Source organism: Eulemur rufifrons, chromosome 28 (assembly GCF_041146395.1).
Source record: "Eulemur rufifrons isolate Redbay chromosome 28, OSU_ERuf_1, whole genome shotgun sequence".
Classification (NCBI taxonomy): Eukaryota; Metazoa; Chordata; class Mammalia; order Primates; family Lemuridae; genus Eulemur; species Eulemur rufifrons.
The window spans coordinates 50,282,970-51,436,402 of NC_091010.1; the positions used below are offsets into that span (position 1 = coordinate 50,282,970).

Genomic DNA, 1,153,433 nt, shown 5'->3' on the forward strand with positions numbered 1-1,153,433 from the left:
AGGATATTAGAGACTAAGGATGAGGCGGCGGGTGTTCGACCAGGGCCATGTCTGTCACAAGCATCCGATTCTGGAGGGACACAGTCTTCTTTAGTGATCGTTCTGCTTCCCGTACTGCGCCACAACACATGGCGTTGGGCTACGTTTTCTCTCAGACTTGACTAAAAGATTTGAAGCTAAGGAACCTGAATTTTGAGGTAGATACGACAGAAAACCTAGTGAGGGAACAGCCGCGTTTGCCTAGAGATGAAAAGGGCCCAGGCACTGGCAGAGATTTCTAACAAGTTTGATTCGCAGTAGGCTGGAACCCAGCGCTGCTCTTTTGTGGTCTCTGCCTTCGGGAAGAGACAACTGTAACTTCTAACTCGCAGGCAGCCGCGCGGCTTCTCGTCGCGCCACGCCTGAGGACCGCCTCGGCGCGGGGGAGCGCAGAGATGAGACGGGTCGCAGCCGGGACAATGGGAGCGGGAGACATCCTCCGCGCACTTCCCCGACACAAAAACCAGGAAGCAAGAAGGGAAGGGAGGGGAAGCCGAGGGCTGAAGCGCGCCCCCGTCGGGATGGCTTAGTTGTCCACAAGCTCCGCCCCCGACGCCGTGCGCAGGATCGCGGCCGTGCGCGCGCATCCCGCCGCTCTCGGGCTCCGGGCAGGGCAGAGCTGCGCGCGCGCCAGTCAATTCTGCCAATCACGAGTCTCAGCCGCCGCTGGCGTGACCAAGTCCCGCCCCCGTTCGCGCGCAGTCGGGTCGCTTTCGGGAGGCGGGCGAAGCACAACCCTGCGCGTCACTCAATCTGGCGAATCGCGCGTCTCTTCCGCCTCCCGTGCGTCCCCGCCCCTGGTACCAGGTCGGTTTACGGCGGCAGCTGCGCGCGCTTTCTGGCCACGCTGGGGATGGCGGAGGGAGGTGGCTTGCAGTGGGAGATAGCTTGTAGTGGGAGAGAGCAGGTCTGAGAACTGGACTTCTTCGGGGGTCTGCTGTGGAGTCGAGTCCACAGCTGTGGACCCTTTCCGCTGTCGGGGGAACTCGACACCTCCTCAGGCCTGGGGTCTCCGGCGGGCCAGTGCGCTTTGTGCGATGGGGAGGACTCCTCCCTGTGGTTTGACCCGGCTAAAATTGATGCCTTTGTTGGAGGAAACAACTGCAGTCGCCTCCTTTTCAGTGTCTATTCGCTACTTAAAACGGTGCAGACGGGCGTAAACGTATCTCGGCTTGTTTCCCAAGCTTCGGGAGTGGAGGGTAACAGTTTTTAGTCTCACACCTTTTAGAGTTCAGGTTGACTGACAGGTCTGATTATATTTTTTGAGTCAAGCTTTAAGCTGTATCTCCTCTAATTACGAAGCTGCCGTAACGAAATTAAAGAATTCCTATCTAAAGTTCTTATTCTCCCCTCCCCTCTTAATGCGGAATTTGAAGGTATTTTGATATATAAAAACAAAACGAGGAGAGTCTTGTTTCTTTGAGATACTAGCTGGTTAATTTGTCATGAAAAAACTTAGTCCCTATGTGGGAAGGTAAATGGAAAACTGCAAAAAGAACAAGAATAAATTACAACTAAGTGAAATTAGAAGAAATTGCTGGCCTACTTGCGGATGTTTTATACACCAATACAAATTCTTTGATAAAAATTGACGACTATATGGAGATGTGGTTAATTTGATTCCCATTTTATAATTACTTTTTCTTTTTTAGAGGTAAACCAAGATTTCATTTTCAAGATGGAAAGTCCATCAGACTCAGGTGTGATTTTACCTAGGACTCCAGAGCCCTGTGCGAATCCACCATCTCTTCATGCAAATAGTTCACGAAAACAAGTACAAAAATCTTAGTTTTTCCAGTGGATTCATTCTGTGTTTAAGTATTGTGGCAGTGGTGGTTTTAAATCTACTGAAGATTAACTAACATAATATGTAGCATAAATAGATACTTAAGTAGTAATTTTAGGTTTTTCTTCTAAGATAAGGTGTATGATACTCCTCACACCTGCCTGCTGCCAGATATTCATCTTGAATCAATTCGTTTATTTTGAGATCAGGTTATAATACTCCAAATTGAGGAAGTTTTAACTGTGCAATATTGTTATGAAGCTCTTTGTTGGCAAGATCTAGGTGTTTTCCTTAATCTGTAATTCTAAAGCACCTAGAGTAGTGTGAGGCACGTGCTGTTAGTTCAGTGATTACTGGGATAAGTGTCTCAACACTGTTTTAGAAGGATGTTGACTTTGCTGAGGTAAAAAAGAGAACAAAACTAATGTAGCTGGAAATTAAAGGTGTTTTGTGATGGCTGCTTTAGATATATGGAGACAGAAAGCCATCTAGTGGTGTCTATCGTAGAAATGTAAGGCCTTTATTTCTAGTAGATTTATTTATATCAGGAATGTTTTTCTTTATTAACATTTTTAATGTTTTGTGCCCTTTACTTTACAGCCCATGAGTGCAACACTTAGAGAAAGATTAAGGAAAACACGATCTTCATTTAATTCCTGTTACAATGTGGTAAAACGTCTTAAAGTAGAGGATGAAGAAAATGACCAGACTTGTTCAGAGAAACCAGCATCTTCCACAGAAGAAAACTGTTTGGAATTTCAAGAAAGTTTTAACCACATAGACAGTGAATTTGAAGAAAGTACATATTTGAAAAATACTTTCAAGAATGTCAATGTATGTGAATCTAAATCGTTTGATAATAGGTCCTGCAGTGCTCTCCAAAATGAGTTTGTGAGTGAGAATCTTCCAAAACAAGGATTAAAGGACGAAAAAGCAAAATTGGTGAAGCAGGTTCAGGAGAAAGAAGACTTCCTTCGGAGGCTAAAACTAGTCAAAATGTATAGATCGAAGGTGAGAATTTTAGGACCATTGCATGATAATTTTTTATTTTTACATAAATTGCAGGAAAGTAATTTCAAAAATAGAAAATAAGGGGCTTATTTTTAGCATAATAAATAATAAACCAAATATTCAGAAACCTGACTTCCAACAACTTTAATTCAACTCTAAGTTATAGATTTAGAGTAGAAGAGGCCTCTAAACACCAGATAAAACCTTTATTTGAGAGTCCCAACTCTCATTTAATATGCAGTTGAAGCTTTTCTCTCTCGTTTCTACCCCATAGCAATATTAGAGGTTTTAAATATTAGGTGCAAGTACAATGGGAACAGAAGTGACAGCTGACAGTGAATGAATGAAACTAAAAAGGGGCCACAGAGTACAATAAAAAGCATTTTTATCTTGTGTCTCCCCCAAATAATTGAACTGTTACAGGCATTTTGAGAAAACAACAAATGTATATATTAATATTAGATTTAACATTTCAACCCAGTTTGGTTGAATTAAGTAGAACTTGGGCACTTGGAAGGAGTTAACCTTTCTTACCTGAGTAATTTATGTATATGTAGTAGCTCACTCTTCCCCAGCAATGTGGAAAAAATGATGGAATAGTGTATCTCATTTGCTTTCTTGAATTTTTAGGATTTTTCTAAAATGACTTATTTATGAGATATTGAATGTTGAAAAAAAATTTTTAATTTGAATATTTGTTATTTTTTAAGAGCAGTTTTAGGTTCACAGCAAAATTGAGTGGAAGGTACACCATGGTGTCATTTTTAAAAAGTACAGTTGTAATAAAAAAAGTGTATTTTTTTTTTTTACTAGTTTTGCCCTATTTAATTTGATTTTTCCCCGAGGACAAGGATGGTCTAGAGTTTGGAACAAACAAAATGGCCATAGAAGTCAGTTGAGTGCCATTGTAACCATTCTACTTGTAACCATCCTGCTTTTTCCTAGGTAGAAGTCCTATTCATTCCCAGGTATGTTAGGCTTTAACCCTGTACCTCAACTGATTTGACAGCTTTCACTGAGTAAGTTAAAATAGTATGACCATCTAGTTATTGACATACATTCATGTTTGTTTTGTTTTCGGTTTCAGAATGACCTGTCTCAGTTGCAGCTGTTAATAAAGAAGTGGAGAAACTGTAGCCAGCTATTGCTTCATGAGTTGCAATCAGCTATGTCTGAAGAGAACGAGAAACTAAGCCTTACTCAACTGATAGACCACTATGGGTTAGATGATAAATTGCTGCACTATAACAGAAGTGAAGAAGAATTTATAGGTGTTTAATAATTTTTTTTCTCTAAAATGTCTTTGAGAATGACAATTCAAAGACACATGTTTTAAAGAGAAAGCATAAACCATTATAGCTTAGTCGGATGTGGTGGCGCGCACCATAGTCCTAGCTACTCGGGAGGCTGAGGCAGGAGGAATTTGAGGTTACATTGAGTTATGATTGTGCCACTGCACTCCAGCCCAGGTGACAGAGTAAGACCTTGCCTCTTAAAAATGAATTAAAAAAATAAGATTTTCTATACCATAAATATGAAAATATCTTTGAACTAATTAAGATTAAATGAATAAAAAAGATCTTGAATATTTTTTTCTGACTTAAAATCTTGTTCATTCATGAATAAAAACAACAAGTCATGGTATTTTACACATTTATTCATGCAGGACCAAAATTTATATGCTGACCAAGGGTAAAATTGAACAATTGGCTATTAAAAATATGCAACTAAGAGGAGACTCTACTTAAATTCCCAGTATGAAAGAAAAAGAAATGATTTTTAAAATGATTAATTTGGCCTTGTGTTTTCCTGCCAGTGTTTTTACATTTTAACAAGAGCAGGAAATGTTTTCATCCGTAATCTTTCTACTTCAGCCTGTAGTATTGAAATCTCTTCAGCTTGTTGTTTTGAAATATTTGTTAACTTCTGTTGTTGCATCATGTTTTCATATCGTTCTTTGACAATCTTTTCGCAAGTCAATTTAGACCCTATCCCAAAAATGGAGAAGAAGGGAATTAGCTGGATTATTATCAATACTTTCAAACACAGAAGCAGTACTCAGAACCAATTAAACATGTGGAAGAAATGCTGGAAGCTTTATAACTATTGTACAGATTTCAGGGATACTGATTATTTTAAGGAAACTTACAGTTGATTAAAGAAAAATCATGCTTACCCATTGCATTACAGATGTCTTTTCTCTCTGACACAGCTACCAACTCTTCTCGTAGGTTGCAGCTTAGACTATAATTTGCTACATCTTTTTGATTGCTGAACTTTCCCAGTTTTTTGAGTAGTTTTTTGCAGTTTTCCACATTCTTTTTGTGGGTCTGAAATGTTGTTGTCATGACAGCCCACAAAATTAATTTTGAAAAAATATAATTTATTTTATAAAGACATTATTCTTATATTTTAAATACATTATCATCATTAATCATCTTACCACCATATCCCTAATGCCTGGCATACTACCTACCCGTAGTAGGCACTCAATTGCTGAAAAATAGAATGGGATCTTAATACCACATTTTAGAAAAAAATTATTATATTCTTAAAAATGAGAGAATATTTTAAAAGCTTCAGATTACTTTGTTTCTATTTTATATATGTTATATAATAAAAACTGAGCATTTGTTATTCAGTTATGATAACATAAAGCCTTTACAAGGAAAGACTATCAACACATCTATTACATAAATCGTGAGCTAATGTGAAATAGAAAATCCACTTACACTCAGATATTTCCTTAGGGGTTAATTCTGATATTAAAAGAAGTGCTTTAGTCTATTCTACTGGTTATGGTTGCAAAGACAGTATTCAGGGATCTCTAATTACTTCATGAATTCTAGTAAATGCGCAAGATTTTGTTAGGCTCTGTTTGAATTCATGATTTGAAGCACTATTACTTTGCTCAATTGATTCACAGATTGGGGATTATAATGATCATTTTCTTTGAGACTTACCTTATCTATAACAGCAATGGTTTGCTCCATTATGCCAATCTGAATACTAATCAGAGACTCATAGTTGGGTTCATTTAGGTACTTTGAAACAAAAAAACCAGAATATATGTAAGGATATTTTTCTCTTTCAATAGATAACTTCATAATGATTGTTTTAGTTTTGAAAGTTACTTTTTTTCATAATAAATACCTATGTAAGTTTGATTTGACTTTTGTGCCAATGATATTTACCTTTATTTAGCCATCAGTACACTCATGTACAGTAATTATTTCACTCAAGACACTAATTATTACAAATGTCTAGGATTTACTTCCTCATTCATTCATCATTTATTCAAATCATCAAATATTTGTTAAGTGTTCCATTTGAGTCCCACATTAACAGTGTCTCATTTAAAGACATTGAAGAAGATACAAAGATAGCTAACATGACTTAGCCTTCAAGGAAAAGGGAACAGATAGATATGATTGATTGCCAGAAGGTATGTAAAGTGTCATGCAAATTTAAAGGTGGTTTGTGATGGGATGGAATTCCTCCAGATTTGGGAAATCGAGAAAGGTTTTATGAAGAAGGTGACTTTTAAACTAGACCTTGAAAACTAGATAGATTTGGGGTATTCAAAACAAAAATTAGGAGAGACAGTCCAGATAGAAGAACCAGTATGGATAAAAAGAGGTAGGATCCTAGAAAATATTAATAAGTTTCATTTGAGAATACTAATGTATAAGAGGAACAGTGAGACATGAGTTTGAAAAGTTAAGTTGAAAGACACTGCCCACCTAAGGATGTCATAATTCATTTGCTAGATAAGAAGTGGCAGTTTAAATTGTTTGAGCAGGATAGTAATGTTATTAGAACTGAATAGGAATACTAATCCGACAGCAGTATGCAGTACAGATTAGATAAGAGGAAGACCCGGGGTCAAGAGACCAGTTAGAGATTAATTATAAGATTGTTTAAACCATCGAAAATGGAGGACTGACCTGGGGCCAGGGCAGTGGGGATAGAAAATGAGGGAATAAATACATAGACCAGGCAAGACTTGGAAGGCATGGGAAAGAGGGGAACCAAAGATAACTAAAACTTCAAGCCTGAGCAAGTGGCTGAAAAGAACAGAAATAAGCAAATTAAGAAGAGGAGCTCCTGATAGGTGGGAAATACAGAAATGGAGCTTGGCTTGGAATCCACAGAGCTGGATTAGTCTTCTAAAAGTGATCAGGGAAGTAAGAAAAATAGAGGAGATCACCAAGGGAGAGGCATGGAAAGAAACACAAACATGGCTAAGGGCAGAATCTTAAAGAATGGCTATAGGGAAGGCTTAGAGGCAAAAGAGAATCCAGTAGAGGACGAGGAGAGGAGGAGGTCTGACATGTTGAAAGTAAAATTAATCAGGGGTGATAAAAGCAAAGGAATGGGTAATCAAGATAGTTAAATGCTACAGAGAATTCAAGAATGGTAATGACGGGAAAATCTGACCACAGGATTTGACAACTAGAAAATGCTTAGTGAACTGTAAGATAGAATTATTTTACTGAATAGATCATGAAGAAGTGGTGGTAGCAAATTTAAACAACTGGAAGAAAAAGACAAGAATTCATAGACATATTAGGAAACACTCCTGGCTGAGAATACACTTTACATCACAGAGCCTTCTGATTAAATACTGGTTAAATGAACGAATACATTAATGAATAAAATTAAAACTATGTTGGGGGGGCGGGGAGAACTTACCTTTTGACGATCTCTTGAGAAAAACAGCATCTGAATATCCCAAGCCTTTTGATTTAGATCTTCCATTTCCATCTCCATTTTCTTATGCTCCCATTCAATCTGAAATATTCCTTTGTGTACCTCTTTACTTTCCATCATGCTGGCAACTTTCTTTTGTCCTTGAGTCTTAAAAAAGTATATTTGATATTCAAATAATATGATTCTGCATACAGGATCTAGACTATTTGAAGCTGAATGCTATTCTCATAAAACATTTGGATCACAGAGATAATTCTATTTTCTTTTAAAAATGCAGCAGATATTAAAAAATAACTTCTTGGGCAAAATCTGATCACTATAAAGTACGATAGTCACAAAACAGAAGGGATTATAAGGTATATTTAAATGGCAGAGCCAATTTACTTTATATGTCAACAATTAGGCAGGAAATCCTCTTGCCATCACTTAGTCTACCAACCTGTATGCATTTGTATCCCTGCTCATTGCCCTCCCACCAGATGCTATGGATAAAGGATTGTGGTTTAATGCAGCTAGGCACAGCAGTATCTGGTTGGTAGCTGGTGGAAAAGCAAAAGAGCAAAAACAAAAAACAAAAATAGAAAACCACAAAAAAACCCATATGATCATCACAATAGATGCAGAAAAGCATTTGATAAAACCCAGCACCTCTTCATGATAAAAACTCTCAACAAACTAGGCATAGAAGGAACATATCTCAAAATAATAAAAGCCATATATGACAAACCCACAGCCAACATCATACTGGGGAAAAGTTGAAAGCATTCCCCCTAAGAACTAAAATAAGACAAGGATGCCCACTGTCACCACTTCTATTTAACATAGTACTGGAAGTCCTAGCCAGAACAATCAGGCAATAAAAATAAATAAATAAATAAATAAATAAAATAAAGGGCATCCAAGGAAAAGGAAAGGAAAGAGCATCCAGGAAAGAGGAGGTCAAACTACCCCTGTTTGCCGATGATAAGATCTTATACTTAGAAAACCCTAAAAACTCCACCAAAAGACTTCTGGAGGGAATAAACAAATGCAAGAACCTGCCAATCCAGTGAATCCAGCACAATATCTTTCAAAAATGGAGGTAATTGGCCGGGCGCGGTGGCTCACGCCTGTAATCCTAGCTCTCTGGGAGGCCGAGGTGGGCGGATCGTTTGAGCTCAGGAGTTCGAGACCAGCCTGAGCAAGAGCGAGACCCTGTCTCTACTAAAAATAGAAAGAAACCAGCTGAGCGTGGTGGCGCATGCCTGTAGTCCCAGCTACTCAGGAGGCTGAAGCAGGAGGATCCCTTGAGCCCAGGAGTTTGAGGTTGCTGTGAGCTAAGCTGACGCCACGGCACTCACTCTAGCCCGGGCAACAGAGTGAGACTCTGTCTCAAAAAAAAAAAAAAAAAAAAAAAATGGAGGTAATTAACACTTTTTCAGACAAAGAAAAATTGAGAGAATTTATTACTAGCAGACCCATACTTCAGTTAAGTTAAAGGAAATTCTTTAAGCAGAAGGTTTATGATACAAGATGGAAACTTGAATCTACACAAAGAAATAAAGATCTTTTGAAATAGTGAGTGAAAATAAGGTAAATGAAAAATAACTTTTTCACATTTTTTTAAATTATTCTAAAAGATAATTGACTGTCTAAAGCAAAAATAACAAAAATATATTTTGGGTTTATACAATTTGTAAAAGTAAAACAAATGGTAACATTAACATATAATTCCTAAATTTCACAAAATCCCCAAATATTTGGAAATTAAATAACACACATCTAAATAATCCATGAGTCAAATAGGAAGTCACAAGGGAAATAAAAAAATATTTTAAATGGAAAGAAAATGAAAATACAAAATATTAAAATTCATAGAATACAGATAAAATAAAACTTAGAGGGAAATCTATAATATTAAATGTTCACATTAAAAAAGAAACAAGGTCTGAAATAAATTAACCAATCTTATCTCCAGTTATCTTTAGATGAGTAGATTGGGTCTAACAAAACTATGGCATATTAGAATGAACATTTAGCTGTGGTCCTGAATTCCCTGTACCTTAGAATTATGGGGGAAGCTTTTAAAAAGCCATCACCACCACTCACAAAAATTAATTCACGATGGATAACAGACTTAAACCTAAGGCACTAAACTATAAGAATTCTAGAAGAGGTTGGACCCCCTTTTAGATCAGCCTAGGCAAAGAATTTATGAAGAAGGCCTCAAAGGCAATCACAGCAACAATAAAAATAAATAAATGGGACCTGATTAAATTAAAAGGTTTCTGTCGCCAAGGAATAGAGTAAATAGACAACCTACAGAATGGGAGGAAATATTTGCATGCTATACATCTGATAAAGGGCTAGTAAACAGAATCTATAAAGAACTCAAGTAAATCAGCAAGAAAACATCAAACGACCCCATTAAAAAGTTGGCAAAAGACATGAACAGAAGCTATTCAAAAGAAGATAGACTACTGACCAATAAACATATGAAAAAATGCTCAATGTCTCTAGTCATCAGGGAAATGCAAATCAAAACCACAATGAGATATCACCTAACTCCAGAGAGACTTTTATTAAAAAGTCTCAAAACATCAGATGCCGGTGTGGACGTAGAGAGAAAGGAACACTTAAACACTGTTGGTGGAACTGCAAACTAGTTCAACCCCTATGGAAAATAGTATGGAGATACCTCAAAGAACTAAAAGTAGACCTACCATTTGATCCAGCAATCCCACTCCTGGGTATTTACCCAAAGCAAAAAAAGACACTTGCATTCAAATGTTTATAGCAGCACAATTCACAACCACAAAGATGTGGAAACAACACAGTGTTCATCAATACATGAGTGGATTAACAAAATGTGGTATATGTATGCCATGGAGTATTACTCAGTCATAAAAAAATGGTGAGCTAGAACCTTTGTAACAACCTGGATGGAACTGGAGACCATTGTCCAAAGAGAATGGAAAAACAAACACTACATGTACTCAGTATTAAATTGGAACTAAATGATCAACACTCATGTGTACGTATGGTAGTAAAGTTCAGTGGAAATGAAGCAGGTGGGAGGGGGGAAGAGGGGATGGGTTAATTCATGGCTAAAGGGTCTAATGTACACTATCTGGGCGAAGGACACACTTACAACTTTGACTCAAACTGTACAAAAGTAATTCATGTAACCAAAATGTTTGTACCCCTGTAATATTCTGAGATTTAAAAAAAGCACATAAAAGAAGGTCACTTAAGAAAAAGGAAAACAGTGATGAAAATTCTGTGGCACCTTGAAGGCCAATCAATAAAACACTTCCATTAGCAAAAGCTGAAAATTAGATTATGCAGTGGTTGTAAAAATACAGTTTACAAACTTTATCTGATAAATTTTTATTAGCTAGCCTTGATAAAAATGGAAGCTATTATAAACATTTTATAAGATTCTTGACTAAGTAAGTTTTTAAAATAAAACATTCATACCTTTGCGTCCATAAAAAAAATACTCATGCCTAAAGGTGGGGTCTGGGCACATTTGTGCAGTTCTTAAGGTGATTCTAATGTGCAGCCACAGTTAGGAACCACTGAGTTAACTGAATTAAAATTACTTATCATGGAAATGAGAGACTATTGTAAAATATTTGATACAGCAGAAAATATGAAATATGTTATCTTTTTCTCTTTAAAAAAAAAAGTATAATTACCCGAATCACAGTATTCAGGTCTTCAATTATGGTCTTGTTGATGAGAATTGCATCAGGATAGTCCAGTACTAACTGGAAATTCTCCAGTTCTACTTGTCCTTGTTTAAGAAGAATTTGGATTGTCAAATTCAACTGGAATTTCACTTTATCTTCCTGTAATCTAAATGAAAAAGGATTTCAAAGCAAGTAGTTGTGACATGTTTCTATTTCAAATTTCACCTATTATCTGAGAATATAAAATTCAAATCAGCTTAAGGAAAACATGCTGGAGATTAGTGTGGAGAGTATTTTCCTAAAGATGAGCTTTCCTGGAGGTCGCTCTGAAACCTCTTCCTACTGATAAAGAATTATACTTGGGTTGCTCAAAGAATGGTATGGACAGCAATACATTTATAAAATTTTACTTTAGGATTAAGAAAAGACTGTATAATTTTGACTGTAATAAAAGTAAAGTAAAAATGAAGAAAATAGAGATGTTACTAAATATTAATAACAAATCTATTAGAGTTTTGACTGTATTTATTGATTTCTGATACTATATTAACACTATTTAATCTGTATGTTATTTATCAAATCTATTTCTGGGTAATGCATATGTCTCCTTATAGCCAGGATCTAAAAATGATGTATAGCAATGAATTTGGGAACAATAGAGAAGTATTTGTCAATGTGGCTGTAACTATGGCCAAAAGTGAAGCAAGGACTTAAGAAGAGTATCCCAATCACTCAGTAAAAAACAAGCTCCCCTAAAGAAAAAGATACTAGTTGGCTAGGTGTCTACATGGCAAGTTCTTGGACATCTGCTTAATTTTCCACAGAGTTAGCTTCAGCCCAAAAGTACTGATTGGCAGAAAGAGGTTCTTTATATTTTTATGTGGAAGGGGCAGATTAAAACATACTAAAATATTTCTAAAACTTGTTTATTTGTAAAAAGAGCAAGGGAACATGTGGGGAAGTTCCCTCCTGAATCAAGGCCTTATGTAATGCAATACACTTTTTTTTTTTTTTTTACTTTTCTTTTCCCTTCATGCCAGCCACATGCAACGCAATGCATTTTTTTAAAAAGAGATTTTTTTAAAGCACAATGCTGGGGTAAGTTTGCCCCAGCTGTAAACTAGTCAGTCAACGGGCATTCTCCCCTAGTGATGACACAACCTAATTTAGCCTTGGCTTACGAAAGCAAGGCCTTGGTAACAAACTAGCTAACAGGAAAAAAAAAAAAAAAAAAAAAAGGAGAAAACTCACAGCACATAATTTCGTTTTTGAAGAGAAAGACCATAACACACAACTGTTCCTTTGTTTGATTAACTATCTGTGGCTCAACTGCTTGTTTTTAAGATTAACCACCTGTGACTTAAATGGTTTTATTTGAGAGTTTGTTTTACAGCACTTTAAAAGAACTGAGCAGATAGAAGGAATGGGGAACCCCCAGTTCCTGCCAGACCACATTCCAAGGACCCTGATAAGCCAGCCTCAAGAAGAAGAGAAATAAAAGGGGGAAATGAACGCAGCCATCTCACAGCTGTCTTCTGTATCAGTCTGCAACAATAAACTTTTCCCCCTGCTTTGCCCCCAGTAAAAACCCCCAAACCCCTGACCCTCAGGGTTGGCACTTCTTTTTGTGTGCCAAGCCTTTCTCTCTCTCTCTTTCTAAGTAAAATAAACTTTTTTTTTTTTTTTTTTTTGAGACAGCGTCTCACTCTGTCACTTGGGCTAGAGTGCTGTAGTGTCAGCCTAGCTCACAGCAACCTCATACTCCTGGGCTCAAGTGATCCTCCTGCCTCAGCCTCCTGAGTAGCTGGGACCACAGGTGCACAGCACCACGCCCGGTTAATTTTTTCTGTTTTTATTAGAGAACAGGTCTCACTCTTGCTCAGGCTGGTCTTGAACTCCTGACCTCAAGCGATCCTCCTGCCTCGGCCTCTCAGAGTGCTTAGGATTACAGGTGTGAGCCACCGCTCCATAAAATAAACTTTTTACTTCTTTCTATCCTAATCTTTGTGTCAAGAATTCTTTCTAAGCCTGCAATACAGATTCCCACCCTAAAACCTTAGACTAGGTGAACATGAAAAAAAGGTTCGAATTACAGGATGAGTTCATGGAACACTTTCTCAATCTCCTGTTGTGCCTTTTCATCCTCCTCAACTCTCTTGCGGAGGAAAGCCACCATTTCCATTAAGCCAGCTGCTTTCTGCTTTACCTGAAGAAACAAACCACAAATATCTCAGAAGATACAGAGCTCCAACTTTAGAAAACATTTATATTTTAACTTTTTTTGTTTCAAAACCTTAACAAGCCCATCTTTCTAAGAAAGTAATAAAATTTTAAATCCCTGCCATTATGTAGTGAAAGATGTCTAAAACTTACACGGTAAATTCCATGAATAACTTGAAAAGTATCAAATTTGCCTCTAGGTGAAAATCAAGTATGCAAATAATTAGAATTTTTCTTATATCTTATTTTTCAATTTGTTCTCATCACTTTAGGTGAAATTATAACATCATAGATACTTTAACAACAATATGGCAGCCTGATGAATACGGCACTGAATTTAGGAAATTTGAGGGAGTGGTCAAGAAGCAGCAAGAGGAAGGATTCTCTTCCCAAATAAACATGCTCTCAAATTTTTACCCTTTGCTACATTGGCTTTTTATTCTAGCAAAACTATAAAGTTGGTTCTGCTCAGCTAGATATAATTCTAATCTATGCAAAATGAAATAATCTATAATGGTGCTGTCCAAGAGAAATAGAATGTGAGCCATAAATGCGAGTCATGTATGTAATATTAAGTTTGTAGTAGCCACGTTATAAAAAGTGAAGTGAAACAGATAAACTTAATTTTACTAATATATTTTATTTAACACAATATATCCAAAATGTTATCATTTCAACTTATAATCAATATAATGATATTAATGAGACATTTTTCATTCTTTTTTAAAATTCAAAGTCTTCTAAATTTTCTACTTACAGCACATCTCAGTTAGGACTGGACACATTTATTTCAAGTGTACAATCACCACATATAGCTAGTGGCCACTATTTTTGACAGTGCCAGTCCACAAGCACAGGCCTATACTTAGCCCTCAATGGCACCAAGGTTAACATTATTATTTTATTGTTATTATTGCTGACTACTACCTAGCAGGAATATCTAAATAATTAGCTTTTGTGGATGCACTGACCAATGTAAACTATATATTTGCTATTACACTAAGAAGTAAATTAGATTAAATTAAACTGTTACATACTTTCTGTTCATTTTCCACTTTTGTTCGTCTGGTTGCGCAGAAATGATCCCAGACCGAGGGGTCCAAGCCTTCTGGCATGTTATTAATATTGTCCAGCTCATCCATGGCCTTCATTAACTGGGCAAAGTTATCCCTATTCAACTTGCCAGATCCTGGTCGTTCTCCAAAAGGGACAATACTGGTTGTTTCTGTGTGTGTTTTCTGCTTGTGAATCCTTGTATTATCAAGAAAAGCCCATCAACGTTTCATATTTTCACAAAAAAAAAATCAGTATTAAACAATCAGACCTTTAGAGTAGGCAGGGCACATTGCATGGCTCTTTCCTTTGGCACTTGAGGGCCAGTGGGTGAACTATTCCACAGAGAAAGGCACCCACTCTGTTCTTCTTCCACACTCTCTGCATTCCCAGACAGGACTGTGACCGGACTGTAGATGTCCCTCACTGTTGTCAGCACCGACTGCTTTACCTGTGCTAGGACATGTCTTCCTTTCGTGTATTGTAAACAGGCAGATAAATGCCCAAGAGAAGTGTGGGTGTTCCCTAGCTCTGTCTTGCACGTCCTCTGCTGGCATCCTTTTTGCAGGTGAGTAGCCAGCAATACATTTAGAAGTATGTGAAACTGGAGGAGTGCCTCTGTTAATCTACACCGACAGATTAGTTTTGTTACCCTGGGCTGCAGCTGGGAAGGGAAAAGAGATAAAGATTTGTGCTGGGCACTCACTGAAAGGTGGCCTTACTGATAATCTACCTAACAGAGGGAAATAAACTACCAAAAAGAAGTAAGAGAAATAAACTCACAGCACATAATTGTCCCTTTGAAAAGGAAACCCACAATACAACTACCCGCTTTGTTTTGTTTAATTAAAACACCTGTGGTTTAACTCATTTTCTCAGCCTTGAAGAACCCTAAGCAGACAGTAGTGGTGCAAGCTCTCCACTTTAGTTCCCGCCAGTACCAGAATTCAAGGACTCAGATAAAGTCAGCCTTACAGAGAAAAATAAAAAAAAAAAAACCTCCCTAACATCTTGCAGCTGCTTCTGTTATCAGCCTGCTAAAGCAGAGAATAAAAAAGCCATTTTTACCCTTTACAACACAAGCTGCTTTCCCTCGATTGCCCAGCATTTTCACTCCTTTCTGTGTGCTGAGGCGCCTCTCCCTCCCTCCCTCTCTCTCTCTCTCTCTCTCTCTTTCTCCCCTTCTCGGAAAACAAATAAACCTTTTACTTCTGTATATCCTAATCACTGAAAATTCTTTCTCACACGTGTATAAACTTCACACCCCAACACTGACTATCAAGTGCTTTCCAAGACACGGTGAGGGTGGTACTATATTGTCATCCCCCTTCTCTAGATGAGGAAAGCCAGGCTCTGAGAGAAGCTCTTGGCCCAAGGCTGCAGGTCTGAAAGGTGGTGGAGTTAGGATTTAAAACTAATTCTGTTTGACAACAAAGCTTTGTGCTTTTCCTACTGCTGCTCCCAATACATAGGCAGTCTCACTTCTTTCTCCACAAGGAAAAGGTATGTACTTGGGCTTATTATAACTCATTCCTTATAAAAACAGGGAAACCAAGACATGAGGCATGTTCCCTGGTTCAATTCCCTGTGTTGCATATAACCTGTCCCAGGGGAGAGAATGAGTTTGTATCTCAGGGAGAAATTATCCTACACCTTCGTGACAAACTCCATGATTTTTAGATTATGTTTGACTGAAAACTATGAGAATCTGAAAGTATAACGTTGGAAGTCAATGAAATGAAATTCTAAAGCTATTTTCAGAAAAAAAAAAATCAGGTCTTTTAGAATTCTTTAGAAAATGTTTATCTTCTGCTATTATTCATTCTGGTGTTTTTCAACCTTTGTCTTGAGCACAATCACATAAGACACTCTGAGGAAATGCTATTTGTGGTCAACTAATTGTGGAAAACCCTGCTTACTCTTTTCCTTATACTTGGCGATCCAAAGGCCAATAGCAAGTTCTGAGAAATTCTGCATTAAGGAAAGCTGTTTATCTTATTTTTTCAAAACTCAGTGTTTCTCCCAAAATTATTGAGTCCTGGAAGACCGTTACATGCAATCCCAATTCATACTGCCAGGGACTCATATTTGCTGGAGCACGTCTTGGGAAAAACTGTTTATAAATCTATATGCCATCTATGTCTTAAAAGGAACAGCTTTCATGTATAAAGTAGAACCTATAATAGCACTATACTTACACAGATACTTAACTGTTTTTACATAATAAAAATAAATTCTTCTTCATCCCTTACCTTAAGATACAGGCACCATCTTAAAAAACACCGAATTATGATCAAGACACTTAAACATGTCCACCTAAAAGATTATTATACTGAATATGTCATCTAATTGGGAGAAAAAAGCTGAAATCAAATAACTCTCTTTTTCATTTACAGACTTTTTCTCAGAAACATAATAACAAAGGAGAAACAAACCTTGGTCGGCGTTTAAAAAGTTTGTAGAGTGTATCAACTTGATGACTGGGAATGTCAGAAAATTCCTTTTTAAAGCTCCGATCGAGAATCTAAGGGCAAAGACTTTATTGTGAGTATTGCAATTTTGTTCAGAAACTTTTTATTTGTTTTGGGAAACGGAAGTTTCCAAAATAGTATTTACCCATAAGGCATGCAAGTTACTATTCTATTCTATACTATTCAATTCTATTCATTCTATTCTAGTCTATTTGTTCCATTCCATTCCACTCCATTCCATTTCATTCCATTCTGTCTTCTTTAGGCTATTCTACCCTATTCTTTTCTATTATAAAACTGCTGGTCACAGCCTACCAAATTGATTTCATGAGCAACTAATGGAGTCTGCAACCTGAAGTTGAAAAAAGCCCTAAAAGCTAGATCATGTCCCTATTTTTTGCACAAGAGAAAGCCTAAACCAGAGAAGTTAACAAAAATTCATTTTACTCATGGATTTTCAGAAATATCTAATGGCATAGAAGGAAGTTCACCCATAACAGAGAATTATAGTAGGAGAAAAATCTGTGAGGAAATTAAATTAGATCCCTTTTATCCTTCCCCAAATCCAGGCAGCAACAACTCTACTGCATTGTTGAGTGACTAAGACAATGACTCTCACTTTGTCTTCTGCCAGTAAGTTGTCATACTGTTCCTTGTACATATCCAGGTCTTCTCTGGATTTCCGGATGGCTTCCGAAGTCTGGCTCTATAATAACATCAGGAATAGTTAAATGGAATTGGAGACTTTTCAGCATAAACAAAAATACTGGGGATTCTAAAAGGAACAAAGAGTTTCCTAGTACAGGATAAATGTGTTAATGAAGTATCCATTACAGATAATATTTATAGAAGAAAGTAAACCATTTAGGGACTTGGAAAGATTAAACATCCAATCACCTGTTTCTAAGTATAGCCAGCTCTGTATGTGAGTCAGTCTATGGAGCTCTCTGCATTCTTGGCAGGGCTGTGTGGATGATGAAAGTGCACAGCCTTGGGAGGCACGTGGACCTAGGTTCTGAGAGACTGAATATATGTATAGACAATGGCTAGACCATTCATAAAAGTAGAACGCTGAACCACAACCTCTGTAGCAACCAGCTAACCATGACCTTTGATTGGCCCCAAACTGTCAGGACTTGGTCAATCACTGCCAGCTTCTCTAATTTTTGTCCCCATTTCCTTCCAACTTAGGACCTTGCAGAGAAAGCCAAATATGTTCCCCAAACCAATCGCATAGGTTGTCCTCCTTCTAATTGGTTTGCCACCAGCTTCCTCATGCCAACAGCTTCTGAGCAGGGTGTACCTGAAGCCCTCCCTTCTTGTCATTATAAAGCTTTCCCACTCCTTTGCCTGCCTTTGAGTCTCTGCCAAATGCGAGTGATGGTGGCCGATTCCCTTGCTATGCCAAGCTCTGACTAAATAGCCTCTGCTTATTCTCATTTGGATGGGCTGCGTTTATTTCCACAGTTCCCATTTCTGCTCTATTACACACTGGTGGGTGACTTAGGCATGTTACCCAGCCTCTCTGAGATGGTCTTCTCATCTGTGAAAGAAATCTAGTACACTGCAAGCTTGTTATGAGTGGGGTTGTATTTAGAAGGTGCTTCGCATATGCTGTTTAACAGACTCTTAGAAAAAAGTAAGGTCATATGTCATTTATGATATAATGTTAAACATTCATAAATGTCCTTTATTAATACTACAATAAGAGCTGACATCTGTTGAAACTTATTATATGATAAGCATTTTGTATTCATTGTCTCTTTAATGAACCATATCTATTCATGCTCATATTTAGACAGTTTTTCAGATTATGGAAATTTTTTAGTCTAGAAGCTAACCCACTATTTACATGTGTAGTAAAATGTGTCCTACGGTCCAGAGAAAACAATATTCCCTAAAGAAGACCTTGTAAGCAGCTTAAAAGGTTATATGCCTTATCCAAGGTCCCACAGCCGCTCAGTGGTTAAAAGCTGGTGCTTTCCACCAGGAAGCTACATGGCCTCATTTTATAAACCACAATGTCATAGGAAAGCCACACAGTTCTTTTGACTAAATGATTGCAGATGCAGAATCACATAACTTTATTAACAGATTGGAATGGATACTTTCACCTGGCCCTCGAGCAAAGTCCAGACAGGAAGCCAAGGGATACACATGGCCGAGTAGGAATGGTGCATGGAAGGAAGGAAGGGTCTAGATGTGCGAGCTCTTGTTCAACCATGCCCGTGTCTGTCAGGAAATGCTTGTTCTCAGGCAGCAGGCACTGCACTTACTTTCTCCTGCTGCTGCTTTGCAAGGTAGTTGCTCAGGAATAGTTCTCTGGAGCTTAATTCTTCATCCAACAGTAAAGAAAAAACAAGGTTATTTATTTTCAATTCCTCCTGTAGAAATATTGGAAAAAAAAAAAGGTGGAGGGGAAATGATCAATACTTCTGAGAGAGGACTTTCTATTGATGGTCATAGACTTGGCACTAATAAACAAGTTTATGGCAGACAAGTAAGAGAAATCTTTTAAAGAAAAAGATTGTTACTATATAGTAACAATTATACTGTATAGTATATACTATATAACAATTATACTACAAAGGGAATATAGATAGTTATAGTAACTATTCAGTTACTTTACTTTTTTCATCTTTTTTTTTTTTTTTTTTTTGAGACAGAGTCTCACTCTGTTGCCCGGGCTAGAGTGCCGTGGCATCAGCCTAGCTCACAGCAACCTCAAACTCCTGGGCTCAAGCAATCCTCCTGCCTCAGCCTCCTGAGTAGCTGGGACTACAGGCATGCTCCACCATGCCCAGCTAATTTTTTCTATATATATTTTTAGTTGTTCATATAATTTCTTTCTATTTTTAGTAGAGACGGAGTCTCGCTCTTGCTCAGGCTGGTCTCCAACTCCTGAGCTCAAACGATCCACCCACCTTGGCCTCCCAGAGTGCTAGGATTACAGGCGTGAGCCACCACGCCCGGCCGTGCTTTGAATCCTAAATTGTCTCATTTAGGGGAGATATTTTAAGTTGGCTCCTAGTCCTTTTGATGTTACCTAGTAGTTTCCTCATTATCTTGTGTGACAAGATGTTCTAAGCATATATTTTTCTAAACAACAGTTTTAATGAGATATAATTCACATACCACACAATTCATCCTTTAAAGTGTATAATTTTAGTATAGTGTATAATTTTTAGTTTTTGGTATATTTAGAGAATTGTTTAAACATTGTCACAATCAATTTGAGAACATTTCATCACTCTGAAATCTTTCAGCAGTCATTTCCCATTAACCCCTCTACCTCCTAGAGGCCTCCTCCCTTCCCCCAAAGCAACCACTTATCTAATTTCGGACTCTATAGCTTTGCCTATTCTGGATGTTTCATATAAACAGAATTATACAATATGTGGCCTTTGGTGTCTGGCTTCTTAGACTTGGCATGTTTTCAAGGTTCATCCATGTTGTAGCACGTATCAGCACTTCATTTCTTTTCATCGCTGAATAATATTCCACTGCACGGATAAACCATATTTTATTTATCCATTCACAGCTGTTGCCTATCTGGTTATTTCTACCTTTTGGCTGTTGTGACTACTGCAGGGGCATTTGTTCCCAATCTTCCCTCTCACCTCCACTCTACACCCACCACTCTCTGCCAGGCTGGTGGCTGTGGTCTTCTGTCTATGACCACAGCTCCTGAGGAGCTGTCCTTTCCTATGGCCACAGGTCTTGCTGGGTTCTGGGAACAGCTCTCTTCCCATGCCTCTAAGCTTCTCTTAGCTCTAGAGATGGTGCTGGTGGCCAGTGGCTTCTAGTCCCAAGATGTTTACCATTCCTTGCCATTTCCCTTAACCCTGTTCGTACTTCTGTAAAAAGTCCCTTCATTAAACTCTGTTAAATGTAACCCATTCAGTATATCACGCCAGTTGGGACCCTGAGGATGCAGCCATCCTCCTGGAGAGTCCCTCCACCCGCCTCCAGTGCTGCATCATCTTTTCTTGTTCAGCCCTTGCTTTGGTGAGGCACATCTTCCAACAGCTCTCTGAGAATGGGAGCATGTGAATTTGGGAGACCGTGCATTCTCAAAATATCATTATTCTCCTCTTAAACTCAATTGATAGGTTGGGAATAGAATCCAACGGTAGAAGTAATTTTCCCTCAGAATCTAAAGGCATCACTTCTTGATTTTCTTGCTTCTAGTTATTGCACGCTTAATTTATATTTCTACTGCTGGATGAAATTAAGAGAGATTTTTCATCTAGTCTTTTGGGGCATGAGGATTATTCATTAAGTCAATATATACTATGAACCAAGCCCTTTGCTACTTGCTGGAGATACAGAGATGAACAAGAAAGACTCATGGATGCATTAAGAAATAACCTCACATAAATTAAAATTCAGGTGCAACACGTGGTAGAAGGGAAAAGAAGAGAGTGTATAGTAGGAAGATATAACCTAGTCTGGGGAACTGACTTTTAAGCTGGGACCTGAAAGACGAATATAGTCTAGGAGGCATGGAAGTTGGTAGAGAGTATGATTAGCAAAGTCAACAGAGTCGTGAGGAAGGACATGCTGGGTGTGTTCAAGGGACGGAAAGAGGGAGTGTGGCAAGACAAGGGGAGAGTGGCCAAGGTGAGGCTGGAGAGGGACCCAGGTCCGGGTATTGGTCTTTATTCTAAGAACAATGGAAGGCCTCTGGAGGCTCCTTAAAAGAAAAAGTCATGTAAGTAAAGCTTTTATTTACCTGGTTGACAACCATCTCTGCCTTTACTCTCCTTTCAAAGAGTCTTTTCAAATGTTCATCAAAGTTCTGTGTGCTTTCTTGAATAGAGTTTTGAAGTTTTTTCAATTCTGCTTCTAATGACTAAAAGAAAGACAATAGGAAAGTTAACCTTTGGGAATATTAAATGCTCCTGGGAAGTGGTGTTTACATTTTGCCATGAGGGAGGCCTTAAGTTCATCTCCACCTACTTCTCTCAACTCTCTGAAACACTATCCTTAAGCTATAAAAGGCACTGAGAAAATAAAGCCTGATTGAAAAGATATTGAAACAAAACTGTGGATGTGGTAGGTTACATTAATTCTTTGCTCTTCTGACCTTTCTGTACTTATCTCTTTCTTCATTTAACTCCTTGACTTTTTTCTCATAATCTTTGAATTGTTTCCTTTCCTCTTCGGTCCACATGGCATCAGGTTTTGCCATGAAAGGAGGCTGAGGAATCACCTGGAGACATAAGGAAAAGCATATGCTGTGGCTCAGACACAGGGTGGCAGTGCGGTGAAACCCCAGGGTCATCATTACAGTAGGAAAAAGAAGCCCTTTAAAAGGGCACAGTCCGGCCAGGTGAGGCGGGTCACCCCTGTAATCCCAGCACTTTGGGAGGCTGAGTTGGGAGGATCGCTTGGGGCCAGGAGTTCGAGACCAGTCTGGGCAACATAGCGAGACTTCCTCTCTACAAAAGAATAGAAAAATTAGCCAGGCATGCCTGTGGTCCCAGCTACTCGGGAGACTGAGGCAGGAGGATCACTTGAGCCTAGGAGTTGGAGGTTGCAGTGAGCTTTAATGATGCCACTGCATTCTACCCCGGGAGACAGAGTAAGACCTTGTCTCAAAAAAAAAAAAAAAAAAAAAAAAAAAAAAAAGAAAGAAAGAAAGAAAAAGAAAAAAAAGGATACAGAGGTACAGTGCTTCACATTGGCAAAGACGATGACCTGACACTTTGACCAAAAGATATGAAAAAAATGTTACACCTGCTTTTGTGTGACTTGGGTAAGAGTGGGCAGTGTAGGATATGCCCAGTCTCTTAGGTGATAGACTCAGAGGTGTGTGTTGGTGTCTTCACAGTTAAAACTACACCTGAGCTCCATGAACACCTGCATCAGGTATCAAAGAAAATGTTTCCTGGTATATCTGAAGAATTAGATAAAGCGGTATCTCTGCCTTCTGTAGGGACCCAAAGCACTGTGGTTACTTATTTTGGCTCATTTGTTTATAAGGGACTAGCAGGTTGTGTAATATTTGTTGCTGTAGAATTTCTAAAACTCAGGATCATCTAGGACACAAATGGTAAAATTTAAGTAGCTCTTTCCACCCCATCCCACCTTCCACCAGGATGGTCAGAAATCTCACCATTCTCAAAATGTCTTCCTTCTTCACTTCCAGAACACCTCCCATCATGTCATTCAGGGCTCGGTGTCTCGTGTCGGTGCTCTGGGAAAGAGCCGGAATCGGAGAGGGCAGCTGAGACAGGGATCTGACACCGCGTGGCAGCAGGGGCAGCCTCCCTGATGTTGGAGTGACTGACTGGGGCCTGGGGAGAGTGGGCAGTGGTGTGGAGGAGAGAGGGGAAGGAGGCCAGCTGAGACTAGAGCGACCTCTGACAATGACAGATGCCTTCGTGTGTTTCTACAGTGGAATACAAGTATAAGACGACTAAACCATTCTAGGAACCAGTATCCTTAGAGGACAGAGGGTCTTAAGTACTGTGTGAGCAAAACTGCATACCTTAGACTGAAGCCGACGCTCCATTTCGCGGGTTGTAATCAATTCTGCTTTGGCTTTTTGCCAGGGATTAACGTGCTTGTGAGCTGTGATCTGAAAGAGAAAAATGAAGCTTCCTGCTGTCATTCTTACAACACTCAAACCAGACTTCCCTTCCACGTTCTGGGAGGAGGCCAGAAGACACTAAGGGTATGAAAGGGACTATCCAGAGCTTGCAACCAATTTAGGTCAAGAGCTTGGGGCATTCCACGACCGCAAGAATGAAGCATGGCCAGAATGCAGCCAGATGGGACAGCAGCTGGACAAGGCGGGGGCAGTCAGGAAGGGGCTTGTGGGCTTTGTCCTAAGGAAAGTGACTGGCCACTGCAAGGGGTTAGGCAGGCGAGGGACATAATACGTTTGGCTTGTAACAAGGTCACTCTCCTAAATGTAGAATGGACTAGAGTACAAGGAGAAGCAAGCATGGAGAGATACACGCAGATACAAAGTGATTGCCCCAAGCAGGGCCCTCTAGAGACCAGCAGAGTGAGGTCCTGCTGTCACCTTGCTCCAGAGTCTTAGGTCACATGGCAAGAGTCTGGTTCAGGAAAAAACAACTTGCTTAAACAAGTACAGCAGAGGCTGGAGGATAAGAAGATGCGCTCTGAAGCACGACGGTTGGGGTTTGAACCCCAACTCTGGTACTTACTAGCTCTGTGACTATGTTCAAGCTACTTAACCTCTCTGTGCCTCGCTTTCCCCACCTGTAAAATGGAGGTAATATTGGTACCTACCTTATAAAGTCTTATAATGATAAATTTGTTTCAATCTATCTAGGGCACTTAGAATGGTGCCTAGCATCTAACGGACTGTAAAAGTATTTGCTATTATAATACTTCCAAGTAATAAAGTTGGCTTCATGTGAGCAAGGGTTTTTCTTTGAGTGTTCCCTAGCATTTTTTTTTTTACTTAAAAACAAAATGAAAATAGACATATTTTAATTGTTTTCTTGAAGCAAATGTTGATTTGCAACTGCCTCTGCGCCAATACCTTTGAAGAAAGCTGTCCGGAAAGCCCCTTTCTCTGGGACCCACACTGCCCAAATGACCTGGGTAATTACTGGAGCTCTGTTGGCCTCATTCCCACAGTGTGACCCAACCTCTCTGGCCGGTACAGTCACTGGACCGACGCTGGGCCAAAGAGCTCTTTCCCAGGCAAACCCAGAATTGGGACTAAGAGATTCTAATTCAGACCAGCTGCTCTCTGGCGTGGAGGAGATTAAAGTAGAAATTGCCAGAGGAAACCGAAATGCAGAGAGGAGTGAACTAAGAGATGAAGAAAGAGGGCTTCTGGACTCCCTCTGCCCCCGAGGCTCTAGTCTTTGGTCCCCGCTTCTTCCTAGGCTCTGTGTCCAAATCCCCCCTGGACTCTGGGAGAGTCACAAAAGAAATCCAGTTATTCCTGAGGTGCTGTCACCTGGCCTTGCTACCTGTGACAAGAGTGCTGCCTAATACAGCTGCTTCCAGCAGTGGAAACGGGATGAGTGAACAGAAACTGGGCAGAATCGCCCGAGGGAGAAGGGGAAGGTGATGTAGCTGGCCTGTACCTCCTCATTTTCCACAACGAGCGTTCTCTCCGGCATCTCACAGTCCTCAAATTCTGGTTGCCAGACTTTTTCTTCCAACTCCAGATCTAAAATGATTTCTTGAATTCGAACATTTCTTTCCTTCACACGTGCAATTTCAAACACTTTTTGTTTATATGCGGCATCAAACTCTCTATTGAAAGCAGTTTTTACCTTGTAAATGATATCCTGAAATATCAATATGTTACTGAAAACACATCACGTCTTGTACCTTTACTGGCGACACGATCCCACCGTTATACTTTCCCTCCAAAATCATGCCACAAATTATCTTTCAAGAAGGTAAAATAGTTTTTCTGGAATCTTGCTTACATGAAGCCATTTCTTGGTTCAGTAATCTACAGTGGCATCTAATCTTGGGTAGGATAAGGCAACAGTGCACCTGTTATATCGTAACTACTTCCTGAAATGTAAGTGGTAGCTTACTGTGCAGGCATGTTGATGAACGTTGAAGTGAGTGATGGGCGCTTGGAGGCTCAGTGGGCTATTCTCTCCACTTTTGTACAAAATCCATCATAAAACATTTAAAAGGCAATTTATGGGACTTAAGTTGATAAATGTCTTTGGACACATTGGAACTTTGTGGGAGATGTGGAGAGGAAGAGACAGCCACAGTGGGTGGTTGGAGAAGCCCCCAGAGCAGCATCCCCATACACAATATGTTCCTCTACAGAGACAGGTCACTCTCAGGTAGGAAAGAAACCTGAGCTGGCCACACAGCTGCATGGACCAGCTCCTAAGGGGACAGTGGGGCCAACGGGATTGCCCCTACTCCTGCTGATGGTCAACTCAACGTGGCCTTTATGTCACCGTCAGAATTCAGTCTATACATCTATCTTACTGAAGATGAAATCACTAAAGTAGGGTGGGAAAAAAAAGGATTTTAACAGATAGCAGGAGAATTTCTCTTGGGCTGAAATTACCTCCTTGTAGGAAAACACCCAAATAAAGTAGCAAGGTGAGAGACCGTGGGAGCAAGGGTCAGCAGAAGCTGAGCAACAAGACATAACTAAGTAGTTCTGAGTACAAATGAACAGAAATTTCAGGGGTTGGAGGAGAAAAAGAAGAGAAAAGGATAGGAAGAGAGAGCTGAGAACATGGCAGGAGGTTAGAATTCAAATTGCAGACATGGCTTTCGGGAACAGGAAGAGCCAACATTAAATTTCAAACTATCTGCCTTGGTGCAATCTCAGTGCATCTTCGGAAACCCACAGTTTGGGCCTGTACACGTACAGATGTGTTCTGAGACTGACTTGTTTGGTAGAAAGTAAGGAGTAGGTGCTTAGAGCCATAGGGACCCCACACCTTATCTCTAAACCCCCAAGTTTACAGAAATCTTAGAGACGAAATTTTTATTTCCCTGGATTGAGCAATCACATCTTGATCTTACAAGGAGATCCTAGTTGACATCTGGGTTGCCGAGAATATGGAGTTCAAGGATGTCTTTATCTCCGAGCTTACTGAAGATCTAAGCAGAAGAATGGTTTGTGGTGTCAGCCAGGGTGGATGTTCGTTAGAAAACTTGCTATCAGAAAACCTAGTCTGAAAGGTTGAAATCAACTCTTATACACAAGCTCTGTCTAAAGGACATGGACACTGGCCATCTGTATATTTCTCTGTGTTTTTTACTTAAAAACTTTTTTTTTTTTTGAGACAGGTTCTTCCTCTATTACTCAGGCTAGAGGACAGTGGGATCATCCTAGCTCACTGCAACCTCCAACTCCTGGGCTCAAACGATCTTCCTGCCTCAGCCTCCTGAGTAGTTGGGACTACAGGCCTGTACCACCACAGCCGGCTAATTTTTCTGTAGAGACAGGGTCTCGCTATGTCGCTCAGGCTCGGCTCAAATTCCTGGCCTGAAGTAGTCCTCCTGTCTCAGCCTCCCAAAGTGCTCAGATTACAGATATGAGCCACTGCACCCAGCCTTTCTATGTATTTTAAAGACATCATTTGATTGGCATTAGGTTTCAATGTGAGCCCCCTTAAAAACACCTGATGGGGAGTTTTAGAGATTTTTGAGGATAAAAAAATTCACCCACTTTTAGTAATATAATTTGGTTAATTTTCTCCTCTCTGGAATGAAGTTCCAATTGGCTTGTCAGCAATGAGGTATCTACCCCAAAATCAGTACTCAGACTCCCGAGAAGGTAATTGGGCAAGTTGGCATTTTTTGCTATCTTGTCTTCCTCTTCCTCTTCCTCATCATCCTCTTCATGATGCTTTTTAACCAAGCTAATTGCAGAATGAACCTCTACAATTTCCTTTCGTAGCTAAATATAGAAAAAGATGATATGGAAGTTATGCAATAACAAAAATTCTCTAAAGGGCAATTTTATGACAACTTAATTATTTCAACAAACAATCATTTTAAGATGCTAAATTGTCTTGCCAACAACTGAATTCAAAACGATGGCTAGATCCCAAAACTGCTGTAGAAGCGATTAAAGCTTCGGAAACTGATAAAATGTAGGTAAACCAAAGGAACAAAAATTGTCCTTGAGAGTATGTAATATTTATATTTTTCTGTTAGGATGACATGTGCTTGGAAGTATTTTGAGTCTTTCTTGGTACTTCAGTGTTAAAGAAATATATCTTCTCTTTGTCTTTTACAAAGAAACTTATTCACGTAGGACTGGTGGGTAGAGGTTAAGAAGAATTAAGCATGCCTTCATTGTGTGTCAGAAAAAGAGTGGGCTCCAAGTTCTGGCCAAGACAAAACTACACCAAAGGGGAAGTGTTTTTTAGGAGTTTGACAGAGATTACTGCTGAAAAGTCTGGGATGTGGGAAAACCTTAATTCCATCAGAGCAGATTCTACTTCATCCTTGGTCAATTATCATAAACACAATCCCTGGTGATAAGGGAGGATCAAAAGAGCACGAGTGGATGAAGACGACCTCTGAACAGGATAAGAACAAAATCCGAAATCGCATTTTTTAAAGTATGTCCTCATATTTGAGGGGTAACCAGTGTTGTATCAGATGTAGGTTCCTTGATTTATGGTATGGATACAGGCTCACTATGTTCATTAGAATATATTCTACAAATGAACAAGAAATAAAACTATAAATACATACAATTTCTAAACTTATATTAAATTGTACCCCAACTCAAATCTATATGAAGGAGACCCTGAAATAAAGCACATCACTTGCATAAACACAAATAGATTTAAAATTGTACTTTCAGACACTCTGCTTCGATCTTCTTTTGCTGTATAACTCTCTCCAATTCTTTCTGCTCCTCCTCGGTGCGCCCTTTCATCGGGAAGTTCTCAACCACATAGGGGATGTGAAAGCACTTGGGGGAAAAGCAAGATGAGACAAACTCATTTTTAGTACAGTTGTGTGTACCTGGGGGTGGAGTAGGGGCTGCTTTCTCTGATTAAAATTAACTTATAGGTTATCGTGCATGAGTGAAATTGACAAAGGAAATGTCCTTTAAAATAAAACAATGTATTCCATTAGCATTGATATAAACTGTATAAAATGCTGTGCTTTTGTGAAGGATTTATTTCTAGGGCAGTGGTTCTCAACTAGGAGCAATTTTGCCACGTCCCACCCTCTCTCCGCCCTTTCCCCTGATATGTGGCAATGGCTGGAGACATTTTTTGTTGTCATTACTGGTAGCAAAGGATACTACTGTCTCTAGCAGATGGAGGCCAGGGATGTTGCCAAACATCCTACCATACACAGGACTGCCCCACAACAAAAACCGATCCAGCCCCAAACGCGCAGCTCGTGAGAAACCCTATTCTGGAGCAATAATCATATAAATGTCGGATGCCTGCAGACTTCATTGTCAAAACTGGGAGCATATTTGAAAGTGAAAAGGGCGCTGTTAATAGTTACTCACAGGAATAAACTGAGATGTTTGTTCCGGTCACCCTAAACAAAGAGGGAAATTGTGTTTGGAGGAATCTCAGTGAAAAAGCATGAAAAACAGCTCCTTAGCAAATGTGAAGGCAGGCACAGGGAGAAATGTGAATGAGATTTTGTCCACCTTTCGGTCTGTGTGGAATGTGAGCGAGGTGGCCTTTTGGAGTAGATAGGTATTAGGACCTGGACACGGGGACTATCATCTTCGGAAACGCTGGCTTGGAAGCACACGGGGACTGAGCAAAGAGGGAAGGAGAAGTCAGGAGACAGTGACCCATCTAGGCGGAATTCAGAATGGGAAGGGGCAAGGCAGGAGGCAGGCTTTCGGTGCTTTGCTAGCCATGGATTTTCTTACATTTATTTATTTATTTATTTATTTATTTTTTGAGACAGAGTCTCACTCTGTTGCCCGGGCTAGAGTGAGTGCCGTGGCATCAGCCTAGCTCACAGCAACCTCAAACTCCTGGGCTTAAGCGATCCTCCTGCCTCAGCCTCCCGAGTAGCTGGGACTACAGGCATGCGCCACCATGCCTGGCTAATTTTTTGTATATATATATTTTAGTTGTCCATATAATTTCTTTCTAATTTTAGTAGAGACGGGGTCTCACTCTTGCTCAGGCTGGTCTCGAACTCCTGACCTCGAGCGATCCACCCGCCTCGGCCTCCCAGAGTGCTAGGATTACAGGCGTGAGCCACCACGCCCGGCCCAGATTTTCTTACATTTATTTATGTGTAAAAATTTCCTGCCATGAGACTTACAATGACAATTCTCATCAGGTTTTGTACCTGGGGTTTTATCCGTTACCTTAAGAGCTCGACCTTTCACCACCATGGATCTCCAGCATTCTTCTTTGATAAGTTCAGCCAAATAGCTCTTGGCTAGGTTGTACATCTCTGCATCCTTTCTCATCTTGAAGAACACAGATAAAGGGAAAAGATGAAAATGTGGCCTGAGAAACAATGACCTCTGCTGTAAATTCAACAAGTAGTCACAGCTGCACACTCAGTGACAGAGTTGGGTTAACTTTCCCTGACACTTGAGCTGCCCTGCAGTAAGATGCACTTTTGGGGAACACATCTCCGCCTCTGAGAACATCTCACGGGGCTTATGTCTGTAGGCCTGGACTCCCTTCCTTGAAGACCGAGGTGTCAAACATAGGTGCCTCTAAAATATCGAAGGCGATCAGGTCACGTACGTGAGCGAGGTGGGTGTGAGGACAGACAGGCACCCCCGAGGTGAGCTCCGTAGCCGATGTGCACAGATCAAGCGAGCTGGGCCAGCACAACCACTGAGCCAAGCCTTCCTGTTTTATTAGAGAAGTTTGGAATTTACATTTTTATGTGAAGCTGCCAGATAGCTAAACGTTGGCTTCATTCTTGCCAACACATATTTGAAACGCCAGTTTGTGACCTCTGTCTTTACTGCACTCAATTCTCTTATTTATGTTCGCAATAAAAAGAATGCTCCACCACTCTTGGGAACCATCTGATTTACATTTTTCCATTTACAAATTTATGTGGTACTTCAATTAGTTTTATCTAGTTAAGTAATCCTATTGCTTATTATTTAAGGAACTAAGTATTCTTGTTTTAATAGAGTTTGCCAAAGACCTGGTGTAAACGTGGGACCCACCAATCTTGAGTCCTTAAAATCCTCTTGGGAACCTTTTCTGTATTTCACTTTGTTGGCAAAATAATTATCAAACCAGCTAAGAATAAAATCTTCTGGATTTTAAAATGTCTTTTTTTACTTTTTCTTTTTTATTTCTATTTATTTTATTCATTGTCTGATCAAATGACTTTAATTTGCAATTTCTTTCTATTTGATTCTGATCCATTGAGTTCATGGCTAATGCAGTTTTAAATTATTTTTTCCTAAATAAACAGCTGGTTTGGCATATCTGTTGTCAGAACCTGCCCGATTCCCAACCCGTTCAGCCCTCCTCTCTCCACCGCGGAGGCTATTTGATCAGATCCTTCAGGCTCAGTCCCTGATATTGTGTCCAGATTGTCTTTACTGGGCTTTGGTCTTTTCTGTTTTGTTGAGATCCTGGCTGGGGCTGGCTAGTCTCTTCAGGATGGGGACCCCCGACTGGTAGGTGCCGCGCTAACTCTTCCCAAGGACTGGTATTCTGCTCCCGAGCATGCCGAGCCAGCTGGGTTTATGGTGCCATCTGCCAATGTTGTTCTCTCCTGGACCACTACTGCACCCGTTGGTGCTAATATCTCTTCGAAAGCCCAGAGCTCAAGAAAAATAAACGATGTGAGGAAAACTAGCAATGTGGAGAGCCTTTCTCTGCACCAAAGCCTGCCTCAGAGGATCAGGGAGAATTCTCGAGGGGTGTGCAGGAATTTGACAAGTGGCAAGGAGGGCCATTTGGGACAGAGGCACACAGTGAGGGTGGGGTGAGTAGGGTGAGTTCGTCTATGGCGAGAAGCCCAGTGGGCCAGGGGAGCAGGTTCATGGCGTCTAGTAGTCATACAGGGCGTGGAGAGAGAAGCAACGATAGGGAGAAGATGAGCAGGCACCCAACCCAAACTAGTTGCCGGGTGGTCCACATGAACCGGCTGGAGAACTTGGTGCAGATTAGCAGGGGACATCCGAGCCTGAGTCAAGCCAGAGTCTGCAGTTTGGTGGCGGCAGACAGGGAGATCTTCCTGGCTCTGATCTCAGCCAAGTGATTCTAGCTCTCTAAGCCTCAGTTTCCTCAAGTGGGGAAAACAATAATCTACCTTTCTGGATTGTGATGATCAAAATAAAAAACATTCAGATAGCTCCCAGATTGATACCTACCTGTTACAATAAGAAATGGGATACTTCCTCATAGCTTTTTGTTGCACATTTAATAACAAATGTCAAATTCTTTTTTTTTTTTTTTTTAAGACAGAGTCTTGCTCTGTTGCCCAGGCTAGAGTTCAGTGGTATCATCATAACTCACTGCAACCTTAAATTCCTTGGCTCTAGCAATCCTCCTGCCTCAGCCTCCTGAGTAGCTGGGGCTATAGGTACGCACCACCATGCCCAGGTAATTTTTCTATTTTTTGTAGAGATGGAGTCTTGCTGTGTTGCTCAGAGTGGTCTTGAACTCCTGGCCTCAGGTGACACTCCCACCTTGGTCTTCCAAAGTGGTGGGATTATAGGCATGAGCAACCACACCCGGCAAAAAGCCAGATTCTTTACCATGATATACAAGGTCTTCAGGAGCTGGCCTCTGCCGACCTCCCGCACACCTCGTTCCCCGAGGCTCTCTCCCAGCCACTGTGCTCCGGCCTTTCTGGACGTTCTGTTCCTGGAATACTACAAGCCACTCCTGCCTGGGGCCTTTGCTCTTGCTGCCCCCTTTGCACAGCCAACTCGCTCCCTTCCTTTAGTTCTCCACTGAAATGTCACCCCTTTAAAGTGGGCTTCTTTGACCACAGATGCAGACCCCCCCACATCTACCACAGCATCCAATGTGTTTCCCTCACACGCTATATAGAGATTTGTTTATGGTCTGTCTTCACTACATTAGCCCTGTGGGAGCGGAAATGTGTCTCTCTTATTTACTGTATCCCCAGCACCTAGAATAATGCCCGGCACATAACAGGTGCTCAATGACTGTTGCAGAATGAATGAACGAATGGTTATCCCAGTAAATTTTATCGTATGAAGTCAGTCCGCTGAGAACCTCTCAGCCTAATTATGTAATCTAATATATTTCCTCTTCTCAGTCTCATGTCATTCACCAATTTGACAAATCTGCTTCATTTCTGTATCTTCATACAGTCATTAATAAACAAGTTTAACAGGCGGGGTGTGGTGGCTCACGCCTGTAATCCGAGCACACTGGGAGGCTGGGGCGGGAGGATCGCTCGAGGTCAGAAGTTTGAGACCAGCCTGAGCAAGAGCGAGACCCCCGTCTCTACTAAAAATAAAAAGAAATTAGCTGGACAACTAAAAATATCTAGAAAAAATTATCTGGGCATGGTGGTGTGTGCCTGTAGTCCCAGCTACTCGGGAGGCTGAGGCAGAAGGATTGCTTGAGCCCAGGAGTGTGAGGTTGCTGTGAGCTAGGCTGATGCCATGGCACTCTAGCCCGGGTAACAGAGTGAGACTCTGTCTCAAAAACAAAACAAAACAAAACAACTTTAACAGGACTGAGTCCTGGAGCACATGTTGGAAACCTCCCTCCTAGAGACATCAGTTAAATAATTAGCATCCTTTTGGTGTAATTGTTTAACCAATTATAATCTACCTAACGGTCCTTGAATCCAGCTATACGAAAGATCTCAACTCTAATTAATAAAGAGTTTACTAAACCAGAAGGGTCGGAAGCTGGCATAAGGGGGCTGAGAAAACTTCCCAAAGTGTTCCAGCATGTGGTGGAAAATGGGTGGCGTGAATGTCGTGGAGGAGACACACACATCGGATGTCTGGCTGGCCTAGACACTCTGCTTGCCCTGACCCCCAGATTCAATGATTCTCTGACTCATTACACTCATGTGCACTGTTTGCTTTGTTCACATTATACTGTGAAAGCTTTTGTTATAGTCACATTATCCTGAAAAAGTTCCTTTCTCTATCTGTACCTCTTTCATTATAACTTTATGGGACTTAAATTAAATTTTTTTTATACCTTTGCCACTTCTTCCTCACTTTCATCATGAAGCCTTTCCAGTTCTTCAAGATCCAGGCCAAATTCACGTTGTCCTAATTTTGCAATATTATCTACTGTTTCATTTTCTTCCATCATCTTCAGAACCTGAATTTTAAAATAAAAAAGGATGGTGATAAGTAAAGAATTAAATTTTAGAGAGATGGGTTTCTTTGTCTCTTTAGGTAGCAATCAATAAAAAAACAGATGTTCTGTTTATCTAACTGTACTATTGAGTAAAGAATTAGGTTATCGGCTTATTGTGGTTACTGAAGTTTTAAGGTTTAATCCTTAAAAACTCATTCATCTAATAACAGAAACTACAAAAATGTTTAAGTTCATCACTTCATTGAATGATATTAAGGAATTATTGATATTGGATGTATACTTACTAGTATTGTGGTTGTATTCTTTAGGAGTCCTTATAACTTAGAAATACATACTGGAATAATTAAGGATGAAATGATATGATGTCTAAGATTTATTTTGAAATAATCAGGGGCGGGGTAATGGATGGGAGTATAGATGAAAGGATATTGGCCATTGGATTTATTATTGCATTATACATTTATTATATTATTCATACATTTTTGTATGAATTTGAACTTTTGTACAATAAAAATGATCTTTAAAGTTAATAATGTCAAAAAACTCAGGGGCAAAGGATACACATTGCAACCTATATGACAAAGTATTAATATCTTTAATATATAAAAAGCCCTTACAAATCAACAAAAGGCAGGCAATATGACAGAAAAAAATGGGTCCTCAGTTTCAAAACAATGAACTGAGAACGAGCTTACAATTGTCCTTTCTTGCAATGAAACATAAAATGAGAGAAAAGAAATATATGATAAATAGATAAATCCATTACTACAGTTAAGAGGAAAAGAGGAAACAAGATCCTTCAGGAGCACGGAAACTACAACACCTGAAAGAGGAAAATCAGATGGATCAGAAGGATGATCTTAGCCCCAAATGACCACAGGACAGTACTCAAAAAAAGGCAGACGCTACACCAGATATGGGAGGCAGGAGTTACCTAAAAGTAACCGGCAGATTGATTAGTTGGGGGTACTGCTTTAGAAACAGCAGTGGAGAGAACCTGTATGTAGCCCCATCCAGTAAAGCTCCTTGTGGCCCAGCAGTAGTGATCCGAGTATTTGCCTCCAGGTGGAAGCAACTGCAACAGGGATAAACAGAGGATCCTGTAAGTTTTCAGAGATACAAATCTGGTAACGAACAAAGACTTGGGAATCAGAAAGATACTGGATTCTCTAAAGCAAACGCTGAAAGGTAGAAGACAATGCAGCAAGCCTTCAAAATTCTGAGGGAAATCATCACAGACCTAGGCAAACTATCAAATGCATGTGAAAGTAGGATGAAGACATTTTACGAAAAACCACGTCTCAAAAAATGTACCTCCCACGTACCCTTTCTCAAGAAGACACCCAAAGCATCTTACATCTTTGGGGGCAGGCAGATCACTTTAAAAAAATGCACCGACAGATTGATCACTTCAGGTATTTGATGGTACTGAGAAGAGTTTTACAGCATTTTGAGAGAGTTTGAATAGGAAGTGGGTACATAGAAAGGCTTAATCCAAAGCAAAGGCAATTATTAATTCCAAGAAAAATGGAGTTGTAAAAATGGAAATGTAATTATAGTATACCATGTGCTCGGATTTGAAGAATATTGATGTAACTATAATAATGTGTATACTAAGCAAGGGTTTATACGTGTGCTGGAGTGGTGGGGGTATAAGAGAACCTAACTACTCATCTTCCATACCAGGAAGCCCACAGTTAGCATCGAATAGAGGTATCGAGAAATAGCAGCAGTATTATGAAGACTGTTTAGAAAGACAGAAGTAAATAGCCAAACGAAAAAGTGGAAAGAATTGAAAACAGTCTCCTCAGAAGTGCAGGAATCAGAGTCAAGAGAAGTAGGGCAGGCACTGCTTTTTATTTTTAATTGTGTAACTCAGTATTATATAACTTGCAAAAATATAAATGTGTAGCTTTAATAAAAATGAGTATTTAAAAGCCAAATAAGACAGGGTATTTGGGGAAGACAGAGAAGAAAACCACTGTTTACAGTGGTTTTACAGTAGCAAAAACTCTACCCTGTTGAAGTACCCCAGAAAACTGAGCTTACAGGTAGAGAGAAAAGGGGTATAGTTCCCCACTCTGTGTTGAACAAAATCAAGTTCAGAAAATAATTTTAGACCAAGGGCCGAATGTATTAGTATATGAAATCCCAACACTTACAGTTTTGGCAAGCGCTTTGATTCCTCTTTTTATCTCTTTCCTTTTCTCTGAAAACAGATTAACTTCCTTTTTGATGGCCTGAAATGGAACAAGTACATCATTTAACAAAGCAATAGAAGTGGGTGTGTGTGTGGGGGGGCGATACATAGGTAGCACTTCACTAGAAACAGAATTAAAGAATTTCTTTATTTCCTTCTTTCTTTCCTTCTTCCCTCCCTCTCCTCCTCCCTCCCTTTCTCTCTTCCTTCCTTTCCTCTCTCTTTCTCTCTTTCTTTCTTTCGACAGGGATTTACTCTATTGCCCAGGCCTATCTCAAACTCCTGGTCTCAAGCAATCCTCCCACCTAAGCCTCCTGAGTAGCTAGGACTACAGGTGCCTGCTACCATGCCCTGCTAGAAATAATTTCTAAAGACTAACAATATAAGCTACACATGAAATGCACCACTGCAATACCTTGCTTAAATCTAACTGTTACTATGTAAATGACTATTGAAACAATTGGAAACTGATGTGCATGGCCAATGGAAAGAAAATAATTAAGTAGTGAAAAATTAAATAGTGAATAGTTGACAAAGGGAAACCAATCTCCTCTTTTATTGGGAACTTGAGTGAGGCTAGGTCAGCAGGCTAAATCCAGACACGAGCTGCGATCAGTCCGCTACCTACATCACCTTCCTGGACAGCTGCAGCCACAGCATCCCTCCTCCTGTTCCTGGCCCACCCCTTTCCTTTAAGACAAGCATCCTCCAAAAGTCACTCCAAAATGAAGTACTGCAGTTCATTCTTTGCTTTGGTTTACCTGGACACTTTTGTTGCATTTCCTGTTAGCCTGTATATAGTTCGTAAGGCTTGTATAACTTGATCTAAAAGATTGGGCTATGTTTAGGGTATTTATTTGCGTTCTGGAAAGTTACACTTGTATGATGTAATGCTCTGCCAAGTAGTGTCTTGTTCTACCTTCTAACTTTCTAGTAGGTTTCCATAGGAAACTAATTTATTTGGCACACCTACAGAGTAGAATTTCAAACCTATCCCATGTTTTATAAATACCTCTTGGCTTTTTTGTTGTATCCAGGGAATTTCCTTTATAACATCAGTTGATACTAATTCTTCTTGTGATGAGTCAATGCTAGTCCTCATATCCTGCTGTATCTTAGAAAAAGACAGATATTTCTTACATTTAAAACTCATCAAGTTCTTCCTTTCCCACCCTGCTACAAATAACTGCTTTGAATCCCTTTGCATTTGTTGCATTCTTAAAAATAATAATAATATCAAGAATTTTGTCTGCCCAAGATGTCATGTTTTGTTAATTTAATTCCTACCAGTCTGTCCTTATATCAGCCACACCTTCCATGGAGAAAGCAGAGAGGCTCAGACAGGTCACACTATCACCATTCTGCCGCCTTCCAGTTGCTGTGGCCCAAACGCGCCTGCCCATCGAGGTCTGCATCACCAGCTGTGCTTAGGATCTTAATCTTTTCCTCCTTCTTGAGTTCTTTACACTTTTTTTTTAAATTGCATCTCCCTCTGCATCATACATTTCTCCCTTCTTTTAGATCTTTCCCAACAGTATCCAAATGTGCTTTAGTATCTCCTGCCTTAGGAAAACCACTCTCAATTATCTACCACATTCTCTTTTAGCTATATTACCCTATTTCTATGTTCCCCTTTGCAGCAAAATGTCCTGAAAGAGTTGGGGTGTCATCCTCTCCTGGCTGTCCCATAACTTCACTGGCTGCCTCTGCTTTCCTGAACTCTTCCCCTGGCTCTCTAGAAGTTGCTCTGTTGGGTCCTCGTCTGCCTCTCACCGTTCGGGCTTCCATGATGACCTTACCTGGCTCTATGGCTTTAAATTCCACCCACATGCCCTTGACCCTCACACCAACATCTCCAGTCCCAGCCTCTCCCCAGAACTCAAGGCTCATCTACCCGACGGCCTCCTGGCATCTCCCCTTGGGTGTCTAACAGGCTTCTGGCACTCAGCATGGGTAAAACTGATTTCAAATTCCTTTCTTTCTCCCCCAGAGTCTGCCTCAGCTCCACGAATGGTGCCACCCCTACCCAGTTGTTCAAGTAGAATAATCTAGGAGCTGATCTCGAGTCCTTTCTTTTTCTCTCCCTCTCTGTCCAATCCATCAGCGAGTTCTATCAACTCTACCTCTGAAACCCACCTCGGATCTGCCACTTCTCTCCTGCCCCACAAGACTCTTCCACCCCAGCACCTCCACCCGGACCTCTGCTGAAGCCCCCGAGTCATCTCCCTGCTTCCACTCTTGTCCCCTACAGGAAACATCTCCACACAGCAGCAAGTAACCTTTTCAAAACCGTAAATAAGATCTTGCTAATCCTCTGCTCAGAACACTTGCCAAGGTTCTCATTACAAGCAAAATAAAATCCAAGTCTTTACCTGGCTTGTGAAGCCTTTTGTGAGCTGGTCTCTTCCCACTTTGAGGACCTCACCTCCTAGCACTTTCTCCCCTGCTCGCTTGGACTGCACAGGCCTTTTCTAGGTCCTCACACATCACACGCCAAGCTCTTCCTCCCTCTGGCTCCAGGATTCTTGCTCCCTCCCCCTTTGCACTGTGTTATCCTCTTTTAATTCAGATCTCAGCTGAAATGTCTTTGCTTTGGAGAGACCATCCAGCCAAAGGCGATCACATCCACCTATTCTTATTCATTCACTGAATAGAACTTGTTACTATCTAATTGTTTCTTATTTATTTGCTTATATATCTGCCTCTCCCTGCCCAGCCCAAACCCAATTAGACTGTAAACCCCATGAAATCAGAAACTTTTTCTGTCTTGTTTATGACTGTATCCACCATAGCCTAGCACTTTATAGGCTCTCAATATATTTGTGAAATGAATGAATGTTGTACTCTAGCTAGACACTTCCTAAACAATGTATGTGACATGAATGTATATAGAGAGTGGTTTGACCAAGCACCAGTGTTGGTAGATTTTTTTTTTTTTCCATGCAAGCCCAGATCTTGTACTATGGTTTAAATGAGATCTGAGATGTAATATTTGTGATTGCTTTGAGAAAGGCTGAATATTTTCTCTCAGATGTAGCTGATACTTGTCTGAAAATCATGAGATACCTGGATAAAGAGAAATATTGAAATATCTGCTTAAAGAAAACCACAAAATTCTACCTGACTTAGAAAGAAAAAGCAAGAAAGCAAGCCGGCAATCTAGCTACCCAGCCACATTGGAACTCAACTGTGTGTTCAGGTTCGGAGCCCAAGTCTAAGGAAATTTCTGGTGTTGTACTTAAATAATCATTCTCCTCATCCATGGTACTGATCAGAGAAGTTAATAGTCTCTGGGAATAGTCAAAAATTTCAGTGGCTAAGTTTCCTCCAAGACGCCTGTATTAGTAAGAAGGAAAACATATAGGTTACAAAATCACAATGAATAAAAATCACCTTTAGCAGTATTATTTCCAAATACCTAACCGTATCTTCACAAAGAAACATGTGGACAATTCTCTGCAGACATTCTGATTCAGAAATTCTGGAAGGGGCCCAAGAATGTGCGTTGCTAACAAGCTCAATGATGCTGCAGATTCTACCTGAATAACATTGTTATGGATGATTTAAAGGTCAGAAGTCCAGGTGATTATCGATGGACCATAATGTCATAAGTAGGGCTCCAGCACTTGTTTGCTGTCACCTGAGATGCTATTTGTTCACTGACTATAAAGGATATGTTAGGACTTACATAGTGAGATACAAGTTAATATTTTATTCAGGATTCCACATATGAAATGGGCATAATGATGCAGTCTTCAAAAGAGTCTTTGAAATAAGTGGCTACCAAAATTGTTATGATAGAAAATCTCCACAATATTTAACATTTTTCACAATGTTGCTGAGAAACACCATGTTTTACTACTGCTTTGATCACAGGAGGCACCATGAAATATTATTTTTGCTGAAATGAATCTCATTGACTAGTGATATCCGTTGGCAGGTCAAGCAAGGCAACATTGAAATCCCAGGACACATTTTTCATGTCTCTACCCCTGGGTCATCATGTAGATGTTTGGTAGTATTTGTTTATTTAGAACTTTCATTTTAGTCTAAGCAAAGTCTGAATAACTTAGTATTATCTAAGAAACATCTAATTAGGAAAGTAAATGTGTATATATACATACATACATCATGTGTCAGATTTTTTAAGGGATAAATAGGAACTTTTAAAAGTTATCTTAATATATATTATACATATATATAAACTATGCTTATACATATATAAACTATGCACGTATATAGATAGATAGATGCCTTGATATCTGGGGTCTTGCTGACGGTGGGGGCGTACCCTCTGAAGGCTAGCCAATTTCTAGAGATAGTAAACAACTCTCCCTGGAGCATGCCTCTCAAATGCAAACCAACCAATCCAGAGGCCACACTCCAACCACCTCTTCTAGTGGGCTTTCACTATCAGGGCCACCACTTCCCTCCCCTAATCACCCCAGGGCCAAGCACCAGACATCTGGGGCAGCGCTATACCCCAGAACCCGCTAATATTATTCAAACTAGCCAATCCTAAACCTGCGGATCCTTCCCGTGGAAACCATACTAATGACCGTAGTCCCCGTTTTCCCCACTCCCCCAGCCTCCTGACCCACATGGTGCTTCCTTGCGTGCACTTAAGCAATAATAAAATCTATATTTTATTATTTAATTAAATAAAATCTATATTATTATTATTTTTTTAGACAAGAGTCTCATTCTGTCATGTGGTGTAGAGTGCAGTGGCATGACCATAGCTCACTGCAACCTCAAACTCCTGGGCTGAAGGGATCCTCCTGCCTCAGCCTCCTGAGTAGCTGGAACTACAAGCATGAGCCACCACACCCAGCTAATTTTTTCTATTTTTTGTAGAGACAGGGTCTCACTCTTGCTGAAGCTGGTCTTGAACTCCTGGCCTCAAGCAATCCTCCCACTTCGGTCTCCCAGAGGGCTAGGATTACAGATGTGAGCCACCGCGCCCAGCCTAAAATCTATTAATGTATTTTAAAACACTGTACCCCACGGGGTTGCTTACTGCACACTGCACGTACCTCCACTTCAGGTAGATAAGGGTGCCATCATCTGTCCCATTCACCAGAATGTTTTCTCCGTTCGCTGAAATTCTCACGGACTGAATCCCGTGCCCCTGGTGAGAATGACTCCGACACCGAGCAAATGTTTCCTCAATAGTTTTAGGAACAAGGTGGAGAAATTACAAATGCAATTTTACGACATGGCTTTTCTAACAGGGTTACATGCGCTTTTGCTTGTGGATAAGTCTTTCTATTTGCTAACGGCATTTCAGTTGGTATGGAAGTAGCCTCTTGGTAATAAATAGTATTTGAAATCCCTAGTGCAAACAACATTCCCCAATACTGACTTATTCTCCTACTGCCTTTCTGTAGTGTGGATGGAGAGGGATTATTATCACCAATTTATAACAGGAACCCAGACACAGAGAAGTGAGCGGATTGCAGGAGTCTACCCAGAGAGGGGAGGGCCTTGAGCAAGCAGACATGGCAAAGTCAGACACCTTTAAGAATTGGACAGGTTCTATTTATGAGTGTGATGAGAGAGGGTGGTGGCACTGAGAAGAATGGGCGATAACATGCCCTGGAGGATGCTGATTAAGCCAGTTTAATTAGAACACAAACACATCACCAATATGGTACATTGGGCCACAGTTTAAACTCCTTGACTAAAAAGTGGGATTTCTGTGTCACACTGGTTCTCAACCATGGTGCCTTTTTTTCATTTAATTTTTTGAATAGTTAATACATTCAAATGGTTCAAAATTCAAAAACTGTAAGAGTGCGCTGTGAAATCTCCTTCCTGTCCCCATGCCCCAACACCTCCCAATGGCTGTCCATGTAATTAGTACCTTCATTATCTTTTCAGAGTTTTTTGACACATATAAACAAATTTTTATATAAATATAAATTATTCTTACATAAATTGTAACATAATACTTATGTTACACCTTGCTTTCCCCTTTAACAATCAATATATCTTGAGATTCTTTCTATATTGTTACATAAAGATTTCCTCATTCTGTATTACAGCTGCATAATATTCCATACTGTTTATGTATTAACTATGTGCCATTATTTATTTACCCAGTACTCTGTTGATGGCTACTGGGTTGCTTTTACAAACAGTGCTGCCATGAATAACCTCATATATGAGATGCTTTTCATGTGAGCATAGGTAATAGAATCATCCAGAACAGCTCCGAGGCCTTGCCTGTCTTGCCACTATCAGGTATACCACACATTGTAACTCATTGGAGTGATGGTGTACCAGAGTTTGCAAATCATTCTCTTAAGAATAATCTCTAAGAGATTCAGGACTTTCCATATAAGATCACTTTTGCTCCAGCTGTATTCCAAATATGCTTTCCTACAGGTGAGCCAAAGGAGCCAGGATGTGCACAACCAGGGGCCTAGCTTACCTATGGACCCCAGGGGTGTGGCTTGTGGGTGACTGCAATGCTTCAGGTGTGTGGGAGTAGAAAACTGGGAAAGAATCACTGACCCAATTAAATTTGCCTGTTGACCAGTACATCTCGGTCTCAAAACCTAGAAAAGGATTCCACACCCTTTTGGGAGAAGTAACTATTTTCAGTTTCTCAGGGGTCTGAGGACCGGCAGCAGCAGCCAACCAGGAGGCCCTCCAGCCCAGGGAGAGAGCATGTTTGCACAGCAGTTCACTGTTTCCAAGGCAGTTTTGCATAGGCCCTCGCACCAGAATCCCAAGGCATGAGAGCTTCCCCGATTTCACAGGTGAGCACCTGAAGCCCAGGGAAGCTGAGTTTTGCGTCAGTTTCCAAGACACAAAACTAACTGACAATGGAGCAGGGCTGGCGCCCGTCCCTGCTGCCCTGCCCAGTGCTTTTCACTTGCATCCTACTGCTTGGAGTTTCCTCCCTTACAGATTCAAACCTCACCACATAGAAACACCAGTAAAAATGTTAACGTCATTAATACCATCAGTGGTAAAAAAGTTGAGTCAATTTACTTAAAAATTCCAATTCCTTCTCTAAGGGATTTTTGTTCCTTATACAAGATCTATATATACACCCCATAATTTTTTTTTTTAAAAAAGGAGTTTACCAATGTATAAACATCTCGGATACACAGAATTCCACATTTAGCTATTGTTGCAAGCCACAATCCATGTGAAGACAGATAGAGTATTCCAGGTCCATACTGTTTGCTTTGCACTTTTTGGAATGGTTTAAGAATGCAAACACCACTATGTTCCTGCCAATCAAAGAAAACAACCACATTATAGAAAAGATCAGGTGAGTGGCATCTTCTTCAGGTTTGCAGATGTGAATGCACGTACAGTCAGCTTCAAATCCACAAACATTATCATTGGAAACAAACTGATGTAGGATAAAGTGGGAACCTGTATTTGCGCCATTTTCCCCAACTTTGTTTGCAAGTAAAAGTTTGTTTCTGCCAACTAAGGAAACTCTTCATTATATGTTAGCCTGTCATTAAAGATCCCAGCCTACACTGACAGTCTCTATTATTCCTAATCATTTTCATATGTCCTCATACTCAAGTCAAAATAAGGCAATCAGGTCAGGCACGGTGGCTCATTCCTGTAATCCTAGCACTCTGGGAGGCCGAGATGGAAGGATCACTTGAGCTCAGGAGTTCGAGACCAGCCTGAGCAAGAATGAGATCCCGTCTCTACAAAAAATAGAAAAAATTAGCTGGGCGTGGTGGCACGTGCCTGTAGTTACAGCGATTCGGGAGGCTGAGGTAGGAGAATCACTTGAGCCCAAGAACTTGAGGTTGGAGTGAGCTATGATGACACCACTGCACTCTACTCGGTCTGACAGAGCGAGACTCTGTCTCAAAAATGAATAAATAAACAAACAAATAAATAAGTCAATATTCCCCCTGTGTGTCTCATGCATTCCCACCACCAGGCCTCTGCACATGTCCTTCCTTTTGTCTGGACTGCCCTTGTCCACTCTATCCCCACCGGTCCACCCTGCCTCCCTACATCAGCACTGCCCACCCCCAGCAAGATTGCACACAATATTTCCCCATGTCTAAATCTGAACTATTCTTCAAAGTTCAGTTCAAATATTGCTTTGTCCATGAACCTTTTCTTGAATCCCCCTTGCCATGAACCGTTTCTTTCTTCCCTGGATTTCTATGTCTAATACTGGCTACTCTGGGAGAGAAAGGCTTTGATTGAAGAATTTAGAGAGGAATGGAGGTAGATACTACTGGGGCAGGAGGATAGGCAACAGCAGGAAGCTCAGTGGCCAAAGGGCAGCAGGCTGGAAGGCACTGGGCTAACATGTGCAGCAGGAGGTGACACAGTGGAGGAGCTGGAAGAGAGAGTAAAGGAAGGATGCCAGGAACATAGCTTTATTATTTTGTGCAAGTTTTCTTAGGGCACAGCTGCAAGTTCCACTGAAAATCATTTACCCTGTAGCCCCTGGCATCTGTAGAAAAGATTTTCTGATGCTAGATTGTTTTTTACGGCAATGAACTAACATCATCTGCATGTTTATCTGACAAGTATGATGTATGTGGCACAAGTGTGAGTTTGATCAAATATATTTTATGGTGGATTAACAAATAACACTAATTATCCAACTCAAGGGAATTATGTTAATATAATAAAGCCATTTGTTTTAACTGGATGATTCTGTTAAAGTAGTCAAGAGGATCACATCTAATTAGGACAGTGTGTCAATCTTGATTGCTAACATAAATGAGAGCATGCTTAAGCTTTGACATACTTCTTCAGGAAGAGGATAGCTGCAGATGTACGGCACGTGACTGCAGAAGCCATATATTTGGTTACTTTGAAAGTCCAAGACGGCAGAGGACAGAGAGTGGTCCACCTCATACAGGTACTTATGAATGAATTCATCTCTCAGCCTCCCTCTTTCATCAGCAAAGGTTACAGAGACTATCAGATTTGAAAAAGAAGAGAGATCACTTGCATAATATATTGATTTTATTTTTTTAAATCATTATGAACAGTTATGAAAGGCAAAATAAAAATTTTAAATGCTCCATTAATATTGCAGAGGGTATTAGGTGATAAAAATAATTTAGAAACAACTTGTCTCCACTGCAAATACTTGAGTATTAAATGACTGACAGTGAGTAAAATAGCTTTTGTAAGGCCTTGGTTAATTTTGTCAGTTAACTTAGAGACATAGCATTAAAAGAAACTCGTGATGGCTTAGAGATTCTTAATTAAAACACAAAAGTACTTTGAGGTTTTCAGCTTTTTCTACTCTGTAATGATATATTTGCAAAATTGTTATCCAGACATATTCGTCATTAAAACAAAGATTGTCTATTTTCTCCTACCTTCTTATCCAGGAAGCTTTCTTTGTAATTTTATCAGTGGAGGTAACTACACTGTAGTCTACTTGAATTTGACTATGTATATTTAAAGCTACAAAACAAGAGACATCACAAAATGACAAACCAACTTGACACAAGTGTCAGTTCATCCTGTTTCTTTTCTCCGATAATCAAGCAGATTCGTGTAAATCACGTTATAAATTGTTTAGCAGCCATATAGTTTTACTTTGTAAAGATGGACAAAAGGCAGCCATTTAGCTCTTCTAAGATTAAAAACAAAAAAACAAAAAGCCCTCGCAATGACTTATCTGGGCCCAGGACAGAACTGGTTTCTCAATTTTCCGTTACCTTGTGGTAGTATCACAGGCAGAGTGAACGTTTCCAGCCTGCTTCTGCCTGTTTCTGGAAGCGGGGAAAGCACCAGCACTTCCACGATATCTGTTTCCAGAAGAGACACTGTGGATATTTGCAAAATGTCTTTGCCCACCTCTGCAAGCAAACAGAAATCAACACCACAGTGGTCATCGGCAAGTTTAAGGAAACTTTTACCTTCCCAATTAAGATATCGCATTATAGACTTGCCTTTACTAAATCTTTAGATCCAAATTTATTTATCAGACATTTAAAGTGACCTTTAAATGTAAGTGACAGGGACATTTTTGATGCCAGGATGAAGGATGCTCCTGGCAGATTCAAACCAGCCCAGCTTGGCTCAGGCTTCTTCCCTAACAGCTGGGGTGGCCCCCAGGGGGCGCCATGTCTACCCCCTTCGTCACCGTCTGAACGCTCTGACCCCTCGCGCGCCCACTCCAGCCAGGTTACCCCCTAATATCGCCAAACTCAGGCCTCGGCGTTCTCTGCATCTGTGGTCGGGGATTGCGAGCGTCCCCCCTTGCAAGGTGTGCCAGGCTGCAGCCCACCTTGGATCCACTCCAGAGTGGCTCCCCCACTGCTCACGGGACTGTGCCTCGGGTGGCACTTCTCAGGCCGCCACATCAGCCCTGCCCCTAGGTGTTCCGCACGAGACCTTTCCTCTTATTAACAACACCGAGGACATCTCACACAGGCTCAGCCTCAGCTGTCTATTTCCGTCCTGCCCCCTCCTTTCCTGACAACGATGTGGGAACGAAATGTAACCCCTTCCTGTCTGTGACTTGGGGACCATTCCTCTAATCACCTATTAGACCGTCCACTGTCAATTACCTCTTTTTATCTTGTGTCCCTTATGGTTCCTTTTCTCCAACCCTCAAGACTCCACTGTCTTCAAATAAAACCTTCCTTCAACTCTTGCTTCCTCACAACGGTTACCATCTGACCCTCTTTTCTCCACTGCAAACTTCCTAAAATATGTCACCACTCACTGACTTCATTTTCTGACCTCTGTTTCCTCGCTAACCTCTCTGTCTCTCCATTCGGAAGCAGCAGCTCTCCCAGGGGTCACCCGCTGACTGGCGAGCACGTGAGGGCCTCACCCCAGTCCTCACCCACTCACACTTGTCACAGGCGGCACCTCAGCCAGCCTTCCTTCCTCCAGCGCTTTCTGGGGAGGGTGACTCCCAGTTCTCTTGTTACTCTGGCCCATCCTCAGTTTTCTTCACTGCCTCATCTTCCTCGGGCCACGCTTCAGTGTAAACGTAGACCAGGTTTCCATTCACAGCTTCTTCCATCCCACCCCCTGGCCAGGCAGCTATGTTAAAAAATGGAACATTTAGGCAGGATATGCATCCACTCTGAGGTCAGCCACAGGCCCTGCCACTCTCAGTGCCATCTAATTTACATATCAAGGTCACCTGTTTGGCCCCATTGAGCATTTTAGGTTTGCTTCTACTCTGGTTTCTTGAGCCATTTCATTAGCTTCCATGATTTCAAGATCAGAATTCTATCATTAAGACTTGTACTGCAACTCTATTTCCAAACTTAGGCCAAATATCCCCAAACGAAGAGCTTATTGGCTTCAAACCTGCAGAGCTTGTCAGCTAGCCCTATCTTTCAACCTCTAAAACTTTCTTCTTCAGTTAGTGACATCAACTTCCATCAACCACGCTAGAAATTTTGGAGTCGTTGTTGATCCCTCCCCTTCACATATAATCGAATACCAAGTCCTACGGATTCCAACACTCATAGCTATCCCGTTTTCTCTTTCCATGACTACGACCTGGGTTTGTGCATCGTCGATAAGAGCGCACACCCTGAAGGTGGACTTGCCAAGTCTGAGTCATGGCTCTGTCGCTAACTAGCTGCATGACCTTGAACAAGCACTTAACCTCGCTGTGCCTCAATCACCTCATCTGTAAAATGGGGATAATAGTAGTATCTACCTCATAAAAGTCGTCTAAGAGTTAAATGAGTAGACACATGCCAAGGGCTTAGAACACTGGCTGTTACGTAGTAAGGCATCCCTCAATAAATGTTGGCTGTTGTTATGATTATGACTATTATCATCTCTTGTCTTGGCTAGTACTATAGCTTCCTAACTCATCTTTTTTATTTCATTGTCTTCCCTTTCTACTCCATCCTTCACACTGGTGCCAGAGTCGCCTTCTAAAAACCAAGTCAAATCATGCCAGTTCCGTCTTGGAAGCTCCGATGATGTCTCATTAACCATAGAACAAATTCCAGACTTGTGGGAATGATATTCAAGTTCCTTCATCATCTTTCAGACATCATTGCCACGGTAACCTTCTAGTAAACTCTTCCATTTACCTGTTACACCAGGCCTTTTACCACTCCAAGTACCTTTGTTCCTATTATTATTTTGAGCAGGATACTAATATGCACCATCCTAAACTTACGAAAATCCTTCAATCCTACTACTTTAAACCCTTGGAAAACTCTCCCCCAGTCCTCTGCGCCTCCTTACCTGTGCCCACCTTCCCCTCCACTCTTTTCCACACACCTGGCAGGATTAATTGCTCCTGTTTCTGAGCCTACACAGTACTCTGCTTTTTCCTCCTCTACCAAATTGTCTCCCTGATGCTTTCATCCCTCATGAGACCTGGGTTCAGCATTTTGCACCTAGAAGGCACTTGATAAATTTTATAAATAAATGGATGGATTTTAAAATTGGGGGTGGAGAAATATACATATATATATTTGGTACTTAAAGCCAGAGAGAAAATAATTAGTTCTTTATTAAATAGAGATCAAATATTACTTTAAAAATATTTCAGAGAGAAATCAACCCAACTTCTTCTTATAACAACATTAGGAATGTTTAGCAATTTCATTAATTCAGTAATTGATTCAAAAGAATTTATTTAGCATCAACTATGTACCAAGCAGATAACTCTAATATTTCAAATACATCTAAATATAACATGAGAATTCTCCTAAATAACTTTAACAGTTATTTAAGTGTTTCTCTTTTACAAAATCTACCATAAATAACTGTTTAGAGTTCCATTTTCACAACCTTAAATTCTTTGGAATAAAGTGATCAATATTTTAAATTAATAAACATTCTATGTTGTACCTGTGAATCCGATAATCTGAAATGAGCTTGTGGGCTTGGCATTGATAATAAAGATGTTTCCTTCTGACGTTCCAACCAACAGAAATAGTCCTCTCTGGTCATAACTAGAAAAGAAAAAATCTGATTATCAGATTATTCTTGTCTCGCCAATGAGATGGTTAACAAGTTTATTGAATGACCATGGGGATATGTTCAAAACCAGTCATTCTTATGGTTTGCGATTTTTAATATTCTCTGACCTCATCAAAGCTGGGTGACTACATATAGGTATAATCATTATACTCTAGACCAGTGCTATTTCCAGGTTACAACTTATAAGTACACTCAGAAGATTCAGTAAAGATGGGCAACTGTTTCATCATAAGTGCACGAAATATGTCAGTAGAGCCTTCTTGATGTTTCAAGTGAAAATAAGCAATTGTCAAATTAGCAACGGGTGTGACATTTCATCACCCTGTGTGTGGTACCTGGCAGGAGGAGGAAAAATGTAGTGAAACATTTCTATAATGTCATCAAATTAGGAAAAAGTAGGAAAATGCAAATTAGAATAAGAGGAAAGGATCTGAGAAAGGAGAGGCACAAAAAACTATGGTGCAGAGAGCAGGGGGTAAGTGGAGGGAGGTTATCTATCCTTCCCCACGGAGCCGGAGGTGGCAGAGCTGGGCAGGCAGGGCCCGGAACGCAGAGCCAGCTCCTCCGTGCTGAGCGGGGCAATTCTGGGAAAATGCTTCTTTTCACCTTTCCGAACCTCAATTCCCTAATTTGTGTAATACGGACAAGAATAGTTCCTTTCTGACTGGTGTTTCAAGAATCACATTCAATAAGTTACAATGACCTCAAGCTGTAAAGCAGGACACAATGTCAGTTCTTAATAATACTTAATATTATGATAAATTTTAAAAAGAAAGAGGCTTGGTGTAGTGGCTCAAGCCTGTAATCCTAGCACTTTGGGAGGCCAACCCAGGAGGATTACTTGAGGCCAGGAGTTTGAGACCAGTCTGAGCAAGAGAGAGATTCCTGTCTCTACTAAAAACAGAAAAGTTAGCCAGGCATGGTGACATGTGCCTGTAGTCCCAGCTACTTAGGAGGCTGAGGCAGGAGAATTGCTTGACTCCAGGAGTCTGAGGTTGCAGTGAGCTGTGATGATGCCACTGCATTCTAGCCCAGGTGACACAGTGAGACCCTATCTCAAAAAAAAAAAAAAAAAAGTAATAATAATAGCAACACACAAGTCCAAATCCAATGTCTCTGTAGTCATCTTAAAAGTATTGCTTCAAAAGATTTGAAATAGTCTAAATGTCCATCATTATACTGTTTAAAAAAAAAAATGATGGTTATTTACATAATGCAATACTATGGGGCTAGAAAGAAAAATGAGGATGGTCTTTATGTGGATATAAAACATTCTCTAAGATATACCATTAAGTGAATAAAAAGTGAGTTACAAAACATTGTATATAGTTTTCTCCCCTTAAAAGCAAAGGCAGTGAGTGACTGGAACCCAACAGCCTGGGCTCAAACTCTATCGTTTGCTGTTGACTATCTGTGTAATACTGAACAAGTTACTTAAACTTTTTGTGCCTCATCTTCCTCAGCTGTAAAATGGAGACAAGAAGAGCGTGTACTTCATGGAATTACTACAACAGATGTGCCCGGGCACACTTAGGTAAGTGCTTGATGATTATTCATATGAATAAAAGGAAGTACTTATTTTTTTCCTTGTTTATGGATGAAACATCTCTGGAAAGAGACACAAGAAATTGGTATCAGGCTGCCACCAGGAAGAGAACAGGGTGAGTGGGGACAAGGATAGGGACTCCTCTGTACACCCCTCTCTACTTTGTGAATGGTGAACTGAGTGAATGTGTTAATATTTGAACAAATGAAACATGTAAAACTTAATAGAAATGATGGCTTCACTGGAATTCTTGACGGACAGGCCTGGCTTGGAGCTGCTGCCGGAGCAGGAGTTACTTACACGAGGTGCTGCACGGACGATTTGGAGAGAAAGGCCTTGTGAAGGACCTGCGGGGATTCCGGATCCTGGACGTTGATGAAGTGGACAGAGCCTCCCACGGTGCCCACGGCTGCGCAGAGGGAGGAGGGAGAGCAAGCCAGAACCGTGGCCTGTTTGAAATAAACCCAGAGGTTTGTCTCCGCTGAGCTGGAGCACGAAGCCTGCTCTCCTACGTGTAAGAATCCTACCATTTATTTGAAAAGCCTCCCGAATGAGAAACGTGGTGGGTGACGTGTGGTGCATTATTCCACGTTAGAGACTCAACATGCCTGAGCTAATCAATTGCATAAGAAGTCTCAGGAATCTTTCAGCCTAAATTAGAATGACAAAAATATCGACGGATTGCTTAAACTTTAAATCACGGCTTCATTTTTATCCCTAAATGATGAAATGACTCCCAGGTAATGAAATGATGATACCAATATCTACGTAAATGACTATGAAACAATTAGACCAAAAATAATGCAAAATAAAGTAAGAAATTTAAAATAAATTTCTAGCATCTTTTGTACATTTTTGTGGAATGTTAGTGATTTTTAAAATCAGCATTCATCTACTGAATAACGGCAGATCCTGAGATGCCGGTCTGACTGAGGAAGACTTAAGAAAATAACTATATCACTGGATCATGTAGTCAGTCACCAGAAAAATGCGTAACAGATTCCTGTTTATCTCACGATTATTTATATACAATATAATGTCTAAGAGAATAAGCTTGTTTTCACAATACTTAAGGAATCAGAATTATTCTTCTATAATTACACCTTGTAGATTATTTCAAATAAAATCATGGAAAGTTAGAGCAGGAAAAGAATTTACGAGACCGTCATTTTGCAAAATAGCAAATGGAGGCCCAGGGCGTGCAGCAATCTGCCCACAGCTGGGGACAAAGTTCAGAGGAGCACTCAGGTGTCCGGCCTCATGAGAACACACACAGTCTCACAACTGAGTGGGCTTTCATTATTTTTAACTGAAAGCCTTTTCTCGGTGTGCGTATGTGGTGTGTGTTCCCAAAATAATCAGTTGACATTCTCCTCCGTTCCAGGACAATAGTGGCTTAGTCTGAAAATGTACAGTGGTAGCCAGAGGGGTCTCATGTACCCTCACAGGTGCCATCAAGGGAAACCACTAGTGGCCAGTGTCTTGCCATTGTGGTGCTGGGCTGGGTTCCCCAAGGACCACTGCCTCTAGAGTCCAAGACAGCACAGTTCCAGGCATAGGCAGGGAGATCTGGCCTCAGCATCACTGGGTCTATCCTCAGATCAATTCTCCTTAGGGCAGCCATAGCCTCCAGCAAAGAAAACCACTGCATCTTCCCAGTGCAGGCTGAACCACGTGAGTGCACCCTGCCTGGTCTGGAGCTCAACGAAGGTTCACCAAGGCCTTCTGATGGTGCCTATTACCCCTCCTTGGACAAGAGAAACAAGGTAAGTCCTGCTTACACAGGCCTCTGGATAGGTTGTTAAACGTTTGTGTGTCTCATCTGTAAAAGGAGTTGTGATCAGATGAACTTGTAAGATCTCTTCTAGTTCTAGTAATTCGAATAGAAGGGAATACATGTAAGTGTTTGTCAAATAGGTTATGGGTTTTTTTCATGTTTCATGGTATTTTAGGTAAGAACTTTTATCTTTACTTTTGAGAGAGAGTTTTATTTACCCCATTGAATTATGTATCTTTGGCATCTTGTAATCCTCTTACGTAAGGTATGATGCTTTGTCTTTTATTATTGAGATTTTAACTTTATAAAGGGGAAGGATTAAAACTTCCCTACCTATTAACATGCAAATGATGATAACTTTAAAAAAAAAACAGCATTACCATTGCTTTGTGGTCCTTTTATGTTTTGTAATATTTTTGTTTGTTTTTGAAATAGGGTCTTGCTCTGTTGTCCAGGCTAGAGTGCAGTGGTGCAATCATAGCTCACTGCAACCTTCAACTCCTGGACTTGAGCGATTCTCCTGTCCCAGTCTCCTGAGTAGCTGAGACTACAGGAGTGCACCACCATGTCCGGCTAATTTTTCTTATTTTTTTTGTAGAGACAGGGTCTCACTATGTTGCCCAGGCTGGTCTTGAACTCCTAGCCTCAAGTGATCCTCCCACCTCGGCCTCCTAAAGTGCTAGGATTACAGGTGTGAGCTACTGCACCAGGCCCTGTAATATTATTTTATGTAAAATGCACTATGAATAGTGGTATCACATTGTGTCAGGTGCTGTGAGCAGTTGTGGTTTGCCACTCGGCATCCATATGCCCTCCTGGAAATTTTCTTGAATATCCACTGAAAAACCATCCCTCCCCTATTTTCAGGACTGAGTGCAATGGCTCTGACTCCATTTCCAGGGCTCAGCTTATGCCAATTGGCATTTCTTGTCTCCCTGTCCATAGTGACTAGCTCAGGGACGTTATTAAGGCATTAGAATATATTTATCAAACCTTCTGGAAAGGAGAAACTTCCTTGTTCTTCCCTCCCCTACTGTAGGAGTTTCTCTCCCCCGATAGTGTGATGTGAGGTTGGACCCTGTGGCATCTGGGTGCCACTAAATGGGGCCTAGGATGAAACTAAAGGCCTAGTGTGGAGACAGAAAGACAAGGTCCTTGATATGTCATTTGAGCTGCTGGACTGGGGCACACATGAGGCAGATAAGTTCTGTACTTTATAGATGCTTAAGCCAATAACCCCCACTTTTTAAATTTTGGCTTAAGCTGGTTAGAGTGGCAATTTTCTTTCATTTCTAACTGATCCCCTTGCAGTTAGATGGGGCCATTTAATCAGTATGGCCAAAGGGCTATTTCATTTCTGAGCAAAAGCACTTAATTGTTGATTCAAGAGCTTCCTGCTCCCTGCCAAAGACCCTCTTGCCCTGGCACTGAGGAGCTATTGGTTGGTGGAACCTCCATCAGCCTACCTCCCTGAGGAACTGTGTAAGAGAGACCCCCGTCAGTCCACAATGAATTACAGCATGAGTAAGAGATAAACCACTAGGGTTTCAAAAATAACTGCCACCACAGAAAAACTTGTCCTTTCCTACAACCAATAGAGTATGTTGTGTTCCACTCTCTGGGCTGTGGCACGCACCTTACACACAGGAATGACTCCAAATCTATAAAGTAAAAATGCAATAAGGCCTCTGTAGCAAGTATTTCCACAGACTATTGACATATCAATGTGAAAAGGCAGATTGGACTAGGATTCAACACTTAAAAAAATCCATTTGTCGGGTACACTTACTGGGGTATTCAGATAAATCTTGCTTACACAAGTGCAATCTTCCATCCACCAAACACAAACTTCCCCGGAATGTGTGAGTGTCTGTAAAAGAAACAAAAGCAAAACTCTAAATGCAAAATAAGACTCTTCTATGGAAGAATGTTTTATCTTCCTTTCTAGTATATCAATCTGATGATTAGTATAAAATTTCATTTCACTTATGTGGATCACAAATAATTATTTTACAATTTCAACATCAATAGTTCTTTTCTGAACAAATATTAACTATTATCTTTAATACGACTTAAGTAACACACAATAACTAATCAGGATTAGAAAAGTAATTTAGTATAAAATTTCATGTAACATATTTAAGACAAAAGTTATTTGGAAATTCAATGGGATCATTGCTGTTCTTTTTAAAATTACTAGACTTTATTTTTTTAAGAGCAGTTTTAAGATCACAGAAAAATTGAGCAGAAAGTACAGGGAGTTCCTCTTCCTCTTCCCCTTCCCTTCCACACATACAACCACTCTACTATTAACACCTTGCTTAAGTGTGGTATATTTGTCACAATTGATGAGACAATATTGATATACTATCATTGACTTCTTAGACTGAATTCACGTATTGTGCATGGCAACGATTCCATCTGCACCCTCGGGTGCTGCTGCATCTCTGAAAGGAGGTAAATGCTAATAGTTTAGCCAGCATTGACAACTCATTAGCAATGAACATGTTTAATGGCCTGGCTTGCAGAGCTTGGGTGCTGAGTACTAAAAGGATGGCTCCTAAGATCTCAGTTGGTTGGCTGTTTTCAGAAGACAATGTTATGAAGTCACAATATGATGGAGTCAGTCTCCCTGGGGAGTAGATTGGATGATGGAAGTGGCTAGCATCTCTACCACAGTCTTCAAGGACAGACGCTGCCTCCTATTTGCATTGTTTTGCACATGAACTCCCAAAGTTACCCAGTTGCATATGGATAGAGATTTTAAATCTTGAAACAGCATATCTTTAAATCCTACTGTGACACCATAGAATATTCCTTACCATGAAGTGTTCGGTTCCAGGAGTGACAAAGTCAATTGCCAGGAATTTCCCATCACAAGCATCTAGGACTTTATCTAATGTTGGCTCCTCACCAAAAGTGTAGATGTAAACAGATCCCTGGTACACACACAAAAGCAAAGAAAGGTATGGTTAATTGTTGTGTACATAGTACAACAAATATTTATTTAATGCCTAGGTAAGCAACACACCATGTGGGAGAAGGTGATGGGAAATCATAGATAAACTCAGTAAGGACCTGGCCTTGAGGAGCTTAAAAATCTAGATGCTTGATTTGTTTGTTTATTGATTGATTGATTGATTCATTCATTTATTTATTCATCATTTAGAATAATCATAAATAGGACCTTCTTCTTCAATTCCAGGCATTTGGGTTTTTTTGTTTGTTTGTTTGTTTGTTTTATTTTGTTTTTGAGACAGTCTCACTCTGTTGCCTGGGCTAGAGTGCCGTGGCGTCAGCCTCACTCACAGCAACCTCAAACTCCTGGGCTCAAGAAATCCTCCTGCCTCAGCCTCCCGAGTAGCTAGGACTACAGGCATGCACCACCATGCCCGGCTAATTTTTTCTATATATTTTTATTTGTCCATATAATTTCTTTCTATTTTAGTAGAGACGGGGTCTCGCTCTTGCTCAGGCTGGTCTCGAACTCCTGAGCTCAAACGATCCACCCGCCTTGGCCTCCCAGAGAGCTAGTATTACAGGCGTGAGCCACCATGCCTGGCTCAGGCATTTGTTTTTTAAATTACAAAACATAAAGAAACACTTCTTCCTGATTTTGAAAATAATGTCTATTTATGTAGAAAATTTGGAAAATGTGGAAAACCAGAAAAGTTGTTAAGATGAACTAAGATATTTTAAGATTGTCATTTATTCATTAAAACATAGCACAGTGTTTTTAAACTTCTGGTAATTATCAGAAACTTACGTCTTTTCATATTCAAATTTAAGTCATCTTTTAGGCAGAAAAATCATTGAACTTTGCCTGTAATTCATCCAGAATTGTTGCCTAATGATATAAATGTCTGATAATCCTGACCTTTGAGGGGCAGTCCATTAATAAGGAGTCTTCCTACCAGTATAATTGAACATCTGTTTTTACCCTTCTTCCCCTCTCTTCTTCTATTCCAGAACCCATATTTTCTTTAGTGAACCACCTGTGTCCCTAGTCTCCATGTTTGAGTAGGTTGACTCTACCCAGCAACGTAGGCATGTGACTTAAGTTTAGCTAATCAGAGTTTAGAATTCCCCTGGCCACAGTGAGTGAGTCAGGGGTAGACAGATGATCCAAGTTAGTGCAATGAGCCTAGATTCCGAAACATTTTTTCCAGCTGCTATCTTTCCACCAGGGTCACCAAGAGGATAGAAATATAAGCTGGAGCTACTGGAGGCTCTCTTAACACCACAAAGTATAAAGTCTGCATGGAAATGGAGACAGCAGAGAGGAAACAGAGCCAAGAGATGCAGGAAAACAAAGCCCAGAGGCATCATGGGAGCTCCTGGATTTAGATCATCTCCTACCCCTTTCACTTAGTAAAAACAAACAACTCTTTGTTATTTCAGTCTTTTAAATTGGGTGTTTTTTATTTGTAACCTAAAGAGTCTTGACTGGTAGAGTATCATGCAGTGCACTCTGCTTTTCATTCCTGGCATGGAATGATGACAATAATATAATTTGAAAATTGCATATCAAGAAATTTCCATCAAGCATACCTTGTCTGTTTGAATCAGCAACCTTTTGTAACTGGGAGAAAACATCAAATGTTCAACAGGCTCTTCAATCTCAAGAAAATCCTCCACTTTGTAACTTGAATCTTTAATAATAAAAGAATACACAATGCCATCCTAGAGACCAAAAACAAAGAGATAAATGCAGAAAATCAGTCTCAGTCAATGCGTAGTATACTTTCCTCATCAAATAAGCTAAGACTTACCCACTGTTTATGTGGAATCATCATCGAAATGTAAACACCCTATGTTTCCGTTATCTGGAATGCACTGTCCTCTCGTCTTCGTTTAGGTAACTTTTCAACATGCTCCCTTGTCAAGCTTTAATTGTATCTCTCTGCTGACACATTTTTTCAATTACCTAAAATTTCACTGATCTCTCCTTTCTTTGAGCTTCTCTAGCAGCTCTCCTCTCACCGCAATCTTTACAAGAGGCGGGCAAGTGAGGCAGCAGTTGTGTGGCTTATGCATAGCAGCCTCCTTCCTTCCTGATGTATGTTCCTTAATCATTGCTTTACATGCATTTCTTACCTCCCTAAATGACCCAGGGGTGGGGACTGTGTCTTTTATTCCCTAGAACATGGCAGGTGTCCAGTAAAAATGGGTTGGTTGATTGGTTGGTGGTAAACAGGTTTAGGTTAGTTTAACTACTCTCAAGAGGAATTCGAGTTATTTTTACAACAGTGCGTTTGGGAGAAATCTATCCATCAGTTTCTAGTTTAAGCCCCATCATGACTGAGAGTAGGTATTTGTGAGATGGCTGGGTTAAGATGATTGGGACCAGGAGGGGAAAACATGCAAGGTGCTTTCTCCAAGCTCATCATAATTCCCCACCCCTCACCAGAGCAAATGCTACAATCATTTCTTTAAAGTAGGTTAAAACAAACACCAAGGGTGTTCTTCAAGAGACAAGAGTTGTGAAAGGCCACAAATGCAAACAATATGTAGGAGGGAGGAGGGGGTCGTCCACTGCAGGGCTGGCTGAGTGTAGGTGATGAGCTCCTGACGGCTTCCCATGGGTGCAACTACATCTCTTACTCTGACGTTGTTGCCTAGCTGCCCTCAGGGTGCTGGAGGTGTGATCTGTGGCAATGGAACAGACAAAGCTAACAGTGGACTTGGGACAGCTATGATTAGAACTAAAATTCTTGTATAGGTCAGTGCCAAACCTTATCATGGTTACACTGATTACAACATCATGGAAAAACATGGGCTGACCCCTTTTCATATGTACAGAGGGCGTGTGTTCTAACAAATGAGAGCAAAGACTTTGGAGTTTGACACACCTGGGTTCCAGCTCTAGCTCCTCCCACACACTTGCTGGTGAACTCTCTAAGACCTGGTTCCTTGTCTATAAGGAGGGTGTCGATAGTTTGTGTTTGATAAGGTTGTTGTGAGGACTGATAAGATAATACAAGTAAAGCACTTATCTTGGTGCCTGGCACAAAGTAAGCACCAAGTCAATGGAGGCTACTAATACAAAGTCGAATATCAACAGTATAATACATGTAAGCTAAATGAGCATGCACAAGAGTCTAAGCTATAGCTTAGACAAAAGTTTCTAAATTTATGTCCAACAACCTAATACATTAAGTGCAGAAATGAGCATGGAATTAGGATATTAAGTGTTTTTTTCACTAGGGAAGGGCAATGGATTTTTAAATTCTCTTTTTATTTATTTGCAATAGATAGGTATATGGTAGTTCATTGTATTGTTCCCTTCCTTTTGTATATATTTGAAATTATTCATAAGAAAAATTTTTATAATAGCATCCAAAGGGGAAATAATTTTAATTAATAACCTAATAGCCCTGGCTTCCCAAAATATGGCTTATAATACTAAATGGCAATAAATTGAAATTGTGTATTTTCTTTGAAAGCAATTAATTTTGAAAAAAAAAAATACATTACAATTCCAGAAGAAAACACGCCCTCCTTCTGATATACCAAGGTGACTGGACTGATAAGATTTTTTCTGTGTGCTGGAAAAGAAAAACAAAGTAAAGCAGGTGACATAATTAAAATTATAATATAACAATGAATATTTAATAAAAGTTGCTTAGTAATGATTACTAATGTAAATCACACAAGTTGTAAGGTCCGTATCATCAGGTCTGTGTAACTGGCATTAGAGGATTATATAATAAATTTATTTTTTAGGAAAATTTTGTCAGAGGTTTTAAGAGGCCAGGGGAAAAAACAACAAACCAAAACTATATTATCATGGAACTGACATTTTGCTAGATGCTGCGAAGCACACTTGCCTTTCCTTCGAAGACTGTTCACACCTCCCAGCAGTCCCTTTTCCAACTCCCACTGGAGTCCAGGTGCTTATGACTCCTGGCATGGGCACCCCAGGTGCTTGCTGCTTACTGCCACCCACTTCTAGGATCTTCTTTTCCTGAACTGTGGCTAATTAATCTGCCCAAGTGCCATTCCAGTTGGGGTACATCCCCCATTTAGGAGTTTTTGATATTTGCCCACCGTCAGCTGAATCAAGTATAAACACTTTAGCTGCATGTGAAAGGCCAGATACGGTATAAATGCCCTTTACCATCCTCTACTCTTTTATAACACTTGAGGCTTCAGAAAAACTGGACCACTTCTTATTTCTCAGCCTTCCCCATGTTTTATCCATACAGATACCATTGCCAAAAATTCCACCTACCCACGTCTCTGCCTATGCACCCATCCTTCAAGGGCCAATTCAAATGCAACCTTCAAAATGACTTAACTTGGACTCTTTCCCTCATCTGCCACCCCACAGCACATCGTGAAGCTCTTTCTTAATGAAATCATCTTAACCTACCCGGGGTGTAATTATTTGCCTACTTGTCTTATCCTCTTGAATAAAATCTAAGTCCCTTAAGGATGGAAATTATGAGACTATGTATTTGTCATCTATGTAACCTCTAAGGCACTCTGCTTAATGTCTTTCGCATTGTAGAGGCTTGATAAATATGTATTTGAAAGCATTATAATATATCATGAAAATCACAAGAAATAGTATGTAGGAAGGAAATGGTGAAAAATATAAAACTACATATAATTAAGTTCTAAATTGTGTAAAATATATTAGGTCTTATTTCCTGGGTTCAAGTGTCAGCTCCACAGCTGATGTGAATTTGGGCATGTTTCTTAATATAGCTCATCTGTCTCATGGAGATAAAGGTGTGTCTCCTTATGATGTTGTTTTGAGGAGTTCAGGAAATATACATGCAAAGTGGTAGCAGAATGCCAAGAGCACAGTGACATCAATAAATATCAGCAGCTGTCGGGATCACCCACAGGACTTGGTAACCAGCTAGAAGAGGAATCAAGGATGTTTCTCAGAAAGGGAAAAATGGGGAAAACCAATAAAACCAACACCCACAGCTACACTTCTGGGAATACGAAGCAGAGTGGTTTCTCACCCAATTGTGGTTCCTCCTCTATCTTATTAAGCACGGTCGCCTTCAAGGTGTCTCCATTAATCATTAAAAGATGACCCTCTTCACAGCCAACGTACAGATCACTTGTTGGAGTCCAGCAATGCATAGTTGGGTGAAGCAAAGGATACACGTCGTCTTTCGGCTTCAGAGAAAGAATAAAAACCTTGTGTTGAGACAACAATCATGGCTAAGAGCCAGAGAAACACCCAGTAGAACAATTGCCAAAAAGAAACCAATGAATATGGGCCTACGAAAATTCACCGGTCTTGCTACTTGCCAAGAGCTAAGTGAACTACTCCTTCTTCCCCACGATTCTCTCTCCACATTCTGATTCACTGAGAAAAAATAAGGTGTTCCTGTCAACATATTCAGTCCTATTGTCACAGTTTCTCACGGAAGTTATGAGTAATAACTTCTAAACTATTTCTTTGTGGACTTTTTTGGTGTTTTGAATCTAAGAAGGTCGTTGTCCAGCTAAAATCACCCTTGTGAAGGAGACTTTCATCAGCATTTCTGTCCCCTGGTTCTGCAGGGGGCGCAGATGTGACTTTCCTTGAGCTGCTGTGGAGAGGTTGGCCGGATCCTCTGCTTAGCAGCACGCACGGGGATGAGAAGAGGGCCCTCTCTGCATGGCTCTGGTGGCTTCTGGTTCATGAAACATTCCACTTGACTTTGATTCCAAGGAAAGAGAAATGCACAAAATGTATCTAGAAGAAAAGCTGACTTTGGGGCCTTAAAAATAATATTGACCAAGGGTCTAAGACAAATTTTTTTCTGTAAAGGGTCAGACAGTGAATGTTTTAGGTTTTATGGACCACATAGGTATGTGTCACAAATCTTTTCTTTTTTCTTTACAACTCATAAAAAATGTAAAAACCATTCTTAAGCTTGGGCCATAAAAGGCAGGCCATACCTTGTTGATCTCTGCCTTAGATGATACCTTCAGCGTTGTGCCCCTGCAACTGCGAACACCCAACACTCAAGTATCCAGCAGCGAGAGGCTGCTCCCGCTTTCTGTCGGGACAGGGCAGGCCTCCTCGTACGCCGAGGACCACCTGGTCGTCCTCTTGGAGGTCAACGTAGCTGCAAGCACATTTGGGCATGTGCTTCCCACTGCACTGATTAAGAGTCTGAATTTGGGATACCAAAATATACCACTCTCTCCTTTTTATTTGACTAATCAAACATACTAGCTAACTTTTTATTTATTTATTGAGAATATAATGTTTAATGCTATCTGAGCATTTTGTCATGCTATACTGTTTATTTAGAATTGCACTTGCTACAACAGAATGTCTTTGTTTTCTGTAGGTATCCTTAAACACATAGACACAGAAGACATTTTTTAAGAAGCTGTTAGCCAAATTAACAAAATTCTGAAATTCCTTAAGAGATCCATGTTGATTTCATTCTTTCACACAGGTATTGATTCATCTAACAAACATTTGCTGGGCACTGCCATACTCCAGGCACTGTTCTGGGCACAGGGATGTAGCAGTGAACCAAACACACCAAAAAAAAAAAAAAAAAAAAAAGAGTCCCTGCCCTCATGGAGTTTACATCTGGGTGAGGAGAAACAGAGAGTGAAAATAAATTAAGAAGTTAAATATACAGAGTGTGTATATTGTGTAACAATGTGTATTGTTATATATTGTGCGTATTGTGTTATATATTGTGTATGAAGTGTATATACCTGTTGAAAAGTACTCTGAAGAAAAACAAAGCAGGGTAAGTTGGAATAGATTTCATAGTTGGGGAAGATTGTGAACCTATATAAATAGCCATTTTCCTATTCAAAAATCCCTGAAGTATGTAAGCCATCTTTCTAATAAATATTCAATTGCTTGAATAATATATTATATATTACTCTTTTAATTTACACGAGATTTGTAGATTCAGAGTAGTGGCAAGTGTGGCACTGCCCAAGTAACTATTTCCACTAGATTCTCAACTGATACAAATTTGTGGCATGATTGATATTTTGATAAATACTTGCTGGGTGTTGCTTATACACCAGGCATTGTGCCAAGTCCAAAGGGATCCCTCTTCTCAACAGGTTAATCACTTCTTGAGGGAAAAAGACATATCAACAAATATCAGAATGAGAAAGCATGGCAGGTTATAGTAGAGAGGTGTTTAAATAGAACATCAGTTCCTGGAGTGAGGGGCACGGGGAGAGAGGAATTATCATTTGGGATGGAACTTGAAGTATGACTAAGGAGCTATCACACACAGGAGCATTCATCATGATGATTTTTTTAAAGGACAGATTGACTTTGATTGTATGATTGGTCTATTTCATGCCCTCACAGCCTTGGATAATCAGAAAATAAATACTTGAGTAATGATCTGGTCACCCAGTGGACAATGGAAAAGGCAAAATCAACCAAGTAGATTAAACTGCTGCTGATTAATGACATTTCTGTAGTGTCTGACTGAGATTTGACTCATGAAGAAAAGAGTTATTCACTGAGTCATCATTATTTAAAAGCTTCTTGAATTGTCTTGATGACATCTAACCTTGAACTATAAATCACAAAAATATAGACTCTTATCTTGTATAACAATAGGCTCAAAAGCTTAAAAACAAAAAACACACTAATATCTCATTCTCACAATGCCACTGAATCTGTGTGTACAAAACAGAATGCAAGGATTAAAACTTGGATTTTTCTGGCCTTGGTATGTCAGACTAGAATTGTTTGTGGTTTTTCTTTCTTTAAGATAAACCTGGGCTTATCTTCCTATTATTTTCTTTCATCAATAAATATATTTGGTGCCATTTAAAAATGAATGTGATACTATGCCGATTATGTGAGCAGAAACAGTAGTTTTTAATTCTGAAAATTCTAAGAGTTTTAAAAGAAGAGGTGTCACTAGTGTCTAAAAATATTTGTCAATAACACCATCTCCTTTTGCAGTCCCCTGGAACCAAAAATCAAACATATTGATGTGGAGATCAAACATGGAAAATTTGAGTCCAACTTCATACTGCTTTTGAAAATGTAAAAATCCAGCTATGTTTCAAAATACTTGAGTTTATAAAAGAGATTTTATATTTAGCAACTTCTGTTTAAAAAAATAAAAAAGGGAGATAGAAAAAGAAAACTAGACACTTGAGGTTAAATTCATTTGGATTTCACTTGGATCCAATTTCTGCCCTGATAACACCTGCCTTTGATTTCCTCCCTGCCACAACTTAAAACTGGATGCGTTGCCAGTGCCCTCAGTAAGTGTGCAACGTGCATCAGGCCTTATTTAAAGGCCTGTAATATGCCCTTCTAGTGTTAGCTACAAGGAAGATAATGGGACTATTTAATGTTTGTAATTTTTTTTTTTTTTTTTTTTTGAGACAGAGTCTCGCTCTGTTGCCCGGGCTAGAGTGAGTGCCGTGGCATCAGCCTAGCTCACAGCAACCTCAAACTCCTGGGCTCAAGCAATCCTCCTGCCTCAGCCTCCCGAGTAGCTGGGACTACAGGCATGTGCCACCATGCCCGGCTAATTTTTTTCTATATATTTTTAGTTGTTTGGCTAATTTCTTTCTATTTTTGGTAGAGATGGGAATCTCACTCTTGCTCAGGCTGGTCTCGAACTCCTGAGCTCGAGCGATCCTCCCGCCTGGGCCTCCCAGAGTGCTAGGATTACAGGCGTGAGCCACCGCGCCCAGCCATTCACATGAGTATTTAAAGAAGGTACTTGATAGCATTTTTCAAAAGACAAATACAATTGTCTGACTTTTAAAAATGTTTTATGTAGGGCTCATCATGTTGGTGCAAGATGGGGGCCCCTGAAGAAATTTACTGCCGACAAAAACCAATTTGAGATAGTTGAAATTTCAGGGCACCAAAACACTAAACAGACAAATGTTCTTTCAAGTTTATAAACCTTGATGGCTGATCTCTTTGTTTTCACTTTGCCGCCCCACTGTGGCTGAGTGTGGTTATATTTCCAAGGCAAAGACCTGTGCTATAACAGGAATTACGGTGGTTCCTCAGTGTCTACAGGGGATTGGTTACAGGACCCCCCAACAGGTACCAAAATCTGCAGATGCTCAAAGTTTCTGATATAAAATGGCACAGTATTTGCAAATAACCTATATATATCCTTCCATATACTTTAAATCATCTCTAGATTACTTATAATGCCTAATATAAATGCTATGTAAACAGTAATTATACTGTATTGTTTAGGGAATAATGACAAGAAACAAAAGTGTGTACATATTCAGTACAGACAAAACCACCAATTTTTTTTCCAAATAGTTTTGATCTGCAGTTGGTTGAATCCACGGATGCGGAAGCCATGGATACAGAGAGTCGACTGTAATCTTTTTCCATAATTAAAAAAAATCGAATCAAGGGCATGTAACTTTTTCTCTTGCTTCCTGCAGAGGTTTTTAAAAATAAACTAATTCTCACATTGAATTAAATTTAACATTCCTAGCTTAATTCCTTGCAGTGGTCAAAAACATTTGGGAACCTCCACTTCCTCTATCCTCTGGCTTAGTTTAACAGAAACATTAGCATAACACAGGTTCAGGAGGAGGGAATCTCCTCACTTTAGCCCAAGGCCAGGCTTGTGGACTCTCTGTTCCCTGCCTCCCTCCTGATCCGCACCTGCAGCTCTCTTCCCCTTCATTTATCCTATGGAGTCCACACTGAGTTCCTCACACAGACGAAGTTCTCTTCTCCCCCCAGGGCCTTTGCACATGCAGTTCCTTCCACCTAAGACACTACCCTGCTTGTGGCACGAGTAATGTCTCAGCTTCCCTGTCTTCTCCCCAGAGGCCTCCTTGACCAGCGCGTGCTAATCCCTTCTTTGCTGCCCCCACTGCTATTTATTCAGTTATAATAACGATCACATTTTGCAATGATTTAATGTGTCTCTTTACTTTTGTTGTTGTTGTTCTGTCTCCCTGACTGTAAACTCCATGAGGATTACACCTGGTTGGTCGCCATGCGACCCTCATTGCCTAAAACCGTGTCTGCTACACAGAAGGAGCTTGATAAATATCCGTTGGATGAATGAATGAATGTGTGACATTGGACAAACTCTCCCTTTTGAAACTTTCTTCCTCTGTTTTCTACAGCCTGTTCCTCTCTCCTGGCTTTGCTCCTCCTTCTGTGACTGTGCCTGCTCAGATCTTCTATGTCCTCCCGACTTTGGGCAGTCAGCGTGTCCTTGCTCTCCTCTCTCCTCTGGACCGTTTCTCCCCTGGTCACCACACGCCCCTCAGTGCTCTCACCTCACGTCTATGACAGGGCACTGACATCTGTGTCTCCAGCCCCACCACCTCCTCCCCAACACTAGGTCCACTTTGCCCACTTCCACCCAGCACCTCCACCTCGATGTCTTCCCTGCACCCCAAATTCAGGATGTCCAAAACTGCAATCACATCCGGGCTCCCTGTTTCTGTTGGCAGTGCCATCACTGTCCCAGCCATCCAAACCTAAAACTCTGCCTGCATCTCTCCCAGTCTCCACGGCTAATCCATATTAAGAACCAAGATGATCCCCTGTATCCTGCACGTCAGGATGTGACAATCAAATGAGATCTCACTTCCTGGACCTCAGCCCGTTAGGCCAACAGGGAGCGGCGCCAGGTAATTACCCTGAAGGTTTCTGCCTCTTCACCTACGAGCCCAGCGATGGCTGACAGCGGCAGCACAGGTCCATAGATGGGATCTTTGGGCACCGACTGGGGGAAAATTACGTCCATTTCATTGAGAAATGACCCATCTTCTAGAGGTAGTTTCACCGGCCTGTAGAAAAAAGAGACATCAGAACCATCGGACGAAGAGAAACTCATCATTGATGCATGTTGGTGGTTAGAGAGGTGGGGAGGTATTATAACTTATAAAAAACAAATAAGATAAAAGCCAAATGGTAGATTTAAAAATATATAATATATTATAAAAGGAAAAGTTATGCCCAGTTTTAAATTAAGGACACAGGGATTATCAAAATTTTTCAAAGTTACTTTCTAAAGCAGGAGTTGTAAATTTGAATGCTAATGGGGGTCTGGGCAGGTGATGTGGCTGTTGGGGACCGCGGCAAACAGGGAAGTGTTTGTCCCCTGTCAAGGTGGCAGGTGCCACTCAGTTCCAGCCAAGAGGGTTGTTGACATGCGAGAATTTGGGTTCCAAAATTTTAAGAGAATACCATAATCTACAGATGTTTATGAGAAATCTCTCAAATTTTAAATGTTAGCAACTAATTCAAATAAAAACCACTGTGTCAAAATAAATATATATGTCAGCTCTATTCAGCTACCTTTGCAACCTCTGATATCAAGAATTCATTTTCAAATTTATCATATACTTACTTTTAACCCATGATATGGCTATAAAGGTTAGTTTGAAGAATTCATGGCCTAATGCGTGAAATTTAAAACTTCCTTGGTTATGTTTTATGAATGATAAATAATTTCAGAAAACAATCACATAAAAGCAGTACCTACTGCCAACGTAAGGCTTAGGTGTTTTCGAATCCTGCTTGCTTTATGAATTGGGACAATCCACTCATTTTGTCTCCCACTTTATTTGCTTATAGAAAAGTCACAACCCAACACTCAAAACTAGAGTAGAATGTTCGAGGGAAGCAAAGGGAGAAAACGGTGTGATAAATTACTTGCTGGCCTTAACAAAGATCTGATAGAGGTATTACTCGCTTTATTAAAAGGTCAGTGTTGTCAACTCTGACTAGGGACAGATTTGACTAATCAATGGGTTCTCGTGAAAATTAAATTGAAACATGAAGAGTACTAATCGGAAAGAAATGCCTCTCTTAGGGCTCTCCATTTTGAAAACTTTATTTACTAACTTTACATTTCTCTTAAGGTGATTTTTCAAAAATTCCAATTTCAAAAGTATGCCTGTCCAGCATCTCTTGATCCCTGACTTTATGGAGGATGCTAAACACGGTCAGCTCAGTGGCACCTTGAGCATTTGAACTCTTTCTCAACAAAGACACCTATTACCACCAGGGCATTTGTCATAGACTTTCTCTTTGCCCCAGTTCTATTTACACAGGAAACGCTCATGATTCCAGTATTTGCAACTACCCTTTGTTCGTGGATGATGTGGGTGAGTGTATAATCTGTACACTTTCCGTATCAGTTTCTTATTTTTAAGAGTCCAGTAGGGCATCAAAATACTAGCAAAAAGTCATAACTGACCTTTTCATATAATAGGCATGTTTTAAAATAGTAACAACAAATCAAATTTTGGAAAATTAAACCACATTGGAAAAAGCTTTCAGAGAACTTTAAAAGAAAATTATTGGGAAACCAAGTCACAGGGAGTCTTTCTGAAATGCAAACAACCACTCCAAAGTAATTATATATACAGAAGATGTTATAACAAGATAAGCTGTATGTAGGTGTGTGTGTTTAAGTATGTAAAAAGCCACTTAATTCATCAAATTGGCCCAATCACATTACATGAATGCAAACAAAGACCACATTGTTGTTGTGCAGTAATAAAGCCCTTACTTTGGTTTGAAGTAATGCTCCTGGTTACTTCTTTCGATGGTCCACACGCTCACTGTACTTGGACTTGATAAGCACAGCTGGTGCCAGTTCATGGGGTTAAAAGATATCTGGCTCACATCCACCCCAGGTTGTGATTTCTTGCACAAAATGACATTGGATTCCCAGTTCCTTAGAAGAAAATAGCATGTGATGAAAAAAGTAATGAATTTGAATTTCATGCCTTGAGAACATTTATCTAATTATTTTAAAATAATTTACTTAAATCGGGACATAAATTTACCATAAAATTTATGTAATCTATGACATTAATGTTAAATTTATAAATAATTATGCTTATCACTATACTGTATCCCTAAGAACACAAAATGACTATATATTTTAAAAATATTACCCTGTCATATGCTACACCAACCAAGGCTATTTTATCCTCCTTATTAAGTTTGAATATAACTCAGCCAAACCTAGACATTGGAAGATACCATTACATTTGCTGGAAAACAAGTGTGGGTGTCCCAATCTCTAAGTATTACATCTGAGTACTCCATATGGTTCTGGGTGATTGTACTTATCCAAGCCATTTGATCATTTACTGAGTTTTTAAAATCAAAGTGGTAGTATTTTAAAATGGATTTATTGATTTACTCATTTGAGAGAATGTCCTGAACCTCTACTGTGAACAATGAAAGGAAAGGAAAAATAAATGCGGGCTATGCTCTCGTCTGTGGGGCCAGAACTCCATTCCGGATTGTGGATTGTGCGTAGGAAGCTGGGTCTAGCATTTACTGAGCACAGCTTGTCTTCCGGCTCCCTCCTGCTCTTACCTCCCTCCCTCCCCATGACAAATGCCTGTCCATCACATCAACCATTCCCTTGCTGGAATCCCCACTTCCCTCGATCTTGTGACTTTCCACCTCGGGTACCAACCATCAACGCTGGATGGACACAAGTGGAAGCCTGGGCTGCTGGGGACATCGGAACAAAGATTCCAGGTCTTCACATGTCAGTGACACCATAAATTCGTGGTTATCACCCCCTGCAGACCCTCAATACAATCTCCAGTTCTGCTGTGTTTCTCCGGTCAGTTCTCTCTCCTGTTCTCTAAAACAGCCTTTTTCAATATTCTCTCCTCTCCTGAAGCCTCTAACCCCTCCACGGCCTTCACGATCACAGCAAATGGCCTTGATTCTCATGAGTAAAACAGAAGCCATCAGCTAAGAACTGCCCCAAATCCCTGCTATCAAGTACAACTACCTGTTGGGGTCTACACAGTTCTCTCCTCCGCCTCTCCGGTTACCATGGAAGGAACATCCTTCTTCCTACCTAAGGCCAGTTTCACTGCCTGGGCTCTGGATCCTACCGTCTTGCCTTTTTAGGAACATTAGTTTATCCGCGGGTCCTTCTCTTCTGCATCTTGAGACCCTCCCTCTTTCCTGCGTCCTTCCTGCCAACACGTGAGTGCTCATCACCTTTTAAGGAAGGCTTCCCTCAGTCCCTGCCTTCTATGTCTCTCTCTCCTCCCCTTGTTCTAACTGACGGCCTCTGCTTCCTCACTCCCACGCCCGCCTCGTGCTAGGACATGTGCATCCTGTCGGCTCCCTTCCATCACTGCCCTCTCCAACATCCACAGGCATCTCCATCCTAAATCCAGCAGGCACTTCTCGGTCCTTGTCTCACTTTAACTCTGCAGAATTTGACCCTGCTCACCACAACCGCCTACTGGGATCACTCTTGGACTCTGTCATGTGTCCCACTTGTGCCCCGCCCCTGACCACCTCTCCTGCCTAGCTGACTCGGAGGGCATCCAACTCTGTGTGGGCTTGGACACAGCACACCTGTGCCTCTTCGCACACCAGCTTCCCTGTGGGCCCTAAGCCTGAGACGTGGGAAGTCACAATCAACTCGCAGATGTGAACGGGTTCACACCTTGTAGGATGGGATACAGGAGTTGGTGGATAAATTCTTGTCTCCTCCTCTCCCCTTCCCCACCCACTGCCTGGACTGTCCAGATTCATAGTAGCTCATCCAGCCTCCCAGAAGACCACCTTCGAGACAGAGTGATCAATTGCACTTGGTACCAAGTGGCGGCTGGCAGAGTAACTGCGCCTTCACGTTGGCCGCCTCCCTGCCTCCTTCCCTGGGATTGCACCCCCTACTAAAGAAGGGGCTCGTGAGCTTGTGCAAAGCCTCTGCTTCCTGTGGAACCCAGGCTGAGGCTATTCTGGAGCCCTCCCTGCCTAGCGCTCCTCCTCCCTCCAGGGCTGCCCCTGTGAGTCTCCTCTTCATCCAGTCCCTTTGATTGGTGTCTCTCTAGGTTCTGTCCCAGGCTTCTCTTGGGGTGTTCTTTTTTATTTTCATCACTTTGTTTAGCAATTGATTTGACTACTCCCAAATGTTTATCTCCAGACCTGTGTCCCGAGCTCCAGTTCTGGATATCCGCGGCAGAGGCATAGTGCGTCCCCCGACATCTAGTTTCCATTTCTCCTGCTGAGTAACAGAACCCCTGGTTTGTGGCCAGGCTCGTGGCCACTCACAGTGAGGACCATATGTCCCAGCATCCCCCGTAGCGAGATGTGGCTGTGGCTGAGCTGGTCCCTGAACATAAGTGGCAGTGCTGTGTGCAACCGCCAAGCTGTGCATGTCAACGGAAGGCTTGTGCCCTCCCCCTCCTCCTTTTTGCTTCCCAGTGACTCCCCAAAATACATGGGTGGTGCCCCATTTTAGACTAGAGATGAGAGCCATGCCCTAGGAATGGCAGAGTAAGATAGCGGGAGACGGGAGACTGGCCGCTCACACCCAGACTGCTCACGTGAGAGAAGCAAACGTCTGCTGCTGAGGTGGGTTTCTGTGCCAGGGACTGAACCTAAATCCTGACACATAAACTGCCAACTACACATGTCCATTTATTAATCTCAGGCACCCTCAATTCAGTTTGTCCCTTAACCCATCTTCCCCCATTGCCTCCTCCAAATTCCCTCCTCCTCTATATCTTTCTGATTAGCATCATAATGTCCCCCAGTTGCTCAAGTCACAACTCTGTATGGCCTTGCCCCTGTCCCTCCCCTTCAGCACCACACCCGACATTCGGTCATTGCCAAGTTCCATGATGCCACGTTCCATGATGCCACCTCCTAACGCCTCCCAAACACTCCACCTCCTCCATCCCTACTCCCACCCTGGCCCATGCCTCAGTAGTCTCTCACCTGGACCCTCACAGCCTCCTAACTTACGTTGCTGCCTGGTTTCCCTCCAACGTGCCTTCCACAGTGGGGCCAGAAGGAGTCTTTTTAAATGCACATTTGATTACGTCACATCCGTGCTCAAAACCCGTTAGCAGCTTCCCATTGCCCTTGAGGTAGAGGATGTGCCCATTAGCAAGGCTTCTGTGTGGGGTGAGTGCCCTTCCCAGCATGCCTAGCAGACACCTGTTTTCGGTCTGTTGCTCTGTATTTAATTATTAATAACATCCTCTTTTAGTCTCAAAAGTATCCTGATTTGGGCGATAAATTACATCGTCCCCTACTCATAAGGCTGCTCAAGCACTGGCCTCAGACTGCCCTCCAGGCTTCCCTCTCTCATGGCTAATCTCTGGTTCCCATCACTATGGCATTTTTTGGGTGGGGGGAGTTTCTTGGAGCCTTTGGCAAACCACTGTGCCTGTTGTTTTTGTTTTTGTTTTTCAAAATATTAAGAGGGTACAGATGTTTTTGATACATAGCTTGAGTCAGGGCCATAAATGTCATCACCCAAATAGTGTTCATTGTACCCATTAGGTGGGCTTTTGCCCCTCCCCCCTGCTTGATTTCCAATGACTTTTACTTCCCTCTGTGCACTTATGTGCCCATCGGTTAGTTCCAATTTATTAGAGAGTGCATGTGGTGTTTGTTTTTCCAATTCTTGAGATACTTCACTTAGGATAATGGTCTTCAATTCTTTCCAAATTGCTGCAAAGGGCATTAATTCATCCTTTTTATGGTTGAGTAGTACTCCATGGTATACATATACCACATTTTGTTGATCCACTTATGAATTGATGGGCACTTGGGTTGATTCCACATCTTTGCAATTGTGCATTGTGCTGCAATAAGCATTCGAGTGCAGTGTCTTTTTAATAAAATGACTTCTTTTTCTTTGGGTACATAATGGCCTTTTAATTAAAACCTGCCATGTTTTCTCTACTTCATGGCCTTTGTACATGCCATTCCTCTGCTTGGAATCCTCTTCCTTCTCTTCACAAGGCTGATTCCTACTCATCCTTTAGGTATTGCTACAGGTTGAATTGTGTCTCTCCCAAATTCATATGTTGTTATCCTAACCCCTCAGAATATGACCTTATTTGGAAATAGGCTCTTTACAGAGGCAATTAAGTTAAAATGAGGTCTTTAGGGTGCGACCTAATCCAATAAGACTGGTGTCTTTATAAAAAGCGGGCATTTGGTGACAGACACACACACAGGAGAATGCCATGTGAAGATAAACGCAGAGATCTGATCTGAGTGATGCTTCTGTAATACCAAAAACTGCCAGAAAGCCAGCGGAGAGGTGTGGGACAGATTCTCTCTCACAGCCCTCAGAGAGAACCAATCCTGCTGAGACCTTGATCTTGGAATTCTAGTCCCCAGAACTGGCAGATAATAAGTTTCTGCCATTTAAGCCAGTTTGTGGTACTTTGTTATGACAGGCCTAGCAAACAAATGCAGGTATCAACTTAAACATTACCTCCCCTTCCATTATTAAGGAGTTACATAAAACTACCCTGTGTGCTCACAATCTGTTTGTTTGAAAATTCTGCTTTAACATGTAATCTCTCTAAAGGTTCCGTTTCTTTCTTTGAAATGAGGATCATCATAGCTGTCTCATGGTGTTTTTGTGCGGATTAGAAATCTCAGTAAATGCATCTCTGATGAAACTGGCGTTGGTGGCGATTAGCGGGTGCGTAGCAATTAGCCTACCTTATTATCTTTGCTTATGGACCCCAGATGTCCCAGACCCCACCAGCCTGGGACTACAACCATGAGACCACTCCCCCCCTTATTTTAGATTTTTTTTCAAAATTGTTATTTTTAATTACACAAACACTATATGAATCCATTTTTCTCTTTTTAAACGTTAAAACAAGTTTCCTTGGACCTATTTACTTCCAGGAGTTGAATCATGGTACTTGAACTTCTCTTGGTCTGACCAGAAGTTCACCTGTTTTGAACTTTCACTAAATTATTTATGGGAGTCCCCAGGGTCCACAGACTAACTGCTGTCACCAAATTGCATCCTTCTGCCCATTCATTTTCTAGTTCCCTCTTGTCTAGGCCCACAGCCAGCTAATATAGTATTCCCATCAACAGGTGAATAAAGTGTGCTATATCCACACCATGGAATAGAAAGGAATGACTGTTGATACACACAGCACCACAAGAGAATTTCAGAATAATTATGCTGCATGAAAGATGCCAGACAAAAGAAAAGAACATACACTGTATGACTCCGTGTATATGAAATACTAGAAGACACAAACTAAGAGGGACAGAAACCACATCAGCAGTAAGAGCTGATAAAGGGTATCTGAAGGGAAAGAAGGAAACTTCTGGGGGTGATGGGTATGTTTATTATCTTGATTATGGGGATGGTTTCATGGGTATATCCCTAAGTCAAAACTTATCAAATTGTATACTTTATATATGAGCAGTTTCTTATATGAAAATTATACCTCAATAAAGTTGTTTTTCAAAGAAACTCTACATAAACTAAATGTGGCTCTCTGAACCTAGATTCTTATATTTTTGTATAAGAAATGCTGGTGTGTTATCCTTAATCATTCCTGGAATATTCTGTACTTCCCCTGAGTAAGACAAATTTCTCCCGAAGGGGTTTACATCATGGATGGAAGAGTGTGTGCAGCCTTGAAACTGGCCACATGAAATGACCCAGCAAAGATGAGAGATGCATCTTATCCACAGGTATTTCCTAAATGCTGGCAAATGCGGTATAATGTTGCACTCTCTGAATGTATAATTCTTCTAATGTCTCTAAAAACAATTACTGCAAACTGAGCTATAATATAGAGACCCATCTACATTTCAACATTAGTAAAAAAACATGCAAACAACTCCATGATGCCATTTATTTTCAGAAAAGATGAAACTTTATGTATTCATAAATGTATTCTTTATCTAAGAAAATAAAAGGACAATAATAATTTAGTTCTTACATAGTTTTTGCCCTGACTGCCAAATTTTATGCCTAAACATAGCAACTATATTAAACTTTACAACTAGGATTTTTTCCCTTTTATTTTTTCTTGTTTCAAAATTATCATGTGTATTTCCTTTGACAAAATCCAGAGGGATAAGAGTAAAATGTAACCCAGTGAAAGGAATTCTGCAGGATGCAGAAACTTACCAAAGGGCCAGTTCAAATTCTGGGAGAGAGGAGTAACTAGCCAGGTAGGTGCCACAGTAACTGAATGCAAGTAAAGTGTAGTCCAGAAGAACATTGCCTAAAATATAAAATCCATTGCAAGGATTTCATTACCATGTTCAGATTAACCATAGTCTTACAGCTTATTTCCCTATCCTAATGATTTTCACATAATTCAAAAGCATTTAACTATTGGAATAAGAGATGTCCTGGCTGATTTCTAAGACTATGAACGGAGAGCTAAGAGCACAACTAAGATTCATTTTTTAAAGATATTAGCATGAATTAAGACCATTAGGTTACTGTCTCTAGACTTCAATGCAGAATTGATCATACTGTACCGTGTATGTCCCAGCATGATTTGAAATGACCCAAGAACCATAAAATATGTAATAAATAAATGAGATGTAATTAGAATAAATAACTTTAAATATTAATACCTTGGAAAGTTGTAATAATTCATATTTTATTTTATTTTATCTCTTTACCTTAGGCCATATCTGGCCCTTAGCATAATATCTTCGGCTCTTGGAATAAAAGTTCTATTCTCAGTTTTACCTATAGTTGAAGAAATGCAACGGGACTTTCAAAGTCTTAGCAACAACATGTTCAAAATGTGCAAGATGGGGATGCTAAAACAGGGAAGTGTCTGTCTCTGCTTCCAAGTAAGTGGGGGTCTAATTTTCTCTCTCCTTTATGTTCTGTTTTTCAGTGTGGTTCCACAGCTGCAATCTTTGCCCTCACTAGGTCTCTCTTTTGACGTTTGTGTCTCTATTCCTTGTTCTGTATATTTTTAATGGTTATTTCCTGCTGTTTTTACCCTTCACATTTTAACTGTCCATAACATAACCCTAAAATGTGACTTTTCATTTATTGAATTTATTTAGCATAGTCTAATCAACAAAACCCCCACATATTTATTGAACATGTAATGCAAAAATGAAAATAATTTTTCTATGGGCTGATAGAAAAAAATCCTTGCTATATAGCAAGGATAGAATGATTTTCTATCTAAAATTTTCTGTCCTGGACTTTATCAAAGGAAATATCCATAGACATTTCTTCCCATAATTGAAGATTATTAATTTAATATATTCTTTAAATTTAAAAAAATGTGGTATTTGAAAAGAATACCCCCCAAAAAAGGCATAAGAAAAGAAATATATCTTTTGTAATCCTACCACCAAATTTGGTAAATTTCTTTCTAGTATTTTCTTCTGTTTATTTACTTGTAAAAATATATACAAATATATTTTCCTTAAACATAACTTTGCTTTTTATATCTATAATAACCATGAATTAAATATTACATATAACAATCCATTTAAAATGGAATTTGGATCATATATAGTGTTGCAGTCTATTGGTTTTTAATTTACATTATATTCTCTTAATATTTATTCAAAAAGTTAAAACTCATGTTTGTTTGCATAGTACCCGTTTATGGGATGTTTTATCTTATTTAACCATATTCATAATACTGGAGATGTAGGTTGTTTCCAATCTTTTGCTATTATGACAGTGATTGTTACTCCTTTGCACACAAACCTTTGACCATATTTCTGATTATTTCCTTAAAATTAAATTCTACTTCTCAAAGTGGGTATATGGGGTCAAAGAGAGTAAATATTTACTTCCCAGAAGGACTCTATCAATTTATATTCCCACCTTCAGCAAATAAGAGTGCTACTAATTTCACTGTACTCTGTATAGCAATTATAATCTTTTGTGACTTTGATAGGCAGAAAAATAGCATCTTGGTTTAAACTACACTTTTTAAAATGAATATTGAGATGGAACAATTTTTGATATCTCTGGTTATTTGTAGTTTTGTGATTTGTCTGGGCGAGTTCCTTTTCCATTGCTCTAAAGGGATGTTTGTCTTTTTTCTTATTGTTTCACAAATACTCTGAAAATATTTGATATTTGTTCCAAATATTTTCCTGTTTATTAGTTGCCTTTTAGTTTTTCATGTTCATAAGTTTTAAATTTGTACATAATCAAATACACTAATCTTTTAAAGTTTTTCCTTTGTTATATTGAATGCTTAGTTTCATCTGATATATGTTTTGATGTACAGTATAACATGAATATCTAACTTGATACTTTTGTTCAAATATTATTTTCTTAATACCATTGTTGCATAATCCATGTCCTTTTTTTTGAGGGGGTGGGCTTCTTTCATCATATACTCAGCTTTTCTATAGCCTAGATTCTGTCCCCAGTTGTCTTGAATTCTTCCACTGACCTGGTGATCCCTGCACCAAAACCACACTCCTAATTCCTACAGCACCATGATGTTAAAATGACATTCTGCCTTGCTATTATTCTCTTTCCAACTACTCTCATTCTCTACTTTTTTTTCCAGATGAATTCTGGAATCATTTCATTTAAGTACTCCTTGCTATCTAAAACATATGACAAACCTATGAATTACTTTCTGTGACAAATAGCAAAAATATATTTATATGTAACAACCAGGCTTTCCATCTAGGAATATGTCTCTACATATCTAAATTTTAAACCTGTGATTTTTTTTTTTTTTTTGACAGAGTCTCGCTCTGTTGCCCGGGCTAGAGTGCCATGGCATCAGCCTAGCTCACAGCAACCTCAAATTCCTGGGCTCAACCAATCTTCCTGCCTCAGCCTTCCGAGCAGCTAGGACTACAGGCATGTGCTACCACACCCAGCTAATTTTTTCTATATATATTTTTAGTCCATATAATTTCTTTCTATTTTTAGTAGAGATGGGGTCTCGCTCTTGCTCAGGCTGGTCTCGAACTCCTGAGCTCAAAGGATCCTCCCACCTCAGTCTCCCAGAGTGCTAGGATTACAGGCATGAGCCACCACGCCTGGCCATAAACCTGTGATTTTTATAGTTTTCTTCATCTAGATCACTTAGATTTTTTTCCTTGGTTTATTTCTAAGTACATAAATCTTCTAACTGCATGGGTATTTATTTTAAAACTAGCATCTTACTGAGCATTCTTTTGATGGTCCTAGTAGACTATTGCATTACCCGTAATCTCTTTTCCCATAGCTATAATTTTTTCGGTTTCATATTTTGCTGCATTGGCTAGAATTTCCAGGTTGATATTAAATAATGGTGGTAATAGCTGATATCCTTGACGACTTATTCCTAATTTTATTATGAATTTCTTTAGGGCTTCATTATTCAATATGAATGTTGGCTATTGGACTTTCAATTGCTTGGACAGGGCTACAGCCAAATAACTAAGCCAGGGAAATTTTAAACACAAAGAGTAGTTATAGTCCATCTAAACAGTTCCTAATGTGTGAGTGGGTTATCTTTGAAAAGTTTTCTTAATCTGTTGAGAGTACAAATTTCCCCACAAATAAAATATTATAAATTATAGTGAAGTTCGTTGACTTCACCCAAACAGTTATTTGACCCATGAGGCTACAGAACTAAGACTGGCCTCAAGCATGAGCTTTCTGACCATGGTGTGTTAAATGATGAATTAAAATCATTAGATGGAGTCTCCAGTAGATGTGCAACAGCTCAGTCTGGGTCAGCTGTATCTAGGAATGAGTCAGTAGTAATTCAAATGGTAGATAATGTTGATTGAGCACTTTGCACATATACATATATGAAATCTACATATAAAATTTCATCTATCATCATTGAATCCTTCACATTAGATACAACCTTTACCCCCATTTCATGGATGAAGAAATTGAGGCTCAGAGACCTACTTGTCTTTAGAAGTTATACAAACATCAGTTCATCTGGATTTTCAATAAATCATTAAGAAAGAAAAAAATCACTGTTCTAAAAAAGGCAATACAGTCTATTAGCCTAGTGCTTCTCAAAATTTAATGTACATATGAATCACCTAGGGAATTTTGTTAAAATGCAGATTCTGATTCAGTAGATCTGAGGCGGGGGAAGTCAAGTTTCTGCCTTTATAACAAGCTTCCCAGGTAGTGCCAATATTGCTGGTAAACAGACTACAGTTTGAGTAGCAAGGATCTAGCCCACTTAATTAAGTCCTCAGTGATCAGCTTGATTTCTTCTTTTAAAAATGTGTATTTTTTTGAAAACCTTCAAAAAAACAAACCACCCTCCTTTATAACAACTGTATTTGGTCACATCTTATAACATAATCCTTGAGTTACGGGCAGAAAAAGGGTCCTAACAGGATACCTTTTAATTTGGTCCTTCTGGTCAATCCAGGAAAGTTGTATATGTGGATGAGGGGTTTTAGCTTCCGGTCAGAAAATGCCACAACTTCATAGGGAATATTAGTTGCCACGACGCCCACAATTCCATTAATACACTGCAGTACAGTCTTTTTCTTGGTTTCAATATTAATAAATATCACATAATTCCCACTGGCGTAGCAAAAGGTGTTGTCGTTGACAAAATGAACATGTTGCTTAGGGAATCCTTGCACCCATCTTTGGGAAAAGAGATGTCACCATCAATAGAATACATTTCAAATACTTTTTCTTTATTTCCCTTTTTTTTTAACAAAGAAAAGAAAAGTTCATCAATATCTCCGAAACACATCTATTCCATTTTCACACCATTTCTGCCCCAAACAATCTCTAAGATAAAAGAACACATGCTGGCTGTGAAATCAGTTTGAGTCTACGAACTCTCGAAATTTAAACGTAGACCTAAAGTTTCATGGGCCTCAATAGCCTTCTTCAGAGAACTTTTCCAGTAAAGAAAACTCTCTGAGCAAGACTGAGAAACTCTCAGGAGTTCTGGGGCCTGTAGGCTTGGAAGAGAAAAAGTGAAAACAACAGAGAGGTAAAATAATTTGATACCAATAATAAAAAAATGTGCATCCTGAGCCATTCTTTTATAATTAGCTTGATTAAAAAAAATAAACTTAAAAAAACAACTTTGAGTAGGAAAGCATGCTTTGTGGTTGTGAGCCAATAGGAGAATAGCTTCTTTACACAGATGAAATCATTTCAATATTCTACCATATTTTAGACCTAAAAATACGTATCAATGCCGGAAATAAAAGGAATGAAGTTGACATGAATGAAAGGGTTAAAACACAAAAGGAACATACATTTAAGAAAGCAGTGTGTGGTAGTATGTTAGAAAGAAGGAGAGTCGGAGATGAAAGAGATTATATTTTTATTAAAATACTAAGGACATGCTTGAAGATGGTGGAGAAGGCAAGCGAAGAGCACTGATTTGGTGAGGCACTCCAGAGACTGGAGAGTACAGGACCGGTGGAGGACGCTGTACGGAATGGAGTGTGGGTAACACTCTACAGTGTGGAAGGAAAGAGACACCACTTAGGTCTGTGCAGCGCTTTATGCTTTTCAAAGGCCATTATAAATGCAAAGAAATCCAAAGTTAGTGGATGGGAGTGAGAAAGAAGGGACTGACGGCCCTAACTTTGGGGAAAATCACCAAAGACAACAAGGACGGCATAGGGCTGTCCCTGGGGTGGGGGTGAGGGAGCTGTCTATGAACGGCCAGGGGAGCCAGATCACTTACGGGAATACTGAGCCGGAAAGAGGAGGCCTGAGAAATGAAGTGCGGAGGAGAGGAAGACTGGGTAAGTGAGCGAGGGTCCGGCCGCAGAACAACCGGGGACAACTGGGGCCGGGGTCATTGAATAAGGGGAAGAGGAGCCAACAGGAGAGGTCACATAGGAGGGACTCTACGGGAAAGCGTTGGGGGTGGCGGAGAAGAGATCGAAGTTGCGGGGAGAGCAGGTCTCAAGAACGGGAGGAGGAAGAGGGTAGGGAGGGGATGTAGGTCAGAAGGGGTTTCCGCGAGACCGAAGCCAGTCGCGGGGCGGTAAACGCCGCACCTCACGGACAGGGTCGGGCTGCCGCCGGAGTAGCTGGTGTCCTCTCGCTCCCGGCCGTGCGCCATGGCCGCGTTGCTCTCGGCCGGGCGCGGGCAGCAAACGCCGGACCCCGGCTCTAGCCTGTAACGGTCTCTCCTGGCCGGGGCCCGCCGGGCGGCGGCGCAGCTGCTGTTGACGCCGTATCCCGGAGACCAGAACCCCCGCGCCCATTGGCTCTGCCCTCCTGCGGCTCTCGCGCCAGCCAAGCGGATTGGTGGACGTGCTGCCGCGTCTCGGCCAACGGGAGAGCGATGAGCCGAGCGACACTCCGCTTGGGTGCTGGAGTGGCCCGGGTCGGGGCAGGTCATTCCAATACGTGTGTCAAAACGGACTGAGTGCTGACCGTGCCAAACCGTGTCCCAAGAGCCATGAAGGCATTGTTTCGTTTAATCTTCACATCTCCAGCAGCCCCATTTTCCAGAGAAGGAAAGTGAGGAGAACAGAGGTACGCAACTTGCCCCAGTCTGCAAAGCCGAGTGGGACTTAAATCCAGGTCTAGTCTAAATACGGAGCTCCAAACCCTTAATGACGATGTAACACGTTCAAATGTACCCTCTGCTACCTCAAGGAAGCAGGGAGCTTCCGAAGTAACCTGATCGAATGATCAGCAGCTCATTGTCGCTTCTCGCCTTCCCTGCTCTCCAGTCCCCTCTCTGCGCTCCCGCCCTCACCCTCTCCTTTCTTCCCCTCTGTCCTCTTCTCTTCCCTGTGCCCTCCTCCCTTCTTTAAGTCTCTCCTTCCTGTCTGGCCACCTTCTATCCTTCATTTCTTCACAAGTATTTAGTGAGCATCTCCCATGCGTTTATGCATTGCACTGGGGGGAAAAATACGGAGAAAAACGGATAAAATTCCTTCCTTCTTGGAACTTAGAGACTGGTGGGGACCTTAGAGGGGAATAGACACCCACTTTATTACACAAATATAGAATTATAGATTGAAATAAGAAAAGAAACGTGATATTAGGAGTGCTTGTGTTGGGATGCTCACCTAATGACAGAGATTCTCTGCTTGGCCAAATTTTAGTCAGGCTCCTGAGCCTTCTCCTAGGCCCATCTGTGCACTTCCTTGTAAAATCCGGTTTTAGCAAAGAACTCTGCTAAGTCAGTTGGGAAAGAACTCCTCCCCCTTCAAATATTAATATCTGATCACCCTCCATTTCTGATAAGGTCCCTCATCCTCCCCCAGTTGATGTCCGATCTTTAGCAATAATCCTGTTTGGTCAATTTAGCCAGAATCCCTCTTCCCTCAGATGTTTTCTCTTAGTAATTTTTCATCCACTGTGCCCCATCCTGCTCCTTGGCTATAAATTTCCATTTGCCCGTGCTGTATTTGGAGTGGAGCCCAATCTCTCTCCCCTATCCTAAATCCCATTGTCATGGTCTCTATACCTATCATGATGGTCCTGCATAAAGTCTACTTTAAGATGCTTTGAAAAGTATGTTTGGGCGGGCTGCGGAGGCTCACGCCTGTAATCCTAGCACTCTGGGAGGCCGAGGCAGGTGGATCATTTGAGCATGTTTTTAAAATGAAAGAACATAGAATAGAAAATTTCACAGTGCATCCTACATGGTAAAGGTAAATACTGTTTTAGGGGTGTGTGTGTGTGTGTGTGTGTGTATTTTGTTCTTGGTCATTAAACAAAATGAACTTTTTTCTCTTAAAAGAAAGTAAGCACTTTAGGGGGACTGTGAAGGAGACACAATGTATTTCATCAAGTCCAAGACAAACTGATAAGGGAGAAATAATCTACCAATTAAATTACAACAGAATCCTAGAATTTTTATTTTATGCTTATTGAAAGAGCTCTTTTAAACTGCAACATATTTTTATCATAAAAGATCTCCTAAGCTTATGTAGAAATAGATTTTCATCCTAGCTTATTCTTGTGTAAGTGTAAAATGGAAAATATAAGTGACATAAATAAAGGTATTCCTTCAACTTTTTCACTTTTAGAATCCAACTCTTTTAAATAATTGTTCAAGTCAGAGTCCTAGGAATTATTTTCCTCACCCCTCCACCCATGGCATTGCCCTCTGTGCCAACAAGAACATTTAATTTAATAATGTAGTAAGAGTGCTCTTATTGTCTCTGGGATTTTCTTCCAAGCCGTTGACATGTACCCTGCAAGTTCAAGCACGGACAATAACATCTATGTCAGGACTACCACCCAGCCTACAGTGATTTTAGATATACCCCAATTTTCAGAGGTGTTACAATGTGAAGAAATGTGAATCTTAGAACCAATGAGATTTGGTAGCAGGTAAGAGATGAGACTCAGGTGTTAGACCAGAGTTGAAAAAACAGCTCCTCCTTCAAAAGTGTGTTGATCTTGAGAAAGTCACTTAACCTCTGACCCCCAGTTTCCTTACCCCCGAGATAGTAATATTAACAATACTTAATTCTTAGGGTTGTTGTGAGGATTAAAGATTTTTCAGGTAGAACATTTAGCAGATACCTGACAGGAAGTGTACATTAAACAGATGGGGTTATCCCCTACATGCTTTTGTTTTGGAGGGTGGGGGCTGTCAACATTTTAATTTAACAACATACCTTTTTTTTTTTTTTTTTGAGACAGATTCTCACTCTGTCACCTAGGCTAGAGTGCCATGGCATTACCCTAGCTCACAGCAACCTCAAACTGCTGGGCTCAAGTGATCCTCCTGCCTCAGCCTCCCAACTAGCTGGGACTATAGGCATGTCAACACGCCTGGCTAATTTTTTCTATTTTTAGTAAAGATGGGGTCTTGCTCTTGTTCAGGCTGGTCTTGAACTCCTGAGCTCAAGCGATCCTCCCGCCTCGCCCTCCCAGAGTGCTAGGCTTACAGGCATGATCCATCACGCTGGCCTTTAACAACATATACTGAACATGTTTCTCTATCAGTATATATAGATCTACTTTATCCCTTTGAACAGTTGTCTTTTAACAGTAGGGTATTTTTTTCTGTTTTAAAAATCAATTTGTTAAATTTTAATTTTTTTTTCCAGTATAGCATATAATAAAAAATCAAATTGTATAAAAGGTTTTTCAAATGACAACAGTCTTCACCTCATTTATTCCCACCTTATCCTTTCCTATCTCAATGCCATTCTCCAGAAGCACCTTCCAGCTGAAGAAATAAAACGTGACCAACATCCCTGAAGCACCACCCTATGCCATGCATCCCCCCTTTTCCATTCCCTTCCTTTCCCCTAGAGGTAACCACTGTCCTGAATTTTGTGGTTATTGTTCTTTGCTTTTCAATTCTACCACATAGCATGTGCCGTAACCAATATGCTCATTCATTCTGCATGTTTTTAAAGCTAATGTATGCAGCATGTATATTGCTGTGACCTGCTTTTATGGCTCAATGTTATGTTTCTGAGATGCATTTAAGTTGATAGCCATGGACTATTAGTTTTCATTGTTAGGTAGATGTCCACTGTATGAATAAACCACCATTTATCCATTGTACTCTCAAAGCACTTTTAATATACCCCCAATTTTTTTCTATTCAAGTGCCTTTCTTTATGGACCATTTATTCCTGCTTGGCTCCTTATTGTGAGGAATATAATTTTTTTTTTCATTGACCTCATTCTGGGCCCTGCTAATTCTTTCACTCAATCATTTAGCTAGTATATTTCCATGGAATCTATTTGATGAAGCCTGTTTCCCTCTGCTGTGGACTGTCACAGAATGTTAATCAAGAAAAAAAAACCACAACACTTATTTACAGAATAAAGGTGCTTAACTTTTTAAAAAGAGATTTTAAATATTTATTAAAATAACAGTGAAACCATTAATGTGACTTTCAATATTCTTAACTTATTCTATAAAAATACCTTATAAATATTATTTTATTATATATCAGAATAATCAGAATGTATAAAATTATTCAAATTTTATTCCTGAAAAGTCTCAGAATGTTGTAGCACGTGGGTGTATATGGGCAGTGAAGACAGATGGCGCTTAGAATGTAGGAAACTATTTCTTGTCACTAGGGCCTTTAACTCTTATCTTCAACCAGCAGAATCAGTTCAGATTACTCCCCTTGGGTTAATTATTGCCAATTATGGCTGCACAAGTGTGCACACTGTGTCCTTTTAACTTCAGTGTATATACAGATGCTTATCTAATATGCATAAAACCACAAAGGACTTTGACATGATCCACTATAATGCATAGCAGCAATACAGTGCAATAGTTTACTGGGATAGTATATTTTCTTTTCAGTTTATTTCTTTGAGGAATTAACTTTTTACTTATTTGTTGAAGAACTGGATCTCTCAAAGCATTACAAAATATTACATCATTCATATTAATTAGGTGACAGACCATTCCAAGTTTGAAAGTTTGAAAATAATACCTTGATATGAAATCTTTGTTTGGCCAATTGGAGAATTTTGCTTGGCCAAGTTTAAATTTACAAGGTTTTGCATGGAGTCATTAATGTGCTAAAAGTTCTTCTTTTTTTTCTTTTTCTTTTCTTTTCTTTTTTTTTTTTTTTTTTTGAGACTCACTCTGTTGCCCAGGCTAGAGTGCCATGGCATCAGCCTAGCTCACAGCAACCTCAAACACCTGGGTTCAAGCAATCCTCCTGTCTCAGCCTCCCGAGTAGGTGGGACTACAGGCATGCACTACCATGCCAGGCTAATTTTTTCTATATATTTTTAGTTGTCTGGTTAATTTCTTTCTATTTTTTTGGTAGAGACAGGGTCTCAGTCTTGCTCAGGCTGGTGTCAAACTCCTGACCTCGAGTGATCCTCCTGCCTTGGCCTCCCAGAGTGCTAGGATTACAGGTGAGAGCCACTGCGCCCGGCCTAAAAGTTCTTCTTAAAAGTTTATTTCCTTAAAAAGAGTTTTTCATTTAATATGCATTTCTTACCTATTTACTAAGTTAAATAGAAATATGCAATAATAACAAATATTTATTTAACACTTATTCTATGCCAAGCACTGTTCTAAGTGCTTTCTGTATATTAACTAATTTAATCCTTCCTCAAACTCTCTAAGGGAGGCATTTAAGTTTTCACCCTATTTTACAGATGAGGGAACTGAAACCCACAGAGGCTAGAGACTTGTCCATTTTCATACAGTTAATAAGGGGTTGTTATGGATTTGTGTCACCCCAAAATTCATACACTGATGTCGTAACCCCCAGTACCTCAGAATGTGACTCTATATGGAAACAGGGTTGTTGCAGGTATAATTAAATTAAGATGAGATCGTGCTGGAGAGTGACCCCGTGTCCTTATAAAAAGGAAAAATTTGGGTGAAGACATGGGCCCAGGAGAATGCCACGTGAAGATGAAGGCAGGGATTGGGTGGAGCTTCTACACTCCAAGGGACCTAAAAGGTTGCCTCAAACCACCAGAAACTAGGAGAAAGGCATGGAACAGATTCCCTCTCACATTCCTCAGAAGGAAGCAACTCTGCTGACACTTTCATCTTGGACTTCTAGACTCTAGAACTGTGAGGCAGTACATTTATGTTGTTTAAGCCACTCAAGCCCTTTGTTATCCTAGTCCTAGCAAACTAATACAGGGGTTGAGAGAGGACCAAAACAGCTGGGGAGCTCCAAGATCACCTCATTCTCTGCACCTCCCACAACAGAGCTAATTAAAATAAAAAGACATCTCCCCCACCCCACCGCAATAAATGGCCCAGGAGTGACCAGCTTTTATATCTAGCCAGACAAGCAAATCATTTGAATAGTCTTTTTCCTTATCTGCATCATGGTGCCCTGGAACCCCTATTTCCTGACCACTAAGTGAAAGGGGCTGTTTGAGAGGACTCACTGGCCAGACCTTTTTTCATAGATTCATGAGACTAATTTCACTCAGTCCACCTGCTTGACTCAGAGCCCCTTACTAGGACATCAAAACTCAAATGTTTAATAAATAGATTTTTGAATAAAGCACCCATCATTCTGAGGTTAATAATATCCAGATTTGTACTGTTTCCTTTGGGTTAAATGAAAAAGATGTATCCTACGGGTGACAGTAGGGACAGGGGCCCTCCCAGTAGTCATATTAAACTAGTACTAACAGAAAAAGGAAAAGGCTATCCAGATGGCTAGGCGACCTGGCTGTGGGCCATTGAACGAGCTGGACAACAGGAGCCTTTGGAACCCTGAGCCAGTCACAAGCTCTGGCCACAGGCTCTGAAGTCCGGAAGTCCAGAAAGCCTCGGGGGAAAAGGGGGTGGTGCTAAGAGGGTGCCAGTTCCAAGGCCAGTGCCACGTGAGGGTGGCCTGCTGGGAGGGTGGGAGGTCAGGGCCAGGGTCAGGCCATGCGCCTAGGGAGGACTGAAGATCCCCTTGGTTCAAGGCCAGGAGGATGACTCAGCATTTTGAACTTCTGTGCATCTCCCCGTGGGCGCATCTCTTGGCCAGCGCGACTGGCCAAACAGCCAAACTCTTTGGCAAAACAGCCACCTGCCGTGTTTTAAGGGATACCCCATACAACTGGGAAGGCAGACCCTGGGTAGGGCGTGTGCGGGTGGGCGTCTCGGCCGCGTTTTCCCTCTAGGCGATCAGGCTGCGACAGCCGCGACTTCCTTCTGGCAGAGGGTGGGAAACAGGGACTGTTCGCGTCGGCCGCCGTCACCCGCGGGGTTCGCTGCGCGCGCGCGTTCGCTTTAAGCGCCGGCTGGCACGGGGTCCTGGGAACTCAGCCAAGCGGAGCTGGAGGCGGCCCGGGGCAGGCACTTTTGACCCAGGGCGGGAGGAGCAGGGAGGGAGGCAGGGCAGAGCTACTTCCTGAATCGCCTGCACACCCCAGAGCCTGCGGCGGCTAGAGGTCGGCCTGCGCTGCGCCACGATGTCCGGGGTCTCAGCCAGGAGCCTGGGGAAGGGTGAGGCCTGCCTGCCGTGGGGAGGAGGGTGACCCCCAGCAGCGTGTCCGAATGAGGCTGCTCCAGGAGCCGGGCCGCCCGGGAGGCCCCCACAGCCGGAGACCGGGCCGGGGTGCAGTGGGGCGCAGGGGCGGCGGGAGGCTGGGGGTCCCGACCTCTCTCGAGGCCCTAATCCCCTTCGCTTCTCTCCCGCAGGAAGCGCGCCCCCGGGGCCGGTCCCGGAGGGCCTGATCCGCGTCTACAGCATGAGGTTCTGCCCGTTTGCTGAGAGGACCCTTCTAGTCCTGAAGGCCAAGGGAATCCCGTGAGGACCCAGGCGGGCCGGGAGCCTGCTGCTGCGGGTGGTGGGGGTGGGAGTTTCAGATAGGGCTCCCGGAGCTGCCTTTACTGCAAAGGAAACTATTCTCAGCCTTTTGCGGGGACATAGCAAGTTATGAACCCTCTCCCCAGGAAAAACAAAATGCCGCAGACTCCATCGGTCTAGAACTTATTTAACCAGCCATTTAATGGTTCAGAAAAGCCGAGGCGCCAATAAACTTAGTCATTTGCCAGAGTAATGAATAGCAGCAGCTCTTTTAGTTTATGTAGGTTCCAGATTCCTAGTATTGTGTCTTTGCTTTCGCCCTTCTGCGATTCTTACCCGATTCTTGTCCGGCTTATCCTCTACTGTTTGCTGTTATTCTGAGTAGATGGTCTCTCCCTGAATAGTTAATTTACCCAAGTACAGAGTTCAAACTTTGACCCTCCCAGCACAGTGCTGAGTTTACTGTACATATTCCTGCAGATACGGTTGTTGGTTGAGTCATACAGGGAAGTGTCTGTCCCTAAAAATTCATTCTTTTGCAAAGCCTGTTTCTAAACCAGCATAGTTTTTGACCTATGGGTTATCCACAGGACATGTGCAATAGTCACGTGGCTTTTCTCTGACACCAGGTCTCCATTGGAACCACTTCCCTTCTAGTGGCCTTTGGATGTCTGTTCAACAGCCATTAGATACCTGTGGTGTGGAAGGCTCTGTGGAAGTTTAAAACATAGTCCCTCCCCCACCTTTTTCTTAGAAACAGGGTCTTGCGGTGTCGCCCAGCCAGGAGGGAAGTGGTGTTCACTGCAACATGGAACCCCTGGACTCATGTTATCCTTCCACATCAGCCTCCCCAGTAGCTGGGAACACAGGTGTGCACCACCATGCCCAGCTAATTATAAAAATTTTGTATTTGTAGAGATGGGGTTTAACTATGTTGTACATGCTCATAGCCCGCATTCTGAAGGAAATTTCCATGTATGTGCTTAGGGTTTGCAAAGTAATTTTAGTCTTCTAGGGGGAGGATTGGTTGGGCAGGCAATTCTTTTCCCCAAAAGAAATGTAAGATGCATTCTAAAGAAAATACATCAATTATTTTTGGGTTAGTCATCCCTTCACTAAGATATGCATCTCATTTGGATGAAATTATGATTCTGAACACATAGCTATATATACATACACTATTTAGTAATGTTTATCAAAAACACTGTATTTTACTGAAAACACTGTAATATTTGCTGTAATAGAACTCTTTTATTGTATTAAGAGAAATCTAATTCAACCTAAATTGAAAAAAAGACATTTCATGTATTCATATTGTTGAAAAGTCCAGGAGCCAGATATAGCTGGATTCAAGGGCACAAAGTCCTGGGTTATGTGTCCTATTTTGGAACGCTAGTTTGAAAACAACTCTAACTTGCCTACTGGGATAATTTTCCGAAGGAAAATTGAAATTATTTTACCATAAGAGTGTGTGTGTGGTGGGGAAGAGGGTGGCAATAGCTTCCAGATAGTGCAAACAACAGAGATCTGCTACATTCATGGATCATTGTTAAACTTGAGCCCTAGGAGACTTTTTTGGCCAAACACTACATTTCTACCACATGATATAACTTAACAAGGCGTAGTTGTCTCTAAAAGGTACATCTTCCAACTTGTCCTGGCAGGTATGTTGACTTGTTGGCTCATAATGCCAGGTTACTAAAATGTATGTGTATTCTGAGAAATTTCTTTATCACAAAAGCCCAGGATCTACCTTTTGTTTTCATAATATAAATTTTCAGAAATGTTGAGAATTCTTTGGCACGGGGCCAAAGAACTTTTTCTTGCAACGGCTGGTAGCTGAGTGTCCTGTATTCTGTCAGTACACTGAACCTTTTAATATACACACACATCTATGCTAGTGTTCAAGTTGGCTGTTCCTTTGTTTCCATGGGAGATGACGCTTTTAAATCCTCAAACTAAATGCTCTGGATGGGCAAACAGGATAGGAAAGATATTGGTATATACTATGTTTGAGCAATCTCTTCTACTGAACACATATCCAGCTTTAACAATTATATGGACCTGGCTCCTTTCTTTTATTTCCTCTACAATCTTTCAGGCAAGATACAAAATAGACCTGGTAACAATGTGGATGTTGCTTGGATTTCACTTGTTTTCTTCCTTTTGGTTTACTTTGTATCATTTACCTATGCAACATTTTAAAAAACATTATCAGTACATGGCGATTGAAACCAAAAGTTTATTTCATGTGTAGATTTTTAGGATTCCTTAATATCTTTGTAAAAAGCAAGGAACTTTTTATTCAAATTAGCAAAATGAATTTTATAATGTTTCTCATATAGTGGGTACTGGATACAATTCAATTAGTTGCCTCATATAACTTACAGTTAAGATACTTTTTAGCCAAAAATGGAATATCTTATTGACAATTTTGAAGCATTTCCACTTATTCATTCATCCCACAAATGCTTACTGAGCCCTTATCTGAAACTATTTTAATTTTTTTCAGAGCATTTATATCTATTTAAAATTTTGCTGATTTATGTTTACTAATATTAACAAGACACATAAGGATCCTAGCTTTCATGAAGCTTACATTCTAGTAAGGTGACTTAAATGAATGTGTAAATATGTGAGCAAAGTAATTTCAGATACATATCACCATATCAATGAAGAAAATGAAACTAGCTGATCATGTAACAGAAAGAGGCTGTTCAGCAAGTTTGGAGCTGTGGTCAGGGAGGGCCTCTCTGAGGATGTGCGTTCGAACTGGGAAGACCTGGGAGAAGAAGAAAGAGGAAAAGCAAGTGCAAAGATGCTAAGCTGCAAACACATTTGGCAAATTCGAGGAATATAAAAAAGGTCAATGTGTATAAGAAAACATAGAGAAAGCTTTATGACATTGGTCTTTGCAATAATTTTGTGGCTATGACGCCAAAGCACAGGCAACAGAAACAAAAATAAACATACGGGACTACATCAAATGAAAAAGTTTATGCACAGCAAAGGAAATGATCGACAGAGTAAAAAGGCTACCTATGGAATAAGAGAAAGTATTTGCAAACCAAATATCTGGTAAGGGGTTAATCTCCAAAATATATAAGGAACTTCCACAACTCAATAACAAAAAAACTAATAACTTTATTTAAAAATGGGCTTAAGGACTTGAAAAGACATTTCTCCAAAGACATATAAATGGCCAGCAGGTATATGAAAAAATGGTTATTGTCACTAATCATCAGGAAAATGCAAATCGAAGCCACAATGAGGTGTCACCTCACACCTGTCAGGATGACTATAATTTAAAAAAAAGACAAGAAGTGTTAGCAAGGCTGTGTAGAAATTGGAATCCTTGCACACTGTTGGTGGAAATGTGAAATAGCACAGCCACTGTGGAAAACAGTATGCAGGGTCTTTAAGAAAAGAAAAATGGAACTACCATATGATTCAGCAATCCCACTTCTGGGTATATATCCAAAAGAATTGAAATCGGGTTCTCAAAGAGATATTAGCATGTCCATGTTTATTGCAGCACTTTTCACAATAGCATTATGTCACTGTCCATCAACAGATAATAAAATGTGGTACATGGGATATTATTACACCTTAAAAAAGGAAATGCTGCAATATGTGACAGCATGAATGGACCTTAAGGTCCATTATGCTAAACGAAATAAGCCAAACTCAGAAAGACAAATACTGCCTAATTCCACTTATAGGAGGTATCCCAAATAGTCAAGAGTCATAAAATCAAAGACCAGAATGGAAGGAATCAAGGCAGACTCCTAAACTTGGGGTCTGATCAGCTAAGTGGATGGCAGGGCCAGTGAGGATTTATTCAAAAATACAAAACAATGTTTCCTTCTCTTCATTGTCTTCTTTGTGTCTTTCAGGCATGAAGTCATCAATATCAATCTGAAAAATAAGCCTGAGTGGCTCTTTAAGAAGAATCCCGCTGGTCTGGTGCCAGTGCTGGAAAACAGTAAGGGTCAACTGATCTGCGAATCTGTCATCACTTGTGAGTACCTGGATGAAGCATACCCAGGGAAGAAGCTGGTGCCAGAGGACCCCTATGAGAAAGCTTGTCAAAAGATGCTCTTGGAGTTATTTTCCAAGGTGTGTATATGAGAAATTTCAGCTTTTTAAAGGTACATCAGTGCTGTCATTTATAGTTCAGTGACTTGGGAGAGGAAAACAAAATAGGAATGTGCTCGTGTCAGCTCTGTCTTGTCTTGCAAGTGCTTTCACAATCCAGCTCCTATTTACCTCCCCAAAGTTACCCCTTTTCACTCTTCTCCTGACACTTTTTATTCCAGCCATACTGAACTTTTTCAAAATTGCTGAATTCACCACTTTCAACTCTTGCTGGAAGATTCTTCCCTCTTCTTAATTTGCCTGGGTATCTCCACGTCATTTTTCATGTATCTGCTCAGACACTGCTGCTTCCAGAAGCTTGTTGGGGCTGGTTGGTGCTGGTTGGTGCTCTGGCTTCTGAGTTTCCCGTGTGTGCTAACTTTTGCCTGCCTTCTTGCCTGTGTATTAAACTGGGGTTGTGAGCTCCTTGAGGGTGAGGGCTGTGTTCTGTTCAGTGTTTACGTCTGTGACTGGTTCTGCCACTTTCTGATGTGTGACTCTGAGTAAGTTACTTATTACTTTGCCTCTCTGTTTCAGTTCATCATTTGTAAAATTGTTCCCACCTCTCAAGATAAAAATCAGTTACTATAAAATACCTACAGCAGAGCCTGACACATGGTAACTACTCACTGTCAGCTTCGTTTGTACAGCCAGTGTCTAGCAGTGAGCATCTGCTGTGTTGGCAGTAACTCTCAGCTGACTGAATACATGGCATTCCTGTAGAAGAACTTTATCTTACTTAGCATCAGTGTTGTGGATTAGTTCAAACAATTAGTATTAACAAACAAATGACCAACAGATGTGTGTTTAGACACCAAGAATAGCAATAGCAATGTCCAGTTATATCCCTATAATCCTATTACCTTGGTTTTGGGGTCAGCATGTAAAGGAATGTCTTGTCTTTAGAGAAACAAATGGTTCAAGAATTACCTAGAAGATGGTAGAGAGTTATAGGGAGACCATACTGTTTTTGAGACTTTGTAAAGGAAGCCACTGGGAAAGGAAGAGGGAGTCATCTGGCTTAGTAAGATGCGGGTAAAGAACAGTAGAGGTGGCTGGTGTCAAAGGAAAGGGAATATGACATTTATAAGAAAGATGTTGAAGAATTAAAAAAAAAACCCTAACAAGAGATTCATTGTACTGTCCAGAAAGGAAATGAACTTTAAAAGCCAGGTGCAGTGGCTCACACCTATAATCCTAGCACTTTGGGAGACCAAGGTGGGAGGATGAGGTCAAGAGTTTGAGTCTAGCCTGAGCAACACAGCAAGACCTCATCTCCACAAAAAAATAGAAAAATTGGCCAGGTGTGGTGGTACGTGCCTGTAATCCCAGCTATTTGGAAGGCTGAGGCAGGAAGATTACTTGAGCTCAGGAGTTTGAGGTTGCAGTAAGCTATGATAGCACCACTGCACTCATGCCCAGGCAAAAGAATGAGACTCTGTTTCCAAAAATAAAAAGAAAGGAAGAAAGAAAATGAGCCTTAAAAAATAAAGCTAGAGATGCCTACCATTAATTCCCTGCTCACCTCTAAGAAAGAGGTGGCCTTATATACCACATGACCCCACCCTCCTGGCCACAGACCAGAAATGTACCCCACCCCCACACCTTGGCCAGTCATCTTTTCTCCTGGGAACTTGAAAATGAGACACAGAGACTAAGACCATAAAGGTTAAGACTAAGACAGTAATGACAATTTAGTTTTGGAGATTATATATGTCATTATAGATTTGAAAAACCAAAGCCATGTAAAAAATAAACTTTTAGGAAAGTAGAAATCAAAAGCATTGCAAAGGGCACTGACATGTAGAAAGTAATATGGAGCAGACACGTAAGGAAAAACAGATGAAAGATCAGGCAGGCACAGATGGAAATGTGGACGGGAGGGCTGCCTGCAAATCTTCAATTTCCATGAAGGTGAGTTGTACAGACACGAATGGGGTTTCATGAGAGTATCCTGTATTTTTACAAGTGCAAGTGCCCGGTTTCCTGTTTGTTTGTTTTTAATACAGAGTCTTGGTTTGTCACCTTCAATAGAGTGCAGTGGTGTCATAGCTCACTGCAACCTCAAAGTCCTGGGCTCAAGTGATCCTCCTGCCTCAGCCTCCCAAGTAGCTGGGACTAGAGGCACATGCCACCATGCTTGGCTAATTTCTCTATTTTTTGTAGAGAGGGGCCTAGCTCTTCCTCAGGCTGCTCTTTAATTGCTGACCTCAAGTGATCCTCCTGCCTCAGCCTCCTAAAGTGCTAGGATTATAGGCGTGAGCCACCGTGCCTGGCTTACAAGTACCTGTCTACTTAAACTGGGATGAGTAGAGTTCTGTCTCTTGTAATCACATGGCACCAGAGACCAAAGTGTTAAAACACAAACACCACTACAAGTATCAAAGGTTCTGATCCTACAACTGGCAAGTCTTGAGGTAGTAAATCCCTTTTGAACGGTCTTCTGGTGTCCTCCCCATAAGGTAGAAATCAGAAAAATTCTCTTCCTACCTCTCTTTGCAGCTGGGGCCATGGCTTGTGACCTAGGCTCTTCCTGTTAAACACAGGGTAGGGTTCAGTTCAGAAATGAGCAAGGTGAGTAAACAGGCTTGGTGTGGGTCACTGGTTCTGCTGGTGAGAGTGGTGGCAGAGCTCCTGGCTTTGAGCAGTGATGGTTACACAAGAAGCTTCCAGAGCAGAGATGGCTTCAGTGTCAGTGGCACTGGTAGTTACTCAGAGTCCACTTTCTGGCAGCAGCACAGACTGTAGCATCTAGTGCTCAGCTAGCACTGGCAGCAGTGAGCACTTCCCATTAGCCAGTTCTCAGCATGATTCTGGAATGTTCTATCTTAGTTGCAAGCCTATTTATTCAGCCTCCTAACAATTTTATGAGCCATTCCTTTTAAGAAATTTCTAGCTTAAGCACACCAAAGTGGGTTCTGTTATTTGCAATTTACGAAATCTTGACCAACATAGCATCTTAGGCCACAAAACTTTCTAAAATCAGCCCTCTCTGTGAACACAGGGGCTTAGTGCACCCTTGACATGTCTAGAACACTGTGATACCAGGACTATGAGGTTTTATCATGTTTTTATGTGAGAGAACCAATGTAGTTTGCCTCAAACTGATAAAGAAATTATTCTCTGTCTAGGTGCCATCTTTGGCAATAACTTTTGTTAGAACGCAAAATAAGGAGGATTGCGCTGGCCTAAAAGAAGAATTGCGTAAAGAATTCAGCAAGCTAGAGGAGGTAATCACTTCTCCCAGCTATTATCAGAATGAATGATACACGCTACCTACCCTCCTTTTCTTTCTACTCTTTTCTTTATACTCCCATTTCCCAAGTCATTTTATGGCAGTTAGAAATAATACCAAATAAAAATTTTAGTTTACAATAGATTGCTGTAAGCTGTTCTGTTTAAGATATAACTCAAAATACCTAAAAATACTTTGTCATGGGCTTGCTGTTAAAATATTTTGTTGCATTGACAAGATAATAAGGAATGAGAAAATTGTATCCACATTTCCACAATTTTCTACCTGTTTCTATTTTTCCATGCTTGTTTGCAGTCCTTGTCCATGTATGTATTTTTTCCCAGATAACATCAAATGGTAAATCTCTTCATGATTTGTCCATATATTTTTAAGAAATAACATAACTATTATCAGAGCACAGATATCATCCCATATTCTATTTTTCTACTTAGTATTATATAATAAACATTTCCCAACACAAAAATTTTTGCCATGAATCATACAGACACTTGGAGAAGCCAGTGTGCTTTACCTCCTTTTGGGGAGAGCGGCCATTTGGAACTTTAGATAGTCTTCCTCTTGGCATTGAGACATTCTATTCATACTCAGCCTGAAGTTTTTATTGACAGAAGACATAGTTCCTGTCTTTTATGGGAATGCATCTTATCAGTAAGTATGAAGTTCGCTGTAGGTTTTTTCAGAAACCTTTTTTTCATTAAGACAATTCCATTCTATTACTACGCTTTGCTAATTTTTAAAAAGTCATTAATAAGTATTGAATTTTATTGAATGTTTTTTTCTGCATCTGTTGTATCTATTGAAATGTTCATAGATTTTTTTCTCCTTTAATCTGGTGAATATGGTATTATTGACAGACTTTCCTGGTGTTGAACCATCCTAGAATTACTGGGATAAAACCTACTTGTTCTCAATGGATTTTCACGTGTACTATAAAATTAGTTAATGGATTTTTGAATATGTATTCATAAATGAGATTAGCCCATACTTTTCTGTTCTTATAGTACTGTTATTTGGTTTTGGTATCAAGGATATTCTAATGTCATAAAATGGGTTACCTATTTTTCTAATCTCTGAAACCGTTTGATAAAGACTAGCTGTTTCTGTAAAACATTTGAGCCTAGTGTTTTTTACAGGAGTAAAGTTTTCATTACCAGTTCAATTTCTTTAATGGTAATTGTTTTTGGGGTTTTATATTTCTTCTTGAGCCAATTTTCGTAATTTGAAATTTTCTGCTGGATAGAGTGGGAGCTGGAAAGATGTTATCCATATTCTTCAGATGATTACAGTCTGGTAGACACAAGTCAGGTAGATATAAACAGTCAGTCTACAATGCATAATGTTATATGGGTCCTGAGAAAAACTAGGGAGTTTATAAAAGGGAAATTGGTTTATTGTTTTAATTAACGAGACAATATTTTCAACTCCCCCTTCTGGCAAAACCCTAATACGAATTCACCTTCTTAAATTTCGGAAACATACTATTTGTGCTTGGTTTTCAAATAATTGTCATTTAAGAGTTAATCCAGTCTATTTTAACTATAGATGCTCCTCGACTTAAAATGGGGCTATGTCCCAACAAACCCATCATAAATTGAAAATATCATAAGTCGAAAACGCATTTAATATACCCATCAAGCATCAGTTTAGCTTAGCTGACCTTAAATATGCTCACAACACTTACATTAGCCTATAATTGGGCAAAATCATTTAACACAAGACCTATTTTATCATAAAGTGTTGAATACCTCATGTAATTTATTGAATACCTGTATCCAAAAAATGCTGGCAACACAGTACACTGTAGAGTATTGGTTGTTTACCCCCATGATCTTGTGGCTGACTGGGAGCCCTGGCTCGCTGCCACTGCCCAGCATCATGAGAGAGTATTGTGCTGCATAGCACTAGCCTGGAAAAAGATCAAAATTCAAAGTGTGGTTTCTACTGAATTCATATCACTTTTGCACCACCATACAGTCAAAAAATCATACGTCAAACCACTGAGAGTCAGGGACCATCTGTATATTTTTTTAGCAAAAAATTACATGGATAGAAGTACCCAAACTTAATGAATTTTCACAAGTGAACACAGCCATGGAACCAGCACCCATATCAAGAAACAGAATAATAGTTTGGGCTGTTTTTTGTACTTTATACAAATACCATCATATAACATGCACTCTTTCAGGTCTGGCTTCTTTCAGTCAATATTAGGTTTGTGAAGTTCGTCTATGCTGTGTGTAGTTTCTTCCTAATATCTGTATAGTGTTCCAAAGCTTACAGTATACCACAATTTATCCAATCTACTCCTGACAGAAAGTAAATGTTCCTTGTTTGGGCTATTATAAATAGTGCTGCAGTAAACATACGTATCTTTTGGTAAATGTATGTTAAACTTCCAAGGAGAATTACTGGGTACTAGGGTATGCATACTGTTTAAACGTGGTTGTACCAATTTATACTCCTACCAGTAGGGGTTCCACACCCCTTGCTAACTAGTCTTCTTCAGTTTAGCTGTTCTGGTGGATAAGTGGTACTGTATTGTGGTTTTAATTTGCATTTCCCTGATGACTAATGTAGTTGAGCACCTTTTCAAATGATTATTAGCCATTTGGACATCCTCTTTTGTGAAGTTCAAGTCTTGCTCATTTTTTTAATGGGTTGTTTTCCTTTTTCTTATTGATTCCTAGGAGTTACTTCTGTATTGTGCATACCAGTCCTTTGTATTACAAAGAGCTTGTATTCTGTGGCTTGTTTTATTTTTCCCCATTTTCCAGTTTATTTTGCTTCATCCCACACCAACAGATTCTAAAGCTAAGCTTATTGATTAAACAGACAAAAACATAACTTGGATATGTCAGGGTAAAAGCTACTGCTTTTACCTTCTCTACTTACTTTGCCTTCATCATTTCTGATGAGTCTTACTAGATGTACAAATAAGTACTCTTATGTTGTTTAATGTTCAGGTTCTGACTAACAAGAAGACAACCTTCTTTGGTGGCAATTCTCTGACTATGATTGATTACCTCGTCTGGCCCTGGTTTGAACGGCTGGAAGCACTGGAGTTAAATGAGTAAGACATTTGAATATTTTGTGCATAATTTAAGATGATAGTTGGAATAGTATATATTGAGCTTTTTCTTTTCTGAACAACAGTTAAAATATTTAATACAACTGGTCTGATTGAGAACAAGCAGCCAGGAGGAGAGTCATGGACTATCCAGGGCATGTCATATACCTACACTCACTACTCTCCATCTCTAGGAGTGCAGGGGATTTCGGTGATATGAAATAAAATGCTTTAAAATTTACTCCTTCCTTCCAGTTAAGAATCCATAAGGATGAAAATTTTTATAAGGATGTTGTCGCAGGATTATATGACCAGTACAACATCCCATTTACCAGTAAGATTTCCACATTATTTTCCAAACTCCATGTTTTCAGTTTGTCAACCACCTTGCCTTGCTCCCAGTTCTTAGAGCTATTCAGGATTACTTTTAGTCAACAGTCTGACTGTGGAATAATTAACATATAACATTCTTGATTGTCTTTCATGTTCTCATTTTAAAAAGTTATCAGTCTCTCAGTTTCGACAAGTTCTCACACTAACTGAGCAAGTGGTCACTTCAATCTAGTCTTCAATTTCTCCTTTGTAAAAACAAGACCTCTACAACATCTTTCAAACCGATATTGTGTGATTATGTGCATTTTAAAGAAATATTTTTAAATAAATACTTTTAAGGAACTATTTTAAAAGGTTAGAGGAAAACCAAATTAAACTGCAGGGTGACTACAATGATATAGGGAAGACTGATGCCATCCCAGTTAACCTAGCTCACACCTTTCATTATTTCCTCCTCCCACAGGTGTGTAGACCACACTCCAAAACTGAAGCTCTGGATGGCGGCCATGAGGGAAGATCCTGCTGTGTCAGCCCTCCTCCTTGATGTGAAGACCCTTAAAGGTTTCATAGATCTCTACTTACAGAACAGCCCTGAGGCCTGTGACTATGGACTCTGAAGGGGGCAGGAGTCAGCAATAAAGTTATGACTGACATATTCCTTCACTAATATGAATAATAACATGCTTTTATTTTACCAACTGCTCTCACATCTCATTGGATCATCTTCTCTGACTGATCTGACATCATGACCTAACTGTAGGGTCTCTTCAAAGTCCCCCTACAGAAATATAAATGCATTTCCTAGCTCAGGATGCTCAGATGACTCTGAGGCTTCTACCATGGTCTATGCTGAAAATCCCCCAAATCATCATCTCTAGTGAGATCTGAACTTCAATCTAGCTTTCTAACCACACACAGGAAATTTCCACTTGGACACCCTGTTGTCATTTCAAGAGATGCCCTTTCAAAGTTTCTTGTCTTCTGGTTTCTGAGCCTAGAAACTTTCAGTTGCTTTCTTTCCTTTCCGTCATCAACTTAATTTCCCTCCCTCTCTTATTCCTATTTCTACCACCGAAGACCAGACCCACATTACCTCAATGCTAGGTGACTGGGTGGCTTCCTATTTGGTCTCCCAGTCTCCAGTCTCTAACCCTTCAAATCCTTCCTACCAAATCCCATGCTGGGCACATGGCTGGTGCCCCATGCATCTAACTGCATACTTTGTAGACCACATCAGTCAGTCAATTCAGTATATAAGGCTGGATGAGTAATGGGTACTAACCCCATTGACAAAGATTAACGCCATCTTCCATACATTTACACAGCCCACTGGGTTTCTTCTCACTATCATCACATCACCTCCATGAGAAGGCAGGATGGAGAGTATCATTTCATTCTACAGATGATGTACCTAAGGTCCCTATGCTAAGTGAGGCCTTCACATGCCGGCAGAAATATCTGGAGAACACACTCTGTGCACTACCCTTACTATCAGAATTAGGGGGCTCCTGCCCCGCCCCAATAGTCTGGTTTCCTGTACTTACTTTCGAGTTTGCCAGGGAGGAAAACATCTGAATGATTAGGTCTTAAACCTAAGAGTGCTCAATAATCACCGCTGGCCCGCCGCTGCGTTTCCGAGTCCCCAAGTCTGGGGTGGCCCCTTAGTCTATTTGAGCCCCGGGCCTTGTGGTGATGCAAGCGACGCGGGGGCGGTACCCTGAGCGACGGCCAAGAACGGGTTGACTTCACAAACGGCTGCTGCCGCCCACCTTCGGCGGCCACCAACGCCCCGGCTCCCGGCGGACCGCCTCTGCCGCCGTCCGCCTGCTTCGGCTGTTCGGACGTGGTGGCTCCCGGCGGATTTCCAGTCGGCTGTGGAGCCGGGTGCTGGGGTTCCACGGTCTACATTACCGGCGTCCTCTTCCGCCAGCCACAAGCACCGGCGGGACCCCCCCCACAACGACTCCATATCCAGGAGCCTGCAACGCGGCCGCCCATTGGCTCAGCTCCGCGCTGCCTGGCAGGCGCTTCCAAAAGCTTTGAGGATTGGCTGAAGCTCCAAGCGCCGCGGCCAGTTGGCGGGTAGGAGTGCGAACGAGGGGGCGGGCCCCGCCTGAGCCCCGCCTCTCTCCTGCGGCCGCTGCCCCTCGTCGGGTGTCCTGTGTCCTGCGCCCTGAGGTCCCTCGTGCACGTTTCTCTTTTCCTCTTCCCCGGGTGGGTCGGGCTGGCCTGCGAAGCGCTTGAAAGGAAGAGGGGTTTGAGGTCAATTCTGAAACTTGGGATTTTCACGAATTTCGGGGCCCACGATAGGATTGCCAACTTTAAAGTTTGCCCAACACTTTCAGACAAAGCCTAACTGACCTTTGCCAATATCCCATCAAGAAATTTCATATCGAAAAAAGCACAAGGGCTATAATCTAAGAATAAAGCGAATACATTTAACTTAAATTGTGCTTATTTTTCTGATTTGGCTGGAGACTGGCGAGGACCACCCCAGATCACCTGTTCTCAGCCCAGCCTGGGGCACCACTAATTTAGCTACATCATGTGATTAGAGCACTGACAGGTAGGGGAATTTGGTTTCTGGGAATGTCCTGTCTTTGTGAAGACTATGAAAGTCTTCCCTACTACATTCAAATAATAATAGCCAATGTTGAATGCTTACTAGGTAACAGACACATGGTAAGTATTCAATGTGTTTCATCCAGTGCCTGAATTAAACCTTCCCAAACCACATGATGTATTATTGGTACTATTAGCTCCAAATTGCAGATAGAACACCAGGACATAGAAAGTTGTTATTTGCCCAAGGTCACCCAGCTGAAGAGAAGATTCAAATTCAGCCTGAACTCTTACAGTCAGTAAGACCGTTCTTGAGATAAAAGTTGACATATTTTACTTCCCAGTCTCTTTTTATTCAACAACTCTAAGCATTTAGAGGTTGAGCCAGGAGGGGATAGTATCTACCTTTTTGACCACACCACTGTTATGCCTGGGATTTAACAGAAGGTGTTGGTGTTCCTTTTCCAAACAGCGTGTTTTGTTTGATTTTACAAATACTTTTGCTGATTTCAGGATCTTGAAAATTTGCCTTTGCTTTTTCAAATGTATCTAGATGTTAAAAATTATTTTTTATTGCTCAAGTTGTAAAGGGAAATAAAGCCGAATCAAGTACCAAAAAGAAAGTGTCCATTGAACTTGCTTAAGTCCCTCATCTGACAACTTTAGTAATCTTATTTAATATGTCTCAAAGACATCTGCATTAGAACACAGGATTCTTTATGATCTTCACTTCCTGGAAACAAGTCCTGAATATAGGCACATTTGAGAATAGAGCCTTTTCCCCCACTTAAACCACTCTTTGAACGTGGTGAACAATAACAGAACACCCAGTAATATAACCTTTCATGTAAATCAGGCTTCTGAAATATTAAAAGGAACATCCTCCCATTTCTGCCACTTGGCATGACAAAAACATTTTGAAAAATTGCCACATGCAAACCCTAGTTTCTCTTCTCAAAACAGACTCATATAAATAGAGTAAAGGTATTATTTCTTAGATGGCATTCTTTTCCTAGAAGGCTTAAGTCATTAATCACCCATGACCAAAGATGCCCACATTTTCAAAACAGATCTGATTATATTTCACTTGTCTGGAAACTGATTCGGAGTAGGTTTAATATGATCTTATTACAATCTGTTTTGTGCTTGAGTGAGTTAGTATAACAGAGGTATAAACATGAAATAAAAACATAGAAGGAAAGTTTGTAAAGAGGATTTCAAAGAGGTACCTACTGGGTCTTAAAAAGGAAGTAGGGATAAGCTTAAAGGTCATAATTAAATCTTTCTAGGGAAACTAGTGTTTGTGGGTAAGATTAAAAACCACATTATTGAAATATAGCCCCCAGCATTCAATTGGCATTAAACTGGTAACTGGTGACATAAGTATTGTGAGTTGAATGTTTATTCTAATGTGCTTGGCAAAGCTGAATTGTGGTGTGTTTCATCTTTATAGAAACAAAACTGGAATGCATTATGTTATTAAAAATGTGTTCTTATTCACTAGCATTTTTCATTAATTTTGAAACACACTGAGGTCTTACTATACTAATGATGCCCTGTACCATTTGATTCAATATAACAAGCCCATCAGGTAGGTACTATGAGTGTTCTCATTTTGCAAGTGATGAAGGTGAAAGGAAAAAACATTAGATAGCTTGCCTAAGTGCCAGAGCCAGGTCTCAAAATCAGCCCATCTGGCTCCAGGGTCTGTTCTGAGAATCTTGACACTCACTATATTGCTTCCCTTCAGAGGAAGAAGAACAGTTTCCATCCCTTTGTCTTTTCTCCCCTAAGGACACTAAGTTGACTTGCATTTCAGAACTTGACTTCTCACATAAAGTACGCTTTTATTAATAAACAACATTTTCCAACTCTCAGAGTTGGTTTCCTCTAAAGGGTAGCAATGCGGAAAAAAAGACTTGGAAATATGTCTTCTTTTGGCACAGTAGAAAGGTGGGTGCAAGATCCTTCAAATTTACAAATGGAAGTCCCAGTTTGGCCATTGCTAATTGAGTCATAGTAATATAGACCACGGATGGGCACAATATGGCCATCTGGCTAAATCCAGCCAACAGCTGGTTTTTGTACAGCCTGAGAGCTAAGCATGGTATTTACATTTTTAAATGGTTAAAAAATGTCAGAGTACAAATTATAATTTGTGACGTGTGAAAATTATGTAAAATTCACCAAGAGTGAGCCCTAGTGTAAACTATGGACTTAGGGTAATAATGTGTCAATGTAGTTTCATCGATTGTAACTAATGTATCACTCTGGTTGTGATGTTGATAGTAGGAAGTCTGTGCACGTGTGGGGCACAAGGTATATGGGAAATCTCTATATCTTCTGCTCAATTTTGCTGTGGACCCAAAATTGCTCTAAAAATAAAGGTTATTAAAAATATATATGAATCGGCCAGGCGCGGTGGCTCACGCCTGTAATCCTAGCACTCTGGGAGGCCGAGGTGGGCGGATTGTTTGAGCTCAGGAGTTCGAGACCAGCCTGAGCAAGAGCGAGACCCCATCTCTATTAAAAATAGAAAGAAATTATATGGACAGCTAAAAATATATATAGAAAAAATTAGCCGGGCATGGTGGCGCATGCCTGTAGTCCCAGCTACTCGGGAGGCTGAGACAGGAGGATCGCTTGAGTTCAGGAGTTTGAGGTTGCTGTGAGCTAGGCTGACGCCACGGCACTCACTCTAGCCTGGGCAACAGAGTGAGACTCTGTCTCAAAAAAAAAAAAAAAAAAAATATATATATATATATATATGAATCAAATTCATTGTCCATAATAGAGTTTTATTGGAACACAGCCACATCCACTAGTTTATATATATATGATCTATGTCTGTTTTTACACTACTAGGGTAGAGTTGAGTAGTTGAGACCAGATGGTCTGAAAAGCCTAAAATATTTACTATCCAGAAAGAAGTTTACCAACCATTCAGTCCATTGTGTTTAGTATAGACTAAGATACTGGTTGAGAGTTTTGTCCCTGGAGTCCAATTCCAGGGTTCCTAATCCTCCTCTTCTACTTAGTAGTTATGAGGCTTTTGACAAGTACTGAACCTTGCTCACCTCAGTTTACTCATCTTTTAAAATGGGATAGCCATAGAACACTTTATAGGTCTATTTTTAAGGATTAAATGGATTAATACACATAAGGTACCAAATACATGTTAGCAATAATTTATTTTGATTTTGAGATTTTGCATTCCTCTTGTGGTCTTCCTTTTTAGATTATGGATGTATTTCTCTCAACTCTTTAGAATCTGCTTTCTTTATGTGAAGGATACATTTGTCTGCCCAGAAATCATTTCCTTATCTACCAGGGCTCTAACGTGACATGGTTATGTTTCTTGCTTCTATTTTAGCACCCAAGTGTGTCCTTTTTGATCAAAATTAGCTCCTGAGTAGTAGTTATTCTGTCACTTTATCTTCCAAAATGAAAAGCTGTTGGCATAACAAGTCAAGAGCCAATTTGTCTTTTCCAACAACCAGATTTCTTGCTGACATATTGGCATTTTCTGTTCAGGGAACATTTATTTAAACATTCTTGCCATTCCTCAATTCCTATATAATGACAACACATACTATTATCTAAGCTTATCTCACATGAAATCACTGAATGACTTAGCAAAAAATATAGTTGAGGCCGGGCGCAGTGGCTCATGCTTGTAATCCTAGCACTCTGGGAGGCCGAGGCGGGTGGATCGCTTGAGGTCAGGAGTTCGAGACCAGCCTGAGCAAGAGCGAGACCCCGTCTCTATTAAAAATAGAAAGAAATTATCTGGCCAACTAAAATATATATATAGAAAAAATTAGCTGGGCATGGTGGTGCATGCCTGTAGTCCCAGCTACTCGGGAGGCTGAGGCAGGAGGATCGCTTCAGGCTAGGAGTTTGAGGTTGCTGTGAGCTAGGCTGATGCCATGGCACTCACTCTAGCCTGGGCAACAGAGCGAGACTCTGTCTCAAAAAAAAAAAAAAAAAAATATATATATATATATGTATATATATATAGTTGAGTCACTATTCTGAAGATTTTCAAAGATTCTTATTCAGTAGCAAAAAATGTTAGCACTGTTAACAAAGAAGTTCTGGGTAGATTGGAACTCCAAAGGGCAGAAGGTGCCCATTCATAAAGTATACAGTTTGGTTCTGGCATTTTAATTAAAGATGTTTAGATTCAAATAACATTTGTTGAGCAGCTATTATGTGCTGTATTTTTTCCTGCTGTTATGTCCTTTTCTCTCCACACTGTTATCAGCTCTAGAGGCCAAGACATAGAGTCAGGCTTTGGACGTTTAAAGTTCTTCAACCCTACTAGCTGGTCACTTTGGGCAAATAATTTTATTTTTCTGAAGCTGTTTTCTATTTTGTAATATAGGAATAATACTAGCTGCCTGACTAATTTGTTGTGTGTGGCAATCAAATTTAGTCCGTGTGAGTGAGACACATAAAATACTTTTCTTCCCTTCATTACCTATAAATTCCATCAAATGAATTTATAAGCAATTCCCACTTCAGCTCAATCCTGAAAATTGAAGGAATTATTTTTCCACCTGCTGAAATTCAGGATCTTAGCTTACCAGGTCAAAGCCAAGGCCAGCTACCTCCCTTACCTCATGTAGATGGAAGATCGATGCAAGTGGCCCCTGCATCTCTGGGCTATTGGTTGAAGCGGGGGCGATGTCTCCCTAGGTTTAGTTATCCTAGTTCCTGCCCCAGATCTCTTCCCCTCTGCCCCGCCCGAGCCCTTCCTTCAAATATTGAATTTGGGGCAGGAGGACCGCGCCTGAGCCCACCTGTCCCTGGAGCCTGCCTGCGGAGGAGCCTGGAGATGCCTGGGGATGGGACCAAGGCTTTGGGGAAAGGTGAGTCCTCGACGGGGGTCCGCGGGCTGGGAGCACGCGTAACTGGGGATGTTGGCTCGGAGAAGGGGCTTTCTGGCCTTGGCTCGCAGGCCAGCGGGGCGGGGAGGGACTTGGAGGGCTCCCTGCACAAAAGCCAAGTGCCAAGTGGCCTCTCTGGGACTTGGGAGAGGGTGGGAGCTTGCACAGTTCCCCTGGGATGGGGGAAGTGAGTGGCTAAGCAGCCTGTCATTCCCGCTCCCCCTTCTGCCGCCCTGCAGGAAGCTGCCCCCCAGGGCCGGTCCCGGAGGGACTGATCCGCATCTACAGCATGAGGTTCTGCCCATATTCGCACAGGACGCGTCTTGTCCTCAGGGCCAAAGGCATCAGGTGAGAAGCTGGAGCCACGCCCTCCCTGAGCAAGCCGCCCCCCCAGGTGTGGGGGGAATGTTTAAAATCTGGGGCGCTCTGCTCAGATTTTAGAAGGGGCTCACTCTCCCTTTCTTCCAAGGCAAAGCCAATAAATGGTTAGTAAGGGCTGGGCTTTTCTTTTCTTTTTTTTTGTTGGGCTCTCCTGAAATGCAAAGCTCCTTTCCAAGTCACATATGTGTATTGCACTTTTAGGCCAGTGCAGAGTAAACCGAATGATGGGCTGGTGAACTGGGTCCCTCCCATAATGCTGGTTTAGCAAGGACACAGCCAAGGCTACAGAGGACTCCCCTGGCTGCTCCATTGAATGTGGGCCCCCACCCGCACCCCAGGCACCTTAGGTCAACTCTGTTCTTTCTTTATTGCACTTGCTGCATCCCACATTGTCTTATTTGTTCATCCATCTTTCGCCACCTCTACTCCCTCTGTTCCCCCTCCAACACACACACACATTCTACCCTCCCTCCAAGTATGAGTTCTGCAGCGTAGGGACTTTGTCTCTTTTATTCATGGCCAAGAAGACAGCCTGGCACATAGTAAGTGCTCAAAAAATATTTGTTGAATGAATGAACAAATGGTTCCAAACAATGAAATAGAAAGAACTGCCACTAAGAGCTGTCTGGAAGGTTCCACCATACCTGAGAAGTGGGTACATATCCTTGGAGAAGGAATTTTGGAAGACTGGTTTCCACGGGTCTGGATTTGGAAGGTAGAGCAACTTTGCAGGGGTGTGGACTGCATAGGGCAGCTGCCTTCCAAGCTGGAGCTGAGAATGTTACTCCAGGCTTCTGAGTCTTGTCTTGAAGAGTCCATCACTGGGGGTGACTTCAGAGTTGCAGACTCATGTCAGAGAAATACAGAGACTGATATAGAGATGTTTTAAATAAACTCATGTCATTCTGCCTTGTTAAGTGTATGGGGCATATATTTCCAGATTCTTCCCTTTTGCTCAAATCAAGTTGGCCCTAAGGTTACCTGGTTTCTTTTTTTTTTTTTTTTTAATATTACTTTTATTTATTTTAAATAAATTTAAATTTATTTATTTTTTTATTGGAGACAGAGTCTCACTCTGTTGCCCTGGGCAGAGTGCAGTGACGTTATCATAGCTCACAACAACCTCCAATTCCTGGGCTCAAGCGATCCTCCTGCCTCAGCCTCCCAAGTAGCTGGACTACAGGCATGCGCCATCATGCCCGGCTAATTTTTTTGTTTATATTGTTAGTTGTCCAGCTAATTTCTTTCTATTTTTTTAGTAGAGACGGGGTCTCGCTCTTGCTCAGGCTGGTCTCAAACTCCTGACCACGAGTGATCCTCCTGCCTCGGCCTCCCAGAGTGCTAGGATTACAGGCGTGAGCCACCGCACCTGGCCAGGTTACCTGGTTTCTGAGAAAAATAACAATAACTGGATATTTTTACCATTTGGTGACAAATTGTCAGCTTAGGAACTGATGTAAACATTTCTTTAGGGCAAGATTTCTACCTTTGGCACTACTGACATTTTGGACAAGATAATTCTTTGTTCAGGAGGAGGGATAGGTGCCGTCCTGTGCATTATTTGATATTTAGCAGTATCTCTGGCTCTACCTGTTAGATAGCCAGAAAATTCCACCCCTATTCCTAGTTGTGACAACCAAAAAAGGTCTCTAGACATTGTCATATGTCCCTTGGGGGTGGGGATGGGGCAAAAATCACTTCTGGTTGAGGCTCACCCCTTTATGTTTTAAGACAGTCTCCTACACTGAGCAAAGAATGTTCCCAATTTGTTTCCTTTAATCTTTTAAAACATGTGTGCATGCCTCTGGTAACTTTATAGTTACTCAACTCTTCCTAACATTATTATCAGAACTTACAGTAATGATTAAGAAGAGGAATGAAGAAGTTATTACCTGCTTATGTACTAGGCACTGTCCTAAACACTTCATACACATTCACTTATTTGGTCATCACGGCCATGCTAAGATATGGTACAATTACTAGCCCCCATTTTACAGTTAAGGACACTGAGCACAGAGAGGTTAGCGACTTGGCTAAGGTCCCAAGCTAGACAGTCCAGTGTGACGCCAGAACATGTGCCCCTAACTGTTAACATTTACCATGTTCTATTGGGACCTCTTAGTACCAGATGTGTAGTTTCAAGCTTTAAAATGTACTTAATTCCCAAATGCAGTGGCTAAGGTGTGAGCTCTGAGTCAGCCCGCCTGGCTCTGACCTTGGCTCTGCTACCCTTGCGAGGGATTCAACCTCCTGCAGCCTGATTTCCTACGAGGTAAACAGGGAATTCTCCCTGGGAATCACGGGGAATAAATGAGACAGACCTAGAGGTCGTCCAACACACCTTACTGCGGGAATGAAGATGATGATGTTTCATATTTTATACAAAACTTAAACTTAAAAAAACTAGCTTTATAAATTGTCTCTGCTTTCAGGAAGAGCATCTGCCTACACACGCCTCTCATTTTTGTTCTGTCTCGTTTTCCTTTTGCCTTTAAGTCATGAAATTATCAACATTAACCTGAGAAACAAGCCTGAATGGTACTATACAAAGCACCCTTTTGGCCAAATTCCTGTCCTGGAGACCAGCCAATGTCAACTGATCTACGAATCTGTCATTGCTTGTGAGTACCTGGATGACGCTTATCCCGGAAGGAAGCTGTTTCCATGTGACCCTTATGAACGAGCTCGCCAGAAGATGTTATTGGAGCTATTCTGTAAGGTATATTCAATTTAAAAAGCCACTTACACTGTATTTTATTTTGTATGTCTTTCCCAAACATCAACCCACTTTAAAGTCAAATCATCTATTGCCCAGGCAGAAGGGTAGTAGGGCAATCACAGCTCACTGTAGCCTCCAACTCCCAGGCTCAAGCGATCCTGCTGGCTCAGCCTCCTGAGTAGCTAGGACTATAGGTGCATGCTACCACACCTGGCTAATTTTTAAATTTTTTTTTTCGTAGAGATGAGGTCTTGCTGTGTTGCCCAGGCTGGTCTCAAACTCCTGGCCTCAAGCGATCCTCCCTCTGTGGCCTCCCAAAATGCTGGGATTATAGGGATGAGCCACTGCGCCCAGCCTTGACCACTGATATTAAAGGTTAAAGGCGTAACTACTAGGATACTTTTCCGTTTCAACTAGCAGTCTCAGGAGGTATGGTTAGGACATGTCAAATGACGATGTGACTTGACACAGGAATATTGAAAGAACTGAAAACTGGTGATCCTTTAAAGGGAATATTTATCAGGCTTCAGATACAAAATACTGGAATGTAAAGAAGACTGTGCATGGAAGGGGATTGCCCTGTATAGGGGCAAGAGTGCTGTCCAGGAAATGTGAAGAATAGAGAAAAGAGGGCAGCTGTTGACAGTAAGAGAAAAAGGGATGGAGAAATTTTTAGATCCCTTTGAAAAGAAGTACAAATAACTCAATGATATTAATAGCTGACATATATCGAGCACTTGTGATATGCCAAGCACTGTCCTAACTACTCTGTAGAGGCTAACTCATTTAACCCTACAAATGCTCTTTGAGGTGGGTACTGCTCTTGTATCCATTTTTCAGATGAGAATACTGAGGCCTAGAGAGGTTAAGTGTCCACCTAAGAATGTACACCATGGAAGCAGCTGATAAGTAAACAGCACTGGAGCAGCCCTGTGAAAGCACCTCCTTTTAGTAGGGTTCTGTGAGAAATAGATTCCTGGAAGCACAGAGATAACACAGTACCCCTCGCAGGGAGCTGGGGAGTCCGTATGAGGGTGTCAGCCTGTTCCGTCTGAATCATTAATACAAAGCTACTCCGCATTTGTAGGCAGAGTGGGAGCATGAAGTTCCTGCAGACTTCTCCACTAAGAATCTGTGTCCTCTGATCAGGTCCCACAGTTGACCAAGGAGTGCCTGGTAGCGTTGAGATGCAGGAGGGAGTGCAGTGATCTGAAGATAGCCCTGCGTCAGGAGTTCTGCAACCTGGAAAAGGTACAAAAAGGGGCCCTTCTCCTGGCCAGAGGCAATGGAGGAAGCCACGTGGGGTTGCTAAACTGGCCATGCTGATACCTTCTGCTTTCACAGGCTTATTCTTTCTGCCAGACTTTGATAAGTTCAGCATCTAGTCATCTGATGTTAACTTGTGCATGCTTGCCCTCCACTAACCTGCTCTGGGATTATTCTGGAAAATCTGGCAAGGAGTGGGGGAGGATGTGTGGTGAATTTCTTCCTTCCCTGGAGTCACCACATTCCTAAGTATCTTTTCAGGGCTTCTGTAGCTTCTGCCAACGAGGCCAGGGTCTGGATTGGTTAGAAATTGTGTTTGGCTGCCTAACTGCTGTAAATTTATGTTATAATGGTTTATTCTCCCACATAAAAAAGCCAGAGGTAGGCAGTTCAGGGCTATTTAGGTGGCTTCTTTATGAAGTTACCAGGGACTGAGGTCCTTTCTCTCTATTGCCTCAGTGCAAGGCTTTCATCCTCAGAATGACAAGGTAGCTGCTGGAACTGCAGCCATCACATCCAAGTTCCAGGCTCTGGAAAGGAGAGCAGAAAGGAAAAAAAAAAAAAAAAAAGAAAAAAGACAAACAGCCATGCCCTTTTAAAGGGCTTCCCCAGAAATTCTACCCAGTGACTGTTTACATTTCATTGGCCAGAACTTAGTTGTAGAGTCATAACTATCCACAGGGGAGGCTAGGAAATTTAGTCTTCTAGCTGGGAAACCCTGAACAAAATCAGGGATCTGTAATTAAGAAAGAAGGGAAAGTGGGCAGGAGCAATCTCTGCCAGCAGGTTCTTCATTAACCTGGCAGGAATGGAGCTACGTGCCCTTTGCCTCTAGAAAAATCTGGAAGGTGATTCTTTGACTTCCTTTATCTTTGCTATAGAAACTGGAATTTGTACTTTATGCCACAGTTGACGGGGAATAATTTGAAGGCTACCAAGCAGGAAGGTGGCACGCTCAATGTTCAGCCCAGCAATAGGGTGGAGGGGGGAGGGGAGATTTGGTAAATATTCATTAATATTTCATTAATATTTCCATCCACTATCCATCACTTTATAGATATTGGACTGGTCAAGCATTACTCTACTTGCTTTTCCCTCTACTATCGTACAAATATATTTTGAACAAAAGAATTAAGCTCATTTAAAAAAATTCCAGCACTGAATTTTCAGAGTGGTCCTTTAATCCTCAGTTGTTGACAGGTTGTATTCTGTCTGCATCCTCATGGGAGAATCTAGGTCGCACTCCATCCGCAGCAGGAGGGGCATGTTCTGCAGCAAACCCTACTTCTAAGGCTTTTCCCAGAAGAGAAAATGGTCTTAAATATGCCCTAGGTTTGTTCTATAGCCTGGGTTTGTTTTGCGAGGAATTGGTTCATCACATCATTAAGTCACCTTCAGCTAAGTCAGTGTAGCAGGGACCTGAAATTTGAAATCTTGAGAATCTCCACTTATCTTTGATGAACTCGAAAAATTTCCACCCTGGAGTTGAGTCCTTTTCTGCTGCTTCTGGAAAAGAGCCCGTATTCCCGATGTACTGGGCAGGTGGCTCTGTGTCTTTTTGCGGGGACTGAAGGTAGGTGGGGGGCTTCTGCTTTTTAAGAATTATTTTTATCAAGAAAAAACGCTTTCTTCCTCCTCCAGCAAGTCCAGCAGCGCCCACTGGGAGCCACCGCACGGTTTTAGGATTGGAGGCCAGGCATTTCTCCGCAATGGCTTGAAAAAGGTGGTGAAGGGCAGGCAGCCGCTTCCAGGTTTGAAGGTCAATTATTGAGGCTGCATCTGAGAGTCAGTCCAAGATCTTAGACTAGAGCTGTTAGAATGCCTGGTTAGAGAAGTCTGGGATTCGCTTCTCTTTGTGATCTTGCATCTCTCGCAAAAATCTTCCAGATTCCTTTTTCCCCTTGTCGAGCTTTCCCGGGAACCACGGCCAGTGCGCCTCGCCACTGCCACCACCAGGGGGAGCCCTGCGCGCTTCCTCCTCTCTTACCTCAAGATGCTGACGTTCTCCTTTCGGCCCCCTGGTGGCGCCCGAGAGGCCGTCGCAGAAGCGGAGGGGGCCTTTCCACGTTCAGGGATGGAAATAGTGTCCCTTCCTCATAGCAAACGGTCCCTCCCTCTTCATCTGCACGGCTCACTCGTTACCCCTCACCAGGTCCGTACTCCCATCTTTCTGTAAATTGGAGAACAGAAAGATTTAAAATAGATTTTTCTAATATTCCAGAATATGAAACACCTTTTTTTGCAAAATATCTAGGATTCTAAGGGAAAAGTAATGTTACACCTCTGGAAGGTACCATGTTTGCATTAGAAAGGAGCTTTTCCATTGAGGGTCCTAAAGATGTCAACAAACCTCTTGAACCCTCAGACCTGAATTGAAGGTGTGTAAATGCTTTCAGAAGATCTGAGGGCTGGGAGGTAGAGCCTCAGCTCCCTCCCCTGGCCATCTGTAGAGGCCTTACAGGGGATGTCTGGGGCACCAGAAGAAAAGCACCTTGCAAACAGGCTGTTTTGCTTTGCCAGGTGATAGCAAGGACAGTAGTTCTGAGAATGAGGATTCCACTGGGAAGAAAGCTACTCAACATTAAGAATGGCCACTATCATCTATGTGACGTCGAATCAGGGGGGAGAATTCAACACAGAGTTCTTTAAAATGACATTGTACATTAACATAATCCCCGCTCAGTGGTGGAAATCTAACGTCAACTTCTCGTTCCATTTCTGATGATGAAACACTTAGGAAAGATAAGACATTGGAAGTTCAGACTGTCAGTTTATTTTACCTCTAGCTCTATACTAAAATTTTTTCAGAAGAGCTAACTGGCTGTAAATGCAGGGACTTAGTTTAAACCGAGAAGAGAAAAGCACTATGTTAGTAAAATTCCCTGAAGAACTGCTTACCCATGGACTAAGACAGGAAGGAGGGAATTCTGATACGCTCTTCCACCATGACTGCGGTGGCGTGTCTCACCTCTCCGCCAGGTAGGTGCTTTGGCAGGAGCTCCCAATTCAGAGAGTAAGAAAGAGGAAGATTGAGGAGGCAGTTCTTCCCACAGAGAGGCTCAGAGCTGAGCCAGTCCTTGGCTGTAGGGAAGTAAAAGCTTTTAGAGTTTGCTGGTTCCAAGCTGTTTACTGTCAACTGAAATTTAAAGGACAAGTAAAGAATTCACAAGAGACTTGGGGAAGCTTCTGTGATTAGTGTCCTCATAAATACATATGTCACGCTGAATGACATGGGGTTCTGGGGGTTAGGAGAATGTTGTTTGTGTCTTAGTTCTGGCACTAACCAGAGAGTCCCTTTACCCCCTTGGGACTGGGTTTCCTTCTCTGTAAAGAGGGGGGAACCCTGTGCTTCCACGTGGGAGACAACAAGAATCAGCCCACCAACATGTTTTCCTCTCTACTTCGGCTGCCAGGAAACTCAAGAGTCAAATTCAAAGCTTCATTGAAGGAACTCTGCAGGACCTGTGACTTGAGATCTTGATACCATTTTCCTTCCTGGTTTTGACCTTCTGTTCCAGCTTTTGGTTCCCCTGGAACTTAGCATTTTATTATTTTTCATATTAATATGTTGTTGTACAGATTTTTTTTTTTTTTTTACACTGGACCTCGAATCCCTTGTCTACTGAGCATTGTAAACTGAGGAAATCACACTAGATTAGTTTCAAGGGCCCTTCCAGTCCTGATGTTCTGGGATTCTAAGGAAAAGTAATTTGACGTATCTGGAAGGTACCAGGTTTGCATAGAAGGGAACTATCCCATTGAGAAGCCTAAGACTTCAGCAAACCTCCCAGGAGGCCTGGCCAGGATGTTCTCCTAAATCATTGGGAGGCATCTTTAACGGAGTCAGCACTTTGTCCCAGTTTATGGGAAGCGAGCTTTTCTACTGGGATTTTAAGACTTGCCTAGTGTGAAATGGGTGGAGAAATCCCTGTCTGGGGCAGGGTTAAGAATCTGCAGCTGTGTCAAGAACTCTGCGTAGTTTTGATGTGGGTGGTCTCCAGCCACACTTGGCTCTAAGAAAGTCTGAGGGAAAGTGTTTGTGTGTTTTGAGGGGAGGACAGGCGAAGGATTGTTGATCTGTTTCATCTTGACTTTTACCATGCGTGGTGATGGTGTTACTCCTCACCATAACCTCTGAGGTGCGTACTGACGTGCCCACCGTTTTGCAGATGAGAAAATAGAGGCCTGGGGAGGAGGTAAGTTGCCCTGGGCTCGGTGTTGAAGGAGAGGTGAAGCCCAACACAGGCCCAGGTCTGCAGGATCCCGAGCTCACCTTCTTACCTACAAACCTGGACCACCCCACAGCTGCGTCAACAAGCTGGTCTGGCCTGTGAGGAAGCCAACCCGGGTGTCTCCTGGCTGCCAGTGCCATCCCTACACTGGGACCCAAATTTTCAGCTTGATTCCGGTCCCCTTGCCCTCTGTCCCTCACCAGAGCCCCAACATCTGGGGATGGAAACCAGCATAGCTTACTTCTATAGTCACCGCGGCCCAGCAATCTAGACCTATGGCTATAGGGAAGTACTTAGTTGACTATGAGTTATCTAGGTCAAAGTGAGCAGCTTGCTTGATTTAACTAGGTAATTGGCACCAGGTTTTTCTCTTTGGGAAGGCCTGGACCAACAATAACTTTTGCTAAGCACTTTTTCTTTTTTAAATTTGCAGGTGCTTTTTGGGGAGGCTGTCTTTGGCTACCTGTCTGTTGAGAATTTATCTGTTTTCTTTATAGTCCGTCTTTCTGGGTTGATGTGCTTTGTCCCATTTGGGAATAAGAAATTTCATTTTAACGTGAAAAGTGGATGATGTTGAGTGGCCAACAAATGTGAGGTTTGAAGAGCTCAAATGAAAAGAGAAAGTATGATAGAACCACAGAGCTGGGATTTGAGGGAGCCCAGTAAATAGCACTGCTCTTTTCTGCTCTGGTTTTGAACCAATGGAGAAGTAAGGCAAAAGAATAAGACACATGGAGATGACAGTATCCCTTTTCTTATAGATAGAGTGGGTCCTGGAGAATGGGGGTGACAACTGCACTAAGCGGTCCCTAATGAAGGCTTTCAGCATCAGCCTCCCCCCTCCAGGGCTGAGCTCATCCATGGAGGGCTTAGTGACTGAGGAGCGGCTCCCGGCTAAGAGGGAAGGGCTGGGCCACCTCTGCCTAGTTGTTCTCCCAATTTCTCCAATCAGACGAGCCGCACCGGAGCTATCACTCCAGTGTTGGAGGGGGCTGAGTGTGGCCAGGAGTGTGACTCTAAAGGAAGTGGAGGAATCCTCAGGAAGATGCAATCCTCCTACAAACAGGGAGGAGGATCAAAGCCTTAGTTCCCCATCTTTGAGAATTCATTTGATATTTGTATTTCGTGTCTATAAAGATGTCAGCAGATGTGTAAATTAACTTGCTTTTGTTTACTCTGTCTCCGTTTGTAGATTCTTGACTATCAGAACACCACCTTCTTTGGTGGAGACTGTATATCCATGATCGATTACCTCCTCTGGCCCTGGTTTGAGCGTCTGGATGTGTATGGGATTGCAGAGTAAGACTTTTGACTTTTTGTCGTAAATTCCTGGCGTCACACTGAGTAACGCGGTTGCAAAGGCCTGTGTACCATTAAGCCCCCTGTGGGCTTGTCTCAGGGTGTCCGTGAAATGAATCAGGTTTCTAAACCACAGAATGTGCTTCCTTGTTCAAAATACATCTGTGCTCTGCTACCAGCAACTGCAGAAGCACGCTCTGCCCATATTTCTGCGGATGAGACCCTGTGTCCAGATGCCCAAAGGCCTCCTGTGGGGCTTCATTCGCATGCAGGCCGGTGCTGACGGCAGGTGGAGAGCCACGGGCAGGCGCGGCGCACTGATGACCTGTCTGCAGCCCCTCAGTGGCACTCCACCTGGCCATGCGGGGCCACCCAGCAGACACCATAGACCTTAGTCACATCTTACTTCCCTGAGGAATTTTCCCTCAGATAGGAAGACGTTTTTAAAAAAGATTTTGAAAATAACATGTGCTTGATGTGAAAATATACGAACAAACAAAATGGCAACCACACCCATGGAAGTGTAGAGAAGTTAAAGCAGAAAAACAGCTAGGCAGGGTCCTGGGAGGAACATGGGCTCTGCTACCTGCAGGCTCAGAAGGGCAGCTGGATGTGTGCTGATACCTGCTCTGATCCCGGCCAGCCACGCGGTGGGTGCTGGAATCCAGTTCTCACAAAGCATGGGCTGGAGCCCACCCAAGAGTCCTTTTGTGCACTTCCCACTTTAGCCTTCTCTGAAGGAAGATCAGATATGACCTATTTGGATATTGGAAACTCTCAAGCATAAAAACAACAAAAACCTGTCTCCTCTGAAGGCAGAGCATTGAGGCCCAGGTTAGGGAACCTCCCCTCTAGTCCTGGATCTCCCGTTGCCCCTTGTATTCTCTTGAGCAGGTCGCTAGACATCCTAGACTTAAACTTCCTGATCCGCCTTGGAAAGGGCCCCGTCAGCTCTGTTGTTCAAGGTTTCATGATTGTTTTATTCATTAACAAAACACATTTTGGAAACTCCTTGTCTTTATTTTTCTCAACCCCCCTAGAGTAAACTCTGAGGCTGACCTAGGAGCGTCAGTTTCAGGGGTTTGTCTTTTTGCTGATAAACAACGAAGCACAGAGGCATGATTCCCCCAGAGCACCAGGCCACAAGCATTTCACTGTATTGTTAGAAGCAACAACAACTTCTCCACGTTCAGCCATTCCAAAAATAAGATTTTCCTCCAGCAAATGCTCATGTTCACTTGGTAATGAGATAACTTTACTCCCCAAATAAACCCATTCGTCACATCTTGGAAACCTGAAAAAAGCAGTCCCTGTCCTGCTCCTGACGCCTTCGTGGTGTGCTGACACTTCTCTCCTGTCTTGCAGCTGTGTGAGCCACACCCCAGGCCTCCGGCTCTGGATCGCGGCCATGAAGGAGGATCCCACGGTGTGTGCTCTTCTCACGGATAAGGGCATCTTCCAGGGCTACTTGAGTCTCTATTTTCGGAACAACCCTAATGCCTTTGACTATGGGCTATGCTGAGCCCGCAGTTCCCCTAGTCATCATCCAGAATTTCCAAGCTTGTCATGATCCTGCATCAGGGATTGCCTTGGGAATCAATCCATCTCTGTCCCTTTCCTTGAGGTTCCCAATAAAAATGAAAACAGAAACTGTATTCTTTCTGATAATTATTTATCTGACTCCTCTGGCCTGAAGCTTCTAATGATTCTCTAGAGTCACTAGACAGTGCCCGGCACTCTCGTCCGAGCGCATTTTGGGAGGCTGTGTGCCTTCCGGCTCCTTGGCCTTCAGCCTGGTTGACCTCCGGATTATTGGCAATAAGATACTTATTAGCACTCTGGTGCTGATGCCAAGGCTCAGGGTCCTCCCATGACTGACGTTTGTCACTGCAGATGGGTACGCTCCAAAAACTTCCCTGGTGAGAGGGCTTGAGAAGAGGGAGAAAGGAGAAGAAAACACTCTAAACCCAAATACCTTCCATTTGGCAAATGAGCGCTGTTGTCCACATGGGCGTGCATAAGTATCTTTCTCTCCCAGGCTTTGGCCATGGGCCTGGGAGACACCGAGGGTCTTGTGACTGGAAAGAATTCCAAAGCAGGAAATGAAACACCCGTTTATCACCCTGGACTAACTACGTCCGAATGTCACTGGTGCTGTCAGGGCTCAGGATGTCTCACAAAATGTTCTATAGCCGGCATCCTGCCTTAAAAAATAATACACGCCCCGAACCCAGTCACAGGCAAAGGTCACCCTGTTGATTTGCGTCACACACTTTCCAATCATCCCAACAGATGCCTCTGGTTGCCTGTTGTGTACCAAGGCCAGGGCTGGGCAGGGGATACATTTGATAAGTACATGCGCCCTGGCCCCCATCTCTCCACTCATCTTGGTTGAGGTTTTAAACGTAGTGCTTTGGAGCTGCTCACCCTGCAGAGGGAATGCTCGCCTCGGCTTGGTGCCACCCCTCCTACCCCACTGAAGGCAGCGAAGAGCTGAGCGTGGCCGGGTGCTGCAGGTGCCTCAGCCTGGGCACTTCTCTCACCTGCCCTGTTGGAGAGGGACGGAGTCTGTCCAATGTCGTTCCATCTCAGTGTCTGGGGATTAGCCTGTGACCATTTCAACTTTGCTCATGCTGAATCTTTTCCTGCGCTCCCAGCCATGCTGAAATGCCAGGCAGCAGCGAGAGCGATGCTTTGCCTTGTCTGTGCCCACTGAGGAGCTGTTGGCTGCCCCTTCCTCTGACGCTACCTAAACCAGCCCTCTTCTCTAGCACGGCTCAGCCCAGCCCTGCCATCTGCTGGCTCTGGTCGTATTTTGACCCATGTAAATAGTTACCAGGTGTTACTCCGTGCCAGTTGGACAGCCTGTTTGGTGAGGTGGCCTGGCCTTCCAGAAGAGGCGCCGCGTGACGGGAGCAGTCTGCCATACCATCTGCTCCCGATGTGGCGCCCTGTTGCCATGGCACTGAGTTAATGCAGAGTGAAGTCTGTGAATCACCATTTCCCTGGGATCTTTGCTCAGAAAGAGGAGAATCGTCCCCTGTGGCCTCTCACGGGACTTAGGGGGCCCGATCAGCCTTGGCAGGTGTAAGTCCTGCATGCTAGCGAGTGCTTGGCGTAAGACCAAAATTGCTCTTGGTGCAAGTTTCTGGGTTGCCAAAACAAAAGTCTTCTCTTTGGGGGCTCCACATACTAATTTCCCATTCATCTTCACTTCTGAGTGCCTGGAAGGCTGGGCATTGGGTCTTTTCAAGCATTTTGCCCTTATCCCTGGCTCTTGAGCCTTCCCAAATGCTATTTCCTCCACATGCTATTCTTTCTCGGAGCAGCCTACTAGCTTCTTCCAACCAGGTTTTTCTCTTGCAAGGTTCAAATCAAAACTCTCCTTTTTGTAAAGAGAGGTGGTGTACCATAATGGTTAAGAACAGGGCTTGGAGGTCACATACACTGTGTTCAAATCCTGGCTCTGCCACTCATTAAGTTCCTTGGGCAAGTTGCTTGACCTCTATGAGCCTCAGTTTCTTATCTGTAAAATGGGACCACGCTGTTAGCCCCTGTGCTGTTTATTCTGAGTCCCTCAGTCTCATTGCCCTTGGCACTGGCTTTGTCATGGGGGAAGTCTGGGACCCGGTGGGCAGGACCTCACGTGCAGCCCCCACGTTGAGCGGACATATGGAGAGAAGGCAGGGGGCTGCTCTGCCTTGTTCCTTTCTGGATCATTAAATGTTCAGGGGTAGCAATCTTGCTGCTTGAGGTGATGTCTTGCCTTGTTCTGGATGCGTGGAGTTTGTTTAGCTTCCCTGCCTGGCCAGATTATAAAATGCCAAAAAGAGCGAACGAATCTGTGGAGAGGGCTTCTTAGGAACTGCACCGGGCAAGGCTGTGAGTATCCACAGGGCTGAACGCCACCGACCTCCTCCCTGACCTCGAATCTGTTTCTACTTACAGCATCTGCTGTAGTCTCACTTGATTCCTTGGTGGGGGTATGTGGGGTGCGTATGGGCTGACTCACTGTCCTGGGCTGGTAGATCTTGGGGCTGACCTGCAGCTTCCAGACCCCTGAGGCTGACTCAGCACTAGCCATGCCTTTTGGAAGAGACTCAAGGCCATCGTCAGTCCTGGGGGTCCAACTGCTGTCCCAGGAGACCTTTGGTCTATCATAGCCCAGTCCACTCTTCAGGAGTAGGTATCCAATAAGGCCGTGGGGGCTGTGCCAGTCATCTCTGGCCAGCTGGGAAGATACCCAAGGGTGGCCGATGAGAAGAAACAGGATGTGGGTCTTTGCTTTCCATTTCTATTCTAAATAAGCTTACTCCAAACATCACTGACCAGTGGGTTTGAAAGGAACAGGTATGACAGAACTCTTCCTGACTCCCTACCCCACTCTTGTTCTGCAAATCTCACTTCGCACTTTTAAGACCTACCTGTTCCCATCAAGAAAAGAAATGTCTTTGAACATCTCTGAGATTTCTGTGGTTCCGTCTTTCTGGGAGATAATTTGTTGTTGACAGTTTTATTTTCTGGTTTCTTTGTGGAGCTGTAGAGAAACATCAAAGGATGGAAAATGCCATTTTCACCTATAAAGCAGAGCCCTACGTTGTGCAGGAGCAAATAAACCGGGCTTGGGCTCAGAGGAATAGAGTACAAGCATTTGGGAGACAGAACAATTATGCAGATTTGATTTTCTTTGGGAAGGCTCTTCATGTTTTAGGGAGTTAAACTGTTACAGCTCAAACTCAAAGCTAATCTGGTTGTTCTCATATTCCCCTCCTGCAGGCCTCAGAGCCACACAATTTGACTTTGAATTACTTAGCATCCTTCTTTGATCTTGACTATTTTGCAGCCATTGGTCTTGTCTTCCTATAGACCTAGTTCCTTGGGGACAGAGCCCTTGTCTTCTACTTTTGTTCCCCACGTAGTGCCCGGCCCAGGTGGATCTAGCGCATGTTGTTGCTCAGTACTTGGTTAAATACCTTTTCCTCACTCTTTGGTCAGGATGATTGAATAAATCCCAGGCAGTAGTTCTTTTTATGCAAGGTGCTTGGTGGTGAATCCATATACAGCAAGTTGGTAAGGACAGAATGCAGTGACTACTAGGAGAGGAGGGACCACTTCAAACAGGCTTTGTGCACAGAGATGTTCACTGCTGTATTGTTTATAATAGCAAAAAAGTGGAGAAAACTTACTCAACAGGGGAGGTTGGGTAAATTAGGGTACATGCATACAGACAGTGAGATAATAAGCAGCTGTTTTGAAGAATAAGGTAGAATCTAATGTTGAAAAGGATGTCCAAGGAAAGTTAGACGGTACGATACCATTTATGTAAAAAAGAACAAAAGGGATCATCTTTTATTTTCTCCTGCACAATGTGGGGCTCCGCTTTATAGGTAAAAATGGCATTTTTCATCCTTTAATGTTTCTCTGCAGCTCCACAAAGTAATCAGAAAGTAAAACTGTCAACAACAAATTAGCTCCCAAAAGATGGAACCACATAAACCTCAGAGATGTTCAAAAACACGTACACATACATAAAAAAAATCTTCAAGGAGGCACAAGAAATTTAATATTGGTTATCTCTGGGGAGTAGACTGAGAAGCTGGGAGGGGGACCTTTAGTCTGTTATTTAATTTTTCTGTCCGTAGTTGAATTTTTTTATTATGACTGTATTATTTTTGTTTTTAAAAAAGCAAACTAGTTAAACAAGCAACCTATCTTTGGAGGGCAATGAGAAAAGTTAACTCTAGAAGAGGCCCCTCCCAGGTGGAGGGGACGGCCAAGGCGAGGCGAAGGCACCGCTGCCCTTTGCTGTGTGCTTCTTGGCTGCCTCTGCCTTCCGTCCCCTGGCCAAACCAAACAGCCTTCCAGCTCTGTCCCACGAGGCAGAGACTAGACGGACCATGAGAACGTTCTGAATCACAGCCTGAGAGAGACTCAAGTTAGGACTTCCTGGATAGTCACTGACCACTGCCAGCTGCCACCAACCCTGCTCTGGAAGCTGGCTATATACCCCGCAGCACTGGGCACGGTGCTGCTCACAGTTAAGAACTCCATAGTTGTGGGGTGAATCAAGTTGCTGTCTCACTCAAAAACCACCCATGGCTCACCCCTGCTTGTTGCATGAAGTCCACATTTGCCTTAGATTAGTATTCAAAGGTTTCTGTGGTTCAGCCCTACTCTACTTTTTCAACCTTATTTGCTATGATATCTCAGTATGTACCAACATATATGCCGGCACTGCGTGGGTTGGAATCCTGGCTTTGTTACTTACCACCGTGTGACCATAGACATGCCACTTAGCCTTTCTGTGCCTTAGTTTCCTCATCTGGAAAACAGGAAGGATAAGAACAGCACTCATCTCATAGGACTGGCACGGAATTACGTGAGTTGACATACGTAAGTGTGTGTAGAAGGGTGCCTGGTACACAGTAGGTGCTGCTTCAGTGCTGCCTGCCTCTTTGCTTTCCCACCTTCACCCCATGGTTCTGGCCGGAATGCTTTCCCTGGTCACCATCCTACCCGTCTTTCAGAGGCTGTTTCGGGCAGCACTCCGCCTCCGCCACGAGGCCTTCCCTAATCACCTCAGGCATCAGTGGTGCTTGGACTTCCTGCATCACCCGGGGAACCCGGTGAAATGCAGATTCCTGTGTCCAACTTCTACAGATTCCACCGAAGTCTGCGGCACGGCCATGAACCTGCACCCAGGTGATACCCATATGAGTAGTGCAGGGTCACACGCGGAGAAATAGGCCCTCATTGGTCTTCTTTGAACCCATTAGCACTGCATTTTGATCCTTCTTATGGTGCTGTTGATAGGCGAGTACTGGGAAGGCCACCTTATGCAGTCCCTCCCAGGGGCAGGGGTTTGGTCCTATTCATTTGTCTGTCTTCCACAATGCCTTGCGCATGTGAGGCTCCCCATAAATGCCTGTGGACTATTAATGACCAGCTAGGAAGACGTACTCACCATCTTTTGCTTCCCCTGTCCTCTCTCTGCTTCTCACATCTACTGTGAGTGGGTGTGCTCTAGAGAAGCCTGTGGTGAAGCTGATGCCACTCGGACCACAGATCCCAAGCAGGGTAATTGGATTCTCCCAGGTCTATCTTCCAATAGCTCCATAGGGAAAGCAGTCCACTTGGGTTTTCTGTAACTTTCCATTTGGAAAGGAAGTGAGAAGGCTTCCTCAACTAGAGGTGCCATCAGTCACTTGGGGGAAGTTTTAAAGATAGAGCCTTGCCCAACTACTCCAGACTGAATTCTGGGCACCACATAGGTTCAAGGTGGGGTCTGGGCAATTGACCAGGCTCACTAGGTGATTTGGATGACACCCTTGGTTATGAACCAGAGCGCTAGTCACGGGTTCTCAACCAGGGCTGTTTCCTTCAGCAAGGCACAAAGATGGGCTGGTGCTTTTGAGGACATAGGGCCCTCCCCCAACTTAACCAACCTCTTGGCCTTGGGCCAGCCCTGTTCATTTCACCCTTGTCAGGAGATGCAGCAAATACAGCCCTGGAGCATTTTGCAAAGCATGTGAGCAGATGCTGGGTAAAGCCCAGCATCCTTGGGAAGGAAAACAGACTCCTTGGAGAAAGAGGGTGGGGGCTGTGAGTGGAAAGGCCAAAGTGCCCTAGAGGACTAGAAATCTTCCATTTAAAAGACAATCTCTTTCTTCAAAAACCAAAAGCTTCCTGTTACTTCCGGCTGCTATATTTCTTAGCACACATCAGCTCTGTAAAATAAGGTCTCGGGCTCGAATGCGCCCTACGACCGGCTTTCAAAGGCCCTTACTGGAACTCTGTGGGCAGCATACAAGTTGCCTCAAAGACAGGCTAGGAATATTCTATTTTGTTATTTTTTAAAGTTTGCTGAAAGTGTAAAAATAAAAAGGGAGAGAAAGCTTCTCATCAATAGTCAATAGGAAATCCACCCCCTCCCCAACTCTGCCCTGGGAACCTCACAGATTTCCTGAAGTTAAAAACAAACACTGTGATTGTCTCTACTCCTTGCAAGATTTAATTCTTCCTTTAATATAAATAAGGCAGCATGAAACACCAAGAGCCCCACTGCTTTCTGCTTCAGAAGCAGCTTTGGTGCACAGAAGATTGCTGTTTCCCCACCGAGTTCTATAGTCTCTGTATAAACAAGAAGCCAGAAGGTATTTTTACAGCGAACTTTCTCCCGGAAGCAGAGGGGAAGCTGAGGGAGATCCAGGCTCGGTCTTGGCTTCTGGAGGATGGTTTTTGGTTGCTGGGGTTTCTTCAAAGCACAGCGGGATCAGGATGAAGAGGGGGAAGGCAAGGGTGATAATAAATAAGGAAATTTGCTCTGATTCTAGAAATGCATTTGATGGAATTGGGGGCCTGGTGCTCATGGCTGTTGTTAGAGACACACTTGAGCAGGTTTATCCCCTGGAGTGCCCGGCTGGTGGCTGGGAGGCTGGGGAGGGGCAGACCCAAGCCTGTGCTCTGTCTAACTCCCGCTCACACAAGAAGGCTTCCTACAGGCTCCGTTGCCCTGGCCACAGCCAAGCCTCCCCACTGTGAATTAACCCTAGCAGGCAAATGGTCCATCTTCCTGAGATTTCTAAGGCTAGGCGAGAGGGCTCCAGTGGGTAGGGGAAGGAGCGCCTTTCTTTAGTTCACAGTGAACCTGGGCACCCCTGTCGAGTTGGTTATGCTGTCTGGGAGGCATGGCTGGCTTAAACCCTGGGGCTGTAGCTGCGCCTGGAGGAGGAAGTGGTGTGGCTGGAGGGAGAACACCGTATAGTCTTAATTCTTGTGTTTCCTCCTTGGCCCTCTGCAAGGGTTACTGAGGTGACGCTGGGAGAGGAAATCTCAAAGGGCCAGTGAAACCACAGGTGGAGAAGAGGCTTCCTGACCCTCGTGAACCAGACCTGGAGATGCAACCCAGCTCTAGCTGCAGGCTCTGGCACCCACCCAGTGACCACAGCCCCCAGCAGTGCCAATGTGTCATCTCTGAGGCCTGAGGGCTGTGCCCACAGTGCTGTCCCTGTGGGTCCCAGTCAGCTGAGCCTCTGCTCTTTGTGATCTGTGTGATCAGCAAGGCCCATGCAGTAAGGTGCGTTCTGGGCAGTGAGGGAGCCCCGCTGAAGTGAGGAACTGGGGGGACTTGGGGCCTGCAGACTGGAGCTGGGTTTCCACAGCAGCTCTTGCTTCCAAGCACACCCTGTCCTAGGATTGGGACCCTGAGACAATCCAGGGCTACAGCATCCCTCGGCCCTGGGCTCTGCAACTTCCTTTGAACTGGGCCAGACTGCAAGCCAGATTCCAGCACCCTGGGTACCAGGCTCTGTCCTTTGCCCCAGTGGCCCTGTCTGTGCGTCTCTTTCTCTAGATCAGCTTCCAGCGTCAGTATCTGCCCTCCCCCTACCACACTGGTGGTCAGAGAGACCAGCTGTGAGGGGCCGCTGAGCTGGCACCCAGCATGGTAAATGACACCCATGGTGCTCGGGACATGGCACGCCGAGTGGAGGGGGGTGCACCCGAGTGAGAAGTGTAGCTGAAAAGCAGCTAACTTCAAGCTTCTCTCTGCCATCAAGTACCCATTCCCATGTGACAGAGACATTAGCCAGTTGGGACCTCAAATCTCTAACAGGTCTTTTCTCTAAATAGTATAAAAAAGTGGCAGCCACAGTGACAGCCTTATTGTTGTGTGGGATGTGGATCAAAGGTTCTGTCTCTGTTAGTGCTTTGGCTGCAGATGGCTGGGGCCAAGGGTTCCTGGGATTAGGGGTGATGAAACAGGTCCCTGTCAGCATTCTTGCAGATCCTCTTCTGTTATTCAAGTACAGACTGGACCTTGGATGGAAAACGAATTACACCGAAACCAATGACTGCATTGATGCTAATTCAGTGTCCACGGTGTTTTTTCATCATCTCGGTCATTTGTGGTGATCCAGAAGCAAGCTGTAAAGGATCAGTCCCCAAACCCAAACAAGAGCTTTACCAACAGGCCCCAATGGCATGAAAGCAAACCAGCTTCCAGTTGTATCGTTTTCTCTACACTGTAGGGCCTGGCTTCCTGGCAGGCTGAGCCGTGGCTCCCACCAAAGCCTGCCTTGTTCCCAGGACAGGGCTTGCAGATGCCCCGGGTGTGAACGTGGGCGTTGCCCTCTTCCTGGCATCCGGGGTCCCATGTGCTCTACAAGACAGCTTTTTGGGACAGGCTGGCATGGTCTGCAGGGATATGAAGGGAATACTCGCTGATGAGTGCTGGGGCATTCTTGAGCATCTCATAGAAGGAGTCCACTGTCTTACGGTAGAGATTTCGTTGCAGGACGAAGGGCCGGAAGAGGTTGAGAGGCTCAGCCCTGCGCACGGCCTCAGGGAGTCCCATGGCCTCGGGCACCTTGCGGTTGCCGATGAAGAAGTGATGGAGCTTCTTCTCGAGCAGGCTCTTCTCCAGGAAGCAGAGCAGCTCGTGCAGACGAGCATTGAGCTGCCCGGCCTTCCAGTCGGTGGCCTTCCGGAGGAGCAGGAGGTGCAGCAGGGCCGTCTTTACATGGTAGGTGCTGAGCCCGCTGGGGCCGGTCAGGCGGCTCTGCTTGGAGAGCAGGAAAGAGGCGATCTGCAAGCAGCTGAGGTGGCAGGCACCCTCGGGCAGCGCCTTTAAGATTGTTCGGAGGAAGTGCCGCTCATAGACTGCAAAGGACAGAAGCCAGTCGGTGCTGGAGGCCGAGGTCCCCCAGGAGGGCTCCCTGGGAAGGTGGGAGACAAAGTACAGGTCTGAGTCGTCACACTGGATCACAGGAATCAGGTTGAAGGGCATGAACTTCCCTGAACGGAACTTGATCTTGAGGGACCCTGGGCTGTCCAGCTGGCCAAAGGCCAGGTCGAACTCGTACTTGCGGGCAATGCGGTGCCAGGCTCTGGTGAGGGCCGTCTGGAACCACTTCATGACCTGCATCGTGTCCAGGTACGGGGAATCTCTAGCACACAGCAGGTCTTCCATCTCGCCACTGGGCTGCACCAGGCTGTTCTTGCCGTGGAGGAGGCAGAGCATGTCTTCCCCCAGCTTGGTCTTGCCGCAGATACAGCCCAGGGCATCCCTGTCGGCCCGGACCACCTTAATCTGGCCGTAGCCCTGGCGATCCAGAGGCACAGAGCGGCTGGAGCACCAGAGCTCGGGGTGGAAGCGGTAGGGCTCTGGGGGCGTGAAGGGCACAAAGAGGTGACACACCAACGGCCTGTCCGCCTGCCAGTTCTCATACATGCTATCCACGCCAATGAAGTCCTCCACCTCCATGTCTGTGTCCCGATTGCAGAGGCTCCTCAGGGCTTCCAGCAAGTCGTCCACGAAGCCTTCCACGAATTCCCGGGTGCGGGCAGCGTCTGCTGTGCCCCCTCGGATGCAGCGCTCATAGAAGTGGCTGAGGGAGGCCTTGTCGGGCAGGGTGAGGCCTCTCAGGGGGGTGCCCCCCAGCGCAGGCAGCTCATCCTCATCACTGCCCAGGCACTCGGGCGAGGGCCCGTCCTGGTGGTCCTGCCGCCACACCTCGATCATCAGGAAGAGGATCATGCAGAGCGTGCTCCAGAGGTCCCAGGCCGTGCGGGTCTCATTCTGCTGCTTGCCCTCCTCCGCCACCCGCTCCAGGGCCTCCTTCTCGGCCGCCAGCCGCGCTACCTCCTCCTCCAGGCGCAGCTGCTCCAGCTGCAGCTTCTCCTGGTGCGCCTGCATCTTGCGGATGATCTCCTCCTCGTTCTCGGGGACCGTGGCGTTCTCCCGCGGGAACAGCAGCGGGTGGTTGATGATGGCGGTCACCACCACCAGGCACACCCGGAAGAGCCCCATGGCCATGGCCGGAGCTTTCCTGGGAACAGAGAGACCGACAGTCACGCCAAGCTTCCCTCAAGGCCATTTCTTCCCTGGGCCCTCGCACCACCCTCTGCCCCCCAGGGCTGGCAAACATCTCGGTTCTCCCGCCCAGGCCACCGCTGCCCTCCCTGAGATCTCCTCCGGCGCTCCTTGGGAGGAAGAACCCCAAAGGCCTACACCTGCGGCGGCGATCTCTTTCTGCCCAGACCTTCCGCTTACTAGTAGCGGTGCCCCACTGTCCCTGGGAGACAACCCTTTCCTCCTGCCACTCCTTAAGGCTGGGGCGGGGACAAATCCACCCCCAGGCTCCAGGGGTGGGTGCGTAACTCTTGCCCAAGACTGACTTTTCTACCCCTCGCCTCAGTTACAGCAACAGTGATTGGTTCTGGGATGAGCATGTGACCCAATTCGGGCCAATGGGAGACAGATGTTAGGATGCATCCTGACCAGAGACCCATCCGGTTGCTAGGGTTGCCGAGGGAACAGGATCACACCTGCAGGAGGCTCTCAGGAAGGAGAGCCTGCCTAGGACATCAACATGGAGAAAAACAGACCCCTGCCCCCATTCAGCTGTGCTCGAAGCCATTACTGTCTGAGCTTTTTAGTCATTTAAGTCAATAAAGAAGTCTTTTTTCTTTAAGTCAGTTGGAGTTGTTTTTCCACCACCTGAAACCAAAATAGTCCTAAATAAAACATCCCCTTTTACTCCCAGTGAATGCCATCTTCCTGCAATACAGTAAAGCCTAGCGGTTAAGGGAGAGAGAGAGCGAGTTAGGTTCCAAAGCCAGCCCTGACACTGAACAGCTGTGTGACTTTGGGCATGTTAACTGCCCTCTCTGAGCCAGGTTTCTTTACTGTACGAGAGGAAAACAATAGTATCCCACAGGGTCATGTAATGATAGATGTGATGATCTGTGCAAACAGCCAGGCCCAGTAACCGCATAGCACATATTCATTGAACAGTAACTTCCTGAAGTAGTTTTGAGCCCTAATATTCTCCCACTGTAAACCTCCTCTGATCTGGAAGACCTCACCCCAAGTTCAGACTCAGATCCCCTGCCCTTCAGTGTTTCCCAGGACAATCTTGGCAACAACCAGGGAGCAACTGAATCACTGGTTTCTTCTCAGAGGCATCTGAACTTTAAATCTGACTTCTTAATTGTGAAAGGAGGCACTCCGTTCCCCCAGAATAAATGGATTTTTAAGCCTTCAGTGACTTTTGGAGAAGGGCTAATCCTTAGAATCTTTGCAATTTCAAATTGTGATCCACAGACCAGCAGCTGCAGTACCTCCTGGGAGCTCGCTGGAAATGCAGAATCTGTATTTTAATACCACCCACATTAAAGTCTGAGAAGTGTTGCCTCACAGTGTAAGCCTTACTTACACACTCTCCTCTCCTGACAGCAGGAAATGTGGGAAGTAACAATCTGTTATTTCCATGCTTGCCAGCTCCCTTCCTGCCTGGGACCTCTGTGAAGAGACCAAATGGCCAAATGCAAATCAACTGGGGTCCTAAGATTGTTGCTGGACAAGAAAAAGAACATCAAGTGCTTCTCCCACCCTACCCACACTACCCTGCTGTGCCTGCCAACACCCCTGATAGGAGCTTCTGGGTGGGACTGAGCTTCATCCCCTGGGAATCTGAGCCCCTAACACTGAATTTGCACAATGAAATTCTTGTCCTAATGGTGTTTAGGAGCAGGGATTTGTCACCAGGTGAGGGTACTTCAGGTTGTCTCTGGTAAGGGGCAGGATATAGATGGCCTGAGTTGTTTACCAGCCACACTTCGGCAAAGCTTGCCGCTCACATGTGACTCAGACAGCTCCACCCCATGCACAGCTGGACATGTCAGCAGGAGCCAAAAGCATTGGGGGGAGGGACGTCCTGCGTGGAGGAGGTAGGTTCAGACCTCAGAGGTGAGCTCTGAAGCACTTACAGGTTTCCCCTTGAGGAGGAAACGGGGGGACAAAAGAAAGCGGAGGAAGTCACACTGGAAGGTGGTTGGGGTGGAAAAAAGTATAAGGGGTAGCAAGCCAGCTTTCTTCCCCAAGCCCGGGAGCAGCTTGCTGGATGATTGCAGAAACAGGTCAGCCCTGGTTTCTGCATCAGAGGAACTTGATGGAAAGTGTTGCCAGGGTGGTCCAAGGCATAACTGTAAGGCTGGCTGATTGATGTGGGGGGAGAGATTTAAGATAAAGGCGTGGAGTCATCATAGTGGAATAATTTGGGGCTTTTGAGGTCCTTCAGGGCCCCCGTATCACAGGCAGCCACCTTTGGACACAGCAGGCCTTGACCAGTCACAGTAATAGCCCTGGCAGGAGGGAGTCAGTTTCCATGTCAACTGACGGTAGGATGCCACCAACTGGGGAGTGTGGCCATTGCCAAGTCCTCCTGGTCTTCACCCCACACCTTCCACAGTGCTACCTGCATACACTTCATGCCTCTCAGAGGAGGAAGTGTTGTAACAGCCTCCTGGCCCTGGGGCAGGAGGTTCAGAACTCCAAACCCACTGGAGAGACCTGTTGCAAGAGGTTAAGAGGACAGACTCTAGGGAAGATAGACTGGGTGCACCCAGCATGTGCACCTACTGAAGGTGACCTTGAACAAATCACTCAACTGTTCACCACCTCAGTTTCTTCATCTGTAAAATGAGAATAATAAAACTTGCTGTAGTAAAGCCTGAACAAGGTAATGCAGGCAAAGCACTGAGCACAGTGCTTGTTCCTGAGCAAGTTTTCTCATAAAGGGGTAGCTGTGATGGGCTGGGCATACACAGATGACCTTGCCTGCAGGGATCCAGGATGGCGTGGGCCACATGGGCGCCCCTACAGGGAGCCCCGGCAGGATGCAGGCAGCCCACAGTAACACTGACAACTGCAGGGTTACAAACAAGACCCAGTAGGAACACCAAGGAAAAACAGGGCAATAAAACGGAAGGAGCCCAGGCTGTGAACACAGCTGAGCTGCATTTGAACCCCGATTCCTTCCCTTGCTGAGTGACCCTGGGTGGTTCACTTAGCTTCTCTAGGGCACCCATGCTTTGCCTGTGAGGAGTTAATGACACTCCACCCTTTTTAGGGATGTAGGGGAGGTTGAGTGAGGTAACTAACACCTTGGGTGTTTAGCACGGTGCCTGGCGTGGGGTGAGCTCCTTACCCCTCAGCACCCACAGGCCTCTGCTTTCTCACCTGCCAAGCACACCAGCCCTGCCCATCCCAGCGGCGTGGAGGAATGCACGCTCAAAAGTGCTTTGGAAGCACAAAATGCTCCGCTGTTATTGCTGTTCCTTGGCACATCCCTCCATCCACCCTGGCCCCCAGCAAGTGGGGACAAGGCTTCAGAGCCTGGGATCCTCCTGCAGCTCAGGAGTTCCCTCTGACTCACTTTCTCACTGAAGCCATCTCCCCTGCTTTCCTGGGATCGGATCCCAGCTGTCATTTCGCTCCTTGTTCAACTCTGCACGGGCTGTGTCTGTAGCACCCTAAGGGATGGGGCAAGGAGGGCCCGGGGTGGGGTGGAGAATGGGGCTGTGGCTGCTCAGCATCCACTACATGGGGCTGAGTCTGAAGCCTCCGCCACTTCCCCTTCCCAAACCAAGTCATGGGGAACACTGGGAACACTGCTCTGGGGGTCAGAAGAACAAAGGGAAGGAATCAGGTGTTCTGACATTCGGAGACGGGACAGGTGGCTGGGAGCCTTCCAGGCACCATGGATACATGCACGTACATGCACTCACAAACACAGCTCCCCAAAGAGCCCCTTTTGTCTGATTACAGGATGTCCATGTCCACCTTGGCCCAACGCACTCATCTCTACGAGGCTCACTCACACCTGCAGTCTGAGACATCAGCTGGTGGGTTTGGCTTTTAGAATAAACCTGGGCCACTTGGCGGGTTTTTGTCTGTCTGCTAGCCAGGAAGCCGGCGGGAAGCCCGCTGAGTTCCTCCCCACCCCCGCACTTGCCCACAGAGAGGGGCGGCCCATGCAGTTCACAGCTAAACTTAGCCTGGCAAAGGGCCAGGGTCACGGGGACACAGGGGCTGAGGGAGGATGGTGGCCTCTGGGTGGGCCTGGGCAGAGGGCTGTAGGTGGCCGCCAGGACCAGTGGTTTACTCAGACCTGTTTACTCTGAGGCAGCCAGAAGCCCAAGACCCTGGGGGAAATCTAAGATGGCGCCCTTCCTTCACTGGGGTCCCTCACTCCTGGGTCCCCAGAGCCTAGCCCACTCCCCACCACAGCCTAATCCAACCAACACCACTAAGAGTTGTCTAATAGCCATAGCTTCCATTCCTCCAGCCCTCACTAGCAGGTGCTGGGCTCTGGACAGTGACCACTGTAACTTTCTAACAGATGAGTGTGATCCCTGTTTGGCAGATGGGTTACCCAAGGCCCACGACACTAAGTGATTTTCTAGCCACAAGACTAGAAAACCCATAGCTGGGCTGAGATTCGAGCCCATTCTCTCTGCCCAAGTTGTTCCACTGTGCTACATTTACAGAGCACCTGTTGAGCTCATGGAACATGCTGGCTGCTTCAGGGCCCACAGTGATGAGTATGGCGTGATCCATGGCAGTAAAAACATACAGTCCACGCGGGAAGGTAGACAGCCACTAACGCAGTCCCAAGACAGAATGAGATGTGGGGCATAAAAGATACATGAGCTATAGGCTACAAAAATGCAGACGAGGGGGAGAGTTTTATTCCTGTTCTCTGGTGGCCTCTTCTTGTCTGGAGACCTTCCCTGTCCCCACCTGTTGGGGAGATGTTGGTGTGTACACCCTCAGCTCCACATTCCTCCTCCCCTCCTTCCAGACAGAATTCCTACAACAAACCAGGAACAGCTGGAGCCTGATTCTGGTCCCATAACCTGTTCATCACACCCCTCTGCCCCACCGCCCACTGCTCCCACCCAGGGTTGGCTGACTGTGGCCTTAGCTGCAGGGGTGCCCGGGACCCATTTCTCAGCAGCCCGGTCTGCCCTCTGGGACAGTGGTTCTCAACGTGTTTACCAGCCACAGCACCACCTGGGAGCGTGCTGGAAATGCAAATTTTCAGGTGCAGCCTTAGACCTGCTGATCAGAAATTCCAGGCGTGGGGCCCAGCGACTATGTCTTAACAAGCCCTCCAGGAGGTTCTGATGCAGGCTTAGGCCTGAGAACCACCCCTTCCCAAGTCAGGCTAGGAGGGTGGGGCCGTGCAATGTCACAGCAGCCCAGACCCGGGAGCCTGTCAGATGCAATTAGCTCTGCTAATTACAGCAGAAAAAGCAGCCCTCGCCTGGGCGTCATCTTCAGAGCCAAAAGGAGCAGCTGATGGGTTTCCTTTATGAAATGGAAGAGAGGAGGTGGCTGACGGCAGCAGAGGCACTTTTAGCTCAGGCTGGGGTTACTTGGATCCCTTTCCCACTGTCTAGGTTCTGGGCCCTCCAAGAAAGAAGGAGCCAAGGGAGACTCAAAGTGTCATAAGTTTGGGCTGAATCCTATTAATGTATCCTGGCCTTGTGCTGGAGTTGCGCAGTCCCAGCTAACAAAGTACCCAGTTGTTTGGGGGGAAAGAAAGCCACAGATTTAAGAAAGCCAGGATTTAGAGTTGTAGTAATCTAAGCCTCATTTTACAGCTGAGAAGACTGAGGCCTAATGAGGGAACATGCTTGACCCGGAGGGTGGGGTGGGTGTGCTTGAGGCAGGCTGGATGTCATCCCAGGGAGCATCTGGCGGGGATTCCTGCACAGAACAGCAGAGGGATAGTGAAAAGGAAGATGTTTTCATTAACAGCCACTTAGGAAGCAATTACTCCCGGCCAGGCAGGATGCTAAGGACTCTGCATGTGTTGTCATTTAATTTACAGAACATCATGTAGTTGCACTATCCCTATCTTAGGGATGAAGAGACTGATGTTCAGGGAGGCCACTAAGATCCCCTGGTCTGCGTGCATAACTGTGTGTGAGCAGCAGCTCAGCTGAGTCTGCCCCCTGCCCGCGGGCACATCCCTGGCACCACTGTCAGTGGTAACCACCAAAAGCATCCAGGTTAGCTGTCCCTCAAGCTTCCCAGCCCTGGAAGTCTGGGACTGTGAGGAAGGATAGGTGGAATGCAGAGCTTACGTCTGACCCTGAGTTTGGAGCCCACGGGCGGGCAGTCTGAGCCCTGGGGAAGCTCCCCTCCCACGGCCCAGCCTACCCGTCTCATCCTCGGGTCCCTGCTTCTCTCCAGCAGGGCCCACGCCCCGCACTGGAGTCAGAGCAGCTTCCCTGCCAAGCCCAATGCCACCCACGGTACCAGGCTGGTTTGGGGCCCCTCCTCTGGAGCCTGCCCCTGGGAGCAGGCCTATCTCACCTTTCTCTGAACTCCTGCAGGTCAGGCCACCTTCCTGCTCTTTACTGTGTCACCCGCCAGCCCCCGCCTTCCTACCTACAGTTCCAGCATGGTCAAGAAGCTAAAAGTCCCCCCGCAGTCCCCAGGGCACCAGGCCCAGGCTCCCATCATGTCAGTGGGAGGAGATGGTGGTGGCAGATACAGCTGTGAGAGTGACAAATCTCCACCAACTCCTTCCTCTTTCCCTGACTCAGGGCAGAGTTAGGACATGGCACAAATGGCTCAGTGACAGCAGCTCTGAGTGCATCAGTGCTCAACCCACTTGGCTCCTACCCTTCCAGGACAGTCGGAGAAGAGAAAGGCCTCCAGGGCAAGGCCACAGGGCTGCCACCAGGGTACCTCTGGCTCGGGTCTCTCTTCACCTGCACCCCAAATGGGGACAGGGAGGGGATCTCTGGGGGTCTCAGCAGCACTGGGGTTGGGGGCTGGGCCCTGGTAGGAGGGGAAGAGGCAGGCAAGGAAAGGAAGTGAGGAAAGGGGAAGGAAGAGGACCAACACAAACCACTGAGAAAGTAGGTAGGGAGGGCGTGGTTCTGGGCTGCCAGCGCTTCCACTTCCTCTTCTCAGTGCCCTTGCAGCCCCCCTGCCTGCCCAGGCCCCTTCCCCCAGCCCCATGGGCAGGACCTTCTATTGGCCAGGCCCACCTTCCTTGGACCTGCCACCTTGCTGCCACCGGGCCCCCTCCCCTCATCTCTTCCAGCCACCCCTCCTGAGGAGAGGCTGGTAACCAAGTGCCTGGGGGACAGCCCCCAGGGAGAGGGCACCAGGCTGTAGGCAGGGCTGAATGGCGAGGACGCTGGTCACCGGATGGCACATGTGTCATCTGAAGGGGAGAGCCACCACGTCACATACTGTGCATCCGGAATGGCAAGATCTTTTCTTTTTCCCCCAAGAGAAGCCAGTAATTTGGATTTTATAAAAATCTTCCAATTTTGAAATGTTGGCTGCTATTTCAAAAATTCTTTAAAAACCATGTGAGCCATCCAGAGCCAGTGGGCCCATCCGCAGCCCCTCCCCAGCTGGCCATGAAGCATTCCTCAGGACTCCCCTTGCTCCTACCCGCTCAGCAACTACCCAGCAAAGCTACCATCTCCTCTGTGTCAGGACTCCCTGAAACATCCCCCAGCTCGACCTTCCTCCCCAAGCCCAGGCCTGATCCAGTCCAGTGCCTCCTGGTCGGCCCCAGCAGCCATGCTCGGAATATCCTGCCCAGCTCGTATTGGGCCGCCTCTGTGCCAGGCCTCGAGGGGGCTTTATGTAAATGCCAGAGCAGGTTTGCTTCCTGCCCCACGGGCTCTGCAAGGACTAGAAGAAAAGAGAAAGAGACTCTGTTGGGGTTGGCATCCTGGTGACTTATTGGAAGCCTCCCCCTCCTCGAAGAGTGGGTCCCGAGGAAACTGAATGCTTTGGGTGGGTGTGACCGGGCCCCTCCTGAGTCCAGCCAGCGTGTCCACATGCAGACAGCAGAGCCTCACCTTAGCAAAGAGGCCTAACGGTTACGCACGCAGGAGCACTTGGCATTTCAGAGCAAGGTCTGTGATCCCAAGGAGACCCCACTGCCGTCCCCTAACCAGGGGAGAGCCCAGACTGACTGAGCAGGACCCTGGGCTCAGGAGGACTCAGAGGTCAACACTAGACCCTGGTGAGGATGGGGGAGCTGGACAGGAGAGAGAGAGAGAGAGCAGAGAGGAGCCCCCCGCCCCACCCATGTGCTTGCTCGAGGTGGCCCTACCCATGAGGCAGTGAGAAAGTGTCCACTGGCCACAGCTGACCCTTTGGCTAAGGTGAGCCTCTGCTGTCTGCGTGGGGACACCCCAGCTGGACTCAGGAGGTGTCCGGTCACACCCACTCGAAGCACTAAGTTTCCTCAGGGCCCACTCTTGGAAGAGGGAGGAGTTTCCAGAAAGTCACCAGGAGGCCAACCCCATCCTCTGGACTGGGTCAGGAGGGCGGCCAGCCAAGGCACAGGAAGGACAGCGGCCTGGACTCTGCTGACTCCGGGTGGGCGAGCCACGTCCTTCCTGTTCCCACACCCCATCGGCTGATGCACGTCCGGGTGAGCAGGTGGAGAAGGCAAGGAAGCCATCAATCTCCCAGGAAGGACGGGTGTCCCTCCAGCCATCTGCCCTGCCTGACGCCCCCCAGCAAAGGCCTTACCTCACAGGATGTCACAGAAATCACAGGGTCTGGGACAGACAGACAGACAGACAGAGGCCCGGTGTATGCAGCTGGGGCATGGGAAGGGGAGTGAGAAGGGACGACAAGGAGTACAACAGTCACAGAGACAAAGGAGGGTCCCCTGTGACCCTGAAGCACTGGGCCACATCCCCTTTTCTCTCATCCATCCCCTCCAGAGCACCTCAAGTCCAACAGTCACTGTGTGGTGTGGGTTGAGTGGCAGCCCTCAGAAAGATGTGTCCTTGTGCCAATGCCCAGCCCCTACGAATGTGACCTTATTTGGGAAAAGGGTCTTTGCAGACGTGATTAAATTAAGGATCTTGAGACGAGATCATCCTGGATTACCCAGGTGGACCCTAAATCCAATGACATGTGTCCTTATGAAGAGACAGAAAGGGGTAAGACAGAGGAGAGGTGAGGGGAGCGTGGAGGCAGGGGTGAGAGGACGCTGCCGCAGCCGAGGGTCCTCTGGGGCCAGCAGAAGCTGCACAGGCCAGGAGGATGCTCCCCGCGGGCACCCGGAGGGAGTGGGGCTCTGCCACGCCTTGGTTTCTGGCCTCCAGCACTGTGAGAGCACAGATGGCTGTTTTAAGCCCCCTGGTTGCTGGCAGTTTGTTACAGCAGCCCCAGGGGACTGACGCAGTCGAAGTCTCAAAGGGTGAAGCACCCCCTCTTCCAGCCAGCTCCTCGCCATCGACTTTCCCTTTCTGTTTGGGGACCTTCCGTCTCGCTGCCATCTCTGACCCAGCCCTTGCTCCTCACCAAAGCCTGGGATCCCACGTGAGGCAGGGCTGTCACATCCCGGCTAGTGCAGAGCTTTTGAGCTCTCTCTAACACCTGCCCCTCCCAGGTAGCCCCCACCTTGGAGGTCCCTCTTCTCCTGTTTCCATGGGACACAGGTCAGAGCTTTAAGTCGGATGTTCAGGGCCTGGCCCCAGCCAGCCTCAGGGAACCATCCAGTTCCCTCCCTGCCTGGCCCAGCCACTTCAGATCATAGACTGTCCTCCGAACACCTCCTGTGCTCCCCCACCATTCCCCGAACCAGCCACGCCTCACCTCTCCCTGGCCCAAGCCCTACCCAACTGTCCACATAGCAGACCCGTCTCAGGGGCCACTTCCAAGGAGCGTTCCGGGTCTCTGCCCCCCAAGTGCTGAGACAAATCCTTCTTTCTTGAAAGGGACAGAAGAACAAAGGCAGGGAGATGGACATATTTATCAGGCTGCTCTGAGTGCAGGCCAGCGTCCTGTGTAAGCCAGGTGGCTCCACAGATATGCCCAGCACACAGCAGGCACCCAGCAAAGGCTTGTTCCGGTGCCTCTATCTGTAGCCCATCGGACTGAGTTAGCAGCCCTGGGGGAGGGGCCATCAGCCCATCTCCCAGGCAGGAGCCCAAGGTGCTGAGAAGGGGAGCGATCTGCTCAAGGTCACACAACAGACCAAGGCTGCAGACCCCACTGTCTCCCTGCTGTAGCCATCTGCCTTTTCACCAGCTGTAAGCTCCTCGGGGCAAGGGTGGGGTCTTGTTTGTCCTTACACTCCCCAAAGTGCCTGGCACAGACCTGCTCGCTGTGCCAAGGACACACACCATCCTAGGACCCGCAGCTCACACAACACACTGGAGGCACCTGCTTTCAAAGAAGCCCTCCACGAGTGCAACCTCGCAGGAAGGATGAGTTTCCTACAGTGAGCCTGCCCGGAAGGGCCTCCCTCGCTCCACCAGGACTCCCACCCCAGATTTCCACACCTGAAATCTCAGGGTGCTTGTTAATTACAGCACTGCAGCCCTATTTCCCACTACCCTATACTGGCCTGGCTTGGGCGGGTGTTCCTCAGAATGTCCCTTAGCCTGTAGGCCCCCTCTCACCCGCAGGTGCTGGTACCGAGGGAACATGAACACCCACCTCAGGGCAGGACATGCCAGGGCTCCCCAAACTTGTCCCCTTTCTCTCTCTCCACCCTGTGTTCTGCACAACCCCTGCCTCCTTCATGGGGCAGGGAGGGAGCCAGCACCGGTGGAAGCCGGCTACACACACAGCAGACACAAGGGCTCAAGGGAGGTGGAACCAACGGGAGAGTAAACACAAAGGAAAACAACGAGGAAACAAAGCCCTCCCTTGGCCACTCCTCACGCCCTCCACTTTCCCTTTTCACAGAAGAAAGGGGACGGATGGAATTACACAAACTGCCAGCACCCAGCAGCCACCTTCCTTTTGACCCCTACATGGGAACAAAGAGAGCCCAGCTCAGAAAGACACTCGGCCAGAGTTCCATCCTGCCTCTGGGGCACAGGGGGAGACGGCCCCTCAGGACTTTTCCACGGCCACAGAGGGGCCAGCTCCCCAACCCCAGCCTCCCCACCCCACCGTCTCTTACCCAGGTCCCGGCTTCCTGGGATTGTAGCCCCCACACAGCAAAATCCCAGACAGTTCTTCCACCCCCGTCCCCCGCGGCTTAGGCGTACCTGACACAATGCCTGGGCCCCAGCTGGGCTGGGGAGAGGGGGAGGGGTGGGGAGGAAGGGAAGCCTCTGGGCCTCCTGCACACACACACACACACACACACACACACACACACTCTGCCTGCAAAGATCTAAAAACCTCTTTCATCTTAATAAAGGGGAACAGCAAGAGACACAAAGACAAGAGGGAGGCCAACCCAGTTGTAAAAAACATTAAGAGCTTGTGGTCGGCTTCTTTGCTCTTCTTTGCTGGGGCTCTGCTGCTGGGACCTGGGCGGAACAACAGAGCCAGGCCTCTGCTCTCCTCCTTTCCAGAAGGCAGAGGGCCCCAGACCATAAGGCTAGAACAGTTAGCAAAATTGCTCCCAGAACTATCTATGACTACGAAGAGTCCCACTCCCTGTGAATTACACAAATCAAAACAATGACAACAATAACCTCCAACCACATCATTTTCCAGCCACAGGGACACAGGGATAAGGAGTGATGTACGTGTTCTGCCGAGGCTCCTCGCACTTAGTAGGTGTTCAAATAACGCCTGCTTCCTGCATGAACTCATGACCCAGCAAGCTGCCACTGATAGTGTCAAGCTCACAAGGACTTACTCTCACTTCCAAGGTCACCTGGTAAGAGACGGTCCAAAGCTCATCAGCTAAGAAGAGCTGTTTGTAGAGGATTAGAGTACAGTAGCTAAGGGGCCAAACTCCGGAAGCAACAGAGCCCGGGTTTGAACCCGGCTTTCCCACTTGCTGCAACAAGAGTACCCGCTTCATGGCATTCTGCACATCAGTGAGGCTGTGCACACAGTCTTACGGGAATACTTTGTAAATGACATTGCTGTTGGCATTGGCATTGGTGATCAGGTCAGGTCTCCCCTTTGTTAAATCATCCTGGTTGCATCTGGGAAGAGGGGGGTTATCAACACCCCTCAGCTCCTCCAAAAGCCTGGGCATTATGATTGAGTTGTCTCCTCCACCTCCTTGTCTTCTAAAGCCCCAAGGGGCTGACACAGAGGGAGAGGAGGAAGTTTGGCCCCCAGGAGGCTCAGCAGCTGCCTGCCTCCCAACCCTGGCGACAACGACACCCACAGCTCTGGCACCAGGTTCTGAGCACCCAGCACCAGGAGGGGGCAGACTCTGCATGGATGCTGCACAATGAATGAATGAATGGAGTCAGGACTGGGAAAAGAACCTCATAGCTTTTACTCCCAGGAGAGGAATCTGAAATTCCTGGGGTGGAGTGGGAAGGCCTGGATGAAATCACTTCTAAATTCTTTCTTCCTGGGAGGCACCCTGCAGCCAGGAGAGCAAAGCACTCACAGTGTAAGTGCCCAGAAAGGTGAGCGAAATCCCCCCCAGACACAGCCCTGGAGCAGCCCCTTTTGGTCCCGACCAGCCTTCACCTAACTGCAGGAGACTCACTGCCTAGGTTTACCAAGAAAATGACACAGGAATGAACCCTGACGTGTTTATCTGCCTCACCCCAGTCAACCCCCTTCTTGTAGAAATGGAAGATAAACAGAGGATTACAGGGTTCGATACAGATGAGCTAAGAGAAGGAGCAGCGAAGTAACTCTTGGCAGAGTGACCAGCAATTCTCCATTTCTGGAGAAAACCAGACAAACCTCACAGCCCTGGCTCACCATGGGAGTTTTAGCAAATTGCAACCACTGCATGCCATAGGTCGAGGCTTAAGCATGTGTACCACTCTCACATTAAACCTCCGAGGCAGGCATTTAGATCCACTTTGCAAACGAGGAAACTGAGGCATGGAGAGGTGAGGCCACTCACTCACCCAGCATCGCAGAGCCAGGATGTGAGTCTCAAGCCTGCGGTCTTCCCACGCTGCTGTGCTGCCTGGCGACCTGGTACCTATGGGCTTTCCTTCCCGGCACTGTTTAGGGAGGGACTGGAGACAATTTAGATGAACTGTGGGCATGAGACAGGGAGTTAGACCTATTGAAATCATGAGGCTCTTTCCACAGAGAGATTCTGAGTGTGACCTGGACCATTTGAGGTGGCTTTTCGGCCAAAAGGAAGGGGAAGCCTTCTCTGCAGTTGATTAGGAAAAGGGAGTGAGGGCTCTTTGAGCACTGGGCGGTGCCTACGTGTTAGGATGAGGCATCGAGGAGGAAGTAGCATGGATGCGCTCGGGCGTCTGGGGGCAGCACACAGGACAGGACTCGGGCACCCCCTGTTCCCCTCCCCTCCAGCCCAGGCATGTGCATCCCCTGCCTTCTCAGTGACGCTGGAACAAAGCCTCAGCAAACAAAGGACGCTTTCATGAACTTCAGGCGGGTCCCCTGACTGCTGCTAAGAGGCTATTGAAACAGGCTCCCATGAGAACAGTGTGTTATGAGCACATGGTTTTGCACCAGCAGGCAGGGCCAACATTATGACAACACCCTCCCTTTCGTTTGATACAGGCTGGGAGGAGACTCTCCTGTATCAGCTTCAGGGAAATGACCTAGAGGGGAGGGAGAAAGCAGTGACAGCCCATGATAGCGGCAAAGCTGAGCCACTCCTCCCAGGCGGTGAGTGTCCCACTGTGTTATGCACCTGGAAGTGAGTCATTGGATAATTGGGGGCTTTGTAATTTTCCTAGGGACTTCCATCTGAGGATCTCAAAGTGCTCTGAATATTATCCGGTACTAGTTATTACTGTCCCCATTAAATAGACAAGAAAACTGAGTCCCATCTGCTACTATCACACAGTGAGTCACAGCAGGAGGGGACCAGACAGCTCAGGCCTGGAGCTGGTGGTCTGCTTGCTATCTTCTCACCTTTGACACAAACTCTGTGGGATTCTTTATGCCACTTTTATGTTCACCGGACTATGGTGTCCAAGCAGAGGTGGCAGAAAGTCTAAGGCTCTGGGAGACAGCAGATCTAGGTTTGAATCTCATCTCTGTTGTTTTCAGTTTGGGGCAAGTGCCTTGACCCCTCTGAGGCTGTTCCTTCACCTATAAAACTGGGATAACACCCACCTTGAAGGGCTTCAGTGAGGAACAGAAACAAATAAATGTAAATTCCCAGGATGGCGGCTTTGTTCACAGTAGGTGCTCAGTTAATGAAGCCATTATCTTTTTTAAAGTCTATTTTACTTCTATGAAGAAAAGCTCATGACAATTGATTTGGGGATCAGATTTGTAAATAGAATAATAAACTTCAAATAGTCTTCTCTGCTAATGATACTCTAATTTTCATTTGCAATCCTGGAAAGGCTAGGTTCACATAAAAACGAAAGCAATTACTTTAGGCCCTGACATGCTGGACATCAGGGAAGCATTTGAAGTTATGCAACTGAATTTGCACAAAGCAAAAACTTTAATCAGATATCTTCAAGAGGAAAAACAAGGCAGTTCCTGTTACAAAACCTTTGTGGAGAGAGACCTACTGTGTCATCTAGTTTTTCACCTTTATTCAGAGAGAGGAGTTCTCCCTTTCCTGCATCTTTTACCCCTTGTGTTGGAATTTGGCAGCCCCTGCTTAGGAATTTCTGTCTTAGGCAGGGCAGGAAGCATCACATACTAAGATGTGGCTGAAGCCACAGGTCGCCAAATTAAAAGCATCAGAATTGCCAGGTGAGTTCAGCCTTGTAAACAGTGCCACTCCAGGTGGGACAGGGTCGACACCCGTGGCTTCCCTGTCCAACACCACTCCCCAAACACCACGTATATCTGAAACACCTCCAACTCCAGGGATTCCACAGGTTCAGTTTAACCCATCGAGAATTCTACAGGGAGGTGAACTGTCAGGTGGATTTCTATAGCCAGCCTGTCCTGCCTCTGGGGAAGTGGATTCCCTACATTCCTCCTCTCTGTGTGCTTTCAATCAACTCCACAAGGCCACTGAACCAACCCCCAGCACAGCTGCGCATGTCAGAGGAGCGCGATGATTGCTCAATCAATGAAGCAGCCCCATAGTAAAGACACGAGCATCCTTGTTTCTCACTTTCTTTTGGGGGTGAGGGTGAAGGAGGGAAAGCCACTTTTCGGATGGCCCCATCACTCTCCAGCCTGCCCTTCCTCTAACCCTCCTCACAGATCCAGGCTGCAGGAGCCCCGTCAGGAGTCCCGCTCAGAGAACTAAAGGTGACCGCAGCTGTCAGCACTGGGCTGTTTGCCCTTGGGCCAGACCCAAGGCCTAAAGTCCCACCAGCAACTGACTCACAGCCCGGACCACGGAATCCCGCCCTGCCCTCTACCCCACGTCCCCTGAAGCCCATCCTCTCCCCTGGCTCTGGGAAACACACCTGTGGATGTGATGCCTTCTCTGTCCCTTCCCTCCAACATGTGTCTTACAGTTGAGGTTGATCTTTCTCCTCCATGCCTGCCTCAAGGTGGAGGTGTTGCCTTGGGCAACAGTGATGTCACCGGCAGGGTGCTTCCATTCCACTGATGTCATGGGGTGGGCCACGTGGATGGAGGGGGAATGTGCTCTCTCTGGGCAAACACCACAGGCCCCAAGCCCTCGAGGAGGCACCTACAGGCCTCTGTGCTCTCCCAAATGACCCTCTTCCTCTCCCAGAAACCTCCTCGCCCTTCTTCCTTCTCTGGTTGCCCGTTATGGGTCCTGCCCCAGACCTGTCTTTCCCTCTCCCGGAGTCAGCCGAAAGGTCCGGACAAGCAGCTTTGTCCTCAGCTCCAAACAAACCACTGGGAAGGGCACCAAGGATCTCCCTCTCCCTGTCTGGGACAGTCTATTTCCCTGCGGCCATGCCCTTTGTCCAGGCCTCAGAGGAGGGAGCAGTGAGCTCACAGGGAAGCTGGGGGCCCAATTCGACAGAGGATGTAGGTCCTTGATTGGCCTCTACCGCCCTGAGGAGCTCGTACAGGCCAGACTGCAGGTCTGTGCCAGGCGCTGTGCTCAGCGCTTTCTAGGCTTCAGCTGGCTCAGCCCTCCAACAGCTCGATGCGGGGTTATGCTCATTTTACTGATGATGAAACTGAGCCTTGGAAGAGTCAAGGCGCTTGCCCAACTACTGAGAACACGTAACTAACGAGTGGTGGAGCCAGGACTCAACCCAAGTGTGCCCCTCTCCAAAGCCCACGTGGCCACACCTTGGCTCTGGGCCACTGGAGATGCAGCTCACCAAAGATGAGCCATGAGGGGCCTGGACAGAGACCAGGAAGAGCCCTTTAAATCCAAAGAGGCCACTGGGCAGGGCAGGTGGCCTGAGGCAGCCAAAGCAGGCACTGCCTTAGGACTGCTTCACCCCCAGGCTCACACAGGGCTGCTGTGACAGGTGGCCAGCCTTGGCCCTACCACTGCCCAGGGCCTCCGTGCTGATCAGGGATCATGCATGTGCTTTTGCTCTGTGCTTGGCTTCCTATTGATCCATTCAGGTCACCTGATCATCCTCTTGATTTGCACGTAGGATTTACCCTGTGGCCTGGCCCTACAACCCTGAGATTGTGCAGTAGTTATTTAACTTATGCAAATGCAAATCTATGTCATTGGGAGATCATGCTTGCAAAGCACTAAACAAATAAGTAAACACAATGAAAAATCACTACATTATGGAAGAGGGAAGGGAGAAATCCTACCCTGAGGGCACTGGCCAGGTTGATTTCAGTATCTGGCCTACCTAGCCAGTATTTCTCCATTGGTGAGAGGACCCCAGAGGTGGGCAGAGCCCTGTATGCTTGGCCATCACTGCCCCCACCCTCCTGCCTGGCTCTGACTCCAGCTATGCTAAGCACAAGCCACCTTCTGACCTTTGGTTTTCCATGCGGCTTGTCGAGGATGAAGGGAAGAGACAACATACAGTCTCTGTGATGTTCACAAAGTCTCCTTGCAAATTAATAAAGAGCATTCCGATTTGTGTGCCCACTTCTGGGAGCCTTCTCGGAGTGACTCAGTAGCTTGAGTCCAAACCACTCAGAAAATTTTGGAAACAGGGTTTCTGAGTGGGCACAGCTAAGAGCCATCCCTTGGGACAGGTGACATGATCCAGGTAAACACCACCTGTGGGCAATCTGCTGGGAGCCAGCTGGCCCTTCCCAGGAGACATCTTGAATTCCTCACTGCTGAGAAGCCGATATTGTTCCAAGTGTCTATGGACAATACGTAGTAAAATGCTCGGTTCCAGCTAATTAAGTGCTCAGCTGTGTGGTGTGGAAACCAAGGGAATATATACATGGAGCTGTGAAATGAAATTTTGGGACAAGCGTGGGAAGGGCATCTGCAGGTGAATAGGACTTGAACAAGGAAGGAAGAGGACACAGATGGGGATTAGGGGCTTGGAAAGTCAGGACAGCACGTTCGGACACTCCTCACCTCCTTCCACTCACTTTCTGCCTAGGTTGGGGCCTTTCCCCTCTGCACCACACCCAGGTGGCACTTACTCATCACTCTCCCACCACGCCCCAAACTGGATCTGCCACCTCACACACCGCCTAGTGATTAAAGAAAGTCATTCGATTCTTGGACCAGGCCTCCCTGTCAGCCATCAAGGCTGGGCTTGCCTCTTTCTTTCTTCCTCTTTTTCCTGCCAAATGAGTCTTCCACCCTCCTCCGCCTGGGCTGAGAGCAGGTATCGCTCCCTTGACAAAGAAAGAAAACGGCAACTGCTCTTCCCTCTTTTCCATGAGGGTCCCCAACTAAACTAACTTTTTAAGCTTAACTTGCTTCTTGCTCTGTGAATGTTCAGTGATTAGGACTCAGCTTCCAGGATCCTGAACACTTAACTTCCCTGGGCCTCGGTTTCCTCATCTGTAAAATGGGGATAATAATACTAAACTCATAGGGTTACTGTGAGGATTAAGTGAATTTATACAAGCTAAGTGCTTTTCAAAAAAAAAAAAAAAAGCTGCTGTGAATGGTTGTACAAGTGGTACACTGCTCTAGGGCACCTGGCTGGGGAGGTGAGCATGAATCTAGCTCACACGCTGCTCTCCCGGCTATGAGTCTTGACTGTGTCTACCCAGATGAGGCTTTATTCCTAAATCATACCGAGTGCCATACTTTTGCTGAGAGGAAACACCGTACTCTAATTCACACAAGGGACTGAGTAGGCCAGCAGCAGCCCTGGAGGTTCATATTATAAACATCAACTGTCAGCATCCTCATGGCCCTGCCTGCCTTCCCAGCAAGACTGGATTAGAGGGGGATCCAGGATGGACCAGCCTCAGCCAAATAAAGTCCTGCTTCTCAGCTCCCTAGCACACTTGGAGCACCTGCCCCTCCCTTAGTACACTTCCGGATTACAGCCCCACAGGCTGCGGTACCACCTCATCCCCGTCCCCACCGTACCACCTCATCCCCGTCCATCCCCACAGTACCACCTCATCCCCGTCCGTCCCCACAGTACCACCTCATCCCCACCGAGACGCTGTCAACTCCAAACATGGAACCACAGAGCCTCAGACTCTGAAGGCACCTTTTCCTTCGTACCTGTTGACAGCAACCTGTCTCTGCTGACAGTGACCAGTAGTAGCACAGTACTTGCCGGGGAGCTCTCGTTGTTGGAAAGTTCCTTCTTGCACTAAACTGAGACCTGCCTCTCTGTCTCTTCTAATTAGGGAGTTTTTGAGGCCAGACCAAGCAAGTATTCTCCTCTCAAGCAACAATGCCTGAGATCCCCAAAGACCACAGTCATGTCCCCCTAGGCTTCGCATCCCTGTGTACCCTTCTCCGTCACATGATGTACTTTCCAGACCCTCCACGCCAGTCCAGTTTGGCAGTGGGGGTCCCTCCCAAGAAGGAGCATTGAGAACTGGGCTAGGGACCTCCATCAGCCCAACCCTACCATTGTCGGGCTCCATGCATGGGGTACACGGTCACTGTTCCTACGGAGACTGTGCACCCTTTTGATCAGACAGAACCCACCCACCTTCTTTCTTTTTATTGTTCCCAGAGAGTCCAAAAAGGGAAAAACACAGAATCAGTTTCCTCCCAGACAATACCTGCTCAGATGGGGCAATTCTGCCAGAAGCCTCTTCCCAGAAGTTCCTGCCCCTTCTTGCCCTCTGATAAAAAGTTCACCCACACACTCTCTTCTTTGTTTCCCTAATGGGTGCCGCAGGAGCAGAGGGGTGACAACTTCTGGGATGATGACATGACGTTAAAAGTTGAGATCCTTGCCCCCTGAACCCCAGAGGTTGAAATGGTTGCATCTTTGAAAGTCACCGAGTTGGAGGATGGCACTTGAACAGAAAGCTTTTCCATCCACTCAGGAGGGCAGAGTCAGTATAACTACTTCATGGTTACCCACAAGTGGAAAATCTGAGGGCAGAATGGCCTGGAGCAGCAGCAACACACAGGGAATTAGCAAACAATGAAAGCCACTTAGACATGTGGGCGGGAGGGAGGACTCAAAAACATAGCCCTTCGGTTTTTATAAGGAGGGAATCACAGCAATTCTGCTTGTCTGTCACCCCATTTTCCCCGCTAACCCAAGCCTGTAACTCCACCAACCACAGATTAATTTAGCTGGCAGCCTCTCTGAGGTACACCCGGTTTGTAAAATGGAAAGGCCCTGGGTCAAATGCAAGAGAGGAACAAGGAAATAGAAGGCGACCCCGATTTAGATCCCAAAGACCAGAATCCAGGATGCTACCAGTTTTCCACACTCTTCTAATTTTGACCAGGCAGAATGGCAAAAGGCAAAATGAGTTCCCTGACGGGTTCAGTGAAATATTTTCCCTTCCTGGTCGGCAGCATTTTTATTTTTAAAGGGAAGGAGCTTGTCGGATGGGGACTCCAGCCCTGGGGCTTCTGAGTCCCTTCACCTGGCAGCCAGAATGGCGGAGGCACAGGGACGGGGTTGAGGATTGGGTTAGGGTTAGGGGTTAGGAGTCGGATGCAGAGAGTATCTGCAGCCCCAAGAGAAAGTCTGCGCAGCGTGGAGTCTCGTCCTTTAGTAGTCTTGAAAGAGGAAGCTGCGGGGGGCTTTATCCGGCTCGAAGCAACCCCATAACTCCGCTAGCAGAAACCGAAAACAAACTTCACTCCTACTCCTTCCTCGCAGGAGAGGAGGGAAGCGAAAGCGGGAAGGGAGGAGGCTAAGGAGCAGGGCGACCCGGCTTTTCCTTCTGCTGTAGCATTCTGCTCAGACGGTGAAAAGTAACGGATCGTCTGGACACCAGGGACAATAACGTGGTCCCGCTCCGGGCTCTGAGGCTCCCAGGCTCCGAGGCCCGGCGCGCCTGGAGAAGGGGCTGCCCACAGCGCCGGCTGCCGCCAAGCGCCCACCGCTCCGCGGCCCTGACGGGAGCGGAGAGACCCCAGCGCATCCCGCGCTGGAGGAGGGGGCGCAGCAGGACAATGCGCCCGCCTCCGCACGCGCCTTTGGGGGTCTCCAAAGTCAGCCGCCCGGGGGGCCGCGCAGGCTCCCGCTTTCCTCGCACCCCCTGCGCCCCCCCGGCCCCCAGCCGCCGTCTCGGGCGCAGCTCCGCCGAGTCCCCCGTCCTCATCGCGCCCTTCCTTCAGCGCACGAGGCGATCGGCTGCTGGCCCAGGACTTACGTTTGGCCTCGGTCCCCGCTCCCCGCAGCCCGGGGACCGCGCGAGCGCAGGCTTTGCACACGGTCGGGGGCCCCGGCCCCGCGCTTGCAGGCGGCGGCCGCGAATGAGCGACTGGGCAGCTGGGGGGACGCAGGCGGCGACACCCGGGCCGCCTCCCTCCTTCTGGCCTCCTTCTGCGGGGCTCTGTAGGGTTTAAGAGTTGCTCATTTCCTGGATGTCACAGAAACTTTTCCCTCCTTAGAACAAAATACCCGCCTCCATTCCGGGCCTCGGAAGGTTCTTAAGGAGGGCCGTGTCTGCCACAGAGTCTGCCACGATCTGCCCACTGACCACCCTCCCTAGAAACTCCAGGCGGCACAGCAGACTGGAGAGTGACGGGGAGAGACGGGATCTGGCCGCTGGATTAAACCGGGGATGGTGGACGGGGCTGCGAGGAGGACGACCTTAAAAGTCGGTCTGGGCTGCGGAACCGAAGGGGTTAAGTCACCGCAAGTCTACGAGCGTTTTCTGCGGCGTGTTTTACGAGCGGCAGAATTCCTGGGGCCACCTATTTTGTCCCTGGGAGGAAAGTATAAATCGAGATACAATGCCGGCCTTTTTTCTCTTTTGCGGCTCGAATGGATTAAAATAACTCACCAACTTTTACGACAAACCAACGTGTTGACTTTCTCTCTGAGTAAGCGGGTACAAGGGAGAATGATGACCAAATGCTGTAGGGGGCGCTTTAGTCCCCAAAACTGGTTATAGTTGTGAATTAGATGAAGTATTACTATCCGGATTTTAAAGATGAGGCCAGGAGGCCAGTAGTTTATGAAATCCATAACCTTCTATTATCTTCCCTTTGTGATCTGCCCAAATCCTATAGACAGTAGAAGGGGCCAGGAAGGGTTTGAATGAATTCTATTATATTATACATTAAGCTGCTTTGGGGGCACCAAATGCCAGCGAGGGCAGGCTGGAGAAATTGGAACACACTAGCCGAAGATCATCACCGTTGCCACTGCTATTTGATCTTAGATCACCTTCTTCCTTCCCTCCTTTGCTTGTTTCTAGCCAAATAACTTTAACACTCCCCTGGAAGACATTAGGTTGAGTCTGAAAGACAAACAGGCAATGAGAAAATTTTCTAAAAATAGACCTCTTGGCCCTTGGCCCGGAGTACTTTTATTTTCAAGCTTCTATTGCTTCTGAAATCCTTTCCTTATGTGAGGGATAGTTATGGGAGAGTTTTGGGGGCTGGGGTGTGTGTGTGTGTATATATATATATATATATATATGTGGGGGGGTGCTCACCCCTGCTCCCCAAAGCTGGTGGGGAAAACTCCTGGGAGGTGGGGGCACGAGACTCAGCCCTGTAAGCCTTGGGCTGAGAGTTTAGGGATATGCTGGCATGTGGAGGTTAGTGCTTGAATGCCCTCTGGGATAGTCATCCCATCTGCAAAGTTGTTTCAGCAATTTCTAACCAGCCTTGTATGTTTATTTATTTTAATATAGGAGACATTTATCATATTTGCTTTTCTTTTATATCTGACGATTTTACCTTCTGTGACCTGATGGCCTCTTTTACTGCTTCCTGTCTGCTCTCAGGGCCACCGTCCTAACCTGGCACCTAAGCTGTTCATAAACTGGCCTCTACTTATCTTACCAACCTCTTATCTCACTCCATGTTCTTCACCAAACTCCGTGCAGTTCTTGGAACTTATGCTTCTCAGAATGTGATATGCTCTTTGCTTGTTTTTTCCTCCCTTGGATATTTACACATGCTCTATTTAATATTTTCTGCTTGCAACTTTCACCCCACCTCTTCCTCCAACGCATCACCCCAATGTACATACACATCATTTTACCTGGCTAATTACATGCTCAGTCTTCAGGTCTCAGGATAGGTGATTACTCCTCCAGAAAGTCTTCCTTGAATTCTCATGCCTGGGTTGGACACCCCTCCTATGCAGTTTGTGTAGCACCTGGTGGTTACTCTATCTAGAAAGGGTTTTTAAAAGATAGGAAAATACAAAAGATTCGTCTTCTGGGAACACTAGGGGTCAAGAAGTTAGGGAACCCCTGCTTCAAACACAGAAATGCTGAATAAAATGTATCAACAACTGAGAGAAAGGGGGATCTCCAGGTGTGAGGTAGGAAGAGGGAACTCAAAGGCATGACAAACATCTAAGGACTGAGGAGTACCCACTCAGGGATTGCGGGTTAGTACCTGTTCAGGCCTTGAGTTCTAGAAAGATAGGAATCTGGACCTGAGACTCCAGCCTAAGACTAGGACCCTGGAAAGGCTGCCTTTTAGTAACAGGGGGGTGGTAATAAAACCCTCTCCCATTGGAAACCTTCATGTTAAAGTCAAGATAAGAATGTCCTCTTTCACCTCTATTAAAAAAATTTTATTCATTAAGAATGTGTTTGGCTGCAAGTAACAGAATACTTGACTATAATTTTAGAAGTGTCTAAGACTATAAAAGGCTTAAACAAATAAGGATTTATTTTTCTTAAATAAGAGGCCTATATATAAGAAGGCTGTTTTGGTTCAGTGCCTTGATATGTTATGGCTGGATAAAGGTTATGCGCATTTACTGTTTTGATATATATTGCAAAATTGCCCTCCAAAGAAGTTTCACCAATTTAAACTCTTGCCCACAGAGAATGAAGTCACCTATTTCCCCACATCATTGCTATTGTTGGGTATTTTCTAACTTTAGTTTTCTCCTTTTATATGTAAAATAAAAAGATATCTCAATGGCTTCATTTATATTTCTTTGATCATGAGTGAGGCTGAACAGAACATTATTATAACCCATCTTTATGTCTTTATTTGTGAGTAGTCAGTTATAACTTTGCCTATTTTTCCACTGGGGTGTGTGTGTGTGTGAGAGAGAGAGAGAGAGAGAAAAAAAATGGAATTTTTTTTTTTCATGAGCATTTTAAGTGCTAGATGAGGCTGCAAATTCCATAGTGAAAGGTGACTGATAAGCAGTGGATCAACTTGCAGGGCAGCTTCACACCACATTTCACAGTCAGTAACATTGGAAAAAATTTTTAAAAATTAAATACACGGGGACAGATTTCCTGTTCACTCCTATCTGTGGTTATCCCAGTATCCAGAATAAAATGCATGCAAATGGGAGAGATAGGAAGCCCATGCTAGTTATTAAGCATCTGAGGGAGAGGAAAAAAAGGCACTTTCCTTGATTTGGTCAGTCTCTCGCTACCCTGAATTCAACTTTGCATGGAATTTCAAGAGATAATAGCGAGTTAGTTTACAGGATGTTTCACTGGAGCAGGCTGCTTTGCTGAGGCCTCAGAGCTGTCAGTTGAGCAAGATGGATGGCTTGCATTTGGCTATTTGACTCTTCAAGGTTAGTTCTGGCAATACCCCATCTCTAGGAGTGTGGGAGCCTGCAGGCTTTTAGACCTTATTTCCTGACAAAAATGAAGCCCAGAGAAGTTAGGTCACATATGCAAGGTCACATTGCTGGTTAGTGACAGAATAACAGCTAAAACTTACACTATATGCTAGGTATTACTGTAAGCATTTTACGTACACCACCTCATTTAATTCTCATAACAACCATGAGAATTAGATTTCCATTTAGCCAGTGAAGGACCTGAGGCCCGGAGAGGCTAAATAACTTGCCCAAGGTCACAGAGCTTGGGAGAGCCAGGATTTGAACCAGGCACTGGCTCCAGAATCCTGCCCTTAATTACACACTGTATCTTTTTGTTCAAAGGTATACTATGTTCTATCTTTTTGTTCACTGTATCTTTTTCCTTCAAATGTACAACTGTATTGAATTTCCCCAAGAATGAAATGACAATAATTAGACAAAGTGTTTTTCAAAGTTTTTTTTTTAACCTCACAACCCAGTATACTCACCCATACAAGTGCATTATAATCAAAAGACAGATTTCTTTAAAACAATCCATATAATCTGTTATGTTCCCTCTTGTTTTTCTCTTCCCATCTCGTACCCTTTTTTGAAAAAAATGCAGACCACAACTTACTCATGAGTCAAGATCCACCGTTTGAAGAAATGCTTCTTTAAAACACTCTTCTAGCTCACATATCTGTTGTGAAAGCTGTTGTTGGTTTATATGTTAATTTTCCATCTGCACACATCACTAGGAGCGGGAAAGAACTGTCAGATAACGTCTGTCCAACTATTTCTGGTCAGTAGGTATTTATTGCTGTCCTTGTGGTTAATGTCTAAAGGTGGTACACCAGGCTTTAAAACAAATCACCATGCTATCATCTTAGGAAGACCTTCGTTCACTTATTCACTCATCCATTCATTCATTCAACAAATATTTCAGTGCCTGCCCCATGCCAGGCATTGTGCTAAATCAGGAGTTGGCAAACTATGGCTGGCCCAATCCAGACCACCACCTGCTTCTATAGAGACAGTTTTATTGGCTCACAGCCATGCCCATTCCCGTGTGTGTTGTCTGTGGCTGCTTTTGGACCATAGTAGCAGAGTCGAATAGCTGCAATAGAGACCATGTGGCCTGTGAAGCCCTTAATCTGGCCTTTCACAGAAAAAGTTTGCGTACCGTGGTGCGAGATTCTAAAATACAGCATTTTAGACTGCTCTCTAATGTCCTAGAGGTTTAAATTGTCCTGCTTAGCTTAAATTGGCTTCTGGCCAGGTGGGGTGGCTCATACCTGTAATCCCAGCACTTTGGGAGGCCGAAATGGGAGGATTGCTTGAGGCCAGGAGTTGGAGACCAGCCTGAGCAACATAGCGAGACCCTATCTCTACCAAAAATTAAAAAAAAAAGAAAATTAGCTAAACGTGGTGGCACGTGCCTGAAGTGCCAGCTACCCCGTAGGCTGAGGTAGGAGGATCCCTTGAGACCAGGAGTTTGAGGTTGCAGTGAGCTATGATGATACAACTGTACTCTGGCCTGGGCAACAGAGTGAGATCCTGTTTCAAAAGAAAAGAAAAGAAAAGAAAATTGGTTTCCAACCTCCCCAAATGGGCTTGAAGCTTTTTGCACCTCTCACATTGCCTCAGGGAGTTTATAGTGAATGTTCAGCAGGCATTTGTTGCTGCTGAAATTATTCAGTAGATCTCACAGCAGGTATTAGTAAGAAAGCAACCTACCTACCAGCTAAAAAAGACAGTTTATTCCTTCAACACAGCAAAGAGTTTCATGCTATAGATGCTTATCTTTGCTACCTATGAGAATTGAGTGGTCAACTTTTATTGAGGACCTACTGTGTGTATCTGGCCCTGTGGGTAAGAAAAAAGACATGGTTCTGTTTTGCTTACATTGAGGATGGGAAGAGAAATGAGATAAATGCATTTTATTGTAATCCTTAATACCTGTACTTCTGTTTGGGGCTTTGATGTATAGTTGGAAATAATTTCATTTAACTACCTAGAATCTTAAAGATTTGTGTACTAATAATTTTCAACTTCCTTTGGTTACTAATCACTCCCAGAGTAATTGCTATGTGCCTGAGTGTATAAGTTAATTGTATTTCCCATTCATTCTTCAAACTTCCTACTCTGAGTGTCTCCTATGAGCTAGCATCATAGATAGGTTAAAGAAAAGACTGGCCCTCCCAGTCTGGTGGGGTAGACCTAGAAGTAAACACACAATTATATTGCAGGGTGTTGACAGAGGGATGCTCAGCAGCATAGAGAAGTGTCAACTGGGAAGACTTCTTGGAGGAGGGGACACTGAGCTGATTCTTGAAAGAGCTACCTGGACAAAGAAGAAGCCATAGGTTTTCCAGACAAAGGACCAGCATATGTAAAGTCTAGAGGTGTTTGAAAATATAGCACTTTCAAGGGATAATAAAAATAAGAGTTTTGACTCACCACCAAAGATATTTTGTGTCTTGATTTTTGAAAGTTTTTCTTTATTCACTTAATGACTGATTCACTCACTCATTCATTCATTTATTTGTAGTGGGAATAGGTTGTATGGAGCCACTCAGTCCTTTTAACCAATCTGGTCAGCTGGTTGGTTTGTGCAAGTCCTTAGCAGTCCTGGGTAGGACATCAAAGTGCAACCTTGGCTTCTTGGGCAAGACGTACCAACTGAATGATCTCACCTAACCAGTCATACCCCCAAAATAATCTGACTGGGAAAAGAGCAGTTGCTGGTAAACCAATAAAATTCAAGGCAGGTAAGATAACTGGGTGGTTATGACACTATTATCTCCTTCTCCTGGTAAAAATGATCTCCCGCCATGCTTGTTCCTTCTCTGCTTCTATCTGGCACTGACCTTTCAGTCTTCGTAATAAATCTGCCTGGGCTTCGTTGCCTCCTCAGTTATCAAGAGGGGAGTTTGTCTGGAGACCCTTTGGGAACCAATGTCAAATGCTCAACAAATGTTCTATTAAGTTAGGTCTGCAGTAGGCTGGGAAAGGAGAAGATTAAAGGAATAAAATATGTCCCAAACAGTCTTGGAGAGCACTAGCCAGCTGGGGACTCTGCTCTGTCATCTAAGGTGACCATAGGGTCGGCTGATAAATGATAACAATTTTCTGTAACACGTGGGCTTTTAATCTTCCCAACAGCTTAGAGGAGAAATGCTAGATATGATGACAGGAGCAGTTTTTACCGTGTCATTAGGGGACCCAAATGTAGTTTTTAGGTTCTGTGAACACTAAATCCAGCGATGCCACAAGCGTGCCTATGCAAACAGGATCCGTGTTGGTCAGGGCTTTTTTTTTTTTGGTATGAGTAATGAAAGCTCACTTCATCTAGCTTAAACAAATAAGGTGATTTTGTTAGGAGGATATACAGTTTCTAGCAGAACCCAAGAGAGCAGGTGTTGCTGGGCCTCCCCAGCAACTCTTACCAGGATCCCAGGGTCCAAAAGGCATCAGCAGTCAAGGAAGAAGCCTCCTTCCCCATCTTCCCTTCCCTCCTTTGGGTCTGTGGTGTCCCCTCCTCATTCATAGCTTTATTATTCCCTTGACGCAGCCTGCTCTTCTCTGCCCCTCCTGGGCTTCACATGTTCAGATCCAGGCTCCAGCAATGATTGACTTGCAACTCTTGGTCCCTATTATAAATTCCCAGGAAAAATAATAAAATTGGCTGCATGTGGTCAGGTTTCCACTCTTGACCCATTTGCCTAGTCCCTGGGGGTTGGGGGTGGCCAGGTAGGGCCACCTAGGACATTGTGGCCTCAGGGAGGCACACAGTTCTGGGTGGGAATTACTAGTCTCAGAGAAGGAGATTGTGGATTGTGCAGACTCTCCCAAAATAGCCTTTGGGACCTCTCTGATCAGTAAGAGGAGTAGGTTTCTTTTAGGGCACAGTTGCTTTGCATCACAGCCTGGGGATTTACATAGAGGGCTGCAAATCAGTGTTTCTTTCTGCTGTTTTTGCCAGTTCACTTTCACATCCTCACTGGGTGTTGTCAAAGAGGTGAGCACTGTGTACATAATACTGTTCTTATTCCTGTGTTACAACACTCAGCTGAGAAGTCCTAGGAGGGTACTGATAAGACGCGATTATATCCAGGTTTAAGTAAGGAGCTTTGCAGAGGTATTACAGCTCTCAGTTATATATTTGAGTTATCTGGCAGAACAAATGGATGTGTCCTTGGCTCTCCCTGGTCCTTGAGTTTGCAGCCACTTGTCTGCTATTCTTCCAAGGCTCTCTACCATTCACACACGCCCTCTTCTCAGCATTAGTGTCCACTGGTCCCTGACAGGGACCTCACCCTCTCTACGGCAGGGTTTTTTCATTCTTGCCTTGGTATCTGCCCAGTGCCATTTCCTATACTTGAGATTCCTTTTATTTTCTTCCATGTCTCTGACTGATATGTATCATTTGAGGTCAAGTTCAAGAGCCATGTCTACACTGTACCTTTCCCTAATATGCCATCGTCCACTGGTCTTCCTTATTTTAGAACTCATTCAATAGTGATTCACTCAATCGTTATTTGTTGAGCAGAGTGCCGGCTGGTTACATTAGTTTGCTAGGGCTGCTATAACAAAGTACCACAGGCTGAATAGCTTATGAAACAAAAATTTATTTCGTCACAGTTCTAGAAGCTAGAAGTCTAAGATCAAGGTGTTGCCAGGTTTGGATTCTTCTGGGGCCTCTCTTTGGCTGGCAGATGGCCTCATGTGTGCACACTTTCCTGGTGTCTCTTTGTGTGTCCAATTTCCTTTTCTTATAAGGACACCAGCTGAATAAGGACCTACCCCAATGACCTTATTTTAAATTAGTCACCTCTTTAAATGGCCTATCTCCAAATACAGTCACATTCTAAAGTATGGGGGCTCTGGGCTTCAACATGTGAACTTGGGTGGGAGGACACAATTAGCCCATAACGCCAGTGGAGACAGGACTGAAGAAGACATATGCGATCCTTGTCCTCTTGTTTGACAGACTTGGAGGGAAGACAAATATTAAACAGCCATTTGTGTGAATAGGTCATTAATGACCGTTATGGGATGGTCCAAGAAGTGGAATGCAGTACTTGTCAAAGTAGTCTGGTGTTGGGGGACTGGTCAGGAAAGATCTCCCTGAGGACGTGAGATCTGAAGGAGGGAGGGATGGGGGTCAGCCAGGTGGAGAGGGGGATGGTGGTCTAGTATTGCAGACCAGCGAGATCAGCATTTGTGAATTCCAGGTAGTGGGAAAGAGCATGACACATTCAAGGAACTGAGAGAAGCCAGTGTAACAAGGAGTGAGTGATGGGAGAAGGCACCAGAAGGTCCAAAGGACCAGATTACACAGCACCTTGTGTCCTTACACCCTCCCTTCAGCACTTACCACATCGTGCCTGGGACTGTTTTAAAAAATCTTTGGTGGAGGATGGTCAGCATGCATGTTCTGCTTCTCCTTATGCCCCTTGCAGGAGGAGATCCTACCTTCAACTCCTTTTGTATTCTCTCCCCACGGTACACAGCACAGGGCTAAGCATACAGTAGGTTCTCAAGAAATAAAGTGGGTATAATGAGACATGAGATTAATAGAAGCACTCTTATTTGTCTGACTTTAGGGGCTGACATGATCTTAGTGGGTGTTTTTCCTAGAGGTGCCGAAAGGTGAGGACTTTTGGTAATATAGTGCCACCTGGTGCTTCTTTTTATTACAACAACACGGGGAGCAGGGTAGTGACTAGTCTTCTGTCATCCAGAAAATTGGACATCACACATTTTGTTTCATGGGCATAAATTGATTTTTCCAACCACCGATCCTTTCATCCATTCATCCATCTGCGTTGATGTCCACCTGCATCTCTTTCCTATGAGGTGAACATGTCATGTGCCTTTCCACCTCCTTGTGGTTTCCTGATTGCCTGAGCTCAGGTCTTTTTGCCCCCATGTAACTAATGCTCTCAGGTATCAATGTCTAGATTTCCTGAGCTCCCATACTGCTTTCTGTTGACATGCACGTACTAAATGACACCACCATATTGGGTTAGCATTAATTGTGGGTGTTCCTTTCTGTCTTTCCCCCAATGCAGATTGTAAATGCAAAGGGCAGTGTCTCTGCGGTGATAACCTTGGTGATTCCTGGGATCAGTCTTGTGCCTGCCATGTAGTAGGTCCTTTACAAGAAGGTTTTCTGGATTGAATTGCTGTCACCTTGGAAGGCCACTTGCTTATGATCCTTTAGGAGATTCCTAGAAAATGGGAAGACACAAAGCTCCACATTTGACACCAAAGCAAGATATAAGAGGCCAAGGCCCTCTAGGTCTTTCTATTTGCTGCGTACCTTCAGGAGTGTTATGGAATCTCTCTTGTTCATGGTGAGCCCACAAGCTAATAGTCCCAATGAGTAATCAGGTTTTCCTGTAAACACACAAAGCATCCTGAATTGTGCTGCCTGCCCCATCTCCAGCCCATTTCTATTAGCTTGGCTTGCAGTTGCAGATTCAGTCTACTTCTCCAGCTCGTTCATCAGTTCTGCAAACACCCCCACGCACATCACGTTATGACTCAGCCACATTTGCCTCCTTTTGCCCACCAAATATACAGTCTCAGGTCATGGATGAGGTGTCATTGTACATATGCCCATTTTCCCTGAATTAATTCATCAATCCAATGCTGTTCCAGTTAAAATTTATCATGAGAAACTTGGCAAACTTACTTGAAAAATTAGATGAGAGGTTAAAGGTCCACGAATAGCCAAAGCAAGTTTGACACATAAGAAGCAGGAATAGGGGACTTACCCCTCAACCATGATGACTAACTACAAAACCATAGTAATAAAACCCTGTGATACTAGCACAGGAACAAACCAGAGGGCTCAGAACATACCCATGTATATTTGGGAACTTTTCCAAACTAATTGGGAAAGCATAAACTGTTTATTAATAATATAGGGTTTTAGAAAATTTTCTCACTCCATGGAAAAAAATACAGTAAGATCCCTCTCTCACACTATATAACTATATACAAAGGTGAACTACAGATGGATTAGAGAACTGAAGGTAAAAAAGTAAAACTATGAAGCTCACAGAAGAAAATGATGGAGAATACTTTTATGGCCTTGGGGAGTTGAGAAGGACTAAATCATACCAAAAAAGCATATAAAAAGTTAAAGAAAAAGAAAAGAAAAAAAAAGATAAAGGGCTACAGTATCAAAATTAAGTATTATTGTTTCATTAAGGACATAATGGTAAAGTTTCCAGTCTTTGAAAGCAGATTAATGTTAGGACTTTACAAAAATATCTTGCAAATCAAAAAGAGAAAGAAAAGACCAATAGAAATATAGGTTATGAGTAGGCAATTCACAGTAGGGAACCCCAAGTGGCCTGTGAATGTGTGAAGAAATGCTCAATTTTACTAGTAGATACAGAAGTGAAAATGAAAGCAAAAATGTGTGGATTTTTCACTACTTTCATCATATTGACAGAAATTAGAAAATTGGATAATTAGAGGAGTCAGTATTTGTATTATAAAGCACTTAGAATAGTATCTGGCACTTAGTAAACACTATAAGAGTGTTTATGAATAAATAAACTACCACATGCTGGAAAGGATGGAAGTCTGGGACAAAAACCTTGTACAACACACTGGAGTGCAGTATCGGGCAGTAATTCTGGTACACAATCTTACAGTACAGTACTTCCACAGGGCTTCCGCTAGGCTATTAGGCATCTTTGTGCAGTTGGAAAACAGTGTTCACTTCTGGGCAGAAGAGTCTGAAAAAGGTATACCATCTAGACAGTCACAGCATTCTAGGTTCATAACTTGGCTAGGGAACAGAGCTTTTGTGGGAATAAAAAGGACACATTTTCCCCAGCAGGGCACATGACATGGGAAAGAGAGTTGAGGCTGTTTTTCAGCCCTTACTGGCCCCTTGGCTAGAATCTCTGTGCAGGACACAGCTGCATAACCAAAGGTGATGGCCCCATGCATCCCCTATGACTTTAACAATCTCACTCCTTGGCGTGTATTTCAGAGGACTTTGCACACAGGTCCATAAGGGGCCACAGACAAGGATGATCATGGCTGCACTGTTTGCAGTGCTGGAGAGTTGGAGGCAGCCTTGTTATGGGGAATGAGAGTAAAATGTGATGGATGCCCCCTATGAAATGCTGGGCAGAAATCAGAAGCAATGAACTAGGATTTCCAAACCAACTGCAACAAGGACAAATCCTTTAAAAGAATATTGAGTGAAAAAAGTAGAAAACAAGGTAATCTCTAAAGTCTAATACCATTATTAAATTTTTAAAAAATACCTGATAGAAATGCTATACATTTTTCAAAAATACATATGGAAGCACAGTAGTAAGAATGCCTGTGGGGCTGAGGATGAGGGTTGGGAGTAGGGATGGGACTGACTAAAGGGGGAAAAAATAAATAAAACCATAGAGGAATCTTGCACATTTCATGAACCAAGGAGTTTAATTACTTCAACTCTCTGTGCTGAAGTCCTAAGGAAGTGGAAGGAGAGGGGAGAGGGGAGACGGAGAGGGAGGAAATGGAATGATGAGGGGATGTGAACGGTGCAGAGGAGACAAGGGGGCAGCTGGAATAGGGGTGCTGAGAGAAGATGGGACAAGGGCTGGCTTCACGGGCATGAGAACTATTCAGTTGCACAGGAGAGGGAGAGGGAGAATTGCTCTTGGGAGGGCAGCCCCAGGTCAACGGGAGATTTTTGCGATGTGGCTCTGCATAAATTTTTCCAGGGTGCCTTAAGCTCTGCACCCTATTCCTCTCACCCTTATGACTAAACCTTTTGAAGGCGGGTCTGTGCTTTCTCTAACGTAGTTTCCCCTCTGTGTCTGGCACACAGAGGCTGCTTTACAGGGTTGAAATGACTGGAACTGAGATTATTCCTCGCCGTCACAGAAGGCGCAGTGTAGCTGCCGGTCCTGCTCTAGTCCGCAACCCTCTGGTCCACATTGCCTTCTGGGCGTTCGTCCCTGGCTCCCCATAACTGGCTCCCCGGTGTCCCCCACCGCCCTTTCTGAGTTGCCTCTCCCCAGTGTCTCTGACTTCAGCTCTCACCCTGGGACTCCGCCCAGCCTTCAGAGGTACCGCCCCCTCATGTCATTGGCCCCGCCCCATTGAGGCTATATTTGCATATTTCTCTGGAGAGCACCGCCCAGGTGACGGCCGCAGAAGCTCTTCCCCTTCGAATTTCTGCAAGCGCCCCTAGAGGGCGTGGCGGTTGCCAGGCGACAGGAGGACGCGCAGAGCGCCGGGTTTCGCCCCGGGCGGGCGGTAGAGATAGCGTGTCGCGGCTTTAGACGCTGGGAGTAGTGCACAGCCCCTTCCCCGGACTCCGGCCCGGTTTCTGCGATCTCCATAGCAGCCTCTAAGGCCGCCCCCAGACAGCGTCGGGATGGCGGAGGTCAGGAGTCAGCGCCCCTCTCTGTCGCCCCTCGCTTGACCCCTCCCCATTGTCCCCCTCCTACTGTCGACTGTCACATACACTGATTCCAGTATTTCCTCCGTCAACCCTATCCCCACCTGCACCCGCACTTCCCCACCTTTCTCTGTCTGGCTCGTTACCTCCTGGACCTCCTTCAACTGAATGGACACCCCTGCCCCCACTATTTCACTGGCGCTGTGCTAAGCTCGTTAGGACATTCGTCGTGAGTTCCCAAATCCACATGACATGCACCCACCCCTAGATTTTGAACAGTGAGGTGATACCATAAGAGAGGTTCACACAGAAATATTGGCGATGTCTCACCTGAGTAGGGAAACCTGGACAAAGGCTCCATAGATACCCACTGTCACCGCTATTCACTGGCTCTTGTCCCCTTATCACACCTTGATTCCCTAGCACGGTCACCTGTGTTACACTCCTCATTAAGGCTGGTCAGCCCATCACCACTGCCCTGTGTGGTCCTTGACCCCAGTGTGAACATGCTGTAGCCTCGCTACCCTCCCTCATAGTACACACCATCTTCAGCTGCCACAATAAGGGGTTATTTCTGCCACCCTCCAATGACCCCCTGCTGTCCATCAGCCCCCCCCCCCACTTATAACCTTAACAGCCTTGGGTCCCTGCCATCACTTGCCATTCACAGTCCCCATCCCCCGTGGCCCTACCCAAATCCTTCATGGCCCCATCAAAACCCTCCGCCCCTCCCCCATTCCAAGGTCAGTCCCAGCCAGGACCAGCTAGGTGATTTTTCGAGGCCCAGTGCAAAATGAAAACATAAAGAATCTTCAAAAATTATTAAGAATTTTAAGACAGGACAGCAGAGCATTCAACCAAGGGTGGGGTCCTTCTGAGAGAGGGGCCTTGCGCAACTGAATAGGTCTCACGTCCATGAGGCCAGCCCTGGTCCCATCTTCTCTCAGCACCAGCGTGCCCCCACCGCTATTCCAGCTGCTCCCTTGTCTCCTTTGCACCGTTCACATCCCCTCATCATTCCGTTTCCTCCACCTCTACTCTCCCTTTATAAAGTCCATCTTCCTGTGGTCAGCAGTTCCCTCCTTTCCTTGTCATAAAGTCCCTTTCAAATCCCTTGGCTCCATCACCCCATCTCTCTCTGCCATCTCTGCTGCTGTGGCTGCGTCACTTCTCCTGTTACCCATGCTCACTCATATATCTTTTCTTCCCATTTCCTCCTCTCGTGGCTTCTAGTTCTTTATTTTTTCTATTATTGCTTTGGAGTGTTTCCTCCTCTTTTCCCCAATTAATCATTTTGATTTCTTTCATTCTTCATTCTCCATATATAAGCCCCAGATACCAACACTATGAACTAATGATTTCCCAGTTTCCCTTTCCTTTCATTATCTCCTCTCATTTCTTCCTTTCTCCTACTTCTCTTCTCACTTGACCTCAGCCAACTTTTCCTGGCTTCTGCTTTCACAATTCTCTATTTCCACCCTGGCTTCATCTGATACTGCAGCTCTCTTTTCCTTTCTCATTTCCCTTCTCTCCACTAATTGGTGTTCCCAGCACCTAAAACAGTGCCTGGCACATAGCGAACACTCAATGGATAGGTGATAGAATATAAGAGTGCCATAGTTCCTCTCTGATCAGTTCCTGTTCACACTATGCTTGCAACATAGATCCCATTATATGCCATAACAGTGTAGATACTGTTTATTGGTCACAGCTAAGAGATTATTTTTGCTTTGCTTTTAATACTAGTATGCTATTTAATGACAATATGAGCAAATCTCTTTTGTTCATAAAAGTTTCTTCAAAACTTTTCTTTCTTTGGTGTTTTTCTCATTTCTGTACTAAGAGCCAGGTATATAGGGAAAACCTGGTCTGCAAACAAATCATTAGGCTGGTGATCACGTGTTGACATTAATACCATTTACAGGGATGGAACCAAGAACATTGTTGTGATAAATTTTTGTGTGTGCTTATTTTAGCATCAACAAGGGAGAAGCACAGAGCAGCAGCAGCACCATATTTCCTTAATATGATTTTTCCCTCTTTCGTGGGATTACTACACTGTGGTCTTTCCAATAATCTCCTTTTAGTAAGGAAGAAAAACCTCTGTTGAATTTAAAATTAGTACTATCGTTGCTATACAAAATGAAATAGATACGCTTGTGACTCTGCATCTATTTTAATCTCCAAAGATTGTGTTTTGCTTGCATGTCATCTTTAGAGATTTAATTAATAATATGAGTGTTTTTGAAAACCAAAAATATGTTGACTTTCTCCATATTGGGCAAGATAGGCTTGTCAAAACAGGAGGTAAACTGGACTACTTACTCAAATTCTTCATGGTGAATTGGAATTTTACTTTGTTATTGGGAATAGAGATTGTCTTAGTTGGTTTTTTAAATTAACAACAAAGTGTTCATGTCAAAGCCCTTTTTAGTGTAGAATATCAAAGCATAATGTTGCAAACGTAATTAAAGCTTTGCAGACCTTATCAGTCCTTTGCTCAAAAGTCTTGAGAGGTTCTCTGTGGCCTACAGAATAATGCAGTCCATACTCCCTAGAATACCATTCAGTCCCTCCACAGTCTGTCCCTAACTCCCTGGCTAGTCTTCTCCTTCCAGCTCTCTGTCAAACCTCTTCAGCCACCTTGGATGCTTGCATGGTCCTGAGCTTTTGCCCAAGGTTTTCTATCTGCTGGGAATGCCCTTTTTCTTCATATTCACCTGTGAAAATTCCACTCTTCCTTCTGGGCCTGCTCAAATGCCATTTCCTTTATGAAATTTGTTTTATTCTTGCTGCTGGGAGTAATTTCCTCTTCCTGTGTATTCTTATAGAACTTTGATTTTATTTTATGGCAGGGACCAAATTCTATATTTTCATTATCTGCATCCGTACTCCACCAGCAATTAAAGTATAAATTCCTTGTGGACGGGCTGTTATTCCTTATCTTGGTATCTCGTTCCAGCACAGAATTTACACATAGCAGGTGTTCAATAAATATTTGTTAAATGAATGAATAAATACATTAACCATACCATTTCTTTTTTATTATTGTGTTTTACCTAAGAAGAAGTAGGTGTATTTGTTTGCCAGAGCAGCAGTAACAAAATACTACAAACTATGTGTCTTAAAACAGCAGAAATTTCTTGTTTCACAGTTCTGGAGGCTAGAGGCCCCAAACCAAGGTGGTGGCAGGGTCATGCTTCCTCTGAGACTCTGAGCATAATTCTCTCTTGCCTCTTCCTTAGCTTCTGGGGGTGGCTGCCAAGCCTTAGCTTTCCTTGGATTGCAGCTGCGTCAGTCCAATCTCTGCCTCCATCTTCATGTTCTCCCTGTGTGTGTATCTATCTGTGTCCAGAATTTTCCTTTTTGTCAGGACACCAGTCATATTGGATTAGGGCCCACCCTACTCTAGGATGACCTCCTCTTAATTAATTATATGTGCAATGACTCTATTTCCAAATAAAGTGAGATTCACAGGGTTAGGACTTCAGCATAACTTTTTGGGCAACACAGTTCAACCCATACATGTAGGGAAATAAAAATCCCTATATGACTAACTCCTAGATTCTCATCTAAGTCATAGCCAGATTTGCTTGCATTACATCTATATGTTTGGGATTATATTTTTAATTTATTGCCCAGCTAATCTGGAAAGCAAATGTGGAAAAGGCCCATAAACATTGCATAGGGGCATTTCGGTAGACTGATGGGGATGACCTAGCCTGATTTTTTAAGGGATAAAAATGATGGAATCTCTTTTGGGGAAACATTTCATCCTTCAGATGGGTTTCACTGTGAGTATATGCAATTTCATGATATCTCTGCCAAGATCTCCCTATGTCTGACCTAAATATGCCATGGTTCCCTTCTGCAGTCCTGGGGGCAGTAAGAAGCAGGACGCAATGAAAAGAGATCAGGGTTTGGAATAATAATAAGAGCTGTCAAAATTCATTGAGTACCTACTGTTTGCTGGGCATTTGGCTAAGTGTTTAACCTTAATGATCCCATTTAATCTAATCCTTAGCAACATCATGTGGTAAGAAATACTATTACCTTAATGCATATATGTTCTGAATATAATATATCCCAATGCATATATATCTAATGCATATGTAATGTGTATGAATATATAATGGATATAATGTATGTATGTACATATATGATATGTATGTATATATATGAAAAATGCATCAGGGGTTGAAGAAGGACTCTTCCCACCATATAGCTTAATTTCTCTGCCTCTCAGTGGCTTTATTTTGCATGTATGAAGGCCTTTTGTTCAGGGATAAGAGCAGTAACTCCTTGATAGCAATGGTATGAATGTTGCAGTGCCCATTCTCATCCCTGCTCTTTTACACAGGAAAAAGGTGAAAAACTAGCAATGGAAGAAACTGCATTTGAAGAAATCGAAAAGGATTTTCAGGAGGTTCTCAGTGAACTTTCAGGAGACAAAAGTCTGGAAAAATTTAGGGTTGAATATGAGAAGCTTCACGCCATCATGAGAAAGTCTTACGACAATGAAAAACGTCTGATGGCCAAATGTAGAGAGCTAAATGCGGAGATTGTGGTTAATTCCGCGAAGGTCGCCACTGCCCTGAAGCTCTCTCAGGATGATCAGACAACCATCTCGTCCCTGAAGAAGGTCAGTGATCTTCTAGAAACGGAACAGACCTGAATTTAAAACAGCATTCTTTCATTATATTGGCAGCTCTAGGCTGATAGTAAATGAGTTATTAGGTAAAAATTTATGAGCTATATATTCATTAAGCCTAAGGAATACTGTCCATTTAGAAAAAAATAATTAGCCTAGGTGATTTACACCATGCAGAAAATAATTACACCATGCAGAAAATAAACCAAACCTTACTGGTTTGGTTTCTGGGAAATAATGGGTTGGCAAAAAGACTTAGAGGTAAGTAAATGCATTTTTAGGATTCTCAACATGTCTTGTTTGATTTGATGCAAGATGAGTAATTAACTATCTTGTGATGATGGCTTATGAAAGATATTTTCATACTTCTAATTTTTCCCCTGTTTTAGGAGAGATTGCTTTGAGGATTCCCAGATAGTAATTTTCATGACATTTCTTCCTGGCGCCTGTGTGCTTCCCACTGGATCCTCCCAATTTCTCAAATAGGAGACCAGGGATTAGGGCTGGAGGGACATTGAGGAAGCATGGCTTTGTTTTACACTGTATTGTTTCATTCTCAAGTGTGTTGCATTGCTTTGAAGGTAAAACATAAATATTCCTTGTTGATCTCAGGGCGATAAGATGTTGAAACATATTAATTAAAACTTTATAATTAATCTATAATTAAAGCCCTAGTCATGAGAAATAATTTATAAACTTTTTAGATAATTCCCTTGATACCATGCATTTAGATGTCACCCAATTCAAATTAATTTTCATGACCAGTCCAAAATATGGGTTATCTGTTTTCTTAGAAACTACTCTTCTTTTTTTTTTAGTGTCATTTTTTTTTCTCTATTGTCATTTTCTTCTAGTTGCTGAAGAACCAACATAAGAAGGCTTTAATTCATTTTATGATGGGAAAAAACACTGTGTTTTAAATTTAAAAACTGGAAATAGAAGTCATGAATTGATTAAAATATAATTGGTGAAGTTGATTTAGATAAAACTTTATGTAATCACATTTTAATTTGAATATCCTTCATTATTTTGTCAAAAATAGTACATATGGTTGATATATAAGAATATATCCCACGAATGTATATTCTGTTTTTATTTATTTATTTATTTATTTTTGTATATTCTGTTTTGAATCACTAAATTATGTGCTGTTGTTACCCAAGAGTAATCTTTGTCTCATGTAATAGTGAGCATTAATTTATTAAATTAAGTAAACTCTTTTACCAATTTTATTCCTTGTCAACATAAAAGTGGAACATTTTCACCTAATGCTTATAGGTTCTTCTCTGTATAAACCCACATTACACTTGGCAAAATTTTGCAAGAAAGCTAAGTGGTGGGCTGAAACTCAGGCTGTTGCAACTCTTAAACTATGTTACTTGAATGGCTATGATTCACTTTTAAGTATTTATGTTAATATTCTACATCACATTTCATAACAGTTACGAAGCCAAAGTGGCATGAGTCATTGTTTCCATTCCCTGCTATGGATTTTGTTTTTCCTGTGTAAGTATTTGATGAGAAGGCCTGGGTTTGAGTTTCTGAAAATGGGAATTACCAAGGTTATTGTGCACAATTGGGTAACAGGGAAGAACAGCATTGATATAGATTGTTCTAGAGCTCACATTGTTATCCAGGAGCTCACTTGAGACCTGAGGACAAATATCTTTTTTATTTGCTAATCTGTCAGGAGGTTCAATTCAATCTATTGATTTAGGGCTTGGGTCTATGATCATTCCTTATGTGATAACACTTATTTTTTTAAAAAATATCTGGACTTGAAAAGCAAATACGCTTTTATTTTTAATTTTGCAAGCCTTGTAACTTTGTGACCCTTGGGGCCACACTCACCTACACAAGAAAAAAATACCCTTTACCAGTCCCTCTCTTTAAAGGCATTGTTTACTATTGACTAGCGCATGTTGAACAATTCAATAAGTTAATACACATGTATGCATAATGTATAATGTATAGTATATCATATTCTATCCCCGTAAATTGCTACTACACTATAGTCATGGCGTTATTCTACTTGCTAGTTTACCTTGCTTCTGGAACCCAGTTTGGTTTTTCTCACTGGTATCCCATGGCCCATCCAGGAAATTGAAAAGGCCTGGAAGATGGTGGACTCAGCCTATGATAAGGAGCAGAAGGCGAAGGAGACGATTCTCGCCCTGAAAGAGGAAATAGTGAACCTGACCAAACTGGTGGAGCAGGGGTCTGGACTGTCAATGGACCAGGATAGCAAGTAGGTCATAGCCTTCCTGATGCATGTTGAACTTGCTTTTGCTGAGGCCTTCAGCAGACAGCTGGGGGCTTGCCAGTGTCTTCATGAATGTTCTCTGTGATACAAAATTCTCCTTTCTTCAGTTCCCAGAGATTGCTTTCTGTCTGTTGCTGTATTCTTTAATACTTCCTTTCTCCACACCCAAGAACTTCTAATCTGTGGTTATATTAAACTTCTGGCCTTATAAGCGTCAGTGATAGAGTTTCAAAATAAGTACATATTTCAGGTTTACTTCTATCAAACTTGTGTAGACTGGAACTGGCTGCCTCTCTGCTCAGAGTCCCAGCTCCCCCACAATTAGTCTCAAAACCACCTCCCCTGCCCCCCATTCTAGGCCAGAAAACAGAGCAGCTCTTCGACCCTGCCCACTCCTTCATCCTTAAAGCTCTGTCTATCGATTCAGTCTTCTAAGCATCACTTTTCCCTCCTTCCTGTCGCCAGTGCTACTGTCTTGGTTCATTCCCTGTATTTTCTGCTTGGTTTGGCAGTAGCCTCCTAACTGGTCTCCCTGCCTGCAGCAGACATCTCCCACTTTGTTCCATCACTGCTACCAGACTGATGCTTCTGAAACACATATGCACCTAGCATTAACGCTTAATGCACCCCAGCATTAACGTTTTCCATTGCTACCCACGCCCAAAGGATAAAGCCCAGACTTTGAGCATGTCAGTCAAAGACCTTCATGAATCTGCCCCAGTCAGCCTCTCTAGCCTCACGTCCAGCCCACCATGTTGCCCATACCTTCATGCGTTTGCACATGCTGCTTTCTATGCTCACAATGCCTTTTCTTTTATCCTCCTGGTGGTCAACTCCTATGCATCCTTTAAGACCTATCTCAAACACCATCTTACCTTCATCTCCATCAGCAGCACTGTTCTAACCTCTTCTCCAGCTCCAGACCCTGATGGCCAGGCAGAAATCACTGCATTCTGTGTTTCCATGAGACTTACCTCTAGTGTGGCACTGATCATATTGTGTAATATTAAAATTATTTGTTGATGTGCTTCTCTAACCATTAAGTTGTGAATGCCCTGAAGGAAGACACCTATATAGCACTTCCAGGAGTCTAGCACTGGGCAGGGCATGCAAAACATCACATCAATTAATGAATCAGGAATGAGCACACAGTTCCTTGGGCATTCTTAACCAAATCTAATGGTGCTCTCTTGATTTCTTATGCTTTTTTGATGCACCGATTCAACACTGACAGATAGTTCTAAGTACCACTGTTGTGGGGAGGGAATGGGAAAAACAAACAGAAAATGTGATCCCTATAGTGATGGATTCTATCTTCTTATGGAAGAAGTCCAGCATATTCAGAGCAGCTACTGAAGAGCAATGTGAGGAACTGATTCAGATGAGGGGCGTTTGTGATGAGCAGTGGAGGAGGGTGAAGAGGGGAACTGAAGAAGTTACTCAGCCCATAATTTTACCTTTAACAATGTGCCCAGGCGTAGCTGTCTCTCTTCATTGTAATCTTAGAATTTGAGGTTTGGTTTCTGGAGAAGAGTTTGAGTGCTGGTTGGAAGATTCCTTATTAAACCTTATATACACATTTATGATACATCAAAGGTTTTGGTAAATAAAATTTGTCAAATTACTGTTTTGAGCAGTTTGATAACTGCCAGCTGCAAGAGTCTGCAGTGCAAGTTCTCCTCTGCTCTCTCCGCTCTAAGAGCTGTCTTGCTCTAGATTCATTCTGCTGCAGAGGTCGTATCAGACACAGAGCTCCCACTTGCAAAGTGCTAATTCTGCAGAAAGTCATGCCAAATCATACAGAATGGTTTTTGAAATTCAGAGGTAACTGGTTTACAATTCAAATCATTGAATATTATCATACACTCTCCAAAAACAGGCATCACGAGTGATTTTCCAAATTTCGTTCTTGGGAACATTTTATGTGGGCTGCATCCCTTTGGGAGAAACTAATCTCTTTGGGTAAATTGATAGAAAATTGGCAATGCATATCATTTGCTTATGTTTATGCTTCATTCTGAGCTTTATAGCTGCGATCATAGCCCTCCAGTGGATATATTAAACAAATACTTTTTTAAATTGACATATCCTTAGGATTAATTATAAGAGTTGACAATAGCAAGATAGTCTTATTGTAAGAATTTCAGATAATACAGAAGTGTGGAAAGTATCATCCCCTCTCCCAACTTTCCACCCTAAATTTCTCAGAGACAATCAGTGACCTGACTGGTATCTACTTTTCTCGGATTCTATAAAAATGCTTATAAAACACACACAGACATACACACACACACACACATGAATAGACACTGTATTTTCTTAAAAATAAAAAATCTATTATACTATGCATATGATTATTGGCACTTCTTTTCAGTTAACAACTCACAAACAGCTGCCATGTCAGGGCATAAAGAGCTTCCTCTCTAAGGCCTTTAATCGTTGCCCTGAAGTCTTTCTTGTGAAAATGAGCTCAGAGGATGATATGAAGGACCCCTGAGCAGATGGCCATTTAGTCCGACTCCTGTGTTCTTCCTTCTTAGTATCCGAGATTTACTGAAGTTCAAAGAAGAAGTGACAAAGGAGCGAGACCAGCTCTTGTCAGAAGTGGTGAAATTACGAGAGGCCTTAGCTCAGGTCACAGAACAGCAGCAAGAAACGGAGCGATCCAAAGAAGAGGCCGAGCAGACCATAAGTCAGGTGAGCTCCACCGCAGAGGGCAAGTGAAAGAATATTTCCTTCCAGAGGATGTTCGTCCTGTCCCAGTCTCTCTTCACACCTTGTTTCTGTCTCATATTTACGTACTTGTGTCCAAATGAAGCATCCTTGGTTCTGCTTGTTTCTCTGGTTTGTTCTCTCCAGAGGCATTCTCTGTCTGAGAATGTCACTAAGGCAGGGACTCTCCACTTACAATTCTGGCTCAAGAACATGTCCCCTGTGAAGGCCAGGGGCCCAGGATCTGGGGATGGTACAAGTAGTTCCTTTGACCCTTCTCTTTTATAAGAAAGCCATCTAACTGACTCCTTCTGTGCAGTCTCCAAGAGAAAAACATGAGGCTTCTCTGACCATGAAATAAGAAAAAGGCTTTTCATAGAATTTAGACATCAAGGTAAACCTACAGTGTTCTGTTTAGCAATATCCAGGATCACGCAAAACACAATTTCCTACTTAGGGTAGCCAGCAACATTTTATTTAGTCCCCATTGATGGAGAATGGGATGAATCCTTTCTGTGTTTAATGTCCCTAGAACTCTGAGCGTCCACACTGCGTTGATTTTGTACTACCCCTTGTAGATTTGTTCCCCATCATCAGGGTGGACTTTTGATGTCAAGGCCCTGAAAAACAATACAGAATATTTCTGAAATTTTGAACACTGGGGCCCAAGGATGTCTGTCTTACAGGGGAAGTGTAAATGGCTTCCCTGACAACGACAGGCCTGGGAGAGGGGGAACTTGCCTGGCTGTGACCTGCTATAGCGAGGGGTCATATTTTTCTTCCCTGTCCTTTCCGCGCCCTGTAGTTCCAACAAGAAATCCAGCAACGTCAGAATGAAGCTTCGCGGGAGTCTCGGAAGAAGGAAAAGATAGAGAGAGAGCTGAAGCAGATTCAGGTAGACATGGACAGCAGGCAGACAGAGATCAAAGCCCTGCAGCAGTACATGCACAAGAGCAAGGAGGAGCTGCAGAGGCTGGAGCAGCAGCTGAAGGAGCAGAAGGTGAGTCAGGTGTGGGCTGTACTGGGGGCCGTCACACAACAAGATGAGAAAACCAAGAATGGCGCCTTCGTTCACGGCTCACTTGCACATTTTGCATTTTCTTGGAAAGCAGCAAACTCCCTTCACCACCTATGTGCTCCCATAACACCGAGCACTGCAATTTGGTCTTTGAGCAGCTCTTTCGAGGCAGTTATGCCCTCCTTTTTCCCCCAGCTCCAACAGGTTAATTAATTTCTTTTTAACCTTTTATTGATCTATAATATACACAGAGAGAAGTGTATATGGCACAAGTGTACAGCTTGATGAATTTTCACCACTCTCAACGCATCTTGGCCACCTGAACCCACCCTGAGACACAGAACATTGCCAGCCCCCCAGAAGCGCCTATCACCCTCCCATTCATCCTCCTTGCCAAAGGCCACCTGTACCCTGAATTCTAAGCAGAGATCAGTTTTGCCTGTTTTTGTACTTTAAAGAAATGAAATATTACAGGATGTACTCTTTGTGTCTAACTTCTGCTACATTCTGTTTGTGAGATTCATTTGTGTTGTTGCCGTGTAGTTATAGACACTTGATGTCCAATATGGCAGCCACTATCTACAGGTGACTATTTAAATCCATTGATAGAGTATTAGCAGAAATAGGGAACATTTACATCATTGGAGAAAGTTCTGTCGGACAGAGCTCAGTAGACCATTCACTCTCACTGCTGTACTGTATTCCATTGAATGAGGATAACATAATTTATTTATTTTTCTTTTTTCTTTTTATTTTTTGGAGATAGAGTCTCGCTCTTTTGCCCTAGCTAGAGTGCCATGGTGTCAGCCCAGCTCACAGCAACCCCAAACTCCTGGGCTCAAGCGATCCTCCTGCCTCAGCCTCCCGAGTAGCTGGGACTACAGGCATGTGCTACCATGCCTGGCTAATTTTTTTCTATATATATTTTTAGCTATCCAGATCATTTCTTTCTATTTTTAGTAAAGTCAGGGTCTTGCTCTTGCTCAGGCTGGTCTCAAACTCCTGACCTCAAGCAATCCTCCCGCCTCGGCCTCCCAGAGTGCTAGGATTACAGGTGTGAGCCACCACGCCTGGCCCATAATTTATTTTTAACAGGTTTATTTTTAAGTTTCAAGTTTAGGAAACCATACTCAGCCTTTGTGCATTTTTAATATGGCACTTTTAAAAAATTAACATCTCCCCTTATTATAACAGTTTAAGGTAACACAAATATTAGTAATTTTAGTATGTCTTCTCTCATTTCTTAAAGAAGCAATTCACATAATTTAAAACATTTTTCTTAAAAATATTTTTCCCCAGGGAGTTTGTTTCCAAAGAATTGTCAAGACATATAGCATTTTTCTACTTTAAAAAATAGGTATAAGAACACATTTTTTTGTCAGTTGCTTTATTAATTTTATATAAAGCCAGAAGTCAAATAGATAATTCACAATGTGCTGTCTCCAGGAGAAAAACACGAGACTTCTTTGAGCATGAAATTTAAGAGAGAGGCTTTTGGACATCAGGATAAAACTATAGTGCTTTGTTTAGCAATATCCAGGACTCGTGTAAAACACAATTTCATTTCTAGCATAGCTAGTTATATTTTATTTAGTCCCTATTGATGGGGAGTTGGATGGATTCTTTTCATGTTTAATTTTTGCATGCATGGAAGTTATATTTTGGAGAAAGTAACTAAACTGTCTCCTCTTTCTGTTTTTTTCCTTCAGTCCATTTGCTATCCCTGCACATCTCCAATATTCTCCCAATAGAAATGATTCCTCCAACAGATAATCCTTTGCATTTATAAAACCACGTCTGCCCAGGATAGTCTAGATAGGGAAGAGGAAAATCTGGCCAACACTGAAGTCAGGCAGATACAAATCACTCCACTGCTGTTCCATGATTTTGACTTCAGTTGGATTAAAAGGGAATTGTCTCTGTGTTGGTGTTAGTGAACGTTTCTATTGACGATAATGTTGTAGGCATGTTAATGCAGGATTTGCTCCTGAAGATGTAGCTTCTGAGCCCACAGATGATAAAATCCGTTTGAATCTCTGCTCATTTGCAATGATTATAGCAATTGTTGCATATGTGAAGCCAGCCACATGGCAAACAGGCATTAAAATATTTATCCACCACCTGTGAACAAGACTTCCCAAGGCTCTCAGAAAAAAATTCCGCTCACTGTGTTATTCATTAAAAGGCATCATTTTCTTCAGCCATTTAACATTCATCATATTTGAGTGTGTTAGGGCTTTCATCAGGGATAAAGAACAATTTCTACAAAGACAAAACAGTGGAGTTGTTGTTATCTCCCCAAGAGGTTTGTGGAGTTTCCTGTGCATATACACGTGTCTTGTAATCAGATTAAGAAGCATTAACCAGCTCATTCCACACTTTTCAGATATTGAATGAGAGAGCTGCAAAGGAACTGGAGCAGTTTCAGATGAGAAATTTTAAACTTCAGCAAGAAAACGAACAACACAGTTTGGTTTGTGAGCAGCTAAGCCAGGAAAACCAGCAGAAGGCGTTGGAGCTCAAAGTAAACACCAAGTGATACAACTGTTCCCTAACTCTTCCTTCCTCATTACCTATTAACACAGGTTTGCCTTTGTGGTTGGAGCCCTCGGTTGGATAGTCTGTGTTAGCTCCACTGAGTGCTTTGACACATCAGAGGCAGGTGCAAACCTGCAGCCATTGCTTTACGCCCAGAAGCAGAGAGTTTGGTAACTTCCATTCTTACTTATAAAATCACAAACCTGATGATTGATCGTGTGGTTATGCAAATGGTTTTCAGAGCGAGCTCAGATGTTCATCTCTGTAATTAGCTTTGCAAGTAACCAGTTGCCCAGAGCTAGAAACAATTCATATGCGTGAGTAGCAAAGAATTCAGATTATATTTTACTACTTGTATGGAGAAAGTGAGATGGGAGGGCTAGGGGCTGGACTGGGACTATTTAGCATTTACTTACAGGATTATGGAATCATGATTTTCACTTCTGTTCAATGTACATTTCAAGACAGTTTTCCCATCTTTTTCCTTGCCTTTACTGAACAGTGCTTGCAAATTAAGTTTGGGTAACAGTTTATACTCTGATACGCCTACATTCTTAACAGAGTGGCTTTATGTTTATTACTTTAATTCTGACAAAATCCATCTTCTCTACTCTGGTTCTGTTAGAATGCTGGACCCAAAAGGAGTGGCTTAGCAAGAATAATACATGGATTGGAGCAGTGAACCATAACATTTTGTTATCACAGTCTCTTTTGAGAATTTGATGAAAGCATGCACATGTACACGCACTTATCTGCACATCTTGCATTTGGAGTTGCATGTGTCCCAGAAATATAAGAGGTTTCCAGGATTTTTCTGAAGTCTGTCCACAGGGTCTGGATTAATAACCACTGAATTGGATAATTTTAGAATTAGAAGGGGCCTTAAGGTCAACTAATCTAACTCCTATAGGGTCTGAGGCTGAGGAACATTTAAAGCTGTCTAGAATGGGTTGACTTGAAACCATTCTTCATGAGAATGCCGTAAATTGAAGCATAGATGAGATGACTACTTAAGTCAAAATAATATATTAGCCCTAAGCTGAAATTAAAGTAAAAATACTTAGGCCATAAATTTTCTCCTTTGATAACATGAATGGGGCGTCTTGAAAGATGGACTGTTTCTGTTATCAGATCCTGAACCCAGTGGGATTCGGCCTCTAGCAACAATCCGAGGATAAAATGAACAGCTGATTTCAGTCTTCTCACTGTCACGAGCTGATATAATTGCTAACCTTTGTTTGCAGAAGAATCCCCAGCTGCTTTTCCAGGCATTTCTAATGATAAATTAAAAAAATTAATTTAAATTTTTAAAAAATCCATAAAACTTGAAGCCCATAAACAAAAAGCTGGTGCATTCCTTTGCTAGGATGACTTCTTTGGTACCTTTTGCCATCAGGTAGACTGCCTATTCATACTGCCCTGTCCACCTGTCTGAATGGACACCCACAGACTAACATGCTTGGAGGAAGGAGGACCCCTTCTCCAGTGTATGCAATTGGGTGACAGGGGCCTTGTGGGTCCAAAAGAGTGTTTGAATATTCTATGGCATGCCCACAACCTTCTGAGAGGGGTCACTTTATAAGTTCATGAAAATTGCTAATCAGATACAGTATTTGTATACACAATTCATGTATTTTTAATACATGCAACTCAGCATTCTTATCTTGTTTGATTCCACGATTAGATGGTACCTTAAAACATCAGATTTCTTCCGTCTTTGTATTATTTTTAGCTTGTGTAGCCATGTATTTTATTCAGAGAATAGCGTTTTTCAATTTCTTTCAAAACCAAACACTGTGCTTTGACTTAATCTCAGAGAACAACTTTACACTGACATGGGAAGAATTTCCTCTTATTGGTTCTGAGTTTATCATTGTCCAGTCACTGGCCCTTTATTTGAACAGTGTCCTGGTTAATTCTCTCTCACTAATTATAGGCCAAAGAGGAGGAAGTCCATCAGATGCGCCTTGACATTGGGAAGCTCAACAAAATCAGAGAACAAATCCATAAAAAATTGCACCAGATTGAAGATCAAAAGGCAGAAGTCGAACAGCACAAGGAAACCCTAAAAAATCAGATCATGGGACTAGAGCGAGGTAAACCATTTTGGGCTTTATTAATTTATAAACATTTCATTGGTGATTAATGTCATTAAGACTTCCTGTGTATGAACACAAACCATGCTAAATGAAACTAGTAAAACAACACTGGGATAATATTGCACCAAGAATCAGTGGAACAGAAATAAATGGCTTCTAACATCTTTTCTCTGCTAGTACTTTACCATGTGATGAACCCCTGTTTTACCCAGCTATAATAAGTGCCATGGGGAGGTACAGAGGATTCAGTAAGGATACACACTCTGGAGTCAGAGCTGCCCAGGTTTAGCTCCTCCTCCATTACATCTGTTTGTTGGGGGATGGAATGAGCGATTATACTTAGAGCACTTGCAGACAGCACCTGGCACACAGTAAGTGCTAATTAAGTGTCATCTATCATCATCCGGATATAGTGCTGTTTTCTGAATAAGAATATAATTAAAAATACAGTGTGCTTGTGAAACTTGGTGTGGCAGACACAGCTCTGGACTCGGAGATGGAGAATCTGGGGATGGAATCTGACTCCACGGGCGTATGTGAGGCAGGAACACCTGTGCCTCACCAGCCCCATGCAGGCTGCTGCGAGTTATAAATCATCACTAATTCACAAATGAATGAGAGAACATCCATAAAAGCACAAAAGCGTACATTGTCCCATTAAAAGTTAGGTAAAATCTAAATCTCTGGATAGAATTATTAGAAATATTTGTCACTTAAGTTTTTGAGAAGTGCAGATATTTTTGCTTTTAAGAGACATGAGGAAATAGTCTTTTACTGAGGTGCAGCTGCAGCTTATTTTGACAGTTTCTCCATTCATCCACTCAACAAATTGAGTACACGCTAGTGCAGGCGCTGTACTTGGCCTTGGGTGCATGGAGGACTCTGCCCTTGGATACCTACAAGCTAGAGCAAGTTTGCAGTCTAACGTCTTCAGTGACAGAGGGAGAAAAATGGAAGGACAAGAGCACGTTTTGTAACTGGCTAAGGGACTATCAAACACTCCCATATTTAAATTTCTATATTTTTGCTTGAAATAGTTCTAAGCTTTGAATTTTATTTTTGTTTTTATCCATTCAACATTAAACCTAATTCTTCATCCTTAAATCATGTATACAAAAGTCATCATTATCTCTCTTCTGATTACTTTATAGATATCATTAACATTGTTATTTCTTCTTAGGGACTTCTTCCTTTTGATGTACCTGATCAAAGAGTGGCATTGGGCATAACGGTTAGAAGCGTGGGTCCTCCACATGTTGTGATTTTCTACCACGAAGCCCATGAAATGAACTAAAAAACTAGCAGAACTAACAAGAGAGTTCAATAGGGTGGCAGGTTCTAAAATAAATATACAGATATCAATAGCTTTTATTTCATGCCCCCAAATCAGACTATATGATGGAAAAAACCCCTTTCAGAATAGCAACTAAAGTAAAAACACCTATAAATAAGGTTATCAAGATATCTGCAAGATCTATATATAAAACAAGCTACAGGATTCTACTGAGGGGTATAAAGGAAGACTTGAAAAATGGAGAGATATACTGAGTTCTTGGATGAGGGAATTCAATAGGAAAAAGACAAAAATCTGTCCAAGTTAATCTATACATTTAATTTTTCTAATAAAAATTTTAGTGAGTTATGTTGCATAGGATTCAGAAACTGATTCTAGAGTTCCTCCAGAAGAATAAACATATGACAATAGCTACAAGATTCTGGGAAAAAAGACTGATGACAGAACATTTGCCTTACCAGATGTTTAAATGTATTATAAAGCTTCAGTAATCAACTAGTGTAGTGATGATGTCTGGATAAACAGATCGATGGAAAAGATTGGAAAGACCAGCAGAGACCCAAGATTATCATCTAAGGTGTTTTTTCATACCAGTGTGCAGTATGGATCATTAAGAAAATGGTAGCATGACCATAAGCAACGTTTTGGGGAAAAAAGTTAACACTAAATGTTTAAACCATAAAGCCAAGATTCAGAGATTCAATGAAATAAAAGTTAAAATTTTCTATGTAGCAAAAGACTCTATAAATAAATGCAAATTGACCAAAAGATTGTCAAAGTTTGTATCTTTATTCTATACAAGGGCTTTTAAAAATCCATAAAAAAGATAAACAAAATTGGCAAAGGGAAAATGTGGGAAACTTAAAAAACAAATACAAATAAATGGTCATTAAACATGAAAAAGTAGTCAGCTTCACTGTTAATCAAAGAAATGCAAATTAAATACATATTGGTTTTTAAAAATCTATCAGATTGTTGAAGATCAAAGAGAATGGTAATATCCAGTGGTCGTTTGGGTGTGGATTTAAATTGCTATTAATTTTCTAGAGAGAAATTGGGTAGTGGGGGAGAAACGTCTTAAAAAAATCCCCATTGACCCAGGATTTCCTCTTTTAGATGAAAAAATGAATAAGAACGTTCACAGGATTATTGCTTACAACTACAAAAAAAAAAAAAAAATTGGAAACAACGTAAATGTTAAAGTGGGGATTGGCTAAATAAGTTATGCATTTTCACACAGTGAAAAACCATGAAGTTAATAAATATTCTGATGCTGCTGCACATTTATAATATATTAATAAAAAGGCATTTATTCTATGTTTGTTAATTATAAAACCAAGCTACAAAATAGTATGTGTAGTCTAATTCCTTTTGGGGTATGTGTGCACTTATAAGTAAATTTATATTTCTCTATTTATTTGTTTATACTTATATACACACACATATATTTGCATAGGAAGAAGCCTGGAAACAGACATATCAAAATACTAAGTAGATTCTGGTTGATTTAAATTTTTTTCCCTTTTGTTTATCTGTATCTCTAATTTCATTCTGTATTTCTACTTGTATAATAAAAAGGATTTTTTTAAAAAAGCAAGGCGTTTTAAAAAAATCAGGCAAACCCATTTTCTAATCAGCCCTGTCTGTCACCTCTTGGCTTCGACAAATGGTTTAATCTCTCTAAGCCTCGGTTTCCATCTGTTTAGTGGGACAGGAAGACCCACCTCACTGAATTACAATGGAGACCACATAACAATGAATAGTAGCTTTGTAGTGACAGACAAACATGTAAAGCAGTTTTTTATCACTTTGGCTTTGGCAGATTCTAAGGTTGACACTGCACTTATTATTTTCCTCCCTCTGTTATTATTTAGAGGTGGAGTCTTCCAAAAAACAAGCAGAACTTGATAAGAAAGCAATGGATGAGCTTCTGCGAGAAAGAGACATACTGAACAAGGTGAGTTTGTTACAGTAACGTTGGTGAATAAATGTCTTTCTTTAGTGCTATAATATTTGCCTATAACCAGTTGTACGGGGAAAGAAAACTCGGAGGCAAACAAAAGTAGATTGGAATAAATAACAGTGCTTAATTTTCCTCTAAGCAGCTGCCTACAGTCTACCACTCGCTGGCCATAAATTGAAACTGCATTATCACCTGTGAACACAAAACGACTTTGGAGAATTAGCATATAAACCAGCAGGGGATTTTGGAGCAGCATTTGTGGATTCCGTCTTCATTGCTGATGTGTTATTTGGCATCCTAAGCAGTTGAACAACATTTCTGAATTGAATATCTATAATCTACAACTTTTGCTAATCCAAAAATTACAAGCGAGCACTAATTAGATTTTAACTCTGAGGTGTTAGGTATAAGAATGGCAGATTGGTGACATGAAACTTCTAAGCTTTTCTCCATCTTTCCAGAATTGTTGTGGGTTTTGGTTTTTGTTCTAGGTCCTTATCTCATCTTATCTTTGAGCTCCATGTGGCTCAAAGCTGAGGGAGGGGTGGGGGAGCTTGAAGGCAGAGACCTGGAGATTCTCCGTTAAATGCAGGAGGATTTTTTTCCTACCCGCCTTTCAGAATTGACAGCCAGGTTTAGGAGATTAACTACTTTCAAGTATTTAGGGTAATTTTCCTACAGGAAGGAAGAAGCCACAGGCCAGGTGTGGAGGGAGGAGCCTGCTTCCACTGTGGACGGTATGATGGCTTTTGGCCAAGACAGCTTTGTCTCATCGAAGTAGAAATGGCTGATCTTTGTTCATTCTGACTTTCATTATTTTTTTAGCTTTCCAAGAATCGAACAAACATTAACAAAATAGACTATACTTTAGCCTAAAGTAAGTAGACTATTTAGAGAATCTCAGGAAATGGTAGGAGATTAGTTAGGTCTTTACATGCTAAAACCTCTTTTAAAAAAATCATTGAAGTTTTTTTTTTTTTTAAATAATCCTGGACACTATTCTTTTATTCTATAAACTTGTATATAAAAACAATAATATTGGGTTCAGATTTTTAAATTTATTTTTAACACACAACATTTGATCCATTTATATTTTATATCAGTAAACAACCAACAGGTTTTCTACCCCAATAAGACACATAGCACAAGGGTCATTTTATATTTATTTGTTTGATTTGATTAATGTCAATTTCTTCCTTTAGGGCAGGGTATACTTTTTTTTCCCCTTTCCTGGCCATTGTGTTCTTAGTGCCTAGCACAGCACCCAACTCTGCAGGTAGGCAAGCAACTTTTATTGATAGTACATTCTTTCCCCACTGACTTGAAAGGCCACCTTCATCCAAAGAATGAGTGACATAGTGTTGACCGGCAGCAACATGAATATATTTTGGTTCTTTCAGTGTCCTGTTGAAGCGGCTTTATCTTTTACAGAATGAATGTTTAACCCAACACCTACCTGAAAATAAAGTTGGCCTTTTCTACTTTCTACATCGTCACCCAACCAACGTTTAATGAGCATTTTACTGGTGTATAGTCCAGTGGCTTTCAGACCTAGCTGCAGGTTCTGTGTTGGTTAGAGATTCGAGAAGCAACTGTAAGGTACCTCATGGAACTCAAGGGTACAGCTGGGCCTCATCAACTGGTTGGAACCTGGCCTAGCACTCGTGGAATGAAAGCCTTTTCTCTCCATCGGTAGACTTCCTGATGAGTTTTTGATTCATTCTTCTTTCAGTGAAGACTGTCTCTGTTTTCCAGTCCATTCGGCAAACAATAGCTGTCACCAACAGCTCCCCAGTTTACATCTTCTATTGAACTGTGAAAATCTAAAGGCTGTATTTCAAAAGTCCCTGGGAAGGGTCATTTAGTCCATTCAGTTGTGGCTAAAGAGGTGGACACTCTTGCATGAGCACGGTTGCCAGATTGCCGTGCTATTAGGCCTGTATTTCAGAGGAACTTGGGCAGGCAACCCAAGACATTTCCGCTGCAGCATCAGAAATCACCTATACACCTTTTAAAAAATGTAGGTGTTTGGGTCATATCCCAGACCCACTGAATCAGAAACTCTGAAGTTGGAACATCGTCACCTGCATTTTAGAAAAAACTAGGCTAATTTTTTTATTGTGGTAAAATACACATAACACAAAATTAGTGAAATTTAGCATATTCACAATGTTGTGCAACCATCACCACTATCTAGTTCCAGAACATCCTTATCACCCCAACAGGAAACCCTGTACCTGTTCAGCAATTACTCCCCATTCCCCTGTGCTTCCACCCCTGGCAGCTGCTAGTCTTCTGTCTGTTTCTATGGATTTGACTATTCTGATATTTGTATAAACAGAATTATACATTATGTGATCTTTTATGTCTAGCATCTTTCACTCGCAACAGTGTTTTCAAGTTTCATTCATGTTGTAGCAAGTGTCTGTACTTCACTCCTTTTTATGGCTGAATAATATTCCACTAGATGGATATACTATATTATTTATTTATCAGTTGATGGACATTTGGGTTGTTTCCATCTTTTGTGAATAGTGCCACTATGAATATTCATGTACAAATTTTTGCTATCATTTCTTTTGAATACATACCTGGAAGTGAACTATTGTTGGGTCATATGTTAATTCTAGGAACCTGTATTTTAATAAGCTGATTTTGTATCTTACATTGTCGTCAAAGCCCAAGTTATGTGATTAGGTTCAGTTGTTCCAACCTCACGAGATAAAGGCTAGAGCTGGGATGGAGGTTAAAAGTATGGATGTTGGGGTCAGCTGCCCATGGATTCAGATTCTGGCTCTGCCACTTCTCTGTTGCGTGAACTTGTAGGCAAGTAGCTTAACCCTTCATTCTCAGTTTCCCGACTCCTAATGTGGGAGCAACATAGTGCCCATTTCTTAGGGATGCTGTGGTTGCTAAGTGCACTTATACGTGCGTTTAAAGTGCCTTGTGCAAAGTTAACATAACAAGCTCTTAAATAAGCTTAGAGAATATGATTATTTTTGTTCATCCAAAAGACAAGCCATCTAGTTATTTTAGGAAGGAGTCAGGGGGTAAACTTAGCCAGAAATCCTCAAACATTATGAGTAATGTGACTGCTTTGTTGCCCTTATTTTTAGAATATGCTTAAGGCGGTCAACGCGACCCAGAAGCAGATAGACCTGGTAAAGCTCCATGAGCAAGCCAAGAGGACCTTGGAGGAGGAAATCCAGAACTACAAGGACGAGGCTCAGAAGCAGAGAAAGATCATCTTCCAACTGGAAAAGGAGCGAGATCGGTACATCAACGAAGCCAGCGACCTGACTCAAAAGGTAAGGCGCTCAGTGATGTGGTGGATGGAGCACAGGCACACTCTTTCCTGCACATTTCTGATTGTCACACACTGCTGCAAAGAGCAGTTATTCCGATTTCTGCTTATGGTTTGCGTGAGGATTTAAGAGTAATGATGTGGATGGAATACAAGCTGTTTCGCCGCTGGTCCTGGGCCAAATTGTGAAACGGACGACGCGTGTGCTTTGCTTTCCAGGGCCTTCTTCCAACTTCTGGATTCTCCCTCTTCCCTGCTGCCCTGCTGCATAGCGTCCCTGGGTTGGACTCACTGGGGCTGCTGGTGGCATCATCATCTCTCAACCCTCTATTCTCCTCCTCCCCATCTGTCACTGAAACTCTTGTCTCCTCAGAGCAAGGATTCCAACTGGTTGTTAGGAGAAGACAACCTAATTAAAGGACCTCAAATTAAGATGTAAGTGGCTACTGGCATCAGCTAGATACATCACACATTCAGAGCATTTTTCATTTTAAAACTATTGGGAACAGAAAACCCTGCCACTCGTGGAAATCCATACACTGGGGAGCTGAGTTCTAGATCTCTAGTTCCTGTAAACTGCTTAAGGGGGAGAAGGCTCAAGGACATGACAACAAGAGTGACTTAGGGATGTGGATTGTACTTTAACCAGCTGTCTTAGTGCATCGCCTGCATTAAGCATGAGTGGTTAAAGTAGGACTCTCTTTAGTGCATTTGCAGATGACACAGAACAGTGGTCCAGGGATGCGGGTGGGGGGCTGGGGGATGCAGAAAAGTTTTAGCTATGAGGCTGAGAAGAGATTTTGGGAGAAAAGACTCTAATTACTCCCACCCTCCCACACCCCCCAGCAAAACATCTGCTATGCACTGTAAGACCTTCTTCCATCTCTTCAGTGAAATCCACAGTAAATTCTATGGTGTTGACCAATGCTCTTGCATACTTAAGTTTGGTTTTGTTTCTTGGAGTGAAATCCCAAAGAAGATGACAAGGTGACAGGCAATATATGTATATATTTTTTTGAGACAGAGTCTTACTCTGTTGCCCAGGCTAGAGTGCCGTGGCATCAGCCTAGCTCACAGTAACCTCAAACTCCGGGCTCAAGTGATCCTCCTGTCTCAGCCTCCCAAGTAGCTGGGACTACAGGCACATGCCACCATGCCCGGCTAATTTTTTCTGTTTTTAGTAGAGATGGGGTCTTGGTCTTGCTCAGGCTGGTCTGAAACTCCTGACCTCAAGCAATTCTCCCACCTTGGCCTCCCAGAGTGCTAGGAATACAGGAGTGAGCCACCGCACCCGGCCGACAGCCAGCATTTTAATTGTACACATAAAGAAAGTGGAAAACAAGCTTTACTAACAGGAAATCAGCTTCTTTCCACTTAGACTAAATCCATACTGAGCAGATGCTTGCAGAAGCTGCTGGAGGAGCACCAGTGCTGTGCTCCACCCGGCCCCAGCAGGACAATGGTCCCCCAGGGATTCTCACACCCCTGACTGGGAGCCACTGGAGTACAGCATATTCCCCTTCTGACTTAATCATCTTAGAAGCTCTGCTGATAGATTTGCTGACTCTGAGAGGACTAGTTGTCAGGTCAAGCACTCGAATTCTCGACTTTGTACTAGCACATAAGTTCTGTGTTCGTCATCTTACACTGTAACAAATAACCTGCAAACCTCAGTGGTTTGCAGCAAGAAAGATCTATTTTTTGCTCACATTAATGGCCTTTGAGGGTCAGATGCAGCCCTGCTTCATGTTCTTTTCATTCTAGGCTGACTCTGTCGGGATGCACTGGCCTTTCGACAAAGGGAAAAGAAGGGAAGAGAGGACCCTCTGAGCTCCTGCAGACAAGGGGAGGGCACAGGGCCTGTCCACTCATATTCCACTGGCCAAAGCAAATCACATGGCCACAGCTGACATCCTGGGTGGGAGTGTGGTCCTTCTAAGGGAAGGGCCTTGTAGGGTGAGGCAGCGAATATATTTGACCATATAATATCATCTATTGCAGCCTCCTATTGCATCTTCCTGATAAGCAGGCTCTCTCCATTCCTGGCTGCCGCCATGCCACCACCAGAGTGAACTCTTAAAAATTCCAATGTGGTTTTATTATTACTCTGGCTTTACGAACCTCTGTCACCTCTCAGCTCTCTCGGGCAGTGCTTTCTAACATTTTTCTCCTTGTAGCACAGGTAGAAAATCGCATATCAATGGCATATTTGAATAAGGGGATGAAGATGTTCAGGGCTAGAGGGGACTAACCCCGGGATGCCAGCTGCCCAGGTCCCACCTGCCCATCTGTGGGTAGAGTGCATCAGTATTTTGGTACATACATGGAACCCATGCAAGGCACAGAAGTTGGGACACTCTGACCTATAGGATAGATTTCAGGCTCTTTCTTCTCCCTGGAAAGTCCTTCCTCCTCTTCTCTGCGTGGCAAACTCCTGTTCATCCTTTAAGACCTGGCTCAAATGCTCAGACCAAGCCTCCTCTGATTCCCTTGGTGGAGCTAGGCACGTCCTACTTTATGAATTTGTTGGCGTCTCTGGAATGACACTTATCAACCTCTAGTGTAATTATTTGTTTGCGTATTGGTTTTCTCTACTTTGCAGTGAGCTCTTGGGAACAAGGACTTTGTCCCATCCATTTCTTTATTTCTAGCATCCTGGCACACAGCACTAAAAAACTGTTTCTCAAACAAATGGATAGATCATGAGTGTAAAAAGAACACAGCCATTCTGGGATTACAGATGTGAGCCACTGCACCCAGCCCAATATTTGGGTTTAAGTTCCTCAAATCTCCACTGATAGTCTGCTATATCAACCCTGCAGTTGGGATTGTACTTTGAGGAGCCGGCACGGGGTGTGAGGTAACACGTCCTAGAAAAGGACTGTATGTGCAAGAGACAAGATGCCACTGGGAGTCCAGAGTGCTATGGCAACAGGAAACCAGAGCCACAATGAGTAGGAGAAATACAATCCCTCCAAGAATTCTCAGAGATATCAGGAAGGATGTTGGGCTTCTTAGCAATAGAATGGGAATTCTGGACTTCTTGTTGTGAAGGATAGGGTGACCCCAGTAGGATATAGGACTGTCATCTTGGTTATGTTTAATAAGTCCAAGATGGCATCATCTCTAGGAAAAAGCAAAGATGAAATAAAAAGGAAGAGATGGATAGAATAAGGAACAATTGTGAAGAAACTGAAAAACAAATCAACAAAACCCAAACAAAGTGAAAGCAAACCATAGCAGATTGAAAACCCACACTGAAGCCAGTAAAGAACAGAACACCTGGAGTGCAAACTAGGAGAGTTCTCTTAGAATGAAGAGAAAAACATTTAAATATAATAATGGTCACAGAGAAGATAAGAGATAAGAAGGGCAGAGAGTAGAAGCCACTACAGAGCGTTGGTTTCTGGTGGTGGAACCAAGCCCAGATCAAAGATGTCATGGGAAAATATTTTCTGGAGTTGGAGAACTGTACATGCAGCCTGACCATGTGGCAGAATCAGGGACAGGAGACTCTCATACAGACCTGCCCTGGAGGAGAGTCCTTGTGTGTGTGTGTGTGTGTGTGCGTGTGTGTGTCTGTGTGTGTGTTACCCACCATGGTGGAGAAAAGTAGTCTCTGAGAATCTAGGCAAGAAGAAAAAGCAGACACGTCGTTGCCTTTTCTTAATAGGAAAAAGAATGGAAGGAAAGATATCAACATATTAATAGTGGTTATCTCTGGGTTGTAAGGATATGTATTATTTTAATTTTCCCCTTTTGTGCTTTTGTATTTTTCAAAATTTCTAAAATGAGTATGTATTACTTAGTATCCTGATAAAAAATAAATAAGCAATATTAATAACACCTTGCCCTTCCTTCAAGGACCATATAAAATTCCACTCTTCCCAAGGAGCTTTATCAAACATAATCTCAAGCTCCCCTGTCCTTGGTTCCCCTCTCTGGCAGCTGGGGAATCCCGTGTTAACCTACCATTATTTGGCATGTCTGTCTCACTCTACTCTCTGCTCCCTGGGGGCAGGTCTTCTTCAATTTGAAGTTCTTCACATTATTTATTTATTAAATAGCTACTCACATATTTTTTGAAAGAATGAATGAAAAACATAATTGGACATCTGAATTAATTAGTTGAAGACTCACTTTTAAGTATCTATATTAAATTCTTCTACAATAGTATGTTTACTTATCACTGTGGGTCTGCCCTCCCTTTAAAGTCTTGTGAAATGCGTTGCCACAACAGAAGATCTTACCTGAATTATTCTCAGCATTTTTAGCTGGAAGTGACTTCTAGGCATGGTTTCTTCTTCTTTCTGGGCTGCAAAAACATCAACATTTGCCTTCTGGTTCTTTCTGGCTTAGAGAAAGAAAGGTGAAATCTAAGATGCTGAAAGTCTACATTACATTTTATTAATTGAACTTAGCATTTGCAAATGAGAAAGCAGATCCCCCACCCTTCTTTTTGCCGGAACTAGATGGCTCAGAATCCCCAACCTTTTCTTACTTATGTCTTTTTCTTAGTTAACACTTGACATAATAATGTTGCATAATAAACAGCCACAAAATCTCAGTGACATGCAAAATCAAGCATTTATTTTTCACTCATACACCAGCAGCTGAGTGAGGGTCAGCTGACCTAGGCTAGGCTTGGTTGGGCTTGGCTTTTGGGCCTGGGTCCAGTTCAGAACCACAAGTTTCTCATGGAGAAAGGAAGGAGAGCAATACCTCACCCACACTAGTACATTTCATGTCTCTCTACTTGCCTAATGTTCCGATATCCTATTGGCTATGGTGAGTCACATGGCCAAGTCCAACATCAACAGCATGGGAAATATACTCCTTCCATGAGGTTGTGGGACGAGGGAAGAGAGTGAATATTTATTGAACCATAAGATAATCTACTCCATGGGTTCACTACTTTTTGTCTTCTTGATTTTTCCTTTGTTGCACTCTAAATATTTTTTTCTTTTTTTAGAGACAGGGTCTTGCTCTATGGCTCAGGCTGGAGTGCAGGCATTGATCACAGCTCACTACAAGCTCTAACTCCTGGGCTCAAGCAATCCTCCTGCCTCAGCCTCCTGGGTAGCTGGGACTACAGGCACATGCTACCATGCCCAGCTAATTTTCTTTTTGTAGAGATGGGGTCTTACTATGTTGCTCAGGCTGGTCTCAAACTCCTGGCCTCAAGCCATCCTCCCACCCTGGCCTCCTAAGGCACCAGGATTACAGGTATGAGCCACTGTGCCTGGGCACTCTAAATTTTACTATTCAGATAAATTGAGAGGCAGGAAGAATGACAATGTAAGTTGTGGTCCATCATATTTACTCCTTTCTGTACTTTTACAAATTCTAGGTCCTGGTTATTATTAAATCTGCTGAACATTTTGTATATTATGCACTTACCTCATTTTAGGACCCCTCTTTTTTCATTCCAAATATTAAACTTCTGGCAGTTGCCTCCTAGACATTTTATGTGCCAAAAAGCATTCTTTTGCAATGAATTCCTACCAACAATTTTTTTTTAGCTGTTTTCTCATTTGCCTATAGCAGTGTCAAGCAAAGCTCTCTGGACAGAGTTTCCAAGAAATGAATAGTAATGTGCTTTCAAGGGCTTAGAAGCAAGCAGAGAAAGCAAAAAGTTGATTAAAGAAACATTGTCCACTGGATAGATATCTTCATAATGAAATAAAGCTCCTGTTTCTTTGATGTTAATTTGAATTTTATTCAGAGCATCTTTAATTGGGTAGAAGCCTAGAGAGGGGAATTAAGGACACACACACACAAATTATAAACTTTTTTGTGTTATAATAAAAGAAGTGTACAGCATATCATTACTTTCCTGCGGAACAGTGTTTGATTCCTAGAAAAATCAAATTAATTTTTAAGTACTAGTTATATAACATGACATCATGTAGCATAGCATAATAATCTGTTCACATTTATTAAATAATTAAATTACTGTGTGCTAGGTACTTATACAGTGGCACAAATATTCTCTCACTAAAACCTCATAATAACCCTTTGAAGTAGATACTATTATTTCCCCCATTCACAATAGAACATACTAGGTTATAAAAAAAGAATAGAAGCATAGATAGATATGCCTCTCTAAATTTAAGATAGAGGATAAAATAAGAAAGCCAGAAAAATAGGGAAGACTCCACATTTCACATGCCTGGGCACGGTTTGTGTTTTTTATTTTCAGAGAGCGAGTTTTCCAGTTTTTTTATGAAGGTAAAGGCATTGTCATCATTCAACCCATTGACATCGAGTCAGAAAAACTTATCTGAGAAGTTTATCGTACTGATATTTCATGAAATGTACATTAAAGGTAGAATGACCTACTTTCTTATCCTGCCCCAGTCCATGTGATGTTTTGGCCGTGCTGCAGTTTTCTAGTGTGCGTTATTGATTTTTTATCTCACTCTTATTTCCATTGGCAGGTTGTTTTAACAGAAAAAGAAAAGGTAGGAGTAGGTTATAAACCGGGACTGTACCCCCATCATGTACTGCAAGCATTTTCTGGGCTCCTCCGAAGCAGGCCTACAAATGCTAGGCGTCCCAGTTCCCTGCCTGTAATAAAACTTTCTACATTCAGATCTGATTTATCTCATGAGTTGATTGGAGGTATCTGCGGATGTAGTAAATTAATTAAGCTCCAGCTCCACAGCTGGCATCCCGTGTCTCTGACATGCCACTTTTAACAGGGGACAGCAGCTTGCTGACAAGAGGTTTTGCTGCTACTTAACACTCTGTACATTTTATGAATTTTCAGGATTTCAACTTCGGCGTGACGTTGGTTTGAATGATTTCCATCAAAATAAATGGAGTCCCAACACTTAGCAATAAATTGCTTTGTAAATTATCTTTTCCCTCTGGTTTCAATACTTGTTATTTTTTCATTGTCATTTAACTGAAATTCCTTTGATCTTCTTGGTGTCATGATGGGTTCTTATTACTCCCAGCTTCAAGAATCTGGGGGCAAGTGTGTGATTTTGTGCACTGTTGTGTGCAGAAAGATGGACCATGCTAGTTAGATTCTAAAAAAAAAAAAAAAAAATGCCCCCAGCTTCATCCTTTCTCTGGAACATTATTCTGTCTGTGCAAAGGATTATTCTTGTTATAATATTTCTCAAAGTGATTGAACAAACAATTTTGTCTTTTCTCTGATGTGCTGCTTGATATTCTGAATGCTGATGATGCTGTTCAAAATATTTTTAATCTATTCATTTCACTGACCTCAGAGAAGGTGATGGCTTATTTATAGAAAGGCCAAGTGTTATGCTAGGGCAGTGCCTTTTCTTTAATAAAAAAGCAAACAAAGAACAGATCCAGTGATGGACATCTTATTTCAGTTTCAAATTTATTCCTAACTTAGACATTTGAACTACCAGTGTTGATATCTTAAAAGGCCTTAAAAACTACTCATTTTAAAGGATCATAAAGATGTGGATCAAATAAATGATGGAAGAAGGAACGGTATTTTTTTTCATTTCAGATCTACCCACATGCCTTTTCCCCACACCTTGTCTTTGATTTTCTAATCTTCCTCCTTCTAGGCCCTAACCACCCATCCACACCATTCACCAATGAGTCTGTATATATTCCTACCTGGGGCCATTTTCTTTCATTTGCTATCAAGTGTTTGATAGCAGTTGGTAACAATAACAGTAAAACAATAGTAAAAACATAAAAATGCTGTGTCTAATTCTAGTTGCATAAATTTTAAAAATTGGTTGAAACAGATAATTCTCTTGAAAATATATGCATCAAGGTTCGACTCAAGAAGAAGTAGAAATATTAGAAAGATCAATAACTATGGGAGCCGCTGAAAAAGTTGAGAGAGAATTAGCTCCAACACTGAGCACCCAATGAATTTAGAACTGAGTTCCTTCAAACCTTTAAGAATCAGATAATTCTCATGTTATGTCATTTTTTTGTGTATGAATTTAGAAAAAGTGTTGCTTATGCCCTTTGTATTATTTGGGGTAATATTGATAGGCATTGCTTTACTGATATAACTTGTGCCTTCTACAGTGGTCCCCAACCTTTTTGGGACCAGGAACTGGTTTCATGGAAGACAATTTTTCCACAGACCTTGGGGTGGGGGTGGGGGTAGTGGAGGTGGAGCTCAGGCAGTGATGTGAGTAGTGGGGAGCAGCTGTAAATACAGATGAAGTTTCCCTCGCTCGCTGCTCACCTCTTGCTGTGCAGCCCAGTTCCTAACAGGCCATGGACCGGTACTGGTCTGCGGCCCAGGGGTTGGGGACCACAGTAATCTACAGTGATAATGTACAAAGATTCCAGGCCTGGGAGAAGATCCTTAGGGTCCAACTTCACGTGAACCCTTGGTTGGCTATGGTTGATTAAGAAGGAAGAAGCAGTTCTCACAAATTATGCAAATCTCCAATATTAACTCCTTAGGTAACATGCATAGGTCTGTCCTCAGAAACTATCCATTAACCTTCTGGTCTTTGATTCTCCCATAACACCTTATGCGTATCTCAGTTTACTTGTACCCATTCCTTGATTATTCCTTCTATGGGGGGGGGTCACTCACTAGTGGTGAACTTGAAGGAAGGGAATGTGTACCCTCTTGTTTGTGTCACTCATGTGGTTGCCGTGGCAAGTTCCTCAGTACAAGTTCACTGAGTGAATGAATAAATGGGTGAGTGAATGAATGAGTGAACACAACGGTACTCTGTTCGCTTTAGGAAGGTAACAGAAAGCTTAATACTAAAATAGAACCAAAGGGAAAGCTATAGCCCTAGATCACTTAGGAAAATGCATGCAGAATCCTAAATGAAATTCTAGCAAACCAAATTCAATGTACATTAAAAGAATCATCCAGTATGACCAAAGCTGGTTTATCCTGAAACTGCAAGGATAGTTTTCTATTAAGAAGACTATTGCTGGCTGTGTGGAAATGTAAAGTGTTACAGCTATTTTGGAAAGCAATCTAGCAATATCTATTAAAGTTAAAAATATATATGTCTTTTGAGCCAGCTATTTCACTTCTTGGAATCCATCCCACAGAAATAAAAGTACAAGTGCAGGGGAACACATGTACAAAAATGTTTACTGCAGTATTATGGTTCGAAGTGGCAAAAAAAGTGGGAACAAAGTTAATGCCCATCAGAGGTGAAGAGTTAAGTATATAACGGTACACCCACACTGTAGGATATTATGCAACCTTTAAAGAGAATGAATTAAAGCAATTTCAGATGATTTGCACAAGGTGTTATTGAGTGATAAAAAGCAAAGTGCATATAATAAGATCCCATTGGGCTAAAAAAATAAAAGCAAAACCCCAAAAGCAAAACAAAGCAAAACAAAAAACAAAGGAAAACAAACATATCTGTATCTGTATATTACTATTTGAATAACTTTGAGAATATTACTTCTTTTGACTTCAATTTCCTTCTTTGTAAAATTGGGTGATGATAGCATACATTTTAAAGGATTTTTGTGAAGATTAAAGGAGTTAATACATGTAAAATGTCAGGTACATAGAAAGTACCTGATGAACATTAGCCATTATTATGTTTATTGACCTGAGTAGAATATGCAGAATTCAAAGAAAAATATGGATGGGCACATACTGGCTTGTTAACCTAGTTATGTTATGAGTAGATGAGGGGGTGATGTGGGTTGAAGGGAGAAGGAAATCCCAGTAATAAGGAAAAGAAAATAAATATGTATTTCACATTTATGAATTTATTTTAAATTATGGCACATGGAACTATGTATAAAGAAATTAAAAATGTTTTTAAAAGGAAAAATTTATTACTAAGTACATCAAATCAGTTGATCCAGTAAGAAAAAATAGTACAAAATTACATATGTTGAAAACATTTACTAAAATTTAATACCATTCCTCCTTAAATATCTGTAAGAAAACTTTGAAAGGTGATTTTTTTTAAAGATATAAAGGATAAATATTTTAAACAATAGCCATCAATAGAACAGGGCTTCTCAAAGTGTATTTTCTGAAATAGTAATTCCACAAGTGGGAAAATAGGATCCTTATACAATAATTTGGGAACATGCTGACAAGTGGCCCACATCTGAATCATGGTGACTGTTGTGATGGCAAAGGTCCAAGAGGTCCTTTTCCACCTTTAGGCTCTAGGTAAAATGTCATTTCCTCAGAGGAACGTTCCATGGCCGTGTTACGTCAAGTATGTCCCCTTCTCTCCACGCTCTGTCACACTGCTGTGCCTATGTCCTTCAGTTGCAATCATTAAAAAAGAAAACTCCATGAAAACACAGTGAAACCTTTTAAAGATTTTTTCCTTCCGTGTTCTAGCTGTTATTTACACCATAGTTTTATTGCTTTGATCAGTTTTCTTCTCTAAGATTTTTCTTCTTAAGAAATTTTTAAAGAAATTTATCCTTAAAAAAATCAATTTCTACGGATATTGCCACTGAGAGTCAGCGTTACGTAATTTCTGCTATTGGATTGCCTGTTGAGAGGTATTGACTCAAGCTGGAATTTCAGGCCTACCTTTTTCATAGTTGCAAAAAGGAGATGATCATTCTTACATCCCATCTTTCCTGGAAGTATTTCATGCACACTAGAACACTTTTTTTTTGAGACATGATCTCACTCTTGCCCTGGGTAGAGTACAGTGGTGTCATCATAGCTCACTGCAACCTCAAACTCCTAGGCTCAATTGATCCTCCTGCCTCAGCCTCCTGAGGAGCTGGGACTACAGATGCCAGCCTAATTTTTTAATTTTTTTTTTTTTTTTTTTTTTTATAGATACTGGGGTCTTGCTCTTGCTCAGGCTGGTCTTGAACTTCTGAGCTCAAGTGATCCTCTTGCCTCGGCCTCCCAAAGTGTTAGGATTACAGGAGTGAGCCACCGCACCCGGTTTAGAATGCATTTCTTATGAAGTCCTTTGAGTTCCCCTGATGGAGCGAGTTTGATGTTGGCAAGACAGCGTTATGATCACTATCAGAGTTCAAAGCCCACTTTCCTGTCTTATGGTTAACTTTATAAAGCATCCAATGTGGCCAAACAGCTAAGTTATCATTTATCTTTCTTAGTGCTTTGTGTTAAGCCTATGGCTTTTTCTTTTTCTTTTTTTCTTTTTCGGTGGATAGGGTGGTCAGGAGAGGATTTTCAGAGTTGAAAGAATTTCTTCTCCTTTTTTTTTTTTTTCTCTGTTGTGATCACAAAATAACTGTGTTCGGCTTTTATACAATTGAGCAGAACTCTGGAGTAGATAAAATGTATGTTTCCCCCTAATCAGCTGGGCTGAATTTCTGTGTTGTGCTGTAGTGATTATAGCCACAGATTTTCTGATCGCTGGCATCTCACCAGCCACCTTAGATTAAAAAAACTCCATTTGTCCTGAACCGATAAGCACAGAGGGGCTATATAACCAAAATTATATACTTCTTTCTCCTCCAGGTCCTCATGAACATGGAAGACATAAAAACCCGTGAAATGCAGATTTTTGACTACAGGAAAAAAGTAGCTGAATCGGAGACTAAATTAAAACAGCAACAGAACCTGTATGAAGCTGTGAGGTCAGACAGGAATCTTTATAGCAAAAATCTGGTTGAGGCTCAGGTAAAGAATGTACTTACGTCTTTACATTTTGATTTCTCTCTGCTCTGGGTTTAAAACAGTTTCTGTTATCCTAATGGTAGAATGTAGAATGGATCAAAAAAAGAAATCTCATGGAATTCACCTGAAAAAGATCAACTTATGCAGTACTATCAGGTTGTTTGAAATGGAAATGACACAACTTAATAGGATGTGGAGATCACGGTTCTACTTTTAATTATTATGTAGACTTGCCATTCTCCTCTTCCTAGTTTTTAAAACTGCTAATAGCTACCGTGACTCAGAGGGGAGCTATTAGCTCTCATCATTTAATTCCATAGCTTGGCTTTGAAATCTTTTTGCTATAATGTTTGTTGTACTTCCAATTCCTCGGAATTGGAAAATGAGGAATACTCGTGTGTGTGTGTGTGTGTGTGTGTGTGTGTGTGTGGCATATTCATTATGTATACTTTGTATATATCTCATGAGAATATTTTGAGGGGTAGTGCTATAAAGACAGGCATAAGAGACAAAGGCATAGCCCAGTTGTAATTGATCATGAGATTGTTGTTTTGAGAGAGCTTCCCTTCAAAGCTCTTAAATATGTATTGAATTTCCATAGGGATGATGATGTCTTTTTAATGCACTTCCAAACATTTCTTCTTTCATTCTGTTAGGATGAAATAACAGAAATGAAGAGAAAGTTAAAGATCATGACCCATAAGGTTGATCAACTGAAAGAAGAAATCTCTGCCAAAGAGGCAGCACTTGTGAAGCTGCATCTGGAACAGCAGCGAATAGAAAAGGAAAAGGAAACATTGAAGGTACAGACTTTGTCATAGAAGGGAAGGACTATTGGTCCCCACGCGAGGCAGCCTCCATTCTCACTGCAGGCAGCAAGGGACAGGGGAATTGTCTAGGCGGCCTGTGGTCACAGTTGCTAGTTCCGCAAACCCGGCCACACAAGGCACCAGGAGCATGAGCCCTACGATCTCTAGGTCAGAGTTCCTTACAGGCAGCGCCCCCGGGAAGAACGCGGTGGGGAGTAGCAGAGATGCACAAGTGCCTGGTTCATCTGTGCTGGCTGCCATTCACCAGTGGGAGAGAACCGAGCAGGTTGGCAGCGCCCAACAAGTGCTTGGGCTTGCAGGCTCGCTATGACCCCTTGGTATTCACAGCCCAAGTCCAGCCATTGTGCTCACACCCAACCCTCCCAGACTCCTCCCTGGGCCTTCTATAAGCTGATGCTTTGTCCCTCTGCTCCTAACATTATTTACATCATATGCATGCGACTTTTCTGTCTGCAGCCTCATCAACTGGGTGCCAGAGCTCTGTCGTCTCTCAGTTTGCCCCAACCAGGCTCATAATCCACTTTACCTCTGTGCGTCTAAGAACTTTGCAGCTGCTCCTCCAGGGATCATTTCTGTCTTTGTATATCTCACTAAGACATGTCCTTTTAAATCCACTAATTTAGAACATTCTATGTCTGCAAACATAGAACTTTTTCCAAGAAGGCATACCAAATAATTACACCATTTCAAATCCTGTAACCAAGTATGTTTCATAATAATACATCACTAAACCTAATGTATTTTCCTTTTCCTATTCAGTCCAATAGATTTCCCTTCTAATCTATTAAATAAAAGACTAAAAAGGGGAACTTCTAAGAGAATGATGCCACTTATTTTGAAGATGTACATGCAGAATACTCATGGTTGCTTGTGAGCCCTTTGCAGAAACTGTTTACAACAAGTTAGAGACCAGATACCTCGGATTCTGCACGTTAGCATTCAAAGATAGTCCCTATCTTGAAAATGTGTACTTAGTGTCGGGCAGGTTTAATGCCATATTTCCTTGATTCTAAGATGCCATAGATTGAAATACGTACTCTCAACTTAATAATAAGTTTTGTCAACTTAATGATAGGTTTTCGTGGAAATAGAACTACATTAAATTAACGTAAGGCACATTTTTTAAGAAAGATTAAGCTGTAACAGAAGTATCTTTACAAAAAAGATAGTATAACTGCTCTATTTATATGAGACTTTCATCTCCCCCACTCCAGCTTATGACAGAAAAAGAATAGAAAATTCTGCATTCAAATCTATTACATATAAAGAAACATACGTATGTTTTCTAAAGTTTGAAAATATCCTGCATCTTTGCCCTTGTTGCTCTCGTTTAAAAGCAGTTTTACAGAAAGCGGTTTCTTTCATCCTGGAGCCTGTAGTCAGAAGGGGTTTATTTATTGCTGAATGAATCAGAAAAATCTTATTATAAATATTGCTTCACCCATGAGCCCCATGGACCACATCAGCAAGGCTCAGTGTAATCCATTTGGTGCATCACCACTTTCTCTTTAGCGGATGGTGTAGAGTCTCATCTCTTACTTTCCCAAGTAATGCTCTATTCAAGAGATTAATTATTACCCCATACTGGAGCCCAAGGTGGAACTAACTGCCTTCTACAAAATCCTGCTTTAGAATAACTGTCCTATACAAAAGATCAATTATTCCTAGTTCCTCAGAGTTTGACTTTAGTGAATATTGGTTCCAATTATGCCCTCTACCATCAAGCATCTACACATACAGCTACAAAGATGCATCATAATAAAATACAAAACAGGGCAATAGGGTCTTGTGATTTGGTCCTGGGCCAGCAGAGTTGGCAGCTGGTGGATATGAAGGATGATTAAAAGGCTTCTGTCCTGGAAAATCTGTTCCCAATGGAAAATCCCAGGTCTGGATAGCTTTGGGTCATCGATTATAGGAAGATGATAGCTTTGGACTTACTGTGGAACTACCATGCCTTTTCTCCCAGCATTTCCTATTAAGGCAAGAATGAGGAACAGAGAAAGATGCTTGCTTGATTTATTATTTGAGGCTATCCAAGGGTGACTTGCAGTGGTGCTCCGACTGGATAATTTTGGCCTATCATTAGGCCCATTTGACATTCTTTAGAAAAATATTACAGCTCAAATGTTGACTTTTAGCCTCTTGACTTTTTTAGCCTAAGAATTTGAATCACACTTCACACAGGTCTCTGGATTTCATGCATCTAAAGTTTGCAAACCAAAACCCTGAGGGAAAGGGCAGATTTTCTAGTAACTGTGCTCCAAGAGGCATTTATCTTATTATTGTGAGTTCTGCAAAGCTACATGAGTACATAAGCCCTCCTGGAGGGGAAAGCCCTAGCCTGCTTGGTAGACCGTGGGATGTCCTTTGGCAGGACAACCCAATTTACGACTTCTGCGAGCCGACACACAAACAATTGTCCGTAGGAGGCCATCTTCATGCTCATTCATCCCCCTCAACGGAAAAATCCTGTCCATCCGTGTTGCTTTTACTTTTTCAGTTGCTACCAGGCTCAGCTTGTGCCTCAGTATTCTAGACACTGTCAGCACATTATGGTCATGACAGAATATCAATAGTTCTCTGTAGACGTTGCTGCGTCTGCGTTCATCTGCCCATTCTGTCCTGGTCTTGTTTCATCAGCACTGAAGGAGCCATCTCATTTGGAGTGTCTGCCTCCCAGTTCTAACGAGCTCCTGATTCTGTCTCGTCACTTCCCAATCATCCCACCTCTATCTGACAGCACTTTGATTCTCGGTGAATAATTCAGCAGCACATTCTCCATGTCCAGAGCTCAGCACCACATTAGGGACTGGCTTCAGGGCACCATATCCTTTTACTTAGTGGACCCTGTAGCCTGCCATGGATAGGGAGCTGTCATCCATGAGAGAGAGAGAAAGTCTAATTATTCTTGTGGCTAGAAGATTTCAGGAGGTCCTGTTTGTTTTGCTAGATTTAAATAGACAGCTTCTATGAAACCCAGTGAATGTTGGGATCATGTATGAATGGGTGAGATGCCTGCATATGTGGCTTTTGAGCATATGATTTATACCTATAGCAAATTAGATTATATTTAGTCCATAAGTACCTATCGCGAAATTGTATAATTGTGGAAGCAGCGACTAAAGGGTATGTCCTGCCATTTCATTACAACTTCATATCACCACTAACACTTCGATAGGTGCAGAAACCGCCGATCCTACCTAGGATGTTGTTTGATGAGCTTTTGGGTGCACAGCAGTTGTTGCCATCTTTCCTGGGTGAGACAGCTCAGATTTATAACTGCTAAGTGCATTAGACTCAAGGTATTTTGTTGATGTTAACATTTGCTGCTAACATCTAACACCACATCTTGTTTACAGCTCATAAATTTATGACATAAGGAGACCACTCAGAATTTTGATATATTATGAAAAAAGTACCTAGCAATGCTAAACGCACGGGTGGTTTTACATTTCAGACAGATACTTTTACACACTGTTGATTGCATTTTAATATAACAGGGGTTTCATTTTGTTATGCTGATGGATTCCGATCAGCTCTTGGCACTTAAGAACAGGGAAGTGAATGTTGTACATCTGGGAAAATAAAAGTTTTATTAAAGAAAGCACGAGCCAAACGGGTATTTTATTGCTGCCTTTGCTGTCACCTTAAATGATTATAGGAACAGCAAGGCTGGTTCTTTCTGATTGCCTAACAGGCAGTTCCCCCAAATGGTAAATACTACACCAGATCTTTTCTCAGTAAGTACTTCCTTTCGCTTATCCTTAGAACAAAACATATTTCATGAATGAACAAACAAAATGTCATAAAAGAAACTCTTGGTTTTACAGTAGCTAGCTGCATTTAGTTTGTGACATTACACATCTATTACTAAGCGCACAGTGTCTTCATACTGTTTGGATAAGTTCGAGGTGTGGAATTAATGACTCTTGGTCTTCACGGGTTAGAGGCAGAACTTGACTAGAGTTGGGTTGGCTCATAGGCATTTGCACGTATGAGGTTTTCCATCATTTTTGGTGACCTTTCTGGTTGGATGAGGGTGTGGGTCCCAATACTTACTTGAAGGAAAACATTATTACTCTTTTCCTGTCATTTGCCAACCTGAAAACCATTGATTGACAAGTTGAAACCATTGTATCATCTTGTCATCTCCCTTTTGATTCCAGGCATGGGTGAAAGCAGAGCTCTTCCTCCTCATTTGTTTTTTCTTGAGCTGACATGGTCTGTGATAACCCCTGTCCTTCCCAGCTGGGCAGAAAACCTCTCAAAGACATAGTCTCCTCTCCTTTCCATGGTTCCCCATTGCATACTCTATGCGGTGCATGGCACACAAGGCCCTTCCCAGTCTGGCCTAACTTTCCCTCCAGCTATTCCCTACCTGACTCTTTAATCCAGCCACAGTGGATACTTTGCTGTCTGGTACTTTATAGTTTGCATGCCATTGTTCACACAAGCCCGAATGTTGTACGTCCTCCCTGCTGACACATACCCTTCCGATTGGCAGTATCTGTCAACTGCCAAGGACCTGACTGGTTCTTCCCTCTAAACCCCAGGCAGAAATAGAAATCCCTTCAGGTGCATGCTCCTGTCCTTTGAACGCAGGTAGATACCATTTTCAGACTGTTGCTGGTCATATCCATCATCTTCAGTGGATGGCGAATCCCTCAAGTGTTGCTCTTCTGCATTTGGTTTGAAACCATTGGGTGGTGACCGAGGGAGCACAGGCTTTGGAATCAAAAGATCTGGGTGGGAGTCTCAACTCTGCTACTTACTAGCTTTGTGACCTTGGGCAAGTGATTTTCTTTTCTTTTTTTAATGTAATTGCATTTATAAAATGGAGACAGGAGTAGCAAAATGCCTAGTATCAGGCCTGGGATACTGTAGGTCATAAACATACCTGTGGAATAGAAGTGAATGTGCACTTTGAGGGGATAAATTTTCCTTTTTGAAAATTACCAGTCCATAACACCTTTCCCCCAGAATTTCTATGATTTCCATATGCAGTCACGGGCCACATTCGGGCAAGAGCTCTCTGAGAAAGCCTCCACGATGACCCCAGTCCAGTGATGACTTTCCTTTGACTTCCTGTCTGCGTGATAATAATGCTGATGCTGGAAAAACTTTGCCTGGACTTATTAATATTTGCCTATCTTATCCTCTCATCTGGACTGGAAGTGTCGTAGGAGTAGGATCTATTTATCTTTTTATACCATGACGTCCTTTCTGTTCTATCAGGATGTTTTACAAGATAGACACTTAGTTGTTATCTTTGACTAATTTAGTTTTTGCTTGCAATGGGCTTTATGTCTGCAGTTAATGTGTTGGTGGCGTTGGGACCATTCAGGAGCTGGCATGGAGTCCTCCCCGGTCCTCACCCCACGTCCTTCTCTGCACCAAGCTTTGTGAATTCTCCTGGTGTTCAGCTGGTAGGAGGTGAAGTGCTGCTGAATACAAATGAAGCCCCTGCTGCACATATTTAGAAAAATGATAAGAATCCCTCAAGGGCACAACTCATAGAATAAACATGCTCACTGTCCTGTGCATTGCTGTTTCTTTATGGGCTTCTGTGTGTGTGTGTGTGTGTGTGTGTGTGCCGTAAGCTTGTTTTGTTTGTGAGAATGATCAAACCACGTTAAATGAAACATCCGAGGAAAGTATAAGAAGCACAACTGCACTTCTAGTTCTGGGCCCTGTGCTCCTGGTTTGTGCCGTTACAGAATGAAATTTGTCGGTATCATCCATTCTTTTTCAGGCTGAGCTGCAGAAGCTGAGACAACAAGCCCTGGAGACCAAACACTTCATTGAAAAGCAAGAAGCTGAAGAGAGAAAACTGCTGCGGATCATTGCCGAGGCCGATGGGGAGAGGTTGAGACAGAAGAAGGAATTAGACCAGGTAGAGCACCCCCTCGCTAGACTTGCTGGACCTCGTCAGCAGACACACGTGTTTGATTCCACCCTTCTTGAACCCTCATTCCTTTCTCAGCTCTGCCATCCCATCCTGTCAGAGGAACAGCAGCAGAAGCTGCCTTGTGTTGACTAATTATGGCATGTGCACTCATTTATTAGACTTATATTTATGAACACCTCCCAGGTGCTGGTCACGCCTCTAGGCACTAGGGACACTTTGGCCAAGAAGACAGCAAGGTCCCCATCTCAGGGAGCTTACATTCTGGTATAGTTGCTTACCTATAGCTGCAGTGAATAATTACATAATTTGGGAGATAGAAATTCAAGTGCATGATTTGGGGGTTAGAAACGTAAATGCTTTCAGGGACCTGGCAGAGAGAAGTTGGCCAGTGCAAGACCGTAAGGAGTGGTGGAACTTGGCAAGAGCTAGCCCACCGTGAAGTCATTCAAATTTCAACATTTAAAAAAACAATGGGTTGGAAAACAAACGAACAAACAAAATGGTATATCCATGGGCCCAAGATTACTAGATTACTGGACCGTTATTATTATTATGGATTATTTGTTGTATGGTGCTTTTGCAAACGCTCATGAGAGGAGTCCAGTGCTGACTCTCCAGCCGGCGATTGCTAGTACCCAGGACATGTGGGCATTCGATAGATACTTGTTGACTGAGTGTGTGCTGCTACCATCATGAAAAACAAGACTTTTCGTTCCCTGGTGACCATGCCCTTCCCTACCTTTCTAGGTCATCAGCGAGAGAGATATTTTGGGGTCTCAGCTTGTTCGGCGCAATGACGAGTTAGCGTTGCTCTACGAGAAGATCAAGATCCAACAGTCGGTGCTGAATAAAGGCGAGAGCCAGTACAACCAGAGGGTGGAGGACATGAGGATCCTCAAACTTGAGATCAAGAAGCTTCGCCGGGAGAAGGGGATTCTTGCCAAGAGTGTGGCTAATGTTGAGGACCTCAGGTAATAGGAGACCCTCGGGGCTGAGGGCACAGCGGTCTGCGGGGAGCTCCTGAAGTGACCTTGTGTTCATGCTTGTTGGTCATGGAAGGCCTTTTTAAGTTGCACAGAATGAATTTTATGCAATGAAATTATTAGCCAAATTTCAAGTCAAATCACAAACACAAATAAGTTACAATTCAGTCATTTTTTTTCCCTCAATGAGCTTTTTTGAATTTCTTTAATAGGTGGTAATGCAAGAGATGGAGCATCAATATTTAAATTTAATCCTTGTAACATTTGTATGTCTTTTTCTTGGAATTATATACAAGATGCAAATAGGTGGAAAATTTAATTTTATCATTATTTGAAAACACCGTCTCCTTAGAAGGCAGCCAAATTTTATATCTTACTCTTGATTTATCTAATGCAGCTTCCACTTTAGCTTAGTGTACCTTCTTCTGTCTTTAAATCTTGCATCACACAAGATCTACTTTCCCTTTGGGGAAACACCCCCATGTTTTATGTAGGCAATTGCAGGAAACCAGATAAGAGATCTGGTATTTTTTCTCGGCAGCTATCCTTATTCCCCACAGATTTGTAGTTGAATAGTATTCTTGACCACCTTGGGATAAGGACACAGTTTGGTTCTGCTTCTCAAACTAATTGGGTTAGAAGACAGTTTTGATATTTGCATGCAGTGAATATATTCAGGAATGGCAAAGTTGCCACTATCAAGGATGGATCAATACTTTTTTTTGTTGTTTTTAAGAGTTGCTTGTCTTTCAGATGATAAAAGTGGTACAAAAATTCATTGTAGAAAATGTGGGAAATACAGAAAAAATATAAAGATGGGATTAGAAAATCACTCATAACTTTACTACCCGGAGATATCACCATTGACATCTTGGAGACAAATGGATTCATTCTAAGTAGCTATTGAATGGTCTCCAAGACTATCACTAAATTTGTCAGCCATGAGTTATTTTTATTACATACACAAAGACCAAATTTTACCCAATATTGCTAGTTTCTTGATAATAGCTTTTATTTTTCTTTTCAATGAGAACACAACTTATAAAGATTGGAGGCAAGCGGGCATGAATTCCAAGCTCACCTTCCCACCTACAAGCTGTGCAACCTTGAGCAAACCACTGAACTTCTCTGAGCTTTGTACTTGTAGTTACAATTAAACACAAAAACAAATGTAATGTGCCTAGCACAGAGTCTAGTACAAAGTCGGCCGTCAAATACAGTAGCTAATACTTTTGCCCTCCCCTTCTGATGACACTCTAGAAAATGGAAGTGTTAAAAATATGCTTTTAATTCTAAGCAGCTTGTTCTGAGCTCCCTGTTGAGTGAACATCATGCAGTTAATTCTAATGGTTTGTCTTGCTAATGAGGGGAAGTTGTATTATTGGTTTAAATGAAGCAATTAAGTAAAAGAGATGGCTTAGTATTAGTAATCTGCACACCCGCAACAGACGAGGACAGATAACATCCTTATTGCCCATGTCAATGCAAGTGCTTGCCTCTTCTCTGCCTCCCAACAAAGCTTCTCCTTCGATAGGGTTACTGCCAGCTCACAGGATACTGAGACTGGCTGTTGCATATTACATATTAACTAGAGATTCCCGCAGATTTTAGCAGTATGTTTGAGCCAGAGCTAGTTGTTCAGGATTTTTCCAGCCATCTGTGTAGTTGTGGAATGGAGGATAAAATATCACCATCACCCCTAACTTGATGTTTCTCAATCCTGGCTGCACACGAGAATGAAAAGCTATGAAGCCCAGGACCCAGCTACACCATTAAAACAGAATCCCTCTGGGGAGTGGGTCCAGGCAAAGACATGTTTTCAAAGCTCCCTAGGGGATGTCAGTGTGTGGTGGTACCGTAATTGGTGTCAGGTATCACCTGAGCCTCAGTGTCTTGCAGTCAGGTGCTTTGTGTGGGGAACACAGACTGTTTATTTTCTGCTATTATAGAGACATTTAGAAACATTAAAAAGTATATTGAAACGTTCACAATTCGCTTTCCCCCACTTCATTCTTTTCATAGGCTTCTAAATTTCTTGAGTATCCAGAATCATGATGCTGAAGCCCTGAATCTTTTTTTTTTTTTTTTTTTTTTTTTAAGCTAAGACAATTCTCCAGCTCTGCAAGAATCAATATCATCTGTGTCTTGCCCAGATTTAGGAGGCTGATCACAGTGTTCACAAAAGGCTCCCTAAGTCCAACTTTTTACGAAAGATATAGTGTGTATGTAACCATCTAAAGATATGATATTCAAATGGGTGGAGAATTTATTTGCAAAACAAAGTTTGTCTTATTTAGGCAGGAGCTTTTTCACATGCAAAGAGAATTCTTGAAGGAGCGGACACGATGCCGAGCCCTGGAGGAGGAACTGGAGAACCCCATGAATGTGCACAGATGGAGGAAGCTCGAGGTAACATCTGGCAGAGAATTCCTCCCAGCCCCAAATCTCTTCTCCCACCCCACGCAAAGCTTCTAACCTAAAGCACAATGAGAAGCACGGTTTTATTTAATGCTATGCAAATTGTCACCTAAAATGTAAGGCTGGATCAAATGTAAATTGAGTTGTTCCAGAACCAGATGGTTCACTCGGGTTTTGTTTTGAAAGTATTGGGCAATAGTCTTTCTGCCTAAAGAAGGCCCAGTGAAAGCTGTGAACTGGCCTTGCCAATTGACATTTAGGTAGTGTTTGGTCAACCAGTTATCCTGGCTGCATGTTAGTCTTGGGCTGTTAAAGGCCCTTAATTATACTGGCCACCAGCATCTTCACCATCTCTCAATCTGTCTTTCCATCCTTTCATTTCTTGCAGGAAATATGGCTATGCAGACTAGCCCTCTTTTTGGACGACTAGTGCTGTGTTAGCCAGACCCTTTCTCTTAGGATCTGAGAACACAGCCAAAGTCCCCATGGTAGGGGATGGATGATCAACTTCATATTTTATTTTATGACTTCCTGACAGACATTACCACCAGCACTGAGAATAATAGTTAAAGACAAACTCTGCTTATTCAAGAAAATCATGGCCGTCTCCTTTAGTAACATGGGTGCCAAAAGGGGCTTTGACTACATGAGCAATTAGGATATTGGGAGATTTAAGTCTGTGATATAAGAAAGAGCAGGGCAAGGCAGAAAGTCAGCCAAGTAGGTGTTTGTTTTTCATTTTTATTTTTTCCATTTAATGAAGAAAACATTAAGGATAATGCATTATAAATTGTTAGGTAAACATGGGGCCTGAATTTTAACAACATCCAGTCCTGCCAAGTAAATGTGTGCCAAATTTAGTCCCAGTATATGGATGTCAGTTGGCACTGCTTAGTATTTCTTAAGAAAATTCAGAGTCAACAGAATCTCTTTTTTTTGGACCCTCATTTATTCCTCTTTGAATGCCAAGGATGGTATAGTTTACTAACCTCACAATAATATGAGTATGTCTGAGGAAGTGGAGCTGAAGATTTTAAATTCATTTACTGTCACATTAGTTTATTCCGTTTGTTTTCATGCACATTTTTAAAGTGTCCAATTCTATGTCAATTTCTATTAAAAAATTAGAAAATAGAGACTCTGGGAGGCAGTTGAAAATATTTAGCTGTTAGATGAATTCAAAATGTCAGTGCCGTTGAAAGTGAAGCCTTGGCTCAAAGTCTAGAGGACAAATTATCAATTTATAACCATATATCTTGTTTGAATTGTACACAGATAGCTATTGAAGGAGCATCAAAGCTTTGAGGATTGATAATTCCATTTCAGAGCTAAATGCCACGGTCACATTCCGCTGCCAATAATTAGCAGAAGTCCACATCCTGGAAACCTTCCCCATCATAGACTGCAATTAATCTTCCTGTTGACAATTACCAAAGGAGAATCCTAAGGCCGAGTGAATCAGGGAACCCCACCTCATTCCTGCAGAAACAGAGGGGATGGTAGGGAGAGACTCGGAGCACAGTAATTAGGAAGCACAGCCTTCGGAGCCAGGCATATCTGGGCTTGACTCCAGCTCTGACCTTTACCTTAAATTAACTGATATCATTTCTCTCAGCCTCAGTTTTCTTATCTGTAAAAAGGGAAGACTAATACTGTCTCAAAGGGCTGTTTTGCAGTTAAAACGTAATATTGTATGAAAAGCACTTATAATAGTGTTGGATGGTGGCAAAGAATCAGATATCATGCATAGTAGCTACCATTATTATTATTCCCACTGGTGGAATAAACATATTTACTTTCTATATATAGACTAACTAGAGCTATAGATAAGACATTCAGAAAGCTGCAATCTGCTTTGGGGGGGGGCAGGTATTTATGACTATCCCATCTGTTATACTTTCTTTTTTTTGGTTCTAATACTCTCTGTATTAGGTCTGCAGATCTGCAATAGATTTTAATGTTGTAAAACAATAAGTATCTTACATAGGGACCAACGTGCTTTGAAACTGATGCCATCTCAAGCTACTTCTTGTTGTTCCCCTTGGACAGGCCAGCGACCCCAGTACATTTGAGCTGATTCAGAAAATTCACGCACTGCAGAAGCGTCTCATCAGCAAGACTGAAGAGGTGGTTGAAAAAGAGCTGCTCCTCCAGGTAGCATTTTCTTTTTCTGCACTCACTGAACAAACGTATTTGCTCAGCACCACCATCTCCAGGGCTCTGCTCTTAGGGTTAGTCAGTTATTTGGCAGCCCTGCATGTCCCGTATTTAACTGTAGATGGCAACAGTGACTCACACTTGGAGAACAAACACAGCCTGATTAATTGGTCTTTTATGCTGCGATCACTGATATTTTGAGAATTCTGGAAAATTAAGTTCAAGGCTAGACATACTGCAGTGGGTAATGTGAGCATTTCCCCCCACTTCTCTACAGTTTTATTTGTCAGGTTCTTTTAAGTACTTTTCTTCTTATCTTCATATAATGCAAAATGCTGTGATTTGGACTTTGAAAATAAGCTTTTGCACAGAGCACAAACGATCTGTCCACATGAAGATTTGTGTGAGTGAAATGGAAGGAAGGATGTCTTTTTGAGGATGGTTATGCAGTAAGCTGTTCTGGAGAAATTGGCCTATATCTTTGCAAGTACCAGTTGTCATCACCATCATCACCATCCTCTTCACCACCACTACCATCATCATCATCATTGCTTACTGCATGCCAGATACTGTGCTGGGGGCTTTCCCGACCTCATCTCATTGCCGCGTCGCAGTTGAGGGCATGGGTATTGTCATGCCCAGCTGATGAGTCAGGAAGTTGGGGCCCAGGAGCGTAGCGTGTATATGAATGTCAGCTCTGGTGTTAGATGGTCTGGGTCAGAATCCTGCCTCTGCCAACAGCTGTGTGAGTTTAACTTCTATGCACCTGAGGTTGTTAGTCTGCATTACGGGACAGTAATAGAACCTGTGAAACAGAACCTGTGAAAAGGGATGTTGTAAGGATTTAAAGAGCTTATCATTATGTCTGGTAACATAGTAGCTAATAAATATTAGCAATTATTTGTGTTATTTCTGATTCCAAAGCCCGTAATTTTAACCACTGGATTACTATTAGTAGGAATATGAGCAAGGGGTATTTTTGCCTTTTGATTTACATTCTACCTTAAAAAAGATATTTTCCCGGAAATTGGGTATCCAGTAAATAGCATTCCAGAGCATCACTGCACTGAATGGCCGACAGGGATTTTCCTCTGCTCTTGGATGGGTGTGCGGGTTCAGAGGGTACAATTTGGTGTCAGAAAGATCTGGTCTTGAATCAGTTCCAGCATTTGATAGTTCTATGACTTGGAGAGAATTACATAAACTTTGCAAACCTCAATGTTCCCATCTGTAAAATAGGGCTAATAATACCCATTTTCATTATGGCAGGAAGATACTCCAGTCAGAGTATACAAGTTGGAAGTCTTGTTTGTAAGGGTAACCAATTAGTGCATGGGCACTGGGCTTTGGCAGTCCAGAGTTTGAGCTGTGGCTCCACTGATGCCAGCCACAAGTCTTGTTCCAAAGCCATGCAGCTGGTAAGTGGCAGGGTTGGGACTCAGCCCAGGCAGGCAGCCTCAGAGCCCTCTTTCTACCACTTCACTACGCTGTCTCTTCTGTTGCTATTATTGTTTTGTTAGTTTTAGAAAGAATCAACTTTTGTGTTTGCCAAACCTCTCTATTGCAAATTTGTTTTATATTTCATCTACTGCGCTTTGTCACTTCCTTCTTCTTGTGTACTTTAGGTTTACTCTGTTTCTTCCACTTTCTTAAGATTGATGCTCAGCTCGTTAATATTCAGTCTTCTTTTCTAATCTAAGCATTTAAGGTTATAAAATGTGCTTTAGATAATTTCTTTAGTTCCTTCCCACAGGTTTTGATATGTGGTATTTTCATTTAATTCCACATACCTTCTATTTTCAGAATTATTTCTCCTTTGAGAATAAGTTTTTTTTGTTTTTTTTTTTTTTTTTTTGAGACAGAGTCTCGCTCTGTTGCCCGGGCTAGAGTGAGTGCCGTGGCGTCAGCCTAGCTCACAGCAACCTCAAACTCCTGGGCTCAAGCAATCCTTCTGCCGCAGCCTCCCGAGTAGCTGGGACTACGGGCATGTGCCACCATGCCCGGCTAATTTTTTCTATATATATATTTTAGTTGTCCATATAATTTCTTTCTATTTTTAGTAGAGACGGGGTCTCAATCTTGCTCAGGCTGGGAGAATAAGTCTTAAAAAAATATCCACTATTTCTCCTAATAATAGATAGGAGATATTTAATGATAATTAAGAGTACATTTTAAAATTTCCCAATATGTACATATTTTGACTAAAATGTCATATTTAAGGTCTTTTATTCCTAGTCTTTTTTTTTTTCCTTTTTAAAAATTTTTTAAATACATTTAGGTGTGCAAGTTGAATTCCGTTACATGTATAGATTGTATAGTGGTGGAGCCTGGCTTTCTGGTGCACCCATCACACGAATAGTGTACATTGGACCCACAGGTAATTTTTCATGCCTGACCTCCTCTCACCCTCCTCCCTTGTGAGTCTCCAATGTTCATTATATCACTCTGTGTGTCCTTGTGTAGCCATAGTTTAGGTCCCACTTATAAGTTAGAACATGCGGCATTTATTTTTCTGTTCCTGAGTTACTTCACTTAGGATGATGGCCTCTGGTTCCATCCAAGTTGCTGCGGAAGACATTATTTCATCCTTTCTTTTCACTGAGTAGTACTCCATGGTGTACATGTACCACATTTTCTTTATCTACTCATTGGTTGATGGGCACTTAGTTTGATTACATATCTTTGCAATTGTGAATTGTGCTGCACTAAACGTCCGAGGGAGGTATCTTTTTGATATAATAATTTCTTTTCCTTTGGGTGGATACCCAGTAGTGGGGTTGCAGGATCGAATGGTAGATTTACTTTTAGTTCTTTGAGAAATCTCCACACTGCTCTCCACAGAGGTTGTACTAATTTACATTTCCACCAGTGCAACATTACATTTCCACTAATGCAACAGTGCACTAGTGTTCCCTTTTAACCACATCTGTGCCAACATCTATTTTTTGATTTTTAATAATGACCATTCTAATTGGAGTAATATGGTATCTCAATGTGCTTTTAATTTGCATTTCCCTGATGATTAGTGATGTGTTGAGCATTTTTTATATGCTTGTTGGCCTTTTGTATATCTTCTTTTGAAAAATGCCAGTTAATGTCATTTGCCTACCTTTTAATGGGGTTTTAGTTTTTTTCTTGTTGAATTGTTTGAGTTATGTGTAGATTCTGGGTATCAGTCTTCTGTTGGATACATCGTTTTTAAATAATTTTTTCCCATTCTGTAGGTTGTCTATTTACTCTTTTGATTATTTCTTTTACTATGCAGAAACTTTTTAGTTTAATTAAATCCCATTTATCTATTTTTGTTTTTATTGCATTTGCTTTTGGTGTCTTAGTCATAAATTCTTTGCCTAGGCCAGTGTCCAGAAGTTTTTCTTCTAAGATTTTTATGGTTTCAGGTTTTATATTTAAGTCTTTAATCCATCTTGAGTAAATTTTTGCATACAGTGAGAGATAGGGATTTAGTTTCATTCATCTGCATATAGTTACCCAATTTTCCCAGCACCATTTATTGAATAATAGTGTGTTCTTTCCCTAGTGCACGTTTTTGTCTGCTTAATCAGTTGGTTGTATGTATATGATTTGTTTCTGGGTTCTCTATTCTGTTCTATTGATCTATGTGTCTACTTTTATGACAGTACCATGCTGTTTTTGTTACTATAGCCTTGTAGTATAACTTGAAGTCAGGTAATGTGATGCCTCCAGATTTATTATTTTTGCTTAGGATTTCTTTGGCTATTCAGGCTTTTATTTCTTTTATTTCTTATGAATTTTAGAATTGTTTTCTCTAATTCTGTGAAAAATGATATTGGTATTTTGATAGAAATTGCACTGAATCTGAATTTGTAGATTGCTTTGGGCAGTAATGTCATCTTATCAATATTGATTCTTCTGATCCATTAGCATGGGATGTCTTTCCATTTATTCCTGTCATCAACAATTTCTTTCATCAGTGATTTGTAGAGATCTTTCACATTCTTGGTTAAATGTATTCCTAGATATTTTATTTTTTTGCAGGTATTGTAAATGGGATTGTTCTTAATTTGGTTCTCAGCCTGGTTGTTGTTGGTGTATAGAAATGCTGTTGATTTGTGTATATTGATTTTATAACCTGAGACTTTGCTAAATTCATTTATCAAATCTGGGAGTCTTTTGTAGAAGTCCTTAGGGTTTTATGGATATAAGATCATATTATCAGCAAACAGAGATAATGTGACTTCCTCTTTTCCAATTTGGATGCCCTTTATTTCTTTTCCCTGTCTGACTATACTGACTAGAACTTTCAGTACTGTGCTGATTAGACATGGTGATAGTAGACATCCTTCTCTTCTTCCAGTTCTTAGGGGGAATGCTTTCAACTTTTCCCCGCTCAGTATCAGGTTGGCTATGGGTTTGCTATATATGGTGTTTATTATTTTGAGGTATGTTGCTTTTATGCCAAGTTTTCTTTTGCAGGTTTTTATGATGAAGAGACACCAGTCACCACTTCCCCATTACTACCTATGTTCCCTTTTTCTTTTTCCTCGACGGTTACCACCACTCAATATAATAATTTCACTTTCTCTCAATCTCTCTCTGTCTCTCCCCTCCTTCTCCCTCTCTCCCTTTCACCCCTCCTTGGATTCCCCTAAATATATTCTCTTAATTCTCTCTCTGTCTCTCTCATGGATTCCCTTAAAAATTTATCATGCATAGTTGACATCAAATCTAAACAAGTTTAAAGTGATCAATTTCTTTCTCCTTCTTACAAACAACACAGGGACTCAGAGTGTTTTAACTGCAGTTACCCTACTGTTCTCAACATTAGTCATCATCATTATCATTTTAGAGAGTTAAGTGATGAGATTAAGAAATCTGCTGTAAGTCTAATTATTTTTGCTCCTTTTTAAGTGACCTGCCTTTCTTCTGTTTGATTGTTAGGTCTTCTCTTTGCCTTTGGCATTTTAGGGTTTCAGCACAATGCATTTTGGTATGAATTTAGTTTTATTTACTATGCTCAGAACACACTCTATTTCCTGAATCTGAAGATTCCTATGTCTTCAGATAGTCTCTCATTTATTCTCTTTGTTTACTCCTCCTGGAACTCTTATTAGCTGTATGTTGGGTTTTCTTACTCCTCCTTCCTCATCTACTGACCTTGTTGATATTTTTCTTCTCTTTAACTCTTCATGTTATATTTTCTTAGCTTTATCTTCTTGTTTACCAATTATTTTTTAAAATGTACTCATCTGCCAATAGACAATCCATTGAGATTTTATTTTGAATGATTCTATTTTTACTTTCTAGAGATTCTTTTTCACATATACCTGGTCTTTGTTGATAGTTTCTGGATCTTTTCTCATGATTTCATTCTTTCTGTTATGTCTTCAGTTGATTCAAAAACGTATTTTATATTCTTTATCTCAATGTTCTATTATTTGAGGTTCTTGGGTTTTTTTTTTTTCCTTTGTTTCACAAAGGCAGTTCCTGTGTCTGTCTTATGGATTATCACATACATAGTTTCTTGCCCACAAATATTTGTCTAGTGACCGATTATATATTGGAAAAATGGTGGTCCTTAAGAAACTGGTACATCTCATAGTCGTTTAAGTTCTGTCTTTGAGCTCTGAGAAGTTATGGGAATTACTCATCCCATGGCCTTTGCATTTTTGTTATTGACTTATAACTTTGCAGGAATCTGGAATTTACTGTGTGTTTATGGATCTATAAACATGATGCAACCTGTCTGTGTCCTTTTTGTGTGCTGAGGCAGGCTGATTCATGTGGGTGTGTTCAAAGCTCTTCCCTTGCTCAGAATTAACATGAAAATGGTTCTTAGCCTAACTTTATAGCTTCAGTGGTAAAATGAAGAAGTCTATATTCTTGCCAGAATTGGAGTCTAAGGTATGGATCGGAAGAACTTCTTTTCTTTTGCCTACCAGGCTACTGTTCCCTTCAGGGAGGCAAGGGCAGTGGAAGCATACTGTGGTGTTCCTCCTGGTGTCTCTCCTCTCTGTTGTTCTTCCATTTGTTCCTTGTCTCCTCTGAGTCCTTTAGGATTAATGACTTCTTATTTTTAAAAAAGGCCTCTGCAAGATCAGACAGGCATATGTGCCTTCAGTAAATGCTATCCATTACCCAAGTATCATTACATCATCATCATCACCATCATCATCAAGATGACATTCTAAATAATGGACACAAGGCATGATAGCATTAGAGTAGGAAGCTCTAACGTCTTGCTAGAGGCACTTACAAACACAAGGAACGCTCAGACTGGCTTGAACTTGTTTTTCCAAAATCTTTAACATATTGGCTGCCACACTAGAAAAAAACATTTTCCCCTGTGTTTTATTATGAAAATAGAATAAAAACTTTGAAAACAAAATGATCCTTTCTAATTTAATGAAAAATTTATTTTTTATTGTTTTCTGTGTGTGAGTTATATGCAACTCGTGGCACTAGAATCAATTTTTACACTGCACACCACTTGACTTGTATGTGACTTATGACATGCTTATTGAATTTGCTTGGGAGAATTGAGTCTTCATATGCTTCATGAAGTCCTGGGTTCAAAACTAGCGTGAGTTAAATGCAACTCACATGGCAGTTAATGTGTTAAACTTGGTGGGACAAGCTCAGATACATTTACTGTCAGGGCCAGGCAAGGGACAAGGAAGAGTGAAGTGGACTTTGCATATCATGATCAGAAATGGCAACTGGTAGGGGCCTCAGAGTCAGAGGCAAAAGGGAGTGGTGGGGACTGCGGTACACAGGAGGGGGGCGCAGTGGGGCCCCATCTCTAGGAAGCAGCTGACCCCACCCCAGCTAAGTGCGGGCTCGTGTTGCCAAATCTTTAATTTTTCAAGAATAGCTGGAAATGTGGATTTTATGCTCAATATACTGAGTTTTAAATATTGGCAACCTTAAGAACTCTGTGTAGGCCTCCCTGAAGCAAGTCTGCCAACCACTCTTGGCCCACGGGTAGGTGGTTTGCAATCTTTAGCTTCAAAGCCTGCGGGAGAAGGAGACATAAAGAAACACCAGCTACACAATCAGCTTTACTTGTTTTGTAATCTAGTTCTTTGTTGTGATTCCTTGATGGAATCACAGAGCCACAGAATCGAAAGGGAGGAGGAGATTGGGCTTGTGGAGAAGGAGCAGACTGCCAGGGGATGTCTTTCCCTTGCTGCTAATGACTCTTACTTTTACTTTATAAACTTTGCCAAAACAGAAAAGGACTTCCCTGAATTGTTGAAAAGACCAACGGTTGTCTCTGGACCTTCTGATATTCTGATGCATGTATTATCCTTTTTTTTTTTTTTTTTAATTAATCTGACTTTAGAAAAGACAGTGGCTATTTTCCTAACCAAGCTCCCATTACATCTCCCCCATCCTACCCACCTATTGCCATTTCAGTTCATAGCCAGTCACTAGATGCCACGACGCTGCGTTGCCAGCATCCACTCAGTGGTCACTGAGCGCTGCTGCGTGCCAGGGCACCTGAGATCCCAGGGTGAATGTGACAGACGTGGTCCCGGCCTCGAAGGCCCTCTTAGCTTGGTGTGATTCTGTATAGGACTCTATGAGTCTCTGAACCAGGCTTTGCAGTGAGCAGGTGTCTCAATTCGGGTCCCCCTAAATCAGAGACTGAGACAAGGGTTTGGGGTCCAGTTATTTGGGAGGCCGTCCCAGGAGAGAGACAAGGAAGGAGGAAAAGCCACTGGGGATGGAGGGAGCTAGTCTCTGAGGAACCACACAGAAACAAGGGCAGAATTGTCCCATCAAAGGAAGGAGGCTGGGACGTTTGTTCAGTGAAGCCCACTCCCCATTGGTTGAGAGTTGCCTTGGAGGCGTTGAGCTGCCTCCAACCGCAGACCAGGGGGACTTTGCTTATTTCCACCCCCACCCCAGAGAAGCCCTGGCCTGAGGCAGAAAAGCTGACTCCGTGTGCACAGAAGCTGCCCGAGTGTTCCAGGATCCAGGATCCGAGGGCTACCCAGTGTGCCGGGCATGTCAGCTCAAAATCATGAAGTTTAAGGTGGGCCGAGAGGACGAGGCTCAGGTCACCAAAAGTGTCTGCTACCTGAGATCAGGTCTCCTGGCAGGTCCTGAAGGCCACCAGCCAGGGGACCGCCTTACTCACTTAGCTACTCACCTAAGATAAATTGCCAATCCGACTTTATTTTTTATTTCTTTTTAAAGATTTTTTTCATTGCCAGTCCGACTTTAGAAAAGGCAGTGGCCATGTTCCCAACCAAGTTCCCATTAGGTCTCTCCCCATCTCCCCCACCTGCTGCTATTTCAGTTCATAGCCGGTAACCAGAGAACATGATCATACTTGTAGTTCCTTTAAACGGCAGCTTAAATTGAGTGCTTACTGTGTGCCAGGCACCATGCCCTCCCTACACACAGACATCGGGGCATGACGAGTGCACAAGGACCATTAGCTTGCAGGATGGTGGGGATGAAACAGCGTGTGATCCACCTGGGAGGTGGCACAATTTTGGGAAAAGGAAACAAACTTCACCTCCTAGAATGTTAGAACTGGATGATCCTACCCAGAACATTTTATTATACAGATGAGAATACCGAGGCGTTTTCCCTTAACATGGAGGAGTAGTAATGTATTACTAGAAGGGTTAATTACATTAGGGGGTTTGACGGGTGGGAGCGCACTACCTAATGAACAGTGATGCACTGAAATGACCCAGGTGAGAAAACTACCTTGGCAGAGTTCCGATTCGTGTTGCTTTAGGAAATTGTCACATGCATTCTTTTACACGCACCCAGGGGCCTTGATAACGGGCATATCCCTCTGATAAATAAATCATGAACTGAGCTGGAAATCGCTGCTTCTCTGCCGGCATCCGGGTCCTGCCCTTTCAAGGTGAACTTTCTCTCTAATTTAATTTTATGACTGACTGGATGGAAGTCTGGTTTACTTAACTGTAAAATGGCTTGAATGATAGGAGGGTTTGAATGGATCTGTACAAGTTATTCGCTGCTTAGAGGGGAAAAAACCTCTTATAGCCCATTTTTGGATAATTCTTTTGCAAGCATCTTCACTTTTCTTGATCTTATGATTATCTTACATTTATTGAATGTTTACAATGTGTTAGACATTGCTCGGAATGCTTTATGTGGGTACTATCTCATTTAATCATCAGCACAACCCTAGAAGAGCTGTCACCAGACAAGGAAAGACACGGCACAGAAAGACTTTCTCCTGAGGCCACACAACTGGTTGCTGGTGGAGCCTTGAGTCTGCTCTCAAAGTCTCCTTAGGACTGTGTAGGAACAGCATGGTCATTGAATTCAGACTGCCTTGGTCATTCATGGGGAAAACTCACATTTCTCACCACATCTAGAGCCTTGCTACTCCAACTGTGACCCTAGGGCCAGAAACATCGGCATCATGGAGAGCTCTTTGGAAATGAAGCATCTTGGGATGCCCCCAGTCTTAGTGAACCAGAATCTGCATTTTAACAAGATCCCCAGGGATTCAGGATACTGGTTCAGTCTGAGAAGCACTGGTGCCTTGGAAGTTGGTCATCCTTTTCTTTGTGTGGACCCTCGTGCTCCACTGCCCAGGGCAAAACCCCATGTCTCCTGGCCACCAAGCGTGTGGCCTTGCCTTGTTGCTTGACTTTCCTCTGCCTTGCTTTCCTCTTCTGAAACCTGGAGCTCATCATCTTACCAGCATCGTTTGGTTGCTGTGAAGATTAAGGGAAAGAACAACATAAAGCACTTAGCAGAATGCTTGAGAGTTGACCAGTGCTCCCCAAATACCATTCTTTACAGTTTGGAGCATGATAACCTCCCACTCCAGCCTCCAGCTCTTGAACTCCAGGGACTGAGAGTATCTAGGAGGAAACTGACGAATGAGTGTGTCCAGGACGTGGGGCATGTTTAGGACCCCACAAACTCTCAAAGGTAACTGATATTAGTATGAAAAGTCTAGAGCATTTCTTTGTTGATAGAGACATAGTAATCATCAGTCCCGTTTGATGGTCTGGATGTGTTTGGCGGAAGCTGCAGAGAGTTTTGAAGAGCGGAGGAGCACAGCAGTCACAGCTCACATTTGTTGAATGCCAGTAAGCCTCCCTGCCCTGTGCTAAGCATTTTTTTTTTTTTTTTTTTGCCTGCATCCACTGGAGACACAGATGAGATTGATGCAGTTGTTGTTTCCATTTTACAGAGGAGGGAATTAAATTTGCGCAACAGTTCACAGAGGAGGGAAAAGTAAACTTGCCCAGGAGGTTATAGCTAAGAAAGACTAGAGCTGTGATTATAAACCAGAGTTTGGGTGGTTAAACTTCACTGGGTCTGCTCTTCTGGGCCATCTAAGATTCAAGTAAGAGAGAGTAGATCTTTTGGCCCAGACAATTCCCCAGCCCAGTGGACTAGAGAAGGCTTATGTGGGGTGATATCTAGTAGAAAAATATACTGATTAAGAGATCCAACTCTTGAACAAATCAGATTTGTGAATCTAAGCTCACTCACATTGCTGTGTGATCCAGAGCAACTTACTTAACTTCTCTAAGCCCCAGTTCTTTATTTTTTATTTATTTATTTATTTATTTATTTTTTTCATCTTGTTATGGGGGATACAGAATTGCAGGTTACATATGTTGCTCCTGTACCGCCTTCCCCCCAAGTCAGAGCTCCAGGCGTGTCTGTGCCCCAGGTCGTGCGCGTTGCACCCATCATGTAGGTATATATTCCTCCCTTCCCCACCCCCCGCTTCCCGAGTCAGCACCTTCAAGTGTTACCATTCCCCAAACGGTGTGCAATGCACTCATTGTGTAGGCATACCCCCCTCCCCTCCCCCACCCCCCACCTCAGTCTGATATCCAATTGGTGTCGTTCCCAGATTTGTATTTAGGTGATGATCAGGGAAACCAATTTTCTGGTGAGTACATGTGATGCTTGTTTTTCCATTCTTGGGATACTTCACTTAATATAATGGGTTCCAACTCTCTCCAGGAGAACCATAGAGATGTCGTATATTCATCATTCCTTATAGCTGAGTAATATTCCATGGTACACATATACCACAGCTTACTAATCCAATCATGTATTGATGGGCATTTGGGTTGTTTCCACATCTTTGCTATTGTGAATTGTGCTGCTATAAACATTTGGGTACTTGTGTCTTTGTTAAGGAATGACCTTTTTTCCTTTGGGTATATGCCCAGTAATGGGATTGCTGGGTCAAATGGCAGGTCTACTTGAATCTGTTTAAGATACCTCCATAATGCTTTCCACAGGGGTTGCACTAGTTTGCAGTCCCACCAGCAGTGTATTAGTGTTCCTGTCTCTCCACACCCACGCCAACATGTGTTGTTTTGGGTTTTTTTGATAAAGGCCATTCTCATTGGAGTTAAGTGATATCTCATTGTGGTTTTGATTTGCATTTCTCTGATGATTAGGGATGTTGAGCATTTTTTCATATGTTTGTTAGCCATTCTTATATCTTCTTTCGAGAAGTTTCTATTCATGTCCTTTGCCCACTTTTTGATAGGGTTGCTTGATTTTTTCTTGCTGATTTTCCTGAGTTCTAAATAGATTCTTGTTATCAGTCCTTTATCTGATGTGTAGTATGCAAAAATTTTTTCCCATTCTGTAGGTGGTCTGTTTATTCTCTGGACTATTTCTTTGGCTGTGCAGAAGCTTTTTAATTTAATCATGTCCCATTCATTTATTTTTGTTGCTGCTGTGATTGCCTTGGGGGTCTTCTTCATAAATTCTTTGCCTAGGCCAATGTCTGTAAGAGTCTTTCCTACATTTTCTTCTAGAATTCTGATTGTATCACGCCTAAGGTTTAAGTCTGTTATCCACCGTGATTTGATTTTTGTGAGAGGTGAAAGCTGGGGGTCCTGTTTCAGTCTTCTACAAGTGGCTAACCAATTCTCCCAGCACCATTTATTGAATAGGGATTCTTGTCCCCAGAGTATATTCTTTCCTGCTTTGTCAAAAATTAGGTGACTATATGAGGATGGTTCTATATTTGGATTTTCTGTTGTGTTCCACTGGTCTGTGTCCCTGAACTTGTGCCAATACCAGGCTGTTTTAAGAACCACGGCCTTGTAGTATAGTTTGAGGTCTGTAAGCCCCAGTTCTTGATTTGTAAAATATAGATAGCGGTGGTACCTTTCACATGAGTTTTCTTGTGTAGCTTAAGCAAGACCATCTTTATCAAGCACATAGCTCAATGTTTACACTTAGTAAATGTTAGCTGATATTACCATAGTATTGTACTTTAGATTTAAATTGTGAAAGGGCCTCCAAAATACATAAGTAGCTTATAAGTGGCTTAGTATAACTCAGCATTTCATATGTGAACTCACTTTCAGGAATAATTACATGGACCCATCCATTCTTAGAGCAGTCACTCACTGTCCTTCTATGGTGCCCAGCCATTAATTACTGTGCCCATAAGATAGGTTTCTGTGATGACCCCTGTATCCATTAGCATTTTCTGTATAACAGACCACTCCACAACTTAGTGGCTTAAAACAATAATCATTGATTAGGTTGTGATTCTGTCGGTTGGCTGGGTTCAGGTGGCCTGTTCTTCTATTTGGCTTTCCTGGGCTCACTAATGCTTTTGCAGCCAGCTGGGATGTGGGCCGGGAGCTGGTTGATCTAGATGGTATCACTCACATGTACAGTGGTTGTTGCTGGCAATCGGTTGGGGGGTGGCAGAAGTGACTGAACCATATGTCTCCATCAGGCTAGCTCATGGTGACAACCTCAGGTTTTCTAAGTTTATTCTCATGATGATAACCTCAGGTTTTCTAAGAGCAGCAGGAAAGGGCAAGCCCCAATGTGCAAGTACTTTTTGAGTCTCCATGTATGTCATGTTTGCTAACATCCCACTGGCCAAAGCAAGTCACATGGCCACGCCCAGAAAAAATGCAGGCGATGACCCTCCAGCGTCACAGATACAAGACGCTATTATAGCAACGGTATAGCACAGTCTCCTTTCTTTGGGGAGTCTGAGTGGAAACACTTTGCATTCAAGTGGTACGAGATTTCTTTTTTTTTAAATTTTATTTTTATTTTTAATTGACACATAGTAATTGTACCAAGATTTCTTTTTTCAATCCTTTGTTGGATATGGTACTTCAGTATGCCTGGCATCTGGTCGCTATCCTTGGATTTTATTGCTGACACGTTTTTCTTTCCTTTAATCTTTTATTCCCTTTATTTGGGAAATTATAGTTTGCTGCAGGACACAGTTCTTTTTATAGGGGAAACAGCTGTGATGTCATAACCAAGCACATTTCCTTAGGGATATGCATTTATCTCCATGCTCCACCATCCATTTGTTCATTTCTATTTTGGGGCCTCTGATTTCATATTGAATCGGAGCAGATATGTGAACCCAAAATGTATTAGTTGATAAATTAATCTATAAAAATGTTAAAATTTACTGTTTTCTTTTGAATTCTAGTTATTGAGCTATACTAGGGGAAGGAAAGTTAAAAAATAATTATTTCGTTTTCCTTCCATAAAGATCAGTCTGAATGAAGTTGCATGTAAGCAAGTGAGATGCAGAGCAATGTGAATTGCTGGTATCAGAAACTATTCAAGCTTTTCATAAGAGCAGTGTTTAAGCAGGACATCTTTTTTTTTTTCTTTTTGGTAAAAGAAAATAGCAATAATATGACTAGCAACTGAAAAAGGAAATAAATAGATTACTTAAGAGTCCAAACAAAACATTTTCAATAAAGATTTTCTCAGTGGAACATTTAGGTTCTTATTGAATCTGTATACAATTATATCTTACTCCCTAAACAAAACAGATTTTCAGTGATAAATGTTTTTGGACAGCAGCAAGATTCAATTCAGTTCATTTCAAGATAAGGATTTATTTGTGAAATTAGAAGAAAATAGTTGCCAACAAGGACCCGGGGGAGTCCTATCTATCTTTAGCTCCTCTGTTGGTGTTTTACCCAGAAGCGTCTCAGAGATGAAGGTGCTTCTTACACGGATGAGAAAAATTGCAGGTGAAGCAGAAATTAATTTGTATTTATAGTCCAAACACCTACATGAATTCTTAATCTGCTTTTTTTTTTTATGATTTTAGGGGAATTTATAGAATCATTTAGATTGGAAGAAATCTCCAGTGGGTCATCAAGGTTCCTCTCCTTATAATGGCAGTGCTGATTTTATTATCCTTAAAGCAGCTCTGATAGATGGGTGTCAAGCCTGGCTCATGTTTCATGCATTTAAAAATGTATATTCCCTACTCTGAGTGTATTTAATGTGTAGGAGACAGCCTGGGAGCTGCCTACAAGCCCGGGAGACCTTTTCTGAGTTCCTGACACACAGTCTCCTCTGGAACAGATGCCGAATGTGTAGCATATTAAGCATTATACTGACGCCATCAAACCCAGTTAGCTTTGGGTTTCTGACAATTGGGGACATTTTCCTCCAATGCACGGAGGGGCCCAGTGCACTGTCTGTTCTGCGATGATGATAGATCATTCCCTCTTCCATCCTTTTGTCCTGCATCCCTCCAGAGACCTGCCCTCCCCCCCAGTTAAAATGGCCTGCTTGGAGATTGACTGTGAACCAAAAAGCATTTTGGGGTGTCTATAATGTCTACAGAAGTTTGTGAGACACAAAGGAATATAAGACATGGTCCTTACCCACGAGAAATTTATGGTCTCTTTGAGAAGATTCCTGGGCTGTATTTGGGAAGCAATGAGATTGATCTCTATGAGCAGTGTGTGGAAATCCAGACTGTTGCTTTGTGGTTGCATTTAGTGAACAATACACAATTACACCCAATCACGTTATACTGGCACTGACAATGGCGAGTGCCTAATTGTGCAGAAGAACCACTGTCTCAGACGGTATATAATGAGGTATTTGTTGTTTAAAACAGCTGCAAGTACCAAAGGGATAAGGGCAGGGGAGATGAATAAGAACTGACTTCCTCAAGGACAAAGAAGATGTGTTTGGGCTGGGCCTGGAGGTGTTAAAATGACTCATCCAGTTATTGCCGAAAACTCATGCCTTGAGGCAGGTTGGCGCAGCTGCTGAGAGCTTAGTTTTGAGTCTTGGTTTTACCAATGACTGACTTTGTGACCTCACCCTCCCAGAGCTCCGGTACTGGAAAGCAGTGAGGGGAACAGTAGCTGGTTTAGAGGGTCGCGGTGGGCACCAGATGAGTTAAGGGATTTGAACTGTCTAGGACAGCTAGACACGCAGCACAGACACCCCCTGTGTGGTGGTGGTGGTGGTGTGGGTGTGGAAAAGGCACTGCGGAGGCACACGGGTGGGGTGAGGGGATGTTCTCTTGAAGGACGTATATTTGGAAACCACTGAAAGGGGCATTTTGGGCAGAGGGAAGATGAAGAGTGAGAGTTCTGAGGCAGGGGAGAGCGTCTGCGTGCGGCAGCACATGTATCGCTGGCTATTGGGTTTTGGGGAGCAACTTCGAATATATTTGGTGGAGATCAATTATAGGGTTTTAGAGAACAAACATAAGCTTTAAACTCGCTCCAGCAGACAACTACGGACTGATGGTGACAACGATGACAGCTCCCACAATAGCAGTTAATACGTCTTGCATGCCTATTATGTTATATTATGTGTATCATTCGCACAGTAATTCTTACTATTTAGGTATTAGGCCAATTTTACAAATGAGGGGACTGAGGCTGAGAGTGATTAAGTAACGTGGTTAAGGCTGCTCAACTATCCAGGGGCAGAGCCGGGGGCTTAAACCCAAGCCGTGTGCTGTGAGCCGCGACTCCAGTGTCCTAGCCGAGGTCTGTTGGCCATCCAGGCCTGTGCTCTGCAGGATATTAATCAGTCAGGGGTGTGATTCTGTGAATGTGATGACAAGGAAAGGCTGAGGCCAGGGCCTGGGGCTGAGGGAGAGGCTAAGGAACAGCTGTGACATGGGCCCACTGAGGATGTTGGCAGGGGCAGGCACTGGGGATGAGGAGAAAGGAGAAAATCCATGAGATCTTAACAAGACCAGCAGCGCAGGGGACTTGCCCATTGAATGCCTGTGAAGGAGACAGGTGAGGAGGCAAAGGTGGCTTTCAGTTTGCCCCCTGGTCGGTGATGACTCCAAGGGTGACCAAGCCCATCTGTAGCCTTGGGGCCTGTGAACCCACAGCACACCCCTCCCTCCACTGCTGCCCCCATCACCCCCACCGCCGTCCAGGCTGCAACCTGGACTTAGGACTCTTTAATCCTTGATGAACAGAGGCCAAAACCAAAATAAAACAAAACAGGGAAAGAAAACCCATGTCACATAAAGGCTGCAAATGTTTTTTAGTCCAGTAACGTTTTCATCCCATTTCACTCTTCCTGATTTGTGTCTCTGGTGGGGATTGGCAGTTATGGGGAAAGAAATCTTTCCCCCATGATGTGTTCCAGCTGGTTACTGTTGGTGTGTTGGAAAGCTGTTGATTTTTGCATGCTTATTTGTATCCAACCTATCATGATAAGTGACTTCTCAGGTAATTTTCTGGGGATTCTAGGTATATAATCATACCTTCTTTAAGAAATGATTGTTTTCCTCTTCTTTCCAATAATTATTCCATTTGTTTTTGTTTCCTAACTTGTTGCTTTGTTTATAATATCAGTTATTTTAAAAAATTAGTTGGAATAATTAAGTGCTGTTGGGTTTTTGAGCACTAGCAGGAAGGATGGGCTGGAAATCAGAGAGGCTAAAGGTAGAGGGAATGGCCAGCCAGCTATTGCAGCGGAATTGAATTGTGATGTCCAAAGAGATTGAAATGAAGGAAACTGAAGAGTCACAAAAGAAAATTGACCGGCTTTGTTACTGTGGGTAGGGTACAAAAGATGGCTTTCAGGCTTCCAGTCCAAAGTCCAGTCGCTAATTGACAGTCACCAGGAACTTGGCTAGGTTATTAATAGAATTTGAAGTTTATTGCAATCTATTCACCTGAAAAGAGATGAAAGGATAGAAATTAATTAGAATTCTCAGTTTATAAAAACAGTTCCAGGAATGTGGATTCAAAAGAAATTAGCAGATATTTTAATTTTCTTCAATATCACCATCGTCTGACTCTTAATCTAGCTAGAGGCAAAATATCACAGAATAATTACAATTTATAAGTGTTTTTTCTAGTTGACAAAGCAATTTTACATGTATTGTCTCATTTGGTCTTCAGCAATTCTGCGAGATGGATGGTGATAGGAGGATTTAACATTTGTCTAGCAAGTTATATTTTGCAAAACACTTCCACCTACACCACCTCATTTGGTGCTCACACTAATTTCTAAGGTACAGTCAATACATTTATCTGATTGTGGCTCTCTAAACACAGATTTTCTTTTCTGTCTTTGAAAATGAAATTCCCCACGCAGAATGCGCACCCTTGCCTTGTCCATGCTCCAAACCCCTCTTCATTTCTCAAAATCCTGTTCAGTTAGGACATTACCTTTGTCCCTTGCCCACAAGGACAGAGGTGGAGTGGAGAGGGGCTGAGCCACGTAGCTCAGGAATGGAGGATCCAGCCCGGTGGTCCTTGGGGACTGCATGTAGAGGAGAATTGAGAAGAAGTCCCCTTGCCAACGCTGGGGGTGACAGAAACTTTGGTGTGGCCTTATCCTCTTTGGCTGTTTCCAAAAGTGAAGACAGTGGAGAAGGGGGCTGTCGTGTGAGCATGGGCAGTGTTTAGAGGATGACATTTCATATGCAAACATACATAAGCACCCTGGGAGGCTCTATATATTCCGTGCTTAAATAAAGCCCCTTCCTTGGATTTTAGGAGAAGGAAGAGGAAAGCTCATTGGGTTGTCTGCAGGTCTTTCAGTGAAACATGTGTGACGTTGAATGGAACTCAGAGGACGGCCTCACAGAAGCCAAAGGAGGAGAGACTTTCAAGGAGAGGGAGGTCACCTCTGTTAGCATCTGCCAAGAGAAGCAGAACTGACGGAAGGATGTAGCCACAGGGAAGTCACCCACTGGTGCCCTGTGAGAGTCCAGTTCTGAGCGGTTGTTGGGGAGCAAGCCCGGCTGCCCAGGGCTCAGAAGGGCTGAGATGTGAAACAGCAGAGGCAGCAGACTTGGGTTACTTGAATGCGACATTTAGCTTTGAGAGATTGGAGGAAAAAACTGTAAAAACACACATATAAAACACAAATACATTCTTGTTATAAAAGATTCAAAGAATTTGGAAACATATAGAATAAACCATGCAAAACCTCTGTCCCTTTTTGTCTCAGCCCCACTCCCCCCCGCGTGGTGGAATGACATATGCTCTTCCAGTCCCTGGTAAACATTTTAGAGAGAGGGGTGAGATTCATGATGAGGTCAGGCATGAGAGCCAAGAGAGGGCACAGAAGGAAGAGAGGAGGGTCAAGGCAGGCATGCGTGTTCATGCTGTGCGTGGGGATAGGGTGTGTGGTTCTGTGTGCATGGGTGTATGTCTACCTATGTTGACTCATGCACACACGCACACGCACTCACCAGGAGAGAGGGGGAAGAAAATCAGCTCCCCATCTGATGTGGACAGGAAGGCAGAGAGAGTTTAGGTAGCACCTATGTCTTGCACTGGAGGTTGGGTTCCTGGAAGGCGCTGTCTGTCTGTTCGGATCAGGACATCTGAGCGAGCGTGACTGAGGGAAGCTGGGGTACTGCAGAGAGAGATCTGAAGAGGCTGCTGAGGCAGTGCTATCCAGGTGTTCACGAGACATGAAAGTGAGAATCGCTGAGCAGGGGGGAGGAACAGATCAAGGTGCAGGGCTGGAGTTTGTAATGGCCCCGCTGTGTACAGTTCTGCACTGTCCTCCAGCCACCCTGGGTGGCCTGGGAGCTGAGCGGAAGAGACAGTTGGAGACGGTGCTGGGAGTGTGCACGGCAGGAGTGGCAGGGGCCAGGGTGAGGGTTGAAAGGGCTGTGGGGACACTCAGAGGTATTAGACTCGGGGTGAGGTAGGAGAGGCAGAGCAGTGAGCTCAGGAGGGGGCGGGTGGCTGCGTACAGTGGGAGGGTTGAACGATTGTAGGTTCAAAATGGTGAGTTCGGAGCCTGTATTCAGAGAGGGGGAATGTGGAGTCAGAGTGTTACAAAGCCAGCTCTTGAATTAATGACATTCATAGTCAACTGGCTGTGGAATTTCGGATGTAATATGTCAACCAGATAAAAGCAAAAAAAGCCTGCCAGTGCCTACTGTGGCATATGAGTCCCTATCCCTCAAATTTGTTTATCAAAATGTCCTTGTTATCTAAGGATCCCTTAGTGTCATTTCTGAAATCAATATGTATTTGGAGAAGCCTCCATTCGTCTTTGATATTGAATATTACAGTTGCTCTCTGACTTGTGAAATCCTTTCATTCTGCTAGGCCTGACACGACTTGACTTTCTCCTAAGACAAAAACAGCTCAAGGTGCATCTTCGTACCATACCTCGCTTTTGTTTTCATAAAAACCGATCTTTTCCTCTGTTGAGCCACCCATGTGACCCCTGCGCTCTGCATGCAATCACTACACTTTTTCATTTAAGGCTCCAGGCTTTGTCCGTTTTGGACAGGACACAAAACATAAACCTAATTCCCCCCCAGCTTTTCCTCTTCTGTCTGCTCCACAGAGTCCTGCTGTGCTCTCTCCCGGTCAGCCCGTCCTCCCCACTCGGGCGGGGTCTGCCCTGCACTGCAGTCCCCCCAGCTTCTGCGGCACATAATCGCGGTGGCGGTAAGGGATGGACAGATGGACAGAACATGAAGGGAGTTTTTCTAGGACTTTCGAAGTCAAGGATGTGAGAGTATCTGAGAGTAGGATGAGGAAGGGGGGTTTTGTGTACTGATGCGGATAAAGCATCCCCTTCACGATGGTTGAGAGATACTAACAAAGTACTTAAGTTAGCCAGAAGGTGCTTGCTGGTCGTTTTCGTTGCCTGGAACGTCTCTCTGGGACTGGACCCCAGGGGTCTTGGTGTCAGTGGGGCTGTGCTGGAATCATCGCTTTCCAGTCAGAGTGGAATAAGAAGGGGGCATAAGAAGGGGGCAACCCCAGGACCGCTGAAATAACAAGAGCGGGTCCTGTCATAGTCCACGGGGCAACAGACCCGTCACGAGACTGGCAACAAAAGGTCGGCTCCTTATGGTTGTTGCTTTTCACGGTACCTTCTCACCTCTGGTCTTCTTTTGGAAATAAATCTACTTTGCATTACAGAACTTAATACATGGTTTTCCACTTCCCTAAAATTTTATTAAGTGCTTTATGGAACAATTTGCGTAAGGTCTAATTTTCCAAGTTGTCGGCTGTGCAGCATAATGACCTCATACTTTCTCATCTAGTTTCATGCCATTATTTATATAAAGAGGTGGTTGGTTTGCATTCAGATTAGGTGTATATGAAAACTGATCATGTTTTTTCTTCTGCAGTTTTAGATCTACAGCATCATTGTTGCTCTATTTCAGTGCTGCCCAATAAAAATACAACGTAAGCCGTGTGTGTAATTTTAAATTTTCTAGTAGCCACAATAAGAAAATGTGAAAAGAATCAGTGAAATTAATTTTAATAATATATGTTGTTTAGCCCAATTTATCCAAAACAATATCATCTCAGCATGAAATGGATTTCGTTATTAATGTGATATTTTACATTCTTTTTTTGGTATTAAGTCTAAAATATCTGCAGTGTATTAATACTTAGAGCAAATATCAATTCAGAATGTCTACACTTCAAGTGCTTGATAGCCACATGTGGCCAGTGGCTACCATACTGAACCAGTACAGGTCTATTTTTGCGGTCATGATTACTTGGGTACCAGTTTGGCTGCTAAGTTCTTTCTAATTTACTGGGAATGTTTGGTCTGAATGAGGGCACTCATGGGGGTGGCAGGGAATTGTTTAGTCATTTAATGAGACATTCATTCATTTATTTTTCTTTTCATTCACTCATTCTCTCAACAAACACTGGGTACCAGGTCTTACGCTTATTCTAGAAGTACAAAAAGACACAAGGAATAGTCCTTGTTTATGATGATGGCAGAGTCTAGCGGAAGAGGCAAGCATGCAAACGAATGACTAACTATAGCACAGTGTGATAATAATAATGTACTATACTAGAAATATAGACAAAGTATTATGGGATTTACATGTAGAAAAATTAAGTTAGAGACATAGTTCATACCACACACTAAATTTTAAAAAATATCGTGAAAGTTCTAGAATAAACTATAAATGAATTTCTATATATTCTTTGGGGTAGGGAAAACCAGTTTTCTTTCTTTCTTTTTTAAATGTTAACTCAGAAAAATAGATGATAATAGAACACACACACCCTCTATTCACCCAGAATAACAAATGTTAATGTTTTGTCACATTTGTTTCCTGTTTTTAAATAATGAAATATTAGATTTTCAGATTAGGTGAAGACTTCTTTGTCTTCAAAGTCTCATTTCTTTCCTGCCTTTCCCAGATGCAACAACGATCATTAATTTGATGTGTATTCCTTCAGTATATTTTTGTACTTTTACTGAAAATGGATACATCTATAAACAATGTACAGAATTACTTGGTACATTTTACATTTGCATCCATGGTATTATACTACATGCATTATTATTCATTTTCTTCTTTTTTTCCCCCACTCAGCATTATATTTTTGAGACCTGTCCATGTTGATACACATCAAAGATGTAGATAATTTCATTGAATAGCTATACTATATCCATTTTTAAAATTATGGACATTTAGGTGTATTTTCTTTTAAATTTTCACTATTGCAAAAATGTTTCAGAGGCATCCCTGTACAATTTTTCTCATACACATATATGAGCATCTCTCTAGGGTATATGCCTAAAAGTAGGGGGAGGACTAAGTATAAAACCAAAGGCAGAAATCATAAAGGAAAAGAGTGATAGCTTTGTCTACATAAAAAGTTTAAAACATCACCAATATAGCAGAAAACACTTTAAAAATGGAAAAAAAAATCTGAGAACTTATTTGCAATGAATATGGAAGAAAAAAGGTCAATATCTTTAATATATAAAGAGTTTTTGCAAATCAATTTGAAAAAGATGACTATCTCAGTGAATAAATTGGTAGAGATAATAAACGGTTCACATAAGAAATATGAATGGCTAGTGAACATGTAAAAATATGATAACCTTATTAGTAATCAAAAGAGCAAAAACTAAATCAGAATTGTGTATAAATATGTCTATACTGAGGATGTTTATTGTCGTGTTATTTATGCTGGCCATTAAAGATGGCCTTGCATGAACCAATGAAAAATATGACTAAATCAACCCAAGGTTGAAAAACCCAACCACACTGTGATAATGCCAAAAATGCAGTTAATTTGAGGAAATTGGAAAGGCCTCCCAAAATAAGTTACTTTGAGCAGGGTCTTAAAGGATGAGGACATGTTTGCCAAGGGGTGGAGGTGGCAGCAGGGCAAGTGCATTCTGGGAAAAGGAGTGGCCAGCACAAAGGGAAGAAGTCACAAAAGAACCTGATTGGATCAGGGAGTGACAGGGATTCAGTGTGAGGGGCATTTAGGGAACCCGAAGGGGAGCAGAGCAAGGATGGAGCCCTCTCTGCTCTGGCCCATCCCGTGATGTCATGGTTCAATTATTGCTGAAAGCTTTTTAGGATTTAATTACAAAGTCCGACTCACTTGGAGTTATTTCAGCTTGAGTATTTAATCCCATCAGAATATTTCTTATTTTCAGAATGTAATTGAGTTTACTAGTCCCATGAATTTTCCAGGCTAGTAAGATTTCACCAGGCTGCTTTTCATTGGCTCCACTGATGTTTTAACAAGTTTCTTGCCTAAGATTCTTTCCTTACGCAGCTGTCATTGTCAATGTACAGTTGGTTACCTGGCTGCTCTGTTCTCTCCGGAACCCTCGCTACCTTGCCCGCCCCTTTGCTTTGGCCCTGTGGTTTGAGGGTGGTGGAGGGAGGTGCTTTGCAACCTATTGGCAGAAGCCAAGCATGTGCTGATCCAGGCTTGGAGTCACACTGGCCTGTGTTCGAATTCTCACTCTGCAATTCTTGAGTGTCTGATCTTGGGCAAACTGCTTAGTCTCACTGAGCCTCTGTTTCCCCATCTGTGAAATGGCATTGATATGTGAGGATTACATGATTAAAGTCTATAAAGTAGTTTTCAGAGCTTGTGGTATGTGCTCAATAAATGTTAGCTATTATTATAATTACTATTTTATGAATAATTGGAATCATCCTGCTTGTTCCATTAGAAGATCATTTATGTTGCAGGCCTAATTAACCACTCATGGTTCTAGAATGTCCCTTGTATCTCTTACCTCAGTGGCACGGTGGTGAGAGGAAGCTGAGAATTCACTGTCTGGGCTGATTCTTGACGCCAGGCTCTAAGGAGCAAAGTGTAGGAGGCCTCAGGTCTCCTTCTAAGGAAGACAATTTATACAGGCCCTGAGGAATGAGCCTCTTTTAGGACCATGGAATCTGGGCCTGAGTGAAGCATGCCCCTAGGCTATCTCTCTCTGGAACCCCAACATTCACACAGCATGGTTCATTCCACCCCTGACAACTCACCAAGAAGCAAGTGTTTCAGAGGGAGAGATTGAGGGAAAGAAACTTATGGCCCCAGCCAGGTGACCTTTGGAGATGAACCCTTGAGCTCTTGAGAAGTGATAGACCATTACTGGTGATGGAATCCCAGGGGCCTTTCTTTTCAGGGATGTCCCTTCTCTGATTCTTGTGGCATCAATCGTTAACGTCAAGAATTACTCTTATCGCAGCATTCTGTTGAGCCACTCGTCTGTTTCTCTCACTAGACTCTAAATTCCTTGAGAACCACACAGTCTCCAGGAAGGAGTATGGTCTTTTGGAATTGGGACTAGTGACCTTGGTCAAGTTACTTATTTCCTTATCTGTAAAATAAAGACATTTTGTTGATTTATGGAATTGTTATAAGGATTGGACATAATTTATGAAAAGTGGCTGGCATATAGGTAGTTACTTAGTGAATGGTAGCTGGTGACTATAAGGATAACCATGACAACAGTGACGATAATGCCACAGTGTAGCATAGTGCCCGGTGTGTCCATCGGCACATATTGTATGATAGCCAGTTGGGTGAATGAATGGCTGAGTAAATGTGTGTTTAAATAGTTGAGTCAACAATTCCAGTGGACTGACTCACCCTTGTCCTCCTTGACCTCTACCACATTGGAAGCTGTCATGCACACTCTGCACTTGCTCCCTCCCTATTTTTCAGGGCTCAGAAGTTGGCTGATTCTCCTCCCTTGCTGCCTGCTCCTTCTCTCTTTTTTCTTGGCTTTTCTCCCTCCTTCTTCTGTTCCCTAAATGTTAATCATTCTCCAAGGCATATTCCGGAACATTGCTTTTGCTGCTTTCACCCTCAAGGATCTCATTCTTTATTAAGGCTTCAACTATCACCTTCATGCAGATAAAGTCGAGATGGCTTATCTAGACTCTTCTGCATTCTGGGCTTGTATTTCTTAATACTTGTTTGTCAAAAGGGTATCCTGGTGATTCTTTAAAATTGAGCTCTCCACCTTCTGCCTGAAGCCAGCTCCTTCCCTGGCACGAGTCTACACATTCATGGTGTGGCAGCTTTTCCAGACTCCCAGAGCCTTGAAATGCCAGAGTCATTTCTGACTCCTCCCACCCAAGTCCCAGTCAGTTGCCAATCATGTAAATGTCATCTCCACATGCTCTTGCATCTGTTTCCAACCTTTTTTATTTTTCCTCCCCAGGCACTATCATGATTCAGGTCCTCTAAAGTTAGACCAGTTCTCTAAAGTGGAGTACTGAGTGTTGGAAAAACATATTAGAACTTCTACACATATATGCATTTTTATCTCAATCTTTGAAATGTTCTGTTTTATATATGTCTTGTAGTGTAAATAATTTATTAGAGTGATATATGTACATAAGCTATAATAACGTATTATTAATGGAATAATAACGTACACCAAGAAATCCTCAATTGCTTTGCTTTCAGCTGCCTATCATGTTGAAAACAAACTCACCTGGCTGTCACTCAAGACATATATAGTCCCCCTTTCTAGTCTAGTAAGGCAGCCCCTTCCAACCTCCCTTGTCTACACTGCGGGCTCTAGCCAGACTGAACTGCTCAAGGGATGCTTTTAAGCGGTCACTTCTTCACCTTTATGCCTTTGTATCGTTCTCTTACTCTCCACCTGCTATAAGAAGCGTATGTGTAGTGGGTAAGAGCAGGCTACATATTTAAACACTTTTATCTCAATCTTTAAAATGTTCTATCTTATATAGGTTCAAATCTTGGTTCTGCCACTTTCTAATTGTTTTATTTGGGCAGTTGTTGACACTTCTGAGCCTCAATTTTCTCATCTGGAAAATAGGGATAATAAAAATCAGTTCACGGGTTTGCTGTGATGAGTTATATGTGAGAAGTAACACTTGTGTTGAACTTAGCACCATGCCTGGTGCATCCATAATACCTGTTTTGTAAGTGAGAGCTGCTGTTACTGCTTCTGGTGTTACTCTTTTCCAGTGTTCTTTGTCTAATTCTCCCAAACTGTGACATCGTGCAGGAAAGTAAAGGTTGTCATAACATAAAAATATTCACTTGTGCACTTGCCGTTTGTATGACTGGCCCCAACTCAGACATCCCTCCTCCCATCCCGTGACTAATTCCTGCCCGTCTCAATATCATTGGTCTTTCTTTTTCAGTAGGATTGTCCAGTGTTATTAATATCCAACAGTACAATGCAAATACGGTGCAAAGCAATTGTAGAATAAAACTGTAAACTTTGCAAAAAATGTCAGATACCATGAAGTCAATATACACTATATTAGAAAAATGTTGGACTCATATACAAAAGCGATGATAAATCAAGATCTGCTGGAGAAAGAGAAAACTGAAAAAGTATAAATACAGGCACTTCACAAAAGAATGTTTTTAATATCAATGGATTAAGAGGAGATTTGGGAGAAATTAATGAAGATTTGAATATTTCTGCTAAAAGAAATCAATTAAAAATACTTAGTTGTAGTACTTAAAAAAACCAAAAGCATTAGCCATAAAAGAAATTATGGATAAATCTTACTACATTAAAATTAAGAATGTCTACTCCTTAAGAGAAATCATAAAGGCATCAGCTTTATATATTTTTGTTATGTCTGGAGTATAGAAATAATTACAAATCAAGAAAAAGACAACTCAGTAGAAAAATAGGAAAATAATACATGTGAATAGGCATTTCTCAGAAGAGGAAACACAAATGGTGAATAAACCTTAAAAAAGAAACAAGTCTCCACTTTATTTATAAGCAGGGAAATGAAATACATGATCAGATTGAGATACCATTTTATTCTTTCTAGAGGACAAAACTTAAGATGTCTGTATTAGTTATCTACGGCTCCATTATGAATTATCACAAATTTAGCAGCTTAAAAGAGCACAAATTATCTGATAACTTCAGTGGTTCAGGATCTGGGTGTGGCTTAACTGCTGGGTGCTTTTCTTAGGAATGCCCGACAATACCAAGCAGTAGCAAGAATGCAGATCAGCGGGAATTTTCATGAGCACTTTGAGGGGAACATGCACAAGAATGTTCACAGCAACATTGTTCATCAAAACAAAACCCCAGAAACAACCCAAATACCCACTGACAGTAGAATGGGTAAACTGAGGAATTCTCAACCAGTGGAATATCACATCAACTACATGGACAGAAACACACAATAACCATAAGATTTATGGTTCAATAAATCTTAGAACCATGATGTTGAAAACAACAAGCAAGTCAAAGAACACTACATATGCTCGGCTATATTTTTATAAAGCTCAAAGCAAAGCAAAACTAAGTAACAGCTATATGATAAAACTCCATAAAAAATCAAGGCAATGATAATAACAGGATTCAGAATGGTGCTTACCTTGGATGAGGGTGGCAGGTGTGTAGGTGCAGGGATGGGGTGAAGAGGGTATACACATATTGATACCGTTCTGTCTCATAAGCTGGGTGATGGGTTCATCACGAGTATTTATTTTATTATTATACTTTATATATGTTATATATATTCTTTTGTAAGATTGTTACATAATAAAAAATTGAGAAAATGTTGTACTGCAGAAGTCAGATATATGAAGGAAGTCAAATTGTACTATAATATACTGTTATCAGTTATGTCCAAAACCCCAATCATTTTACTTGAGGTTAATTGATTGTTTATTCCAATAAGCAGTACATTATAATTAAAATGTAAATTTTGTTAATTATAAGACAGAAAGACTTCTTGTGAGTTTTAGATCAATTTTTCAAGGAAAAAAAATCTCATTGAAACTTTTTATTGGCTGTGTGCAGTGGCTCACACCTGTAATCCTAGCACTCTGGGAAGCTGAGGTGGGATTGCTTGAGGTCAGGAGTTCAAGACCAGCCTGAGCGAGAGCGAGACCCTGTCTCTACTAAAAATAGAAAAAATTAGCCGGACATGGTGGCTCCCGACTGTAGTCCCAGCCACTTGGGAGGCTGAGCCAGGAGGATGGCTCTGAGCCCAGGAGTTTGAGGTTGCTGTGAGCTAGGCTGATGCCATGGCACTCTAGCCCAGATGACAGAGTGAGTCTCTGTCTCAAAAAAAAGAAAAAAAAAAAGAAACTTTTTATTACTCATTATGAAGATTGGACACCCTTTTATTTTATTTTTTAAGGAAATGCTTATATTTTCAAAGAAAAATGTCAATAGCCAATTGTATACTTACTTATTCTTCAACTCCAATTTTATTTTCTTTAGACTTAGAAGTGACTCACTGATTTACTACTTTAAACAACTCCTCTTTTTCCCCTTTTAAATATTTACCATTTACTCATGTTGTCCCTTCCCAAGGAGGTTGCCCCAGCACATATCTATAGGCCCTTGCTTTGTTTCTTTTGCCACAAAATGCAAAACACAATTCCATTGTGCATCTGAAGGGCTCCATTCACCAAGAATAGGAAAAAAACACTTTTGGAATAGCCAGTTAAGTTGCATAAAAAAAAAAATCCACATGAACTCAGTTTGGTTGAGGCAGGAATCTACTCCTATGTTCCTGGTATGCATCCATAAATCTTTATAATTTATCCTCTCTCTCCTATCCATGTTATGATTTGAATCCAATGATCCTACCCAAGGATTGGGATCTAGTGAGCCCTCTCCAATCCAAACCTTTATAACCAAAAAAACCAAAAAAGAGGAGGCAAAATATTAGAAACTATAATCAACAAAGTTTCTGGGGAATGATGAGTTATGTCTGTCATCATTTTAACAGATACACATCAATAACTATCAAATTCCCCCAAACAAAATTCTCCGTGGTGTTCAGATAAATTTTAGAAACTCAATCATTATATAGATGATTAATATCATTTTAAATGGATTAACTTCAAGTGGCTTTATCTGTTAAATTTGTCCTTTGATAGTGAAGACTTTTTCAGATCCATGAATACAAGTATTATTACTTCTACTACTTCTCCCACCAAGATCCACCTGAAATATTTTCCTTTCTATGGCCCACCAAATGGATATCCTCTCTGCTTTTTTTTGAACCTACCCATACACTGCACACTTCTCCTAGCACCTTACTTTGTCTTGTTTTTATAATGACTTAGTTATTTGGTTTTCCTGAACTGGACAGTAAGCTCCTTGAAGTGTTTTTGGACCTTGCTTATCTTTCTATGAACCTGCACGATCATGTGCATAGACTTGTTGCTAGATTAATACTTAGTCGAGTTGAATTTCTCTGGACCTGTTTCATTAATGGCTTTAAGAGATGTTCACACTCTCATGACCGAATATGTGCAAATTCCTCACATACGTTAAGTTGCTAGTTAAGATGCAAAGGTAAAACAAGCAAACAGCCTTGGTAACAAAGCTCAGGCTAGCCTAGGGAATCATATACACTTTGTACCAAATTTCACATACATATATTTACATTTTGGAAATAAAATCTCTTTCAAAAAGATCTCTCAAGAAAGTTTGTGTTGCTTATATCAGAAAGAACCAGAAGCATTTTTCCTATTGTTACAGAAATGGTGAAGGTTAGTGCGTGCAAATTTCTCATATGCCTCATAAAACACTTACTCATCTGCATCCGAAGCCAAGAACCACTGTGTAACCAGCTAGTTCCCTGCTCATAAGGAACTCGGCTGTGTAATTCTGTTTCATTCCCAACTTCAGCATCTCCCATCCTCTCCAGGGGGCTTTACCACTTCATGACATCATAAACAAGATGGGTCCAGAGTTGAGTTTAGCTGACATCTTCGTTATAAACCCAATAAACAAGAAAGCCCCAAGGTATTAGCTATTATTTTTTCCTTTTCTAAAGCTAGATAGAAATGTAATGTTTACAGAGTTTCTAATTTATTTTCCTACTAATGAAAACAGGCATTTCCAGATAAATTAGGCAGTGTTCTGGAGTTGCGTTTATACAGAGAAGGAAGCAATTTTGCTTTGAATTTTAAATGTGGCTTTAGTCTTTTGTTAAGAATTATGGATGGAGGTGGGGGGATGGAAAAAGGACTGAAAGCTAAGCTAAGAGGCAAAAATGTATTGCTTTTGTTTTTATTCTGGAAAGGAGTTATGTGTGCAATTAGGATTTCTGTGTTTAAAGGAGGCTGTTTAAAAAGTCAACACATTATTTAGTTGAGGAATGTGGTTTAAGAGCTATGCTTGCATTTTCATATTCGTATGTACAGGTATGTACATGCACATGTAAGTAGTGTTTTCACAGCCAATTAATTTGGATACATTTCCAAGTCCTAGGCATTAAAAGAAATACTTGAAACTGCTTCAACTATCAGAAAACCTCTATAAACATTTAACTAAGAGATCAAGGTTGTATATCAAGTGATTTCCTGAGTTATACACAATATACACAATGAAAAAATATAGCTCAAAGTAATGAAATGCTGAGCACCAGCCCAGTAAGGTGAATTATGCAAGTTCCACTAACTGGAAGATGTTACTGAATGGTCTAATTCAAGCAAAAATTCTCAACACAAATACATCTGTACCTCTATTGATGAATATGACTAAAATACAATGGGTATAATTTGCTGATAATATAATTGCAATCAACAAAATTATGGAGCACCTAGAATGAATAGAGCAAAGCATAACAGTAGGTATGAGGTATATAGAGAGATCCATTGTGGTTCTGGCCTTAAAGGCTCGTAGTTTGATTGGAGAGAAAGTATTGATTCACAAAGATAAAATACTATAGATGGCAACACAGATGATGTCTTTTGACATTTTGAAAAAGAGATTTTTTTTTTTGTTGTTCTGTGAAGTAGGTTCTCTCAGAAATGTTGTTATGGGATTTAAAAAAAATCAACCTTATCTTGAACCCACTGGGTGAGGCTAGAGTGAAGGCAGAATGGTATCTCTTTCCTTGGAGCTCCTGGTACGTGAGCATTTGAGTGGTGGCTCTTGCCCTGGTGGGTGTAGATAAGTGTCTACAAAGATAAGTCTTCGGTCTGGAAGAAAGCTGCCAGTTTCACATGAGTCAGCTTGTTCACAGAGTGAGGAGATTATTCCCAACTCTCGCCCAAGCAAATTGATGACTCCAGGGTGAGCAGAATCAATGCACTGGCATTTGCCAAACACAGATTCAGATGAAAACAGAATAAATTAGTTCCTCTCAGTCAGTTATCGCTTCGAGGAGATGAGCTGAGGAAGAAGGGGTCCTAAGGTGCACATCGAATGGGAACTACCTTCTGTTTTCAGCTGGAGATGCAAAGCAAAAGACAGAGAATATAAACAGCCAGTGATTATGAAACTGTAGCTTGGTGGGGAAAGGAGTTCTGTGAGCAACTCAATTTCTTCCCCTGAATTGTACCCGGAATAGCACTGACTCTTATTTGCATAGATTGTTCAGAATGTAGTTGGAGTTTCCAATGTGGAGTTACAGACTGTCACTATATAATGACAACATTATTTGAAGCTAATACTGTAATTAATTTCTTACCACTATACTCAGGTGATATTGACAATCAGATGTGCTGATTGTGTTACCCATCATAACTTGGCAGAGACTCTTGCAGCAAAAGAATCCATAATCATTTCTGACAATCTGTCTAACCGAGAGAATAGGATGTCTAGGAAGAGAGTATCATTTCAAGGATGGACATAGTATAGTTAGTGCTCTCAAGACATGCTCGGCCAAAGACAAAGCTGGTCTCTTGGTATTAACAGTCTAGCTTTGTTCCAGTATAGCTGTTCATAAAATAATTTAAAGAGTGAGGCATGCTACAAAGTAATATTGATGTGCATCGTGAACAAACTCTAAATATATAAAGAAATGCCAACCAGAAGATGCAATCTTTTGTTGGTGTGGAAATAATAAACTTTTTATGATTTTCTTATGATGTTTCATTGACATATGGTGTTTCTAACCAAGTGACAAATTAATTGACTAGGTTTAAAGAGAAATGGATGTGGCTTAATGAAGAAGGACAGGACATGTATTATAAGGCAGCTGGTTCTGCCACTGCTGGCTTATGGAGACAATGTACATCAGACAGCTAATGAGTCTCTGTTGCATAAGATAGATTCTCTTTATAATAGAATTGCACGCTTTGTCTCTAAATGGGGCTATTATACACACCATTGCACAATGTTTGAAGAGCTTGGTTGGCCCTTGTAGAGGGTTAGGAGGGAAATAAATTGGAAGACAATCGTACTTAAGACCTTCAATCAATCAAACACTTCATATTTATCTAAATTACTAGCACGTTCTTCCAAAATACAAATCTGTATGATGCACACGGCTAGAATGTTAATGTTGACCAGACTTCACTTTGGCTGTATCAGCCAGGTTTTCCACTGTGAGCACAGACCGACATGAATGCGTGTTGAAGCCTGGCGATCCATTCCAACCGCTACTCCTCACCCCCTTTGGCCCTGCTCTCCATGCATTCCATTGTCTTAGCCCCCGAAGTTTCATTTGGCATTTCTTCCGCCCACCATGAACGCATGGGCATCACTTGTCCTGGGTTATCTCAGTCTCAGAACTTTTTGACTTTGAATACTCAGACAGTTTTAACGGTAATGCATTCAGTTTTTCCACTTTCCTCCATACTCGTGAGCCTCATTATTCGATTATTTATTTATTTGAATGCTCAGTTATTTATTTTTAGATTTATTTATTAACTGATCATTTATTTATTAGAATAAATCCAATTTAATGAATGTTACAGTCTTGAAACAAAAACTGGAAGTGATAGAAGAAGACAGGTTAAATGACATCCTTCACTCTGTGTCCGCAGACTGTACTTCCCGCTGGAGGACATGGGCAGGGCTCATTCAGGTGGTGTAGGTGAGCAGCTGGAGGAGAGGAGTCATGCTCTTATCTGTAATACCCTCTAACCTGGCTTTGAACCAGATTCCATCTTCTGGCGTGATTCTTCTATTGACATGATCACGTAGTCTTTGGGAATTTTGTAGCTCAACTTGATCCAGATTTTTTCAAGGTGATTAACATGTCTTTAAGCCCCAGAGGAAGTTTTGCACAGGAAAAGTGATTCTTGGGTATACCATAACAAGGTTTTTGACTTTTTGAGGGAGTTTGGAGACACCACTAATTCCTGTTGATCTTAGGATTCTCACCTATGTGGTGAGATAACAGTATTTGCTTCTTCCAAACTTTCTTCTCTGTGTCTCTAGCCTGCTGATCTACCAAGAGTAATTGAAAAGAATTACACCTGTGAAAACATTTCAAGATTCTTGAAGTAAGATGGTCTTTTCAGTTTAAGACATTATTATAGACCAGAGCAGATTTTTTTCCCTCTTCATCATTGCGGGGTTCTTTACTTTTCAAGTCTATCCGTACTCTGGTATAGAAAAAGATGAGCCGAAAGAAATGGACAAAACAGTTTCATGGGCTTCTCCACGTATTTATTACCCTCTCCAAATTGAATCTTGAAGCCTTGTCAGAAGTGTTATTTTTCCAACAGAGCAGGCGTTAAGTGGCTATAGAAAATAAACTCACCTCCTGATACCTTTCTCTTTGCTTGCTACATCCATTTACTGTGAAGATTATATTGTAAGGTGTGACAGGTGTTGTACAGCAAGGGAAAATCACCACTTTGTAATTCTATTTGTTCAACTTTTCTTCTTTAGCGCAGGCTTTGGAGTTTCCTTGTCATTTCTGGAATTATTTCTTACATGATGAGTATAATGTTTATATGGTTTTTGTTTTCCAGAAGCTTATTCCATCCAACTAATGTTTAAGTTGCATACCCTCTTCTGTAAGTAAAGCTATATTATTTGTAATAAAGTTGTTATTAATTTGGTCAGGGAAAAAGAAAAACTAAAACAAATGGTAACAATGACTAATAAATGAATTTTCTTTCACCTATTTTTTAAATGACATTTATGTTCTCTGGCAAAAGCAGATTATTTGATGACCATGCTAAGAACACTTAACTCTAGGTAAAAATTAGTTTCCATTTGACTGGATGTTTTCTTTAATGAGAAGGCTTGTACTTACCGTATTTTTCCTTTAACATAATTACTTTAAGGAAATACATATGTACAGAGACTAATGAGTACACACACTAGTCTTTATCAATGTTTGTTCAAATTATTGCAGTTTAGGGGTATGAGATTCTAGAATTGAGATGCTTTGGAAATAAATCTTTGCTCATGTGTAATATCTTTGGTTCAAGGATCTGAAAACATGTTACAAGCAATTAAACTCTGAGATACAAATGGGAATTCCAAATTGTTTAGTGTTTAAATTAAGTTACAGAATTATGCTTTGCTCTGGGTTCCTAGGAAATCCTTTCTTTTAGGTCTACAGATCCGCATCTCCTAGTTTTCCTGGATTTTTACCTATTCCCTCAAACCATTTCCAGATCTCTTTTCTTCCCATGCCAACATACTGCTTAAAAGGTTCATTTTCTTTATTTTCTTCTGATTTATTCTTCAACCTGTGTGGCTTTCGATTCCCAAATGTCACTGCAACCTTTCTGACTAAGGTCAGTGGTGACGTCCTAATGACTCACCCCAAAGGCTGTCTACAGTCCTTCTCCTCTTTCTTCCCTTTGCCTCATTTGATGTCACTCACCGCTTAGGTCACTCCTCCCTTTTTAAACGTCTGCCTTTTCTTGGCTTTGGGGACGTTGCATTGCTCTCCCTCATTCTTTTTCTCTGGTCTTTCTTCCTTAGCTGCCCCTGTGTTCTTGTTCCCTGTAGATCTAGTTGTTCTGACTTGCCCTTTGCTTCTCAACTCTGGGCCCAAATCGTCAACTCCCAGACACCCCACAGGGCCTCAAGCTCAGTGTGGCCTAACACAGGGATCTGCAGTCACATATCTGTCCCCGACACCTGCTCCTCTTCTAGCCTCCCCTGTCCCCAGTAGTCTCAGCCCCTCCTCCACCCCCGCCCCAGCCGCCCACCTTCCATGCTTTGGAGTCATCTCAGCTCCTCCCTCACTGGTCTGATTGTTCACCAAATCCCACTGGTTCCACCTGGAGCTGTCTTCACCTCTGCCCACCTTCCATCCCAGGTGCTCTCTTCATCTTCTGCTCGTACTGGTGCTGGGCAGTCCCCGTGTTCGGTACTCTGCTTTGCTCCTGGAGTTACTCCTCCAAAGACAAACCCAGGCGTGGCTCATCCCTGGCCCCCAACTGCCCGAAGAATGTGGCCCCAAACCAGATCCTGTGTGAGGTCACAGTTACTGCTGCACGAGCGGCTCCCTTCCCATCCCTGAACCTTGGCCTAACAAGCTCTTTTCTCCCTCTGCTGGGGGGAGGGAGAGACGCCTACTCATTCTTGCAGGAGCGATTCAAATGGTGTCTTCCTGACACCTCCCCCAACTCCTTGAACCGGAATTAGTCACTCTCTGCTATCACCGGTGACGACACTGTGTGACGATCTCCTGTCACTGCCCTTGTCTCACAGTCGTGGACCATATGTGCAGGTGGAGAGGGACTTTCTCTTACTCCCTGTCTTATTGTTTGTGCCCAAATGCTGGGCCCATCCTAGGCCCGTGGTGGTCTGTGGTCTGACGCATGCCGGGGCGGATCTGCGAGCCAGTGTGGTCGTTCCAGAGCTGGCAGTAGTGTGGGCCACTCCCAAATGACCCCGGCCATGTGCTGTCACAGGCACTTTCCTTGTTCTCACGGGCTGCTTCCGTCTGCTCACGGGTGTGCTCTCCACCAGGAAAAGGAGAAACTCTACGTGGAACTGAAGCACATCTTGGCCCGGCAGCCTGGGCCCGAGGCTGCGGAACAGCTGCAGATCTACCGCCACACGCTGCGGGAGAAGACCAAGCAGCTTAAGGTGAGTGGTCGCCTCGGCGCTTCCCTGCTCCAAGGGCAGCCGCGCTCTGGGGAACACGCCTGGACGAGTCCACAGCTGCGGCACGAGGAGCCAGTCTCCCAAATGCCACCCTCCCCCGAGCTCAGCTTTCTCGGGGCTGAGGAAGTCCCAGGGGAGCCGGCACCACCACGCTCCACCTCCGGGGAGGCAGGCGGGAGGCAGGCGAGCCAGAGAGGAGGGGCTTGGGGACAGGCTCATGGCAGTGAAACGGAAATGTGGGGACAGGGCTCCTATGGGTGACTTAGAGGACTTGGAGGTGACGGGGAGCAGAGGAAACAGTTTAACACCATCGCCCAACTGAAGCAGACCGCTGTGCCCAGCAGGTTGCTGCTGTTTGGCCCCATCAGAGATAAACGTGCACAGAGCTCCGGCCACTGCCCAGCCCCGAGGGCCTTGCTTCACGACCAACTGTCAAAGAAGCAGCCATGAAAGGGAAAGAAAATCAGGCCAGAGTTTTGTTAGCATAATTCCCTTTTAAGTCACATGGGAACCTCAGTCGGGGAGACAGAGTGTTTTACTTCTATATGTGCCTTTTTAAAGTTTTCTTAAAAAATTGTGTTCACACTATATTTTGAGCTTTACCTCCTAAGCAAGTACTTAGATATTCTTGGCCTGTCGGGGAAAGTTTTCCAACACATCCTCGGGCTGAAGCACGTGCCAGCTGCATTCTGGCACTTACCTGCCCAGTGAGCGTAATGATCGCTGCCTTTCTGCCCAGAGTAAGAGAGACGCCACCCTGCTAGGATGGCAGTAGCCCTTTCGAAAATAGGACATTGTAAGATTGCGTCCTTTTACTTAAAAAGGGCAGATGAGACACAAGTCTAATTAGAGCATTAACTTTCAACTTGTCACTCTGAATGTCCATTTCGCATGAGTATCCTGAGACATAGTTTGCATAAGGCATAATCCTTTATTTTTGTTCCTTTAAACAACTGAATATTTCAAACAAAATAAAAAATTATTTTCTTGATTTCTCAGGGGCAGTTATAGCTTGGAACAGCACATGTCTGTCTTACCCACGCTAAGCTCCAGATTGCCTGACGCAGCTCACAAGGAGCCTTTTGTTACTTTAACCCTTTATCTCAGGAAATCCAGATTTTTTTGCTTGGAATGAGAGGTGACACCTCGTGGAAGAGGTTCAGAGATAGGTGGTGCTGAGCATGTTCGTCCTCATTATCTGGACTCTTTCAGGAAATTCCACATTCATGTTTAGAAACAGGGTCTTTGTTTCTAAAAGTTTAACTGTTGAGACAGGTTTTCTTCTAACATGAAAATCACATGCATTAGCTCACGAGAGCAGGGGCAGATTCAGTTTCTCAGAATCATTTCATTAAGGGGAATGGGTTCAGAACAGATGAACACTAGAAACATGAAGATCTCCCTTGCATGCAAATCTTTAAAATAGAGAACAAGAGGAAAAAATAAATGGAATGTATCATATGCCCCTTGGAACAGTAGCCTTCCTTTCCTCCTTTTGGTCTTACTGGGGAGCACACCCTAGCTTTGGCATGCTCTGCGTCCTCTCAGATGGGTGACCTCCCACTCTATTGTCCAGCCTGAGACCAGTGGCTTCTACTAAACACAGCCATGGAAAGAGGCTGATAACTTCTTTTGACAGCCCCTTATATGCATTAGACTCTGCGCACATGTCTCAGCTCCCTGCTTCTTAGAGGTAAGTGTCCCAGTGCTGGGACAAAGGGAGAACCTGTGAATAGCCCCAAAGAACACAACAAAGAGGTGATCGGCATTTAGCAGAACCACCTTGGAAAACACATAAATTGAATGCTTAGTTAGCAGGGGTGGCAGGATGATTTCAGAGTAATTTTTACCACCATCCTCAGATGAATCACATTCCCTAGTGATGTTTTTCTTGAATATATATTTTTTAAAGGCTTTAAAGCAATTTTAGACTGTGCGTCTGAGAGTTTTTCTGTCTCTATTCACCATACTCCTTGAAGCACATTGCACCATTCATCTGTGAGCCTGTTTGAATATTGCCGGGTAGTTCTCCTTTTAAGCAGGGGAACGAGGTTTTATCTGTCACTTGATTATGTGTCTGCAGCCCTCAGCCAGGTTTTTACCCAGCTGTGAACCTTGACCTGGTGGAAACACAAAGATTAATTGTTAAACCTGGGCATTGTTTTGTACCTCTAGCTCACTAAGGTAAATGGTAGCAGATTAAAAGATTTTTTTTTTTTCAAAACAGGATATTATCTCTCTTTTGTTAATGCTACTTTATTTGCCACGTTAGGTTTTGTCTTCGGAACTGAATATGTATGAATCACAGAGCCAAGAATACAAGTATGAGATTGAGAAACTTACCAATGAACTGCTGAATTTAAAGAAGAAATACCTTGCTCAGAAACGTAAAGAACAAATTCAGAAGTAAGAATGGGTCAAATGTTCTAATTTTGCTGTGCCTACTATCTGCTCATAAGAAATATTTGGTGAACAGTCACAGACTTGCAAATTTCACTGGTGAAAAAATGATGTTCTGCAGGTCACTAACTGGGTTTGTATTAGAGCAAGACCAATGTCTGATTCACTACTGAGGCCCCTCCCTAGTACCCTCATAGGGACCCAGTAATACCTGCTCGTTGGTGGGCCTAACCTGAAGCAGAGGAAATATAATGTGATTTTCCCTCCACACCGTTCTCATGGTTTGGAGATAATCATGCCAAAACCGTGTTTGCAAATGAGGTTCAAAATCAGCCTTGTACAGTCACAAGCATGTTCACATTTAAATTTTGCTAAGCGAGTGGAGCTTAGAAAAGGTGTTCTTTCTAAAAATGCAGCTCTATTGCTGTAATTCACCTATGTTTTAGATAAACTTTCTCTGAACCATCTTTTATGTCTAGTAACTGACTTCAGCACCTACTGTGTCCATGTGAGCTACTACTCTGCTAGGAGATGATAACACAGATGTGAGGTTAACGTTTTGGGGTTCAGGATGCCTACATGTTGAAAAGTAAATGTTCTCTTCACATTGTTGGTGTCATTAGCCTGATCCCAGGGTGAGAGCGGGGCCAGATGAATTAGCAGGTTTGTAACTGGTTTGGCTGTGTGGCATTGCCAAAATCATCCAGTTAATTCTGTAGTGACTCATGTTCTCATGTTATGGGTTGAAAGTCACATTTGGTATTTATCCACATGGCCATTTCAGGGACAGGGTGAAATATGGTTTGAGTGCATTTGCCTATGATTTGTTAGTGCAAACAGCTATATAAAGTAACTGGATGCGAATTCATTTGCCAGTAACAATATGCCATTCTTGTAAATCAGAATACTCCCCCGTCCCAGGTTTAGGTGCCAGTCCCTTGGTAGAGTAAAATGCTGCTTTAATTTAGGTGAGTCTGTCTTAATGTGTAGGTCTAGTGAGATTTACTAAACATGCAGGTTCCCAGGCTCCATTTTCAGATATTTGGATTCAGTAAACTCTGGTTAGGCTCAGAAATCTGCAATTTAATAAGCCCCTCGGGTGACTTTCATGCACACTGAAGTTTGAGAACCACTAACATTAACAGTATGAATTAAATGAATGGTGGAGTGGAAAAACTATAGATTTTGTGTAGGATATAAGGCTGTGCTCATAAAATGTCCACATGGCTGGTTTCCACATGAAGCAGATGTCTGGCTCAGTGGTCTTCAAGCTTTTGGGTTGCACACCCTCATCAGTAAAACGTTTTTGAACTTGCAGCCTCCCCCCATAAGTATGCATATTTTTAAAATAAAATTTTTATTGTAGAGGAATTTTAGATTTACCCTCCAATATATTTTAATTTATAAATTACATGCAGATATCACTGTCAGTTTGTAACTAATAGTAAAGCATAATTTTTAATATTTCAAGATAGAATTATAAATAGAATCTCTAGTATCTTCTTTCTACCCACAATGGATCATCTCTTTCATCTTTTAGAGTTCATGTTCTCCACTTTGAGACCAGTGGTTGAGTTAGTTACAAACAGCTTGCTTGGCTAAGCAGTTAATTGTCTCTCCAGAGCTGATGAACTTTCCCGCCTTGGCCCTGGGCTTTGGCCAAGTCCTTGCCCTCACTGCCCACTGGTCCCCTGCCCCCATGGTTTGCTGGACACAGAGAGCACGATGGGCTGCCCCTTGGTGGCTCAGCTCAGCTCAGTGGCCCATCCACCAGCACTGTGCTGCCCCAGCCACGGGCCGCTTGTGGCTATTTAAATTTAAATGAATTTATAATGAAATGAAATTAAATATGCAGTTCCTCAGTTTCACTAGCTACCTTCATAGCCACACATGGCTCGTGGCTGGATCTAGGGCTCTTCAGCACCGTGGACAGTTCTGATGGACGCGGCTGCTCTAGAATCTTTGCCTTTGCCTGTCCTTGTTCTGTCTTCACGTGCTCATTACTTATAGCCACTCTGACTGGTTAGGGTTTCACTGGTGGGTCCGTCTCCTTGGGGATCCGTAAACCGGTAGACCTAGAGAGGAGTTCGTAGGAGAACAGCAAGACAGACTAAAGTGCTGAAGAAAAATGTGCAGAGGCAGGAACAAAAGTGCTGAGAAATTTTGACTGGAAGGAAGCAGGCTGAGGGAGTCATTATAAAGGTCTATAAATACACTAAAAAGATAATATAATGGAGACAGTATTCCCATTAGTCAGCTTAGACCAAGCCAGAAGCATTAAGCTTAAGCTCCTTCAGAGAGGAAAATTCAGGTTATTTAAGGCAAGAGAGGGCGGAGGGTGGGGGTGGGGGCACTGCTGCCTCTGACACCAGTCAAGTTGCCAAAGTGCAGGAAGGAGTCCTCTTTGCTGGATCCACTCAAGGCTAAGGCTTTTGTCCTACTTATGGAGGATGGTTTCTTGCAATAATGAAATCAATGCTGCTAAGAGACAGCTGGGTTGATTAACCAATCCTCTACAGGTTCTCTCCAAGTGCAATAATTTAGAATAATCTCTGTGAATGTTCTCCCCATACATGCCCTTTATCAAATAGCAACTCGTATCATTTTTACATGTTTACCATCTTTTGTTTCTCTCAAAAACCTTTCTCATCACACTCTGATCCTGACTTGCATTCCTACCTATCCCTGACTGCTCCTGAATCACCAGACTGGTCTAGAGCCTGCAGTACTGGTCAGATTCTTTTCCAAAAGGCAGAATTTCTTCCTCTAGGATAAATCATTCATAGTTGTCCAGTCTAATTGGTTTTGGTCTTAGCAGTTTGCTTAATTTTTATTAACAGGGATTCCATAGATGTTTTCTATAACAGCAGTCCCCAACCTTTTTGGCACCAGGGACAGGTTTCACGGAAGCCAATTTTTCCATGGACCAGGGGTTGGAATGGTTTCAGGATGATTCAAACGCATTACATTTATGGTGCAGTCAAACCTCTCTGCTGATGATAATCTGTATTTGCAGCCACTCCTCAGTGCTAGCATCACCACCTCAGCTCCACCTCAGATCATCAGGTATTAGATTCTCATAAGGAGCGTGCAACCTAGGTCCCTCTCATGTGCAGTTTACAGCAGTGTTCACGCTCCTATGAGAATCTAATGCTGCAACTGATCTGACAGGAGGTGGAGCCCGGGTGGTGATGCCAGCGATGGGGAGCTGCTGTCGATACAGATGAAGGTTCGCTCACTCCCCCGCTGCTCACCTCCTGCTTTGCAGTTCAGTTCCTAACAGGCCATGGACTAGTATCAGTTGACAGCTCGGGAGTTGGGGACCACAGTTCTATAAGACACCTAACTATACAATAGATAACTTGCGTATATTACTTCTGCAGGAATCCTGAATGTGTGAGTGAGAGAGAGAGAGTGTGTGTGTGTGTATGTGTGTGTATTTAAGGGAGATCTATATAGAAGATACACTGTAGATTTTAGGGCAGAACTCCCTTTTTTTTTTTTTTTTGCTAAAAATACTCTTATTTATCTTCCCCAGCTGGTCTTATGTCTTAAACTATTTCTAGTAATAATAGTTGCTTGTCTAGAGTCATAGGAAAATTTCGTTTTATAAATGTCTAAGTTTGATGATGATATCTTGTGTGTAGTAAATATTTATAAGTTTCCACCAGAACTTTGGAATATAAAAATTGATAAATGATGAATTAGTCATTATAATTGAGCCGAGAGAGAGTCTTCTGACTGATCTTTGGAGCTAAACAAATGTTTTATAAAACAGGAAGATGATTACAAGTCAGAAGTCACCAAGCCACAGTGTTTGACTAATAATGAGGTCTTCTGTCCATATTGAGATCAACATTAGGAGAGTACATTTCACATTTAATTGTCTTCTCTGAATTTTCTGTGTTATCAGCAAACACCTAATTAGATTTAAATAACCACCTTGTCTAAAACTAGAAGCTTTAATCAAAGTAGTTTTCAGTGGCTAACTCACCCCAGGAACAACAAACATCAAACTTAGAAGACTAAAAAGATATTAGGGAAGCTAACTTTCACCTCCTCTCTTAACAGAAACAAGGACAGAATACCCATGGATAACACCTTCTCAATGCCCAAACCAACTGGCTCTCGTTTTACTGGTGGTGGATTCCTTCTCAAGTCATCCAAGGTGAACACCTAACTTGAAGCTGGGGTCCAGTTGAACAGCTCCTGAAATTTGCTTTGGCACATTTTGGAGGAATCTCAAATCCCTTGGATCATAGAGTCAGGTGCTCAGATTCCAGGATGGAAAGACATGCAGATTCATAGTCATGCACATATAAGAGTGATAACATTTTACATGGTCTACATTGATATTAAGAGATTGTCAATCTACCTGTTCAATCAGCCTGACTCATTGCGTGAAGCAGATCGTTTGCTACTTACCACGTTGATTGATTTGAAATGTACCAGATCTAGATACTCCATGTGGATGAAGCTTTGGATCTTAATTTCTCTATTATAGACATTGATGCCCCTGAAGGTTTTATATTTAAAAAAAAAATTTGAAATGCAATGCATTCCCTCTCACTTTATTAGTAAGAATCTATTTTAATTATTCCTCATTAACATGTCATTGCAAGAGATGAGAAAGAAGGACAAACTCTCAAGAATGTAAAAAGTGTTTTGAGAATGATTTCTACGTGCAATTTCTTTTCAGGCCTGGCATAGGAAAATCTATTCCAAAGAGACATACTAATAAATACTTCATCATAAAAAATAAAAAAGAACCTTTGTAGAGATTTTGATCTTTGCTTTGGTAGAGTATGTAATTAAAGTTTAAAACTACTGTGAGAAATGTTTAACACAAGGATTTCATTCAGGGGAACCAAGGCTGTAAAATGAGGGTTTTGGGCTGGTACCCTCCACAGGACTATCCTTTGTAGACCTCACGCTTGAGGACAGAGTTATGTAGCACAGGGATCCATCTGGCTCCTAGGTTGCAGGCCAGCATCTTGAGCTTTTGAATACATCGTGTTTTCTTTTTGTTGAAGGCACAATTATTTGGGCATCAGTCCAAAGTTTCCTCATTAAGAGTGTTCATTCAGTAATACTGTGTGAGGATACTGTGGCCACCCCTCTCACAATAATTTGACCTCTGTAGTTTTTTAAATGATTGAGGAGTAAGGGATGAACATGCACAACGTAAGTGGATTTTAGGAACCTTCCATTTGTGCTCAGGGACCAAGATTCCCGTTGTGAAGAGCAGGAGCGTTAATGACCTGAGATGCTTGTTCAGACTAGACGTGGAGGTGGCACTTCACAGGGAGCTTCTGGATGTCCTGTGCCCTTTCAGTTCTCTACATGCCAGTCTCCTCTCTTAGATGAGGTTTTCCAGAAGCAGACTGAAGACACCGATGACTATGAAAATGATTGTTACAAAGTGATCCTGGGGAAACCAGTAAGAAGGTGGAAGAATGATACAGGGAAGGGAAGGGAGGGAGGCCAAGCATGGGTGCAAGGTCAAGTGGAGTTCCATGATGGGAGACTTGCCTCCACCTTGAAGGAGAGCTCTGGAGATGATGCAATCACACCTCAGAGTTATCTCCACTAGGGGTGAGGGAGCTGGGGTGTTTATATCCCCTGTGCTGTCAGTAATTGGCCAAGAACTGCTCTGGGGGGCCCTCTGGTTCTCCCTGCCTGCAGGCAAAGCAGGCTCTGGGAGCTAGATTGATGGCAGCCCCCAGACAAAGAGACCGCAGGTGCTGACGGTTGGAAGGGAATGTGGTTAAGGGCTCAGTGGGAAATGGGTCGGGCAGGGTCAACCTCTGCTTCTCCTAAGTGGGCCCAGTGAGAGAACTCTCAGGTGGAAAGCAACCTCCAGTGTAGCTGATAATGTTGTGATGAGGTGTGATTGTCAGCTCTTTGGGCACCGTACAAGGATATGGAGGATGGAAATGTACTCTAGAGAATTTACCAAGAGGGCTTTAAACTTAAAGAATCATAGTGGGGCCATTTCCATTTTTGAAAGTCTCTGACGATTTCTTGCTTTAGAGCCAACCGTATTCTGTTTAGACAAAAGATTTTTACTGGTAAGGTAGGGCAGTTATGACACATATACAGCCCTGGAGATTTTCCCATTCATCCAGAGACATTTTGAAGTTTAGCCATAGTCAACTTCATTCTGAGTCTTTGGCTGGCTTCATAAGAGGTTCACTCCTCTAGGGGAAACAGGGCCCATGATCCTTGATCTATCTCAGTATGACAAAGACTCTGGAGATGATGCTGGGTTCAAATCCTGGCTCATCATAACAGTGGGTTGTTTTGAGGATTAAATGAACTAATATGTAAGCTTAGAACACTTTCAGGCACATAGTAATATTTCAGTAAACATCTGCTGTCATTATTATTATTATTACATAAGAAATATCTAATGTTTTGGAATCAGAGAAGAAAAGTTGTTCCACAATACTTATCAACTATAAAGGTGATTCCAATTCTCATAGAGGATGGATGACATTAAAATGTCTGAATGAAGCTGGATTTAGTCATGTAATTTAAAATTGACTATCTTGCAGAAATGCCACATTGTGTGGCTTGTGAAAACTTCCGTATATTTTTCTTATAGCTGTGATCTGGGGACAAGTGGACCCTTCACCTTCAAAGTCCGAGCTTTCAGTCTTCCTCTGTTCACTGGAGGGAAAGACCCTGGTGGTCTCTGGCTTCCTGTTTTTGTGCGTGTAATGGAGCAGGGTGGTCAGCCGCTGCTGATGACAGAGGTCCCACGAGCCAGGTGGAAGAAAGCTCAGGAGCTGACACTCTATGAGACTCCGTATGCTTGTGTTCAGGTGGAGGAGGAGCGAATTAGGGTAGAAGAGGTGGAAGATACCACCACCGCCTCTCATTTATTGCACATCCCGACAGCCCAGGGTATTATAAGCAATAACTATTTAGGTGCAAGTGTTACCACTGTAGCCACAGCACAAAAATGAGCTGTTAAACACTCTGAGATTTGCAAATCATTAAAGATAACTGTGAACTCACAGTGGGCTGAGGTGCTTTTAAAAATCACAAATTTGAGCTGTGCTGTAAAGCAACATTAGGAGGTTGTACAGTAGCATAATTTTACCCTGGGGTTTTTGGAGTTTCAGAAAGGAGTCCTGTGGCTAAACCATTGGTTGACTCCTGACTGGGCTGATGGGGAGCTGGTGTGGTTTCTCTGTTAACAGAGAAAGACATGATAAAGGGCACTCCCTGGTCATTATTTGCTGCTCATGGCTTCTCAGAGCCTGCTCTTGCAGCCAGGTTATTATTGTGCTTACCTCTGAAGAATTGCTCAGAGCAAAGGTTTGTTGCTGTGATAAGCCGTAGAGACGGCGGTAGTCATGCTAGCAAGAGACAGCAACAACTCTCCTTGTCAAGGGCTGTAATTTTGCCATAAAAATTTATCCAGGGTTGATAATTATCATTTGATTCCCTGACTTGTTCAGACTGATTCTGAAGTTTGACCTAGACCAAGTTATCCATAGGAAAATACTGAATAATGAATTTTGAGCACTATGGCATTTTGGAGCCTAGATAATTTGAGGAAAGAACTATCTCTTTCTTACATGTAATCAATTATATAGAGATCTAGCTGGGATAGGAGCAAAGGGAAGGTGTTTTAAAATATTAAAATGGTAAAATAATTTAAAAATATATCTCACTATTTTCTTTGTAGTAGATGGAAAACATTTTTTATAGCATTATCCATTTTTAGCTTCTAATTCAATGCTGTTTTAGTATACCATTTCTCATATCTATTATTTAAAAGTTCCATTAGAGTTTTTAGATCCATTAGAATTTTATAACAGTATGAACTGTGATATCAACAGGGTACCATTTTTCTTTTTTATAATTAAAAATAGATTTTTCTTATTTCAAAGTACCTGATTGTTACAGAAAATTTAAAAATACAGATAAGCAAAAAGAAGAAAAAGGACACCAATAATCCCACTACCCACTGATAACTATTGTTTTCCTCGGCTATCACTCAACTCACTCATGTGGGTTGGCTGTGCCAACTATTCACACCCACCATTTGTTCTGATTGATCAGTGCTGGTGTTTTCCAGTTGCTAAAAATTTTTAATATCACCTTTGAAACATTACTGTTTTATAATTTTGAATGTATCTTCTGAACCTTTAAAATAAATATATACTATATTTATATTATATCTACTATATATACACACACATTACATATATACTATATATGTAGAGAGAGACATATTTTCTTTCTAAAATCAACTTTGAGATATAATTTAAATATAAAAACACATATCTTAAGTGTACTGTGGGTCACTTTTGACAAATGCATGTGCTTCAGCAACTGCTGCCACAATCACCAGCCCTCAAAAATGCCCTAATGCCCCCTGACAAGTCAGTATCTCCAGCCCTCATCCAGCCCAAGCAACCACGGGTCTGTTTTGCATTGTTGTAGATTAGTTTTACCTTTCTTAGAATTTCATATACATGGAATCATACTCTATACATACTCTTTCTGTGCCTGGCTTTTTAAAATAATGTAGTACAATGTATTTTGAGATTCATCCATGTTTTCACTATTCCATTATATGGGAAAACATAATTTATTTATTTTACCTGTTGATGGGAATTCAAGTTATTTCCAATTTTTAGCTCTTATGAATAAAGCTGCTATAAACATGCAGGTACAAGTCTTTATGTGAACGTACATTATCATTTCTCTTGGGTAAATACCGAGGAATGGAATTGCTGCGTGAAAGGGCAAGTGCACATCTAACCTGATACCGAACTGCCAAACTGTTTTCCGGATTGTACCATTTTACGTTTCTACCAACCATGTGTGTGGACTTCAGTTGCTCCATATTCTTTTCAATATTTGGTATTGTCAGTATTTTTTAAGCCATTGTAATGGATGTATAGTGATATTTCATTGTGATTTAATTTTTTTTTTTTTTTTTTTTGAGACAGAGTCTCACTCTGTTGCCCTGGGTAGAGTGCAGTGGCGTCATTATAGCCTATAGCAACTTCAAACTCCTGGGCTCAAGGCTTCCTCCTGCCTCAGCCTCTAGAGTAGCTGGGACTACAGGCGCATGCCATGACGCCTGACTAATTTTTAGTAGAGACCTGGTCTTGCTCTTGCTAAGGCTGGTCTCAAACTCCTGAGCCCAAGTGATCCTCCCGCCTCGGCCTCCAGCCCCACGCCTGGGCTGATTTAAATTTTTATTTCTTGATGACTTAATAAGGTTAAGAATCTTTTCATGTAATTTTGGCCATTCATAAGTCTTATTTTGTGAAGTGTCTTCAAATCTTTAGTCCATTTTTTATCATTTTATTAGGCTATAAAAGTTCTTTGTATAGTCTGGATACAAAACATTTGTCAGATATATGTATTGCAAACATTTTTGCTGTGGTGGCTTACTTTTTCATTTTCTTAACACTGCATTTTGAAGAACAGACATTTTACATTTTAATAAGGTCCAAGTTGTTTTTATTTTTATTACATGTTTTGTACTTTTCTTGTCCTAAGTAATTTTTGCCTACTCTAAGATAGTAATGATTTTTTTCCTGTATCTTTCTCTAGAGGTTTTGTATAGTTTTAGCTTTTTAATTTATATTTATGATCCATTTAGAGTTAATTTTGTGAATGGTGTGAGGTTAGAGGTTCATTTTTAAAAATTTATGAAATTAAAAAAATTGAAATATACATTTTTATTGACTATAGTCACCTTGCTGTGCAGTAGATCTCAAAACTTATTCCTCCTGTCTATCTAAAACTTTGTATCCTTTGACCGACAACTCCCTCTTCCCTCCCTGTCCCCAACCCCCAGCCTCTGGTAACCATTCTACTGTGAGTAGAGGTTCATTTTTGTTCCATATTGATAGTCTAGTTGTTCAGTACCATTTTCTGAGAAGACTGTCATTTTTCTGCACAATTATCTTGGCACGTTTGTAGCAAAACAATTGGCTATATTTGAGTAGTTCTTTTTCTGAAGTCTCTATTCTGTTCTGTAGTTCTGTATCTATTTGTCTTGATAACAATATCTTCACAGTAAGTCTTGAAATCGGATGTTGTCAATCTTCAGCTTTTTTCTTCTTACAATTATTTTTGTTATTCTTGATTCTTTGCATATTTACATAGAGCTTAGAATTGGCTTGTCAGTTTCTACAAAAAAGCCTTCTGGGAGTTTGGTTGAGATTGGATTTAATCTATAGATCACTTTGGGGAAAAATTGGCATCTTAACAATATTGAGGATTTCAATCCATGAGCACGCTGTATGTCCCCATTTATTTAGATTTTTTAAAATTTCTCTCAGGAACATTTTATAGTTTTCAGTGTGTAAGAATTGCATAGATTTTGTTAAATTTATGCCTGAATATTTTGTATTTTCTGATATTATTGTAAATAGTATTTTAACTTTAACTTTAACTTTAACTTTATTTTCTACTCGTTTGCTATTTGTACATGGAAATACAATTGATTTTTGTATGTTTACTTTGTATCCTGTGACATTGCTCAATTCATTTGTTAGGTTTATAGGTTTTTTTGATTACTTAGTATTTTGTACGAACATATTCATGTTTCACATAAATAAAGACAATTTTTCTTTGTTTCCAATTAGTATGACTTTTATTATTTGTTTGTTTCTTTGTTTGCTTACAATCACCTTACTTTCCCTAGCCATAATTTTCAGTGCAATGTTAAAATGAAATGGTGAGAACATTTTTGCCTTCTTCTTAATCTTAGAGGAAGAGTACTGAGTTTTTCATCATGAAGACGATGCTAGATGTAGGATTTTTATAAATGCTTTTATTAAATTGAGAAAATTCCCTTCTACTTCTTGTTTGCTGAAAATTTTTAATGATGCATGGATATTGAATTTCATCAATGCTTTTTCTGCATGTTTCAGGATAATTAAATGGTTTTTCCTTTATTTTTGGACATGTTGAATTGCTTTGATTTTCAAATGTTAAATCAAGTTTGCATTCTTTGGGTAAATCCCACTTAGTCATAGTATATTATGATTTTACATATTATTGGATTAGATTTACTAATATTTTGTTAAGGATTTTTACAACTATGTTCATAAGTGATTTTAGTCTATAGTTTTCTTTTCTTATAATATCTCTGTGTGATTTTGGTATCAAGGTTTAGCTGACCTCATAAACTGAATTGGGAAATGCTTCTTCTCCACTATTTCCTGAAATACTTTGTGTAGGATTGGTATTATTTCTTCCTTAAATGTTTAATATAATTTGCCAGTACAGCCATCTGAAATTGCATTTTTCTTGCAAAAGAATTTTAAATAGATATAGGGCTAATAGAGGGCTGTTCAGATTTTCTGTTTCATCTTGTGTCACTTTTGATAATTTATGTCTTTCAATGAATTTGTCTATTTCATATCAATTGTTGGATTTATTGACATAAAGTTATTAAAAATATCCTTTTACTATCCTTAGCATTGGTAGGATCTGAACAGATGGGTCTTATTTCATTCTGGATATTAGTAATTTGAATCTTCTTTTTTCTTGATGAAATTAGCTAGAAGTTTATTAATACAATTTTACTGATATTTCTAAAGAAACAGCTTTTTGTTTCACTGATTTTTCTGTATTTGTTAGTTTTTTATTACATTGATTTGTGTTCTCATACTTAGTGTTTTCTTTCACTTGAGTTTAATTTTCCCTTCTTCTTATATCTTCTTAAGGTAATTGATTTTAGCCTTTTATTTTTTAAAAATATAAGCCTTTACAGCTATACAGTTCCCTCTAAGCTCTGCTTTAAATTGTTCCTACACATTTTATAATCTTTCACTCAGTCTGTGGCTTACCTTTTCATTTTCTTACCAGTGTATTTTGAAGAGCAGTATTTTAAATTTTAATAAGGTCCAATTTACACTTATTTTTCTTCTGTGGTTTATACTTTTCTTCTCCTAAGTAAATTTTGCCTACTCCAAGATAGTAATTTTTTTGCCTGCATTGTTCTCTAGAAGTTTTATTATAGTTTACCTTTTATATTAATATTTCTGATCCATTTAGAGTTAATTTTATGTATGGTGTGAGGTTAGAGTTTTATTTTTTAATTTTAAAAATTAAAAAATTTGAAGTATACAATATATTTTGCTGTGCTATAGATCTCAAAAACTTCCTCTTGTCTAGCTGAAATTTTGTACCCTTTGATCAATAATTCCCTATTACCTTTCCCCACCCTCCCCTGCTTCTGATAGCCACCATTGTACTATTTTTATATGTTTGAATTTTTTAGATTCCATATATGTGAGATAATGTGGTATTTGTCTTATTTCACTGAGCATAATGTACCTGGCTTATTCCACTTAGCATAATGTCCTCCAGGTTCATCCATGTTGTTGCAAATGACAGGATTTCCCTCTTTTTAAAGGCTGGATGGTATTCCATTCTCATATATACCACATTTTCTTTGTCCATTCATCCTTTGATGGACACTTGGGTTGACTCCATACCTTGGCTATTGTGAATGATGCTGCAGTAAACATAGGGGTGCAGATATCTCTTTTTAACTGGAATCCACACCACCATCCCAATTATAGCTGTTTGATCTTGGGCAAGTTAAGCAACCTCTCCAGCCTTCAGATTTTCATTTGTAAAGTAAAGATAATAATAGCACCCATCTCACAGAACTGTTATGAGGATTACAGTCAACTACATGTGACATTTGCACAGTGCATGGAACATAGTAAGGGTTCAATAAATGTCAGATTTATCAGTATCTAAAAATCATCTCCCTGCTCCTAATAACAGCCTGGAAAGGTTAAAAATATTGTTCTAAGTGGTCAGATGAATGGCTAATAAGGACTACGGAAACTGCTTAAATGCTGTCTGAATGGATATGGCCAAAAATCTTCACTGGATTGTGAGACCTTATATTATGCTCTTTAAATAGACATTAGAAGATTAAATGGGTATTAAAGTAAATTGTGTCAATTCTGTCTCTTTCACATAAGTGATAAGTCTCTTTTAACCTTAATCTGAGACACAATGCCAGGAACTCTTTCTTCTAGTTCCAAAATAGCACTGTTCTCTTCGATGGCTTAAATATAGACGGTTCCTTTTCCTCCTTCCCACTGTGATGATGCAAGGGAATTTAATAAGCATAACAATAACAGCAATAGCCACCATCACAAAGGCTTTTAGAAACTCTAATGTCCAGCCACAACCCCGAATCTTTGGGAGAGGAGCCCACATTCTCGAATCTCTTTGCACATGGGACTCACCTGGGGAACTTTCAGTAACACAGATGTCTGGGTCTCTCTCCCTGAGATTTTGATTTCATTGGCTTGGTTGTAGTGTGGGCATCAGGATTTTTTTTAAAGCTTCCAGGTGGTTCTGGTGTTCAGCCAGGCTTGAGAATCACATACAGTAGCTCCTCCTTGAGAGAAGACCTCATCCACACATACACAGCCTCATCAGTGAGAGAGGAAGCAAACTCCTGGGTCAAGAAACTTGACTTCTGGAGGTAAGACTTGAACTGCTAAGCCTTTTGGTTAATCTTACTATGCCCTGCATCATGGCTTACTGAAATCTCAAATCTAATTGGGTTTACCCAGTCCCCCATCCCTTCTCTCCCTCCTTGTGCCCTCTGAATGCTTACCTGTGATCAGCTAACTTCCCTACATTCTCAGCCTTTTCTGTTTGTACTCTACAGGATCACTCCCATTAGCTTATAAATATTTGTATTAGCACAGCTCATTAAAAAACCAACAGTCTTCCTTGATTTCACATCCTTTCAGCTCACACCTCAATTTCTCTTTTTTCTCTTCCAAACAATCTTTTGAACCCATTGTCTCTCCTTGGTCCCATCACTCTTCAGCCCTCCGCAGTCCAGCTGTGGTCTCCAGCCACATGTCTGTAAGCATCCAGGTCTAGCAGAACCTTTCCTGTCCTGATCTCATACCCATCTCTCAACCACGTTTTCCCTAACTGACTGCTTCCTCCTTCTTAAAACATTACCTTGTAGAGTGTCCCTAGGTATAAAATTGAGATTTTTCTTATGATTAGATTGGGTTTATGTTTTTTTGGAAGGAATATCACAGAGGTGAAGTGCTCTTCTAGTCCCATCATATCAAGAGGTACATTAGAGCCACATGACTTCACCGGTGATGTTTACCTTCATCACTCGGCTAAGGTACTGTTTGCCAGGTTTCTCCACTGTAAAATCACTGCTTCTCCCTTTCCCTACTCTACTCTTTGGAAATGAGTCACTAATTCTGGAGCAACCTCAACTAGGAAAGGGGCAGTACCAATTAAGCTCCACCAAGGAAGATATTTTTTATCCTGTGGAGCAGAAAGCGTGGAGCAGAGACATCAGAAGAAGTGCTTCCAACTCAAGTATTATGCAACCCCATTTTCCTGGAGAATTAATAAACTTAATGGAATGGTAATTCTACTCATAAAGAAGTAATTATACCTAATAACTGATTATATGGGGACAGCCACATTAAAACTCCCAATTTAAAAGAATATGGGAGGCAAAGACCAGAGTGAACTGACTGAAGTACGCAAAGCTGCAGGCAATGGTGAGAAATGGGCAGAGACGTGGAGAGACGTGGGGAGAGCACGGCATGGGGTGAAGGCAGCCGGAATATCAGCAGCTGTGTTTCCTTCCAGATGGAGAGAGGGCGAGGGGAAGTGAGGGCATCATGCAGTTAAAGGGGCAGTGTGCTCACCGCTAGGCAAACCGCAGGCCTGGATTTTGTTTTCAGATAGAATGGACTCGACTTTTTTGTACTAAAAGGAAAGTGAAGTGTAATTCAAACAGTCTGCACCACTTCGTCTAATCACAGCCTACTGAAGAAGGTGTGTTAACCTTTTTTGTTCTTGGGTGTTACGTAGACTGGTGGTAGTGTGTTCTTGGTTTAGGTGGTTAAATACTCGCGTGCTGTTTGGTTTGTTACCTTAGAGATTGTTCTAGCTTTGCCCTGAGTTGCAGGGTCAGCTTTGGGCAGTCTTACTCTTGTTGACCATATTTATGTTGTTACAGAAAGTTAAGTGGTTTGGTATAAGGTTGTTTATGTTTACACATGTGAGAATTTGCCCGAGGAAGAGTTTTGCCTCTGCAACTCTTTTTTTTATCTATGAAGAGGATTTGGGAAATCATTCAGAAATTAATTTGGGACATTGTGTTACCAATTCAAGACAAGTAGAACACATCTATCTGTCAGATGGGCTTATTACCCTAACAGCGATATAGACGCTAAACTCCTTGGCGTCAGTGATGTTTGAGCCAAGAAAAGAATGCTTAGAGCAGCTAATTATATCTCCCTGTATTAATTACCATATTAAGTGACAGTTTTGTTCACACCTTGTTGTTTCTGTTAAGGAAAAAGGAAAAGAACAATTTGGTGCAGTTCTTTGAGGATTTGGAATGGGAATCTTGGCTCTTGCCCTTAACAGATTTTAGATCAAAATAAGGAAAGAAGAAAACTATTTCCACTTGTGCTTGATGGCTCAATAGAAAAAAAAAAATTAATGACTTTCATCTTATTCCGGCTCAAATGCCCACCTGAGATATGATTTGAAATGAGTTTCCTATTCTCGACTCCCCTGGTCGAAGACCTGGAGATTTATCAATATCTCACGACCACAAAGCACCTCGCTCGGTGCGGTTCGACTCAGGTGCTGCTTTCTTCTCCAAAGAACCATCACATGTCTTCTTAACGTCTATAGATTTAAGCAGGATTTGTATTTTATAAACTCAAGTGTGTATCCAAATCCTCTTGTTATTGTAAAGAACAACAACAAAAAGCTGTACTCTCGATAAGCCGGTCTTGTTTTCTATAAACCTCTAAAGAAAGATTTGTACTTTCCCCAGCCTGAGCCTTAGAAGAAATAAACCGAGTTTGCCCAGCACCCCTCCCAGACAGCAGTACCCGGGAACAGACCCTGGGGCCCTGTCACTCTCCAAGCACTAATATGAAGGACTCAACAAAGTAGCTGCAGTGAGTTTATCATTACCTTTCCTTCTTTAAAGTAGGCAGCAACTTACATTCGTGTGTGTCATTCCAGAGCATTGCTGTGTCTTGCTGTTCCCTAGTCAGAGACATGTTTGCTATTTCCTTGTGGGATTTATAACCACAGCGCTTATTTCCCTGCTGATGTTCAGCATTATGTTTAGAATTATGCCCACCCGACATTTGAGGAAATTTCCTCTGGTGAGGTTGTGTTGAAGCCAGAAATGGCCAAACTGGTTCGGAAGCCACTGCCCAGCTGCTACTTTCTAGGCAGTGGAAGTGGGATTCTTTGAGTGAAATTGATTCTACACTTTCAAAGTTAACTCGACCTTCTGTTTCCCTCTTTCATTTGAGTCTTTCTTGCTGGGCAGTCCCTCTGCATTGCCCCCATATTAAGAGGCAGAAGATGCAGAAAATGTGGCACCCGTGCATTGTGTGGGTTTATCACACGTGGGATGCCTACGGACGTTCGTTCTGTGTGCAGGTGTAGTTGGGGCATTGCTGAGAAGGGGACACAGGTGTCCTGAAAGGAAGGGATGGGACAGAGTCAAGACAGACCTGGGTCAAACGCTCTTCCAGTGACTAGTTTTGTTCATTAATTTCCTGTCTTCAAAAACTTACAGGGTTGTTATAAGGGACTACTTGAAATAATGCATACCGAATCATAAGAGATGAATGGTAACTATTTATTTCTGATTAATAGCTATTGTCCTTGGGGAAAATATAAGATTTAGAATTCCTGTGAATATTATAAATGTAGCTTGGTGTTTAATCCTTTAACAATTTCACATCTAAGAAGCCTCAACATCCTTTGATAATTTTATTTCTTATTTGGTCAGCATTCCTACCTCTTTTCCGGATGAGTCTGGGTAAAAAAGTTTAAAATACTTTTGACTGACATACATGTGTATGTCCATATCTGTGTGACAAAGGAGTCCATAAAAAGTACTATATTCTACCAAGGCACTTTGATCCTATTCGAAACATTAAGATCTAAGTTTAAGCTATTTCAAAGGTCTGATAATTTCTACTTTTATTCTCAACACAGAAATGACTCTTTATGGAACTTGTGACCCCAGCTGGAACATTTCTGTCGCCATTCCCAGGGAGGGCACATCCCTTTCATACTCAGTGTGGACAGCCACCGATCGCACCAAGAGACCACCCCCTCATGTAGATGATAGAAAACACGCTGGCTTTTACTTAGCGGCTAATGAGTAATTGCTTGGCGGCTGGCCGCAAATGTGGCCAGACACAGCAGGCTATTGTGAGAAGGCACACACTTTCATCCCTCATGGCCTTGTGATGCTGCCATCAACTTGGGCCAAGAAGAGGCCGGCCGTCGGGCTAGCACCTTGTGAGCAGGAGATACCTATATCCAAGACGAGAAAAGACTTGATAGACTAGCATGGTCGAGTAACAGTATTATTCAAAAACGTAGTCACCGAGCGCCGTGGATGGTCGTCCTATTTTCTCTTTAGCGGCAAAGTTGACTTGGGAAACCAATAAAAGCGTTGTTTGGTGCATCTATTAATGCAATCAGAGTAAGGACATTGATAGGTTTTGTCTATGGCCATACCACCCTGAATGTGCTTGATCTCATCTGATCTTGGAAGCTAAGCAGGGTCGGGCCTGGTTAGTACTTGGATGGGAGACATGGATAGGTTTTTAGCATTATGTTTTCCTTTTTAAAATGACACAAGCCATACACTTTCATTGCAGAAAGATTAGAAAACGTGATACTCAGTAAGGGGAAAAAAGAAGTCACACCTACCACTTTGAGATAACCATTGTTAGTATTTCAGTGTATCCTTCCATACTTTTCCATGCGTCCTTATTGTGACTGGCATACTCTGGATCTTGAGGATAATTCATTCTTTTAGAAACTTAGGCCCTGCAGGAGCAATTGTTTTTCAGCTTTTATTTTGAGCAGGGGCAAGAAGCAGAAAACCTTGTTCCTGTGAAACCGGGAGTGGGTGGGTATGTGACCCAGTTTCAGCAAGTCATGTTCTTGCAACCCCTTGGCTACAATGATTGGTCTGGGGTGGGCATGGCATCCGAACAGAGCTAACCAGAGATTTTTCCTGGAATTGGTATATGAGCACTAGGAGAAAAAGTCTCTCTTCATGCTGAGATAGCTCAGTGGGGAATACGGGCAACAAGGGCAGCCTGATGCCCTTGACTGTCATGTTGCTGAGCGCTTGTGTGACAGCAGGGGCCAGCAGTGCGGAGATAGACACGGGAGGGCGGGAGAGTCAGAGAGAGGGAGAGAATAGTTGACATGTTGGAGCCCTTGGATCCATCCATCCTAAAGACTCCCGGTTACATTCGCCGATGAAAGTTCGCTTATACTTAAGCTAGTTTAAGTTGGTTTGGGTCAAATAAGATAACCAAGACTCATGGCTCAGCCAACTTCTCCAGCTCTTTGGGAACAGGGCCTTGTGTGACCTAGTCTCTAAGCACACTGCCTGGCTCCTGGCCCGCGTGACTTGCTGAGTTCTCACCTCTTCCTCTTTGTGCTCAGGATGTAGCTTCTCTCCCCTTCATTCCGCCTTGACAATCTCGGCTCCAGCTCTGCGTTCATTGTGGAGACAGTGGGCCAGTCTCTTCCTGGGAAAAGAGGAGCCCAAAGCACCCTTTTGGCAACCAGCATGAGGGTGGAACCTGTGACAGCCCTCATAGCTGATGGGGTCCAGATGGGCAGGGCAGGCCTAGTTTTGATTAATGGGCCTATAAAATGGAATTCTGGGACTGACCTCTACTCAAGTCAAGCAACACAGAGATAATTGACCTTTGGAAACTGCCTTTGGCAGTCTTTTTATTATTTTTATAGGAAAGTCCTGCAAACCAATTACATCTCACAATGGGCCTTTTATGGTGCTATTAGTTTAATGCAGCTTTCAGAGAAATTAGCCCTCAGGGAGCCTGAAATTCTAGAAGAAAAAAAAAAAAGCCCTCCATGGACTTATTTGACTTTTGGATTAGCAGGAAAGATGGATTGGTAGCAAGTCCAATATTTTCTCCAGTAACTTTGGCAGTTTGAGCCATCTGACTGAGGTACCAAATTCCCATTTTGGGCCCCAGGTGTCTGCCCCAAGCCAAAAGAAAAAAATAAATTTAAAAAAGAATAAACTACCTTTTTAAAGAATTCAGTCTATAAATCAAAGAGGGTTTATTCCCTCCTTAGTCTGAGGTTAAAGACAAATGAGAGCCAGAAAATTGAAATAGCACTTCCGTTTGGAGGGGTGGGCTTTGCCAAATGTGAAATTACAGGTGTCTGTCTCCAATCCTCATGTTGGCTTCAGCGTCTCTCACACAGCCACAGTTATTTGCAGAGTGACAGCTCTGGGGCCATTGTCACAGGGTCAGGCTGTGAGTCTGAGCTGGAGAGAAATGAGGTATCATCTCAGCAAAGTCACGCTGCTCTCGCCCAGGGAAAGTGCATGGGGAGTCCGGCGGAGCAGAATGGGGTGGGGAGAGAAGCCAGAAGGTGACAGGAGGACCAAGGACTCACAGGGGCCCTGCCATTTCCTGGGGTCTGATTCCCAGACTGTTTGGCCAGCTCATCCCCTAGAACAGGGAAGAGACCCGGGAGCAGGTGCATGAGGGGCAGAGAGCCCAAGCAACTTGCTCAAAGGAGCTGCTTCCCCTCAGCCCAGCGCTGACCCTTGAACCTCCTGCCCTGCCTGTCCTTGGGTCATGTGGTCATCAGCCAGGTGCACTGGTGAGCTCACAGACCTTCTGTCCCCTTTGTAGCCCTGAGGGTTTTAACCACGTTCTTGCACTGTTTCCCTCCCAGTTACTCGTTGCTCTGGCTTTGACCTGGCCAGTTCCTGGGCACACCCAGCCAGGGCTGCTTCCGCAAGCACCAAGCCTGTCTGCCCGTGGGTGTCCTGGCTGTAGGAGGACCTAGCTTAGCCTGAGCAGGTGGGGCAGGCCGACAGGCGGAGAGTCATTGCTTATGGGAGCAGCCTCAACTATTAATAGGAAGGGGTTAGGAGTAAACCCCCAGCTCCCTGGCCCCTCAGGGTGGGGGGACTAACTCTGAGATACGTTCTACATGGTCTCCCGAGTTCCCCAGTGCAATGGAGCCCAATCATCCCCAAATAGCAAACTTCTTATCACTAGACCCTGCATTTGCCTCCTTCCTGTCCTTGTCTCAGTGCCCCCTTCCCTACTGCTGTGCCTTAGAATCACCTCCTGAAGAAACTACCCACATCCAAGCCTTGTTTCAGCCCGCTTCTGGGGGCACCCACTGGAGCCAGACCTCATGCCTGGTTTTCTGGTTCTGCCCTCACTGTCTCGGCTTGGCTCTAAGCCCGGTGTGGCTTGTCCTGTACCATCACGGCTCTTCCTGCTCCCATCCTTACCTTGAACTGCACGACTTCTCTGGGAACAGCTGGCTCAGGCTCCTCCGGGAAGTGGACTGGCTGGCCTCCCAAAACCCTTCCCTAGCCCATGTGGCTGGAATTCCTGCTGGTTTGGGTCCAGTCCTTGAGTGGAAGGAATGGAACCTCGGTTTTAGGGGATAAATGAATAGAAAGAAAGAGAGAAAGAAAGGAAGAGAGGAAGGAAGGAAGAGAGGAAGGAAGGAAGAGAGGAAGGAAGGAAGAGAGGAAGGAAAGAAAGAGAGAAAGAAACGCTCCCTCTTGAGGGAGGGGAGAAGAGAATACTGGAAGGCCCGAGGTTGAGGAAGGAGAAGCAGGGGTGTGTCCCTGGAGATGTACGGGGACAGCCGGAGAGCTGGGTTCTCCACTCCCTGGGGCTGCCATGTGTCCTTTTCTGGGTTTCTGGTCCTGGTGCTTGAAATGACCATTGGGTCAGCTTTGTTAGACAGCAAGGCTGGGCTCCCCCTCTTTCATCTCGTAGCTGCTCCGTTTGGAAGCAGCAGCGTCTTGCTTACACAGCAGAAAGCTCTGGCTGCAACCACTGCTCGCGCGATGTGAGACAGGTTGTTTAATCTCACCATAGATCAGTGTCCTCATCTGAAAAACGAGGTTCATCATGTATACCTCATAGCATAGTTACGAGGAGTAAATAAGAAAATGTGATGAAGTGCTTAACAGAATGCCTGGCACGTCGTAAGAGCTCCGTAAATGCTAGCTGTTATTACTAACCTGGCGTGCGCTACCTGGTTTTGTTCATTATCTTTCGATATTTTATCTCCCTGTAGGCAGGAGGCAGGCAGTAGCATCTTTCTTCCTCTTGGTGTCTGTAGTATGTTCAGATAGTATGTGTGCAAAAAGACACATTAGCAGAGAGCTGTCAGGCAGGTTAACATCCTAGCTGTCTGGCCTTTGCTCTTCCCTCTCAATGTTTCAGGCACCCCAAAGCTTCATCCACTGCGGAATAATTCTAGCTGCAGAGAAGCCATGCTAGGACTCGAGCCAATGCCAGGAGGCTCCCTGGGGGTGAGGAGGCACATGGAGTTCTAATTACAGCCGGGGATTCAGTCCCATCCCTGCATTCCTAAGGGATGCCCCTCACCACGCATCAACCATTTCATTGGCAGCCCCCTTTATCATGCTTAAACCCCAAGACAGTGCAGGGCCTGGTCCCCCAGGAAGGACCAGGGCAGTGGTGGGGGTATTTTATGCTCTGGAGGTACAAAAGTATTTAAGCTGAACAAGTCACTTAAATAACAGCATTATCTGCTGCTTCCCCTTCAGTGTTCCAGACAGATAAAGATAAAATAGCTGAGGTAATTGTGGAGATGGAGTGTCGCTGGCAAATGATCTGAGCAGAAAGACCATTTCCAGAGACAGATGGAGTGGAGGCTCCGGTAATTTTTCTTGAATCACGTTTAAAGTGGCACAGTCTGAAAACCAATTCAGCAGGAGCACTGTGTGGAGGGTCGAGGTCCACCTCCACTTTGAAAATATGAAAGCCCTGTGAAGCTTGCTGGTGACAAAGGAAGGAAGATATTCCCCAAATGACCAGCACAGGAGCTTGATGGTCACCCCCTGGGGAATTCCAGCCACGCAGCACTGGGTACCGATTGCCGATTGCCGATGTGTAATTGCTGGGGAATCTGGCAAAGCTGCCCTCTGGGCTTGGCTTAATTCCAGAGTCTGGGGTGGGATGGTCCAGATAAGGGCAGGATCAGGAAAGTGCCCCAGGGGACCTCTGTGTTCATGACTCGGATTGCTTGGGGGCATGAAGGCAATGCACTCTAGGAACCTGGCACTTTGGAGCTTGAATACGCTGCCAGTGTCCTTGGGCCCCGTGCCAGCCTTGTGGTGGGAGAGCAAGTGTTTGGGGACTTCTCTCAACTCACTCTCAACCTGCTAATGAAGGAAGTAATGGGCTCTGAAGGTTAAATGACATCTTGTAGGACACTCTGCAGCTACTGAAAACCATGTTGTCGAAAAACTATCTACAACATGGGGGGAAGATTCATGATATTTTGCTAGGGGCAAAAACAGACTACAAAACAGCCTGCAAGTATGCTCCCAGGATTTGTTTAAAAAATTGTATAGACACACGTATGCAAAGAAAAAAAATGACTGAAAAGACAGCTAACATATATTTTTAGATTTTCACCTTTGACACTTTCTACATTTTCCAGATTTTCTACAACAGACATGCATTTGTTTGGCAATGAAAGAGATATTAAAATTATATTTTGCATTCATACAGTATTTATAGTTTTAAGAGCTTTTAACATACATATTTTCGTTTGATTCTCCTGACAGTTTTGTGCATTAGGTAGAGCAGTTATTCTCATCTTGCAGATGAGGAAATTGAGGTTCAGAGCAAATCAGGGACCTGAAGAATGTGCCACTTGGCTTGTGAGACACTGAGCCAGAGCTGGAATGGAAATCTTGTGCATTCCAGTTTAGTGTTCTTTCCACTGCATGTTAGGGGTATGGAAATAAGCCAATCAATGAGGTCTGCCCCATAATTGAGGTCCTAGCTGGTGTCCCTTCCCCAGGAATGCTTTCCCTGGTCCCCTAGCTGAGACCAGTGTCCTTCGTTACGTGCTGTCTGACACACACTAGGTGTGCAATAAATGACTATTACTATCAGGAACAGGCCAATGGTGACTGTCAGGGTGGGGAGGGGAGTAGATTTAAAATCTCAGAATGACTGGTTTTGAGAAACAAGTTCATTCTTTTCTGCGTTGTCCAGTGGGGTAGCCACTGGCTATTTAAATTTGAATGTAAGCTGATAAACATTAAGTAAGATTAAACATTTGGTTCTTCATTCACCTTAGTCACATTCTAAGAGCTGCAGCCCCATGTGGCTGTACCGAGTGGACAGTGCAGACGTAGAACATTCCCATCCTCACAGAAGGGCCTGAGCAGGGCTGTTCTGCACTGTTTATCTCCCTTTGTGATGAGATGTTTATTCGTCCAGTTGTTACTGGATCCACGTCTGTTCCTGCACTGATTGTAAAGTCCACGAGGGCAGGAGCATGGCTGTCTGCTCTCCTCCCTATCCCCAGCGCAGAGCACAGTCTTGCTTGACACATGGCAGTTGCTTAGCGAATATCTGTGGGATGGTTTCCACTGCTCTGGAATAAAGTCCATATACCCTAGCTCGGCTTCCTAGGCCCTGTGTAAAGTGGCCTGGTTCCCCCAGCAAGCTCCCTCCAACATTCTTCCTCATCTCCAACCATCCTGTTGCCCCACATTTCTTTCAGTTCCTTGGATAACCCATTCTCTCTTGCCACTGAGCCTTTGCACATGCTGTTCCATCTGCCTGCAGCACCCTTCCTCCACCACAACCTGTGGCTGGCTCCTCACCTTTCGTGTCTGAGGGTTAAAGATCTCATCTCCCTGCCTCCAGGCAGCCTTTCTGGGCTCCCAAGTCTGGGTTAGCTGCTCCTGCTGGCGCTCCGACAGCACCTGTACCTGCCCCGTTAGCACACTGTTGTGTGACGTCTCCTAAGGTCTCTGCCTCTTCAGCTGGATCATGAGCTCCCTGGGGCAGAGGCTGCGTCTGTTTTACTCACCGTCAGACCTCCTTGTGCTGTATCAGTGCCTGGTGCAAAGCAGTCAGGGGCTCAAAAACTGTTTATTGGGAACCCGTTCTGTGCCAGGCCCATGCCAGGCACTGGGAATACATTAGTGGACAAAAGAAACATGGTCCCTGACTTTGAGGGTCTTCTTTAATCTTTAGAGCTTTGCAGGATGTTTGTTGAATGAATAAAGGACAGAAGCTGTGTCTGATGAGACTGGCCTGTCTCAGGAGGTGGTGATTTCTCTGATGCTGGAGCTGCCGGAGCAAAGTCAGGGAAGAGCTGGGAGGGGTCTCTGCATTGACTAGGCTCTAGCCACTAGGGCAGTGGCTTCCATGATGGTGTGTGGGGGAGCCCGAAGAGAGGCCTCTCCCAGGGAGTGTGTGTTTAAATGACTTCTGGGTCATTTTGAGGTTTTAAATCTACCCCTCTCCACAGCCCTGAGAATCACTGCTAGAATGTTCCTGATAACAATAGCCATTGCTTATTGCATGCTTGGTGTGTGTCAGGCCCTATTGTTGTGCCTTATACACATGAACTTGTTTTATCCTCTTAACCACCCTACATGGGTGGTACAATTAGCATCCCGATTTTACAGATGAGGACACAGAGAGGTAAAACAGCTTGCCCAAAGCCACCCAGCTAATGAGTGATGGAACCAGGCAGTCTGTCTTCTGATATGTGCTCCTGGTCACTGAGCTAAAGTCTGCTCAGAGGGTGCATGTCTCAGGTGGGTTGAGGCAGGAAAAAAAAAAAAAAAAGATTGAGAAGCACTCTAGTGGTGAGTTGGACGAACCTGGGGATTCCCTCTACCTCTGAGCCTTGTGCTCTAGAGCTTACATTAGCTGTTACCCATGAAATCATTCCAGAGTGTCCCAAAGCAGGATACAGTCCTGTGCTACATTTGGTGGCCCAGACTGTACATGACTCTGGGCTGGGAAAGACCAGGGGGTGGATGGAGGGACGGGAGGAAGTGTGAGTGCTCTGGGGCAGGAAGGACAGCATGAGGACCTGGCACAAGTGGGTCCAGCACTTGGGGAGCTGGGCATGAAGTGAGTTTCTGTGCATGCTCTAAAAAAGGCTTGGGCCTGTCATCATTGATTTTTCATGGAGGTATTGAGCACCTACTGTAGTCCAGGCACTGTGCTAGGTGCTAAGTGCATAGTGTGAGCGGAATACACCCGGTCTCCACACTCAGAGTTCACAGTCTGATGAGGGAAACAGACAGCAGTTAGATTATTATACAAGTGAGTAAATAACCAAGGGAGATAAGGGATCTGAAAGGAAAGGAACATGCTTCTTGGGAACATATAACAGAGGACTCTCACTTGAGCTTCCCATGGGTAGGGGAGAGCAGGTTAGGGACAGCCTCTCTTCAAAGTGCTGTTTAAGCTGGGATATGAGTGATGAGATGGAATTACCTGGTTAAAGGTGGCCAAAGGGATTCCAGGGAGAGGGACTGGCATGTGCAAAGGTCCTGTGGTAGGAAAGAGCACAAGGAGTTTTGGGGAGTAAAAGAAGGCCAGAGTGGCTAGAATTTGGAGCAAAGCCAGAGAGAGGCTCAGGCAGAGCTAAAGAGAGAGACGGGGGACCTGAACATGCAGAGCCCAAATGCGGGGTGACCATACATCTCAGCTCACCAAGAACAGTCTTGGTTTACTCTTATTTTCCTAGAAAATTAGAACTAGTGTCTCCTTTTACTCTCAATGGTGTCTTGATTTGGATGACAGAATTATGGCCATGGCAACCCTCTTGGGCCATATTAAGGATTTAGTTCTTATTCTGAAAAAGGGGAAGTCACTAAAGGTTTTCAGCAGATGAGATTCTCCCCCGACAGAATCAGATCTGTGTTTCCCAGAGAACCCTGCCTGCAGTGAGGAGGATGGATGGAGGGGTCGAATGTGCAGGCGACCACTAGAGATCAAGGAAAAATCTTTCATTAGCAGTGGAGGGAACTATTCCCTTCCACTTCACCCTCCCAAAGAAAGCTCCAGAACTCAGGCTTAGAGAAGAACTGCTCCCCACTCATGAATTGGCAGGATTTAGGTCTCCCTGGTGTGTCATTGCAGTTTCAGGTTGAGTGGAGCCCTAGAACAATTTCCCAAAAGATCAAGGGCTTCATACCTAAAACACACATAGTTCTCCCCAGTGGTGACCTGCAGGCCAGCCAGTACACGTCTGGGGCCTTCTTGCCAGGGGCTGCTTTATCATTGACAGGGGAGCTTATGGGAGTGCGCGCTCATTTTCCTGGAGCCTGTCTTGGATGGCAGGTAGAGTATCAGAATTTGAGAGGGATGCTCAAAACACCCCCTCCCCTGAGGCTGCACTGTCTCTCTCTCTCTCTCTCTCTCTCTCTCTCTCTCTGTCCCTGTCTGTCTCTCTGGAGCTTTTACTTTGTTATAAGTCTGTTAAAGCACTTTCATTACCCCATCCACTAGCCTATTAAAACTGCCTGGGCTTGGCTACTCTTTCAAAGCATCTCAGTTCTTTTCTCTTGCTCGGTGAAATGAAAACAAAGTTATTCTAGTGGAACATTTTACATTAGATGCAATCTAAGAAAACGGCTTATAGAACCGAGGGCTCATTTGGAAGCAGCCAGGGCTGGGAGGGGGAAGATACGGAGGGTGGGGGTGATATGCAGGTAAGTCACAACATGACTGATGACCCTTTTTACTGTCTTTATTCCCCTGGATTTAATTTTGTTAGGACAGAAATCTGCAGCTCTGTAACAGAGCACCTCCTTCTCTTCATCTCCTTTCTCTTCCCCCATCCCTCCTGCTCTAATGTTTTTTTTCTCTCCTTCAAGTTTTATACTGCTCTCCTGGCCAGGGCCATGGTTCCACTTTTTCTGCCATCGTGTCCCCCCACCCCCTTGCATCTCTGGGTTGTAAATGAACCATCACAGCAGGAAACGAAGGTTTCTGTCTAATCTTCCTCCTAGCTGGGGCTCCAGGGCCTGGGAGTTTCCAGCTTGGCCTGTCTCTGATAGGAAATGGAGGGCACGGCCGGCCACGCTGAACCATGGCTGTGGCCCCTGAAGTCATTGTGCAGTTCTATTTCCAACTGAACCAGACAGTTACTGACTCTGCCTTAGGACGAGTTAGCACCAAATTCACCCTGAGTGCCCCTCCGCCACCATCCCAGTTCACGGCAGAGACTGCCGTCGGGAGGGTGACACGGAGGCAGTGAACTCATACACTCCATGCACCAGACTCCCAGCCCAGTGCTCTTTCCCCAGTGATGAAGAAAAGGAGCCCAGAGGGCAAGCCTCGACCTCTTCTGTGGCATCATTCTAAGACATCATGGGACCCTGTGGGGACCCCACAGGGCTCATGCTGATCCTCTTCTCAAAAAATAAAGGGCTGATGGAGAGGAAGAGTTTGGCTGGAAAAGTAGCCAAGTGCCTGGCTTGCGCTGGATGTTGTGGGTGCCCAGGGGGCCCGGGGACAGTGCCAACAGGGACCAGGCAAGCAGGAGTGGTGGGGACGGTGGCGGACCGATAAGGGCCTCAGCTGAAAGAGGCAGCTGCTCCCGAACGCCAACCTACTGCTGACACGGAGGAAAGAGGGCCCGTGGTGACCTGCTGTCTGACTTCCAAGAAGGATCAGAAGTCTGGACTTTTGAGAATATGAAATGTGATTTTAAAATATTGGCTCTATTAACATACGAAACCCTGAGTCGGTCAGACCCAATTTCTTGTGTGACTCGCGCTCAGGCTGCTCATCTGTGGACTCATCTGGGGGAGGGGGCAGGGTCGGGGTTGGGGGGCGGAGGGGGCCGAGTGCTGACACGCACCTTCCCCGCCGCGCTCCTTCTGCAACTTTCCTGTAAAGGAAAAGAAATTGCGCCAGAAGAGTGCTGTGGGGTTTCTCTTTTCAGAGCGGACGACTAATGTTCAATGCTGGTGGAACTTTCTATCCTACTCAGCCAGCAAGGGGCGAGGGTGGATCTTGTTGTGGGGCCAGACACGACTCCTTGCGTCCAGCTTGATTTTTAAAAAGCAGCTATTGCTTACGACATGCTTACTGTAAGCCAGGCATTATACATTAGGTCATTTAAGCCTCACGATGACCACCTGGCATGGATTTTATTATCCTTTTTTTAATGGGTGAAGAAATTAAGGCCCCAAGAAGTAATTTGTTCAAAGACACACAGTAGGCAGCAGGTGTACCTGTATATACACATTGCACGTACTCTACCTATAGATACATAAAACTTTGAAAAGTTTAGTTCCTAAGCCTCCTAGAAGAAAGCTAGTTTCACGTCTTGCACAGTTTCTCATTAGTGATAACTGCTTGGGTGAGCTCGCCTTTCCCATGAACTGCAGTTTACTCGCTTGGCAAAGGTGTCAGCCAGTTGGACTGCGGCTTTATTCTCTGTCCGGCTCCCAGAGAGGAAGGGCTCAGGCTGGGTACAAACCCGCTCGTCTTTGTGGCTGGCAGCAAGGGAGGACTGAGCGGGGAGCACGGGTCGTCCTCTTTTCCTTTCTGCCCCTGTGGGCCTCCGCCAGGCTTTCTGCTCTCATCCCTGACCCTTCCCTCCCTGATGGGATGGGACAGGCCTGCCACCCCCACCACTCGGTCCCTTCCTGGGCCTCAGCCACAAGCCTCTGTGTATGACCTGGAGCTCAGGAGAAAATGTCTGCCATATTTTTGCAAAGAAGATACATTTCACTTTTTTAAGCAAAATCAATTTATTTTAGAGTTCATAGATTTGCTAGGAACAGAAGTTGCCGAGAGTTAGCTTAAGTAAGGAAAAGTGTTCTAAGGTTACGGACCTGCTGGAGTCCAAGTAAAATCTGGCCCTTTCAGCGGCAGGAGAGATGGGAGTCAGGCTACTCCCAGGTGACGGCAGCCGCGGGGTTCCTGACCTTAGCATTAGCGCTTTGCCATCAACGTGACTCAGCTGAACTCCACGTGTCAGAGTTTTATCTGAACTGCTCCCATCTGCCGCTGACTCTCAAAGTTTCCATTTCAGATTCCTGGAGAGGTGCACCGAAGGCCGTGACATTGGGCCAGGCAGCCATCACTGATTGATTGAATCATCTGTGAACAGGGTGCCCCCAAATGTTTGGTGTCCCTCGTCATTTTACTACAATGTTATTACTACAGCTAAGATTAGCTCAGCATGCCCAGGATAAATGAAATCACTCAGAAACATCAGGCATTTCTTTTTCCTGGTAAAACTTGAATATCCTTGGGGTTTCCCTTTCCAGTGCTTGGACCAAAATGCTTCTGCTTTACATTGAAAAAAAAAAAAACAAAAATTTTAAAGTTTTAATTTAATTTTTTTTTTATCACAATGTGCACTTGGTGCTAAAGACAAGTGATACCCTCTCCAGGGGACAAAATATGGATTTGGGAGGAAATCAAAGGGCAGAGAGTCATGTTTCTAGCCTGTCAAGGATGGCAGATATCAGGGTTTAGATCTCAACTCAGACCCTGGACTGTCCTAATTTCTTTTGGAAAAAATGATGACAAGGATGTAGAATGTGGGACATTTTTGTAGCAAACTTCTGAAACTGGAATAGGAATACCCTGTAATGAAGTAGGTGAGACCACCCAGGACAGGGACTGGCACTTAACAGAAACTCAGTAAATGACAATATTGATAGTGATCATCAACTCCAAAGGGCAGGGATCACCATATACCCAGAATTAGGTGCACAATAAATGATATCTAAAACGTTAATGATCTAATAATCTAATTCTATTAATTAAATCTAATCTATTTAAATCTAAATAAATCAAATACATTAAGCCTTTTTAATCAATTTGTATTGTTACAATTAAATAAAAGGAATAAGGTCTAGTATTCAGTAGCACAGGAAAGTTTTCAGTCATCTAGAGAAGGCAAATGGAATGCGCGCCATTCCTCAGCTCTGATCGGTAAGTGAGGTGCTGTCCTGTGACCCTGCATAAGGTTGCGCCCTGGAGCTGCGGTTGGCATTTGTTGATGGGCTTGTAGATGGTAAACTCCTGCAGTGGCTCCCCTACCCTGTGGGCCAGTGAGGCTCAGGGGTCCCGGGGCTACTGTGATGAGTTTGCAGATCCATGCACACGCTAGCAGATAGGGAGGCTGGCTAAATTTCATGTTTCTCTCACACATGCACTGATATTTTAAATATACACAACTGTCCTTGTGATTGCAAAATACAAATTTATTTCAAAGTACAAATTTTGTTATTATTGATATATAATAGTTGTACATATTTTGAGGACACATGTGATACTTTGATACATGTATGCAATGTGTAAGGACCAAATCAGGGTAACTGGATAGGCATCACCTCAAACAGTTATCTTTTCTTTGTATTGGGAACATTCCAATTCTTGTCTTCTAGCTATTTTGAAATATACAAAAAATTGTTGTTAACTATAATCTTCCTACTGTACTATTAAATACTAGAGCTCATTCCTTTTGTCTAACTGTAAAAGTGCAAATTTATTAGAAAGACTAAATGCATTTGATTTGTTTAGATTTAAAAATTTAGATTATTAGATTTAATTAATATAATTAGATTATTAGATCATTTAAGTTTTTAGATATTATTTAGATTTTGATTTTAGATTTAAAAATACAAATTTATTAAAAAGATTTATTAAATTCAGTGTAGCTATTTAGCCTTAAGTGGTTTTCTTAATCACTGAACAGAGAAGTAGGGGAGTTGTGAAAATTGACTTAGAGGTTAGGAGCTCTGTCTTGTATAAAATTCTCTTTAATGGTAAGAGTAATTCTCTGAGTATATCCACTGTGTGGGGGTGCTTGGTGAGTCATCTTACAAGTATTATGTCACGTAATTCTTATCACAATCCTATGATGGGGGAAATAAAAATTTCTGCCCTTTTACAGATGAGGGAAATGAGTCCCAGCAAGATTAAATGGCTCTCCCAAGGTCTCAGGCTGGTCAGGGAGGGGCTGATGGCTGCTGGGGTTTTGAACGGCACTAAAATACTGGCAAGGTGGACAGGTGGGCAACCACCTTTATGTATCCAGTATTTGCAAGCTTGCCACACTGTGCCAGGCGTCTTTATTTCCTTGAGCTCCTTTAATCTCCCCCACAGTGTCATCCTGTCCTTCCCCTCTAAAGGACCACAGCTGGCTTGGGTTCCGAGGTGGCAGCCGGAAAGTGAGGGTCTTTTCTGGGAGCCAGCTTCCCTGCAGAGCCTGCCCCTGCAGTCCTTCCAGGAGAGGCCTGGCCAGCTCAGTGGTTTCCCTTCCTGCAGCTCAGGTGGAGCTGGAGGGCAGAGTAGGGGTCCCCCAGAATCCCATCCAGGTGAGAGGGAGCACAGTTGGCTAATTAAGCTGAAAGCAGCATTAAAGGAGCCCAGGGAGGAAATCAAGACATCTGTTCCCCTCAGAGCCTCTCAACTGGCTCCTTTGCTGCTTTGTAAGAGCAGGTCCCCCTCCTCCCAGCTCCAGGCCGGTGCTTGGGGGTGGCGGTGAGCCTAGTGGGAGGGGAAGGCAGCTAGCGGGGCTGTGGTGAGCCACATTTTCTTCCTCCCTTCTAGGTGTGTGCTCCAGAGCTGCGCTCTTCACGTAATACCTACGTTGGGTGGCGTCAGCTCCGTTTCTGTTTGGGGCCAGCTTGCAGATTGTCTTTTCATTCAATTGACAGAATTTGTAACACCCCCCGCCTCCAATTTATTTTTCTGTTTATTTTTTAGTATGGAAGGTGACTTACTTCCACTGCCCCATCCCAGGGGAGAAATAAAGGCCGTGGTCTGGATTATTGAGTGGGTAAACCAAACAGAATTTTAACCAAACCCCTACATCTGGCCTCCTGTGCCTGAGGGATTCTGACCTGCATGATGCAGATGCCGGCACCGCTGTGCTCTTCTCCGGTACAAGTGATGTGAAAACCAAGGGAACCTCAAAATCTCTTTTTTCTTTGGTTTGAGGTGAAGTCAGAGACGGCACGCACATCTTCACTGCATTCAGTGTGTTCACAGTCGCCTCTGTCACCCAGGTGGGGATAAGAAGAGGAGGTGATAGATATTCATATATTGAACATTTATTGGATGCCATGCATTGAGTAGCCAGTTCTATATCTTCTTATTTTTTATTATTGTTCATAATAAAAGCTAATATTGATGGAGTGCCTCTATATGCCAGGCATCTAAGTACCTTTTTATTCCCACCTGCTTTTATATCCTCTGCAATTCAAAGGACAACCGACTTCAAGGTCACATCCTGAAACCCAGGTCTCTGATCCTGAGCCCACGTCATTATCACAGTGCTATGCTGTGTTTCCTGTGCTATCTATTTTAAACTAGTTAGTCGTCATAACCCTCGTAATAATGGCTAAATACTCCTGTCTTCATTTACGGGTTAGGAAACTATGGAAGGCTCAAGAAGGGGAAGTCAGGTGAAGGTAAAGTAAATTAAACAGCAGGTTAGGACCCAGCTACTACCACTGGGGTTGCTGCTGCTATGTGTGGAGCAACGTCAAGTTCGGCACCTGTTCCGCTACTCCTCGAGAGCACGGCCTTTTGACTGTTTTGTTCATGCTGGAGTCCCCCATACCTACAACACTTGCCTGCCACAATCACTATTTGTTGAATGGGTGAGTTCCAAAGCAGTGTACTTTCCACTCCTCTGCACGGCTATCACCTTTAGGCAGGGCTGTCCAGGGTGGAAGGCCCTGGGTTCTCCACGGAGGTGTCCATTGCCCGTGGTTGGCCCACGCCCTGCGAAACATCTTCTCCCTAGGCAGCCTCCAGACCTAACTTCCACAGCCTACAGTGTAGCTTTCGATTTGGAAGCTATGCAAGGAAATCAGTGAAATAAAGATATGCCAACGAAATAAAAACTCACCCAAGCTTTATGTATTTTAATCTTCAGAAATACTTGGAAATCATTATAATTTAATGTTTCCACCGAGGTCCAGAAAGTGTGTGAATATATTATTGAATCTAAATCAGTTTTTCACACCTAGTGGGCTTCTGTGATGTCCTGAGTCACAACACAGCAAAAGGAAGGTGTAATATAAGATAGGAAAAATTAAGGAACATTTTATTCTTGGTATAACCCAGTTTCCACTATGCCTGATCTCTAAGAAAGGGACAATTTTTTTATCTTTTTCAGGGTTTCCTTATGCTCAGTTGGTGGGGTCAGCTCACACACCTCCTGGTGCTGTGGCTCTAAGACATTGGGGTGACCTGATCCTCCCTGGGCCCGTCCAGTGTCTTTCCCTGGACAGTGGTCTCTCTGCACCCGCTAGGATACCCTCCCTGTTCTCAGGAAAACCTGGCAAATAATTGACGAGCCTGAATGTCCTCCTTCTAGACTGAATAGGGATTTTTAAATTTAGATTTCTAAAGTTTCTTAATTAACAAAAATCACATATATTTATAGTGTACAACATGATGTTTTGAAATATGTAGACATGGTGGAATGGCTAAATCGAGCTAATTAAAATATGTATTCCCTCACATACTTCTCATTGTTATTACCTGTAGGCACCACGTTGTACAATAGAGCTCTTGAACTTATTCCTTCCATTGAGCTAAAATTTTGTATGCTTTGGCCAACGTCTCCCCAGCACCCCCAGCCAGCCCCCGGTAACTCTCATTCTACTCTCCATTTCTATGAGTTCAACTTTTAAAATTCCACAACTGATATTATGCAGCATTTGTCTTTTTGTGTCTAGCTTCTTTCACTTAACATGATGTCCTCCAGGTTCATCTATGTTCTTGCAAATGACAGAGTCTCCTTCTTTTTTGAGGCTGAATGGCATTCCAGTGTGTATATACCACATTTTCCTTATCCATTCACCCACTGATGGACACTTACGTTGTTTCTGTATTCGCTACTGTGAGTGATGGTGCAGCACACATGTGCGTGCAGACATCTCTTCGACATGCTGATTTCATTTCCTTTAGATACACACTCAGTAGTGCAAGTGCTGGATCACACGAACAGGGATTTAAGTTCTCCCATCCACCCTCTCGAATGGGGTGTTGGAATCGGACACACTTTGTTTACACTTCCTGCTCAGTCATGTGCTTGGTGAGCAAGTCATTAAGCTGTCATTTTGGTTTTTGAGAGATACTGAAATCCAACCCTTAGAGTTGCTAGGTGAGAACGAAGAGTAGAAATATATTCTGCTTTTCCAATAGTTTACCCCTTACTCCAGACAACACTGGCCATGTGCCCCAGGAGGTTCTAGTCTGGGTGCATAGCCCTAACCCTAAACCTTTCTGCTCTGTTTAAACATTCCTGCAGAATTTGCATTTTACTCTGTACTATGCCCATGCTTGTTTTGACGAGATTGGGTGTGTTCAGGGTGGTATGGCCGCAGACTCATGCTTGGTTTGATATAAGTGATGCTCTCTGTCCCCTATGTCTTTGGAAAGAGAACTGACAGTGCACCCTGTGTGATGCCTTGGAGCCCTTGGCATGAGCTGCCTGTCACCACCCCCCACTCTCTGTGCTTTCTAGAAGTATGAGCATCTGAGAAAGTATCAGCACAGTGTCTAGTGCTTGGTAAGTCTCCTTTTAATGCTGCTTCAAAATAGTCTCTGGAATGAAGGCTGAAGAGGTCAGTGGGTAAGGGTTTCTTGGGAGGACACCTGTTTGCCCTTCCCCAGCCCCTGGACCTGCTGCTCTTCTGCCTTTGTGCGGTTCCAGCTCCCCCTGCGGGACCAGGCACTTGCGGCTTATTGAGTTTGTCAGCATTTCCCCCATGCATCTCAGACTGACTAATTAGCCTGCCCTGCCTGATTGCCGAAGCCACAGGGCACTGCCAGGCCAGCACTTTCCCACATGGCATCTGCTGAGACAAGCAAGCCTGGGTCTTTAACTCTCTCTGTGCCGACTCTGCGGTCTGCAGGTGGGTCTCCACTGCGTGAGTGTCGTCGGGTTCATATGTAAGGTGCACACCTGCATGAGCTTGAGGGATGCAGGGTGTGGGTTCTGCTCAGGGAGTCAGTAGCTGTTTCCCTGGGTGGCTAGGGCTGGTCAGAACACTTGGAAAGACCGAAGCCAAAGATTCTCATCAATATTGAGTATAATCTAGGGATGGGGCTGGGGAACTAGACACTATTACCCTGATTCTGACGCAAAAATTATTTTTAATATCTAACTTGGTCTTTTGGTTTGAAAGAAATCAGGGTCATTCAAACGCAAAAGTCAGGCTGGGCATAAGATTGTTCTCTCTCTCTCTCTCTCTCTCTCTCATGCATTTAAACATATTTCTTGAAGCTGTTGCAGCCTGAGGTTAAAAATGGGTCATGCCACTGATAATCTGCTATGGTCTCCTAGCTCTCCACCCCTCCTGCTAATGCAAAACCCCAAACCTTGGTGAAAGCCCCTCAAGTATTCTGTATTCTTGGGTATACTCAGGGAGTTCCCTGTGTGAGCTCACAAGGTAGCCCGGTCAGCTGCTGCAGGTTTCTGCTGGGCACTGCTGCCCGGGCTGCCACTGGGCTGGCTGTATATTTCTACCTCTGCTGGACATCACCACAGCCACAGGGCACTGGTCCTTCTCCTGGCCTCCACCACCACCTCCTACAGAGCACCACAGTCTCCTGGTCTCTCTCCACTAATGCCCAGGAACTTCCCAGGTGCTAGGCATGGTGGTCTGTGGCAATGTTGGAGGCAATGCTTGTTCTGGTTCGTGCTTGCCTGAAGCAGTCCTGGCTGCAGCTGCTGCCTTGAGGAGTGCTTAGGCATAGAGCCCTTTCAACTCCGCATCAGATCCTTTCTCCCTGGGGGATCAGGCTAGCGTGAGGTTAGATCTGGGTAATGAGTTCAAACTGCCTGGGGTTTGAAGCTTGATTCTCCTAATCAGATCAGTAGATGACTGTGCTAGGGAAAGTTCTTTATTTATTTGAGCTTCAAAGCCTTCATTTGTGAAATAGTACTAGAACAATAGCACTGAACTTGGGGATTGTTTTGAGGCAAAATGAGCTAATGTATGTGAAACTTGGTGTACCTAGTAAATGCCCTGTAATGTCAGCTGGTATTAATTAGCTAATAAGACTCAAATGATACAGCACACAGGCTGGGCAAGGACAGGGACAAGTGACAGCTTCTATGCCATCAGCAGAATCGCACCTTCCCTCTCACCCTGAAGACTTGATATTGGGTCAAGCTTTTCCTTATTTGGTTCTTTCACCATTTTATCCTGCATGGTTCCCTCGTTGTTCAGTTAGGCTTGGAGCTCTTCAAATGCTGGGGCAGGCAGATGTGGACTTAACGTTTCAGCTCTATCAATTCCTGGCTGTTTGGCCTGGCTGTTTAAATTCTTGGAACTTCAGTTTCCTGATCTGTAAAACTGAAGTAATAATACCTTCTTCAGGAGCCGTTTAAGGATACAGTAATAACGTAAGGCACTTAGCACAGTACCTAGCATATGTTCAATAAATGCTAGTTATTATTGTTATTAATATTTAGCATTGTGCATTCATTCATCAGAATTTATCCTCTGTGTCTGTACTTCCCTGCCCTCTGCCACAGAGTAGGAGCATTGCTAGCGTGTGTTAGCTGAATGATTCAAATCCAATGGCACAGACTCCTCCTTAGGTCATGGCACATGCCAGGAGTCAGCCAGCACTCACCCTCCTTGGATCCAGGCTTGGTAGGTGGGAGAGGGAGCTGGGGTTTGGGGAGCAGGCATCAGGTAGGGCTAACCAGCTGGGGACCAGGCTGGTGTGGGTCCTTGGCCTCATTCTGATCCTGCCTTGGCCATTCTTCAGATCACAGAGGACCCCTCCTGTCCACGCACCAAGTGCAGAGAGTCAAGGACACCTCTGTACATCTCTGTGCCTGCAGGGAGCGTGTCCCTACCACCCTGGGCTTGGGCATTGGAAGGCAGGAGCTGTGGCTCTTTAAATGCCTCGAGCATTTCCACCCCCTTGTCTTTTTCCAGGGTGGGGTCAGAGCGGGTAGGCTCCTCCTCGGTCCTCTCTGCATCTCCCAAACTCCCACCTGACCCACAGAGCTCCTTGCAGCTCAACACCTCTGCCTCCAGCCCTCCCTTTTCCTTCTTTTTCTGATAACGATTTTTGTAGTTAATGAGGTTCCTCAACCCCCCAGTTCTCTAATTACATGACTCTGAGGTCAGATTTAGTAACTATCCAGCGGGCTGCTCAGCCCTTCCTCCTGAAGCTCTTCCGTGACCCCTTTATTTCTCACCACCGCAGCAAACAAAGTACATCTCGGAGAAGATGGTTATTTCCCTCAAAACGACTCTCAGTATGTGAAGAGGCACTGCTATCGAATGTGAATAATTAAGCATTGTTGGGATGCTTGGCCCTAAGACCACGTGTTTGGCAGCTCAGTTAATGCTTATCTGGAATTACCTAATTTCTGCAGAGTTTTCTCAATATTAAAATGGAACCTAATAATAATGATGCCTGTAAGGAATAGTCTCTCCTTGTCAATCATATTGATCACAGAACTCTGTATCTCAATCAACTTATTGGGTCCTACTTGAACATTGGCTGAATGTAGTATTGTGTTATGAGCTCTAGCGAAGTAGCTGGGGGGAGATTTCAAAGAATAGACACCCAAGCCCCACCCCAGGACCTCTGGGCGTGAGAAGCTATCTGCCACCCTCTAATTTGCAGCCTGGGCACGGAACAAATCTGGGGGGAGAGTTCCTCACCCTCTGGAAGCTTAGGAGTGTCGGCAGAGAGACTCTGTGATGCACCTGCACAGGGCTGGGAACTCTTGTAGCCATTAGCTCCCCTCCCTAGTTCTATTACCTTGGCTGAGTTTCTTGAACTCTCTATATGCAGATGCAGACTCCCCCCAGAGTCAAAGGTCACACAGCCACGGAGTGGCAGAGCTAGATTCCACCTAAATCTCTCTGGCTACAAACCCCAGGCCTCTCCCACCCCATCAAGGTATTTATGTCAGGAAAAGGCACAAAGCCATGCTTAAATAAATGCTAAATCCTTGATTCTGATTCTGTAGGCATTTAGAGGGGTCGGGGGGATCAGTGGAGTTTGGAGAATTTAGCCAAGATTTTTGCTGAGCAGGTGAGATTAAAGTGGGACTTGACAGATCCCTTCGATGAGCTTGGAAAACACAAGCAGATAATGCTTCCTCCATGGCTGGGCACATGAGAGCATTTCTCAGGTCTGGCTGTGTCTTTGCTGTAAACAGGTGTGTTTGTAGGGGGCGATGGTAGCAGGGGACATGGTGGAGTTGGCAGTTCACATCCTAGGCTGGGCTTCCTGGAGTTTGTGCTCCTTTAGGGGGTCATTTGCACCCTCAGCTTTGTAGGTTTAGAACTTCAGTTTTTGCAACTGGCCAGGGATTGAGGTTCTGGGGAATGGATTTGTCATGGCCAAACGGGACTCCGCTCTCAGGAGAATGAGGTGTGCCCGCAATGTGGAAATTTACAACAGGAGGCCTCTCCAGCAGGATGTCAGAGGCCAGCCACATGCACCTGCAGAAAGGGACACTGCCTCCCGGGAGGATCAGGAGGGGTGCTTGAGAAGGCCCTCATCATAGATCAAAATATTGCCTGGGGAGCCCAGACAAGGAGGAAAGGAAGTTGATAGTCACAACAAATATCAAGATATTTTGCCTCATTCAGAAGTGGTTTTTGTTAGAATCAGACCGCCCTGTCAATTGGACAGGGGTACTCAAAACATTTCTCCATGGCTTTTGTCTTCCTGTACTCCATGCAATGTCTGATACATTATGACAACTTCATCAACACAACTTATAATCAATCACATACAACTTATCCGATGCATTACACTTTTATCTCCTTGATAGGACTTTATTTTTATTGTGATAAAATATACACAACTTAAAACTTACAATTTTAACCATTTTTAAATGAACAGTTCACTGACATTAAGTATATTCACATTGTTCTGCAACCATCACCAACATCCATCTCCAGAACTTTATGTTTCCAAACTGAAACTCTGTACCCATTAGACAACAATCTCCCATTTCCCCCTTCCCCTAGCCCTGTATATTCTTGATGACACCCTAGGAAAATACTCTTCAAGTGTGCAAAAGTCTTACCTGGGGATCATGTTTAAATAAAGGTTTCTAGATCTCCTCTTCATAGATTCTGATTCCACAGGTCTGGAGTGAGGTCTGGGAGCCTGTGTTTCTGTGATTCTGATCCAGGGATCTTAGAGGGAGATGGTCACTCTCTCCCAGTTGACCAACATTCCCCTGGCCCTACAAGCCCACCTCCACCTAAGAGTCCTCCTTGGCTGATGAGTAGTGACTTACTGCTCCCCAGCCGATGGATTCAGAAGATTCACGATTCCCTTCCCTTCTCCCTTGACACCCTGGCCTATTTCCAAACTGGTGAGGAACACCAATTTCTGAGCCTGTAAAATATTTATCCTCTCCTCTCTGCATCCTTTACAATCACTCTGCTGTGAGGCTGTTTTGCTTTGACAGCCCCTTGAGGGCTATAGTAGGGGCTGTTTAAAATGATTTATATATTTCCATTGACTAAAAACTGGGACAATTCCAGAAAATCTAGGCTTTCTGTGTGCATGCATATGTGTATATAGATGTTTATATTTATATTGCTACTGTGTTACATCAGTGGTTCTCAAAGTGTGGTCCCTGGGCCAACAGCAGTAGTATCATATGGGAACTTGTTAGAAATGCAAATTCTTGGACCTCTTGCTCGACCTACAGAAACTCTGGAGGTGGGACTCAGAAATCTGTGTTTTAAGAAGCCTTCCAGATGATTCTGCTGCATGCTAACATTTCAGAACCACTGCTTTAAATACACTATCTGATTTAACCCTCACCAAAGTACTGAGAGGATCCTCATTAAAGAGAAGATATAGAAACCTAGGAAGGCTAAAGATAAGAGCTTGGCTGGGTCTTCTCTGGAGTCCCACCATGGACTGATGCGGGGCCTCTGGGCGGGGCTGGCAGTGGCACTCGCCCACACTACTCTTGCTTCCAGCGGCCAGTCACCACCTATAGAGAAAGGCTCCTTCAGGCTTTTGCAAACACAGACAAGGAGAGAAGGAGAAAGAGGCCCAGAAGAGGATGCAAATGGGGGTAGCCCAGAGAGCGATAACACAAGGTTTGGTGTCAGGGAGGCATTTGTGCAAAAGGCAGCCAAGGGAGCATCTTTCCGCACTACTTTCCTTTGTCCCCAGTGCAGCCAGTTTGCCCACCCGGGAGAGGTCGCTGGCTTCCTTCAGCATCAGCAGCTGGCTCTGCCCAGCAGGTGGTGGCAGCCTAGGCTCCTTTTGGGAAGTGTCATCAGTCAGGGCGGGCAGGCTCTGTGCGTGGCGGGGTGAACCAGAGCACGGAAGGCCAGATGTTGGCTCTGGGACTGAGCAAGAATTGGTGCCAGTGCCATTTGGTCTCGGCTGCTGCATCCTGTGACCCTGGGGAACTGCAGCGTTTGCTGCTTGTAAGCCAGCTGTTTATGACGCCTCTAAACAAGCATAAAATCCCTCACTAGCTGGGTTTTTTTTTTTTTAATCCTTTAAAGTTTGCTTTGATTAGTGTAAAGTTTGTTAATGGAAAATCAACATGTCTTTCTGACTCTGGCTCTGGCCAAGAGGCTGCTGGGCATTTGATTATCGTCATAGATTTTTATCCTGATCCTGTCTTAGGTTTAGATGAACTGGTGGTGGATTTGATCAGCCTTAGGGAGCTCCTGCTCTGTGTTGGGCAAGGATGTAGGCACAGGGGATACAGCAATGAGCAAACAGCCCCTGCCTTCATGGAACTTACCCTCTAGAGGCAGGGGACAGATAGTTTTTGGTTATTTGCAATAGATAATATGAAGAAAATGAAACAGAATGATATGGTATCAGGTATCTATTGCTGCATAACAAACCACCCTGAAACTCAGTGGCTTAAAGCAATAACTATTCAATTTATTCACAATTCTACAAGTAGGGCTGGGCTCAGCAGGGTGGTTCCTTGTTAATCTTGCTGATGGTCACCTGTGTGGCTGCCTTTAGGTGGCAAATTGGCAGGTATCCAGGGTCAGCTGAGATTAACTGGACCCCCAAGTAGTTGCAGGGTCTCTCCTTCTCTATGTGGCATCTTTATGTGCACAGTCTCTTCAGGTGGGGAGCTCCCATGAGCTCCTATATTGGGGCTCTGGGCTTCTCCAAACACAAAAATGAAAGCTCTGAGGACTTCTTAATGCATAGTATCACCTCTGGTACATTCTATGGTTATGACAAGTCACAGGACCAGCCCAGATTCAAGGGGACAGGACTGTGTATGGCACTAATACTGGGAGGTATTGTGTATTGGTGCCATTAAAGCACTATTCCAGATATGGCAGTTAGGATAGTCAGGCCAACGGGTGGGCTGGTTGGGGAAGGCCTCCCTGAGGAAGTGACATGTGAGCCTGACTGACAGCGTGGAGCCAGCCAGGTGGAGATCTGGGAGTGTGTCTGAGCACTCGAGTCAGGACAGTGCAACTTCCTCTACCACGATGCCCTCCTTACCCTCTGCTTCCCAGGCGGGAGCTGGAGGAAGACTCCCTATTTGATAGGGTGAGAAAAACAGAAGGAGGAAACTGGAGGGGGGAAAACCAGGTCCCGTGACTGGGTCACAGAGCCAGTCATTAGCCAGCAGTGAGGGACCAGGAGAACCGGGATTGAAGGAACAGCCTGGGACATTTCCCCAGACTGCCTCACGAGTGCCTCTGGGAAACAGGGAGCCATGGGGCCACGGGCCCTTCGTGGGTCATGAGTAGAACTTGGGGCTTCAAACCTAAAGAAGCTGTTTGTATTCTCTGGGTGGTATCACTGTTGTGGCAGCAGATGTTGCTTTGCTTCTTGAGAGAGGCACCTATGCAGAAGGTTCTGGAATTGTTCTTAAATGTGAAGATTCTTGTCAAGGGTCTGAAAACAGCCCTTAAGTTTATTTATTTATTCGCTTGTTGGTAAAATAATAATACAGATGGAATCCAGAAGGTTTGAACCAGTTCTTTCTTAGAATATGGTTCACAGACCAAATGCTGCAGAATCAGCAGTGACCTAGTTAAAGTGCAGGTCCCCAACCCCGGTCTCTCTGATGGATTGATCAGGATCTGTGGAAGATGGGCCCCAGGAGCGAGGGTTGCAACTGCACTCTCCAAATGATCAGTGTGTTCATAAAAACTCAAGAAGCACTACCTTAAACATTTTGTGGCCTTAGATGGAGTTACAATGGACTGTTTGGAAATGAAGTATGGAATCATTCTTCAAGGCCCTGTTCAAATGTCACCTGCCCCAAGAAACCTTCCTGATTCCCTTGGGACAAACCTGTTCCCATGTGTACGGAGACATTTAGCAGACATTGTTACACGTCCTTTGCTCTTGGCAAACTGAGAACTCCTGGCTACGGGAACAAGTTGTGTTTGGGTTTTTGTCCCTAGTGCTTGGAACAAAAACTCAAGCATCTGGAAGGTGCCTGGCACCTGGAAGGCAGGATAAGTGCCTGTGGCTGACTAAACGCATAGAAGGAGCCCAAGGAACACCTTGTTCAATGCTCTTGTTTTACAAATGAAGGACCTAGAACCTGTGAGGTCAGGTGACCTGCTCAAGGCCACAGGGCTAACAATGCAGTGCTGGGACTAGTGTCCAGGCCTCTGGACTCGTTTCTCTAGTGCTCATTCCTCTCACCTGGCCAACATCCTCGTTCGGGTGACAGGCATGTCAGTTTCATTTAGAAATTAAGTCCTGACGATTTTCCCACCCTTCCCCCAACCTCATTGTACGGTGTAGAAAGAAAATCATCTCCCGTTCAGACCTCTGAAACCCTCCTTTGCTATCCTCACTTGGGCCCTGGGCTGGGGACTGGAGCAGGATTTTGCCAGGAGAGTTCAGAAGAGTGTGTCTGGCCTGGCCCCCAACTTCAGGCGGGGTGCAGGCTTACTCGGCCCCTCTCTGCTTTGCTTCAGCTCACAGCCTGCTAACCCCATGGGTGAGGGTCCACCCAGCCTCCTCTGAATGAACATAAACGGCTGCTGAGGGTGCCTCCCACTTCATTGTGAGCCACAAAGGGCTTAGGGTGGGATTTGCATATTGCTAATTACAGTTGATTCTGACTTTGGAGAAAATCATTGATCCGTTTATAACTTACAGTAATTTGCAAAGCAATTACCTTCTGGCATCTTCTTTCTTGCTAAAAATGTGTCGTTATTTTTCTCTCTGTTTCTTTTGAAAGAAAAATGATCTGGGCGTTATCCATGAAGGACCAACCTCTCTGTGTGCCTGATAGAGGTAAATATGGAAAACCCTGGGCGACTAGAACTGTGACCTAAGACTTTAGATTTTACTCGATGCCTGCACATAGTAGGTGTGCAATGAGTCTTTGGCTGAAAGAAGAAATTGGAAAGGTCCTTGCACGGAACACGTGATTAATACAGACACTGTGGGCACCTTCTTCCTTCCCTCGTGTAGGGGTGGCAAGGTACCCCCAAAGCTGATCGTCCAGGTTGGGGTCCTCCCCCTTCTTCTTGCTGGCTTCATGATTTTAAACAAAGATGCCTTTTTGTAACTTGCTTTTATCATTTGAGAAATGGAAAGGCTAGCAGCGCCTGCTTCCCCAGGTTTGGTGTACAGATCGAATGAGATAATGCAGGTAACGTGGTAAATGTTAAATTAATGTTAGTGATTTACCTTGCGTTGATTCTCAGAGTTGTTTGTTATGATGCAATAGGGAAATCGTCAGTTCCCGGCTGGATGCCTGTATGAGATGAACGAGGCCTCTCTGGTGTGTACTGAGAGTGTCGGCAGACAGACCACGCAGCAGTTCCCTGCACACACGTGGCTCTGATGGTGGGCTAGCCTCGTCAACCTGCTCAAAGGAGTCCCATGAGCAGCAGGAAAACAGATATACCAGGCGCAATCAGTCCAGAGGGTGTTCATTTGGGAAACTGTAGCTTAGTGGAAAGAGTCCTTGACTTTGAGAGTCAAAAATATTGGGTTTGAGTCTTGTCTCTGCACTTAACTGTGTAATCTTGGGCAAGTCTCTCCGCATCTCAGAGCCTCAGAGGAGAGAACATAGAGATCATTAGGCCAATCTTGCAGCCGGGGCTGGGCTTAGGGTGAGGAGAATGAGGCACTCACCTCGGGGGTTGGGGGGAGACACCAAAATCTCAGTAGTCAAGATAAAGAATATTTTAATGCAACACTTAAAAAAAATCAAAACTAATGCATCTCATTTCCTCGATGGGAAGTTCTCCTTCCTGCTCATTTAGACGCAGCCCTGAGCGGACAGACAGTAGCGAATGTGACCCTCCCTTGGGCTGCCCTATCTGGAAGTGCTCTTTAGAGAAGTGGGTCTCCAAGTGCGGCTCCCACCCACAGCATCAGCATCACCTGAGCGCTTGTTAAAATACACATTCTTGGGCCCTACGCCAGACCTACTGGATCAGGAGGAGAAGGTGAAGGCCAAGAACCCGCTAGTGAGAACCCCTTTTTGGGAAACAGGGCCTTTTTGCTCCAGGTCAGGACCATATCGTGTGGTGTTCCCATGTTTTTGGTCTGTAATGAAAGTGTCGACCTTTTAAGGGTTAGCAATGACCCTCCCCCTTTATCCTTCTGGCCCTCTGTCCCCCCCACCCCATGGTATGTAGATTTCAAATGAACTGGAAATAGAGCCTTTTCTTTCTAGCTGAGGGCTGTAGCGGGGAAAGGTAAAATGCAAAGGAAGCATCTCTGTTTCTCCAAGTTTAATGCCCTGCTCAACTGCCTTTAATTTTCTTGTCATAGCAGACAGGTGAAATTCTCATTTGCCCACCGTCAGCTTTGCCTTCCGAGTCCTGGCCTGCTAAGCTTGCGCTGTAAAGACATTTTAGCTGACGCTCTTTTGTTTCTTTTCTTTTAGAGGGCCAAGTGAAGAGTAAACATGTTGTTTCTTCTCTTTTCCATTTAAGTAAATATCTGTCTTGCATTTTTTAAAAAACTCCTTGCTCCAGTGGGTTTTCGTACTTACATGAATCCCATCAGCTTTCTACTTGTGCATCTTCGGAAGAGACACCAGAAATAATCTCTCTGCCTGTTCTCCTCTGCCTGAACCCCTCATCCAGTCCAGCTAAAAGCCATTTCTGCATACAAACCCAATCACCCTTCGGTCACACACACAGCAGGGAGGATGTTTGGTTGTTAAACTGTAATTGGTTAATTTGTATCGCAGGTCTCAGTTCTTTCTCTGTTGACAAAGACAGCTTCCTCCATGACAGCGCTGCTCAGCAGGACTTCTGTGCCAACGAAATATTCCTTGTCTGCTCTGTCCAACATGACAGCCATGAGCCACAAGTCAAGCCCTTGAAATATGGCTTGTCCAACTGAAGAACCAAATTCTAAACTTTAATTTTAATTCATTTAACTGTAAATTTAAAAAAGCTGCATGTGGCTGGGTAATGGCCACAGTTGTGGACGATGAGGTCTATGAACAAGATCACTCCTGGTTAGAAGGGAAGAACCCCCGACACCACTATGTAGAACCCCTGGACACCGGGGAAGGGCTTATGTATCTCCACCAGCGGAATGGGGAGGGGGTGGCCAGCTTCACTGAAGGCTGCCCCAAGCTGCTCCAAGCCCCCTCTTCCACATCCCTCCTACTCTCAGGTCATTGGCAGTTTCCCCCAGCTCTCAGTGGACCCTAAGCTCATCTGGCCATTGGGTGGCCAAACACACCTGGAGGGAGGGGTAGGTCCCACAGAGGTGGAGAGACTGAGTCACAGGTGGGGAACTCTAGGGCTGGCAGTTCAAATCCTCAGAATTAGGAGATGTTTGAGCTCCTTCCTTAGCCACCTGGGGTCTGAGGTTACAGAGCACAGGCCTGTTGATGAGCTGCATGAAGAGTAATGAATAGTGATGGACCAGTGGAGCTGGTATTAGAAGGCAGAGTCCCACCAGCAAAACATACATCATTTATTTAAAGCAATTTGATGGAAAGGCTTCAAGCCAAAAGGGATGGGGAGGCAACCCAGAGATTGGCAGCAGCAGGAAGGAGTTGTCACCCTTAGGCTGGAGGTTCAAAAGGAAGAGGTGGTGTTACCAGGGCACAGGAGTGGCGGTTGGGGGTGTCACCTGGTGGAAACTGGATCCATGGGACAGGTGTTTCTGTTGGGAGCTGCAGCCAGTTAGGAGAAGCATCTATGGCAATAGATGCTTCAAACAGGGAAGGAGGGGGAGAAATACCCTGGCTTCTCCTGCCTTCCAATCTCCTACTAATGCCTGGAATTGTTCCAATCCAGCCGGAAGTCAGCTGACATAGGAGCTTGGAAATGGCTGTCTCCAAGCTCTTCTTCCATGATAGAGCAGGGCAGGGTAGGGCAGGGTCAGGATGGGCTGTGTGTGCGCGTGTGTGCGCATGTGTGTGTGTGTGTGTGTGTGTTTAAAATGTGAGCCCCTACTATTCCCCCAGCACAGAGAAATAGAGAGCGAGAACCACATCCCATCCTCCCCTGCTGCCTGCCCTAGTCTCCCTCCTCCCCACTCCCCAAATGTGCCCAGTTCCCAGTTCCGAGCTCTGCCCTTCTAGCGGATGTCAGTGGTGTCGATAGAATAGATGTCTTAGAAAGGATGCTGTAGAGTGCAGTTAAACATTGGTAGTGGTGATGGTTTGAACGGAATTATTTTTTCCAATTGTGGAAAGATATACATAACATTTATCATTTTAACCATTTTTAAGTGTACAGTTCAGGGACATTAAGTACATTCACATTGTTGTGCGACCAATCTCCATACCTCTTTCCATCTTGCAGAACTGAAACTCTCTACGGAGTAAACACTAACTCCCCTCCCTACTGAGTAAATACCAGCCCCTGGCAACTACCTTTATACTTTCTGTCTCTATGAATTTGACTATTCTAGAAACCTCTGAACTGAATTATTTTTGAAGTGACTGCCAAAACTAAAGATTCTGTGATTCAATCTTCATAGTCTTTATAGTTGAATGTCCCTGCCATTTAAAACAAAACAAAATAGAGCATCTGGGTAGAGTTAGTGTGGTTGGATTTTTCCCTTTGGAAATAGAGGGAAAGTTGTTCAGAAAAGGACTGCTGCTGTTGGCGTGGGCTCCTGCTGGGTGGGGTTCCTCACCTGGCGGGTGCTCCAAGCCTTCATTCCTGGGGGATCTAAGTCTATTAGGTCACTGCCTTTTTCATGGACCAGCACAAAAGAATACCAAAGATCCTCCAGTGGTTCCGTGAAGTTCCAGCCATGGTCTCTTCTGCCTTGCTGGGGAGCAGCAACCCCATCTCCCTTTGAATACACCACCTTCCCCCAGATCAATCACCCCTATATACCACTCACCAACTGTCCCTGTTAGTAACATTTTACATCAGTACAGTAAATTTGTCCTAATTGATGAATCAATATTTGCATATTATTATCCACTAAAATCCATACTTTATTCAGAGTTCCTTAGTTTTTACCTAATGTCTTTTTTCTCTTCCATAATCCCATCCAGGATACCACATTACATCTGGTGGTCCTGTCTCTTTAGGTCCTGTCTTCTTGGCTGTGACAGTTTCTCAGACTTTAGTTGTTTTTGATGACCTTTTTGAGGAGTACTGGCCAGCTATTGTGTAGAATATTTTTCAACTGTTTTTTTTTTCATGATTTGACTGGGGTTATCTAATTTTGAGGGGAAGACCTCAGAAGTAAAGTACCATTTTCATCACATGGTATCATGTGATGATGATCCTATGACTATCACTGTTAGTGTTGACTGTGATCACCTGGCTTAGGTAGTGTTTGTCAGATTTCTCCATTATAAAGTTATACTTTCTTCCCCCCTTTCCATACTGTACTTTTTGGATGGAAGTCACTATGTACAGCCCACATTCAACGAGTGGGGAGTTATGTTCTCCTTGCTTGTGGGTGGAGTATCTTTGTAAGTTATTTTAATTTTATTTTTTATCTGAATAGATTTGGGGGTACAAGTGAATTTTTGTCACATGGATGAATTGTATAGTGGTGAAGTCAGGGCTTTTAACGTATCCATCACCCAAACGGTGTGCATCGTAGCGGATAAGTAATTTTTGATCCCTCACCCTTCTCCTAACCCCTCCCCTTCTAAGTGTCCAAAGTCCACTATACCACTCTGTATAATGGACACCCATGGTTTAGCTTCCACTTATAAGTGAGTATGTGTGGCATTTGTTTTTCCATTCCTTTCTGCAAAAGACATTATTTCTTTCTTTTTGACCCCAGAGTAGTAAGAGTAGTATTCCATGATATATGTATGTGTGTGTGTGTGTGTATATATATATGTATATACATATACACACACACACACACACTTTCTTTATCCACTCATCAGTTAATGGGCACTTAGATTGATTCCATGTCTTTGCAATTGTGAATTGTGCTGCAATAAACATAAGAGTATAAATGTCTTTTTAATATAATGACTTCTTTTCCTTTGGGTAGATACCCATTAGTGCAATTGCTGGATTGAATGGTAGATCTACTTTTAGTTCTTTGAAGAATCTCCGTACTGTTTTCCATAGAAGTTGTAATTTACATTCCCACCAATGGGTGTATAAGTGTTTCCTTTTCGCTATATCCGTGCCAACATCCATTGTTTTTTGACTTTTTAATAATGGCTATTTTGACAGGGGTAAAATCTTATCTCATTGTGGTTTTAATTTGCATTTCCTTGATGATTGGTGATGTTGAGCCTTTTTTCATATGTTTTTTTGGCCATTTGTTTATCATCTTTTGCAAAATGTCTGTTCATGTCTTTTGCCCGCTTTTTAATGGAGTAATTTGGTTTTTTTCCTTGCTGAGTTATTTTAGTTCCTTGTAGATTCTAAATATCAGTCCTTTATCAGATGTGTAGTTTGCAAATATTTCCTCCCATTCTGTAGGTTGTCTATTTACTCTGTTTATTTTATTTCTATTGCTATGAAGAAACTTTTTAGTTTAATTAAGTCTCATTTATTTATTTTGTTTTGTTGTGTTTGCTTTTGGAGTCTTAGTCATAAATGCTTTGCCTAGGGGCTACTGTCCAGAAGCGTTCCTCATAGGTGTTCTTCTATAATTTTTAAGGAATAAGATCTTACATTTAAGTCTTTAATCCATCTTGAGTTAATTTTTGTGTATGGTGAGGGATAGGAATCCAGTTTCATTCTTCTGCATGTGGCTTTCCAATTTCCCAGAACCATTTATTGAACAGAGTATCCTTTCTCCAGTATATGTTTTTCTCTGGCTTATTGAAGATCAGTTGGTTGTAGATATATAGTTTTATTTCTGGGTTCTCTATTCTATTCTATTGATCTATGTGTCTACTTTTATACAAGTACCATGCTGCTTTGGTTACTACATAGGCTTATAGTATAATTTGAAGTCAGTAATGTGATGCTTCCAGATTAGTTCTATTTACTTAGGATTGCTTTGGCTACTTGGGCTCTTTTTTGATTTCATATGCAATCACACCTGCTCCAGAAGCTCATGCTGGAGAGCAGAGGTGGCTATGTCCATGGCATTGGGTGGCTAAAGGAGAGGAGGTCCTCATCTCCACATCCCTTCCTGGGCTTCAGGACTGCTTCTGCTCTGGGGTGGGGACATTCTCCTACCCTGTGGACTCCTCTCTGCACTCGCATCTCCACTGGGAGGGGTTCAGATGACTTTGGATCATGAACCAAGGGCTCTCTGGTGCATGACAGTGTGCATTCTGCCTTCCCCAGTCCTAAAAGACATTCACGGCACTTCCCAGTCTCCTTGGGGCAGCCTGCCCTACAGGTCAGAACTCCAGAAATACTGTTGCTCTCCTGTGTCTCCCTGTCCCTTTGTGACTGTCACAGTCCAAGCAAGTGTTGAGGAATATTCATGTGGGATCCGAGTGAGAGAGAGACTGAGGGGCTGTGACTTCCCTGGCGAGATAGAGGCACCAAGCATGTGCACAGGCAATATGGTGCCTGGTGTCTCAGTGCAGGTCTGTGGTGGGGGAAGTGACCCTACACAGGCCTGCAGCCTGGTGCACAGCTCCCAAGAAGCTCTCAATTCACTGACAACAGCAGTGCCTGGAGCCATGAGGGTAGAAGAGCTCTCTGAGAGATTGGGCGCTGGCAGACTGCCACAAGTACAAGGAGGGGGAAAGTACACACTCCTACCTACCCTTTCTGCTGGACTGTGAATCCCTGGGGATCAGTTTCTGCCAACATCTTGCTCATTCTTCTTCTCTGCAACTTCTTCTCATGGGATCTCTGGTAAGGGGTAAGTTCTGGAGGCTTTCCCTCAGTGTTTCCCTCAGTATTTCACCTGGGCTATGCTCTTTTACCTGAAACTTTTTCTTCTTTTTGGGATGATTAGGCAACTGATGTCTTTAGTTGGCCATCTTGGCCTTCCCTGCAATCCGCCCTTCATAAATTATTTGGAATTCTTCAGCAGAGGGGAGTTGTCTCTTTTCCCCCATTTATTTATTGATCCAATTATTTATTTATATCATATGGACTCACGGATATTTATTTTACTTTATTTATTTTGTTGAAACTAGAGGTCTCCTCTATTAACTTTTCTTCTCCTGTGCATGGAGCTGTACAAAACAATGCTATTAGTTGGGTAGCTCTGGCAGGTCGTGCAGGTGCAAGAGGCTCGGGCTTGGATGCCTGCTGTGTCTCCTCCTTGAAACAAGATCTATGAAGCAGCCTCTGTGCCCGCTTATCTTACCAGTCGCATGGGTGGGGAGCTGGAGCAGAGCATCAGCTCAGCCTTGTGTCTAGCGGGATAGCCTTACTTCTATTAATAGCAGGATGGCCTTCACAGAGGCTGAAAATGAATGCTTCCAAGAGTGTGGCCCTGGCCCATCCTGAAGGCAGGCCTCTCTGTGGCTTGAAGCAGGAAGTAGCCAGGAGCATACTAGGAAGTGTGCTCTCATTCCAGGGAGCTGGAAAGAAGAAGGTTTATCCTGCCGCTAACAAAGCTTAGCCTTCACAGCTCCTCATTTACATGGGCTCCTTCCAGCTCTGAACCTAATTTTGTATTTGCAAGTTTGTATGTTTTCTGAATGAGGGCTTCCCAAATCACATAAGCTTTAGGCCTACAACCTGGATCCATCGTGCTTTGTTAAATGAAAGAGGAAGTGGTGGTGGCCTGTTGGCCCAGTGAATGTTCTAGATTCTGACCTGTAACTCCTTATTTGGGGAGAAACTGGTAAGAGATGCCTTTTCTGGTGGACTGAGGCTGAAATATGAGTTGAGGGGAAGAGACAGTTCTCTCTTCCCTCTAGAGTAGATGGAAAGTTGGAGTGGTCAGAGGAGGAAACTTGATCAATAAAGCTGAGAAATCAGGGAGGGCTGCCCAGAGGATGGAACTTGGCTGGGTAGATTTGAAGTTGTGGAAGGAAACTCTAGTGGGACCATTCTGGCATTTTCTCAAAGACAGAACCTGTTTTCTCATATGGGATTGGTAACACATCCTTGGGAATGTGATGGCATGGAGCTGTCTCTCACTGAACTTGTCAGAAATGTTTGTGTCTCTGGAAGGAAGTCACCAGTTGGGGATTGACACAGGCTGCACCAGGCCTGGCATGACCTGCTGGGGGTTCAGAGGGAGCTCAGGGGGACAGGCTGTTGAGAGCCTGCCAGGCAATGGCATTAATTAGGAGGCCGACAGCACCAGCAGGAATGTTTGAGACATGACACTGGTTGTTTTTGTATTATTTACTTACACATCATAAGCAAGTGAGAATACTAGTCAGCATGCCCCTGGAGCCTTTGGGTGCAGCCTGGCTGCAATAATTGAGCCAGTGGAGGAGGAGGAGAGAAGGTAAAGAGTCAGAGTGAACTTGAAAGGACTAAGGGGCCAGAGAAATCTCTTCAGGATAAGGTCATTTGTCCATCCACCCATGCACTTCTGCGTCCATCCATCACCCATCCATCATCTGTCTGCACAGAGCAATGGACAGGCTACATCCTCAGTGCACACTGAGCCAGCCCTTACCTGGCCAGTCTGGCAAGCCAAGTTTTCTGGCCCTCAGGCTTCTTCTGCCTCCATGATCGGTTAGGTAAACACTCTTGCCTGAGTTCCCCTGCCCCTGTGGCAGATCCCAGAGGGGATCAATAGTAAGAATAAAGACAGCCACGTCCTCAAGAAACTGTATCTGTAATTGGGGAGACGACACATCCACTCTGGAAAGAGTGTACACAGTCTATGAAGATATTTGATGACATACTTAAATGGCTGTAGACAGCAGTGTCAAGAAGCACCAGGACATAGTCAGCTCATATTTCAAGGAGAGGTGAGCTTTGAAAGGATTTCACAAAGTGGAATGAGTACGATGAGACTTAAGAAGGGGGAGAAAGAATGTTAACTGAGTATCTGCTTTGCAGGTTAGTATGCCCATTTTGCAGATGAAGATATGAAAGCATCCTGAGAGGCTAAATGATGTGTTTAATGCCACAGCACAGGAGCAGGGCTCACTTTGAGTCCACGTATTCTCAGACTCCAAAGTTCATGCTCTTTCCACTCCTCCGCTTCTCTGGCCAAGGGTGGCCGGGAGGGGGTTGCCACTATCCCTTGTGCAACTCCCTTCCTTCCGATGCTCACTGGAAAACTCAGCTGCCATGCACCAGGTGCTGAATAAACGTTTGTTCCACTCTAGGAAATGAGTTTCCATTTCCAAGTTGGTTTTGATCTGAACAGACTCTAACACCTGTTGCCTAAAACACATTCTTTTTCAGTGAAGGAGAAAATGGGGGGCAGGGTTGTTTATCATTTTTTATTGCTATCTGGGAAGAAGCAAGGTCTTTTAAAGTGTAAGATTATTCCTGATCACAGCTGAGTCCACTGTGTACTCCATGAAAGCTCTCCTAGGGTGTCTGCCAGGATACAGTGCCCTGTCTTACTGCCTACTGCCATGAACTCAGACCCTCTTTAGGTCTGGCCCATCCTGGCCAAATCTCAGGAGAACTGGGGGCTCTCTGGAGTTCCTCATGGTCCCTGGACCAAAGTGCTGTGAAACAACCTTGCTTAGCAATGCTTCCCAGGGGCCAGGGACCCTGGGGACCCATGGCAAGCCCAGTCTGACCTCAGAAGTGAGCGAGCACCTCTGTCGTGTGCGTGACTTAAAATAACGAGGCAGTTGTCTTAGCAAGAGGAGACAAATAAATCACTAGGAAAGGTTTTCCACAGGTCAGCAGGTTTGGGACTCAGATACATTAATATGGAAAATTACTTTTCTTTCCGAGTAGGGGCTTGAGGGTGGGTGGGGTGCCAGGATTCCTGGCCTGAGCCACGCGGCTCAGTTTCCTTCTGTGAGACAAGCGGGGAGTGGAGTGCTAGGTCCCCACAGTCACTCTTGACCCTGGAGTTCACCACAAGCCCACCTCGGAGACCTCCCACCCCTCTTCACTGACCTGGGAGGGGCTTCCTCTAATTCGTCACTCAGGGCTTACCCCCCATCTGTAGACCTCCTCCTCTTCCCTCTGCCCCTTCCAGACGTGTCCCTGTCTCTCTGCCTTCGCTTGGTTGGTCCCTCCTCTGCTCTGACAGGTCAATCCTGCCAGCACATTCCCCCCCCTGCCCCCGCAGGAAGGGCCCCCACCCCGCAACCCCCAGGGATGTCTTCTCTGTAAGCTTCTGCCCACCTCCTGCCTTCAGCCTCCCCAGTGGACCCCCCCAGAGTGCTGCTTGGCTGTTTGGTTGGCTGCCCTGTCCCTCCGGCTAGGTCAGACTTCCTTGAGGAGAGGGACTGACTCCGATGGCTAAGAGCATGGGCTTTGGGGCCAGAAAGACCTGCCTGGTGCTTTTGTGATGGTTCTTCTCATGGTCAACCTTGAGGAGGGGTCCTGTGGGGACAAAAGAAGGACTTTGGATTCGGATCTGGACAACTCTGAGTTTTAATCCTGACTCTGTCACTTTCTGCTTTGGAAACTTGGAGAGGGCACTTCACCCCTCTAAGGCTCCTTTTCTGTCTCTGTGATGGGAATAGCTCGTCTTTATCTCCTCCGGTGGTTGTGACGATCAAGCGCTACGATGCATGTTGAGCACCTCCTTATCGAAGGAAGCATTAATTTCTGGGCTTTCTGAAAGAATGGAGACACTCCTGACATGTCATAGCCGTAGGGCACATCTGCCAGGGCCACGCGTGCTTCTGAGTGACTGTGAGTGTCCTCACAGCAACTCCATGCTGTAAACGCTGTCATCGTTCCTGTTTGTCAGGTGAGGAAACTGAGGCACAGAGAGGTGAAGCACCTTGCCCAGGGTGCCCAGGGTTATACGACTCGAAAGTGGTAGAGACGGGATTAGAACCCCGGCAGGCTGACCCTCGGAATGGCATTCCACTGCTTTGCTTTCAGGATGGTCCCCTATGCCCTTGTTTTACAGAAAGGGAAATCAGTTCAGAGAGGCAAAGAAACCTACCTGCCCAAGGACGTATACAGAGCAGGGCTGGATCAGGACTGTGGGCGCCAGGTCCTAGCCTGGTCTGGCTCTGTTTCAGAATCGGAGTGTTCTGCCTGTGCCCATCGGCCCCCAGGGAGCTGGAGCAGGTCGATTTTGCCAGCTCGGGGCTGGTCTGCATGCAGGCCCTGCTGCGAGATGCATATCCTGGTGGCTGCTGCCGCTGCGGATTGAAGAGGACGAGATGTGGGGCCAGCACCGAGCCCGGGCGTCCTGCCAGAGCTGCCAACACCAAGTTACATTTTGTCGTCTGCTCCCTTTGCCTGATTTAATACAACCTTAAATAATAATGGGGCAGGGGGAGGGGGAGCAAGGGAGAAACAACCCAGCCAAGATTCTGTGTAACAATCTCATCAAACCCGGCATTTTCCCTTTGCTGTTTGAGAAGCAATTTCTCCTCTGATGTAAACATTTTTTTTTTTTTTTAAATGATGATTCTGGGCTGAGCGGCACCAGGAGCTGTTGCTCGGTGCTCTCCACCAGCTCCCTCTGGTCCTCAAATGGAGGCAGAAGGGGGCCTGTAACCATGGCAATTCTCTAATGTTCTCCCATAAACCATGAACACAGGGGGAATCGTCACCACAGCTTCTTCAGGGAGAAAACAAAGCCTTCCCTGGATGGGGCGGGGCAGGGCAGGGTGGGGCGAGAGGGAAGGACAGGAGAAGAGGGGGGACTTCTTACTTTTCTTTTTCTTTTTTTTTTGCCATGGAGATGAACTGCGTCAGAATAGGCTCAGTCCAAAGTGTGGCTCCAACATTTCAGCAAGATTCACAGCGCAGGGCCAGGCACAAAGAGGGCGCTTCCTAGATATTAGGAAGGGAGGGAAGCAGGGAGGGTGCGGTGTGGAGGGGAGAGGATTTGGAATCATGAGAAATAACGTTGGGTGGCCGGGTGCACGCACAGTTTACAAGGGTTTCAAGTTCTGCCAGCGTGTTTAACAGGGCTCCCGGAGAGCAAGATGACGTACAGATTGTCCTACCCGAAGATGGGGCTGCTCTCTCGTCCTCCCTATGCCCCCCGTGCTGGGCATGTGGTCTGCAAATTGTCAGCATCAGTAAGTGTTTGTGGATACATTGAATAAATGAATGAAGGAATGAGTGGGCCACATTTTAAAATTTGTTCATAATTCTGTTGAGGATATATAAATATAATGAAAACTATGAATTCTTACTCCAAAATTACACTCATGAAAACACATGTTACGTGTCATTTCAGGGTGTTTACAGACACAGATGACCATTCCTGGATTTCACATTGAGAATTTCTGTGCCACGTTAACCTCTGGATGCCCTTGGGTACCGGTTAGGTCTGATCACCAGTGAGAGAAGGGTCTACAATGCTGTCTCAGTTTCCCCATTGGGACTGAGAACAAATGACTCTGAAGAGGTGATTTTGCTCCCAATTTCCAAGTTCTGGGAAGATAATCAGGGTTCACTTGAATCTTTTGGAACCTGGGAGCCTCCAGAGAAATTCCACTCCAGGCACTTGCACAGAGAATTTGGATTCTCCTCCAGGGAAAGGGGAAGAGTGTGCACCTTGACCCTGAGACACTGCTCAGCTTTTCTGTTGTCCTTGAGGGCTGCCACACTGGTGTTCTCCTTGTTTTGTGTCTCTTTGCTGTTACTAACTGGTCCTGCTGACTTCCCATAATCACAAGCCAGGTACTACCACACGTGCAAATATTTTTCATTTATTTTGTTATAGGTAGTTCTAAAAATCCTTTACATTTTATTTATATCCTCTGTAGAATGTGTCTTTTTTGTTTGTTTGTTTGTTTGTTTGTTTAGAGACAGAGACTGTCACCCATGCTAGAATGCAGTGGCACAATCCTAGCTCACTGCAGCCTTGAACTCCTAGGCTCAAGTGATCCTCCTGCTTCAGTCTCTTTAGTAGCTGGGATGACAGGCGTGTGCTACCACCCCTGGTTAATTTTCTTTATTTTTTTGTAGAGAAGGGGTCTTGCTATGCTGTCCTGGCTGGTCTTGAACTCCTGGCTTCAAGAAATCCTCTTGACTTGGCCTCAAAAAGTGCTGGGATTACAGGTGTGAGCTGCCATGCCCAGCTTACTCTGAGTGTTTTAAGGACTGCCCAATCGGAAAGCAGAGAACTGTGTCTTGTTCATCTTTGTGTGTCTCCAGGGCTCTGCAGCAAAGTTCAGGGATGCTGATACAGTCTTGGATTAGGTAACATCTCGAATCCTCTTCAACCCTATCATGCAGGGAATCCAGCATCCTCTGGATCCTTATTACCCGGTATGATTAAATCAGTTTACAATGTCAAAGACACAATGTTAACCATCATCATCATTGATCTTGGATTTCTTGCTCTTGGCTGGTGAGCTAAGAATCCTTTTTTACCTACTAAAATCATTCTTGTACCTAGGATGTTCCCTCCCTGCAAAGTAGTCCTTTACTCTCATAGACAAAATGTGTTCCTTCCTCCCCAATTCCCAAGATCTTTCTTCACATTCAAATGTCACCTTTTAATGGACTCATTTGTTTCTTTTATTGGACTGTAAGTTCCTTGAGGGTGGAGACAGGATTTAATTCAATGTGGTGTCCCATAGTACCTTGTGTGTAGTGGAAACTCAGCACATACGGGGCTTGGTGGGCAACAGATAGTTCACTTGCTGCAGGAGATGGGTCCTCTTCTCTCCATCCTCACTCACCCTTTGCTGTCCTACCTTGCAGATCTTCTCACAAAGGTGGATTCTACCTCCCTGCCCTCTGACTTTGGGTTTGGCCATTGGCCTTGCTTTGGCCAATGGGATGCTCGCAGATGTGGCACAGGCAGAGGCTTAGAATATGTCTGTGAAGTTGACTCGCCTCTGGGCTTGACTGTCACCTGACTCACCTTGTCCTCAGGAGGAGGATGAGCAGCACACAGAGCAGAGCTGCCCAGCCAGCCTACAAGCCTGGGGTGAAAAATGAATGCTTATTGTTGGATGCCACTGAGATTTGGAGACTGTTTGTTATCAGCATTAATACAATTGCTAACCCAAAATGTAGGCTGAAAGACACAGATGGCTTTGTGGCATTTGCTGTCTTTAAGGGTCGATGTGGACATCTTAGAAAGAATGAAACATTGAGGAGAGACTTGAAGTGGTTGGTTGTTCCCCAAATGGATGTAAAGATTTCCCCAAAGAGCTTCCTCTATAAGCCAAGCTTGTTACTGTTAAAACCTGAAGGATGATGACTTTTGTGGGAGGAAAAAAGAAATTAGGCTTCTTTGAAAAGCAATGGTTTCTGCCCCATTGTTACAAAAGGTATTGTTTGCCGTTGCTGACTTCTGTGAGTAACTCTGCAGCCTAAAATAATGTCTGTGTGTGTGTGTGCACCAGAGTGTATGGATTTCAGACAAAGAGTCTGACTTAGATGGCTTTTAGAAAATTGGACTTTTCCATTATTCTGTCACGGGGTTCCCTGGCCAGCTCATGGCATTGCCGCTGGTATAAGGGATGGGGCACAAGAGGAGAGGGAGCCTGATGGGTTTCCACCCTCACCTGTGGCTGGAGAGTTTTTCACACACCCTTCAAAATCTGGGGGTGCAAGAGCATGAGGACCGTCAGATGAGAGGGCGGTGTTCCTTCTCTGGGCCAAACTTCTCGGCCACTCCTAAGCCACAGCAGTTCACCATGGAACTGGAGCCCAGTGCTGGGGCTAGAAATTGGGGTCTGAAAGTCATCCTGTGGGGCCTTGTGGCAGCCCACAGCTGGGAGGGTGGTTTTCACTTAGCATCCACTCTGTGCTAAGCACTGCCAGGCACCAGGGCAGCCCCTGGGCCGCTCTCATGGAGATTATGATGCAGGCGGAAGACAGACATTGATAAATAGTCCCCCAAACAAATGTAAATTTATGTCTGTGACAGGTGCAACATGGGGCTATGAGAGCAGATAATAAAGGTATTTGCCTTGGGGATGTCAGGACCAAAAGGTGGTTTCTAAAACCCCACCTTGCCACTCAAAGCCTTTGTCTTACCAAGGCCAGAGTTACTCCGTATGGAGCATTTGTGTACATTGGGGAATGGCGCTGGCTGCATCTGCTAGGCACCCTTGTGCAGTGAGCAACCTGCAGTGGTGTGCACTGCGGCCCTGTTCCCCAGCCCTGCACCGTTTCATTCCTCCTCAGTTCCCAGCCATCTTTTCACAGCCTCCAGACGTGGGTCTGGACCTGCCTCCCTGACTTGCATGTCCAGGGATGCTGAGCTGCGCGTGCGAGGCACTGAAGGGGGAGTCCTATTCCAAGTGCAGGGGATAGAAGATAACGTCAGAGCACTTCCTTTTCTGGTACAGAACATGTAACTTTTCCATTTTAGCTATAACAGATCTGGCGTTCCAGTGAGTGGAGACAAGTACCTTATGTTGCCTAATCTGGGGCTATTGCTCAGTTTCTCTTATTTCTGCCCCACTGTACTGTTGTTGGGAAGTGTAGGGGCCTCTCTTAAAGCGTGGAGGTGCAGAAGCTCTCAGTCCTGCATGGTTCCAAGTGCCGTCGCCTGCCCATCTGATCCTGCTCGCTTTGCTGGCACTCGAGGAGGAGGGCGAAGGCTGGGTGGCTCAGGCTCTGGCGTCCAGGAGAGATGGTGACTTGGCCTCGCCTGAGCTTTTCCTGGCAGAGCACACTGTGTTTCTGCCATGCCCTCTGTCTAGGCCTGGCCCAGCTGGCCTATTCACAGCCTTTGAAGTGGGCTCATTTCACCACTGCCACAGTGGGCCCTGTAGAAGGCCAACTGCCACTTGACTTGGTGTCTACAGCCCCTGTAGGCTGAGAGAGGCTTGGGGAGGCAGCACACATTGGGTTGCCCCAGCTTGGAGAGGATGAGCCTATGTTCTACAGGGTACCCTGCACAGTGGCCTCCTATCAGAGTCCCGAACACAGACCCCCTCTATCCTCAGCATTGGTTTTAAGGTACTTAATATGGTACATGTTAAGCTGGCAATGGCTTCTCAACTTGTCTTCCTGCCTCTTCCCTCCTAACCTATTCTTTGCACCATTGTTGCTTTAATTATCTTAAAACAAACCTCTGATTATGACATCCCCTGCTCAATGACTTTCAGGGGCTCCCCCTCACCTCCCTAATACAGCCAAAACTCTTCAACAAGGCAGCCAACAAGACCTTCATGCCCGACAATGGATGAGTGGATAAAATGTGGTATGTGCAGACGATGAAATATTAGCTTTGCAAAAGGTCTGACACGTGCTACAACATGGGTAAACCTTGAAGACACTATGCTAAGTGAAATAAGCCAGACACAAAGGACGAAAGCTGCATGATTCCACTCACATGAGGTACCCAGAGTATCCAGGTCCATAGAGACAGACAGTAGAATGGTGGTTGCCCAGGACCGGGGTCGGGGGGTAGGGGAAAACAGGGGGATACTTGTTTAATGGGTAGAGAATTTCAGTTTGGGCTGATGAAAAAGCTCTGGAGATGAATGGTAATGACGGCATTAAGTACACTCAACAATGTGAGTGTACTTAATGCCCCCAATGTACACTTAATGGGAAAATGGTAAACTTTATGTTATGTGTATTTTACCACAATAAAAAACTGAAGATGACAATAACAATAACAAAAAGAATTGACAAGTACACACAATGGTCTGTATGCAGATTGGCTACTGGCTCACGTCTTAGGCTGGGAGTGCTCAGGTGGGTTTAAAGGGAGGAGGGGAGGAGCGATTTGGATTCTGCCTGTGGAGGACGAGTCATTGCTGGGGCAGCACCTTCATTTCCTTACCAATAAAGCAGGAGGTCGGGAGGCGTTCGGCATGCCCTTTGTGCTGTGGGTGTGCATGGAGAATTGCCTCAGCTGTGAGGACCAGCTGCTTGTGAATTAGTGGCCGTGCTAGTTATTCTCCATCTGCTTTTCCAGATCCGTCCTCTTTCCTCTCTGCCCTGCTTGGAGCACCCAGAGGCCAAACACTAAGGACCACTCTGTCCTCCGGGCGGGTCTGGCCAATGGGAGGGGCCAGCGGGTGTTAGGAGGGCAAGAGGCGAGTGAGGTCAGGGACCCCCTCCTGCTGGTGTGGCAGAGCCTCTGGTCCTCTTGCTATCACATCTGAACATCTGGAAGCACAAGAGATGACAGGAAGGAAAAGGAGAACCTCCCTCCACCCTGTTTAATAGAAGACTTACTGGAAGTTTCCCACCATACTTCTTCTTACATTTCATGTGGTCAGAACCTAGCTGCAGAGGGAGGCCAGGAAATGCAGTCTTTATTTCTGGGGACAGTGTGTCAGAGGAGTCCAGGGTTCTGTTTCTAAGGAAAAAGGGGCAGTGGCTGCCAGGAGTGCAGTGGCTATCTCTGTGTTGGAACTGATTACAGCCTCTCCATGATTAGTGCAGACAGAGTCAACCGTGCCATCTTTTTATTCCCACTGTTTGGTGCCAGGCTTTGGTCCCTCGCAGGGACCTGTGCTGAGGGGGTAGCAGGGTACAAGGTATCGATCCCACAGGAACAGGTAAGGAGTCAGAGCAGACCCAAGTACACACATCGTAGGTTTGGAGCTCAAAGCCCTCTTCGCAAGCTGCTCCTCCCAGTTCTCCTTCTTGTTCTGATGGGATGTAGGTTGTTATGGTGACAGGAAGACGGGGGAGCGGATGGTGGGTGCTGAGGCTGCTTTGACCTCCACATAAAACTTTGTAAAAGTTTCCTCTGAGGAGCTGGACTTGAGATAGGGCAATCTGGAGGTTCCCCAAGTTTTCACCCACCAATAGATCTTGCAAGAAATCAGAGCTGTAAAATGGGAGAGTCCAGTAACATCTCAGGAAGAGAAATTATTCTATGCAAATCTTAAAATACTGGAATGAACCAGAAGAGCTACCCTGCCTCAAAACTGAGAGTGGGGGCAAGAAGAGAGGTCATTGATAATGCAGCCCAGGAAATGACCCTGGTCCCTCTGCATAAATGGACGTCAGCCATAGATTGCTGTTGTAGGAAGGCTCTGGCATGTCCTGAGCTTGAACCTTGCTCTATCACTTCTAGGTATATGACCTTGGGCAAATTTCCTCTCCTCTCTGAACCTCTGCTTCCTCATCTGTAAAATGTGGGTGATGGCAGATCCTAGTTTGAAGGATTGCTTTGTGGTGGGATTAAATGAGGAATGCACACAACCTGCTCAGCCCAGTGTTGGGAACATGCGTGGGTTCTACAAACACTGGTGTTTATCTTACCTGGCATTTCCAGGGGATAGCGTCTGTAGGTGCCTCAGTGCCAGAGTTCCAGTCATTTCTGGGGAGTTAAGAAGCACCCCAGGAGCGAAGGAGGGGGTGGGATGGAGGAGGAGTGCTGTGACAAGCAGGTGAGGAGGCCCAGCTCCATTGCTCCTGAATTATTCATGGAAACAGCCTTTGAATAATTGGAGGCAATTTTTCATTATCATTATTTCCCGGAGAAATGACTCTGTTGCTAAAATCTGAGGCGGGGAAGTACATTCTATTCATCTTAGATTGCTTTCTTAAAAACTGCTTAGGGATGGCCCCAAACCAGCTGCCTCCTTCTGGGAGGTGTGAACGCAAGGGCAGAATAATCCCACCTTGTTAATTACTTCCCAAAGTGAAACAGGAGAGAAGAGAGAGAGAGGGAGGACCAAGGAGAATCAGGGAGGGAAAAGAGAACAGAGGGAGGGATTGGGGCTGGTGGTGGGGGGAGGTATAAGAAAGGACTCTAGAAGGACTTGGGGCCCTCAGCTGTGGGACCAGCCCAGCTGGAGGAGCAGGTTCTGTGAGTACTGTGTCTGGAGGGTCTCTGAGGAGCATGTCTACCCCCACCATGCCCACCCTGATATTTTGTTACCATTGAGGCACTGGGTAGTGAAAACAGGCACTGCTTCACTACTGGGTTATCTTGGGCAAGACCTATTCTTGTCTTGGTGCCTCAGTTTCTCTTTTTGATACATGAGGCTGGGGAATGCATCTTTGCAGAATTGTTATGAAGGTTGAAGGAGATAATGCACGTGATTTGCCCAGTGCTGCACATGACTTAGAGACTTTTAAAAGCTGCTGGAAAACCCATGCCCTGTCCACGTCATTCTCCATTAGAGATCCAGTCTAATGGTTAAGCAGAACCCTTTTCAAAGTGCAGAGGCAAATTCTCCCGGTAAGGCGTCATGCCTTCAATCATAATAAATTGGCTATCTTTCTGTCTCCATGAGCTTGATTTCTTTAGATTCCACATGTAAGATCATGCAGCAAGGCTGGGGTGGAGAGGTTGGGGACATGTTGATCAAAGGACATAAAATTTTGGTTAGACAGGAGGAATATGTTCAAGAGATCCATTGTACATAATGGTGACTGCAGTTAAGAACAGTACATTGTGTATTTGAAAATTGCTAAGAGAGTAGGTTTTAAGTGTTCTCACTACAAAAAAAAGGATAAGTACTTGAAGTAATACATATGCTAGTTAACTTGATTTCGCCCTTCCACAATGTATACATATATCCAAGCAGCACGTTGTACACTATACATGCATATAATTTTTATTTGTCAATTTAAAAAACCCATAGGTGGGCTCTCACTGGGGCAGGAGGGGCGACAGGTTCCATGTGTGTTGTGGGCAGGAGGTAGAGAGGGGAGGGCAGAGAAGCAGGTGGTGTTGAGGAGAGGGGGACAAGGGCACTTAAGGGGACAAATCAGCCACTTCACACTTTGGCCAAAGGCCAGTCTGAAGATGCACCTCACACACACACACACACACACACACACACACTTTCCCAGCCTAGGTGTTTTATGAAAACTTCTTGGACCACCCATCCCCACCCCTGGCACTAGCCGGGCTGACCCAGCTCACAGTGGGTGCGTTCATACCTGGCAGAGGTGACGTAAGCAGAGGTGTCACGTATCCATTTCTGGGAACTTTTCTTAAGACAACTGGCACATGCCCCTGGCTGCAATTTAATTGTCCTCTGGGAGGTTTGTGGGGGTTACTGCTGTCTTTCCGATGTGGTAGGTGCTCTCTTAAGGCAAGAAACACCTCTTCCATGTCATGCCCCCTCCCGCCCCCCCAGGGTCAAGCACAGGGCTCTGGATGTCATCGCTCTGCAATAACCTACAGGCCATCGATGGATCGAGTGGTATAAGCAGACATCACCTAGTAACATGTTTTGAACCTGGCTGAGAATTTACTCTGGGCATCATCTGAGTGAAGACAGACCCAGTATTGAGGAAAACAAATGGATCAAATTCGACAAAGATAAGCAAGCAGCCCAGACTCACCCCACTCCCAGGAGGAGACCTGGCCCTGGGGATTAGCTTCCAGGCCAACTCTCCATCTTCCACTTCATGTGACGATTTCATTTTTAGGTTCTTCACTCTCCCCCACCCTCTGCATCAAGGAAGCAGGTGACAAAAAGTGCCCCAATACTTAGAAACACCGACGTTGATGGCTAATGTCTTTCCCTCCCAGAGGCCTGTGCAGGGCAATGCCTTAGCCCAGAAAGGAGGTGATGGGGGCTCCTCAGCACCTGGAGGTCCTTTCTAGAGCCCCTGCTCCAGAAAACCATGCAAGTAAAGCAAGGTCTTTGGGGACTTTGGGGGCTCTTTGCTCCAGACAAAGGTTGTCCTACTTTCCCTTTTCTCCGTCAGGCAACTAAGGTATCAGAGCTTCACCTCCAGACAGCCCTGGGTTTGAGTCGCAGCTCTGCCACCTCTGAGCTGTCACACAGCCTCCACCGGGATGCATTTTGCTCATCTGTGAAACCAGGATCCTAGGAAAGACTTTTCTCTGGATAATCGTTCTCGTCAAGGGGTCCTTTCCTCTGCCACTCTCCAGGACTAGTCCAGCCTCTTTGTGTTCACCCACGCTTGGCAAGTGCACACGTACTGCCTAATTAAACTTCTTGTTACCCTTGGCAGAGGCTACTGGTTGTTCTCCAATATGTATTTTTTCATGTCCTTTGTAGAATGTCTGATTTTTATCTGGGCACTTGGCCACCAGAATAGAGACAGTCATTCCCAGCCTTCTTTGTGGATGCATTAAACTTTAATATTATGGGTCCCAAACACAACACCTCCTGTGTATTTCAGCTCTTTCTACTTCTCAAAACAAGAATAAAAACAATAAAATCATCAGTGCTATCACTGGAATATACTGCTTTATAACTGTGTTTCAGAAAAAATGAAATTATTAATAGTGTTTGTAAGGGGAAAAGGTTTCATAGCTGAATTATTTTGTAAAATGCTGGATTCAACAAAATTAAACAGGTTTTTTTTTTTTTTTTTTAAAATTTCTCTCTTTCTTTTCAATTTTAATGGAATTATGGGGTACAAGTTGAATTCTGTTGCATGTGTATATTGTACAGTGGTAGAGTCTGGGCTTTTGGTGTACCCATCACCCAAATAGTGTACATTGGACCCCATAGGTGATTTTTCATTCCTCAACCCCTCCCCTCCCCTCTTTTGAGTCTCTAACGTCCCTTATATACTCTGTGGGTCCTTGAGTGGCCTTAGTTTAGCTCCCACTTATAAGTGAAAACGTAGCATTTATCTGTTCCTGAGTTACTTATACACCAATGGTACATAAGTGATCCCTTTCCACTGCATCTGTGCCAACATCTATTGGTGTTTTGTTTTTTTTTTTTTTTGTGAGACAGTGTCACTCTGTTGTCTGGGCTAGAGTGAGTGCCGTGGCGTCAGCCTAGCTCACAACAACCTCAAACTCCTGGGCTCAAGCAATCCTTCTGCCTCAGCCTCCCGAGTAGCTGGGACTACAGGCATGCGCCACCATGCCCGGCTAATTTTTTTCTATACATATTTTTAGTTGGCCAATTTCTTTCTATTTTTAGTAGAGACAGGGTCTCACTCTTGCTCAGGCTGGTCTTGAACTCCTGACCTCGAGAGATCCACCCGCCTCGGCCTCCCAGAGTGCTAGGATTACAGGTGTGAGCCACTGTGCCCGGCCTGTTTTTTGGCATTTATTTATCTGTTCTTGAGTTACTTCACTTAGGATAGTGGCTTCCAGTTCCATCCAAGTTGCTACAAAAGACATTATTTCTTATAGCTGAATAATACTCCATGCTGTATATGTGTGTATATCTATGTATACACACCACATTTTCTTTATCCACTAATCAGTGGATGGGCACTTAAGTTGTTTCCATATCTTTGCAATTGTGAATTGTGCTGTGATAAATATACGAGTGCAGGTATCTTTTTGATAGAAAGATTTCATTTCCTTTGGGTATAAGCAGAACTGAATGGCAGATCTACTTTTAGTTCTTTGAGAACCCTTCATACTGATCTCCATAGAGGTTGTACTAGTTTACATTTCCACCAACAGTGTATAAGTGTTCCCCTTCCACTGCCTCCATGCCAACATCTATTGTTTTTTGACTTTTTAATAATGGACATTCTAATTGGAGTAAGATGGTATCTCATTGTGGTTTTAATTTGCATTTTGTAATGTTGAGCTTTTTTTTTTTATGTTTTTTGATCATTTGTATATCTTCTTTTGAAAAATGCCTGTCCATGTCATTTGCCCACTTTTTAACAGGGTCGTTTGTTATTTTCTTGCTGAGTTCTTTGAGTTTCGTGTAGATTCTGGGTATCAGTCCTTTGTTGGATGTATAGTTTATGAATTTTTTTTTCCTTCCTGTAGGTTTTCTATTTACTCTTTTGATTATTTCTTTTGCTGCACAGAAGCTTTAGTTTAGATACATTCCATTTGTCTATTTTTGTTTTTGTTGCACTTACATTTGAGGTCTTAGTCATAAATTCTTTGCCTAAGCCAATGTCTAGAACAGTATTTCCTAGGTTTTCTTCTAGGATTTTTATGGTTTCAGGTCTTACATTTAAGTCTTTAATCCATCTTGAATCTATTTTTGTTTATGGTGGGAGAGAGGGATACAGTTTCATTCTCTGAATATGGCTATCCAATTTTCCCCAGCACCATTTATTGAACAGTGTGTCCTTTCCTTAGTGTTTGTTTTTGTCTGGTGTGTCAAAGATCACTTGGTTGTAGGTACATGGTTTTATTTCTCGGTTCTCTATTCTGTTACATTGATCTATGTGAGTACTTTTATGCCAATGCCATGATGTTTTCTTGTTTCTAGAGCCTTGTAGTATCATTTGAAGTCAGGTGATGTGATGCCTCCAGTTTTGTTCATTTTGCTTAGGACTGCTTTGGCTGTTAGGGTTCATTTTGGCTCCATATGAATTTTAGAATTGTTTTTTCTAATTCTGTGAAAAATGATGTTGGTATTTTGATAGGAATTGAATTGAATCTCTAGATTGCTTTGCGCAGTATGAACATTTTAACGATATTGATTCTTCTGACCCACGGGAAGAATTGTGGGATTCTAGAGTGTGGGATATTTTTCCATTTGTTTGTGTCATCTGTGATTTCTCTCATCAGTGATTTGTAGTTCTCTTTTTATAGATCTTTCGCCTCCTTGGTTGTTAAATATATTCGTAGGTATTTTAACTTTTGTGCAGCTGTTGTAAATGGGGTTGAGTTCTTGATTTGGTTCTCAGCTTGGTCCTGTGGGAACCTTGTTTCCTCCTGCCACAGGGCCATGGCACAGGCTGTCCTCTCTGCCTGGAATATTCTCTTCTGCCTCTTCTCCTGGTGAATTCTACTCATTCTGTTGGTCTCAGCCTAGGGTACCCCCAAGGGAAGCTGTGATGGTTACTTCATGTGTCAAATAGACTGGGCTAAGGGGTGCCCAGGTAGCTGATAAAACAGGATTTTTGGGTGTGTCTACAAGGATGTTTCTGAAAGTGACTGGCATTTGGGTAAGTGGACTGAGTAAAGAGGATCCACCCTCGCCAATGTGGGTGGGCACCACTCAATCCATTGAGGGCCTGGATAGAACAAAAATGCAAAGGAAGGGTGAGTTTCTTCTTTGTTCTGGAGCTGGGAAATGCATTCATCTTCTCCTGCCCTCAGACATCCACACTCCCCTGGTTCTCAGTCCTTTGGACATGGACTAAATAACACCACCAGCTTTCCTGGTTCTTCAATTTGCAGGGAGCAGATTGTGTGACTTCTTAGGCTCTTCCCATAATAAATTCTTACTTGACTCTCCCTCTAGCCTATTGGTTCTGTTTCTCCGGAGCATCCTGACAATGCTGTGAATGAAGCCCCCTGGAGCTGCACTTTGCTGCTTGTCTGCCCTCCCCAGCTAGGCCAGTCCCTCCTACTAAACACCACCCTTGTGGTCTATGTTACTGTTATAACTTTACAATTGAGTTAATATTCATGAAGGTCTCTTTCTTCTATGAGATTCAAGCTCCCTGGGGGCAATACTATGCCTCTCTTAGCTTGGCACTTAGCCCAGTGCTTGGCACAGAGTAAGTGCTAAGCAAAGGTTTGTTGACTGACTAAATAAGTGAGATAAATTAATGGATGAGAAGAACCTGTTGTAACACTCTGTGTAGCATATATGCATGATACACAGAAAAGCAGCCTCTGCCAGCCTCTAAGGAGGCTCATTCCTGCCCTCTCTCTATAACTAAAGTGTCTGATATTGCCAGCCTCTGTGTGTGTGTGTGTGTGTGTGTGTGTGTGTGTAAGTAGGAGCCAATAGGAAAAGAGATTAAAATATTAATTAATACAACCAGGGAGGACAGGACTATGTAGTTGGTTCTTTTGCTTGATTGTTTAACTGATGAGTATGTGCCATGTGCAGCAATGCGTTGGGCAATGAGAGGGATTCAAGTGTAAACAAGACATACTGTCCTGTCCTGTAGGAAGTCACAGCATCATAGGGGAAATAAAATAATTATAGTAACAACCACTCTAACAGTTATAATACAGCTAGCGATTTTTAAATGGTTAATTTATGTCAGAACTTGCCACACATGCTCTAAGATATAGGCCCATTTATTTTTCTCAACAACTCTTTGAGGATAGAATATGATTCTGATTTTATGAATTAAGAAATCAGAGCACAGAGAGGTTAAGTCATTTTTCCAGGGTCACACAGCAAAACTCTACACTCTTAGACTCTATGCTGTGTTCTCATAATACAAAATAGAATAGTATGAATGTCCATAAGTGTACAAATGGTGTCACAGGAATTCAGAGGAAGGATACTCATGTGAGCTTAGAAACCTGTGGGAGAGTGGCATTTGAGTGTGAGGGTTAGGTAGGATTTTGAGAGTTGGCTATTTGTCAGAGTGGGATGGCTGTGGGGGCATGGCTAGGTGGAAGAGTCAGAGGGAGCAAAGTCGTAGAGATGGGAAAGAGTAGGCGAGACTGGGGGGAATAGAGGGCAGTGCAGAGGGCTGGATCTGAGGGTATGTGAAGAGGGAGGCAGAGAAGCCTGGGAATGTGAGTGGGACCAGCCTGGTTAAGACCCCGGGTGCCATTTCAGGCCTCCTTGCTGGCTGTGAGTAAGGGACAGACAGAATGACAATGATGAAGATGACGAGGGCCCCTGTGCTTGTGGTTCATCTGATGAGGGGACAGGGAGGCAGCTCTGACTGGGCCAGGTGAATGCCCAGCCCTGGCATCTGGGAGCCCCAGGCTGGCAACAGGGCTGCTTATTGGGGGAGAGGGTGACACCAGCTCAAGGGGTGCTCCCAGGTTACCCCGAGGAAACCCTTGATAGGGTTCACCACCGCTCAGGGGCCCAACTCAGAGGCACAGCCAAGGCCACTCATCAAACCAAACCATCTTCTGGGCTTCCAGGGCCCCTCCCCTGCAAGGTGGGCAAACTCTGCTAATGGCCCTTAAGAACCCACACATTTCCTCTGCACAGGATTTACCCCACCAAGTGACCTTCTCACTTGCTTTGACCAGTAATTTCAGATATTTCAGTATCAGCCTCAGTTAGAGACAGAGATAGAAAGAGAGCTATGAGCACGTTTCTGCTGTGTGGAGCGACTGCAGGGGAGGTCTTGGGCAGGCATAGTGCGGGCTGCTGAGAGCTGCCGAGAGAACACATGAATTCTGTCATTGTAAGTGAAGATTAAACAGAGGAGAGAACAGGGCTTCGCTGGCAGCCACTGGATTAACAGCTTGTAGATTTCGATAATCAGTTTAAAGTTGAATTTATCACGCATGCCGAGAAACCTGGCTTCTTAAGATGAGCTATACCACTGTTGCTGGAAATGGTTGAAAGCCGGAGAGGTCGATTTGCAGTCTGAAGATGTCACCCTTCAGAGAGGAATTGCCCAAAAGCCTGTTGGGAGGGAGAGATCCTGTCGATTTCCTAAAACCGTGACTCTGAATAGGTATGCCTGAGAAATTTCTAGGCTAGAGACTGAGATGAACTGGTCCAAGAAGAGATGGCAACACTCGACAGCCAACAGGGCAGAGCTCTAAATCCTTGGCTTAGAAGCCTCCCTTGGGAGACCCCTGAGCCCATTTGTAGCCCCGTCTCCTCGGCACCGCCCCCAACAGGCCCCCACCTTCCCCGCCCCACCTTCCTGGGCATCCCTCTGCCTAAAGAGCTCATCCTGGATTTCACCTGTCCAAACTAGCCCTGCCCACCACCTCCAAATAGAATAACTGACTCCTCCACTGGAAGGTCTCTGATCTCCTACTCCCTCCCACAGTGGGAAGTCACCTGCCCCTGTAGAGCCCATCACGTTTGCCTTGTGACACAACATTCCCGTGGTTGTCACCTGACTCCTATTAGAGTGCATGCTCCAGAAGGCAGATGCTACTTTCTGGGCTTCCCCGCACGTCTTGTAGCTTGAAGTCCAGCTGGTGGAGTGCCTTGCCCACGGCCACCACACCAGGTGCTGTCTGCTCCTTCTTGGCTTTCCGATCACGTTCTTTTCCCTACGGTAGCCAGCTCAGTGCCCCAGTGTGCCCTGAACTGTCACACCTCTCGGCCTTCCATTCATTCCTTCGTGCCTTCAACATTAATCTATTGAGTGCCTCCTGTGTGTCAGACTTCTCTACCTCCAAGACCCAGGGGTGAGCATGTGACCCAGACCTGGCCAATCAGAGCATTCCATTCTCCTGGCCCCCAAAATGAGTGACAGATGGGCAGGTAACACAAGGCGTGCCACTGAAATTCAAATCTGAGACGGGGGTGGGAATTCTTTAGAAAGCAACATGCACTTTCCTCTGGAGTTGCTTAATAGTAGGTGTCGGCATGGAACCACTGGGGGCCACCATGGAAAGCAGATCTAAGCGACAGAGAGCTAGAGATTCCTGGTGACGTCATTGAGTACCTAGGTCCCTGAACTGCCCCTGGAATTTTCAGTTGAATAAGCCAATCAGTCCCCTTTTCTGCTTAAGGCAGTTTAAGCTGGCCTTCTACAACATACAACCAGTGTCCTCACTAATGTGAAGGTAACATATCTGGCTTCATGGATGTGAAACGCTATCCTTTGTCCTCTGGGCTGTTCTAAACATGGGTCTACAGAGCCCTCACTTTCTTGCTGCCAGAGATCTGGTGGGGTGGTGGTTAATTTGCTTGTCTGTTGTCATCTGTGTCTGCTCTTCAGGCCTCACTGGGCTGGAGCCTCTTGCTGCCTCCAGGAGCAGATGGGGTCCTTTCCCACGTCTCCAGGAGTTCATGGGATTAATAGCATCCACATAGTTAATGAACCTCTAGGCAGTTGAAGGAAGTTGATTCTGAGGCCATAGTTCATTCTTGGTTGGGTTGATCAATAATTAGGTGTCAGTATCCCCCAGGATTTGAGGATGAACATTTTTTTTTTTTTGCATTGGGTATGTATTTTTGTCATTATTGCTGTTGTTTTTTTATTGGGTCTTACTTTACCTGCCATTCTTTTTCTGCTCCTTGAGATCTTGAGGTCCCCTCATTGCCCCGGGGACTGAGAATGTTCCCGCATGTTAACGAGGTCTGCAACGGGTGTATTTTTAGTTGGCTTGTTTGCATCTGTTCTCTCCTGTTCCTTGCCTGATTGACACCTGCTGGTGAGAGGCACAGAAGCAGAACTTTGCTATGGGAGATATTCGGCTGCGGCGGCTGGCTTCACAGCACCCTCTGATTGTTTCCAGACTGCGAGGGGGCATGGAGGGTCCATCTCTTTCAGCTTGCGTTGGTTTTGTGGTTCAAATGGACTGCAAGGGGGTAAGCCGGGCTTGTTTACCACTTCTCCATGGCCAGTGGGTAAGAGAAACAAGATGCATCTCTGCCTGTTAAAGCGCTCCCTGGGTTTAGGGTGCAAGGCCTGCCAGAGAAAGGCATTTCCAGGGTGCACACGTCTCCAGCATGGAGGGGATTCTCACAGCAGGGGCAGCACTTGGAGACAGCCCTTGCTCTCTGCTGGAGTGCTCCAGGGCCCTTTGCTGGCAGGGAAGCTGCTCAGGGGCCAGGCAGGAAAAAGATGGCACATGCAAAAGGGAGGGAGTATTGAAGAGAGTTTAATAAGGGGAAAGTTCACAAGGGTGTAGGGATGATTAAGGGAGCCAGCAAGGCATGGTGAAGCACCCCAACATTAGTAACAGAAAGAAACTGCTAGTTCACCCGCTCCCCACCAAGACATGAAACACTAACCACACTCCAGGAAAGCTACAGCTCAGCAGAGGCTGCCAAACAGCAGCTGTGGTTTTCAGGTGGGGAACGCGGCTGCTGCCAACCCATGGCTGGGCTGGGTGGAGCTGGGGGGAGGAAGACCCTGACTTCTCTCTCCTCCCATCCTCTTATCTGTTGGATCCTCGTGTTGGCTGAACACACCCAGTGAGGGAGTCTTATTGATATGGTCCGTGGGTACCAGCCTCCCGAGGGTATTGCGCAGGGTGGGGGAGGACGGAGAGTGGATTGAGGAGGAAAAGCAGACAATATCCAGCTCCCCAGTGCTGTGTCCTTGTTTCAGACAGGGCTCTCGGGTGTGTGAGAAGCAGAGACCCACTCATGGTCACTTCAAGGAGAAGCAAGTCACAGGACTGGAACCTGAAAGGTGGGAATGTAGGGGGGCGTGGAGTTTATGAAGACCCCTTACAAAGCCCCCAAGGGAGATTGTGTGGGTGCCACTTGGGGTGGCAAGAAAAACAAATGGTCTATGAGGCCCCTCCCACCCTGAGCTTGGTCTTCAGCCTTGGAAGGAAGAGGCGAGGCTGTCTGGGTCACTGCAAATGTTGACAGAGCTTGACTTTGCACTGTTTGTAAGGCTTACTGACTTTCCCTCAAAGTGGAAAGTAATGCACATTCATTCAACAAGCCAAACAAGGAAAAGACATACAAAGGAAAAGCCAACTCCTTTCTCCGTCTCCAATCCCATTCCCCCAGTCTCAGAAAACAAACTGTAACAGTTGGTGTATATCCTTCCTTACTTTTCTCTCTGCTCACTCAAACATATTGCAATGTTTATAAAATATTCAGAAAGTATTTTTTCTTCAAAAAATGGAATCATATAATGTATATAACCCCACAATCAATTTTTTTCACTAAAAGTGAATGGGTATCTTTCTGAGTCAATCCACATTTATAGCTCCAACTCATTCTTTTTAATTGCTTCCTAATATTTCATAGTATCCATGTGTGAAGATTTTGCTAGAAAATCACTCGTCCCTTTCAATTAGCAAACACAGAACTCTTGGAGACCTAGCAGGTAGAAATTGTCATAAATAAGGCTCACTTTTTGTCTCCAAGGGCTTCCAGGCTAGCGAGGGCTGTAAGAGTTGGGCATGGGACAGGTGGGCTCATAGGTCAAGGTAGCCCATAAGTGACGCATAGGTGGCCCATGTACTGGATGCTTTCAGGAAGGTTGTGTGGGCTGAGAAGTCCTAGAAGTCCTTATGGAGGAGAGGTGATTTGAGCTGGGCTTTGAAAGAAAGGGAGAGTCACTATTGACATTTTAGGCATGTGCAGCAACACCAATTAGGGACTAATGAAGTGTTATGAGGGTCTGATGGACATGAGCCAGGCTTAGACAGCAATCATTTGTAAGTGACACTGTTCAGATGCAAAGAGAGAGGAACTAATGTCATTCAAAGTTCTTGCAACCAGTTGGTTTTCTCCTAGTAGGTTAATTATCCCTCTTGCCCCTAATCCTTTCACACTCTTGATTTGTGTAACAAACTCTGTTTTCACTGAAAGCTCATATGTCAGCTTGAGTCTTGTCTGTGTCCAAATGATCACAAGTTTGAAATCAGGCATGTCTCTGTTAATGAGCTTTGACAGGGTGCCCATTAGACAGTGAATATCACAGGGCCACACAGGTCTGCACCAAATCACAAGGGCATCTCAGCCCAGGCTGAAGTCAGTTCCCTGTGCAGGAGAAAGCGTCCTCACCTCTGGCTGGTGTGGGAGAGCAGGCTTCTCTCCTTCTGATCCTGCAGCAGGCTCATCGGCCATTCTCCTGGCTTCCCTTGTACTGCCCCTTCCCTCGGCTTCTGCTCTCTTTTGTCCCACGCCAGCATCTCTGAGTGCCTCTGCTTCCAGGTGGCATCCATTGTCTCTCTGCCTACCCAATGGCACCCCCTTCCCAGTCACTCTGGGAGATTCTTCTCCACACTTTCTGTCAAGTTTCTGACCACCTTATGGGGGCGTGGCCTCTTAGAGTCCCTGTCCAAAGTAGCAGCACTAGGATCCACCAGCCCTAATTTATTTACCAAGGGCTACAACTTGAGGACACACCTCTTCATATCCTGCTCCTGGCCCTGAACTACAGCCTTCCAAAATTCCTTACTTCCTTACCTCTCTGTTGCTGTAACTCTAGACACTTCCAAGGTTTGGGGGCATAAAAATTCACCACTCACCTCAATGAAAAGTTCTCTTTGTAACCTCTCTACAGGAATCCTTACGAACCGAACTGTGATAAAGAGTGAAAGGCACATAATTTGATGTAGTCTCCTTTAAATGGGAAAAACTCCCAGCTATGCACCATGTGGGGGAGGCAGATTCTCACCTTAAAGAGGTGGTGCCAGGAATTACTTTTCCTCTCACGACACTATGTGAGCTGTTGAAATATCTCCTCTCATTATCGGGAACCTATATAAAAGCCGGTAAACTTTTATTGCAGGCATATTATAGCTTTACTTTAACACCACCCCCCTCCCACCTGACTTGGCAGCTCTAAGGGATAGATTTCATATGCAGTTTGTAGCTGCCATTCAGATCTGCTTTGAGCAGGGAAGGCAGTGGTTGAATAACTGTGGGAGCCTCTCAGTCCTCAGACAGTCTCCTCTCCTCTAAGCTCACTCCCCTCAAAGATCCCACGTTTTCTGGCACTTGCCTTGTCCAGGGCACTGCATGAAGGTCATGGGGACCACTGCATGTAAGGAAGGGAGAGAGTCCTTAGGGTGGGAGAGTGGTTCCTAACAGTTTCCAATCTGGGTAGCTGCATGGAGAAGGCACTAGAGAGAGTTGGAGACTGGCCAACTGAGTGGCCCCAGTTGAAATGAAGATGTGTTGGAGGACAGATGTGCCCCAAGCTCTCTGGACTTGAGTCTCTCAGGGACAAGTTCTCAGCTTCTTTCCTAAAGTGACTTAGGCCTTTGCATCTGAGGGCAGAGAGTGGGTGTGGGAGGAGCATGAGCTCTGACGTTAAATCGTTTTCCATTCCACCTGGGTTTCTTTGCTCATTAGCTGCGTGTCCTTGTGTATGTGACTTTATCTCTCTGGTCCTTGGCTCCTTCGTGTTTGAATAGAAGTAATAGTCCTTTGAGGGGGAGTGATGAGGATTAAATTCAATAACATAGGCAAATCTCCCCGTGCTGGTCCTAGCATGAAGTGCCTAATTGACGTGGAGCCTCTTTTTCTTGTATCTGATTTAAGTTGTCTCTGCTGTGTCCAGGGTTTTTTTCCCCTTTCATGCAGTTCTCAGTGGTCCACTCTTACTAATTATTATGGAAATGCTTCTACCAGTTGAAGCACTGCATCTCTTCCAAGGTCAGCTCTAAAACTCCACATGTCCATGATTCTCCTTTCGATTAACATTTCATAACTGTTGAACAATTTTTTTGGCCTTTTCTTGATCTTTTCCACATTTACCCCTTGTTCGCTAGGATTACCTGAGATTTCCTAAACGGATATTTGCAATAAAGGCTGACGTTGAGGTTCAGGATAATAACAGGATGGTTCACACTTCTTAAGCTCCCCTTATTGCGCAGCCAGATTGGGTCATGTATTGGATACCTAACACCAGGGATTACCCGGTGCTGGCTAAAATGACCTGCAACTGCCCCTCTAGGTCAGGGGTCAGTAAACTACAGTCTGCAGATCAAATCTATCCCACCATCTGTTTTTGTGAATAAAACTTTATTGGAACACAGCCACACCCATTTATTTACAAATTGACTATGGATGCTTTTGTGTTGCAATGACAGAGTTGAGTAGTTGCAACAGAAACTGTATGGACTGCAAAGCCTAAAATATTTATTATCTGGCCTGTTGAAGAAAAATGTGCTGACCCCTACTCTAGATGATATTCTGCTGATGTGTTTCAGGGTCCTTCTTCAGCTCTAAGAGGACACTGAGGAATTAACTCCATGTAGTCCACTAAGTAAGCTACCCCGTTGAGCTACTCATTTACTGGAAAAACAACACACTGCCACGTGACATATATGTTGGGTATCCTTAATAGGCAATTTGGACCTACTCTGACAAATTATGGTCCTTTAAATTCTAAGAGTCATTTCAGGGCTAAGGTCAATCCTGAAAGACTGACAGCTCAAGGAATACCTGGGAAGCATTTAGCCCCAGTGGCAGCTGTCTGTGGTGCTGATCTCAAACCCGGATTATCTTGATTCTGATACCTTAATAAGTAACATCTTATGTTTGTCAGGCATTTTTAAATTTTCAAGGGACTCTAAAATGTGTTTTTACTTGATCCTACTGTCATTTCTTAGAAGTATACAAAACAGAATTTTGTGTGTGTTAAGGGTAGAAGCCAGAAGTAGTTCAGGCCCCTTGTTGTACACCACGCAAACCTGTCTGCCTTTTTTTCAACATTACCAGCCTTACTATTAACATCAACCTCTCATCAAACCTCCTTCTGCCCTTCCTGCAGACCTGTTCAGATAGCTTTCGCTGGAATGACAAGATTTTTGGCTTTACTCTGGTAGTTATCTTCCCCAGACCTACACTTGACTCTTTGGACTCCTTAAGTCCTGCCTGAGCCAGGCCCCTTAACTACCCTCTTTCCTCACCTGCCCCCATCAAGAATTTGCCTATCCATGCCTCCTGCTCAAGTTCCTGCCAATCGCTCAATGTAGGACAACTTGCCCCCTGGGTAATACACTCTCTGGACATAAACTAAAACTTATAAATGATAGAAAAGTATTTATCTTCTTTCATAAAAAGTAGTCATGAGGTTAAGTATATTTCCTTTTGAAGAGAAATAATGTGGCCTTAAAAATTCCACAGAACTCCAGCTCCTGACTTCCTATTTTGGGGAATATTTCAAGGTCTTTGGACTAAGGTAGATGCATCACTTTATGCTTCTCTCCCCTCCATAACCAAAGCCACAGCCTCATTCCCAGAATCCTTGGCTTACTCTCAGTGAAATAGTGGCATGTTATATTCTTCCCCATTTAGGTGTTTAGGTGTGGAGCAAGGCAACATGTGATGGTATTACTTCATTTAATAGAAGTAGGAGTACCCTAGTGATGGGGATATAGTTATCTCATAGAGTACCAGTAAATATTTATTCAGCATAACAGTTTGGGGTAGAAATGGGGAAAAGACAGTAAAAAAAAAAATCAGATCCAGTAACCAGAGTCTACCTTGAGTTCTAGAAGTCAGAGAACCATTAATGGTCACATACCCAAGCCTCTTAATTTTAGCAATGAGAGAGCTGAGACCCTGGGAGGGAAAGTGGCTTGTCCAAGGTCTCTCTGGGAGTTAGTGGCATAACAGGTATTAGAATCCAGATCTTCCATTTCCCATGTAACTGGCTTATCTTCTACCAACAGTTTCCGAGGGTGCACGGGCAGTGTCACAGGGACCCCTTCAGGAGGAAAGAGGATAATGGGACCATAAAAGTTTCAATTTTGTTTTTTGATTTATTTTGAAGAATATTTTTTGCTCCCTAAAAAATATTTGAAAGTCACTGTAGCAAAATATGCCAACTCTTGGTTTGAGGAAAATGAAAACCTTAAGGGAAAATCAAAAAGTCATTATATAATTGGTTTCCATTTACTGAGTGTCTGTTGTATTCCAGACACTTGACACTCAGTAGCTTATTTAATCTTAATGACCTTCCTACGAGTCACATGGTATGATTCTATTTTAAATGGGGAGACCGAGTACCAGGCAGTTTAAAAACCTTGTCCAAGGATACAAGCAAGTAAATAGAAAAACTGGAATTCACATCTAGGTCTTTCTGATGTTAAAACTCTTTCTTCACTACTCCTCACTTTTTCATGTCATTTGGCCTCCTTTCCTGATGGCCAACTACCACGTGAGATTCTGCCCTTCCTAAGTGATCAGTTATTCCATCTCATATCCATTGAGTGGTCTAAAGAGAATCCCTCATTTTTGTTTCTTAGGTAGCCTTTAAAGATTGGATTGGAGCAATTTCTTCTAGTTCATCCTCTCAGCCCTACCTTCTTGAGTATGAGACTCTCCTGTTCAGTAGGAAAAAAAATGAGCAGTACATGGAAGTGACACATTCATCAAGAATGTAGATGACACTAATAAGAGGTATGAGTGAGACAATATTTTTGAGATAAGAATCTATTGCTTTTCTTCCTATATTACTGATTTTTTTCTCCTGAACAGTCTTCTATTTTTGTAGAATGTGGAGTGGGATGAATGTTTAAGCATAGGGAGACCTAGAGCCTTCTGGTTGCTATTTGAGGATGTTTGTTGGCTGAGAGCCTAGAGATCCTCCTGGATGTGCATCTCTACTTCTCTGATGGTAGCTAGGACTATATCAATGAGGTTCATCCCTAAAAACTGCCAGCCCTGTTCTGGACAGGGGTTTCTATTAGCATTATTTATATTGAGGTAGATCCTCCTCGACTAGGAACATCTCCAGCATCCAAGAGGTTGGCCCATTGTCAGAAGAGCAGGCAAAGGCTACACTATAGCAAGAATCATATTGGTGACAGTATCAAGGCAGGCTGGGAATGTGCACATAACCAAGACTTCATTGCATCAGAGGCTCAGGATAAAGTCAAGATGGGAAGAACCCTCAAACTGTAGGCTCATCTATCTTTTGGGTATCTATTTTCAGCCACTGCCAGAAATTACTTGTGCGAAGTCACCCAGTAGAGGAGCTCTCACCAGGAGATAGTAAAAAAGAATTGAGTTCTAGTCTTGACCCAGTTACAGGCTCACTCTCTGACCTAGGGTGAGAGATGCCCTTGTACTGAGACTCAGAGTTGTCCTCTGCAAAAAGGAGGAGTGGGCCAGCTGCTCCTTTCCTGCTCATAGGTGCAAGTGCTGCAAAGGTGAAGTCTATACCATTCAGGGGCCAGAGCTTCTTCTGACACCCTCGGCTATATATTTGATACATCTGCTATGATGGTCTTGGTTGTGTGGTGTGCATGTGTGTGAAGTTATATGACATGATGAAGGCAAGGAAGTGACAGCAGAGCTCTAGGAAGCCAAGTGAGTAGGAAAGGATAGAAAATAAAGTTCTATCTTTTCTTTCTGGATTCCTGAAATGCCTTGAATGGGGTCTGGCATGCTGCTCAGAGGCAATTCTACACCCCAACCCTTCCTGTACCACTTTCTGTGGCTTCCCAGGCTCCCCCTACACACACTCCTGACACACATGGTCTGCCCTAGAGAAATCAGGACAAGCCATCTTGCTGTTAGCACCACGTCCTCCTGCACCTGGAGGGAGGATGGATGTCTCCTCGAATAGAGGTGAGAAAATAGTGGAGTTTTCTGCCAATTTATGTTTGAAGAGTGCTCAGGGGGGATCAGCTCATGGGCTCACTATCCCAGTGGGAACTTTGACCTTAGTGGCAGAGGTGGTTCCTGAAGTCTACAGTTGTAGGAGGACTCCTTGTTGGTGGGGATGACACAGATGCCCTTATATACTCTTACCTAGAAAAGAATGACTCCAAATTTAGAAACAGTAAACTAACCAAATCATCCATTTACCTTGAAATTCTTTCTAGAGCCTTCTCGTCCTCTGGTATTGAGTTAGAGAGAGGATTTTCCATACAGTTGGGCATTCAGGTTTCTCTCCTTATTCAATTTAAAAACACTTAACTGCCTGATCTGTAGCTGTTCCTGAAATTCCAGTGCAAATGCTTAATCTCCTTTTGTTGAGGCATTTCTATCTTTAGGTTCCTTTTTGCAGATTCTCTGTACCTTTAAAAGAATGTAGATATCTATAAGCCTATAATATCCTCACATAAATTAGATTATAAAATACTTTCTTTCCAGTTTGCTGAGAATATATCCTAAGGGAATGGTTGCTGTAAAGAGTCAAATGTTGGATGGAACTGATTTCTTTGTCATATGAGCTGCTGCCCCGTACCAGGCTTGGTGGTACCCACAGGAGAATCTGGAAAACCAGGAGGCAACATCAGTAGCATGGGCTTGGGGGAGAGATGTGCAGTGGGATGGGCCCTGAAGAGAGGGTGGGCAATTGCTGACCTTTACTGAATAGGTAATGTGTTCCAGGAAACCAGCCACACTCACATACGCACCCACTCCTTTAATTCCCAGAGCACCCCTGTGAGATAGGTGATATTACTATTACCTCCGTTTTATTGATGAGGATCCTGAGGCATAGAGAGAAGTTAAATAACTTGCTCAATGTGGCACAACTAAAAAGTGCCAAAGCCAGGATTCCAACAGTCTGTGTCACCCCAGAGCCTGCACTCTGTTTTCACAAATGCATGACTGTGTGAATAAATAAATATGGAAAATACCTATGACTCTAAGATTCTATTCGAGGTTTCTCATCATACAGTAGTGATGATGCTTTACCTTGCACATCTCTTTACTCTAAATTACTTTTACATATGCTGACTTTGTGGGCTGGGCTGGTGGCAGGTAGAGTCTGCAGAACCAGATGCAGAGGACCTTTGATTCCTGTCTTATCAGAAGGAATGTCTTCACTAAGGGAGTGCCAACCCTCCAGAGGGAGTTTTCCTCCTGCCCCATCACATTTTAGGCAGGGATTCCATACTCCTTCTACAAGCCTTATCCTTCTCTCTCTCTCTCTCTCTCTCTCTCTCTCTCTCTCTCTCTCTCTCGGGTTCAGCCATGAGTTCTGGGAACCACAGAGCCTGGGGAATTCTCTCCCAGAATGAAGAGAATTCTCTCCCAGCTAATTAGCAGCCAAACCACACCCGAGTGAGGTGTGGGATTTTTTTTTTTTTTTTAGATTAAGTTTTTATTTATTTATTTTTTTTATTTAGTCATAATCTGATCATTTTGGACACCAGCCTGAGTTCCAGTGGGTCATTTTGGGGTAGCAGTGATGGACAGGGGCAGCATAGAGCTAGGCTCTGTGTTCTTGAAGTCAATCAGTCTTCCTTGTTTTGAATGTATTCATTCGAAAATGTTTTGTGTGGCCTTTATGAGCCTTGTCCCATGTGGACATGTATAGGAGGCAGGGCAAGAAGACACCATCCCTGGCTCAAGGAGCTCCCCAGACTGTTGGGGAGAGAAGCCTCATGCTAGAAACAATGGATCCACGTCCAGAGCTACGGGAGGACAGAGGGTGAGAGAGAGTGGGCTCCCAGAGGTGAGAGGAGCTGCTGGAGAGTGGCAGGTGCCTCTCCACCCATTTAAATCCACTCATCCTTTAGGATCCAGCCCAAAGTCCTCCTGCTCTTTGGAACCTTCTGTACTTTTGCACACACATGGATCTCTCCGCTTCCCAGGCTCAGATGACATTTCCGTCCCTTACACTACTTAGCATTGTTCTTTGCCTGATATTTCCCCCCTGTATTCCTCATCTGGACTGTGGCAGAACCCACTGCTATTCCCATCTCTGTCTGCTTTCTAACAATACTTTTCAAAAATTCCTTGTAAAAACTAATCACCTGGGGGACTTGTTAAAATGCCAATGCGTATTCAGTAAGCATTGAGTGGAGCCAGAGTTTCTGCATTTCTAACAATCTTCCAGTGGATGCTGACCCTGTTGGTCTGCGGACCTCACTTGGAGTAAAAAGGTTCTGCGGTATTGGACACACATCAGATCTTTTAAGCTAACATTTTGGTTTATTGAACTGTTTAATGGGCACACCACTTCCTTTCTGTGGGTTTCTTTTTTCCTATAAGTAAGATGAGGGAATTTTTTGAGGTTTGGTAAATGCTGGGCTTCTGTATCATCATTTCTCTCCTGTGCTCACTTGGCCGACATTGGTAATTGAACATGGTATTTTTTTCCCACTGAGCTTGGACGTGTCCTGTTGAGAAAGATTTCCCAATATAGTGCCCGAGAGCTACTTTTAGTGCAACAGAGTTGACTTGAAGGATGAATCCTATTTGCTACTCGGGATAAGGTGTACCTTTCGGTCTCCTCTAATGGAATGGTTTGAGGTGTTGGAGAGCTGTTCAGGGTGCTACACAGACAGGCCCCTGAACCTGGCACCTATGCCGAGAGATGAAACGTGCCTCCAGAGCCTTTCATGCTGGAAGGGCCTCTGTCCTTCAGTCTTGGTCTGGGAAATGAGAGGCAGGGCAGGAAGATAGAGAACAGGTGCTGGCAGGGAATGATTAAGTCAGTGGTTCCCAACCATGCCTGCACTTCAGAATTACTGGAAAGTTTGTTAAAACTTTTCAGGTAATGCCTGAAGCCGACCCTGGATATTCCATTTAATTGGTTTGAAATGACCAGGCATTAACATTTAAAAATCTTGCAGGTGAATCTAATGTGCAATCAGGGCTGAGAACCAGTCATTTGAGACCATCCAGACGAACTTAGTAAGTGGAAAGGGATTGAGGAGTTTGGTTCATTTTCAGTTCAGGGCTCAGAGAGAGCAGAACTCTGACCTTCCCCCAAGTGGACACCCCAGGGCTGAGATAAGATAAGCTCTTGGAAGTAGCTTCTGTTGAAGGAGCTTTCTAGTTAGAACTGGTTACACCTCTAGAGGCCAAGTCAGAGGCAACAGGTTTGGGGAAAGACAGCAACTCCCAGCTATTTTTTGCTCAAAGTGGATCTATCCTCAAAAAAAATGAGGTAAGGTAATTCCTGCCCAGGCATGATGATTTTTTTGGAGGGATGTTGTTGTTCTTATTGGCTCTGTCAATCCAAATTGGCTTTTCACATTGTCCAGCTTTTGTGGGGGGACCTCTCCTCCTTCCCAGTTGAAGGATTGGAGCTGGGAGGCAGCCCCATGCACATTTGTCCCCCCTGGATCCTCAGTCTTCAGCAGGACCTTTCTCATTTTCTTCCCTGATATGCATGTCCCATCCATTCCACCTCCCAGTCCTACAGAGCTCAGCTAGTTCAAATGAAAGGATTGGGTCAAACTCATTTGTTCACTGATTAAGGTGTGGATGACTGACACCTTGCCCCTATCCTGGTCCCCTTGGATTTGAAAAGAGGCTGCTGGTTGTCCTAGTTTATCTTCAGTTTGTAGGATTCCAGGTAATAGAGGAAGAGAAATGAAGCATTCTCCCTACCACTGCTGGGGAGACTTATGGGACTTTATAGAGGGGAAAGGAGGGAAGGGATGGTGTTCCTTTGCTGCCTTGTGTGGGTGTCTTCTCAAATGGTGAGAACAAGGCATTGCCCAAGAACAAGCCAGGTACCTGCGGAAGAGCAGTCTATGCCTCTTCCCTCTTAAAAAAATAGACAAGGAGTGTATGGGGGTGGACTTTAGGCAGCTTCAGCATATTTCTAATTATAGTGCCCATTTGTAACCAAGACTTTGGCCTTCCAAGAAGGCTTGATTACGACATTCATAATTCATTGGCAGTCAGTCTATTACCGATTCAATGATTTCTCCAGCCAGGGAGAGATTCTTGATCCTTTAAAAACTGATTTTTCACATTAGAATAGCAAAAGCAATTAGCTTTATTTTTAGCTCAGTTAAGCAAGAGCTCTAATGAAGCTGAAAGGAGGTTTTCTCCCTTCTTTTTTTCTCCCATTCTTTTCTATGAGGTGCTTTAGGAGAGTTCAACCTGGATGTTTGCCCTAACTGCCACTGGGTCTTTGTGGGATGCCTTTGGCTGCTTCAGAAAACCTACAGGAGGAGTTTGTGAAGGCTGAGGGGAGTTTTCAGAACTTTGTACTTATCCTTGTATTTCCTGAGGCCTGGACTTCCACTTCAACTCTCATTATGGAGGTGGGTGTGGAAGTATGGGTAGGGGTGAACTTGGCAGCCTTAGTCCCTAAATCTCACAATATATCTGGAGTTTCTATTGTGAAAAGCTGAGAATAACATTACCTGGCATTCAGGGCACTCCTTCCCACAGTATGGGCTCAACTTACCATTCTCAGCCTTAAGCACCCCTCACCAAGGTTCCCCTGAACAGAGCCCCACTCTGGCCAGAATGGTTTTCTTGTGGGCCCCCAGTAGGACCACACGTTGCTCATCCACTTCCTTTACTGCTTCTTCTGCCCTTCCCAACATCCTGGAGTAATCTTTCCTCTGGATTCTTGGGGGCCACCTTGGGCCTATAACTGTAAATCCTGAGATGGTGTTGGGCACATGCTGCCTTGGACCACTAGTTAAACTGATCAGGTTTGTTAACCAGTCAGATGCCTACAGGGTCCAGGGAGGTGGCCTGAAAGAGGAAAGGTGGTTGAAGTGGGAACTATAGTGATTCAGAGAGCACAGGCCCCATCTAAAGGACGGAGCCAACCTTCAACTACAAAAGACTATTTCTATGTTGAGCTTCTGGTCTGGTGTGGTCAGATTTTCTGATGATTTGCAAGAGCAACTGATTTTGAAATGTGAAGTCTCCTAACTTTTAAATGTTGGAACAAATTCAATTTTCTTTTTTTCTAATTTTTTTTATTTCAAAGTAATACAGAGGTACAAATGTTTTTGGTTACAAAGATTGCTTTTATAATGCTTGAGTCAGGGTGATAAGTGTGCCCATCATCCAGATAGTGATCATTGTAACTGTTAGGTAGGTTTTTGTCTATCCCCTTCACCTCCCTCCCCATGATTGATTTCCATTAAGTTATACTTCCCTCTATGCATATGTGTGCTCATAGGTTGCTTCCAATTTACATGAGTACATGTGGTGTTTGCTTTTCTATTCTTTAGATACTTCACTTAGGATAATGATCTCCAATTTCATCCACATTGTTGCAAAAGGCATTAAGTCATCATTCTTCATGGGTGAGTAGAATTCCATGGTATACATTTACCACATTTTGTTAATCCACTCATGAATTGATTGGCATTTGAGTTGATTCAATAGCTTTGCAATAGTAAATTGTGCTGCAATGAAACTTCAAGTGCGGGTGTTTTCTTGATCAAATGACTTCTTTTCCTTTGGATAAATAGCCAGTAGTGGGATTGCTGGATTGAATGGTAGGTCTACTTTTAGTTCTTTGAGGAATCTCCATACTGTTTTCCATAGAGGTTGTACTAATTTGCAGTCCTACCAACAGTGTATAAGCATTTCTTTCTCTCTGCATACATGCCAATATCTACTGTTTTTGGACTTTTTAATAAAAGCCACTCTAACTGGGATAAGGTAATATATCCTGATGGTTTTAATTTGCATTTCCCTGATAGTTAGTGACATGGAGCATTTTTTCATATGTTTACTGGCCACTTGTCTATCTTTTGAAAAACTTCTGTTCATATCTTTTACCCACTTTTTAATGGGGTTGTTTTATTTTTTTCTTGCTGATTTGCTTGAGTTCTTTGTAGATTATGGCTATTAGCCTATTATCAGATGTATGGCTTGCAAATATTTTCTCCCATTCTATAGGTTGTCTATTTGCTCTGGTGATTATTTACTTGGCTGTGCAGAAGCTTTTTAACTTAATCAAGTCCCATTGATTTATTTTTGTTGTTGCTGTGATTGCCACTGAGGTCTTCTTCATAAATTTTTTGCCTAGGCCAATATCTAGGAGAGTTTTTCCAACATTTTCTTCTAGAATGCTTATGATTTCATGCCTCAAGTTTAAGTCTTTTACCCATTTTGGATTAATTTTTGTGAGTGGTAAGAGATATAGATCCTGTTTCATTCTTCTGCATATGGCTATCCAGTTTTCCCAGCACCATTTATTGAATAGGGCTTCTTTTCCCCAGTGTATATTGTTGTCTGCTTTGTCAAAGATCTGTTGGCTGTATGTGGACGGTTTTATGTCTGGGTTTCTGTTCTGTTCCATTGGTCTATGTCCCTATTTTTTGTGTCAATACGATGCTGTTTTGGTTACTATAGCCTTGTACTATAGTTTGAAATCTGGTAATGTGATGCCTCCAGATTTGTTCTTTTTGCTTAAGATCACTTTGGCTATTCAGGCTTTTTTCTGGTTCCAAAAAAAGCATAGAATTATTTTTTCTGTATCTGTGAAATATGACATTGGTATTTTGAGGGGGATTATGTTGGATCTGTAAACCACTTTGGAAAGTATGGACATTTTAACAATGTTGATTCTATTGATCCATGAGAATGATATGTTTTTCCATTTGTTTGTACCATCAGTGATTTCTTTCCTCAGTGTTTTGTAGTTCTCTTTATAGAAATCTTTCACCTTCTTGGTTTAGTATATTCCTAGGTTTTTTATTGTATAGGAGTGCTACTGATTTGCATATGTTGATTTTTGTAACCTGAGACTTTTCTGAATTTATCAATTCCAGGAGTCTCTTGGTGGAGTCTTTGGGGTTTTCTAGATATAAGATCATATCATCAGCAAAAAGTGATAGTTTGACCTCTTCTTTCCTGATTCAGATTCCCTTAATTTCTTTCTCTTGCCTGATTGCTCTTGCTAGGACTTCCAGGACTATGTTGAATAGAAATGGTGACAGTGGGCATCCTTGTTTTGTTCCAGTTCTTAATGGGGATGCTTTCAACTTTTCCCCATTCAGTATGATGCTGGCTGTAGATTTGTCATATATGACTTTTATAATTTTGAGATATGTTTCTTCTCTGTCTAGTTTGTTGAGGCTTTTTATCATGAAAGGGTGCTGAATTTTGTCAAATGCTTTTTATGCATCTGTTGAGATGATCATGTGGTCTTTGTTTTTGCTTCTGTTTATGTGGTGAATCGTATTTATTGATTTACATATATTAAACCATGAATTCAATTTTTAAAAAACCCTATGTGGGCCAGAAGTCCACATCTGATGGCCACCATTTTATTTCCTCAGTTAAAGGTTCTGAGAGCTGAACTGACAGACCCAGCTCAGAACCCTTGTTTTAAAGCATCATTTTCCACCTGTTGCCTCTTATGTCCTGATCCATCAAGTAGAGGAGCCAGCCTTATGTGGCACCAGGTTCTGAGAGGTCCAGGGGCTTCATGGTCACACAGTGACCTACGGTGAATCCAGCACTAACTCAAGGCCTCTGGCCCAGAATTCTTTCAGCCAGGACACATAAACAAATGGTGATACTGCCTGAAGGTGTGGTGTCAGTTTTTGTAGCATCCTTACTCTTGTCCAATCTCAGTGAAAAATGAGGAAAACATGTTTTCCCACAGAATGGATTAGATAAGGGAAAAGAATATAAGACTTCACTCCTGTAGGTTTTTGCATCATTTCTGGATAAAGATGCTGCATTAAAGAGGAAGCTCCTGGGTACCTACTATGTACCAGTCACCATGGAAGCCACAGGACAGAGTGGGTCACCCCAAGACCTACCCTTGGCAGGCTTATAGTGATAGGCTCAAGACTGTGAGTTCTGGAGAAGGTATTTAGTCATACTCATCACTTAGTGTCACCCACCCCCCAGTGCTCTGCTGGCACATAATGGGGACTTAACAAAGCAAACATAAACATGGAAACACAAGGGAGAAACAAAAAAAGAGACAATACAGATCTTCTAACTAAAATATTCAAACTGTTTCATCTTGATTTAAGGATTTTGTTTCTCATATGAATCTGATCTTGGCATGTCATGGCATCATTCTCTCTTGGTGAGCAACTGCCTGCTGTGATAGAGTAGTATCCTGAACGGATACTCAATAATATACCATTATTCACAATGATATTGCCTGGAAACCTGGCACAGGGCTGAGGGAGTGAGGACATGAGTGAGAATGGCAGAAAATAGGTAACAGGCTATAGTTAACACATTCCTTATGAATCCTCCACTCCTATTCCCTCTTCCCTCTTCCTAGTTTATCCTGACTCCAACCTCTAAGAAATTCCCAGGAAAAATGGAGCATTACTATGTGTCTCTCCATCTCTGGGATCTGAAAGATTGCCTGTCATTCTCAGGGAGAGGGTATAAAAATTGGAGCCTGATGGAGGCCAGCTCAGGGTGTTGGATGAGCCTCTGACAGAGGATATGAATCTTGGCTGCAGGTGCTGGTGAAGAATGGTGCAGCTGACAAGCCAACATCAAACATGTCTCTGTTCTGGGGGAGCCATTACTCACCCCTCTGAGCTCTGGTGGCACAAGTTAATGAGGGCCTAGCTCATGTACAGTCTCTACCTCAAGGCTGGGGCTCAGCCTCTTGGCAAACAGGGACAGAGCAGTCTTGGAAGAACTGTGAAGGTGACAGCTTTCTGCCCTTCCTACCCTATTTTCCAGTCCCCATTTAGGCTTTTCTCCTGTCTTCGTCTGTACCTCTGCTTCATATTCCTAGTCCTCTGTCTTTGCATGGGGCATGGCTTCCTTTCTCAAATAATGAAATGAATGCTATTAAGAATTGCATGTGTTCTTCATTCCTATTGGTGGTTTTCATATTTATAAGGAGATCTCAGGCATAAGACAAATGCTTCACCTAAGGACTAAATGGCTGATTGTCACATTTCAGCACCTGCTAGGAAATGGGTTGGAGGTGGTCTTGAGAGCCCTGTTGAAAATGGAAGTTCTTTTCTTAATCCATGAGTGACCCTGACTATCAGCTGAGGGGGAACTGAGTATAGATGATGACGAAGATAACAGCAATGATGATGACAATTACAGTCATGATGGTATCAACTAACATCTATCAATTGTTCTCCATGTACCATGCACTGTGTTAGGAGTATTGCATCTATAAGCTCATTTACTCCTCCCATAAACTCTGTTCTGGTTATTATCATTCATAAATGAAGAAATTGGGCCTCAGAGAGGTTAAAAAACTCACCTATGTAGCTAAGAAGTAAACATTGCTGGAGCTGCTCTAAGTACTGACTTTTCACAATAAAAAAGGATTAGGCTTAGACTGCCACTTCCTTTGTGCAGCTTTCTCAGATCCCACCCAATGATATAGGTTTTAAGAGCAAAACTTAAGAGATGGGTTTGAATCCTGTCTTTGCCACTTAGAAGCTATGTGATCTAAGGCAAATTCTCTGGGACTGCTTCCTACTTTATAACATGGGGAATGATGGCAGAGCCCTTTTCACAGTCCCTGGCACATGCCAAGCACATGGTGCTACCACTCACTTCTGTTACAGGGCAGCCCACAACTCCTCCGCCACACAATGTTTTGTGTATATGTTTATTTTCCCCATAAGACTGTATCTGGGGAAATTTCTTTATTCATCTTTTCGAATACTTCCCTTAGCACTTTGAATATAGTCAATTAAATTAGATGACTAGAAATGGAATAATCATGACAGCTAATATGTATTGAATGCATACAACATGCTATACACAGTTTGAAGTCCTTCCAACAACCTTGTTGGGTAGCTACTACTGTTATGCTTGTTTTTCAGTTGAGAGGATCGTGGCACAGGCAGGTTAAATAACTTTCTTGAGATTCTATTATAGGTAAGTGATGGATTTTGGAGTGGCCCCGAGTGGTCTAGATCCTGAGCCTGTGCTCTTAATCTCTATTCCATAAAACCATTCCTTAAATATCCTCTTTGCCAATTCTCACTGCCTTTTACATGTCTCAGAGCAGTAGGAACCTGAGACTCCCAGAGGGTGGGCCACTTGCTCTACATCACATGGCTGATTCAGTAGTGGAGCTGGGGCTGGGGCTGGAGCTGAGCTCCTGGGACTGCCAGCCCGGTGCTCCTCATATGAGGTGTGCCCTGTCATATGGCGCGGTGATTCACTCGGAGAGAAGCCGTAGGAGGCTGACATTTTCCCAGCCTCATCTGTGTTTCCTGCCCACACACCAGGCCCTGAATGTCAAAGCCCCCCACGCTGCTATGCTGGAGGGGAGGAGGGAAGCCCACTCACTATTATTAAGCAATTAAAAATATGGGCTGAGCAGATGTGGGGCAGCCTCACTTCCCTGATATGTTGGGCAACAAGGTAGCTGGCTGCAACTCACTCATGCTGAAACACATTTAAGGGACTAAATGAAAAAAAGTTCCCCTCAGCACTCAGGGAAGGTGGTCCTGAGTGCTACAGATCATAACCTTTCCAGCTCAGCAGCCCTAAACAGCCTGGGGACAGTGGAGAAGTGGGGACTGGGGTGTGGTCAGTGGCCTCTGAAGTCCCATGGTCACATTCACAACAGTGGGGTGAGATCTGATAGCTTTCTCTGGGCCTGTGGATCTGTCTCAAAGATGATGTGTGCCTCATTCTGTTTCCCTACAAAAATACAGAAACTTAAAAGTCAAATTCATGTCGGGTTGGATCCAAATCATCCCTATTTTTAATTTCTACCTATAAGGATGAGCATAAGACCTAATCTATTACAGGAAGAAACAGGGACTGAGGATGGTTGGTGAAAAGGCCTCCTTGGTGTAAGACCAAAAGCTCCTGCTGGAATCTGGCCACAGGCATCCACAAACAGGACCAGAGGATGAACTCCATGATTCTTTCCTTTTCTCCTTCCAGACACCTCCATATCCAATTAATAACTAAGTGTCCTTGTTCATCCCTTTGAATTCTGTGTCACATTGATCCTGACCTGTGCTCTCCATGTGTCTGTGGGTGTGCACTCATCACGTGGGTCAAGACTAAAACTAGATGTCTGGATGGGTCACAGGGTGGGTCTGGGCTCATCAGAGAGGGTTTGCCTCTTCTGTGTTGGAAAAGGCAGAATTGGAAAGCATTCACTTGCCGTCGCCCCACGGTACCCGACACAATACATATTTATTGAATGAATGAGATGGTAGATAGGAGTTTGTTGGAAGTCCCTTATTTTTGGCTACCCACAGCTGACTCAGTTTCAACTTCACAAAGACTACCAAAATACAAATTTGAGTATGGCTTGTTGGTATGAGAATTATGCAGTATAAGTAGAAAATTACTTGTTTTGGCACACATGCATAGTATAGAGATTATACCACTGCCATCTGGGATGATGGCAGAAAATGTCAATACTGTTAGGTTGGGGCAGTGTTAGGGTCAGGATAGGGAAGGGGAAATAAATCCTCTGAAACGCTAAGAACTGTGTGCCCGCTAGGGCCCTAGCCTATGGAGAGGACAAGGGGTTGGTCGCGCAGAGAGACAGGCAGGAGAGTGAGGGCTCCCCATGTGGGTGGAGAGTTTGACCAATGAGATCAACTATCAGGTACAACTAAATCTATGGGAACACAGATTTCAGCCAACTGTCCACACTGGAGTGTCTTGGAATTCCAGGAAGAGACCACTATCTGCTGGTCATTCGGCTCTTGAGTCTGGACGCCACTTGGATCTGTCCAGTTCTCCTTTGCTTTGGGATTGGGTGCTCCTACCTTTGTGATGCTAAAGGAGCTGGAAAGTTTGTCCTTTTCTCCTTCCCTTTCCAGTTAAATGGAGGAGCAACCAACATCACTTTTTTAACCTTTTATTTTGAACAAATTTTAGACTTATAGAAAAAGTTGCAAAATAGTAGAGTTTCCCTGTACCCTTCTCCCAGCTTCCCCTAATATTAACAACTCCTATAGCCATAGTATAGTTGTCAAGACTAAGAAGTGAACATTGTACAATACTATTAACTAAACTACAGACTTTGAATGTTTTCTCACTAATGTCCTTTCTCTGTGCCTGCACCCTATCCAGAATCCCGCACTGCATTTAGTGGCTATTTCTCCTTCACCTTCTGCAGTCTCTAACAATTTCTTAGTCTTTCCTTGTCTTTTATGACCTTGACACTTTTCAACAACATTGCACTGAGAACAGGACTTCACATCTGTGGTATTTTTGCCCCCAAAATGCACAACCTCAGTTTGATCATGAGAAAACATCAGACAAACCCAAATTGGGGGACATTCAAAAAAAACATCTGATCAATCAACACTTTTTGAAGAAAACTTGAACCTCTGTTTTTGTACTCCATTGGTCCCAAAATAGTTCTGGGGGAAACTGCCTGCTGGGGTAGAAAATTAGGGTTTTAAAATGCAACCTGAAGGAGAAAGGGTACTTTTCTCTGGACGTGGAGATAATCCTGAGCAAGCAGTTGGAGGTGTGGATTCTGGTCTCAGCTTCCTCATGTCACTCAGAAGCCTCCCTGATGTCTCTCTGCGAAATGGGATAACATTTTCTTGCCTCTCTGAAGGACAGCCCAAGGACTTGATGAGATTGTGTGGTGGGGGCTTAGTGATTCTCCAGGGGTGATGAACACAGAGGAACTTATTATCTCTAAACCCCAGTGGGGATCCAAGAAGGTGAGAAACTGGAGCTCCAAGCAAGCCAGAGCCTTGTCAGCCAGTCAACTCCCTACCCACCCCCCATTTAGCTGTCATCTTAGTGGGAAATCAGGAAGGACTGGAGAGAAGAGAAAATGTTCTAGATTTCTACCCCCAACCTTTTCTAGAGGCCCCAAAGAGGAGATCTTGTAGAATTTCATTCAAGTATTTCTGACCGCCTACCACGTGCCAGGCAGTATTCTAGGATCATGCATCTGTCAGTGAAGAGAATAGACTAACATCTCTGCCCCGTGGAGGTAACACGCTAGTGAGGGAGGCAGGCAATAAGTGAAATAAGTAAATATGTAAGTAAATATTTGAAGGAGACAAAATCCCATCTTTGAACTGATAAAAGCTGAAGTGCTTTCAGATGAAATCCATGCTGGGAGGCAGATGGTCTCTGCTGATGAATGGGGATGGTTACAAAATAACACATTGCATATATTAGGGGTGGGAGAATGGGTGTTGCCAAATGTCTCACCCACTTAAGCTTTCTCATTTTAGGTTTCAAATCAAACTCCTACTTTGTGTAATTAGATGATGCGATGCGTGCAGTGGTTGAACTGTCATTCCTTTGACCTGGGAAAATGCCTCCTAATCATTTCCTCTTGGCCCCCAGCATCTTGGGGGAGGAGATGAAGGAATGAAAGCACACAGGAGTAATTCATCTTTGGAATACTAATTCTGAGATAATAACTGAGAGGTGGATTGCACGCATCATTTGGGGGATATTTGAATAAGTGTGAAGAAAACCATGGGAAGATACACATCAGACTGTTAATCTGTTACTACTGGGAACTTGATGTTGTGAGGGTGCAGAGGTGTAGTGTTATGGGGTGGAGTGGGCAGGGGGCGGGAATTCTTTGTATACCTACCTGTCCGTTGTTGGTTTGTAGCAATGACTGAGTATTGCTTTTGAAGTTGGAAAAAGAAAATCTAAGGAAACATTTAAACAAATAAAAAGGATGAATGAAAGGTGAGGAAGATCTGATAGGACTTCTAAATCCCCCAAATGTATATGTAGTTTTTCTTTAGAACATTCATTCATCCAGGCAACACTATTCATTATCTGTCTTTACGTGTTGGCCTGTGCTAATGGTCATGGGGCTGAGGGTGCCTAAGGATGAAAGAAACATGATTTATGATTTCTGGTAACTTTGTATTTTAATAAACTTTAAAAAATCAGTTTATCAGGTTTATTCTCTTTTTCATTGAGGTGAAATTCACATAACATAAAATTAACCATTTTAAAGTGAACAATTCACAAATTCCCTCAGTGTTTGCTTGTCTGGAAACGTCTTTATTTCTGCTTCATATATGAACTGCATGATACATGGATCAGCACAACAGACACCCACCAGAGTAAAAGCACCCAAAAGCTAACGCTCAGGGCTCATATAAGACGATAGCACAAGTGGTAAAACAAAGCAATAAGGTGTACCCAGCAGGATAAACAGAACACCATCCCACATATTGATTCTGTCAATCAATGTGAACTGTCTGAATGTCCCAGTCAAGAGACATAGGCTGGCTGAATGGATGAAAAAACACAACCTAAGTGTCTGTTGTCTCCAGGAGACACATGTAACCCACAAGGACTCATACAGACGCAAGCTAAAGGAATGGAAAAAAATATTCCATGCAAATGGAAACCAAAAAAAAACAGGTGGAGCCATTCTCATAACAGATAAAATTGACTTTAAATCAATAATAGTAAAGAAAGACAAAGACAGTCATTATATAATGGTAAAGGGAGCAATTAAATAAGAAGACATAACAATCCTATATATTTATGTACCTGACATAGGAGCTCCCAGATTCATAAAGCAAACCTACTATATCTAAGCAAAGAGATAAACAGCAGCATAGTAATTGCGGGGGACTTCAATATCCTACTGAGAGAACTGGACAGATTATCCAAGTAGAATATAAATAAACACTGTACTTAAATGGGACTCGAGAACAAATGGCCTAACAGACATTTACAGAACATTTTACCTCAAAACTACTGAATATACATTCTTCTCATCAACACATGGAACATTCTCCAGGATTGATCAAACCTTAGGCCATAAAACATGTCTCAAAAAAATTTGAAAAAATAGAAATCATACCATGTATCTTCTCAGACCACAATGGGATACAACTAGAAATCAACTCCAAGAGAAATTCAATTCTACACAAAGTCATGGAAATTAAACAACCTGCTGCTGAACAATTACTGGGTCAATAATGAAATTAAGATGGAAATCAAAAGATTCCTCTAACTGAATGACAAAGGGGATGCAAGCTACCAAAATCTATGGGATTTAGCAAAAGCGGTCCTAAGGGGACATCAAAACACAAAAGTGGTGGTATGGATATTTTAACAATATTAATTCTTCCAATCCACAAACACAGGCTATCTTTCCATTTATTTGTGTCATCTTCTATTTCTTTCATCAGTTTTTACAGTTTTCAGCATGCAGGTCTTTCATCTCCTTGGTTAAATTTTTTCTTACATTTTTTTTTTTTTTGGAAAGTTCATTGTTATTGTATAGAAATGCTACTCATGGGTACATTTAATTTCTTTTTCTTATCTAATTCCTTTGAATAGAACTTGCAGTACAATGTTGACTAGCAGTAGTGAAAGTAAAAATACTTGTGTTGTTCCTGATCATAGGCATAAATATTTCAGTCTTTTATCACTGAGTATGATGTCAGTGTGGTTTTCTCATAAATGTCCCTTATCATTTTGAGGAAGTTTCCTCCTATTCTCGGTCTTCTGTGAGTGTTTATTTTTTTAACCATAAAATGTTAGATTTTTGTCAAATACTTTTTCTGCATCAATTGAGATAATCAAGTTGTTGGTATTATTGTTTTTGTTGTTCATTAATATGTACTATGTTGATTAATTTTTCTGAATGTTGAATCAGCTTTGCATTCCTGGGATTAATCCCATTTGGTCATGGGATTTTAATAATCATTTTAATAATTTTATAATCATTTCAATATTCTATTTGATTCAATTTGAGAGTATTTTATTGATAATTTTTGCAGCCATATTCATAAAGGTTATTAGTCTATAGTTTTCTTTTTTGTGGCATCTTTCTGCCTTTGGTATAAGGATAATGCTGGCCTAAAAGAATGAGTTAGGAGGTGTTCTCTCCTCTTGCATTTTGTGTAGGTGTTGAAGAAGGATTGCTATTAATTCTTCTTTAAATGTTTGGCAAAACTGACAAGTGAAGCCATCCAGTCCTGGATTTTTTTTTCCTCTGAAAGTTTTGATTTATTTTATCTTTAAAAAAAATTACTGATTCAATATTTTTGCTTATTATAAGTCTGATTAGTTTCTGTTTCTTCTTGAGTCAGTTTTGGTATTTGTGTGTTTCTACGAATTTGTCCATTTCATTAAGTTTATCTAATTTGTTAGCATAAAATTGCTCATAGTATTTCTTTTAATCCTTTTCATTTCCGTAAGGTTTGTGGTAATCTCTTCACTTTCTTTCCTGTTTTTAGTTATTTGCGTCTTCTTTCTTTTCTTTGTAGTCAGTATAGCTAAAAGTTTATCAATTTTGTTGATCTTTTTAAAAACCAATTTTTAGTTTTGTTGATTCTCTTATTTTCCCATTCTCTATTTCATTTATTTCAACTTTAATCTTTATTATTAGTTCCTTCTTCTAGTTTTGGATTTAGCTTGATTTTATCTTTCTAGTTACTTAAGATGTAAATTTAGATTATTGATTTAAAATATTTCTTCCTTTATAATATAAACATTTACAACTATAAATTTCCCTCTGAGCACTGCTTTAGCTGCATCTTATGAGTTTTGATAAGCTTTGTTTTCATTTAATTTCTCTGTGCTTTCTAATTTCCCTTGTTATTTCTTCTTTGACCCATTGATTATTTAAGAGTTTATTAACTTAATTTTCATTTATTTGTAAATTTTCCAGTTTTCTTTCTGTTATTGATTTCTAGTTTTATTCCATTGTGGTTGGAAAAAATATTTTGTATGATTTTAATCTTTATAGATTTATTGAGACTTATTTTGTGGCCTAACATGTAGTCTATATTTGAGAATTTTATATGCACTTGATAAGAATGTGTATTCTGCTATCGTTGGTGGAAGTGTTCTACATATATATATATCAGATATATATATCTGTTTGGTCTAGTTTTTTATCATTTTATTCAAGCCTTCTATTTTCCTATTGATTTTCTATCTAGATATTCTATCTATTATTGAAAATAAATTAGAATCTCCAACTATTATTCTAGAACTATCTATTTTTTCTTTAACTCTGTCAATGCTTGGTCATGTATTTTGGGACTCTGTTGTTTGATATGTATGTGCTTATTATTATGTATCCTTGATGAATTTATCCTTTTATCAGTATATAATGTCCTTCTTTTTCTCTTGTAACAGTTTTGTACTTGAAGTCTATTTTGTTTGATATTAATATAAATTCTCCAACTTTCTTTTGGTTACTGCATAAAATATTATTTTCTATGCTTTCACTTTCAACCTATTTGTGTCTTTGGATCCAAAGTAAGTCTCAGTGGGGGCAATACGCATGTTCAGTGGGAAAGAGGAGGAGGCAGCTGTGCCCACCCTACACCACCGTTATCCTGAGAGCGGGCCTAGTGGCTGCAGATCTCCATCCCACCTGGTACACAAATCAGGTTTAAGAAAGAACAGAATGACCACGTCTGTACTGAGTGCTGTCACATTAGGAATGTAGATCTTTATTTCAGCAGCACAGCCCATGGTTGGTTTCAGGTTTTGATAAACGCATAAGGCAGTTGTGCTTTTCCTTGGACAGTGACCACTGTCCAGGTGGGCATCACCTCTGCGGCCCTGGTGTGGCACTGCGTGAAAGACAGCAAGCTGCCCTCCGACCTCTGCTAGGATGAGCTTCTACCTACAGTTACAGCCAAATCTGCGCTACTGTCTCAGGAACCAGCACCTCTTTATAGCTGGTCATGAGTCCTTAATATATTACCCTTAAATCATTTAAAACTGGACTAGCCAGAGCAGCAGTGAATATGCCAATGCAGCTGGGAGCAATCTCGGGCAGACCCAGCGAAATGGCCGAGATGATCCAATAGATCTTGCTTCATCTCCAAAAGTCTATCACCCTGCCTCTCGCCTCCTTATTAAACCAAAGCTCCCCACTCACAGGAAATAAAACTGCTACCTGATATTTATATATCTTCAGAGAGTAGTGTGATTCAGAAACCAGGGAGAATGGTTTAAAACTATTTATTGAAAAGGAGACTGTTTCTTGCATGAAATAATCTTATTGGAAAAGTTACCTTATTTCTTCTACTGCCCTTGGAAAATCTAAATCGTTTGTAAAGCAAAGGGCAAAACAGAAATTGATTTTTGTCGGCGTGAGATCGGTTTTTTGCACTTTGATTAGTGGCTTAAAGCTGGTGAGTCATGTGACAGTTCTGGTATTTTGGGGCAGGGTATTCAGACTGAGATCATAATAGCTATTTCTGACCTTGACTTTGAGCAGAACATTGCGGGAAGTCTTATGTCACCCCAAGTCTCTGGTTATTTGCAACTTTATGTTATTTCTGATTGACTATTTGCATTAACAGTCCCCTGCCCTCCCTCACTGTGCCATTCCTAGACTCTAAAGTTCTGAATGGACTCACATCATCTACAGGGTAAAGTCTATCCTCATTGTTCTGGCATGAAGGCCCTCCAAAGTCTGACCCGATCCAACTTCACCTCCGGACCAATATCTCTTCTGCCTCCATGGTGTGAATGCTCTGCCGCTGGCAGTCACGCTAGCACACACCCAACACTCCAGAATTCCTGCCTCTCTTTGCACTGTGCACTCTGTTAGGAGCCTGCTCCTTTCCTAGGTGTCTGGCCATAGATGCCCTCAGAAGTCACACCTCCCATTGTGCCTATCAGTGGACTCTCTGTTCCCTCACTCTCTTCCCTCCTCTCAACTCGAGCCTGTTACTGTACCTGCCGTCTACTCAGCACGGATCTTGCACCTTGAAACAGCCCATGTTTGTGGTGTGTGCATTGACCTTATGGAAATTCAATGCTACCTGCTGGAGAGAGAGAGAGAAGAGGGAGATGGAAGGAGAAAGGGGGAGGGAGAGACTTTGTCTATCTCCCCCAAATTCATAAGTTGAAGCCCTAACCCCTGTACCTCAGAATGTGCCTGTATTTGGAGATAGGGCCTTTATAGAGATGATTAGGTTAAAATGAGGCCTGTAGGGTGGGCTCTAATCCAATATGACAGGTGTCCTCATAAGAAGAGGAAGTTTGGGCACACAAAGAGACACCAGGGAGGCATGTGCATGGAGAAAAGACCATGTGAGGACACAGCGAGAAGGTGGCCATCTGCAAGCCCAGGACAGGGCCCCCAGGAGAAACAAACCCTACCGACACCTTGATCTTAGACTTTCAGGCTCGGAAATGTAAGAGAATCAATTTCTATTATTTAAGCCACCTAGTCTTGGTATTTTACTCTGACAGCCCAAGCAGATGAATACACTCACGGAGGGTGTGCCCTGGAGTGAGTGTGAGATCAAAGGTGTGAATCTGAGTCTGCTATTCCCTGCTCAGCCTCAATTCCCACAGCTTCTCAGCAGTGTGAGCATCTTTCCATGCTGATGGGAATCGAGTGTTTGAAGACCAGCTAGCTGGTTGATCTAATCTATTTCTTATAACTTGTCCCTGACCACAGCTGACTCCCTCAGGAGCTCTGACAAAGACTCAGCTGTCTATTCCAGTGCTGGCTGGGCTGGGCTTGTTGGGAGATGTCATTCTACCGATTGGTAATGGTTATCAAAGGGATTTTTTTTTTCGAGTTTGGTTTTTTATTCCTTAGTGTTTAAAGGTTCTTGATTATGACAGTAAAAATAATAGCAGCCAACATTTCTTGAGAATTACCTTGTGCCAGTCACATTCTTTATATTTGTAATTTTGTTTAATGTTCTTGACAATCTTATAAGGCAAATACACTATTGTCCTTATTTGTAAAATGTAAGTGATTTTGCTCAAGGTCATGTGTGCAGTAAGTGGCAGAACCAAATCTTTTTGTTTGTTTGAGACAAAGTCTCGCTCTGTTGCCCAGGCTAGAGTGCAGAGGCGTCATCATAGCTCATTGCATCCTCCAACTCCCCGGGCTCTAGTGATTCTCCTGCCTCAGCCTCCTGAGTAGCTGGGACTACAGGCGCGCACTACCATGCCTGGCTAAGTTTTCTATTTTTGTGGAGATGGGGTCTCACCATGTTGCTCAGGTTAGTCTTAAACTTCTGGGTCCAAGTGATCCTCCTGCCTTAGCCGCCCGAGTCACTGGGATTACAGGCATGAGGCACCTTGTCTGGCAGAACCAAGATCTTTCAGAGCTCAGAGCCTGTGCTCTTAACCACTATGATGGTTCCACTGATAGATGAGGCAGAGGAAAAGAAAAAGGAAGGAGCTTGTGAAGAGGCCACAGGAAGAAGAGGAGATGGTGATATTGTTATTAATTTTATAATTAATATATAATCTTGTTATCTCTACCTGGAATACCTCATCCCTGGGACACCTTTTCCCCATGCCCACTTCTCTGCCTAGGAACTTCTATTTGTTCTTTAAGAACTTGACTCAGATGTCACCCCCTCTGAGAAGCCTTCCCACATCCCATCTCCCCAAATCTCCAAGCCTCTGGAATCCCACAAAAATTTGCTCAGATGTCTACTATAGCCCAAGCTATAGTATAAAGTGTTCATTTTCATACCTCCTCCTTGTACTAAATTCAGAACTCCTTGAGGGCAAGGACTATGTCTAATTATTCCTTGTAGTTCCAGTGCTCACTGTAGGTGCTCAGGGAAAGTGAGATTGAATGAATCAATAATTGCACCTCAAGGACCCTCTGTCTTACCAGGTACCATGCTAATAGATGTACAGTTAAAAGATCAGGCCTTTGGTCCCTTAAAGTTCATAAACAAATTGAGGATGTGTTCCTATCTTTCAATTCTACATTATAGAAACCCAACACAAACTAGCTTAAAAGGAAAAAAAGAATGTGGGCAGGGGACAGAATTTATTTGTTCTAGGCAAGTTACTTCTATTAATAGTTTCAAGAATAGCTGAATCTAAGATCCAAGGGTTTCCAACAATATGATCCTCCAGATTAGGTCTCTCTCTGTAACCTGTTCTTGGGTGGCTTCATCCTCAGGAATTTTTTTTCCATGTGAAAGCCCCTCACAGCTCCATGTTTACATCCAATTATAGCAAAAATAGAGCTTTTCCTGCCAATGGTCCTAGCAACAGTCCTAGGAGTAACTCTCAATGCTTTTAATTGAGTCACCTGCCCTTCACTGAACCCATTATAGTAACTGAACAGGCGTATGTCACATACCTACCTCTGGATTTGGAAGTGGGGTTGACCCCATCCCAATCATATGGATTAAAAGTGAGGGAAGGTTTTTCACCAGAGGAAAATCAGGTTACCGTTACTAAAATGAGGAGAAGATATTAGGCAAGCAAAAACCAGCACATGCCCTCCATAGAGGAGATGTCCTATACATCAGTAATTATATGGTAAGGCTAGGAGTGATGCCTGTCTTAAGTGCTTATAGCCAAAGATTAGGTAGGAGAAATGGATCACTTCAAGGACAGCTGTCCACAAACCCCTTCTAGGAGGAAGCCTATGAACTAGGCCCTTTGGACAGGTAGGATTACGGTAGATGAAGATGAAGAGGCCTTTCAGATATATGGAAAGGCATGAACAAAGGTAGGGAGGTGAGGATTCTTCGGAGGATTTCCAAGTTTGCTGGGAACTTTTGGGAATTAAGTCTGGAACTTTGGTTGGGAGCTAGATCTACACATAGTCTAATAAGCACTAATCCTTGATGCAGATTTATTCCATATATGATCTTGAAAAAGAGTAATTTTGGCAGGCACCAGGAGTAGGATTATTCTTCCCATGGTACCCATGGGGCAAGTGAGGCCTAGTGCAAGAGATGCCTGCTGAGAGTTCACCCTCTTGTGTCCAGAGACAGAACAGCACAAGAAGCCCAATTTCTGCCCTCCAGCCCAGGACTGTGCCGCTCCCCACATCTATAGTAAAAATAAAATCTGGGTTGGAAATCTCCAGGACAGCAGCTGTGGCTCAGCCCCAGGGCCAGCCTGAGGACACCTTTGAAGGAAGCTGTGGGGACAACCATATAGGCAGAAAGAAGGTATCTGACTTGCATGATGGCTAAGAGCAGAGACTCCGGAGTCAGGCCTGGTTTTGATTCTCAGTTTCATGAGTTAAGGTATTACCTTGGGTGGATTATATAACTTCTCTAAGCCTTAGTTTCCTCATCTTATAAACAAGGTAAAGAACAATACCTATCTTATAGGATGGTTCATGAGGTCTGAATGAGGTATTGAATATTAAGAACTTAGCACTCTCTTCCTCTTCCAGTCTGGTCTCCTCTTCCTGGTCCAGTCTTGTCCCCTCTTCCTCATCCTGTCTCATCTTCTCTTCCGGTCTGTTCTCCTCTTCCTTGTCTGTGGTCTGGTCTCCTCTTCCTCATCCTGTCTCCTCTTCTGGTCTGTTCTCCTCTTCCTTGTCTGTGATCTCCTCTCCTCTTCCTCATCTGGTCTCATCTCCTCTTCCTCATCTGGTCTCATCCCCTCTTCCTTGTCTGGTCTGGTCCCTTCTTCCTCGTCTGGTCTCGTCTGGTCTCGTCTGGTCTCGTCTCCTCTTCCTCGTCCTGTCTCGTTTCCTCGTCCAGTCTGGTCTCCTCTTCTGGTCTGGTCTCCTCTTCCTCTTCTGGTCTGGTCTCCTCTTCCTTGTCTGGTCTGGTCTCATCTTGTCCTGTCTCCTCTTCCTCATCTGGTCTGGTCCCCTCTTCCTCATCTGGTTTAAAATTGAGTGCTTATAATGGGTGAAAGAGTTCTGAACAAAAATTCTCATAAGAGAGGAGAGTATATCTTGGATTTCTTTCTCTCTTATGGGTTAGCTTTCTAATGGAGGGTTGTTTTCTATTTGGTATTTGGGGGCTTTACTACCAACGTTTACTGAGTGTCCGTGATGTGGCATGCACTTATTAAGGACAGAGGGGGAAGCAGGTGAGGATGGGGGTCAAGGGTGAGGCAAAAGGAAGTAAGGCTTTTTGGCAACAGGCTATTTTGCAACAGACCCCAGGGATGAGCTTTGCAAGAGTCAGAGTCAGTGGCTGTAACGTGCTTCCTGCTATGGATGGAAGTTCCTGGGAAGGCCTAGCCTTGTGTGGGACACCCCAGGGGGTCTGTCAAGCTCAGAGCACTTGCTTGGGTCTTGCTGATGTGATCAAGAGCAATGCTGGGCTGTCCTCTCTCTCTCCCTTTGAGTCAGTGTCTCCCTGTCCTGTCAGGGCTGCCCGCAGGAAGCCCTGCCACGTGGCTCTCTCCCCGCTGTTTCCACCAGACACAAGGGACCAGTTTGTCGGTGCCTCTGTCCATCAGTGACCAGCAGTTGGTACCCTGAGCCTGGGGTGGCACTTCTGATCTCAGCTTGGGGCTTGTTGATGAACCGATGGCTGCTGTTCTCTGAGAGCCATCAGGGTGACGGCTGGATCGCTGAACACAGCAAAGTGATGAATCATGCTCATGTTTATTCTGCAATTTCAAAGGCAGCCATCTAATGTTTAAGAGCACAGAGATATTAAATGAACAAACGGTTTGGTGGTAAGTAGAAGAGATGGACTTGGTCATGATTTGCTGCATGGTAGATGGACTTCATTTTATTTCACATGGTGCAGGTGTATAGCTTAAAAGACTCCTAAAGTGCAGATAAGATTTAGAAAGTCTCAATTGCGCTCCAGATTTGGGGAGCAGTATCTTATGCTAATGACATTTTTTATAAGAAGATGGTCTCCTTTTCACAACCAGATTGTCCCTTAAATTAGTTGAAGCCTTGAGGCTTTAAATTAAAAGCAAGAAATTACAATGTAGCAGATTGAATTTAGGTTCACGTGCTGCATTTGAAATATCTGAGTGGCTTTGGAAAGCATAATTTAAAATGAATGGTGTGTTCCTTATGCACAGGCAGCGTCCCCCTGAATGTCTGGCTATTGAAAGCCCGGTTTCCACCCAGTTAGTGCCACCCAGTTAGTGTCCCCATACCACAACCACCCCTTCCCCATCACCATGGCACTCTCTCCAGGCCATGCTGTGCTGGCGTGACCACAATGAAGTCTGCTGATGCCATCACTTCTGCTGGAACCTGCTCCCAAAGTGCTGTCTCTGCTCAACCTTGTGAAGGCAGATCCAACTCCTTGGGGCTCCATCCTCTCCTTGGCCATAAATTAGTGAGGTATCCCAGAAGTGAACACTGGAACTCTTCATCACCCTTGGGCTCCAGATCCTCCCTTTCTTCCTGATCTGAGCCTGAGGGTGCTTGGAAGGCGACATAAAATCTTGCTTCTGTTTCATTCATAATTGGTGAATCTGTGCTCTCTGGGCAAAGGCCAGCTCGCTCATGGCAGTGGTTTTTAACCCTCGATTCACGTTAGAACAAGCTGGGGAGCTTTCAAAAAATTCTAATGCCCAGGCCATGATCCCTGGAGATTTTAACTCAGTCTGTCTGGATGGGGCCCAGGTATTAGAGTGGGTGAGCGTGTGTGTGTGTGTGTGTGTGTGTGTCTGTGTACAAGCTTCCTGGCTTATTCTAATGTTCAGCCAGAGCTGAGAACTACTGATTTGGAGAAAAAAGTTATCCACTTTCACTGTTAGATTTAGGCGGATTTTCTTTAATCAGACTAAGACGATGTGACAGGCAGACAATGAAAAATTAGCTGTGCAGAGAAGGATGTAAGGACTCCAGGAATTTATGGCAAAATTAACCCTGTTCCTTTTTTTACTCTATTCACAGTAAGAGAGGTAGAAAAGCTAAGGGGACAGGAGCAGTGTCCCTGGGCTCACAGAGGCCCAGGAAGCAAGTAGCTTCAGAGCAAGAGGCTGTAGCCACTGCAAACATTTCCTCAAAATCAAGTTTATTCATTTATTTGTTAACTCATTCATGCACTGCCTACTTATTAGGTATCACTTACTCATGATACCTACTTTGGTATCGAACACTTCAGTAGGCTCCGGGGTGCAAGGATGACTGTCTTTAAGGCAGGGACTCCGAAAGCGCTGGCAACACGGGAAATGAGAGTGAGTTCTCTTAATCGCAGGTACTTGACTTTTCACCTGGGCACCCGTTTCTTTGCAAATGCCAGAACCCAGCATCTGCCCTTGAGTGTACCCGGGGAAGATGACAACACCCCACCTCTCTGCTTCACCACTTGCAGTCTTGTCGCTGACATTCTCTCCCGTGCCATTTCCGTCTGATGATGGTAGCATATGGGTACCTCTTCGTCAGACACAGTATTTCAAGCACCTCCTCACTCCCATTCTGCCTGACTCACTCGGCGATTACAGAAAGTCCGTCTGCACAGGCAAGGGTGGAGGGGCGGGAGAAGCAGCATAGAATTCATCAAGAGTGAGTACTAGAATATTCTTTTTTTAAAGCAACAAGAAAAGTACAGATGATGTCATAGCAGCTCCTTGGCACCCTCACCATGGGATGGTTGGGCAGGAAGTAGTCTGCTCCTTATGTAAGAACAAACAGGAATCCGACGCTTAGAGGAGTTGTCTGGTAAGCACTTTAATCTGGACTCCTCTCCCTCGGGCTGGTGGACGTGTGTTTCTAAGATTGCACCCAGAAGTATTTCTCTTTCCAGCTTCAGGCCCCCCTGCGCGGAGTCCAGAGCAGCCCCCTCCACCCGCAGAGCGGAAGGAAAGGGAAGCTTTGCTCCGCCGGCCACCCAGACCTGACCGCGAGGGGGCACCAAAGAGTTTCCGTTCCTCTGCGTGCCCGGCTCTGCCTGCTCTCTGCCTTGCAGGGAACGGGTCTCTCGCTAAAAGCAAACAGCGTGAACTAGAAGAGGGGATGATGTTGGAAGGCAAAGCTTAAGCCCCAGGTGGAAAACTGTGACTAGATAGCAGAGGGGACACCCCTAATTTTTCCATTGGTTGGGGAGGTGGGGAAGTGCAGTGGGGAAAGGGTAAGTTTCTGGTCGCTATCAGAACAACCATGAGGTGCCACGTGAATGTTTTCATTTTTCTTTAAGAATTAAAAGAAGATGGGGACTAAGGTGTGGCAGGACAAGTCCGGAAAGTAGGCTGCGGCTTAGCAGGACCTCTGTAGGGCAATGCAGATGGTGGAAGGGGGCCTGGGTTTTATTCCAAGTGCCCCGGGGGGAGGAAGTGGAGACTTCCAAGCCAGGGAGAGGTGTGACTTGTCTTACATGGATGCTCTGAGGAACTGCCCGTGGGGCACCGACGTGGACGTGGTAGAGAGGCCATTGCAGGGTCCAGAAAGCCCAGGGTGGCATTGGTGCGGGTGGAGAGAAGCCAACGGACTCGGGACGTCTGCTGGAGTTAGAACTGGCAGGAGTCACTGGCAGACTGCCACCAGCCCTGTGAGAAAGGGGGAATCAAGGATGACCCTCAGGTTGGGGTTTGGGCACCTGGCTGGGTGGCGGTGAGATTGAACAGGAGAAGGGGTGTGGCAGGGCCAGGTTGGGGGACAGGACTGGTGTCTCTTTTGGCCTTGGTGGGTGAGCAATGCTACCCATTCCCACCTGCGGAGGCACAGCGGGCAGCCAGATTCACAAGTTGGAGCTGAGGGGGGAGAGAGGTCAGGGCTAAAGATATAAATTTGACCATTCCGTATTTTTTTTTCTTCATTTAATGCTCACATCAGCCCTACATTTCAGATATTGTTGTTCCCATTTCACAGACAGGGAAACTGAGACTTAGGAAAGAGAAGGTAATGTGGCTTGAAAATAGTGGAGCTGGGATTTAAACCAGGTCTGTGTGATTCAAAGTCCCTGTTTCCAGGTTGTCTCCACATTCTTCCCTGGACTGACCTCGCTTAGGGAAAAGTCTAGGCCTCTCCTGCCTAATGCAGGCGTTCACTGAGTGCTGGCCAACCAAGGTGTCTGGGCCTGCAAAAAATCACTGTAACTAGGTAGATCTTATTTTTCCAACTAAATAGCAGATTCTCTGAGGACAGAAAAAATCATGCCTTTTGCTCCATCTGTGCGGATGCCACGCAGCATGTAGTGGAGGCCTCACACCAGGCAGGGCGGCCAGCAGGGTACCTATTGACCCTCCACAGTGGCTGCCAGGAGCACCAAGCAGGGAAATGATGCTGAGCTGGGAGAATGTGCTGGGAGCCATTAGTGATGTCTGTTCTGGGCCTGGGTGGGGTGAGAGGCAGATCCTTCAGTCTGAGGAGGAATTCAGGACTCCAGTGAGAACCTGGCCCATAAGAACCTCCCCACTAATGACTCAGCCAATGGAGACTCCACAGCACAGGGCCAAGCCCTTCCTTTCATCGTTACTCGGAAGCCACATGACACCAGGTGAGGACAGAGGCTCAGGAAATGGAAGTTATGGGTGACCCAGCCTCACCCTGCTCCTGCTGTGAGGACGGCCATCAGGGCAGGCCTGCCTTGAGCAGTAGCAGGTGCTGAGTACGAATTGTGCTCCAGGTGTCGCTGTGGCAGTTGCAGGAGCAGACAGCAGCTCCCCCAAAGGGGGAGGCCAGCAGGGAGTGGTGTGCAGTGAGTGAGTTAGCTCTCAGGCAGGCGCATGTCTCCCCCGCCCCCGCCCCCATAATCTGGAGCTGCTCAGGTGTGTGTACCTGCAGGGTCTCCTCTGGCTTTCTGAGAACACTGACAAAGGATGCCCCAGAGGCACTCGGTTGAGGGGGTAATGGGCACACTCATGACAAGGGTAGGAGCTAGAGGCCTAGGTGGCAGGTGGGGGTTTTCACGAGTTACGACAAAGCAGAGGTGCAGGGCTGGCCCCTGGGATTCCAGAGATGGCTGCTTGCCCCTTGTTCAGAGGGTTCTGGGGGGTGGGATGCAGGGATGGGGCTGGGGGTGTCAGTGAGGCAGGACAGACCTGGTCAGAGGGCACAGGGCCCAGAGACTCATTAGGCACTCAGTCTCGTTATGGGCTAATTAGGGGGAGGCGGGGTTCGTCGATAGGAGAGCCCTGGCTGGAGGGAGCAGAAGACTGCCAGACAGGTCTGTGGCAGGTAGGTGTCCACTCAGAGAGAGGTCCTCAGGGAAGGAAACTTTAGACAGGTGGAATCTAGGAGTAGCTTCCTGGGGTCCTTTCTATTTGCAATGTGCTTCTCTGGGCTGGATCCCTTCTGTGCTTCTAAGATGGGCCCTTCTGGGTCAAATTAATCAACCATGTGAGCGCTTAACGAGGAGTAAGGAAATCAAGGTTTGTGCCTGATCCATCCTAGATAGCCAGCACGGTAGTTCTGGAGCAGGAGGGACCCCCCCCCCCCTTGGTGGTGGTGAATCACCATGGTGGAGCTGGTCTTGACCCCAGGTGGATGGCGAAAGCATTGAACCTGCACATGCTTCAGAAGAGCAGGACCTGCGGGCATCTCAAGCCTGAGAGCAGGAAGCCAGAAATTGTTTCTGGGCTCCGAGATTTGCAGAGTGGCTTCAGAAAACCATGGCACAGTATTGTTCTATTTGGATGGAAAAATTCTGAAAAGATACGGTGGGGGAACATCTGGGGGTGGGCAGGTCAGGGAGTCGTTAAACCAGCCCTACCCAATGCACGGGTGGGGCATGTCCACGGGCTGTCCCGGCTTGTGTTGTGTGTCTGCTGCCCTGACCCTGGTGGACTCCCAGTCACCCTCGACTCCTGCTGGAGCCTGCTGGCTGAGTCCTCAAGCTCCTTCCTGCATCTGGGGTAAGAGAGAAAATCAAGGTCCCCGGTAGGAGCCTAGGTCTGAATGGCTCTCGGGGCACATAGCTAGTTTGAATGTCCAAGCTGGTGGCCTGGCTCCGGCGAGGGTAATTACAGTCTGCCCGTCTTGCCTCCTCTCCCGGAGTTGCTACAGGATTCTCACTTGTGTTTTCCCTTTGTCTTGTGTTCAATTTGCTGATGGGGCTGTTAGAAAAACCACAGCCAGAAACTGTACTTTGTTTGTCCCAAGAGCACTCAGTAGGACATAAGCAAGGAGTAGAGCCGTGGGAAGGGGGAAGGGGTCCGAGATGCAATCTCAGTGCAGGGAGAAGACCTGGAGTAGGGGTTCCCGAGGAGAAAGCAGAATGGTTCCTGAGGAGGTGAGAAAGTTGGTGTGTCCTCTGCAGACACCTGGAGAGTGTCTTCCTCCTCTTATGGTCACCTTGATACATGCCACCTGAGCGGGTCAGAGGGAGCAGAGGCATTCTGCACCTGAAAGATGCCCTGGGGACACTAAAGAGCCATCCTGCAGACACATCCAGATGTCTGCCACTCCCAAAGGGACCGAAATGCAGACATCACTGCAAGAGGCATTTTTCAGGAGAATGTCATCTCCACTACAGCTAGCTAGGGCCCATTGTGTACCCAGACAGGAAGCGAGGTAGGTACATATTTGGGGGGATGAGCCTGCAGGAGAAAGGTGTGGGCAGGGCGCGTGATGGATTGTGTTTTCCTGGGGGTTCTTCCGCAGCTCAGTAGCAAGACTGCTCCTGGGTCTGGGGTTCATGGCTCATTCATATCAGTCAAGTTCCTTCTAATCAATGTCACCCAGGGAGGAAGAGGCGAACACAGAGCAGGAGAGCAGATTCCTCTGTGGGGGGAAGAGGGGGTGGGTCTCCATCAGCTGTCGCAACCACAGGACATAGAGCAGAGGGGTTGAGTGAGACAGGCAGACATGTTGTGTGGTCTTCTTTATTTAAATGATACCATGGGAGGAGTCAAGAATGGGCGATTTCAACCCGTTTGTTATTTTTGTCAACTTATCTTTCAGAACCTTTGCAATGTTCCTGTCTTGGTTTTATTTGATCTTTTATTTTTAGTGAGGTGTAATTCACATGCCATGAAATTCACCCACTGTGCATGTGCAATTCAACGAGTTTCAGTAAATGTATAGAGTTGTACAACCATGACTGCCGTCCCAGTTTAGAACATTGGTTGTTTTTATTATCCTGTTTCTCTGAATAATTAGCTTGAATGCTTCTTGGAGGGGCTTTCTGGGTGCGGCTGGAGGGTGCACAGTCAATCTTGCAGGGAGAATAAACCTAAGAAATAAAGTTGGAGGAGTGGCCTGGATGGGAAGCTTCCTTTAGGAAGCTTAGGGTTAGGGTTAAGGTTAGGAAGGAAGGATGACCCGGAGCCAAGGGCCATGCCAACCCCATGATGTGGATTATCACATTTGATCCTAATAGTAACCCAGTACAATGGGCAATCTTACTATTCCACTTTACAGATGGAAAAACTAAAGCTTACCGAGGTTGAGTAGCTTATACAAGGTCTTGCTGCTGGGAAGTGGCTGTGCTGGGATTTGAACCCATACCTTTCTGACTGTGGAATTTGCATGCTCAGACCATTACCCCAGGGTGCATTTGGAAACTTTGGTCTGGAGTCTAGACACTACTGTAAGATGACTTAAAATGCAGCAGATCCTGATGACATGCTCAAAACCTCTAATCTGATGACTCTTAATCAATTTGACTTTATTCAAATGGAAAATGTACCCCTAGCTCTAATTGATACTAATTCTCACCTACCCCTGGTTTCATTGTCATCTTGGCTTTGGCTCCACCTGGAAAAATAAACACCATAGGGCTTTGTCTGCTCTGAGGTTCCTGCTCTGACCCTCACTCTGCACAAGGCACCAAATGTCTGGTGCCCTCTCCTGTGCAGAGGAATAAAGGGACCTGAAAATACACTGCCATTTCAAAAAGAGCCTGCCTGCCACAAAAGTAATGGTGTTTGATGATGCCACTGTATTTCTTCCTCCCTTTCAAAATCAATCTTTAGATTGTAGGCCTGAAAACCAGGTGCCACTGTCTTCTAATGGTATGCCAGGGGTTAGAAACGGAATGCCACACACCACTTAACATGTGAAATATGATTTATCTGTTGGGCATATGTGGAAAAAATGAAAAGAAAATTCCAACAACAACCCTTCTGTTGAGTTTTGAAATGTAAATGTTTGCTAATGCTTTGCCGAAGACAGCTTCACTTGGGCTGAGAGCTATGTGTAAAGAAACATTAAAATGCATCATTTGCTCAGGGCTAAAAGTCATCATCTTGTGATATTAATGCCCTTTAAAAAATAATTTGACGGCATGAAATCAGAGCATGCCTTGTGCAAAGGATTGGCTCTTGTCAATTTTCTCATGGATCTACTGAGCTATAATTGCATTTAGATCTTGCCAAACATGAAAGTGTTCTTTTCTTCCTTCCACCTCTTTCATTTGCTGGAAGAGGGGTGGGGGGTTATCCTTGATTTCATCTGGTGTGAGGGAGCCTGGCCCTGTGGGCTGGAACTTGCTGGCCAGCTGGGAGGTCCCGGGCTGTTGTTGCTGCTGCTTCTCCATCTCAGCCTGGAGGTTCCCAGCAGGGCTCATCTTGGCAAGTGCTCTGAAGGGGTGAGGGCTCCGGGCATCCGTAAGGGTCGACTAACTAGATTAAGGCCACTTGGGCTGCAAGTGACAAACACTTTTCTCAAAGTGGCTTGAGCAACAAATCTTTAAGGACAGAAGGGGTAACTCACAGAGTCCAGGAATGGGAATGAGGTCGAACCTTAGCCCACCTGGAAGCAGGGGTTCAATCTGCCAACAATCTCAGTGTGTCCCCTCAGTGTGTCCGGGGTGGGCTGTGGCTGCTGACAGCTCCTGGGACAGAGTCTGGCCGGGGGCGGGGTGGGGGGCAGACAAAAAGGAGGTTGCTTCCACCGAGCTCTGGCCTTCCCTTCCTGCCTCACCTGGAGCAACCCCACCTTCTCCGGAGGGGTGTGGCGTCAGATTCCATGGGAAATAATGATTCTCTTGTAAGGAAAGAAATTGGAAATAACTGAACTAGATAATTCCTTGGCCTCCTCTCAGACGTGATAGCTTTGAGGAATCTGCCTCCAGGAGATTCTTGGGAAAAGCATTACAACAACTTGACATTCACAAGAGACACGTGCGGTACTTGCAGAATAAGCCATCTCTCCACTGTGTGATTATTTGGCAACGCAGAGCACCTATTAGGCACCGGGGCAACACGGACAAATAAGGCACCGAGGCAGCATTATTTTGGGGTGTCTGGGGGTTCTTATGGATGGCGGAGTGTTCCCGGGACATGCTTCATCACTCAAGGCAACTGGATTTTCCTTTTTTCTTCCTTTTTTATTAAAAAAATTTTAAATGTTTAAATAGATTCTTTAAATATATATATATTCATACATATATACACACACACGCACATCCATGCATTTATTTTATTCATTTATTCAACACACACTTATTGAGCCCCTACTAGGGGTTCCAGGCCCCGGGGATAGAGCGGTGGATAAAACAGAATCCATATGCCGCCCTCATGCAACTTACTTGCTTGCGGGGCTGGGGCAGCAGCTACTCCCGCTTGCCGTCCACCCGGCTTGCGGCTGCTATTCCCCCTCTCCCACCGGCGGGAGCGCGCCAGGGACATTTATTTGTTGCTCAACATGCTCAGCCCTGGTCTTTAGCAAGCCAGTCAATCCTATAAATAAGTTTGGAAGGTTTAGAGTGGTGATTCTCACAGTGTCGTCTGGAAACTCTTCTGAGTTATTTTTTACAATAACACCAAAACACTTGTCTCTTTAAGTCTCTGTCATGAATGAACAGTGGAGTGATCCAAAGGCCACATGATGTGTGATATCAGAACAGATTGAATTGGAAAAGCAGATACATGGCTCCAACCGCCTTCTATTAAGCCAACCGTTAAAGAGATTTGCAAACATACTAAACAATACTACTTATTCTACTATTTTAGAAAAAATTTGGAAAATGTTATTTTTCATAAAAAACACCTAAATATATATTAACATGTTATAAGTTTATGTTAAGGTATAATTAGTTCATTGTTATTTTTAAATGAATTAATGCCTTTTAAAAAATGTCTCAGCTTCAATTTCTAATATGGTAAACGTCAGTAGATATAACCCATATAAAGAAAAGTTCTTTGGGGTCCTTAATTTTTAAGAGGGGAAAGGGGTCTCTAGACCAAAAACTTTGATATCTGCTGGTTTAGAGACAAGTATTTCACACACGGCTTATTAGTCAGCGTTCTCAGCAGCAGTGAAATTTATTAAAAGGATATTAGGGGAAGAATTATAAGAAGGTTCCAGAACGATTCTTGGAAAACTAGAAGGCCAGTTGCTGCCAGAGTCACAGAACCAGCCTGGTGAGGACATTGGTGCCGACCATAGGATGCCGGGGTGTTTGCCCCACTGCGGAGACACCCCGTCCCAGGAATTGGAGGTTGCTGGTGCCGCCCTGCTCTCTGCCGTCCCTGATTCTGTGTTCCCAGCTCATGTGTGGGATCTGGGATGGTGCACCTCACCGTGGAGCCTGGGTCATGGTCCAAGGCTCCTGCGGAGGGAGGAGAGCCTACCTCATCCCCAGAACCCCGTGTGGAAAGGGATGGGCAGCCAAAAACCTGGAAAAGCTCCCTTAAACCTGGTGTGTTTCAAAGAACTTCCCAGGGCTCCGATCGCCCTCTCTAAACACATCCCTTGAAAAGTCCGGGGAGCTGGAGATAGAGGCCTCAGGTCACTGCGTCTGGCTCAATCTCCTGTGTACTTTTGTTCCCAGGCCTGGGGATCTTTTGTGGCCAGTGATGGGCAAAGCACGTGGCATGTGGAAAAAGGTGAGGAGAGTCTGCTATACCCTGGGCTCTGCCTCCTTTCTAGGTGAGGGGGAGGAAGGATCTTAACAGTACATCAATTCAGAGCTCAGTTTCTGGAATCAGACAGACTGGGGTCCCCATCTTGGATCTGTACCGTTTCCCTGGAGACAGCTGTTTTTGGACAGGGGCCAGGTGGCCATGTCAGGCAGACACGAGGGAGACAGGAGGAAGACAGGGAGCGAGAGCAGAGCTGGTGGACCAGGGCTTTGTCCACTTAACGAAGCAGGCGCCTTCCATGCAGCTGTCTCTGTGATGCGCTCTCTCGACTGGTTTCTTCATGACTCAGAGTGACAGGGCAGGCTCCTCAAGGGGTAGGGAGGATTCGGACATGGCTTGAGATGAAATGAGGTGGAAGACTCTCCCTTTGCTGCCACCCCAGGACTCCCCAGGCCGAGTTCTGGATCCCTTGTGGTGACTAGGGAGCCTGGGGACAACCTGCTGGTTAGAGCTGGTGACCACTCTGGCTGTAGGTATGCAGGAATGTGCAGGACCAAGCGTCAGAGATCTGTCCCCTTCTCTCCTAGGAACAGGGGAGAGAAACTAGACAAGAAAATCATGGGCGACAGTGTGGGCAGTGGGATCCTGGGAACAGAACCGCTCTTGACCAGAGTGAGCAAGGCTGTGAGCTCGTGCAGGGCAGGGGCCATATGTGACTTGTTTCCCTGGCACCTGGCGGAGTGCCTTGCAGGATGGATGACTGTTGGTTGGATGGATGGACAAATGACCACAGCACACAGGCAGCCCAATTAGGTCTCTGGTCCCTGCTTCCCCACCCTTGCTTCCCATCCCAGCAGCCTCTCCCTCACCCGGTGTACTCATACCAACACCTGGCCCTCCAGTCTGCAGGAAATTGCCTCCTAAACCAATTCCCACAAAGATGTCAGACTGAATGTTCTTCCTTTCTCAAGGGTGCTTGAATTTTAAAAGAAACGATGAAGAGGGCAATGTATTATCTAGATTGGTAATTCTCTAATGCAATTTTCTCTACATGTTTCCTCAAGATTTTAATTAATATTCTGTACAACTTTTTATTAAATCCTTTGTCAAATGAATTTGGGAATCCTTGGACATAACAGCTCATTCCTGAAGATTTAAAATGCACAGGAGCATATTAAAGGCTCTGAAAAGTCCTGTGGGTTTTTTTTTTTTTTTTAAATCTGTTTGGTTTCTTAAAAATAATGGTTTTACTGAGGTATAGTTTATATACAATAACATTTACTCTAAAATGAGGGTGCAGTTTAATGAGTTTTGACAAATGTATACACTCATGTAACAAACACCATAATCAAGATATAGGACATTTTGATCAGCCCAGAAAGTTCCTTTATGACCCTCTGTAGTCAACCCTCTTCCTAGGCTCTCAACCCCTAGCAACCACTGATCTGTTTTCTATGACTAGAGTTTTACCTTTTTCTAGAATTTCACAAAAATGGAATCATACAGTAAGTGAACTTTTGTGTCTCTATGTTCCTGCCCTTAGTCTGATATTTTCTGAGGTTCGATCATGTGTTTATCAGTAGTTTGTTCCTTTTTATTGCCAAGTAGTAAGGATGTATCACTGTTAATCCACTTAACAGTTGATGGAAGTTTGGGTTGTTTCCAGTTTTAGGTGATTAAGAATAAAACTGCTATGAATATTTGTGTACAAGTGCTTGTATTGACGTATATGTTCCCTTCCCTTGGGTAAACAATGAGGAGTGGCATTGTTTAATTTTATCTGATGAAAGGACACTTAAATTGAACATCTGTTAATGAATATTCTGAAAAATACAATTCAGGAAACATGGCTCAAATGTTGGGCCTGTCAACACCATGGAGGCTGCCACCCTCCGAGTCTGCAGGCAAAGCTAAGATTGCCGTGCCTGGGCCCTCGTTGGGCAGATATTTGGAAGAGTGAGTGGGGTGACCCTGGGTTTGCCAAGCAGAGCTCGGCCGGAGAGGGACTCAGGATCCGGAGCCAGTGAGTCGGCCTCAGAACTGTGGTGTCTCCTCTTACCTGTTAGTACACCCCCAGGTCCTAACTCACTGTGTCACAATCTCTGGCCCCGCCGTAGCAGAGAAGCAGTGACGCTGTGCTGGAGGTCAGGCCCCCGTCCCCTTCTCACTGTTCCTGAGTAAAGAGGAGAAGGAGGCTCTGGAGCTGCTGCTCACGAACGCCATCCTCCTCAGCAGCAGATGGTGGAGGAGAGAGGCTAATTGGGAACTCCTGTAGCATATAAAACAAAACCAGCCAAAGGAACCCGCAAGGTAAATGATATCATTATCAGGCGAGTAAAGGAAACAGCATCTGTCCCTGATGTGGCGGGCGCCGGCGTGAGGATGCTGGCGAGGCGGCTGCTCCCCGGGCCTCGCAGGGACGCGGGTCTCAGCCCGGAGCACGGGGAGCTGACAGCTCAGCACACGGCCCCGTTTGCTCTCACCGAAGAGATGAACAGTTGGGAGGGCCGCGCTGGGTCCAGGTTTTAAACGTTTAATGAGCATCTTAATCTCCCTTTTATTTGTTGTTGGACCGTCTGGACAGGCTTTCTTGTGATTTTCCAAGTTTGTCGATCAGTTAAGGTTGGACAAGATACGTCTCTCCCCCCACCTCCATGCTCTCTGACAGGGTGCGGTACCTGGAACGGCTTGGGATGAGATGATCTGGTACGGGAGCCTCAGGCATGGACGTGCCTTTTGCAGCCAACACAGAGAACTTAAAGGCTCCTCTCCTTGCCCTTAGGCCACTCAGCTCTCAGGTCCCACTAACATCTGGAGAAGAACAGGGAAGAGACAGTTCTTTCTTGTGGTCATGTTCCACAGGGATTCTGTGGTTTTGTTGAAAGAGTGCTAGCTTCTAGAATCATACAGACCCTGGCTCCTGGCTCTGTCAGCCACTCGCTAAGGCCAGGCCCCTCTCCTATGCCTTGGTCTCCTTGCCTGTAAGATGCGGGTATATGTCCACTTTGGTGGTGTTAAGAGGAGTGTATAAGACACAGTATCTTACGTGGATAGAATTGTGCCTGGCACGTAGTAGCTGCGTAATAAACAGGAATTCGTAGTCCCACATTCCAGGACCCTCCCCTGTAAGTCCATGCAGGAACACTGTGTGCTTGGCCAAGAGGAGTGGAGGAGGAAGGTGGGGAGGAAGAACATTCGGCGGTGAGGCATTCCTGTACTGGGACCACCTCTCTCACAATCCCAGACTCCTAAAACCTCAGCCCCAGAAGTTTCCTTGGAGGACTTTTATTCAGCTTTTCTTTCTATGCTGGAGATGACTTTCCAAAGTCCTTGCTGAATGTCATCCAACTTTCGCTGGAACACCTGCAAAATAGTGTAGTGGGTGTGGGCGTGGTCTCTACCACACCCTAATCCACAACCCTGGGCTGGTTCCTTACCCGCTCCCTGCCTCAGTTCCCCCCACTGTAAAGCGGGAACAATTATATTGACCTAGTGAGATTGCTGTAAGGGTGAGTTAATACTCATAAAGTGCATAAAGAGGTCCTTGGAGAGAGTAACCTCTCAATAAATATCAACTTTAAAAACTATTATTGTTGCCATAACCTTTTAAAGGATGAGGAACTTGCTATGGCCAGTTATAACCCAAAACCTCCATGGCACTTTATACTTTAGAACAAAGTATAAAATCCTTATTCTGGCTTATAAAATCCTTTGCAGTCTGACCTCTGCCTACTTCTCCAAATATATCTTGCACCCCCTCCCATCTTTCCCCCGTCTTCTGCCTTTCTTCTGCCTCAGGGCAGCTTTTGGTTGAGTAAAGAAAGCTGTCTCTGTCTTCATGAGATTTCCACTTAGGGGGTCTATTTATCATCCTTCTGCTCAGATTTTAACTTTTCTTTGGAGAGCTTTCATCTGTTCCCTGGGTCTCTTCCTCTTTCACACTTAGCCCTTTATACCCAAGAGAATAATTTTAGGTAAAACCAAATGAAATTGTGGTTTTGTACATTACAAACTGCCACATGTCAGCAATTTCATATGATTCAGTCTGACATTGGGCTACAGAAGCAGCACCATCTTTGGGTCCCTGGAGTCACAGTCATCAAAGTCACTGTGAGTATCTGATTCCAGGGCCCTTTCCCAGGTCTGAGAGAGGTGCCTGAGAATCTGCATTTCTAACCACGTCTGCACTGACACGGCAGAAAGAGCACTGGTCTGGAACAGGAAACCCAGGTTCAAGGACCAATTCTGTATCTATCTGGTCATGACATCTTGGGCAATTCACTTCCTATCTCTAGGTCCTCAGCCAGCTTTTATCTCTACAATTGGAGTTTTAAGAAAGCGATCTCTTCCAACCCTGAATTTCTATGGTTTATGAAATACTTATGGGATGCCCACTAAGAGCTGAAGGTCACAAAAAACAGCTGAAACCCACAAGGAGATTACTCTTGTTGGGGAGATTCAAGCCAGGCAAAGAGGCAGAGCAGTGTAATGCGGAAGATAGTGCAATATGGTGGTGTAAGTGGTATCACTGTGGAGTAAAGGGTTAATTGCAAACATCAATCACTGCTACAGAAGCAGTGAAATGAAGCCTCTGTGGATAAGCTACACTTCCTAAGGGAAAGGGGGAATTTGAGGAGGGTCTTGGGTTGAAAAAAGGAAGAATCTTCTTGTCTTCTTTTCTCTTTGATATTCCCAGCACTGGCTCCTAAAATGTCAGCAGCCTTAAGGTATTTCCTATGATCATTTTCTCATTCATTCATCTATCCATTCATGCATACACATCGGGTGCTTACATATAGTGAACAAGACCATATTAGTCCCTGCCCTTGTGGCGTTTAACATTGTGTTGGAGGATCAGACAAACATTGAACACATATGAACATGAGTTGTTGTGTTATGAAGAGAATTAAAACAGGATGAAGTTGTGGTAACCGTGTGGTTTTATTGGTTTGGGGGCGGTGGTCAGAAAAGTTCTCTCCAAGGACATGACATTTGAGCTGAGACCTGAAAGTCAAGAAGAAGACAGCTAGGACAAGATCAGGAGAAAGAGTGCTCTAGGCAGAGGACGCTGCCAGTGCCGAGGATCTGAGGCGGGAATTCACAGGGATGAAAGAAAGGCAGAAGGGGGGAGGAAAGGCGGGAGCGCGGTGCAAGATATATTTGGCAAAGTAGGCAGGGGTCAGCTGGTAAAGGATTTCATAAACCAGAATGAGGATTTTATACTTTATTCTAAGTGCAATAGGGAACCATTGAATGGCTTTAGGAAGAGGAACAAAATGATTTGACTTATGTTTTTGAGGGATCTCTCCAGGCACAGAATGAAGAATGATTGTAAAGAGGCCGGAGTGGAAACAGGATGGCTGGCGAGGACGTTATTGCAGCAAGTGTCCAGTGAGGGATGGTGATGGCACCGACTAGAGCGGGTAGCACCCGGTAAACAGGGCCCAGGAGTTTAGCCCACCCCGGGCAGAGAGGGTGGGGGAGAGGGAGACAAGCACATCTCAATATTTGAATCAATGTTCCCCAAATATATTTTTCCTGCTCTAGTGGGAAAATTGCACACTCACAAGAACAGTATATCAATTCAGCAGTCATTCTCAGTTGGGGTTCCCCTGGAAGGTGCAACAGCATATTATTGTTGGAGGAATGTGGGGACATATCCCAGCACCCCACCAACTGCCACATGATTTTATACCATGACTGTGTGTCAGGGCCCAGGGTAGCTGCTCAAAGTGACAGGCAATGATGATAAACAGCCCAGTTTGACCTACCAAAAGCTTGTTCCTTGCTGTTTCGACTCCTCCAAACCATTTTGATTCCATATTTGTAAAGAAAGTCATTTTTATTAGAACAATAAAAACATTAGTTTTTTGTTAAAAATGATTTTATGGAGCAAATTCTGTGAAGTAAATTTAATTCCTTGATTATTTTTTGTCTGGTGCATCTAAAAATTTTCAATCATTTTGGTTTTCATTTCTACTTTTATTATGAGAAATTCTATTCCATGCATATTTTGCGATAAATATTTATCACTCAGGGTTTTCAAAATATGTATTTATTTATTTTAGTTGAAAAATGTATATATATATATTTATTATGTAAAACATGTTTTGAAATATGTATGCATTGTGGTATGGCTAAACCAAGATAATTAACATGTGTATTACCTCATATACTTTTTTGGTGATGAGAACACTTAAAATCTACTCTTTTAACAATTTTCAAGAATACAATATATTGTTATTAACTATTGTCACTATGAGGTACTATATAACTCTTCAACTTTTTCCTTCTAACTGAAATTTTGTATCCTTTGGCTGACATCTTCCTAACCCCTACTCCTAGCCCCTGTAACCACCATTGCACCCTCTGCATCTATGTGTGCAACTTTAGATTCCACATATAAGTGAGATTATGTAGTATTTGTCTTTCTGTGCCTGGCTTATTTTATTTAACATAGTGGCCTCCAAGTTCATCCATGTTGTCACAAATGACAGCATTTCCTTCTTTTTTAGGCTGAGTAATATTCCATTGTGTATATATGCCACATTTTCTTTATCCATTTATTTGTTGGTGGACACTTAGGTTGATTCCATATCTTGACTGTTGTGAATAACGCTGCAATAAGCATGAGAATGCAGATATCTTTTTGACATACTGATTCATTTCCTTTAGATATATACTCAGTAGTAGGATTGCTGGATCATATGGTAGTTCTATTTTTTGTTTGTCTGAAGAACCTACATACTGTTTTTCATAGTGGCTATACTAATTGACATTCATACCAAGAGTACACAAGAATTCTCTTTTCTCCACTTCCTCTCCAACACTTGTTATGTTTGTCTTTTCTATAATAGCCATTCCAACAAGTGTGAGGTGGTGTCTCATTGTGGTTTTAATTTGCATTTCTCTGATGATTAGTGATTTTTGAGCATTTTTTCATATACCTATTGGCCATTTGTATGTCTTCTTTTGAGAAATATCTGTTCAGATCTTTTGCCCATTTTTTAATCAGGTTATTTGTTTTTGTACTATTCAGTTGTTTGAGTTCTGTGTATATTTTGGATATTAACTTTTTATCAGATGTATAGTTTGCAAATATTTTCTCCCATTCTGTAGGTTGTCTCTTCACTCTGTTGATTGTTTTCTTGATAATCCAGAAGTATCATTAACACTAATCACTAACAATTATTATTATAACACTAATAATACAAGAGGGAACACTAATCCATACAAACACTGTTATATAGGGCTGGTTGAGCACATAGGTCTCTTTGCTGCTACACTAAATGGCCCCATTTAGTGCTATTTTGGGGTCTGTTCTTGGTACTTATGCTGTCTTAATCAACTTCAATCACTTATTGTTCAAACAAATCTTCCAAAATGTACTTACCCACACACTGGTTTTGTTCTCCTTTTTAAGAATTGTTAATAGATTTAAGGGATACAAGTTGAATTCTGTTACATGCATATATTGTATAGTGGTGGAGTCTGGATTTCTGGCATATCCATCACCTGGGTAGTGTACATTGTACCCCATAGGTAAGTTTTCATCCCTCACCCCTCTTTCCATCCTCCCTTTTGAGTCTCCAATGTCCATTGTCCATTATCTCAAACTCTGTGTGTCCTTGTACAGCCACAGTTTAGCTCCCACTTATAAATGAGAACATGTAGCATTTATTTTTATGTTCCTCAGTTACTTCACTTAGGATAATGGCTTACAGTTCCATCCAAGTTGCTGCAAAAGACATTACTTCATTTTTTCTTATAACTGAGTGGTATTCCATGCTGTGTATATATATATATACACTACATTTTCTTTATTCACTTGTTGGTAAATGGGCACTTGGATTGTTGTGAATTGTGCCGTGATAAACATACAAGTGCAGTTATTTTTTTGATACAATGATTTCTTTTCCTTTGGGTAGATACAAAGTATGGGATTATAGGATCAATGGTAGAGTTACTTTTAGTTCTTAAGGAAATCTTCACAGATGTTGTACAAATTTACATTCCCATCAACAATGTATTAGTATTCCCTTTTCACCACATCTGTGGCAACATCTATTATTTTTTGATTTTTTTAATAATGGACATTCTAATTGGAGTAAGATGGTATCTTATTGTGGCTTTAATGTACATTTCTCTGATTAGTGATGTTGAGCATTTTTTCATATGTTTTTTGGACATTTGTACATCTTCTTTTGAAAAATGCCCATCCATGTCATTTGCCTACTTTTTAATGCGGTTGTTGGTTTTTTTCTTGCTGAGTTGTTTGAATTCCTTGTAGACTCTGGATATTAGTCCTTTGTTGGACATATAGTTCGTAAATGTTTTCTCCCATTCTGTAGGTGTCTCCCTACACACTGTTGAAAGTACGTTAGTAATTTAATTTTATATAACAATTCTTCCAACCTGGGTGGAAATCTCACCAATGCAGTCTTGTCTGCTCCTTCTGAGAAGCCACCTCTTTCTCCTCTGCATTATTGGGGCCTTCTGTAACTCACTCTGGGTGATGGACTTTTCTAGGAGAAAGCCACCTGCCATCATGGAGAGGGCAGGGTCCAAATCCTGTGAACAAAATCCTTAGGCTCTTTGAACCTGAGGTATCCCTATATGTTGAAACCTGTCTTTCAGGGAGAGTGTGACAACTAAATGACTGTATAGAACTGTCCTTTAACCAACTCTACTTTCCTCTCTTTGTTTAGAAGCATGTTCTACCTTCTGCCTTACATTATGGTTGGTTACAAGCATGTTTATGCTCTTTAGTAGGATTCAGAGTCCTTAGGTTGGTGACTTTGTTTGCTAATTCTGTACCAAGCATAGGCTTGCTGCAAGCCCTCCATTAATGCCTATAGAGTAGATAATAGTGTAAGTCAATAAGTTCTGGCCTGAGGTAGCTGTGAAATGTCCACACACTCTCTTGTAGGCTCAGGGGGACATGCCCTTGGAGGACTTTTTCTTTCCTCTGTGTCCTGGGAGGCGTAGTTGCTGGGGCTCTGACTTCCACGTAGGTGATGCGTCTCTTGTAAGTTATGATCCCTCTTTGGAAAGTGGCCCCTTTGCAGAGGGTCTTTCTCCCAACAGGAAATAAAATTTGGGGGACCAGCTTTGAAGCAAACTCAAAATGAGTCAGCCTGCTCCACCCCAGTGGGCACAGTCAGTGGAGCAAGGAGTCCCCAAGGTGGTCCCTGCTTCCCTGGGAAGCTGTGATTTTGAGTGGCTGTCCATGTTTCTTAGTATTTGGGTAGTCTCTTGATTCCTTTGCAGCAGAGTTTATTGTCAAATCAAGGCCAACTGCCCTGTCTATACGTGATTGGTTGTGTGGATGCATAGGGGTTGGGGAGAGAGAAAGGAGAGGTAAGAGAAGCCTTGAGAATGGAGATGAGGGAGTGAGACAGGAGGTCCAGGGCGAAGGAGAAATGGATAGAAGCCTGGATGTGCTCCCTGCATCGAAGTTCCTCAAGATTCCACCCTTCCTAACAACACATCTCCTTTCTCCTTGAGTCATCTTGAGTGGCTTTGGTGCCTGTCCACCAATAGGTCCCAACTGTTTCTACTTTAAATCCACTGGGGTCACATGGTAAATGTCTCGAGGGTGGAGGCCTATTTCTGTTCTTATCTTCCCCTGAATGCACAGTATAGGGGAGGACAAGTAATGCTGGAGGCATAGTAGTTTTTGGTTTAATGAACTATGAGCCTGGGTAGCACCAGTCTGGGCACAGGGAGTGTGTCTGCTCCCCAAAATATCAGCAATTGCCAAATATTTCAGGCAGGAAGGTTGCTCCTCTAAATATGTCATAAGCCTCATTTGTGGTGTGTTCTGCAGGGTTTTGCAAACAGAGGAAAATCCATTTGAAACCAATATTCTCAGATTACCCTGTTCATTTTAGTAGTTAGAATATATTATCCTCATAGATTACTTGAATTCTTTTCAGCCCTCTCTGAACCTCCTCCAGACCACTGCTAGTGAGACACTTGGGTAAAGTTGTAAACACATTTGCTGTATCTTTTTACCTAAGTACTTACCAGCAGGTTTTATGGAGCTTGTAAATATGAACTGATTTTCTTTTACATATGTGAGTCAGCCTTATTTTTGTCTAAAGTGGACTTTATGAACCTGCACGAATGAGAATAAACACTGAACCCAGCAATCAGTTCTATATTTAGTTCTTAAATAGCTAGGCTTTTCGTGTGTGTGTGTGTGTGTGTGTGTGTGTGTGTGCGCGCGCGCGCGCGCGCGCGCAGAATATTAAGAAAAAAATTGAATGTCAGTGCTGCTATGATGTGTGAAGCTGGTTGATCATAAGATGTGGCCTGGTAGAATTCCTGGTCAGGTAGGACCAGAGCTAACAGCTGAGGGATCTCTTTCTCTCCTGAAAGTCACTGTTTCTTTATTTGTAAAATGGGGAAAAACAACATTTACATCCCAGGATGATTGTGCAGATCAAAGCAAGGAGGGAATGTAAAAGGACCTAGCACTGTACTAGTGTCTAGCTGCTCTTAGCAGATACTTAGTACTTACAGAAGCTCAGCCCTGAATGGACTTTAAAGTTCTAGAGGGCTAAGGCGTGTGTCTCATGCTACGTCCCAGACAGTTCCTAGGAAGCTCTGGGCCAAATAAATAATAATATGATAAGAATTTATTACATTGAATGAAAGCATCTGCCTGAATCTTCATTTTGTCTTCTCCTGCCAGAGAAGAATTCTCACCCAAATGACGTTGTGCTGGGTCATCACAAGTAGCAGAGCAGCAAGTGGAGGGATGGTGGAAGGGTGGCAGGGGATGGGGGTGTACACAAAACCGGGTGGGTTGGCAGCTCAGCTCAGGCATTTCAGAGCTGGGCGACCTTGCACATGTCATTTGGCCTTTCTGTGCTGCAGTCTCTTCACCTGTAAATGGGTTTAATAATAGCAACACTAATGCCCTAGGGACAATATGTATCCCATACATATAACATGCTTAGGACACTGTGCTTGTTATTATCCTTAGTTATTATCCGTAGTGGTTAAAAGAGTGGACTTTTGTGGCAGAATGACTTGAATTTCAGTCTTGGCTCTGCCACTTATCACTAACTTTGTGACCTTGGGCAATTTTTCAACTTTTCTAAGCCTCTGTTTCCTCATCTGTTATTTGGGGAGATGTCTTACCTCCTGGGGTTACTGTAATGGTCAAATGGGACAATATGGGTAAAGCACTTAGCATGGTGCATGTCATAGAGCAAGTACTTAACCAACGTTATCTATTTTATTACCTCGAGAACACTATTCATTCATCCAATGTTTGTGAAGTCTGTGCTGAGGATGGGCCTGGTACTGGCATGAAGTTTCTTCCTTCCCTAATGAGGAAACGTGTACATCTTTTCTGTTGGGGAGGAACATTTACTAGTTAAGGGCACTGTAATATTGTACAGAAAATCTGGAGAAAACCAAGAGGAGAAAAGCCCTAAAGGGGACTTGGCTCCAGGAGTCAGAGCTCTCATGAAGAGGCCTCCGCTACAAAGCAGTTGCATACCTGGCACTCAGGACTGGCGCCAATGGGTAGTGGCCATGAACACCTCTAGGGTGGCCACACATCCTGGTCTTTGCCTGCCATCCTGTGTTATTGTTAACTGTGCCCCTTTTCACCTTTAAGCTGTCCTGGGATAGATGTTAAATTATATGGTTCCTGGTATTTGACCTATTTAAGGAAAACACTCCCACGTAGCTCAAAGGAGCATGGCTGAAAGTGCCGCTTGGCCATGTCTGGATCTGGGAAGGGTTCCTGGCACCTCGTTGGATTGAGAAGCTGAGGGGGGCTTCTCTGGTGTTGTCAGGGAGGTCCCACGAGGGGCGACCATGGAGAAAGCATCTCCTTCCCTCTCCTGGAAAAGCTATAGGTGTTTATTTTTTCCTCTCTTTTTCCAGGTCAGCACACACATTATGGGAATTTTGCCATCTTAGATTCTGAAAGTAAGTGGCTATTTGCCGGAGGGAGAGCAGCACACAGAGGCCAAATTAAAATGACAACAAAAACCCATAGAAAACAAACAAGCAAGGAGCCCCAAAGGGAAAAAAAAAAACAACTCTGGCCTGAATTTCAATCCCGTTCCCTCCTGGTTGTGTGTTGTTGACGATGACGGAGAAGTGTGCAACCGTCCCTGTGTTCTAACCCTTACAACCTGGCAGGAAGGAATACGGTTCCACTGGGAGGCGGCATTGGCTGAATATTTTAAAACAGTGTTCCCTAAGACTCATTAAAAAATAATTAAGTACAAAGAGCAAGATAGAGATTTCCCAGGATTTCTATAATGCTGATGTGTTAATTTTATTAGCAAGTCAAAAATATATTTTTTGAAAAAATAATGACTAATCACAGCAAAACTTACACAGTGATTATTGCATGCCAGATTTTAAGCGCTTTACATGCATTAACTTCTTTAATCTTCATAATCATCTTTTGATTTGGAGATATTATCCTTATCCCTGGTTTCCTGATGTGGACACTGAGGCACAGAAATGTTAACTAACTTGCTCAAGGTCCTATGGCTGCCCAGTGGCAGACTTTCTGCCCAGGAGGTCAGGAGCTAGAATCCAAGCTCTTAATGAAACTCCCTATCACCTGCTAACCTAAAAATTCAGCTTAGGATAAAGAAACTGAGACCCAGAGAGGTTAAGTAACTTGCTGAAGTCACACAGCAGAGAAGCTGAGAAATGAGAGAGCAGGGACTCAGACTCAGCTCTGTCTCGCTCCAGTGACTGTACCCTTAGCAGTTATGAATGCTTTTTCTCTTTCCTCATTAAGTTCCTTAAAGGATGATCATGAAGATCCAGTGAGACAAGGTACGTGGATGTGTTTAGCAAACTATAAAGCACCATACAAGCTGTCGTTTGTAAGTTAGATCTAAGTACTAGCGGGGACACAGGGAGAAACTCGCATTCAGAGCTGCAGAACAGAGACCCACATGCTTGCAGTACAGAGGCGAAACAGCAGAGATGTGAGATTCCGAGATGCAAAGCAAAATCCGGTGAAATCTTAAAACCAGACACAGTGGAAGAGGGGAACATTTCTCTTTTAGTGCTAAATGTGCTAAATGATAAGGCCACAGACTCAGCCCTTTGTTCTCTGTGGCCACGGCCCAGAGCCCAATGCCAATGAAACAATATCATCAGCAGCAACAGAAGCAACTTTATTTTAGCCAAAGACATTTTGCCTATCTCCCTCTCACCAAACTTTCCTTTCTTTGAGCTGCTTCGGAGCATTTCTCCAGGTTATTGGCTCTTTTCAGACACCTCTGCAGAAGGGTCCTCATTTGCATCACCATATGGAAATCTTTAGCTTGAGCTACATGGCTCCTCTGGGCTGTAATGAGCCTGCAGAATCACACTTGCTGTTGATCTTAAAGTGGTACAAAGACTGACAGCTCTTTCCCTCCCAATTTTAGCCCCCCTTGCCCAATACCAGCATCTGCCAATGGCCCAGTTGTTTTCCACAGGGGCAAAAATGCCTGTCTCTCTCCTCAAGCTGACTTATTGTACATTCCTTTCATCTGCTCAGAATCTGATTTAAATATGAATTCATAGAACACAAATATCTAGCACTCAAAAGAATTGTAACTTTGCTATATTTTGTCCAACACAACAGTTGTCATATTATTATTCTCTGCTTGGTGACGTCCTGTCAAAAGAGACTAAATGACAATGTTTGGAAAGATAGCAATATTAATCATGTGAAAGTGATTTATTTTTAACCCACCATACTGTGGCTGTCCCCTGGTTATTTGTGAATATGTATCAAGCCCAAACTTTGAAAATTCGATAATTGGTTTCTTGCAGTTCTATGATTTCTGTCTTCTGAGTCTGGTGTGTGTGGAAAGTTTCCCAAATATGTATCCAGCAAATGAACCTTAGACTGAAAGATGGGCAGAGTTTAAAAAAATACCCTCAGTTATTAATTTATTTAACAAATACTCATTGAGCGTCTTACCTGTGTCAGGTACTGTCTGAGGTGCTGGGAATGTAGCAGCAAACAAGGATGTAGCTCTGTCTTCACTAACTGATAGGCTAGTGGGGCAAAAGCCAATGAAAGAGCAAAGAAACACACACACACCTTTCATACATTGTGATAAATGCTGGGAATGAAAAAAGTAGGGGTATTGCAAAATAAAATTTTGGAGGGAAAACTCAGGAAGAGGGTGCTACCTGGGTTAGTAACTCAAGGGCCTCATTGTGTGGATGAAAAAAGTCAGACATGAGTAATTCCCCAAAGCCTATATAAATACTTCCTGGCTGACCCACAGCTGAAGTGGACGCTGCTTCTCAGATGATATGCCATTAGATCTGGTAACATAATATATTATACCATGTTCTTGTGGTGAGTTTTCGGAGAGGATTTGTCTTAAGGCTACATGAATACAGATAGTTAATATGTTCCCGGGGAAATGCTAAAAAGCATTCTGTACTCTTCATTTTTGGATTGGTAAGCCTGGATGCTATGTAAGTGTGAAGTTCTTGTCTCTCCTTGCAGACACTAACTCAGAATCCCTGTAGTGAAACTCACTTCTGTGCATTGAGTAGAGAAGGCCCCTATACTCTGGATCCAAATGTCTCTTAGACTCAGTATCCAGGTGGCTGTTACCAAGAAGGAGTCCGAGAAGAAAGCAGAGCCTGAGAAAGAAGGGGAAGAGAGATCGAGAAAATAGAAATGAATGAGATACTAAAGATGCAGCAGAAAACCAGGATAGCAAACTACTGACAAAGTAGGGAGCCGTCCTCCACCACTGTGCACCTTGTGCACTAGCCCAAGGACTAGAATCTCAATTCACTAGTCAAGACCCACCCACCATTTGCTTGTGTTTCGTGTTCCCATTCATGGTCCTCTTTCCATGTGAGATTCCCTTAGGAGGGAGCCAATTTTTACTACCTTTGTGGTTTAGTCTTGTCTCACACGTAGCAGTTTCTAAGCAGCTTCTTACAAAGCTTTAAGGTGTCATCCCTGAACTTGTCTCAGGTGCGACATTCTTCCTACACTGTATTGTCTGAGTCCTTATCATAAAGAGCAATAGTGTCCTTCACTTACTCAAAAACCCTCAATGGCTCCCTACTTGTTATACTAAGATCAAACTAGATATAACAAGTGTTTCAATTTTCTACTCCTGTGTAAAAACTGTCCCCAAACTCAATAACTTAAAATAACAATTTATTATTATCTCTCATGATTCTGGGATTGATGGGCCCAGTGGGGCAGTTCTTGCCTGGCGTCCTTCATATGGGTGCAGCCAGAAGTGTCATCTGACAGTTTCTTCACTCACATGTCTGGTCCCTGGACTGGGATGGCCAGATCAGCTGGGCTAGTCAGACATCTCTCTCTCTTTATGTGGCCTCTCTGTGTGGCTAGCTTGGGCTTCCTCACAGCATGGGGGCTGTAGTGCAGGTAGGCTTCTCACGTGGCCACTAGTTTCACCAGAGTTAGTGTTCCAAGAGTCAAAAAGTAGAAGCTGCCAGTCTCATAAAACCTGGGCTTGGAAACTGCCGTAGGGTCACTTCTGTCATAGTCTGTTGATCAGAGGCCATCCACATTCACTGGGAGGAGACATAGACTCTCACCTCTCAATGGGATGAGTGTCAAAAAATGTGTGGCCGTCTTTAATCTGGCACAGATCTCCTTTCCTATGAGAGCCCTTAATATATGTGAAGAAAGCAAACATAGACCACTATGTTTTTCCTTTACAGGTAATACTTACTGTTTCTTTAACCTTCAGATCACCCACATCCTTCCCAACCCCCACATGCAGTCCACATTGTCAAAGGCCCACTTGAAGCATGATCTCCAGGACTTGGTTCCTTATTCCAGATGTGGTTGTCCTAGTGCAGAGCACAGTGGGCTGATCAACATCCCTTTTCTGGAAAATATAATCCTACGTGTGCAGCCAAGACTATATTTCTTTTGTTTTTATTAGCCATATTACACTTTTGATCCATCTTGAGCTAAAATGACATTTTAATTATAAAAAGTAATTGCAGAAAATGTGTTAAATATGGAAAACACAAAGAGGAAAATAAGATCACCTGTATTTGCACCACTAGGAATGAACCACTCCTACCATTCCAGTCTTTTTTCCTATTAATACCTGTGCATACATGTGTGCATTCTGTAAACTTGTTTTTATTTACTTAACAAAAATTATGGGCATTTTCCCCACATTAGTAAATCTCCTACATTATCTTCTGTAGTGGTGGCATCACGTCACATTCATTGATCAAGTGAAACACTTACATCTTTTTTGGTGGAAATGCAGTTAAGCCAGATTATCTCCATCCTGCACTTGTGTAGTTTTTTTTTTTTTAAAAACCTAAATATAGGACTTTACGTTTTTTATTAAAAATTACATTGTTGCTTTTAAGATAAATTCTTAACTCTATTATAATCTTTTAAATCCTTATTTTATCAACAAATCTCTCTAAGATTTATATAATTTAAAAATCAATAAGTACTATAATCCCTGATGTATAATTTAAAACAGGATAGAGCCTTGTAGCATTTTCCTGGAGACCACCCCCAAGTTTCATGACTCCATTGATCAAACACTCTTTGGCTCTATTCAATTAATCATCTGAGTTGTTCTATCATGTAACTTGTTTCTGCATTTGAAAACAAGAATTTTCAAAACCAGGAAAAAAGACTGCCAATCATTTTACCATCTGGATACATTCTGTGTGTCACATTTTCTTTTATGTCCATCTCATAATTTTATTAAAGAAAAGTAATTGGAATGGTTTGGTATAACTTGTTCTTTTGGAACCCATGCTGCTGTCTTTTTTATTGTGTTCAAAAACCAGCAGTTTAATTTTCTAATGATTAAATACAACTCATTAGACTGTAAATTACAAAGCCCACTTTAAAAAATCCAGATGCTTTTATTCCCCACAATCCTTCAAAGTGTGCTCCCAGTGGGCTTGGCATTCTCAACTTTAAGTCCTTTAAGTTCGCTTCATCGTGGCTCAGTTGAGACAAGAGGTTTGGACTGTTTCAAAGCAGCAATAAGCTTTCTTCTATCTCATTTATTTCAGATTTCTGAACCCTGAAAACACATTTGTTCTACCCCCTCTGCATGAAGATTACTTTCCCTCAAAAGGTGGAGGCAGAATAGCAGTGGAGTAGTGGTGCTTTTTATGTACCTCCTGCTCCCATTGCCCATCTGCCTCAAGTAATGGAGCCACTTCCTTCCTCCCTAACCCACCTGAGAACTTGCTCTTTTGAGATTCTGCACAGTGACTAACGTAACACTCTACTTGCTATAGGTACGTTAGAACTCTCTTGGTTGCAAGGGACAGAAATCCAACTCGAACTTGCTGAAACAAAAGACATTTTTTAAAGAAATACATAATGAAATGATTCAAAACCAGACAGCCTTCAAATACAGCTAGCTATTAGAGATTCAAATGATGCTGTCGAGACTTGGATTCTCTCTCTGTCCACCTCTCTGGAGTGCCTTTCTCTCCGATTTCACTCGGAGGCAGTCTCCCTCCATGCAGGAGCTCCAGAATTATGTCTTCACATCTCCCAGCCCTGAGAAAAATAAAATTCTTCTTTATTGTTCAAGCAAAAGTCCCACGGTTAGCTCTGTTTGACCTGTTGGTTTGGCTTAGGTCATGTGCTAATTTCTAAGCCAATCATCAGGCCATGAGCCTGTTATTCTCTGGTTGTCCTGATGCGGGTCACATGCCTACCCATGGTGCTTCGGCTATTAACATAGTCAGCTCTAGATAAAGGGCAGTGAGAGAGGGGCTTCCCAGCAGGAGCCGGGTCTACAGCAGAGACTGTGTTATGTGAGCTAAGACTGTGGAGGAAGGAGATGCCAGTTGAAGCAGAAAGAAGGGGAGAAATACCCTGACTTCTTCCTCTCTTCTGCTTTCCAGTCTTCCAACATTGCCACTGCTTGGCTAATCCCTAAGGTTGCTGGCCAAAAAGTCTGGCAAATGTGGTTTCAGGGCAGAGGGGAGGAATTTATCGGAGACCACAGGGGCACAGGAATGACACACTACTTGTAGCCAGATGTGAAGATTGAGATTGCTTTCAGGTGGAAAATGAACAGCTTTGTCTTAATGCTTTCCTTTGCTATAGTAGGAGAATCTGAAGTCTTTCTGCTCTTGAGGAAAGGGAAACTCATTTTTTTTCTGGTTCTGGCCATAGGTCCTGGAGGCTACCAGAGGGCCAGGTGTTACTGTTTTGGTTTTTGGGTCATGGAAAAGTCTAGAGGTTCCTGGGGAAAGGCCAGGGCAGCTGGGGTGATGGGAGGCTTCTTCTGGTGCTCAGGGAAGGGGATATTTACCTTCCAATACAGAAATGCAAGTATTTGGTCCCTGAGTTTGAATAGTGCGAGTTATACAGCGCATTCAGGTAACACGGGAGAACGGAATTGTCTGAAACTTTGTTTTTTGAGTGTTGGATAGCAAGAATTTGGACAGTAAGGGAATCTCGTATTCAATATTTTAACAGTTGACACAGCCAAACTGAAATGTCCTAATTAAATATCATCCTTGCCCATAATCCTCCCTCTTTCTAGGAATCCTTGGGACTTTATGGTGACCCACAGACCTTGTACCAGATCCAAGGCTGCTCTGTGAAAGCAGGTGTGGTGGGATTATTTATTGAAAGTTAAATTTGTGCTTTATGTTGTAGTTATAACCTGCAACATAGCATCCAAAAACCTATTCCAAGTACACAGAACATAGCCAACCCTTTGGGTTCCTTTGCCTCAGGAGGTTTAGTGTTGCCAAATTAAAGCTGACTCTTCTTTTGTTTTTGATAGCTCTCTGAAAGGGGAGCATAAGACGAGAGGTGCTCCATACAAGAGTTCCTGGTCTGAAGCCAGTGAAGAGATGTGTCTGGTGTGGTCTGAACAGTATTAGTCTGAGCTTAAGTCTGTTGCTAACATTTAAAAATGAAGACATTCTACATACAAACTCATATTTCAGGCTTTTCTCTAAAAATGGAATGATCAGTCAAAACTTGTTCCACATTTGCTGTGCCAGCAATGGTGCTGTCTCCTTTAGAAGGCATGCATTTCTGGTTAGCCACAGTCCTTACCACTCCCGCTTGTCTTCCTAACTCACATTTAGAGTCAGTTTCCATTTTATTATTTTCCAGGTGGCAGGTACCACTCATTTGCACCACCTGCTGGGTCTCTCAGATATTTAAGTTTCTCACTCTTGGGCTAGATCAGGGCTATTGGAGGGAAGAGGCAGAAGCAGCTAGGAAGGAAACAGAGTTCAGATTCTCCAACCTTGAGGGAGAATTGGCTTTTGTATGTCCTTTGAGGGAAAGAGTCCAATTCCCCACTTTGGGACTTCTGTGAGGTGGCTTGTGGATGCCTGGGAGAGCAGATACTGTGCTCTTGGTCTCTTTGTGATCAAAGATCTCTGGGCTCGAGCTGGATTCTTCCCCTTCAAGTGACCACACTAGCTTAGAACAGGATCACCCAGTTATAATTCATGTAGACAGAAGACAAAGAGAATTCCCTCTAAAAATGTAGGATGAACAAGAACAGTGATGCTTTTGAACAGCACTGGAAGGAAGCCCTACGTTGTTGCAGAACTGAATAATCCCTCCAGCAAGGTGGGAGAGAGTTTAGAGCAGAATTGATTAAGACACATATACAGTTATATATCAACTTTGGGGATGTTTGGCTGTGCCCTCAGGTATCAGTCTGGGTTCTCCAGAGAAACAGAACTAATAGGATATAGATAAATAGATGGACAGATAGAGATATGCCGAAGACCCGAGAGAGTGGATGATGTAATTCCAGTCTGAGTCCGAGTCAGAGCCTGTGTTTGAAAGCAGGAGGAGATGAATGTCCCATCTCAAAGATCATCAGACAGAGAGAGCGGAATTCTTTTGCTCAGCCTTTTGCTCCGTTCAGGCCTTCAATGGATGGACTGAGGCCCACCCACTTAGGGGAGGATAATCTGCTTTACTCAGTTCACTGACTTAAATGTTAATCTCATCTAGAAACACCCTCACAGACATACCCAGAATAATGCTTAACCAAACTTCTTGCCACCCTGTGGCCCATTCAAGTTGACAGTTCATGTATAATTAACCATCACACCTCATGTCTCCCTAGATTGAGAGCTGGGATGAATCCCATTCTCCTATCTGCAGGGCTGGATTTATGTGGTTTGCTTATGCGCCATCACCAAGGAACACTTTCCTTTTGTTTTGTCGTTATGTGAAGTTGCATGCCTGAAATGATCTGATGATGACTTTTCAAAAAGCCTCCAGCACAGAGCTCAGTTTTTTGCTTTGTTTTGTTTTGTTTTTTAAAGAGCAGATGTTCTAATAGCCTGTCTCCTATTGCTCAGAGAAGTACACAGGAGATTATGGAGCCACTGTGTATTTCCGAGAGTCAGCTGACATTCCTGTGGGACATTGCAGCAACTTCCTGAGTGGCCTCCCTTATTTGGCTTCCCCAGCCCACCCCATACGCTACCTTCAGAGCTCTTTTCCCAGCCCATGAGCCTTATCATACCACCCTCACTTTTTTACAGTCCACCTTTGGGTCCCTGTGCCTCCATCTAGAGCCCAGTCTCTTTAGCATGGCATTCTAGACTCCTCCTGCATTGGCAGCTTCCTCCCTCCACCACCATGTGCTCTGCCCAATTTCCTGAATATTCTGTTCCCTGTTTCTTTCCAGGTCTCTCTTCATGTTCCTCCTTTAGCATGAGGTGCTTTTTTCTTCAATTTTGCTTCTTGAACTCCTGTCAAACTCCTATTCTGACTTCAAAGCCCACCTTGAATGATGCCCCTCTCTAAAGTCATTTCTGGTATTTCCAGTGGGTACCACAGTACTTGAGATCTCGAGCCTAGTACCTTCCCCCAATTACTATGTGCTTGCCTCCTCCCATCCCCTAGACCCCAAACTCCTCAAGGGCAACAGAGCAATACTCCTCAAGAGAATCTGGACAAGAGGAAAATGAGGTGAATCTTCTGAGAGTTAAATTATAAAATCAACTTAATGGACCAGAAAAGTCATGTATAAAGACAACTTAAATAGTTAGACTGATTCCTGGTTCAGAGCGCAGTTTGATTGAAACTATTTTTAAAGCAGCATTCATCACACTGAATCTAGAAATAAGGGAGGTATGTTTGTATGGGAGAATTCATTATCCTATTATAACTTCTCCCTGGTGGTTTGCATCATAAATTAGCATATTCAAGGCTCTGAGAAGTCCTATAGTAATGAACCCTTTTTCACCTTGCTGAATCTAATATTTCTTGAATTTTTATGTCTTACTTTTCTTAGAACATTATGACACTTTTATTTTTTTCATAGAACACTATCAATATCTGCTGGATTAAGGAAATCCTGTACTAATCGGAAGCAGAATTGGTCTATATTGAAGCTGAAAAAAAACCAGAGGGGCCAATGTTGTCAGTGTCCATCCAAGGGCTATTTGAAGGAGAAAATGTCTTGGCCCAAGGTCTGGGGTGTTAGGTTGTGACAGTAGGTAGATCCCTTAGATCTCTTCCAGATCTTCCAGACGATGAATGCAACCTGCTCCCTTGACCTGATATCATCAAATCACTTGAGTCGGACAACTGCTTTTCCATAGTCTCCCTTTATGCTCGCTAGAAAACCCGATTATAGTTTAGTTTCCCAAGTAAATTTCTTACATGAAGGAAATAATCTGCAAGAATCCCTTGCAGTTCTATTATAGTAGTAAAATGGGCATTCTGGGCTCTACATCAGTCCTCTGTGATCTTGATTAGTGAAACTCCATCCCTGAGATAATGATTCACTCTTGGTGGAACAAAACAAAATCATATTTCACAACCTGCAAGGCTGTAGATGATATCCTAGTACTATGGTGAATAATAATGTCAACAACTGGCATTTATAGAGCATTGTTTGGTTATCTGTTGCTGGGTAGCAAATCACCACTTAGTGGCTTGAATCAAAAACAATCATTTTATTATTTCCCACTGTTCTGTGGATCAGAAATTTTGGAAGGGATTGGCTGAACACTTTTGGCTTGGGTTGTGGTAAGACAATGACAGGGGCTGACTGTCATCTTTCTCTTTCTCTCCCATGTAGACTCAGGGCCTCCATTTGTTCTCTCCATGTGAGCTAGTTAGGGCTTCCTGATAATATGGCAGCCCCAGGACTCCAAACGCAAGATTCATGTGAACCAGTTAGATGCTCTGCCACCTTTTCTGATTTAGCCTAAGAGGTTGTGTCCTTTCTGCTGCCTTCTGTTTGTTACAAGTGAGTCACAGGCCCACCCAGATTCAAAGGGAGGGGAAGTAGATTCCACTTCTACCCATCCCCGCCCCCCGGCAAAAAGTCAAGGTTTTAAAGAGCACGTGGGTTGGGAGATAATGTTGTAGCCTTCTTTGGAAAATATAACTTGCTGTAAGTACTTCTTATATACAGTGCCTTTGCTAAATCACACACACGCACACACACATGGTTGTAGGATTGGGTTTTAAAATCAATGCACACCTTAAACCAAGGCTCCTCTGCCTCCTGATGCTATCTTGGTAAGTTTCTGGAAGACTGTCAGCCAATCTTTCCAGTGATTCCCATGTGATCATGCATATTAAATGTGGTGGGAGACTTTTTCAAAGTATTAGCCAGCATGCCTTTCTCCTTAAACCATTACATTCCTTTGCTTGTGCCCTGAGGATCTTTCCCTCATGGAGACCTTCTCCCCACGTCTTCTGGTCCAAATAACCAGACCTGAGACACCAATTTATGAAACCAGAAAGCAAAGACCACAGATACTTGTTTATTAAGTTTCCAAGCTGCTTGTTGACTAGATAAAACTGTCTTAGTGAGACTGACAGTGTGGGTGCTTTGCCCACATCTCCCTGGATCCCTCGCCACTGTTTGATGAACACCCGTCAGTGTTCTTGAGCATCTGACAGTCAGCACCTGTGGCTCCTTCTCTGAGGCCTGCCCTTGGGCAACTGGAGCCGCCTCTGCCCAACAATGAGAGAAGATAAAGAGCCCAGAAACTTGGGTCTGCCCAGTTGTCCTTAACCAAAGCCTGAGGGTGTGGGAGTGTGAGGATGGTTCGGCTCTGGGACAGCTGGGACAACTCTGCAGGAAGGCACTCCAGAGCTTCCCTACTGGGCTGTGTGCAGCTACCCTCCCTGGGACTTTTCTTGGAATCGCACCTTTGATTGACTTCCTCCCCTGTCTTCTCTGGCGTCTCTGCCTCCCTTATGGGCTTCCCTAGGTGCTCCACCTTTAAAGACTGCTCAGAGCCTGTTTCTGCGGAGCCTGTGCCTGAACACCTCAGCGGGGGGGAAAGGAGGAGAGGGAGGAGCTGGGGAGGCTCTTTCAGTACAAGCCCCGCCCTCTGCCAGAGCAGAGGACTACAGGGAAGGAGGGCAGCCTGGTCATCCTCATCATCCCTCAGAGATAGACCCTCTCCCGACCCCAAATGACAGCCATTGTCTAGTCACCTGCCAGCCTTGAGTATACTGATCTGGACCGGAGTCTCTCCTCAACCCTCTGTTTACCTGCTCTGCGTGGACACACCTTCCTCCCACCCCATTCAATGGCACGAGAGCCCTGGAATGGAGATTGGACCCAGGAAACTTACAGAGGGGTGGTCTGAGGGAGCGTCCCCCTCCCCCCTCCTCCCACACCCTCCCCCTCGTGCCTGACCAAAGTGATACTTGGTGGAATTCACTCAAAAGCTCCTACAGGTCTGGGGCAGGGTTGGAACCCACAATGAACTGAGTTAGAATTCTTGAGCTCTAGTTTCAGCTCAGCCCCTGACTAGCTGTGTGACCTGTTTTCTCATCTGCAGTACAGGCTCTGAGATCCCTCCAGCTCTAACTGTCTGTGCTTTCACAGGACATGTTCGGTGCCTCCTGAGAGCTTATAATCTTGTTAGGGAGACACGACACAATTAGAAGGCTGTATACGACACACTAGAGCACAAAGCTGAGATCAGTCCAATTAAGAGGGAAAACACATGGTGCAGAAAACAAGTACTGTACAGTGGCTGATTAGGATGGGAGGATTTCTGTGGGACAGAGTCTTCAGGAAAGGATTCAAAGAAGAGCCTTGGAGGATGACTATTGCTTGGTTAGGGAATGGGAAAAATATCACCACAGTCCTATGCATATGATTGTTACCAGGGTGTAAAATGAGGGCAGAGACAAGGGAGTTGTTAGAGAATGGAATCCTGGTTATCATTTAATTGCTATTCTAGCTCTAAGTGAATACAAAACCACACACTGCTCCAGTTAGTATATGCTGCTTATTTACAGGGCTATGTTTCTATTCTCCCAGGCTTAACGCACATCACTGGAAATCTGACATTCAGAACTGGCTTTTCTGACCCCCTAAATTTTAATTAAAGTAATTATGTTACTAATAGAAGCTGTAATTTATCTTGTCCTTGTGTTCACAAAGAAGAAAAGGCAACTTTGGCTCTGGGTATTTTCCCTTCCTCCTATTCCTGGTTTGTTTCTTTTGGTGGTGGGGGTGGGGAGTCTTTGGTCTCGGTGGTCCGTGGGGACTGCGGCTGTAGAGTGCAAAGGGGCCTGTTCTGGCTGTTTGGGATAACTGTGCTGCCAAGACACTCAGACTGGGTTGAGTCTCTTCATTCCGGAGCAGCCTCTGAACTAAAGGGCAAGTTCTTTTAGCAAAGCCCTTTTGGCATAACACACTGTGTGGGTGTGTGTGGGTGTGTGTGTGTGCGCGCGCGCGTCTGGCATTGGTAGAAATAAGCAACTCAGTGATTTAGATGAAAACTTTCCATGCAATTAACTTCCTCCAGACTAAAGCAGGTGCTGAAGGGAACCACTGGGCCAGTCTGCTTAGTAAATATCCATCCCCAGATGTAGAGCAATTCAATGGAAATAATTATACCGGGTCAATTAAGCAGAACTCAGACCTCCTCCTGTTAGCTTGTTTGAATTTTTTATTTCCATGAGCCAGGTTTGCTCAGATTTAAACTGCTTTGCTTCTGGAAAGGAGGAATCTCTAGGGGAATGTCATTGACCTGTGTGGGTTGCTGGAGAAGGTGGTCCACCTCCTCAGGCAAGACCCCCAGGCTGGGCCTTAGGCCTGGCTTAGGATGCTCGCACCAGTACTTCATAGCCCTCTGACCTTAGGCAAGTTACTGAACTCTATAAATCTTAGTTTTCTCATTTGAAACATGAGAATAGTAAGAGGGCCTCTAACCCAGTTTCATGACGATTAATTGAGAAAATGCTGGTAAAGTGCTGAAAAAAGGGCCTGGTATATAATGAATGCTCCATAAGCAGAAGCTTTTGTTATTATGATAATAGTTATCAACAGGAAAAAGGGTATTATTATACCTGTGCCACCTACAATGATCCAATGGATAACTGCTATAAAGGGTAACACATAGACATAAGAGCTCATTATGTTCAACTCCAAACATGCAGAATTCAGGAAACCAATATGTGAGTTTATAAAAAGGAACAATTAGGGGGTGATATAAGTGCTGAACAAAAGAAGGTGCACCAGAATTCAATGAATTCTAAAGACTGTTGGCTGCACCAACCGTCGGTCCACTTGTAGATTACTGATGGCTTGTCACAAAGGCTGGGAGGGAGGCTGAGAAACCAAGCACTGGGGACCATTGTTAGGTTGAAAATGAATCAGAAATGAAGTGACATCATCTCTAAAGTGATAAGGAAAATCAGTAAGAAATGGAATCAGCTGACAAAAATTCAGCTTTTCTTACAATAGTAGTATTTATTGAGAACTTACGACTTGACAGATGCCATTTCTAAGTGCTTTATGTGGATTCCTTATTTAATCCTTACCACAACCTATAAAGTTGGTTCTATGATTATCTCAACTTTACAGACACACAACTCTTTGGGGATGCACCTGCTACAGAAAATGAAAGGTCACCTACCTCTTACAGAAGCCCCTTTATAACCTGGGATAGCATAGATCTACTAAGAAGCGTATGTGTTGGAGGGGCTTACTTGAATCCTGGGAGAATTTGGATTTAGTTGTGTGCATCCATTCATTAAACAACTATTTATATCGGGTCATCTACTCTGTGCCAGAAATTGGTTAGGTGTTGAAGATATAATGGTAAAAAAAAAAAAACCCAAAACAAAAATGAAACCCAGATATTATCAGCTTCTGGAAAAACAGAGTAGACATACTTTTCGTTATTCCTTCTGCTATGTAAAATTTTCAAAAATCCTGGATATTGTATATAAAACAAACATAAGAAAACTCTGAAAAGTGGGAAGAAGAAGGCAGATTGGCTACGGACCTTAAGACCCAAGGAATGACACAGTGGTGAGTTCCTGGGTTTTCTTTTTATGTCATACATCCAAGACATGGAGATGAAGAAACTGGCAACCAAGAAATGCCAGTGGGTGCAGATGATACAAATCCTGCTGTCTCCAGTCAAAGGACCAGGAAAGGGGCAGCCTAGCAAGACAAAGAACTTTTAGACACCAAGGGCTCTACTCTAGCCGAATACCACAGAAGAAACTGTGCCTCACCCCTACCCATACGTGTAAAGGCTGCACAGGGAGGCTAGACTTCCACCCCCTTGAGGCTGTAACAAGGTGCTGCACTCCCCTGCAGGAATGATGTCAGAGAAGGCCAAGTAGGAACCCAGGACTTTCATCTGTTCCACATGGTGATGAGGCTCCCCTATCCCTGACACATCCACTGTGGCATCAGCAGAAAGCACTTTTGCTCCCACTCAGCAGTAATAAAGCCACCCCTAACCCTTCCTGCTGGGGTGGTGTCAGAGGAGGCCTTGTGGAGAGTCAGGACTTTCACCACTGCTCAGCGGTAATGAAGCCACTCTCTACTTCTCTACTTCTACTCTTTTGTGTCAATGGAGGCCACCTGGGAAGCAGTAATGAGGCACATTCCCACCCCTCCCAGCCAGAAGTGTATCTATCAGTCGAGGTTTGGTGGGAACAGGAAACTCCTACTTCTGTCCAGTAGAGCTCCAACCTCTGCCCAGCCTGGCACCCCTAGGAGTCAATAGAGACCCAGTAGGGAATGTGGAATTATACCCACACCTGGTGGCAACAAGGTGGCACCCTCCCCTCCCCTGCCAGAGCTATATCAGAAGCCAGTTAAAACAGAAGGTTCAGATAAAATCCAGAGTCTCATAGTACCTGGAATATCCAGGTTTCAACCAAAATCCACTTGTCCTATCAAGAACCAGATCTCAAGGTGAATGTAAAAAAACAATCAATAGATACCAACATCAAGAAGACAGAAATGTTAGAATTATCTGATGAAGATTTGAAAGCAATCATTGTGAAAATACTTCAATGAGCAATTACAAATATGCTTGAAATAAATGAAAATATAGACAGTTCCAGGAAGAAAACAGAAGATATAAAGAAGAACCAAATGGAAATTTTAGAAGTGAGAAACATAATAACTGAAAATAAAAATCTGAAGGGATATATTTAACAGTGGAACAGAGGGAACAGAGGAATGAATTATTGAACTTGAAGACTGAAAAGTAGAAATTACTCAGTTTGAACAACAGAGAAAAGTAGACGGGGTTAAAAAAAAAAAAAAAGAACACTCTCAGAGGCTATGGCACTATAACAAAAAATCTAATGAGGGCTCCCCTGTCCCTCTGCCCATCCAAATGCTTCTTCGGTATGGCCGCCCTGTCTTTATTGGACTGTTCCCACTCCTCTGGGGAGCTCCTTCCTCCCCCTGGTTTCTCCACTCAGGGTCCTCTTTCTTGCTTCTGCTGTGTGTAAACTTATTCTTGGGAAACTCCCCACCCCTCCCTATTATCGGCCTTGGACTGTGGGTTTAAGTTCTCTGAGCTTCAGGGTCTGGAGAACGGAGATACCGATCTAGGTGCTGCCAACCACCTGGGACTCCAGGAAGGTTAAATGGAGTGTGTGTGTGTGTGTGTGTGTGTGTGTGGCGGGGTATGGGTTGTACACAATTGTTCAGAGTCATAACATTGAGGTCAGCCACCAGGGCTATTTCTGTGAGGTTATTTGCTCTTTAAGTCTGATCTCACTGTGGGAAATTAAAAGGTTTGATCTTTCAGGGAGGAAATCCAGGCATCATGGGGCAGATGGAGCATCCTTTTTATTTTTATTTTTTTGGTGGGGTGGGGGAGGGGAGTTAGGAGTGGGTGGTAAAAGGAGGTTTAATAGTGATTTATTAAGTTCTTATTATGTGCCAGGCACTATTTTGGCATCTGATTGGATCCTCAAAAAACTCTTTCAGAGAAGATTCATTTTACAGAGGGGGAAACTAACACTGGGATACATTAGATACTTTGACCAATGTCACCCAGGTGGTAAGGCAGAGCTAGGTTTTGAATTCTGCTCTTTCTGAGTCCAAAATCTTTGTGTTTGACCACTAGGCTCTGCAGTCTCCCTGGAGATTATGTCCCATCTCCATTCCTTGAAAGCATCATCTGTCTTTTCTTTTTCTCTCTTCCCTCCACCACTCCTACCACCACCACCCAGCCACCTCTACTCTTTCTCTGTCTCTCACCCTTCCCTCATTTACCCTTTGCTTTACCCACTTTCCCCCTCCCCAATACTATGTTCTTCTCTGTTATCCAGGCCTTAACCTGCCATTGGCACTCTTGGGGAACAGATCAGCTCTCCTTGGACCTCACTATCACTGCTGCCTGGAGTTTCCCATGGTTGTCTAATCCTTTTGTTAAACTTGGTAAAGCATCTGGTGGTGCCTTTTAAAATGTACATATTGTACTCCTGGGAAGGGGTGAATTAAGACGTCCACATTTAGTGATGAATTAGATGTTGCCCTGTGTATAAACTTTAATGGGGAAGCAGAGAACAAGGAGTAGTGGGAACAGAAAGGGGACGTTGGGTGGCACAAAGATTCTCTTTTATCATATATTGGCTTCTAGAAATCAGAATTGTTCATTGCTTGGGTCAGGAAAATGCCAAATCCAAGGAGATGAGATCTGTGACTATACTGCTGTCAACTAAAACAATGGGCCCATGCCTTTCCTCTATGTAGCTCTTTAAAGTTTGTTTAGTGTTTCCTCATAAATTGTCTCCTTTAATCCTCAAACCCAGTTATAACCCTGTTACAACAAGGAGACTTGTTAAAATCTCTCAACTGGCAAAGCCAGGACTAGACATTAAGTACTCTCTTATCCTCATATCCACCTCTCCTAGACAGTCTCCTGCTTTTCTGCCATAGGATATTCTAATTAAATCACCCAAATCTTCTTTCTGTCTTCTCCACAGGTTCATTCATTCCATTACTCTTTCGTTCATTTGACAAGCATTTACTTAGGATCTACCATTAGGTTAAGATTTTATATGTGTTCTTTTCATTTACTTCTCAAAACCACACTATGGGAAATATGTTAAAATATCTTCTTTAATATTGGGAATGGAATAACACATCTCTCTCTGCCTGACTGACCTATGTTCCCCTGCGGTGAGGCTCTGAAATCCATCACCACATTAGAGCCAAGGCCATGCTTTCCACAGCCAGGGATGGAGTGTACCAGGGATACCAGGGCAGGCCCATTCCTGGGAGACAGGGACTCCTCAGTTAATGACTTTAACTCAGAAGGGGACTTCTTGGATAGTGACTTTAACTTGAGGACTCTCCATCAGCCCTGCCAAATTTCTTTTGGCTACCCATGGTAATCTAAGACTCTTCCACCCAACTTTCTTTCCCTCCTTCCCCCTCTCCTTCACAAGAGTCAGATCTGTATCTCAGTATGACAGCTCTCCCAACTGCTCCTGGCTCCCTCTTGTTTTCCCTAAGAGAACATTAACCTTCACATATTTTTTGCAGATCTAATCATGAGTTGGAATCTGCTTCTTAGAGGAACTGGATTAACATACATGTCTTTCTTTCTCCCTTCCCTTCCCTCCCGTCCCCTCCCTCCCCTCCCTCCCCTCCCTCCCCTTCCTCCCCTTCTTCCCCTTCCCTTCCTTTCTTTCCTTCCTTCCTTCTTTCTTTCATACACTCTGGCCTTTGTGGGTGAGGTCGGAACTTGGGTATAGAGGCTGAGGTAGAGCAAATGTCTTCCTGGCTCTCTTGTCTGGGGATGGTGTTTGTAGCCCATTTCCTGAGCTTGAAATTTGTGAGCTGGCCCAGAAGCACTTATAAACACTGCCCACTCCTCCCACACTCAAATATGCATTTCCCTTGCGTCTGTGACACCCCACTCTTCTGGGTCCCTTCCTAGCTCTTAGGCTGCTCCTCCTCAGTCTCGTCTGTCTGTCCTCCTGGCCCATCCTTTTACCAACATCAAGGGTCTCAGTTGGATGCATTCATTTCCCATGCCATGAAAAGATAACTTTTTTCTAAGAGACACAGCTTTGCATTGTGAGTCGTTGGGGAGAAGAGTAAAATGAAAACCTATTTTCTTACAAAACTTCTTTTCCAGCTCTATCCACCTCATTAGATTGATGCCCCCCTTTTCTTTTGGAGACATGACTGGAGGGAAAATGTCCATAAAGTTGCTGATGACTTTCAGCAGCTTAATGAGTATGTTCTTTCCCAGAGGTTGTTAAATTCCTATTGTTGACTCGACTTCTTCAGCCTGAACTTGCTACTGGAACACTGGAATTCACTGACCTGGAATTCACTGACCACAATTTTCTTTTTCTTTAGGAGGGTCATGGCATTTAAAGATAAGAATGTCACCAACTTCTCAAATTGTAAGAAATGTTGTAGGAGCCATGTGCCCAATGAGGACCAGCCACCAGCATTAGTCCTTGCGATGTGTTCCTGGGCAGAAAGACAGAGCATGCAGCTGAAAGAATACTGACTTTAGAGCCCAGATGGACCTGAATGTAAATTTGCCTGGGGCAGGCTGTGGATGCAGGGCAGCAAGGCAGGAAGGGAAGTGCTTAGCTCTAATGTCAGACAGATCCAGATTCAAAACTTCAGTTTTATCACTCACAAGCTGTAAAACACAACCTCTCTGACTCAGAGGTTCCTCATCTGTACAATGGGGGAAAAGTGCTGGTCTCTTCAGGACCGTTCAGAAGAATAAGACTATTTATAGCCAAATTTGTCTAGCACTTAACCTGTGCCAGATCTTGTTCTAAGTGCTGCATGTACATTAGCTCATTTAATCTTCACTGTGACTCTACCCATTGAGCATTATCACTGTCTCCATTTACAGATGAGGAATGGAAGTGCAGAGAGATTAAATAATTTGCCTAAGGTCACATAGCTGGTGGTAGAGTTGGAATTTAAACATGGGTAATTTTGCTTCAAAATTCCTTCGCAATCACTCTGCTAGAGTGCTGGTAGGTCCTTACTACATGTTGGGTCCAGAGTTAATGCACTGCATATGTTAAACTTCATCATTATCTTTAACATTATCTCCCCCATCATCACTGCTTCACCTGTGTATATATTTGTTTCTCAATTTATTGACTGGAACCAAAAAATGACTTTGTCAGAGTTAGATGGAACAATGGCCATAGAAGACACATTGCCTGACTTAAAGGAGATCCTTATTAAATGTCAGTTGTCAGGTAGTGATTTTCTGTTCTACCCTTCTTTCCTCTGCCTTTTTCTCTTTCCCTTCCCCTTTCCCTTTAGCATTCAGTCTTTGGTGCCTTGTGGGCAGGATGATTAATGTTACTACCTATACCTATGACCACTGGGCAGATGGTCACTTCTCTTTTACCCTCCCCTTCTCCAGCAGAGAAGGGTTTCACTGGTTGAGCATATAATGTCACATAGGTGTTATTTGAACTGTTACCTAATTTTGGATTTTTTTTTCCAGTTTGGTTTTCTATAAGAAGTTCATGATGAAGGGGAATGGAGTCCCTTTCTTTCTCTAAGAAATATTTTCTGGTGATACGTATAGTGGACATTTATCTTGTTTCACCTTGTAGCTTCCCAGCATCTGAACTTTCTTCCCAGGTGTTGGGGAATTTCCCACCTTAGGAAGAAGATCCAGCTTCCGTTGCATGTCTAGGGCAGGGGCTAGGGACCCAGACTTGGCCAATGAATGCTAGTGATACAAGAAAGTGAGTAGAAGGTTAGCCAGTGGCAAGAGAGGTGGCAGCAACATCTGGAATTCAACTCTGGTGGTGTGGTCAAAGTTGTAGCATCTCTGCTTAGTGATGCTGGCAATAGGGTCTTTACAGGAGCTGCTCTGGGGTGTGATTTCAGGTGTCATTCTGTCTGCAGAACTTCTGAACCTAGTTTTCCAGCCCTCCCAGCAATTCTGGGGGTTACCCAATATCCTTTTTGTAAGATAATTTCCTGTTTAAACCAGAATTGTTTTCTGTTGCTTACAATAAGAATACTGACTGACACCATGTGATAAGGTATAGTATAGTATCAGTCAAGTCCTAGAACTTTTGCCTCTTTAGAAAGTACACACATGTTTAAAAGAACAGGTGGCTGGTAGCTGCAGCAGGGGTATTATTATTTACACTCATCTATTTTGTCTTTTATTGCACATTTATTGAGGGTCAGTGCTGTGCCAGGCATGGGGCCAGGTGCTGAGGGTATAGTATGGAGCAAAATGGACACTTTGTGGGCACACAGTGACAGGAAGTCCTAATTCCCGTGATCATTTGGCTGCTTTCATCTGCATTTCAGCTTTTGTTCTATAATCATTTGCCTCTGTAGAAATTCAGAGAGTTACAATGTGGACTGTTGTTTTGATGATAATCAGTTAATTAATTTCCTATTTAGTTCTAAAAGGGATGTGAAGTGGCTTATCAAAAATATACAGATATGGTAAGACCAAAGAGTATGAAACAATAAAAACAAGCAGCATTTAGTAAAAGGGGAGCAGAGGATAAAAATCTTGTGCTAAAGACTGTTAGAGCAGTGAACTCGGTACTCAGCTTGACTGTTAAGACAAGAAGAGAAAGTGAGAAGACAAAGCCAGTTTCAGAAAGCCTTTAAGAAAGGATGTTGGTTTCACAGGAGAAACCCACGTTTTCCTCACTGTAACTTTGATGAGGAATTTGCTTTTAGGTTCTCACATAAGGGGTGTGGAACATTTTATAAAATATGAGAAACAGGCATGATCTGAATGCTTCTCTATAAATGCCTGCTGTGGGTGCTGATGGCAAGATATCTATTAGATTATTAAGGGGTTGGAAGGATGTGTGTGTGCGTGTGTGTGTGTGTGTGTGTGTGTGTGTGCATTTTTGATGTCAGGGAGAAGAACAGTTTCCCAAAGTGTTATTTCACTGTGATGGTTTAAAAAAAACTGAAAGAAAACTTATTTGGGTGACATTTAGTGTAATCTCATGGATAACTTACAGCATATAATTTGCCTTCTCCAGCTGTTTGTAACAGGGACAGAAACCCTGATGGGAAAATGCATTCTCAGTGTGGCCTTCTTTGCTCTGCCCATGGGGACTGAGTGAGGGCTGATTCTAGCTCTCAATGTGCCTTTCTCAGTTGAAGCAGGCATCATGCCAGCAAGGGCAATGGGAGCCCCTTCTAAGTTTAGCACTTTCTTTTAAATTCCAAATTGATATCAAATAGCTCCTATTTTTCAGAAAGACAAAGAATTAGATGATGATGATGATATGATGGTGATAATGGATACAATATCAGGCACTATGAGGTTGTCGGGGCAGGCTTCATGGAAGAGCTGGCATTTAAACCAGATCATGATGGAAATTGTGGCAGAGGGCACATTCCAGGCTTAAGGAACTTGGTAAGAAAGTTCATGGAGCTTTGGATACCATGCTAAGAAATTTGGAACTTATGGACAATAGTTGGTTGTTGAAGAATTTTGAAGAGGGCAATCCGTGATATAATCTTCTTTATGTTTTAAGAGGCTATTTCTACCAACAGTGTGGTGCTATGATGTTAAAAACTAGTAGCCACTAGTCACATGGGGCTATTGAGCACTTGGCATGTAGGTAGTCTGAACTGAAAAGTGCTGTAAGTATAAAATACACACGGAATTTTGAAGACTTGGTACAAAACTATGTAAAAATAACTCAATATTTTTTATGATTACCATTTGAAATGAAATCTTTTCAATATATTCAATTCAATAAAATATATTATTCAAATTCTTTTCAATGGTTTCCTTTTACTTTTTAAATAAAGCTACAAGAACATTTAAAATGGCCTGTGAGACTCACATTATATTTTATTGGAAGGTGCTGGCATGGAGGCTGGCTTGGGGAAGGGAGGAACCAAAGACCAGGAGGAGAGAGGGAGCCATTGCAAAACCTTAGGCAAGGGATGTTGAGAGTGAGATCTAAGGCAGCGACTCTGTGAATGAACAGGAGAGAACTAGTGAAAGGCGTTTTAAATAGGAATTGACAAGAATTTTTCTGGATGTGGGAATCAGAACGAGGAAGGTGTCAAGGTTGCAAGTCAAGTGTCTAGGTGACTTAAGATGATGTCAAGGGCATGGTTTTTAGATCTTGATGCATATGGGTTTCAACGTGGACAGACATGTGTAGGAAGCAACGGGGAATTCAGGTGTAAAGTTCAAGAGAGAGGATGTGGTGGAGTTGTAGGTTCGGGAGTCAACAGCAAGAGGTGGTAGTTGAAGTACAGAAATGGGCGAGATCATTGGGCTCGTTGGGGGAGGCGTAGAATGAGAGCCAAGCACAGAGAAGTGGAGGAATGATGGAGGTTGGGGCTCAGAATTTAAGATGTGGATGAAAGAAGGGAAGCTGGTGAGCTTGACCTAGGCTGGCCAGGGAGGACCCAGGAGATCTTTCCAGACGAGACATGTTTACAAATGCAGGAAGCAGAGGTTATTGGTGAGGCTGTCAGGAAGCCACAGGTGGTGCGTTGGGGCAGGGCTTTGACTCAGTCACCTGAGGCTGATGTCAAATTGCAAAAGGTCCAGGAGAGAATGACTGGTGAGGAAGGGGAGAGAGTGCGGGCGTGGGGAGAACTCCTTGGAGAAGTCTGCGCACTAGAGAAGGTTGGGGGTGGACTGGAAAGCTGTGGGGGTGGGGATGGGACTCTGCGAGGGTGGCGGGGTTGGGAGCAGGTGCAGCACAGGGCTTAGGGCAAGGATTTTTACGCAAAAGGTGAAGGAGGAGGCTATAATTGATGGAGCAAGGCAAGAAAATGAACTGGTGTGGGAAACATGAAAATGTCACACCCCTGAGAGGCTTTTACACATTTTTTTCCCTCACACAAACGCTTTAGCCACATCTCCACAAGTCCATCTTGAGGATCCGACCCTTCCCAGGTTCCACTCAGCTAGGGCCTCCTTCAGACGGGAGAGGAGGAGGGGAGATCCCTCTCAGAGCTGCCTCTCTTTCAGTTCACTGCTCTCGCTGGCGGAGAGCCGTGGGCCCAGGGCTTGGGGGACTGCACTCTCCCCGGCTGTGTGGGCCTTGGTCCAGAGGCTGCCCAGACAGCCAAGACCACTTATTCTGTGGCCCCTCCGATCAGAGGAGAGGCACCTTCCCCCTCCCGAACCCGAGCTCCGGCTGGCCTGCAGTGCCGGCCTCCCCCGGCAGGGGCGCTGGGCACCCGCGGATGGCCGCTCCCGTCCCGCGTCCCATCCCACGCCCACTGGGGCCTTCGGCGCCGGAACTTTTTTGGGGGTCTACAGACGCCAGGACCCGCCTTATTCTGGGCTGGACGTCGTCACCGGACACTGTCACCATTCTTCGGCCCAGCCTACCCCGTTCCCAATTCCCATTTTGGCTCCGGGTGGGAAAGCACGTTCACGAGGGGGTCCCGGGAATCGCAGGCAGTTGCTCCCCCTCGGCTCCCCAGGGGCCCCTCTGCGCCCGCCATCCCTCTTGGCTCTCCTCTTCCTCTTCTTCTAACACCATTCTTTCGTCCCTTTACTCTCTTCTCCCTTTCCCCTATTTCTCCCTTTGTTCCTTTTTCTCATCTTTCTTCCCTCTTCTCTCCGCGCGTTCCCCTCCCTCTCGCTCCGCCTCAACCATCCACAAAGGAACTTGTCGGCTACTCCCGAAGGGGACGGGCAGGGCCTAGAGGCTGTCTCCCTCCTCAAGCCCCTCCATCTATCCTCCTCCTTTCTTAATAAGCTGCCCCGCCAGCTCCTCGCATCTCTGACTTTTGGACCCCTAGACATCCTGGGGGCTTCTCAGAGGCCGCGGGCTACACCACACGCCCAGGGGCCTGTAAACGGCAGCTCGAGGTCTTCTTCAGGGTCGGCTCCCTCTTTGCAGCCCACCCAAAGTGTCCATCTTCCCGCGGTCAATTAGGGTCCCAGTCGCACCAAGCGTCCAGGCTGCACTCCTGCAGCAGGGGACTGGGGACCTGAGGAGCTCACGCTGTGCTGGGCCGGGGACCCTCTAACTGGCGGCCGACACTCTGAAACAATTGAGCGCTCTCAGAAACGGATCTGGGGAGAGTGAGGGCGCAACCTCTCTTCGCAATGCCAGGCAGAGAGATGGGGTCTGAATACCCCCAAGGGAGCAGACGTTCTCCACTACTTTCTTCTCACCTCTGGCCGGGGTCCCGGGATGGAGAGCCCCCAGACCTGAGAAGAGCGGGCGAGCCCCTGACCCGGACGCCGGCGCCTCCCGGCTCTCTTTCCTCGCCCCCTACGGAGGCTTAGTCTGGTTACATCTGCGGGCGGTGGGGGCCGTGGGTGCGGGGGGGCGCCAGGAGAGGGGGCTGCCGTGAGCGGCCTGCCCTGTTCTCAACACTGCCTTTCTGATGCCTCGCAGGCTCCTGGAAATGCAAACACAGCCCGTGCGTGATCCGCGCGCGCGCCCACGGCCCGAGCGCACCCCCCGCCCCCGCCCCGTTCCCCATCGCTCACACTAACGCACACATTGTCGTGCAGAAGCGCACGCACGGAACTGCGCACCCCTTCACACCCAGCGCCGCTCACCCCCGGCTCAGCCAGGTACCCCAACCCCGCGGCGCCTGCCCGCCGCCCCGCGCACCCCTCACTCACACCCGCCTGCACGCACGCACGCGCGCGCACGCACGCATCCTCCGCGCCCCCGCGTGGGGGCGCAGGCCTCCGGGAGTCGGGGGCGGGGAGCGGGCCGGGCCGGGAGCCACTAGCGGGTCCATCCCGAGCTTGGCTTCTGTGTGCCGCCTCCCCACGCAGAGCCTCCCGGTTCCCCCCTGGCTCCCGAACGCGAACAGTTGGCGCTGAAAACACTTTACTCCTCCTTCTTCTCCCCTGAGACCCCTGTACCCTCCCCGCGTACCATCTCCCGCCCGTCAGAACAGGCCCGCAGAGTATAAACCCCTAATCGCGTCGAGGAGCGGCTCCCAACTATTCGTCAGGAGCAGGTTGGAGGCTGGATTTCGGAGAGAATCAGAGATTGGGGGTCTATTGCCAGCCCCTCCTCTTGGATCTGGCTTGATTTTTATATTTTATAAACGAGGAATTTCTTATCTTTGAACACTCCTTTTTATAACATTTCTGAAGGTGCTCAGTAGGGAAGATTTTGGGGGCTCGTTTCAAGAAAAAGCACCGAAGGGGCATTCACTGATTTTCCTCTGGTTTTGGAATCACCCTCTGGACGAGAGAGCGAGTGAAAGCGAGGAGGGAAGAGTGGAGAGGACCGACGAGGCGCGCCAGCCGGAGCCACCTCCTTCCTGGCCGCCCCCTCCCCACTCCCCCGACACACACTCGCTCACTCGCCGGCGCGCGCACACCCCCCGCGCCGGACCCGCACCTCGGCGGGCGCCACACACTCGGCAGCCCGAGCAGCAGTAGCCGCAGCGGGATGGAGGCGGCGCGCACTGAGCGCCTGGCAGGCTGGCCGGGGGCGCCGCTAGCCCGGACGGGGCTCTTACTCCTGTCGACGTGGGTCCTGGCCGGCGCGGAGATCACTTGGGACGCGACAGGCGGTCCCGGGCGCCTCACGGCCCCGGCTTCGCGGCCACCGGCGTTGCCGCCTCTCTCGCCGCGGGCAGTGGCGAGCCAGTGGCCGGAGGAGCTAGCGATCGCACGGAGAGCTGCCTCGCTGGGGCGCCGGCCGGGACGAGAGCTGCTGCCCCAGCAGGGCGGCGGCAGCGGCGGTGAGATGCAGGTCAAAGCCGGAGAGACGTCGCCGGCAAGAGCGCGCTGGGGCCAGGGCATCCCAGCTCCTGGCAAGCCTAGCGGAGCGAGGAGGAGTCGCCGGGCGCAGCCCCCCAGCGCCCTGGAGCGCGGGGACGCCCAGGCTACTGCTCCAGCCGATGGTTCTAAAGGAAGCCGCTCTCTGGCCAAGGGTTCCCGGGAAGAGATGAAGGCTCCGCGGGCTGGGGGCTCGGCGGCTGAAGAGCTCCGGCTGCCCAGCACCTCATTCGCGCTGACGGGGGACTCGGCCCACAACCAAGCCATGGTGCACTGGTCGGGACACAACAGCAGCGTGAGTACCCACCCGGTGCCGGATCCTGACAGCAAGGGGGAATTGGGGATGGGAGCGAGGGACAGATAGTTGCTCGGGGGTCGAGGCAGAGAGCGGGGGGCGCCTCGACTTTTAGAGAGAACAGGTTTGTCTAGCTCCCCCAACGCCCCCAACAGGTTAACGGAGTTTGTTGTAGGATGATGTGTGCGTTTGTTTACTGGAGACCCTAGGATTGGGGCCGCCCGGAGGGGAGAAGAGGAAGGGATTTCTTAAAGATGGGGGGTATCTGTGGTCGCTTTCTCCCCTACTCGGCTTGGAGGGTCAGTTTTCCAGTTTGGGGGGTGTTGAATTAATGGGTGAGGACCAGGGCTGATTTGGGGAGAGAGCCGCTGGACAGACGGGCGGATTCCTGCGACTGCTTGGGCTCCCCCCGCATCCCTGCTCCTGTCACGCGAAAGGGAACCCGGGAGATTGAGGCCACTGGGACTCCCAGACTCCTGATCGCCTTGGGATCGCTGCTTTCTGTTTCAGGCGCATGGTCTGGCAGCCCAGGCGGGAGGCTGGGCCAAGTGGGCCCAAGCCTTGGCCTTCAGGTAACCCGGGTTCCTCCTTCGAAGCCCAGGCAGCTGCCCTGGAAAGCTGCAGCAGAGGCAGTAAAAAAGTTTAAAGTGTGCAGCGAAATTCAACACCCATTCCACACCAATAGCCCTCTCTCATGCACAAGCACACATAAGTCGCGGAGCAGAAAACTCTCGTCTCTGCCACTGCGTCCTGCGCCACAAACAGCACGCTGAGTGGAGTTGGGTCCCTGGGCTTTCTGCGCACCTCTCCACCCCTTTTCCCCGTCGCCTGGTTCCCCTGGACGCTGATGCACCGAGAGGTGGCGCCGACGAGCCCCCTCCGGCGACTCCGGCATTCCGGGCTTGGTGCCTGGCTCTGAGCATTGCCCGGCCCTGGCCCGGCAGCTGCAGCGGCCCGCAGCGCGTGCCCGGAGGGTCTCCCGCCACCTCACCGGCACTCAGCAGCTGTGCAGCCCGGAGAAGGAAAGGCGAGGGACCAGCTCCCAGATCTTTCCCACTTCCCTCGCTCCTACTTCGGCCAGCTTTGCAAAATTCTTTCCTCTTCTCTGCCTCTCCGGTTCAGATTAGAACCTGGCCTTGGCTAGAGTACGAGCTCCAGGCAGAGAATGATGGATGTATCGGAAATTCATTTGATGGGAACGCATACGCACCACCTTTTGTATTTCTCTTAATGACTAGCGTTTGAAAAGATTTCCCTGGGAAATTTACGCCTTATTTTAAGAGCCTGGGGGTGTTGAGGATTGGGTTGTGAAATCAGGAAAGCTAGGGGTTCACAGAACGCATCACATAGGCAATCCCAAAGTGCAGATTTCCTGGTTCTTAATGATACACAACACAGCGTGGGCAGCCCAGCCTGGGTAACAGATGCTGGGTTCGAAGGACGAGTTAGAGTCCACCTCCAAAGCAGCACGGTGGTGGGCTTCATCTGCCTTCCATAAAGACGCCCCCAGCTTCAGGCTGAACAGCTCTGTTTGGGGGTGGGGTGGGCAACGTGCCTCTTTGCAGGGTGGGTGACAGAAGACTTACAAGTCCCCAGAGGACTTGGAGGTGTGTGTGTGTGTGTGTGTGTGTGTGGCGGGTGAGGTAATTCTCTGACAGCAGGGCTTGTGAATGCCAACTTCATTTTAATTTGGTAATTAGGGTGTGTGTGTGTGTTTAGGTTCTTACTTCGTTAGTTTGAGGGATAGGATGTGTGGAGGTAAATGTATCCTAGGACGAGGAGGTGATGTCCTCACATCTCTATGACTTTATTAATGCCACATTTGGGCAATATAAATTCACCCTACCTGAAGAGTTTTCTTATGTCTCTGTTTTTATTTTAAGGATTAATTTTGATGGTTCACAAAGCCCCTGAAGATGGGACTTTAGAGAAAATGCTTCCTGCAAATAGTAGTTGAATGTGCATGGCCTTCTCTGCCCATCCTCAATGCAGTCGTGCAGCAGAGAAAGTGAGGGGCAAGTCTGGCCCATGTTCCCTGGGGAAATAACTTGTCAGTCCAAAGAGGCCAAGAGAGTCTGGGCACTAGACCAGCTGGGCTTGGAGTCCTTCGTGACAGCGATGAGACTGAGGCAATCCATGACCAGCCCCCTGGGATGTATTGCTTGTGCTCTTGGCCAGCCTTACTGCCCAAGCAAGGGCAAGGCAGCAGAGGTGGGTGTTGTATACTGTCCCCTCTCTCCAGTGCAGAGAGGGACTGCCTCTTTAGCCCCTGGGCTAAACCTACCTTTTTTTTTTTTTTTTTTTAACCACATTTTGTAGGCAAAACCACAAAGAGAGGCATCCTTGATGACCAGGTCTGTGATGCTCTTTAAAGAAGATTGAGAAACATGTTAACATGGCCCTGTCTTTGAGAGACTTTAACGAAACAACTCTATTGAGAATAACTGGGAAACCACTTTCAGCAACATTACCCAGTTGGTTTTCTCTCCTCTCCTCCTTTCCTGATGGCAGGAAAAGAAGGTGCCATAAATAAAAGCCAAGGTGAGGAGTGATGGGGATGATGAAACTTAGATTTCATTATTGGTTTCAATGTGGAGGGAGATGCCCTCAAGGCAGACCCAGGCTCATTTGACATGGAAAGAGAATTCCATTTTTTTTTACTGGCTTCTGAAGTCTTAAACATGTCCTTCTTCAGGGTGCCATCAGTTTCAGTTTTAACATGATATGGCTTTTCCTGCTCTCATTCAAAGTGCCTTTGGTGAACCTGATTGATTACTTGACGTGAATTCCCTTTTGGGGACAGTCTTCAGTAGCCCTATACAACTGAAAATTGAATGCCACTCTGATAGGTTTACAATCAGGGATGTGCGCATGTAGGAGAGGGCTTTCAGCTCAACCACCCCATTGGTCCAGCATGTGTGCCAGGGGCTTAAGATCCAAGGCTTGGAGCAGGTATTTACTTTTGGTCCCAGACTGAGTAGAGATAGCTTGGGGGGCAAAGGAGGAGGTGCCCAGAAAGCCTGAGGCAGAAAGAGTCAGGAGGGAGGTGGGGTTTGGGTCCCACCTCTGACCATGTTGACCTGCCAGGTGTTCTGGGTGGGAGGTGAGGGGACTTGGCCTTGGAGCCTCTGCTCTGTAGGAGCAATTTGCGTTCTTTTCTCTCCTGTTTTCTCCAGCTGGGATCCTGGTGATTAATGGGTTAGAGAGTGTTTCACAAACACCCAGAGGGAGCCCGTCCCTGTGGCTTACAGGGAAACAGAAAAACACATTATTCTGTCCTTTTCCTTGAAATGAAGAAAGAAGCTTCCCTGCTTGCTCAGTGAGTTGGTAAATGGCTCTGGAGAGTGGAAAGTTGTGAAGGCACAGTCTGCTTCTGCACACCCCTTCCTCCTGGGGTTAACCCTTCAGGGGGACCTCCCATTTTTGTGCTGCATTCTTCCCAAGACTGGTTCCCCTTCCTTTCCAGCAGCTTACTCGTGGTGACAGCAATTTGTAGGCTGCTTCCCCTGCAGTGTGTCTGCTTGGAATACTTGCCAGGTAGTTTTCAATTAATGTGCCCGACACTGCATCTTGGTGAAGAGAAACGGGGAGATGCTGATAATTCCGGGTCCCTGCCAGATTACCCTTCCCTAAGCACACTAGAAGGTGCAACACACAGATGCTCCCAGGCAAGATTTCCTACCCTTAACTAATTCAGCTGGACTGTGTTCTAAAATATTTACTCCTAATGTGCAAAATAGTGACAGATTTGATCAGATTAATTGTATTTCACTCACTGGAGCATCTAATTGTGGCTCCCAAACAGATTTTTCAAATAGCTTTTGGCTGGATTGCCTGGCCTTTGTTGTCCCCGCTCACAGTTCTTGTGTCACAATATCTTAATGCATTTTGCCTTCTTGGAGGCTTAATAAAAGAAGCCTGCCACAGAAGCCATTCTTCAGGGGTTTGCAAAAAAAGGGGGGTTTTTAATTAATATTACAAGGGGAGCCATCTCAGTTGAGATGTAGCTGGGAAATGCATCGGGACAACAGCACTAATTGCTCCTGGTCACCGCAGGCCTAGGGGACAGTGAGCAGAGGAGGGGCTGGGCACAGGCTATTTGTCTGCTCTGTGATTTCTCTGATGACTGGGTTACAGGGTGTGATTTGCTTCTCAGACCCTGCAGTGATTTCCAAGGTGAGAAGAAGTTGCAAACTTCTTAAATGGGAAGCCTGATTTAATGATTGCAGAAATGCAGTGCTTGGAACTTGCTTTGTAGTTGGCAAAGAAGGAACACTGGGAAGTGGCCTCTCTCTATTTGCATTGCTTAAGGAAAGGAGAGTTATTGGCTCCAGTGGCAGGAGGACTCAGGGGGCAGAAGGGAGAACTGCTTTGCTTTTTCCTTGGGCTGTGGAAATCTATTGTCATTGGACGAATTCTGGACCTAGATGATCTGTGAGTCCTGAATCATCCCATAAGGAGCAGGGAGGTATGACAAAGCCAGACAGACACCCTGAGATAGGAAGGTTTGTCTGAAAGCCAGTGGTTTAGCCAAGGTTAGGTATACATTGGCCAAGTCACCTGAGGCCTGTGGCATGACCTACCTGTTAATTTCCTGCTTTCTGCTTTCTGTTGGCCTGTTGGCTGGCTTGAGACACTTCTCTTATAGGGAGAAAATGTCAAAGGATGATTAATTCTGTAGTAAGTTTGGGGAGAAAAGAGGCCTTGTGGAGGAGGAGGTGGAAAATATACAGTGTGAGTACCTGGTGTGCCACTTTTGGTGAGCAGAAGTGGCTCTGTCGGATGAATCAAATGGGCTAGCCATGTTTATTCCCCTGGCATCGTGGATGACTGTGAGGGGGCTCTGGCTGGGGTCCTGACTTTGTTGGTAGTCAGTGGGGATGAGGGGGCTCTGTCTCACGTAGGTACTTGACAATGTTTGGCTAAGTGAGTGAATGAATGGCAGTCTCAAGTCTCAATAAGAAGAGGCTACAAAGGAATCAGAAATTGCTGTTGTCTGGGATATCAATGATTTTGTAACTTGACAGCTACTATAATCAGGAGTATTTCATCCAGTATGTTTACATTCTAGCTTGAGTGCCTTTGGCTTCTTGAATTCAAACCCAAAGTCTATTATCCTGGCATACAAGGCTCTTCACTGCATATGTCCTGGGTCTACTTCTCCAACTTTGAATTTGACTATTCCCTGATCATCTCCTCCACTTTGGCCAAGCCAGCCTCTTCATTGTTCTAGTTGACTCCAAGCCTTTGCTCTTGTGATCTCCTCCACTTGGGAGACCTTTCTTCTTCTATTAAAATGCGCTCATAGCTCAGTTTAAGGTTCAGACCCAGTGGCTCTATGAAACCTTCCTTGGAAGCATTTATTTCCCTTTTTTCCTAGTTGCTTACAGAATTTATAGACTGTACCACACATTTGATCATACATAGTTTAGTACTTGGTTACTTTAATCTTGTATTATTTGATGAGTGTTTTGAGGGTGAGGAATGAGATAATTAAGATAGCACCCCAACCTCCCGTCACCACCAAGTCTGCGTTCTGCTCTTCTCATGTGTGCCTTGCAGCGTGTGGCACAGTGTCACACATAGCTCAGTGATGCTGACCTGACCTGGGGAGCTGCACCATGCCTCAGCTGCAGGGGGAGGGAAGAGGAGGGGAGTCTTTTATTTCATATATGAATGGTAACATAAGATTCAGAGGAATCTCTACTCCATTTAGTACGAGGGTAGAAATAAAAACTCCTCAACAAGCCTGGCTTCTTCTCATGTACTTCAGAGATCAGATGGACACTCACACAAAATCTTCACCTGTTTGCTGAGTGTTTCCTGTGTGTGTGGCATTATTCTGGGCACTGTGGGGTTGGTAAAGGTGTGACAGAGGGGAGACAAAGAATGATATGACAGCATTTGCCTCACGGTCCCACCAATATGCTTTGGATGTGACACTGCTCTTCTGTAAAGTTAAATAACACATGACAACAAGACAGATGCCACGGGGTGGTATGTGGTTAATTGTCAAGTGATCATTTCAGGCCATGAGCTCAGAGGAGAGACGATCACTGGAGGAGATGCTGTGGGCATCTTAGACTCACAGAATGTCAAGGAGGTGCACTTGGGAATCGTCTCCATCAGATCACCCGGCACAGAGATGAGGGGGGTGAGGTACAGTCCAAAGCACGGCACCCTACAGCCTGGACCCAACTCGTCCTTTTCTCTTGGAATAGCCATCCTCTGTTCACACCCATCTGTCTTCTTTCTTCTTGGGTTATCAGAGCATTTTCCTTCCAAATGGATTTGTGTACTTTCACTCAGGTGAGGTAGGGTGCTGCCCATTTTATAGGTAGGGTAGTCTGAGGCCTAGGGTGGGTATATATGATGCTACCAAGGGAGACTTAGGAATACATTCTTCCTTCCTGTGCTGGGCCTGTGCTCTACAGCCACCCTGCCCACCCACCACGGAGGCTGAAGACAATAAAGTAGCAAGCTTGTTAATGCTGGACGAGCTGTATCTCACTAACTGTTGTTAATGGGGGCCTCTTGTGAGCCACCTTGTGATTTCAGTTACTGAGTGAATCAAGCCTGGTTGCATCACCGGGAACATTTTGCACATTTATTTTGATCAGTGTAGTTGGGGTTTAATTATTTATGGAAATGCTGTTCTTTATAGTACACTAATAAATATGCTATAGTAAATTTGGAAAAAAATAATGGAGCCTAAGAACTTCAGGATTGCACATAGCCTTCTGCTATTGAGTGCATGCTGGGAAGCAGAGGAAAACATTCCTACTTGGTTGAGGTGAGAGGGATCCACAGTGCAGCCGGCCACCCATTCAGGGCTGTTGGTCAGTAACACTGTGCCCATGGCTGCGTAGGGGCCTGCTACTTGGCACCCGCCGGGAAAAAACCTAGTTTAGGGGAAAGGCTGGAAATAAAGCTATGTAGGGTAGTAAGGGATCCTATACGGTTGTGGATCATGGGATTATTTAGTGTGGGTATATGATACGACTCGTGTGAATTCATGCTTAGGGAGGGTTTTCACCCTGAATGTCATCCTCTTTAGGATTTATTGAGAACCGATGTACTAGGACATGAAACAAGGCTGCATACTAAATGGGATCACGGATCCTGGAGCCAGGTGCCTGGGATCAAATTCTGCTTCTGTCTCCTAATAGCTGTGTGACATTGGGCAAGTCATTACCTTCTTTTTGCTGCTTCTTTTTCTGAAAAGAAGGGATGATGATACAGTACCTCTCACCGTGGGCTGTTGCAAGGATTGAGATTGTAGCAGGCAGAGTGCCTAAAAGAAGTGTGTGACCTATACATAGCAAGATCTCAAGATATTTTTTAGTTGGTGTAGTTGTTATTTTTCTATCTGGAAGGGGCTTTTCCTTCATTTTCAGATGGAAATATTGACGCAGATGAAATTGGAGGTACCTGCCTGAAGTTTCCTAGTGAGCTGATGGCCAAGCCTTGGCTGGAATCCAGTCCTGAGCCAGAGGCTCATTTCAATCACCTTCCATATTCCATGTCCTCAGTCAGACGAGGTTTTGTGATATCTATCTTTTGTGTAGTGCTAAGGTACACAGTGAAAGCAATCTAGAAGTGAATGCCTGGGGATCTGGATTCTTGAAACTCATACTCAGAATTTGTAATAGAAATGGTTAGCATCAGATTGGTTAGATTCAGATTAAAGATCACACCAATTAGTGATGAATAAGTTGAACAGTTTTTCAAGGCTTTCATTGTGTGGCGGGTTAAGGGATCCAGAAAGATGCAGAGTAGCTTCTCTTGGGCATCTGTGATGACAACTCACAGCTAATCCTGGGTGACTTCTCCAAGGAAGTGCATGAAGCATGTAGCTTTAAGAAAACTGGAGCACACTGGGCTTCTGGGGATAGTTGGTAAGCAGAGCCCCTTGTGCCAAAGACTCATCTACATTGAAGCCATGGGATGGACCTTGATGTTTCATTTTTCTTCTCCTCCAGATCTCCTTCTGTGTCTTTGTGCCTGGAGTAAAATGGGAATATTCATGGCTAGAACTATATGCAGAATATCTGCAGCCTCTTACCCAGGATTATCATGCTGGCAAAGTCCATTAATTATTTTGTAGTGATCTATACCCATCGAGTTGCAGGCTTGAGTTCCCCTTTAGCCTTCACCCTATGTACCAAGAGTGGAACCTGAGAACCCTATGTAGACACTAGAGGGAGTGTTGCCCTGGGAAAGAAGTGAAAATAAATAGGATGAAATAATGAAAAAATGCTGCACCAGGAATTGTTCCACGGAGAGAAGATGAGAAGTAGCTTGTAAGTCCATGGTGTGAGGAGTTGTAATACGACCTATGGATGAATAGTTGGTCGGCAACAGGGCAGTTCAGTCCTGGGGGTGGGGGTTGATCACTTCACCTCTTCCTGAAAAGTCTAAAAAAAAGGAAATAGAGGTTTTGTACCGGTATGTTCATTCAGCAGTTGGATATTCAACCCATTAGTGGCGGAACTAGACTCTACAAATAGATGCAGGTAGAAGTGAGGCTCAGGCTTGGTTCTCCCATCTCTTCTGCATTTTCTTCCTTTATGCTTTCTCTTGTGTGTGGTGCTCAGCCAATAGAACCTCATGGAGTTGAACATAATAAATACTTTCTTAGATACATAAAACTGCCTCGGTACACAAGGAGTGCCTTAGGAATCGGGAAGGCTCTAGCCTGCTCTTGCTGCCTCCAGATCCGCACCCGGGGACATCACAGCCGTCTCTGACAGGTTCTCAGGTCCCACATGCCTGACTCAGTCCTCTTAAGAGCCTTTTTTTTTTTTTTTTGACATCTATGGAGAGGTAGGCAGTTTCTCATTCAAATAGACTAGGTTAAAGATTACACTGCTGCATAAGAAATGAACTTTTTCTTTTTAAAATTTGTTTTCAGTGGGAGATGAAGAGCAATTACTGAGTTGAACATTTTTTTTTCCAAGACTAGAAAAGTGACACAGGCTGCTTTATCTGAATGTGATTACACATAGTGGGGGAACTTGTCGACAATAAGAGTTTTGAGACTCTGAAACTGGGGATACAGGGAAACTTGTTTTCCCAGGGCGCTGGTGAAAGAGGAGGATGTTTTTAGAGGCCAAAGACTTGCTCATCTCACTGTGTTGCTTTCAGTATTATTCATGCTTGAAAGCAAACTTTTGATGCGAAGGTATCTTAAAACTCTAAAATGTCTTTTCTGTTATGAGAAGGTCCCAAAGCGACAGCAACTTTGAACAAGTCTCCAAGCCTGAGTTTCACTGGCTGTAAAATGAGAGTAAAATATCAGACTTACAGGGTGGTTGTGAATCTTAGAGATGGGTCTAACACAGTAGGCTGCTTTATTGGTTGAGAATGTTAGTTTTCATTGTCTGCCTAGATAGGAGATGGTGTAGGGTGAATGTCTTCTTTTATAGCAGATCTGTTGGTACCTTACCCATATTCCTGAGCGCTTTCCAGTTCCCTGCATGCTGGCCTGACTCCCAGCACCAGGGACTGTTTGCCCACCAGCGTTTTCTGACCACTGGAGCTGGCTTTGATTACACAAGGCAAAGGCTGGAAAGAGTCAGGAAACTGATGCCTGTCAGGAAGTAGGGAGCAGCCACCTTTCAATGGCTGAGCTCCCTTGATCTTTGGAGTGGGCTAACACTGAGGCTTGTTTCCTACCTTGTCTCCCAGAGTTCTCAGGGGGATGAAGCCCCAGTGGCTGCCATGGTAACTCACTTACTTTGTTGTCTGCCTTCCATCCCTGTCTCATTCGCCTATTCCCCTGTCAGTGTGTCCTGGGATCAGGATCACGCCACCAAATAAACTACTTAAATTCAAATCTTTCTTTCAAGATATGTTTCTGGAAGAACCCTGTTATTTCTAAGTGTGTTACTTTGGGTTCTCTAGAGAAACGGAACCAATAGTGTGTGTGGGCTTGGCTTATGCAGTTATGGTGGCTGAGAAGCCCACAATCTGTAGCTGACCAGCTGGGGACCCGGGAGGGCCAGTGGCATAGTTCTAGACCGAGTCTTAGGATCTGAGAACCAAGAGGGCTGATGGTGTAAATTCCAGATCAAGTCCAGGTCTGCTGGCAGGAGAAGACTGATGTCCCAGCTCAAAGACAGGCAGAGAGAAAGAATTCCTTCTTACTTGGCATTCCATTCTACTTCCCCTTCATTGATTGGAGGACGCCCACCCACACTGGGGAAGGCAACTTGCTTAACTCAGTCTACTAATTCAAATGTCAATCTCATCCAGAAACATCCTCACAGACACAGCCGGAATAATGTTTAATCAAATATCTGGGTACCTCATGGCTCAGTTAAGTTGACACATGCCAAATCAGTAATTTTTTCCATACTCTTAAAATCCTGCTTTGAGCCCTGCTATAGTAAGTGCTATGTATGGCGAGGGAGATGGAATCACTGACCCTGGCTCTGAGGGGGTCTTCCTTTTGGGTTGGCACCTTCCAGAGGAAAGCAGCCAGTCCAGGGTTATATTGAATGGCAGTGTTGGGGCTTCCAGGAGGGCACACATACCTCCAGATTAGTTTCCATTGTTATTTCTCAGGGCTGAGGAGCCCACCTTACCCCAGGGCATGTGGTTGGTCTTCACAATAGCCAGAGTTTCTGTAAAATTTGAACCTCTCTCTGCTGGCAGGTGAGCTCGTGCCTAAAAATAGGGTATATGATGCCTTTTTGCTTAGACTTCCTCAGGATTTTGGCATGAAGCAGCAGAGCTCACACTTGATATCTTCCTTTCTGAGATAACATCAGTGAAGGACATCATGATATATCAGAAAGAATGTTTGCCTTAGAGTTGGGAATCTCTGGATTTGGGTTCCCAATTTACATTAATTGTCTTCAACAAATCACCTGCTTCTCAGGTATAAGGAAGTGAAGACCCTTCTAGGTGTAGTAGCATAGTCTATGAATAAGAATTATATGTGTGCTTTAAATGGGTGAATTATTAGTAAAGAGAGGGTCTGCAGCTATGATTAAAAAACCTGGAAACTGCTTCTCTCAAGCATGCCTAGATTTGGTCTTACCTCAAGCAGAAATATTTTCATTCATCCTTTCAGTCATTCAGTCAATAATTTGTTTGCTTAGTGTAATGATATTTAAGTTATTTGATTTTTCTGGAATTTAGTGTCCTTATCTATACAAAGAAAAAGTTGCAAAAATTGGTGCAGGCGTATCTTGCCACAAACCAGATGTGATATTAGGTCAATCATTTCTTTGTGTGTGAAATGGGGACAATCCTATTTGCCCCCTTTATGTCACAGTTAAATAATGAGATGCTGCACGCGCAAGCATTTTTGAAAGGAATAGGGGGTGATATGAACTCAAGGTGTTAGTTTACCTGTCCTTTATTTCCTCAGGAGCTGGAGGTCCTTCACCAGCAGATTTGAGACCTCCTGCCTTCTTCTGCCTCCTCTCGGTACAAATGAAGCACTTCCATTAGCACACATACTACGGTATTAAAAGCCCCAAGATTCTCATTCCAGGCATGATGTACAATTTATTTCAAGTCACATCTGATATAATAAAATTCTCAGATGACAGTGTAATTTGGATGTTTTAAAAAAACATTTGTTCCAGGTCTCAACCTGTATTGCTCTGCCTTCTTCATTTCAGATAATGCAAAGTTTTGGGGGAACACCTACTATATGCCTGGTGATGAAACATGTGTAAAAAACCATATGATGGAGACTGGATTGCCCCCAAACTTATGTGTAGGAAACATATGTTGGACAGATATTGCAAAGGTAGCATAAAATATGTGCTAATTTAAATGTGCTAATTTAAATATGCTTGGGAAATAAATTGAACATAATCAAGACCACAGTGAAGGAAAACTAACACAAATGTTTAAAATGTTCTGGTGGTTTTTATTCTCTACAACAAAATATAGTAGCATGATTATAAATAGGTGTCATGTTCTGTCACTAAACCTGTGTCACTTGACAAGGAGTGTCCTGAGCTTTGAGGTCAAATAGATTATCCTATGTTCCGACAGTTGTTCAGAATTATGTCATATCAGTTTGGGATATAACTTTCGTGTAGAGCTTTTGATTTTACCTTGTGTTTCTACTTGTTTTGTTTTCTTTGTAGAAAGAGGAAACATCTGCTATTTCTCCATAGTACTAAGATATTTCAGCTTTTTAGTTGTACTATTATTGGATATTCTAATTTGTACTGATTTCTTTCTTTCTAGGCCCGTTTCCCTTCTGTCATATTGAGATTTCCATTTATTTTACTCTATTTACTTTACTGGATTAGTGCCTCTGGTTTTTGGATTCCATTCCTCTTTTTTGGGGTGCTTTTTATTTTTCTCTGGTATATCCTCAAGTAATCTTTTTCAGAGTACATGGGAATGTCCTGGTTTATACCTGTTGTCCTGACATAATATTAATAGATTTCATTTAACTCTCAAAAGATCCTGGCTGGGATGATGAATTATATGGCTACCCAGTGCCTGAGAGGTAGCATTTTTTTTTTTTTTTTTTTTTTTTTAAATCTTGGCTTGTCTAAAATTTTGCTTTGCTCTCACACTGGCTTAACAGCTCATCTGGACATAGAAATCTGGGGCCAAAAAAAAAAAAAATTTCCCTTGGATCTGTGAAATACTTAGATTACCTGCTGGTTTTGCATCCTCTGCTATTTGTGTAGTATATGTGTCTCCTGTTCCACTCAGGGACTGACAATGGTGGGAAAAGGAGAGCCCTAACATGAGATACCTGTGGTTTTGTTTGAATTAGTGATGTATAACCCTTTAAGGCAACCTGAGGCATCAAAACCAGATTTATACAAAATTGGTAGTATGGTATTGGGGGTTAAACGCTGTACAGAGCAATTTGTCAGGGACACTTATTATCTGAATACTTTTAATATAAGAATCAACCAAAAGAAAGTAGTTTTAGCTGCCTTTTATTTTAAAAATTTAAAATCACTTTTTAAAACTTTATGAATATTCAATATTCAACAAATATTTGTGGAGTTCCCTATATAGCCAGGCACTGCTGGGCTATGAGTCTATAGTGGTGAGCGGTGCTGGGAATGAGGGGTACATGCTATTATCAGATTACATGTGGTACATTTAACTTAGGGAGGGCAGAGAGGAAGAAGCAGATGAGCTGAGATCTCAAAGGTGTGCGGGGTTAGGAGTGTTCTGGGCACGTGACTTCTGTGGCAGGAGGGAACAAGGTATCTGAAAGGGACAGGAAGAAGGACAGTGTGGCTGGAGCAGAGGGGCTGGGGGCCAGTAAAAGATGGAGCTAGATAGATAGGCATGGGCAGGACCCAGCAGGGCCTGATGGGTCTGGGGGAAGACATTTGTTCTTAAGCCTAAGAGGAAAGGGGTAAGCCATGGAAAGTTTAAAGTAGGAGAGTAATATAATTAAATTTACATTAAAAAAAATCTGTGACCACCCTATGGGTTGGAGGGAGCAAAGGACAAATGCTGAGAGACCAGACTGTTACTGTGGCTGCAGAGCATGATGGCTTAGGTGGTGGCACTGGGGATGGGTAAGGAGGAACCCACTTAAGAAATATTTAGGTGTAGTTGATTCTGTTTTGTCCCCAGTTCTTCACACCTCTCTATAACTCCCTTTGTATTGGGCATTTGCGGTGTCCTCTTTCTGTGGGTGGTATATTTTTTGCCACCTCCTTACTTTGGGTTTGACCTCGTGACTTGCTTTGGCCAACCGAAGAGGTGGAAATGATAGTACACCTGTTCTAAGTTTGGTTATCAAGAGGAATTGTGTGTTTCTACCTGTTGCCTTGTGTCTCTGCAGTGGCCATGACAAAAACATGCCCAGCCTAACCTGCTGGTCTCAGGAGGAGGATAAGAAATAAGTAGTGCACAGCCATTCCCAGCCAAGCCCAGCCTAGATCGGCCCAGCCCAGTCAGGACCAGCAGAACCGCCCAACTGAGCCCAGCCAACCCCCAGCTGCCCTGTATAATTGTGAGAATAAGTGATTGAGATTTAGGTGGTTTATTCTGCAGCATTTTTACAGCAAAATCTAACTGATGCAGCAAGGTAAAATCAGCAGAACTTGAGAGATTGGATGTAGCAAATATGTGGGAACATAATTACAGTGTAAAGTGAAGCACACCTATATTTCAAGATCATTAGCCTCATACCTGCTCAGGGCTATACTTAAGTGTGTCTTTTTGGTGGTTTCCTGAAACTCCCCTCTTTACAGGTTATGGCTTCTTTTTCTGGAGCTAAATGAGGTGGGTCAGAATCATGGTCCAAAAGAATTAATCTTCCACTCTTTTTCCTTCTCAGTCTCTTTCCTGTGGCCTAATCAGATTCCAGTAGAGCATTCAAGCTGAGTGGTCCTCAGGTGCTTCACTAGGGGCTTCAAGCCCTAACACTCAGTGTATTCTTGTTAGAGTTGAAGTCAGTTTTTGCTCTGTGAAGATGGAATTTTACTTAAAGAGGGGAGAAATGTGGGGCCAGGGATTTTCTTGGTTTTGACTGATTATTTAAAATATATTAGTTCTGATAAAATATTTAGCTTTTAAACAACAAGTTTAATATAGGGAATTGTGTTTTATTTATTAATGGCAGTTGCAGGGAGATTGGTAGGAGTTGTACTAAAGTGCACTGTTGTGATTTTGCGAAGTATAGTAATTACTGTAATATTTTGTTGAATTATTAATATCTACTATGCCTGCAGGAACATAAGCTTCTGCAGTCGAATTCATTTCAAGATTGCTTTTTCCCCCTTCTGGTTTTGTTTTGTGTTTTCTTTTCTTTCTTGTGCACTTAAAATTTTTTAAGAAATGGAGTTGGGGGGTGGCAGAGTTGATTATATTGTATGAAACACTTTGTTACATGGTAACTGAATGTAGGCAGGCTCCAGGTCCTGGATGGTTTTCCTGCTTCAGCCAAGCCCATTTGCAGTGGCAGATTGAGAGGTGCTGAAAGAATCATGTCTTGGGGCAGAGGGCTTATCAGTGTGTCTTTTTCAGGAGCTGAGATGAGGAGAGAAAACAGCAGGGAGGTCATCATGTGTGTGCACACATGAATGCTATGTGTGCATGCCTCTTAGCAGAGCTGATCCTACCTATAGATGAGGTTGGTAGGTGTTCGGGCATGTGTGTTGAAACAGCACTAGTCTCTTTTGTTAATTGCTTTGACAAATATTATTTAGTGTCTTTTGTATACTCAAATGAGGTCATTGTGGATGATGGTGATGATGATGATGGTGATAGCTTAGAGTTGCTACCTGAATGGGCTCATGCTGCAATAGACTCTGGATTTGGGTGCAAGTTTACACATAGAAACGTTCCTCTTGGTCGTGGCTACACTGAAATGGAAGACCAGCCTTCACGTGACCACCTCCCGTCTGTATGAAATGGTGCAAGTCAGTCAACGTCTGAGACTCCAGTTTCCTCATCTGTGTAATGGTTGTAAGGATCAAAATGAAATCAAATATTTGAAAGGGATTATAAACTATAAATGTACAGATATGTTTAAGGGAATGTCACTGTCATTAAATCATAGAAGTTGCTAATACTTGCGGTGTAATTGTGTGGGCAAGCAAGGAGGACTCTGCTTGATTTTTTTCCCCCTTCTGGCCAGAATATTCACAATGAAAGAGTCATTCCTTATTCTCTCCAAGGTCTTCTTAAAATATAAATCATCCAGAGACAACATTTTAGAGCAGGAAAGAACACATAATGATCTAACTGTATGTTTTTCCTGGTATGGAAAATGTGGCCGAGAGAGATTGTGCATCCAGAGAGTGGAAGTACCCACACCAGTGTGCAACTCCCTAGCTCTCAGTTCAGTGCTCTTCCTGCAACACCCGAACTCTTGTTAGTATTCCATTAAGTTTTTAGTATAACCTAGAGTTTTTTTTTTCTCCCAGAAGGTAGCCTTGGGAAGAATAAAGAAGTTAGATGACTTGTGGAGAGACATAGGGGACGGGATCCCTTTAGGCAGGAGTAGTGCTTGGGTCAGAAGGACCTGGCCATGTGTGTTGGCTCCACCACTGACTAGCGAGCTCCGTGACTTGGGCAGATTACTTGTCTGAGGCCCACTTCTCTCCTTTGTAAAATAGGGATTATAATCTTTATTGTGCACAGTTGTGAGGATTTAGTGAGTTTAAAGCGCTTGGCAAGGTAGAAGATACTGTAAGATAGGTAAGAAATAGTTATTATTAGATAACGAGAGGTCCTAAGATTAGCTCGGTCTCCCTCACAGTGGGTGTCCCTCCTGCCAGCCACTCTTTTCACCCTGCAGTGAGGATGTGTGTTTTAAGGAGAGGGGAAAGCTTCCAACACTGTCGCTTCCCTAATGCTCCTCCAGAGACACCTGCACAGTGGGGGACGCTCCTGTGCTGGCAAGAGGATGAGCCCAGACTTATCAATAGTCCGTCCTTTCCCTTTTATCTCAGACAGCAGCAGCTCCGACCCCATTTTAATTTCCTTTAAAGGGGCTGGGGATGGCAGAAGGATGGGATGAGCATCTTCAGAGAACAGCAGGTCACTCTAAAAATGAGACAAATCAAAGCACCTGTGTCTATAGCTGCACATCTCTGTGTTTTAGGGGGACCCTTTTCTTATTTTAAGTTACTAAGGTGGATTCCTGAAAATGGGCTTCAGTTTTTTTAACTGAGAGTTTATCCTGCTTCTAATAGTTCCTTCTGAACCCCTTGGAAGCTTGGGAGGACCCATTGTTTCTTGTGAATTTACAGCAAGGAAAGCATGGCCACCCATGGGTTGATGCTTGAGTAGAGCATAGAACTTCCAGGGACAGAAGGAAATCTGAAACTCCCAGAGCCTGGGTCAGTTCTCAGGCATAGGGACTGGGCCAGTGTCAGCCTAAAGCAAGATAAGAAGCGCAAGGGATGCAGGTGAGTGCTTCTGTCTCCCTTCCTCACCTACCCTCTGCCTAGCACCTTCCACTTTCCTAGCTCTTCCTGCTCTTGGAAAAATGGTCTAAAGTCCCTCCTTTACCTGTTCAATTCTTTTTTCCCAAGTCTTCATATTTAATTTTTTTTTTTTTTTTGAGACAGGGTCTTGCTCTGTCACCCAGGCTGGAGTACAGTGGCCTCATCACAACTCACTACAGCCTCGAACTCTTGGGCTCAAGTGATCCTCCTACCTCAGCCTCCTGAGTAGCTGAGATCACAGGTGCATGCCACCACAGGCTAATTTTTCTATTTTTGTAGAGACATGGGTCTCACTCTTGCTCAGGCTGGTCTTGGGCTCTTGGCCTCAGCATCCTAGAGTGTTAGGATTATAGGTGTGTGCCACTGAGGATTAAAGGCCTCATAATTAAAAAAAAAAAATTGGCCTCCTAGGGGTGAATGAAAACCTTCTGCCTCTGTTGGGGACAGTTTGGGATAGTGTGTTAGAGATGAGGCCTCCAGAAATCAGAGCCTGTGCTATTTGCCTAATTTTTCCACCTGCAGGACTGGCATCAGGGAGAGGTAGGCTGGCGCCACTCCTGGCCAGGGATGCCCGTTTCCTGTCTGACCTATGCCTGAGCCTGGAAAAGCTCCCATGAGGTGAGAGCTGAGGGCTCTGGCTGAAGGCTGGCGTCTATCTCTGTGCTGGTCAAATGCTTCTCATGATGGAGTTTTCTTTGTTTAAGGGGAGGGGCAACTGGGGAAAGCTTTGCTCTGTTCCTTCCTTTTCCTCCTTAAATTTCATTCATTCCTTTAAAATATATATAACATAAAATTTGCCATGTGAACCATTTTTAAGTGTACAATTCGGTAGCCTTGCAGACGGGATGTAACCTTTGCTGAGGCTGCCCTGTGCCAGATGCCAGTTTGGATGCTTTATTTGTGTCATCTCGTTTTCCGCTCATAGCAACTCTGTGAGCTGGGGGTTATGATTATCTCTGTTTTACAGACGAGGAGACCGTGAGGAAGAGAAGTGAGATTGCCAGGATCACACAGCTCATGGGCTTCAGAGTAGGGAATGTGACAGAGAAAAATGCCTTTTGAAGACGAAAGGTCATTGAGTCTGCTGTATTGTTGGTGTAGAAATTGGGGTGTCATAGAGTTTGGGAGTGGGAATAGGCTGAGAGAACCGGAGCAAAAGAGCGAGTAGGGGGTGAAGGGGATCAGCTTTTATTTCAAACCAGAATGTCATTTTATGAAAATAATGGGCAACACTCAGGGAGCTCTCCTCATGTGCCAGACGCCCAGCTGTCACCTTTGCATTCAGCATCTCACTTGATCCTCATAGCGACACCGTGAAGTTGCTACTATTATGAGCCTTATTGCAAAGATGAGTAAACAAAGGCATTTTGGGGTTCAAGACCCGGCCCAGGTCACACAGCTGGTGAGTGGCTGAGCCGCAAGCCTCATGCAGACCCCCTGACTTGAGAGCTCCTCCCCTGCTGGGCCACGCAGCCCCCTTCTCCAGCTCATCCCAGTGGGGAGAGCGAGGCCCCAGCAACGTGAGGTTAAATGGCTGATCCCACCAGGGCTAAGACGGTTTTCACCTCCAAGGCCTCTTTTCAATTAGACCATCCTGTTCTTTTCTAGAAGTCTTCACTGAGTACTGTTACTTGCATTTTGGTGTTTCTAGGCAAAAAGCAGGAGGAATAAAAGCTTGGAGGTTAACAGGAGTGTTTGGAAAGTGGGAGAGGCAGGATGAGATGAGCCCAGATTCCTGCTGGCAAACTTGCACTTTAGTTTTGTAGGCATGGGGCAACCCTTAAGTAATTTCGAGCAGGCAAACATGTAATTAGCCATTGACATTGATCATTCTCAAAACACCACAAAACCCATTCTCTGTACTTCGTGGGAGTATGGAGGCTCAGAGAGGTACAGCAGCTTGCCTGGAGGTGCCCAGCAAATTGTCCGTGGAAGCAGAAGCAGAAGCCCACACTGTTGTCTGTCCTACCGGCTCTGGCAGCTGCTGGCTGCCTTCCTTTCACTCTGCCTGTTCCCTTCCCACCTCTTGCCCGCTCCCTCCTGGCACAGTGGAGTCCTCTCCATCATTAGAGCAGCCAGTGGGGTTCTGCTGTAATTAAAGGAAGCCAACGGGGAGAAGCAGAGCAGAGAAGGGAAAAAAAGCAACCACCAACAAAACATCTTGTTTCCCACACAAACTCCCTAACAACTGCTGTCTCCCGCCTTTCATGGGATCCTGCTTGCTTTAAATACAGCAGAGGGAAACCCCACAGGATGGTGTGGGAAAGCAGGTTATTAAGTTGCCTTCCGGCTGCCAGAGTGGGGATTTACTCTTTTTCTTGTCCTTCCTACCCTGCAGTGCAAAACTGATCAAATATTAAGAGTTGAAAAAGACCTCGAAGGTCACTTAGTTCAACTTCTCCCCCAAGGCCGGGTTCCCTCCATTCACCTCCCCACCCCCACCCCAGTATATCATCTCTGGCACCTTGTTACGTGGCTCCCACCCTCCCCAGCTCCCGGGATTTGCTGGACCAAAGCTCAGGTAGGGATGGGAAGACACTTCTACTAGCAAAAAATTGGCCACCCCAGCCTGTTGTCATTTACGGCAGTGACTCCGGAAATGTCTAATTAATTCATTTATCCAATTAGCCCCTTGCTCTCTGAAATGCATTTTCTTGGTTGCTGAGCAACTAGGACAGAGTTTCAACACATGCCTGCTGCTGGCAAATGAACCAGGAGTTTTTTCCTTCACCCTGGCAGACCCCCACTCTTCTTTCTCGTTTTATTTTTCTGATGCTCAGTAAAGAACATCTTCACCATTCTTCTGCCTTCTCGCCTGCCCCAGACCTCTCTGAATGTGCTTGCTGCCTGCCTTAACACATTTCCAAAGGTAACTTTTATGTCAGGCATTTGTCATGGACAAGGAGAGTGACAGGATATGCTGGTGCATGTCGATCGATGCCTTTGCAAAATAATGGAATTAGCTTGGCTCAGGCAGGACTCGGGAAGAGCTTTGCTGCTTGGGGGTTAGGGGGGCCTGGCTAAGGGTAGGCTCACAGGTGTTTGGGAAGAGGGGGCAGTCTGTTTGGGGTGATGTTGCATTAACAGCTGCAGCTTGACTGGGCAGCAATTCCACCTGTCTTTCCAGTGTGTCCTGCACGAGGAATTGTCAGCTCACCCCAGCTTTGTGGGCACCGTGAGCCATAAACAAGAGGGAGGGTTTTAAAGTGAGACTAAAAGGGACAGTATCAACCCAGGGGGGCAGCAAAGTACCTTGAGGAATCATCCTTAAAGGATAACACGCTCCTATTTAAGGATGTGAAAATGCCACAGGCTCCTTCAGGGGGTTAGAATGAGAAAACGGAAGCTCAGGGAGGATAAATGGTTTACTCAGAGTGTCACAGCCAGAGTTGGAGTCTCCAGAGTCCCAGCCCTTGTCACTGCACCTCGCATTCATCCTCATAGATGTCTTTAAGGGATCTTTGTCTGTAAAACTGGTAACTGAGTCACTGAAATTTACTTTTAAAAATTAGCTTTATTTTGGAATTATTGAAGTTGACAGTGAGTGAAGATTTGCAGAGCTCAAGGGCGTGGCTTCTCTCCCCCGTTCACCTTGGTATGTGCGTGTTGCAGATGCTAGGGGCATGTGCCCGGGCCCAGTATTCGCATTAGAATAAGGAACGGTCCCTTGCCTCCAGAGAGCCCCCACTGTAGTGGAGGAGAAGGACAGGTAAGGAGGGAGGGACCCCCTCTTGGCAGCATTATGGAGGCATTCAGACAGGAGGATCTGGGCCATTTGCCCTGGGCCCAGATCTTACAGTGAAGGGGCTGTGGGGGTGGGGGGAGGGGGACGGGGATATTCCTGGCCAAGGGGACAGCATGGGCCAGGGCAAGGAGCCATGAGAGATTGTGGCATGTTCAGGGACTGGAGAGTGGCCTGGGAATGGAACCTTCAGACCATCTGGTTTTCTCTAATCCGTGGTAGATGGTTTGGTGCTGCCCACACCAACTACTGGAAGACGCTGCCTCCTGCTCTCTGGAATAATAAGAAAGCACAGTTATCTCTATGCAGGTGTCAGTATGAAAAAGCATATGTCATGTTTCCTGGATGGAAATGACTTCCCTTTGAAGTCAGTTCATAAATAACGATGAAGGCCAGGAAAGTACACATGCACCGCACATGTATTTAGCTACTGCTCTGGACCGTCCTCTCGGGGAACAGAGCCTTCAGAAAGCCAGCTGCCTAGAGAAAGAAAGAGGGACTATGCATTGTCTAAAGCTCTGGCTTCCAGAGCCTCCTGTGGGATCAAGGAAGACCTTTTACGGAAAAGCACCTGCTTCCTGGCACACACAATTGTGGCAATCACTCAATCACTGCAATTCCGAGGGCTAGTGAGAGAAAGAACCAGTCTGTGACAGTGCCTGCCCTGCCCAGTCTTTCCAAGGTAACAGATGCTTCTTTACTTCCAAGCATTGCCCACCAGGGTCAAGTTCTTCCTCCAGCTGTCCAGCCACATTTCCCTGGTGTCAGGCATTTTCTCCCCAAGGCCGGGCTGGCTTTTAGAGAGCCCAGAGATGGCAAACAGCATTATAGGGTGCTCCCTGTTCAGAGTCTCTTCTAAGAATTTTCTTAGCAAGGTGGTTTGAGTTTCTCTAGGAATTAATCTTGGGGTGGCTGCTATTTCTCTGGTTAAGACTTGTTACTCTAAAATGCATGCACGGCTGAAAATCACAGTGGTCTGTCTTTGGAGTAATCAGATGCACGTGGCAATGTAAGGCTCTGGTAAGGAAGAGTCCATGGCTTTTTATTTGATAAATATTAATATTTGGTAACATTGGGCTTTGGTGGATGAAGCCACTGTCTGCTTGGATTTTCCTAGACCAGAAGGTGGAGTATCTGATAGTCACTGCCTCTCTTTTGTTTCCTTGATTTCCTTTGGCGAAAACCAAGTCTTGTCTTGGTGAAGTCTCTTAAATCTGTTCTTTTCCAAATGGGGCTGCTTGTGCGTGGTGGAAGGAACTGGAACTTTCTCTCCCTTTGGTCATTCCTTGCCATCCCCTGGCTGATTAGGTTTCCCATTTCCTGGGATACGCCCACAGGGGTTGTCTCCCTCCCCCTCTTATATAAGGAGGCAGGGCGCATCTGGTGCCAGATTTTATTCAACCCTGTAACAATCTCTCCTTTATGACATCACTGCTTATCACCATGGAAACATTTCCCCGAGTCACAGAGACTGGATTGTGGCATCATAGCATCAGGCTGGAGGAGGAGGAGGAGAGGAGAGCAGAGAGGAGGATTGAAACTGCCTAGAGGGATGAAATGCCGATAAAATAGCATGTGATGGCAGAAATGTAGGATTTTTCTGTCTGGATCCTTGAATGGAGAGTCTAACCATGGGATGCTGGAATAAACCTCGTCTAGCACAAGAAGGAAGTGCTTTTATGGACTGTAGACCCCGAACCCTTTGTTCTTGCTCAGTATTTGTTAGGGGAAATTGAATAATTTTACTGAGAGGTATCCTGTATTTTTCAGGCATTTTTCATTTGATCCTCACTGAGATCTCTATGAACTATTGGATAAGAGAGGTTAAATAACTTGCCTAAGGTTACACAGCAAGAAAATGGGAGAGCTGAGAATTAGGGGCATAAGTTGTGAACTGTGTGCTCTCATGCAGCTTACAGTTTAGAGTGTCTGTGTGTGTGTTGGAGACAGTTATCAAGTAAATAAAAAGTATATAGTTAAAATTGTGGTGGGTGTCATGAAGAGAATAAACATGGTGTTTCAGAGGAGACATTAGAGAATGCATGGGAACTACTTATGTTTGTATGTTATTAAATTTGGGACAGGGCCCTGCATCTAGTAGGTGTGCATTTACACTGCAAGGGACCATGCCTGTGTGTGCACTGATGTTGCCAGAGCTTGCCTGCCAGGCCCCCAATAGAATCCTCTTCCCCGGCTGCTGTCCTCTACCAATGCCCCATTTTCCTGCACCCCTGCTTCTCCGTTTGTCGGCTCCCTTCTTCTGAGAGCTCCCTGCTGGCCCTCCTCCCTCAATCCTGTTTCTTCCTACCTGTCTCCCATCTTCTTTTTCTCTAGGCTATAAACTCCTCAGGAGTGAGAAGACATTCTTCTCTGTTGTATATCTTGGTTTACCCAAGGGTCAGGCTAGAAGCTCTGCTGCAAAAATAACGGAGCAGTGCTCCTTTTTATGGAAAAAAAAATTAATGACTAGATTGTTCACAGTTAAAATGTATTGTCTAATAGATTTTTCTTATCAAACTCTGGCTGATAAATGAATGAAAAAGTAACAACTGAGCATTAAAAATGAAAAAAAAAAAATAACCCAGAGTAAATGGCCAACGTGTAGTTCACCCTTGTTTGCTGTTGTTTGCATGGGTTCACTGACTGATTTCAAGTTGCATTCATGTGATCCAGCCACATTTTCTTAGTAGGCACGGTCCTAGTCTGTACGATGGTGTCGGCTGGCTTAGTGCTTCACGAGGTTCTAAGAGCCGTGAGTGCTTTGCCATGGTCCACCTCTGGAGGCTGCTGCCCTGGTGCCCCACCTGGCAATAGATGCGGCTAAGGAAGCCTACCACTCTCCATTTGTGTCGCCTGGCTGAGCTTCCCCTGAGTCTTCTGCATTTTGTTTGCTGCTTGAGTTCAAGGCCCTTTCATTGTGCTTTTAGGACTTGGAGTGGACAGGTTGGTCTCTGGTCTCAGAAGTCCGACTTGGAGTGGACAGGTTGGTCTCTGGTCTCAAAAGTCTGGGCTTTCTGACTCAGCAGAGCACCTTCCTGGTTGGAGCTCTGCTATTATACTTTATTGTGACAGGCTTGTGTGTGTGTGTGTGTGTGTGTGTGTGTGTACACGTAGCACACGTGTATAGATTTTAATTAGTAAATCCTATTAAATGCATTTAGAATCCAAGCTCGTTCTTCCTAGCACCTAGAGTAACTCAGTGTGACTGCTGAGGGGGCCCTTCTGGGTCTGCTTTATTGATTCTATCAGAACCATTTATGACTGGGACATCTAGAACTACCAAGCAGCTTTTTTTTTTTTCTTTTTCTTTTTTAAGTGCTGCGTGGGGAATAATATAGTGAATTAGTTAAGATTAAGGCTTTGGAACAGAAAGACAAGGATTTGATCCTGGTTGAGCCTCTTAATAGCTGTATGATCTTGGGCAAGTTGCCTGTATTCTCTACATTTAAATGTCTTCATTTACAAAATGGGCATGAATCTTAGTGCCTCCTTCACGGTGGTGATGTTCAGACTCAATGAGATACACCTGTAAAGTCTGAACATGCTGTCTATCTTGTCAAAGCTAACTGTAATTAAGTGGGCCAAATATACCATTTGTATTTCTTTCTCCAAAACTTAAGTAAACACTTTTTAAACTTGGTGCAAAAGTTTATAACACAGATCATATCTAGACTTTCTCAAATTTGAATTACAAGGACAAGAATAATTGCCATTTTAATTGTTTATCATTTATAGGCACCAAAGGTGAAAGGGGCCTAGGATGAGTAACGGCTAGTGTGGAACTGATTTCTGATAGGTTTGTCAGGTATTAGAGACGTTCTCCAGGTGCAACCCTGACATTAGGACTGTTAAGGCAACTTAAACGGGTGTAGTCCTCTGCCTCTGAGAGCAAATGGTTGTCTTCAGATGGTACTGCCGGAGCGGAGATTCAGCTAATGTGTGTGAGAGTTGACATGCACACACTGACGGGGTGAAGGAGGCAGCTCTGTGCAGCAGAGACAAGCACTGCCACTCAAAACTGGTCTATGTCCTTTGGGAAGTCAGTGCATCTTTCTGAGCCCTCAAATACTCAGATATATTAATAGAAGGGGACTAGAAGCTTTTTTCTCCCCTCAACGTTCTTATAGATATATAATATACACACACTAGAGTGCACAGGTTTTAAAAAAGTATTATTTTTTATTGTGGCAAAATACGCATAATGTAAAAATTTACCATCTTAACCATTTTTATGTGTACAGTTCAGTAGTATTAAGTACATTCATAATGTTGTGCAACCCTCACCACCATCCATCTCCAGAACTCTTTTGCTCTTGTAAAGCTGAAACACTGTGGCCATTAAATAATAACTCCCCATTCCCCGTCCTTCTAGCCCTCAGCAGCCACCATTCTGCTTTCTGTCTCTGTGATTTTGACTGCTGTAACTACCTCAGTAAGTGGAATCAAACAGTATTTGTATTTTTGTGACTGGATTATTTTACTTAACATAATGTACGCAAGGTTTATCCATGTAGTATGTATCAGGATGTCCTTACTTTTTAAAGTTGGATAATATTCCCTTGTATGTACATAACCACATTTTGCTTATCCATTCATCTGTGGCTGGACACTTACTTGGGTTGCTTCCCCGTTTCGGCTATTGTGAATAATGCTGCTGTGAACACGGATATTTGGTATACAAATATCTCTTTGAGACTCTACTTTCAATTCTTTTGGATATATACCCAGAAGTGGAATTGCTACATTATATGGTAATTCTATGTTTAATTTTTGAGGGAACCACCATACTGTTTTTAATAATAGCTGTACCAATAGTGCACAAGGATTCCAATTTCTCCACATCCTCATCAATACTTGTTATTTTCTGTGTTTTTTTGATAGTAGCCGTCTGAATGGGCATGAAGGGGTATATGTCATTGTCATTTTGATTTACATTTCTCCAGTGATTAGTGATGTTGAGCATCTTTTCATGTGTTCATTGGCCATTTGGATGTCTTCTCTTTGGAGAAATGTCTATTTAAGTACTTTGCCCATTTTTGAAATCGGGTTGCTTGTTTTAGTTGTTGTCAAGTTTAGGAAGTCTCTGTATATTCTAGATACCAATCCCTTATTGGATAGATGATTTGCAAATATTTTCTCCCATTCTGTAGGTTGCCTTTTTAATGTTGATAGCATCTTTTTTTTTTTTTTAATTTATTTATTTTGAGACAGAGTTTCGCTCTGTTCCCCAGGGCTAGAGTGCCGTGGTGTCAGCCTAGCTCACAGCAACCTCAAACTCCTGGGCTCAAGCGATCCTCCTGCCTCAGCTTCCTGAGTAGCTGAGACTACAGACATGCTCCACCATGCCCAGCTAATTTTTTCTATATATTTTTATTTGTCCATATAATTTCTTTCTATTTTCGTAGAGACGGGGTCTTGCTCTTGCTCAGGCTGGTCTTGAACTCCTGAGCTCAAACGATCCACCTGCCTTGGCCTCCCAGAGTGCTAGGATTATAGGCGTGAGCCACCACGCCTGGCCAATAGCATCTTTTGATGCAAAAAATTTTAAAATTTTCATGAAGCCAAATTTGTCTTTTTCTTTTGTTCACTGTGCCTTTGGTATAATATCTAAGAAATCACACCAAATCCAATGTAATTAATATTTTCTTCTAACAGTTTTATCCTTTTAGGTCTTATGTTTAGGTCTTTGATTCATTTTGTGTTAATTTTCATATGTGGTGTTAGGTACTTAATTATTTTGCATGTGGATATCTACTTTTCTCAGCACCATTTGTTGAAAAGAATGTCTTTTCCTCATTGAGTGGTCTGGGAACCTTCGTCAAAAGTCATTTGACCATGTATGTGAGGGTTTATTTCCGGGTTCTTTATTCTACTCCATTGATTTATATATCTATCTATATGCCATTACTACACTGTTTTGATTGCTGTAGCTTTGTAGTATGTTTTGAAATCAGAAAGTATAAGTCTTTCAGCTTTGTTCTTCTTTTTCAAGATTTTTTGGCTATTCACGATCCCTTGAATTTCAAATTCCATGTGAATTTTAGGATGAGCATTTTTATTTCTGTAAAAAATGTCATTGGGATTTTGATAGGGATTTCATTGAACCTGCAAATTGCTTTGGATGGTATTAAGTAATAGCTTAACAATATTAAGTCTTCAAATTCATGAACATAGGATGTTTCCATTTATTTATGTCTTCTTTAATTTCTTTCAGCAATGTTTCATAGTTTTCATTGTACAAGTCTTTCCTGTCTTCAGTTAATGCCTAAGTATTTTATTATTTGTAATGCTGTTGTAAATGGAATTGTTTTCATAATTTCCTTTTCAGATTGTTTACTGTTAGTGTAAAGAAATGCAATTGATTTTTGTGTGTTGACTTTGTATCCTGCTGCTTTGCTGAATTAATTTATTAGTTCTAACATTTTGTGTGTAATTTTTAGTGTTTTCTACATACTAGATCATTTGTGAACAGAGATAATTTTACTGTTTTCTTTCCAATTTGGATGGCTTTTATTTCTTTTTCTTGCCTAATTGCTCTGGCTAGAACTTCCAGTAATGTGTTGAACAGAAGTGGTGAAAGCAGGCTTCCTCGCCTTGTTCCTGACCTAAGAGGAAAAGTTTTCGGTATTTAATCATTGAATATGATGTTCACTGTGGGCTTTTCATATATGGCTTTTATTATATTGAGGTAGCTTCCTTCTTTTCCTAGTTTGTTGGCTGTTTTTATCATAAAAGGGTGATGGATTTTGTCAAATGCTTTTTCTGCATCAGTTGCAATCTTCATGTATTTTTTCCTTCACTTTATTAATGTAGTGTATTGATCAATAGTCATATGCTGAGCCACCCTTGTATTCCAGGAATAAATCCCACTTTTCATGGTGTATAATCCTGCTAAATTTGGTTTGCTAGTATTTTGTTGAGGATTATTGCATCTGTGTTCATAGAGATATTGGGTTATAGTTTTCTTTTCTTGTAGCATCTTTGTCTAGCTTTGGTATCAAGATTACACCAGCTTCATAAAATAAGTCTTTCCTTCTCTTCAATTTTTTAGAAGAAGATTGGGGTCAGTTCTTCAAATGTTTGGTAGAATTTACCAGTGAAATCATCAGGTCCAGGGCTTTTCTTTTTTGGGGGAAGATATTTGATCACTTAATTTCCTTCCTAGTTATAGGTCTCTTCTGATTTTCTTTTCTTTTTTTTTTTTTTTTTGGTCATTTGGTGTTGGTAGGTTTTGTGTTTCTAGGAATGTGTTCATTTGATTTAGGTTATCCAATTTGTTGGCATATAATTGTAAATAGTATTCTCTTATAATCCTTTTTATTTCTCTAGAATCAGTAGTGATGTCTCCAATTTCATTTCTTATGTTAGTATGTTGAGTCTTCTCTCTTTTTTTCCCCTCAATCCAGCTACCTAAGGGATTGCCAATATTGTTGATGTTTTCAAAGAATCAACTTTTGGTTTCACTGATTTTCTCTGTAGTTTTTCTATTCTTATTTCATTGTGCTCTGCTCTAATATTTATTTTTTCCTTTCATCTGCTAGCTTTGGGCTTAGTTCATTCTTTTTTTTTTCTAGTTCCTTAAATTATGAAGTTAGGTTATTGATTTGAGATCTTTCTTGTTTTTTAATGAAAGCATTGATAACTATAAATTTCCTCATTAGGACTGCTTTTGCTGCATCCCATAAAGTTTTGATATGTTGTGTTTTCATTTTCATTTGTTGCTAAGTATTTTCTAATTTCCCTTTTTATTTCTTCTTTGATCCATTGGTTGTTTAAGAGTATGTTATTTAATTCCCACAGATTTTTGTAGTTTTCAGTTCTACTTTTATAGTGTGTAACTTCATCCTGTTGTGGTCTGAGAGGGTACTTTGTATTATATCTATTTTCTTAAATTTATTGTACTTAATTTATGGCCTAACGTATGACCTATCTTGAAAAATACCCTATGTGTACTTAAGAAGAATGTGAATACTGTTGTTTGGTAGAGTGTTCTGTTTATGTACGTTATATCTTTGGTTTATTGTGTTGTTAATTCCTTCATTTCCTTACTTACTTTCTGTCTAGTTCTATGCATTTTTGAGAGTAGGGTATTAAAGTCTCTAACCATTAATGTAGAACTATTTCTCCCTTCAATTCAGTCAGTTTTTGCTTCATATAGTTTGATGATCTGTTATTAAGTGTTTACAATTTTTATCTTCTTATTCTTTTGAGCCTTTTATTAATATATAATGTCCTTCTTTGTCTCTTGTGACCTTTTTTGATTTAAAGTCTATTTTGACTGATTAGTATAGCCACTTGTGTTCTCTTTTGGTTAATATTTGCTTGGAATTTTTTCCTCATGCTTTCACTTTCAATATATTTGTGTTTTTGGATCTAAATTGAGTCTCTCGTAAATAGCATATAGTTATTATAGATCATGTTTTTTTTTCATCCATCTCTTGTCTTTTGATTGGCAGATTTAATCCACTTATATTTACAGTTAATTACTGACAAGAAGGGACTTCTGTAATTTTGCTATTTGTTTTGTATATATGCCATATAGCTTTTTTTTGTCCCTCATTTTTTAGATTACTGTTGTTTTTGTGCCTAGTTGATTTTTTGTAGTTAAACATTTAAATTCTTCTCTCATTTCCTTTTGTATATATTCTGTAGCTATTTTCTTTGTGGCCACCATGGGATTATATTTAACATCCTAAAGTTACAACACTAACTTAAATCTGTACCAGCTTAACTTCAAGAACATACAAAAACTCTGCTCCATTAATGGCTCTGTCCCCACCCCTTTTAGTTGTTGATGTCACAGAATTGTATCTTTATACATCGTGCACCCAAAAAAGTAAATTAATAATTCTTTGAAATGCATTAGCTATAATGCACAAATTTTAAGTGTTAATGTCAATGAAATTTTTACACATGATTATACTGGTGTTACTCTACCACCCAAACAAGATCAAGATAGAGAACATTTATGAGCCCCAGAAAGATCCTTTATGCCCCCTATACATCAGCAGTCTCTCCTTCTGGAGGCAATCAATATTCTGACTTCTATCACGTTTTGCCTGTTCTTGAAAATCATATAAATGGAATAATACAGTGTGGTAGGTGGCCCTATATATGACTCTAACATTGCTCCAACAATCTTTGCCTCTTGACATTCATGTCCTTGTATAATCTCCTCCTCTTGGGTGTGGTTTGGATCCAATAACCTGCTTCTAGTGAACAGGATATGGCAAAAGCAATGGGATATCACTTGCAAGATTAGGTTACAAGAGATTTTGGCTTTCATTTTGCTTGCACTCTCTCTGGCTCTTCTTGCTTGCTGTGTTGAAGCCAGATGCCATGTTCTGAGCTGCACTGTTGTTGACATCCAGTGAAAATTTGCAGCTCTTGGCCCGACAGCCATGTGAGTGATCTTGGGATCAAATCTTCCCCTGGTTGAGCCTTGGATTTCTTTAGTCAGGCTGACATCTTTTCTTTTTCTTTGACAATTAAACTTTTTATTGTAGTAGTGATATATATATATCTCCATACTTTAAAATTTATCTTTGACGTATTTTCTACCTTGCTTATACGAGTTAAAACAGTATCAAATGAGTCATCACAAGTCTGTAGCTGACATCTTGATTGAAGACATGTGAGAAACCCTGAGCAAGAGTACCCAGGTAAGGCATACCTGGACTCTTGACGCACAGAAATTGTGAGACAATAAACATTTGTTGTTTTAAGCCACTCAGGTTTTGGATTAATGTGTTACACATCCATAGGTTGCTAATATGTATAGTATGTTTTCTTTTATGTCTATTTTCTTTTCGCTTAACATTATACCTATAGGAATTATCTCTGTTGACATATATAGCTTTAGTTTTTTCTTTTTATTTCTGTATAGCATTACAGTGTATGAATACACATAAATTATTTATCTATTCTGTAATTTATGGACATCTGGGTTATTTCCATTTTTTGGCTATATGAACATCCTTGTACATTTTCTTGACATACATATTCATTTTTCTTGATAATATACCCAAGGGTAGAATGGCTGGGTCATAGAGTAGATGTTAGTAGATACTACCAAATAATTTTCCAGAGTGGTTTGTATCAATTACACATCGTCCAGCAATGTATGAGATTTCCAATTGTATTACTTCCTTGCCAATGCCTGATATTTTTTGTATTTTTAAAATTTTAGTTATTCTTTCAGATGGGGTGATGTATTCCATTGTTGTTTTTAATGTGACTACTCGTGGATTTTGAGCATTTTTCATATGTTTAATGAACATTTGAATATCATCTTTAGTAAAATGCCTGTTCAAATTTTTTGTCCATTTTTACATTGTCTATTTTTAAGTTAGATTTGAAAGAGTTCTTTGTATTCTAGATTTAAGGTCTTTGTCAGATATATTTAATGTGGATATCTTCTTACAGTCTTTGCTTTGCTTTTTTATTTTATTAATGGTGTATTTTTATAAAGGGATGTTGTTAATTTTTTTTTGAGACAGAATCTCACTTTGTTGCCTGGGCTAGAGTGCCATGGCATCAGCCTAGCTCACAGTAGCCTCAAACTCCTGGGCTCAAGCAATCCTTCTGCCTCAGCCTCCTAAGTAGCTGGGACTACAGGCATGTGCCACCATGCCCGGCTAATTTTTTCTATATATTTTTAGCTAATTTCTTTCTATTTTCAGTAGAGACAGGGTCTCGCTCTTGCTCAGGCTGAGATGTTGTTAATTTTAATGAAATATAATTTATCATTTTTTTCTTTTAAGGTTATAAAATATTTGCCTATTCCAAGGTCAGAAAGATAGTCTCCTGTGTTTTATTCTAGAAGCTTTATTGTTTTAACTTTCACATCTAGGCCCATGATTCATCTGGAATTTCTTTTTTCATGTGTTGAGTGGCTGATGTGACACTCAAATTTATTTTCTTTTCTCATGTAGAACTCCAGATGACCCAGAACCATTTACTGAAGGGATATCTTTGTTGCAAATCAGATATCTTTACTTATGTGTGTCTGTCAATTTTCTCTTTGGTTCCTGTGTTCAATTTTCCTATCCTAACACCAATGCCACACTGTCTTAATACACTGTAGTTTCATCATCATATTATTGTTTGGTTATTTAAGTTTGCCAGCATTGTCCTTTTATTTTGTCACATTTGTCTTGGCTGTTCTTAACCATTTGCATTTATACATACATTTTAGAACTGACTTGCTTATTTTCACCAAAAAAGTCTGCCAGGATTTGGGGGTAGGAGTATATTATGTCAATCAGTCAGTTTGAGGAAAATTGACATTCTTTTAGTTTTCCTTAATTTCTTTCAGCAGTGTTTCATACTGTTTTAGTGGAAAGGTCTTATAAATCTTTCAATAGGTTTATTCTCAGGAATTTGATGCTTTTTGATGCCATCTTAAGTGGGAATTAAACATTTTTTTCATTTTCTACTTTTTGTTGCTAGTATTATCTTTAGATTCTTTTGGATTTTCTTTGCATGTCATCATGTAGTCTGTGAATAATGAAAGGTATTTTGTGAATTTCTTTTCTTTGTACATTTTATTTCATTTTCTTGCCTTCTTGCACAGGTTATGACCTACCCACAGTGTTGAATAGAAACGGTGATACTGGACATCTTTATCTTGTAGGAAGGCATTCAGTATTTGACTGTGAATTATCACATCTGCTGTAGGTGATTATGAATACCTTTCATCAGGTTGGGGATGAAAGACTCTTTTTTCAGGTCTAACAATCAGATTGTCTCTGACTGTATGGAAAAAAGCTAATATATAGGAGGAATAATGATGATAACATGAGTAAGAACAAGAGGAGCAAGAGAGAGAAGGAGGTGAGGTGAAAGAGAGTGAAAAAGAATTTCTTGGGTGGTTGTTATATTCCAGGCACTCTGAGAGCTGAGGTCACTTCTGATAGGCCATGTAGCTAGTGAGGGCTGGAGGCTGGAGGAAAACCCGTGTCTGCTGGGAATCAGGCCTTATTCTTTCTGCTGCACTGAGAGGGAGAGTAAATGAAAGAAAAAATTGCTAAAGAAGAAAACAGTTCCTCCAAAATCTTCCTATAAACCTAGGGCATTGAATTTCTTCCCCGTCTCTCACCCTCTCTGTTTCTTTCTCAGTCTGTATCCATTTGTAGGTCTTGATCTTGATGTCGGATTCCAGCTCAATCTCATTCTGTCTCTAGTGGCAGAGTGGTGGTAGGTGTCTTGCTTTGTCTTCCATCTAGATCCTGTGAGGCTCCTCTGCTTTGGGCTGCCTCTGATTTTAATTCCGTTTTGGAGACGCCATTACATTATGCCAGTTGACACTGGTTACTGAGAGCACAATGGCTGGGGTATGAGATTAATGGTCACGCCTCGATCCTCCTTGGTGTCTTGGTGGTGTCAGTGCCCTGCGAGTCATGGCTGTCCAACACTCACTGGGACACAGGAGTAGGAGGGGTGAGCAAGCTTCAGGCTGGAGTGGAGGCTGTAAGCACCCCTCCTCACCCCAGAGAAGCACAGCCTTTTGTGGCGACCAGTCAGATTTATCTCCTGTGGCTGAGCTGGACTCTGTTTTGAACCCAACCCAGGAGTGTTTGAAAGAGCTGCTGCTGCCATGCAGCCTGGGCTTTCTGCAGTGGGGCCAGTCCTCCTGTCGGTTTTGCTTTCTCTTTTGCAAAGTCTGTCCTGAGGCTGTTGTTGGGCTTTCTAGTCCTGACTGAATTAGGATGGCTCCACTTGAGGTAAAAACAATATAAGGCAACCGTAAAAAAGGACTGAAGAAGAAACAGAATAAAGGAGGTTTTTCTACTCTTCGAAAGATGTATGCCAATGTGTTTTGCAGTGTTTTAATGTGTTTGGGACACTCCTTCAACATTAGCCAGTGTATCACAGCTGCCCAGGAACCTAGTGCATTTGTTGTGTGGCAGAAACGTTTGTTGAAGAAGAGGCTGAGAAGCTGCCTGCCTGAAGGCTCCTGAGCCATCATCTTCATAGCTGAAATATTAAACACTCTTTGATTTCTAGGGCTGGCTGTCAGAGGGGTTGGCTCAGAGGGTGAAGTGTGGGAGGAATGAGGCCATTGTCTGCCATTATCCTGTTGTTCCATAAGGCTGTAACCTTTATCCCACCCCAGGTCTACAGCCAGTGCCCTAATGGTGGCCAGGTATCTCTGAGTATGACCTTCTGAAGAAAGCATGGATGATTCAAGGCCATCCAGTCCCATTCCTGGAAATCAAGCATTGAGAGAGAGAGAGAGAGAGAGAGAGAGAGAGTGCTCACGCACACTTAGCAAAGAGGACCACTGAAATTATTATACATCTAAGGTTTTCAATATTTTTTCTCTTTTATCCAACAAAGTGTGAGGGATGGTGCGGTGCATGAGCAGACGCTTGTTTAAAGCAGTAGGCACTCCTGCTTCCTAGGAGCTTGCATTCTAGTAGGGATAGAATCAGTGTTACTGTTGGACACATGTGTGCCTGGTCTGGTCCTCAAGCAATTAAATAATTGTGACGTTGACAAAATTAAGTTTCTTAACTGGGCGTGGACCCATTGAATCAACAATAAAGAGAGTGTACTTTAAGAATAAACAAGGAAAAGATCTCAACATTTCATGTCTTCCTGCATTCTGCCCTCAGGGAATGGTAGTGTGTGACAATGGCATGAAGTTTCAGTAATAGAACACCCCATTCAAATGAGGGGGTTCCCATTATTTGGGGTTGAGTGGTTGGGTGAACTAGACCTCGTCCACATGAGTGACTTCCAGAAAGTTCAGAGCTGGGAAGACAGCTTTTAAGTGAGGTCATATATGTAAAGTGCTTGCATGTCTCTGACACGTAGTACATGTACTATCAATATGAATGTATATGACTATTATTGATGAAAAAGAAGGGGAGATTAGAAACTATCTGTCCCTGAAAACCAAGTCCCTAGGGTGAGGGTTTGGGGGCCAGAGAATCATTTAGGATGAAGGAAAGTGTCCAGTGCTGGAAAGTGAGTTAAACTGGGAGTGCCGCATGTTTTTGAGTATTTTACTTGCCTCTTTGATGATTTTTCTGGGTCTAACCTAATGAGGGTCATGCTTAAGACTTGCTGTCCCTACTGTCTCCCACTGTTAGCCTCCTAAAGGCAAGGACCATGTCTTTCCCAGCAGTCCCTGGCCCATAGGATATAATATGCTCAAAATATATTATTGCAATAATTGAATGATATGTTAAAAATGAGTCAATGGCAAGCTGGGGTAGCCCCCAAAATTAATACTATCAAAGTTTAAAGAAATAACAGCAACGTGTCTGTTGCAAGACCCTGCTCTGTTTTCTCTCCTCTGTAGTGTTGTGTTCAGGTCTGGGAGCCCATGCCAAATGAGAGAATCCTTTGATGAGGGAAACCAGGACAGAGCAGGACACTGGAACCCCACTGTGAGATAAACTGTAAAAATATAGGTTTATTTAGGCTGGAGGAGAGAAGACCCTGGGTTGAGAGCTCTCAACATTTGCAGGGCTTTTATGTAGAAGAGGGATAAGAATTGTGGCCTTAGAGGACGAAAATTAGACTGACGATTAGAAATTGCAGGGAGGCTGAGTTTGTCCCACCATAGGGAGGAATTTTGCTGTTGGATGAAGTGGTTGGCGAGTCCTAGGATCTGTTTGGGTGAATGTCCAGGGGTTAACCTGTGTGCAGGACTTTGGAATCTACCTTCAGAGTTCTATCTAAAGTAGAAATTAGAGGACATGAGAACTGGGGTGTCTTTTTTGTGGGGGGAGAAATAAAAGTGGCTGGGATGGCCCATGTAGGCCAATCAGCACTGCTGAGAACCTTGTCTGTCTTGAAAGAGTGTTGATGCTTTCTTTACATGGACTTTTTATCTTGTAACAACGTAAGGTGAGCAGCAGAGAAGGAAACGTACTCAGGCAGGTAGAGTAACGTGACCAAAACTCACCTTTCCCTTTCTTAATCATCTCCTGGGTGTCTGTGTTGTCACTGGGGTCCTTTTCATACCAGATCCTCTTTTTCTTCATCTGAATAAATGACCAGTGGGTAGAACAGTCCTGCTTCGAACCCTCTGGGACTCTCCTCAGGAGCTCGGATGGCCCTCTCAGCAGCGGATTCTGCCTTGTCAGCCGGACCTTCTTCCCTCTCCTGCAGAGTCCTTGCTGAGGGCTCTCGCCTGTAGTGTCCCATTTCTTCCCCTTTCCCTTCGTGGAGGGTTCCAGAAAGCCTTCTGTTGACCTTCTTTTAATTGCTAATAATTATTCAATTTTATATAGCCCAGAGTGATAAATATTCATGACAAGCACAGTGCATCAAGATCCAACACTTTAAGCTATTGTGTTTTTTAATTAAACTGAAACATGGAATTAAATGCAATAAAAGGAAGAAAGAGAGCATATATTGCATCTATTTCAGTCCCGCTGTGGGACTGCGTGGGAGGGTGGGTGGCAGATAGGAAACGTTGACCTGGGCGTTGAGATGTTCAGTCTTCAAGTGTATAAAGAAGACACCTAAAACATCTGGACCTGGCTGATTCATTCATTTGGACATTTATTCATTCATTCACTCAGCACACGTTTCCTGAGTGCTACCATGAGTGCTGGGAGTGCCTCTCAGAGGGACACAGATAGACTAGAACAGGGACCTCCAGGAGCTCACGGTCTGGTCAAAGATGAGACTGTTGAATGGATCAGCCATGCCAGAGTTGCATGGTCAGTCCAGGTACAGGTAGAGAAGGCAGTGTTCGCAGGGGGCAGAGTAACTGCCCGGGGTGGTAGATGTGGCGTCACAGAGGTGGTGATTCCCATCAGGACTTGCTAGTTTGCTGGTCCTGCCTGCAACGCATCTTTTCTCAGCCTAGTGAATGTCATCTCTAGGGGTGCCCCATAAGTGGGCGAACCACTGACCTTCTGCTGAAGACGCTATCTAGATTGTGGACTCTGGGTCCCAGTCTCGGCTCTGCCACTTGCCAGCTGCATGACCTTAGGTGAGTCATTTAACCTCCCTGTGCCTCAGTTTCCTTATCTGTGAAATGGGGATAATCGTAGAAAGTAGCGCACAGGATTGTTGTAAGAGTTAAACAATGCCTGGCACCGAGAAAGTGCTGAAATGTAGACATGCCAGTTGTTATTTAAGCTGAGGCCTTGGTCCAAGACTTTCTGGGCTTCTTTACTCCTGGGGACCTCCAGGTTCTCTGGAGGGCTCTCGTGGGGTTTTGCTCCATTGGAGGCAGGCAAACTGCAGGTGAGCCCTTGCTGAGAGCTCTGAACGGCTCCAGAGAGTCTCTCTCAAGAACCAGGAAGAGGCAGGCAAAAGCAGAGAGCCTTAACAGATACCTTCCAGAAGGCCAGCCTCGGGACAGAGGAGGCCAGACTGTCCGTGGTGAACCGAGATAGGAGAGGCAGGGGCAGGGGAAGAGAGCAAACTCACCCAGTCCCCATCCCCGGAAAGCCACGCCTTGGGTCCCTTCTCTCAGGGAAGGAGACGTGCTTGCACGTGTGCGTGGGCACAGCACATGCTGCGCTCTGTGGGTCGTTTCCCACCTTCAAATGGGAAATATGAGTTATTTATTTGCAGCGCATGCGTGGGGAGATGCTCGTGAACCAGCACAGGGATTTTCTGCAAGTAAACAAATCCACTTTCTAGAGAGGCGGTTGCTTTTTACAGCCGAGAGATGAGGAGAGCTCACTACCACCACGGGGTTCCTGGCGCCCTCGAGTCCTTTCCCTGGAGCCAGGAGGCGACTCTGTCATCCTCCCCCGCTCCTGACTGCAGTGTGGGGGCTGCTGAGAGCGCCGAGATCCCAGTCCTCCCACTGAACACCGCCGAGCTTGTCTTTCTGCGTCAGTTCGTACTGTAGCTCTTTCAAGTCAGAGATGGACGGGGTTGTCAGGGACTGTGAACCTCAGGAAAAGGCTCCGTGGTGGCCCCGCTTGGTGGGAGGAAGAGTTAAGGTTGATTTTGCTTCAAGGCCTTGGTTTAAAGTCCAGCTGTGTGTGGCTTTTAAGGAGTCACCAGCTCCTCTCATGTCCCGAGGGGATTGATCAGCATCAAAGGTCTCTACCTTCCTGTGACCAGCTAAGCCCCATGATGGGCCCAAGGTACTGCCCTTCCCTTGTCTCCTGTTTGTTCCCTGGGCTGGCTTAGCCCATCTGCACTGGCCTCTCTGTTCCCCAGCACACCAGCAACACTCCTGCCTCAGGGCCTTTGCACAGACTACTCCCTATCTCTGGACTGCTCTGTCCCCAGATAGTTGCATGGTTCATTCTCTCACCTCCTTCTGTTTTTACTTAAATTGACCTTCTCAGTCAGGCCTGCCCTGGCTACTCATTCTAAAATGCTATAATTCAGATCTTCCCTGGTTGGCTTTCAGCTAGTGTTCTGGGGACTCTGCCTACCCAGGACACATACGCATGTGCTTTGGCCCAGGTCCTCCCAGAGCTCAGAGGAAGGCCCTAAATGTCCTAGGAGGAGGGACACATACCCTTATTCTGCCACACCCCGCTGCACCTTCACTGTGGACCTTTCAGGTAAAAGTCACATTGAATCTGGATCATGAAGAGTCCAGGAAGCCAAAGAAGACTTGGAAAGAGAAAGTCTTTTTAATTTGAGGAACAGTACCCACCTAGGAAGTGCGGGTATGAGCCTGTGTTTGCCCCTTGGTCTTAGGCACAGGATATACCTCTCAGGCCAGAATGCCCGAGACTGTGGGTGCTTTGCATTCAGAGAGAGGCAGACGCTTGGAAATGAATCCCGCCTGCCCGCTTACTGCTGGTCCTCACAGTTGTTCTTTCTGAGGAAGATGGAAAGGAAAGGGCCAGCCAAGACCCATCGGGTGAGTCAGTGCAGCTTCCAGGATGATTTTTGCCCCCAGCGTGAAGCCTCGTGTAAGGGAGGCGTGAACAGGAGAGAGGTATTTTTACCCTCTTGCCTGGATGCTGTCGTGATGGCTCGTTGTATAGATGCTGCGGGTGATTTTTAGTGCCAGCTGGTATTTGTCACCTGCTTTTTGTCCCAGCCAAACAGCAGCTTGGAGAGGGGAAGATAGATGGTAATTCTTGGGTAGGTTGGCCTTAGGATTCGGAAGTGACAGGCTCAGTGACACCAGTGGCTGGCAAGGCCTGGAATGGATCCCTCCACAGCCATGAAAAGTCTTGTCCAGCCAATCAAACGATTTTCTGACTGCGTCAGCACATGTCTGGAGCCCCTTCCGCGTGCTGGGCTCAGGGCTCCGTAAGAGTGAGGGGCTCTTGTTGGGTTATAACAGTCTGAAGGAGAGCCTTAGAAAGCCTTCGACATTCTCTGAGGGCGTTTTTAGAAGGTTCTATCAACTCTACCAGGGGAATTCACAGGACACAGGGTCTCGAAGTTTCCAGGAGTTGAGACGATGATTCTGCGGAGGTTCAGGGCCAGTGCTGGCACCGGGCACTCCTGGTCCCGACACTCTCTGGGGATGTGGCCCTGGACAGGTGAAGGGCTGTGAGCCTCAGCTTCCTCAGTTTTAACCCAGGAATCATGGTGCCCCTGCCCAGGGTGGCTGTGAGGATTAAAGGAGGTGACCTTCATAAAGTGTGCATGGTGAGTGTCAGTGAGTGGAGCCATTACCGTCCTCTAAGCACAAGATCCCTGGCTTCAGTTCTTGTTCCCGTCTTTAGTTGGCGACATGGTTGCCTTCTCTGCAATAGTGGCACATGGAATAAGCGAAGCCCATTCATTCATTCAATTCATTCCTCCATTTGTTCAACATTTATTGAGCGCCCACTGAGTGCCAGGCACAGGAGCCGCCACTGGGATGCGGAAGTGGGTGGGGTCGAGTCCCGCCCTTGCACGCGGGTGTGGCTGCAGGGTGGTGCGGCCGTGCCCCACTGGACTTGGGGTCTGGTCAGCTCTGCTCCGCCACTGACTGCTTGTGGGACCTCTGGACACTTTTTTACCTGCTTCTGTTCCTCAAGTGTCTCATCTGAAAATTGAGGATGATGATAATACCCATCTTCTGAGGTAGTTGGGGGGATTAAATGAGCTATTGCCTGTAAGGAACACAGTGCCAGGCATTTGTTTAGAAAGTTCTCAGTGAACCTTAATGTTGATGAATAGTTGGAGTGATGGATACATAACTACACAGCGGGCATGCAATGCAAGGAGCCCTAAAAGAGGACCGACCCATGCATGGTGGGAGCACAGGGGAGGCACAGATGGTGTCTGCAGGGCAGAGGGAGGATGCTGCCCTCAGTGTCCAAGGATGAGCTCACTGGTCACTCTGGGGTGCTTCTCACAGCCGGGCTGCTACTCCCTGGCCCCACGGGAATCCTGTGTGTTCGGAGGCTTCTAGGGCCATCTACCCCTGCTCTTCTGGAGTGAGATCATGGGGCCATGAACCTGGGATTGGCTCTCCCTGCCCAGCCAGGAGGGAGAGGCGGCAGCTGCAAGGGTCACCTGCACAGAGCACCCTGGCATAGCCTGACCCACGTCACATTTCTCCCCTCTCTGAGCCACAGCTCCTAACCCCATCAGCCCTGCAGTGCCTCCTCTAGCTTGCTGAATTTCCTTAGTATGCTGGCTCAAGCCGTGGCCCACCTTCCCCACTTCTAAGCCCTTTAAAAAAACTTATAAGTGCCTGGAAACAAGGCCACAACTCTATATGGTATTTTCCAACAGAGGGCACGATTGGCTTTTTGGGAAGGGAGGACTTTCTTTGTGGTACAGGACTGTCATGTGCATTGCAGGACTTAGCATCCCTGGTTCCACCCTTTAAATGTCACTGGTTCCCTCTCCCCTGCCTCCCAAATGTTCTCTAGGGAGCGGAACAGCCCCCAGGGAGCCCACTAGAGCTGAGGTGAGTAGATTTTTATTTCTCCTCTCCTGGGTTTCTTTGCTGACTTCCCTTCTTCTTTGGGACTGGCTATCCCCCTCTAGCCTGACCCTCTGTCTGCTCCTTGCTGGCAGTGAGGTCCTGCAGCCCTGTGGGGAGGGAGGGCACGAGGGGAGGAACAGCACAGTGGGGAAGGGAATGACATGGAAAGTAGGTGAGAGCAGGCCAGTGGTGGTGCAGGCGTCTCTTGCGGGACATCTGCTCTGATTTCTCTTGCAGACCCCACTGTTGGTATCTCTGTAGTGGGGGAAGGTTAAGCTGGAGGTCAGGGCCGGGTCTCTAGAAGTGAGGCTCTGAGCAGGGCTATGGCTTTCCCAGAGGCAAACAGGGGCTCTATAGAAGTGCTGTTGGGTGTCTCAGTTTGGGGAGGGTGGGATTTGAAGGGGGAGCAGGATGACAGGAGCAGTGGTGACCAGCTCAGAGCTGGGGGCAGGAGCACAGGGAATGGGGCCAGAGAACCGCCAACTGCTGCAGACTCAGACTGCAGCGTCTTCAGCCTCCTGACTCACCCCTGCACCAGCCTCCTAGATAAATAAAGTGACAAATAACTGATCGTCGTGAGCTCTGGAACGCCCACAGTTGGTAAATCACACAGATGAAAAGCCAGTGTTCCCCACGCTGCCATCTTTATCCTGGTGTAACAGGCTGGAAGGTTCAGGGACCCTGGGGGAGAGCCAGGTGAATTCAGAAGGCCACACTGCTCTTCCTTGTCCCCCTGCTCCCTCTCCTTATCTTTTCCTACCTATCCAGTTCCTGCTCCTCCCTCCATCCTCCTTGTCTTTACAACCTTTCACTGCACATGGTGGAAAAGACTCAGGCTCCTGGGTGGAGCCCCACGTAGTCAGTGGTCCCTCCCCTTCTCAGGCTGTCTGTCTGTCCATACATCCATGCACCTACCTGTGCATCCGTCCATGCATCCCAGCCCTGCCTCACTTTCTCCCTTCACCACGGTGGTCTCTTCTTCCCAGCTGGACAGTAAGCACCTTATAGCAGAGCCCATGACTCAGACTTTCCAAAAATTGTCCAGCCGATCTGGCCTGGGGAATGGGGTACTGCCCAATGTACTTGGGAGCTCTCTGGGCCCGTTACTTCTTCCTGCTGCCTCCAGGCAGGGGCCGCTGGGTGAATGGAAAAGCCCTTTCCTGGTTCCAAATACTCACCAGTGGCTGAGCTTCCTTTAATGATAAGCATGTGCATTTTCTATATGAGACAAGCCCACATTCAAATGCCTGGGGGAGGTCACTGCAAAGGTAAATGCACGCTAAGGTGTAAGTGATGTATGTGAAGTTCTCCCCCCGTGTGGCTGTGCCCTGGGGGTGGGGGCAGGAGAGAGTCTGGAGTGTGGGTTTGCAGGTGCCATGCAGGATAGGGCAGCAGGGAGAAGCCCTTCAGGTTTCACACCAAAAGGCAATAGTTTGAGCATGAGGTCTCTGTCGCACTGGTATCTCTGGATCCACTCCCTGTCTTGAGAGGGTGGTGGGGAGCCCAGGGCTGGAGGGCACAGGCTCTGGAGTCTGACTCCAGTGGTTCCAACCCCAGTTCCTACTTCCTAGCTGTGTACCCTGAGACAAGTTTGAAGCCTCAGCTTCCTCATCCGTAAAATGCGGATGATACTAATACTGATGTCATAGGGTTGTTGTGAGGATTTGCTAAAATAAGGCATGTGCTTGGCTTTTGCACAATGCCTGGCACATAACAGCTCAGAAATGTTAGTTATCATTGTCATCCTCATCTGTGGCTTTGGGAGAGGGATTTGGAGCAAAAGGAAGAGGGATTTTCATAGCTGGACCATAAATCATAGAATTGCCATATTTGGCAAATAAAAATACCGATATATTTTATGTGTCATTTATCTGACATTCACATTTAACTGGGTGCCCTGTATTTTGTCAGTCTCTCAGAAGCTGGGTCTGGATCACCTCCTCCATGCTGGTCCCTACTGGGACAATTGGGGAAGTCGGTCAGGGAGGTGTCCAAGGGAGCAAGGAGGGGGCAGACCTGTAGCCTGGCTGACCAACCGCCCAGCGCCTGGGGCTGGAAACTCTGGAAGGAGGGAGGGTTGGGCTGAGGGGAGCCGCTGCATCAGGGGCTGTGTGTGTGTGTGTGTGTGTGTGTGTGTGTCTGTAACCCAGCCGTGGCACTGAAGCTTCGAGCCTGGAGGATGCAGAGGGCGTTGTGAATCAGAGCACGTTGACTACAGCGCCTGCCAGCCGGCCATGGGCAGACAGAGTAGCAGCGTGTGTGGATATACGCCATGCCACAGTTCTTAGTGGCAGGAGCACAGCGGTGGGGACCACTTGTGTTTTCTTCTTGAAAGAAACAGCCTGCGGAGCTTTCCCAGCCCAATGGGTGTGCGGTTTGGCCTCAATTCCAGTTTTCTCCTGTTCCTGCTCTTTTTTGTCTCCTCTCTTTCCTCTTTGCTGACTCCTCTCCCATTTCCTTCTTTTCTCTCTTTTCTCTCCCTCCCTGTCAAACTCCCTGCACGCCAGCCTTCACGGGAGCGCTGGCGTGGGTGGGTTACTGACGCATCTTTGGTTACCTGCTGTTCCAGGCCCACAGGCTTCTGCCCCCTCCATGTGCTGACGCCTGGGAGCCTCCCCAACGTGGCCAGTCCCTGGCAGCAGGGTCCGAGTCCCCAGCGACAAGGAAGTACCCAGGGCAGGTTCTCTGTGACCTATGGGAGATGAGCCTCGTCCCCTCCAGATGGGCACACGTGCCAGGGAAGTGAGCATGTGTCACTCAGAGGCGTGTCTCACCCAGTGAACCCTCTGCTGCTCCACCTGCTTAGGGGGCTCAAACTTTGGCCCTGTCTTCTTGCCTTGGCACACAAGGCCCTGCAGGGCTTGCCCTCTTTGTCCGTTCTTGCCTCACCTTCCATCACTCCTCTCCTCCCACCTGGAGCTCCAGGTAAATGGAACTGCTTGTAGGGCTAGGGAAGCTCTGTGCCCCTCACACCTCCAGGCCTTTGCATATTCTGTGTTTCTTCTGATTCATCCTTCAAGATTCAGCTCAGATACCTCTTCTTCCAGGAAGCCCTCCTGATAACCCTTGGCCGACTTGGCCATCAAGCCTCATCTTTATGGTGGCTTACTTTGTCACATTGTCATCCTTGCCCCCTTCCACATTGTATGGACTTGTGGTTGGTTGCATATCTGTCTCTCCATGCAGACTGGAATTTCCTTGAATTATATCTTTTAATCATTCCTGCCTCAGGGCCTTTGCACATGCTGCTGGCTCTTCATGGAACACCCTCGTGCTTCCACTGTTCACAAGATCTCGTCTTAAATGACGCCTCCTCACAGAAGCCTGCTCTGAAACCCCCCACCCTTGGATAATGATGTTTTTTATTACAGCATGCTGTTTTATCTCTCAATGGTTTATCGCAATTTGAAATTTATTTCTCTGCCAGATCGAGATTCTCTGGATGTGGTTAAAGGGGAAAGAGGAATGTGTGGTCTGCTTTCTCTGTGAATGGTATCATCCCATCTCGCCTGTGGCTACATTGGTTAATTTTGGAGGAGATACCTCTACTGTGTGGCATCATCAATCTCTCTTTTTGCAAGTTTTAGTTTTAATGTATGTTTGTGTTTTGGATTCTTCGATTTGGTTGCTGTCCAGACAACAGAAGGGTTCATTTTCTGAAACTATGTGGGGCATTTGAGGGAGAGCCAGTGCAGTGCCTGGGTCAGCTCTGGGTCTGGCTCACCGACGAATGAGAGTTTCCTTTGTCCCTTGACCACAGCTGGGAGATTCCCTGACACTTATATCTGGCCTGAGTGGAAGTACCCGCAAGGCGTATTCTTGGGGATGAAGCACTTTTCTGGACCATGGCAGTCCTCAGGGCAGGACAGTGGGGTGGACTTGCGGGTTCAGTCCTCCCTGGCCTGCTTTCTGCCGCTTTGCCACCTTCAGGACACTGACTCAGAAGTCCCCATCCCTGCAGTCCCCACTAAGAGGTGGAAAGTGTCAGTTTGGGAAGAACCTGGAGAGGTTATCTGCTCAGAGCCCACGCTTTTTAGATGAGGAAACTGAGGCTCACAGAGAAAAAAGGCTTTTCCCAAAGTCACAGGGTTGAGGCAGGACTGCAGCCCACGTTTCCTGCCCCCTTACCTAGGGTGCTTCGCCCTCAGCCTCAGCCCCACCCTCAAGAGATCCACAAAGTTAATCCAGAGGTGGCTTTTGTGTCGCGGGAACCTTTATATTGATCTTCACCGTGCAAAGAGAAGCTGTTTCTTCTTTCATATTCCTCCTCCTCCCTCCTGGTCACCATCGTGAGAACATTGAGTTACTGAGGACAAAGTCCTGGGTACCGGGGAGTGGACAACAGGTGTTTCCCCACTGACCCATGATCCGAAGAGGAAGTGCTGACCCCTGGCTGCACTCTAGGGACCAGGCTCCCCTCTGTTAGCAACAACCCAAGGACTCCTTCATGGGAGAGCGCACCCACGTGTGTTCAGAGCACTTTGTTTTCCAGATACCAATTTTAAAAGGCTGTTTCTATGTATTTATCCTTTTGAGGGGTTCACTGGCAAACTCTTCTGCAGACAGACCTGGTTCAGGTGTGTGACTGCAGCTGGCTCAGACCGTCGCATCCTTTAGGACCGTGTCCAGGGGCGTGGACATGGCCAGCACCCAGTGGGCAGCTCGGCTTGCAGTGCTGTTGCCCTCCTGACATGCAGCAAGGGATGGGGAAGGAAGGATTCCATGGTAACAAGGCTGAAGAGCCCTAGTGCCATGGTGTCATGGCAACCAAATGGAGGAATTCTATCCTCACAGTGATAGGGGACCCCTGGCCCCAGCAGACTCAGGCCCGCCCACTGCATTAGCAACCAGGCTGGGCCCCCTGTGATGGGGGTGAGGGTGGGAGGAGAATAAAAAGGCTAGAGTGGGAGGGTTAAAAAAAGTTGTTTGTGTGGGTTTGGAAACTAAAAAACAAAATTATTAAAAGAAACAGAAGTAGAGAATTCTTTACTGAATAAGTAAGTACCAGCTAGAGAAAAAAATCAGGCCTGACTTTAAGTCACCTCCTCTGGAAAGTGTTGCCTGAGTCATTACCCCATCGTGGGCCATTTAGTTTTCATATTCCTTGTCTGATCTGCAGCATTTGACCCTGGCTTTGGGATCAACACTCACCCTGGTTTCCCTCCTTTGTTTTTCTCTGTTCTTTTTGCTAACTCAAGACCTGGGGCGGATGCTAACATAACCCTCGCTGGCTGCCCTGTTCCTCCACTGTTCATGTCCCCATTGTATGGCTTACGATTATTTCCACGTGTGTCCATTTTGGTTAATCCAGTGAACTGCAGTGTGTGTTTGATTTCCTTTTATACTTTACCCTCCAGATACCCAGCAGTGTGGACACATGCAAATATTCCTGAGTGGACTAGGACTTGATTTGGGGTTAGGTAACTGGTTATAGGCACTTGTGGCTGGTGTCTTGCAGCAACCTGGCAACCTTTCTGAGATGGAACCACCTCAGCATGGATATGGGGAAGGAATTGAGCCTTCATTCTTTTTCTTCCTCAGTTGGGGAAAGGCAGGGGAATGGAGGGCATAGGAGCCCTTGGGGAGAAACAGAGGGAAGCATGAACGGAGGAGATCTCTTTTTGCAGCAGCAGAGAAAAGAAAGCTGGACGCTGGCCTTTCAGCCATGTGTCTGGACCATGGTGCCTCAGTGGTCAAGGGAAGCTTTAGATGCAGAACGTCTCTGCGGCCTTTGAGCACAAGATGGATCGAGTTCTCTGCATATATATGAAGAGCTCCTACAAGGGTGGGCCATGACTTATACTACCCTGTTCCTCATGGCACCTGCACAAGGATGGGAATACAATACAATCATGAGTTCAAAGTCCAGCCTGGGCAAAATAGTAAGACTATCTCTAAAAAAAAAAAAAGCTGGTAACTGATGGACACCAGTCCCTAGCTTGGAAGTTTTGTGCAAGGAGGAGATGCTTTTATTTACCTCCCTTTTCTCCTCTTATTCTCTTCCCCATGTGCCAGATGTGCATTCCTCTCTCATCCCATTCTATAGAAGCTATGGAAGTATAGCTTCTATTTTTGGTAGTTTATTATAGGATGTGGATAGTAGAAATGGAATAGAATAAATAGAGTTTTTAAGGCACCCATTAGAAACCAAACCTCTCTTTGGTAAGACACACAGGATGAGTGCAGGTTTCTGTGCAGGACACTTGATAGCTGAAGTGATTACAAAACAGTGTAGCCTTGATTGTCCATGTGGTTTTTAGCATAGAACCTCTTCTGTGTTTGTGACTGATGTCTTCTGCTTGAAAGATTCCTTTTTACATGAGATTCAGTAGTTCTTTTCTCCACTTCCTCTTGGTGGGCACATGGATATTCTTACCAGCATAAAAGTCCAAGTTTCAGGGGTGAGATGCAGAGCCAGCCCCAAGTGGACAGTTGGTTTGGGGAGGCCACATGGCATTAGGGAAGGAGCTTTGGAAGCACATGGTTCAAATCCTGCCTCTACAGCTTACCTTGGGCTAGTTACTTAGTTTCTCTCAGTTGCTGTGTCCTGATTCCTAGAACATGGATGTTATGACAGAACTGTGACTGTTGTGGATGGTGTGTTATGTCACCAAGATTCCCCCTTCAGGACGAGCCTTCATTCCCCCCGCTGTTGGAGTGTTGATCCCTGAGTGGCTCCCCAGGAACTGCCCCCAGATTAAGAGAGATGCTTAGCCTGAGGTCATGCCCGCTCCCTGGGTGCAGCCTGTGGCCATGCCCGGGATGTAAAGGCCTGGCCATCTTGGTAGGATAACGCCAGAGCTCCCCTTGGATGGGTGGAGGCCTCTGTTAACCGCTGCATCACAGTTCCACTACTGCCCAGTCCTGCAGCCCTCAGTCCCCACAGGAGTTTGTCCTTAGGCTGCCCCACACCAATCAACTTCCTCCATACACGTCTCTGTCTCAGAGTTCTGGGTACCCAACCTAAGATATTTCATTTACAGGGCCTTGTGATGATTATAGGAGAGCATTGATATAAGTGCCTAGCTTCGTGCTTCGAAAACAGTAGTTCCTCTGTAAATGTAGTTTTATTTTATTAGCTTTAAGATTTCATAGAAACTCTTAGACCAAGCAGCTTTTCTTTATTTTTGGGAAAATATCCAACATGCAGTCATGATAAGGGCCCAATAAGTTTCAGTGAAAAGAGGAACTCGTTGGAGCTAGGAAGGAAGGTCCCCTATTGATTCATGTCAAACCTCATTATCAGAAGTGGTTTGGGACATTCAGATCAGCTTTGGGTAATGGAATTTTATACAGTGATTTTTTTTATTTTACAAGAAATCATATGCTCTCTAGAGGAGAACCTTCCCAAAGATATTTTCACTTATAGGAAGAGATTAAACAAACTCATTCTTTTAGTGAGGTGAGGAATTAATGAGAAAAAGAAGTGGTGTACATCCAGTAGTGGGAAGAGGTGTGTGTGTGTCTCTGTGTGTGTGTGTGTGTGTGTGCACACCACTAGGGTATATTTGTGGTTTCTTATTTGCTGGCATTTTAGGGAGCTTAGTTGATGGTTACCAGTGGGAGTGGTTAGAATATTGGAGGCTTCATTGAGGGAAGCAAGTATAGTGTACCATTTTAAAATCACATCTTTTGTAGGTGGTTATAAAAGAAGTAGGAAAGAAATTCACACATTACTTAAATGTATAACATAAAAAGTGGAAGGCCATTCTCTATCCTTGCCTCCCAACATAAATTCCATTCCTCAGAGGTAACTACCATTGCAAATTTAGTGCATATCTCCTTCAGCTTTCCTCCATACCTGTATGATCATATGCATATAGATTTATAATTATATATGTGTATATATTTATATATATCTTTTTTTTAAAATAAATGGGCTCCTATTACACAGTCTACTGTGTAACTTGCTTTTTTTATTCATACTCTAACTGGACATCTCTCCAGATCTGTATATATAAACCTACTTCATTCTTTTTAATGTTTGTGCTTAATACTCCATTGAATGGCTGCACTAAAGTTTATTTAAAATGACCACTATTGCATTATTCACAGTAGCCAAGATATGAAAACAACGTAAGTATCGACTGGCAGATGAAAAGATAAAGAAATTGTGGTACATACATACAATGGAATCTTATTCAACATTAAGATAGAAGGACATTCTGCCATGTGTGACAAAGTAGGTGAACCTGGAGGACATTATGCTAAGGGAAATAAGCCAGACAAGAAAGACAAATATTGCATGATCTCACTTATATGTAGAATCTAAAAAAGTCTAACTCATAGAAGCAGAAAGTAGCAGAGTTGTTGCCAGGGGCTGGGGATGGGGTAGGGGAAGTGGGGAGATGCTCGTCAAAGGGTACAAAATTTCATTTGTAAGATGAACCAGTTCTGAGGATCTAATGTATAGCATGGGTAGTGATAGATGTATTAGTTTGATTTTGGTAATCGTTACACAATGTGTATCAGATCATCACATTGTATACCTTACATATATATTCAGTCTTTATCTAAAAATTAAGTACTTTCAAACAATGATGTGAATAAATAAATAAAATGAAATGACTGTCATTGATAGGTATCCGGCTTGTTTCCAGCTTTTCATTACAGTGAGCACTGCTGCAGTGGATATCCTTGCTCACACACGCCCATTACACTATACCCATTTAAACGTATGACCCCTCACTTGCACAGTCTTAGATGCACGGTATGTTCTGAATGGTTGAATTGGGTTGAAGGCCATGTCAGCGTGATGAGAGACCGAAGACTCACCTTAGTACACAACCAGGCGCTTAGTTTTCAGGAGAGACTGACTGTCCTATATAGGTTTGGACAAGGCAAGTGTCTGGTGCACTGAAGATCTCCTGGGTGAGGGGTTGCTTAGACCTCATTAACTAATTGCTGGTCCTCCTGGCCATCCTTTGTCAGAGAGAGCCCTTTCTATATAGTGGGATTTGTCTGCGCGCTAATGCTACGATAGCTGGTGTTTTCTTCCTTTGCGGTTTTAGGGCACAGGCTTTGATCTGAGTACATTTGTAGATGATCACAGGGCTGTCACCCAGGCCAGTTAAAATGTTCACAGGTGCTTCAGGCTTTACATGACAAGGGGGCCTATTCAAAGACAACAGGTGGCTGAAGCTGAGCCTCCAACATGTAAATAAGCATCGACGATGATCATTTATGAATAATTAATTTTAAAGTGCTATTCAGAACACGCTCTATGACATAGTAGTTGATCTACAGACCCATTAATGCATCTAAGTGAAGGGTTTAATGATGCCATTCAGCATATTCATGGTCCTGCCTATGATTTAATTCCTTCACCCAGGAATCCAAGCAAGCCCAGCACACTGGATGCTGCCTGCTCCTGTTGTGCTTTATTGAAAGGTGACTTTTAAGGTTTTTTGTACTGTATTACTGCATGTTCAGAGGAGGAGGTTTTCACAAGGGCCATGAAGTAATTGGAGTATCTCTTTCCAGGAAGTTGTGGACCATGTGAGTCCATAATGCAGCACTCTTATTTTTTCAAAGCACCCTCTCCTTTCTTTTGTATAACACGCTTGTGAAGCAGAGCAGAAATTCACTGCCCCATTTTACAGATGTGGAACCTGAGGGTCAGATTTTAGTGGCTTATGCAAAGTCACATTGGACCAGCACCAGGACTGGAACCCAAGTCCATATTTCCTCTTTTGTAGTCATTGCACTCTTTTTTTGCAAATAACAACCCATTGGATGTATCAAAGTGGTATGCACACAGCCTTAGTATACATACACACATCACTTGGAGCACAAAGTGATAAAAAGCCATAAAGATAATCAGGAAATTCCTGCCTGTCAGAAAATAATAGGAGCTAATAGATTTTTAAAAATACAAATGATTTTAAAAGATGGATGATTTGCTGTTACCCATTAGGGTAATTGCATCTGGATGCAACGTGAGCTTTATTCTAGCAGTAATATATTCTGAGTTACAAATTATTTTCTCACCCAGTCCTAAATAAAAATGTAATAAATACCCATCCAAGGGGCTGTTGACAAATTGCAAACATAACCTGCCACAGACCAGAATTAAGTCAAAGCATTGCCTAAGGTTGTGCTTCAGATTCATGAGCAGTTGTGCAGATGCTGAGCTGTGATTTTAGGAGTGGGGTGGTTTGCCCTGAGCCATCCTCAGTCTGCCCCTTGATCCTTGATCCCTTTGTGAAGGAAAATGAGACGGCTTGACATGTGTATTCACTGTACTGCTCAGGAAGGTCTGGGTGACAAGTGAAAGAAACGAAACTCAAATTGGCTTAAGCCAAACCTTAGCCTAACTAAAAATATAACCAGAAAGTGCAGCATGGAAGCAGCTTCAGTCGTGGCTGGCTGGAGAGTGGTTACGAGTCTGTGTTTTTCTCTCTCCATTTGCAGTTCTGCTTTCCTCATTGTTAGCTTCACTTTCCAGCAGCCTCCATGGAGTGGGAAAGGTGACTCCTGGCGATTGGAACTTGCATTGACCAAAGGAGAGGCAGTGTCTTTTCTTGTCCTCTTCCTCATCCTCTTTCTTTCTTCACTTTTGCCCCTGAAAAACTTTGCCTCTGCTTGGTTCCCGTGTCCACCCGACCTCTGGACCGATTACTGGTCAGCTTGAGGAGGCAGAACTCTCTAATTGAGAGCCTCATCAGAATAAGGGGAGTGCGGAGGAGTGGCTTTGAAAAGGAAGGGATGTGGGACAGACCAAAGGGGTGGGGAGGCAGGCAGAGATCAAAGTGACACTAGCTGATGCTGGCTGTCACGGGTGGGGCTCTGTGGTCCTTTGGCTTTTGGTGCTCTCTGCTCCACACAGCCAGCCCCGTGCCTAGAATAAAAGGCAGGGGCTCAGCTTTAGCCTTAGCCTGGAGTACAACAAAGGATGTGAATATCAGAGACAAGGATCTATTGGATCTCGCAGCCAACCACAACCCAAGCTCTTTAACGTTGGAGAAAGTGACTTACCTGTTTGAATTTCCATCCCAAATTCCAGTTAAAGTTATTCATACTGATAGATGACTACAATTGCTTAGCTTCAGAAGAAGAAGAGGTTGAAGTTCTTCCCTTAGAAGTTACCAGAATTTCATCCATGGAGAGTTTTCCATCCTGCATTGGCTGTACTTGGAATAAGGCTCTTGTAGGGGATGAGGCAAGAAAGAGGTCATTTGCTCTTGAAGCCCTGGCTTTGGTTCTACTGTGCCATGTTCCTGTTTACTGTGAGTCCCACCTCTCTGGAAAACAACCTGGCCTTGGAGAAAATGTACATAAACGGTGTTTAGCATTTATCTGTGAGGATTTCTTAAGAAGCTCCCAGAAAATCCTATTTATACATCTTTTACAAATCACTGGTTTGGAGAAAGAGTAGGAGATGGATATGATTTTCTCTGTTTGATAGATGTAGCAAGGAAGACATATGGAGGGTTAAGAGATTTACAAAGGAATATCAGTGGTAAAACTTAAAGACAGAAAATGGCACTCTTAATTTCAAATCAGTTTTCCTAACAATGGGTGTTAGTCTCTTCTGATTCCAATATGCTGTTTCCTTTCAAAAGAGTAGCACCTTAAACATTCACTTTCACTGGAGAGTCCATTCAAATCTATTGGTGAGCCCAAAGGATAATAGCCAAGAAATCATTTAATGAGATCTAGGCCATTTTGCAAGGCATGCCGAGTTTCCATTCATTGTAGAACTGCATTCAGTGTGCACTCTGATTTTTCTTTTAAAATAGAGTTAATAAAAGTTTGTTTTCTGTAGCTTTCTCACTGATTGCTAATCCTAAATGCAGTGGTAATGAAGGGAGAGCTGTCTGGTTCAAGAGTTCAGGCAAGAGTAGATATTATTGACAAGAGGCCTCTAAGCAGGTATCAAGTGCTAAAGTAGTTGGCTTTGTGATTTTTTTTTTTTTTTTGGCGTTGGGTAGAAAAAAATTATCCTTCCCAGCTCTTTGTGTATCAGTAGTATTTTGTTTCATTTCAGTTGTTGTTGATGCTTATGTTGTTACTGTGTGACCCTATGCCAGGAGTTGGCAGATTTTTTCTGTAAAGGGCTATATAGTAAATATTTTGGTTTTGTGGATGATAGGGTGAACTACTGGACTCCGCTATTGTGTGAAAGCAGCCATATACAACACACACATGAATGGCTGAGCCTATGTTCCAGTAACACTTTATTTACTAAAACAGGTGGAGGACCGGATTTGGCTCATGGGCAATAGTGGGAACACTGTTGGTGTACAGGTGTGCATTGTCTACTGGATTCTGTCCACATGGCCTGCTCTGAGCACAGCAGAAACACATTGTGTTTTCACAGGGTGTCTGTAGCTTCCTTCCTGTTCCCTTCCTTTTCCATGTATAACTTTGTTATGGGATTCAGTTTTTAAGTGGTGTTTCCAGGAGCCCCATTTCCAGTGTCTGCATTGGACTAGACTCAGGGGCTTGATTTTACTTCTGCAGTCGCAAAGGCTGTAAGAATCTTCCTGTTCCAGTGCTGGAGTTCAGGTACATGATCTAGTGAAATGGCACTGGACAGGGGATGATGGAGTCCTAGCCCGTGTGACCCTGAGCAAACTGCTCAGTCTTTCTGGGTCTACCCTCAACTGTAAGAATATCTGTGAGGATCATTCATTCATTCAGTTTCTCTTTGTTGAACACTCACTTTTGGCCATAGCTTTTGTTGGGCATTGGGGAAATAATGGTGAACAAAACAGGGAAAGACCTGTCCTCACTGAGCTTACTTCCAGGTGATCAAATTTGTTAATGTCAGGGAGAAAACACTTCAAATCGATGGATTATACAAGAGATGAGATTTTCCCAACCCTTTTAAACAAAGATCATCCCCAAATCCAAGGGGAATTTTGGTCTTTTTCTTAAGGAGTCGAACTCTCAAGAAAGCCAGTCGGATGGTAGTTTAGATAAAATGACAAGGGTTGGGGGGTCTGGGCAGGGAGAGAATGAAAACAAAGTTTAAGAGTGGTCCGATGGAGCTGCTTTCTACTAAAGTTCACTTCTGGAAGAAATCAAAGAGATTTTCAACTCCATCAGGGCTCCAAACCTAGGGAGATTACCATTAAAGTCAGCTAGTCAAGGGTAAAAATAAGAGCGTAGGAGGATTCATTTTGAAACGTTGTCAGCAGCCAGCTGGAAAAAAATAGCAGCTACTGTGATTACTAGGAAATTTCTTAGAGGGTGTAGAGGTGTATCAGGTAATCTAATCTATCACCTACTTCAGTGGCATTTGGGTGGTTGGGCAAGCATTTCAGTTTAGAAGGAAGTATCACTGAAGAGGAGGGAGAATAACAGGGTTATTTTAAACTCTGAGGCCTTTTGGCCAGTTGTGGATTTGTTGTCAATCAAACCCCATAGGCCACCCCAGGTCCCTTCTGCAGTGTTTACTGAGAGATAACTTTGGGCCCTGCAAGGGGAGGGAAATTAGGGGCGGGATAGGGATGGGGGCGGGAGACACCAAAGCGGAGGCCGACCTGGTCACAGCCTTCTGAGGATAGACTTTCTGGAGAATGAACATGAAAAGGCTTTGTGACGCATGATGGAACAACTTCTCCTTAGTGCGCTAGGGAATGTATGCTCCATCAGGGCAGATCCTCCTGTGGTGCCCGGCAAACTGCAGATGTGCAAATTATTCTGGGAAGAATCACCTTTGCCACAGTATGTTCAGTATCCCAGCCATAACAACTCGCCTGCAGATCCATAAATGTGCCATGTACCTTCACAGATGCTGTTTTGGTGCTTGACATATGCTTAGCCCCTACTTTCCTTCCTAGCTCTTGTTTTACCTTAAAACTGTACACAGATGCCCCTTCCTTCCTGGAGGGTTTCCCTCTCCTCTCCCCCCACAAGTCAGGTTCAAATGCTTTACCTTAATCCCCTCTTCTTCCACCCCCCACCCCAAATGTGTCTCTTATAGCCCAGGACTCACTCAGTTGTAGTTGTTTATACCTTACGATGGAAACCAGTTGTTGGTAATCAAAAAATTTGTCCGAAATTTGGGAGAAATCATAAAAAAATACGTACTACTCTGAACATTTTTTAACTTAAAACTTACAGATGTATATTTTATTTGCCCACCTTTTAATACAGGTAAGCCCTAGGTCTTTTCTTTGTGTATTTGCTGATTAGAGTTCCAGATGATCTTTCTTGTTTAAATTACACCCATAATGCATCATCTATAATTCCAGTGCCCAATTCTTTTTTCATGGAATAGAAAATTGGCAAAGCAATTTAAAGATTCTAGATTCCTCACCACCCCCGATATTTTATACTTTTCCCACTCACACTGTTACCGAGATAATCGTTTTTTCCCCAGAAGGTGGGATTCTTTCCTGTTCAGTGTCTCTCTTATGAAACTGAAAGTGAGTGTTAAGCAGGTCACAGGCTTTATTCGAGTCACTTGGCCAAGGAATGGAGGGGGGGGGAGCAGCGCTCGCAAATCTCCTTGTGTGAGAGGTTAGGAGTTTAAAATGTAGGATTTCTTTTAATGAAAGGTTTGGGTATTAAAAGCAGAGGATGGAATATTCATATCTTTTCTGGGAATGGGTGGAGAATTTCTCAGAACTGGAACACCACCTCCTCCTTGTCCTCTCGTGGTCTTTTCCGGTTGTTGCCATGGTGATTGTCAACTGTCATGGCACCGGTGGGGAGTATCTTTTAGCATAGAAATTAGATTATAATGAAGTTAGAGGTTAAGTGGGCCATCACCTTGGATCTCACCGGTCTTAGTAGTCAGTTCTGACCGGTCTGGTCACAAGGGTCCCAAACATCCTCCTCCTTAATGACAAGCACAGTTAAGCAGGCAGAGTTTGAGGGGAAAGTAAATATTCAGCTATTTTAGGCAGAGCTAGAGGGGAAGCTGTTTCACTGGCATTGCACTAGGTAACACTGTTTCGCAGCCATTACACTGGGTAACAACTTCTAATTCACCTGCATGGTTTAAGTGACTGATCTTTATCAAGTCCTTGCAGAACATTTAACTAAGCTTTATAGAAACTTGAACTTTTTCACTCATCTTCTGTGGATTTACATATGACTTAATTATATGCAAATTAATTAATTATATTAATTAATTTGTATAATTTATTATGTATGATGTAATTATAATAACAAATATGACAACCATAATAGTTTTGAGAACAGACACAATTGGCTCTGGTAAACACATACCACACCTGTAGGAGGAGCAGTGCTTGGGTACATGAGAGTGAAACAGCGGTTGACCCAGTGGTAGGACTAGCATGAGGTGGCATCAGAAGCAGTGGAGAGCACCAGTTAATACAGCTCAGTGGGGTAAAAGTTAAGGGAGCATGTGCTAGGTTGCACTAGTCCAGGGGGTATTTGAGTAGACGTTTAATACTCTGTTAAATGGATGCATGAACGATCCAGGAATTGAAGGAGAGAACTTTTGGGATATGAATTTCAGGACCCCTGGTAACTGGCCATCTCCTCTACCTGTAAGAGCTCTAGGCTCAAATCCAAAGGCTAGACCTTTCCCACCATCTGCCAAATGAGACTGCGAAGAGAAATCTCTCTCCAGCGAATAGGACACAGATTTCTGGCCCTGCCTGCCAGCTGTTGCTGAGGAGCAAAGTTCAGAATGCCTTCATCTTTGCTCCCTGGATACCCTCTCTGCCATTAGTTCTAGTTTAAGACCCTTTTACTTTGGCTCTGAAACCTGTGAAATGTTCAGAGACTAGAGTTTCTGTAGAGACATACCATGGAAGGAAGCCATTTGTATTAAAATTCAGTATTTATAAACCCCTTTAATGAATCTGGTTCCACCGTAGCATATGGAATGTCAGCTGGCGAGGGGTGTTATGTATATATCAGGGCCCCATTTCTGGTATCGTCCCACTACCTGGGGATAAGTTTACCTTACCTGTAGGGAGGCACTGACAAGAAACCTGTATATATACACACACATGTTTGTGTATGTTATTTATACCTACATAAATGCATACCTACATATACACATACCTATGTGTATATGTGTTTATCTATAAACTATATATCTATAATGACTTTTTCCCCTAAACCTGAAACAGATCTGTGTGGGCACATGGAAGATTGTGCGGTTGCAGGGTCAGCTCTTGTAGACTAGGCACTATGGAGAGAGACAGAGACTGAAGCCTTTAATGTGTATGTGTGGGGTGATTAAATTGATGAGTTAATGGAGAGACGCAAGATCTGTCTGAGCCATAGCATAGAGACAGGGCACTAGGGCTTATCCACAAGATAAGAGCAGTTGAGTCCAAGAGGCAGAATGTAGTGATTTAGTGGCTAAGAGCACATATCCTAGTTTCAGACAGTTCTGGGTTCAAATTCTGGCTCTGCTACCTACTAGCTGTATATCTGGACAACTGACTGCTTCATGTTTTAGTCTATAACAAAGAGAGTAATAGGACCTCCTTGGCATGACGATTAGATTGTATATGTAAAATAATTCACATGGTGCCTGCCACACAGTGGAACACTTAAAAATGTGATATTCTTGTAAATATTAATTATATCTGGGAATAGCACAGGGAACCTGCTATAGGGGCACTGTTTGGAGCTAGTGGGATCAGAAGACCTTCACTGAACCAGACTCTTTGATGAACACTATGTAGTAAGTACAAAGTGAAGTGTGAGGTACTTTGGGGCTAGGGAGATCAAAGAAGTGGATTTCATGATCACTACAATATAGGTTTGCAATATAATAGGACAGAGGGGCCTAATATAGTATCTGTAGAGGAGGAGGCAATTTACATTCAAAGAAAATATATAAATGAATATCACTGATGGGATCCTATCCCATGCAGGGGTTGAGATACCTTGGGCAGTTTGTTTCATCTGCTTTTAATCACTGAGATTCTTAATACTGCAGGGCTGAGAGCTAGCTAAAATGTGTCTGCTTCATGCCTGTTTCAGAAACCAGAATAGAATGCCTGTTGCTTCCCCTGCGCCATCCGCAGCCCGATGCAAGCCTGTTCTTCTTTATCCCTTATATTAGGAAGGATTTGCCCATGACAGTCTTGAAGCCTAATGTCAGATACACTCGGGATGCAGATCTTTTATCCCAGAGAAGGTTGAACTTGACACATGAAAGGGGTTGAGATGAATGAGTTTCCATTGTATTTATAGAAACTCGGTGCAATGTCTCCCAAGGTATAAATAGAACAATGCAGTGTTGACAAAAGGGCTGGTTTTCTGTAACTGTGGAAACCCTGCAATTATTCCTGGAACTACATTCATTGTTTATCTGCATCTGAATTTTAATAAACAGGGCTCTTGCTGTTTATTCATGAATTTTCAAATGGAAATATCTCTCCCATTATTATCCCCTTCTTGTGAGTCAGGCCCCATCTTGCAAATTTGCAGCTGAGTAAATATACGGAACATTAGCAGCAATTAGATAATTGGTGCCCCAGATCAGCCCACCCGCAGCTGTGAATGAATATGGACTTTGCGAGTGTCACCTGGTGCAGCCTTCCTGATGGCACTGCATGCCACCACAGCCTTGCAATTAGGCACAGAAGTTTACCAGCCCATGTCCTGGCCCTCCTTCCTCCTAAGAGACCCAGAGTAGCAAGGTAAGTGAGATTCCCTGTTGTCCCCACTGAGTCATTGTACAGTGAGAGATGTTAGGCCAGAAAATTTGGTAAAGAAGAGAGAGTAAGTCCATTTATCTTTGCTTAGCTGATTGCTAAATTGCTTATGATAACTTGTTTGGTGCATATAGCCAGCAAAAATTCATGTTTGGATTCTGGGCTGGGGGGAAAGGGAGTTGGGTCATAAATCCTGTTTTTCTGTAAATTTCCCAAAACTTGCTGGCTCTGGGCTGGTGATTTTTTTTTTAACCCCTATCATCAATATTTTTGGTCTCTGGCATTAACTTTGGACTCCTTTTAACAGCCATATTTTAATCTCTTTTTCCATGGGATTGCATTTCTCGCAAGCCCCTGGCTGAGTAGGGTGCCTTTATCAGCTAATTCTTTGCTCCTGTCCATCAGGCAATACCTTTTGAGGTATGTAAGTTTTTTAAAAAAATTTTTAATTGCTAGAGACTTCAGGAAAATAGTTGGAGTAATATTACAAAAGGGAGAGTGGCAAGGGGGCCCCGCTTCTTCCTCCTCTGGATTGAGCTCACCTTTCTTCCTCTTTGGTTTGTTTCCTCCCTTGCTTCTGCTTTTGGTTGAGAGCAATTCTGTCCAGCCATCCAGTCTCTGATGCCTTCTGTGTGATTGGGAGCAGGTGGATGGAGAGGGAGTTGGAAATAGTGAGACAGAGGTTTGGGCTGTGGGTTTGGGTCTGTGTGAATGTATCATGTGGAGTTCATTCATCTCTTGGGGATCATTCCAGGTCACCTCCCTGTGTCCTTGAATAGAACAGACATGTGATATTGGGTCTTGCATAGAGAGCTCCGAAGAAAACTCCAGGAGAAATAGAAATCTGGGTGGGATTTTGTGCCAGTTCCTCTCTGTTTTTCGATATGTACCATCCCTTTATAGACATGGGATACATTAGCTTTTATGTTTATTATTAGCATTATTTTTTTACACTGCTAATATTTAACATCATTAATATAAGATAATAATAAAATTATTTTCCTGTATTGAGCATCTACTCTGCACAATTATATTATGCACAATTCTACATCCTTCCCATAACCCACGAGATTAACTTTATGATCCCTGTTTTACAGATGAGGAACTCAGGTTGAACAGTTAGGAAGTATTCCAAGGTCACGCAGCTAGTAAGTGGCAGAGATGGAGTCCAAACCTAGGCTTATCTAATTGCAAAGCCCATACACTCAAACACTGTGCTAAATCACAGGACTCAAGTCATTTGGGGATACAATTAATGTCTGAATTGTTCTTTGCTTGAGAGTGAGATGTTATCTGTATAGCCTGCATTTTAGTCCCGTAAATCATGTGTCTATTTTGGAGAAGACTCAGGCAGAAATCGTTTTTTAAAAAATTTTCTAATTTTTTTTTTTACCTTTGCTGAATTTTCCCTTCCAGCTAGAAACTAGTTTTCCCAAAACTCTCCTCTGCTGCCAACACATCAGATGTATCAACCACCTGAAGTTGGGCTGCAGGGGTAGAATTTATTTACAGACATTTTAATTTCCCTGGTGATAATCAAATTAATTTTGTTGCAACTCTTTAACATTCTAATTGAATGATGGAATGTCACTGAGTGTGTTTTACAGATAAAAGGCAGCCAGCATCTTACCATGCATGGATAAGAACAGAGCTGGAGTCTGGGTCTACAGTGTCCCTTTGCCCTACAGCCCAGACCTGGTCAGTCCATTCACTTGGGCTTGAGAAAAGTCATTTGGCCAAGGGCTGTCAAATCTGCAGTCCAGCCAAAATGCTGGCAGTCACCTCTGCCAGAGAAAGACCTTTGTGTCATTCGTTCATTTATCAACTATTTCTTAGGTGTCTACTATATATGTGCCAGGCACTGTTCTGGCGTAGTAGTGAACAAAACGGGCGAGTCTGTATGCCGTTCTTTTGGGGGATGCAGAGGATAAACTAATGAAGAAATGCAACGTAAAATCCCATGAAGAAGAGCGAAGCACGATAATGCATACAGAATGTTGGCGTTGCTGTTCAAGAGGGATTCTCTGGGGAAGATTTGAGCAAAGCCTGAATGAAATGGGGAAGAGCATGGCGGCCAGAGGGAACGGCAGCTCTGTGGGGTGTGTGCTCATCTGCAGACCAAATCCCCCACCCCCGTCACATTCTGAGCGGTGAATTCACCTGACCTGAATGTTCTGTCCATTCTCATGAGTTTCCTCCAGACCAACTCCTTTGGAGAAGGTTTATTCCATCTGTGTCTCCCTTTCTTTAAGAAGTTTATTGGAGAAGTAACCATTACCTTATAAAAGGCAATGTGTGCAGCATGCGGAGGAGGGGGCAGTAACATGCTTTGCGATTTCTGCGTCTATTAGTCACGAAACAGAATTTGTGAATAGATGGAACATAACAATGTTGAGAGATTAGATGGAAGTTTCCAGGATCATTTACATTACATGCGTTTTTCAATTTTCTAGTAAGTGCTAGAGGCTGTGAGATGGGCTGAGACCACTTTGGTACTCAAATCCTTTCAGTAATAATTTATTATCATTAATTTATTTTTATTGAAGAAATATTAGCTATCATCATTAGTGAGTACTTACAATATGTCAGGTACTGTTCTAAACATTTTATGTGGATTATCTAATTTAAATCTCACAACAAGGCTGAGAAATCAGTTCTTTTATTGTCCACATTTTGTGATTGAAAAAACAGAAGCACAGAGAGGTTGATAATTGCCCAGGATCGCACATTGACAACCGATCCAGGTTTGAGACGTGGGCAGTCTGGGGTGGACATCTGCAGCTTACTGTGGGTTGAGTGCTGGGGTAAGAGCTGGCAGGTAAGTGCTCTTATCTTTCTGCGAGAAAACGGAGGCTGGGAAAGGTTAAGTGTCTTACTGGAGGCCACATAGTTGGATGGTTGTAGAGTCCAGAATTGAACAATGGAATCTAATCTTTCTGGCGAGGAGGCTGTGTTTTCTTAAGGCCCTGCTAAGCTGCTCTTCCTAGCAGCCCGGCTCAGGCCACACTCCTTTCTGGGGGTGATGAGAGGACTAGGGCTAGCACCAGCCTTGGGCAATTCCCCAGCACCCAGCTCTGCCCCCTCCTTCCTGCTGCGTCTCTTCAGGCCCGGGGTCTAAGGTGAAGACTGGCCTTGGGGACAATGCACTGGAAGGATTTTTGGAAGCATCACAGGCTACTGAGCCCAGGGCATTGTGGCTGTGGGATACCTCAAGGACAGTTCAGAGATGGGGATATTTGAGCTAAGGGTGGTGTTCTGTGGGTTCTGTACCAGAGCAGACATGAATGGACGCAGGATGGAGCTCTCTTAGGCAAGTCAGTCACTGCTGCCTGTCCTGTTTCTCAAGATGTTTCTTGCGGTGCCATTTGGATAGTCAAGTTACCATTAATTGTTGCATTTTTGTTCTTCCTGTACTGCATCTCCAACACATAAATTCCTCCCCTTTCCTACTCTTGTGATTCTTCTGAGTAGTAATGATAATAAAATAATAAATAACAAATAGATTTGGGTAGTTCTTCCCACATTACAAAGCACTTTTTTTATGCATTGTCTCCTTGAATCTAGTTAAAAACCTCATGAAATGTCATCATTTTGATGTTATATTAAAGATGAGAAACTGGAGGTTCAGAGAGGTTCCTTGTCCTGCCTGTTGCCACACAGCTACTAAGTAACTGTGCCAGAACCCAATCCTAGTTGCTTGACTTTTCCCCTCTCTGCTGTGCAGCCTCTACAAATCATTTCCTAATTAGTCTAACGACGCTCTGTCAAGCTGGCTTCAGCTGCCCTTGTAAAGACAAGCTTGAGTGAAATCAAATGATTTTGCTGCGGAATGAAAACATTTGCACGATGCTGTTTTCTAAGCCATCCTCACATATGGGTCTCTTGGCTCAGGAAGCCATTTCAGATTTGGGGAGGGCTGCGGAGGCTGAGGAGGGAAAGAATTCCTTCCTTGTCACAGGTGAGCTAGTTGGAAATCCCAGAGCCTGGTAGCATGTCCCTTGCAGGGCCAGTGGGTCTAGGAAGGGAGGAGAGAGAGGAAGCCTGTGTCTTGTAGTAGTAAGTGTCCTTCTCTTTGAGAAAATGCCACAGCTGAAGGAGAGCTGTTGGCCTACTACTGTTCCCAGCACTAGGACCCTCTTTCCCATTGGTCTGGGCCCCTAAGTAACCTAGGTGAAGATGAACTGGATTATTCAGTCGGGGACAATGAACAAGCACCTATTGTGTGGTGGGAGAAAAATAAAACAGAATGGTATGGGATGTGCTATGGGTGGGATTGTAGTTTAAATAGTGTTTAACCTGGCAGATTTCACTTATTTTTCAAGATGTGCATTCAGTTTATAGAAAACAAAAAGCAAGAACAACCAAAACTTGCATGGGGCAGGCATTGTAATATACCAAGCCTTTTGCAAGGTGTGTATGTGTGTCTGTGTGCACACTTGCAAAATCAAAACTTCAAAGCCACAAGAAAGCTTTTACACCAGGCAAGTATTATATCACCTTTGCTCATCTCTGCCCCATCCCAACACTACAAGGTCCACATCTCCATTGCAGGTGGGTGGTGGTAACAAGGAAGGAGTCCCAGCCCTTCTCAGCCTCTGCAGCCTTCTCCAAACTGAGGAAAAAACCAGTTTTCACCTTTTGTCTTTTTCCATGGGATGTTTCTTTATCTTCTCCTTAGTTCATGGCATCATGTTAGCTGTAGGATTTTTTTTTTTTTTTTTTTTTTTTGGCAGATATTCTTTACCTAATTGAGGAAGTTCCCCTCTATTTCTAGTTTGAGAGAGTTTTTATCATGAATAGATGTTGGATTTTGTCAAATGCTTTTTCTGCATTGGTTGATATGATCAGAGGATTTTTCTTCTTTAGTCTTTGGATGTAGACTTACACTGATTGATTTTCAAATGCTGAACCAGCCTTGCATACTTGGGATACAACCAATTTTGTTACATATAATTCTTTGTATATATTGCTGGATTGGATTTGCTGATGTTGGTTGAGGATTTTTGCGTCTATGTTCATGAGAGATATTGATCTGTATTTTTCCTTGCTTGTAATGTCTTTACCTGGTTTTGGATATTAGGGTAATTCTGATCTCATAGAATGCTTCTATTTTCTAGAAGAGATTGTAGAGAATTTGTACTATTTCTGCCTTAAATGATTGGAAGAATTCACAGGTGAAATCATAAGACCTGGTGATTTCTCTTTTGGAAGGTTAATGATTATTGATTCAATTTCTTTACAAGAAATAGGGCTCTTCAAGTTATTTATTTCTCCTTATGTGAGTGTTGCTGGTTTGTGTCTTTCAAGGAATTGATCCACTTTATATGAAGCATCAAATTTGTGGGCATAGAGTTATTTGTAGTATTTATTTATTATCCTTTAAATTTCAATAGGATCAGAAGTGATGACTATTTAATTTCTAATCTTGGTAATTTGTATCTTTTCTCTTTTTTTCTCCCCTTGGTTATCCTCACTAGATGTTTGTCATTTTAATTGATCTTTTCAAAGAACCGGCATTAATTTTAATTAATTTTCTCCATTGTTTTCCTGTTTTCAAGTTCACTGATTTCTGCTCTAATTCTTTTTTTATTTATTTTTTTGTCTGCCTGCTTTTAAGCTTAAATTGCTGTTCTTTCTCTAGTTACCTAGGGTGGAAGCTTAGGTTATTGATTTTGGATCTTTCTTGTTTTCTAACATAAGTGTTCAACACTATACATTTCCCTTTAGGCACTACTTTCCTGCATCATTTTTGACCTGGTGTTATTTAGAAATGTATTGTTTAATTTTCACATGTTTGGGAATTTTTACAACTATCTTTTTGTTGTTGGTTCTAGGCCAATTCTATTGTGTTCTGAGAACATACTTCAAGTGGTTTCTGTTGTTTCAGACTTGTTCAGATGTATTTCATTGCCCCAAATGTCTATGTTGGTGAACATTCCATACCAGCTTGAGAAGGAATGAATATTTTGCTGTTGTAGATTTAGGCTGAGACCTCAGGGCTCCCCACCTTTCTTTCCCATAAGATGGTGCCTTCCCAGTAGGGAAGCTCCCAGGATGGCTGAGAGTTACACTACAGTAACTTTCAGTCAGGCAAGCAACCAGGTCATAGGCAGTATTAGGAAAACCAGAGGACAGGGAGGAGTGGGTGGTGGGTCATACGCTAAGTTACGTAGAGATTGGGGGTGAGAGGAACAGATATAATTAGGCTTGTCTTGTGTTCTCATACCTGTGCTTGGTACTTTACACACATTGTTTTGCATAATCTACATCAGTACTCTCCACAGTAGCTGTGACGATTAATTTTATGTTTGTCCACTTGACTGGGCTAACGGATGCCCAGATAGCTGGTGAAACATTATTTCTGGGTCTGTCTGTAATGGTGCTTCTAGAAGAGATTAGCATTTGTATCAGTAGACTGAGTAAAGAAGATCTGTCCTCACCAACGTAGGTAGACATCATCCCATCTGTTGAGAGCCCAAATAGAACAAAAAGGCAGAGAAAGGGCAAGTTCACTCTATCTCTTCTTTAGCTGGGACATACATCTTCTCCTGTCCCTGGATGTTAGAGCTCATGGTTCCTGAGCCTTTGGACTCTGGGAGTAGCACCATCAGCTCCTCTGGGTCTCAGACGTTCAGACTTGGACTAATTACCCGCTGGCTTTCCTGGTTCTCCATCTGGCAGATCGCAGATGGTGGGACTTCTCAGCCTCCATAATGGTGTGAGCCAATTCTCACAGTAAATCTCTTCTTACATGTCTGTGTATATCCTATTGGTTCTGTTTCTCTGGAGAACCCTAATATAGTAGGGCACATCCTGAGGGTGGACAAGGCATTCCATTGGGTGATCAGAGCAAAATGTTAGACCTTCTATTTTTGTTTTTGAATCCCATTACTGTTTCTACCTTGGAGTACATTTTAAAATGTATTGGACATATTAGTACAGAACTATAAAGTAGATAAAGACTAGTTCTCACTACCTCCACTGCTGAAACCCTGGCTGAGCCACCATGATTTCTCATTAGGATTATTGCAATAGCCTCAGATCCATCTCCCTGCTTTCACCCTCCTTGCAGTGTGACTGAACCGGGCAATCCTCTTACACATAGGTCAGGCCATGTCACCTGCTTCTCTGGCTTCCTGTTTTATGCCTAGAAAACCCCATTCTCACTGCTCACCTTCTCTCCTGCTGCTCTTGACTCCCTCCCTAACCTGTACTTACACTAGTCTCCTTGCTGCTCCCACCTCAGGGCTTTTGCGGGGGTCTCCCTCTGCCTGAAATGCTCTTTTCCAAAATCTACTCAACTTGCTTCCTCAATTTCTTCAAGGCTTTTCAATTTGCACCCCACTGCATTTCCTATTCTCCCTTCCTGCTTTAATTTTTCCTCATAACATTTATCACTGTCAGACATATAATTTACTTATTTATTTTGTTTACTGATTATCTTCCCCCAACTAAAATAAGATGCACTAGGACAAGGTTTTTGTTTTGGTAATGCTGTATCTCTGGCATCTGACACATCCTTAGAAGGTCCTCAGTGAACACATGAATACATGAAAGAATAAATATTGCAGGGGGTGTTAAACTTCGTTGACTGATGGGGTGCAAAATGAAAACATTGTATAGTCTCAGAGACGTGAGGCTGAGTTCATGCCACTAGAAAGGCAGAGTGGAGTTTCAAACCAGGGCTTTCTGGCACCAAAGCCCACATTACCCTAAGTTGTTGCTTTTCAGGATGGGAGAGAGGGGGAGGGATAGAGAGACAGAGAGAGAGAAAGAGGGAGGAAGGAAGGGAAGGAAGAAAGGAGGAAGGAGAAAGCAAAGGAGAGAGGGAGATTAGCATTTGAATAAGCATTTGAATCAGAGAGAGGATGAGAATATAAATGAGAATGAGAATTGAACTTAAACACAAGAAATCATCAGGACCAAGGACAGCAAATGTTAGCCACATCCAGTGGCCAGGAAGTCCTTTGGGGACAAGAAATCATATTTCTTACCCCTGGAGCCTTTGATACATGTTCTGTGGAATGTTTCGGGATGCGGGAGGGTTGCCTCATCTCAACCACGTTCTCTGAAGTTGAGTCTCAGGTCAGTGCAGCCAGATGCCCTGGCCGTCCCTCCACAGTGGACCATTGCCATCCTTATTTGGAGGGTTGCACTTAGTGAGTTAGTGGTCAGCTGGCACTGAAGTTCTGACTGGCTACATGAAGAGAGAAAGCCTTTGAAGAGCTCCCCTGGCACTGGGGGAAGAGTCATCTTCCTAATCCCCTCTCCAACCAAAAAAAAAAGTGTGGTCTAGCCTTGGAAATGGCAGCATGCAGTAAGACAAGAGGAAAGAGAAGTTCTGTTTTGACCTCCTCAGGTTTCCTCCTGTCCTCCAGCTCCCCTCCCTGCCCAGAGCATCCTTTCTCCCTTCCCAGCCCTGAACCCAGGAGCCTGTGATCTGGTCCCCTGCACTGGGCTCTTTGTGGGCGAGCTCCAGTGTCCCTCTCTTCCTCCCTTTCCATTGCTGCCTTTGCTCATGAGTGTGTTCTACCTGATGACCACACACAGAACCAGGGGCAGCAGCAAGTCGGAGGCCTTTGAGGGCGTCACCTGTGTATCATGCTGTGGGAGGGTCACACCGTCAACCAAAAACTATTTCAGCAGGGAAACAGAAGATCAGAGCTGGGCAGTTTGATGAAATTTAAGATTCAAAAAGCTTTGGGGTATATCGAATTGTGTTACCACATATCTTAGTCCATTTGGGCTGTAATAATAGAGTAACACAGACTGGCTAATTTGTGAGCAACAGAAGTTTATTTGGCTCACAGCTCTGGAGACTGGGAAGCCCAGGATCAAAGGGCCTGATATCTAGTGAGGGGCTTTGTGCTATGTCATCTCATGGCGGGAGGTGAAAGGGCAAGAGAGCATGAGAGAGCAAGAGAGGCCACACTTGCTTTTGTAACAAACCTACTCTTGCCATAATGAACCCCCTCCCACCATAACAATGTTGATCCATTCATGAGGGCAGAGCCCTTGTGACCTAATCACCTCTTAAAGGCCCCACCTCTCAACACTTGCGTTGGGGATTAAGTTTTCAACACATGAACTTTGGGGGACACATTCAAACCATAGCACCATGGAAAAAAAGTTTGGAAGGTGCATCTGAAGTGTAAGTAGAGTCTGACAAATCTCGTTCCGCCCTGATCCTTCCCCATTGACTTCTACACTAGGTAAGAAATGCTGAGCCCATCAAGGGAGGAACAGACTTCAGTAATGGACTCTTGCCTTGGGGAGTTGGGTGTGTTGAGTATTAAAATGGCAGTGAAGACCATGACAGAAGGAAACACAGATTATTTCTGAGAAGGGCGACATGATGAAGAAAGTAGGCTAGAAGGGCCAGGGGAAGTCCCAGGAAGGGGAAAAAATACCAGGAATATGCCATTATGGAGATATCTATTTGCCTACAAAGAATGTTGGAGAAGCAGGAAATTCTGGCTTTATTGCATAAAGATAAAGAAGGTGACTGTCTAGAACAGCACTGTCTAATTGGAATAAAACATGAACCAAATATGCAATTTAAAATTTTCTAATAGTTAAGTTAAAAAAGGGAAAAGAAACGAGTGACATTAATTTTAATGATGTATTAATTTATCCAATATATTCAAATTTTTATCATTTGAACATGTAATTTATATGAAAATATTAATGATGTTTCAACATTATTTTTTCCCACTAAGTCTTTGAAATCCTGTGTGTATTTAGCACCTGTAGCCATCTCAATTCTGACTAGCCATCTTTCATGTGCTCAGTAGTTACATGTAGCTACTGCCTACTGAGTTGGACAGCACAGGTGTAGAAGATCCTTTTCCCTTCTCTGAAATTCTTATTTTTTATTCCTTCATTGTTACAAGCATTCCTTGGTTTTGCTTGTCTTTCCTGCTTGAGCATCTAGTGTATGTGTGCTCACGCATGGATTTGGCAAGTGCTTTTAGGTTTGTGGTTTTGTCAATGTAATTGAGTATAAGTGATTTGTGAATGGAGCCACCTCTTTTTACTTCTGTATCCCTGACTCAGGCTCTGCGAGAACAGGGAGGTTTTGGAGAATGGATGGTGGGTGCAACACGGACAGAGATGTTATTATGTATCACTGTCTGATCTTAGGCTGAATCGCTTCACCTCTTCCTTCCTCTCTTTCCTTCTCCCTCAAATGGGGACAGTGGGATCATTTATACCTGCCTGCAGGAGTGTTGTGAGGATAAAGGCACGCCGGATGTAAAGGACATTTTGGAAGGTAAAAAAAAAAATGCCACACAGGTAAGTCAGGGTGTATTTGTTATTTTAAGATCATTGAAATCAGCTGTTTCCTCTCCCGCTCTTTGTATGTTGGTAACCTTGTTGCCAGCAGGGAAACCTTGGCATTATACTCCTGAAAATTGTACTCATGTCGAGATTGGGGTGTGTGTTTCTGTATGTGTTGGGGTGAGGGGAAGCAAATGAAATTGTATCTTGAAGTTGTCTGACAAAAGATCCCCCAACCCCTTTGTGTATCAGGCTGTGTCCACAAGCTAATCAGCCCCTGAGCTTTCTGCTCATAGAGGTCTTTGAAGTACACAAGTCTGGCAGTTAGAGCTGTCAGAGGCAAATTTCCCTTGCCCAAGTGTTTGGTGGCTCTGGATTCCAGGAACTCACTACACTGTCTTACCAACCTGTACTCAGGAGAGCACTCTCCATCAGGTAGACTCAGAGAAACACTTGGTCTTGTCCTTCCCTGAGTGCTCACACCTGGCCTTCCTTCTGGACTGAGAGGGCATTCGCTTGCAAAGGGCACTTCACTTTGTTAGATGATCAGTTTCTGCTTGGAATGAAACTCGTGTTTATTTATTTGGGTGCTTGCTGTAGGCAGACATGGTGGGTGGTGCGGGGTGGGCGGAGCTGAGCCTGTATGTGCCATGAGAGTGTCTGGCCTAAACCCTAGCAGTGACTCCAGCTTCTGTCTTGTGGACGTTACTTGTGATTGGCTTGGATGCCCTGCTGCACCCCCGAGGGCTCTTCCTCGGGCACTGCTCTGGGATCCCACCTTTATTCCTTTTCTCTCCCTCTAGTTTGCCAGGTAGATACTGCTAGAGTGATGTTCCATAGTTGCTCCTCCTCTGAAATTGTCAATAGCTCTCTGCTGTCACCGGATTAGAGCCATTCCCTGTAGCTGGACTTCTGAGCCATAGGCAGTCTGGTTCCTGTTTACATTTGCTCTGGGTGGACTGCCTGCCCTCCCCTGAACGAGCTTCTCCTGACCCCATCTCCATGCCTCTGCCCTTTCTCTTCTAGAGCTTCTCCCACAGAGGGTGACCTACAAAGTCTCAGTTTATCTGGACTGGGGCTTCCTGGGGTGCAGGACCTTCAGCGCTCAAGCGGGTGTGTTCACCCCTCCTGTGCCTATCTCTGCCTATTGACATTTTGCCCCTTTTTAGGGTCTTGATGAATTCCCTGTTGAGCCTCTGAGCTTTAGTTCTCATTGTCTGGACATTCACATGGCACAGGTTGTTTATGTTGTCTTTTGTCGTAGGTGTTTGTGTTCAGTTATCTTCTCATCTAAAGTGCAAGGGATTTGAGGACAAGGATTATGTCTAATTCTTGGGATCCTTTGGAGCACCTGGCACAGGGCCTTTTACACTGGAGATGTTCAGACATTATGTGATGCATGAATGGATGGTGAATAAATTATATCTTTATAATGGCAGGGTGTATCATAACTATATTGATGGATTTTTAAAATTTTTATTGCTTGCTAAATAATTAATGTTCTTTGTGTTTTTGCCAAAAATTTGGGAAAAATAGAAAAGTACAGCTGCATCTCTTGTGAACCCCCTATCCAGAAATACGTAACTACTATTAATATCTTTGTGTCTGTCCCTCCAATGTTTCCTCTCTCCTTTCCATCTATCTATACAACCTTCGTCTATCTCTATGTATTTAAAAAAATACTTGGATCTTATAGCACATACAGTTTTACAAAATTCTTAAAATTGAGTATGTATATATCTTATATATACATAAAGGTACACATACATATATACTTATATATATATTTTTATATATATAACAGTTCTATTTATCTCATTCCATTTGTGTCCATACCACTATTTTTTTCTTCTTTAACCAATCCCCCATTCTTGGACATTTAAGTTTGCTCAGAAATGTTGCTCTTGTGGCTCTATCTTGGTTTCATCCTTGATCATTTCCTTAAGAAAAATTCTTAGAAGTAGAATTTCTGGGTTAAAGGCTTCTGAATGATTTCAAGAGTCAGGGTGCTGCTTGTAGCTTGCAGATTCCTTTTGACAGAGCCGAGAGCTCTAGAGGCTTAACCTTGCTTAGGGCTCAACTTGGACATGACTTTGCAGTTCTGCTGCTGTTCTAAGACTTGGGCCATGGAAGTTTGAGGAGACTGAGTGCTACTGCAGGGCTGAGCAAACCGAGGCAAGGCTGAGATTAACCCGGTTAATGGGTGATCAGGATTCCGGGTGTCTGTGTGTATCTGAGATGATAATAAGAGGATGACTGAAGCCAGCAGAGTGGTTGGGAACCAGTTTAGGGCAGTGTGAGAGGGTCAGAATAGGTAATGGCAGGACAAAGACTCTTGAATTTGGGGATATACCACAGTAAACGTGAGGACCTTGAAACCGATAGATAAATTCTGCGTCAGGCAAAGGCTTTTATACTTGTCCTACTGGAAACGAAGGACTGATTTCTGTGATGGGGCTCTCCCAGGGCCTGCAGACCAGAGAGCATCCCAGAAAAAATCCTAGTGTCTAGTTGATGTTTCCTAGCTCTCGATTTTCTGAGCTCAGCAAATGATGGTTGACGTCCAGGCTCACTGGAAAACTAGTCCTATTAGTCACAGACCTGCAATAGATTAGAAATAATGAGTGTGGAGGACCAGCTCCGGTGACCCATTTGTAAGAGGACTCCATCTGCCTTGGACCAGCTTAAGTCTCACTTGTCACAGTTTGATGTAATATAATATTGCTAGTAATATTTGAGGAAATCGTTGCAGAGTAGGAATGTTCTGGAAGACTGGAGGTAGGCAATTGTTCCTGTTTTCAAAATAGTTTTATGAATTACAGATTCATGAGCTGCTTTAAAATCTTGGTCAAAATTCTAATGTAGATTATTTATTTAAAAGGTGGTTCGTGTGAGTTAAGAAAAGCAAGTAGTAGGCACTAGGCATCATCAGGGCTAAACAAGGAGCACATCTTGCTCCACTAGTCTCATCTCCGTTTATGTGTATCTTAATTTCAGCATTTAAAAGTCTCTCAAGGTGACCTCGGGCTCCAGGCAGAGGGCTGCGGGCAGGCTGGATCAGTTATTCATGGAATGATATGCACAAAGTACTTTTCAGTGAAGCATTCTTAAACCAGAGACAGGTTTCTAGAGCTGCAAAATTCTATTCTTGATCCTGCGTTGCTAACATTCCCCTTAATCAATGACAAAGAAAGAAATATGTAGGTGACACGAAGATGGGAGAGATAATGGATATGTGGATTAAAGAATTCAGATCCAAACTGATTAGTTCAAGTTTGAAAAAAAACGAACTTAATTTGTCAAAATGATGGTTAATAGGGTCATGTGCTAGCTTTTATCCTTGCATTAAAAAAGTAAAACAGCTGTACAAGTGTGTGATGGAGAGGTTTAGCTTACTCATATTTCAGAAAGCATAAAGTGTCAAGTGTAGTATATGTCAAGCTACATGAATGGAACCAAAGAATCTGTCATGATAGACTCCTTCTCCCCTGGTGCTGATTGGACCACATCTGGAAGGACGTGACTGTTTCTGGGCACAGTACTTTGGAATAAAAAGGCAGACAGTGTGCCGTAGGGGAAAGAACATGGCAAATTCCAAATCTGCCAATAACAGGCAGTGTGGACCTTGGGGAATGTAATCTCTTTGAACCTCGGTTTCTTCATCAGTAAAATGTGTCAATAATGGTTACCTTATAAGATTTCATGAGGATTATGTTAGTTATGAACATGCTCAGAACATGGCCTTGCTCAGACTTGGTGCTCAGCAAAGCTTAGATTTCTTTTTGCTGTCTCTGCTAACGTGTATCAACAAGATTCTAAGAGGAGTTGAAATTCATGTCATTCCTGGTGGCTTCATGCTGGTGGCTTATTGATCCCACCTTCCAGCTATGGGCTAGGAAGCCAGAGGCCTGGATTCATATCTCAGTCCTTCCACTAACTTGAGCACGTTCGCTATGGTCTCTAAACCTCAGTTTCTTTAACGCTGGGAAATATCTCATAGGGTTGGGAAGATTAAATGAAATTATGGACATCATACTCTTACTAATCACAGCAAGCACTCAAGAAATACTAGCTAGCTCTAGTGTGTATATCAGGAGGGCAGGACACTGCCTTATATTAGCTACTGGTTTGCAGCCTGCGGAGGAGTAGATGCTGGAGCATGTGAGATGTATGCATACTCTCTGCCCAACACTGTTCTGAATGATTTACATGGATTCTTCCCTTTAGCCTTCTGAATAGTCCTGAGAAGGAGGTACTTTTTTTTTTTTTTTTTGGCATTTTACAGGTTAGGAAACTGAGACTCAGGAAAGACCATAGCCCCACAGCTAACCAGGAATACAGCTTAGACTGGAACCTGATCTTCTGTCTCCCTGTCTAGACGGCCATGCTGCACCCCTTGCATTCTAGAAGAATAATAAAAATTGGCAGGTGTTAGGGGAAGATCTTTTGTGGTCAATGGAGAGATCCATCTGGATCGGGCTTCAGGAAATGTCAGTGTGAGTCCAGTACTGGCCACTGACCTCCTGGGGCATCTCTCCACATCCCCCCTCTGTTGACAGCTTTTCTCCCCATGGTTTCCTCAGCTGGGCCCTAAGGGAATTTTGCTAGACAATTGCTAATATCCTTCTCAGATTGAGAAAAATTATGAGCCCAGGCTTTCTGTTCCACCCTGTGGATGGCCCGGGGCCAAGGGGCCAAGGCTGAGTTGGTCTGGAGTATATTTATCAAGGCTGGAGGGGCAGGAACTGAGTGGGGTTTAATCGGGTGAGCGGACACATTCCCAAGGAGAGCCAGAAGCTGCCTGGCTATCTCATGTCCCCCTGCCCTGGTTCTTGCTGACGTGGCTGCCTGGTGAGGACCCTGGAGGGGGCCGCCGAGAAACACCATCACCCTCCATCCATTCACATCTGCGTCACACGGCTGCTTCCCTGGAATGGAGCAAGATAAATGATAAATCATGGCAACCTTTTGAAAGGGTTTTCTTGGGTCCCAGCCAGAGGCAGAGATGCAAATCGATGTGTCTTCTTAGTCTGCATCTTTATTTACTGAGTCATGTTCCTTCTGGGAGAAAGAGCAGGGCTTGATTTTAGCTCTAAATCATCTCTGTCCCAGAAGTCACTGCTGGGGACTCTTCCAGAAAAGGCTGCCTAATCCTGGCCCCTTCTCCACTCTGATACTCCCGTTCAACTCCCTGGGGAGCCTCAGTCCCCTGTCACCTTCAGTCCACATTCCACACTCTAGGATTTGGTGCATGTTGCTTCGCCCTCTGTCCTCTGACATCTGGAACTTCCTCTGTAGTCAGCCCTGTTCCATGGACCTGCCCAGGTTGGTGAGCCCTTGCAGATTAGTTGAACTAGGAGTAATTTTGGGGCAGGGACACTGATCCCTGTATCTAGAATGTGCTTGGCGCTCAGTAGACCCTATTTAATGAATGAGTGAGGACAACTGAAGCGGGAAACACCAGCTGGCACCAGTTTGCCCTTCATTCATCCCTGGTGGCTTCATGCTGGTGGCTTATTGATCCCACCTTCCAGCTATGGGCTAGGAAGCCAAAGGCCTGGATTCAAATCTCAGTCCTTCCACTAACTTGAGCACGTTCGCTCTAGTCTCTAAACCTCAGTTTCTTTAACACTGGGGAGTATCTCATAGGGTTGGGAGGATTAAATGAAATTATGGACATCATACTCTTACTAATCACAGCGAGCACTTGAGAAATACTAGCTAGCTCTAGTGTGTATATCAGGAGGTCAGGACACTGCCTTATATTAGCTGCTGGTCCTCAATAAGTCCATCTTGAGTGCTTGTTGGATAAGAACCCCAACATATACAAAGAAGGCAAGAAAGGGTTCATCAGAGGGGACTGATACATTTATAATAAAATAGGATGCTGCTAGCTTGGAGGCTTAATAGCAGACACTTTGGGTACAAAGAGAGAAACAGAAACATGAGGTCAGGACAGTTGTTACATCAGTGTTCTCTGTTGTCTCTGGACACGATGTTCCTAAACTGTGGTGCTTGTGTTTGAAAGGCAGGTCACTCTAGGACAATACTGCTTTTAAAGATTATAATAGATGCTGGCAAGAGAGGAACACTCAGAACTAGGCTTTGCTGCAGGGAGTTAAAAATGCCAAATACCGTGCCTTTGCTGTGTCCCAGAGGGGTGGGGACAGATTCCGATTACTAGAAAGATGAACTCTCATCTCCGTCTCTCTAACGGGGCTCAACCTCTGCTTTTGCATCCACGCACATTGCTGCTGCTGTTCAAAAGCCTTTATCTTGTGCCAAAATGTACATATTGTGGAACAGACATCTCCCTCCACTTCCTTGAAAAAAATAGCCATGCTAACAAGCAGGATTGGGAATGGGTGGGCCACAGCAGTGCTTTGACATCTAGATGGGCTATTTAGCTGGGGGGCTTTGTGTAGGTGTGCTGGGTAGAGCCTGATGTTCTTAGAAGGGAGGTGCAGTTAGGGGTGGGTCTAACGTGCCCCAGACAGGCCCAGTCTTCAGGGGAGAAGGAGGGTCTGGTATTTGAAAGTGAAAGGGCTGAGCAAATAGTGGAGGAGGGAGCCCAGAGCCAGAGTGGGGGCAAGTCAGGCTACAATCAGCTTGCAGTACATAGGCTGATTAATCAGGGATGAATTCAATTTCCCTGCAAGAACTGATGCGTATTGTCATGGGCATCAGCAAAGAATAATAACAACCCTTGAACTTGCAGAATGCTTTATGCTTCTGAAAATGTTCTGGGATTCGGTGAGCTCCTCTGATGCTCCCAGGAGCCCTGAGAGGTGGGGAGGGCAGGCATTGCTCTCCCCTCAGCAGTGGTGCCCAGGGCCAAGGGACCTGCATAAGGCCATGAAGTGGGTCCCAAAATAGCCGGAACTCATGCCCACCCTAATTTCTATAATTTGTCCATTCAGGTATTCATTCATTCGTCAAATCTTTGAGCACCTTTTTTATTTTAGTGCCAAGCATTGTGTTAGGTTTAAGAAATAGAGAGATCAGAGACTTGCCTTCAGAATAATCCCAATACTTTATCTGTTTAAATAAAGTAGCTTTGGAGGTTCTCTCTGGAAAGCTCCAGGTTTGGTGCTTTTCTGTGATGCCCAGAGGTTTCATTTTCTATTTCCTCAATCCCTTTTATGTGGTGGGGGAGAACAGGAGCCTCCTTGTTGAGCAAGCCTGCAAACCTAACCCCATTTACATGGGGCTACTCTTTTTTCAGCATCCTCTTGGAACCAAAAGACTGTGGGGGCTGTGATGTTCCCCCAGTGATGCCTTAGATGCGTGTTTGTGCCTGGACAGATCAGAAGCTTTATAGGGGTCCTGGTGCCCTGCTTATCTTGGCAATCTGCCCTCATACAATAGTAGGCAAATAATTGGATTGAGGTGGTTGAGATATTACTATTTTTAAGCTATTTGTGTCTCTATGCGGGTGTGTGTGTGTGTGTGTGTGTGTGTGTGTGTTGGGCTGGTTTGCTGGCTTAATCTAAAATGTGAACAAAATTTGTCTACTTTTGAAGTTTATTTCCAGGGTTGCTAGAAATATCTCTTCCCTAGAAATAAATCCCATTTCTTAGTCCAGTGTGCTCTAATTTTTACCATTATAAATGTACTCCTTTATTGGAAGGATGAACGTCTGTAGTCCTGTTCACTTTAGTATGAATTAGACAGTGGTCTTTTCTTTTAAGTGTAAGAGAAATTACAGTAGTGAGAGAGAGAGTGAGCCTGGAGCCCTAAAAAGGGACAAAGGGCAGAGAAAGCAGAGGCAAAAGCTAAGGCACCACAGACAAACTGCTGCTTTTGTAATTCTGCTGAGAGAGGACCTTGGTCCTATATTCTTCCCAAGTAGACTGAAAGAACTTCAGAGACCAAGCATGCATTTCTCCCTGAAAAGCAATTACCAAACCACCAAGGGCACAGAGGACACTGTGCCTATGCACAGGACCTCAGGAAGGACTTTGCATGCTGTCCTTGCTCAGTCTGTGGTCCTGGCCTCATGCAGGCATGAATGGCCTTAGCAGTCTTCATAGGGAGGAGGAGGCATGAGGGGTCCACATGTGGGCGGAAGGGCTCTTCTCTGAAATCTCTCTCCATAGCTCCCACTGACGCTGCTCTCCTTTGACAGGCCATGGTTTGCTATGAAAATACATCTGTAGGTTCTGGATAGAGCCAGCCAGACCTGGGTTTGATCCCAGCTCAGGAGCTTCATAGCTTTGTGACCTTGACTGAACGATTTGACCGCTCACCTGAGATAAGATCAACATTGACCTCATATGGGAGTAATTAAATGAGATGACATATATGCAGGGCCTGCTATTAACTTATTATTAACACACCTGACAGGTTAGCTTTCTCTTCCTTAAAAATAAATTTATTTTTTGCAGTTTAAAAAAAAAATCTACCCTTTAAAGTATTTGGCTTAGAATTTCCCCAGAAGGGGTGGAGTACGAATTCAAGAGTCTGAAGCACGTCAAGAAAGAGAAGGGCTCCCAGAGGCGGCTGTGCCCCGCGGCTGGCCTTTCACGCGGCTCCCCTGCCTGGTGGCTGTCGGTGGGCAGGGGGCCGTGCTCCTCCTGAGGAAGCTGTGCCCCTGCATTGTTCTTGGCACTTACGCCAGCCATTCAGGGCGCTTAAAAAATTGGCTTAGAAAATAGTTTGAAAGTTGTTACTTGGGATTCAGGAAACTCCAGGTGGCTTTTGAGAGCTGCCCCCAAATGCAGCCGGAGATGCGTCCTCAGCTGTTCACTTGCAGGACTTTCATTATTTTTCATGTTTATTTCTAGCTAGAGCCAGAGCTGGGGTATTCATGAGCTCTCACCGTCTGGCTTTTTTTTTTTTTTTCTTTTTTTCCTTTTTTTTTTTTTTTTTTAAAATCAATCCCTTTGTTTCTTTGGGAGAAAAAGAAGCTTGCTCCCCAATCCCCTCTGCCCCACCATAGGGTTCAAGGAAACTGGCCCTTGTAATTGTAAATTACCTATGAAAAAGACAGAGCCCTTGGCTCCCTTCCTGGCTAAAGCTTCAAGATCAGCAGCCATAGCGGAAATTAACGAAAGCTGCTGCTGAGCTTCTGGCCTGTTGGTAGCTGCTGAGATGAAAAGGCAGCAACTGAATCGGCTTTGAGGATGAGCATTCCGATAAGGATTTTTGTTTGGGATACAGTTATTACACATGCCACGGGCTCCACCCAGGCCTCAGGTTTCTTGGAACCAGTTCCGATTTGCTCGCGAATAACCAGTCTGCTTTTCTTTCAAAAGGTAACCTTTTCCCTCTCATCTGACCACTTTCTCCCCCAAGAAAAAAATCCAGCCCTCCAAACACAATACACTAGAAGCCCAAGGTGAAGCCCCATGTCTGAATCTCTCTCTTTTCCTCTTCTTCTTCTTGATTGCAGAGTGAGGCTCAGTTGAACTCACTTTCTTTTTCATCTCTGCCCATCCCCTTGGGCCCGTGTTAAACAGCTGTCATACAGGGGCTGCCCGGGAATCCAGCTATGAAACAAACCAGCCAGCCTTCTTAATTGTCCTCCTGCGACTAAACTCAATTTGTCATCCTAATTCTTGAGCACTTGAGTTCCGGGGCTTGTGAGTGTCATTCCCGAACTTGGCCAGTTGTCTGCCCTCAGTCAGACCCTCCTGTGAACTGACTGGAGGGCACACAGAAGGCCACGGGGTGAGGGTGAGCTTGTTAAGAGAAAAGTGATTTCTTGTTCTGGTGGAAGGGGAAGTTTCCTCCTTCGCCTCAGGAAGACCCGTAAACTCTGTCCAGAAAGAGGTCCTGTGTCTTCCTGTGAGAAATAAGCACTTACGTGACAAGGACACAGTCCACACGGTGCATGTACACATGTGTTTTGCTGCATATGCAGAGTGTGTTTTAGAGAGTGTAGTGACACTTAGTTATTCTGTCAAGACTTAGAAATATATTTTAAGTTGACAGGGATGAACTTAACATATATGGTTTTGGATATTATCATCAGCATCCCCAAATCTATGGCATTATAGTAATTTTTTATTACCCTGATACTTTTCCAGTTTACTCTATTAAATAGTTGTTATGTTCTCTGTTTGGGGAGTGAGTCCTTCTGAAGTCTGTTTCCATTATTGTCTTGGCAAGTGAATTTCTTTTCCTTTCAAAAGGCTTCAGTCTCTGAGTCTTCCTTTGACTTTTTCAATTGGAAACTTGGTTTGGTTATTTGTCGTCTTTCTGGCTTGATAGTTCAGATTTTAAATGTGATGACTTTTTCTTTGTTTGCAACTCGCCCACACATCCGTGACATTTTAGACTGATCCAGCCCAGGCACTCTCCAGAAACAGGTTCTTGATTCATCTCAAAGCAGCAATTTGTAGATGCAGCCTCTTAGAAACACCTGGTAATATCTGAAGAACTTGGGAATATATGGGCCAGTGGTTTTCTCCCCTTTGCTCTTTCTTGCCGGACAAGAGTTTGCATGTGTTCTTGAGGTGGCTATGGCTGAATTGCAATATCTGTAGTTTCCTTGTGACAGATCTTCATGGGTTCCCTGTTCCCACTCTCTCCTGGGATCCCAGGACAGAAGAATGCGCACAAGGGCTCTGAGTCAGACACATTTGTGAGTGTATATAGATGGAAACCATCAGGCATTGAAAAATGAAGTCACAGACCAGAAAATCTTTACTTTCTGCAAAACTGGGTTCACATGGAGAACAACCTGTGGTTGGGAACTGACAGCAACTTCACATTTCCCCCGAGACTCAAGGTCTGAAGATACAGGAGAAGTTTCTTGATACTATGCAATTTCTCTGCAAACACCCACAGGCCATTCATTCAGCTGACTGACTTCCACCTCCCAGTAGCAGCAGCCAGACAGAAAACTGAGGAACCCAGGATACAAGCTTCAGAGATGAATGTCTTGAGGTTCTCTGGTGGTCTCTTCTGGGCATTCACACATCTGATGCTCTGCAAGTCATTAGAAAGTATGGGAAAGCTGTTGGCCATGACGGATCTGGACTCATACACTCATAGAACTACAGGCTCTGGCAGCGCATGCTCAGCACAGGAATATTTGCTTTAATCTTGGATGCCAGCTGCCACAGGGTGATGTTGATCTCAATCCTCTGCATCTGAGTGAGGTCAGGACACTGGGGACAAATGAAAAGAGCATCTTGGTTCTCTCTCTCCAAATGCCTGAGATAGGAGAAGCAGAAGTTGTGTTTGCAAAAGAGTAAACAGGGGCCTTCAACAGAGTTCAGGCAGGTGGGTCCATTTCTTTCTGAGTTTTTCTGCCATGGTCACCTAGAAGTTCACTACCCCAGGGCTAGTTCTCAGGCCTCCATTCATGCTGCCTCCAGCTCTCCGATAAGGCTGGCGGTATTGCCCAGGGCCAGGCTGTCCTGACTGTGCTTCTTCCAGGGATGCTGAAAGCACTCTGGACAGGGGAAAAGCCTGTTATCTGTCTCCGTCGCCAGGCACCTTAGACAGAGGCCATGTCCACACTCATGGGACAGGGCTCCTCAAAGTAGTGCCCATGATAGGGGCAGGTCAGGGCTTTTGGGAGTTTAGCCTCAGATGTTCTTGAATTGAGGCCTTCTTGGGCTTCCAGCTCTGAAGATGCCCAGTGCCCTGGAGGATCTGCAGTTACTGCTGCCCTTTTTTGGGACAGGAGAGATCACACTTTGCCCCCATATCCTCCTACTCCCATTTCACTGACTTTGTCCTTTGATTGGATTTCCATTAAGAAGTCAAGCAAAATAAGACAGGGAATTCAATCACCAGTGTAGGATGCCAAGATTTCTGGGTGGTAAATTGCAGGTTCTGTGTTTATTCAACCATCAAACAAAATTTTACGTGGTACCTCCTTTGTGTAGGAAATATGTAGGGAGATACGATATGTTTAAGGGTAAACAGGGAAGACAGGGACCATGAAATGTTAGTCAGCCCTACCTTAAAAAATGGGAAGTATTTCCTTTGTGTGTATAGAATTTCTTTCTTGGCATGAGCTAAAAATACAAAAAGGTGTGTATTTAAAGTTTTGCAATGCATACGAACAAAGACAAATGAGGCAATATTTTCATTACATCAAACTGAAACAGTCACCATTAATTATTTATAACCAATTCCCTCAAAAAAAAATCTGCCTATACTATGTAGTCCTAGAAATTTGTGGATCCTTTTTTCCTCGCTCATGTTTTACTGAGCTAAATAATTAATTTGCAGTTTTGTATCCCTTGATAAAATGAAGGCTTCTCAAGTGTAGAAAATTATCTGGATCTGATGGTGATCAAAACATACAGAATACGTATGACTCTCTGCTGTTGTCTCACCTATTCCTCCTGTTTACTGTTTCAATGCCACCGACTCTGGGAAGTCTTACGTGATCGCCCAGGTTAAGACTCCCCTGTTTACATTCTCATAGTCTGACCTGGTCCTTCACAGCACATATGAAATTGTATTAAAAACTCATCTTGTTATTTCTAACTTTCTGTAACTTCCGTAATGCATGGACTCCTTGTTTCCATCTCCGGAACGGATCCCAGCATCATGGTGGTGCCTGGTGGATCACTCGGTGGAAGGTTAATGGATTAATATGTGTCGTACAGAGGTTTTATAAGGGAAGGACACTTATTATTTTTAAATTTCCTTGCTTCTGTGTGTCTCAAGGCAAGAAAAGTCATTCATATGGAGAAATGGTGGCATAGAGGTGTTGCGGTTCTGGGATTTGAGAGCTTACTTTTATTCCAAGATCTTGTCAACCGGTTGGCCTTTTTTAAGTTAGAATAATGTTTATCTTTCCATCCATGAAATAATAGTAGCTTCTCATCTTGGAGAGTTCAGTTTCAAAAGTATATTAAAACCTTCCCATTTTTAATCATTAGAAGGCAGTGCCGGTATTCACCACCCAACCATCACAACAGCACTTGGCTCTGAGGTCCTGGCATAGTCACCCAGAGCAGAGGCCTCTGAGGCCTGGTGTGGATTTCTCTGGGTTTATTCTGTGTGGGGTTTGGCAAACTTCTTGAAACTTTACATTTGTGTCTTTTGCCAAATTTGGGAAAATTTCAATCATTTCTCCTTAGCTCCACCTTCTTTTTTCTCTCCTTCTGGAAATCCCAGGAAATGAATGTAGATCTTTGTATAATTCCACCAGTCCCCAATGCTCTGCTCATTTTTTTCCCCAGTCTATTTTCTCTCTGTTGTTCAGAAAAATGATTTCTATTTTTCTATCTTCAAGTTTGTTATTTCTTTTCTCTTTCCTCTCCATTCTGTTTTTTGGCCTAGCCTTTGAGTTTTTAATTTTGGTTATTTTATTTTTCAGTTCTAAAATTGCCATCTGGTTCTTTTTTTATATCTCCCATTTCTTTGCGGAGACTTTCTATTTTTTCATTTGTTTCAAGTATACCCATAATTTGCTCATGGGAACATTTTTATGCTGGCTACTTTGAACTCCTCGTCAGAGAATTCCAGCATTTGTGTCATCTCAGTGTTGGCATGTGTTGTCTTTTCTCATTCAAGTTGGGATTTTCCTTGTTCTTGGTATGAGTTTTTTTTTTTTTAAATTGTATCCTGAACATTTTGGGTACGATGCTATATGACTCTGGATTTTATTTTGAGCTTCTGTTTAGCAGGCCTTCTCTGATATTATACTGGTGGGGGGGACAGGGGGAGGGGGAGGTGCCACCTTGTTTCTGCCAGGTGGGGGTAGAAGGAGGTCCAGATGGACACCCTGTGAGGGGAGGGCCTCCTCCTTACTGCGGAACTGTAGTACACGCAGAAAGGCTGAAGCCACTGTCTCTTGAACCTTCCCAGGAAATTGTTTTCTCTCATCTCCTTAGCAGAAATGATGTGCAAACTTCTGCATTTGAAATTTACATGGTGATGGGTGACAAGTCATAACCTCAGTGGCCAGAGGGGCAGCACAAAAGGTGGGCCTCTGAGAAGTGTGATCAGCCCCCGAGAATCAGTGTGTAAGGAGCTGTGTAAAATTCAGGTCCAGTGTGGCCTGGCGTTGACCTCCAAGGAGCTTGGGTAGAGGATGGTGCCAGCAGGTAGTGGCCATACGCATTGTCCTTAGGTTGTGGTAACATAATTCTAGGAATTTGACTCAGTTTAATGCGGGCCCAAATCAGGGCTTGGGTCTGTAACACTGGGCTCCAATCCTGAGACAGCTGGGCCTGGGGCCTCAGGTGTTAGCACTGCAGCCAGAACGGGGCCTCATGCTGCAGGCGTCTGGACTCTACACGTGAGGGCAAAAGTCTTGACAATGGAACCAGTCAGACGTAGGCAGTGTAGCTCGGTGTATACAGGGAGACCTACTGCAGGCTCCGGCAGTCCGTGGTACTGTCTACTGGATGGAATGGGGCTCCCACCCCATGGTCAGGGTTGGCTTAGGGCCGAGGCTCCATAAGACTGGCCACAAAGGGACCAGGAGGACTCATCTTCATTATTCTAGCTCACATTCTAGGAATGCTGTGTATGTGAGAAGCTTAGATATAAATAAGTATTAATAATTCTTTAAATGTACTCACATATGTACAAAATGGACAGCATTTTTACATGAATTACCTTTTTAAAAGTTCACAGTAACCATGTAAGGTGGATAGAACGTGTATTGTTATTCCATTTACTGAGGATAAAGCTGGGATTCAGAGAGATTAAATGATATATGCAGTGGAGTTAGGATTAGAACTTGAGTCTTCAGACTCAGGGCTTTAGGGGGATGTGCTGAGTGTCAGCGTCTCTGCAGCTTCCAGTAAGTGCTGCGTGTTTTAGTATCGCTTGTCTGTGTCTGTCAACCAGAGCAGCTGTGGCCCAGCCAACCCTCTCTGCCATAAGGGGGTGAAGCTGCACCTAGTTTTCCGTGTCTCAGAAAACACACTGATGCTCCTACAAGCTACTATCAGTCATTCAGGAAACATTTATTAAGCATTCAGTATGTGCTAATTACTAATGCTGGGAATGCAAAAGTCTTCTTTGTTTAAATGGTCTCTCCACTCAAGGGTCTTATTGTCTAGTGCAGGGCGGCCAAGTTTAATGTGTGCGTAGTGTCGTAGAAGGCAGGTAGGGAGACGTGCCGTGGGAGGCATCCACCTGCTGGGGTTGCTGGAGCCCATCGATAATCACGATAATCACGGGGATGAGAGAGATGAGCTCCGGGGTGCTCTTTAACCACGCCCAAGGAGTTCCCTGCTATAAGTGGGTACTGCCCTACTCAGGACAGCCTGTGGACTGAGTGCTTTTTCCCACATGCTCCTCTAAGCCTCTTTGTGAACTTGAGCGTGCTGCTGTGAGATACTAGGCTGAGGCCGAGAACACAGGGGTCTGCCTTATCTGGACAGATGTGGGTATGGGGGCTTGGAGGCAAGGTTAGAAACAGGAAAATAAAAGCAGTTTTTTATTCAGGCATCAGTTTAAAGGCTAGGGGCTCCAATGAAAAAGATTTCAGAGTGAGCTTCCCTAAACCTTTATTCATTAATAATGATGACAATTATTCTGAAAATAATAATAATAAACTCATAATGATGTTCTCGAGTTGACTCAGTTCATCCCCTCATTTGATCCCCACAGCACTGAGAGATGGGTATTATCATCTCTATACTGCAGATGAAGAAATCATCTCTTAAGGGCTTTATGGTCCTGTCCGCGTGGCTGGCAGGAGAATGGCAGGGCAGCCTTCTCATTCCAGAGCTCTTCTGCCTTCCCAGTCATCACTCTGCCCTCTAACCCCAATCCTCTAAAGCATCCTCTTAAGAAACAACAACAAAACCCAAAACCCTGCAATGGAATACACTGTCAGCAGATACCTTTGTGTGCCTTCCCTCTCCTACCCCACTCTCGGGCCCTTTGACACACTGAGCCGGCTTGGGTCATATTTACACCAGTGTATCCTATCGAATGAGATTTCTACCTTGTGATAGTAGATAGTAATTTTTCTGTTGTAATAATGGTGTTTATTATTAATTATAATAAGCTATTTTTAATTAAAGTGTAAGCCATATGTTAGGAATATCAAAGTATTTGCTTTTTCTTATATAATCCTCCCAACAATCCCACGGGGACCATGTTTTTATCTCCACTGTTACAGATGAAGGATTTGAAGGTTAGAGACATTTGCACCTTGCCTAAAACAATACAGTTCATAAAAGGCGGAGCTAGGACTTGAAACCAGGTCTGTCTGATTTGAAAGCCCATGGTTTCAACCCCCCAAAACCTTATTTTCTCCCACTCTATTGTTGGGTTTGCAGAATCTGGACTCTGTCTGTACACCCAGAATGCATCATGAACACTGAGAGGTGAAGGGCAAGCCGAATCTTCTCCATGCAGTGTCCTTCTAGCCATTGCCTCTCTGCACGTTGCTCGTTTGGTGTAGCATGCCTGGGACCCATTTTAAATCGGGGCTGCCCAAGACGTGAGTGGTGTATTAAAACCTAAGACTTGTTGTTCACTTCACGGGCGTTAATCAATGGCAAATTAGAATGGAATTGATATATGCATAAGACATGCACATTAATTCCAAATGTGTTTATCGTAATTAGTGCTATTACAACGAATACCCAAGGAATCAGGGAATGATTAGCTACACTTAGTATTTGTTATGGTTTGTTTAAAAAAGTTAAACATAAAATTATTTGGGGTTTGAGGAGCGATGTTCCATTTGCATGGTGAATGGCTGTAAGCCCTGGATCTTTGCAAGTTGGGAGGTTTCGCGGGAGTTTCTCACACAGATTTTACAGAAAACTGAGTTAACGGGACTATCATCCTCAATTAATGATGTGATTTTTCTTTCTTAATCGTTTGTGTCTCACAGCTCTTCTCTGCAGTCACACCTGCATTAAAAAGCCACCAACTCAGAAAGAAGAGCATGGAGGAGACAGAAAAGTAGATTAAAACATCTAAATGGATCAATCAGTATATACTTATAAATACACTTTTAAAGAAACTATGGAGGCGTAATTGACATACAAAAAGCTGCACATATTTAATGTATGCTAAATATTTAATGACAAGTTAGGAGATAATATACACTGGTGAAACCATCACCACAATTTATGTCAAAAGCCTACCCATCATCTCCAGAAGTTTCCCCCGCCCTTATTATTAATTATCATCATTATTATTGTTATTTTGTAATAAGAACACTTAACATAAGATCTACCTTCCTGGCAAATTGTAAGTATATAATACAGTACTATTGATTGTAGGCACCGTGCTGTACAGTAGACCTCTAGAACTTATTCATCTTGTATAGCTCAAACTTTGTATCCTTTGACTGTTAACTCCCCTATTTCCCCCTCACTCCAGGCCCTGGCCACCAGCATTTCACTCTCTGCTTATATGGGTGGTTATTTTAGATTCATCTTATATAAGTGAGATCACGTAGTATTTGTCCTTCTGTGTCTGGCTTATTTCACTCAGTATAATGTCCTCCAGGTGCATCCATGTTGTCGCAAATAGTCGGATTTCCTTCTATTTTGAAGGCTGAATAATATTCCATTGTCTGTATATACCACATTTTCTTTATCCTTTCATCCATCGATGGATGTTTAGGTTGTATCTATGTCAAAAGGATCAGTACATACCTTTTTTTTTTTGGTAAAAGAAATGATGAGCCTATTTATTTTTCACATGTTATTGCAATATTGTAATTTTTAAAATTTTATTTTTAATGGAAAAATAATAATTGTATATATTTAGGGGGTAAAGTGTGATGTTTTGATAAATGCTTACAATGTGGGGTGATTAAATCAGGCTAATTAACAAATCCATTATCTCACATACTTAATTTTTTTGCAGTGAAAACATTTAAAATGTTTTCTTTTAGCAGTTTTGAAATCTATAATGCATTGTTATTTATTTTCATCACCATGCTGTGCAGTAAATCACTAAAGCTTATTTGTCGTGTCTAACCGAGACTCTGTACCTTTGGTCAGCATCTCCCCTTTCCTCACCTAAGCCCTCCCCAGGCTCTGGTAGCCATCATTCTACTCTCTGCTTCTGTGAGTTCAACGTTTTTAGATTCCACATGTTCGTGAGATCATGTGGTATTTGTCTTTCTGTGCCTGGCTTATTACTTCTCATAATGTCCTTCAGGTTCAAGGACCGATATACACTTTTAAAACATGTGCTGCATCACCCATAGGGTGGGATATTCGTATTTATTGACATGTACTATGTTCTGGCACCTTTATTTATGTGATCTTCCTTTAATCCTTAGAATGACTATGTGAGGCAAGTATTAAATGAGAATATTGAGGCTCAGAGAAGTTCATTTGCTCAAAGTTGTACGAACTATTGGGTGGAGAGCAGGCATTTAACTAAGTCTGTGTGAATTCAAATCCTTGCTTGCTCCATTAAGGGTGGCATGCTTCTTCCAAGTGGGTGAAGGTCTAAGCTAATGAAGCCAATGCTGTGAGTGTGATTTCCAGGGAACTTTGTTGCATTATCTTGTGGCTCAGTCTGCACCCCTAATCTGGCTGGCCACCTCCCGGCTGGGTAGAGTTGGTCACAGAGAGGCAGGAGGAAAGAGAATGGTTGGTTTAGGACAAACCCAACTGTGGCAGTGAACCAGCTGCTCAAAGTGTTTGTTCTACTGTGAATTTTATTTTCAAAGGATGGACTTCTGGAGGGGTCCTTTCAAGAAGCATTTGTTGAGCATCTATCTACCTATGTTGGGAATGCTTCGCAGCTCTACTGACATAGATGAACAGCACAGTCACACGAGCAAATAGCTTATATTTAGCGGGAAGTAAAGAGGCATACAGATACTTCCCATACTTCATGAGAAAGGTACGACAGATGCGTGGGGTTCCTGGAGAGTCAGTGAGAGGTGCTAACCTAACCTGTAGATTGCAGGGAGGCAAGGAATGCTTCCCATATGTGGTGTGTAGGTTGAATCTTGAAGATGATTGAATGCCTGCTTGGCACAAGATACTGTGCTACACTCTGTGCATATATCCTGTAACCCTGGGGATTCATGTTCTGTAGGAGAGGACTGCTGGGACTGTTCTCAGCACCCCACACAGTTCTGGCATGTAGGAGGCTTCAGTAAGCCTCCTACGGTAAATGCCTGTTGAATGAATGAACAAGTGCACGTGGAAAATGCAAAACAGCTCCTGAAACACAGCCTCCTCTCTCTGCCTTTGCACTTCCACACTGAGAATGCCAGCATCTAGCGGAACACCGTTGGCTTACAGGAGGCCAGCTGTGCATGGTGAAGAGCCGTGGGTTTGAAGCCTGCTAGCCAGGAAGCCTTGGGGAAGCACTTCACCTCTCAGTCCCTGAATTTCCTCATCTTTAAATGGGAATGGTGGTAGCACAACATTACATGGTGGTTGTGAGGATTAAATGAATTAATGCATGTAAAAGCCCTTAGGACACGAGCTAGCTAAGGAGCACTTAGCCAATGTTGGCTTACCCAAGTTTGCCATGAAGACTTGATTAATCTTCTCATAAAAATCTCTCTTTTGGCAAATTCTGGCTTTTCTCTGATTTCATGTGGTCTGATTCTAAAGTCTATTCTCTCTTATAGATCTTCATGATACATTTTGATGGCATGATTTTGTAATCTCTTTCTCAAAAAACTTTACTAAGTGCTATTAAGTTTGTCCTAACACGTAATAAACTATTAGATCTTGTTTTGGTTATTTGTACCAGCCAAAGCTTGTGTAGCCAGGGGCAGGGCCAGGCTGATGAAATCAGTATTCTTTCTTTTTATTTTTCTCAGTGTGTGAGTTCAATTTTTCTTTTCTTTTTAAATTAAAAAGCAATAGGAGCCAGCTGGAGTTCACTTAAGCAGGAAAAGGAAATTTATTGGAAAGATACTGCAGACATTTCAGGGCATAACTGGGCTTCAGAATGGTAGGAGCCAAGGAAAATCCAGGCCTCAGGGGTATGAGTTTGCAGACCTGCCCTGCAGATTTCCACCAAGCGTGTAACTAGATTCCGAACAGGTTCTGAAAAGAGTGAGTCCAGTCTTCTCAGCTGTGGTCAGATGTCCACCACTAAACCCATCTGCAGTGGCCAAAGGGCAGGAGGCCTCTGAGGAGGCCACCACTTTACCTGGGGTGGGCAACTGCCAGGGAAGGGGCGCCTGGGTATGACCTGCTAAATATCCACTGTGCTTCATTTTTGTGCAGCCTGGAGAGTTGTGGATTTCCTTTTTGTTTTCTAGCTCTCAGGGGATCACTGCTCAGTCAAGCATGCTTATTGAGCACTTACCATGTACCTCATTCTGTGCGAGGCATAGGAAGAGTGTGTGTGTGTGTGTGTGTGTGTGTGTGTAGTGGTCACAAAGAAGCCTACTTCAGGGACCTTGTCCTTAGAAGTACAAAGTCAAAACCAGATCAAGGGATGGATTTATCAATTTGAACATAATTGTGACTTCTGCATCAGCTGTTTTTCTAGTTTCTTTTCTTCTAAAATATTTATATCTTCCTTATATTTCATGCTCCTTAAAAAGTGGGGCATCTTTGGCTCAAATGTTCAATATAAAGGGTGGATTTTAAATGGAAGCATATAGAATACTGTCAGGTTTAGTGAGTGCTTATTGTATGTCAATAACTGTAAAAATTCATTATTTCCTCATTGAATCCTTTCAGTCCCCTTGGCAGTAGGATACGGATACATAGTTCACAAATGAGGGAGCTGGGCCTTGGAAAGGGAAAGTATCACAAGATTAAACAACTAGTATGAGCTGAACAAAAACATTTTTTTTTCTATTGCACAGCATGATTATTATTTATTAGCCATAGTTAATAATAATGTATATTTCAAAATCACTAAAATAATAGATTTTAAATGTTTTTGCTACAAAAAAGTGGTAAGTAGGTGAGGTGATAAATATTTTAATTAGCTTGATATTATCATTCCACATTGTATACATATATAAAAATATCACATTGTATCCCATAAGTATATACAATTATTTACCAACTAAAAATAAAAATTTAAATAAAAATAAAATTAACGTAAAAAGCAAAAATTTTAAAAATTAAAAAAAGGAAGCACAGAGTTTCAGCCAGAGGCAGACAAGGTGACAGAAACAAGATCTTACAATTTTTTTTTTATTTGTTTTTCAGCTCATTATGGGGGTACAAAAGATCAGGCTATATACATTGCCCATGCCTCCCCATCCCCCTGAGTCTGAGCTTCAGTTGTGTCCATTCCCTAGACAGTGCACATCACACTCATCATGTAGGTGTGCACCCCTCCTCTCCCCCCATCCCATCCCCCCCAGTCAGAACAAAAGCATTTGAACTCAGCTTTGCTAACGCCAAAGCCAGTGTTTCACACTGCTACACTATCCTAGCTTTCCCTTTTTATAGGATTTAGTAAATGATTTTGCTTATTTTTCATGCATTTAATATTTTCCATTTTCTTTCTTTGATTTCCTCATGGAAAGATTTTCATTTTTTCAAGACATAATATCATTGATATTTCCTGCACTAATTATAGATTCTTTGCAAAATAATGAAAATTAGTATTGTTCTCTGAAAATCAACAAATCATAAAAATTAAATTATTAAGTGAATACATTTATTTTTTCAATTTGCATCAGACACATTTTTAATGCAATATATTTGAAAATATGTGCAAAGACAAGGTGTGTGTAATCTGTTAGTGGATGGCACTGACTTAAAAAAACAGAGTTTGGAAGACAAAATTTTAGATTAATCTGTAGGTTTAAAAATAATCCCAAGGACAAAAATGGGATTTTTAAAATAAATATTTGGAACAAGGAAATCAAAGTCCTTTAGAATGATGAATAACAGGAAGGCATAGCATTTTAGTTCCCACTCTCATTTTGTCTTCTGTGTCAAGGAAAGTGCTCTTCACACTTAGCACTGTCGAATGAACATGTGTAAATGACTGTGGACAAATGAGAAAAAACACATAATGTGTGTGAAGAGATTTTGACGGACTATCGTATTGCTCTAAACAAAGCCAAGTCTTCTATCATGGAAGGGTTGCATGCGAGGGTGCTGAAGACTCTTAGGAGATCACTTAAAGACTCTGGGGAACCTCAAGAATGAGATAGACAGATATGAGATGATGATTGTCACTTCCCTGGGCTTGAAAATGACTCTGGGAAGGATTTTAGAAGGGGGTATGAAAATAAGGAAGAGGAGGTGATGATCACTGGGTTGCAGTGAGGGTTTGATGCAAGCAATGCACTCAGGCGTCAATCTTACTGCTTTTGTAAGGGTCACAAAACTATTAGGTGGGAAAAAATAACACAAGCAGAAAGGACCTCAGCAGTATCATCTCAACTTGCTTGTGGTATCTTTGTGGTCAGTTTGAAATACGCTTGTATGTAAGGGGAACTGGATGGATTAATAACTGGTCAAACGATCATACTCAAAGGATAATGACCAGGGTTGAAAGTTAACCTTCAGGTGGTTTCCAGTAGCCTACTTAAAGGCTCTGTCCTTGGTCCTGCCCTGAAGTCTACCGTAGAGATGCACGCATCACTTCCCTCAGGTTGGGGAAGATATCGATGGCAAATTCACCCAATGTACATGAAATACAAAGACAGGAGGGGACAGAAACAGGATATAAAATGATATTTATAGACTAGAGATCTGAGCCAAGTCTAACAGAACAAAATGTAGCAGGGATAAATGTAAAGTTCTACAAATCCCCAAATTAAACTGCACAAAATAGGATGAGGTAGATGTTTCAGAGAATTAACAGCGTGAGTAAAATGTTATTAAATGGCTTGGGAAACAGTAAGCTCAAGGTTCAATATGAGTCAACTCTGTGGTATAATAAGCCAAAAAGCTCATGAAACTTTAATCTAATAGATGTATATTCTAGAATTAGAATGGGGATAATTTCTTGGTACTCTGCATTTTTTAGTTTGGAATATTGTGTCTGTAATATTTTAATTTAGCATAATGTTTCTGCGTTGGTGGATACATAGTGGCATGTGAACAAATTGGAAGACATACAAGAGAGGGAGAACCTGATGGCAAGAAAGAGGAAGTAGGGAATAAACATAGTTGCAGCCTTTAGATATAGGAAGAGGTGTCCTGTACAAGAGGTATTAGGATTGCTTGATATGTTATCAAATTCCAGAATTGGTGCTGATCTGTAGCAGCCACAGAGAAGAAATTTAGGGTCAAAATGAAGAATAAATTCCTGTTAGGAGTGCCTGGTTATGAGATGAACTCTCTACTATGGGAGGTTAAAAATCCTAGGCTGGAAGATCACATAAGATCACTTTCAGGGGACATTCCTATAGATTATGGTGTATCTTGCAACAGCAAGACTCTAATCCTTTTGAGCAGATGAGGGACAGGGATTCTCACTGTCTTGCAAGAGGGGTGCTAGCCCGGAATCAGGGAGACTAGTCAGAAGGCAATTGCTCTTGTCCAGATGAAACAAAATCTGAAAAGTGATTGGATGTAAGGGTTAAGTAGATGTAGAAGAGTCTGGGATAGGTCCTTTGCTTCAAAGTCCTTGCAAAGCACAGTGAGTGAATGAGAGATGCCTATAGCTTGCGAGGGATCTGGGACAGTCATTAAACGGCTGTGATCTTCATTCCCTCAGCTGTGAAATGAAAGGCTAGAATCAGGATCCCTTTCATTCATGACATTCTGTGATGAAAACAAGCTACAATAATTCCATCTCAGAGAAAGTGCATTTATAGCTGTGTGTCTGCTCACTGAAGTAGTCTGATACGAGGAGGGAAATGGAGGTGGCTCCTACCTAGAGATACTCTACCACAATGACTTTGTACAGTGGCTGGAATTTTGTCATTTAGGTTTTATTCAGTTGAATCAGGCCCTCATCTCGCTTAAAAAATGTAAACGCTAATGGAAAGGACATGTATTAAATCACGGTTTAACTCTAGCAGCAGGAATTAGGTTTCCTGATTAGTTTCCTCTAAAAACTTCACTTAAGCACAGGGTCTTAAGACATTTTTTTTGTAGTAAGGAAAAAGAGAGATCATTTTGGAGCATGGGATGGTGCTTAGACTGCAAAGCTGAGTAAGGTGCTATAGTTGGCAGACTTGGCAGGGGTCAGGAATCACCACGGAGAGTAAGCCTTCCTTTAAAAATAATGGGAGGACTTCAAGAGCAAATTTAAATCACTTCACAGTTTTTCTGTGGGTTGGGCTAGCTCTTGAGCTAGACCACATTCATTTAGCCTCCTTTTTCCATTTCCTTGAGGACAAGATCTTAGGGATGTTAGGTGTGTAATTGTTTTTGTAATATCTGTGCAGTGATTGAAATATAATTTCCTTTTATCAGTGCTTGATTCCTTTAGATGGGATTTATTACTCTCATCTGAACATTTTATATTAAAAATAAAAGATCATAGAGCAGTTTGGGGCAGTATGTAATAATGAAGTTACTGTTGGGGTTCTGGTAGTTACTATGGACTTAAAAAGTTTAAATATTTTCTGTACATCCTAGATGCCTGTAGACCACTGTTTATCTTTGTTCATTCAACAACCTTGGAAAGAGTTTGCTGGTGGAATTCAGTGAGCATTTTGCAAAAACGAAACCAAACCAACCAACCAACCTTCATAGCAACTGGGACTTTGGCTTCAAAAAGCAGTTTTTAAACTCTTTCTAGCAATTAACCACTCAAGAAGGAGTATGTCCACTCTATTGACTGACCTTCTTTTGATTAGATGTTGTACCTGGCTAGATACCTTTTAAGCATCTGGCATTGACTTTGGACAACCATGGGGAATCTATCCAAATAAGATTTGCTTGGGTCTTTCCCACAGAAAAAGGTTTAGGGCACCTTCTAATTTTTTGAATTAAGAGTGAGGAATCCATTTGATGGATGGAACCAGGGCCGCCTTCACTGTTTGAGAAAGGTTAAATGATATTTACAGCAAATTTTCTTGCCAAGGAAAGTAAAAGGAAAAGTGATCTACATTCATATAGAGTGATGGGGACAGACATGGCAAGAGAAGAGTGAATTCACTGAAGCCCCGAATGCAAGTTCTTCTAAAGGCTGGCTTCTGAACGATGCATTGAATACAAAATGTATGAAAAAAGGATAAACAGAAAGAATGTAAGTGTTTGCTGCTAGCAACACTTAAGTTTTAATCAAGAGCCCATTTCCTAATACTACACGAATGATTAACCTTGATAATAGAGGTATAAGAAGGATCTTAATGTGTGACTTTGTTGGTGGTTTTCCCCTCCTCTCTAAATGTGGTCTTAAAAGGTACTCACTTTCATTACGGTAGACTTTTCAAAGGACGTCTTCATCCACTATCTTATTTTCTAGTGTGACATCGTCCTTGGGGCTTATGCTGTGGCACCTTGTTATGAATGAGGCAACAATATCATGACATTCTTCAGCGATCAATGATCAAAAAGTCCAAGGCTGACCGATAGCTATAGAATTCTGTGCTGTCATTATATGGTGAGCATATTTTCATAAACTTCTAATACACTTTTTTTCCTAGTTGAGAACTTGTGTATATAAAATGATTAAATAATACTTATCCTGATAAAGAGTCTTAATTTAGTGGATCTAACATGAGTTAGTGGAATTTGCACCTGTCCGTGCAGTCTGGGAGGTAAGAGTTTGGGGGCCCTATTTGTGGGCAGTTTTCTATTTACTACAATTCTACCCTGTGCCAGGCACTGTGCTGCTAGTTTTGTGAGTGTTATGTGCTTAAACACCAACTATTAAATACTGAGTTACACTATCTGTTCTTACCCAGAGGTTTACTAACTTGCCCCAGTCTACAGTGAATAGTAGAGGTAGAATTTCAGCCCAGGCCTGCCTGTCTCAAAAGCACATACTGTTTTCATCATACTGTTTCTCTGCTGTCTGTCTGTTTGTCCTTGTCTGTTGGGTCTGCTACACTGGAATCATCTGGGGTCCCTGTTAAACACCACATTATCAGACCCAAGGCCTACCAAATCAGACTCCCTGTAGAGGGCAGGACTTTTGCTGTGCACCTATTGGTATATATTAGAGGCAAAGTCTAAAATAGTGGGAGAAAAAAAAACATTATCCCCCAGCATTCTTGGATTTAGGTGCTACCAAGGGAGAAACAGGAGAGGCATTGAAAGATAGATAAGCTTCCCTGGGCTTTGTAGTTAAGACCAATGTCCGGACCGAGGGTCTTGCTTCCTATTCCAGGACATGGACATTTACTCAGGAAATGATTCCCATCCAGCCTGTTTGTAGCCAGGCTATTCATAGAGAAATGAAAGCTGATTACAGATATTAGTCCCTGCTGGGGCCCTGCTAGGCTAGGCCCTGACCTCTGTGCCCACATATCGGCAACTTGTTTATTAGCATCCATAAAGACTTATTCCACTCATTAGAGGATGACAACTTTACCCACAGAATTATACCCCATTCCTGCCAGCTCATTTACTTGTTTTCTCCTTCTCCGCAAGCACTAAAATAATCCAGATGGAGTCAGGGCGATTTGGAGTGGGATGCCAAAGAAGGAATTAAATTAGAAAAGGTGCTGTTGAAATAGCCTGGCTAATGTTAGGAGGGAGCTGTAGTTCAGGCATTCCAGGTGAACTCATTCTGGTTGACTGAGTATAGTATTGTGTGTGTGTTAATATGAGGGGACAGGCAGAGGATAGATTTATTTGGAATTATTGATTGACACTTGAAACCTGACCAATGACATGGCACATTCGTTCCTTCTCTCATTCATACATGCATTCTGCAAGGAGGCATAGTGAGCACCTACTATGTATCTGAGACTTGTCAGTATGTGAATTTTCTAGAGACGAGAACTTGGGACTCACCATTGAGGAATTTAAAATTTAGATCAGTGATAAGACTGTGTGAGAGTTAAGTAAGGACGTAAGAATTGAACAAGAAATATCATGAGTTCAAATAAGTGTTGCAGAAAGGAAGTGGCAGGCTAAAGACAGCCTACGTGAAAAGAGTAACCCTAAAGAATTTAGGATTCCATTTGAAACTTGAGTTTCAAAGATGGGTTATATTTACGTAGGGGTGAGGACCTTCCAGGTGGGGAGAATGGTGTGAGCAAAAACCTAGAAGCAGAGGTATATTGTGGGCAGACATAGGGAAAATGTTTGTGAGTTGAGAGAGAGATATGGAGTTTCAGTTAGTGATCTAGAATGATATTCTTCCGCCTTTTTCTCTCTCATCATCACACTCGCCACAGAGAATCATAATGATCCATGTTCCTGTCTTCTCCATTAGACTGAAACTCCTTAAGGACAAGGACAGTGTCTTTTTTGACTTTTAAGTGCCATTGCTTACACGAAGCTAGTAAATGATGTGCACCCAATTAGTGGTGTGACTGAGTAGGAACTGAACAGTGACATGTCTGGATTAAGGGGTGAGGGGCCAGCCCATGCTTCCCCCTCCTGCTGCCTGTTACATGCTGGACATTGGCCAAAGTGGTTTGCTCTTCTGTAACATTATTAGCTCTTTACCAATGTGGTTAGAGGAAGCAGAGGTCACTCTGAGCCCCATAATACTATTACTAGAGTTAGGCCATCAATGAACCACAGAAGAAAGGGACCGATGCTGGTGCAATAATGGACAGATAGTTACTAATGATCCACTTCTGTCTATCTTATGTTGAAGGCTGTGGATTATATAATATTAATATAAAAGACTAATATATAGGATCCTATAGGAGTGTGGTCTTTCAGAAGCATGAAGCATACTGGACAGATGAGTTTCCTGTCCATGCAATAAAAATAAAAGAATGTTTGGATAGTCTGTGGAACCTGCCTGGATCTTGGTTTATTTTTATCTGTAAAGTTGGACTGGATGATCTCTAAGGACCCTTTGAGTTTGAAATTGATTGAGAGCTCAAAGAGTTCAGCAGGGATGAATAACTGGGAAGGGCAGGTGGTGCTTATTCAGCACTGTCTTCATAAACAGGGTTTCTTGGTAGGGGAAGGGTGGGGGAAAGGCGGAACTTGGAATGTACCAGGCGGGGTTTGAACGGGACAGGAGAAAGCACCCCAAGGGTGGAGAGAGGCAGAGGAAAGGGGCAGAGGCTGGACTGAGCATGCAGAATGGAGGCTACCTGTGGAATCGGGGTGGGCCTCATGTGGCACTGACCCTCGGACAGTGCAGAGGGTGATACTTTCAAGACAGATCCCTTATGAGCTTAAGTGCTCCTTTCATAAGTTGCTGGCAGTGGATTGGCTTGGATCCTGCATGTCCATGCTGTGTCTTGGTGCATGGGGAGCATCCTGACTTTCAGATTAGTGATTTCTGGGACTGAATGCTAAGGACTTGACCTTCTGTGACTTCCACCTGCTTTCAGGACCCCCTGAGGTAGTCCCTTGGCTTCTCGTGAAGCTGGAAGGTCTGTATCCATGTACAAGACCAACAACTATTATCCTTAGATCCCTAACCCACTCCAGCAGCAAACCACTGCTGTTGTCTAAGTTAAGGTTTGTTTTTCTTTTTAGCCAATTACAGCTCGCAAAAGTTTGTGTCTGCTCTGTCCAGGTGGGTCTGCCAGAGGCCCCCTGACCAAATGGTGTATCCCCACATCATGTGGCAGCACAGCCCAATTAGAAGTGACCAGGGCAGCAGCCCACTTAATTATATGCAGTTAACACCTAACCTTTGGTTTTCTTGGCAAAGCAAAGGCATTGGCCTTTTGGCTTCTGCTGGTCCGGTCAGCAATTATCCAGTTATTAAAACTAAATAATTGCCATTAGCTCTTGTCCTCAGTACATCCTAAGTCTCACTGCAGGCAGATTTTCATCTCATTTGCAAAGCTTTCTGATCAGTGCTGGGAATACTTGTCCTTCAGACCCCAGGCGGGTGCAACAGCAGAGCCGGCTCTCTGTGGGCCACGTCCTCAGGCTCCTTTTGGTATCAGAAGTGGTGCCCTGAGTTTTATGCCTCAGCCGTGGAGCCACTGCTTGCGTGTCTGTGTTCCTGTTTGTTTGGAGAGCTGCGGTTTTATTGTCGAGGGAATAGGTTTTTCTCTTGCTTTTTCTTAGCGGGATATTGCTTTGTGGTGGTGGTTTGAAATTCAGTTTGGGGGGCGTGAACTTTCTCTCTCCATTTCTGTCTCTCTTCCTTTCTTTCTTTTGAGTTCTCATTTCTGAAGAGATTTCTCTTAAACCCTAGCATTAAAAGGAGGCGTTTTCATTTTCTCTGGGCAACGTCTCACTGCACAGGTGTGTTCTGGATTCTTCACTTGCAGTTTTTTTTCCGCCTGCGGCCTTGATGCTGATAGTGGCTGTCTGCAGTACAAAGGGAAAGTTAAGATTACAGGTTGTCCTTCTCTTTGATTGTATTCTTGGCTGTAGCTCCTCAGCCCTTTGCAGGAGGAACTTGCGTCAGGCTGGGACGTGAACACAGGAGAATTCTCAGCCTCAGAAATAATTGCTTCTCGGAGTAGATTGCTTGGGAGCCTCAATGCTGAGGAATGCATTTTGGCTGAGCCCTAGCAATGGATAGGACTTGGTTGGGGAGAAAAGGTCTGAGATCTGTGTTTTGAGGCAAGGAAAATTCTGACAGGATCCGTTTGCACATATATTCAGAGGTGTAATTAGGCCCTCCGTGTGTTTGTGCTGTTCTGTTGCAGTGGCTATATTATTTTATTTTAACTACTTCCAGAAGGCAAAGATATTTATCCCATGATTCTTTCCTGGCATTTGTGTGTGGTGTGTGGGGTGTGGGGTGGGGTGTAACTGCATCTTGTCCTTGTGGCTGTGGACTCATTCATTTATTCTTTCCTTCCTTCGGCTGTACGATACATGTTTATCAGGTGGTTTCCCGTTAGAAAGCACGGCACAGGCTAGAACTATAGATTATGGCGGCAGGGAGGGTCTGTAGGGGCCGCTGTCTCTCCTTTTGCAGATGAGGAAACTCTGTTTCCCTTCTCTGTATGGTGTCTTGCCAAGGTCCAGGGCCTTTGAACATCCTGGCTTTGGGGTATCTTATTTCCTGGATTCCCTGTATCTCATCACTTTAAAGTGACAGCCAGGACCTTGTAGGCTATTGAGCTGATAGGGTGACCAGTGGGTGCTCCGGGTTTTTTTGTCCCTCCCTCAGTAGCAATGGCCTCGCATCCCTCTTCTAGACCTTCGCCCAGGCTGCTTCTCCAGCTGCAGTGGCCTGGCAGGGCCAGGCTGCCTCCACAGTGTTCGCACGCTGACCCCAGACGTGCCTTCGCCCTGCAGGAGCAGATCGGCCAGGGAAACTGGATTCAAGTCTGAGGCCCTGTTATAGCTTGAATTCTGTCTCCCAAGAGTTCACATGTTGAAGTCCTGACCCTGCAGCACCTCAGAATGTGACCTTATTTGGAAATAGGGTCATTGCAGATGCAATTAGTTAAGATGAGGTCATACCGGAGTAGGGTGGGCCCTAACCCATTATGACTCGTGTCCTTATGAAAAGGGGAAGTTTGGACATGGGCAGACACATAGAGGGAGGACGCCACCTGACCATGAAAGCAGTGCTCAGGGTGATGCGTCTGGAATGTCAAAGATTGCCATCAAACCACCAGAAGCTGACAAGAGTCATGGAGCAGATTCTTTGTTATAGCCATCATTAGGAAGAAACCCTGTCCACACTTTGATCTTGGACTTCAAGCCTCCAGAACTGTGTTTAAGTCACCCACAGAAAAAGTGGTACTTTTTTTTTTTTTTTTAAGAGACAGGGTCTCACTCTGTTGCACAGGCTGGAGTACAATGGCCTGATCATAGCTCAGTGGGAGCCTAAAACTCCTGGGCTTAAGTCATTCTCTCACTCAACATCCCAAGTAGCTGGGACTACAGGCATGTGCCATTACGCCCAGCTAATTTTTAAAAATTTTTCATAGGGATGGGATCTTGCTGTGTTGCCCAGGCTGATCTCAAATTCCTGGCCTCAGGTGATCCTCATGTCTTAGCCTCCCAAAGTGCTAGGATTACAGGTGTGAGCCACTGCACACTGCCTATAGTATTAATACTTTGTTATAGCAGTCTTAGCAAACTAATATAAGCTCCAAACATAAAGTATTTGAGAGTGTTCTGTAGTATTTGCAGAGGGCAAAATAATCCTCTGGGGAGAGGAGATGACAGAAGTGAGGCTTCTCTCTCTCTCTCTGTCTTTGTCTCTCTTTCTCTCTGCCATTCCAACAGTGCAGGTGATTCTTGGGTAATATAAACCATTAGACTGAAATTTTGTGAAGGGGTGATTTTAATATATAGTTTTGGTGTATTTATTACATATGGTGCTTATCTGGAATACCCTCTCACTTTTTTTGCCCATGTGCTAAAGTCATTGTTTGAGATACAGTTCAGGCCTCACCTCCTTGAGATATCTTTTTCTACTCCAGGCTTCAGTAGGCGTTTTCTGTTCTCCTTTGCTATAATTTACCTAGTTATATTCCACTTATGCTCTTATGTCAATTCCACAGGTGCTCTGCTGAGGGTCTGCCTCCACCTGGCGCTGACCTGGAGATGCTGGGGCAGCAGCTGACAGAGGAGGTCCCTGCACTTGGGGATCTTGTACAGAAGTGGGGCAAGTGGACGAGAGACATGCTAGTGGAAAGCATAATTTCAGATCATGGAAAGTTCTAAACAAAATGAGCCAAAGTAACATACTGGAGGGGAAGTGAGGAGCAGTTGGAGGGGGCTGGGGAGGTCTTGAAGAGGGATGAGAGCTGAGCTGAGGTCTGAAGGAAGAGGAGTCGGCTGTGCAGAGAGCTGCAGGGAGAGAATCCCAGGGAGGGGACAGTCTTGGTGTGTTCAGGCTGCAGTGCTTAGAGAGCGGCCACTGAGCAGGAGGGTGGCGGGTGAGGTGGAGGAGAGTAGCAGGAGGGGGGTTTTGTAGGCCTTGTCTCCCTGCCACAGTGAGATTATCATGGAAAGGATTTTGTAAACCTCGTCCCTACAGCACCTACCAGATAGTCATTGTATAATATATGTATGAGTAACCAAAACACCTGTATATACACATATTAGTTAAACTTTATTAAACAGTAATGCCTCATTTATCTAAGAATTGCTTCTTGGGTAACCTCTGCTATCAAGAAGCAATAAATAAACGTGATTCAGAGACACTAAAACAAGGCATCTAGAGTTTTATGTGCTAAAATTATACATTTTTCTTAGAGAATCCTGCCTTTGGCCCGGGTTCAGAGCCTATTAACTCTTTCTCTATGTGCTATTATAATAGTCTTGGGTGTTAATTTTCTCAGTTCCAAGCATATTTAGAACAAGAAATTGTCACTGGGAAGGGAATGGGGTAGAGATTTGGCGCTAAAGATGAACACATGATGCGGCTATGGTGTGATGGCAGACAGACTGACAAAAAGGACGTAGACAGGCGAGGAAGGAAAATAGAGCTACGACTTCAGAGAGCTCATCACTGTGAGGCTTTTGATACTGAGACAAGCAGTCTTCAACCTCCCAGGAAACCGGGGACATCACGTATGACAGCGTGGGGTAGAAACAGGCTCTTTCCAATGGGATTCTGGAGTACTAAGGTTCCACTTTGCTCCATTTGTTTTGTCTAAGAAAATAGGAAAGTGGGAACCATTCTAGAATAATTTCCATTTGAAATGGTTAAAATTCAAAAACAAATCTGGTGCTTAAGGATAAGCTTCATTTATCTGGAAAATGTACTTCTATGGAATTCTACCTCCTTGAATGATGCCAAATAAATGAAAATATGATTGTTTAGCCCTTTGATCTCTAAAAGCCTTAGTACAAGTGGTAGATGATTTCCTGTGACCTCCCAATCAGAGCAAGGAATTATTATTTCTGTTGTTTTTTTTCCTCCCTGAGAGCCAGGTAGAAAATGACGAGCAAACAATGACATTGTTACAGTGGCATTTTAATGGGTGTTCAGGGAACTAAAAAGTCAGCAGAGGCACTGCATGAAATATTCATGGGTATTTTTCTTTTTCTTGCCTCTGCTCTCTCCAGAAAACAGTAGTGAAAAGCACCCAGGCCCAAAGTTCTTAGCACAGGAAGTGTGTAGAAATGGCTCCTGTGGGCCTGTTGTTAACCTTTTTGGGGAGGGATAGACAAAGGTCTTCTGTCCCCCGCCTTGCATCCTCCAACCTCAACTTTCTTTTTTCTTTTTATAACATCTTATTTTCCCAGTCAGCTGAGATCCATCTGCTTCTTATGGAGTATCCAGGATCCTGCATGAGTGTTGACAGCCCCATCTCCCTCTGGGAATTAGAAGAGGATTTTGAAGATGCAAATTCCCCCCCTAACGGCTTCTGGGAGAAGGTGGATGGGATCAAGTAGATTAGGGTCATGGAAGTGAGAAAACAGGGGCTGCATGGGCTGATCCAGGTGCCTCTTTGGTACTGTCTGCAAGCTGTTGACTCTGCACAAAGTCACACAATCCCTCGTAAGCACTGATAGGGTTGGGGTGGTACCTTCTCTGCAAGCTGCAGTGGCACCATTGCCTGCTTTTGTCTCTTAATGATTGGGCAATATATGGACCTACCCTGCATGTGTGTATACTTTTCTCTGGAGACCCATGATATGAAATTCTAAACTTCTGAAACCACGTTTTCATAGGAACATTCCTCTCCCACAAGAATCCTTGTTTTGTTTTGAGCAAGTGCCGCCCCTCACTGTGCCCAGAGGCATCTCATGCAGTCCCACCTCCCGTCACAGACTCATTTTCTCCCAGACAGATGCCTTTTTTCTGTTCGTATCCTGTTTATCCTTTTGGTCCATCTCTGGCCCTACTTTCTGCATGAAGTTCTTCTTGTCCACTCCAGTTTGGTGGGATTTTATCACCTTACATTCCCTGGAACGTGTTGCATGACCATTTGTTTGATACGTGTCACATCTGTCTTTTAGTCACACAGTGATGTGCTGGTAAATGTTTAATAACAGGTTCTCTAGATGGAGGGAAGAGAGCCCCCCCCCCCCCCCGATCTATAGCATTTGCCAATTTCTGTGGTGTAAATACTTCCACCATGGCTTTCAGGCTAGCAGTGATGTGATTGAAGGCAGAGTTGGGAAGCCATACGCACAATTGGCCTTCTCTAGCTGGTACCAGCTGGCTGCAGGACACCACTGCATGTATCGCCCTGGAACTCTCCTTGCATGTCCTGTCCTTCCTACCTTCCCAACTAAAATCTAAGCCTCAGTGATAGTCCGCTCTGGCTTCACAGTAGAAACTCCTGGCAAACCTGTGAAAACTGTTGGCATTCAGGCTCCACCCCCAGAGATTCTGATTCAGTGGGTTGTGGTAGAGACCCAGGCATCAGTGGTTTTAAACAGCTTTCCTGGTGAGTGTAATGTGTAGCCAGAAGTGAGAATCACTGCCATAGATGCAGGGAGGATATTTTGTCAGTGCTTCTCAAAGTGTGGTCCCTGGACCAGCAGTATCAACATCACCCTGGGACTTGGTAGAAATGCCAATTTTGGCCTGCATCCCAAACCTACTGGATGACAAACTCTGGGAAGGGGGGCTAGAACAGCAATCTGTAATTTAATAAGCCCACCAGGTGATTCTCATACACTCTAAATTTGAGAACCACTGTCTTATAATCTTCTGAATACTTATTAGAACTAAAGACAGTTACAGGCACACAGCTGTGCCCAATCAACACTTGTTGATTTAAATATATCAGGGAGTAAATTTTCATGAAGCAAGCTATTTTTTCCTCTTTGTGAGAGGATTTAGTGCAGAGTACCTTAAAATAGAGATTTCTTCTCACACATTGAAATCATGTGGCTTACACATATTCAAGGGCCTAAGATTTAATGCTCATTCAGCTATGCAGAAACACACCTATTATATGAAAGTACAATGAAAGTCATTCATTCATTTATCCAACAAATATATATTGGTGCCTGGGAATAATTTATTAGTCCTTCTTCACTTCTGATGACAATCAGTGTCAGGGCAGAACAGGCGTGGACTTTGTGCTTGATCTGTTTGTTACAAGCTGGAGGATCTCGTGGCAGCTTAACTTCCTTGGACCTCATTTTTCATAGTTATTAATATTTACAAAGGGTTTTCTGCTTTAATCTGACACAAGCTATCTATCAAAAACTTATAATAAACATCATAAATACTGATGAAAATAGAGACACATTCTCAATACATTCAGAGCAAAAACCCAATACCCTTCACTGCTTCTATTTTTCAACAGGTAGCGCCGTGTTTCTCAAACTTGAATGTGCATATGAATCATCTGGGCATCCTGCTGAAATGCAGATTCTGATTAAAAGGTCTAAGGTGGAGCCTAAGATTCTGTATTTCCAGGTAATGCCAAGGCTGCAGGTTCATAGATCACGTGCTGAGTGGCAAGGCCCTAAGGTTCTAGCTGATGCAATAAAATGGGAAGAAGAAGGGTGTGAGAATTGCAAAGGAAATTATTTGCAGAAATGATTGCCTATGGAAAAAATTTACAAACTCCTAAAACAAGAATTTTATGCATTACACATTACAAAGTGCCTAGCTGCCTAGTGAGTAGTTGTGAGGGTCAAGTGATGGTAATTTGTAAATCATAAAGTATTCTAGGTGTTTAAGCTGAGAAAGTAACGAAGTATTAGCTTTTCAAAGCATGGCTAATTGCGCTGCATCGCCTAGACCATAGTAATGGGGTGATTTTTTGCAGAATGCTTAACTAAGATTCACCCAGCAGGCTCTACGAATATATTTTTTACCTGTTTCCTGTGTCATAGGAACCATTTCTCTAAGTAGATTACCCAGTTTTTGAAGACAGGGAGTTTCTTAAACTCCTTTTGGCAGCATGGGGAAGAGAAAGAGTGGCAAATAGGTTTTGTCTCGTGGTGGACTCTGATGGATTGGCCAGGCCTCTAGAGTCTGAATGCTGAGACCATCCAGGCCTGGAGGCATGAGTGCTGAGATGGCTCAGTGATGTCTGCCTCAGCAGAGGACTGGGAAGTGGTGAGCTGGTCCCTAGACCGGGAATGACAGGTTTGAATCTCCACCGACAGTCAGAGACCCTGCCAGAGACTCCTCTTTTTAACATCTGAGACCTCTTTTCAGGCCTGTGGCAGCTCCTTGCTTTACCTTTATGTCCTTCTGACCCTACAGAACCCAGTCTTTTCTCTCTGCCTCAGACACAGGTCCTCTGTCCCCTGCACCTCCTCTCTCCATAGATGTGACTAGAGAGGGAGATGGTCTCTTTGCTCCACTCTTCCTCATAAACCCCATTCCCTATGGGCCCAACTACATGAAACCAGATGAATACTCACGTGGAGAAGTGAAAGGGTTACGGCCCCTGACAAAGCTGTGTAGTCATAGAGCCAGTCCCTGGTTCCTAAATAGGTTAGCGGAGTTTCTGAACCCTCATCTCCTTATCTGTAAAATATGGGATAATGATTTTGACCTCTGGGGTTGCTGCGAGATTAAGTGATACATACTATATGGGAAAATGCCCACTCAGAGGCTGGTTGCACAGGAAGTATTCAGTCAACGCTGGTTCCTTCTCCCAGCCCTCTGTGCACTTTTTCAACAGTGCTGACGTAGGGTGGCGGCTGTGACTAGACAGCTTTCTTGGCATAGAATCTAGGTGACCTTCATACATACATCCTCATATTGGATGGGGAGAAAGAAAGACAATTATTTTATTTAACAAAAACGACCAAGGCTCTTGTTCTGTGCCAGGTATAGTTTGAAGTACTTTATAAATATTAACTCACTTAATTTTCATAATAACTTTGTGAATTAGGTGCTATATCACAGATGAGGAAACTGAGCCACTGAGAAATTAAGTACACTGCCCAAGGTCACTCAGCTAGTAAGTGGCAGACCTCAGGGTCCCACCCAGGGAGTCCGGCTCCAGAGTCTGTGCTTTTAGCCCCCACACGATGTTGCCTCACCTAGGCCTGGGTGAAGGACTTGCCCTTTGGGGATAGAAATGTTAAGGATTTGCTTTGTTTCCTGGAGAATTCTTTATCTTCTGGATTTTCTGGAAGCAACATTTCTTCTTGACTCTGACATTATCAGCAGGGTTCCCCAAATGACCCAGGGGAAAGTCAGGATGAGAGAGTGGGGCATGAGACTGAGTCTGGGACCCATCCCTGGAAGCTGTTAAATCAGACCAGAGAGAACCACGCGTGTGAGGCCGTGGTCTGGCTGCTGTGGTATTCATGGGAGGAGCTGAGAAAATGGGAGAGTGCTGGTGGAATAGTGGATGCATGCACTAGGTACAGGGAAGAGTAAAACTCTCCACTGTAATTTGAATTGTTTGCCAGAAATGACTCCCTCATTTCTGTGCCCTCCCCAAAGGTGCATATTGGCCTTCTGAGACATGACACGTTCTTCTATTATTTTCTCTACCATATCTACCTATGGGGTTGATTTAATATAAATGTTACCTGTACTCCAGCAATATGGGTAAGATCCATTAATCCCTAAGTAATGACCTGTCAGGTTTTTAGTTTTTGAGGGTTTAGAAGAAGGATGCATAAAGTGGCTGTTCTTTAATTCACATTCCTTCAACATTTCTGGTGAATAGCTTCATATCTCCAAGCCCTCCTTGCCATCTAATTAAATGTGGTTATGACTCTTAACATCTTAGTTTCCAAGCTTAAGTATAAACCCTCTGACAGCTGATTCTGTGACTTATTTTGACACAGCTCAGGATTTACAAAGAGCAAATGATCAGTAAATACTTGTTGAATTAATGGGCAATGTTTGTATACTTATCTATGTTGGAGCAGGTGAGAAAATGACCTCCCCAAGAGAGTGGTAGGGTGTGCTTTCTGAATCCCTGAGCAAGTGAAACGCTCCAAGGAGCCTTGGGATCTCTAGTTTACATGCTTAGTAAAGTTTCACTTTAAAATACAAGCAAAGCCTTATCTCCCAGGCCTGCAGAAATAACGCCTTTTGTAATGCTAACTCCAAGGGAGTTGGCTGTGCCACACTTTAAGGTTCTACTCTGAAAATGGGGCATCAACACTTCCCTTTAGAATTGTGCCCCTCCTTTCTCTCTCTCTCTCTCTCTCTTTTTAAATTTGCAAGGCTTTTAGAGCTTACTTGTAGTATAAAAGATGGCCAGTAGGTGCCGCTCTCTGTATCCTTTTACTACAGGCACAGCCCATCCTATTCCAGGGCAGGGCAGACTCAGGGACCTAGAACCCGGAGATTTAACTGGTTAAGCAGAATTAGTACTTGAGTCAAATGTTTTCTGAAAAGAAACCTCTAAATATATTCTCCTTGACCTGGGCCATAACTGTTAGAGCAGAGCATCTCAGGGCATGGTTCACAGGAGAACTGCCTTGCTTGTTAAAATTATCATCTCCTGAGCTCCAAAGTAGGTGTGCAGATTCAGAGTCCTTAGGGAAGGCACCATGAATCTGAACTGTTTTAGGAGCTCCCAGGAGATTCTTACATGCAATAAGGTTTGAGAATCATTTAGAGCAGTCACCCTTCCTTCTTCAGAGCTCCTAGGCACATTGGATTGGAGTTCCTCATAAGGAAGAAGAGAACAATTTTTGAGAAATCAGTTTATTATATTAAAAGAGTGTCCTACTTTCCCCCCTGTAAATTGTATTTTATTATGATGCAAGGTATATTTAAGGAGAAGTTGAGGTTGCGGTGGGGCCAGGGAAAATGGGAGGAGGAAAGAGAACAAAAAAATTAGAAGAAAAAAATGTATCTTTTTCTTTTCTATCAGTTTCCACGACAGTGTGGTATCCATGGCCACCAAACAGAGCACCTGCAATAAGTCACTGGGGCTCTTGAAGGAGATGGTGAAGTTTCATTCTCTTGTGGTGCTTATTAGTCATTCAGTGTTTGTTCAGCTTCTGCTGATGGAGAATTTGCTATTCAAGGGCTTCACAAGTCAAGGGTCCCCCTCGTTCCCTCGAAGCCAATTTTCTATGCAAGAAGCATCTGCTTTCCCTGCCTAATTGGAGGCACTCCTCCTCCTGAGTGACACCGGAGTGACCTGTCGTGGAGACTCAGAGTACACAGAATGTGGACAAGTGCGTAAAGACCTGGGCACAGAGCGGGGGCAGAGGGCAGGGGCAGCGTGTGGCGCTGGCTACACAAGCAGAATCCAAATGGCCTTAGCGAGTGGCTCCACCTTCCAGCACCCTCTCTGCAGACTAAGGACGCCAGGCTTCACTTCTTTTCTTCCTTGCCTCTGTGTCTCCTCTCTCCGCCCCTCTCTCTTCCAAACCTTCCACCTCTCCTGTTTTCATGAGTGACAGAAGAGAGACTAAAAGAACTGCCAATTTACTTGCACTTAAGAAAGTGGAGTTTTTATGTGGTGTGAGAAATGTTGTGTCCTCACCAGGGATGAGGGAGTCACCTGATCGTGGGCTCTTTACATCTCCACAGGGAAGGGCAGAGTGAGCGGGACAAATGCCCCCTCCCAGGGGCTTGGACTGCTGCATGCTGGGTCCCTGTCAGCCCACAGTCACAGGGAAAGCCAGGGGGAGGCCACTGCACGGGGCTGGCTCTGGAGGCCGTCCCAGGTACTGTGCCCACAGGAGTGCTGACAGCCACTTCTATTTCTGGGAACAGCTTCAGAACACAAGTATCTGAGGAAATATTTGGAGGGCCACAGTGGACATTCCTGCCCCTTGGGTCAAGGCCGGCCATGGTCCTTGCTCTGGGGAACGTGCCCAGGTGTGGGGAGATGCCTGCTAAGTACGGAGCCCAACGCGACATTCAGTGTTGGATGGAAAAGGTTGACAGGCATTACTGGGGTCCCATTCTGGTATCTCGAGGGAGTTGGGGGGGGTGTTTAAGACTTGTTGGAGCTGGGGGAGACCCACCAAGAATTGGCACCCAGCCCTGGGAGGTCTGCGCAGAGCCAGGGCCGGGTGTCTGCCTGTGGTGTTGGCAGTGGGGCTGCCAGGGACACCACTGGCTCGGGGTCTTAGGTCCCCTGTGTCTGCCTGTGATCTTAAATAGGTCTTTCCCTCTGTGTCTCAGCTCCTTACCTGTGAAATGAAGGGTTTGGGCTTGCTGAGCCCTGCGTCTTGACGTGCTCTTATAAATTATAAGCTTTGGTCAGATGGCTTTCCTTTTAGGGGCCATTTGGGATAATGCTAATGATAACTGTTACAGCAGTGTTAGCCGCCCAGAGGTGAAATAGGCTTCCTGTGAGGCGGTGAACTCCTTGTCACCAGGGGTATTCAGGCAGTCTCCAAAGAACACTTGTGAGTGACGGCTTCATCCGGATCATCTAATTCCTAAAAGATTAGATTCCTGGGCCCAGAGACTCCAGTTTGGCAGGCTTGGGTGGGACCTGGGAATGTGCCTGGAGAGCGAGTCCGGATGGATGTTCTGCTGTGGAGGGTCCGGGAAGCTGGGGACCCCGTACACTGCACCCCACTGGACGTTCACACAGCACACGGGCCAGGTAAAGGTTCTGAGAAATCTGACGGAGAAGGAATCCAGTTGATTCTGATTAACTCAGCGTTTCCCAAGCTGAGTGTGGGACTTCATGGTGTGTGAGGAGGAGAGGGTGACTCCGGTGTTGAGGCTACAGCATCAGTTCCAGAAAGCGCCGTGGTGACGCCGCTTTTGTGGGTTCACTGCATGTCATGGGAGGATCTGGGGCAGCACTGTTCAGTAGAAACACAATGAGTCACATATACGTTTAAAGTTTTCTAGTAACTACATTACAAAGTAAAAAGAAAACAGGTAAAATTATTTTTATTAATAACAGTTTATTTTACTTAACCTAGAATAACCAAAGTATTTAAACATATAACCAATATATTAAGGTGATTTTCGCACTGTTTTTTTCCTACTATGCCTTTTGAATCGGGCATGTATTTTACGCTTACAGTCCATCTCAACTAGGACTGGCCACGATCCAAGTGCTCGATAGCCACTCAGGGCCGGTAACGGGGTTACTGGTGGGGACTGTATTGGACAGTGCAGATCTGTGAGATGTTTCTCAATGTGTGACCAAAACTCAGCAACAGCAGCAGCACCTGGGAGCTTGTTAGAAAGGCAGAAGCTCAGGCCCCACCGCTTCTACTGGTTTATAATTTGCATTTACCACCGTCCTGGAAGACTCTGTGCATGAAATTGAGAAGCGCTGTGTTAGATGACCTCTCCTCCAAATCCTGTTCCTTAAATTGGACGTGATTAACCAAGTAGTGCTGATATGAGAAACAGGGCCCCACGTGCAGGAACAGAAGTGGTTTGGCACATGGAATTGGAATCGCCGCTTGGCCCCTCACCCTGTAAAGGGCCCTGGGATTCCTGGGCGAAGGACGGACACATCACACTGTAATGAACTGTAATTTGAATCTCGGCCAGGGGTGATCCCTGGGCCCTAAGTGTGCTGGCTCTTACAGGGCTCTGCAGCTGCTGAGACAGAGCCTAGCCAGGCAGTGGGAGGCCCCTGAGCATGAGGTGCTGTCTTTCTGCACACAAATGGCCTCCCCTTTCTCCCTGTCACTGTGCCCTGAAAGTAAAATCCCATGAATTCCTCCTAGATAGAGGGAGCAGAGTGTGGGTGCAAGAGCCAACACACTGAAAGGGTAAGGGATAGTCCGGGACCACAAGGGATCTTAGACAGCATGTCATGCATGCCACAGGGGCTGGCTGACCCCATCCTGAGCAACCTGCATTGTGCTCCCTGCCATGAGAAGGGCCCTTGGAGAGGGGAAGTGAGTTGTCAGAGGCTCTGTCCTCTGCTCCCCAGAGCCCCAGCTGTGGCCATTCCCACCTTCCTCTGGGCTCAGTGTTCCCACTGTTGTCTTTCTGTGCTGGTCTCCTCAGAGGGTTTTCCTGGTACACTCATTCCCTGGGCTAGGAATGTGTACCTGGGTGGGGGGCAGGGGCTAGCACCTAGGCTAAGACTTGTGTTTCTCCAGGTGAGGTTTGGCTGTGAGGATGCCCCCAGGGTGGACATCCTTGGCCTTGCCGTCTGGACAGGAACACTCCCTGCTTGTCACCTCCACCTCTTTCCGGAATCCTCTGCCACTCTGTCCTGCAGGGAGCCTCTTAGAAACTCTGCCCGTCTCTGTCATGCAGCAGGGGCAGCTGGGCAAGGACCTGTGCTCGCACGCTCTCCCGCCCTCACCTCTCCCACACTGGGCCCTTTGGCCCTGGTTTTAGCACGGGTCCTGGGATCCAGCTTCCTTCTCTATTCCCTGGTGTCTCTGTCATTGAGTCCAGGGAAGGAGCCTGAGCTATTCCACCAGGTTGTCTGGAGCTGAAGCTCAGCCATCTTCTTGTCATTCTTAACAGCGTCTGCTAGGTACTTTGGGGACTGGGGGCGGGGGGGTGGGGGTTGTGGGCCCAATCAAGCTTTTCCTTTTTCTCTCTCAGATTCACTTATTGCCCCACCAGCTCTATGCCCCCATTCCCTCGGACTCACCCTGTGTTCCTCTGATCCAGCCTCCCCCTGTCCTCAAAAGATGCCATGCTCACTGCCATCCTGGTGCCTTTGTTATCAGCCAGGAAAGACTCTCCCCTGCACTTCTCCAAATCCTGCTTGCCCTTGAGGGCTCAGCTCTATTCTCATTTCTTCCTGAAAGCCTTTCTGATCACTCCAGGCCTTACCAGTCTCTTTCTATACCAGACTTCTGTTGTACTGACGTGGTCCTTGGATGAGTCAAAAACCACATTTTGACACATAGTATGAGTCAAGGGAAATGCTGAGGACACAGAGATGAACTAGATGGCCGTGACCTCTGCCTTACCATCTAGGGAGGAAGATGCACACAGTAAACCGTTACTGATAATTAGTAAATTAATTGCGAATATGAATGCACTGGAAGAAGGCGTGCTGGGTGTGGTGGGAGTGTCTCTCAGGAAGACTTAACCTCAGGCAAGGCTTCCTGAAGTAGCAGCAGCATTTAACATGAGATTGAAGTAGTGGATATCTAAGCGAAGCAGCAGCACACCGGTGAGCCCCAAGGCAGGAGGACGTCAGTGAGGCTGGACAGGTGAAGAGGTGGAATCGCAAGACCATGGCAAAGGCATGGCCTTGCCCTGCAGCATGCCATTCTCTTGCATTGTGCTGTGTGTATTAGCCTTTCCTTGTCCTCCTACTTAGGCTCTGAGTTCCTTGCAGGCAGGGCCTGTACCTAGAACCCTCCGGTTCCTTCCCGGCAGCAGTGGTGTGCTGTTGCCTAGTGACTTTGGGAGCTGATTGATAAATTTTCAGAAGTTTTGTGAGCTGGTTAATGCACATCGGTTGTTGGACATTGGCCATGATGAGACTATTTACACTATGGAAATTGGTGAATGCTATAAATCTGGGCTCTTTTATTTTTCCTTTGAGTGGGCCGGTGTGGAAACATTTAGCAGCACAGCACTGCCCACGGCACAGCGCCGGGCGTCCAGAGCCGGAGGCGGCGGGATGGAGAGGAAGGAACTCGGAATAGGGGGGCAGACACTCGCTGGCCAAGTTATTTAGCTTCTCTGAGCTTCGGCTTCCTCCTTTATTAAATGGGATATTGAAACACTTGAAAGAAGGGATATGAAAAATGAGAGACAGGAGCTGTTCAGACTATAGGTTGGACAAACAGTCCATGCTGGTTTCCTCTATCTCTCAGTTACCCAAGTGTCCTCAAGAACTGGAAATATCTATTCTCTGTCCCTTTTGAATTGTTTTTAAGTATAGTTTTAAATTTTACCTGGAACATACAATATTCTCTGTCGTGTTTAATTTCACAAGCCATCTCCCATTCTTTCTGGAAGAAAGTGGGGTGTGTGCCTTCCTATCAAGCATAAACTCCGTGAATAATTGTTCTGTTGGCTCACAATCCCCTCCACACCCTCCTCTGCCCACCCTGAAGCTCAGAGCTCTTGGCTTTTGACTGAGCAGACCATCCCAGCCCTTCCCCGGGACAGCAGCAGGAGGTTCTGCTGGCTCTCGGAGGCTCTCTGAGATGGGTGACTCGATTCTGCGAGGCCTTACTGTTAGACCCCCGTGCCCCAGAGGGCATGTGGCTGAGGGCAGCCCCGTCTTTCTCTGCATCCTGTGTTGATGTCGCCATTTCTCCAGGAAGAGAGAGGCCAGTGTTGTCCCTCGCAGGGTGCCCGCCGTGTGTTGGTTATTTAAGGATAATATTTCTGGCAGTGGAGCAAACGAGGCGGGAAATGGCTTTTGCGGGTGATTAAATGCTGAGATGATGTGGCAGCTTCCGTCTGTGGCCCTGAGTCCCAATTACCTGACAAGAAAGATAGATGTGACCAACACTTCCTACTCAAGCCTTGGTTCTGAGGGCTGTAGGTCGTGAGAAATGACACCCAGGACATACAGAACTGGGATCCGAGAACAAAAAGGGGACGAGGAGGGATCAGCATGGGATCTGGTCCTGTGATGGCCATAACTTGATGCCCGACCTTGAGCAAGTCATTTTCCATTTGCACCTTAGTTTACCTCTCCGTAAAAGGATGGGCTTGAACTAGATGGTTTCCAAAGTCCCTCTCAGCACTGAGAGTCTGTGATTTTTATGAACTTCACCAACGAGCAGAGACATTCCTATTTAGACTTGTTTTATGTTCTAATTCCCAGGGACATATTTCTAGTGGACTGTACTCCAGAGACTCTAATTATTTCTTGTTAGTCAAGAATAATTTTAACAAGCAGCAGTAAGCTATGAGGCGCCTGGTATGTGTGTGTGTGCGCTCAATTTTAGAGTGTTCTGGGAATTGAGTTTAACTCAACAAGCCATTTATCGAGTGTTCACTCTTGGGATGAAGTATGGTGTTCCTGATGCGGCTGTGGGATTTGGAGTTGAAAACCTGATTTTCAGTCTGAGATTTTCTGTTTGTTAGCTGTGGCCTTGGGCACATAGTGACTTAAGGTCTCTGCATCTCAGTTTCTTCACCAATAAAATGGGGACAGAAAAAAATCCCTTTTTCATTGAGGAATAAATGAGTGTCTGTATAGAACATGCAGTACAATGTTTGAGGCACGGAAATGCTCAATAACTGTTATCCCTTTCTGTATAGTAGGTGCCAGGCCCTGGTCGGGTGTTAGGAGGACAAAGATGTATGTAAGTCAGGGACTTCCTGCCCGAAGGACACTTGCTGACGTTAGGCTCACAGGCACCCAGTGTGTGGCGGGGCCTCTGATCTTGGCTGCAAGAGAAGAGATGTTCAGCTCATAGAGTCTTGAAATAGCAAGCCAGTGTGCTCCTGGTGACAATCGGGAAATGGAAATACAGTGCAGCTGGGGCCAGTTCTGTAAAGACAGAATGACAGACTTCACCACTGCTTTGGGTTTGGGGATGGCTTTTAGACCGTCCCTCTTGGCAGCGCCATACTTGGAATCTTCCAGACAGAACATCATTGGCATCTGTGTTTCCAGAGCTGGCCTTTTGCCATGGGGGTGGAATTCTACAGCTTATAAAGAACAGCCCCTGAAAGCCAGGGGTTTCTTGTTTTTCTGGGAGACAGACTGTGCTCACTTGAACAGCAAGAAGGTAGAAGCAGAGATGTGTCATTGCTTCTGACCCCTGGCAAGTGCTTGATACTGTGGCACTTTCCCTCCACCCTCCTCTCCTTCCTTTTTTCTCTCATTAAAGAAGCAGTTGTTGAACACTTGTTGGTGTCACGCACTAAGGGTCTCGAAGTGAGGGAACCTGGTACTTACCTCTGGAAGATTCCAGTCTGACTGGGGAGACAGACATGTAAACCAAGACGCAAAGTATGTCAGGTGCTAAGGAGGCTGGGAGGGGTAGAGGAGGTGCAAGGTAAGTATGATGCCACCTGGAGGTGAGGGACCTGTGACTTCATGAAGGCATTTGCAGAAAGGGTTTCTGTGGTCTGGGGAGATTTTCTGGAGGAGGTGAGGCCTGTGGTATTTACTAACGTCTTCCTTCAGACCATGGAGCTATTCCCTAACACTCCCCAAGGTTGGGGAATTCTTAAGTCTATTTTGAGTTCTTTCCGCCGGGCCAGCTCAAATGTTGCCAGACATTGCAAGGGTTGTTGGGGTTGGCAGGAAGCCCTCATCTGAAAGTCAATTACATTTGCCTTTTGAAAATGGGACAAGACATTTATGCTTAATATTTGGGTATTTTTGTTGTTGGCTTTTTTAAAACATTTTTTTTTCAGGTCACACTCTGCTAGTGAAATATGATTAATTCCAAATGGAATTAAGTGTCTGTTGTGTGTGGAATACCCTTGCCAAATAATTACATCAAATGTAGTTTGAAAGGAAGGTTACCTTTTTATCTTTTCTCAAAGGGCAGTCCAGAATCCAAACCTACTCTGTGCCCACCTCTGAGAGCCACCTACAACCTTTCCTCAGGTCTGTACCTGAGATTGCTGTATCAGCTCATCCCTCTCCAAGAACCAGGGTCAGGAAAATTGTAATTCTCAGAGAACTTTTCTGTATCATCTTCACTGAGGGTATCAGCTTTAATAAAAATAAAAGTACCTGAGCTTTTTCAGCAGCAGGGAAAAAAGAAATAAAACTTAACAAAGCCCTGCAAAGTTCCTCTTTGCTATATGACAACAGGGAGAGAGAGAGGAGGGGAAAGGGGGACACCAGGGAGAGATTGAGCTGCTTCTAGAGTGAAGGAGAGAGATGGGGTGGTGGTGGGGAGACACTTTTGGGGACATCCCACATGCCCAGGTCATAGTGCCACCTCTGGCACTTGCAGATGTCTGTGGCTGTTTTCTTCTTCCTCGAGCCCAGGGACAAGCTTCCTTTTGGCCTCACCTTCTCATGGTTGAGAGAGTTGGCTGGGAATGGTCTCACCTTTGAGGAACTCAGAACTTGAGGGGACCCTAGAGATATTCCTGTTTAACTTAATGATTTTGCAAATGAGGAAACTGAGACCCAGATGAGGGAGGTTCAACAGCTACTCACTATCTGCTGACAAGTGCGTGCATGATCTGCCCCAGCTACACACCGAGCTGGAGGTGCACTTCCTTCCCAGACTGTGGGCTCCCCACTGCCCCGTTCCCAGTCCATGAGCTCAGTGAGGGGTGTGAACAGAGCCAAGGCTGGGACTTCGGCAGGCAGTGACTTGCCTTCATAGTCTGTCCTTTTCTATCCGCCATCTCAGTGGTTTTCAACCAGGGGTAAGTTTGCCTTCCAGGGGACATTCAGGAATGTCTGAAGACATTTGTCACAACTAGGGGGAGAGTGCTACTGGCATCTAGTGGTTAGAGGCCAGGGATGCTGCTCCACATCCCGAATGCGCAGGGCAGCCCCACAGCACAGAGTTACGGCCCCAAATGTCAGGACCGCCGCTGCTGCTGCACTCTGCCCGTCTGATTTTGTGTGCGTGGGTGTGGGGGGTGTATTTGAAAGAGATGAGGGTTCAGTGTGACTGCGCTGAGGGTGCTGATAACATTTTGGGGTGGATTAGGCTCCTGTTTTATAAACTTGCCCAAGCATTTGAATTTAAAGTATTTCATTTTGAGTGGAGTGAGCCGATGTCTCATCGGTAGAGAGTAGAATGGTGGTTACCAGAGGCTGGGAAGGGGCGGCGGGAGGGAGGGATGAAGAGAACTCGGTTAATGGGTACAAAAATACAGTTAGAAGGAATAAGTTCTGGTATCTGATAATACAGTAGGGAGACTATTGTTAGCAGTAATTTATTGTATATATCAAAATAGCTGTTAGAGAAGAATGGGAATGTTTCTCTCAAATAGAAAAGATAAATATTTGAGGCGATGGATATCCCAGTTACCATGATTTGATCTTTACCCATCATATATGTGTATCAAAATATCACAGGTGCCCCTACAATATGTATATCTGTTATGTATCAATTAAAAATTCTGGACCCTACTCCATATATATTGAATCAGAATCTCCAGGAATCTGCATTGTTCCAAAGAGGATTCTGACACTGAGCTTGTTTGCGAAATAATGGATTTAGTAGCAGTGTTGGTTGAACATTTGTTATTTGTCTATTCAGATGAATTTGGATTTTAATCTCAGCACTGTTATTTGTCAACCTTGTGACCTTGGGCAAGTCACTTATTCTTTGAGCCTGTATTGTCTCATCCTCAAAGAGGGATGATCCCATCCACTTCATGGTCTGCATTGAGCACCCTGCTTGGCTCCTGGTCAGGGGTAGCTGCCTAACAGTTATCAAACACTTATATTCTGGGCACTGTACTAAGTGCTTTGATAATATCTTCCGTCCTTAGCTTCACAGCAACGCTGTTTTATAGCCTGGGCAATGTTATAGGTGCTCTGACTGTGGTAGGGTGAATAATGCACCCCTCCCCAAGACATCCACATCCGAATGCCTGGAACCTGTGAATGTTACTCTGCGTAGCACAGGGACTTTTCTCTTGTGATTAAGTTAAGGGTCTTGAGATGGGGAGATTATCTTGGATTATTGGTACACACTGATAAAGTTACAGGGGTCCTTATTAGAAGCAGGCAGGAGATCAGAAGAAGTGAAGATGTAACAGTGGGAGCCAGTGATTGGAGCGGTGCGAGGAAGAGTTCGTGAGCCAAGGAATGCTGCCAACCTCGAGAAGCGAGAATAGGCAAGCAGACAGGTGCTCCCCTAGAGCCTCCAGCCCTGTAAGACTCATTTTGGACTGCTGATTTTGGAACTGTAAGAAAATGTTTGTGCTGTCTTTAAGTTCCAAGGTATGGTCACTTGTAGCAGCCACAGGAAACTAATACACTCACTAGGGTCTCATATCGAGAGATTCTGAGCTCTGTGCTAGGCATTGCCAACTGATGCAAGGGAGGAGACATACACATAACTGAAAAAGGCCAGGAAAAAGACCAGGCATGGTGGCTCGCACCTGTAATCCTAGCACTCTGGGAGGCTGAGGCAAGAGGATTGCTTGAGGTCAGGAGTTTGAGACCAGCCTGAGCAAGAGTGAGAATCCCATCTCTACAAAAAATAGAAAAATTAGCTGGGCACGGTGGTACGTGCCTGTAGTCCCAGCTACTCAGGAAGCTGAGGTGTGATGACCGCTTGGGCCCAGGAGTTTGAGGTTGTGAGCTATGATGATGCCACTGCATTCTAGCCTGGATGACAGAGCAAGACTGGTCTCAAAAAAACAAAACCAAAATCAAAAACAGAAAAGAAAAAAAAGAAAAGGCTGGGAGAACTTGCATTGGGGAGAAAATGAAAATACCCAAGAGAAAGAGGATCTTCCCCAACTGGTCCTGTGCATGCAGGGCAGCTCCATGGAGGGAGTGGGAAGGCTGCCCACTCCTGGACTATCCAGCTTGTACAGGCAGCGTGGTGTTCTGGAAAGATGACTTCTCTCTTGCCCCGTGATCACTGGCCCCTTAGATGTTGATCCTTCAGTCTGGGCTCCTGCCCTCTCCTTTCCCCGCAAGGCACAGTGGCTCCTGCTGCTGGTTGATGTTTTCCAGTAGCAGCTTTTGCCCCCTGTGACTCTGATTAGAGGGGATGGCAAGTGAGTCCCATCTGTCTTCATGCTCCATGTCTGTCAGCCACACAAGTCTCCACCCTCCCCAGCCTCACCCCGCACTATCCCACGTCAATTGATGAGAACAGCGTAAGTGCTGAGTAACGTGGTTATTAGAAGTATGAATTATTTAAGGAGACATGTACATCATTATCCTGTCGTTCATCCGAGGGAGGCTTGACGCGCGTGTTAGCCTACGCACGCCGCTGTTTTGCTTACAGGGAGGAGAGGGAGGTGGAGGGTGGAGCAGAGAGTGGAAGCCGGTGAGGCATGATGCAAAGAATCAAATTGGCGACATGGTAGAGGGCTGCAAAGAGTTGCCCTGAGATAGGAGGCAGATTAAAAAAAAACCAAAACAACAGAGAGTAATTTGATAGAGTATTTTTGGCTCCAAGACTCTGTGAATTGGAAACGCAGGAGAACTAGCATGTCACACGTTCAGAGGCGTCTGTGAGCATACATATCAATATGATCGCTAGAATTATAATAATAATAAATGTTCTCTCGTGGTGTGACTTGTGGAGGTCACCTTGGGGAAGTGAAGAGGAAGGCAGGTGGAAAGAGAGGCAGTTAATGAACTGTAGACATTGTCCTCAGTGTCCTCACCCCTCACCCTCACGGAACCATTCCCGATCGGCCCCCTTGCCCACACCTCAGTGACACTGAGCCCACTGGGCCTGGCATCAGGAGCTGCTCTTATCTCCAAATGGACTGTTTTGTTAGATGAGTGGCCCAGTTATGGTTCTTGCCCCTGTTTGAATCTGGAGGCGCCTCTGATCCAAAAACACATCTCCCTTTTGTGAGCTACTGAGGTGGAAAGCCAGGTCTCTGGGTGGGGTGGGAAATAAGGACGATTTCTGTTAGAATAGGCTGGACTAAGGCTCTGAAACCAGTCACCTTTAGAGGGAGGCCAGGCCTAGAGTTTTTCATTGGTTGGGAATTACCTGTGTCATTTGACAATTGTCCAACATTTGTTTAGCGGCTGCTGGGTGATCCTCACCATTTGGGGGACCCAGAAGTGTCAGATAAGATCTCTCCTGGGGCTCTGACTGTCTTCTCAGGGGAAGACTAATAACACACAGGTACTAGCTATGGAATGTTATTATCATTACTGTTACCAGCACTGCCAGGAATAATATTCTTTAATATCAGAGAGTAATATTGTTATGAGATACAGTATATTGCATTATATCGACCACACCATTGTATTACCTTATATGGTACTAATAGATGGGAAATACTGCTGTACCAATATTGATGTGTTTCACACAGAGACTGAGTATCACTGGACATCACAGATAATAGAAAACTGTGTAGGCAGGTGTACTAGTAATATTGATATTTAACACCTGCAGAATGCTTCATAGCTCAGATCTCACCTTTGCATCTCATTTGATCCTTACAACTGTCAACTGTGAGTCATCTGAAGCCCAGAGAAGTTAAGTAACTTGCTTCTGTCACACAGCTGGTAAGTGAAGGGGCTGGGGCTTGAACCAATTGTGATGCCACGGCCAGGACTTGTCCCCGCTCACCACAGCTGCCTTCCCCACGGATTGTTATGTATTCATATAGGTGCACGTGTCACAGTGCTTTATAGCTTCAAAGTCCTTTCACATCAGTCATCCCCTTTGATTCTTACAGAGATGGAGTGGATGAGGCAGGGCTGGGTTTATTCTGGGCATTCAGGGGCAACAGCTCTGTGGAGGACATGGCCTTGAGCAATCCGCTGGCTGATGTGTTAGGAGGGTGCATTGATTCCTGGAGAAAACACACACACACACACCAAGAAACAAAAAAAGCACACAGAACAAACAAAAAACAGTAATAGAAAGCTGCAATTGAAAAGAACATTTCCTGTGTCATTTGCTCCTCGCTAATTGCCAAATACCAGATACCCTTTCCTGCATTCCAGAATGCGACAGCATATGGTGGGCAGGCTTCATTCAGGGCCCCTATTTCCTGCTGCTCATTAGGCCCGGTTTGGGCATTGACGGTGTCCTGGTCTTTGGCATCAGGGCAGATCTTCCTGCTCTTTGGCTCTGGTCGCCTCTGGGTCTGCCCCGTTCTTCTGCCGTCATTTGCCCACGGGGGTTTCCTTCGGATAAGGGAATTGAGATGAAATTAAGATGCAGTTAAGGACTTTTACAGACACACTGATGGTTGTGTGTTGCACGTGGAGTGGGGTGCATGTGTGCACATGCACGTGTGTGTGCCCACAAACACACAAACGTGTTTCAGCTGCTTTCCCTCCACACCCGATAATCTGGAGCAGGATCTGTGCCATCCTTGCGTGGATCATTGTCTCACCAGTTCCAAGGCAGCATTATTATTTTAAACCTCTCTTATGATATTTCCAGTGACTGACGGGCACTGTCGTATTTCCACCTGATACACACTGAGCCCGGAGTTGTTGATTTGGCTTAGGGAGGTGCCACCTGGGGGTCTAGCCCTGCTCACCCGAGGCAAGCTGCTGTTCATCTCAGCTGGCCTGCTTCCAGCAGGAGAAGGCAGGGGGCTTGGGAAGCGGGCGGGACGGGCAGTGGTCCTCCTCTGTCTGGGCTGCGTCACTCCCTAGGGCAGGCTGCTTCAACCATCCTGTCACTGAAAACTGGACGGACACAGCAGTGCTATGAGACTCTCAGTGAGAAGAGACTGTAAGATGTCTAGTTCATTTTTCTCACCAGTGCAGTAACCGCACCTGACACATGGTCATCAGCCTGTTCTTGGATCCCTGCAGAATGAGGAGATCACTCCATTCCAAGACAACTCGTTCTGTTGCAGGACTAGACACTCTTTCTGCTCATGTTTGGTCAACGTGTGGTGAGACGGGAAGGGCACTGGGCCAAGAGCTGGACGTGAGCTGGGTTCTCCTGCCTCTTACTGATAAATTATGGTGCTGCAGGAAAATCACAAATTTCTCTGGGTCTCAGTTTCTTCTGACTATAAAATGGGTAAACTGGGTTTCAAATGGTGCTCTGAGAAGCTTGGAGTTTCTGGAAGGTTCCCCAGGTGTAACAAAGAAGTTTGAGGTGAGGGTTAAGTGCTGGATAGGAATCCAGCCATACTAAGTGAGAATAGTTATGATTTTGTGTTTTACATATAGAGTTTGAGTCACTGATTTTTTATAGTTAAACAAGTGTAAAAAACAAGATTTTTTAAAAGTTGTCTTAAAAGGTTCTTTCTAGTTCTACTTTTGTATGATCTTTGAGATCTGTGGAAATTATAACAGTCTCTTTGGTAGAATAATACTGTTTTTCATCCATTAAACAGAATAATTTTAATTTCTTATATAAGATAGCCTTTCTAGTAGCCTCAACCTTCCTAAAATCATGCAGGTTTTGGATGTGAATATTACGTCACAGGCAGCCTCGGCCAGAATGGCAAGTTCAGGCAGGTCTGTTTTGGTGTCCTCTCTCCTTCCTTTCTCCCCTGTTACTCTCTCTTCGACTCCAAGTGTTTCTGCTATTTTCCATTCTCAATAGACCCTTGGACCTGCCAGCTCTCATGGTGGGGAAATTATCTGATAACTTTACCCCTGGAGGAAGTGTTAGCTGTTGGTGATTTGGAGTTTTAATATTCCCCAAAATATTTGGGACTTCTGAAGCCTGAAAACCTAAAATCCTTCTCAAAAAAATGAATCTCTAATGATGAAGTCTGAGGCTCTAGGATAAATTGTGCTGCAGGAAGTTGTGTGTGTGTATGGGCCGTCTCTTCCTCGGGGTGTGTTTACCTTAGAGGTATGTTTGCAATTTTGCCTTACAGAAGTGTTTCCAGAAGTAAATCCTTCGGAATACTAATCCTAAATGCTCTGAGATAAAAGGATTCTGCAGCCACATGCCTTTGGAAAAATGCTGGGTGTTATGTTTCCTTCTTAGAGATTCACAGTGCACTCTGATCTATTTCAGGATCTGAGAAATCCATCAGGGAAGAATCCTGTTTATCTTTGTTTAATCCTGAGTTTTCCCAAACTATTTGACCACAGCATCCTATTTTCCTCTAAGTAGCAACTGTCAACATCCCCAAGTACCTGTGTTCCCCAGATCACAGTTGGGAGATTCCAGAGCCGTGGTTCTTACCTAAGGATGATTTTGCCCCTCCCTTTCCAGGAGACTTTTGGCAACATCTGGAGACATTTTTGGTGGTCACAGCTTGGTGGGATGGAAGGAAGGTGCTCCTGGCATCTAGTGAGTGAGTAAAGACCAGGGAGGCTCCTGTCCATCCTATGATACACAGGACAGTCACTCATGATGATGGATTAATTATCAAGCCCCAAATGTCAATAGTGCCAAGGTTGAGATAGGCAGGGACAAGGTCTGTTTAAATACAGGGCAAGGCCGTGCAAAATCAGTTGCTCAGGCCAGGCCTTTTAGGATGAGGGATGTTTTCTGGACGATGCTGAAGGAGATGCTTCCAGGTGGTATTTCCCTGAACACTCACAGCAAATCCAGAGCTGAGCTCCCTCCCCTTCCCGCTCAGAGCCAGAGTTCGCATTCCCTGACTCCTGCTGGGGATGTGGGCCAGGTTGCAGGGCCCCTTCTCAGCGCAGAGCATCTGGGATCAAGGCTGACAGGGCTCCTCACCTCGTTCCTGTCCTCCCTTCCCGGAATTGAGAGGCTCAGTACCATTATAGGAGGAGCCTGTTTTCCCAGCTTGCAGATTGTGCTTTATTTATTTCTTTAATCTTGCCCCAAGCCTCTTTCCTTTTTCTTGGGGTGTCAGGGCTTTGGTGCTCATTCTAGAGATGATGTTGACTTGGTGGAAAAAAGTGTGCTTGCTGTCAAGTACAGGAGTATTTCTGGGATAGAGATTCTTTAAGTCTCCGTGATTTATCTGTTTCCGTAAAGCAGAGCAATGATGCTTGTTAGTCAGCAGAATCCCACCTGCAGCCTCCCCACTTAGTCCCGCCCATTCCAAGAAGGGCAGTGGGGATGGTTATGGCTCTCAGGTGTTCTGATTCTCTTAGTGAACATGAAGTTCTTTGGGGCCATGGGTCCCTTTGAGGATCTGGCGAAAGCAGTGGAACTTGTTGCAGAAAAATGCATACGGATGGATGCATGCACACAGTTTTCTACGTGATTCTAGGTAGTTCATGGACCTGTGGTGTTAGTCAACTCAGAATTTGACATGAGTAGTTTACAGAACTCTCTGTGGAGGCTGTGATTGCTCTTATGGCTGTGGATTGTGTGCCGGCATTGGGGTATACAATGAGCCACCTTAGTCCCTGATCTCTAAGCACTGCTATTCTTGGGAAATCATAACTAACACAATGAATCACCACCTCCTTGTGTTTTAGCTCATTTATTCATTCATTCAGCATATGCTTGTTTAGTTCCTATACGGCAAGTTCTGTTTTAACCTCTGGGGAGTTGATGATTAAAAGACAATCTTCTTTTATCTCAGTGAAAAAGGATATAGGAATTGAAAGACACCTATAAAAAAAAAAAGGCAAGCAAATTGAATTTTGAAGGCAGAGGCTGAGAGGAGTGGCTTTAGGTGCAGAACATGAGCCGGTTGAGAATAAGCCCTTTGGAACCATGGCCTTGTATCTGGGGGCACTGGCTTCCCTGTTCTGTGACCCACCGGCTAGAACTGGAGAGTTGTGTAGGATCAAGCAGGGTCTGCCATGGTGCCTGGCACTTGGTCCTGGACTCGAGTTCAGCTTAAGAAGCATTTTAGGAACTTTTTTAGGAAACCGTCCAGAACCTTCCACCATCCCAAGGCATTGCTACCCATCCCCCTTTCAAGTGCTCTCTGCAGAGCACTGCAGAAATCCCACTGGCCCATCCCACCCCACCGAGAGCATCAGATGGCTGGGCTGGACTTGTAGCTAAGTTCAAAGTACTCACCTGCTCAAACCACCAGACCAGCACAGTCACTGGCAGTCACCAGTAGTGGGGGACCCTTTGGTGACTTCCTGTAGTTGTTTTAGACCAGGAGCAGGGGGACACAGTCCCCACCTTGGGATTGTAGGACTTGACTCATTAGTTGTGGTCTGTGTTTTGCTGTGGTAGCTGGGGGTGGGGGTAGGGGTGGGAAGGGTAATCATGTCCTTGGATCAGTGCTGAGCCTGGTAGGGGATAAGGCTGACTTTTCTGATCTCAGTATCCTTATTGATGGGCCTCACTGATGCTGAAGTCTCTGTCGAGGGCAGTAATAGTAATTTTGCAGAATGATGAACACCTTTGCAATGGATCATGTTAGTGCCATGGTTATCTCTGTTTGGTCTGCCTTGTTTGGACTCCATAATGAATCATAATGAATCCAATAAAACAACTAGAGAGATCCTTTCTGAATAGGACACATACTTTAGGCTGCCTGGAAAGAGCACAAGCTAGTCTGTTAATTTGCACTGGTGAGAACTTTGAACTTAGCTACGAGTCCAGCCTCACCATCCAATGCTCTTGGTGAAGCAGGGTGGGCAGTCGGGATTTCTTTTTCCAGAAACAATTTTTTGTCTGCACAAGGTTGTGACATTCTTCCCTGAAGAGGGACAATGCAGTCCATGCAGTTGTGTTCAAAAGAAGAAATCACTTTTCCATAATTGGTACCTTTTTCATTCTCTTTTTAAAAATACCCATCCCACTACCCCAGCTCTAAATCCCCAGCGAACTGCAATGTTGGGGAAAAGATCACACAGAAATTACAATTGTAAGTGGGTAATGAGAACCAGCTACAAGCAGGCAGCTCTCTGCCTGTGAAAATGGGGGTTACAGTTATAGATTTATGTGGTTCCATTTTCTGCTTTCAGTATAGCCTGTCGACATCTCAAACCGAGAAGCCCATTGCTGCAGCCTGGCCAGCTGCCTCCCAGCGCCTGTGTCAGGAGATTTACTGTTCTTATAGGCTCTCCTTGTTGTAACTCCCTCCAGATTGGCCGAGGGAGGGAGGCTTTTATTTTATTTCATTTTGCTGAGAACCACAGCTCTGCAGAGATATTTGTTCTGTCTCCCAGGATAGGTTCCTGAATGTAGGTGAGGAAGGTGGAGAATTGAATCAGGCAGTGGCTGAGTTCAAATAAAACTAAAATGGAGTCAAAAAGCCATTTATTATCACATTATAGGAATGGAAGAGTGGAACAATCACTGTAATGTCTGGCCATTGGGAACTGGTTAAATCAGTTACGGTTCATTCATGAATGGAATACTATGCAGCTGTGAAAAGGAACAAGGAAGATTTATTTCCACTGATAAGGACTGGTCTCCAGGGTATAATATAAAATGAGGGAAAAATGCAGTGTAATATATAGTATGATCCCATTTGTATAAGAATGATGTATAATTATGTACCTTGCATCTGTAAGGATGGTCTCCAGGAGAGTTCACAGGAAACTTGAAATACTATTTGCCACTAGGGAAGCTCTTCATCAAGGGACAGAAGAGGCAGGAAATGTTTTTGTAGAAAACCCTTTTGTGCTTCTGGGTGTGTGTGTGTGTGTGTGTGTGTGTGTTTTAATGTGCTTGCATTACTTTCTCAAAAATCATTTAAGGTTTTGAATCAAATAATGGCTCGCAAGGCTTGCTTTCAGAAGGATGAGCAAATTGTGGTTTGAATGTAAGTAACTGAAGCTACCCAGAAATGAAAAGTTGTCTCCAGGAACTCCCATTATTATGTGGGATTTATCACTGTTAATGATCAGTAAGAACCAGAACCTGTCGGTTGAGGTACAGTTTTACCTCCATTTATGGGATGAATTGAGTACATTATGGTCCACATAAATTGCATTTATACCACACCGATTCGTTATGTGCCATCTGTTAGAAGCTGGAACTTCCCTCCTAATGACATCTTTGTCATCCCCCACCCAGACTCCCAGCCTCCTCTGCAGTGTCTTGTTCTTCAGCAGGGTGGGGTGGAAGTCTGTTTCTTGGGGCACTCAGAGTTTCTTTCCTGTAAATCAGAAGTCAATGAGGTAATCTAAGAGGTGTGTGGAGCGGCCATGTGGGAGGCAGTAAGATGTGGTGAAGCCTTTGACAATTAGCATGGAATGTCCCTCTTTCAAACTATCAGATTCAGCTTAAAAAATATCTGCAGTTCATACTTTGCTCAAGGTCCAGGCTTCTACAGTGCCTTTTCCAGAACCCTCCTCTGATGTCTTGTCTTCCTCCCCCTGTAATGCCCCTCCCTGCACTGCACCTCTGATAGGTGCCTGGTGAGTGAGTTACAAAGCACCCGCCCCCCCCGCCCCCCCCGCCCCCCCCCCCCCCCCCCCCCCCCCCCCCCCCCCGGCCTTGGTGCTGGGAGTCTATGGGGAAAGTCGGGCAGATGGCTGAAGGCCCAGCTCTTGCATTTCAGTGCATTCTGCCTCAAGGTATTTTAAAGCATCTTATCTCCTCCTTTGGACATCAGATTCCTGGAGGGCCGGGATTTGTTCATCTCCCCACTCAGTGTAGAGGTTAACACATCTTGCCCTGGGCTTTTCTTGGAAAAAAAGGCAAGGTGTTACTGGGTTAGAGCATTGCAGTTGAGAGACTTTCTTCCCAGGGCATATTTCTCTGGCAGGAAATGTAAAAACTAGAATTGCTGAGAAGATTAAATAAAACAAATGGAATCATTCTAAGCACAATGTCTGTTCACAGTAAGAACTTGATATGCGTTAAGAGAAACGTGGTTGCCCTTTGGAAGTGCAGCTGTATGTGGAGGTGAGCACTGTTGGTCCCCTCTGAGCCCTGCGTCCCCACCGCCAGGTGAGGCTGTGTGACCCTAGGGGCCCTGCTTCCCCCACCTGGCTTTCTCTGGCTAGCAGGGAGGTTGGCTGTCCCAGTGTTCAACTTTGTTAGATAATTCAGGACTGTCTCCCTCATCCTGTCTCTTCCTAATGGTGTGGAATGACTCAGGGGATTCTGTGCCACTGCCTGCAAGACTTTCCTTGCTAACTCAGCCGTACCGGGGTCTCCTCCCCAGACTGGGAGCGCAACAGCCCTTGCACGTTCCATGACTGTGTCTCTCCCCCTGCAGAAGCACCAGTGTGCAGACTATATTCACATGCTACCACAGTACTAAATTACATGATGCAGCAGACACTGGTTCCTATAAATTACAGAAAACAATGCTGAAAAGACAATGGAGAGTGCATAAATTCAAGTATTTAGCCAGAAGCCCATTAACTTAGGGCAGACAAAAAGAAAGGAAGAACATTTACAAACCACTTCCCGGTAGGAGTTTTTGGTAGATGGAAAAGGAGAAGGGGTGGGGGAAGACACAAAATAAGTGATATTGGAAAGACAGAGAAAAGAAAGAAAAAGGGCAGAGATCCTATTCCAGGTGGTGGAAGAGGAAAATCTGGTCCTGAATTGGAACTCCCACATGAACTGATTGCCACTGGAAGGTCCTGTCTCTGCAGCTTAGTACTTTACTTACTTAGTGGCTCAAATGCCACCTTCTCCCTGAAGCCTTCAGATAAAAACACATCTCTCTCCAAGATTTATTCTGTTACATTGTATCTCTCTTTTAGTACTGACTTTCTATCCTAATGATGATTATTTATGTTCATATATTTTTTTCTCCCTTGCAAATGTATAAGCTCCCTGAAGGCAGAGATTATGAGTTGGTGATTGGCAATTCAGCAGCTCTTCTACTCTTTAGCATATGCCAAGCTCAGTGCTACTATATGGTACTGAGATGAACAAAGCATGGTGTAAACACCAACAGCATTTACCTTTAGCAGAATTGAGTATGGTTCTCTGCATAGTGTATGAGCAATCTCTACTGAATGAACTTGGCTCAACTCTCTCTTCCCTGTTTCAAGGATGAGGAAATTGAGTTCCATGACTACTTGACCTTCATAAGACGACACTCTTAGTTTGGATAAGGACTAAAACTCATGCAACACTTTTCTTGCTCTGTTTTGTAATTTGCATTCCCTTGGCCAGTTGTCTCACAGAAGAACAAGTGGAGACAGCCTGGATCCCACAGTTGGGAATACAACTTCCAGGGTACACTGAGAGTTAAAGAACATGCAAGAGCTATCAAAGCAAGGCCAGTGGTGAGGGATATATGTCTGACAAAGGCTGGAAAAGGATTTCATGAGCTGAGGAGGTGGCCTGTGGTGGGCTGAGAGGCTGGGCCTTGGGGCAGGCTCACCCTGGGCTCAGATGACTGGACAAGTCAATGTCATGGGCACCTTACTCTTTAGACTCCTGGAGTCATTATGGACTCAGAGCTCTATAAACAAACATATATCTGCCCAAACTTTGCTTAAATAAGTCCCTTGTCAAACTTGAAAAAGAGCCTTTCCTTTTCCTGGTTATGAGGTTGGTTAGAGCTGGGAGACAACTTAGGAAGCCATGTGATCCAGTGCCTGCCTTTATGCAAATAAGAGGTTGCCTCCATTTAACAAGTGACTTAAAAGAGGCTCAGCGGGGTTTCATGGCCTAAAACGACCCAGGAGATTTCTCTAGTTGATGGTAGCCCGGTGGTGATTAGTGGAGTATAGACTGGCCATTTTGTGAACATTGTTTCTGATTAAGATTTCAGCAGAATCAGGTTATTAATTCACGTGAAACCAGGATCCTCAGAAACTGACTGTAAGGATGCCCCTTCAGGCCTCAGCTTGGAGCATGGGAGTGCTGTCATCTGTCCCCTTTCCATGCTGGCTGCAGGGACTGGGTGAGAGAGGGTGCTCGTGCTTCTCTGCGGTGGTCTGCAGCAGCAGCAGGAGCAGACACAGGCATGCACAGCAGCCTCAGGCCAGAGTCTCCTCGGCTCTTCTTTCTTCATTCACGAGCAGATCAGTCCTGTTGACATCTAGGGATCATCTAGTGTTCTCTACAACTCTGGGAAAATTGGCGCTCATTCTAAATTGAGAGTTTTTAGATAGTTGTGGGCAGAGCAGATATTTATATTTTACACACCTCTTTCCCTAGCAAAGTCAGTGATTCAGATCTTTTGCTGAGAGTTGTTATATTTTTATTTTGGAAACAAATCAGAGAGAAGGAGGGAGATAGATTGGAGGCTGAGTATGGAGGGGCCCTGGACCAGTGTGTCCATTCTTTGCAAAGAGAAGCTCACGTTTGAGGGGTGGATCTGGTCTGAATTCAAGACTCAGGGCCCAGGAAAGACAGAGTTATTTGACAAATCCCTAGGACATTATGCACCTGTTGCTATAGAAGTATCTGGACAACAGGGCTTGGTGGGGAGAGGATGGGGAACCTGCAATAGGGCGTCCATGCTCAGCCTGCTCGCATTGCCTGTTTATCTAGTGCAGCTCTAATACCATTTAGAGTCTCATTCTTCTATGGCATGTGGTTGGTCCCTCTTTTAGGCTGCATCTCGTCCTGCTTTGCTTCACTAGGTAAGCATGTTAATGACTTTATAAGACCATTTGGTCCTTCAAGGCAATGAGTGTTTTATTCCCTTTGGATTGCTCTTAGCACTTGAACTATTCCTGGCAGTTAGAAGAAATGCAATGAACCTTTATCCTTATGGCCTTTGGAACATTTCCTGCTTTGGGAAGTGAAATTTTAAATGTTCTTGGTATTGAGGTGGCTAAATTCCTTTTTTTTTTTTTTTGCCATCATTATTTTCTTCTAAAGATTACTCAAAAGCAGCCTCCTTAAGACACTTTTCTCTGATTTACATGGGCTTATCTTCTCAGTTTTATAGACTCTGTATCAGTGTTTGTTTTGTTTTTAAATCACATTCTTCTTCCCCAGGTATATTGTGGGCTCTTTGGGTCTCCCACAGTGATTGTGTCCTTACTTTGGGACTAAGTGATTTTGAGGTCATTGATTTCCTGAGTTTCTTCCTTGATAAGGAGTTTCACTACATCAGTATTACGGTTGGGCAAAGAAGGAGAGGAGCCTTGGAACTTGAATCCATCAGTGTACTGTATATGTATATTTTTTCATTTTAATCATCACAACAATACTGGGATATAATCATTGTTATTATCTCCATTTTTGAGAAAAAGAGATTCTTGTCACTTTAGAAGTGAGTTATTTTGAATGTCAGATAGCATAACCCCATCTCCTATGGGAGAATTTGTTTTTACCTGGAGTGGCAGAAAAGGAAGTTGAACCCTATGTACAGTAAACACAGACTCTACAAATGTGGTAATTAAAATAATGAGTCTGTAATCTTGCTCTTGCACAAGGCCACATGGCCGGTAATCTATGAACCTATAATTCAGTCCCAGCTCTGCCCGATTCATACACCTCTAGTTTTTCCTGATTGAAAGGAAATAATAATGAAATTCGGATTCTGCTTCATGGATGGTCATTGAAAGCTTGTTGGGGAGATTTGACAGTATGTGTTTTAAGGGTAATACTGCTGGGAGGGTGGGTGATGAGTGGGAGTCTATGAGAAGGATGAGGAATCATTTGAAGTCCAGGGTATTACAGTATTCCAGGAAGAAGATTATGGAAGCCTGGACTGAAGTTCTGGGAATACAGAGGACAGACTAACAAATTATCATTGCAAAGATAGAACTGTTAGGTTCGGACTTCACAGAAATTGAGTGTGACTGGGGAACAGTGAGGTCAGTCATGTGGCTTTTGGAATTTGCTGTGGATGCTCGGAAGGACAGGGACATCATGAACTAAGACAAGGATACAGACAGAGGAGCAGGGATCTTATTTAGCAGGTGAAAAGGAAGGAGAATGGATATGATTTTGATATGATTGAAGTGCTCCTGTAGTTCAAAAGATTGCATCTTCTAGGAGGCTGTTGGTTTTATAGGCCTGAAGGTGAGGAAGGAGATCTGGATGGGAGAGGGAAGTTTTGGATTCATTGGCAGTTAGGTGGTAATGAAGCTGTCAGAGTGGATTAAATTTAAGGGACAGAGGGATCCAGGTCAGTGATGGCAAAGTCTGAGAAGATGCCAGCAGATCACTAGGAGAATAAAGACTGGGCCCGTACCTCACCTCAGTTTTCATTGCAGAGAAGAGTAACATGAAGCTGCCGTTGTCCTTGGCAGCCACCTCTGAAGAGTTCTAAGATCTCGCTAACAGGATCATTCATCCTTGAATTTCTGGAACAGTCATGATTCCAGATATTTTGTACTGTTGTCAGACTCTATGCCCATATTTTTGTCAGACTTTGTGTCCGGGATTTTGGTTTGGAAAATCTGCTATGCATGTCACTCATCAGCTCTCTGGAGTAAAGCATGAGGCATTCCCCAGTGAGCCTGTTTTCCCTCACAGGTTGATGGCTGGGATGTTTTCTATCATGAAGTCAAAGTACTAGAGAGCCAGGCGGCTGCTGTAGATGGGAAAGGCAGACAGTGTTGAAAGGAGCACTGGGGCTCAGAGCGGATGCCCGTGGCATGGGATGGAGAGTCTTCCAGGATCCCAGAGGAGGAAGGTCTACAGGAATCCAGGGGAAATGGACCAAAAGAACCTCTTTCAGAAGTATTTAAATGGAGGCTCAAGGAGGGATAAGCAAGGTAGATAGGGGGTGTGTGTGTGTGTGTGTGTGTGTGAGAGAGAGAGAAAGAGAGATTATTATCCAGCATGAAGAAGAAGGGATTTGGAAAATAACTTCAATTAAAAACAAATACCTACATGCCTGCATGACTTCTCATAGGTTTTGCTGCCAGAGCAAGGAGGAGACTTCTATGGTAACAAGAAGATGCAGGAGGAAGCATGTCAGAGATGAACTTCCTGAATGAACACACTGCCTGTCAGGATACCACAGCCTGACACCCACATAGGGCTTGGAGAGGATGAGCAGCCTGCTCGTTTCTACCCTGAGAAGAACCTAGATGGGCTCTGGGGAGGCTGTGGAGTTGAACAAGACCCACACAATGGGCCAGTCTCTGCAGAACAGTATTCTCAGGAGTCTCAGGCCTGGTTTGCCCTTGTTATAACAAATATTTTGAAACACTCACTTTACAATACTGGAATGACAGTCAGAGATAATGTAACCTGCCTGTATACATAATTAAAATCAACATAATGCCCTAACTATAATATGAAGCAGAGATAAAAGGAGAGTAATTTGTAACAAAATAGTATGTATTTCAATAAATGCTTGGGTATGACTATACTTGAGGATATAATGAAGTTGTCAGATGCTTCCTTCTATATATAGCATCACCGTGAATAAGAGCTATAAAGGCAGTCTGATCAGATGTGTGGTGTTGGCAATTCAAATGCTATGAATGGCTTTGACATTTATTATGTGATTTTTTTAAAATGGTGACTAACTTTTTGTAAAGTTCTATATAAAACAAAAGATGGTTTTTCTTCAATCTACATATAGTTATAATCCTAGAAAATCCGGAATCTGTTAACACTATATAAAAATATTTTTGGCTTATATGTAAAATAAATTTAGGTTCTAGGCTTGGTCCATGACAAACAGGTTCTTCTCTACAAGAATGTCTGGTGGGATATTTTCAAGCTATAAGATGTCAGGCAATTTTTTATGGTTCAACATAGCATAGAAGGATCAGTGTTACTGCCTCTATCCACTAAATCCAGTATTGCCCCATCCCATGAAATTTTAAAAATGCCCCCTGAGGGGCAGTAGCTCTCTTGTTGATAACCAGTATTTTAGAGTTGGTGGTGGCCAGAAAAGACTAGAAATGTTGGGAACAGAAAGGCTCCGGTTAACATCTACAGTCAATTCTTGGTACTTGTGGGGAGCTGTCCCTGGTGCTGCTTAGATTTCGGTGCAAGCTGATTTGATTCCTATTGACTTGACCAGTTCCAAGCCTTGTTAATCCCTGCAACCATGATCCTTCTTTGATGTTGGTTCTCTGATATAAGACACCAGCTACCAACTTTAGCCTTCTCCATACAATGAGTTACGTGCCTAACAGCGAGGCCACTATCCAGGTCATCTTGTCCTGCTTTGGACTGAGAACCTTCCTGAGCAGTCACATATCTTTGACTGCACCTTGTTGGTGGCATCAAGAGGAGAAAAAGATCACAACTTTAAGTTGTTCCATATAAAAGTCCTCAAAGAGGGGTTCTATGAGTTGCGCATACCTTTTAGCTGAGTAGAGCACAGTTGTTTTCTCACATTTGGGTTTAGTAGGTATGGCCTGGGAATTCCATAGTTTATTCTGTATTTGTGAAGGTCTACCAGTGCTATACCTTCTGTAGCCAAAGCTCTTAACAGTATTTTTCAAAGTGTAAGACTTGTTCATCTAGTATGTGAATATGCCAATAAATAACATTGGCTTCTTTGGTGAGTGCATGCATCCTTTTTCAGTTTGCTTTTAATCCCTTTAGGATATAGAAGGGAAAAATCTCAGTTTGGGGCTAATGTGTCTTTAACACCTTTATAACTTTATGTTCTCCTATTTTCAGAAAGAAAGAGCAGGTTTCAAGCTTAGAGCCCATAGCAAGGAACAGTATTGACTAGGCTTTAATAGCCTTGTTTTCTCTGCTCTGCAATTGTTTTTATGATTACTCTACATTTATGGCAGGTGCTACTGATTTTCCATTTTGGTAGTAATACCCATGTTTCTCTCAAAGTCAATTAAAATTTTAGTAAAAAAAGAGCTACTTTAAGGAAGTACATTAAATTTTGTATATATGTTATACAAATGTAGCTTATGAAGAAGGTGGTACACGAAGGATTGAAGTTCAGGGAAACGTTGCCATTTTGTATCATTCAAGGGGCAGGTGCCTGGGTGTAGAACAAGCTCTGGGGCAGAGGCAGGCCACCCTTTCAGGGTATTGGCTGGTTGTCAGTTCATTAAATTATTGGTTTCTTGCACAGACCCACTCCAGACTATTTACTATTCTTGTTGCCGTCTTTGTCCCTGGATAGAAAAGCAGCATGTTAATGCCTCATATAATCGGTGATGGATGGCCCTAGCCTGTCAGTCTCTGACACTTTGAGTGTTCAGTAATTTCATTATCTACCCATTTCTCTACTCTTTGCAGCCTCTTACTTATGACAAGGTGGCAACCATCCCTACTGACATGGAATGGGCCAGAATTTCCAAGAATCATTCTGCCTTTAGGAGGGGTGAAATTCCTTGAAAGAAGGCATTTTTCATTTTTTTCCCCTCCTCAATTTAGAACAATGCAAGATACTGAGTTGAGAATACTTGCTGTTACAAAAATAGAGAAGAATAAATAGCCTAGGTAAGAGGTCTATAAAATGAAACCTTTAGTGACTAATAATAGTACTTGAGTTAAATATTTTTTTAAATCAAAATGAAATTAAATCCTCTCCATATGGTTTTTACAACAACCATTGATGCAAATTGGATGCCCACCAAATAAAGAAGATCAAAGGACCCACACTTGCCAGTGGTGTGATGGAGTCGAGCTGTTTGCTAAGCCAACCTTGGCCAATTTTGCTGCTCTGAAAAAGTAGCAAAACTTTGAGTCTGAATCAAAGCTTATTTTTTTAAAAAATTGAAAGACAGTCCATAAATGTGCTTGGTACTGACAATGTTGTTTGTAATTACTTGATTAACTTCCATGTGCCACACATTTATTTCGTCGAATGTTTATAGCGACCTATAAGGTAGCTTTAGAGAGGTTAAGTCAATGCTTAAAGTCACACAGCAGGTAAGATGGGGCTAGAATTTCAGTTTCACTCTCAGGCTGATGTCTCTATATTCAAAGTCCATGCTTTTTGGACTTAGCTGCTATTTTCTTAAAGAATCTGGTCTCAGTTGAAATATTACCCTCCCCCCTTTTAATTGTAAGATACTCCCAAAGATAAGAATCTTGGGATTTGGGGGAAAAAAACCATCTTGGGTGCTTCAAAAACAAAATGAAACAAAACATACATTCGCACACAAGTTTCTCGGCCCCAAGTCAGAGCTACTGAGTCAGCATTTCTGAGAGTGAGGCCTCATGATGAAGTCGACAAGCCCAGCAAGTGGGTATGGTCATTGGGGAAGTTTGAGAAATGGTACATAATCCCATAAAGTAATTTCAGGGGTATTATTGAAATTATTTAATAACCAGTAAGGGCCCAGGCATTCATCCATCAGAAGCAGGGTCCTAAGACCCTCTCAGTGCCAAGCCTTAACTCCTAAGGTGGGATACATGTGAGGCTTGGAGCAATGGTTTGTTACTGATGGGCCTTGGGGTATGTCAGTATTTTTAACTTTTGTGGCTGTACTAGGGAGTATCAGTTCTGGTAACCCTCACTTAAGAAACTACAAGTTGGTATTAAGGTGTTTTTTATTTCCCCCTATGAAACCCATATTTCTCAAAGTCTTGAGTCATCTGCTTAACATTAACAGGGAAGCTTTTTTAAAAAATGCAACTTCCATAGCACTACATACCTATTAGAATTGCAAAAATGACAACACCTATTGCTGATGAGGATATGGAGCAACAGGAACTCTCATTGCTGATGGGAATGCAAGATGGTACAGCCACTTTGGGAAACAATTTGGCAGTTTCTTACAAAACTAAATATATTCTCACCATATAATCAAACAAACATACCTAAATATGTTGAAAACATATGTCCACACAAAAACCTGCACTTGGATGTTCATAGCAACTTTCTTCATAATTGCCCAAACTTGGAAGCAACCAAGATTCCCATCAGTAGGTGAATGGATAAACTGGGGTATATTCAGACAAATATTATTCAATATTAAGAAATGAGCTATGAAGTCTTGAAAATGTATGAAGAAACCTTAAATACATATTACTAAGTGAAAAAAGCCAATCTGAAAAGGCTGTATACCATATGATTCCATATATATAACATTTTGGAAAAGGCAAAACTGCAGAGACAGTAAAAAGATCCATGGTTGCCAGTAGTGAGCAGGGAGAGAAGGATGAATGGGCAGAGCACAGGGGATTTGTAGGGCAGTGAAACTATTCTTTTTGATGCTACAGCAGTGGATACATGTCATTATACTTTTATCAAAGGCCAAAGAATGTACACTCTAAGACTGAACCCTGATGTTAACTGTGGACTTTGAGTATGATGATGTGTCAATGTAGGTTCATTGATTGTAGCAAATGTGCCACTCTGGTGCTGCAGGGGTGTTGATAGTGCAAGAGGCTGGGCATGTGTGGGTGTAGCAGGTATATGGGATTTCTCTGTACCTTCCTCTCAATCTTTCTGTGCATCTAAAATTGCTCTAAAAAATAAAATCTATTAAAAAATAATAACAAATACAAATTCAGTTTTCGGGATTTAGCTCTAGTTCTAGTAAATCTGAATGGGGGTGAGGTGGGAAAAGGGCAGCAGGAACCTGCATTTTAAGCAAGCTGTCCAACGGATTCTTAAACATACTGATGGTTGAGAACTGTTGAGTTTGAGTCAGTCACCGACAGAAAGTTGAGCAAGTACATTTGCTTCCCACCCCCACCTTCTCCATTCCTGGTTCCTCTCTGATGGTTGGGCTAATCCTCCCTTTATGTCACTAGTTCTAAAAACTGCTACTTCTATGAAGTGTTCCATGATTCAGCTAGCCAGGACTGAGGCTTTCTTCTTCCAAATCTGTAGAAATTAGTCACTCTTTTATTGCTCTTTTTCCATGCGTGTATTCTCACTTCTTCTAGCATAGAGAGGCAGCTTTAACGAAAATGGTGATGTCATGGTGGGGGACACAGCCAGATGCCCTGGGTTCAAATCCCATTTCTGCCCCTTGGCGTGACCTAGGGAATGCTGTTTAATCTCTCTGTGCCCAGACCTCCTCATCTGTAAAAATGTGGGAACCAAGAGGGACTATTTCATACAGAGGTTAAGGCACAATAGCTTTTGTTCATTTTCTACATTTTCTCCTCCCTTAGAGGGAGCCGATGTGGGGGAGTGGATGGGCTTTGCAGCCTAATGGATCTTTGATTACGACCTTGGAAAAATTATTTAACCTTTTCAAACTATAATTTCCTCATTTATAAAATGAGAGTAAGAATGCCTGCTCTCAGTGTAATTTTGAGGGTGAAAAAATGCCATCCCTATAAAAGGACCAGCTGTGTGCTAGGCATGGAGGAATGCTCAGTGGTGCGAATATCCCTTTTGTGCCTGCCACTCAGGCTGCTGGAACACAGTAAGGACCCAATGAGTATGTGAGTGAAAGAATTAATGATGTACTGTGGTTCTGTGCAAATGGGGTCTTTGAGGACAAGATATGAATCTGTTGCAATGTAGTTTTTACATCTTAGGACTTTCATCTGGTCATGTATGTTTTGAAGCGGGGCCTGAAAGGAGGAACTAAAGCATTGAGGAAAGCATTTAATTCTAACACCAAAATCTTACTTGAGTTTACAGATATGTAAAAGCTTACAGTATCATTGTAGTATATAGCAAGGGCAAGCTTCAGATCCATTAAAACTTGGAAAGTTCTACCACTTTTAGAGGTCTTAAGTTTAAACGCTGATAAGAATAGAACTTACAATGATTTTGAAAGCTCCTGGCTTCTTTGATGTGAAAATGGAAATTGTATTCTTTGAGATCTACTTCCCATTTCTGGCTCACTAAGCAATTGCTCACATTTTCTCTTTTCACTTTATTATATATTTTAAGGCATTTAAAATATTTTGGTGAGTCGTTTTTCTTGTTAATTGGATGTAGTGATTAGACTAGCTTTTATATTCTAAGGCACTAAGTTTCCTTTATACACCTCAACATCATCATTTTCAGTAATGACCTCCTAGGATTTAACAATGGTTTCACAAAGTTTCTGGATCTCTGAAGCCAAAAGAGGGTGTACTGTTGGGTGATGGGGATGGAGGGTCTACAGTCTTCTTATTCTGGCTTTATTAGACAATCAGAATATCCAAGATGGTAAAATAGCAGAGAAGAAAAACAGAAAAGTGGCCACAACAAAGATGGGACTTTATGGCATTTGTAAAAATTTTTCAACATTTTGTGATACTTCTTAGAATTGAGATAGCACTTTTTAGCCTGAGCTGACAGATCTCTTTGGGATTTAACAAAAGAGATACTAGGCCATGGTTTCCCCCAGAAAGTAATTGATTCATCCTGGGAATATCTGGGAAGCAGCAGTGTTGGAAAAGTAGAGAGTGTGCGGGAATATGAAATCCTGTTTTCTGGTTGGATGATGTAAAAGCAGAGTAGAGAAACTCCATACTATCAAAGTGTGGTCCAAGGGTCCAGTCAAGACATATTAAACATCTGCAAAATCCTTTTCCCTGAAAAACAAAGCATAAACAGAGTCTATTCCCATTCAAAACTCTGAACAACTTTCAAAGGTTGAAGAGGTCACCATTCTGATTTTGGGCCAGGAGTCATATGCTCAGGGAAAATCTTGGAGAGAGGGTAGGAGGCATCAAATTGAGTTTTTTTTCACTCCTTCTCTTTCCCTCCTACACCCCTGATTAGTTAGGGCACAGGCTAGTCTTTGATCCTCATGAGACCCAGGGTGCTGAAACTCAAACAAGACGGAGATTTCTCTCTCTCCATGTCCAGGTGTAGGTGGGTGGTCCAAGGTGGGAAGGTGGCTCTGTTCCACAAGGTCATCCAGACACCCAGTCTCCTTCCATCTTGTTGCTCGGCTACCCTCTACCTTTCCCCATTTCACATGGTGGAAACTAGCCACTGTTGTGTCATGGTAGTGAGAGAGAAAGAGAGAAATCAATTTCTTTTTAAGGAAGCTGCTCAGAAATTTGCACACATCACTTCCACTCACATTCCACTGGATAAAAACCACTTAGTATCACGGTTACTTCTAGCAGCAAGGGAAGCGGGATAGAAGTCTGTAGCAGGATGGAGACTTGGAAATTTGGTAGGAGCGGTTCTATTTTCAAACAGAAGAGAGGGGGTGGGTTGTGGTTTTCTGATTCTGTGCCTCAGATTCCTCTCTGAAGCTGCCTATAGGGGAGGGGAGAGGTGGTGGGGCTGAGAAGTGGGCCTCCAACCCTCTCCTCACCTGGCTCACCTTGATTTTTACCTGTTTTATGCATTGAGTTTCCACAGAACTTTCCTTTAAAGAAAGATTTCCTGGGCTAAAACATTTTTGAAAACCCCTGCTGTAAGCACTTTCTATAATCCTCTGTATTGCCTATCACTGGCTCTTTTCCCTTCTACCTTATCACTCTCTCCCTTCCCGGGTGCCTCTGGCTTGCTGTGTACAGGGAAAGCACTTAATGCTTCTGCGAGAGTCCCCCGGCTCATTTACTCACTCAAGCTCTCACTGCAGGTGACTGACCCCATTTTTGCTTTTGCATTCTTATGAAAGGCAGTATTTTTTTTTCTGATCATTTTCTCCTCCAGCTCTTCCTTGGAGGGTCCTCTGCCTCCTCTAGGGCTCAGGGTCTCCCTTCTTGACTAAATTTACTGCTGTCACAGAGATCTTCTCCTGCTCCCCCACTGATGGCTATTTCAAGCTCCAGGGAAAGAGCAGCCACATCCTTGCCTATCATGCGACGCTGGGTCCCACACCCCCCTGGGGGAACTGTCTTGGCATGTCAGTCCCCAAATTGGTGGGTATACATCACCCTTCACCTCCAATTATACAATTCCCTTGTTGGCATGAAGGGTCCTGTTGTTTTAATAATAATATCTTGAGCTACTTAGGGCTTTAGAGTTTCCACAGCTTTTTCACAAGAGCATCTCATTTGTTTATGCCTGGAAGGTGAATACCTTTAAAATGGGAATTTTAAAGATGAGGAGACAGGTGCTTATCAAAGATTAAGAAACCTGGCCCAGGGCCACACAACCACTGAGTGGCAGAATCAGGATTTGAATTTAGTTCTTCTACCCTCCCCTTTCGTGTACATAAACTCCTGATTGCATGGATTGTAGAGAGCATGAAAAGGTTGTGGAAAGTTTTTCGTGGTCCTTGCTTCCTAGGAAGGGCTCAAAGAAAATGTTAGGGTCCTTCCTTCCTTGTCATGCCCTATACTTCGGTAAGGGGCCCTCAGATACATGATTTCATGTGTTCTTCATGGTAGTCCTGGGAGTGCACGGGGTGGGCATGGTTATCTGCATAATACGGATAAGGATTCAGAGGCCAAGATAGATGATATGACTTTAGCATTGTCATACCATTAGCAGTAAACCCATCAACTGAAGTTATAGTGCAGTCCCTTTCCATGAGCTGAGCTGCATCATGGAAATGGGATCTCAATGCATTTATTGCAAAAGTTGATATTCAGTCTTCAGAAATCAGCAAAGCTCCTGCAGAAAATTGTCACTACTCAGGAAACCAGAGTAGATGCCAAATTATCTGAGTTAGGCAAACTTACTTGATTTCTACTGGAAAGAATAGCAATGGATGGTCAGTGTGAGCCTCCTGTGTGCCTTAGGAAAGGGTTGACTGTGGACACCCTGAGGTTTCATTCATTCATTCATTCATTTGTGCATTGATTTATTCAGTCATTCAGATAAGTGGGGTTTAGACACTTATGAGTGTCACCCTTAGTTGATTCTCAGAACTTGCATAGAACCAATTCAGCTTTCTGATACACCTGACATCTAATGACACCACTCTATGTGAAGCATTGAAGGGGCTAGAAACAATGGTTTCTGCACTTCAGTTGCTTACCCTTGAGTAGAAGGAAAGAGACATGTACACAAAGCCACAATTAGAATGTGATTGGGGTTATAGGAGAGATGTAAACAAATTGTCCTGAGAGCACAGAGGACAAAAGTGATTCTTCTTGGATAGTCTGGGAAGTTTTCATGGATTACAAGCCATATCAATTAACCTGACTGATTTTGGGAGGGAAACTGAAAGGTATCTGAGGCCCAAGAAGGAACATGAGCAAAGACTGAGAAATGGAAAATGCAAGGAATAGTCAGGAAATTTCAAACTTCCTGTGTTATTTGAAAGTGGTTTGAGCTGGAGGGGTGCAGAAGACATTGAAGAAAAGATGGGTTGGAGTCCATTCCGTGAAGCTAGACGTGGGGCTAAAGAGTCACTAAGGAGTTAGGACTGCCCTTGGGAGGCAGTGGGGAGAAATGGGGGGTTTCTGGGTGGTGTGTGACAGGATCTGACAGGGCTTTAGGATTGATACCAGTTCTGGATGGTGGGATTTGAGGGTAGACAGGGCAGGGGAGGGGCCTGGTGCAGTTAATGGCCACAGCACCATCCTCACACCCCTCCCCCTTCCCTTGGCACTCAGTTCCCGTCATGTCCCAGCCTCCCCATGTTCTCCCTTCTTCAGTTTGCGGTCCTAGGACCCCTCTCTTCCTCCCTCATGCTCTCTACCCTCACACGAAACTTTCTCTTCCTCTTGTGCCTACTTTCCCCTCTCCATTTATCTTTTTCTTATTCTCTCTTTCTCTCTCTTGCATGTGTAAATCTCAGTCTTTTTTTAACTCTATCTCACATATCCTGCTTCTCTTCATACAGATCGCCCCAGTCTGCATTATGAGGCCCACGGAATGGGAGCAAGTGTTGGGAAAGAAGTTAACAATATTTTGGGGTTAATAGTTTTTGCCACTTTTTTATTTTCTGTAAAGTAATTCAAGTTATCCTCAGCTTATGGATGAGGAAACTGAGGCACGGAGAGGCCAAATGTCCTTCCTAAGACCATATAGCTAGTGATTAGTAAAGCCAAGAATCTAAACAGGATATTTGTGATTAAATATGTGGGTGTCAAAAACTAGCAAAAGCCAGCAGTAAGAACCCTCCTTAGTTGGAGTGAAACTGGAATAATCATGCTAGTGGCATTGCAAGTCAGATGACTGCTTTGGAAAGCAATATGGCAAGATGTAAAAAGTCACAAATTTTTCATGACCTTTGACTAAGTCATATTACACCTTGGAATTAATCCTGAGGATTTGTTCAAAAATGAAAAGATGCTAACTACACACAAAAAAAATCACATTAAAAAAGGAAACATACTAAGATTTTTTTCGTGATAGCAATAATGATCCTTATGAAGACTTTGTGGAAAATGTGAATATATTTATAATAGGTATAAACAAAAAGGTAGTTCAAAATGGTATGTAAATTTGTACAGAGGTCCACATTGTCCAACCAGAAAGGAATCATAGTGACAGGAATAGTTGTAAGAGGCCAGTGTGATCATCAGTGACCCTGCCACCCCAAATTGCCCTGGTGTTGTGTGTTTTTTGTAGTGAAACATATGGAAGGAGAACTAAGGGTTGTTTGCTGGATTAGGGTTTGGTCTGAGCTATTGAGAGCTCCCGTTCCACTCTGGAAGACTCTGTGGACCCTGGGGGTTTTGTGGGAAAACCCAGGTTCTGTAGAGCCTGTATTCTAACACAGCCCAAATCTGTTATTTTTGCATTGTGAATGCCTCTGGGAAAATCTCCTAGAATGTGCATTCCTGGCAGCAGTTCAGACCCTTTTGGACTGTAGCTTTTCAGAAATTATCTTCTCCTTGTGCTTTCCCTGCACTCTGTGTGTGTGTGTGTGTGTGTGTGTGTGTTTATGTGTAGGTATGTATGTGTCTATGTATGTATGTATGTGTGTATGTTGCTCTGTTTTGTTTTTGGAAACTTCAGCCTACCACTGTTTGTTCTTTTGGTCTTAGTCAAGAGATGATATAGGACAAATTCATTTTTGGGGTTCCGTGGTCCATGGAAAGACTTTGGGGAATCCACGAACACTTGGATATGAAGTAGAAAATTGTATATGAGTATATTGTGTATTTTTGTGGGGAGAGTATCCATCATTTAATCATTTTCTTTTTGAGCTTTTCAAGCCTCTAAATTTAAGACAACTGAACTAAAGCCATCTGCATAAGGGGAAAAAAAAGGAAGTCACTGAACTGGAGGACACTGGGAGAAGAAAAGAGATGAATGGCCTTCTAGAAGTTTAAGAATCCTGTTTGCAGTCCCACCAGCAGTGTAAGAGTGTTCCAATCTCTCCACATCCACCCCAGCATTTTTTGTTTTGGGACTTTCTGATAAAGGCCATCCTCACTGTAGTTAGGTGATATCTTGTTGTGGTTTTGATTTGCATTTCCCTGATGATTAGAGATGTTCAGCACTTTTTTACATGTTTGCTGGCCATTATTCTGTCATCTTTTGAAAAGTTTCTGTTCATGTCCTTTGCCCATTTATTGATGGATTGTTTGATTTTTTCTTGTTGATTTTCTTAATTTCTATATAGATTCTTGTTATCAGCCCTTTATCGGATGTGTAGAAAGCAAATATTTTCTGCCATTCTGTAGGTTGTCTATTCACTATAATGATAGTTTCCTTGGCTGTGCAGAAGCTTTTTAATTTGATCAGGTCCCATTTATTTATTTTTGGTGCTGCTGTGATTGCTTTGGGGATCTTCTTCATAAATTCGGAGATACCTCAAAGAGCTAAAAATAGAAATACCATTTGATCCAGCAATCCCACTGCTAGGTATCTACCCAAAGGACAAAAAGACATTCTATAGTAAAAATATCTGCACTTGAATGTTTATGGTAGCACAATTCACAATTGCAAAGATATGGAAACAACCCAAGTGCCCATTAATACGTGAGTGGATTAATAAAATATGGTATATGTATACCATGGAATACTACTCAACTACAAAAAACAATGGTGATCTAGCACCTCTAATATTATCCTGGATGGAGCTTGAGCCCATCCTTCAAAGTGAGGTATTACAAGAGTGGAAAAACAAGCACCACATATACTCACCATCAAATTGGTATAATTGATCAACACTACGGTGCTCACATGGTAGTAATATTCATTGGGTGCTGATCAGGTAGGGTGGGTGGGTGGGGAAATTCACAACTAATGGAGGGAAGGGCATTACATGTAACAAAATGTTTTGCACCCCATAATATTCTGAAATAAAAAGAAATTAAAAAAAGAATCCTGTTTGGAGCATCAGTAGTTGGTAGGGAAACAGGATCTATTCTCCAATTGCTTTCTCTATCTCTCTTCTCTTTATTTATAAATTTTTTGAAACATGAAGCTGATTTTTATAGCTGAACTTTCTGAATATGAGGGTGACAGCTCAGAAGTTAAAATCATTCCGTGGCTTCCAACACTTGCTGTTCTCCCAGCTTGTAACAGATGGATTTATAGCTATTATTCCATAGAATATGATGCATGTTTGGGTCGTCCTCACACCAGAAGAAAAGGCTTCATAATTTACCTTCAAATCTGGGTTTGAGTGAGTGCTGGGAGGCCTGACTCTGCCATGGTGTGAAACGGATTTCCAAGAAGGGGTATGGCTCAGTTGTCTGACCTTTACAGCATATATAAATATATATTATGGTGTTCACGGTAGTAAACAGTATAGCTAAGGTTATGCACAGAGGAGAGCTGAGGGAAACATTTGCAGTAAAGCTGTGGGCTGCCCTGGCGGGGAGATAGGCACTTGGCTTTGAACTGGAATTTGGAATCTGGGTGGGGGAGTGAGAGCAAATATTTTCCAAATGGGTGCCAGTTGATTTGGCACTGAAAGAACTAGACTTCTGAAGCAGAAGAAGTTGGTTCTATTGATTCAGGATATGTTCTGCTTTTGTGCGTTGGTAGAGGATATAATAGTGGATCTTCATTTATTTATTTATCCATTCACCAAACATTTATTTAGCACATACTCTGTACTGGGCACTGTTTTAGGGGCTGGGGATGTAAACATGTGGCCTCTTACCTAGTTAACAGTAAAGTAGAAATGGATAGAAATAAATAAGTTATGGCAGTGTGCAATACAGTGAAAGTAAGCACAGAGCACAGAGGTAGCATGAAAGAGGGGATGGTTTATTCTATGTGGGGACAACAGGGAGCAGTGACAGCATGGAGGTCAAAATAGGACCTGGGTTTTGTTGGGTAGATATCCTGTAATGGATAGCTGGGAAGGACACTAATTTAGATGGGGGGGGAAAGCATGTGTAAAGGACTGGATGCATTGGGTGAAGGCAGTTTGCTGTTGTTTCCATGTAAGTGAAATGAACTGTCAGTAGATGAGTGAGGCCCGTCATAACCAGGTTGTGTGGCATCTTATTAAGGGGAGTTAACTAACATGTATTGAGTACTTACTCTGCACCAGATCTTCTGCTGAGCGCTTTAGATGCATTATCTCATTTAACTCATGTATATGACCCTATGAAGCAGGTTATACCCCTTTTAGTGTCAAGGAAACTGAGGCTCAGAGAACAGAGAAATAAAGTAACTTGTCAAAGGTCACACGGCAGAAATGGACTGATGGTAACTTGAAGAAGTGTGGGCGACAGAGAGAGAGAAAGATAAATGGATTTGAGAAATATTCAGGTGGCAAAATCAACAGAAATGAATGATGCATTGGATATAGAAGAATGAGGTGGAGGGCAAGGATGAATTTGAGGATTATTTCTGAATTTTTGTCATATCCAGTGGGAAGGATAGTCATGTCATTCACAGAACAGTAAAGGTTTTGGGAGAGAGACCATAGGCTCAGTTTTAAATGTGCTGAATTTTGGGTACTTTTAAGATACACACATAGAGGTTTAAAAGCTGAAATAAAAGCCCATTTTGCCATTTATCTCATAAGACTTAGTCTCTTAATTAATTGGCTTAGGATTCTGTGAGTTGGCAGTTTGGGCTGGGCTCAGGTGGTCAGTTGTTCTGGTCTTGGTTGGGCTCATACATCTGTAGTCATGCCCTTGCCAGCCAGCTGGCCCTGCTCCTGGAGGCTGGCTGGCTGTCAGCTGGGCTGCTGGGGAAGCAGGGCCGTGGGTCTCAATCTCCAGCAGGTGGGCCCAAGCTGTCTCCCTGTGGCGAGGCAGGGTTCTGAAAGAACAGGTGGAAACATGCAATGTCTCTGGAGGCCTGGGCTCAGAACAGGAGCACTGTTGTTTCTCTCATGTTCTATTGGGCAGAACAAGTCAAAAGCCAACCTAGATGCAAAAGGTGGGGTAATTGACTCTGAATCTTGGTGGGAGAAGCTGAAAGTCACAACTGGAAATGAGTGTGGCTGCAGGGAGGCTTGACATTGGGGCTGTTGCTGCTGTTGGCCACACCAGTTTTCCAAGCAAGTGGGACTGCTTCATGGTTTAGAGCACATCTTGCACCACCTTCCAGCTCTTACTCATGGCTTACCCATCCTCCTTTAATGATCGTTATTTGGTTGTCTGTTGTGTGGGTTAGCCACTCTGCTGGTTGCTGGGGACACAGACATGAATAAAACGTAGTCCCAGCATTTGAGGTTAAGGAAAGTCATGTAGCCTGTTAGTGGGGAAGGTGAAATTACTCTTTGAGCTCTGAACTCTATTCATTGTCCTTTATTTGATGTTCTCCTGATGTAACCACATTGAGCCTCAGCCCCCTGGGACAAGGGCTGCTTCCTGGAGGTTTGTATGAAATGTGTCACCCACCAGTGGGATGGATTATTTCTGAACATGCTTCCGACAGAAAGCACGTTCTCATTTAAGCAGAGCCATATGCCACATCTTGAATGTTAAAATTTAGCCACCACTGAATCATCTAGAGATGAAATAAAGGTTATAAGATTTTAAAAGCACAAATAAAGGACTTTCAATTCTATTTTTATAACATTTTTTCTGATTATAAAAGAAATAGTATCTATTGTAAAAAAAATTAGAAAAGCTAAAAACATAATGAAGGAACTAGAAATGACCTATAACCTCCTCATGATTATGTTAACATATATATACATTTATTTTGTAAAATAACATTAATACTTGATGCTAAATATAAAAATTTTTATATAGTCATTAATACTATATACATATATATTTTCAAAAACTTGTCAATATTATATATACTGTTTTATAGATTATATTTTATACTTAATATTATACAAATATATATTATATTCAATATTATCAAATAAGAATGTGAAAATATAATTTTAATCTCATCACACTAAAGTGCCACAGTTTTATTCGCAATTCCTCTATTTTTAGGCATTTATGTTGTTTCTGATAGTTTGCTATTATACATAATGCTCTTATAACCTTCCTGGAATCTAAATCATTGTGGGAGTTTCCCCTAGATATAGTATTGGAAGTGTAAATACTGGGCCAGAAGGGATAAGCATGTTTAAAAGATTTATGATATATATTGAGAAACTGCTTTGCAGGAAGGTGGTATAGTACTTATAATCTCCTCTGTGTTTTCTTTGACTTGAGAGTTATCTGAGCGGCTACTGTGGAAACTTTCTTAGCAAATATTTGCTTATTCATTTTTTCCTTCATTCAGTTCATTCATATATTCAGTAAACATTTATAGAGAGATAAAGTACCTAGGGAGAAATAAAAAATGTCTCAGACAGATGGTTACACAATATGATGCATTTGTCAAAGCTCATAGACCTGTATACCAAAAAGAGTGAATTGTACTGTATGTCAATTTAAAAAATAAAATTCTAAAAATGATTAACAAAAGCCTATAGCTCCAAGGAACTTAAAATCCAGGAAAAGAGATAAGACATGCACACAATAATTATAACACAAAACAAATTAAAATACCATATAGGAAGGGAAAACTATTTATTGGCATGTTCTGTATGTGTGACAGGAACTGGACCAGGTGTTTTACACGTTCATTCATTTGTTCATTTCCTGGTAATATGAAAATGAACAACAAGAGGGTCTGCTCTCCAGGAGGCCCCAGTGTTATGGCAGTTAGGCCTGCAGACAGTCGCCACCAGCATGGTAATACGTGTGATGCACATACAAGACAACGGGGCCTGCCTGTGGGCATTGAGGCTGGCTTCTGAGAAGAGAGGCGTTTGGCAGAGACTTGAAGGAAAACAGTGCTTTGCCTCATTTACTCCTCACAATTGCCTGGTAGGGCAGGGGGCCTTGCACCAATTGTACATAGGAGGAAAGGGTTGCTCATAGAGGTTAAGTGACTTGCCCAAGGTCACACAGCTCACAAGTGGCAGAGCCAAAAATCCTGCCTAGGTATGTGTTCTCTGTCCTAGTCACTGCATCCCTAGAGAGGGACTGGGATTTAGGATCAGCATTGCAGGGTGGGGAGGAAGTAGAGCTGGGGTGACCCAGGGGCAGTATCGCAAGGGAAGAGGCCTGTAAGTGGGGAGTGAGGTCGGAGACCCAGAGGTTGATTTAGGGAAGCAGTACAGGAAAGACGATGGTGGAAGCCAGATACCAGAAAACTTTGCATTCTAAACTAGGGGCTGTGGACTTTAGTCAGTAGGCAGGGAAGCAATTGATGTTTTGAGAACAAAGGAGTGGCCTGCTCAGAGGCCTGCATCAGCAGGGATTATTCTGGTGGTAGCACCCCGAAAGGCTTCGACGAGGGCTAGACGGAGATGTCCATCTCGCTTGGAGCGCTGTCCTGGCTCCCACAGCAGCACATCTAGAACGTCCGAGTAAGGAAGTGGTGCTTCTTGGCCCAGTGACCACTCCCCCACTAGTTAGGCCCATCCTTAGTTATTTCCAGGTTTCGTTTGTCGTAGAAATTCTTTTATGAGTTCAATCAAAATAGCAGACAAACTCTAACATAGATTTTATTGTATTATTTCAGTTAAAATGAAGCAAATAAACAAAACTTCAAGTCAAATATTATTTCCTTTCCATTTTCTACCTCTACCCCTAGTTTACAATTCCAAAAATAAAAAGGTTTGTTTTCTTAAATAGTAACAACATACAGTGTTGAAATATTCCAGTGAGTCAGGCGGTGGTCCTGGCGCATAGGAATGGGGAGGACTTTGACCTGAAAGCCCCAGCCTCCAACAGGGGCCTTTCCTGCGGGAACCGGATTTTGTTCTTGGGATGGTCCAGGAGGACCTCAGGCCCCATGAGTGGACTGTGAGCTGGGGCTGGGTGAGAGAAATCAGGACAGTTTTGCAGAGCTTCCGGGAGTCTGCCATGGAAAGGTGAGCCTGCAGAGCCGGTGGAGCGCGAGAGCAGTTCCCACAGGATAGCCAGAGTAGTACTTGGACAGAGTGTCGGCCGGTTTCACCCCCATGCCCTTGCTGCTGGGGAGTGCTCTGGGTGGATTGTGGGTGTTTCGATTTTAAGTACTATTTTTAGCACGAGAAGGTAGAGCCTGCCCTTCTTTTCTGTAGAACCATGGTCTGCCCCAAGTTCTGACTTGACAAAATATGGGGTCCTTGGTCTTTAGCTGCAAAATCATCTTAGGATAGTTGTCTTTTCCCATGGCCTACAAGGCCCTGGCTGTGTCCCGGTCTTCCCGATTTGATCTCACATTCGTCCAGCACTCTCTGGCATTCCTGGCTTTCCTTTGGCTTCTTACATGGGCCCAAGTCTTTTCAGCAGTGGCATCACCACTGCTGTTCCTTGTGCATGCGGTGACTTTCCTTCTGTTCTTCAATGACCGGATCCTACTTGTGATGGAGTCACCATTTAGTGAGGGCGTTTCTGACTTCCCTGTGGGAAAGATATACCCACTTTATGATTCTCTAATCCAGGGAACTTCATTGCATTTGGGAATTATGTTTTTATTTCATTTGTTTGCAAGTCCCACCACTGTGACTAGATTTTATGTTCCACAAGTTCAGGGACAGCGTATGTTATGTACTGATACATGCTAAACCACATACCTGGCGCAGTGACCAGAGCATAGAAGGCACTTCAGGAACACTTGTGGAATGTTGGTCCTGAGTCAGTTCATTTCTGCGGCCTTATCACTGCTTTCCAGTGTGCTGGGTGTGTGCATGTCTCACTTCTGCGGGGCAGGGAGGTGCTTCTCTCTTCAGGGTTGGGTCCCTTGGCTCTTGTGGTCTTCTTGGCCTCTTTTCCCAGGTTTGGTGAAGCTGAGGCCCCAAATGAGAAGATTCCACTGAAGACGCTCTGGGGGCTGTCAAGAATCACTTTAGAAGGAAATAATTGATCTCTGCCATAAAACAAAAATCGTAACCAGGACGACAATGTTTTCATGGATTTGTCGTGAAAAAAATGATATTTTTCTTCCATCATTGTCATGATCATTTTGGAAATTCTAAAAGCTGTTTCTTAGAACAGGGGAAAAATATCTTTCACTGATAAAGTATATTTGGGGAAGGCTTATTTTTTTCCTTCCTTTTTTTTCTTTCTTTCTTTCTTTTTTTTTTTTTTAATGAGTGGTTTAGGAAGACTCATGATTTTTTTCACCCTATTCCAGAATCACTTTGCAACTTACCACATAGAAATTGGTGTGTGTTCGCTCCTCTCTTCATCATGCACAGACTCCCCCAGAATCTCTCCCATCTGAATAGCTTCCAAGGAGCTAGTCACTCACCTCCGTGGGAGAGGTAGCCTTTTGAGTCTGAAGGCTCGTGGGGTGAGTGAAATCAGCTTTCCTTTTATATTGGAGGAGGTGTTCAGAGCCCTGCCTTCCGCCTCCCCCCATCTGCAGTGAGTTGAGTTGCTGGCCTTTTCTGGATTCGTCCCCTCCCATCTTCCTGCCCTCCTTCCCCATGCCAAGGGCACACACTACCCAAAATAATGAAAGTCCTCGAAAGCCCAGCTTTTGCATTGGCCCGGCCTCAGTGACCTGGAACTCAGACCGTGCCTCTCAGCTCTCCTTGCCATTCCTGCTCAGCGTACCTCTGTGCCTTTGTAGATATTGTCCCCTTCGCCTGGAGTTTTGCTTCCTATCCCTCCACCAGCCCCCTCTCTGTGTGGCAGATCCTTACTCGTCCTCTAGGACTCAGCTCAAGCGTCACTTCCTCCTTCTGGAGCCTGCCCTGATTGCTGACCTCTGTTCAGTGACAGCACCTAACGTTTTCTCCTGTCAGAGATGCTCTCTTTGTATTTCTGTCATGTATTTGTGCCTCTAACTCACTAAATGTGAAATACTCTGGGGGATGGGGCAGGGCTGGGGCTAATTTACCTTCACATCATTAGGACAGAGTACACGCTATTTATTAATTAATGGATATGGAGAACATTTTATTTGTTTCAAGACCTATGCCAAAATAACATGCAGCAAGCTAATTATCTGTACTTCAGCTCCTGTTTTTAAGTCTCCTGGCATTATCATATCTTGCACATATAATTAGGATTCTTCCTTTTCTCTTTATCTTCACCATCGAATCCTAATTGTGCCCCAGTCTGTGAATGAGAACGTCAGAGATGCTGTCTGTGGGTAGTGTTGGAAGAAAAGGGAAGATACGATCCCTGTCCTCAAGAAGCTTGCAGTCTGAAAGAGGAGGAGGCAGACAGGTGCTAAGCACAGAAGAGGGTTACCTGTGCCTGATCACCCCTGCTCTGGCAGCAAAGCCCCAGTGATCAACAGTCGCTAACCACTGCTATGAAGAACTATTTGAAAGTCAGCCACCGGGTATCTTGGAACGTAAAATTCTTGGATATATTTAAATATAAAGATTTGACATTGAGATACAAAATAGATTCATCACACTCCTAATTATTTGTTTAAAAATATCACTCTATCTTAATTGTTACTCATGTATTTACAGTTCCACAATTACACACTAAATAGACACTTTTTTTTTAAGGTGGCCTCAGGCTAAGCCAATACATAAAATATGTAAAACAATTTTTCATTGTGCATTTAACTTTATAGAGTATAATCTCATTAATACCAAATGCCAGTTTAGCAGGGGACATATGTGTGTATATTTACATATAGCTATAGTAAGAAAGAGCATACTTTTTGTTGTAATTTATAACTTATGTATATTTATACATTTTCCCCCTGTATTAATATAGATCATATAGCTTCAGTTTTCAATTTCTAGTAACATGTGGAATCCATCATAGAATATGCTATTAATTGCTTGAATATGTCCCTGCTATTGAGTATTTAGGATATTTAATTGCTTTTTTCCCCTGTGAGGAGTAGCATTGTTATAAACATTTCCATACAAATAGCTTTTTTCTTTTTTACTTTTGAATGATTTCCATGGAATATGAGAGTATATTACCCAAAGTGGAATTAGCAGGTTAATGGGCATAAATAGTTCTGTCATTCTGCCAGAATGCTCCCCAGCAGGCCTGCACTAGCATATAGTTTCCCCAGGAGGATTGAGGATACCTGCTTTTTTATAATACTCTTAACATTTCATAACCTTAAAATTAATTTTCACCAATTCAAATGGTATTCTGGCATTTCAGAGATGAGTTACTTTGCTTTTCTTTAATCTGCTGAGAGCAGGATGCCAGGCATTTTTCTAGCATTGGTTCACTCTCTGTTTTTCTTCATGTATAAATGACCTGTGCTTGCCTTTCTTTTTGGGGGGTGGTGGTGGTGATTCTCTCTCTTTTCGCTTCTTTATTTCAGAATATTACAGGTTACAAATGTTTTGGTTACCTAAATTGCCTTTGTACCATTAGTGTCAAAGTTATAAGTGTGCCCATCACCAAAATAGTGTGTATTGTACCCATTAGGTGTGAATTTACCCATCCCCTCCTACTACCTCCCACTTGATTGATTTCTGATGAATGTTATTTCCATATGTGCACATAAGTGTTGATTGATTAGTTCTGATTTAATGGTGAGTACATGTGGTGTTTGTTTTTCTATTCTTATGATACTTTACTTAGAAGAATGGTCTCCACTTCTATCCAGGTTAATACAAGAGGTGCTAGTTCACCATTTTTTATTTATGGCTAAGTAGTACTCCATGGTATACATATATCACATTTTATTAATCCACTCATGTATTGATGGGTACTTGGGTTGTTTCCACATCTTTACAATTGAGAATTGTGTTGCCATAAACATTCAAGTGCAGGTGTCTTTTTTATAGAATGTCTTTGTTTACTTTAGGTAGGTACCCAGTAGTGGGACTGCTGGATCAAATGGTAGTTCTACTTTTAGTTCTTTGAGGTATCTCCATACTACTTTGCATAGAAGTTGTACTAGTTTGCATTCCCACCAGCAGTGTATGAGTGTTCCTATCTCTCCACATCCACACTAGCATTTGTTGTTTTGGGACTTTTTGATAAGAGCCATTCTCACTGGAGTTAAGTGATATTTCACTGTGGTTCTGATTTGCATTTCCCTGATGATTAGAGATGTTGAACATTTTTCTGTGTGTTTGTTGGCCATTAGTCTATCTTCTTTTGAAAAGTTTCTGTTCATGTCTTTTGCCCACTTTTTGATGGGGTGGTTTGATTTTTTTCTTGCTGATATGCTTTCATTCTTTATAGATTCTAGTTTTAGCCCTTTATCGGATGTGCAGCATGCAAATATTTTCTCCCATTCTGTAGACTATTTCCTCTATTGATTGTGTCCTTGGCTGTACAGAAGCTTTTTAATTTGATCAGGTCCCATTTATTTATTTTTGTTGTTGCTGTGATTGCCTTTGGGGTCTTCTTCATAAATTCTTTGCCTAGGCTGATATCTATAAGAGTTTTCCCAACATTTTCTTCTAGAATTCTTATGGTTTCATGCCTTAGGTTTAAGTCTGTTATCCATAGTGAATTGATTTTTGTGAGAGGTGGGAGGTACAGATCCTGTTTCAGTCTTCTCCATGTGGCTAACCAATTTTCCCAGCACCATTTATTGAATAAGGATTCTTTTCCCCAGTGTATGTTTTTGTCTGCTTTGTCAAAGATTAGATGGAAATATATGGATGGTTTCATATCTTGGTTCTCTGTTCTGATCTATTGGTCTATGTCTCTGTTCTTGTGCCAGTACCATGCTGTTTTGGTAGCTATAGCTTTGTAGTATAGCTTGAAGTCTAGTAAAGTGATGCCTCCCAATTTGTTGGTATATGTAAGACTGCATTGGCTATTTGGGCTCTTCTCTGTTCCATACAAATATTTTTTCTAGATCTGCGAAAAATAGTGTTGCTGTTTTAATAGGGATTGTATTGAATCTGTAGATCACTTTGGGTAGCATAGACATTTTAACAATGTTGACTCTGCTGATCCATAAGTGTGATATATTTTTCTATCTGTTTGTATCCTCTACAACTTCTTTCCTTAGTGTTTCAACCTGTCTTTTTCTTCTAGGTATCACCATGTCGCTCTGGTGTCTGTAAGCTAGGCATAGGGTCTTGGACTAAAAATGGTTCTTCTCTCTGATATAAGAAGAACCAGAACCAAGCTTCATCACTTGGCTAATTGTTGTTTTTGTATTTTTCCTTTACCCCACAGCATATTTTCATATTGCACAAATGACGCCTATCACAGGTACACCTGAGCACAAGAGGTTTGAGGTTTTAGTGGATTATTAGCTATTCCCATGGGGCCAGTCAGGGACTGGCTTCTGTTTGGTTCACCTTCCAGACCCCTCAGAGACTTAAAAAACACTGTGTGGTGAGGAAGGAGTGAGAGTTTTGAAGGGCAAGGTCTACTGCTGTGTGACCTGGGGAGGTTCTCAGCCTCTCTGAGCCTGAACTTCATCTGCTGGATCATGAGGAGAACAGTCATTTGGAACACAAATCAGTGCTGCTTAGTGTGGTCTCTCCCTACTTTCCATCTCCTTCCACTTGCCCCATTCTTCTCTCTTCTCCCTCTAAGAGAAATTGAACCTTCTGGAGCTAATTCTAATGCCAGGTAAAATTTCCCAACTTCTGTATGCCATTCACTATTCTTGATTTATCATTTTCTTCTTTACTCCCAGCTGCCGTCCTGCATGGTGGGTATAGGTGTTTATAGAGGCAGAAGGGAGGCACAGGAGAGTCAAGTAATTTGCGCCAAGGCACACAGTAAGTGGTTCTGGGATTTGAACTGAGGGCTAGTTGATGTCATGACTTGGGTTTTAACTATTGTGTATTTAGTTTCTAGGGTATTTCTTCTCCTTTAATCATGCAGTGTACCGAGAGCTCATTAATCACTTGTTGCTTTGCTCTTGGATTCATTCAGCTAACAAACGTTGATTGAGCACCTCTTTGGTGCTAGTCCCTGATGTGGGTGTAGGGGATGCAGCAGTGTAGTACAGACAGGTTTAGCTCCTGCTTCACATAGACTGGGAGAGCCTAGGAGCTCGGGACCCTGCTCAGTGTCCTAAGAACCCCATCCTCCTCAGCGTCTGGTGGAGTGGGGTTGCTCTCTGCAGGCATGGCTGTCTGCTGGAGGTGAGCTGTAGGAGAAAGGAGGTGAAGCCACCTGCACCACAAGAATGAAGAATGTATCATCGGTGGTGTGTTGTAGGCTTCCCCATGATTGTGTCATGCCACATTGGGTATCTGGTGGGACACATCCCATCCTCCATCCTCCCCTTCCTCCCCCTCCTCATCTTCCCCCCCTTTTTATAGTGGAGGGTGGATGGGTAAGGGGTTGGGCAGATGATGAAACAGAGTCAGCAGACTCAGGGAGGACAAGCGTCTTGCCCATAGTCACATAGTTAGAAGCATGGAGCTAAGGTGTGAACCCAGGTCTGTCTGAACCCAAGGTCCACGTTCTTCCTGCCAAGTGTGCTGCCTCTGAGGTTGTCTCTCACCACCTCCTAGAAGCTTTCCCTGAACTTCCCACCACACATGATCTTCCTTTGCTTCCTTCTCTCTTTCCTCCATCTTTTTCTGATATTTCCTGGCCATGTCATTGATTCACCACTCTCATGGAATGCCTTGAATTATTAAGATGGGCGTGCAGGTTGCCCTGTCTATGTAGGCATGTTCGCTCACACACCCATGCACCCCTAGTTAGTCAGGACACCACTGTGTCATCTACCCACAGGCATCCTTTCTCCTGGCTTATGCCCCCCACCTCTTTTCTGTAATTACTGTGATGAACTGTGGCAGTTGTTTGCATATATGTTCTGCCTGCTGGTCAAAGGTTTATGTCTTCGGAAGTGGGTGTCTGACCTAAGTGAAGCCAATTTGGAATCCCTTCCCAGGAATTAGAGGTGGGGAAGAGAGGAGAGAGAGCATTTTTTTTTTTTGTTTGATGTGGAGCTGGTCCTCTAGCACATGAATCTGGAGGGATGGGGAGATCCCCAGGGGTGCCCATGGGGAGATCCCATGGGCTGGAGGTAGATGGAGCTTCCCTCAACAGCAGCAAGAGCAGCTCCCCAGCCCTGCTCCTGTCCCTTCCTGGGTCGCAGCTGCAGCCCCGTCCTGGGCTCCATCAGGACCCCCTGCTTCCCTGTACTCTGGGCTCATTTCAGTTCCAGAAGGCCCTTGCTTGTTTCCAGAAAGATTCTAACCCCTGATTTCCTTAGTATCTGCCAGTTCAACATGGGTTGCTCTGGTTATTCTCAACCCATCCAAATAGTAATTGTGTACTCTAATTTGGAATTTTGCTGAAGTGTGAACTTGAACTGTACCTGCTTCTAAGCAGGAGGGTGGGGATGAGAATGCTTATCCACGTGCCTAGCTATATGGGGCATCCATACCCACATGGGGCTTTTTGGTTTTCTACTGCTTGTTGTTTGCGTGGTAGGTTTTTGTGATATGATTTAAACAAAATGAAATGAAACAAGACCAAACTCAAACTTAGCATCCGTGTAGAAATACCCATCCCAGTTGGAGATAAGATGAGTAAAAATTGAAAAGGTTAATAACTATGTGCTGATTCTTGATGGAAATGTGATTGGGAAGAAAGCCAGAGGGCAACAGACTTTTTTTATATTTGAGATTTTCTGGATTTGCAAGAATATCAAACAGTATCACTTGACAATTCCAAGGGGATGCACTTCAGTGTGTGTAAGAATCACCTGGGTGACCTGTCAAGTGCAGAGTTCCAGGCCCTGCTCCAGCGTGTGGTCAGTACATGAAGGATGGGGACCAGCATCTGTATTTCCTGTGTAAGTTCCTTAGATGAGTCTGGTTCCAGTGGTCGATGAGCCACACTTTGAGAGATTCTTACCTGGTGCCTATTATATCTGTCTCTGTCTGTCTATCTGTCTACCTATAGATACCTACGTATCTGCATCTCTCTTTCTTTGTCTCTCCCCCCACTCACACATATCTTCACACACACTTACCTGTCTCGGTGAGCTCCCCACATCTCCTCCTCTCATATACCTGCAACACCTGATAAGCGCTTGGCACATTTTAAGTGCCTGGTAAATGTTTGCTGGTTAAATAATCCCTCTGATGTAATTCTGCGCTTAACTTTTCCGTGGAGCAGAGCCAGATCCCATACCATCCACCTGGACCCTCCGGTGTGCTGGGCAGTGGGTGGCAGGTGTGTCCCTTCCCTCCCTCCAGATCCATCCCCTACCCACATGGAACTTACTCTTTAGAGGAAAGCTAGAGCCTGCCATCTACGCCTTGCCAGGTGCATGGCCTGGTGGAGGGGAAACAGAGGGGTGACGTTTGACTCAACACCTGGGGGGTGGGACTTGGCCTTTAGGGGAGAGGAGAAGGCAGGAAGGAAATATAGAAAGAAGAGCTGTGGCTTTCACTCCTAAAGAGCTGAGGTCACTCATGTGGCTATAAAACCACACCTGCAGTTTCTCATGTCTTCCTTCACCACTGGAATTAGAATAAAAGTTAGCTTGAGGTTAAGTTTGCCATCCTATCTTGAGGATTTTGTTGGATTTACTTTGAACTTAGCCTTGAGGAGATTCCATTGGTAGTTCTCATATGCACCAGGCTGTCATGGTAACTTCAGGGGTGCCAACATTGCTGAGTTAATTGACACCCTGCAATCATAAGGAGGTGGAATTTGAAACATTGGGAGGGAACAGTCAGATTTTTTAGTGTAAGAATATATTAGGTGCTGCCATTTACATGTTGCGGGATTTTGCCTAGTTACTTAATCTCTCTAAGACTCCATTTCTTCCTTGAAAGAAATGGGAATAATATCACATTTCATAGACTTGCTCTGAGGGTTAAATGAGATAAGGGCTTTAAGTGTTGACTTCTAGTCTTACTGCCATTGTTGTCATTAACTGGAATCTATCAATTGGCTACCATTCATCCTGTAAATATTAAATATTTACTTTTTAACAGATGTTTATAAGCATCTATTATGTATCAGGTAAGGTTATGTTTGTTTATTGAGTAATTGGTAACAAAAATTAAGAGGCTCAAAACTTGCTCTCAAGTATCTCACAGTGTAGTGAGAAGATAAAATATCAATATTACAATGCAATAAGAAGTTGCTGCAATATTAAGATGCACCGATCGTCATACAAAAGAAGGAGCAGCAGAAGCTGTCTGGAGGAGTCAGAGTAGGCCTGTGCAGGACAGGGTTTTGATCTGAGGCTTAAAGGATGGAAGGATGTTCTCTTTCAAGTAGAACAGTTAGGAACACAAATGGGCTGAAACAAAAGGAAGATTTATTGACTGATTTAGCAAAAAAGACTACAGGTTTATGGCTTCAGGTCAGGTGTGATGCAGCAGCTCAAATGATATAATCAAGGACTTAGATTTTCTTAGTATTTCTACTCTGGCTTGCATGGTGTTGGCTGCATCGTTAGGTTCCACATTGTACCTTCAGCAACTCCAGGTTCTCTCTATACTCTATTGATCGAGGCAGCCACAAAGATTTGTTCATTTTTGAAGGGAGGAAGATAGACTCCACCACTCACCAGAGGGTGGGTTGAGATCCAGTTATAAGATAAACATGTAGGATGAGGTTATGGGAGAGTATAATGGGCCACAGGTGGAGACGAGTGTGGCCTGGGGTAATGAGGGAAGACTGCCTGCTGGGGTTGGGGCTTGAGCTGGTGCTTGAAGAGTGGGTGGTTGGATGCTGGCAGGCAGAGAGTGGCAGGACGAAGAGAAGAGAACACCTGCATATTCTTGAGGACACAGGGAAGGGTTTATGTTCCTTTATGGGTCTTTTAGATCAGCCTTCTTACTGCCCCGGCCAACTAAATAGGCCAAACATTGAGTCTGTTGCTGCCATCTATCTGTGGAACACCAAGGCATTCAGCAGTTTCAAAGCATGTGGCTTCAGTCTAGGTGTCTTCCTACATGTTCAGTCTCAGGTTTAAAGTCCCCTCTGACCACCCAAGTTGATCAGGCTTGTTCAAATGCAAAGCCATTTCCCCTGACTCTTTCCTTTCTTTTCTGTTCTATTCCGGGGTAGGAGGAGCCTCTGTACTGTGCATTTGGAAGAGTCACTGATGTCTTTGAGTTAGCACAGTAAGTGGCCTTATTAGTGCAGAAATCACATTAAATCAAATAAGTGCTTACTTACTTGTCTGCCACCCATTAGACTGAAAGACTCTGGAGAGAAGAAACCATGTCTAACATATTCCAGCTTCTGAAGCAGAGCCAGGTACAAAGTAGATGTTCAATACGAGGCTATTGGAATGGAATAACTTGAATGAACCTTAAAGGTTGGATGAAAGCAGTGTTGTACACCTGGTTGTTCTCATGCCATCCCAGTCTAGCACAAGGCCCGAATTTGTTTCTGCCTTTTATTTTTATTCCTTCTTTTTGTCCCAGAGTCTGACCAGTTCCTCTGTGCTGCTTATTCCTCTAGAACAGGAATCTGATCTGTCTCCAGTTTCCGTTTCTGTATCTGACAGTCAGATCTCAGAACTGAGGCTCAGGTTCCCAAGCACATCTTATCTGTTACATATCGTGGAGTGAGACAGTTTAGACCAGAGTCAACACAGAAGAAGGACTACTGTGTCCCTTTCTCTTTTTTCTTGGCAGGTTTCCCTGGCCTGGACTCTTTTTCTGTATCTAAGATATGTGAGGAACTTACTTTTACAGAGATATTTTGCCAAAGATAAATTTCTCAGGACTGTGGCCATGGATTCCTAGCAAAAGGAAGGACAAGGAGATATGATCAAATGTGTACTGGTGAATCAATACAAATAAATTATGTGCTCTTTGTTATTATGTCCTAGGCTACACTAGAGAGGGCTCTTAAATCATCCACCATCAGCTGCTGGAGGTTCTGCTGCTTTCCAAAGAGTTATATGGAGACAAAGCCCAGGCTTCTGTTATTGTAGGCAATCCAGATAACTTTCTGGTGGGAATATTGGTGAGGCTGCTGGAGGAATGCTGGCCTCTGCAAAACACCGGAGGAGAGCAATTCTTCTCAGAGCCTGGCGTGGCCCTGATTACACTCTAAATTTTTCTACCTCTACTGTCAAGGATTTACGAGCACTTTCCTGCTTGAATGGATGGTTCTGCTCCTGTGATATATGGTGCACATCTCGGGGGGTTTTGACCAAGTGCTTGTCTAAGAGCTCAGGCTGATTAAAATCTACACCTCCTGCCCACTTCCCACCATGTGAGTGGTGTGGCCCTTCATCTCTCATGTCTTGGGATATGGCTGCCACGGCCCAGTTCTCTGCTGTTCTGGGTTAAGACCTAGAGCAAAGCCAACTCAAGAAGAGTCTGGGCAAGGTGAGATCCAGGCAGGCAGTTTATGAAAGGAGCTAAAGAGGTGACCAGACATGAGGGTGAGGCCAGGGAATGGTCATCCAGGGAAGGAGATTGTCAGAAGTCCAGGCGGTTGGACAGGCAGTAACAAACATGCCTGTGTGTCCATTAGGCAGATGGGAAGAACAAAGTGTGTTGGGGGAACCTGGCCAGAGTCGGGTTTTCAAGACAGGGAGGATGCACAGGTTCTGGGAAATAAGCTGGAAAGCCACACAGCTGGCCTGGTACATGAAATGAGGGTTAGGCTGCAGGAACACTTGGATGGGCCTCCTCTAAGTGTTGGAGCTGGATTTCAGGCCCAGGCTTGTGATTATAGTGACTACGCTAACTTCTTGAAAATCTCAGAGGCATCTCATCTCTTTTCTATTATGCCCCATTTGCAGTTTTTAGCAACGACTATTTCATAAGTTCTTCTTTTTTTTTTTTTTTTAATTTCCCCCTTTCTTCTTTATTTTCCCATTGCCATTGCCTCAGTTCAGACTTCTTACCTCTTATGTTTGGACCATTGCAATATCCTCTCTAGGCTCTCTAGTTTTCATCTTCACTGGTCTACCCTTCACACCCCTGACTGTTTTGTTTCCAGATCGCAGGTCCCAACAGATCATCCACTTGCTCAGGCACATTAGCCATCTCCGTGCTACTTACTGAGTCTAGTTGAAATTCTTTATCTGGGTGTGGTGGGCAGAATAGTGGCTTCCCAAGGATACCACATCCTGATCCCTGGGACCTGTGAGTAGTTAGGTCGCATAGCAAAGGGAAGTTAAGATAATAGATGGAAATAAGGTAGTGATCTTCTGATTTTAAGATAAAGTGATCTGGATTATCTGGCTGGACTCAATGTGATCACAAGGGTCCTTAAATGGGGAAGGGGGAGGCAGAAGAGTCGACATTGGAGTGATACGACGTGCGAAAGACTTGACCAGCCGTTGCTGGCTCTGAAGACGGCAGGGGACCCTGAGCGGAGGCTCGGGGCAGCCTCTGGAAGCTGGGAAATGAAGGACAACAGAGTGACCCTTGGGGCCTCTAGAAGGAGTGTGGGAACACAGCCCTACGGACACCTTGATTTTAATCAGTAAAACCCATTTGGACCTCTGACTTCCGGAACTGTGAAATGATGTCTGTGTGTGTGTGTTTGTGTTTGTGGTAATCTGTTGCAGCAACAATAGAAAATTTACACACCTGGTATTTATTAATAAAACCATCATGATCTGGCCATAGTCTGTGCCTCCTTCCCCTTCTCTATGCTTCGAAGCTCTGGCCCCAGCGGACGCCCCCGTCCTGGAGCAGGACAGGTGTGTCCAGCTTCTTCTTGCTGCTCATGCTGCTTCCTTAGCCTGAGTAGTCCTTTTCCTTCTTCACCGCCCACAGTGAGCCAGCTCAAACGTTACCTCTTGTAAAATTCTTCATGCGGGGCAGTCTTCTCCTTAGTGCTAATTAGGAAATCACTCATTTCTGTCAGGTGTCAATTTTGCAGGCTACTGCCAGACTCACGGGAGACAGTGGGTGGCATTTCTCCAACCTAGTGTAAGTCAGACCAGTTCTGACTTCCGCTGTAGGCAGTTGTGTGAACACGCCTCTCCCCTCTTGCACTGAAAGTGCCTTATAGGGGTCAGGAACTTTTGAGTCTTATCCTAACGTTCCCCACAGTACTTAGCTTGGTGCATTGCCTGTAAGAGACACTCTGGTGATTCGTAGGCTTGGATAGGAGATAGGTGGTGGAAAATGCCAGATCACGGGTTGGGTGACAGGCCATTAACTCCATTGCTGTGTTCAGGGGATCCATGAGGTGCCGGGCGGTATCCTAGGTACTGGAGATAAAACAGCAAATGAAACAGATGTGGTGTTGCCTGGAGGCATCTCACAGTCTGGCCAAGTCCCTGCCCTTGATCTCATCTGAAGCACCTCAGGCTAGTGGCTACTTCCAATCTGGGGACTTGCTGATCCCCAGGAAACCCACAGGGGCCAGCAGCTAAAATTATTTGGCTGAGAGTTCTTTCTGCTCCTGAGACCCAAAGGGGAAGCACAACCCCTGACAGGAGCGCAGAGGACAGGCAAGCATGTGGGCCCGCAGGCAGGCAGGACCTGGAGAGGCAGCCCCCACGAGGAAAGAGACGAGTGGGTGGGATCACACGCCAGGCATAATGGACTTGAATGGACCTGTGATCTCCCCATTGCGAGGCTGTCAATAGTGTCCACACAAAGCAAGCACCTGCATGTGGGGAATTCCAGGCTTTTATTTCTACATCAGTGAGAGGCCTGGCGAAGTTGCTCTTTATTTTGTGAGCTTCAAGTTGCCATCACTGAAGAAGTGCCTTGCCCTTTCTTAGGGGCATGGCATTTTCTCATTCAGATGGCAAACGACCTGGTTTGCTCAGTGACAGGGAAAGGAAGGGACCTAATGTATGCTGAGGACTTGTTATATGTCTGGCAGTAAAATGTCTTTTGTCTAATTCTCAAAACAACCCAACAAAGGGTGTGGTACTGGCTCATTTGAAGATGGGGATGCAGGTGCAGTAGGGGAAGCCCATTGCCTAAGGACACACAAAGTGAGGGCAGGGCCTGGATTCCACACAGAGACTGTCTGGTTTAAAGCTTTCACTCTTTTCCCACAGAAACATGTTGCTTATACTTTCCTTTGTATTGATGATGATCTGGAAGCTTCATGTCGGTGGAGCCATAGTTCTGTCTCTTATTGGCTCAAATCTACTTCTGTCCTTGGCCTCGTCCTCAGGGTGTTGGTGGTGCTGGAGGTGTTGGCTGGCTGGACTGATGGACAGGCAGGCAGGCAGGTATGAGCTCGGACTCCTAGTTAACGTTACATCTTTGGAGCTAATTAACCCTTGTGCTGGTGAGCTGTCATTGCAGAAGACGGAAATTGGCAGGGAGTTCTGGGGTCATTTGGCCCCACCCCTGTTGCTGGGCTGCATACTGCCTAAATCATTTCCCAGAGACGGCCGTCTCTCTCATTTTCAAAGTCCCTTAGGGAATGAGAGTGAATGGATTTTGAATTCATTTTTAATGGTTCGTTACACAACAGCAGAACAACCCCCTACTATTCAATAGCCATTTTTTACAAGCTCCTTATTTCAACAACACTACGTTTTCATTTGCTTGATTTGTCACTTGCCTTTTCAGTTACCAAATTCTGCAAAGGACTTTCTTAACTATGGCCCACCTTTAAATAAGGATGACTAATGCTGATTAACTAGTGCTGTATATCTTATCCCTTCCTTGGATCATATAGGAATAGACAAACCTCTGTGTAGCTACTGACTCCTACCTTTTCCTACCTGCATGACCTGGACAGTTTTCTCACCTGGGCAGTGTGGGTAATGGTGTCTACCATGGTTACACCCATTATCTGTTAGCGCGCCCACCTATGACCTTTCTATATTTGTTCTGCTTGTGTTTCAACTACTGTAGTCTAATTAAGTTTGCTTTTGTCTAGAGATCCAGCGTTTTCCTTAATCAACATCCCGTCAGGTACAGGTGTGTACAGGCATATCTCAGAGATATTGTGAGTTTGGTTCCAGACCACTGCAATAAAGTGATTATCACAATAAAGTGAGTCATGCAAATTTTTTGGTTTCCCAGTACATATAAAAGTTTTGTTTATACTATACTGTAGCCTATTAAGTGTGTGATAGCATCATGTCTAAGAAAACAATGTATATGCTTCAATTAAAAATACTTTATTGCTAAAAAATCCTAATGATTGAGCCTTCAGTGAGTCACAGACTTTTTGCTGGTGTAGAGTCTTGCTTTGATGTTGAAGGCTGGTGAGTGATAAGGGTGGTGGTTGCTGATGGCTGGGGTGGCTGTGGCATTTTTTAAAAATAATACAACAATGATGTTTGCCATATTGATTGACTCTTCCTTTCAGGGAAGATTTCTGTGTTGCATGCAATGCTGTTTGATAGCATTTTACCCACAGTAGAACTTCTGTCAAAATTGGAATCATTCCTCTCAAATCCTGTCACTGCTTTATCAAGTAAGTTTAAGAAATATTTTAAATACTTTGTTGTCATTTCAACAATGTTCACGGCTTCTCCACTAGGAGTAGATTCCATCTCAAGAAAGCACTTTCTTTGCTCGCCTTTATGAAGTAACTCCTCATCTGTTCAAGTTTGAACATGAGATAGCAATTTAGTCACATCTCCTGGCTCCACTTCTAATTCTACTCGTATTATTTTCACTATATCTGCAGTTACTTCCTCCACTGAAGTCTTGAACCCCTCAAAGTCATCCATGAGAGTTGAAATCAACTTCTTCCAGAGTCCTATTAATGTTGGTATTTTGACTTCCTCCCATGAATTGTGAATGTTCTTAATGCCATCTAGAATGGTGGATCCTTTCCAGAGGTTTTCAATTTACTTTACCCAGATCCATCAGAGGAATTACTATCTATGGCAACTGTAGCCTTATGAAATATATTTCTTAAATAATAAGACTTGAAAGTTGAAATTACTCCTTGATCTTTGGACTGCAGAATGGATGTTGTGTTAGCAGGCATGAAAACAACATTAATCTCCTTGTACATCTCTATTAGAGCTCTTGGTTGACTAGGTGCATTGTCAGCAGTAATATTTTGAAAGGGATCTTTTTTTTCCTGAGCAGTATGTCTTAACAGTGGCCTTAAAATATTCAGTAAACTATGCTGTAAAGAGATGTGCTGTCATAAAGACTTCGTTGTTCCATTTATAGAGCACAGGAAGAGTAAATTTAGCATAATTCTTAAGGGCCCTTGGACTTTTAGAATGGTCAATGAGCATTGGCTTTAACTTAGAGTCACCAGCTGGATTAGCCCCAAAGAAGAGATTTAGCTTGTCCTTTGAAGCTTTGAAGCCAGACATTGAGTTCTTCTCTCTATGAAAGTCCTAGATGGCATCTTTTTCCAATAGAAAGCTATTTTGCCTACATTGAAAATATGTTATTTAGTGTAGCCACCTTCATCAAGGACCTTCAATAGGTCTTCTGAATAACTTGCTGTAGCTTCTACATCAGCACTCACTGCTTCACCTTGCACTTTTATGTTATAGAGATGGGTTCTTTCCTTAAACCTCATGAACCAGCCTCTGCTAGCTTCAAACTTTTCTTCTGTAGCTTCGTTACTTCTCTCAGCCTTCTTAGAATTGAGGAGAGTTAGGGCCTTCCTCTGGATTAGGCTTTGGCATAATAGAATGTTGTGACTGATTTGATCTTCTATCCAGACCACTAAAACTTTATCCATGTCGGCAATAAGGTTGTTTCATTTTCTTTTCATTTATGTGTTCACTGGAGTAGCATTTTTAATTTCCTTCAAGAATTTTTCCTTTGCAGTCACAACTTGGCTAACTGTTCGGCACAAGAGACTTAGCTTTTGGCTTACCCAGCTTTCGACACAAAGCTCACAAAGCTTAATCATTTCCAGCTTTTGATTTCAATTGAGAGATGTGTGACTCTTCCTTTCACTTGAGCACTTAGACATCATTGTAGTGTTATTACTTGGCCTAATTTCAATAGTGTCGTGTCTCAGGGATTAGGGAAACCTGAGGAGAGGGAGAGAGATCGGGGAATAGAACTGCTGGTCAGTGGGTGGTACAGTCAGAACATACACATTTATCACTGTTTCATACGGGCACAGTTTGTGGTACACCCCACTCCCTAAATTACAATAGGAACATCAAAGATTACTCATCCCAGATCACTATAACAGACATAATTATAATGAAGATGTTTGAAATATTGTGAGAATTTCCAAAATGGGTCACAGAGACATGAAGCGAGCCCATGCTGTTGAAAAGATGGTGCCCATAGACTTGCTCAATGCAAGGTGACCACAAACCTTCAATAGGTAAAAAGCACAGTATCTGCCAAGTACAGTGAAATAAAGCACAGTAAAATGTGGTATGCCTGTACCTCTGTCCTGTCTAGAATTCCTCAGAGAATAACAACTCTTTAAAACTTAATGCGATCATATTTCAGAGGTTTGCTTTCCGAATCCTCCCTCCCTGCCCCTGTATCCCTTTTCTCTGACCTTCTTATGAATATTCTTGGAGTTCTTCACAAGCTACCTTGAACTCTCCCTTCTAGAGAGGCTTGGCAGGCTAGCTTATCTAAGGAAAAGACATCCTTGAAAAAAATGCTCTCAGAAAAAGGAGGGCTGAGAATTTCAATTTTTTCCCCCATCTCTTATGATCTCAATTAAGCCTCTCATTCTCTGTGAGGATGTCTTGACCACCCCTGCTCAGACTCATCTTCTTCTCCTTTGAACACCTCTGGAAACACTTTCAGTTCAACAAATGTGCTGTATCTCTGTTGATTAGTAGGTGCCATGTCAAGGATACATTTGATAATACTCTTGTAGTACAATGAGAAAAACAGGGTCCCTGTCCTGAAGGAACCTATAGCCTAGCAGTGGAGATGCATATCCAAATAGAAAATTACAATATGGTGAGTAGTAAAATTGGAACGTTGTCCAAGAAAGGTAGGGGAATGTAGATTAAGGGGAAATCAATTCTGTCTTGGAGGACAGGTGAGATGTCAGAGTGTTGATGATGTTTCAGCTGGATCTGGAATGGTGAGAAGAAGAGCATCAAGTAGGGAACTGGGAAAGGGCTTTCAGAAGAGAGAGAATGGTGTGTGCATAAGAGTGTGAGAATGGAACAGGAGAAATAAGGTGTATTCCAGTGTGGCCAGAGTTTATTTGTCATTTTGGTAATGTGGCTCTAGAAGAGGTGTAAAATATCATTTGGGGCCAGGTTGAGAAAGACCTCCTTTGGCTGCGAGAATCCAAAAATTTCCTACTCTTCCGTTCAAATCTAACATTGTGATTTCGCCTAAGATAATGCAACAGCTTCTCATACAATGAGGATGCTTTCACTCTCTTTTAAGAAAGAGATATACAAAGTCCCATTAACTGCTGTGATATTAATTGCTTTTGTAGTCCTAATACAAACCCACGTGGATATTCTGTAACCTTGACTAATTGCAAAGTTAACCAACACCAACATTCTTTACATAAAATAAGCAGCACATGGGGAGTAGGAGAGATAATAACTTGTCTATTTTTATCATCTCTACTTGTACATACACAGACACTTAAAACAGGCAAGGAAAATGTGCACAGTTGCTATTATTTTCATTTCTGTGACTAGGCATGAACCATAGTTGACAGGTCAAGTTGACTCTCTTCTTCAGCCACCCATTTCCTGTTTCCTTTGGCCTTAGCAAATGCCTCACCTGTTCAAGATTTTCACCTGGTAGCATCATAGAGTGATTCCAAGGATTAGAGTCCTTAATAATTCTGCCTTTATTACTGGAGGCTTTCATTAAAATTTTACTTCAGGACTTGAAAATAATAAGAGGACTTGAAATTAATAAGAGGCATAATAACAGTAAGAGGTTTCAAACATCATTCTCCATGTCCTCATTGGATAACAGCATCTCTATTTCCCCTTGATAATAGGGACAAATCACCCCAGCTGGTAAATAGCCCCTTCATTACCTGTTGGTTCAATGATAGCATGAGAAGCCCAAAGCAGTTACTAGTTTCAGCTTCCAGAGCAATGGAACATGTGTTTTGTCTCCTGGTGACAGTTACATCTTTGCGATGTAACTGAGTCCAAAGTTGTGGAGACATGAAGAAAATATTCTCTGATGGCTTACTGAATATAATAATGAGAGAACCACTCCCACTTGTGATCTTTGATTGCCAGACCTTGGTGTTTTGGCCATTTATTGGTCGAATCCACATTCTAGAGAATAGCACCACAGCCTCGTAAGGGTGTTGGCTTCCAGGTGGTGCTCTCATTGAGTCTTCAGAAGTCTGTTCAACCATCGGATCAGTCCAGCTGCTTCTAGGTGATCATGTTTGTGGTAAGACTAGTGACTTCCATGGACATGCCCTTTACTGCACTTCATTTGCTGTGAAATGAGTTCCTTTGTTAGAAGTAATGTTGTATGGGATACCGTGACAGTGAATCAGGCATTCTGAAATTGAAAGATTTTGATTCTAGCATAATCACTGCAGGCAGGGAAAGCAATTCCAATGAGAAGAAATTGCTCTCCCTATGAGATGGGAAGGGTGCAATGTAATCAACTTGCCACCAGGTGAGATGGTGAGACTTGGCGTTGGTTTCTGATATTGGCAGGTTGGGAACCAAATGGTGGTGATATCCACAGACGTGGTTCTTGGGGGTCAGGGAAGGGGTCTGGGTTGAGCCTGGGGAAAGCTTCCATCTCCACAATGGCCACTTTACTCTGAAGATCATAGAGCAACTGCGGGGGTGGCTGGGAAAGAGTCTTAGTGATCTCAACAGAAGATGCCATCTTGTCCCTCTGGTTGTTGAGCATGTTCTCTATAGTGGACACTGTGTGCTGAGCATTCATATAGGGCACACATATCCACTGTGCCAATTTTGAGAGGTCCAAACAGACTGGTTTTCCTGCCTCATTTTCCTGATCTCTAAATGCTAACGTACCTGAGCTTTTAATCCTTGTATTTCTCCTCTACCCACATTCCCTGTCTCTTGGCAATTGAATCTAGTCTCATGTCTTACAATTCCACCTAATCACTGACAATTCCCAAATTGATATTTCTAGGCTAGACTCTCTTCCCTGAACTCCAGACTCTTTTATCCAGCTCACTATATGACTTTTCCATTTGAATGTCTCATAGGCATTTCAACCTTAATATTCAAATCTGAACTTTTAATTTTTCCTCCAAACCTTCTTCTCCTACAATCTTCATCTCATAAAACAACAACTCTATGCTTCCAGTCACTTAGGCCCAAATGCTGAGGGTCATCCTTGACTGTTCTCTTTTGTTCACAACACATATCCAATTTGTGAGCAAATCTTCTTGGGTTTATTTTGAAAATACATTTAAATCCTGCCACTTTTCATTTCCCCTTACTCTTCATTCAACTGCTGTTGCTCTGGTCCAATCCCCACCATGTTTCACCTGGTTGATTACAGTCTAATCCATACCATGTTCTTCTGGAAGATTACAGTGAAAACATATTATGTTCCCTGCATGTTTACAGACCAATACACACTATGTTCCCCTGGATGATAACAGTTTAACCTATACCATGGTCCCCTAGATGATTATAGTCCAGTCCATTCCATGTTCCCCTGGATGATTACAGTCCAATCCACACTGTGTTCCTCTGGATGATTGTAGTCCAATCCAAGCCATGTTTCCCTGGTTGATTACAGTCCAGTCCATGCCATCTTACAGAGTTGATCACAGTCTAATCCACATCATGTTTCTCTTATTTATTACAGTCCAGTCCACATGATGTTGCCCTGGATGATTACAGTCTAATCCATACCATGTTTCCCTGGTTGATTACATTCCAGTCCACACCATGTTCCCATGGATGATTACAGTTCAATCTATACCATGGTTCCCTGGATGATTACAGTCCAATCCACACCATGTTCCTCTGGTTGATTACAGTCTAGTCGACACCATGTTGTCTTGGATGATTACAGTCCAATACACACTATGTTCCGCTGGTTGATTACATTCCAGTCCACCTCATGTTTACCTGGTTGATTACAGTAAGGCCCTTCATTTACTCTTGTCCCCTCACTACCTTTCTAAACACAGTAACCTGAGTCATCCTGTTAGAACTTAAGTACTGTATTTAAATCCTCTAGTGGTTTCCCATCTCATTGGAGTAGGCACCAAAGTCCATATAGTGGTTCACAAGGCCCAGTAAGATCTTAGCCTCCCAGTATCTCCCTGACCTTATCTTCAGCTTCATTAACTTCTTGCTATTCCTTGAACATGCCAGGAGCACCCCTGCCTCAGATCTTTGCATTTCCTGCTTCCTGTGCCTGTAATGTTTCTTACCCAGGAAGCCATGTGATATCATCCCTCACCTCATTCAGGGTTTTACTCAAGTGCCAGTTTCTCATAGAGGCCTTTCCCAGGCTCCTTATTTTCATCCTCCCCAGGTCCACCCCTGCATGTTAGCATTTTCCCTGAATTATTTCTCTTATTTCTTATTATTTTTCTTATTTTCTGCTTAGTTTTTCCTCATAGCACTTACTGCCATCTGATTACTATACCATTTACTTATTTGTTTCTCTCCTCTGCTAAAATATAAACTTAATGAGGGCAAAGAAGCTCTTTTAGTTTTCTTCACTGCTGAATCCACAGCACTTGGCAGAAAGGAAACATTCCATATATATTAGTTTGATGAGTGAATGAAAAAATTATGAGGACCTGAAATAGACTGCAGCACATTTCAGGAAACTCGGTGTTTGCTTGCAGTGTGAGATGAGGAAGGAATCATACTGAGGTCTGTCTTGAACCACAGAGTTGATGATATTCCCTTAAACAAACTGGGGGAAGGGGTTCACAGTTTTGCAAAATTTCATGCACGATATACTGACAAAGTTGGTATATTGTGTACTAATTCCTAGTCTTCCCAACTAGATTCTAAACTCATGTTGGGCAGGGAGCACCATCTGTGTTATTCTGGACACTCAGTAGGTGCTGGGACATTCTTGTGCTGTGAGTCATCTGGGCTCTGGACTATGGATATTCGGTTTCTACTCCTTGGGGAGGAGGCTCCTCTGGGTGCAAGGAGGATGCCAGGACTCACAAGGCTATGCTGAGACCTAAAATACACTCTTGTAGGCAGTCCCTGAGGTGTATATTTTAGCATCCTGTCTATGTTACAATTGTGGACTAATCCTGGCAAAGAAGGCCAGTGTGTCCCTATTCCAATTAGCTGGAAGCAGAGAACTATCAGGTCGAGGCAGGACAGAGGTGGTAAGTCATAAGGGGGAGCTGCAGGGGGTGTGCAGAGAGCCCCATGGATTTAAAGGTACCATGATTTCAGGAAGGCTTAATGAACTAAAGTAATTTTCCTTCAGAGTAAAATTTTACAGGCATTAAAGGTCCTCACTTCACTGAATGCGCTCACGGGCCAGAGCATCCTAGTGATTTATGAATTTGCAGATTACGCATTATCCTTTCAGAGGACAGGAATCCCCCCGGGGCATCCGCCTGCCTTCCACAGCTGAGTGGAACAGGCAGGTGAACACACTGACTCTGATTTGCAGCCTCCTACATTGCAATTAGGGTCTAGAATGGATGGACATTTTTTAGAAGGAGCTTAGCAACTCCTAGAATCTGAACCCCTTCTACTAAATAAGGGTAACTGGAGGCCCTTGTCTCCTGAAGATTACTTGTCATTGCTAAGAACTGATGTTTGCCTAGTAAAGTTTATAAAGCAGGTTGGGTTCCCTTATTTGATGTCAATCGGCAACGCTGTGAGCTTGGCGGGGGAAGTGTATCATTACCCCATTTAAGGGAAATGGAGCAGATTCTGAAGATGTGCATGAGTTGCTCAGGCTCATGCAGTAGCGTGCGGTGAGGCTGGGTCCTGTAGGTACTTATTTGATAAAGCAACTTGTCTAGTTCTTTCTCTGCCTCTATACTGCTCACAACTGGGACAGTGCCCCTCCCTGCTCTTTTCTATCTACCCCATCCAATTTAAAGAGAAAGAGAGACAGAAATAAAGCAGTCAAGCAAGCAAGCTCCCTGTCAGTGTATCCAAATTCTTACCACGCTTTGAGGCCCAGCTCACATAGCCCTCCTTCATGAAGACTTTGCTGATCGCATTTTCTGGACTTAATTCTTTCCTCTTCCCAACTCTTATAGCACATTATCCATACCTCTCTCATACATTTGTCATCTCATCCCTTCTTTTATTGTCATGCATTTATAATTCATCCATAGGACCTCGTATGGCACCTGCCATGTGTGAGGCATTGTGTTGGGCATTGGGAATGCAGAGTTGAATGAGACCTGATTTCTGACCTCGCAGAGGTCACAGTCTCACAGAGAAGACAGACATCTAGAGAAGTCATAGTAACCCAGTGTGATAAAAGCTGTAAGAGATGTATGAACAATGTTGTTCCAGAGAGGATGTCAGATGCCAATTTAAAATAAAGTTATATGTTCCTATATATATAATTTCATAAATATGGTTTTTCAGACATCTTTATATATAACACACACAACACATAGACTTCTCTCTGATTCTATGTGTGTGCATATGTGCATATATAGCTTATAAGGAGAGAAGTGCTAGTGACTCATGAATTATTCCAATTTATTTTCATTTTTCCTGCTGTCTAAAATCCCCTCAGGATTATAGCCAGTTAGGTCAAAAAGGTATTTATTTGACAAAGCTTATTTGGCAAAGTGGTATCTCCCAACAATTTGTCTAGTTCTTTTCTCATTACACATCTCTGTTTCCTATTTCTTCCCCTAAGAACAGAGAAAACAAAAGTTACCTTCACCTCTGGGCCTTGAGCTCTGGATGTCTCCCTGACTCTCGGAGTTTAATAGGTGTCTTTCTAATTCATACAAGAGGTGCTCAGTAAATATTTGTGCAATTCATCAATGAATGATAAATTCGGTGAGGGCAAGGACATGTTTTCTGCTCTCTGTATTCTCATCCATTGCCCTGTACACAAGCCCACTTAAACACTTGCTGAGTGGAGGAGCTTTGCCTCAGAGCAGAATGAGCCCAGAGGGGCAGGCTGGCCTGGGTGGGAAGGCTGCCTCTTTCTCCTGCTGGTTGTGTGCTTTGGGGGCAACTTGCTTAACCCTTGGGCCTCTGTTCCCTTATCTGTAAAATGGGGATGTTACCCAGTACCTACTCTATTCCAAAGGTTGGTTGTGAGGATTGAGGGTTACCAAGTATGGTATTTAGCACATAGTAGGGGTTCAATTAACATCTGCCCCCTGTTTTTCCTTTTTTCAATTTGACTGCCCGTTCTCATTGTGGGACATCAGCTGGAGGGGTGTCAAGTCAGACTTTGTAGGTCTGCATGCCGCACCCACCCACTGGGCCCCTGAGCACACTCGTCTCCTCTCTCTGATCTGAGCGCTCACCCAGCAGCCTGGGGGCGGGTTAGGCAGGCTAGGTGGGCGCACTGCATCTGCTTTCAGTTTTTTTCCCTGGTCATTTGCTGCTCCCTGGTGGCCTTTCAAAGCCTCTGGGTGGTGGGAGAGGCGGGGCTGGGCAGGCTTTCTCATGCTCTTGGTTTTGTTTGCTTGGCATAGAATGTCTTCAGCCTAAAGGTTGCATTACCATCTCTTCACATTTCTATTAATGTCCTGTACTGGGCTCCACGGGAAAGGAAGCTTCCAGCCCCTATTTCTCAGTGTTTTGACCTTTCCTCTGGGGAACACTAGTGTGGCCTTGCCGTGGTGTCCTCCTTGTATGTGTGCTGCTGTCTGCTTTATTTGTGAGGTTACAGTCAAGGTGAAGAAGGAAGGGGTGTGTTGCTAGATCAGGGTCTCGCCATGATGGAGTGGGTGGTGCTGCTGCATCACAGGTGGGAGAAGAATCATGGTGTGGCAGAGTCTTTCTCAAAGTTGGTCTTCTGGTTGCCTCAAGATTTCTGAATTCTACTCAAGATCCACCAAGTCAAACTTGCTGGGGGTGGAGCCAGAGAATCTGCATTTAACAGGCTCCTCGGTGACTGTTAGGCTCCAGCTTCACTCCTGGAGTGGGAAGAGCACTACCTTGGGGCACTTGGTCAAGGTCCTGCATTGCTGGGACTTGGCCTTGAGTCATGCCCCCTTTCTGGGCCTCCATTTCCTCTTCCATAAAAAGAGAGCAGTGGACTAGCTTCACACCATCTCCTGCTTCAGTCTTGTTTACCACCAAAACATCAATATCTTTCATTGACTCAAAAATAATTATTTTGTAAGAACCTTCAATATGCTGAGCCTATCTGTGAAGGAGACAGAGGTACAAAACATGATCCCCACCTCAAGTTGTTCAGAATCTAGTTGAGAAGGCAACTCATGTAATTTCCAGAAACTATCAAGATAGTGTTTAACTAAGTGGTCAATTATGTGGCTCAGTTTTAAGCAAAATAGGCTTTCAGAAGAGAGAGAATTTTGATGGCTGGCATAAAGACTGTCCTGGGAGGCTACCTAAAGGAGGTGGGCTTTGGGCTGTTTCTGGAATAACAGGCAGGCAAGTACAGATGGTAATGGAAGGGCTGGGCCCAGGCAGTGCTCAAGCAAAGGTGTGAAGATGGGTTGGCTCACTTGCAGTACTGTGAGAAACTTAGAATGCTTAAAGCAGAGGACAGGTTTTTGAAAACTGGAAAAAGGGTTGGAAGAGTATGAATGGGCCAGACTGTGGAGTACCTTAAATGTCAGTCTGAGGAGTCTGGATTTCATCTTTTGGCAGAGGGAACCAGTAAAGGCTTCTGATCAAGAAAATGCATGAAGTAAGAGGTAAAATTGAAACCATATGTCGTGAAGGCAGAAATACTATTCATGGAGGTATGGGAGGATGTGTTAGCCTGGATTCTCCAAGAAGCAGACACGAAGGTGAGGCTAGATGTCCAAGAAACTTATCAGGAAAAATGCCTGTGAGAGAAAATCAAAAGGGGGCAAGAAGAGATTGGGGACAACAACTGGGCTGAGACACAGGCCTGGTGCCCCCGCTCCCCAGCAAAGGAGACAGGCATGGAAGGAAGATGGTTGGCTGGGAAGCATCTCAGACTGTGGTGAAGTTCTCTGGAAAGTTCAGCAACAAACAGCTTTTGTTAGGAAATCTCAAACTTGGTGTCACCCATCAGAGGAGTCCAATTGCCCGGAAACAGGTCTGTCTTACTATCCCTTGTTGCACTTAGTGATTGGGTGGGAGCAGCTCTTAGGAGGTGTGGACTTGGCGAGAAGGTAGTGATAGATTTTAGAGCATGAGAGCTAGGGTCTTAAGTTGTTTTTGCTCCCTGCAGTTGGAGATCTCAAAGCACATTCTCATGGCAGCTACTTAGGGGAAGGAGAAATTAATACAAGTCTAACCATGTTCTTCTGGATGGTTTATCTCCAGAGCGTCTGAGTCTTTGCTTATGGTGCCTCATCTATGTAGAGACACTCCTCATCCTCATTTAACTAGTTTCTACTCTTCTTGGGTATTAGTTTGGGTTTCACCTTTAGGAGGCCTTTCTTGACCTCTTTTGCCCTCTCTGTGGATTTGGGACCTCAAATTCCCCACATTTCCCTCTGCACCTCTCACTCTCTGTAGGGAATTGCCTGCTTATTTGTGTGTAGGGTTTTCCCCCACAGTAAACTGTGAGCTTCTGGAGTGCAGAATCTGGCTCTTTTATTTCTGTATCCCAATGTGTAGCCCAGTGGCTGGAATATCATTGTTATTCAGTAGAGGCTGGAAGGAAGGAAGGAAGGAGGGAAAAATGGAGGGAGGGAGGGAAAGAAGGAACATGGCCCAAGCTTTGGCAAGGAGAAGGATTTTCCAGATCCCGTTGTTAGGAGCTCTGCTAATTAAGTGGAAGTCTTAGCACCAACATCTTTTTTTTTTACGTGGCTTTTGTACTTTTTGAAGACATGTCCCTGTAGGGTTGATGTTGGGAAAAAATGAAGTGATCTGCCTAGCTTCTGCAGAGCCCTAGGTGGTTGTTCCAACTCAGTTTTAGTAAAGCTTAGTTTTGAGCTTGTTTTTCCAGAATTTGGGATGGCCTGCACATAGCCTTCCATGCTTTTATATGGTGACTTTGAAAATGACTTTGTAGATGAAAGAAGGTCAAATGAAGCGGGGGAGAAGACTCGTGTGTGTGTGTGTGTGTGTGTGTGTACCCTATATAATAATTCAATAAACAGAAATGATCTGGTACATTGCTGAGCATTGATTGGGAAGGGTATGGACAAGTCCCTTGTCTTTATTAGTTCCTGGCTTCAATAAATGAGGAAATTAGCCATGAATGGAAGAGACAAGGACCACTGAGTGACCGTGGAAAACAATTCGTGTAGGTTACTCACTATTTTCTGCTGTGCTATGGAAATAAGACAGGTAGCTTGGTAGATTCTACTGTTTTACAAATACCCATGCCACTGATGTTTTCTCCTGTTCTACAAATAGCCACACCACTGATGTGTGCTAGTGATACACACTCTTTGCTGTTGTACTGTGGTGATAGGACAGGTAGCTTGGTAGATTCTACTGTTCTACAAACAGCCATGCTGTTGATGAGGTTCCTTGCCAACCTGCCATTCCTCATCACTGGACACAATCTGGGCAGAAACCTCTGAGTAAGGGCCTCACAGAATAAGGGCCATAGACTCTTTTGACCTATAATGGGGTCACTTCCCTTGCCTTTAATTTTTTTGTTAGTTTACATTAGAAGAAATGGAAATGGGGCTGATTGACCCCGTGGAGAGCCAGATGAGAATAAATCTCAAAGTGAGCATTTTGTTGTTAGTTAAGTGCCATAAAAATGTTCACTATAATGGCTGATTATTTTTCTTTAATCTTAAATGGATACCTAGAATGGGAAAGTCCCATCTTGGTAGCAGAAATTCATTATCTTGGAGAGTTTAATGGCTGCTGTGAAAATGAACTGGAGGAAGTTAAATTGTGGAATGGGATGGAGCTGAGAAAAGTGAAATGAGTTGTGCATTAAATTTAGATAAACACAATTATGTGTAACTGGATTATCACGCGTGCAGGCAGGCGATGTATATTATGCACCTGCATTTTGATTAAAATTGATTCAGGTGCATGCACTTAGCATCCTTGTAGATATAGAATTGTGCCTAAGCCACTGTCCAGATGTGTGAGGGGCAGGCGGGCAATGTCTGATACCCAAGTCTCCATCTGGAGAGGTGTAAAGGGTGTGGGAAGACTGACCATACCCAGAACAGTTCAGGAAACCACTAACTGTATTATAGGCCACTCCAGCTCTTTCACAAGTACAACTTCCTTCTTGGTTACTTAACTTCCACTGGAGTCAAAAGAGTGACCCTGGAGTCCAGTGGAGTGCAGTGATCTGCTTACTCCATGGTGGGGGCAGATCAGAGGATGCTGGGGACTGGGCCTGCCTACAGTTCAGGTATTTATGCCTATTAGGGCCCTTTTAGTGGAAACAAGACATCTTTTTGAACCTCTTTTGTAGACAGAAAGAATCAGGCCCAGTTCCTTATTACCCTTTTTGGTCCAATTCTGTAAATCAGAGTCATGTCTGGATCAAAAAAAAGCAAGCCCATCATCTGATCTCTGGGTGGCCTTGGTGGTGAATAAAGCCAGCTGGCCTGCGCTTGACCTTGAAGGAGGGCAGATGTGGGGAAACAACTGTCAATACCAAATTAATTCCTGTTGGCATGTTTTATTTCAAATGCAAAGCACTGTCAGGATTAAAATAAATGCTACCAGTTACAGGGATGCATTAAATTAATAACTTTCTCCCCCTTGCTTGATCCTATAATACCTCTCAACTCAACGGATAAATACTAAGCCCTCCTCTGGGTGATATGAGATGCATTGTATATTGTTACACAAACTAAAGTCAGCTTTCTTTTTTTCCCCTTTGTTCCCCTCCTTTGCCCTCATCCCCAATCCCTTGCAGGTCATACTTATTCTGACGAAGCTGTATGACTTCAACCTGGGAAGCGTGACTGAGAGTTCACTTTGGAGGTAAGTGGATTAGAGATTCTTAAGGAACTACTCTGGCTCGGTGCATGTGAGAAGTGCAAGCTAGGTGGTTGGGAAACGTGGTTTGGAAGGAGCAGAAAATCGTCCTGTTCCTGGAAGCCTGCTCTGATGCCCCAGGTGGAACGGACAGCCGCCACCTGTGAATTCCCTTATGCTCTGCTTGCCTCCTTTGGGGGCTGTCACACATCCACCTTGGCTCTCTTGTTGCTTCTGAGTTCCTGCAGTGTCTCATTCTTCTTGAGGTCTGGCTAGAGAGATCAGGTGAGTATGCCTTCAACCAGTAGGGACCCTGGAAAGGAAGCCTGCTATGGGAGGGATTCTTGCCTTGGGCGTGAGTCTTGGCCGGCCCAAGGACTGTCTCCAGGCCTTTGCATCTAGCAGGCCATTGCATGTATTAGATGGTGTGGTTTTGAGAAGCCAGTGCCTGTGGGAACAGATACATGTGGGGGTGGATATATAGACTCAAGTGTGCATGAGGATTTCGTGGTCCCTAAGCACTGCTGCCCTCCTGGACCCCTTTCCCCACAAATGATATTAAAAGGTATATTTTACCATTGCATTGGTAGAAAGACAAATACATTAATATCATACATTAAAACACTTTTAAGCCTAAAAGTTTGTTTTTTCTTTTGATTCTAAAAAAAATTAAAACACTTTTGGGGCCCCTACGAGTATTGTGAGCTAAGCACTGTACCTCCTGTGCCTGGTGGATGAATCATTCTTGATGGCAATGCTGGGACACAGGGGACAAGGGAGAAGAGGGATGTGAGCAAATTGAGTCAGAGAGGACTTTAACGAAGCCATGAAGCTGGGAGTTCCTCTGGACAGGGAACACCCATGTGCACACCTTTACGTGCAACTCCTCTCATATGCTCATACATCCACTCTGACATGCGGTCACACGGGGCAATAGTGAGTTCATCAGCCTCTGTGCTAATGTCCGTGAGACTTGCGGGGTTGTGCATTTTATCCCAGTTACCTTGTCACACGTGAGTACTGGGGAGGAGGCTTTCACAAAAGGCTATTCATCTGGCTGCATCATAAACCCAGAGCTCTGTCCTGAGGATTTCCAGGGGTTTCGGAGCAGAGGGGTCTGAGTCATGCGATACTTCTTCACCTGACCTGTTTGTTTGCAATGAACTAGCCAGATCTCTCTAGGGAGGAGGGAGCAATCGTAGCATCCATTAAATATTTAGGGGTTAATTGCTCATATCGACTGAGGCTTGCCTCCATTTGCACAGGATGTCTAAAACCTAATTTTGCTGCTCAGTGAAAATTGGCAGAGGTATAAGTAACCAGGGTGCCTCTAACAGATCAAAGCATGACTATTTCCACTCATGCTGTACTTCCTGGGGAATTAGAGCCTTAGAAACCTTCCTTCAAGCCCAAGCGCAGTTGATGCTGTGTGATACTTTAAGCCTCACTCCTTTGCTGTCTGCTTGGTCAAATCATGAAACAAGCCAGAAAATCCTGTTCTTATATTGGAAAACAGCTATTCCTGGCATCCCATGTCTCAGAAAAGATTTGGCTATTTCTAGGAGCAGGCCAAGCAAGCCCAGAAACCTAGGCCAGTTACTTAGTGCCAGAGGCCGGCCCTTAAATAAAGGGTGTACCCCACGATCACAAGAGCCAGTGTATTCACAGGAATGGTGTCTCTAAGGGTACCCTGATGTTCAGTTGCCAGGATGCAAGTCCCAGTTTTCCCACCAATGAGCTCTGCAATTTGGGGCACTTTTACTTAACCTCACTGTATTAGTTTTCTAGGGCCGATGGCTTAAAACAGCAGAAATGTATTCTATCCCAATTCTGTAGTCCAGAAGTCTGAAATCATGGTGTCATCAGGGTCACATTCTGTTTGGAAGCTCTAGAGTCCATCTTGATAAGCCAGGATGACCTCATCTTGAGATCCTTAACTTAATGGCATCTTCAAAGACCCTTTTTTCCACATAAGTTTTCATTATATATTTTGGGGTTAGGATGTAGACATATCTCTTTAGGGGTTCCACCATTCAGCCCACTTCACTGTCATTTTCCCCGGATACACACTGGGGATAGCACAGAATGTACCTTCGCTCTAGCCACATTTTCCTTGCTGTTCTTCAAACACGCCAACCACACTTTTCCCTGGAGCTTTTCCACTGAGCTCCCATCCCTCTGCCTGCAGCTCCCAGGGGTCACAGTGGATACCAGGCTTCCTTCCCCTCTTTGCTAACAGGTCACGTAATCAGTGAGGCCTTTCTCCAGGACTCCACGTTCCGTCACTGGGCTACATTTCGCTTCTCAGTACTTTGCACTGCCTGGCATGCTAAATATTTACTTATTGATTTATTCATTGTCTACCTACACCCACTAACATCTAAGCTTGTAGAGAGAGGGAAGGTTTTTCATTTTAATTCAACGCTGTATCCGCAGCACCTGGAAGAGTATCCAGCACACAAGAGGTGCTTAATAAATGTTTGCTCCATGAATAAATTAATGGATGGGTTGTAAGGATTACATAAGATAAATTGTAAAAATACTTAGGCCAGTAACTCCCATGTAGGAAGTGCTTACTTAATTGTAATTATTAATGGTTGTTATAACCCTGTGTGTTTGTACAGAGTTTTCATTCCATTATTGACTTTGTTTTTAAGGATCCATTGCTGCGGAGGTCTGTGTGAGTGAAGTTGTAGGACACCAAGTATGTGTGTTCTGTGTTCTCTAGGAATTAGCAGAGCTCTTTTGAGGATGAAGGCTGGCAACTAAGGAGGGGAGAGGAGAGTGATTTAGAAGGTTGTCCTTGTGCCCACTGGGGGAATTGGAATATCAATTGTTACCTAGTCGAAGACACTCTTTATTTTTTTTTTTATTTATTTATTTTTTTTGAGACAGAGTCTCACTCTGTTGCCCAGGCTAGAGTGAGTGCCGTGGCGTCAGCCTAGCTCACAGCAACCTCAAACTCCTGAGCTCAAGCGATCCTCCTGTCTCAGCCTCCCGAGTAGCTGGGACTACAGGCATGCGCCACCATGCCCGGCTAATTTTTTCTATATATATTTTTAGCTGTCCATATAATTTCTTTCTATTTTTAGTAGAGGTGGGGTCTCGCTCTTGCTCAGGCTGGTCTCGAACTCCTGAGCTCAAACGATCCGCCCACCTCGGCCTCCCAGAGTGCTAGGATTACAGGCGTGAGCCACCGCGCCCGGCCTGAAAACACTCTTTAATAGAAAACATTCTCTGAGCTGGGTGTTGGAATGATGGAAGGAATGCAGTTTGGCTTGTGGCAAGTGGAAAAATGTCCTTCCCACAGGGCAAAGTCCAGGAAAGGCTGGTCTGCAGGAGAGGAGGGGGCCAAGCAGGGGCAGAGGGAGCAGCTGAGTGCTGAGCCGGGTCGGGAGAGTGTGGGGACCTGCACGGTTCACTCCAGGGGCCCAACCAGAGGGAGTTACTCAGAGTGTAGTTTACAGATAACAGATCCCATATGGTGTGAGCTTTTGGGGATTAGGAAAGCTGGTGGGTATTATGGGCTTCCCCTCTGAATCAATCTCATATATGAATGTATTTTTGTGTTGGGTTTCAGGGCTTTCATGGACCTGATAAAGCCCGGCTTAGTAACCCTTGGATAGGGTGTGATGGACAGAAGGGACTTCCCCTGAGCTCTGTGGGGCTTTCCCAGCTTGCAGGGGCCTCACAGGGAGTCTTCTGACTTTTTACTGTCTTCCCCACTCATCCCCTGAAGATCTGCATCTCCTACCTTCTTTCCTGTCCTGATAATGATGTCTTTTACAGTTAGAGCCTAGAGCAGTGTGATTTTCCTTCCTAATATAGTGTGCAGAGAAAAGAAGCTGAATAAAACATGTGCGCTTTAGGATTCATGATTTAGCCCAACATGCTTAAGCAAGGTGAAATTGAATTTGCTGATTCTTCTTCAATGTTTTGTACAACCAAGAAGCCCGGGGCAGCAGCTGTTATGACAAGATGACACCCCCTGCCGGGTTATAGTGTGATATAATTATTTGCCTCAATTGGATTAATAATTCAGAGGCCATCAACTTCTAAATAGACAAAAGACTGTTTAAAAGCATTAAATTGTGCACTTACACCCTTGTGGCATTCTTTTTGGAGCTCCTTGGTGCTATTAAACAGGTGGTGTCCAAAGTTCTTTCTTCACCAACACCAAGATGGCTGCATAAACTTGTCATTTAGCACAACCATCTGTTGGATCCCTTGGTCAAAGGACACTTCACTTACAGGATTTCAAGTTTAGAGAACGAATGAGGTTGGGGATTGACTTTTCACTAAAAGATGCAGGGCCTTCCCTGAGTTACCTGGGTCATAGGCTTGAGATTAGGAGCACTGCCTCGCCCCCTGGAGCTGAGACTCTGTCATACGTCCATCCTCCAAAATGAAAACTGCAGCTAGATAGACCCCTCCTTTCATTTCTCCTCCATTCCCAACAAAAATAGGCCATGTCCATGCACTGTGCAGGTGCTGTGGACTCAAAGGGAGGTCCACGTCTTGCTCATTTCCATGAGAACTGCATGTAGCACATGCTTTGGTGCCATCTTGATGCCCCTCTGCGTGGATGGGTGTGTGTATCTCTGCCTCATTTGGTGGTATTCATGGTCCTAGATTAGGAAGAAAGGATGTCACTTTTCTCTGGACGTGGAAATCCTGAGAAGGTCCATGGATCCACTGCTTTATGTTGTTAAGTTTTTAGTTTTGAACATATGTCATGGCTGGGATTTATGTTTCTGACTGGCAAGACTCTTCGTGGACTCAGTTCTGTGTGTCTTAGACATTAGCACTTGGACTAATAAACAAACACATTACTGTTCTCTACCTCTCTCTTAAAAAAGTTTAAAGTATTCTTTTCTGGAGGGATATGAACTAAACAGCAATTCTCCAGCTTCCGTCAGTCCATCCCAAACATTAATCTCCAGCAAAGGCTCCTGACTAGTCAGCTGCAGATCAAAACATGCATGGAAGAGGAACTGCAGGTGTGAGTTCTGCACAGGTGTGAGGTCTCCATGGGAGCCTTCTCCTGGTGACTGGGTTAGGGTCCTCACAGAGCTAAATGAACTTGCAGTTGTCTAGGCACAAGAAGAAACAGGAATCCTTTACAAGGAATGGTCCCTTCCCTTGGTGGACCTTGGTTCTTCACCACTCTCCTCTCTTGCTTTATTCCATCCACCTCAGCCCCGCAGCACAGGAGACATTCTGCTTTAGAAAAGCAACCAGACTACACAGGCATTCTTCCTGCATGCCTGGCTTCTGGACCCACAGAGCAAAGGGGTCTCAGATCGAGGGTTTCCTGATTAAGGTGTTTATGGAGTGTACTGATTGATCCCCAGGCACATCCTGCTGGAAGCTTCCCCTGATCCTCCTCCCTGGGTGGGAGGCCTCTCTGCTGCTCACAGTTCACTTCACATCCACCCTGTATTGGTGATTTGTTCCCAGCCTGTGAGCCTCTCAAGGGCAAGGTCCACGTGCCTCAGTTATCTCTGATCTGCAATGCCTAGCACTTCAGCTACACCAAAGACGGGTTTAGAGACCTGGCAGAGGTTTCTGGCAGCCCCAACCCAGTGCCAGCACCAGCTCCGCCTTGCCCCATCCCTGTCCTTCTATTGAGTTGTTTCATAGTCCTGCCACCCAGGAATCCTGTGACTTTTTCATCTGGTTCACAAGCTGCTGTCTGGACCATTTATTTCCTCCCTAATTGTTCTGTCAGTGACCTTTATTGGGGATGCTGCTTTTTTAAAATAGAAAATGGAGACCTTTTGAATTTATTAATTTTTTGTTTGCCAAGAAAACCCTGATAATAATTGCTAAGACTTCCCAGACGTTATTAGTTTACAAACTTTAATGACACTCATGATTTATTTATGTGCTTTCCTCCCTCTACAGCTGCTCACCCCAATTCCTTAGTGGAATTCCTGCTGAATCTGAGTGAATTAGTGAAAACAAAACTGCAGATTGGAATGACATTTTTTTTTTTTTTTTTTTTTACTAGGCTGTTAATTAAAAGCTTTCCATCCCATCCACTAGGCTCTTCATATGTGAGGTCCCGAAGCCTGGTCTAATATAGGCTGTGAAATCCCCCCTCTAGAATGGGGACCTTTTCCTATTTGCTTTCAGGAGTAATAAATCTGGTGGAAACTCCTGAATGGGTCATGGAGCATTCAGTCGAATAGATATTAATTGAGCATCCATTATGTAAGCAGCCCTGTGCTCATTGCTGGGAGATGCAGAGTAAGTATGTCACGATTGCTATCCTCAAAGAATGTTTAGTTTGGTTGGACAATAAGATTAATGTACAAAGGAAACATAATAGCAGGCATATGCAAGAATATATATATGTGTATGATATACAGTGCATTCTGCAATGAATGGCTCTGCTCTAGAAATACTTATATTTTTATTATTATCACCCCACCTCATTCTATGAAAAATGTAAAACAATTCTTGGAATGAATCAGAGAAGAGATCAATATGGCACATTTATTTTGTTTTGCTTTTTAATACAACATATCCCATTTCTCCATTAGGATGTGAACCTCTTAAGAGGAAAGACTATTTCATATACTAATGGTTCCATAGTTCTCAGAGGCACCTGGTGACAGATGGGATTGTGTGAGTGTATTGCACAAAGGGGCTGGTCCTGGAGTCAGACTGCCTGCGTGTGAATCCAGCTCTACTGCTTACTGACTGCACCTCCTTGAGCAGTGCGTGGACCTCTCCTAAGCCTCAATTTACTTATCCATACAATAAAATGATAAAGGCCTATCTCACAGAGGCCTGTGAGGATTTAGTGAGATAATGCATGGAAAGTAATTGGCACTCTAGTCGGTATTAATATATTTATTCATAGACCCCTTCCTCTTAGGGTAGCAGCTTCAGCCAGGCTTCAGATTGCAACCATGCTGATATCTTTAGGAGAGTGGGATGCAGAGCACATCCAGACTTCTAGGCACATAATGCCTGGAAATGATGCATTTCTACTGGAGAACATTCCCATGTCTTCTCCTTTACATACTCATCTGTGTTTGGCGAAAAGTGGAGGTTAGTGTATGGGTTTTCATACACCATGTGATGGTGATGACATTGCTGCAGCTGATGCTGACTTTGGGTACAGGATGCAAAGTACAGTCTGATTTTCAATTTCCTCAATATAGTGTTCAGTTAGCTCATCCTTTACTGGTTTCTTTTTCATACAACTTTTCGGGGATCTAAGCCCATTGAAGAGCTTTGTTGCCTCCCAAGTAATTAACATGGAAGGCAGGGTGGGGCCATGCATGTTTCTCAAACTTGGTGTATCCTCAGAATTACTTGTGCAATGTGTTAAAAATCTAGATTTCTGGGCCCTCCCCCAAAGACTCCAATTTAGTAAGGCTGGGTTGCTACCCAGGAATTTGTAATGTTATAAGCTCCCTGGTTGATGCTGATCTGTAGGTAGGATTGGGAACCACTGAGCTCAGAGGAAACTTGGGTTCCAGGCCCATTTATGTTATTAATTAGTTGGCTTGCTCATGCCAACCTTCTGTTTCCTTATAAATAAAAGTATTAGATAGAATGATTTCTCAAATCTCTTTCACCTCAGAGTCCACAATCTCTGCATCCTGGGATGTCAAACCAGAAGCCCACTTGGGATTTATGATGCCCAGTAGATACCTTTTCTGGGCTAAGAGCACTGGTCCTGAGCACAGCCACCCTCCTTAAAATCATCTGGTGGAAAAGTTGCCATCCAAGTCCCAATAAAATAACATCCTCTGCTAACTTGCTGTTCACTGACGGATATTATCCAGTTGGCAGGCATTAGCCAGAACACCTGTCCAAACTACTTAGTTTAAATTCATTAAACATCATGCAATCTATGAAAGTCTTTGTTATGAAAAAAAAAAAAAAAAAGAAAAGAATGAGAAATGAGGTTGCTCTAAATAGTGGGCCATCAGACATCTTACTCTGCCGGAGAACAGAGAAACGAGGGTGCTGGAGAAGCAGATCTGGATTGCAGATTTAATGTTCTCCTATTTATTACGAGAAAGAGGAATTCTTTTTATGGCCTAATATTTTTTCTTGCACTAGGCAGGACCACAACCTGCATAAATCTTGATTTTTGTCCAGTGGCTGAGAGAATGTAACACTTCGGTATGGATTGTGTCTGCTGATTGTTATTTTATGTTGTTTTTCCTTTCCTCCAAATGCAGTGCCGTTTTATCACAATCATAAATAACCCCACCATTTGGAAAAAGGGTGTGAAATTCTGCCCATCTCTTTCCACGGCCTGAGCTCCCGCTCATTTTCTCAGCAGGAGATTCATTAGCCTTCTAATGACGCTAATAAGTGAACAGGATCAGACACTCTCTTCTAAAATAACATTTATAAATGGATACATTTCCCTACTGTCTAAGGTAGACCTTAATTTATTGCCCTGCCAGATGTCCATGTGTGTAAAACTATGATAGGTGGGACCTTCGAATGTGGTTTGAAGCCAAAAAAAAAAAAAAAAAGAAACATTTCAATTCACACAGAGCCTATCTATTTGCAAGTTTATGGGAGTGTGGATTTTACATACCCCATTCCTACTTATATATATAACGACTATAAAGATGAGGTAGTCAAACTTTCACTGTTACTTCTCTCATTTGGTGGCCAATTACTTTCCTGAACATAGACTATAAATGTTGTTGGGAGGTCTCTGGCAGCTTCCCTAGACCACAGACCACTGCCCTAGACATTATTTGGGGAGAAATAAACTGGTGAAAAGGCCTTTCCTCTCAGTTACATGTCTGTGAGGTTTCTTTATAGGAATTGTGGAACTTACAGAGAAAGCATTTCATATCTTACTGTTGCTTCCAAATGTTTCGTGTCCAAATTGAAGCTGAAGTCAAGTCTTACAAGACATAAGGTTTATCTTTTAAGAGATTCCCACATTTCAGTGCTACAAATCTCTCATACTTGTATATTATTTTTAGCCATTGCCCGCATGAATGCACGCCACTTCTCATGTTTCTGGGAGGAATGTAAGGCCGGTGTCATTGAACACTCCACTTCACAGATGGATGACCTAAGGTCCCCTGTGGGTTGGTGGTCAGTGATTTCATATCTGGGACCCAAATTTAGGGCTTCTAATTCTCAGCATCCCCTCGTTCTTGCTGGCGTATTAGTAATCATGGTTTCCTGGCATTTCTAGCTTGGTAACTGTCTGTATTCTGTGAGCGATCTATGACCAAGGGATTACTTTGGAGACTAGGAATGGGTTTCCTTGGATATTTGTCTAAGTGATTTTCAATTCAGGTGGATCATAAAAATTGCCTGGGAAATTTAACAAAAGTCAGTTTCCTGAGCTTTATTCCAAACCTACTGAATCAATGTCTGGGGTTGAGACCTAGGAGCTTATAGTTTTAAAGAGCTCCCCTGGTTGATTCTGATTCTGATGTGCCACCGATCTAAGAGATGTTACGACAATCTTGGCTTCTAAAAGGTCCGTGAACACTTGTTTTGGGTAATCTTGCCCCCAGCAGACCACTTTCCCTCTGCCCGTTTTCCTGACAGCTGGCTCTGAGTGTCAAGCGTGATCATTCATGTGAAAATCCATAGCTGCACCCTCATCTCTATAAATGACAACCATAAAGGTTAATAATTGGAATGTGCTCAGGCACCTCGTAATTAGCTCACATTCTATCAGCATCAGGCCTGTTTAATTGGGCAATTAACATTGATCTTAGAGAGTGGTGCCACTGGAGAGTGGTCATAAGGCGCTGAGATAAACCTTACGAGGGTACACTGGCAGCCAGAAATCTAGGCTCCGAGGGGGATCAGAGAGCCCCAAAGCTGGGAGAGGTTTCCAGGTGACTTTGGAAGCCTTTCTATTCATAAAGGGTTTTTAGATACAAGTAACATCACTACCTTAAGCAAGATATAGGATTTGTTGGAAGGGTACTAGGATGGTTCAACATTTGGAGGAAGAGATGAACGAGAAAACCCCAGGAATGACAAAATGCTAGGCATCTACCCGAACCACGACAGCTGGATGTCATGGCTCTGCTTTATGTTGAGCTGCCATTAAATGGCCACTGCCTTCCTGGTGGTTTAAATTGCTGGGAGAGAAAATTGCAGGGACCACTTGGGCCAAGTAGTCAAAACTTTAACTGTGTTCAGGAGGTGAGAATTTCCTGGCCCGGGCTGGCTGCCGTGTTCATGGCTATGCACAGGGAGACAAGGACCACCAGAAGAAAGACAGGAAGGGGTTCTGGGAATCTCAGACCAGCAGCCTTCGCTGACATTGCATTTCCTGATGGATTCTAATGTAGACGCAACTTAAAATATGCCAATTTTTGAAGAACACACCTTCAATTAAACTGTTGATTTATAAGGCTTTCAGTTATTATGTGTCAGGGAATGTGCTAGGAGTTTTATACATAAAAAATAATCATTTATATAATAAACACCTTGCAAGGGTTTTATCCCATGTTGGTGGGTGATGAACCTGAGATTCTTAAAGCCACCGGGTAATGGAGGTGAAGTTTGTCCCTTAGGTCTGTAAAACTCCAAAACCCATGCTTGTCTTATTTGCTTGTTGCTGCCTCCCCAAATAGATTTTTAACTCACAGTCTCGTTAGTGACCACTGTCAGTACTGGACCCATCTGTTCTCCTGAACCTTAGACAATATATCAGAGTCCTAATAGGGTCTTCATAATTGAAGAGGATATGATTGGTTAGACATAATCTCTAAATTTTTTATTTCTTGTAACACTCCCCCGCCTGAATCTTACCCTCCTACCAAAAGATGCAAGTAGAATCATTCACAAATTCTCCTCTTATCTGGGGGGAGTGTACTATGGGTGATCATGCACATTTTGAATTGAAGTTTTTATTGAGATAATTGAAGATTCACAGGCAGTTCTAAGAAGTAATACAGTGAGATACTGTGTATTCTTTACCAGTCTCCCCCAAGGTTTTTCCAAAACCATAATACATATCACAACTAGGATATTGACATTGATTCACACCCTCAGTCTTGTACGGATTCCCTTGTATAACACACCCTCCTCCTTCACCCCACACTCCTAGTCGCTCAACCCTGGCCACCACTAACATGTTCTCCATTTGTAAAATTTTGTTATTTCAAAAATGTTATAGAAATGGAATCATACAGTATGTAACCTTTTGAGATTGCCTTTTTTTCACTTGACATAATTCCCTGGAAATTTGTACACCTTGTTGCATATTAATAGTTTGTTCCTTTTTATTGCTCAGTAGTATTCCATGGTATGGATGTATCCCATTTTGTGTAGCCATTTACCTGTTAAAAGACATTTGGGTTGTTTCTATTTTTTTTTTTGCTATGGAAAATAATGCTTTTATGAACATTTGAGTGCAGTTGTTTGCACAAACATAAATTTTCATTTTTATTATGCATAAGCATGCAATTCAAAAGTCATCTGGTAGCTGTGTGTTTACTTTTACAGGAAACTGACAAACTGTTTTCCAGAATGCCTATGCCATTTTATATTCCTATGAGAGATCCAGTTTTTTTTTTTTGTGCTCTTGTGAACATTTTTTGGTGTCAACTATTTTTATCTTCTTCACATGGGCTTTTGCAGAGCAACCTTTTAATTTTGATGAGGTCCAATTTATAAAATTTAATTTTATGGATAATACTTTTGTTATCAAGTCTAAGAACTCTTTAGCCCTATATCATGAAGATTTTTCTCCTACTTTTTTTTTTCTAAAAGTTTTATAGCTTTATGTTTTACATCCAAGTCTCTGATCCATTTTGGGTCAATTTTTATTTAAAGTGTGTGTTTTATGTTGCAGTTCATTTCTTTGCCTATGGATGTACTATTGCTTCAGCACACTTGTTAAAACGGTTCTCTTACCCTCATTGAATTGCTTTTGCCCCTTTGTCAAAAATCAATTAAACATATTTATGTGACTATTTTGGGGTTCACTATTATGTTTCATTGGGATGGGTCCATTCCTCTGCCAAGAGTACACTTTTCATACTGTAGCAATATAGTAAGTAGAATGATTACTCAAACTTTATTCTTCATCAATATTGTTTTAGCTATTTTAGGGCCTGTATATTTCCAAGTATATATTTTAGAATAAGCCTGTCTCTGTTTGTCAAAACAAAAACCTTAGTGGGATTTTGATACAAATTACATTAAATGTATAGATGAATTTGTGGAGAATTGACATCTTTAGTATGTGATGTATTTGAATCTGTGAAGATGGTAAATCTCTTAGATTTCTTTCATCAGCATTTTGTAATTTTCACAATGCAAAACCTATACATGATTTATTAAGTGTGTAGTTAAGTATTTCATTTTCTTTGGTGTGATCATAAAAGATATTATGTGCTTAATTTCAATTTTCACACATTTATTGTAATTGCTAGAAAAAGAAATGGAATTTTTTGAGGGGTGTGTGTATTAATTTTTTATCCTGACACCATGCTAAACTCATGTGGTATTTGGTTTTATTTATTTATTTATTTACTTTTTAAATATTTTTTTAATTTCAACATATTATGAGGGTACAAATGTTTAGGTTACTTATATTGCCTTTGCCCCACCTAAGTCAGAGCTTCAAGCATGTCCACCCCCTGATGGTGTGCACTGCACCCATTAGGTATGAATATACCCGTCTTCTCCTTCCTTCTCCTACCTGCCTGACACCCGATGAATGTGACTGTTATAGGTGCACATAAGTGTTGATCAGTTAATACCAATTTGATTGTGAGTACATGTGGTGTTTATTTTTCCATTCCTGTAATACTTAGTAGAATGGGCTCCAACTCTATGCAGGATGATACAAAAGGTGATAGATCACCGTTGTTTTTTGTGGCTAAGTAGAACTCCATGGTATATGTATAATTTACCAGACTTCCAGCTATATTACAAGGCTGTAGTAATTAAAACAGCATGGTACTGGCACAAGAACAGAGACATAGACCAGTGGAACATAACTGAGAACACGGATATAAAACCATCTTCATTTAACCATCTAATCTTTGACAAAGCAGACAAAAACATACACTGGGGGAAAGAATCCTTACTCAATAAATGGTGCTGGAAAAATTGGATAGCCACATGTAGAAGACTGAAACAGGATCTGCTCACACCTTTCACCTCTCACAAAAATCAACTGACGGTGGATAACAGGCGTGAAACTGTAAGAATTCTAGAAGAAAATGTTGGAAAAACTCTTACAGACATTGGGCTAGGTGAAGAATTTGTGAACAAGACCCCAAAGGCAATCATAGCAACAACAAAAATAAATAAATGGGACCTGATCAAATTAAAAAGCTTCTGCACAGCCAAGGAAACTATCATGAGAGCAAACAGACAACCTACAGAATGGGAGAAAATACTTGCATGCTACATATCCGAAAAAGGGCTGATAACTAGAATCTACATAGAACTCAGGAAAATCAGCAAGACAAAATCAAACATCCCCATCGAAAAGTGGGCAAAGGACAAGAACAGAAACTTTTCAAAAGAAGATAGACTAATGGCCAAGAAACATATGAAAAAACGCTCAACATCTCTAATCATCAGGGAAGAGCAAATCAAAACCACAATGAGATATAACTTAACTCCAGTGAGAATGGCCTTTATCAAAAAGTCCCCAAATAATGAATGTTGGCATGGATGCAGAGAGATGGGAGCACTCATACACTGCTGGTGGGACTACAAACTAGTACAACCTCTGTAGAAAGTAATATGGAGATACTTCAAAGAGCTACAAGTAGAACTACCATTTGATCCAGCAATTCCATTACTGGGCATCTACCCAAAAGAACAAAAGACATTCTATGAAAAAGACATCTGCACTAGAATGTTTATAGTGCACAATTCACAATTGCAAAGATGTGGAAACAACCCAAGTGCCCATCAATACATGAGTGGATTCATTACTAAATGTAAGGCACAAAACCATAAAGATTCTAGAAGAAAACCTAGGAAAAACTCTTCTAGACATTGGCATAGCCAAAGAATTTATGAGTAAGACCCTAAAGGCAAACATGGCACTAACAAAAATAAATAAATGGGACTTAATTAAATTACAAAGCTTCTGCACAGCAAAGGAAATAATCAACAGAGCAAATAGGAAACCTATGGAATGGGAGAAAATATTCGCAAACTATACATGCTATAAAGGGCTAATATCCAGAATCTACAAAGAACTTAAGCAAATCAGCAAGACAAAAAAACAAACAATGCCATCAAAAAGTGAGAGAAAGACATGAATAGAAATTTTTCAAAACAAGATAGACAAATGGCCAAAAACCATGAAAAATTCTTAACACCACTAATCATCAGGGAAAGGCAAATTAAAACCACAATGAGATACCACCTTACCCCTCTCATAATGGCCATTATTAGAAAGTTGAAAACCAAGAGATGCTGGCATGGATGCAGAGAGAAAGGAACACTTATACCCTGTTGGTGGGACTGCAAATTAGTGCAGCCTCTATGGAAAACAGTATAGAGATTCCTCAAAAAAATAAATGTAGACTTACCATTTGACATAGCAATCCCACTACTGGGTATCTACCCAAAGAAAAAGAGATCATTGTATTAGAAAGACACCTGCACTGAAATGTTTATTGCAGCACAATTCACAGTGGAATCCACCTAAGTGCCCATCAATTCATGAGTGGATAAAGAAAATGTGGTATATATATATATATATATATACCATAGAATACTACTCAGCCATAAAAAGGAAGGAAATGATGTCTTTTGCAGCAACTTGGGTAGAACTGAAGACCATCATCCTAAGTAAAGTATCTTGGCGGTGGAAAAGGAAACACCATATGTATGCATTGATAATTGGGAGCTAAATTATAGGCACTCATGGACACAAAGAAATGTAACGGACTTTGGAAACCAAACAGGGGGAAGGTCAGAAGGGATAAGGGGTAAAACTCACCCTACTGAGTATAATGACCACTATTCTGATGATGGGCACACTAAAAGCCATGACTTAAGCATTATACAAGGCATCCATGTAACAAAAACATTTGTATCCCTCTTAATATTTTGAAATTAAAAAAAAGAAACTTTGATAGTTTGTATTGGCTTCCTCTCTAACACATCTGTCTGAATTCCCTAAGACTTGAAAATTGAGGTGATTTACAAGAATTCATCCGGTCAGCAAGGAAAAAACAATGAGTTTCCTAAGCTCTGAGTTTTTCTTTTTTCTGCATATTTAAATTTTTATGTAATAATTTCACTAATAAAAATAATTTTCAAAGCTTAAAAAATTAAGAATACTGTTAAAAATACCAACCATCTAAATCCCATTTAAAATCATTAAGTTCTGTCATATGTATACCTGTACATTTTTTAACCTATACATTTTTATATAATTGAGATACTCTTATATAAAGAATTTTGTTTTCTATTTTCATATAATGTTTGACTAAACATTTTTTATGTTATTCAAAATGTTTCACAACCATAATTTTAATGTTTGCATGATAGTGTATTACACTTTTGTTCCATAATTGACTTAGCTGTTCCTCTGTTTTTGTAGATTTAGATTGTTGTACAGTTTTTCACTATTTTAAAAATGTTTTGATGCATATCTGGATACATAAATCTTTGTTTTTATCTGCATTTTAGATTTTTTCCTTAAGATAGACTTCTAGAGGAGGAATTTTCATATTTTTAGCATATATTGTCAAGTTGGTTATGAGAAATGTGTATTTCTCTAACTGTTATGCTGGAAAAGCTAAACTCTGGATTTATAAAAGAAAAGTTAACACAGTCTGCAGGGTGTATGTGTGTGTGTGTGACATGTGTACATTGCACACATGCATACATTTACATGCTTTATGGTAATCAGTTTGCCTAAAAGTATTATAACATTATTGTAATGTGACTTAGGTAATGAAATGCCTGGAAATGATACCTCTCCAGACTGGAAGGAGAATGTGCGTGACTCCTGCTGACAGAATATCCAGACCCATCATACTTGATGAAATGAAATCAATAACAACAACATCAATAATAATACTTGCTTACACTTATTGAGCACTAACTATGTGCCAGGCACTGACTGAAGTATTTTACGTATGCTCAACTCATTCTTATAATCAACCAGATAGGTAAATACTTCTATCATCCCCGTTTTACAGCTGAGCAACCTGAGGGCCAGAGAGCTTAAATAACTTCCCGAGTTCATGTGCTCAGGAGGTGGTAGAGCTGTGATTTGGATCTGCGCCCTCTGCTTCTAGCCTCTGCACTTGACGGTACCCTAGATAGTCCCTGGGTAAGACCTGGCCTGAGTTGGAAGTTGTCATTTGAGTTCCCAACAGTCAATGACTTACAGTCCCCTCAGTGCAAGACCCTGGTGCAATACCTCGTGTGAGGGATGAAGACCATGATACCGTTCCCCCTGGATTAGACCCGTGGCTCCTCCAGAGGCACTATCTGTTAGGGTGTCAGCACAGAGAGGTGCACAGGAGGGTCCAATCTCTCTCTCTCTTTTTTTTTTCCCTGTAAAGGTTTTTTTCTGTAAAGGTTTGGAATAGGTCTCGACTTCCCCTCAATTCTCTTAATAACCCTTGAGGGTTGACTAGGTGCTTACCTGCTCTGTACCTGTATCACCTGTTACCTATACCTGCTTACTGTACACACTTGGGAGTCACCCGCCGTGCAGAGAGGTTAAAAGCATGCACTCTGGCCCCTACTGCCTGGGTTTGACTCCCAGCTCTGCCACTTTCTAGCTGTGAGCTTTGGGCAGTAACTCTCTGGGCCTCGTTTTCTTGTCTCTGAATTGCGACTGCTGACAGTACCCGGGCAGCTGAGAGGACACCCTGAGTTAATAATGATGAAGTGCCGGGGGCACGTGCCTGTCTGCAAGGGTTTGCCTCCATTTCTGCCACGATTGCTCTGCCTTTTGTCCTAATCTCTTCAGACTCCAGTAAGAGCTCACGCGTGCCAGGGCTCACTCCCACGTTTCCCAGACACAATCAACGTGTGCCTCCCCCTTCAGTGCTGCCTCTGGTGTGGAGGCAGACCTGGATCAGGTACTTCCTGAAGTGGTCAAAGGGAAAGCGTGGAGAGAGTTAAGCGGCAGGACCCAAGCCAGTGGGAGGATCAGGGCTGGGCTGTTGTAACATAGGTCCACAAACCATGTGGCTTCAAGAATAGAAGGGTTTTGTCTCACAGTTCTGGAGGCCAGAAGTCCAAGATCAAGGTGTTAGCAGGTTGCTTCCTTCTGAGCATGCCTCTCCCCAGCGTCTGGTGTTTGTTGGCAGTCTCTGCTGTACCTTGGCTTGTAGAATCATCTCCTTATCTCTGCCTCCGTCTTCTCATGGTGTTCTCCCTGTGGGCATGTCGGTGTCCACATTTCCCCTTTATAAGGGTACTGACCATGTTGAATTAGGGGCTCATCCTACTGCAGTAGGCCCTCATCTTAACTAATACATCTGCAACAACTTTGTTCCCAAATAAGGTCATGTTCTGAGATACTGAGGTGAGAACTTCAGCAGGTGAATTTTGGGGGGAACACAATTCAAATCATGACACTGGGAATGTGCCCAAAGCTGGGACTGAAGGATGAAGAAGAGTTAACCAGTAGCTGAAGGGTTGGGGAAAAGAGGAAGAAAGATTCCCAGCAGGTCTGTGCAAAGATCCTGTGGTATGTGGGCACTTGGCTTTTCAAGGAGCCAGAGTAAGTCAATGAGCAAGGAGAGAGTGGTCCACGGAAGTGTGAGGAGGAGGCAGAGGACAAGCCATAGAATCTTGTCAACTATTTTAAGCAGTCTGGGTTTTACTTTTGGCACAATGGGAAAAGATTTTAAGCAGAGAAATGACATCATTTAATGAATGTTTTGAAAATGTACTACTATAGACATTTTATCTATTGGGGACTTGTTTTCCTTATCATTTTGTACGCATTGTTAATATATGAACTGAAAACATTGTTGAATCAGATGCCAGTATTTCCCCCATTCTGTTTTATTTCTGTTATCACAGTTTTTTTTTTTCGTAAAATAAGAGTTTTACATTTTGTAAATAATCAAGTCTACTAATCTTCATTTTTAAAAAATCACATTTCTTCCTAGTTTTATTTTGTGAGATTGAAGAGTTCTCACCTTTTAAATCTATTCTTACGCAGCAGCAAATCCATCGCTTAGATGGGAAATGTGTGCTAAAAAAATGTTGAAGAAGCTGTGACATTCATTTGGGGAAACATCTGCTTATTTTGTGCTCAATTATCTCATCAAATCCTCTCCAAGTAGGTACAATTATGCACTTCCTTTTTACAGAGGGGGAAAGCTGAGGTTTTAATACAATGGCTGAAGGTCACACAGGTGGATTTAGACTATTAACCCCACTGGGCAGACCCACGACTCACTCTTAACCAAGGAACTTCTCAGCTGAAAGCTTTGAGTAGTTTCTTGAGTGGCCTCCACCCTGTCACTTCTGAGCTTTGTACCTATGCCTTCGATGGAAACTGGGCCATCCCTAGCAGAGCACATGCTTGCATTTCCATCATGCTGTTCTAGCCAGGCTACTGTCTCACTTTTCTTTCCTTATTTATAGAGACACAGTCTCACTGTGTCACCTAGGCTGGAGTGCAGTGGGGCCATCATAGCTCACTGCAGCCTCGAAGTCCTGGGCTCGAGTGATCCTACTTGAGCCTCCTGAGTAGCTGGGACAATAGGTAAGCACTACCACACCTGGCTAATTTTTGAATTTTTTTGTAGAGATAGGATCTTGCTGTGTTGTCCAGGCTGTTCTCGAGCTGCCTTACTTTTCAACATCCATGCTTTTACTGATGCCACGGCATGTCCTGGAATTCCTTCTTCTCTTTTCTTACCCGTGTTTAGGAGCCAGTGGGTGTTCTGCTGTCTTCCAGGGCCTTTCTTGAGCACATTTGACCCAGCACCCTCTCTCTTCTTTCCTTTGAGTCCCTTAGAATCTGGTTTCCTACCCACTCTTCTGCTTCTCATTCTTACTGTGGGTGGCTTCTTGAGGTCACTTAGAGCATCTGCCTGTGGCCTTGGGTGTTCTGTGTGCTCAGTGAGTGTCTGATGGGTGGACAGAGGAGCAGGACCCTAAAGTTTCCTTGGTCTTGCTGTCAGGAATCTGTGGACAGCCTGGCTGGGTCTAGCAGCCCTGGTCCTGCAGGTGCTCTGAGTGTCAACAGCTTCCTGTGGACAAGTGGTTCTGCTCCTGTCACCAGCTTTGCAGTGGCAGTGCTTCCTGCTCTGTAGCATGTCCTCTGTCACAGCTAGGTGGTGTCGGATAGGATAGAAGGGAATTTTGGAATGATGGTGTGTGCTGGAGTCCAGCCAGCTGATGACTGAGAATGGCACACACAGAGTGCACAGTTGTCAAAATTCACTGGCTGTTTTGAGACAATTTCCAGATTGCTTATCAGGGTTGACAAAAGGGACATTTCCAAGAGATCGGAGGATAAGTAGGGGCAATATGTGCTTAGAGGCTGTTATCATAACCGGCATATATTGAATAGCCACTGTGTGCCAGGAATAGGTACTTTCCAATGTTATCCTAATCTAAACATCCGGATGGCGAGATGTTTAGAAAAGTGCTGGGTTCATGATATGAGCTGAGCATGATGCTGTGAGCATAGGGGGATGGCTTCGCTATCTTGTCCAGGGAGGTCAGGAATTGTTACGTGTTTATAAAAGCCTTAAGATAAAAACACTTTAAAAAGAGTTTTCTCTGCTAGGAACCCAGGGGAGTGGAGGATAGCTTAGTGTTCCTGCAGACACAGTCCCAGATCTCTAAAGCAGTGACCTGCCTGGGGTCACTGAATGAATGTGGTCACAGGGAGACCTGTCCAGCTTTGGGCATTTTAGGAAACATCATTGGCCTTTCCATACACACTGGCACAAAGCCACACTCAGTCCCTTTAGGGTTCATCTTACTGCTATTGCCAGTGCATACCTGGAGTGGTACTTGGTGTTGAGTCAGGACATTTGTCCATAGGGTCTCCCTGGGTGATACCGTCTTATTTTTGTGGACTTTTCGTGTGCTGTGATGGGCAGCATCGGCCAGTGAGCGCCGGACCAGGGTGCTTCAGCATCTTTACATCAGAGGCATCCTTAGACCCATCATTTGCTCCTCATTGTCCACTATTAAAGTGTCAGTGATAAGGTGAACACACTAAGTTTATATAGACCCAGAAGAGCATATAGTGGGGAGATAATGAGAGATACTTGGAGAGAATTCAAATCACCAAAGGCAAACTGGTATTCTTGCAGCCTCTTTAAAACAAACCAAGCATTTCCTGCCTGAGGGCTTCATACCTGTCTGGGATGTTGTCATTCTCCTCCCTACCTCCTACTCTCCCCTGGTCCCTAATCACATTTTTCACAAGCCTAGTTCCTTTTTTAATATCTTTTATCTTTTCAATTTAAGTGTCTCTTCTCCAGAGAGATGCTACCTGGCCATTCTATCTAAGAAAGGTTTCCAGGCTGGTCAGTCTCTCAGTCCCTTGTTGTGCACTTATTATTGTACAACCTGCAATCATTTTATTTTATGTCTTATGTAGGGGTTATTTATTAATTTCACTACTGTTTCACCTTCCCCAGTAAATATAGATTCGCTGAGAGTAGGGATGATGTTTGCTTCGCACAGCGTAATTCCTCCCTGCCCAGTGCTGTGCTTGGCAGGTGGTAGGACTGTCTGAAGGAAAGAAAGCAGGAAGGAAAACAGGAAGGCTGGAAAACAGGCAGGAATCCACAGACAGAAGCCAGGGTGGAGAGCCAGGCATGAGACTTTCAGTTCCCTGGGTGGCAAATCTTGACCTGATCCCTTGTGACTCTTTCCCTTTTTAAACTCTCTCAACTAGATTGCCGATATTTCGGGCTAGGAGAAACGTAGATCGTCAAGCCTTCCCTGCCAATTTTAAGAGTGAAGAATGCGAAACTCAGAGAAAGGAAATGACTTGCTTAATGTTAGGGAAAGAGGTTGGACCAAAACTAAAACCCGCACATTTTCAGACAGGAAGGCAGAACCCATGAAAGGTCTGGAGAGTCCAATCTTTAGGGATTTGTGACTAAACCCTTTTTTGCTTTTTAGAAGAAAAGTAGAGATGTGGAAAACTTAAGACAGGAAGATAATCAAATGCTGTGTTTTCACCTGGGAGAAATCTGTGAGTCTGAAAGGCTGTTTTCCAGGAGGGACCTTGAAGGAACATGGCTTTTCTTCCTTTTTCCTAAAGTGAAGCTACGAGCAGAGCACGATGCATCCGACAGTGAAAACCAGGCTGTGCCTCACAGCAGACTTGGGGGCGGAAGGCTGGGGCTTTCTTTGCCCTCTCTGCAGGGCGGTGCTTTGCTCACAGAGGCTGGCTGTTCCCAATGCTCTGTCCTTGCTCACGAGTCTACGTGAGAGGGACATGTGTCGGGGTCAGGGGATAGTCCTCTGTTTCCTTCCCACATTGATCCGCTTGTGATTGACACCTTCTGTGTAGTACCCTGGAATCTGGAAAGGCAGGAAGAGAAGAAATGCACTTAGAACAGAGCTAAAAAAGTGAACCAAAGAGTTAGGACAAAGGTCTTAGGGGGAGAAGGGGCATGACTGGGGTGGCTCCTTTTGAGGAAGTGAACTGAAGTTTGACTTCGTTTCATATTCAGACACTTGAGGGGTGGAGGTCAGAACAAGAAGAAATGGGCAAAGATTAAGGCAAAGGAGACAGGGGCTTATGTAACCGAGGCTAATGGCGGTTATGGTGGAAAGGGAGCAGGATGCATGTGTACAAGATATGTAAGATTTGTAAAAAGGTATGTATTTCTGAAAAACAAATTATGTCAACTTCTCCTAAAGAATAGAATTTTCGGATTTGTTGATCCAGGAATTTTTTTTAAAAAGCCAGAGTTGGGAATAATTAATCAGGAACATCGGGAATTGTTATGTTTATATTTTGAGTCTTTCAAGTTGAAAAAATTGTTGTGGTTGTTAAGCCATAGGAAAGAATAATTTTGCTGCTCACAGAAACCTGAGTTTGAAAACTAGATGCCTCAGTTATCAGCTGTAAATTCATACACGAATTGGACAACCTCTTTAATCCTCACATTAGTCTTGTCATCTGAAAAGTGGGGACAAAGTTTACTTCAGAGGGTTGATGTGGGCATTAAGTGAAATTAGCTTGAAGTGTCTGTTCTATGTGAGTGTTCACTTATTCTATATTTCCATTTTTTCTCTCAACAGTTTGGAAAAGGCAGCCTTAATACTTGTGGAGCTTGTGTTTTATGATTCACTCTTTACCAGCTCAGGGACTTTTTTTTTGCCCCAAATCTCTTGTGGGATATCTAAATTTTGAACACTCACCCATCACACTTGTTCTGTATACTTTACTATGAGTAGAAAGAATTGGGGTTTCGAAGGGTTTTCTTGGGTTGTCTAGAGTCACTGTCTAGAGTCCCATTCTCATAGGCGGCTCCCACGTCCTTGTTTATTCCCATCCAACAGGTACATTCCTAGAAGCCTCCTGTGGCCCAGACACCATGTGAGGTACTAGGGACTCCAGGGTGGGGGACAACAGACAGTAGCTAAGTACACAATAAGCCAGGTAGTAACCGAATGTGGCTAGTGCCACTGAGTGGTGTCATGGGAACCAGGTGGGCCTAGGAGGTGGGGGGGTTACTTTCATTAAAGCAGTCAGGGGAGACCTCATTGGAAATGGGGTGGGACCAGAGGAGGCAAGTGAGACGCCCAGTGGATGTTTAAGGAGGCACCCTAGATGCCCCGCTTGCCTGTCTCGTCTGAGTCCCAGCCCTGCCTAGGGGTAACATTTCAGCAGGGACCTCAAAGGTAATGAGGATCCAGGCCTTCCAAGGGCTGCCTGGTCATCAGCTAAACAAGTGATTGAGGATTGTGTTTGCTGTGGCTCATTTCAATGTGGTGCAGAGATATCTGCGTAAATCCTGTAATTGCCAAAATTGACCCATCAATGTTAAAGACCCTTTTAAAGTGGATCATTTTCTTCCTTTTACACAGCCATCAAATGCAGCACTAATGAGGGGTGGTATTCATCTTGTTTTACAGCCCTGCGCTTCTCTGTATTCATTAGCATGCAGGAACCTGACTCCCCGTGGTTCTTAGAAACAGGAGTCCCCGGCCTTGCTTTATATTTTCATACACAGTTGTCTTTAATTGCTGAGGAGCCTTGTGGCTCAGCCCAAGTGGTTCCATTTCCCCCTTTACTCCGACTTCAGAATGCTCTAGGGGTCTGCTTTGTGACTGAGGGAGAATGTCTTGGCTGCCCTCCTGGGGAAATGTCTCTTTATAAATAACACGTGTGACTATAGACTATTAATTAAAAACACATCAACAATATTAACACATCATTGAGAAACACCACATGGCAAAGTTCCAAAACTGTGAGCAAAGTTCTAACGACTGAACAGTGTGTGATGTATTGCTCTCCCTAATGTGGTCTGCAAGACGGCCTTCCTAACAGAATCAAACACTGCTGAAAACCTGTGTCTCAGGGGGCTGCCCACCTCCCCCACTTCATGTATTGACAGCTTTCTGGAGATGCTCACTTACATCTTTCATTTCAGACAGAGGCTCCCTCAATCTAGCTAGCCCACAGTCATGACTTCCAGGCCAGCCTTGGTCCACCTAGTCCAGTGACATTTCTCCGTGGCTCTGTTTTCCTGATGGCATCTCAGCCAGTGGCAGCGTGAGATTCTGTGTTTGATTTTCAGCAGGCTCAGCCCCGTGGCTACAAGAGGTAAGGGCCTCCTTCAGGGCACACATAGATGCCTGCAGGTCATGTATATCGAGCTTGACGTGGGAATTCCAGTCCCTGACCGCATCCTTTTCTTTATTTTGTCCAGCAATATTAGGAACAGCTGGCCGACCTCATTATATTTGTTAGTTTTCCAAAAATGTTTGAAGTATCAGATACTCCGTCATCCAGTGCTTTACTTCTCATACGTGGTTGACTAGGAGTGTCCGGTGCAGATATTTTGCGTATTTCTATTACCAGTTCATGCCATGGACTATCAATGCTCTCTTTACTTCTAGAAATCAAGTCATTGACATCTTTAAATCTAATCAGATTAGAGAACCAGTTCCAGAAACCCCAGACCCAACTTGGAAAACTCTTCCTTAAACTTCTGTTCCTCTAGAACCACTACGTTTCTAGTACCAAAATCTGTATTAGGGTTCTCCAGAGAAACTGAGCCAATAGGATGGAAGTGTGTATATATGTAATATGCTGTATATTATTAATATAAATTATACATTATGTAAACATATATATATTTATATATGTGTGTGTATATATATATATATATATATTTTTTTTTTTTAAAAAACATAAGGAATTGGCTTACATGATTATGGAAGCTGAAAATTCCCGCACTGTGTAAATTCCAGTCTGGGTCCTGAGCCTGAGAACTAAGAGTGTCAGTGGTGTAAGTCTTAGTCCAAGGACAGGAGAAGACTAATATCTAAGCTCAAGTAGTCAGGTAGAGAGACAGAATTCAACCTTCCTCTGCCTTTTGTCCTATCTGAGCCTTCAGTGGGTTGAACGATGCCCACCCATATTGAGGAGGGGAGTATGCGTTACCCAGCCCACCAGCTCAAATGCTAATCTCTTCTGGAAATGCCCTTTCAGACACACCCAGAAATAATGTTTATGTGTCATAATGTGTCAAGTGGACACATAAAATTAACCATCGCAGCAACAGCTCTCAGATGGACCCCTCTAGGCACTGCCACCAACAGTTTTTACCCAAAGCAGAACACACCATGAGCCACGTTTAAATGTGCTAGATTAGCGCTTAAAATGAGGACTCGGCTGGAATATCAGGAAGCGTGACTGCTACACATACTGTGTAGTGTCTACTACCTGGTTTCTCTTGCTGGCTTCATTACTCATTGCTGCAGCAAGTAATTTCCTATCACTGTACCTTGGTTTCTTCATCTTCAAAATGGGCATAATGATGGTATCTATCCCATAGAGTTGTTATGAGGAGTGAGAAGATATACATAGAAAGTTGTTGGAATAATGCCTGGCATATCGTAAAGAGCTCTAGAAATGCTCTCTATTGCTGTCATCATCATGCATATTGTAAGTGCCAATAACTCTCATAGGATGGAGTACATTTTATCATATTTTTATCATGCAGATAAAATATAAACAAACAAAAGCACACAGTTAAATTAATATATATATTTTTTCATTATTGGTCCTATACTCTGGCACTGCATCTCTTCTTGGCCAATCTAAATCCTTAGGAAAGAGAAACATCGAGCCACCTTTAGTAAGTGGCAGTGAGTGGGGAGTCACTCATGCACTTGTGCCTGCATTTATTCAGCAGGCACTTACTGAGGCCCACCTTGTGCCAGGCTCTGTGATGTCCCCTTGATGAAACTTACAGTCATTATATTAATATGTTTAATCAGTTTTTGTTCTTGTTAAAGACTGTCATGTTAATATTACTTCAAAGAAAGCTAACACCTAAAACCGCCATCAGCCCCTGACCTCAGTGTAAGGGAAGATTTTGAGAGAGACTTTTGAAGGATAATCGGGGAAGTCTGAGGGTTCAGGTTTCCTTAGGCCTGAGGACAGCAAAGGGCAAAGGCAGGTGGCTGAGAGCATAACCCTCAGTGTGACTAGGGCAGTAGAGGGAATGAGAAATGAGTTTATCGTGGAGAGGGAGAAGCCAGCTGTGGTCAGGGCAGTTTCCCATGTTGAGAGTGACCCCGCAGGGTCTGTGCCTGGCCAGATTTGGGTGAGTGGGGCCCATCCCACATTTTCCTTTCTTTCTCCCCAACCTCATCGTGGTGTCCTTCTTGGAAGGAATCTTGCAATGAGCTACCTCTGAGATATCCTTCTGATTCTACTGTTAACTAATTTCTTAAACATCTTTTTTAGTGGGAGGCCAAAAGCTTTACGGCTGCTAGCTGTGAGGAGCCTCGAGACTAGGGCAACACAAAGCACAGGAGTGAGAAGAAAGCACAGTGGACAAAACAGTCCTCTGTGCTCATGGGGACAGAGGTGACCCTTTGTGCTGGAGGACAGCTGGAGAAGAAGCAAACCAGTGCTGGCCAGGGGAGCCAGAGCATAAAATAATGTGAGAGATGACTGTGTGCCATTCACTGTTTGAAAATTACACGTGGATTAACTTTTTAGGGTTTCATAACAATCCAAGGAGGCTAACACATGAATTATCCCCATTTTGCAGATGAAGACATCAAAGCATGGAGAAGGCTTCACAGAGGGCTTTACTGTGAATTAGGCCTTGAATGATGGCTGGGATTTAGTTATGCAAAGAGAAAGGAGGGAGCTTTCCAGGAAGGGAGGATCAGAGGCATATCATCCCTCCCAAACTAAACTAGGGGTGCCAATCAATTTTAAGAGTCAGGATCCATCAGTGGTGCGGCATCCTTGATAGAATTCTGCTACTTTAGAAATTCTGATCCCCTGGCTCTCAGCCCCACTGTGTGCACCACCTCTAGGGCTTTGGCAATCCAGGTGGACCCTCACATGCAAATTTCTGGAAAGATAAATGAGAATTGGCAGCTGTATTTAATTATGCAGCCTTCTGTAATGTGTCTACAACAGACATTTTTCTTATGGAGAGTAATTATTCTTAGCATGCCCATCTGAGTGAGATTATGCTTTGGTAATTGGTTTTGAATCCTCAATCCATTTTTATTTGAGCTGCCTTGCCGGAATCCTTTCTTATCAATGTTTGTGAATTGAGTCCGAGGTGTGCCAGCCATAGAGAGACAACTTAGAGGTGATCTTTTTTCTATGCTTCTTGGAAAACTGTTGAGCAAAGGGTAGGGAGTTCCTGGGGCAGTGGCAGAGCCTGGATTGTGAGATGTGCTTGCTTAGCACTCTCAAACCCTGCTGAGAGGTCTCAGTTTTACCCCTTTGCATCATATTTGTGATTATTGCCTTAGCTGATTGAAACACTGTTGTACTTTAGACAAGGGGGTGACTTTTGCTCTGTCTCATGCTCTCAGACTATTCTGCTCACTGTGACCAGCTGATTTACAAATGTAGCCCAGTATTCATCTGTGTGGCTGAATCAAGCTTGCGAGGTGTGCGCCCTGTCAGCCAAAGCTTGCTCCATAACTGCCACTTGAAGCTCATAATATACTATGAGGAATGTATGTAATAATGTTTGGGAATGTGCTTTTAAATCATAAGTTCAATCACAAGTGGCAGGCATTGTCTCCAGCCCGAACTGAACTCCAGCAGTGACTCCTGTGTGACCTTTGGCAAGTTGGTTTTTCTTCCTGGACATTAGCTTTATTGTCAGGAAGGTGATACTTATGATTAAGTATTTTTGAGAATCTATTTGCATGCGGGATCTTTGGCCTGAGGAAACAAATAGAGAACTCAGTCTCAATTTGACTGTGTATCAGGATTACCTGGCTACATACAACAGGCCACAGTCCTGCTAAAATGCCAGCTTCTGGGTCCCATCCTCCAGGGACTCTGGTCCAGAAAGTTGGAGATTGCACCTAGGGATACCCATTTTTTTTTTTTATTATTATTTTTTTTACAAACATCCCAAGGGATTCTGATGTAGTTAGTCCACAAGCCATAATTTAGGAATCCCTGAAACTGAGGATGAATAATAAAGGAGAGTGAAAGGGAGAGTTATTTCAATTATACCTTCTTTGGGGGTGTCTGAGTTTCTGAATGAGCTTCCTTTCTTCAGCACCATTTCCTCGTGCGTGTCTGGTGTGCTTGTCCAAATGTGCACGTGCATGCCCACTCCCACGCACCATTACAAACAATATGGGTTGAGAAGTTTGTTTTCTGAAAAGCACAATATGCTGGAGTCTTGGCAGAAGGAAAATTGTTTTATGTGCTGAAAGAATTATCATTTGCCATGCGTGAGAGCTTATGGCTAGAAGGACTGATATACCATTTGCAGAGTTTGATTTATAATCACGTGGGTACACGCACACACAGGCACACACACATAATTGAGTAGGATCCCACACAACAAATGTGTTAAGAGCAAAGAAAGATATGAAGAATCCCTGCCCTTTCTGCGGCAGAGAGCAGGGCACGCCGATGTGTCAGTCATTTTCACAAGAAGGGCTTTTGCTTCCTGTTTTCAAAACTAGCAGAAAATAGAAACACAGCCAGGGCTGCTTCTGATGCAGAGATGCAGTAAGGGATGCAGGATGCTGGATTTCCTCATCCAGGACCCACTTTCCCTCTATGCGATAAGACCCTTGGTTTTTCACTCTTCCTTAGTGGCCGACCGGATCCAGATCATCTTTGCTGGGAACCCATTCATTCCTAAATGGGCTTGATGGCCTCCATTTCCACCCAAGGGCTCCTCTTTGGAATGTGTAGTTCTTGAGCAGCAGGGCCCAGTTCTGAGTGCTGAGCAAAGGCAGTCACCGCCCCATTTAGCTGTTAGTTGACTACCTTCAGAAGAACTATTCTACCTGTTCAGAAGGAAAGTGTGCGTGAAAGGTAATTTCCCCCTCCTTTTTTATAGCAGAAACAATTGCCTTTTAGGGGTAGAGCACCAGTATTCTCTTTTGGATGCAGCAGTAATACAATCACCATTTGGAGAGGTGCAGTCTCTCATTTTTATTATAATTGTGGCATATCTTTAATTTGCTTGGCATAATGCACTTAATCCATAATCATAAAATATGTAACTAGCCCTTGGCCTCATTCTGCTCTCCCACCACAGAGGCAGCTCGGTGTTTTTATTAATTTAACTTTGTACAAGCTAACAGATTGCCATGAAGGAAAACAGAATTTCTCAACCAGTTCGGCTAATAGCTGAGCTTCGGTAAAGGGCCCTGTGGTATGTGTTGAACAATAACTACCTCTCTCCAGCACTACTTGCAGTTTTTAATTGAATTTCTATCCCATGGATATCATGTTGGGACTATTCATCTGCTCCACTAAGTTGTCTGATATTAAACAAGTTCTTTCAGGTTATTATTGTAATACAAATACGGTTAGACAGTTGATTTCCATTAAAAATTCACTGCCGTGGTAAGGCTATCACAGTGGCAGGAGCTTATCCTGAACAGAGCCGGGCAAAGAAATCACATTAATAGGGTGAAAATGCAGCACTCATTATCTTGTTTGCTTCCTTCGCGCACACACCCCTGCTTCTTTGTTTGAGTGAGAGGATTTGGTCATGCTGAAAAATTTTGATAAATGGCAAAATACTGGGCATTTTCAGATAGTCCTTGGTTTGGTTTTAGGTATCTGCCATTCGGATCTGCCAACAAGAGCCACATCCACTCAGCCGGGTTTCTCTTCTACCTCCATTTTTCCTTTGCTGTCTTGTTTCTAGCACATGTTGCCATTCTGGTTGACATTAGGAATATCTGCTGCCAAGAGCTATTCGTACCGTTGTAAGAGGCATTTAGTGGCCTTATTGCCCCCTGAATTGTGTATGCCGGTGCCTTTCCAATGTTTGTCACCTATACTTCCTGATTTTTGTAGACTGACTAGTTCTCCAAAATTTCAGGACATCAAAAACATGGGGGCTCTCTGCAACCTATACCTCAAGTATGTCTCAGCATGTTCCTTACTATGTCCCCGGCTTATATCTCTCCTCTGTGTCATGTCCTGTGACATCTTCTTGATGACTTCTCTATCAATATTAGAAGACGCATTAAATACTCTGACTGCATAGTCTTCAGCTCTCTTCTGCAACCACCTACTGGCATTGTTACATCTTGGTCTTCATCATCATTTGGACCTGCCTTATCTATATATAATAATTTGAACCTTGAAATTCCCATATGTAACCACATTGTCTTATTTATCTAATTTTCTTGCACTATTGCATTTGCTAAATTTGCGTTTTTGTTTTGAGTACATTATGTCTTCCATTTTCTCAACTCCTCCCAACTGTCACACCCTCAAGTCATGTGTTGTATCTTCTGTAAAAGACTCTGTATTCTTTAAAGGCAGGAATCAAGCCTTACACATACTCAGTGCTTTGCTTGGAATAGACACTCAGTGTTTGCCAGTTGGTAGATGTTCCCAAGTCAAGAGTTTTGACCAAGAAGACTTTTGTTGTGGGATATTCATTGGATAAAGGATGTCATCTTGGGACATATGTACTTATTTGCACTTTGATTTTATACTCATGCATTACGCAGATAGTTAATCTTGAGTTTAAATCTTGGCTGCATCACTAAATAGCTCTGTGACCTTGGGCAAGTTCCTTGTCTGAGCTTCAATGTTTTCATATGCAAAATGGGGCACAATGATAGGGTCTACCTTATTAATTAACGGTGACAATTCATTTAGTTAATATTTGTAAAGTGATTAGCATAGTCCCTGGAACTAAGCAAACTCTTAAAAATAGTTGTTGTTATCATTACTTGGAGTCACTGACCTGTTGAAGTTTCAGACCAGTGTTTGCTTAAGAGAAACCTTTGAAATTCCAGGTTCAGCTCTGAAGCATTGAAGACATTTGAGTCTATAAATTGTGGGTGAGACCCAGCTGCTCTAATGAAATTCCTAGTTAGTTATTGCCGCTGGCCTGCCCATGTCTGTGAAAAAATAGATGGTCTCTCAGGCTCAATGGTACATATTAGCAATGTTTCTAAATTGTAAAACCTGCATGCCTGTCTGAGTGAATAAGTGCTGGGCTGATGGTCAATGCAAAGCTTCACAATGAATATAATTATTCGTGTTTTTGAACCTCTAGACACAATAACACTGATGGTGAAGCCTTAGAATGGCCAAACAGACTCACACGGCAAAAGGAAAGTGGCTGTTTTTCCCATAACACAGCCAAACATAAGCCTATAGTGTATCTGAGAGTTTCTGAACCATGTGTTTTCTCCCTAGTTACTATTACTCCATACGTCAAGGTCAAACGCCAATAAGTAGCAAATCGTCTTTCTCACCTTGATGTGATTGTTAAACCTGACATTTCTTGAGAAAAACAGCAAAGCCTGCTGATAAAAGGGGACTGTGACTTCAACTGTTGTACGTCACTAAGGGCAGTAAACATTCCTGAAAGAGATTGTGTTCTAAGGGATTGTAATCATCTCCTGTCATAGCTAGTTTGTGTTGGATAAACATGTCAAAAGATAGTAATTACTTGTCTTGATTTTTCTGTCTCTTGGAAGGTGGTGCTTATTTTAATACCATCATCCTGATCTTTGGGTTTCTGCCTTTTCATTTAGCTACTAACAAAGCAAGTTAGGTTCCAACATATTTTGTAGGTATACACCCTTCAGAGGAATCTGTAGAGGCATAGAGGTGGTATAGCACTTACAGATCTGTTTCCATGTCCACAATATCAGAAACCCAGAAAGACCTACTGATCCTTTCAGAAAATATCAATACCTCAGTGTGTTATAAAAGAGAGAGCCTGGGTTGAAAGCTGGGAGGCTGAGTAGGGTTTTTCATGGCTCTGACCCTTGTTGACTATAGAACAGTGGGGATCTCTCCTTCACATGCCCCCACCATCCCACGCAGAAGTGGAATGTCGGCACACTGCACACACCAAGTCTCACTATTTCTCAGTAGCTCTAACCCCTGTTTCAGCTAGTCCAACCCCACCATCCAGCATGCCCTGAAGTTACCCACATTAACGTTTACTCTTAAATGTCACTCTTCCTTTCCTTTTTTTTACCTTTTCACTTTCTCCTTTTTCAGTGCACAGCTCCGGTAACTTCCAAATGACAGAGATTGATGTCACCTTGCACAATTTTATTCACCCCTAAGACTCTGTTTCCTCATCTGTAAAACAGATACACTTATATTGATAATAACTCCATGAAGATCAAATAAGACAGTGCAAAGGTATTTGACCCTTAGAAATTTTCAATAAATATAATTTCTGCACTATTAATGTAGCTCTTTGTCATCTGTTCCCTCAAAGCCTTTGCGATGGGGCCTGAACTGGGCACTAGGGTAGAAAAGTTAAACACTGGCCACACTCCCAGTAAGCTCAGAATCAAACAAGGGAATTTGTACACAGATCATTTCAATGCAAGGCTATATAAAGGAATACTATATAAAGGACAGAAAATGAGCTAAGAGAGGAAGGATAATTGTACAAGGTAATAAGGAAATGTTTCCTGAGAAGGAATCAGATACCACGTATGGTGTTCTGGCTCTAGTGTTATCTGCAATTTTCTCAAATTTCAAACTATAGGAAACTGTGCCCTTAGCATCATGGCTTTTTAAAAAAATTTTTATTTATTTTTATTTTTTAGAGACAGGGTCTCGCTATGTTACCCAGGCTGGAATGCAGCGGTGAGATCATAGCTCACTGCAGCCTTGAGTTTCTAGGCTTCAGGTGATCCTTCTGCCTCAGCTCCCTGAGTAGCTGGGATTACATGCGTGTGCCACCACGCTGGGCTAATTTTGAAAATTTTTTTTGTAGAGATGGGGTCTGGTTACACTGCCAAAGCTAGTCTTGAACTCCTGGCCTCAAGCGATCCTCCCACCTTGGCTTCCCAAAGTGCTGGGATTTACAGGCCTGAGCCACCACCCCCAGCAGCATTATGGCTGTGAAAATCTTCCCTACTCTCAGCATTATAAAATTAGTTTTCTTATGAAGTCTTTTCAGGAATAACATTTATATTTTGAAAATCTTTTTACTTATTTATACATACGTATCTTAACATTTTTGAGAAAGGATTTCAGATGGCCTTGTACTGCATATTTTGACTATCATCCCAGTGCATATGTTAAATGTAGGTTTTAGGGAATATACACAGATTCTTCAGCTGCATTTGCTCATGAATTCTTTTTTCTTTTTTTCTTTTTTTTTGAGCATTAGCTTAGGAACAAGGGTAGAGCTAGCTGTGGAGATTTTCCCAGAGAACTGGATTCATTCAGTCAATTTGCAAATATTTGTTGAGCCCATATATTATTCTAGGAACATGCTACACCCTTTCAGATACAGTGGTGACAACACATCCATGGTCCCTTGCCCTTGATAAGCTGACATGCTAGTGGGGAAACAGATGACAAATAATCAGACGAATTAATAACACAATTATAGCTGGCTATAAATGCTGTGAAAGAACTAAAAAGGTGCTGTGATAGGAGAGGAAAGTAGTGGGTGGGAATGGGGTGTAGACAATTCCATTATATGAGCATTTTGTGCAAAGGGCTTGCTTTGTTGGGAAAGGTACTTGATGTTCAAGAATGTTCACTCAAAACATGCAAAGAATTTGACCTATTGCCTTCTGTGTTTCTTGTTTTTAATTATAAGAGTGTGTATGTATGTGTACAGGTATATATATTATTTATGAAAACATGTTCATAGGAGAAAGAAATGTCTCAATTAGGAGAAGGGTTAAATAATTTATATGATGAAATACTATGTGGCTATTTAAGTGATTTTTACAAAGGCTTATTAAATAACGTGATCTAATACTTGTGTGAAAAAATGAATAAAATTATGTAGTTTTGAAGATAAAACATAAAATTATACCTTTATTCGTCATGTTTCAGTCTTCATGGAATGGACTCTGTACATTCGAAGTATGGAGGGTTTAGATACAGAGATTAGAAGGATCTGCACAACCTGCTGGGTGTGCTAGGGGACATGGGTCATGGATGCCACCACTGACCCCAGCCTGCAGTGTCCTGATGGGTGCTTTTCAAGGGCTCACCCTGGAGCTGTGACAAATATCTAGGAACCTCTGGGAAGCCCTAACCTCCTCCATCAGTCTGCTTTAGCAAAGTTGGTTGTTCTCAAGGTCAGATTTGTGTTAGAAAAGACTAGAACACATTTTTCCTGAGACTGGATGCAAGTTAGGATTCAATTTGGGAGTACTTTCAGGATGGACAGGCTATATATAATGGATCATACATATTTTAGTTTTTTACTAAAGCCCTAACAAATTATCATAAATATAGTGGCTTAAAACAGCGCAAGTTTATTATTTTGTAGTTTTGTAGGTTAGAAGCCTAATGCCTGTCTCACTGGGCTAAAATCAAGGTGACAGCAGGCTGCATTTCTTTCTGAAGGCTCTAGGAGGGAATCTGTTTCCTTGCTTTTTCCAGCCTCTAGAAGCTGCTTGTATCCCTGGGCTTGTGGACCCTTCCTCCATCTTCAAAGGCAACAATGGCTGATGGAGTCCTCTTTACCTTACATCTCTCTGACCTACTGTGGAAGGGCAGAATTTTCTTCTTGTGTGAACTTGCATTCTTAGGTTGGGCCCACCTGGATAACCCAGGATAATCTCCCTATCTCAATGTCTGTTCTTTCAACCACCTGCTAAGTCCCTTTTGCAGGTAACACATTTGCAGGCCCTGAGGAAGATGAGGGTGTAGACATCTTTGGGGGCTATTATTCTGAGTGCGACATTGCTAATGAACAAGATGGAGGAGCGAGGCACCATTAGCCCATGGACTGCCTCTGTGCAAGCTAGACACAGGCACCTCCTCTGGTTGGGCATGGCCACTCGATGAGCAGATGGAGTCTGCGCTGAATTTGGCAAAGGCATCTCTTCCTCTGGGTGGTTGCTACCCTGAGCCATGGCCATGGCTTGCCTAACAGAGCACAGGCTGGGTTTCAGACCCACTCTCCCCCTTGATGGGATGCCTGAAGCTGCATGACACTATACAGGGGCCCTGGGTGGAGCCAAGGGGTGGAAATATCTAAAAGAAGGGTGTTGAAGTCCAGTGAATTTCACCAGTCAACTCGTTCTCAGGGTGCAGGTGGTGTTGGTGGTGAATCTGAACAACACCTTGGTTCTGACGAGGATTCCACAGCTCTCATCCTTTTCCCAAGCCACCTGGAATCACTTCCTCATACTAGGATCTGTACTTTGAAATCAGTACATACCACCTCCCCAGCCAGGTTTTAAGTTCCTGGAGGGCAGTAAGCCTACATTATCTTCCCCTTGTATTCCTTATGGCTCAATCTCATTATTAGATACTTAATGACATGTGTGGCATAAATGAACCAATGACTGAAATAAAATGTGACAGGAGTTGTAAAAGACCTTTGAGATTTAGCAACACAGGCCATCATTATCTTTTTCCTATAGCAATACAGAGAAAAAGTATCAGCCAGCAAAGTTTATCGTCCCTCCTCTCTCTTCCCATTCCCTGAACAATCCTTTCCTCTGTGGGTCCTCTCTCCTTTCCATCTGGCTGCTCTGTGATTTCTGCCTTTCCTTTCCTCTGTCAAAGTCTGCTAGCCAGTATTGATGCTCAAGTGGGATTGAGATTGCCACTGTGTTCTGCCTTTCAGCATGTCTTTGATGCCTAATTACAAAATTTAGTCTTTGCTTTTTGTTAAAAGAATTGTCAAAACAGGTGGGAGAAGCATTTTTGAGTTAGGGGCTTCCCTGGGTACCTCTAACATTCTGTCCCATAGGTTGCTACCTCCAGTAAGTCCACCCTCCATCACCACCCCCCGCCCCATGGGGAGAAGACATTCCTACAGAATGTTTCAAGCACATTCTCCAGCCCCATTAGAAATCCTGCTTTCCCCTAGCCCAGCCCCCTCCTTTGCTCTGTAATATTACAATGCAGATAAGCACAGAGGCAGCACGTATCGATGGGGTCATTACTGAGCCGATCTGCTTCACGAGCTATCCATTTTGCAGCGAGAATGTCACAATGTGAGTCACAATTGGATTGCAAAACCACATGTTTGTCTCACTACATCTAGGGGAGAAAGGCATTAATATTTCAAAATTCCTGAGATGGTTCTGCATATCTGACTTGTTAGGATATATAATCTCTGAAGTCTGAGAGATAATGCCTTCAAGTTGAAACCATGATTATTTATTTGCTCCAATTTCAGCATCATTTATGCAGCAAAGTATGAAAAAGGAGTTGTGCTCCTTGATAACATCACTAAATCCATATTTAGTGCAGGTTTAAAAGGACAGCTGCTAGTTTACTGGTCCCTCTGATCATTACAAACACACAGAGGTTTAGGAGCTGTGTGTTAGCTGTGTGCACAATACAACAAGAGGTACAACTATGAGTGAGTGCATATAGATTGTAGTTTAATCTTCCAAAATATTTCTGCTGATCAGTTACTGAGCATTATGGTATGCAGTTGTCCTCTTTAAACCAAAATGTCCTGCCTGTTTGTGAACTGCAGCTCAGTGCTTTGCTGGGGGGAAAGAGGTGGGAAAGAAACGTGTTAGTAATGCATAGAGCGATACTTTGTAATCAGAATATTAACATTTTGATTGAATTGATGGAGCATTAAAATGGAAATATTCAATTGCAAAGACCAATCTTGTGAGGGGACCTACAACATGCACACAGAGCATGAGCCTTTTCCCTTGATTAAAGAGAATTCTTTTAATAGAGAAAAAAGTAACAGATAAAAGAACCTCATATTAAGAATGGAAGGGCGAGTATTGTTCACTTTTCAATTGCTTATATTTAAATATAGATAAGTGCACACATTGGCAGCTGTAAAGGCAGAAGCTTTGATCTACTGATGATTGAAGAAGTGTATGGTAATTTACCTCAAAATCCAAGGTAGCAGAGCATAAAGACCATGGAATGAGGTGTGACATCAGACTCATCAGACTTGGATGCTAGTGCCAGCCATGTCCCTAACTGACCATGGGACCTTGGCCAAGCCACTTTACTGTCTGAGCTCAGGTTTTCACACTGGTCAAATGGAGGCAACGTACTTAAATTAAGGAATCCACATGATTTTCATGTGGATTGAGTGGGATAAAAGATCTTTGCATCTTCAGCATATGGCAGGCATCTCTACTCCCACTGGAAAAAAGTAAATCTCCAAATGGGATGTGAAGTCAGAGGTGATGAGTGCTCAGTAGATGCACAGTGAAATTTATAAGGGAGATTCTTCTTTGAAGTGTTTTTGACCCTTTGACTGATCTGCCACTCATTAGTACCCCAGTTTTGTAGATTAGGGGAAATATTTGAATTTTCTTTTGGCAACAAATTGTGGGTAGAGATCCACCAGGTTCCCTTGATACCTCTGTGTTTTTTTCTTAATCCGTCTTGGAGTGAAACATCTGACTGCTCTGAAATGCCCAGATTTGTTATGGAGGTGATTCCCAAATTGCCTTTTTTGTTTGATTGTTTGGGTTTGATGTGTGATCCCTTTCCTTGGTCAAAAGAAATCTCCTGGCCTCAGACACTCTTAGAGCAGAACTTTGTACTTGGAATGAGAAAGGAAAAAGGACTCTCAGAGCATCAGCTTATGAAGCCAGTATCCTCAGAATGCTTCAGGTTTCAAAGGACGATCTTGATAAATGTGATCTCATTGTTTGTGGGAAGGAGCATGGATGGCATCCTAGAACTGTAGAATTCTATGGAGTCATTTTGCAGATGAAGAAACTGAGGCCCAAAGAGAGAGAGAAAGTGCATTGGGAAATGTGTTCATGGATTTGACCCAACACTCCTGTTTAGGGAAGATGCATCCAGATGGCCACTCCAATGCCTGTAGCATACACTATGGTTTTTTATTTCCTTGGACATCCTTCCAGTTTGGTGCTGCTCAGGCCCCTTGTCTACACAGGTCTTCCCATCCTGTTCCCCTCCCAGCCACAGCTTGGGATGAGAGAATCTTTGCAGATATCAGAAAAGCCAGTGAACATTTGAATTGATTCAACATTTCATTATTATACAATGTTTCCTCTCTTTACTCTTTTCTTCCACTTCAAAGAGAATGCTGCTGATTTACAGCCAAGTGCGGAAGACAAAATCCTGGTCCTCAGGAGACCAACAGTGCAGAATCACAGGAAGGACGGACACACGTGTTAAGGTTACAGGTGGCTGTACCATCTGCTGGCTCAGTTCTCAATAGACAGGGTAGGAGCTTCAATTTCTTTTAGTCCAGAGCAGAGCAGTGGATGTGGAGGAGGTTCCTGAATCTCATTCAAGCTGGTTGCCACAGGGTCTGGAGAGCCCTGGAGTCTGCACGTTGGGGTGAGCAGATTTGACAGCAGAGACAGAAGGAGTCTCCGGGAAAGAGCTGTCTAATTAATCACAAGCCATCAGAGCCCTTCGGCAGTTAAGAGTCTCGAGGTCTTAATGACACCCCTCAGTAAAGTTAAAAACCAGCTTGGTATGACTTCATTTTCTTAGAGACACTTGATTGATCTGGCTATTGGTGAATGGAGACACTGCGGCTTCTTTCTGTAGATGGTGTCATTAGATGAGAAGATTAAGTGCCTTTGAGCAAAGGCTATGAGAAGACTGTGAGTGATTCACCGGGAATGGAGGAAAGATAAAGAAAACTCTGAAATATGTATCTTTAAAGGCAAAACCTTAGACTTTACCTCATTTATTAGCATCATAAAAAGCTTGGAGGAGAGTCTGAGCTAAGACAAATGCCTCCTTTGGGTCAAGTCTTTAGGGATATTGCCTAAAGCTGCCAACTGGGGCTGGTATTGAGGAGGAATCTCTTATTTCTTCCTGTTGGTCCTACTCTGTTCCCCTACTAAGCTTTTCAGTGCTCTGGAAGGAGATGGGGGTCTTTTTATTTGGAGCCTCTTAAGTATTAGGAAGACAGATTGGGCCAACTCGACTTCTCTTCGTCCAAGGAGGCTGGGAGATGGATGTGGGAGAGTGGTCCTTGAGTGTGAGACTCCCCTTTCCTTAGTCTTTTCTTGACTTCTTACAGAAGGCGTGGTGCCTTTCCTTCAAGCAGCCAATATCTACACCTTCAGTTCCTTCTGTGTGCAAAGCACAGTGTACAGAGGGAGTTTCTCTATTTTGTGCATTTCCTGCTGTCTAGGTGGGGGTAACATCTAACACCACTGAGCTTGAAAATGCACCACACCAGGTCCTTGCTGTTGGGCATGAGAGTGTGTGAAATGGGGTGGTGTTTGCAAAGTGCTTTCTGGCACAAAGTTGAGATTTAATAAAAGTTAGTTATCATTGTGATTAAAATGTATATACCCTTGAATTCAGGGATTGCAGAATCAAATATATAGAGGAGAGTAAATGAGTGAAAGAGGGCAGGCAGTAGAGAGGGGAGGGCCTATAGCCAACAGAAGCATTTGTATACCCCTCTGGAGTCACTCAAGTTCAAATTTTAACACACTTCTTGGCAGGCCAAATTAAACATTTTTAGAAGGACTTAGCCCATGAGTTTCTGGTTTGTAGCCCTGGTCTTCAGAGGAGAGAGGAGATATTTAGCACAAGTATGCTTTGTCACTCCGTACATTCATCATTTATTCATTCATTCCTCAAACATGGAGGGGCTACCACTTGCTGCGTTACCCTGGAGCAGACAGACAGATAAATAAGATCCAGCCAGTGACATAAAGCAATCCAATATCTAGGGTATGTGATATAAAAATCAATATGTTTTATAAGAGACCTTTAAACATTACACAGTACTGTAAAGTTCAGAGGGACACAGGACAGTGGGCTTTAGCTGCTGGGGAAAAGAAACTGTCAACAGACCATGGGGAGCTATTGACAGTTTTAAGTTGAGTGTAGGAGGATTTAAAATGAAATTCAAGAAGAATAATCAGGTTACATTGTATGAGATGTAGGGGCAAGTTTGGTCTTTGAGTCAGAGGGACCAGGTTCCACTGGGTATAGACAGGAGATGACCTTTTTGAGAAGTAATATGAGTACAAAATCCATCACACTTAATAGAACATTTGGATGTAAGGAAAATAATGACATTCCCCAAATAGTTTTGAATTCCCATAGGTAGCTATTTGGGTGAAAAAGCAGGTACCCATCAGCAGAGTTCTTCATACCATGGTCCTATGTATCTTTCTAGCTTTTCTTTCTTCCACGTCTCTCCAGAGGTGCTTGCTACCAATCCTAGAAGACCTAGCCTAGTTAGTCAGCCCAGAGCATCCCTCACATTTCTTGCTTCTAGACTGCTTCCTTGCACCATTTCTTCTGCTTCCTTGAAGCTGGCAGGAGGTCAGGAAAGAGTGGGTGGACTTGTAGTAAATCCTAATTCAGTATTTTAACAGAATTCCTGAGAATCCACCAAGTGCCGGGCACCGGCTGAGAGTACAGCAGATAGGTTGATGAAAGGGTTGCCGCTCACCCATGCAGCAAGCTCTGTCTTGGGGTCCTCTGTGGACGCTCCTGGGCACAGCCAAGTGGAACACTTTCTCTTGTGTCAACAATGCCTCTTTGCTGGACATTCTAGAATCGCAAATCTTGCTATTATCAGAGTCTTACCAATAAAGAGCTCAAGGACAGCAGATTTTAGTTTGTACTGCCAGGGAGAGTTGGTAGATTTCAGGGAGCACACACACTTGTGTTTCCATGGGCAAGAAGCACTTTAAAGATGTTCAAAATATTCCTTTTCATCCCAGAGACCCTGCTGTGTAGGTGGTCATTATGGCAATACGGTCGTAAGTACTCAGCAGGACTTCTGAAGTAAATCTTTATGTACTTTAATTTTATTAGGATTAGAACAATGTTAATGGTTATCATCTTTTAAAATGCTTGCAGGGTATTGAGGCTTATTAGAAAATGGTTCTCCCTCAAATATAGGATGCATAACCAAGAAATGATATATTTTTTTTTGTTTCTATTTCTCACCCATTCTCAGGCATTCTACTTATATGAGGTGTAGGATGTAATGCAGATGACTGTATCAAACTAGCTAGAGCATCATACATCTGATGGATATCCTGTTATCCTTGGAAAGGTTTCGGTATACCTTAGTACTATCTGAACTTCTTAGGATTTCTGCTTTTTTCTTCAATAGTTCCAGTAATTTCTCATAGCTCACATGATCTGCAGCTAAACAGTAAAGGCAGCAATGTGAAACAGAATAGTTAGAGAAAAGAGAAAGAAAAAGAGAACTTAGTTATATCTGTTCTCTATGACTGATAACTTGATAATACTCAAAGTAGAACAAGAATGTCAGAGCTGGAGAAGACACCTTAGCCATGCCTCCCATTTAACAGATGAAAAGACTGAGGGACCATAAACACAGATGATAGTCTCACAGATGCCCAGCTAGATAGTAGCTGCGTGAGGATTCAAATTTCTATCCCTTGGCTCCATGTTCTATAATCTTTAAACATATATTTAATAATTTTTTCTAGTTAGACTAACTTGGTCCATGGTTTTATACAATGGGGTGGGGGTGGAGGCTTTTATTTTGGGGATTATGATGAATAATGATCAGTTATTCCTGTATGTAGATAGCAAAATCTATGTGGATCTGTTTACTCTCAGCATAAGTTCTAAAATTCTCTTATTTAAGTGATGTTTCTCTCTTTACAATATTCTTGGAAATTGCATTTGAATATCCTTTATACAAGGATAATGATGAATTATTCCATTTACTTTATGGACTTAGTTTTATATATGCTTATATTTGTTCTGAATAGGCAGATACACAGAATATGTCCCGACACCACATATGTAATAAATTATATACATTTCTGTATATTAAAAATACATGTTATATACAAGAATTCATATAGTAGCATATATAATATACAATTGTGTGTGTATATATATTTCACTCCTAAACATAGTTGTGGAATTATTAATAGAATCTTTCCTTAGGTGGGAGCCCCAAACAGTTATCAGACATTGATGGGAAATAGCTTACAAGGCAGAACCCCTTTGCCATGTTATTATTTGTTTAAATTAATATGTAAAATTTTCAAAAAAGTGGGAAAAATATTTGTTCCTAAACTTCCTGAATAAAATGCTTTTTCTTTTATCTATAGTGACAGTTTTTAGGCTTGCTTAGATGGTTCCCCCCTCCTCCCACAGTTTATCTCTTGCCTTCTTGATGCAACTTTCTGAGTGATCTGATTAAAACATATGCAAGTTATTCCCTTTCTGTCTGTGAGCTCAGTTTCCGTATTGGTTGCAGGAAAGTGTGGAAGTATTTAGTTAATCCAAGTGACTCAAATTTCTTCATTCAGCAAGTAATTTGGTGAGTACTTTGCTAAGCATAGGAGGGAAAATAATTCATTGTAGAGTGTCTCTTTTACATGAATTTATGATTTAGTTGGGGAGACAAAAGATTCATACATAATTATATGAAAATTTAAAACCTTATGTGAACAAATGGTATAGACACTTTACAGTTTGTAAATGCTAAAAGACTTCAGAATAAAAAATGATAATGTAGACTAGAGTGGTTGGGGAGGCTTCTTGGGTGGGGGTAGCTTGAGCTAAGGTTGAAAGAATGGATAGGAAAGTGCTGGGCAGAGAGGAAACATGGAGGATATTCTAGAAGGAGGAATGGCATGAGCAAAGGCTTAGAGCCAGCAACAGATACGGCTTTGTGAGACACTTGGAGCCATTCAGTCCTGCTGGCACAGAGGGAAAGGCATAGGAATAACCAGAAATATAGTTACCAATGTGGAGGAAGGAAGGTGGAGATGTTAGAGGGCTTTAAAGGTTCCAGAGAGGAGTTTAGACTTGTTCCTGGGGGCTCGTTACATAGAATGTAGCTTGTAGACAAGAGTCCAGTCATTTAGGAAGAGATGGAACTGCCACTCTAGGTCAGGCTATTGGGTGCTTACCCTGGGATCCCATCTGCCTCAAGATCCCCAAGTAGTTAAGTTGGTGGTCACAGTTCTCATCCAAAATATTATCTAGATTTCATGTGAACTGGACTGTTTTCAACTGGTACCACTTTTGAGAGTTGTGCTCACTTATTCCCTTATTTCTCATCTCTCTTACTTTATTGTTTTACTCATGGTTCTGTGGATGTTTTAAGCTCTACTGCATCTGTCATGATTTACAGTGGCCAGATGTGCTAGAGGTCCAAGTACAGATGCTTGCACGTTTAGTACAAGGGAGGCTACCTCTCTTATCTTCTATACCTTCCCAGTAACATGGGGAGGAGAAAGCCCATGAAGATGGTGTGAGACCATTGAGAGTACTTCTAAGAGTTTGAGTTTATCTTCTGTTATTTTTTTTTTCCTTGAAGGCAGTCGGGGAGCTGTGTTCTCTCCTAGGGCCTCTTTTCCTCTTGCTTGCAGCACTGAGACATCATAGATTTCTTTTAGTGAGCATTGTAAAAACAGTTCTCCTTACTTTTACTTTTTAGAGTCTCATACAATTGTAACAGTTAACCTCTTTTAAACAATTTTACTCTGACTTTTATTCCCTTGCTACTGAGAATAAAACTGAAAATTAAACGTTGAAACCAAATCTATAAATCTCTCACTACCACCATAGCAAAGTAACTGGCCAAGTTGGACCAGGAGACTCATATGCTACCTGATCCCAAGAATTGAGCTTAATTCTATTTTCCCATTAAGCACCAGACCTTGTGGTTTTCAATGGAAAATGCAAAGTAGCCAGTAGAAGAGGTCCTTGTTTTCCATGTTTCTACAAATGTGTTCTACTCATGCTATTAACGCAAAATAAAAATGTCCATTCTTGTTTCACTACTTTTATCTACTCCTCCAACACTCAACTTTTTCTCTATGTTGAGTCAACTTGAATAAATGCTATGATTAAACCTTGAAAATGTGAGGAAATTTGGAGATTACCTTCATCTAAGCCCAGAGTTTCTATTTAAAATACTTAACAATAGGTATGGTAGGGCACCGATCAATAAGAGTAGCGAGAGATTGAAGGGTTGGAACAGGGTCAGGAGGCTCCATGTTGTACAGGTGTTAGCCTTTTAGTTTCCAAGTTGTGGGAAGATCCTGGGAGAGTGACTGAGAGGGCTGGGAGACATTTTGGGGTCTTGGGGGAACAGCCATTTACCAAATCCAATTATTTAAAAGTTATTATAAATAATAATATTGAATATTAGCCCTACTTATGCCTTATTTCTGCTTCATATATTTTGGAGTTCTATTAGTAGATGCGTAAACATTAGGATTGTTATGTCTTCTGGGCAGATTTGCCACTTTATTATTATGAAGTGTTCCTGTTTATCTACAGTAATATTTCTTGCTCTGAAATCTACTTTACCTGGTATTAGTATAGCTACGTCAGCTTTTTTTTATTGGTACATTTTTTCCATTCTTTTGCTTTTAACCTATTTGTATCTTTATACTTAAGGCGCATTTCTTGTAGACATCATATAGCTGGGTCTTGCTTTTTTATCCAATCTGACAATCTTTGCATTTTAATTGGAGTATTTAGACCATTTACATTTAATGGGATTATTATATGTTTGAGTTTAAGTCCATTGCCTTACTCTTTATTTTCTATTTGTCCTGTTTTTCTTTGTTCCATTTTCCCTCTTTTTTGCCTTCTTTTGGATGGAATATATTTTGCTCTTTCATTTTATCTTCTTTTTGACTTATTTGATAAAACTCTTTATTGTGTTAGGTTAGGAATTGCTTTCAGGTTTATAGTGTACATTTTTAATTTATCACAGGTCATGTTCAAGTGACATTTTACCATCTTACATATGGTGCTAGAACCTTGCAACAATATGCTTCTATTTCTCTCCTCCCAGCTCTTGGACCATTATAGTCATGTATTTTATTTCTATACATATTATAAACCTCACAATACTTTGTTATTATTTGTGATTTAAATGGTTTATTTATTTTAAAAGATATTTAAATAATAAGAAAGATTTATGTTAGGTCCTTAGATATGAAATGTTCGATTTTGAGTCAACAGTTTAATTTATTATATCTCAAATGAGAAGCAGTACAATTAATCAAAGTATGTGCCTAAACTGTCGACACAGTTTTGCCATCTTAAAGGTAGCTTGTTTATGCCAGCAGTGTAGAAGCCTGGAGAGCCACTAGCAATGAAATTGTGAAAGACATTTTCCACAGCTTGTTGAAAATTGAATACTTTTCCTTGCAAGAAGTGGTCCAAAGCCAGGAAGAAGTGGTAGTTGGTGCAAGGTCTGGTTAATATGGTAGATGACAGAGAGTTTCCAAGTTGAGCTTCTGTAGTTTGAGCAGCATTGTTTGTGCGACACGTAGTCAAGCATTATCTTGCAAGAGGATTGGCCTGTCTCTATTGACCAATCTTGGCTGCTTTGTTGCAAGCATCCTCATTGTTTCTTGAAGTGGGTTGCAGTAGACATCTGCTGTAATTGATTGATCCAGTTTCATGAAGCTGTAGTGGATAACACCAGCACTGGACAACCAAACAGACATCATTAGCATTTTTTTGGTGAATATGAGGTTTTGTACTGTGTTTCAGCACTTTCTTTTTATCCAACCATTGTGCTAAATGCTTGCGATTGTCAGAAAGAATCCATTTTTCATCACATGTAACAATACGGTATAGAAATGGTTCACCTTTATGTCATGACAGCAAAGAAAGGCAAGCTTTGAGAAGATTTCTTTTCTGAAGCTTTTTTAATTCATGCAGCACCCATCTATCCAACTTCTTTACCTTGCCCATTTGTTTCAAATGGTCCAATATTGTTTGAATAGTAATGTCAAACCTTGCTGCTAATTCACGTATAGGTTGAGATGGATTCGCTTCCACTACAGCTTTTGGCTCATCATTATCCAACTTGGTCTCAGGTCGCCCACGTGGCTTATTTTTAAGATTAAAATCACCAGAATGGAACTTTTCAAATCATTGATGTACTATGCATTCATTAGCCACATCCTTCCCAAACACTTTGTTGATATTTCGAGCTGTCTGTGCTACATTGGTTCCATGATGGAACTCAGCTTCAAAAATAACAGGAATGTTTGACTTATACCTGGTTTCACAAAAATTGCTCTAAAAAAGTTTGAAAGATAATCACAAACCAAAATGTGCATTTGAAAGAGAGGATATATCTTCACAATAAAAATAAAACAAGAAGGGTTTAAGTGAAATGTTAGAAATATCAACTGTCAAACTTAGTACTTAAAGAAATCGGATATTTCGTATGTAATAACCTAATATTTATCTATGTAGTTACTACTTCAGGTACTCTTTATTTCTTTGTGTAGGTACAGATTTCCATCTGGTATCATTCTACATACTTCTGCCTGAAGGACTTTATTTTAATTTGCTTGTTGTGCATGTATACAAGTGGTAAATTCTCTCATCTATTTTTGACAAAGCCTTTATTTTGCTTTTGTTTATCGAAGAGATTCTTGCTGGGTCTAGAATTTGATTGATAGTATTTTTTTCCTTTCAGTACTTTAAAAATGTTTTACTTTCTTGCCATTGCATTGTTTCTAAAAAAAAAATCTATTGTCATCCATATTTTTGTTCTACTCTATGTAACATATCTTTTTTTGGTATCTTTATGTCTTTATCACTGGTGTTAAGTAATTGATTATGATGTGCTTTGATGTTGTTTTATTTATAGTCCTTGTGCTTGGAATTTTTTCTGCTTCTTGGATATCAGTTTACAGTTTCCACCAAATTTTGAAAATATTCAGCCATTATTTCTTCAAATATTTTTTCTGCCTCCCTGCCTCCTCCCACTTTTAGAGATTTTGATTACATTTGATGTTCTGCGGCACACTGATGTTATGCTTATTTTGTTCCAGTTATTTTTCTGTGTTGCATTTTGGATAGTTTCTATTGCTATGTTTCTGATTTCATTTACCTTTTCTTCTGCAATGTCTAATTTGTCATTAGTCACATTTAGTACACTTTTCATCTCATGCATTTTAATTTTCATCTCTGGAAGTTTGATATCTTACTCATGTCTCAATTTAACATGTACATTTTTTTGTGGCTTTTTGAACATATGGAATAGAGTTATAATAACTGTTTTAATGTCCTTGTTTATTAATTCTGTCGCCTGTGTCATTTATGAGTAGGTTTAGAGTAAGGTTTCTCAATAATGGTAATATTGACATTTTTGGATTGGCTAATTTTTTGTTATAGGAGATTTCCTGTGCATTGTAGGATATTTAGCACAATTTCTGTCCTCCACTCATTAGATGCCAATAGGATCTTCAGTCATGACAATTAAAATTTTTTCCAGACATCAACTAATGTTCCCAGGTTGGACATAATCAGAAATCACCATCATTTGAGAACTACTGGTTTAGATGGATTGATTTTTCTCCTTTTTATGGATCGTGTTTTTCTGCTTCTGGGCACGCCAAATAATTTTTTATCTGATGCTACATATCATGACTTTGATCCTATTGGGTGCTGGCTATTTTTAAATTTCTATAAATATTATTGAGCTTTGTTCTGGGACATGATTAAGTTACTTGTAAACAGTCAAATTCTTACAGGTGTTGATTTTGAGCTTTTTAAGGTGGGATCAGAACAGCATTTTTGTTTAGGGATCATTTTGCCCCACTACAGAAGTGGGAATTTTTCTGAAGTGTTCTGTCTGATACCCATTATTTATGAGGGTTGCCCTTCTGGTTGATGGTGACAGTAACTGTTTTTGGCTCTGTGTGATCTTCTGGAATTGTTTCCTCTAATTCTTTCAAGTGGTTCTTTCCCTGACTTGGGGTATTTTTCACATACGTGCACTGATGGATGCTCAGCTGAGGACTTGGTGGGGGGATCCTCTGCATATATGCCAGGTTCTTTCTGCTTGTACAGATCTCCCTTTTCCAGTACTGCTTCTTGCAAACTAGCTTCCTTTGCCAACCCAGGCTTCCCTGTTGCATCTGCTGAACTCGGGGAGAACACTGGGTTTCACCTATATTTCTTTTCCCTGCCTATAACCTGGAAATTCTCCATGCAGCGGCCTGGGGCAATTGCAAGGCTTACCTCATTTCTTTCCTGTCCCTTAGGGATCTGTCTCCTTCATTGCCTGATGTCCAATGACATAAAAATCATCGTTTTTTATAGTTGATTTATTTTTTAGTTGCTTCATGTGAGAGGATAAATTCAGTCCCTGTTACTCTATCTTGCCCAGAATCAGAAGTACCTCTGCTTTATTTACTACCTGACAAAACTGAGGTCAAGAGAGGTGAACGCTTGCCTTAGATTTACTGGACCAAGTTGGTGGCAGAGCTGGCGCTGGACCCCAGATTTCTTTCCTCCATGTTGGTGCTCCTGCAGTCATACCGCACACCGACGCCAAAGGTTGTGATTGGCTCCTGGATCTTCACAAACAAGATTTAAATCACAAACAGATCGAACCTCATGGGATCACTGCGTCTTCTTCCATCCTTAATTGTTAAACACATTGTTCTGTAGTTAGGGTTGTTACCCCTGGGAAGAGGATGTAGACTGTTTGTCAGCATGAATATTTTGTGAAGATTCTTTTTCTAAGTTTCACAACTTTATTTTTATTTTTTAGAGATGGGGGTCTCACTCTGTTGCCCAGACTAAAGGGCAGTGGCATGATCATAGTTCACTGTAACCTTGAACTCCTGGGCTTGAGTGATCCTCCTGCCTCAGCTTCCCAAGTGGCTAGGACTACAGGCACATGCTATCATGCCTAGCTAATTTTTAATTTATTTTTTATGTTTTGTAGAGGTAGTGTCTCTCTATGCTGCCCAGGTTGTTCTCAAATTTATGGCCTCAAGTGATCCTACCAAATGCTGGGATTACAGCGATGAGCCACCACGCCCCCCAAGTTTCACAACTTTGTATTGTTTGAAGTTGTTGAAATGTGCTGGGTTGTTGATGTGGCCCCTAAAAAATTCCAATTTGATGGTTAAATTGTCCATTCAGGGTCCTGTCTATTTCTATTGTTAGGAAACCTAGATTTTAAATGTACTGAAAACTTAGTAGTAATGGACTAGCTCAGTGCTGTGTTCAGGGAGACGTATCTAGCTAGTTGGGATTAGGTGTTTTTTCAGCCAAAGGTGCAAAGTGAGATTTAACCTTACCCACTGGTTCTAACCATAGCAAGACCAACAAAAATATCTCCAGCATGGCCAACTCTTCTGTTTCGTGTCTATTGGTTCTGTCTGTAAGTTTCTAAAGACAAAGGCAGAGGCCATGATTAAAAAGTATCTCTCCCAGTGCTTGAGACATAGAAGGCACTTATTATATGTTCTTTCCTCCCACTTTGTGTCCTCCCAGTGTGAAATAGGAGGCTGGACCACATAGTGTGTTCTCATCGCATACCTCTCTCCCCCTGGCCCACTGTATTTCAGCCTTATTGCCTTTCTGTGATTCCCTAAACTGGTCGCTTTCTTTCCTGCCTGAGGACCCTTACACATGCCATTCCCACTGCAAAGCTCTTTATTTCACTCTTTGCATGACTCCAGCCTAACTGGTATTTCCTCTTAGAAGAGATTGTCCTTCCCTAGTTTTTTTCATAGTCCTGTTCATTTCCTTCATTGCGCCTCATGATCTAATTTGTGCACTAGTTCATTGTGTGTCTTCCATTATAGATTGTGAGCTTCACGAGAGCCAGGACTTTGTTTGTTTTATCACTGATGGACTGGTTGATCTGGGTTCCTGGGACAATGGGAAAGTATTTGGTTTACACTTGTTGGGATTTGTGTTTAGAAGAGTATTGTAGCGCAAGGCTGATGCAGATACTCAGCGGGCACTTGTGGAGTCGAATCTCCAAGGGAAGTGAGTCAGTCTCCTGATCATCACCATGTGCGGAGCATAACTTCATTCCGAGTGTAGAACAACCAGTGACCATGGCCTCTTCCGCCACTCCCCACACTGTCAGCCTTGTCAGCTTTGGCAGTCAGAGCAAGGTAGGGCACAGTTCATTCTGGTTTGATATTACTTGTAGTGTGATTTCCTAGCTTCAGAACACTGTCAGTGGCATGTGCTGGGTATTTTTGGTGGCTCTGACAGATGACAACCTTTCATCCCATTGTTCTCCTATGTGCCTTGAAAGACTCTGACCTCTCATTCCCCTGGCATGAGACCTTTATTTGGTGCTTTTTAAGATCCTGTTTGTGTGATTTAGGGCCCATTTCCTTCCGGGTGCCCAAGACACCTTGCCATATCTGCCCTGCATGTCAAAAGGAAGCCAGCAGTGTCAATATCGGGGTGAGTGGCTCCCTGCTTTCCAATTATTTCCTTCTCAGGCAGGTCCTGCCACACTTAGTAGTCTGCTCAGCCTTCTGCTCTTCTGAGACTCTCCTTCACCCATTCTGATAAGAACCTCAGGTTTTCTCCTGTGGCAAATTTATGGTTCTCTCTCTGGCACCTGTTCCCTCCTCCCTCTCTGCAACACTCCTAACCGACAAATTCATTTCATTGTTTGGCTGTGTGTACTCCCTGTCGATAAATTACTTCTGCCTTGCCTGCCCAGGCCCTTGAGTTTTATTCACAGACCTTTTTGGGGGACTTGTTCTTAATTATTCTGACTGCTCACCAACCGGGCTTCCTCTCTGTTATTTGTCATGAACTGTAGTGTAATCTCCTTTCTTCTCTCCACCCTTTGCTTTCTTATCATTGTTTTACACACTTGTAACTGTCAAATCAGTTTAGTTTTATAAGCCCACAGGTCCTCTCAACTGCAGCATTTCTTTCAAATAGCCTTCGAGGAAAACAAAACAAAACAAAACAAAAGCATTGTTCTTTTCAGTATTTTTCATCTACAACCATTTAATGGTCTGCAGTTTCTGAGATTCAACTGTGTGCGGCACCCTGGATTGGAATGAGCAGTGGTGATGGTGAGTGGAGACAGAGTGTGGAATATCAGAGTTATGATTTACAGGAAATATGGAACGTTGAAGGCTTTCGAGTTGGAAAATGATTTTGTGCTCATAGCTGTGCTTTAGAAAGGCAGATTTGAGACCACTCTGAACCCCGGACTGAGGAGGGGAGGATATTTGAAGGCGGGACAACAAGCCAGGGCAGTCGTAGAACATCCCAGGCAGCTGATCATACTGAACTTGGGCTGTTCAGAAAGAGAGAGAAGCACCAATGCACGAGGTATTGCTGAGGCACAGCCAATGGGACTTGGCAGCAATTAGAGGTGAGAGAGAGGAGAATAGTCGTGATGATTCTAATGTTCTGGACCTGAGAAAGTTGTAGGGTTTGGTCCTATTACTAAGGTGGGGAATGGAAGAGGAGAGGGTGGGAGGAAGTGGGGGAGGAGAGGTAGGTGCGGGAGAATTATGGTGGGAGAAGTGATGAGCTCAGTTTTAGTGTCCTGGAATTGAAATGGCAATGGTTCATTGCACAGCGTTTGGAAATGTGGGACCGGAGCTCACGGGAGAGGCTGGAGCTGGGTAAATTTTGGGAGTCATCCAAATAGAACTGGGAGGTGAACCAGAGGAGCAGCCACATGCATATTAAAAGGCAGCTAACACCACATCAGGTGCAGGACCCCAGTGTGGCATGGACGGGCCCTGGGGCTGTGGCTGCTGGGGGATGGTGGAGCACCAAGGACAAGGACTGTCAGGGAGAACTTCCTCAAAGAGGTGGGGCCGGACCTGGGGCTCTCCTTGGGCCCTGCCCAGCATGTCACATTTATTTTTCATTTTTCACCCTTTTTGATCCCTTTCCACATCTGGGTACAATTTTCATTTGCACTTACAGTCTTCAACCCCAAGTGTTTTCCTTCCTCTCTATTTGTCATTAACCTGAAAGTGGAGGGTAGAGAGGAGAGGAAACAAACCATCAGGTGTAAACTTGTGTCCTGACCCTTAATGGCAGTGAATGATGACCTCTCCTTGCAAAGCACACTAAGCAGCAGAGACAGAATCAGAAATTCCTTCTTATTTCCCACTAACACCAGGGAGAAAAAAAGAAATTAAACAAAAGTGTTGTAGAGACTTGTGTGCACTTTGCCTTCCTAGGAATGCTTGTACGCTGTGTGTCTTCTTTGCTTATCCAGAAAACTGCTCCAGCATTCCTTGGGTCCTCACTGTCCTTTCCCTTCTGTTTCACCGTTTCCATGTCTCTGAAGTGAGCAAGAATGTAAAAATGAGCCCAGCTTCCTCCACTGGTCTCATCAGTTGTTCTTATTCCACTGCACTTGAGTTGTGGCTTCACCGGCAAGGGAAGGATCCCTGTGTTCTCTGCATGCATGCCTCCACGCCTGTACACGCTTACACACGTGTGGGGGGAAGAGTTTGGGATGCTCTCCCTGCCTGCTAGCTTTGCCAGAGCCATTGAATTAAGCAGGCAATTTCCTCTCACTTTGTCTCTCTGTAAATTTCCCAACCATATGGTGTGAGGAGAGTTCTTGGATTATAAATAAACAACACTGCTCATAAATCTCAGGGCTTTTGTTTTTCCCTCCAATAGGAATAAATAGAAACCATAGATTTGTACCTTTGGAAAAATGTGTTGGGGAAGAAGATAATGTCTCTCTTTATATATGTATATAAATATTTTTTCTTCTATTTCCCCTTATGCAGAGTCCCTTTTTCCTGGGAATCATCTATCTGGCTAGGTGCCGTTTATTTTTTATTGCTGCCACTTTCCAACCTGGAGGTAAACTGTTGCTTTCAGGCAGTGTGATTACAGCCATGTGGGCCTGGCCAGATTGCACTGACCAGATGGGTTTGGTGCATCTTTCCCCCTGCTGGAGATGTCAATGTCCCTCTTTGCAGGACACATGCTTCCTCACTGGTCTTATGGCAAAGAGAGTAAAGAGAATGATCCACAAGGCCAAGGTCTTCCCCATCCCCTTTTGGAAGAAGCCCAGCTTGGGTATCATGCACGTAGGAGTTGGAGTGCCCAGCCCTTTGGGTAAGCTGCAGCTTGGCTACCCATAAACTGCAGATCTTTTAAGGCATGAAGAATCACAACATTTGGCAGCCCTCTCGTTTGATTTACTGCCAGTAAAGCTACAGTGTGTCGGGTGGGCATGCCAGCTACCAAGAAGAAATGTCAGGATTGGGCAAAGGGACTGGGATGGTTGCGGCCAGAGGCAGCTCAAGGAGAGCATGATTCACAGTGGGAGTGCAGGTCTGGTCTCGGCGGGGAGCTGAGTGTGGGAGCTGCTAGATCAGGAAGAGCAGTTGTGTGAGATGAGAGGTAAGGGGAGCCCAGAGTAGGGCTGTGGCAAGTGGACAGGGGCACAGACTAAGGCCCCCAGGCCAAGCCCAGCCTACTTCCTGTGTATGTGCCGCCTAGGAGATAAGAACAGTTTTCACATTCTTAAATGGTTGGAAAAAAAAAAAAGAAACCCAAAAGAATACTACCTTTTAATACCTTAAAAAATAAGCACTCAAGGTTTAGTGTCCATGAAGGATGTTTTATTGGAACTCAGCCATAGTCATTTGTTTTCATGTTGTCTGTCCCTGCTTTAGGGCTACAATGGCAGAGTTGAGTAGCTGTGGCAGAGACTTGGTGCCCCACAAAGCTTAAAATATTTGCTGTCTGGCCTGTACAGAAAAAGTACACTGTCTCCTGGTCTAGGGTACCAGGAATTATGCCAGGGATTATGGAGAGCAAGCTGAGGGCAGGTAATGGATTGAAAAGCGGGCTCTGAACCCTAGTGTGCTGGGCTTGCTCTGTTGGGTGCTGAGATTGATTAGGAGCAAGCAGGTCAGTTCATTTCATATGCAAAACTGAGCCAAACACCCGTCCCTGAGGATGTCAAAGCAATGACATACCTTCAGCTTTGTTGGGTTTTGGGACTCAAGGATTTACTCTTTCAGGCAGTTTGTCCAAGGGGTAAAGGTCTGTGGGTCTGTCATATTTCACCCCATCCTAGGTCTCTGTCCTCGTACATAACAGTTAGCTCATCAAATAATTCACAGGAAGACACTGAAGAGTTAATACTTTTTCCAGGATCTGGCTTTTTCCAACAATGAACTCAAGGAATGCATGCTGCTGAACCCAAAGGAGTGAGTCTGAGCTTGGAATCTCGAGCACTGGACAGACTACTGGGGAACATGTATGAGATGGGAGGTTTATTACATCATGGCATGTCCAGCCATTAAGAACAGTTATATTTAAATATATAAGATGCTTCAGAAGGTAATTTATAGACAGTTGTAGTTACCAATGTACTTTTCTTTAAGGGCAAGATAGTTTTCACATTGAAAAGCTGTATTTTCATCTAAGATTTTGATTTCTTTGGTCCTGTTATCTCCTACATCCAATTTAAGGACTTTCCCATTCATTTTATGGTTTGGTAAACTTTGGAATGATAAGGAATTTTATAGGTTGTGACAGAAGATAGAGAGAAAATTTGATCTCATCTTTGCTTTGTGAGTCCAGCACGTGGTCCTCCTTGCAGGTGATCCAACTCTTGGGTGGTCCTGGGAATAGAATGAGCGGGTGCTTCCTGGTTCTTGTGAGTTGAATGGGTTCCCTGGTATAGTCCCACTTAACTTGTGCCAGCCTGCCTTTGAGATCACATGCTCGGATATCTGCAGCCCATACTGCCTTCTCATGCTCACTTAGTCTGGCTTATTTATTCTAGCAGAGGTGTTAAATAGAGCTAAATCTCTATGGTTGCATTTCTGTTTCTTATTGACAGGCTGACTTAGGGTTGGGTTGTGGTGGCTTCTCACTAAGGCATACAGTTTCTCTGGCTCTGTGAAGTGTTTTCTGAGAGCCCATGTGGTATCCGGAGAAGAACATGAGTTCTGAAGTCAAGGAGACCTGGTTTTGAACGCCCACTTTGCCACTTACCAGATAAGTGAATTTTAGCAAATCCCTTGGCTTCTCTGAGCCTAGTTTCTTTATTTGAAATATTGGGATAAAAGTAAAATTATCTGTCTTAACATACAGTGCCCAACACATGGTTGGTTTGTGTCCTTTCAATGTGGTGTTCTGAGCACCTAGAATAGTGTCAGGCAAGTAATAGATACTACTATACAATCACATTTGGCAAGTGAACGCATAGAAGGGACTCAACAAATCATAGATCCTTTTCTTTTGGTAGGTAGGGTGTGTTTCTGGGTGTGTCAAGTTAGCTCACATCTCTCTGGGGGCAAGAGAAGTCATTAACTGCTTTGTCTTTATGTGTAAGAAAAATCCTAATTTCAAAATCCTGGAACCTCAACATTATATTCCTGTGGTAGAGGCTAATTAGATATTCACTAAACCTGTTTCCTCTTCATCCAGGGCAAACAGCTAGACTACATTTGTCAGCTATTGTTCATTTAGCTGTAGTCATGTGACTAAAATCTGGCCCCTGCATGGAGGCTGGAAGTGAGTGATAGATGCCACTTTCATGCCTGGCCAAACACTCCCCATGTTCTTTATGCTCACTCATTTTCCCATCCACCCATTCAATGGACAGCTCCTAAGATCTGGAGGAGAGCAGAGCCCTGCTGTGAAAGGAGCCTGGGTCTCTGAAGCACTGCGTGGAGCAGAGCCCCTCTCTGCCCCCTCCCTCCCTATCTCCCTGCTGGTCCACACTGGACTGTGATGTGGGTGAGAAATACACTACCAGTGTTAAGTCACTGAAATGCTGGTGGTGTTTGCTGTTACCGTTATCTGCCTCCATGCAAACAGTTTCCAAAATGCACATCCAACCCTCCTCCTTCTACATTCACTGTGTTCTCTAGCTTGGATGTCTATTTACTATTCTCAAGATATGCTGTGTTTTTCTAGCATCTAGCATAGCACCCTTTACACCATAGGCACTCAATAAACATCTGTTGATTGATTCCTGGGTCAAGCAATGAAACAGCAGCTTCCTATAAAAGGGAAGCATGTTTTATATTAGACAGTCCTGATATTTCAGAGGAAATATGCATTTAAGTGTGCTTCTCTGCTATGGGGTTTAGTATATAGATCTTCAACAGAGAGTTCAGCTTACCTGGCACATTAAAACTAACAGATTTACACATGCCCTCTCAGGGAGATTCCTGCCTTTAAAAAAAGGGGTAAATCTAGCTGTATAGAGTCTGGGATGTGTTTAGAGCAGGATTGCCGATAGGCTTCATCCAGGAAAGAGGGTTCCAGGCCAGGGTTATATGAGCCAGTAGTCAATGTCAGGAGCCCAGAGAAGTGGAACATCCATGCCAAGTTTTCCCATCCATGTTCAAGTGCTTAATATAGAAACAGTCTAACTTTTCCCAGTTTCAGAAAGCCTCACCTTTCTTTTATGTTCTTGCAGCTCCGATGAATTCCATGGCCAATGTTGATAACTGAGAAAATGACAACTACTTAGCTTTCTGCTGCTTCTACAAAGTAGGTCAGGAAGTGAGGGGAAGTGAATTACTCTCCCAGACAGAAGTTACATAGGCCGAGAACTGTAGTGGCCCAAAGTTGTTTTCTTTCATCCATCAAATATCTTGGACATCTTGCCATCATCCTAATGCTAACATTCTCAGTAATGATAGAAGGTATCCGTTGAGTGGTGTGTGCCAAGCCTTAGGTTGACTTTCTCTTTACCCATCTGTCACCACATTCCTACATCTAGGATGGCCAATGACTGGCTGACGTGGGGCACAAACACCCGGCCCCCCTGCCTTACAGTGGGACAAGCGTGTGGTAGGTGTGTGCACCAGAGCCTCCCTGTGGGTCAGGCTTTGCAGGAAACCACATCCTTGTTTGCCTCCTGCTCCTTCACTGTCTTGCCGCCCTCCCTCCCTTTAGGTTTGTCCCGAGACAACTCCCTCAATAACTCTTGAGCTTCCAAATCCCAGACTCAGGCTCTCTGATTTTAGGGAACTCACCCTAGGATGTTTTTCTTTTTCCTCAAAGTCAATTTATAATCTGCTACAGAGATGTTGGCTCGGCTCTTGTTTCTGTCCGTGATAACACTCCTCTCTTAGGCACCTGGGCTTGGAAGATCTAAGTTATCTTTCTCTTCTCCTTCTGCTTCATCTCTGCCCACATCCAGAAAATAGACTAAGCTGCTTCTTTCTGTCCCTATTTTATTTCTCACAACCTACTGTCATCCAGGATGGTGAGATGGATTCCTGACAAGTCTTTCTACCTCTAGGAGGGCATGCTTCACCAAACTGTCATATCCATCACCAGCAGAATAGTGTTTCCCAACAGGCTTTATTCAAGAACATTTGAGGCCCCCATTTCTTATAGGTTCAAGCTTTTTAGTAAATATTCAATAGCCCTATTCTTCTGTTCTAGACTACCCCTCTTATGCCTGTGTAAGAGCATTTTATTCTGCTCTGGCCAATCTCTTTAATTATCTTCTGAAAACACTTGTATTTTTCAGGTTCCAAGACTTTGGACACACTCTTTGACCTCCCAATACTCAACCTTTTCTTCAAAGCCCACCTCTCCTATGGAGTCTTCCTTCCTTTTCTCTGAGCTCCATGATCATTAATAGATATTGTCATTGTCTTCTTCATTGTCATTGTCACCATCACCATCGTCATCATCATCATATTAAAAATGACCACCATTTTGTAAGGGCCTGCAGTATGCCTGGCATTGTGAGAAATGCTTTATGTGCAGTTCCTTATTGAGTTCTAAAACGATGCTGTGAGCTACTTAGTTTGAATAGTTTTGCCCATTTTATAGATGAGAAAACTGAAGTCCAAAGAGGTTAAGTGACCTGCTCCAGATCACACTGCTAGTAAGGGTTGGGGCCAGTTCCTGAAACCACATCCCTGACTTCAAAGCTTGTGTGCTTAACCCCTCTGCTAGTCTATTGCATTTGGTTTAACTGCTTCCCACTCATTTATCCTTTATTCATTTATTTATTCATTAAAAATAATGATTGAGTTCTTACAGTGTGTCAGGAAACGTGCACTGGGGGCTTAGCAGGGTCCTTGTCCTCACAGAGTTTTATCTAATAGCGTTCTTGAGCCTCTTTCCGAATCTTCCTCTCCCACCCACCCCCACAAGCCTCTCCCTCAGCTCCGATCCTTCCAGGAGAGGACTGTGTCAAAATCACACCAGCGTACTTCATCATCATGCCCACCATCTCCTGGTGCTCTAGGTGTTAGGTTTAAAATAGCATGTTTCAGCCCTTGGCCTTTAGGACTCACTCATGTCCTGCTTTCTAGTAATTTAATAAGAGAGAGACTTGCCTCCCTAAGACCGTATGCTTCTTTCTGAAAGTGTGCCCACTGGTGCCTAGATTAGGTGAGCCATAGGCTGGCAGACCTCTGGGCAACTGAATGCTTATTCTGAGGACAGTGCTTTAACTTACGCAGTTTTTGCAGGACCTCCACGGTCCCTCGGCAGTAGCAGATCTGCATCCTTGGAGCATAGGTCTGCATTTAGGAAGCAGCCAGAAGCCATTTGGAGCTTAATTAGATGCATAGAATGTTGGGGATGGCAGGGATGTTTGAGATCATTGATACCAACCCTCTCATTTTACAGAGGAAAAGAATAATCAAACTGTGAAGAATGTTTTTTATTTTTTTTTTTTTGTTGTTGTTGTTGGAAACACGGAGTGTCTATAACAAGATTCTGGAAACCCAGTAGACCAGAACTCATGGGGCTTGCTTGAATGCTTAAGTTTGAGTCACTGGAAACAGTTGATCAGACCATTGCTGCTGCCAGTCCTGGAGTTCGTTAACTTTGCTCACTCACTGGGAGACACTGTTCCTGCCTGCGGCTCTGGCTCCTCTCAGCGCCGTGACTTGCTCAGTTGGGCACCACTTTCCCCCTGGGGAACAGCCCATCCCAGGAAAGGTGCTGGGTGTCAGTGACTCTGAGAGGTCATGGGCTTGAGGAGTGTCTGTATGTTGAGGGGGAGTGGGCTGTGAGGGGCTGGCTGTCAGCAGCCAAGGCCCCTTCAGGCTCTCACTTGGATTGGCACTGGATGTCTTTTGGTAAAAGTGACTATCTTTGCTTTCCAGTTATGCTTTTGGCCTGGGCTTCAGCAGCCTTTATGTTCCAAAGACTTCAGGTCCAGGTGTCTGAGATAAAATAGTTTTTCTGTTGGGTAGTCAGATTTCTCAGTCCGTAGGGAGGGTCTGCCTTCATTTTGTGTAGTCCAGAGGGAGGGTCTGCCTTCATTTTGTGTAGTCATTCTTATTTTCCAGAGGGGAATAGGGAACGGTGGTAAGACGGCCTTAGGAAGGAATGAAAACATACCAAGGAACTAAGTTGATTCTTGCACTGTGCTTTATGTAGCTTTTTTTCATTGAGTCCTCCTAACATCCCTGCCTGGTGGTAATTATTACACCTATGTTAGACATGGGGAAACTGAGGCCCAGAAAGGTTAGGCAGTGTTCTCGTGTCATGTTGCAAATAGATGGGAGAGCAGGAATTCTAACCTAATTTTGACTCCAAGCACTCTGCTCTTTAATACCTGTGTCGCCTCCCTGTAGGAAATGCCCGTGGAGCTGCCCTGAACAGATGGGTCAGTGAAACTGCTATCGTGTGATGCTTTGTAAGGCAGATGCTCAGTTACTGTTGCTTCAGTAAATGGCCAAACACTGAAGTAGAGCGCATAGGATTTGGAATCAGATGAACTGGGTTCAAGTTCCAGGATTATCATTTGCTCGGTCACTTAACCTCTCTGGGTCTCTGATTCCTCATTTTTATGGCAGGGATAAAATACCTATGTCAGAGGGTCATTGTGAGAATTAAGTGAACTATTTCGAGAGAAAGTGTCTTGTATAAAGCACAAGGCAAATGTTAGTTACTTAAATACCACTGTAATTTAGGGTGACAGTCTTCCGAGAAAGCAATTATTGAGTCCCAAGTATGTGCCAAAGACTTGATCCCTGACCTCAAGAAGCTTATAGTTTTGGTGGAGACAACAGACTGTGAAAATCAGAGGACACAGGCAAAATTGGGCTGCAGATATATAAAGTCAATGGAACCTCAGAGAAAGGACGGACCATGGAGGGAAAGGTGGGTGAAAGGGCTTCACACAGGAGGCTGGAGTTGAACTGTGGAGGTTTGAAGTGAGGGGAGATTTCTGAGTAGTCTATAGATTTTAATTAAAAATTTAAAAAAAAAACTTTCTAAGTTACATTCCTCTTAGGTTCCAGTAGTTTTTTAGCCTAGAGAAGCAGTTCTCAAAGTGTGATCAAGGGACCCCCGAAGATTTCCACAGCCTTTAGAGGGGATTAATGAAGTCAAAACTATTTTATAATAATAATAAATATTATTTGCTTTTTTGACTCTTATTTTCTCATGAGTATGCAGGGGAGTTTACTAGAAGCTATATGACATATGATATCATAACAAATTGAATATGGACACAGACATGAGAATCCAGCTATCTTCTATTAAGCCAGATATTAAAGAGCTTTGGGGAAAAAAAAGTAAAACAATGTCGATCTTCTTACAAAATTGTTTTGCTTTGGAAATTATAGGTGTTTTTCATAAAATTATGTTATTTATGTTAATATGCAATGGCATTACTATTATTTTAAAATGAATAAATATTATAAAGTTTTCTCAGATATAATTTCTAATAGGACACACACTGCTAGATACAACATATATGAATTAAATCTCTCAGGTCCTCAGTAACTTTTAAAAGTATGAAGAAGTCCTGGGCCATACATGTTTGAGAGCCAGCCACTGTTAAACACATAGCATTCTGGTGTGAACACAGTAAAGGTCTCACAGATTTTGACAATGCTTTGGCATCAAAGTGTATGTCTTTTTGGTATTTTAGAACATCTGTGTCCAGGAACTTAAAAATAATCATGCACAATGTTTCAAGTATGCAGAGACACTGGTACTTCTATACATTGTTAGCGGAAGTCCAGATTGACCAGACTATTTCTGTAGGGCAGTTTATAACAACAGCCTTGATGATAATTTTTACCCTTTGAGCTAGTAATTGTCCTTACATGAATCTTTTCCCAGGAAACAAAGACACATGCAAATATTTATGTCCAATGATACACATTAAAGTTATTTAATATAAGAATTTGGCTAGAAATTGATCAACTGGCCAGAGAAGATAGTTAAAGTAAATTATGATACATTCATACACTGGAATGTTGTAAGGCTTTTAAAAAAATAACGCTATATTTTTGAAAAATATTTAACAACATGGAAAAATGCTTACACTATTATGGTAAGTGAAAAACCAGGACCCAAATTATTTACAAAGAATTACCCCAAATTTTTAAAACATTTGCATATTAAAGAAAAACACACCAAAATGTTAACTGAGTTTTTCTGTGTATGGTGTGGTTATAGTTGATGTCTATGTTGTACCTTATTCTTTTCTATGTTTTAAGATATTGATACCATAAATTTTCAGTAGTTTTTACCTTTCAAAAAGACCATAGGGTGTGACATTCCTTTCATCCAAGGCTATGGAAACCAGTTTACTGAGGCAGCCCATGTCTCCTGGGTTCAGGTGGGTGCCGCCTCAGATCTTGGAGGGGGCATTTCTCTAGGGGCCGCAGTGATGGTTTAAAGGAATACTCTATAACTTGAGAATAAATTTAACTTCTAGCTAATTGCTTTTTCTTGCTTAGCCTTTCAAAGGAAAGCTTTAAAATATGGGGATTGTTGTTCATGCCCTTCAGCTCTGGTCTATTGTCAAGAGCATTTGGAGTGCAGAATGTAGGGCCCAACAGGCAATTATTTAAATGCTGTGCAACTGGCACAGTGCAGGGAGCAAGGCAATCACTCCATAATTCTTTTAAAGAAAGAGATACATGAATTTAGGTTTCTGGGCCCATAAGGAGATGGGGTAACATGGTATTAGAACCTCAAAAAGGACACCTGCCATTTACTCCTTGGTAACTGGGAAGTTCCTCTTCTCCTCTCCTGGGTTGGGAGGCAGGACGTGTTGGGAGGCTGCAGTCTTCTTTCTACCTGGATGACTAGTAAGATAAGATAGAACTGGCCTGGCATGAAGGAGTATCTGCTTTGTTGTTGGTCTCTCACAGCAGAACATTTCGCAGTCAGAAGGAAATCTGTCTGAATATGGCTATTTCAGTCCCTGGAAGGTATTTTCTCAGTTTGAGTATCTACCCTGCGTGGCGTTATTCAGCATGTTCTAGGAGTTAAAAGAGACATCCGTGATAGTCCCTTGACCTCAGAGAACTTATTCTGTCTGGAGAAAGAAGCCTCATGCACAAAAAGTTAAATAATGGCATAAAACAACAGCAGAAAAGAAAAGATGTATGTCCCCAGAGAGCAGACACAGTGCCCTCTGAGAGTGACCAGAGGCAGGAGGGAGATGAGAGGCTTCATGGAGGAGCACAGCAGCTAGAGGAGGTACTTACCCTCTTCTCTCCAGGGCGAGGTGCTCCTGGGAGGGGGAGACTTGCGTGAATTGATAAGATAATGAATGAAGGTATTGAGTGCCTTCCATGTGCAAGGCATCTTGCTTACAGCAGAGAAGCAAAAGATTTACAAATGAATGGGACACAGAATTTAGGTTCTCCAGGGTAGGGAGTGGGTCCGAAGGCCTGTGCATCCATGCACATTCCCCCATTGTTTGGCTGCACATTTTGTCCTGGAGGTTTCTGGACGTGCACAATCAGACAAAATTGCACACACATCACAGGGCCCCATCCAGCTGTATGTAATTTAAGGGGAAATGGTAAACATCTACTTTCCAGAGATGCCTTGCTGAAACTGTCCGCATCCTTCCAGTGCAGGCCTCATTATTTTTTTCCCCAGGAAAACTTGATGAAAAAAGTTGAGTCTGTTTTCCCTAGACTTTAATTTGTAAGTGTTGGCCACCTGCTGGAGGCTGTCTTTGATTGTGTGTAGCAATCCCTCCATCTTCCCGTGCCTTTTGGTAGCTTGCTGTTGATAGGGTGGGAATGAAATGGCGTTAGCCTGTCCGCTGGGGGTTCTGTAACTCCAATGCAGATGCTGCTTGCACAGAAATGCACAAGACAGTTTCTCCTCCATTGATGACATTATTGGTCTATCACGCCATGTCCCAACAACCAACAGTGACGTGAACTCCCCGATATGATATTAAGACTATTTAAGCTCCACAAAAATCCTGTGAAGGCAACATTATATTCCCATTGAGCAGATATGAAACACGAGACTTATGTAATTAGCCTGAGGTTCCACAGGCTGGATTTGAAATCAAATCTGCTTGACTCTGAAATGAATCCTCTTATGATTATCTTGGTCTTTTTGAATGCAAATTGCTTATCTATAATAGAGTTTCCTTACAGATGAGTTAATTTACAGATCTGCATTGTGACTGCTCAGGAACAATCCCTTTATTGCTGTGATTTTTAACTACATGAGTGATACATGGACACATTTTTGTTTGAAAACATCTCAATATTACAAATAAACTCAAGTCCCTATAGCCACCCCAGCCTACCCCAGTTCTCTACCCAAGGGGTTACTTCTATTGCCAGTTATTTGTGTTTTCCCCTAGATTTTTATCTGTATTTGTGTACACACTTATAAACTTAATGGAAATATGTTGTTTTATTGTGTCTGGATATATGGTGGATGTGTCATATATTCTTATTCGGTAGGCTTTTTCATTTAGTATTATGTCCTAGAGACTTCTTCTGGCCTTATTCTTTAATGCTGCTGTATAGTTGTGTGTGTGTGTGTGTGTGTGTGTGTGTGTGCGTGCGCAGTGTAATACACTATATTTTATTTAACCTTTTCCCTGATGATTGTCATTACGTTCATGTGAACAAAACTGCAGTGAATTTTAGGATGTCAGGCCTTCTTAGCGGCCTGCTTTTGCCCTTTCCTTTCTCTGGTGGGTTCTTTCTTTCCCTCACCTGTATGATACAGACGGTCCTTTTGACTGATAGGTTGGGATCTTTTGGCATTTTGAATCCTAAATATAACAGCCCTCCAACCCTATTGTCTGAATTGAGGTTCTTTAATGAGAATGGATGTGCTCACAGAGAGAAAGACAGACCAAGGATACAAACATTTGTCCAAGCCCACACGCCTCAGCCTTCTGTCCTAGATGAGACACGTGCTGGGATGGCGCTGCTGTCGGGTCTGCAGTGTATCGGATCTGAACCGTGGATGGATTCTGCACGATTCGAGTCTCCGGAGTCGGCTCACCTCCAGTTTTCTGCATTTAGAACCCTGTGATGGCTCTCATTCAAATAGCTGGGGCAGGAGGAAACAGAGATGAATTAATTATCCTGTATCATGGTGCCTCTCTTTGTGAGACTGGATAATGCGGCTGAAGAGTCAGATAACGAGAAGAGGTCACAGAGAGCTTTGTGAGCTCCTGCCTTGGCATCAGCCCGCCTGTGGATTTTCTAAAGCCGAGGGTGGGGCCGGTACCCACTTGGAGAATGAAGCTATTTAAATCACTTGCTTTTGGCTCGAGATCTGAAATTAGTTATCTGGCTGGTTATTTGTGGTCAGGCTGGGTTTCTGCCATTGCAAAGACACAGATTAATTTGGCTTTGGGCACTGGCCCTAGGGGGAGGAGTAGAACAGGCCAGAAGGGCACACCAGTGGTTTTCCATCACCATGCCTTGGTCTGCAGCGGTGCTGTGGAAGCTCCTGACCCTGACCTTGGAATGGGCTGTGGTTCACCACACATGGGAGTCCCTAATAGCCTGCGGGCTTTGATTGTTGACTGTCCTCAGTGTGTCCTGGTGGAGAGCACTCCAAGGAATGGCTGCCGCCTGCTCCCCAAGGCCTTGCACTTTGAAGCATGGTTCTATCTTTTTATTTTCTAGACAACTGGCCCCTGCTGTACTTTTGTGGTGACAATTAGAAACAGTGGCCAAAGATCTTTTGATGATTTATGGGATATCCATATGCCTCACCCCCTGTTAAGTGTAAGGACTGTAAATCAAGGAAAAAAAAAAAAAGAAGGTGATTTCCCTTGAGAACAGTAAAATCAGGGTATTTGTAAAAATGACAGCCATAAGCATTTGTGGAACAAGGGCTTTTAGCAGATTCCGGGCTGCGTATCTTACTACTCTTTATGGAATCCACACAATACGGCCCTGCTGTCTGAGCTGAGGTTCGGATTTGTGAAGAGCTCGGAGTCCAGTTGTCTTTGCACTACTTCAGTCTTCTGGTTGTTTCTAGTTAGAGCCATGCTGTGCACTTTCAGAAATTTAAAAAAGAATATATTTGCTAATTTCTTTAGCAATTGCTGAAAGAAGCAAAAGGACACATGTATATTCAGAGAGTAAATAGGGAACTCCTAGGTGTGGTTGATGGAAATGCAGAGGAGGGTGCGGGCTGGAGTTGGAGGAAAAGTCTTCACAGCACAATTAGCTCTGGAGCTGGGAGTCAGAAAGGAGACGATCTGGACCGCTGCCAGCCATGAGCGAGTGGGGAATGGGAGCTTAGGCAGGCAGACTGCAGAGGCCTTGATTGCCAGGCATAGGCAGGTGTTTGGCCTGGTGTAGCAGCCAGGCAGGGGAGGAGGAGTTAGGGCATCAGAGAGCCTGGCAGGATTCTGGAGAGTGTCTTAGAGACAAAAGCAGGGTGGGGAACAGGGCTGGGGGCAGGGATTGGGATAGGTGTGGTTTTTGCTGCCGGCTAAAGCAGTGGCCACCAAATCACACCCCTCCTGCATTTGCAAAAAAACAGTTTCATTATTACAGAGACATACCCATTCATTTGCATATTGTCTCTGGCCTATTTGGAGCTACAAAAGGGCTGAGTTGAGTAGTTGGGGCAGAGGTCTGCAAAACCTCAAATATTTACTCTGTGGCCCTTTTACAGAAAAAAAAAGTTTGCCAGCCTGAGCCAGAACTACTCCTAAGTGGCCAGAAAGGGGAAGCAAAGCACTGGGCCGGGCACATGGTGGATGTCCTGGTTGATTGATACATGTTGAGAAATGAGCAAAACAAAACAAAAAATTGCTAGCAGGAAAAGGAACTATCACAGCTGTGGGCGTTTGCTAATTTTAGATTATATCACACAGAAGGGAGTCCCCTGAGGAGAAGACTTCGCATCCTGAGTGACTCCAGTGGGAGAGATTCCTATGTTTTGCAGAGCTCAGGGGCAGGAGGGGGAGAGGGAAGGAGGAGGGCTGAGCAGCAGCTCCCGGTTTGCCCTGCGGGAGCTGGAGGAGGGCCTTCCAGAGCCCTCTCCCCTCTGGCCTGAACGTGGTATCAGGAACAGAGACCTCACACTATAGCTCAACTCTACCAGGAGGCTGACGTGCCTGCACTGGCTCAAAGTTTGTCTTTTCTGTTTTTTACTTTTAAAATAGCGGCCTATATGCTTGTTGCCTCCGGCCTTCCCCCTGGTTCACTAGAGGAGTGGGAGCTTGCTGGTAGATAAGAAGCCTGTGTAATCCATATCCCAACTCCTGAAATTGTCAGTGGGGGAGCGGCCCTGGGGGAACAGCCAGGGGTGTGTGTGGCAGGGCGGGCTGGGGTGGCAGTCCCAGAATGCGCCCATCCACACTGAATCCTTCTGAATGCCTATGAGGATGAGACAAGGACTCAGACAAGGAGTCGGCATCCCGGCATAGGCCTGGGAAGTTGAAGAGAGAGGACACGCAGTGTGCCAGTTGGCATCAGGTACCTGGAGGGTGGTGTGCATGGTCAGTGGCTGGCAGACTCAGCCACACGGCAGCGAGCAGACCAGCAGGTCCTTGGGAGGGTGGTGGAGCCAAGGAGCAGCGTCGCTCTGGAGGTACATCCTCCTTGGAGAAAGTGCCATTCATAAGCAGGAAAGTCGGAATGACGCAGAGAGTTTGACCCAGTTACTCCACATGGACATGTCTCTCCCGAAAACCTTTTCTTCACAAAAGCACAAGAAGCCACATCTAAGAATGTTCATTGTAACATTCTTTTTTTTAAATTTGTTTAATTTTTTTAAGATTTTTTTTTATTTCAGCATATTATGGGGGTACAAAAGTTTAGGTTATGTATATTGCCCATTTATAATAGCAAATTTTAAGAGAAAGAAAAAAGGAACAAAAATACTTATGAGCGGTTGAAAGGATCAATAGACAGTGGTTTATTCATACGTTGAAAAGGCGTAGTTATAATGACAGCAGTTAAATGAATTAATTACAGCTGGGTGTATCAACATGGCTGCATCTCACAAACTGATATTGGGTGAAATAAGCCGCAGAACATATAATCTCTCTGATAACATTTATGCATATGTTAAAAACACTCAGAAAGGTTATATGTTATTTATGAACACAAATACTTGTTAAATCTAGTAGTGGCCATATGACTGGCTGCTCATTGTGGTTTTTTGTGTCCTGGAAAGAATTTATAAAGAAAGAATGTGGGGGAGGCACATGCACACATGTGCACACACATGCAGACACGGCAGTGGGTTGGAGCTGGGGTAACCTGAGCCACAGAACATGAGCCCCGTGGTGGCTGCGCTCATCTCTCGTGCGCCTTCCAGGTGAGCTGGGTGCACCAGCCAAGCGGGATGTGCCAGGCCCTTGGCGGGCTTATTGCATGTGTGTGTCATGGTTCCAGCGTCCTGAACGTTTCAGGTTTATCAACCTAGTGTCAAGATTTGAGAGGCTAACTTTAAAATTGGTGAGATGGGCCTGTTTTCTCTGAGTGACCCCCACTGGCAGATGTTGAGTCACAGGGTAGAGGATGGTTTGCTTTCTTGTAAGAGCGGGGTCTGCGGGCAAAGCTGTCTCAGAATGCCGTGGTCACCGCAGTGTGCAGCGTCCATGCTGGAAAGGACAGCGTGGAGGGCACCCGTGGTTCCACAGGCTCACGGCTCCTTGAGGTGTCTTCATTGAGCGAGACTTGTTTCTGTCACAGTGAATGAGCGGAAACTGCCAGAGGCATGGAGGAGGCTGAGCCTGTAGAGAGTGTCCTTTGTTGGGAAGTCCCTGCTCTCACTGGCTGCTTTTGGAAGGTAGCAAAGTCTGTGTGAACCTGTCATGCGGCTTGCAAAAGAGAGATGACATGTGATAATGAGCACATTACCTTCCATGGGGGTCATTTGGATTCTGAAAGGAAGTTTGTTGTGATATTAGTCATACAGGGAGCCATGGAAATTTAGCTCTTGTAAGATTTTTGCTATAGATAGTTTGAGGAAAAGTTGCTGGTTGTAAAACACTTAGCACTGTGTTGGTGGGATAATAAGATTTAAGGTCCAGAAGGGGCCTTGTGGTTATCTGAGTTAAACCTCATATGTTAACGAGGGAAAGGGGCTTAGTAATGATCCTCTCCTTGACCAAATTCTAGCAGGGATCCTCTGGGCTCTTTTTTAACTAGGCTCCATCCTTGGGCATGTTCTCAAGAGCCCAATTTTAGTAAGATTCCTGCTAAATCACTTTAGCCAGAATCTGTCGGCCTTTACATCTGATCAAAGTCCTCATCCTCCACTGTCTTCCAGGTGGTAGCATCACCCTGGCCTGCATCCAGCAGGAATCCTGTTAGGTCAGTGAGCAAAACTTACCTGACCCTCTTACTGATTTTCCATCTGCTGACCCCCACTCTGCTTTTTGGCAAAACCTCCCACTTTTCCTTATTGTGTTTGGAGTTGAGGCCTCTCTCTCAAAACCCCTGTGGTAAAACCCCTAGTAGCGGTCCCTATATCTGTTGCAGAGTCCTGAATACAGTCTGCATTATCATCTTAAAAAGTGCAGAATAATTTTTTCTTTAGCAGCCCTAGAGAAGTGGCTTGTCCAGGGTAACACTTTGAGTACATTTTCAAAATCAGCTCTGGAGTCTAGATTTGTAGACTCCAGGTTCAGCGTTCTTTCCTCATACCATGCTGCCTTTATGCCTTCAAGAGTATAGAATTAAGAAGTAATTAACTGTATAAAATGTTTTACTTGGTTTAATAAAAATGCAAATGACAGCCTCTGGAGATCATGGGCTGTCTCCTCTCCTGCTCTGAGTAGGATAGTTGCTCAGGGTGATCGGTCATTTAACCTTAATTCCAGTACGAGTGAATTACGGATCCTTCCCCGTCACTAGATGCTGCAGGGCTGACCAGTCTGCACCAGCTGTGCCAGCATCCAAAGCGTCAAGTGTGTTTTCTAGGCATGGCTACGTGCTGAGTTACACCACATTAGTAGTTGGTTAAAAACTTGTGGGGAGGTTTGGATAAGTTCATTCATTAATTCACTCATTGTCATGAATAAAAACAAAGTGAAACAATACAAAAACCAATACATTTCAGCACTTGGCACTTGCTTTGCACCAGGCATAATGCAAGGTATTGGAGCTCTTATAAGAAATGGTTTTTGCTTTCAGGGAGTTACAGTCAAGGAAGAGGGCTCAGAATAACGACAGCGGAACCAAAACAACAGGATAAAGAATAAATTAGAAATAGGTACAAGGTTGTGTAAGAACAAGAAAGAAATTGTGATTACTATTCCCCAGGGAAAGTTGGAAGAAGGGTGATATTGGAGCTAGATGTTGAAGGTTGGAGAGAAATTTACCAGGTAGAAGAGACAGGGGACAGGTCGCTCAGGCAAAGGGAATGCTGTGTGCACAAGTGGAGGGCAGCGAAAGTGCAAGACGTGTTTAGGAAAGTTCAGTGAGGCTGGTGAGAAAGGAGCAGTGGAGGAAGTGGCTGGAACTGGGTCCAGAACGGGAGGTTGAAGCCAGATTTTACATTACTAGCGCTGCAGCTTGACAGTGGGCAGGCAATGTGTAACTAGTACCAGGGAGTGAGGGGGATAGATCAGGGTGGTTGAAATATAACCTGGTAACAGCATCGAGGATTGGTGCGTGGGGGGAAAGCATTGGAAGAAGAGCATCCGTGTGGGGGGCCCATTGCAAACACGATGATGTATGAACCACAGCGTTGGCATGAGGATGGGAAGATACCAGGCATCTGAGTTAATTCGGAGACAGAATCATTAAGACTTGGAGACTGAGCTCGGTTCCAGAGATAAAGGCAAAGAGAAAGATTAGGAGAGTCCTAGAGCTTCTATGCCTGGGGTAGACAAGAGACAGAGGATCAGAAGTCAGATTTTTGGGGGACTGATTATTAAAGTCAGCATAACTGATGACCACGAGGAGCCAGTAGCCCAGGGAGGGGTTTGAAATACTGATGTTTGCTTATCCAGTAAACCTGCTGAGTGTGCATAATGTGTAAGGCCTTGTTCTGTATGTTTTGGGGAGAAAAGAATGAATGCTTTTTTATTTTTATTTATTTATTTTTTTAACACTGTAGTGTACCTGCAGCCTCATAGGAGGTTTCCCATGTGTTATATTTTTGTGTCCTCATAAAAGCCTTGTGAGATTAAATTATCCCCATTTTTCAGGTAAGAGACCTGAAGCTCCAGCTGGGAAAGTAACTTGCACGTGGTCACACAGCCAGAGAGCCGCAGGTGCAGGAACGAAACAGATTTTGCTGTGCCCTGAGTTCATGTTGTTTCCTCTTACCATAGTGTTCTGCAAAGTTCCTTGTCCTTGAGGAGCTTAGATTGTGGTTAGGAAAACAGAACACAAAGAAATTAGTGATGGCACTATCAAAGAGTTAGAAAAGGGGCATGCACAGTGTGCCTTGGGTGTCCAAGGGTGGGGAAAGTTGTTCTGGTGAAGAGGAGAGATGAGTGGTGGTGACGATGATGGTGAAGGCTAGGGAGGCTTTGCCAGAGGAGGCGAGGGAGGGTATTCGTGCCAGGCCTGGGGACCAGGAATCTGCCAGCCTGGTTGGGGGTGGGGATGACTCTTCACATAGTTTTGCTACTAGGCTTCTGATGCTAAGCTGTGGGCCAGGGCAATACCAGATTAGCGTTAGAAGATGGATAAAGGCTCAAAGAAAAGGCAGGGGCTTGCGAGTATTATAGTACCAGGAAACCAAAGTCAAGGGGAGGCCCAGAGCCAGAGTCAGCACTGAGATTGAGGCAGAATGCAGGCACCATCAAGATCAGGGACCACAGAGAAAATAATTGACCTCTGAGCCCTTCTGAAGCTCGAGTAGGAGAAGCTTTGTGAGTCTAGCCCAGGAGGGTGATGATGGAAAGGGGAGGTGAGAACCCAATGGTACTGTCTGGAAAAGGCAGGGAGGAGGTATGTGTGGGGCAGGAGGCTGGGGTAGGTGGAAAGTGTGGCAGGGCAGTTGGCTACTTGAAGTCCCTGTGTGGCACCCTCTCTCCTTCCTCCACACGGAAGGGCACGATGGAAAGGGAGGTGCCAATGGCGTGGCCTGCCTTTGTTCTCTGAGCCTTTACTTCTGGTTTTGGCACAAGGTTAAACTGCCGGATATTAGGCCCAAAGCAAGGGCAGGGGGCCAGCGGGGTCATTGGAATGGTGAACAACTGGAAGCATTTCAGTGTCCCCGGCTTCTCCCCCTGGACACACTTACATAGTTGCCCCATGTATAGCATCAAACCCCTCTGCCTGGCGTGTTCTCATTAACCATTGGACCCCACAAGTTCTTTGGGCATTTCCTGCCCCTCTGAGGGTCCCCTTGCTTCAGGCTTAGTGCAGCAGGTGTAAAGTTGGTGGCACCCCAGTGACTCTGCCACAGCCCCGCACAGAGCCGGAGGGCTGGACAACCTGGGAGGCAGGTGGTCTCCCCAGCACCTCCTTTCATCTCGCTGCTTCACAAAGGGCAGAAAAGTAGGTCTCTAAGAAAGGCCGGGAGCAGAGGGGAGCACGGATAGTGAGCACATGCATTAGTCTAATTGCTCTTCTAAAGTTAATGGGGCTTTTTATCTCTAGAGAACACTTTTTAGCACTCATGTGATTTGGGAACAAAGGTGCAGGTCGGTCAGGGAGATAGGCTGGCTCCCCCTTAAACATAATCTCCGGTTGGTAAAACAATCTCTCCCTTTCTTTTCTTCCCTCTTATCTGCAGGTCAACGGATTATGGCACCACCTATGAAAAGCTGAATGACAAAGTGGGCTTGAAGACTGTCCTCAGTTACCTCTATGTCAATCCCACCAACAAAAGGAAGGTAAGAGACAGGTCAGGAGGTCTCGAGCACTCGTGCTGGGTGGCAAGGCTGCTTAGGGCTGGGCGTTAAGAAAAAATCCCGCCAGCCATGGAATCATTTCTGTAGGCCTGGTTTCTATGCCAGGAACTTCCCTGACCCTGTTTGTCATTTTAATAAATGCCCTGAAGGTAATAATACTAGCAACAGCGGCAGCAGCACCAGCAGTAAAGCTATCTAACTGTGTAAGTGGTTCCTCTGTCTTACCTCATTTAGTCTCACTGTCAATCTATGGGGCAGAAGTTATTATGGTACCCATTTTACAGATGAAGAAACTGAAGGTCAGAGAGATTAAGTGACTTTCTAGCCTGAATCAGACAGTGATAATAACATCTAGAATTTGAGCATGGGTTTGCATGACTTCAGAGTTGAGTCTTTCCACAGCCGCCCTCTCGCCGGTCTGTTTTCCAAGAGCCCCTTATTCCCAGGGAGTCCATTTCTGCCAAGGGAAGGAAAGGCAGCTCCTAAATTCCAATGCTTTAACTTGTCTTGAGCTGCTTCTGAGGCAGAGGAGGGCAGACCTGGGTCCCCTGCCCCCATCCCATTTCTCTGTTTTCCTCTTGACTTAGCAGCCAGGTTGGATTCGTACAAGGTCAGACACTGGTCATGGAAACCTACTGGGAGGAGGAGGCCTGGATTCCATGGAACAATGCATGGTTTTAGAAAATAAATATTGCAATGTATTGTCTTTGGGGAGATCTTTCCCCAGCTAGGAAAGCACTGCTGTTTAGAAACTCAGGCAGGCCTGGTTCAAACACACACTAAAATGAACACAGAATTGGTCATTTTAATATTTCTAAAAGGCTAAAACAATGGCACCACCCAGCTCTCCTATTGCAATCTAATTTGCATTCCCAATGGTTTTGCAAACACTTCTTTCATTGAGGTAAGCTCGGGAATGAGCTCCAAACTATTGTGTGGACGTCCCCAGTCTCTGATTCCAATATAGTAGAGTCCAAGCTGTGGCTGAGAATGATGACTGTTTGTGTTGCTCAAAGTGGAGCAGCTTTGGCCCAAACCCTTAGCATAACGTACATTCCCACCATTTCTCCTCGCTTTCACCTGCAGTACCCCTAAGTTCCCCCAGCAAGGGAGGAAGCAGCATCGTTGGCTCCTGGCTCTGAGTGGGTGATTGACAGCCACAAGACCTAGCCAGCTGCAGAGGTTCCCAGACCCCTAGACTGTGCCCGTCAGCCAAGCCTCAAAGCCCTGATGATCAGGATGGCTATTTAGGTGCCTGTTACTGGTTTTAGCCAGGTAGTTGCTCTTTTCTTTGTACCAAAGGGTAGTCATTTTTGCATTTTTCAGTATTGTTATTTGAATTATTGAATGTTAGAGCTGGATGGGACCACAAATTTCATCTATACAAGTGGTTATTAACACATTTTTTTCAAATTTAGTTTTAAACTCACATATAAAATTGTATACATTTATCATGTACAACATGTTTTGAAGTACATATACATTGTGGAATGCCTAAATCTAGCTAATTAACAAATGCATTACCTCACATAGTTACCATTTTTATGGTGAGAATGTTTACCCACTCTCTTAACGTTTTTCAAGAATACATTCTATCATCATTAACTATAGTCACCATGCTATACAAAAGATGTCTTGAGCTTATTCCTCCTGTATAACCGTAATTATGTATTTTTGACCAATATCTTTTCAACCTCCCCTCCTTGCAAACCCCAGCCCCTGCTAACCACGACTCTACTCTCTAATTCTATGAGATCAACTTTTTTAGATTCCACATATGAGTGAGTTCATGTGGTATTTGTCTTTCTATGCCTGGCTTATTTCATGTAACATAATGTCTTCCATGTTCATCCATATTGTCACAAATGACAGGATTTACTTATTATTTATGGCTGAATAGTATTCCATTGTGTATATATACCACATTGTCTTTATTTTTTCATCCACTGATAGACTCAGGTTGATTCCATACCCTGGCTGTTGTGAATAATGCTACAGTAAATATGGGAATGCAGATATCTGTTTGATATACTGATTTCAATTCATTTGGAAATATATGCCCAGTAGTGGAATTACTGGCTCATATGGTAATTCTATTTTTAATTTCTTGAGGAGCCTCCATACTGTTTTCCATAATGGCTGTACTAATTTACATTCCCACCAACAGTGTGCTTTACAGTTTTTGAACTGCAACTCTTTTGCACGTGTGATTAAAGTTCTACACCTCCTCTCTAGAAACATGTCTATGCTACAAAAATTTTCATACATTTTGAAGGGTTTGTGAACACCCCGGATCCCACCCATGTATCCAAGATGTCCATGGACTCTCAGTTAGGAATCATTTATCTATACCAACAGCCTCATTTTACAGATGAGAAAACTGAAGCCAAAAAAGCGCACATAGCCAGGCAGAAAAAGGAGTCAGGATTAGAACCCAGGACTCTTGATTCTCGGTCCATATTTCTTTGCATCAGCTTATGCTGTGCACCATTTCCTCATATACAGTCATAGCCTAGGTGTTCAAAATTGCTTCCTGATTTTGAATTAAGGCTTAGTGCTGTGCCTGTGATGAACAAAAGATAAAAGTTGACTGAATTAAGTTAGTGACAATGTATACTAATTCTTCCTCTGCCTGTCTCCCTTCTTGAGAAGGAAGCTGAGGCCACAGAGGACAGCTGCCCCACCCAGGTTACTCACCTGGTTAGTGTCAGCATTGGCAGTTGGTCTCGTAACTCGCAGGTTAATGCTTCTCTCATCCCACATGATGGCCTTGGGGTCAGTGGAATCACAGTGGGTGTGTGTGCTGTGGGAGAACTGAGTGTTGGGCGCATGGAAGATGCCCTGCTTCACTGATCTCTGGCCTATACCTGGACCACAACAGAATTAATCATATTTTCATATAGATGATATATCAATATCCACTGTCTTTGTAAGGATTTTCCCTAAGGGATGGATTTTTGTATGAAGGGTTGTACATTTTGGTATTCGTCTATAATGTTGGAAACTGTTATAATAATTCCTCTCTTGGTCTTTTGCTGTTTTTCTCTACTCCTGACTGTTTGAACTCTATGTAACACAACTTGGAAGTTCTTAGCAGCGAGGTAGACAAAGAGTGGGTTAAGGCAGGTGCTGTGGGTTGGAAGGAACGTGGAGCTGGGACTTTGGAGATCACTGGTACAGAAGTGCCACCTCCCTTTATCCCTCCCAGAGGTGGTGGCCAGGCCGTGGGCTCTTCAGGGCAACATCTCACAGGAATTACTGCCCAGTGAACAGAAGTTAGGCCTGTTTTGTTTGTCTTCTCTGAGAAACATCACCAAAGTACGGTTAACTCCTACCTAAGAGGTGCTGCCACCCAGAAAGTTAAAAGCACAATTTTCTTCACTCAGATTAGGGAAGGACAAATATCAGGCTAATGGCATAGATTTATTTTTTTGAAAATAGCAATAGAAATTAATGTTCTCAAGAAGCCCAAGTGATCCTGAAGTGCTTTCAGAATTATCTCAGGAAAGATGAAATTGGATTCTGTTTCATTTTATTAAGTGGTATGGATTGTATCCTGAGACTCTAGATGTTGGCAATGCACACATATTCTACACAATGACTTTCTCTTAACGAGAATATTCAGTTTTGTTGAAGTCCCCCTTCTCCAGCCACTTAGGCAAAATGACACTTTGATATAAATGAAAATACTCATTTCTTTATTAGTCTAGAGTTCTGGGTCATTATGACCTTGTAATGCAACTTGTTTTTAGTTTTCTTTTTAAATATGTCTTGAGGTTTAAACCTGTGGTCGTCTGGATTCTCATCTCAGCTTGCGTCATGCAAGATTCTTTTAATTCTCTCAGTACTTCAATTATCTGTAGCTCCCCGTGTTCATTGGCCAGCTATTGGTTGCAGTCTCCAGCAGATTTTTGAGTTCATCTTGGTAGAAGCACTTGCTTTCCGCCTAATGAGTTATTTATTTAACAGATGGCTGCTGCTTTCCTCGGAGGCTATGAATACATCAGATGAGATCTGTTGCCTCTGGCAAAACAGTAAATTGAGCTTGTATTTATTAATATATAGTTTCTCCCAAAGCTAATTGTTGATTTTTTGAACACTTTTTTGACAACGTAAAATCTCCAAATATAGCTAGTTAATAAGCCATGAAGTTGAAAGCAGAGGTGTTAACCTGTGTATAGTTTCCTTCTCCCAGTAATAATATGAGTTAGCATTAACTGAGCACCTACTATATGCTAAGCTCCCTTTTAGTAGCTTTGTCTATGTGATTTCTAATCCTCACAGCCACTTTAGAAAGCAGGTGAGATGAGAAAATAGACTGTAACCCTAAGCCCAAGGCTGTATTACTGTAAATGGTGGATCTTTAATAAGCCTTCTCAATGGATTTGTTTTGGGGACAAATTAGTCAGGATACATTCAGAAATTCTGGGCTTCCTTAAGGAAGCTGGGATTTGGACCAGCAGTATTTTCTTTCACATAGGCTGTGAGGAGGGTGTCAGCATTTTATCTACAGGGTGTTATAATTCCAGATCTAAATGAGAGTCTTGACATGAAATGCTTGAAACTGCTCCAGCTGAGGTTGTCCTAGACCATCGTCCTGTGGTGTGGTGGTATTAGTATTATCTTAACGACCAAGACTTGCCCTGACTGTACATAATGTGAATTCTGCATCAGTGGCTATTTGGGCTACGTGCCTTTCTCAGACCATTGGCCAATTAGCTCATCACCTGGGTTTGAATCCACCTTCCTTAAGGGAGCCCAGCATTGCTGAATTAACCAAGCCTGGAACTTGGAAGATGAAGAATGTGTTAGTTCTGGCGGCAGGAGTGTGTAGGGTTTGCCTCCCAGTGGAGGAGGGGCTCTGCAGCGGTGGGGCCTAATGAACCCCAGCTCACAGCTTCCCCTTCCCTTTATGGGAGATAAACATCCCTGGGTCCCCAGAACTCATTACTGGCAGTTGATTCTTGTCCTGAGGCCCATGCAGAATGGCAAGGGCCAAGGTCAAGTCTGCATTTACCAGAGCTGTGCTTTGCACAAACAGGCTGAATGTTCTGCGCCTCAGCAGAGCGGGGCTTAACTCCCATGAGCCTGTTTGAGAATGACTCTTTGAGTGGACAGGGAAATGCAGGCATGTAGTGGTCTAATTGCTCTGGCTCAAAAGTGACTGCATGGGCAGCTTTGGAGGCAGCATATTGGAAATGGCAGAGAGCGTCCACGGGTCTGACTGCCGGGGAATGTGACCAAATTACTGCAGAAATGAGGACCGTGTGTGTGTTTGGGGGCGGGGGTGGGGAGGTGGGACTGTAAGGTCTGACATCAGTATGGGATCATGACTTCTTTTTACTGAGCTCCTAATACGGTCTAGGCGCTGGGGTAAGTTTATTACTACACCTTATTCTAAGTTTTATTATTCATCTCCTCAGCCTGGTAGTTTTATCCCCGTTTGACAAGTGAGGAAACTGAGGCTGAAGCAGGTGGGCTACTTGATTTTAGTAAACTAGCTAATAAAAGAGGATCCACGGTCCCCATTCACCTCTTGCTGACCACAGGGTTGGCTGCCACTGCCACAGGTAGAGAGACCAGGTGAGCTGCAGTCATTACGCTAGTAGTAGTAACCCTGTTGCCTGGGGTTTTCTGCTCATTAGTGTTAGAGGATTAGTAGTTTCTTGGAGGAGGAGGGGAGTGTTAGATCCTCCATTCCTAATTGATTTACCAGTGAGCAGGATAATTACTTCCAGGCTACCCTGCAGAAATACAGTGGGAATTACCAGTCAGATTTCTCCGATGAGCAAGCAGCCTCTGTCAAGCTGTGAAAGAGGCCTGTGTGTGGTCGGGTGTTGGTTGTGCCTGTGTCATTCTTTTGGTACAGCAGCGTAACCCTGAGTCATCTCTAACACCCTGGAAAACCTTTAAACAAAACACAGCACCGAATTTTAAATTATTGGATTGCTGCTTGTCCTGACCTGTGTCTCCCAAAATTGTTGGAGGGTCAGGGAAAGTGAGCAGGAGAGTAGTACGCTTTCAATTCACAAATGTGAAAGTCTCTTACACTGCAGTAAAGCAAAATACGGTGCAAAGATAATTTTACACTGCTGAGCAATCTGTTAAATGTCTAGCTCTGAGCAAAGTATTTTTTTGGAGGGAGAAGTTTCCTGCTTTCAGAAATGTGCAGTCTACCCGGGCAGACAAGATGCACAAAAGAAAATAACTGCGTACTCAGACCTGAGTTTTAAATTCAAATGCACGCAGGGACCAGAACGTAATGCCAGTGAGGATGTGGGCCAGGTGGGGACTTTGAGAGCCCCTCTGTAAAGGGGTTTCCACCACTAGGTTCCAGATGACTGTTGGCATGTGAAAATGAGGGCCCCGTGTAGCCAGGTACTGTTAACATCCTTGTTATTTATTTATTTTTTTATTTTCTTAAGAGATTTTTCTATATAGATTTTTTATATGAAGATTCTGTGCCTTTAAATGTTTTAGATAGGCTAGGATGTGGAATTTAGGGTTTAGGGGCTAGCAGGCTGTACCAAATCTTTTTTGATTCCTAAGTACAGTGCTTCTCAGAGGGTTTTGTGGTGCTATGTGATGATCCATAGGCTTTGTGGCTCAATGGATAGCCTGTTGGGTAGTCCTTAGAAAGTGTAATTCTTACAGTTTTTGGTTCCGTGGCCACAGGTTTGCTGGCCAAGCCCCCCTCCTCAGGCCAGCTCTTTTGAAGTTGCCATCTCTTGGTCAGAAGGTGGGTCACTGCAACACACTGGCTCTGCTGGTAGAACTCAGAGCAGCAGCATCCTTGATGACACAGTTGAGGGGTTCCATCAGCATGAACAGTGTGACTTCACACTGCACAGCTCTGCTCTTGTAGACCAGGGAGCTAGAGATGCTGCCTGGATCATTCTGGAAACCCAGGATAGAAGATACCACTTATCTCAAGAAAAGACAGGAGCCCAGCTCTTCTGTACCACAAACTCTCTTTCATGGCCATTGACTTAGTGTAGCCTCAACCTGACATCTCACCTTTGTGGGCCTCTTCTCACCCCCATCAGAAAATGTACATAATAAGCTCTCTGCTATAGAGCAAGGAAGAGAAGCTCCTCTTAGTGTCAGTATCTGTTTCTGTCCACAAAAGTAACAAGTGTGTATGGTAATAATAACAATGATAATAATAAGCAGCAGCAGCTAATATTTTTGAGAATTTACTTTGTGCCAAAAATTATTCTAAATGCTTTATATGAATTAATTCATTTAATACTTCACCAACAACCCCATAATGATCGGCACTGTCATTATGCAATTTACAGATGATGAAAGTTTGGCATCAGGATGCTAGCAATTTGCTGAAAATTGTTGCTGATGGTCACTTACCTTGGTCTAATGTGCTCATTTAACTCACTTCCAATCATATTTAATTCTTAGATGCACTGCATGTTGGAGCTTAAAGGGCTCTCAGAGACTGTCTATTCAGGCCCTCATTTAAGAGAGGAGGCTTCTCAGGGACTTGTCTGAGATCGTGAAGACATTTGCAGCAGACCTTGGGCTAGAACTGTCCACTGACTCCTAATCTAGTGTTCTCTTCCAAGCTCACAAGGCTGTTGACAACTGGAGAATTCACATCTGATAGAGAATCCCAGCCGGGTACAGGAACGAGCACAGGTATGGAATGGTAGGAAAATGGTATTCCTCACCTGTCCTGCTGAATGTTGGCAGTGGCCCTGGTGTTCAAAGGGACATCCACAGCTTCTCAGTTCCCAGTCTCAAAGCCCAAAGGATGTTTCAGCTGGAATACCATTTCCAGTGAACCTCTGTCGGAAACCAAGGACTGGAATCTAAACTGCCTCTTGCATGTTGGAGGCACAGAATGGTTGAGCAGTGTGACCAAAGCCAGATGGCTTGGGAAAGAAACAAGAGGCTGGGCTCCGGGGGGTGGAGGTGGGGAGAGAGCTATCTGCAAAAAGAATCACCACCCCCCCTTCCTGAGTCAGCACCTTCAAGCGTTACCATTCCCCAAACGGTGCGCAATGAAGGCGGTACATGGGCAACGTATATAACCTGCAATTCTGTATCCCCCATAACAATAAGATGAAATAAAAAAAAAAAAAAGATGTTTTTAAAAAAATGATAAAAAAAAAAAAAGAATCAGAATTTCTGGTTTAGGGCTTTCTCTTAACTAGCCCTAGGGGATTGGGGAAGTCATTTGGATTCTCTGATCCTCAGCTTTTTAATATGTAAAATGGGGATGAAAGATCATTCACCTGTCCCCTCCTTTTAGAAACATAACTAGGATAAAATGAGAGATGTAATTTTGCTTGAAAGAAATAAGCTACAGAAGAAGGGAGATGATTGTTACTGCTGGGCTGGAGCTGCCATCGCCATCACAGCCTGGAACCTGGGCTCCAGCCACCCAGCTCTGCCTCTAGTGCTCACCTAGTAGCCGCTGCTCCCCTGATGAGCTGCCAGCTTGCAGGCTTCCTTGGAGAGGATGCCCTCAGAACCCGCGTCTGTCTAGAGCCTGTGTCCTGCCTCATCCAGGAGGCTTCCTGCCACCCTCTCTTTCCCATCTTTTTCCCTGTCTCTTAAAACCAAACCTGCTGGCAGCCTGAGCGAGATGGATTGCTCTGCTGGTGGAGAAAGACATGGTCCCCCTCACATTAATTCACAACCGCCTCGTTTTTCTTGCCTCATAAATTAACATAGTAACCAAGAGGCTAGAGCAGTGTTTCCAGAGCTGTGTTTAGGGGGATAATGTGTGAAACGAAGGAGTGAAAAAAGGAAAAGAACAGAGCATGGACCAAACCTGCCTCATTCGATGATTCTAAGTTCAAACCTTTTTTTCTTCTTGGTGTGTCTAGAAGGAGAACCAGAAAACACCTCCCCCATCCCCAGAAAGAGAACAGCAGGGGCTAAGAAGTCATAAGAAGGGGAGGAGGGGTGTCACTGAGGGGAAAGACGCTGGTTTAGGTTCCATCTGCCTCTGCAAGGGTGACCCAGCCATGGCGCGGCCGTGAAGTATGCTTCAGTTCAAACGAATCACTTAAAGGAAAAGGAATCTAGAGGAATTCTTGGAAATTCACTCTTTAGTCACAAAGTCCCTTTCTCAGCAAATATATGTATGTGGTTCTCTGTATAAATTACTGCAGTGTGCTCTAGCCAGGGATTTATTTAAAGGCTCATTAAAATGATTACTAGATTTTTCTTTTGCATTTTATTTGAAAATGGGAAGAATATAAACCTATAGCCTGGCTTTTCTCCAAAGTGCCCTTTAGGGTTTGCATGGAGTATATCACTTTTTTTTTAAATAAGGAGACAATTTGTAGTTAGATTATCCAGGCATTTTAAAGGAATAATAAAGCCACTTACACTGCACTTCTTAGAGGCCTAAATTTTCCCAATTTTTTTTTAAATTTGAGTTTTATTGTTGAGGTTTTGTGTGTCTCTCTGTGTGTACGTGAGCATATATGTGTGCATAGATTTTCCATAAAGAGCACTATGAGATTTTCAGAGTTAAAAATACAGAAAAAAAAAATCTGTTCCTCTCCTGTGTGAATCCTGATTTGGGCTGAACCAGGGGTTTAAGGAGGCTTGTGTGCCTGGATGGTTGTGGGAGATGCTGGTTTTGTTTTGCTGCCTGGCTCATTTGACTGTCATAGCTGCTCAGCGAAGCCTCTGAGAAGGATTCCATTTGGGTTGGATGTCAGCCAAGGCACAGATTAATGGTTGAGGCAGATCCAGTAACAGGAGCAGGAAAACCAAGGACCCAACCCAAAGAAGAGGCCATTGAACCGCAGCTTGAGAGAGTCAGGCTGGGGAAGAGAACATAACATGACGGCTTCAGTGGGGACTTCTGAACCGGGCCTGGATGGCCAGTGGAGATGGTGGAGATTTCATACTTTGAAGGCCTTTGAAAACAAAAAAGTGTATCCTAGTCAGAAAGAATGAATGTGGCACCAAGCTTGAAGAAAGATGTCCTTTTGTGGCACAAAGCTGGTGAAAGGTAGAGGCAAAAATCAGGCAGACTTTGGAAGAAAGCTTGGGCTTTGGAGAAGGAGGGAGGAAAAAAATGGCAATCTGATAGGGGAATGAGGGTATGTGGCATTTAGTGGGCATGTTGGGTTTCGAGGCTGCAAGCTGCGAGAGAGAAAGGGTAGGAATACCTATTGCAGACCCCTGAAAGCCCAGGGGTGGAGTTAGGACTCCTTGCAGAGGACACAGGAGCCAGAACAGGCTCCTGAGCAGTGGCCTGGTGGCCTGAGACCTGTGTCTAAGGAAGGCTGATGAGCAGCCTCTCAGAGGTGCCTGAGTTCAGCTCCCCACTCCGTCCTCTCCTCTGCCCTTCCCTCGCCAGACCTTCTGGGTGTGTTTTCTGAGCATCACAGGCAAAAGCAATTTTAGCAAAGAGCTTTGGAAGGCAGGGTGATGTGTTCTTCCTAATGTTCCGACACACAGTCATAGAGCAAATGGATCTCACTGCCCCTGAGGTAGAGATATCTGTAACAAAAACAACCACCACCACCAGCGAAAGAAATGACTCTATATTTTTCCTTCCTCGGTGAGCTCAACCAAGCAGAGAGATTGCTCCTGGCATGGCTGCCTCGCCCCCAGTTCCTCCCCCCATTACCAGCCCAAGGTCAGAATGACAGACGTCAGTGCTCAGCACACGCTGCTGGCGAGCCTGTCTGGGTAATGAGGGGCGAGTGTCCCAGGATCCTCCGATCTGCCAAATGCCTCAGGGGCGGGGCTGGAGCCAGCACATCTATGTCCCCACACGTTGGGTTCTGAGCTGGTGACACAGACTGAGACACTGGCCTCAGTGACAAATGGAAGCCTGGGTCAATGCCGGCAGCCCTGTGTTGAAGGCCTCCTGAGAGCAGATGCAGACAGTCAGCCCTGTCATCCCACAGCATGAGTCTGACTCTGAGAAAAGGCTCGGGCTGTCTTGTGATGACCAACAGAGGAAAGAAATGAACCAGAGCGGATGAGGTGTGAGAAACGCTCGTGATTATCTCCTTGGTGGGGCTGCCAGGAATGGGAAAGCGGTGGTTGCTTTAGAACTTATGAGCCATTTCTGGTTCCCCGCTGGGGGCTAGCAAGGTGGTATGATGTGGAGGAAAGGGCTCCACAGTGCAGCCCACACCTCACTTGCTGTGCGACCTTAGATGCATTATTTAATTTCTCTAAGCCTTAGTTTTTTAATCTGTACATGGGACTCATTGTAGTAATTTCTTTAAACCAAACAGCTTTAATAATTAATTAGTATAGACAGTGTCTGGCACAGAATAGGTATGACTTTCTTTCCCCCAGTTAAATGAACCTCTCTTTGACTCAGTGATACCTCCCACTTCCTAGGCACCCCATATCGATGTAGCTGACTGTTCTGGGAGAAAGAATCCATCCACCCTCAAACCAGCATTAGGCAAAGTCTTTTCAATTTCCAAAATAAAAGAATTTGCCCCCTTCGAGCATCCTTTGTATTTCACTCTCTATCTACCCATCTGCCTACATGCTACCTCACTGATGGTTTATATTCCACTTAATGAAGTATAGATTTAATATAATGCTTGCCCCAGCCCTAGACAGTATGTGCAAATCAAGTTTTCATCCATCATCTCCCAAGCCCCACGAGGCAGGTAAAGCTGGTGGAACAAAGATTCATATACAGGTATGCCTGCTCCGTATCCCTACACATCCCCTCCAGCCTCGTACTCCCAGGACATACCACCTCCGTCTGCGCGGGGCCACATCCTTATTCATTGTTCCCTCTTGGTGAGTACAGATTGACAGCACACATTCCTGGATCTCCTTGCTGGGTGGGGGGCACTGTGTCAGGCCCAAGAATCATGAAGACATTTAAGGCCTGGACCTCATACTGGCAGATGTATTTAAGTGGAATATTTATTTGGGAGTGAAAGCTGGGACAGAGTTGGTGGCCCAAGACCTTAGAGACTGCAGTTACAGCAGCAGCTACCAACCAGACATCAGGACCGGGGTCTGGTTCCAGTGCGGGCATTAGAAAGAGCAATAATTGCAGAGAGAAGAGTGGACAGGGCAAGATGGCAGAGTGAGACTCTCCAGTGATTGTCTTTCTGCAGAAGCATCAATTTACACAGCTATCCACTTAATAAAATACCTTCACAAGTACCAAGGAATCCAGGTGAGAGATCACAGAAATAAGAAGCAATGCATTAAAGAAGGTAAAAGAGAGTTTTACATTATCTGCACCATCCCTCCCCCAAACCCAGGCAGCACAGGGTAGAGAGAGATACCATCCACTTAGGGAAAGAGAGGGAAGTGAGCACAGGACTTTACCTTGGACCCCAAATCAGACCTCCCAAAATAAAACCCAACACTGGACAGGACCCCACAGTCCCAGACTCTAGGCTGGTACCCACAGACTGAGCCTCTAGACCCAGCAGTCACAGGCTTCTGGCCTGTGAACTGGACCTGGTCTCTGTTTTGCACCACTGCTAGGCCAACTGCAGTAGCCCCAGGATCTAGACTGCCCTCAGTGGCTCTAGGCTTCAGGCCCATGCCAGCACTGAGCTGGCCCCCAAGGCCCTAAGCCCTAGACAGCCCGCAGTGGCAGGCCAGCCCCAGTGGGCCTGAGCTTCAGGCTGGCCCCCCAGGGACACAGGCTTCAGGCCCACGGCAGCAGACTCATTCAGCAGGTCTACCCAAGTGGATCTAGTCTGCAGGCTCACCAACCCAAGGGCTCTAGCAGCAAGTCCACTCATGGACCACACCAGACAGCCTGCCCAGAATCTCTGGATGGTCTGACTGTTGAAGGGATTTCCCAGACAAAGCTAGTCTGTGAAGACTGGAATAAGTACCTACTTTTTCAAATGCACAGACGCTAACACATGGCCATAAGGATCAAGAACAAACAGGAAAACATGACATCACCAAAGGGAGAAAATCAAATGTCAGTGACTGACCCTAAAGAAATGAAGATGTATGAACCACCTGACAAAGAATTAAAATTAGCTGTTTTATGGAAGCTCAGCAAACTTCCAGAAAATAAAGAGAAATAATTCAACAAAATAAAATAATAAATGATCAGAACAGAAATTTAATAGATTAAAACAATAAAAATCAAACAGAACAATAATTGCTGACATGTATTGTGCACTTTTCTCACATAAAAAAGCATATAAGATAAAGCACACTGTTATTATCTCCATTTTGGTAGAGAGAGAAAGAGAGAGAGAAACATACACTGAGGCAAAGAGGCTAAGCTCTCCCCGTTGGGGAGGTTTTGAACCTAGATGGCCAACTTACATGCTTTTAAAGCATATGCTTCAAAGTAATGATAAACATTAAATGAAAATTAACACTTTGTTATTGGCCTCTCCTGGATTAGATGGTCACCATGACTTTCTATAACCTTTCTTCACAGATCCATAAAAGGAGCATAGATACAGAAAGGGATGTGTTTCTTTCTAGTCCAATAATGCCATGGTCCCATACTGAGAAGTTATGAAAAATGTTTCCTACTGAGGGAAGAAGTCAGAGGAGTTGCTGAGTTTTCTTAAACACAGGACAAACAGTAGACTAGGGTAGATGGAGCAGTAAATAGCTTGTGGACAATGCCCTAGCATTCAGTAATTCACAAGAATAAGCAGCAGTGCCAAGCTCTGGCATTCTTATTTGGAAGTCCCCAGAGGGCTGGCTGGGATCCTAAGGGTCTCTTTTCACTTGGACAGGAAACCACTTTGTTGAGATCCTGGCTTTACCTCTTAGCAGCTGGTGGTTTAGGCACATTATTAATTATTTCTAAGCTTTTGTGTAATTGGAATGATATTTGTACCCACTTCATAGGCTAATAGGAAGATTAAATGAGAAATATTAATATTTGCAAATGTTTAGCCAAGAATCGACCCGTGGCACCCAGTTAGTAAATACTATTTATTTTTACTCTTGTCATCATTTTAATCTCAGGACACAGGGCCCAGTAAACAGGGGAGAGTTGCATGTTGGATCTGTCCATTTATGATGGACACTCAACCTGGGCACTCATGGCCCTCATTCAGGCATCCAGTGATCTGTTTGGAGACATACGGAGCTGGCAAGTGACTCAAAGGCTGTCTTGTTCAAACCTCTCACTAAATTGATGAAGAAACTGAGTCCCAGTGGGGGGGGAGTCACTTATTCAAGGTTACACAGCCACTTAATGGCAGAACTGTGGTTTTGGAAATCAGATGTCTGGCTTCAAGCCCAGTACTCTTCCTGTTAAATGATACAGAAATACACTGCACCATATAGGCAGACCTGGGCAGACAGGTAGCTAAAGAAGACACTGACAGCTAGGAGCTTTGAGGTGCTCTTGCTTTTGTCCAGTAAACCCAGAGTTTCCAGGGCACTGGAAGTAGAAGAGGCCTGGCCAAGCCTTTAACCTGGGGTGACTCTGGTGGGCATCCTGCCCAAGGGCATATGGTCATGGATAAATAAGATCTTTAAGGCCAAGTTGGACTCAGAGCAGCCAAAGGTAGCAAAATCAGAGGAAGATCTAAGTCAAGGTTGAACAGGGATAGAAAAGCTCCAAATTGGAGATCTGCTAACATGCAGAAGCTGTGAAAAAGCTTCAAACAGAAAGACCAGCCTCCAGAAAGGCTCCAGAAATACTGGAACCAAGTCAGACCCTAGAGTACAAGGCATGTCCAGGACTGATACTGTGTCGTTATTGCCAGCCTACTCTTATAGGGTACCTTTTGCCTTTGCAGGGACAATAGCAGGAGAGGCACTTGACTGATTAAAGCTGTTAGGCCAGGCCAGACAAGAAGGACAGTCACAAGAGAAGAGCAGCGCAAAGATAGGATGCAATTATCCAAAGTGGTCTTTGGCCTGAACCTCAAGTCTTCAATCATCCCAGGGGAGGCAGTGGCAGCATATTTATGCATGAAAGATTTTCTGACTCCGTTCTGGACCTTTGGAGAGGAGTGAGCTGATGTCAGAGCAGAAACTTAGCACACGGGTTAGCTCTGGAAACTTGGCTTGAAATAATGAACTGCTGGCTTCTTGGTCTCAGCTGCCCCACCTTGATCCCAAATCACAGAGCATTAGCATTCCATAGCTCAAAGGAAACCAGTCTTGCAGACACACGGTTGTAAAAAGTTATTTCTCCGAGATTTTTCTCGGCATTAATAGCATCTGGAGAACCTGTCTTGCTTCAGCTGGACCCTAAGCCAATTGTAAATGGTTTGGAGCACTCCATGCCACTCTCTTAAGTAGTTATAAAGATTGTTTCTCTTTAGTCTCACAGCTGCTTGCATATGAATGTATGCATGTTGAGTTTCCCCTGAAGTCTTAGGACAGGTACTTCCTACCGGAATTATCAAGCCCTGGAAGTGAGGAAGAAGGAAGTGGTGAGGAAGCAGCCACCATCCCAACTATCCCCTCAAAAAATGATACAGACATAACTTTTTATTTATGTTCAGTAATCACCACTCTGATTGTGTCAGTCATTACTCAGGAACCTTCAACAGCTCCCAGTGTCCACTGGAGAACATCTACCATAATTTGTCGGGTGTGCATGTGGTTCTGGTGTCCACATGGTTCTGTCCCCATCATGTGGTGCTGAGCTCACCACTCTAGCCTTTTCTTTGCCCTACTCAATGGTATCAGTTCTGTGACCTTGGACAAGTTTTAATTGCTCCAAACCTCAGGCCATTTTCCATAACATGGGAATCATAATACTTCCCTATATCAGTAGGAGTGCTTTGGCTTTATAAGATATATAAAACCCTACCTTAATGGGCTGAAGCATGGGAAATGTATAAGTTCGTGTGATCAAGTCTCCAGGTAGGTAGCTTCAGGTTGTTAATTCTTTGGTTCAGTGACATTGTAGAGGACAAAGTTCCTTCCATCTTTCCGCTCTGCCATCTAGAGCATTGATCTTTGTCCTCAAGCTATTTTTTTTATTTGAGATGGGTGACAAGATGGTTGCAGAGGTTTTAGCAACACACCCAGAGGTGAAGATGTCCAGAAGAGTAGGCGATAACATGTTTTCAAAGGGAGGGGATAGTTTTCAGAAGCCCACATCTCCCAGCATTGTATCCTGTGTGCATCATGTCAGGACCGGGTAAACCAGGGGAGCCAGAGAAGGCCCAGCCTCTTCCAAGCATGTGCTCACACAGGGAGGGATAGCTCAGCAAAATATGGGTTCTGTTGGGAAGGAAAGAGGAGGAGTGTGGGTGGAAATTGTATAGGCAACCAACAAAGCCTAACATACTGCCTCATAGGAGTCTTCTGAGAATCAAATCAGCCATGCAAGTCATTTGATTGTTAGCACCTTTCCTATGTACCATCATTCCCATCTTCATGCCTGTGCTCTCACTGATATGTACCCACTCCTAGAAAAGTCTTACTCCTCTTTCAGTGCTTAATCAGCTTAAATCTTCCTTCCTCCATGAAAATTTCCCAGATACCCCAGGATCTCACCCACATTTTTCATCCCAATTATGACTTCTGCTCCCAATTTCTAAAACTCTGTAGTAGTCTATGGATTGGTTGCATCAGACAACATAAGCAAATTTGAAAAATATTGAACAAGGGGCCTTTCTTTACTAGCAAGATTCTAATACTATAAGTTTGGAGAATATTGGATATATGTATTAGACAAGAGGTTTCCTAGGCATTCCTGGTGTATAATCAGCTTTGGAATAATTTCTGAACTTAATGTCTGGCCTTCATCACCTGCTACAAAGATAGTGGATAACTTTTCAAGTCTCATGTCTATAGAACAGGGACCACATCTCACGTGTTTTTGTGTCCCCAAGTGTTGCCTGACACACAACCTGGGCATGTGTGTACTATCAGTAGTTTTAAAAATGGTTGTGTTTTTATTTAGTCTTTTGAGTAAGAGGGTTTTTTTTTTTTTTTAATTTGCCGGACTTTTCCTGGATGTGCAGATAGGTGCACTCCTGCATCATCTGTACCTTAGTGTCCTAAAACTTACAACCCAAAATGTTTGCTGATTTATTTTTCTGCAACTTCCTGCCAAAGAGGTGATGGATCTGCCTTCTTATGCCCAGTTCCAGTCTTGCTGCCCAGTGTGTCCATCCTCTTTTCGGAATTAGAACCCATTGAGAAGGTCTGACTGTGGTGTCCTTTAAGATTGCAGAGGTGGAAGAAGTCAAAATCTACTTAATATTATCTCTGAAAACAGCCAAGTCTGGGAAAGGCACTTTTTGCAGCTCTTCCTTTTAGCAGTAATGATCTTAGCAGTAAATTACAGTTGCAGGGAGCCGGGGAAGATTCTGAGTGGCAGAACATTAGGCTGGTCTGTGAGCATTTTCTGAATGTCTGTAGGGAATATTGGGTCATTTGGGTACCGAGGGAGACTATGAAGGAATACCAAATGATAGCCCTTAGCATGCTTATTGTGAGCCAGGAACAGGTCTAATCATTCTATGATTAATCTTCAAAACAGTCCTTTGACCCTTCTGAGTTAGGTACTGTAATCATCCCCCTTTTGTAGCTGTGGAAACTGTGGATGAGAGAGGTTAAAAACTTACTTCTCTAGGAATTTGATGACCTACCTAGGTTATGAACTCAGGGTCGATTGACTCAGGATTCCATACTCTTACCCACTGCACTCTACTGAGTTCCAGAAAATACATATCATGGCTTTCAAAGGGTATGCAGTCCATTTTGTTCTTTCCTAACTCTGGCTGCCCTTCAGGATCATCTGGAGGAGCCTTAAAACATACCCCTGCTCAGGCCTCACCTAAGTAACTGTTTAAATATGTCTAGGGTAGGGCCCTGGACTAATAATTTATAAAGCTTATGCAGTGATTCTTTTGTGCTTCCAGCATCAACCACCATGGGTCTAGTTGGAGTGAAGAAAAATCCATTCATTCATTTAATATATTTTAGTGTCTTTTGTGTCCTGGGCCTTTGTTTTCAGGGAGGCATGCCTGGGAGGGTGATGAGTGCTGTGGGTCACAAGAGGAAAGAGGCATGGATTCTGCCTGGCAGGTCCAGGAAGCTCAGAGTGCAGCTAATGTTGAAGCGGAGTCAACATATCAGTAGGGGTTTGCTGAAGACTAATGGTGAGGGTGGGCTGGGAGGGTTTTCCAGGCAGAAGAAATAGCATGTGCCATGGCACAGAGTTGTGAGAGAGAAAGGTGTGTCAAGGAAGCCCCAAGAGGTTTGGGGAGGGTGGAGTGAAAGCACCTATGACGTGGTGGCAGAGGAGGAAGGATTAGTGGTGAGGGGCCACATGAGCAAGGGTCTCCCGGGCTAGGTAATGCTGTAGTGAGATGGGATTTTTTGTCTTGATAGAATAGGAGTCATTGTATCAGGTCTCTGTCCTAGAAAGCTCTGTTGGGGAAGAAGGTGGAGGCTGGATTTAAGGGATGGGTAAGATTGATAGCAGAGAGTCCAGAATTCCATTGCTTTGCAAAAGCAAAAAGTATTAGAAGCTACCTGAAGGCCCAACTATGAGAGATTTATCAGTTAATTAAACTATGTTCATATGATGGAATACTGTGTAGTGATTAAAGATTATATGTGTTGATATGGAAAGCTATTTATTATATATGTTTTAAACAACAGGTTATAGAACTGTATGCCTGAAATAAAGCAAGCAAAAAAAATATGGCTAACATGATGATGTAGGCAAGGGATGACATGGATCAACCCAACCTAGTGCTTGCTTGGATGTTGGGATGAGAAAAGAAAGTCTTAGGATAGTTCCCAGGATTTCAACTTCAGTGGGTGGAAAAATGAGTGGAGTTTGGGGAACTGGGCACATTAACAAAGCATAGAAGGACTATAGAGAATGAAGTGATTTTGGACAAAAGATAATCAGTTTGGTTGGGGCATGTTGAGTTTGATGCTACGGGACATCCGGGTGTGAATTGCTATTCGGCAGTTGGATTTATGGATCTGAATCTGAGGAGACAGGCTTGAGCTTAAGAGCACACATAAGTCTCCTTGGCAAACAAAGACATATTTAACAATAAAGCCTGTTTGGGATCCTTGTTGTTGAACATAGGATCAAGTGCAAATAAACCCAGCTTGCCATCAACTCAGCAAACATGTACTGAAAACTTACTCCGTGGTCAGCACGGTGCCAGGCACTGGGATCACGAGGATGAACAAGACTTGGTCTCTGTCCAAGGAGACATACTAAAATATATCAAGTGCTTTGGTAACACACAGCAGGGAGTGATTATTAGTTCTACCATGAATGATTAGAGGAAGATACAGAGCAGAGGTCACATTTGACTAGGCTTCAAAAGGTAAGTTAGAGTTTGCCAAGTGGATCAATGTTTTTTATGCATTGCCGTTGTAGTTGGACTTCACTTTAGAAATGAAGCATATTCTAGGAAATGTGGGTGTCAGTGTGAATGCCAGGAAGCTGAACATTAAATGTATTAGAAGAGTTCACTATAAAATCCAAATTTTATTTTGAGAAATAACTAACACAGTGTTTTGAAAGTCAGTTTAAGTTGTCGCTTAGCTTGGCTGAAAGCTCACAACACCTTCACTTACCACGAGGCAAAACAACATTGAATATCTGAGTCGAGGAGAACGGGGCACACGGTACGTTTTCCTCTAGTCTGCAGTGGACAAATTAAGGTTGTGTCTTGGAAGGACAATCCTCCCCACTCCAGGCAGGTGCCCCGTTTTTCATGGCTGCCGAGACAACAGAAGCAGGTGAGTCAGTTCTTGCTCACTTAAAGGGGGCTTGCTGAAGGTCGCTCAGCAAAGTAGTGGCGGAATCCCATTGCTTTATGGACCTTGCCACACTAATGGGCACTTCCAAATGATGCTTCCCCACATGTTTGGCCTCTCTCCTGTGGCAGTGCACACATGTACGTTCACCTTTAATTACAAGGCACAGCAGTGTGTAGTGGTTTGGATTCAGGTGCCAGTGGGATGGAAGCCAGCCAAGTGGTAGATGCTTGACCTGGCGGTGAAGGATGACGGATTGACAGAGTTTAGACTCTGGTATTACCCTTTGATTTTGCGGCAGTTTAATGTGTTTTCTGCGCTTTCAGGACTCCCTATGCATCACGAGCCCATTCAACCTCAGCTTGCCTCTTTCTCTACTGTTGTGAGTGCCTTAAATTTTTGACTGGGAAATAAATATAGTAGAGAGACTCAAACCTTCTCAAGCTGCTATGGCTCTCAGTAGTTAGCAGGTAAATTGATAACCAGGGACGAAGCTGTGCTTTGACCTCTTCCAATCCAGTGGCCTTCATTGGTCAGGGAGGGGTGTTTTTCAAGGAGAAGTGTTAAGTGAGAGAATATGCTTTTATTCAGCCCCTACCCTGCTCAAATCTGCCAGTGACTCTCTATTGCCTGTAGGATTCAGGCCAAACTCCACAGCATGGGATTAATCCCTCCCGCTCACAACCTGCACCAGAGATTTTCTCCTTCCTTATGTCACTCATACTCTCCTACCCCTTTGTGAATTCAGGCGCTCCATGTTTCCTTTAGACTCCCCAGGCAGCTCCAGTGCTTATGCCCATAGTATCTTCCTGGCCTGTTCCTCCCTAACCTTCCACCTCTTACTTGAATTCTAACCATCTTCAGGGCCCCATGCAGAAGTCAACCTCTTCCGAGGAGCCCTTCCTGATTGCCTTGTTCTGGTGTTTCCTCCCACATTTACTGGCATTGCCACTAATGTATTATCTTTTAATGTTTATGCCTATGCAAATATGACTAGTGTTTTCTGGAAGGCACTGAGTTTTCCCCACTCCTGTACCCATCGCAGTGCCTGGCACAACATCTTGCATGCTCTGAAACATTTTTCCTGCTGCCTTGTGGGGAAGCCATGATGCAGGTGCTGAAGGCAGTTCCAAGGGAGCTGGATCCCAACCGCCCATTGATGGTTCTCAGTCTTACCCTGGACAGGGTCCGTGGAGGGCTAACTAACGAAGAGGGCTTTTGCTTCAAGTTTTATGCCAGCTTCCCAGATCCGCTTTCCTGGTCCAGATGGCACCTGAGCTTGGCTGCTCTGTCCTGGACCCCCCTTTTGTGTTCAGCCTGCTGCTGGCATCTTCTGTCACTGCAGTAGGACTAATGGCTTCCAGCTGTGGGAGCTTATAGTCTTCCTCTACCATCCTCTGCCAGAATCCAGAGCCTCCTGGTAGGGGTGAAGACAGGACAGGGGATATTTATGGTGGAATGGATTGCTCCCTTTTTGTTGCTTTCACAGCACTCTGTTTGTGTCCTGCCCTAGCATGTATCTCCCTGTAGCTCAGTCATTTATATCCCTGTCTTCCCTGCTAAACAGTGAATGCCCCAGGGCCAGAGCCATGCAATATCTGTCCCCACTTCCTGGTACCCAACACAGTGTTCAGCACTTGGTTGACATTCATTTCAACTAAGCTGAAATCAATGAACAATTGCTAAGGGAGAACAGCCCACAAAGTGCCCAACCAAAGCAGATGTATCATCTGAATTCCATATTATGTTCCTGTGGCTACTCTTCCTAAAATCCTTTTAAAAGTGTCCCCCTGGGCCTGAAGCTCCTGTACACTGGAGCTTTGGGGGATTTTCTGTACTTTGGGTGGAAGTACCACTGGGGAACAGGGAGGTCAAGGCAGACCATACCGTCTCCGAGACTCTGTGAAGTGATAGTTCTCACCAAAAACCTACTCAGAAAATGAATTTCCTAGTGGATTTCCACAGTGACCCTGTTCCAAAGAGCCCAAGTGAAGGACTAGAAGTGATTTGGGCCTGGATTTCTCTTGCACCGCAATGTTCAGTGGGTAAAAGGTAAGCCACGTTAAAATTTTTTATCTTAGTGAAAAATGAAAAAAAGAAATAAGAACTTCAGCCCTTAATCTCTAGACTCATTGATCTATTTCATATCAGTTATTCTTTTTGGCACTCTTCCCCATGCCCTTGGGTCATGTAAAAATGCTGTATTTTACACAATCCAGGGAAAAACGGCAATGTCTTTGACTTCATTTGGGATGGCCTTCACTACAATTGCCCCTTGCCAAGTGTCTTTCTGGTCCATTCAGAGGTGGCTTACTCTGAAGGTATTTTTATGCTCTCTGTGTTGAGTCAGACTGTGCGTGACTACTTCTTTAGGGTTCTCAAGGCCACTGACTTTGTTTACAGTCTGTACAGACACAGGCACCCCCATCTGGGTTTCTGCCTCCGGGATGTTGCCTGTGAGGCTCTGAGAACTACAACCCTTGTTACTTCTATCAAATGAAACTTTAAGAATTTGCACTTTTCTCTTTCCAAGCAGAGCACCAAAACTCAGACAGCCTAGTCTAATTCCCTGGATGGGTCTAGACCATAGGGAAGCAAAAACGAATGTAGCATTGGCTTCCAGAAACAAGGCTCTTTCTCTTCTTGCTCTAACCCTGAAGCAAAGTAACAAAAAAGCTAAGTCCCCACTGGGGGAGAGAGTCCAGGCCTTGGCAACAAAGGCCTGGCTGCATGTCTGGAAGGTTTGATATGGGGAATTGAGACGTAGCTTTTGTTTCAGCCTGATGAGTCTAGAGTACTGTGAAAAAAGACACAATTTAATGTCTTAATAGATTATCCTGTCTGTTAAATTCTCAATAAATCATCCTGCTATAAGGACAAGGATTGTTTTTTCTTTTGTCTCTTTTCTTAAATGATAAAAATATCTTGTATTCGTTGGAGAGGTAATTCGTAGACAGGATGAGGATCAAAGAAATCCAACTTGAAAGGAACAGGGTTATAGAAGGAGAATCATAGGTGGAATCTGACCAGTGAAGTGTTTTGCAGTATTTTCCTAGGAATCAAATGTCATAGTTTCCTAGAGCAACTGCTGACATATTTTGGAATCCTGAAAATTTGAAAATTTCAGTATTTACTAGAGGAAAGGAATCTAGGATTAAATGTCTTCCCACTAAGAAGTCACCATGCCCAGATGGCCTCATCATGAATTCTTCCAAGTGTTAAGGAAAAAGTAACATGGGATCTTACAGAAATTCTTTCAGAGAATAGAAAAAGAGGGAAGACTTTCTAACTCATTACAAAGGTAGCATAACCTCGATGCAAAACTTGAGAATGACATTAAAAGAAATAAAAATTACTGATTAATCCCTTTCATGAACATAGATGCAAAAATCCTTATCTAACAAAGTATAAATAAAGATAATATATTACAACCAAGTTTGGTTTATTTCAGGAATGCAAGGTTACCTTAATATTCAAAAATCAAATGTAATTTACTATAATTATATAATAAAAGAGAAAACTCATGAGATAATCTCAATTGATACAGAATAAGTATTTGATAAGACTCAATACCCATTCAGGATAATAACTCTTAGCCAACTGGAAAAGAAGAGAACTTTGCTAATGAGATAAAGTATATTTAATAAAAACTGAAAATGCACAGCAAACATCAAACTCAATGGTGAAATTTTGAAAGTTTTCCCTCTAAGATTATGGATTGGGTAAGGATATCCACTATCACTTCTATTATTCAGCATTATAATGGGGGCTTTAACCAGTGCAAAAGGCAAGAAAGAAAGAAAATGTAGAATGATTTGGGGGAAGAAATGATAATATAATTGTTTGCATGGAAAATTCAAAAGAGTCTGTAAACACACAGTAGCATTAATTGGTGAATATGGCAAGGTCACTGGATACATGTCAATATATAAAATAAAATTTCTATAAATGCAACAAATAAATAGAAATTAAAAAATATAAAATGGTTCTATGTACAACATCAGATAATATGTGATAAATATATCAATAATATGATTTAATGAATAGTGAATGATGAACAAGGCCTCAGTGTAGAAGACTACAAAATATTGTTGAGAGAAATTAAAGGAGGTCTAAATTAAAGTGGAGAGAAAGCCATACTTATGGATAGAAAGACTTAATTTTGTAAACATGTTAATTTTTCCCCAGTATCAACTGTTGATTCAAAACAATTCCAATAGAAATTCTAATGGAATTTTATTGTAGAATTTGATAAGCTGATTCTGAAATTTATAGAGCAATGTGAAAGGGCAAGAATAGATAAGACAATATTAGAAAAAAAGTTGGAGGAATTTTACTACTAGATATCAATATTTATTCAAAGTTGCAGTAGTTAAGACAGCATGGTATTAGCACAAAGATGGAAAAATAGACCAGTGGGACAGAATAGAATCTGGAAATGTATGTGTGTGTGTGTGTGTGTGTGTGTGTGTGTATAGTTGCTTGGTTTATAACAAAGGTTAATACTGAAACCCAGTAATGAAAGTATGATCTTTAAAAACATATGTAACTAGGTTTACTGAATATCCTAATGGTGGAGAAAAAAAAGAATCTTGACTCATTTCACTTTCATGAAAACCAATTCCTGATGGGTAGCAGATATAAATATGAAAGTTAAAACCATAAATCTTCTCAACATAAGCATAAAATAATATCTTCATGACTTCGGGATAGGCAAAGATTTCTTATACAGGCTACGAAATGTTTTGACTATAAAGGAAAAGATTGCTATGTTGAACTTCAATGAAATGAAAAATTGTTCAACACAAACATTATAGAAGAATGAAAAGATACATAATTTAATAGGAGAAGATAGTTGTAATGCATTTATCTGGCAAATGACTCATACCTAGAGTATATTATAAAGAACTTGAAAAAATGTGTAGAAGATTTGAACAGACAGACATGTCACTGAAGAAGGTATCTAAAAGGCCAACAAACACATGAAAACTATCCCAATTTCATTTGTCATGAGGAAATCAAAATAAAAACACTCTGAGATGTCTGTTTATAATGAACATATGAGCAAAAGTGAAAAAGACAGAGATTAACAAGTGTTGGCAAGGATGGGAGGCAACTGGAACTTTCATCCACTGCTGTGAAGGACGTAAATGGTTACAACCACTTTGGGAATCCGGCAGTGTTTACTAAAGCTGAATATACACATACCCTGTAACCCAGCAGTTCTACTCTTAGGTATGCAGCATGCAGAAATGCGTGCATATGTGCACCAAAAGACACATGCAAGACAGTTCATAGCCATAAAAGTCACAATCGGGAACCAACTTGCATGTCCTTCAACAGTAAAATAAATGGACAAATAAATTGTGAAATATTCATAAAGTGGAATACTGTACAGAAATGATAATGAACAAATTACTGCTCCAAGTAAGCAACAAGATGGCTTAATCTCATAGAGAGTTGCCACCAGAAAGCTGTAAGGTGTTGAAACAAAATAGAATACATACTGTATGACTCTGCTTATGTAACATTCAAAAATAATAAAAACCAATCAATGTTAATGTAAGAGAGTACAGTGGTTACTTTTGGGAGAGGAGATACAAGGAAGGTTTCTGAGGTGTTGCTACTGTTCTTTTTCTTTATGGAAGAAGTGAATAAATACCCAGGCACACACTGTCTGTGAAAAGTCATCAAGCTGTACCATTATGATTTATGAACTTTATGGATGTTGACTTTAACACAATGTTTAAAGTGTTTTGTAATGTGAAGGAGGCATCTCAATTCAAAAAGTGGAACATGGCTGCTCTATTTGTCAGCACGCACTTTTTTTCACAAAATTAAGTGTACACACACACAATTTTTTGAAAAGTGTGTTTACTCCATTGTGTGTTTTGTCTTTAGTCACATTGGGGAGGTTGGGGTGGCTTAGTTGACACTTCAGGGAATGGGCTTTGACTCAAGCAGTTGCTATTTTGCAGACATTTGATGTGTTTTAAGAGCTCCCACCCTGGCTTCAGGAAGACCTGAGTTCTAGCCTTGCCTCGACTACTTATTAACAGTGTTATTTTGGGTGAGTCTCTTGAGTTCTGGAAACTTATCTGGAAGGACAGGTAAGTTCTGTCCGTATCCGTAAATGGGAATAACATTAATTCTTGCCCTGGTAGGGTGTCGTTAAGTATTGAATGAGATAATCCATGAATGTGCTTAGCGCGGTGTCTGGCACATCAAATGTGCACAATAAATACAGATTTAGTGGTGGGTTTGTCAACTGTCACTGCTAGCTAAGGAGGGGTATCGGGCTGTTTAAGACACCTGTAGGGCGTTGAGAATAAAGAGTGGCAAACACAGGACTGCCTTTCCTGTTTCTTCTTTTGGTGTGTAGTCTCTGGTCAGTTCCTTTGGGGGTCCTCTGCTGCCTCCCCCTCTCCTGTTCCCAGTTGCTCAGTGAGTTTCAGCAGATGTTCCCCCCTGCCCGGCTCATGTTGTCTCCCTTTCGTTCTCTCCGCACGCCATGTGCCTATGCTGGAGCTAGCCTGTTTCCCCATTATTAGCAGAAGCCAAAAGTGTTTTGGCTTTGTCATAGACCATCACAGATGCTTTGATGTGGAGACAGGGCACTGAAAACCCTTCGTAAATGATAGAACCCGTCCCTGCTTTGACATGGAGTTGCCTGCGGGTTGGTTGTCTTGCTGACCCCATGGTTTCAAATGAAGCCAGCAGCTCTGTTTCTACCTGTTGTCTTGTTCCCGTGTCCGGGAGTCACTCATCTCTGCGCCTTTCTCCACCCCCAACTCTCCCCACCTCCCTGTGGGTATGACATTAACTGAGACATTCACTTCCTCCTCTCCTTCGGTATAAGAACCTGCCACTTGTGGCCCAAGGGAGCAAAGGCATTGGAGCATGCTGCTTTTTATTTGGAATTAATAGGTTTATGTTTCATTAGTGGGATTTCTAAGTCCTAGAGAAACAGGAACCCTTACTTCCTCCAGGCTCCCAGCTTGTTCCTTTGGAGTGATGATATCGGAGGGAAAATATAGCATGAATGGGGACAGCAGGGAGATGACTCCGTGCTGAGGCTGAACTTACCTCTGGGAGTGGCATCCTGAGGTACTTGGGAATCCCTGGCAGGGGAAGTTGAGAGTGTAGATGGCAGCTCACCTTCTAGAAAAAACAAAAATTAGCATCGATGCCTGGTGTGATATGCGACCCCCACCCTCGCTGCCTCATCACTTTTTCTTTTACTCACGTGTAATATAAAAAGCTCTTCCATTTCTCCTTCCAGAGGGGGAAATGTGGTTAGCGAAGGGAGGGCTCTGTTGTAGAGAGGTTCACTCTGAAAATAAGAATGTTCTGTACTAGTGAAAGGCGGGAGGGTCCATACATGCAGTAGTTTGTGCAGTTTGGGGAGAAATTTCTTCTTCCCTCTGGGCATCAGAAAGAAGGGCTGATAACATTAGGAAACCTATCCTCTGACTGGGCAGAGGCTCAGGGAATGTTGGAATTTAGAGAGAAGAGCCTCCTTCTCTTTCCTCTCCAGGGAGAAACAGCAAGTTTAAAAACACAAAGGCTCTCTGAACACAGAGGTGCTGTCCCTTCATGGACCTGAAGGCTGACCTGTGCTGCGGGAGCACATCGTCTGCATAGGGGCAGAGAAGGGCAGTGTTCACAAGGGGCCACTCCATGACCCAACACTGGATGTTGTGGTTTTAAAAGACCTTGGGCATAGGTATTCAAAAAACAAAAATGCTTTTGTCGGAACACCAGAGCTGTCTTTATCGTTGTACAAATGCGTGAGAATGTTTAAAGCGCTCCTTGCAGAAGATGGTTTGGGATTGAGGAGCAGATAACACACACAACCCTCTTGCTTTTACCAACTGCACATCGTCTGCTTGACTCAGGCTTCCCGTACACTGATCCCTGCCTGACCCTGTCTTTAAGCACCACTGGGCCCAAGGGAGTGTTAGCTATGTTCTGCCTCACCTGTTTAAGTCTGTCCACAGGGTTACAATGTGTCTGACAGAGGTTGCAAAGGGTAGCGTGCAAAGTGTGGAAATGAGGGCTTTGCCAAATTTGTCATTACCGGTAAATTCAGATGTGGATGCATCATGCAATGTGGAGAAGTCCACAACAAAGCACTTGGAAGCCAACCTCAGATATCACATGGGCATGAAAAGGGTAAAGACTGGGTGGGTCTGGAGGGGATTTGAGAAAAACAGGCAAGGCCCATCAGTGTGGAAGCACATGGGATGGAATGAGGAATTTATCAAGAGAGAAGTGGTTCATTTGGGAATTGAAATGGTACAAGTGGACTCATACAGCTTAAACAAAAATTGCATACAAATTGAACTGTGGCACAGCCACTTATGAACAAAGTGGGTTCATCTGATTCACAGCATCTTCAGGGTGCCAGGCCCTGGGAACACAGTAGCTAAAGGCCAAATATAGCCCTCTCCTCCTGGAGTTGACCGTCCGGTTAGATGTGTGCTAGTGTCATCTTCTTCTTTGACCCTGACATGCTTTATGGGTCAAAAAAAAAGAGTGTTCAAGGGAAGGAAGCTCCTTAAGAGGAACACTGCTGAGCAAGTGAAGGGGTGAAGACTAGACTTGCCCTTTTTGAGGGGTTATCAAACAGGTCCGATTAGTCCATTAACTCAGTACTGCTTATTCATAATGGGGTCTCTATGGGAAGTATTTTATTAGAGGCCACTGGTCTTCCAGTCCCTTTGGCCACCAACCTCATTCCTCCCAGCTTACTCACTAAATGTTACTTTGTCAAGGAACACAAATTCATGCTAATAGTAACCTGAGCTAATTCAAGCTAATTCATTGCAGAAAAGACCCCTATCCAGAAAATAAACGAAAAAACTACTTTGATTAGTCACCCTTTGGCATTACTCACACCTCCAGGTCTTCTCCATTGTATGAGTAACCAAGCTTTGACAGTAACAGCAAAGTTTATTTTTTCTTCCATGTTTAAAAAAATCAATAGGTCCCATCAGCACACATAATCCCACCCCACTCCAGGGGCAGAAAATTGCAAGTTAGCTTTATTTAAAATTGTTATGCTTGCTTTGCTTTAAATTGCTATGTTTTCCACAGATACTGTGTTTGTGTTTGGGCATCAGGGCAGAGACATGGGTGGTGGAAGGAACTTTTGCTTATATGCCACGGGGAAAGAGAAATCATTTTGAAAGTAGCTTGAGCCTGGGAAGTGAAGCTTTGGTTTAAATTGGTTGTTCATGAGAATGATAGATGAACAGAATTATTTTTCCCAGTAAGAGAGTGAAATACTTTAAAAGAGAAGACATTCTCTTAGGGGTTCAAAGCATGTAGTTTCAAGAAAAGAAGTTAAATGTGACTTCCATCTTGTATTTCTTGGGAAATTTGATGCTGTCTCTGGCAACCCCTTATAGTATTTCATAAGTATATTCTATTTCCCTTAAGACAAGATATTTAATAAAGAGAATCTTAGAGTAGCAATCTGGCTTAGACTAGGTTTTGCATCTTTGTTCGTTGTAGCTTTTTGAGTAGAACTAAGTGCATACTTAAGTTAGTGGGTTCTCTTAAAGACAACACTAACTTAAGTATGTACTTGGGTCTACTAAAAAAGCCACGATGAACAAAGATGCAAAACCTAAACATTTTGATTGTAAAATATGTATAATTTGAGTTTCTATATGTATAGAGGAGGTAGGGGTGGGAGAAATAGTAAATTTATTTTCCTGGTATATTCAATATTCAGTTGCAGATTATTAGCCACTTGACAGATAACAGAGGAGAGAAAGTTTAAATTGCACATTGAATATCAATTTAAAGTGAAATGGTAAAGAGTTAATGGAGGAATAAAATTCCATTTACAGAAGTTCAATGTGTGTGCAGTTTTTGTTTAAGCTGCAGGAGCCCCGCTGTACAGGTGTCAGGTGAATCCCAGGCAGCATCAATCTAAGATGCAGAGGTAGAAGTCAGGACAATAAGAGATGAGTTGAAGTTGTGCAGAAATAATGTGTAGCAGCAAGCGGAGAAGTGGCAGGACTCTTCTGAGCTCTCCTGTCTTTACACCTCTGTTCTAATCTTTATAACACCCTTCTATTTAATTTCCTATTAACCTTCTACCCCATTCAAGGTCCTTTACAAAGTGTCATCCTTGGAAGTAAAGCCATGTGTGATCACTCCCCACAGCCAATGAGATACTGCCTATTGCCTGTTTTGACAAAAAATGGCTAGTCTTAGGACAGTATACAGTAGTAAGTTTTGGGGTTGGAAAGGTTAGATTCTAGTTCCTGCAGCATTACTTACTAGCATGTAATGTTACTGTTTGATCTTGGGTATGTTACTTAACCTCACCAGAACACTGTGGTTAGTAAAGAGTCCTAATTCATAGGGTCCTTGGGAGAGTTAAATGAAGCAGTGCATGTAAATAAAAATTCTTAGTGTGCAGCTTGGCATATAGCAAGTGCAAGGAATATTAGCTATTATGATTGTGATCATGATTTTTAAGGCTGTTTTTATAGATCTGCTTTAGTTATAAAAATGTTTTATAAATTGGTTTTGGAGAAAACCCACTGGAAATTTCCATTTGAATAGAAGGGCTAGTGCAAATGGCTTGGGGGAAAAGCCACATTTTCCTCTGACTCGGATTGGTGAAATTCTGTCTTAAAAGGTAGGGGAAAAGGGTAGGTTTTTGGTCTAACCTCAGAACTTCAGAATCAACATCTCTGGAGCATGTGGCTGGGATTTTGAATGGTCTACTAAGCGTTTCAGGTGATTCTTATGCATGTGAAAGTTGAAACCCAGAAGTTTATATAAATAGCTGTTTCCTCGTGCTCTCTTACTAAAAGGCTGGGTCCTAAATGTAAATTATTCCAGCAAAGTGGTTTTATAAGCAGGAACATATTAAGTTGAATGTTGTTCTGAAGTTAGACTGCTTTTTTGACCTGCATTTCTACAGAGGGTAATTTTTCCTATACAGATCCCCTTAGACATCTAGAATGGACACTGGAAATATATTTAATTTTCTGGTTATTTTTACTATTTACAGATAGTTTCCTTCTTAGTCTTCACTAGTCCTACTTATCATATATTTATTCTACCTTATATGTTCCCTATCAAGTTTATAGCACATAGTAGGCTATTATGTGGCTATTATGTAGGCCCTAAATGCATGTTATTTTTGGACTGACTCTTCCCTATTAGATTATAAGTTTCTTGAGGACAGAAACCTCTTGCTCAATTCCCAGTCTCAGTCACATCTTCAATACTGCCTTGCTTGATATAAAACACAATTAAATACATACTGACAAATGAGGTTTATACAGCAGTCTATGTGTCAGAGGTGGAAGGTCAGAGATGGGCAAGACAAAGCAGATCGAATACACAGATTCATGGTTATCTTGACCGCTGGAAGAAACTGGCTTTTGATGTGAAGACTTGTATTATAGTGAAGTCACATCCCAGGACATTCTTATAATTCAGCCATTCTTCATCTGGCTAATCTTAACAATGGGATGCAAGTTCAATAGCATCCACTTTTGAGGACCTAACAAATTGTACTAAAAACTTTACATACATTATGTCATTTAACTCTTACCAAAACCAATGAACCAACCAATGGATATTATTAACCCCGTTTGGGTTCAAAGATTTTAGAGAACTTCCCAAAGTCAGTAAGCAAGTTAGCACCAGAGTGAGAATTTGAATACAGCTCCCCTTGAGTCCAAGTCTAGGGTCCTTCAGCTACACCAGTGGTTCTCAAGTGTGGTGCCTGGACTAGTCGCATTATCACTTATTAGAAATGCAGATTCTCAGGCCCACTCCAGAGTTCCTGAATCAGACACTCTGGGGTAGGACCCAGCAAGCCCGCCAGGTAATTCTGATACACACTGACGTTTGAGAACCACGGCACCCCATCAGCTGTTTCTAACAGTCCTCACCTACTCTGAGTCCTTGCTGCTCAGAGCGTGGTCCACAGCCCAGCAGCTTCAGCTCAACTTGGGAGCTTGCTGGAAATGCAGACTCTCACAGCCCCCTCTATACCTACTGAATCAGAATCTATATTTTAATAAGATCTTTGGTGATTCATAAGCATATTAAAGTTTGAAAAGCAGCGCTCTGACCTATATATTTTCTCCCCTTCATCATCTTAAATTGGCCTTTCTTAGTCTAGACGTCCAGGATTGTTGGGGTTTTCAGTCATCCACGGGATAGGAACAAATGACGAAAATCCTTCCATTTTCTGCCTTGTGTCCGCCTTGAGAGCTGCGCTTACTTTCTTCTGATCAGATTCTGGGTTCCCTCTCCACCTGCCTGCTCCTCCAGCATGTGGTGTCATGCACACACTGACACCAAATACTTCTGTGTGTGTCCCCTTGATGCCACCGTAAGCTTGGCACAACAGCAAGGGAGTAGCTCGAGTTGTGTTAACATGTTGTAAATGAGCAGGGATGGTAACTGTTGCCTATTAATTAGGAACGAGAATGGCTAATTCCTGCTCGTTTCTATTCTAGAAACTAAATGTAGAATCTGAAAGCAGCATCGCATTGCTCCACAGTTGATGCTAATTACTTCCTAACCATGTTATGAGAAACTAGGTGATGCTTTAAGCCTCAGATGTAGGCTCTTCAGGGGGAAAGATATGTACCTTCTGGGGGCTTACTGTGTACAGAAGTTACAAAAGGATACTTGGGGATGCCACATCTGACAGAAGAGTGGGGATCAAAGATTATTCAGAGAAGAATAGTTACCCAAATGGTGTCCTTGTTCCCAAGGAATTGATTGTACCCCAAGGCCACATTGTTTTCCTTTGCAGTCCTTGACTTCTCACTGGGTCTAGGGAAATGGACCCATCATGAAGCCGGCTGCATCTGCTGAATTTCACACTCCATTTTACTCAGTGTGAGTCTCCCAAACTCTCTCTGGCTATCAGGCACTGGCAGTTTACTTCCATTCTTCAAGGAACTGGAAGTAAGAATCATTTCCTTGCTGCAGATACTCTAAAATGGTGGTGCTCACACTTGGGGTATGTATGCATTAGAATAATCAGCATGCTTATTAAAAGGCAGATCCAGAGTTTTGCTCACTGAGTCAGAAATTCCAATTTAAGATGTCTGAAATAGGATCTAGGAAAATGCAGTGTTTAACAAGCACTGTAGACAATGTAGATGCTATTTTCCAAGGTGCCACGATTGGCTAGCAATAATACCATTAATAACTATGGGGTTTTAGGAAGGTGACTGAATCTCTTATGTGTCCTCCGCTGTATTTGGGATAGTTGGGATAGATGATCTTGGAGTTCCCTTTCTACTCTGTAATAGTTTTCTCAGAGTTAGTTGACTATTTCACTCAGACATGTCCATTAACATCTCCAATGTACCAGACATTGTGCTGGATGCCAGAAATAAGAAAGATAAATCAGACACAGTCACTGTTTTCAGAGATATCACAGTCTGCTGATGACACAAACATACAGAGCGATAAATGGCATGAAAGCATTTTAGCTGGTAAAATAGCAGGAGGAAACAGAACCCGATGGAGACTAACAGTTGGAAATAATGACATATTCTCACTGTGTTCTGATAGCTCCCTATATTGGGTTCCACAGGGATATCTAGAGCAAGGGGAGACCAAGAAATTTGGAGAACTCTAAGTCTGATGGGAAGGTACAGGTTGTCCTAAAAAGTTTCAATCTGATGGAGAAGGCAGATCTGAATATTTGACCAACTGACTTTCCTTTGATTGGTACAGGGTTTGGTCACTAAGAAGCAAAATTTATAAGAAAACACAGGCTTCTGAGAAAGAATCTCAAAGGGGGCTCTGAGAATCTGTGTCATTTGCAGGAAAAATGGTGGTCCTGTTATTAAAAGCTTAGAAGAGATGTGATTCACTCCATTGCCTGGGGTTGCGAAGGCTTTCCATCCCATTTTTCATTATCCAATAATAAATATCATAGTGAAAGTCACCTTTAGCACTTAAATATTGCTGGGATTTTATGGGATTGAATTGAGGGGTATTAAAAAGCTGTATGGGTGAGGTACTTTTATAACACATGCTTCATAAAGCGGTATAAAGCAAGTGCCTGCAAACCACTTTCTAGAATGAGAGCATTCAGGTACAGCACTTAGGCGTGAGGGGGCCTCTGCTTATTAATTAAACCTATAGGTAGTGCTAATTTTTAAGAAATAGGAAGAGGAGGCTGGAGGCAATTAGAATAGGGTTTGTTCCTGGGAAGAGTAGTCCACTTGGAACTGTCACTTAACACCAGCAGCACACGTCAGCCTGAGCTAGAGTTGGGCATCGTGGGGAGGAAGCAGACTTGTAACAAGACTCACCAGCCAGTTGGCTGCGTGGACAGCACAGCCGTTCAGGCTGTCCCTGGGGTGGGGTGTGTGCTACCTGTTTAGATCGACTGTTTATTAATATTAATTATTAATATTTTAAAATATTAATTATTAATATTTTCAATTACGCAGAAAGTTTTATGAGGAGGCTAGTACCTAGCTAGGTGGGAATTAGTTTTGTACCTACTAGTATCTTTAACTGAACATTGTCATCCTAGTTTTCCTGGGTAGGTGAGAGAGGCTGAAGTCAATGGGTGCTAGCCACAGCTCTTTTATTTATTTATTTTTCTAGGTGAAATTCACATAGCATAATTTAACCATTTTTCACATGGACAGTTCAATGACATTTATTACATGTACCATGTTGTGCAGCCACCTCTATCTAGTTCCAAAACATTTTTACCATCCCAAGAAGAAGCCCTTGTAACCACTAAGTGGTCACTTCCTATTCCCACATACTCCCAGTCTCTGGCAACCACCAATTTGCATTCTGTCCCTATGAATTTACCTGTTCTGGCTATTTCATAGAAATGGAGTCATATAACATGTGGCTTTTTGTTTTTGGCTTCTCTTTACTTAGCATGATATTTTTGAAGTTCATTCATACTGTAGCAAGTATCACCACTTCATTTCTTTTTATGGCTGAATAATATTCCACCGTGTGTATACAAAAATTTCTTTATCCATTCATCCCTTGATGAACATTTAGGCTGTTTCCATGTGTTTCGGCCATGTTTTATGAATAGTGCTGCTATGAACATGCACACACATGTATTTGTCCATCTGTTGTTTGTTCCTTTGGGTATATACCTAGGAGTTCAATTTGTGTGTATTTTTGTACAAAATATTTATTGCTGCTGGGTTTCTTTCAGGAGTATTGTACACCTCACCCTCAATGGGAGCAGGCTTGGCTACCTGACTTTGGCCAGTGAGTGCAGTGAGAGCGGAGATGAGTGAGATCAGTTGTGTCCCTTCTGAATGGAGTAAGCTGCATCTCCAGATTCTGCCATCACTCCGGTCCCTCATCCAAGAGTGGTCCTGCAGGGATAACAGGGGCTGCTTTGTAGGGCTCAGGAATGCAGGCACCCTGGGGCAGAGCAGCAGGTCTTTTGAGCCCTCCTCTGAAAGACACTAAATTTGGCTCTGAGAAGGATAAAAAGATGGGAAAAAAATCTCCTTGGCTCAAAAGAGTTTACAGTTTTGCTGTAACTTAAGCAGGTAAGCTCTACAGAATGCTAGAGTGGTGAGGGAGAACCCATAGAGCTTTCTTAGAGGGGGCAGCATTTGAGTATGACCTCGAGGGAGAGGTAGGGTTTAAGGGTATGGAGTGTAAGGAAGAGCATTCCAGGACAAACAATGACCTCAGCAAGGTCAAGGTGGGAAAGTAGGATATTTGGGCAGTTGTGAATTGGACGATTCTTTTCAGGAATATAGGCACTTTGGGGACATGGGAATGGAAAGTTCTGTTGGAACCAGGGAGTGAAGGACTGTGACCTCCAGGCTAAAGAGTTGGTTATCTATAATCTGACTTTATGAATGATAAGCCAGGCTCGGTATGGATCATACCCCACTCCTCCTCACTTGTTCTCTGAGGATCGTGCACATCCTTCTACAGCAGTGGTTTGCAATCTTTCCATTTTTGCTTTCACTTCACCCATCTGAGCTGTGCAACCTCAGCACCTCCTCTCCTCACATGAGCTGATTCTCTCCTTCTACCTCCATTTCCATTGAGAATAGCTGTTCTGAAACACCACGGAGTGCAGAAGAGAAAGAAAAAACGCTGCTATCTGTTGAATGCAGTATGTGCCAGGAGGTTTCCAAATGTCATTCCTCTTTCTCATCTCGTCCCCTCAGCCCGCCATGGTGATGGTGATGGTGGTAGACGCTATTCTTTTTTGACTTTACTGTTGAGGGGAAAAACTGAAGCTTTGAGTCAAGGAGCTGGTAGGTGGTGGAGGTGGGGTTTAAATGTTGCTGTACTGGTCCTCGTGTTCCCTGTGCCTGTTGTACAATCTGGCGCAGAGCCGGAGCCTCAGTAAATGGATGCGAGTGAATGTCCACAGGACTGAATGGCCACATGAAAAAGCAAGGACAGCTTGATTCCAGATCCAAAGGACTTATTCTGTGTCATTCTTTTACCACCACAAGCACCAAGATAAATGCCCCTGGGCTGTGGTGAGTGTGCCCAGGGCCAGATGACCCAGCTCTGGTTGAAGGCAGGGAGTGCTGACTCCAAGGGGTTCCTGGAAAGATTTGGCTCAGCTCAGGGAAGATTCCCATTTGTCTCTTGTCCAGCTTCCCTGGACAGACTGCTAGGTGCAGGGAAGTCCGCTGGGTGATTCTTCTCAGGCACATTGTCAAGGACGTTTTCTGGCTCTTTGACTTGAGATTGGAGCTTTTCTAAAACCGTAGCTAGAAAAGGGGGTGGGGGACGTGAAGAAAGCAAGGTGAAATGTAATTTCCTCTTTAATATAGACTGTCATTTAATCTAATATTATAGAAAATGATTAGATCTTAAAAACCTATAAATTACCCTTGACAACTCTCTGGTGTGCCTCTGTTTTCCCTTTCAGCAATTAGACACGGCAACGGTGGGTTGTGGCAGAAAGAAGCACTCTGAATGCAGTTTGTTTATTGGCTCTTAATGAGAAGCGATTAATCTAAATCACCATAGGGGTGGATCCTTTGCAGAGCTTTGGAATCAGAAGTGGCAGTTGGACCTTTTGACAAATGTGCTGTTCTGTGCTTAACAACAACAGAAAGTTTGCGAGGGTATGTGTGGTGGCATTTTCTTTCTTTGTGTGATAAGGAAAGAAAACACACATGCACACCCCCACACACACTCAGAGCAGTCACTGGGGCCAATATAAAACCACGACCTTTGGGCACCTCCGTCTCTTACCCCTTCATTCTGTCCTCTCCTGCCTCTTCCCACCCTCCCTGGCTGAGACAGCTAGGGCCCCTCATTATGTTGTTACCTGGAAGGCTCTTTTCTCAATTTATTACTGTTATTGTGGTTTTCACTCCCCTGCCTGTCTGGGGACCACCTGGCACGGGATGATGGATCATTACAGAGAGTACCTGCCTGGCCAAATTGCTACCTCGCTATCCTGTCCCCTTCTGCTTCATGTTGAGAAAGAGAGGAAGCAAAACAAACAACCCAAACACCTTACAAACCCAACGTGAAAAAAATACATACACACGGTGTCACAGGCTGTTCTGTTTTGAAATAATGGGGCCACATTGCAGCTGAAAGGATGATCCCACAGAGGTGGGATGATGATGGGTAGGGTGGGATGAGAGGACACCCACGGAGAAAGACCTGTTGGGTAAAAGCCATCCCTGTTTCTCCTCCTGCTTTCTGTTTGATTCTTTCCTGCCTTTGTTTGCAGTCCCTCCTTGTCACTGCCTTGCCATGTCCTCTCTCTCCTTCGCTGTCACCAATAATGAGCACAGCAAGAAGGATAAAGCCTTCAACTTGGGAGGTAAAGTTCTGAGCTTGAGCCCCCGTTTTTACACTTAGTAACCAAGTGTGACTGAGCCCTGGCACTTCTTTGCTCATAGAATAGGGGTGTGGCAGGCAGAATAACAGCCTCTCTGAGATGCCTCAGTCCCCAGAATCTCTAAATATGTTAGGTTACCTGGCAAGAGGGAATTAAGATGGAATTAAGATTGTTAGCTGACTTTAAATCAGGAAAATACCCTGGATTATCAATCAGGTGGGCCATTGTAATCACAATGGCCTTAGAAATGGGAAAGAGGATAGAAGAGTCAGAGTGATGGGATAGGACAGAGACTGGACTGGCCATTACTGACTTAGAAGATGGAAGGGGACAGACACCTTGATTTTAGCCAGTGAGACCCATTTTGGGCTTCTGATCTGTAGAGATGTATGATAAAAAAGTTATGTTGTTTTAGCCACTGAATTTATGGCAGTTTGTTATAGCAGCAACAGGAAACTAATACAGGAGATAGTACAGACTGAATGCTATATTTGCCCCCAAAATTCATATGCTGAAATGGTGACCCCAATGTGAGGGTGTTTGGATGTGGAGCCTTTGGGCGGTGAGTAGGTCATGGGCATAGATTTCATGAGTGGGATTAGTATCCTTATGGGAGGGACCGCAGAGAGTTGTCCTGTCCTCCTCCACCACGTGAGGACACAGTGAGAAGGTGCTGCTGTGAACCATGAAGCAGGCTCTCACCGGACACTGCGTTTGCCGGCGCCTCTATCTTGGACTTCCCAGACTCCAGAACTGTGAGAAATAAATGTTGTTTTTTGTTTGTTTGTTTGTAAGCCACTCAGCAGCCTATGGCATTCTGTTATAGAAGCCCAAATGGACTAGGACAGTATGGACTAGGAATAATAATGCCTGCCCTGCCTTCCTCACAGAGTAGCATGAGGATCAAGGGGAGAAGAACCGCTAAAGGCCTCGCCACGCTATAAAATGCAGTGCGACCTGAAGGCTTTGGTATTACTGAACTCTTCCTGTGGGTGAAGGTATGCAGAACAGGCGTCTTGAGCAGAGTGTAGAAAGCACATACCAATCATGCGCTTCAATCATCTGCCCAGTCCCTGCTATAGCCTGGCTCCTCTGTACCCACTCTTTCTGGGGGCTAAATTCCCCCCCTTGGAAGAATGGGAGCAGTCCCCTTTGTCCTTTCCTGAGGACGGTTCCTGCACGGGTGAAAGGGCTCTGAGACACCATTGGCTTTACAGCCTGGTCTCTTATGTGGCCCCCTGGCCCAAAGGGTTGTTGCAGCAGCAAGTTGCTTTTGCTCCGTGTTGATCCCAGCAGGCATTTAGGTGTACGGGGGCTGTCCCTGCCCCTCACACGCATAGGCAGTCCCTGGGGGTGAGCAGTTGAGTTCTAATGAGTGTTCATGTGAGTATCGTTCTTACTGGGCAAGGCAGTGCTCCCAGATATAGTGACATTGTCACCACCCCTGATGAAGCTCTCAGCTGCACAGGCTCTTTCAACCAGACCAGGATACAGGATATTCCCAAGCATATTTACTCCTCTGATTGTTTTCTTCATGGTAACCTGAAGCTTATCTTGCTTCTCCTATATGTAGTAATCCTCCTCACATATCTTAGGTCCCTGTTTCAGTCTGTTTCCTGTTATTTATAACAGAATGTATGAAACTGGTAATTTATGAGAAACGTAATTCATCTCTTAGAGTTCTAAAGGCTTGGGAAGTCCAAGGTTAAGGGGGCACATCTGGTGAGAGCCTCCTTGCTGGTGGGGACCCTCTGTAGAGTCCTGAGGTGGTGCAGGTGTCACGTGGCAGGGGGCTGAGTGTGCCAGCGTGTTTTGTTCAGGGCTCTCTTCTTCTTATGGAGTTGCCAGTTCTACTCTCACGATAACCCATTAAGCCATTAACACTTTAATCCATCAACCTATGAATGGATTAATCCATTCATGAGGGCAGAGTTTTTGAGATCCAGTCACCTCCAAAAGGCCCCACCTCTCAATACTGCCACGTTGGGGATTAAGTGTCACCATGAGTTTTGGAGAGGACATGTATTTAAACCATAGCATACCTGAAAATAGCCTAAGGTGAAGGCTTTCCATATGAAGAATGGGGTTAGAAGGTGAACTTATAAAAACCTTTGTCCTTTTTATTTTTTATTTTTTGGTGTTCACTAGATGAAATACTAAAGATAGTACACTGAAGAAATACTGTATCAGTGACAATCTGCAATTCTTAAATTAGTCATAATGGGTACCGTGCAGTTAATTTCCGTTTACCATCTCTTGTGCACTGGAATCTTTTCAGGCTCTTCCTCCCACATAGCTTCAACAAGATGCTTATAAATTAGGTTTGTTTTGTGGTAGATAATAGGCATGCTGATGAGTGTTTTTTTTTTCCTTTATCTTTTCATATAGTCACTGCCTTTCTGATTTTAAGCTTTGGAACAGTGATCTTAACTCTGAGGTCACACTGTGATCCCAGATGTGCACAGTAGCAACTTGAATGCTTGAAACAGCAAATACCTTGGATGACCTTGATTTAACTGATAGGTAGTTCTTAAAACCAAATACACCTGGTCTTGTATCTCTGCCTATGACAATGTTCTGACAGATCAGATGCCTTCAGACTGTCTTACCTTGTGTCTCAGAACCTTTCATCTGATCTTGGGAATACCTGTCTGGGTTTGCATCTTGCTTTAGTGCTCCTAATATGGAGAAAAACAAAACAAACAAACAAAGGCCCCAAATCAAACTACACTAAAACATCAAAAATAAAGTTATTTTCAACTCAATCCTGTATCTTACATTTTTTTTAAATTATGAGACTATTTTTCTCTTCTCTCCCAGGATCAGACATGCTTTTTAAAATTATTGGAAATAAATATCTTGCTGAAAAGTAATATGGCCGCCAATTTGTTAAATTTTTCTGTATTAGCCTTCTACAGAAGAGGAGTGGGGGTGGCAGAGGAATGCTAACCTGAATGACGCTGCCTGCATGTGAGGCTGGCAATGCTTGGCCGGCGGAGGGTGCCTCAGGTAAAGATTTTGCTGACTGCTGTTACTGAGATGAAGCTGGCTTCTCTGTTTGGGGCACTGATAAGCCACAAATATCATGCACTGAAAATCTGGTCAAACAAACTAAGAAACCGTTGAGTGACCTTCACTCAGTCACGCATCATGTTTATTGAGTGTGTGCTCCATTCAGCTCAGCAGAGAAGACCAGGGAATGTGATACAACCAAAGCTGCCTGCCTTTAAGGAACTTAACATCAAGGTGGCAATGTGAGATGAATACAAGTGAAACATAAAATATCCACATTTTAAAATATAGAAATATATTTATAAATTTTCAGTATAGTTAAAAATAAAATTATAGTTTACTGTGATTATAAATTTGTTGATGGGGTTCAAGGAAGGTGTAGATCATTCAGCTGGAGCATTCAGGAGCCTTTGGGGAAGAGAGGGAATTCAAATGGGACTTGAAGAAGGGCAGGAAAAGATGCTGGGCTTTCTGGGTAGGGGAGTAGTAGTGTCGGCAAAGATAGGAATGTTGTAATAAGTGTAGTGATTGGAAAAACCTCTCTGGCACTTCTTGGCTTGAGCGAGCAGTTGTGTTGAACAGGTCAAACTTGAGAACAACATGGGAGCTCACTAAATGTCTGAAGTTCCAGGCATGGTTTTTATGACACGTAGAAAGTATTGGCATTTCTTATGGAGGGGAAATACCACAGTCAGAGCTGGACTGGGGAGGATCCATCCAGTGTGTGGTGGATGGGATAGTTTGGAGCACTAAAGATGGGGGCAGGAGATTCCTACATTGGAGGGGAGGTCAGTCATACCATTCCCGGAGTTGGGAGGTGCTCTTGTTCCTATACACATTGGGGCTCCTTCACTACCCCACCCTCAGGCCACATCTGTTCTGCAGTCCAAGTTGTGCCCACAGTGTGGACAGATATTTACCAGCTTCTCACAATTTTCCAAGAGCAGACAATGAGTTACACAATGTTATTGAGAAAGTGTGTGTGGGTGTGTGGGTGTGTGTACGGGTAACTTTTTATGATTATAAAGGTAATGTGTGCTCATTGCAGAAAACTTGGGAAAAAATTAAAAAGTATAGAGAAGAAAATAAAAAATACTCATGATCTTGCCACTCAGGAATAACCACTGTTAACTTGAGAAATTTTCTTTTGAGTTATTCGAGTTATTTTGTAAATACAGACATGGATGCTTAAGGTACGTTTAGCCTGCTTTTTATGTACTATTTAAATATGATTGTTTTTCATGTATCATAAAACTATTTAAATTCATATTTAATGGATGCATAATATTCCATTGAATGGATTTAGCTTTTTTATTTAGTCATTCTCCTATCAGGTATTTGGATTATTTCCAATTTTGCTTTATTATAAATAACACTGAGTTGAATATACAGGTGTATAAATCTTTTATGGGGCCCCTGATGGTTTCTTTGGACAGATTCCTAGAAGAGAATTTACAGGGTCAAAGGCATGACTATTTCTGAGTCTTGTTCCTTATTGCCACATTGCTTTTCAGTGTGGGCATCTCAGTTTACACTTGCATCAACTCTGACCATCTACAACTGCCTACTTCACTCCACTGCCTTTGCCACAGTCACCACTGGCATCCATGTTGCTAAATGCAGTGGCCAGTTCTCGGTACTCATCGTACTTGACCATCGGCTGCATTTGATGCAGTTGAATGCTCTCTTCCCTAGCACACTTTCTTTCCTTGGTTTCAAGGACACTTCACTTTCTGAGTTTTCCTTCTCCCTCTCTGTCTCCTTCCCTGGTCCTTCCTTATCTTTTTGACCCTTGAATACACTAGAGGTCAGTTCTCTGGACTCTTTTTTTTTTTTTTTTAATCTGTATTTGCTCTCATGGTGATCTCCAGATTCACATCTTTAAGTGTTATTCAGACACGGATGTCTCCTGAATTCTTATCTGCAGGCCAGCCCACTCTCCTGAAAATAAGCCACGTACATCTTTCCTCTCCTTATCATCCCGACTTGGATGTGCATCAGGCATTTCAAAACCAAAGTCTTTATGTTTATAGCCCACAACCTGCTCCTCTCCAAGGTTTCTGCTCCTCTCACAGATTTTCCTTTCTCATAAATGCTAATTCCATGTCCCCAGTTGTTCAGGCCAAAAACCTATCAGATAATTTGAGTTGTTTCCAATTTTTATATATAAATATAAGCAACACTGAGATGAATGTACAGTTATAAAAGCAATCTTTTAATGGGTCACCTTACGTTCTCTGATACCCCACATCTTATCTATAAGCAGACCCCTTTGGCTTTTCTTTCATAAATATCCCCAGAAACTGAGCACCTGTCAGCACCTCAGAGCTCCATCTTGGTGCAGGCCTGCAGCCCGGCCCTTCCAGTCGCTATGGAGCCTGCACCTGTCTCTCCGATTCTCTCCCTGCCTTGCCCCCCTGCCCACGATGCTCTACTCAACATGGCAGCCGGAGTGCGGGATTAGAATACACGTCCTGGCCCGTCAGTGCCCTGCTCGTTGTGTGTGTATCAAGTGCTTTCCATGTCCCTTGGGATAAAGCCAGAGTCCATGTATCACTGAGTAAGCCCCCGTTTCCTCTCTGACCTTACTTCCAACGCTCTACTTCTTTCACGCTGTTCCAGCCCACTGGGCTCGTACATCCTTTTCCAAATGTCACCTTCCCAGCGAGGCCTTTCCTGACCACACTATTTAGAACTGCAGGGCTTCTCTTTCAGCACTTGCTTTCCCTTCTCTGCTTTCTTTCACTCTAAAGGCCTTATCGCGTCTGATATTCTATTACTTATTTGTTCATTTATTGTTTGGTCTTTCCTCACGAGGATGTAAACTCTATGAAGAAAGAGATTTCCATTCTCTTTTGACTATTGCTCTTGTCCAAGTCCTTAGAACAGAGCCTGGAACATAGCTTAGAGTTAGTCAATTGGCTGGATGAATAAATGGTGCTGATGTGTTCATGTGATTAGTTTGAAAATTTAGTGAGCATGTTCTATCTCTAATCTTGTGTCTAATTTTATATATTTATTTTGTGATTTTTTTTAAAAATTGTGTTGATATATATATATAACATAAAATTTACCATCTTCACCAATTTTAAGTGTACGGTTTAGTAGGGTTAAGTGATTTCACATTGTTGTGCACCCAATCTCCATACCCCCTTTTTTTATTTCAAAATTTTAAGGGGGTACAAATATTTTTATTATGTAGGTACCTTGTATAATGCTTAAGTCGGGGCTTTTGGTGTATCCATCACCAGAATAGTATTCATTGTACCCAATAGGTAAATTTTTATCCCATACTTCCCCTCCCACCCTCCTCCCTTTTGGATTTCCAACGTTTTGTATATCTCTTTGTGCCCATGTGTACCCATTGTTTAGCTCCCACTTATCAGTGAGAACATATAGTGTTTAGTTTTCCATTCCTGAGATATTTCACTTAGGCTAATGGTCTCCAGTTCCATCCAAATTGCTGCAAATGACATTATTTTATTCCTTTTTATGGCTGGGTAGTATTCCATGGTGTGTGTGTGTGTGTGTGTGTGTGCGTGTGTGTCTTATCTGTATGTGATACACACACATATATAAATGTGGTATATATATAATATATGTGATATATAAATATACATAAATTTGTGATATATATGAGAGTTGTGTGTGTGTGTGTGTGTATCACATTTTCTTTATCCACTCATGAATTGATGAGCACATAGATTGGTTCCATGTCTTTGCAATTGTGAATTGTGCTGTGATAAACATTCAAGTGCAGGTGTTTTTTTGAATGAAATGACTTCTTTTCCTTTGGGTAGATACCCAGCAGTGGGATTGCTGGTTTGAATGGTAGGTCTACATTTATTTACTTCAGGAATCTCCATACTGTTTTAATAAAGGTTGTATTAATTTGCAGTTCCACCAACAATGTATAAGTTTTCCTATCTCTCTGCATCCATACCAACATCTATTTTTTTTTAGTATTCATGTGTGATATTTTGTATTTCTGCAGTATCAGTTGTAATGAGCTTATTTGAGTCCTTTCTCATCTATTTATGGTTAATCTGGCTAGTGGTCTATTGATTTTGTTTATCTTTTCAAAGAACCAACTTCTTGTTTCACTGATCATTTGTATGTTTTATTTTACTTTATTTTATATTTTTTGGTTTCCATTTCATTTATTCTACTCTGAGCTTTGATATTTCTTTTCCTCTGCTGGGTTTGGGATTCGTTCTGGGTTTGTTCTTCCTTTTCTAGTTCCTTGAGATGTGAGATTGGGTTGTTATTATAATTTGTACTCTTTCTGCCACTTTGATGAAGGCACTTAAGACTATGAACTTTCCCCTTAGCACTACTTTTACTGTACCTCATAGATTTTGAAAGCTTGTGTCTGCTTTGTCATTAAGTTCAAGGAATCTTTGGATGTCCATCTTAATTTCATTATTGACTCAAGGATCGTTCAGCAAAAGGTTGTTTAATTTCATGGCTTTCTGTAGATTTGAATGTTTCTCTTAGAATTGATTTCTAGTTTTTATCCCACCATAGTCTGAGAAGATACATGGTAGGATTTTGATTTTTTTTATTTGCTAAGACTTGCTTTGTGGCCTTGATATGATATGATCAGTCTTGAAAAATATCCCATGTGCTGAAGAACGTATATTGAGTAGTTTCTGGGTAAAAATGTTCTCTAAATGTCTCTTAGTTCCTTTTATTCTAGAGTCTCATTTAAGTCAATTACATTGTTTCTTTATTCATTTTCTGCTTTGATGATCTGTCCCCTTCTGTCATTGGGGTGTTGAAGACCCTCAATATTAAGATGCTACTGTTTATTTCTTTGCTTAGATCTTATAGAATTTGCTGTATGAAACCTCCTGTGTTAGGTACATATATATTTAGGATTATTATGTATTTTTGTTGAATTTCTCTCTTAACCATTATAAAATGATCATCTTTGTCTTTTTTTTTTTTAACCATCGTTGATTTAAAGTGTATTTTACCTGATAGGAGTATGGCTACACCTGCTCACTTTTGGTTTCCATTTGCGTGGAATATTTTTTTTTTTCCATCCCTTTACCTTGAATCTCAGTGTGTCCTTGTGGGTTAGATGTGTTTCCTGGAAACACAGATACTTTGGTTAGTTTTTCATCTATTCAGCTAGCCTATGTTGTCTTTTAAGTGGGGCATTCAGACCATTCACACTGAGTGTTAGTATTGATATGTGACATGCTGTTCTGTTCATCGTGTTGGATTATACCTTATTGTTTTGTTTCCCCTCTTGTGCTATTGTTTTATAAAAGCTATGATTTTTAACTTTTGGTTTTTTTTTTTACACTGGTTGGTATCTATTGTGCTGTTCCATGTATAATGCACCTTTGATCATTTCCTGTAGGGCAGGTCTAGTAGTGACAAATTCCCTTAGTGATTGGCTTGTCTAGAAAAGTCTTTATTTCTCCATCATTTATGAAAGTTAGTTTTGCAAGATACAAAATTTTTGGCTGGCTGTTGTTCTGTGGAATACAAATGGGGCCTCAATCCCTTCTGGCTTGTAAGGTCTCCACTGAGAAGTCTGCTGTTAGCCTGATCAGTTTTCCTTTGTAGTTTAGTTGTTGCTTTCATATTGCAGCACGTAGAATTTTCTTCTTCATTTTGACTCTGGCCAGGTTGATGACTATGTGTCTTGGATACTTCCTGTTTGCTCTGAATCTTCCTGGTATTTGATGACCATTTTGTATCTGGATATCTGAATCTCTGGCAATGACAGAGAAGTTTGCCTCAATAATTCCCTTGATTAGGTTTTCCGTGCTTTTTACTTTTTCTTCTCTCTCAGGGATACCTATAATTCTTAGATTGGCTTGTTTCACATAGTCTCATATTTCTCTGAGTGATTGTTCATTCTTCTTTATTCTTTTCCCCACATCTTTGACTGACTGGGTTAGTTCAAAAGCCTTGTCTTCAGACTCTGAAATTCTTTCTTCTGCTTGGTCTAGTCTGTTGTTGAAGCTTTCTGCTATATTTTATAATTCCCTAAATGACTCTTTCATTTCCTTATGTTCTGTTATAGCCTTTCTCATGTTGTCTATCTCTTTAGTGAGTTTTTCGTATTTTTGATTCATGTCCTGAAATAATTTTTTTTTGTTTCTTTGTTTTGGTTTTCGACTTTCTCTTTAATTCCATTCATCTTGCTTGCCACCCATATTCTGAATTCTGTTTTTGACATTTCAGCAGTTTCCTTTTAATTGGGATGCATTATTATGGATATATTGTGATCCTTTGGGGGTGTTGGACTAACTTGTTTTTTTGTTTCCAGAATTCTTTTGCTGATTTCTTCTCTTTTGAAGCTTATTCTCTCAGCTCAGGTCTGATAGGTTTGCTGCACACCTGTTCTTCTTTGCTGGGAACTCTCCTACATATTGAGAAGGAGGAGAAATACCTGGATAGTGCTTTTGTGTCCTATTCTGGAGGATTGACTCAGCAGGAGAGGGGTGGATTCACTAAGGGCCTGTAACACAGCTTTTTTCCTGCATCATCCTGTTCCCCTGTAGTTGTCATAGTCCAAGTTGGTGCTGGGGGATATTCACTAGGATTTGTAGGTTGACCCTGGGCAACTGTTGGAAGCTTGGGCCTGGGGCTGGGCAAATCCCTCTCCATGGAGGAGGGTGGTGTGATCTTGGCCAGCACCTGGGTGGGTCGCGGGAACTTGGTGGGCTCTTGGACACATTGCAGTACTGCAACCTGTAGTGGGGCATGTTGCAGGACCTTGGTGGGTGCCTTTGAAGGGCACAGTACCTTGGTGGCTCCTGGACAGATTGGGGGTCTTGGCTGATGCCTGACTGGATTGTGGGACTGCAGCCAGTGGTGGGGTGGCTTCTCGGGCTGCAGCAGCTAGGCTGCCCACAGCTGGCAGGACTGGGGTGACACATGGTATCCCGTCAGGGAGTTGCAATGGCTGGAGCTCGCCCTTCACCCAGGTCCAACTGTGGCAGCTGCTATGGTGCTATTCAGGTGGCAGTGGCGCACTATCAAGATGACAAGATGATGGTGGCAGATGCTGAGGGAAAGCTGGTGGGTGCCTGCTCTCCTGGAATCCCCGGGAGGCGGCTGGTTGAGGGAGATTGAGGGAATGTACAGTGCACAGTGCATGGCATTCGGTCACAGTGCGTAGGAGAGCACCCGCACTCCTGCTCTTTCTCTGACCTGGAAGGGGTAATGGGGAGGTGGCTGCAGCGGAACAGACCCCTATGCAGACTGGGGCTGAGGGTACAGATTGGCATCTGTTGCAGTGACCTGAGGCCAGAAGTTGGGGGACCTCACTGTGCCGCTCTCCAGTGAAATGCTGCTGCAGTCTCCAAGCAGCTCCCTGATCCGTTTAGAGGCTTACTGTGGTGGGGGAGCTCCCCTCACAGCTCAGATTTCCACATTCGCTGGGGGAGTGTGGAGCCCTGGGGATCTCTCTCCTAACATTTTCCCTCCTGTAGACACTTCCACTGCCCCGCAGGTCCCTTCTGATCTTACTGAGCAGATCACTGCACCTCTTTCTCCCTCAGTTTGGAAGTCTCAGGTTGCTTCTCTGATGATTCACAATCCTCTCTCCGAGACTGTCCAGCCATGGGTGAACCTCTACCCTCAACCTTGGATCCTCTCCTTGAGAGCAGCCAGTGCAGGCTGCTCCTAGTCCACCATCTTGGCCCCTCATCCATATCTCTTTTCATCTTGCAAAACTAAAACTCTATACCTACTAAATAATAACTCCTCATTTCTCCCTCCCCCCAGCCCTGGCATCCACCTTTCTACTTTTTGTCTCCATGGTTTTAACTACTCTAGGTACTGTGTATAAGTGGAATCATGTAGTATTTGTCTTTTTGTGCTGGCATATTTCATTTTACATAACCTCCTCAAGGTTCATTCATGTTGTAGCACGTGTTAGAATTTCCTTCATGTTTAAGGTAGAATAATGTTTCATTGTATGCCTATACCACATTTTGTTTATCTGTCTTCTATCATTGGACCCTTGAGTTGCTTCCACTTTTTGGTTATTGGAAATAATCTGCTATGAACACTGAATGTACATATCTCTTTGAGACACTGCTTTCAATTTAAAGAGTCTTGTTCCATATGCTACATGGCTCTTCAGTGCCATTATTCCAATTTATACTTACATCAGCACTGGCTATCTGCCTGTTTCACTCCACTGCCTTTGTCTCGGTCACCAGTAGCCTCCAGGTTGCTAAATTCAATGGCTAATTCTCAGCACTCATTTTACTTGACTATCATGTGCATTTGACGCAGTTGGACACTCACTTTTGGGTATATATCCAGAAGTAGAATAGCTAGATCATATGATAATTCTATTTTTCATTTTTAATTACCTACCATACTGCTTTTCATAGTGTCTGCACCAGCAATGCACAAGGATTTCAATTTCTTCACATCCTTGCCAGCACTTGTTATTTTCTGTTTTTATTTTTTTTTAAATAATGGTCATGACTGTGAGTTAGTATCTCATTGTGGTTTTGATTTGCATTTGTCTAATGATTAGTGATGTTTAGCATCTTTTCATGTGTTTGTTGGTAGTTTATCTTCTTTGGAGAAATGTCTGTTCAAGTCCTTTACCCATTTTTAAAAGAGTTTGTTGGTTTGTTTGTTTTGTTGTTACTTTTGTGCTTTTTATTTTTTTCTAGCCTCATGATTTTTTCTATATTGGTGATGCTTATGTTAAATCCTGAGGGACAAGTATAAATAAGCTTAACATAATGGATTGAGAAAAGTGGGAAATCCAATCTTGGCAAAGAGGATGGCATATATAAATGGTCATAGGTACAAGAGAGCTTGTGTATAAGCATACTATTGATGTTCTATCTATAAAATGTGTATGTAGTTTACACGTTTTTCCATAATAGGAGACTTAAGTGTATATATATGTCTCAACAAGAGCACTATTGACATTTTGTGTTGGGTAATTCTTTGTTGTGGGTCACTGTCCTGTGCATTGTCTCATGTTTTGCAGCACCCCTGGCCTCTACCCAGTAGACACCAGTAACTCCCTCCCTTGCCCCCAGTTGTGACAATAAAATGTCTCCATACATTGCAAAATATCCCCTTGGGGCAACCACTTCTCATCCCCAAGTTGAGAACCACTGTTAGAAGAGGAAATGATGATAGATGGATAAATAGATGGATGGATGGACGGATGAAGGAAATGAATGCTGATATATTATGATTGAAAGCCTTATCTATAGCAGATTCTGTGGGGAAGTCAATATTCAACAACATATCAATTATGTCAGTGGGTTTAGGGGACAGCTATGCCATCATCTCTTTTATACTCTATGAGCTTATATTGACCTTATTGTATTTCTTACTGAACACTAACGTTGCTAAAGGTCTATCATTAGGACTCAATTATACAGTAAGTTACAGAATTTCTCCTTTTCTATTTAGAGAGAAGTCTATTTACTTCTGTTCTGAGAATGTTCTCAAAGCATTGAACTAGAGTTTGTTTTCTTGCCTTTCTGGATCTGCGGCAGAATGAGAGACTGAGAAACCTTTAGCTTTCACATGATTTTGATAGACTGTACAAAGGAGAAACAGAATAGGCAATTGAATAAATAATGTATTTACCAATGATATTTTAAGACTCACCCAGCAGCAGGAAAGAAGAGTGCATTCTGGGAAGATTTTGGGGGTGATTTTGACATTTCCAATACTAATTTTGAATGGTTTAGATACAGATAAGCTGACCGGCTTTTGAAACCATAAATTGACTAAGCACAGCCTCTCCCTGATTCCTGACTTCTACATGTGTCCTTTGTGATTTGCAACACACCATTAAGATTAGGACCACTATTATTCAACTTTCCCAGGAATTTCCTGCAACAAGCATTTCGTGTGGAAAAAAAAAAATGATATTGCACCATTTGCATGTTGGTAAGCTTGAAATCTTGTTCATCTCTAATCTGAGACACAGATAGTTCATTTACACGGGATGGCTAAATCAGGAGAGATTGGTTGTATGAGGTTCTCACCCCTAAGACAGTGGCATGTTTAGTTTCGTTATGGACTGGAACCTCCCAATGAAAAGATAAGAGTAGTCTTTCAAAGCAGCGATTGTAGTTAGCAAATTAACAATTATCTACTGATTGGTGTTCACTCTGGCAGAATTAATATTTACTAATAGAGAGTGTTTTTCTTAAAATATTACATTGAATATAAAATACATGTAAAATGAATGTGAAATATAAAATACAGTGATTTTCTCCCTAACCCTTTTGTGTTTTAAATTATGATAAAACACACGCACACACACACACACACACCCATGAGATTTATGATTTACCCTGTTGACAAAATTCCAAGTGTGCAGTAGAGTACTTTTACTATACACGCACTGTTGAATAGCAGATTGATAGAACTTTTTTATTTTGCATGACTGAAACTTTATAACCATTGAACAACAACTCCCCGACTCCCCCAATCCCTACCCCTTTCAATTTTATCAGCAAAGCTCAGGAATCATGGCAGTCAAGAGGGAGGCAGATAATCTCCAAATCATCTCTCTTAGTCTCCAACATGCTTGGCATCATTTCTGACTGTAGTTGTACTCTAATCCTGGGTGATTTAAATGTAAAAGTTAACATTTATTTAGCAGTTATGTGCTTGGCATTGTGCTAGGCCTTTTAAATCATTATCCCATTAAATCCTTTCAACAGTAGTATGAGGTAGGTACAATTACTATCTCCTTTTTCTATAGATGAGATAACAGATTTGGAAAAATTGAATAACTTCCTCGTGTTTATATATGAGTAAGTCAATTGAGGATTTGAACTCAAGACATCTGCACTTAGAGCTTATACCATTAATTATCTGCTAAACCATATTTGAAATACTTTTCCTCTTCTTACAGCACACACCCACACCCACTGCAGATCTTATGTCAGGACAAGCTGATAAATATCAAAGCAGCTTGAAGGAAAAGTAAAATAAAACAAAACAGAAATCCCCAGTGTGATCTCTGCCCCATTCATATTGTCAAAATCATGTCAGTGCAGAACTCAAGGACAACTAAATGTCCATCACGTCATACAACTGTGTACCTACAATTAAAAATGGAAAGGTAATGGTGGTAAATTTCTTTGTTTTTATAGAGACAAGCTATCATAACTTTACCAAGAGTCATATGCCTCATCCCTAAATTCAGATAATTTTTAATTTGGGCACAATGTTTTTTTTTTTTTTTTTTTTTTTGAGACAGAGTCTCACTTTGTTGCCCAGGCTAGAGTGAGTGCCGTGGCGTCAGCTTAGCTCACAGCAACCTCAGACTCCTCGGCTTAAGCGATCCTACTGCCTCAGCCTCCCGAGTAGCTGGGACTACAGGCATGCGCCACTATGCCCGGCTAATTTTTTCTATATAGATTTTTAGTTGTCCATATAATGTCTTTCTATTTTTAGTAGAGACGGGGTCTCGCTCAGGCTGGTCTCGAACTCCTGACCTTGAGCAATCCACCCGCCTCGGCCTCCCAGAGTGCTAGGATTACAGGCGTGAGCCACCGCGCCCGGCCCACAATGTTTTTTTAAAATCCAATTTTTTAAGTATTTTGATGCATGATATGACTTTCCAATTTGACACACTCCTCATCACCCCTGATCCTGCTTTCTCTGCTCCTCTCTTTCACTTCACCTGCTTTGCCCCTGTGGGCATTTGAATTTGAAATCTCTGCTTAACAATAAAATTTTGGTTGGCGTGGGATGATTTTCTTTATATATTTGGCATACGAATATAAATTCACATATTTTACCTTGAGGCTTAACTTCTGACAAAGTTATCTGCTCTCTGATTATATTTATGCTAATATTATGGCCCCCTCCTTTTTAAAAATTTTTGAGTATCAACAGCTAAAATATTTCCCTCTTGGATTCCTATTCACTTCATTCTTGATGTCCCTCTGGTCAGAGATAGAGATAAGCCAGGAAGTAGAGGGCTTTCTTGAAGCTGCTACTTTTGGTGGATTTCTTAGGGATGCTTTAGAAAAGGATGACGACCTGCTTCTCTGATGCTGTGTGTGTGTGTGTGTGTGTGTGTGTGTGTGTGTGTATGTGTACCGTGGGTGGTGGGGATGAGTTTTGAGTTGATCTGTGGAGTAACAGGCAAGTTGCTTTCCTCCTGAGCCTCAGTTTCCTTATCTGTAAAAAAAATGCAAGTAATGATACTTACTTCACACGATTTGTGTGAGGTTTTGTAAAAAATAAGGTAAAATGCCCCTCACAGGTTAGAAATCCAAAATATGTAGGTTTCTATTTCACTTCCTTTCATTCTTCTCAGAAAATTGGATTGAATAGAGACACTGCCAGTGCTATCAAAGTGTATAAAAGGATTTCTGATGAGAATATCAGAGAAAGGTTGCAATAAAAATGTACTCTCACCAACAAAAGCTCCATAAAACCTCCGCACAATGTCAATATGGTTTACTGTGTATAAATTCGTTTCTCTATGTTCACGTGCGCGTGTGCATAGCATTTTTGTATGTGTGAACGTACGTGTGCACACATATGTTGTTTGTGGATTAATGTGTGTATGCAAGTGTGCTTGTGTCTGTGCGTGTGTTTGTGCACAGAAAGAAGCAGAGCTAGAGGAAAAGAACGCATTGTGCAAGGTATTTAATGGTAACCCTTATTCAGTATATTGTAACTCATGGTATATAAAATAAAGTCCATTTATGATGTTGATCTTATCTTCTAATTAAAATCAAAGGCATGAAGCTTTTTTATACCTGCATAAAATAAGCTGTTTAATTTTTCTACACCAGGGGAAAAATGATTTCATTGCCTCTTACGTAGACCATCGGTACGTGATGTGAAGCCAGTGAGGCCGGTTATGAGAGCCTCATTCTTCCCCAGGACATTTGTCCTCTGAAAGCACCCTCTGCCTCCTCTGAGGCTTTCTCAAGGGCATCTGGGGTGCTTTTGTCAGCTCCCCTACCCCTTCGCAGTGCCGTGGCAGGAGGAGGTCAGTCACTCTATGATTAACCTATCTAATAGTGTTTCCCTGGATTATTCACACACGAATGAAGAAAAATTATTATACTGCATCCATTTCTTTAAAATATGCTGATAACTAGTGATGACTTATTTCAATGAAGCCAAAGCAAATATTTGAGAAAAGAAAGTAAGCTTGTCTTGGAAGCTGTAAATGAATAAAAGTGGGAAGAGACTATGAATCTTAGCAGTTAAAAGGCCCAACTTTGTTTTAAAGCTTACTTTATAACACTAATGTATGCTCTGGGTAAGAGTTTTAAAATCCTACTGGTTAACTGTTTTATTTTATAAGGTATGAAAATTTCTTGGTCTTATTTTGTACTTTGAGCCCCATGGTTAAGACCATGTGATAGAAGAAGCCCTAAAAATTGGTGGTAGCATACATAAAGACAGGAAAACTATAAAAGAAAATAAGCTCACCTGTTCACAGTCACTCAGCAAACATTAGGAACTCGAAGAAGTGGAGTTGAGCTGGATAGTAAAGTTAAAACGGGCTGTACTGCCGTTGAAGCGAGAGACATAACCAGGGGCAGATTTTTCCAGGCTGTTTTAAGGATTTTGGAATATAGGAAGATCAACGATAAGCCATTGAATGGTTTTAAGTGGGGGTAATGTCAGAATCAGATTTGTATTGTAGGATGATTGTTCTGGCCACAGTGTGCAAAGTGGATTAGAGGGGACAAGACTAAACGGTGAGACTGGCTGGGGGTGTCTAGTCATCCAGTAGAGAGATTATCATTGTTATTATATCATTGTTCTGGAAGGAGGCAATGACAATAGGTAAGGAGAGAATAGATTTAATGTTAGAGATAATTGGAAGGTAAAATACACACGGCTCAGATACTTACTCATTTCAGGAGGTGATTGAGAAAGCAGAGTTGTGGGTGAATCTTGGGCTTTTCACTCCACATGGATGGTTGGTGGAAACATACACTGAGCCAGGAGACAGCAGGGGAGGAATAGGGCAGGGATGAGGCACCACCGTGGGGCATCTTGAATTCCGGGTACTGCAGGACGTCTACAGGGAAGAATCTTCTGGGCAGCTGAGTTTTCAAGTCTGAAGCTGAGACTCTGTTAGAGCTTTAATCCGTGAGTTGTCCCCAGGAAGATGGTAATTTAAAAAAAAGAAACAAGAAATCAGGAATGGAAGAGGTCCCCGAGTAATAGCATATGGAGTGAAAAGAGAAGGTGGTCAAAACAGAGGGTTGAGAAGTGGTCACATTTAAAGAATAATCAGAGAAAATTGAGTACCCAAAAGAGATGAGAAGGAAAACCAGGTAAATGTGGCGTAATGGAAGCCCTTGGGAGAGAAGGATTCAAAAAGGATGGAGTGGTAGGTGTTATCAAAGGCTGCTGAGAGTTTAACTAAGGGAACGGTCTGAGTGTCTACATGTCTATTGGGTTTGAATACTAGAAAATCAACTGTACCTTTAGTGAAACCAATGTCATGGAAGTACTGTGGGTAGAAGCCAGATTGCACTGGCTGGAGGGGGCAATTTAAACAGTAATCATAGCTATCACTTGTCAAAAATGTGTATTATACTGTGTGCTCAATGCCAGCTTGGCTATCATCACACTCAAGTTGTTGTCAAGGAAAGTGAGGCCTCTAGAGGTTAAGTGACTTTCCTAAGGTGACACAGTATTAACAGAACGGTCGAGATTTGAGCCTGCTCTCTCTGATGCCAAAGCCTTTTCACGACATCGTTTCTGTCCACTTGACTTGGAGATGATAAACCTTCTGTGGCAGCAACACTTGCCCAGGGACCTTTGGGGATATATGCTTTGGAAAATACCTCTAACAAAGGAGTCATAAAACCACTTAAATCAGTAAAACAAATCAGAAATAAGAAAATGAAAAATGGGACTGTGGGTGGTGGGGCAGGGCTTCCCATGACTAAAGAACAGTACTGTGATGAAGGGTGACATGGAGAACTGGGTTGGGGGTGACTCTCACAAGGTCAGGAGTCAGGGGACCATGAGAATATATCCCCAGTACCTAAAAGATGGGCATCAAAAATGAAGCCTCCTTCTGTACGCAGACCTAGCCTTGCACCCTGTTTTAGCTCAATTTGGCAAGGAAGGACTAAATCAGGAAAAAATAGAGCTTCAGTAATTCATACAGAGGCCCAGACGCCCTTTTATGTGCTATGACATACAAATACAGATGACTTTATAGTTATGATTTAATTTCTTATATTATTCTCTCCTACTAACTCTGTGTTTTCTCCTTTATCTATTTTTTTTTTTTTTTTTTTTTTTAGATCATGCTTCTCAGTGATCCTGAAATGGAGAGCAGCATATTGATCAGCTCGGACGAAGGGGCGACCTATCAAAAATATCGGCTCACCTTCTACATTCAGAGCCTGCTGTTTCATCCCAAGCAAGAGGACTGGGTGCTGGCCTACAGTTTGGATCAAAAGGTGAACACATACTATTTCCAGTCATGTCTTGTCGCCCAGGTATCACCCTGTGAAAAGCACTTGTTTGCTCAATCCGAATTTCAGGGGAGACACAATGACATTTCATCATTGCAGTCAAAACCATTCCATCACTGCTTTGGTCTGTAGCAACTAACTCTCCTTTCTACTTTTAAGTATCAAAGCACGTCGGGAGGTAGATTTCATTTATTGGTAATGCTGTTTATTATTTCACATAATGGCCCTCTCTGTGATTTTACTCATTTGACCTTATTTAAAACAACCCTGTGAAGGGTGATATATGTAATTATAATAATTTTACCGTGACTGTAGTAAACAAAGGTGCAGAAAGGCTAAGGTGCTTGTTCAAACCCTCCAGGCTAGTAGCTCAAGGAGCCAGATTTTAAGTGCATGCTGTCAGATTCCAAGTCTAGGGTGTATTCCATGACACCATGCTTCCTTGGTTTGATGAATGTAGACATATCATTGCTCTCAGTTTAATAATGGAAGGAAAGCCTCAAAAAAGGCCATTTTTGTTATTTTTAAAAACTGTATTAATGATGCAGTGGCCCAATGAGACCTCTTCTTTGAACTCCAAATCTATACATTCAGCTGCGTACTTGATATTGTCTCTTGTATACCTCAGAAGCCTCTTGACCCAACATATTCCCAAAATGAACCTCTGCTCTCCCCCTAATGTAGCTGGCTCACTTCCAGCCCGCTGGAATTCCATCCATTTAGTTGCAAACTCAGAAACCAGAATCTCACCCTCACTGTGCCCATTGCTTCCTTTCCTGTGTGTGGACTCCTGTTCCCTAACATGAGCCTCATCATCATCAGATGTCAGATCCAGCATCACTCCCTCAGGACACCTTCCCTAAACTCCCTGACAAAATCAAATCCCCTCTATGTTCTTTTGCATAGCGCTGTGCACGCCTCCTTCAGAGCACTTGTCACAGTTGAGATTTTATATTGATTTGTGTGAGTTTTGGATCATCTGTGTTCATCACTAGCTTACAATCTCTGGGAAGGCAGGACCATGTCTGGTTTTACTCACTGTCATAGCACCAGTCCCTAGCATAGTACCTGGTACCAAATCAGTGCTCAGGATATATCTGTTAAGTGAATGAATTAGTGGATGAATGCTTAAATGCTGTAGTAATGAAGCTCTGTATTTGATCAACTTACTAAAAGGGGCTTTAGATTATTCTTCTTTGTATTTCCTGCCATTTCCAGAACTCTAGCACAGTGCTTGATGCCAAACTATTGAGTAATAATATTGTGGAATCAATCAGTGAAGGGAAACAGGTAATTATGAGCACTGTCTTGCGTAGAGATATCCACAGAGTAACCCTGGTTGAGATAGCTTCTTCTTCCTGGTCTCTTAAATCCTGAAACAGTTGGTCTTCGATATATATATGAGTACGTGATTGTGATTGTGAATTGTGTGTACATGTGTGTGTGAATGATGTCAGCACCTTTAAACAATAATTTCAACATAACCTTTATATGTCTTGTTAACAGAGCCTCATGGTGGGTGCCAGGTGCTTAATGCAATCCCCTAAGGACACCCACATGACATTTGCAGAGCAAAAGCCATTGCAAACACATTTCTTTCATGGCATCAAGTGGATATTGTATGAAAGACTTAGCCAAATGTCAGCTAGTCTGTGAGTTTAGATGCTTAGTATAGCCAGAAATTTTGAAGCTATATTTTAAAAAGTAAATTATTTGAATGTTGTGAAATGGTTGGATGGTAATTTATTTAGATGAAGCTCCGAACTCAAGCCATATTTTTATTTATTAAGAGACAAGCTAGGTTTGCAGCAACAGAATTCTCATACCAAGAAGTTGATAAACCAAATGGAATATGTCTCCTATGTATCTAGGAGTATCCTTTGCTTCTATCACCACAGCACTGAGAGCATCTGGGGTGTTGCTCATGAAGTACCCTTGTGGATATGAGGCATTCAAAATACTTTCAGACTTGGTGGCTGCTTTTTCACTTAGTAAAAATATTTGGAAATGTGGCAGTGGGTGTTGATGGATTTTCCTAATCACACTGTGCATTTCTAGGTGTATTATTCCTAAGGTAGTCTATCTTGTTGACATCTTTTGCATAAAGTGGCTGAATGTTCTTCAGGCCCATAAAGTTTCTAACTAGTGCCTGGTCATTCTTCTTTTAAATAAATGATGTGAGAAGGCAGATGATGCCCCTGGCAACACTTGCGGAGATGGCATAAAACACCTAGCCCTAGTCAGCCAGGTTGCAGAAGAGTTTTTCTTTATTTTGGGGGTAATTTAGCAGTTTAGAGTCAAGGAAAGTGATGCTATGCAGCAGCAAATGAAAATGCAAGTGTAGTTGAGATTGATATACAAATGTGTTATTCCAGACTAGAGCTTTCTCTGATGTGCATGCATGGAGACAGTTGTTTCCTTCTAGAGAAAATGAAAAGTGCTAGTATTAAGGTAACTGCAGCATCAAAGGGAGATGTTTGTGGTGAGGATTGAATCGATGTTTCCATTATTGTGCGTTTGATGAAATGCACTAGCAATTTCTTTAGAGTCTAGAAGACTATCTCGTTATGTTGTATGTATTACAAAAGACCTAATTGAATTACACTTTAAAGGGACAATATCCAATTGATTTACTTTCCAAAGTGCTACCCCAAAGCTGCTGGAAACTCCCCAGAAGATCCCACTCAGTTAAGGCACTGCTGGAAAAGGAAGGAAATACCTTCAGGATAAAACAGAATTGCATCTAGAAATTAAGAGATCCACATGACGTCCTGTTAGTTGAGATGCTGGATGGTAGGTTGTGAGTTAACTGGGAAGCCCATCTCTTGATACGGGTCATGGATTGGTTGTGGTAGAAGATCATCCAAGTCTTCTAAAGCTGCAAAGGGGTAGAGAGGCAAATGCACCTTGCATTTGACCCTGCTGCAGGGCCATGCCTCTACAATCCCAACGCATCCTCATCTACTAATGTCTTTTCTGTTTCCTGATCAGCTTGACTCGGGCTTTTGACCAATGCCTTCCATTCTGACCATCCCACAAGCTTCCCAATTCCTGTTAACTCCTGTGCCAGCTCCACCTCTGCCCTACGCATTCTCCTGCCATCTTGTGTTTTAATATAAAAGGAAATACAAGAGATTTATTCTTAGGTATAGGAATCTTTGGAGATGTTTTATAAGAATCTTGGAGGTTTAAAAAAACTGACGGAAGTAATAGCTTCTAGTTGCCCAAAATGGAAATGATAAGAGAAAAGCTACTCCCCTCCCCTCATCTTAGAACCAAAGCTCTGTAACTTCTATTTAGGCCTGTGTGTTTATTAGTTATTTAAGTGGCATGATTCTCTTTTGTTCCCATGTGGCTATTTTCTCATTGATAACTAAAACAGCTTATATATTGTGACATTTTTGGATTAGTTGGAGGGTTCAATGATGTTATTAAAACTGAGAGCATTTGAAAGGTTTTGAGATAGATTTTGAAGACAGTGCAATCCTAGAAATAGATAGCTGCCATTCTCATTGTACAAAGCTAGGTGTTTAAATATACCTCATTTTGACAGAAGACTCAATGTAGTTTTCTTTTTTCTTTTTTTTTTTTTTTAATGGGCACATGCTCATGTATTCACAGATGCATACATCCTGGCACAGGGGACCTTCCATAGGAGATAGAGAGCTGAAAATAGCTATTTTTCTGCATGAGAGGTGGGATTGCAAAGCTCTCTATTACCATTTATCTTCTTGGCAAAATGAAACTTTAACAAATACAGCTGGCTTTCAAGTTCAGAGATGAGGAACTCAGTGGGATTTCAGACTCCATTGTTTTCAGACACTGCTGAGCTAGGCTGGTCTAGAATTGCCAGTGATTTTGATGTACAAAGCACTTTCTGAAACATTAGCACACATAATGGAGGGCTGCTGTTACAGTAGTTAAGGGGTGGGCACGCAGCTAAGGGTTTTTGTTGATTACCTCCTACCAGCCAAGTTCAATAATAGCTGACAAATTGACAGACTGGTTAAGGAGCTGGTTCAGTTTTAGGCATGGTGACTGGCCGTCCAGAGCCCACTACAGAGGAGGTGGTCGTGCCACGCAGGCTTTGCCGATTGGACCCTACCTGGGGCTACTACCTCATGAGCAGGGCATGTGTAGAGTGCAGAGGGCCTGCAAACTCAAAAGGAAGTTTAAACTTGCACTTCTGGAATTCTAGATACAAGTGAAGCTGTGCCTTTCATTTATATTCTCCTTTTAAGCCCTCAGATTAAAAATGTAATTGTATTCAGATCCTCCAGGATTAGTAGGTGATGATAACTTTCTCAGTAGCCACTGGCAGAAAGAGGTTTCCTGTCTCCCCACCTGGTGGGGAAGAAACTGTAGGGGATTAACTAGGGATGACTATGATTTTGAAGCTTTTCCTCTGTGGAATAGGAGTAGGACTAAAGAACACTTTTTATTTAAAGAAAAAACATTTCATTTTCATTAGGTACACTCCCATTCCTATAAAACCATTTTTGTATCACTTAAGAGAAAGGAACATCCATAGCCCTACCCACTTATGACAAGTGGCCACTGCTCTTGCAAGTGTCCCCATCAGTATGATGGGGATGTGATGCCTCCATTACCATGGAAACACCAGGCGATGGAACAACCACCTAGTGGGTGGGGGACATAATCCAAGAAACCCTGTGAGAGTCACATGTTACCATTGATCTATTTGAGCTGAGTTCCGAATGTAAACTATTAACTTGCATTCATCAAGGGCCGTGCAAGAAGGATCTCCATTCACGTCAATGCTACTCACAAGAACATTAGCTCAAAGGAAAAACTTTCAGTGAAATTAGAGATCTGGTAGCCCCAAGCTTTCTTTTTCTATGTGATGTCCCAGACATTCTGTCCTTCTTTACTACCTTCTGGGTGTCCATTTTAGTAACCTGACACATTTCTTTGAGGGGAAAGGACATTTGCTAAAATAATTAATGGAAGATCCAGCCTATATGTGCTTTAAGAAGTGTACACAAGTAGGCAACGGCACCTTTCCCAAAGAGTTATGCTCTCGTGGGAGAGATCCGGCCATGGCGGTGTTTGAGTGAAGGCAGGTGGCAATAGCAGCACAGGGGCCGGGAGGTGGAGCAGTGCAGCTTCACAGCCTGCTTACCTCTGTGTTCCTCCACCTGTTTTCTCTGTGGGCTGACCTTATCTTTATGTCTGTGCTGATTCTTTGTATTCACACCATTGCCCGAATGCTGACCCCTTTGCCAGAATCTGGAGCCTAGATTTCTGGTTTTCCAGTTGGGCTCAGGAATTCTTCTGCTTGTGCCTTCCTTTGAAAGCCTCTCTGGCCTTAAGCTCTCATCCACCTGAGCAGGTCAGGCCGTGTATGCTCCCTCCATTCTCATGCCTACATCTTGACCACTCACCCTGGTAGGACAGCACCTGGCCTTATAAGGTCAGGGTCATTCTTTAAACCTTTTAAATCAAATTATCATGTACATATAGTAAAGTGTAATCTCATGAGTCTGAATTTTCATAAATTGAATATATCCATGAAACCAGCACCCTGATCAAGAAACACCACTGGCACCCCAAAACTCCTGTGCTTTTTCAGCTAAGTACCTTCTACCTGCAGCAGGGCTACAATCGATCAGTGTCATTTTTAACTTCATGCAGGTGATTTCCGGCTGGCTGAGCTGGTGAAAAATAGAAGATACATTCCCCAGAAGAAAGCTTAGAAAGTAGCAAGTGAGCTAAATGATGGAGAGGAAAAAATGCTTTAAATGTTAACATTAGGGAATTATACTAAACCAAAGGCAAGAATTTATCGACATTGAGTAAGCCCAGCTAATCCAGAAAAGTCTTAAGGAAACTTTTTAAAAAATATTCATTGAAAATCAACAGTGTTCATTTTTTAAAATGTATATTTTTGGTTCCATAATGATAATACGCAATGTTGGCAGCATTAAAGTAAAACATATTCTGAAATATTAATAGTATTGATGGGAATGGGAATGAGTTTTCCTTCCTGGAATGTATCTTGGCAATATATGTCAGAAAACGCACACATATTCATAACTTTGATCCAGTAATTCAAGTGCTGCACCTCTGAGACTATTCCAATGGAATAATACCATGAAGCTCTAGGCATAATGATGGTTATCAAAGTCATTCATAATGGGAAAAACTGGATGGAAACTTACTGAATGGCCGACATTAAGGGACCTTAAATAATGGTGTAAACATTTGCTGGAATATTATGCAAGCATTAAAATGGCCGTCATAAAGACCACAGAGCAACATGGATATGTATTAACACCTATTAAATATATACAGGCACATCTCAGAGACATTGTGGGTTCAGTTCTAGACCATTAAAATAAAAGCAAATATCACAATAAAGTCAGTCACATCAATTTTCTGGTTTCCCAATACACATAAAAGTTAAGTTTATACTCTACTGTAGTCTATTAGGTGTGTAATGGCATTATGTATAAAAACAGTATATATACTTCAATTGAAAATCCTTTATTGCTAAAAAATGCTAATGATCATCTGAGCCTTCAGTGAGTCATAGTCTTGCTTGCCTTGGTGTTGACGGCTGCTGCCTAATCAGGGTGGTGGTTGCTGAAGGTCGGGGTGGCTGTGGGACAATTTCTTATAACAAGGCAACAATGAAGTTTGCTGCATTCATTGACTCTTCCATTCAGGAAAGGTTTTTATGTAGCATGTCATGATGTTTGATAACATTTTACCTCCTATGGAACTTTTTTCAAAATTGAGATCAGTCCTTTCCAATCCTGCCACTGCTTTATCAATTAAGTTTATGTAATATTCTTTTTTTTTTTTTTTTTTTTTTTTGACAGAGTCTCACTCTGTTGCCCAGGCTAGAGTGCCGTGGCGTCAGCCTAGCTCATAGCAACCTCAAACTCCTGGGCTCAAGCAATCCTCTTGCCTCAGCCTCCCGAGTAGCTGGGACTACAGGCATGTGCCACCGTGCCCGGTTAATTTTTTCTCTATATATTTTTAGTTGTCTATATAATTTCTTTCTATTTTTAGTAGAGATGGGGTCTCGTTCTTGCTCAGGCTGGTCTCGAACTCCGGAGCTCAAACGATCCACCCGCCTCGGCCTCCCAGAGTGCTAGGATTACAGGCGTGAGCCACCACGCCCGGCCTGTAATATTCTAATTCCTTTGTTGTGATTTCCACAATGTTCACAGCATCTTTGGTAGGAGTATTAATAGATTTCATCTCAAGAAACCACTTTCTCTGCTTATCCATAGGAAGCAAGTCCTCATTTGTTTAAGTTTGATCATGAGGTTGCAGCAATTCAGGCACATCTTCAGGCTCCACTTCTAATTTTGGTTCTGTTGCTGTTTCTTCCACATCTGCAGTTACTTCCTCCACTGAGGTCTTGAACCACTCCAAGTCATCCATGAAGGTTGGAATCAGCTTTTTCCAAACTCTTGTTCATCTTGAAAATTTGATCTCCTCTCATGAGTCACAGATGTTCTTTTTTAATGGAATCTAGAATGGTGAATCCTTTCCAGAAGATTTTCAATTTACTCTGTGATTCCATCAGAGGAATCACTGTCCATGGCACCTATAGACTTATGAAATGTATTTTTTAAAATAATAAGACTTGAAATTTGAAATTTGTCTTTGACCCACGGGCCACAGAATGGATATTAGGTTAACAGGCATTAAAACAACATTCATCTCCTTGTACATCTCCATCAGAGCTCTTGGGTGACCAGGTGCATTGTCAATGAGCAATAATATTTTGAAAGGAATCTTTTTGTTTTTCTGAGCGCGAGGTCATAACAGTGGGCTTAACATATGCAACAAATGATGCTGTAAACAGACGTGCTGTCATCCAGGCTTTGTTGTTCCATTTATAGAGCAGAGGCAGAGTAGATTTTGCAGAATTCTTAAAGGCCCTAGGATTTTTTTGAATGGCAAATGAGCATTGGTTTCTACTTCAGGTTACCAGATACATTGGCATCTAACAAGAGAATCAGCCTGTCCTCTGAAGTTTTGAAACCAGGCATTGACTTCACCTCTCTAGCTATGAAAGTCCTGGATGGCCTACTTTTCCAATAGAGGACTGTTTGTCTACATTGAAAATCTGTTGTTTATTGTAGCCACCTTCATCAGTGATCTAAGCTAGATCTTCTGGATAACTTGCTGTAGCTTCTACATTTGGCACTTGCCATTTCACCTTGTAGTTTTATGTTGTGAAGATGGGTTATTTCCTTAAACCTCATGAACCCCCCTGTGCTACTTCAGGCTTTTCTTCTGAAGCTTCTTTGCCTTTCCCAGACTTTAGAATTTAAGAAAGTGAGGGCCTTTCTGTGGATTAGACTTTGGCTTAAGGGAATATTGTGGCTTGTTTGATCTTCTACAGAGACCACTAAAACTTTCTCTATATCAGCAATAAGGCTGTTTCACGTTCTTATCATTTGTGTTTTCACTGGAGTACTTTTAACTTCCCTCAAGAACTTTTCCTTTGCATTCACACCTTGTCTTACTATTTGGTGCAACAGGCCTAGCTCGTGGCCTCTGGGCTTTTGATGTGCCTTCCTCACTTAGCTTAATCATTTCTAGCTTTTGATTTAAAGTGAGAAACATGCAACTCTTATTTTCACTTGAACACTTAGAAGCCTTTGCAGGGTTATTAATTGGCTTAATTTAAATATTGTTGTTTCTCAGGGAATGGGGATGCTTGAAGAGAGAGAGAAAGATATGGGGGATGGCTGGTCAGGGAGCACTCAGATACATAATATTTATCAATTCAGTTTGCCGCCTTATGTGGGTGTAATCCGTGACACCCCAAAACAATTATAACATCAAAGGTTACTGATCAGGTATCACCATAATAGATATAATAATAATAATGAAAGAGTCTGAAATATGGTGAGAATTCCCAAAATGTGACACAGAAACATGAAGTGTGCACATGCTACTGAAAAAATGGTGCCAATAGATTTAATTGAAGAAGGGCTGCTACAAGCCTTCAATTTGTAAAAAATGCAATATCTGAAAAGCGCAATAAAATGAAGTGTGCTTGTACCTAATTCATATTGCATATATAATATATACAAATGCATAGATAATACATGTTAAAGAAGTACTTTTGAATGCTGATATGCAAAAACTGAAATGAAAGAAGGGAGGAAGAAATAAAGGAAGGAAGCAATGAAGATCAGAAGGAAGAAAAGGAATAAAGGAGAAGAAATTTTTAAATAATGGAAGGAAATATTCCCAACTATTATCTGGGTCTGTTAGGATGATAGAATTATGTTTGTGGGTTTTCTTCATACCATTTGTTTTCCAAATTTTTTATTATTTCATTACATTGCCTTTATAATTAAAATTTCTAAAAAGTAATCTACCATGAATAGTTTGTTTTCCCTAATTATAAGGCAGTGCTCTTAAAAAAGATTTTAGGTGTGAATAGGGTTGATTTAGATAAAATCATTTCAAATCATTATTTAATCCCTTTTTAAGAGGCAGTGTGTTATAGAGGCAAATTTCCCTGAACTAGGAATACATCGAGCCTGAGTTTTTTCTTTCTTCAGCTTTGTTTTTCACTCTGGTCCCTTCAGAATTGTGAAACTGTAGGAATAATTTTTTTTTTTTCCTAACAAAAAGTATACTCTTGTTGGATATAACCTCAATCTATGTTATTTATAACTCAGCAATAGATATAGATTTTATTATTTAGAAGGCACCCACTATAGATAGATGTTAAGGAAGTGATTTATTCTGGTAGTTTTTCAGATGAATTTTTCTGGCTGTATCCCAAAATTGAATTAGTATTTGCTTATTTGATTTGACAGCTGTAATGGAAACAAATACTCCTATAGTCACGGGGTGTAGACATTTCTAGTGGATTGAGCCTTGAGCCTAGTGACTCCTACACACCTCGTGTTACATTACTCAGAGTCTGACATACAGCTGCTCCTTGGAAGTGGTGATACATGTCCTGAAGTTCTTCTTGTGTGTGGGCACTGACAAGTGCTCGTATATATATTATTAGGGTGAATTCTCACAGGCAGATGCAAGGTGGATGTTATTATTTCCCAGTTACAGATGTGCATGTGAGTCTCGAAGGCCACGCCAACTTGCTCAAGGTCACGCAGCCAGCGAGGGGCCTGGCCAGCTCCCTATTGTAGGCCTGGCTGAGGAACAGCCACCACGACTAGCTCTCCCTGGGAGACAGGCAGCTTTCTGTTGCCTTGGGACAGAACTGCATGCGGGCCACTTTCATACTGAACCCAGCCCCAGAGAGCGGTACAGTAGTGTCACAACAACACCAGCCATGTGTCTGCGGGATGCGCACACTTGTAGCTCTGGCTTGCGTGTTGCAAAGGCAATATATGTAACCAATATGTTTGTACCCCCATAATATTCTGAAATTTAAAAAAAAAGAAAAGAAAAGAAATATTCATTAAAAGCCAAAAAAATAGCCGCGTGAAGTCCAAACTTTTTAAAGAATCCAGTGGTTCTTCTGGCACAGACCTCAGCCGATGGCACTTTCTGGAGTGCAACTTCGAGGAGAGAAGCCCTCAGACTGATCACTGCGGATAAGACATAGGCATAATCAATTCTGCCTCAGGCAAAAAAATAAACAACAACAAGACAGTTGTGTTTTTGGAGGGGGTTTGTCCGGTTTCGCTCACTTTTCCCGTTAATTTGTTCAAATCCTTGGGTTAATATGTAGATTAAACCAAGGTGTTTGTCATTCAAATAGATAAGACTCTGATCTGAAGTTTTTAAAGGGAGCTTATGGAGACAACATCTTTAATATGGTAATGAAGATAGAAGTTGAAATCATTTAACTTCATTTACAAATCATGAATATGTATTATGCTTTAAATGAAAAGAAGGACTAAAACAGATATAGTGTTTGTTCAATTTGCTAAAGAGAAGACAATTTGTCAAGATTTTTTCCCCCCAAAACTCAAGCAATATGCAAATGTAGGAAAATCAGACCCCCGTGTTAATTCCATGGCATGATGAATATTTTTATAATCCTAATTAGTACCAGTCATTTAGTCTAGCAATTTCCCCCAATCTAGCCAATTTGAAATTAAAATAGATGCCTTGATTACAAAACTCATTAGCAAAGAAGCACCCTTCTCACTAACCAGTTCATTTAAAATGCACAAACTGAATGAAGTGTGGAACACTTGTGTTGTCAATTGGCATAAGTGAAGTGAGTCTTAATTGGAAGCATTGTGAAGTATTTGTATTGCTGCATGTTTCATTGCAGTATAATATATCATTCATTAAATGTAACAAAAGCAACTTTTAAATGGTTTAATTAAGCAGAGTTTGTGCACTTGGTAATTTTTATAAAGTCGAATGTCACAATTGTTTGCATTTGAAGTACTGATGGGTATTAATGTCAGGAAGACGAAGTCTGAGTCTGCATTTATCATTCTGATTATGCCAGGAATGGCAGGTTTAATGTGAGAGGAGAAAATTAATTATAGAACATTGACTTCTTACTTAAATGTAGCCACATGCATATTGTCCTCGTGATTTTGGACGTGGGCACTCCAGAACTACCTGATTTATGGCTGGAAACGGAAGGGAAGGGCCTGGCTGAGGAGTAGGAGTGGAAGGAAAAAATAACACTTGGGAATTTTTCTTTGTGTAATTTCTTTTTTAATCAAGGGAGGAAGTGGTAGGTGGAGAGAAACGCTATCCAGTGTATTTTCATCTACTCAAAAGAGCAATGAGAGGTGGAGCCGTGCAGATTGATGTTCCATCTAAGCACAATGTGATGGGAGCGGGAGAGGAGGAAGAAACTGGCTCCAGACCAGGGAAGTACCGCAGATGGGGGATGCACAGAAGTCCCGGGCTGGGGCCAGACATCAAGGAGTTCGAGGCTGGGTTTTCCGTGGAAGCGGATGCAGAATGGGCTGCGATTGTGGCAGTTCTGTATGCGTAAGGAATAAGACACGTGGAGAAGCCAGTGTTCCCTGGATGTTTCTTCTCTGTGTAATCCAGATGTCAGCTGTTGCCTCATACTTATGGATTATTTCAACCTCACATCAGCAAGGATGCAAGGCTCAGCCATGTAACCGGTTTCCGTGAGAAATTCAATTTTAGCAGACACTGTTGATGTGCTGCTCATACCCATTTGATATTCCCACTCCTGTGTGCTCCCACTGACTTCTGCCTGCGAATACATTGTGTTTCTTTGTCCAAGGGCTTCCTCTAAAGCCTCAAGAGGGGCAACTCTGCCCCTCTGTGCAGCAAGCTATAGAAGTGCTGGGGAACTAACAGCCGAGAGCAGTTCTTAGCCAATGACCAACAGAATTTAGTGTATAGATACCCCGGCTCCCTTGTCTCATGTGTGATAACTCTGAGGCATGTGTTTTATACTTTTTATCTAGAATTTCCCAGTGGGATTAAGCTCTGATGCCCACATAGTTAGCTGGCTTTATAACGCAGTCCATTGACTGCCTTCTATTGCCTGGGTAATTTCTCTACTTTAATACCAGGGGTTTTTGCTTTTCATCTCCCAAATAAGCTCTCTAATCCTTGACTTAGGGACTGCTCCTGGGAGGACTCTAATCCATTCTGCCAAATATTTTGTGATTTTGGTGGTAATAGCTAAAGCTTTGTGAGGTCAAGGATAGGAATCACAAAACCTAGATTTCCACCCAGAAATTACCCTTTGACATTTCCGTGTTCCTAGTTTCTCCTGGGCCATGCTACCCTCTGGTTCTTCCTCACTGTTGTGAGCTACACCCCCACCCACCCTTGCCACCTCCCCAAGATGTCCAAGATGTCCACCACCTAATCCTCAGAACCTGCGACTGTGTTGTCCTAGGGAAAACGGGACTTTACAGACGTGTTAAGGATGTTGAGATGGGGAATATCCTGGATTATCTTGGGGGGGTCCCAGTGTAATCACAGGGGTTCTTGTAAGAAGGAGGCAAGAGGGTAAGGTCAAAAAAGGGACATGTGACACAGAAGCAGAGGTTGCTCAAAGTTCCCTGAAGATGAGGCCATGAGCGTCCCCTGCAAGGCATGTAGGTGTCCTCTAGAAGCTGCAGAAAGGCAAGGAAGTGCCTGGAGCCTCCAGAAGGAATGTATTCCTGCTGACACTGTCATTCTAACACTGTAAGACTCATTTTGGACTTCTGACTTGCAGAGCTGTGATATAATACATGTGTGTTGTCTTAAGCCAGTAAGTTTGTGGTGACTCATTACAGCAGCAACAGGAAATTCATACACTTACTGACCCTTCCCTGGCTTCCCTAGATCTTCTGTCCCAGAGCAAGCAAAACCATCTGCCTGCCTGCACCTGCTTCTGCAGGCCCCGGTGTCCACAGACCAGAGACACAGGCCTTCCAAGCCCTGCCTGTGACTCCTGTTCGTGTTGATCCACGTGGTCGTGAAATAGGAAGAGTTCCTCCTGAGGGGAATTCTGGTGAAAAAGCACACGTTCTTCATCTTGTCACATATTGTATTCATTTGTCAGGGATGCTGCAGCAAAGCACTGCAGACTGAGTGGCTCCAGCCACAGAAATGTATGGTCTCGTAGTTCTGGAGGCTAGAAGTCTGAGGTCAAGGTGTCGGAAGGGTTGATTTCTTCCGAGGCTTCTGTCATTGGCTTGTGGATGGTCATCTTCTCCCTGTGTCTTCACGTGGACTCTGTGTGTCTGTGTCCTGATTTCCGTCTCTTTATATGAACATCAGTTGAATTAAGTCCTGTCCTAAAACTCATTTTAACTTTTTTACCTCTTTCAAGACCCAGTCTCCAAATATTGTTATATTCTGAGGTTCTGGGGATTAGAATTTCAGCATGTGGATTTGAGGGGATGCATTCTGGCCCATAACACATGTGTGTCAAGGTTGCTGAGTAGTGAAAGTCTTGCTGTCCTTTGTGTATCTGCTGCCCCCTGTGAGTGGAGAACAGAAGTGTTCTCCTATCGCGCAGCATGAGATGCTCTTGAGGCACGTGGAACAGAACCAGCCACCAGGAAGACTGGCAGTGGGGGTGGGGGAGCTGGGGAGGGCAAGGGACTAGGGCATGGGACTATTCCTGAGACGGAAACAAGGGAAGCAAGTTCCATGTGAGAGGCCCTGAACCTGGTCAGGAAGGTTCCAAACTGGTCTTTGACCTTGACCCTAGACAAGATTAGGAAATCATGGAGGGCACAAGAACAAAAATGGTACCCAGGCTATGGAGACCACTTGGAAGAACTTTGAGGCAACAGAGTCTGAAAGAAATCTCAGATGGAAATTTATTTTCGAGAATCATGGCTGTTTGCTTGTGTAAGCTAGATTTGTTTTTTGTCGTAGTTGTGGTTTGTTTGGGGCATTTTATTTTTGTTCTCCCTTTGCATTTGAAAATATCTGTAGATCTCACATGTGCCAGAAGTTACAGAAAAAAAGTTTGGTTGACCTGAATGTGTTACAAACCTTCTTAAAATTCATCATTGGCTTCCCCTTAGCTTGGAAGAGAAAGTGCAAGGCTTTAGCTCAGCATGTAGACCATGTTAGCATAATCCTGACTTTCTACCTCCTCTTTTTAAGCACTTCCTTCACTCTTGCAACAGGGACTGCATCCTCTCGTTTCACACCAACATGCCACAGCACATGTGCGTCCATCTGGGAGTCCTTTTCCCTCCTCTTCATCTAGCTAGTCCTGTTTATTTTCAAAAACTCAAAGCAAATAAGACTTTCTGGAGACAGCTTTCCCTAGACAAACCCTATGAAACCCTAAGTAATCTAGATTTTTTCAGAAAAATCTAGAAAGAAGCTAATTTCCTTTTAGCATACTTGAAAGCTTTTAATTTTACAGTTTTATATTTTTCAGGTACATTAGGGGAAATAAAATTTTTCTCTGTGTGTAGGACATCTAAAGTTTATAAATTGTCCCTGGGCAAGAGATAAAGAGGACCTGAATAAGAGTAGTAACTGGAGTATTGAAAAGAAAGGGGACACATTATAGAGTGATTTGAAAATAGAATCAGACTTTAGGGCTGCCTAGAAGTCACAGGGGAGAAGGGTACCTGATAAACCTGTCCATGACAATAGCCAAGGGACATCACAGATCTGATAGTCTGATGGCCTACAAAAATACCTGAAGCCAAGGGCTGTGCCCATGGCACATTTCTTTCCTGACAAAGTGGTGCTTGTTTCCCAAGTTCCCTCACTAGAAGAGGGGAGGCCCTGGTAGACACTGTTGCCAAGGTGTGCGGTAGAGGGGATAATGACGTTCCTTTGTGGCTGCTGTGCCCCTTAGTTGCTTTGTTGACATCTTGCCCTATGCCTTCCCGGGCTGCTCTGAGCACTGGAGGCAGCAGGCAGCAGTTGTTGCTGTCTGAGCAAGTTATTGAAACAAGGCTTTTTAAAATGGAGACTTTTTAATTTGAAGTGCTTGGTAGAGATACCAGGGCTGTAATTCAGAAGCTTTGTACTAGGTGGCGAGGGAATGAGAGAGGAAAAAAGGTATATTAACTTTTCTGTCTTCACATACTGTTCTGCTAACATTGGGCATGAATGTTTTCATAATTGAGATGCTGAAGGGTAGCTGAGAAATCCACTCTCCCTTGTGTCTGTCTCAGGCATAGATGGTCTCTTGAACCTTCCAGCCCAAGGGCTCCAGTTCCTGAAGGGAGCTTTTCAGATTTCACTAGTAGATCATTCCTCTTGATACAGTCTGCCTACCCTTAGGTTTATACAATTCCTTTCCCTATTTTGATACTAAAAATGGCAGTTTAATAATCAGGTTAAAAGATGATATTATACATTTAATCTCCATTACAGGTATCATGACTTCATCATTAAAAATACTGAAAATTATGCCACCACCTTTGTCTCCCCCCACCCAAGTAGGTTATTACTCAATAGCAGAGTCTAACAAATCCTAACAAGTGTTTGTTTTAAAATTTCAAAAGAGATTTTTTCTCAGAGTGAATATTGGTACAATAAATGGTAAAATGAAGAAAAGAAGCATTAGCAGCAAAAACCGTCTCTTATGTTTTAGTACATGTCATTGAAAGTCTCAACAACCTGCTCTTTATTACACAGATACCAAGTGAAGTACATTATACTCAACAAATACTTACGGGGCACTTACCGCGCACTGAGACCTAGAGATGCAGTAATGGATACTGATACCATCTCTGCTGTCATAAAAAGAGAAATACTGATCAAATAAGTAATTGATGGCAGTGGCGGTAAGTGCACAAAATAGAAGCGTTGATGGTTACAAGCGTACCTATTGGGGAGGAGGTCTGACCTCCCTTGAAAAATGTTTGATATAATTACTGTATTGAAGAGTTAAGGTATTCTCTGAGAGTGAAACATTTTTAGGTGCTCATAAACATTATTTAAAATAAAACTAGGGTCACTGTGAGGTGCCTTCAGATTTTTATAAGCAGCTTTATTGAAGTGTAATTGACATTTAATAATTATACAGATTACACTATGTAAAATTTGATGAAATTTTGACATGAATACACCCATCTAGTCATGGCTACAGTCGAGAATATGAGCAAATCCATTGTCTCCAAAAGTTTCCTTGTGGGCCTTTCTAATTCGTCCTGTCCACCCTTTTTCATTCCCCTGCCATAGTCACACTGGAGATGTTTTTCTGTCACTAGAGATTAGTTTGCATTCTCTAGAATTTTATATAAATGGAACCATGCAGTATGTATACTTTTTTTTTTTCATGGCTTCTTTCTCTTATAATTATTCTGCAATTCATCTATGTTGTGTATATCAATAGTTTCTTCATTTATTGTTTTCTTGGTAGTGTTCTATGGTATCTACCACAATTGGTTTATCCATTCACTCTCTAATGGATATTTGGCTTGAATCTAGATTTTGGCTATTAAAAAATAAAGTTTCTATGAAAATTCATGTAAGAATTTTTATATGGATGTATGCTTTCATTTCTTTTGGGCAAAAAGTGCTGGAATGGCTGGATCACATAGTAGATGTAGTTTCAAATTTTTAAGAAAATGTCAAACTGTTTTCCAAAATGGTTGTGCTATTTTTCATTCCCACTAGCAATCTATGAGAGTTCCAGTTGCTTTATATCCTTAGCAACACTTGAAATGGCCAGTCTTTTTAACCTTAGCCTGTCTATTAATAATGGATGGGTAATGATATCTCATTGTGGTTTTTATTTTCATTCTTCTAGTGACTAAGGATGTTGAGTGTCTTTTTTGTGATTATTTGCTGTCTATATATTTTCTATAGGTTTTGCCCATTTTAAAATTATTTGCATTTTTCTTATTGAGTATTGGGAGTCTTTCAATAATCTAGATAAAAGTCTTTTATCAAATAATGTGGTTTGCAGTATTTTCTCCGATATCATAGCTTATCTTTTAATTCTCTTGACAGTGTCTTTCAGTAAAGAGAAGTTCATAATTTTGATGAAATCCAATTTATCAATTTTTATCTTTCTGGATCATATTTTTGAAGTCATATCTAAGAAATCTTTGCCTAAATCAATGTTGCAATGATTTTTTCTTTTGCTTTTTATGAGATGATAATTATACTTTTAAGTTTTATATTTAGGCCTATGATCAATTTGGAGTTAACTTTGTATATGGCTTGAGGTATGGATCAAAGTTTATTGCATATGGATACCAAATTGTTCCAACACCGTTTATTGAAAAGGCTATTCTTTCTCCATTGAATTGCCTCCATACTTTTGTCAGAAGTCAGTTGACCATGTATGTGCTGTTGGAGCCTTAGGGACCACTGACTTTCTGGGGTCCTCAGTAGGGAGGAGTCTTTGTAGACTGTAGGATGGGGCAGGGAGGGGGCTGCATGTTAGAGGCTGAGAGGGATTTCACCAGGAAAAGGAATCTACCAGGTATTTATTAGATCCTCAATATATACCTGGTGACAGGTCAGTTATTGAAAAAGAGGCTAAGTTAAGAAAAAGGTGTAATTTAGAGGACATCTCATTGTTAATACTCAGCTGAAAGTGGACTTCCTTGATAGAGGCCCTGCTAGGTTCTGGAAAGAGAATTGGAAGGACTTGGATTCAAAAGTCCTGGATTTAATTCCCTGATTTAATCCTCTTTTTCCCAGATGTGTTGTGTGGGGTGGATGGCTTGACCACTTTGAACCTGCTTCTTTTTCTGTGCAGTGAAAATAATGATGGAAAGCTGACACGTGTGTTGTGAGGATCACACGGGAGAAGGTATATGTAGATATGCTAAGTGCCTTTGTGTGGGGAGACCCTGCTTGTCCTACACCAGCTCTGCAGAATTCTCCTCTAGGCCTCCCAGCGAAAGAGATGACACTGATTTTCATATGATTTGGCCTCTGAGTTGGCTGAGCTAACTCGATTTCCTTCTCCTTCGGGGCAGTTATTTTTTGGCATCTCCTCTTCTTTTGCTACTTTGAATTTTAATCTTTCTGAGACTTGAAGGGATGCTTTCTCTTGAATCAAGTCATCTACTAAGATTCTTTGAAACTTCAGCCTCCTTAATGACTAGTTGTTCAGACTCAGGACTAGAAAGGCCACAGGTCTCAGGCAAAGGAGGCCTACTGGGTAATAGTTGGCTAATAGGACTGTACACTGTTGAGGACAGTTTTCCAGTAGAGAGTCATCAGCCCTTGATTAATATGGAGTGTGGACGTCTGTGGCTGGCCTATCTTTACTCATTAAGTCACAAGCTGGGGCTCTGACTGCATTTGCAATTCATCAGGGCCCGTGTTCTCTAATTATAGAGTTGAAGATAGCAGTACTCGGATCACCCAGCTCTTTCTCTTTGTCGTGGAAATATACACTGAGGGGGAAGTTATGACAACGTGTGAACTATGACATTTTTAACACTTCAATAGTGCCAGTGTCACTAGGTGGTATTCCCTTGGATCGCGCGCGTGTGTGTGTGTGTGTGTGTGTGTGCCTGTGCTCTGCTGTAAAACTGGAAAATGGGAGAGAAAAAAATTTTTATTTAACAAACTCTTTTTTTGTTTTTATTGATACTTCTACTTAGGAAACTCCTTATATATATTCTTGTTGACAAATATTTTTGTAGTTGTTCTTTTTTTGTTGCTGCTTTTAACCTGCTCTCTACTTTTTATTTTCTTAATTAGTTCTTAGAAAGTCTTTGAGCTGGACAAGTCTGTAGTCCAGCCCCCAAATCCTTTCTTTATTACGTCTGACCAGCTGCCACATAGCTTTGATTCACACACTTCTGGTTTCAGGGAGCTTAGTTCCTCAGAAAGCAGACAATTTCAGTTTCAAGAACTCGAGTTATTAGCTAAGGCCTTATCACATTAAAATAAAATCTCTCCTTTAGCCTTCTGCATTTTGGAAATAGTTTCTCTTTATTTAGTGTCTCATTTGAGTATTGTTCTGCTTTCTGAAACCCACAAATGGGTCACCCCGCTCTCCCTATGAAAGCCCTTCAAATAGGCGCCGTAGCTTGAATACCTGCTCTTTTACTCTTGTCCTCTCCAAGCTGAGCACCTCCTGCCCGCAGGATCACTTCTGAAAACCCTGAACTACAGCACTATTATATAAGGGCAAGGCAGAAGGGTTTATGCCTCCGTGGTCCAATGTCAGCCTTCCAGGTCCACACGGAGAGTTTGGAAAAATTCTTTATGCTTCTTCACTCTGGGTCCAGATCATGCCCCAGCCCAGTAGAGTCTACATGTGGGTCTGCAGGTTCCCAAGTGTGTTCTCTGCTCTATCCCATTAGCTCTTTCATATATATATATATATATATATATATATATATGTGCGTGTGTGTATATATATATATATATTTTTTTGGTATCCTAGTGGTTTCCCCATGGCTACCCTCTTGTGGTGGGCAGATGAATTTCCTTTCTTTGAGATTATCTGCCTCTTGCTTGGTACCTGGTCCTCCATCTTTGCATCTTTGACTCTTATTCTTTTAAACCATTTTTTTCTGTTTTTATTTTGCAATGATGAACAATTCAATATGGTGGTAGCATAAAGTCTGGTCTTCCTAAAGCTCAGCTCTGGTCATGCACTCCCCGGCTGAATGAATGAATGCATGAATAAAGTACAACAAAATAAAAAGTAAATGTTCAAAACCAACAAAAAGACAAAGATCAAATCTTGGAACCAATATTTAAGGTATAGAAGAAAACAGGATGGGAATAGAAACTATTGACTGTCTTTACCTACTAAGCACGGTGCTAAGTGGTTTTCTTTGCATCTACTTGTAATATTCTAACCTCTATTGGTTCATTAATTCCAAACCTTTTGGTGGTTTATTTTTGTGTGAGTGTATGTGAGTGTATGTGTGTGTGTGTGTGGAATTTAGGGAAGGAGAATGGTTCAAAATTTGGACAAGAATCAAATGCTGTAGAGGGGCAAGGGCTGAGAAAATTACTGGATTTGGCGATTTCTGAAGAGAACAGATTGTGTCTAAGTGGCTTTCTGAAGTGTGCCTGGAGGGCAGGGATTGTGTTGTCCTGTGCACTTCCTCAGCACCACTTGCAAATATGCAGTTAAGTGTTTTTTGATGGTGATGGTGATTATCAAAACATTTTCCTTGAAATAACACTTCGTATTTGCAAAATGTATGCAAAAATATGGGATCAGGTCCAGCTTTGTGTTCACCCTTTGAATACACTTATTCTCTGGGAGGGTGCCTGTAGCACTCCCTTACTGGCAGACATTGAAAGTGAGAATCAATGACAGGTTAGTTAGAGGAAATGGTTGCCTTAACTTTAGCCTTGGAGGGAGATCTAGAACATTCTTTCATGAACACATACGACTTATTTGCTAAGTTCTTCAGACTCAGTGTTTCTTTCAGTCCTTTGGAAGAGGGCACCATTGTTCCCATGTCAGAGATGAGGAAACTTGGATTTTAGAGCATGTAAGTGGCCCAAGTTGCCAGAGCTAGAAATGACAGAATTGAGATCACAGGTGTGTCTGACTTCATAGTGAAACACCTTGATTTTTCAAATTTCAGCATGGGATGTTTTAAGTGGTTCTTGAGATTTCCATGGACACATGGGGAACGTGACTGCCAGAATCATAATGAGAGATCAGTGTGTTATAAATGCTCCTCCCGACACTAAGGTGTGTGCCCAGGTGGGGCCCAGGCAATGGGGGATTAAGGACCTTTACAACCTCTGATTTTGGCTCACTGGTCTTTCCTTAAGAGCAGAAAAAATAGTGCTGCAGGCTGGAGAAGGAGTGTCTGCATCACGACAAAGGAGGGGAGACCAGGAGATCCACCCTGCTTCACATGAAGCCATTTTTCAGCCTAGCTGAGGGTGACAGGTTCATGCTTTATTTATTCGTTCTTCCTACAAACATTTATGGGTTCATTTTAGCAGATTGAGGACACAGATTCATTGAGGACAGACTTGTGAAGCCAATAACATCAGAAAGATGGGAACGAGGGTTTATATACTCAAGAGTGATAAAAAAAAATTGCCCAACCTGCATCAGGCACTGAGCTGGGGTGCAAGGATCACAGAATGAACAAGGTAGAAGAGAAGTGTGCTGCCCAGTAGCGTGACCACTAGCCATGTGTGGCTCTAAATTAAATTAATTGCAAATAAATAAAATAATTCCATTCCTCAACAGCCACATTTCAGGTGTTCAGTAATCACGTGTGGCTGGTACCTGTCCTCTGGGGTAGCACAGATACAGAACATTTCCATCATTGCACAAAGTTCTGCTGGGCAGTGGCTGTTAGAGCAAGTGTTCCCGCTGGAACAGAAGGTCTGGATTGAAACCTGGCTTAGTCTCTCATCAGCTGTGGGCTTGTGTGTACTTGAGCAGATTCTTTCGTATCTCTGCATTTCTTCCCTTGCCTGCAAAATAGGGAGCACAGTTAGAAGAACAAAATAGGGAACATCTTATAGGGCACGCACTATGTTCTAGACACCATTGTAATGGCTTTATTTGCATTAGCTAATGTACTATTTACAATCACTCTACAAGGTAAATGCTATAATATTATTATCTACATTTCACAGATGTAGAAACAGGAATAGAAAAGTCCATACGGCTCTTTGTTGGTGGGACTGGGCTGTAAACCCAGGCGACTGGCATTGAGAATCAGTGCTCTCGGTCTTAGTTGTAATTCCTAATATTGGCATTGATTTCATAGCGCTGTGGGGAGAATTAAATCATTGACTCCATTAAGATCTTAGTATCTGCCTGGAGTGGACTAAGAGCTCAAGAAATGTTAGCTGTTATTGTTCTGGCCTTCATGGAACTTAGAGAATCTCTGATTTTTATTTCTTATAAATAGCAATCTAGGAGAGGTGAACACCCTGTTCCTCTTATTAGTGGAAAACAGCAAAATATGGCAGAAAGAGAACTGGAGTGGGAGACAGGGTCCTCAGCTCTTGCTCTTCCCTGCCTTGGACATGTCACTTCCTCTGTCTGCCTCAGTTTCCTATCTATAATGTGGGGATTAACTAGAATACCCCCGGACTCTATTTCCTTTGCCAGATTCTCCGATGCCATGATGAATGGGGCCTAATTTGCATTGCACAGTTATAAATCATGTATAAATATTAGCTTATGCAACTGGTTAATCACTTAGTGTCAGATAAATGTGCAGAGCAAGGCATTTAATATGTTTACAGAAACTGCACAAACCACTTTCCATTAATTGTGCTTACCCAGTGTCCTAGCATGGGTGTGCTGGGGCAGTGAACTTGACGTGGGCACCTGTCCCCCTAACTTTTCATTCAGACCCGGCTTTGATTTACACCACGGGCTCCCTCTCGCACACTTGGGCCCTGGGGTTTTGAAGATATTTGTGCAAACAGTGCAGTCCTCAGAACTGGAGGCACGTGAGGCATTATCTCTCTCCTCAAACAGGCTGAGCTCCGTGTGGGCACTTCATTTTTCATGCAGTCAGGGAAAAGATGGGAGTTACCACTAGTTTACACCTGGGTGTCAAGCCTCCTCTTTCCGTCTTGTTTTTCTTTTTTCTCTTCTTTAAGTTTTACCACTGGAGATCCAGGACAATTTCAGGACAGTTATGGGAAATTTCTCAGGTGTGATAAAGATTTCCTGGGTTTCTGTTTCATTGGTTTTTATGGGACTGTGGATGGCTGTAAAACCAGAGCAGGCACAGTGCAGCTGTCTGCCTGACAGTGTAGACTGTGCGGGAAGCCAGGAGGGGCGGGGCTGGAGCAGGATGACGCAGAGAAAGGGTGAGCTTTGAGCTGCAGGCACTAGTCAGGCTCTCCCTACCCCCATGGAGAAGATGGGCCCTGGCTGGAATTCCGATGAGAATTGAGTGAAGGGACTCTTTGCAGAGGGAGGTGCAGCGTTGAGGGAAGCAACACAGCGTGGCAAGGCACCCAGGGAGCAGTACTAGGCTGTTTGAACCTGGGGCTTGAAGGGGTAACACACAGGAAACCATGTCACTGAATTTCTGGAGGGAGCTGGCATGGCAAGGAGGAGGGGCACCCAACAGCTGCTGTCATACGTGTTGGAGCCCCTGCTAGAAATGCGGGGTACATGCAGGATAGGGAGCCGGGAAGACAAACCCTAACCCCGTCTCATCAGCCAGATTACTGCTGGAACCTTCCTTTGGCTGAATGCAGCTGGGAGCAAAAGGTGAGGAATGCAGGTGGGCTAATGCAGCCCCTGCGGGGGGTGGAGTAGGGCAGAGGAGCAGAATATGGCTGTGTCACGAGGGCAAATGGAGACTGCTCGGCACAGACAGCTGTGTGGATGTGAGGTAATGGAGTAAGGGGGGGATGTGGGAGAGGCAGGGAAGTGTGTTGAGAATCAGGTTCCATCTCATCAAGGCCCCCCTTCCCTTTCATCATGCACGATCAGCTCCTTTCTAAATAGATCGGCATCAAATATTTGCAGAACTATGACTATGTAGGGGCAGCAGTGAATGTGGAAAGGGCATCTACTTTGAATCAGACCTGGGTTTTCTTCTCAACCCTTGCTCATTAGCTAGCTAGCCTTTGACCAGTTAATCAAACTTTCTCATCCTCAGTTTTCATAGCTGTAAAGTGGGACTAATTATACAGACATCACAGTATTTCTATTAAGTCAAAATTCGATAATGAATATGATATACCTAGCCCAAGACCTGATGTTCATTCCTGCATTCATTGAACAAGTGCACCCTGGGATGGATGGAATGGGACAGGGCCCTGTCTCGTTCATAGCACCCACAGTCTAGTCAAAAGTTGATGTTTATTGTATATACATACAAAAAAACACGGAATTATACAAATTGCCATGTAAAATTATATTCATAGAGACATATGTGCATAGATTCATGCCCAAAGTATTAAGAAGGCAAAGCCCAAGGTGATCTGGTAGGCGGGGTGGAGTTGATATTGGGGATCAGGGAAGTCCCCTTTAAAGAAGACATGCAAAGGCTGAGACTTGGAGGGTGTGGAGACGCTGGCCAGTGGAAGGTGCTCAGTGGAGTAGCAGCAGCAGCAGTGGCAGCGGGAGAAGGAGTAACAGTGGGGGTGGAGCTGGGTGGAAGACAGAACACCATTCTCCTTGGGATCGTCTCCCTCACTGCTGCTCCTTCCAGGAGACTTGCAAGGTTCCGCATCACCTTTCTGACCTCTCCAGGTATTGAAGCACTGTTGGGCATGGTTCTTCTATGCCCTCATTGACTCCCTTCATGATTTCATCCAGCCTGGTGGTTTTAAACACCATTTATTTCTCTTAATTATTAGCCCAGCTTTCTCCCTTGTATGCCAGACTTGTTCATCGAACTGCCTACTTGAAATCTCAACATGGATATCTCATAAGTATGCCAGATATTCCACTCTAAAATTAAACACCTGGTTTCTATTCATTCCCCTTCATAAATTTACTCCTCTCACAGTTTAATTCTTCTAATTTTCCAGGGCAAATACTTTAGAGTCTTGGCTCTTCTCTTCATGTCACACTCTAGGATCCCTAAGCAAATTATCTTGGCTCTACTTGTAAAATGCACCCAGAGTCTCAACACTCTTGACTCCCTCCTCCACAGCACATGGCTGATCCATGCCGCCATTGTCCACGTCACACATGGATTATTGTAACAACCTCTTGCTCCTTGTCCACCTACCATCGACTCTCCATAAAGTGGCCAGAGTGGTCCAATAAGATGTAAGTCATATCACATAATCCTTGCTCAAAAATCTCCAGTAGCTTCCATCTCACTCAGAGTAAGACTTCTGTGGCTCACAAGGTCACATGTAATTTTCCCCTGCCCTCTGCCCCCGCTTCTTCTCTGACCTCATCCCCCACATCTCTCCCACTCATGCCCTGTGCCCCACCATTCTGGCTTCCTTGCTGTTCCTCCAGTTGCCAACACAGCCCTGTCCAGTCCTCTTCTCTCGCACTCTGGGATGCAGATTGTGCACTTGGCTTGAGTTTTCACTGCCTTCTTGTCTCTGCTGAAATCCCATCTTTTTAGAAATGCCTTCTCCAACCACTCTGTGTAAAATTCAATTTCTTCCCACCTATTACTGGTATTCCTTATCCTACTTTATTTTTTTTCATAACAATTTGCTGTCATCCAGCATGTTAATTCTTATCTGTGGCATGTCTGTCACTCCCACAAGAATTAAAGCTCTAGGAAGGCAGGGACTTGGTCTCCTCTGTCCCAGGCTGCACAGGACAGGTGAGCTAGACTTACCTGTTGACCAACTGGATTAATGAGTGTGACAAAGTCCCAGCACAAGATACTCACTATAGTAACGACTCATCCTTGAAAGCTACTTCCCCAAGGAAGAAAGGAAGTTACTCCAGTCTAGCATTAGTGGCTTCCTTTCATCCTGAAGTTCTAACTAGTGCTTGGGCATTTTAACCAGTTGGTCATTAATATTTATTGGGAATCTACTTCCTATGCAGCCCTGTGTTGGGTATTATGAGAAACACAGAGAAATATGTAATTTCTGTTCTTAAGGATATTTATAGTCTAGTTGAGGTGAAAACACAGATGCACAACAACACTGGTAATTAACAGTGGTAATTGACAATACCAGTTAGCAGCAGTAATATTAATAGCTGTGTTCTAGGCACTGCACCAAACTTACATTCAGAGTCTCATCTAATTCTTATAACACTATGAGAAAGGTGTCATTGTGATCCCCCAAAGAAACACACAGAGGAGAAAGTGGAAGCACAAGTAACTTTTCCAAGGTGAGTGTTAGTGTGAGTTTGTAAGAATGGGGAAAGTGAGTGAAGTAGCAGAAGCTAGGTTCAAATCCACCTGCCTATTAGAGCCGTGATTACAGACCATGTTTTCTAAGCCAAAAAAAAAAAAAAAAAAAAAAAAAAAGGGCAGGCCACTATATCAGTTCATGACATGAATGATTGTCATTGGCTGTCTATTGACAGCAGTGCTTACTAAGTACAAGGCATGGTGCTTTGTGCTGGGCATAAAATGATGGGAACCTGCTGTCATGGCCCTGCCTTCCAGCAGCTCAGAAGGTAGGACAGAAATTTGAAATCAGGACATCATCTGGGAATCCACAAGTATGGGGAGTTCCTTCCCAGGAAGAAATCCCTCTGGGCTGGAATAGTTGGACTTACCACAAAAATGGAGGGACTTTAGGTTGGCTTAAAAGATGGGGAAAAATGTGTAGCTGAAGGGTAATGGAAGAAAGAACAGAGCAATCAATGGCAAAGCATGATTCCAGTTGTGTGGTTCGATTTCTTTTCTTTTTTCTTTTTTGAGAGAGAGTTTTAATCTTTCACCCTGGGGTAGAGTATAGTGGTGTCGTCATAGCTCGCTGCAACATCAAACTGCTGGGCTTAAGTGATTCACCTGCCTCAGCCTCCCAAGTAGCTGGCACCACAGAAGAGCACCATTATGCCTGGCTAATTTTTCTATTTTTTGTAGAGATGGGGTCTCGTTCTTGCTTAGAGTGGTCTTGAACTCCTGTTCTCAAGAGATCCTTTCGCCTCGGCCTCTCAGGGTGCTAGGATTACAGGCCTGAACCACTGCGTCCGCCATGGTTTGATTTCTGTTTAGCACATTCTCACTCAGCTTGAGCATCTCTGGGAAGCCTTTTTGATCTCTACCAGGCAGTCTTAGGTCCCTGCCAGTTGTTGCACCAATACATTTCCATCTACCGCTTCATATTATAACCACTCTATTTTGCACAAAACTGTGAGCAGCCATGGACAAAACACCTTGTCTTATCTTCTGTGTGTCGCTAGTACCTGGTATGTAGTAAATACCCAGTAATCAATTCATGGATGACGGTGTGCATTTCACTTGTGTCTAGTAGAAACTCCCTGTGAAGGGATCACCCTTTTTACTTTAACAGTTTCTGACCAAGGAACTGTATTCGAATCTGGCTGAACTTGAAGGCTGTAACACCATTCTGGATGCATCTGTCATTCTGGTGTGGCTTTAAGCTGTCATTTGGTGCCTGGGCTATGGTTTTTGTTGTATTGATTCCTGAGAAGAGGTCCTTGGTAAGGTACTTCATAGACACAATGTTTTTAAAGGATACTGTTCATTCTGCTGAATGTTTCTGAAAAAACAATGAGGGGAAAGAAGGGTAGTTTTGAGAAGGCCGGATTGAGTTGAGTTTTTACTGTATGTTTTCTTTTTCCCTTTTCCCCTTTAACCCTAATGGAAACTATGAATACAGACACATACTGTTTTAGATTCTCAGATCTAATGCATATTTACTGAGTAGTTACTGTATGTCAAGCATTGTGCTAAGTGCTTCCATGTATATCACAATAACCTGGTGAGTTTACTTCTTATTTTCTTATTTCCAAGTTGAAGAATTAAAAACATGGCATGGAGAAGTCGGTGATTTAAGCCTATTATGAGGAGCTGGTAAATGCCAGAGCCAAATGAGAAACTATTTTTTTTTTTAAAGGGGAATCAAGAAAAGAGACCAGAGCTTAAATTATGGAAGGAAGAATTCAGGAAGCAGAGACACATACTTTCAATGTTATTAGCAACATACTTTCAATGCTACTGTATCCTAGCAGTAAGGGGTGAATGCTGAGCCTCTTCCTAGGGGTGTTATTTAGGGTTCCTGCCTGCAAGAAGCTTATAATCCAGTTGGAGGGAAAAGATATCCAGGATGTACAATTCTAGCCAAAGAAAAGAACAAAAGGTGGATCTTCTTCTTTGTGAAAAACTGTAGTGAGATGGTACGAATGTGTGTCAGCATGGCCCGGTGGAGATTACGGGGAAATGTAAACAGTTAATGTTAGTAGAGTTATTGATTAATGCTTGACTGTGTTTTGCAATACTATTTTTATGATGACATTATTTTCAGTAGTTTTGAGGGAAAAACAGGTGTGATAACTGAAGGAAAAGCTAGGTTTTCTTTGCAGTATAATAGGACGCTGGCTAGGAAGAATATTAACCACCCTTCCAGATGACCATGGGACAAAATTTCCTTTCCCTCTGGTTTTTCATTTCTCAGTTTGTAGAAGCATATAGAGACTCTTAGAATTTGGTAATTGAAGGGTTACCAAATATCCCCTTTTTACAGATCAGGAGAGTAAAACCCAGAGAGGTTCCAAGATCTGTCCCAAAGTCAGTCATAACCTGTGGCACAGAAACCTGACTCCCAGCTCTGGGGTTGGGGAGAGAGCACAGGACTAGACTCAGAGTGTGGCTCAAGTGCAGCTCCAGTGCACCTCTGCTCTTTTCCACGCACCTTGGTTACCTCACTTACCCTGTGAGTCTCAGCTCCCACATCAGTAATTATACTTACTTCACAAGACCCTAAGAGTAACCCATGAAAAAACATCAAATTTCTTTGTAAACTGTAAGGTAACATATGAATGGTAGAGACTGTTAATAATTCTACTTTCCTGTACCACCTTTTGAAGGCATTAGAAACTTCCTAGTGCATGGCTTTCCTCTGTATGGTTTCATGTTTCTGCCAGAGGTGAAAGATGGAATCTGAGTTAGATAACAAGACAGAACCAAACAAGGTATTTGGGAAGTGAGAATTGGTTTCTCAGAGCAGACCTTCTCAAATTGACAGAAAACAGCTCCTCATACTTGGCCATTAACCAAAATCACCCTGAAGATTATCTACCCTTAGAAGCTCAGAAGTTCAAGGAACTATAGCTTTAAGCTGCATTCTAGCTAATACGTGAGTTTCCACTGCATTGCCCCAGCTACTCTTGCATTCAATAAACATGAGGGATTGCACTGTAATAGCAACCAATGCACCCGGACACACACTTTAATTAAAGGAATACATCACACAATAAAGTGCATTTAAATGAAAAATCTTTCCATTGGAAGTATAGTTTCTTTCTCTTTTTTCTTTCTGTGGTACTTTTCTGATGTTTAAACACTTCTAAGAGAAAGGAAGAGCAGGCTAGGGTCAAGATGAGATTGTCCAGACAGATGCTGGGGGTTTCGGGGTTCTGGCTGCCTTGGCCCTGAGGAAGTGTTGGCAAAACCTCCTATATGACAAGTGATACAAACAGCATCTAGAGTGACCACACAGTGAGGTGGATGACTAGAGCTGGGGCATGGATGAGATACTGTTGGAGGATTTCTTAGTCTCAGGAGGAGGAAGGCGAATGCAGAGAAAGTCATCAGACTTCTGGGTTGACGTTGCATTTTATGAATGGACGTCCAGCCTGTTGACTTTGTGTGAAAAGCCCGGCTTCTGTTGTCTTTGGGCAGAAAACCAGGCTGAAGAGCCCATCTGCCCCTCCCTGTGCCCATTATGGTATTTTATTCCTTATATTTTACTGAAGAATAATTTATGTATGATAAAACACATTCATTTAAAGTGCACAGTTCGATCAGTTTTGACAGTTTGTAAGTGCCTGTGAAACCACCACCAAGATATACAACATTTCCGACTGCTTTGCCAGAGGTTCCTCATGCCCCTCTGTAGTCCATCTCTCCTTCCACCTCTTGCCCCAGAAAAACACTAAACTGCTTTTTGTCACTATAGATTAGTTTGCATTTTGTGTAAATGGAATCATATAATGTATACTTCTTTTGTGTGTCTGAATTCTTTTTCACTAATCACAGAGGAGGAATCTGCTTCTCAGATTCCTCCATGCTGTTGTGCATGTTCCTTTTTATTTCTGAGTGGGTTGTGGTATTTGAAGGTGAACACAATTCTTATCTTGATTACTTGGCTCCTATTGCTGGTTCCAGTACCTGAGAAACTCGCTAAGCGTATTTGAGCTGAGGCAATTTGTCACCACATTTTAGTGGTACAGGGACTGCTCTAGTGACCAACAGTGGTGATCAGAATTTCCCAGTCCAGGTTGCACAGTAAGAGATTGAGGCTGGCCTCCCTCCCTCCATTCCTCCTTTCCAATTTCCATTCCTCTTTCCATCAATGTTTACTGAACACTCACCATGTCCCAAGCACTACTCTAGGCAGCTTGGGTAGATCAAGAAACAAAAACAGAAATCTCGCTCACTGTGAAGCTTGTCATGTCTGTCAAATTAAAAAAAAAAAAAAAGTGTTATAACATTTATTGTTATAGTTGGTATTACAATAACAAATATTGTTAGTTGGTCATTAATGCTGTAAGGAAAATAAAGCAAAAAGGGGAATAGGGAAAACCAGGGTAAGAGAGCGGTCTTAGGGTGTTTAGGGAGGTTCTCATCAAGACAGTGACGTTTAGGAGAACCACAGTTCCCGAGCAGAGTCTACAGCCAGTTCTCTGGGTTTCCAGCATAGCACTAATATCTAGAGCATGTATCTTGAATGTGGGAAGACCTTTCACTGCACAGGAGACATGAAGCCTCATGGCACCCCTTCTTGAACTTCCCAATCCTTGTGTCTGCTTAGCACTAGGTGTTCTCCCTGGTTCATTTGCGATCTCTATGATGTTTGGTTCTGGTGACTGAACTTCGAAAAGGTTGTGAAGAAACTGGAACAGGCCAAGAAAAAAATGCATGTTCAAAGTGAAGGGCAGTCATGCTTAGGAGGAAATATGAGTGAATCTTTTTGACATTGGATGATGTGGTGAGGTCTTGCTAATTTTTTTTTTCCCCTTTCTGGTGAATGTTCTCTTACCCTAAAGTTCAGTATTGAATGATTGACAGTGATGAGAGTTCTGACCAGGAAGTGTGAAATTGTGTAGAGGTGGGATTGTGCAAACAGATGTGACAGGAAATTGTTGTAAATCTGGATGGAGAGGGGGTCAGGGGCCTTCTTCCCATTAAGACAGTAACCTGATAATCTAGTCATTTCCCCTAATATACCTAAAAGACATTTTAGTCTTCATTCATCCCCCACACCCTGGTCTTTAAGCATTTTAATGCCAGCAGTTCCATCCTTCCTTTCCTCCCTGCACACACACATAGACACACACACACCCCTACAAAGTTGACTTCTAAGGTCTACCAGTCAAGTATAATCACATTAACCTGTTGGGATTTTATCATCCTAAGAACTAAGAATTAGACTAGATGCCTAGTGAACACTGTGAAAATGTTGTATATTGAAGCATTCTTATGAGTTGTGAACTTCGAAACATCCAGAGAAACATGGCAGATGATTAAAATCTTGGGTTTTGGAGGCATACCGGCCTGAGTTCAAGTCCTGCCTTTTTTCATGGTCATACCATTACTAAATGAAAAGCTGCACAGAGATGGTAAAGCACCTACTTCATAATGTGAAGACTGAAGGAGATAAACAGAATCCAGCAGTGTATACAAAAGGGAGTATGTTATGACTGAGGTTGATTTATTTCTAGGATGTAAGATATTAATGTTAGAAAAATATAAAAATGAAAGTCACTGTATTAAAGGTTTAAGGGGAAAAACTACATTAATATCTCAATTGAAACATGAAAATTTTTGAATAAAATTTACTACTGTTAATGATTTACAAAACAAAAATAAGAAAGCAAAACAAAAGAGTAAGCAAAAAAAGTTTGCAAACCAGGAGATGAGTGTTTCTTCAACTTAATAAAGATTATCCACCAAAATTATAACAAACATTATTTTAATAGCAAACTATTAGGAGCATTTCTTTTAAAAATCAGGAGTAAGACTGTAGCTTCAAATCAACATTCTACTGTGAGTCTTACTCATCACAATAAGATAAGAAAACAAAAAAGTCATTATCTGTAGATAATATGATTCTCTGCCAGTAAGACTCAAACTACAGTCAAATTATTAAGCTTAATAATTTTAAGTTATTTTAAGCAAAATCAAATGGCTTTTTATTCCCCAGAAATAATGAGTTAGAAAACACAATTAAAATATAATGTACAAGGTGTATTTTTTCCAATATCCAACAAGAACAGATAAAGAAAAAGTTGTATAAGACCTTTATGGAGAAAATTTTACAACTTTTATTAAAAGACATAAAGAAAAATAATTTAAATGAAGAAATAGACCATCCTCAACAGAATGAAAACCTCAATTCTTTGCAGGTTTCTATGTTACAATACAATTCAATCAGAATTGCAATAGGCACTTATAGGAACTTAAGCTGATTTTTTATTCCATGAAATATAGCAAAAGTCCAAGAATAAGCCACATTCACCTCAAGATGAATAAAGGGTGCATTGTTGAGGTTGAGTGGACAACTTATCCCGTATCAAAAGGTGTATAGTTTTATTCTATACTCGAGTTCACTTTGTGCATATGAGTACACACACACACACACACACACTCACACGGAGGCATATTGACAAATGGCACAGAATAGAGATCCCAGAACAGGTCTGTGCAAAACGTACATGAAAACTTGATATAACAAAGTTGGCATAGGTAAAAAGTGGGTATAGTATAGAGACTAATTAGTATGTTGGGACAATTGGTTATGCATATGAAAGAAATAAATTTGGATCTGACTTAACGTATGCAAAAATAAAATTTCAGATAGATTTGAGACTTAAATGTGTAAGAGAAATATTAACCTTTAAGAAGAAAATTTTGGAAACTATCTTTTATGCCTTACACAGGAGTTTCTGAAGTAAGATGCAAAATAAATATAAATTCTATTAATTAACCTCCATAACAATAAGAAATATTTGTTTATTAAAAGACACCAAAAAAGGTATGTGAAAAGATAAGCCACAAACTTGGAGAAAATACTTATAACACATATCCCTATCAAAGGGTAAGGATCTATTTTATATAAAAATATATAAATTTATAAGCAAATATAGCCAAGCTAAAAAATAATTATCAAAATGAATGAAAAGGCATACAATTTAAGAGGAAGCATTAATGGAAAATACTGTGGTCTGAATTTCTGCGTCCCCTCAAAATTTATGTGTTGAAACTTAGCCCCCAATGTGATGATATCAGGAGGTGAGACCTTTGGAAAGTGATTAGGTCATGAATGGGATTAATGCACTTAGAGGGGCTGAGGAGACCAAACTTCCCCCCTTCCATCATGTGACAGTGCAGCTAGAAGGTGCCATCTATGAACCAGAAAGTGGGCCTTCACTAGACACCAAGCCTATTGGTGTCTTGATCTCAGATTTCTCAGACACCACAACTGTGAGAAATAAATTTTTGTTGATTATAAGGTACCCAGTTTATGGTATTTCTCTCTAGCATCCCAAACAGACTAAGACAGAAAATGAACACGAGAGAATGCTCAGCTTCATTAGTAATCAATGCAATGCAAATTAAGACTATAACGTGGTACCATTTAATACCTACCAGACTGGCAAAATTAAGAACATTATAATTTTAGTATGGATGAGTTCGAGGTTCACTGAGAACCCTAGCATGTCCTGGGTAGCAGTGTAAATTTGAACAACTACTTTGGAAAATAAGCTGGCAGTACATTTGATATCAAATGACTGTAAATCCTACAGTTGAACAATCTACTCTTGGTTATAAACCCTGGAGAAACGCTTGCCAGGAGACATATACATGAATGTTTACACATAATTTCTTGTTATAGCAAAAAAGCTGGAAGTAACTCAAATTTCCATTGATAGGAAAATGAATAAATTATATTATATTGACATGGCGGAGTATTATTCATCTATGAAAATTAATGAACCAAAACTACATTGAACAACATGGATGGATCTTAGAAAAACAATCCCGCGTGAGGAAAAAAGAACACATCCAAGTAGGCTTTATACAATACGATGCCATTTTTATAAATTTCAGAAACAAATGGATAAACTGTGTTATATTGACATAGTGGAATATTATTCAGCCATGAAAATTAATGAACTAAAACTTCTTTTTGAACAACATGGATAGATCTTAGAAAAACAATCCTAGATGGGAAAATAAATCACATCAAAGTAGGCTTTATTCAGTGTGATGCCATTTTTGTAAGTTTCAGAAAGAAGAAATGCCTGACAATATTGTGTATAGAAATACATACCTATGGAGTAGAAATATTTTTTAAAAGCAAGGAGACAGTGGGGACAATAAAACCCAGATTCTAGTGAATATTTACCTTTTAGGTTCAGGAGGAATCACAGAGGTGGCTTTAATGGAAAAGATAAGGTTCTACTTCTTACCTTTTGGTGGTAGGATCACAGATGTTCATTTTATGCATCATAACTTAAATTTATGTTATATGTATATTAGAAATATATAAAAGATATTTATAAGCATAAAATATTGCAGGACTTTTTATAAAGCAGAAGCATAGCCCTGATGAAATTGTAGAGCTAAAAGAGCTCAGCACCATGTCTATAGTGTAGCAGTGGTGGCAATAAAAAAAATAGCTGTCACTTTTATAACTGTAACCATTTCTTTTAAATAGTGATCACTTTTTTGTGCTCCCTTTTATATAAGTTATTATCATAGAAGATGCTGAGGGCTCTCTCACATTGGCTGAAAGGTAGACCCTGGCTGCGGACAGTGCTATTGCTGTCTGCCGTGCCAATGTCTCGTCATCCCTGGCAAAGTTCTTTATCTCTCCCCTCATGTGTCTATGGGGAATGAATGACTGGCTCAAAACTCATAAAATAAGTGCTATTCTGACCTGCAGTTTAAAAAAAAAAATTGTTTTCTAAAACAACGTATGCAATATTGTTAATCTTGAAAACTGCCTTGGGGAAAAGATGTGTTTAAACTGATTTGACTCTTGGAATTAAGAGGAGCAGTGTTTTCATTTAGAGGGCAGCGTTTTTAACAATGATTTTGATGCACTGTGAGAAACTCCATGACATCTCACTTAAAGATTACGTTTTGCTTGTTCTCCCGTGCTAGCAATATAATTTTTTTTCTGCCACTTTGGGTATTTATCAAGGTTACTGGTTGTTGTAATGAAGGGGATTTTGTTGAAGGAGTCATCTGCTTCTTCTGCGGGTCTCTGCATGAAATGGGTGTACTGCTAGGGCGCGGGTAGCTGGGAGTAGGTAGGCGTCTGCCACACAGGCGGCGGTGGTGGCGGCGGTGGTAGAAAGGTCCTCCCGGAGAGGGGCAGTTCTGTTTAACTGATTCACAGAACTCCAAGAGGCAGTCAAAGAATAGGAAGGTGGTTTCCCACTTCCAACTGGTGTGAGACAAATACACGTCTTCTCTGCAGATTCAGAGATAAGAAAGAGGATCCATTAACCACAGCGTCTGGTTGGAGAGCCAGCCTGCAAGGGTTTGCTGGCAGCATGGCTTACGGTTAAAGCATGGACTTTTAGGTGGCACAGTCCAGTCTAAAAAAAATCGAGGAGGCAGTCACAGGCTTTATAGATTTTATTATTATTATTACTACTGGGAACAGAATACGGAGATAGTAAATGTGAGAAGTTCAAGCACATAGAATGTTACTCAGTAAAGGCTGCACAGTCCTCCTTAAGTTTTGCTCATTTCAAAAGGATTGATCCTTCTCTATTAGAATCCACTTTTCGACTTTTAAACTTTGTTTGCTCTTTTGTAAGGTCTAGGCATTAGACTGCTTCCTGCTTGAAACCCCGGTTAGCAGGAGCTGCACTCAGGGTCATTTTTTACGTCCCCTACAGTGCCCAGTAATAATTTTATTAGCCAAAGCACAGTGGACCAGCCTCTAAGACCTGGCCTCCTTCATGAAGTGTTCACTGGCTGATGTAGCCTATGGAATGCATTTCTCTCTCTGGACTTAGTTTTTGGATGATGCAGTCTAACATGTGGTTATATGCTGCGTAGAGTAAGAAATATTTTTGTGGAAAGTGACAGAAAACCCAACTCAAATTGGCATAAGCCAAAGGTAAATTTATGGGCTAAGATAGTTGTGATGTTCAAGGGATAAGACCTGGCTTCGAGAATAGCTGGGTCTAAGAGCACAAATCATGCCTGTGGTCCTCTCTTGTTCTGTGTCTTTCGGAGCTTTACTGCTTTCTCCTGGTGTCATTTTTCTTCTCCGGCAACTTTTCCCTCAGGGGGAAAGATGGTCACCACCAACTCCAGGCCTCTGACCTGCTCTCTCAGTAACCCTGGCGGGAAGAGAGCTCCTTCTCCTAGCAGAAAGTCTTCACATTGGCCTCTTTTTGTGCCACATGCTCAGTCTACACGAGTCACCAAAGCCACAGCAGTTGGCTAAGGCCTGGGTCACATGCTGACCCAAATCTCAGGGGGTGAAGAGTTTTGTGCAGATCTCATGCACTAATTGGAGGAGGAAAGGTCCCAGGCTGGTTAGAGGTCACTGAAAGACGTAGTAGACATAGAACAGGAAAACAATGACTGTCTTGACAAAAATGTCTTATATGGCTCTATGTAGAAACATGGATTCAACATTTTTCTCAAGTAAACTTTAAGGTTATTACATGTGAGGTTATAGTCTTCTTTTCATTTCTTTTCTTTCTTAACTTTTGAAACAATATATAGTCATGGTTCAATACAGACTCAACATGATTGAATTCCTTCCCTCAGGAGAGTCTAGAAGAGGCCATAGCTGCTCCTTCCAATCTTCAAATTCTCCCTTGACAAATTATAGTTACATACTCTAAAGTCTCTCTCTCTCTATCTCTCTGTCTCTTTCTCTTTCTCTCTCTGTCTCTTTCTCTCTCAAACTTATATTCATGGGGGCACTGAGGAAATGTTTAAAAAATCCTCCACATCATCTGCCAAACTCTAACCTGATTTTTTCCTCATCCTCCCTGGTTACAGCAATGGCCCCTCCATTCCTCCTGGCACTCGAGCTCAAGACTGCTCCCTCTCCCTCATCCCTCTCATTGAAATCATCATATCTTGCCGTCCTGCCACTGTCTCCACCTCCTTTCTGTTTTCACTGTTACATCTTTGGTTTTTGTCTTTATTTGTCAACACCTCTGGTGGCTTCCTAATTCTTCAAATGTCCGTCCTTGCCTCTTCCTTTTAAGCTTCTTAAGCTTCTTATGTACTGATCTCAGATGAAAATTTGTACAGAATAACATATCTGATCATTTTTTCAGAAGTCATTGCTACTCTTTTCTCATTTTAATGATGATGAAACTGAAAAGAGATTAAGATCATTGCTTAATGTCGTTAACTCAGTGTGTGACCATCTTGATGATGCAGCGTGATGCTCCCGTGCAGAAGGACCAGCGGTTCCCGTTGCCCACACTTTAAGTTAGCACTTGAATCTTCCAGTCTAGATCCCACCGCCAGTCCTACGCCTCATGTGCTTGTGCTCCAGCCGTGCTTGAGTTGTGTTCCTTTCTGCAAATGTTTGTTGTTCTTCCTCATCCCATCCCTTGTCTTACCTTCCTAACCCGCATGCTAATGTTCATCCATGATCAGATGCCCCATGTCCACGAAGCTTCCTTCAGTCACCAACAAAACCGATCACACACCCCTGAAGCTCGACCTTTCTTCCTTTCATCTAATAAATACTGAGAGTGGCTATTTATCAAGTGTCTGCCGCATGCCACACGTCTTGTGGTAAGCAGTCGTTCCACTTTGTTCTACGCTGCATACTCTGTTTTTGCATCTCAGAGCCATGCTGGAAAGAATCTATCCGATCATCTTTGTGACCTTCCATCACGATACCTGCACATAGAAGGCCATCAATAGGCATTTATTAAATGAGTGAGAAGTGAATAAATGAAGAAATGAAATTATTGCTGAATTAAGGATCAACTTAATGCAGGGGCTTATTTTTCCCGACTGAAGTTGCGGGTGATTTTTCTGTTCTGTATTAGGAGGATACTGATTACCATAGAAATGCATTCCCTTTTCTTTCCCTCCTTTCTCTGAATTTTTCAGAAGCATCAGCTATTTAACATTTTAATTTCAAGGCCTTAGAGCTCCAATGCCTTATGGCTTCACCTAACACAACTGACTAAATCAGAGCCCAGCTTTGCCCTCTCTAGGAAACCCAGTGTCCTGTTGCCAAGCCCTAGTGGCTGTGGTCTTGTTGACACATCAGGAGGCTTCTTGTCTCTGTTATTGGCATCCATGGGGCTGCCTGTACCTACCTGTAACAACTCCCCATTCTGCAAGAAAATACCACAGACAAATAGTAAAAGCTGGATTTGGCCCATGAATAACAATGTTGAGAACCTTGCACCAAAACAAAACAAAACAAGAAAAAGTCCCCCGACTTTCACCATCACCTCCATCTGCCTTATGCTGCGCAGTACGGTGCCATTGTCCTTGGAGGACCTGCTGCCCTCCACGGAGGGCTACCACATCACACGTCACCCAGTCAGAAAGGGCTTCCCTTCCTTGTCTAAGCTCCATGGCGCTCATATCTATACCTCCCCTGGCCCCTGCACGTAGTGTCTTACTTTGTAGTGATTATTGCAAGTATTACCCTCCCCCCAGAGATCACATGTGTCTTAGACATACACGTGCCCAAAGGCATCGCACAAAGCCTGGCCACTGCAAGCTTCTCAGGTCACACCTGTTGGCTGGTGCGTGGTCCATCAGCATGTATGGACACTGTCTTGGTGTGTTTTGTGCTGCCATAACAGAATACTTGAGACTGCGTAAATTATTATAAGCAGAAATTTATTGGCTCACAGTTCCAGAGGCTGGAAAGTCCAAGATCGAGGGGCTGGTATCTGGCAAGTGCCTAAGACACATGACATCAGCTCATGGCAGAAGGGCCAAGAGAGGGCCAGAGAGAGCAAGAGATCAAACTCTTAGACTCAAGCCTGTTTATAATGGGCACTAATCCATTCATGAAGGGGGCGCCCTCATGACCCAAACACCTCCCATTAAGCCCCACCTCCCGACACTGTTGCATTCGGGATGAAATTTCCAGTACATGCTTTTTGGGGGGACACATTCAAATCATAGCATAAACTACTGTGGAATTACCAGTCAATTGAATATATATCTCTTCTGTGCTATTTTAGAATTTAAGCACTCTTTTATTTTGCCAGCTGAACTCTGACATATTCTAATTTTAATAATGAATAATTCTAATAACCAGTAATTATAATAATGTTTCCTGAGATGGGATAATTTTGGTTGACTCACTTGACCCGTTTATAAACACACACTGGATAATATAAAATCCATCTGTGGTTTTACCCCTAGAAGTATTAGAAAGCTCCAAGCTTTGGGTGTTCTGCTTCAAAGACTATAGTTAAGAGAGGAAAACGTTGGGAGAGACATTTTACAACTTCACAGGCTACTACTTCCATCCCTGTGCTTATGAGCTTCTAGTTCTAGTAACCAAGCAAACAAAAAAAAAAGATGAATTCTTCCATGAAAAGACCTAGAAGGAACTTAAAATACCTCCTGCTATGTGAAAGAAGCCAGTCTAAAACTGCTACATAATGTATGAGTCCAACTATATGACATTTTGAAAAAGGCAAAACTGTGGAGACAGTAAAAAGATCAATAGTCGCCGGGGATTGGGGGAAGGAAGGATAAATAGGGAGAACACAAGATTTTTAGGGCAGTGAAACTATTCTGTGTTGTAGAACAACAGTGGATACGTGTCATTACAGATTTATCAAAAGCTGCAGAATGTATAAGACAAAGAGTGAACCCTAAGGCAAACTATGGACTTTAGTTAATAACAGTGTATCCCATGTTGGCTCATCAATTGGGACAAATGTTGGGGGAGGTGGGTGGGTATATAGAAACTCTCTTCTTGCTTTCCAGTAGTTTTCCTATACAGCTAAAACTTCTCCAAAGAATAGGATCTGTTAATTTCTAAAAAGGCAATTCTTAATTTAAATCATTAAGACAATATACATATATTCCAATTTTCAAGAGAGGATTTCTTAGAGATTTTACCCAGAACGTTATCTGGGGACGTGCTGGGAGGTTGGAGAAAGGACCCTATAAGTGTGACAGTGGAGAGGATGACAGGAAGTTGACTGGGTCAGCCCCAAGTCACAGTTACTTCCTCTGCGCACCTTTCCCAAACATGGAGCTTTTCGAACAACGGTATTTAAGGTGCAATGACCATAATTAGGCTGTGATAAAAAGAAAAAAGACTTTAGAAGAAGCAGGATGTAAAAAATCAGCCTGGGAGGTCTGCAGGCACATAGACCAAGGGTGGCCTGGTTTTTATTGTGCTCTGTTTTCTACCAGCCAATGGCACATGTTAATGTGCCTTCCCCACCTCCGCCATCCCCGGCTCACTGCTGATGGGGGGCCTTGGCTGTACCTCTGGGGTGAGCTATTCCCACAAACACGCCTCTTTGGTGAAATGCTCTTTTGGAGTTTTCACCAGTGTCAAATCAACAGCATAAAAGTAAAACCAAAGCTGGTAGATAAATGGGTCTATTTGTTTTCATTTCAGTTACTGGTTTCATTTTTTTTTTTATTACTGTGCATAAACAAGGCCTGGAAATAGAAGCACATATGCAGATTTATTATTTAATCCCCCAATTCCTGTCTGCTGGCTGCTGTTCCTGAAATTGCTTGGCCGATAACAGTGACTGCCTCTGAGCTCCCAGCCAGAAGAAAGAGCAGAGAGCTCCCAATGTTGGTTGACGGGAGGAGAGCTGTGGTGGGAGCCCACCTCCCTGAGTTAGGAAAACAGCTCCTGGTCTTCCCATCTCTGGCACTGATGGATTGAGTCATTGTTCTTGGCAGTACAGTGGTTTTTTTTTTTTTTTTTTGGCCTAAGGCTGTCGGCAGAAAGCTGTTTGAGTTGGAGGCTGTGTACCGTGCCATCTTGGCAATTCTGTATTTTCAGCATTTTAGTCAATGCAAGAAGTAAGAGGAATTGTAATTGAGGCTGCCTTTCTATAAATCATGCCACAGACAGTGAGCACGTCCAGAATGATGGGTCCAATAGGAAATCGTGTTCCTCGCCTGGCGACAGTCGTGGGGGGTGCTGGAAAATCAGTCCGAGGCATCTCTGTGGTTGCTGAGCAATGCAGCGAGGAAGAAATGGAAAATAAATTCTAAGTTCCCTGGCAAAATTATGAACTCTGGATGGGGACCATGGTGGGGAGACAAATAGCACAAGATTGTCAAACCATCAAATCCAGCTGTATGCAGGAGGGCAAGCTCACATTCAGAGTAATTCCAAGTCACTTTCCCATGCAGGAAAGGAGATGGGAAGGCGCCCGTTCAAAGAGAAGCCAGCCTCTTCTTTCCCAGACTCATCATTTTTATCTTCGTAATTTGACTTTGTCGTGGAAACACCATCAGTGTTCGGTGTTCTGTGTGCAGTAATGTTAAAGTCAGAAAAGAAAACAGAATGGTGGGAGGAGGCATCCCTATCTCTGTGATACACGTTCCGTACGTGGTGGGCAGTAGCACAAAATTAACTTTGGGTGAGAGCAGATTCCATGGACCCTTCGGAGACTCTGTGGATGCTCTTACTGGTTTTCTTCAAAGGATTGTGTATACTTTTCTGTTCTTGCATCCACTAAGTAACATTTGACTTTTGTCTTTCACTCCTTGAGTGTGAAATGTCAGCACTGGAGGGTGTGGGGCCACTGTACAGTCAGGCAAAGATGGAAGCACATTTGTCAGGCTTATCAGCTTCAGACGGGGCTCTGGCGTTCATTTCATGGGAACCCCCAGCCCTGAAATAGAAATGGAACAGGGGCAGGGGAAATGAGCACAGGAGGTGAGGTCTGTGCCTGACCCGCGTCTTTGCTCTTCCAAGTGTTTGAAGGAAGATGAGTTTTGCCCCTTTTGCCAAGGGGGGCCTTCAACAACCCTGATCCCCACTCCCTTTCCCCCCAAACAGCCACTGGATTGGAGTTTCCACTTCAGGCATCGAAGAAAGGCAGCGGCAGAGCAGTGTGGAGAAACGTATGTGCGAGTACCAACTGCCTGCGTAAGAATTAAACAGGAGCGGTTTCTGGGTGCGGAGCTTTTAGACAGAATGTGCAACCAAACGGGGCTGTGTGCCTGGTGAGGAACATTCTCAGTTGTCGTAGGGTCAGGGACCTCTGCTTTGTGAGTGCAACGATTTTACGGTTTTTAGACTTCCTTTATTTCCCTCTTGAATTTCTATAGTGAGTTCTTTTTGAAAACGCTGGCCTCTAACTGCTGTACTGAGGGACTAAGGGAACGGATTGTGTCTCGTTTTTCAGTTCATCTCTATCAGTGCTGGGGCCAGAGTGAAAGGTAGAAACGACTCGGAGGGAAAAGTACCCTGACTTCGATAGAGACGTTCCTCCAGAGAGCTATTTTTCTCCTTGCTCAAACCTTGGAGGGATTTGTGTTTTGTTTGTGCAGGTGATTCCCTGGCATAAGGGCTCTTAGCTTTGTTGGCATCTCTCCCTGAGAGTGGCTCTTGGTTACGCCTTAAAAGCAACAAGCACATCTGGCAGCAAGATCAGCAGGTGGAGTGAATGAATATGAAGATAGTAGCCGGGTCCTGAGAGCTGTGGGCCGTCCTTAGAGCAAGGGGACAGGTATGTGGCACTTACTGTTATGGTGGCTAGTGGCCTGCACAGTTAGGTTTCTCACAAGCCTTTTTTTCCCAAGGAGATCCTAGGAGCAATTTAATCATCAGCTGAACTACCCGAGCTGAGAACGTTTGACTGTTTCTGAGACCAGCAAAATTATACATTCTCATGTCTTTCGATGAAGACATGGAAGTTTCTGTGGACTGGCATGTTTGAATTTTGCTCCAGTGTTCTTTTTGTGCAGGCTCGGGCATTGCCTAGCATTTTCTAGCTTCAGAGCTCATATTGAGATTTTTTTTTTTCTTTTAATAGTCACCTGTTTACTTGTCTGTTTTTCCCAGTAGACCTCAAGTTCCTCTGGGGAAGCTGTGTTTTATTTCTGCTTATCCCTAGCTTTTAGCAGGGCACACACGATAGGTAATTGAAAAATATTGGATGAGTACCTGATATCTGCACTTCTTTGTAGTTGTCTGTGTTCTCAGCCACATACACACACACGTACGTGCAGGTCTGAAGAAGAGCAAGTTAATGCATGCAACTCTTGACATCCCCACAAACTCATGACTCCCTCAAATTTAAATAGCAGTAAATGACACCCCTTTCTGCAGGCTCAAAATCTTGGAGTCATTCTTGTCTTTATTTCTCTCGATCCCAACCTCAATACAGCAGCACATCTCATCACTTCTACCTTGGAAATATATCCTGCATGTGAGAGTTCTCTCGTCACCCTCCGTGACTCAGTGAGCAGGGCCCAAAATCTCGGAGCTTCCCTCAGACCTCAGAGCTGTTCCATTACCAAATCTTATTGATGTTTCCTCCAGAATATTTTGCAAATCCTTCCACTTCCCTAACTCCACCAGTACCAGGCTATTCTAAGCCCCCACTCCTCTTCCTGGGACCACTGCAGGGATCTCTTCTCTCACCTCACTATGTCCCTCCTGACTCCCCTCTTTGTGCTCTCCAGAGTTGTGACGTGTAAGTTAACCTTTACAACTTAAATCAGATGACACCCGCCTTCCCCTTCAATGCCCCAGTAGATTTTCTTGGTGCATAGAAAGAAGCCAAGATCCCGTGTAGGGAAATGTGCCTTTGATGTGATCTCTCTGACTCTCCCTAACCTCGGTTCCTGATGCTTCCCTCCTGCTCACTCTGCTGGAGCGGCAGTGGCCACTTCCAGACCCTCCCCCTTGCCGCTCTTCCATCCCCGGTGGCTGTTCTTTCAGATGTTCACGTCACCCGCTCTTTCATTTCCTTCAGGCCTCTGCTAGAATGGTGGTTGCTCAGGGAGGTCTTCTCTGGCTACCTCAATAAAAACAGTACCTCTTGGCACGCTCTTTCCCCTGTCTCTGCTTTAATTTTTATCATAGCAGTTATCTCTGCGTGACATTACACAATAATGGGTTGGTCCTCATTATTCTTGGATTCCCTGTTTCCAACTTTGCCTCCTCCCAAAGCGATACTCGCAGTGTGTTTATGGTCACTGGCAGACGTGCAGAGAGCGGCCAAAAATGTGTCACCCGAGGTGCACGTTCCCAGCTGAGGTTCACCAAGCAACATTCTGCCTCCCTGTTTCAACTCTCATACTGTAAACATGGGTCCTTTCTATGCTCCATTTTGTGCTACGTGTTTTGCTTTTCATTGATGGTTTTGCAGTTTATAATAAAATATAAAAAATTTACTTATTTATGCATATATAGATGTGCTTGCTTCTTGTCTGTTTCCTTCACTGCCTCCTGAACTGCATAGAGTGAGGGATTAGTAACCTTGTTTTCCCAGAATCTTATTCTCTGCTGTAATTCCCAGTACCTAGAGCTATACTGAGCTTGTGGCAGGTGGTCACTGAATTACTGAGTGATTAATCAGGTGAGCAAATGAATGAAATAGAGTCAGGAATGTCTCAAGAAAAAGAAATCTGACAAAATAACAATTTCAGTTTCCAGAGATATTTTATTAGAAATCATGCTCATCACTAATATTGCCATGGTCCTGTAAAATAGGTATTATTAACAGCCCCTTCAGATCGCCCCATGAAGTGGCCCCACCCACGCTCACAGCACAGTCGGGCTCCGAAGCTCCACATCTCCACGTTGTGAATCTTGGTTAGTGTGGCGTTTGAGTTCAACAGCCTCAGTTGAATCTGACCTCCACACTTACTTGGTGTATTTGGACAAGTGACTTGATCTTCTCCAAAGCTTTATCTTTTTGTTTCATAAAATGAAGATAATCAGAGGTCCTCTACAGGATGGTTGTAGGATTAAATGGGATGATGCAACCACTTAACCTAGTGCCTGACACATGGTAAGTATTTCTTGGACAGTAGTTCTTGCCCTTATTAAGTGCTTTGGGTTCCTGGTGTTGGAGAAGCAGGTCTAAGGGTTGCAAAACCAAGCCAGGAGGTACTCAAGATAAAGTTCCTCTGTTAGGAGCTCTGAAGCAGGACTTAAGATGAGTACCTAAGAGTAGGGATCAGCAAACTTTTTCTGTAGAGAACAGATAGCAAATGTTGTAGGCTTTGCTGGCCATATGGTCTCTGCCACAAAAACTTAACTGTAAATGAGTGAGTGTGGCTAGGTTCCAGTCAAACTTTCTGTACAAAAACAGGTGGGTGGTAGTTTGCCAACTCTGCTTTAGACCAAGGGCACTCAGCCCTGCCTTCACATTGGAATAACCTGGGGAACTTTAGAAATACCTATGCCCAGGTGTTCTATTCCTAGAGATTCTGATGTAATTTTTCTAGGATGGGGCCCAGGCATCAATGTCATCTAAAACTCCCAGTAACCCTGATGCAGGGTTGAGAACCACTGATTTGGATTATTGAAGCCAAGAACAGAAGCATCTCAAAGGAGATGCTGTCTTCCTACCCCCACCCACATTTCTTCCTCAGCCCATTTTAGAATCCAGGGATTAGCACTGCTTGAGGGTTTTGGGCAGGGACTGGCCAGGTTGCAATAAGTCTATCTTTGCTTAATGCACAGACCATAACGCTTTTGTTTCTAGAGGGAAACCTAATTATCTGTGTAATAAATGAATTGTACTTTTCAGGGAATACAGTCCAGCTGTTACTCTGCGTTTTAGCTGAGGCTATGCTTTTTGCTGTCTAATCGTGTCCCAGCATTGGCAGTTAGAATGGTTTTGAGTGGAAACAGTCTGCCCATCTCTTTTGTCAAGGCCATGGCTTCTCTGATGAAGCTGGGAGTGAGTTCCCAGTCATCAAAAGGTCTCTGTCTTAAGGCCAACTCACTCTTCTCTAATGGGTTCCAGAAGAAGTTTATGGCGCCAACATCTCTAAGGAGCTGCAAATATTCAGCTGGTCATTGACCCCGTGTGATGGAGATAGAGGCTGGCTGAAGACAGGGACATGAATTTTGTCATAAATGTCCAGGCTTCCTCAATAATTACTTAGAACAGAACTTCTCATCTTGTGGTTCTTCTATATTTACCTATATTAGAATAATCTGGAAGCTTATTAAGACGCAGACAGCTGGGCTCCAGTCCTGACCCACTGAATAAGAATTTCTGGAAGGGAGACTGGAATATACATTTTTAACAAGGTATCTGGATAACTGTGAGTTTGAGAGCTGCCATTCTGGAGCAAGCCCTTCATCTTACTTATATAAGAAGACTGAGATTGAGGAATTTAAATTATTCTTCTAAACAGCCCAGTTAGGTCATTGATAGAGCTGGGAATTGAATCTAGGTCTATAGATGTCACCTAGCTAATGCTGTGTAACTAAATCCTCTAAAACTTAAAGGTTTTAAAATAGTAAATATTTATTATTGCTTACAAATCCATAGGTGATTTTTCTGGTCTCAGCTCGCTTCACTCCTGTGCCTCTTGTTAGCTGTGGTTGAGCAGGCAGCTCTGCTGACCTTGGCTGGGATCTCTTTTATGTTCGGTGGTAGGCTGGCTGCATATTGGTCTGAAATGCTCTCAGCTGGGTTATCTGGGTTCTCTTCCATGGTCTTTAACCGCCAGTAGACTAGCACAGGTGTGCTCACCTGGTAACGACAACATTCCAAAAGACTGGCAGTATCCAAGACTCCTTAGGAACTATGCACAGAACTGGAACACTCTCATTTATACTGCCTTCTCATGTCAAAACAAGGAACAAGGGCGACCTAGATTCAGAGGATGAAGAAATGAATTCTGACTCTCCAAGGGAATTGCTGGGAATCCCTTTACAAACGTCTCAGATACGGGGAGGCTGGATGAATCTACCAAAGACTGTCACACAGAATCCTGAGCCTTTTCCACAAAATTTGACTGCCTTTAAAAAAAAAAAAGTTTTTACAAATGTTTAGGGAGCATCACTAGTGAATATCGTCTTGGGTTCTATTCATAATATTATTGCTTTTGGGTGGAGAATCAAAAATCGTGGATCTGAAAGGACCTAAGAACTCATTGGTTTAAACCCCATCTGACATTTTAATTTCCTGATACCATCACCTTTAATCAAAATGTTCATCCATCTGCTGCTCAAATACATCCCTAAATCCCTGGAGAACTCGCTGCTCTGTGAGGCAGCTCCTTCCAGCCTCAGAGAGTTCTTATCATTAGGATATTATTTCTTACACCAAGCCAGCATTTGCTTCTGTCCAGATTTTACCTTTTGTTCCTGCTTCTGCCCTCTGCTGCAGCACAGAAGAAAGTCTCCTTGTCTTCCCACAGAACAACCTTTCCCCACATTGGAAAACAGTCACAAACTACTTTACTCTGCGGTCAGTCTTCTGTGCCAACCATCCCAAGTTTCTTCAATTTTTCTCCTAGGATATAGTTTTGAGCTCTCTCACAATTCAGGTTGTTTCTTTGAAAACACATTTCTCAGTGGCAGCCTGGGGCTTTAGAATGAGCACTGGTTTTAGAATCAGATGCTCTGAAATTTGTTTTGGGATCTGGAGCAAGTTTATAACACCCATGGGGCCTAGGTGTGCTCCTTCAGGAAGTGTGTACGGAAATCACCATCAATGTGCATTTTGTGCCAGTTAAACTACACAACATATACAGAAATGCCTGTTGGGCAAACCCTCCATAAATGGTAGTTTCTTTCTTTTCTTATTCTTCTGAAAGAATGGCCTTTGAAGAACACACTATTTTTTCTTCAATATCTTGGGTTTGAATAAGTGCTTAGATTTTCTGGTCTGCTGTTAATCCTAAAATCATGAACATATTTAATTGTCCACCTGCAAATATGTTTCAAATGGTGTTTTATATGGTAGGAATAATAAAGTCTTCATTTCTTCCAAATTGAAAGTAGGCTATTATTGTTTTGACACTTAGAGATTGTAATTTAAAGTAAATAAATGACCTAAAACTAAGAGACTTAAGTTCTTCTCACCTCTTTCAGATTCAGGCCTTTGAGAAAGAAAACAAAATCTGAACTTGGAAAACAATCAGGGACAAATTGAACACAGGGAAAAAAGGCCAGGAAAGTAGGCTATAAAGTGGATATTAACAATAGGATGTGATGTGAAACCAAAACCATTAAAGAGGAGAAAACACAGGTAAACCGTGGGGAGGGGAATCTGGGTCAGAACAAATAAAGGCAGCTCACGGAGGAATACTAGTGTTTTGTTCAAAGAGTACTGCTTAATATGAGACATTTCTCAATCGTAATGGGTGAAAATGAATAGGATTTGATTGCAAAGGAAAATGGTCAAGAGAATAGGACCACAGACAAAAGAATGGGTTTTAGTAAACACTGTGTAAATTGTAAGATCGTCTTATGCGACTATTAGCTCAGAAAATGCTCCTCAGTATAAAAGAGGATAAAATGAATTGTGAAAATCATTTATAAATAAAGCTGCTAGATAAATTCAAGGTACGGTATCAATCATGCACAGAGTACCCAAATGAGCCATTATTCCTGTGAGGTTATAGTAATTTGTTTTTCTTATAAAATCAAATAGCTCACACACACACACAAAAAAGACAGCATAGTACAGCAAAAAGAGCATTGAGTGGGACCCTGGGTTGAATTCCAGCCCCACAACAAACTAGCTGTGGGACCCTAGGTGAGTCACTTAGGTTCTCTGAGCCTTAGATTCCCCATGGGTGGAAAGATCTGTCCAGGTGGTCTCTAAGGCTGTGCTCTAGCTGTACAAATTTATGATTCTCTGATCCTACGTTGTTGAGCAGCCAGTGGCAGTTTCAGGTGGAATTCCTCTCATCCAACAACTTCTAATCTACTTGAAGAGATAACTGGAAGTTTGGGTGCATAAGTGAATGAATGAGTAGGTCAATCTTTGGATGAATAAAAAATAAAAAAATCATTAAAGAGATATAGGAGGAACCTGCTAGTAGAAGCTGGTTGGACACTGGGTGTTAAATATGAGAAAAGAGAGATACTGTTTATAGGACAGTCTTTCTCACTAACTTCTTATAGTCATGAGTTTTATGAATTTCCTTTTAAAAATAGTTCTTCATTTTTAGTGTTGTCATCTTGCCTTTTTTGGCCCAATGTGACCAAACATGGCCACGCAGAAAGGAGAGAATTCGAACTAATATTGAAAGAAGGATAGAATTTAGACAAATTTGGGAAAGGAAGGGGGGCCTTTCAGCTGGAAGAAATAAACCTTTAAAAGACCTGAAAAGGGGAATCTGTGTGTCCATTCAGCAAATATTCATGGAGCATTACTCTTCTGTGTCTGGCACTGTGTTAAATTAAGCACTCAGGACTTATTAAAGAAAAAATCCCCACTATCTAGAAAGAAAAGTAGATAGTGATCATATAATTATACAAATACGTATTTCCTAACTTTGATGAATGCTATGAAATAAAAGAACAGAGAGCCATGACAGTGGATGACAGTGGGCCTGGTGCCATGTGGGGTGGGAGGTGACCAAAGAGGGCTTCCCTTAGGAGGTGTTGTTCCTGCTGATGCCTGATGTAAGTAGGAGTTAAGTACATGAATGGAAAGAAGGAGAAGGCAGGGTGGCAGGACAGTGTTCCAGGGAGAGGGGGCATCGTGTGCAAAATCTGAGGCTGGAGGGTGCATGGCATATTCGAGGAGCTAAAAGGAGGCCAGCATGGCCACAACTTGGAAAATCAAGGGGAAGGGAGAATCCTGGAGAAAAAGGCAGGTAGGAAATGGACGTGGTGTCACCCATGTGACAGAGTATAAACATCAGTGTCAGTCTGAGCCAGGTTCAGCCTGCTCTATTGAGGGAATTCACTCTGTGCTATAGGGAAGGCACTGGGGCTGTGAGATAAGCCACCTGAGTTCTCAAATGGGCCCTTTGTGGCCCAAGCACCTATTCCAGGGAGTAGGACACTGACTCGGGAAATGGAAGGCTTTGGTCGTCCAAAGGTATATGTGATCTGTGCAACTGGAGGCTTAGTCAGAAGGATAAATCTGAGTGTTACACAAAGTCAGGACAAAAGTAAGGCTGGCTGCATTATCTGACAGGGTCTGCTAGAATCACTTTCTTGCAAGTAGGGCACTACCCAAAACCACAAGTTTCCCTTGCCTTTGTTCATTAAGTGTTTTAATTAAGGAGACTTAAATGCAAACACTGCCCATTAGAGATGTTTTGATGGAAAACTTTGAGAAGCCATGAGTCTTAAAGTGTTGATGTTTTTTAGGATACCCTTCCCTATTTATCAGCTTCTTGTAATAATGAGATTTATGAATTTTCTTGAAAAGCACTTTTCATTTTTGGTGTTATAATCTTGACTGCAGGTTTCAAGAGGAGATGTGTTGACATTTGATGAACAAGTGTGTATCTACCTACACTGTTCTGCTTCTATAGCCTTCACTCTTACAGCTCATCTTTAAGTCTTCATTTTATACTTACACTCATGTTCTTGTGGAATTGTCTCCTTCCCTTCTTCTTGAATCCTTTAGATGACCTTATTTGGATCTGACATCTCTGCTCTTTCTATTTTTAGATGTGGCAATTAGACCAATGCACACTGATCTGGGGCCAAGTAAATTATACTTTTGTAGGATGAGATAATGTTTCTGCTTTATTTCCAACATCTTTCCTGAGGACCAGAATTTTTCACCTTTGTTAGCCACATTTTTGGGGGATGGGGTGCGGTTTATCCTTCAGGCTGGCTCTATTCATCTACTATGATGCAGCTCATGGGCGCGTGCCCAACCCAGCAGAGCTGACCACTCCTTCCTTTGCATTCTCTCAGTACTGCTCCTTCTCTGTCTCCACTGGCACAGGCCTCACTCTTTTGACTTTCCTCTCGAACGTGTCTGTCTCCCCCTCTAGGTTTTGAGTTTCTGGAGATCAGAAAACCTTGTGTTATTCATCCTTGTATCATGATACTCCTTGGCATGAGCCTAGCACATGCTAGTTGGTCAATTAATATGAAATAAGTGGACAAGTGAAATGATTTGAGTTAATTGACGGCAAAGAATATAATAATTTCAAGAAATTTTAATTACTTAGTGGCATCCAATGTCAAAGAAAAAAGAAGCATAACATATAAGGAGATATATTTTATAACCCAGAGTCTTAGAAATGGAATAGGAGAGACTTCAAGGTAGAGTTGCCAAACAAAGTGTAGGAAACCCAGGTAAATTTGAATTTCAGATAAATTTTTTTAAAAATAGTGTAAGTATATCACTAAGATTGCATGTGACATACAGTTGGGGTTTTTTTTTTTTTTTTTCTGAAATTTGAATTAGCTGAGCATTGTGTATTTTTATTTGCTAGATCTGATAATCCTATATCAAGGTCTAATGTCCCACCTGGTCCTTCAGGCAGGCATACAGCTATACTAAGATTCCGGTCACAAATTGGTGATCCTCAGGCAGCATCCGGCCGTCTGGATCAAGACATGTATTTTTTTGCCCTGCACTATGTTTTAAAATTTTGAATTTGTTACCAAAATAGAAAAATTTGGTGATTTCACATAAAAATCTGAAATTTCAAGTTCCCTTGAAAAATTATAAAACCTGGCCACACTGGACCTGCTCCCTTCTTTAGCTAAGGAGCAGCTAAACCCATTTTGAGAGGGAGCATGGGCCCCTTGGATCCCCTGCGTTGTGGTGAAATGTCCTCTGCCAAGCATCTTCACACTTCATGGTGTTTTCCTTAGAGCTGAGAGGAACTGAAACAATTTTTGAACTTATGTCTCTATCAAAAGCAGAAAAATAGCAGACAGCCCTAGGGGGCCAAGTCTTTCAATAAAAATGGGGAAAGTCTTCTTGGATAAGCAAAGAAACTTCCAACATGTGTTAAGTTCCAGAAAAATGAACCTGTTTCTAAAGACTTAAAATAATTATATGTATTTTTTTTTTACATCTCCCTCACATATTCACACTACAGACTTGAGTGCATTTGTGGTTTTGATCACCACTAGATTGTAAGATGCCTGAGGGCAGGGACTTTTTCTCTGTCTTATTCACTGATGTATCCTAAACCCATAGAACTGTACCTGGTTCTTAATAGACATTTGATAAATATTTGTCAAATAAAGGAATGAATGAGGCAAGACATTTGGGAGAGATGCAAATCCTCTATGGCTAGAAATCCTCAAGAGGGAAGAAAAATATTGTCTTCTGCAAAAGAATGGCGTGGCTAAGTGAATAGCATATGTCTTTTTAAAATAAATATCTTTATGGTATAAATGCCTTATATCTCCTGAGGGCAGAGGAAGATGGCAGCTGAGTCTGGAAGCTCTCGTCTTTATACCCAGAGCTTAGAGGAATATTGGGTGGGTTTGTTATCAAGAGATGGGTTCTTTGGAAAATGTCTGAGGAAAGAACTGAAGGCGCATGTCAGAATGGACTTCCTGCTGCTCTGTGAGCCAGGATTCTCTCCTGTCTGTTACAAACACTGCCACAACCCCGGTGATTCTCCCTGTAGCCCTAGGTAGCCCAGCCACACCCTCCGACCTCCACCTCTGTGCCTCCAAGGAAAGAGATGCAGAGCCCTTATTTTGAGCAAAAAACAGCCTCATTTTATTTAAAAGACAAAGACCATCCTGAGCACAATTCAGCAGAATGCTACCTGAACTCCACAGGTTTTGAGAAAAACATCAGGACGGTTATACATTAAGCTTGAACTTTCCTACAGGGGAGAGCATTTGTATAAATTTGTTTCAACTCATTGTTCCCCCTCTCCGTGAGAGATATGCTGGCTCCAGGGAATCTGGCTTGAACACCAAAAGATCCCATAAAATGCATATTTTGTTGGCTCTTCTGACTATATCTGGTTACCCTCAAATAATCATTATGAGTTCACATTTCTTAGAAAGTGTTCTTGGAGGCACAGTGAGAATGCACAGGACAGAGAAATGTAGGCAAATAAGGGTTGGACTTTCAACCACAGATTTAACAATCTGCCCTTAAACCAGACCTCTGGCCTTAGAACTAAATGCCTGGGTGGCTACAGGGAAGCCACAGAGAGATGTAGCGTTTCTGTCATAGTTAACTCCCTCCAGGCTGCCTGCTCCCAGTGAGGGGTGTGAGATCCCGTGTTAGTTTCCTAGAGCTGCTGTCACAAAGTACCACAAACCTAACAACAGAAATTTGTTGTCCCACAGTTCTGGAGGCTAGAATTCCAAAATCGAGATGTCAGCATGGTTATGCTCCCTCTGAAACATGTAGGGTGAGCCTTCCTTGCCTCTTCCTAGATTTTGGTGACTTGCTGGCAATCTTTGGCATCTCTTGGCTGGGGGATGTATCACCCCAGTGCTTGTCTTTTTTTTTCTTTTCTTTTTTTTCTTTTTAGACAGAGTCTCACTCTGCTGCCTGGGCTGGAGTGCTGTGGCGTCAGCCTAGCTCACAGCAACCTCAAACTCCTGCCTCAGCCTCCTGAGTAGCTGGGATTACAGGCATGCGCCACCATGCCTGGCTAATTTTTTCTATATATTTTTAGTTGTCCAGCTTAATTTCTTTCTATTTTTTAGTAGAGACGAGGGTCTCGCTCTTGCTCAGGCTGGTCTCGAACTCCTGAGCTCAAACGATCCATCCACCTCAGCCTCTCAGAGTGCTGGGATTACAGGCGTGAGCCACCGCACCCAGCCCCCGGCCCTCGTCTTTACATGGCATTCTCCCTGTGAGTCTTCATGCTATTTTCCCCACCACTGCCTGCCCAGGAGTCCAAATTTTCCTGGGCAGGAGGACACCAGCCATATTGAATTAGGGCCCACCCTGAGGACCTCATTTAAACTTGATTACATCTGGAAAGACCCTATTTCCAAATGAGGTCACATTGTGAGATACTAAGGGTTAGGACTTCAACACGTTTATTTTTGTTGGGGGAGCACATGTTCAACCTATAGCAATGCCCGATTATTCTTTGAACTTAAGCTTTCCAGCTACAAATTGTTGACCTTCCTGTGGAATATTCCATTGATTAAATTGCCTCTTTAGTTCTTCAGCTATCAGATGCTTTTCTCTGGCAGGCTGATGTAATTAGGGACCTAATAACTGAATCAATAAGGAAAAGAGCATGCTCTTTCATACTTTCCAGCTGTTCTGATGATTCATTTAGAACTCCTCCTGTGTTTGTTGCTACCGAATATATGATAAGAGTTACGTAGCCACAGCATGTAGTGCAAGAAGGGGAAGGAGAGGGTCAGGATTGGTCCCTGGTAATGTCCAGGAGTGACATCTTTGCTGGGAGGGGACATCTTTGCTGGGAGGGGAAATCTTGAGGAGGATTCAGAGGAGAACGTGGCCTTGTTTAGGTAACTTAGGACAGACAAGGAACATTGTTTAAAGATGTGTATTGTTTGGAAAACACACTTTATTTTAATGTTGTGTGAAACAGGTTGGGTGGAAGCCATGTAGGACCATGTAAACACCGTGTGAGCTAATATATTGCCTGCTCAAGGAAGGAATCAGCACCATCTATGAAAATGTCTGTGAAATAATATTTTTTGGAAAATCCAATATTGCTTTGTCTAATTCCAGTTACCTCATGAAAAACATGGGACTTTAATTCTTGGCCTGTTAAAGGATCATTTGAGAGAGAAATATAATATGTATATATATTATAATCAGAAACTTACTATTATAAAATTATAAATAGAATAAAATGTAGGCTTATATTACTATTGAAATATAATACATATCCATTGTAAAAAAATCTGAAAATGATGGAAAGCTTTACAAAATATATAAATTACCCATAGTCTCACAATTCAAAGATAACCACTAGTATGTCAGCATATTTCCTTCTAATATGTTTCAAGATTTTATAATACTTTAAATAAAGTTCATGTCTGTATATACATGTTTTTAAATATATTTTAAATGATAATGTCACAAGAATGTCAATATCATTGAATAATCTTTCAAAATTTACTATTAAATGTACACCTATGTGTTTCATTTCCATTTGAATGTTAGAACTTTAATTTTTAATTACAAAAATAATATTTGTTCACAATAATTTTCAAAAATCTAGATGATCAAAAGAAGAAAAAACTGACTACCTACAGTCTTACCATTGCAGAGATAACTAGTATTAATATCATGACATACGTTGCATGGTCTTATAATTTTATACATTTCTGTCTTCCACTGATCACAGCATTTTTAACCTTTTGTAGCCCAGATCTTAGTTCAGTTCCTACAGCAGAGTAGTTGTTTGATATACTTTTAGTGATGGATGAATGAATAATTAAATGAAGAAATAGATGAGCAAACAGTTGAATGGAGAGGCTGTAAAGATTCAACTCATGGTAGAATAAAATACATTTCAGACTCAGCAACTTACTGCAGATTGAGAGACAAGGTAGCTAACCCAAGGCCCTTAATGAATAGGAGCCTGCTCTTTCTGTTCATGTGAATCAGCCTCTAGGCAGATAATTCAATTTAATTTTTTCCCCATCATTCAAACTGAAGAGCTGAAAAAGCAAAACCAGAGACGGGAGGCAGGCGGTAGAACTGGCTTGAATGAGAAGATCAGCAGCTGCTCTCCATGCTCCCTGTGTTAGGAAGAGCCTGAGATGGCAGGAGCCATGCTTCTCCCAAGTGCGAGCCCCAGCAAGACCTCTGCCACCACCAGTGTCCTCATGATGGAAGGACTGGTGATTTCTCGGAGGACTGAGACTCCAGCAGTGTCAGAGTAGCCCTCATGTCTTTGACCTGGTTTGTCTGGAGAGTTTGCAGCAGAGGAAGACACAATCATGCTGGATTTTACTGAAGGAATTTGGGACTCTGTTATGATTGGAATCAGAGCTGACAGAGAGTCTGATCTTTGGGTCATAGAAGGTTCCAGCCGAGGTCTCTTTTATATTTAATTGGAAAACATGTGTCTTAAGTCTGACCATCCATTCCTCAGACACCTGCCAGGAGAAGGAGAGTGATCCATTTTTTTTTAAACCCTTAATGGGAAACTCAGTCTTTGCAATAAAATGTAGGGACATATTCTTACCAATGGATTGGTCTGTTCCTCACACGCCCACTCCTTCCTTCCACCTCCCAGTATAAACATACACACAGATAGATATAGAAACATCCTCGAATAGATTGAAGGACAGATAGATAGAAAGAGAGACAGAAGAACAGACAGATGATTTCCACCTCCTTTGGCCAATAACAGTCATCACATCCCTCCTTTCTCTTAAAAGCTCTTGCACAGCCAAGCTCAAACACTAGGTGTATCGGCACCTTGCTCTTATTGTCTCCCCCACCCAGAAAACCTCCATCCTCCTTCTTTCCTGTCCATACTGCCTGTCTTTAAAGGACTGGGTCAAGACATATTTTTCCAGCAAACCTCATTGTTTCATTTCTATGTTCCCATCTTTCACCCTCTAGAGCTTTAGCTTTTGCCCCATTTCCCCTTTGACACTGTGGACTGGGATGCATATGGGAAGGTCAGGGAGAGATTACCCTTTTTGCTTCCCAGAGAATTGGATGTGGTCCTGTGTGCTATGTAATTTAATCTTTATGGAGCTAGCAGTGTTTTATTCACTAAGTTGGTGAATCTAGAAAGTGACTAGAGGGCAGTAGGAGTTTTCCCGTGTGCATAACTGAACACACTTTGTAGTTTGTACTTACTCATGGAGTGAAAGCCCAGTTTAAATAAATGCTAGGAGAGCTGGTGTAGTCAGTGTGGTATAGGAGAAATTTGTGATGAGTCAGATCATCTATGTATTTTCCATGTACTTGCTATAGTCACTTTGTAGCACCAAACATAAGTATTTTCATCTATAAAATGGAAATGCTAATATATACATATATCCTTGACTATCTTACAGCATATTCTGAGGATAAAAAATATATATGCACATATAGATACATATATACATAACTATATACATATAATTATACACAATATATAAATTTATATCCATATAGGTATATTCCTACATATATACATATATAACTATATATATGCGTGTGTGTATGTATATGAAACTATAATTTACTGGACAAAAATATTTTTATGGTGTCATTGTTTAGTATATATTTGCCAAATTAGATTTAAATGAACCAAAAATTTCATGAGCTCCTCAAAGCTTCTTTGTGAGATTGCCAGAAGTTCATACAGAAAATTGTTTCTGTATGAGTTGCAAGATTATGGACTTAGAACTTTACAGATGGCAAAGTTTTCTGGGTGTGGTATGCTGGAGAGAGCAGCTATTGGGGATGTGACCATGGGAATATATTTCACCTGGTCTGATTTCTATAAACTTGAGGGCTGCCTACTTCTGGCTTTTTCAGTTTTCCCACGTGTAAAAGTTGGTATGAAAAACAAAGATGGTGGAATTCTCATGGTAAACTTACCACATGATTCCATGGAAGGAGCCTTGATTCAGAAAACCTAAATCCTAGTTTCTTTGACCAAAACTTAACTTCTCCAAAATTTTCATGAACTCTAAAATAGGAGATTTGTGTGCTCACCTGTTATGTGCCCAGCCTTATATAACCACTGATGCACCAAGGTGAGTAAGGAATGATCCCTGGCCCTCTTAGGTTCACAGTCTGGCAGAGGGAGAGATGTGCCAGCCAGTGATGGCTTACTGTGAACAGCTTTGAGAGGTAGGCAGTAAATACAGTGGTGGCACTGTGGAGGGAGTGATTCTGCCTGGGTGGATCAGAGAATGCTTGGGAGCAGGGATTTAAGTTAATAATCACTGCTCTACCTTTCTTTCAGGATTGAAATAAGGCTCAAATGTATGTGAAACAGCAACATTATTATTCCATTGGCAGTCAGGTTCAGATATTGTACTTCTAGGCACAATTGCAAATAGACCCATTTCTCCTAGTTAGTCACTTACAGGGATGCTTGCCTAACCCTAATGTGTTCTAAAGCAATCAGAGTCTACATCCATAAAATAAATGACATGGAATCTGATTCCATTAGCCATGCAGGGGATTATTTTTTTATTTTATCTTTCCAAAGTCCTGGGGATATTCTGGAATTTTTTTTCATTCCATGAGTTGCTATCCATCATTACCTGCTTGGGTTTTTTTTTTTTTAATTTTAATTTTTTATTTCAAAAAAATTTAGAGAGAACAAGTGTTTTTGTTACATGGATCAGTTTCATCATGCTGAAATCAGAGTTTTCAGTGTACCCACCATGAGAATAGTGTACACTGCACCCAGTAGGTAGATTTGTATTCCACATTCCCTCTCTAAGCCTCCCCACTTCTTAGGTTTCAATGTCCATTACCCCAATTTATGGTGCGCGCTCACTCTCTCTCTCTCTATGTATATGTATGTATATGTATCCCTCACTTAGCTTTCTCTTGTAAGTGAGAATATGTGGTATTTGTTTTTCTCTTCTTGAGATACTTCACTTAGGATTATGGCTTCCAGTTCTACCCAAGTTGCTGCAAAAGACATTATTTCATTCCTTTTCATGGCTATTATTCCATAGTGTGTGTGTGTGTGTGTATGTGTGTGTATAAATACACACCCACATTTTCTTTATCCATTTATCAATTGATGAGCACTTAGGTTGGTTCCACATCTTTGATTACTGATTTACGCAACAGATAGTTAATGGACACTTTATATGTATTCAACGAATATAAACACAACTAAATAACACAGGCAAATCTGAAATACATAACCACTTACTACCCCATCATAAGTGCTCAGTGGAAACAAGCGATGAGAAGGAAGAAAGATGAATGGGCTGCAGTGGTCAGAAAAGGCTTTGTGGAGGAAGCTGCGTTTGTGCTGGCCCTTCATGGATGGGTAAACTTGATGTAGGCATAAGAGTGGCATATTCTTGCCATCTTACAAAGACACGGGAGTATAAATGAGTCTGGTATCTTTGGTGGCATCGGAGAGCTCCATTTCATTTGGATGATATTAATATACAGGAGCAATATGAGATCAAAGGAAAGAGCACAATATTTTGCATGTAATATTGGCTCGTGTATTAGCTGATGAGTGTTTTTATGTGTATGTCCATTTTCCCCGGGAGCACAGAATCCGCCTCCCCCTTGTGTTCATGGCCCTCAGAGTGCCTTACATGTAAGAGTTGTTCAATAAACTCTTTTAAAATAAGAATTGTTGAATTGTTTTAATTGTAACTAGAGACTACCTGGAATTTGAAGAAAAAAGAAAACAATTTTACTAAAAGATTTAACCCTAAAGGAGAAGACAAGGGTGGCCGTTGGAAGTGGATTTATACTGAGTTCAAAAATACTAGTTGATTGGATATGTATTAAGTAGATAGGTGACAAGTACCTTATCTACTTGGTGGCACAGTCATATTACTATATTTTTATCTGGATAAAATGGATGCCCACATGGGTGTGAAAGGCACTCTGGTGTTGGCATGTGGAGGTCTGGGGGAGGATACCAATATTCATGTTCAGAGGTGGTTCTTGAGACTTATGTTCTCCTCACTTCCTTCTTTTGCAGCTCTACAGCTCCATGGACTTTGGAAGACGGTGGCAACTGATGCATGAACGAATCACACCCAACAGGTTTTATTGGTAAGTCCCATCTGTGCACTCATAACCCTCTTGGATAAAGAATTATCAGATAGCATAGCACTCTGGACAATGCTGGACACCTTCAGCACTTGAAGACAAATGTGCTCTATCCCCTTGCTGGTCCGTGGAACAGCAGCATCAGCATCACCTGGGAACTTGTTAGAAATGCAGAATCTCTGGACCCATCAAGACCTGTGGAATAGGAATTTGCATTGAACATGATCCCTTGGTGATTCATGTGCACATGGAAGTTAGAGAGGTGCTGGGCTAGAGAGCTCTGTGAGAAGGTTCATGACCAGTGCTCTTAGCTACATACTGACCTCCCCTCTTTTTAGAAAAAGATATATTTTATATATGTATTTTAAAAAACAGTATTTCCCAAAATGTACCCTGAAGAACAATAGTTCCACAAAATGCTGCTTCTTTCATAAGAGTTGCTGTGCTCAAATAAATTCAGGTAATGATTGTCCAGCTCCACAGCTGGAGACTTAGGATTCACCTTAGGACATCAGAGACTCTGGAGAAGCTCTGAGGGAAGAAGTCTGCCAAACTTTAAGTCTCTGATTCCCAGACTTATCTCAGCACAGGATTCTTTTCTCATATCACACCTGATAAATCCTTCAGAACTACCTCTGTGGTGCATATTTTGAAAAACCAGTGTCCAAATAAATTTTGAAAAAAAAGAGTGATACATATTTCAGATGGAAAATTAGCCCTTTCTCCTAATTAGAAAGTGTTTTATTGATTATTGTTCCTTTATACATGCATACTATTTTTACCTTGGTTATAAAAATTTCAATATAAATTTCCCTTTTACATTTCTCTGCTATAACATGAAAATACTTGTTTTTTATTTTCATTTCAGCAGAGGTGATGGCCAAAGAAATAAAGATTAAGAAGCATACACCAAAGTATATATATTAATAGTATTCTTAATTCGAAAAATAGAAACAAAATATTTGAAAGTAGTACCTACTCCATGTCTCTTTTTAAAACCTTATTTCAATTGCCTTAAAAATTCATGTGATAGCCATTTGTGCCTTACATAACGTGTGTGTGTGTGTGTGTGTGTGTGTGTGTTGGGGTGATGGTGACAAGTACCTTATATGCATGGATGCAATGGCTTCAAGTGGTCCCCTCTGCACCCGCAAAACTATGTCCACAATCAAAACTGATGATTGCTTGAGCATACTGTGAAAGTCAACTGTGTTTTGTTGTACAGAGTTCAGAGTAGCCAGGAGAGAAAAGAGAGCATGGTGTATTGCTCTCCATTCAACACTGGACTATTCCCAATATTCTTGTCCCTTACACACCAACTACTATTTCATCTGTAACTATTATTATAACTATTACTTGGTCTGTGTTGGAACTATCGAGATTTTTCAATAGACTAAGGCAGAAAAAGGACACATTTGTTTCTCTGACATTCCAGCTATGTAACTACAGCCTTTGCTCAGCTGACATGGGCCAATTTCTTAGTGTGCCATCACTCAGAAGTCCCTCAAAAAAGAAAAGGAAAAAAAACCCTCTGCTGTTTCTGGAACACACTCTTGAGATGGTAAGGCAGTCAGCCAACTAGGAAGTCAAGTTGATAAAGAAGGAGAGCGCGGCAGGCGGGATGAGCCTTGTCATCATTTCTGAAAGAAATTAAATTAAGTGGATGGGGGACAGCAGTTTCCTATCTTTTGCAAAGAGCAAGACGAGAAGGTTCCAGCTGCTATCCCTCCCCCTCCCTTTGTATAGCAGAAAGTATAAATCCCCAGGTCCTGATAATTGTGTTTCGTCTCTGCTCCACTCTGTGCTTCTTTCATGTATGCCCCATGGGGAAATATAAAAGTTAGTGCCCGTGCTGGCTAGCCAAGTGGTAGCTGAATATTCTGGTTTTGTAATTATCACTTCTCCATTTCTGATGTATAATTGCTGTGATTATTCTTTTAGATGCCATAGGAGTCACAGAGGAAGAGCTCATTTTACATAGACCTTTTTTTCTCCCCAAAGACAGAATTCAAGGTTATCTAAAGCTCTAAACCACTTTATTGAAGAGATATGACTCGTATAGGTTAGGGGTGGAAATATTAACTTGTTACCTCCTTGAGAAAAGACAAAATGTGCATTGCTCTGGGTATAGAGCAAACTCTGGCTGAAATGGGGCCTCTTCAACCTGTGGTCTCCTCATCCATGTAATGAATGGGAACAATATTTTCTTGTCAATTGCATAAAGTTGTTGAAAGGACCAGATGCGATCAAGTGGACATTTGGCAGTTTCACTTCTCCATTGCAGATTTACAACTTGTAAATTATAAGTCTTCAAGTACTTTGTTTTTAACAGTCCTCAAGAATAGCACACATAAGTGATTTGTCATTTTGCTGGTGCACAAATGTGAATCCCATAGAGAGTGAGGCTGCATGCCCACAGGCCTGGGATAACAGCTAAATGCATCTAATTTACTTCCAAGAATCCACATCTTAGCCTAATGTTATTGTTCTCAACCCTTTGTTGAGTTATAATTTTTAAGAAATGATAAAAAACAAAATGAAATAAAACCAAAAAATGCTCCAAAACCACTTGTTTGGGAGAGAGGGGGTAGAAGGAAGTGGTATTGAAGATGGTGGGGGAACATCGTGGGGAAAGCAGGCATGCCAAAAATAAGACATTGAAATGAGAGATGACGTTAAAAAGAACTTAACTGGTGGTATGTGGGCAAATAGAGTGAACATGTGATTCAGTAGAAATATAGTTCAACTGTTTCTTTTTATTTTTTATTAATTTTAGCATATTACAGGGGTATAAATGTTTAGGTTACATATTTTGCCTTTGCGCCGCCCGAGTCAGAGCTTCAAGGGTGTCCATCCCCCAGATGGTGCACACAGCGCCCATTAGGTGTAAATATACCCATCCCCTCCTCCCCCCTCCCACCTGCCCGACACCTGATGAATGTTATTACTATATGTGCACATAAGTGTTGATCAGTCAATACCAATTTGATGGTGAGTACATGTCGTGGTGCTTGGTTTTCCATTCTTGTGATACTTGACTTAGTGGAATGGGTTCCAGCTCTATCCAGGATAATACAAGAGGTGCTAGATCACCATTGTTTTTTGTGGCTGAGTAGAACTCCATGGTATACATATAGCACATTTTATTAATCTACTCATGTATTGATGGGCACTGGGATTGTTTCCTTGTCTTTGCAATTGTAAATTGTGCTGCTATAAACATTCAAGTGCAGATATCTTTTTCATAGAATGTCTTTTTTTCCTTGGGTAGATGCCCAGTAATTGGGATTGCTAGATTGAATGGTAGTTCTACTTGTAGCTCTTTGAGGTATCTCCATATTGCTTTCCACAGAGGTTATACTAGTTTGCAGTCCCACCAGCAGTGTATGAGTATTCCTATCTCTCCGCATCCATGCCAACATTTGTTGTTTTGGGACTTTTTGATAAAAGCTATTCTCACAGGAGTTAAGTGATATCTCATTGTGGTTTCAATTTGCGTTTCCCTGATGATTAGACATGTTGAGCATTTTTTCATGTTTCTTGGCCATTAGACTATCTTCTTTTGAAAAGTTTCTGTTTATGCACTTTGCCCACTTTTTTTTGGGGTTGTTTGATTTTTTTCTTGCTGATTTCTATATAGATTCTAGTTATCATCCCTTTATTGGATGTGTAGCATGCAAATATTTTCTCCCATTCCATAGGTTATCTGTTTGCTCTCATGATAGTTTTCTTGGCTGTACAGAAGCTTTTAATTTGATCAGGTCCCATTTATTTATTTTTATTGTTGCTGTGATTGCCTTTGGGGTCTTCTTCATAAATTAATTTCTTAGGCCAATGTCTATAAGAATTTTTCCAACATTTTCTTCTAGAATTCTTATAGTTTCATGCCTTAGGTTTAAGTCTGTTATCCACCATGAGTTGATTTTTATGAGAGGTGAGAGGTGCAGATTCTGTTTCAGTCTTCTACATGTGGCTATTTAATTTTCCCAGCACCATTTATTGAATAAGGATTCTTTTCCCAGTGTATGTTTTTGTCTGCTTTGTGAAAGGTTAGATGGCTGTATGAGGATGGTTTTATATCTGGGTTCTCATTTCTGTTCCATTAGTGTATGTCTCTGTTCTTGTGCCTGTACCGTGCTGTTTTAGTTACTATAGCCTTGTAGTATAGCTTGAAGTCTGGTAAATTGATGCCTCCCAGCTGGTTCTGTTTGCTTAAGATTGCTTTTGCTATACTACAGTGCCTCTCCAGAGGAATAAGAGCTGGTTACAGGACCCAAAAACAACATTTCAGCTGGCTCTTCCCAGCAAGTGCCTACTGACAGGGAGGTCAATTTGCATGCCCTTTTACACATTTACTGACTCATCATACAGGGTGTGGTCAAATCTCACCCACAATCACCACCTACTGGCTCAGAGACTAAACTGGGCGTGTCATTATGTAAACAAAAATCTAAAAGTAAGAAGCAACAGCTGCTCCAGATGGGAAGGAATCAGTGAAAGAACTCTGGAAGCATGAAAAATCAAACTGAAAGGACACCCCCAAATGGGAACACTAGCTCTCTAGCAATGAATGTCAGCCAAATTCAGAACCCTGAAATGAGAGAAGAAGAATTTCAAACATGGATTATAAGAAAACTCAATGATATCCAAGAAAAAAATGGATACCCAACACAAAGAAATCACAAAAAATATCCAGGATTTGGAAGAAAAATTCACTAAAGCAATTGAAATATTAAAGAAAAATCAAACAGAACTTCTGGAAATGAAGAATTTATTCAAGGAATTACAAAACACAATGGAAAGCCTCAAGGATAGGGTGGATCAAACCAAAGAAAGAATCTCAGAGTTTGAATATAACACCTTTCAATTAAACAAGTCAGTCACAGAGATAGAGCAGAGAAATAAGAGAAAAGAGCAAAGCCTACAAGAAATGTGGGATTATGTGAAGAGGCCTAACATGAGGATTATAGGCATCCCTGAGGGTAACGAAGAAAATATACAAGGGTTGGATAAACTATTTGAGGATATAATGGAGGAAAATTTCCCTGGCCTTGCTAGAAATCTAGATATCCAGGTATGAGAAGCTCAAAGGACTGCTGGGAGATTCATTGCAAATAGAAAGTTACCATGACACAGTCATCAGACTGACCATAATAAACATGACAGAGGCCCTCCTATAAGTTGTAGGGCAAAAGAAGCAGGTAACCTACAAAGGAAAACCCATCAGGCTAACTGCAGACTTCTCAACTGAGACCTTACAAGCCAGAAGAGACTGAGGCCACATTCTCACTCTTCTCAAACAGATAATGCCCAACTGTTGTTATTTATAATTTGGAAATTTGCAAATAGATTCACACTTCACAAGTGTCAGGTTTCTTCTCCCATGCTACTTTAATAGCAGCATATTGGGGGGATTCACACGGAGGAATACTGTGTGCAGGAGTGATTTCTGCCAAGGGTGCAGGAAGAAGGACAGATCCCATGTGTATCTCCTATCTGCTGCTCTCTCATCTAGGGTGACAATTGTTGTAATGGTTGTGGGTGTGCACAGAGAACTGTTAGGGGCTATCATTATTATTGGTTTCTTCATTAGTGCTCCACTGTGTTTGTGGGTTTGGCAGGGCCAGGAGCATACTATTCATTAGCATTAGTAATAACAGTTTCATCAAGAGATAAATTTTTTTATGGATTCCAAAATTATTGGGGTTTATTCTAACCCCATCAAAAGAGGTCACCTAGGAATCTTATACTGTAGAGTGATATAACCATCAATCTCATGCCTCAAGAAAAAACATAACTGACATGAATGTTCCTTCTTTACAACCCTTTCACTTGCTTGATACCTGGTCACCAGGGGGTCACCAGGCCTGTCTAATTCTCCCTGTTCATTACCCCAACTGCTTCAGAAATTATAATTTGCAGGGAGAGCACACAAATGCAATAATTTTCCTTAACATATTCTCTTCATTCTTTTCTTCTTAGGCTCTGCTTGGGCAGAGTTGTTGTCATGGGGAAAAAGTTTTTTCTGTGTTTTTTTTTTTTTTTATGTCCTACTGAGCTGCAAATGAATGGTATTTTCACTCTTCCCTCTGGAGATATTTACCGGGCAGGCTCATTCTGCTGCGGGAAGATTGTTTCCTTTGCACATCCAATGTGAATACTTGTTGTGGTTCACAGCTTTGCCCCTGTGGTCCCACACTCTCCCTAAATATTCGCCCTCTTTGGGCATCTTTTTCAATGAGGTCACAGGCATACTAGGCTGTCCTGAACTTCCTGTGTAACTCAACTGACCTCTAAGTGCCTCTGGTCTCTGATGACATTCACTTGTATGATATCATGAAAAGGGAAAGAATGTCTCCAGTGCCTCCTCTTTACTAATTTTTCCCCTTTCCTCCTTAATTATTCTCTCTCCTGAAAGAGTAGGTTCTGTTTTTTGTTTGGTTGTTTTTTTTTTTTTTTTCATTCCTCTCAACTGTTACCTCTTTTCAGAAGTATTTGCATTATAGCATGACTGGGGAGAGTTAGAACTACCCTTTGAGAAGTCAACAGGTGTATTGAAGTTCTAGATCAGACTGGTAGGGGATGTAGGGACAAGTTATCTTGAAGATGGTGCTTCCTGCTGTGATGCTGCTTCAGGCTGAAAAGAGGTGGATGTGTAGGGCCAGGCAGGGAGAGGGCTGCAGGTTTCTACTGACCTTATTAAAGTCAGCCCACACACTGTAGATTCCTGGTGATAGCCATGCCAGCAGCTTCTCATCTGCTCTTTCAGAAAGGCCACGAGGGAGGGTAGGAAGAATGGAAAAGCAAAGCATGTCCCTCCTGGTGTGTGTAGACAGGGTGTACTAGGAAAGTGTCTTTTAAAAGAGAAGGGGATGATACAGAAAAAGAGGACAGACTAAAAGTCATTTCATTACACTCTTTCCAATCATTCATGTTTTTATTTTTCTCAGTCTCATTTTGTGTGCATATGTTCTTTTATAGCTAGCCTAAGCACATACATGTGAATTTGTATAATCTGCTTTTCTCCTGTTAATGTCCTATTCTAACAATTTTTATGCCATTATAAATCTTTATAACCATCATTTTTAATTATGCAACATTTCATTGTGCAAAGATACATACTTTATTACTGTTTTGTTTTTATTGGACACTGAAATTTTTCACATTTTTCATTGTCATAAATAATGGTTTTATTGGTATTTTTATGCATAGTTCTTTAATATCTAGGATTGTTTTCTTGGACGAGTGTTCTAGGTAGCTCCCCCCACCAAAAAATAAAATGGATTGCATTTTTCCTAGTCTTACTAGAGTGTCACATATCAATGGTATGACTCAAATTCAATTCAACACTAAAAGCATTTCAGAGCAATGTAGGCTTTTACTGAAGCGGTTGTCTTGAAGGGGGTGCAAAGAAGCATTACATCACAAAACATACACCAAGCCTTCCTGAAACTCCTCTGTCCACATCTGTCTCTCCAAAGTCCTGGTTGTCATGGGAATTACTTTCTCAACTCCTCCTTCCCTTTTCATGTGCTCTAAAACTGTTTTGTCACAGAGGTTTATTATCCACTGTCCATCCCCTTCCAGAGCTCTGCTACACTGACATCCTTCCTCCAGAGTACCATAGCTTTTCTTATATAGAATCATCTACCCTCTCTCCTCTACCCTCCATCTGTCATCCTCACCCTACTCCCAGAAAATCAATGTGTGTTCCTTAAATGGACATTCCTTAGAACACAGAGCAGGGGGAATTGGTGATAATATTTAATATTTTTGGTTTCATCACTACTAGAAGAGGAATCATTACATCAAAATATATACATTTTGAACATCTTAAAGCTTGTCATTCCAAACATTACCAAAATTGTGTGCTATTGTATATTCTCACCTGTAACATATGGCCATATCTGCCAGTTAGTATTTACTTTCTCCCGTGTAGGCAGCCTCTCAGATGGCCCCCAGTAATCTCTGCCTCTGGGAAATTATGCCCTTGTGCAGACCTCTGCCTGGAAGGCAGGCTGGATTTAATGAATTGCTGATAGTGAATAGGATGTGGCAGAGGTGATGAGATTTTACGTTGGAAATTAGGTTACAGGAAGTTTTCATCTTGGGTGTATTCTCTTGCTTGCTAGCTCAAAGCAAGTTGCCAGGCTGTGAGCTGCCCTATTGAGAGGCCCCGAGGGGGATCTCCAGCCAAATGCCAGTAAGGAACTAAAGACCTTTGTCCAATGGCTTAGTTCCAATGAGGAACTGAATCCTGCCCACAGTGGTGGGAGTGGGCTCGAAAGCAGATCCTTCTCCAGTCAAGCCTTTGTATGAGACTGCAGCCCTGGCAAACACCTTACAAGAGACCCAGGGCAGAGGCACCCAGTTGAGTCATTCCCAGATTCCCCCCAACAGAAACAGTGAGATAATACATATTTGTTGTTTTTAGCTCCTAAGATTTATTACACGGTAATAGGTAACCAGTACACTTCTCTCTGAACCTTACATTTTACCTGTTTATTTTAGAACATAAGGTTCTACTTCTGTCTACATGCAACTACTTCTGTCTTGGACCACTTCATAAGCTTCCTCTTCATTGGTAGTAGCCTCAGATGTTGCATTTTCCCCATAGTTTGGGTCTTCCTTTACAGTAGAGAAATATCACCATGTTTGATCTTGGGGCCACCTGATGGTCAGACACTGTGGGGATTGATGGTTGACTAACAAGCCTCAGAGTCCTATGCTCAGCCCGAGTGAGGCTTACTTAGTACAGTGAGGTTTCCTAGATTCATTTTATTTTATTTTATTTTACATTTTGATGGCAGGATTGTACTTTCTGAGAATATTACTGATGGTGAATGTGTATGTACACACATGAGCCACATGTGCACATGCCTGTTCAGAGAAGTACCAGTTTCAGGTAAGGCATAAGACTCTTGTGTTTTCTGGGTCCCAGACATCCGTCTCAGCCTGGCAGCAGCTGTGTGTGTGGAGTATGTAGGGCAGAGAAGCAAGTGGTGAAAATGAGGAATGGTTACCTTGAAATAATGTGACTGGGGTGAATATTCTTGCGCCACTTACCTGAATTCGAGCTCTTTAGATCTTACCTTTTCTGGAATGTACCCTTTGTTTTGCTTCAAAAATGGACTCTTCTATTTAGCTAGGAACTCATTTGGACCTTAGACTATGGTTCCTGAAGAAGCAACTGCCGAGTCATTTTTAGGCTATTGATACATTATCCACAACAGAGGCAGAGTTAAGGAACAGGCAGAATGGCTTGAGATTGTTTCCTGGAAAATCAAGATCTCTTCAAACAAAGTTAACATTAAGGGCTGAATTTTTGAAGCTGCCTCTAAATGTGCATCTACAATTTTGCAAACATAGTCATTTGCGATCTCAAGTAATGGGATTTAGGCATCGACCTGATATAAGGGATCAGATGTAAAGGCCCTTTGCAAACCAGCACGTGCCACAAATAATATTTAATTCAACTCTCCTTTACATTTTTAAAATGGTGTAGCAATTTAAAAATACATTACATTCAAAATAATACATGCAAGGTCAGGAGGGGACATGTGAAAGCTCAGCCTGCAAGCAGAAACCGGTGTCTAGTTTGTTGATGGGGGCTGCCCGTGCTATAGGTCTGGTCGCATCTTGGCTGTGCAAGAGCTGTTCAAATGCTAAGAACAAAATGCAGTGTTCGTCATTTCTGGAAAAAAATGCAGTGTTCAAAAGGTACACATGTTAGTCAGCCATTGCACTGAGGAAGACAGAATGCTCAACTCTTTGGAGGGAATATCCTGAAATTGTGCTGATCATGCCTACTTAGTACATGTGAATTCTGAGGTAGGGGAAATAGAAGACATATGTAGACATATTATGCCTAATAACTTATTTTCTATGAAGATGTGGGGTCATATTTGACCAGGTCTTGGGAAATCTGAAAAGATTTGGGTATGTTAAACATGGAATTCAAAGAGATCCACATCCACTCACCAAATCCAGTGTAGGAAAAATTCCATAATGCAAATGGAAACATCCCTCCCTTCTCTTTCCCTAGCTTTGGGGCCACTGACTCTGGAGTTAGAGACACATGGCTTCCAGATACTTATTACACCTATGTGATTATACAAAGAGCATGCAAAATATTCATTCTGCTCAAAGACAGTGAGATCTCACTTTAGTCTCACTCACTGATGATAAACTTGCCGAGGGGAGCCAATATGGTTGTTCTCACATGGCCCAGATGTGAGCCTCTTGTTGTCCTATGGGGGCGGGGGCCAGGAAGGACCCACATAGAGAGCTGACCCACAAGATGATTTGAGAAATCATCTTCCCAGAACGCAAATTGCCTATTGAAACTTGTATGTTACGTGAAGAAGCAGGGAGAGGGGAATCCTTCGATGGTGACGAGCTGTTCAGTAGTACCATGAGTAGGGAATATGAGCTTTAGAGGACCAGGGAGAGGCCTAGAGGGAGATGTTGAGCTTAGCAGCCCAAGGAGAGAGTACCAAACTGAAGGACTGGAGGCTGTTTAAAATGCAGGTTGGATACCAGTTGCAGGCAGGAGGAACTACCCTTTTTCCCACTGAGAAAATCTGAGATTGTTCTGCTCCAGCTTGGTCTCAGACTGTGCATTCTGCTTCAGCTGCCATAACAAAATGCTGCAGACTGGGTGGCTTAAGCAACAACAGTCAATTTTCTCACACTTCTGGAGGCTGGAAGTCTGAGATCAGGGTTTCTGGGGAGGGCCAGGTTGCAGAGGGCTGGCTGCCTTGTGGATGTATCCTCACATGGTGGAGAGAGAGAGAGAGCAAGATCTCTGGTGTCTCTTCTTCAAAGGACACTAATTCCATCATGAGGGCCCCACCCTTACCTAAACCTAATCACCTCCCAAAGGCCCTGTCTCCAAATACCATCAATTTGGGGGTTAGCGCTTCAACATATTTATTTTGGGGAGACACAAATCAGTCCACAGCAGGATGTAAAACAGGCAAGAACTTGGGAAAGAATGCAAACTTTCTAGAGAACCTTCCACCAGGAAGAGTCCTGGAACAGAAATGGCTAACACTTGTGGGCGAATAGAAAGGCAATGCCAGAACTATAAATATATTTTTTAAAAAACACAAATGCACATTAGCCATTTTTTTTTTCTGGTTGTAGACACAATACAGCTTTGCTGTAGACATTCAAGGAAAGGCAGGAAAATAAAAAGAAATCAAATACCTATAATTTCACTGCCCAGAAAATACCTCTTTAAAAAATCAAGGCCGGGCACAGTGGCTCACGCCTGTAATCCTAGCACTCTGGGAGGCCGAGGCGGGAGGATCACTCGAGGTCAGGAGTTCGAGACCAACCTGAGCAAGAATGAGACCCCGTCTCTACTAAAAAATAGAAAGAAATGATTTGGACAGCTAAAAATATATATAAAAAAAATTAGCCGGGCATGGTGGCGCATGCCTGTAGTCCCAGCTACTCGGGAGGCTGAGGCAGGAGGATGGCTTGAGCCCAGGAGTGTGAGGTTGCTGTGAGCGAGGCTGACACCACGGCACTCTAGCCTGGGCAATAGAGCGAGACTCTGTCTCAAAAAAAAAAAAAAAAACATCAAGTTCTTCTTCATAGACTTTTTTCCTTATTATAATATAGTATAATTTTAAACATATATTCATGTTTTTAATCACAATTAAGATCATGTTGTTTATGAAATTTTATTATCTTTTCAAAATGAAATTGAACATTTTCTTGTACCATCCTCTGTTCTTTCTAAACATAGTTTAAAACTTATATTACTTGCATTGTATTCTAATTGGCACATATATAATAATTTAATCATTCTTTTGTTGTTTGATATTGATCTTGCTTCTAAAATTTTACTATTAAAGAAAGCATTGTAATTTTGTTTTGAAAACCTTTAAGTAATTATTTGTTCAAGTTCTGATTACTATAATTTTTAAGGATAGGCTATCAAAACAATATATACATAAATATTGTCATGCCAAATCCAGAAAGTTTATGCCAGTTTCTACTCCAACTAAAACACCATTTCACTATACCTCATAAAACTTTAATTTAAAAAAGTAATCTACTTTAATATGCAAAAATGAGTTTTCCTTGTTTTAATTTGCATTTCTTATCAGACCAGTGAGTTTAAACATGTTTTCATATATTTATTAACCATTGTGTTTCTTTTATGTGGCCATCTGTTTTTGTTTCTTCTTTTTTATAAGGTCTTCATATGGTCTCTCATTTTGTTTCAATATTGTACTAAGTTTATTCTTTGGCTTCTAATTGCATTGTGATTTTTACCATGCTTTTTACTTAAAAAATTAATGTTATCAAATCTTTTTATTTTTCCCATTATAATGTCTTCTTTTACTTTATGTTTAGCTAACACCCTTAAATTGTGGTCACATAAATTAATTGATTTTTTATTTGTAATGCTGCTTTATTAAATAGTACATATAATATATATTAGATATTAGATAATATCTGTAAGACATAAAAATACTTCACATCCTCCTACATTATGCTTCAGAAATTTCAACCTGTGACCATGTAACAATTTAATCACTTTAGTAATTTAATATTAATTTTCTATACTGATGGATATTTTTAAGATTTGTAGGATTTTTGTTTCTTAAAGTGTAGTGAACATCTTTCTTTTTCACTTTTTAAGACTAAATTTATTTTTATTTTTTTTTCTTATTTCAGCATATTACAGGGGTACAAATGTTTAGGTTACATATATACCTTTGCCCCACCTAAGTCAGAGCTTCAAGCGTGCCCATCCCCCAGACGGTACGCACAGCACCCATTAGGTGTGAATGTACCCATCTCCTTCTCCGCTTCCCACCTGCCCGACACCCTGTGAATGTTATTACTATACGTGCAGTTAATTCTGCGCCCATATTTTGGACTGTTTCCTCTGATGACTTCCTACAGGGGAAACTCTGGTTAGAGTTTAGGGAGCCTTGGGGTTGGTGGCATTTGTCAGCTTTCATTTTACTGTATTGGTCAGTCTTTTGTGCCCTGTGGCCAGACCACACTGTATTTAATTATTGTTTGTAACACAACATAGTGTCTCACTGGGCAAGTCTCCTCTCCTGTAAAACATAACAAAACAAAACAAAACAAAAATAGAACCCTTCTTTTTTTTTCAAAATATTCTTCGCTCATCTCACTTACTGATTCATCCAAATGAATTTCGAATCACCTCGTCATGTTTCAAAATATCCCACTTCCCCTTTATAAAGCAACTAATTAGACTATTGATTAGAACTGCAGCAAAGCTATAAAGTCATTTGAAGAGAACTGAATCTTTTTCCAATTTCCAGTTTTCATTTCTGGCCACCTGGTTTGTTTCTCTTTTTATTCCATCTCTGTGTGTTCCTCAGTAAAGTTGTGATGTTTTCTTTATATTGGCCCTACATATTTTTAATTAATGTTATTCCTAGGAATTTTCACTTTTGATGCTATCATGAGTAAAGATATTTTGCACACAGCATCTCTGTTCAGATTGGCATGCCAGAACTGGGTAATCTTGAGTTGTATCTGAGTGCACTAACATGGTTTATACTATAAAGAAAATATGTTTTTAAACTTTAAGTGATTAGGAGAGTGTGATGTGACTAGGGATAAATAAATAAATATCTGTGGGTATATTTGGGATCTAAATAGGAAGGAGAATTTTGCTCTTAATAGCTGTGTGACTGGGAAGTTCACTTAAGGTCTGTGACCAGTGCTCCACCAGTCAGAAGGGACACCAGCTGGTACCTCCTGCCTTTGCCTTCTGGATGAATGTCAGTCTTTTGAGCCTGGCACACAGTAACTGCTTAATAAATACTAGCTATAAAATTAATAATAAAACAACTTCACTATGAGAGGATAATTGGAAGAAATGACTATCCTCATTAATTTGGTAGCATATGGCACCTAGAATCACATTGAAATAAGCAAGTTAGGGTACATCTGCATATTTTTTTTCAGCGTTCAAATCCCATTGTGTAATAGTCAGAGTTTGTATTTCTGACTTGTTTTTCCAGCAGTCAGCATATGGCTTATTAATATACTTGTTAAAACTATTATTTTTTGAGAAAATCACTTCTGGCTCGTTGTTAATAAAATTAAATAAAATTCAAAAGACCCTAAACTAAAGATTGTGTTGTATCAGATCCTGTGTGCTTTAGCAGATGTGATGCAGATGTTGAGATGAATTCTTGTAGATTGCCCAAGGACCATGGCAAGACAGGGGAAGCACCAAAGGCATCACGGAGAAAGCATTATGATTGCTCAGAGGATGAAGGGCTCACACCAGCCTGGAGTTCCCAGTGAAGGGATCTTGTAGGAAATGGGATTGATGAATCTTGAAGATTGGTTTGAAGTGGCAAGTAAGAAAGGGAGCCAAGTAAGAAAGGGAGCCAAGTCCTTCTGGGAAGGGAGAATAATTGGGACAAAGCGGGGGTCATGGCATGTCTGGAGAGTAGTCAGTAGGTCCACTAGAATAGGAGTTTTCAACCTGCACACTTTTGATATTTTGGACTGGATCATTGTCCTGGGCATGGTACAATGTTTACCAGATCTCTGGTCTCTACCTAATAAGTGCCTGCTGTACCCCTCCAGTTATGACACCTCCAGAGCATCTCCAGATATCACCAAATGTTCTCTGAGATGCAAAATATCTGCCCCCTCCCCACTGCTCCTGAGCCACTGTATTAGAAAAATAGAGTTTGCGTAGAGGGGCAGTGAGAAATAAAGCTAGGGATGTAGACCAGATTCAGATTGTGAAATGCCTCAAATGACAGGTAAGTGGTTTGGTCTTGTCTCTCTGGGTAATGGAGAACATTCATCTTCTGTGCAAGGGAATGGCATGATAGTTGTGTTTTATGAAGATTTATTAACATTTGGCACTTTCTTGAGATGCTCAAGTGCATTTCTGTGCAACCGCCTGTCAATAGATGAGCTACTGACTTTTCTCATGACAGATGCAAATCTTCTAAAGCATCCTGATCTCAAGTTTCATGCTCCAAAGAAAAATTATACAATTGTAGACTTTAAAAGTACGTACCTGGCTGGGAATGGTGGCTCACGCCTCTAATCCCAGCACTTTGGGAAGCGGAGGTGGGAGGATCACTCGAGGTCAGGAGTTTGAGACCAGCCTGGGAAACATAGCAAAACCATGTCTCTACAAAATATTAAAAGATTAGCCAGGTGTGGTGGTGCACACCTGTAGTCCTATATACTGACAAAGCTGAGGTGAAAAGATTGCTTGAGCCCAGGAGTTTGAGACTGCAGTGAGCTAGGATTATACCATTGCACTCCAGCCTGGGTGACACAGTGAGACCCTGTCTCTAAAAAAAAAAAAAAAAAAAAAAAAAAAGAACCCAAAAACCACATACGTATCTAATATATGTTTTCTGAAACAATACATTTTGGTTTACTTTAACTGATATAATAGCATTAAATATTTTTTATTAAACTGAAGATAATCATTTTAACATAATACTCATTTTTTTAGAGACAGGGTCTTGCTGTCTCACCCAGGCTGGAGTGCAGTGGTCCAGCCTCAAACTCTTGGGCTCAAGCAGTCCTCCTGCTTCAGCTTCCTGAGTTCTGAGGACTACTAGGACTACAGATGTACACTACCAGGCTCAGATAATTAAAAAAAAATTTTGTAGAGGTGGAGGTCTCACTATGCCCAGGCTGGTCTTGAACTCCTGGCCTTACGGGATCTTCCCACCTCAGCCTCTCAAAGTGCTGGGATGACAGGTGTGAGCCACTGTGCCCAGGCAACACAATGCTTTTTATTCTTTTATGCCCTCCTCTAAATTTTGTATACATAAACATAGTTTACTACAAAATTATAGTTACATTATGTGCATATTTTGTTTTTTTAAAACTAACACCTAACCTAGAACATTTTCTGTACGTGTTCATACACATATTCATAAAGATCATTTTGATGGTGTCAGAATATTCCACTGAATTGATATACTCTTCACTTATGCTAAATAATTGTAGAAAAGTTAGAGTGAAAAGAATCCTGAGAGATCATAAGGTATAGCGATTTCTCCAGGAGTGCTCTTGGAAGCTTTATGGGTCATCTCATAAATTGCCCCAAGGACTATATGAGGCACAGAGAAGCCTGTGGGATGTGTAGTGATTAGGTTCTTACCCACCCCCCATTTTTGCTCCAGCCAGAACTGCTTTGATTCTTAATTAGTTTTATAGATTAGGCTTCTGCATCAGATTTTTTTTTAAAAAAAGACAGGGACCATTTACTAAAGAAACAAATGAAAATATTTAGAATATCATTGACCTAGACTGGTCTTTCTTTTCATTTTATACAAGCCACTTATAGGGTATGACAGTCTCCAGGTTGTCTTTGTGCTTAAACAACACTGAAATGTCTAATTCCATAGTGTAGACACTGCTTGAATGGTTATAGTCTTTGCCAAACTACCTTCACCATCGTGTTAGTGAGGATGCCACCCAGTGACCCACGGCAGTATCACTGGGTTCACTGTGTTTTGCTGAGAAGATAATGACCACACTCACACAGACGTGGTTTTGGCAAATTTGGTGCTAATTCATAGAGCCAGGTGTGAGAGAGGATGAAAGGCTATGGTGGTTGGATTAGAAGAAATAGACCGTTTCATTTACTTGTTGGCAAATGTCACTGAGGATCATTCAGTCACACCCTAGCTGCTTTTGTCCCCAGTGGGAAAACAGGCCGTTAGGCTTTTTCAGCTATCAGTAATTGCTTTTCAAAGACAGTGGTTTTCCTCCTCTATACATGTTTATGTATTTCTTGAATCTAGCAGCTGGCATATTCACCACCATGATCCCCCTAACTTACCAATACAATCAGGGACAAACTTCTTATTCAGGAATCCATGGCTCTTTTCCTCAACTCTCCCCAAATCAGGACACATCCTCCCCTTTTAGGCATCTCACCCGCACCTGCTCTTTGAAGAGACAGCCTGGATGATGGATTAGGGGCTTGTCCCATTCCTCTCATCTCCCTGCTGGCCAGCGTGCCATATTCAGACATCCTCCAACCTTTTCCCCTAACGATGTTGAAGAGAGCTGTCAAGTAATTTGGGCAGAACTGTGCACAATGGAGGCAGAGAGAGAGGGAGCCCCTGAGGGATCCCTGCTCTGCAGACTTAGCATTTTGGATGGATGCAAGGAGACTGAAGCATTGAAAAGGTCAGACCCTGGAACCAGTCTGATCTATAAAAGGCACCAAAGTGTGCAATAATTGCCAAGGAGTGGGCCGAAAGCACTGGAGAGTTTAAAATGGGATGGCCATGTACTTCTCCAAGTAACAGATCCGATCCTGCTTCACAATTCTTAGCATTATTATCTTCATTTAACAAGTGTCATGAAAACACATGACAGTGAAACAGAACAAATGGAGATGGGTTATATGACTGTTTTCTACTGTTACGGAAGAGGAAATTTGGAGCATGCATTACATAACTGGGGGTGACATACCTTCCTCCTTTTGCTTTTTCTCTCTCCCTCTCTCTCTTTTTTCTAAATGTGAGATTTATTAGGATTTTTCCAGAGCTCAGAGAAACTCAGCAGGTTACAAAGAGAAAATCCATGGTCTCTGCAGTGTGGTGGAAAGAGCATTAGAGCAGGAGCCAGGACTTCTGGGTGCTAACTCTGTTTCTGCCCCTGGGCCACAGGGCCTTGGGGCATTCGTAGGGTTTCTTTGGCTTTGTGTGTCTTCATTTGTAAAATTCAGAAGGCTCACTGGAGGGTGCCAGAGGTTTGTCCCACCCTTAATCCCAGGAGTCTGATTTTCTGCAGGGTGTTGGCCTCCAGTGTTAGATGGTGGTGGGAGGGGAAATCCTGGCCATGTCCCAGACAGCTGGCAGGGAAGGAAGCTTACTTCTCACCTGGTAGCTAAGGGACAGCCTTCAGTGGGTTGACCTGAGGGGATTGTTAGAAATGCAGCTTTGGGGGCCCCACCCAGAAACTCTTGATCTGGATTTCTGGACCTGGGCCTTAAGGAATCTCCATTTTAACAAGCTCTCCTGGCAATTCCTCTGCACATTATATTTTCAGAACCAGAAGAGGTGGTTAAGAGGTAATTTTGAAAACCAGGGAGCCAAGTTAGAGGGGCACCAGGTGTTGCCCTTTGAGTAATACAGACTAGTTCACTCTTATCAAAAACTCTCTCCTTTCTCCACCGTGCTCGACAATCCACAGTGAAAGGGTTGTTCCAACCAGTGAAGACATTGCCACCTCTAGGCATCTTCTTAAAATGTGTATACTCCCTGCTAAATTAGATACTATATTTCAGTATTCTTTGAAAGCTGTAAAGGATTGCTAAAATGCTTTGCAACTATAAAATACTGTAGAGTTGTTAGTCATTATTAAAATAATGCCTGTAGTTTTTATTGACAGTACGGCATGAATGAGGTTATGGAGTTTATCTATGTCTGTCTGGATGTGCTTCCATTCAGGAAGCAGTTTTGAGTCCCTACTCTGTGGACAGTATATACATACATGGGGATAGGAAGGACAGTAGGTGTAGTTTGTTGTTCCAATTCCCAACTCTCTCTAAAGTGATAAATTACACATCCAAGCCCATTGCCATGTGACTTTGCAGTGTCTTTCCACTGTATGTAGCGTGCACTTCCCCAGCCTCTTGACATGGGCTCATCCACTTGACTTGCTTTGGTCAAGTTTAGCAGATGTGAGAGTAGCAGAAACTTGTAAGGTGTCTGCATGGTCGGTTGTGCCTCTTTCGCCTTTGCCATTGCATCGAAGCTGCGGCCCCTCACCCCAGGGCTCATAATGAACCCACATGATGCTGGATTCACAGCATGAAGCAGAGCCTCCCCTTGAGCCCAATCTAGAAAAGCCAATCTCAGCTGGCCCTGAGTTGTGTGGGCAAAATAAATAACTGTTGTTTTAAAGCTGCTGAATTTTGGGGTAGTTTATTATATAGCAAAAGCTAAACTGATACAGTGGGACAAAGAAAAGTTGAGACAAATGGATGAATGTCTGATGCTCTGATACCAAGGATAATTGTTCAGTGCCAGGGACAGGTACAACGTGTGATAGAGGTGTCAGGGGAGTTGGCACCAGTGAGGGTTCGTGAAGGACTTGGCATTTGGGAGGGAGTTTGAAAGATGGTTCCGATTTCAACAGGCGGAGCTTGTGTGTGTGCTTGTGGCAGGTAATGGCAGACATTGCAGGCACAGGAAGGAGAGGAGGAGAGTTCCAAAAATAGGAAAGCATGAGTTGTGTTTAGGAAATTGTTAGTTAGTAGGTCAGTCTGTCAGGAAGTTCAGATTCTACGCTTATGGGGAGAGAGGCCGATAAGTCTGGAAAAGGAGATTAAAGTGATAACTTAGAGGCTTTAAATGCCAGGCTAAAGATTCTGCAGTTAATATGGTGCACCTTTTAAGGATTCTGCTCGGAGGCAGAACATGCTCAGGACTGGTCTTTGGGAAGATCATTCTTGCAGCAGACTGAAGGGCAAACCACACAAGGAAGAGCTGGAGACCAGGTGGCCAATTAAAAGGCTGTTCCTGGGGGCAGTGAGTCCTGGAAAAAGAAGACGGAAAGCCAGGGAATTGTAGAAGATGTGCTTTACAATTAACAAAAGTAAAAGGGCATCATAAAGAATAGAAAATAAATTTAAATCCTTATGCAGTCCTAGAATGTTATTTGCTAGGATATGTAATATAGAGAAACTCAAGTTCTATTTGGAAATACATCCACAAATTATGGTGACCACAGATTTATAGACTTTACAAATAAATGTTTCACAGGGGCTCAACTTCAGCATCCTATTCTACCTCTTGGAAAGCTGTGCTCCGGACTCAGGTATAATTTTCCCCAGCATAAGAAGGCACTAAATAAAGTTCCTTGAGTGGTTTTTTGCTTATTTGTTTGCTTGTTTGGGTGGAGTGAGCGTTGTAAGTGGTGTTCCCTTGGTAAATAGGCTTTGGAATAGAGAGCTGTGTGCAGGAGGTTTCCTGGGGGGCCCTCAGGAGCACCACCAGCTTTGAGGGGTGAGGGGCGCAGTGTGGGCAAAGGAAGAGGCTGGGCTGCGATGCAGTTGCAGCAGCTGATCCTGCAGGAGCTGTGTAGCTGGGATGGCCCTTCAGAGATGGCCAGACTCGAACCAAGGGACTGGGTCCTTATTCCGCCACAACGACCAGCCATGGATGTGGGCACCACCCCCCAGGGAAGGGTGTGACCTTAGTGGGGCGGCTGTCATAAGCTGTAGACAATTCCCCGGAGACACTCATCTGTGGGTCATGAGCCACCCATACCTCAACGCCGAGGAGCAAATGCCTAGACCAGGGGCATCCAGGTGGCACCCCCTCTGGAGAGAGGTTTATAGAGAGGGGTTTGTATTTTCCACTGGAAAACAGTGGAGCTGGTTTGTGAACTGGAAAATAGCTGGGCTCGTCTTTCTGAGTTTGAAGGCCGTGTGGTCAAATTTAATTTTGGGAGGGTAAGCCAGGGCAGGGTGCCACCATAGAGGCCCTGCTCAGCGAGGGGGTGTTAGGTATTTCAGAGGCTCGAGAGGTCAAGGCTAAGAGTGCAGGGAAGCACAGAAGGGTGAGAGGCGGAAGAGTGTTGAAGACTGTCAAGCTCGCAGTGTTTGTATGCCTGCCCTAGCGAGGGCCAACCCCAGCATGAAAAAGAACAAAACCCAGCAAGTCAAGCTGCATCCTTTTTGTGCTGAACACCACTGTCGGTGGTTCGGCCATGTCTTCCTCCTTTCCGACTTTCCTCCACACCAGGGATTGTGCTTCTTAGGGACTTTCATTCAGCCCCACCTCAGTGTCAGGCTCCGTCACACACCTTTTGTTGGAGGTGATGGTCTTTTAGGCTCCGAAATCTTCCCTGGTTATATAAAGAGGCTTGTCCCCTTGCCTGCTGAACCGGGAAGTGAGAGTAACCAGAAAGAACCAGCAGTTGGGGGAAGTGACCATGGAGAAATGTACTGTTGTATGTCATTAATCACTAATTGCCGAATGATTTTATTATATGGCAGCCATAAAATATCACTTGAGGTTTTACAGCCAGTGCTAGCTTTAAGAAAACAATTCCTTATGTCAAAATGACTATTAAATTAAGTGATTCCATATTAAACATCCTGTGGACTCTAGATGATTTATGAGGCTGTGTAATACATAAGAACCTTTCCTTCCGGCTGCTCACAGAAAATCAGCAGTCGTTTCTGGAACAGCCATTGACCTTGAGAACCCAAGAGACATTCTGGTTTCTAAGAGACACGTGGATGATTAGAATTAGAAGGGAGTCTTGAGAAAACAGATCCAGAGCCCAGAGACAAGAAAACTGAGGCACAGAGAGGCAAAGGGACTTACCCAGAGTCGAGGTGTAGACAAAGTGACTGCACCGTATCTGTTTTGCTGCTGTTGCGAGTAATTAATTATTTGTCCTGCTATTCCCAGCCCTACTGTCCCTGTTTAATAAAAGACAAATTGAATCATGGAAAACTCTTTTGTACATATTCAAATATAACCACTTCTGAGATAAGGTGTGATGTGTCTCAGTCACACTTGTTTGCATTTGTTGCCCTGAATTTGCGTTATGTGTTCTGGATGGAGTTGTAGACCCAGTAAATAGATAATAAGTTGTTTTGGCCTTGCAATGTATTTCCACTAGAGCGTTCACACCTTTCCCTTGGAGCACTGTGGGGACACTGAGTACGTACCAGCCACAGCCCCTTCCTTCGAACAGCTTATAATCCAGCAGGGAGACCTGACCATCGGCTGTCAAATGCCCAGCATTCACCTGTGACATATGGATGATTTGTGCCGTAGGAAACCAAAGCTTCGCATGGGTGGGTGTCTCACTGGTGGTGACCCCTGAACGTGGTCTGGCAAGCTGAGCTCTTGCTAAGCCTAAAGGAGGGAGGGGACGTTCCAGTCACAGCAGCAGCAGGGGCTAGAGGTTCAGAGGCAGAAATAAGCATCTCATTTTGGATGTGCTGAGGAGCGCAGGCTTTCTGTCGCAAGCCAGGTAAGCCTTGGCCAGGCAGGATACAATCTGATTATGAGGGGTTTAAAATCCAGGCAGAGGTGTTGAAACTTCTGGAGCTCATGTTGTCTTTATTTTTGCTGACTGCTCTCATTAACTGCTCATGCGTGCTGATCGTTCTCTGTAACTGGTTTATGAATTTTTCCTAGGCAGAAATTGTGCCAGAGTAACTCCATTGCATTGCTTTACACAGTGTTAGACAGAGGAATAATTACAGGAAGGGAAGAAGGAAGAAAGGAGAAGGAAGGGAGAGGGAAGAAGGGAGGTCAGGAGGAAGGTAGCAGACAGGAACTCTCCCGCCTGCTGTATTGATAAAGGGCTGTTGAAATCGGCGGGGAGAAGTTGCCAGGCTGGAGTTGCTGAGCTGCCCCGGAGAAGGCTGAACACATGAGGCGTGCCTGCAGTCCTTCTCACCCTCACCGTGGCTGCAGCTCTGGGCATGCGGCCAGCTCCCCACAGCCCTGCAGATGGCCCCAGAGTGCTGCCGGAGCATCACCTCTCCACTCATTAATTGATTCTTTCAACGAGTGTTGAACATCCACTAGGAGCCAGGCATTGTACTCAGCATCAGAGAACTGCAGTGGGAAAAACAGACGTAGTCTCTGCCCTCCTAGCACTTCTAGTCTAGCAGGGAAAACAGACAGTAATCAAATAATCAGATAATTAAAGATGTAATTACTAACTCTGCAAAGAGCAACTTAAGATGATTACAGGTTGCCATGTTGAGTGTAAGACTGAGGGCTCCAGCATAGCCTGGGGCTCTGCAAGGCCTGGCTTCATAGTGTATGTATTAGTCAGGGTTCTGCAGAGAAACAACCCATTAGAGATGCATAGATGGATGGATGGATGGATGGATGAGAGGGGCTTTATTAGGGGAATTGGCTCGCACAATTATGGAGGACTAGCAATCCCACCATAGGCCTTCTGCAAGCTGGAGACCCAGGGAAGCTGATAGTGTGACTCAATCCAAGTGGGAAAGCCTCAGGATCAGGGAAGCCAATGGTGTAACTCTCAGTCTGAGGCCAAAGGCTTAAGAACCCAGGGGGCCACTGTGTTAAGTTCCAGAGTCCCAGTGCTAGAGAGCCTGGAGCTCTATGTTCAAGGGCAGGAGAAGAGTGTGTCTCAGTTCCAGGAGAAAGAGAGACAAGAGAGAAGAAGAGAGAAAGAGAGAGAGAGAAGTATGGGGGGGTGGGAGAGAATTTGCCTTTCCTCTGCCTTTTTGTTCTATCCAGGCCCCCAGCCCATGGAGAGATGCCCACCCACGTTGAGGGTGGATCTTCCCCACTCAGTCCACTGGCTCTTGTGCCAACCTTCTCTGGACACACCCGCACAGACACACTCCAAAATAATGCCTTACCAGCTCTCTAGGCATTCCTTAATCCAGCCAAGCTGACATCTAAAATTAACCATCATGGTGTACATATGACAGAAAACCTAACCTAGTCAGACATATAAATATACTTAACAGAATTAAATCACATAGGGTACAGGAGATGAGTCTTTGTGTGGGAGTCCGTCTGTGTTAGACCGTGTGCATGAATATGAGGAGATTCCATGGTTGTGGCTGGCATCAGGAGTCCTGGAACTATGTGCTTTAGTTAATTGCCTCCTCCTGTGCACCTCGGGTTCCTTACCTGAAGAATGAGGACTTTGTACCAGAATTATTCCTACTCAAAGCGTGGTCGGGAAACTGGTGCTGCTCCATAGACTGCTGCTGCTCTGTGATGAGATGAGTGCATAGATGAGCATATCCATTGAGAGTGTAGAAACCTGTGCAGCAATTTGACATTCTGTGACATCTTATTGGCATTTAGAAAAAAAAAAATCAGTCTGCAATGGTTTGAGAAAATTAATTCATCCCAGGTGGTTTGAAAACCAGTTGTACCAGATATTCTCTGATAATCCTTCCGGTGCTAAAAACCTTAAATTCTAATCCGATGGGGTAGAAACTTCAAGGTCAGCATTGTAAAATACCCATTGTGAGTTCTAGAGCCTGGAGTTGAGTGATTATGAATGAGAAGATGTTATTCTAAAAAGAGTTCTAGGTGCTATTCTAGGGAAAATACTCTTTTAGCCTGAGTCTAGAACACATAATACCAACAGAGTCAGAAATTAGTCATTCTAAGAAGACAACCACAGCATATCCTTTTCTGGATGAATACCTAATCTCCAGGCCAAAGCTGAAAAGATCAGACCTAACTTGGAGCACATTTGTAAAAGAGGAAGAAGAAACAAGAACGAATAATCTAATAAACTCAAATAACCAAATATATATATTTGATGTTTGTTTTTTCTTAAGCCATTTCACTCCCATCAAATTACTCAAAAGCTACTTTGATTCATAAATGGAATTTAGGAAGTGAGTACTCCAAAATATAAACAATTTAAACTTTGAGAAGTAGCTCCTGTAAAGCAGAGCAAAGGTACTTAAAGGATTTCTATTTCCCAAGACCCTAGAAATACAATGAACTGGAGTGTCTCTGTTCAACTGTTGTTATGGATGGTCTCCTGGGTAAACGCTGTGTTTTATAAGAAGCTAATACTCAGAAAGAAAGGGTTTTTAAAAATTAATATTCATTCATTAGCTCATCTGGCAGAACAGTCCATAGCTGACATTTGTGACCGTGCTGCAAAATGACCTGCATTAACACTGAGAATGTTAGTGTCCCCTGTCCCATCCCCACTGAAACCTTTCTCTGTGAGCATCATTTCCTTGGCTCTCCCTTCTTCAATGTTCCAGGCAGGAGGATCCATTCTAGGCATGTGTTCTTGCTGAAAAACAGTGGACTTGAGGAGGCAGAGGTGGATGGGAGGAGAAGGATCTAGGTTTAGAGGTTGAGGGAGCTGGTTTTGGAAGAGCCAGACATGAATCAGGGACAGGCTGGGGCTGCCACCTCACTGGTCACAAGAGGCTGCTTTTTCCTTACCAGGAGCAGAGCTGGTGTAGGGTTTTGGATTTGCTGCATCACCTTTGGATCATTACATCTGGCGACCTCACTGAATTTGTCATCACTCCCCACCATTTACCTGCTAGGCGCTGGCTGTGTGTCATGCCCTTCTGGAAGAAGGAATCCTGATAGCCCAGCACCAGCCAACACTGCTCCCTGCCACTCCTCTGACTTGATCAGCCAAGCAGCCTTTGCTCTTACTATTTAGCATTTTTCTCTAATTGAATTCCCCTCTTATTCCCTACATGGGCTCCCCCAAATCCTTACCACACCTTTGCCCCTCACCTTAGCCCCAGCCCTTCCCCGCCCCTGACTTTCAGCAATCATGGAGCCTTTGTCTCACCAAAAATCAGAGACTGCAACATGTGCGTGCACCCAGCTTTCCTTCGCCCCTTGCACTGCCGCACCCCAAAGTTCTGTCTCTTTCTTCGTATTCCTCTGCTGTGTTGGAAGAATAGCTATGGCTTCTTTGTGAAGGTAAATTTCCAGGCGCACTTTTAATCCTGTCTCTTCTCACCTCCTGGGGTTTCGCTTCATCGGTTAACTCTCTATTGGTTCCATTTCTTCAAATTCTTTATTCCCTTCCACCTAGAAACATCGTTACTTCTCTTCCATCTTGAAAGAGAAAGGGAAAAAGACATTCTGTAATGCCTATATATTTTAAAACATCATATTGTACATGATAAATATTGCAATTTTACCTGTCTATTTTATAAAAAGAACAAAACTGTCCTTCTTTTCACTCAAGTGACTTCCCCATTTTTCTCCTTTTCTTCGTTGCTAAATTTTATGAAATTATGTATAATACATGTGCTTCCTCAGCTTCAAACCCCCTTTAAACCCACTCGCATCTGGTCTCTGCGCTGTCCGCAGTCCCGGGACTGTTTTATCACCAGGCACCTCCTAATGGCAAATCCTGGCTCTCCTTTCGTTTCTCTCCTACCTGACCTTGGCAGATGTTACCACTGTTGTCCACTCTGCCCTTCCTTGACTGCTGTGATATTCTGGTTTCCATTTTGTGGTCCGCCCTGAACATTCCTTTGCTGCACCTTCACTGCTTCCTCTTGATTGGGAGGCCCCTATAAATGTCAGTGTGTCCAGGATGCTCTCCTTCTTATCTCATTTGCTTGCAAAAAGACACATTTTCCCAGTCTCATCAGTACTTCTAGTTGCTGTCAAGATCACTAGACCCTATCTCCCACCCGACTCTCTCCAGAATTCCAGACACACGCTTCTCATGCCCCACTTGCCATCTCCACCCTGATATTGCTTGAACACTGCTGGGTGGCTCTGCTGTCATATTTCTCATACACCACAAAGTCCACACTGTCCATAACAGAGCATATTGCCATTCCCCAGATGTGTACAACCTGCATCTCCTTCTTTCCCCGACTTGTACGTGGTGATTTCTCCTGATTTCTCAGATTATCTTAGTTAAAAAGATCACCATCCATCTACTTGCCTGCCCTAGAAATCTCAAATCACCCTGAAGCGCCTTCACACACTCCGTCAGTCCCTAGGAACTGCAGGGCCTGCCACCCACACCCACCTGATCCCCTTCTGACTGTATTACACCTGTGAACCTCTTCCCCAGTGCCTCCATCCCTGTTGGCACTTCCTTAAACCAGGTTCTCATCATCTTTTGCCTGGACTGGCTTCCTCTCTGTTTCTCTGTCTTCAGTTTTGCTACTGCTCGAGTTACTCCTTCAGAGTGCCTTGTTATTAGTTTTCTAAAACACAGGCTATGTGAGGTTATCCTTTGGTTAAAAACTTCTGCTGCTGAAATCAAGAGAGAACTATGAAAAATTTTAAATAAAAGTATAATGACACACTGATGTGTCATGATTCCTTATGAAGTGTGTCACAAAAATTTAGTGGCCAATAATAAAGAACTGATGATGATGAGTTATCTCCCTCCTTTTTTTTTTTTTTGAAAATTTGAGGCAATTCAAGGTTATCAGTAAAATTGTGTCATTCTTACATACTTGCATTCCTAAATGACGAGAAATCAATTGAATGACAGCTAATGTGTCTCTAGTCTCTTCTGTCTTTCTCACTGACCATAGTAAGGTGCTTTTATAGATGGGCCATAAAGAGATGTGAATGTAAATCAGTGTTTTATCCTTGTAGGATTTCATTAAAGATTAATTGAGATTTGCTCAAAATCTGGGAATGCTCACCTGATGGTGTCTTACATGTGAACAGCATCTACCATGGACTTTTCCAGAGCATCAAGACTGAGAAAAACTAGTCTCAAGATTTGACCTTTAACACAGGTTGCCTTCTCATCCCAGACCCCTAGCATGTCTTTCCAAACTCACACTCATCTGCTATCCTCATCTCTCCACCACACCTTATCCTGGTCACTGTTGCGTTTACATTCTATGAGATTGTGGACCTCCAGGGCCTCAATGAAGCCTTCCCTTTGCCAGGCCACAAAGCCAGGACATGCAGTCTAGGCAAATCTAGGAAATCCACTTATCTTTTAAAGTTCTGCTCAAAAATTACCTTACCTTTGAAACTCCCTGAACTCTCACATTTTTCAGAGCGGCTAATAGCATGTTTCAGGAGACAGACCTCTTGGCTCTTCTATTAAAAGCACTAACACTTTGGGCAGATTTCTAAGCTTCAGTGTCTTCATCAGCCTAGTGGTGATGATAATGCTCTCTACCTCATAGAGTGACTGTGAAGATTCCGTCAGATAATTAACCATGCCTGGGGCATCTTTGGGAGCCCTTCCGTGAGTTTAAAACAGTTAATATCTGCAACTCCTTCAGACTGTATGTTGCCATGCCATGCTCAGCTGGGGTCAACTTCACTTTGCATCTCCTCGGAAGCATCTAAGCTGTGGAGTAAATTAATTTTCAGAGTTAGATGTTGTCCCAAGGTAATTCTCTGTGATACTTTCCAGCAGGGAGGCTTTGAAATGCTGTCTCCCTTATAATTAATAACTTGTACTTCGCTGCACCCATCAGCAGATGGATTTATCATCACACATTCAGACTTGACAGAGGCCAGCCAACGTCTGTCTCCGGGTGTCCTTGTGTGCCCCTGGCAAGTTGACTTCTTCCCTTGCCTTCTTCAACAGCCCTTCCCACCCCATCCCACTCCACCTCCCATCAAGCCAGATCCTCAGCTCAATGACTGAAAGTAATTATGATATCAGGCTGAAGTTCTGAGGCTTGGAAGGGCTCCACTCTGTCCAGCTTCATTTTGGACTGGACTGGAGCCATCACATTATCAAACATATCACATTTACTCCACTGAAGTAGTAGAGGACAAAGGAATTGGGCTCTTCCCATGGCCACTTCTCTCTGCTCCTGAGGCTCATTCCTGGGCTCGGCTCCATTTAAAATCCCCTGAAATGCAATTAGGAAAAAAGAGTGTGACATTTATCAATATCATCAGCATCTTTGTCTTGCATGCCCATACTAGGCCTACATCGTAGTTGAGGAAACGAAGGTTGAGAGTGGTTAAGTAACCAGTCCAAGTTCATGCACTGAGTAGGTGACAGAGCCAAGATCCAACCCAGGCTCGCTCCACAGCTGAGATTCTAATAATGACTTCACACCATCTCTGTCTCAGGTGGATGTCCCCTTCCATGCTGTTTGCAGATTCAGCACCAAGGAGATTTCTGGATCTAGTAGACCTGAATCAGAAATGTGTGATCTCTTTGGAGAAAGGAAGAAATTCCAGGCCCTTCATCTGAGAGCTGCTTTCCAGCCCGGGATCAAGGAGCTTCACATCATCTCTTTCAATAGAACCAGTGTCTCCAGCCCTTCTGAGAGCCCTGCATGGGCGAGAGGCAGCTCGTGTTTCCTCCACAAATCACAGGACCCTCCCTTGATAGTTAAATAGGATGATCTCAGCAAAGCTGACAAGATGTTTCCGTGTTTGATAAACAAGAACCATTTGTTTAGCGCAGGAGCATCTGTTGAATAAACAAGATATCTGATGTGCCATTTGCTCATTGGAAATTAACAAACCCTTTAAAAATGGCAATTTGTCAGGAGTTATATGAGGCAGAATTCATTCTCAGCAAGTGAACAAATTGAAACTTCCTTCCCAGGCTTCCTAGAATCCCCCAGAGCCAGTTATGCAAAAAAAAGTTTAGTTTAATTCTGCCATCATTAAGGAAAATGCGCAGACAGTGATGGGGAAGAGAAGCAAGCGTCCTGTTAGGGAAATTGAAGAGTCCTGGGAGATGCAGCGATTGTACGAGCTGTTCCCTTTCTGGGCTGTGTTTCCATTTGGAGAATGTGGGTCTCCTGGTTGGGGGGCAACTTTTTCTTCTTCCATGCTATTCTGAGGAATCATTTGGTAAAACTCTCATCAGCCTGCATTGTTCCTATCTGTGGTTTCCCACAGGGAGGGAAAGGAGTGGGGGTTCACTTACTCTAGCAAAGCTATAAAGGAGACAAGGAAAAGAATAAAAGGAATAAAAGGCTGTCACTGCTGTCAGGGGATGGAGCAGCGACTAGGACCCCAGCTAAAATGCAGTCTTGGTATAGCCCTATTTTTCTCATGAAATGCAAGAGCTTCCTGGGGTGGGTCCATCTTAATCCTTGAAGGAGTGCAGTGTGCTGGCCCCGGCTGGCCCAGGCGTAATTGGCAGTGAGTGCTAGCTAGTGTTTATTCAGTGCAAGTACCACGCTAAGCACGTTAGGGACTTTAATCAAATGCTCACAGAGCTCTCTTGTCATCCCCCATCTACAGATGAGAAAACCAAGGCTTAGGTTTGTATAACTTGCCCAAAGTCACACAGCTAGAAAGAGGGAGAAATGGGATTTAAATCCGTGCAGTTTGACAGCCCATTGACTGGATCATGACACTGCATCACTTCAGATAGCCCTTGCAGATGCAAAGTTCCCGGGTCCCTTGGTGTGAAGACTGAGAAGAGCAGGCTCTGACCCCATGAGCCCTACCCTGGGCGGAAGTGTCAGTGTATCAGACAAGATGTCATTGATGTTCCTGGGAAGTGCTGGCTGGCCTGGCCGGAGGCTTATATGCTACTCTTGCTGGGTTGCAATTCAAATTCTTCATGTAGAGGGGGTGTGGGATGGGAGGGGTGGTTGAGCGAGGTGAGGAGCTCTCAGGCTTTATACAAGTGAGTCCCTGTGGGCTCCACTTAGAAGCTGAGGAATTAGCTGACTCTGGGCCCTTAGCAACTTGCTGCCTCATCTCCTCACATTAGCCCTTTTAGCAATTGATCTTGTAAACTTTCTGAATCCGAGAAATTAAAGATGAAAAAGGGCCTATTAAATGATTTTGCCCCAGCCCCAGACTAGGCAGAATGGCTCCCAAGAGAGGATTCCAGAGTGTCTGGTTCAGTTTAATTTTAATTGTCCCAGAGGGTCGGACTTCTTGCTCTTCCCCAGGGCAGCCCTTCGCAGGCTGACAGATACAGGTGTGAGGATGTCTCACAGGAGGCTGCTGCTATGTTCCAGGTCTGTGCATCTCATTTCTCACTTTGTTTTCCAGGGCTTGGGCTTTTTCACATGTTACCTCTGGAATGTGTTGGGGCTTAGGGGCTTCACCTTTTTTTTTTTTCATGGGGTAGATTAAACAACTCTATCTGTAGATAGGACCAGGTATTTTGCCAGGAGATGTGTCTACAGCGGTCTCTATGCAGGCAAAATGGGGTGGAAGGTGTAAGGTAGTAGTTGGGGTCGAGGACTGGGATTTCTTGGGAAGACCAGAAACATGAATGGCTGGCATGCATGGAGCACTGCTAAGCCTGAGCTGGGAGTGTCGTACTGTTATCTGGCTTAATTTTCACAACAACCCCGTGCTGTTAGTATTGCTATTATTCTCTTTCCAGAGATGAGGATTCTGAGGCCCAGAGAGGCTGGAAGCATGTCAAGGTCATGTAGCTGTTGGGTATTGGGGCAGGATTGGAACCCAGATCTCTCTGAGTGTAGAGTGCATGCTTCACCCCACTGAACTCTGTTACCACCTCATAATAAAATGCCCTGAACCAGGTCAAAGTGAGACAGAGGCAGGAAGGGACCAGTGCTGACCTTAAAAGAAGCTGACTGGTCTTTAGATCAGCCAGGATTAGTTTTCTAAACTGGGAGGACTGGGCTTGTGGCATGAGCTCTCTGTGCAGGTTCTAGGTTTGGAGATCTGGGCAGAGTTTGCAAATCTGTGTGCACTTAGACGGTGATCCCCTCCAGGCCTAGGCAAAGGGGGTATTTCACCGGTGTATACCCTGCTTAGAGGATGATGCCAGGCAAAAGTGGTCAGGCATGGTAGGCATACCTGGTTAATGGTGGTTTGCTCTGCAGCCCCACCTGGGATGTCCTTGGATGTTACTAAAGGAGATCTTTTTATTCATTCCATTACTTTCCTTTGGCTGCTGATGGCTGTGGGCCTGGGCATTTCCATAAGCTGCTGGTAGTTGATTTTAGAGCCCAGAATATTAGCCAGCAAGGTCAGGCTTAAGTGGGGTACTGTCTTGGGTCCTGGGACAGGAGGTGGAGGAATGAGGGTGAGAAGCATGGGGCTACTGGGTGCAGAGATCAGAGAGAGAAGTACTGCCAAGGAGGCTAGGGTTGGGGACTGCGGTGGGGGACATCAGAGAAAAATTACTTGTGTCATGATTTGTCCCTAAAGGATTTTTTGAAGGGACAGGGAACCACACACTTTTATTTTCTTCCCCCCAATGCCTTGTGTTTTCAGGATGTAGCTTGATCTGTGTGTGTGTAACTCTCTGAGAGCCATGAAGCATAGGGAAGCTTTATCTGGGTTAACTTGTGGAATCATTGGAATCCTCTTTCTTTTCTTTTGCTACCTGAGGAATTGTGAACAAGTCACTTACATTGTCCTTCAGTAAGGACTTCTTTTTTCACATTTTCAATTTGAGGGCAATACATGCTTCATATGTTCCTTCTTAGGATTAGGTGACATAAAGAAATAAGGTGCCTGGCACAGAGTAGCTGATGAATATCTGTGGGTCATTTTCTTCGCTCTCTCTCTCTTCCTCCAGTTCAGAAAGGCAGCCTGTAGGGGCATCACTGGGCGGGCTTTGGAGTCAAGTCACTCCCACCTGGGTTTGAATCAGGAACTGCCGTTTTTTAGTTGCAATGACTTAGACAAGTCACTTGGCTCATCTGAACCTCTAGTCCCTCTTTGGTAAAATGTAGACAAAAGTAGTACATTCCAGGAGTTTTGATCATTTGTTCATCAATGTAATTGAGAGTCAGTTTTGTGTTAGGAAGTAAAATTACCATGGAAGGCACAGCAGACAAGACCCCTCCCTTCAAGAAACTTACAATCTAGAGGAGGGTGTTGTTCAAATAATCACATGAATTATTATGAGTATTAAACAAGATAACACACACAAAACATTATGTTATTGTAGGAACTGCCTCACCCTAAGACAGTGCATAAATGCTAGCTATCATGACATTATCCTTGGGGACACTGTGGCTACTGTCTTCTTCCTGGGGCTTCCCATGTGGTTACAACCTGTTGCCTCATATACTTGGCTATTGTCTTCCAGGCCCATTTATAGATATGAGTTTATAAAGCAGATGCCCTTTTCTAACTATCCCACACCCAGATTCCAACCCCAATCTGGCTGTGGGATAGCCGTGAGTAAGGCTTTGCTGAGAAATGGGCCGTGAGTGTAGACTCTGGCAGGCATGTCTACACTGATACAATGTACCAGAATGCATGCCCCTGGCAGGCCTGAGGCAACGACCAGGAAATTCTGATTTTATTCTCTTCAGAGCTGAGATACAATTAAAAATGTTACCACAGTAATTGGCAACATCCATTAAGTTGATGAGAATTGCCCAAGGCAGCACATTTTTCCCCCTTCTGCACATTATTAGTCTATAAATACACCTGGTTCCTTTCTCTTTCTTCTCTAGAACTTCCACAAAACATCCTCCCATCCTCCCAAGCTGTCTCCTTAATGCCCTTTGCCTTTTTTAATTAACTCTCTGAATTCCTCCAGCACTTGCAGCGGGTACCACGCAGTCGCACATCTAGTTACATGTGGCCTGTGGCTTGTCTGAGAGGCAGAGTGGAGAGCCCACAGTACCGAGGGCAGCGCACAGGCTCAGAGTCAGCAGAGCCCAGGTGCGTTTCAGCTCTGCCCTCACCTGGCTTGGGATCCTAAGTAACTCAGCTTTCCGAGTCTGCTCCTCTGTGGAGTGAGAGCAATGATGTCTACCTCCCAGGATGAAGGCCGTGAACCTTAGGTGCTGACATGAACGTGTTCTGTGAGCTGCCAAGTGCTGGGACCTCCTGCACGTTGGTCCCTAGCACGCAGCTCTTTCACTGCCCTGCTCCGTCTTCTGGTCCCCACTGAGGGGCAGGTGCGGTGGGTTCTGGCAGCACTGGGATGTTCAGGGAAGCCCTGTCCTGATGGGCGTGGGCCCTGCTGGTGAGGAGCCACCCCTGGGGCTGCGCAAGCAGGAAGCTGCTCTTCCTTCTGATGCACTCACTCGATTAGGAAAGCCCCCCCCACAGTTCCCTCCCCTGCCTTCCTTCTGGTACCAGACACGCAGTAGGTGCTCAGTACCTGTGTGTGGATAAGTGGAATGGATGATTTAGCTTGTTTGGTGACCCTCCCAGAAGAGACCCTGTACTGTGATGATGGGGATGATAGAAAGATGCTCCTTCTCAATCCATGTTTTTCTAGAAGTTCTTGCCAATCAAAATACCTCCCTCTGCTCTGCTTACCTGGCAGAGTTTAGATGGTTTGGGACATGTCAGTGTGCAAATGTTCTGTTCTGAGTCTTCATGGTCATTCTCTGGCTTCGTTCCACCCGACTGGCCGTGGGTGACTCAGTCCCCAGCATCAGGAGGCAGTTGGTGAATGATAAAGTGAGAGGATCACAGAGCATCACTGTTTAGAAGCGGCACATACTCCAAATTGTCATATTTTAAGCACATCCCATAAACTGAACTATATATATATGTGTGTGTGCATATATATATACCAAAATTTTCAAAAGCATAGACTTTTCTAAATGAGCTAGTTTACATAAAGTTTACCTTATTATAGATTCATTTTAAAAGAAATAGAATGAGTACACCTTCAGAAACATAAGAATTTGTCTAACAGTGCAACTGAAATAGAGGGATGTTGTAGAATTTAGTTTACAGGAACCAATTTATCATTCCTAGCATGGTGGCTTTTCACTGTCTCCAAGTTGTTCCGTATTCTGTCTCCAGAGTGATCTCTCACGACTCCTGCCCACGTACCCCACCTTGGCAGCACGCCTGTTCACACCACCGTGCTTTGGATCCTGTCTCTTCTCCCTGACTTTTAATCGCAAACATTCCTCAAGCCTAGCCCCGGTCCTCCCATCTCTGTGGGGCCCTTCTGGATGCACTACACCATCCCAACAGGGCTGCAAGCTCTTTGAAGGCCCCTTTATGTGTCACTCCTAAGTACCTGTTAAAGGAATAGTGTATGCTCAGGAGGTAGGTAATGGGATCTAAGAGAGGACATTCCTAAATCAAATGACTAGGAACAAGGACTCGGCTCATTTTCTACAACCACTCTGCTAACGTGGCAATGCACTTGGTCGGTGGAATAGGATTAATAGGTCTTCTGTGAGCAACAGTTGTCCTTTTTAGGCTGTGTCATGTAACATGATCTTGCTTAGAATTTTGCTAACCGTTCACTGGAGCTATGCCAGGCTGTAGCCCACACAAATGCAGTACACAAATGGAGCGTATGGTAGGCTGTTTGGCAACTCCGTGAGTGTTCGCACGTAGTAGGTATTCAGTATTTGCCAAGGGATTCTGGTCTTATTCCTAACAGAGCAGTTGCCTTTAGGTAAATTCATGGATTTTAATTGCATTAACACAATCATAAAATTCCCAGTAACCAAAGCTCAGCTTAAAATTACTACTGCCAGCATGTACCATGGTATTGGCTGTGGTTCACTGAGATTCTTCAGTTGTGTTGAACTTCCTTATCTGCTGGGAGCGACTCTTGACATGTCTGTGCTTTGTTTTGAGAATATTTCATGTGACTGCTGGATATGGTTCTAGCCACCCTGAATTTATAAAGGTATTAGATTAAATTTGACCCCTTCCTTCCTTCCCTTCCCTCTCCTTCCTTCCTTCCTTCCTTCCTTCTTTCCTTCCTTCCTATTATGTTATACTTGTGACTAGTATAAACTTATGTCTTTTTTAATAAATTAAGTAAAAGTTATGTGAAAAATACTTAGTCTACCATATGAGATGCACTCCAATATTTTCTATTCTAGTCTCTTATATTTTATAAAAACATATTTGGGCTGTGATCACAAAATATGTTTCATGGCATACTAATGGGTCACAGCCCCATAGTTTGAAAAACACTGATTTACTCAGTAGGCCTTTTAATGTACTGAGAGGACCAGAAGGATGAGGGGATAATAACTATCCAAGTGTCATTTAGGTCCTGCATATGCTGAACAATTTCATAGGGGGTATATTGGTAATGACTTTCTGGTTGCAAGAAGGTAACTTAAATTAAAGAGAGAGAGAGAGAGGGGAGAAAGAAGGGGGGTAGGGAGAGAGGATTATAAGGATCCAAGAGAAGAAATATATCGTTAGACTTCAGGAAGAAGCATATCCCAGAATCTCTTAGAGCGCTCTCTTATCTCTGCTTCTCTCTTCCGTCTGGCAGACCAGCTTAAGATGGCCAAGAGGAGTGGCTCCAAATCTCATGTGACAGTCTCTCAAACAAATTGCAAAGTCTGGGTGGTGGATCTCTTTGACCCAGCTTGGGTTGGGGGTCTATCCTGAGTCACTGAGCTGCAGGCAAGGGGCAGGGCACATGTCACAGATGTGGGTGTGGGGTCTGCATCTAAAACTGTGCATCTGGGGCTGGGGAGCAGTTGACAGAGGCGGGGGCAGTACCTGCCGTGCGGGAGGAAAGCTCCCTCAGTGCCCACCGGAGGAGCAGTGTTGCTCTGAGCTGGATGCCAGCCCCGAGTTTCTGCTGCCCCAGCGTTTTCGTGGGATGATCACATTTGTCAAGCAAATCACAGATGACTGTGTTTGACAGATCCAATATTGCTTTGAGGATAAATGGTGAAAATAGCAGCATAATAATATAAAATGAAGACTTTATTCACTTAATTGCCTGGAGATTAATTAAATGAATGAAATCTGTTTCGCCATATTATGGAACTATTTTCAACATTTATCCTAAACATACTGCTGGGGTTATTATTATTCTCCTCATTCATGTGTTTATTCATCTACTCAACAGATAGTTAATAAATGCAGAGCGAGGCACAGTGCTAGGCACTAGTGGGAAACGTAATTTAATCAGATCTAGAGATCTGTCTTTAAGGACAGTGCAATCAAAGAGGAGAAAAATATCATGTGCACAAATAACTGGAGGCCAAGAAAGACAGACTGTGTTTGAATCCAGTCCCCATCTCTTACTCTATATCAGTGGCTAGACAGTTGGACATCTCAAAATCTCCATTCCTCATCTGAAAAAAAAAAAGAAAAGAAAAAAGATTATACTGCTGATATCAAAGTTTGAGGATTAAATGAGGTATGTATAATGATAGTAAAATTTTTGGTACATTAAGAGGTAAGTGTTCAATAAATATTAGCTATACTTAAGGTAATGTGATCACTGTCTTAGTAAGCATGGCGTGGTGTAAAGTGATAATGCATGTCTCTCTCTCTCTTTGAAATGGTTTACATGCATTTAATTCATTTAGTTCTCATCAAAACAGTGATAAAGCCCCTATGATTGTCTTCCCATTGTGCAGATGAAAACGTTTGAGGCATAGAGAGGCTAAGCAAATTGCCTATGATCCTGCAATTTGTAAGTGATGGAGCCAAGATTCTAACCCAGGGTTTGACTCCAGAATTTATGTTTTTACCTACATCACTGACCCGTGGAAAACAGAGGTTGTTACAATCTGAAGTTTTGTTTTCAGCTTTAATAAATGATTCTCAACTCTGACTGTATATTCTTATCACCTGGGAGAATCTATTACAAAAGCCTTTGATTCCTGGACTTTACTACAGGCTAGTCGTTCTCAAAGTATGACTCCTGACCACTGTCATTATGTCATCTGTGCATTTCCCAAGAAAGCAAATTCTTGGGCCCCACTCAGATCCCGTGAATCAGAAAGCCTGAGGTGGAACCCGGCATCTCTGTTTTAACAAGGCCCCCAGGAGATTCAGATGCTACTGAAATCAGAATCAGAAGGAGAGAACCATTGTTTCCAACCAGTGAAGCCAGAATTTCTGGGAATAGGGCCCATGCATTGGTATTTAGTATTTTTAGAAAGTTCCCAAAGTGATTCCAATATTCACTGTGAGTCAGGAGCTTCTGTGGAAAGTAGATATTGACCTAGGCCATAAGTGGGGGGGTTTGGAGAGTGGATTAGAACGAGTGTTCTGATGAAGAGGCAGCTGAGCAAAGACATTAAGGGGGAGAAGGTTTGGGGTGTGAATTGGAGAGATACGTTGAGCTGCAGCAGAATGATAGTCAATAATAATGTATATTTCAAAATAACAAAGAGTAAATTTCAAATGTCTCGCCACAAAAAATGTTAGGTGATCAATATGTTCATCAGCTTGATTTAATCATTCCACATGATAAAGATACAGGATACCGAAACATCACATTTTATCCCATAAATGTATACAATTATGATTCATCAGTATAAAATATTATTTTATAATTTAATTTATTATTAATATTTTATTAATATTAATAAAATATTATTTTATAATTTAAATATCTAGCTAATCAGTTTTTGGGGCATTTGTACTCTGATCTTATTAATATTTGACGTTCACTATCTTCCTCATGCATACCTCAACATTCAGTTTTCTTATTTCTGGGGAAATTTTTGCCCTGGGATTCATACCCACAAATAGAGAAAAACATACAAGACCTTGGCCCTGCCAGTCCTTCACAACAGCCAAGGAGTGACTGAGTCTGAAGTTCCAAATTGGATTCTAGGGCCGCTGACACAAACTAGATGTGTCTTTGGACACTTGCGAAGGCTCAGTTTTCTGATCTTTGAAATGCTGGGGTTGAGTGAGACTGTGACGTTTTGAAGGCTGGTGCCCATAGCTCTGTCAGTGCCTTTTGTGTCCGGATGAGCTGTCACGGTTCCCAGGAAGTTCCTGTCTGACCTATTTCAGGGGCTGGGACTTGGAGACTGTCTGCACAGAGGGTTCGTTGCTAAAAATAAGTTTGACATCCCTTGAACTTTTTCAGGTGCTTCTCTCAGTGCCGTCTTGGAGTATATGGTTCTAGGAACCGATTTCAGTTTCTTTCTAGAGGTTTGTCTAGGGTTCCCTATTTCCTTTTGTGCCCTGTGTCCTTGGTCTTTGCTCAGAACTCAGAAGGGCTCCCAATTTTGGAGAATTATCATCTACCTCAGTTTCAGATGATCCTGTGCTATTATTGGGCTCACTAATTGTTATCAAATTAATGACAAATACCCCAGAAGGGAACGGCCTCACTCATTATTCAGGTCTGCGTTAGCTTTTTTTCCTTTTTCAGCACCAGGTGAGCAATGTACAAGAGAGACATTATCTGGGGCACAGGCAGGAAAGTGAGATCTCTTTTGGACATAAGAAGGGTTTGTCTTTGAGACCCAGGCTTCCTTATGAAGTTTGTCTGACTGAAGGAAAGTGTTGTGATCATTCATTCAACAAATATTTACTGATACTCTACCATGTGCCAAGCATTGTGATCAAACTCAAATTGATACCCTATCTAGTAAAAGCCTATGAGGTCAAAGGTTGTGTCTAATAGGGAAATAAAGGTAAGTGCAATCCAGTGCAAGGATGTCTCCGTGAGAGAGGAGACCAGAGTGTGATAGGAGCTATTATCAAAAGTTGGTTTGCAGAATTTGTGATGTACAATCAGTCTAGAGAGGGAGACGATGCCTAACCTGAACTCCTAACTGAACACCAGCAGAAGCTTTTCATATCTAGTGCCTAGAACAACGTTATCATTCTTAGACACTCAAAAAATGTAGAACTGAGGTATAAGGGACAGAAGAAGGCAGGCAGGAAGGCAGATTAGTTTATCCTGTCCTTCAAATAAAAACGAATACTCTAATAGTTAAAATTTAAAGAATGCTTTCTATGTGTCAGGCTCTATTCTAAGCGATCATTACTTAGCTCATTTAATCCTTCTAACACCCTCGAGGAGGTATTATGATATTCCTATTTCACAGATGGGGAAAATAAAAATCATGGTCAGCCTATATGTGCAAATGTGATGGAGAGTTTGCACAAAAGGGCCTGATCCTAGTTCCCTTCTTGAAGAAGACTGGAAAGATCTACCAAAAAACATTAGTTTTTTTTCTCCAATCATGAGTGTTAGATTTCAGAAAATCCCTGTGGTAGAAGAATTCATGATTGAGGAATTTTAAAACATGCATAAGGGTTTTCATAGATTTATACCTGACATTGATACCTTAATTTTATTTTGCCCTATAAAATTTTGTTTTATGGTCACTTATTTAATACCAGGAATTCAGCATAACTAAATAAAGGCACTGTTGATGACCTGTTTACATTTTGCATTAGTATTAATAAAAATAATAATACATACTGATACAATTTCTCTTTACCCTCTGATGCTTTCTAGAAACTTTCCAGGAGATTTTTTTTCATGCAGTTTTAATAGGATTCTTGCAAATCCATCTTTGCTTTGTTGCAAACACTGAGCATGGGGAGATTTGCGTGTTCCGTGGCTAGATCTGCACTGGCTAGCTCTGTTCCTGGCTGTCTGGTTCACCCTGGACTAACTTTGTTCCTGGAAATGTGAAGGAACTCGGATGCTTGAGAAGGAATTGGTGCTGGAGCAGTTTTTAACTTGCTTGGCATATCTGAGCAGGCATGCCTCTCGTCCCCTCCCTAACACCCGTGGCAACGTCATGGTCCCTCTTACACACATCTCAGCTTATTCCATTTTCACAGACCTCAAAAAAGTCAAGCCCAAGCCTCAAATTTTCTTTTCTTCAACTGTGTTTAATTTTTCTTAAGATCTCTTTGCAAAAAATCTCCATTCACTATTCCTCTACCATTGGCCCAAGTTCCTTTTTCTCTTCCCAACATTTCCTTCTTACCTATTATCATCAATACACTTCCAGTTCATGTAGTCTAGTCTAGAAACAAATTTTCTGCAATATTGAAAATGTATGCAGAATGCATTTATATTTCTTACCATGCTGCTTTGAAGGGACTTACACATGGAGGGAGGGAGGCAGTGGTTATGATCCTTGAATCTGGGAGAGATGGCTGTGCACAAATCCTATCTTTCTCTCGCCAGGAGAGGCAGCTTACAGGAGAAGTTAAACTTGTTGCTGAAAGCCACCTGCCTGGCTCAAGTCCTAGTTTTGCTACTTCCTAACTACATGACTTTAGGCAAATTGCTTAAGCTCTCAATGCCTGATTGTGCCCTTTTAAAATAGGGAAAAAGAATGATTCCCAACTCATAGAGTTGATGTGAGGGTTAAATGAGGTCAGCCTTTACATTTAAAATAGCCCCTGACACGAGGTGTACTCTCAATATCTATGAATTGTTATTATCATGTGACTTTAGGCACACTGCTTAATCTCCCTTAGTAGGCACATCTTACCAGAGGAAAATTAGATAAATGGTACCTTCTTTAAAAACTCATTTTGAGGATTAATTAAGAAAATGCTTATAAACACTAAACACAATGCCTGATGCAGGCATGGTCTCAATACCCATTAGCATTTATCATCATTATTATGTGCACTTTTCCAAACATTTCTTCAAGTTTATCCCTTACAACTTCTACCCCGCCTCCAAAAAATCAGTAGATATTTGCATCTTGTCTGTCTTTGCTTGCTGTATTTGTGTGTACTTTCCTTACATTGAGTTTCGAGAAGTAGGGACTTGGGGCTTTGAGATTAGGAACCTGATTGTGTCCACTGATGAGTGTCAGGCAGTTTCCTGGTGAGCTGGTGGCCTAGAATGGCAGTAGTTTGTGGGCTTCTCAGCAGTGTTAGTTGGTGTTTGCACTAGGCGAGGAAGTGTGGATCCCGAATGCCTGTTTTTGCTGCTTTGTTATCAGGGGAGGCTCAGAGTGCACGCATCAGTGAAATGTGCATCGCTGAGTTAGTGCTTCTCAACTGGGAACGATTTTGCCCCTCGCCCGCCCTCCCACCCAGGGGGAATTTAGCAATGTCTGGAGACATTTTTCATTGTCACAACTGCAGGGGTGTTGCTGCATCTGGTAGAGGTGAGGGATGCTGCTAAATATTCTGCAATGCACAGGCAAGCTCCCACAAAAAGGAATTAACTGGCTGAAAATGTCAGCAGTGCGAACCCCAGGCTAATGCCACCAGCACTGCAGAGGTGGGCAGCAGCGTGTCTGTGTGTGCTGAAGGGGGTCCTGAGGGCTGCAGCTCAGACTGTGGTGAGGAATGTTCTCCTTACTCCCAGCACCCAAGGTATTTTGCTGCACCTCTGTCCTGCTGAGCTGCTTAATCTCCTCCCCCATAGAGCCCGGGACAGAGCATCCCCGAACTACAAATCTCTTACTCCGATCATTTTATCTGAAGCTGTGCCTAATCCTGAGCTGTGTGTTGTGGCAAATATTGGAGAAAGGTAATTAGGGTCCTTGCCTTGGAAATTTACTCTCATATGGGTGGCCTATTAATAAAAATCATTCTATTTGTAACTGATGGCTTAAGCAAATAAATATATAAACACTTTCACAAAAAAAGGTACGCCATGGGCATGTGTGTCTGAGCAGGCTGCAAAATTTGGGATGGGACTGAGAAATGAATGGATATTCAGACTTAAAGACCTTCAGTTGTGTCTAGTGGTCTATCTGTCTGTTTTTCAGTGTGTTTCCCTGTTTGTGTGAACCTTTGACTCTGGGTTCTCTAAATGTATGTGTGTGTGTGTGTGTGTGTGTGTGTACGTACACACATGCACACACTGTCTCTGTGTCTCTTTCTGTATCTCTGTGTGTTTCTGTTTTAATCTCTGTCTCTGTTTTCCTCTCTCTGTCTCTCTCAACCACTGTCTTCATATTTCCCTCTCTCTCCCTGTCTCTCTGTCACACTGTCCATTTTCTTCCTTTCTATATATCCATGCCATTCTTTTAGACTTGATATTCCTTGCAGGGCAGAGACATTTCTCCTGGGGACCAGAGAGGAAAGAAAATTCCTTCCTACCAGGTTCAGCTAGAGAAATCCTAAGGAAGTCTTTTAAATTGTCCTGGTGTGTCCTGATCACCACAGCCAAGATGTCTCGTGGCCATGCTGGATTATATGACATCCTGGGGCTCAGAGGGCTGGGCTGCTGAGATTGACCAGCCTGGCCAAAAGCACATGGCTTGAGCCAGGCAGACAGCTCCACAAAGGATCAATGGAGAAAGGGTACTAAGTGGGCCCAAACCACGGGTGTCCACTCTAGTGAGCCAAGATCAACTCAAGAGAAACAATAATAACACAAGTGCTGAAGGGCATACGGTCCAGATTCTGAGTTTTCTAGAAGCGTAAAGGAGAGAGATTAATGTGAGCTGCAGTGACCAGGGAAGGGTTCCAGGAGGACTTGATTCTTGCTTTCAGCCTTGAAAGATGGTGTAAGATTTTAGATAGATGGAAGGGAGGGAGTATTTTTGGGTGTGGGAACAGCTCTGTGCTTGTTTTATTGGTTTGGTTGCCTTGTTTTAAGCTCCTGAGAGGCAAAGACTTTTCTTCCTTTGTGACTAGAGCAAGCCTTTGTTGACCACAATCTGGCTTAGTCATCATGGTTCCAATTCTGTCCATGCTAGGCTGCCAGTGACTATGGAGAGAGGATGGAAAAGTAACACCTGAGAAGCCTGTAATCCTGGGAGCACCAACTTGCTATAGAGCAGAGGAGGCGTCCATAAAGTCCCTTCTTGTGTCCTCAGTCCTCTGTGTCTCTGTCCTCAAATGAATTTCACATTGAAATTTTGGCATTACCACAGGTAGATTGGGTTGTTTTATATATTCAATAAACACATAGGTATCACCTAATAGGTACTAGGCACATAGGTGCCAAGGATTCAAAAATGTAAAAGACAGAGTCTTCTTTAAAGTTTGTATCCACGTCAGAAAGACACAGAATTGAACTAGCAATTGCATAAAGGATGTAACTGAGCCATACAAAGCAGTGACTCTCAAAGTCGGATGCATGTGGAAATCACCTGGGAGCTTTGCAAAAATTACTGATGCCTTGGTCCCATTCTCAGAAGTTTTGGTTTCAATCATCCAGGGAGAGGGACTTGGGGATCTGTATATTTCAAAGCTCCTCAGGGCTCTCAGGAGCCAAGTTTGAGAACCATTGAGATAAGGGTGCTCTGGGAGCAGAGAAAGGGCTCTGCAGTGAGACGAAGGGAGGGAGGAGTGCTGGGGGCTGAGGCCCCGTGAGCGTGGAAGGAGGGGTGAGGGTCAGCTGGAGGAGGAAGGGGCAGGGAGGTGGGTGGATACAAACGACATTGGAGCTACTGCTGGTAGGGAAGTGGGGAAGTCCGGAAGTCGCTCCACTTCAGGCCTAGTCGCTGTGTGATGTTAGGCACACGTCACTTTATCCATGCCTCAGTTTCTCCTTCAGTCAAATATGACTAATGATGCCCGTTCATTAGGAGTTTGTTAGAATCAATTGAGGTTAAAAAAAACCAAGAAGATATATCATTGACCAATGGGAAAAATAACCCATTAGAGTGAAGACTCATTTATTCAGCCTCTTTGGAGAAAGAATTACTTTATATAAATGGCCTTTTTAGATAAGCAAAGTTCAGCCTTTCAAGAAGTAATCATTTTATTTTAACTAACACAAATCATTTCATTTTTCCTAACATATGTCACTTGGATCCCTAGTTCCTTGAGCAGAGCACCCTGGATGCTCATTGCCCTGTTCTTCCCTCCTGTGCCTTCCGCCCCTCCGCCCAGATGTCAGACGCTGCCATGCACTGCAGTGCAGGGCCACTGGGAGGCGTAGGTGTTCATGGTGTGGAAGGTTGGGTTTGAGTTCTCAGGTCTATTTTTCATAGGTTTTCTATTTCTCTTGCCATCTAGGTGTCAGCTGTTGGTTCTTACCATTCTTAATTCTGCTTTTTCCTAACTTGTTGCTTCTTACCTATTGAAGACTGGAAAACCAGAAAACCAACTTTAGAATGGCATTTAAAATATGAGTAAGCAGACTATGAGTAAGAGCTTGCCAGAGAGAGTGGATTATATGATCTTTGGTGTATACATGTTTTAATGTGCGTTGGCTCTTTTAGTTGACTTTCTGGATCTTACTCTGGCCTGGATATGGAATTCAGGAGGTGGAAGATTGGGTTTTATGTGTGGAGGGTCGGAGACCCACAAGGATTATTTGTAGAATTCTCAGTCTTCCTCCTTCTGGCTATTGGCCAAAGACCTTTAAGGTCTCCCGTTAGGTCACCAGGAGAATTTTGTCTTGTCAGACCAGGTTTTGAGTGTTTGTCAAGCATTTGTTACTTTCAAGGCAGGAGGAAAGAAGGGTAGACAGGATCAAACTCAAGAGGGAAAGAATACCTTGGAGCAATCAGATGCAACTGAGGCAAAACCATCTTTCCCAGAGGGTAGGACAGGGCAGGGAAAATGAGCAGGCAGATGGGGAGGGTGTGGTAGACTAGTCAAGAGGGACAGGACCCAAGAGACAGCCAGGCATATGATGTACCCCTGTAGTCCTGACTACTCTAAAGGCTGGAGGCAGGAGGACCACTTGAGGCAAGGAGTTTGAGACCAACTTGGGCAACATAGCAAGATCCCATCTCCAAACAGTCCCAGCTACTAGGGAGCCTAAGGCAGAAGGATCTCAAGCCCAGGAGTTTGAGGCTGCAGTGAGCTATGATGAGGCCACTGCACTGCAGCCTGGATGACAGCCTTAGATCCCATCTCTTAAAGAGAAAAGAAAAGAAAAGAAACAAGACCAAAGTCCAAGGAGATGGATGGAAGAGCATGGGGAAGAGAGAACCTCTGGGAAGGTGCAAGGGCTTTTTTTTTTTTTTTTTTTTTTTTTTTTTATCACTGACTCACACCACTCCAGTACTCCTGCCATGTGACAATTACAGGTGACAAGCTACTCCAGGCAGCCACACTGCCGGGGCTGCCACTGGCTGTATTCTGCCAGTCCCCATGCTGCAGAACAGTCCTGTTTGAGAAAGCAGGTTTCTAAGCAACAGTCGACCCTGAGTGCCTCCCACTTTGCTGTCTGCTGTCCATGTCACTGAGCCTCTGTCTCTCCCTTCCTTCCCCAGGTCGGTGGCCGGACTGGATAAGGAGGCGGACCTGGTGCACATGGAGGTGCGGACAGCGGACGGATGTGAGTGCTGCACCCAGCAGGCTGGGCCCTGGGAGATCTGCCTGCAGGTCTCTCTCCTCCCCTAATTTGCATTTTAATGACTTGGGAAGATGAAAAGCCCAGAGCTCCATTACAGCCATATCCATCCTTATTTCCCAGAGTTGGGGAGAGACTTCTTGTCCCAGGGGAGATGTTTCACTGAAATAAGCCCTCAGGAATGAATTTTCTGGAGATGTGAGTTAATGTGATGAATTTTGAGGCTCCTGTTAGTAGTTTCTTTGGCATCTTCAGTGTAATTTGAATAGAGATGTTCATAGCTCATGATGGTATTTTACGTTCACATGGTAAATCGTAGAGGCTGCCTGCTTCCCAAAATGAGCCCTTTATAATGGTCAAGTTTACTAAAAAGTGTAACTGGGAAATTATTTGTAAAATTGCTTATTCATCTATTCAACAAACATTAGGGATGGCCTGCTATGTGCTAGACATTGTTCTAGGCCCTAGAGATACAGTGGTGAGCAAGGTCTATATTGTCCCCGCAAGCAAGGGGCTCTGTTCTAGCAGTGGAAGCCCAAGATTCCAAATATATGACCCCCTGTTTACCTTGTGCAGCTGCGTACATCTTACACAAAATCTGACTGCAAATGCATCATTTTGTACCAATTTAAACATTTTACTCTTCCCAGAGTTGATCATACTCACAGGGCTCTTCCCTACACAAGAAAAATAAAAGAGACTGAAATAAAAATATACAAAAATATAATTAGCCTATCTTGGGTTGAAAATAGAACCAAATAATTTAATAGTGGTGAACTAGAAGTGCAGTAGAATAAGCACCTGTCCTTGAGCTGGGGTCCTGGGCTCTGCCACCCTTTGGCCTTGAGACAAGGAGAAATCCTCCAACTTCTCTGGGCTGTAACTTCTTCTGTGATCTGAGAATACTCCCCTGGATCTACCCACTTTACAAGGTTATAGGTTGACCAAACAGAAGAGGAAGGTTATAAAAACTAAAAAAATTTGAAAGGAGATTCTGTTTTGACCTGGCAGTTGGTGTTGGAGTATCATTCAGAATACATTAAGTAAAATTGCATATGCTTTCTGCATCAGAAATCTACTTTTTGAAGCCAATCACAGATGCATGCCAGAAACATGCATTGGGGGAAATATGTTTTATTTGATTTGTTTTTATTTTCAAAAGATTTAGAATGTAATCAGCATTTGTTACTATATGTCTGGCCCTCTGCTGACTTCCTTCCTTCCTTCCTTTTTGATCTAATTTGATCTTTGAATAGGTATAAGTCTGTGAGGCAGGTGGGGATGACCCACACTCTTTTTAATTTATTTTTTAACAAGGAGCTATTTAAGGTTTAAGAAGGTACTGTCACATATAAAGTCATTGATCATCAGCATGGTAAAGCCTGGGTTTAAAATTATATTATCTGACTCTTACTGCCAAGAAAGAAACTGGGAGGAGAGTGAGATGCAGGAATGCTAGGGAGTCTAGCAGGGCAAAAGGAGGTAAGCGGATAGCTGGTCTCAGAAACTAACGTGCAGTGTTGGGGACAACCCCTGCCTTGGCTTTGCCTCCTACATTGACCTTTCAAAGGTGTGATCTCTGATGGTTGTGGTATTTCAGAGTGAGAAGAAACTTTATAGGACAGTCTGAATCCCTACCCAGTGCAGGAGTCTCTTCTCCAGAACCTCTGACAGTACCTTCTCAGGCTCCATGAGCTCAGGCTTAAGACACATCATTTGCTGTTGCTGGGCAGCTACTTTTTAAAAAAAAATAACAAAAGTGATTTCTTACATTAAGCTTAAACTTATTTTATGAAAGTTCAAGAATTCTGGTTCAAATTGGGATAAGGCCTTTGGTGCAGGACTGCTGTGAAATTTTATGAGACTAAAAATGCAAAACACAAAGAACAGTTCCTGGCCTATTGTCAGAATTCAAGAATTGAAAAAAAAAAAATAGGCAGAAATATAACAGGGATAAATGTCATGTGCTGTACTTAGGTTAAAGTATATTATATATTAGTTCTGTTCCATCTTCTAGGTTTTTTAAAATTTTAAAATTAGTTTTTCAATGGTTAAAAGAATCTTCTCTCAACCTAGTGAATTGGCTCTAACCCAGTTTATTTAGAAAGTGCACATAGAGAAACTGTTTTAATCTGGGCATGTTTTACTTTACATGTGCTCCCTCACACTCATGCATGCACATACACACACACATACATCTCCATCCTTTGAGCATCACAAAAAGGTACAAATATATTTTCTTTCTTTTTTTTTCTGACATGGTAGTTTAACTAAAATTTGCCCAAATTCACATAGGTAGTTAGTGATGGGGGGAAAAAAACCAAAAACAAAAACTGGAGCAAAAACCTCTCATTGGACTAAGACTAGAGGGAAACTTCTGTTAAAGGACATCTACAAAAGACCTACAATGAACATCATCTTGATGAGATATTGAATAATTTCTCCCTGAAAAGCAGGGAAAAAGCAGAAATATTCAGTATTACCACTCATTCAACATCATGCCAAAAGCTCTAGTCCATGCAATAAAGCAAGAAAAATGAAATATCATTCATACAGATTGCAAAGGAAGAAAATAAAACTTGCTATTCTCATTGACATGGGTGTCTATGTAGAAAATCCCAAGGAATCTGTAAGAAAAAGCTCCTAGAACTAACAAGTGAGTTGAACAAGCCTGTAGAAGATGAATTCAATGGAGAAAAGATATTATTTTCAATAAATAGTGTTGGAACAATTGAGAAGCTATCTAGGGAAAAATTAACTTCATAAAATTTAACTCAAAATGAATCATAGATCTAAATGTAAAATATAAAATTTTTGAACTTTTAGAAGAAAACATAGGAGAAAATTTTCATCACTTTGGGTTGGACAAAGAGTTTTTAGATATGACACTCAGAGCAAAATCAGTAAAATAAATAATTGGCAAGTTGGGCTTCATCAAAATTTAAAATATTTGCTCTTCAAATATGCCATTCAAAACACTGGGAGAAAATATTTACAAATCTTATATCCAACAAAGGACTTGTAGCCAGAACATATAAAGAACTCTCAAAACATAGCAATAAAAACCAACCCATTAAAAAAAAAAAAGGGGGGGGGGGTAAAAAGTTTGAACTGATTAGCAGAGAGAATATGAGGATTACAAATAACCACATGAAGCAATGCTCAACATCATGAGACATTAGGGAAACACAAATTAAAACCATAATGAAGTATCACTGTATACTTATTAGAATCACTAAAATAAACGTAAGTTACAATAATAAATGCTGGCAAGGAAGTGAAGCAACTAGACCCTCAAGCATTGCTGGTGGGAATGCAAAATGATACAGCCACTTTGGAAAATCATTTTGGCAGTTTCTTATAAAGTCACACACACTTTATAATCCAGCAGTACCATTCCTCCTACATATTTAGTCTAGAGAAATGAAAAAAATTATATTCACACAAAAATCTCTGCACAACTATCTGTAGCAGATTTATTTATTTAATAATTGCCAAAAACTGGAAACAACTTAAATATCCTTCAATGGATGAATAAATTAGTAAACTGTGGTACATCCATAAAATGGAATACTACTCACTGCTATCAATACTTGAGACCACACAGATGAATTTAAAGACGTTATACTGAGTGACATAAGCTAGTCTCAAAAAATTACATGCTGTATTATAAAGTTTATATGATCCATGGGAAAGACAAACTATAGGGATAGAGAATATATCAGTGGTTTTCATAGTAGGGAAAATATTTGACAAGAAAGGGCCACATGAGAGAATTTTTTAGGATGATGTCACTGTTCTATCACCTGATTATGGTGGTGGTTACATAAGTCTATATATCTGTTCAAATTTACAGAATTGTGCCAAAAAATTCACTGTATGTAAATTTAAAAAATAAGTCCATATTAAAAATACTAAAATTAAGATCTATGGTGAGAAAAACCAGAAGGCATGGCTCTTGAGTTTTTGGCTTCTAGTTCTGAATCCAAGCATTATAATCACCTGGGGAAAACACACACACACACACACACACACACACGCCTGAGCTCCACCACAAATTGATGAATGAAGAATCTCTAGGCATTGGCCCCTTATGAAATTGTCCTGGTGCTTTTAAAGTGCATGTAAGTAGGACTGAGAACCACTGCACTAGACCTGAGCTTCTCAAACTTGAATACGCACATGCACCATCTGGGGAGCTTGTTCAAACAAGTATCCCATATTCCCGACCAGTTCTCAGGTGCTGCTGCTAGCCTGGGGCCTCCACTTTGAACCACACTGCACTGCACTGAGCTGTGAAGTACATGCAGGTGAACAGGACACGGTCAACACTGAGTAGCCCATGGGCTGCTGGAAGAGGTGGATATGTACAACAGACCATTGTTGCAACATATTATGCTAAAGGTCACAGAGATGCTGGTTTAGGCATCATCACATCAACGACAAAGTGTTGTGGGAACCAAAAGAAAGGGTTGCCCAACTGCTGAGTGACTGAAGCCTGCACAGAAGAGGCCATGGCTATGCTGAGTGACATTTTCCCAAGGGGATGGTAGAAAGGGGGGAGAGGAAAGGTATGCTAGAGCTGTATTGTCCAACATAGTACTCACTTAATATCCTGTGATTATTGAGTCTTTAAAATGTGCTGTCCAAATCAAGATGTGCTTTAAGTATAAAACACACATCAGGTTTCAAAGACTTACTATGAATAATAAAACAATGAAAAATTGCTGCTTAATTTTTATATTGATGACATGATGAAATGATAATATTTTGGGATATATTGGGCTAAATAAAACATATTAAATTAATTTCACTTTCCTTTTTACTTTTTAATATGGCTACTAAAAAATTTAAAAGGTCATCTGTGGCTCACGTTGTATGTCTGCTGAATAGCAACTGCTCAGCACAGAGCTTGGCCTTTTCAGCTGTGTGGCATGGCAGTGACAGTCCTGTCTCTAAACCTGGCTCAGGCACTTGGAGCATACGCAGCGTAAACCAGTCCCTTTTCTTGTTTATGTATCAGAATCCCCACTCTGGCTGAGTCCTGGCCCACCTTTATGGGAGTCAGGCTTTCTGATTAAGCTAAAAACATTGAATTACCTCTTGCCCTAGCGAGGTTTCAACAGGGCAGTCCCATCAATTTGGTTCACAACAGTGTGAATCCTGTTTCACTGGATTCAAATGGCTTTTTCTCCCAGTCTCTTCTGGAAGACATCTTTCTCTGAATGTCTCCTGTGCATTCTTTTTCTCTTTCTCTCTCTCTGTTTCTCTCTGACACACAATCAGTTACTCAGTCACAGACAGGACACATACACACACACACACACACACTCATCCTCCATGTAGGAGGCAATTGAGTATCAACAGAAAGAGCATTAACTTGGTGACATAAGAATTGAGTTGGAGAATTAACTTGTCATTTAGAAGCCGTTTGACCTTGGACACGTTGCTTAGTCTTTCTGTGATCCCTCATCTACTGCTTTAAAAATACTAATAAGTATAAGAAACATTTTTATAATTGATTGTTTTTTTCCATTGGTTTGCTAATGGAGGTCTTATTGTAGAGTAAAATTGACAACAAGGTAGATTTCAGTTCAGTGAACAAAAGAGTAACAGTTAAGAGTGCCCCCAAATGCCATGGCTGCTTTGTGAAGCAGTGAGCTCCCTTCATTGGAAATTCTCAAGCACAAGCCATAATGGATGCCTATTAGGGACACAGTGATAAGTGAACCTGAACATGGGAAAAAAGTTGGAAACATCCAGACATTCCAGAAATTTCTAGAATCAAAACCCATAGTACAAATTCCACCATTCCTTGTCCCCATATTATTATCAAGCCTCATTAATCAATTACTGCACTTTCTCCTAGGTCAAGATAAAGCCTAATACTTCTTAACAGAACATTCCAGGCAGACGTAAGTAATCAAATGGGCTTGCACAAGGCAAAACTATTAGCTTTGCAGACTAAACTCTAGGCTTTAGACACATATATTATTGCCTCTTAAAGGAACTTGGATCATTGATTAGTTCAATGATTTTCGAATTGTGTGAACTCAGAGCTCTAGCAGCTCTCTAAGAACTCAGAGGTTAAGATGAGGCCACAGCAGGAATTAGGCAATGGGACTGCAGACAGCTTGCCTTCTGTTCAACTAGAGCAGGCACACTGAAACCCACTCTACGTATTGGGATATAGATCACCTTTGGTAAAAGGACTCCAGAATTTTTTTTTAAAGTGAGAACATATAAGAGATTTTCAGATGTATCACATTCCAAAGGCACCAAAATATATAACACTTTGCCCAAAATCACATAGACAGCCAGTAACAGGCACTGGACCAGAATGTAGATTCTGGTCTAATTCTCAGCCTGATTTTCCTTCCATGTTTCTTACATGTAATGGATGAAATCATAGGTACCAGCGTCAAATTGCCTGGGTTCAAATCCCAGCTCTGTCACTTCCTAGAGCTGTGGAACTTAGGCAAATCACTAATCATCTGTGCCTCAGTTTCCTCATCTATAACATGGGGTGATAATAATTATAACTTCTTGGGTTGTTAGAAGAATTAAATCAATTAATGCAGATAGTTCCTATAATACCAGCCAACACAGAGTGAGCATACTTTTGTCATCATCATCCTCATGATCATGATGATGATCATCATCATCTTCATCATCTAGTCATCATATTCAGGGTCAATATAGTTGGCAAGTGAAGTGGAAAGATCCCTGGATGGAGTGTCAGAATTGCTAAGATACTCAGTGTCACTAGTGATTTCTCACTGTCTATAACTGTCAGATTCCCTCCGGTGCCATTCAGGGGGCAGAAAATGCTGGAATTTTCCTACAGGAAAGTAAAAGTTTCACAAAAAGTCTAAATTCTTAAGTTCAGTAGAAAGAATGAAAGCTACCTTTTTAAATTTTTTTTTTAATTTCAGCATATGATGGGGGTACAAATGTTTAGGTTCCATATATTGCCTTTGCCCTACCTGAGTTAGAGCTTCAAGCCTGTCCATCCTCCAGACAGTGCACACTGCACCCATTGGATGTTTATATACCTTTCCCCTCCTCCCCCCTCCCATCTGCCAGACACCCAATGAATGTTATTACTATGTGTGCACTTAAGTGTTGATCAGTTAATGCCAATTTGATGGTGAGTACATGTGGTGCTTGTTTTTCCATTCTTGGGATACTTCACTTAGTAGAATGGGCTCCAGCTCTATCCAGGATAATACAAGAGGTCCTATATCACCAGTGTTTTTTGTGGCTGAGTAGAACTCCATGGCATACATATAGCACATTTTATTAATCTAATCATGTATTGATGGGCACTTGGGTTGTTTCCACATCTTTGCAATTGTGAATTGTGCTGCCATAAACATTCTAGTGCAGATGTCTTTTTTATAGAATGTCTTTTGTTCCTTTGGGTAGCTTCTGCACAGCCAAGGAAACTATCACGAGACCATACAGACAACCTACAGAAAGGGGAGAAAATATTCGCATGTTACACATCCGATAAATGGCTGCTAACTAGAATCTATATAGAACTCAGAAAAATCAGAAAGAAAATATCAAACAACTCCGTCAAAAAGTGGGCAAAGGACATGAACAGAAACTTTTCAAAAGAAGACAGACTAATGGCCGAGAAACATATGAAAAAATGCTCAACATCTCTAATCATCAGGGAAATGCGAATCAAAACCACAATGAGATATCAGTTATCTCCAGTGAGAATGGTCTTTATAAAAAAGTCCCAAAACAATAAATGTTGGTGTGGACACAGAGAGATAGGAGCACTCATACACTGCTGGTGAGACTGCAAACTAGTGCAACCTCTGTGGAAAGCAATATGGAGATACTTCAAAGAGCTACAAGTAGAACTGTCATTTGATACAGCTACTTTTTTTTTTGTTTGTTGATTTTGTTTGTTTTTAGTACCTATTATGTTTCAATTGCTATATCAGGCATTTGTAGCAATATCACTTTCTTTGTTTTGCACTGTCTTCAAATACGTTAGCTGCACTCCCTGGTCAAGAAAAAGGATGCATATAGAAGCTAAATAACTTTTCAGAGTTACCTTTAATTGGCTTGTTTTTACTTATTTTCATTTGAGAGCTAATTTTATTTAAAATAAACAGCTCCTGGGTATTCCTGTAAGAGAAGGCCTGAAGTGCTGAATTTGCTTTTTGTTCACAATTTTAATTCACTTTTTCAATTTCTCACAATAGGTATATTACCCGAAGGGATGGGAGTTGAGTGAATCAAAGAAAGTTTTTTTTGTCTGAGGTGTCAAGAGGCAAAGGCAAAACATAATCACAAGTCACCATATAATTAAACACAACAAAAAATGTAGAGGCTTTTAATGTAATTCAGTTCAGTTTAACTAGTATTTACTGAGGCTTTATAAAGTCAGCCTGAGGAGAGGAAACGATGGGCAAGATTTTATTCCTGCTGGGAAAGAGGTGACCCTTTTGGAAAGGTTTGGCAGAACCCAACTGGACTTTATGTGAAATACGTTAATGTAGATGAGACGCTTGCCCTGCTGAGTGGAGAAGTCAGAGGCTGCCACCATGAACCCTACAAACTCCTGGCAGAAATGCAGCCCCTTAGGAAGAAAAGAAGGCTAAGGGTGTCAGGTTGTTTCAGTCTCTCTGTCCACATCCCCCAGTTCTCTAAGCATCCTCTACCCTGCGTGGATCCGAAGGCACATTCATTTGTAAATGTCCCGTCTCTTTCATTGGACTTGGGTCCTCTGAGGTTAAGAACCTGTCTTACGTTCTCTGCTTCCTAGAACCCCAGGGAGTGTCTTACCCCTGTAGCTTCTCTATATACCTTGATCCAATAAAAAATGAATGAATCAGTCTGTGTGAGGCAGCCCTACTCACCATAGGAGATCCTTGGTCCAACCTCTGTAGGGTTAGAAAGCATGGGGGCTGGATCCATCTGGGAGATGTTCCCATCATTCCCAAAGGTCCTGCCAGCAATAAATAGAGCTAGTTTTAAATAGGGCCAGGTATTTCCAAAGTTACCAAGCAGAATCCTTTATTCATGATGCAGGGAACAAAGCCTTTGACTTTTAGTTTTCGTAAGTGGAGCAATGAGAAATACATCAGGAAGACATTTAACATTTAGAAATATGTTAATTATGAGGATTAGCCAGTTAGGAAATAACTGTCTGGTTTTTCCACAGGAATATCCAAATGAGATTTCCATATTGTCTAGTCTTTCTAGTTTTTCTTTTGAGGATGTTTTGAAGGGGAGGATAGAAAATAGAAGTTCAAGAATAAGGATCAATCAAAGATAATCCATTAACATGCAATTATGTAGTGTGTTCCATAAGCTTTGCCTACATATAATAAAAGTCTTTATGCAGTTTTCACTCCCTTTTTCAAGAATTTCTTTCTCATGTAGCATACTTCCCCATCCAGGCTAAACTCAAGTGCTGCCTCCTCCTTGAAGTCCTCTTTGTTTTTTCCAACTCAGACACATTTTTTTCTTGTCTGAACGCCTACAGTACTTAAGGAAAATAAACAGTGATATAAATTCAGAATATGACTTTGCCATGAGACCAGTGATACCATGGTCTTTTGATTCTCCACAATAAAACAGAACATTACCTATTATAATTTAAATGTATGAGAGATGCTGAGAGTTAAGTCCCTTTCCCTCTCTCTTCATAATTAAAAATAGCTAGAATTTATTGATCTGTTAAAATGTATCCACAATGTGCTAAGCATTTTTCATGCATAATCTTATTTAATCCTGATGACATTCCTCAGAGGCACATACCATATTGCCTGTATCTCACAGATGAAAAGCTGTGCTGCTCCTTAGACAAGGCCAATCCACACATAGTAAGTCCAGGGTTCGAGCCCAGCACTTTGCAGCTTTGGAGGCCTTGCTCTCAAACACCACAGCATGCTCAGGAGGTCTGGACCACTTCCATTTCACCTGGCATCTGGTGTTATTAAAAAAACAAATAAAAATATCACAATTATTATAAGCCTATTTGGGGATTTTAAGTTATATGATAAATATCTTTGTGAGTTTCATCATAGAATCTCTACAACTATATCCAGCCTCATTTGGAAGTAATGTCCAAAGTTCAAATCTGAGACCTTCTGCAAATGTGAGGTTTGACCCAAATGGTGTTCCCTGCCCTCCTGACACCCACAGTTCCCCCACGGCCCTCAGGCACTTCCGCTTGGCTGCCAGGCCTGCCTGATAATTTAGTGTCCCTCTATTCCCGACTTGGGGTTCTTACCAGGCAGCGGGGATCATATCACTTACCATATCTCTATATTTAGAAAAATGAAAGTGTTGAGACTTCCAGTACATGAGTCCAGCTGAAGACTGTAAGACCCCCAAATTTTAAGTGATTTTCGAAAACTCATTTTAGTGCTTCTTGTTAAATTGGACCTTTCGTTCCATGCTGGGCAGTGACAAGCAGGGAGGGAGCCAACAAGTAGAATGAGTTTGGCACATCTTGCCTGCCACTGGCCAAAGTTTAGGTAGATTTTGATTTTGTTTGGGTGCCCCTGAATATACTTGATTCTTTTTTTCAAAGTGCCCAAATGAGAGAGAGAATAGTAAATGGCCGGGGGAACAGGAGCCAGTGTGTGGGGATAAGCAGGAGTCCCCCCATGTGCACCTTTGGTTACCAGGGCAGGGAGCTTTCTGCGACACAGGCTGGTAGGAAGGAAGCAGGTTGTCATGTCAACACCTGTGGCTTCTTTGCATGTATTTAGTGCAGCTTTTCGCTGTGTTTTGGTGCTTTATTCTAGGAGCAAATTACTAACACTATGTGGGTCCAAGAGTATTCCTGGCGGGCAGGCAACGTGCTCTAAAGCACAGCCTGGGCTTCCTGCCTTCCTTCCACTTTCCTCTCAGCCAGCAGAGGAAAACCAGGCCACTCTTGGCTTTATCTGTGAACAAAGACAGAGAGGAAGGGACACGCAGGCTGTACTTAAAGAATGCTGGACAAGCTGGGCTCGCTCCATGGTCAGGGAATGGGGGTAAGAAGGTCTGTTCCTTTCCTGGGAAGGCAGGTTGTGGCCAAATTACAGAGCAGAGGTAAGAAATGAGTGGCTCCCGGGTCTCATTTGGAATGTAGGCTTGTCTTGTTTGGCCTCACAGTGTTTGGCCTACATCATATGTTAAATTTAAATTAGCTGTCAATTTTGAAAAATCAGAAAGTTTTACATTAAAAAAAATAGGGGCATTTGGCTCTACTTGGAAACTCAGAATGTCTTAATCCTGCATGCGAATGCAGAACTGAGCTGAGAAGCAGGTCCCCCTTCAAAGAGGTGAGCATTTGTCACCTGACTGAGGCCCCCACTGCCCCTCTGCCATCCTCTACCTGGAGACCTTGGGCCAGCCACCCTTTCTCATCTCACCCCAGCTCATTTTACTCTCATCCATGACCTGTCTGGCTCCTTAGGCACTTGAGTGTATTGGCCGTCTGTTCTGTCATAGGAAGGTATCTGGGCTCTGTCCCAGGGCACTCAGCCCTGCTGGTGGTTTTGATGCGGGGAGGTGTTAGCTCAGGTTTAGGCTTTAGAGATGACCCTGGCTGCTTGCCTCAGGTCCGTACAGTTTCCAATCCCTCATCCACGTGAACCCTAGCTGTGAAATGCATGCAACGGGGACACAGATGACAAGGAAGTGTCCCAGGCAAGTGGCATGGGCAATGGAGTCTCCAGAGGAGACTCTGGAGACACTTCAGAGGCAGAATTGGTTCCTAAATTAAGGTTTAGGAACTGACCAGATTGTATGGGTTGCAGAAGAAAGAAAAGTTTAAGGGCTTTAGCTGCTGGGCAGATGATTAGGCTGATGATAGGATAAACTCAGTATTAAACATATTTGGATTATGGTTATCAAAGGAAATGGGCATCACTCAAATATAGGCATTCAAGAAGTAGGTGTGTATAGCACATAACAAATTCATTCCTCATCAGAACACTTCCTTGCTAAATTAGCATCAGGTTTATAAATGAACGTGTGTAATAGCTACATATGAGCAAGCCCCTTCCTAGACATCAGATTCTTTTAGAATTAACAATCTCGGCCAGGCGTGGTGGCTCACGCATGTAATCCTAGCACTCTGGGAGGCCGAGGTGGGCAGATCGTTTGAGCTCAGGAGTTCGAGACCAGCCTGAGCAAGAGCGAGACCCCATCTCTACTAAAAATAGAAAGAAATTATATGGACAGCTAAAAATATATATAGAAAAAATTAGCTGGGCATGGTGGTGCATGCCTGCAGTCCCAGCTACTCAGGAGGCTGAGGCAGGAGGATCCCTTGAGCTCAGGAGTTTGAGGTTGCTGTGAGCTAGGCTGACGCCACAGCACTCACTCTAGCCTGGGCAACAGAGTGAGACTCTGTCTCAAAAAAAAAAAAAAAAAGCAATCTCTGTCTCATTATTTTCTGTATTGCTAATGCCCAAATGATACCCAGTATATAGTATGTGCATAAGAAATACTTGTCGAATCCATCCATCAATTAATTAAAAAGAAACAGGGATAATTTAAAATACCTTTATCTTAAACTCAATTGTTATAAACTTTTGTTTCTTTAAACCTTTTTTTCTTTATTTATCTCTGCTGTGTATTACCCCTACTGTAGCCTGACACCTCTGCACACATATGTATACATACAAGGTAATAATTGCATAGGTAGATATATATAATAATACATGTGGTTTTAGGTGATATTTATTCACTTTTAATTTTGAAGTGATTCCTACTTTCCATTTTGACCGTTTATTTTTAAATTCCATTGAATGAATAATGACCATATTTTAAAGCAAATTTATACAGTGGTTTCTTCATGGAGACTCACCTGTACTTTTTTTAAGGGGCAAAAAAACCAAGAGGACTATTTTTTGGGGCCTGTAGACATAATCAAAATTCCTTTTAGAGCCAAAATTGTCCCACTGAGCTACGGCTGCTGCCATAAATATTTTGGGTTGCTTGAGGAGAGGAGGGAAGAAGGTTCAGCTGTTGATATCTTTAGGAGATTTTTACAAGTAATTATCAAGTTGTATAAATTTCATATAAGTGAATACATTCTTGTTGCAAAATCATAAAGATGTACATAATGTAAAAAGCAAAGGCCTCACTCCAATTCTATGTCCTAAGTCCATTTCTTTCCTCAAAAATGATCATAGCTAAATTATATGTCTTATAAAACATTTTCTATGCAGCTATGGAAAAAACCTATATATTTATAAAGATAAGTTTTTTTCAAAACATAAATTGGATCATACTTTACCTGATGCTAAATAATTTTTAAAAGATTGTGGAACAGTGCATCTTGGAGAAATTACCATGTTGCATATGTATCTACCTAGTTCTCTTAATTACAGCATAGTACTCTGATATGGATGTATCTTAGTTTATTTAAATGTTCTTTAATTCATGGACATTTAGCCTGTCTCTAATTTTTCACTGCTATGAACAATGCCAACAATGCCCCTTATTGCTTTGTGAAAATATATCAGTCTTTCTCTAGAAAACAGCCCTTGAATGACAATTACTGGTACAAGATATGCACATTGAAATTTCTGGTAGACATTTCAAATTTGTTCTTCCATAAAACTATGCCAATTTACTCTTTCCCCCGGTATGATATGAAATTAACTCTCTCCCCATTCCCTTGCCTAAAATAGACATTATCATTTTTATAATTATTACAACTTTTGTGGACAAAAACATGAAATCTCACTGTTGTTTTAAATTACTTCATTGATTCCCCATGAAGTAGAGCCTTGTGTGCTGCTGGGAGCTCCCTCACCATTTCCCCTTGAGTCTAAGCATCACTCTGCCCTCCTGTTTCAGATGCCCACTACCTCACCTGCAGGATCCAGGAATGTGCTGAGACAACTCGGAGTGGGCCCTTTGCCCGCTCCATTGACATCAGTTCCCTGGTTGTCCAAGATGAATATATCTTCATTCAGGTGAGTACAGAAAGTAGAAGGAGGACGCATAAGTGAAGTTGGCTGCCTGTTTGGAAAATAAGGACAGTTTTCCCAAGGTTGTGAAGATGTGCAGTGGCAACACTGTTCCTCCTTTGTTTTGGGGACCTAGTCCCCTGGGGAGAGCCCAGACATCTTCTGAAAGATGAAAATGTTATATGGATCAGTATCCTTTACAGGGGATTTTAGTGACCCACTGAATCCTTCAGTTGGATTGCCATTTGTGACACCAGAACTGTCCCGAAATGACCAGGTCTTGGGCTGGGGTCTGAGATTAGTTAAAGTCAAATCTCAGAGCTGACTTTAAGTAATTATCAAAGCCACATTCTATTTCTGTCCAAAGTGATTTCTCTAGCTTGGGAAGAAGAATCCCTAATAAGTTAAGCATCTCTGGGATTTCCTTTCTGGAAAAATCTAGAGCTCACTAAATTTTCCCCTTCCTTTCCAATGCTGAAAATCTCCTCAAATGTCCAAGTCCCAAATCCTTTACTTCCAGAACTGACTCTTAAGAAAAACTAGGTGGGACTCACATTTTTAGGTGGGCAAGGGAAGACTTCTTTTGTGACCTTTGCTACCAAAATAAAGCAAAAGTGAGGGGAAAGAAAATGTGATGTTCCACCAAATGACTGACAGAGTGTGGGTGTGACAACTCACACTTGGCATTGGACGGCGACTTTGATTTCCCACACTCTGCCTTTCCACTCTTCTATTCTCAGTTGTTTTGCAAACTACTTCCCACAGGAAAATTGAACTTTGAAACCTCCTTGAGTTTGCTCAGACCTATACACCTGAACGACCTTCACTTCCTGACCCCTGGTCTTTCAGTCCAGATCAATCCCATCTCCTCTAGGAGACTTTCCACGAACTTCCAAGCTCGGTGTCACTCGCCCTCCTCTGAACCCTTGCAGCTCCATAGTCTATACGATTCCTCTATCACACAAGCTATTAGGAGCCATTACTTATTAAATCTCAATTGATTTGTCTCCTTTCCAAATTGCATTTTACACTTTCTGAGAGTAGGGACAATATTTTATACACACATTTTACCCCTCACTCTCAGCCCTAACAAGATATATTTGCAAATCAGGGGTATTCGATGATTACTTGTTGTATTGATAGATTGTGGCTGTAGCAGCACTTCTTTCTACAGCTTAGTTGCATAGATTTTTGAGGTCTAGTAAAATACAGGAAAAGTAGCTAGCCACGCAAAAACTGTCTTGAAGGAGGAAGTCTCTGTGGGTTCAAAAATCCTGTTTCTCAGCTTAATTAGAAGCCAGAATCTCAGGATTGTGTTTCTAAGTCTTGGCAAGTCAATGACACTCTCATTCTCCTATTCACAGGATTTACTGAACATGTACACTGCACAGTATATAATGCTAGTCACTAGTGTTGGCATCTCCAGCTTTCTGCCCTTGGCTTGCTTCTCTTTGCAGCCAGGGCTCTCTCCCCAAGCAGTGCCATGGTTTTGAGTACCATCTTCCTGTCTTGATGGCTCTCGAGTCGGTGAGCTAAGCCCTTTCCCATGTACTGCAGACCTGTATGTCTAATAACCACCTCGGCATCCCAACGTGGATGTTCCACAGGTAAAACAATCAACATGTCACTGTCGACCCTCACAAAATTGGTGGCAAAACCCTCTACAGGTCACTCAAGATAGAAACCTGAAGGTCAGTCTGTGTCACCAAATTAAATGAATCCACAGCCTCTGCAAATATCACTTATAGTGGTTTCTCCAGTGTTTCCTTTCATTCCATTGCCATTGTTGTCGTCCCCACATAAGGCTATTATCTCTCTCTCTCTATTTTTTTTTAAGTGTAAGTGCAGGGGTGATTTATGAATTTACCAATCCAATTGCCCTTACCTTAATGCTGATGCTGTAGGTAACGATGAACATGGCAGAATTGTTTCTGGGAAATATGACTTAGAAATAAAAATGTTCAGATTTTTTTTTTCATTTTTCCCTGTGTTGCATAAAGTTTTCTGGAACTCTGCAAGCAGATATCCAGAGTTTAAAAAAAATTATTCTAAAGCATTTCTTTTTTTATTATACTGGAAGCAAACAGAAGTGTTTTTTTTTTAATCAGCATCAATTTTTATTTTGTTTGAAAGGGATATGAGGTTCTATTATTTCAATAAAGTTAAATTTATTGCCTAGGACACATAAGGTTCCCTGTTCTAGGTGCTGGGGTGAAGACAGTGAACACAACAAAGTTTCTCTGTTAGTGGTGTTTAATTCTAGTGGGAGACAGGAAAATATATGTGTATGATATATACATCACTATATACATAGATATGAAAAGCTATGAAGTGTAATGGTTAAGAGCATGTAGTTTAGAGCCCAACAGCCAGCAGTTTTCAGACTGTGGCTTTCCACGCTTAGCTGTGTGACCTTGAGCTGTGCCTCATTTGACTCATCTATAAGAAGAAGATAATTGTAGTACCCACTTCATGGGTTGCTGGGAGGATTATGTTTATTAATGCTATCTGTAAAGCACTAAAACAATGCCTGGAAACAGTGTTATGTGAATATTTGCTTTTTGTCATTCAATCTGGCCTTTACTATCGTCTGTTTATCTATCTGCAAAATATATCAGATAATGACCAATGCTGTGGATAAAAGTAAGTCAGGGTCTGTGAATGTTGGGGATATAAAGGTATTACTACTTTAGTTAGGATGACCTGAGAAGGCCCCCTGAGTACTGAACCAGGGACAGGTTGGCAGAAGACAGCACAGCCAGAGGGGAACATGCAGCCAGGTGTGTCCGGCTCTGGCTCCCTCGAGCCCTGTGTGGGGGTTTGGGGTGGGCAGTTAGAAAGCTGAAAAAAGAGTGTACATTATGACCTCCCACTCTATCCCCACTTTCCAACCCCAGCTGTCATTAACTAGATCATGTTGGAGCACGTGCACTCCGCACCAGCATCCCTGCATTTATCTTGATCTTAGCTTTACAGGTGGATGCATCTGACTGTCCCAGCAGTCCTTTTCCTCTGTTTTCCCATTTATCTCTTAGTTGCCTGAAGTTTGTCCTTTAGTAATGTCTTTAAGAAAGGGTAATTCTTGAATGCTGAAAATATATTTATCTCTATTTATGCTTTAATGTCATTTCTCAGGGTATAAAATGTGTGCATCATTCTCTTTCCATGAGAACTTTACTCTGTTAACTTCCTGAATGGTACTGTGTCAGGCCAGTCTCAGATTTTTCTCTTTTAGGTGTCTTGTTTTTTTTTTTTTCTTTTTTTTTTTTTTTTAACTTGGATACCTAAAGTCCTTTTTTCTTTATATTTGAATACAATTACTTTTTAGTGTATGCTTTATGGTTGGCCATACTATATAGTTCTTTTCCCTGGGTCATGAATTTCTTTTCATTAAACATTAAAATTTAATTTTTCCTTTTTTTTTAATTTCTCAAAAGTTTCTGTGACTTATATTTTGAAATATATATATGTACATAATTTCAATTTCGTTGTTTTGGCCCTCTTCCTTCAGGTTATCTAGGATGTATACAGTAGACAGGAAAGATGAAAGAGAGCCATCATTTCCTCCCACCTGCAATCCATTTTAACTCCCTGAGCAAAATGAGATAGCAACAGTCTTACTTACATCATCCTTGAATGAATATTTATCAGTATCCAGGCTTCCTTTTGCCTTTCTGTGCTGCTTTTCTTTAACTTCTTTTCTGAGCTTTGCCAGCTTATATTTTGTCTCAACATATCTTCCCTGAGCTCTTGTATTTCTACTTTAAAATCTTCTCTTATAAAGGAGATCTCTTCATCATACAGGCTATTTTAGTCATAGCGATGTAATCACAACCTTTATTTGCTCCATGGAAGCATATTTTATGTCTGCTGTTTGTATTTTATCATTCTTGTACTGTTTCTTTTGTCTTTATATTTTTAACTATTGCTAATTTTTAATGCCATGAGCTCTTTCTGAATGAACTATTTGAGGAGGTTCATTTTGGTGTTAGATCAGGCCTCTGTTTCAGCTTAACAAGAATCCTTGTTGGTTCTCCATGAAGTTCCATATTACTCAAGATTGTTTTTCTGTGAGTGGGTTCTTTTCATAAGGCAGAACCGCCTGGTACACAATATATATGGCTTCCTTCCCATGTATGTATTGTGTTTCAGGGTTAGATTGTCACTGAATACAGAGTTTGCATTTCTCTTTCTTGTTTTGTTTGCTGCTCCAGAGTGGTTTATGAGAAGAAAAGGGGGAAGCACCATCATTATCTGACTACTAAAAACCATTTGTAACCTCATCATATATTCTCTGAAATACTGCAATAGCTTGCTGATTTCCTTCTCCCAGATCAGTACCCCCCATTCCATTCACAACACTGTTTCCAAAGTCATTTATTTAAAATAAAAATCAACATTCCAACCTTTCAGTGACTGCTCGTCGCCTATAGGGTGAAATCCAATTTCCTTTATATTCCCTACAAAGACCTCTGTGCTCTGAATCCTACCTACCCCACCAGCCTCATGTGAATTCCTTCCCCACCACAGCTTCCCATATACCTTCCTTGTTTTATTTTACCCTTCAACAAACATAAACCTTTTTAGTCTCCGCGCACACATTGTGCCATTTCTTGCCTCATATGCCTTTATTGTATTTTTTCTCCTGCTTGGAATGTCCCTTTGCCAGACAGACTCATACTTTAAAATTCAAGATAGGCAGCACTTCCTATGAGAAGTCTTCCCTGACATCCTCAGCCTGGATGGGGCCAAGCTCCTGTGCTGACTGTTCATTTGTATTTTCTCTTCGCAGCTGGGTCTGTAAACTCTAAGAGAACAGGATCGTGTCTTTTTCATCATTGTTTCTACTGCAGTTAGCGTAATGACTGGTATTCAATAAATGTTTGTTGGAATGAACTGAACTGAGAAGATAAGGCACCGTCCTTATTCTCAAGGAGTGTGTAGTTACTTATCTTTTTCAAGCAAGGGAACGTTGTTTCTGCAGCTAACAATACAGGGCAACTTAGGGTAATTGGCAATTGCTCATTGCGTAGGAAATGACCATATGTAAAATGTCTCTGTGTTTTTATAAAACTGCTGTCCAGGAATTACCCAATATGTTATTCAGTGCCCTTTTTATACTCATTCATTTAAATATATTAAAATACATTCAGCCCAGTGGAAAACGCAGACAACTAAACAATTATAACGTAGCATGATGAGAGCTCTATTAGTGGAAAGCACATGTTGCTCTTGGAGAGAGGAGAACGAGCTCTTCACCCTGCCCTGGGAGGAGGGTCAGTATGAGCTTTCTTGAAAGGAGGCTGTGAGTACAAGTCAAGCAAGTGAAAAAGAAAGGGCATTCTGCTGAGGGGAGGGTGTGGGCAAAGTTAAAGAAGTGAGAGAACAAAATGCACCTGGACCTCTGTATGGAAGGAGACATATAGTTGTGGAAGGGAGAGAAGTGGTAGGAAATGAAGTTTGAAAATTTTCCCGGAAAAGTGAAACTTTTTTATTTCCTTTAATTAAACCTAGGTAATTTTGTGTTCCTCTGTTGATAGCTGCTAGAAAGCTCAGAACTAATTTTTGTGTCAATTTTAGCAGCTTCCCTGCATTAAGCTTTATGGTATTGTTATTATTCTATCTCCTTTCTCTACCACCACTGGTCATTTTTGATTACTTGGCTGCCTTATTTTATTCATTTATTTATTTATTTAGCCTATTTTAATGTGTGTGGTTTCTTAAAAAAAATATATTGGAAACCATCTGGAGTAGTTTTCTGAAACCAGTGTCAGTTTTTAATCTTTTTTTTTGGCGGGGGGGAAGGGTATGAGTTTTGAAAATTGCAATGGGGGTCAGAGTAGGCTTTATGGAGAAGATAAGATTTGTACTTTGGTGATCAATATGTGCCCTTAAGGCAAGGAAAGGGCAAATTTTTTTCATTCTTTTCATTGAAACAGAGCTGCCTCCAAAGGCTCTGTCAAAGCAGAAAACCCACAGACCAACAGAGTAGCTTCTCTCCAGGGTTTAAGCCCACAGGTTATATCTGAGCTCAATATCAGGGTGTCAGAGGAGGTGGTCTTCTCCCTTGTCCCACCTACCAGTCTACCAAGGAATGGGCTCAGGAGAAGGAGCTGTAGGACAGTGAGGCTTGAGCCCAGCTCCAGGGTGGGTCTCTAGGGAGTGCTGTTCAGACAGAGCGGGATACTGAGGATTGCGAGTTCCCCTGGAGGAGGCTGGCTGGCCCTCAGTGGTTTGACTTTTAAAAGGAAGCCTTGTAGAAAAGATTTTTTTTCATGCCTACAGTTGAGCAGTTAAATAATAGCAGGATAGGTTCAAGGGACTTTGGTGGGTTTGGGTTTTCACAACTTTAAGGGATTTAGCCATTTAAAATTTCTAACTCATAAGTATTGATATCTCACACTTGGTTTTAGTGCTAATAAAGACACACAACTCTGAGAGAAAAAAAAAAAAAAACCTTACAAAAAAGGAGACCTGTCCATCCTTTCATGCTTTCCCACCCTTTTATGTCAAATGGTGTTTTTTGGCAGTTTTATTTGGGTCTTGGGAAATTTGTTTCAGGAGCTACCAAAACATGGTGGAGGCTGTCTGGGAAGGTGGGGCTCCAGGCATCTTGGCACCTCCTTAAACAAAGCAACTCTGCTTTCCTCTGCTGTGTAGATTGGGTGTCTTAATACTCCTTCATTTGACAAAAGGATCCTGTTGCTAAGAAATATTTGAAAAGCACTGACTTTTTGTAGCACTGCTGGTTCCATGGGTCAAAGATGAGGCTTTTTCATGTGTGCACAACTGAACCACTTCTCAGTGATATTCATTAATTACATTAATTAATTAAACCTCTTCCCATCATATTACTCTTGCATAAAAAATTCACCCAGTCCCATCTGCCCCTCTAAAAGAAAGCTCCCTATGTCCGATCATTATTTCCTTTTTCTGGACATAGTATTTTCAATCCCATGCCTTGTGTGTGGTAGAAAGGTCCATAAACTACTCACACGGCCTCCACAATTTTGAGAGACCAGCAAGATTCTACCTTACCTTTTACTTTCCTATTGACTAAGAGGTAAAGGTGACCATCATGATGGTTTTGCGTGGGGGGAACCTAGTGTTTGATCTCCCGCTCTTGGGCAGGCTGAGCTGGAGATGCACAGAAAGCTGTGAAATTTGTTAATCTGTCAGTGCTTTTTCTGTGCGGGAGACCTGGGGTTTTGTAGTGAAATCAAAAGAAGCTAATCCTTCCCAGAAGAGCCCTTGTTTAAATGGGGAAGTGTCTGACTGAAATGCCTCCATTCCACATGGATAAAAGAGAAATCGGCTTTCCTCTGTAGGGGCCGGGGAGAGTGATATGTTGGTTTCTGTGTTCTGAGCCAAGATGGTGGAAAATCGTATCTTTTCTCCTTTGGAGTAGCTTTTCTGGGGATTATCCTGGAAAAGAGGTAGTTCAGCAGTAGTCACAGTAAAATTCCTTCAGTAATGCGATTCATACCTTGGTTACTAGGGAGTGTGAGTAAGAAACAAGAATAGCACCTTCGTCAGCCACGGCCAGAGATTTGTGTGTCTGCAGTGGGTTGTAGAAGCCCTGCCCTGTCCTCTCTTCAGGGCACAGGGGGTGGCCTCCAGCGTGATAAGCCTTCGTTCACCCGTGTAATAAACTTTCATTGTGCATGCATTTGTATTCATAAGAAAGGACACGATACTGATATATTTCCAGGATCTACGATACAAGAGAAAAATACTTATCCATAAGTAAGATATAAATAAAGTACTCCAGAGGGAGAAAGAGAGCAGAGCATTTGAAGCAGAAAGGTCATCCTGCCCCTGCCAAATCTTTCTCCACAAGCTCCCTGACGTCTTTGTTGCCTCAGCACAGAACAAAAGTTTTCCCTCACTGTTTTAAGTGAGCGTTATGTTGCCCTGGGAGATGATGTGAGGCAACTTGAACACTCAGGAGAAAGGGATGATTTTTATGAGCTAAGCACAGGGAAAGAGCAGAAATCTTAAAAGCATGCTATAGTCCTCCTGAGCCTGGGAGGGTTTGTACAGATTCAAGCCATGGGGAGAGTGTTGCTCCCTGAGGCTGTAGCATCCGCAACCACTTATACAAACCCAGAACAGCTAGTCACTCCCTGAACCTTTGTAAAGATGCAAACTAGGCAGGTAATGTTGTGTAGCCCCTCTACTACCTAGCGCTACTTTGAACACCTAGTGATGTTCTGTAGATTAAGAGGGAAGCCCCCTCTCTAATAAGGAATTCTGAGGGTGGAGCAATAGCTGGTATCAGAGTGGTTCCAGGATAATTCCAGCACCATGGTGAAGCCACTTGGGCGCCTTCATACAAATTGCTGTTATTTTTTTAAGAGTTCTGTGTATAAACATAGAAAAATAGTACTGTTATAAAGTGTTGGGAGGTGTTCCAAAAGGACTAGTAATTAACAACTATTAGTAGCCAATTAACAGTATTTGTTGAGCCCCCACGAAGTACGGCAGGTGCACAGAAGCATGGCAGATGTAGAAGATGTTGCCCCTGCTCTCGGGAAGTTTATGGTTCAAGCAGCTAGTGGTCTGATGTGGGGAAAAGACCTGAATTTAATGACGTGAGCTGTAATCAGGAATCTGTCACTTGCCAGCCAGGAAACACTGGGCAAGTCACTTATACTCTCAGAGCACTAATTTCCTCATCTCTGTAGAATGGAATCATGCTACTTGCCCTTTCTAAATTGGAAGGTTGTTGTGAGGATCAAGGGAGATAATAATGGCTTTGAAATGCTTTCAAAACTACAAAGCCCTACAAAATGCAAGAATCCAGAGACTAATCCACATGCGAAAGTCCGCCTCGCTATTTTGTGTATGCACATCCTTTTTAAAGGATTTTCATAAGCCTATCGCATAAAAGATTGCTAAATCTTTTCTCTAAATTCATTTTTTAATTATTCATGGATTTAACTCATGTATAGACATACATGCATGATAAAACCTTCCCACGTAGCTTCCATAGTGCTGGTTATCAAAGAAAACAACTTCTATTGATGTATATGGGGCTTTAGATATTCTGGGGTTTAATTACCTTTTCAAGACTCTTGTGGCATCTTGGGCCTTAGTTCACCTGGATTTTGATACTTCATGTAAGATCCTGCCTTATGCAGCTTCATGGGAGGTGAAGAAAGCCTCTATGATGTTGCTACTATATCCCTAATAAATTATTATCTTTCTGAAAGAAAAAAGCCCTGAGGCAGAAATTAATAGAGTGTAATTATTCAAAGAAAAGCTATTTGGTGATTTTAAATGATGTTAATTTGTTCTTAATGGGAGAGATTGTGAATGTTAAATAAATAGCAATTTCATCATTAGGGACACATTTACGACACAGGAGTTTAAAGGAAAATTAAAGAGTTACAGAGACAATCTTCAAAAGAAATTCAATAAAGACATCTTCAGGTGAATATTCTTGAAGCACTTTCAGAATCTTAAGTAAAAGCGTTTTCAACAGCCAGCACAAATGGAGGTTCTTTAAATAGCTGGGATGTGTCTCGTATACATGTAATCATTTCCCAGTGGCTTGATGCAAACGTTGCTGTTAGTATTTGAAATACTTCCACGAATAAACACAAATTAGGGATCTGATTGGGAGGTAATGATATTTAGTTGACCTTTGAGTCGAACATCTCACATGCTTCTGCCTCACGCTTGCCGTAGCAACTAGCTGTGCATGGAGGCCGCCTGCTGCCACCTTGCCTCCGCCACACTGTGGATCTCTTGCTTTTTGTTCCAGGGCTGATTTCTCCCCAAGTGAGGTGCTTGTAACACACCCCTCAGTTATTCCAGCGCAGATACAAGCCTTGAAGGCATCAAGACCCTCTGGGACAACTTGATCAATAGGAGTCAGGAGCTAGTGGATAAAGGACTCTTCTGTTCCTGTGTCGGGTGGACAATTCTGAGCCTCGTTCCATATACGTTTTCGTAGACTCTCCCATTGGATTGAGCCCCGCTTGCTCACAATGACAGTCAGTTTGGAAATGCAGCCTGGGATGGCTTTCTCTCTCCCCCTGTTTCCTATATCCCAGTTCCATCACTCCTGTTCACAGATCATCTCTCCAAAAACAAAACAAAATACTACCTACAAAGATGCCCTTGTTTCAGGCTCTACTTTTGAGGGGAACTCAACTCAAGGCAATCTCGCAAGACTCTCAAATATTTGTTGAGTCCCTACTGTGTATCCAGCATTACAGGTAGAGAGAACAATGTAAATAAAGTAGAAGGCATCATTCTCGTCCTCAAATAAATGGGATTCTTCAACCCAAACACCCAATCCCATCTCTTCTATCTTCCCAGAAACCTGGCACTATGGATCATCCCCCTTTTCGCCATGCCTTTAGCTCATCCATCCCTATTTCAGACTTTCCATCAATATTTAAATGTTTTTTTAAATATCCACCATCCTTAAATAACACAAAATTTTTTGAACCCCTCTCTCCCCTCTATCAATGTCCCATCTTTCATTCACAGCCACTTTGCCTGAGCACTGTTTGTACTCACGATCCCCTTTTCTCATTTCCTTCCCTCTGTAACCCACTTGAAACTGACGTCTGTCTCTGCCTCTCCACTGAAATTGCCTTTGCCAAGTTCATCAAAGATATCTTTGAATTATATCTAGACTACGCCTCTCAATAATTAACTTAGCTGACCTGTCTGTGGCATTTGACTCTCTTGACTGCTCCTTCTTTCTTGAAGCACTCTCCTCCCGCTGCTTCCTTGGTAATGCACCATCCGGTATTGTCTTACTTTCTACACGGGAGCTTCTTCCTCTGCCCACCCTTTAACTATGGGTTTTTCTTAGTGAGATTTCTAGATCCCGTTTCTCTGTTCACCTCCTACCATCTCTCTGAATGACCCCATCCCATCCACTTAGAGCGTCAGTTACCATCCAGATGCTAAAGGTCTCCTGATGTCCCCCATTCCTCTCAGCTTAATGCACAGACAGGAAGGCTTAAGGAAGGGTCTTTACTTATAGGCTGCCCGTCCATCCTTTAGGCGTGGCAATCTCCCCGCCCCATTCAGAGCTTTACTGTGCATGTCCCTAATCAATTACTAGGATGTGTTTCTTCACAGGAGATCTAACGAGGCTCCATGGAAGTTACCATACCTGTTGCTTACTAGGCCAATGTAGCAAGGAATGTTTTCTTTTAGTCTCAGAGAATGGTTCAGTAATTTTCCACATATTATAAAATAATCATTTGCCTTTCTGGTAGTACAGGAATGGGATATGTCTAGCTTAGGGGTATTAAATGGTTTTCATTTTGTGTATCACCTCTGCATAATTGGTAATAGCTGCATGAAAGGCTGTGTTACTGTGGGTCGGTAGCAAAGCTGCTATTGTTGGCAGTGTCCCAGGGGCGTGAGGAGGAAGGATGGTTGCATGCATGCTGTGCGATGCATTTTACAGGAAGGGCGGTACTCTCGGTGTTTGATCATCCAGCAGCCTGTGAGTTCTGGTCCGGAAGGCAGATGTGGTCCAAGGGACTACAAGAGTTTCTATCATCAGCTCAAAGGACTGAGATTAGCTATCTACTCTTAATCTCTTCCACTATTTGGAAATCTGCAGCCTGTGGTGATTCTTCAGAATGTTCTTCCCACCTAGCTTTACCACCAATGTTACTCCCCAATCAGCAAGCTGAAAAAAGACCTCACATTTATTTAGTGACAAATTTCAGTCTGGCATGTGTATATTTTATTTGTTAAAACTTTATGCTTGGACACAGTGGCTCACACCTGTAATCCTAGCACGCTGGGAGACCGAGATAGGGAGCATCACTTGAGGTCAGGAGCTCGAGAGCAGCCTGAGCAAGAGTGAGACTCCATCTCCATTAAAAATAGAAAAAAAATTAGCCAAGCCATTTTCTATTCTAAAAATAGAATAAATTAGCCAGGAGTGGTACTACATACCTGTATTCCCAGCTACTCGGGAGGCTGAGGCAGGAGGATCACTTGAGTCCAGGAGTTTGAGGTTGCTGTGAGCTAGGGTGACGCCACAGCACTCTAGCCTAGGCAACAGAGTAAGACTCTATCTCAAAAAATAAATAAAATAAAATAAAAATTAACAAATAAAAAAAACTTTAATCTTCATGGGATCTCAATGTGACAGACATCATCATCTTTATTTTTCCCATGGGAAGAAACCAAGTTTCAGTGGAGTTTAGAGAATCTCCCTATGTGTTGTAGCTCAGGAAATGGCGGGGTATAGGGTATGACCTCAGGGCTATCTGGGCTTGTAAAAGATGGCAAAAGAGGACAATGATCTAGTTCTCATTTCATTTTTCTTCCCATTAGCACCAAATAGCTGGTGTTCCAAAAACTTTTCTGGATGACTGTAAAAGTGAAATAGGCAGATGTTGCCCCAGTCTTGGTGGAAACTGGGGGTAGGAAAGCCTCGCTCCACTCCCTGTTCCAGTGGACTTTGTTAGGATCTGTTTCAATTTTGTTTCATATCAGAAACTTTCTGCGTCATTACTCAAAGAAAGGCTTAATGGGATTTGGTACAACGTAATCATGCCCACAGCTCTGAGAGCCGTCCCTCAGCTACACTTAGAGGATTTACTCAAACACTCATCCGGGATGCCACGTGGGGACTGGGTGGCAGCGTGGTGAATCATCATTACCATCCACAGCTCTGCTCTTCTCTGGCCCTTCCCTCCTTGCCTTGCACCTCTTGCCATGCGTGTTCCAATTTCCACAGTGTGTTTCGGAACAGGGGAGAGACTTCTTTTGCGTCCTATTCCAGGGCTCGGAGGAGCTGTTGAGTCATGACCTACCTGAGTCTCCTTATCCTCCTCCTTCCCCAAGTGCTAGCAAGTCCTCCACAGGCCCTCTGCTAAGCTAATCCCTTTTCTGGAGCCTTCTCCTATTAAAGATAATTATACTGCTGCACAAACAATAATGCTGATAATGAAGGCAGTTGGGCCACCGGCAAAGATGTAGACTATTAAGTCCAGTTCTCTTCCCATTACCATTCTAACTAGAGTATATATCTATTAATTTCAGAGTTTCAGCTTTTAAAATTTTAATTGCTCTGCCTTTAACTGTATCACTAGCTACTGGCATAAATAAGCGTTCTGGATTTCTGAGAGCAGCTTTTAAGAATCTGGTTCTGAACCCTCTCATGGTCAGCCAGGGGAAGGGCTTCTTAGAGTTTCAGAGTGGCAGAGCCAGAGGTTAATCAATCAATTTGATTTGATTGAGAGCCAATTATATACCCAGAGCTGTGGTAGGTTCTCTCTGAGACAGAAGTATTGATTGATTCATTCATTGATCCGCTCATTCATTCACTCATCTGTTCACTCATCCATTCATTTAACAATCATTTACTGAGCACTTAACATGCTCCCGATACTGTTCTAAATGAACGGCCTGTGATGGCTGTAAAGACTGACAAAGGGGTTGTCCTCATTTTGCCTTCAGTCTTGGTGAGGAGATGGAACTGTTCAGTCTGACCTTTCCCCTGAGCAACACTCAAAAGCCTTTGCGAAAGCGCTGGGCTCTAAAGGACAGAGCGCTCCCTGGAGTGAGACAGATCCATGAGGCGTGACATGATCAGGGATAATTTCCTAGAGAAGGCAGGGCTCAAGCTAGTTCTCAAAGCAGAGAATTTACTGGCAGAGTCCAACTTGCAGACCAGTCAATGCTCCAAGGAGAAGAGGCCCTTCGTGGGCAGGAGATGGGGTGCGTTGGGACGGGAGGGGCAGGTGGGGGGCTGCATTGCTGGGATTGAGTCTGGCTCTCCATTAACTCACTCTGTGATCTGGGGCCATCACCTCTCCTCCCTGGAGCTCAGTTTCCTTATGGCAAAATGAAAGCATTGCATTAAAGAAGGGCTTTCAAATTTGTTGTTGTGGTTCTTGGAGAACTACTTTTCAGACAAAATTATTGAAGGAATTCCAATATATAAAACAGATACAGTTGGAATAGATCTAGTTTACACAGGGGAAGGGGCTGTATGAGCTTCACCACTCATCCAACCTCTTCTCCATCCCTTCGGGGACACCTCCAAGGCATCTCTGCAGAACCTAGAACTCCATAAAACCCAGTTGGGAAAGCAGTGGACTAGATCAGGGGTCCCCAACCTATGGTGAGTTGTATAATTATTTCATTATATATTACAATGTAAGAATAATAGAAATAAAGTGCACAATAAATGTAATTGTACTTGAATCATCCCAAAACCATCCCCTGCCCCCCGCCTCTCCCTCATCTGTGGAAAAATTGTCTTCCATGAAAACGGTCCTTGGTGCCAAAAAGGTTGGGGACCACTGGACTAGATGACTCCAGGAGTGCCCTTCTAACCCTAAAATTCCACAATTCTGCTCAATCTCTAGGCCACTCCATTTACTCAGACATAGGAAAAGGACTATGATTCAGAAGTATTTCCTCAACTCTTTTCTCCAATGTCAGAATCAAAGAAAGCTATTTGGGATGTAGCTAAGAGAGTTGCTGAATCTTTCCTTCCCTCCTTCATTCCATTTCCATCTGCTTAGAACGTAATATCGGGATAATGCAGTAATATGCAATACAAATTAAAAAAGTAAATAAGAAAGTTATGATCCCTGGAGATCATGCTGGATATAAGAAATAAATATGTAAATAAGAAAAAACACACATCCTGCCATAGGAGTGTTTATAGTCTAGTGGAGGAGAGAGATAATTCACAAGCAAAGCAATAAATAAAAATAATAAATAGATACTGTGATAAATCTATGAAGAAATAAACATACATATTAGAGACAGTAGTAAGAGGGAGGGCACTTCATTTATGCACAATTCAGTCAGTCCCTTAACAAATATTTCTGGAGTTACTACTATCCACAAAGCGTGGGGGCCCCACTTTGGAAATTTTGTAGTGAACAAGATAAACACCCGTCCTCTTCTCCTGGGAGCTTACAGTTTAGATGGATTCTCATCTTTGATAGTCATTATGCAGCAAAAATAGAATAATGTAAAAACATAAATTGACAGAAAGAAAGTTATGCATGTGTGTGGGTGAAATATCCCCAGACTTTGCTTTTCAGACTGGGGCCTACGAAGCGATCGCACGACTGGTGGATCCGGCGCACTCTTCCCTTCCCCATCCTAAACTGGGAGTCAGAAGGTCTGAACAAAAATCAATCCGCACAATTTATTTTTAACTTCTTTCTCCTTAGCCAGGATTGATTTTTGTCGTTGCAATCAATGGCACAGAGAATAGCTCCACGGCCCGAGCAGCTGTCTGGTCGGCCCCTCGTCTATCGAACAGATCATTAGAAGCTGATTATGAAAGTAATAGAATGAAGATGTTTAAAGGATGGGCCCGATTACCCCTGCTTTCCTGGTGAGGACTGCTTGTAGACTGGGGGCCAGTGTGAGCAGGAACCGAGGGGAACTGTCGGGAGGGCAAGGTGGCAGGGCACAGCGCCCGTCCCCAGCAGCAGAACCTGGTGTGGGGAAGTAGGGATAAAGGGAGCCGTTGGGGTCAGGTTCCTGTTTGCTGACCTGACTCCCTTCCTTCGTTTTTAGCTTTCTTTTTCTTCCTTCGACTATTCCATCTTTACTACACCAAACGCTATTAGATTTGGAACTGTAAGCAAAACATCTGTTACCAAAAAATAAAACTTGCAAGGATGATCTCCCTCTCTGCACTTTTTGGGCTTTAAAGTTGTCTGATTCTTTAATCTCCGTTGCCTCCTCCTCCTCCCTTGTTTTCTTCTAATCCATCTTGTGTCTGATGGGAACATGAAATTAGCCACTTCCCAACTCTCCCTCAAGCCTTGGAACCTCTCAAGGCCAGGCGAGATTGCTTCCATTTTCTTCTGTGAAAAATGTTTTTGGAAGAGACACGCGCTTTATAATAATGTACAGTGGTAATTCCACGGAAGGCAATTAGAAAGGAAAGTCTGCCGTACCCAAGGCCTTCTGTCCGATTCTCCAGGATAGACGCTTGCAGTTTTACTGCCTGCCCTAGGTAGTGATTGCTTCCAGCTTGCAGCGTGGAGAAGTAATCAAAGTGCTCTTAATATGACTGTGTTTATTATTTTATTGTGCTATGTAATTGCTGCTTAGGTGTTCTGTGTGTGGAGGGGAGGAAAGGGAGGGAAGGAATGGCTTTCTCACTTCCTCTGAAATATCTGAGACAAGTCCTTGTGAAACTGATTGAACATAACTGTTCTATATAAGAAACACTGTAGTTCTCACTATAGTTGTTTTAAAGTTTGTTATTAGCCTTCTGCCATGGGTTTTACTTCCTGGCTAATTTTCTTTATTATTGAATAATCTGTACTTGGAGAATTGATTACATATAATAGTAACAGCTCATACTAATTGAGTGGCTACCTGAGCCAGGCTTATGTATTGATGAATCTAGTTGTTCTGACACCCTATGGGGTAAGTGCTGCTCTAACTTCTATTTCAAATAAGAAGCTCAGAGAGGTTGAGGCATTTTCCCAAGGTCACGTAACCAGTGAACGGTGGAGTGGAGATTTTGGTGTAGACAGTTGGACACCAGAGCCTTCTTTCTCTACCACTACATGGTTCTGTTCCTTAGTAAGAAAGATTCCCCACAACCTATATTTTCTTATTTGCCTGAGGCAAATTGGGGCAGGGATTGAGTACAGGATAGTAATTTAGCATACATAGCTTTCACACAAATTAGGTGGTTAAAACATGTTTGTTGAATAATTGAATGACACAAAAGAAACTGACAGTGATATTGCAGTTGAAGATACTGCAGTTGAAGAAGATCTTCATGCTTAGGAAACTGAGACCCAGGAAGTGAAGGGGTGTGGAACACAGAGGATGTGGCACTTTTGCGTTCCTGCTTTGTATCAGCCACGTATTGAGCTTCATTTTGTGAGTGTGGCTGTTTTAAGATGAAATTGAGGTCCAGAAACACTTAAATGCTTTTCCTAAAGATAAATCATAGCTGATGGGGGGTGGTGGTTGGAATCTATGGCTAGGCTTGGTTCCAAGGGACCTTGTTCATTTCCAAAACAGAGAACTAAGTAAGTAACTTAATAAATACACAAAGATAAAATTCCTGATAACCTAGCTATAACTCTTGGGCATTTTCTTTATTTTTTTTTTTAATTAAAGAAAAATTTTGGGGATGGGGTCTCGCAGTGTTGCCCAGGCTGGAGTACAGTGGCTGTTAACAGGAATAATCATAGCTCACTGCAGCCTCCAACTCCTGGGCTCAAGGGATCCTCCTGCCTCAGCCTCCAGAGTAGCTGGGACTATAGCGGTCTCTCATTTTCTTGAAGCAAAACTTCATTTCTGATATGAACCACCTCTGCCAAGATAAACCAAAAGATAAAATTATAATAAGATTATTGAAGGATGTAGTATAGACTTTTTGTTAAAGCTGTCAAATAGAGATGAAGCAGAGTGTTTATGTCATGCAACATATTGCAAAAAATATTTAATGTGCTCTACATACACCCACTGTTTCTTTCCATTCCCCCAGAGTACCACCTGATAGCAACAACTAGTGACTTCCCTTCTTGGCTCTTCTGTCCTGCAACCCTTCCAGTGTTGCTGCTGATCTTTTTCCTCCTTCAAGATCCATTCTCATCTGATCCCTACTTTTTCCCTCTGTCTCCCCCTTTGTTATGCAAAACAGTTCTGCCAGGTCCTGGGTTCTCTGACGTACCATCCTCAAATCCATCATCCCGTTTAGTAAACAAAGTGGCCTTTAGTGTTGAGAACCCACTTTCCCCTAAGGCAGTGGGAGTATAATCACACCTGTTTACATATTGTATGTTATGTATTACACTGTGTGTGTACATGCATGCCTTTGCATGTGTGTATGCCTGTCACACTGGGAGGATGATCTAAGAAAGTGGCTGTGACTACAGTCTCTGGAGTCAGACAAACATGAGTTTAAATCTTGGCTCAGCCCTCTGCTGGCTATGTGACTTTGCCATCTGATGTCTCAGTTGTCTTGTCTGTAAAATGGAAATGAGTGTGGACTTCGCGGGGCCCAGCACAGATTTTATTGTAATTGTAGAAGGAACATGAGAATAAAGTGAGTAAACCATTGTGGTTCTGAGGAGGGGACTTTATAGGACCTGGCCTTCACTATGCCCGGAGTACCATGGCATCATCACTGGTCTGACGTGGTCATTGCACATCTTATGTGTTAGGCTTGCTTTCCTAAAGGATGGGGAACTCCATGAGGTCACAGCCCCATGGTCCTGACACAGCCTGGGCACAGAAATGCTGAATAAGTACTTGCTGATTGATAAATACAACACATGGTGAAACTGGGGCCAGAAAGCAAAACGAGATATTTAAACATGATTAATGTTCAAGGAATGATCGTAATTTGGCCAGATTTTTAATTAATATTTGCATTCAGCAATGAGTAGGGAAGAACATCTTGTAATTTGCTTCCCTGTTTCCCAAAGGGAAGTGAGCTCTCTGATAGCCCCTGATTTTCCATGTTGTGGTGTTGTCAACCACTCAAAGGAATATTTGATGTAAAATTACTATCCACCTGTAAAAATTCATGCCATTATCTCCCTTTTGTGTTTTACTGATTCAGACTCAAATTTTAAAAGCCTATCAAAGTGGAAAGGGCCTGAAGTTACAAGTCAGATGTTCTGAGGTTGACTTTGAGCCTCGCCTTTTTAACAAGGTGGCCTAAAGTGGCCTGCCTGAGCCTTGGGCCCCTCAATTCTAAAACGGGGATGTAATTAGACCTCACTTGCAGGGGTGTGCGCATATCAAATAAAATTGGTACAATAATGAAAGCTGATAGCATAGAGTACTTTACAGATATTAGTTGTTACGACCTGGGTGCTGGGTACTAAGATAGGATTAGAGATGAACAGGACATTATCTACCCTTGAAGATGTTACAGTTCAGCAAGAGACCCAAGGTGGACCCATTTCTCTACAATTCAGGATAGGAGCTGGTAAGTGCAACAGGAAAGCCACACACAAAAAGCCTGGGACTCAGAAGAAGAAAAGATGAATTCCAACTGGGAAGTTGGGGTTGGGAGAGGCTTAATTAACAGGGAGCTTGTGACACAAGCCACTGTGAAATTCATTGACGTTGGAGCCTTCTAGTGATGTGGGTCATGATGAGTCCCTCCAGATAACTTGTCCTAAATTAGCCATTCTGTAGAAAGGCGCTGGAGTGACACTTCAGGTTCACTCACGGCTGTGCAGTGTAGTGGACATTGTCAGGGTTTAGAGACACAAGTTCAAATTTGGGCTTTGCTACTTTGGAGCTGAGAGCCTTATGCATGTTAGCCGACTTCTCAGTAAAGTGGGGCTGCATAGGCCCTCCCCCCTGGGGTCATTGTGCCGAGAGCAGACAATGCACGTGCTGTGGTGAGCACGGAGCCTGGCCCCTCCGTGATGGTGCTGGTGCTGGCGGGGACAGGGGAGGCATGGCATGGGAGGCTGGGTGGGGCAGCTCCAGGAAGTAGCAGTTGGTGTTTCACAAATATCCATGGCTCTCTTGGGGAGGCGGGAGTGTTTTCTGAGAAACAGCTTGACAGATGGTTTAAATCCATGTTCTGCTGTCCCAAAACTCACTCATGAGCATGCAAAGCCCATGTTGGTGCAACCTTGCTGTCGTACCTAGCAGCCCACATGTATCTCCAAGCCTTCCGGAAATCCCATGTCCCAAAGAAGCATCCCTACTTCTCTAGAAAATTAATGATTTTGTTTGCTTTGCCCTTTCAGGATAGTTTAAGTATCTTGAACATATCAATAAAATTAATGATTCTCCAAGCAGCTGTATGCACCTGCTATTCATGCCATGTGGCTGAAGACACTTCTGTTCTATGGCTGTGCCCCTTCGTGTTCTGTGGCTCTTTCTCGCATTCCTTCTTGCCTCTGGCCCTTCACTCTGTGCATAGACACAGCCTCCCTGGCAAACTTCCGTGCACACATAACCAGTAGAATAGGCACATCTGGATCATCAGCTTGATCTATTGTCTCAGGCTTTCCTAACTCACTGCCCTTTCTCTGCCTTAGTAACATTTCCAATAGACAGTGAATGCCCCAAGAAGTTATTCGCCAGGGCTGATGAAGGTGGCAGTTGCTTTTTCGGTATTTTTGGTCAGTGAGTCCACAAGCAACTTCAATATGCACCTTCCCTTCAACACCCTCCCTACACACACATGTGTACACATGTAAATAGACAAAAAGCAATATTGGCTTCAGTGCCGACCATCTTATCCCAAATCTATTCTTGGTGAAGCTATATGGGGGGGCTATTATATTTGGGTACCAATAAAAGATTTTATGTGCAAATCTGTTTCAAAGGAGGCCCAGCCCTAGTGCAGTGTACCCATGTTAGGTAACAGATCCACTCTTTCTAGATACAGGCAGATAAAACTGCATATTACATCAATATCACAGAGCCTCCAGGACATAAAATGAGCAAACACCAGTTAGACAAACACTAAATTCAAACAGTCTAACAGAGGAGGTGACTTGCTGATAGGGTGCCATGTTGTTCCAAATGCTGTTCCACACTTTTTTTTTTTTTTTTTTTTTTTTGAGACAGAGTCTCGCTGTGTTCCCCGGGCTAGAGTGCCGTGGCGTCAGCCTAGCTCACAGCAACCTCAAACTCCCGGGCTCAAGCAATCCTTCTGCCTCAGCCTCCCGAGTAGCTGGGACTACAGGCATGTGCCACCATGCCCGGCTAATTTTTTTTTTCTATATATATAATTTTAGCTGTCCAGATCATTTCTTTCTATTTTTTGTAGAGATGGGGTCTCGCTCTTGCTCAGGCTGGTCTCGAACTCCTGAGCTCAAACGATCCGCCCACCTCGGCCTCCCAGAGTGCTAGGATTACAGGCGTGAGCCACCACGCCCGGCCTGTTCCACACTTTTGATTCAGACACACAGTGTGATACCTTAGGAAAGCAGTTTCGGAAAATGAGCGCAAGATGGCAGAGGCAACTTAATCTTCATGCAGAAGCTTCCAGGGCCATCCCGACACTTACAGCAACTTCCTGATGAAGCCTGTACACATTTAGTCTCTCATGGCCCAACAGTCAGAAGCCCATTTTTAAAAATATATTATATAGTCAATATTTATTGTAAGCTTGTTACATGCTAGGTAAGACTTTTTTTAATTTTTTTTTTTATTTCAGCATATTACAGGGGTACGAATGTTTAGGTTACATATATTACCTTTTCCCCACTCTTTGAGTCAGAGCTTTGAGTCATAGCTTCAAGCGTGTCCATCCCCCAGACGGTGTGCACCGCACCCATTAGGTGTGCATATACCCATCCCCTCCTCCGCCCTCCCATTTGCTCAACACCTGATGAATGTTATTACTATATGTGCACTTAGGTATTGATCAGTTAAAACCAATTTGATGCTGAGAACATGTGGTACTTGTTTTCCCATTCTTGTGATACCGTGGAGTTCTACTCACCCACAGAAAGCAATGGTGATCTAGCACCTCTTGTATTATCCTGGGTAGAACTGGAGCCCATTCTACTAAGTGAAGTATATCACAAGAATGGAAAAACAAGCACTGCATGTACTCACCGTTATTTTTATTTTGTCATTGTTCTTAAGAGAAATGTGATCTTTGAAGGAACTACATAGGTAGAGAGAGGGAAAGGCCTAAAAACGTCAAGATTTATTTTAAAAAAATCTAAATTGAATTAATGAGCAAAAAAATGGGAAAAGTTAATTGTTCATCATAACACCTTGGCTGTTCTTTTTATTTCTTTTTTTATTGTCAATTTTTTTTTATCTTTTTGTTATTGTAAGAACACTTAACATGAGATCTACTCTTTTAATAATTTTTTAGGTGTACAATATAGCATTGTTAACTGTGGGCTTCAGCGTTCTGTAACGTCATCTTTACAGAGTCAGTGTGACAGGTGAGCGTACACGTGCACTGTAACTGGCACAAGGTATGGGCACTCTGTGACGTTTTAATCTCTGCCGTGCGTCATGTGCAAAGCCCTGCGCTCTGCAGCTGGTGCTCTGGCTTGTTTCAGACATTGTCCCTGATGACAGTCAAGTTATAAGTACATTTTTTTTCACATTCTATGGGTTTACTTTTTTTGTTGTTGTTCTTTTTATTTCTTTAAAAAGGAAAAAACAATGCAGGGACTACGTGAAAAGTAACTAAGGTGTGCCTTTAAAGGTGGTCATTTCTCTTGGTATAGAGATTATTAACGTGATATTGGACCTGGCATGATCTGCTAACTGGAAGAGCTTCTGCATGCTGTTTTCTATGAAGGCAACAGCTCTGGTGTAAGCTGAATTATGATCCCTCTTATTCACAAATTCCAACAGCAAAACCACTCACTCCTATGCAACAATAGAACATTGATTTCTCGGAACTGAGAAATTGATAGGAACCCTCACATCGAAAGATCTGCCTTGTTGGTGGGGCTCTTACATGGGAATTTGAAGTTGAATGACATGGGACTCATTTATTTCCACACAGAGGTTTGGGAACTGCACATAACCTAAGAGATTGGCATGAGCTTTAAAAGTCAGATGAACTTGGGCTCAAATTCCATCCCCACCATTTACTTGCTTTGTTTCTTTGAGTGTGTTGTACAACTTCCCCGTGCCTCAATGTCCACACCTGGACATAAAATAAAAGGCTAGTGTGTACAGAGGCACACTTGGCATATAATAACTGCTCAGAAATGTTAACCAGTGATTAGTATTTTTACCATGTATAGTATTGGTAATGATATTAACACTAACAATAGTAATAGTTGTTATTGTGGATATTAAATAATAAGAAAGCAAAGCACCCTACATAGAGCAGGTATTTAAAAATATTAGTTTCTGACTCTTTTCTCAGATTACCTATATCTACTGATAAACTCTAGAGAAATTATAAGTTTTTGCCTATCTATGGTAGAAATAAGCTCAACTTGTAAATCCCCAGAGGTTGCTAGGAAATGACTCAGGGCCCTTTGGTTCCATTTTGGGGGGGCACATTTCACTCTTTCCTCTGGGGCAAGCCATCATCCAGAAACAGGGATAAATGAAAAAATAAAGGATATGTCAGGTTAGGCTTGGTCACGGCAAGAGTGGGAATAAGTCAGAAAAGACAGATGTGTTTAATGGCCAATGCATTTGTCCAAAGGAATCATTTTCACTGGCCAGGAGCCCAATTAAACCTGTAAAATGGAAACCCAGAAAATCAGATTAACGAGCCAGTCATTAGTAAGGAAAAGACCCAGCTAATTCTGTGTTTAGCATGACGAATGGACCCAGAGCAAATAATTGGATGACATTCATCAAATGTAAAATAAAAGGTGTCACCGAAAGGGAAAGTGGTAATAATCTCTGGGATTTACAATGCCAGAAAATTTGCTTATGAGGAAGAGAAAAGTTCATCAAAATAGATTAATAGTCGCTAAACTTTATTCCTTTCTTGTGTGCCAGAGAGCTGCACAATCATGGCAAGACAGTAAATGCATCAGCCTGGTATCACCCTAACATTGTAAGGACTCTGCTTCTGAGGGGGTGTGCTAGAGATTCTATAGGGAAGAAGTTTCTTTGACCATCCAGGAACTGGGCAGGAATGGAGATTTCTTCACCCCACACCCATGGTTTAGTCCCTAGCCAACAGAGGAAACCAAACTCAATGTCTCCCTGGTTGAGCAGATTAATCCCAACAATATATCATTCAGTAAGTCAGTATGGACCCCTGCTCTGCCCTGACTCTGTGCTCATTCTTGGCTAAGAATTCAGGCATAGGCTGGAGTTGGAGAGCCCAGGTTCATACTCTTGGTGTGAAGGTGAAAAGTTGTGTGATATTGGGCAAATTAGTTGATATTTCTCAGCTTCAGTTTTCTGACTTGTAGTGAAATATCCATTGCATGGTAGTTATTATTAATACTCTTATTGTTATGACCTCATCTCTTCTCTTCTAAGAAGATATCATTTTAAAAATTCAACATGAATGTTGTAACAGATTTTCTGTGGATGCAAAGAAACATAACCATATACATACATGCCAATTACAAAAATCTTTAATTTTTTAAAAACATGTAGGAATCAAGGAAATACACTGTGTTGTTACAGTGAGATGAGAAATATGCACAGAGGACTCTTCTTAGTCACAGGAGGAGGAACACAGGTTTAGAGGCAAACTTTCTGAGGTTCAAATTTGTCCTATCTTGGTCAAGTCACTCAGAATCTTACAGCCTCTGTGGGCGTGTCATGAAGATTAAACTAGATAATTTTATAAGGGCTATGTGTAGTTCTGGAGCATGGTAAATGAGCTCATTTAAGGACAGTTTTATCATTATTTTTTTATGTGTCCACTAATCATCTACCAGAAGAACAGCTATCTCAGTCCCTTTCTGCTGCTATAACAAAATACCTTAGACTAGATAAATTATTTTGCATAATTCTAGAGACTGGGAAGTCCAAGATCAAGTCCAGCAGGTTCAGTGTCTGGTAAGGACCTGGTCTCTGTTTCTAAAATAGTTCCTTGAACACTGGGTCCTCACATGGCAGAAGGGATAAAAGTGGAAAAAGGGAGCCTAACTGGTTTCCTCCAGCCCTTTTATAAAGCACTGATCCATTCATGGGGGCATAACCCTCATGGCCTCATCACCTCCTCAAGGGACCCACCTCTTAATATTGGTGCATTGAACATTAGATTTCAACACGAATTTTGAGGGGACACAAACATTCAAACCATAGAATAAACATTGTCTAGGAATTAAGGAGGTGACAACCTTGTAATAAGACATGGAAGAATAATTATAGGAATGTGTGTGCCACAAGAGTAAATGTTGAGGGTGCTATAGAAATGAAAAGTATGAAGTTCCAGAGTTGAGAGATGGGAGAAATTGTTACCTCCCAAACAGAGGTGTTCATTCACTTGGTGGGCATCAGGCCAATAGCCACAGCCAAGGGATTATAGCGAGGGGGTTTGATTACTCAGCACAAGTAGGAAGCACACTGGGGATAGTTCTCAAAGCAGTGTGTCCCTGAACAAGGGGGTTGGGCTGGTTTTATAGTCAGAGGGTAAAGAGGTGTGATCTGATAGAATCTTACAATGGAGAGACGCCAGGGCTCAATCTGATTAGGTCATGGATCCTGCCAGGCAGTGTCCACTTCTTAATTCAGTCCCCACTCCTCAGTCCAAGCACTTAGGTTCCGCCCATGACAGCATGTTTGGTTCATCTGGGCATGCACAGGTTTCATGACCTTCAACCTGGGGGTCCGTGGCAAGTGAAAAACAAGTCACAACTTTTATGTTACCGAAAAGTTGAGCTGGATGTGATTGCAAAATTGCAATGAATTGTTAGCAACCAAAAGCCCTATCATGATATCACAGGAATTACACAGAGGTTTAAAGCACCAACTGGATTTTGACAAGTACAGAGAAGGACACAGTCAGTACAGAGGAAGATTGGCAGGAGCAAGCTTGATATCTCTGGGGGATATGGTGTTATCAGAGGAGGTACTTGGAGAACCCCTGGGCTCCTTGGTCTTCATGTGGCCCCTTCATATTTCAGACCGTTCCACAGTGCATTTCAAGTATAATTTCTATCTTCATTATTTGCTCAAGTACGAACTCTTTCAGGTTGTGTGTGTGAGCATGTGAGAGAGAGAGAGAGAGAGAGAGAGAGAGAGTATCTTTGGTTGCACAGGTATCTACTAGACATGGGGACATGGGTGGGTGACTTCCCAAGGCTGTGAGGCCAATCACCCCATCAGAGGGACCACTCTATTTTCCTTTGGTCATTGATGATTTGGAAATCCCAGTGGGCCCAGCCTTTCCATATGGTGCTGATAGGAGGCCTGGTGATGCCACCATCTTGTTCCTTGTAGAAGCGGCTCAGTCTTCCAGGAGGAAGCTTCTCTTAATCCATGGGCTCTGGCTGGCACTCAGAGATGGGACTTGTCAGACACTAGTCTAGTATCCCAAGGGCATATTTGGTGAGGTTCAGGGTGACCTGTAAAGAGATGGTTTTTAAGCATATGATAGGTTACTGGAGGGTGTATTTTGGGGTTCAAAAACTTTATCATTAGGGTATGGGGCCTCCTTTGGGGGTGATGAAAATGTTTTAGAACTAAGTGGAGGGAATGGCTGGACCACACTGTGAATATACTAAATGCCACTGAATCATTACTTAAAATGGTTTAGGTTGGGTTATGTGAATTTCACCTCAATTAAAAAAAACAACTTTATCATTGTAAACACAGAATTTAGGAAAGTAGCTATGTGTGGGAAGGAGGTCAGGACAGGTGAGGAGCACAGAGCTGTATGTGGATGGTTGTTAAAGGTCTAGTTCTATGATGTTCAATGTGTCGTCCCCAGACTATCAACATCAGCATCACCTGGAAACTTATTAGAAAAGAAAATTCTTGATCCCCCACCAGGATCTATTGAATCAGAGACTCTGTAGATGGGCCCCAGCAGTCTGAGTTTTAAACTTTCCAGGTGATTCTGAGGCATGCTAATGTGTAAAAACTATTGATCTAGTTCTTGGGTTGTCAGGTACATTTACATGTGTTGATTTTACAATTAAATATAAAACCAAATTGAATAAATAAATAGAACCATGCAAAGACTGATGGCGACTGCTGTGTCCAGATCCAAGGATGATATTTTAATCTGGTCCTACGCACTTGAGACTTATTATAAAAAGGGGGAAAAAAAAAAAAAACAACCAACTTCTCAGCAACCCATTGATCTTAATATATAACACCCACCCTAAGCCAACACAGAACAATATAGATTCAGAACATATGTCTTTACAAAATAAAAACTTTAAAATGTCATGAGATACAAGAGAAGAATGATTGTAATGAGAAATAGATGTTTCTCCCTGAACATCAGGGAGAAAAACCAATCTCTGCTCTTGGTTCACAGTTTAAGCCTTTGCACGAAGTTTTTTCCAAGGTTTTGCCTTCGTGCTGACTCTGACATCTGCTCCACCTGGCAGCTTGTGGTGCCTGCTTTGTGGGCTTCCAATCTGTGCAGAGCATGCGGGAGCCATGGGAGATGTGGTCTCTCAGAGTGAGGAGAGATGAGCAGCTTCAATAGAGATGTTACACCCTTCTGCTCCCAGCAGGCACTGTGGATGGGTGCCAGGTTTGGACCAGAGTGGGAGGACTGGCCTGTCTCCAGCATGTGCTTGGACCTTAGTGAGAACGGAGCATGTGCCTCGAGTAATTGCCTCCTCAGAACAGCAGCCTGGTTGCTATTGTTTTCCTGCTATTTTCTCTGAACAGGCCATGTTATCTTCTCCTGTGAATATTAATTTCCCCTGAGTTGGGATAATTGGTCTAAGAGCGGCCATCTGCAGAGCTCTGCCATGTTGGCAGGACTTTTCAGCAAGCCCAGGCCAGAGGACTGTTTCTTGGAGTGGTTTCTACTTTCCTCTAACTAAGAATCCATCCTTTCCGAAGTGAGGTTACGGCGCTTGTCCCCAAACCTAGCCATGACATAAGAGAGCTGGGACTCAAACCTAAGATTTCTAAATTTCATATCTGGAGTCTTCCTTATGAACTTTGATGTCTTTAGGTAACTTGCATATTGAAAGAATCAATAAATATCTGCTCAATGCATGGATTTGTAAATATGAAGGAAAGAAATTCATGTTTAGATCAGAAGTGATACTAAATTTCAAAGTACTGAGGGCTTTGAGAAATGGTAATTACTCAAATCTAGAAAAATTACCTTTGACAACTGTGTTATGGTTGGAATGGATTATATAAACTGTTAAAGAAAAAAGCTAGGATAAATAAATCATGGGTATAGCTCATGTTGATAACTTTTCTATTTTTAGTCGAAAATATTTATTAGTTGTATACCCTATGCAGAGCATGGTGACCAGATACAGAGTCATTGCCTGCCCTTGTGGAGAATGTCAGCCCATGGGGAGGATTGGTGTAATTGGCCACTTATTGTCTAAGTACCATGACATGGAGTAACTCAGGGTGCCAGGGGATTAGAGACTCAAAACCAGCAAAGGATATTTTCTGAAAGGTAATTAGAAACTGGTTGTGGTTGATGATGGAAAGGCTAATACTTTCCAACTTGTACCATAATCTGTGGCCCCATCTGACCTCTTTGTATTTCCCCCACCATCTAGGTAACAACAGGTGGAAGAGCCAGCTACTACGTGTCTTATCGAAGAGAGGCCTTTGCTCAGATAAAGCTGCCCAAGTACTCGTTGCCGAAGGTACCGCATGCACCACCAGCTGTCCTGGGTCCTCCCAGACAAAGGGAGGGTTGGAGAGGCTGCCTCGTGGGCTGCTGGGAGGTTTGATCCCTGGCTGGGAGGACTGCTGGCATTTGGCCTGACTTACCACTGAGCAGTTTGGCTTCTGCTGTCGCTGAACCTGGTTCTGCATTACCCTCTCAGCGGGGTACTAGGCAAGATCTTTTGTTTCCTGTGACTCAGACATCTGGTGTAACCTTAGGTCATTTCCCATGGGCAGTAGTGAAAGCAGCATTAGTTTTGGAGTCTCTTCTGAGGGCTCCTCCCTTTTGCAAAGGCCTTATTGCCAAATATAAGGCCAAGCTCAGGCAGAAGCACAGATGCTATGTGAGTGTGTGCATAAAAGTACAAAGATAAGTCTGGTGGCTTTCTTGAGTCTCTGTTCATTTTAAGGCCAAATTTAAATGTACTGCCCATGTTTCCACTCCTTCCTGCCACCATGAGTAATTAAAAATGGGTAATTTAATGGAATGTTAATATCAAATAATGGCATTTTAACTCTCCTATTGGAAAATCATAAAACTTATTATGTAGACCCTATTGCCTGTGAACAATGGCTTCTAAGGGGAGATGGACCTTAGAACCTCAGTGTGAACATGGACAGGATATAATTGCATCACTTAATGAGGCTACAGAGAAGCCAAGTCTCAGATTGGACACATATCAAGTGTAATGTTGCAAACACTTGGGTCTCTAAGCCAGTGCTAAGAAACATATTTTGAAAGGCTAAATGAGTACAGAGGTGGGAGGAATTATGACATGATAAAACAGATAATTTTCTACCCTGAAATTGTTTTTACTCTTTCAGTTGTTTATGTGTGCGTGTGTTCATTAATTCATTCATTTCTTCTTTTATGCATCCATTGCACTGTTCTTTCTTCCATTTAAATGTTTACTCTGTGCCATGGACTGAGCTAAACTCTATGTATAGAGGAGTGAATAACACACAAGTGGTCCCTGCATTCATGGACCTCATATTCTGCTAGAAATGCTAAACAAGGAACTAGGTGTGGGAGTGTTACAGAAGTTCAAGGGTCATATTGTCATAAAAAGTGGAGTTAGTCAAATGTGGGTAGATGGGCAGTAAGGGTAGTTTCCTAGAGAAAATGATGTTCAGGCTGATACAAGAAGAATAAAAACTTAACCCTGCAAACGAGGGTGGGGGGAAGCTGATAGAAAATGCAGACACAGACCCCGTTTTAAGAGCGAGCACGGTTCATTCAACAGACTGAAAAGCCGTCTTGACATCTTGAGAGACCGGGCTGCAGAGAGAGAGGTAGAAAGGCTGATGAGGAGGGCAGAGACCATATTAAGTAGCTTCAGAAGCCCTGGGAACCAATTTCTCATTTTCTCTACGCTCTCAGTGATTGGCATTTGTGGGGCTGTTGTGTGGTACTGTGGTTGCAGGATGTACTCATCAGATATTCTAAACCCAAGGAGGAAAGAACACTCTCAGCTTGGAGAAGATTAGAAAGGGAAATTCATAATTACGATTTTTCTAAAGAAGAATGCCCCCTTACAGGAAACTGAAGATCTCCACGTCTTCTAAGTCCAGGAAATGAGTTTAGGGAACTTTCTCTCCAGTGGAAGGGTTATTTTGTCTCTGTATGTGCATATTTTATGTATTTTTAACCTTCTCAGGAAAACAGTTTGCTCCCCTGGATAGGGCGGCTGCAGGTGGGGACAGCTGAGGCCCTGAATTGGTCACAACCCTAGAACACTCCGTGAATGATTAGCAACCCCATGGCAGTTTATTGTGGTGGAGTACCATCCGTGCAGCCCCTTTTTATAGAACTCCATCCAGAGCAGCTTCTCATTAATATGAGGGCTGCTGTGAAAATAGCTGGATGGTTATCGATCCCCTTTATTAGCTGCTGTTGACCCAGGTTTTCCTAGTCAAGGCTGAGGAGGTGGGGACAGAGGGAGTGGAGGGAGATTGATTCTCTCCATTGTTTAAAAATGGAAATGGCTTTTAAGCAAGTTGTTGCTGTTCCATGAGGTGCTGTGGCTGCTTTTAGGCTGCCTGCTTAAAAACAAAAGCCTGGAAAAGCTGCCTGTCATCATTGCCCTCGCACCTCTGTTCCCAGCATATCTGTTCAGAATATGCTCTCCTGGGGCACTCCATGTCTTTGGAGTGTTTTGCAGAGAATGAAATGAGTGCCATTAATAATGAGCAGAATTATTAGGAGTAGCAGCCTGTGCTGAGCCCTCCATAACTCAGTCCCTGGGCATCGGGGTGGCATTCTTAGTCCAATAGGCATGAAAAGCTCAAACAGCAGAGGGCATGGAGCCAGACGAGAGAGAGCAGGTTGCCTACAGAAAAGATAAGTGATCCGAGCAGAAACCCTGAGCTTTCATTCCAGCTTTGCCACCTACTTATCCATGAGCCCAGGTCTTCCCATCTGTGAAATGGGGATAATAATAATACTATTCGGCAAAGTCATAAGGATTCAACGAATGGCTCACTGCTGGTCAAGTGTAAAGTGCTCAACAAATCTAAAAATTTTGATCCAGGGGAGAATGATACTGAGGCTCTTAACCTGCCAGGCATGAAGATCAGTGTTCACGATGGTATCCCATCCCCACCTCACCTTTGGACTCAATATTGCCTAAGACCCTCACTTTACCACTGAGTCCGATATACCTCTTTTGTCTCTTAGATTCTGGATTTATTCTTAACTTACTACTGTAATAAATCAGTCCTACAAGAGAAATATTTTTGTTTGTTTCTGTGTGAGATTCAGATTGGTAGTGACAATGTTGATCTTTGTCTGAGCCCTGTGTACCTGGAAAACAGGCAGGGTTAAGAAATTTCCTGCCCTTCTGTGTTTGGGAAATGGCTCACTGCAAACCTCTCTCCCAACGTGACTTGATAAGTCTCAGACGTCCACCTTGTTTACCTGTAACAAGACCAGATTTCCATTCTTTTTCTCATAAATGATTAGCTGAACTGTTGTTCTACTGACCGATCTGGACAAAATACCTGTTAATTTGAATTGACCAAACTTAAAGCCACCTTTTCTCCTTTCCCAAGCCTCTGAACTTTGACCCACTCTTAAGCTTATGTGAGCTTTGAGAGCTTAAGCAAACACTGCAATGGGGAACCCCTCTGAGAATCAGCTGACCCCAAAGAAAATAATTTCCTGCTCAATATCTCGATCATGCCACCTGCTCAACCTACTCCCCACACCTGATTCTTTCTAGCCTTGTTTTACTTTTCCCTATAGACGTAATTTTTTTTCTGCCTTCGCTCTGAAATGCTTGCAGATATTATGGTCAGAGTGTTCTCCTTGCAATAGTGTTTTCAAATGACATCTCTCCTCTGCCTACATCTGAGTTCATTTTTTTTATTTGACAGTAGAATATGGTTAATCCCATTTTGAATAAAAAAAGAGAGAAGAGGGGAAATATGTCCTAGAAAATTCATTATAATGATAATGACAATGATATTAACCTTTTGTTTCCATAGTTTTTACATTTCCCCAGTTACAGATTTATTCTTCTCTGCTGTGTCACAGTCACACTTCTTAAAGAGTTTTCTGAAATTCTAATGTCTTTTCTCACTTCCTATTCACTCGTCAACCCACTGCTAGTTGTCTTCTTGCCTTGAATCCATCTGTCCACTCTAGCTATTGTTACAGTGACCACCTACATGCCAAATTCAATAGACGTCTCTACATTTTTTTTTTTACCACTTTGATGCAGGCGAAAAAAAAAATCCATGCTTGAAACTCTTCTGTTTGACAGTATTTTATTCTGATTTCCTCTTCTCGATCCTCTTCCTCTTGCTACTCTTCAAACAGTGTTACTAAGTTCTTCTTGCATTCTGCATGGTCACCATTTTTAGTTCCTTGAGTGTAGCATTTAGTCAAGTTCAAGAAAGGCTGCAAGCATATGTGAAGTCTCTACCACGGGGGCATCTTCTTGAGGGTAGTTTCTGCACTTTCTTTCTCTATATATTGTGGTATTTGGCACATCACAAATGCTTAATAATATAGGTGCTTATATAATGAATAAGGTTACATTAGGCCCAAATTATAAGAAAATGCATCAATAACTGTGAAATATTTTCACCATTGTTCACTGAGAAAGTCAAAGGTTTGGATTTTCAAAAAGCAATTGTGATTCTCCGAAATTATTATCTTGGCAGGGCAAAGGGGTAATCTTATTTATAATTTTTTTTTCCAAATAAAAACATGTATGTGGTTTTGGTCTGACACTCTTCAAATTCCAATTATAGTAAAATCACAATCTGAATTTACACATGTTGTATTTTCCTTCTTTTGATTTCTCTCTTCATCAACAAATTTCTCCCTGCATGTTTAGAGGACCAGCAAGTAAGGAAGTGACACATGCTTTGGAGTCAGAGTGAAGTAGCCAGATTCAAGAAATAAGCTTCATTATCAGCCAGGTCCCTATTCAACCAATTTTAACTAATACTGCTTTTCTTTGTTCTTGAAGACTTAATTTTCTGGTTATTATTGGTTGACCCCTCTTCCACCATAAGACCTATTTGGAGAGAGGTCACATAGTTCAGCATGTTTCAAAGAGTGACCCCCCAGATGTAGATGGACCAGAGTCATGTGGAGGGCTTGTCCAGACAGTAAAATCTAAGACTCTGCACCAAACATGCTGAGTCATTATCTCAGGCAGTCAGGACCACGGAGTCTGTATGCTAGTCAGACCTCCAGGTCATTTTGGTGCACACCAAAGTTATAGCCCCACTGACATAGTGTTTTAAATGTTGGCTTCTTGATTAAGATTTGCTTTAAAGTAAGATTAAGTCTCAGATTTAAATCTTAGCAATGCCATTTATTAGCAGAGTGACTTTGGCCAATTAAGGACTTCTCAAGCAGACATCCATATCCTAGATACTAGAGAGCATCTCTTGCTCCAGAGCCTGGAGTACCTGTTCACCAGGTGACACAGCCCCAGGACAGCATTAACCTCACCTGTACTCACAGCAAACCTGGCTGTCTCTAATCCTGACCATGCCCCAGTGTTTTAAGTTGTTTTTCCCCTCACCTCTTTTACATTAGTTTAGTCTAAAACAACTTAGCTCATTCATTTTTATGACCAAAACATCTGGGGAAAACCCGGCATTTCTATTGCATTTTTAACAGGGTAAGTGAATTTAATTCGTATTTCCTACAGCTGCTATTTCCCCTCCTACTGGGTTCTTGGGCATTCATTCCACACCAACACAATGTGATTTCTTCACATGGTTTTTAAGAGTGAGCTTTCTTTCAGTTTTGAAGCAGCTCAGCAGGAACCTGTAATTCTACAAGGTGTGTAAGCACAAACGAGCAAGTGAGGTCTTAGTCAAGGTGACCTAGAGAGTTCAAGGCCAGAGGCTGATATTTGACAAAGAATCCTCAATAAAAAGACTCAGAACTTGCTTTCCTACTTCTCCCACCTCCAGGTTGTCCAAATCAAATGTGCTTGCTCCTTTTTAAGTCATCTTGGAGGAGCTCTCCGTGGTCCTGACATTATAGACATTGCTGTCTCTTTTTACTTGAAATGGTTTCTGGGAAAGGTTGATCAAATAAAGGCTGGACCCCTCTTGATTATTAACTTACTGTCAGCTCCAATTGCTCATGGTCCTATAGCAAGTGCTGTACACCATGGTGACAAGGGTGTCTTTCCTTTGCTATCTATTACTGTTTGGCATATATGGCAGTACCTTCATGCGTTTTTAAACTGTCCCATTTTTGGCAAATGTTTATCCATGTCCGCATGTTCTCCTGACAGTGTAAGTTCCCAGCGTAAGGGCTTAAATGTATGGTAATCTTTGTACAGTGTCTGGCCACATAGTTTTGTAAATTATTTTTAATTGTGAACTACTAGATTTCATTTTAGAAATGATGCAACCCAGGATTAAAACTAAAATGACTTCAGGAACCAGGAATTTAACCTCAGAATGTAAGTGGTAGATCATAAGAACACATGGATATGAAGGGCGGAGACCCTAATAGGGTGCTGACTCCACCTAAAAGACCAGAGATTCAAATTTTCCATATGGGATATGGTCAAACTAAATATTTATGGTCTGTATTTACTTCATGAGTCATTAGTTTGAAATCCCTAGTTTAGAGGCTATATATCCAAATGGGTAGAAGCTAACCATTCAGTTAGCATTAGACCACAGAGGTTCAAAACTTGGTTCTGCCATTTACTATATGATCTGAAACAAATCAGTAAACTTTTGTGCACCTTAGTTTACTCTTCAGCAAAGTGGAAATAATAATATCACCTCCATCACAGAATCATATTGATTTTTCATTGAGACAATACATTTAGGTGACTTAGAATAATGTCTAAATATTAGGTACTTTTCTTGGTAGTACAACCTTTTCACAATAGTGAAAATTTAGGTGAGAAAATTGAAGTTCAGGGAGATTGACACATTCACCATGATGCAGCTGACTTATAGCAGTGCTTACATTGTGATTCATAACAGTAAATTCCAGGTTGAGTATTCTTTCCTCCATATCATTGATTTTCAAATATAATTTTATTTTATGAGCAGCAGAATCTCCCTTACCAAGTATTCCTAAAATATTACACAGAACTCTGGTTACAACAAGTTCAAGTTACGTTACTGTGATTAAAACAGGATTGGAAGTACAGAGCCCCAACCATTGGCTATGCCTCCATGGCACCCTTCTTGCAATCCTCATGACTCTGAAGGCTCTAAAAATGTATAAACCATTACATCATAAAACTTAAAAACATAAATGAAGATCTGAAGACAGGATAGGCCCTGTCTTCTTTGCATGTGTGAGCTTCCTCTTGCAAGGCTGTCTGCCTCTGTTGGTATAACACTAACTTTCAGATATAAAAATAAAAAATGAAAGTGGATGAGTCCTTGGAAGTCATGGAAAACAATATCAACCAAAGCCACTTATACGTATCTTGCTTTCACTTAGTAAGGAATAGAGATCATGAAGCCCATAATTTATAGCCTTGGTCTGACACAGAATTGTTTAACATTGCCTATAACTCAAGCTTTTCATAAGTCATGGTAATTACTCGGAGTCCCAGTGGGCAGAGAGATGTAGAGATCTGCCGTCTTACAGGCCTTCCATCTTCTTCTAGGACATGCACATCATCAGTACTGATGAGAACCAAGTGTTTGCAGCAGTCCAAGAATGGAACCAGAACGACACGTACAACCTCTACATCTCAGACACAAGTGGGATCTACTTCACTCTGGCCATGGAGAACATTAAGAGCAGCCGAGGCCTAATGGGAAACATCATTATCGAATTGTATGAGGTATGTAGCCAAAATTGTCCTTCCCCTGGATCTAGCTCTTTTTCATGAGTTTTAATGGTATAAACACAAGCATTCCAGTTCTGAGTTCAGATCCCAGCTGTACTACTTAGCAGCTGTGTGACTTTTGGCAAGGAACTTAACTTATCTGTACCTCAAGACCAATAAAATAGAGATAAATATTTACCCAATGAGATTATTGCGAGATGAGGGAATGTATGTACAGTATCTTGTGGGATGGCTGACTCAATAAAGTTGACATTCTTGTATGCATGAGCATGATTATAAGCTAGAAATGAAGGTACTTGGACTAGGTGGGTTTTCAGGTAGCTTTGTAAACTCTATGCTTCTTCTTATGGGCCCCAGATAGAGGGAGTAGGGCTATTTATGTACCTTAAATTATTTGGAAAATCATGTCTTATGAACAAATTTTATAGAAAAAGAAAAACAAATACCAGTAACAGGAGTGGGGGGTTTTCTAAGATGGCGCCTGATGCCAACATCTGTATGGGGTGAAAAACTGGCCTTGGCATAAGTATTTCACTTATATTGCTTTCTTTAATGTGATTACCAGTTAAAGAATAATTTATCTGGAAAATCAAGTGACTCCACGTAGTCACTGGAAAAAAAAAAAATAGCTAGTTTCAGTGACCCTGAAGATGTAGTGCTTTTTCATGCCTCTAGTGACAGTCTGTGACCTTTGATAGCCCTGGCCACAGTGAAGGGACCACCTGGATATGAAGGTTTGATTTGAACAGAGAAGATGTATCTCATTATCCAACATTCACCAGTGACTGATGGTCAAATCCACACAGGCTGTGATGGTTGAGATCATTCATGGAAGGAGATAAATTGTCTGTTCTGGGTGTTAACCTCAGATGGCCTGGGTGAGCTGCTCCCTCGTGGTTTTCCTCTTTGAGGAGTGAGGGTGGTTTTCAGGACAGAGGAGTAAGTGCATGGGCTTCTGCTCTCCAGTGGTCTCCTCTGAGTAATGCCTATCAAAGTTCTAGCATCCCTGTGCTGGTATGTAAGTTGGCTACTCAGTTACTGAGAGTGGTGGAAATATTTAAGGTGAAGGCTGTTCTGTTAGGTGTAGGGATAGCACAAAGGCATGGGAGGAATGGAAGTACATTTTTTAAAAATGGGAGTGAATGTCATTGGGTAGAAAACAACATCAGCAGAAATATCCTGATTTCCTAGAAGGTAACTGACAAGTGCTGAAATAATTCCCTTTGACAACAAGGTCCCAGTTTGGGTAATGTTCCAGATTTTTTCACAGAGTTGTAAAGACTGGTAGAGATGACTAGGGGGTGTAACCTTTGGGAAGCTTATGCTTCCACGCATCTAATCATACCAGGAGGCAGAAATATGCCTTTGTTATTGGGCAATACATTATATCTTGTGGGAGGGTTTGGATTAATGATCCTAGGACTCAGGCCATTCCAAGTTCGTGTTTGTATAAGAAAGGCTATAGAGATAAGATGTGCCTCTGTGATCAGACCGAAATAGGAGAGGGGACAGACAATGCTGCAGATGACCTTGTAGTGAAGAAGTTCCTGTGTCTTTGACCCTCTTAATACAGTGGAGGAGTTTGTCACTGTGCTGTTGTGCTGTTCCTTCTCGAGAAAAGGGAGCCTGAAAATCCTTGGTCATTTAGAACAGGGAAACACTGTGATGTGAAGGGCAGCATGAATCAAAATGAACAATGTGCCCAGATACATGTAATTTTTTTTCTTCCTGTTGGAGTTGGTCTTGTGTTTTCAGTCTTGTTGAAGAAAAAAAATTCATGGTGTCATTGCATCTATAGAGAAGCAAGACATACCAAGCAGGACACATTTTCTGAAAAAAAACTATTGCTGTTGAGTTTGTTCTCCATTCAGTTTTACCAGGGTTAAGTGTGCCCCTACTTTGTGTTCAAGCCCACAAGGAAAGCAGGACAGGTATATGGTTCTTACCTTCCACAAGGTTGCAGTCTAGTTTGTTCCTCTTCTACCTGTCCAATGCTGGAACCAACTGAGACAGAGAAAAGGGAGGAGACAAATGGAGATCAAACACAGCTTTATTGCTTTTAAAATAATGTAGAAGGAAGAGGGATGCTAATACTATACCCCAGAATTGGATTCATCTATCCAATGACAGGCAGAAATGGTAAATTAAAGGCTCTGCTATAGAAGCCTGTTCCTAAAATACCATAGCATTGAGGTGAAGAGGATGTGATCTTTGCAGGTAGATTCCTAAAAGAGGGGACATGGGGATGAGCTGTACATGCCCATTTTTTTTCCTCAAAGTTACCACTCTGATTATCAGTCTTCTGCCCTGGCAAGGAAAAAGGAAAGAAGTGGAGGCATTCCAAACATTAAGAATGGAATGAGCCAACGATTGAATGGATGGTGCAGATTTGTGAGGCAGTGAGATAGCCAGGCTAATTGTGTAGAATAGAGGCTCACTGGGGACAAGAATGAGGGCTGGATAAGGAGCTGGGTTTGAGACTCCAGAAGTCACTTAATACCAACTGGGTAGATTGGAACCTGACATTATTTAGACCATGACCATATTGAAGATTTTTAGAGGGCAATGCCATTTTGCACCTGGGCCTTAACGTTCTGTGGTTTGGACATAAAGCTCTGTTTAATTGGTCTCTAGGGCTCATTAGAATTTAACCTTCTTTACTGGAGATTCTCATAGATACTGTGATTGTGTACCATATGGCCAGTTAGCAAAGACACTACAATTTTTCTAGACTACAAGTGCCCTTGAATAATGCAGCTGGGGAAAACAAGTAAGTTTTCACATTCAATTCAGCTAAATTAACACTTTTATGGAGTATATTTCGTTTGGTGATATAAGGACTGACATATGAGACAATCTCCTGGAAGGCTATAAGTGACTCTGTAGGGTAGTGACCATAGTCTGACTTGTGTTAGAGGTGTGATTATACCAGGTTGTGGAGTTACAAAAGAGGAAGATTAATTCCAACTTGAGGAATTTGGGGAGATAAGTTGGCTTAAATGATGAATTGCTGGAGATGAGAAGCAGAGAACTAGAGTTAGATGAATAGAGGTCCTTTTGCATGGAATGTTGAGTGGCCTTATGGAGTAATGGAGATGATTGTAAAGATACTGGTAAAGATTGAATGGCAGATCTGCCATTCGATCCAGCAATCCCATTATTGGGCATATACCCAAAGGAAAAAAGATCATTCTGTAACAAAGACATATGTACCCGAATATTTATAGCAGCACAATTCACAATCGCAAAGATGTGGAAACAACCCAAATGCCCATCAATACATGATTGGATTAGTAAGCTGTGGTATATGTATACCATGGAGTATTACTCAGCTATAAGAAATAATGAAGATACGACATCTCTATGCTTTTCCTTGAGAGAGTTGGAACCCATTATATTAAGTGAAGTATCCCAAGAATGGAAAAACAAGCATCACATGTACTCACCAGAAAATTGGTTTCCCTGAACATCACCTAAATACACATCTGGGAACGACACCAATCGGATATCAGACTGAGGTGGGGGTGGGGGAGGGGATGGGCGTATGCCTACACAATGAGTGCATTGCGCACCGTTTGGGGAATGGTAATGCTTGAGGGTGCTGACTCGGGAAGGGGGGGTGGGGAAGGGAAGGATATATACCTACATGATGGGTGCAATGTGCACTATCTGGGGATCAGACACACCTGGAGCTCTGACTTGGGGGGAAATGCGCTACATGGACAACGTATGTAACCTGCAATTCTGTATCCCCCATAACAATAAGATGAAATAAAAAAAAAAAAAGATACTGGTAAAGAGCTTGACTGAAGAGTTGGGCATTTATTCTGTGGGATAATATTTCTCTATCTTTTCTCTGCACATATACATACCCAGAAAATATTTGCATACATGATGTAGTCCCTGGTGCCAGGTTAATTTGTGACTTTATATTATAAAAGGACATTGCACCTATTTCCTCTTTACTGAAAGGTCACAAATGCCTTTAGGTAATTTTCAGATATCAGGTGACTTGGGCTGACCTTGGCCTCATAAAGCTACTGGTGTATCACTCCATCTTATGCATGGACCTCTCAAGCCTCTTCTTGACAATGAAGAATAAACAAAAGCAAGAACTTATTTGGGAATTCACCTTGTAAACCTTGGCACTAAGAGGACACGGATGGAGATCAATCCTGCTGCATTCCCCCAAATCCAGCAAGGCTGGGACAATTCCCATTTCAAATCTGTTGGAGTAGATTTCCGCTATAGAGAGAGATTCTCTTCCTTGTTCTTTCTCTAATCCCTGCCTCAAAGTACAATATTGCCATGGCTATAATTACATAATTAGGGAAGAAAATAACACTTGGAGACCAAATAATAATCATTCTCTTCTTTAAGGTGAAGCCCACTCCTTCAAAACAAGGCTGGTGTTGCTCGTGAATATCGTCTGTTGTGTGTGCTTAGTATTAATAATTATTCTTATAACACTCTTTTCACGTAGAGTTTTATTGTGGTTTCTTCACATCCCCGACTATAAACTTTTTTTTAACTTTTTTTATTTCAGCATATTATGGAGGTACAAATGTTTAGGTTACATATATTGCCTTTGCCCCACCTGAGTCAGAGCTTCAAGCATGTCCATCCCCCAGACAGTGCGCACTGCACCCATTCATTTCTTTTTAATTACTTTCCACTGATAAATCAAGAAACAAATATTCTTTCCAAAATCCACAGTTATATTATGGAAACATTTTCTGAACTGCTGGCTTGATGCATTTTCTTCAATGGTTTCCTGGATATTAAGCATCACACTTATAACTGCTTATAATAATAGCAAAAGCATGCCCAGCAATGCCTTAGACTAGCGCTGTCAAATAAATAGATAACGTAAACTGCATATACACTTTTAAATTTTTACCACACACATTAAAAAGTAAAAAATAAACAGATGAAATTAATTTTAATAATATATTTTATTTAAACAAAGTATCTAAACAGAATTTCAGTGTATGCTCAATATGAAACATTGTTGAGATATTTTATATTTTTTCTATACTAAGTCTGCAAAATCCTGGATATATTTTAACTTCCCATGCATCTCAATTCATATGCTAAATTTTCACCAGAAATACTTGATCAGTATTTACATTTTATCAAATTTAAAGTAGAAAAAGGAGATTGATATACCCGTCATCCCAAACATACTGAAAAGTTTGCCAATAATTGAATTGGGTATCCGTTTTTAAATTTAAATTTATATTGGTTAAAATTAAGTAAAATTAAAAATCAATTTCTTAGTCCCACTAGCCAAATTTTAAGTAGCCATATGGCTACCAGCTACCATATTGGATTTCAAAATTGTAAACAATTTATATATTTTTTCTTATTTATCTCTCACAATATGTCTTTGTAGTAGGTCTCATTTCCCATTGTGCTTATGAGACTGCAGAGCATTTATTAACTTCACTCAGATCCTACAGCTGGTGGTGCTACATTTGAAGGAATCCATGTCTGGGACAAAAACTCAGGCTCTTCCCCTATACATTTTTTTCACATCTGTTTTTATTTTTTTTATTGAGGTATAATTTTTGCACAGTAAAATTTACCCTTTTTGGTATACAGTTCTGTGAACTTTTATTTGTGCATACAATTGTGTAACTACCACCACAATCAAGATATAGAACAGTTCCATTACCCAAAATATTCCCTCTTATGGCCCTCCACCCATAGTTACTGAAAAACAGCAATCTCACTTCTCTTTTCTCCAGTTTTGCTTTTTCTAGAGAGTCAATGAATGGAATTACATAGTAAGTAACCTTTGCAGTCTGACTTTTCTTCTGCCTACAACAATGTATGTGAGATTCACCCATGTTGTTGAGTACATCAATAGATGTTCTCTTGATCTCTGAGTAGTATTCCATCGTGTGGCTGTGCCATTGTTTGTTATCCATTCACTAGTTGAAGAACATCTGGGTTGTTTGCAGGTTTGTGTAATTATGAATAAAACTTCTATAGACATTCCCATGAACATAAGCTTTTATTTCTCATGGGCACATGCTTAGGAGTAGGGTTGTTAAGTATATGTTTACAAGAAGCCACCAAACTGTTTCTAAAGCGGCAGGGCCACTTCGCATCCCCACCAGCAATATGAGAGTCACAGCTACTTCATGTCTTCACCAGTACTTATTTTGTTTGGGGGGTGTGTGTGTACGTGTGTGTGTGTTTAGCCATTCTGATAGGGACCTAGTAGTATCTCATTATGAGTTTTATTTGCATTTGTCCAATGATTAATTAAGTTGACCCCACTAGACTGGGATGGACAAAATGAAACCTCCTGAGCCAGCCTCAGTGTCCTGGTCTCTTTGCCCATCTTACTGGTGTTTCCTTGCCTTTCCTCTCCCTAGAGCCTGCCCTCCACCCTCTGTTTCATCATGACCTTCAGTAGCCCTTCTTGGGCCAGATGGACAGCTGCTTATCGACTCCGCAGGGACTTTTTCCCTGAACTGACCTTCATCGGCCCCTCACCACAGGTCCCACTCTAGGGACAGCCCAAGGCAGATCACAGTAATTGCTTTTGTCAGCAGAGCCCTGGCTTCTTTGTCCTGAGGTCCCAGGGAGGTGACCAACAGATGACCATGCCACCTGGACTCAGAGCTCTGCCAAGGGGCCTGCTGTCGGTTTCCCTCTGCACCTCAAATTGATTCCCAGAGGGAAAGTGGGCCACACAGGCTTGACACCTGGTACTGCCCTCTTGTCTTGGCACCATCACATAGTCCCCTTCTCCCTGGGCTTCTGGGACCAGCAGCAGCAGTTGTACTTCTGATTTCGCACAACAGTGGGAGGAAGCATGCTTCAAGTTTATTGGATGCTAACTACCTCCTTGGGTGAAGGAGAGTTACAATGCATGTCTCATTCTCCAATTCCTTTACATTGCACGTAGTGAGTGTAAGTAGTGTTTCATGATACTTTTGTGTCAGAAATACCTATGTGTGTACATACCTGTGGACACGTACATGCATATATGGCTATGAGTCTTCTAGGTTACAACATAAACGTATTTCTCACTTGGGTTGCAGTCAAAAGTTTGAAAACTGTTGGCCTAGGGTACACAAAAGCAAAGCATCCTCCAAAGTTATAGTTCATTTATACAAGACATGGAGCCAAGAAAAAGCAATTCAGTAATAATGTAAGGGCTTTGAACTATTCAAATACAAATGGGAAGTGTCCTGGTTCTTTCAGACAGGAGGGAGATTGCTGTGGCATTATATAAAACTGCAGGAGAGATGCCTTCAGAGCTACACATAGGTTCCCTGGAAACTTCTCCTTTCTGCATCTTTTTAGTCCTCATTCTCCTGATTTTGTTCTCGGAACATATGGGACACGCAGAAGATGCCCATCTGAGTGGTGCAGCTCTCAGTGGGAAAATATGTAATGACTGTTCCATTTGCTAAACATGCTGGCCTGGAAGAGCACAGAGGTGGCCTGGCACAGTGGCTGGTGTTTCACGCTGTGGGGCATAAAGCTGGGGGTAGAGAGAAGCGAGAGCAGCTCCCCAGGCACAGTGGGATTGTGGGCCCAGGAGTCTGAGTCTGACCTGTATATTTTCTCCCAGGAAGTGGCACAAGGCCATGGGCACACATTGGGGCTGAGGGGTGGCAGGGAGGACTAGTTTAGGAAAGTGAGTCATTACCTAGAATCATTAGCTGGGGATCCATCAGAAAAGGCACCAGCTTTGTGGCCAAAGAGAATGCTGAAAGGCCTCCCTTAGGCAGAAGGTTCTAGAGAAACCCAGATTCCATTCTCTGTGAGGATTGGCAGTTAGGTTTAGGAGAAACACCTTTGCAGTTGATTTTAAAGACCAAGGCAATGTGGGGGCCTCATAGCCCCTAGACGAGCATTTGAGATGCCACCCTGCCAGAAATGGTCCTGTCAGCTGTGAGGGCAGGGAGGGCGCCTCTGAGGAAGGGCTTGCCTGTGACACCAGTCCCCCCCACCCAACGCATACCTTGGCTTCTCTCCTTACCTACCCTCTGTCCAAGGCAGGAATCTAATCAATTCTATTGTTGGCCCTTTGTCAAATTCCCCCAGTGGTGTCCTTCCAGATAATTCTACTCTCCTCCTGACATTCTCTGTCCATTTCTTTGTTTATTTTTATTTGGGTTGGCATTCTCTTTCAAGGCCAATCAGGTTACTTAAAAAAACAAAAAGACTTTTTATTTCATCAACTAAATTATGCCATTAAAAAAATAAAATAAAAAACCCACAAAGCTCTCGTCTGTGGAACGCTCCCTTTCCTCCTCAGAACTGCAGTGCACCTCAGTTGGCCGTGGTCCCTGAAGCAGGGGAACAAATACAATTAAAACGTTGAGATATCTGATACCCACAAAACGTGCCATTTGACATATAGTTTGTACGTATTTAAATGATTTGAATTGCCTTTTGGCTTTGGAGCATGCTGGAACTTCTACAGAAAGTTAAGGGAATGTTTCTTTGACACAGGACACTGTTGTTTTGTTTTTAAATGTCTGCTCTTCTTGCCCAGCCTGTAGAACAGAAGGAACTAAAAGTTTGAGTGGAATTTGTGCCCACCCTAGTACCCTTCTGGGTGATAAATCTCCTTTAATCCTCTAGCTGCTTGCTCTGTGGTGATGCTCTTTTCTCTTCAAAATATCAAAGGCCTGCAAATCCTGATGCATCAGGAACACTGGCAAGAGCATTTCACATTATCCCATGGATCTTGCCAGCCAACTGGGGAACAGAGGAGGAATAGAGCTTATTCCACCAATTTCAAAGTGATCCTTGGCTGAGACCCAGAGATGACATAGGAATTATCCAAAGTCACCCAGTGAGCTCGTGGCATGGAAAGAGGTAGATGCCCAGTCTCCGAGCTGGGTCTTCTGCTCAAAAATATCTACCTTACTACTAATCATGATGCCTTGACTCCCACCATTAAGGATTATCCCTTGCTGCCTTGAATACCCATCTGGAAGCCCCTCCTGAGGAAAAGCACCTGTTCTCTAGAAGGGGTAGCTCCTTCTGTTATTATCAACAGTCCCACTTCACAGGGAATGTTAATAGTCCGTTGAAGATCAGGTCCTACAGAACTAAGGACAGAGACACATAAATTGGGACAAAGCAGGTAGGTAAGACAGGGACGGGGCATCTGGGGGTGGTGGCATAGGGTACAGAGATGAACTTCTTAAACCCTTTCAGAGACCACGTGGCATACAAAATTTCTCACCATGTTCTTTCCCTTCCTGTTTGTCCCTGCAACATGCTGCGGAAAATCCTGGGGCTTCTCTCAGGGCTTCTCCAAGCCCACAGGCATTTTGGCCCAACACGGTTCTCCATCTCTCACCTTTTTTCCTAGGTAGCAGGTATCAAAGGGATATTCCTGGCAAACAAGAAGGTGGATGACCAGGTGAAGACGTACATCACTTACAACAAAGGCAGGGACTGGCGCCTACTGCAAGCTCCAGACGTGGACCTGAGAGGAAGCCCGGTGCACTGCCTGCTGGTCAGTTACCCTGTCTTATGTGAAGTTCAGGGCCAGGCTGGTTAATGGGGGATGCTGTTTTGGGGGCTTTCTTTCATCAGGGGGACTCGGGAACTGGGCTGGTGTTCAGCAGTCATTTCCTACAACTCCCAGGGCATTGGCCCGTGGACTCAGACCCAGCCAGAGCTTGGTGGCAGTAACACTCTCTAAACCGAAGCTGATGTGCTGCATCGTGTCTTGATAAGTGCCTGATAGATGTTGGAGTGAGCAAAGGTCATCTTGGGAGCACAGGAAAGGTCAAGCTGCAGTGTCCGCATGGGACAAGTAATCGGTCTCAGCATTTTCGGGTTCTTGCTGTAAGGAATAGTGGGATCTTGGGGCAGGCACTGTGGAAGACATGACGTGTGAGATGGTATCTCTGCCCCCATGTGCTGAAACTCCAGGTGGGAAGAAAAGACAGCCAATTAACAATAAAATTCACAACCCTCACTGCCCTCTGAATGAAGCCCTATTCAAGAAATTATCATAAGGTCCCAGAAATGGTTTTGATTCTCCTGAGCAAAAAGTTACCTTTTGTCACCTATTCAAAAAGATTTATTAATTCATTAACCCCTTCTCATATACTAGATGCTATGTTAAAAACTGGGGGTATAGTGATAAATAGGACAGACAGAGCCCTTCTCCTTCTGTAGTTTTCAGTCTAATTCCATGTTATTTTGCTATGAGTACTAGGAAGGCCAAAGCGAATGGCTGCCCACCTCTCGGAACTGGTCACGGCATGATCTTTTTTTCCCTCAAACATTACCCATGGCTTCATCTTATTTTCTTAACCAAACTTTCTCTTTTCTTCTATTTCATCATCTTCTCATTTTTATTTATTGTATAGGAGATATATATATATATATATATGTAAATCCCTAAACCCTTTTACAATAAGAACACCCCAGTGGGGATAAATAAATAAATACAGAACACAGACTTATATGAGTTTTAGATGATGATGTCAAATATTGTAAATAGAATTATAAACAGGAACAAACTGCATAAAACAGGTAGAACAGAGACAATCTAGTTGAAGATGAGGATAGAGGCCTGGGCTGTTTCGTGTAGCTTTCCCTTCACTCCTCCCAGTGGTCCCTCAGAGCTGCAAGGAGAGAGCTGATGGTCAAGGTCAGATATGGGAGAAAGTCCGTGTCATCCTGGAGGAGGGGTGGTCAGGGAGGCTTCATAAAGCCAGCTGGGAACGGGGCCTTGATAGATGGGTTGGGTGAGGAGAAGAGGGGAAGGTTCTGGGTGGTGGGTGGGGCCAGGGGCAGGAAACGGCTGTGAAAGGTGCCCAGGGTGACTCCAGATGTGTGCATACCCGACCATCTCAGGTGGAGGTGACCCCTGCCCAAAACTAAGCGTGTAGCTCATCGCCTAACACCTTTCTATTTCTGGAAGCTGAACATCTGGAAGCCCCATCTCCAGTGGGGCAGGGGTGTGTGTCTATAGTTGCAGGAATGAAACTATTTTCTTCTCCATTTTAGCCCTTCTGTTCCTTACACCTGCACTTGCAGCTCTCTGAAAACCCGTATTCCTCAGGAAGAATCTCCAGCAAGGAGACAGCCCCAGGACTCGTGGTGGCTACAGGTAAGGAAAGAATTCCCTGGGCTTCTTCCTCTCTGAGGGCTTCTAGAATAAGTTCGTCACCCATTTTTGGACTAGGGACTCATTCGGGAACTCTCTCCAGAAAATATACAGGGTTCATAGATCCCCACTGCCCATCCGAGAACCTAGGATGCAAAGAGCTCCGGACATTTGTAACTTCTGGGTTAATGCATCATCCCCCATCACAGAGCAGTCCCCTGTGCTTAGCAGGAGGCCAGGGCTCCTCTCAGAGTAAGCTGACTGATCTGAAAGATTGTTTGTAATAGAGAACTCACGCTTTAAGAAAACATGATATATAAACTTCCTGGCTCACCAAATATAAGTTAGGGCCGTTTTCTCTTTGCACAGAGGATTCTTTACGAAGGGTTTCACCCCTGAACTGTTTTTAATCAGGAGGTCTCTGGTGCATGTTAAGGTTTGTTTACACATGATTGACTACTTGGCTGAGAGCCTGGGGCAAAGGGCAGAAAAACTTAAGGTTGCATTGTTGGAACCATTGTCTACTCCGCATCCGTCAGAAATGAAGATACAGTGACTCTGAGATGAAAGTGAGAGTCTCCCGGGGGAGTGTGCTCTGATTAGCATGCGCTGGATTTACATGCACCTTTTCAGGAATACATTGATGGCATGAATCAAGGCAGGCTTCTCATCTGGAAAGTTACAGCTCTGGTGTTAAGCAGCTTTTTGTTCTAATGAAAGCAGATATATTCACAGTGACTTTCTGAGCTGGTACATTCTGTTTTCTCTCATCAACTCAAAGCTCTGGCCTCTGAAGTTCCTGCTCTCCTAGATATGGCTTCATTTCCAAGCCCCCAACTCTATGAGTTTTTAGACACTGCCAGTGACCAGCCACCCTAATCAGACTGACAGCTAGTGTAGCCTTCTGGCATGTCAGTCAGCTCCTCTCAACCCCTCGTGGATGGGATCCACCGTGCTTAATACCACCGGGCTCAGGGAAGCCAGGTGGTGAGAGATGAGGGCTCCCTTGCTGCTCCCTGGCTTGGGGACTGAGCCCCACACTGTGTCATTTAAGCGGATTGGTCCTTTCGACGTAGGGCTTGCTATACCCTGTACCTCTCCTCAAGGCCCACAGGAGGCCCAGGGCTAGACTAGAAGCAATGCTGGAAAACAGTGATCAATAATAAAAGTTATGAATAATATTATTTGAAGGGCTTACTGTAAAGCCAGGCATTGTTCTATGTGGCTTAACCACTCCGATCTTCAGTGTTTTCATTGGCAAAGTGGGAATAATAGTACTAACATAATAGAATGGCAGGATTAAATGAAGCAATGAATTTAAAATGCTTAGAACAGTGCCTAGGGTGTATTGAATACTCAATATATGTTACCTGTCATCATCATTACTATTATGGAAGTTCAAACTGTTCTTCTTAGCGTGGAAGAATATAATTTGTTCACCTCCTATCTCCTATGCAAGTACCATGCATACAATGAGGCTCAGAAACCCTGTCCTCCCACTTTCCAGGCTGAGCTCTGAGCTTACTAGCCTTGTGGATTTGGCTTAGTTTTTAACCTCTAGGCTTCATTTTCCTCATTGGTAAAACTAGGGTGGTTTCTACCCTGCAGGGGTATTGTAAAAATTAGAGATGGAAGGGTGTGTCTACGCGACCTAGCAGAATGCTTAGTGCTTAGCAAGGTGGGATTAGTGGTGGTCATTACCTGTGACCAGCATGTGCTTCTACATTAGTCTTTTAGTAAATTAACAAACATGCAGACATTAAAGATTTGTTTTTGAATTATTTTTTGTTTGTATATCAGAATTGACGGATTCCTTTTTCCTTCCCCTGTGGTTACTCTTGAGGCTTTTGCCGTGCCCTGGCACACTTGGGAGGGGTCTAACACAGCTGACGAGACCCCAGTGAAAGCCAGAGCTATATCAATGGCATGTGTCTCCTTATATCCAGCTTCTCATTGTCCTGCTTGTCTGGTCCCATCAAGGGGACCTGAGGTCAGCCATGAGGCATGCTTTCAGTGGCCTGGGTGGAGCCTGTGTGTGCAGGGCCCTTTCCCACACCCATTCCTTGCACTGCCTTCAGGTGTCAGGGACCCTGGGCTCTCTGCCTCCCCTCCTGCTACCTGCCCCCTCTTCCCACCTCGCATTGAGATGCAGTCCCAAGGAAGCTGCATGAATAAAAGTATACCCTGAGGTTCATTTCTAACTCTTGTTGAGGACATCTCAGAAGGCAGATGGCAATTGCTTTTAGCAAGCAGAAGCACCAGGATTCTCAATGTCCTTAACCCTGGGTTTCAAGCCAATAGTAAAGACTTTGCCTCCTCACAGTGCCTTAGAGTGTGCAAAGCACTTTCCCTGTACAATGGCCCTGTGATGTAGAAACGGTGATCCCTGTCCTCCTCAATTTACAGATGCAGACTGAGGGCGAATGGGAACAGGTGTCACGTCCCCCACCCCTGCCGTTGACTGTGCACTGTCTACTTCCTTTTCCGCTGAGCCTTTAGCCACCCTGGGTGGGCGACTCCTTACACTGCCATCAGAGGTGGTGAGAGAAGCATCTTTAACCCCAGAGGACTTCAAAATTCTCTCACTTTCTCTTTTATTTTTTTCAAAAGTGTTTAACTGAGGAGCAGAGAAGAATAGCACTGGGAGGAAATAAGGGAAAAAGCAAGTTGTTTAAAGCTTCCAAAAAGGGCAGTGGAACCTCCATGATATACCAGCTCAGCTGTTGGTGAGAGAAGCTCCTTGTCCTTCTCCATCTCACTTCTCCTTGCTATCACCCGTCACAGCACTCACGTGGGTGACAGCCACATCTCTTTCTCCGAGCCCGGACAGCGGCCACTTTGACTGAGCCTCCCAGGTTCCACTGCAGCCAGCAAGGCCCCTTCTTCCAATCCTCCTTCCCTGGCACCGTAGCCCAAGCCCTTCCTGTCAGAGGTTCCCCATGGGGCCACTTAGGGACCGGGCGCGTTCAAAGATCAATTTGTCCTAGATATGTGTTTTCTGTCCCTTCATCTGGGAACCAACTTTCTGGTCTCTGTGATCAGCAGTATTTCTTTCAGGGCTCCATTCAATTGATAGAAGATATTTTAAAAAGTAGACTTCACTGTAGCCGTGGGTTCTTACCACCATCAAGCCCCTCGAGCCATCCTAGTCAAGCTTTGAAAGAGAAGCTGAAGATGTTTGCAGAACTTCTGAGGAGGGTAAGAGGTGATAAGCTATATCTTTAGAAGCCATACCAGGGATGGCAGATACACTGCTCTGGGGTGACTGTGCTCCTGCATCCCTCCTGCATCCCTCTCTCTCTACCACCCTTGGTAGACATTAATGGTTCACCACATGCTATTCTGTTGAAATCACATATGGCTTCTGAATCCTTAGCATAATGCTTCAAGTTAGCACAACCACCAAATGACTTCAGTTGGCATTCTTTTCCCCATCCCTCTTTAATGTCTTCACCTATGTCTCCTACAGCCTATGTCTGGGGAGTTGAATTCCAAGTTCCAGATGGATCTCTATAGATTTCTACACCCAGACTCTCCCCACTCCTCACACCTACTGCCTGAGCCCAGGGGTTATTTTGGGAAGCCTAAGTATCAAAACAAGTTGGCTAGCTGTATTCTCACCAATGTTGATGGGAGCTTGACAAGCTGTAGCCTGGCGTTAATTTCTCATTTTGAAGCATTAAATGTCAGGAGCTCAATTAACATTTCATTATTGCATTTTTATTGTGCTCTTATTTAGGCTACAGATGTGTGGGCCAACATTCTCTTCCTGCAATTTTTAAAGAAAAATATCAGCCAATATGACAAACTCTTACATGTTTAGGGTACCTTCCTGGTTTTCGGTACCTCCCCAAGTGCACATCCACATTGGAACGTGATTCAGTCATTTGTTTGCTCATTTATTCATTCCATAATTATTTATTATTGAGCACTGTTAGGTCTGGGACATTGTTCTAGGCTCTGAGAAGGAGGCTTTCCACTGGGGCAATTAAGGCAATATAGATGGGCTAAAAATCTTGACTACTTTCTTTGTAATAAGCATAAGCACAAGGTAATGAAGTGCAAGTGGAAGAAAAAGAAGGGCAAAGAGAAGAGGAGAGAGTGAAAGGATGGAAGCAGTAAGTGTTGGTTGGGCTAGGCATAAACCAGGTCACTTCTTTTCCTGTCATGCTTGATGGCCATGGTGTGCGGAGTGTGGTCATCTTATTCTGGACAATTTATATTAAAATATAGGTTACATAGTCTGTACCACTGGGTCACTCAACTGTCTGACATTCAAGGGACATGTTGCAAGTTCACGTTGGAAACATGCACACAGACACATATCCATGAACTCACCTTCTCTTTCTCTTCTTCCCTCCCTCTCTGTTTCTCTCTTACACACACGCACGCACACACACACACACACACTCTCACACACACATTTTTCTTAGGCTAAAATTATACCTGAGGAGTAAGGGGCCCCTATGCCCAGCTTTTCCGTGAGTGTCTACTCTCCTACTCTTTACTCCCTTCAGGAGACACCTGTCAGGAGGAATTTATGAGATTATTGGTACACTGAGTGAATAATTCAAGAGACCCAAGCTAATCGATATTGTCTTTGAGTCTTACCATTTAAAGATGCATTCTTGTCATACTGTTTGATTCTTTTTCCATATTGGGTTTTTCTTCCTGCTGGGTTTTTGATATGACACCAAGAAAGGGACGGCACAAATCAACTGTAAACATCACTTGGAAAACCTGTACTCTCTGCTACCCCGCCCCCAACCCTTAGCACACCTAACCTGTAAACTGCCTGACAATGTCAAATGCTCTGCTTATGTTTCAGGCAACATTGGCCCGGAGCTCTCATATACAGATATTGGTGTCTTCATCTCCTCCGATGGGGGCAACACGTGGAGACAGGTAACTGTGGTGCTTTAGGAACAGGGAGGAGACATTTAGAGTGAGTTCTGCCAACGTCTCCCCTTCCTAGGGATTCTCAGGATCATTATGAATTTGTGGTTTTAAAACATTAAGAAGCAGCTGTTCAGTTTGGTCCATTTGGCTGGCAGATTAAAAGGGCCATGGGGTAAGATGAGAAGAGCACTGGGCAGGGAATAGGAAGAACTAGAATCTTCCTAGTTCATTTATTCTTTTCTTCCGTAATATGCATGTACCAGCCCCAGATGCTAAGTACTGTGCTGGTTGTTGGGGAGACAACTGATAAAACTGTCTTTATCATTAACGTGCCAAGGGTTCTTGGCAAGCAGATCCCTTTACCTTTCTGGATGTGTTTTTTTAGCCACAAAATAAGAGGATTAGAACATTAAAACTGACAGAACCATGGAAATCAGTGGTTGTTTATGTTTTGTGTAGACTCAGTCTTAAGTATTGAATAGCTTAATAGATATTTGACTACATGAAAAATTAATTTAATTTTATATTTATAGCAACGCTATCCAATAGAACTTTCAGTGACAATGGAAATGTTCTTTATGTTGCCCCATGCAGCTATGGAGCACTTGAATTATGACAGAGGAACTGACTTTTAAATTTTATTTAGTTTAATTAATTTAAATTTAAATAGTCTCATGTGGCTACTATATTGGACAACCTAGATTTATACAGTGTCAACTAGGTGCTGGGCAAAAACCTCAAGAGGCAATTGAATATGTTGGAGTCCCTTTCCTCAAGGAGCTCAAAATTAAATAGAGGAAATGGGTTCATAAATAACTAACTATAGTTCAGGGTGATAGCATTATTTTTGTGGCATTATTAGCATGCAGAGAGAAGGGAGGAATTGATTCTACTAAGGAAACTGGGAAAGACTTCAGAAGAAGAGGTGACATTTCACTAAATCTTAAGGGTGAGACAGTTTCTACCTGGGGAATACAAAGGAAAAGTACCGAGTATCTTGATGGTAAAGGTGATGTCACCATCTGACAGATGTCACCATCTGACAGATGTCACCATCTGAAATCTAGCTGGACAGGTTCCTGTTTGGATCCTTTAGTGAAGACTGTCATCACCATCACCAATATCACCCCCATTGCCACCACTGTCATCACTATCACTATTTTAAAAAATTGCCAAGCACCTACCAGACACAAGCAACTATGTCAAGTACTACAAGGCATACAGTGAAGAATAAGTCAAGATTCCTACCCACAAGGCCACAATCAGGTGGATGGGGAACAGATAAAAGAAAGATCATACCTTCAAAATATAAGGTAACCTATTGCAAGTGCCAAAGGAAGCTGGACGCTGGGGTGCAAACTCATCTGGTATAAAAACTCCCAGCAGACAAACCATTGTCCCTAGACCTCAAGAAATGGCTCACCTGGCCAGGTGGGTACTGTAACATTCCTTCTCAGTGTTGTCACTACTTTGGTTTCTTTCTCCCTTTCCCAAACAACTAAGGATTCCACTTTCCACTCCAGCACTGGCCAGAACGGTAATGTCTAGAAGAGAGTATGAGGATAACATCTCCCTTCTCTCACTGCCGAGACTCTTCTCTTGTTCCTCATCCTTAGACTTTAATCCAGCATCTCCATCATGTGGCTTATCACAGAGCCACCCTTTAAGCTCTGCAGAGAAAAGCCTAGCATTGTAGGTCACAGCCTATGTTTATATCCAAAGTGTAAATTAATCACCCTTAGGTCCTTTGTGCATTAAGACTCGCCATTAAGTGGGACATTTTTCTTTTTTTTTAAAGGTAATGGGAAAAAATACTCAAGGTGTTTAGGGCTGAGAAACTATTTACTTTTTCTCTATAGCAGGGGTCCCCAATCTATGGTGAGTTGTATAATTATTTCATTGTATATTACAAGTAATAATAATAGAAATAAAGTGCACAATAAATGTAATGTGCTTGTATCATCCCAAAACCATCTCCCCCACCCCTCCACCTTGGTCTATGGAAAAATTGTCTTCCATGTAAACAGTTCCTGGTGCCAAAAGTTTGGGGACCACTGCTCTATAGTGTTCCCTGGGGCATATATACAGGATGCCCCATTCCTCCTGCTCATTCCCCTCTTAAATCTGCCTGTATCTCCTTATCTCCCTCTTGCCTTTTTCACTTAATCCGCCATCCCAACCTCCTCATCTAGGCTGGAAGAGTCACTATCAGCAGTTAAGTGCTGGAGGAATTCTCCAGGCCTATTTTGCTCTAGAAGTCTAAAGAAACCCTCCACTGGTTAGTTCTCTGCTGGAGAAATGTTTTTCCTGTTAGAAGTTGGAGATATGAAAGTCATATCTGGGATAAGCATTGATATATGTGAGATTAGGTCTGGAGTTCTTTTGACTCAGAGCCTTGTATCATCGTTGGTGCTTAGAAAATGCCTCTGGGTAGATGGATGGATAAAAGGATCACTGAATAAGTGAATGAGTGAGTAGATGGATGAGTAGGTAATGGATGAATAAATGAATCAAAGAATTAATAAATTTAACTCCCTGGAAATACTGTGTTCCAATGAGCATGTAGAGTAGGAGTCCACAGGCACCAAACTTAGGTCTTCATCCAACTTGCAGGGATGTGGTGGCTCAGTCTATGTATTCAGTTATCAGGTATACCATCGTGCCTAGGGAAATTGTCTTTCAGGTTCCTAGATAATTTTTAAACAACACTGTAAGACACAGACCATTTATAAATTAGCAAACCTCTGAATAGATGAGGAGGAAGAGAGGGCTGAGCAGTAACTTACTAAGACAAAAAGATGGGGAAGCTTCTTTGAAGTCATACTTTCCTTTGAGTTTTCTAGTTGAGCATGCACCTTGTGACTTCACCTTCACATAGCATGCTGGTTCACAGTACTAGCAGAAAGAGTCCTGAAACTGCAATTTGAGTGGCCTAGGGAGAATTATTTGTTCTTTGTGAGCCCATTTCCTCATCTATCAAATGGAGATAATACTTGCCAAACTATCTGATAGGGTTGTTGGAAGGTTTTAGAATCCAGATGAAACAATATATGTGAAAGATTGTAAACTGTTAAGCACTATGCAAATGTAAGGTGTTGCCATGATTGTTGTTGTTGTTGTTCCAGATCTTTGATGAAGAGTACAATGTCTGGTTCCTAGACTGGGGTGGCGCCCTCGTGGCCATGAAACACACACCTCTGCCAGTCAGGCATTTGTGGTAAGGACAGTTCCCTACCCTATTAATGAGCAGCTTTTTAGTGAAGAGGGTTGTGTCGAGTTATTCTGCATGGTTTCTTACCCATTCATCCATTTCCTGATCCATTTATTTATCCATCCATCCATCCATCCGATATCCTTTACATCATGTAACTCATAGGTAGCACGGCCAGACCATTCAGATGGGGGAATGTGATGAATGGGGTGGGTGGTAGGAATGTGTGGTCAGATAAAACAGAAAGGACCGGGAAGGACCTGTAAGTCCAAGTAGCCAAGATTAGGAATCCGAAATAGAAGAGTTGGAAATTGTTGCAAGAGAAGGGTTAGGTGCATGTAATAGATACTGAGTTCAGGTTTAGATAAGTTGAGTTTGTGATTCTTATAAATATTCCAGCAGAGATGACCATTAGTTTTCAGATATATTCATCTGAAGATCAGGGTAGAGGTCTAGGCTGACACCTTAGAGTTGAAGTCATTAACCACTAGGTGGTAGTTAAAGCCATGATAGTGGGCTCACTGCCCCGTGAGAGTGAGTACAACAAGGAGAAACTAAGGGCTGCTATGGAACCCTGCTGAAAACCAATATGCAGACTGGAAGAAGAAATGATGAGACAGACTGCAGAGAAATGGGAAAAAAGATAGAAACTCTAGGGAAATGTTTTCATGGATGCTGAAGAAAGGGGGCATCCGCAGTATTACTTCCACGATCAAATCAAGTCAGTTACGGAGTGAAAAACTATCGAGGATTAAGCAATATATGAGGTCATTGGTGCTTTGTCAGAGTAGATTTAAAACAGAGGTGGGTTGAAAATGAGACTGTAATAGATCTAGAAATGAATGAGTGACCAAATGAATGATAAGCAATGAAATGAAGTAGAGACACTACAGATTTTTCTTCTCGAGAAAGTAGATTATGGGATAGAGCTAAGAGTGTGTGCAAGTCCTTCAGTGAGGACAAAGAGCTGAGTGAGACTATGTGATGGTGATGATGATTTCTTGCTGTTGTTTTATGTTTCTGGCAAGGGATGGATGAGTCTTATGTGTGTTTATTCGTATCCTTAAGGGAAATAATTCCAGGCTTAAGATTCAGCAGAGGGAATACTCGGAAGTGAAGGGTATGCTATCTAGAGTAAAATTGGTGGGATTTGCCATGGGCAGGGAAAAGGACCCTGGCTTAACTACCAGGTCCTTGATTTGGGGAGATCAACACTTCGAGAGTAAGAATTTTACTGGGAAGCATCAGATTCTAATCAGGAAAAGGCATAGTATTCCCTAGTGCCAAATCCAAGCTTCAGCCACCTTGGCAAGGACTTAAGAAGGTTTCTCTCGGTTTGGCCATTTTAGGTGAAACCCATATGAAATTGCCATTTTCAGGTCGAAAATGGTCCAATATTGTCAGTTTCTTAAAGCTCAACCTAGCATAAAGTAAAATAGTTATACCTACTACTATATCATCTTACAGAAGATTGTGAAAATAAATTTTGCATGGAGCTGTTTGTAAGAAAAGGGCTCTACCAGCCCAATCATGAGCTTGGAAAAGTTCTCAATGTAATTGTTTACTATTCTTTTATTGCAGATTATATACTTTTTTGGGTAATATCAGAAGACTTGCTTGATATTAACATTAGTCACCATTTATTGAGGGATTATTATATTCGAGGCACTGTTATAAACCATTTACATGAATTACCTAATTTCATTCTTGAACCACCCCTATGTACAGGGGTACTTTTCTTTTAATCACACATTTATAGTGGCATCAAAATGCAGACATATTAAATACATTGCTCAAGACCACACAGACTGTTCTTGGCAGCAGCAGGTTGGGTTTCTGTTGTGGTTACTCTTCTGTCTTAACTGCTAATTTTCTAGATACTATAAGGAGCACACAGAGGTATATTACATGGTCCCAGGGAGATCATAATGGAGATAAGTTTAAGCAGGCCATGCATCACTAGAAATCAAAGAAATGTCTTCTAAGGGTTGTGGAAAGTAAGGGAGTCTTCCTGCAGCAGGTGTGAGTTTTTCCTTCTTCCATGTAATATCACTTTTCTTTGTAAAATATTTGTAGAGCTCAGAAAAAATAGCTGCATTCCCATGGAATTCCCTCTTATCTACTCCAACATAGAAAGTATTAAAGATGATTTTTTCATGGTAAGTTTTTGAGATAGTATTACCTCCATTTAAAAGATGTAGATACTATCATTTGTCATGAATGCTACAAATATTCCTCTGAACTTGGGCGGGTTCCATGATTTCTGCTTATTTGCTTGTCTAGGAATGCCATTGTCTGAAACAATCCCTGCAAATGGTTAAATGCCAGCTATTGAGTGTGTGTGTTAGAAAACAACAACAACAAGCTCATTTAGGAATTCTTTTTTGCACTTCTTTTTCAAAGGCTAAGTGAATATTTTGTAAGGGCCTGACTATATCATTATCATCAATGTTTCCTTATGAAATTGTTGACTGATTCTTGTCTCCTGCTTATGAGATCTAAGCTTTTGAAACTCAAAGGCAGCTTTTTCTTCACCAGTAGCTTCTAATTAAGCCACAACCTTCAAGGTAAACAAATAATCCCATTTTAAGAGGAAGAAAGGTTAGGTGATCAGTTTGTTGTTATTTTCTTTGTAGATCTCTGATTGACATTTTTTATACAGATGTGTGTGTGTGTGTGTATGTGTATGTGCAAAGGAAAAGACACCAACTTACCCATTCTCGCACAAGGTTATAATGGCTTTCAGATTTAAATAATAGCTACATTGCCTTTCAGAGAAAATAGGAGTCATAATTGAAAAGCTGGGGAGACTTTAGCTAGGCTAACAAGGCATGCTGTTTCCTACAAATTGAAATGATAGGTAGCTAGATAGGTGTGAAGACAAAACAGCATACAAATGAACCCCTCTGTTTGTGACCATGTACATTTGGATGCACAGAGATTAGAACCTAAGTGCTATTGCAGGTGACCTCTCCACCCAGTATTACCTTTATACCTTAGAAGCATTAGAGCAAAATGAACAATGGAGCCTCACTGCATACAGAGCTCTAATGAAAACTCACAATAGACAGAGTATCTAATGGGCAAGTAGACAGGGGTGTGACCATGCTCAGCCCTAAAGAGCTGTTAGTGTCTCTCTATGGGATGTTCTTGGAAACAGAAAAGAAAACATCACCTGGCCTTCTGTATTCCTTTGTTCTTCTGTAAATGGTTGTGTGGGCACTAGCATTTTGTTCAGAGAAACATTCATATGAAAACAATAGTTCCAACCAATACATTCCTCCGAGAAGCAAAAGTACATGTACTATTCTGAAGAACCCCCAGGTGGCTAATATGGCACCACCTCATGCATTTGGGATAAAATAAAATGGAGCAATACACCTCACAAAAGGGAGGAACATTGATTCTCAATGACCATTACAACTCTCTCTCTGTGCTAGAGACTTCTGGGGAGAACTCAGGTTGTTCTTGGAAGATTCTATTCCTTTTGGTTTATCTCATCCTAATATAGTCATAGACACATGGAGAAGGAGAGATTCCTGGAAGTCGTATAATCTGGTGTCACCCCTGGTATAGCAGATACTTTGGTGACACCCTGAAGGGTCACCCACCTCACTTCACCAGAGTATCACAGTGCCCAACTTACAATGCCCAAGACAGGGAGTTCCCATTTGTACAATGGCTTCAGTTGTTGGAAAAATTGTTTTTCATGCTGAGCAATAGGGACTCTACTTGTAATTTCTGCCCATTGACTCCTATTCTGCTGCCAAATCAATGCAGAATAAATCTGTTCCAGAATTAGGCATGACTTTTAGAATGGTATTGCTGGAAAGAACTTCAGGATATTTCTTGTCCTAGGCTTTCTAAGTTCTGGAAAGTAATCATATATGCAACTCAAAACAGATTTCATTCATTTGTTCACTTATTCTGTACATATGCATTGAGAATATATTATTTATCTAGCATTAGAATAGGGGTTGGAATATACTATTGAAAGACAATGTACTTGGTTTCTTAAATTCTTATGCACAAATATTTGAATATTCCTTTTAGAAGAATCACAAGATTGGACATCTTTTCTCCCTTATTCTATCTATATTTTTTAAAATTAATAGTTCTATGTGTCCAACTATACAAGATCTGTCCAGAAAGTATCTGGCCATTGTTAATGTAATGAAAACATATTACATGGCTCTATACTTTCTGGACAGACCTCAGATTCCCTTTAATTTTATTCATTGACATTACTGTTTTTGGTAGTTAACTAATAGGGCTTTAAAAAAATTTGGAAACTTTCTCATTACAAAAATGAAAAAAACAATGGTAATTAATTCAGTTCTCTTTCTCTAAGCTGTCTATACAATTCATATAATATGTTTCTAGAATAATTTGTTTTACCTTTAATAACATTGTCAGTTTTTCTATAAAAATTTTATCAATGTTTATAAGTGAACATAGTATTTAGAATCTGGTAGAAGGATAATATCTTCTCTTATGCTTACCATATATCTGTGAGCACCCACACTAGACTCATAGTGGCTTGGTTACCTCTCATGATAGTGCCATTGCTGGAAAGTATTTAACTTGTGATTGACAATGACTCAACTTCTTTTGAAGCTTGAACTTATTTTATCAGATAATCTTTCTCCAATTGTGGGCTTGGTTTTTTTGTTTGTTTTTTGTATTAAGAATTCTGCTTTATATTGGCTCTACCTTATAAGTGACTTCTAAATTTACATCCGCAATTATGATCAGAAATCCAGATTCGTTTATCAAAAAAATCTTCTTAATAATGTCATAATATGGAAGTCCCCAAATTATCTAAATCTTGACATGAGACAGAGACAAATGGATAAACAAAAAGCTTTGCTTCTCCCGCTCTTCCCATTTCCCTCTCTCAATTGTTTAATCCTCCCAAAGTCAATATTTTCCATTTCTTTCTTTCTTTTGCTCATGCAACGTATATACATTCTGTCAGCAAATCTCATTGACTTCACTGCTAGAAATATCCTAAATCTTTCCATGTCTTTCTTTCTCCACTACTATAGCCTTTACCCAAGCCACATCTTTCACTTGATCTCTTAAATTGTCACCTCCCTCCCTGACTCCTCAACTCATTTCTTTGCATCCACTTTGGGTCTTGACAATCCATTAAGAGAATTAAAAGTGTCTTTAAAAGTTTAAATCAAATTATCTCTCTCCCATTTCAACTGGAAACAAGGTCCTTCACGATCTGGTTTCTGCCTTATTTTCTGATTTCATTTCCTTCTGCTAATTCCCTTTCACACTAAGCTACATACACCGACCATCTTTCTGTCCTTCCCATAGAGCATCTTCATTTCACATTAGATCTTTCCTCTGCAGTAACTGGATCTTTACCTAGCTAGTTTCTTATTATCATTCAGATTTCAGTTTAAATGTCACCTCCCCAGAGAGGGCTATCTTAAATTTTCAGTACAAAGTAGCTATTTGGTCACTATCAAATCACTTTACTTTAATTGTCTTCATATTTATTTCTAACTCATTTTTTTTTATTTCAGCATATTACAGAGGTACAAATGTTTAGGTTACATATATTGCCTTTGCCCCCCCAAGTCAGAGTTTCAAGCATGTCCATCCCCCAGACAGTGTGTACTGAACCCATTAGGTGTGTATATACCCATCCTCTCCTCCCCCTTCCATCTGCCCAACATATTTTTGTATCAATTTATTTGCATATTATTCATCTCCTCAAATTAGAATAGAAGCTTTTTTGTTTACTCCTGTATCCCTAGAACTGAGGTCACTGCCAGATCAGGCACATAATAGACGTCAGTAACTATTTGATGAATAAATTTTATTTTGACTCTATTGTCCTATATTGCCACTATTGGGAGATCAGATGGAATTTTACCCCTGGCTTCCTGAGTATTGGCAGTGCTGCTGATTTCAGTTTCACCTGTTGAGCTAATAAGCAATTCACAATTCCTTTATCTTGGCCATTAATAAGCTACTGACCTGAAGAGGAGAATGTGGATCCCTTGGGGGTACCATTCAATGTAGAATTCAATATAGAATATATAGCCTCAAAACATTTTAAAACTCCCAGTCATCAAAAAGAATAGCTCTCAGAAATGGCAGGACATCCAAATCCAAATATTTGAGAACAAAGAGATTAAGTTTTCTAATGTTGTATTTTTTTAAGTTTGTTTGGGGAGTTTTGTTTTGTTCTTAATAACTGCCGCAGCCTGAGATAATCAAGTGTTAGAAAGTACTGATCTCAGATCACCCTAGCTCTGGAGACCTGTCCACTTGCTTGTGCTTGTTTATGTCGTCCTTGGATTCAGTTATTGTCTATGCTACTTTTCCTACCTGGACTTTGGCATTTCTCATCTTTCCTTTAGGCATCTGCTCATCCCATTCTTTCCTCTAGCCCTGATTCTGTTCCTTGCATATGAACTCATTTCATACAGTAGCCCCTTGATCTTGTATAATTTTAGCTTTGCCTTGAAGCTTCCATCTCAATACTAGAAGGCTGTGATGGTCTCTGATTGTCTGCTCTGTGAGTTCTTCTCTTTATTGCATACACTAAAGATGGCTGTCCCACACCCTGCTAATCATGACAGTGGTGTGAAGGCTCTTCCTTCCCTGGGGTACTAGTAGCACTCACTGCAATTTGCTCTGGGAATGCTAACTGCCCTTTATCAGTAAGGAAATTCTGAGAATGAGAGAAACAGAGGCCTTAAACTCACTTTAGCTTCCATCTATCAAGACAATAACCAATTTGTGCAAAGTCACCAAAACCAACAAATTAAAAAAATAAAAACCGAACTAATATTTCCTTACTTTCTGGACTTACCAGACAGAATTAACTCATTAGTGGCCATGACACACCGAAACAACTATGATTATTTTAGGAACCAGTGGGGTACATGTCAAGAAAAGTGAAGTCCATTCCCAATCATACTTTTCACTTTTGAAATCAGAAACTCACTTCTATGAAAAGCAGTTCAGATCTGCCCAACTTTCTCGGGGTCAGCTTAAATGATTATTTGGCCTTCAGCCAATTTTTTTTTTTTAAGTCTGAAATGATCAATTCCTTAAAATTCAAGAGAGAGGCTGACAAGTTAAGAACTCATAAAAACTTTTATGGCAGACTATCTGCTTTTCATTTGTGGACATGGATCTAGGTATAACATAAATGCAAAGATTTTTGTCTGAGAGACTGGCTACTCTAACTGAAATTAACTTTATCATTATTTTAATCCATATATTGGGAAAGAAAGGATAAGACTGAGAGGACAACAGAGAAAGAGACAGAGAGAAAGAGAGACTAAGAAGTGAGTAGCAAATGGACTGAGTAGCTGGCCAGGAATGCGGTAGTGATCCACACACAGCATGGGGATGCCAGTATGAATCATGCTTGAAAAAAATGATTGGATGGATTAAAACAGGGCCTTTGTCATTCCTTATTTTTATTCATTTAGCATTTATGTAACATCACCTCTGTGCCAGGTTTTCTGCTAAGTATTAGGAACACGAAAATTAATGGTAGAGTCTTTGGCCTCAAAAAGTTCACAGTTTAGTGTGAGTCAAACATATTTTCTTACATGCGTGTGTGTGTGTGTGTGTGTGTGTGTGCTTGTGTGTGTGTAAAATGTAAGGAGCATTGTAATAAAGATACGTATGTGATATTAAGGGGTCATTCAATGAATAAGACATGCAGGATCCCTGAAATCCCTGAGTTTACAATCTTGAATTGAGATATTCAAGATCAGTTAAGAAGTCATCACTCAGTACTAGGCTTGGGTGTTATAGCAACGGATAGAGGGATCCCTAATCCTAAATTATGGAGTTATAAAAGAATTAAGAATAAGCCAAAATAAAAAGGATCACAGAGGATGAAGAAACTAAAGTTGTGTTGGGGAAGAAGGGGTGCTCAGAAAAGCATCTCAGAGGACGTGGCCTTTGGACTATGCCCCCTGGTTAAATCAAGGGTCAGACAGGTACTTTGTGATATCAGGAAAGGGAAGCAGCAAGCACTCAGAATAGCTCAAGGCTCCTCCACTAAGAGCATCTCTTTAAAGAGTTGCAGGTTCTGTATCCTCGGAGGGCCAGATCTTCCTTTTACCATTGGACAAATGATGGAACAGTGTCATGCAGAACATCTCAGACACTCAATGGTCATCCCTAAAAGCCCCTTAAAGTGGCGTTCGAGAGGGAAAACTATCCTAACATCCATTCTGAACAAATAGGAAATTGCTTTTTGTAAGGTTTGATCTGAAAGACACACATACCCCTTCCCGTAGGGTACACCCGCACTACTCAATTTATCTGTGTCACAAACTCCAAGGGCTGAATTGATTGTGCTGTAAATTGAACCTCAGGTTCCATTCTGAGTACCTGAAACGTGACACTCCGTTCACTAAGCCCTGGTGCTTGGGTTGTTTTTCGATTCTAATGTGTTGGAATATGTCTGCCTTTCTGGTGCTGTCTCTGCCTGGGCCAGGAAATGCAGTTTTGATCAAATCTCATAATAATACGGGGAGATGTTGAAGATTAATAGCTATTGATAATCCAAACTGCCAGAAAGTGAGATATAGAGGAAAATTTAATAACCTGAAAAATTGTTACAAAAAAAGTATGGCTTTATTTTCAACTGTCTTTTCCATTACTTGTTTCTGACCCAGGGTGAGTTTTGACGAGGGCCACTCCTGGGACAAGTATGGTTTTACTTCGCTTCCTCTCTTTGTCGACGGGGCTCTGGTGGAGGCCGGAGTGGAGACCCACATCATGACGTGAGTACTCCTTTTGCTCTGGTAGAAAGGAGACCAAAGATCTTGATTCTACTTCCGCTAAGGACTTGGGTTTTTCCCAGGGAAACCTACACCACAGTGTTTCAATCTGTGGGCCAAAGTTTCCTCATCTATAAAATGGAAATATTTAGGTTTATACTGACCAACTCAAAAAGCTACTGATGGGATTAGAAAGACTAGGATCAGTCAATTGAAACAGTCTAGGTTCCTAATGGAATTTAAAGAATTTTAACAAATGCCCATTTATCCAAAACTTAAGCAAAGAGAAAGTTTAAGTTTTTAGATGTGTTTTCTCTCTTTACAAAACAGCGTAGTAAGAGACAGTGGGGCAGGGGTGAAGGGAGCAGAACAGCCAATTTACTGACATCAGGAAATATTTTAAGAAAACTCCTAAAGTCTCTCTCTCTCACTCACACACATTTTTCTACATTCCTTTACAATGAGAATCATTGATTGCGATATAGCTCTTAAAGCTGTAAAAAATCCTGAAGTGCTTTCTCAATAGTAAAGAAATAATAATTTGATACTGTTTTCTAAAAATTTTAATCCCTTAGCTGTCAATCGCCTGTATTTGTGTGTGCACATGTTTGTTTGTGTATGGGGGTAGTGGCAATCCTGCACCAGCCCAAGCCGTCCCCAGTTGACTGGAACACCTTACCCCTCATCTCTTTGCTGGACAGAGTGGAGTCTTGGTGGGCAAGACTGAGGGGTGTCTGCTATATTGCATGGTTGGCACAGAAGGGCTCACGACATGCATCTGTGCTAGTTTGGGGGAAGGGCATGGTATTCCTACTCTAGGGGACACTGCTCCTCTTTTAACTTTTGTGCTCATAGATTTCTTTATATTTTGAATCAGTCTTTTCCCAACACTGATGGACTTTCAGGAGAGGCCACCATGGGGCAAATGACTTCTCCTATGCTTTACATTTTCCACAGAGGGAACAGTGGTAAGAAATCCTTTCTAATTACAGTTAAGCAGTTTTGATCAAATCTTATCATCTGGCCCCAGACTCAGCCTCTTTGCCATGCCCACCCCTCCACTCCCATCCTCATAACCAGAGCACTGACCAGCCACTCCTCTGTACTTCCAGAGTGACAGAAAAATCTCAGCTATGATGAGAAATGGTGATGGTGCAGGAATTAAGGAAGAAGCAAACAGAACAAATGGGCTAATCCCAAACCTCAGGGTTAGGGCACCTGGACCTAAGTTAGGATTCTGTACAACCCTTAGCTATGGAATACCTGTCCAGTAGCTATGCTTGTTGAACCTGCATTTCTTCACTTATGAAACTGAATCTCTTCTTTCTATGTCTTTCTGAAATGTGGAAATGCCAAAAAATCTTTCCCTTTTTATGAAATTCAGCAGAAGCATTGCAAAGGAGGACTCCTTAGGGTCCCATGTCTACAGGATTTGTATAGAGCCTTAAGAAAGAGTCTACAGGATTCCCAGTGTCTACTATTGAAAAATGTTCATAATAGAAAATTTGGGAGACTCTATAGAATATCTTTAGGGTCACTTGGGACAAGTACCATAAAAGTGATTTTAAATTCTCTTATTTAATTCCCTCTGAATTTTCCAAATTACAAGTGAAATCTTCCCTCTAACTCAGAGGGTGGTGGACTGTGTCTTTTAAAGACTTGACACTCATTTTTGAGCATCTACTATGTGTTAGGCCCTGGGCTGGATCCCAGCACTCTGTGGTCGGAAAGTGAAAGACAAGATGTCAAACCTTACGAGGAAATGCTACAATCCACCCAAAGGGTATATCACATTGGTAACTGATGTCTTTAGATGCAGATTTGTGTTATAGTAGGACTTTTGTGGGCAGTTTTATTATAAAATGTGAGCAAGGATTTCTTTTTGAGTTTGTTGCTAAAGAAGTTTTGTCCAATAATTTCTTTCACTCTCCTGAAGTAAGCCCCCAAACAGAATTATCTCACCATCTAAATTTCTAATGAAAATTCTCATGATAACAAAATAGGCCCTATTATTAAGCTGTCAAATCATTTTATTAATTAAGGGTTAACAACAGTGTAGGCAAGTTTAGTTGTACAAACCATGGACAGTATGAAATGAGATATTTAAGATATAAGATATTATTAATGCTTAGAGTCTAAAGCTTATCCTTTGGTGGATACCCAGCAACAATATATAACATCAGCACAAGTCCTAGATGTTCAAAAGCAGTATTGTAACATAAATTTTATTTCTAAAATACTTGGTAAATATATAGATATACATCTGTCTATTCCTAAAAGCCCCTTAAAGTGGCATTGGGGAGGGAAAGCAATCCTAACATCCATTCTGACAGACAGACAGACAGCAGAGAAACACTGAGAGAGAAACCCCCAGGATCTAGGGTCCTGACAAGACCTTGGTAAGGTTATAAAAACAACAAAATTAATGAATGGTACTTGCTATGTGTCAGATACTGTTCCAAATGGATAAATCAGAAAGAAACCTCTTCTCTCACAGTTTGCATGCAACTATGTTAAATAAATATGTATAAATGACTCTGCCATGTAATCCTGAACATGCTGCCAAGAGATTCCAAATTTTCTTATCAATTCCACGAAGCGAATGGACTATGAGGAATACCACCACCTCTTTCATGAATATCTCTGGCCATGAGCTGACTTTCCACATTATTTCCCATCCTTCACTTAGTCATTAGATATAAAAGGAAAAGTTTCTACTTCCCTAGGACTTCCACTGATGTGGCCATCAAACAGCTTAAGTATTGAGTTCTAAATTCTGTAAGGCCAAGGCACTCATATTGAGAAAGGTTGTGGCATCTACTTCTCTCATAAATTCAAGCCAGATGTGGCTGCTCAACCCATCCAAATCTGACACAGCCCTGGAACCTTGGGCAATGGTCCCAAAGTCAGCCATTTCCTGCTTTTGTACAAAGACAATTATCAGTCCTCCTTTGATTTTGTTTTCCCTTCACTTCCTTACCTGACGTATCCTGCATCCTCTTGTATGAGGAGGCCGGTTTGCACTCATTGCACCTTCTGTTGGGCATGACTTTCAACAGTACCATGTGTATACGCCAATCTCTACGTGACCTGGTATTCCCTAGCAAGTTTAAGGCCACAGTTTAAATTCTGTGTTCATGTAATCTTAAATGGTAATAATTTTTTTCTCAGCTTCAGATGGAGTTTAGCTGGTCACATAGAAATGAGGGAGACTGACCTCAGGGCCAAACCATTTACTGAAAAGAAGAGATAGCACTTCTGTTTTCCTTTCCTCCCCACTAGGACTCCACAAGAGCTTGGCAGAGCTTCTCTACCTTTTTCTGTCTTGTTTATCAAGATACTTTAAAGAATAGAGCATAATTATTTTCTTATAGGGGATCTGGGGGGAGAAGAGGCATTTATCTTTTCATAAATTAACACGGGTCTTGGAAGCATTTGTCAAAACAGATATAAACAATTCAGTTGACCTGTTTTAACTTTTTGTGAAATTCAGTTTCTCTTGTATGAAAATAATACAGGTTTTGTCAGGACTCTTCAGATAGCTGGAAAGGCAAGCCCTGGAATGGTTGCCAAGGGGTGATTTCTGTCTCCATTCCAGATATGAAAAGGGCTTTAAAACCAAGTGGCCTCCTAGGAATGGCCGGTGTTTTTCCATTGTGGAATGGCAGTGGGTTGAGGACTAAGGCAGGAAATCAAAGAAATTTTATATATTTCTTAGGAACCGTAAGGAAAGGGAGTCCATTTGGGGGACAAGAAAGTTTAGCCTTGCCGTTGAACTAAAGTAGACTGTTTGAATTGTGTACCCTCCCCTGCACTGTTAACCTTGACTCTCTCTTTAGCTCAGCTGTGGTCAGAAAGAAAGAGGACCACACTAATGTTCTATCACCTTATCTTATCACCTTGATTTGGGGGATTTATATGTTTGATGGTTCATGTATTTAAAAGCATTTGCAGTGCTTCTGATATGTGTCAGACCCTGTTAGATCTCAGGGGGTATTAAAAAGGTAAATACAATTCTTTCCTTTTAAGGAGCTCTCAGGCCAAAATGGTGGGGTTAAGTGAGGATGTGCTGACCATCAAGGTGTCATCCTAGCCAGGAAGTAAGCAGGGAAAGTGAAGACTGCACACCTCATAGCCAGGAGGTGAGCAGGCCGAAGTGAAGACTTCACTCGCACAATGCCTGGAGATTGAGTTGGTGTGTAAGTTTTAATAGCAGTTCACCAGTGGAAAACCAAATAATAGGCAATAAAATATAAGTCCCCAAAAAGCAGAGATTTTTATCAGCTTAATTCACTAATAGAAACTCAGTGCCTAAAAGGGAGTTTGGCACGTAGGAGGAAATCTGTAATTATTTGTTGAATGAATTAATACTTTCCAGGCAAGGGAAAGAACGTACACAAAGGCAAGAACCACTAAAGTGCATGGCTGAGTGTTAAGGGACTGAGAATGAGGGTTTTAGGTCATGTTTAGGAATTTGACATATCTCTAGAGTGAGGTTTTTTGGAAATTGAAGTGTGATCAAGTCACTCCTCTTCTCATTGCCTTTAGGAGAGTGTCTGGATTCATTGAATGGCCTACAAGCATCTTTGCTGACCACCTGTCTGGGATCTTGTCTCTGGTCCCCATGGTCTGACCCACCTCTTCTGTCACACTGGTGCCTTCGTGCCCCAGGGTCTTTGTTTTCTACCTGCCTGGAATGTGCTTTTTCCTCCCCACTTGAGCAACCAAACTTCTAAGTGGGTCTCAGGTCTCAGCTTAAGCTTCAGTTCTTAGAGCTGACCTTCTTGCAGCCCACCAGATGAGGTCAGATTCTCCCACGCTGTATATTGTCTTGGCCCTGTATATTTTTTCCTTCACAGCACTTTAGCTAATTAATATTAATGAAGATGACATTAGTTGTTTAATATGTTCCCCCTCCACCTTCATCCACTTTGAAGACAGATGGATACACACACACGTGCATGTGTGTACACACATTCGTGCAAGTTCAAGTTCTCATGAAGGAGGATCTTTGTGTATCTTGTTCTTTGAGCGCCATCTATTTACCAGGCTTGTTCCAACTTGGAGGATTTAATTTTGTATATGTATTGGATGAATGAATTACTAATGAATAAGTGAACCCCAAGAATCTTACCTTTGTTGTGGTTGTTGTTGCCTCTCTGGCCCATGGCTCTAGCATTTTAGAAAGTTGATTTTGGATCCCCAGAGATTCTGAAGTGCTATGATCACAATCCAGTAGTTGCAGATGATGGGGGTTGGGGTTGGGTGGGAATCCGAGCTGGCTGTGTCTCTGTGTAGAAGTGTATATACGGGGGTTGCAAAGCATGGGTGGGCTGGCATGTGGGCACAAAGGGCAGCTAGAAAATGAGGACCTTACTGGGAACGATTTCTAACTCCCTCCACTTCCACAAGAATATGCGCAGCTTCCACTTTTCCAAGAGGGCAGAGCTCCAGGAGCCTGGAAGCTTCTAGTACTGCAGTTCTCTGCACTGGGATTTGCAAGGGCAAGATAGTCCCCAGCTTTGAGGCCTGGGATTTGCTTACTTTTATTGCTTTTTTCTACTGTCTTTTCAAATGTTATTTTTTTAACATCTCCCTGGTAAACTTGACAGGAACCGTCTAGTCTAGCCTAATTCACAGTGATACATGACGGTTCTTATTACCGAAGGCTGCGGGCAGGGCTGGATGAATGACAAGCCAGAGGGCCTATTACAGTCTCAGGTGGTGGCTCTCTAGCTGATGAGACGCCTGTGGTTGTTTTGGGACTCTGACCTCTTTGCTGTTTCTTGAAAAGTTTTTTGCCCCCAAATTAGCACTTTAAGGAGAGCTTTTCTCAGATGTGGAATCAGATGGGAAAACACTGCTTTCCTGTATCCTTAAAGCTACGTTTGAAATTCTTTCCTGATATGAAATGTTTGAACCAATTGGCTGTGATTTAGCTGATGTTTTACAGGGGGCAGGGAGAACCTGGCAGCTTCCTAGAAAAACATTCCCGGACAGGAGAGGCACAGCTTCCCTGGAAGTAAGTGGATACTTCCTACCGAGAGTGAATGGCAAAAAATAAACAAAAAACCAAACAAACAAAAACAAAGACAAAAACAAAAACCCTAAAGAGGTCTTTAGACAACTTGTGTCTATCCAGTACCCCTTTTTTTTTTTTTTTTTTTTTTTTGGTGCCAGGTATCACTTTGAGCACTTTTTCAAACCTGATTTCATTGAAATCTCCCAACAGCCCTGGAAGGTAGGTAGTATTATCATCATGGAGCGGATGAGGACACTGAGGCTCAGAGAAATTAAGTGTTCAGCTCACATGTTGAGAAAGAGGCAAAATAAGACCGAGGAATGTGAATTTCAGACTCCATGCTCAGAGCTAAGATTTGAGGCATGGTACTAGGATTCTGTAAGGTTTGCTCAGTGAAGGACCACCAAGGTGTGTGGGGAAAAGTAGTAGGATGTGAGTTGTTCACTAAGTATTGATGAGTGCCTTCTGTGCTTCCAGACACCAAGTTACAGCTGACCTTGTCCTGAATTTTAATTCATAATCTGTTTTAAAAAATATGATAAACATATGAAAGAATTAGAGAACAATTAAATGGTAAGGTATGGGGCAAATTTTGGTTGCCATTAGATATTAAGCAATTGAAGGCAGAGTGGCCGTGAAGAGCTTCGTGGCTACACAGAGAAGAGGGAGAGAGGGCATTCCAAGTGGGCAGGACAGTGTGAGCAACCCTGGAGCGGTGGGAATGTGCCTGGCTGGCAGGAGAGTGAGAGGTGGGAAAAGCCGGAGATGCCGTCAGCAAATTGGCTCAGGCCAACCGCCTTGCTGACTCCCTTTAGAAATTCAATTCTAATTGGCATAAATCTCTGATTCATTGTTCCATCAGCAGAACTAATAGCCAAAGTGAAGGAGAGAGATAACATTTTGCCTAGAAAATTATGCAAACCCCAAAGCTGCAGAGGTTTAAGAAAAAAATGTGAAGATCTTCTTTCCACTTAAGAGACTGTGACCACATGCTTAGCAGGGAACATACTTTTAAATACAGCCTTAGCAAAACGTGGAGGCCCAGCCTGGAGCTTAAATGCATTGTTTAGCCTCTAGTAACTGCATCCGATAAAGTCTTTGGAAATGAACCAGAGCTGCTTCCATTGATCTGTTTTTCAATTCTCTGTTGTTTGCTGGAAGAGCCTGATTTTACTTTGAGCAAAGTAAGTCATTCGAGTAATCAGCAAATCCAGTGGAACTCCCAAGTCATTGCCTTGCAGGCTGGCTGCTTGATTCACAACCTTCAGATTGCCACCAGGCTTGCCATCTACCCGGAGGTATGCTCGTGTTTATGCCAAGGGACACAGAAGCAGAACGCATGCTTGCAGAGGGGCTTTTAGAGGATACTGGAGTGCACTGGGGGCCAGCAACAGCCTGGAAGGAAAAGACTTAATTTGGTTAAGTCTTTAACAGATTGCTGTGTGGGCTTGGGAGGAAGGACGATGTGGTGCTGATAGCATGGGCTTTGGAGGCTCACTCTCCAGGGACAGTGCTCAGATTGCCATGTCACACCTCCCTCAAGTTCCAATTTCATCACCTAAGTGTAAGGATTAAGAAAAATAACCTTCCTCGAGAGACATTAGAAATGTTTGTGGTCTCCATGGTCTCATGATCTAGAAACAGGCTCCCTGCAGGGAAGGACTTTGGCCAGCTAGAGCAGAGTCTGGCAGACTTTTTCCATAAAGGGCCACAAAAAAAGATTTTAGGCTTTGCTGGCCACGGGCTTCTGTTGCCGCTACTCGCCTCTCCCAGTCTAGTGTGAAAGCAGCCATAGATAATATGTAGATGAATGGGCATCGTCGTGTCCCAGTAAAACTTTATGGATACTGAAATTTGAATTTCATACCATTTTCACACGTCACAAAATACAGTCCTTTACTTACTCCCCCCTCCCAACCATTTAAAACGTAAAAACAATTCTTAGCTTGTGGGCCGTCCAAAACAGGTAGCAGGCTGGATTTAGCCTAGGGGTTGTAATTTGACTCGGAGCAGGACTGTACCTGGGGCTTACTACTTTGTGGCTGTGTTACAAATACCGTTTGAAGTTTTGAGTTTCTACACTCTTCCCCTACTTATAAATTACTTCTCCAATTGCACCCCTTTACGAAGTATTGAAAAGATACTTTTCATGAAATGGCTCGGCAGTTTTCTTATTTCTTTTTATAAAGCTTTGTGGAGACATAACTGACATACATAAAATGACACACATTTATTGTATATATCTTGATGTGTTTAGACATATGCATACACCCATTATTTTCACCACGATCAAGGTGTCCTTCACCTCCCAAAATTTCTTTTGTTTTTTTTGTGACGATTTTTGAAAGAACATTTAACACGAGCTCTATCCTCTTAACATATTTTAATGTGCACACAACACTATTGCTAACTCTAGGCTCCATGTTGTAAAATCTAGTAACATGCACATCTTGTGTAACTGAAACTTTGTGCCGACTGAACAACTCCCCATTTTCCCCTCCTCCAGGCCCTGGCAACCACCATTCCACTCTGTTTCTATGATTTGGACTATTTTATATACCTTATATACAGAGAATTATAAAATATTTGTCCTTCTGTGACTGGGTTTTTTCAGTTAGCATAATGTCATCTAGGTTCACAAGTGTCACAAATGATACATTCATCCTTAAAAAAGAAGTCTCCTTATTTCTTATCCAAACCCCACATACAGATCTCACCTCTTTCAGGAAGCCCTCCACAACTACTCCGGGTCTTACTCATTTCCTTTTACTGAATTCCTTTCATGAGGCTCACGGTGACTCAGAGGTGTATTTAGTTTGCTTTGCTGGTTTTCCAAAGGAGCCAAAATTTGCAAAATCGGAAACATCTGGCAGGATTAAGCCCAAATACTTATAGTCCAACAATCCATGAGAGGGGCGTGGCAGCTGCCCACTTTGGGTGGGGCATGCTCTTTCCCACCCCACCTCTCACCTGAGGCACGCAGGTCCGCTCCGCCTACTTCAGTTCACTCCATGTTTATTTAAGTTGCCCTCCTGGCTCTGGTAAAATTTTGAATTTGTGAATCCCAATTTAGATTCTACATTGACTATTTCATTACTATATCATTTTCTTACAGTTTTTTGGAAATTTGAAAAATACAGAAAAATACAAAGAATAATATCACAAACACCTGTGTACCCACCACCTAAAATGAATAAATACTAACACGTTATCACTTGGGATTCAGATTTTTAGATAACACGTACATTTCATCTGAGGTAAAGGTGATCTTCTCATCACTGTCCATCTCGGATCCTTTCTCCTTACTCCTTCCCCAGATCATTCTAGAACAAGCATTGATACCTCTAGTACTTGATTGTGCATAGAAATATATTGGTATTGCTTTATGTGTTTTTAGAATACATAATTTATATAAATGATATCATTCTCCTTCATGCTTCTTTCACTAAATGTTATCTATCTTGGGTCATGTCCATCTGGTCCAGATACTTTTAATGCTACATGGCATTGTCATGATAAATATGCACAACTTACCCATTGTTCTTTTAATGGACATTGAAGTTGTTTCTGGTTTTGCACAATTACAAACATTATCGTCACATCTTTGCACATGCCTCCAGGTAACTACATGGAAGAAATTCTCTGAACTGCATACCTAGAAGTGAAATTGCTAGGTCATGATAAACTGGCCTTGTCACTAATAATACATTCTTAATATGCACCAATAATGCAATAATCATTCTTGCATTGTTTTCTAGTTGCTTTCCATGTTGGTCATCTTTTCAGATGGAGTGTGAGGTTGTTTTTGGTCTGTAAGGTTCAGGAGGTATGCAACTGTGTTTTATTCATCATCTCCCATAGCACTGAACATAATTGTGCTTGTTCATAATTGGTGCTCAGCAGATACAGGGTGAGCGAATAATACTATTGGACTAGACTGCAAATTGTTTAAGAGCAGGCGCTGAATTTTATACTTTCTCTGATTCTTTTTATTTATTGGTTCAGGATTTGACACAAAGTGGGGCACTGAGAAATATAATGACATTGTAATGACATGGGAACACAAGGTGTTCCTCCTTTCTTCTCTCTTAGAGTTCTTTGCATCTCCATTTATTTCCTCCTCTTTAAATCCCATCTCGAACATCAGTCTCTCTCATTTCCTTCTCTTAGGTTCTCCTTCATCACTCAACTCCTGACTTATCTTCTATAGGTGCACGGGCCACATTTTCTGACTCACTGTTCTGGACCTTAAACTTTCAAACCTATTAAAGGGATTTGGTTGTGAGGAAAGAATCAAAATTGTTTGGACATAGGATGATTTCTTTAAATTCATTTAAAAAATAAGTTTTCTTTCTTTTCCCTCTTCAGTTCCAGTGCCTTTTAGTCTCCTTCTCAATGTTCTTTCACCTTCCTCCTCCCCCCATATTTATTTTCAAGCCTTTTAATCCCCGCTGCCTTCCTCCACCTCCCCAATTGTTGCATCGTGTAAGGAACATAGGCTCCGCTTGAGGGATTCTTGCTGTTGATTCCCTGCCTGTTTCTATTAAGGTCTAGCTCATGTCTCACTTTTGCTCAATGCAATTCCCGCATAGCCACTGATCTCCTTTACCACTAATTCCATCTACACCCTAATGGGAAAACAATCAGGTGGCGTGGACACACACCAGTAACCAAGGATGTGGCCTGAATTTCTGGAGACCAACAGCTGCTGTCTGCCAATGCCTGGCCTTCTCAGAACACTGCTCTTTCTGCTTTGCTGTGGAATTAGTGCTCGACAGCTTCCTCTGTGGAAGCAGGGGAGGGGGGCTTCTGGAGGCAGAGGCAAAGGGGGCAGAGGGAGCCAGGCCTTTCAGAGAGAACTGGACATTTAAAAGGGGGCTCCAGAGTCCACATGTGTCAAGTGTTGCTATCACAAGAACATTTATTATTCCTTTATTCAACAATAAGTATTGATAGCCCACTGTAAAGTAGGCACTGTTCTAAGAGTTCTAGAAGCTGGGCTAGAGCATAAACAAAATAGTCAAGGTCTCTGTTAAGAAGAAGTTTATATTCTAAAAGCCTCTCCCATCTCCTGCAGAGGGAACATCAGATGTGTATGAGGTTTATTTCAGCTCTGGTGTTCCTGGAATCTGTTCCATAGTCTGATTCTGAGATTTTTTCATGGTGGTGGTGGTGATGGTGATGTGTATATGTGTGTGGGGTAGCAGGGTAGTGGTGAAGAAGAGAGTGTGTGAAAAAGGGAGAGAATAGAGATGATGTGAGGAGATAGATACTCCCTCCCACATCAGGGTCCCTCTAACTTCTTAGAGTCTCATGGAGGCTTTGGTCTGATTATCTCTTATCTTCTAGTCTGAAAACAAATAACACTGTCAATGAATGGATGGGAACATCATAGAATAGTTAAAGCAATACCTCCAGTGGGGCTTTTATTTTCTTATATACGGATTTTTATAGTTTCTTAAATTTTTTATAATAAGAATGTATTCTTTTTATAATGAGAAAAAAATGAGATCATTTATCAAAATGTACACGTTAAAAAAATCATCTCTCAGATAATGGAAGGGAAGAGTGCACTGAAGTTTATGCTGGTGTCTTGTGGGTGACACTTACTCCACCTTTGACCTTGTGACCTAGAGGAAAGGAGAGACTTAACCTCCCACCATTGCTTCCCAGTGCTACCCAATACCCTGAATAAACTGATACTAAATCATTCCAAATAAACATACTACTGGAACCCAATAAAGTATAAGAATGGAAAATGGATAAATTCTACTTATAAAATAAAAATTCAGGAAATTGCTAGACAGTGGCTTCTGATGAAGCACAGCTCTAAATAATTTCTTCAAGGTCATCTGGTTAATTTATGCTGCATTTGTAAGTTATTGTGTATTTTAAAAATTAATGAAAGATTTAATTATAGCAGGGTCGCCTGTGACCTTTTGTGAAATGACTTCATCATAAATCTGCAGGCATTTCAGAACTGTTTTCCAGGTTTGTAATAATTTGCTCTCAAATTAATGACACCAAGCCTGTGAAAAGAGCTGAATCTGGGTGAAAGGATTGAGATGGGATTTGTGGTTACCTAGCAATGGCTAATTCCAAGTCCTGGGTGGAGGTGGCAGAGGAGATGGTGTGTGATTCACCAGAATCCACAGCAGATTTAACTATTTACTTAGAGAAATGAGAAATAAATCTAGTGTGTCAATAGGGAGAAATTGCATGTAGCCAGACTGGGTCATCGCCAAGCAGTTGATTAGGGGTGCATTTATCTACATGTGAATGGGGGGTAACACCTGGACCAATGGGAGGATTTCCCTTCCTCCCTGGCCCCCAAGCAGGGGTTCTTCTTTATTTGTAAACTGAGGATGTGCACCTGCCCTCCAGCTCACTGACTGCCCCTAAAGCCCAACTGAGACTCTATCACCCCTGTTCTCTGCCCTTTACCCACCTCAGAGGCTCAGTGGGAGCAGCTAAGCTGTCTCTGGAGGACAGTGGGCTCGTTTCCCCGGAGTCCAGGCTACATCAATGGCTATGGCATGCTGATGATCCATTTGATCCAAGAGAGGGGAGCGGCTGTGCAGTGGAACGCCACATCTTAGCACATCGAACAAGATCTTCTCTCTTAGTAGAAACTGGTAGCACACATCTGTTGTTCTAGAGTGGCAGGCTAGAGTTTGGGAAACTCAGCGCACCCTTTAGACACAGGAACCTGGGAGATAAACCAGCAAAATCTGGAAAGTAAGTCTTGGCTGAAGCCTTCCCTAGTTAGCTGCAGCCCTGGATGGGATCACTCCTCTTCTCTGCATTCTTCAAGCAAGTATTTATGGTGCTGTGGTCACCTGTGTCATACCATGAATCCACTTGCAAGCTGAAAAAGTTTCCCATGAAAAGCAGTCAGTGTGGGAGAAAGAGTTGGGTGTCAGGAGACTTGGGTTCCATTTCTCGAGGAGGCCACTACTCCATCTGGGCCTCAGTTTCCTCAGCTAGCGTGTGAAGGGCCTTGATCAAAAGTTCATCCCTAAAGACCCCTCTAGCACTAAGACTTTATAATTCTGTTTGTTCTTTTGCATGCCTCAGGGATTCCCACCTGGAGGCCAAGCCAAAAAAGACTGGACTGTCGTAGTTCAGGTTCAAGTATGAATTCTCCACATAGTCAATGCCTTAGAACTTGAGACAAATAGGGCCATAATTGGAACTTTCTAGATACATCTCTGCAGATTTCTCCTTTCTTCCTTCCTCCAACTGTGCTTTCAGTTTTATATATTTCATAGTGTTTCTGCCTTTCATGCAAACAGGCCATTAAGACGTAGAGGTCAGAGACCCCATGCCCATACCTCAGTGCCACACTGTGCAGCCCAATGATTGATAGTGAGTCATGAAACATAAAAATGGAGTGTGGACATTGCTGGAAGCACAGTGTTGAGAACTGTCTTAGAACAATTGTCACAAATGCCTGAGTTCCACTCCTGACTCCATCATTTACTTGTGATGTAACCATGTTGGATGAGTTATTTAATTTCTTTAAGTCTCAGTTTCCTTACCTGTGAAATGGGAATAATTAATGAAATGAGATAATTTATGCGAAGTGGTTAGTATACCCTAACTGTTCAATACATTCTCACTAATATTGGCATTATTGATTTTTATTATTATTTCATTGACTTCTATTGATTACCTACTGTTTGCAAAGTCTTTAGAAAGGATCATGGGGATATGAAAGCATAAGGCATGCTATCTGCCCACGAAATTCTTAGGCATCCAACAAAAGACATAAAATAAGTACTCACAATTAAGTATTTTTATATAACTATACCTATAATAACTTAAATTATTAATGTCTTAACTTATATCAAACACTACAAAAATGAAACACATTTTAACCTAAGAACTATGCTATATACTGTTATCATCTTCATTTTGCACACAAAGAAACTAAGTCTAATATGTATGGGGAAAGTCTTCATAGGTCCAGGATTGGGGCTCTCACTGGGTCAGTCTGGTTTGAACACCTTGTGCTTAACCACTCATTCCACTGCCTCTCAGACACTAACTATATGACAAGCACTTATGACGTATAAGGCACAGCTTTTGTGAGTCACAAACTTCTAAGAGATTAAAATCAAGCAAAGGGGATAAGATACTTATATACATATTCTATTAATCCTGGTACATATTAGAAATGCTAAGGCTAATACCCAAAATACAGATAAAATGCTACAGAAATTCAGAGGAGGGGAATTTTACTTTCTTCCTAGGCAGGAAAGGAAGTGAGGAGGAGGAAGGATCATGGAGGACATAATAGAAAAGGTAACATTTCAATTAAAACTAAAAAGAATAAGTCATGAAGAGGACAGAATGATCTCAAAACCTGTATAGTTTTTTGATTATAGTATAATACAAAAATTTAGAAAGACACAAGGAGAAGTGAAGGATTTGCAAGCATAGAGATACATTTTAATAAATCTCTCTTAGAAACCAATAGACCAAGCGGTCAAAAACTAAGTACAACTTTGGATATAAATAACATTATTCGAAAGCTTGATTTAAAAGATCTGTATAGAACACTCCACTCATCAAATGGGAAATACACATTCTTTTTAAGCAAATATTTAATATACTTTTCAAAAATTGACCATACACTGGGCCACATACAAAGTCTAGACTACTTCCAAAGAGCTAATATCATTGAACCACATTCTCTCTAAATATTACAATTAAACAAGAGATTTAAGGTAAAATGATGGTAAGGAAAAGAGATTAAAAAAAAAAAACACCTCAGAGTTTTTCATATTTCATGTGACTCCCATGCTCATATGCATGTTAGTAAATTTGTATGCCTTTAAACAGAAAAAAAAAAGAAAAAAACCTCATATGTTTGGATACAAAACTGTGAATTATTTAGGAGTTGTTTTGTTTCTTAAAGAGGAAATAAAAATGGTCAGTATGAAATATTAAGATTTGAAATCTTTACTCCTTCCCCTCTTCCCTCCACCCAAAAACTGGTGCCTATTATTTGACCTGAGGCTTGCAGAATGAGCAGGAGTTGGACAAGACCAGGTGTGGGGAAAGCCATCCCGAGCAGGGGAAAGCAGGTTGAGGACTGGGTCTCTGCTGCTGCGGGGGTTTCTAGCCTGATGACTGACTATCCGGTGGAGGCAATAACAGAAAGAGGAAACTCAGGAAGGGGCTGAGAAAGTCAGCTTTGGCATCGCTGTTTATGAAGATGCTATTCAGACAAATGAAAATGGGAGGGTTGGTGACTGGAACAGCTCAAGAAGCAGGCAGTTGAGTCACTGAGGGAGGGAGAGAGGGATATTCTGGTTGCAGATCGATGACAACATGGCGTTACCCTATTGGGTTCAATCAAAGATTCCCTAGAAGTCCACCTGATCTAACTCCCAAAGCACTGTTTGTTCTTCCCTTTGATGTTTCTAGTGGCTTCCTCCTAGCAAGTCCTCACTCTTTCCCTTCTTGAAGTATTGCGGTCAAGCACTCTCTCTGTGACACTTCTCTCAGCTTTCACAAACTATGCATGAAAGTTGGTGTAAGTGGGGGCCGAGAAAAGAATCCAACGACTACACAGGGGAGAATCAAGTGACCCAGGACTGCTCTCCTGTAAAGATGAAAACATCTTTGCGGAGCCTACTCCTCTAATTACATTTAGTGTGGCAGTCTTTCCACCTAAATTATAGTAATTATATACTGAGATCCCCTTTGAAATCATTTAATTAATGAGTAGCTAACCCTCTCTGGGTATGGAATTCTAATGAAGTCTTTTAGCTTTTTGAACCAACTCCCTCCCTCCCTCAAATTAATCACTCCCCTTCCTGAAAGGCTTTCTTAGGTCTGAATGGCAGATTAAATAAGGTATGTTATTTAGGGACCCAGCAAATCATATTTGTTTGTGGAAATCCTAGCACAGTCCAGGATTATAAGGGACAGAGCAGTTACTGCTGTTTTTCCCATGAGATTGTTTTTGTCCTTCTAAATCCCAGAGGATACACAACTCAGCCACGTTATTTGACTCAGAAGTAAGAGCAGATGAAGCTGTTACCCCAATTTTGAAAGAAGTGAATGATTTTATAAGATTAATTCTATCATTAATCAACCCAGAACTATTTATTGAGCATCTGTTATATGAAACGAGCACCACTGGAGACAAAGATGAATGATCATACTAGATAAATCCTTTGTGTATAAGATAAATAGGTAAGAGATAAATATTAATAGATAAATTCTTCCTGGTCCATGCCCACGTCCACAGTGAACTTTGATCTCCCCAGAACTAAGATGGATGGGAAGATGGGAAGTATATTAATGCCTGAAAGTTGCTAAGCAGTTTTAACTTTCTTAGTTGGGGCCCATTGAGAAAAAGCAAAACTCATAATCCAAACAGTGTTTAAGTGATTAAAACTTTGCATCTGGTGTGTGAAAGAGGAGATAGATAGCTTGTATACCTGGAGGTAGACATGGAGATAGAAAGAAAATAAACTCTTGGAAATTGTTTTGAAAGGGCCACGTTCCATCTAGACTATCTCTGCCTCCCATCCTTTGAGCATGCATCACTGATTAAAAACAAGCCTTTATAAGGAAGTTGAAGCCTTGAGAGATGAAGTCATTTGCTTGTCAAGTTCAAGCTAACTTTGTGGCAGAGTAGGTCTAGGAAAAGCCAAGTATTCTAGTTCCCTGCCTGGTACTCTTATATTACCATGTGTCCAGACCATTTGTGTGTTACAACAATGCAAGAGCACAGGAAGACTGTCTGGTGACCAGAGTCACATTGGTAGTGTACACATTTAGCACCAGAGGAGTTTAAGAAAAGATAGATGCGTCCTCTTAGGTTTATAGAATCCATGAAGAAGTAAATCTTGAGTAGTGTCAAAAACTCTCATGAAAAAATCCAGGGTGCAAGGTAAAAGGAATAAGAAATACAGAAGTAATAAATTTTAATTGATTTTTTTTCCCTGAAAATCCATATAGTGAGAAATGGCTTAGAGAATTTGTTTATGTTGTTCCTGTGGTTGAGAGCAACTTCCTGAGGAAACCAAAGGGTAGGCTACCTGTTTCCAGGCAGTCATCTATTAAATATATTTATGTATGAGGTGTTCACTTTCTCCAAGGCTCAATAAGAGGATGTCAAAAAAGAAAAAGACAAAGAAAGCCTCTGCATTTGAAGTTAGTATGTACCTTAAAAAACAGATTTTGAACCTGTAGTCCCAGATACTCAGGTGGCTGACATGGGAAGATTCTTTGAGCCCAGGAGTTTGAGGTTACAGTGAGCTATGATGACACCACTAAATTCCAGCCTGGGTGACAGAGCAAGACCCTGTCTTTAAAAAAAAAGGGCATGGGAGGCAGATTTTGAGCCAAGACTATTAGAAGTCCTTGATGAAAAATTCCTTGGGTGAGTCTGCAGAGGTTCTAGCAATAAGAATGATGATGATGGTAATGAATATTTGTTGTTTTTCAAGATTTGCACCCACATTATCTCATTGCTGGGGTTTTGATTATGTTGGTGAGAATATATTTTGAATTAACAAAGGGCACTAAGAATGCATTTTTGCAGAAGGAGGACAAAATAGTTTATCTTGGAAACTGCAAAGATGTGGGATTGTTAATAACAGTGGATTTAGCCATGATAGTAATTAGTCTTTCTTTGCCAAAGACTTGAGAATTGGACTTTACCCTCTAAGAATAGCCTTGTTTCTTCCACTGGCACTCAGTAATCAATTAGCCATTCTTTGTCAAGCAACTACTGTTGATAGGTTCTGTAGGATACAAAGAAGTATAAGAAGTACCCCCAGCCTTAAGGAGATTTCTAACTGGATGACAAAAATTTGACCAAAGATAGAAAGAAATTAAGAAATTCTGTATAGGTATTTTAGAGCAGTGGTTCTCAACGTATGGTCCTAGGGCCAGAAACATGAGCATCATCTGGAACTTATTAGACATATAAATACTTAGGCACCCAAGATATACTAATAAGAAGCCCTGGGAGTAGGCTGATCCATGTTTAACAAGTCTTCTAGGTGATTCTGATATGGATATTGGAGAACCTCTGGTCTGGACATAATAGGACCATTTGAGCTTCTGAAGAAAGAGAACTCAATGTTTCCACAAGAATCACAGAGGACTCTCTGAAAGAAGTAGCATCTGATTTGGGAATCATATTGTCCTTTCAAAGATGCTCCATGCCTTTGGGTCCTCCACCCTACCCATGTCTTGAGTTATCTTCAATTGATATATGAACCACTTTTTCCCCCCCAAAAATTGTACTGCAAGTATGAGGAGTGTGCTGCACCTACTTTGATGGTAATAGGCTCCTTAACTTTAGAGAAGTATTTCCAGCTAATGAGAAACTTTTATCCGGGAACTTGATCTTATTATTATTGTTATTATTAATTAGAAGCAGTCTGGGCTTTCTCTTTTCCCAATTCATAATCAAGTAGACCTTCTTAGTGTTTATCAACCCAAGGTAATAAACATGGTTTGTTATGATGGTCACTCTGATTTCTCCATTGGAGTCTCACTTCTCCAGATCTTATTGTGAATTCTAACATCTGTTCCATGAGTATTTATGAAAAAGGAATGGAAATACTTTAATATGAACTAGTCCTTATTTTACCTCCTGCTTGTTTTGCTATATTTCTGCCATTTCTTCAGCTTCCATAAGCTCTAATAAGAAGAGCAGTGAAGGAATGTGATAGTGAACTGAATTAGGGAAGCCGGAGCTATGTAAAAGAGTGACCATGTGTCTGAGTCACTTATGCCCCACAGGGGGAGAGGGCCCATGCCCTCCATGACTTTATTCTTCCCAGAACTGAGAATGGAGGGAAAGATGGGGAGTATGTTATGTCTGAAAGTTGCTAAGAGGTTTTATCCTACTGGTCTTAGTTGGGGCCCAATAAGAAAATGAGCAAAGCTCATAATAGGAATAGGGTTTAAGTGATAAAACTTTTGCATCTGGCATGTGAAAGTGACCCCATGGGAGAGCAGATTAGCATAAAAAAAATATTGGTGTATGGATTTATAGTTTGAGGAAAGACCTGAAAAACACAATGTAAGGAAGTCTGGGAATGAAGCCAAAGAAATGTAGATCAAAGGAATGTACTTGCCAAGATGACAAAAGGGAATCTGAAATAATCCATAAGTCCTGATGGAGCGTCTATTCTTGTGTTCAGTCCCCAAATGAGCCCTCCGAGATCATAAGTTGATACCTCAGAGAGTTGGGAAGACCAAAAACATGGACATCCCTAGAGGCTGTGCGTGTGAATGGTGGTTGCATCCTGCTCAGTGGAACATGATCAAGCCCGAGCTTGATGTTCTATGCTTACTAACTCTTGAGCATCTCTTGTTAGAAAGTTCTGTACCATTTTGTAAACTTTCACACTTCTATATTTGGTTATATTTTATACTCAAGACATCCCCCTAGAATGTCCACTCGTTATTCTTCTCTCCCTGCCCTTTCCTAAGTCATGTCCAGGTTAACTAGCCATAGTTCTTACACCACCTTTTGGATAAATGGGTGAAAATTGGTCTTAAATCATATTGTCATCTGTGTTAGTTTCCTTTGGCCATTGTCACAAGTTACCACACATTGGATGGCTTAACAGAATAGACATTTCTTCTTTCATAGTTCTGGAGTCCAGGATCCAAAATCAAAATGTCAGCAGGGCTGTGCTCCTTCTGAGGCTTGCGAGGAGAATTTCCTCTTTGCTTCTTCCATCTACCAATTGTTCCAGGTGCACTTTGGTTTGTGGCCGAGTAACTCCAGTTTTTGCCTCTGTCTTCACATGGCCTTTCCCTCACCATGCGCCTCATCTTTGTATATCTCTTATAAGTATACTTGTCCTTGGATTTAGGGTCCCTCTGACAATCCAGGAAGATCTCATCTCAAGATCCTTGCCTGACTTACATCTGCAAAGACCCTTTTTTCAAATAAGGTCACTTTCACAGTTTCAGGGAATAGTCTTTTGGGAACTGGAAACCATTTTGAATAATCTGATAAAATATATGTGATATATCCATAAATACATAGGTGCCAGTAAGCACACATTTTTGTTTAAAATTTAAGGGGATTTAAACTCCACAACCACCACCAAAGCTCAGATATGTACTGTAGATTGAGATACTTAGTTTATATCCTTCTTGAATGGTAATGTCCAAAACTAACCACAATTGTCCTTGGTGATCTGGTTAATGTAAAAAAGACCAGATATTGCCTTTTTTGTTCTAAATAATTCTGTTATTGCATTTCAAGATCACCTTAAATATTTTAGATCTCTCTAAAGTGTTCCCTTATATTGATCACACTGTATATGGAAACTCTTATGCTGCTGCTACTACCATGACTATTATTATTTAACCTGAGCAGTACCAAGCCTCATTTCTGTAATCCAATACTTATGTAATTACTAAGAGGAGGATCTGAAATTTCTCTCTGTTATATCAGATATTATTAAATTTGGCCTATCTCTTCAATCTGTCAAGACCTTGTTGGGTCCTGATTCTTCTATTGAGCATATTGACTGTTTCCTCCAGTTTTTTGTCATCAGAAAATTAAGTTTCCATTGATGACCATTATTTTCATGTCTTCAAGTCATTAATAAAAATGATGAATAAGAAAGAGCAGAAACAGAACCTTGCAGCTGAGCACTCACACCTCCCTCCTGGTTGATTTTAATGCCTTAATTAGGTACTGCTCAGCCACATAATTTTACTAGCACCTGGCTCATATTTTTTCATCTTCTGTTCAAGTCTTCTATGGCCAGACCCATCAAATGCCTTGTTATATCCAGGTAAATCATGTGTCTCATATTTCCCTCTTCTGCCTGCCCAGTAATCTTTTCATAGGAAGAAATGGGGTTAATCTGACCTGATGCATTTTGTGATCCATGAAATATCTGTAAACTATTTGGAGTAGGCAGAATTGTTTGGTTTAGCATCATGAACATCCTGCTACTTGTAATCCTATCAGGAAAGACTTACTGGAGGAAGTGACATTGGAATCTGGGAAGATTTTGATAGGCTGAATAGAGATAGAAGAAGATATTTGTCAAGGTCTTCTCTCACTGGTTTTTGTTTGTTTGTTTTTTGTCTTGATGAGCTTATCAACTTAACTGTCCTCTCTTCAAACAAGTGAAAATTTTTGATAAGCGATAGCTGTTTTTTTTAGAGATTTAAAATAGACTGATGTGACCTCTATATGAAATGAAATCATAGCTAAAACTTTTAAATTGCATGATCTATAAAAACAAGCCTATTTCTTCCACATTTCACAATTTTTGTCAGTCTCTCCTCCTCCCATAAGCATGCTTTTCTTTCAGATAGCAGAAGGAAATGTCCCATGAGGAGAGTTAGTCTCTTAGATGTCTCTATAAGAGTATCTGAACTTGGGCAGAGGGAAATCCAGGGCTGGTAGTGTGATTAAGTCTTGCTGAAATGGAAGCCATCTAATTTCTTGAAAGACTTCTGTTGTTTTAAGTTCACACCATGGTTGGTCTCCCTTTACATCACTGTGATAGATGTCTTGCATTGTAATTGCAAGACATACGGCTCGAGTGGAGTATGGATGATCAGTCTTTTTTTTTTTATTTTTCTAGAAGCGATTGATCATTCATATTTATAGGGCTATCAACTACTGGACTTTGAAAAGGTCAGTATTGATTATCTAAGTCATGCAGATGGTGTGCTTCTTACTACACATAAATATGAGTTCCTTTTATGAGACTGCTGTGAATTTTTAGGGAAGGAGAAGGAGGTTAGGTATTCATTTGAATTAAACAGTAGGAATTTCAACTAAAACACTTAAATTCAGTAAGGATTTTGCAACTGGCAGGATCATACTTTAGATTAGCTAATCTGCTCCCCCAACACATGTACATACAATCCACTTTACAGATGAGGAAACTGAGTCCCTGCCAGTGGACATAAATGCCAGTGCTTGCATCAAAGAGAAATGGAAAAGCTGTATGTCCAAATATGAACAATGGTTTTATCTGAGTGGTAGATTTGGGGCTGATGGGTGTTAAATGTTTCCTGTAATGCACATATATTCCTTTTGCAATAAAAATAATTGGTTGATTTTAAACCCGCTGTGAATGACATGCCAATTAACTGAGTGGTGTGGACAGTGGACTCACTTCGGAAGAACAGTTAGGGTCCAGGCTGCAGTGACTCTCTATCTCGTCCCCTGTCTTTGTGGGTGAGTAACTGACTGTGGGGCCTTCTCCACTTGTCCTTTCTATCCCTTCCCTAAACACTTAGAGTTTTTGGCCACTTCAGCCTCCGCTCTGAATGGCAGTTGGTGAAAGTGGACTACAAGTCTATCTTCAGCCGGCGCTGCACCAAGGAGGACTATCAGACCTGGCACCTGCTCAATCAGGTACTCCCAGCATTGGGGAGTGCTGGCTTCTATGAAGAGGGGCTCATGCAAACCCTGTTTGGTCTTGCCTAAGCCTTCCTGTTTGGGGGAGGAAGGTGGTGGGCCATCTGGAGATAAGGGCATGGATTTAAGGAATAGGGTGGGACACATCCAGGTCCAGCAGGGATGGGTGATATTTTGGGGCCATTTTGCACCCTGAGATCCTATCTACTCATTGAGGTCACTGAGCTGCCTGCGCAAGAGCTGCTGATGATAACCTGGGATTTTGGCTCTGTTCTTGGAGAAATGAGCACCAGGCCCTCCAATGATTTGCTCATCTTATCTGCCAATGTAGGGGGTGAGAGCATTTCTTAGGCCAGCCTGAAGTAAGGGCCCCAGAGCCGTGGGGACAGGGCTACTAATAGAGGGTGGGGTGGATGCGTCTAGCAATGGCAGATATTTGTTGCTGTGTAGCATAGGCTAGCTTCTGCACTCTCCAGCACCATTAGGTCCTTGTCATTTATACCACCTTCTTCTACTCTTTTTATCCTTGACTAGAAATTAGGACTTAGGCATGGTTGTTTATCATAGAGAGGGAAAATTTTGGGTCCACTTCAATTTTCCTCTGAAGATGATGTGAAAAACATGCCAGAAGCAGGCTCCTTTCCACTAGAATTGCTACTGAAGCCATTTGGGCGATTGCCTGGTGGTCTGAGAGGATGCCTGGAGGCTTTGCATTCTCCATGGATGTGAAGAAGAAACAGAACCATGTAGACATCACTGGCTATGGTGGGTGGAGGGGAGGGAGTGAGCCACCTTCCTTAATCTTCCTTTTGGGTGACAGTAAAATATTAGCACTTTTATTCTTGAAACTCCTGGGTCTGGAGCATTGCTGGGAATGAGACTGCTATGCAGAGTGCCTGAAGGAGAATGAAAAGGATAATGCTTCTTGTGGAAAAGCTGGTTTATTTAACCTCCTTTGTGATTTCCTGTCTCTCACTGTGGACTTTCTCTCTAAGGGAGAGCCTTGCGTCATGGGAGAAAGGAAAATATTCAAGAAACGTAAGCCAGGAGCTCAGTGTGCCCTGGGCCGAGACTACTCGGGGTCAGTGGTCTCAGAACCCTGCGTCTGTGCCGACTGGGACTTCGAGTGGTGAGTCCTTGGGCATTTTATCACCAATTCCAGTTGGGTGTTTGTCTGTCTGTGGGGTGGAGGTGAAGATGGTGTTTGGAGAGGAAGGCATGACCCAGAGGTGGGAGGTACGTCTGCTGGCCTGTGGAACCAACCGTCCCACTTCCTGGGCCAGATGGGAGGACAGGCAGGGGCATTTTCTCAGGAAGATCACTGCTCTATGGGAGCAGCATTTCTACGGGGGCTTCTCCTCATCTTCCGTGAGCAGCTATATGGGAAAGTACTGGAAAGGAAAGAGCTTAGAGAGCTCTTGCCTTGGACAGTTACCTCGACAGATCACTCAAATTGTGCTCTTCCATATGAACACTCTCTTGTCATCGTTTCCTTCCTTTTCCTTCTAATGACAATGATAAAGAACAACTTTAAATCTCACCTATAACCAATGACTCCCAAATCTCCAAATATTTTCATCCAGCCCTAGTCTCCCTCTCCTCTTGATTGGAGACATGTGTGTCCACCAATCTTCTCAGCACTCATCTCCTCTTGCTTTGCTAACAGGGATATCAAACTTAATGTGGCCAAACCAGAGCTCTCCTTCAATCCCCCCACTGGAATCAGTCCCTGGCCCAGTTTTTCCAACTGCAGTAAGACACACAGCCACGTACTAAGTTGCTAAAATCTAAATCCCAGGAGGGCATGGTTTCTCCTTTTCTCTCACCCTCAGATCCAGGCCATCAATGAGTCTTTGCAGTTCCTACCTCCAAAACACGTTCTAACTCAAGGCACTTCTTCTCATCTCCACAGCTGTGTGAGTCACTCCAAGGGCCTCTCTACCTCCACCCTTGTCAACCTAAAATCTATTCCCCTCATAACAACCAAAATTTTATTTTAAAAACTCAAACAAGATCTTATCATTACTATGCTTAAAATACTCCAATGTCTTCCCCTCTCCTTAAAATATAGTCCAGTTCTCTCTCCTTGGCTTGTACCATTGTAAATGACTTCACCCCACACTGCCTTTCTGTCTGAATTCCTTATTATTCTTTCCTCATTCATTGTATTGCAGTCACACGACCATCTCCTGGACCTTAATGAATCCAGGCTCATTCATAGCAGAGGGAACAGCAAGTGCAAGAATTTCTTCCAAATCTCAACATGGCTGGCACCTTTGAATCACTCATGTCTCAGCAAAAATATCAGCTTCTCAGAAATGCCTCCTGAGAGCACCTAATCTCACCCACACCCTGGCACTCTCTAACACGTTACTGTTTTATTGTCTGCTTATTAATCACCATGCAAAATGATCATGTTTTCAGTTGTTTTCTTACCACCCATCTCTCGCCAGTAGAATGTGAGTGCTGTGAATGCAAGAGTGAACATCTGATGAGTAGTCCTGGCAAGTTGCTGAATGTGGTTTCTTTTAGGTGGGTCAAACACCTCCCCGATTCTGGGGATGGCTGCATAGCCCTCTGATCCTAGCTGGTTGAATTCTTCCTCTGCAACCCAGTCAAAAACTAAAGTTCAGTTGATTATTTTATAGCCCATCCCAGGTTAAAAGACAAAGCTAAGGGCTCAGGCATCAGCCTGTCGAGTTGGGAGGGGAAGGGCAATGACAGAGCTGCATCTGGGCTTTTTTGGTGTTGAAGAGCAGAAGCAAGTCCATATGGGCACAGAGCGACTGTCGCTAAACAGCAGCCTCCCTCCTTCCTTTCTCACTTCGTCCAGCTGGTTTTTTGAGCTTTATTTGCACCAGAAGCCATTGTTTGTTTCCCACTTTCTACCAGGAGCATGACCGCAAGCCAGCAGGGGGACTAGGACGGCTCCCCACCTACTCTTTATCCTTGAACTCATGCCTGGGAAAGCTTGGCTTCAGTGAGATTCATTAAAATGGGATGTACTAAGTGCAATTTCAATTTGAATAGCAGGATCCTTTCTGTGGCAATTTTGAGCCTTTGTGAACAAAGAATATTTTCACACTTGGGAAAAATAATTTTCAATTATTAACTTCAATCCAGCAAAATAGTCATAGCTATAAGCATAGTAAGCTCTCCAGAATTATGGCTTGTGACATATTGATGTCAGCCTCAATATTCAGAATGTGAATTTCAGACTTCCTTGTGTCCTTCCATGAACTGACCCCATTGAGGCACAGTGTCTTTGACTATGTCACGCTGCACATTCCTCTGTCTCTCTGAGCCATAACGGACCCTTACCCATTGTTGGAAGGCATCACAAGTGAGAAGAAACAAGAACTGGAATGTAAATATTTTTTCTTCAGTAGTTCCATTAACATTTACTGGTCTGGACAAAAATTCCAGCACCTATGTTCACAGCTTTTGACTTTGGGAAATTTTCTTAATCTCTGTGGGTTCACCTCCTCAGCTACAAAGTAAAAAAAAAAAAAAAAAAAAAAATATATATATATATATATACACACACACACACATAACATGTATCTCATTGGGTCCTAGGGAAGAATAATGTGTCAATAAATGAATTAATATTCATAGTTAATATAGGTAAGGCATTTATCCTAGTGATGTACAGTGCAGGTGTACAACATGTGGTAGCCGTTGCTGCTGCTGCTGCTGTTGTCAATCTTGTACCCCAGGGTTAAGTGGTCCCCATTGTATTTGTAGCAAATTAAACTAGAGCTTATACATCCACATAAGCATTGTCTTTAAAGCAGTACCTTTTGGTGTTATCCATTTATTCAGTTCTGGTGGCATTATTTAAAGTATTTCTGAATTCTTTGGGAACTGCTGTCAGAATCCATCTGTAGGAAGAGCATGATGGGAAAAAGGAACCCTCACAAGGCCTTCTGTGGTTCTCACACTTGCATTGGTAGAGGTGCCATGTGGATCCATGACCCCGTAATGTCAGCTTTTCTGTTGCCATTTTAATGAGAAGGAAATGAACATCTTGGATGTAAGTTATTTGACCGAGGTTATGTAATGCAGAGAGAGTGAACTGGGGTTCAGGTGCAGGTCTAGCTAAACCTCATGATTTGTCCTCTATACCACGCCATTTCTCAGGAAATCAAATGCGTCTTTGTTATTTTCGATTTACTTTATGTTTCCAGAAAAAAATAAGGTTTCCAAGTTTAGTTCCTTCAAAATTAAAAACCCTCTCCAAATGACCTAGGTTTACTGCTATTGATGAAATTTAACATAGAATGTATCATTATCTTTAAAACAACTTCAAGTGACATAGTTTTGACCATTGCTACTAGAATTGTAATAGGTATTTGGTCTCCAAGAAGACTTTATAGAATTTTTTTTTATATATAAGGTATTTCTATAGCCAACTCAATCTCATATTAAAAAGAAGATAGAAGAGCCACTTGAGTCTAAGGTAGGGTAGACAAGCAGACAGGGCTTGACTGTTAGTCATCATGATCTGAGAACAACAACAAAGTCATATGGCCTAAAAAGCTGGTTTTTTTTTTTTCCACTACCGAGTAAAGGAGAAGCCGTTTTTGATTTATAAAATTCCTGGGTCATTTACAGTGATTTGTGGAGACAATTGGAATGGATATTTGAAATTGTCTTCTTTATTTTTAAGTCAACTTTTATAAGCATAGCTGTTGGTTAAATGATATAGATAGTTTTGTCCACCAAATATAGCCTGTTGGTTTGCGTGTCTTTAATGCTAATGCCAGAAATCGGTGTATGGCAGCAGTCCCATAGCCTTGTCTCCTTCTCAGTGGTCCTCCCTGCCAGGAAGTGTTATTAGATAAGGAATCTGAAATGCCACCTCAGTTAGTATAATAGGTGTTTCCCTAAGCCATACCAGGGCATGGCAAGGTTCAAGTCTCAGAGACAGCAGGGAGAGGGTATAACGTAGTGTTTAATCAGATGGGGGTGGGGTGTGAAGGCTGGGAAGGACGGATTCAATGTCTTCACATTGGCAGAAGAATTGAGGGAGTGCAACCTGTGCTCACAAAGGGAAGGTATTTTCCGCCAATGTTTCTCCTTTGCTGGTAAAGAGGAAATTTTATAGATTCTCAGAAGCATTTATTTATAGAGCAGCATTGGCTTCCACAGCTTTCACCAGAGCAGGTATCAGTAATAAGTATGAATTTTGCATAAATATTGATATTTCGACTTAAGAGCCTGGTAAATCTTTCCAGCCTCATGCTTACTCTAGAAAGCCGCTTTGCAGCAACCTCCATCATGGTGCTCGTGAGGGGCCAGGAACAAATCCTTACTGAGAATGAAGGTTGTCAGACGTTGGCAGGTAATCAGAAAAGGGAGGATAAGGGGTCAACTCTGAAGTCACATGAGGCCTCTTGGGAAGGAGTTAGCCCTCTGGGAGACCCAGATATGTTTGTTTGTTCAGGGAGAAAGCAGGTTGCACCAGAGGTTAAGCCCAGTGGTTCTCTTCCCTCACGCATTCACCCAGCGACCCCCTCAACAGTAAATTTTACTGAGCACCTGCTATGTGTTTTACCAATTCTTGTAGACGAACTATCTTAGTCTTTTCAACCAACTCCTGGAAGGAGAGTCTATTATTATAGATGCTTTGTAGGTAAAGAAATGGAGACACAGAGAGGTTCAGTAATTCACTCGAAGTAATAATTTTCTTGAGTCTTAGTATGTGTTAGTGGCTACCTCCCACATCAAATGTGATGTCAGATTCACAGAGCAAGTTTATCAAGTGGTGATGTAGAAGACACAGGGGAAGAGATTTGGGGCTTCCATGGCACATACATTCAGGGGTGTCTGAAATCCATTCAACCTATACGGAGTACAAACAAACATGTTTTTTGCTATCATGGGCAAGTCAAAGTATAAACAAGACCATAAACACATATAAAAAAGAGTTATTGCACTAAAAAAAGGAATAACAGAAAATAATAAACAGTATAATTAAATGCTGAATTTTATGGCCTAGAACTATGCTGTCCATTATGGTAGCCTAGCTACGTGTGGTTATTTGCATTAAAATGAAATGACATTAAAAATTGAGTTCCTTCGTTGCACTGACTAGTGAAAACCATAGTAAGCAGCATAGATATAAAATATTTCCATTCTTGTAGAAAGTTCTATTGGACAGTACCAGTTCTGACTGTATGTGCTAGAGATGGTCAGAACAAAAGATCACGGAAGACTGAAGTAATCATGGAAGGCTTCTAGCAGGAAGTGGTCGTGGGACTGTGGAGACTTCCTACTACGTAAAGCCCCTTGGTCCCCTAAAGGTTCACTGAAAAATCACTGACATGAGACAGATTGATTGACAGGAGAAAAGGCACACAAATTTGTTTAATGTGTGTACATGGGAGCCTTCAGAATAAAGACCCATAGACACAGGGGAAAGTATCCATTTTTATGCTTAGGTTCAGCAAAGTATGGACAGCCATGTAGAAATATGGTTGGACAAAACGGGTATGATGTAATGGTAATAGACTGAGTGGGGAAACCCAGCAAGGCCCATGTGTTTAGATTATTCTTGGCCTCTCTGAGCACCATTACTTCTTTCTGGGCTTGGGACAGGGCCCCCTCTAGAATGGGGATCTTATGACCTACAGTCAAGCAAGGTAGGTCAAATAATTTCTTTATGGCCAGTTTTTACACAGAATAATTTTAGGTTTTATGGCTGGCTTTTGGGAAAAGGGGTTCTGGCTTTTATGACCTGCCTTGGGGAAGAGGGATTCTAGTTTCTATGGCTAGCCTTGGGGGAGAATGAGTCTGAGAGGCAGGAGGACAGGAGAAGATCAGAGAAAAATTTTTGCTTCTGAGGCCTTCATTTTGGGGTACTGTTTTCTGAGCCCCAACGTAGTTGTCTTTCTGTCTTTATGACTGTATTTAGGCTTATCCCTTAGCTAAATGATGATGGTGTTAAATATTAATCTGTTGTTTTAGTTGTTGTTGTGGCTGCTTCTGTAGTTGACTTCTCACTCTGTGCCTACCAACAGCTTCTATCTAGCTGGTCCCAAACCCACCCTGCTCTACTGCCTCCTAAAATGGGACAGAGGCACCTGTCAATCACTAGTCCTAGAACCTCAGCTGCCACATGGGAGAAGCTGTGATAGGGCTGTGCATGATCTGAGAGTGGGGCAGCCCCTGCAGCTGGTGTAGAAGAGCCCATGACTTCTTAGTTGACTCCAAGAGTCTCAGAATATCATTCCTGAGGAGCAGGGGTCCCTTCCTGATGATTAAATGGGTGCCCCATGGGATGTTACGAATGTCCAGTAGGGATCAGGAGTCTCCATCATCTCATCATCTGCCATTATCAGCTGCGTACAATCTTTGGAAAGTCATTTCTCCTTGTTTTGCTTTTCCTTCCAGTCTACTAACTGAGGGGGTTGGACTCAAGGAATAGAAGTATACATTCCTATTCTGGCATGCAGAGGCTTTTTGATTTCTGAACTATTTTGGCTATTCCTCCTGGATGGGATTTGGAGGACATACAGGTTTCTGAAAATAAGTTTTCCCCTAAACTTTTATAAGTTCTAAAGCTTTTATAGTCAAGAAGGATGCAGAGGTGACTTATTTCTGGAAGGAAACTGCTTTTGTATTTGCAGAATCTGTGGCAGCGTACTTCCCCGAGGCGAATCAAACTTTCTGGTGCATTCTGTCCAAACCTCACAATTCAACAGCAAAACACCTTTCCCCAGGAAGCGGGAGCAGCAGCTGGAGCTGCTTGTTTGTCTAAATCATGCGGACTCCAGAGCTGGGAGGGAGGTTGGGATAGATTTTAATATACATTTAGCAGAAATTAATGAAGAAGTCCGCAGCTTGGGGGCAGCCAGTTTCTGTTAATGTTGTTAAATATTAACGAGGTGCTTTTACTCTTTGGGGCAACATGCCTGATGCACCTTTTGAAATTACTGCATCACTAACAGGGAGCAGAGCTGAACAGAACTGCTGAATACGGTTACATTTAGCAAAGCGCATTAAGACATTTCTCTCCTTCCTAAAGCTGCCTAGCAGAGCACCATTCCTGCCTAGATTACCAATATTTCCTAGGGTTAGCAGGCCACTCAACAGGATTCGCCTCATAAAGCAATAAAGCAATGAGGGGATTTTCCAGAATTAGTGCAGACATTACACAGCCCAATGTTTTTGAAGATAAATAATGCTTAGAAGTAAGATATTCAATGGTGTGCTGGTAAATATTTAACTACCAGCTCTCTGGGATAAATAATAAAATAAATAAGCCTCGATTAGTAATATTTGCTGATTGCTGTACATAGTCCCACCATGGCAGATTTCAAGCTACAAACATGACATCAGTGAATGTAGAACTGGGAAGAAATAATGATAGATAGTAGCACAACATTATATAGTAGTCCCACCATACAGATACACGGATACACATAACCTTAAAAGCATAGATAATATAATAATGTAATAATGTTTACATATAATATAAATATTATGTATAGTATATGTTATATATAACATATTACATATAATAATTATGATCCTTAATAAATTAATAAAATTATTAAGGATTTATGTGTTTTTAGAACTTATTACATTTTAATATAATTTACGTAATTGAAATTTTATATAATTTAATTTTAATAGTGACTTTGTTTAACAACCTTTAATTAGTTTGCAAAATTTCTGAAATTTTAGCAGTCAGCTCTCATGGCTGTTACAAGCTGGCACAACACTTACTTAGTCCTTAGGAACTGTCAGGCTGGGAGATGTCTAGTAGTTGATCAGAAGGCTTATCAAAAGATTTTCTTGGCAGAAATGTCTCCTTCTGCTTCCTTTTTCCAGTTTTGTTTAAACATGGCCATATGAAAGCAGATCTTGGGTTCCACCTTTCTAGGTGGCGAGACACGACTCTAGTCACACTCCTCCGGTGTCTGTTGAGCACTTGGGGACACTCCCTGTGGATCACACTGGGACATCAATTGTGGGATCCCAGTCTTCCTGCAGAGACAGACATAGTGCAATGGGATTTGTTAATGTAATTGTAATATTAAGTCAATACATATTTATTCAATATCTTCAATGTCCTAGGTCCTGTTCTGGGCTCTTATATTGGAAAACAACAACAACAAAGACCTTTGCTCTTCTTTAGCTTCTATTTACAGTTTCCAACATGCTTTGGCCCCAAAGATTTTGTCTGGGGAATCAGGGATGGCGTCATATGACCTAGATAATAATAAGTAGGAAACCGTCAGTCATCGACAGAGGTGGAGTGCTTCAAGCCCAGGGCATAACATATAAGAAGATAAAGAGGGTGAGAGGGTTAGGTCTGTGCAACTAAGGGTTTAGTGGAGTAAGATGGAGGAGATGTTGAGGAGGGGCCAAACTGGGAGGATAATGTCTGTATTCTCACTAATCAGATGTTCTTCTTAACTGCACTGTTTAGTGCTCTGTATCATTCTGTTATTTCATTGGGTTTGGGGTATGTTGTCTCTCTCTCTTCTCCAAAGACTGAAAACCCCTTAAGGGCAGGGATTGCCATACTTCTTTCACAGAGCAAGGCACATATTGAGTGATAAATAAACATGGATTTAAATTTGTATTCCTGTCCCCACTCCATGCCTATCCCAGATACACACACTCATAATTTGCGTCTGTTTTCATTGGACTTTCACAAAATCTTGACTCAAAAAATATGGGAGTGAAAAAGAAAGGATGGGTGGGTACTGAGGAAGAGACTTCCCTTGCTGCTTTATGTTTCACTAACACTCAGTGGATTCATATTCAAATGTCCAGATTATTCTGCCCACTCTGTGGGTTTCAGGAAACTTTTGGATGCTTAACTTAGAAGTGTGAATTCTTCTGCCAAGTGAAGTCACCCTCAATGACCTCTGGGGGTGAAAGAGTGAAAATCCCTGTTAGCTAATTCATTGCTCTTCTGCTCCGACATTTACACACCTGAGAACCTCATGAAACTCCGAGGAGTAGGGACATACCTTGGACTTCAGACAGGAGCCCTCCTCTCCTACACTGTTCTGTTACTTCCTCATTTTGGAATAGGATAGAAAGTGGAAAGAAATCATACCTGACTTTCTTTCTTCATTTCACTATGGCTGGGATTTTACCAAAAAAAAAAAAAAAAAAAAAAAAAAACAAGGAAGAAAGAGAAAAAAAAAGAAAAGAGTTACAGTGTCACTTTATTTTATTTTTAGGAAAATAGCAGCCTGGGTTTTAGTCAGGAAAAGCTTGAATGGCTGTATGTGTACGCGTGAGTGAGAGTGTGTGTTTGTGTGTGCGTGTGTGTGTGTGTGTGTGCGTGTGTATCTTTGAGAGAGCGTGAGTTTGCAAGAAAAATAAAAATAGAATCTATGAAGTCAGTTTTTGAGCAACAGATATTGAATCATTGTACAGAAATGTATCTTGACCTTTAAAATCATCCTCTTAGTTGTCACCTCCTTATTCTACTGTGACCCAAAATGTGCTTTTGAAGTTATTGCCTCCTCCACACTTACTTTCAAGCCAGTGTACCCACTACATTATTTATATCCATACCTTTTTAAACCTAGAGTGTCCATTTTCTAATCCACTATTTTTTTTTCTTTCAACTGGACTCCAAATGACTTGGGATCATTTCTAAATCTAAAATTCCATTCTCAACGTGTGACTATTTGCCCTCGTTAGGGATATTTAAAACAATGGGTTGTAAGTTTTTAGATGGCCACAGGGTTACGTGTATGTGTTTGCATGTGTCTGTGGATACCTTAGCATTTGTACATACACACCATTATGCAATATTCACTTTCCTGGCAGTGACTATGGCTATGAGAGACATGGGGAGAGCCAGTGTGTCCCAGCTTTCTGGTACAATCCAGCATCCCCATCAAAAGACTGCAGCCTTGGTCAAAGCTACCTTAACAGCACTGGGTAAGTAAAACACCTGAAGGAACTCGACTCACTGTTTTCCTGTTTCCCTAAGTTAGGATTGAAGGGAATGCATTGCTATGGAAGAAGGTAGAGTGTAGATAGAGTTTGTTTATCATAAATGGCTTTTGGGGGAAACTGAGGAGTTCTTCAGCTGGGTATCTTTTTGGGGATCATCAGAAGAGATTGCTCATCATTCAGATTTCGATACCTTTCCCATTTACCTATGGCAGACCACAGTTATTGTTTTGTTTGGGCCTTCTATTCTGGGATGAGATGCAGCCTTATTTCTTGGGCCTCGAGTGAAGTAAATTAATACAAGTGATATGCAGATATTACAGTGCTCTCTAGTGATGGACAAACTGGAGCTCTTATACACTGGTGCTGAAAACTTAAAATGAAAATTTAAAAGTTCCATCCAAGGAACTCGTCGAATAAAAAAAAGGTCAAGGCACACTTTCAGTAATTCTTTTTTTTTTTTTTTTTTTTTTTTTTTTTTTTGAGACAGAGTCTCACTTTGTTGCCCAGGCTAGAGTGAGTGCCGTGGCGTCAGCTTAGCTCACAGCAACCTCAGACTCCTCGGCTTAAGCGATCCTACTGCCTCAGCCTCCCGAGTAGCTGGGACTACAGGCATGCGCCACCATGCCCGGCTAATTTTTTCTATATAGATTTTTAGTTGTCCATATAATGTCTTTCTATTTTTAGTAGAGACGGGGTCTCACTCAGGCTGGTCTCGAACTCCTGACCTTGAGCGATCCACCCGCCTCGGCCTCCCAGAGTGCTAGGATTACAGGCGTGAGCCACCGCGCCCGGCCAGTAATTCTTAAATTATGTGTGTGTTTCTCTCTTTGTTCATGGATTAGTTCCTCTCTCAGATACTCAAATAGAGTTTCCTTGGAGATTCGTTGTCTTTCCCTTTCTTTTGCTGCCTCTACGACCCAGAACAGATTTGGCAGGTGGATGAGTGGTCTGAGGCAGCACTTCTTAAATTTGAATGTGCCAATGTATCATCTGGGGATCTTGTTAAGATGCAGCTTCTGATTTGGGAAATCTGGGGTGAGGTCGAGATTCTTCATTTCTAACGAGCTCCCAAATGGTGTCAATATTGCTGGTCCCTGGACCACTCTTTGGGTAGTGAGGGGCTAAGTTTTTCTGGATGCCTGTCTTAACTCTTCCAATGGATTTTCTGTCTTCTTAAGTAAGTTTTTCACCTTCTCAGCACTTTTATCTTACCTGGTTGTAACATAGTGGTATATACCATCTATCCAACGGATATGGGCGGGGGTGGGGAGCCATGATGGAAAAGAAGTATTGAGTGGTCTGAGCTACTCTGAAAAACATGAGGCTTTTTTAGTCAAATATTTGGTGTTTGGAGGGCTATTTCTGGAGCCTGAGCTGGGGCTTAAGAAGTTTTGATGTTATGTTATTGTAGGAGTCTGGTTCAGGGATTTCAATCATTCAAATGGCAGATCCAGAAGCATGAACCTAAAGAGATGTGGTGTTGGAGAACAAAGAGTGCTAGGAAGCTTGAGGAAGGGGAACACAATGAGCACAAGTGATCAGCTGGGCCACCAAATTCCCAGCCAGGGCACACCTGGGATATAATTGGAAAGGAATTGCATTAAGATGTTTCATGTGATCATGTGGCATGTGCAGGTGGATCCAATTTTAAGCAACTTAGGTATCCCAAAACCTCGAATAACCAACAGAATAAGTCAGGAAGATGAAAGGGAAAGGCTATTCATTTGCTCTTTCCAAAGGCTGCACTATAGATGTCTACTAATACCTGTGGCTTGCTTAAATGTTGGCTTGTATTACAAATCATCAACCAGACTGAGTTGATGAGTAGTAATATAGGTCAGTTGAGGTTGAAGAGGAAGGGCAGATGATGTCCAGTTTGCACTAGGACATGATACAAACCGAAATACCTATCATCAGTAAAAACTCTCTCATGACTAAACGTCAGTGAGAAAGGATAAGTTGATTACAAATACTTGATTATCTAGACCAGTGATGACCAAATGAACTATAAAATAGCTACATATGTAATTTTAAATTTTTTAGTAATTAAAAGTGTAAAAAAATAAAGTAACATTAATTTTGATAATAAATTTTATTTAACCCAATATATCCAAAATTATTACCATTTTAACATGCCACATTTATTACATTTCAAGTTCTCAGTAGACAAAAATGGAGCTACCATATTGGCTACCATATGGACAAGTGGCTACCATATTGGAAAGCACCGCTGTAGATCCATTATGAGCTCAGCTGGCAATTTAAAATATTGTATAGCTGCAAGAGCATAGGTCATAATTTCATCTAAGGCAACAACTACGTACAACATTTGCTTAACATCCACCTGGGATCTTGGGATGGAGGTGTAGGATAGGTTGTTCAGCAGTCGGAGGGACCCAGGGAAAGTGTCAGTTATAAAATAGAGGACTAATTTCACTCAAGAAGCATTCGAATCTCTCTGCTTTTGAGACCACCAGAAGAAGGCAACATAAATGGACTTGTTAATTATTCTTGACATAGAAGGTGAATGAAGATAAGATATAATGTTGATGGTGATGGTAATAGTGGTGGCACATTCATTTTATGTGGATTTACTAGAACATTGATTTTAGTACAACCTTACAGATGGTGATGTCCATTATGCATTCTGCAGGTCAGGGTTGTAGGCAGGCTCTTGACTTGGCTTTACCTGCTTGGGTTGGTGAGCAAGGGAGATAACATGGCATCATTTTACACAATGATGTCCTGTCACAGAAGGTCACAGTGCTTTGTCAGGCAGTTTTCCTATGCTGACCTACTCTATTAAGTAATTTTACTTAGTGGAATTGAATAGGAGTTTCAACCTTGTGCTTCTAATCTGGCATTTGCATTGAGTGGGAAGTGAAATATTAGCAAGGAGAAAAAAAAATGTGCTATAAAATAGCCCTGCGGCTCCAGAGTAAGGGCTATTAGGCATTAGGGAAAGGAATGGTGTCCTGGAGGTGGAGGAAAGACAGAAAGAGGGCTGATTACTCAGGGTTAGAAGTCTGATGTCCTGGCTGCCTTCTGGTACAGAGAAACCTGGAGAAGCTTCAGAGAAACAGAAACAGGCCCCTCCCTCACAGGTAGAAACACCTGCTTTTCCCATTTTCCTAGTCCAGTGTGTCTGCCTCCTCTTTTGTTGTATGAGACTCCAGATATTGATTTTTCTTGGCTGGTTTAGACACTGATCCGATCTGTGGCTCACCAGGTAGGATCAATAATAATGTTTAAGGAGCTACTCTTCCTGAGATGCAGGGATAGCAGTTCTTCAGCATTTGGTCAGCTTCGCAAATGGCTGTCTGCTTTGAGACTCAGCGTTTAGGTGCAGCTGTGTGAGTTATCTACCTTGCTCTCGCATTCTCTTCCTAACATACACACTCACTCCACTCAACACAAACCACGCTGCTGTCAATTGTCAATTCTCCTTAGGTACCGTCGGATTGTGTCCAACAACTGCACAGACGGGCTGAGGGAGAAGTACACAGCCAAGGCCCAGATGTGCCCCGGCAAAGCCCCGCGGGGCCTCCACGTGGTGACGACCGATGGGCGCCTGGTGGCAGAGCAGGGGCATAATGCAACCTTCATCATCCTCATGGAGGAGGTAGGTGCCCACCTGGATCTCTGAGGTCAGAACTCACAAGCAGGCCATTCCCTCTTCCCAGAAAGGGAAGAAAAAAACCCTGACATTCGCAAGCCCCTGAACCAAAGTGCATGGTAAGAAGCCAAGATGCTGGGGGAGAAGACAGACAGGGGAGGAAGAGGGCTTGGGTATTTACTGACTCTCCTCCCTCCATCTCACAATAAAGAGCCAGTCTGCAGTGGGGACCCACATGCTTCTGGAGCAGGCAGATCTGAATATACTCTTCAGGGTTCCCCTTTAGAGTCTGCTTTGCTGAGAGAAAGTTTATTACCCTAAGACCATAAACTGTAAAATTTGCCAGAAGGAGGATATTCAAATTTTATCTGTTGATTTTAGGAGCCTTGTTTGCTTCATTCTAACCCTTAATCCCACTGATCAGAAAAGCCCACAAAGCTTTTAAAGGGTCTTGAAAGTATGAGTTTGAGGTTGGGGGAGATTATTGAAATCCTTTAAACTTATCTTTATAAAGAATGTCATTAGTTGCTTTTCCATCAGCTAGATGCTCCATTAGTTCACTTTTTAGTGTCTTCTGCAATCTGGGCAGTAAAATCAGACTGCATGCATTCATTCCAAGACAGAAATAGCTCTGTTGTCTGCTTTTTGTTCCCTGTGTGAACTGCTGAATTTCTTCCCAAACCAGGGGCGTTTCAGGCACTCCTTGCTGAGGTGGTAGAGCAAGAAGACTTGCCTGACAAAGCCTTCTAAATTTATATGCAAATTGCTCTGTGCTCTTGAGATCCTGGAAAGAGAGTGAAGAAGGCCAGGAGTCTTTTTGTCTTTTTTTTTTTTTTTTTTTAAACAAGTATGAGCACTTCAGAAACCTTTAAAGTCAGGACCACACTGGACAGGATGGTGAAGCTTCCTTATCCTGGGTTGACAGATGTCTCAGCCTTCACACACACCAGGTGCTTGAATTAAAGGACTTTAAGATTCAGAGGAAGTCATTATCACATTTCCACTAGGGAGTTTCCAGGACCAGAGCTACAAAAGCCTTCTCTCAAATGGATGTGAAGAGCCATGATCTTATCCATTTGAATTGCCTCCAGTTCATTTCTACTTTAATTTATATTCATAAACTCAAGGATAGTTGGCATTGTGTGGGGGCAAGAGAGCACCTATCAATATTTCATTCACATTTGGGCTGCCATGGGGGAAGAGATGGAAAGCGAAACTGTGATCAATACACGTTCACTGGGCAGAAGGATTGGCTTATAATTCCAAAACGATGTATTTCCCTTTTTATTTCATCCTCCGTCTTTGTTTATGAACAGAGTGATCCAATTCTTCTTCATCCGGGATCTTTAGTCTAGAGTCAGATTCATTGTATTTATCCAAAGTGCCGGCCCGGTATATTGGGTGGAGGGGGGACCAGAAAGGATGAGGGTCAGCATCAGCCTTTAAGAAGCTAAGCGTGTTGGTTTGGGATGGTAAGATGTGCTCACCTGAACCACTGACATCGCGTCATCAGGCAGCACACAGAGAGCTCTTGCCCTTCTAAGAGGCAGAGATACCTATGAGCTGGGATGGTCAGAAGAGACTTCAGAGAAGATGGGGCTTAGTTAGCTTTAGGGAAGGCCAAGGACAAGAGAACAGAGATATAATTTTGGATACTATGCAGCATTCATCCATAAAATGGGAATAATCATCCTCTTTCACATTGTTATTTTGAAGATGGCATCATATAACATGTCAAATGATTAGCACAGCTCTTAGAGCATAGTAAATACTCAAAAACAGTAACAATTATAACTATGGCATAGTGGTTGAAGCATTAGTATTGAAACTTGGGTCCAAAACTTGGGTTTTCCACTACTCAACTCACTATGAGACTTCGGTCTAACTGCTTATTAATAATTTATTTTTGCCCCTATTTTACAAATGGGAACAATAATACTTTCTACAATATGGAGTTGGGAAGGGATTAATTGCATGACACTGATTTTAAAAACTCTGTAAGTATTAGCTGTTACTATTTTTGCTGTTATTATTATGACACAGAAGAAGTAAAACGTGTGTAAGTCAGGGAAGCCCTTGGCTTTCCCACTTCAGAGCTTCATAGAGGCTCTATCTTACCCACTATTGCCATATCAAACCAACTCAGGTTGCCCTGAGCTTGGGCATACAGGAACTATAGGGCCATAGGGCCCAGTAGATATCAGACTGGAGTCTAATAATTGTGTTTCAGCCCCCCGGGAAAGACTGTAGGTTCTCAGGGGGTGATGCTGAAGCCACAGGAGGAAACATCAGGTAGGAGTCAGGCTGGACCAGGTGAATTGCCCCAAATGCTATTCCCTCTTGCAGGGTGATCTCCAAAGGACAAACATCCAGCTTGACTTTGGGGATGGGGTTGCCGTGTCCTATGCTACCTTCAGCCCCATCGAGGACGGCATCAAGCACGTGTATAAGAATGCGGGGATCTTCCAGGTGACAGCCTATGCGGAGAACAGCCTTGGCTCAGACTCAGCTGTCCTCTTCCTGCATGTGGTTTGTAAGTAGCATGAGCCACACCCATTCTTCCTTTCCTCCCAGTTGGTAACTGGCTCTGTCTAGACCTCCTGGAATTCAGAGCTGAGGCCATGTTCACTGTGTCTACCACAATGACCCAAATCAATGATTGAGATGTGTACTCAAATCTGTGTTTTACAGTTTTATGATACTGATAGAGATGGATTGTTTTGAAAGTTTGGATAACATATTACCAACCGGCCCCTCCCTTTCTGCACTGCCCTGTCCTTATGTCAATGTGCATGTGTGCACACATGCAGGTAAAAGTCTCTTCCCTTTATTTTGGAAAATCCTGAAAATATAAGAAGTGGAAACCCATCCGGTCAATGGTCTCAGGGTGATTTTCAGTCTGTTATAAGTTAAGACAGCACAAATCAAAGTAAACTTTTATCTCTGTTATATGAGCCAAAGAAGGATAAAAAAAATACATTTAGAATTTTTTTAACATGAAACTAACACACACACACAAAAAAAATGATTCTTCCTTACAAGGTTACTGCAAGTTCATTCTGTTTTAACAATTCTAGGAATGCTCCAAAATTTTTCTGTTGTCTTAGAGTCTATTTCACTACTATTATCTGTTGCTTGGCACAAACTAAAACAACAAAGTTCCAAAATAGTTTGTGCTGGATGCATTTTGTGTATTGTCTATCCTGGGATTTGGCTCATGTAACTGAAACTTTTTTAGGATGTTGGGTCAAGGAAGTGTTGTTCTAGAGCTGGTATTCATTTCCCACACCTTTGTCAGTGATACTCACGGGTCTGAGGACGTCTATGGTTCTTGCTTATATACCCCACAATGGTTTTCAGGTAATATGCTACATATGGTGAAAATTGTAAGTTCTGAAGGAGCCTAAGTCAATACAAGGAGTACCTTTTCTATTAATGACTCAATGATAGCATAAACTCCTCTGGAAACAACCTACACCTAAGAGGTCTCTGGCAAACAGTAAACCATCCAGTCTCCTAGCTCTGCAGTCACAATACAAGTACAAGTGTAGGGGAGGAGACCTGGATTATAGATCAAGTACGCCCATAAAAATGCCAGTCCACGTGACCATGATATAAATTATTTCTTCTCTAAGTCTTCTGAACTCCAACTTTAAAATGGTTTAATTCTGACTGCTCCTTTGCCTCACAGTGCTTTTGTAACAATAAATAGGAAACACACATAAAACACCCAGTCATTCCCTAATTTATCCCACAAATAGTTGTTGAGGTCTTAATATATGCAGGGTACTCTGCCAGGCACTGAGGAGGTAACAACACAGATATGGTCCTGCCCTTTCTGAGTCTTCCTTCTGGTGGGGAAGGGAAGGTGCTGCTGAAAATGAGCCATAAATAGGCAAAGTGGTAATAACCACACCACACGAACTATAATCTTTTTGTGCCAGAGCACGAAGGCAGAAGCCCAGGTGGGTGGTATGCAAGGTGTTCATGAGCCTGGGCTTTTGGGCAAGGGAGACCTGCTTTGAATTATGATCATATCTGTTCATTAGATGTCTTATATTGGTCAACTTTCTTAGCCTTTATAAACCTCTGATTCCGCATCTTTAATACTTAGCTAATAGGGAGGCTGTGAGAGTCAAATTGGGTAACGTGTGTGTGTGTGTGTGTGTGTGTGTGTGTGTGTGTGTTGGGTGTCCCCAAGACTGACACCAGGTTTGGTGATGCACTAGGCAGACTCAGGGCTCAGCACACAGTTTCACTCATCACTGTAATTTACTACAGTGAAAGGATACAAAGCAAAGTCAGCAGAAGGAAAAGGCTCAGAGGGCAAAGTCCAGAGGAAACCAGACACAAGCTTCCAAGAGTTCTCTCTCCATCGATTCACATAGGACATGCTAGTTCCTCCAATGATGAATTGTAACATGCATGAAGGGCTGTTTACCAGAGAAACTCATTAGAGACTCAGTACTCATAGCTTAATTATTGGGGGCTGGTCATGCAGGCACCCTCTGCCTGGCATATGCCAAAACTTTCCCATTGGAAAGTAAGTATTCAGAATAAACCATACTGTTTGTAAACATAGTTTAGGCAGAGTGAACCACACTTACCAGTTAACTGCTGACTGGGAGCACTCTCAGGGCCCAGTTCCCAGACGCCATATTTGCATGCAGCCCTTCCTTCAGATCTATGTTATTTTTCTGCACAGCATGAGAATGCTGCTTAGCACCCAGCTTGGCACATGACGAATGTTACCTGTGATTATAGTAATTACTACGTACGTACTTATTAACTTTCTGCCTGACGCTTTTGCCGCATTTAAAAATAAAGACAAAGAAAGAAAATGAACTTTACATTTCTCTATTCCAAGGGCCTGACCCACCCACATTTCTGATTCTGCCAAGAGTGAGCCTTGCCTTCAAGGTGTGAAGACCAATGTGTCTTAGTGGCAACAAAAACACAACAGCAAGGAACAGGTTTATACTGTGGGTTATGTGCATGAAAGAGGAAATGTTCCTTGAAACTTTTATCGTGCTCATAATTCCCTGCAAATCAATCATGGCTGCATTTAGCAGACAGTTATTATAGTGGAAACTGCTCTTGGCCTTACTTTGGGCCATTAGCTAACAAAAGTAGTTGTTAGCTGCCCATAATAACCAATCTCGCACAGATTATTAGATTTTTATCAAAAGGGGCACTATTTGACAGGGAGGATTTTAGGAGTTTGCTGTGTTCCCTCCTGATTTCCTTCGCCTTTCTTCTCTTCTCACTGATGCTTGGTTTGTCCCCATATTGAAGCTGGGGGCTTCTGACCCAGGATCTTTGCCCCGAAAAGCTGCTACAAGGTGGTGTTTCTTAAGATTATTTTTAACGAAACATGCCTGACCTGAAGCTGGAATAAATATGACCCTAGATGATGCCATTCCAATTCATGAAAGCCCCATCCTCTTATGTTTGACATGAGTTTATGGAGAAGGAGGTCTTTTTTTTTTTTTACCTTCTTGGGCATCTGAGTACCCACCAATGTCAGCTCTGGCTGAGCCAAGGTCCCTGAGTGACAGAAAGCTGAGAAGAATTTCCAGGGCTACAAGCCGTGACTGCATCACTGCTTAATGGTGGAAGAGCCCAGAGTGCCCATGAGGTGGCTAGAGGAATGGGCTTTATGCTTTTTAGGGGGTAGTGGTAAGAAGAGATGCAATGGCTTTGAGGGGGAAGGGGCCCCTTTCCTAGCAGGGGAAGAATGAGAGAGCTAATCTGGACATGCGGAAAGAGTCTGAGGTGTGCATGTGGGAAACAAGGCTTCTCCTCTCCCTCCTAGGGCATGGACTAGCCAGGGAGTCCTTCCCATGGCCTCTTTCTCTTCCCTCTTGATCAGTAAAACACAAACAATAAAGGCACATAGGTTAGATAAAGTCCTAAAAATGTGTAAATAAAGCAATGAAAATAGCTGCTGCTTTCTGACACCTTATTTTTTTTTAATTCTCATCAACAAACAAATCATACAAAAATAATAATGCACATCTCCTTTTTTAAAATAATTAAACCTTTAGCCAAATGTGTAGCTGAAGTAACAAGGTTGAAATTGTTTTCTGGGATAAATCTTGAGGCAGGGTTATATCAGGGGTTAGGGCAGAGAGCTTTAGGCAGAGAGCATTTTTAGGCTTTAGACACATAGATTCTTGAACAATTATATTAAATAGTTGTTCAAGAAAATGCAATCTGTCTTGGCTGGTCTCCCCACCCAAATAACAGTCCCTGTCTAAACATTTTCTCTTTCAGTATAAAATTACCTATGATACAGAGCACGCCCAGTGAGACCAGGAGAATGCATACTGTTCTCAGAGGGGCTTCTACCCAATGATAGAGACAGTGATGGGGGGTTGGGGATGGTGGTAGAAATAATGCCAACCTTTAATTAATTATACAGTGCTTTTAACAACCATACAACACTTTCATATGTTCTCATTACTATAAGGAAGGCAGGGCACGTGTTCTCCCTTATTTTTAAGACAGAGTAATAGTCTGTGTACAAACAAGACTCTGTAAAATAGAGGAAAAGATCATACAGGTAAATTCATGCCAGAGTTGAAATGAGAAACATCCATCTGTTTTCTTCCCTTTAAACTGAGCTGTCTCCAAAATTACCAGGGATACAAATAATGAAGACTAGATGATCCGAAAAATGCCCCAGCTGTAAGGAGAATTCAAGGCTCCCAGGCTAAACAGATGCGCTGGCCACATTCGTGGCTTAAGACCTTCATATAGAGGTCTCTTTAGCCAATTGTACTCATCAAATTCATGATGGTGGAAAGTGGAAAAATGTGCTCTGACATAGGGTGAAGAGACAATTAAAATATTTTATTTGCATTTGGTTATGTAGGAAGGATTAAGAAAGGGAAAGGAGGGAGGAAGAAAGGAAGGAAGAGAAAAAGCAAAGGAAGGAAAAAAGGAAGGGGTAGGGTGGGGCAGAGAATCCCACAGAGTTAAAAAAAAAATAAACAAATTATCTACACCCTAGCACAACACTGATCCATTAACACTTTTTCATCAGAATTTTCCTTTTCTCATTTTATTTTGGAAATGCATTAAATTAAAACCCTCACTTAGTATGCCTAGGGTGTATTCATGTATATTCTTTTACTTGCTGGTTTAGAATATGATACTGCTTATACCAGTTTTCTGAGATTAAAAAAGAGAAGCTTGGTCACCTTTTTGCGAGCAGCTTTGTTATTGTTTGGGAACCTGGTATTTGTTTCTCCTTCAATTCAGGGAGGTATGCTTTTCCCTTCTTGTAAAATGGCCTGGCCAGCTCTGAATGACACCCACTGTGTACTGCAGTGAGGAGACACAATGGCCAATTGTTGAAGGGGTTGGAAACCAATTAATAGTTGAGGATAATGGAAGAGCCCTCCACACAATGCACTGACCCCAAATCACAATACAGGCTAATCATCAAAAACAAAATAGACTGCTGTTTATCTTCCCATTTAGTGGCTAAATGTCTAGTAAACTAGCTTTGTCCTTGGATTGGAGATTCATAAGCATTACCGGTTAGGCTTATCAGATGTAAATTAAGTTCAGATGTCACTCAAAAAAAATCTGAAACCTGATTTGAGTTCCCTGTTATACCCAGTGCTTTATTTCAAGCACACACATGCCTCCCAATATTTGTGAATTTGTGATCCTTCCTTTTTCACAGGGGATGGTAATAAGGATTGAGATTAAGGAATAAGGATGTGATGAAGTTTGACCATTTATTCCAGGAATGTAAATAATGACATTGTGTTTCCTATTCCCTTAGGTCCCGTGGAGCATGTTCATCTCCGAGTTCCATTTGTCGCCATAAGAAATAAGGAGGTCAACATCAGTGCAGTCGTGTGGCCCAGTCAGCTGGGAACCCTTACGTATTTCTGGTGGTTTGGCAATAGCACCAAGGTTCGGCCCTTTCAAGTTATATAGATCTATACTGAACGCTCCTGTGCTCCAGCTTCTATGTGGATGTTGAGATACGGGGGGTACAGGCAATAGGAGGTGCTTAATAAAGCTGTGAACCCACAGAATTGAACAAAACACACCTCCTCACACTAAGTTCATTACTTTAATAGGGAAAATTTAAATAATCCTAAGGAAGAAAGAATACTTTGAGAAACCATACAAACCTGCATGTTCTTGCTTTTCTAACCAATATTTCTATAATTTCATTTGCTCCATTTTGTTTTAATCTGGGCCTTTCCACTCACTACTTATACAATATCAAGGAAATTATTTATCATCTCTGAGATAAAGTGACCCCATGTTTCAAATGGGAGCTAGATATCTAAACATAGGGTTGTGAGAATTAAATGGGATAACACAAGTAAAGAATCCTTATGAATACCTACTAGGTGTTCTATGAATGCTAGCATCCTTCTTGGGCAAGGTACGAAGTTGCCAGGCCTCAAAGAAAGGAACTATAAAGGGACCAAACTCTGTACCTTCTGAATACTTCCTACTCCCAGCAACTGTCACCTGTGTGAAGAATGACCACAATTGTATGATAGAAGCGGGGGCATTTTTTTTAAATGTAAATGTCTAGTCGTTATAGCACCATTTGTTGAAAAGAATATCTTTGCTGACTTTGTTCCTTTGTCAAAAGTCAATTGACTACGTTTGTGTATGTGAGCTTATTTCTGGGCTCTCCCTTCTGTTCCATTGATCTATTTGCCTGTTCTCTCACCAATGCCACATAGTCTTGATCACCACAGATTTATAATAGGTCTTAAAGTTGGGTAGGGTCAGTCTTTCAACTTTATTCTTCAATATTGTGTTGACTATTGTGAGTATTTTGCCTCTCCATATAAACTTTAGAATCAGTTTGTCAATATCTACAAAATAACTTGCTGAGATTTTGATTGTGATTGCATTGAATCTATAGATCAAATTGGTAAGAACTGATATTTTCACAATATTGAGTCTTCTTATTCATGAACATGGAATATCTCTATTTATTTAGTTATTATTTGATTTCTTTCAACAGAGTTTTGTAGTTTTCCTTACATAGATCATGTACATATTTTGTTAGATTTATACCTAGGTACTTCATTTTTGGCAGTACTAATATAAATGGTATTGTGTTTTTAATTCACATTCCACTAGTTCATTGCTAGTGTGTAGGAAAGTGATCAACTTTTGTATATTAACCTTGTATCTTGCAACATTGCTATAACCATGTATTAGTCCCAGGATTTTTTTTTATTATTGTTGATTCTTTTGGATTTTCTACATAGACAATTGTGTCATCTATGAATAAATAGTTTTATTTCTTTTTTTCCAATCAGCATAACTTTTATTTATTTTCCTGTGTTACTGCCTTAACTAGGACTTTCAGTACAATGTTAGAAAAGACTGGTGAGAGGAGACATCCTTTCCTTGTTTCTGATCTTAGTGGTAAAGTTTCTAATTTCACACAAGTACGATATGATGTTAGCTGTCACTCACTGCACTTATATAAGCATACTTAAGATATATATATATATATAAGTATACATAATTTATTATATTATTGATATTATTTTAAACAAACTGTTATCTGTCAGGTCAAATAAGAACAAGAAATATATATTTTTTATTTTTCTTAACATATTCCTTCTTTAGTGCTTTTCCTTTCTTTATGTATTTCAGAATTTTTGACCTATATTATTTTTCTTTTCTCTGAAGAACTTCTTTTAACAATTCTTGCAAGGCAGGTCTATTGGAAACAAATTCCCTCAATTTTCATTTGTCTGAGAAAGTTTTTTTTTTTCCTTCTTCCCTTTTGAAGGATAATTTCATAGAGTACAGAATTCTACATTGGTGGGTTTTTTCTCTCAACACTTTAAATAAGTCTCTCCACTTTCTTCTTGCTTGCATGGTTTCTGAGAAGTTGGATATAATTATTATCTTTTGTTCTTTATAGATAAAGTGTTTGTTTCCTCTGGCTTCTTTTATGATATTTTTTTAATCTTTGATTTCCTATAGTTTGAGCATGATAGGGCTAGATGTAGATTTTTCTGCATTTATCATGTTCAGATTTCTCTGAGTTTCCTATGTTTGTGGTTTGGTGTCTGACATTACTTTGTTGAGATTCTCAGTTATTATTAGTTCAGATATTTCTTCTGTTCCTTCCTCTTTCTTCTCTTTCTGGTATTCACATTACATGTATTTACACCTTGTGTAGTTGCCCCACATTCTTGGATATTCTGTTCTTTTTTTTGTTTTGTTTTTGTTTTTGTTTTGGTTTTGGTTTTTTGTCCTCTTTGCTTTTCAGTTTGGGGATTTCTATTGAGACATCCTCAAGCTCAGAAATTTTTTCCTTCGCTGTATGCAGTCCACTAATAAGCCCATCAAAGGCATTTTTTTTTTTAAATTTCAGGTATAATGTTTTTTGATCTCTTGCATTTATTTTTGGTTCTGTCTTAGGATTTCCATCTCTCTATTTACATTGCCCATCTGTTTTTGCATGCCATCTATGTTATTCATTAGATTTTTTATCATACTAATTACAATTATTTAAAATTCCTGATCTGATAATTCCAACATCCCTGCCATATCTGGCTCTGATGCTTACTCTGTCTCTTTAAACTGTTCTTTGCCTTTTTGTATATCATGCAATTTTTTTTCTCAATAGTTAGACACGATGTACTGGGTAAAAGGCTTGGATGTATGTAGGCCTTTGGTAATGTGCTGGTCAGATATGGGGAAAGAAGAAGCTTTCTATAGACCTAGGATTGGGTCTCAGGCTTTTAGTGAGTCTCTGTTTCTGGACTGTGTGCTGCACAGGTGTTTCTGTTGCCCCCCCCCCCCCCCCCAGATGGGAAAAGATGGCTAGAGTGGGCTGGAGTTGGGTATTTATGTTCTCCCTCATGGAAGGGTAGAACAAGCTCAAGTCAGATATTTCCCTTCCCCGAGGCTAGTTGGCCTATGATAAAATCCTAGAAGCTTAAGCTCGGATTTATAAGTTTCTTATAAGGGCAGACCTTGTTAAAAAAGACAGAGTGCTTTAACGTAATTCAAAATTGTTCTTTCTCCTCTCTCCATGCCAGAAGCATGAGGGCAGTTTTCTTGTAATTTATTGGGAGAACCTGGTCACCTGCTGTGATAAATTCACAAAGTCATGAGGGACCCTATGACTGAGTCCCTGTGGAGTTTTAAGCTTTCAGTTTTGGGGTTTTCTTGAACTCATGATGTGATTAGCATTGCTCTTCTTGGAGAGAGGTTTAGCTTTAAAAAAAGAATTAAAAAAACATACTGCATCAGACTTGGAAATGCTGGGTATCTAAAGAGAGAGAAAATAAATATACAGTTATTTTCTAGAAATAACAAAAGAAAACTTCACGCCTACCCTTATGCCTGCGTCATATAAGTGGGTGGTGACTCATCCCTGGTCCCCTGGTCTTTTTTGAGGAGGCAGCACGATGTGGTAGAGTGAACATGGACCTTGAATTTAGAGATTCATGGGTTAGGTTTCCAGCACTGCTGTCTTGGCTGTGTGATCTCGGTGTTTTTTGACCTATGATGTATTCATTCACTGTAAACTGGACAGAATAATGCCTGACTCAACTTGATTGTCGTGAAAACTAAGATAACACATATTTCCTTGGTGCACACTACGTACTTAATAAATGGATGCTTTTTATTATGTCATTGGAACTGATTTTTAGGGTATATTGGTAAAAAATGGAGCAAGACTCTTAGACCAAGGGATTCTTTCTGTTTGCATTATTTTTGCCTCATGTTTTCAAATTAATTTCTTAGTATAGACAACCAATATGTTTGCATTTCTAGGATTATTATTCACTAGGAAATAGGCAGGTTATTTAATAAAACCCCTATTTGGTAAATTAGAGAAAGTAAGTGTCCTGTGTGAGATGAGCATCTCAAGTTCAAATACTTGGTTAGTTGCAGAGCCAGGCCTCAAACTTGGGTCTCCTAACTCCCATCTAACACACACCGTCTGCCAGCTCCAGAACCTTTAGCTGCACCTCTAGAGGTGTTTATTTCCTAGAGGTTACAGGCCCTAAAATCCTGCCTTAGACCAGCAGATATACATAGTGAAGGAAAAAGAGAAAATCGTTAGGGGAGAAGTTAGAAAGAGGAGGATTTTAAGTTCGTTTCTCCTCTGAGGATGTGAGCATTTATTTGCCTGTCAAGTCAGGGAATTCTTGCCAGTTAGTGTTGATCACCTGGTGCTCTTTACTGAGGAACTTCTGTGGGCAAGGAGGGCAGTTCTTGGCCATTCAGCACAGCGATTTACTTAGCAGCCTGCAAGGAACTGAAGACACAGTGGTTAATGTTTCTCTGCAGCACCATATTTTCTTTGGGTGCTCTTTCCAAGACCCAAAATGCCATATGATGTCTAATAAGTATTTGATTAAAAGCAAAAGAAAGAAATGAACAAAGCTATTAGGATTCTAATTTCTATTTCTTTAATTATTGCCTGTGTTAGCTTGAACAAATAGTTTAGTGTGAGTCTCAGTGTCCTTTTCTCTAAAGTGAGGATACTAACATCTAATGCATGAACATCACTGAGTTAATATTTGAAATCTACCCTATATCTCTCCATCTCTCAATTTCTGTCATCTATCTACCTACCTACCTACATACATACCTATCTAATCTATGTTATGTCATATTATGAGAGGGTGATTTTTAAATTACTGGCATTATAGTTTTATTTTTTAAATTGATCATGACTAGAGGTATTCCCTTGGTTAGGAATTTTTATCTATAAGCTTGAGAATGAAATGCTGTACAAATACCCAGGTAGATCTCAGAGGTCTTCCTAGTTGGCTTTTGTTCCTAAAGAACCGGGGGAGTGATATATGACAGGCAACAGCACAGAGTGGTTTCAGAATAAGACAAAGCTAGGTTGGAGTCCAGACAGATTCTTCTCTGCTATGTGCCTTTAGTCAAACCATTTAAAATCTTTGAGTCTCAGTTTTATTGATTGTGATGTCTGAGTAATAAAAGTAATAACCGTGATCAAGCATTGCTGTGACGATTAAGTAAAGAAAGGTATATAAAGCACTTAGAACACATTTAAGCACTTGGAAATATTAGTCACTGTTGTGCTCATCATTTGCATCAATAGCATCTACATCTAGGTGACAAACCTGACCTGGTTTCACAGATTACATTCTCGTCCCTAAAAATGGTTGTTCGGTCCATTTGAAAGAGATACGTTTTGGGGGTTTTTGCTAATACAATGCCAGAAATGCATCAAGGTGACCAAGGTGCCCAATAATTGATCTAATGATTTGGATAGAAAATTAATTAATGTCTTTGAGTGTCATAGTGATTGCTGTGATTTTAGAACTACTTGTTTCTCATTGACTAGCAAAATGACCTGTAAAAGGAGCTAATACTAATTCTGAGTGTTTATTCAGAGTACTGGCTGTGTACTAGGATCTTCATACACACTATTTTATTTAATCATCAGAACATCACTGATGAAAGAGAAATTATCCCATTTTACAGAGAAAACACTTAGGCTAATAACCTTGCAAGGTGGTGTGTTATGGATATTTGTATGTAATTTGCGTGTGTGTGTGTGACTAGGTGAAGTGGATAAGTTCACTCATGTAGTTGAATTAATTCAGTCTATTGATAAGAATCAATTGACTCACCTACTTTATAACCAGACCTTTGATTGGTTCTGTTAGGGGTAGAAAAGTATATACAACATTTCTTCTACCTTCAAGGAGATTATATTCCAGATGAGAAGGCAAGATGAATGTACATGCAATAACTGGGGAGCAAGTGTGATGTATAAGTAAGCAGAAGTGAGCAAGAATTTCCAAGGTCCCTCTCTGCAGGCTCCTAGACCTATAGGCCTATCAGTGGGGGATGTGAACCTGCACCAGCACCTCCCTCGATCTTTTTCAAGAGCCTGTATTTTGTGCTAGATGTTGTAAGGAATACAAAGCACAGTAAATTCTGTTTGTTGCATTCAAGAAACACATAATCTACTTGAGAGTATGAGACTAACATGCAAGAAAAGATCCAAGAAGGTAAGCGAAAGGAATGTGGAGTAGCCTGGGGGCGAGGGAGGTGGGCTTCATCGGCCATGGAGTGAGTCACATATGAAGTCTGTCCTATACTGGCATGGAAGGAATAGTGGATTTGAGGTGGAGAAGAGAGAAAGGGATTTGTGTGTAAAGATAAGCCTTCGGGAATGGTTATGTTCTGTGTTGACTGATTCAGCCAAAGTAGAGGATTAATTTGGGCAGGAGCTGCAGAAAAAACTGAAAGGTGGAGAGGATAGATGACAGGTGACAAATGACATAAACTGGTATTTTTTATTTTGTCATAGAAACACTGGTTTAGGATGGGGTGATAGAAGATAGAACCAGATTCGTGGACAGTGATGCTTGAGGCAGTTACGTGCTTTCCAAGTGAGTGTGTGTGTGTGTGTGTGTGTGTGTTTGAGGAAAAGTAATTTTTTTAACCTGTGAATTTTCACATTAACTCTGTAGTCATAACAGAGCTACCGTATTATTTTGCTTTCTTTCTTGTCTTTCTGTGTATTTAAGATTTTTACATAATTCTAAACATTGTATATCCACAATTATGTATTCAGCCTTTCCACTTCATATGATAAGCACTTTTCATACATTACTATATAATCTCATGTAGGTTTTCAGTAAGGCAAGCACAGTGATTGCATAGTTTGTCCAATTTGGGAATGGCAGCTTTTAGCACGGTGTACGTTTTATATTGTGGAGATTTTATAACATGCGATATTAACTTGGCTTACTGTGTCTGGGAAACCGGTGTAGGCTGCATCCAAAGATTTCCCCGAAGCTCCCTGTTCCATTAGTCAAGTAGAAATCTCATAACTAAATAGTCACTCAGAGCTTTGTCGATTTCTCGCTGGGCTCAGTGGATAATATGTGACCTGTCGCACATGAGGGATTCTCTGTGGGCAGGGATGTAGCTCACAGCCTAGGCAGGACATGAGGTATTATTCTAAGGGCCCTTGCTGTGGGCTGGCTCTGCAGCTTGGATGAAGCACAGAGACAGGGAAGTCAATCAGCTGCCTGTTGGATTTGTGGGGCTCTGAAAGGCCAATTTGCTGGGATTAACAGAGGTCTGGCTTAATAAATGTGTCTGCTTGCCTAATGTATTTGAGTAAATGAACCTTAAAATACTTGATTTAATTTAGCATTGGGCACCAGATATCGGTGGCTGATGAAGAAGTCAAGAATCCCGTTGCGTGTTCCAGCTTGCAAGGAAGGTGAAATCAGCCATGCTGCCATAACAGCTGATGAAAAACAAAAGCAATTTGGAAAACAAAATTAGCTCCTGCCATTTCCCTAGCATGGGAATCTGTAGCTCGCCACCCGGGGACCAAGTGTTCCCATTCAGCACAGTTTGTTTGCTGTGGCTCAGTGCCCTGACTGGCTGGCAGGAGGGCACGCACTCTCTTCCTTCAGTTGGCATTCCTTCTGTCCTGCAGCCCTAGCCCCCTGCTGGGGCCCTGGATCTCCTAGAGAAGCAGCCAGATGGAGACAAGATCAAATCTGCTGGGACAGGAGGAATTCCACTCCTCCCAGAAGAGGTGCCATTGCTCGGGATAGCACCACAACCCCTGAGTCTTTAGAAGCACACACAGGTAAAGGAGAGAGGCTGTGTGTACTGCTGAGAGCTGAAGACGATGACATGGAAGTAGTGAGAGCTCCCTGAAAAGAAAACTGTTAAGGGAGAAAAATGCCTGCTGGTGAGAGGTGGGAAAAGATGAGAGATGGTTGAGGGCATAAACCGAACTGGAAGGGCAATGTAATGCAGTCGTGGTCAGAGAGAGTAACTCGTGGAATCAGAAAAAATAAAAACACTTGGATTGTTTCTTGTTTTTAAACTTTTACCCTAGTGTTTCATTATGAAAAATTTTAAAAAGTTGAAAGAATGGTGTAGTATACATCCACATACCCACCACCCCGTAGTATACAAATACATTTACTCTGCTTATCCTATCCTATGTCTGTCTGTCCATCCCTATATTCATCCGTCAATCTATCTTGACTTTTTTATTCATTTAAAAGTAAATTTAAGATACCTGTATACTCTGCCCTAAATGATTCAGCTTGAAAATCATTAACTATATAGTTCAATATTTCTTTACACTTTTCTCCCCTGGTGGTATACAATGTATTAACAACAGGATGCACAAGCCTGCAGTGTCCACTTCCTGAGTTTTGACAAAGACATTCACCTGTGTAAACCAAACTCCTACCAAAGTGTATAGTATTACCATCATTCCATAAAGTTTTCTTATTCCCTTTTCAGTCAATTTCCACCCCCAATTCTCAGAACCAACCACTATTCTGTTTTCTCCATCATAGATAAGATTTGCCTGTTCTAGAACTTTATAAAAATGTAATCATACAGTATATATTCTTTTATGTATGGTACTGTTTATATATGTATATACATAACAGTATTTGTTCTTTTCTATTCACTGTATGAATATACTATGGTTCATTTATTCATTTTCCTACTGTTGAATTCCTGGGCTCTTTCTAGTTTTCGGCTGTTATGAATAAGCTACTATGAGCATTTTGGTTTTGTTTTGGTTTGGAATATGTGTTTTCTTTTCTCTTGACTAAATTCCTAGGATTATGGTTGCCAAATCAAAAAATGTGCAATGGTATAACCACTTTGGAAAAAGTTCTTGGACTTTCATGTCAAACTAAACTTTTTCCTAAGTAGTTGTAGGATTTTCCATTCCCATCAAAATTGTATGAGAATTGTAATTGCTCTGCATCTTTGACATTATTTGGTATTATCGTTTTATAGTATTAGCCATTTTGGGTGTGTAGAAGTATCTCACTTTCTTTATGAAGAACGTGACTAAGGTAGTGAAGCTACTGAGGGCTTTCTGAGGGCTAAACCCTAATGTGCTGACCACTAGGAACTAGAAATCTTACCTGAAGCGATTTGTCCATCCTATAGATTCTCATTGCTGAGTGAGTCCTCACAGATCTTCTAAGGCAAACCCTTCATTCAACAGGTAAAGAACTAAGGCCTAGAATGGGAACAGACTTTGCTCAAGGTCATTCTTTAAAACAGTATCAGAGCCAGAGTTTCAAGTCACTGTTTTGGTTACACTGGGGATGGCTACTCTGTGGCACGTGTTTTCTCCCTGATTCCATCCCATGGTCGTGCCCGACATTGCTCTGCTGAGCCCAGCTTGACTCTAGCTTCTTTCTCAAAACAGGATTCTAATCACCCACTACTGGTCTGTTGCGTTTTATATGCATGAAGAACCTACTTGCGCCTCATCATTATTTAATTCAGAAGGCCACACGCTTGTGCGTAACTTCACCCAGCCCTAAGCATGGGGAAGAATGCCTGAACTCTGAGGTTTGCCCTTAGTTAAGGGAGGTAGTGTATCTCTTTCCATCCTCTCTTGCTTCTTTCATTTAGCAAACAGAAAAGAAATATCAGAAGCTTAGGGCAGTATCTCCAATCCTGCCCATCTCCAGCCATCAGTTCGATCATGAAATAGATCTACAGAATTTTAAAGCAGAAGAAATTAAAATTATTGTTTCAGAGGCACTTGCTGAAAATTCTGGGCTAGAAAGGCATTTCCAGTTTTCAGTGTGGACACCATGAGAATGCTGCATCTTGGAGCCTCTGCAGGGCTCCGTGTGAGTGTGCCGTGGGAGTGCTGGCCCAGACACCTCCCCATTAGGGGGCATCTCTGTGCACCACTCAATGGGCTGCATTATTGCTCTCTATCCTGTTGTTTCCTGACACACAAAGAAGAGAGGGAGTCTTGTCATCTGCACTTGTGACATCCCTGTCAGCTGCTTTAGACCAGCCTCCTACTGTTACGTTGTCTTACCTTCCGAACAGCAGGGAACTTGTGAGGGCACCCACTGTAAGATGACCACTGAATAATGACTGCAATGACTCTACAATCTCAGGAGCTGCACTCTCTTCTCTCCAATATGCATCTGCTTTTATCAAGATCCTTTTTCCCAGGAAAATAATGTAATTACAGTTGACCTTGAATAACATGAGTCTGAACTGCTCAGGTCCGCTTATATATGGATTTTTTTTCAATAAATACAGTCTGCCCTCCATGTCCATCCACAGTTTCCACATTTGCAACCAAATGCTGATCAAAAATACAGTATATTCAGGATTCAAAATCTGCAGATATGGAGGGCCTACTGCGGGATTAGAGTTATGTGCAGATTTTGGTATCTGCTGGGGTCTTGGAGCCTAACCCCCATGGATTCTGAGATATGACTGTATTCCATTTCTGTCTTCATACTTGAGAAGTTCTTATCTCTTATGATGATCGAGGAGACAAACAGGAAAAAAAGATGAAAAAATGATCACAAGTATGTATGTTGTCCAACCTATTAAAATGGTAAAAATGCCTTGCAGTGGAAAACACAGATATAATAAAACAAAAAGTCAGTAATCTGACCGTGCCTCCAATTTACATACATTTTCTGCTGTATGGAAAACAATATGCCTGGGGTGGGCAATACAGAAGTAAATAACATGTGATCACTATTCTGAAAGGTCTTTTAGTCCAGGAATACAGGATGGACGTACAAGTTACATAAGATATTGGGGGAGAAGAAAAATGATCTATTCCCAGACGCAACAGGAACAGGTTCTAAAAGCTGCTTTTACTCTGCCCCAGGAGAAGGAACAGAATGATATGCAAAATCCAGGATGACTAGTTTTATCCTCATCTCTTGGAATTAACATTTTTATAATGTATTTCAAGTATGTTAATACTCTTCCTGGATACTGGAAGAATAATCAGTTTTAGGAAGCTGTATAAAGTTTCTTTTTTTTTTTTTTTTTTCCTTTTCCAAGTTGACAGTCTGAGGTTTACAGGGAAGGAAGGAAGATATCCCACAGAGGACTGAATGGGTGTTGTTACTTCTCTGTCTTGTAGCCCCTCATCACCTTGGACAGCAGCATCTCCTACATGTTCCTTGCAGAGGGAACCAACACCATCACTGTCCAGGTGGCCGCTGGGAATGCCCTTATCCAGGACACAAAAGATATCGCAGTTCATGGTGAGCCCTGAAAATTGTCCTGAGGTGCTCCTTCCCGCCCAGCTGATTTCCTCTGCCAATCCTTGTGGCAATCGCTGATTGCTTCAGAAATTCCCCAGGCCATAGGAAAATTATGTAGCTCAATAAGAGCCATCCAAACCTACCTCCTAGGTAGAAATTAAGGTTATAAGGGAACCATATCACAGACATGTATTTGTTCTCCCCTGTGGTGTGTCTGCATCACAGTCTGTTTAGGGTTCTCATTAGACAGAAACATGTATCATGAGCTGAAGGAATGCTAAGCTGGAAAGACTGTCATAGAAGGAGCTAGATCAGATGTCTTGATTAGGTCTCTGCAACACACAGACAGTACCCACTCTGGTGAGAATGGGGACCAGTGATTTCAAAAGTTTGAGGAGCCATGGTCCCTGCCTTTGTAGGACTCATAGCTCAGGTAATGAGATGACCTACCCATATGTAGTTTCTCAATTGTTGGGGCGTCTAACATCATTGGCTGCAAAAGCTTGATAATGAAGCTAAGAATATAAACTTAGACAATGACAGGAGCGTGGTGAATAGGACCACCATCCTGTTCTCAATCCTGAAGAACCATTCTTGATTATTAAATTTATTTTGAATGAAATTGATCATGCTTCTCCCTCCATTCCACACAACCTCCCCCAGGTCCCTGGACACAGCCACTATCACTGTGGTTTTCCAGAAGTTTGTAGGAAACTATGTGAGTCTCTGACTCAGACCATATTTCTCTAGCCTCACCCCAGGTGAATTCCTTTCCCTACATCTCTGCAAGCTTGTGCTCAGCTTCTTCACGTGGCATTTGAAAGGTTTTATTTTTTAAGCAAATATTTTTATTGAAGTATACATTTTATACAGAAAAGAGCACAAGTGTTTAGCTTCCTGAATTACCACAAAGTGAATAAACGTGTACTTACCAACCAGGTCAGGAAATTGAACATGAGCTACACTCTGGATACATGGTTTCCACCTACTTTCTAATTCTCTGTGGCAGATTCTAGCACAATGGACGAAGGGGCTGAGGAAGGAGAAATTAAGAGGCTTCATTGTGTATGCTTTTTGCTGGGTTTGCACAGTGTCACTTACAGTAGCAGAAGTCACCTTCTAGAGTTTCACGCTTCTCTTTCATTTCATATAATATTATTTATAAGAGGAAAGGCTTGAGATCTTAGTGACTAACACAACTGATAGAATCCCAAATCTACTTCCAATCTCCAAATTCCACTTTCTTCCAGAAGCCAAGAAACAAGCTGAGAATAGCATCTGACTCATGAAAGAGCAGACCTTTCCCCTAAAGCACAGTGATTGTGGAGCCCCTCCCCTATCACCCCCTTGCTTCTTCCTCTCCCAGCCTCACCTGCGTACTCTTTCCCCTGCAGAATACTTCCAGTCTCAGCTCTTGTCATTCTCTCCTAACCTGGATTACCACAATCCTGACATTCCTGAGTGGAGGCAAGATATTGGCAATGTCATCAAGCGAGCTCTGGTTAAAGTAAGTTGGCTTCATCTCTGTGTAAGTCTTTGTGAATAAAGAAAAGAACTCAATGGTGTGGTCTGGAATACATTTTCATGGATCAAAACCACCATTCTACAATTAGATAGAGATTAATTTTCTGCAAAAAGAGAGGGAGAAAGGAAGAATGGAGGGAGTAAAGGAAGGAAGGAGGGAAGGGAAGAAAGAGTAAAGGAAGGAGCAAGGGAGAGGGAAAGGCAGAGGGAGACAGAGGAAAGGAGGGAAGGAGAGAGAGAGTCCAGTCCAGTGTTTGAAGATGGAAATTGGCCCAATATTTATCTTGAATTTTTTTGAGACAGGGGCTTGATCCCTTTAATGAACCATTCATTGAGTCGATACTAATATCATGCACTTGGCTGGCTCTTTGCCCACCAAAGGGATCTTCTTAACCAGACATTCAGACTCACAAGATTACCATGGGCCATAATGGGGCACTCAGAAGGCTACAGGCCGGGAAACAGAGCATTTCAGCAACGTGACAGAGTTAGAGAGCTAACTCAAGATCAGGTTTGCCTAGAGAAAGTGAAAGGATTTGGTTAACTATTTTCTCCCATCCAAGTACTAACCAGGCCTGACCCTGCTTAGCTTCCGAGATCAGACGAGATCGGGCGCATTCAGGGTGATATGGCCGTAGACCGGTTAACTGTTTTCTTAGAGCTAGGCACTAGCACATAAGAATGAATAAAACATGATCAATTCAAATGTAGAAATAAGGCTAATGTGTGACCAGCTCTAAGGTAGAGGTATGGCCAGCTTGTCCAAGAAGCACAGAGAAAAGTGTGAATTGCTCTATCTGTGGAAGTGCGGGTTTGGCACAGATTTGCAATTCAATAAATACTTGTTAAACTATTGAAATGGTTTTGAAGGGGCTACTTGAACTGTGTTTTAAAGGATGAGTGTTAGTTAATAGGGAAAGGATGGTGTCCTTCAGGTAGAAGGAACAGCATATGCAAAGCAATGGACTAGTGAGAGAGTACAGCATATTTGGGAAATGGCAGAGAGTTTGATGCAGCTGATCTATAGGTTATAAGGGACACTGTGGCTAAAGTTGATCTGGGGTGGTTAGGTCAGATTGGGAAGGGTCCGAAAAGCTACAAGGAACTTGGCATCTATCCTTATAGGCACTGCAAAGTATGAAAAGTATTGTTTTTCTTCTTTTATTTAAGGAAGAAAATTCTGCCGATGGATTTATATTTGTGATCCATTCTAGTGGCAGTGCTGAGTAATGGGTGGCTGGGGTGGGAAGGGAACAGGATAGGAGAGAGATTTTACAAAAGATGCCTAGTTAGAAGACCACTGGAGTGATCTAGGCCAGAGAACATAAGACCCTGAAGAGGAAAGATTCAAAGGCTACTTAGGAAGTCGAACAATAGAGTTGGTGAGTAATAAAATGTAGTGTGAATGAGAGGAGGGAGAAGCTTTCTGATTACAAGAGTCCGTAGGAGATGACCTTGCCATTAATCAAAATGAGCATTATGTAGGAGAAACATGCTTGGGAAACAATAGTGGCTCAGCCTTTCCAATGTAAGTTGGAGCATCTGAGAAAACCAATGGGGTGAAGAGGACCAGGAGAGTTGAAAAGACGGGTCTGCAGATGAAGCAGAGGTTCAACCTGGAGGTAGAGAGGTAAGAGCTGAGGCTGTGGAGGTTGCCAGGCTCCCCAGGGCGGGGGCAGATGTGACTGCAGATGCTCCCTGAGGCCAAGGAGAAAGATGCAGGAAGGGCATGGAGAAGGAGCCAACAGAAAGGAAGGAGAATAGGTAACAGACAAGGATTTAAGAGCACTCCTGTGGGGAGTTGTCTATAAGAGTAACTACTTTGAAATCTTTTTGCAAAGAGATTGTTCATAGAAAGAGATGAAAATGAGATTTCTGTGTATGCTCTCTTAGTCTGTTTGGGCTGCTAAATAACAAGATACCATAAACTGGGTGGCTTATAAACAATGGAAATTTATTTCTTATAATTCTGGAGGCTTGGAAGTCTCATGTCAATGTTATAGCAGATTGAATATCTGGTGAGGGTCCATTTCCTGGTTCATAGATGGCACCTTCTTGCTGTGTGGAAAGGGCAAGGCAGTTCTCTGGGGTCTCTTTTATAAGGACCTGATCCAATTCGTGTGGGCTCTGCCCTCACAACCTAATCATCTCTCAAAGACTCCACCTTAACACCATCACACTGATAATTAAGTTTCAACATATGAATTTGGGGGTGGGTGGACACAAATATTCAGAGCATAGTATATGTCTTTGATTGTGAGGCATCCAGAATTATATTTTGTATGGTTTCATTTATTAGAAACTTACTAGCTTTTAAAGACATAACTTAGCAATTATCATAATACTACTATTAAATAATAATAATTATGTCATTTGATTCATATGTCTCAAACCTCACGAGGACTAATCATTCACAAGTCCCTTTGGAAGGGACTAAGTGAATCTAGATACACAGCTCCAGGGTCCCTGCAGAGTCCTTGATTGACTGACGCTCCCTGAGATTACTCTTTTCTGAGACAAAGGGTCACTCCAGCCAAGGCTTGCCCCCTTCACTCCATTGGGTGATTCTCTGCATATTGTCCCTACGTCTGGTGTTCTGAGACTTGCTTTCCCTGGAAGGTTAGGGTAAGGCCTTCCTGCCCCATGGACTTGAGCAGCACTGAGACTTCCAGCTCCTTGAGGCTCACGTCCCCCAGCAGGAATACTGAGGCGTGTTGCAGACCACCTTGGGTTTCCAAAAGGATGCCTTGCTGGCTGGTGGACTTTTCAGGCTTCTCACGGGTGCTGCTTATCTCCCTGTAAACTGCCTCTCTTACTTTTCTCATATCCACCCCGAGAATGAATTCCAATCCCAGTTCCACATAGGAATCAGAGCTGAGCAAATGGGAAAACATCAGCCCCTTTGCTTCTATTCAATTCATCAAACATCTTTTGGAACAGTGAGGTAGCCACAAAGACCCCCAGGAATGTGTGGGCAAGCACACAGTAAGAACCTATCAGAGAAAGACTGTACACACCAGATGTAATCGTATGTCACAGTGGACACGATCTATGTCCCTGAATTGTGGTGGACATGGAAATCTGGTGGTAACTGGGGTGGGAGTCTGAAGTGGAGGAGATTACTGTGGGCAGAGATAGTCACAGGGGACTTCCTGGAGGAGGTGGGCATTTCAGCTGAACCACAAATGATTAATATATATCGTATTTGGATAGGCAGAAGAGGTGTTGTTCTGGATAAAAGATTTTCAGGAGGCACATAGGAAAGAATAAGCATTCTCTTTACAGGGGGAGAACTCACAGTCCTGTTTTCTTTAAGAATTCGCCTTCAGACAGAAGCTTACTTTTAAGTTTTTATTAGAAAAGCAATATAATCCTTTTACTAAGCACTCAGAAATAGAAAAATTCACTCATAATCTCAGCCTCTTAACAAAGTTTAGTATTTTGTTATTTTCTCTTCTGTACATTTGGATTTTTATGGCGTTGTAACCCAAGAAATGTAAGGAAATAGATCAGAGGGCAGCTATTGTAAGTATTTTTCCATGTTGCCTCATAGTACTCATTATCATCTTAATTACAGAATTATATACTATCAGCTATTAAATAAATGCCAGTATTTATTTAATTTTTTTGAAAACTTGAGTTTTTCCCATTTATTTGCTATTATAAATAATGTTGTGAGCAGTTTTTTCTCCATATGGCTTTTCCTGTGTTTCCAATCGTGTCTTTAGGACAAACTTGCCAAGTTACAGTTACTGAATGAAGGGTTTGCATATTTTTATGGCCTTAAAGTAAGTCTTTTGGAAAACAAATTGGCAATATGTATCAATTGTTAATGCTACCAGCACCAAACAAGGGAACCTCCTTCACTGCAGCCTCACCAATATTAGCTATTAAACTTAAAAAAAAAAAAAATCCTGCTTTCATAAGTGAAAAGAAGTGCTGCTCTGCTTTCTTTAAATTTGCATCTTTCCCTATTTGTTTATGACTCTTTATTCCTCATTTGCAGCCAGTCTGTGTTTTAGCTAGAAGCTCTAGTTCTCTTAGTGCAGAAAAATGGAAAATATGGAAGAAACTTTTGCAAATGTTCTCAGCAAATAATGGTTTGAAAATCATTTGTGATACTATTTTAATTTCTGTAAAAATGTATATGAGAGCAGAAGGGGCAGCGAAACTAATAATTCTTTACCTAGCAGATCTAGGGGAAAACAGAAAGGACGCCTGGATGTATATTGGAGGCTGTGCCTAAAATGCTGCATCTGAAAAATGTACAGGAGCCCTCGAGCTGTGCACCCTGCTCCTTGTTACTGATCTGGGGAAGGCCGGCTCTCCCAGGACCTCACTCTTTGTCTAAACATCTTTGCAGGTAACCAGTGTCCCGGAAGACCAGATCCTGGTTGCCGTGTTCCCTGGCCTCCCCACTTCAGCAGAGCTGTTCATCCTCCCCCCCAAGAACCTGACGGAGAGGAGGAAAGGCAACGAAGGGGACCTGGAACAAGTAAGGGGAAGCAGACGCGGCTGGGACCCTTGCGGTACCCAACACTCAAAGGGGGCACAAAGCTGTTTCCAGCCAAAAAGGGAGACAGGGTCTCTGCCATTGCCCCACCAGCCTGTCAGTCTTTGCCCAACACACAGGGTTTTGAAGACCAGTCAGCCTTACCCAGAATAAACACAAATGTAAATTGACTGGAGCATTCAGTCACCCAGGAAGGAAAGGAGCTCCAAGGTCATCCATTCCAATGGCCGGCAGCCCTGCACCTGGCTCATGTCTCCCTGCTAGTTACCCCTCCTGGGGTGAAGCAGGGAGGCAGCAGAGAGAGGGGGTGGGATTTGAGTTGCTCTACCTGTTCCTGGGACTATGTCTTTCTTGTTTTTAAACTGTACTGGCCCTAGAGATCCTCACCAATTTAAGCTCTGATTCTGGGGAGAAATGAACTACTTTTAAACATGTTTCTTTGGAGAGGGATGGTTTGCCTCATCTTGCTTTGACTAAGGAAACAGTCTTTCCAAAAGGGATAGTGATTCACTCCCTTATCAAATGGGCATATAGAACTATACTGTGATCTGCACACTTCCCTGTGAGTAGGGAAATGGCCAGTCTGGTGTTTCTCCCTCTGACTGCCTGCTCCTCCTGGGGTCCTATTGACTGCACTCTGTTTCACCCTTCCCTGCCTTCCCTTGATGCTAAGTCAGGAGAAGTGGAAATAAGTGAGAATGAGCCTGCAGGAAATCAGCATGAATCAAACCCATTTGCTCCCATACAAGGTAATCATTGTACAGACATCGTCTGTGCCCTAATGGTCTTCACCTGGCCATCACCCTGTCCCCATCTCCATCCACAGTCCTCGAGCAGCACAGATGCAATGGCAGTTTCTCTGGAAAATGAAACAGTCCCTTCCATTGCAGGGTTGCATATTGAAGTTGGCCAGAAATAAATTCAGCTTCTCAATGCATACATCACTTTTACAAGACCTCTTTATTCTGAAATAGCAAGTGGCATGTGTGAACTATATTTGGAAGCTACAATATCCATCCATTTAGATAAATAGGTAATTACGGTGATGAATAGCAGCTGTGATATTAAGGCGCATACAGCGAGATAAGAGTTAGGGACAACAGCCTAAGTCTGCCTCAGCTTTCATGTGGGAATTACAGAGTGATTAAATCGATGTTATGTGTTCTGAGACTTGCCGGGGAAAAGTAAAGAGGAAAAATTATCCCATAAAAAGGAGGCAGCTTCTGCTTTGATGTTTGCCTCCCATTGTCTCTAAGATAGAAAAAGCAGAGGAGTGGGCTGGGGGTGTACGTGCCTGCTTTAATCCTGGCGGGGGCCTCCATCCCCTGTGTGTACTGCTTGATCAGATTAAAGAGCTAATGATGGGTTGACTTTCTTTCATTGGAACCCATAACAGATCTTCTTACGGTAGGTAATAAAGGCATGGATGAAAGAACACTGATCTAGGAGTTGAATGAAACACCTAAGCCTGTTATAGCTCTACTTTACGAGATGATTATGGGCACCCCTCTTTCTGTCTCACTTCCCTCTCCAGAATAAGCAAATAATACAAACTACAGTCATCCCTCCATATCCATGGGGGATTGGTTCCAGAATCCTGGCATATACCAAAATCCACACATATTCAAGTCCTGTAGTTGGCCCTGCAGAACCCACATCTATGAAAACTCAGGCTTCCACATGCATGTTTTCCAGCCCTTGAATACTACATTTTCTATCCATGTTAAGTTGGAAAAAAAATCTACATATGAATGGACCTGGACAGTTCAAACCCATGTTGTTCAAGGGCCAGTTGTACTTCCTTGGCTTCACAAGGCTCCAGGAACCAAATTGGTAAAGATATTCCAACATCCTGTTTCCTGATTGAACATGGTCATTTTTTACCTATTAATCTTTTCCCTGGTTTCTTATCCCATGAGGGAGCATCATCACATCTCTCTCTTATTTTTTTTTTTTTTTTTAGATTGTAGAGACACTATTTAATGCTTTAAACCAAAATTTGATACAGTTCGAGCTGAAGCCAGGGGTTCAAGTCATTGTATACGTCACACAGCTGACATTAGGTGAGTGCCGCTGGGAATCAGGGGAAAATGGGTATGGTGATCTGTTATCCCAGAGAGAAAAGGGAGGAGATAATCACCAAACACTTCACTTTGGAGGAGGGCCATTCTGTGTAGTTACGCTTCAGAAAGATTAGTCATATGTATCTCCCGGAGACTCCCTGTGGCGCTGGCAGGAAGACTGTGTGAGGAGTGAGTTTGCCGTTAAATCCCTACATAGTTTTGGAGAAAACCTACAATTTCTTTGGGTCTTGACTTTATTTATTTGTTCATTTATTTATCATTCATCATTTATCTGTAATAGTGGGATTACGTTGCGTAGTTCTCAAGCTCTCTTCTTTTCTATGATTTTTTTATTTCATGAATCTTAGATCAGAGACTAGATAATATAACTTTAAAACCCCCTTCCAATTTACACTGTGTGAGTCTAAGTAGCAACAGGGAAAAGCTCTAGTTGGTATATTTATGATAGGATTAAAAAAGGCATGTCCCATTAGGCATCTACTTCTGGCTCTCTGGGAGAGTCTGTGTGCCAAATGGTTTTTATAATTGTAAGACTTTTCAGATGTGGAAGTCCAGCTATGCCCTTCCAGTGGTGTTCTACCTACCCGAACATCATGGAGGAAGAGAATGAAACTCTGCATTATATTTAACCGAAAAGTTCAGTGGGCTGCCTGTAATCATACTGGCTGGCACACAGGCTGTCCAGGAAAAAGAGCATTTGAGCCCTTTTTCCATTCCCCTCAGCCAGACATACATTGTTCAATTTCAACCAAAAACAGCAAGTTTACTGGGGCAGAACAGAGGAGTTTACTTTCCCCAACAAGCTGTCATTGGGGATATGATTCTTATCTTTGAAGCCAGGCTTCCTGTGCCCAGAGAGCTCTCAGGGCAACTGGAGACTGGACATAGGATGGAGACCAGTGGTCTCCTTTCTCCACTGGGTACTCCCTCCAGCTAATAGCTTCCAAGTGAGTATGTCTGTCTTCCAAGTGAGTATGTCTGTTCTTTCCTCCTAGCTCCATTGGTGGACTCCAGTGCTGGGCATAGCAGCTCAGCCATGCTTATGCTCTTGTCAGTGGTGTTTGTTGGCCTGGCTGTGTTTTTGATCTACAAGTTTAAAAGGTATGTGCTTAATTTAGATCTTGAGCTAGGTTCATTGCAGATGATTCTCCCTTTAACTAATTTTCCTAAACTCATCTCAAGAATTTGATTTTAATTCTCCTTGAAGCTCTGTTGACATTGGGGAAAAGCAGAAATAGTTGAGGGTCAGAGGGAATAAATGGGTTTAAGAATCAGAACTCCATCCAATTTATAGGTATAATGAGTTGGGCAAATCCCATTTGAGCTGAAGCCAGGGGTTCAAGTCATTATGTACGTCACACAGCTGACATTAGGTGAGTGCCCCTGGGAATCAGGAGAAAATGGATGTGATGATCTGTTATCCCTGGCCTATGAAATTAATTTATTCTCTTCAAGAGAAGGGTTAGGGGTTTTAAAACCTCACCCCAATTTCTAAAGTAAGGTCTCAAAGAGTCAGAAGATCTTTTTATACAGGTCAACTCCCCATTCAGAGTGGTTAAGTAGAGAAAATGCAGCTAAAATCTGATACATGCACAGACACACACATGCATTTTCACATTGCCTTTTGCTGCTATCCAGTATCTCTGTTTAAAGGTATATGCTAAAAAATATTCAGCCTTCATCCCTCTCCCTATTTCTCCTGTTCTAAAGGGATATTGATCAGGGAAACTAAACTCCACACATATTCTTAAATTATTTTTAAAAGCCACAGGAGAGATGGTATAATAAGACACTTATAACAAAAAAAAATTGAAATCCATATTCTGTACCAATATTTAAACTATGTAATACTCCTACCTGGAAGTATATTGGTTAAGAGTATGAACTCTGAAATCTGACAGATCCAATTTTAACTTTTAGCATTTGTAACCTTAGGCAATAGTATTTCTATCTCTAAGCCCTAGTTTCCTCATCAGTAAAATGAGGATAAAAAGAATAACTTTATAGGTTTGCTATATGGTTGAAATGTCATAATATCTATAATATATACTAGTCAACAAAGCTAAGCTATTATAGATAACAAAGAGCATGTCTTCCAAAGATACCTTCTGTGTCATAAACTGGGACATAGTAGGTTCTCAAAAATTTTATCAGTGTCATAAAGATGTGCTTCTGAGGAATCCGGGGTGAAGTAAAAATACTATTATAATCATATGAGTTGTGAAAGCACCACTTGGTCCTGGGACTCTTTCTGGGAACTGAAGGTGATGCTTTTAGGTTTTGGTAGAGACCAGTGGTAAAGGACTGTTTCTGTCCTCCTCCTTCCTGCTTAGCGCTCTGGTCGGGGGTATCTCAGTTACTTAAAAGTGCCAGTTTTACTCAACATACCTCTCAGCATTAGCCACAATAGCAGAAATCTTATCAACGCCCTCCATGCCCACTAGAAAGACAGAGATTTACTTCCCCACTTAATTTATAGACCAGTATGTAAGTTCATGTCCTCTTGGATCAAGATTTTGTCAACCCACCTGTCCCTGCTCCCTTTGAAGAGAGGAAAAACCTTTATGTCACAATTGGAGAGAAAAGGCTCAATTTGTAAACAATCTGGTTAAGGCAACACCCATTCATAGATGTACTTCGATTATTTGCGGGGAACATTTTAACTTTTGACTCATCTAAGGATTTGATTGTGGGGAAGCCTGGTGGTTGCTGGGGCTTGAAAATCAACTCAACCAAATGTGTCACCTCTGGCTCCTGTGACTCCATAGTTGCTAAGGATGAGGGCCAATCACAGTCCTGCAAAGAGGTATTTGTGTCAGGTGGCTCCAAAGCAAGGACACTTAAGGATCACTTGTCCTGTGATTTGGAAAGTTTCTGTTCCTTTATAAATATGTTTAAACTCCCTAGATAGTCAATTTATTCGTGCAGGCATCTCTAAACATGTATACTTTAATACATGAATCCATGCCAGGTAGTGGCATCTCTGAACTATTCGACCTTTATAGTTCCTCATTATCAGCCAACCCTTTCTAAGTCCCTGACAGTGTATCATGTAGCTAAGGCTACAGAAAACAAACACCAATCAAATTGAATAACAGCAGCATCAGCTAAGACTAACCAGTTGTCAGCTAACCTTTATTTTTCTGGCCCCTTTTTGGGGACGTTTTCCTCCCAGTGCTCAAGCCCTTTGGTAGACATTCTGTTGGATTTTCTTTTATTTCTTTGGCCTCCTTTCCCTCCCTCTCACATGGTACCCCAATGACAGCCACGTGGAGGGTGCCTAGTTTGCAGTAAGTAAAGGTCAGGTTCCTAGCTGGGATTCCCAGAGGCTCCTTGGCTTCTTTCATTACTGTACAGTGGAACTTCTGCAATGATAAAAATGCTCTATAATCTGTACTAATACCATAGCCACTAGTGCGACCAAGGAACCAAATTTTAATTATATTTAACTTTAATTAATTTAAATGTAAATAGTTAGTAAATGCTCTGTTGAACAGCACAGTGGGCTTTCTGTTCTGTGTCCAGATCACTGGCCATTCTGAGTTTTCAGACCCAAAACTTCCTCTCTGTAATTGCCAGAGTTAACTCATGAAACCATTCATTCACTCCACAAATATTTATTGAGTGCCTGCTGTGGCCAGGCACTGAAAATGATCTCAATGTCCCAAGTGGTCACTTAACAGTGAGAAGGAGAATAGAGTTATCATGAGCCTCAAGCTTCCTTTAGGTAAATATCAGCCTGCCTCTCACAGTCCAGCTTGCTCTTGGATGGTGACTGCTGTTTTCCAGCATCTCCAGCAATATAATTGACATGGATTTTAATTTCTGAAAAATGCCTAACAAGACAGGCTTTCTTTCCATAACTGTAGATCTGATTTTTCTGATTATCCAAGAGAATGTTTCAGCTTTTCTATTCCTTCCAGCCATTTCTTCAGTAGGGCTTTCATCACCATCCAAAGCCTACTTTGCTCTCTCTAAATTTCCTCCCACGGGCTTCTAACACTCATGATAGCTGGAGCAAACAAATACAAATTGCAACTGGTTTTGGTTTTTATCTTTTTAAAAATTTTTGTGGGGAGACTTGGGCCTATCCATATTACCCTTCTTATTTAAACCTACATGAATATGTGGTCCAAGACGTATCTCTTGATCGCCTCATTTCCTACCTTTCTCATATGCAAAAGCAAGGTTCAGACTTGACTTACATTCTCAATAGTCCCCCAAGTGGATGTGTCAAGAAATAAAAGCAACCTCACAATTTTTTTAAATGTTGCAAATTGTGATATAAAATTTATTCCCTTCCAACCATCTATGTGCAAAAGATGAAAAATATGCCAGTTTTTAGATGCGTTGTTTGGAAACTAAAATAAAGTGGACAATCTTTATGGGGGCAAGTTTATCCAAATCCCCATAGATATCATTAGCAAAGCGGGAAAGGGGAGGCAGCAAGCCCTGGCTACCACTCTGAAGCACACAGGCTCGTGTGATTAGGAACGGTTTGACCACCCCTGCACCGCACCAGTATTAGTCGATCACGCCATTCACGAGCGATGTGTTTTGTTATGATTGGAAGGAATCTAAGTCATTAAACTGCATTTCTATCTAGATAAAAAGAAAGTAAGGGCCAACATGAATTTTTAATTACCCACGTTCAAAGAGCCTGCTGTTTGCTGCCTCACACAGATTCTATTCAGTTAAGGTTCTTGTAAATTATATTCAGCTGGTTTAGACCAGTAGGCATCGTGGGTTCACCTCCCTTAATGTATGGAAAGCAAACATTAAAGTCATGAAAACTGAACATAAAGGAAAGGTAGAAAATGCTACATGTTTTAAACCTATTTTCAGAATTTTTTCTTCTGAATTAGCTACAGGAAAATCTTATTAAATGTTTCTGCATTCTGGCTCATTTGGGATTAGAGTGGGGAGGGGACTGGCTGGCACCGGGACAACAGGGGGATTCTCCCTTAGAAATGCATGGAATGGCCTAGATGGAGGTGGGTGTCAGATGTCCCAAGTTTTAATGACATCTATGCCAGTAATTGGCTTCCTGAAATGTCTGGACTTTAGTCCAATTTTACCCCATCCTTTGATGAGGTAAGAAGGGTCTCTTCTAGAAGTGATATTCTAAGATAAAGATGTAGTGTTTTGATTGAAGAATATGGTATAGTAAAGTAGAAAGAGCACAGGCTTTAAGGTCATTTATTCAATAAATTCTTAATGAATGTAAACCATATGCCAAGCACTGTGCTAAATGAAGTGTATACCAGTGAAGATGGAAAACCCACATGGGATTTTTAGCCTAGTGGGAGAGAGAGACAGAAAGCAAGTTGGTAAACATTGGCTATTACATCAGCTTAAACCAATGCCTTATTTATATCTTGTGTAGATATTATCCCTAATTATATATTTATAACAGGGGAGATTGGGTGGTCAGGCACAGCCTCTCAGAGATAACACGTAAGCCAAGCTCTGAAGGAGAAGAGTGGAGGGAATTGTGTTACAGGCAGAGGGAATAGTTGATTCAAAGTCCCCAAGATGTGGGAGTTTGTGCTGGAGTTTGACAACTCAAAATTTGAGTCTCCAACCAACCAGAAGCATTAGCCTCAACTGGGAGCTTGGCAGAAATGCAGAATCTCAACCCATCCAGTCCAGACCTGGAGAGTCATAATTAACATTTTAACAATGACTCTGGGTGATGCCTAAATACATTAAAGTTTGAGAAGTGCTGGCTTGGAGGAATTCAAAGGAGACTACAGAGGCTGGAACACAATGGGTCAGGAGGTGATGGGGATGGGTCAGCACACGAATGCCCCAACAAGATTTCAATCTGAACCACTCCTCCAGCCACAACCCAACCTTCCTCGTGTTTCCAAATCCACTACTTTTGTGTCTTTGAAGGGAGTTATTTAGCTTCTCTTAATCCTTTCCTTAATTCTCTCTACAATCCTTTAAAAAATCTATTATCCCTATTGAACAGATAAGAAGATGGACTCTCTAAGTATTTAAGATACTTGGTCCACAAGTGGTGCTTTGAAAATTGTAGCAATGGCTATGAGTCTATTATTTCTTAGCTATTCATAAAAGAAGCCAATGTGAATTGATTCAATTGGTGCAATCTTAGAAAAAGATGTCTTTTCACTGTGTACAAACCTATGAGTCTCAAAGTCCAGCTCCTTTAAAAACTTAGTAACAGGTAAATATTTTAAGGGTTTTAGTGCCTAACCAACCGGCAGCATTGTCCTTTTATTTATACCTGCTTGGCTTTTATCCCAGGAGAAGGTGCATTTCTGGGGGAGTTCTGTGGTTACAGCTTCCCTGGGCATTTGGGTCTCTGGGTGGCCCTGTGTTCCTTGGCCTCAGGACCACAGTGTCTCTGGGTGACCCATACCTTTCCCTGACACTGGATCTTCCTGTTAATAGCTTATTCCTCTCCTCTCACCCAGGATTTCCAATTGGCCAAGTCTGGCATGCCCTGTGATCTTAATCTGATTTTACTCCTGCCTCATGTAGGAAAATCCCCTGGATTAACATCTATGCTCAAGTCCAACATGACAAGGAGCAGGAGATGATTGGGTCAGTGAGCCAAAGTGAAAACGCTCCCAAAATCACACTCAGTGACTTTACCGAGCCCGAGGAGCTGCTGGACAAAGAGCTGGACACCCGAGTCATAGGTATGTGTGCCTGTACCACCAAGCTCCTGTGTCCTCTGTCCGCCCACCGCTAGGTCCATCAGCCCACTTCACCCGTGCTAGGAAGGACTGGACTGGAGGGTGAGGAAAAGCAATTGGCTATAGTGATATAATCATGTTTGAAAATTTGTCTGCCACCTCTGGCCTCACTAAATTGGCAGATTTTTTTTTCCCCCTTAAAAGTCAATCAAGGCCACTTGTGATGGCTCACGCCTCTAAATCCTAGCACTTTGGGAGGCCGAGGTGGGTGGATCGTTTGAGCTCAGGAGTTCGAGACCAGCCTGAGCAAGAGTGAGACCCCGTTTCTACTAAAAAAATAGAATGAAATTAGCTCCACAACTAAAAATACATAGGAAAAATTAGCTGGGCATGGTGGCACATGCCTGTAGTCCCAGTTCCTCAGGAGGCTGAGGTAGGAGAATCACTTGAGCCCAGGAGTTTGAGGTTTCTGTGAACTAGGCTGACACCACGGCACTCTAGCCCAGGCAACAGAGGGAGACTCTGTCTCAAAAAAAAAACGTCAATCAAGATTGGAAGCACTGGGCTCTAGGTGGGGAAGGGATGAGGCCAACTATCCATTACTTTTGGACTTTTTTCTTCTTTTTCTATAAAGCAAAAGCATTATTTGTCCTTATTAATAATCACATGAATGCAGAATCTGGCATCAGAGTGCCCTAGGTCCATTTCCTTGTTCTGCTAATCTGTTAGCTCTGTAACCTCCCTGCCTCATATTCCTCATCTGTGAAATGGGAATAATAGATCCCGTTCTCTTTCTATTATATTTCTAATAGTAGCTAAGAATCTCTTCTAAGACTGCTGTGATTATGTCATTAGCACAGTGCCTGCCACATAGTAAGTTTCAATACATCTTGGCTATTACTCTTGTTAGCGTTAAAGATGGCAGTCAGTGTGTTGATCCTACCCGTGTGCTGGTAGGTGCCCGTGGGAGGTGGCATACACTAAGCATGGATGAGATAAGCCAGTGAGCAGACAGGTAAGACTGTGCAGGTGCCCTATTTATTAAATACCTATTAGGCACCTGTCATAGCTTGCTCAGTGTTTAGCAGTGAATAAATCAAAGATCCTGGCCCTTGTGGAACTTACACCTGTTTCTCTTTGTGTCTTCTCTTCCGGGCAGGAGGCATCGCCACCATTGCAAACAGTGAAAGCACAAAGGAGATCCCCAACTGCACTAGTGTTTAATACCAACAAGCCACGTGGTCAACCACCTTTCTGACTTTTTATTTTTGATGATTACTATTACTGTTATTATGGAAAAATGAAAATGTCTTTTTTTACCTTTTGTTTACCAAGGGCCCCTTCATAAGTAGCAGGAAGATGCTTAGCTTTGGGAGAAAGAGGCATTCTTAGCTGATTCAAATGAGACAAAAATAATAAATGGCTATATTTGTGCTAAGGGCAAAGAATGAATCTTCCCACAGCCTCCTTGCTTTATTCTGCCATTGGTAGCATAAAAACTCTCTTTTTTCTTGCATTCTCTCTTTCTTTTTATTTAAGTTGGGTTGGCTTTTTGTTAACCTCCCACCTCCCCCCAAATCACCAAGACCCTTCCCTCAGCACACACACATACAACACAAACCATTTCCCAGTTAGATCCGCAGGAGGTGGGTTGGTGGGGAGTGGGCGCAGCTGCAGAAAGCACGCACACCTTTAGGAGAGAGGCCCTGCCTTGTGCATGTCAATAGCGAGGCTACAGGTGGCTTATTGTGTATATAATTACAATGTAAATAGCTTTTTATTTCCTGAGAAATAATTTAATGTTTAGTAAAAAAGAAAACAGAAAAAAGAAAGATGCGTGTGTTGGCTTACACACCGACCCTCAGAGCTGACCAACCTGCCAGGCCTGCTTGGTGTGTTGGGCCTGGATGCTCCCCTGTTGTCTGTACCACTTACCTCTTGCATCTCTTTGTCCACGCCGTGGCTGGTTTCTACTTGTGTATATAAAGGGGGGCGGGGGAGGGCTTCTGTGGGGCAGTTGATTAAGGAAGGACTCCAGTGACATCATAGAACATGGGGGGTCATTTTTGTTCCAACAACGACACGGAAGAAGTTGCAAGATGAGGCCCACTAGAGACTTCAAACGGAGACCCAGACGGGGAAAAAACGCTTCCTCTCTAAAAGGAAAAAGCCCAAGGTGTTTATCAGCCTGAGAAAATACTTTTCTCTAAAAAAGCCAGGCAATGGATCTAAAAATGGCAATTAATGCATTTTCTGATTGGACTCTGAAAATGGATAATGCTTAGGGTGAATTCTCAGGCTACTCTCAGCTCAGAAAAGTCCCCTGGACACTAGGTAAAGCCCAGTGAGTGTTTCTTGGCATGGGAAGGGTTATAGAGGTTGGGAGGGAAGTGGATTTGTGAAATCCTGAGTCCTTGCAAACCCTGCAGGCCAAATAGGGGTCTAGCCGTTAATGATATTAGTCAAAGGCGATTTTAGCAGAGCTGTGGTATTTGCTTGTCAGATGTACACAACTTCCTTAAAGTCAAATGTCTGCCTTCAGTTCCCTTTAAAGTAGTTCTTGCCTCTGGGGTGAGTGGCTTTCAAAGCCGATTAGCTTTTCCAGCCCCTCAGCCCCTTACACATTTACACATACCAGTTCTTTTCCGTAGGGTCACTTTAAGCCATGCTGTAAGCGTTGTTTTTATTTTCAGGCTTAGCCTCAGCACACTTGTTTAAAAAAAAAAAAATGATATACTGTATATATTTGGGAGGAAAGACCACATTTTGTACCCGTTAATTTTTGTGGGATGTTGTTCCCATTCTACTTTGAGAAACAGAGAGAATGTGATATAGAGAAATCTGGCTGGCTACAGCATAGATCAGTATTAGGAATATTTCTAAAGATCCTGCTTTTTTGTTTCAAGGGTTAAATGGGGCAAACCATTGCAATACTTGTACTAAATACTGGAATACAAATGCATGAGTCATATCTATATATACAGTATATGTACATATACTGTTCTTGGTTTTATTGTTCCACTTGAATATTTCTACTGTAAAAAAAAAAGACAGTGGTTTTGAAATTGTTGAAAATAAATGTATTTTTGTACATCAAAGCTACATACTTGGCTGAGCTTTCTCTGTTCGGGAAGTTTTCTACCTATTGTATCCATCAACTGTTGTTAACAATCATGCTACATGACCAAAAAAAGAATCACTTTTTTAGAAGGTGGTTTACTGTTTTATTCTTGAGTCTTCAGGTTGGCTATGGTTTGGCTGAGCTCAGTCAGGACTGACCAAGCTCTGCTGGGCTGGGCTGGATGCTAGTTCAAGTCTGTTCCATCAGTTAGCATCATTCTGAGACCAGCAGCTACCTAGCGTATGTTTTTTTTTCCTGGTAGATTGCAGAATTCCAAGTGAGGCCAGCAGAACAGCCTGTCTCTAAGGCCTGGATTCACAATCATCATTTTGTTGACCTTCACCGACATTCTGTTGACTAAAGAAAATTGCATGGCCAAGTCCAACATCAATGGCTAGAGGAATAGACTCTACTCTGGCACAAGACAATACTAAGTAACATAACAAAGATGTGGGTAAATAATCCCAATATAGGAAGGGCATGAAGAATTGAGAACAATAACCCAATCTGCTATACCTATTCATTTTCTGCTATCCCATGGGGAGCTTCCATGAAATGACCCAGGTGAACCAATACCCAAGTTTTCCATCCACATGTGTATGGGCTGGGACCTCTGAGCAGAAGTCTTGGTAACTGCAAGAATTTTGAGTCTAATGTCAGTTCCCAGTGAGTGGTAGAAATGGAACTCAAACTTAGGTTTTAAAGATTTAAGCAGGAGAAATGAAAAAAGGAGAGGACACCAAGAAGATACGTGTCCCTTTTGTTTCCCTCTTCTTCCCGCTGTCTGATGCATGAAACCAACAGTAAGTCTCTTTGCTGGCCCTTTGCTGAGTGGGCGGCTCTTCTTCATGCTAGGTAAATAAGGGACTGTGAACTAAGCACCCGAAATAAAGTCTGTAAGTTGGATTTTTTTTTAAAAAATGTCTTTAGTGTTTAAAATATGTGGTAAAGTTCCACAGGTCCCAGACACCCAAGAAACCAAAAATCTTTGGTCAATAATTTGGTCCTATATTATGGAAACTAGCTGATTATTCTGGAATCATATTTTCTGAACTCTATTTGAAGGCAAAAGATTAAACAAAGGTGGTTTTCTTTTGACTTCGTAATTTTTTAAAAATTATATATGATTCTTGCTTTACTTTTTCTTGAGTTATACTCACCTTTTGAAAAAAATGTATATTATGTAAGTACCTTCCTCAAATACTGAGAATGTCACTTAGGTAACTCTAAAAGAAGTAATGGGCTTTTTGGGATTCACTGATGGATCATAACACAAAGTGCCTATACTTCTTTAAGGGATTTTTAATGGGTTGGGGTTTCCCAAACAACGCAAAGTGTCTAATATTTCTATCCCAAGCCAAAGGCAAATGTTCTAAATGCATTAGTTTTGGCTTCCCAGTGGAATCTGAATTCTCATGTTAATTTTATGTCCCGGTTGGTGAAGTTGCTTTACCAGATTAAAAAGGATGAAAGTCAAATAAAGCAGTGAAAAAGTATGAGTCAGTTTGGTCATTCGGGTAAGCCGTGGCTAAGAATATAGCCTCCGTATCCACCCCCAACATGAGTGTGTCAGAGTTCTCAGTAGTAGACTGAGGCAAAGGCAGCTGGCAGAGTGCGGTTGGCTTTGCAGCTATTTCTCTGCAGGGTTTCTCACCAGTGGTGAGGACTCTCTCTGCATCAGAATTGTCTTCTCTAAGGCAATCCTACACCTGATAGCTAAGCTTGCAGAAGTACCCTGGGGCTGGAGCCCAGGTCTCAGCACCACAAGCAGATTCTCCCAGGATTCTCATGTGCATTAAAGTTTGAGAATAACTGCTTTATCTGTCACTAAAATAGCTGAGGAAAAGGGATTGGGTAAAAGTTACCTCCCTTGGCTCCCGTTACCATGATACAAGACACCTTAATCTGCAGAAGTGAGAACAGCTTCCAAATTTGCTCATTTCCTCCTGGGCAACAGCTGCAACTTTGAGAGCCACCCAACTGAGTTATCTGGGACAAAAACAAACTGCGAGTTAAGGTGGTGATGGATTGTGCCTTGGAAAGAATATTGAGCCAGGAGTTAGGGGATCTCTGACTTTCAGCAAGTCATTCTGGAGTGCAAGTTCCTTATTTGGAAAAGGGATACAATTGACGGCCCTCCTTACTGGCTTGTCTGAGTTTCCAGAGATGCTAAAAGCACATTGCCAATTCCAAAATTATTGAGAAACTACTAGTATGGGCGGTACCAGGAGAACCCCCTTCTGGAGAGAGGGAAACTGAGACCTCGAGAGGAAAAGTGACTCCCTGAATGTTACACAGCAAAGTAATGCAGAGATAAAGATGGAATCCATGCCTTCTTTATACTAAGGCAGGTTTTTTTTTTCCATCACACACCTCCCTAAAAATGCAAAATGGATTGAACTGCACCTTACTGAGAGTCAGTAGAAAGCCCGATGGTCCTGCCGATATGACTCGAGTATTTATAACGTCCAGAATGGTTTAGAATCTCATTTCCCAAGTACGCCCGTCCTTCAGTGGCTCTCAGCCCTCCTCACGCCATTGCCCTGCTGACCCACTTGCGAGGCAGCCATGGCCTCATGCCCTTGCTTCCCCCACGGGACTGCAGTACGGCTGCCCAGCGGACAGCTGCCGGCCCCGGCTGTACCGTTGCCTTTTAAAGTGATGGGCCTTGTTCAGACAGGGAAGAAGGCCAGAGAGCAAACATAAGCAATGGTAATGCCTCATCCAGATTACACCGGATCCTGCCAAATTCTCCAACAGTACTGCCAAAGGGGACCAGATGTAGCCCAAAATTACCTCCCAAAGTACTTAATACCCCTTAAACTTACTTTAATTGCCATTTCCTTTTCAGTAGCATAGTGTCCTTTAAAATGCTCTTTGCATTTCAGAACATGCATCATGATGACACATGGGTCCATTAGAGAGCCACCAGTGGAACACCGGATACTAAAAGGAGGGGGGAACCTCAGCTAGAGTTCAATTCATTTGGAGACTAGAAGTCTCAATAAAACTTAGATCCATCAGTTTTTAATTACCTGATGCCAAGAGGGGTAAAATGACATAATCAGTGTCCAATTTTCCTCTCTATCAGTTAAAAATAGTGACATCAACACCACAGGGCTGGAACCCAGATTAAACGAGATTAATGTGGGTAAATACAAACAAATAATGAATTGATTCTGAAAAGCTCTAGTCCTATGGTTCTGGGCCCGTGTCCATGTAACACTGTCTCTGGCCCCCTAGTTGTAAAAATTATCTAACCAGTCTCTTACCTAGGGCTGCACCACCAGGGGAAAAGTTCATAATTACCAGGAAAGACATACCATCTTCCTCAGCTCCCCTTCAGAAGGAAGAGAATTTTGATTAAAATCCACATACACATTGATCCCCAAAGTCACTTCTTCTTTTATTGCTTTCTTAAAAAAAATGTAACTGATCTAATTTTGCTTGAACCATATGGAAGGGACACGAGAAGGACTCTTCTAATCAGGGCTGCCAGGAATGCCTTGGAAAATTAAAGACTCAAGGGTCTCAGTTTCTAAAACGTGCCCACTCTTACATGTGTGGGTGCCAATGGGACAAAAACTGTTTGGCCTCGCTTGTTTGTATTTTTTGGCTCAGGTATTTATAATGTAACATTTCTTGTTTACCCTCCCTTCTTGTGTGATGCTTTTGTGATGACATGTGCAGTCCCAGGTCCTGGGGTCCTTCAAAGCCTCTCTCAGGGTTCTTTTGTCCACACACATTGAAAAATAATCAGATAATGGTTGCTTGTAAAAATTTACCTTTTGGCTACCCAGGGGTGCTGAGGACGTGGTTTCCCAGTGCCTTCAACTTGGTTACAGCTCAAGGAAAGCTGTTCCAGAGAGGACACACAAGATGCAGATTCTTTACAAAATGTCAGCGAAGACAGAGGAAAATAGATCATGACAGGCACACATGCCATCTGTCATTATGGCTTAGTCTCTGGGGAAGGATGCTGTTGGCAGCTATTAAAAATGAACCAGATAAAGTGGGGCCACCAGCAATTTGCTCCTGAGAAAGAGTGTGATCTGGTCCCCAAAGAATAGAGATTTCTTCAGCCGAAATGTCTATGCCCAGTGTCCTATCTGCAGAAGGCTTCTGGGCTCCAGCAATTTCTTACCACCAAAAAGAACCTACTTCTCCTCCCTGGAGCCTCTCCCAGAAGACTCTTCTTAGGATGCAGGGACTTTCACTGGTTACTCTCGCTCGCAGAGGGCTACTGCTGTCAGTGTCCCCGGAACTGGCTGCACTCAGCCGTCTGTCCGACCACAGAGAATGGGGAGAGAAAACAGGGCGCTGCATGCACAGACAGAGAACAGGATTGCTTTTCTTGTCACCAATCTGTCTTTCTCAGTTCCTAGGTAGGCTCACCTGGGGAGCACGTAATTGTCTCCATAATCAACACATCTGGTCCTTGGAGTGCCAGAATTGCTTTCTTGCGCTGTCCTTCCAAAATCTTATGGTTGAATTAGAGAATTGCTGGGTTTCTTCCATTGGCAGCTGGGACTTTTCAAGGGAAGGGGGGCCAAGGGGAGAGTTGGGTCTGGAGAAATAAAGTTAATCTGTGTCAATTACATAGCTCTACTTGACACATTTTCATTTCAATGTGTCAATTTCAGATTCTCCTCTGTGAGGGGAAAATGCAGATGCTCCCCAGATTTCTAATCTATGTATGATAGTAACAAGGATGCTCTAGGCAGTGTGTGCTCATCACGAGCTAATCATCCTCTGCTATGCCTCCTGCCTCCTAATTAGTGGCATGTCGGTTGCCTACTGATCAAGTTGCAGCCTCATCCAGGCAATAGGCCTGGGAAGGGCAGGTAGGGGAGAAAGAACTCTGAGCCCAGTGCAGTCGGGACCTTGGCAGACTTTGTAATAACAGGTGGGCTTCACACCTTGCCTTGAAATGCTTCCTTTTTAAGGAGGCAGCCCCCACTTCCATGGGTGCTAAGGAGAATATGGCAGGCCTCCAAACACATGTCTCCTTCCTGTCCAGGAGCTCTCCATAAGGAGATGCTGTCCTTCCAAAAACCTCTTGGCTTGATGCTATAGACTGGCAAGAGGCATCAAATAAAATAAATATTTAAACATGCATCTGTAGCAGACAATGGAACAAGGTCCCTTTCACCCATTCTTCATTCAGTCTTTCTTTAAAAAATACCCATTGAGCACCTATGTCCTACCAGGCTCTGTTCCATACACTGGGGATACATCGGTGATCAAAACACACTTAAAATACATAATACTTAAAATACCACATAACTTATTATCCAAAGTAGTACGCAGTTGAGGGTGAATGAGACGCTAATTGATAATTACTCTGGGAAAACTGGGGTGAAACAGGGCTATCTCAAGCAAACCAGGAAGTGTGGTCAGTCTAACCTAAAATCCAGAGGAACCACTTGTCCAAAGTCAGAGATCATGTACATGTTCTGTTTACCCTTGGATTTTTTTTCCCCGTTCAACTCCTGACCCATGGATGAAAATCCAATTCCCTGAGTCCTAAAACTGTGTATGGAACCCCGCCCCCTATTAGCTTTGGTGTCTTCTGAGGCCCTCTCTTTGGGGTGGTGAACTCCTCCATAGATCAGTGAGCATAGCTTTAGATAGTTTTTTTAAAAATATTTAAAATACTTTTATCAATTAAAGTTCTTGATTGCAGAAAATAGACACTGATCCTGGCTAACTTAAGCAAAGAGAATTTACTAGTGATGAAAGTTAAGAAGAATTCTCAAAGGAAATTACATTTACAATAGTTAATTAAAAATGCTGGAAGTTCCATATACTTCTTTTCCATCTAGACTATCCCTTTTCATCCTCTCTCTGCCGAAATGCTAGAGCTCCAACAGTTGGGGAAAGGGTAGAACTGGAGGTTGAATGGAGATGGGGAAATGTTCATAAATGAGCTAGAAAGAAAATTAGAAAATAACAAAAAAAATCAAGGGTTTAGATTTAGAAAAATGCTGACCTCCTAGTCTGCAATGACAAAGTTTTTATTTTCTATGTCATTCCTAGTTTTTATAATGAACACATTCATTTAATAATTATTTCAAAATAAGAGAAGAAAGTGAAAGTCACATCAGATGTTCATAATGGTTCACCAGGTCTCATGGATTTCCGGGTATTGCCTTAGAGTCCTTTTTAATAAACTTTTAAAAAACGTAATGAGATTGTTCTGCAATGCTGATTATTAAGCATAGTTAAAATAGGAACATTCATAGGTCAAAGATGGACAATAATTTCAAGAGAGACTTGTGGTAGCATAATATCTGCTAGAGAATGGTTTATTGGTCTTTATAAATGGAAAAAGAAACTGTAATTACTTAGGTCCTTCACAATGAGTATTAAAGATACAGGAAATCATTACTCAAGATTCTTGGCAAAGGAAATGGCTCTAATGTTGCTCTCTGCTTCTCTTTTATTTTATTCCTTTCACAAAAGTAGAGAAACTTTTTTGTTTAGTAATTTTTCTGGCAATGTCCCATCCATAAGTAATTGCCATTGTTAACAAATGTTGGAACAAAACTACACCAATTAAGGTTTTAAGTGGTTATCAAACATGGCAAGAGATTCTGCATGAACTGCGAGGTGAAGTACTCAGCTTGGGGAAAGCATCCTGGTGCTGAGAAAAGAAGTTAAACATAAGGGAAACTTCCACCCAAATTTCTTCCCTGCGCTTTAGTATTTACCTGATGCTCTGGTTCAAGGTCATGGCTAGAGATTCAGATTTGGAACTCTAGAAGCCACAGCTGGATGCGCTCTCCCAGGGAGGACAAAGGATGAAAGGTGAGGGGGCTCAAACTAGCCCCATCAGCTTTGGAAAGTGGTCCCCTCTCGAAACAGTTTTCCATTTACAGGACGTGCTCTTCCGGAGCGTTTATTGAGGGACTGTGCAAACTTCCTCCTTTGAAATGAAGTGTCTCCCACTCTGAGCTCTCAGAATTAACATTATCACTCCCCTCCCCAGACTCAGCGAGGGCATTTCGTCCACTTCTGGGAGGAAGAGGTTGATGTTGTAACAGAAATTTAGACTTTGAAGGGCTATAGATCCGGATTCAATTCCAGCTTCTGCATTTATTAGCTCTGTGGTCTTGGGTAAGTCTCTAACCTCTCCCAGCCTTAATTTTCTCTTTTGTTCTTGAGAAGAAAATAAAATAATAAATAGAAAGCATTTAGAGTGTCACAGGCTCAGCATACATGAGCATTCTCTCCACCCCCACCCTTGCTTTGGGTTTTGCTAGGAGTGTCCTTGCCGGGGAAGAAGCAGAGGAAGACTCAGGCCGGAGGCTTGTCCTTTGCCCCCTTGGCCACACAGGCCCTACTCCCACCCATTCAACCACCCAGTGGTGCCTCTTCTCCCTTCTGTAGCAAACAGTGAAACCAATTTAGAAAAGATAGCCCCTAACCCAACCCCACCACCCCACTAATGTTTACACCTGTTCTTTTGTCGAGCCTCAGAGAAGAGCCACAACACCAGTAATTTTGTAGAAGCAAAATTAGGGTTGGGACAGTGCAGGGGACAAGTGGCCGGGCCGGTGATGTGATGCGGCTGTTGGGCTGTTGGAGGGTAAATGCTGATTGCTAAATGCAGCCGTCCCTGCCAGCTGAGGGTCTCCTTTTCTCCATAACAAACATGAGACCAAGCAAGGTCCTCCCTCTCCAATAGCCTGTCATTAGCCTTGTTGTGATGGTTATTATCAACAATGTGCCAATTTCCTTGCATCTTTTAGGATCTTTCAGTTATTACGTGCTGAGGTTTTTTTTTCCCCTCCCTTCCTTTCTTCTTCCCCTAACCCTGTCCACTTCCTCCCTCTTCCTTCCCCAAATGTCACAGTTTCTTTTTTTTTTTTTTCCTTCTTCCAAATTGTTTTCTGCATAAAAGAATGGCAGTGACATGCACTGAAGCTGGTAGAATTTGGAATGTCTCTGACTGAGGGGAAAGAAATATTTGTATGTTATTCAACGGTCTCCAAGTTATTCATCAGAAGTTTCATTTTTCACTAAAGTCTTTTTCTTATCTTAAAGCCACTGACACGAATATCTATCACGGAGTTAAGAAGATTGAATTACATCTCATCGGCTAACTGCTAAGATTCATGGAGGCTCAAAGTCCCAGTGAGTTTCTCGCTGTACCAAGTATGGTATTTTACCTTTTTTTTTTTTTTAAATTCTTTCCCCCTTCTTTCTCAGGAAACACATGTTAACAGGGTTTGTTTCTTCATTGTGATATGGGAATGATTGAAAATACACTCTGTATTGCTTGATAAAAGACCTTTGCCAAAAAGGAGAGCAGCTGTCATTTGAGCACGTTGCCCAGGGGTGCCAACGTGTGCTTGAGCCGGGTTTGATGGGATGTTTTTGAGCAGTGATGTTGGCTGATGGGCCCAGGACAGAAGCTTCTGTGTGAGGTCACCGGCCCCAGGAGACTGAAAGCTCGTGAGTTTAGCGCAAATTAGATCTCCAGTTGGTGTTCTTGTTCCCTGATAGCTGGGGTACCTGGGCTGGGGGCAGCCCAGGGGTCCATCCAACCACACTGTTGTTAGCGTCTAAGACTGTTTCCAAGGAATCACAACTAACAGGCTCTGTTAGTTTCCTACGGCCGCTATGATGAATTACCACCAAGTGGCTTAAAAAAACAACAGAAATTTATGCTCTCACAATTCAAGAGGCCAGAAATCAAGGAGCAGGCAGGGTTGGTTCCTTTCAGAAGCTCTGAGGGAGAATCCACTCCATGTCCCTCTCCTGGTCTCTGGTGGCTGCTGGCAATCCTTGGCATTCCTTGGCTTGTAGATACATCCCTCCAGCTGCTGCCTCCCTCTTCACATCACCTCTCAGTGCGTTTTCTCCTTTTCTCTAAGGACACGTGTCATTGGATTCAGAGTCCGTCCAATTAATCCAGGATGATCTCATCTCTAGGTCCTTAATTATATCTGCAAAGATCTTTTTTCTAAATAAGAAACCTGTCCCATTCACAGGCTCTGGGTGGATATCTCTTTCAGAAGGTCACCATTTAACCAACCAGACAGGTCACTTCCTGAAAAAATGATTAACAAAGATGCAGGCACAGGATGGAAGCCGAGATGAGCAGCAGATCGTGTGGGGGCCCGGACGCATCGCACCACGCGCCCCCTGCACCTCAGCTACTCAGCATTCAGTGCCCGGCTCACCGTGCGCTGCTTTTCCTCCTCTCCTCCTTTCACACCAAAACCTCCCGGGCCAGCGGCCCAGTCCTTCTGCTCTCTAGAGCACTGGTCCCCAACCTTTTTGACATCAGGGACCGTTTTCATGGAAGATAATTTCTCCACCGTCTGGGGAGAGGGAGGATGGCTTGGGGATGATGCAAGAGCATCACATTTATTGTGCACTTTATTTCTATTATTATGACATTGTAACACATAAAGAAATAATTGCATAACTCACCATGGGTTGGGGACCCCTGCTCTCGAGTGAATCTGGGCTGTCCGTTAAGGGATTGTTTTTCTGGTCTGCGTTTTATAAACTATTATCATTAGGTGTCTTTACTTGCATTAGCCCTTTAATCACACAAGCTCCGTGATCTACTGTTAATGAGAAATCTCCCACTGACACCCCGGCCCCCACTCCTGTCTGAAGGAGAAGAGTGATGTGTGCCCAGACGGGGCTCTCTTTGCTGGCTGTTGGGGTCACTGTGCTGCTGTGAGGGGGCCATCGTCAGCAAAGAAGGGAGTTGTCTTTCATGTGAACTCTTGTGGGTTTTTTCTTTTTACGAAATAGACTGAGCCATTATGTCCCGTGATTTTCCCTTGCGCTTACAGGAGGGGGAGGCTGGTGAAGAGGCCTCGTAAATGTCTACGCTGTGTCACATGCTTCACTCAGGTTTCTCAAACCCTTCTGCATTCGGAGTTGTGGTCCAGGTCTTAGCAACGAGAAACTGGCCATTTGCTTTCCTTTGTCTTCCCCCCGGGGTTTCCTGGGAACCTCAGGGATAGGAGCTCTTGTGACAAGTGTGGAGCATTTTTGAATACCTTGACCTCTTCAAATCCATGTTAATTCTCTAAAACCTACGTTGCTTCATAAGAAATGCATATTGAATGTAAAGGGCTTTATGTATCTTCATCTAATGGAGGAAAGGAATTTCAGGCAACTCTCCACTGTCTAGGACCAATTATTCAAGAGTTAACACAACCAGAAACTCTAGTCAAATTGAAAAGCTGGAGAAGGGTGTGTGGTGGGCGGATGGGGAGACGGCCACGTGGGAGATGCGTGAGAGGAGAGACAGGCTGCCGTGATGGAGAGCCCACGTCCCACACCGACAACAGCTCAGCGTTGCTTACACAAGTCTAGCCTCTCTCTAGAATGGTCCACATGCTACGCCCCAGAGGTACCCTGGGTCATTCTGGTCTCTGGACTTCCCAAGCCTGGAAAGCTCTTGTCTCTGCATCAGCTAAATCCTTACCACCGCAGAACAGACCCAGCAGAGGTGGCTCCGCCAACAAGCCTTTTTCTGACGAGTCCAGCTCAGCTCTTATCACCGTTACCTGCTTCCTAAGGCATCTGTTTGCTCTCCTACCTGCATGTTTGCGTCACCATTTTACTTTTGTCACCCTTTACCAATGGAGAGACAGAATGATGTAGCAGAAAGAACACAGAACTTGACGTTGGATATCCTAGTCTAGTTCCAACTGTTCTCATACACTCTGGCTAGCTTAGGCCAGCCATGCCGTCTGTCCAGGCACATTTCCTCCTCGATACAGTAGAGTCAGTACTGAAGAGAAATTACTCTTCCCTGCCCATCCTATCAGGTCATTATATGTATCGAATGAGATACCCTATTCTGCAATGAACTTAATATACCAGCTCAGAGCCGCCACAATGAGCTGAGAATGAAGGCAATTTCCTGGCCTTCCCTCTTCACTCACGTTCGCACTCCTTTGACAGCAGCTGTGCACCCAACGCCAGCGTCTGTGCGTGTTGGGTGCTAACGTCTCACAGCTCCTGCCCCAGAGGGGTCCCCGTCTCTCCCAGAAGTAGCACACTAACCCCTTGATGGGGCAAGTCTGCAGCACAGTTTATGCTCCAGAGCCCCGTGTGCCTCCAGTCAAAGCTGAAAGTAACCTGAGACTACATCCTTGCTCCACTCTTTCTCCCTTTCAACCTCCGCCCCTCTTTCCCTTAGAGGGAATGTTCTACATGCCCCAAATCCCAGTATCAGGCTCTGCTTCTAGGAAACCTGACCCCAGACAACACCTTGTGGTGGTCAGATCACAAAACACGGATCACATCCTCATCCCTGTGTCTTTACAGATATAAGATATACAGGACAATGTAGGACAGCTACAGCCTCCTTAGCCTAATAACCTCAACGAGCAAGAAAGTCAGCCCCCAATCACCCACAAACACGAGTAGCTGAGTGCCACAGTGCCCGTCTCCGGCAGTGACCACAGCCAGGACCTCTGGGAGGCTGGAGGGCATCGGGGTTCTTGCGGCTCATGAGACACACAGAAGCACGGAGGCCCCACAAGGCCCGAATCCAAGACCGGGCACAGCGACGAGCAGCTCTCCCTCCTCCAGGAGTCTTCGTGGCTGCTGAGCCCACACGCTCAACAACAATTACCATCCACACAAGCTGAGCTTTCTTGAAAGTGATTGTTTGCTGGGAACATCTGGTGTGTGAATGGAAGGCCTATATTTTTTCCTCTTTCCTCCCTCCCGTCAACACTAAGTGAATACTTTAAAAGGCGTCCTGCTTCCCTCTCAGGGCCTGAGAAACTGCTTCATTATTTAACTCTGTGTTTCCACCACCGCACACACTGCTTTGTGGAGCCCTTAGCTGGCGGGAGGGGACGTGAGCCACAACTTGTGAGGCTTCCTTGATAGTTAAAAGTGTCCAACGTCTTTGTTTGCTGAAGAAAACACTGACATATTACCTTGCTCAGTATTACTAATTAAGCTTGACTAGCTCACCGTTTCCAACAATTGCTGTAAGTCTTGTAGATTTTTTTCTCTTTCTTCCTCTCTCTCTTTCTCTCTTTCTTTCTTCTTTGCTTTAATAGACCTGAATATTTATCCCCCCCCTTTCTCTTTCTCTCTCTCACACACACACACACCCTACACACATTTTTATGTGTGTATACAGAAGATGGGGACATTGAATATCCATTCATATATTTTATTTAATTAAATAAATGATTTCTAGATTGTTCTATGCAACTGTCCTTCCCACAGAGCATAGCTAACACGAGGGTGATCAGTAAAGGCGCAACTTAGACTATTGATTATGTTGCTTTTGCCAGTGACAAGGGTTAGTTTGGATGACAATTTTCCTGTAGGATGCCTTCTGCAGAGTGTAGTAGTGAAGACCACGAAAGTACAATTGGGTCTAATCTGTTACCTCTGGCTGGTGACCTTGGTAAGGGACCTAACCTCATTAATCCTTAGTTTCTTTTCATCTCAAAATGCAAACAATGATAGTAGGTGCTTCGTGGTCCTATTTGAGGATTATGTGAGACAATTCTTGCTCCCACTCAGCTCCCATTTATCAAATGCTAATCTGGGTGCTTCAAGTCTGTGCATTATTCTCATTACTTGGTTTGGGGCTATCCGTGGAGAAAAATAGGTTTGCATTTTGAGAAATTAGCCAAGCCGATGCAAGATATTCCTCTCGGCAAAACCAAGAGATAGTATTCAGACTGTGGCCTTGCAGCAGAGAAAAACCTGTTAGACTGTCAAATGGGCTAAAAGATCTATACTGTCTGAAGCAGTGAACCGATGAGTATAAGCATAAAAATGCAGTGCACACCCTGTGGCCAGCTATTTGTGTCTGAGTCGTCCCCCATTTGCTGACAGAAAAATCAGGCTGCCCTTCAATTACTGCAGAAATGCTCTGCTCTCAAATTGTGACTTTAGCTGCTGTTCCTAATTTTCTTTTTTTCCCTTTTTCAATGAACCCTTACTTAACACAGAGACTTTTCTATTTTTGACTCTGAAAACTATTTGAGGGCAGGGAAGATGGGGCTTTATTGTCTATGCATCTGGTATAGTGTAGGTGTTTATTAAATATAATGTCATGGATAAAATCCACGTCTATGTTAATTAGGGCTCTTTTGTTGTAATAAACTGAGACGTTGAGTAAATTACCTTTGGATTTGACATTGTCCTTGGTTTCTGACTTTCCACTTCCAACGTTCCAGTTCTTGTGAGGCTAAGTTGTAGCTTCAAACACTCTGTCTTCTCAGGAACCATGTGGTCCTCTCTCCTCTCTGACTCTCCCCTGCTTGTCTGTCCGTACTCCTCTCTATTTTATTTCCCTTCCAGCCCATTCTCCTGAAATGGGAAAGATTCAAGCTAAGAGGGAAGTTTGAGATAGGTAATCTGATTATTTTATCTCATCTTTTGGAGCCAGCAAGTCACTGTCTCTGTCCAGATTTTGAAATGACCATGTACTGAATAGTTGTCCATCCCCAGCCCCGTTGGCTGAGACCAGGACAGTGGGACATCATGGGGCAGAGCGTGCTCATACCTTCTCAACGTGCATATAGATGAGGCAGCTGCTCTGAGCCGGGATGGGATAGTTACTGCCAAATAGGCAGTGTAAGTCGTGCATGCTTTCCTTCCCCCTCTCCCACAAGCCTGCTGCATCTTTTATGAATTAAAAATGAGCAGAGAAAATATTCCCTCTTGGAGCATATGTTCATGGGGTAAGAGCAAGGCACTCCCTAAGCATGAAATTTAGATTACCCTCTGAGCAGAAAGCTAGAAAAAATTCCACATGCAAGAAATGAAATCAGCCATCTGTAGAGAAACCTATCCTAAACGATAAGCAGACAGACTTCCAGGTTTAACGATTTGGGCACCATCAATCTCAGGAGAGTGTGGTTGTCCAGCAGAGCTAAAGCTGCTGCCTTCTTCATCCTCCGTGTGAAGAAGGAATGTGCTAATGGAAGGGTATATCCTTCATGAAGAAAAGCAAATAGGAAGCCAAGGGGTGAGTCTTGGAAAAGGAAGATCCAACTCTCCTCCTTTCAGAAGAAAGGAGCTCCCGGTCCACAGATGTGAGCATTCTGGGCCCATATCCTTGTCATCTCCCCTTCATTTCCTATCCACTCTACCTCTCTGCGTCTGCCCCCATTCCCCATCACTCCTGGAAAAGGCTTTGTCCGGGTTCATCAACATTTCACCCAACCCAGCCACCTAGATTCTTGGACACGTGCTAAGCTTCAGACAGTAGTTTTAAATGATTAACATAGAAAAATGGAACGCTTCCCTCTGGAAATTTATTATTACACTTTGCTTATGAAACTCCTTCCTGAAACTTCACATCTGATTCATTCAAATCTCTTTGGGGGCTTTTTATTTTTTTCCTTTGCTCCTCCACTAACCACTGGGGTTTCTCTGGGTTTATTTTTTTAAGCTCTTTTCTCAATCCTCTGCTTTTATCACCCTCCCCAAGACTGGTTTATTCCTCCCAAGACTTTGACATCTTCATTCCAATAATCCCTAAACTTAAATAAAAACAAGCTTTAGAAGCCAGGGAAGCAAAAAATCTTTCTCCTGGTCTACATACCCATCTTCTTCTACTCTACCCATGAATGTACTGGTAAATCTTTAACAACTGGCTCTCAGGAAGAGGGAAGAGGAGCCCTGATTTGAAGTTTGCAAATTTCCATGGTGTAAATATACTGACCATGGCTGATTTTCAGCCATCAACTTGATATCAACCAGGTCACAAAATTCCTGAAAATTGAATTGGCTGTTCAGAGTGGGTGTGAGCTGGCTCTGACGTGCTAACTGGCTCTCCTGGAAATGTCCTCTTAACTAACCCCTACATACCTCAAATTCTGCACAGGCAAAGCTGAACTTCCCATAGCTAGTGTGTCTATTCTCCTCCCAGTCAGCAATTTGAATCCTAGCACTGACGATGTGGTCACCATGGTAGCAGGGACCACACTGATCTAATTTACTCTCTCATCCTTAATACCTGGAATAATGTTGGTACCTAATGCACAATAAATATTTGTGGAATGGATGAAACTTTATGCCCAATACTCCACTCTATTTTCTGAGCATACTTTGTCTTTTAAATAATGAATTGTATTTCTTACTCCTGTATCAGGTTCCTGTGCATTTACAAAATTAGTTTTTGATGATGGACAAAATTGATTTCTGAACCTAAAGGCTGAGAACTGAAAACTAGACCATGGGAATTCACCAAGAGCCTGTGCGGCCAGGTGACTCCTGCTACTGTAATGCCCTATAAATCGTGCCCAGATAATCGATGTGAACATGCTTGCTGGAGTGCTAACATAGAGGGAAGCATCACTGTATTGAAATCACCAAAACAGGCTGGGGAATCTACTGAGATGCCTGATAGAATGGAAAGCACGTGGGTTTGAGGTATTTCTAAATCTGTTCAAATTCCAACTTGGGCAAGTACGAAGTTTGTGGTTTTGGGTGAATTGTTTAACCTTTGTTTTGTCCACTATAAAATGCTTATTATAATATCTAACTTGTATTGGGAGGGAAGGAAGAATGTATGTAGGATAGCTGGTATTTAAAAGTGGTTCAGGAAAGATAGTTTATATTTTTATTGCTGCAGGGAAAAGAGAATTGTCTTGGCTTCGAGTAGATATACATTTGAATCTTGATTCCTACTAATAATATATGAGTGAACTATGCATAGTAGGTCCATGTTAACCACTTATTGAATAAATAAGTGTGTGAATAACCGGAAAATGAGGTACTGAGAGGTTAAATGACTTGTCCTCCTCCAGATGCAATGAAATGCTTTTTCTGGAGAATAAAGATTGTCACAAAGATGTCTTGAGGCTAACAGAAATGATGTCATGTGGGGACCGTTATCTGAGGTACCTCTTGATCTGGCTGCCAGTGACAGAAAAGAGCCTAAATCCTCTTTTGTTCCCCAAACTGGCATGGATTCTGTTAGCAGAAAAAGGGTCGGAGCCCCTGCAGCTGGCTGCAGTCTGTGCCAGAGCCGAAGCGCATTGCAGGAGGGGCCGAGGCCAGCCTGCAGCGCTGCGCTCCTGCCGCCCTTCTCAGGAGGGGACAGTCTCCTCTGCGCTGCCAGTTCCCAGATTTCTGCCCGGGCATCGGATGTGGCTTCCTGAGAGCCCTGAGCTGAGAAACTAGCCCTGCAAGGCAGGAACACTAGAGAGAAAGACCTCTGAGTGGACCCTGAAATAAAAAATTCAAAAGATGTAATTAGAACAATTTTCCTTCTGTCCCAGATGTGATAAAAGTCATCTTGCTACGCTGGGGGCTGGCTAGAGAATTCCTCAGGGGATTTCCTTTATCTTTGAAACCAAGGGAGTCCCTGAGTTTTGTCTATAGCTAATCCTATCGACCACCACTAACAAACTCCAATGCACTGGTTGGTAACAGCAGGGACCCGGACACAGAGTCTAGAATCCTGAGGAACTGAGTCCTGAACCCGAGAAATCCGTGGCTTTGCAGGGCCGGTGCTGGTGCCGGCAAACTAATTATGGCTCAGTGACTTACGGCGAGGTGGGTTAAGGCAGCCAGCCACAGCCAGACAGTGCCTGGGAAGGCGGATTTTCCTCCAGTCTTATGAGACAGGAAAGGAGAATTCCCCCTTTCCCCGCCAGCCTCTTGTAGATACACCAACTTGAATCATTCTGTGGCAGAATCCTAATTATTTTGGAGTGTCCTTCTGGCTTTTATTGTAATCATGACATCTGAGAATTCAAGCTGTTGGACCATCGCCAGGCCTCTCTGGCTGGAAGATGTGCTTTGTGGGCCATATAATTGTTTAAACTGCTCTATGGAGGCATAATGGGTGTACAATAAACTGCACGTACTTAAAGTGTACAATTTGATAAGTTTCAACATATGTATATACCTAGGAAACCATTATCACAATTAAGATAACAAGTATTTTCAGCACGTGTTTTCTCACGCTCATGAATAATCCATCTCTCTGTCCACACCAGCCCTAAACAACCGCTGACCTGCTCCTGTCTGCATTTTGTAGAAATTTATGTAAGTGCAATCACACGGTAGGTGCTGCTTTTTTTGTATATCTTCTTTCACTTAATGTCATGCTGTTGAGCTTAAATAATTTTGTTGTAGGTATCAGTAGTCCATTCCTTTTGTTGCTGAGTAGAACTGATTGTATACATGTATACCATATTATATGTAAATATATATTACCAAAATATATCTATATCTATATCTTAGCCCATTCAACTGTTGATTGGCATTTTTTTTTCTAGTTTGGGCTATTAGAAATAAATCTTCCATGAACATTTATGTACAAGTTCTTGTGCAGACATATGTTTTCAAATGCCTTGGGTAAATATCTAGAAATGAAATAGCAGGGTAACAAGGTACTTGCATATTTACCTTTCTAATAAACTGACATATTATTTTCCCCAAAGTATAGTTTTTCTGCTTTCCTACCAGTGGTGTTTCAGAGTTCCACTTTTCCATGATATCTGAGTTTTGGTATGGCTAAATTGTAGCCCTTCTCATGGGTGTTTAAAAAATATCTCACTGTGTTTTTAATCTGAATCCTAAGGACCAGTGATTTTTAGCATCTTTTCATGGTTTTATTGTGCATTTGAGTATCATTTTTTTGTGAACTACTTGTCCAAATCTTTTGCTCAGGTTTAAAATTGGGTTGTGTGTCTTCTTCTTTTATAATTGCAAGAGTTCTTTACGTATTCTTGACATAAATCATGTAGCTGATACATGAGTTGAAAACATTTTTCTCCTGGTCTGTGGCTTGCCTTTTCATTTTCTTAATTGTGTCTGTATCAGTTTTCTGTTGCTATATAACAAATTATCACAAATAGAGTGGCCTAAAACAGCACACATTTATTATCTCATGGTTCTGTAGGTCACAAGGTTGGCACTACGTGGCTGCATTCTCTGTTCAGCATCTCACAAAGCCAAAATCAAGGTGTCAGCAGGCCTGTGTTCCTTTCCAGAGGCTCCAGGGAAGAATTGCCTTCCAAGCTCATTAAAGTTGTTGGCAGAATTCAGTTCCCTGCAGTTGTAGGACCAATGTCCCTGTTTCCTTGACACATGGTCCCTCCATCTTCCAGCCAGCAATGTGAAATACTTCTCCTGCTTCAAATCTCCTCCACCTTCCTCCTCCTAGCTTTTGCTTCAGCTTTCAAGGGCTCATGGGATTTAGATTGAGCCCACCCAGATAATCCACGGTAATCTGCCTATTTTAAGGTCAACTGATTAGTAACCTAAATTACATCTGCAAAGTCCCTTTTGTCATGTAACATAACACATTCACAACCATCCTGGGGATTTGGGCATGAAATCTTTTGAGGAGTCATAATTCTGCCTCCCGCAGCGTCTTTCAAAGAGCAAAGGATGTTAATTTTGATGAAGTTCAATCTATCAGGGTTTTTTGTTGCTTTTGTTTGTTCTTTTGTGTTCTTAGCAATCTTTGCCTACCTCAAGGTTTCAAAGATTTTTTTCCTTAAGCTGTCTTCTAGAAGTTTTATAGTTTTCGGTTATACATTTAGGTCTATGACTTGTTGGAAGTTAATTTTTGTATGTAGTATACAGTAAGAGTCTATTTATTTTCTTTTTCTTTTCCCCCATGTGGAAAAGGAGTTGACGCAGTACCGCTTGATGACAATACTTCCCTTTCCCCCTTGAATTGAATTGGATTGTTGGTTTGCTTATTTTTGAGTAGTGACAGTTCACTTTATGTCCTGTATATGACATGTTTATCAGACATGTGTTTTTCAATATTTTTCCCTAAGTCTATGGCTTGCCTTTTCATTTTCTTCACAGTTCTTCCACAGAGCTTCAATTTGAATTTTGAAGTATAAACATATCAATTTTTTCTCTTGTGATACATACTTTTTGTATCTTATCTAAGAAATCTTTGTCTAATCTAAGATGCAGGCTCTGTTTCCTTTCCTTTTTTTATCGTTGCATATGGATATCAAATTGTTTCAGCACCATTTGTTGAAAATATTGTCATTTCTTAGTTAAAATTATCTTAGGCCCTTTGTCAAAAATCAATTGACCCCCTACATGTGTGTGTCTGTACTGTATTGTCTTCCTTTCATCCATGTCTTGATTACTGTAGCTTCATAATAACCTTGGAAACTGATAGTGTGAGGCTTCCAACTTTGTCTTTCTTTTCCCAAATTGTTTGGTCTATTTTAAGTCCTTTGCTTTTCCATATAAATTTCAGCATGTTCACATCTACATGATTGAATTTGTATTAACTCTATTTATAGAAGAATTGACATCTTAATATTAATCTTCCAATCCATTAATGTGGTATATCATTTTTGCTTTTAAGTATTCTTTTATTTGCTTCAATAATGTTTGTAGTTTTCAGCATAAAAAATGTTGTACATTTGGTATTTTTGTACCTACATATTTTATGTTTTTTCATGCTTTTATAAATGATACTGTTTTAAATTTCAAGCCCTGATTATTCTTTGCCAGTACAGTTGTATATGTAGCTTTTGTGTAGATTCTTTGGGGCATTCTCTGAATATAGCCCCCCTTTTAGCCTTTGATACTCCATGCGGCAGATTCCAGCCATTTCAGCTGCCCCAAATTCTGCTTTCTGCCTCTGTAATTCAGCAGGACTGCCGTGGCCTGCTTTGACTCCAGCTCTTGATATCATGGCCAGGAGATTACCCCCGGTGAAAAATCCAGGCAACTGTGTGCCTCACATCTTTAGTTTTCCTACTGTCAGGGACCACAATCTCATGCTGAAAAATACTGCCTCATATATTTTGTCCAGTCATGTAGGTATTTGTGATTAGAGAAGTAGCTCATACCAGTTCCTCCATCATGGCTGGAAGAGGATGTTTCTCCTATAGTTTGTTTAGCAGGTATCTATTAATAAATATTTATGTTGTTTTCTGCCTTGTTTTTTGCCTAAAGTACTGCCAAGTACTTGTAAGTTCTTATAAGTATGTCATGCTGCACATATGTGAGTGTGTGTAAGATAAATACCTAGGAGTGGAATTGTTAAGAAGCAACACTTTAAAATATTAGTAGATGTTTACAAATTACTGGCTACTTTATAATTCCATGATCATCACATATGGACACCTGTTTCTTAGCTCATACAGCAGTTTGTGGATCTTTGCTTAATGGAATGAACAGATAATTCATTGAAAAGGAAATAAAAACGGCCCTCTAACATTTGAAAAGACAATCCCTCTCACTCATTCACATACTCTAAAGATACCATTTCTCACTTATATCAGATTAGTAATACCATGTGATGCTTTTTTATAAAAATGAATCTGCATATAGATGTAGAATGAATAAGCCAAAATTGGGGAAAAAAAAAAAAAAAGGAAGCAAAGTCTAGGCAGATTGGGGGAATGGAAGTCTCATTTCTCCCTGCAACTTGCTGCAAACAGTTATGAGAGGGACAGAAGCCATAGCCAAGGGTTCCTAAAGCCTCTATAGGTTGCTGCCAAACTGGCTACTTGCTTGGTACCGTTGTCCCTTGCTGCCTTCCAAGAACTGACTTGTGTCACGGGCATTGCCAAGCACAGATGATGGATTGCCTGAACTGCTTCCACCAACATAAAATCTGCAGAGCAAAAACAGAACCAAGTCCTGAGCCAAATTCTCAGCACACTTTTAAATTACCCCATTAAATCTTGTGTGGGACTGTGGTGAACTCACTCTGTTCCTGGCAGGCAGCTTCTAGGAAGAAGAAAACCTTTGGGGATTTAGAAATTGAGTCTTATTTTGGATTAAGGAATTTGGATTTTTTCTACCTCTTGGTTTTCAAGTTCTCCTTTTGCCATTCGACATATTAAGTTCATGAGAACACAGTCAAGTTTAAACTCATGATTTTTAATGTAGACAACTAATAAATTATATCCTAAATGCAGATATGCATTGCCAAATATCCCTATTTAGATAAGGTGTCCCAAAAAGATTCTATACTTATATATATTTTTTTTTCTTTTTTTTCTTTCTGAGGTCCCTTAGTGGAAGATATCTTGTCTCATAGAAACTCAGGAACCAAGACTAGCAAATCTGGATTTGAGAGGTTGGTGATTAAATACTCACAGGCTTAAGAGTCATCATGCCTGCGTTTGAATCCCAGATCCATCCCTAATGGATATATAAGCCTGGGCAATTATTTAACTTTCTCTGCCCAGGTTTGTTTATGCATCAACTGAAAATAAAAATATACATTTTTGTGACTGCGTTTAAATTATTTAATTCATGTTGAATAGCAGTATTATTTATTTACTGGAAAGAGTGTAATTATTTGTGTGATTATTATTTTTCTTTGATAACCATGAGAGAAGTCATTTCAGACAATGGCTCTAAGAACAGAGGGAGGATGCCAGCTTACAGATTAATTAGTGAATTTATCAAACATTTTGAGTAGAAAGTGTATCCTCAGCACTTTGTTAGCCTATGATTCTTAGCTTTGTGGTATCTGTGGCCTATTTAAAATTCAGTGGGTAATGTATGGGAAAGTCCAATAAGAGAAAGAGTCAGAAGAATGTCACTTACTAGTAGTATTAATAGTTGCCAGTGCCTTTTTCATGCTACACATGACATTTGAAATATAAATGTCACCATAAACTCCCACTTAAATGCACATACACATACATGGAGGTACACACATATAGTACAATTATCCAAAGACAATGCAACCTAATGACTAAGTGCTTTGTTTCTGGAGTTAGACAGTTCTGGGATTAAGTCCTGTTTCTGCTACTTACTAGTAATGTGACCTTGGACAAGAGACTTGACCTTGCAGATCTCCAGTTTCATCATCTATAAAGCCCTCTGGGATTGTTGGGAGATTTCAATGAGATAAAATATGTGAGGTTCTAGTATGAAGCCCATAATGCCTGGTGTGTAGTGATTTCTCAGTGAATCTCCTCTGAAATGCTGTTAGCTCTTTGGAGCAGGATCCCTTATGTGAGTGGTTTTATATCAGCCAGGTGATCTCTAACCTAGAAATATCCATAGGGGTGGTGCTTAAGACATTTTGCTGAGTAGAAGAGTGAATGTGCTTGATTTCTGATAGTGCATGCTCCAGACTGTAAAATTCTATGAATTCGTGGGTAAGAGGAAAATATAGATGAAGATAGTGGGAGACAATCTTTTAGAGACGTTGAGAGAACTGATGAGTTGAGCCTTCAAGATTGAGAAGGATATGAAGAATTAGAGAAAAGGGGCAAGAATAATGCAGATAACACATTTTGCTATAGGAAGAAAAAATCCAGAGGACTGGAATGGTCTTGCATATTTGGCTATGACATGGCTAAACAGAACAAACCACGCAAGACTCTCCTCCATGCCCAGGGAAACAAATAAACTAGGCACAACAGCAGTTCCAACTTAGTTGCTTCTCAATGAAAATCCAGCTTGAGAACAGCTTTGCCCTCTTGCAAAAACATCTCCATGGTAGTGAAGTCAGGAGCTTTGAACCTCATCAAGGACATTTAGTTGTGAGTGAAATCTTGATGGGGAGAAAGAATGTGGAGGTGGAGTAGATAGAATCCTGCACTGGGCGGCGCCCATCACTCATTACCTGGAGACATTTAGCAAATCTCCCACCGCTCTCTATTTCAAGTTCCTCAGCAGCACAATGGAAAGAATAATATCCAACCTATCTCTGCTGAAAGTCTTTGTGAGTATCAAGGTAAATGCACTTCAAATAATTAAAACTATTTGCAATTTAATTTGAAATAATAGTTCAAAGGACTGGTACTATGCCCTTTAGAGAGCAGAAATAATAATTATTGTAGTTAGCACATTTTATATGACAATGCTTAGGAAATGTCTGCTTTTGCTATGTTTCCAAAGATATTTTAGGGTAATGTCAAGGCTAAAAGTTTGGTACTGAGTTTGTCTCTATGTGTGGATATTTAATTGTGGAGGTGTCCCTTGTGAAAAGTTCAGGTCTCTTTCAAACTACCATGGATAAGAATGTTAGTAATGCAGCGAGTGTGGTAGATTAAAGATGCCCATAATTTTTTGAAATTTCTCTCATTAGGGGGTGAACTTACTGTCCCTCCTCTTGAATCTTGGCCTGTGACTGCCAAGAAAGTAGAATTAAAGTGACATGGTGCCCTTTCCAGATGTGGCATTTAAGAGAACTGGCAGCTTCTGCCTTGGGCTCTTGGAGTCCTGAGTTTCTGAGTAATAATTTGACTACCCTGTTGGAGAGATCATGTTAAGAGGCCCAGACACCAAGCAAAGAGGGACTCAGTTGAGTCCATCCTTCCATCTAACTCTGCCAAGGTGCTAAGCATGTAAATAAAGCTATCTTGGACTCTCTAGACTAGTGCATCCACCAACTGAACACTATCAGCTGACCCCCATCAATACCAGGTGGGACAGAATTTCCCAGCTATTCTCAAATTCGTGACCAACAGAATCATGGGATGGGATAAAATGATGATTGCTTTAAGCCATTAAATTTAAGATAGTTTTTTAATGCAGCATATTTTCATGAGTCAGGTACACAAATAGAAAGCTTATAAGGCAGAATTGGGGAAATGGTGGACAAAAACAGTTAACTCCTTGGTAGTACCTGTGGTCAGTAATATGCAACCATCAATAAAAAGTTTATTAATGCAGTTCTAAGTGGGAGGTTTATTCATTAGTACTGAATATCATTTAGAGGGATAAAAAGAGGTAGCATGTTGTATAATTCTAAATTCAACCAATGCCAGTGAATAATAATTTCTTATTAAAATTAAACAGGATATATCGTGGTATAAGGAACATCACATGCTCATATTCCACTTCTAGATGAAGGCAGGTGCAGAGCCCTTTAAAAATGCTTAATAGTTAATGTCTTCTATCTTTACCACCACTTGCACCTTGGAAGCTACACACATTTTAATTAATTAAGCCTCATAATGCCTCTGTGATGGCAAAAAGGAATAACAAGGAATCATTTTACCCGCTAGTGAAATGCAGTCACCTCTTGGGTTGAACGCAACAGCTGCTTAGCAGCTGTAGGGGAATCCTGAACTATCATTCTGGGCAGCTATGCTAAGGAGGATAACATATCTGATTGAAATTGCAAAGGAAATTTGAGCAGACAGGATGCAATTACCTGAGTTGGAGCCCAGCCAGCTCACCCGAGCTATGTGACAAACACCTTGAGCTGGAGAGCATGACTTCTGCTTATTTCACAGATTACTGGGGACGTTCAGTGCCCTGTGCGGACAATAATCGGAGGCTGTGTAAGTCTGTCATCCTGAAGTTACATTACACCTCCCCTGAACATATCTCTTTCTAGGACAATATAGCCATTCTATTATGACTGTTTGGAAACAAAGACTCATAAACCATGAATGTGGACAGCCAAGATGAAGAAATTTGACATTAAACCTTCAAACCCCTCATCCTAACAGTTCAAGGCACAAGTATTAGAGCCTCTGAAAAATAATAAGGACAATGTCACAAATACATGCACAAAATGCATGCATTCTACACTGATAATTTACTTATCAACATATTATCAGGGTCTTTTAAAAATGGGTAAGTTTAAACGACTTTTATTTTCCATTTTGTTGAAGACATTTCTCCATATTTTGTTCTGGGTGACTTTTCTATTAAATTTGCTTAATACACTACAACAGAAGGCCCCATGCTGAAGGCTGAGGAGAAGTTTGGATGAGAAAACAGACAATGGTCTTTAAAGGATCATTTTACTTAGTAAAGGTAAATTATATACCCAAATTTTGTGATAGATTAATCTTAAAATTTTCTTCCCTCCTCCCCCAAAAGATACACAGGATCAGAAATGCTACATTATATCTATTCAAATCTGGTCATATGTTCCCATCTCCCAGACAACTAAGCTGGGCTAAGACACCGTCATTTCTCAAATAGATGAATGCAGCAGCAGTTTAGCTTCTTCCTTCCACACTTGCCATCCAGATAACTTTTTAAAACAAGTCATATCATGCCACTCCCATGTTTAAAATCTTCCAATGACATTTCATTACATTTAGAATAAAGGGAAATTCTCAAAACCTTGGAATGGAAAGTTATGTAGACTTTTAAATCCCTAGACAATCTGATCTACTATCTAACTCTCTTTCTCATGTTCCATTCCACCCACTACTCTTCCTACACTGGCCTGCTTTCTGTTTCTCTAATATGTCAAGCTTGTATCTGCCTTTAGGGTCCTAAAAGTTCTGTACTCAGATCTTCACAGGCCTGATCCCACATGTCAATATCTCGGGTTAAATATCACCTTCTCAGTGCCCTCTCATACCCACGATTTAAAATAGCCACAGAAGCACTGTCTCATCATCTGTTTTAAATTTTTGCATAGTTAATATTACTTTTTATCTGTGGATTTATTTTTTATTTGTCTGTCTTTCCTCATTAGAACATGAACTCAATGTTTTGTCATCTATGTCTTGCTCACCACTAATCCCCATCACCCAGAATAGGGGCCAGCACATAGTAGTTGCTCAATAAACATTGGAAAAAATTAATACACGTCATTCTTCTATGGCAATATCACACCAAAGCTAAGGTATGCCAGTCCTTGGCCTATTTTCTCTCTTATCTAATCAGCCTATTGAACATTTTCTCTTGGCTATAATACAGGCATTTCTGCTTTGGATTGTTAACTTCAGAATTGAACTTACTTGGTTTCATTGATTATCTCTATTTCTTCTTGTGATTTTCTGTTTTATTAATAACTGTTCTCTTTATCACCACTCCACATGTTCTTTGGTTTTGCTTTGTTCTTTTTCTAGTTTCTTTCCTGCCCATGTCTTGTTTGTTATTAGATCCCTTTATCCCCTTGTACTTCTCTGTAGTTGCATTTTTCAGACTTCTGAGTCCACTGTCTCCCAGCTGGTTCAGCCAGTGGAAGGATGAATAGAAGGCAGGAGGAAGGGGGAAGCTGTGGTATTTGTCCCCATCTCTGCCTCAGTCAGCGTCTCTATCAGGGACTGTGTCTCCCCCTCATTCTAGCTATTGTATTAAAGGTCTGCTACACTTTCCATTGTCATTGGGTAAATTCCAGCCCTGAGATATAACAATGCTGGTTCCCAACTTTTTTCCATGTACCCTAGGAATAGTAATGGACTTTTGCTGTGGCTAAAATCAGGGTGGCCTCACTGCTCCACACGGCTTTTTAGTTGTTCCATAACCTTTGCCATCAACTACCTCTTTTAAGGTTTTAAATACATGCAGTGACTTCTGTTTTCTTGGAAGGACTCTATCTGATATACAAGGATAATAAAACGTTACAAACTTATTATGTTTCCAGAAACGTCTTTCATTTTAGGTCACTGTGAGAACTTTCACATTGGATTATTGAATCATTGTAGGTAAAACTTTACTTCAGTGCAATTACAGTGTAATAAATTATTGAGCTCCTAACGGGTGTCACAGATACAAAGATGATTTAACACTGATCACTGCCTTCAATAAACTCTATTATGGTCAAATTGTGGAGGAAGGGAGGGAGGCCAGACCAACAAGACACGGCAAATGTTTCAATACCTAAGAGAAAAAAAAAGAGAGTGTCAGGGGAGGAGCAAAGATTTTCTCAGAGAACAGATTAGTGCAGCAATTTTCAGAGGGTGGTCTGGAGACCCCTGGGGTGGGGCCTGAAAGGCTGAAGTTCTAGCAAATTCCCAGGTGATGTCGATGACACTGGTATGTGGAACACACTGGAGGGCTCTCAGGTCATTAGCAAAGATAGAACTAAAGCAGCTTTCTGCAATTTTGTGTGGTTGTAAGAATCACCTAGCATCCTTGTTAGTACAGCTCTGTAGTTTCCTCTGCTGGAGACTGTGACTTCGTTGATGTAGGGTGGAAATCTAGAAATTCTTAAGATTAGGTGAATTTGAAAAACACTAACTAGGTGATCTTCACGATGTTTCCACGATGCCGTTTCTCTCTATTTTCCCCCGAAATGGTTTTTTATGATTAGTTTTTTCTTTTTGTCCCAGAGACAGTACCATTGCTACTAGAAGGAATAACCTCCATCTCATTCTATTTTTAATGTTCAAGAATAAGCAGAGCCAGGTGCAATGGCTCACACCTATAAACACAGCTAATCTGAAAGCTGAGGTGGGAGGATTGCTTGAGGCCAGGAATTTGAGACCAGCTGGGCAACAGAGCAAGACCCCCCAAAAATACAAAAAAAATTAGCTGGGCATGGGGGTGCACACCTGTAGTCCCAGCTACTCTGGGGGCTGAGGAGAATGGCTTGAACCCAGGAGTCCAAGGCTGTAGTGAGCTGTGATCACACCACTGCACTTCAGCCTGGATGACAGAGTGAGAATAAAGCAAAACAGAACAAAAAAAGAATAAGCACTCAAATATGTAACAATGTATAAAGTTTCTATTATCATTTGTTGGTTAAGTGATTTGATGAAGTTACATAATTTTATTTGTACATCAACCCTGTGCAATTTATATTAGCTCCCTCATTCTTTGGATTAGGGAAGGAGAGCTGAGGTCCACAGAGGAGGAAGGTCAAGGTTGCATAGATGGAGGAAGTTGAAGACTTGGGGAGACTGATCCCTTAGACACTGGACACCATTCGCCCGTGGCCCCACCTCCTCCTGCGTGCCTGTGGGGCATGACGCCTGCACACCTTTGGCATCATCCGCTCTTCTCTCCTTAACTTAATGTCTCCATTTACCACAGCTTCGTGTCCCTGCTCAAGACTCTATGCTCTCAGTTTTGCACCTGCTCTCCCGGCCTTCCAGCACTGAAGATCAGCCCTGATCCTGACCAGCATCAGGTTCTGAGCTGCTCTGTCCAGTATCTCTGGTCTTTGTGCACATCCACATTCATCTCAGTCTGGAGAAAAAGCCACATTGTGGTGCAATGAGGTTCCTGATTTTAGGCTCTTCAGCACAGCAATCAAATGTGTTCCCGTAACTATTCTTCAATGGGACCAGCTGTTCTGTACAGAGCCACCTGGTGGGCTTGGTGGGTTGGGGAAATTCGTCTTCCTTGATGGTTTAATAATGCTTTTCACTGATTGTTCTTATGTCTGTGTGATTATTAGTGCAAATTTCACAGGGATTATTTGTTTATCTGTTGAACAAGTATGCATTGAGCACTTGCCCAGCACCGTGCTGAGAAAGAGATGACTTGGATGATGTCCTCATGGACATTATGAAGGAGACAATTCAATGAAGGAGAAATTTTAAATAAATGATCACAATAATTAGTGTACAATTACCAGTAGAAGTCAGAGCCATGAAGGAAAGGAATACGGATGTTAGCAGGAAGCAAGAAATGTGTGGTAGAATGCAGCAAAGATGGGGCCAGGTTTCTCTCATTTTTCCTTTTATTCTCTTTGGTGGAGTTATAATCTTTATGGACGTAAAAAGAATTAACATTTCTCATGTCCTTATGATGTGCAAGTGGTTTCTTGTAAGCACTTGATATGATTTATCATATATCTGCACAGAGACCACATTAGCCCATAAAGTGGCTAATCTTCATGTATGACTTGTGGACAGAGTGCTTCAGTAATCTGCGCATGGCCACACAGCTAGAGAGGAATCGGCACTGAGTTGAACACAGGTCTATTGGACTCCCGTGCTCAAGTGTGTGACAGCTTTCGGGAAACATGGCAGACGTGGTGTATGGAGAGCCAAGAGGATCCATAACAAGTTGTCTTATGTCATCATTGGGACCAGTATGAAGAAATCATGGCACTACGTAAGGACAATTAAGTAGACTGATAACTGGGTGAGACCCAAAGGGGACTGATGGATGACAAAAGAGAGGAAGGTTTTGAGTAGCATAACCCAGGGCTCTGTCCTTAGTCTTGTCTAAAACATTTTGTCAGTGGACCTGGATAAATACATGGAATGGGAGGGTTCATCACATTTGTGGATAGAAAATGCTGAGAGAAAGAGTTATTATATTTACTGGAAAAAAATCAGTATTCACAAAAATACCCACCCATTGAAATGAAGGTCTGAATCTAAAAATGTGAAATTTAATGCAAATGAAAGTGAAACCTTGCCTTTTGAGTTCTGGGTATCAATTGCACAAATACAGAACTGGCAAGATGGAACTTACATTTCCACTTAGGGATTTTTGTGAGTATGAAACTCAAGATAGATAACAGTAGAAGATGACCTTTGAAACCTCAATGAGATCTGTGCTTCACTATAACATGTATAGAATTTGGGGAAAAATTTTAAAAGCAAAGAAGGTAAACAATGATGTTGCTTTACCTGGGGTGGTCATTTATGGCAAGAGGTATGTGCTATGATCTGAATGTTTGTGTCCCCCTATAATTTATATGTTGAAACTTAAATCTAATGAAATAGTTAGGAGGTGATTAAGTCATGAGGACTCTGCACTCATGAATGGGATTAGTGCCTTAGAAAAGAGGCATGAGGGAGCCTGCTTGCCCCTTCCGCCATGTGAGGACATAGAGAAGGCACCGTCTATGAGGAATGGGTCCTAATGTGTGAGGAGCCAGACCCCAAATGTGCCGGTGCCTTGATTTTTGGCTTCTAAGCCTCTGGAACTGTGAGCCATAAATTTCTGTTGTTTATAAATTCTCCAGTGCAAAGTATATTGTTATAGAAGACTGGAATGGACAAAGACAATGTTGCACATGGTTTGGCACCTTATAGAAAGCTTGTACATACATCCATCAAGTCATTTAGAGGAAAGAAGTGAGGATGGAGAAAAGTGTAGCAATAATTTCATATGAGGAGCACTCAAACATTAAAGGAATAAATAAAACTAGGTTGTGTAGTCTACAGAAGTTAAGACTCAGGCTAGTTGATAAGCCGAATTTTGCATTTAGATCCCCTGGGAGAGGAAGTACGATATCAAGTGGGAGGTGTTGGATGAAACCACTGAGCACAGGAAGAAGAATCTATGAGAAAATTACTGTTCTTATTCCCCATTTAACAAATAAGATAACAAAGATATAGAAAGTTGAAGTAACTTTAGTCTGGATCAAGAGCTTGTTGGATAAGGCAGGAGACAGGGAGAGCAGAGATGGTGAAAGTTTTCAGAGAATTCTTCACAAAGCAAATCAGAAGCCAGTCCAAATGGGTATCCAGCAGCAAAAATAATTTTAGGTTAAGATCATATCGATCTAATTGTATGCTAGCCACTGTTATATGCTTTATATAGAGCTGGTCTTACTTAATATTTCTAGCAGTACTTTTTCCATTTTAAAGATGAGAAGTCTGATGCCAGGGGAAACTAAGTAACTTACTCGTACAAAGCAGAACTGGGCTGAGCTGTGCCAGGGTTAGATTCCGGAGCCTGTGCTCATAACCAACCCTTTATTGCCTCTAATAGTACAAGGCAGGTGAAAACCAAGAGGTTGGAGTGGGAGGGCAGAGAACACTGGGGCTAGGGAAGGAGTGGTATTTGGTTAAGGAGAAAGACTGATAGGATCTAGCAATGTGATGTGGAGACCCTAGTGGTCTGGATGGGCTGGATGAAGTCAATTGAATAATCAAGAATGTGGCAGTCCCTGGAAAGCAATGGCTGTAACCAAACTCAACTAATATCAACTTGTCCTTGGGTTGGGTCTTTAGCCACAGCACATCAAAATTCTTAGACAGATATATCCAGGACGTCTTCACATTCATGTCTTTTCCGGGCAATTCCACTCTGCTTGAGTGCTGTTTTCACCTTCTTTTGCCTAGACAGGTTGTCTGCTTTCAGTTTTTAATGAAAAAAAAATCATTAAGGATGAGCAGGACGCATACAAAGTGGTTCAAACAGCAGCGCTACCACACTGACATTGCAATTTGTATTGATGTAGTGCCTCCCTGCCCAAGCTTTACATATTTCCTCTCTTCTAGACTTCACACGTAGAGCATGACAGACATTATCTTTCTCCCCAGGTGCTGGGGAAAGAAAAGTCACCATGCATTCTAATGTTAGACTTAGTTCAGGGGAAACCGAGGCTGACGGGATATGATCTGAGTCCTCAACATCAAAGACCAAACCACAAAGGAAAATCCTAGGCTGAACTCTGCTTCTCAGAGCCTTCATTTCCCCCAGGTTGCTGCTTCTCCTGCTTAAACCGGGGGAATCATTTTGATTTCAAAATGCTTCATCCAGAATGTAATATGCCCATTTCTGCAAACAGGGCCAGGGTCTAATGGTGGTAAAAGTATCTCAAGCCTACCCTGTTGGGTTCCTGCAGCTGGAGGTCTCTCTTCCCTGCTAAGCAATAACTGCTTCATGAGTTAATTTCTCGTTCCTCGGCATCTTGCTGTGCACTGCTTTATTAAGAGGAATTTACTCTTCAATTTTCTGTAGTGATTTCAAATTCCCAAGGTTATTGCAGTGCCTTACTTTATAGCAACAATTACACACCACTCCCGAAGGTTGTAAAGTATTTGGAAATACATCCCCAGAGGAACTCTGGATGTCAGATGACACCAGCTTGCAACAACATTAACTCTCTCATTGGAAACTCCGGTGAGAGATGCCTGGAAGTAGGGGAGGAGAAGGAGCTTAAAGGGAATGAAAAAATGTATAAATGTCCTGACCAGGTCTCAGCACTCAGGGAGTGCCTTAAGAGAGGGGATCAGCATGGAGATGGTAGCAAAGGTTGTTTTCTCTTACAGAGATCAGTTTTGTGTTTGCAGGGCGTTGAATTTCTTTCTTCCAGCCTCTAATCGCAAAGTCGCATCACTCTCCTCACAAGAGTGGTTATTTTAAATGTGCAACGTTTTCAAGGAAAGTTACTACTGAGGCTCTTTCAATTTTCAGAGCCAGTTGGCAGGAGGGCCTGTGTCATCCTTATTTTATGGGATTTTAACAATTCATTCAGGGCAGCATCTGGAAGGATCACACACTCTTCAGATGGGAGTTGGGGAAGACGCTACAGACCATCAGATGCAACCCCTGAATTTTATAGAGAGAGAAACTGAGGCTCAGAGAGGAGTAATTCAGCTAACACGTTATTACATTATAAATAAATTGGGATATATTTTCCTTATTGTGTTTAGTTGCCTACAAATCCCACGTTTACCATAGAGAGAAGAGCGATGCACTGATTCACTCACAGGTTATTTTTTTCATTTATTTTCAGTTTGATATCTTCTTTAATTCAGTTTGCCTTTATAAAAAACCCCAACATGGGGGACTTATGAAAAAAGTAAATCAGGAACGAGCAACTTCTAGTTCTTGAATTAATTTAATCTAACAGGAAAACGATAAGATGTGTAATCCCTATTTATAATAATAGTTTGTAAAAGGCCAACGGCTCCTTTTTTTTTGAAGGGCTTATTAATAGCATCTCCAACAAACATGAGATGATCAAATTATACCATGAAATTGTAACTTTCTATCAGCTTTTTTTAGGCAAGAGGATTAAGAAGATGGCAGTCACCCCAGAAAATGTGACTCAGAATACCTGTATCTGTCTCATTCTTCATTACCAACCCCCCTAGCCTCAGGTTGGTAATGAAATAGTGGTTTGTAGAAATATCTAATAGCAGAAGAATAAGTTTGTATTTCACATGACTATTTTGTAAACAACAGAATATAATGGTTTATGTTTCTCCCTCTGGCTATGATAGTAGTGAGGATGTCCAAAGGTGGGGTGAAATTGAAGAATATATATCTGTGACCTTTTTGGGGGAAATATCCCTTCTGGAATAAAAGAGACCTAGGGAACTAGAACCTGATCAGAAACCTTGCCAAAAAATTCACTTCATTTGTTTGGAAAGTTGTGTCTGAGAACTATCAGGTGCATAGTACATGTCTCAGTCTTTGTTTTGAGATGGGAAATAGAGACCCAAATTTGAGAAGAGTAGAGATAACACAAAGGGGACAAAAATCACAACACAGTGTCCTATAAAGAAACTCTAGAATAAAAGTTTAAGAGAAGAGAAGAGAGATTAACATCTGGACCTCTACTCTTTCCCAGGCATTGTGCTGGGTGTTTGTTTGAACACAATGTGAAACAAATATAGCGTTTATAAAAACAAATTTAAACTGCGTGTCTTTTGATGTGAAAAAGCTGAATCACATTAAGTAACTTTGCCTACCTCTAGTAGGTGAGTCTAGATTGGAACCCAGGTTATCTGATTCCAAAGCCCAACACTTTCCATTATTCTAAAGGCTAATGGAGGAGATTGTTGGAACCCATAGAAAGGGAGAACTGTATAGGAAGGGCTGGCTGATGCTTCAGGCTTCCGTCAAGAGATACATTTCTCCAAAAGGAGCCCCACAACATGGGAGCTGGAGAATAAATACCCCAAACTTGCTGTCGTTCTTTTCTCTAATTTTCTGCTCCCCACAGGCAGAACTGAAACAGAAGGAAGCTGCAACAAAAGAAGGAGTATCTTTCGCATATGTTGGCCTCGTATGAAGAATAAGGGAAAGTGGATGTAGAAAAACAAATGCTCATCTGTCTCATGGTATAATACTAGTATCTGCCTTTGAGAGTTGTTGTAAAGATCGCAAAGCTTAAAACATGTAAAATACTGAGATTGATACCCATCACATGATAACCTCTCATATAAATCCGGAGCTGAAGTGAACTGAGAATGATCCACTCCAACATCTTCGTTTGACAAATGAGGACACAGATGCCCAGAGAAAAGTTATTTTTTCCAAGTCATGCAAATAGAGACAGAGTGAAGACTAAAATTCAGGTCTCATTGCTTGAGACTACATCTGTAACTTGTCTACCTAATGGAGGGCACAGAGCCAATCTCAAGCCCAAAGAGGTGATCAAAATGGACTCTATGATCTTCTGAGTTCACATCTCACTGGACCCCCGGCAAAGGCCTGGGACTTCCAGCACGTGCCCTGTGACAACCTGTATTCCACAGATTGGACTGTGCTTCCCTGGCTTGTTGGCACTCTAGCTGGCCTGCATCTTCCTGTCTGGTAAGTTTCCCTGTGCAAATGAAAATCTGTCTTGTAAATCTCAAGAACCAATATGCAAAAAGCAAGGACTCCCTATTACAGGTCCAACAGTTTTGAAAATAGATCCTTTTCTGGTCCATCGTAATGAGGCCAGAACAGGAAACAAAACCAGGAAATTTTAAAAAGCAGCCTCCCTGTCCCAGGAACATGAATACTAAGCAGAGGCAGCAAAAGGCCAGGATCCTTTATGATAACTGCAGCCAATTATACGATGACCAACCTTACCAGTTTGCCTAGGATTTTCCTGGTTTTATCAGGGAAAGTCCCTCATCCGAGACCACCTCCTCTCCCTACAGTCCAAGGCAAACCAGAAGATTGGCCACCCTACACGATTTACAGAGTTCAGCCCAGGCCTGAGCCCTGTGTCCAGGCTCTTGTCTGACGTTTAAGTGGGTTCTTTTGGAATTTAAACAGTTGCATTTCCAAGCAATATTCAGTATTTCCTTCTGAGAATACAGATATGCATATGTTAATAAATCAAAAAGTAGTCACAAGGATAGAAACAAAAATTAAAAAGCAATTTAAAAACAAAACAGGAAGCAGAGGATATAATTACTTGTAATTCATGAAGTACAAAATGTGTTCAAGAGAATGCTCAAAGTACCAATAAAGCTAGTGAACAAGGACTGGTGCAGTGACCAGTAGAAGACTGGGTGGGACATGCAGAGGATCTCAGACCCACTGCTGACAGCGCCAGTGACATCAAGGATTAGACAGAGTTTTTCAGGCCATCCCCCATAGTGCCTTGTAAAGAACTTAGATGATTATAGCGTGTGATACGTTCCCAGTGAAATGATGAGTGAGGAATAAGGAAAAGAGAAAAATGCCTCCAAAGCCGCAAAATTTGAGAAGGATCTTTAATGTCATTATTTCATGATGGTGCTGAGCTTGCATGTAAATGGGTTTTTGGCCGGTCTACTCTCATCAAATTTCCATCAAGCACCTTGTTCAACATGCTGATGCATTGATGATGTATTGGGTAAGACAGTGTGAACTATTAACCTTGAATACTCAACACGGGCTCCCTGAGACCCTAGTTATACATGTGATGGGGAAAAAATCAAACATCATTGATGATAATCCTAACCTTTCCACTTTTCTGAATCAGGTGGCCTGGCCTGCTGAGTCTCTATGTTTTGAATTTCACCATCTGAGGGAGAAGTCTGCACAACCAGGCCTATTCTTGAGATTTTTGTGGTAGAAAATTAGGTGAAAAGGCAGGAGGGTTGGTTTTTTGGATAGCGATGCAGTAGAAAAGAGTGAAATGGAAGGTTTTCAGAGACATTAATAGGACTAGGATTCACCTTTATAATAGTCTAGAAATGTAAGTTAGAAATTTGAATTATGATTCATTTTATTGTATGAACTGCATTCTTTGAAATATGGCACCAGTATTGGACAGAAGCACATAGGTCATGAACTTCCAAGTTTAAGATAATATTCTATATATACTATTTATAAAATATGGCAGGAAAATAGGATATTCTGTCATTTCAAAATTGATACATAGCAGTTACTTTGTACCAATGAACATGATATGTCCTGTCAAATATTCAAATCTATATAACAGCATACCATATTTTGTTGACATTCTCCCCACCTAAGATTTTACATACAATTATTACACTTCCAAATAAGTCTATGCTATAAGCTAGTCTGGATAATAAAATGGCCTCATTGATTTAAATTTTGACAATTTTGTAAACAAACCTTTGAAGTACATAGGATCAAAAATCAAAAAGCTTGAGTGGTAATCCAAGTTGGGCCACTAATTTATGAGTTTAGGAACTTTGATCCACTTCTTTAGCTCCAACTCAAGAGTCCTACAGATTTGAGGAATCAAACTTGACCCAAGTAAACCCCCTGAGAAAAATCTCACAGTTCTCAGCAAATGAAAAATTATTATTATATGCATTGCATGGATGCCAACTTTCTAAAGAGTTAGGAAGCCATAAAGCGTATCTGTCATTAAATGGACTCCACTGTTAATCTTCCAGTGATGATTAAAATCCACGAAGGCAAAGCAGGTCCCCCAAACTGGAGTGGGAAAATTTGGTTTGGTGGTAGTGCTTCTGTTTTGAATTTCACCATCAGGGTGTTAAACATTTGTAATTTTCATTTTAATTTGCTTGAGGCTTGCCTTATACTGATTTACAGACCATTTTTCATTGCCTTTTCCAGCTCCTCTGCACACACTGGTCCCATCTGCCTGGTCTGAACACATTTGCTATCGTAACCGCTGCACACAGCCTAAAGCCAGGCAAGGCTTAGGCTCCTTTCCTTGAACCTCAGTGCTAATGAGCACTTGGGAACTCTGGCAGAAAACTCCAATTGGTTGCAGGAGAGAGCAGTCTTTTCGGCATTAAATCCCTAATTGCAGGGTTCGTCTCTACCACAACAAGATGTAATGAGTAGCCAGCAGAAAGTTTTGGTGGTGAGTGGAAGCACATTCTGTGATTAGATACTAACTTTTTTGAGCTTCAGTTTCCTCACCTATAAAATGACATAACTAACTTGTACGGCTGTTTTGGGAACACGTGGGCTCACTTATGTTGAGCATGCAGCATAGTGCAGAACACACAGGAAAACACGAAGTACATATGTGTTGACTGTTATTATTACCTGACCTTCCAGGTAAGTCAGCTTCTATTGTTATATAACTATCAAAAAACTGGATTCCTTTCCTTCATGATCCTGATGATGGCTTGCTATTTTACCTTCATTATTCTGATTATTTGCTTAAAATCCAGCACCTCCATGAGCACAGCATCCATGCTGACTTTTGCTCAGTGGTATACCTCCAGCTACCAGCACAATGCCTGGCATGTTGTAGGTGCCCAATGCTATTTATTAAATAAACAAATGATCTCTGTAAAACTTCTACTAATAATCACGCAGACATAAGAACAATCAGTGAAAAGCATTATTAAACCATCAAGGAAGATGAATTTCCCCACCCCACCAAGCCCACCATGTGGCTCTGTATAGAACAGCTGGTTCCATTGAAGAATAGTTACGGGAATACATTTGATTGCTGTGCTGAAGAGCCTAAAATCAGGAACCTCATTGCATCACAATGTGGCTTTTTCTCCGGACTGAGATGAATGTGGATGTGCACAAAGACCAGAGATATTGGACAGAGCAGCTCAGAACCTGACGCTGGTCAGGATCGGGCTGATCTTCAGTGCCGGAAGGCCGGGAGAGCAGGTGCAAAACTGAGAGTATAAAGTCCTGAGCAGGGGTCGTGAAGCTGCAGTTAGTGGAGACATTAAGGAGAGAAGAGCAGATGATGCCAAAGGTGTGCAGGCACTGTGCCCCACAGGCACGCAGGAGGAGGTGGTGCCACAGGTGAATGGTGTCCAGTGTCTGAGGGACCAAGCATTGGACTAGGATGAGAGTCAAATTCCATGTTCACAACTTCCTCCATCTTTGTGACCTTGAGCTGATCATTTGGCCTCTATAGACCTCAGCTTTCTAATCTACACATTGAGGGAACTAATATAAATCACACAGAGTTGTACAAATAAAATTTTATTGCTTCACCATATCACGTAATTACTGAATGATGATAGCAGGTTACCGTATTGAGGGTTCATTCTTGGTTATTAAAAATAAAATGGATGTTATTCTTTGTAGTAAGAATTTTACTGTTTCTGGGGTAAAATAACACACCAGGACGAGGCTGGAGATAGGTATGTGTTGAAAACCTACTGTATACCTAGTTCTTTGAGAAATACAGGAAAGCAGAATCATGGAAAGTCAACTTTGAAAATCATCTTGAAAATCTTTAGTTAATATTTCCTAAACTTGGCTGATCATACCAATCATCAGGTTAAAACCAAAGATCTCAGACTTCCATTGAAGAACAGCTAAGGCATAATCCCTAGGCTAGGGTCTAGATAGTATAATTAACAAGAGTACCAGATGATTCTTATGACCAGAAGAAATTGGTAAACACTGCACAGATTAGTTCAATCTTTGCTAATTATTTGCATTTCTTCAAGCTCCAGCTACTCAAAGTATCACCTGGGAGAGTGTTAGAACTATATAGCCCCTCGGATGCCATTCCAGACTTACTGCATTCAAATCTACAGTTTAACAGGACCCCAGGTGATTCTCATCTGTGTTACATTTTGAGAAGCATCACTATAAGACATCTCCACCTCCTCGGACACAGTCATTGCCAGGGAAATCTCTTTTCCAGTCAAGCTCTTTTCACTTCTTGGCAATTCTGATTATTTAAAATATAGGTGCATCTCTTTTCTATGAAGAGTCAACATCTTTGGAGTGCATTTTAGGATTGAGCACAGATTGGTAACAGCTAACATTTCCAGGAGTCCTAACAAAGGTTAGTTGGTATTAATTTGCTTCTATAATACTAATCCTCAAAATCAAAAGGTGTTTTGTATTTCCTACTTTTGTTGATTTTTTAAAAAATTATGGTAAAAACAAATAATGTAAAATTTACCACCTCAACTATAGTAAAGTGTACAGTTCAGCAGTGTTAACTATATTCACATTATTGTGCAACAGATCTCTAGAACTTTTTCTTACTGTAAAACTAAAACTATACACCTACTGAACAGCCACTCTCCATTTCTCCCTCTCCCCAGCCTTCCACTGCCTTTGAAAAAGTAAGGGTCACATGGTGAAAGGGCCTTGAGAGCCGCAGGTGGCTTCCAAAGGAACCCTGCCTGGCTGACACCTTGATTGCAGCCTTGTGACACCCTATATGGCATGTCATATGTCATTTTAAGCCACTACGTTTGTGTTAATTTGTTAAGCAGCCATATAAAACAAATACTCTTTAGAGTGAGCCTTAGAACTGTGCAAATTGCCTGTTTCCCATCAACATTTTATCTAATGATATTATCTTATTATCTTTACATGATTATGGAAAGAATTATTTGACGTTGGCATAATAGTTACCTCCAGTGGTGGTTAAAAGTGTTTTCTTTCCCTTTATTAGTATTATTATGGACTCATGGATTTTTATTTATTAACTATATTGCAAAAAATTAGTCATTTTTTTTTGCTCCACACAGCTTTTTAAATATCATTCACTTAACTTAGATAATGTATTTATTTTGAAAAATGGAATTTGTTTATTTAAGTTGTAAAGGAAGTCACAGGCCATGCATGTACTGATTGCTCCTTCATGGAAGAGATAATAGACACTTTATGTCATACAGCAACTCTGATATTCTGGGCTCTGTTTGACTTTGAAGGCTTTCCCCAAATGCAGACTGACTTCTATCAGATTCAGATATTAGTCTGGCTTTTTTTGCATGTGTTAGTGCAGTTCTTAGTGTTAGTTTTGAGAAGCTTTGAGTAATTGCTGTCAGATCATCTAGAGCAAATAGATCAGGATTTCTTTAAATAAGTGTTTCTTACAGCAAAATTGTTGCCATCCATAATGCATTATTCCTCTGCTTTAAAACATACAATAAGAAGCTAAGGACTGGGTCCCACAGCACTGACGTTTCCGGTGTTTTCTTCTCTTGAGGGAGCCTCGTTCTGAGCCCCAGTTATGCTCTGTGGGGGTGTTGGCTGCATGCTTTCTGGAGAGTCTTCCTTGGACTTCTTGAAATTCAGCCCTCTGAAAATGAACTTTCGTCTGCTTGTTCATCAATTTCATGAAATAAGAGTCCTTATGGATTCTACTCAAGTAACGTTTTCAGGATGAATAAAGGAGAAGCTCTGGATTTCCCCAGGAAGCATGAAATTTGGCATTTGCATGAAGAATAGAAAACACCATAAATCATTAATGGTCAAAATGTAATAGGCAATTTTGCATCAAACACAATTACTATGTGTTTTGGGAACCAAGCCTACCCTATTGGTAAATTAAGAAAATGTTCACATTTTCAGTGACAGTAGAAACTAAACACTCTAAGAGCTCAGAAGAGAGAAGGCTGTTTTAAAGGGATCTGAGAAACATTTATAGAAGACAGAAAAACGTACCCTATCACTGCAAAATGCAAAGTCATTGAGAAAACGAAAAAGAAGATTCCTGTGAAGTTCAAGAGATTTGTACTTTTTCTTCCAGTGAAAAGAGGCTTAGAGACCCAAAGCGCTCAGTAATGGCTCTGTTGTTAATGACTAAATCCAAGAGAGGGTGTTAAGTAGAAAGAGTCCTGGGCTGTGACCTAGGGGATCTGAAGTCTAGCCTTGGGCTCCTATCTCTAGTTTTGTGTTCTCTTTAAAGAATGCTGTTGTCTTTTCTTTCACAGATCATTTTAATAACCACATGTAAATTATTTTTGCTATATCTGTCGAAATGATGAGTAAAACACTTAGAATTTTCAGTAGGATAAGAGAGTATTAGAACTAGAAGAGGTATAATAAATGCTTGAGTCAAGTGCCTGGCCCCTATGGGTGTTTAACAGAAAGTGGGTGAAGCAGCCTGGCTTTATTTTATAGTGCGGACTTAAATTATGTTACTTCCTTGCCTACATATACACATGGAAGAGTGTCCTTTATTTCCAGAAAGACATATGCTCTTTCTCACTTTTCTTGCAACATATGGTCACTCAGTCCTTCTTTGGTTTACTTTCTTTGAATAGAGCACTGGGACAAGAGCCAAAAGACTTTTCTCTTAAGACTAGCACAAGAGAAACAAAAGAAAGAATGATGTATTAAATGATCACTGCCATGCAACCTCACTGTCCATAAGACAATAGAGGCAGGGGATTATGACAGACAGAACATAGGAAAACTAAATACAGCAACCTCTTCTCAAGTCAGCAAATTGTTGAATAGGATTATAAATCCCTTAGATTTTTAAGATAAAGTCAGAATTCCAAAAATTAATGTAAAAATGTGATTTTAAAATGTTAACAATTAATTTCAAATTTTAAAGACAATAGCCAATACTACACACACTGGATCCTATCCAATGCCAATATTATGCAAACTGGATCCTATTCAGGGGCAGCGAGCTAGCAATCTGATTTAGTTTTCAGGTAGCTTTCCCATTTCTTAAAGTTAAGTGTCCTAAATCCAGTTAACTATAAAACCTATAACAGAACTTTCTTTTCCAAACCCCTAGTATAGGGAAATATACATACAAATACCCCCTCAAAAGAAACAGTGTAAAATGTGTCCCCCATCGACTCAAAATCTTGCTATATTATTTGCTCTACTTCTTTTTTCTGAGAGATAATCATGGAGCAAAGTTTTTATTCAGTTTTCAAACTTTAAACTTTAATGCTGGTTAAAAAATAATAACGCATCGTTAAGGCGTGGATTATAGTGGTAAATATTTAAAGTCTTACAAATCCACCATGACAGAGAGTCCCAAGTCAATGACAATGGATAGCAAAACTGAAATGTGCACAATTTCCCTTCGGAAAGATGGTCTACGAAAGACAATCCTCCCCCAAATCCTTCTTTCCCTTTGTCTTAGTTGAGGAGTCCTCATTTTCCTAAATAGAAGCAATTATCTATGTTTGTGAGGAGGCTTCCAATCTTCTTAAATTCCCTCCAATCCAAGGATTTTTCATGATGAAACATTAGGTGAGGGTACAGTCCATAGAAAGATTAAGAGTCACCAACTGTGCTTTCCCTCAACTTTTGTCTGGCCCAAAGGACACTCACATCAACTTTCCTCCATCTTTCCAACATGCTGATCTATGAATGAGTCATAGTTTACTTCCATTCAGGTCTTGGCTTAAACATATCTATATACACACAAAAAAATAAATATACTAATATAAATATATATTTATATATGATATATAAAATATTTAATATGTTACATATAGCTGTTTTTCCAATATATAGACTAGACTATGTCAGTGTGTATTTTTAACATGCTGAGTTTTTATTAAACAAGCAAATACAGGCCGGGTGCGATGGCTCACACCTGTAATCCTAGCACTCTGGGAGGCCGAGGCGGGTGGATTGTTTGAGCTCAGGAGTTTGAGACCAGCCTGAGCAAGAGTGAGACCCCATCTCTACTAAAAATAGAAAGAAATTATCTGGCCAACTAAAATATATATATAGAAAAAATTAGCCTGGCATGGTGGCACATGCCTGTAGTCCCAGCTACTTGGGAGGCTGAGGCAGGAGGATCTCTTGAGCCCAGGAGTTTGAGGTTGCTGTGAGCTAGGGTGATGCCACAGCACTCACTCTAGCCTGGGCAACAGAGCGAGACTCTGTCTCAAAAAATAAAAACAACAACAACAACAACAACAAAACAAACAAACAAAAAAAAAAACAAGCAAATATTTCTCAAGGACCAGTGTGTGTTGTGGTGGGTGTGGGGTACATATACACACGGGCTATTCCTCATTGGCTTATTGACAAGTCATATGCGATTTGGTACAAATTTGTAATCTCCCGGGGAACTAAAATAATTATAAAGTAAAACAGAAGAGAATGTAATTGTACAAGGCAACTATTGAGGTGTTTATGTGACTTCTATAAACCATCTTTTTAGGTGAACTGTGCCACCACACTCCACGCCCATACTTTCTACCAAAAGTGCTGGATGGGACAGCCAGGATGAGTCAGTTAGAATGTCTTCCCTTGGAATTTGAAAGCGTGCTTGCTTCATCAGTGATTATGTATACTTGGGAGTGATGGAACACTATCTGTTAGCATGAGCATGAAGAAGAGGAGAGAAGAATGAAGCAGACATGCACGCAGAAGCAGAGAGCTTTTACGTTTGTTTCCAGGATCTTTTCCATTCCTGGTTTTAGTCTTTTACCAAGCCTTGCAGAGCCCTTTGCCCTCAGGCTTTGTGAGACACTCACTTTACCTGAAACACACAAACACACAAATACATACATACCTCATTATTTGCCTAAACTTCTTAGAATTCAGTTCTTTGCTTGCAACCCAAAATAAGGAATTATATTACATTTTATTTTACAGACAATGAAAACTGTAGAATGTGGTTGTGGGTGTTCATAAATAAAAACTGGACTTGAAAAGTTTCAGGACTCCACTCTTGGAGCTAATTTCTTAGTTTGTTTAAAAGAATGAAAATAAGCCAGGAAAAAAAATTACAATCCAAAATTTATATAGTGCTTTGTGGCTTACAAAAAACTCTCCCTAAGTTCTTATTCTATCCAAGAGAATTCAAAATAATCATTATCATTATATAAAAGAGAAAACTATGGCTCAAGGATGTTAAGTGAATTTCATTGCATCATAGATGCCTGTGTACAAGGTCCATCACAAAGAAAGAAGTCAACACACACTAAGCAAATGCATAGTACTCTGTATAATCATGTATTTATTTGCTCTTTTAGGGGGTTAAGAAGATGCACAAGGATTTATTGGCTGGGAGTCATGTTGATGTAAGTACTATACAAAATGGCAAAGGAAGTTTTATCTTCTTCTGTAATGCACATCTATTTGTAAACCAATCACCTAATCAAGTAGTTGAAATGACAAATGTAGAAAAATTGTTTTTTCAATTATTTGATACAAGGTCTTGTGTGCAGCAAACAAAACTTATATTAAAAATAAATAACAAAACATACAAGGCAGTGTAGGCTAAGTGCTAAATAGGCAATGAAATTGGAAACAAAATTAAAAAGAAGAAATTAACCTACTTGAGAAGCAGATGTATCTTTCAATGCATAAAATTATTAATCTAAGGGTAAATGAGCATTTGCCCAGAAAAACTTTCAAAATGGCATAAGCCTGCCCATTGCACATGGTTAGCTCTCTCCTTATGACCATCTGTAATACAGAGTTGGCCAGAGAGTGTTTGCACCCGTGCTGGGAACCCAAATGTTCAGTCACTTACTCACCTTGTTTTTTATAAGGAACAAATAAACATCTGTGTGCAGGACAGAATGCAGGGCCTTTTCTGGCAATGTGGCTCTGGCTCTGGGCACCCAAGTGAGCTTCTTAGAAGCTTCTCTTTTGATGCCTGGACTCTTCTGTGCTTCAACCAGACATTCATTCATTTATCTGAAACACAAGAGAAGAATGTAAAATGTGTCTGATTATGTTTGAACAGTGCAGAGCATAGAGTGGGCACTTAAACATCCAGGGAGAAAGGGTTTAATCCAAAAGTAAAAGGAAAAACAGAAGGAGAAATAAAGACATAGAACAAACAAACAAACAAAGCAACAAACATAAGAATGAATAACTGAGGGTATATTAGGAGATCTATGTTGTCTTCCATATGGTAAATGTAAACTGACAGTCCAGGAGTTGGTTAGTGATCCTTACTTCCGAAATAAAACAAACACCAAAAAACCAAACATCTTGTTAGAAACTCAGTTTGTGTGTGTGTGTGTGTGTGTGTGTGTGTGTGTGTTTGCTTTTCTCTGAAACAAGGTTAGGCTGTAGAATCGCAGAGGCTTTGGCTGTGGGAGATACAAGGTAAGGCTTAGGAATAATGCCCAAAGATCCCATCATGCTGGCTCAGTATGGCTGAGAAGTAGAATGAGGCAGAGAATGATAAAGAGTGCAGAGTGAGAAAAACTCCGTTTCCAGGCAAATGTAAGATTCTCTGACATGGTAGAGTCTGAATTGGAAACTTTTTTCTTTGAAGACATTTTTCTAAAACCTAACTCTACATCTGTGAAACCAAGAGATTAATGAACACTAGAAAATAAAATTAAGTGGGATTAAAAGAAAACATAATACATAAGGGTCCTAGAAGACATATGTTCAGCCCAACTGAAAAAAACATTTCTCTGTGAAAATTAATCTGCTCCCCATAGGCTTGTGGTACTTTGCACTTGTATCACAAACTTCAACACAATCTACATTATGTTACAGACAGAAAGGAAACTGGGATTTGTTGAGAGACCATCATATGTCATTTATCTTCTTATGTTCCCCTTTTAAGATATTCATAAAACAGAGTATCTGGGATATTAGACTTATCATCGTGCTTTACAAAGAAAACAATGGAAATGCAAGAGGTTAAGTAACTTCTTAATCAGTAAGTTACGGGGCCAAGGTTTGAACTCAGATTTGTTTATTCCTGTTTCCCTACCTGTCTCTGCATATGCAGGAGCAACTAGGGGAGGCACTAGTATCTTTCTCTGCTTAAATGACCTACTGTACTGAGTAAATGCTCACTGAAGTCTTATTAAATTGATGCAAGGGAACACATAGCAATTAGGGGTTTCATTTTGCAAGGTGAAAATGCAAATCATAACCTTTAGAAGCTTTATTCAAATTGCAATACAGCAATGAACTTCAGACTATAATCAGCTCATTTTATGGACAATCCCTAAAAGTTCATAAGAGAAATACTTATTCAGAACTTTTCAATCTTTACATCAAGAATAGACTTCACTTATAGAGAAGTAGAGCAGGTATTATTTGTTTCCCAGTCATTTGAGTTCTGAAATGTCTACATATCTCAAATGCTCTTCCTTTATATTTGGCCCTAAGACTAATGACATGCTTGAAACTTCGACTCATGGAGCTAATTTCTTGTGTAAGTGTATAGTCATTCAGAAACCTCAGTTAAAGTCCTCAGCTGCACTTGGGATAAATAAAACATAAATCTCTATTTTACAGTAACACAGACATATACACATCAAAAGATTAATTTACCCTAAAGAAGATCAAGGGAATTCTACATGCAGATTTGGAAGAGGGGAGGAGTGAAAGGGTTAGGCACCAAAGGGTTAGGCAACTACATAATGTTGTCCAAGGCTGGTTCTGAATTAGAAGCACATTCACCATGTCTGAATGATGTAACTAAGTAGAGTCTAAATCAATGTGACTTTAATATAAACGGGTATCTGTGCCTCCTATGTAATGCTGACAGAGTGCTAGACTGGGCAACACTCCAGGACCAGATGACCTGCTGGGTTCCTAAGTCGTCTTTGGAACGGGAGTCCACTGGGAAAGAAAGCTTTGATGGTTCATAAGGACAGAGTCCCCGGATGTTTCAGTATTAAGCAGATCTGCTTAGCGACTGGTGCCCTCACAGAAGTCCTGAGCAAAGAAAAACTGAATGCTGTGGGACAGAGAAAAGGAAGAGATGGGATGGCCCTGACTTTGAGAATGACACACTTTGATTATAAAGAGGGTGTCTAGGAGAGAGAGGGAAAGAGAGAGAAAGAGAAACAGAGAGGAGGGAGAGAGAACAGGGAGGGAGAGAGATGAATGAATGAATGAATGAGAGGAGTTAAAAATACTGGGGCTTTGCCTTAAAGTTACAAAGTTCATTTATGTTTTTTTGTTGAACCTTCACAAGTACATCAAGAGAATAATATTGTTAGGGCAGGAAATTGGGTGCAGAGAAGTTAAGTTGTCCCAAGAGAAATAACTAGAAAGTGACAGCCTGAAATAAACTTTCCCCTCCTAGGTCTCCATCTCATGTCTTCAGGTGGGTTTTGCTCTCTGCTGCACAGCAATACAGATCACACCATAGGGGATGTAGAAAATGCTGGAGTAGTCAAGGATGTCTTCCTGGAAAATGTGAGATTTGAGGTGATCTGTGCAGGAAAGATGGGACTGGGAAGTGGTTGAGAGTAGGGTTTTAAAATCAGACTGCCTGAGTTTGAACTTCGTCACTGCCACTTTTCAGCCCTGTGACTTTGACAAGTTAATTAACTTGTAAGTTTTTCGTACCTCAAATGTCTCATCTGTAAAATGTGGATGACTCTTGTGAGAATAAATGAATTAAGATTTGTAAAGTGTTTTATAACAGTCTCTGAAAATCGTCTAGGTACTCTAAGTAAACCATAGCATCATTGTTGATATCTAAGGGACAAGTCAGCTTCAGGAGGGAGGTGTTTGTTTATCCAGCCACCCAGTCTTTTAGTATTTATTGAATGTCCCCGTGAAGGCTGGAGAGGCACTGTCCATGGTACTTCCATGAACGATTTATTCTAGCCTCTGTGGGAAAATCACAGAACAATGCAGAGATAAGGTTTCCATCTCCATCACTGATCAATCACTATTTTGACCTCTGTTTCTCAATCACATCGCTAAACGTGAGACAGACATTTTGTGCTGCCTGGTGCTATCTGAACTACCCAGTGCTACCTGCGAAAAATTCTTGCCAAAATTGTTTAATCTGAGTCTAATGAAGCCTTTAGGAACAATTTACAGTCTACAATTCATGTAGCAAACACAGGGAATAGCAAAACAAGTAAATGATACTATAAGTAAATAATTAGTGAAATAAAGGATGTGGAACTTTCTGCAAGACAAGTAACCCAGTTTATACAACAAATAAAAAATGTAAATAATAAAAAGTGAAAAAGGACTGTTTTAGATTAAAAGTGTATGCAAGAGACTTAAAAGACTGAACAACCAAATGTTATGATGGAGCTTTGCTTTACATACCAGTTAAACAAGTCTCTCGCAGAAAGACATTTTTAAAACAATCGTAGGTATTAGGTAAAATTAAAAAAATATTGCTAATACTATTAGGTTTGAAAATGGCCTTGTAGTTATATAATAATATTTCTTTTTCTAAAAAAGGAAGCCTTGAATAAAGTATGTTTGTTTTGCTTTTTGCTTAAAAGACTAAATTGATAAAAGTAAAATTGAGTGATACAGGATTTGAGAGGCAGTTGGAGCTATTTAGAATTAAGCTTCCGTTGTCTTTTCCTCAAGATACCAAAGAAACCCCAGTGAGTATCCTGGGCCTTTATAGGAGCCAGCATCTTATCTATGACTCATTTTATTTGAGAATCTTAAATGCTTTATCTGTAGAGAAGAGCTTATCCTAATGTAGGAGCCAGAGGAAGATAAAGAAAAGAATAGAAAGACCAGGAGGGACAGGAAGAGTGAGAAGCATGAGTGTAGACATGAAGAGACAAAAAAATCAAACAAGAAAAATATCATAAATAAATGTGGAGAAGGATGGGAGCAAAGGTAGAGAAATATAAGGAGGCAAGACAATGAGAAATTGAGGTCAAAATAAAGGTGGGGGCAAAGAATCTGAGAGCTCCAGAACACAACTTTCTGACATTTACCATTCACTAGGCAAAGAGAAGCAGAGGTTACCAAGGAGGGAAAAATAACAAGAACAAGGCCAAAAAGAAGGTGATGGGCAAGGGACAGTACTGTTCTAGGTACTTTATTTATTTAACGCTCAACAGTACTGTGAAGTGTATATTAGTCTAGCAATCAGGAAACTGAACCATGAAGAAATACAAAATCTGAAAGGATCAATAGCAATTAGAATTAGATAGAAGCAGTAATAAAAATTCTTCCGTCAAAGAAAAGCCCAGGATCTGATGGCTTAACTGCTGAATTCCACCAAACATTTAAATAAGAACTAATACCAATCCTATTCAAACTACTCCAAAAAATTGAGGAGCAAGGAATACTTCCAAACTTATTCTATGAAGCTGGTATTACCCTGATACCAAAACCAAACAAAGACATAGCAAAAAGAAAACTACAGGACAATATCTCTGATTAACATAGATGCAAAAATCTTCAACAAAATACTAGCAAACCAAATTCAATGACACATTAGTTAGATCATTCCTCATGATCAAATGGGATTCACCCCAGCAATGCAAGGATGGTTCAACATACACAAATCAGTAAATGAGACACATCACATCAACAGAATGAAAGACAAAAACCATATAATGAAAAATCATTCAGTAAAATTTAACACACCTTCATGTTAAAAACTCTGAACAAACTGTGTATTGAAGGATCATACCTAAATATGATAAAACCCATATATGACAAACCCACAGCTAGTATCATACAGAATGGGAAAAAACTGAAATCCTTTCTTCTAAGATCTGGAACAATACAAAAATGCCCATTTTCACCACTTCTATTCAACATACTACTCGAAGTCGTAGCCAGAGAAATTAGACAAGAGAAAGAAATAAAGGGCATATTGGAAAGAAAGAAAGAAGTCAATTTATCCTTGTTTGCAAACAATGTGATCTTATATATAGAAAAACCTAAGAGCCCACAAAAAAAAAAAGAAAAACCTATTAGAACTGATAAAGAAATTCAGTAAAGTTGCAGGATACAAAATTAACATACAAAAATCAGTAGCATTTCCATATGCCAACAATCTGAAAAAAAAAAGAATGTAATCCCATTTATAATAACTACAAATAAAACAAAATATCTAGAAATAAAATTAAAAGAGGTGAAATATCTCTGCAATGAAAACTATAAAACATTGGTGAAAGAAATTGAGTAGGAGACAAACAAATGGAAAGATATTCCATGTTTATAGATTGGAAGAATCAATATTGTTAAAATGTCTATACTAACCAAAGCAATTTATAGATTCAGTGCAATTCCCATCAAAATACCATGGACATACTTCACAGAAGTAGAAAAATCAATTCTAAAATTTATATGGAACCACAAAAAACCCAGAATAGCCAAAGCAATCCTGAGCAAAAAGAACAAAACTAGAGACATCACATAACCTGACTTCACATAATGCTACGAAGCAATAGTAACCAAACAGCATGGTACTGGTATAATAACAGACACATAGAACAATGGTCAGAATAGAGAACCCAGAGATAAATCCAGGCATTTACAGTCAACTTATTTTTGACAAAGGCATAAATTACATATAGCACAACAGGGTGACGATAGTTAACAATAATTTATTCTACATTTCAAAATAACTAAAAGAATGAAATTGGAATGTTCCTAACACAAACAAATGATAAATTCTTGAGGTGATGGATATCCCAATTACTCTGATTTGATAATTACATATTGTATGATTGTATCAAAATAACACATGTATCCCATAACTATGTACAATGAATTTGTGTCCATAATAATTAAAAATAAAAAAATTTAAAATTGACCCATAAGAAGTGCTTTATATATTAAAAATTAGACCTTTTTATTGTATGATCTATAAATATTTCCCCCCCAGTTTGTTCTTTATCTTTTGAAATTCTTAATATTTTTCACAATTAAAATATGTTTTTAGTTTACTAAAGAGAACCATAAAATCCAGCAATTCCACTTCTGAATATATACCCAAAAGAATTGAAAGCAGAGTTCTGAAGAAATATTTGTAGAACTGTCTTCATAGCAGCATTATTTGCAATAACCAAAATATGAAAGCAACTCATGTGACCATTAATGAATGAATAAATAAACAAAATGTGGTTTACCCACACAAGGAAATACTATTCAGCCTTATGAAGAAGAGAGATTCTGACACATGTTACAACATGGATGAACCTTAAGGACATTATGCCAAGTAAAGGAAGCCAGTCACAAGAGGGCAAATATTACTGATTCCACTAACATGGAAGTACTTAGAATAGTCATAGTGATAGAGACAGAAAGTGGAATGGTAATTGCCAGGGATGTGGGGAAATGGGAAGTTATTGTTTAATGGGTGCCATGTTTCAGTTTTGAAAGATGAAATGTGTTCAATGGATGGATGATGGTGATGGTAGCACAATGTGAATGGATTTAATGCCACTTAACTGTACATTGAAAAATGATTAAGATGGTAAATTTTATGTTATGTATATTTTGCCACAATTAACAAAAATAAAGACAGCTTAGGAATAGCAATGCAAAAGAAGTTACAGCACTTTAAATAATTGATACATTTCAAGAACCAACTGTAAGAATCCCAGCTTTGTCCTGAGATATTACCTTGATTGCACTCAATTATATTCTAGAAACAAAGATTCTATGTTGACAGAACTATGAAAAATAATTCGGTGTCTGTATACTGCATCTTCTGTTGGTCATTCCTACCACAATAGGTGTAATATTACCTTTTAAAAAATACAGGCCTTTGCAGATATTTTTCCTTCTAATTGGAAGTCACCTCCTTCTCTTCTTACCTGTGCCCATGGGCATCTGAAGGGACACACACAAACATCACATCATACCATATTGCTTGCTTTCCAAACTCCTATTTATTCCTCAAAGCCCTGCTCAGATTCTTCCAAATCTTTTCTGGGAAGCTGGGAACCTTCACGGTTACTTGCCCCAGATCAAGGCAATCTCAACTTGCCCCCTGCCTTCGTTAATACTGTTCTCATTTCAGTATATCTTAACTAATTTATTGGAGTGCTTGCTTCAATAATTACACTGTGAATTCTTTCAGAATAGGTACTTTCATCTCTATATTTCTAACATTTAGACTATTATACCTCATAGATAATTTCTTAGCAAATTAATTGAGTGAATAAATGAAAGAAAAACATTCTGAGACTGGGCATTGCATGTCTCTTTCGCGTCTGGCTCCCACACCATTAAAAGGCTTTTGCCCCTTGAATCAACCCATCAGTGTCAGTGAAAATTGTCTGTGACATCTAATAAGCCAAACATCTTGTCCTATGCTCACACAGTGCTGCCTTCAAATATGTAAAAATGTCACGAAAGACAGCCTGCCCTTCTGGAAGAGGATGATTAAGTGCATAATTAAAAATTGGTGCAATTTTCTTTGATGCACCAGTATTTTGCTGTTTTTCTTCCTGCAGCATATAAATGGAGGTGAACACAGAAAATGAATCGGGTTTCCAGTTTTGGGCACCCTCTTCCCTATTCCCTGCTCTGGAGGGAGCAGAGAACTTGGTCTCGTTTTCCTCATGTATGGAACGAACCATGCAGTTATTGGTTTGCAGGATCTCTGCTCAAATGTAGCCTTTATTCTGTACACATATCTTGGGGTATGAGCTTTCTAGACATGCATTATGCTGTTTGCAAGCCATACAGAGACAGGCAAGCTTTATAATGGGCAAGGTAGAAAGAATGCAGGTTTTATTGTTTATCTAAGTGGTCCTAATTGTTTTGCAATATATGTGTTTTTGTAATTTGAAATTGGTAAATCAAATGTTTGAAATCCTAATCATATTAAAATACAGCAAAGAAAGAATTATTTAGACATAATTTTTTTGTTTTTGTGTTGCTAAGTGACACTCCACTGCCACACATATTTTCTTCTTTACTTTCAGGTTTTTACCAACCAGATTCTTTTAAAGGAGAGAATATCTATTTTTTGCTCTTGGAATACTACAAGTTGCATAATAGGGAGGCAGAGGTGTGACAAAAAAAGAGAGCAAAATAAATTATTGTAAGGAAATGTAATATCATAATGAATTAGGACAGATTTGATCCACATCCATAGGCTTCTGCCAGTGAGTGGTTCATTCATTGTCATGACGAGTTTTCCTTCTTTCCCTCCTTCCCTCCCTCCTTCCTTTTCTTCCTCCCTCCCTTCCTTTTTATTGGGGCGGTATAGATAAGGTATGAGCTATTGACTAATTCATATCATACAGCTTGTATAAGAAATTAAATAAAGTACATAATGGTAGAAAATACAATAGAAGGCAGGTCTTAAGACTAACTTGTAACTCCAAATCTTGTGACATTTTGCATGAGCACATGAAATGCATATAATCCCTTTGAGCCTTACTTTCCTCCTCTGTCAACTATTTAGTAATATCTGTCTCGCAAACGTTATGAGTTTTGGTGAAAGTTTTTGTCTGAGAGAGACAGATGCCAAGGAAGCTATGATAGGATGTGATCAGAGGAAGGGGTGTCTGTTGTAGGTCACGTCTCAAGACACTCTTCATGGGGAGGACAGCAGGGGAATTAGGCTTCCGTAATTGTATTAAATTTAACAGAAGGAGAGGGGGAGATGGGAGATGGGGAAGCACCTGTCATGGGCTGGTACATAAAAAATAGTCAACCTATGAGTATGTTTGGGAAAGAGTTACTTTTTAAAAATTAAGGAAACATTACTCTATTTGCATTTAAATTTTTCTTCTCATCTAATAAAAAGAAAAAAAAAAAAACTCACTGTAGCTGAAATGAAAGACTATCCGGCAGCTCTGTTACTGGTTCAACATATAAGGGGTGGGGAGAATGCAATTAAACTGTCAATAGAGCTCTGCTTACATTTGGCCTTTCAATACATCCTTCCCTGTGCTGCCTCTCTCCACAGCATTGATTGGGTATTGTTAACCTTTATCTACCTCTTGTTTACGTTTCTCTATTAGGGCCCAACATCGATATGAAGCTTTTAGAAAGGACAGAGGCAACCAACAAAGAGACATTGGGAAAAGGTCAAAAATTTCTGAGATGAGGTGCGCTGTTCTCAGCCAAGCCGGGGGAAACATTCCGGTTGAGAAAGCGAGGTCAGGCCTCAGAGGCTGGCATCCCTTGTGCCTGCTTTTTGGGAAGAAGACATACAGGCAGCAATTAGCAGCACCTCTTTTGTCGGGGTAGCTGGAAGCAACACCCAGCCTAAAGGAGAGGGAGCAAAAAGGCTTCCCTTGGGGTGTTGATGGGTGTGAAAGAGTGACTGGAGGGACCAATGAGCAGTGTCTCCCACTGCTTCCCCCCACTTTATCTAGTAAACTCTCCCTCCCCACCCCTGCTCTGTCTGCAAGCCCAAATACAAGTTATCATTTCAAGTCAAGGAAACAGAGGCCAAGAGAGGTTAAGCAACTTGCACAAGGTCCCACAGTGGCAAAGCTACACTTGGATTTCTCAATTTTGGAAGCCCACATCAGATGGAAAAATAAGGTAAAACAGTATTGGGAGATTGAGGTTGTAGTGGTGGTGTCAACCAAAATTAAGGCTGATGAGGCAGAAATAATTTGATAAAGGTTATTAGAAGCCAAATGTGAGAATTGACCTAGAAAAACACACCAACAAAGTTGGGAGTGTTCCAGAGTCTGTTTCAACTTGTTCAAGTTAGAAGGCTTTTATAGAAAACTTTAGGAGAAGAGAAGGTGACTCCCCATACTTTAGTTGTCCTTCTTCATTATCAGGTATAATACAGAGGTTACAATGTTTGGGTACATACTGCAACATATACGCCAAAATGTCTACATGCAATACAATCAGTAAAACTTTATGATTCTGAAATAAATCAGTGTTCTTTTCAGTGTCAATAGGTTAATACATTGATCAGTACATCAACAATTTGAGGAACTCATGATAAGATTTTCTGCTGCAGAACAGGATATTGCCATGAATCACAAGACCTTCTTAAGGCAGGTTAATTTGGAAGCCTGATTACTTTTAAGGCAAACTGCCCAATGTGACCTATAGGTTATCAGCGGTCAACTCTCCTCCTCTCCACTGAGACTAGAAAAGAAGAAATGGGCCTCAGAGCAACTAAAGGACTGTGGACAGACCCATGTGTGATTTTGCTGCCTGGGCATTGCCTGGCAAGGAGCAGGAATGAAGCTTGTGACACGTCTTTAAAAGAAACTGGAAAGTTTCTTAGAGACCACGTGGTGCACTCCTCCTATCCCCTGACTGCCATGTTTAAAACAGAGTCCCAAGCCCACAGCCATCACCTGGAATACCACGGTCACCCAGCTGAACACTGGCAGATGAGGAAAGGTTCTCATGAGTCAGTTCATGATCTTGATGCACTACACTTCTTACAAAAATAGGACAGAATATGTTTTGTGTGGAATCATACCCTGAAACAAACAATAACAAACCAAAGAAAATACAAAAAGACACAAAAAAGCCCACCAGATTGTGAGCTGGGATAACAGTTCTTATATTGGGTTCACCAGCAGATTCTGGTGTTCTGGTCAGACCTGGTGCGATAAAACCACTCTGATCCCCATTTTCCTTATCCTTTCCTTATATAACAGAAGTGATGACTTTGCCCTGCTTGCCACATTATTGTTTTATAATCAAATGTAATAAAGGAACATTTTTTTTAAAAAGGAAATATTGTATAGAAATTTGAAAGGTATCAATGCAGGGCTGCTCTGTTTCTGATAGATGGGTAATCTTGGACAAATCATTTTACTGATTGCAAAAATAAAACTGCACTAGAAGATTTTAAACTTTTCTTTCCCTCATTCAACATTGTTGGGGGAAGAATGTGCCTTTGCTACATGACATTTGGTGATATCTGAAGATGGACTGGTGGATTTGCATGCTAAGCCACTGTATAGGGCTGGTCACACACGCTCAGATATATCTCTCTAGGGGCTAATCTGGTAGGGCTAAGGCAGCTTCTTTATATGCACTGTGATAGTAGTAATAGCACTGACTGTGGGTTGACCCTACTGGAGTGGAGTAGGTGTGTGGCTGCAGGAACAAAGAACCAGGAAGAGCTCTCCCTTCACTCCTCACCTTATATAGGCAAAAAAATCCAAAAATTCAAATACATCTCATAGTTGCATATTTCCTGTTCACAGGAGTGTGGTACAGCTTGGTGACAGGTTTCTTTTCCATCAAAGGAGGAATAAAGAAGACTTCTTATGTGTGTTCTTGTTCATGATTAACTTTACACTTAAACATCTTGGGGATAGGTGGGTGGGTCGTGGTTGTGTCTGCTAGATACTATACAAAGATCCAGCTTCTAAATGCTCCCTGAGTCCTGAAAAGATACTTTTACACACCTGTTTTTCCAGTTAAGGCGCTGTCTCTGATTAAAAGACAAATATCTCTAAATGTGCTGGTCATTACCAATTTAGTGCGAATGTGGCTAATGAGATTGCATTCCCCCCACCCCTCCAGAGAGCTAGCTGCCCTTAGCTTCCTATTATAACAAGAAACATATCAGGTCTGAAGACTATGGGAAAGGGAGAGTCAGAGGACCAGAGTAGAGCTCTGTCTGAGCTCTGGCCCAGGCATATCATCAATTGAGTGTCCTTGGGCAATAGTAGAAGGAAGCACATTAATGTTTTTTACTCAGAAGTGCCAGAACCTTTACTGGTTCCTCATCCACCCACCCTATAGATCTGAATACTTGTTAATTATTATGCTGGTCACTGAGATTCTGATCTAGAAAGAGCCAATTTCCCTGCCCTTGAGGAGCTTAGTCCCATGGTTGAGATCATAAGTGTGCAGACAATAGCAATTGGGAATAGCTGTCAGTGGGGGAGAGGGATCCATGAGGGCACATGGGGTGGGGGCCTTTGCCATGTAGCTATGGAGAAGTTGAGGAAAGTCACAATGCATTATTTCACTTAATCTTCACAGCAGTCCTGCATGGTAAATTTTTAATCTTATTTTTGCTGATGAGGCAACCAAGGCCCAGAGAACATAGCATCCATAATTATAAAAGCAAAGCCAACCAGCCACCATGCATTAATCACCAAACCCCTTCCTTACACGTGCCAATGAAATGGCTAAAAACACAAAGTCAGTAAGGTAGAAAGCCTAGATTTGAATTCATGGTATACCAGACTCTAAATGCATGCTTGGTCCCCTCATCCTTTACTTTGAAGAGGAGAGTGAAAGAGAACAGATGTGTGTGTGACTAGGAGTGGGGGGTGGGGGGTGGAGGCTGAACCAGAGGGGAGAGTGGCCATCATCACTCGTTAGCCTCAATGATGGTCATAACGGAAAATATGTAGAACGTGGACCCATTATTAGGCAGCTTTTGTGTAGCGTCTTTTAAACAAAGAGCCCAGCAAGACCACATTTTCAAAATGTCACAGATTCCCTAACCACCCTCCCTCTGGCAGGAGACTTGCTATTTTCCTTCATTTACAAAGCTGGCTGACTGATTGGGGCTGGTTCTCCCTGCTCCTGTTAAGGAGGCCATGGGAACTGCCCTTTTAAAGTCCTTGAGACAAAGATTAGAAGGAGATGTAATTTCTGCCCTTTGCACAGAAGACAGTAATTCATTAAAGAGTTAAATAACAGGCACCCACCCCACGCACCACCCTAGGCTAGGCACAGGAGGCTCTGTATTATAAGGTTGTGCTGAGTGTAAGAGATTTTCCCAGACTTCTTAGGAATAGCATATCTCTCTTGGCTCTCAAGAATCAAGTAGGAGGACAAAGGACACAGAATTGCTCTAAGAGGATTTGTTAGAAGAAAACCTGGCCTCTCTCCTCTCAGGGCTCTGAGGAAGCCCCATCTTTGTAAATAGCCCTGCGCTGATGGGTGGGAAGGAAGTGGGATCATCAAGTCAGTTTTCTGACAGCGGCTGTTGATTGCTATCCTGGTCTTTATGCGACTTGCTGTCTGGTTTCAGCTGTGTGCTTTCTCCCCAAAGCCAGCAGTTTGCCAAGGGTGCAATTTTATAAATCACAAATAAATAAACACCAGAGTTTCATCCAAGAGGCTGAACCAGCAGAGTTCAAGCTTCAATGCAGGTCACAGGAGGTGATACAAGTGGCTGCAGGTTTGCTGAGCTCTGACCCGCCCTCATCATTACAGGCATAAATAATGCTCAAGGCAGGGTCATGGGTGAAGCTCAGTTGCATCCTCCTTCACGCCCCCTCCTGACTTCTCCATGGTCTTATATTGCTCAGCATTAAAAATACTGTAAACAATAGAGAAACAAGAACATGAAACTTGTTTTGGTACTCCCTGAGCCTGACAAAATCCCCTTTATCTTCAGCACATCTAATAATTGTTTTAAGTTATGGAAGGTAGGTCTGGGGACCTGGGCAACCAATTAAAGCTCAGTGTTGAGGTGTCTCCATGACGTTATGGGAGGTAGCCTCCTTCTACCCCTGCCTGCCTGGCGTGATTAGGCAGAATGTTACCCTCAGCCTGGCGCTTTCATCAAAAGTAACCTCAAATACAATGCAGGGGCCTATGATAAGGGATCGGCATCCAAATTCATGAACTAAATGGCAGGAAAGACATCACTCTTTGATTTCTATAGCATTCATCTCTCTTAATTCACAACGCCAGTATGTTGTCAACAGAGGCAAAGCCAGCTGTTGGGTGGGATTCACAGAAGGGTGAAAAGCAATAACTAAGAGGTACACAATCATTTTCTGAAGCCATTTAAAGGTAGGGCTGTGCCTACTTGAGACGAAAGAAAGATACAAAAGTGGACAATTTGGTAAAAGATAAAGGAATTAACCGTGAGAAGATAAACCATGAATGATGGCTGCCTGTCTCCTGTTTTTTCTGATCTAACAAAAACATCTTGTGGGGGGAGGTGGGTGTTACTACTGGATTCCTCTGCTAATGCAGAATTAGAAAACAAGAAGCTTCTGGGGCTAAGTCAATGTTTGTAAAAACCATGAATACAAACACAATCAGATTCATAATGCATTGAATATATGTAGCCCGCTTATTTTGAGAAGCTATATGAAGTCGCCCAGGGTATCTGTTTAATCCTTCCTTCTCTCTTTTGTGAGATGAGGTGATCAGCAGAAATGGGGAAAAGTATTGAAGACCAAGGCAGTGGAAGTGTCTGAGTAATCATCACTGTCTCCACCTCCACAGCAAATCAACTTGATGGGGTTCCAGAAAAGTGATCATTCTGAGTCTTGCAACTTCATCTGCAATAGAGGAAATGCCTGTGTTCATGCCTCAAAAGAAATGCATTTGTAAACATCCTTCTCTTGTCCCACAGTATTTTTTTTCAAATTTTAGCAAATAGAATAAAAATAATATTGCTTTATAGACAATACAATTCTAATATTTCATGAATAGGTTATTGAATGTATGCAGCATTTTTATAATAACCAAGGGAAATATCCCACAAGTGTCCTTTGCCTAATAGGGAATGACAAATATACATTCACCTTTTAAAGCTTTGGGGCTTTCCTTCTGCTACCTCTTTAAATAAATTTTTAACAACAATTTAAATAATTTGAACTGGTGTACCCTTAGAGTTATGATAAAAGGAAATAGAATTATTGAGCCTGAGGAAAAGAAAGACAGGACAAACTTCATACTGTAGGTCATACGTAGAGAAAGATCTTGTAGAATTAATGGTAATCAGCGATCCTTTAATGGCACCGAGGAAAGGAAGAGAAGAAAATTCTTCAGCAGCTATATAAGGGATTCAAATGGCCATAAGCTTTGCCATCACAGTTATTAATATTTAGATTCCCATTTCTCTCCATCAGCACTGCCACCTCCTAGGTCCCGGCCACCATCACCTTTCTCCTCGATTGCATTAACCTGCCGACTGGCCTCTAGGTTTCTGCTCTTCTCCTTTTTCAATTTATTCACTAAACAGCAGCTAGAGTTATCTTCCGAAAAGGCAAATATGATCATTTTATTCCTTTCTTAAAACCTTACAAGAATTTGATTATTTTCAGTGTTTGGGGAAAAATGTTGAGTTCTGAATGGTCTACAGGTCTGATCATTCCAACACCTCCTCCATCCACACCTAGCCCTCTTCTCCACCTTCTTCCTGGTGCTCTAACCATGTTGGTATTCTTTTAGTTCCTCAAGTATGTTGTCTGCCTTCCTTTGACGAGTGCTTTGCTTATGCTGTACCCTCTTCATATAATGCTCTTCCATCTACTTCTCAGCTAACCCACTACAACTCATCCTTCATGCTCCAGATAGATGTGATATTGCCATGACATGTGCCCAAGACGTTTTGCCTTTATCTTGCCTGATATGGTCACGCTTGTAATTACTCCTTTAATATCTCTCGCTTCAGGACATGGAAGCACCCCAAGGGCATATTTGTCTTATTTATCTCAGTGTTGCCTTAGAATCTGGTTGGTCCCCTGTCTTATTATAAGATTCATTTATTTATTGAATAACAGGTGATTAAAATAGGAGCTCATTAAATATTTGTGAAGTAAGTGAATAGATTACAGTTTGAGATCAGCAGAGAATCAAAAAAAAAAAAAATCATGTCAGTTGGATAACCTCCAAATATGTGAATTTGAGGTTGTTCCAGTCTGATTTGCACACTTATTTCTATTCAAAACTCTGTGTATGAAATTAGAATTAAACTGGTTAATATACATGATTAATAATAAATAAATAAACATAAAGCAAAACTTGATGAATTTTAAATTTGCTAGTTCAAAATGTATGGTGATCCCAAACTTTTCACTGTTTGCAAAAGGTAGGCTTCCTGAGGGGTATGACTAATAGAGCCCTGTAATGCACTGCTGGTGGGAGTAGAGACTGGTGCCATTAATACCAATAGCCTTGAAAAAAATGGAACCTGATTATCCTATTTGGAGGAAGCTTTCCTAGATAAATATTATGATCAGAATTACAGATAAAGATGAAGATTTACACATTAGTATGTTCAATGCAACCACTTTTACAATGAGTAAACATTCAAAATCGCTGAAACGTCAAACAACAGTAGGCTGTTTGAGTAAATTATGGCACATCTACACTGTGAATGTCAATAAAATGATGTGCTTTAATAATTTTCAAAGATGGAGAAAGCATATGATACAAATATTAAGTGAAGAAATAAGAAATGCAGCATTATACATCGTAGAGAACTTTCATAGAAAGTATTTGGAAGGAAACATATCAACGTGCCTATGTCTGTGTGTGGAGAGTCTTATGGATGGTGTTGTCTTGCTCCTTCTAGATTTTCCATAATCTCACTTGTCAACTCTCACACCAGTCATGGCTTGACAACAACAACAAAAAAAACTAATAAACACTTAAACTGTACATTCTTTAGAGCAAATACAAAACATACAAATGGTAATTCTGAGAAGCAAATGAGGGAAAAAGTGGAACATTTAACTTTCTGCATTTAAAACTTGGAGTGTGCTTATTTATTCAGCACTTCCCATTGGAGAATGTTTATTACCACTCTGCTCTGCATGCTGTCTACACTGACGTAGACAACTTTGTGATGTTGGATAAGTCACTAGGGTGGAGTCTATATCCAATCTGTCCAGCAATCCATGCCTGCCATCGGCTCATTCAATAGGGAAGCACGCTGTGTAAGATATGTCCATAATTTCCATTATAACCCAAAATACGGCCTTGACTCCAAATAATAAATTCTGAAGGCATTAGAGCAGGCCTTGCGTGGTGAGGAGGCACAGATTTATTGCACAAGGGAGTACTTTCTAGTGCTTCTCAAAGCCAGCAGTTATTCATGAGCAACATTCCCCACCATCACGAAGGGCACTGTGCATTGTTTCTTCAAAGCAGTGCATAATAGGTGCCATCAACCCATTTTACAACTGAGTTCAAAACAGTTGATGTGACTTTGCAATGGTCACAGGATAGAAAGCGGCAGAGTAAGATTCCAACTCAGGTCTTTCACCTGCAAATCCTGCTTAGTTAACAAGATGAGAGGCCTTTACTCTACCCACATTTAAAACTATGGCTGTCTTTAAGGATTAAAAATACCAAGCATTTGCTTTGGGCTCACAGTCTGCTGTGTTCTCTGATCCACCAAAGACTAATACATTGGTGATGACACTCACTCATTGCATGCCTGGCACTTCCAGAAACCCATGATATGTGTTAATTTATCTCATTCTGACCACATCCAGCCTAGCAGTTAAGCTTGGGTATTGAACAACATTTTAAAGTAGGTTTAAGTACTTACTATCCTTCACTAAAAAATGAGGAAACTGAGGCACAGAATAGATTAAGTTACTTTGTCAATAACAAATATATGTGATGAATTTTGGATTCATACCTAAGCAGTCCAGTTTGAGAGTCTGCTTGTAACATGTGTTGTCTGAAGCATCACATTGTGGTTTCAACGGGGCCACGTGGTCTTGTTACCACTTACAGATTTTGGAGTCTGCCACAGTGGCTCTGATTTAATGGATCTAGAATGGGGTGTGATAACCTGTGTGTTTATGTTAACCAGGGCCTTCCGGCGGTTGGGAAGCAGCCAGTCTGTAGGAATAAAATTTGAAACCACAGCTTAAAAATGTGGCTTGGGACTGAGACGGATGCAGATTTGAGCCCTGGCCACTTACTCTGTGCTGGACAAAATTGCATAAACTTTCTTATTTTAGGTTGTTCATCTGTAAAATGGTGGTAATAAAAGAAACTCTCACAGTGAAGGTGTGAGGATTCAATGGAAAAAAATTACGTAGTATGCTGCCCTGTAAGCAGTAGTTGCTCAATAAACTATAATAGAAAGAGTTCTTTATTTACTAAATTAATTTATCAATTAATAGCATTGATAATTACTATTAATAATACATTATTAGTGCTAACATTAGTTCTAAAATAATTGTTAATTTATTATGTTATAATAACTTGTAATTATTGTCATTATTATTATTGTTGTTTGTGCCATTATAAAATCCAGTTATGGCCTCCAAGTCTGCGGCCAAGCGAGCAGGATTTCTACAATAGTGACCTGAACCAGCCTGGCTCCCCGAAAGCATCCTTGAACACTCAGCCTGCAGCAGAAATCACAGAGAAGACTCCCACCTGTTTACTTGAGCTCATGCAGCAGGCAGCCTGCGCAGCCTCAGCATTAGCAATATGGATTTTGAAATCACCCACAGCTAATAGCCCAAATTAATAGCCTCGGGGTGACTCCGGAGCAATTGAGAAAGAAAATCCATAACTTCACTAAGGATGCCAGTGGCTGTTCAGGGAGAGAGGTCTGTATTAATTAACAGCTGTGAATACTGTAAAAACTGGTGCATTCCGGAAAGAGAGAGAGAGAGAGAGAGAGAGAGAGGCGCGCAGTTAAAATTAAGTACACATGAGACTCTCATAAGGCTCTCCAGGTTAGGAAGCAGAGGGAGCCGCCCCTGGAGAGCGTGGGTTTGAGGCTGGCCCACCTCACGTGGGCACGGAGTCAGACGAATCTGCATCCCACTGCTTACAGCAGCCTCTAGGGCATGCCTGTCCTGGCATCCGCTATAAAGTTTAGGAACATTGAGGTTTGGGGTGTGCATAAACTCTGTGGTCCTTTTGTTCTGCAGCAAAATCACTCAACTACGGTGGCCTCCTTTCTCAAAATCCCTCCTGGATACTTTGCAAGGCAGGAAACTCAATGTGAAGACGATTCTCCAATAAAGAGGGCTGAAGATGTTAAAACGGTGATCATTATCCTTCACCAGCCTCCCCCAGGTGCTTTTCACATAGGTGGACCGGTGTCTAAGAACACTTTCTGTCTCTGGGGGAGACCAGAACATACACACAGGAAAAACTGGGCACCCAGGAAACAGTAATCAAGGCAGGAATACTTAAGCAGTGTGGTTTGAAACCAGGTGCCTTGGGTTCGAGACCTGCTCTGCCATTCCCTTCTTGAATTAATTTAGGTAAGTCACTTAACCTTCCTGTATTTCCTATCTGTGAAATGAGACTAATATCACCTACCTTGTAGAGATAATATGAGGACTTTCTTAAACTAATGTATATTACATATATTGCATGTTATTTGCATTTTAATTGTTTTTTCTTTGTGCACTTTCCCCTGGGTGATCTCATCCAGTGGCATGGCTTTAAATACCATCAATATGCTAAAGACTACAGATTTCTATCTTTAGCCAGGATCTCTCTCCTGAACCCCAAACTATATACAAACCTGTCGACTCAATATCTCTTTTTCAATATCTAAATGATCTATATCCAAAAATGATCTCCGGGCATTTCATTCCCAAACCTTCTCCAGCATAATTGACGTCAGGCCCGAAGTCTTGATGTCCTCATCTTAGTTCTTGTACTCCTCACAACCAGTGTGGCAGCAAGTCCTATGGGCTCCCTGTTCAAAATATACCCAGAGCAGCGGACCTGCTCCTCACCTCCAACCCCACGACTCTGGACCAAGCCCCCGTTATTTCTCACGTGGGTCATCACCATCACTTCTTAACTGGATGCCCTCACCTCTGATGGCACCTTTTCCCCCCTCCCAGTTCAGTTCAGTCCATTCCCAGCCCAGCAGTCAGAGCGAACCTGTTAAAATATAAGTCAAATCAGGCACCTTCTCCGCTCAAACGTTCTGATGGTTTCCCGTCTCACTCAGAGTGTGAGGCCAAGTCCTTGCTTTGACCCACAAAGACTTATGTGATTTTCCCCGTCCCCTGCTGTCACTCCTCCTCCTGTCCCACCTGTTCCCTCTGCTCCAGCCACGCTGACCCTCTCCCTGTTCCTTGCACAGGACAAGCAGTCTTGCCTCAGGCACTTCGCACTTGCTGAAGGGCTTCCTAGAACTTTCTTCCCTCAGGTAAGTACGTAGCTCACCTCCTTCATTATTTTCAGAGGTTTCTGCTCACATATATCAGAGAAAACAGATTTTCTCTGACCCCCTATTGAAATGGCAACTTGCTTACTCTTTCATACTTCATTTTGCATTTACAAGCTTGCTTTTATCTGTAGCATTTATCACCATTAGGTACATTATATATTTAATTATTATGTCATGTCCCGACTTGAGTATAAAATCCATGAGAGCATTACCCTGTCTGTTTTTTTCCCCTATTATAATCCCCATCACCCAGACAGAACAAGGTATAGTACCTAGTAGGAAGGCAATGAATATATTTTTAAATCAATGGATGCATGAAAGAATATTATTGGAACATGTGAATTGTCTCCCAGAATTTTCTTGTGAGACATAATTTAGATTTATAACTCCATCTAATGCCCTCTTTTGAAATCCTGACCTACAGGTAGATGGACACAGAGTTAGGTAAAGTTCTAAATCTAAATTACATCTCACAAGAAAAATTTTAAAATATATATATACCTGCATATCTCTATCTATTGGTCTAATCCATATATCTCCTTGACATTTCTACTTAGATGCCCCAAAAGCACCTTAAATAAATACATCCAAGACTATGTCCTTGCTAGAAAGGGAGCTGTACATACTGGTTGAGAGCCTGGGCTCTGAGAGCATAAATAACTTGCCTGGTGTCACACGCAGAATAGTTCCCATATCTGTGAAATGAGGTAACCAGAGCATGCAGGGAAAGCTACATAATTTGTGGAGCCTAGTGCAAAATGAAATGCAAGACCTCTTGTTCACAAAGCAGCATAAAACCGCTTTTAAAGGTACTAAGATATAAAACTTTTTCAGTGTTTTTTTGTTCTTGTGCTTTTCTATTTAATGCCATCCTTGCTCAGGCATGGAAATTCTCAAGCAGACTTTCCAGGTGCTCAGGGGCCCCTGCCTGCAGCAGAAGGTGGCAGTGAGTCATCCAGCTGCCAGACCAAGTCCTTAGACCCTAGCTAAGTCAGGGAAGCCAATTTCCCTTCCAGGGGGCCGCTACCCTACCCCTCGGCTGACCAGTGATTTCAAGTCTGTGCCAGGATGTGCCCGGTGCCTGGATGTCATTGAGAGGCTTGTCCCTGACAAGTCACCCACCAACCACACTACCATGCCTCCAGCCCAGGGCAGGGAAGGCTGCCCCCCACGTGCCTGACCTCCACCCTGCACTCACATGGAGGCCCTGCTGGGAGCAAAGGTTGATGGTGAAAGGCAGACCCTCCCAGCCAACACATTCGGTCACTGAAGGAGTGATGGGAGGGTGGGGGCAGGCAGGGGTTGTGGGGAACTGGAAATGGTCAGAGGGAAGTGATAGAGAGGGGAGTCCTGGTGGGCCCCAGGTCCCAGGGGGCTGGGAGCAGGCAGCCAAGAACCCATCCCGAGGGCCCGGGGAAGGCGGGGCTGTGTGTGGGCTGAAGCCCCAAGCCTTCGGAGCACACTCTGTTGTCCCAGAGAACTTGTCTTACAAATGACTCCAACTTCAGAGCCCTCTGAGCACCAGCACTTTTCAACTGAGATACTAGCACCCTGTCCATGAACCCTGCCCCAAATAGGCCACATGGAGCAGAGGCCAAGGTCAAGTGAGGTAATATTAGTGCATAGTTCCTATGCCAAATAGGCTCTCAATACAAAACTGCCCCTAAACCTGTTCTGCCCATGTTGGGTTCTCAAAAGAAGGCATCTTTTAAAAATGCAAATCCAATGATGGTATACTTCTGCTGAAAATGTTTGAGTTGCTCCTCTTTATTCTGAAAATAGAGTTCAAACTCTCCATGTGGTCTGGGAATCTGTCACCATCCTCCCAAAGCCACCCCCACCAAGACTCCCCCACCCCATTCCCCTCTTCTCCTCGCTCTGAACATGGGGTTCTTCCCACCATGGGCCACATTAAGGGAAGGGAGAAGTTCCAGGCAGAGGCAATAGCCTGTGTAAAGTCTGACTAATTGTTAGGTCTGAAAATATCACTTCTTCACAGAGGTTTTCTTTGAACCTTTAGACTAGCTAAAACATCCCCCTTTGGCTGATGTGCTCTCATAATGTCCTGTGTTTTCTCTGTATGGGATTCATTAATACAACAATTCTAAGTATATTAAGCTATTTTAAGAACATCGAATATGTTTCTCTCGCTAACTTAACTATGAACATCATGTAGGCAGGTCACATCTCTCTTGTTCATTGCCGTGTTCCTGTGCCTAGCTGAGGGCCTGATACATGATGGACTGACTGATTGATTCTCAAAATATATTTATTGAATTCCTTCTGTTCAGTGCCTAATTTGCCTTAGGATAGATTTGTGCCTAATTATTTGAGGTTAAGTGTTTGGTAAAGAATGTCCTTTAATACAGGCGAATCCTAATTAGGTTTCAGAAAGAGACTAGTCGTAGGTCCCTTTCGATTCTTCCATGCTTTCCTGGACCTTCTGAATCGCACCTCTTTTGTACTGAAAACCATTTCTCCAGCCTTCATTTCCCTGTATCACTTTTCTCTGTTCCCCTGCGAATCACTCTGCAGCAGATGATACGTCTGCCTCCCACCCCCCAGTTCTTGCGTCTCGATTTCTTACCCCAGCAGTGTTGTGTCACTGAGTTCCCTCATTTATTCAGTTGATAGTGTCTTTGCATCACCATTTTCAGGTTTTTTTTTTTCCTATAAACTGTCTCATATTATTTAAAGGTGTAAGGGGCTCTATGCTGCAGCTTGCACAAGAATGTCTGCAGAAGAAAATAGTCTTTTAAATAAAGAAAGATACTGGTTTGTTAAATAACCTTGTCACCTAAGCAGTGCTGTGCTTACCCGTGTGTGTCAGCTGTTTGTACTACACAGGTGACAATCACAAAAATGGGTGCATCAAACAGAACCCAGTGCTCACAGCCACTGAGCTTCAAGAGCATTTTGAGATGATTCCTAATTTATTTGTCATTGTCTGCAGCTTAATAAAATTAGGCTTCCTTTTCACCTTTCATTTTATCACTGTACATAAAAAAGGAGATTCATTAATTTAGTCCACAAATATAGATTTGATGGTTTTATCCTGTGGCCATGAATGGTGCTTTAAAACAAAGAATCAGAATGATAAACCAATGTAGTAATTTACCATAATTACAGCAATGAAATATTACTTTGAATTAGTTGTGGCAGTAATACATGGACCAGGAACTTCCAGTGAAGTCTGCAAAGTGGAAGAGAACAAAGGGAGAGAGGAAACATGGTATCAGGATGTGCAAGGTTTCTGGCCACTAATCCAGACAGTTGGGAAAAATAAATGCAAGCTGGAGAACTCCGGGAGAAAAATCTGCCCTGGGAGAAGATGCCCTTGTTTTCTCTGGAAAGCCCGCCAAGTTTAGGAGACTTGCCACAGTTTAATTAAAGTCTGCAACTGATGTGAAAGAAAAGGAGAAAAAGAAATTAGGGCAGCACAAAAACTAATGAAAGTCTAAGATCTCATTTTAAACTTTTCTCTCTATTATGAAAGAAATACAACTTGTCAGATGTGCCCCTATTTACCATGACAAAGCCCCCAGGGAAAGGACTTTCTGGCCCAGGAAGACTCTTTCCACTTGACTGCCACTGCCTTTTATCAGTGAAAACTTGTTTGTTTGTTTCTTTCTTTCTAAACCACTTGGCAAAAGAGGGCAGCACAAATTGACCAGCTTTGACTTCAACTACATGAAAAGTGCATTGAAAATTTGAGGTAATGCAATATGCTATAAGGGAAAGAACCAATCTTTGCAATCAGAGTTTGATTAAAATTTAGACTTTTCCACCTGTAGTAATCAGGGTCTCCAGAGAAATAAAACCAATGGGATACATACTATTGTGGGGACTACCAAGTCCAAAATGCATAGGGCAAGCCAGCATGCTGAAGTCTGAATTCCACAGGGCTTGGGCAGGGCTTCTATCCTGCAGTCTTGAAGCAGCTGAATTCCTTCTTCTCCAGGAAAGTGTTTGTTCTTAAGGCCTTTGACTGATTGGACGAGGCCCACCCATGCTATGGAGAACAATGTGCTTTACTCAAAGCCTACTGATTTAATGTTCATTATAATGAAAAAACAAATACCTTCATAGCAATATCTATTCTAATGTTTGACCAAACAACTGGGCAACTTAGCCTAGCCAATTTTATGCATAAAATTTACTATCATATTACCTAATATTAAGAATAATATAATAGTTAATATTTATATAACAGTTTGTATTTGTCAGGCACAAAGAACTCATTTAACTCTCACAACAACCCCATGAGGTGGGTAATATTATTGTTTTCATTTTAAGGATGAGGAAACCTAAGATATGAGGGAGTTAAATAACTTCCCAAGTTCACAGACAATAAGATGCAGAAACCAGCTAGACTAACTCCAGCGTTTGGGTTCTGAAGTACCACAGCATGATAAATTCAGGCAATTAAGTTAGCTGGGCCTTCATTCTTTTATGGGAAAACATATATAACAGGAACTAATGTGTGGTGTGTTTAAGGGGAGGATTAAGTTAGAAAATACATAAAAAGATCCATCACACTCCCTAATACATAGTAGGTGTTGAATAAAATTTAGCTCTTTCCTTACCTGAAAATCTCTTGCATTTATATTGTGTCTTATGTTTAGAAGTCCCTTCCCTCCAAATAACCTCACTAAAACTTTGAGCTTCTAATGATAATAAATATGATTTTTTTGTAATTATTTGCTTAATATTAATTTCTCCTGGTTGTCTCTAACACTCATTTGATTTAGAACCTATGTTATCCCATGCTATTCCTCAGCACTAAACTCAACCCTTGGCATTATAGTAAGGTCTTTAATTCATTAAATAAGTCAATGAATAGATTTAGAAATTAATGATTTTTATTCTCAGTTGACAGATAAGAAACTGAGGCACAGAATGATTAAATGACTTTCCCTAGGTGTATACGATTCATGGGCTAGTGTGGACTAATGTATACAGGTCTCCAGAATTCTCTTCTTTTTTGTTTTGTTTTTTTTTCCTCATGAAGGCACCGTTGAATGTCAGCAGAGGCATATTCAATCTTAAGAGTCCATTAGTCTCTTTGCCCAGCTGAAGCCTGAGAAACTTTAAATAAAATTCCAGTGTTGAGCAACATGGCTCCATACCTGAATTCTATGGATGGGGCTCAAGCAGTTTCTGAGAACTGTTGATGCCAAGAGCCTTCATTTGGAGTGGGCATCTTCTCCAATGACAAATAGCTTTGGAGATCAGTAATTAACAGGTCAGTGACTCATGCAAAGCAATTCTACATTTAGACATACACAACCTGCACTTCACAAAAAAAGAAAAAGACCCACACCTTTCTCCAACTTTCATTCCTCCTGCTCTCTCTTTTTCCTGGAAACTGATGTGAAGTACCTCTGCAATTTAAGCCTAATGACAATTAAAGTACAAAGTCATTACCCACTTTTATTGAATTGTCTTCTGTTTTATGGGCTAATTGAAGGAATGACACATTACTACAGAAATTCGTGTGCTCATTCCTAGCCAGCCCTGCCTCCTCCTGTCTTGGATTTGCAGTCTTGGTTATAGAAGACTGATCTTGGACTTAGAGGTATAATACATGGACCAGCTCTGACTTGGCCACTTATGTACTGAATGACCTTGAGCAAATGACCGAACCTCTCTCTGCTTGCTTCTCTTATGTATCAAAAGTGGACAATTTATCCTGACTCCTTCATAGATAAGTGAGATTTCAATGAGGTAATTTATGTTAAGAGTCATTTGCCTAAGACAATAAAACATATAAATAAAAAACAACATAGTATATATAAACATAAAATATTATTATTACTATAGATTTTTTAAAAGGGAAAATACATTCTGCTTGGTGTTGAGTTTACTTTACCTTTAAATTCAAAGTCTAGATTTTGAGTACCAGTAAATAATAAGTAACTTACAATCTTCCAGGAAATACAGTAGTTCCCCCTTATTTGCAGGGGATACATTTCAAGACCCCCCAGTGGATGCTTGAAACTGTGGATGTCATTGGACCCTATATATATTATGTTTTTTCCTATACATACATATCTATAATAAAGTTTAATAAATTAGGCACAGTAAGAAGCCAACAATAATAACTAATAATAAAATAGAACAATTATAATAATGTGTGCATCACTACTCTTGTGCTTTGGGGCCCTTATTAAGTAAAATAAGAGTCACTTGTACACAAGCACTGCAGTACTTCCACAGTTCATTTTGTAATGAAGACGGCTCCTGAGTGACTAATGGGCAGGGACTATAGCGTGGATACTCCGGACAAAGGAATGACTCATTTCCTGGGCAGGACAGAGAGGGATAGCTCAAACTTTCATCAGGCTACTCAGAATGGTGGGCAATTTGAAACTTACAAATTGTTAAGTTTTAGAATTTTCCTCTGAATAATTTCAACCGCAGTTGACTGCAGGTAACTGAAACCATAGAAAGCAGAACCCCAGGTAGCAGATAATGGGGGACGACTGGACCTTCTTCTTCTGGCCATTCTCTCAGAATGCCAAAGTCCCAATCAGTCACCTCTGAACTCCACTCCTCGATTCCTATGATTTATACTTCCATTCCCATTTCCACTGCCACCACCTCATTTCAAAACTTAATTGTTTTCCAAGAAGCCTTTCTGTTTCCTCACTCTTTTAGACTGATCTTCATAATGGCTTTCCACCACCTAGAGAAAATTCTAAACCCCTTAGCTCTATACAGTTTGGATCTACCAAGACATTACTGCCTTATATTTCAGGTTCTATAAAGAAACTCTCTGCCACAGAAAATCTGATAGTTTCACTATTCCTAGAAAGGAACTTGTTCTGTTTTCACCTTGCTTAAATTAGTTGTATTGAATGCCATGCTTTGCCATTTTTCACTTAAATCTTTCCTCTTTCTTTTATAACCTTTCTCCATCACCCCATTGCAGAGTGACTTCTTGTTGACTGAATTAACTATAAACCACCATATTCATTAGTATGCTTTAGAAATCAAGGGTTATGTTTTACATATCATTATATCCACTATGCCAGCAAAGTGACTGGCATATACTAAGTATTTAATTAACATCTGCTTTTGGCATATATTTTCCTTATCTGATCTAGAATCTCTTCATTTTAGAAAGCAAAGCTAAGAACATAATTTGCTTTGAAACACATATATGCAACCCAGCCAATGCATGTTCATTTCTTTTTTATTACGGTATAATTTACACATGATAAACTTCACTCTTTTTCAGAGTACGGTTTGTTGTGATGTACTTTCATAAATGTAGGCAGTTGTGTAACAGTCACCACAATCGATAAAGAACATGCCCATTCTTCCACTATCGACAAACCCTAGCAATTACTGATTTTTATTTTTCTCAGTAGTATTCCATTGTATGGATACTCTACAATTTGTTTATCCATTCACCAGTTGAGAGACATTTGGGTTCTTTATATTTCTTGGCTCTTATGAACATAGCTGCTGCAAATATTCATGTACAGGTCTTTGTATGGACATATATTTTCAATAGTCTTGGATAAATGCCCAGGAATATAATTGCCGAGTCATGTAGTAAATATATGTTTACTTTTATAAGAAATTATACATGTAAATGCAAATGGGGACAGCCATTTTTGTAAAATCTTTGGCAATGTATGAGAGTTCCTGTCACTTCACAGCCTTGCCAACACTTTGTATTGTCAATCTTTTTATTTTTAACCATTCTAGTAAGCATTAAGTAGAATCTCAATGTAATTTTAATATGTATTTTCCTGATAATTAAGATGTTTAGCCTCTTTTTATGTGTTTAATTGTCCTCGCTATATCTTATTTAATGAAGCCTCTATTAATGTCATTTGCCCATTTTTTATTTTTTATCTTCTTATAAAATTGTATTTTTTTATCATGTACAATATGATGGTTTGAAGAATGTATACATTGTAGAGTGGTTAAATCTAGCTAATTAACAAATGCATTACCTCATACTGTTATCATTTTTGGTGAGAACACTTAGCATCCACTTTCTTAGTATTTTTCAAGAACGCAGCATATTATCATTAACTATAGTCAACACCTTGTATAATAGAGCTCTTGAGCCTATTCCTTCTGTATAACTGTATGTATGTATCCTTTAACCATCTTCCCATTTCCCCTCCAACCACTCCCACATCTGGTAACACCATTCTACTCTCTACTTCTAGGAGATCAAGTTTTTAGAGTCCACATATGATTGAGATTATGTGGTATTTGTTTTTCTGTGCCTGGTTTATTTCAGGTAATGTAATGTCCTCTGGGTTCATGCATGTTGTCATAAATGACAAAATTTCCTTCTTGTTTATGGCTGAGTATTATTTCTTTGTGTGTGTATGTCACACACGTATGTATATATTTAATATATAAATAACACATTTTCTTTACGCATTCATCTGTCCATGGGCACTTAAGTTGATTACATATTTTGGCCATTGTGAATAGTGCTGCAATAAACATAAGAGTACAGATATCTCTTTGACATACTGATTTTGTTTCCTTTGCATATTTACCCATAGTGGAGTTGCTGGATCATATGGTAGTTCTAGTTTTAATTTTTTGAGAAATCTCCATACAGTTTTTCGTAATAACAGTACTAATTTGTATTCCTACCAACAATGTGCAAGGGTTTCCTTTTCTTCACATTCTCACCAACACTTATTATTCTTTGTCTTCTTGATTATAACCATTCTAATAGGAGTGAGCTGATATTTCATTGTGGTTTTGATTTGCATTTCCCTGATGATTTGTGATGTTGAGCATTTTTTCATATATGTGTTGGTCATTTGCATATCTTCTTATGAGAAATGTCTATTCAGGTTTTTGGCCCATTTAAATGGGGTTATTTATTTTCTTGTTACTGAGTTGTTTGAGCTCCGTATGTATTTTGGATATTACCCCCTTATTGGATTTTTAGTTTTTAAATATTTTCTTTTATTCTGTAGATTATCTCTTCACTCTATTGCTTGTTACCTTTGCTGTGCAGAAGCTATTTAGTTTGATGTAATCCTGTTTATCTATTTTTGCTTTTGTTGCCAGTGCTTTTGAGATCATATATGGAAAATCATTGCTCAGACCTATGCCATGAAGCTTTACCCTTATGTTTTCTTCTAGTGTAGACCAGTTTTAGGATAACTGACATCTAATAACATTGAATCTTTTGATCCATTTATTCAGGTGTTCTTTAATTTCTCTCAGAAATGTTTTGTTGTTTCCATTGCACAGGTTTAGCACATATTTTGTTATATTTGTCCCTATATGTTTCATGGTTTATGATGCTATTTTAGGTAGTATTTTTAAATTTAAATTTCCTTTTTTCATTGCTAGCATATTGAAATACAATTATTTTTTAATGCCTTGTATCCTTTGATGTTTCTTAATTTATTTATTAGTTCAAGTATCTTTTTAAGACTTCTTGAGTAAATTCATACCTAATGGGTGCAGTGTGTACTGTGTGGGGGATGGGCACGCTTGTAGCTTTGACTTGGGTGGTGCAAAAGCAATTTATGTGACCAAAGCATTTATATCCCCTTATATTCTAAAATGAAACAAAAAGACTTCTTGAGAATTTTAATCTAGACAGTTAGATTTACTACTTCCTTTGAAATCTATATGTTTTATTTATTTCTCTTACCTTTGCACGTATCATCAAAATCTTACTCAGCTTTTTGTTTGAGAGTGAAGGATTGGACTCTAAGTGGCAACAAGGATTGAAATAGTCATTACTCTTCAATTCATGACATATTGTAATTAATTGTCTGTGCAAGGCCTCTCTTATTTAATTATTTGTTCCATTTAATGCCTGTTTCTCCCTCCATTTTCACTTTTTCTCCATAAATAACAACTCTAACATACTCAATGGGTATTTTTATTTGTATTTATTCTCATAAAATGTATACTTTTAAAAATTTACATGTACTTTAAATGTGGCATTATATTATAAATCACAAATATATCTTACTTTTTTCCTTTAGCACTCTTCTAAGGTCCATTTATGTTATTATCTGTCCATCTAAAAAACTATTTCTAACTGCTACATTTTAAATTGCGTGCATGTGTGTGTATGTGTGTGTGAGAGCTTATTCTCAGCACTTAGCACAATGCCTGATGCAATGCAAGGTACTTAACTGTTGAAAAATGTATAAAAGGTATCATATTCACCCAATACCACTGGTGACAGGTTCCTTGCAATTTCTGTATTTGAAATCTCCCTAATGTTCTTGCCTTTCATGCTTTTCTTTCCTGTCCTATTGTCACTACCGTCGATTAGACCTCTCAGCTTCAAATGTGGTTTGTTGGTGTAGTTCACAAACGCCTTTCTCCCCCACCCTATAAATCATTCATTCATCACATTGCAGTCATTCACTTTATGAAAACTCCATGGTCATCATTTCTCTCCCTCCCCTGAAAATTTCTGAGAGACCACACTGTCCTTAGACCAATATCCCTGAGATTGATTTTGAAGATCCTTAACAAGTGACCTAAGCTTATTCATTCCACCCCTCCCTCCCCCCACAAACAAGCTATTCCTATAAACTTCGATTACTCCATGCTTCCTGATTGTTCTCTTTTCTTGATTAAATTATTGGTCTTGTCCCTTCTCTACTTATCTAAATCCCAGAAGTCTTTATGAAAACAGCTCATGTAAAATCTCCCCATGAAGATTTATCTGTTGCTGCATGTTTTCCTTACTGACTTATAAGCATACAAAGGAGGTGGCATGGCATAAGAGAGGCAATGAGGCATTGTAGAAACAGCATTGCACCTAGGGTCACATAGACTTGGGCTTGGAATCCCAGTTTGGCATTTAATACTGGTGAGTGCCTGGGAAAATCACATAGCTTTTTAAGCTTTCTTTTCCTTATCTGTAAAATAGGAATATTAATTATAACTTTATGTAGATTGTAGTGAAGGAATGAAGCACTTTAAATAAAACATCTGCCACATAATAGGCATTCAATAAGTGGTAGCTACTATCATTATGAGCACTGCCTCTATTGCTCATTTGGCATCTAGCATATGCCACCTTGTCTTACTGTTTAACTACTTTATGGGTTTATATCTGCCTCCTCTAAAAGTGGCTTTCATAGATGTGCTGTGTCTTACACTAATTTTGTATTTCCCAGAGCGGTAATCACAGTGATAGTGTCTTCCCATTTATTAAAAACCTTAAAAAGCTCATCCCTTGAAAAATTCATTTCAATAGTATGTCTTGTTACTTTAAGTACATAGAGTTAACTGTATATTACCAACACTGATAAAGTGTTACTTAAGTAGAAGCCCTTGTGGATTAATTTGGCACATTCATTGAGGATCACTTTACGGTACTACCCTGTTGCCTTGATGTCATTATTTGAAACTTAAGAAGGGACTCAGACTGTCTCTTGGGGTGATAATAGATTCTTGGATCGCCTCGCCTCAACCACACTGAATCAGAATATTTTATAATTTGTGCATGCAATGAGCATATCAATTGATTCATAATCCCCACAAAGTCTGAGCGTTCTTGATATAGGAGAGGAAACATTTGTCCTGGATTCACAGACCTAAATACTCAGCTTTGAGAAATACCCTTCACCTCTAAGAAGTTCAATTTATTTTTTAAATAGAAAAAAAGAAAGAAAAAGAGAGATTACCACAGTTTTTCCTCCTAGAGCTTGTAGTGAGAGGTCTTAACCCATTGTGTAGTTGCCCAACAGCAATAGTTATTATTCTTGTTAGATTGGAAGATACAATGATTGCACTTTTAACATAATGTTCCATTCCCCCTACTCAGAGGAAGATGACTCCTCTGATACTAACTAGATCCTTGTTACTCAAAGAGTAGTCTTTGGGCCAGCAGCTTGGGTAGCTCCTGAGACCTTGTTAGAAATGCAGAGTCTCTGTCCCCATGGCCAAATAACTGAATCTAAATCTGCATTTTTACAAGAACCTTTCAGTCATTGGAAGGCACCTTATAGCTTGGAAAGCACAAGGCTAGATCAGATTCTAAATCAGTAGGTCTAGGGAAAATCCTAGGACTCAGCATTCTTGACAAGCTCCCAGATAGTACCTGTGCTGTTAACCCATGGATCACACTTTGAGGAGCTAGTTTAGATCACTGGTCTCAAACATGAATGTGTATTGGAATCAACTTGGGAGGAATATTTTATTTTCTTTGTTGCTATCGTGAAGGGTATTGAGTCTTTGATTTGGTTCTCAGTTTGACTGTTGTTGGCGTATAGGAATGCTACTGATTTCTGTACATTGATTTTGTAACCTGACACTTTGCTGCATTTGTTTATCAATTCCAATAGTCTCATGGCAGAATCTTTGGAGTTTTCTGGATATAAGATCATATCATCAGTAAAGAGCAATAATTTGACCTCTTCTGCCCCCATTTGGATTCCCTTGATTTCTTTCTCTTGTCTGATTGCTCTGGCTAGGACTTCCAAGTACTATATTGAATAGAAGTGGTTATAGTGGGCAACCTTGTCTGGTTCCAGTTCTAAGCAGGAATACTTTCAATTTTTCCCCATTCAGTATGATGTTGGCTGTGGGTTTGTCATGTATGGCTTTTATTATTTTTAGTTAAGTCCTATCTATGCCTATTTTGTTAGGCGTTCTTATCACAAAACCATGCTGAATTTTGTTGAATGGTTTTTCTGTATCTATTGAGATGATCATGTGGTCTTTGTTTTTGCTTGTATTTATGTGGTAAATTGCATTTATAGATTTGCGTATGTTGAACCATCCCTGTATCTATGGGATGAAGCCCACTTGGTCATGAGGGATTATTTTTTTGATAAGCACCTGAATTTGGTTTGCTAGGATTTTGTTGAGAATTTTTGCATCTATATTCATAAGGGATATTGGTCTGTAGTTTTCTTTTTTTTGTTGCATCCTTTCCTGGTTTTGGTATCAGGGGTTATGTTGGTTTCATAAAACGTGTTGGGGAGGATTCCTTCCTTCTCAATGTTGCAGAATAATTTTTGCAGGATAGGCACCAGTTCTTCTTTGTAGGTCTGGTAAAATTCGGGTGTGAAACCATCTGGTCTGGGACTTTTCTTTCAAGAAAGGCGTTTTGCTACTTCAATTTGGTACTTGATATGGTTCAGGAATTCTTTTTCTTCCTGATTGAGCCTAGGGAGGCTATGGTGTTTCTAAGAATTTGTCTATTTCCTCCATGTTTTCAAGTTTATGTGCATAGAAGTTTTTATAGCATTATAAAATATATTTTATATTTCCGTGTTATCAGTTGTGATTTCTCCTTTTTCATTCCTGATTGAGCTTACTAGAGTCCTTTCTTTTCTGCTTCTGGTTAACCTAGCAAGAGGAGTGTCAATTTTGTTTATTTTTTCAAAGAGCCAACTTTTTGTTTTATTAATCTTCTGTATAGCAACAAAGGCAATAAAATACCTACGAATATATTTAACTAAGGAGGTGAAAGAACTCTACAGGGAGAACTATAAAACAATGAGGAAGGAAATAGCAGAGGACATAAACAGTGGAAAACTATACCATGCTCATGGGTTGGCAGAATCAACTGTTAAAATGTCAATACTACCCAAAGTGATCTACAGATTCAATGCAATCCCTATTAAAACACCAGCATCACTTTTTGCAGATCTAGAAAAAATAATTCTATGCTTTGCATGGAACCAGAGAAAATCTCGTATAGCAAAAACAATCTTAAGCAAAAAGAACAAATTAGGAGGCATCAATTTACGAGACTTCAAGCTATACTACAGGCTGTAGTAACTAAAACAGCATGGTACTGGCACAAGAACAGAGACATAGACCAATGGAGCATAATTGAGAACCCAGATATAAAACCATCCTCATACAGCCATCTAATCTTTGAAAAAGCAGACAAAAACATACACTGGGGGAAAGAATCCTTATTCAATAAATGGTGCTAGGAAAATTGGATAGCCACATGCAGAAGACTGAAACAGGATCTGCACCTCTCACCTCTCACAAAAATCAACTCACAATGGATAGCAGATTTAAACCTAAGGCATGAAACTATAAGAATTCTAGAAAAAAATGTTGGAAAAACTCTTATAGACATTGGTCTAGGCGAAGAATTTATGAAGAAGACCCCAAAGTCAATCACAGCAACAACAAAAATAAATAAATGGGACCTGATCAAATTAAAAAGCTTCTGCACAGCCAAGGAAACTATCATGAGAGCAAACAGACAACCTACAGATTGGGAGAAATTATTCACATCCTACACATCCAATAAAGGGCTGGCAACTAGAATCTATATAAAACTCAGGAAAATCAGCAAGAAAAAATATCAAACAACCCCATTAAAAGGTAGGCAAAGGACATGAACAGAAACCTTTCAAAAGAAGATAGACTAACGGCCAAGAAACATGAAAAAACATTCAACATCTCTAATCATCAGGGAAATGCAAGTCAAAAACACAATGAGATATCACTTAACTCCAGTGAGAATGGCCTTTATGAAAAAGTCCCCAAACAATAAATGTTGGTGTGGATGCAGAGAGATAGGAACACTCATAGACTGCTGGTGGGACTGAAAAGTAGTACAACCTCAGTGGAAAGTAATATGGAGATACCTCAAAGAGCTACAAGTAGCACTACCATTTGACCCAGCTAATCCCATCACTGGGCATCTACCCAAAGGAAAACAAGACATTCTATAAAAGAGACATCTGCACTAGAATGTTTATAGCAGCATAATTCACAATCACAAGGATGTGGGAACAATACAAATGCCCATCAATACATCAGTGGATTAATAAAATGTGGTGTATGTATACCATGGGGTTCTTCTACTCAGCCACAAAATACAATGGTGATCTAGCACCTCTTTTATTATTCTGGATAGAGCTGGAACCCATTCTACTAACTGAAGTATCACAAGAATGGAAAAACAAGCACCACATGTACTCACCATCAAATTGGTATTAACTGACCAACACTTAGATACACATATAGTAGTAACATTCATTGGGTGCTGGGCAGGTGGGAAAGAGAAGGAAGGGATGGGTATATTCCCACCTAATGGGTGCAGTGTGCACCATCTGGGGGATGGACATGCTTGAAGCTCTGACTCGGGTGGGGCAAAGGCGATATATGTAACCTAAACATTTGTACCCCTGTAACACTCTGAAAATAAATAAATAAGTATAAAATCTCAAAAAAAAAAAATACTTGGGAGGAGGCTTCAGAAAATACAGATGACTGGTTTCTACTTTCAGGGTTTTAATTGGAATGGGGTGTAGCCACAGTATTAAAACTGCTAAACTCAACATTTTATTCAAATACACAGACAATTTTGAGAACCACTGCTGTAGATTAATTTGGTTAAATTTTGTTCATACATAAACCAAAAATGTAATAGCATTTCAACCAAAACATTGTATGAATCATAATTTGAACAAAGCACATCATTGAGATATTACTAGAGGTATTTGACAGAAAAAGATGTAAACATTTATAAGTACAAACACACAAACATATAGATCAATTTAAATCCTTTTAACTCCTGACTCAGTCTTGCACAACAGTAACAAAACAAAGTTGAAAGCCTGTGAAAGATATTATTCCAAGATGAAGACAGGGCACAGATTGGAGTTGAAATGGTTTAGAAGGAAGCTTCACTGAGCATTTGAAACATTAAAGAAGCTGAACACTGTGTTCTAGCATCACCAGGTTTTCACTTGTCAGTATATGGGAATTAGAGTTGAGCCAGATAGATTGTTAACAGTGTCAAATCTGATTGTTGCAATATGTTCTAAACTGTAGCTGCCAGAGGTGGATCTTGCTGATTTTGCATCCTCCTCCCCAAATCTCAAAAGAATGAGAGATGGGCATATTTCTTTTTCAAAATGTAAACAAGGAATATTTGGGGAAAAGCGATACTTTAGTGGGTGAACATGTGTGAAAATAGCCCACCTACTGATAAGACCTGTGAACAATCTTACTGGAATTTTCTTCATTGAAAAAGATTGTAGCATCTCGTTAGGGTCAATAAATACTTTCTAGTTTTAATTTTCCATAAAAGCCATTAGGTGATATACCATTGCTCTAAAAAATTCAGTAGTTGAAAATATTACAGATGCATCCCTCATATGAAGGAAACCCCACGTTTAAAAACAAGTTCTCAAATTTTATTTGTTCATACTAGCTAGTAATATACCAGAAGACAGCTTTGAGCATGCCTAGTATGTTTTCACTTGTTAAAAATTTGAGTTGATACTCAAATTTATAAGAAAAAACAGTTACAAATTGTTTTACCCATTTGTTCAAAAATACTTAGTGAATTCCTACTATTTGCTAGGTACTTTAAAAAGACCTGAAGATAAAGTTCTCTCTTCTGAATACTTAATTTTAGCCTTCTTTCATTCAAAATAATTCCACTAAGGGCAGGGGGTGATGTTAATAATGATAAAAATTTGTTGAGAATGGAATTGTGCCAGGCACAATGCTAGGTCCCTTATGATCACCATCTCTTTAATTGACATGACAACCCTGTGTGGTGGAACGAGGATAATCTAAGCTTTAGAATGAGACAGCTAAGATTTAGAAATATTAAGTTACTAGAGAAACAGTAGGCAATGGGGCCAGTATTTGAAACCTAACAATCTGAAGCCAGATCCCGAGGTATAAAACATGATAGAAAAAGCAAGTGTATCTTAACTGTGTTGTGTATGTTGTTTGGGCTGAAGCACTCCACATCCATGTATTTACTGTAAGAAAAAATGACACTTGTTCACATGGAAACTTAATTCTTTACTCAGCCTAGGAAATTTCCATGTATAAACTCCATTTTGTCAATGCAGTTGAACAAGTTTTGATTATTACTTGTTGCAGGGAGAGAGAACAGACACCTGGGGAACTGTGGATTGTCTCACTAAGATGGTATTAACAATGAACTATTAAAGAATTTAAACTTTGGGTAATTTTGTAAAGAGTTCAAGGAAGTAAGAATTTACTCTGGATTGGATGCTTTCAGAAAGTGGAGGCAATTCTATAATCTGGTATTTCAATATATTCAATCTTAGGGGAAGCCAATGAGAGGAAAGATAAAGCTGTAATTGGTTTAAGAAGTAGCTGTCATTCATACAAGCTGGGAGAAGGGGATGTTCGTCATTGTGCAGGTTGTACAGTGACTTTGTCTCTGTGCTTAGACAGAATTATGAAGTGGCCTTGTTTGGTCTCAGGTTTTCTTGGTCTCAGAGCGACTTTGTCTAAAATTGAAGTTTTGTGAGATTGTTTATATTCCAGAAGAGAATAACATGGTCTAACTCCGAGCATCAGGCCAGCATCTAAAAATACTTAAGGCTCAGCTGTGTCAAACCAGCCCCTAGATGTCAGGAGCTGTTTTTGTTGTATTTTTTAAGGTTTTGTTTATTTATAATTGACATATAATAGTTGTACATATTTATGGGTTACAATGAGATATTTCAATGCATGTATATATTGTATAATGATCAAATCAGGGTAAATAGTATATCTATCACTTTAAATATTTTTTATTTCTTTTGGTGATAATACAATTCTCTCTTCTAGCTATCTTGAATTATATAATACATTATTATTAGCTATAGTCACCCTACTGTGTAATAGAACATCAGGACTTATTCTTCCTGTCTAACAGTAACTTCAGATGCATTGACCAACCTCTGCACAATTCCCTCTTCCTCCTACCTCCCCAGCATCTGGAAACTGATATTCTACTCTCTACTTCTATGAGGTCAACGTTTTTAGATTCCACATATAAGTGAGATCCTGCAGTGTTTGTTTTCCTGTGCCTGGCTTAATTCACTTTACATAATGTCATCCAGGGTTCCTCTGTGTTTTTGTTTTGTTTTCCAATACCCTATTGAGAAAACAATTGAAAGCTTAAAATGGAAAGGAATCTTTGGAAAGGGAACAAAACAAATTTACCATTTAAATTTTTCATTTGCAGGGAATATTTTTTTCCTCCTTCACCTTGAGTCTGAATGAGTCCTTCTGGGTTAGATGTGTTTCCTGGAGACAGAAAATACTTGGCTTGTATTTTTTTTTTTTTTTTTTTTTATCCAATCTGCCAGCCTGTGTCTCTTTAGCGGTTAATTCAAGCCATTCATGTTTATTTTAAGGATTGATAAGTGGGATACATTTCTGTTCATCCTGTTGAGTAGAACCTTGTTGCTTTTTTTTTTTTTTTTTACCTCTTGAGCTATTATTTTATATGGGGACTGAACTTTAGCTTCTGGGAAATTTTACACTGGTGGGTTTCTATTGTGCTAATCTATGTATAATGTGGATCTGAGGACTTCCTGCAGGGCAGGTCTGGTCTTGACAAATGCCCTCAGTGTTTGCTTGTCTGAAAAAGTCTCTTGGAAAAACTTTGTAGCAGATGGTTGGGGTAACTTCAACTTAACCTCTATGTTTTTGTCATACCACCTCTCTCCTACTGTGTACTATGCTCAGCGTCTCCTAGAGTGGAATCCCTGTGACTTAAATTCACCTCATGCTGGAGTGGAGAAAGTGTGAGTGGAATAGAAAGTGGACCAGGGTAATAGCTGTTCTATTAATGTCCACCACTTTTATTTCTTCCAGTGTTTCAGTCTTACCTTCTATGGTATTTGTGCCCCAGAGTTCTGGAGCTCTAATTTGCTTCATCCTAATTGTCCACTCCATGTGCAAGTATTTGGGATTCAGGTTTCTTAGAAAAACGAATCCCTTATTACACTCCCAATATTCCAAAAACTTGAAATCCCCTCTTCTGGTCTACTTCTTTTGTACACGTATAATTTACTTTTACATATTTTCTCACATTTTAGTAGAGTTTCATGAGGCTACAAAGATTCATTCATATGTGTAATTAGCAATGTACAAGTGAAAGTGTTGGAATTTATTTCTAAATTGTCAATGGTCCCATCATTAGCCAGAAACATACATACTGTCTTTACAGAAGATGTTAATTATATGACATGTAACAGGATGTATTTTATGCTGATAGAGGGTACACTCTGGTTGCTAAAAATAAAATAAATCTGATAATAATGTATACAATTTCACTACTGATAAGCTATTTTTTTCACACTGTTGAGAAAACCTAGGAAGCTTTTCTAATAATAATCCAACTGCTTCAAATCCATTGTGAAATATGTACTAGTACACACATAAATTAATGAATAAATGGGCAATACATGAATACTTGTTGTTTATTAACATAATACAGCAATGAGAAAAAAAAATTCCAATCAAATACAGTGTGGTCTTTGGACATCTGTTTGAGCAATAAAATGTTTTTACTCCAAGGGATTTGTGGAGCCTTTATCACTGAAATGTCAAGTTACCTTCAAAAGCCGGCAAGAGTGAATGATCCACTGGTGTTTTTCACATTTACTACAATGAAATTATCATACAGTTATTACAAGCATGAGGTCGAATTTCTCAGGCTTCTGGGCATTGCAGAGTTTTGATGGTGGTGCACAGGAAAATGAGGAACAGCATGAAAAATACCCATCCCCTTGGCAAACATTCATCCTGCTCTAATCTGCCTCGGTACCCTTGGACTTTTCCAATATTGATAGCCCTCTTTATACAAGTGAATTCTGAAAGCTGTCTCATTAATGCACTGAATGGATAGTGGTGTTTAGCCAATGCCATTTTCCAGGTCTCTCTTATCCACGTGTAACCATCCATCATGAAAGTCAATTTCATTCCTAGGCATTTCTCACTGCAAAATGTTTCTTCTAAAAACCAAAGCTGCCCTTCCACTTCCTTTTATCATCACTCTTTTCCTCTCCCCTGGAGGAGGTGTGCCTGTCCTCTCTCTCTCCCTCCTCTTCCTCTCTCTCCCTCTCTCCCTGAGAGCCCCTCTGGGCTCATCTTTACAAGGCTTATGATGTGTTTGACAATCATTGATGCCTGCTAGGCTTCAGCTCATAGGGTAAGCAATGTCAGGCATGAGCTTCCCTGACAGATTAGAAGGTGCTTTGTAACAAGGGGAAAATCAAATCAAATGCTTGTCACAGGGAATTCCAAGCTGTGTTGGAAGGCAGACAGGGCATGAGACGAAAGGAATAGCTGGGAGAACGTACAAATGCAGTCTAATAAATCAGATGCAAGCACCTTATAAACAGCATCAGCTGGGGAAACAATAGAGACACTGCTCTAAGGGTCTTTAAAGATGTTCTTTGCTTCTCTGTAAGTCACTGAATTTTAACAAGAATGTCATGCAAATTTAGAAAATACAGAAAAATAAAATGGTTAACAAAACCACCATCTCACCATTCCATGAAAATTTATGTAGCCATTAAAAATGTTGGTTATGAAAAAATTGCAGTAGTATGAAAAATGTTTTTTAGGTCATGATAAGTGGGAAAGGAATATAAAATTATAAAGGCAGTATTATTACAGCTCAGTAAACTTTATGCATAGAGAAAAGGATGGGCTGCGTGTGGTGGCTCACGCCTATAATCCTAGCACTCTGGGAGGCCTAGGCAGGAGGATTGCTTGAGCTCAGGAGTTTGAGACCAGCCTGAGCAAGAGCCAGACCCCATCTCTACTAAAAAAATATATAAAAAAAAAATTAGCCAGGTGTTGTGGTGTGCACCTGTAGTCCCAGCTACTCAGAAGGCTGAGGCAGAAAGATTGCTTGAGCCCAGGAGTTTGAGGTTGCTGTGATCTAGGTTGACACCACAGAACTCTAGCCTGGGCAACAGAGGGAGATTCTTTCTCAAAAACAATATTAAAAAAAAAAAGAGAGAGAGAGAGAGAAAAGGATGATTCTATACCAACAAATGAAATCTAGGTGTAGGTAAGGGGTGGAGCTCCATAAAATTTCACGTTTTCCACATTTTCTTTAAAGGGTAAGCCTCCTTAATTCTGTTGAAAAAACAATAAAGAGAAGCAAAAGCCATGCTTACTTTTTTCAAAAAGAAAAAGTCTAAGCAAGCTTCAGGCCCTAGAGGAAAAGATTCAAACTACAAAGATGTGAGGAAATACAATCGAGTGTATTAGCTATTCTTGGCCTTCAGTGTAATGAAAATGGAACCAAAGAAGGAGCCAAGATTAATGAGAAGGGCAAAGACACAGTGGAGGCTTTTTAGCAATAAATCTGCAAAAGCTAATGAAGTAAGTTAGATTAAGTTTGTAGGTATTTTGATGGGAGAGAAACCTCTTTGCATGGCAGGAATATAGACATAAACATTTTAAAAGATAATTTTCCCTTAATTTTCATTTTTATTTAAAAATATCATAGGTGATCCAGAAATGCAGAATAACAATGTAATATATTGAGAAGGGCCTAGGAACCAATTTGGGGTAGGAAAATGTCTTTCTTAACTAAGAATTAAACTATTATACACATGCCTCTTAGTAGTACACAGTGATAAAAACGTTAAATATCAAAAGCATAGAAGCATAAAAAAAACCTACAAAGGATGTAAATTTTAAAAATGCCACACAACTGTTTATAAACACTGATTATAACCATGTAAAATTATATGTATATATAGAGAGATGTAAAGAGTTACCCTACAGGGGATAAATCTTTATAAATATCTTTCTGCACAACTGTTTAATATTCAGCAGAGTTTTATTCTATAAGAAAGATTATTGCACACAAGCCTTGTGGCTTATCAAATTATTTGAAAATTAGGACAGCAAAGGGATCCATTGATGGTATTCAGGAAACAAGAAATCCCACAAACGTTATGATAACACAGTATCAGATTTACTTGGCAAGTAGCACCTAGCTCTGTCCGGCTCATTCCCAAACAGGAAAGGTCAATTTTTTTCTCTTATTATGAAGTGAAGGAAGGGAAACATGAAAGGTAGGCTGAAGCCAGATCATGTCAGTTGCCCTTGCAAGAATGTAATATCACATCTTATATGTTTGGATTCTTTGGATAACACTCTTTGCTATCTGGCAGGATATTACTGTATTAATGAAAAAGAACACCTTTAAATTTCCAGAAATGTGTGTGCTATGAACGAATCATTTTTGCTCTTCCCAAATGCGAAGATATTTAGAGATGGGGCTTTTGGGTAGTAATCAGATTTAGGTGAGGTGATGAGTACGGAGCCCTCGTTATGAGATTAGTGCTCTTATGAAAAGAGACATAAGAAATCTTGTCCTATCTCTGCTTTCTGCCATGTAAGGAGACAATGAAAAGGTGGCCATCTGCAAACCAGGGAGAAGGACCTCACCAGACACTGGATCTGCCAGCACCTTGATTTTGGACGTCCAGGCCTCCAGAACTGTGACAAATCAATATTCGTTGTTTACACCATGCAGTCTATGGTAATTTGTTATATATAGCATCCCAAACTAAGATTGCATGTCACGGGTGAAGCAAAACCCAAGATCTTACCTTAAACTCAAGGCCTTCTAAAGAACCACCTAAAATAATGGTGGCTAAGCATCATTTTTTGGTGTGGCTGTTTGTGGCTCTCAAGTATAACCTTCTTATATGGCAGCTCTGGTAGCTTTGGCATGGCCAGATGGCGCTGATGGTCACTGGTTTATGTTAAGGTAGTGTGATAGTCAGGACAGGCTAGATGATGCTGGGATAACAAACAATCCCCAAACTTCAGTGGTTTCAAATAACAATGGTTTATTTCTGGCTTACGATACATGTCCATAGAAAGTGAGGGTGAGCTGGGTGCTTTGCTACTGCTCTGTCGTGGTCATCACCTTAAAGCTTGGGCTGACAGAGCAGTTTTTATGGAAAGGGGAAAAAGAGAGCATGGTGAATCACGCATAGACTCTTAACATTTCCATACAGGGCTGTCTCACATCAGTTTCCTCGTATTTCATTGGCCAAGGCAAGTGACACAGACAAGCCTGACTTCAAGGTGGCAGGAAAGTAAAATCTTCCTGCAGGAAAGGGAACCAGATGTGCATAAATAGTAATACAGTCTACCAGATACTTGAATAGGAGCTTGGAATCCTGACTCCTGGGCTTGATTTGCAAAACCACCAACATGCATACATATTATACATTCATAGTATGTATTTCTCTGTGTGTGTGTGTGTGTATGTGTGTGTGCATGCATGGGTATCCAAGTCTGGAAATAATTCACTCACGTTACCATGGCCCAGGGAACCATTTTGGTGCTATATATCTTCTTTTTATATATTTGTATTTTAAACATTTTCTATAATAACACTTTTTATGTTGTTTCAAGCCTTTATAAAGTTTATTTTGCTGCTGTTTTAAAAACAACTAGTAGACTATTTGAACCCTAAATCTGATCTTTGGTCTAGTTATGCTGACAGCTGAACCAGATGGGCCATGTGGTCATTGGTAAAACTGCCACCCAAGGGAACCAAACCGACTTCTGACGTGATCAACCATCTTTGAAATGTGGGCCTTTCCTTACTCAGGGCAAGCGACACTTGTATGAGCTTGGTTTGAGCCAGGTCTCTTAACACCGTTTAAGCAACCTGCTCTGGGAGCTACTACTAATGGTTGCTTGGGTTTTGATGCTCTCATCACACGTTGGAGCAACCAAACAAGCGTAATGAGGAGGAGTAAATAGGACAACGGCAAAGTGCTCTCTGGAGAAAGATGCTCACATAAATGGAAAGTGCCGCCACGTTACTCACTCCCACTACAATCTTTAGATTGCAGTTTCAAGGCCCTTCCTGAACTGTGCTTAGCGGAATGAATCTCGGAAATGCAATTTGTAGTAACTACCTTTTACTTATCTGTCGATGACAAACTGGGCTCTTGACAAATTTTCTCCCATGTGACGCACTGTATGCTAATTGACCGGCTAGGGTTAAAGCTCTCTAGTAAAGAAGATGTGTTTATTGCTGGAACTCAATTCCAGTTCATTTTCATGATGACATTTTATGATGATGCAGCTGGAGAGAAAAAGTCTGTGACAGCCAGGGAAGGCGAAGGAAGTGCTAGAGGTACACTGCGCTTCTACGTCGCCACCGTATATTGTACAGCATCTGCACAGCGTAACAATCGCAAAGCATGAAAGCTGATGAGAAGCAAAACGAGGCAAAATGAAGCTAAGGGAAAATAAGAGTAAAAATGTCAGATGGAGCCAACATGAGGCTGGTCCACCAACATGTATGTCTTAAGCTCCTGAACATGCTCTAGGTCACACTTTGGGCTGTAGGTATTTGGGCACCAGTGGGAAGAAGGAAACACACTCATTTCACAACACATAGTGAGCAAAATATTAAAAACGAAAACAAATTATCAAGAAACAATGTTTAGGAGTCAAATTATTTCCGGTAAAGAACTGTCCTTCACAGATTATTTTAGACATAGAGCTCATACGGTGCATAGAAGGGTGCCCAGGAGCTTAGGTTAAATCCAAGCTCTGCAATTTATTCACTGTGTTATTTTGGGAAAGGCTTCTTGAGCTCCTTCAGGCCCTTTTCCTCACCACTAATTGGGAATAACAGAGCTCACCTTATAGGATTGTTCTGAGTATTATCTTTGAAACTTCACAGAAGGAATTCAGCATTGTGCTTATTCATAGTCCTAGCTAAAATTTAATGACTGTTTACTTTTAATGCAAGTGAAAATTCTCTCTACTAATCAAAACAGCAAGTTTCAAAGTGTGTGGATATAAAGAGGTAGAGAGCATCAAGAAGGATTTCAGTTTAGAAATTGTAGTTCTACAGAGTGGCAGGAAGGATGGGCAAAGTGACAAGGATTGAGTTAGACATTTAGGGGCATAAATTAGATTCTCAGAGGATTTTGTATACTGTTGTGTATTCTGAATCTCTGGGGTGAGGAGGGAATATAATAAGCAGCTTTTGGGCTGGGTGCAGTGGCTCATGCCTGTAATCCTAGCACTCTGGGAGACCAAGGCAGGAGAATTGCTCGAGCTCAGGAGTTTGAGACCAGCCTGAGCAAGAGAAAGACCTTGTTTGTATTAAAAAAAAAAAATAGAAAAATTAGCTAGGTGTGGTGGCGCATGACTATAGTTCCAGCTACTAGGGAGGCTGAGGCAAGAGGACCTCTCAAGCCCAGGCGTTTGGGGTTGCAGTGAGCTATGACGATGCCACTGCATCTCGTAGTCCAGGGTGAGAGAATGACACTCTGTCTCAATAAATAAATAAATAAATAAAAATAATAAGTAGCATTTGCGAAACTTGGTTGACCAAAGAATTCTTTCTTCACTGGATATCTTGTGGAATTTATGTCCCAAAAAGATACACTTAGCAAATACTGATTGAAGAAGGTGGCAGAATTGTCATTCCTCAGGCAATTGGTCATATATATTGTTTCTATCTGCTGAGATTTTGAGTTTGAGTTTAAGAGTTGGATCACCACTACCGTCTGACTCCAGTTAAACTTGTCATTACTTAGCCTGGTTGGAATAAGGGATAGATGTCCCCCTGTAAATATTTCAGGGACAGAGGAGGACGTGTCACTGATTAGTCTATTTTTTTTAAGCCAACAAATTGGTTGGTTTGTGAATCATTTTTTTTTTCTCCTGAGTATTAGTTGTCTGAGATTTTAGCGGAATGTTATGAAATTGGTGGGGTTTTATGAACATTATACTGACTCCATTTTCACTCTTCTTTTTCCTCTTGCCTCATTTTGCCTCATTTTGTTTCTTATCAGCTTTAATTCATTTAGCTAGCACTATTTCAGGTGAAATGCTGAGTTCCTTATAGAACCCTGAGGTATCATTACAGCTCCTGAGTCCTCCTTGTTACTGAAATACATCTATATAGGTTTATATCATCATTATATGCATGTACAGGCTAATTGTAAAAGGTCCCAAATTCAGAAGTATATAAAGGAAAAAGGTTAAAGTTCCTCCTCACTGAGCCTTGTAATTTCTCCATCTATTCCATTAATAGAATGAGTATATAAATATATAGTTTTAAAAAATAACAGGATCACATACTGTATATTGTTCTATACCTGGATTTTTTTACCTTAAAATATTTTCTGGGGATCTTTATTTATCATATATATAAAATGCATGTATACATTATATATTGTTATATTATATATGTGTATAATATACACACATGTTTTTCTGTTTAAAACTGCATAAAATTTTATAGTAGATATCATATTGTAGACAAAAAGAGGACCAATGTAATTATAAGATGTGATTTCAAAAAGAAGAGTTTGCATAGGAAGGCATAAATTGAAAAGAATTCTGAATTGAGGACTTTTGGTATCTTATAGGACATGGGAGCTACCAATAGTTCCTAGGCTGGGAAACAGCATGGACTAGCAGAGTGTTAGCTCAGCTCTCACATTGAGGGCATGATAAAATCGTGTTTGTTATAATGCATATTCATGCTTTTATGCACTGAAGATCATGATTTCAAACATATCCACAGGTATAAATTGTAAAATATTGGCCACAGAAACCATTCGTAGGTTTTTGCTTGTTGGTTGTTTATCTGTGAGAATGCTCTCAAATTTTAAAAGCGTTTGAAGGTTACAAACTCGCATGTTCTCTGCGTCAGTTAACCCATCAGTCTTGTCTGCACAAGAGAGCGTTCAGCCCCGGGGACCTTCTGGGAAGCGTTTTACCTCTTTCTACACCAATGAGTCCCCTGAGATGTACAGGAGGTTTACAGACACCTTGCAAGTTCATGCGTTGGGCAGTGATACACTTAAATTTTGCCTGGTTATTTCATCTGGTCCAAACATCACGCGGTTTTATTCTCCCTGATGCTGTGTTTGTGGCCAATATTTTCCACTTCTCCAGCATCTCCCCGTAAATCACTGCCTGTCAGCCGTGATATGCATTAACGAAGGCGATGACTTGTATTTCGCTTGTCATGTTTGAAGAGGTGCATGACACTGTATGGTTACCGCTAACTGGAGAAAGGGATAACTTATGTGCATGTGAGCTAATTAGTGTCGAATCACATCACCTTGCATTGCAATGACAGGCACAAATCAGAATGGCAAAGGGTTGTACCAGCCTCTGCCCTATAAGGGTCTAGCTGATATTATAAAGTTGCCACAATTCAGCATTCAGGACCCCCAAGCCCCACCCCACAACCAAAACAAATTGTGCTTCAAATTACCTTAATCTTCAGGTCAAACAAATTTCAGGGACTCTGATAACTGAAACCATATTATCATTGCAGATGACAAGATTGCCTTCCTCTTTCTGGCACTCAAACCTAGGTAGAATTGTGCTTAATATAGAACTTAGCACATAGTTTAATTATGACAAGGAAACAGCCTTGCTCCCACCACATCCTCTTCCACTGGCATTTTTGTAGGAGCCTCGATCCTCATGCATTCCAGTTACTCACATCTTAAAACTCACAAGAAAAGAGGATAAATGATTCACTTTGAAAGCAACCTCTTCATTGCAGAGATCCTTACACAGCTCTGTGAAATTTCCACTTAGGGCTCTTTTTTTTTAATAGCATGTGTCCTAATCTGTAATTTCTTTTGTTCATTAATTTTTCTTATTGAATATGATCTGTTTTCTCCACTAGAATGCAAGCTGCCTAAGGAGACAGGGTATTTTTTTTTTATACTGTTCATCATTGACTTACCAGTGCCAAGCACAGGGTAGGTGTTCAATTATTATTTAAGTAAAAAAGAAAGGAAGGAAGGAGAAGGGGAAGGAAAGGAGAAAGGGAGGGAGGAAGGAGGGAAGGGAGGGAAGGAGGAAGAAAAAGAGATCAGCATTAGCACATGCATTTTTGCTTGAGCACCTGGTTTTGATGGAATGTCAGGACCACCTATACTTCCCTGGGGCCAGGTTCCCTGATGTCATTGGCCTGAACACTCTGCCTTGACCTGACTTTTGATGGCAGGATCAGCTGCAACTGTTCATGCTGTTAAGCTTGTGAGTAGAAAATGGCTGGACTTCCTTTTTATTCTTCATTTATTTGTTATATCTTATCTATAACAGAAAAAAAGTCATCTCTGGGACTGAGGGCTGAAGCATTCAACAAGGCAGGTCTTGGCAGTAGGCATGCTGAGGGCGGAGGAGAGGGAGCAGAGAAGAAGCAGACCTGCTCTTCCCAAGCATGGGATTCTAACTTTTGTTCTAATTTCACCGTCAACACCTAGCTCGCTGCATGCGTGGCCTCCCGTGTCAGGATGGCTGCCAGTTTTAAACACTCGCTTAATTAATTTAGTCAGAGATTTACAAGAAGAAAAATGAAAGAGAACTAAGCCAAGTGCTTAACTTTAATTCAAAACGAATTACCTGATTTCTTTTCAGCGAAAAGCTCCTTAAGCTTCACCGCAGCATTGGCAGCTTTTCTCAAAGATACATCTTAACATGTGGTTATTTCCATGTAACTTTTAGAAGCTGCTGCTCTTTTGCCATGAGCCTAGAAAGTTTGCAGGAGGTCATTTTGTTTTGTTTTCTTAACTGCTGTGGGGATAGCAATTTTGTGCTCCTTGGAAATATTGATACAGTGACAAAATATTATGGAGTGAGGACTTTAGGGATATTGTAGCAGCTAGGGATTCTGTCTTACATGCTAGCGAGCATTCACACTACAGTCCATTGTGTCCACCGAAAGGGTTGGCCTGAAAAGTACCAGCCCAGTCCACTCTGCAATACTGTGGAGACATTTTGTGGCAATATCAGACCAAAGGAATTTGTGAAAATACAGATTAATGGGTCCCACCCTCAGGATTCTGCTGTGCAAAGAATGGGGCCCAGGAATTTTTATTTTCCAACATCCCAGGTCATCATGATATGATACAGTTTAAAAACACTGCTTTGGGAAATTAAAAAAATAACAATAAGATATCATCTCCATCATGTATAACTGTAATAAGTGAATCGCTGAAATTGCTTTCTGAACATTCTCCAATCTGGATCTCCTCTGTTAACTTCGCAACAAATGGATCTTGTACTTCTTCTTAAGGCCCTTCAATGACTCCCTAACTCTTTCAAGATTTCTTTCAAAAGTTTTTGCTCAGCATTTAACACTTTTCAAGATCCAGAACAATGCTTCATAAAAGGAACTTGTTAAAAAGGTAGGTTACTGGGCCCCTCTAAACCAAATTTCCTGGACATGGCCAGAAATTTATCTCTTAGTAAATTCCCTAGGCAATGTATTTCAAAATGTTGATTTATTTAAAAGTTTGAGGACTTCTAATTGAGATTTTGTCTGGCCTGTTTCCCACCATTGATTACATACATTCTCTCCTGCAGCTACACCACACTGCTCAAAATTCCTTCAATATCTTGGCTGTTTCAAGTCTCCTGGAATTCCCTACCTTTACCCACCATCCAGCTGACACTGCCTGCACATCGTACACTTTGCAGAGGCATCGTATCCCCAGGATGTCTCTCTTGAGTCCCCGGTTTGAAACCCATGCATCTCTTCTCTGCTCTCACAGCATCCTTTATATATATTGAGTTAGAATTTATCTCCCTGGATAGATGTTGTGGATTTACTCAGTGCCTCCCCCACTAGGTTGTGAGTTCCTTGAGATCTGGGAGCATTTCTCATTTAACATCCTCTGTATCACCAGTGATGAATGCAGGGCTGGTCTGCCTACACCAGTCCTCGATCTGTCAGCTGTTAGATGAATGAGCTAGAACAGTAATGCAGAGTAGTAGAGAGATAGTTATACATAGAATGGTGTGGCTTTATCCATAAGACCTTAAAGCATTCTTTGCTGGAAAAGACTTTATGATGGTGAAGTTAATCTGGGAATATTGCATGGAGGGAGAGCATATTGAGCTTGGCCTTGACCAAAAGACATAGCAAGAAGAAAGGGATCTGTTGATACAATCAAAGGAAAGAAAGTGGAGAGCAAGTGAGCCTGTGGACAACATGCGAGGAGCGAAGGATGGATGAAGCAGAGAGGTCAGAACATGGATCAAATCGTCAAGAAGCTGCAGAAAGAATTTTCTTGGACTACTAGGACTGAAGATGCTGGTTTGCCTTATGGTTCTTAGCTTACGAGTAGGCTAATCTTATCTCTGCTGCCTGTGTGATGGTACCTCGTGTGAACTGTATGGTTCTCTGTCCCCATTAGAAAGGAATCAGTGACAGTGATCTATCATCCTATAAATGTTTCCATTTTCTCTTGCTCATCTCCAAGAAATAGTTCAGGTAACTCTACTTCATGATTTATAGCCTGCTTTTTCTATAGAATTCAAGGAAAAATGTCAGACTATAAGGATTTCAGTTGTTTACTCTGTAAATAAAGTAAATATCTTGACCAAGAAGAGTGAGAGTGAGATTGAAAGAGAGAAGGAGAGGAGAGACAGGGAAAAAAAAAAATAAATAAATAAACAGTGAAAGAACCTGAAAGAAAAGTTCAATAGACTCTTGGCATCATTTATTGTAATCTTTTATTTCTTAAAGAGAACTGAATTAAAGGTGAATGTCTCATGTTCAATCTTCTGTCAGAAACCTGAAGCTTTGACATGAGAGGTTTTAAAATGGAAGGAAGAGTTTTTGAGGAGAGAGAAGGGAAATGCATGTAAAAGACATGAAAGTAAGTTAACAAGTACATCCATAATTTAAAGTTGGACTACTTCACATTTTTCTAATTGCTTTTGCAAACCATCAGTGCATTCTGCAGCTTCGGTTATACGCTGACTTAGAGTGCATGGTTTCTTCTGCCAGGGACTTGAGTTCTTTCATGTCCTCGTTTCTTTGCCAGGATCTCTCAGTCAGAGCTCTCCAACACACCCAGGATTAAATCCACCTACACGTCACGCCATTTTTGGTAGCACTGGTTTTTGGACCTAACTGTGGCCTTAGTTTGAGATTAAATCATGTGAGATTGAGTTTTTTTCCGGGCCATACGACATTGAATTCCAGTAAATTCAGAAGAGGAAGAAGAAAGTAGGATATCAACTATCTTAAGCAAATGACCTTTGAAACTCTGCAAAATTTAAAGGTCAGAAGGCTTGCAGAGTAGACTGACATTAAATAATTCGTCAATATTTTTCTTTATCCAGCCTTTCATCTTGATTCCATTCTATCCTCCCTCCCCCATTCTACCATCCTGCCAAACCTTGGCACCAGTCTAAGCATCATCCTAGCCTACCCAAGATGTCACCCAGTTTTTTTCCTCTGGGTTCCTCAATGGCCCCTCAAATCTCCTCCTAATTGCTGCTCCTTTTCCCTATAAACCCTCATTGAGATCAGTGCAGCTGCCTTCTGAAAGTTCTCCCTGACCTCTTCTTCATCATCCCCAGGGGCATTTCTACTCTTCCTAGACTTATTTATTTATTTTTTTTTTTTTGTTGAGACAGAGTCTCACTTTATTGCCCAGGCTAGAGTGAGTGCCGTGGCGTCAGCTTAGCTCACAGCAACCTCAGACTCCTCGGCTTAAGCGATCCTACTGCCTCAGCCTCCCGAGTAGCTGGGACTACAGGCATGCGCCACTATGCCCAGCTAATTTTTTTCTATATATAGATTTTTAGTTGTCCATATAATGTCTTTCTATTTTTAGTAGAGACGGGGTCTCGCTCAGGCTGGTCTCGAACTCCTGACCTTGAGCGATCCACCTGCCTCGGCCTCCCAGAGTGCTAGGATTACAGGCGTGAGCCACCGCGCCCGGCCAAATTTTTTGCTGATACATAAATACAATTGTTGTAGCTTTTAATGGTTCTCTATAGCATGCCATCTTTCAGGCCTTGCATTTTACTCCTGAGGACCTAATCTTTGTCTACCTCTCCATTCTCATCTTTCTCTCTCTCTCTCTCTCTCCTCCCTCTCATGCTCCCTCTTCATCCCCAGAACTGCTTATAGATCCTACACTGCATCAGGCTCTCTTGTCTGCAAAATTTTTCTCATATTCTTATAAATATTTGCAAAAAGGGGTGAGGTACATGTGGCCTTCGGGATCCTTGAGTACGGCATTTGACTGAATCCAAGTTTTACCAAACAAATCCTTTTATTAAAGGGATGCAACAGAGAAAAATGTAGCTTTTCATGCCTCCTTTGGTGCTTAAAAAGAAACAGTCTTGAAATCAGAAGGCTGCAGAGTAATTATCTAACCAAATTAAAATTGTTATTTTTGTCTGCTTCCTTCACTAGATACAAGTTCCTTAATAGGCATGTCTTCCACCTCTGTATGCCCAGGGTCTAATATGATTGTCTCCCTTGTAGTGTGCTGTCTAGAATTCTTTCTTTTAGAGACCAGATAGGGCTCATTTTATGTGATTCTGGAGTGTCTGATCTTGGACCCTTTAAACCTAGTGATGGATATGAGACTAGGATAGGTCTTTTTTGAGAGAGCTTTGAAAAAGATGCTCCCTTCTTCCAGAGCCCAAAGCTCTAAGGACACTCAAGGTGAATATCTTATGACTATTTTCTCCTCCTGCATAGAGAAAACCATCTTTGATAAGGCACTTAGGCCAACATTCCAAAAGAAGCAGAGCCTATAATCCCAGGAAGTGATAGGACTAGAGAGAGAGAGAGAGAGAGAGAGAGAATAGAAAAGATCATTCTAACCCTCTCTCCCAGACTCTGGATGTATCCACACACAAGTCTGTTCACTGTAATCTTCAGCCATGTGAGCAAAGTAATTATTAAACAAACAACAACAACAACAACAACAACAACAAAACCTTGAAATACTATCATTTGAAAAACAAAAGAAATGAGGTAACCAATTAATGCTTATATTATAATAGACTACAGGAATTAAAAAAAAACACTCTATTTCTTAAGGTAAAGGAAGGAGAAAGACAGAGAGGGTTAAGAAGGGTGAAGGAATCAGAAGGCATATGGTTGGCAATCAAGATGGAATACTTGCTTTGAAGACCTTCTAATGCAGGAATAAAGATGGTAAATACACAGAAGAAAAAGGAATGTACACATTAACTGAGTATGGACTCAGGATTTAATTGCTGGGGAGACCCAGAGCAATCTGAGAGGCACGATACCCTGCTTATAGATTGATAAGCCAATGATTCATCTGAACGGGGGAAAATCAGAACCTAACACCATGAAATACATTTTGTTAATTCATATTTATAGTTCCATTTCTAGCACATACCTAACGTAGGGTTAAATTTTCAGCGTCTCTGTAGGAGTGTACCCTGACAGATATATATTCAGGGTTGTACTTTCGGTCAAAGAATAAAATGATGAAACCCACTAGGAATGGCTTCAGAATACAGTGAGGCCAATGAGGTCTCATTTGTCACGGTGAGTGAAACGTCGTAAACAGAGCACAGACATTACACTCAGAAGCTAACTTCAGCTTCTGACCCTCTGTGACGGCAAACAGCCAGAGGAAGGCCACAAGCAGGATGAAAGGGGACGGCACCAGAGGAGTCCTCTGTCTGCCCTCCGCGTGGCGGTTCTGGGAATTGAGATCCACTTCCTGACTCTGTCAGCTGGTACTTTGCACACACAGAGGGCAGGAGAACCCTTGGCCCCTTTAATAACGGTGAAGACAGATAATGGAAAACCTGGTCCTACGCACTTATCTACTCTGTGTGGAAGTGAGTTTCTGTCTTCAGATCAGGAGGTGAAGCTTGCTTATAAATCACGTGGGGGTATGTTTCTAACCATGACTCATTAGGTTAAAGAGCTAGTTACAAGAAAGTAAGAGATAAATATCTTTCCTACTAGGAACTAACTTAAGAAGGAGGTATCTCTTAGGAGCAAAGCAAATGAGTAGATTCAGGTAAGTAGCCCATGAATTCAATTTTTGATATCATAAAATATTAATCACTCAATCATTGGTTTTAAAAACATAGCAAGGGATATAAACATCCATTTATTTAAAAAGGAAAATGACAAATTTATTTCTTCTAATATATAATCAGTTAAGGAGGAAGATACAAAAGAGGGTGGGTTGAGGAGGGAGAGGGTCCTAAAACAGAATCAATCTTGAAGTTTGTCAAAGTTTTAAGAGATAGAGATGAAATAAAATCGCGTGTATAAAAGTGGACTAATATTGCCTGTTTCCTGGGGGAGAAAAGCAAGCAAAGAGCAACAATCACTATTACAACAAAGTAAATGAAATTTGACTTCCAATTCCTGGTTCCACATATAAGAAGACTGAAAGTCATCACACTCCATCCTAACAACCAGTTAAAAGCTGAACAGACTGAAAAATCAACAACTATTCTTGGATCCATTAGAGAAGTGAGGACAGAGGGCCCCCAAGACTGAGAGAAACAGACAGAAAGATGTAAGGAACAGAGACCCACAGGAGGAAACTGCCCAGGGAAGCAATGATCAAATAGGAAAATCTGAACTGTAATTGATGAATTGCTGGAGGCTGGGTGTGGACAAGTCTAGGGGTTAAAAACTCCAGGAGGATCCAGTCATGGAGGAGCCCCCAACATTTTGTCAGTATTTCCTCCAGGAGTGTGAACCAATTCTCATATTAAATGTTAGAAAAAATTCCCCTAGTTCTTCCAGTAGGGGGATCTATAGAGGAGAAAAGGAACCATTTTTGAATACGCCAGAGTACTCTGCTCTTCTTAACAAGGCTCACGCTCAGGAGAAACTTTTAACCAGAGCCTAACCTGCCAGGTATTATCAGCGCCTAACTAGCCTGGGGGAAAAGAAATGCCCAACTCTTGCCTGCTTTAGCCATCCTGTCACTTCCATCAACGGGGAAAAAGTGAGAAATAATTCTGAACTTCACAGACAAGAGGCATAGGCTCACTAAAGACTGAGGCCTTATTATAGGATTATAAAACACTTCTCCTTCCCTCAAATCTTACCACCACATTACTAAAGGCCTACAAACAGCAGTTCCTCTTACCTGGTATAACATGCTTAGCTACTGAAAAAATTACAGGGCATACAAAAAGGCAAAGCGGAGATTTGAAGAGACAGAACAAGCATCAGGTACAGACATGGCATGGATATTAGAATTATCAAGCTGAAAATTAAAAAAAAAACAAAACACCTGATTGATGTGTTAGGAGATCTACTAGACAAAGTAGATAACATGTAAGAACGGAGAGATGAAAATCCCGGAAAAGAACCAAAAGGAGGTGCTAGAGATAAAAACTCTCTAACAGAAATGAAGAATGCCTTTGATGGGTTTATTAGTCGACTTGACACAGCTAAGAAAAGACTCTGAGCTTCCATAGACTCTTGGCATCATTTGTTGTAATCGCATATACAATAGGTGTTTTAATAATAAGAGGTACCCAATTTTAAATGCCTAGAGACATAATAAACCTAAAGTTCACATCTTATCAATGGCAAGCATGTTTCTGATAAGGACAACTTCTCTTTCAGCACGTAAATGATCACTTACCCTGCCCAAGGCTTCTTTCCAACTCACCATCACTTCATCCCAATGAGGGGCTGAATAGCTGAGTTACTCTTCAAAAGCCCCTAATTGTCATTTGAAGATGTTGTTGGCTGTATGCGTAACAATAAATATGCTTTAATAATTAATTTGCATCCATTTAACATAAAATATGCCATTAAACTAAATTAAATGTCTATCTTGGGATCTTAATGGAGCGTATTACCCCCAAAATGCAAAATCCCCTTTCAATTAAAACTCTTTGCAGCAATAATTGTAATAATAATTGCATCAACTCACTTCCATTTCTCTCTTATCATCCTGAACATGTCTCTCATCTTGGCACTGTAGGAAATCTTTGTGTTGGCAGGATATTAGTGAAGCATGTTGTAGTTAACACTAATTAATTCGTGTTGGTCTCTTCACAATCTAATGAAACAAAATTAAACCTGTACTTTGTTCATTTGGTTCATATTTTTCAAATGAGACACCTAATGAGACTTTATAAAGGGCATGTCAACTCTATATAGTTAGTCTCTTTGAGATTTCTTTAAGCTTTCCAAAGGGAAAGCTCTGAATAGCATGCCAATAATAATGATTATGATTATATACCAAAAAAGGAAATGAGTTGCCACAAAGTGGCTGACGATATTTCAAAACTGATTTATTCCTATGAGTTTATAACCATACAGTAGTTTCTTCTTAGAACTGGCATTGAAGGAAGGAAATTAAAGAACTATTTTCTTCAAAGCTTCCTTGCCAGGAACGCTTAGATCCACTACTGTTAAAATAGTTTTGAAAAGGCAGTAATTATCCAAGTAATTAAAAACAAATTTGACTTTTGTTTTGAGAATACATAAAATCATCCATTGGAAAATTATGAAGATCAGAGTTTCTAATTTTATTGGCTTATTATATCATTTCCACTTTTATTTGATTCTTTATTTTTACTTGGTTAAGGAAGAACTACCTAGAAAATAGCAGAAGCTCAACTGGGATTTGGGGGATTAAGATACTAGGTCCTGCAAAACACAGTCAAAAAAACCAAGAAGATTCTTTTTTCCTAGTTTATTTTCATCAAGCATAATTGTGTATATTTGGAAACTACTCTGTGATATTGGCCAAGTCACCTACTGGCTTTGACTATTTTTTTTTAATTGTTTCATTGCAGCTTTATTCAGGACAAGAAAAGAGTTTGACTGTTTGTTTCTCTTACAAAATGAGAATGCGGATCCATATGATCTCTTAGGACTAAAATTTTAAAATTGTATAATTCAAAATGCAACATAAGCAGCCAAAAACTTATTCAGAGGAAAATTCATAGTTTTATAATTTTAACACTTATTACTGAAAGGACTACTAACAGCTAACACTTGTGTATCACTTACACAGGTTTAGGCACTGTTATAAGTACTATACAGGCAGGAACTATTAATATTTAAGAAAAGTAGACTATAGCTGTGTTCTTGCCTAAACCTGAAGCCCAAGCACCCTGCCAAGGAAATCAACCGAGAAGAAAGAAGGTAATGACGAGCTGCCCTCTGAGATGATAAGGAAATTCCCAGACTCAAATGAATCTTGTACATTTCAATGCCTTACCCTTAGAAAAGTACAAAAAGTTGTTTAAGACAGTCTCCAACATCAAAAAAACCTTACTATGTAGCAAGAATGGTTTCATAAACACCGACTATTTTCTAGGAATGAAGACGTTTAAGAGTCATATTGTGCAGAGAACTCACAATATTACTTGGATATTCCCTCTCACCTCCAGCCCAGCATAATGCTCTGAATTCTTAATAATGACTCCCCTCTATTGTTTACTGTCATGAAGTTACTCTCCTCCCATGGCTAAGGTATAACATATAAAGTTAGTTTTACTTCCTTTTTTTTCCTAGTCCCTCAATGGGGACTCTATATTAATAGTTACTCACAAGACATCATATAGGAACCCATAAATACGTGGACCCAAGGCCAAGTAATAATTTTTGAACCCTCAGATTGGGTGATTTTCATGACCCACAAAGGACCTCGTGTATAAGCAGGAGGAGTGCCTGCTTCCCTGGCAGAGAACCAGCTTCTCAGCCACTGCTCACACCTCGTGCTATTTGCTGAACAAGAAGAAAAACAAGAAGAAATGAGGAAAATCCAGCTAACTTCGCCTTAAGAGTGAACTCCTTCTCCACCAGGGTCTCTGGCAGCTGGATGGCCTGAGCAGACACTGGAACAGGAGCCCTGGAAATGCACCACACAGACACACTGATTCAAGATTCTATTCTGCCAGTGGCACTGCCTTTCCCTGTCTATAAAGCCCATTTCAGGAGAGGAAATAAGGAGTGACATGAGCAATCCAGCCATCTTCAAATAGGATGTAAAACTTATTCCATGAAACCACAGCAAAAGGGAGGAAGGGTTGTGGTTCTGGCCAAGTCCTCCAGAACTTGCATTTCTAGCTGTCAAAGGGCTTTGATTTTTACTGTGTTGTTAATCTAACTAAAAGGACAGTTTACCACCCGGGAGCTTATTAGAAATACAGAAACATAGATTCCACTCCACCTCTACTGAGACAGAATTCAGGATTCATATGCATGCTAAGGTTTGAGATGCTCTACAGTAATGAACATCCAAACTATGCCTTCATAGAGCCTACTTTCTAGTAGGGAATGCAGACAAGAAAACAATCTGTAAGAGTGGTCATAACAGTGGCCACCATCGATGGAGCAATGACTATTATCAGATTCTTTCCTGAGTGTTAAGTTTGTGTTTATTGTGTTAGCTCATTTAGTCCTTAGGAAACATTAATCAGATAGCACCATTAACCTCATTTTACAAGTGAAATAACTGAGTTACAATAATTTTATTATAGGCAAAGTCCCAGGTAGGAACTAGACCTTCACTTTGCTCTACTGACGCAGCCTGACCAGTTCTGTAGCACGTCCCCTCGCTGCACAAATGTCATTGCATTTGCTACTTCTATTTGCTCCTCTGTGCCTAGTCTGTGCTCGCAAGCAGGACTGCCCTTCTCGGATCTGTCCCTTTGTTTTCTTCTGTCTTCTCAGGGCTGCTTGCTGCACCATTAGGATGATGGTGGAACAGCTCCTGCACAGGTTTGGTCCTCATCTGTGAGCTTTCGATTTTTATTCCTACAATATTTTATGCCTTTGAGTAAAAGAACTCTCTCAATCTAAATGGTTGTCCAGTGAGGCCCATTTCTATACCATGATCAATAAAATGTACCCACCATCCTCTCAAATTGACATGCTTTCCTTCTAAAATCTGCCTTCAATGAAGTAATCAATAGCGTGTTAAAAAGGAGTGAACAAGTTTAGTGATAGCAATCCCAGAAAAAGGGCCTCACAGTGAAGAAACAGAAAAAGAGAGTTGTTTGGAAGGTTCCAGGCCTGGGTCTGGCCGGTCCAGAGGTCCATCCTCTATGCACTGGCTCGCCCTTTGCTAAGCCCGACTTGCCTGGTGTTAGCAACAGATATTGATTTTGCCTTAGAAATGAGTGATTCCTGCAGACAGGTGAGACTCACTCTTGAGATAATTAAGCTAAAATGAAAAGCTCACTCTCTCTCGTTTCACCTTACCTGGTAGGTAGGGGGACCAGGAGAACTCTAACTGATACTCTGCCAATCCCCATCTGTCCCTTTCAATCAGTTAAATTGGATTTAAGGTCCTTCAGAGCTCAGGAAGAAAAGCATACAAACCATGTAAAATGCTCAACTCCATGCCAGGCACCTAGTAATGCTCAGTGAATGAAAGCTGAGATGGTATTCACTCTCACATAGTTCAACAAAATAGTTAACCTGTGGTTACTGGGGCAAGTGTCTAAAAGAACAAACTCTCTCCAGGTGATTTCTCTTTGGATTTGGATTGCAATATATTATGATTATATTTCCCTGCCGTTGTTGTTGGTTCACATTCTGAATAAATTTTGCTTTCCCAGAGCATTGGTCTACATCCAGTTTATAAAACATAATACTTTTACTTAAAAATAAAGAAATATCTGCAACATATATTACTGCCTTACTTTTTGATGAATAAAATACACACACAAAAGTTTGTAGTGAGATAGTAAAATTACAGGTTACTTTTCAATATACATGCTTTATACTTTTTTCTTCCATATGCTTTACACTTTTTTATACTTTCCAAATTTTACTCAGTAAATATTTTTTTAATCAAAATATAAGATTATGGCATAAATATTTTTCCCCAGAGAAGCTTCACACAGATAAGAAAGAAATGATTATGAATAATCTCACAGTAAGAGAACCTTTATCTGGAATGAAATTTGGTGATACTGACCTTGTCTAACACCAATATTCTGTATGAAGCAGGTTCTGGTATAGATTATAAATTTTTAAGGGATGATGAGTTGTAAAATTTCCAGTTCTTGCAGGTCTACAGTGTTTTTTTTTTTTTTTTCCTCACTTTGTAGAAACCTCTTATCCATAGGAAGGATTAGAGAATCACATAATCTTAGAGTTGGACAGTGTCTGAGATCAGTTTTCTCATGATCGTTTTATTGTCAGGCATTTGTTTTTAGGACTTCTCATTCTTTATCTGAAAAATGTCCCAGTGCCTAGCACAGTGGCACATGAAAGTCATTCAGTAAATTCTGCTGAATGAATCAAGAGATCTTTTTCCATTAATAGCACCTGTCTGTAGGGTACTATTATAATGTTCTCTGAATATGTTGAAATCTGCTTTTCCCAAATATAGAGCATAAGTCTGTCTCCTTCTTTTGTTTCATTCCTGTCCTTTTATGGTACTTTCTCAAAATATCATACTCACCTCTGAATCACCAGCTGGTGCTTCCTTGTTAGTCAGAATTATAAAGGAAGTGGCAGCTACTTCATTTGTTTTATCACATAATTTATTCACCAACTGCCTCACTGCGTCCTGGTACTTTGCAAATGGATAAGAGATGAGTCTTGGTATTAAGACTGAGATAAGGGCTAAAGAGATATATTTATTAACCAGTAACATATAGATGGTGATTTTAATCTATATATGTTTAAAAATATTATTTTTGTTTTAATGTGGCAAGAACAGTTAATGTGAGATCTACCATCTTAACAGATTTTTAAGTGCACAGTACAATATTAACTATAGGCACAGTTTTGTACAGTTCTGTACAATGTATTTATCTTGCATTACTGAAATTTTAGAGCCATTGACTTGTGAGTCCCCATTTCCTGGTCCCTTCTGCCCTGGAAACCACTTTTTTATTCTCTGTTTTTATGAGTTTGACTATTTTAGATACCTCATTTAAGTGGAATCACACAGCAAATTTTATACAACTAGAAAAAAAAAGATACCCAGAGAAACACAGCATCAGATAAAAGCTCATATATGAGCATTTTCTACACTACTTGTTTGTTTTTAACCATAGAGATAAGAACTGAAAAGAACATATCAAAAATATTTTTTGTTGTTGTTGTTGTGTCCTTGTCTGATTTTGGTATCCGGGTGATACTGGCCTCATAGAATGAGTTAGGGAGAATTCCCTCCTTCTTCATTTTTTGAAACAGTTTCAGGAGGATTTGTATTAATTCTTCTTTATACATTTGGTAGAATGTGGCTGTGAATCCATTTGGTCATGGGCTTTTCTTTGTTGGGAGCTTTTTTTATTACTGATTCTATCTTGCTACTCATTATTGGTCTGTCCAGGTTTTCTATTTTTTCCTGAAAAAACCAATCCTTTAATCTTCCATTTCAACCAACACATGCTGAATATTAAACTTATTCATGAGTTTCCACCATGCTAACTTTTCGTTTTCTGTAGCAAGCGAAGGTAGATGACAAACATAGGTCTTGCCCACTCCATGAATGTCAACAACTAATTAAAAAATGTACTGCGGGGAGATGAGCCACATCGAATGTTTCACATTTGTTTTAAAATAAGACCAAGTGCATTTAAATCTAAACACCTGAAGAGCAGGCTTGCCCCACTCTGAGGAAAGGGCAATGGAGAGCCTGTTCCCCTCAGGTAGGTTGTTTCTAATGAATGATGCTGGGTATTCACGGCAGCTTTGCCCACTTAGAGAAGCCATCAAATGGTTAGATAAAAGGAGTGAAAATGGAGGTATCAGTTTCTTGCCAAATGATAAATAAACAGCACCATAAGGAGGAAACTGCTTCTACATTACCATTAATGTAGCAAGTTTTACAATCAAGTCTCTCTGTCTGACTCTTCCTGCTCAGTCGGAGTTTGTTCCCTTCATCTCTAAATTAAAGAAAGCCCCATTGCCTGCTGTGGGTTGCTCAGCATTTCTGAAGTGTGCTCTGAGGATCCTGGCGTCTTCTTTGAGGAGAGCCATAGGTCCTCTCCTACCCAACTGTGTGAAGGCATATTTTCTTCATATCGTTCAGATAAAACAACATATCACAACAGAGTGAATGCAGAAGTAAGTATGAGAAGCCAGCTATCCTCTACTCAGCCTGGTATAAAAGAAATTTATTAAAATATAAAGCAACACTACTCTTCTTACCAAAATTGTTTTTGTTTTAGAAAATGAGTATTTTTCATCAAAAATAGATTAACACTGATTTTTTTTTTTAAATGATAAGACCAAGTATGCATTCCAGACCCAGCCACTCATTTATAAAGGATTTTACAGGCACTCTGTTTTCTTTAACAGATATGCCTGGATGAGAATCCCTCTTAAATCTGCATGTGTTGATGGTTAAATATTAAAGTCCAAATTGGACAACAGATATCTTGAGAACTAAGGTGCTCTGAGTCTATTCTGGAGAAAAGCTTTACTGGAATTCAGCATCAATGCCAGCAGGCAAGGAACCCAGTACAGGTGCGTAGGCTGACTCTGAACCAATTTGGGAAAATAATTCCTGACATGATGCCATAATTCTTGCGTCTACAAGGAAGGCCTTCAGAGGTAATGGAAGAGCCCTGAGGCAAGTAGAAGTCTTGGGCTGCTGGATCATTTTATCAAAGAGGGCTGAGAGTAGCTGTGGGCCTCTGAGAATAAGAATCTGTGGTTTTATAGAGTTCTGTGGTTGTCATCTGAGGCCAATGGGATTGGAAGATGTCTTAGAATAAGGCTTTTTTCCTGATTCATGGGCGTAAAGCAGACAAACTCAGGGCACAGAGGGATGGTTTGTGGCAAATACATTAATGTGTGCCTGCATTAGTGACATCTCCAGGGTATCCGCTGGCTCAGACACTTAAAAGAATCAAGAAGCTAAATAATACAGAGTGTCTAAAATAAATGCCACCTATCCCTAAGCTTGAATTTCATGTACATTGGCTCTTTTGTCATGTGATGCTCTTCCACATAAAAGAACCCATGTATCTGATATCCAAAATTTGTTGGGAATTTTCTTGACTTCTCAGTTGGCAAATAGCTAATCGTGTCAAGGGTTTTCACTTGTCTTCCCTGATGGAGCACTGCTATCTATGTTCTTGCCTACAGTGAACTTCTCTGACTTCCTGACAATCACAAAAAGTAGGAAAGTGACATCGCGTTCGACCTGCTGCATCCATATTTCCATTTGGTGGGGGGCTTGAGTTGATTTCAGGGCTTCTTCAGCCACACTAAATGAGAGGAAGTCTTCATCCTCAGGCTGATGAACATCTTGATATCATCAACTGCTGTTCCCTCTACCTGAAACATTCTTTTCCGTCTTGTTAGGCCGGAACATTCCTCTATAGCTTTTAGTTCTTAGCTCAGACATAATCTGTAGAAACCCATTTTTGATCCTTTCTAGAATAGGTGACATGTGCCTGCTCTTTCTTCTATATGAAGCCCCTATCATGACATTTGTCATAATTTAATTGATTTATTTTCTTACTAGCTTTTCAACTCCTGAAAGCAGCTAAACATCTATATTACCAACACCTGGGGCCCTAGAGTTTAGTCCTTAACCCATAGTAGATCTTCAGTACATACTTATTCAGCAAATGGGTTGAATAGGCAGATGAATACTAGTTGACACAAACTACTTTCATGTAGCAGAGACTATTAACAAAGTCAGAAAATAATGTGCCCCAAATTTTGCAATGTATTCTAAGGAGCTTGCTAACTCTCTGGCCTTTTGGATACTGGAAAGTATTGGATATTTGACCTTCTTTGTCTCGGCTATTTATCTTAGATTCAACTTTCTGTGTCCACCAGATCTCATTGGTCAGTAAAAATCTCAGTTATGATTACTCTGAGATTTTTCTGGCCTTGTTGTCACAAGCTAATACACATACATTTTTTTCTAAAACCTAAGACTTGTCTTCAAAACATAAACTATGTGCTCTTCTATTTTCACAAATTAAAACTTCTATGGCTTTAACTTTTTCTGCAGTTTTTATTTAGCATATAGTTATCAATCATCCATAACGTACTAGTCACAATATTAAGAATATATGGTCCTTAACCCAATAAGGCTTATGTAATGTCCAAGATATGGCAAATGTAGACAATATAAATGACTACTAGTTGTTTCTAGGAATTTTTTCTTTAAATCTTATTTCTAAAGTTGTGTATTATATCATTTGGAAATAACTTCGTTAGTTAACAAGTCCATGTACAAAGCTAGACAATAGAGACAAATCCTTTATTTCTATGTAGGTAAAAAAATATATATAAGTAAACAATTTTAATGTAATATACAGAATTGTCACTTTTATATCATAAAAAACAACCTCAGTAAAACCAGAGACTAGATCAATATTATTTAAACTAACCCTGGAGTTGCATGCTGTGTTGTATTTTCTTTTGTGTCTCTTGAACATTTTGAACTTTTCTGGCATAGATTTGGGTGAGCAATCCCCCCCTCCCAACCTGGGATAAGCTTTAACTTAGTCCAGCCATCCGTCTGTCTTCGTTCCCTTTTCTCTGTCACTGATACACTCTATAAAAGTTTGTTGGGAGCAAATATATATTAGACACCAAAACCATAAATTTACTTATTAATTCATAAGTAGTATGTTTATGTCCCTTCTTTGTTTTTGACATTGCATTAAACAATAGAAATATAGCAATGAACAAGTCAGACACAGTCTGCGTTCTAGGGAACTGATAGAAAAATTCTTAAGTAGTTATCCTTACGTTTGATGTGCTCAGTTTGCCTGGGAAAATAAATCTGTCAGTGAGTCTCAAAATATGTTTTAGTTATTGGTATTTCAACAAAGTTCAGTGGCAGTGTGATATCACGTTTAGCTACATTTACCTGGAAGCATAAGCAATGTGGAATAGCTAGGGATGAGGCTACAAAACAAATGTTTGGAGATCAGGGTTAGGAAATATTTTAACTAGTGAAGTACTTAAAAGATAAAAACAAAATTCTTTTTTAGTGCAAATAGAGCTAGCTCTTCAGAACTCTCCCAACTTATATTTCCAGTATCTTTTTTCATACTTTACTTTCCTGACTATACTTAACAAATTATTTCAAATTATGGTGATTGATATTTTAATACTACAAAATCTAGTATTTAATCAAAACTTGCTGTGCTCTGGAAACTGTGATGAGATTTTGGCTAGTATTGACATAACACACTTGTTCTAGGATACGAATTATTAATAAATGTAACTAATTTCCATTTTACATATATAAATGTTCAGGGTCATATAATTAGTGAGTACAAAATTCAAAACTTGAATATAGAAAATTTATTTCTAAAGCTTATGCCAGCATGCTTTCCCTGGTGTAAACTAATCATTCTCAGTGTTTCAAATCACTGGACTTTCATCTTCAATTGGAAGATAGGTCACAAGTAATTTACTACTCAGAGTAAATTCTGAAGTTTGTTAATCTTTTTTATTAATTAAAGTGAATTTAATATTATCCATTTGATATTACTTACATTCTGATAAGTTTTCTTGAATAATTTTCAGGGGTGAAGTCTCAGCAAATGTCATTGGGACATGGGGTACATGTGAACATCATTGGTCCTGGGTATCTCAGTAGAAATATAATTAAGTTCTAATGCTCAAAACTAATGAAATCCCATGGAAAATATTGGATTCAAAAGTGAAATTTTGTACAAATATACATTGGAAAGTACTGGAGAAATTTTGTAATGAGACTTAATTTGAAAAGTATGTGGAAAGCAAATATTATCATTTCATAATTATACATTGTGTAGATAGATAGGTAAATGATTATACAGCACATATTAACACAGGTATCAGGCAATTTTCCTTCTGTCTGCATCTTGTTTATTAGAGTTTTATTATGTTGAGCCCACACTGACAAAGTACACTGAAGATAATCAGATACATGATACTCTGCTTCACTTGAAATTACAATAATAATAAAAACAACAATAAGTAACATATTTTGTGTATATTTTAGGTACTAGGTGCTGTGAAAGAAAATTTCACGTTATCTCAATTTTTCCTATTACTCTAATAATGGAATGGGTTTGTACATGAGGCAGTAGAGGTACAGAGAGCTAACACCACCAGTCTAAGTCGGGATTTGTACTCAGGTGAAGATAAGTCCCAAAAGCCTGTGTTGATGTCCTTTATACCATGCCGTTACCTTTCTCTCATCAGAGATAGAGAGTAGTACAATAAAAATGAGCATTTCTCAAAGACATAGATGAAACCGTAAAGCACATTACAGTTTAAGGGCATTGGTATTGTTTACACTCCTCCATAGACTTCAGATGTTGGAAATGCATTTTCATTCAATCCTCATAAAACTCCAAAACACATAATGCACATAATGACTTGGCCCAGTGCCAGGTATTTTGTAGGTCCTCAAAAATGTCAACTCTCTTTCCCTACTTCCCTTGTGACAGGTCTACAAATTTAAATATTCTTCTGTTTCAACACTCAGTTTGTACTCAGTTCAAATATTTATTAAATGGTTACTTGTGCCAAAAATTGTGCTTGGCAATAGACATACATGAGAGAAGTGTGACAAAGATGAATAAGCTTGTCTACTGCTTCAGTATTTTTGTCGGTATATTAGGAGGCATGAAACACTACAAAAATGCTTGGAGATCTAAGCAAAATGTGTCAAAAGCCATGCAAATATCATGGCAACATGGGGGAAAGAGAGATGAAATCTAGTTTCAGGATTGTAAGAAGGTGGATAGTGGCAAGGAATGGCTTCATGAAAAATGTGCCATGTGAGAGAGAGGTAGGAATATGAGAAGCAGAGACACACCAGGGCATTGATAGAGGCAGTGATAAGATAATCAAAGACACAAAGATACATGATACAGCTAGGGACATCTCTGGAGAGAGTAAGTCCTGCAGTTTAGCCACATTATTAGGTTCATATGAATGTGTATTGGAAAAGTCTAGAACATTAGTCTGATGCAAGTCTGTATAAGAGTGCTTTGCATACTAGGACAAGACATTTCTACCTAATTTATCATGCAAAGAGGAAACTAGCAAAGTTTAATAAGCAATAACAATTCAAATTCTCTGGCTTCCTATTCTGTAAACTTTTTTTTTATTGAAATACAGCATACACGTGGAAAATAGCACACATCATTAGCATTCAGTTAGCTGAATTTTAACAAATCAGCACATCCATGTCACCCCCACCCAGGTCAAGAAATAGAACATTGCAAGCACTATAGAGCCTACTTATGCTTTACTCTACTTTCTTCCCCAACTTGCTGATTTCTTAAAAAACTATAGATTTGTTTACCTGTTCTTCAACTTTATATAAATGAAATCACACAGTACATATTATTTTGTCTCTTCTTTCACTCAAGATTATATTTATGAGATTTAACCATTTTGTTGGCATATCTATAGTTCATTTTAATTGACTTTATAAGGCAATTCATTTTTATATGAATGTACAACAATTGTCTGCATTTGTTGTGTTGATGTAAATTTTATGTTTTCACTTTAGACTATTGCAAATATGTTTTCACTTTTGTTCGTATCTTTTGGTGCATACAATGTATGTGCTTCTAAGGGGTATTTACACCTAGGAATTGAGTTGGTTGTGCATACATGCAAATTTGGAACATAGTGCCTAATAGTATATAAAGTGTTTGTACCAATTTTCACTCTTATGAGCAGTATTTGTGAATTTCAGTTGCTTCACATTTTCACCAACACCTGATACTATCAGTTTTTTTTATTTTAATTTTTGTAAATTGATGTGTATTTCTGTCTTGTGGCTTCAGTTTGCATATCCCTAGTGACTAATGAGGTTGAGAATATCTTCCTATTATATGTTCACTATCTTTTTTATTATCTCTTCTGTGAAGTGCTTTGATTCCTGTTATATTGTTTGCATTTCCCCTATTGCTGTGTAAAAGTTCTTTATATATTCTGAATATAAATTGTGCTGGTTAAGTATTGCAGATATCTGCTGTTACTCTGTATGTTACCCTGCAAGTTACCTTTTACTCTCTTATGGGTGTTTTTCTTGTGTAACAGAAGTTTCTAAATGTAATGAAGGTTGATTAAACTTTTCACTTATAGTTAGTGCTTTTGGTGTCCTGTTTAAGAAATATTTGCCTATTGTAAGGTTATAAACATCTTCTCCATTGTTATTAATAACTTCTGGAGTTTTTGTTCTTTTACCTTTCATGTTTAATACACAATTCAGCTGGAATTACTTTTTGTATATGTTGTGGATAGAATTCAAACTCATTTTTTTCACTGTAAGATATCCAATTGAGCCAGCACAATTTATTGAAAAGACTACCTTGTCATCATCGTTCTGCAATGTCATCTTTGACCTTTGTGACAAGAGTCCATACATAATCAAGTTTTGTTTTGTTTTTGGATTTGTTTTCACTCTTTTGGGTGTCACTGGTCTATTTGTATATCATTGTACCAAATAATTGCTATTCTCTACTCTCTATTATGGAAGATTTTGTGTTTCTTGTTTCTTTTCTAGATTGTCTTGGCTATTTTCAATCCTTAGAATTTCCATATAAAAGTTAGAATTAGACTTGAAATTTCTACAAAGAAATCCTTCTGAAGCTTCATCAGTGCTGTATTTAGTCTGTAGATCAATTTGAAAATAAACAACATTGTGCTAATAGTGAGTCTTCTGCCTCATAAACATAGTAATTGGCACTTTAGATTTTCAATTGCTCTCAATACTTTGTAGTTTTCTGTACAGAGGTCTTCCTTTCCTTATGATAGATTTATTCCTAGTTATTAGATGTTTTATGCCATTGTAAGTTAGTACCATTTTTAAAAGTTTTCATATTCTACTATCATATTACTATTACATGGAAATAAAATTGATATTTGTAAAATAGTCTTGATTCCAGCAAAAGTATTGATAAATTCTTTTATTATTTCTAATAGTTTATCTATGGATGCATTTGGATTTTTAACATACACAATCGTATCTGTGAATAATGAGATATTCAGACATCTCCTGCTTATGACCATCTAATTTTCCTAGGACCATTTATTGAATAGGGTGTCCTTTTCCCAGTGTATATGTTTGTCTGCTTTGTCAAAAATCAGTTGCTTTTAGGTATGTGGCCTTGTTTCTGGGTTCTCTATTCTGTCCTATTGATCTATATGTCTATTTTTATACCAGTACCATGCTGTATTTGTTACTATAGCCTTGTAGCATAATTTGAAGTCAGGCTTTGTTCTTTTTGCTTATGATTGCTTTGGCTATGTGGGCTCTTTTTGGGTTTCATATGAATTTTAGGATTGCTTTTTCTAATTTTTCACAGACATATTTTAAATCCATCAAAATAATGGCCTGTAGCTGGAAGAAGAATGCAATTTGGAATGGAGAAACATGAGAAAAATAATAATAAAAAAAAAACTAAATCATAGAGGCACCAGTGTTGATTTTTTTCTTGAACTAAGGCATATGAGTAACTTTCCATCTGTGGTGTTTAAAAACAAAAAGGAAAAAATAAAACTCTCTAAAATGAAGCAACCAAAACCACAAAATTAAGGGAATTCGGCCATATCATACTCGTCAATAGACTGAAGGCAAGGTATTTTGTTGCAATTTTCTCAATGCATTTCATATTTAGTTCCAGAGTTTGGTTCTGTTAATTAAACCGTGTTCCTTCTAGTTTGAGTATGTTAAGTAAAGATAGTGTGACAACCTCAAAATATAGTTTGATTTTTTAAAGTGTCTAGTTCCTCTAAATTATTGTAAGCGATAGCTTCTCTTTCAACTTGCCCTTGGATATTATTTTAAAAACATGTTTTTCCAGGAAGCAACAAAGTCACTGAACACAATGCGCAATAGTATGTAATTATATTTATTCAGAAAGAAGTTGGGTAAAAATTTTCCTTTGGCTTCTCACTTGAATGACAGAGCTAGCCCATGGTAACTACCAGTTGAAGCCAGACGCCCTTCTTTACTATTTATTAAGCAGTAGCCAAATCAGCCCTGGTATCTCTGATTATCACTGCCATGTTAGGACCATAGCTGAAGGTGTTTTGTGCAGGTTGTTTATTGTCTAAATATGTACAGCCAAGAGGGTAATGAGGACCGAAATGCAGCCTGCATTTTGCTAACCTAGCCATGTACACATGGGCAATATCCTTCCAGAATGGAAATGTCTTCTTCTAATTCATTAGAAGAGGCCATATGGATCAGCAGCATCTCTGTTAGTGCCTCACTTCACCCCATCTCTTTGTATCCCTGATCCATTCCTTCCCACATCTCTTCAGTACACACCTGCTCCCAGACTGGGGAGAGGAGAGAGACTCTATAGTACTTTTCCTCCCCATGGAGGGCGTGGGTACTTCCCTTTATCCAAAGCCGAGTGAGTGGGAGCTCCATACTCTACAAATGAGTAGACCTTGGGGAGTCTACAAAAAGGACACGCTACTCAGCTATGGAATCTTCAGACATGGAAAGGAGTAGAAATGAATCTTAATTTCTCGACAGAGCTTGGCATTTGTTCACTGGAGTTTGGGGAGAGTTCCCAAAGAGACAAAAATCTGCTTCTCACCTGGAGTTGTTTGCAGGCAGAATTTCTCTAATCAATGGAGTAATCTGGAATCAATCATTGGGTTGTATACTTAGGCAAAGTGTTATATTAAGGTGGATTGCCGTTGAAGAATCAGAGCCCAGCTCTGGAACCAAGGGAGAGTAAATGCAAACCAAACTCAACTCAAACCACACAGGTGCTACACAATATGTGTGTGTGTGTGTGTGTGTGTGTGTGTGTGTGTGTGTTGGGGGAGGGGGGGTCATTTTGCAAAGGAAAACCTGGGTGATGATAGCAAATGAATGGATGTGGGGGGAAATGGACGCCAGAGGGAATACCAGGATTCTACATTTGAAAGGAGTGAAAAAATTTCAAATAGAGCAAGGGGAAGGGCCAAGAGGTTGCCCACTTGGCTTCTCAAAGAGATGGAAACCTCACACAGAGAGAAGTGGTTGTGTGGAAGTCGCAGGGCTGAAAGGAGACACACTTGCTTTTCTCTGAGTGCTTAGCAATGGAGGGAGTCAGAATGAAACTTAATTTCTACCTCAAGAAAACTACTCACGTATTTGCAGAGATTACCACGTTGGTGGATTGCATCAGCAACAGATGGAATTCCCTGAGTCAGAGTAAGACTGTGGATACCTCCCCTACCAACACCTTTCCTGCTTTTCTACTCTCTCCTACCCTCTGTCCCTGCGCAGGTGGGCTGAACATAGAAGTAGGGGGAGAGAGAAGGTATTCCAGAACCAAATGCTACTCTAAGGGGTTGGAGTGTGAGGCTCTAAAATCAAACCACACATCCCATTCACATTCCAAGTTCTCCAAGATGAGGCCTGTTTGGGGTGAGAGGAGGGCATTGATATTTGCACTGTATTTAAGACTGGAGTCTTAAGTTGGTCTGGGTTGAGTGACTTTTCTAATAATCTAAAGCCATTGTAAATCCATGGAATCCACCTACAATATTGTTAAGGGATTAAGAAGGAGGTTTGAAAAGATAAGATTAAACATATGGATTGAAGAAAGAATAATTAAACCATTTTGGTTTTGCCCTTAAAGTTAAAAAGTACAATTAAATGAAAAATACCCAGTTATCAGATAAACCTGCAAATACTTCACCTAGAACCTTAAGAAAAGACATAGAAAAATGGAGCTGCTATAAATTTAAAAGCTATGTTTTATATTGGAGAGTTTTAAAAGCTTTCCCATCAGCTGTTTCTCTTGAGACGGCCCTTTATAGAATTGATGTGTAGGAAGCATGAACCACTTTTCAACCCTTCTGCCATTTGTTTAACCAACAAGGATTTTTCATCACTCTTTGTGCAGGCTCTGGCAATAGATGCCATGTGTGTTGAAGTGGAGAGGAAGGGATTCAGTATAACAGATAAATGTTCTCATATGGAGAGATTGGAGTGCAAAGATTCAAAACTGAACCAGAAGCCAACACTCAACCAATGATGGCAAAACAAGTTCCAAATGACATGGATGGATCATGGCACTCTTGTATTAAAGCCTGTCAATAATATCTGAAAGCTTTCAGAATAAATGCAAGTTATCCCCTCTTTACCCATGGAATGATGATCTTGTATCTAATTATCTAACTAGGCTACTTTCTTCTTCCCCTGCTATTCTCCTTTTAAGGTGGTCTTATGGTACTTCAACCCCAAACACTCTTAACTGGCCTCCCAAGATTGTCAGTCCAGTTCAGCTTTCAGATAGAGTGACTAACTCATTCTAGAGTCCCTGGGACTTCCCCAGGTTTAACAATCAACGTCGCATTCCTGAGAAATCCTCAAGTGCCGGTAAACCTGCATGATTAGTCACCCTACTATCAGGTCGCTCATGTTTAATGGTTTGATGTCATTTCCCCAGAGACACATCCCGCCAGCACCTCATTAAAGGTAGCTTCTAAGTAAAAAGATGAAAATTAGATTAGATGATAATGAAAAATATCTCCAACAGAAATAAACAATAATCAAAGCAAAAAGACAAATGATATACCAGGAAAAACAAACAAACAAACAAACAAACACATTTACACATTTTGTGACAGACAAGATTTAATATTTAAAGAACTTCTAAAAAAACAGAAGGAGCCAGACTTGATGGATCACACCTGTAATCCCAGTGATTTGGGAGGCTGAGGTGAGAGGATCTCTTGAGCCCAGGAGTTTGATGATATCAGGCAGGGCAACATAGTGAGCTCCCATCTGAAGAAGAAGAAGGAGAAGGAGGGGGAGGGGGAGGGGGAGGGAAGAAAAAGAGTAGGAGGGAGGGGGAGGAGCTGCTCAAGTACTCTGTAAGATCATGGGCTACAGAAGTGAACAGAGTTCATAGAAAAATAACTAATGATTCTTAATCATGTGAAACTATGCCCAGCCTCACTTATATAAAGGACATGTAAATTAAAACTTCAGAAAAATGCAATTTCTTGCCTATTGGCCAGAATTCCAAAGTTTGACAGCATTTGTGAGGTGATGGGGAAAAGGTACTGTCATATTTTAATTGCACAAAGTGTATGGCTGAGAATTTGGCAGTATCTAGCAAAACAGCTTATCTATTACCTCTTTGACTTGCTGATTCTACTTTTAGGAATCTATTCCAAAGATGTGGGTCAAATATAAATTCTATTTATCTAGGGATTGTTAGTAACAGCAAAAGTTTAGATGTATGATTGGAGCTGGTGATTAAATTGTTAAACCAAGAATTTTTTTAAACCAAACATTAGGTGTCATTCCTGAAGCAGTGTTCAATTAAAACATCAACCACTCTTTAGGTAGCGTATGAAATGTTATGGTAAAAACTTAAATAAGTCCTGGCTAAGAAAGTAGAAACCTATTTGTATGTAATCTTGTGTCTGCCACCAGCTGGAAGGGGAAAGACTAAGGTCAATTTCAAAATCCCAAGAAGTCTTTTAATTTCCCCCTACCCAAGAAAATCAGTAGTTTATGATAAAATGTGTGATAGAGGTTTCTATTTCAAATCTCCATGCATTTCTCCCTCATACATACAGAATACAATGTTCAAGCAAGAATTCCCATCTGGGAGTAAACCTATCTCTAGAGCAGGGAAATTATTAGAATACAAAGCTATAAGAAACCTTAGAGAGATTGTGAAGTATTTTATGACATATTTTATGAAATCACTAATTTTATAAAAGAGGAAAGTGAAGCCCAGGGAAGTCAAATAATTTTTATAAGATCACACAGCTGGGGTTGCAGGCAAATGGATTTGGATAGGATCAATAGTCAGTGATCATTGTAACATAATATTAGGAAAAAATGGCCAAACACAAAAATGGAACAAAATAACAAGGAAGGGGATGTAGGTATAATATGTAAGATCAACAAAAATGTACCACTGACCTCATAGATTTATTTCAAACTATTTTTTCCCTAGACTCTCATTCTGTAACCCATTTCAAGTCTCACCTGACATGACAACTAATGGACATTTATAACCCTGTTCATCCCTAGCTATAGACTGTATCTTCCATGTCCTAGATCTATATATAGCTGCCTCTGGGCTCTGCTGATGTTTGTTAAATGCGTGGCACATTTGGAGGTAGGGTAAACATTCATTTATGACCATTCAAACACCCATTTCTACTCACTTCCGTTTTATTTTTTTTCCAGCTTTATTGGGGTATAATTGACAAATGCAAATTGTGTACATTTAAAGTCTATGGGCCAGGCGTGGTGGCTCACACCTGTAATCCTAGCACTCTGGGAGGCCAAGGTGAGAGGATCGCTTGAGGTCAGGAGTTCCAGACCAGCTTGAGCAAGAGCGAGACCCCATCTCTACTAAAAGTAGAAAAAATTAGCTGGGTGTGGTGGTGTGCACCTGTAGTCCCAGCTACTCAGGAGGCTGAGGCAGAAGAATCGCTTAAGCCCAGGAGTTTGAGGTTGCTGTGAGCTAGGCTGATGCCATGGCACCCCAGCCCAGGCAGCAGAGCAAGACTCTGTCTAAAAAAAAAAAAAAAAGTCTATGGTCTTGTGTTTTGATATACAGATACATTCATCATAATCATATCCATCACCTCACACATAGTTGCAATTTTATTTCTTTGTTTTTTATTTTTTTTTTGTGAGAACTGTTAATTAAGATCTATCCTTTTAGCAAATTTCAAGTATACAATAGAGTATTAACTGTGGTCATGTTGTTGTACAGTAGATCTCTAGAATTTATTCATCTTGCATATTGAACCTTTGTACCCTTTGACCAACATTTTCTTATTTACCTTCCCCCAAGACTCTGGTAATCACTATTCTACTCTGCTTCTATGAATCTATTTTAATTACACATATAAGTGAGATTGGACAGTATTTATCTTTCTTTACCTGGCTTATTTTACTTAGTGTAAAGTGCTCTAGGTTCACCTATGTTGTTGCAGATGACAAGATTTCTTTATTTTAAGGCTGAAAATATTTCATTGTATATATACCACATTTTCTTTATCCATTCATCCATTGATTGACATTTAGATTGTTTCCCTATCTTGGCTATTTCATATAATGCTGCAGTAAACATGGGAAAACAGATATCTCTTCAAGATTTAAATTCTTTTGGACATAAGCCAGAAGTGAGATTGCCGGATCAAATGGTAATTTAAAATTTTTTTTTGAGGAACCTTTGTATTGATTTCCATAGAAATTGCAATAATTTACATTCCTAGTAACAGTGTAAAAGAGTTCCCTTTCTCCACCTCCCTGCTAAGACTTGTTTTTCTTCATTTAAAAAAAAATAGTCATTTTAACAGGTGTGGGTGATATCTCATTGTGGTTTTGATTTGCATTTCCCTAATGATTAGTGATGGTGTAAACCTTTTCATATACCTGTTGGCCAATTGTATGTCTTTAAAAACAAAGTCTATTCATGTCTTTTCTCTGTTCATTAGTTGGGTTATTTGTTTATGCTATTGAGTTGTAAGAGTTTCTTATACATTTTGGATATAAACCCCTTATCAGATATATGATCTGAAAGTATTTTCTCACATCCCATTGGTTGCCTTTTCATTTTGTTGATTGTTTTCTTTACTATGCAGAAGATTTTTAGTTTGATGCAGTTCCACTTGTCTATTTCTGCTTTTGTTGCCTATGCTTTTTCTGTAGCATCCAAAATTTTTTGCCAAATCCAATGTCTAGAAGCTTTCACCCTATGTTTACTTCTAAGAATTTTATTGTTTCAGGTTTTGTGTTTACATCTTTGATCTATTTTGTGATAATTTTTATACGGTGTGAGATAAGGGTCCAGTTCCATTCTTTTATGTGTTGATATTCAATCTTCCCAATACCATTTATTGAAGAGACTACCTTTCCCTATTGTAGCCACCTCCATTTTCTACCTTCACTGAGATTTTTCTTTGGTGAATAATCAGCCCATATTATTATGTGGCACCTATTTGATCTGGGATTGGATAGGATTTATTCTACCCTGGCTCCAGAATGGGGCTGTATTCTAATGCAATCAACCTTAATTAGGTTTTTGCTATGGTGATTGGTAAAGAAATGGTCATTAAAACTGGTTCAAGCCAATCAACACACGATATTGTCTTAGTCACAGTGATTAGATATGAAAATGGAATTTAAACTATACTGGCCCATCAGAAATATTAATAAGTCCAGGGTTTGTTTTTGTAATAGTCTCTCTTTCTCTCTCTCTGTCTCTCTCAATAATTTTTCTTTCCACCCTCCCTGACACTCACTGTCTCTTCCAGAAGCTGTTGATAGTGATGCTATGATATAGAATGAGCAGTTCTTAACCTCCCCGGCAAAAAAAGGTGCTGCAGAAAGTTAACAGCCAGAAATAAATAAAGACCTTATTGATATTTCTGAATTACTAGATCAAACCATCATACCTACCTGCTTACATTTGTACTTACTGTTTAAATAAAGCAATAACTTCTGTTATTGTTCAAATCAATTTGAGTTCAATTTTCAGTTGTGTGAAACTGAAACCATCAAAATGAATAGTGGATGCAATGTGATTTAGGGGAAAGAATTTCTTATTATTGGAAATAAGCAGACCTTGATTCTACTCCAGCACCCGACTGTGTGACCTTGGGGTTGTCATTGTGTCTTTCTATACTACATTTCTTTAGCTGCAAATTTTGTAATCTAACACGTGCCTTGCTTCATATTACATAGTATTGTGAGCATCACATGAAATAATGATTTTGAGTGAGGAAAACCTGAAAACCCTGTGCAATTGAATTGTAGGTGATATTATTACTATCAGAAGATCTTGCAGCCATCAACATGCTTATTATAGTACATTGTTTCCTTCCTTTTTCTGAATTGCAAGTGACAGGAATAATTCATCAGGATTTGTACTTTTATAAAACACTTGATGAAAATAAGAGTGGAAGTTTCTAAAGCATAGAGGATTTTATCAGGCTGCTTAATATGACTATTTATAGCCAAATTGTTTCCCAATTGACTTTGCAATGCTCATTTGTGATTCATAATTCTTGGTGAATAATTGCAATTATCATCTGCTTAATGAGACAATAATTCCCTCTCTCTCTTTCCCTATCTTTATTTTCCTTTTGGTAAAAGCTTGCATTCAGGGCTGTGTATGTCACAGAAAGTTGGTCCATCAGGGAGCTGAACACCTACCAAATACCCAGGATGCCAGGCCCCAAGACGAGAAGAAAAGTTCCAAGTATGAAGCAGAGCAATACATACACACTAGTCTGTAAGTGATCTTCCTTATTTCAGACACATGCACAAACCAAATTTTTATGATTTAGCTAGGTGTATGTGGTGTATTTATGTGTGCATATGTCATAGACATATAAAACACTTTTTAAGAAAACCCTAAATAATATAAGTGAATAGGCTCAACCCACTTTATGATCATGGTGGTTGTGTCTATTTGGACTTTCCTGGAAGCAATCCCTCTAATCTAGGCCAGGTCCCTCTAGTTGTCCAATGAGAATTACACATCAGTCTGTCTTGATGGTCCCATATGCGAGAATCCAGCTATCTTCTGGTAGGACACACTCATTCATAGAGCTGCTGCGGGGTATGTTTGGGGCCTGAGATTTGAACTGAGTAAGATTTTAATCTGGGTCTTGATATCACCCAGCGTTATAGAGCCAGCAGGTATTAAAGCACCTCATCTCTCCAAAGCATAATTTCTCTGAATTTATAATGGCAATAATCCAGCCATCCTCTTCATAGGCTGTTTGGATGATTAAATGAGATAAATACTATAAAGCACTTTGCACCCTTGACACATAGAAATTGTTCATATTGCCTGTTAATATCACTTATCCACTCACTGCATATCCCTGCAGTTCCTCATATTTCCAAGGAGAAGGTACATCTGTTTCCCAGCTTCTTCTCCCAATCTGGCAAAGGAAAGGATTGGAGCCATCACTTCTGGTCACTCTTCACCTCACCTTCTCCTTCCCTGGGAGGACGGGTGGCTCATCTAATAAAACCATGTTACCACTGGATGCCTCAAATTTAAAAAGGTTCTACCTTTCTCTTTCTTGCAGTCTCTTAGTCTTTTGTCTGAACCCCAAGGAATTTTGACAATTGACAAACTCAGTTTTTTCTTCCAGCCTCTCTGTCTACAAATGAGGAGCTAAGTCAGGTAGGCACTGCACTGCAAGTATGACTATTTTTAAATCTGGGAGGAAGAAGTAAGAAGCCTCTTTTGGCCTCAGCACAATGCCACAGTCTCCAAATCCAATGTTGCTTTTATTAAAACTGGTAATTTGATCTCTATTTCACTCAGTTACATGTATGTATTCTGTCAGCCTGAGCCCTAGTAAGGAATAGAAATGAGTCTTTGCACTTCATTGAACTTCACCCTGAGCTTCCAAAACACCTTTTAGAGATGTGAGACACAAGTTAGATGTCATGTATGTAACACTTGGTAAATAACAGGTTATGAATAAATTGTAGCTGCTATTATTCAACCACAAACTAATGAGCGGCAACCTTGTGCAAGGCAATTTTGCTTACTTTTGTACCATCTTTAAACTGCTCTTGTACTTGAGGTGCTTAGAGACTATTGAATAAAGTAAAACGAGTAAACAATGGAGAACATGATAAATGCTGCAAGGAAAATGCAAGAAAAAAAAGCTGGCTATGAGAAGGTTCCTGCACTTATAGCTGGGGTGATCTATGAAGGGCTAGAGTGGACGAAGTTCTGAGAACTGTGCAAGAATTAGATTTCCTGAAACTTGGTTAACAGAATCGAATAGAACATGGTTTTTTTTTTTTTTAATAAATTTTATTGTATATGTTTGAAGTTTACAGCATGATGTTATGGTTATAGTAAAATGGTTACTATAGTGAAACATATTAACATATCTATTAATATTATCTCACATAGTTACTGTTTGTATATGACAAGAGCCGCTAAAATCTACTTACTTAACAAAAGTTCCCGATACCATACAATTCTGTCAATTATAGGCCTCATGTTGTACAATAGATTTCTAGACTTGGTCATCCTACATATCTGTTACTTTGTATCCTACACCTCCCATTTCTTCCCCTCCCTATCCCCTATGGTAAGTACTGTTTTATTTTCTATCTCTGCATATTTGACCTTTCTTATTCTGTTAAAATTCTTCAGGTAAGTGAAATAACATAGTATTTTTCTTTCTGTGTCTGGCTTATTTCACTAAGCATAATGTGAGCATATGTTTTTAAATACATGGTCAGAAAAAGGAGGTGGTAGGGCTGACTTTAAGTATCATTTCAAAGACCAGTCAATGTCATAACTCTTTCAGCTAAAATGCACTCAGCATCATTATCATACACATGCCTTAAACAAAGTGATTATGCGTTTTTGTTTCTTTGTTTTTTGTCACTGAGCAAAGGAATGTCATGGCCAGAGACATGATCTAAGAGAAATGATCTAGCAAGGAAACTAGCAGAACACCTTAAAATAGCCAATGAAATGTCATTGTACTTTAGCTGTAGACCGAATAGAGACATAGAGTCACAGGATGTAGAGCTGGAGGAGCTCTTTAGAAATTCTATTTTCAGCCTCCTCAGTACCTTTCATAGGTCATATTCTTTAGCACCATATTATTGCTAAGTAATCTTACTTCCATTACCTTATCTGAGCTTTTCAGCATCTATGGACTTTAGGAAGAGCATACTCCATCTCACAAACTTCATTTCACAGATAAGGAAACTGAGGTCTGGACAGGCAAAATGATTATTTCAACCTCCCAGAATGAGAATCTTCATTCCTTCTTTGTGATCCACTGTACTTGCTTTCTTCTTGGAGAGATCACATACATCTGGTTATGCTTAGAACAACCAGAAATTATTCTGGTTAATAAAATGGAATTCTAACTGCATATAAAATAAAATGGCAAAAATGACATTTCTTTTATAAGGGAAAAAGAAAATGATTGATTATAGATTCTGAGAATGTGAAAAATCATTTAAAAATAGCTAGCATTTATAGGAAGCTTGCTAGGTGGCCAGTAATGTTCAAAAATGTAATATAATATTACCTCGTTTAATCTATATCATTATTATTCTCTTTACATTGTGTTACAAAGAGTTTAAATAAGTTGTCTTCAGTCATAGTGCTAGCTATTGGCAGAATTCAGATTGGTTGACCTGCCTAACTCTAGAGACTTCATTCTGAATAATTCATAGTATTGTTCAATTTAAAAATATAATTTAAATATGTTAAAAATAATGGACATTCCAGAATTAAATCCATACATATACAAGTAACTAATTTTTCTACAGTTGTTCCAAGAACACACAATGGGGAAAGAACAGTCTTTTCAACAAATGGTTCTGGGAAAACTGGATATCCACATGCAAAAGGATGAAATTGGACCCTTATCTTACACCACACATGAAGATAAATTCAAAATGGCTTAAAGATTTTAGCATAAGACCTGAAACAGTAAAATTCCTAGAAGAAAATAAACAGGAAATTTTTTTTTTATATTTGTTTTGGCAATGATTTCTTTGGTATAATACTGAAAGCACACACAGAAAAAGAGCAAAAATAGAAAAGTAGGCTTATATCAATCTAAATATCTCCTGCATATCAAAGGAAATAACAGAATAAAAAGGCAACCTGTGGAATGAAAGAAGGTATTTAGAAACCATAGATGTCATGAGGGGTTAATCTCCAAAATATGTGAGAAAATGCTACAACTCAGTAGCAAAAAAAAAAAAAATAAAGGACTGGTTTAAAAATGGGCAAAAGACTTGATTAGACATTTCTTCAAAGAAAACATACAAATGGCCAAGAAAAGATGTTCAACATCACTATCATAGAGAAACAAAAAAATAATCACAATACCACCTCATACCTGTCAGGATGGCTATTACAGGAAAAAAATTAAAAGACAACAAATATTGTCAAGGATGTAGAAAAATTTAGACCCATCTATGTAGTTGGTAAGAAGGTATAATGGTGAAGCCTTTATGGAAAACAGTATGAAGCTTTCTCAAAAAATTAAATATTTTTTTAAAGGGGTCTTACATAATCATTGGCTTTTATTTTTTGGCATGTTCCCCTACATTTTCTATAATTACACTACCCAGCAGAGGCTCTCAAATTGGGCGGTAGAGACACTACCAAATCGTTCACTATATCCACTGATGAAACGAGAAGAAATGAACTTGAATTAGGCAGCACAGATTTTTATCTATAATGATGATAATGACTGATCAGCTGTGGAATCTGAAGCATCAATAACATGCATGGGATATATCACAGATTCAAGTATGTATATATGCCCAGTTAAGAAAGTAGAAGCAAACGTCAAGAGATAATTCAAATAGTGTAGGCAATTTTACCTACTGCTTTACGCATTACTCATAACTCATTTATGGCCCAGATTGAACGTGAGTTTGTAGATGGTAATCTTCTCTCATTCTACCATTCCCTAGGGCCTTGGTAGTGTAAGGATCCTTCTACCCTACTTATGATTACACTATGTAAAGATAAACATTTTATTTTATACAAACTGGCTTAAAAGAAAACTAACTACTGCACATCTTCTCAAACAGTTTCTGTCCCAATATTGGAGGATAAAATCAAGCATTGTTTGAGTTTCAAAAAATTTTTATTTGAAATAATTGGAGATTCATGGGAAGTTGCAAAGACAGTTCAGAGAGGCCCAATGTATTTTTTTACCCAGTTTCTCCCAGTGGTCACATCTTACATAATTATAGTGTGATATCAAAACCACAAATATGACATAGGTATAATACATGTGTCATTTTATTACATGTGAATATTTCTGTAATCATCACTGTGATCAAAATATGAAACTATTCCATGACCACAAAGATCTCTCTCATACTACTTTTTTATAATTAGGTGTTATGTTTATTTATGTTGTCCTAATCCCTGGCAACTACCAATCCATTTTCCATCTCTATAATTTTGTCATTTTGAGAATGTTACGTAAATGTAATCATACAGTATGTGATCTTTTTACATTGGCTTTTTAAAAAAAAATCAATAGTGCCTTTAAAGTCTATACAAGTTGTGTGTGTGAGTGTTCATTCTTTTTTATTGCTGAGTAATGTTACATGCTGACACCAATAACATAGCATTTACATACCACATGAGCCCATAGTTTATTTAACTATTTACCTAATGAGGAGCATTTTAGTTATTTTAAGTTTTTGGCTATTATAAATAAAGCTGCTATGAACAATCATGTATAAGTTTTTGTATGGATATAAGTTTCCATCTCTATGGGATATATGCCCAGAAATGTGATTGCTGGGTCATAGGGTAAATGTTTGTTTAATTGTTTTTTTTAAGGAATTGTCGAAATATTTTTCAGAGTGCCTATACCATTTTAAATTCTCACCAACAATATATAAAAGATCCAGTTTCTCCATATCATCACCAGCATTTGCTATTATCATTTTTTTATATAATCCATTCTAATAGGTATGTAGTGGTATTTTATCATAGTCTCATTTGCACTCACCTAATGGTTAGCGATGTCAAACGTTTTTTCATGTACATATTTGCCCTTTGTACATTTCCTTTGGTGAAATATCTCCTCATATCTTTTTTTCACACAATTTCTAATTGAATTGTTTGCATTTTTAATGTTGAGTTTTCAGAGGATTTTTAAATATATATTTTAGATATGCATTCACTGTTAAATATGTTGTTTACAAATACTTTCTCTCAGTCTGTAACTTGTCTTTTAATCCTCCTAATGTAATCTCTTTCAGGACAAAAGTTTTAACTTTTGATGTAGTCCAACTTATCATACTTTTTTTTTTTTTTTGTATGGACTGTGCTTTTGGTGTCATGTATCACCAAGCTCTAATTCCCAAAGATTTTTCTCCTATGCAATGCTTTAAAAAGTTTATACATTTACATTTTACATTTCAATCTATGGTGCATTTTGAGTTAGTTTCATATAAAGTGTGAGGCTTAGGTTGAAGATTTATTGTTATTATCATTATTAATATTGCCTATGGATATCCAATTGATACAATGCCATTTTTTGAAAAGATTATTCTTTATCCAATGAATTATTTTGCACCTTTGTCAGATATCAGGTGGTCGTACTTTTGTGACACTATTTCTTGGTTCTCTATTTTATTCGTTGATCTATGTGCTTCTCTCTCCACCAGTTCCATGCAGACTTGATTACTGGAGCTATATAATAAATACTGAAATTGAATAGAGCATTTCTCCCTTTTAATTCTTTTCTCTGCCCAGAATTGTTTTAGCTGTTCTAGTTCCCTTGTCTTTCCATATGTATTTGAGGGTAATCTTGTCATAGCTACAAAAAATATTCTTATATTTTGATAGAAATTGCTTTATACATGCATGTCAGTTTGAGGAGAATTGACATTTATGCTTCGTCGAGACTTTTAATCCATAAACATGATATATATTTCCATTTTTGAAGACTTTTTATTTTTTCATCAATATTTTTAGTTTTATAATACAAATACTTTATGTATTTTGTTCATACAGTATGAAATATGTCTTTCATTTTGTTAGTGATTGTAAATGGTAATATTTTTTAAATTTTAGTTTTCATATGTTCATTTCTAGTACCTAGAAATAAACTTGATTTTTGTATGTTGATCTCATATTCTAAGACCATGTTATCCTGTGCTATCTGACATTCTTTGACCATCCATAACACAAGGAGTTTTTTTTTTTTATAGATTCCTAGGAATTTTCTATTAATATGTAGATAATCATGTCATCTACACATGATGATTTTATTTCTTCATTTCTGATCTATATGTCTTTTATATCTTTTTCTTGTCTTATTACACTGACTATAAATTGTAGCACTTCTTTCAATACTTGGCATACTTGTGTTTTTCCCAAGGAAACTGTGATATTAGGTGTCAAATTTTCATAGATGTCCTTAATCAAGTTGAGGAATCTCTTCTCTATTCCTAGTTTTCTGAAAGAGGTGTGTGTGTATGTGTGTGAATGAATGACAAATTTTTTCAGATGCTTTTTTCTGCATAAATTGATACAATCATGTGGTTTTTCTTCTTTAGCTTTTTAATATGGTGGATTACATTGATGATTTTCAAATATTGAGCCAGCCTTGAAAAACTGGAATAAACCCAATTGGTCATGGTGTATAATTATTTTTATATATTGTTAATTCTATTTGCTAATAACTTATTGAGAAATTTTGCATTATCCTCATGAGAAATATTGACTGTAGTTATCTTTTTCTGTACTGTCTTTGTCTTGTTTTGTTATCATAGTAATGCTGGCTTCAAACTATGAGTTGGGAAGTCTTCTTCTATTTACTGGATTTTGTAGAATTGGTATTAATTCTTTAAATGTTTGGTAGAATGATCCAGTAGCACCATCTGGGCCTGGAGATTTCTTTCTCAAGAGGTTTGAGTTAAAATTTCTTAATAGTTACAGGACCATTCAACTTATCTATTTCATATTAGGTGAGTTGTGGCATTTTGTACTTTTTGAAGAATTGGTTCATTTAGCCTTAGATGGAAAATTTGTATGTAGAGCTGTTTGCAGTATTCATTTATTATCCCCTTGATGACTGCAGGTCTAAAGTAATATCACCCATTTTATTACTGGTATTGGTAATTTGTGTCTTTATATCCTTAGATGAGAAATTGTTTTCACAACACACATAAAGAATAAACCACAAGGAAAAGGTTGATCTTGTTTATACACTAAAATGATATCCTGTCTGCATCCAAAAATTATAAAATAAGTTGAAGAAACATACTACTGATTGTGTGAAGGTGTTTTCAATACCTATCACTAGTGAATATTAGTATGCATTTCACAAAATGTTTACATAAATAGTCAATAAAGACATGAAAATATTTCCCTAGTTATTCAGAAAAATGGAAATTAAATCAACAGGGATAAAATTTTGTACACCCAGCAGACTGGCAAAAATTTTAAATCTGACAATATCAAATGTAAATGATGATGAGGACCAATGTAAGCTATTTTACACAGTTCATGAAAATATCAAGTGGTACAACTACTTCAGGAGCATTTTTGGCAATATCCCACAAATTTAAAGATGCACATAGCCAAAAATCCATCAATTCCAAATTTTAGTATATTCTCTAGTAAAAAAAAAAAATCTTACACTTAGGCCAAAGAATACCTTTATGGAAATGTTTAGAACATCACTATAATTATTTTTTAAAATTGGAAATATTGGCAGGAGAGTGGATGTATATTCCAGCATACACATTTTCAAATATGAATCTACTGGAGTATTATACAGCTCCTAAGATAAATGAGCGAGAGGTGCAAGTATAATAATGGCTAAGTCTCATAAACCTAATGTTTAGAGATAAAGCTATGTTGCTGAAGAACACGTACAGAATGATACTTTAAAACGTGCTAAAACAATAGTATACGCTGTTTATAGATAAATACATTTATAGTAAAATATAACAATGTTCTTGAGCATTGTTCAGAGTTAATTGCTCTGGCTATGGGGTTATGAGTGTGGGGTATGGATGGACAGGGATGTGTTCAGAAAGAGAATTCCATCAAGGCAGAATATACAGGAACAACTATACCTGCTCCTGTTACAGTAGATTTCTAGGTCAAAATTGACTCTCATCATCCCTCCCCTCCACCACCCATCCTACATCCCCTTGACCCTCAGCTAGCACCCCCACTGGTATAGATAGGTTGCTCAGAGGTGAACATGACCTCCATCCTAAGGGGGTCTTTGTTTTTGGTTATCATGCCCTTTTCAATCTTTGGTTGCTCTACTTGCACATTTTCCATTCTACTTGCTGATTGGAACTTCTCAAGAGACACCCCAGAGAACCAGTGGTGCCAAGCATATTCTTGTCTGTCCCTACTGTGCAGCAGTAGCCTCTACCTCCTACAGAGATTCAGGATCAATTACCACCAGCAGGATGCTGACTTCTTTTTTCTCTTCTTTTTTTTTTTTAATTTTGAAATATAATACTACAGGGATACAAATGTTTTTGGTTACATGGATCACTTTTGTAATGCTTGAGTCAGGGCTGTAAGTGTGCCCATCACCCAGATAGTGTTCATTGTACTCATTAGGTATGTTTTCACCCATCTCCTTCTCCCCACTCCCCCTGCTTGACTTCCACTGAGTTTTACTTCCTTCTGTGCACATGTGTGCTCATCGGTTAGTTACAGTTTAATAGCGAGTATATGTGGTGTTTGTTTTTCCAACCTACATCTTTGCAATTGTGAATTGTGCTATAATAAACATTCGAGTGCAGGTGTCTTCTTGATAAAATGACTTCTTTTCCTTTGGCTAAATACTCGGTAGTGAGATTGCTGGATCAAATTGTAGGTCTACTTTTAATTCTTTGAGGAATTTCCTTATTGTTTTCCATAGAGATTGTACTAATTCACAGCCCCACCAACAGTATATAAGCATTCCTTTCTCTCTGCATCCATGCCAGCATCTATTGTTTTTGGACTTTTTAATTAAATCTGTTCCAACTGGGGTTAGTTGATATCTCATTGTGGTTTTAAGTTATATAACTGGGGCAATGTGCTTGTCCGCTAATTCGATCATCTGTGTCATTTCTGGGTCAGTTTTAGTTGATAGATTTTTTTTCTCCTCATTATGGTTTGTATTCTCTTGCTTCTTTTCATGACTGGTAATTGTTTTATGAATGACGTTGTGAATTTTATTTTGTTGGGTGCTGGATATTGTATTTATTCAAATATTTTTGAGGTTCGTTCTGGAATGTCATTGAATTATTTGGAAAATATTTGATCCATTTGAGGATTGCTTTTAAACTTTCTTAAGTGGGATAAGAGCAGACTGTAGTCTGGGGCTAATTCTGCCATCATATTGGGGCAGCAGTCTTCTGAGTACTCTGACTAATGCTCTGTGTGTTGTGAAGGGTTTCCACTTTGGATGGTTAGAACGCCAGTTATTCCTTGCCCTTTGTGAACTTGTAGGTGCCTCTGCCTAATCTTTACTGGTTGTTCTTTCCCCGGCATTGTGTAGTTGCATGCTCTGATCAGTTCTCAATGGAAGGACTTGGAGGTGGGAGATGATGCCTCTGTATAAGCACCCTCCCCCCACGTAGAACTCTGCCTTTTAAACCTAATGGTATTGGTTTTCTTGGAAACCCAACATTCATACTGAACTCAAGGAGACTAAAATGGTCTCCACCTGGATTACCCTTCCCTGTGGCTTGGCCTAGAATCTCACTGCAGATGTAAGCTGAGGGCCACGTATCAGTCTTGCCTCATTTTTATTCCTCCTTCGGGGATCTCTGCACTGCACTGCCTGTTCTCCAATACTTGAAAAAAAATCTGCATTATATATGTTCTTCCAGTTTTTATTATTTAGCCAAAGCAGTTGGATAAATCCAGTCCCAGTTACTTTATCTTGGCTAGAAACCAGAACTGAATAATATCTTTTTTTTCTTTTAAATGTCCTTGAATTTTTTTTTTTTGGCTGCTGTCTAGTTATTTTATAGCTCTTGTTTTATTGTGAATAAAAACTTATTTTTTGTATTATGCTCCTTGATTTGTTATTACTGGCACAAAAGAAGACTGTTATTTTCAAATGCTACCTTTATATTTGGATAACTTACTGAATTAAGTTCTTTCATTATTACACAGAATTTTCAAGTGGAGTTCTTGATTTTTAATGGGTAATAGTTAATATCACTTGCAGAACATAATATTGTTACTTATTTCCAACCATCTTATCTCACATTTCCTTTTTTCTTTATTTCATTGACAAGATTGTTATTGTTGAATAATAGCGGTTTGGGGCAATTACACTATTGCATTTGATTTAAATTCCTATGATTCTAATATTTCATGAATAAATATGATGTTTGCTTTAGATTTAAGGAAGAAATCTTTTATTTTTTTTTTTTTTGAGACAGAGTCTCACTTGTTGCCCAGGCTAGAGTGAGTGCCATGGCGTCAGCCTAGCTCACAGCAACCTCAAACTCCTGAGCTCAAGGGATCCTCCTGTCTCAGCCTCCCGAGTAGCTGGGACTACAGGCATGCACCACCATGCCCGGCTAATTTTTTCTATATATATTTTTAGCTGTCCATATAATTTCTTTCTATTTTTAGTAGAGATGGGGTCTCGCTTTTGCTCAGGCTGGTCTTGAACTCCTGAGCTCAAACGATCCGCCCACCTCGGCCTCCCAGAGTGCTAGGATTACAGGCGTGAGCCACCGCGCCCGGCCAAAATCTTTTATTAAGTTAATGGATTTTACTATTCCTACCTTACTAAAAAAGGGAGAGTTTCATCAAAACATTTTAACATTTTTTGGGTTGTCTTGTTTTCCTTCTCCTTTAATCATAGCTACGAATTGTATTAATGGATTTTTCTAATGTTAAGCTCTTTTTAACTTCCTGGTACATTTCCAAGTAATCATCATATGATATTGTTTTAAAGTATAGTTGTATTTTATTTTATATTGCTCACCTAGAATATTTCCATATATTTATATGCTATACTGGTTTCTAAGTATATATCTCCAGCTGAGATTCATGACCTGAGTAGTCTATAGATTTATTCTCATTACAAAACACTCTTATATTGTGTTCCATTTGATGATATTTTAAATTATACACATGTAAGCATGATCTTGAAATATGTGTCAACACCTTACAACTGAGAACTTGTATCAGAGTCCAATGTCCTAGTTTGCCCTTGTGCTAAAGATGGAGTTGTCACCAAGGATAGAGTTTTAAAAATGACAACATGCACAGAAAACAGCAGGTAGAAAAAAGTGAGATAATTAAGTCATTTCTAAAGAACACATTAATATAGGTAGAAGAAGCCCAGCAGAATTTATTATGGCATTTAATAATTTATAAAAGTTACGTGTATATGCATGTGTGGATCAGAAATCCTTAGCACTTCCTGTACATCCTGGGACTCACTGTAGACTAAATGAATAGAATCCATGAAGTTGGGGTTGGACATCAGAATTAAAAAATTAAAATCTTTACAAGAATTCTAATGTTCAGCCAGGAATGGTAACTACAGATGTTGATTTTTGCCTTTGTATATACTAATTTATAAAAATAAATGTAGTTATAAATAGGCAAGAAAGATATTGTCTGCCTCTATTCTAGCAATAAAAGGTAAAATACCATTTAATACATACTTTCATATTACCACAAAGCTAATTTATTTTCATGCAAACTAGGCCTATCTACAAAATTGTTGTATGGCACCTGATTGAAATTGGTTTTTGAAGAGTACAAGATTGCTCATTAGCAGAGTTTTTGGAAAACTATGAGTTCCGATGATTTATAATTAGTAAACCAAACCTTGACATTATTAGTAATTCTTTTAAAAATATATTTACATGAACAGGTGCTCTGGTTTGAATGTTTGTATTTGCTCCAAAATTCATGTTAAAACTTAAACCCCAATGCAACAGTATTAAGAGGTAGGACCTTTAACATGTAATTAAGTGATGAGGGCCGAGCCCTCATGAATAGGATTAATGACTTTATATAACAAAAGGGCTGGAGTGAATTAGCTAGACCCCTTTTTTGGCCTTTGCTTTACACCATGTGAGGACATAGCATTCGTCTCTTCAGTAGGATACAGGGACAAGGGACCATTTTGGAAGCCCGGATACCAGGACCTCATCAGATGCCAAACCTGCCAGTGCTTTAATCTTGGACTTCCCAACCTCTAGACTGTGAGGAATAAATTTCTATTGCTTATAAATTACCCAGTCTTAAGTATTTTGGAATAACAGCAGAAATGGACTAAGACAGCGGCATAGTCATTATCAGTATTCTTAAATTTAAAAAGAGAGAAAATAAACCTTTCTTCTATTAACTACCAAACCACTTACTTAATGTTATGGTTGAAATTATATGTCTAAGAATGTATTATTTTATATTTTATCTTTTTATGCATTTAATTTGCATAAATTTGTTCTTGGGTTTAAGGTAAAACAGCCATAACTATTGAGTTTTCACCAATTTTTTTGTTTGTGTATATATATGTAATATATTAAATATATAAATAAAATTTCTGAAAGATTTATTTTTCTTAAAAAATGTATATGTTGGAAAAATCTGAGAATTTTTTTCTGTACGTTTTTGCTGTATGCTATCTTTGTTTAACTTTGTTTTTAGGCTCCTTTTTGATCAAAATGCTTTCTGAATTTTATTCAGTTCTTATAACTTAAATAATAGAAGAATCAGCTCATCCTTGATGGTATAAATTCTGGTTCTTTTGGGGGGAGAGTGCTAAAACTATAACTATCTCTAAGTTAGCTGTACATTTATACACTCAGGTATCTATCTTCCATTGTGAATATCTCCTCTAGATTTTCTAGCTTATTGTTAAATATTTAGTATCTACTTATAATTTTTCAAAGAGCTTATACATATTTAGTTATATTTTCTTTATCATTCTTAATGTTAGTGTTAGTACTTTATGTTCTTTTCTTCTTTTTCTCTCTCTCTTAACCATTTCTGGGAGATTGATCAGAATTATCTTGAAAGATATAATCCATGTCATTAATTTTTGCATTCGATTTTTAAATATTTAGTGTCATTTAACAAACATTTTGATATACATGTTCTTCTACTCTGTATGTATGCTAAACTAAAATACCATAGTACAGGCATACCATGTTTTATTGTTCTTTGCTTTATTGTGCTTTGCAGTCATTGCATATTTTACATATTGCAATTTTGAGTAAGTCTATCAGGCCATTTCCCAGCAGCATATGCTCACTTTGTGTCTCTGTGTCACATTTTGGTAATTCTTGCAATATTTCAAATTTTTTTCATTATTATTATATTTGTTATGGTGATCCGTGATCAGTGGAACCATGCTCGTATAAGACTTAACATTTAACTTAATCAGTAAAGACTGCGTGTGTGTTCTGAATGCTCCACTGACCGGCCGTTCCCCCATCTCCTCAGGCTCACCTGTTCCCTGAGATACAACACTATTGAAATTAGGTCAAGTAACCCAGCAATGGTCTCTAAGTGTTCCAGTGAAGGAAGAGCCACATATCTCTCATTTTAAATCAAAAGCTAGAAATACGGCCGGGCGCGGTGGCTCACGCCTGTAATCCTAGCACTCTGGGAGGCCGAGGTGGGCGGATCGTTTGAGCTCAGGAGTTCGAGACCAGCCTGAGCAAGAGTGAGACCCCATCTCTACTAAAAATAGAAAGAAATTATATGGACAGCTAAAAATATATATAGAAAAAATTAGCCGGGCATGGTGGCGCATGCCTGTAGTCCCAGCTACTTGGGAGGCTGAGACAGGAGGATCGCTTGAGTTCAGGAGTTTGAGGTTGCTGTGAGCTAGGCTGACGCCACGGCACTCACTCTAGCCTGGGCAACAGAGTGAGACTCTGTCTCAAAAAAAAAAACAAAAACAAAAACAAAAACAAAAACAAAAGCTAGAAATGATTAAGCTTAGTGAGGAAGGCATGTTAAAAGCCCAGATAGCTGAAAGCTAGCCTTTTTTATGCCCGACAGTCAGTTTGTGAATGCAAAGGATAAGTTCTTGCAGGAAATTAAAAGTCCTGCTCTAGTGCACACATGAATGAAAAGAAAGCATAATAGCCTTATTGCAGATATAAAGAAAGTTTTAGTGGTCTGGATAGAAGATCAAACCAGCCATAGCATTTCCCTAAGCCAAAACATAATCCAGAGTAAGGCCTTAACTCTATTCAATTCTATGAAGACTGAGAGAGGTGAGGAAGCTACAGAAGAAATGTCTGAAGTTAGCAGAGTTTGGCTCGTGTGGTTTAAGAAAAGAAGCCATTTCTGTAACATAAAAGTATAAGGTGAAGCAGCAAGTGCTGATGGAGAAGCTACAGCAAGTTATCCAGAAGATTTAGCTAAGATAATTGACGAATGTGGCTACACTAAACATCAGATTTTCAATGGAGATGAAACAGTCTTCTATCTGAGAAAGATGCCACCTAGTACTTTCATAACTAGAGAGGAGAAGTTAATGCCTGGCTTCAAAGGATAGGCTGACTCTCTTGTTAGTGGCCAACAGAGTTAGTGACTTTAACTTGAAGTCAGTGCTTATTTACTGTTCTGAAAATCCTAGGGCCCTTAAGTATTACGCTAACTCTACTCTGCCTGTGCTGTATAAATGGAACTATAAAGCCTGGGTTACAGAAGATCCTTTTATAGCATGATTGAATGAACACTTTAAGCCCACTGTTGAGACCTATTGCTCAGAAAAGATTTATTTCAAACTCTTACTGCACGTTGCAATGCACCTAATCACCAAAAGCTCTGATGGAGATGAACAAGGAGATTAATGTTGTTTTCATGCCTGCTAACACAGCATCCATTCTGAAGCCCATAGATAAATGAATAAATAAGGCTTTCAAGTCATACTATTTAAGAAATACATTTCATAAGGCTATGGCTGTCGTAGATAGTGATTCCTCTGATGGATCTGGGCAAAGTAAATTATAAACCTTCTGTAAAGAATTCACCATTCTAGATGCTATGGAGAATATAGCATTCTTGGGAAAAGGTAAAAATATCAACATGATCAAAAATTTGGAAGTTGATTCCAACCCTCATAATGTCTCAAATGTCATCTGACAGCATCACATGCTACAGAGAAATCTTTTGTGAAAGGCAGAGTCAATCTGTGTGGCAAATTCTATTGTCTTATTTTAAGAAATTTCGGCAGCCATCCCAACCCTCACAATCACCACTCTGATCAGTCAACAGCCATCAGTATGGAGGAAATATCCTCCACCAGCAAAAAGATAAAGACTCGCTGAAGGTTCAGGTGATCGTTGGCAATTCTTAGCAATAAAATATTTTAATTATGATATGTACATTATTTTTCTAGATATAATGCTATCGCACACTTAGTAGACTACATCGTAGTATAAACACAACTTTTACGTGCACTGAGAAACAAACAAACAAAAAAATTGTGATTTGCTCTATTGCAACACTTGCTTTATTGTGTAGATCTGAACTTGAACCCACAATATCTCTTGGGGGTGCCTGTATTTATTTTCTCTTGTTTAAAGCTCAGTTCTTCTCATCCTTAGATATGTAGTGTCACTAACTTAAAGTTCATGGGATTTACAATACCCTGATATTTGTATCTAAAAAAAAGTAAAAGGATGAAGGAAACAGAAACTGTTTAGGTTCAGAGAGGTGAAAAGAGCTCATAAAAATAAAGCAATGTAAAAATAGAAGAAAGTTGTTAGAAAAATATCTTTACTTAATCATTTATTTGCTCAAGAGAATCTTCTGAAATGCCTATTATACAAACCTCTTGGTAGAGGGTTGTATAAAAATGCTTTTAAATCAATGTCTGTAATACCAAGGAATTTATAAAGTAGCAATTGTTGATATATATTTTCCAAAAGACATCACCATTATAAAAATAAAAGCAATAGAAATTGGGTGGACATAGTGTCAGTTTGAAAAAAATTCACTGTAATTTTCATAATTATAAAACCAATTTGGTTATGTATATGCACATATATTTGAAGGGAATACCAGGGCACAAAATAATTTGAATACTGGAATATCCATATGCATTTTACTTCAACACATTAATTATTCTAAAGTGATTTACAAATCCTATGTGCCACATGAATACTAAACAAGTAAACTCAAAAGTGGAAGTCCTAATGGAAGTCAGTATTTTAAATGTTATATAACTAGAATATTTACATATGGTTGGATAAGAAGGAATTTAAAGTGCCCAAACTCTAATCAGTGGGAAATTTCTAAATATTCCCTTGATCTAAAACAATGGAAAGTTTAGGTGTTAGATATATTTTTTTTTAAAAAAATCTTGTTTGTTTGTTTGTTTTAAATATCCTGGGAACTCAGCTAACATTTTGTGCTCCAAATGGTCCCACAAAAAAACCTTAAAAATACATACATATAATTGTTCCTGACAAGGCAAAAACTAAGCCAGCTTATAATTAAATACTTGCACATGCAAATAATTCTACTGTAATTGCTAAACTAGCCTCGTTAATTGTACCTTTAATCACAGAGGGAGCAGACTTTAGACCACAAAGACGTTCATCTGTGCTTCTAATTGTTTCTCTGCTGAGAGTAACTTGCAACAATTTCTAGGAGTCCTTGAGCTTGGTTGGAATAAATTTATCAGATTGTGTCTCTTTGTAGTAGGAAAGCCAAATCCTAACACTGAGCCTTGCATAAAATAGGTACTTGAGGTATATTTGCTAATGGATCAGTTTATTGAGGCAGACAATAGAGACGTCTGAGTTCCATCAGTAAGGCAGCCGTTGAGAGGGCAGGAGCGAATACAATAACAAAAGTTTTACTCTCTACCTGTGTGCCACAGATGAAGTTTGATTAGAAGATCGCTTGCAATTTGACTTTAGAATTGTTTTCCACAAGAGTAAGCCAAAGAGCCTGAAAATCTGCCTACAATTTTCTATTGACTTCTGTGTGTCTAAACCTGTATCATTAAAAATGATAGTAACTTAGATGTTCATGGACCCTTCATGTGGTTACTCTCCTTACAGATAAAGTAACTGTGACCCAGAATTGGTGACTTGGCCAAGGTCATCTTGGTGCCAGAACTAGCTATGCTGCTATTTTCTCTGGATCTATAGATATACTCTTGATTGGAGCTTTTCATATAAGGCGGAAGCCCAATGGCCTTATCCCAGCCTAAAGTATTAATGTTTTCCACACAATAAAAGCCTAGATACTCAAAGCATAAAATGACCTTAAATTTTCACAGTTAACATTTTCCCACCTTATTTCACAGACGTGGAAACTGAGGACCTAAAAATAGTAGCAATTGCCCTAAGGTTGTATATAATTTATGTTTATAATAATGCCATTATCAATGAAAAGTGAAACTATGCTTCATTTGCATTCTTAACTAAGGCAGGGAAATGCTAATACATTTTAAATTAACTTTCCCATTGGCCAGCTATATATTTGAATGCTTTTATTTTTCTATTAAGTAAAAATTTAATTATTCACATTACTCTAGCCTGAGACAATTGCAATCAATGATATATTGCTGATGTGATCCTAGTGGAAATAATTAAATATATAAAGTGTTTATCTCAAGGGGTCTGCAACTCAGTATTTCAAGAGATAGCCATAAAAAGCTGAATTTCAGATTTTTATCAAAATCCTTAAGTATTGTAAACTTCAGACACATTTCTTCCGCTCTTGATATCAACATGTTTTCGCTGAAACCTTTAAAATAATAGTAGCAAAATTAGCTCATTATGCAATTCTGTGCATTTTTTCAGCTTTATGTTAGTTTTCAGACAAAAAATGTTAAATAGAAGAGTCAGACAAGTATTTCTCTGATTATCTTCCTTAGGGGAGGGTTCTGTAATCTTACGTGTGGGATCATGAAAGAAGGTTTCATTTCAAGTTTCTGCTTAGTAATTCTGACTCTGTCGTCATCATCTTCTTGACCACAATGGAGGGAAAGGTTGGTCAAACCTGGCAAAGCTATGGGCAAGGGGGTAAGCAGTGGCAGTGGTTTCAGATGAACACTTAATTTGGTGACAAAGAAGGGGAAAACATCCAAAGAAGCAAACAATCACCATTTATGGAAAAATGGTAATTTGTTTTTAAGCAGCTCTGTTGCTGCTCTTTGGTAATAAGAAGGGAAAGAGAGAAAGATGAAAAGATAGCCCTAAGATTCATTCCTCCTAAGATGAAAGGCAGGAGAAGAAAAAGAAAAATGTGTGTGTGTTTATACTGTTTTATATTCTTGTACCATTTGATTCCAACTTGATAACAGAGGTTGGAGTAGAGAGAATAGGATCATCTAATAAGATGTTTCTCATTGAAGTTTTGTGGTACCCTTACTGGGTGATCTAGAAGCATGGAGGCTTAACCCAACAGGATAAGGGTAGAGGCGAAATTTGGCTGACAGCTGCTTGCCATTGGGCCAGTGCTGAAACAAAGTCAGTGCGGCTGATTGACGTAGCTGGGACAGCATTTCTGGATCATGGACATTGAAGGCTCCCCAGGAACTCCTTGTCAGGGTAGGGTAGTGACTTTGCTGAGGCTGAGTTGTTCATAGCAAAAGGGAAAATTCAAGGAGGAACTGATCTGCTTCTGGGAGAGTAGGATGGGTCAACGGCTTCTGCTCCAACCCAGTCCCTTCTGCAACCGCCTTGGGCATCTATAATGCCAGGAAGAGGATTCAGGAGAAAGGAATCTACTGTACTAATGTTTTCTATGGTGTATGAAACACCAATTCCCAGATAAGCCATTTTTTAAAATGCACAATTAAAGAAGAAGTAACACTGCCGATTAAATGTATATATCATTTTCATTTAGATTGTGCATTTTATACTTACTGAAATGAATCTTTTAAACTTATATATAGATATTGATTGCTATCTTACATCTGTCTTATGCATATATAATAAAGTAAAATAAATAGGTTTGAGATGTCCTAAACTTTCTTTACATTCAGAATTTTATTTTTTTGAATCACTCTTTAACTCAGAGTCATCACTATATTTTTATATAATATCTCCCTTTTTGCCATTGAATGTGTTTATAATGTTATCTAGAGTTTCTTATCTAGGGCTCTAATACCCAGCCTCTCAGCAAGTTTGCTGATGCTGGTGCCTTACCAGAAAGTGGCAATGAAAGGTTTTCAGACAACAATCAGTTATTGGAAGGGCAAAAATTCCTTCTTCAGATGATCCTTAAATGGTTTCTAGAATGAAACGTCCAGGGGTTGCAGTTGTCTAGTCCTGTCCTGCCACCAGGAATCATGACCAAGTCTGTGCATGCCCAGGCTATGAACAACCACCGCATTATGACCTTCCCAGCTTACAGAAATTATAAGATTTCAACCTGATTTCTGAGACTGAAATATGAACAGACTGATAAAACACACTGAATTAGCTCAAGCATCAAGCCATCTACCTTCTATTTTTTAGTAAAGGAAAAGCAAACATAATATAATAAAAACAAACCATTCTTTTTTTCCACATTCCCCCACTTACAGCCCTGGTTCTTGCTGAGTCTAACATGTTTGCCTGCTTTTTCTTTTGAAATCAGGGAAGAGCTCTTTGTGTTACATTCAAGTGGCTTTACATTAGACTTTTCATTTGAATCCAATTTTGTGAATGATGTCAAGGCTTTTACTCCAAATTTTCACTCATCTCTGGGTCAGTGTGATCTCCAAGGAAGCCCCTGATAATGCACACAGTGTAAAGTGGTGTCATCCGCAGTTCAGCAGAGTTGAGGTTCTGAGCAATTGCAGTGAAAGTGGCATGATTTGTTTTTCTTTTCACACTCACAGGCAATATCCCTCTCCACCAATCACCCCAAAATAATTTACAGAAAGCTTCTCCAAGTCAGGATTTTTAGTCTACTGTAATCCAAATGTATTCTCAGTGTGCACCAAATGGAAGCTTCTGGAACTCTCTGGCTCCTTTTGGTAAGCTGCCAATTTGGCCCACAGTGGGTTCCCTGAGCAGGGATTTGGAATAGGGTGAGTGAGGAGATAAGAGAAAATGTTGGCCAGCTGCGTGTACTCTGTGTGTACACTGCATATGAGTAATTATGCAAAGAATTTGTGCCCTGTTTTAACCATATATATTCCAAAAAGTGTCTCTCCTCTCTGCTTTCCTGTTTCATTCTTTTAGAAACTTTTCTAGCATTCTTCAGACTCTATTTTACTTTTTTCATTTATATAATATAGGAGAAAGGAGTAGATAACACCATGCTGTACAAAAATAGTAGATAATTCATAAAAATTTTGATAACTCAATCATTAAATGATATATTGATAAACTATTATATCACTCTTCAATAGCTGGAAAATGATTGTTGCATTTCCACTGGTCACAACAGTTTTCAGGAAACATATCTTTTTTTTTTTTTTTTTTGAGACAGAGTCTCACTCTGTTGCCCAGGCTAGAGTGAGTGCCGTGGCGTCAGCCTAGCTCACAGCAACCTCAAACTCCTGGGCTCAAGCAATCCTCCTGTCTCAGCCTCCCGAGTAGCTGGGACTACAGGCATGCACCACCATGCCCGGCTAATTTTTTCTATATATATTTTTAGCTGTCCATATAATTTCTTTCTATTTTTAGTAGAGATGGGGTCTCGCTCTTGCTCAGGCTGGTCTCGAACTCCTGAGCTCCAACGATCCGCCCACCTCGGCCTCCCAGAGTGCTAGGATTACAGGCGTGAGCCACTGCGCCCGGCCCAGGAAACATATCTTAAGCACAACACCCAACTTACATACATTTAGAATGAAAAATAAATGCATGTAAATGAAAGAGGAAGCCTAGGACATGAAAAGGGACATGATTTGGGGGCGGGGGTGAATTCCATTCATCCTCATGGACTTGTTTTTTGCCCCTAAACAGCTTACTGCTTTGGCAAACTGGCTGCATTTCCTGCGTGTGGCTAACACACCATATGGAGGTCTTAAAACTTTTGTTCCCAACGTGATTCCTCCACGTAGCTTAATCTCTTCAAAAGTACCATGGCTCTCTCTGACCACTGCTCTTCAATAACACCACTGCCAAATCCAGCTTTACCTGTATGTCACTTTCCTACTTTGACTCTTTGATCCTTTTCAGATAGAGGCCTGTTTCTAACTCACCATATCCAACCCACCAGCCATAGGCAAAGTGCTGGAGGATACAAAAGGACACAGAAGGCACCTTCCTGTTCTCAGTAGCTCAAAATATAGTCAGATAAGTACAAAATACATAGTCAAACAAAACAAAATAAATGAGTTTATGCCAAGTCTTCATTCCTGAATATGCACCACTGAGCTCTATATAGTACAAAGAGATGGTTTATTTAAAAGTTTCGTGGTCAAATGCATTTTGGAAATGCTACCTTATTATATTTCAGTTTTCTTGAAATTCATAGTGCAGATTAGTGTATTAAAAGACCTAAGAAACTCTGTCTTACAAATACCAATTTAACTTGGTGAGTGCTGATGTTGCCTCAGGTTATCTGACTATGGGGCCCTAGTAAATGTGTAACACATGATAATAGTCCAGACAGGAAGACAGGAGTCGTCCAAGAGAGGTAAATACTATGTGGAATACATCTTGGGTGTTATTTCCATAGTTATAAAATCTAGGTGATGTCTCTTCCTCAAAATACTCAGGTAGCTGCCCTTCTTTCAGGACAAGGCTTTCCCTGTTCTTGCCACTAACTGCCTCCCACTCAATCCTGCTATGCATGTGTACTGCCGTTCACTTTGCCTTGCACTTCTCCATCTCATCTACCCTGCTCTGTCACCCGGGAGGCTGATCTCTGCGATCAACATCGACCAACCTGCTGGGTTTTGCCAACAGGGGACAGAAGAAAAATGTTAGAGAGTGAAAGAATGAGAGGGTGGGGTAATTGTTCCCTGACCCCTCTCCTTGCCAGGCTGTGAGTTGGCAATGGATCCATTCTCCTGTCAGAAGCCCAGACTCCTGCCAGGCAGCCTTCTCCTACAGCTGCAAGTGTCTCCAGGTTTTAATGACTTCCTCTCCCCGTGCCTCTACCTGTCTTAACTACTTCCTGCTATTGCTAGTCCTAGGGTGCTCCACCAGCCTTTGCTGGATCCATGAATCCCTCCCAAAGCCTGTAAAAGTCTCCACTAGACTCTCTTTAGTGACCCTTGTTAGCCTATCATTTGTTTCCTGCTAGGACCCATCCTGTACACTTTGGGACCATTTCCCAATCATCTCTGCAGCCATGCACCTTTGTACTTCTTCCCCATGCTGTTCTGGGAGGCCGGAATGACATTTTATTCATTTTCTAGCTCTAGACATCTAGACATCATCTTATCTATTCAAGGCCCATCTCAATTGTCACTTATTGTTCTTTCACTTTTCCTGCTCTCAAAAATGAGAATTACTCCTTGTTCCAGGTTCCCACTTACGTTAATCAGATTGTTCTCAGGCTTTGTCCCACTGGTTCCATCCTCCACACCATTCAGCACAATATATTAAGTTAGCAAGTTCTCTATGTGGATTTGTTGAATTGAATTGAGGGTGAGAAGGTGAGACATTACATATAGCAGATAGATGAATATAAAAGATTAGATCTATTTCTCGGGATTTAACAACTTTCTCCATTCCCACCTGTGTGGTTCATGTTTTTTGTAATGTGTTTGATGAAGACAAAAGTAAAAAGCCAAACTGTCTATCACTTAAGCACTGTAGAAAGAAAAAAAAATGTATTACTCCTTTCAACAGTATTGTTATTATAGAAAAATTACTACGCGTCAACAAGAGATGGGTCTCAGAAAATTATTAATATCAGTGTTCCACTGTATAAACATAACATGCTTTGAAAAACTAAGCCTCCACCATCCCATGGAAATCCTGTCCAGTCCAGCTGATGACCTTGGGTAGATTCTGCTCCTTTTTTCTCCACCGCGGGTGTGAATCATGAAATTGGACTGGAAAATCAGATTACTCAATCACAGTAGTTACAGCAGTGGTTCAGGAACCATCACGTTATTCAAATGGGACTATAAAACTCCTATCTAAGATGTTGCCAAAACTTTTGAGAGAAATATTCTCTTGCTTTAGGATTTGTAAGTTATCAAGCTGACAGTCATCTTTTAGTCAAGATAGGATGAGTTATGTTACAGTAACAAACCCCCCAAAATCTAGATTATCACCTCAAAGATTTATTTCTGTATTTATCTATCACACAAAGTCCATTGTCGTTCCAAGAAATTCTCCACATGGTGACTCATGTATTCAGTTTGATTAAACATCTCATCGCCGACCTGCACCATTGGTGGCACGTGGCCTCTTTTGTCAATATTGCAGGTGAAACAATGCTCGGTCAATGTTACAGGCAAAATGATACGGGGTGCTGGGGGACATTAAATATGAGCTTTTCACTACATCTGCCTGCTAGTGACACATGCCACTTCCTTTTGCAGCACACTATCCAGATCTAGTGACACAACCTGCCTAACAGCAAGAAAAACGAAGATGAGTATTACTGCCTCTTCTACAGCTTCTGACTTTTTGTAATCATCCCATATACATGTGGATACAGCCTAACAATGGAGCCAAGTAGCATGTAGCAAAGTCCAGAGTTGTAGACAAAAATTTCTGATGAAAACAGTTAAAGCCTGAACCAGGCCATGCTAAAGCCATGACATATTGCATACAAAAAATCTGAAGCCATGCTTATGTATTTGTGCATGTTTATGCATGTTCATGTGTCTGTGTATGTCTTATGCACATTAAGCATGAGAAATAGACATGTGCCCAACTGCATATGAGGCATGATAAAAGTAAAGAGGAAAAGAAAAATTGGCCGAGAAATCCAATTTTAAAAATTGTCACGGAATTAATGCTGCTGTTGTAGAAATTTGTCCACATGTAGTTCTCTATTCTCTGTGACATGGGTGACTAAGCAAGGTAGAAATAGGAGAATTAGACTTCTATAGCTAATTAGAAACTAGAAGGCAAAGCCAGACTTAGCCTTTATTTAAACTTACAAATCTTTGAGGGGAACAATTTGGCTGTGGCTTGTTGAGACACATGACATGCTGCCAAAAGAAGTCATAGGTGACAAGCTGCCCTCTAGCTTTGACACCATCTAATAGTGTTTCAGTCCATTAAAACCCCTTATGAAAGGGGTTTTAATATTTAAATTCTAATAACAATAGTTGGCCTTTATTGAGTACCTACTATGTCCCAGGCACTGTGCCAAGTACTTTGCTTAAATTATCTCAGTTAAATCTTACTAGATGATATTTTTGTATTATATAAATCAAAATATTGAGGCATAGAGAAGTTATATAATTTAAAGAAGACTTATGAGAAATTATGACCTGACTGATAGAAATTAAGAATTTGTGTGTAAAACCAAATTGTACCTATGCATTTACATTTTAAAAGGCTTGCTTAATGTTCACCATGTGTTACAAATGGCATCTGGTAAAGTAACTTTTGAAAAAAATTACTACTTTTGGATTTTTAAATAAAAAGCTCTATTTTTGAGATAAGAAAAGCCATGAATGGAAACTGCTTTTTTCTTCTTCAAATCCTCCCGGAGCTGAAGTCTCATAATGTAGCCTAATATTGAGCAAAATACCCAAAATGGAAGTAAATAATATTGCCTGCTAAACTTGGAAAACTGAACTAGAAAACTAGAGGGCCTCATGAGTCCTAAGCTCATTTTGATAAAATTTCCTTGGCATGAGGTTACACACAAAGTCTTTTGTATTAAATAGCCTGAATTTGAATTCTTCCCTACCCACTCAACTAACTGTGGGACTGTCTCCAAGTTAGTTAATATTTATAAATCTCAGTTTTCTCACCTGTAAAATGGAAATGATAGTAATACTAATAGCATTTATCCTTCAGACTTCTTATAATAAATAAGATGATCAATGTAAAATGGCTTATCACCCTGCCTGACATAAGGGAACTCACAAAATTTTGACTGCCATCATCATCATCATCATCATCATCAGAATTGTCATTGTGAGTCATAATTCTGTTTCCCTCAAGCACACTGAAGCAACTAACTTGGATCAATTATCATCAGTTTTGGTGATCTCTTTTAATTTCTGGAGTATGGCTGAATTTCGATTCATTTTGTTAGCTTTTTGTTAGGTGTTCTCTCCCAAATCGTGTAATTAGGGGCTGAAAAAGAGTGATTTAAAGTTAAGACACTTATGTTAATAGGATATAATTGCAATTTATCAAGTAGGAGTTAGTGCTTTTTGAGACATAAGCACAAGATAATTGGGACATTTGGTTCAGAGTTTGGACAGTGCTGTTGTGTTAAGTAACGTATCAAAGAATACAAATAACGTGGGGGGGAAATGCTCCCACTATTTTCCATAAACCAAATGGCATTTAATGTTGTTTACAGGTATGCTTGAAATTTCAGCTATTTACAACTACAAATCCACTTATTAAAAAGTCAAGCAATTAAACACAAGCAGAAAAAATTGAAAACATAGCACCGATAAAGTAAACCAAGCAGCAATAAATTTCCTGGCACAAAACTCATGTAAGATACCAATAAATCATTTCTCTGGAGATATTCCGTGCTGGAAAGTTGTTATAGCATCCTTCCATTCATCCTCTTTGTAAGGTTGGATTAAGTTTCTTTGACCATTTCCCTTTCTTCCTTTCCTGTTTCCCTCCTTTATTAAGGGGGAACCAATCACCATGCTGGGAACACACACACACACACACACACACACACACATGCATGCACGCAAATCTATATTTATATATACAGATATGAATTACATAGTTCCTTTGGCTTGTTAGTCATGAATAATTACATAGTGAAGAACAAAAAAAGTCAGCTGGCAATTACAGTGTGGATGGCTGCTGTCATGGGGCAGGGCAGTGAGTGCATACGAGGGTCACCGGATTCAAACTTGGGCGTATGGGGAAGGCTTTCTGGAGAAAGCAGCTTCTCCACTGGAACTCACAGGACAGGGAGCTGGTTATCTTGTGTGTGAAGTTAACACTGTGCAAGGAAAGGGATGTTTTTAATGAAGAGCAAATAGAATGCATGGACACAGGAGATCGTAGCATGCTAGAACCTGGACAGTCATCCATCATGGCTAGTGTATGGAGTTTGGGTGTGGTGACAGAGGAAGGCTAGAGAGAGCTAAGGACGGCATTGACAGGTTTGAAATGGTGTCTAGCATTATCATACTTACATTCTGGAAAGATCATTTTAGCTCCACTGTGGAAACTGAATTTGGAGGATGTGAAACAAGATTAGCAACAGGGGGACAAATTAAGCTATTGCAGTAATTCAGGCAATACTGTACTCTTAGTACAGTAATGAAAATAGGGAGCTAGAAATGGATTCAAGAAAGAATACAACAGTAAAATCAGCAGAATTTGTTGATTTCTTGTGGGTTGGGGGTATCGTTCCTGGCTTGAGAAAATTTGTGGACATATTCAGGGAGACACCCAGAAGAAGGTGTATATTTGTGAAGAAGGAGGTAGAGCTTTGAGGAAATCTTTCACAGGGACGGGAAAGAGAAACTCGCAAAAGTGATTGAGAAGGAACAAAGAGGCAGGAGGTAAAGCAGAAAAACTTACTGCCACAGCATCCCGGGAATAGAGCCTTTGAGAAAAGATGATTATCTGTGAGTGTGCACAGTGGGGAGCAGGAGTTGTTGAGGGGCAAACAGGATATGATGAAGCAGAGAGAGTGAGTGCAAATGTCTTTCCCTTTGGACTCTAAAGTGGCATGTAACAAAAAAGAGATGCCTACCCCAGCATGGGGTCAGAGAGGGGTGCCTGTCCTCCCCAACAGAACTCAAACAGGGAGAGAAATGGAAAGGATCTAAAAACTCTTGGAAAGAGAGATAAATGGGGATTGCTTAAGCCTAGGATCAAAATTCCTATTATTCATTAATAATGAATATCTATGTACCTCATGAGCGAGAGAGAAAGAAGGAAGAAGGGAGAGGGAAGAACAATTCCCGGGACTGGGAATCACAGCTGTGAATTTCCACGGGGATATTCTTCGTAGCCAAATGTCTGGTCACTCTGCTGACAGCCTGGCATCCTGTTCCCAGGGGAAAAACTAGGCCACCTGGTTTGCTGCGTTAGGAGTTCCCCATCTGAGTTGGCTGAAACCACTTGGAAGTTAAAGGGAAGCTGAAGATAGATGCTCTTGAGAAATCTGTTATTATTCCAAAAAGTATACAATTGACTGATAATAATAATGTAATGACAATAATAATGATGATACTCATATTCCTACTAATAAATTTTAATGATAACATTTATTAAGTGTATTACTGTAGTCAGACTCTGTGCTAAGGATTTTACATGCATTAGTTCCCAATGCTCACAGCCACCCAATGAAGTGATTACTATCATTAGCCTAATTTTGCAGATGAGAAGACAAGACTGAGACTGAAATATTAGGGACTTGCCTGAGCTCACACAGCTGATGCGTGGTAAAAGGAGGAATGGAATTCTAGCCCATGTTGTCTTTTTGCTTTGACATGGTGATGGGAAAGCCTTGTTTATTATAATAAAAACACTATGAGACAACCCAAACATATAGAACAGGTAGGATGCTCAGTGCTTCATAGTCGTCATTCCATTTAATCCTCACCACAGCCACATGAGGCAGGCACTATTGTACACCCGTTTTAGAAACCTACAGTCAGTGAGGTCCGGCAACTTGTCTAATGTTATAGAGTTAATGTGCTGTGGAGCTAGAGTTTTATCCAAGTTGTCTGACTCCAGATCCTGTATACTAAACCATCACCCTGTTGCAGGCCTGTGAAAGATACGAGTTAAGGATGTAGGAATCCTGAATTGGACAGAGGCAGAGTGTAGCGCCAATAAGAAAAGAAAGAAATTTGAGTCTTTCCTTTGTCGTCTCTTGAAGGTGACTCACATTTGCTGAATTTGTTTATCTGAATAAGAGAAATTCAGCATGGACACATCTGGTCTGAGCACCGACAATGGGTTACACATAGTGCTATACTGTTTAAGGGATAGAGTTAGAAAGCTCCTGGGAGAATTGGGGTGATTATGCTTCTAGAAACAGGCTCTGAACAACTTTTCCAGCTGAAGGATGTTTTGGAATAAACCTAGCATCTAAACAAGAGGTGCTATATAGTGTCTGGCTCCGGGTTTAATTCCAAAAAGCACCTGTCTAGATTGGAAATTCAGGTCAAGGAAAGACCTGGGACATATTTTAAGGATATTTTTCTTCACTGAGTTGGGAAGAAGGGCACCTCTCTTGTGATCCTGCATTAAGAAGTGTTTTGACCATGAAAAACCTATCTGCATAGCACTTTCCACCAGAAGAAGAGAATGGGAGGCTAATATTCCTCTAAAATCCCTACCACTTGCTAAAAACAGCTGCAGCCAGGGTCGAAATGCTTTTTATCTAACAGCTGAAGCCAGGGGGAGAAAGCTAAAGATCATCATGCAATATACATTGAGTAATAAATGTGGAGGGGACACAGGCACATGCATGCACACACACACACACACACACACACACACAGGCAGGGCCACAGGAGAAAATGGAAAAAAAACAAAAACAAGAGCAACTTTGAGGACATTGTTGTCACACTTTCTCCTGATTTGTTTTCTATAATTCAAATGAAATTTACTGAACACATTATTCCTAGCAAGGACTCACTAGGTGCCATGGATGATAAAATGATGTCTTTAAATTCAAGGAGTTTATAATTTATCGAGGCAGACTGTGGAGTATACACTTTACCACAGAACAAAGAGGACTGTGCTGGTTGTTATCGTAGTAAAGGCACAAGCAAAATGCTTAAGGGGCTCGGAGGATGAAGAGATAAAATGGTCTTTCAAACTCCATGTCTCTAACCATTTACTAGTTCTACAACCTTGAGGAAGTCCTTAACTGCTTTAACCCTTGGTTTCCTCATTTGTAAATTTAAGATACTAAGAGAAAATTTTATTGAACATGGTGTGAAGAATAAGCAGTTAATTAGTATTAAGCATCGAAGAAAGCTTCTCAGGGGTGGTGATATTTGAGTTGACCTTTGAAGGAGAGTGCAGCTCTTGGTGGGGAGAAAGCCGTGAGCACACTTTCCCAGGTGAGGGTGCAGCAGGAGCAGAGCTTCGGATGTGCTGGCCTGCATGGGAATCTGAAAGACGGCAGCCTCCCTTACTTCTCTCCTCCCTGCCAGGCGTTTCTCACCATTACAATCACGCCTTTGGATTTGTGCAAAAGAACTACCACTAGCAGCCAGAAGCACACCTGGCATCTCGTGTCTCAAAAGTGAGGGAGGTCTAACTCTCATTTTGAATTCATGACTAGCTATTAGCCCAGTGATTTTATCAATTTAGCCAACTGGAGTCTTAGGAAGAAGAGTGGGAGTACTAATGGAAAAACTTCGGGACGGATATATTTGGGTGGCGTTCAACAGGTGATACAAGACAGGGATGTGGGGTGCCACTCTGCGGAGACTCCCGGGATGCCCCTAGAAAGTGTCAGGCCACCCCAAACCTGGGAGGCCTGGAAGAAAGGCCAGCAGCAAATGGAGCTACTTTCAAATTCTTCTGAAGGCAAGTTTTGGTCATGTTGGCAGTATGTAGATGGAAGTGGGAAGCACAGCGGGGGCGGGTTGGGGAGAATCAGGACCAAAGGCCACGGCATTGGCTGCTTCACACTCGGGGCTGATCCCCCCCAGCCACAACCATAAATAACTCTGCACCGACTATTAGTTTCTTTCTTTTAATTTAATGTTGAAAATTATCCCCAGAGTGACTAATATATACCTTTCATCTCATCACTATTATTTTATACCAAGAACTTTTCAGTCCAGCCTTGGTTATCTAACTATGCTCACTCCTCATTGAGAGGACATCTGTTGACCAGCTGATCACAGTTACTTTTCCCCCTGCCCCATCTTTGCTCAGACTCTTTCCTTGTCGTCCCATAGCTCCCAGATTTGAGCTCAAGTCTGTGCACTGGTCTGGTCTAGGAATACACTGCCTAACAGGAAAGATAATTTTTTAACTCTGGAGCTCTGGCCCAACTGTCCCATTTCTCAAGCTAGAATCTGAGTCCCTTGAGAAGAGAAATGGACACAGATCTCCATTTCCCCCTGCAGCATCGAGCCCAGAGCCTTGATGTAGCTCTTGCAGATTTGCCAATTTAATTAACTACAGATAGGATCAAACACAACACCACAATCAGCAAAATCCACAATTCTCTTTGAACTTGTACCCTTATCTCATTTTCCCTAATGCTTGTAAGATTTTCATGCCAAGCTAAACCTATCTCCTTTGGTTTAAAACCTTTCCCTTCCTCCTCACAACAATAAATATTTCCCTGACCACCTCAGGATTTGCCCCATTCTCCTGGAGTCACCAGGCAAGCAGCACCTGGGAGGGCCTGTGGGTAGGGAGCTCATAGTCCGAGTACCCCTCAGTCCACTGCAGAGCCCCAAAAGGAAAGATCTTGTACCCTGCACATGTCTTCAGGTGGTGGCTAAATTGACTCTCTCAGCAGCCACCAGTAGGGAAGGGAAAGGGGAGAATGAAGCAATATGGCGCCTGCCGATTGACTGGGGTCTGCGGGGCGGGAGGTGCCCTGAGGGAGCTGGGAGCCTGGTGCCCTGTCCACAAGAGATTCACTGCTCACTGGTGGCAGCCATCTCTGGGCTGGTTGTTAGCAGGTCTCTCCAACTGCTTAGGAGCCCACTAGCAATCCAAGATGCAATGGAGGAGAAATTTAACCACTCCACCTACCCTCGTCACTGGTCTCCAAGCCTCTCAGGGGCTTTTTTCCTTCCAGTTCTCCTCTGCGGCTTCTTCCCATGGAGTCTCCTGTAGTTTCAGGCACCCTTGTTTCCGACTCTCATCCGATCTATGTTTGTCTGCCTGTTTATGTTTTTTTTCACTTTCTTCTAAAATCAACCTTTCTCGCAGAGACACTCTGGCTGGTGGTTTTTCTCATCCACCATTTTGCCTTACAACTTCATTACCAAGTGAGAATGGCCTTTATCAAAAATTCCCAAAACAATAAATGTTGGCATGGATGCGGAGAGATTGGAACACTCAAAGACTGCTGGTGGGACTGCAAACTAGTACAACCTGTGTGGAAAGTAATATAGAGATACTTCAAAGAGCTGTAAGTAGAACTACCATTTGATCCAGCAATCCTATTATTGGGTATCTACCCAAAAGAAAAAAGACATCCTATAAAAAGACATCTGCACTAGAATGTTTATAGCAGCACAATTCACAATTGCAAAGATGTGGAAACAATCCAAGTGCCCATCAATACATGAGTGGATTAATAAAATGTGGTATATGTATACCATGGAGTTCCTCTCAGCCACAAAAAACAATAGTGATATAGCACCTGTTGTATTATCCTGGGTAGAGCTGGAGCCCATTCTACTAAGTGAAGTATCACAAGAATGGAAAAACAAGCACCACATGTACTCACCATCAAATTGGCATTAACTGATCAACACTTAAGTGCACATATAGTAATAACATTCACCGGGTGTTCAACAGATGGGAGGGGCGAGGAGGGGATGGGTATATATACACCTAAGGGGTGCGGTGTGCACCATCTGGGGGATGGACATGCTTGAAGCTCTGACTCAGGTGGGGCAAAGGCCATATATGTAACCTAAACATTTATACCTCAGTAATATGCTGAAATAAAAAAAAAATTAAAAAAACAAAGATTTCCCTGACCAAATACAGAAAAGGAGGAAAAACTAACAAGAAAATGCCAATGTAAACATATGCCTAGGTCCTTCCCATCTTCTACATGTAGAAAATTGTCCACATAGGAATATCCTGATTTATTATTGTTGTAGTACACAAGCTTTTTCAACTAGCATAGACCAAATATATGCCAATATAGATTTCCTCCATTTGGGAGGAGAGAAAATGAAGCCCAGAGATATGAATTAAATTACCCAAATCACACAGAGCTGAACCTGGAACCCAGGCCACTTCAAATGCCATTTCATGGTTTAACCCACTATCCTTTCAACCTTGGTGTCCCTTTAGTAAAAATGGCAGAGTTGCGGATGATAGTAATGTCACAGTTGGCAGGGTGGTTTCCCTATTCTGTGACAATGTAGCTGTCCTTCCAGCAGAGTGAACAGGATCTGTAAAACACACTCTTCACCAGATTCTCAGAGCAAGTTCTCTCTGATTCCAATGTATGAGCAGCCCATTCATTCTCTCCTAAATGGCCTTACACACATTGATTGCCAATTAAGGCTTTTGTTGCCAACAGAGTAGTCAAGACCTAAAATTACCCTCTCACTTCTTATGACTCCAGGGCACCCTGCCAAAGTGATATTTATGACTGTTACAGATCAGTGAACCAAAGACAGCCAGGACACAGAAATGAGTCAAAACTGATCTTTGTCTTAGAGACACCAAAGTGAAAGGAACACGTCTGAAATAGGTGGCAAAATTTTTTTCCTAATTCTTATCTCCATACATCCAGAGGTGAGTAGGAAAGACAAAAATTAAGGAATGAAGAGAATTATCAAGTCTATACTATACGCCAGAACTTCCACATATGGTTCTGTAATTCTCACACATGGTACCTGACATATATTAAATATTTGTCATTTATCATTTATCAAGTACTTACTGAAACAAAACGTGGAACACTGTGTGTGGTTGTTTCCATTTTTCTAATGAAAAAACATGGAGTCCGGAGGTTGAGCAACTGGCATAGGTCACATAACTAGTTGGTGGACGGGACTGAGACACAAATGTCTTTTGTCTCCAAATGCCATGCTTTGCCTGCCCCTACCTACTGCAGTGACTGGCAGATGGTCACTCTAACATATGAGCTCCCATAAAACTTCATCAAATCCTATATTGTAAAACTTACTGCATTCAGTTTTAATATTCTTTCTATATAACTGCTTCTCTAGTGAGTCTTGGAGCTCCAAGTCCTGACTATATATATCCCTTATGAACTTTATAAGTGTTGCCAAATAATTAGACAACTCTATATCCCACTTCCTTTACCTATAGAACAGAGATATAGTCTCCACATCATAACATTTTTGTGAATAATTAAATCAGATGAATACAGAGCCTACTATTCTGTAAGTGCTGAAACACTTATTATTATCCAAGTGCCTAAGAATACCAGCAAATGATGGCTAGGCATGTGGTCTCACCATGGACAGAGACCTCATCTATTTTGTACACTACTAGTATAGTGTTCACAAAGAATAAGTGTAAAAGAATATACAGATTCAATGAAAGAGTGAACAAATTGTTTGAAGGTCTGAATGCAGTGAGTATATCTGTGGTAGTTTCCAAGCCACCGGCTGTGGACCTTGCAGACTAGTATTACAGGAGATCTGTAAAACAATGTCTGCTAACAAAAGAAATAAGTCTCACACATAGAGATACTATTATTTTTAAACTGTGTATAGACACTGTTGTGATTTCCAAAATGCAAAATTATTTAAAAGTGTTACTAAGTCTTAACAGCTCTTTGTCATTTATTTTCACATTCAATTGGCTAGTACAATTATTACTATGTGATGAGTTTTTGAACATTAAAGAAGAAGGGGCGCACAAAAACAAACGTTGAAAATCACTATCCTAAGCTACTGAAAATCGGTCACCACTAATGGCCATGGTTCCTTCAGACTGCTAACCCCTTAGGGCGTTGCTACACAGAATCTGATTTTTTTCTCATAAGAAAGATCAGTAGGTTCTGTTCATTTATACAAGGTCAGAGTAGAGAAAGCTATCTTCATTTTTTACTAACCCTGTCCTTATTTGCTATGGCCATCTCTATATATTGGTGAAAGCATATAAATGTGAGTTTGAAAAATATCTCAAAATCCATGAAATAAACCCTCCCCCACATCCACAGTAGTGCCCCCTCGGAACACTGTTTGCATTATGTGACCCTTTGCTTTGCCTACTGTGGACCGGCCATGAGGGGAGAAACACCTTGTCTCCATGTTGGCCAATCCAATTATCTTTTGCAGAAATAGGGAGCTCTGGAGAATCTAGTTGAGTTCTTGGCTGGAAGTGAGGTCATGGGAACTCAGTTGTCACATGCTGAATCAAAAAAAGAAAGTGAGGCTGCACAGATGGGAAATAAATGACACAGAAACAGAGGGAAGAGAACCTATAAATCCATAAAGAGAAGAATCCAAAGTTTCTAACCAGTTCTTGGTCTTTTGTAAATCCCAAATTAACTTGCCTTTGAGTTACATGAAATATGATTATATCTTGATTCTTCAATTCAATCATTTATTGAGCATCTACTATGCTCTAGGTACTATTCTAGACACTGTGGATACAGCCATGAAAAGATATGCACAAAGACCCTTGCCCTCATGAAGCTTATGTTCAGATGTGAGAAATATTAATACAAAGTAAACAAGATAAATAATTAAAATATACAGTATGGTAGCTAGTGTTGAGTGCTAAGAGAAAAAATAAAATGTAGAAGAGAGTATCATGAGTGAGGTTAAGTTTTGTTTAGGTGGCTAGTGAAGGCCCCGGGGAGATGCTTTCTGAGTGAAGTGGAAGGAGTGAAATGATGCAATCTGAGGGAAGTGAGGAAATGAGTCTCAGGTGATGAGAAAGGCCATTCCCGGCAGAGGGAACAGCCAGCACAAGTGCAGGGTCCCAGCTGTGAGGCTGCAATGGAGCAAATGAGGAAGTGAAGTTAATCGGTGATGAGGTCAGAGACAGCAGACCAAATTGTGTTCAGTTTTGCAGTCATGATAAGCCCTCCTATGTTTTATTCTGAAAGTATTCAGGAGCCGTCAGATCATTTAGAGCAAAAGAGTGACAAGAACCTGTTTAACAGGGTCCATTTTAAAAGTGATCATTTTCTTTGATTATGCTAACATGAGTTGGTCTTTTCTACTTACAGTACATCAAAAATTCTTAACTAAGATATCTTTTGTTTTTGAAGTAAAAAGAATATTATTGGTAAAGAAAGCTTGTTTCCATCTCTTTAACAATTTTTTTTTCTTTTTATAATTGGTGCATTATAGGGTGGTTTGCCTTATATCTCTGAACTATGGTCAGCAGCATGTGCTTTTGGTCCTGAGATTTGAAAGACATTTAGTAGCAAAAAATTAACTGTTATTTACAGTGGGAAATACCGTATTTGTGACAACCTCCAGAGTTCAATGGGCTCATGGTTCTCTCCACTGAGGCTCCTCCCAATAACGTGGCAGGAAAAGGATACGTGGGAAAGAAATACATTTCAACATCTGCAAACCTTTGTGCAGACCGAATCTCTAAACATGTAGCCACAAAGGTGCATTATGGAACCCTAGGTAAATCACAATAGAAAAATATATCTTGATAGAGAAAGATCAGGATGTTTTTACGGAAACTTGTGCTTTAACTTATCTACTAAGAACACAATTCCAGAGACAAATTTAAATTTCTCTGAGAAGTCAGGACTCATTTTAGGTTGGACACATTTTTCACTCTGGAATTGTGTTCATTTTTAAACTAGGCATATGTTAAATATTATAAATTCAGGGTACTGAAAAGTGGTTAGCTGCAAAACAAATCATCATGTCTCTCATTTCTTCTTAATAAATTCTTTTGAAGCATCAATGCATGAACACACATAATTTGTCCACATATAGTGCTAACTCTTTGACTTCAGGATTAGAAGGCTGAAATAATCTCTCTGCAAAAAGAGTTAGCAAAGAAGCTTCTTTGCAATTATGACCAATAATTACCAAAGTGTGACATGCATGTTAAGTTGGAATGGTTCGAGGACCATCAGATAATTTTGCTTTATAGACAGAAAACTAAGTGAATATTGCAGGAAGGCAGCTGGGGAAGAAAGGGGTTATGACTCCAGTTGCTTTATTATTTTATCCAATTTGATGAGTGCTTCTTCTCTTCTCACCTGGGGACCTCCATAGTGATGTGTGCAATTTTAAAGAAAACTAAAGGCTAAAATGAATCATACTCGGCTTTTGCTCCCAGTATCCCAATCCTCACTGACTGAAAGTCACAAAGGGGGCTCAGTCTTATTAAAGGGCAGTGGTTCAGACCACAGAATCCACAAAGCTGCTCTTAAGGCTCAGTGTTCTTGCTGGGTATCATTACCATAGAAACCAACACTCAAATGACTGCGCGGTGTATCTGTTACCAGAGAAATGTAGTAAATTGAGTTGCTGGGATGTGGAAAGCTTAAAGCATCCAAACAGAGTCAGTGTAGTTCACAAAAGGCCTCTTTGCCCTTCCCTGTCATCCTCACCTTCCTCTTTCTTCAATCTTTTGTTTCCATGAGCTTTACTACCTCAAACTGAGCCAGTAGTTAGGATCTGTGAAATGAATACCATTTCTTTAAACGCATGCTCAGGCAGTAACTTGGCTCTAGGGCATAGTTTCTTAACTTTGGCACTACTGATATTTTGGGCAGCATAACTATTTGTTGTCAGGGGCTGTTCTGCACATATAGGGTGTTTAGCAGCATCCCGGGCCTCTACCCATTAGATGCCAGTAGCATTCCCCAGTTGTGACAACCAAACGTGTCTCCAGACATTGCCAGATTACCCCAGGTTGAACACTGGGGCTTTAGAGATTGAAGTCAGTGGACTGATTGGTGCCCTGTGTAAGACCACTTACGCTAGCCACTGCTTCAAAGCTTTTCTCCAGCAATAGAAGACGAAAGATAACATAACCTGGGCTACATCCAGGTTGAGAGAAATTCCATCCATTAGTTTAGAAAGTCAAAATTGACATTATGGTTGCATATCTTTGGCAAATGTGTAGTTTGGTAGTTCAGACTTACCATGCAAAATTCTCAGTCCTTAGTAGGGTGGTTGGTGGCAGTGACCCAAAGTCTGAAGTCTAGTTTGGGATATTCCATTGATTCAATGGGTCACTTGTGACAATGTTTGGGACCTCTCTGTGTCAATGGCTGTAAGATGCCTAATGCTCTGTGTGATTCAAGACAATAACCATAAAAGGGTTTAACTGCTTGGGAGGGGGGTCCTATATCAAATAAGATGTCACAGATGTCTTTGTGGATAGCCACTTGCCCTAGCATTTCAACTCGTCAGCAGTAGAGTAAAATGAGTTCCCTGGAGAACTATGTAGGGAAGAAGCATCTATTCACTTTTACCACTAATAAAAATATTAGCAAATATCTACTAAACACTAATGATGCACCAAACATGCTCCTATATACTTAACATGTATTAACTCATTTTATTGTTATTTCAATACTAGCGGTATTTACTATTTTCAAATAGTATTTGAAAATGGTTATGCTCCCTGCTCCGCATCCCTCAATTTACCGATGAGGAAACTGAGACATAGAAAGAGTAAATAACTTCACCAATTTCACATAAGTGTCAAGTTATAGACTCAGGATACAAACTGATCAGTTTGACTCTCAGACACTACAACATAAATTTTAAATCAACTAGCAGGTATTGTGGGCACCTTCACGGCACCAGGTGGTCGGCTAAGTGTTAGACAATTGAAGATGAACGAGTTGTGTTTTCTGCTACCCAGCTGATCACAATCTAGTATGGAGTCAGTTGTGTTAATAAATCATCCCATGCAACTGAGATTAGCATGATGCTTTTAGCATAGCAGCAGCTGCAAGTTAAGTCATAGAACAAAGAAGGGGTGATGAGTTCAGCCCTGAAGGGAGCGAGGGGACTTCATAGAGGAGAGGAGACCAGACCAAGGCTTTGAGGGATAAATAAGAATTCACCAGAAAGACCTGATGTGTGAAAGGTCGTGTGTGACAAGGGAACAGCATGCCGCAAGGCCCACCCTGGTACTCAGCAGTCTGTCTGTCTTTAGACTTTACATGCCCGTTGTAAACCAGCCCATTCTTTAAGGCCCAACTCATCTGCTATGTCCTTCAGATGAGGACTTCTAGAATGTATTCATGTTTATTCTTGTTTCAAATGCTGATTTAACACGTATTACCCTCTGTCTTGGTTTAGTTGCTTTGACTTCATTTTCCCTGAGTGGACCCTAAGTTCCCTGAGGGAAGTAAATCTGTTCGCATTCATTGCTATGCAGTAACTTACACTAGATGATGCTAAATGAATGTTGATTCAAATGGTGAGGTGAATAAAACAAATCCAGACATACGGCAATCCAAGTGTCATATCAATTTATTGAATATATCCTACATAATTAGAAAAAATATTTCCCCTAAGATAAGTCAAAGATGCAGTATAGGGTGTGTTTAGATGTCTGAGATCCATGAGTCACTGCAAGGTAACTGGAAGAACGGAAAAAAGTATAAACAGCAAATCCAATCAGCTTCTAATCCTAGTAGGTCTGATCTTGGCTTTCTGTACGGCAGTGAGTGTTTCTCAAACTTGAGAGTGCAGCAGGCCAGCTCAAAATTTGTTAAAATGCAGATTACTGCAGATTCCTACAGATTCTAATGCAGAGCTCTGAAATGGGGTACAGGAATAGACACCCTCATTCTGAATGATTCTTTGGAATAAGTTAAAAAAATAGTCTTGTAAAAGTAGGCAAAGGTTTTGGACTTTGGAAGAAAAAGAAGCAGTATCTAACAAACAGGAATTTAAGGGCATCATATTGGCCAACTGAACCAAAATAAACAAATAAATCTTTTCCCTCATTATCTTGTTACAGGTTCCTAAAATTCCAACAGGAACCATTTCTTAAGTTCAAATTTCACCCTATTTCATGAGAAACTCTTGATAACAAGCCCAGACATTCATTGATGGTTTAAAAAAAAAAAAATCTGAGATGATGATAATGAGCAGTTTGAGCTGATAATCACTCTGTTAGGGCCTTAAAAGTGACAAAATGCAAACATTTCAAAATGATTAACACCTTAGCAAGCCAGTTCTCAGTCATTGTTAACACCTGAGGGTAAATGAATTCATTTGCCTTTTCTTAAAAGAAGAACCAGGTGAGGCTCATTCCCTGTGAGAGTGAAAGACAGAAAAATGAAAATTTAGGTGGCAGAAATCAAAGTGGACAATCTGGCAATGTGTAGGGGAATATTGGTCATCTCGAGGGCACTCTGAGGAACAGAGAAGATGTGTCCAAGTTGGGGGATTTAAAAGGGAAAGAGAAAGTAAGGAAAGAGGTCAGAGATTTTATTTATTTATTGAGACAGAGTCTCGCTCTGTTGCCCGGGCTAGAGTGCCGTGAAGCCACCCTAGCTCACAGCAACCTCAAACTCCTAGGCTCAAGCAATCCTCCTGCCTCAGCCTCCCAAGTAGCTGGGACTACAGGCATGCGCCACCATGCCCGGCTAACTTTTTCTATATATATTTTTAGTTGGCCAGATAATTTATTTCTATTTTTAGTAGAGACAGTCTCACTCTTGCTCAGGCTGGTCTCAAACTCCTGACCTCGAGCGATCCACCCGCCTTGGCCTCCCAGAGTGCTAGGATTACAGGCATGAGCCACCACGCCCAGCCAAGGTCAGCGGTTTTAGAGGAACTATTTAGTGATGCTAGGACAATGTCTGGCCTGAGGGCCCCAGCTTCCTTCTTGGAAGAAACTAAAGGAATGAGGAATAGCTTAAAGGCTGAAGATGGAAGCCAGGGAATGGGAAAAATCTGGAAAACAGAACCAGCCATTCCCTGAGCTCTCCCAGCCTTGGGCAATGAACTAAACTCCTCCCATGATGCTGTGGGTCTTAATGAACGGGGTAATTGTGGGCAGGGCCACTGACTTCTCTCTGGTTGAGAGAGAAAAGTTGCCACGGGAGAAGAGGTGGTATTTAAGGAAGAGTGTGCGTGGTTTTCAAGTGAGGCAGGCGTGTTTGAAGGAAGAGGCACTGTGGAGGTAATTACAGCTGTGGTTGAAACTACAAAACTGGCTTGATCTTAACTGCTATTTGTGGCTAATCACTTCCAAATAACAAATGAATAGCACAGTAAATGTTAGCAGGATAATTTTCTATTAATCAAGAATAATGAGTGAGTAGACTAATTCCCTCTTCAAACATCCCTAATTTTAATGCTGTTTCATGTTGCTGCTTCAGATTGATTACACGGTGATTTAGAGGGAGTAAGACAGCCGGGAGACTCAAAATAAAAGGTAAGATTTTATTATTTCTTGCTATGTTCATGTAGAATATCAACGTCTCCCACATGAATTCTTATAGAGAGTGAAGATTGCCTTTCCAAAAATGATTTTAACCTAGGGAAATGAGGTCCAAATTTAAGAGAGAAGAGAGAGAGAGAGAAGGAGGAGGAGGAAGAGAAGGAAAGTGAAAGAGGAGAAAAAGAGAGGGAGGAAAAGAATAAAGAAAGACAAGGAAGGAATAAAGAAAGAACCTTCCTAGTCCTGATTGTGAACAGAAACCTAAATGCACAAAACCTGGAATAAATCTAAGTGTTTTCTCTACTTTGTTAGCTGTGAGACATTGAGCAATTTGCTTAAATCCAAGGATATTTCGTTTGTATACTCATGGTAAAGAAGGATGCATAGTTTAGTTATTTCACACTACATTAGACTGTCCTCAACAGCCTGGGTCTTGGTCCTCCACGACATCAGACTTTCCAAGAAGTTAGATGTAGTCCTAACCCACCCCAGAGTATATAATCTAATGAGAAAATTAGCCACCTACGAAACAAGAGCAATGGGGGAGATTGCATGTAATCATTCTGCCAAAGAGTGGGAAGAAATGTCTTTACTGCTGCCGTGGCTCAAAGAAAGAGGGACAATTGTGGCAATAGGGGTTTTATGGCGCACATGGGGTTGCTGGATGTAAGCTGAAGATGTGGTGTGGTGGATATTGTGTTTGTTCTTCCACGTCCACTCTCCACCTGCCCACACTTATCTCTCTACTGCAGGAGACTGCTCTGTTTGGATGACGTTAATGGGCTCCTTTGCCTGCCAGCCTCCTATGGCCTTTGTCTATTGAAGAGATCTAGGAGGAGATGGTAGGGATGAAAAATGTAGAGTTGTGTATTTATTTTTCCTCTCCATGTAAGCTGGTGCTTGGCAGCTTTTCTTCCTCAGATGGAACAGCATCTATTGCGGACTTCCTCTGTACTCTCTGCTGTTCAGTTTCAGGGCAACTTCCACTCTTCTCCCCTTTTGACCAGAAAGAGATGACAGAGGTGGGCAGGGTGTTTACTATCTCCTGTGATTTCCCTAAACTCTGCCCACATTTTTGTTAGTTGTCTCTTTATTAAATTCTCCTTGGATTATTCTAATTTGAGAGTGTCATCGAGTTCCTGCAGGGTTACTACTGGCTAATACATATAAACTTGAAGATAAGAAGGTGGGCATATCAGACAGTAGGAATAACCTTGAAGATGCATTTAATTTATGGCCAATTTACTTAATGTAGGGTACTAGCTCATGGCTCTACAAAGTTAATGGTTAAGCTGAAGGCAAATAATAAGATGTAAAAATAAACTAAAATGCGATCATGAAAATGTTTCAGATTCACAGTTTTGCTAGATTTGAACCAACCTCCTTTCTTTTTCCCAAAGCAATAGGAAGAGCTGAAATGAGATATCCCTGTTCAGAACTTTCAGTTTGAAAAGAGATGAAGGCAACAGGAGGATTGTAAGAGACTATGGAGACTTCCATTAAAAGAACCATGTTTCCTTTAAAATTCTGTTCACTCATAAGCCATCATAGCTGAGCCCCACGTATGGAGCATCAGCCTCCCTCTCTCTGTGATCCTAGGGAGTGAGAGAATCAGGTAGAAGTTTCCATGGATGAAACTCATCTCATGGCTTTCCTTTCAGGAATGCATGTTTTGGGATGAAAATGAAGGAACTGTTTTGAGGTTCAGATTATTTATTTACTAGCTTATTTGTCCGTTTATTCATTTGTGTATTTATGTATTCACTTATGTATTTAAGAAACCAAACCTAAATGCAGTTGCACGTGGTAATAACATCTATTCTCTCAAAGGGCATGAGGGTAATGAGGACATGCGTAGGAATAGACTAGTCCATTGTTTTCCTCTAAGAGCTCTAACCAATTTGCTCAGCTTGATGGACGGATGCAGGGTGCTAACTCCCTGTCACATGTTTCAGTAGAAAAAGAGAAGCATTGACAAGAGAGCCCTTGCGGATAGCTAAGCAATAGGAAAATACATGAGGCTAATTACCTACAGGAAAACCAACAAGACCAGGCTCAGCACCTCTATCGTTCTCTGTGTTTACTTGTGCAAGATATTGTTTTGAGGGGAGATAGATCCCTTACATGAAAAGTGTCAATTTTTTTTCTACTGTAATTTTTCCCCAAGAGTTTTGCAATCTTTGACATATAGATCAAAATATGCAAAATATGAACCTTACTTTGATTCAAATAGACCCAGATAAGAGTCCTGGCTTTAAAATATCCTACCTCAAGCACGTTTATTTTCCTCTCTGAAATTAGTTTTCATTACCTAAACAATGGAGGAATAAAACAACCTTTCGGGTAAGTGCCAAGGACTAAATGCGGTAACGTTTATAAAATGCTTGGCAAGGCACCGGTGACAGAGTGTAGATGCAACTACTGCTTTTGTTGCTGTTTAAAACACCGTTTGTATGTAGCCTCCAACAACCTGACCACAAGCAGTGATAGCGAGAAGCAAAATGAACACAGAAGCATAGATATTAAAGCTACCAGAGAAGTTCAACCGCTACACTTGGGGCAGGGGGCTTCTCATCAATATTCTGTTTCTGCAGCCTCTGGGCACCTATTTTGGTGATAGGGAGCTTCTTCATTCAGTGATGAAGTTTTCCAGCAGCTTAAAGCACAAAGATTTCACTGAGGTTGCAGAGATATAATGGTAGAATGGACAGAGTGTAAATTGTAGAGTTAGTCATAACCTGAGATAAACATTACTATGCCATTTACTAGCTGAGTGACCATAGCAAGCAAGAAACATCTTGTCTACTTTTCATTCAAGTGTAAAATGGCAACTTTTAGTGACAAATGAATGAGATGAAATATGAACATTTTAAGTACAGCTGTTCACATATAATGGGTACTTAACATTTTTAGTTCGCTTCCTTCTTTCTTTCCACTGAGGCAAAATCTGCCTTCTTGTACCTCTACTGTTTATCCTCCATTCAGCTCTAGATCAATATGGATTGAGGTCCTCTTTCCTCATCAGTTATTTTCTTTTCTTTTATTTGCCTCTCTTTAAGGGTAAATAACTTCTGGGTTCTATTCCATTCCTGCAGGACATGATTGTCAGGGAGCTAAGGGAAAGAGATGCAGTGTTTGTGTATGATTAAGGAATATAAATTGACTTTATATAGCATTTAAATATCAAAGTTTGGGAGGCAAAGGACCTTCCAAACTGTACACTTTTGGCAATACATCTCTACAACCTGTATTCCCAAACCAGCAGACATTACATTAAGGTGGAAGAGAATAAATTTCTTATTCTTACAATAAATCTTTCTTATGTAGCTGAAACTCCCTGACACACAGGCGCTAAGCGACAGCACACTGTATTATTATTATCTGCCTCACAAACAGGGCAGGATAATATTAGTGACCCATTTTGTCTGTTTTTATCCTTCATTTGTATACTTGGCCTTGCAAATAGAGTAGTTTGAATAAACATTATAGCCATATTTATGGATATTCTTGCTAAGAGCTTCTCCTGGAGATGCATTATCAGGCATTCAACATAAACTACAGGGATAGAGTCATTTATCCTTGTTAGGCAGAAAATCAGAGGGAAGTTGTCCTTATCCACTATCCTGGGCCCACACGAGCTTTATATAAATCTAAAGCAACCCAGAAAGAGGAATCCCCAACTGATTAACTAGAAAGTTATGGGAATTAAAAAAAATTAAAAACCTGCACACTGGCTATTGCAAGTGTGATCAGAAATGAGCCACCGAGGAGTTAATATTTACTGAGCACCTACAATGTGCCACAATCTGCAATAGATAATTGCATATATTATATTCTGTAATGTATAGATCTATAATATGTTCCTTCGAAGGGTGGGTGTTATTATCCCCATTTTGTAGATGAGGAAGCAGAGGTTCAAAGAGCAAGGAATTTGTCTAAGAACAGTGGATTTGTGGCAGAGTTGGGACTTAACCCCAGATTTACATAAAGCAAAGCCCGTCTCATGACATCAACTACCTTTACAGCACCAGGAAAGCAGAAAGAGCAACACTGCTCGTAAGTGAAGACACCCTTTGTGTTTGTATGAAGATACAATCAAAAGACCACTTAAGGTCAGAAAAGCCCTAGTCTGAGGGCTTTGAAGAAACTTTATCCAAAGAAGGAGTTAAGTCAAAGAAATAAAATCCCCTGCTACCTCTCTGAGAGTTTACAGGAAGAGGTAAAACGGCCTAGATGTGCCACTGGAACCATGACGAGAACAGAGAGTCGGGGGAGAAAAAATATGTTACGGATACTTAGAAGAAGGAAAGGGAGGATGGCAATTGAGAGTCAGAAAAGAAGGTATGGAGGGGAAACAAGAGAAGGAAAAAAACTCTTATTACCCCCCCCACCCCCCGCAGTGCTTCTGGGTGTCATATGTTGCTCATTCTTGTCCTAGAACTATATAAATGATTTTTATCTTTGCAAAACAAGAGGTATTTGCAATGCCTTTGAATATTTCAAGTACTCTTAGGGTCAACTACAGTGTAGGCCACATCTATTAAGAAGGAAGGATGGAGGGAAAGAGAAAGGAAGGGGACAGGGAAAGAGGAAGGAAAGAAAAAAGGAAGGAAGAAAGATCTAATAACACCCCCAAAGATTGTCCGTGACATCAGAATAGTGACTGAAATATCTTGTAAAAGCCAGCATAGGCCAAACATAGACCCACTAGTCCTTCTGCAATGACTAAATCAGGCTTTGTTGAATACCCATGGGAAGTATAATCATAGATCTCTGTTGCGTCTCTGCTGTAACATTAGGGCCATTTGTTACCAGTTGCCTATTGTTCATGTCTACAGTCGGCACCTAATCATGCCTGAATAGAAAGGAAAAATCCAATTCTGTCTGATCATAATACATTGTCAGTAAAATTGACTATAACTCCAACATTCAAAGAAAAGCAGTCAATAAATCCATGCAAACTCCTGGTTTAAAAAAAAAAAAAAATCTGATGGTTGTTATTTTTTTTGCCCTTAAACAAGTACAGCTTGATTTCTATAATGACACTAATTCTAATGTATTTCATTTCTTAATTCCCTCTATGATTAGTTCCTGGGACATAACCACTAGGCAAGTAGTTTGGGATTAGATTTCTCATTAGGACATTAATGCATGTTGTGAACTGTGATAGCCTAATGCCTGCATCTCCAGGTAACACACTTAGCTCTCTCATTTCTCTTTATAGTCTTGCAAGTCTATTCACCAGCGTTTGTGTTCCAGCTAACTCCCTGAAATGCAGCACTATTTCAGTCATACTTGGCACTTGGATAGCTGGTTTGGGATCTAGACTACCTCATTAGTTTTTTTTTTTTTTAATTCAAAAATATTCTATAGCAACTACCATTTAACATGGCAGTGACTTGTTAAAATTTTCTTATGTTCATGATTCGTTATACTTGCTATAAATTGGCAGGGATAAGGGTCAAACTAATGTTTTTCTGAATTTGGTAATTTTCCCTTATTCTTAACAAATTTCAATCACTGTGACTCATCACATGATTCCAGAAAAAAAAATTAATACAAACTTTGGGGGTGTGTGTGCTGTGCGTGTGTATGGGTGCATGCCGTGTGCGTATGTGTATATGTGCCGTGCGTGTGCACACTGTTCACAGATCAAATGTATATTTCTGTCATGACCTCAGAAAGATCCCTTTTCTATGTGTTTACACAGTGACATGCCATAAAATTTCTTCATTTTGGGGCTAAAACAAAACTACTATGACTTGATTAACCCACCACGTTCCGGCTAATTTATTGTACAACCTTGGGCAATTTGATAATCTTTGTGAGACTACCCTACAAGGCTACTGCCATTGTTAAATTGTGCTGGATTATTGGGGAGCGTATGAGGCAGCACAAGCAAAACTAGCTGCTTCGGTAAAACATAAGCTCTGAAATGTCATGGCTTGGCCAAATAAAAGTTTATTATTTATTGCTCTCGGCTGGGCAGTTCTCCTTGGCAGCTGCCTTTTAAAGCAGTGACTCCAGAATTGGGGTCCCTTTCATCCATTCTAGAAATTCTGCGCTCCCCTAAATCCTTGGAGTTCTTAATGGATTTTCTTCATCCATCTAGCCAAAATGGAGAGACAGAGATAGAGAGAGAGAGAGAGAAATTGATTTTTAAGAGAGATTCTGTACAATAAAGATTTTGTATGGTAGAGAGAGATTCTATATATGAGAGAGATTTTGTAGAAAGTTTTTAGAGGCCATAATTGGAAGAATCAGGTATCATTTCCCCTGACATTTCTTAACCCACACATGATTGGCCTCATCTCACCACCTTAAGGCAGCTTGCAAAGGTAGTTTAGCTTTGTGCCCAAGAGAAAATGAGAAGGTGTAGGGGGTGGAGAGCAGTGTATCAGCCATGCTCTTCCCACACACAGAACATACGTGGCACCACCCCAAGGGAGAGATGCCCGAAAGTCCCATCCTGCACGGCATCCCACAGAATCTCTGGATAATGAGCTACTTTTTCTATCTAAGTGTGGCTCTTCTTGGTCTTCTACCTATGACGTAAAGAGAAGCTATTTCCTTCCTCCCCATACACTCAATATACGATGGTAGATCAAGTAGATCAAGAACAAGATAATCATAGTGATTCTGCCATTCAGAAAACTGATGAAGGAAGCGTAGAGAATTCACTGATTTGCTTTGCTATCTTTTCCCTCTCTCTCTGCATGGTCTTCCCTCTGTACCAGTCTGTGTCCAAATTTCTTCTCCCTATAAGGACACCAGTCATATTTGGACTCACCTCATGACCTTGGTTTAACTTGATTACTCTGTAAATAATACCCTATTGCCAAATAAAGTACATTCTAAGGTGCTGGAGGTCAGGACTTCAACACATGAATTTGGGGGGCACACAATTGAACCCATAACACTTCATATGGTCTTTTAATTCGTTAGTTACCTAGGCTGATACTCACATTCATATTTCTTTCTACAACTTAGTTTTCAAGCCTCCCTTGTTTTGTTGTTTGCTCTACCTCTGTCTTTCTATCTTAAGATAATGGTGGATTTCACAGAATATGAAGCCACACTCTTAATTTGATTATTTTCTTTATGCTTTTTATCCATCTGAGTTTTACTAAGCCACCGACACTCAAACCCTTTTAAAATTTCATCTTATTGTTTATGTCTAGAAGCAGATGCCTTTTCTAGAAATGAGACTCTTGCTTTCTGACTCTGTTTGTTTCCTTTAATTTCTACTTGCAAACCAGACAGGGTTTTCCTGAGTTCATCACTTTCTTGTAATACCTTGTCAAAGCAGCTGAATAATATCCAACACTCATTAATACTTTGATTCTTCTAATTATTTCCACTGGAGCTGCTGGCTCAGTAGGCATGTGGTTAGCCTTCTACACTACTGTAAGTAGTAGTATGCCAAACGTTTGCCACTGAATAACGTGTGTTTCGTCCTTTCAACATTTAATATCAATTTCTTCACTGCCTATTATAGAACCTCTAAGGCAAATACCACATATTTAAATTTTGTATCTTGGCAGCATCCTTTTTCTAGTTATCAGTGGCTGTATTAGACAAGTTACATAAGACTTGCTCCTGCAAAACAGCAATGGAATCTCAGTGCCTTAGCATTATTTAACTGTATTGCTCATGAAAAGTCATCAGTTGATATCATCACCATCAGCTTTCCTGATGGGCTCTCCTCTGTGGAACCAGGGTCCAGTTATCCCCTGGCTGCCACGGGGCTCAGAATCCTTCCCTGGATTCTCCCTCTATCCAGCCAGCTGATGAGAAGCGGGAGGGGGAGGAAGCATATGAAAGTTACCAAGGGCAAGCTCTGAAAATGGCATATATTACTCCTGCCCACATTTTATTGACAATAACTTAGTCCCTTAGTCCCATAATCCCATCTAACTTGAAGGGGCTGGAAAATATATTTCTCTTGAAAGGAATGATTTGATGAACACATAATTCTAAGACACAGGAGAATCAAATAAAATAACATGTGTAGAACCCTTGACACACACAGGAGGCATTCAATAAATATTGGTTACCAGTAGAGAAAGCATTTTATGTACTGACTGGTCTCAATAAAATCCTGAAGAATCTCTATTACAGATCAGCATGGTTTAATCAAATATATCATTAGAAATAGGATGACATTTTCACTTATTGAAATTCTGACAGCTCATAAATCCTGAGATTCAGGATCCACTGTGAAAGGCAAAAAGTGGGTTGCATTCATTCTGACATGCACATAGATACGTATGCAATCACACACATACGCACACATGCTCTAAGAGAACAGCTAAGGAATTGCTATAATTTCCTTTTAGTGTGTTTTAATGCAGCAACCCTCAACATTTTTGACACCAGGGACTGATTTCATGGAAGACAATTTTTCCATAGACTAAGGGGGGTGGGGAGGGGATGTTTTTGGGATGATTCGAGCACATTACATTTATTGTGCAGTCAAACCTCTCTGCTAATGACAATCTGTATTTGCAGCCACTCCCCAGTGCTAGCATCACCATGTCAGCTCCACCTCAGATCATCAGACACTAGAGTCTCATAAGGAGCGTGCAATCTATTAATAGATCCCTCGCATATGCAGTTTACAATAGGGTTTGCACTCCTGTGAGAATCTAATGCCACTGCTGATCTGACAGGAGGCAGAGACTATGCGGTGATGGGAGTGATGGGGAGCGGCCGTAAATACAGGTGAAGCCTCCTCACTCACTCACTTGCCCACTGCTCACCTCCTGCTGTGTGACCTGGTTCCTAACAGGCCATGGACCTGTACCGGCCAGTGGCCTGGGGGTTGGGGACTGCAGTTTTAATGAACCTTTCTCAACACGTGTTTAGTTAACTGCATAATGCTGCTTTTCATTTAAATTAGAGAAAAGAGTAGATGCAATGTCCACGAAATGACTTTCTATTGTCATCAGAGTAGGAAATACTTCTGTGCAGAGGTGAACATATTTCCTCTTTCTCCCCTGTTTCAGAATATCAGTGGGAAGTATAGGCTATCACTGAAAACCCCTCCTTGCACCAGGAGATTGGGCGAACACCCTCTAGATGTCTGCTGGATCTACACAGGCTGGGTCCGTGTAAGATTCTGTGGGCTTCTTGTGTGCTGAGTGTATGCATGAAAAAGAAAATTTTACTCTGGAAAAAATGCTATTTGATTTTTATAGGTTTAGGTAGAGGGAAGAATGCCAACCAAAAGCAATAATGATGTTAATGAATCCAATGGCTGGGGAGAAATTTCTGGTGAACATCCATCATTTGGAAAAATGTCAGAAAAAGACATTAATGTTCCCTTGTAGAAGAAGGCTCAGGTGGAATTGGCGTTTGAAAGAGCTAACAAAGGGCAGATTTTTCCACAATGATGTCCCATTTAGAACAAATCCACCATAGGCACACAAGTTCCCCTAAAAGGTTCGACTGAGTTTTCTACTGATTTCCAAACTAAAGATTTTGGTTAAATAAGTCTCAAGCATGTAGCAATTTGGTGTAAATCTCAGGGGCGGAAAGAGATGGCCAAGTCAGTTGTTGGTATCAGTACCTTCTTCCTCATGTGGTTGCAAGAACATATATTTTCTCCTTTCTTAGCAGCAATGCTTTTGACTCGAGTTCTTCTGTTTTCATCTGATTCACTTCATCTCCTTCAAGCCAAAGTATTAGTAAATCTAAGGACTATTTTCATAATTTTAGCATAGTTAAGATTATGGTTGGCATAAAGTTAGTACCTTGAGAAACACAAAAGGAACATCGAATATTCAGAAACTGGGTTGCACCCTAAAGATGCTCAAATTATGTTTTTTCTTTTTTCATTGTCCATCCTGAATACCACTTGAGAGCAATAAAATTCAGAACATCGGAAAAGGAGTAACACTAAAGGAAGAGAAAGGAACCAAGACCAGAAGGTCATTACCCTATAAGTCGAAATGCCAATCTATTAGGGGTCAAAAAATTAAAATATAGAAAATGGCAGAAAATAATTTAAACCGGAATACTTTAAAATACATCAGAGATGGAATAAGGTTGAGTGAAGCTTAACCTAAATGTGTCAAGGATCAGATTGGTGGGAACAGATGTGGCATCACGTAAGAGATTGGGAAAGTCATCTTTACACTTTATACTTAGGCCACGGGAAGCAGAGTGGGTCATAGCAAACTGCCACAAGAAAAGATGAGCTTACTGTGTAGTCCTGTCTTTATTTTGGATTCTCAACCATCGAACTATAGACATTTTGGGCCGGATAATTATTTGCTGTAGGAGCCTGTCCTGTGCATTGGAGAATGTTTGATAGAATTCCTAACTTCTACCCACTGTATGCCAGCACCCCCTCCCCAGCTGCAAGAACCAAAAGTGTCTCTGGATATTGCCAAATGCCCTCTGGGGAGCAAAATTTCCCCTACTTGAAAGACATTGATTTAAAGAAATCTTATCCCCAAAAGTGGGAACAGCTGTACAATTCCTTGCACTTCTCTCAAAGCTGTTTAATATTTATATCTTCCATGAACTCTCTTTTGGCCAAACAAGATTTTTTTCTTTTTTAATTTGATTTCCTACAACAGCCACTTTGAACTTATTAATGATTTTCATTTTCTAATTCTCTTTTCATGTTTCGTTTTGTTTTAAAATTACCCCACATTCTCTCTCCCAACCATCATTTTCAGATGATAACCTCTTTGTGGCTATGCCACTCCTATCTATTTTGTTCTGTTACACCTTACTAGTCTTTCAGTCCTTCTTTACATAGTAACAGCCAAATCAATATTATGTATAACTGGACGTTCCAAATGTGTAGTCCAACATGGAAACTCTGAGACACCGTCATAGAAACAGAGGCCACCTGAGACTGGTTAAGGCCTAGTCACAGGTGCTTTTCTTCTTATTTATCAGTACATTTCTATTAGGAGTCAGAGAGTATTATGTAGCCTGTTGTGCTACAATATGTTTCCGTAAAGGAAAACTTTTTCTCTTGATGGGCAAATAGGAATATGATATCAATACAAGGTGAAAGTCATGTCAGTTCATTTTTCCCCAGCACTTTAATAGTTGGCCCAATAAGTAACAGAAACTGGACTCAAAGTACATGAGCACAGCGGAATACACAAGTCTGCTTAGGGATACTATACTGTACCTACAACTCTTCACCCCATGTCCTTTGTCTTGCCTCAGTTTGGCTTCATGCTCTGTCTTGAAGTTCTAATTGTACGTTTTGCCTAATCTATGTGCATTTTGTCCTTGAACCCCTAAGTTTCAACTGTTTCTTACACAGGCTTCCATCAACATATATTCAGCCACCCCAAAGATAAAGTCATCTAAGTGCTATAGTATTCCTTTATTTATTCTTAATTTAACATTCCTTTTAAACCATGCTAGCATTTTCATTAGCAGTCCATTAGCATTATTATTTATGCTTATATTTCTCTGGTGACAGAATTATGTAGGTTATGAGTGAACTACCAGAGCCCAGATTTCCCTTTAAGCCCTGTAGTAGTGCTTCATTGTACAGAAATAGAGACAGTATTTTCAGGAGTGTCCTTATCACCTGATATGTACACTTGAACCTGAACCTGGCAAAGACCTTAAAAGTGATTTCAACCAACTTTCATTTCTTACCCATTTTGTGAATACAAAAACTGACACCTATAGATTATGATGATTCAACGTGTCTATTGCTTTATTCTAGCCATGACACTCACAGCAGCACTGGATGTTCTGTTACAGTATATTCCCTTAGCTTAGATTTGCTGCTCTAACTTTCTTTGTGTGTTTTTTTTTTCCTTTCTTTTCTCTTATGTCATTATTCTGTAAAAGTTCTTATACATTAGTGGTTTTTCTTGAAAGCCAACTCCAATCTGTTTTGGAAATAGGCAATGTATAAATAGTAAATAAATAATGAACTGAGGAGCTGAGTGGTTTTACAGCTTGTTGACAGCAGAGCTGGGACTGGAACCTCATTTCCTATTCCCAGCCCAATCCTCTCTCCATAATATCCTGTCTCCCCCATGCGTTGGTGGGTCTCCCATTTTATATCATTGTGGCCTTGGAGATTCAATAAATAATCACTAAGGTAATGCCAGACTTACTCCCAGATGTTTCTTTCACTTACATGCCTGGTCAGGCCAAAGTTTAAGATCAGGGAAATCTATTCCATCTTATGTGAATACAGTATTAATAGCTACCCAACAGTAGAGTCATATTAGCGCGCGCGCGTGTGTGTGTATGTGTGTGTGTGTTGTCTGGAAGTATTGGTTTTACACAGTGATCCATAATCTCTTCGATTTCAGTTAGAGAATATCTTGTTTATTGTTTATTCTTTCAAAGTTCATATAAAAATGAAAAGTTTAACCTGGGTTTCATTAGCAGCGAGTTCTAATCGGCCCAAGAAAAGGAAGCATTTATATACATTTTATAGATTGGTTAGTTTCTCTCCACCAACTCCTTCCCCATATTTTTATTTTTATTCTTTTATACTTCTTTGTAAAATACTTGATGAAGAAATAAAAGATTCAGAAATGACATTTTTTAAAAAGTCTGGAGCACTGGTGAAAGATTATAATGTGATACCAGTGTTTAAGATAATACATTGACTGAGGTGAAATATTACAACTTATACTAAACTAAGTTAAATATGAAAAAAAAAAAGGATAAAAAATGACTGGACTTAGAACAAGGTTTGCAAGCATGTGACCCTCAGGCAGACTATGACCTGCAGGTGGGCTTTGTTTGGTAGGCATGGAGTTGGTCCACAAAGACTTTATAAATCTGAAAGTCTTGCCAACATTATAAAACTGGAAGATTGAAATCTAGATTTCTGGATGCTCAGAAAAGTATCAAAAATTGCACCAAAGTTCTGTGTTTCAGCATGGAACCAATGGCTACACCGGAGCCACAGGGGACACCTTCTTGAAAGACCATGTGATCCCATTTAGTTGCAATCCTCATCACTAATCTTTGCTCCTGGATACTGAGTCTAGTCCTGATTGACATCCCAGTAATGACACTTGTCTAGTTCTCACAGATATTTGCATGCATGAGCCATGTAATAGAGCCTTCATAGCTTTATTGCAAACATGCTCTCCTAGTATTTCACTTTTTTTCACCTACAAATACGTCAAATGTTAACCTATAATTATACCTGGAAGTCCAGCTTTCAGAGATGAAACCCAAAGATTCAAGATTTACTCTAGTTTATAAAGGCTTTTAAAACTCTTACCTATTTCCACACATCTTGTTACTTTCCTTTGATAAATCTCTTGCTGGTCTTGAACTGAAACTCACATAGCACCACACAGCATGACAGGGCTATAAATTTTTACTCAAGTGATGGGCTTCCTTTGAACCTGTCCTGGTATCATTGCCAGCTCCAATTCCACATCCTGGCTTTCATGTCTTGGTATAGTGGGCAAAATTTGAGGCTTGTCTAACAAAATCACCACTAAAAACAAAGGGAAAAGAAAGTTATGGAGAATAATTTTAATAAGGTATGAAAGATAAATTGTTTTTGAACAAAGACTTTTTAAAAAAACCTTCTTAACAATTTATGGTTAACTTCTAAATTGACTTTCACTGTTAATCATAAGACTATACTTATGGTTCTTTGCAGTTTTAGTTCTTCAAAGCACTTTCCCTGATTACCTTTGATTCTCGAAACTCTTCACATTGCCTCCATTACCACCTTTGTTTTAGGTCACAAAGGCAATTTATTACTTCGTGGTTTTTTTTTTTTTTTTTTTTTTTTAATCTTTCTGGAATCCACCCTGACTCCCCTTGGAACCTGTAAATTATTTTGCAATCTGTTGGTGGATTCATTGATTTATTGCCGTTTTGGTCATTTTCTTTTTCCTGGAAATTATACTTACTTGTTTTTGCTTAACATTTTATTATGGAAATTTTCAGAAGCACCCAAAAGTAGGTAGACTAATGTAATAAACCCCTATGTGCCTATCATTTAGCTTCAACAGTTAGCAACATGAGCCACACTTATCTTGACCCTCTTTGATTATATATTGTATAATTCTATTCATCATACAGATATGTAATTTTATTTGTATTTCTAAGAGGTCATAATGACTCCTATTAACCTAATACCATTGATCATAAATGAAAAAATTACTTTATTAATTTAATTAACATTATTAATGTTGACTTCATTAATATCATTACTAATTTTACTAGAATGAATTTCAGCTGCTATCCAAACTATGTTCAAATTTCATCAATTGTCCTATGAATGTCTTTTTATAGTTGGTTTGTATGAGTAAGGATTTACACTTTGCATTCAGTTAATTTTCATTGTGTATTTTGCTCTAAAATGACTCTTCCCCCCTTTTCTTTTCTTGTTTTTGTTTTCCTTGCAAATTACATGCGGAAGAACCTGGGTTCTATAGAATTTTCTGCAGAAAATCCTGCAGAATTTCCTACATTCTGGATTTGGCTGATTATATTCCCGTGGTGGTATGAATAAATTCATCTACCCTCTATGTTTTCTAGAAATTATTAATTAAATCTAGTGCCTTGATCAGACTAAGGTTTGATTTTTTTGATGAGGGTTATTTCATAGGTCATACTGGCTACTACCTATTGCAGTGTAATCTCTCCATTATAAGGTTCTCCTCTCACTTTTACCTAAAAAGCTTTTGGCATGTTCTTTCCAGAGACTGTAGAAAACAAGATTATAACAAAGGAATAAAATACAATCCAAAAACAAATAGAATACTTTATCTCCTTTTCAGCTCAGGAATTACTTTGATATTGTGGATTCTCCATTCTCTGTTCAAATCTCTCCTCTTATCACCTTATCATGATCCTTATTTTGTACCTTGTTTCCCCCAAGGCTCCTCTACCTGATCAGCTCAGGTTAGAACAGCCTGCAGGGTCAGAACCTGGCCCTGCTTCTGCCCCTGGGCTCTATTCAGCCTAAGAAAGGACACACCCTTCTCTGGCCTCGCTGTCCAAGGTCTGGGTAGGTCAGCAGCTTCTCCTGACCCTTGCAGTCCAGAAAGAGGGGCAAGAAAACAATAATCATATGAAATAGTTATGCAGATATGTTCCGTCCCCTTTTGGCAAATAAAAAAATAATGCAAAGAGGCAAAGGAGCTTTTAAAAAGACATAAAGCAAGATAGAGGAATGAGTTGAAGATGTACTCTCAGTCTGGGGTGACCCTTCAAAGTGGGACAGTTATAGATTTAACAGATAAAGATTCACTCTTAGGGAACATGGCAATATCAAGCTGAACTAATGACCTGAAAATTTTTTTAAACAAATCATTATTGCCATCATTGCCATCATTGTTTTTGTTGTTTGTGTTGAAATTCAGGACCTAGCATCTTTTCTTCAGAACAATTCTGGCTGCCAAAGAACCAACTGACTCATGCCCAGGGAATAGCTACAGCTGCTTTTCTTTTGACTGTCTGATACCCCCCGCACAGCTATCATTCTCCTTTCAATATGGGAAATAATAATTCTAAAAATGAATAAGAAAGAAAAGATGGAGAGGACGAAGAAGGCAGAGACGTCAGAGATAGAGGAGATGTCAGAGGCAAGATTAACACAAAGGGACAGAGAGTGGGTAAGAGGAAGAGACTTGTGATCTCTTTCCAATAGGGCCCTGCCTTGAGACAAAAATAAATATGTAAGGACCAAATTTTCCTGATCTCCTCCAGCCTTAAATTCTTGTCATCACCATCATCATCACCATCATCGTCCTTAACCTGAGTTAGTGATTTCTTTTATTCATCCACTGAGCAATTCTTTCACGGTCTACTAGGTGCCAGGTATGAGAATTAATGACACAAAACAACAACAAAAAAATCAAAAACAAAAACCTGACATGGTCTCTACTATTCATAGAGCTTATAGTCTATAGGATTGACTGGCAATAATCAAACATGTAATTAAATGTGAAATTACAGCTATAAAACATGTCGGGAAGAAAAGGCACATGAAGCATAACAGGAAGGGCCACTCTAACCTATAGCAGTAAGAAAAGCTCTTGAAGGAAGTAACATCTGAGCTGAAAGTTCAAGGATGAGTAAAGCTGACTACATAGAGAGGAGGTGAGTGGCAGCCAAGTATAAGCAATATGTGCAAAGGCCCTGTGGCCGGAAGGACTCAGGCCCATCAAGGGGACTGAAACAGTGAATTAGGAGACTGCTGAGTGAACTCAAGGTGTATTGGCACAATAATAGCAGAATAGGTAAGGGCTTGATAAAACTGAAAAAAAAAAGTCCTAATATCAAAAGGAAACCAGGGAATGATTTTATTAAGCATCGCCTGGTATGGTGAAAATAACTAGAGAAATCATATAAAGAACCACTGAAAAATAGTGGTAATTGATACCACCTAAATGAATATCAGCCAAGAGATTAATTAATTAGATATCAGACAAAAGGCTAAATAGAAATTTTCTGGAAATCTATCTCTTTGCTTTGGAAAAATGTAAGGATTCACACAACCAATAATGAAGAAAGGTAGGAAAGATGGTATTATTCAAGTATAAGAGGGCTCATTACAGGAAATAGCAGTGAGGTTAATTTGCATCTAGTGAGGAAAATAGTGTTTCTGTGTCCTGAGCCCTTCTAAACTTTCCGCACTAAAAATTACAACTGTACTTGTAAATTATATTTGTACAGCATGTTGGAATAAACAGAGAAGGCTGTTGCTGGATAGAGAAGATCTGCTCCAGAGAGCTTGGGTTTCTATTTCGGCACATATTGAAAGCATCTGTGGCACCTTAATTGAGAAGCTGTGCTCAGCAGCATTGGGCTGCAAAGACAGGGGAGATGGTCACTGGGCTAGTTCTGTGGTTCTCAAACAATGTTTCCTGGTAGGCCTTTGGCAAAGGCCCTCGGATGTTGCCATAGTGAGGCTGGCTTCTTGGTTCTCTGACCTTCATATAAGTAGCATTCCTATTACCTGTTTTACATGTAAAATCAATGTAAGATTTTATTTGAAAAGAAGGATTCTTTTTAAAAAATATATTTGAAAGCCATTTACCTTATAGAGAAAGCTTAGGTCCGGGATGGGGGAGGTTTGACTGCTTCTCCTAACTTGTGATAAATAACTGGAAAAGTTTGGTAAGTCACCCCCTGGGGTTTGACTTTCCCTGTCTGTTTCAGGAGGATATGCATATCTGCCCTGCACATCTTACAAGGTTGTTGTGAAAACCCAGAAGTGTGACAGTTTAAAAGTGTTTTTCACAACACAAATGCAAGAGTTTTTTTCCTCCTTTTTCTTTTTCAAGTCATAAACATTATTTACTTAAGGGAATCAAAAATCACTTAGTCATCCCTGGAGAGAGAACGTACTGTCAGGGGAGAAGCTGAGATTAGACTTTTTTTTTTATTTTTTAAGTAGTAAGGAAAAACAACTTACTTTGAAAGTTTGGTACACTGTAGGGGCTAAACACACATTTCTAAGGAAATCTGGTTGTTAGGCTGAAATACAGATGGTCCCTAACTTCAGGTGGTTTGACTTATAATTTTTTGACTTTACAATAATAAGAAAATGATACACATTGAGTGGAAATCCTACTTCAAATTTTGAAATTTTGAATTTTGATCTTTTTCCAGGCTAGTGAGATGCAATAATATACTGTCTTGCAATGTTGGGCAGTGGCAGAGACTCTCCCAGTCAGCCAGGCCAGCACCAGGGTAATCTACTGATACTCTACAGTGTGCTGTATTGCCAGATGATTTTGCCCAACTTTAGGCTATGTAAGTGTTATGAACACATTTAAGGTAGGCCAGGCTAAGCTATGATGTTTGGTAGGTTGGGTGTATTAAATGCATTTTCAACTTACGATAGTTTCAACTTTTGATGAATTTATCAGGACTAACTCCATCAGACATAGAGAAGTATCTATATATCCCTAGGAACCTAAGGACAAGATAAGCCTTTTGCATCAAGATAATGTGGCAGGTTTTGCTTCTGGCAAGGGTGGGGACATCAGTCAGGGGATCTGAATCCCTGGCTTGGATGTGTTTGAGAAATGAGTCCTGTAATTGCTGGTACGTGGAAATCCCAAGGAGGAGAGACACCAGGAGCTTCCTTTCCTGCAGGCCTAAGAAATCTGGACATCTCAATACTCTGGACATCTCAGTACTGTACCATGTAATAGCAGCTGTTTGGGCTCCCTGACTTTTTTCCACTCAATGTATTAACTACTCTTTAAATTGAGCAGCCCAAAGAGTCATGCCACATATCTGAAGTTCTCAAGATATTTTAGAATTCCTCAGAATAACCTAATCAACTTATCTTCCACAATTAACCCCCATGAATGGCCTGTATTAAGTAGAGTGCAAAAACCAAGTTATTTAGGTAACCAATTACCTAGATAAAAATCCTGCCTTTGCCTCTTAATGGTTCTATGGGTCTAACTAGCTATTTTACCTATCTCTGTCTATATTCTCATCTGTAAAAAAAAAGGTAGAAATAATAATTATGATAATAAAATGGGTAAAAATTATCATCATCTCCTACCTAATAGAGTTATTGAAAAGATTAAATAAGATGATGACTTTAAATTGTAAAGGGCCATATAATGTTATATACTAAAGCTCTCCCCAGACCATATTGCCTTGTGTTTTGAGAGGTGCTGGACTACAATCTAGGAGTGTGTATTCTTCTTTTGTTTAGTTGTTCCTTATAAAATTATTTTTATATGAATATATGTGATTATATCTTGACTATCTCATTTCGAGGAAAGAAATTCACATGCCAGGATGAATAGATAAGGGAGATGGAAAATACATAATAAAGGAACACCTAACGATGTATTTTACAATTTTTAGGAATGAGCACTGGGAATGTCTTTTATCTTTAAAATTGGGAAATACCTTGTCATGGAACTTTGTTTTTTGTTTTTTTTTTTTCTGTTTAGTGCTCAGAATTTGGGGAAATTTGTCTTTGGGAAATTTCTTCTCCTCATTGCAATCATGTGGCTGCTGGTGCCACCAGTCACAGTTCTCAAACTCCCTGGTGCTTGGGGAACCAGCCCCTGCCTAGCGTAGGCCACACCTGGACCACAGGGACTGGCGCGGGGCTGGGCACGGGTTTCAAGTTGGTAATCAGTTATTTTCCTGAGCAGATTTTATTTTGAGCTTAAGGAAAGGCACTGTGCGTTTCTGAATATGTTGATGGGAGTATATGAATAGGGGGTGGGCAGAAGCAAGCTTCCCTGCTAGTAGCTGGAATTGAGACAGACACACAGAAAGAAGAGGCTGAAGGTCATTCCTGAGTTCCTACACTCAGGTGTGCCAGAAACCAGATATTTATTTCCCAGGTACAAGAAGCAATATATGCACTTTTCTTTTCCTTTTGATCTTGTTAGGTAGATAGCGAGGGATTCTGGGTCTCCTAGGGATGAAAGTGGGTGCCACTGTGATTCACCATCCCCCTAAATGGGTTTCAGAGAGGCTCATGGGAGATCTGCATGTGCAGTAAGGCTCAGGTCATGCAGCTCCCAACTGTTCAATCAAAGTGGTTCCACGGTGACCTCTGAACCATGAGGGAGACCCCAATCCGGGTGCTATAAAACAAGACACAGACCATAACCAACCTCTCTTTGCCCTTCCTTTCACTCTCCCTTTGCTGCGACAGTGGGTCCAGTCGTCATCTGTGGTGTATGAATCATGCTCTGTAAACCTGTATCTTGCACTTGCCCTATAATCCTATCTTTCTGTCCTCAATAAACCTCATTTTCATGCTTGCTTAACTTTGGTGTTATCTGGTCATTCTTCAGCCATGGGGGCACTAAGAACCGAATTTCAGACTGAAACCTGACAATTTGAGTCTCTGTCTTACCATCAAGTCTTGAATAATCAACTTCTTACAGATTTTGTCTGTATTTCGATGCCATTGTAAAGGAAGAAAATTTTCCCTCTACCCTCTGAGAGTTCGATAATTGAGTCTATGAAGTAAACTGACAGGTTAACAGGAGGAAAACCATTTTCATTAAGTGCATACTCAGGGGAGTCCCACTTTGTATGTATATGAGACTCTAAAAAGGGTCCAATGATTGAAACTTACGTAGCATTCCTACAGAATGGAATAGGGGCCTGGAGTTTATAGGGGGTGAGGTAGCAATGCAAGTTAGGGGAGGATGAGGGGAGAAAATACATGGTGAAAAAAGGCTGTCTCATTTTTCAGATAAAAGTCTCTCAGTCAGTGAAAGTCTCTGGGCAGCCCTCAGAATAGGTGGTAGCCTGTGGCAAAGTCTGTCTGGGACTGGTATGGAGCTCTAGTCTCTTCTCTTACGACATGAGTTCCTCTTCCCTGGTTAATAAGATTCCCAGGGAGGGGCCTCATGAAAACTGTAATGTTTCTGAAGGGTCTGTCTTTAGGCAGATAAGGAAACTTCAGGAGAACAAGAGGGAGGCAAGAGACAGGACAGCAGGAGGTCAGAGAGACCTTTGTTCTGAGGCTGCTCCTGAGGCCTTCCAAAGTCCTTTAGTTCAAAGCGCTCAGTGTGCCAAAGTGCCATGCTTTGGGATATCACTTTTTGAGCCCAACACCAGTATTACATGTTTATACAATTCTTACATATTGATGCTCTTCAATATCTTGCATATACATATTTATTTTAACTCTAAACATCAAACTTTCCTGCCGTTAAGAATTGGGGTAGGCGTGTGTATATGTGTGTGTGTGGGGAGGGGGGGTGGTTGTTGTCAAGAAAGCATAACTAAAAAAGAAATTCATTGTGCCTTATGAATTCACTTGCAGATATATCTGGTGAAACTTTTAATCCAGTCTCTACCCAGAAAATAAAGACCCTATTCTTAAAATACCTGTGCCGATGTATATTAAAGAGTTAGGTGCCCAATAATCTGATGCTGAGGGTTTATTTACTAAGAGAATGTTACTATATTTTGAAATGCATAAACACAATTATGATATGATTCTTTCTTTTAAAAATGGCTAATGTAGCTTTATCATTTTCAACATGCTCTTCAGATACTGTCTCAGGCACCTGATTTGGAGTTCTCATGATTAATTCCCATAAGTTTAAACAGGAAGGGATTTGTGAGATGGTATTATGAAGCTTATAACAATTTCCAGGAAGATTAGGGGCTTATGATGCATGAGTGCTACACAGGCAGGAAGAACAACTAGGAGGAAAAGGATTTTAGGGAAAACCCAAGGGCCCTCAAACTGTTGGTTGGAGCCTGTGGTGCTCTGGGCCAGATGACTAGAACTTTTATCACAATTTCACTAAGAACCACTAAGAACCAAGCACCATGCCCCTCATCCTTGCAGGTAGAAAGCATTTCCTCCTCCTGTGTGGCTGAGGAGGCCCATTTCTCATTTCCTCCTTCATACCCACATAGTAGAGTGTAGGTGGTATCTGGAGGCTTAATTAACTGCAAGGAAGTCTCTGCAATAAAGATTTTGGGTTTTCTAGCTCTATGCTGTAGGAAGCCTGCTAGAAAATATTCAGAATAGGTGTTGAATGTTCCAATCCCCAGTATATTTTAACTGATTTTTGTCTCATATCAACCTAATGAGGAGGGTATTATGGTTCCCGTTTTAAGGATGAGAAGACTAAAGCTCTGTGATGATGGGATGGCAGTGTCCTAATCCACCTCCTGTGTTTCTTTCACCTGACTCTGCTACTGTTACCTGATCATTTCTGGAGCCTTACGAGCAAACTCCCTTAATATTTCTTCCAACTGCCATTTCAGCATAGACCAGAATAGTTGTCAGAATTGTCACATTTAAAAAAGACTTCTATTATCCACATTAGCCACCGTTCCAAGATTAACATTTCAAGAATGGAATCAACCACTGGGTTAGATCTGTTTCTGCTCTGTGATGTTAGGATTTTTTAAAAATGACATGTTCTAGGATTGTATGCCACATACACGTCCCTTGACTGAACCCAATTCGACATTTTCAACAGGCCTATTGTCAAAATTGTTAATACCAGCCACAGTATTCAAGACTACAAGGAGCATATACATGCAATTAATGTTGTTATACAATGTCTTACAAATGTGTACTATGATTTGATACTGGAAAAAGAGCCACATTTTTAAAGAACAGGTGGAATGCACATAATACATATAATACAAAGGAAAGGAACTGATTTACATTACTGAAAACCAGTTTCCCATGCATTTACTCATTTAAATATCCCACCTACAGATGAAATTACTAATGCATGCCCACAGAACTCTCCAAGAAAGTAGGAGAATTACTGGAAGAGTTGGTGTGTGGAAGCATTTTAGCTGAATTCAGACTTTGCATCATTCTCTTGGAGTTTAAAAATGCCCCATAGAATGAGGGGAGGGAAATAGTAAAGTAAACAAATAAAAATTCCTAGGATTGATGTGCTGGAATAGATATGTCCCAAAGGCAGTGTTTATCTCATCTTATAAATAAAGCTGGAAGAACTTGTGGTCTTCATTTTAATTTTTAGTCTCTAAGAATAAAAGGTTACTAAAGTTTAAATAGAAGAGCTGCATGGAAAACTCCAATTTAGCTTGAATCTATTAAAACACCATCTGTTGGTAGGAATCAAAAGAAAGAGGGCACATTATTATTTCAAAATCATGTCAATTGCTATTCTAAATGTCAGGACATCAACCATGACTGCTAAAAGATAACCTGTCATCAGGAAAAGTGAATTTAGGACTCTGAATGGTGTAAAAAGTTTATGCTAGGTGCATATACAAGGTAGAATGGGGGAAATAATAGAGGGATTGCATGTAAGCTCTGCCAATTTAGTGATAGTTGCTTAATTATCCTGAGTGTTGATAGTTGTGAACCATGATTTTTAGTGAGTTATGGAGTTTTATATTTTATGGTTCATGTACCCATCCTCTGCCTGTTGGCTATGAATTCAATTACTAACCATTCTTCACACTAGAGAACCCACTGAAGTCAGTCTGCTGTTGAGCCAATATCAAATTCTTTCAGTGATTATGGTTAAAACCCAGTATTAGGGTGAGGTTGGGAGGCATATATGTTCCGTATCAGTTTGTATATTACAATAAGAGCAAATTCTGGACGCACAGACACACATTAGTAAACTGGCCCACAATTACGATTTGTTCTATTGGTCAGGAAATTCCTAATCTCTGCTTTGTCTAAGGTACTCTGACAAGCACCTTGCTTAAAGAGCTCTTTCTGAAGTGGATACAATAAACTCTGATGACAGGATCAACTAACATTGGAATTGATCCAAGTGGCAAGGTTGTAGAGAGATGTGAGTCCAAAAAGCCTCCGGGACTCAAATGTTGCCCTGATGTTATTAGACTGCAAAGTTTGCTGACTTCTAAAATTTCTTAAAGGCTGGTAGAGCCCATGTAATAATCTAAGCAAATTCTAATTTCTAATATCACTAGGCCAACTAAAAAAAACTCTCTGGTGTGGATTTTGACAAAGATATATGAAGTTATCACATTTGAATGGATCAATTCCTACTTGGGCTAGTTTATTTGCTAGTTAAATACTCTTGGAGTATACCTTTCTAATGAAAGTTCTTCAGATTTTACCTAACTGACTCTAGGGTGTGAACATATAGATTTTACTATTTATGCACATTTAGTTAAGAGCAAATTACTATGAAGACAATACAACATAATGCTTCGTCTTCCTTCATGCTGTTTCTGGAGCTGTTCCACTGTGTCCAGAATATTCCCACTGTTTCTTTCTAATGCAAGCATAATTGAAATTGACTTTCACCATTAAAGCATCACTTCCTTTACCCAAAACCCACAAAGAACTCTCTCTTGGATACCCACTGCTGATGGCCTTATATGGTCACTCAACTCTTTCATATGTTTATATTAATGTCTTATTTCCCCAGGTGGAGACCAAGTATAATTTCTCTGCATCTCTTTATTCATCACCTATGTGGCTGCATACCTTGGAGGTCCTCAATAGATACCCATTGAATAAATGAATGAATGATGTCATGAAAAAACCATTAAGGAGAAAGCTCTAATGTGCCTTATTACTTCTTCCATTTGGGAGAGATGTTGTGGTCCTTTTAACTTCATGATCTACACTTTTGAGACTGAAGACTTACACACTATGCCTCAAAATATATGGCTTGGTTCTGGAAGAAATATACTCTAAGGCATCCATTTTGATGGCTAACGGAAGGTGTCTTAATGTTCCCCAGCTATAGCCTGCAGCAAACACCAGCATGAGAAGGCCTGCAGGGGCAATGCTAAGTAAGTGCATCATGAATCTTGTGCTCTAGTTGTCTGCCAACCCTCTTCCCAACACACACACACACACACACACACTCATGCACACATACACACACACACACATACACACATAGCTCTACCATTTACTTTGTTGCTTGGCATTTACACAGCAGCAGATGTGCTGTAAATAGACACTCGGCAACAGGGCTGGCATACCAATGGATCCAGAGGTGATACATCTGGCAAAACAGATACAACATGGCAGGGAGATATAGATTGCCCAGAAATCGCTCCTCTCCCAAGAACAGCACCAAGGATCTGACCAGTGCCTGGTTGGGCACTGTGCCTTCTAAACAGATGGGAATAGATTTGTGCCAATAAGAGTATATGGAGAAAGTGGTCAGATTGCTTGTGAGATGGAAGGGCCTGTGCCAGGAAAGTTGAATCAGCCCTTTTCTTTTAAAAGTCAACTCTCCCTGTCACCTGTCACCTGGCACCACACACTCATCCGACACTGTCAAACAGTTTTTGCCCCAAGTTTCATCACGGCTGAGTGAGCCTTTAAATAAATGCCTTACCTTTCTCTTGGAGATGACAAGAGGATTAATTAGTTAATGTTAGCAATGTTCCTGCAAGATCAATGGATGAAAGAAAACTCACAAAGTGCATTATTAATAATGGAATGAGGTCACACCCCATGAAAGCCCTGTAAAAAGTTCCATTTTCAGAATAGAGCAGCCGTTTTGTACTAGAGTCCCACTTTTTGTTGAAGTATTTAACAAGCATAATGCAATGTAATTTGTGTTAACTAGCCAAGAAAAATGCATTCAGAAGAAATGTAGGGGAAAAAGCATTGAATCCACTCATCTTTTTACTTCTTTTGTGTGGTCTAGAAGTAGGATTGCTTTTTTCCCTTGAAGGATAAACTTATTCATGGATCTAATACTTACTTTTAATTTATGGCATCCATTCGACTGACTATTACAATGCAAGGAACTAAAACTAACTGTGAAGGACACTTGAATTTTCAGATATGCAAAAATAAGGTGTTAGATATGTTGGTGTATAAAAAAAGTCCTTGAACAAATGTAATTCTCTTATTTTGGGGAACATGTGTTACCAGAATGAGGCTAACAAAGTACTTATGAAATGAAGGGTCTCTAGGGGGATCTATATTCAATTGGAACAAGCACAAGATAAACAGCAATGAACCCAGATGCTAGGAACTTGAAATTAGCATAATTTCTTCCACCAAAGAATCTCTTTATTTCCATTTCTAACTTTCTGAGTCTCAACTTTCTATCAATGCTCCTTGAATTTTGTCCTCTTTTGTCATGACAAACCAGGTCATCTTAGCTTAAAAATCTTCTCTTGCACCTCCTTTCTGTTACCATATTTTTTTTTTTTACCATACTTGCAGTTTTTATTATGGCATTTCATTTAGAATCTGCACACCCTGTTTCATCAAAGTGATCATAACTTCACATAAGGCAGAGTCAGTTACATTATATTAATTATATTAATTACACAATTATATTATATTAGTGTAGTATATCCCTCAATACATACCTTTTGATTGATGTTTCAGTTATTTTTAAAAAGAGATAGTAATAGATAACGTATATAGAGCACTCTTCCTGTGCCGGTCGTTGTACTGCACTGCTTTAATGCATTGTCTCCTTCTAGTCATCACAGCACTATTTGAGGGGTACTATTGTCATCTCAGTTCTACAGATAGTGACAATGAATGTCAAATAAGTTCACTTAAATCCCCAAAATATATGGGTAGGAAGGTTTTAGGGCTTGGACTTGAATTCAGTTTTGGCAGATTATAAGCATATACTGTTCCAAATTGTCTCTAAAGTTCTTCCATTCCTGGGAGAATCCCGACTCCTGACAGGGCACCATTTAAAATTCATTTAGAAAACTTTTTTAAATTATGTAATACCTTCCAGGTAAATTCCAACTCCTTAAATTGAGTAAGAAATACAAGTAGATGAAGATCCACTCTACCATTTGGCCAGTGGATATAAGAAGCTGGACATAGCAGGTCTAGAAGAGAGAAGCAAGCTTGTTTTCTGAATATACAGAGTGTCATCACACACTAAAGAAACCCACGACAATGCCTACCTCCAAGAATGTTCGCTTGTCTCTACTCTGAACCAGGAATGCTGTGGGGACTAATTCAATGTCACTCACAGAGTGTACTGTAATAATATAATTAATGATAAGCCATCTAGAAGCTCTTCTGCTAGTATGAGATCATTTGAAAATAACCATCTCTATGATCCAAAAGCAGTGAAGAACTTCAGCCAAATAGCTTTGACATTCTGGTTCCAAGCATTCTAATGTACTCTAATAGCTTGAACTGGAGACTGGCTTTCTCGATCGACTCTCTATTAATGGTAAATTGCTTAGTTAGTTAACAGGATGACTGCTGGGGAATGGGAAATAAAATCACAATGGCATATGTTCGCAGCAAATGACTTCTCTGTAGTAAATATTTGTGATCGTATGCATTCATCCATTCGATAAACATTTATTCTTCGCCATTCTCGTACTAGACATTGTCTTAGGTGCTATGGTGGCTGAGAGAAACAGTACAAATTCCCTGACCTCGTGACGCTTACACTCTAATAAGCAAGACACAAAATTTCTGTATTTAACAATAATCTAATTTCAGATAACGATAATTGCTGTAAGGAAACAGGACCAATAAGAGAATAGAGCAGTGGAAGGAGGTGTTCTGTGATCAGGAAAGGACTCAGGGAGTAACATGAGCAGCAGCCTCATGACGTCAGGGAGTAGGTAACAGAAATCAGGCAGAGCAGCATCGTGGGCAAAGGGAGTGTCCGGCATCAAGACCTTGAAGTGAGAACAAGATTGACCCATTTGAGGAATACTAAATGGCCATACTAGCTGCCATAAATGAGAGAGGAGAAAGTTCTAGACCATGAAGTGGGCCAGGTCGCACAGAGCCTGGGGGCCATCTCTGAATTTAATGTGAAGGTATTGATAGATTTTGAGCAAAGCAATGGTATGGGCAGGTTTACATTGTAGAAAGATCCCACTAACTGCAATGTAGCTAATACTCTACAGGGATGCAAGAGAGGAGAAAGGGAGACCAATTAAGAGATATTTTGGGAGATGATGAGTTTTTGGATGATGGAATGTAGATGGAGAGGGTGAGGGTGCTCAGAGTCAGGATATAACCTTGAACCACAACCATCAAGATTAAGGGGTTAATATATGGGATTACAAGGGTAATATATGGTATGTGAGGGTAAAATATGGTATGTGAGAGTAAGAGAGGACTTCTATATTCAAGGGTTAAAAAGAGACTTAATGCTAAAACACCAAAAAAATAGGTTTTATAAACTGTATTCTTTTCTCAGCCACATTTCCACAGTTTAATGGACTTTTCCCACTGGGAATTCCTGAGAATAGAACAAAAAGCCTTTACTCTTTTAAAGCTAAGAAATTAGTATTGTGAAAAAGTCCTTGGGTCTAGGAATCTGGTTCAAGCTTTAATGCCAATTTTTTTCCTGGTGTCCTAGAACAGACTTTTCTAACTCTCTGTGCCTCAGTTTCCCCTTTTGAAAAGTGTAAATGGGAAGCGAGAATTGGGCAATATCTAAGGTTCCTGCCAGCTACACTCTTTAAGCAAATGATTATGTTTAATAAGTTGTAAGGTTTCCCTTTAACATAAGTAAGCAGGCTATAGTCAGATATATTTCCTAAAATGGAAAATGATCATTGATGACATAGTTTTCTCACTAAAATTAGATCCTGGAAGTTGATATGGTTTAGCAAGTATAATTTCTGCTAAAGAATGGCAAGTAGCAACTATCACAGCAGAGTATGTGGGTCTTTGAATTCTGCTAGATGTGCCTACTTAAATTTAGATACTTTGTAGTGAGAATGACATTTCCTTTGTACCTTCAGCCAGTATAAGCATTAAATCTACTTTTCCTTCATTCCCCTCTTTCCTTCACAAAAAAGGATTGTTTGGTTAGAAAGATATCTTGGCACTAAAAATAATTGTGAAATTGTATAGCCTCCACTTTGTATCATTATTTTCAATGCCTTACCATGTATTTAAAAATTCTTACCCAATCAAGAATATGAAGATGATAAGAATAAATATTCTGGATGAAAGAATTAGAATATCTTATCAATTTGAATGTTTCAAATATAAAATAAACTTAAAAAAATTTAATTTTTACAAAATTAACAGTCTGTAGTTGGTCTTAGGCTGGATTCCCCAGAAAGCAGAGCCTAACTCCAAAGCTCATACACAGCTATTTTATTAGGAAATAAAATCAGAGAAGAGAAGGAATGAGCAAAAAAGAGAGGGAGGCAAGGCAGGAGGGGACGCTAATACAAGGGGGTTTATTGAGTTGGCACCAGTGAGAATGACTGTTTGATGTCGTGGAACCATCTTCTGAGAAGCTGCATAAACTGCATCTCAAACAGCTTGCCTGGGGCTAAGATTTATCCAGCAGCACCTGCATCCTATTGGCCAAAATTCATTCCAAAGGGCGTTAATTCCCTCCACATTTCTTATTTGTACAAATAAGGATCCAGGTTAAGTCTTGCACTGCCCCATCCCTGTATGTCAACAAACCCTGAGGGGCGGGGCAGGAGGCAGGTGGCTGGGGGATGCGGTGGGATGCTGATGCATGGAGAGCCACGGAGTTGGCCTCCACAGCGGTGGCTGGGAGCTGCACGTGTCTGAAGTGCTGCCTAAGAAGTGTCTGAATCAAAGGACTTTCCCCACTAACTGTACAGATGCAAGGTAGAGGAGGAAAAGCCTCATTAGCAGCCTATGTGAGAATGACTTAGGGCCCTTAGCCCCCAGGAAATGTGACATGAGCTAACTGTGTCCCGTGGCTGCCAAACAGCAACAACAAAAAAACACAAACAGTTCTGTGTTGGCTAGCATTAACCAGAGTAGGGTGTCTAGAGCTAGGAAGGTGCTAGCACTGTTCTACTCTGCACTGGTCAGATTGTACAAAGCAGAGCAGGACCCAAGAAAAGTGGCCATGCCAACTAGGCAAATTATGTAACAGAGAAATAAATTATTCTATTTACTCTATATCCTAATGCTTGCAGGAGTACATATGAAAGATAGCTGAGAGTGAGTCTGTGAGGTCCCACAGGTGGAAATAAAAGCACATGGTTGAAGTCACCGAAGACACAATTTTTATTAGTAATATCTGTTCACATGTGTAATGTGTGCCTTGGGGCGAGATAGAATAATACTGAAGGTATCAGTGTACCTTAGGGCAGTGGTCCCCAACCTTTTTGGCACCAGGGACCGTTTTCATGCAAAACAGTTTTTCCACAGACTGGGTGGGGAGAGCGATGGTTTGGGGATGATTCGCATGTATTACATTTATTGTGCACTTTATTTCTATTATTATTCTATTGTAATATATAATTAAATAATTATACAACTCACCGTAAGCTGGGGAGCCCTGCTTTAGGGGGATATAGAAACAGAACATGGGGTTTTTGAGTCAGAAGATATGTGTTTGAATGTAGACCTAGTAATTCCAGCTGGGTGACATCTGACAAGTTTCCTGGCATCTCTGAGTCTCAGTGTCTTCAACAGAACAATGCTGATACTCTCAGGGTTAATGCAAGAATTACAATATATAATATGTGGCTGCACATGAATCTCTAGAGTACTAAACGTGCTGGTATGAATGTTCATCTTAATTACTGACAGGTAGAAGGTATATCAAGATTGAAAAACGGAGAAGGGTTTCTCAGGTTAGAGGGGTAAGCTTTCACATCACACACACAGCTGCGGGTCTCGGGTCCAACAGCAACTTTGGCTTTGTGGAGAAAAGCCTGTGTTCTCTAGAGCCAGATCTCATTCAGTGGCAAAACTGCAGTATTTTGAAATGCAGCTGATTTGAATGGAAAGGAAGAAGCTCAAACTGTAATGAGCCTCCAAGGCATTTTCTAAGATTCCCATTAGAAAATAACACGGCCAACAGGCTGTATGGGTACTAAATCTAAGAACAAATAACATGAATGAGCTGCTAAACATTCAAAGCCTGTACCATTTGCTAAAAACATAAATTCAATTGGTCAGATGCCAAATTAAATGTAAGAGAGACTAACAAAATATTTCCATAGCGGAAAATATTATTAGAAATTAAGCAAATGAGTAAACATTCCCCCCTCTGGTGAATATTTTGTAGCAATTACTGAAAAATTTTGCAAGCATGTGGTATTTTAACAAACCTTAGCATTATATGATGTGCAATTGTATATGAGAAAGCTCTGGGGTGTTTTGCTGCGAGAATTGGATGGTGCTCTGTCCTTCCTCCTAATGAGAAACAAGTAAATAATGTAAAACATTGTGTGACACTGAGATGGTGTTAATGAGTGAGCAGCACCGACTGCCAGCTCTTCTCAGTTGGGACAGGTGACTCCATATGTAGCAAGTTCTTCCTTACTAATGACAGATTAGGGCTGTCCAAGAGCTTCCATGAAGTGCAGACACTTTTTAGAAGATACTGTTGCAACTGGCCCTTGGAAAAAAAGAATTAAGTCATGCATTTATCCATCCGTTCAATTTACTTTTAACAAAGTAAAATCACCCATCCACATAGTCTTTCAAAGTGTGGACCCCAGAGTTACGCTCCGGATTTCTGAATCTTGAGCCTCAACTTAGTAACAACGTAAACTTGGGCAATTTATTTAACCTTCCTTAGCTGTAGTTTCCTCATGTATAAAAGAGGGGTTCTAATAGTACTTTATGCCATAGATTCCTTGCAGTAAATTAAGGAGTTAAAGAGTTAAAATGCCTAGCACTGGTCTGGTAAGTAGAAATCACTTAGTTGTCTTTAGAAGTAATAGTTGTTATTTCATTCAGATTTTAATTATGTGCCTAACCATTGGTACTCAAAAAGTACACTCAATAATTCTGCTGTTATTCTCCCTTCATTAGTTACTTTCCACATTATAGACACAGAGGAAATCACCCTCTTATTGATTCATGCTCAACTCCTGTAAAAAGGACAGTTCTATAAGGATCCTAGACAAATCTTCAACGTCCCCACTCCTTCCCTCACCTGGCTGCTACTTATGAGTAAAACATGAGGCTTGTGTTCTGAACTTTCCCCAGAATTCAAGATACCCTACCTTGGGCAAAGTAATCAGGCCCAGCCAGGACACGGGGCAGGATGTACATAAACTGCACTGGCACTTTTCATTCCAAATAAACATCAGTTTGAAGGCAGCACCTGGCCCCTTCCACACAGATTACCCTGAAAATAACCCTACCGTTCCTCAGGGATCTGAATGACAGGAAATTTTCCTGGGCCACCAGCCTTCACTTATGAGACATGTTTACAAAATGCAGCTCACAGTTTGCATCAGTTTTCATTTTCTTCACTTGAAAAAGACCTTGCCTCATCCCCCTCACCTCCGAGACAGACGCAGTTGCCCCTCATCTCTGAGAGGTACTGTCCAAAGTGAGTTGGATATGGTATCATAGTCATTTAATTTAAAAAATGAAACAGCATTAGTTTGAAGTAATTAAGGGGATAACGAAGGGCATAGAAATGAGAATTTAAAAGTGGGTTACAGGGAGAATCAAATTGTCTTTACCCAATACTATAGGCAGATGCAACATCCTATCACCAAGGGAGGATTCTTGAGAGCACGACTTTCATAAAGAAATTAAGACTGATTTGTTACAAGATATCGACTCTGTGTAAATGAATACTGATATAATATTTGAAAAGTATATTTGCATAAAAACCTCCAATTTCTTCCAAGCTCTCATATAATTGTCCTTTGTTTTTTTTTTTTTAAGTTTTTTTGAAGGACAGCGCATAGATAAAACCTCTGTTAAAGTTGTGGGAAAGCATGGCAAATGATTCAATATAACTGAGACATTTCTTGCCGTTCTTTTATCAAAATAAAAAATAAAGATATGTAAGAAGATAAAATGTGGAAATAGCATCATAAATAAAAAATAAAGAAAGTCATTTCACAAACCCCAGTCAAAAGTTTTATGTGGAGAAATATATTTTTAATGCACAGCTTGCCTTAGCAAGACAAACCTCCCCACATATGGGAGGGAGAGAGGGAAGAACAGAAGGAAAAAAGAGATAGGAGAATAGGGAAAAAGAAAGAGCATGAATGAGCGGGAGAGAGAAGAAACAGCAACTTTTGAATGGTTTGGTATCACAAGGTCTGCATCTTTGAGTGAGTCATCGATAAGAAAGTGAGATAAGTTATACATTCATTCATCTAACGTATATTCATTTAGTGCTTATTATAGCCTCAATAAGCATTAGGAAGAAAACAGTAAATGAGAAAGGCAAAAGTCCCTCTTTCATAAAATTACACTGTAGATGGAGAGGACAGACATGTACAAACAAGTGGACAATTTAGTTTCAGACAGTGATGGATGCTATACAAAGAGTAGAATAAGGTGCTATGTTAGATATGACCAGGTTGGCCTAGGAAATACTCACAGATGGCTGACATTTGAGTGAGAGCTAAATGACAAACAAGAGCTAGGTCTGGAGGTAATAGGAACAGAAAGTGCCAAGCCCCAAGGCAGGAAGCTTCATAGATACATGGGAGGCAAGTGACTGAGATTCACGTGAGATGGTTGACAAGGATCAGGTCATTTAGAGCTTTACCAGAGGTTGAATTTTATTTAAGTGAGATGAGGAGTAACTGGAAATTAAACCTCCATTTTCTCATTTACCTGATTTTCAATTGTTCATGTAACATTTATTTTTTAATGACCACATATTAGGTCAAATGTAGGCCTCATTAAGTTCCAAATAACACAAATTATACAGGCCACATTCTTTTCTCACAAGGACATAAAAATAGCAATTAATAATCAAACTGAAAGAAAAAAATCTATTATCCTGAGAATTAAAAAAAAAAAAACCTCTCTTATGAAACCAGTAGATCATGAGGGAGTCACAAGTATAATGTCAGATTAGTTGGAGAATAATGAAAATAAAAACACACTTTCATTTATAGCCATGAACCAGACTAGTTATCCTGAACTACTCTACTACTGAAAATAACTAAAACTCCTGCATAACATTTGCGGTGAAACCAGCTAGATGTTCACCATGCTGTTTTCTCTCTCTGAGTATACAGCTAAAGTACATTTCCCAGCCCTCTTGCATCTAGGTGGGATGAACTGTGTGAATTGATGGGTCACTTCAGTCCAAGGCAGTGATGAGTAGGTTTCCCTTCTCCAAATTCTCTACTCACCCACTCCTCCACACACATTGGTTATTGGCACATGCCAGGATGACTCTGAAGGCACATATTAAAAATAGCAGAGCCTCAGCATAGAGGAACCCTGGGTCCCTGAATGAGTGAAACAGAGTCTACTTACCTGTTAACCTGCATGAGACTGTGTGATGTAAGTGAGAAATAAACCTTTGTTTTGTTTAGCTATGGAGATCTAGAGGGGTTACTTATTTCAGTACCTACTATTAAGTAATGCTATCCAATACAGAAATTAAGAACATTTTTTTTTTCTTTGAGACAGAGTCTTACTCTGTCACTCTAGGTGGAGTGCCGTGGCATCAGCCTAGCTCACAGCAATCGCAAACTCCGGGGCTCAAGTGATCCTCCTGCCTCAGCCTCCTGAATAGCTGGGACTACAGGCACACACCACCACGCCTGGCTAATTTTTTCTATTTTTAGTTGCCTGGCTTATTTTTTTTTTTTCTATTTTTAGTAGAGACGGGGTCTCGTTCTTGCTTAGGCTGGTCTCGAACTCCTGACCTCAAGCGATTCTCCCCCTTGGCCTCCCAGAGTGCTAGTATTACAGGCATGAGCCACTGTACTCGGCCTAGGAATTAAGATCCTTAAGTAAAATGTTGGTTTAATGATTATTTAGAGCAAGGAAGAAACTGACATTAGAGGCTTTAAAGATGGGGTGATATCCTACAGTGGTAAACATTTGGTAAAATTGAGGCTTTGGTACCTGGGAAGCAGATTATATACTTACTGGTCTTTTTAGGGGTTGATCCTTTGCAAGACTAGCAGTCAGAAAAGCAAAGGGCACACAAAAAAAATATTAGAAATGACAAAGCAGACATATTTACAGCTAACTGAATGAGAGGAAATAGGAGGCAGTTTTATTGGATGATTTTATTTTAACATGTTTGAAAACTGAGAAAATCAGCTAATCATTAGAAAAATATTAATATATTTTATCAACTTACCAAAGCTGACTCAGGAAGTAATAGAAAAATGAAGCACCTTTTATTGAAGAAACTCTCTTTTCCCCATGGTGTATTCTTGGCACCTTTGTCACAATTCAATTGACCATAAATACTTAGGCTTTTTTCTGGGCTTTCTATCTTGTTGCATTGGTCAATTTGTCTGTTTTTATGCCAGTATCACACTGTTTTGATTACAATAGTTTTATAACTATATTTTGAAATCAGGGAGTGTGATTCCTCTAGCTTTGTTTCTTTTTGTTCAAGATAGCATTGACTATTTTGGTTTCATATGAAAAATGCAGAAGAGTGAAAAATCATGCAGAAGAGTGAAATTTGTTCCTTATCTCACACCATATTACATAAAACCAACTAAATATGGATAAAAGACTTAAATGTAAGATCTGAAAATGTAAAGGTACTAGAAGAAGACACAGGAGAAAGGCCCTACAATACTGGTCTGGGCAATGGTTTCTTGGATATGACCCTAAAAGCACACTCAACAAAAGCAAATATTAACAAATGGGATTGCATCAAATTAAAAGCTTTTGTACAGAAAAGGAAACAATTAACAGAGTGAAAAGACAACCCACATACTGGGAGAAAATATTTTTAATCCATACATCTGATAGGGGACTAATATTTAAAATATATAAGGAACTCAAATAACTTCGTAGCAATGAACCAAGTAACTGAATTACAAAATGGGCAAAGGATCTGAATAGACATTTCTCAAAAAGAGAGAGATGAATGGCTAAGAGATATATGAAAAAATGCTCAACATCTATAATCACTGTAGAAATGCAAACTAAAACCACAATGAGATACCACTTTGTACCTATTATAATGGCTACTATCAAGAAGACCAATCCTAAATGTTGACAAAAATGTGGGCAAAAAAGGGGAAAGGGAAAACTTGTATATTGTTGGATAGAGTGTAAATTAGTAAAGGCATTTTAGAAAAGAGTATGGAGGTTCCTCAAAAACTTAAAAATAGAATTAACACATGATCCAGCAATCTCACTTCCAGGTATACATTCAAAAGGATTGAAATTTTATGTCGAAGAAATAGCTGCATTCCCATGCTCATTTTAGCATTATTTACAATACTCAAGATATGGAAGCAACCTAAATATCTGTCTGTGAATAAGTGGACAAAGAAAATATTTTGTGTATACACACACACACACACACACACACACAGTGAAATACTATACAGCCCTAAAAAAGAAGAAAATTCTGGCAACATGAATGAACTGGAGGACATTATGCTAATTGAAATAAAACAGGCACAGAAAGACAAATACTGTCTAATTTCACTTATAAATGTAATCTAAAAAAGCCTATCCCGTAGAAACAGAGTGTAGAAAGGTGGTTACCAGAGGCTGGAATGGGGAAAGGGAAGATGTTGATCAAAGGGTACAAAGTTTCAGTCATACTGGATGAATAAGTCTTAGTGATCTATTGCACTGCATGATGACGAAAGTTAATAATAATGTTTTGTATATTTCAAAATTGCTAAAATAGATTTTTAATGTTCTCATCACAAAAAATACTAAAGTGATGAGGTGATGAATATGTTAATTAGCTTGATTGACTCTATAATGTAAACATAGATCAAAACATCACATTGTGCCCCATAAATATACACAATTATTGTCAATTAAAATTAACTAATTAATTAATTTTTAAAAAGGCCTTGTAGGTAGGAGTGTGCATTATAATACTTTAGAAAGCAATTTGGCATTTGTCGTTATCTAGAAAGAGTTAGAGTGACTAAATCTCTTCAACTCCCTAGAACAGTTTCAATTTATGCCTATTACCTAAGCCTAATTTTACTCCTCTTTTAATATAAAAGTTTTCAAGTTTGGATGCCTAACTTACAACCTATCAATTCTACTTCTAAGTATTTACCTTAGAGAAAATTCTTCACTGGTATGTTAGGAAACATGTACAGGGATATTATCAGCAACATCGTAAGCAGCAGAAAAATTAACACAAACACTGGAACTAATGTAAATGTTCATATCTAGTGTTTTATAGGGAATATGATATATTACCATACAGCAGCAGTGAGAAAGAATGATCTACAACTCCATGAATCAATATGAATGGACTTCAGGAAAAGGATGTTGTTAGAAAAAATCTGGTTACAGAATACAACTGTATAATTTTATTCACATAAAACTGTTTAGGAACACACAAATATGGGGTTTAAAAAAACTATAAGGACTATAACAAGGATACAATAAACACCAAATTCAGAACATTGGGATAGAGAGTGCTAAAATCAGGAAGAGATGTAAGGCTTCAAAAATGCCAACTAAGTTTTCTATTTCTTAAACTGTGTTGTTATCTTTTATACTTACATATACAATTTATTTTTGTTAATCCACTGTCGTTAAAACAAGAAACATAATAGTAATAACATTTACTAACATTTATTAAGTCCTTACTCTGAGCCAGGATTTCTTACTAAGAGCTTTACAGCTCACAACAAGAACTTAAATTCTCAACACAACTCTAAGAAGGATCCGTTGTTATTTTCTCCTTTTGAAAATCAAAACCTAGTCCATGCACAGAGATGTTACTTAAAATACGGGGCGAAACTGCTCATAAATGACAGAGCCGGGTGTTACTTAACCACTGTGCTTTACTGCTTCTCATAGCCTGGCTCTAATTTTACAGATTTTCTACAATAACTATATATAACATTTATATGCAAAACAAAACAAACATTATAAAACAATCTTCGGCCTATCTTCTGCTGGAATTCTTACAAAGCTTGAATTAATTAAGCTGAAATTAAAGATGTTTTAATGTGGGACTGAAAGAACTTTGGAGCACATTAACAACTTACAGGGTGATGCTATTTACAGTGAGCTTTCCATTTTAAAAGTGTGTTGCCATAAGCCTTCATAAATGCCTAGTAAAGTAGCTTTATAACATCATTTGCATTTTATGGGTAAGGAAACAGGTCATGTGACTGTCTCTAGTTCCCACAGAAAAGAGTCATCCTCATGGATACAGACATTTTATCTAACTCTTAGTCATACTTATTCATATAGTATGTGTCACACTAGTCCGGAATAATTTTTGATCTCAATGATTATTCTAAGGTATGATCCATAGAAAATATTTACTCTGAAGATTTAACTCTTCTTCAGGGGACTAGCTATAAATCAGTGATGCTCAGAGAAGATGAAAATTAAAATGATAGATGATGTTTCGTGGAGGGTGTAGTGTCTTAAGGCAAGTAAGTTTTTGTTAAAAAGATGCTTCAATGTACATTTATTCTTTCCCATAGGCTGGACTTGGCTTTAGTGATGGCTTAGTGGGCTAGCTCTTGGCAAAAATGTGAAGTTGGCAAAGTTCATTCTTCCATGACTTCCTCCTTTTCTTTTAGTTTATTGTATTCCTCCTGATCCTACATTCCTCAAATGCCTTCTGGGTCCTGTTCCTTCTGCATTCTTTCCTTCAGGTACCTAACAGTCCTCTAGATTTGATAACTGGTGAATCTGGTATTTTGTAAATTAGGCTGGTCAGGAAGTCTCGAGACTTCAGTTTTGGTTCCAATTCTTCCTCTAACTCTCCTGGAGACCTAAATATCTCATCCATTATCTCTAAAGTTCAATTTCCTGCTCTTTAATGGAGAGTGATGAATAAAGCA

General features: G+C 42.1%; 7 protein-coding genes across 10 annotated transcripts; 5 read left to right on the forward strand and 2 right to left on the reverse strand.

Moving 5' to 3' along the window:
* The first annotated feature begins 892 nt into the window (after window positions 1–892).
* Window positions 893–4,330, forward strand: SFR1 (SWI5 dependent homologous recombination repair protein 1). Of its 2 annotated transcripts, none has more exons than XM_069460660.1 (4): window positions 893–905; window positions 1,692–1,813; window positions 2,426–2,836; window positions 3,924–4,330. In XM_069460660.1, exons 1-4 carry the CDS (start codon window positions 893–895, stop codon window positions 4,113–4,115), a joined length of 738 nt encoding a protein of 245 aa, XP_069316761.1. In that variant the 3' UTR covers window positions 4,116–4,330. The 2 variants fall into 2 exon arrangements, with proteins under 2 accessions (XP_069316761.1, XP_069316762.1); XM_069460661.1 differs by lacking the exon at window positions 893–905 and adding an exon at window positions 979–1,238.
* A 327-nt stretch (window positions 4,331–4,657) lies between these two features.
* On the reverse strand, window positions 4,658–79,936 carry CFAP43 (cilia and flagella associated protein 43). The gene is made up of 38 exons (XM_069460347.1): window positions 79,872–79,936; window positions 78,233–78,486; window positions 74,047–74,143; window positions 67,654–67,821; window positions 65,773–65,923; window positions 60,145–60,304; window positions 58,643–58,713; window positions 56,717–56,848; window positions 54,988–55,104; window positions 53,955–54,035; window positions 50,689–50,837; window positions 48,711–48,814; window positions 45,587–45,727; window positions 44,659–44,831; window positions 43,001–43,150; window positions 40,940–41,070; window positions 39,092–39,239; window positions 36,916–37,008; window positions 35,866–35,943; window positions 33,578–33,703; window positions 29,767–29,871; window positions 28,267–28,383; window positions 27,124–27,354; window positions 25,046–25,252; window positions 23,464–23,553; window positions 23,089–23,169; window positions 22,057–22,182; window positions 21,703–21,822; window positions 19,244–19,351; window positions 17,587–17,673; window positions 16,932–17,020; window positions 14,481–14,694; window positions 13,317–13,429; window positions 11,230–11,389; window positions 7,532–7,696; window positions 5,800–5,880; window positions 5,013–5,166; window positions 4,658–4,824 (listed from the first exon to the last, which is right to left on the reverse strand). The coding sequence occupies exons 1-38, from the start codon at window positions 79,934–79,936 to the stop codon at window positions 4,658–4,660; spliced, it is 5,004 nt and encodes a 1,667-aa protein (XP_069316448.1).
* A 6,680-nt stretch (window positions 79,937–86,616) lies between these two features.
* GSTO1 (glutathione S-transferase omega 1) lies at window positions 86,617–98,534 on the forward strand. Of its 2 annotated transcripts, XM_069461069.1 has the most exons (6): window positions 86,620–86,743; window positions 86,939–87,047; window positions 90,944–91,166; window positions 94,316–94,414; window positions 97,404–97,510; window positions 98,304–98,534. In XM_069461069.1, the coding sequence occupies exons 1-6, from the start codon at window positions 86,710–86,712 to the stop codon at window positions 98,455–98,457; spliced, it is 726 nt and encodes a 241-aa protein (XP_069317170.1). In that variant the 5' UTR covers window positions 86,620–86,709; the 3' UTR covers window positions 98,458–98,534. The 2 variants fall into 2 exon arrangements, with proteins under 2 accessions (XP_069317171.1, XP_069317170.1); XM_069461070.1 differs by lacking the exon at window positions 94,316–94,414 and having other exon boundaries at window positions 86,617–86,743.
* A 6,708-nt stretch (window positions 98,535–105,242) lies between these two features.
* GSTO2 (glutathione S-transferase omega 2) lies at window positions 105,243–116,713 on the forward strand. 2 transcript variants are annotated; one of them, XM_069460571.1, is made up of 6 exons: window positions 105,243–105,276; window positions 105,534–105,642; window positions 108,172–108,394; window positions 109,544–109,645; window positions 115,085–115,191; window positions 116,557–116,713. In XM_069460571.1, the coding sequence occupies exons 1-6, from the start codon at window positions 105,243–105,245 to the stop codon at window positions 116,711–116,713; spliced, it is 732 nt and encodes a 243-aa protein (XP_069316672.1). The 2 variants fall into 2 exon arrangements, with proteins under 2 accessions (XP_069316672.1, XP_069316673.1); XM_069460572.1 differs by lacking the exon at window positions 109,544–109,645.
* An 8,568-nt stretch (window positions 116,714–125,281) lies between these two features.
* ITPRIP (inositol 1,4,5-trisphosphate receptor interacting protein) lies at window positions 125,282–147,643 on the reverse strand. The gene is made up of 2 exons (XM_069460127.1): window positions 147,506–147,643; window positions 125,282–127,019 (listed from the first exon to the last, which is right to left on the reverse strand). Exon 2 carries the CDS (start codon window positions 127,004–127,006, stop codon window positions 125,351–125,353), a length of 1,656 nt encoding a protein of 551 aa, XP_069316228.1. The 5' UTR covers window positions 127,007–127,019; window positions 147,506–147,643; the 3' UTR covers window positions 125,282–125,350.
* Window positions 147,644–160,285: 12,642 nt separating this feature from the next.
* Window positions 160,286–250,658, forward strand: CFAP58 (cilia and flagella associated protein 58). The gene is made up of 21 exons (XM_069460177.1): window positions 160,286–160,294; window positions 164,670–164,951; window positions 167,060–167,208; window positions 169,764–169,920; window positions 170,741–170,935; window positions 173,340–173,477; window positions 175,428–175,587; window positions 178,759–178,841; window positions 181,964–182,155; window positions 193,568–193,729; window positions 194,383–194,529; window positions 200,312–200,452; window positions 201,215–201,438; window positions 203,748–203,859; window positions 205,918–206,022; window positions 241,150–241,269; window positions 243,560–243,693; window positions 247,759–247,855; window positions 249,023–249,127; window positions 249,373–249,428; window positions 250,295–250,658. The coding sequence occupies exons 1-21, from the start codon at window positions 160,286–160,288 to the stop codon at window positions 250,656–250,658; spliced, it is 3,132 nt and encodes a 1,043-aa protein (XP_069316278.1).
* A 142,956-nt stretch (window positions 250,659–393,614) lies between these two features.
* SORCS3 (sortilin related VPS10 domain containing receptor 3) lies at window positions 393,615–954,640 on the forward strand. The gene is made up of 27 exons (XM_069459773.1): window positions 393,615–394,279; window positions 571,197–571,264; window positions 642,441–642,540; window positions 698,353–698,511; window positions 757,920–757,993; window positions 803,208–803,272; window positions 817,121–817,239; window positions 845,322–845,411; window positions 852,549–852,728; window positions 862,087–862,233; window positions 863,742–863,844; window positions 868,670–868,746; window positions 871,866–871,957; window positions 880,621–880,728; window positions 903,014–903,131; window positions 904,130–904,263; window positions 913,941–914,054; window positions 917,523–917,694; window positions 920,035–920,221; window positions 925,487–925,620; window positions 936,626–936,749; window positions 938,144–938,256; window positions 942,637–942,768; window positions 944,750–944,849; window positions 945,866–945,971; window positions 951,381–951,541; window positions 952,698–954,640. The coding sequence occupies exons 1-27, from the start codon at window positions 393,653–393,655 to the stop codon at window positions 952,760–952,762; spliced, it is 3,669 nt and encodes a 1,222-aa protein (XP_069315874.1). The 5' UTR covers window positions 393,615–393,652; the 3' UTR covers window positions 952,763–954,640.
* The last annotated feature ends 198,793 nt before the right edge of the window (window positions 954,641–1,153,433 follow it).

Bases quoted from the DNA above. Each gene is read 5' to 3' on its own strand.
- SFR1 (XM_069460660.1), top strand. The intron at 1,814-2,425 runs GTACAAAAATCT...TTTACTTTACAG, and splicing joins CAAATAGTTCACGAAAACAA to CCCATGAGTGCAACACTTAG. The intron at 2,837-3,923 runs GTGAGAATTTTA...TTTCGGTTTCAG, and splicing joins TCAAAATGTATAGATCGAAG to AATGACCTGTCTCAGTTGCA.
- CFAP43 (XM_069460347.1), bottom strand. From the start codon at position 79,936: ATGGCGCACGGCCGGGAGCGAGAGGACACCAGCTACTCCGGCGGCAGC. The intron at 58,714-60,144 runs GTGAGAAACCAC...TTTCTTTTCCAG, and splicing joins AGAGGAGGAACCACAATTGG to CACACAGAAAAAATCTTATC. The intron at 5,881-7,531 runs GTAAGTTCTCCC...TTTGTTTCAAAG, and splicing joins TCTCAAGAGATCGTCAAAAG to TACCTAAATGAACCCAACTA.
- GSTO1 (XM_069461069.1), top strand. From the start codon at position 86,710: ATGTCCGGGGTCTCAGCCAGGAGCCTGGGGAAGG. The intron at 91,167-94,315 runs GTGTGTATATGA...TTCTCTGTCTAG, and splicing joins TCTTGGAGTTATTTTCCAAG to GTGCCATCTTTGGCAATAAC. The intron at 97,511-98,303 runs GTAAGACATTTG...CTCCTCCCACAG, and splicing joins GAAGCACTGGAGTTAAATGA to GTGTGTAGACCACACTCCAA.
- GSTO2 (XM_069460571.1), top strand. From the start codon at position 105,243: ATGCCTGGGGATGGGACCAAGGCTTTGGGGAAAG. The intron at 105,277-105,533 runs GTGAGTCCTCGA...GCCGCCCTGCAG, and splicing joins GACCAAGGCTTTGGGGAAAG to GAAGCTGCCCCCCAGGGCCG. The intron at 105,643-108,171 runs GTGAGAAGCTGG...TTTGCCTTTAAG, and splicing joins CTCAGGGCCAAAGGCATCAG to TCATGAAATTATCAACATTA.
- ITPRIP (XM_069460127.1), bottom strand. From the start codon at position 127,006: ATGGCCATGGGGCTCTTCCGGGTGTGCCTGGTGGTGGTGACCGCCATC.
- CFAP58 (XM_069460177.1), top strand. The intron at 200,453-201,214 runs GTAGAGCACCCC...CTACCTTTCTAG, and splicing joins AGAAGAAGGAATTAGACCAG to GTCATCAGCGAGAGAGATAT. The intron at 249,128-249,372 runs GTAAGAAGGTGG...CCCTGCCTGCAG, and splicing joins AAGTGATCCTGGGGAAACCA to GCAAAGCAGGCTCTGGGAGC.
- SORCS3 (XM_069459773.1), top strand. From the start codon at position 393,653: ATGGAGGCGGCGCGCACTGAGCGCCTGGCAGGCTGGCCGGGGGCGCCG. The intron at 845,412-852,548 runs GTACCGCATGCA...ATCTTCTTCTAG, and splicing joins CCAAGTACTCGTTGCCGAAG to GACATGCACATCATCAGTAC. The intron at 904,264-913,940 runs GTGAGTCCTTGG...CTTTCCTGGCAG, and splicing joins GCCGACTGGGACTTCGAGTG to TGACTATGGCTATGAGAGAC.